We start from the raw sequence: 1,153,433 nt of genomic DNA, 5'->3' as shown, positions 1-1,153,433 counted from the left end.
TTCTGATGTTTCTATTGTTTATCTTATGTTTGTGGATGCCAGTGAAGAATAAGAATTTCAGGTTGTACACTGTACAGATTCTCTGATATTAAATGGATATTTGAAGACAGGAGAATGGGGTTGACAGGGAAATGGATCAGCCATGATCAGATGGTAGAGCAGACTCGATGGGCTGAATGGCCTAGTTATGTTCCAGTGTCTTATGGTCTCATGGTCTTATGGATGTTGATGTATATGTGAGGAGAATAAGTTACAGGCAGCTAAGATTGTGTGGTGGTGTTGCTGGGAGGGGGGCAGTTTGTGGAACAGGATTCTCTAAGATCCAGCATAGAACTAGATGGGCTGAGCTGCCACATATATTGTAATAAAATATGAGAAATATGACAAAGACTATGCCCTGTAGCGGTGAACCTTCATTCCTGTTACACTAGACAACTATAACCACAAAACTTTGAGGTGCTGAATTGAATTGAACTGACTTTATTTCTTACCTTCACATATATAGGGAGTAAAAATCTTTACGTTATGTCTCCGTCTAAATGTGCAATGTGCAATTATAGTAATTTACAATGAATAGAACAGTCAATGTAACATAGAAATACACTCAAATCTGCGTGAGTTTATCAGTCTGATGGCCTGCTGGAAGAAGCTGTCCCGGAGCCTGCTGGTCCTGGTTTTTATGCTGTGGTACCGTTTCCTGGATGGTAGCAGCTGGAATAGACCATAGTTGGGGTGATTTGGGTCCCCAATGATCCTTTGAGCCCCTTTTTCACACTTGTCTTTGTAAATATTCTGAATCATGGGACGATCACAACTACCGATGTGCTGGGCTGTCTGCACCACTTTCTGCAGAGTCCTGTGATTAAGGGAAGTACAGTTCCCATACCAGGCAGTCATGCAGCCAGTCAGGATGGTCTCAATTGTGCCCCTGTAGAAAGTTCTTAAGATTTGGGGGCTCATACCAAACTTCCTCAACCGTCTGAGGTGAAAGAGGCGCTGTTGTGCCTTTTTCACCACACAGCTGGTGTGTACCGATTATGTGAGGATCTCGGTGATGTTGTTTACCCTCTCAACCCCAGATCCATTGATGTCAATAGAGATTAGCACATCTCCATTCCTCCGGTAATCCACAACCAGCTCCTTTCTTTTTGCAATGTTGAGAGAGAAGTTGTTTTCTTGACACCACTGTGTCAGAGAGATGACTTCTTCCCTGTAGGCCACCTCGTTATTGTTTGAGATTAGGCCAATCAATATAGTGTTGTCAGCAAATAACTGTATATAGGACTCTGGTCAGACCCCTCTTGGAGTACTGTGCTCAGTTCTGGTTGCCTCACTACAGGAAGGATGTGGAAGCCATAAGAAAGCGTGCTGAGGAGATTTACAAGGATGTTGCCTGGATTGGGGAGCATACCTTATGAAAACAGGTTGAGTGAACCTGGCCTTTTCTCTTTGGAGCGACGGAGGATGACAGGTGACCTGATAGAGGTGTATAAGATGATGAGAGGCATTGATCGTGTGGATAGTCGGAGGCTTTTTCCCAGGGCTGAAATGGTTGCCACAAGAGGACACAGGTTTAAGGCGCTGGGGAGTTGGTACAGAGGAGATATCAGGGGTAAGTTTTTTACGCAGAGAGTGGTGAGTGTGTGGAATAGGCTGCTGGCATCGGTGGTGGAGGCAGATACGATAGGGTATTTTCAGAGACTTTTGGATAGGTACACAGAGCTTAGAAAAATAGAGGGCTATGGGTAAGCCTAGTAATTTCTAAGGTAGGGACATGTTCCGCACAACTTTGTGGGCCGAGCGGCCTGTATTGTGCTGTAGCTTTTCTGTTTTTATTTTTCAAATTTAATTAGCAGATTAGAGCTGTGGGTGGCAACACAGTCATGGGTATACAGGGAGTAAAGGAGGGGACTTGGTACACAGCCCTGAGGGGCTACTGTGTTGAGAGTCAGAGGGGTGGAGGTGAGGGAGCCCACTCTTACAACCTGCTGGTGATCTGCCAGGAAGTCCAGGATCCAGTTACACATGGCAGGGTCAAGGCCGAGGTCTCTGAGCTTCCTGTCGAGCCTGGATGGAATTATGGTGTTGAATGCTGAAATGCAGTCCAAGAACAGCATTCTCACATAAGCATCCTCCTTCTCCAGATGTGTGAGGTCGGTACGTAGAGCAGTGGCTATTGCGTCGTCTGTCGATCGGTTGTGTCGGTAGGCAAATTGTAGGGGGTCCAGTTTGGGTGGCAGCAAGCTGCAGATGTAATCCTTGACCAGCCTCTCAAAGCATGTGCTCATTATTGAGGTGTGTGCGACAGGACGCCAGTCGTTCAGGCATGTTACCGTGGTCTTTTTTGGTACAGCAACAATGGTGGATAATTTGGAGCAGAAGGGCACTCTACACTGGGAGAGGGAGGGATTAAAAATGTCAGTAAGCACACCTGCCAGTCGTGATGTGCACATCCTGAGTACTCGCCCTGGGATGCCGTCTGGTCCTGCGGCTTTGTGACTGTCCACTTGTTGGAATCACCTGCATACCTCAGCCTCAGAGATGACCAGGTTGCAGTTTGTAGTGGTGGTTTTCCTTGGAGGCTCAAGGTTAGCAATATTGAACTGAGCGTAAAAGCGATGGAACTCATCTAGGAGAAAGGCCACGATGTCGGTGGCACAACTACGTTTGGCTTTGAAGCCAGCGCTGGTATGCAACCCTCACCACACGTCACCTGTGCTTTTCATTGTGAACCTTGACTCAATCTTGTCCCTGTATTGACAGCTTTGCGCAGATCATAGCTGCTTTCCTTGAGTGGAAAATGACCCCAAAGATATGACTCGACTGCTTGAAGGAGTCGGGGGCATCTGGCTGAACTCTCCACAGAAACTCTCATGTTTCATCGTCATTTGCCAGACATGGTTCCTGGTGCTTGTGCAGCACGTGGAAGAGGATGAAGGTAAGGACAAGGAAGAGGACATTTGAGGGTGAGATACACACTATATGCTTTAAGAACGTGATATTATCACGCTGTAGTTCATTAGAGGAACCTGCTCCACTAAGTCAGAGTGAAAGCAGAAGCAAAGGGGATCAGTATTTGGGGTCAAATATCAGACCTTTGCAAAAGCCTTTAAGCACAAATCTGTAGCCAGGGTGCACTTAATCCTGTTATCTTGTTATTTCATGTTCTAGTTATTGCTATTTACTTATATGTGCATTTGCACAGCTTGATGTCTTCTGCACTCTACTTGATCTTTCATTGATCCTGTGATAGTTACTATTCTATTTATGTGCTGAGTATGCCTGCAGGAAAATAAATCTCAGGGTTGTACTCTGATAATAAACTTACTATGAATTTCTCAAGCATTTTGTGTGCTTTGCTTGAATTCCCAGGATTTGCAGATTTCCTCCTGTTTACTTTGAAATTCTTTGAAATCATTTGCAATCCTTAGACTTTTGCACAGTACTGCAGTAACTTTATGTATTGCTTTATTACTTTATTACTTTATTGTCACCAAACAATTAATACTAGAACGTACAATCATCACAGCGATATTTGATTCTGTGCTTCCTGCTCCCTGGATTACAAATCGATAGTAAATATTAAAAATTTAAATTATAAATCATAAATAGAAAACAGAAAAATGGAAAGTAAGAAAAAACAGAAAAAAACCAAGAGGCAGGTCTGGATATTTGGAGGGTACGGCCCAGATCCGGGTCAGGATCCGTTCAGCAGTCTTATCACAGTTGGCAAGAAGCTGTTCCCAAATCTGGCCGTACGAGTCTTCAAGCTCCTGAGCCTTCTCCCGGAGGGAAGAGGGACGAAAAGTGTGTTGGCTGGGTGGGTCATGTCCTGATTATCCTGGCAGCACTGCTCTGACAGCGTGCAGTGTAAAGTGAGTTCACAGATGGAAGATTGGTTTGTGTGATGTGCTGTGCCGTGTTCACGATCTTCTGCAGCTTCTTCCGGTCTTGGACAGGACAACTTCCATACCAGGTTGTGATGCACCCTAAAAGAATGCTTTCTAAAGTGCATCTATAAAAATTAGTGAGGGTTTTAGGGGACAGGCCAAATTTCTTTAGTTTTCTCAGGTAGTAACGGTGCCGGTGGGCCTTCTTGGCAGTGGACTCTGCTTGGTTGGACCAAGTCAGGTCACTTATGATATTGACCCTGAGGAACTTAAAGCTTTTGACCTGTTCCACTTGTACACCACCGATGTAAATTGGGTCGTGCGGTCCGCTACTCCTTCTGAAGTCAACAACCAATTCCTTCATCTTGCTGACGTTGAGGGATAGGTTATTGTTTTCACACCATGCCACCAGGTTCTTAATTTCCTCTCTGCATTCAAACTCATTACCCGAGATACGGCCTACAATTGTTGTGTCATCAGCAAACTTATATATTGAGTTTGACGGAAACTTGCACTGTACTGCTGCTACAAAAAAAACAAATATCATGACATATGTGAGTGATGATAAACTTGATTCTGATATGGCTCTCTATTGTGGACTGAGAGTGGGACGAGGGCAGGGAGAGGGGAATCCTCCACGGGAAAAGGGGAACGGAGAGGGGAGGAATGGAAAACACCAGAGAGACATTCTGTAATGATCACAAGACAATTGCTCGGAATCGAATGATCTTGCCTGGGGTCTCAGGGCTGGGTGTGTCTGCATCCATGCCATCATCCGTGGCCCCCCTGCCTCCACTGACTCCTTTGCTGCCACCTGTCCACACCCCTCCCGTACTCTACCCTTACCATTTCCAATATCCTTTGGACCTGCCAGATTTATAAACTCGTTCTCCATTCCACATTGGCAAATACAGTACTCTGCAGAAGTCTTAGGCACCCCAGTTATGTATATGTGCCTCAGACTATTGTACATTACTGTAAACATTAGGTCCACAAGGCATTACACCTGACACACCACATCTTTTCGTGTAGGGTGGTCAGGGATGCTGTTTTATTCAGTACTCTGCCTCCCTTCATGTTGATTAGCACCAGGCTGTTTTAGATGGCACTCAAAGCTCCTAACATAATTCACATCTAGCAAGGAGTGTTGATAAAAGAAACATAACCAGCACTTTCAGGGTGCTTGAACCCCAGCCAGTGGTATGTGTAATGGCAGCACTGGGGCAAAGTGGCATAGATATTCCATGAAGTACCATTTTGGAGCTTGTTTTATAAGCAATTCCATTACTTGTCATTCTTCTCTGGAAGATAACTCACTTTGCAGTCACCACTGTTGACTGAACTGATGATGAAGATTCTAATATTGAGTTTTTTAAAAAATTTCCAGATGGTAGTCCTTCTGGGAATCCCATTCTGCAAGAAGGAAAATTTGGAAAGAAGGATCAGACATTATTCCAGCTGGAGGGGAAGAAAATAGACAGAGCTGTGCTCAGAAGAAACTTAGCCCTCTCATCAGGACATCGGATACAGGGCCCTGGTAGAGGACTTTGTCAAATGGTGCAAGCTGAATAATCTGCAGCTCAATATTAGAAGATAAAGGAGATGCTGATGGACTTCAGGAAGACTAAGCTCTGTTACTATTGACGGTGAGTACGTGGATATGGTGAGGGCCTACAAGTAACTGGGGCTGCACAGGGATGACAGACTTGAGTGGAGCCCCAACACAGAGGCTGTGTACAAAAAGGGCCTGAGTCACCTCTACTTCCTGAGGAGACTGAGGTCCATTGGCGTATGCAAGCCTCTCCTTCACATGTTCTACCAGTCTGTTGTTGCCAGTATAATCTACTATGGGGTAGTGTGCTGGGGCAATGGCATCAACACGATTGATGCCAACAGGCTTAATAAGCCGATTAGAAAGGCTGGCTCTGTCATAGGAATCAAACTGGACACACTTGTGGTTGAACAAAGGACACTATGGAAAATCCTGGCAATTCTGGACAATGATTCTCACCCTCTGACAAATTAATATCAAAAAACATGGTTCCAAACTGCTGGAGAAGGTGACGTTACCAAAGGAAAAAAGTTCAATGATCACTAAAAACAAAAATAACTCTGCTGTAAAATGAATTTTTAAGAAAAGGAATTAAATATAACACCTAAATGTGTTTTAATTGCTTCATTGAGTTGTGTATTATCATACAAGTATCAAACTTGACAGCACAATTGTTAATGCAAACACCAGGAATTCTGCAGATGCTGGAAATTCAAGCAACACACGTCAAAGTTGCTGGTGAACGCAGCAGGCCAGGCAGCATCTCTAGGAAGAGGTGCAGTCGAAGGGTCTCGGCCCGAAACGTCGACTGTACCTCTTCCTAGAGATGCTGCCTGGCGTGCTGCGTTCACCAGCAACTTTGATGTGTGTAGCACAATTGTTAATGCTGTGGTGGAATATTTAAACCTTCATTCTGCAAAATTCAATGAATTGTGTATTTAACTAAATGATTTCTAAAGATATTGGAGAGAAGAAAAATCTGTAAAAGAAAACACAGTGCTCTGATTAAAAGGGATATTCAAATATTTCATTGAGCACCAGGAAACCAAAGTTTCCCATAGACCCTAAAATTCCTTTTCCTACCTCAAAATACTCTAGATATGTGGAAGTCACTTGTGGCCTCAACTATAATTTTGGTTTTCAAAGTTACTTCTGTGGAGGTATCTCTCTGAAAGGACATAATTGTGCATTACCATCTTTGGCCATCAGTTGTCAGTATTTGTCTTTTATTCCCCATTTCCCTTTCAATGTACAGGTTGTCCTGATTCTAATTGTGAGTGCATTTTAGACCGAAGACAAACGGACTTGAACAGGGAAATAGCTCAGTGTTTCATGGTTAAGGTCCAGCAAACTTGTCTGATTGAAGCTTTCTTTCAGATTAATTATCAGCCTGTTTGGTATGGGGAATTAATGGGCATTTAGTGTCAATGCTTTACATGTGCGGTCAAACAGGTATGACCAGAATCCAGGTCCATTGTCTGATACCAGTCTCTCCGGTGTACTATGAGTTGTAAAAATCAACATCAGCTCCTCAATTATAATTAGGTTGAATTAGATTAGATTAGATTATGAGGACACACAGTCCTCTTTTATTGTCATTTAGTAATGCATGCATTAAGAAATGATACAATGTTCCTCCAGAATATCACAGACACGCAAGACAAACTAAGACTGAAAGAACTGACAAAAACCACGTAATTATAACATATAGTTACAACAGTGCAAAGCAATACCGTAATTTGATAAAGAACAGACCATGGGCACGGTAAAAAAAAAGTCTCAAAGTCTCTTGAAAGTCCCATCATCTCATGCAGACGGTAGAAGGAAGAGAAACTCTCTCCCTGCCATGAACCTCCAGCACCGCAAAACTTACCGATGCAGTATCCTGGAAGCACCCGACCACAGCCGACTCTTGAGTCCGTCCGAAAACTTCGAGCCTCCGGCACCGAGCACCATCTCTGCCGAGTGCTTCGACCCCAACCCCGGCAACATGCAATAGGCAAGGCCGAGGATTTGGGGCCTTCCCCTCCGGAGATTCTCAATTGCACAGTAGCAACAGCAGCAAAGCAGGCATTTCAGAAGTTTCTCCAGATGTTCCTCCGTGCTTCTCACGTCTGTCTCCATCAAATCAGGATTGTGCACAGCACCTACTTAACAAATACGATATCACTTCGGAGCGGCCGCGCGCGCTGCGTTGCGCCGCCATCTTCTCCTCCCCTCCTTTTGCACTGGAGCTGTGGTCCCAAGTATCAATTGTAAATCCATTTACAACAAATATCACTAAGGACTAGAAAGTTATTGTTGCCTTTCTGATAAGATCAACCTGGACACTCTGAATGGCCAAATCAGCTATCTCCAGTTTCAAGGGATATTTTTGGTGTCTTTGGTGGACCCTAATGCTAACAATGGATCATTTGCAATATTTGGCTAGGAAGCAATGCTTCTAGCAATAGCCATCATGTATACAATGTTAGTATGTTCTGTGTGCAAAACACTTTAGGTTAATTTTCTCAGGACATTTCTGTATCTGCATTTCTAATGTCCTTGTAGGATGTTTTAACTGCAAAATGTTTATGCTTCCACATTAGTAAAACCAGTCTAAATGAGTCCAAACTTTTAGAGTTTGCAAATATACTTCATTTAAAGGAATGTTTTTATATGCAGTGTATCCGATTTCTGTAGCTGAGGCTGGCAAGTTGCTGCCCACTCCATTATAGGGTAAAAATTGTGTTCTTACTACCTACATCAGAGTCTACTTTGGCTGTTTTTGCATAAAGCATCCTTTATTCTATTTTGCTGGCTACAATACCCGATACTCAGAAGTATCTCTCCAGTGGAACTTTACCTTGCTTAGCCAGTCTTTGCCCAGCAATATTTCTCAGTCACTGCAATCCATTCTGATAGTTAATACCTGTATTTTATTTGCCCTGGTGACCTTAGTAATTCAGAGCAAAATGTAGACTGCTGGTAAAAGGATTTGGCTGAATTTCCTTCTGTAGAAATCATTACCCATGATGGAACAACTAAAATTTATCACTGTTTGTACCCTAACTTTGAAATCTCGTTAGTTCCTACCATTTTGACAAGTGGCATGGATGCCGTCCAAGTTCAGTTCTAATACACTTGAATCAACAAAATGGAAAATTTCGATTAATAACTTTGGATTTTAGATTTACATGCTGTGTCTCCATGTTTCTTCATATTCCAGTATGTCTCTTTGAAGGAACAGAAGTGTGGTGAATGGCTGCCATTGCAGCAGTCGAGAGATTGCCGGAAATGTGCATTTCTGTGTTACAGGCTTCTTTTTGACTTTGAACTTTGAACTTCCGTTATTCCCTTCAGACTCCAGGCTACTGTCATGATCCAATGAAATTCCTTGGCACCTTTCCATCACGGTTGCAACTTCACGAGCTGGATCAAACTGACTATTTTGTGCATGTGTAAATTAAACCAGCTTGTCTTCCAAGACATGCATAAATCTATAAAGGAATGCATGAAAAACCTCCAAAGTTTCAATGACTGAATAATTCCTTTAATAGAGTAATATAATTAGTTCTACTCTTTGGGACCTCTAGTAAATTTCTCTTATTTCATCTAGCAGTGGATTGAAATAATTCTTTGAACTATTTCAGTGAATGAAATTTCTTAGGTTTATGCAGTGCTATCAAAGTAAGGAATGTGCAATGGATTTCAGAACGAATCTCCAGCAACACAGTAACACTTTTAAGCCATTTTATGCCAGAATTGTGTCAATGTGTTTCCAATATGATCTAATATATTATATGACCTAAGGAACATTTCTGCTCTCTCCCTGTATGCTTTGAAAGATTTAGTTGCTCATTGTATGTCTCTGAGATCCGATAAAACCTGTCTACATTGAGCTGCAATTTTGTCTTGTCCCCCAGGCACTAATACTGGTGCAGTCAAGGTTTCTCTCCCATGGCGGTTATCAGTATCTCTCTGACTCTCGTTGTGCTATTGACTACTGCTGCCCTTTTATCTACCTGAGTGCTAGATTCATGTTTACTAACTTACTGTGCACAAACTGATTTTCTCAAGTCATTCACCAAAGTCATAGATTCGACGATGGTGCAATTTGAAGTTTGTGAGTAGCCCTCAGTAAAGCATGTGATCTGTCCTCAAACAGGAAAATGATGTTTGCAATTTGTCTCTTCTCGCTGCTGCTCTGTTTCCATTCCCTACTTAAGAGGAACTGATAGGATATACGTAAAAAAAAATTATCTTCAGGTTGGAGGTTTTAGTATTATTGATCATGGACTAAAATTAGAGCTGGACATTTCAGGAATGGGGTTACTCAATATTTCTACACCCGGGGGATGGTGGAGATTTGGAACACCTCTTCTACAAATGGGAATTGCTGCCAGACTAATTATTAATTGTAAATCCAAGTGTGATAGATTTTTTCACATTGAAAGGCAGGACAGAATTCCTGCCTACTGTTCAGTCTCAGTTCATCACATAGTGGAGTAAAACTGAGCTCACACACACGAAGCCTGCAGCAACAGAAGCAGGTCATAGCCTCAGTACCACGGAGAGTGGAGTAAACATCGCGGAACAGTGAACAGAATCGCTCAACACTTGCCTCCGGTCCCGACACCCAGCCTTTTCAATCCATCTGGTCTGGAGTTTAAATTGTCCAAACATCAGGTCGTTCCCTTTATTAGGACCTGGGTCCCGTCACATTCATACCCTCTGATCCTGGACCCTGCTGCCATGTGTGACGCCAAGCAAAGCTATCGGACGATTGATGCTAATGAGAGAGATAAGAAAGACAATGGAGAAACATTCAAAATGCTAATAAGGGAGAAGAGAGGGATTAACAGAAAAGAAACACAATTCAGAATATTGACAGACCGGTTGCTTCGAACCTGAACTGTTTGAAGTTTGATGGACAGGTGATACCCCAGCAGGGGGATAAAAAGAGCAGTTGTGCTAAGGCACGCAACACACCATGAGACCACAAGACCCTGGAAAGAGCAGTGTACCCCTACAAGTGGTGGGAGTTTGGAGGTCCGGTTCACGGGAACTGACCAGAGGCTCACAGGGAGTGAAGGTACAATCGGTGGGAACGTGGGGTGTGTGTCCGCCCTTGCCTGGGTGCCAGGTTCGCCGCGGAAGAACGATCGTATCTGGAACGGAGGGGTCACAGTTGGTGACCACAGCGGGGATTAGAAGACATAAAAAGGTCTGCCCAAAACCAACTGCGAAGACATCAAAGGTCTACCTGAACCAAATTGTGCATATATATATATATATCTGTCTCTCTTCTCTCTGTCTCTCTCTCTTCCTCCCCCCCAATGGTATAACAACAGCAGCGATTAGTGCGAACTACACTGAACTGAACTCTGCTTCACTTAAGACTGATCATTTTACCCCTAGACTGCGATAGAGCTTGGTTGATTCCTATTACCCTATTTCTGTGTATATATGTGTGTATTATCATTGCTAACCTGTTACATTGATATCCTTACGATTAGTGTACTGTATTACTTATGTCTTTAATAAAACTTTATTAGTTCCTAGTAATCCAGACTCCAACGAGCGTTCCATTTCTGCTGGTTTGGCAACCCAGTTACGGGGTACGTGACACATGTTCTGGCCCGTACCTAACCTTTCAAAATTGACCTGGAGCTTAGATGGATCAGACCTCACTCCTGGTTTAGGTGGACAGGCTCCAAAGCTCCTCCGCTCCGACTTACCTCTGCTCCGCTCGCTCCAAACCCATTTCGAATTTGCCTCGACCTCGCTCTGACTTTGCATCACACCCACATGTCTCGATCCTGGAGTCAGCCTCACCTTCACTTGCTTCTTCATTGTTTGTGGTGATTATTTACCCCCATTTTCCAGAGAAAAAGTGTTATTAATGAAATATTTTGTTGTATTTCTTGCTTTATGAACCGCCAGTCTTCACCTGTCTTCAGTAGCGCCATCTTAAACCTATCACTGTGACTGTCATGCTATACCACTTTTTGGGTAAGTTACTCAGCAGCTTTAGATTTACTTATTCCAGTGTAGTGAATAGCAAGGAAAAAGACAATAGAAATGCATTGTGTTTTAGACAGATTTATGATTCATCAAGGGAGAGATTTTAATAGCTTTGCAGAGTGGTGCTGCTTCCTGGTGTACTTTACTTCCATGTGAAGAAATTCTGTTTCTATAGTGACCTTTCAGATATTCTAGTAATCACTGTAGAATGGTTGGGGGTGGGAATCAAATTGAAGAGACTAGAAGAGAGGAGGTTAGTTCACAAATACAGAAAGCTAGTAGACAGTGTGTGAGGGAGGATAGGCAGGGGACAGAGAATAGGAGCACTCAGACCAAAGATGTAGGGGAGGGGAAGAAAAAGATAACAAAGTTGTTTGCACCATTAGGGATAAACAGAGAGTAAGTGGTGGAGAGTTTCTTAAATGCATCTATTTTAGTTCTAGGAGCATTGTAAGAAAGGTGGATGAGCTTAGAGCATGGATTGATACCTGGAAGTATGATGTTGTAGCTATTAGTGAAACATGGTTGCAGGAGGGGTGTGATAGGTAACTAAATATTCCCGGATTTTGTTGCTTCAGGTGTGATAGAATCGGAGGGGCAAGAGGGAGAAGTGTTGCATTGGTTGTCAGAGAAAATGTTACAGCAGTGCTTTGGCAGGATAGATTAGAGGACTCATCTAGGGAGGCTATTTGGGTAGAATTGAGGAATGGGAAAGGTGTAGTAACGCTTATAGAGGTGTATTATAGACCACCTAATGGGGAGCGAGAATTGGAGGAGCAAATTTGTAAGGAGATAGCAGATATTTGTAGTAAGCACAAGGATGTTATTGTGGGAGATTTTAATTTTCCACACATAGACTGGGAAGCCCATTCTGTAAAAGGACTGGATGGTTTGGAGTTTGTAAAATGTGTGCAAGACAGCTTTTTGCAGCAATACATAGAGGTACCAACAAGAGAAGGGGCAGTGTTGGATCTCCTGTTAGGGAATAAGATAGGTCACATGACAGAAGTATGTGTTGGGGAGCACTTCGGGTCCAATGATCACAATGCCATTAGTTTCATTATAATTATGGAGAAGGATAGGACTGGACCCAGGGTTGAGATTTTTGATTGGAAAAAGGCTAACTTTGAGGAGATGCGAAGGGGTTTAGAAGGAGTCGATTGGGACAATTTGTTTTATGGGAAGGATGTAATAGTGAAATGGAGGTCATTTAAAGGTGAAATTTTGAGGGTACAGAATCTTTATGTTCTTGTTAGGTTGAAAGGAAAGGTTAAAAGTTTGAGAGAGCCATGGTTTTCAAGGGATATTGGAAACTTGGTATGGAAAAAGTGAGAGATCTACAATAAATATAGGCAGCTTGGAGTAAATGAGGTGCTTGAGGAATATAAAGAATGTAAAAAGAATCTTAGGAAAGAAATTAGAAAAGCTAAATGAAGATATGAGGTTGCTTTGGCAAGTAAGGTGAAAATAAATCCAAAGGGTTTCTACAGTTATATTAATAGCAAAAGGATAGCAAGGGATAAAATTGGTCCCTTAGAGAATCAGAGTGGACGGCTATGTGCGGAGTCAAAAGAGATGGGGGAGATTTTGAACAATTTCTTTTCTTCAGTATTCACTAAGGAGAAGGATATTGAATTGTGTAAGGTAAGGGAAACAAGTAGGGTAGTTATGGAAACTATGATGATTAAAGAAGAGGAAGTACTGGTGCTTTTAAGGAATATAAAAGTGGATAAGTCTCCAGGTCCTGATAGGATATTCCGTAGGACCCTGAGGGAAGTTAGTGTGGAAATAGCAGGGGATCTGACAGAAATATTTAAAATGTCATTAGAAACGGGGATGGTGCCAGAGGATTGGCGTATTGCTCATGTTCTTCCATTGTTTAACAAGGGTTCTAAGAGTAAACCTAGCAATTATCGGCCTGCGAGTTTGACTTCAGTGGTGGGTAAATTGATGGAAAATATTCTTAGAGATGGTATATATAATTACCTGGACAGACAGGGTCTGATTAGGAGCAGTCAACATGGATTTGTGCGTGGAAGGTCATGTTTGACAAATCTTATTGAATTTTTTGAAGAGGTTACCAGGAAAGTTGACGAGGGTAAAGTGGTGGATGTTGTCTATATGGATGTCAGTAAGGCCTTTGACAGGGTTCCACACGGAAGGTTAGTTAGGAAGGTTCAATCATTAGGCATTAATATTGAAGTTGTAAAATGGATTCAGCAGCGGCTGGATGGGAGACGCCAGAGAGTAGTGGTGGATAACTGTGTGTCAGATTGGAGGCCGGTGACTAGTGGTGTGCCTCAGGGATCTGTACTGGGTCCAATGTTGTTTATCATATATATTAATGATCTGGATGATGGGGTGGTAAATTGGATTAGTAAGTATGCAGATGATATTAAGATAGATGGAGTTGTGGATAATGAAGTAGGTTTTCAAAGCTTGCAGAGAGATTTAGGCCAGTTAGAAGAGTGGGTTGAAAGATGGCAGATGGAGTTCAATGATGATAAATGTGAGGTGCTACATTTTGGTAGGACTAATCAAAATAGGACATGCATGGTAAATGGTAGGGCATTGAAGAATGCAGTAGAACAGAGGGATCTAGGAATAATGGTGCATAGTTCCCTGAAGGTGGAATCTCATGTGGATAGGGTGGCGAAGAAAGCTTTTGGTATGCTGGCCTTTATAAATCAGAGCATTGAGTATAGGAGTTGGGACATAATGTTGAAATTGTACAAGGCACTGGTGAGGCCAAATTTGGAGTATTGTGTACAGTTCTGGTCACCGAATTATAGGAAAGATGTCAACAAAATTGAGAGAGTACAGAGAAGATTTACTAGAATGTTACCTGGGTTTCATCTCCTAAGTTACAGAGGGAGGTTGAACAAGTTGGGTCTTTATTCTTTGGAACGTAGAAGTTTGAGGGGGGACCTGATAGAGGTATTTGAAATTGTGAGAAGGATAGATAGAGTTGACATGGACAGGCTTTTTCCATTGAGAGTGGGGGAGATTCAAACAAGAGGACATGAGTTGAGAGTTAAAGGACAAAAGTTTGGGAGTAACATGAGGTGAAACTTATTTACTCAAGAGAGTGGTGGCTGTGTTTAATGAGCTTCCAGCGGAAATGGTTGAGGCAGGTTCGATGTTGTCATTTAAATTTAAATTGGATAGATATATGGACAGGAAAGGAATGGAGGGTTATGGGCTGAGTGCAAGTTGGTGGGACTAGGTGAGAGTAAGAGTTCGGCACAGACTAGAAGGGCCGAGATGGCCTGTTTCTGTGGTGTAATTGTTATATGGTTATAAATTTATGGATCAGCTAAAGCCGAGATCTGCTCCAGTCTTGTTCAATTAGGAACCAGATCCAAAGTATTCCAATCATCAGACAACATGGATATCGTCAATTTGGCTGTTTCAAACTGCTAAGTTTTCAGATAAACTAAAATAGGTAATAAATAGCAAAAACTTTTGAAAGGCATTTTTATGTTTTGGGTTGAGTTGTTCACCGATCTGGGCAATTTACTTGTGAATATTTCAACTCATAGGAGGAGACATCATCAGAATGCTGTTAATTAACAGAGCACTGATGACATCTCCTCATATGGAGATGGACATTGCCAAGATCAGAGAACAACTCAACCCAATCCAAGCTACTTATTTTCCAGATTATTTCCATTTTTATGCTTCTCGGAGCACAAAGAAAGGAATAAAGAAATTAAATTAAGTACTGTGAAACATCATAAATAACTTAAATTTTATGATTCCTAAAATAATTTTTCATTATTATCATGCCTCTGGAAAAATTGTTTTTTTTTTGATGAACAAGATTGCTAAACATCAGTTATAGACCAGAATATGTCTAAAATGTTCCTACAGGCTATTATTCAAAAGTCATCCATGGTTTATAATAACATTCAGCTGTCATATTTGTAAAGACAGGACTTATTGGTCAGTTAAACATAGCATATGTCATTTCTGTTCAGTAGACAATACAAAAAAGCTCATATAAAAATCCTTTAAAAATCAATGCATACTGCTTTTTGAGAATTTTGCAGAGAGAATTTTATTTTAAGTTCTTAATAAATCATTGATTCCTCAAGTTTACACTTTAGAAATCAGCTAACCAGCCCTTGCTATGGTGGAAGTAAGTGGGAGCAACTTAAAAACATTTCTGGAACGATACAACATAGCATCACTTTGAACAAAGTCTATTTTAGGCTTCATCTAGAGCAGGAACCTGGGGTCCCCGGATTCTTCAGTGAATGGTAGTGGTCTATGGCATAAAAAAAACGGTTGGGAACCTCTGTTCTAGATTAATGATACAGGTTTGACCAGTAACCTCATGGTATGGGGATTTTTGAAAGGAAAGTTTTTGGCTTTATTACAAAAAGATTGAGGTCAAACAAAACACAATATGTGGATAATATTAGAGCAATGGCTAAGATAGTCTGAAGAAATAAGTGAAATATTAGTCAATATGTATATAATTGTCAGCATTAATAATATATTTCAAAGTTCTCAATGAAACTACTTTTCATTAACAAATAAAAAATCCAACAGGGAAAAGGAGTCATCATTGGTTAACAAAGAAGGTTATGAATGATACTGTATTAGATTAAAAGATGAAGCTTTTACAGCTACATTGAAAAGTAGTAAGCTTGAGAGTTGGAAGTGATTTAGAAATAAGGAAGAAGATAACAGTAAATTAGCAAGAAATACAAATACAGCTTGTCAGAGGTTCCACAATTTTATATAAAAAGGAGTAATGAAGGAAAGATAATCATTAGTCAACTAGAGTCAATGACAGGAAAAATTATGGTGAATAAAGAAATAGCTCAAATACTCATTTTGTATCTATCTGCACTGTAGAAGCCACAGTAAATGTAATTATGGTAAGTAAAATGACTGAATAATCTGGACTTGACAGTCTCTATCCCAGGGCTCTGAAAAAGGTGACTGAGGTAATGAATACATTAGTGATTATTGTTCAAAATTCTCTAGTTTCTGGAAAGATTTGAGCAGAATTTTTCCTATGCTGAAAGATCAGAGTCAATTTAGAATGAGAGCTCTTCACTTGAATGGTTTCCTACATACAGGGAGAGTGTTTGAGGATACAGACAACTCCTGTGTTACAGCAATTCAAGTAATGGAAATTTGTTGAGCAGAAGTCTGTGTCTTAGCCTCCAGTTGGAAATTGTTCAGTTACAGGCAGATTGATCAGAACATCTGTGCTCTACAAGAAGAGCATAATAGGATGAAAATATGAAAAATCGGACTTGAATTATAAACTTGAAGTCTGATTTCTAAAAAATTGTGAAGTACATACCTATAAATCCATGATAATAGCTAATAAATGTAAATATCACAAATAATGTATTACCTTGTTTGTCCATACCAGGGGTTCCCAATCTGGGGTCCATGGGCCCCTCGGTTAATGCCAACAATTTCTTCAAAAGGAGATACTGTTCCAGCATTGAAGATGATCATATTTGTAGCAGTAAAGGTTACTGTGGCCCTCACCTTTTAGATGTATTTCTTCTTTTTCAGCAGCAAAGCTGATATCTAACTTTAAAACTACAGTGGATATCACGAAAGTTCTTAATTAAGGGAATGAAGTATGCACCTCTTGCTGTTTGGATGAAGAGCAGTAGGCAGTGCAGGCATGTGGATTTACCAAGACATAAGGAGGCTCCAATGTTCAGTGAACGGTAACTGGACCCAAGTGTTGTTAGGGGCTCCACAGAGGAACCCCAGGTTGAACTGAAATAATCTATACTGTTCAAACATGCATATGTTCTACTAACAGACAATAATAATTGAGAACACTCGATTATTTTTCGGCAGTATGAATAGAAGTGCCCACTACATTTCAGCCGCTATGGCTTGGTCTCAAGGGCAAAATTCCTGGCTCTTTATGCTAGCTAGTACTCCAGAAAGTGTCCCCATTGAAATATCCATTGAGGGCAATGAAGGAACAAAAGCCTCAGGGGAAACAACAATCAGGGTCCTTAAACAAGAATGGCCAGCAACTCATATTTTATTAACGTTACTACATTTGCATTTAATTTCCTGAATTATATTCTGCCCAACATCACAGTTGCAGAATTTATAAACTACTCCCTTATATGTCTCAAGTGTTTGTACACTCAAACTGTTTCTACATCTTAATTTCAAATATTAAGATCTGTACCTAAGATCCCCTATCATTTGCTATCCTGGAATATTTAACCTGATCTTCAGTCATGTAACAATTACTTCCTGTGAGGTTCTGTACTTCACTTTTGGCTCTGGTTCCTAACAATTTGAGCAGAGAATCATGCAAGACTCCCACCTCTGCTGCTTTATCAATTTATTAAAATTCATGCCTTAATCAATTTAGCTTAACTAATTTTAACTAATTACTTGATTGAATTATTAGTTGATTGTATGAAATATCTACCTGTTGCTTATACCAGCTGTTTCCCTCTTCGCTACACATCAATCCATTTCCAGTGTCACTCAGAGATTTACCGACCATTCCTTTCTACAGCTCCCTCTTGGCCTTGTCCATTTCTGACCATCAGTTTATTGCTTATCTGCATTCACTCTGCAGAAGCAAACCTGAGTCGAATGGCAGATATAGCATAAGTGAAGCAGTCATAAATGAGGTATCTGGGTTTCTAATAGGTATTAACCTCTCGTTCAGACCCTGAAATGAAGATAGGCAAGGTGAGGTAAGGAAGAGAAGCTTTGGATATAGACTATGTGAAGTTGATCAATGAAAACTAGCAAGTGATGAATTTTTTCAGCTCAGGGTACAAGCAGGAATCAGTACACATTTGTTGTATGAGTAACATCCATCATCAACAGGGAAGGCACCAATACAAGTGACAATGCTGTATATTGGAAGAATGTAGGATATGCACGTGTTAAGATGAATCAGTGTGCATAATTGGCCTGAATGACATAAGTTTAAAAGACAATCTGCATACTGCTTCATTGCACTGTGAAATGTGTGTCTGTTCTAAATGTTTATGCAGCTTAACCAGCTGTACATACAGGAAGGGCTGCTAGCGGGTACTTCACGAAATGGTGAACATCAAGAATTCTCACAGCAGCTCTTGAAATTCTTCCTTTAGTCATCCAAAGCATAGGGATAGTGTAGCATTGCGATGTGCTGTGTTTTTCCAACATTCAATGTGCAACATCCAAACTACTTGTGAACAACAATGCTCTAATGCTAATTTGGCTGGACCCTCAATATGTAACCTACAACGTCAAGTTAAAGGGTGGCTTTTGGGAAGTAGCAGCAAAAATCTGACCACCAGCCTCTTCACTCATGTCACATCCTAGTTATAGAAACAAAGGGTCTGATAAGGGAGTCATGCTGCCATCTGTATTCTCAGACATCTCCCAACAATTTACCTAGATATCTATAACTGAAATTGAGAATCAATTCATTACATAATGAAATAAAACAGTTCTTAAAAATGAGTGTGAGCATTACCGACAACACCTGCTCTAATGCTAACAACGTACTTGAGACTAAAGGAAATTTTGACATCATGGTAGAATATGATATGCAATCATGAAAAAGTAACACTCCTGACTGAGATTGTTCCAGAAGCATATGAACTGCTGATGTATTTTCTCCAGTTAAGTAGGGCAAAAGACGACTTCTTTCATAATGTTGAACAGAAACAGGAAAATAATTTGAATTGAAGTCTTTGGAAATAGTAGGAGGAATTATTCAAGAAGAAGAAAGCAGGAACAGGCTGGTCAGTTAGAGAGCATAATTGGAGTTTATCCTTGCCTTCCAGTTTTGGTGCTGTTTTATACCTTGGCTTATATGAACCCCAACAGGCAACCAATACAGCAAAGTTCAAGGCTGTGAAACGGAGTTTGGTTTGTTCCTTCCAAACCAATTCAGTCATTGTTCCAACAATATCAATCACCACAGTACTTTCTGATTAAAACTGCCAGAATATTGTCAAGTGAGAACTCTCAGCAGCCTTTACATCCAATGCTGGAACAAGCAGGAGAAAGTAACTTCACTGGGAATTTGTAATGAAATCTGAAAGGAAAACCTCATATTTTGGAAGCTCAGTCTGACAATAATGAATTGGAATTGTATTATATCTATTCCACTAACAGTACAGGCTTTCAAGTGAATATGTTGACTTGAAATGCTACTGCCTCAGGGAACAGTGTTGAGATCATAAAGTACCAATAAATCAAGTCATGGATGATGCACAATATCTGCCACCTGCTTTGAAAGGTTTCTAGTAAAATTAACAGAATAAGCACATTCACAAAATTGGACTTCTTGCATGTTTATGCACAAATGAATATCAACAAATATAGTCAACAGAATCTGACCATAAGTATGCAGAAAGCACTCTGTTTTCACAAGTCTAGCTATGTAGTCCATTCCTTGCAACAGGTTTTTCGTGCCATTTGTGGGGAAAATATTGTGTAACCAAAATATAATGAGCACAGAAGAAAAAAAATCACCTAATGTTGGAGGATGCTTTCAAGAGATTAGATGAGTGTGATATGAAGTTAATATGAAACAATGAAGTGTTTTGCAACCATGAAAGTTAATGTTAATAGCCTGAAGAAAAAAGTAGAATGAAGGAACAATGCAACAAAATTTGAAATTGTAGCAGAGTGAAATCATGGAAAAGTGTGGTGTTAGATTTAATTTCTTTGGATGGTGTTCACTCCATTGCATCCCTTGTTTAAAAGGATGTGAAATGGATGGGGAACAATGCACATGTGATAACTGTAAGAAAAGATCAGCAACTGAAGATCTCCTTGTTCATTATGAAACATCACAGTAAATGAAGTTGGCATGCCATGTATCAAGTTCCGGTGTAGGTGCTATATTAATCAACTTGCTGGATAATATTAAGAAGCAAAAATCATGGGATAAACCCATCAAATTTGCTTCTTACATTCTTGGAAAGAGTGAGCTCAGTTTGGAACAAGTGGAGAGGAAACCTCTTGGAATGGGATTTGGGAACAGAAATTCCACCAGATTTTATCCTTATCCTTATCATAAGCAGTCAATAGTGACATCTAGACTCAAATCATTGAAGCCTACTATGAGGGTGCTGACAATGCAAAGATGAGCAGTTATTCTATTGCAGTTTGAGCACAGGAGTTCCAAGCAGACTGCTTTTATAATTATTTGTTATAGCTATTCCATAAGAACTCTCATGTTCAAAAGAAAATGTGATCTACATATCAAATGTGGTTGATGATAAATTTCCAGTAACTGCCTCAGAAAATGTAGGTAAGACCCAGAAAGATCTTGTGTTGAAAGAGGTGGAAGAACAAACGTTGTACGTATGGACAGAATGTGGCCAGACTACAGACAGAAACCATTGCACAGCCGTCACAGTGAATTGTCATCGGAGCAGTGGAGCTAATGAGATCACAGAGTGATAACACCCACTGGAGATAATGGAGATTTTCGACAATTTAGTTTGCTCTTTTGGCAATTTAAGTTATGAAATGGAGTGGTGTCAAACGTATGCAGGTTCCTTCAAGTCATCTGATTTCTAATGAACAGGCAAGAGATCTGTCCGAATAGGTAAGAAAAACTCTAGAATGAAATGTTGCAAAAATATTCAAATCTCAGTTTGAAACATTAGCAGGCCAGTTTCTTGCTGAAGTACAAAATGGCTAGTACACGGCACAGAGTACATATATACAGTGCAGCACTTTTAATGAAAGACAGATGGAAAAAAAAAACTAGAAGCTGATTGAGATAAACTTGACTTATGGAATTGACATAAGCAGCTTAGCCAAAGATATGACTATGACATTAATCAGGAGGAATTCAATTACAACCAATATTAAACTGTTCGTGTTCTTAGTTTAAGAACTTATGCAATGGGAAGTCAAAAAAGCTTACAAAACCAAGAAAAATTTGGGTGGAATTAATGATAAAATCTAAAGCATGCATGGTGATCAAATGATTTCTATTAGAGCAGAAACAGACCTGAGGAAGCACAACTAGCTTATTAATTTTAACTCAAACTATTTTTTATTAATTTTGTGCAAGATGGATCCTCTGCAGTTTTCCAAAATGAAGTACCAAATTCAAACCAATTTGACACAGAAACTAAAATAAAATTAGCAGGCAAATCCAGAAGAAAACCTTCCAAAACATTAAGTAACATCAAAATGTGAAAAATTATCTGGGAAGCTCCAAAGTCATAGTGCAGCTGACCCCTATTGTTGAGGGGCAGGGAGGGTTGTTCCTAGAAAATAGTCCATATCATGATTTTCCGTAACACTGCGCTGTGTCATTTGAAAGCTTCAGCAAGAAGTTAATGGAAGTGTTTAGTTACTCTATTCACATAAATTCTGTGAGAGTGAATTTAATTCCATATCACAAAATTTCTGGTAGTGACTTATGAATTATATAAGGGCAAATTTCCATTAGCCTAATGATTATAATATGACAGTCATCTGTGCTACATTAGACAGTTGTTCCTTTGAAATCGAATGTGTGAAATGTGTGTAGTTAGTGAAAGAAAGTTAGAGATTTATAGTATACTGTATAGTATTTGTAAATAAGTTACTAACTTATTTGATGTAAATGTATTGTGTCTAATGTTCATTTCTTGTATGTCTTCTCTTTATCTTAAATGTGTTTCTGGAACTGTTAGACTTACAGTTTGAAGATTGACTAAGTGATCTAGCACTTTCCAGGGGATGAGTGCGGGTCTTGTGGTGAAACTTAGAGATGGGGTGCAAGTCCATGATCAACTCCATTTCGCTGATTAAAGCATCCATCAATCGGCGATTAAAGAATTGAGGAAGATTGAAGCATCCATGAGAATGCGGAAGGTGAGCGAGTGTTGAGCACTGCCAACAACATGCCTCTCACCGTGCTATGACGGATCCCTGTCAGCTGAGGTACCTGTGTGTGACTGGCTACCTCCTGCTGTTGCCAGATAAGGAATCTGTGACCTATAGTCTGTCTATCGCTTGAAGCTGCCGGATAAGATGTCTGTGTGTGACAGGCAGCTCCCTTGCTGGTCTGTCTCTGTTTGTGAGTGGTCTCCCTCTCCCTTGTGGAGAATCCCCCTTGTAGGATATTATCAAAATTGTGCAATTTAATGGATTTATGGACTGGGCAGGACTTCCTGGAATTTTTTTGTCGCTTATATCCTATGTTTTCACTCATCCTTTCTTTTTGCCTTCTGAGCGATTTAATTTTACACAGTTTGTAAGCTTTTTTTTTGTTCAGAGGTGTTGGGGCTTGATATTCTCACAGTTTGCCAATTTGATTTCTGCGTGGAGGTGGGGGGGAGGGAGTTTGATGCTTTTTTTGACCTTGCAATTTCAATTCAGGGTTAATTTTCTTTGACTAACTTTCATAGTTTTCTTTGTTCTGTGGCTGTCTGGAGAAGATGAATCTCCGAGTTTAATACTGCATCTGCACTTTGATAATAAATGAACCTTTGAACCTTTTTAATGTACAGGTATTTATGGAGGTATGACAAAAGCCCATTGACTGGCACTGTAATAGTTTGGAGATGACTTTGGAACAGCTCTGAAGCAAGAGAATATGGTTTCAGACTTTACTGTCATACAATGAATAGCCACAGATAGGGTTGGTGGACGACTAAGAGTGCAATCCACACTGGATGAGAGGGAGGGAGACCAGTCACATGCAGGCCTCTTCCTCCACAGCAGCGAGTGAGAGGGAGAAGGAGAGATAGACCAGTCCAACACAGGCACACCTGCTCGCCTTCCTTTCTTGTCCTCATTGACTTCAATCTTGCTTGACACTTTAATCGGCAGCATTGGCAAGAAATGGAATTGATCCTAGGCTCACTTTCCATCTCCGGGCTTCTTGGCCTCCAGGCTGCACACTCCGCTCAAAACCTCATCCAACTCCCTCTGAGACAGCCAAGTACTACATCACTTAATCAGCCCAAAAGCAGCTTTAAAATGTAAATCACAGGTTCCAATAGTAGCAGAATCATATTTGAAGAAGAAGTAGTAAAAGAAGTTTTGTGAGCTGTCCAAAAGACTTTGCCTTTGGCCGGGTTATTTGCTGGTACCATCTTATTCACCTGTCATTAAATAATTAACATCCAGAACCAGTGCGTGGGCTTTGATGACCACAAAATTAATTTGTATGAGAGCTGTCTAAGCTTGCACATTAGATATTTGGGCATCCAGTTATTTTATATTTGCTGAAATGTGCAGATCCATTGACTGTCAAATAGTTGTGCCTATAAATGGTGAAACCCAACTAGTCGTAACTTGCCTGCTGGAAAAGAACAGTTCCAGGTTCTGTGAAAAGCCTTCTATGAGTTAAGAGCATAATTCCAATATGCAGCTCAGCAGTGACTGCCTACGTTCCAGCACTTGTGCCAATGCATATGTTATCAGCTTTCATTCTGGGCCCAACTATTATAATTTTTTTGTGGTGACATCTGGCCCCAGTAGCAGGTGAGATCTTTTTATACACTGACACACAGCTTCTACTGACTGTTAATCCATACCTGCTGCCTATCTATCTCATTTTACTTCTAATTATGTGATGAGTCATCCACTTTCTTCCTACTCACTTTCCCAAATCCCCTCCTTTTAGCTCATAAATACCTATCTGTTCTTCGCTCCTGTCCACTGTGAATCCCACTGCACTTCAAAAATATTTATTTCATATGTAGCAAAACCCCCTTATATACTGTATGTTATTTATGTACAATGTACACTTCCCACCAACAGTGATACTCCTTTGTCCCATTATCTGTACATTATAATTTGCATGTTAACACTAATCAAAAATATGATAGCTTTCAATAATGTCAATAAAGTCCTTTCATAACATCCTATTTGCCTTCCAGCCCAGGTCTGCGATGGTACTGTGTAATTATCTGTCTAAACATACCCGTTCTTCATTGTTGTTGCTATCTAGATCATAACTTTTTTTTGACATTTTTTAACATTTACTCTTCTCAGTGCTCACCTTAAACTTATCTTCCTGTTTTTGTTGCATCTCTTCCAAAAACCTTCTCCTCCTTGTCCAAACTTCTTCCATCTGCTGAAAATCTACACTGCTCTGCCATGATTCTCATCAACTTTGCCTCAATCTTTCTCTTTCCTTAACACATCCCACAATCCCATCTCTAAGGTAATCTCCAAAAATTGAATTTGCTCTTCTTTAGAAGCCCAGTTTCCTGAGTCAATGTTTTATTTCACTTTACTAATCTTAATTTTATTTTTTTAAATTTATTTTGTTTAGTGATACAATGAAGAATAGGTCCTTTTGGGCCTTCAAGCTGTGCCACCCAGCAACCCTTGGTCAATTTTGACCTTCCAAGGTAAATGACTTCACACTTGAACTCCATCTGCCTTTTCTCAGCCTAGCTCGGCATCCTATAAATGTCCTGTTGTAACCCTCAACAACCTTCTACGCTCAACACAATCAAAATTCATGCCATCTGGAAATTTACTAACCCACCATTCCACTTTCTCATCCAAATTGTTTATAAAAATAACAAAGAGTTGGGGTTTCAGAACAGCCCATGTGGAACACCACTGGTCATCGACCTCCAGGTAGAATATGCTCCGTTTCAACCACCTTCTGTGTTCAATGGGCAAGCCAATTCTGAATCTTCACTGCCAAGTTTCTCTGGATCCTTTGCCTCCTGACTTTCTGAATGAACCTACCATGTGGAAATCTTATCAAATGCCTTACTAAAATCTATATACACCACATCTACCTTCATCAATTTATTTTGTCACATCCTCAAAGAATTCACTCAGGCTCATGAAGCACGACCTGTCCTTCACAAAGCCACGTTGACTATCCCTAATCAGACTATGCTTCTCTAAATGCTTGTAAATCCTACCTTTATGAATCTTCTCCAATAATATGCCCATCACTGAAGTAAGGCTCACTGGTCTATAATTTTAAGGGTTACCCCTACTCCCTTCCATGCAGGTAATATCTGCCACCCTCCAATCATTTGCTACTACTTCTGTGGCCAGTGAAGACACATCAACCATCATCAAAGATAGAGCAATCACTTCCTTCTTGCCGTAACCTTAGATATATCTCATCCAGCACCAGGGACTTACCTATCCTAATGTTTTTCAAAAGCTACAAAACATCCACTTTCTTAATGTTCACATGTTCTAGCATATCTGCAGCAAGTTACTCATCTGTTAGCTCCAAAACCTTTTAACTATCTATGAGGCACAAGTCAGGAGTGTAATGGAATAGCCTCCATTTGCCTGGAGTGAGTGTGGCTCCAACACCACTTGAGAGCGCAGCACTGTTCAGGAAATAGCAGATGGTTTGACTGACACTCCATCCACCACCTGAAATATTTAGTCTCTCCACTACTGATGCAGTTAATCACCTAGGGTAGTCTGACAGTACCTCCCCAGGCTATGCTTTCTACCTCAGAGAAGGGCAGAAGTAGAAGGTAATTGAGAACACCAGCTCTTAGTTCTCCTACAAGACTTGTTATCTAATAGAAAGAGTGGTACTGCAACAAATCACCAAGCAGGAGTTATGTGAAGAGAGCTACCTTTTCAATCAGGTCTGCACACAAGATGAACAGGGCAGAACTTCATGGTGGTTTTATGGAGTTGGACTGTGACTAATCACCGAGGGGGATTCATAAGAAAGGCTGAATAAGAATAAAGCAACTGCAAGTGGAGCGGCCATTCTTGAGTGAGTCAGTGCTTGAAGTGGCTTTGGCTCATCAGGATTGGGCGAGGTAAAGAATCTGGTAAGTTTCACTTTTTGTTCTTAGTTCTTCATTCCTTGTCTGTTAGGGCATAGTAGTATAGTGATAATAGCAGAGTCTTGTACCATGTGTGAGATGTGGGAATTCTGGGGGACTGCCAGTCTCCCCGATAAACACATCTGCACCAGCTGCACGGAGCTGCAACTCCTCAGAGAATGTATCAAGGAATTGAAGCTGCAGTTTGATGACTTTCAGCTCATACAAGAGAATTTAGATATTTAGATTATGAGAACACTCAGTCCTCTTTTATTGTCATTTAGAAATGCATGCATGCATTAAGAAATGATACAATGTTTCTCTGGAGTGATATCACAGAAAACAGGACAAACCAAAGACTAACACTGACAGAACCACATAATTATAACATATAGTTACAGCAGTGCAAAACAATACCATAATTTGATGAAGAACAACCATGGGCACGGTAAAAATAGTCTCAAAAGTCCCCGAGTCGATTCGCTCCTGAGTCCCCGATAGCGGTGGCAAAAGGGAGAAACTCCCTGCCATAAACCTCCAGGCACCGTCAACTTGCTGTTGCCTTGGAAGCAGCCGACCACAGCTGACACTGAGTCCATCTGTCCAAAAACTTCGAGCCTCTGACCAGCCCCTCTGATACAGCCTCCCGAGCGCCATCCTCTGCCGAGCGCCTTCGACCTCACCCTGGCTGCTGAAACAAGCAAAGCCATGGATTTCGGGGCCTTCTGCTCCGGGGATTCTGATTACCACACAGTAGCAGCGGCAGCGAAGCAGGCATTTCAGAAGTTTTCCAGATGTTCCTCCGTACTCTCACATCTGTCTCCATCAAATCAGAATTGTGCACGGTCCCCTACTTGACAGATAACAGATATTCATCACCGGAGAAGCTGCGCACGCTGCCAACATACCGCCATCTTCTCCTCCTAGGAGAACGAGGCGGTGATAGATAGGAGCTATAGGGAGGTAGTCACCCCTAGGATGCAGGAGACAGGTAACCGCGTGACTGTCAGGAGAAGGAAAGGAAATGCACAGCTAGTGCAGAGTACCCCTGTGACCATTCCCCTCAATAATAAGTATACCACTTTAGATACTGTTAAGGGGAACAACCTACCAGGGAGGTGGGGTGGGGAGCCACAGTGACCAGGTCATAGAGGACAGGAGAAGAGAACTACATTGGTGATAGGAGATTCCATAGACAGAAGAACAGGGACGAGATTCTGTGGGTGAAACAGGGACATCTGGATGGTATGTTACTTCCCAGGTGCCAGAGCCAGGGATGTCTTCGATTGGTTCCATGGCATTCTAAAGGGGGAGAGTGAGCACCCAAAAGTATTGGTACATATTGGTACTTATAACATAAGTAGAAAAGGTGATGAGGTCCTGAAAAAAAGCTTTTTAGGAAGCTAGGTAGAAAGCTGAAATCCAGGATCTCCAGGTAAGTAATCTCTGGATAGCTGTCCATGCCACATATCAGTGAGAATAAGAATAGGATGATTTGGCAGGTGAATGTGTGACTGAGGAATGGTGCAAGGGGCAGGGGTTCAGATTTATGGATCATTAGGATCTCTTCTGGGGAAGCTTCAACCTGTACAAAAGGGATGGGTTGCACGTAAATCCAAAGAGGACCAATATCCTTGTGGGCAGGTTAGCTAGAGTTGATCGGGAGGGTTTAAACTCATTTGGCAGGGGGATGGGACCAGAGTAATAGTACTGAAGATGAGGTAGTTGGTTTACAAACAGAGGTAGTGTGTAGTGAGATTTCCAGCGAGGAGAGGCTGATAATAGGGCAACATTGCATTCAACAGGATGAGATACAATGTAAAAGATGAGCAAAATCTAAAGGGTGGATACAGGACCGAAGGTATTATATTTGGATACACAGAGTATACAGAATAAGGTAAATGAACTTGTAGCACAGTTACAGATTGGCATGTACCCGTATGAAGTTGTGGGCATCACTGAGTCATGGCTGAAAGAAGATTTTTGCTGAAAGTTTAACATCCAGGGATACACATTGTATCAAAAGGAAAGACAGAGGGGGTGGCATTACTCTGTCGGTAAGAAATGAAATCAAATCATTAGAAAGAGATGACATAGGATTGGAAGGTGTTGAATCATTGTGGGCAGAGCTAAGGAACTGCAAGGGTAAAAAAAGCCCCGATGGAAGTTATTTATAGACACCCAAACATGAGTGAAGATGTAGTCTACAAATTACAACGGGAGATAGAAAATGCATGTCAAAGCGGAATGCTATGATAGTCATGGGGGATTTCAATATGCAGGTAGATCAAGAAAATCAGGTTGGTGCTCCTACGTCACATGGAAAACATGCTGACTACGGCCTCTTTTATTATGTGCCTCCAAGTACCCCGAAACCACATCCTTAACAATCAATTCTAATGTCTTCCCAATCACTGAGATCAGACTAACTGGCCTATAATTTCCTTCTGCCTCTCTCCCTTCTTGAAAAGTGGAGTTACATTTGTAATTTTCTATTCCTCTGCAACCATGCCAGAATCAATTGATTCTTGAAAGATCGTTACTAATGCCTCTGCAATCTCTTTATCCACCTCTTTCAGAACACTGGGGTGTATACCAATTAGTCCACATGACTTATCTACCTTTCAGTTTCCCAAGATTCTTCTCCCTAGTAACAGCAACTTCACACACATCTGCTCCCAGACACTTCTGAACTTCCGGCATACTGCTAGTGTCTTCCACAGAGAAGACTGATGTAAAATACTTGATCATTTATTTATTGTTTTATTTAGAATTCAGTAAGTAGATACAGCTATGCTTCCAGAATTGTTACCATTGCTTCATAACTACTGAATAAATAGAATATGTGGTATTCCATTAGCCAGAAAATTTAGGCCAAAACATTTGGAAACATCAAAATGTAAAATAATAATTCAATATGGAAAATAAAATCACACAATAACCATGTTAGAAATAAGAACTGCTGATTCAAATCTTATAAATCCACCCAAAATATTTTTTTAAAATGCATAACTGAAATATTAAAGTTACTTGAATTCTGTATTTTTAAACGTTAACACTGAAAATTCTAAAAGATTTGCAACAAAATATACTTAGAAATTTAGTACTTCATTTATAACAGCTCAGGTGACAATAAGATTTGGCAGTCCATAGAGTATGAAATTAAAAGCACTTTGCTGAGTCATATATTCTTCTGGGTGATACTTCCTTGCCTTGTTGCTAGAATCCTCAGATATAGAACCAAGATGTCCATCATTCACTGTGGGGAAAAAAGCACATTTTTTGTTAAAATACAACTGAACAGAGTTGCAACTTCACTGAAATACATTCACAACCAGGTGCAACACACATGTAAAAAATAGATCTGGATCCTGTTTGGATTAAGTAAATAAAAAAAATTATTACCATTGGATACCAAGCACCATACTAGAGTTAAAATTCCATTACTGCTTACAAGAAACCAGAAAATGAATTATGAATCAGAATTTTATTTTTTGTTTTTTTATAATCCAGCAAGAGTTGCCAGTATAGCTATATCAGTAGATCCTACTGTATATAGTCGGGTCTATTAATTTGACTGAGTGGCAAGAATACTGCCCATAAGAAGTTGAACATCGAGTGTGGAAGAGGGAGTTGAAGAATGTAGACATTTGTGACGCAGGAAGGTATCCAGTGTCAGGAATCCTCAATCTGCCTCATTGTGACTTGAGTATCCTTAGCTGATGCTTGTCCACTTGAAAGGAGGTAAACTGGAAATTTACCTCCCAACGCTTGCAATGGATGTGGCAGATGGGCTGGGCAAATGAAGTGCGCAAGGGTAATATGGGAGAGAAAAGAGGAAGGGAGGGGGATAAAGTCAGTCCTTGATAAGGCAGACAGCTACAATCTATTTTAAGGTTTGGACAGAGCTTCAGCCTGGAATTCCATTGTGTCTGCAGGTATGCTTTGACAGTAAAGTTTAGTTCTTAGACCCACTCAAAACAGTACAAATGCCTGCAAGCATCAGTAGTCTTTGGATGAGTTTACGTGGTCTAATAGCTTTTCTGTAAATTTTTCAACAATTCGTTAAGAAGCAAAAATAAATACGAGGTCACAATTCTAGAAATGTGCAAGATAGAAAATACTGTAAATAACCAGCTGTTTAGATAAAATGAACAGTGAGAGAAACAAAGTTAATGTTGTAAGAATAGACTAATTGGGCTGACATTTCAAGGAACCCCAACCCCTGTTATCTTTTCTCTCTCCTTAATATCCATTCTGGTTCTTTCACGCCACTTCCTTCCAACCCTACCTTCCCCCCACCCCCTGTTACTCAGTTATTCTTATCCTACTGCTGGTTTCATCTGCCCTTCAGCTCTCGCCTACCTGGTTCCATTTATCGCCAGCCTTACTTATCAGGTTTCAGCATCTAAAGCTCTTTGTTATCTCCACCTATTATTCCACAGCCTTTTGTGTCCACCTTCATCTTCCCTCTCACCATCTGTCCATGAATCCATAAACACCTTTGCACTTTGTTTCAAGTCACCTACTTGACCCTTATCTCTCGGCTTTTCATATTGGCTCTCTCTCCTCCACAATCAGATCTACTCCTCAGCTTTTTTTCTCCAGTCCTGCCGAAGGGTTTCGGCTGGAAATGTTGAATGTACTCTTTTCCTAGGTGTTGCCTGGCCTGCTGAGTTCCTCGGGCATTTTGGGAGTGGAATACAGAATGAGAAGCAAATCTATACCTCTGGCTAAACTGAAGGCCTTAGTTAAGCAATCACCGAAACGGTTTTATCCCTCTAATGCTAAAAGGATTGCACTAAAAGTGGCAAGTAAGCTACATTCTCCATCTTCCCAAAGACTTTTGACCATTCCCAGTATTTTCCAAACATGCTACTTCCCATTTACTTCAACCACTAAACCTAAACCTTGACGGTAGCCTTGTGACAGCTAACAGGCAGCCAATCGAGGAATTTGGCTGACATTCGATTGGGACTCTGTTCAAATAAACACATGGAATCATGGATTGAAAATTCCTTGAACATGGATAACATATAACCATATAACAATTACAGCACGGAAACAGGCCATCTCGGCCCTTCTAAGTCCGTGCTGAACTCTTACTCTCACCTAGTCCCACTGACCTGCACTCAGCCCATAACCCTCCATTCCTTTCCTGTCCATATAGCTGTCCAATTTAACTTTAAACGACAACATCGAACCTGCCTCAACCACTTCTGGCTGGAAGCTCGTTCCACACAGCTACCACTCTCTGAGTAAAGAAGTTCCCCCTCATGTTACCCCTAAACTTTTGCCCTTTAACTCTCAACCCATGTCCTCTTGTTTGAATCTCCCCCACTCTCAATGGAAAAAGCCTGTCCACGTCAACTCTATCTATCCCTCTCACAATTTCAAATACCTCTATCAGGTCCCCCCTCAACCTTCTACGTTCCAAAGAATAAAGACCCAACTTGTTCAACCTTTCTCTGTAACTTAGGTGATGAAACCGAGATAACATTCTAGTAAATCTTCTCTGTACTCTCTCTATTTTGTTGACATCTTTCCTATAATTTGGTGACCAAAACTGTACCCAATACTCCAAATTTGGCCTCACCAATGCCTTGTACAATTTCAACATTACATTCCAACTCCTATACTCAATGCTCTGATTTATAAAGGCCAGCATACCAAAAGCTTTCTTCACCACCCTATCCACATGAGATTCCACCTTCAGGGAACTATGCACCATTATTCCTAGATCCCACTGTTCTACTGCATTCCTCAATGCCCTACCATTTACCATGCATGTCCTATTTTGATTAGTCCTACCAAAATGTAGCACCTCACATTTATCAGCATTAAACTCCATCTGCCATCTTTCAGCCCTTTCTTCTAACCGGCCTAAATCTCTCTGCAAGCTTTGAAAACCTACCTCATTATCCACAACTCCACCTACCTTAGTATCATCTGCATACTTACTCATCCAATTTACCAGCCCATCATCCAGATCATTAATATATATGACAAACAACATTGGACCCAGTACAGATCCCTGAGGCACACCACTAGTCACCGGCCTCCAATCTGACACACAGTTATCCACCACTACTCTCTGGCGTCTCCCATCCAGCCGCTGCTGAATCCATTTTACTACTTCAATATTAATGCCTAATGATTGAACCTTCACAACCAACCTTCCGCGTGGAACCTTGCCAAAGGCCTTACTGAAGTCCATATAGACAACATCCACCGCTTTACCGTCGTCAACATTCCTAGTAACCTCTTCAAAAAATTCAATAAGATTTGTCAAAGATGATCTTCCATGCATAAATCCATGTTGGCTGTTCCTAATCAGACCATGTCTGTCCAGATAATTATATATACCATCTCTAAGAATACTTTCCATCAATTTACCCACCACTGAGGTCAAACTCACAGGCCTATAATTGCTAGGTTTACTCTTAGAACCCTTTTTAAACAATGGAACAACATGAGCAATATGCCAATCCTCCGGCACCATGCCCGTTTCTAATGACATTTGAAATATTTCTGTCAAGGCCCCTGCTATTTCCACACTAACTCCCCTCAAGGTCCTAGGGAATATCCCGTCAGGACCTGGAGACTTATCCACATTTATATTCCTTAAAAGCTCCAGTACCACCTCCTCTTTAATCATTATAGTTTCCCTAACTTCCCTACCTGTTTCCCTTATCTTACACCAATTCAATATCCTTCTCCTTAGTGAATACTGAAGAAAAGAAATTGTTCAGAATCTCCCTCATCTCTTTAAGCTCCACACATAGCTGTCCACTCTGATTCTCTGAGGGACCAATTTTATCCCTCACTATCCTTTAGCTATTAATATAACTGTAGAAACCCTTGGGATTTATTTTCACCTTACCTGCCAAAGCAACCTCGTATCTTCTTTTAGCTTTTCTAATTTCTTTCTTAAGATTCTTTTTACATTCTTTATATTCCTCGAGCACCTCATTTACTCCATGCTGCCTATATTTATTGTAGATATCTCTCTTTTTCCAAACCAAGTTTCCAATATCCCTTGAAAACCATGGCTCTCTCAAACTTTTAACCTTTCCTTTCAACCTAACAGGAACATAAAGATTCTGTACTCTCAAAATTTCACCTTTAAATGACCTCCATTTCTCTATTACAATCTTCCTATAAAACAAATTGTCCCAATCCACTCCTTCTAAATCCTTTCACATCTCCTCAAAGTTAGCCTTTCTCCAATCAAAAATCTCAACCCTGGGTCCAGACCTATCCTTCTCCATAATTATATTGAAACTAATAGCATTGCGATCACTGGACCCGAAGTGCTCCCCAATACAAACCTCCGTCACCTGACCTATCTCATTCCCTAACAGGAGATCCAACACTGCCCTTCTCTCGTTGGTACTTCTATGTATTGCTGCAAAAAACTATCCTGCACACACTTTAAAAACCCCAAACCATCCAGCCCTTTTACAGTATGGGCTTCCCAGTCTATATGTGGAAAATTAAAATCTCCCACAATCACAACGTTGTGCTTACCACAAATATCTGCTATCTCCTTACAAATTTGTTCCTCCAATTCTCTCTCCCCATTTGGAGGTCTATAATACACCCCCATAAGAGATACTACACCTTTCCCATTCCTCAATTCCACCCAAATAGCCTCCCTAGACGAGACCTCTAATCTATCCTGCCAGAGCACCGCTGTAATATTTTCTCTGACAAGCAATGCAACACCTCCCCCTCTTGTCCCTCCGATTCTATCACACCTGAAGCAATTAAATCCAAGAATATTTAGTTGCCAATCACACCCCTCCAGGATGCTGTCCAAGTTGCACGCCATCTTGGACAATGTCTCCCATCCACTACATAATGTACTGGTTGGGAACAGGAGTACATTCAGCCAGAGACTCATTCCACTGAGGTGCAACACAGAGCGTCATAGGAAGTCATTCCTGCCTGTGGCCATCAAACTTTACAATTCCTCCCTTGGAGGGTCAGACACCCTGAGCCAATAGGCTGGTCCTAGACTTATTTCCTGGCATAATTCACATATTACTATTTAACTATTTATGGTTTTATTACTATTTAATTATTTATGGTGCAACTGTAATGAAAACCAGTTTCCCCCGGGATCAATAAAGTCTGACTATGACTATGACTAACCATGTTTCACTAATAGCTACCACATCTTACTTCCAGGTATCAATCCATGCTTTAAGCTCATCTAACCTTTCTTATAATGCTCCTAGCATTAAAATAAATGCATTTAAGAAAATTTCCACCTCTTACTCTCTGTTTATCACTAACGGTGCTAACAACTTTACTATTTTCTTTTTCTTCCTTCTTCCCTACATCTGTTCCTACACTCTTTTTCCCCTTCCCCCTCGTATCTAGTTTAAATCCACTGGAGCCTCTCTAGCAAACCTACCTGCAAGAATATTTGTCCCCCTCCAGTTCAGATGTAGACCGTCCTGCCGGAACAGGTCCCATCTTCCCTGGAAAACTGCCCAGTTATCTATAAATCTGAATATATCTCCTCGTATTCAAAATTTTGTGGCCTAATAATGAGCAATTGCTCTTGAAAGTCAAGCTTCACTTTTCTTCTGATTTCACTGATGGTCTAAATAGATGTTTACAGCTGCAGCAAACACTAATATCCATAATTATTACCAGTTCCCTATCAAATTGCTAAAGCAACATAATACTTCCAGGTATATTGCATATAAAAAAAACTACTTTAATTATGGCATTTAATTGTCTCTTTAGACCATGTCAATTAAGAAATTACAAATTCATCTGCATACATTGATGATTAGGTTTATTAAATACTATAGATGAAACATACCAGAAAAAAACGGATTCTCAGAAGAAAATTCAGTATCGGTTTTAGAAACGTTTCTCCTTGCAGTTTTAGCAATTTCATGAATTGTTTGACCAGTTGTTTTCCCTAGTTCCAACAAATCTGGAAGAAAATATAGTCATTGAATAAAACAAAAAGCTAAAGCTGACTTTCCTCCTCCCACTCCACTTGCACACCATGTTGCTGTAACACAACCAACTGCAATATATTAAACTATCCCCAGATTGCATTAGTGTTCAGTTCCAGATTATTTAAAATAACCGCAGCAATTTCCAATTCCTGCCTATTCCCAGGCAACTACTTGGAATAGAGCTGCGGAAATCACTAACACCTGTAGGCTTTTCAGGTCAACTTTAATTGGGGCATTTCATATTAATGAAAGTGAACAGTCAGAATCAGGCTTATTATCACTGACCTTATGACATGGAATTTAGTGTTTTACAGCTGCAATGCAAAGACATAGTAATCTATAAATTACAAAAAATAAATAAAGAGTGCAAAAATAACAAGGTAGTGTTTATGGGCCATTTAGAAATCTGATGGTGGAGGTGAAGAAACTGTTCCTAATTCTTCAGTCTCCTTTACCACCTCCCTGATGTAGTAAGGAGAAGAGGGTATGACCCAGATGGTGAGGGTTCTTAATGCTGGATGCTCTTTTTGAAGCATTCTTGAAGATGTCGTCATGGTGGGAGAGTTATGCCAATGATAGAACTGGTTGAGTTTATAGCCCTCCACAGCCTCTTGTGATCGTCTGCATTCGAATCTGCGTAAGAGGCCGTGATGCAACCAATGAGAATGCTCTCCTCCATACATCTATAGAAACTTGTAAGAGTTTATAGTGACACACCAAATTTCCTCAAGCTCCTAACCAAGAGCTGCCAGCGTGCCTTCTTCATAATTACATCAATGTGTTGGGCCTGGGATAGATCCTCTGAGATGCTGATGACCAGAAACTTGAAGCTGCTCATCTTTCCGCCACTGAGGACTCAATGAGGACTGGTGTGTGTTCTCCCCAATTCCTCTTCTGAAGATCATAATAATCTCCTTGGTCTCGCTGACGTTAAGTGTGAGGTTGTTGATCGACACCCCTTAACCAGCCAATCTATCTTGCAGAGGGAGGTACAGAGGCCTAGGATTTGACAGTTCTTTTCTTTAGCACTGAGAGAATGATGGTATTGAATGTTGCACTGTAATTGATAAACAGTAGCCTGATGCCTGTCTTGTGCTCCAAAATCGAGTGGGCCCAATGAAATTGCATCCACTGTGAAGCTGTTGCGGCCGCAGGTGAATTGCAATGGGTCCAGGTCCTTGCTCAGGCATAGCCAACATCTCAAAATGCCTTCATTATTGTAGATGTGGATGGTACTGGGCAATAGTCATTGTGGAAACTCACCCTGCTTTTCTTGGGCACCAGAATAATTGTTGTCCTTTAGAAGCAGATGGGAACCTCAGACCACAGCAGTGAGTGGTTGAAGATGTGTTTGAATACTCCAGCCAGCTGATTGATACTGGCTTTCAGTACACCATTAGGGCTAGATGCCTTGCAAGGATTAAGCCTCTTAAAGGATGTCAAGACATCAACCTCCAAGGTGAGCTCACAGGGTCACTAAAAGCTGTGGGTCTCATGCAGGTATACTTTTATTCTTCCTTTCAAAACATGCATAAAAGGTGTTCAGTGATGAAATTCAGTCTGAATTCTGACTGAAACATTGATCAATTGATGTAAAAATAGCCTAAGCGAAGATTATTGGATTAGACTGCATAATTGTTAATTTCCTTTCTTATGCTTGTTTGTATTTTTTTCATATAGTTACCAACGCACATGCAATCGTTTAATGTGTTTCTTAGTAATTACAGTTCCTCTGTATCTTTCTGGAAGCTTCTTGGGTATCACATTACTTGAATAGGGGCCATCTCATTGGTTGATTCAAGCAACAGAATTTGAATGGAATTTATTGTTGCTAACAAATTGGTATAAGAAGGTTAGATCATGTTCTATCAGTCTCTTTTTGCCTTCGTCTTTGCTTGCTACTATGTTCTTTTTTCACTACTTTCCTTTCCTAATCCCTTTGTTCTCTGAGCACTTAATAAATGATCATAAGAAACAAGTTCTATGCCTCATTCTTGATTCTGAAGAACCTTCGATCAAATCATCAGTATCCAACAATTTTGGCATAGTCAGCAGATGATTGCAATGCCTTAAGCACTTGGAAGAATCCCAGACAAAGTGGAAACTTTTGGCGTGCAAATTTAAAAGGAGGTACGATCTTCCTCCTTACTTTCAAAATTCTCTAAGAAACTGTCTGGTTCTTGCTTCAATACACCCTCTAGTGGACATTTAAGAGTAAACAAAAGCTATTCTGAAAATATTAAAATTAACATTATGATCAAATTAAGTTCATACTAACTGGTGGAGTAGCTAAGAAATCTTCTGATTGTGATATAGTGCTTAAAAAATTAGATTGTAATCCAGAGAGGAAAAATTGTTTGCAAACCAATAATATATCGATTGCAATCCTACAAAATTTTGATCGCAATCCTATGATATTTCATTGCAATTCTAACATAACATTCCAATCACAATCCTAAATTAAAAGTCCAATTGTAATCTTTTTTTTTGTCCGATTGCAATCTTAAAACAATATTTCAATTATAATCCTAAATAATTTTAATTGCAATCCAATAATATTTTGACACAAACCAATGGCATTTCAATCGCAGTCCAAGTGATAAAAAGTACATACAAATTAAATGTTACATGTGACTGAATTAAGACAAAAAGGCGTGTACCCCACTACAGTAAAAGGGGGAGCTAAATCTCCAGTTATGTGTGAACAGACAACTGAGGATTTGAGTTCTTATCTGAATAAAACATTTCAATTTGATATGGAAAAGTAAAGGAAAGGTATGTCGCATCTGGAGTTTCTCCGGTTAGTGGACGATTTCCATCCACACCTCTCTGATATAGTGGGGAATCGCGTACGAGGCAAGTTACAGCAGTGTTTTGCCATTGCCTTCTGCCGGGTGAATTTCCAAAGAGATCACCAGCTCGTAACCCAGCACGGATGGAAAGCGTGCAGGGGAGCCAACTGGATTAGAGCTCGGGACCTTTCGTCCCGAAGTCCGGCACTGATGCCACTACGCCACCATGCCACCAGCCAGGTCGGCAATTTGATATGATTGATGAAGAAAAGAATGAAATATACCATCAATATTGAGTTTAATGAAATGTGATTTTTGCATGATATTGAGAAATCTGGACGTTAGCTGTATAATTACAGTTAAGAAAATGAGAGCACGATGGGTGAGACGAACAAATCTGAGTTTAAACTAACATGTGGTCAGCTTGAGAATTGAATTTGTGGGTTAATTGGACAAGTGAGTAAGTTAAATGCACAATTGGAAAAGCAAAGGGAAACACCGTGAACTACAAAAGCAGTATGATAAAGACAGTAAAATGTCTGAAGTGCAATTTTTTGCATTAGCTGAATGAGTGAAAAGAACATGTTAAGTGTAACCAAATCAAGGTGCATTGTGTGGAGCTTTGAAGTAAACTAAAGCAGTATATGAAAGCCCAGCAGGGACCCCAAGTGGGCAGTCCTGCCAGTGATGCCTCTCTTTGAGAAACACCACCTACATTGGATAGTCTTCCGAGACAGCAGCACCATCCAAACTCTGAGGAATTATAGGATGGACATGACATGGCCTCTACAGCAACCTCTAGCGAGAATGACAATGATGAAACATTAGGACTGGCAGCTATGTCACGGCTGGCTCCAATAAAGATCAAGGAAGTGAAGACACACAGGACTGAAGATGGAACCTATGAAAGGAGACAGATGGTTTTCCATCAACCACCAGTGGTCCAAAGAAGTTTCACATCCTAAAAAAAACGGAATTTGAAGACCTGGGATGAGCTTCAACACATTAATAACATATACAAACTGTACAATATGATGGCATACAAATTTTGACTACTATGTTATCTTCTCGGCAAATTAGACAGCTGACTCATAGAATTGACGACAATATGGGAGATAATAAGCAAAATATACAAGATAGTTGGAATGCTATGAAGAGGTGGCTGAAAGAATAGGCCCCAATATAGACTGATTGGAGGAGAGTGATTGATTGCAAGTGAAAGATTTCTGAGGATATTTCTGAATATGAGGAACATTACAGGACAAGGGGGTTTGTTATTCAGGAGTTCATGGAGGACTCTAGCATGGAGGTTCCTTGAAGTAAACTTTTATGGAAGGCTTGAAACCAGGTATTACCAAAATGATGAAGCTGACAAAACTGAGTTGGAGTGAAGTTGGTGTTCTAGATAGTGACCTAGTGCAAGCAGCCAAACAAGTGGAATGGGATATTGAAATCCAAATGAGATCACTACAGGTGAGTCAGTTACCTGTTGATCAACAGCCACTGACCACGAGTCAACAGCCACAGCTGCTGCAAGTGAGTCAACAGCCAGCATTCATTAACCAATAGAAAAAGTGGGACTGGAATTCACCAAGTGCACCACAGCAATCTCATTCTGAGCCACACCTCTGAGACCAATCCCTAAAACAGAAAGTCACTTTTTTGTTAAGGAAGGACATTGGACTAGAAGCTGTTGGTACAGAAAACAAGGTGGACAACATAAATGAGTTCAGCAGTAAGTTCATTGCCCTGCCTCACAAAGCTTGGAAGATTCTAATTTGATAATAATCCTTAGATATAATGGACTATTGTCACATTCAAAAAAAAATGACTGAAGCCCTTGCTTGCCTTGATAGAGCAAAAACTAGACATATGTAAGCTTACTAATTGGAAGTGAATGTACTGAATTCTTTTTAGACTAAGATTACTATGACTGTGCAAGAATAATAACATGCCATGAAGATACAGATTATTACAAAGAAATGCCTCTATTGAGCCCAAGTTGGATTCTATACACCAATTACTCCTCTATGATTGAGGGAGGAATTTGAATGGTTGGATGAGCCATTGTTTCTGAAACTGAGGAGCTGGTATCAGGAAGCATGGCTCCAATACCTCCGCGAAACTAGCAAAACTGAAAGCTCTGATTGAAGCCTGTAAGGTGGCGAAAGGAAGATCAGCTAATATCTACACTGATTTTTGATATGCTTTTGGAGTCATTCATGATTTTGCAAACTTATGGAGACAAAAGAGATTTCTTATGGCTGTAGGGACACCAATCAAAAATGGCCGACTAGTACAAAACTCATGAATATCATATAACTGTCGTCAGAAGCTGCTGTATTAAAATGTAAAAGTCACTCCAAAATACTGTAACTACAATGGAAAGCCATGGCAATACATTTGGAGATGAAATTGCAAAAAAGATAGCATGGAAAAGGGCAAAAGAAATAAAAGTAAAATAATTGAAAAGGGTCATAAAACTTTAAAAAATACCTTGAACGTATGAACTGAACAGGGCAACTGAAATTATAGAAATGAAGTTGAAATCTGTGTTGCAGGTGGACATACAGGATATTCGAGAGCTGCAAGCTCAACACTCTAACCAGGAAAAGTAGTTCTCGATTGAAAATAGTCAGAGATTAGCAGTGATAGAGCATGGGGATACAACACTAGTCATAGACTAGTAGCTTCAACTAAGTTGATAAGTGTATAAAAGATGCATGACATCCCAGATAACAAATCTTGGAGCAGTGACAACCTACCACAATTAAGTGCTTCTGCTCCACCTGGCCCATTTTTATATTTACAAGCGGAGTACATAACTTTGACAAAGTGTCAAGGATACTCGGATGTACTGGTAATACTGGATGTGTTTTCATGATGGGTGGAAGCTACCGGGGTGATGATAAATTCGTGGCCTAAAGTAGAAAGGGATGAGTTATTCGTGGCCTAAAGTAGAAAGAGATGAGTTATTAACTTCAAACTTTCTGCATTATCACTCAGAGTTGAACGGCACGTGAATGTAACGAGAGCTGTACAACTCATCTCTTTCTACCCTAGGCCACAAACTTATCAATCACCCCTGCTGTGGACCACCTGGAGGTCCAAGACGCTCTCGTTACATGCATATACTGTTCAACTTTTTGAGTGATAATGCAGAAAGTTTGAAGTTAATAACTCATCTCCTTCTACTTAGGCCACAAACTTATCAATCACCCCTGCCATGGGCCACTTCTACAAAGAAGGGATCCATATGCTCCACGAGCGCTGGACTAAGTGTGTACATGTAGGAGGGGACTATGTTGAAAAGTAAATGTGCAAGGTTTTGTAAAATTGACTCCTTCTACCTTAGGCCACAAACTTATCAATCACCCCTTGTATTTCAATAAGGAAAGCCACTGCTACACACATTCTTCTCCGTGGATTGTCACCTTGTCGTGGTGGAGAAGCTTGTGTGGTCCTATGATCCCGAGAGCAATGCCACCTGGAGCTATGCTCCTGGTAGGGTCACCCATGGCAGTAAGGTCAATGGTGAAGTCCCTGACAAAATACAATCCAACCAAGACCTCAACGGTGGAACAGACGGATGAAGTTACTTTGAACTCGACGACTGTGAAGGAGGATGAAGGCTGCAACAAATCCATCGGCTCCAATCGTCGTGGTTTCCTTGCCATTGGAATCAGTTGGTTGATTTGTGAAGTATCGTGTGCTTCTTGGAGTGCAACATCAGGTACACGTTAAATAAATACACACACAGGCGTCTTCACTCTGTTGGCCACTTCTTCAGAATGAAGACCATCATTTTCGACCTTGAGGGATATCCACGACGATGATGATATATATAGCAAAAACTCTGATTAAGGACTAAATTCCAAGGTGGGGATTGCCATGTCACATCGACTGACCATGGGGCACATATCACTGGGAGTATTTGTTAGGAATTATGTTGACTGATGAACATTAAATGGTATTTTCATTGTCAAACATCACCCAGAGTCATGGGACAAGTAAAATGAATGAATGGAGTCATCAAGTATCATGAATAAGGCAAACCAAGGCCTACAGCTCTTTCCACAGTCTTATGTAGCATCAGAGCAACCCCAAACAAGAAAACTAAATTAAGTTCATTCAAAGTAATAACAAGGTGTCCTATGTCACTGCAAGGAGCTCTTGATCACAGAGACGCTGATATACATATTATGTCAGGTTAGTCAACATTATGTAAAATTCTCAGGGTTGTGTACTATATACATACTTTGATAAATGTATTTTGAAACTTTGATATTAACCCAAGTTTAACAATCTGCTTCTCAACGGGTTTCTGTGCTTGGAGTGTTCCAACAAAAGGAGGACACATCCTGATCCCTGGTAAGTGGATCCTAATTAAGAAACCACGTAAGTGTAACTCTCGGTTCGGCTAGCCCCCTGGCCTGGCCAAACTTGAGAAATTTTGTTTGGGTGGATGCTGCGCGATGTGTCCCCTGTTACAAATCAGTACCACAAATAACAAACAGTACACATTATGTGATTAAGTGATTGAGCTTTATAATTCTTAATTTGACTATATGATTAATAAAAAACAAAAAGAAAAGGGCCCATTCTCATTAAAGAGTCTAATGCGCAACATTGGAGCTCACTGATAAGGCTGCTCATCCACCATCGACCACCTCTGATCGTCACTGACCTTCGGACCCTCACTCCAAGTCCACTCCATCCAGCGGTCTACCAGTTCTCTCCATTCACGTCTTCTCTCCTCATCTCTCCCCGACAAAAGACCACAAAATCCGGCTCCCAGACACACAGGAAAGAACAACATCCCGCTCATTGACTAACATGCCCTGTTATCTCTAGTCATAACCCAAACATTGCTGCTACAGGGAAACCATTACCTTAGCAGTGGAACATTACAGAGAGGCCATTACATTAGCAGTGAAACCTTACAGCGTGTTACATAAGGAACCATTGGGTGCTCAATAGGAAGGTCTTTATTAAGTGCTGTTAGTTACTAACTTGGTGCTGAAAGTAGAAAGTAAAAGTAATTGGATACACACTATCCACTGCGAGTGAGCTAAAGTGGTACCTGATGAAGACAACAAGCACTATAGTTAGTGTGCAACGCTGCTGGGCTACAGGGAGCAAATCACTAACCAGCCAAAAGACTTCAAACAGAGTCAGTATTATGAAATTTATTCTAATATTATTTGTTGTTATATTTCTGCCAATTTTCTCCACTCACAATGTACCAATTGAGATGACTCATAATACATACTTGCAACTATTATATGATATTTTTAATGCCTCTAGCTATCAGGCATATCAATATATACTGCACATTTCAAAATATTCACTATTGCTAGGCATCCCTGCAGATCTACAACAAACATGTGCCCTCTTCCTTAAGCAAAGTTCACTATCACAATCCCAGCAATAGCAATACTGACACTATTCCCATGATTCATTATCTTGGGGGAGACATAAATATACGATGATTATGCCCCCACATACCATCTTGAACTAGATCATTTATACAAATGTAATCAGCACGATTTAGGGAATCATAAATCTGACCCTACTCATGTTTTGTCCTGGGATATCTCTGTATCTGCTTCTAATGACTATGACAAAACTATTAAATCTTTTCATGCATTCACTATGAAATCTACCTTTTTGGAGTTCAGAAGGTTCCATTCCACTCAGGCAACTATACTTTTACATTGCCCTAAATGTGGTGATGACTCTGGAATTTTCATTTATGATGTCTGTCGGAAAATTATTACAGTTCAACAAGGTTCCTCTCAAGTAATAAGAAAAGGTCTATGTTCTTGGAATATTAAGTATCTTATACGTGGAAATGGGGCTTGTTTCTCTCTTTCATGTAATTGGCTAGGATCTTGTTGTTTGGGTTATATCGTTCCTACTATCAAACAATCACAAACTTTATTTTACATCCCAAGTCTAGAAGGAAACAGGACATTTCAAAAGGAGCTCATTTTGAGTCAATTTTATTCCAAATGCTTACATCAAATTTATGGTGTTGCAAGAAGTATAACAGAAATTAAAAATGCTGCTTCAGCGCCTTTGAAAGAGTAAGCAAGACACGCAGGTGCCTTGAAAAAAGTAACATGTGTAAGATGGTTCTTCAAAATCAAATGGCATTAGATCTTCACTTAGCAGTGAAGGGGGGAGCATGCGCAGTTATAGGCAAGGAGTGCTGTACTTGAATAACTAACAAGTCTGAAGACAAAACTGATTTGGCTGATTGTACTCCTAAAGAAACTGAATAAATTCATCAATGTAATTGATGGGATTTCTTAGATTGGATTCATTTAAGTATAGGAAGCTAGGGTTACTCAATACTACAAGTCATAATATTTTTCCTGATATAACTTATCATAATTAACATTTTTCCTTGTATAAGGGCAATCATTAATGGAGCAGTTCAAACTCACATAACTGTGCCTCCTTGCAAGAACAATCTACCTAGCAATGACATAATCTTATAAATGCTCTTTCATATTTCATAACATAGGTGAATTTTTGATCATTTTATACTTAACATAGATATCACAAGTTTATCTGCCTCTGAATTTTCAAATGTAATGATTCTAAGTGTGTGATTTAGAAACAGATGGAATACTGGGCTGTATAATTGTTATTTTCCTTGCATGCTTGTTTGTATTTTTATATAGTTGTCTATGTATATGCAATTGTTCAGCGTGTTTCCTAATGGTTAAAGATCCTCAGTGTTTTTCTGGCTGTATTTTGCATATCCACATTACTTGAATGGTGCCTATCTCATTGATTGATTCAAGCAATAGAATTTGAATGGAATTTATTGCTGCTAACAAATTGGTAGAAGAAGACTAGATCATGTTGGATCAGTCCCTTTCCACCTTTGTCTTCCCTCATTGCTAGGTTCTGTTTCTGCTGTTCTCCTTTCCTAATCCCTTTCTCCTCTTACCAGTTAAATAAATGACCATAAGCAACAAGTTTTATGCCTCATTCTTGAGTTTCGAAGAACCTCAGATCAAAAATATCAGAATCATTCAGACTTTCGGAAAGGCACAGGATTTCTGTAAGCCTTCTATTAGCAAAGGCTCCAAGATCCATGTTTCCAAGTAAATTATGGTGGTGCAGTGGTGCAGCAGTTAGTGCTGTTGTCCAGAGCTCCAGAGAGTTGCATCTGATTCTGACCTCAAGCGTTAACTGTATGGATTTTGTACTCTCACCGCATGGCTGGTTACTTTGGTTTCCTTCCACATCTCAAAGATGTGCCGGTAGGTTAGTTGATTGTTATAAATTCCCACAAGTGCAAGAAATGAAGAATCAAAGGAAGGCAAGAGCTATGTGAGGGAGAATTGGTTGGAAGGAAATACGGAAAGGAGAAAACAGGACTGATGGGTTTACAGGTGTCCCCCATTTTTCGAACGTTCGCTTTACGAAACCTCACTGTTACGAAAGACTTACATTAGTACCCTGTTTTTGCTTTCAGAAGGTGTTTTCACTGTTACGAAAAAAAAGCAGCGCGCGATAAAAGGCAGCGTGCCACGCGCCCCGAGCAGCCGCTCTCCCCAGATTCGGAATGGCATTCTAGCTGGCATTGCTTAAACACATTGCATTGAGCAGCCGTTTGCAAGGTGAGTTCTAAGGTATCGGAAAAGCCTAAAAGAGCTCGTAAGGGTGTTACACTTAGCAGAAAACTAGACATAATTAAGCGTTTTGATCATGGTGAACGAAGCAAGGACTAAGTGAGTTTGGCTTGTGGAAGCTGACGAACATGATGTTGAAGAGGTTTTGGCATCCCATGACCAAGATCTGATAGATGAAGAGCTGATGCAATTGGAAGAAAAAAGGATAACAATCGAAACCGAATGCAATAGCGAACTGAATGTGAAGCAACTGCTTGAGATTTTCGCTGCAATGATAAAGTACGACTTTAATTTTGAAAGGGTACGTAAGTTTAGGGGATATTTGAAAGATGGTTTGAGTCCTTACAAAGAACTGTATGATAGAAAAATGCACGAGGCTCAGCAGTCAAGCAAATCTTCCACATCAGCCACAGCAGATGATGAACCTCGACTTTCGACATCGAGGTGGGCAGAGATAGAAGATGACCTGCCTGCCCTAATGGAAACAGACGATGACGAAGTGACACCCCAGTGTCCCACCACCCCAACCCTCAGGCCACGGACAGATACTGATTCACGGAGAATGCAGCAGTAGCCGGGAGGCACATAGCACATCTTCAAGAAAAAAGCCAAAATAAACAAGCTAGTTAATTAGGTGCCGCCAACACGTAATTATCGGCCCAGATCAGAGACGACGTAATGGGAAATCAGCATGGATCTGGGCTGACAATTACGTGCTGGGCGGCACCTAATTAATTAGCATGTTTGTTTCGGCTTTTTTCTTAAAGATGTGCTGTGTGCCTCCCGGCTACCGCTGCACCCCTGCATGCTTCACGGCAATGTATTGCTCGGCGGCTGGAGGGTGGGGGCTACTGCATCACCCCAGCCTGCGACGACTCAGACACCATCATCACTGTGCTTGGCACTGAACCAATTCAGGTAAGTGATCCTACACTGTACATACATTATTTCTACTTTATATAGGCTGTGTATTTTTACATGTTACTTGGTATGATTTGGCAGCTTCATAGCTTAAAGGTTACTGGAGAGAGTGTTTTTGCCAACAGTGCTTGCGTGAGATTTTCTGCCGATGGCGCTTGCGTGAGATTTTCGGTACGGAGAACAATGCAGTAATGATTGTGGAAAAGTATTTCTACTTTATATAGGCTGTGTATTTATCATATCATTCCTGCTTTTACTATCTGTTACTGTTGTTTTAGGTTGTATGTGTTATTTGGTATGATTTGGTAGGTTATTTTTGGGTCTGCGAACTCTCACAAAATTTTCCCATATAAATAAATGGTAATTGTTTCTACGCTTTACGACATTTCGGCTTACAAACCGTTTCATAGGAACGCTCTACCTTCGGATGGTGAGGGAAACCTGTACTATGTTGGGATATGGTATGAATCCAATGGGTCAAATAGCTTTTGAGTTGTATTAATTAGTATGGCAGTCAATAACAGAGATTATGAGAATACCGCCACCCCCCCCACCTTGTGCCATTAAAGTTCCATGGATGACAGGTGCAAATCAACTATTAGCCCTTTGCCTTCTCCTCATCGTCTTCCAAAGAATAGGTGGAAACCGCTAAAGAAAGGCTCAAAAATAAATTCTTTAGTTCTTTTCCCAAGCCCCAATAGATCAACCAATGAAAAAAGGAATTAATTATCAGGAGTGTGTTACACAGGTCTTAAATATCATTGTTGAGTGTTTTTGAATGTTTGAATAATATATGATCTATGATCTAGCTGAATGATAGAACTGGCTTAATAGGCTGGCTGACTACTCCTATGGAAGAGGCAAACAAAAACAGAATCCATGTTTCTATGTGTTCCTTAATTGATTTTTCTTTGTTCTGTATATTGCTTTGGCAAACCGTTTCCAATAATGATCCTTATATTCACCAACATGACAGCTTTTCTTCACCTTTCACTTGTGACTTAGGAACTGGTTATAGAAAAAAACTAATCTGCATCACATGCAAAAACAATCGCTCCCTCTGGACAATTAAGACTACAAGTTCTTCCTCAATGAAGCAACATAAAAATTCTTTGCAATACATACCAAGTGCTGGAGGAACTCAACAGGTCAGGCAGCATCTATGTAAAAGAGAAAACAGTCGATGGTTTGGGCCAAGGACCTTCATCAAGACCGAAATATCGACTGTTTACTCCTTTCTATAGATGCTTCCTAACTTGCGGAGTTCGTCCAGTATTTTGTATGTGTTGCTTTGGATTTCCAGCATCTGCAGATTTTCTCGTGTTTGTGATAAAAATTCTTTCTGTTTACTCTACAGGATGTGACAGAATAAAGATCAAATCTTTTACATATGATTAACATCATGATAATAAACATAGAAAATCTACAGCACAATACAGGTCCTTCGGCCCACAAAGCTGTGCCGAACATGTACTTAACTCGGAAATTACCTAGGGTTACCCATAGCCCTCTGTTTTTCTAAGCTCCATGTACCTATCCAGGACACTCTTAAAAGACGCTATCATATCCGCTTCTACCACCGTTGCTGGCAGCCCATTCCATGCACTCACCACTCTCTGCATAAAAAATTTACCCCTGACAGCTCCTCTGTACCTACTTCCAAGCACCGTAAAACTGCGCCCTCTTGTGCTAGCCATCTCGGCCCTGGGAAAAACCCTCTGACTATCCACATGATCAATGCCTCTCATCATCTTATACAGGAAATAACTAGCAAACTCTTTTTATAGCAGGTGAATGATATTACAGTTTATTTTTCACAGGTATAGCATTCAACTGCAGCATGAAAATTCTGTCAACTCATTCTACTTCACTTCATATAACTCAATATCAAACTGTCAAAAATTTAAGATATGAGCTGCAAAATTTAATTGTGCTAGGTATTTGAAATATCTATTTAGTCCCAATTCTTTAATTTGGCATCTGGTTAAAGAGGAACAACTGGATTTCCTATATCTAGACTTCCAAAAGATATTTGATGTGGTACTGCATCAAAGGTTACTGGTGAAAGTGAAAACTCAAGGCGTAGTACATATGCAGTATGTAGCATAGAAAATTGCCTGTATAATCGAAAAAGAGAGTAGGTATTTTATTTTGTTGACAATAACTGGCCATAAGGATCGCTGCAAAGGCATCAACTTTTTAAGATTTATGGAATAATATGGATGAAAGCATTGAACGTGGGATTGTTAAATTTGCTGATGGTATAAGGTTAGGTAGGAAAGTAATTTGTGAAGAAGACATAAGAGGTTATGCAGAGCTATAGAAAGGTTAAGAGAATAGGCAAAAAGCTGGTTTAAAATATACTTACTTTTTGACAGTTTCTTAAACTTCACTGCATTGTCCTGAAGTGTACTATGCCACTGATTAAGCATAACAGAACGAACTCCAGTCAGGCTTAGGAGTATTGCTGTATCCATTTGCCCCTCTGCTGACAAATGTAACGCACTGCCAAAAAAAGATGAACAAAAACTAAATTATAAAACAGTTGCACAATGAATTAGTGAAGAAAATAAGCTCTTCCAGATTAACAGATACACTGCTCAGAGTGAAACAAAGCACAATTCAGTAATTATATATTAGGAATATTTTTGAAGCTGAAGGCATGGTAGCATATCAGTTAGCACAACGCTATGACAGTGCCAGAAAACTAGGTTCAATTCCCACTGCTGTCGGAGGACAGTGTGACCGTGTGTGATTCCTCCAGGTGCTTTGTTTTCCTCTCACATTCTGAAAACACATGGGTTAGGTTTAGTAAGTTGCGGACATGCTATATTGGCCACAAAAAGTGTGAACTGCCCCCAGCACAACCTTGGTTTGTGTTGGCCATTAATGCAAATAAAGCATTTCACTGTATGTTTCAATGTACCTGCAACAAATAAAGCTAATCTTTAAAAAAAATCTTTAATACCATGTCTTGTTCTACAGGTAATCTCCGAAGAGTTGTAGGAATCTGCATTGTACACCTAGTATCTACAAGCCCCTAGGATGTGGGTTGAGATCAGTACTTAAAATGGTGGCACGTTCGGACATAGCGACGCCTTGGGGGACAACCAAAGGTGTTTTTTCCTTTGTTAAGTGCCTTTTTATGATAGCAATGATGATGACGATGATGATGATCATCATCATCATATGATAGCAAGACAATGCTGCACTCCAAGAACTTTGGGTACTGTAGGTCTACCCAATCAGTGAGATGCTCGTTGGCAGAGGTGCTGGACTGGGTGCAGACCGTGCTGCTGCCTGCCGGAGGAAGGCATTGATGTCATCAGAGCTGGTTCACGAAAGTGGCATGCAATGTAACCATGGGTGATTGTCTTGGATGTTTCTCTTGCAATCACAAGACCCTGTTGGACATCGATAATGTCAGATGCTGCAGGCCTTTCTCCCTTGTTTGGTGGCATGACAAATGGCGGGGGAGCTGCATGACTTCGGTTGTAGCAAAGACTAAGCCTCAAGCCACAGGCTTGCCTGCTGCTAAGGTCCAGGAGAGGAGACACCAGAGTAGGTGCAGCATGGTGTCTGTACTTGTTTGGGGGCTGGCCTCTCCTATTGGTGCTGTCCTCCAGTGTTCGATTGCTGGGATGATAGGCTGGATTGAGAGCATCTGCACACTGCTGGAAACACTACCGTCAATTTATGGGAAATGTTGCTCAGGGACTTCGGCTCTATATATATGTTTTTTTGTTCGCTATTTTGAATATGCTGCGTGTGTCTTTCACCTTGGCCACAAAGGAATGCTGTTTTGTTCAGCTATACAGTATTCACGTATGGTTGAATGATAATTAAATTTGAATTTGAATAAGTTGAGTGAACCTATCAAGATTAATTGAGCCTGGAATAACATTTAAACATCCTACCTCAATCTTTTATTGCTAAGATAGCTTGGCTGCTCTGCAGAACAAAAAACTTAAATGGAGATATTTTCTGTGTCTCCATTCAAAGATATTTATTACAGCTAATTAATAAAATGTATATGGTCAAGAAATATATTGCTTTGACCATAAATATTAAATTTCTTATGAAATTAACACAACCCGCATGATGTTTAATGTTGTTGCAATACAAAATATTAAGTGCAAAAAAGAAGTGAGATTAAAACATTCTGTGTGCAATTACTGAAATTATGGGAATTTATATAAACTTTGACTTTTGACAAAGCAAACCTAATGGTGAGTCAAGTATAGGCTCTAGTTGAGGGTGGTGATTGTAAAGGGAACCATCAGCATTCAACCATTCTCAAGCTACGAGTCCCAATCTTAATGTTGATCCATGGTAAACCATGTATTACTTGATTCAGAATCCAACTCCAAAATAGATGTGCTGAAATACCTCAGAAATATTTTGGGGAACCCATTCAATGATCATATATCAACCAGACTTCCTTTTTCATTTACCGTTTTCTGATTATTTCAGTTATTTCTAATTGTTTAATGCATTTATTTTGTTTTAAATGCTTATTTGCAGTTTAATTATTTTAATTTAAATCAATGTTTATAAGTTTCTGGAATTTGGGGACAGTTAAAAACTGTTGCAAAATCTTGACAGACTTGACTGAAGACTCCACATACAGCCTTGCCTCCTATCAGAGATTGTTAAGGAGAAAACAAATTAGAGGAGTTGTGCTTCAGGTTATGCTAACTGAGGTAGAGTCGCCACTGAATCACGGAGAGCATAACATTTAGCGTAATGCTTTAGACAGAGACCAGTGTTCAGTTCCCACCACTGTCTGTAAACAGCTTGTACATTCTCCCCATGGCTGTGTGGGTTTCCTCCAGGTGCTCCAAATTTCTTCCACATTCCAATGATGTACAGGTTAGAGTTACTAAATTCAGGTCATGCTTTGTTGGCGTCGGAAACATGTCGGCACTTGCAGTATGTTGGCACCAGAAACTTAATCTTTGCCTTCTGCCCCCAGCACATTCTTGGAATGTGTTGGTTATTGACGCAAGTGATGCATTTCATTACATATTTTGATGTACAAAAAAAGCTCATCTTTGAACCCTTACTTCAACCTCTAATGTGGTACAGGAAAGTGCACACAGATACTGCAGCCAAAAAAGGAAAATTCAGCTTGAAGTGGCATACTTGAAAAAAGCCAAGGAATTCTTTGAATATCTTTTACATTCACCTATAGAGAATGAATATCTTGTTGCCCACATTTCACTTTCTAAATGGTAGACTTTTATCATGTACAGTGCCTTTTGCCTGATTTAACATTTTAAATATTACCTTTTTGCTCTGTCTAGTATTGACTGTCGTCGGTAGCTTTGACTGGTTTGGACCAGATCGAGAAGAATCACCAGCTGACATTCTAGCAAATAAGAGCGAAAGTATAAAAGAAATGAAATACAATAAAACAAATGTTTAAACAAATAATGTTAAATGATTATACCCATGCTCTTAGTTTTATCCCTCTTTACTTTACAAAGGTCTCTGTGACATAGATATTGGATCATTACTAAATTTTGCAATTTCCCACCCTAAAGAGAACCCAATAATGGAAAAGATATTAATCTTTCCTGACAGTATAAAACACACAAATATTTAAATACCAGCAATTTTTTCTCCTTGTACTTTTTAATCACATAAGTGAAAGTTAAATGGAAAATGTAGGCCAGGTAAGTTTAAGCTCGTATCTTAGAATAATCACAAATTTCTATGTCAGCATCTATCAACAGTACCTTAACAGAATGTAAGTGCATAGTAACATAACATTTGGTGTTAGAAATGTGGTACCATTGACTTAAATGTTGCAAGTTTTTTTGAAGAGGAAAACAACCTGTCATTTTTATTTTTTAGCAATGAGAAACTGGGGACATAAATCTACCTTATGTATGACCTCTGCATATCAGCATGGAGCACAGGCACTTCACACGATGAATATTAAATGGCCATATTTGACTTTGTTCCGTGCAATTACCTGCACAAGTATCAGTCCATAGAAACAACTGTGGAACACTGGCTAAATAAATTTCTAAATATAGAAAGTAAATCTATAAGAAGGGTTAATGCCAGAAAAAAAACTGAACAATATTGAAATGCTGCAATCTATCAAAATCACCAAATCTGCAGCAAGGTAACCAGTGCGATATGTAATCATATGGCTAAAATCTCTGTGAGATCGAACTTGGCTCAATATGGCATGTAGAAAAGAACCAGATTGTATATTAATGAAATGGCAGCACCAAGTAATCTTCAAATTCAACAATAAATGTAAAATAAGCATGTCCAATAACAGAAGGGCCTTAGCAATGCATTGTAGCCGCACCAGACTCAGTTGAAAATAATAGTGAATGATAAGGCAACTTACAAAATCATACATGTGCAATGCCCCAGTTCACATCTGTACTGTTATGCTGTAAGTATTTAATTTAGCAACTCTGTTCTGCTTTCATAAAAGTTGCTGGCAAAGTCCTAACGAAGGGTCTCAGCCCAAAACGTCGACTGTACCTCTTCCTAGAGATGCTGCCTGGCCTGCTGCGTTCACCAGCAACTTTTATGTGTGTTGCTTGAAATTCCAGCATCTGTAGATTTCCTCATGTTTGCTGTTCTGCTTTCAGCCTTTTTGGGTTATTGTTGAAGGTAAGGCATGATGCGGAATGTGTGCCATCCAATTAGCAGGAAGTTTTCTTGGTGAGGGACAATAAGGTTTTGGGCTTTTGCTCAACAGGAGATGAAGGGAGAAGACGCTGGGGAGAACTGGTCGTAGCATACGATCCGGTGGGTGACCCGTTTGTTCGAGATGGATTGCGAGTGACATTCGGAAGGTGGTGTGGGCATTCACGCTGACCGAGGGCCTAGTGCGTGAGTGACCGAGAAGTTCAAGATGAGCTCCAACTTGTGCAAATTTGACTGTTTAATTGGAATGGGCCCTTTTCTTTTGTTATTCTTTACTAACCTTCAAGTTAAGATTCATAAACATAATTCCTTTAATTGTATGTTATTACATGGCATTAATTTGTAACAGGGTCGCGAATTACACCGCATCCACACAAACTGGAGTTTGGGGTGGGACGAGCCATCTCAATATCACAAGTTTGGCGGGACTAGAGAGTGTTTTCACTAGACTTACGCAGCTAAGGAAACTAGGGTGTTTCACATGTTTTCAAAGATTATACAGGCATATCAAGAAAATAATGGAGAAGAAACACTTCAGGGATTTTGGTAAAAATTATAAATGAGATTTTTTTCTAAATACTTTTCTTGCGGTCTTTCTGTCATGCAAATTAATAATGGCCAGCCAATTTGCTTCATACTGTCTCATACAGGCCAAGCAATTTTCATGATTCTTTGATTTTCCCAATTACCATGCTACTAGTGCCTTTAGCAAGATTGTCAGCCTTTTCTTGTCCTAATACTAGCTTGTTATCTTTGATTAGACATTTTTCCTGCAGGGTTTAGAGCCAGAAAGGGGTATATGTTTGTTGTAAGTAATGCATTATATATTTTCTAATGTTAACCATTGCTGCTTTGCTGTCATTTCCGAGTCTACCACAGCCAACTTCATATTTCCTTAGTATATACTGTAGAAGAAGGGCATCTAGGCGTATCAAATCTATGGCAGTTCACAGAGCAAGCCCATCATCTCACTAATTCTTCCTATATCTTTTTCTCCCCAATTTCCCATCAGACCCCACCCAGATTCTATTACCCATCTAATCATTCGGAAAAGTTTACAGTGGCCAATTATCCTGGCCACCTCTACATCTCTAGGACATGGGAATAGAACTGGAGCACAAAGAAGAAAACTCAAGTGGTCACAGGCAGAATCTGCAAATTGACAGCACTGGATGTCAGAATGAGATTTATTTGCTGGGGCTGTGAGACAGTTATCAGCTAGCTGCACATCTGCACCACCTACAACTCATGTTTCATATCATCATAATTGATCCCCTTTAAGTTTCTGATGACCCAGGTTTCATATTGAATCAAATCACTTACAATTTTTATACCAAATTCTATCATATTATGATCACTTTTCATTAAAGGCCTGGATTAATTAATTTCATTAAACAACTGGATAATTAATTAATTAATTAATTCTTATTTTTAAAAAGCTATAACATAGCCCATTTCCTGGCAGTTACTTCAGACATTGAAATAGATCTCCATTAAGTATTATCATCATTATAATCTCCCCTAGCTTTACTACCAATTTGATTTATTACCCTTTGTTGTATAACTCACTGCTTTCTTGATTTATACTGCATTATCACAATTATTTGTAGTCTATCTACAATTACCAATGTTTTTTTTTTGCTATTGCTATCTCTTAACCCCACCCACAATGACTATACTTTGATTTCTTATCTCTCTACTATATTTTCCCTATTCTTTACTATCAGGGCTTTTTCACCTCCTTTACCATTTTACCTGTCTCCACTCAACCTTGGTCATTTGCAACTACAATCTCTGTTGATGGACAATTTAATTCTATTTGTTCTGATAATCCATCTATTTTGTCATAAATGGTACATGCATTCACAGAATATGCCTTTAATTTTGTCCTTCTACCTACTATGACACTAAATGTTAATTATAATCTTATATTTGTATGTTGTGCCTCCCATAGGTGGCCTTAAGCATCTGGGGACCCATTTCAAGAGTTAATGTGGGGCCCTAACCCCGCTTCCCAAAACAAAGAAAGAAAAAAAGCGAATATTCAAGTTGGTTTGCATCAATAATGGTATAATTTTGGACTTAAACGTTGATGCATTATATGCACTTCAGCATAATGGACAGTCAGTTCAACATAATCCGAACAATTCTCTTAATTAAAAACTGAAACAATGACATTTTTTGCTTTGCAGTGAGAAGCCTCACCCTTTTCAGCAACTAGTCTGCTTTGAATGGCACTATGTGTGGTATCAGCTGATATAAGAACAGCTTAAACAATTTTCCTCTAATTAAATTAATAACAAAAGCAATGTCATATTTAATGAAAATTCACACTATTTATTCAAAGAACAGCGTCTGAAAGTTAACTACTGGAAGTTTACAACAAACTGTGTCGCACGCTCTTTCAGCACCATGGACAGCTCACATAAGACCTGGAGAGCGAACAGGAGGAGAGTGTGAGAGAGAGAGAGAGAGAGAGAGAGAGAGACAGAGAGAGAGAGAGGATGCAAGCAGGAGAGAGAAATTACAATTTGTTGAAACGCCGCCTAATCGCTTATACACATTTTGAGTGAAATATGTGGTTTATTTTATTATTTTAATTAAAACTTTATTTCTGCTAAAAATGTGTTAAAAGACTTACCACTAGAACTTCACCACCCTCCTGTGCTTGAGTGCTGAGAATGCTTTAATGAGCTCATCTTTGTCCAGTGATCTTGTTATTTCATGCTCAATTGATATCTGAGCAAGAGCTGACAGACACTCCTGGAGCATGGTTGTCCTCAGATGCGTTTTGATGAGCTTTAGCCTCAAAAACTTCTCTCTGCACTCGCTACAGTCACAGGCACTGTCAGCATGAGTCTTAGAGCAATGGTGAGGTTAGGATACAATTCAACCAGATTGTTGCTGTAAATGTAGCTCAGAATCTGCAGGCCAGCGGTTTCTTTTGCAGGCATGGCACTGACAGCAGCCGACACCTTGTGCAAAAGGTCCTCAGCATCCACATCACCAAGTGATGTGGTCCTCAGCATCCACATCTCCATGTTTACGCAGTTGTCTTTCCGTGTGCGACTTTGGGTGGCTTTTTTCATTTCCTCTGTTCCATAAATGAAGCCAAACAGACTGAAAAATGACTCCATCAGCTTGAAGCACTCACTAATGCCTGTGATGGCAGAGTCCACTAGTGGAAGGAAAACTTCTCCCTTGTACCATTCCTCAGGTGCCACTGTCAGGGAAGGATCTGCACTTTGGGACTCGTACTGGAACTGGTGTTTTGGTTTTCTGATTCATGCAGTAGGAAAGACCATTGGCATCCCTATCTCTTCAGCTATGTCTCTGGCATCTGTTTGGGCAGATGAAAGGCCATTCTCTCTGTATTCCTTGAAAAATTTCAGAACATATTCTACCTCGCGCTGTAGCACACTGATTCCCACTTGTGGGCTCTGGAGCAGCTTGCTGACACGATTCATCTCATGTAAAACGTTGTACCAGATGATAACAGTCAGTAGGAATTTCCATGACATGATCTCCTGTTCTAGGCCTCTGGCTGCAGATGTGGTTTCACTGTCACCCTTCTGTGTGGCATGTTCAATCAGTGACAGGAGCGCATTGCCAACATCGGGAAGCTGGTAGCGTAGGACTTTCACACTTTCCATGCAGCACTCCCAACGCGTGTTGGATATGGCCTTGAGGGTCATCTGTGGCACGTCCTCCTTGAAAAGCTCCCATCTCTGTGTCGATGAGCTGAACAGTGTGTATAGACGTTGCAGCACCCCAAAGAAGCTCACAGATTCCACTGTTGATTTTGCAGCATCGGCAATGACTAGGTTTAGACTGTGGCTGGCGCATGGCGTGAACAGTGTTTTTTTGTTAATATCTAGCACCCTCTTCTGCACCCTACTACTTTTCCCCTGCATATTGCTCCCATTATCATATGCCTGTCCCCTGCATTTTGAGATATCTAATCCTAACTTCTCCATATGCGTTAAGAAATGTCGGTTAGGCCTGCACCTTTTGTGTCAAGTACTGGTAGGAAACCGACAAAATGCGCACTAACAATAGCTCCGACGTTTACTTGGCATGTGACAATGCGCAGTGTCACAGAGAGCTGCTCTATGTGTGCAGCGTCAGGGGTGCAGTCCATTATCACCGAGTAGTAACGTGATTGTTTTACTCTCTCTGTTATCGCTTCCAGTGTCTTGACTCCAATAAGTGTGATAAACTCATCTTGTATGGTTTTCCCCATGTAGTGGCCAGCAATCTCTTTTTTCTCTGCTCGTCTAACATGTTTGCTCATCACTGGGTCGAACTCGGCAAGCAACTCCACCAGACCTAGAAAGTTCCCATTATTTGGTTCAAGTAGGGTGGAATTGTGGCCACGGAAAGCAAGGTTTCGTTCTGCAAGTTGACAAACTATGGCAATGAACCTCTTCATGACATCATTCCAGTGTTTTTTTTCCCAGCATTTGCATTTCTTGGTACGTGCTGTCAATGGCACTGTGCGTTCTTAAACTGGTCACTGGTAATATGCATTGGCCAATGTGTTGGATCGGTGTCTGTGAATGTTAGTGGGGCTTTCTCTCTGTCTGGTGTGCTGGTGGTGGCATCTCCCTCACCTGTCTCAGTTGTAGGACTGTCATCATGCTGTGGTGCTTGTTCATCAAACAAAGTTTGGTCATCATTATCACCATCTGTTTGAATAGAATTGTTCTTTTCATTTTCATTGCTCTGATTATCAACATCTCCTGTACCGCTTACACTGTCACTTGGCACTGCAGCCCCATGCTGTGACGATGGTGCTGCAGCAACTGCAGTTGGCGGGCCTTTTACAGATGCTGGACCAAAGAAAGATGCAACTTTTGGGAGACAATTTAGATGTTTTGTTTTGTTGTCTAAAATTTTCCATTTTTCAGTACCACTAGGATAGGAGCGTTTCGTTTTCCTCTCATTGAAAAGTAGTCTTCTTTGCTAGGAGCAATGTTTACAAGTGAAGTAAATATTTTAATGTATTTTCTCAGATGTCAGTCAGCGAGCGCCCACTGGTGGTTCGACTGGCAATAGCAGGAGAATATTGTGGCGTCTGGGAGCTGCGCGTAAAATCTTTGCATGTCAGTCGGGGGCCCCTGGGAGGGTGGGGCCCGTTTCAGTTGAAACAGGTGAAACATAGCTAAGGCCCCTACGATGCCTCCTCCTGGTACATTCTGATTAAAATTACCTATTTTGCTGGCCTAACCTTTGTCTCTTTAACTTTATAACTTTCTCCTCACTAAAATGCTCTTCTAACTACTTTATTTAAACCATTCTGTACTTAGCTCTTATTCAATTCAATTGGCCCTGCTCCTTTGAAGAACTTCCTCTTTCCCAAAACCTCATGAATTGAAAGCCATACAATGCAAGCAAAGCTTTTTGTTTAAGGATGCTATGATTAATGTTACCTAATGATTATTTAAAGTTATTGCTGATAAGAGAAGAACTAAATACATGAAATAAGACCAAAAAAAAATTAAGAATCCAAAGAATACCTGGGAAATTCATGGAGACAATTTTTGATGGCAATAAATTTGCTAAAAAATGTTCCTTTCCATAAAAGATGAATGCACTGCAACTTTTTAACAGCTCTTCCCACTTTGCATGACTATGAAAAAAGGAAATATTTTAGTTCTTATTTAACATTAGAAACATGTAATTTGAAAGCTAGGGTAAGCAGAAATGTTTCAATTAATAGCAAAATAATTTTATTCCATTTCATCATCATGAAGTATTAGTCAAGTTATGGAGGATAATAAATATTGTAAAGTAAAAGGTATTTACAAATTGTTAAAGATATTATTAAAAAGACTCATGATGTACAGTGTAGAACTGAAGATGTAATTGAGTATTTCTTCAGAATTGTTACTTTCATCATTTAGTACAGTAACATTTGAAAAATAATGAAAACACAACCCACCTGGGAACATGCTCACATCCCATAACTCCAGCCCAGTGCCCTGTGAATTGTGAACTATATGTTTCAATTATTTCTGTCATTACTTTCACAGGACTGAACAAATCTGGGAAAAAAAAAGTACAAATAAATTAAGTAACCATGGTTTACTCCTATGTCACAATTTTTACGTTATATACTGAATAAATTTCAGCTGGTACTGCTCAGTTTATTTTGTATGCATGTATCTTTATAGAAAACACAAGCAAACTTGAGATACAGTAGATTTGCATGCTGAAGTATTTTATTCCTGGGGGATAGGGATAGAACATAGGATAGGGACATCACAGGACAGATTCCTCAACTCACTACATCTGTGCCAACCATGATGCCAATCATAACTAATGCCTGCACATGGTCCCTATTCCTCTATTTCCCACCTATTCATTTGTATGCCTAAGTGCTGCCTAAACATTGTTATCACAGTTACTTCTACTATCTCCCCGGCAGCATGTTTCAGGCACCTACCAATCTCTGTGTATGAAACAAACTTGCCTTGTAAATTTCCTTTAAACTTTTCATCTTAAACCTATATCCCGTATTAATTAGCACTTCTACGTTGGCAAAAGAGACTCTGAATATTTATTCTATCTATCCTCCTCATAATTTAAAATACTTCTATCAGGTTACTGTCAGTCTCTGATGCTCCAGATAAACAATGAAAATTTGTCCAACTTCTCCTTACAGCTAATACCCTCCAGATAAGGCCACATCCTGGTGAACAACTTCTGCAACCTCACCAGAGGATCCATGAAGGTAAGCATGCCATATGCCTTCTGTATGCTCTGTCCACTTGTTTTGCCACTTTAAGGGAGCTATACACTTCACTTCAAGATTCCTCTATATATCAATGTTTCTAGCAGCCCTCCTTTGGTAAACCTTATTTCTTAACAAAATCAAGCAATGCCTGAGGATGCTGTAGAATTCTGAAGAATAAATGAAAGTTACAGCAAGATGGTTCTAATGAACATTAGCTCTAAACCAAAGTGGCATATCTAGTAACATATCTAATATGGGTACAATGAACAAGCCTCTTCTATATTATCACATGCTACTAGATCGTGACAGAATAGTCCCCATGAGTCAGTGCATTTATCATATTTTTTTTGTAATGGTTTTTCATGAGCTTTTACTGGTTATTAACTACTCTATTTGAACTACCATTTTGTAATCTTGCAGTTGATTACTAATCTTAATCTATTAAAATCACCCTTAAAAGCTTGTGAGTTTAGTCAACACTGATGTTGCCTTTATACACAGCCACAGACCCAATTTCATCAACACCAGTTGAAGCTTGTCAATCAGCTGACTAACAATGCTAAGGCATAGAGTGAAGAAGAGGCTTTTCATGCCTATAGCCAGTGGTGGCAGTCATCCAAGGTTTGGGATACTTGACAGAAGTCATGCCAGAGTACAGAAAGTAAGTATGAATCCCAATTTTCAGACTTGCTTTAACAAGTAAAGAGAAGAGACGTCCTCTGTCTGAAGGGGTCCAAGAAACCACCCAGAGAGACGATCAAGTAGAATGAGGAAAAGTTCAATGATAATATCAAAGCCAGAAGTGAAGTTCCAAAGGCATGGACCCAGTACTACAAGAAGCTCATTAATTTCACATACATGGAGGCATTATCGAATACCCATTTCCAACAGTCGCACCGCTAATCTTAAAGGTAGCTTCATACTGCACTCCCTCATCACTGATCCACCAACAATCTCCTTCAAACAAGAATCCAGCCAAATAGTCTTGTGCTCCATCAAAACTCCTCAGACTACTCTGACCGTCACATTCCCACTTTACAGCTTTCACTTACTTCTTTCTACTTAGCCATGGCAGACCCATTACCAGACACTTTGCAAGACACCCACACAGCTTTCTTTCTCTTGAAGGAGGATGTTTCACCAACCGTAGCAGACTAGCATGGGTTGAGCCAAATCCAAGATTTTTAAACTGATGGTTACTTCTGGAACTGGCACAAATGGAAAGCAGCAACATAAAGACCATAGAAAATATAGTCTGCAAATGTTTCCAGTTGCTGCCTACATTGCCAGAAAGACCAGGTTCAGTCCTCCGGTGCTATTTGCGTGAAATTTGCACATTTTCCTGTGACCATGTAGGTTTTCTCTTGGTGCTTGTTTCCTCCCACATCCAAAAGATGTGTGAGTTGCCACTGTAAATTATCTCGAATATGTTGGTGAGTGGTAAGATATGGTAGGAGTTGATGAGAATGTGGCAGAAATAAAAAAAAAATAGGATCAATGAAGGTTTAGTGTTAATGATAGCTGATTCTCAGCATAGACTAGAAGGGTTGAAAAGTCTGCTTCCATGCTGTATCTCTCCATGACTCTATATTCATTTTACTTTTCATTGCATCATCCCTTTTAATTACAAACTGTACATTTCTGACTTGCTCATCTCCCCTCACCGTGGCATTGTTATTCCTGCACCTTCCTCTTTCAGATAACCAAAACTTCCCATCAGGCCAATGGTCTAAATGCCAGAAATTAGATGAATTATTTGATATAACGGGTGTGTGAAATGAAATATTGCTGCATCCAAAGTTTGTAATTACGTGTGCCCTTGGTCATGATGAGATAAAAGTAAAGAGGATGCACTTTATTTACACCTTGGCCTGTTGTGAGTACTGGAAAGAGGAGACTGTGAAAAATTGTTGCAAGATTTTGATATTTTCATAGCTCCTCAATATCTGGCATACTGTACACCGGCAATTGCTTCAATTAATGCCATTTCTTATTTATTATAATAAAGATAGTAAATGAGCGGTAACATGAATGGACAGGTTAGTAACTACATTCAGGATACATATTTTGAAACCTAACATACATTTCTAAAATGCAAGTTTAAGTTTAATGCACTCTTACCCAAGTCATTTGTTTCATCATAAGGATCTACAACATCTGACCAATCCAGTTAAAGTTTATTCTGGCATGATTCATAAGGGCTTACTTTACATGACTGCACTATATATCAAACTGTAGAGGTCAATGGGACAGTACGTGCCAAAATTCCTATTATACACCATCCATCACAGGGGTCCATTGCCAGATTTGAAACCAATATTGCAGTCCTTACTCAGCAACTACACCATATAAAATCTTCACAATTTGCCATAAATTATTATTTGTGGACAAAAAATATAGAAAATATTTTTCCTGCATCTGGATTAGTGACTTATAAAGCAGCTTGAAAGTGAGATCATATTTAGCCCAAAAATAGTGAAGTAGCATAATATGGTTCCATTGTCCATTCAGAGATCAGATAGCTGTGGGGAAGAAACTGTTCCTAAAATGTTGAGTGTGTGGTTCAGGCTCCTGTACCTCCTCCTTGATGTTAGCAATGAGAAAAGGGAATGTTCTGCATTTTGAGGCTCCAAATACATTTAACATGTGTTATATTGAATCTTACAAAAGGTATGAAAGCCAGAAATTAATAAATACTTAATTGAAACACTTCAGATAAAGAAATATAATTCCCTTAAAGCAAAGCAAAATCTATGGTTTTTACATTATGGGTCAAGTAAAGCTAACTGTAAGAAATGTGTCCTTGGTCAAGAGCAATAAACTCTCCTTGTTGCAACACTGTTTTGAAACTTAATGGAATTGATTTCAAAGAAACAGAACCTTGGAAACTAATCACAGTGCCTGGTGGCTAATATATTACACATGTCAAGGAGAAATGTCTACCCTCTGCTTGCATTGATGTAGTCAAGGATTCTATATGCTTCTTTTAATATTCATTTGAACTTGTCTAGCTACCTTCAAAGGCAGTAACTTGGACTATGGAGAGGATACAGGAAGCTTCTGGGGACTAAGACTGGCTAAATGATTGACCAAGTTGAAAAATGTAAGGAAATATGAGAAAGTTACATTTAAATATTGTGAAAATCATTACTTCTAAAAAAGTCATATAGTAAGGTATAAATCAGTCCATTACTGTTAATGTCAACAATTAGGTTACTATTTCACAACATAAAATCCTTTAAATATATATATATATATATATATATATATATATATATATATATATCTCTTAACAGATTAAAATTAATAGGAAGGATACATCTGAAGTTGTGAGTATTTACTGGAAAACAACTAGGTGGCACAACACGATTGATAGCTACCTGCAATTTAAACAAATAGCAAACATGAAGCAATGCTGAAACAATTACAGATTAAACTTTTGCTTCAAATTTTGGTAATTACAGTACATTTATATTTTATATACTAATTTTAAAATAGACAGCGGGAGTTACAAAAGTCAGATATGCTGTAAATTTGGATACGCTGTAAATATGAATTCAGCCCATCCAAACTGCAAATGCGATTAGATATCATGGCTCCTGATTTGCAGCTTTCTTGTAGATAGTCACACCAATACAAAGTCATTTGGAAGATCTCTCCTAAACTGAGAGCTCTGCCCTCATGCTTGAGTACATTTTGGAATCAACCCAGTGATCAAAACTAAGCTAGGTTTAGATCAATGTCACTTAGGATTTTTCATCATCAGTTTTTGAACAGTTGACAATAATGGGGACATGAATCCCATTGGAACTCAGGGAACACAGAAACAAAATTTACCATTTAGTTCCTCCATTCTATGACTGCAGATCTAAAACTCCCTGCACTCAACTTGATTCAGAATCTTAACACATTTGATTAACAAGGATTTCAGTTTTAAAACAGAAAAATAACATGGAATCAATTGTCATTTGCAGAAAAAAGTTTCAAACTTACACCAATATTTATTTACCATTGTATTTCAGAACTTCTACTTGAAGGGAGCTTTACTTTGCCCTAGATCACACCTTACTCTCATCAATCTGCAGAAATGTTTCTTAACCTACTATAAAAGTTATTTTTTTTTTACTTCTTAAACTATCCCCTGTGATTTTTTAAGCTCCGCAAAGTAAAACTAGTTTCACTAAATTAACCCAGGCATCATTTTACTTTGAACTTTGGATCCCTAATTACTCTTCTTCTTAAAGCAGACCATGTTATCTAGCATATGTCATGTGTTGTTTACCATCTATAATTAATTAGCTTATGCTGATTACCATTTTAATGTTTTTCTTTTGGCTTCCTGCTCCTCTAGCACCTTTAACATCCTTTGTGTTTGGAGTTTCTGTTGCAAGAGGGAAAAAACAATGAACATGAAGAACAGAAGAGTTCCACAGAAAATCAGGCATGATTATAAAACCTAAACTAATGAAATAGTGCAGTTTTATTTGATTATCAAGATAAAAATAGCCCGTGTAAATTTAGTCTTTGGATGATATAATTCCCAAGAGCCTACCATCATTCGTTCACAAAAAAACTGTACTCTTAATAATGTTAGCACAAGTAATAAGCAAATAAGATTTCCATTTTCTTCAGCTCTGTCTAAAGACACTTGATTACATATCCCTCAGATTTCAATAATGTTATGCTCTTTTATTTTCAAGTTATCTTAAATCTAGTTTCTATGGAAAAGCAAACCAAATTCCATGGTAAAAGAAAGCTTAAAAATGGATTGCCGCCTTTTTTGGTGTACTAAAACACTGTAGCATCCTTGTGCTTATATCCAGTACCAAATTAGATCCCCTCCAAACATTTCAAAGAAGAATAAATCAGGAATGCAATACCACTAGTGTGTCTTTAATCTAGGAACAAGCATGAAAACAAACCCACCAGGGACAACAAAGAAAGTGGATTTTTAACTGGTATAAATTCAGAAGATTTAATTAATACATGGAGTAAGTAATATGGTCCAGTTCCACAAAGTACCATTATCTGTAATGAAACTTGGGCCCTTGGTAAGAGGAGGACTGAGGTAAATTGAAATTAAGAGGTGCTGCTGATCTGGTACATTTTTTCTGCCTGGTGAGTTAAGAGAGTCAAGACACTAAGTGACTACAAATGACAAAAAGATACTCTGAGAAATGCTGCTGCTAAATCAGTATTTAGTTCAGTATATTGATATATTTACAAAGTAGAGGGATGTGCAACCTTAAGAGTAACAGGCAGGTCATGTTCTCATGTGCATGCTGCTCTTGTCCTTCTTATTGGAAACCTAGGCAAGTAACTGCAAGTGTATTTAGTGGATGATATATAGTACACTGCACCTAATGTGGGGTGGTTATAGAAAGAATGAATATTTAGGGTAATTAATGTGGTGTCAATCAATTTGGTTCTTTGTCCTGTATGGGCTTCTTTGAAAGATGTTGGCACTGAACTCAACCTGGCTTAACCAGTGAGCATTCCATAACACTCCTGACTTGTGCCCTTTAGGTGGCATGCCAGGGCAAAAGTCACTCAGCTCAGGACAAATGCTCTTGCATCCAGCCACGATCATTCTGGTCAATAATGATTCTTCCAGGGATATTGATGGTGGGTCACCCAACAATGATAATGCCATTAAAAGTCAAAGCTGGGTGCCTGGGTGCTCTCTGTTGGAGATGGTCATTGCCTGGCACTTTAGTGGCATGAACATTTCTTGCCAGTTATCATCTCATGCCTGAATGTTGTCCAAGTCTTGTTCCACGTGGGCACTGGGATGTTTCATTAGCTGGGACCTTATGTTGAAAGGAAGGTCATTAATGAAGCAATTGTTTAACTATAAATCAATTTCTAGTATTTATTTCCCAAACATTCACCTTTTTAAAATTATCCATTTAGTGATACAGCACAAGGTCGGCCCTTCCAGCTCTTCGAACCATGCTGCCCCAACAACCCCCAGCAAACCCGATTAATCCTAACCTAATCATGAGACAGTTTACAGCAACCAATTAACCTGCCCAGTGTGTCTTTGGATAGTGAGAGGAAATGAGAGGACCCAGAGAAAACCCATGCACTCCACAGGGAGGACATACAGAGTCTTCTTATAGAATGCCACTGGAATTGAACTCCGAGTCTGGAATGCCCCGAGCTGGTATAGTATCACGCTAACCACAATGCTACCATCACTCCCTTTCATTGAAGACCATCAAACCCTTTTTCTTCGATTAATTTTGGTCACACCTCCCATTTAGGCTCAGCCTCTAATTTTCCCACATTTTTGTGAATTTTTATGGATAATTTATTGAGCTCCTGTAAAGTAGAAAATAATTGACTAGTTTATTTGTGTGTACCTGACTCATTTTTGTGCTGGCGATTGTATAGCAATTGTAATGAGAAGTCTCTTGAAATTGAGCTGATTACATCTTTCTGGAAAACTTTCAGTGCCTCCAAGGGTAGCTCCAACAAGAGTTTATCAGCCAACAGGATGACAAATTCTCCTAAATCTTGAGACTGACCTGAGAAGAATTGATTTAAATCTTGATTTCAGGTGAAGTAAAGTAACAGCAGTCAATTATGAAAATGCTTGAACAAAAAAAGAAAAGAATTCCTGCAAATTATTTTATAATGACCACACACACCATTATATCTATAAATAGATATTTGAACAAAAAGCAACATGTTATGCCATTTAATATAATGGGAAATAACAGACACTTTATTGATATGTCCACACAAAGAGCTCATCTTTTCAGTTAGGTTTTTAAATAGTAAACGGTACTCAAGATGGACATAGAACATAGAATAGTACAGCACAGTACAGGCCCTTCGGCCCACAATGTTGTGCTGACCCTTAAACCCTGCCTCCCATGTAACTCCCCACCTTAAATTCCTCTATATACCTGTCTAGTAGTCTCTTAAATTTCACGAGTGTATCTGCCTCCACCATTGACTCAGGCAGTGCATTCCACGTACCAACCACTCTTTGAGTAAAAAACATTCCTCTAATATCCCCCTTGAACTTCCCACCCCTTACCTTAAAGCCATGTCCTCTTGTATTGAGCAGTGGTGCCCTGGGGAAGAGGTGCTGGCTGTCCACTCTATCTATTCCTCTTAATATCTTGTATACCTCTATCATGTCTCCTCTCATCCACCTTCTCTCCAAAGGGTAAAGCCCTAGCTCCCTTAATCTCTGATCATAATCCATACTCTCTAAACCAGGCAGCATCCTGGTAAATCTCCTCTGTACCCTTTCCAATGCTTCCACATCCTTCCTATAGTGAGGCGACCAGAACTGGACACAGTACTTCAAGTGTGGCCTAACCAGAGTTTTATAGAGCTGCATCATTATCTCGCGACTCTTAAACTCTATCCCTCGACTTATGAAAGCTAACACCTCATAAGCTTTTTTAACTACCCTATCTATCTGTGAGGCAACTTTCAGGGATCTGTGGACATGTACCCCCAGATCACTCCGCTCCTCCACACTACCAAGTATCCTGTCATTTACTTTGTACTCTGCCTTGGAGTTTGTCCTTCCAAAGTGTACCACCTCACACTTCTCTGGGTTGAACTCCATCTGCCATTTCTCAGCCCACTTCTGCATCCTATCAATGTCTCTCTGCAATTTTCAATCTTTGATGATGGACTTCCCCACATAAGGAAGTTGTTGCGGGGATAAGCTCTCCAGATAACTTACATTTGCTTCCTATTTGGTCAAATAATGAAGCGGATTCCAAACAAAATTAGTTACTAGTGTTAATTGCATTTCATTGAAAATCACATTTGAGCATGTGATGGATATTCTGAATATCTGCTTCTTTCTCATGTTTGCTAAGCATGCTTTCTTAAAACACAGCATCTACCGCTTGTAAGTAAACTTCCAACTAACAGTTTGTTTAGTTTCTGGTTGTAAAAGGAAGTCTGTCTTCAGTTCTTAAAATGCAAGTAGAAAACACTAATCAGCTTGAGGTTATTGCAAACAAGCTCTGTATTTTGCACACACTGTGTAGAAGCAGATGCTAACTCACAGCATCCTGTCTTACTGTTCAAGGGTAGAGTATAAGACAATGGGTTGTTTAACTTGGATTGTTTCAAACAAACAAACTGACTCACAAGTTGCTTAGTTCAGAGAACCTTGCAGAACAAATGGGTTATATCATTCATACCAGTGCCATATTTAAGTTTACTGACAACACCACTGTCTTTGGTCAAACCATAGGTGGTGATGAATCAGGACGGAGATATAAAATCTGTTTGAGTGGTGCGACAACAACAACCTCTCACTCAATGCCATCAAGACTAAGGAGCTAATTATCGACTTCAGGAGGAGGAAACCAGAGATCCATAAGCCAGTCCTCATCAGGGGATCAGTGGTGGAGGCCAGCAACTTTAAATTCCTTGGTGTTATCATTTCAGAGAATCTGTCCTAGACCCAGCACTCCCTTTCATTGAAGACCATCAAACCCTTTTTCTTTGATTAATTTTGGTCACACCTCCCATTAATCATAGCTAGTTGAGATCTATGTCTCAAAATGTGTTTGTGTTAAAAGGGATATCTGAGGAAGTATATGTGTGTGAAGTCACAAAAAAGTGGGAGAAAAATGGTATGAATGCAGAGAGCATTTCAGGCTTATTTGGAATGAGATAACGAATATCAAGAAATGTCAAAGAAATATGGGGTGAATGAGAATCCATTCCTTCAGCTTCGATTTCTGTGACGGACGATTTGTTTGTATCATGGTATATCTTTTCAGTTTATAGAAATTGTACCTGTGTTTATCCTTTATGCTTTAGAAATACTTTATATTTTGAGTCTTTAGAAATGCTTTTTTTTAGAAATCCTCCATGAGAATTTGGTAACGTTTAAGATAGAAATCCTCTATGAGTTTTAAATTGGTTTAAAGAGTGTTCTTTGGATCTGAATGTGTATCACTGAAAATAAATGAACTGTGTATTAAACTACATTGTTAGTTTGAAGTATCTTCTCCTTCATAGCGAGAGGGGACCCACTGCTTTAATAGTGGGTATTTGCATCGATACTCACTGTGGAGAATAAACAATGAAGTACAGTAGTCTTTGAAGAACAGGTAGTTCCAGTATAATCCCCCTTTTGTGAGAGTGCTCATGACTATTAATAAAGTTTAAAGTCTTTGAGGTTAGAATTTAGCAGTCTGAAAACCCAATACTATCACAAGCAAAGGGGTAGCAAAATTATGTGTGAGATTTTCACCTGCAGTTGATTCTGGGTGGAGTTGGAATATGGTAATGTTTTGACGATGGATGGTTCCTTGTGTAGTGTTGAAGCCAGGGGAGTGGAGAATACAGATGGTGGGTATGCTTTGAGGAATAGAATGTTGAATCATTCATCAGAGAATACTCAACTTATGATTGTCTTGCAGTCATAATATTTTAGCAGCTTATCCAGCAATACTTCTTTGTCATTGGAAACTTCCAGGAGTTTAAAAACTTGACAAACTTGTGGCATTGTATTGAATGCCACAAATGGTAGTTTGACTCTCTCTTGTTGAAAGTATATGACACCAATGGTGTCAGTGCTATCAAGGTCTTACTTTCACAGACACAGAATGTTTCATTGTTAGAGAATTGTTAATCCAACGAACACTCAGCAAGCATCAGCAAACATTCTTATCATACAGAATCACATGATAGAGCAGCCCACTGAGGAAACATAAAATTATTGAGCTTATCGCCTTCCCTGAATAACTATTTCTGAGATTTTGCATGATTGAAATCATCAATCTGCTGCAGCCACAATCAACTTTCTTTGATTTGCGTTCAACTTCAGCTATTGAAGAGTTTTCCCCATGATCTCCATTAAGTTTAATCTACAAAGTCTTCTTGGGAGTTTTGATATTAAGATTAATCATCCTCCCCTCAGCTCTGGAATCCTGAACCTTTGTTCACATTTGATATATGGGCAGAGAAAAATAGTTGAGGTGCTGCTGAGGGTGTAAAATTTGTGGAAGGTCAATGTTTTTTCAATTTCCAACCTAAGAATATCACAATGCATCTAAAACTTTAAAATGGAGAAGCTGTCTGGCAGTGGACATTTAAAAGCATTCAAAAATTGTCTTTTGTATACATGCATAACCTGACTAGTGTGATGTAGGGAGAACATGCAGAGAGTGAAGCAAAGGAGACCTCAGGACTGCCAAGCAGATGAAAAATCAGTGTGCCATTAATCCTAGAGGAATATAGTTATCTCATTATTCAATCACTCATAAAGATGTTTAGGGTATAATTCAATAGGTGTCTCTCAGACTGGTCAGCTAAAAAAAAGGCATACAGTGGTTTGACAAGTCATGTTAAACTCAGACAATAGAAACTAATATTGATCAAACTTTCAAACATTATAACTTGTCAATAAATTCCTCTTCACATTTTATCTCCCATACCTGGAGTTGATTTCCCACCCACAGGTTTTTCCTCTTTCTTTTTGTGTTTTGATTTTGCTGAATCCGTTCCTGTTACTAGGGGAGTTGCCGGGCTGAAAGAAAAACCTTTAATTAGGATGCATCGTCAAAAGATTTCCACCTTCCACACTAGCCTACATTGACTTGCTTCATTCTGGATATACTAGACTTTGTCTAGCTTGTTGCATAGCTTATAAGGAAAAGTAAATGCTGTTACTTTCTAAACTATTATGCACAAGTAATAAGGATTGTTTGAAAGTTCAAGTCTATTGTCATTCAACCGTACACACGTATACTGCCAAGTGAAACAACGTTCCTCCAGGCCAAGGTGCACAACACAGTACACATAAATCACACACATAAAACATAAAGTAATATTACCACAAATAAATTAACAAATAATAAGAAGCACTTACTATACAAGTTAAAAAGTCGACAGTATAAAGCTACAAGTGCTTCATATGTGATAAGTCCTGGGTGGTGGCAGGGAATGTTATAGTCTTACAACCTGGGGGAAGAAGCTGTTTCCCATCCTAACAGTTCTTATCCTAATGCTACGGTACCTCCAGCTTGATGGTAGGGGTCAAAGAGACAATTGGACTGATGGGAGGGATCACTGAAAATGCTAAGGACTTTGCAAACACAGTGCCCCTGATAAATAGCTTTAATGGGTGGAAGAAAGACCCCCATGATCTTCTCACCAGTCCTTGCAATTCTTTGTATGGACTTGCGGTCGGATGCCTTGCAACACCCATACCAGACGGTGATGCAGCTGGTCAGGACACTATTGTGCAGGAACATACAGTCAGTGGCCACTTTATTAGTTACCTCCTGTACCTAACTGACCATACATTCATGGTCTCTGTTGCTGTAGCCCATCCACTTAGAGCTTTGATGTGTCTTGCATTCAGAAAAGCTCTTATGCTCACCACTGGGGTAATGTGTGGCGATTTGTGTTACTGTTGGATTTCTGTCAGCTTGAATTAGTCTCTCTTTCTCCTCTGACCTCTCCCATTAACAAGGCGTTGTTGCTCACAGAACTGGATGTTTTTGTTTTTTTTTTACTATTCTCTGAAAACTGTTGTGAGACTGTTGTGTGAGAAAGTCCCAGGAGATCAGTATTCAAACCACCCCATCTAGCACCAATAATCAATCAATGGTCTAAGTCACTTGGATCATATTTCTTTCCCATTCTGATGTTTGGTCTGAACAGTAACTGAACCTCTTGACAATGTCTGCATGCTTTTACACAGAGTTACTGCTACAGGATTGGCTGATTAAACATTTACTTTAAGAGAAGGTGTACAAGTGTTGGCGCGTGGCCAATTGTTAAGGCATCGGTCCAGTGATCTGAAGGTCGCTTGTTCGAGCCTCAGCTGAGGCAGCATGTCGTGTCCTTGAGCAAGGCACTTAACCACACATTGCTTTGTGATGACACCGGTGCCAAGTTCTATCGGCCCTAGTGCCCTTCCCTTGGACAACATCAGTGGCGTGGAGAGGGGGCACTTGTAGCACGGGCAACTGCTGGTCTTCCATACAATCTTGCCCAGGCCTGTGCCCTGGAAACCTTCCAAGGCACAAATCTATAGTCTCACGAGACTAACAGATGCCCATTATTACAAGTGTACTGTACTTAATAAAGTGGCAACTAAGTATAAGTGGTGGCATAGGGAGGGGTGAGGTAAGAGGCATGGAAGATGGATTATCATATACGTAACACATGATTACGATTTTTACTGCTGTGCTGTAGGTATTTCATTCTGGCAGTTTTGTAAGAGCAGTCTGTTCTGCTTGGGTTTGGGTTGAGATAAGAGGCTTTGTTGTTCCCCTGAGGAATGCAATGTCAGCCACTCGGGATGGTGGAATTGGGAGAAGGTTCGGGAAAACACTGTTGTGGGGAGGTCTTTGTTGGCGGGAGCTGGGAGAAGAAAGGAGGGAAGATGTCTGAGGATGCTGTACCTGTTGCACAAGGTGCTTTGTGCAGATGAATAGTTTCAAAGAGGAAGGAGCAATAGCCCCATGTGAGACCCGTTTATTTGAGATGGATTTCAAGCGACATTTGGAAGGTGATGTGTGTTTTCACGCAGACTGAGGGCCCAGCGCGTGAGTGACAGACAAGTGTAAAATGAACTCCAATTTAAGTGCGCTTTTGACTGTTTAAGAATAATGGGCCTTTTTTGTTTTTTTTATTTAATAACTCTTTGGTTAAATTAACATTCATAAATAACTTTTTTAAAAATTATATGCAGTGTAGGATCTGTTATTTCTTGCCGACGGGCGATTGCCGGGGGCAGTAAATCACACAGCATTCACACAAGCTAGATTTTGGATGGACAAGACATCCCAACCTCAAGGATTTGGCGGGACCAAAGTCATATACACCCTATATGTACGAAGCCTGGGAAAGGTGAGTTTCTCCTCGCGGAGTCCAGTGGCTATTAGCGAGGCGCATTTCCAGAGTTGCCCAATAAAAAGGGGTTTTATTGTGGGGGCATCGTCCTGGATTGAATTCGTTGAACGCCGTGTGATTGCCCTAAGAATTGATTAAGTGAGTTTGTGTTTAAGCCTGTATCAAACTATTGTCCAGGAAAGTGATTGAGATACATGGTTATGGACGCCGTAGGGATTAGGGGATGCAATTCAAAGAGATTGCCCGTAACTAATGCTTGTGTTCTGAGCGGGGTGGATATCCACAAGCCAGATGAATTGTTAATGAGGGTTTTAAGTACTGTTAAAGCACTGGGGAAAGCTACAACCACATTGCGGAAATATGACCAAGCGGTGGGCACAGACATGGTTTTAGTTCCGACTAGCACTGACATAACGGGAATGGATCTGCCTGGTACCATTGGAGTACGGAGAGAGATGGGGCCAGGGGCCGTCCATACTTTCAGAGAACAGGGGAGTGTTGGCGAGGGTGCCCGATTGGAAGATGAGTTGCCTGTACTGGGGGGGCGAAGACTTTTAAAAAATTACTCTTGTTTCAGTGGAGGGAAGGGAAGGAGTTGTCTGATGTGATAGGTCGACTGAGTACTTCAGCTGTTGATTTAAATTCTAAGCTCATCTGGGTTGAAAAGGGTGAAACTTCCATTTATGTGGGACAAGTACTGCCATTGTGAGAAGGTTCCAGGGAGCATGCAAGGAGAGAAATGGAGAGAACTTTTTGAACACCTTGTCCATTCATCCTGTGTTTAGAGCTGCTTTCAAGAAGGTGCAAGTTTCTTCTAAGCAGGATGATGAGCTGAAACGAGGAACTGTGTGGTGTACCTAGTCTAAACCTGTCATGTTATGGCCTGGAGGATTAGCTACGTTGACAGGAAGCTCAGGGTTTGCTGGAGTGTCCAAAGAATGTAAAAGAAGATTAACTAAGAAGATGTTGGGGCACAAGGATACATTTTCTACTGATGAAGCTAATGTTGGTTACTCCAGGAGTACTTGCCACATTAGAATGGTAGAGGACACTCCTTTCCAAGAGAGGTCTCAATGATTAGCACCATCAGAGGTTGAAACTTCTCGGCAGCATTGGCTTAAACTGATGGAAGTTAAATTCCGTCATGGAGCAGGGGGACTTGAGCCACCAGAAGACACGAGTGACACATGGGCAGAGGCATCCCCTAGTAGACAGGAAGGGTCACATGGAGTAGTTGAAGCTGGAGGAGCTGAAGATGGGATAAGGAGGTCTCAAAGAGCCAGGAAACCCCCAGATGGGCTGGCCTATGACTCACTGGGGGAACAGAGTGTTGTGTCTGTCCCCTTAGTGAAATATGTCACTGCCCTTCACAAATGGATTAGAGGTCCTGACATCACAAACTTCCTCTGAAAACTGTCCTATTAGTGATGGTTTAATAAGTTTCAAAATCATAAGGACATGACTATTTTTAGTGGGGGGAGAGTGCAATGCCCTGGTTAAAATTTTTACTGCTATGCTCTAGGTATTTCAACTTAGCAGTTCTGTAAGAGTAGTCTGTTCTACTTTCACCCTGTTTGGGTTTGAGCTGAGTTAAGATGCTTTGTTGTTCACCTTAGGAATGAGATGTCAGCCAAACAGGACAGTGGAATTGGGAGAAGATTTGGGAGAACACTGGTGTGGGGAGGCCTTTGCTGGTGGAAGCTGGGAGAAGAAAGGAGTGAAGATGGCTGAGGATGCCATCCCTGTTGCCCAAGGTGCTTTCTCAGATGAATGGCTTCTAGGAGAAAGGAGCAATGCTCCCACGGGAGACCCATTTATTTGAGATGGATTTTAAGCATCATTCTGAAGGTGGTATGTGCTTTGTGCTTTCACGCAGACCGAGGGTCCAACGCATGAGTGACAGATAAGTTTAAGATCAGCTCCAACTTAAATGCACATTTGACTTTTAAGAATAATGGGCCGTTTTGTTTTTTTTCTCTTTCTTTCCTTTAATAGCTCCTTGGTTAAGCTAATGTTCATAAAATTACTTTCTTTACAATTGTTTGCAGTGTACGATCTGTTATTTCTTGCCGATGGGTGATTGCTGGGGTCAGTAAATCACACAGCATTGACACAAACCAGGGTTTGGGTGGGTGAAACATCCTAACCTCAGGGATCTGACAGGGCCAAAGTCATATACACCCTAGATGTACGAAGCCTGAGAAAGTTGGGTTTCTCACTGCAGAGTCCAGTGGCTGTTAGCAATGGGCTAATGAGCTGCATTTCCAGAGTCACCCAATAAAAAGGGGTTTCATATACAATACCTTAAGAATCATGAATACAAGAACTTCTCTGCCATCGAGCTTTGCTGCAAACTATTGTGGCCTTCTCTTGCCATGGATGGTGAACCTTTTTGAGACTATAGTTATAGTCATACTTTATTGATCCCGAGGGAAATTGGTTTTTGTTACAGTTGCACCATAAATAATTAAATAGTAATAAACTATAAATAATTAAATAGTAATATGTAAATCATGCCAGGAAATAAGTCCAGGACCAGCCTATGGGCTATGCGCCCAATCTGGCTATAAGCTTCTAAAAAATTCTTGCACTTGCCATGGTAATTTTGAGCAGAGACTATTATTGATTAATGAATTAGTAATAATAATTATGAACTTTTTAAGGAAAAAGGATGAGTTCCATTGCTTATATATCTGTATTAATTATTTTAATTAATAAAAACAGTTTGAAATAAAAACATTTTAGAAAACCTGTTCAAAATTATAAATATTTATAAAGGACTATTAAAAATAACATCTTTCCTATGTTATATTGTTATTGTATCTCATATATAACATAATAAATTTTAAGCTTTGATGCATATTCGTAAAAGATCAAAGAAAAAATAAACACACTTTACTGTGTGAGACTTGTTGTTGCACTAATAAGAAATATTTTATATCCAGCTTGGATTGGTGGTTTTGAGAGCTCTGCCCTTTGCTGTAGGTTCAGCAGTAGTCTATTCCTATAATTTAACTTGACCAAATTCATCACTGAAAACAATGATTTACATAAATATGCATGGAAGTGCTAAACTGCATATCATATTTACTGTTATTATCATTGAATATCTAGTGTTCACCCACAAATAACAGGAGAAAAATTATAAACAGAATAAAGCCAATGCAAACTGGCCCAACCATTTGTTATCAAATATTGATGTGTACACCAGCTTTGCAATGACTTCAAAATGCATCATTCGAGTCACATTCTCACAATTGAGACAGGATGCGCGGCAGAAACCTGCAGCAAGAAGCAGAGGAGGTGTATTTGTTAGGTTACCTGGAGAAATCAGCAGTAGCAGGGCATTGCATTTGCAGTGGCCATAGGGTTGACTCTGATGGCACAAAACTACTGTGCTGCACCAGTGGCTTTCGGGATCGCCTGGTGAAGGAAGCCATTGAAACAAAACTAGAGAAAAATAATTTTAACTGATTGGATGAGAACTAATCAATCAGGAGGGACAGAAGACGGGGGTATAAATACCACCAGACTAGACATGCCCAGGCATCATCCTGATGAAGGTGACAGAGTTTGTCATCGAAAGATCAGTTAAGAGTTAACCAAGAAGCTGTTGCCAAGCTGGCAATGAGACATTTCCAGTGAAGACATCTCACTGCACTTGGGTTATAAAAAAATATTAACTGCTTCATTTGGCAATAAAGATAATCATTATGTATTTTTTTATTATGGGTGGCGTTTAAAGAATCAAGGAGCAGCACTCCATGGCACATGCTAACAAAACTTTGTGCATACCATCTTGTTGTGGCAATGGTTTGCCAACTCCGTCCTGTGCAGAACTGATTTCTCATTCCCACTTTAAGTGTTTTATTACTAACATATAGCATATTAAGTTGCAATTTACAGTTGTCATTTAACCTTCTGGTAGGATTTTGAGTTGCAGAAAGGAGCTTGACCATCTGGAGAAAGCCCCCAGAGTAAAGAAGGAACATGCAAACTCTAAGATCCATATAAGTTTTACATTACTGGGAACTAAAATCCTGGAATGCAGGGGCTAACATATGAGGAGCTTTTGTTGGCTGTTGGACTATATTCATGATTAGAGTATAGAAGAATGAGAGGGGATCTCATAGAAACATTTTGAATGTTGAAAGGGTTGGACAGAGTAGATGTGAAAAGGCGGTTTCCCTTGGTGGGTGAGTCCAGGACTAGAGACCACAGTCTTAGAATTACAGGGTACCGATTTAAAACAGAGATGAGGAGAATTTTTTTAGCCAGAGGATCATGGATTTATGGAATTCATTGTCACATATAGCTGTGGAGGCCCGATCACTAAGGGTGTTTAAGGAGGAGATTGATAGGTATCAAGAGATATGGGGAAAAAGCCGGAAATTGGAACTAGATGGGAGATTAGTTTAGCTCATGGTGGAGTGGCGGAGCAGATTCAATGGGCTGAATGGCCTACTTCTGCTCCTTTGTCTTGTGATCTTTTTTTTGCAGGTATTTCACATAAAGTATGGCATCAAGAAAAGAATAGGTACTCTGAAAACATTCATGTAATAGCAATTCCTTGGTTACTATTCCATGTATTACCAGTGAGGTTCATGTTCCCTATAAAAATTATGCAAGTAGTAATATAAACGTGCATTATCAGGACAACATAGAAGCTAAAAATTTAGTTTACACATACTTTATAAGAAAGAGGCATAATCTCTGTGGTACTTACAGAGTAAATGTAAAGTTAAACTGCGACAAAAGAGGATTCAAGTATTCTTCCATTGATTCGATAATACCAGAGAAATCTTCATCAAGCACATGCTCATATTTTGGTGTAGGTTTTGTTTTCTTTTAATTTTAATATGAAAAAGTAAGTTAAAACAGAATCAGTTACAGAACAGTTATACCACTGAAGGAATCAGCACAGTTCTGTGAAAGAGCCGTGCAATTAGTTTTACACCATTGCCCTCTCCCCATCGCCTTCTAATTCTTTTCCATTGAGAAACTTAGCTGATTCCATTTTGAACTCTCCAGATGAATCTGCTTCAGTACTGACAGTGCACTCCAGATCCTTGCTGTATTATAACATTTTGTTTTCTCCCATCACTTTAGGTTCTTTCACCACACATTTTCATTCACACCTCTTGGCTCATGATTATTTCACCAGTGAGAAATGTTTCTCTCTATTTTGTGATTTAGAGTATTCTAAAAGCTATTACAAAATCCTATTAAGAACAATTCTAGATTCTCTAGTCTCTCCATATAACAATTCATTACTGGAATAATTTCTGTAAAATCCCACCTGCACTATTTCTAAGGTTTTCATGTTTTCTAAAACAGTATTCAGACTGGATGCAATTATTGCCAAAGCACTGATGTTACACAACTTCTTTCTTATGTACTCCATGCATTCATTTATAAAGTCAAAATCTCTTTATATTTTAAGTGTTTTCCAACCTGCCAATAAACTATATTCCAAAGCCTCCACATTCTTGTGCTTCTTTTAGAACTGTTAATTTTAGTTTATATTGTCTCTTCTCAGCTTTTCTAACAAATTACTTCTACCAACACTGCATATTTTCAGCATTAGATTTTACCTATTATCTATACTGCAAGCCTGTCTGGATTTATTTATTTATTTATATTTCGAGCTATAGCATGGAACAGACCTTTCTAGCCTCACAGCCCACCAATTTAAACTCTCGCCAAATCACAGGACAACTGACAATGACAAATTAACCTACTAACCTGTATACCTTTGGATTGTGGGAGGAAACTGGAACATCTGGAGGAAACTCAAGCACACATGGGAAGGAATGTACAAACTTGCTAATACTGGTATTATTATCCTCCTCACAATTCAGCACCATTCCAACTTCTACATTACAAATGAGGTCATTATGCCCTGTACATCCAGGCTCAAATCATTTTTTTAAGAAAAAGAGTGATCCCAGTGACATTTTGAACTGCTACAGCTCAGGAAATCTCCCATATAACACAACATAATGCACAATATAATTTAATGCCAATGCAATATTCTCAGGACCATTTACAGTTGCAAAGGTTTTATTACTGTATGATGTCCTGGGATTGAAGTCTATCGCTCTTCATTTTCCGTGATATTGAAACGTCAATGGTTACAGATACAGCATACATCATGTGGCTGCTTCCTTTACTGTGACTTTCATCTTTAGGAATTCATGATTTAGGTTTTCATGTTTTACTGAAGCTTGCGGAGGAGAAGATATGGTTGGTGGTAGGAACACATTGTAGTTGCTACGTTGAAGAATCGTGCTGGATGTGGAGGCTGTTGGGATGAAAACCAAGGGAGCTCCAGAACAACACACACAAACTGCTGAAGGAACTCAGTGTGTCAGGCAGCATCTATGGAAATGAACGGAAGTCTATCTCTGCTCTGTCTATGGGTTTGGCAGGATAAGAACAGAAGGGCAGGACATAAAGGACAAAGACGAGAAAATCTGCAGATGCTGAAAATCCAAGCAACACGCACACCCATACACATGCTGGAGGAGCTCAGCAGGCCAGGCAGCATCTTTGGAAAAGAGTAAATAGTTGACACTTTGGGCTGACACCCTTCTTCAGAAGTGGAGGTGGATGATGACAGCTCCACCAACCACACTGCAATGGTAGTCAAATTTTCAGAAGGAGGACATCTCAGAGTAGTGGTGGTGGAGATAGAGAAAACAAGTGAAGCCAAGGGTGTGAGGAGATGCAGTTTAGGCTACTTAGGTATCAATTGGATTGAGAAAAGTATCATTTGATAGTTCTTCTACTGAAATGCAGACAAAGGGATCATAAAAGGGGAGAGAGATGTTGGAAACAGCCCAAGTGAATTTAACGGCAGGTGGATGTTAGCAGCAAAATTGATGAAATTGACAAGTTCTGCAAGGGTGCAGAAGGTAGCACCCATGTAGTTATTAAATGTACTGGAAGACTGATTGAACTTTACCTCTGTCTTCAAAAAGACAAGGATGAAGTTCATGCTATGATAAAGGGAAGTGGGCATAAAAAACCACTAACCCACAAAAACATCAGCTAAAGTTGCATAGCTGAGGGTCTCATGATAGTTTCCTTGATGCTGTCAATATGGACTAGAATCCGAGAAGTGTATTTCTATCCATTTTTTTCTGCATAGGAGGCAAAGAAAATAACAATAGCTCCATAATAAACATAGAATGATAAAACCAGGTAAACTCACCATTTCTGGATTTATATCTTCATGTAATTTCTGAAATATCTTCTTCCTTTGCATTACGTGATTATTTTGGTTTTCAAATTTTAACAGATTTTGAGCCAACTTATTCTTATAATTGGAGATCTTTGCAATTAAACTTGAAAATAGTTGTGAATTTACAGGCACACGAAAAATTTTAGCTTGTGTTGGACCTGGACCTAAATTAGTATAACATAAATATTTGAATCCAAGATGCGTATAATGATTCACCATGACAAAGTAAATAAAGCTTAATTATGTTAAAGTACACAATTAATGTTATAACTCATACTAAAATAATTACTTATTTCTAAAGATTAAAGATAAATATGGATCTATTAACCAGTGAAGTAATTTATTGCCCTTTAACATTTTCAGCATGAAGCCGAAGTCAACATAAAGTCTATAGCACCTGCCCGAGTACTTTCTGTAGAAACTAATCAGCAGTTTCCTTGGAATGGCACCAGTGGGGATTTGCTTTTGCTTTTCAGTGAGCATTTAGTTGCACATAGTTATTTAGATGGACTATTGAGCTCCAAAACAGAGTTGGTTTCAAATTAACATTCTAGGCCAATAGCTATTATGATCTGCGTGCTTTGACTACTCAGTCTAACAGCCTCACTAATATGGTCAGAAGACATATTATATTCCTGGATGGAATATAAAGGTGTTGCTTCTCCTTGGCCCTCAATGTGGTAAAAGAGGAGGTCATGTCGGAACAGGAATGGAAATTGGAATAAAAATGTTGAGTCACCAGGAGATTCCGCTTTTGATGGATGGAGCGGAGGTGCTCAATGAAGCGGTCCCCCAAATTATAATCAGTCTCATCAATGTAGAGGAGGTGGCATCAGGAGCATTGTTGGCCTGTGTACCTTTGCTCACAAGTCACTGTAAATTAGCATGAAGGTATAACAAGCAAGTAACAAGACAAAACACAAGAGATTCTACAGATGCTGGAAATCCAGAGTAACACACATTAAATGCTGGAGGAACTCAGCAAGTCAGGCAACATCTATGGAGGAGAATAACAGTTGCAATTTAATGCCGGGACCCTTCATCTTGTGACCTAAGGCAAACTGTATATCGGCCTTTATCGCAAGAGGATTTGTGTAGAATGAAAATAAGAACAGTACAAGAATAAAAATAACTTGCAAAAATGATAAAGTGTCCTAGTGAGACTACAACTAGAATACTGTGAATAGCTCTGGTCTCTGCATAAGGAAGAGTAAGGAAAGCGGAATGAAGTTCACCAGTTTGATTCCTGGGATAGGGAATTTGTTCACTGAGGAGAGGTGAATCAGAGGTGTTCTTTATACTTTATACTTCATTGTCGCCAAACAATTGGTACTAGAATGTACAATCATCACAGCGATATTTGATTCTGCGCTTCCCACTCCCTGGATTACAAGTATTAAATATTAAAAATATTAAGAATAGTTAAAATTAGTAAATATTAAAAATTTAAATTATAAATCATAAACAGAAAATAGAAAAATGGGAAGTAAGGTAGTGCAAAAAAACCGAGAAGCAGGTCCGGATATTTGGAGGGTATGGCCCAGACCTGAGTCAGGATCTGTTCAGCAGTCTTATCACAGTTGGATAGAAACTGTTCCCAAATCTGGCCATATGAGTCTTCAAGCTCCTGAGCCTTCTCCCGGAGGGAAGAGGGACGAAAAGTGTGTTGGCTGAGTGGGTTGTGTCCTTGATTATCCTGGCAGCACTGCTCGACAGCGTGCTGTGTAAAGTGAGTCCACAGACGGAAGATTGGTTTGTGTGATGTGCCGTGCCGTGTTCACGGTCTTCTGCAGCTTCTTTTGGTCTTGGACAGGACAACTTCCATACTAGGTTGTGATGCACTCTAGAAGAATGCTTTCTACGGTGCATCTATAAAAATTAGTGAGGGTTTTAGGGGATAGGCCAAATTTCTTTAGTTTTCTCAGGAAGTAAAGGCGCTGGTGGGCCTTCTTGACAGTGAATTTATCAAAACACACAAAATTCTTATGGAGTTATTCAGAGTAGATTCAGTAATGATGTTTGCCATGGCAGGGGTTTCTGAAACCAGGGATCACAATATAAGAAGTTAGCCATCCAGGTTAGTGATGAGAAGAAATTTCTTTACCATAACAGTGAATCTATGGGACTTTTGAAATCAGAGGACTATGAGGCTTAGTTGCTAAGTACATTCAAAACATAGATCAATAAAGTTTTGGATGTTAGCTGAATCAGGAGTTCTGGGGTTAGTTTAGCAAAGTGGTATTAAGTTAAAAGATGTGCCATGATCTTGTTAAATGGCAGAACAGGTATGAGGGCCATGTGGCCTGTAACTGATCCTATTTCTTATGATTTTCAGTTTGCAGCATGCAAGTCAGCCAATAGTAACTTCTGATATGTTATACATACATATCCATGGCCTCTGCTTTTATTTTGCTGAATACATGCCAAATTCCTAAAACAGATATGGGAGCCACAAATAACGTTCAACCATATTTTCATTGGCATGAAGCAAAAATTAGGAGCGTCGTCACTATCAAAAAGTAGGGGAAATGAGGGTCTTAATTGAAGATCTAAGGACAAGCTTTTATCACTAAATAGCTGGCCTGAAGAGACAAAATGTAGGGATAAGCAAAAGAAAAAAAGTTAATAAAATAAATTGACTAAGGATAAAGTCGGTGGCATCCGTTAGTCTCGCGAGACCATGGATCTGTGCTTGGAAAGCATCGCTTCTCCTCTCCAGGGCGCAGGCCTGGGCAAGGTTGTATGGAAGACCGGCAGTCTGCCCATGCAGCAAGTCTCCCCTCTTCACGACACTGATGTTGTCCAAGGGAAGGACAAGGGCCGATACAGCTTGGCACCAGCGTCGTCGCAGGAGTTGCCAGAATGAGGTTGAAGACAACGTCGGGCTGCCTTAGGGATTCCAGCTCCAGATTTGTCCTCAGGGTTTACTCCCGCAGCCATTCCCATGAGTGAGTATGGCTGCAAGGCAGTGGAGGTTTGAAATCAGAGTTTTCCCTCTCTTAGATGGACTTCCTTCCCAGGCTGACGAGCTCCATCTACCGGAAGCACTGGTCTTAAGGTGTCAGGACCCACCTTCACCCCTTCTCCTGTCAGTAGAAACAGTTCCGCCGGGCTTAGATGCTAAGCCACAGGAGAAGGCCAGGAGTTGGACTTGGTTATCAGAAGCTATTTGAGGCACATGCCGTGAGGAGCACTTTTAGGTAGTGGGAGCTTGTCCCCACTACCACTCCTCGGCTTGACAACCACTAAGGATAAAGAAAATGGTAAATATAGAAAAGTAGAGCCGCATGCCTAGATCCAGTGGTCGATTGAGTAAAAGCAAAAAAAAGATTGTTTTATAAAATACAGATTTTACCTACTTTAGTTTAAATACAGTTAATTTCTAACAACAGCTATATGGCATTGCTAACTAAAACTAAAAATATACTCAAGGTGTTCATGGAGACTTAATCCTTAATTGTTCAGCCAATTACAAGTGACATTAGCAGACATCTGGCAATTTGCTCTCAACAATCACAAAAGGTTAAGAATGATGCAGAAAATAGAGGAAATAAATTTGTTCTTGATAGAATTAGGAAATAAATCAAAAATTAAAACTGAGTATAGACATGATAGAAGACAACACCTTCAAAATGATGTGGGAACATACAAAGAAACCTGACGGATATGCAAAGCAAAATATTGGTACATTGCGCCGAAGTTGTGAATAAGTGTTTTAATGAACTCACATAGTTTGAAGCAATTTCATTTTAACTTTTCAAATAGTAAATAATAAAATATATGAATACAAGAACTGTAGAAGTTACTATTTTGGAGAAGAGCAAACTTTTTCTTACTTTGACGTCCTTTTGCCTTTTTCTCAACAATGGATTTTTGTTTAGGTTTTTCAAGAAGTGCTCCATACAACAGAGATCTACAAGATATTTATATACAGTATTTGTCATTTTCATACCCACAAGTAGGTAAATTGTGTAAAGTATAATAAGGCATCTCACTCATTACATTTTCTACGCTGGACCTATAGTATGAACTGGATCCTAGGGATAAGTTGGGCATCCCTGGAGTGCGTGTGTTGGGATCAGGATATGTGAATAACCTGCAGCATATGGCTTGATACTGGCCCATTCACTATTTGTTTTATGTGTTCAATGATATGATTGGTGTACCAGTCACCATCAATTCACAAGTTATTACACTAGAATTTATCCATATGTCCCAACTATATTTGCAGCTAGTATGTAATTAAATTAGTTGATGCTGATTGAAGCCTTATAAAAGGGAGATGCATTGTGAACCACATTGCACACCACGCTGGAGATTGCTTGCAACCGTGGCAAATCAAGGAAGAGATTGGGTAATCCAATATAACAAGATGACAAACAAAGAACTTGCAAGAATTAAAGGAAGACTGACAAATAGCAGTAAGAGTAGGTAAAGAATTAGATCACTATCAGGCACCAAACTCTGAGGTGATAAGGAACTGAATGCAATATGCACATTGTTGAAGTCACCCCACACCACAAAGACATATCTGAGCAACTATTTCATCCAAGATGGTGCAAATTTGAAAATGAGTTAATGGCAAACTGAAAATCAATACAAAAAAAATTGCAGATGCTGGAAGTCTGAAACAAAAACAGAAATGCTGGAGATATTCAGTATCAAAGAAAAGTAAAACAGAATGAACATTTCAGATCAAGCACCCTTTCCCTGAACACTTATTAGCCAGTCAGAGTAGTTTGAAACATTATCCCATACTGATTTGCTATTGATGGCAATAGTTGTGTGCCATCTTCTGCAAGGGATAGAGGACTGTTAGTACCTTGTCATCCATCTGGATAATGTAGCTGGTGTTGGGCTAGTTGGTGGAAGCTATGAAATTGGGGTAGACTTAAGAGTAAAAGAGTTTGAACATATTTGTACAGATATTTGAATATAGATTTAGTGATATTTTCACTGACCTTGATCATGAATGCATGATCATTATACTTCAAATACATTGTTTCCATGTCCTTAAGGGCCCACTTCTGAAGACTGCAGCCTCCTCTTCCTGATAATCAACAATGTATTTGCAGGGCCACCTGTGGTCCTATACACACAGCAGAACCCTATTTCTTTCCACCTCATTGACAGACCTCCTGAGCTTCATCTTAAAATTGTCTCACCTGCTCTGTTTTTGACTACCATGGCTCCCACTAAGTGCTCAAAACCCTTGGAATAACTAAGAAAGATAACAGCTTCCTTATTATAAGGTTTCAATGAGCATCAGCCACTCAGAATTTTAGGCTCTGTGGGATGTGCTTAAGTGAAAAGCAGTACTGTCTAGATACTGAAATTTTTCTAATTAGGGCTGGGCACAGATTAAATATTAAAGATTAAGATTAGCTTCATTACTTCTCACACACATCGAGACATACAGTGAAATGTGTCAATGACCAATGAATTTTGAGGGTTGTCCTGGGGACATCTTTACACAATATTTTACCTAAATATTATCAGAGGAAGTACTTTGAACAAAATAGAAATTCATAGCGTACCTGTCTTCAGAATGTTGAAGAACAATTATATTAAAATTGGAAGGAAATTCACTCAAAAAGTTGAGATGCTGTGGTTGAATTATAGTATTTTTCCAAGCCTGCAAAGTAAAAGAAAATGAGGAATATCAGATAAGAGTAGCTTTACATGCTTGAAGTTAAAGTAATGTAAAATTTTATCAATATATACTTAAAAGAAAGCCTCTTTAGGTATAGTATTCCCTGTCTTCTTTGACTTCTCAGAAATTGTGCTGAATAGAATACTACTTAACATACTGATTATTAAAATTGTGGTATAAGCAAGTTTAATGATTTTTTTTATACAGCAGAACATTTCATGACAATGAGCTTTGACATCAATTGTAGTAGCTACTATATAATAAACAGCAAAATAAATTTATCACTGATTCGTGTTTAATTGAACCTGCATATATTGATTTATATTCTAGTTGATTCAGGTCTTCAGTTTCCCTTTTGCCAATATATCTTACCTTCCTTCTGTTGCTGTCCATCACATGCTCTGCTCAAACACCATCCAAAATACAAAGGAAATGTTCTAAATGAAATTTTAAAACCAAATCTTAACAGCTCCACTAAAAGTCATACATAAACTGAACAGAAAAGTTGGCATTTTGTTTGTGTTGTAAACAAGTGTGAATCACATAGTCAGAATTCTGTACCCACTTTTGTTGGGAATGAGGTTTATTCTTCCACCCTTCATAAAGATATTGTAACCATACTGTGGGAAAGAGTCTTGTTATTCATTTCATTATTAAAAATAAATGTTGAAATTTTAAATTTACCTCAAAACTTGTGCTAAGCCTTTCATTAACTGTCTTGAGCATATTTTTCATAGTTCCATCCTTCTGCAATTTTTGTTGAAGATGCAATAATGCTACAAGCTGGGAACTGCTGGTATCATATCCAGTCTTGATCAAGGTATCTCTTAGCATTATTGATGCTAAGCAACTCTGAAACAATATCAAATGTATTTTAAAACTTTTTACCAAATTTTCAAGAATTCCATTCAAGCTGCATTATCTAAATATCCTGTGTAAATGTAGTTCACTCAGTTGTCATAGGACTGAATGTGCTATATTTGAATATCCGCAGTACACGAAATAAGGTATATTTCGTTGGCATTCATTACAAGGGGGAATAGAATATGAAAACAAGGAGATAACACTGAGGCTTTATAAGACACTTGTCAGGCCACATTTGGAGTATTATCAACAGTTTTGGGCCCTATATCTCAGTGTTGTCATTGGAGAGAGCCCAAGGAGGTTAACAAGGATGATTCCGTGAATTAAGGGGTGAACACCTGAGTGTTTGGCAGCTTTGGGCATGTACCAACTGGAATTTAGAAGAATGCGGGGAGATCTCATTGAAGCATATCAAATGTTGAAAGGACTAAATAAGGTGGATGTGGAGGGGATGATTCCTATGGTGGAGGTGTCCAGAACTAGAGGGCACAGCCTCAAAATTGAGAGGCAACCTTTTAGAACAGAGGTAAGGAGAAAGGTGTGATATACTGCGTCCGGTGCTCCCGGTGCAGCCTTCTATATATCAGTGAGACCCGACGCAGACTGGGAGACCATTTCACTGAACACCTATGCTCTATCTGCCAGAGAAAGCAGGATCCCCCAATGGCCACACATTTTAATTCTACGTCCCATTCCCATTCTGATATGTCTATCAATGGCCTCCTCTACTGTCAAGATGAAGTCACACTCAGGTTGGAGGAACAACACCTTATATTACATCTGGGTAGCCTCCAACCTGATGGCATGAATATTGACTTCTCTAACTTCCATTAATGCCCCTCCTCCTGTTCTTACTGCATCCCTTATTTATTTATTATTTTTTCCTTTTTTTCCTCTCTCTGTCCCTTACAGTAACTCATTGCCTGCTCTCCATCTTCCTCTGGCTCTCCCCTCCCCCTTTCTTTCTCCCTAGGCCTCCCATCCCATGATCCTCTCCCTTCTCCAGCCTTATATCCCTTTTGCCAATCAACTTTCCAGCCCTTAGCTCTATCCCTCCCCCTCCTGTCTTCTCCTATCTTCTCCTATCATTTTGGATCTCCCCCTCCCCCTCCTACTTTCAAATCTCGTACTATCTTTTCTTTCAGTTAGTCCTGACGAAGGGTCTCGGCCCGAAACGTCAACTGTGCTTCTTCCTAATGCTGTCTGGCCTGCTGCGTTCCACCAGCATTTTGTGTGTGTTGCAAGGCGAAATTTTTTTAGCTAGAGAGTAGTGAATCTGTGGAATGCTCTGCCACAGACAGCTGTGGAGGCCAAGACCGTGGGTATATTTAAAGCAAAAGTGGTTAGTTTCCTGACTGGTCAGGGCATCAAAAGTTATGGCGAGAAGGCAGGTATATGGGGTAGAGTGGGATCCGGGATCAGACATGATGGAATGACAGAGCAGATTCACTAAGTTTAATGGCCTAATTCTACTCTTATTACTTAAGGTCTAAGGTAAATGATCTTCTAGTGCAGTTATAAAATGGCAGACATGACATTTAATCATTTAATCGTGGCAGGCATGACATCATTTAATCGTGGCTGAAAGAAGATCTCAACTGAGAGCTTAATATCCAAGGACAGGCATCATATCATAAGGACAAGTAAGTGGGCAGAGGGAGTGGGATGACTTTGTTGGTAAAAATTGAAATCAAATCTTCAGAGAGAGATGATGTACGGTCAGAAGATGTAGAATCCTTACAAGCAGAGTTAAGATAAAAGTCCCTGATGGGAGTTATATACAGGCTTCTGAGCAGTAGCCAGATATAGGGTACAAGTTTCAATGGGAGAAATTTGAAAGAGTCAGGAGGGAGAAGTGAATGTAGTCACAATTACTCAGGTGAAATTGATTGTGACACTGCAATGTCTGAAGACAGGAAAGTCACCTGGACCAGATTTCTTTGTTACCCTCATGAGATATAGTAAGGTATGATGGAAGTACAATGGCAATCAGTAATTGTAAAGAAGGCAAAATGTTTTCTGATTTCTCTTCTCTAAATCATGACTTAATTAAAACAAATGGCATTTAAGGTAAGACAAGGGGAATTTAACATGGTTTTGAAAAAGCTGAGAGTACAAGAAATAAATGAACTTGTCAACTAATATTCCTTCCCCCTCACCAAAAATTGTTTAATAAACATATGTTACTCCAAGCCTTTTGTCGTCTGTCATTTTAATTCTCCATTACCCTATTATTTATTTATAGCTGTGTTCCTTGCATCTCTCAAAACAGAAAGTGAAGAGCAAAACTTAAATAAAATTATTGCAAATATATCATCAGTTGGGCTCATGGATTTGCTCTCTGAATTAAAGTTAAATTTACTTTTAATTATGATATTTCTTTTTCAACATTTTATTGCTTCTATCAACTTAATGGAAGCTTTAAATTGTTAGCTACTTGAGGCGAATTAATTATTTTTATTTTATGGCAGTTATTCTTATCTAACAGCCCACCAGCCGCCCAGTCCAGCACGTAATTCTCCGCAACTTCCAGCATCTCCAACAGGATCCCACCACCAAGCACATCTTTCCCTCTCTCCCCCCACTTTCTACTTTCCACAGGGATGGCTCCCTACGCAACTCCCTTGTCCATTCCTCCCTCCCCACTGATCTCCCTCCTAGCACTTATCCTTGCAAGTGGAATAAGTGCTACAGTTGCCCCTAACTACCATTCAGGGTCCCAAACAGTCCTTCCAGGTGAGGCAACACTTGTGAACCTGTTGGGGTCATATATTGTGTCCGGTGCCCCTAGTGTGGCCTTCTGTATATCGGTGAGAACCAACATAGATTGGGAGACTGCTTTGCTAAGCATCTATGCTCCACCTACCAGAAAAAGCAGATCTCCCAGTGGCCACCCATTTTAATTCCACTTCCCATTCCTATATGTCTATATATGGCTTCCTCCACAGTCGTGATGAGGCCACAATTAGGTCGAAGGAACACCACCTTATATTCTGTCTGGGTAGCCTCCAACCTGACATCATGAACATTGATTTCTCAAACTTCCAGTAATTGCTCCTCCCCCACCCTCTCCTTCACCATTCCCCATCTCCTTTTCCCTCTCTCACCTTATCTCCTTGCCTGTCCATCACCTCCCTCTGGTGCTCCTCGCTCCTTTTCTTTGTTTCCATGGCCCGCTGTCCTCTTTTATAAGACTTCCCCTTCTCCAGCCCTGTATTCCCCTTCACCAGTCAACTTCCCAGCTCTTTACTTCATCCTTCCCCCTTAAGGTTTCACCTAGCACCTCGTGTTTCTCTCCCCCCCACCCCCCAACTTTTAAATCTACTCCTCAGCTTTTTCCCGGGCTGGGTTGGTTAACGAATTGTCAGGAGTGGTTCTCCAGTCCTGCCGAAGCATCTCGACTCGAAATGTCGACTGTACTCTTCTTCATGGATGCTGCCTGCCCTGCTGAGTTCCTCTGGTATTTTGTGTGGGTTGCTTGGATTGCCAACTTCTGCAGATTTTCTCTTGTTTGTAATTATTTTTATGTTATAAAATAAAGAATTGAAAACAAAAGTGAATAAGTTTAAATGGTAAAGTAAAGGGAATGATTCATGGGAGAAAGCCAGTAATCCTACCTCTGGTCACATACCGCATAATTATAGAGAACTAAATGTGTAATTTCCTGAAGGTAGTCAGAATTTACTGACCAATCCACTTATCATGTTTATACTAACATTCTTTTCTCCTCATCTTTCTCTTACTTTCCTATTCTTTTGATAGATGTTGGATTTCTTAAATTGATAAATTGTCATCTTTTACTTTATTACACTGAAAGAGGTATAAAGAAAACATGCTGTTCTTACAAGAAATGTTGGCTTTTTAGTTAAAAGACACTATAGATTTTAAGTACAATATCTGTAAAGAGCTAATTAATGTCTAGATAAAATATAAGTGTCAGTTCATAAGCACTGAACTTGGAAAGACTACAACTATCTGTAGCCATGGAAACAGTAAATAGGAAACAGAGTTGGAAAATTCCCATCAGTATATCAGATTATTGACTTTTAACAAGCCAACCTAGAAATTGGATTTCAATATTTCTGCTGCATTGAAAATTGACTACACTTAGTGCTAGTCCCAAATTGGGCCCTCTCAAAGAATTATGAAATCAGTCTGAAGAAAGTTTTCACAGAAAATTAGAGTGGTTTACACAAGAAGGAAACATTAAAATGAAAAGTGTATAGGTCCTGGCCAGACCATCTCAATTCAGGTACCACTGCTGACATTTCACCATTTTGCCAAAATAGAAGGGTATTAAATTTTAATTCCTGTGGCACCCACATAGCAACTACATAGTGGGAGGTAGGTACCTTTTATGGACATTAAAAAGGTGTTTGACAAGGTTCCATGTGATAGGCTGGTCCAGAAGGTTAAAGCACATGAGATACAAGACTACCTGGTCATCTGGTTAATTTGAAAATAGAATGCACACCAGGAAATGGTTACTAGTACAACTTACTCCATGTCAAGTCAATTTTGGGTTAACTACTGCTTAAAGAAACAGTACTACATGATTTAATTTTTATGCTTTGCTGCTATATTTAGCTTCGATGTTGGTTTAAATTATCGATGATGAAGTAATTAAAATTGACCATGATATAAAAAAATCTGCGCATTTTAGATGTTAAAAATTAATTATCAATTAAAATCCTCTGGATAGATCATGAAGCCATGTATTTCACTTTTTAATGTCCTTTACATTTGTTTTTCAGCTTGAACGTGATTCTGGAACTGTCAGAGCCTGTGATTTGCTGTTTGGAAATTGTTTGGGAGTTCCTGTGCTATGCAGTCTCCGAGAAGATTCTGGGAGACAGAGGCAGCATGCACAAACCTCATGGTGGGCAGGCTGCGGGATGGCATTTCGCCAATGACAGCTTCCATTTTTCGCCGATTGGAGCAATGAGGGAGACTGATACATTGAGACGAAAGCAGAAGTTTAGAGATCGTTTGGGTGGTTCAGAGCACTGCAGTCAGCCAGGGGATTCCAGGAGACAAAGGCAACATATATGAACGTTGTGGGGGAAGGCTGCGGAATGGGCGCTAGCCGATGTTTAACTCAATTTCACCAATTAAAGCTTCCGGTGTGCACCGACTAAAGTGACGAGGGAGATTGAAGCATCGAGGCAATTGCAGGGTGCGAGCACTGGCTGCCCACTTTTTGATTGCTCTGCTACGCTACTGGAGAGGGGAGAGCCTGCGGATGTACCTGGAGAGTGTTGCCCAGATTTTCTGTGTTTTGAATCTGGACTTGGACTATAGACTTCTTTCAGTCTTCGAGTTTTTAATATTCTGTGTTTTTCACCTGATCTTTCTCATTTTTTTGTGCAGGGAGAGGGATTTTTTTTGGGGACGGGTTGATATGCCTGTTCCATTTTTGTTCATTTTTTTGAGTGGGAGGAGAGATTTTGGTGTTGATGATCATGCTGCCTTTCTTTTCTTTCTTGGTTTCATGGCTACCTGGAGAAGAAGAATTTCAGAGGAATTACAACCAATTATCATACCTGGTGTAATGCTAAATATTGACTCCCAGAAACTGGGTCAAATTGTCCAAAACATTCAACCATGGCGAGGCTGGCTGCTGCAAGGATATTAGTAAGCTTGCTGTTTAATGCCTGATTCATGGACTGTAACAAAACTTCACTGGCATGAGCACAGTAAACTTGAGCAATGGCTCGATCTTTCTATAAAATGGAACACAAAACAGACAATAAGTTGTAATTTCATTCTGTTTTGAGAGTAATTTGAAACAATATGAAGCCCAAAATGAGACAAAACGATAAGAAAGAACAATTGGAATATTAGCTTATAACAATCATGAAAGGTTAGAAAAAGATATCTAACAGGTAGCTTGTGTGGAGCATAACACCGTCATGGAGTGATTGAAGCAGAAGTTCTCTTGGTGCATTCTATATAATCAAATTATAAAGTTCAGGTCTACAGAAGGCACATTTGTGCTGTCAACTACACTAAACATATTACTAAATATTGTATTGATCACTAAAACAGAGAAGGGTGTAGATGTGATGTAAAATACACAAAATAGATCAATTCCTTGTCAAAAGGATAAGCAAATGGAAATTTGAATTAGAGAAGCTCAGTGTTTACAGTGCAGAAAGGTGATTGCTGAACAATGATCTTGGCCAAATACCAAGTCATAAAGGACAAAGACAAGGTTAATTCAAATAGATACTTCAAAGTAAAAATGTTCAGGATCAGAGAAAAAAATTTGCCTTCAGAAAAGAATATTTTACCACCCAATATTAAAAAGAGTATCTCTATACAAGTGATGTGCCAGGTGGAGTAGTAGAGAAAAAAAGTTCTGCGTATGTTCAAAAAATTGATTGCTGAGATGGGAGTTATATTAAAATGGTGAGTTTGTGGACTTCCTGATCATTAAAATCTTTCAAGTTCTAAATTAAGCAGTATATCAAAATATTTATTACCTTAATTTGTTTAGCAATTGCAATGCACTTTGCCAGCTGCTGAGCTGAAAGCTGCACATCCGAATGCTCATGATTTGATTCGACTTGTTCATTTTTGTCCTGAGTTGTGAGTTGCAAGTCTGTATGCTCACAGTTAGATTCAAATGTTTCATTTCTTTCTCTGGATTTCACTTCTTTTGACAGGCCATTTTTATTCTCCTGCTTAAGATATGGGTGTTAACAGAAAGAATGTCTACAAAGGTATGCAACAAGTGATATTAACCAATGGTTCTGCAACAAGATAATTCCCAGCGAAGACTGGTGTCAAAAAGGTTGCACCATTGCCCCAAAACCTTTCTTGACCTTTCTTGTATTGTACTTCCAACCAACTCCCGACAGGAGTGAAGTTAATCTTCAGAACTAATAGTAACATGCTCATCCTACAGGATCTATTTTCCATTGGTCAAGCCACAAAACATTGACGAGATTTCCAGTTGTGCATGCTCAGAGTCTAATCTCCAAGACATTATCACTACAGGATGGGCATTTTACTCAACTTCTGCAAAGCCAAGATCCTCGACTGATCTGCCCCTTCTGTACCACTCTGGGAACCACAATAGTTCACTGTGAGGCTCTGGACTATAGACCCTATATCTCAGAAGCCATCTACTTATGAAAGAAGATATTAGAGATAAAATGTGCCACTCACCTCAATGCATCAGCATACACTTTGGTCCATTCAGGAAAAGGGTACTTAAAGATCAAAATTTCAGACAGCCCAAAATTTATGGTCTAGCAGAGAGCAATGATCTCTATGCTTTTAAGACAAGACAACCTATAGCACACCACTACCATGCTTCAAGTTCAATGGCAAGACAAGCAAACCAATGTCAAAGTCATCTCCCATATCATTATCACCAGTACTAAATCCCTAATTATACCTAATCAGCTGCCTTAAGCAGGCCATGTCACGGTAATTATTAGATGGACTATACTTTATACTTCATTGTCACCAAACAATTGATACTAGAACATACAATCATCACAGCGATATTTGATTCTATGCTTCCCACTCCCTGGACTACAAATATTAAATATTAAAAATAGTAAATGTACGGGTTTTTCTTGTATGTTAAATTTAAAATGGCTTCTTTGTTATGTTATACTTGGGAATGCTTCTTTGTTATGTTAAATGCTGAGAAAGTCCTCCCGCTAGCAGTTTGTTGAATCACGTTACTGATAAGAAGATGTTATGAACCAATTGGGATATTTGTTATGTTTTTGGTGTCTCTGTAAGATATTGTATGCGCGGGGTTTTGGGGGAGAAGGTGGGAGAGAGAGACAGAGGATGGACGAGGTGCTGTGAGGTCCGCTAACGGGGTTGGACCCCGAGCAGGGCGTTCGGCGAGGAGAGGAGAGGAGATGGAGACGGACTCGGACTCGTGTGGAGTGTCTGGTCGACCACCGTTGATGGTCCCAGGCGGCCGGTTGAGGTGGTCCGAGGGGTCGCAGGGTGAAGAAGAAGGGTCCTGAGCTCCAACTGTTTGTGCACGAAGTGATTGAACTTTGATGAGTGTGGCGCCTTTTATTTTCCTTTTCTATTTTATTCCCTATTAATTATATAGTTCCAGTAATATCTATAAACTGTAAATCATTTAATCATATTTGGTGTATTGTCTGTTATTTGGCTGGGGTGGGGTACATCACACAGCATCCACACAAACTAATTACCCAGTTTGGCGGGGCTAAGGGCTGTTTCCCTAGACGACAGCGAGCCGAGCTACCCTGCGGTTAGCTGGGGGGGGAGCTACATAAAAATTAGTAAATATTAAAAAATTAAATTATAAATCATAAATAGAAAATAGAAAAATGACCAAAATGAAGATCCAGGGATGTGCTCAGAGTGTCCTCGAAGAAATGCAATATTTCAGACTCATGGGCATCTCTGACCTATGACTGCCCAAAGTGAGAAGGAATATTCAGAATGGTATTGAGGCCATGTCCCAGATGCACACAGAGGTTCTGCACAAGTGGTGAAGGAGCAAACTACTCCACAGATCACCAAGCAATCAATCCCTTCAGCCATCACCTGTCCTATCTGTAGAAGAATCGCTTTAGTGATACGATCTAATTCTCCATCACTTCCCTCCTTTCCCCTACCACCTGTTGCAAAGGCAATGCATCACTCCTTCAACACACACAAGATGACATGAAGCATATTAGAATTAAATGTGCTAGCCATTCACAATATTGGGCCCCTTATTTAGATTTGTAGCTATTGAAGAATACACAGGATGAGACTTGAGTGTTCCTATTTCTCTGTTTGAAATAGTGCTGGGGTGACTGGGAAATAAATGACACAAATTGACAGAACATTGTACAGAACATTGGTGAAACCTCACTTGCAATATTGCTTGTAGTTCTGGTCACCATACTACAGGAATGATGTGATTAGGCTAGAGAGGGTGCAGAAAAAACACAGAGATTGCACTACTTGAGTTATGAGGAGAGACTGAATAGGCTGGGAATGTTTTCTTGGAGCAAAAGAGGCTGAGAGTGACTTTATCGAGAATTATAAAATTGAGGGGCATAGAAAAAGTGAAGGTCACAATCATATTTTCCCCAGGGCACGGAACTCTGTAAGTAGTAGGTATTGTTTTAAGGTGAGGGGAGAAAGGCATAAAGGAAGTTGGGCTGGGGGCAAGATTTTCCACAGTGTTTGGTGGGTACATGGGACAAGCTGCCAGAGGAGGCAGTAGAAGTGGTAGAATTAAAACATATAAAGGAAAATTGTGCAAGTTTATATATAAGAGAACTTTAGAGAGGTATGGACCAAATGGCACTAGTTCAAGAAGGCACTTTGGTCAGAATGGATGAGTTGGGTTGAAGGGCCTGTTTCTGTGTTTTTCAAGTCTATGATTTTGAAACGGGTTTTTTTTTTAAACAAAAGAGCCTGAGAAATGATTTAATCAGGGTAAATAAACTTATTTGAGGACATGGTTATCATGAAATGATCATGCGTCAGAGGAAGAATCAAAAACTAAGGAACATAGATGAATGATAATTAGTGGATGGATCATCAGGGAAAAGATAGCAATAATAATGTTCACCAACCCAGAATGGAGGTCTCAGGTTTGCTTGCAATATTGCTAAAGGCAAAAACACATAGAGCATTTAAACACCTCCCATTCTTAACCAATTTGTGAACAAATGCAAGAAACTCTCTGCAAAATAGGTACAGAAATAAAAGAAATTCCTCCAATATATTTGAGCAAGTAGAGATACATAGACAGTACATAGTAATAACACCTTTATTACAGTATTCTAAAGAGATTAAAATTCACAAATGTTAAAATGGAAGCAAAATAAATCTTACCAGGGTGTCTTGAACCCAAACGAAGCCTGGATTAATTGGGTCTATCTGGACAGCCAACAAACGAAGACATTTCCCAGTTAGATATAGGCATTTGGCTCTAAGCTCTTCAGAGCCACTGCTGAGGCTATACACACTCTGAAGCTGAGCCAAAGCTTTTTGTCCTAATGACTTAGAAACAGCCACCCATTGCTGAACAAAAATAAAATTTGGACAATGTTATATTAATTCACAAAAAATAACATTAGAGTTTGTGATTATTAGATACCATAATTTATAGAATCTCAAATACATAACCAAAGCAACATTTCTTGGACCTATTCTTTGACAATATTTTACACTTTTATCCATCAATATAAGATTTTGTTAATAAGTAACACGCTCATACAATTAATGTGATTTCTATCAATATCATGAAGAACAAAACTACTTATGTTACTCACATTATTTAGTAGGTTGTCAGAAAATTGGAATTCAGAGATCTTTCAGCAATAATGACTAATCAAAAGGACACTTAAAAACAGGAGGACAAGAAGATGGCGGCACGACGCAGTGCGCGTGGCCTCTCCGGTGATGAATATCTGTAATCTGTCAAGTAGGAGGCCGTGCACAATTCTGACTTGATGGAGGCAGACGTGAGAGCATGGAGGAACATCTGGTGAAATTTCTGAAATGCCTGCTTCGCTGCCGCTGCTACTGTGTCATCTGAAATCTCCGGAGGGGAAGGCCCGAATCTTCGGCTTTGTCTGTTGCTTGGGGGCCAGGGCCGGGGTCAAAGCGCTTGGCAGAGATGGTGCTCGGTGCTGGGTGTCGGAGGCTCGAAGTTTTCAGACGGACTCAGAGTCGGACTGTGGTTGGGTGCTTCCAGGATGCTGCATCAGCAAGTTTGCGGTGCTGGAAGCTCATGGCAGGGAGAGTTTCTCCCTTCTACCGTCTGTGTGAGATGATGGGCTATCGGGACTTTGAGACTTTTTTTTTTACTGTGCCCATGGTCTGCTCTTATCAAATTAAGGTATTGCTTTGCACTGTTGTAACTATATGCTATAATTATGTGGTCTTTGTCAGTTTTAGTCTTGGTCTTTCCTGTGTTTCTGTGATATCATACTGGAGGAACATTGTATCGTTTTTTAATGCATGCATTCCTAAATGACAATAAACGAGGACCGAGTGTCCTCATAATCTAATCTAGTAAACAATAAACCTGGTAAAATATACCTCTTAAAAATTGTTAGGAAGGTGTTCATCCTAATTTCTGTTAAAACACAACAGTTGCCAACAGAGATTGCAACTGACATGTCTTGCCCACTAGAAATCATTAAAATCATGTCTTAGCCTTAAAAAAACACCACACACTAAACACTGGAAAAACTCAGCACATCAGGCAGCACCTATGGAGGGAAATGAACAGTCGGGATTGGAAAGGGAAAAAGGCAGAATGCAGAAGCCAGAATAAAATGGTGGGATGTAGTGGGAGGAGCATGAATTGGCAGGTGATTCTATCAGATTCCTCCTTCTTCAGCCCTTCCCTCTTCCACCTATTATCTTCTAACTTCTCACATTATTCCCTCTTACACTCTCCCCTAATTTCCTACCTTCCCCTCTCATCTGAATTCACCTATCACCTGCCAGCTTGTGCTCCTCCCCTTTTCCATCCTACTCACACGTTTATTCTGGTCTCTGCCCTCTTTTTTGCCAGTCTTAATAAGGGGTCTCAGCCCAAAACATCAAATGTACATTTCCCTCTATAGTTGCTGCCTGACCGTATCATGAACTGGGTTTGTTAGCTAGTTCCAAGCTCAGTGTAACACACTTAATGCAAGCACCTCTTGCCAATGCACAGGGCCTTTACTTTGATGGTTGAGTTAGCTGGAGTAGGCAAGCTGATGCCGTAATATCCTCCAAAGGCAAGTGTAACTTTAGACTATAAAACCTTAAGACATAGGAACAGTATTAGGCCATTTGGCCCATCGGGTCTGCTCTGGCATTCCATCATGGCTGATCTACTATCCCTCTTAACCTCATTCTCCTGCCTTCTTCCCGAAACCTTTCATGCCCTGACTAATCAAGATCTGCTTTGAATATAAACAATGACTTGGCTTCCTCAGCCATCTGTGGCATTTAATTTCACAGGTTCACTACCCTCAGGCTAAAGAAATTCCTCATCTCTGTTCTAAATGGACACCCCTCTGTTCCGAGGCTGTGCCCTCTTGCTAAACTCCCCACTATTGGAAACATCCTCTCCACATCCACTTTATCGAAGCCTTGTTCCAATGAGATTCCCCCCCACCCCTTCATTATTCTAAACTCCAGCGAATACAGGCCCAGAGTCATCAAACACATCTCATACGTTAACCCTTTCTCATGAACATCTTTTGTTCCCTCTCCAATGACTAATCTTTTCTTAGATAAGGAGCCCAAAACAGCTCACAGTACTCTAAATATGGTCTGACTAATCCCTTATAAAGCCTCATTATTAACATTCTTACTTTCATATTCTAGTCCTCTCAAAATGAATGCTTGCATTTGCTTTCCATCCCCCCAATTCAACCAGCAATCTTTTAGGGAATCCTACATGAGGACTCCCAAGACCCTCTGCACCCCGGATCTTTTTAACTTTTCCTTCCATACACTTCACTACATTATATTCCATCTTTGCCCATTCTTGCAATCTGTCCAAGTTATTCTGCAGATTCCCTGCTTCCTCAAAACTACTTGCCACTCCACTTATCCTTGTGTCATCTGCAAATCTGGCCACAAAGCCATTGATTCTGTCATCCAGATCATTGGCATATAACATAAAAAGAACCAGTCCCAACAATGCTAGTCACCGGTGGCCAACAAGAAAAGGCCTCTGTTATTCCCACATTTGCCTTCTGCAGGTCAGCCAATCTTCTGTCCATGCTGGTATTTTTTTTAGTAGTACTATGGGCTCTTAACTTGTTAAGCAGCCTCATGCAAGGCACCTTCTCAAATTGCTTCTGAAAATCCAAGTAAACAAACTTCTTCCCTCACCCCTTCCTGCATTCCCCACTCTGACATTCCACTTCTTCTCACCTGCCTATTACTTCCCCCTGGGACCCCTGCTCCTCTTTATCCTATGGTCCACTCTCCTCTCCTATCAGATTATTCCTTCTCCGGCCCTTGACCTTTCCCATTCACCCAGCTTCACTTATCACCCTCCAGCTAACCTCTTTTCCCTCCTACTTATTTTTCTTGGCACTTACCCCTTCCTTCTCAGCCCTGAAGAAGGGTCTCGGCTCTTTCCATTTCCATAGATCCTGCCTGACCTGTGAAGTTCCTCCATTATTTTGCTTAACATACACTGACCGTTGTTTGTGTATCCTGCCTATTATTTCATCACAGAATTCCAACAGATTTGTCTGGTAAGAATTCCCCTTAAGTAAATCATGCTGACTTTGGAATATTTTATTATGTGCCTCCAAGTACCCAGAAACCTCATCCTTAATAATGTACTACAGTATCCTCCCTACCACTTAAGTCAGGCCAACTAGTCTATAATTTTCTTTCTTCTACCTCCCTCCCTTCTTAAAGAGAGAAGTAACATATGCAATTTTCCAGTCTTCTCAAACCATTCCAGAATCTAGTAATTCTTGAAAGATCATTACTAATGCCTCCATTATCACTTCAGTAAACTCATTCTGAACTCTGGGGTATAGTCCACCTAGTCCAGATGACTTATTTAGCTTCAGACCTTTCAGCTTTCCAGCACCTTCCCCTTAATAATTGCAATTACACTTACTTCTGCCCCTGACACTTGCAGACATCCCACCCTGCAAAAACTCATTTCAGGGAGGTAGCGCCATCAATTTGTGGGAGACTCCCAGAACTTCCAGGAGAGATGGGATGTCTGCAATAGAGTAGTTCCTTAGCAGCTAGCCAGCTAGTTTAAATAACATTAGCTATGCTAATGAACGAATGACACCTGTTAAACTCACCTCAACATGTCTTTTACAGTCTTAACCCACCATGGGCAATAGAAAAGTTGCTGTAGCAAACAGCGCAGCGAGCAACACTGTCATTATTTTAACCTCTATTAGGCAGGGGTACACTTTAGTGTAGTCTGGGATGACGTACGTTTTATATTTTCTTTTTTTGGAACACTCTTCCATGGTGCGCTCTCGCGCTCTCTCTCTCTCTCTCTCTCTCTCTCGTGGTCGCACCCACGCTCTCTCTTGCTTTCTCTCGCTCGCTCACTCCCAAAAAAATTGATTTCCATGACATTGTATATAATTTGCAGGCGTCAGGGAGCCACTATTAATATGCGGGAGACTCCCCGAACTTCCGGGAGAGATGGGATGTCTGCACTTGCAAATTTTTGGCATACTGCTCGTGCCTTCCACAGTGAAGACTGATGCAAAATACTCATTAAGTTCATCTGCTGTTTCTTTGTCCCCAATTACTACCTGCAACACCATTTTCCAGCAGTCTCTTGCCTTGCCTCACCTCTCCTTTACTCTTTATACTCCTTTACCTTCATATTTCATCTTTTCTCTCCTAATGGCTTTTTAAGATATCTTCTGCTGATTTTTAAAAACTTCCAAATCCTCTAACTTCTGACTATTTTTTGCTATATTATATGCCAGCTCCTTTGCTTTTATGCTGTCCTTGACTTGTTAGCCACAATTGCCTTATCCTTGCTTTAGAATACCTCATCTTTCAGATGTATCAATCCTGCATCTTTCCAATTGCTCCCAGAAACTCCAGCCATTACTGTTCTGCCATCATCCCTTCCTTCTCATGTCCCCTTCCAATCAACTTTGTCCAGTTCCTCTTTCATTCCCCTGTAATTCACTTTACTCTGCTGTAAGACTGATACATCTGACTTTAGTTTCTCCCCCTCAAACTGCAAGGTGAACTCTATCATATTATGATCACGGCCTCCTTTACCTTAAGCTCCTTAATCAAACCTGGTTCATTACATTACACCCAATCCAGATTGTCTTTCACTTAGTGAGCTCAACCACAAGCTGCTTTTAAAAAGTAGGCGTTCTACAAATTCCCTCTCTTGAGATGCAGCACCAATCTGATTTTCCCAAACTACCTGCAGATTGAAATCCCCTATGACTATAATATGCCCTTTTCATGTGCCTTTTCTGTCTCCCACTGTGCATTGTATCCCACATACTGTTTGGAAGCTTGTATATAACTCCCATCAGAGTCTTTTTATCCTTGCAGTTTCTTAAATCCTTAGAGCACAAGTAAGAGACCAGGGTAACCAGGTCACTGTTGGGAGAACATAAGGGGCTATTTGCATGCTTCAGGTATAAAGAACCAGAAATGATGTACTGTTTCAAAGATTGTAATAAACAGTAGATTAATAACACAAGGTGCAAGTCCTTGCTGTTAAATAATTGGCATTCAAGAGGGATAGCTATGCTTCACTCATAACAGAAAGTAAGTTACTTAAACACTAGAAAAATACTCACATCATATCCTTCCTAAGAATTTTAGCACAAGTCCGGTTTAGTTAAATGAAACAAGTAGCAAAATTCAATTACCTGTCCCTATTCTACTAGATTCAGAATACCAATAGCTGTAACTGTGTTCACATAACAGCATGACTATAGCATTTTTTCTCATCACTTTTGATATGACATAGTGTCTCCCTCTAGTTAATCTTAAAAGCATCACAGCCTTTTTATTTTGCTCTCTTTATTGCTGTTCTTGCTAGACTTCATTTGAACTTTAAAGAGCAACTAGAGCGTCTTGACTAAGAATCTCAGGTTAATTTTAAATCATGAAACAAAGAGATGATTAAAATGAACAAGTAGGACAATGTAATAGTAATATGCTTACATTACAAAGTCCTTGACCTAACTCACAGTATGATAAAGGACATTGTAGTATTGATGTTGACCATACTAGAACTAAATCAGTTCATCATAAATGAAAGCCAAATAAACACTGCTGTGTGGTTGCTAAGATGCCTATTGTTTGAATGATCATTTGATTTAAATGTATAAGTCTCTATTACAAACAAAATTGATCACAAAGCATTGCTTAAGTTTTAAATACAGATGGATAAAAAGCAGAAACAATTACAAAGGTGAATAAGATGTTGGTGATTACTGCAAGGATAAAGTACAAAAGTACACAAATCCTGCTGTAACTGTAAAATCTTAGTGAAACCACACCTGTAGCACTGCCTGTAGTTTTGTTCTCCTTATTTAAAGAATGATATACTTGGCTTGAAGATAGCATTATGAAAGATCCTTATAATGATTCTTAGAATAATGGAGCTGATCTATCAAAATATATTGAGCAGAATGCACCTATACTAAATAGGTTTTAGGAGGAATGGAAGTGACAACATTGAAGAATGTAAGATTGACAGAATTAATGCAATCAAGAGCATTACTCCTTTTAGAGAAATTGTAAACAGTAGAATGGTAGCCATTTATAAATGAATGGGTTATTTATTTTCCCGTATTTCTGAATCTTCAGAATTTTCTATCTCACAGTATATAGTTGTGGAAAATGTCAATACAATATTTTTAAAGTTGAAACTGAAAGTTTTTTTGAACAAAGGATGATGGTGATCTGATAAAAAATGTATCATATCAGTCATAAGTCTAAGTGACAGAAATGGTCAAGGTTCCGTCAGGCCCGCTGCTGCTCCTGCTTCTTCTATTTAAATGAATCAGTCCTCTATTTAGCTTGTGAATGCTGAAAAGTAGCATTACATTTGGAAGTGCATCGTACAATATCTTAAGTTGTATTCAGCTTCTAAGCTGTTTGTATATTATTAAAAAGTTCCTTTTTCTGCTACGTTACCAAATATCTTTTGTATTAAATCATTCTTGCCTACTATCATAAAAAATGTGCATTGCTAAGTTCGGAAAAGTATGAAGAGGGATCATTTTGCTTCTCACTTTAAATTTACAGTATATGATCAGCATTTAGCTAAACCTTAAGACATACAAAAGCTCAGTGTGACATTTTCCATGCATCATATTTAAAACTACTAAAAAGATGATATAGACAGTATTTAAATTACCTTTTCTGTAGGTGTGTAATCAGGTGTGCAACTAACAAATTCTTCTACAATTAGTTGTAGCAATCGTTTGCTCTTTGTTGATTCAGCTTCCTTTTTGTCTTTTGCGGTAACTAGTTCAAGCATGTCCAAAACCAATTGTACAAAAATTAACTTAAGAGAGGCCAGCTTTCTCATTAAAGGTAAACTTACACCTGTCATCTGAAAATAAACATTGACAAAATATCCTTAAGAAAAATAACACAAAATGGTATGGTCTAAATACTTTATGGCATTTATAACAGATTATAAAACTGGTTACATTAAAGGCTAATGAAAAGTTGACTTGAGGGTTCACTGCTACAATATTCTGTTGTGCAAGATGTCTATTCACCCAAAATCAGAATAAAGATAAGGTTGCAAAAGTCAAGGCAAGCAGGTGGAGTAATTAAAAGGGAGTTGGGACATCATAAGTGGGGTAGGAAGGATGAGGGCTAGGGATAAATGGTACAGGAGGTTTATCTTTTATGTAGGACAGTTGCTTAGTTCCAGGTTACAAGGCAAGAGACTTACTCAGACACTTTAATAATTAAGACAACTTCCAATCATTATGATGATCTGGTTCTACATATGTGTACTATGAAATTCTAAATCATGGAATAGCAGATACCTGCTGTATACCTTGGAGTGTTGCTACTCATGCCCGTTAGAGCATTTTGACTCTAAAATTTAGTCATCCATTTTCTATTTTCTCATAACTTTATAACATATGTAACCAAAAATGTAAAAATGGTTATGGAACTAATGACAAAATAAACTTTAACTTAGCATAAATAAAAAATAGAGGCAGATATTTGGAGGGATGAACTGTAAAAATATCATTAACATGTTGATTCTGAGTGAAGTAGAAACAAATGCTGGAAATATTTGATGGGACAGTCAGTATATGTGATGTGATAAAGGGAGATATCATTTCAGGTCCATAAACTTGCAAAAGGTTATTAACATGCAACATTAGTTCTGATTTCATTCCACATATCTGGAGAATTTCCATCAATTTTTATTTATTTCAAATTTCCAGCAGTTGTAATTCTGTTGCTTTTCAGTTTAGGGTGCCTGTATTCAATAAAAAAATTATCCTCTTCACCAAAGTAGCCTGCATTCTCTTTTCTGGAGATCTTAAATACAGGAATTTTTAGCTCCTAGTCATACCAACGTTATAGCCCAGTGACTGTAGTAAATAATTTCTTAATTGAATTAATTCCTAATTAATTTCTTATATTAGTGACCAGAACTCTTATCTGAGTAACTCTCCTCACTCAGCATACCATGCTGGATTTGTTCCATAATGTTTGCCTTTCTATGATTTTTCATCCCCTAGTACTCAAAATGTTTGAATTTTTAAGATTGGATCAGAATTAGGAGTCCTCATGTAGCAAATCATTTGCTAAATATAATATACTATACAAGCAAGATCAGTTGCTAATCCTCTAGAGAAAATGGTTAGCATCACACTATCATGGCACAAGCTTACATTGGGTAATTTCAGATCATATTTTGCTTCTGAAATATATGATACGGCTTGATTTTCAAGATATTGTTGTTAAGTGTAATGGCAATGATTTGAAAACATGTTAATGCTGAGTGCTGTTGGATCAACCAGAACCATGAGCCCAATATTGCAACGATCACGTGAATGGACAACAGTGAAATTATCCAGTGTCAGAAGAGTGTAGGAGGGAAAGATTAAAGATTTAAAAGTGACCCAACGGGTAAATTCTTCCACATGGAGTATGGTTTGTGGTTGGTATACAATATATGGCAGCAGTCCCCAACCTCCGGGCCGCGAAGAATGCAGTGCTGCAGCATAAATATTTAGCTTGTTTATTTCGGCTTTTTTCTTAAAGATGTGCTGGGTGCATTCCGACTACCGCTGCACCACTGCATTCTTCGCGGCAATGTATCGGTCCGCGACCCGGAGGTTGGGGACCACTGGTATACGGAATGAGCTGCTAGAAGAAGATATAGAGCCAGGTACAGTTACAAACTTTAAACAACATTTGGACAGGTACATAAGAAAGGTTTAGATGGATATGAGCCAATCCTGAGCAAATAGGACTATGTTAAGTAAGCATCTTGTTACAGTATGGATGGCTGGCCTATTTCCATGCTGTATGGCTCTATGACTCTATCCAAAGTAAAATCTTTACTATTCAGGATAAAACCCACTGTTTTGCATATTGTCATATCTCTTGCTGAGGTTATTTCCATTCACTCAGTTTCAATTTTAGTTTTTTTTTACCGCTTTGAGTGGTAACAATCTCATCACGTCATTGAAAGCATCTTCTTCAATCCAGATGGCCTTTTGTATCAGTGCATATGCATCCAACAGATGACCATGTTTTTTCTCCTCTTCTTCACTGCATTTAGCGATGATGCTTTAGGAAAAGAAAGTTGCAATAAAGCACGATCCAGATCTAAATAAATAAAGCTTTGACTCAATACTAAAGTTTTCATTATCCTCTCTCAAAAAAGGGAAGTTAACAGCATGGAAAAGATAGCATACACTGACCAAAGGAGAAATGTGGCATGAGCATGGTCAAGTAAAAATGGAGGTTAATTCTACCAAAATAAAGAGGTTGTAGTAACTATTTTCCTCACTTGTACTGAAGATATATTAAATTACACAAAAGTGAACATACATTAGTGTACCAACATGTTCAGTCATCAAATCCACTGATTCTTCTCTGTATCCATGTTGCATCATGATGTTTGAATACTGTTCCATTTTAACACAAGCAGAAATCAGCTTTTCTATAATGTCAGGTTTCTTTAAATTAATATCACCTGATGCCTTCAAGGATTCTATTTCAATGGAGGTCAACCTGTAACAGAAAAGCTAATTTAATGAATAGTATACACAAAATTTATTTAATAGATATTGAATTGAATTGACTTTATTTCTTACATCCTTCACATACATGAGGAGTAAAAATCTTTATGTTACGTCTCCATCTAAATGTGCCATGTGCAATCATTGTAATTTATAATAATTTATAGTAAATAGAACAGTCAATGTAGAGTACACTCAAATCAGCATGAGTTCATCAATCTGATGGCCTGGTGGAAGAAGCTGTCCCGGAGTCTGTTGGTCCCGGCTTTTATGCTGTGGTACCACTTCCCAGATGGTGGCAGCTGGAATAGATTATGGTTGGGATGGCTTGGGTCCCCAGTGATCCTACGGGCCCTTTTCACACACCTGTCCTTGTAAATGTACTGAATCATGGGAAGTTCACAACTACAGATGTGCTGGATATCCGCACCACCCTCTGCAGAGTCCTGCGATTAAGGGAGCTACAGTTCCCATACCAGTCAGGATGCTCTCAATTGCGCCCCTGTAGAAAGTTCTTAGGATTTGGGGGCCCATACCAAACTTCATCAACCATCTGAGGTGTAAGAGGCACTGTCGTGCCTTTTTCACTACACAGCTGGTGTGTACAGACCACGTGAGGTCCTTGGTGACGTGGATGCCGAGGAACTTGAAGCTGTTTACCCCCTCAACCCCAGATCCATTGATGTCAATAAGGGTTAGCCGTTTCCATTTCTCCTGTAATACACAACCAGCTCCTTTGTTTTTGTGACATTGAGGGAGAGTTTGTTTTCTTGACACCACTGTGTCAAGAGATACAACGGGAAAAATAAATTCTCAGGGATTCAAACAGGTTTTAAAACAATGTAACAAATATATTGCCTGCAGTTTGACTTTAAATACTTGGGCAATAATCTGGCAGATGTGAACTGATGCAAGCCACCATCAGACCGCCAATCCTGTCAGCCAGCACCACTGCGATAGAAATCATCGCCTCCTCTCTTCCAAAACATTTTCAACATCTATGTTTTAATGCTCCCTTCTGAGTGAAGTTTAGATTTAATTTATCTCCTGCTGTTTACACATTACTCAGGCATGCCTATGTAATTGCCCACCACTTGTATCATTGTGTTTGATTTTCACCCAATCATGGACCTTCCCTTTTGTTCTTCCACACTGCACTTCTTCCTCTGTAACTGAAAACGTGCCATTTCTAACTTTTCCAGCTCTGAAACAGATGTTAATCCTATCTCTCTCCACTGTTCACAAACAAGAGAAAATCTACAGATGCTGGAAATCCAAATAACACACACAAAATGCTGGAGGAACTCAGCAAGCCAGGCAACATCTATGGAAAAACTGTCAACTGTACTTTTTTCCATAGATGCTGCCTGGCCTGTTGAGTTCCTCAGTATTTTGTGTGTATCTCTCCACAGTTGCTGACTGATTTGCTGTGCATTCTCAACAATTTATTTTGATTTCAGATCTCTAGCATTTTCAGTAACTGTGTTGCCATCTGATGTTAATTTTACGGCAACAGATGAAAGAAGCTGGAGCTGCTTGAAATTAGGAATAATTGAATCATGAGGTAGCAGTTTTCCAAACTGAAATGTGTGACCTCAAGCTCTAAGAGACATAGTTAAGTTAATGTAAGTAGGGTTAAGTTATTTCAACACAAAGCTAGTGAGGAAATCACAAAAAGAACTTGAGTCATTTTATTTGACTAATTAAATAACGTCACAAGGATTTGCCTGGGGGCGGGGGGGGGGAGGAGGGGAGGAGGAAAGAGGAGAAATGCTTGAATAAATTTTAGTGCAGAACTGATTATAACATTGATTTATGTAGACTTGAGCGACTGGGGAAAAATTATCACAAGAATTGTTTCCTGGCTCATTTTTCTTTTTAAATAATATAAAAGATGTTTAACTGTAAATAGCAGAACACAAAGTAAACAATGTAATGATGTACTCTGCTCATAATTAACCTATTGATTCATGTCCCTATCTTTAAATAATTTAATATGAAACATTAATCAGAGAAGAGTTTAGAGAAACGCAGCCAATCCACCAGTCTTAATAAACACTTCACTCTGATAGATTCTATCAATTTGCTTCAACATCAATGGCATTTCACTATTTTCTTTCACTGTACAATACCTGGCTTCCATTGAAGTTATCATGAATTCAAGAACTGAAGCTCGATTTGGTGTCTCTTCTAAAGCAGTCTTGTATGCTGCAATTCCCTGTCTTAACATCCTACAAGCCTGGGAATAGAGCAATTCAAGTTAAAAAGATAAATATTAACAGCATTAGTGCAGTTTTTTCAAATTTACTCCCAAAGATGCAGGCAGAGACAGACATAATTACAAATGTCATATCTAATTTTCTGAGTACCTTAAAAACTTGACAAAAGCTGTAGGACAGATAAAAAACAGATTGGTAAATATACAGACATACATTACAGACAAATAGACATGGAAGACAAGTAATTCTTACAGATATCATTTCTCCTCAGCACTGGTCAAGTTAGCAAGATGATTTAGGAATGCCCAGGCTCAAGATTTCTTATTTACTTTGCACTGTGACGTATAGCAGTTCACAGTGAAAACAAAGCACTGATGTCTAGCTTCTTTTAATTTCTTTCTTCCATACAAATTGAACAAACAAGCATTGTTCAAAACACAATTACATTTTCTACATTTTCTCATCAAACAAGTACAGCTTGGTGTGAGGCTTTGGAACACCATGGGTAAAGCTCACCCCATCTTTGAGTCTGTGTTGAGTTGATGGAAAGGTGGGTTGAATAAATAGTGATTAGTGTAGGATTACTAAAATGGAATGCTTAATGGCTGATGCAAATTCAGTGGACTGAAAAGGCAGATTTTCTTGCTCTATGACTGTAAATTCTCTGTAGTCACCACAGCCATTCTTTTCAACAAATGCTTGGTGTTTGGAAGTAAACTTACACCCGCAAAAAAATAGCAAAATTCATTCTGTAAAATCTATAAGATTCATTCTTAGTCTTTAATGGTATAAATTTGAAAACGATGATATTATGCCTTATAATAGCTGAAACACAAGCGCTCCAGCATATGGTGAAAACTGCCCAGCAGATTATCAGCACCCAAGTGCAGACTCACAAAACTATAGGGCAAAAGTTTAAGGGTAACATGACGGGGAACTTCTTTACTCAGAGAGCGGTAGCTGTGTGGAACATTAATCGTTTATCCATCCTGTTGGGTATGGTCTTTCATTGACCCTATTTTGCTTCTTGGATTTACTGTATGTGCCCCCAAGAAAATGCACCTCAGGGTTGCTATATGGTGACGTATACGTACTTTGATATTTACTTTGAACTTTGGAGCCTGAAAGGTTTCAGTTCATTAGTGCTTCCTCTTAATTATCTGTTTCTTGCACAACGGGGCTAAAACTATTTCCTTACCTGCTCCTTCGAATCTTCGAGATTCTCTCCGAGAATTGCATTCACTAGACAAGTAATAACATTGTACCAGAAGTATTCATTTCCTCCAATGTCTTGAGCTTCTTTTAAGAGCTGTTTAGCCTGACCAAAATTCTTTTCATGGTTGGCTAGAACTGCCAGAAGATAAAAGGCATTTGCCAAAGCTTCTTTGTTCTCCAGTTCCTAGTTTAGAAAATAGAGCAGTTTTTTTCTTAAAATCTTAACTGTATTCTGTGTGAAAGTTGCAGAAATTCAGCAAACGTTACTGTGCAAAAGTCTTAGGCACATATACTGTATATAGCTAGGGTGCCTAAGACTTTCACACAGTACTGTAGTAATTTTATATATTGCACTGTACCACTACCACAAAAAAAACATATTTCATGATATATGTGAGAGATAATTAACCTGATTCTGATATGGCTCTCTATGGTAGACTGAAAATGGGAAGGGGACAGGGAGAGGTGAATGGTTGGGAAAAGGGGAAGGGAGGAGGGAGAGAGCAGGAAGCACCAGAGAGACATTCGGTAATGATCAATAAACCAATTGTTTGGAATCAAATTACCCTGCCCGGTGTACAGGGCTGAGCATGTTTGCACCTGTGCCAAACTCCGTCCTGGTACTCCTTCTCAGCCAGCTGTCCACACCTCTCCCATGGCACTCCACCCTCACCATTCCTAACATCCTTTTCTGCTGCCAGATTTACAAACTTGCTCTCCCCTCCATGTTGACAAATATAGTACTGTGCAAAAGTCTTAAGCACCCTAGCTATATATATGTGACATTTGCACAGTATTGTGTAAATAAAAATATAAACAAATAACCCAGGAAGCATGAGCAGTTGAAAACATATAAATATAAAACTTAAGATAGAAGAACAAGAACAGATAATAAAGAACCATCAAGGCTGCTCCACAATTTTGTAAGGCCATGACTTTTGACCACAGATGTACTATGCTACCTCATTCTCAAATCATTTGACTCCCATGCAGTTTAGAGGTCTATTGACTCTAATCTTGAATACTCACAACCCTTTGGCAGAGAGAACTCTAAAAATTTGACACCCTCAGGTGAAAGGAAAAGATTTGCTTCCATCTCACTCCAGCGAAGCAGTGAGTGCAACGCTATTACAGCTCGGGGCACTGGAGTTTGGAGTTCACTCCCAACGTCCTCAGTAAGAAGTTTGTACGTCCTCCTCATGCAATGCATGAGCTTCCTTTGTGTGCTCTAGTTTCTCCTCACAGTCCAAAGACACACGGTTAGCATATAATTGGTCGTTGTAAATTGTCACATGATTAGTCTAGGGTTTGCTGACAGCATGCCTTGAAGAGAATAGGACCAATCAACTGTGACAGTGGAAGAGTGCTTATGGAACTGGAGGAGATAGCAGAGGTACTTAATGAGTACTTTGCTTCAGTATTCACTACTGTGAGGGGAACCAGGAGTGCCCCTATTAACTGTTTGAAGAGAGACAGAGAGAGTCATTTATCATTGATGGTTTGTTTTGAAACAAGACAGAGACGAAGATTGACAGTTGGACTGTCACGTCAGGGCACAGGAGGTGACTTTGGAGTTTCACTTTGGAGATAAAACTGAGCAGCTCGAAGGTTGCTATGGTGACCAACAGGAGATTATTGATGTTACTTCCAAGGATTTGTTGCCTGCTCGCATTCCTTTACAGACAAAGAAAGGAGGGACTCTTTGAATGACAGGTGATGCTCAGCACAGGGAAATAAATAGAAGGTCAGATGATACAGACCTCAGACATATGATCGGGACACTGAATGAGCATTGCTGTGCCCGCAGAGAAAGTGGGTTTTGGAGGATCGATCAGGCGGATTGATCCAATTGCTCTGCCAGTGAGAATTCAAAGGCAAGACCGGTGGGGAGTTGTCCATGTGCCCGACCCTGGCCTGGGTAGACAGCTCAACCACACCGAAGTACGGTCCCCTTTGTTGTTAAAGTCACAGTCGATGACTTGTGAAGGATTTCGGAGGACGACGAGAAAATCCACAGCAACAGCTCAGCTGAAGACTCAACTCACTCTGTCTCTCTCTCCATCGCTATTCAACTACATATCACGAACTGAACTGAACTTTACTCAACATCTTAAGACTGTATCTTTTTACCCCTAGACTTAAAGAAGCTTGGTTTTTCATACTTATTTTTCCACATTTACTGATTTACTTACTTATATATATATATAATTCTTGCTAACCTGTTTGATTTATCTTCACTTAGTTTACTGTATTGCGTAGTTATTAATAAATATTATTAGTTATTAGCAATACCAGACTCCAAAGTGGTTTCTATTTCTGCTGGTTCTTTATTCCCATCACGGGGTACGTGACACTACAGAAAAGGATCTTGGCGATTGCAAGGATGACTTACAGCAGACTGAAAAGCTTGAGCATGTAGATATTAAAAAAGAGGATGTGCTGGAGCTTTTGGAAAGCATCAAGTTGGATAAGTCACCAGGACCGGATGAGATGTACCCCAGGCTACTGTGGGAGGCGAGGGAGGAGAGTGCTGAGCCTCTAGCAATGATCTTTGCATCATCAATGGGGACTGGAGAGGTTCTGGAGGATCGGAAGGTTGCGGATATTGTTCCATTATTCAAGAAAGGGAGTAGAGATAGCCCAGGAAATTATAGACCAGTGAGTCTTACTTCAGTGGTTGGTAAGTTGATGGAGAAGATCCTGAGATGCAGGACTTATGAACATTCGGAGAAGCACAATATGATTAGGAATAGTCAGCACGGCTTTGTGAAAGGCAGGTTGTGCCTTACAAGCCTGATTGAATTTTTTGAGGATGTGACTAAACACATTGATGAAGGTAGAGCAGTAGATGTAGTGTATATGGATTTCAGCAAGGCATTTGATAAGGTACCCCATGGAAGGCTTATTGAGAAAGTAAGGAGGCGTGGGATCCAAGGGGACATTGATTGGTGGATCCAGAATTGGCTTGCCCACAGAAGGCAAAGAGTGGTTGTAGATGGGTCATACTCTGCATGGAGGTCAGTGACCAGTGGTGTGCCTCAGGGATCTGTACTGGGTCCCCTACTCTTTGTGATTTCTATAAATGACCTGGATGAAGAAGTGGGGGGGATGGGTTAGTAAATTTGCTGATGACACAAAGGTTGGAGGTGTTGTGGATAGTGTGGTGGGCTGTCAGAGATTACAGCGGGACATTGATAGGATGCAAAACTGGGCTGAGAAGTGACAAATGGAGTTCAACCCAGATAAGTGTGAGGTGGTTCATTTTGGTAGGTCAAATATGATGACAAAATATAGTATTAATGGTAAGACTCTTGGCAGTGTGGAGGATCAGAGGGATCTTGGGGTCTGAGTCCATAGGACACTCAAAGTTGCTGCGCAGGTTGACCCTGTGGTTAAGAAAGCATATGGAGCATTGGCCATCAATCATGGGATTGAGTTTAGGAGCCAAGAGGTAATGTTGCAGCTATATAGGACCCTGGTCAGAACCCACTCAGAGTACTATGCTCAGTTCTGATCGCCTCACTATAGGAAGGATGTGGAAACCATAGAAAGGGTGCAGAGGAGATTTACAAGGATGTTGCCTGGAATAGGGAGCATGCCTTATGAGAATAGGTTGAGTGAACTCAGCCTTTTCTCCTTGGAGAGACGGAGGATGAGAGGTGATCTGATAGAGGTGTATAAGTTGATGAGAGGCATTGATTGTGTGGATAGACAGAGGCTTTTTCCCAGGGCTGAAATAGCTAGCATGAGAGAGCACAATTTTAAGGTGCTTGGAAGTAAATACCTACAGAGGAGATGTCAGGGGTAATTTGTATTTTTTTTAACGCAGAGAGTGATGAGTGCGTGGAATGGGCTGCCGGTGACAGTGGTGGAGGCGGATACGATGGGTCTTTTAAGAGACTCCTGGACAGGTACATGAAGCTCAGAAAGCTAGAGGGCTATGGGTAACCCTGGGTAGTTTCTAAGGTAAGGACATATTCGGCACAGCTTTGTGGGCCGAAGGACCTGTATTGTGCTATAAGTTTTCTATGTTTCTATGACCGGAAAGGCCAATTCCTCCCTTTAGCTCTAAATAGATAAATAAATAAATTACTTGTTGACACCATGGCTCTACTAGTAGAATTTCCAGCCAGAGGAAACAACTTCTCAGCCTCATACAACTATTGAAGAAATAGCATATAAAAACAAGAGATTCATACATCGGTCATGGTCACAATAAAGCAACTCAGTCTAATCTTTAATGTTCACACTTGCTGCATAGTTTGATAGACTACTTCATAACAATATCTTACATGTGTGAAGGTTTCTGCTTTTACTTTCAGGCAAAGAACAACAGACCTCCCCCCCACCCTTCTTCTTCCTAGAAAAGTACAGCACAGAAACAGGCCCTTTGGCCCATCTAGGCCATGCTGAACTATTTATACTGCGTTGTCCCATCGACCTGTACCCAGACCATAGTCATCATATCCTTACTATCCATGTACCTAGCCAAACTTCTCTTAAATGTTGAAATCGAGTTTGCATGCACCACTTCCACTGGCAACTCATTCTGCATTCTCACCACCCTCTGACTGAAGACGTTTTCCTTCATGTTCCTCTTAAACTTTTCACCTTTCACCCTTAACTCATGACCTCTAGCTGTAGCCTTATGCATAGAAAATATTTTCTCATCTCCCCTTTAAATCTTCTATTATGGCCCTGGTTTTTGACATCCCAACTGAGTTGGTTAGGTCTTTCCCAACTACATTAACAAGGCTGTTCATAATTTTATACTCCTCAATTAACATTCCACTCAGCCTTCTCTTTTCTATGGCTTATCCAACCTTTCCTCACACCAAAACTTTTGCAGACCCAGCAACATCCACATAAATCTCTTCCGTACCTCCCTCAACTCAATCACATCTTTCATGTGAAATGACGATCACAGTTGTATTCAAGCAGCAATCCAACTGTCAGAAGTTCAAAGTTCAATGTTCAAAGCAAATTTATTATCAAAGTACATAAATGTCACTATTTATGAGGTTCATTTTCTTGTGGGCATCCACAATAAATACAAAGAAACAACAGAACCAGGACTGCAATCCAGTTAGGCCCACACTCCAGTTCTTTCCCTATGACTATCCAACCTTTTTCTCTACATATTTACTTAATTCCCACTTAGAGTTGTAGAGTATACAGCATGGAAAAAGATATTTCGGTCCAACCAGTCCCTGCTGGCCATAGCAACTTTCCTGCTAGTCCCAGTGGCATGTGTTTGGCCCATAACCCTCCTGGGGCCTCACCTCCATCTACCTATCCAAATGCCTCCTAATTGTTGTAATTATACACACCACGGCTACTTCCTCTTGCAGCTCATTCCGGATATTCACTACCCTCTGTGTAAAGGAGTTATCTCTCAGGTTTCTTTTAAATCTCACCCCTCTTTATCTTGTTCTTGTACTTCTAATTTTGGACTCCCCAACCCTGAGGGAAAAGACTATTACTGTCCACTTATCCATACCCATCATGATTTTCAAACCTCTCTGAGGTCACCCTTCATTCAGAAAGGGCGACCTTTCCCTCAGTGTCAACAAAAGAGCTGGTTATTGACTTCAGAAAGGGTGTGGTGCACATGCTCCTGTCTACATTAATAGTGTTAAGGTTGAGAAGATTGAGAGCTTCAAGATCATAGGTGTCAGAATCACCAGCAGCTGGTCCTAGTCCAACTATGTTGATGCCATGGCTCACTTTGACAGTCAAAACATGGAGGCACATTCACAAGCTCCCACAGCCCCTGATGAACCCTGAGATTTCAGTCCCTGAGGCCAACGTGAGAGTACTCTTCATGAGGGAGAACCCACAGAAAGCATCTAGCCCAGACAGGATACCTGACCTAGTACTAAAGGCCTGCACTGATCAACTGGCTGGAGTGTTCACTGATATATTTAACCTCTTGCTTCAGTATTCTGAGCCTCTATCTCTCATCATCAAGGGTTTGCTGAATTTGCCCTTCACCCTAACAGGAATAAGCTGCACCTGGACTTCTGATTTGACTGTTTTTAAAAGCATCCACTTGCCAACTGTTCCTTTGCCCAATCGACACCAACGAGATCCTGCCTAATGTCCTGAAAGCTGGCCCTGCATCAGTTCAGGAATTTAACCTGTGGACCTGTTCTATTTTTTTCCCTAACTATGTTAAAACTAATGGAATTGTGGTTGCTGGACTCAAACTGCTTCCTATGTGCCACTTCAGTTATTTGGCCTGTCTTGTTCTCTAAGAGGGGGTCCAAACTTGCTCCTTTCCAAGTAGGTTCCCCTACATATTGCGTGAAGAAACTACCTTGAAAGCGCCACACAAATCCTGCCACATCCAAACCTTTGTCCAGTTGGTTCCGGGAAAACTGAAATCACCCAATGGTACAACCCTTCTACTAGCACAACAGCATGCAATTTCTCAACACACCTGCTTCTCAAGTTCCCACTGACCACTTTTTTTTTGGGGGGGGGTCTATAATATAGCTCTATCAATGTGGCTACACCCTTCTTATTTCAGAGTTCTACCCAAATGGCTACATTAATTGATACCTCAAGAATATCCACTGCAAGCACTGCTGTTATGTTCTTCCTCATATGAAAGGCAACAACCACTCCACCTCTCCCTGTATCTTGCCTAAAGCATCCAGAACATCGAGTTGCCAGGCGTGTCCTTTTCTCAGCCATACTTAGGTTAAGGCCACAATATCCCAGGCCCTAGAAGCAATCTATGCCCTCAGTTTATCTGCCTTACCTGTTAAGCTACATGCATTGAAATAGGTGCAATTTAAAGTAGCACTGCTCTTTTACTGTAAACATTACTATCCTAATTCCGAGGCTTACCCATTTTGGTTGCTGCATGTACCCCTGTCTTTTCTCAAGTCCCACTCCTGCCAGTCTAGTTTAACTGTATCTCCTACCAAGTGGCAAAAGCAAATTTCCCCACCAGGATATTGGTACCCTTCTGGTTCAAGTGCAAAATATCCCTCTTGCACAGAGCGCCCTTACCCCAGAAGAGCTAACGTACCATCACTTCAGGCAATGCATTCCAGATATTAGCCCACAATTGCTTGTTTTTCTTTCTCGCAGAAAGCACTGCTAAGTGTTACACTTTCATATTGCAATGGTTTAGTTTCTTCAGAGACTCTAGCCAAATTCTCTTGCAATTTATTTACTATCATGTAATTTTGCTTTATCATAAATGGCTGTTAATATACCTGGCATGGCATAACCCTCTAGAAACCCCTCAACAGAAACATCAACCTATCTCTCCATTTTCAAAACCTCTTTATAACGCAAAAAAAGTTTTTGAGATCTCCATCGACCTCTGCTAGCCCACCTGCCAGAATTGACTTCATTTTCATTTTTTGTATAATTTCCAAGTCAGGATCCAGTATTTTATGTCCTCAATTTGCATTTTTGGAAATATATTTTTATGTATGAAAATTACTACTGGAAAGTACATTTTTGATACATTTTCATTTGCAATTTCTATCAATCTTTTAATGGTTCTGCTGTAGCTCTGAAGGGTAAAAAATACCTTTATTACAAATGATAATACTGATTTATTACATGACCTTAATTTTTTCCAGAAATTGTGAGCAACAACATTAAATCATCCATGACAAGGCAGTTAACTAACCTTTGCATATTTGTGGGTCTCTGATAACAGAACTCTGGCAGGTTGGTGAAATTCAAGCTGCAGTAAGGTTTCTGCTTTATTGATCCACATATCCATCACACAGACACCACTCAGTTTCTTTCTGGTTAACACCGGTGCAGAAAATTGCATGTTCTATATTTTTAAAAATAAAATTCCTTTAAAAATACTATTCACAATGGAAGTAAATTTTCTGCAAAGACTGTTTTCAATGCACTGATTAGTATATTTGTGTCTAGTTTCTGTAAGTGTCACAAAATATTTTTGAAACAACTGAATGCCCTAGCATCAAACATTTATGTTAAAAAAACTGGTTTAATTTTGCCCACATTAAAAAGGTTTGGCACTGAAGATTGGAACACACCATTTTAAACAACCAATGCCAGTTCCTATCTGGACTTTTGAATGAATAATGCTTTGTAAAGCTTATTTCTTTTGAGTAATTTTGTAAATTTGCACTGTGAATCCATATCCAATAAACATAGGCAGTGACTGCCTCAAAGGAAAGCAAAGAATGATATATAAACTCAGGACATTTAGCATCTGTAGTCTTTGGCTCCAATTTACTGTGGTTACCTTGCCTTGTTCATGTCTAACAAATGAAAGATAATCCATTCATCAGGATCATCATTTCCCAGGTTAAAGAGCAATAGTAACAAATTTAACGATTAGCTTTATTTGTAGATCAAAACAGTGAAATGAATCATTTTGTGTCATCAATCAATACAGTCCAAGGATTATGCTTCGGGCAGCCCATAAATGTCACCATGTTTCTGGCCCACAATTCACTAACTTTAACCCTAACTGTACATCATTGGAATGTGGGAGGAAGAAATTTTTGAAGTTTCAACTTTTCATTAGAACATGGCACTGCATTCTTGATTTTATGACTGTTGAGCCTGATCAACAATCATGAAATCGAGAATGCAATCTTGTACAGTAGTTTTACATTTGCTTTGGCAGAAAAAAAAACAGTGGCACTGAGCTTAATGCCTCCTTTAAATTGGACAATAATTAAAATTGGGTTTCATTTAGAATCTCATCATAAATGTGCATTTCACGCATGTAATGTTGATGCACAGGTCCTGGAGCCTGATTTTGCAAAAGGGAGATAATATTTCCACCATACCACCTCCTTTAACATCTAAGTACAAGCCTAGCCTTCCAACATTTAGTCCCACCCATTCCAGGTGAAATTGAGGACAACTACTCTGAACTGCTCCCAATATTTTACATCCTTCCTGAAATAAAGATGCCATACGCCTTGAAGTCTCACCTTTTATAATTGACTCACAATATCCTTGCTTCTGTATTAAAATTCACTTGTAATAATCCATAACACCCTGCTAGCTTTTCTAATTACTTGAAACTACATATGTTTTTTTTGCAAAACACGCACTCAGCCACCTAGTTCCCTTTGCATCTCAGAGCTTTGCAACCTCTCATATTTAGGCAATACCTTTTATTAATTTTTCATGATAAAATAATCGTTTTCACATTTTTGCATAGTATACTCCATTTGCATAATCTTTACCTAATTACTTCACATTTGTGTCCTTTGTAACATTTTCCCCATGCCACATATTAAGTTAACAGCTCTTTAGTTTCCTGCTTCCTTTATTCCTCCTTTATTGAACACAGAAGGCAAATTAAATATTCTTGAAGCTGATAATTGTTTCTTGCTAAGAATATGTGAATTGCCAACTCAGGCTTATGTCAGGTTTGAAGGGCTAGATAAAACGTATGCAAACATTTACTTTTGCTAAATTTCTTATTAATTTGCAGCCAAGTAGTAGGGACCTGAGTGAGCTCATGCTTTCACTGGAAAAAGGCCTTCAGATCTGGCAACCTATCGGATTTTGTTTTCTTTAGCACTGTTGAATAGAGGGTACGTTCTGAGCCCAGTATTTCTTTACCAATACTTATTCAAATTGGGATTATAATTTAAGCAATCAAGAGAGATAATCTTGTGCTTTAGAATAGCTCTGCTAAATTATTTATTGATTCAGAACATAAGATCAAATAAACCCATGATGTTAGTCGATTTTTTTCTCAGTAGTCTCTTATTTTCATGGTGTATCTACAGCCATACTTAGAATCATCATAAAAGATCATCAAAATGATAAATATGGCATAATACAGTACCAGAGCTACATCTTACCAGTTCACTGTTAGAGGTTATTTGTGTTGTTGTTGTTATTATGTTTCGATTTGAAGTCGGCATGCTTTCTTCTGAAGTCTCCAAATGCAGATCTTTCAGTCGAACAACCTCTTGTTGGCATCTTAAAAAAAATCATGTGAAGTGTTCTTACTACTTCTCAGGCTTCAATTATTTCTGAGTAATTGTGATTAACTACTTGTACCCGTTGTTAGTTGATGAAAGCACAGCAAATATCTGAAAGCAGTTTTCATTTATATTTCATTACAGCATTGGCCAAATAAGTGTCTTTGAACTCAAGTTTACAGAACTGATCCTGAATGAGAAAACCTTACCTAATTGTCATGGTGCCAGTGAAGGGTGGTTTTCTATCATAGTTCTTGCCAAGTGTGTGCACATGCTTAAAAGAATAATTCCTTGATTTATTTTCTATTGCTTTGAAATAGTTACTTATTGATTAGTGAATATCACCCACCTGTCAACCTGATCTAATGTTAATTGATGCAAGGATTCTGGTTATTAAAACAGGATTTGGTCAATATTTTCACCAGCACAGGATGCTTGTTTGGAACTATGTGGGCTGCAATAGATTTTTACATATTCAGGGTAGAATGAAGAGCTTAATATTCTAGTGAATGAGGCTGAGAGTACAAGGAAGTAAGTTCCACTGAATCCCAGACCTCGACTCAATGGGGGGAAAGAAACATGACACCAGTCATCCGATCAAGGCCAGTGCTGTAAAATTATTATCTGACTACCAGGTTTGTTATAACCACACACTATTTACTATGAAAATACGGACATGTGCGAGTACACTAACGTACATCATACCTACACATGTGCAAGAGCAAATATAGTGCTTTTTATCCATGGCAGCCATCTTTTATGCCACACACCCAAACTCCATGGCAGTCATTTCTCAGAAATGCACTTAGAGTAATTAGTTGAAATACATCTTGCTGGACACTGTGTCAGTGAACCCTCACCTACCTCAACAAACAGAAAAAGGAAGAGGCCTTTTGACCCACAATCTGACTCAGCTAAATAAATTGGCACAGCCAATCATTATTTCTGACATTATTAAATCAGTAGGCCATTGTAGGTCAAAATTCAGTGTGAATGATGATATGCACTTAGCTAATCTTCTCCTTCATCTCTCTCATCCTCTTGAACCAATCCATTATCTAAGCAACAGACACAAAATGCTGGAGGAACTCTGCAGGCCAGGCAGCACCTATGGAAAAGAGTAATAGTCGACTGAGTCCTGATGAAAGTCAGGACCTGAGTCCTGAAACGCCAACTGTTTACTCTTTTCTACAGATGTTACCTGGCCTGCTGAGTTTCTCCAGCATTTTGTGTGTTTCTTGGATTTCCAGCATCTACAGAATTTTTTGTCTCAATCCATTATCTATCTCTGTAGATTATCATGACTAGTAAGCCCAATTCTTCTGCACAACATCTCCTCATCTTTTCATTATTCATTGCAGAAATATAACAGATTCCCCTTTAGGTGCCCTCCTCCCTCTTCTATTAAGGATATAGACTCTCTAGTGCAGAACGGGAAGAAACCACTACACCTTTGCAGATACAACTAGTGCAATTTTTCTTTCTAAGTCAGGGGTTCCCAACCTCTTATGCCATGGACCAATAGCATTAAGCAAGGGGTCTGTGGGCCCCAGTGGGAACCCCTGCTCTAAGATGAGCCCCTCATTGTGGGAATCCAGTGATCTTCTCTGAAATATCTCACATGGAGATGTAGTCCTCTTTTAATACGAACAGAAGTATATGCAGTACTCAATGTGTGCTGTTGCCTGTGCTGTGTTGGTTTAGGTTAATCACTTTTGCAACAAAGGCCAACATTGCATATACCTTCCTAATAAATGGTTTCCTGTGTGCTGACTTCCTTATGGAACCCCATTAACTGACCTAACTTTTCTGATTCTTAGTTTTCTCTTAGATAGCCTATCTTCTTATAATGCTGATAAGTTACCCCAAAACTATAAGTTAACAAATGACTCTTGAAAATTCAAATACACTATATCTATTGATTTGTTCTTACACATCCTGCTTATTGCATGTTCAAAGAAAGCAGCAGCAACCAATCCAGCATCTTTCAAAATATTTGCCAACCTTTAGTGCAAAGGATATTTTAAAATTCAGCCCTTCATTTTGGCCCCAGATTTTCGTTCATTAGAATCCTTTCATGTCTTCTTTCATGAAAACCTGACAAAATTTGTTCAAGGTCTCAGACATTTCATTATTCACATTTGCTACATCTTTCCTTTTGAAATACTGAGTAAAAATACTTACTGTTTATTTGCACATTTCTTGCCACCTTACTTTCATTATCTATTGTCACTTTCATTTTGCACCTCATTGCACTATCATAATTATATATTCTGCATTAAAACAATTTTGTAACAATATAATGTAAAATGTCAAAATGGATACAACTGCATTTACCTTTGTACTTACTGAACGCCAAGACCAAATGTAGCAAAACTCATTGCCTTCCTTTTCAAATAACCTGTAAATTCAGAAGATTCTAGACAATGCATATAAAATCGTAAATTCAAAAAATTGTTGATTCACAAGATAAGGTCACTTGTCCCACTAATTCCATGATATCTCCCTTGATTCTTCTAATCTTGAGTGAATACAGGCTCAGCGCCTTCAAACGCACCTCATACATTCACCCTTTCATTCCAAAGATTATTAAACTTCCTCTAGACTGTCTCCAACACCAGCATATTGCTTCTTAGATATGAGGCCCAAAACCACTCACAATACTCCAAATGTGGTCTGACCAATGCCTTATAAAGCCTCAGCATTATGTCTTTGCTTTTATATTCTAATCCTCTTGAAATGAGTGCTAACATTGCTTTTTCCTTCCTTAATAGCAACTCAGCCTTCAACTTTAAGGAATCCTGCATGAGGACTCCCAAGTTCCTTCGCTGAACTCATTCCCCATTTAGAAAATAGTCCCCACCTTTACTCCTTCCACGAAAGTGCATAACCATACACTTTCTAACACTGTACTCCATCTGCCACTTCTTTGCCCATTCTCCTAATCTGCCCAAATCCCTCTGCAGACTCCTTGCTTCCTCAACACTACCTGCCCCTCCACCCATCTTTGTATCAGCTGCATAGTTGGCTACAAATTCATCAATTCTGTCATTCAGATCATTAACACATAACGAGAAAATTAGCAGACTCAACACTGGCCACTGCAGAACACCACTAGTCACCGGTAGCCAACCAGAAAAGGCCCCTTTTATTCCCGCTCCTTGCCTTCTGTCAGTTCGCCAATCTTCTAACCATGCAAGTATATCGTGGGCTCATATCTTGTACAGCAGCCTCATGTGTGATGCCTCGTCAAAAACTTTCTGAAAATCCAAGTAGAGTACATCCACTGACTCTTCTTTGTCTATCCTGCCTGTTATTTCCTCAAAGAATTCCAACAGATTTGTCAAGCAAGAATTTCCCTTAAGGAAATTATGTTGACTTCCACCAATTTTGTTGTGTGCCTCCAAGTACTCCAAAACCTCATCCTTAATAATGGACTCTAACATCTTGCTAACTACTGAAGTCAGACTACCTGGCCTATAATTTCCTGTCTTTTGCCTCTATTCCTTCTTAAAAAGTGGACAGTTGTCATTTTCAGTCCTCTGGAACTATTCTAGAAACTACTGATTCTTGAAAGATCACAACTAATGCCTCCGCAGTCTCTTTCAGAACTCTCAGGTATAGTCCATCTGGATATATCTACCTACAGAGCTTTCAGCTACCCAAGGATCTTTGCCTTAATAAAAGCAACTAAGCAACTGCCCCCTGACATTTTTGAATTTCTGCCATGCTGCTTCCACAGTAAAGACTGACACAAAATAGTCATTCAGTTCACCTATCATTTCTTTCTTCCTCGTTACTACCTTCTCAGTGTCATTTTTCTGCAGGTGTTCAACAAAGCTTCCTGTCTACATATTGAAATCCACCATGACCATTCCTACATTGCCAGTTTTACATGCCTTTTCCATCTCCCACTATAATTTGCAGCGTCCATTGTGCTACTGTTTGGAGACTGTTATGGCGAGCCAAAACAACAAAATGCCTCTTCGTCAGCTAACAACCAATCCCAAACTGACTTTCACTAATTAGTCATTGTTTCAATCAACATCTTGAATGTTCCTGGGCAAACAATTTGAATCGTCGTGTTTTGGGATGTACATTTGAATATTGAGTTTGAGATTTTGTGGTTTGTGGTTTACTGAATAAAGGAGTATTTTGAATTCCAATTTGTCCCAGTTCCTGGCTTCTGTTCTCATCAATACTTCTTGGTGAGTGAATACAACAAATTGGCGACAAGATGCTGTATTATATCGACATAGCAATTTCAGCAGAAGACTTGCGCACAATTCTACAACAGCAGTAAGCTCAATTTTAAGTGACCGAGCTAAAGTTAATCAAAACCTTGACAAACAGGTTATCAATGAGTCCCACAATGTTGGTGTCAAACACAGATCAGAACTCACATGAGTCAGTTGTTGCATCCATTACCAGCTTCCAGTTCAATACTGCTTTGGTAGTTATGTTTCAATCATGGTTTAAGTGTTATGAAGATATATTCTGGGTCAAGTTCACCAGTAAAGATGGCTCATGAAAGACAGGCGCTTTGCTCTTTAAATTGGATACTGCTGAACATGAGCATTATTTCAACTTCTTTCCATCTAAGAACAATCGTGACCTTTTGTTTGATCAAACTGTCCACAACTAACAAGCAATTCTGTAGAGTGGTCACATCTTCAGTATTCACTTCCAATGCCTAAAACTCATTAAACATGATGCCAATGAATTCATCACATAATGCCAGTGTCATCAATTGCAAGTGTGCAAAGCTCAAGCTGGGTAATATGACTGAATCACAATTCAAATGTCTGATACTTATTTGTAGACCTCAGGCACCTGGTGATGCAGACATTTGCAAAAACTCCATACCAGACTGGAGCAAGACCCTAATATGATTCAATAAGCTGTCACTCAAGAATGTCAGTGTTTAATCAACCTGAAACACAGTTCCAATTTGGTCGAACAGAAACATGTTAATGCAGATCCAATGGCCCAGACATCATCACTCAGCAGGTCTTCAAGCTGGCAAATAGTTTGTTGGAAGTGCAGTGCATAACATTACGCAAGAAACCGCCAGTACAAGAAATATTTTTGCAGCACAAAAAAGTCTTTTGCTATCCTTCACTGTCTTCTGGACCAGTGAAACACAAGGACAAGAAGTTTTAAAAGCCATCAAATCCTACAAGGAATTTAATGGTCACATTCAACATTGACTTTGCTCCCAGGAAAAGGTACGTCAATGTATTTATCGACAATCAGTTGGTCAAGCTACAACTTAATACTGTGTCAGACATCACCAATATCTCCAGATGCACATGGCGAGCACTTGGGTCCCCACCAGACAAATCAACTCATCGCTCCACCTGCACTGCATTGAGTAGAACACTCCAGCTGTCTGATGAAATGAGCTGCATGGTGAAGCTGAATGGCAAGTCAATGGTGTGTGTAACCTAACAGACCAGCCAGTTCTGAATGTCCTTTGCATTGACTGAATGGACAAGCTAAATCTCCTGAGCATCCCTCTGGATGAGGCTGTATAAAGACAATTGGCCGTTCAGATGATGTCAGTCAACACCATGCCACCATGTGTGTGAGACCATACAATAACAACTGCAATCGCACTATGTAAAGTGTTTCAAGAAGGTTTAGGTTGCTGCACCAAACCACAAGCAAAGCTTAATGTGCAAGCAGAACTCCATCTCTGGTCCAGATGCAAAGCTAGACTTCTCCCAAAAGTCAGATCAATACACTGCTCTACCAACTGTTGAGCATGAGCTAGAACACCTGCAACAAGTTGGTGTGACCAAAGCTACTCACATTGGGCAGCTCCAATAGTCATTATCAAGAAAGCCAACGGTGCAGTGAGGTTGTGTACAGAATTCTCAACTGTTCTCAGTGCCGCTTTGGAGACACACCAGTATCCATTACGGGCACTGGCAGATCTCTTTGCAAAATTGAACAGTAGTCGCTACTTTGCAAAGTTGGACCTGCCTGAAGCCTATCTCCAGATAGAAGAGACGGAAAATTCACAGGAGCTTCTCACCATTACAACACAAAAGCAGTTGTTGTCCTTCCTGCATCTGCCTTTCGGGTTAAAGCCAGCTCCTTCAATTTTCCAACAGCTTATGGAGTGTATTGATGGTGTTGCAGCTTACCTCAACAACATCATAGTGATGGGTGTAGATCAGACAGAGCTATGCCTGGACCACATTTTGAACAAACTTCAAGACTTTGGACATGACGGACGTTGGGCAAAAAATTGCAGCTTCCTGATGTCTTGAATCAAGTATCGGGGATTCATCATAGGTGGATTATGTCGCTGCCTTCAGAGAACCCACTAGTTCACGTCGCTTCCCTCGGAAGGGCTGTTGGTTCATGTCACTTCCCCTCGGAATGGCTGCTGAATTGTGTTGCTTCCCCTTGGACAGGCTGCTGGTTCGTATCATTTCCCTTGGAGAGTCCACTGGTTCATGTCTCCTCTCTTTGGAAGGGCTGCTGGGTCCTGATGCTCAGAGATATCGAAATTCTGACACTTATTGGTTGGACTGTGGTTCATATCAGCTTCTTTCAGCTCTATGCTTTTTTCGTGTTCTCACCCATTCTTTTCTTGTTGCCGATCAGTGAGCTGGAGATTTGGATCTGCTGGTTTTTGTGCAAGGGAGGGGTTGGAGGGGTTTGGGATTTGTGAGTTTTTGTTTCTTTTTCCTTTCGTGCAGGGAGACTGACGTCTTTCTTTCAACTACTTCAATGGTTTTCTGCACTTTATGGCTACCTGGAGAAAGCAATTCTCAGGGTCGAATACCTACTTTGATAATAAAATGAACCTTCGAACCTTTAAATCTCCTGGAAGTATCGATCCTAAAATGCTGTGACAAAATTGACATAGTACTCCAGTTGTAGTAATGAAATTCAACACTTACTAACGCTTTTTGTCTGAAACATAAGAAAATCTGCAGATGCTGTAAATCCAGTGCAACCCACACAAAAATGCTGGAGGAACTCAGCAGGCGAGACAGCATCTATGGAAAAGAGTAAGCAGTCGACGTTTCAGGCCGAGAGCTTTCATCAGGACTGTCTCTCTATTTATGAAGCACAAGGTACAAAATATCTTACCAACTGCTCTCTCAGCTTATCCTACCCCATTCAAAAATTTACATACCATTAGAGCCCTCCATCTTGCAGAACTTTTAGAAAAATGTGCTATTACTCCTATACTGTCTCTCATTTTTTGTTGCAATATGTATAAAATGTTTTACTTCATAGTGCTCTGCACTATGCCATGTCTGCCATTTCTGCAAGCCTATGTCCTCTTTGTAGTCCATTACCCTAGATCTTGATTTAATGAAACTTGTCAATGATGAGAAGAGTCAGTTTGGAAATTGACAAGGGTATATTCATGACTAATGATGACACCTATTATCCTACAGTAATTATGAACTGGATAAAACAATTGGATATCAGCTGAAGGTTACATTGATTACCAGCTCATTAACTGTTCCATGTATGGATTTGCAAGGTTAATTGGCTAGATCCATTATGGAACTCACAATGAAATATTGAATCACTTTATGAGAATAGTCACCAGAATTCGGTTTCATTAAGCCAGTTCTATATCATGGGTATTATTAACAGCATTTCAAGATATTCCCAGTGGGAGTTTTTCTGATCTAACAGTTATCAGAAGAAGGGAAAAATTAGCAATGACATTCCTTTAATAATGTTTACACATTGAAATGCACACACGGTTTGCATAAGGTGACATTCACAAAAAAACCTGTGATTTGTGTTATGCATTACAAAGTAACCTGACACTAAGTTCACCCTTTGGTCATTACAACACAATATTTAAAATACTTTCACTCAATACTTCCAGGCACTGATGATCTCACCCATGTCGGTTAATCTTTGGTACAGTCTTTGGTGAAGCATCTATAAATAGATGTGTGATACAAACTACAATCTCAGTTTTAAGAAATGGTGTTAATTTAGAAGATCCACTTACTCTACTGGAGTTTATTTTCTACAACTTTAAATCTTTGGAATCATGAATATGATATAACAGAAAGGAATGCTCACTCTCTATGTCCCAGTCATAAAATAAGAGGGGTGATTGATAAGTTCGTGGCTTAAGATAGAAGGAGTCAGTTTTAGAAAACCTAGCACATTGATTTTTCAACATAGTCCCCACCTACATTTACACACTTAGTCCAGCGGTCGTGGAGCATACAGATCTTGGACCTCCAGAAAGTGCCCAGAGCAGGGGTGATTGATAAGTTTGTGGCCTAAGGTACAAGGAGATGAGTTATACAGTTCTTGTTACATGCACATGCAGTTCAACTCTTTGAGTGATTATGCAGAAAGTTTGAGGTTAATAACTCATCAGGGTTGATTGATAAATTTGTGGCCTAAGGGAGAAGGAGATGAGTTATTAACTTCAAACTTTCTGAATAATCACTCAAAGAGTTGACCTGCATGTGCATGTAACGAGAGCTGTATAACTCATCTCCTTCTCCCTTAGGCCACGAACCTATGAATCACCCCTGCTGTGGGCACTTTCTGGAGGTCCAAGATCCGTATGCTCCACAACTGCTGGACTAAGTGTGTAAATGTAGGAGGGGACTATGTTGAAAAATCAATGTGCTAGGTTTTCTAAAACTGACTCCTTCTACCTTAAGCCACGAACTTATCAATCACCCCTCTTATATTATGATTGGGACTTAGAAAGTGAACATTCCTTTCTGTTATATCATATTCATGATTCCAAAGATTTAAAGATGTAGTCAATAAACTCCAGTAGAGTAAGTGGATCTTCTAAAATCACACCATTTCTTAAAACTGAGATTGTAGTTTGTATCACACATTTATTTATAGATACTTCACCAAAGACTGTATCAAAGATTAACTAACATGGGCGAGATCATCAGTGCGATCATCAGTGCCTGGAGTATTGAGTGAAGTGTTTTTCAATATTGTGTTGTAGTGGCCAAAGGGTGAACTTAGTGCCAGGTTACTTTGTAATGCATAACACAAATCACAGGTTTCTTTGTGAATGTTTTCTAAAATTGACTCCTTCTACCTTACGCCATGAACTTATCAATCACCCCTTGTACTTCTTAGTCCATTGCACCACCATGGATAATGTGGAGTCAATTTAGACTTCAGGTGGAAGTGCATGAGGGATGACATTGGATACCTCCCCCAGTTTTCAATTTTATCGAAATGATTTCATGTTTAAAACAATAGATATTAGTTTAAATAATATATTGGGAGATTGATTCCTTTCATATATCCATTCCATATAGATCAAAGTAAATGAACACATTCAGTTGCCTAGTAAATGAGATCCTTTATCAAATGAAGATTGGATATATTTTACCAATTATGAAGGACACAGTTATGTATTTTCTATCTATGTGCCATATGCATCCACAATTTGAAAATATTTATTTAACTAAATACAAACTGAGATATATTGGGTAATATTAAAAAAAATATATACTTAGTTTGCTCTGTATCATAGATGTACACTGATCCTGGTATATTTTCATGGTACTGAGCAGCCTGGGTCAAATTCAGCTTTAAACATATCTGGGCAATTCTGTGGAAGATAAATGCATGATAGGTAATTTAGGCTAAAACTCACAATGAAAAAATGTGCAGAAAATGTACAAATTGAATACAGTGATGCATTCAAGAGTTTTAAACGACAGAAATTTAATAGACCAATTACCAATAGAGATCAGTAAAGAGAGAAATGTATAAGTGAGCATCAAAATATGCAAAGAAATTTTAGAGTTGGTAAAATTGACTTATTAGAGAGCATGTGGACAGTCAGATCTATAGATTATGGAACCATAGTTAAGGGTAAGACTGCTGGCAAGATGGTCACAGTAGCCTCCTCGGGTCCAACAAATGGTGCAAATGTGTGTCTTAAATGTTTTTCTTATGATCACAAAATACTGTTGAACATTGGTAATATAAAATACTGCAAGTCCAGTTCATTGGTTCATTGGCTCATTGGCGAGACAGATGTCGGGGGAGCTGTGTGGCTTTGGTTGGAGGAACTCACCAGGACAGGCAGCAATTACAGAAAAGAGTGAACAGTCAATGTTTCTAGCCGAGACCCTTCATCAGAGTCCTGATGAAGGGTCTCGGCCCAAAAGTCGATTATTATTTTTTACTGACTGGATTCACCAAAAACAATAAGAATTTTTATCAAGAGATAACATAGTATTGATTACTTAGGCAATAGTTTACTTAATAGTACTTAGAATATAAATAAAAAATCACCTGAGGTGATACAAGTCAGAGAGACCCCTGTTATCCAGCACCTCCTTGGCTATTAATTCTTCAAGCTGAAGAATGGGCAGTGTCAGGTGTGTATACGATAAGCTTTGCAACTCTTTCACTAATAAATCCATGTAGAATAAAGTGTAGGTCTTTCAAAATGGAAAATAAATCAGTTAATATTGTGAAAACTATATTTTCAAATTTAATGCAGTAAACATCACTTTATTTTTCATTCAACAGTTCTGCGCAGGATGCTAGCATTTGCTGCATTGGATTGTGAGATTTACCAAGTCTTGACAATCTTTGCTCAACAAGCAGCATCAAGTATTTTCAAGGTACCTTTCTGTCTTGATGGAAATCAAAGGTCATTTTCTTTTGTTTATATTGCACATAAAAAGCAATCAGGGTCTAAGGAGGCCATATTTGCAATGAAGTACAAAATCTGAAATTATGACTGCGTGTAGATCAAAATAATGATCTGGAAATTCAGCTAAGCATTGATTTCTAGTATATTGGAATTAATATTATGACACACAAATAAATACTGCTTTTTAATGTAAAACAATAATATAAAGTAGAAAATGCTACATATAGGATATTTCAGTCAAATGCTTTCATATATGGAATAGGTTTAATATTTACAAGTAATTGATCAGAGTTTTTCTTCTAGAGACAATTATAAGAGCTATTTTTCACATCAAATGATATGTTGAGGTGTGCAGATCTCAATGGACTTCATCATCTTGAAAATAAATTGGCTGCAGGTAAACATTAAATTATTTAATGCAGCATTGCACACAGCAATTAAATTAAAAATTTAATGGAACAACAGGCACCAATGAATTTATAAATTATGAAAGCAGTGTGCAGGTCAGCATCATTGATAAATGATTGAATTAGTGGTCAACAGTGAATTAAGCCCTTTGCTAAACTTTCCATCACTGTGTCTGTTGATTTACTTTTCCCATTACTATTAACAGTTTACTTTGCCAAGTTCTGTAACTATTTTCTGTTAGTAAAAGCAAGTGGAAAGAAAATCTAAAGCATTCCTTTGGCTGAAATAAAGATCCTGTTAAATTGCCAAATCATTTAGCAGTAGCGATCATTCAGATTATTAATGCTCTTAATATTTATATTAGCATAACAAATCACTGGCCAATTGTGTTCTCAATGACTGTTTCTTATACTTACAGGTTTCAAGATATTTTTCTTGTTGATCAGGCAACTACTTGAGCCTCTTTTGAAGACCTCTCTAAATTCACTTGGACATACATAAAGAGCCCATTCTGCTGGATTAGCTGGCATAGCTGCAGGTGGTAGATTTGATTGAAATTTCTCTTGACCATCAGATGCTAGCTATTAGAAAAGAAAGATACTCCAGAAATAAGAATATCTAAAACAATAATGCAGATGAATGGTCTTCAACCTGTAATATTAGTTCTATTTCTCTTCCCAATCATTGGTCTGACCTGTTGAATATCTTCTGCATTTACTTTTTTAATACAGCTACATTGCTAGACTTGCATTAATGCAGTTGTATCCCATTTAATAATCTACTATTAAACCCAGAATATACTTCGGTCAACAGGCCAATGCAACTGAAGTTTGAGAATTACCACGAATTTCATTCATATGTTACCACTCTTCTCTCTAGTTATTCACTGTTAGAACCTTTATTCCAACTTGATTGCTTTAAATGTTTTCTGGCTAGATTCACCATAAACCTATTTCAATTCATGTCCCAATTCACTCATAGTCCCACTTATTCATTTTCCCAATCTAGCACTAGTTTGAATTTTAAAATCTAACCTTGTATTCAGATCCCTTCAGTATCCCGTTTCATATAGCCTGAAAGCCTCTATAGATTTCCAATTTTCAAGAAAACGTTACTTCCTGTTTTGCTTTTTATAGTTCCTGATTTTCTACAATCTTTTCTTGAAGCCACATCCTCAGCTTCAGACAGAACCTGTACAATTCTATTTCAAACTGTCCCTAAATGGCTATCTCACTCACTTCCTTTAAGTGCCTTGATCCATATTTTACCAAGAAATGACAGGAGTTCTGTGTTGAACTACTAGTGTTTCTTCACATGATAGGAAGGCAATTTCTCCCAATCAAATTTGCACAAACTTTTCAAGAGATTCTCACCCTTACTATTCTGACGACATTAGACTTCTTATGAAAACAATAGCAGAATGACAAATTCCAAATATGCCAGCTGACTCTGTGTCAGGGAAGGGCTGATACAGGTTAAGCAAAACCATTTTTTGATACAAGTGACTCTGAGGAACAAAGGCAAAATTCAGATTAAGTAAAGTTTTGTTGAATAAATTTCCACTGTTCTCAAGTGCCTCTTTTTAAAAGGAATTTGTAGCAGAATTAAAACATTTTAATAACGTAATTTTAAAAGGTTTTGAATATTACCATTCACACATTTTTTCCCATTTTGTATCCAAGAAGACTGAGAAGTTGGCTTAGCAGCCTATATGAGCACTTCAATGGGTATGATTTTTCCATTAGTAATTCACCGATCAGATTCAAGTTGGCTTTGTAGAGCATGAAAGTTGTCAGGCTTACTACTCACCATAAATTCCACAGCAATATCTTTAGTAAAATAACTTCTATTGTGGTCCCTAAAGTATCTCATGACACTAACATGTCAGTAGGGCTAAACAAAAATGAGCTGTAATTGAAGTATCTAATATGTCATAGGAGGAAACAATTAGCCATTGACCAATCTATAATGCTTTAAAAACCATGTGGGATATACAATTCAAAAGGCTCTTCTAAATAGTTTTCATATGAGGTAAATATACTATATAAGTTTATTATGATAAGTATATTGAAATTAAAGTATGAAGCAAAGATAAAAAGCAATTAAGACAGAACCAATTGCTAAGATCACAAAGAAACATCAAAATGCTGTTACAGAACCTAAGCTGGTGGTATTTGATTACATATCCATGTTTTCTTTTGTAACTACTATTAGCACCATTAACTTGAAAAGGATTCAGGCAGTAATTCCAGAATGTATTTATTTAGCACATCAGATGCTTTGAACTGTGTTGCTTTTCCAGATAATTTGTTTACAAATATTAATTCCTTTTACTGGCGAAGTTACTTTCTGTAATCCACTGAAACAGAAGGTCAAATGTTGATATTGAGGAAAGAATATCCCTCAGAACTTAGTCCAAGTCATACAGTTGTTTATGCTACTTTGTCTACTCTGTAGAAGTCAATCAGCACCTTCTGTCTTTGGGCTTCTATGTCCTCTGAATATGGAATCACATGTTGTATATTGGGTACACAAAAGACTGCAGATACTGGAATATGGAGCTAAAAAATAAACTGTTGGAAGAGCTCAGTGAGTCAGGCAGCATCAGTTGGCATTTCAAGAAGAGACATTATTATTTGTGTACTAGGATTATGGATGTGCAATCACTTGCTACACATGAAGTGCCAAAATCAAATTTCATTTCAGATAGATATGAATTCACACAGTTATGCACAATACCTCTTTCTTGCCCTTTGATTTATTTGATTTGGTTCCTGTATCTACACGAGTCATCTTTGGAGGAGTAGCAGCAGCTATCTCCCTAATGAGTATCCTTGCCGATGCCAATGATACCTAAATTACAATTTAAGGAAACAAAAAATTTGCTAAAAAATACAATTGATAGCTTCAAATAGAATCTGCTATCAGAAGTTAATTTGTAACCATGCTTAATTAGTACTATAAGCTGAGAGATTGTTAGTGCATTGTTTACTGGAGAGACCTCTACTCTTAATCAAACTGTGCCACAGCATCCTTTACCTCAGAAGGCAGAAGGTGAAACATAAAACAGTTAAAGATGCTCATTGTACAATGAACATTCCCCAGTGAAGAAGAAGAAACATAGCAAAAAATATAGTTCAAAAGCCAATAGTGTTTGGATATACTGTATTAAAAATACCGGAAATAGTGAAGGATGGGAGTCGCAAGTAACATGGTTGTGTTTTCTTAAACTCAGCAAGTTAACAATGAGAGCTGTCAAAATGAGTGTCCAGGCTGGGGAAACTTAAGGTGTAATTGAGACAACAAACTCAAGGTTTGATTTAGGCAACAATTGGATCATAATCCAACAGAATTATGATGACAGAAGAATGATTTTCATTTAGTATAAATTAGGTCAATTAGGTCATAACATATGCACTTTCAATGACATTTACAAGTAGTTTGATCTAATTTAATTGTTGGGCCTTATTTTAAAATGCATAATATGCTGACTGGCAGTGTTGAATAGGCTGTTCAGCCAATAGGGTGATGTGATGTCTCCACTGCCTCAGACCACAAACACAGATTTGTTGCCACCAAACAATTCATTTAAGTAAAAAGCAGTAATTAAGTGGAACCATACTGGGCAATGAAATTTTCCACATGTTCAAAAGAGTACTGTTAAAACACACAACCAAACAGGTCGTATCTGAGAAGTACTTCGATCAACAAAATACTTTAAAATTATGAACCAGTTCTGGAGCTAAGCAAAAGTAGGGGTGATGCCAGCACCCATGCAACATTCCTTCTGGTGCACTCTGCAAGAACATGGGAGTACACTGTCCCCACATTGTTCCATTCTAGGAAGCCTTGGGCTTCTTACCCCACTTTACATTATCCTACAGCCTATTGCTCTGTACCATGATCTCCAGAATCCCAGGCTTCGGTCTCCAGATCCAATGCTCCAGATAGCCCAGGCTTCAAATCTTCAATCACTACTCATCCACCAACTATCTACATCACCACCTCCATTGCAAGTCTCCTGATTTCTCCTTTTAAATGTTGGTAGTATCTGATCATCTCTCTCCTCTGTCCTCTCACTTCCCATTGCCAATGCTGCTCCATCCCTTGACCCAAATAGGGTACCCAATGAAGTGCACGAGGAACTCTAGGCATTCTAGGCATAAATGCATTAACTAATGTCTTCCTTCAGAATCAGAATCAGGTTTATTATCACCGGCATGTGATGTGAAATTTGTTAACTTAGCAGCGGCAGTTCAATGCAAAGCATAATCTAGCAGAGAGAGAAAAAAATAAATAAAACAAAACATAATAGTAAATAAACAAGTAAATCAATTACATATATTGAATAGATTAAAAAATGTGCAAAAACAGAAATACAAGTGGTGATTGATAAGTTCGTGGCCTAAAGTAGAAAGAGTCAATTTTAGAAAACCTAGCACATTTATTTTTCAACATAGTCCCCTCCTACATGTACACACTTAGTCCAGCGGTCGTGGAGCATATAGATCCCTTCTTTGTAGAGGTGGTCCACAGCAGGGGTGATTGATAAGTTCATGGCCTAAGGTAGGAGATGAGTTATACAGCTCTCGTTACATACAGTTCAACTCTTTGAATGAAAATGCAGAAAGTTTGAAGTTAATAACTCATCTCCTTCTACCTTAGGCCACGAACATATCAATCACCCCTGCTGTGGACCACTTCTGGAGGTCCAAGATGCCGACTTCTACAAAGAAGGGATCCATATGCTCCACGACCGCTGGACTAAGTGTGTAAATGTAGGAAAAATAAACGTGCTAGGTTTTCTAAAGTTGATTTCTTCTACCTTAGGCCACGAACAGATCAATCACCCCACATACTGTGTATTTAAAAAAGTGTGGTCCTGTCCAAAGCTTCATTGTCCATTTAGGAATCGGATGGCAGAATGGCAGAGGGGAAGAAGCTGTTCCTGAATTGCTGAGTGTGTGCCTTCAGGTTTCTGTATTTCCTTTTATTGTGTATTTCCATTTTATATGTGCTTTAATAGCTTTAGTTTAAGTTGTAGCTCTAGAACTAGTCAAACTGGATTTGAATTTTTTTCAGTCTTAAGCATAACCTGAAATTGAAAATGGATTCTACATTTCATTGTACAAAGATTCCCAATGAAATTATTATAACTCACTTTGTTTAATAGGATAAAAACAGCTGACCAATACCATGAATGAAAAAAGAATCCTGCTTCAAACCTGTAAAATTCCCACTATAAAGCAGAATATATTTCTTACGTACCTGCCAAATGCACATAACATAAGCATACGCCATTAAACAGTGTTTCTGGGATGAAGCACGGCCTGCAATTGTTGCCATTATAGTTTGCACTATAACCAGTGTTTCCAGTTGTCTCACATCCTGCAGATCTGCTAAGGTCAGGTTAGTGTCAATACTTTGTGCTCCTATTAGTAGCTGATGATTTACTGGAATGAAGTTTTCGCTTTTTGGCATATCCTCCTTACTTAAGTGCTCTTCTGTGAAAAACAAATATAACAATTGAAGTATGATATCAGAACCAAGATCCAAATTTAAAAGCCAAAAAAGATTATTTAATTTGGCACATCTATAAAAGCAGAAATAAAGATGATGAATTTTCTCAACTGTCTTGAATTACAAGGATAGTATTTTTTAATGCATCACCAGATGGCACTATTTCATTCAGTCTACTTATGAACACCCAGATGACAGATTTGAAAGAAGGGATTTTCAGAAGAAGGGGAGTTGTTTACAATATGAATTAGCATAGTGTATAGAAAGGGAGATTAGTCAGCAGTTTAATAGATATAAGGTCAAGACATAGGACACAGGGCTTTCATGAATTGGATGCAATATCCAACGATGACAAATTGAAGCTTGGGCGAAGAAACTACACTCCACTCTATAGTTTATTTGGGGCTATGCGTGCCATCATATTGTTTGCTGAGTCAAGTGCACACTTTTAGTATTATTTGCAAAACATTGGGCACACTGTGTACACTGCCAGTTAGCCCTGGCTAGTGACTCCAGGTGTGAAAATGAGTTCTGAATACATTCCCATTCAGTATCCATCTGCTCAAATAAGTACAACCACACATTGTAAGTCCCACACCCCTTACAAGAACTATCAAGTTTCTCTTTTCAAATTCTTGGTTGATATCAGGCATTCATTTGCTTACGATGTGCTTAGGTTGTGACTGGTGTCTCTGAATATCAGAATGGCATTGAGCATGCAGACTTTCAAGCAAGAGCTGTAAGTGATTTACCCCATCACAAAACTTGTAACTTTGGAAAAAAGAAATCAGTTTAGCTCACCTTCATCCTCTGTAGGTTTTACCCAAAGTTTCATACTCAGGAGTATATCTACTGCCCAGTCTAACTGACAGAGAGCATCAGTGACAGAAAATCCATTGCAATACAACCATTCACCAAATTCAATCAATTCTTCAATCTTCTGCCAGTTACTTTCTGGTTTCTGAACAAATAAAGTGCAATATTAATAGAATCCACAAAATAAATTCACACGAGAAGCATCAAATTTTAAACATTGTGTTACTCATTTTTTATACTATTGGACCAGGAAATTGAAATGCTGGAATATATAAGTACATATTAAAGAAAAGACTGGCAGTGAAAAACTGGGGTTTGCTGTAGGTGTGCAGTGATAATACACAGATTGCTGCACGTAGCATTTCAAAAGGAACTTTGTGGATAAGTAGTGAGGCTGGGATTATCAGGAACAACTCTGCTGGTGGAGGCTCGATTTGTAGGGGTACAATAATGTGGCACAATGCAAAAGTTTAGTAAGAAACTAAACAAAAATGACATGGCATACGTAGAGAAATGGAAATGTCACAGAGAAAAATGAGAAAATTCACAATGACAAACTGAAAAACATGATGGTAGAGATTAACAGCAGTGTTATGTGGTTATGAAATCGAGACTGTTGGTTCAGAACAGTAATGAGACAGCATTCCATAATGCATTAAGCTTGGACTTTAGGAATGATCAGATAATCATGATGTGATGATATATAATTGTAGAAGGCATATTATGAGAAATTATTTTGCAGATGCAATATGCCTAGAAAAGAGTTTGAAGGAAAGATTGGTGGAGATATAGTCATTTTTGTTTAATTGCTGAGATTAGGAATTAATTATTTTTTTTGTGGTTGGATCACTTTCCTGTTAATTTTGATTCTCTGTTTTATTACTATATATAGAAACATAGAAAATAGGTGCAGGAGTAGGCCATTCGGCCCTTCGAGCCTGCACCGCCATTTATTATAATCATGGCTGATCATCCAACTCAGAACCCCGCCCCAGCCCTCCCTCCATACCCCCTGATCCCCGTAGCCACAAGGGCCATATCTAACTCCCTCTTAAATATAGCCAATGTACTGGCCTCAACTGCTTCCTGTGGCAGAGAATTCCACAGATTCACCACTCTCTGAGTGAAGAAGTTTTTCCTAATCTCGGTCCTAAAAGGCTTCCCCTTTATCCTCAAACTGTGACCCCTTGTTCTGGACTTCCCCAACATCGGGAACAATCTTCCTGCATCTAGCCTGTCCAATCCCTTTAGGATTTTATACGTTTCAATCAGATCCCCCCTCAATCTTCTAAATTCCAACGAGTACAAGCCCAGTTCATCCAGTCTTTCTTCATATGAAAGTCCTGCCATCCCAGGAATCAATCTGGTGAACCTTCTTTGTACTCCCTCTATGGCAAGGATGTCTTTCCTCAGATTAGGGGACCAAAACTGCACACAATACTCCAGGTGTGGTCTCACCAAGGCCTTGTACAACTGCAGTAGTACCTCCCTGCTCCTGTACTCAAAGCCTCTCGCTATAAATGCCAGCATACCATTCGCCTTTTTCACCGCCTGCTGTACCTGCATGCCCACTTTCATTGACTGGTGTATAATGACACCCAGGTCTCGTTGCATCTCCCCTTTTCCTAATCGGCCACCATTCAGATAATAATCTGTTTTCCTATTTTTGCTACCAAAGTAGATAACTTCACATTTATCCACATTAAATTGCATCTGCCATGAATTTGCCCACTCACCCAACCTATCCAAGTCACCCTGCATCCTCTTAGCATCCTCCTCACAGCTAACACTGCCACCCAGCTTCGTGTCATCCGCAAACTTGGAGATGCTGCATTTAATTCCCTCATCCAAGTCATTAATATATATTGTAAACAACTGGGGTCCCAGCACTGAGCCTTGTGGTACCCCACTAGTCACCGCCTGCCATTCTGAAAAGGTCCCGTTTATTCCCACTCTTTGCTTCCTGTCTGCTAACCAATTCTCCATCCACATCAATACCTTACCCCCAATACCATGTGCTTTAAGTTTGCACACTAATCTCCTGTGTGGGACCTTGTCAAAAGCCTTTTGAAAATCCAAATATACCACATCCACTGGTTCTCCCCTATCCACTCTACTAGTTACATCCTCAAAAAATTCAATGAGATTCGTCAGACATGACTTTCCCTTCACAAATCCATGTTGACTTTGTCCGATGATTTCACCGCTTTCCAAATGTGCTGTTATCACATCTTTGATAACTGACTCCAGCAGTTTCCCCACCACCGACGATAGGCTAACGTATCTAATGTTTTAACATTAAGGATTAAATATTTAAGTCTACAATTATTTATAATCATTTAAAGTTTTAAGGCAGATAACTATTCACTATAGCTTACTGTTATAATGAATATATGTGCAAAATACCTTCAATGCACTAATTGAATTCTGATAGCAAGTTAATTGATTTGCTACGTCCTTCGAGAACACTGCCACACGGTGCCACATATAAGATACTTGGTCTTCACTTTCATCATTTAATTTCTGCATATCCATCTGGATATTGTGACCAAGCCTGGCATTTACCATAATTCTATGCTTGAAAAGAAGCCTTAAAATAGAAAGAAAAACATCAAGGAAGTTTTGTACTTTTTGCAAATGTTTTACATTCATAACCTGATTAACACATAAGTTAAAAACAAACTTATAAGAATACAAATTAAAATGCATTTTTACATCTATGAATGGAATGTATTGTTGTATTCGTTCTCAGCCATTGCTTCCTTGGTGGTAACTGCAATATAGGGAATTTCTCAATGTATAACATCTTCAAAAGATGGTGCACCTTACTAATGATATCCCATTAGAGCAGAATTGCACCTCATCTATCCAGTACTCACTAGACAAGGTGCAGTCAGAAAAACTGACTTCTTTCATGTACTATTAATTTCTTCAGGTCAAGGTGGTGCCAAGCTGTGGTCTCAGTCAAGGTTGTCGTTCAAACTTTTGCTCCAGGTCCGTAGGGATGGTTTTTGGAGCTAGGGATCAAGGTAGTGTTTAGGGACACGAATGTAGGGAGTTAGGGATCAGGCTGGAGTCTAAGCCTCCACTCCGTGCTCTGTATTCAAAGCCCAGTGACAATGTGGACAAAGGACATCTTTAGACGGATGTTGGGCTGGCAGGTGCTCTGTATGAAGACCAACGAGGATTGGTGCCATTCCCACTTCCCAGTCAACAAGTTCTCCTCAGGATCAGCAGGATTAGAGGTCCATGTGACCATAAGACACAAGAGTCGGTTCCCCCTTGGTATGCAGTTTGGCAAGTCCAGAGTTTGAGGTCCTGTCATTGGTGAGTCCGGAATTCGAGGCCTGAAACTCAGTGGCCCATCATCGGTGAGTACTGGAGTCGATACCAAAGATCAAAGCCCAAAGGCCGATTGGAAGTCCTGAAGTTGAGGCCTGATGGCCAAAGCCCTGACTCTGCGAGTCCACTGTGGACATCGGATGCCTGATGTCTACAAGTCCATGTGTCTAATGGAGGCTGGAGGCTGGATGCCTGGAAGCCTCCTGTCCTGGGATTGGAGGACTGTCTGTGTGTGTGTGTAATTGGATGGATGGAAGCCTCCTGTCCTGGGATTGGAGGACTGTCTGTGTGTGTGTAGTTGGATGGATGGAAGGGAGGAAAGGGTTTTTTTCTTGTTGTTGTTGTTTTGTTGCTATTGTTCTGCTGAGCATTGTGGCCATGCTTTGCTGATGCCAGAATGTGTGGTGATATTTACAAGCTTCCCCCAGCACAACCTTAGGTGGTGTTGGTTGCTAATGAAATGATGTATTTCACTGAATGTTTTGATGTACGTGTGATAAATAAATGAAAATGAATCTAATTTTTTAGGAACATATCTCATTTTACTTACAACCTCTGCTTTGTCTTTGGCATATCTCTAATGGCGTTGTCCAACACCTTTAACCCAGCTTTCCAGTCTCCTTTATTTGCATTAATGTGGAATAAAAGACCATACATTGCTGCCCTTAACTTGAGATCATCTTCAGCATCACCAATAGCTTCAAACAAATGTAATGAGCTATAATTATTATACAAATACTGTAAACACCAGGGACGACAAATAGAAGAAGCACTACAATTTCAAAATAAGGGCTCAACTATTCAGGAATGATATGAGAATAAATTCCTTCAAACAAGTTAAACTGTAGAAGGTTCAGAGCATAAAGAAAATATTTTGCACAGAAGAGTGTGACCCTATAGATTGTACTACAATTTAAGAACAGGTCAAAATGAGTTTTAAGGAAGGGAAATGAAAAGATAGTGACCTTGGGCGTATGCATTACAATTACAAACATGTACTAATGTGGACAATAGATAGTATCACGGACTAGCTGGAATGAACAGTCAATTTTTGCCTGGCAGTATTTTTTTGCTGATACTCCTAAATTAATCTATAAATATGTTAAGAAATGATTTGTCAACTTAAGAGACTGCTGTAAAGAACAGAAGGTTTCACTTACGTATCAGTAATTGATCTTGAATGGAATAATGCGTTTGCCGTTTAATTGTTGGGTGTGGAGACATTTCTTCCTTTTCTTCTTCCTATAGTGCACAAGGAAAAGATTATGCAGTGAAAACAGCCTTGAGCCTGAGCCATGCATTTAAATCCTGAAAAATAATTGGTAAAACCAATATATTTCGGACTGTGTGATGCTAATAGGAGTTAAATAATGGATTCATTTTTTGGTATAAACATTGGTTACTAAATGCATTATCCTAGTGAAATAGTAGACATTGAAATTCATAAATATTCAGTTTACATATGCAGAAATGTGAAGACTCTCTTTGAGTCATACAACACGATAGATCATTGGGTCCCTTGTGCTCTGTCACTTCCTGGAAACAACTAGTGGATTATTTCCATTCCATTGTTTATTTTCCCTTAGTACTACTACAGTTTCCCATTGTGGTACTTACTTTGTTATCTGTTGGTAAATGATTTGATAAGTAGTGATTTGACTCTGTTTTTATCTCCTCACAGAATACCTGACCTGCTGAGTATTTCAAGTATTTTCTTTTTCAACTTCCTATTTCCAGCAACCATAATATTCATTCCTTTGAATTAAAAAAAACTATGTTTCCCTCTCCACAGAGTGTACCCAGTCTGTTTCCTGTATTTTACCACAAAGCCATACAATTTACGATGTTTGGCTTAATGTCAAATCAAAGATGGTGTTTCAACTTCAGCACAACTTTCATTGTGAACCACAGTTTACAAGTAGACTTTAGGCAGAGCAAGGCAAAGTCCAAAGTTCAAAGTAAATTTATTATCAAAGTAAATACTCCACACACCCCGCCCCCTGGAAGTTTTCATGTTTTATTGTTTTACAATATTGAATCACAGAGAATTTAATTTGGTTTTTTTGATCAACAGAAAAGACCCTTTTGTGCCAAAGTGAAAACAGATCCCAACAAAGTGATCTAAATTAACATGAAAACTTCAAGGGGGGGGAGTGAATACTTTTTATAGGCACTGTACATGTCACCATATGCTACCCTGAGACTAATTTTCTTGCAGGCATACTTAATAAATACATAATAGAATAATAATCATAATAGAATCAGTGAAAGACTGCACCAACTTGGGCGCTCAACCAGTGTGCAAAATACAACAAACTGTGCAGATACAAAAACAAAGAAATAATAGTAACAATAATAATAATAATAATAATACATAAATAAGCAATAAATATTGAGAACATGAGATGAGGAGTCCTTGATAGTGAGTCCATGGGTTGTGGCAACATTTCAATGATGGCGCAAGTGAAGTTGAGTGAAGTTCTCCCCTTTGGCTCAAGAGCCTGATAGTTGAGGAGTAATAGCTGTTCCTGAACCAGGTGGTGTGAATCCTGAGGCCCCTGGACTTTCTTCCGGATGGCAGAAATGAGAACAGAACATGGCCTGGCTGGTGGAAGTCCTTGATGATGGATGCTACTTCGCTGCAACAACACTTCATGAAGATGTGCTCAATGGTGGGGAAGGCCTTACCCATGATGAACTGGGCCATATCCACCACTTTTTGTAGGATTTTCCATTCAAGAGCATTAGTATTTCCAAACCAGGCAGTGATGCAGCTGGTCAATATATTCTCAAACATATATCTATAGAAGATTGTCAAAGTTTTCGATGCCATACTGAGTCTTCACAAACCCCTAAGGAAGCAGAGGTGCTACCATGCTTTTCTCATAATTGCACACTCATCTACAACTGTTTTACTAAAGTCCATGACAACCATGGTATATTCATTCAGATCCACAGATGAGTCCTTAAACACGGTTCAGTTCACCAACTTGAAGTAATCCCATAGCTGCTCCTCTGTCTCTCGTGACCATCTCTTTCTTGTCCTAATCTCTCAAATTGACTACCCTCAATGCCAACAGTGCAGGACCTTCCCAGGATATGAATGACCTGGGAACCCCTTTCGTCTTTTCACTGCAAGAGCAACAGATCGATCCGCCTGATCGATCCTCCAAAACCCACTTTTTCTGGGGGCACAACAATGCTCATTCAGTGTCCAAACATGTGTCTGAGGTCTATCATCTGACCTCCTATTTTATCTTCCCGTGCTGAGCATCAACTGTCATTCAAATAACTCCACCTGACTTACAAAAAGTAAAACACCTTATTATTAAACAATTAGGGCTGCACAGCAATATCTATGTAAATCTTCAGAAAGTCACAACTCTAAACACCAGTAGAACAGTCCAGAGGTTCCCAGCAATAGAGAAAAGAGCTTGCTTGGCTATGCCCGCACCTCAGGTTTTATCAGCTTGAGCTGAGAAAGTTAGGTATATTATTATTAATAATAATATTATTATTATTATAAGGTAAAACATATCTTTTACCTAAAGGGGAAATCAGAAATGATCCAGCAACATATCGTCCTATTACCTGTTTACAAATATATATATAAAATTGTAACATCATGTATCTCACAACTAACCACTACTCACTTGGATAACCACAATATACTTACAGAAGAGCTGAAAGGATGCTGTATGGATATGAATGGATGTAAAGAATGTTACATACCTCATAGATATCTTGTGACTATCTTATGACCATGATGTAATTGAGTGTCTTATGAGTATGAGGTAATGGTCATATGATGGTGGGGTGATGTAATTTTCCAGCCAGTGTGAGGTCACGTGATGACATGTTCACCACGGGTATAAAAGGGAGACACCTGGGGTGATGCAGTTAGTTTTAAGTTTAGTTTGTTATTCAATTCGTCAGATACTCCGTTATGCTGTGTATTCGTTTTATGACGCAGTTTTGTTTTAACGTGTTCTACTTTCTATTGTCAGTAGTATTGGAGAGTGAAGACCTTACCAAAGTACAGGAATTCACCAAGTCAAGTAAAGCTGATATCGTTTGGCGGTTTTGGAGAGGATCGACCTTTATTGAATCTTCATTCAAGAAAAAGAGACCTGCATCTGAGATATCCTCTGCTAAAGCAGGAAGAATTGTGCAGTGTCTATTCTCCAGAGGCAAAGGTCAGTTCCTTTAAACCGTTTTATTTCCATCGTTGGGAATCCTGCGGACAAGGCAGCTTCTGGCTGGGATCAGCAGTAACATCATGTCTTCGAGGAATTCTTTACTTCAGGAAACTCTCTCCTAATTGACTGTATAAATCTCTTGGACTTTCGACTTTACCATCCTAAGAACTGTTTTCGCATTTACCCTTTTAAAAACTGTTCCAGAGTTGCCGTATAGCAGTTAACTTCTGATTATGTTAGTTATTTAAATACATTTCACTATTTTTGAGCAGAGTTTAATAAATGTTTGCTTGTTTTTATAAAACCTGACTCAATTCTATATTCATTGTTGCCGGTCACGTGACAAGAACAACAGATAATAGATTCTGTAATTCTAAATCAAGCCAGGCAGAAAAGTAGAAATCTTTCATGTTGCTAAATTGACTACCCAAAAGGCATTTGACTCTGTCCCACATTCATGGTTAATATATAATAAATATATATAAATATCTTAATATATATAAACTACACTCAATTTTTGTGAAATTCCTTCAACATCTGATGAAGCATTGGCATACTATAATCACCCTATCTATTAATAACCAAAAAAGAATAACCACCATTATCAAGATAAATACACGCATTTTCCAAGGTGGCTTTGTAAATCCACTATGGTTATGTTTAGCTTTAATCCCATTCTCTAATTTACTGAAACGGAGGAAAATTAGGTATCAACTTAGAAACAATGAAATGAGCTATACCTTAAAACATCTCTATACATGGATGATTTGAAATTATATGCTCCTTCATCAGTGAAGCTAAAGTAATTAATTCAAAAGAACTATTTTCAAAATATATAAATGTAAACTTTAGACTGGATAAATGCAGAACACTAAACATAAAGGTGCAGAAGAGCTAATAGATTGCAAAACAGAGCAGCTGGATACAAAACAATTAGGGCTACACACTAATAGCTACGTAAATCTTCAGAAATCCACAATACCAAACACCACTGGAATAGTCTGAAAGATCCCAGCAATTGATAAATGAGCGTGCATGGCTATGCCCACACCTCAGATTTTACCAGCTCGAGCTGAGAACAAAATAAAAATAATAATAAACAATTAGGGCTACACAGCAATATCAATGTAAGTTTCAGAAATCCACAATACTAAACACCACTGGAATAGTCTGAAAGTGCCAAACAATTGAGAAATGAGCATGCTTGGCTATGCCTATACCTCAGGTTTTATTAGCTTGAGCTGAGAATTTTTTTTAAATAATAAAACGTTTTGTGGTTTTTATTAATGACTGGATACTGTATTCCATTAGTTTAGTTAATGGTAACATTGGGTGATTTGCCAATGAAATGAAAGAAGTATAGCTCCAGAAAACAAATGTATCTGACTAAAAGAGAAACACACATAAAAGTTGCTGGTGGACGCAGCAGGCCAGGCAGCATCTCTAGGAAGAGGTACAGTCGATGTTTTGAGCCGAGACCCTTCGTCAGGACCAACTGAAAGAAGAGCTAGTAAGAGATTTGAAAGTGGGAGGGGGAGGGGGAGATCTAATGATAGAAGAAGACAGGAGGGGGAGGGATGGAGCCAAGAGCTGGACAGGTGATTGGCAAAAGGGATATGAGAGGATCATGGGATGGGAGGCCTAGGGAGAAAGAAAGGGAGAGGGGGGAAGCCCAGAGGATGGGCAATAACGGATGGGGTACGAGGGGGAGGTGGGGCATTATCGGAAGTTAGAGAAGTCAGTGTTCATGCCATCAGGTTGGAGGCTACCCAGACGAAATATAAGGTGTTGTTCCTCCAACCTGAAAGTGGCTTCATCTTTACAGTAGAGGAGGTTGTGGATAGACATATCAGAATGGGAATGGGACATGGAATTAAAATGTGTGTCCACTGGGAGATCTTGCTTTCTCTGGCGGACAGAGTGTAGGTGCTCAGCGAAACGGTCTCCAAGCCTGCGTCAGATCTCGCCAATATATAGAAGCCCACATCGGGAGCACCGGACGCAGTATATCACCCCAGCCGACTCACAGGTGAAGTGTTGCCTTACCTGGAAGGAGTGTCTGGGGCCCTGAATAGTAGTGAGGGAGGAAGTGTAAGGGCATGTGTAGCACTTGTTCCGCTTACAAGGATAAGTGCTGGGAGGGAGATCGGTGGGGAGGGATGGGGGGGACGAATAGACAAGGGAGTCGCGTAGGGAGCGATCCCTGCGGAAAGCGGGGGGGGGGGGGAGGGAAAGATGTGCTTAGTGGTGGGATCCCGTTGGAGGTGGCAGAAGTTACAGAGAATTATATGTTGGACCCGGAGGCTGGTGGGGTGGTAGGTTAGGACAAGGGGAACCCTATTCCTAGTGGGGTGGCGGGAGGATGGGGTGAGAGCAGATGTGCGTGAAATGGAAGAGATGCGTTTGAGAGCAGAGTTGATGGTGGAGGAAGGGAAGCCCCTTTCTTTAAAAAAGGACATCTCCTTCATCCTGGATGAAACAAAAAGATCTAGAAAGGGGAGAGAGGTGTCGGAAGTGGACCAGGTAAACTTGAGGGCCGGGTGAAAATTGGAGGCAAAGTTAATGAAGTCAACGAGCTCAGCATGCGTGCAAAAGAGAAATCAGATTATGGACAGTTCTCAGGAACAGACCACTTAAACAACCCTGAGACTGCCTGTATTTGCAATCCATTATGCTGCAATGACAGGTGTTTGACATCTTTCTACTGCCCTCTTATTACTTCATACTTACACTCAGTGTCCACTTTATTAGACACATCCTGTACCTAATAACTTGGCCACTGCGTGTATATTTGTAGTCTTCTGCTGTTGCAGCCCAGCCACTTCAAGGTTGACATGTTGCACATTTAGAGATACTCTTCTGTACACCACTGTTATAACGCGTGGTTATTTAAGTTACTGTCACCTTCCACTCAGCTTGAACCAGTTTAGCCATTCTCTTCCATGGTCAAAGTCACTTAGATTACATTTCTTCCCCATTCTGATACTTGGTTTGAAAAACAACTGAAGTTCTTGACTATGTCTGCATGTTTTTATGCATTAAGTTGCTAACACGATTGGCTGATTATTCACAATAATAAGCAAATGCACCTAATAAAGTGGCCACTGAGTGCATCTTTCCAATTTTAAATATCAAAATCAAACTATTAACCTAAATTTTGAAAACCAAGTAGCTTTCATTAACCAATAAATTCTGAAAATCTATTCACAAATTCATTGTGGTTTATTACATATTCAACCGACTTGATTTTGTCATTTTAAATTACAAACCTTTCTAATATGAATGTTTGTCAATCTAAACGTCCCTATTACTTGGGAACAATTAATTTTAAGGGCATTTCTGTATAATGGCCAAATGAATTATAAAATCACTCTCTGAATTGATTTTAACTCCTTATATAAATGTAGCTTCTTCCAGTTTTTAATAGGAACATGGTGCAAGCTGTTTGTAGTATGACATGTGAAGCCCAGTTATAGTTTCAACCTCACTGCCAGACTTGAGGATGCAAGGATCAGTGATTATCTTGTTGTGGAACTCCATGACTTTCAACATGGTACTGTTAGTGACTTAAAGTAAGAATGTTTGATCCAACTTAAAAAAAAATATATATATACCTGGTCAGGTATTCAGTATGAAATAAGTCCTTAGCTTGTATAACATGCTTTTTCTTCTGTCACAGCATGTTTAACTGGGGATACATTCTGCTCCACACAGGGTTTAGTTGTTGATTAGAAATTGAAACTTGATTCAAAGGTACGGAGGGTGATGTGATAAACCTTCCAAGTCTGGCTCAGGTAAATGAGAACATGTGGGCATTTTGGCTGTTGGTTTAAAATAGTGTGCTTGGTTCAGAAAGATCCAACCAAATAAGATATAGTTTTAATCCAATTTAGTTATTCATTTAGTTGTTTTAATTAGTCATTTCAATTTTTAAGAATTTTTAAATATCTTGGGATTATTGAGATCACAGAAAACAGCTGAGTAAACATCATGCTTTCAAGAATGGGTCATGCTCTGTTTCTCTAGGCATGGGCATGACAACGATAAATACCCATAAAAGCAATAGCAATCACTGTTTCTATGCTATACTATTTACTCAGCAGATTCTGGCCGGTGCAGTATAAAAGGGTACAAGGTGGCATACCATGCTTAGATTACACCCAATGACAGTCATCCACAATTATGTTTTATTGACAATTATATGGTATCTGAAGAAATACTACTAAAATTATTGCAGCTATTTTACCTTTTTCATTTTGGAGTATGTATTGTGAATGGCCTTTAAGAAAGATTTAAGAGGCTCTTCAAGTATAGTTCTTTCCACAACAGATGGTATCAAAGACAGACAAGAATTCCAGAAGTGCTTTGCTGAATTCATTACAAGTTTCATACATCCAGCCTTTTCTCCGTGACTGTTAAAGGATACAAATATGTTATCTATTAATGCAGTTCCTTCTCCGAGATGCACTGTCACAATTTTGTCCGCTATTGAGAAGAGATGAGAAGTAGGAGAAATTATTTTCCTTGCATTACATCAGCTTACATTGGAGTTCTCGGGCATGTAATCTGCAATTTACATTACGTCACCTCCTTCCTAGAAATAATAACAATTATGATCCCTTCAATTCATCAGAGAGATAACTATATCACACGCCTCATTTTTAAGGAAAATAGTTATCACTTCTTAAAATTTCTCTGCCTTACATCTACCTATTGCCAGCTTTGGCTTCATCACCAATATCAGATCTCAAGCAGGACTTACACATCTGCCAATGCCTCCAGGTCAGTGGCTTCCTGACATAAACATTTCTTTCTCCATTGTCACTTGTAATAACCATTAGTCCTAAAAATTTACAAGTAATATCTGTTATTACTCCTACACCTTACTATCTCTCTTACCATTGAATAGCACTGAGAAAGGTGGTCTGTCAAATATTTATTTTTGTCATTTTACTAACCGGTGCTTCTTTGTCTAAAATCCAAACATTTCTATCTAAATCTAAGGAAACGTCTATAAATCAAAATCAAAACTTCTAGATAAAAATAATTCAGCAATTCAGTGAACTATGAACCTGGACCCAAAGGAATTAGACCTATGAATGGGGAGGGAATCAAGGGATATAGACCATGTCAGGTATATAGGATGAATTAGATTAACATGATGGTCAATATCAGCATGTTGGGCATAAGAGTTTGTTACTGTGTCATACTGGACTATGCTCTATTTACTTATCAGCACGATATTTCTGATGCTGCAAACGAAAAAAGCTTATTAATATTTAAAATGATTGTGTTAAACCAAGACTTTATGATGAAAGTTAGCATGCATATTTGTTCTGCTCTGAAATAAAATTACCTTGCACTCATTTCAAATGCTCTGATTGCAGCAATACGCATTTCACTATTTCCAGCTCCAGTCTTCATCAAGTTCTGTCCTTGGATACAGGCAACAACACTTAGCAATTCATGCTTAACTGCATTATTATGCCTGGATAAACACAAAGAAAACTTTATTTTCTAATTGCAATCAACAATTGTTTTCCAAAATTGGTTTCGTTTTTTAAATGGTACCCAGACTTCACAAGCTGGATTGGCAATGTGATTAAGGAAAATAAGTTCTTCCATCTAAGGTAGTCTCACCCTGTATCATGCTTTTTGGGCAGAAAATCATGGTATGCATGGCACATGATTACAGCTTCCATGTTTACAGATACAGTAAGAACACAATAAATTGATGAATTAGACCATCCAGCCCATCTAGTCTGCTCCACCAACTTGACTGATCTTTAAACTCAGCCCTACATTCTTGTACTAACTACACATTCTTTGATTCCCTTAACATTTAAGCATCTATCAATCTTTGTCATGAATACACTCTGAGACTGAGCCACCACAGTCCTCTGGAAAGTACAGGCCTAGTCTGCTTAATTTTTTCTCAAAGAAAATAAATCCATCATCCTTGAATTCAGAATGATTAAAATTGCATTTGATAGAAACGATGAAAATCATAAATAAAAAAGCAGTAAAAGTTGCAAATACTTAGCAGGTCAGGCAGCATTAAGGACCTGAAACATTAACTCCGCTTTTCTTTTTAAGTACGTTTCATGACCTGCTGAAAATTTCCAACATTTTCTATTTTTATTCCACAATTTAGTCTGGAGAAGTTTCACAAGTGTATCCTTTCTAGGGCTGAGAAACAGAAGGCTGGATATGGAGTTATTAGAGTTCAGTCTCATTGAAGGAAAGTGACTTTACTCATGAACTCAAATAGCCTACGCAAAAGGTCAACATAGCATTTGCCTTCCTATATACCTACAAAACCTGCATAATAAAGCATATTAACTTGCTGATGTATGCATAAGGACTCTCATATCTGTCTGAATACTTCTATTTTTCAATCTTTTACCATTCAAATTATACTCTGCCTTCCTATTTTTGTGTTGAAGTGGATGACCTCACATTCTTCCATTTATATTCTAATTGCTATGTCCTTGACTCTTCACTTAACTCCTAAAGTCTCTCTGCATCCACCCCACCCCACACAGCCTGCATATGTATGAACTAAGATATAATACACTTCATCTCCTCAATTGATATGGAGAATGAATAGCTGGGGCCTCAACAGTGATGATCCCTGTAGAACTTCACTTTTCAAAATCTCAAACTGTTAAAAAATCTTTTATGACTTCTGTGTTTTTTGTCCATTACCAATAAACTGGATATGCCAATCTATTACCCCAGCACAGTGAAGCTTTCAGAATGTCCAATAACTGACTTTCCCAGACCTACTTTGGTAGCTACTACCTCAAAATGTTCTAATAGATTTGTCCCTTCAGACAGAAAATCCATGTTGACTCTGCTCAATCCTGTTATTAAATTCGGAGTTCTCTGTTACAGCTTCCTTAACAACAAATTCCACCATTTTCCTATCACTGACATGAGGCTAACTGTAGTTCTCTACTTTCTCTCTCCCTCCTTTCTTATATAATGAGATTAGATTTGCTACAGTAGGAATCATTCTAGAATCTATGGAATTCTGAAAGAAAGCAACCGGTGCACCCACTCTCTCTGTAGCAACCTCATATTACACCCTAATATGCCTTCCATTAAGTCCTTGAGATTTATTGCATTTTATTTTCATTAACATCACCAGTATTAGCTTTTCAAAAAAACTAGTTTCATTCTGCTCCTTATTCAGTCTGGACCTCTTCTTTCACCTCAAGCAGAAGAAGTTGGTATGAGTCCCCAAATCCTCAGGGCTTTCTACAGGGACACCATCGAGAGCAACCTGACTGGCTGTGCCACCAAATGGTATGGGAACTGTACTACCCTCTGTTGCAGAGAGTGATGTGGATAGTCCGGAACATCTGTGAATGTGAACTTTCCTCTGTTCAGGACATTTAGAGCAGCAGGTGTATAAAAAGAGCCCAGAAGATCATCGGGGACTCCAGCCACCCCAAGCATAATCTGTTTCAGTTGCTTCTGTCTGGCAAATGGTACTGCAGCATTAAGGCCAGGACCAACTGGCTCTGGTACAGTTCTTTCACCAAGCCATCAGATTTATCAATACACATTGAACTGGCTCTGGTACACTTTCACCAAGCCATCAGATTTATCAATACACATTGATCTGATTGCATATCTGACTGCACATTGCATCTGACTGTACATACAAGTGTATAAGACAATTACAGTGCCGATAAAAAGTACTCACCCCCTACCCTTAGAAGTTTTCATATTTTATTGTTTTACAACATTCAATCACAGCACATTTAATTTGGCTTTTTTTAGACTGATCAACAGAAAAAGACTATTTTGTGTCAAAGTGAAAACAGATCTCTACAAAGTGATCTAAATTAATTACAAATATAAAACACAAAATAATTGATTGCAAAAGTATTCACCTCCTCCCTTTAATATGACACTCCAAATCATCACTGGTGTAGCCAATTGATTTTAGAAGTCACATAATTAGTTAAATTGAGATCACCTGTGTGCTGTCAAGGTGTTTCAATTGTAGTAAAGATATACCTGTATCTGGAAAGTCCAACAGCTGGTGAGTCAGTATCCTGGCAAAAACTACACAATAAAGACAAAAGAACACACCGAGCAACTCCGCACAAAGGTTATTGAAAAGCACAAGTCAGGAGATGGATACAAGAAAATTTCCAAGTCACTGAATATCCCTTGGAATACAATTAAGACAGTCATCAAGAAATGGAAAGAGTATGGCATTAGTGTAAATCTGCCAAAAGCAGGTCATCCTCAAAAACTGAGTGACCGTGCAAGAAAGGGACTAGTGAGGGAGACCACCAAGAGACCTATGATAACTCTCGAGGAGTTACCAGCTTCAGTGTCTGAGATGAGAGATACTGCGCATACAACAGCTGTTGCCTGGTGCTTTATCTGTCGCGGCTTTATGGGAGAGTGGCAAGGAGAAAGCCACTGCTGGAAAAAAAACTCACATGAAATTTCGGCTAGAGTTTGCCAGCAGGCACGTGGGAGATTCTGAAGTCAGCTAGAAGGTTTCATAGTCTGATTAAGAACCAAAATTGAGATTTCTGACCATCAGACTAAATGCTATGTTTGCTGTAAACCAAACACCACACATCATCAAAAACACACAATCCCTACCGTGAACCACGGCAGTGGCTGTATAATGCTGTGGGGGGTGCTTCACTGCAGCAGGCCCTGGAAAGCTTGAGAGCGTAAAATGGATGCAGCAAAATACAGGGAAATCCTGGAGAAAAACCCGATACAGTCTGCCAGAGAACTGCAACTTGTTAGAAGGTTTGTTTTTCAGCAAGACAATGGTTCCAACATAAAGTCAAAGCTACACAGGAATAGCTGAAAAACAACGAAGGTAATGTCCTGGACTGGCAGAGTCCAGACCTCAATCCAATTGAGAATTTGTGGCTAGACTTGAAAAGGGATATTCTCTCACGATCCCCAAGCAATCTGACAGAGTTTGAGCAGTTTTGTACAAAAGAATGGGAAAAATTGCAGTGTCCAGATGTGCAAAGCTGATAGAAACCTATCCACACAGACTCAAAGCAGTAATTGCTGTCAAAGGTGCATCTACTAAATAATGTCCTGAAAGGGTAAATACTAATGCAATCAGTTATTTTGTGTTTTATATTTCTAATTAATTTAAATCACTTTGCAGAGATCTGTTTTCACTCTGACACAAAAGTCTTTTTCTGTTGATCAATGTCAAAAAAGCCAAATTAAATCCATTATGATTCAATGATGTAAAACAAGAAAACATGAAAACCCCTAAGGGGGTGAATACTTCTTTATAGGTACAATCTTAGTGTTTGGGCAATATCCTCCCACATTTCCTGTCCTTATTGCTTGTACGTAGCGATGGAGATGCAACATAAAGAGTTTTGCTCTCTCATGTTGTGAGATGGATGTAAGAAATAAAAAATCTAATTCTAATTCATCATAATCCCCATGGTTGATTTCAGAAATTACCCAGCTCTTGATAATCCTTCTGGAATTAATGATACTTTAAAAACCTTTTCTATAACATGAGTTTTAGGCATCCATACTGCACCAACCACCGCCGCTGGGCTATAAACGTGCAGGAGCATTGTGTGGTTAAGTGCCTTGCTCAAGGACACAACACACTGCCTCGGCTGAGGCTCGAACTCGCAACCTTCAGATCACTAGTCCAACGCCTTAAACACTTGGCCACACACCAACACATAAGATTATTACAGTCTCCAAAATACTGTAGATGTCAGGATCAGAAATACTGAGGTAATAAGATATTACTTTAATATTTAGTTGATTTACAGAATATGGTAAATGGTAGGGCATTGAAGAATGCTGTAGAACAGAGGGATCTAGGAATAATGGTGCATAGTTCCCTAAAGGTGGAATCTCATGTGGATAGGGTGGTGAAGAAAGCTTTTGGTATGCTGACCTTTATTAATCAAAGCATTGAGTATAGGAGTTGGGATGGAATGTTGAAATTGTGTAAGGCATTGGTAAGGCCAAATTTGGAGTATTTTGTACAGTTCTGGTCACCGAATTATAGGAAAGATGTCAATAAAATTGAGAGAGTACAGAGGAGATTTACTAAAATGTTGCCTGGGTTTCGTCTTCTAAGTTACAGAGAAAGGTTGAACAAGTTAGGTCTTTATTCTTTGGAGCGTAGAAGGTTGAGGGGGGACTTGATAGAGGTGTTTAAAATTATGAGGGGGATTGATATAGTTGACATGGATAGGCTTTTTCCATTGAGAATGGGGGAGATTCAAACAAGAGGACATGAGTTGAAAGTTAAAGGGCAGAAGTTTAGGGGTAACATAAGGGGGAACTTCTTTACTCAGAGAGTGGTAGCTGTGTGGAATGAGCTTCCAGCAGAAGTGGTTGAGGCAGGTTCGATGTTGTTGTTTAAAGTTATAGATATATGGACAGGAAGAGAATGGAGGGTTAAGGGCTGAGTGCAGGTCGGTGGGACTAGGTGAGAGTAAAAGTGAGAGTAATAGCTAGAAATAAAGATAAAATTAATTTTAAGTAAACAGGTGAAGCAAAACAGAAGACGATAAGCTCAAGTTTTACTTAGTTATTTATGATCAATACCCTGGCGTGAATGCTAACTCTGACATTTGACATTTTTGCTGTATACAAATATTTAGCTGAAACGTAGAGCATTAACCACAAACTTTTATTAAAGTGAAAGAACCAGCATTTCTGGGAGAAGAAATGCTATTCCAAAAGATCCCCACTCGCACAGGTCAAATTAAGTTGCTCCACACAAGAATGTTATCACACCTTTGGCTTCGTTGTTCTTCATATTTTTAACCTGAAGAGCTACACTCTTCTTCCAGGAATGCCTAAATTTGAACAATTCTAATATCCTTTTCAGTTGTGATGAAGGACCTTAATTCTGAAATGTGACTGCTTCTTTTCCCACATATGCAGCCTGATCTGCTGAGTCTTTCCAACATCTGCTATTTTGCTTTAACTTTTCACCATCTGTAGTTGTTATTATTTTACATACATTTATTTGTTGAATTCACTGCATGACTAAATAAACAGTCCTACCCTGCTCTGCTCTCCTATGGGATTTCCATTTCTCACTCCTTCCTTGCTCACGTGCCTTGGGTCTTTTTCCCTTCCTGTCCTTGAAGAACATACCCCTCTCCCAACCACACTCATTCTTGTACACATTAAAAGGTACTAATTTAATGTTTTAATTACATCCTTACTGCCTTCCTCTCCCACCCAATTATTCTGTCCATATTTATTTTCCTTTCTGAAATTGACCTGAATCTAATTCAACATCTCTAATTTCACCATATGCTATGTTTCTTTTAATCCATAAATTTCACATCCTACTGGTTTCACTGAGATACCAGGTACCAGTTTCCTGTACCATTTTTATTAGCTCTTCTATCAAGTTACGACATTAAATAATTTTTGCTGGGGTAGATTATTACGTCTTACAATCATGCAGCAAAGTATGTCCAACCCAGGAGGATTAGAACTATTTGATTCTTTTTTTGTCATTCATGTACTTGACAATAAAAAACAAACAAAATCTCAACCATGGAACCTAAGAGGAGAGAGGGGAGAGAGGAGAGGAGAGGAGAAGATGGTGGCGCGACGCAGTTCACAGAGACCACTCCGGTGGTGGTGTCTGTTATCTGACAAGTAGGGTGCTGTGCACAATTCTGATTTGATGGAGATGGATGTGAGAGCACGGAGGAACATCTGGTGAAACTTCTGAAATGCCTGCTTCGCTGCTGCTGCTGCTACTGTGTGGTCCAGAACCTCAGGAGGAGAAGGCCCCCGAGTCCTCGGCTTTGCTTGTTGCTCAGTGGCCAGTGTGGGGTAGAAGCGCTCGGCAGAGGATGGTGCACAGAAAGGCTGTGTTGGAGGGGCTGGTCGGAGGCTTGAAGTTTTTGGATGGACTCAAGAGTCTACTGCGGTCGGGTGCTTCCAATGGTGCTGCATCAGCAAGTTTGCGGCGCTTGGAGGGATGGTCATGGCAGGGAGAGTTTCTCCCTTCTACCGCCTGCGTGAGATGATATGGCTATCGGGACTTCGAGACTTTTTTTTTACCGTGCCCATGGTCTGCTCTTTATCAAATTACAGTATTGCTTTGCACTGTTGTAACTGTATGTTATAATTAAGTGATTTTGTCAGTTTTAGTTTTGGTTTGTCCTGTGTTTTCTTGTGATATCATTCTGGAGGAATGTTGTATCATTTTTTAATGCATGCATTTCTAAATGACAATAAACGAGGACTGACTGTCCTCATAATCTAAAAAAAATGTTCTGAGGGCAGGGTTAAACTAAACTTGACTTAATTCAGATCACAGTTACTCAGCAAATCATCTACAGTATCTAATCAAAGAGTCATCCAAATTACACAACAGTTTATACTTACTTTTCATGCTTCTTAAAAGCAGGAGATTTTGAAACATCTTTTTCCAATTCAAATGCTTTCTGGGCACACTGCATTACGAAGGAGTCATCATTATTCATGTATGCAAGTTGCATCAAACGTGTCCATACCTCCAGCTCCAACAATTTATCAGTCCAGGAACAACTTGATACTTTATTTTCCAACTGTAAATGTTCACATAATTCATATTAAGAAATATATACATTTTATCCTGGAAATTCGCAGCGGGAGTGATTCCAGCAGATATGCCAGGGTCATGATTCCTGTCAAGATCTGACATTGATTCTGTTACAATTTGCAGCAGCATCCAAAGGAAAAAGTGGTTTGGAGAATCATCTGTGAAATTCTAGCACACCCTCATTAATGGCCAAAAAAAGCCAAAGAAGATTACCAAAATTAGTTTGAATCAGGGAAGGTTGTTCGATTTTACTGCACAAACCCGGGGATTATGACTGCACCACACATATTAGCTGATTATTTGACACTCAATAGCTTTCTTCTTTAGGGATTACCTAGATGCATACCTTTTTTTTTTACATTATATACATTGTGGAGTAAAGTCTCGGTCTCTCAGATATCATCCTGGAAATTAAACCTAGATTCATCGCTTATTGAGTCAATAGGGGTTTCAAATATTACAGCATGGAAACAGGTCATTTGTCCCATAGAGACTGCATCAACCACCCAGTTACACTGATCCTATATTAATCCAATGTTTCAGTGTTCCTATAGCCTCATCAACTCCCCACAAATTTGACAACTCACCTGCGCCATAAAGACACTTTATAGTAGCCTGATAACCAAACCACACATCTTTGGAATATGAGGGAAATCATCCACTGAAAATCTATACAGTCAGAGGGAGAATGTGCAGACAACACCCAAGGTCATTACTGAACATTGGTTGTTGAAACTGTAAGGTAGTGGCTCTACTAGCTGTACCACTGTGCTGATCTAATTTAAATCATTGTATGATACTATCACACTATTTTTATTGGAACTAACATTGCTTATGGAATAACAATTTATATTGAAATGTATTAATATTTAAACACTTCATCACACTGTCAAGTCAGTTGTTTACCTCAAGAAGACTGGGGACGGTAAATTTCATCAGCCTGTTGCTATTGCATGACCACATCTCCAGTGCAATAAGAACTTGGACCATTGAACTCTGGCTGTCATTACTTTGCTGAAATAGATGAAGAATACATCAAGTCATGTATAAGCATGAAATATGAAATATTGAAATATTTCATGAAATATTCAAACATACTGAGACTTTAAGTGGAATGCAGTGTCAATTATTTCATCCTGATTTACAGAGAACTAAGAGAAAGAGACCTACTGTTTGCATTAAATTGCAATGCTGTTATACTAAAGCAGTGCTTCCCAAAGTGGGCACTATCGCCCACTGAGAGCAGGGGGAGTTTATAAGGGGGCAATAAAGAGGGCGGAGGGTGTGGAGCTCAGTAGCAAATTGGAGCTAGCTGAGGAATTACAGGCTTAATCTAAGAAACAAAATGCTTATTACTGTATAAGCATTTGCTCCTCAGTGCCAATTCATTGATTACAGTGATCATATAATTACCTCATCTCTCAAGAACCCACCGTTCTCTTAGACTTTGCTTGAAGCGCACTATAGTTGTGGAAAAGCGATGTGACACTTCTGTAGCTGGCATATCATGTGGATTCTGGACTGAAGAAATCATGTCATCTCCAGGCCCAGCCTATGTATTATTGCTGTTCACAAACTGTGTTAGCCAGTACATTTCCCATACTTTAAACACAGTGAGGCAATTGCTCTAAATTAGGGTATGGTGTTCAATGGGATAAAGTTCAGAATCTTCCCTTTCAAAGGTTTTTGACTATATTTCTTCAGCCCGCGGCCCAACTGAGGTATCACTGCCCCACTTTATGTCCTTTCAAGCAGAGAGTCAAGTTTTTGCCCAAGCTATGATGAAGTCATAACTTTCCTCTTTATTGATTACACATAAGTTTGGACTTAATCAACAGATGATTGACCATGGCCGTTAATCCATAACAATAATGGCGAAGCAGACCAAACAAAAAAGAAGTATAGACATTCGAGTGTGGAGCAAGCAACCAACAGCAGCCAATGTATCTATTGTGTGAAAAGGTTTTTTGACAACATTTTCATATGATGTAATCTGACCTTTCCGAATCTTTTTTCTAAATTTAAATTATATGATGAGAGGAGCGGAGTTAACGACATTATTGAACATGTCCGACTTAAGCTGTTGGTCTAGCCCTGTTCTGTTTTTTTTCTTGGGGTTTTTTTTTCTTTTTTTTCTTTTGGGTTTTTTTTTGTTTATATTTTTTTTTCTTTTTATTTCTTTTTTAATGTTTAATCTCATTATGAGTTTGAAAGTCTTTTATATCTATGTTACTTAAAATTCATCTTATATATGTTGATGAACATTTTTCCAATCTCTTTGTACCAACTTGGTTATTGAGTTCGTAATTTTGAAAAATTAATAAAAAGATTTAAAAAGAAAAGAAAAGGTTTTTTGTTCTCAAATGAAGCAATGCAACTGTCCAGGCTTCTTGAACATTTGAAGAGAATACGCAAGACCTTGGCTTATCTTCAGTTATTTTGTGAAAACTTTCAGAAACCAAAAACACTTCAAAACACATTTGCCAGCACTTCACAACAAAACAGTGATGGTTTGTGTGCTGCATATAATATTGTATCACATATTGCTAAATTTGGAAAGCCCCATATAATTGGATAAGGACTGATTCTGCCAGCAGTAAGGGAGGTTCTGAGTATGGTTTTGCATAAATTACCAAATCAAATAATTAAAATGATTCTGCTCAGTGAAAACTCAGTTCAGATATGAATAGATGAAGTGTCTGAGAATGTGGAGGACACATTGTGCACATACTTGGGACAACAGAATTTGCTCTGCAGTTGGATGAGTCAACTTTTTCAGGCAACTTATCTTTACTTCTTGTTTATGTTCACGTCATAAAAGATGGTTCAAGATTTGTTATTTGCAAGGGAACGAGAAACAGATACAAAGGTGGAGTTAATATATTTGCGTTGTTGAGCAATTTCTCAAAGAGAAGGACATTCTGCTCACAAACATGCTCACTTGTGCAACAGATAGGGCACCAATGACAGGACGCCATTGTGGGGTTATTAATTTCTTGCTAAAAACTGTATCTAACATATTCACTGGGTAATTCACAGAGAACATCTTGTCACATACAGATGTGATCGGCTACACAAATCATAAAATACTTTTATTGCAGCAGTAAATAAAACCAACTCCCATGCTCTTAATTCTCAGCTATTTCAAGAGTTTTTCAAGAGATTTTGAGAATAATGAACAGTTTGAATGTTTACTGTTGCAAACAGAATATTAGGCATGACATTGCTTATTTGTCAGAATTATTCGCAAAGTTTAGTGAAATCAACCTTCAATTGCAAGGAAATTATGTGAATCTTATCAGAATCAAATCAGTTGTCTCCACATTTCTGTCCAAGTTAACACTATTTAAGTGCAACACTGGCCATCACAACCGTTTCCAGTTTCCGAGCCTCTGAGTTGGAAGAGAGATAAAATACCAAGTATACTGTGCCCACATGAGTGAGCGACATAAAGACATGTCAGAGAGATTTCAGGATTTTCTCTCAAAACAAGTTCCAGATTGGTAGTAAATCTATTCATCAATACTTGGAATGAGAAATTAACAGGAAGGATGTTGTAAAAGTGGATCTCACTACAAGATCACTTTGAACTGAAGCTGAAGTTCAAAAAAAAAAATCACATCAACACTTTTGGTTGCAGAAAGGAATCACTGAACACTATCCTGCATTGTTGAAGTAGGTCATAATGTACTGTATTGCCTTTCCAACATTATATTCATTAAAGCGTAGGTTCAGTACAGTCACCCAACTTCTTTCAAAGCAACAAAACAAACTGCAAATTACTGAACAAGGGGATCTGGGACTCCTGAGTGACATTCAGCCTGATGTTGAGAAGCTGATATCACTGTGCCAAACCCCTCCATCTGATTGAAAGGTGAAAAAGCAATGAAGTAGTAAATAGTTGGACTGCTAATGTACACTCTAAAATTGCTGATGGAAGTTGTTTTACTGTAATCAAATAAATAACTTTATTTGTAGCTTTAAATAGATTTGAATAATTTTTGTAATTATTTATCACTGCCTTGAATTTGGAGTTTCTATTTTCTTTCACTTTGCATCATAAGTCAAAATTCTGTATAGTTTTTAGGTAATGGCCAAATAGGGATGAAGGGGGCACTGGGGATGTGATCTGGGAACCAAGGGAGCAGTAACCCAAAAAAATTTGGGAACCACTGCGCTACATCTTATTACTACATCTGCACCTGATCTTAATATAATGCAAAAACTAAATTAGAATTAGACTCAGGCTTATTATTAGTGACATGTTGTAGTAATGAGAAAAATCTAAATTCGTAATATTGAATGGGTGAAATTAAAATGCAAAAATAAAAAGAAACAGAACTGAATCTGAAACTAGAGTAACAAAATCTCCCTTATTGCTAAACAGATGCGTCATCAAACAAAAAACCAACAGTGGGCCTCTAAGAGGTAGATTTGAGGGAGATTTTAAAGCTGGGGAATGTAGGACAAAGGGAAAGAGCTAAGGCCTTGTTCGTTGAAGTCACGATAGCCAAAGGTTGACTGATTAAAGTGAAGGTAAACCTGCAGTATTCTGGAAGGCTGTAGGATTGGAGGAACTTTCAATGAACGCAAAATCTCATAACAATGAGAAATTTTAACTTGAAATTCTGCCTGAACTAGAACTCAAGTAAATAAGCAAACACAGGGATATAAGATGCATAGTAGTTAAAACCTTTACAATGCCCCTCGTGGAGACCAGGATGAACAGAACTGTTAGTTCTGGGCCTGATAACTTCGTAAACAACCCTTTAAAATAGTCTACTCCTTGCTTGATCTATCATCTACTTTCCCCAGTCCAAGCCACTAATCACAATGAGATCATTCCTGCAAATAGTACATCCCTGCAATGTAATCCACCGATCACCGCCCAAACCCATCCCATTTCCCAAGCTCCACTACACCTTTGATAGGCCACACCAGCTTCCATGAGACAAAGCCACACATTCAAATCCTACCAGAATCAATATCCCCTCCCATAGTTTTGGTGAACACTCTTAATAGCCCTCACTTTTACACATCTGCAGCCCTAAAATTTTACTCCCACTGCCTTTCCCAATCTACAGCTTGTAAACTGAGTTCATAAGAGACTGAAGATATTGTAATGCAAACTGCTGGAGGAACCTAACAGCTTGGGCAGCATCTGTGGAGGCAGAGGAAATGTCAATGTTTCAGGCTGAGCTGTTGTCTCCCAACTCTACCCCTCCCTCTTCCCCGCTCAGCTCCATCTGACCATTATCCATCTATCACCTTATCTCATTCCTCCCTCCCTCTAACCTCCTTATACTGTCTACATCCCCTTTGATGCAGGGTCTCAACCTGAAATGTCAACTATCCCAGTACCTTTTCAGATGCTACTTGACCTGGTGTGTTCCTCCAGTAGTTTGGTTTTTGCTGTCAACTGTTTTTGCCTGAGAGCAACAATTTTCCATAAAGCAATTAAATCGTAGAAAACTTGCAGAAAATCTCTTCTGACATATTAGCATACACATTTATGTGTGCTTTCAATAATGTGTACACACATGCACACAGAGCAGACCCCAGAATAATAGAATAATAGAAGTTATACATGGATTTAAAGCAACACATAAAATTCTGGTGGAACTCAGTAGGTCAGGCATCATCTATGGAAAGGAATTATCAGTCGCTGTTTCAGGCAGACACCATTTTAATGTTTCAAGTCTATGGATTTAGAATTATAAATGTTGCAGCATTATTAAAAATAAAAGTCAATCTCCAGGTTACAACAGATTTCTTTCCCAAGAAATGCTTGCAACTTGAATTTTTTTGTAAGTTGGAAATGAAAAAAAGTGTATCAGAGAAGATCACAGAAACAAGGATCAGCTGCTAGCTAGCCACTGTGTCTCAGTGAGTTCAGCACTTCTACCGCTGCTTGACCCAACATTTAATTATTGCAGCTCGAAGGTGGAATGGAGTAAGTGGAAAGAGAAGGCATGCAGAAATGCCCTGTCCCACCCAACAGCAGATAGCAGCTGTTCCAGAGCAGACAAGAAGTCCATCCTCATACATCCCACTGGTCTCCCAAACGCTTGTTTGCTGGTGTGATTTGTTCATAAGCCAAGTGTTTGTTACCCAGTGAGAGCTTGTACAGAGCACAGAGGCAGAGTAAATGGGAAGGCAAGATCAGAGCTAACAGGAATGATTATGCTAAAATGGCAAATAATAATGTGTTAAACAATGAAACATGGCAAAAGGAAATAGTAAAAGGTGAGGCAAAGGAAATAAAACATGGCTCGAAAGGAGATTTGTAACACTAGCTTCAGCATCTGCTGTTCAAACATGACGTCTTCAAAAGAGTGCTCAAAAGGATATCCAGAAGTTAATCAAAACATGTAGTGCCTTCTCTCAATATTAGACACCAATAAAGTGTGGGATGACAAACTGAAGTGACAATTGAAGTGCTTGATTAATAGAAGTGACCAAATGCACATTTATCCTCCTGACTAGAAAAGACCTATGTTTGATCTTACTATTTTAAAGGAGAATGTGCCATAAGCGGAATGAAGTGCAAGTGAACTGCTGTGGGCATACTGAGTTTACAGCCTTGAGTGGCATCTCTTGCACTTATTCGAAAAGCAAGCAGGTGGGGATGACAGAAGAGTAGACCAGGAGTGGACCATTCTGAGGAAATGATATCACTGAATATAATGCATAGAATGAAGATGATATGTTGATTGCAGAAGCTGGTGCAGCTCATTTCAATCTGCATCTAACATGATCACCATAAATCAGTCTTTGGAGTCTAGGGTGGGAAAATGAGGCATTATTTTATCACGTGACTTCATGTACACAAGAACATGGAGCTTATGTGAATTAGCAATTTCTCTATCAATGGATACTAAAATTACATGTAAAGTAATATTAGAAAGCTTTATTGTCAGATTTACACTAATTTTCATAACAATTTAGGGATAAACTAGCTATTAATTTCTGAGCTGTTATTCCATCATAAAAGACAAACCAAAAATTTAAAGCTCATCCTTATGTTGATTGCATTATCATCCCTCTTCCGTTTTTGCAATGTGACAGTAATAGGCAAATATCAGAGCCTCCTTGACAACTGCTTGTTATTCACCTGGGCTTCTTCTGCATCTTGTCCTTGCTCTAACCATGACATCTAGAATAGAACAGAAAAAGAAGCCTCACAATCAAACCATAATCATATATACATTCTTCTAACTCACATTTTCCTCCCCTGTCCCTGCAGCTACATTTGGAAGAATTATGTCATTCTATTACCAACTCCCTGAGATGCAGATTGGGACTTCCATACCATAACTTAAGATAACAACCTAACCTAGCTACAACACACGTACTGACGCTGATTTAAATTAAATACAATGTTCAATTAATATGAAATCAATGTCAATTAAATTGCAGCATCTGACATAAATTTACTCGAAACCACATCACATACCATCTGAAGCCATACAGTTAAAATTTCAGTGCCAATTCCTTCAAATAAAAATAGCATTTGGCTTTCTGTCTCATGGGCTTGTAATTCTGTCATTAATAGCACTTCTATCTTTACTTCCCAAATTATCCTGATCATTCTGCACCTTGTGGGTTAATGGCATTTTTACATTTAAATGCCACAAGGCTTCATGGCACAATCCATTTCCCACATTTAATTCCCACACTGCTCCAGATCAGTGCCAAGTGTAATATATTGACAAAGGTTTAACCATTATTCTGTTGATGAATGAAAATAATTTCAAACAGTCAATTTTCCAAGTGAGTTAAAAGAACCTCATCATGAAACATGAGAAAGCAAATCAAAAAATGAAAGTAAGTAACTTGCAAACTGTTTTACCTCATCATTACTTCCCAGACTTAGTCCTATCTGTTGTTGCAGAAGCTGTTTTATCTTGACCCATGTGATTACAAGCTGATGCCTCACAGCAATAGGAATAACATCAGAGGGCACTCTTCCATTTGTTATGCGTAATGCATATTCACAGATCTACATTCCAAATAATACTGTATTAATTATTCCTATTAATAGCTTTAAAATATACCAAGCTCCTGCTTATGCAGGGTTGCCCCCAGAGTCTAAGTTAGTTTTATTTGGAAAGCCAAAGTTTGATAGGGGGAAACTGATTAAGCAATCCAAAATTATGAGGAGCAGACACAGATAGAAATGGTAGATAGTGGGAAATGTTTCTCCTAAGCATACTGCAGGTCAATAGAAGGCAAAGCTTTAATGTAAGAAATAGGAGTATGGAAGGAATTTGAAAAAGAATTGCTTTGAAATAGAACACATAATTTGAGAGAGTAAGGAAGAAGATATTCACAAACCATTTAAGTAGTATTTAGATGAGCATTTGATTCATCATACATACAAAGCTATAGGCCAAATTAGTATATATAAATTATTAATGGCCAGCACATATATGATGGGCCAAATGGCCTGCTTCCCAGCTCTATGACTCACTATCAATTTATAATACTTATTACATTGAAAATCTATACTTATGCAAGCATTTAGTATGTATTCTTTGGTTTATGTTCCTTGCAGTGTAGTGATTTTAAACACTAAATTTAGCTTAATGATATAAATCTAATAGGTAATTAACTATGATTTCAATGGAATGAATTATGTACACATCACAGGAAAGCAGTCTCGGTAAACCTTAGACTTTTCACATATTTAAAAATACTACTTTAGATCATGATGTTTGGCCCAGAATTAGGCAATTTGGTGCATCTAGACCGCTTCACCATTCAAACATGGCTGATTTATTCTTCCCCTGTCTTCTCCCATAATCTTTGACACCCGTAATAATCAAGAACTTATCAACTTTTGTTTTAAATATATCCATGTATATTTAAAGGTTGCATGGGATCTATTTCAACACTGCTTTAAGCTTAGTACTTTATCAATGCTGCAGACAATCCTCCCTTCTTGGTAATTTATGTTAATCAGTTAAAATGAATATCATTCCTGTAATATGCATCGCTATGATATAATGATAATGATTGCAGTTAAATTATGTTGCATGCGGGATTGAAATACTGAAATTTGAAGGACAAAGTCAAATAAAATCATTATGTTCTTCTGCAGCATGCCATTTAAAGACCCTCTCAGAATATTTTTAAATTCTATCAATGTTCAAATTTCAAAGTACATTTATTATCAAAGTATGTATAAATTATTCAACTATCAGATTCGTCTGCCTAGACAACAACAAAACAGAAAACCTGAGTGAATCCAATTTAAAAAAGACCAACACCCAATGTGCAGAGAAAGCAAGAGGAAAAAAACTGATCATGTAAACAATAAAACAAGCATCAACATTCTGAATGAAACTGAGACTATAAACCAAAGCCTGGAGCAGCCGGAGGAGGCCCTTTCGTCTCAGTCTCAGTTCATCACACAGAGGTGCAAATCACCGTGACGCTTGCAGACACTAAGCCCGGAGCAGCCGAAGCACGACATTGCCTCAGCCTCAGCACTGAGGAGATCAGAGTAAAACGTCACAGAGCAGAACTGGCTCAACCCTTGCCTCTGATCCTAACATCCTGCGTTTTCAGTCCATCTGGCTCAGTGTTTAAATTGCCCAAGCACCGGGTCACCCCTGCACCCCGACCCTGGCCCTGCAACAGAGTTATGCTCTGGGCTGCTTCTGGCCCATACTCAACCTTTCCAAATCGGCCTGGCGCTTGGATGGAATCAACCTCGCTCCCGGTTTAGGTGGATAGGCTTCGAAACAACTCTGCTATAACTTTTCCCCAGTCCACTCACTCTAACTTCGTTTCTGACTCTGACTCAAACTTCAACTTCTCCTGGAACATCCCTCAACCTCACTCCAACTCTGTCTCGCACCCACAAGCCTTGACCGTCAGATCAGCCTCAACTTCACTCGTCTCTTCACTGTTTGCTGTGATCATTTACCACTATTTTCCATATAAAGAGTGTTATTAATCGAGCATTTAGACAAGTTTCTTGCTTTGAAGACCACCAGTAAGCTATTGTCCACCTTCAATAGCGTCATCTTAAACCAGAGATATATGTAAACTATGTCTCACAAACTACAGTAAATTTCTACAGGAAAACATATTATAATGAAATTTTCTGATAGCTGGAGTTTAAGGAATGCACTCAGAACAACAGCATAGCCTGTAAAAATATTTGGTGAAATCCCATACCTGGAGAGCTTCATTTAAGTGAGGGATACCTGCAGGATCAACAGACAAAACCCGCAGAATGTTCGTTTTGTCAAGTTTTTTTGCAGGTGGCTTTTTCTTATCAGGAAGCGGAGAACCCTTGTCAGATTCACTTTTTTCAGTGCTAATTGGGCTGGGTATCCAAGGTTGAATCAATCCTTGACATAGACCATTGCATAGCATTACTAAAAGCACAGTTTGCCTATTGAATAACAAAAACAATTTCGTGTCACATCCTTTATTGACTTGTATAAAATATAACAAACGGCATTAGCATATATATCAATATTTCTGCTGATGTTTCAGGTAATGCTCCTTATTGAACACCCTCAAAATAATTGTTCTGCATTCACATTAGTGTTAATTCTGCCTTTTATACTTAATGCTGGCGGTGTCTTTAAGGCTCATAATGTGTACACGTTTCCTTGTTTTATTTTTCATGACTATTTTTCAAAATACCATATATGTGGGCATGTAACTTTTCCTTTAGTAACATTAAACCTGAGAGAAAGTTTAGTTTTTTATGGCATTGTTCCATACTGCCGATACATGCTACGCTGGTGAGAGAGGAAAATTGCCCTTTTCCACTCTATCACTGGACACACAAACTTACCCACAGTGTCCTGTCTTCTTCAATGCATCAAGAAGTGCCTGAAATGGTTTCACAAGTTTCTTATATCTCCCAGCAACTAACAGGTGGTGATTATAATTCCAGATATAGACTGCAGCATTGCATACAATGATTGCTTCATTTAATTGCATACCCAGTTCTGCAGCTCGTAGAAAGCTTTGTGTGGCAGAATTGGATAGATAGTCTATCCAGTTTCTGAAAATAAATACATAAATATTAAGGATAGAATATTATGTTGTACCTCCATATCAGCAATAACATATAGATATAGATTGTACAGATTTTACATTGTTGCTGGAACTTTGTACCTGTATTAAGTGCTATGAACTATCTGTTGCCACAGTTGAAACGAAGTTCAAAAGCCCTCCAAAAACAGGTGTATGAATTACAATGCAGATTTATATGCTTTTTCAGTGGAATGCAGGCAGTAGTTTGAACTTTGAACATCAAATTCATTGGTGCAATTAAAGTATTCTTTCATCTAAGTTCACAGGCAAAAGATCAATGTAAAGTGATTTGCTTCAGTTAGAACTGGTCATCATTGCTCAAAGCTATTCTGTGTCCTTAATGTTGACAATCAGAATCAAAATCAGGTTTAACCTCACTGACATATGTCAAGAAATTTGTTGTTTTGTGGTGGCACTACAGTGCAATACATCAAAAATACTACAAATTACAATAAGAAATATATTGTTATAAAAATTATAAGAAATTTGAAAAAGAGTAAGAACTAACCAAACGGTGGGGCGGGGGGGGTTAGGATCTGTCAATATTTTGTGCAGTCAATGCTGGATCTTACTCTGTTGCTGATGTCTTCCGAGGAGTAGGGAAAAACAGTATAGATGATGCATATTGAGATGAAATTCACCCAATGATATCACAACCAAAAATGATTCTGATGTATGGGATGCAAATAACAGAAGAATGCACCTCATACTTTGTTCCACTTTCTGCGCCACAATCTTACTCCTGTCTCTTCGGCATTCCAAATATTTAAGAACTGCAGCTGTGTCTGTGCTGTAGCTCTCTATGTCTCCATTGGGACAGGTATGGTGGGTTTCGATCCAGGTCCCTGTTGATGCGACTAGGCAAGGTAACAGTTTGGCATGGATTATATGGGCCGAAGGGCCTTTCTTGTGCTGTAGTTCCCCATGACTCTACGAGCAGTCAACAGATAAATAGAAATTGCATAATAGAAGGTATAGGCTTTCTAAAACCCTCAGTCACCATCTGAGATTCAATTGTTCCCATCCTTAGCAGGAACTTTGGTGAAATTGGTAGTGAAAGGAAGGTTGCAAATGCTGCAAAAAAAAGATGAATGGTTTTCCGGCAATGACTGCGGTCCAGGAGGAGCAGGAAATTCACCATTCTGATTCCAGCAATTAGCACTCTTATAGTTCTTAAATGTTATCAGTTCAAACATTTAATCAGGTCCTGCTGTTTAACTTCACAACCTCAAAACGGCGAACTAGAATCCACATATCATTTCCCTCACCATTTCCACATTAACACGTTAATACTGGATCTTTATGTCTAACTCTTACATCATGGTTTTGTAAGACTTAAGATCTTCAGACTGTTAACACATTTATTGCTTTTAAGAATAAATGGTAAATTATATCTTCTTTAAGTTTATTTCATATTATGCATGAGAAGTTATTTGAAAAAAGGAAAACAGTGATAAAGACATAAAATTGAAATACCTGTAAGTAATCCATTCCGGAGATTCCTCTAAATTTTTGGCTACAAATCCTGGAGAATGAGTTTGTTTGTCTCTTGGGAAAACTGCCTTGTTGTTGAACTCTGCACCCTCTGATCTTAACAACTGAATTGTTGCCTGAACAAGGAAGATATAATAATAAACCTTTAACTCTATAATTAAAGAAATAAATGTTACTAAGCAAATTTATTATTTTTGGAGAGACACAAGACAGCAGATGGTGAAATCTAAAACAACAATCTTCTAGAGGAATTCAATGAGTTCAGCAGCATTTGTGGAGGGAAAGGAACTATTGACATTGATGATAATTTAAACCAATGTATTAATGAACTACCTACCTCTCCTTTAATGAAGTGTATGTCAGCAAGTAGTCTGATTACATCAACACTAGAATAAAATGTTTTGCCTGATGAATGTAACAACAATGATGAGATCTTAGGATTATTATCGAATTGAGCATCAGGAACATTAATACTTGCTGCATTAACACCTAAAATAAATCAAAAATGGCACACATGATACATTTTCCAAAGTATGCAGATGAACTATGAGCTTTTTAAAAAATAATACAACCATTTCTTTGATCTTACCTTCCTCACTTTTTTCTAGTTTCCATCGTCCATCATCATACAGCAGGCAAAATTGACAAGCAACACGGCAAACATCCCAAACTTCTTGCTTACGAGCAACTTTAACCAAATCAGTCCAAATTCCCACCCTATAAGCACAACAAAATATTATGTATATTAAACCAATGCTCTGTCTGGTTTCCCATGTATATGTAAAAGATTCTATGGTGTAATTTTTAAAAAATCTGTTACATTCAATGTTCTAGGCAACATACACACTTCAATCACAATTTCTGGTGATCAGGTTATTAACATTTTCCTGATTGATAATATTTAATAATGCATATATTGCCTACTATATTTCCAACATTGCAGCAGCAGCTGTATCTCAGAAAAATACTGCACTAATTATAAAGAGATATCATGAAAAAGATGGAAAAGTGCTGTTGAATGTAGTTCTTTCTTCTCTTGCCTACACTAATACAATCTGGCATCTAGTTTTCTATGAACACTGTAACAAAGTTCTTAAAGAAAGTCCTTGGAACTTCATGCAAATTATCGATTTTGCAACAAAGATTTTTCCAAAAATTGTTTAACTGATTTTTAGCTTTCACTTGGAAAGGCAGAGACTGATCAGGAGAAGCCTACTATTTTTTTTAGGGAAGGTCATGGATCTCAAATCTGACTATATATTTTGAAGAGGAACTAAGAAAATTGACAAAGGCAGAGTGGTAGTCATGGTTTACTTGGGCTTTAGTAGGCCTTTGACAAGATCTCACATAGTAGACTTATGCGGACGGTTAAGGCACAAGGAACTGCCGCATGTTAGTAAACAGAATCCAAAGTTGGCTTGATGATGGGAGGCAGAGAGTAATGGTCAATGGATGTTGTTTCTGACTGGAAGAGTATCACAAGCTGTGAACTGAAGAGATTGGTGCTGTACCTTTGTCGCTTGCAATATACTTAAATGATATGGATGAGAATGCATGTGACCTGATTAGTAAGTCTACTGATGGTACAAGAATTCGTGGAACTATACACTTTGAGAAGTCAAATTCCAGTAGGACAATAAAAGTGTGGGGACCCATTGGCAAAAGAGAGATTTTGGGGTACAAGTCCATAGTTCCTTGAAAATGGTGACACAAGTGATGGGGTAGTTTAGAAGGCACTTGGTATGTTTGCCTTCACAAGCTTAGAAGGGAGATTTGTTGATCTTTTCCCTCCCTCCTGGATGAATGCTGCTGGTGTCAGAGTGTTAGTTGTTCTAGGGGCAAAGAGTTGGTTGCTATCCTCTTGGTCTCAATTGCCACTGCCAGACTCTTCAAGACCTGGCTCTGATGCCACATGTGTCTACCTTGTGTGAGGCTGGTTTTGCAGCTTGCTAGGATATGCTTGAGGGTTGCTGGAATCGGGGACAGGGAACAAGTTGGGTCCTCACCGAACCACCAGAAGAGATTTTTCTGTGAGGGAAGCACATCACATGTAGCTCTGATGAGAAAGCTAAGTCCGTCTGTTTCCATCTCTCATATGTCCTTCCAACTGATTTTCCTCCTCGCAGTGCTCCCCCACCGTATCCATTGCCCCTGCTTAGCCAGGGAGACAGCTTTGCACTTCCTTCTGACTCTTCTTGTCACCACATTTCCTCGACAACCATCTTCTTCTGCTCTGGAATTGTGGCCTTGTGCCAGGTGGGTCCACTTGCTGCCAGACCAAAGCCAACCCAGTCCTGTTGGACTTGCCCCACAATGTCTCTATGGCTAAGGGCCGCTGTTGCTTGCTGCATCGCATCAGCTGGAGTCCATTTCTGCCCAGCTGATAAAGTCCGTGCAGCATTACTGATAGTCTTGTCACAAGAGTCTTTGAGTGTCATCTGCAGACATAACTTAGAACACTTGAATTCCTCTGTAGTGCCAGTGAAAGGTAGTTCAAGGACTCCTTTACCATAGAGACTATTGTTACTAAGACACCATGGGACACAGAGCCATTTCTTTACGAACAACACAATGATTCATTCAAGCTTCTTCACAGTTGTTAGTGGGACCTCATACACAGTGAGTGGCCACATCATAGGGGTTAGGTGGCCAAATTATAAGCACCAGAGTTTTAGTTTTCCAGGCAGCATGGTCTTGTCAAAGTTATACAGGCCATTGGTGATGTGTTGCTTTCGTTGCTGCACCTGCTCTTTGTCTGCAAGGCTGGTGTTGTACCATCTACCCACGCTTTTGACGGGCTGTTCAGACACTGTTGGAATTGGGTCATCACCAATGAAGAGCTTTATGTCTTTCAGCACTTCCTTGACTATGGAGATGCTTCATGACGTAATGGGTTTGATTTTCATTCTGGCCCTCTTGATGTTTTCCTGCAGCTTTCCAAGTAATCGCTAGGTCCATACTCCACTCGTGGTTAGTGTTGTTATATTGTCAATGTACACCCTAATAGGGGTAAGACGAAGTCCAGCACTTGTTCTTTAGATAGATAGATAGATAGATAGATATACTTTATTGATCCCGAGGGAAATTGGGTTTTGTTACAGCCGCACCAACCAAGAATAGAGCATAAATATAGCAATACAAAAATCAGAAACAATCAAACAACAAGATGAAAACTATGCCAGATGGAAAAAAGTCCAGGACCAGTCTATTGGCTCAGGGTGTCTGACCCTCCACGGGAGGAGCTGCAAGTTCGATGGCCACAGGCAGGAACGACCTCCTGTGCCGCCCAGTGTTGAATCTCAGTGGAATGTGGCCGAAGTTCAACAGTAAAAAGTTCAATATCCAGTCTACAAACACGTTCCTCGATCGTAATATGACCCAGATTGCACCATCTGTTGTTAACCAGAACAGTAAGCACCCAACTCCTTTACGCTTACCGCTCTCAGTGCACTTCCAGTCAGCCGGAACGGTCTGGAAGCTGTCCGTGGAGAAGTTTTGATCAGGTATGTCCTCGTGCAGACCCGTTCCAGTGAAACACATAACACTGCACTCCCGAAATGTTCTCTGACACCTGGCTAGCGCCGTGAACTCGTCCATTTTATTACCCACCGAACTCCTCTTCTCCATAATTCTCTATTGTCTCGACCCGGTTTTCTTTCCCCGACTTTGTGATCCCCTCTGCATCCTGTGTGTGTTTTCCTCCAGATTTTAGCAGGGGTGTCCGCCGCTCTGCTCGCTAAACCAGCCAGCATTAGCGCAAGCAGCTGGTCCCTGGAATAAACAATGCGACCATGCTTCTGTCCCGCTAATGAGATGTGTCGAGATGTAACTATTTCCAGCGCTAAAAACCCAAATAAAACTCTCTCTACCAGCATGTTAGAGAGGGTGCAGCTTCGACATGTTACCGTGAAAAAAAAATACAAAAAATAACGTAAGTTAAAAAGTAAGAAGAAAAAGGTAAGAATCCGATCGGAACGGCTGTAACAGGCTGCATGCACGACCGGCGCATGCGCACTATCACCACCTACCACCTATCATGAAGCCCTGATAATGACCTCCATGGCCACTGTGAAGGCTAGGGGTGATAAAGTGCAACCTGCCATAATGCTTACATCCAGTCTCTGCCAGGTTGTGGTAAAATCAGCTGTTGTGAAGGTCTGAAGGTCTTGAAAGCACAACTTCCCTCGCATTGTGATGGGGCCTGGTATCCGGCAGAAGTTCAAATGCTTCCCAGAGGAGTGCATGGAGAATTGAGCCAAATGCTTTGGTGAGGTCCTGGATGAACACATAGAGATTTATTTTGTCCTTCCTAGCCGCTTGGATCTGGTGCCATATCATGTTTGTATGTTCCAAACACCCAAAGAACTCTGGAATTCCTGCTTTCTGTACAGATATGTCAATGTACTTGTTTTTCTCCAAGTAGCTGGCCAGCCTCTGTGCTATTAGAGTGAAGATTTTCCCCCCAGTGTTCAGAGGGCAGATTAGTCAAAACTGACTGATGCTTTCTGCATAATTTTCTTTTGGAACCAGAATACTGCCAGCCCTTCACCACAATTTGAGTATTATTTGCCTCTGCCACACTACCCTCATAAGCATCCAGAGAAACCGCAAGACGTCCGGTGCATTCTTATAAAACCTATATGGTACTCCATTAGGCCTGGGAGCACTTGCCATTCTTGCCCGTCAGACTGCCTTCTCCACTTCTCTCCATTATGGAGGGTCAAAATCCAGGTGGTAAATGGGGGGCTGAAATGGCAGGATGTCAGATGGAATGATCATATGTTCATGCCTTTTCAAGTTGGGGTGAATCTTTTCTAGGTGCTATTCCAGTTCCTGCTTTGATGTTCTCAATGTTCCACTTTTTTTTCCAGTGTGAAGAGACCTTCACTGAACTTAAAAGGGTCTTTGTAGAACTGTGTTCTTATTTGTTCTTTTTTTCTGCGCAGCTTCCTTAGATTCTCAGCTCTTCTCAACTTTGTCAGCTGGCTCTTGATGTCTGCTTGAAGTTAGTTGATGCCTTCCCTCTCACTACCTAGGACTTTTTTCCCCTGTTTCCTCAGCAGTTTCCCTTCTCAAACCAGTAACTCAATCTCCTGCTGCCTCCTGGACTTTATTGGAGGCGATGATGTTTTTCCACTCTTCCTTGCATTGACTCTAAACTGCTCTTCCCCATAGCAGTAGATGACATCTCTCGTTGCATCCAACTTCTTTTCTGCTGTTCCTTTTAATTGCTACAAAATTTTCATCAAGTCTTTATCCTGGGGCAGAGGAGACCAGAACTTGATGGCATGGGTTTAAGGGGAGTAGGGTGACATTTAGAAGAGATCTGAAGAGTAAGATTTTCATACGGAGGTTGGTGTTTGCCTGGAAGGAGTTGCCAGAGAAGTTGGTGGAGCTAGGTATAATTACAACTTATAAAAGACATTTAGATAGTAAAGGCAAAGAAGTATACAGGCCTAATGCAGCAAATGTGATTAACATAGATAGGCATCATGGTCAGAATAAGATGGGTTGGAAGTTCCCATTTCTGTATTGTATGATTCTATTTGATATGTAATGAAGTTCAACTCATTATTCATAAATCAACACTTAAATTCTTAAAATGTATGCTAGGTCCCAGGCTTTATGAATTTCCCATAAGTGCCTTTTAAATTTTCTGGCTAATGAGGAGTAGTGGTATTGGTAACAAAGACTACAGCTCCATCAAAGATAATTCTTTGACAGAATAAGAAAACCCTACTCCCATTAACCCCTTAAAATATAAAGGACCAGTGAAAGCCTGTGTCACAACATAAATAGACCATCCAAAATTTCCTGCCGCTCTTGGAGCCTTATTGGCCTGGCTGTCGGAAATGTTGAGCTTGACCTGGACTATACCTCTTTCCTCCCTGTTACTTGTAAAAATGCTATCCACCTCTCTCAATTCCTCTGTCTCTGCTGCATTTGCTCTCAGGATGAGGCTTTTCATTCCAGAACTAAGGAGATGCCCTCCATCAAAGAAAGGGGCTTCCCTTCCTCCACCATCAACACTGCCCTCAACTGCACCTCTTCCATTTCGTGCACATCTACTCTCAGCCCATCCTCCCATCAACCCACCAGTGATAGGGTTCCTCTTCTCCTTATCTACCACCCCACCAGCCTCCATGTCCAGCACATAATTCTCCAGAACTTCTGTCATCTCCAACGGCTTCTATCACCAAGCATGTTTTTCCCACCCCCCACTTCCTGCAGATATTGATCCCTACGCGACTCCCTTGTCCATTCCCACTGGTCTCCCTCCTGCCACTTATCCTTGCAAGTGGAACAAGTGCCTCACCTGCCCCCTACATCTTCTCCCTCACTAACATTCAGGGCCCCAAACAGACCTTCCATATGAGGCAACACTTCACCTGTGGGCCTGTTTAGGTCATTTACTATATCCAGTGCTCTTGGTGGGGCCTCCAGTATGTCGTTGAGACCCGACGTAGATTGGGAGACTGCTTTGTCAAGCACCGATAACTCTGTTCACCAGAAAAAGGGGGATCTCCCAATGGCAACCCATTTCAATTCCACTTCCCATTCCTATTCTGACATGTCAGTCCATTGTCTTCTCTACTGTCGCAATGAGGTTACACTCAGGTTGGAGGAGCAACAGCTTATATTCCATTAGGCAGCCTCCAACCTGATGGCACGAACATCAATTTCTCAAACTTCCGGTAATGCACCCCACCCCATTCCCCTTTCACACTCTCACCTTATCTCCTTACTTGCCCATCACTTCCCTCTGGTGCTCCTCCCCCTTCCCCTACTTCCATGCCCTTCTGTCCTCTCCTATCAGATTCCCCCTTCTCCAGACGTTTATCTCTTTCACCAATTGATTTCCTAGCTCTTTACTTCACCCCTGCCCCCCTCCTAGTTTCACCTTTCACCTTGTGTTTGTTCCTCCCCTCCCCACCTTCTTACACTGACTCCTCATCTTTGTTTCTCCAGTCCTGATGAAGGATCTCAGCCCGAGACGTACACTGTACTCTTTTACATCGTGCTGCCTGACCTATTGAGTTTCTGTAGCATTGTTTGTGCATTTGGATTTCTAGCATCTGCAGATTTTCTCTTGTATGTAAAATAAGATTTTATTTCTTAAATTGCCAATAATCAATATTCATTGGGCTGGGAACTTCCTTGAACCTTTTCCTTCCCAAAGTTTTAAAATTTCACTTGTTGTGTAAAGTAACTGTTTCCACTGCATCTTCAGCAGATTGAAATAGCTTTGAGGAAACCAGCCTTAGACAATTCTTGTTTTTTGAATATGTGAAAAGGGCAAGAGAAATAATTGAGACTCAGCCAACAAACACAGAAAACAATGCAACTGTGAACCAGCTTTTGCCCAACAAATTACCATTTCCACTAGTGAATACAAAACTTCAGAAAAATATATTAAGAATTCATGTCTGTAACCACCAAGCTCTCATATAGTTGGCAGCTTAATATCTGTATGAAAATGTCTTCTTGACCTCTTGTCACAAGAGGCTGTTGATTCCCTTTGCCCTCTTGTATTTAACCATTATATGCTTCAGATTTGTTTTCCTAGGAGTTAACATTTCTCTGTAAAAGGAACCTCCTCTAACTGAGGATATTTTATCATTTTTAATGAATACCCTCTTGTCCTATCGCCTTAATTTACCTCAAATATCTGATCTATTCAAGAGAATTCCAATCCTGCCATTACTCAAAAATCTCAACAATATCTTTCTAGCATTTCTCTTAGTTAGCCTCATCTCTTAAAGACTTCATATTTTATTGCTTTATATCCAGCAATTACATTCTTTAATTTATATAGTTCTTTCCACTAAGTTTGGATAATTTTCAAAATATTAAGGACCCAATTTAGATTTAAAAAATATTGCAACTATTGATGCAGCAACTAATATTTCAACTTTTGAATTATATATCCTAAATATTCCATACAATAAACAGTTTATACACCATTAGATCAACTTTTAAACATGCAAAGCCCTTAAGTTCATAAAGACATTAGAATGATTAAGGGAAATAATATTTTCAACATAATCATTTAGAGAATAACTCTACTTCTTCACGATAAGAACACTAGATAGACTAATGGGTAAGAAGTTAAAATAGTAAACAAGAAAAGTTGCAGTATGGAAACTGAACTGTGCACCATATTATTATTTCAAGAATAAAAATCCACTGCAAATTTAAAAATATGCATTTATTGTGAGTTCCATAAAAACTGCAGGGTTTTTTTTCCCTGAGCCCTCTGTGCATTTTATGTACAGTATTAGAAACAGCCAATTCTATAAATAGGCGGTGCCATCCAATGCACAATTCCTCAATATTTCCTTGATTTGATCCAAGCAAGCATGAGCCTTGGATCGAGCAGGCCAGTCATCATGGAAGAGGCCATAATGGCATTTGCAAGGTCTGTTTTATTGATATTTAAAAGGTCATGGCTGAACAACTCACAAGACAGGAACTCTGCTCAGGTTGGTGCCCTTTAAGGAAAGTTTATGCCTACTGCTAAACTTACCACCCACCTCTAAGTGACCTCTGGCCATTCTCCCCCTTACCCATCTCCCACCCAGCAACCTAAACAACAGTCCAATCCTTGTTCAAAACCAATCACTCACCCTATTTCTGCCCACCTCCATGAACCGCCAGGTGTCTTCACTTGAACTCAATGGTTCCAATTCCTGCTGAAAATCTATCTGAGTTACATCTATGGAACATTCTCCCCACATTTCGATACATCTAGGTCCTTTGTACCCCTAACTCCCCCCATCCCAAATCCCTACCCTCACCATAGTGCACAGCACCTTGCATGTCAATAAAATCAGTTTAAAAAATTTGGTATATGAGCACTTTGATAATGACAATGCTATTTGATACCCTCTCATTGTACATAATCTGATCTTTCATTTGGAAAACACCAGAAGAAAATTTAGCTCTCCGATAAGACTTCTTGATATCAAACACTAAACAAGCGCTGAATATTTCCACTTGGTCAGGATTTAATATTGTATTTATAATTTATCATCACTTGTAACTTTCTTAGCTGGTTCAAACTTTGAAATGAAACTGTTGTCAGTAACTCTAATTTTCAAGCAAGTTTTCAAGATAAAAGGTGCATAGCATCTCATCTCATCTCCATTTCCAGGCACTGGAGTTACTTCACTTACCTCAATTTATCATTTGCATCTTCAAGTCTTTCCAAGTGACCTTTGCTCTTCTGTATACAATTCATGTAATTTTGAACTTTGGCAGCAAGTAAACCAATTAGGCCTGTGTTATCACGGCCTACAAAAACTGGAAAGTATAACACAATAGCATCAGTAGAGAGATCCTGTGAACTTCATTAGTTAACTGTATACTATCCCTTGGGGATTTGACAGTGTAATGAGTTAAAAACTATTAAACACTATTTTGCATTGTCACTAATTTAGTTACTTATTATTTAAATTAATTTAATATACCAAAAGTAGATGAAATTAGCTAGAAGTAATCACACATTTATATTGTAAATCAGTAAAAAAAAACTGCATTTGAAACTTCATATTTATAAAACCAGCTGTGTTGGCGGCAGTTAAAGACTTCGTACATCTATGGGCTTATAGTAAAAAAAACACGGTATCCTGTGAACTACACTCAATAATGTCCCATACTAGACCTTTGTGTACTATTTTTTAGCTAGCAGACCTGTAGCAAATCCCAGCTCGAATTTCTTGGCTTCCATGCCAGCTTATGCTAACACCAAAGAAGGGAATATGCTTGAAGTCACTTACAATTTATCTGTTCTCCACTTTATCACATTACTTAGGCCAGGTACGTGTAGCACAGCCACTGCTTATACCTTATTATTTTTATGGCTTTCAATTATTTTCATTATTATTATTATATCCTTTCGAACTATTTTTTTTAAACATCTCTGATCATCAGAAACAGTTCAAAGGCCTTTGGCAGCAGGCAACAAGATCTACATGTGAGGCTTGCTGCTGCTGACAAACCTGTGGGATAGCTGCAGCAGCATAACCTCCTGTAGGACTGAACTCACTGGGCACATAAAAAGCCTCAGAATAGTAAATGCAGTTAGTGCTGGTGACAAGCCACATTGACGATAATCTGTCCCAATGAAAAAATCAGAAAAGTTAAATTGGTTCTTGCCAATCCAATATAATTTAAGATTACATAAATTATGGAATTATAGTATAACTATTTTTTATAATTCAAAATTTAATTTAAAAATTATCATCATACATAAAGCAATTTATATCCCTAACAGACAAGAACTTTTCTACTGTTACATGCCTCAAGGAGATCTTGTGACTTTCTTGTGAGAATGATGTAATCATCTTTTGGAGGTCATCTGATGTAATTTTCCCACCGATGTGAGGTCATGTGATGACATGTTCACCACAGGTATAAAAGGGAAGACTTCTGGTGACGCAGTTAGTTTTCCAGTCAGAATGTCAATGCGATACTCCACTCCGCTGCTTATTTGCATTACGACACAGTTTTGATTTTAAATGGAGTTTTATGTTCTAATGTAAGGTACAGAAGTCTGATCCGGCATTTGACCAATCACTGCCAGGTTTGTTAATGTATCTTTTCAGTAACATTGGAGAGTGAAGACGGGACCCTGAAGGAGACGTTCGATGGGTTTGGAAAGGATCGACCATTATTGAATTCGTTCAAGAAAGAGTGATCTGCATGAGATAGCCTCTGCTAAAAAGGAAGCGGAAAAGGCTGTGCAAGATCTATTCTACAGAGGGGGAAGGTCAGTGCTTTTAAAACCATTTTATTTCCGTTGTTGTGAATCCTGTGGACAAGGCAGGATCCGACTGGGAATGGCAGTGACGTTGTGTCTTCAAGGAATTCATTACTTCATGGAAGTCTCTCCTAATTGACTATATAAATCTCTTGGACTTTAAAATTTACCATTTGAGCAACTGTGTTTGAATTTATCGCTTTAAGAACTGGTTTTGCATTTATCGATTTAAGAACTAGTACTGAGTAGTGGTTTATTGAATGGCCGCATAGCCGTTTACTTCCGGTTAGGGTTTTTGTTTTTTTTTCATTGTTTATCGGGGTTTAATAAATGTTTGTTTATAAATCCTGACTCGATATATTCATTGTTGCCAATCACGTAACACTACAAAGAAAATATTATCACTGATGTCAGAAACTGAAAGAAAAGGAAAAGTTATTCAAAAACTAATCCGCATATTTGAAGTTGTGTGTACCAATACCATCATAGCACTGGAAGAAATTAAATTAAATTAATTAATCAAACAAGAAATAAGAAGACATTATCAGTAACATTGTAATGGATTCGGATTAATTGGGCCATCAGTTAATCTGGGCAGCCACTTATTTGGAAAACTCTTAAAAAATAAAAAACTAATTGAGAAAATAACAGGGATTCCCTTTGTTTATTTGGGACACCATGCCACTTAATTGGACAGGAAACTGTTGCTGAACTAATGTCACTTGTATGCACTTGTTTGGCAGTTAGACACTACACCATGCTTAGAGCAAACAGTTTTTAAATAGCATAAGTTACATGTGTTTCTGTTCAAAAAGCAGTGATATTTGTCACTGCTAGTTGGAAAGAAATAAGAAGAAAGACAATTCAAGTTTTGCTCATTATGATTTCAAGTATTGAGGCTTGGAGATGCCAGAAATAACCGGGAGTGAAAAGGAAACAATTTCACTACTTGGAACAATGAAGAATTTGAAGGTAACAACAATCATTTTGAATGTTACAATGACAATGAAGATCGAAAGCAATATCTATGACTGTCCATTATTTGACTAGGTGACTGCACTGATTTTGTTCATTTACAGTCAATTAAAAGAACACGGCAGCTTACACTGGATGAATTCCTCCATCAATAACTATTAGGAACTAATACACAGTTTTATAGTACTGTAGCAGTATTGATAGTGTTCCAATTTGTCCTATATTTCATGTAAATACACAATTTGTTACTTAGTTAAACAGTAATTTGTCTTTTTCTATACCTTTCTCGCTATTTCCATGAAACTTCACCTATTTGGGGCAGCCACTTGATTTGGCCAAAATGTACTGGCTGCAATGTGTCCCAATTAACCAGAATCCAATATATCTATAAACAGGATGTGGTAAATAGAATACAATGTAGGAAAATATGAGGTAATTCATTCAGGTAGAAAACATAGAAATGCGGAGTACTGTTTTAAACGATGGTGGATTGAATAGTATTGGTGTTTAAAGGAATCTGGATGCCCTTGCACATGTACCATGAAATGTTAACATGCAAGCAATAGCAAGCAATTGAAAAGGCAAATGACATGTCAGCCTTTATTGCTGGAAGACTTAGAACACAGAACATAGAACATATAACACAGGAACATGCCTCAGCTAATATAGGCAAGCATATTTTGATTGATTCCTGGGATGGCAGGACTTTCATATGAGGAAAGACTGGATCGACTAGGCTTATACGCGTTGGAATTTAGAAGATTGAGGGGGGATCTTATTGAAACATATAGAATCCTAAAGGGATTGCACAGGCTAGATGCAGGAAGATTGTTCCCGATGTTGGGGAAGTCCAGAACGAGGGGTCACAGTTTGAGGATAAAGGGGAAGCCTTTTAGGACCGAGATTAGGAAAAACTTCTTCACACAGAGAGTGGTGAATCTGTGGAATCCTCTGCCACAGGAAACAGTTGAGGCCAGTTCACTGGCTATAGTTAAGAGGGAGTTAGATATGGCCCTTGTGGCTAAAGGGATCGGGGGTATGGAGGGAAGGCTGGTACAGGGTTCTGAGTTGGATGATCAGCCATGATCATACTGAATGGCAGTGCAGGCTTGAAGGGCCAAATGGCCTACTCCTGCACCTATTTTCTATGCTTCTACGTTTCTATACCACGTGTCTCCTTCACCACCCTATCAACCTGTGCAGCCACTTCCAGGGAGCTATGGACTTGGAACCCAAGATCCCTCTGCTCATCAACAGTATTAGTCTTGCCATTCACTGTATACTGTCCCATTACACTTGGTCTCCTAAAGTGCAACATCTCACATTTGGTCAGATTAAACTCTGTCTATTTATGCAATTGATCTACATCCTTTGGCAAACTGTTAAGTTTTCTAAAACCCCATCAATCTTTGTATCAGCTGCAAACTTACTAACCCACCCATTAACATTTTCATCCAACAACACACATCAAAGTTGCTGGTGAACGCAGCAGGCCAGGCAGCATCTCTAGGAAGAGATACAGTCGACGTTTCAGGCCGAGACCCTTCGTCAGGACTAACTGAAGGAAGAGTTAGTAAGAGATTTGAAAGTGGGAGGGGAAGGGGGAGATCCAAAATGATAGGAGAAGACAGGAGGGGGAGGGATGGAGCCAAGAGCTGGACAGGTGATTGGCAAAGGGGATATGAGAGGATCATGGGACAGCAGGTCCGGGGAGAAAGACGGGGGGTTGGGGGAAACCAGAGGATGGGCAAGGGGCATAGTCAGAGGGACAGAGGGAGAAGGCTGTCTCATATTAGGTCATGGTTCTTAAAGTGCTAATAAATATATCCCTAAAAATCCTCTCCAGTAACCTTCCTACCACTGATAGTGTATGAGACTCACCAATCTATATTTTCCAGGATTACCCCTACTTCCTTTCATGAATAACAGAACCATATTAGCTATTTGCCAATCCTCCAGGACCTCACCTGTGGTTAGAGTGGACCCAAAGATGGAAAGCCCCAGAAAACTCAAATCTTACTTCTCTCAACAACATTAAGTATATCCCATCAAGTCCTGGGATTTATCCACTTTAGTAGTACAAGGGGAACAATATCTTACTCCCATAATATGTAGCCCTGGTAAATTGCATCTGGAATATGTTGTACAGATTTGGTCTCTCTACGTAAAGAAGATAAAAGGAGTGCAGTAAAGCCTCAACAGTTTGATTACTGGGATGGAGAATTTGACAGAAAATACAATAAGGAGACTGGCTCTATACTTTCTAAGATTAAAAGATTGGTAGAAGATCTAATTGAAACATCAAAAATGCTAGAGGGCATCATGACAGCATCATGGTTGATGGTGTCTCTGATGGGGAATCCAGAATTCGGAGCAGTCTAAAAATAAGAAATTGGTGATTCAGTGCAGAAGTGAGGAAAACTATTCTTGGTACAAAGGGTAATGAATCATTGGAGTTCTCTACCCAAGGGCTGTCTTAATCATTTGCTGAAAATCCTAAAATATATCAATCAAACAGAGAGATGGGCTTAATGCTAGAAAGCGATGTTGAGCCAGAAGATGAGTCATGGGCTCTGTTGAATGGGGTTACAAGCATAATGGTCTGAATGCTCTATTCCTGTTTGAAATTTGATGTTCTTAATTTAGCTGAACTGACAGCCTTTTGCCAAACTCATTAAGTCTGTTAATTTATTACACCTGTTAGCAAATATATATATATATATATATATGTCAATGTGATTGTCATCTAAATTGGAATTAGATGCAGTCAAAGACAGGACTCTAATATTAGTCATTGTAAGACACCCTGAGTCTTATCCTTCCAATTACAACATTCTAATTCTGCTTTCAACATTGTTTGACCTCAACTAAATGTAATTTTTTGTTTAATATCGCTCATACCTTGCTAGTCATTTTTCCTTTGCTTTATCCATGTGTTTAGCTCTTTTCACTGTACGTATATTATCCTCCATTTGAATGAATCTGTTTTTTTTGCATTCTTGTTTATATTTATTTGATTTTATGTTATGCTTTATTTCTTTAATTGTCAAAAAAAGTTCTTGTGCCTTTAATATTTCTAAGTATTTATGCATCATGTTAAAATACTTTTAAATGATTTTCAATAATCTAAAGTAAAACCGGAAAATGCTGGAAATACTTGGCTGGTCAGCCAGTATCTGTAGAGAGAGAAACAAATTTAAGATATCAGATTAATGATCGTTCATCAGATCAAAGGTTTTGATAAGAAGAACACTAACTTGAAACGGTAGGAAGGAGGCAACCAAGACTGCAGAGACTGGAATTAGAAGCAAAAGAAACAGACTGTGGAAGCAAAGTGAAGGTTGACTTTCGGGATTGAGACCATTAAGTCTTTGGCACAGGAGCTTTGCTGTCCTCCCTGTAGATGATGCTAGTCTACTGCATCTTCTGTTTTTTTTTGTTCCTACCCAATTATTTTCTGTTGTTTTATGTATTTTGATGTGCACTATTTACTTTGGGTGATTCTGCCGCAATGCATTGAAGGCAATTTAGTAGCTGTTCCACACTTCTTTCTTTAAAACAACGTGTTGATTTTAGCTTTATTAAGATAGTCTGTTAAACTGATAAGATTGTTATTCATTACAAGATCTATTTTGAGATTGCTCTTGTTGACTCCATGATATATTGCTGCAGTTGACTATATTCAACAGATTGAAGAAACTTATTACCTATCTGACATGCCCATCAGGATATTTTAATGAATACAGCAATTATAAAACCTGCAATTGAAATCACAATGAATTTGTTACAGGCTGTCTAATCCCACCATTTATGCATTCTAACACTTCACAGATGATATGCAATACTTCCCTACAGTCATAAGTTCTTTTCTATTTCTCATTTCAACCATAATTCCCACTACCTGTTTACTGCACATGATGTTTTAACAAACAAGTAGTGTTAGCCATACTCATCAATTTTATTCTGCCACTTTTACCACATTCCCATTGCTTCCTACTGAATTTATGACTTAGTGCATTCATTTCCCTATCCTGACTATCTTGCCAGATTTTAATGATGACTGTCACAGTCATATCACTAAATTGAAATAGAGCAAGCAATCAACTAATTTGACATCCTAAAATGTCACAATTTAATTTGATCTCCTATCCAAATGTATATCTCACAAATTTCTTATTTAATCACTTGATATCTTTTAATTTCTTTCCTCTGGCTAATACATAATTTCTGACTAAAAACACAGAAACTTAATCACATAGCAAATTTTCTTTACGTACTGTGCAATCTATACACAGATTAAAAATTGATCAGTTTCCTCACGTCCAAATCACAAAATGTGAAATACATGCAAAAATACATGCATTACATGCATTGCTCCAAGTACGTAACACAACCACATATGGAGGACAAAAGGTAAGCAGCAATGATATTAGTCAGCATGAAACTGAGGAACCAAATAGGACAAGAATCAGAAAGCAGGACCCATCCAGAAGCAGACCTGATTCGGCACTCTACAAATGACAAACATTATTATTGGGGAATCCTTGAAGAAAAAGCAAATGATTGCAATTAAAACACCTTCTCAGTTTCTGAGCATTACTTTTGCATTTTCCAGGTACAGTATAGGGAATATCGATTTATGCTGTCTTGATCCACAGTGTAATGTCAAAAACATAGGATGCTCATTTCAGTTTCCATACTAGCTCCCTTACACTTCTATCAACTTCTACTGAGAATAAACCAATGAAATGATGGCAGTTTATTTATAACTCTTAACATTATGTATGGTTCATGTACAAATATCTTAAATATGGCATTTAGAAGTAAATTGGTTTTTTATTGCTGCAGACATGATTTATACCAAGTTGATCCATGCTATCAGGAAATGATTTTTGTGCATGTACATCTTGAAGGCACCACACATCCTTCAAATGAATTCCATCTACAACAGTGATGAATGAATTAGCTCAGCATCACAGTAAAATATTTTTCACATCCTTATACTGGCTTGAACCAGTTGCAAATTTCAAGGGTTTTCTGTGGGTGCTCATTGACTCATGACAGAAATTCTCAGCTTTCGCACTGTTCAGAGAGCCATTTAAAAACCAACATATTTAAAAGATAAGGTTTTAATTTTAGTAATTTTACCTACTGGTTACTCAAATATATACTGTACTTTTAACTTAGTTAACAAGAATCTGCAAATATTATGAATACGTCTGCGCTCACAGTAGCATCTACTGCTGGCTGTTGACAAATATGATTTTAAAAATCTTCCTTATCTCAACTGCTATTTATAGGTAATTACATCCTAGTCTGTTTTACAATTTTCTTTGGACATTTTTTCCACACATTAACTTTCAGCAAATATCAAAGCAATTAAATGAATAGCAGTCAACTGCAGTTGCTGGAAACTGAGAAACAACTCATACAGTAGTTGTGGTTAACATTTCAAGTTGATACAACTTCAGTTGTCACCATCTTAACCTTACACAGGATTTAAAGTCAAAGTATTTTCAATCTATCTTACAGGTAGGTCATTTCTTCAACTTTTCACCTCATCCACCAAGAGCTTCAGTGTTATTTTCAAAAACATGAGTAATCCCTGTCTCAAGTGGTTAGCTATTCCCAGTAGATTCAGATTCAATTCCAGACTAGAGGCATGTGATTAGTATAAAGGTCCAATGATGTGAAACAAAATGAGCTTCCTCCAGATAAAGCTGAATTTGCTTTAACGGTAGTATAGCAGTTAGCGCAATCACTTTACAGTGCTGATCAGGGTACAATATCTGTGGCTGTCTGCAAGGAGTTCGAACATTCTCCCTGTGACCATGGGGGTTTCTACCTGGTGCTCTGGTTTTCTCCCACATTCCAAAGATGTACAGGTTAGGGTTAATAAGCTGTGGGCGTGCTATGTTGGCACCAGAAACGTGGTGACACTTGTGGGCTGTGCCCAGTGCAATTCTTGAACATTGTTTGTCGTTGACACAAAATGACTCATTTCACAATATGTCTAGTTATTTTGTTTTACATGTGACAAAACAGCTAATCTTTATCTTTACCAATACACAATGAAAAAAAAATCTGTGTCAGTATTACAATTCCTTAGAATGCATCAGTAAAGAGTGGTGTAATTAATTCTATCCTTTACTGCATCATTCCAAGGAATTGTAGATGAAAAAAAGAACTGAAAGATTTTTATGTACATAATTATATACATGTATAGTCAAACACCAATATTGTTACAATGTTATTGTAGCTGATTATTGTATTAATATTAATATAGGAATTCAATTGGTAGTTTATGAAAAGTTAAATCCTGCTCCAGGTCACAAGAAATAAATTTCTGGTTGAACATGGATATGCATATATGGACAATCAATCTGCTATCTGATTTCACTGATAAAACTGAAACAGAATTCTGTTACTGTTTCCATATCAAAAAATCTGCATTGAACACATGTTCCATAATTACACATATAGTGAATGCCATATAACAGACTCACTTTTGGCTTTATTTTCACTATCCAGAACCTTTTGAAAATTAGGAGCAAGAGCTTCTCCAGCCTTAATCATTAAAGATCGATTGTTTTGTCCACATTTCAAGTCATTGTGTCTTTTGACCTAAAATACAAGAAAGTAATCTTCTTCAGTTAACTTGCTTGGAAACAATAGTATTAGCGAATACAGTATATCCTTTTATCCTTTTAAAACAATATGGTAAAGTGGGGTTTAAAGACCAGCGAATCCTGTGAGTGTGGCGAAAGGGTGCAGAACATTGAACACGTTCTGCACAACTGCCCACTCTCACCTGATTTCGCTGACACTGACCTGCTCAACATCAACCAAACAACACTAGAGTGGCTGGCTGTCTGGTGTGACAAGCTATGATGATGACCAAATATATCAATAGAACAAACAGTCTGCTTTCATCAAAATACCATTTGGCATATAAAATAGGTATTTTTCCCATTTATGAGATATATTTTTCTAATGCTCCAAAATAATTATAGGTTTTCCAAGTAAACTCAATTATAATAAGTAGCTTCCCTATTTGTTACTCTCCTATGGAACTGTTTAGTAATTTTTGACATGGTTAAAATACATTATTTTAGTAAAGCTACAAATTTCTTGAGATAATATATCACAAATTGTAAATGTTACTTATAGGAAAAAAAATGTTAATTCATCAAGGTTGCAACTTTGGTGGAGCTAGCGAAACAAATTTCTGATATATTAGATCTTATTCAACTTGACATCTCAAAACACTTTTAATTCATTTTTATATGTACTATTATTGTAAATAGGGAGAAGTGGAGCCCAGTAAATTCAAAGGGAATATGGGAACAAGGGCCTCAGTATGTTCACAAAACAAGACAGACATTGGCACCTGGCAAGCCAGAGGCAGAAACATTGGCATGTCCAATAACATTGGAGAGCAGATTATCAGACTTTTACCGTAAATCAAAAGAACAAGTCATAACATTATGAAGGCCCAACTGGTCCATGCCAACCAATATTCCCAAATAAGCTAATCCCATGTGTCCATCTGGTCCATATCCCTTTAAATTTTCCCTATCCATATACCTGTCCAACAGTCTTTTCAAAGTTCCTGCCTCAAGCACTTCCTCTGGAAGCTCATTCCATATCTGTAACACCCCCTGTGTAAAAATGTTACCCCTCAAGTTCCTATTAAATCCTTCCTCTCTCACCTTAAATCTATCCACTGTAGTTATTGAATCCCATTTCTCAGAAAAAGACTAAGTAGATTCACCCTGCTATACCCCTCATGATTTTAAACACTGCTATTAAATCACCTCTCAGCTGCCTAGGCTCCAAGGAAAACAAGTCCCAGCCAATCCAGCCTCTCTCTATAACTCAGTCCCTCGAGTCCTAGCAAGATCCTTGTAACTTTTTTTCCTACACTTTTTCCAGTTCAATAACATCGTTGCTATAGCAGTGTGAACACCAGTGTCTTGTATAACTGCAACATAACTTCCCACCGTCTACACTCACTGCCCTGTATGATGGAGGTCAGTCTGCCAAAAGCCTTCTTTATTACCCTGTCTACTTGTAACTCCACTTTTGGGGAACCAGGCATCTGAACTTGCAAAGTTACTGAGTTACAAAGGACTGAGTTACAAAGAGAAGTTGGATTAGTTGGGACTTGTTTTTCAGACTTGTGGAAAGGAAGATAACCTTTGGTCTTTCTGTCTCTAATGAAAATTGCTTTGTATGATGAGTTCGGCTCATGTTCTACATTTTACCTGTTCAATGATCAGGATGGCTTGATCTTCTGGCAGTTTTGGAAACTTGTAAACGGATGAGTACAGCTGCAAACGGTGCATTGTTTGTTTGATGTAAGTCTTGTAAGGCCCTCTATCACTTACTTGAAGTGCCTTTTTAAGTTGTTCCAAGGCCACTTCTATCCTATTTTCATCTTCCTCAATCTGAGCTATTTCTATGTGAACTTGACAACGGAGCTGAATCAACAAACTAAAACACATTTGAGAAAGATTAAATGCTTTTGTAATGCAATAAGTTTAGAATTAGGAAGATTGGGAAATGACAGAAAAGTACACATTCTTGTGAGTAGCCACACATTTGGAATTTGAGAGTAAAAATTCATCCATAATCTGTGATAGTCATAAAGTATTTAACATTATTTCTTTGTTAGCTTATATAAACATATCAATACATGTTATTGTTATAGACAATATAAAGCATATTTAGATCATTTATAAGCTTTATTTGTCACCAATTATTTCTTGGAGTATTATTGCAGATAAATTGGATATCTAAAATACAGGGCCAATTTAACATTATTATGTGAAAAGGAAACTGGGCTGTACATAAACACGCACATAACTTAATCCAATCTAGAACTTTCTGGGAGCTTTGAAGTGATCAGGCACTTTTGGTGTCAAAGTACCAAGCTGCTGCATGTCAACTCCATCTCCCACCAAAATGGTCTAAATTATACTGCCTATGATGAAGGTCTTCAATGGAGCAATTGAAGACTGCTGTTCCTAAGTACTGTCCAACAACCACAACCACCTTCCTTCATAGAAGATATGCCTCCAATCAGTAAAATATTTTCCACTTGATATTCATTGATTGTCGTTTTGCCAAGTCTTGGCAGCATACAGTATCACTACTGAAATCCCAAAACCAGGCAATGTACAATCAGCTATTAATCCACAATCTCAACATCCATATCAGGGACAAAGATATCAACAAACTTCAGAGATGCTTCAATTATGATGTCCTTCAAGAAACAAAACATGTCTCTCTGTGGTAACTGCATAAGTGTTTTCCTGCTATTTACCATAGAGGAAGTCATCACTAGGGTTTTTCCTGATCTACCACCTTCCAATGGCTGACAAGCTGCTGCCCATATCACAGCGTGGGCTCCACCTATCTAGAGGCACAGTAGACATTATCTTCATCATTCAATAAAAACCTCCAAAAAAATGCACAACCCATTATATAAGGCCTTTTCAACCAAATGTCTTTAATTACAGTATGTTCATACTTCAGCAGCATAACCTTTTACTTAGTTCTACTTTTTTTCAGTGTCTTCATGATCTTCCACAAACCTTCATGATTCTATAGTTTACAATTCCTCATCTCATGACACCAATTCACTTACACTTCTTCCAATCTAGTATGCAAGCGACCCTCACATTACAGCCATTTTGGTCATGAAAATTCACCTTAGAGTATCATAATCACTATCGAACAATGAGATATGGAATATAATTTGCTCTTGCAGAAGCAGAACTTAAGTGGAAGAAAGTAAGTAAATCTTGATGTGTGCACAGATGATATGGCTGCATGTTATGAAAAATTGTGATATAGACCATTTTCTAGCAAGGCAACACCCTCTCCCAACCAATAGTTTGGGGGTTGCCTGAGTGTACCTGGTGTTGGTAGTTTACTCTACACTTGTGAAACCCAAACACTGATTCAGTGATCAGTTAATAGAGTTCACATGGGTGTCCTGAGCTCTTGGTTACCTGCCAGATTAATTTACCATTCCACTCCCACTCTGACCTTCCTGCTTGTGATCTCCTCCACTGCCACATGGAGGCCTAATACAAGCATAAGTAAAAACACCTTCTGTCTGAGCACATTGCAGCCTTCTAGATTCAATATCAAATAGTCCCACTTTAGGTTATTCATCTTCCTTTTTGTCTACAAGAGACCTGGCCATTTCTTCCTATTATCACTTAGCTCAATTTTCTCTTATTCTATTTATATAGTTTAGCCTGTTGGGCATATTGCACCACTTTGCTATGAATAATATTTAAAAAAAACAAGTATAAGGTGCTTGTAATTTCTCTCATTCATTTATTTGAACACACCCTATCAAAGATATTCTTTGCTCTAACCATAACTCACCCACCCTCTCTGCTACTGAAAATTAACTCATTGTTTTTTCCTGTTTCTAATGAAATGTTAAATATTTCTCATTCCATGGATGCTGCTTGACGTGATAAAAATTTTCTGCATGCTGTGTTTCGATTTCAGTATCCTTCATTCTTCTGTAAGCTAAGGTTGGGCCCTTTTCCTATTGCTTCAGAATTCCATAACTTTGGTGAACAGATACAAAGGAAGAATGTATTTTAAACATGGCATATTTTAATATTTTAAATCACATATAAAAATCCATTATGAAACTGAATAAATCCTACGTAGATGGAAACAAAATTGTTTTCAGTTAACTTGACAGTTCCGTTAACTTTTGCTGTTTTTCTCAATGACTCAGAAGAAATGCCATTCCATTCTAACAATTAGTAACAGCTAAAATACTAGTTTAAATAATAAGCTATGCAAATACTTTCAGGATGTTCATATTTTGTGGAAAGTAATGCAGAAAACAAATACATTGATGAACTGATTTGACCGATATTCTCAATCTATTCAGTTGCCCACCAAGAATTATATGAAAGAATCCTGTTTCACTAAAATGTTGCAAATGATGGGGCATGACTCCAAGACTCTTAGAGCATTATAAATTAAAAATTGAAACACCGAATTATTTGGATATTTGTTGAACAATATCCAAAGTTTGTAACAGCAAAATTAGCAACCTAAGTAATGAAACTATGTATTGTTAATTTCCACACTTCAAGAAATTTGGAACCATCACCTTTTGCCTGATGCTAACTTCACATATTAAACTAATAAAGTAAATCTAAAGGTTGATGATATTCAATATTTTTCGTATCCAAGGGTTTCATGGGTGTGTATGTTCTACCCTGAATGGCTATACAAACTGTGGAAAAATTGAAACCTTTTGTCTTCCTTTTTTTTCCATTCTCCACCTTTGCCAGGATCACTGTTGTCAAAACATCTCCGTTTCCATATGAAACAAGTAATTAAATGTGTGGCAAGGTTTCCAACCCAATTCACTCCTGTTCATCCTTCTCATCAATACTGCATTGCAGGGTGCAACTACTTCACCTGGTCAAACAGTATTTGATACAGATGTTTTAAAAAAAGAGAAATAGCTTTAAGTTCTAGTTACCTATCAAGATCATTAAGAGCTGTTGCCACATTGACCAGTGGTTTGTATACATGCTTTCGCAAATTAGGTTCAAGCAAAGGTAGACAAAGATTCCACTGAGTCACACAAACAGTCTGAATTAGATCTCCATTTCCCTCACGAACAGCATTCTGCAGGACTTGATCTATTCGTTTAATTATTCTCAAGGAATGCTATAAAAAGGAATTAGCAAAATCAGGTTAACAACAAGATTCCATATAAAATATACAAAGCTATTTTGTAATCCAAGTGTTCAAACAATATTAGAATGAAAACTTAAGCTTGTAATTGTGAATCAAATATAACATATAATTTCATTATATTCCTTGCTGAATATCAATATGCAAGTCATAAGACCACAAGGTACAGTCGCAGAATAAGACTATACAATCCATTGAGTCTGCTCCACCATTGAAAGATGGCTGATTTTTTAAAATATAAAACCTATTTTCCCACCTTCCTTCCTAACCCTTAATTCCCTTACCAATCAAGAACTTATAGATCCCTGTCTTAAGTACACCCAATAAATAAAAAATTCAGCCTGCACAGTGCTCTGTGGCAGTGAATCTTTACTCTAAGACTATGTCCTCAGAACCTAGACTCAAATAGAAGCATCCTCTCCATTTCAGAATCAGAATCAGGTTTATTATCACCAGCATGTGTCGTGAAATTTGTTAACTTGTAAACTTGTAAATTTCCACTCTATCCAGGCTGTCCAGTATCTTGTGGGTTTCAATGAGAACCCTTCCCTACCTCATCCTTCTGAACTCCATCCAGCAAGACCCAGAGGCATCAAACACTCATCATACCCTAAGCCTTTCATTCCTGGGATCATTCTTGTGAACCTCTCCTGGACCCTCTCCAGGCCAGCACATCCTTCTTCAGATATGAGACCCAAAATTGCTCACAATACTCCAAATATGGGTTGACTTATAAAGCCTCAGAAGTACATCCTTGTTTTTATATTCTAGCCCTCTCAAAGCAACTTCTGACATTGCATTTTTCCCTTTTTCACAACCACATTTTGTTTTATTGAAATGCACACAATTGTCCTGGAATTTGACAGGGAAGTTATGGAAATTGTGTTTCTCTTGGGTGTTTGGGGTGTCAAGGAACAATATTTATTGTCTCAAAATAATGGGATGATAATTAAGGACAAACATGATAAGATTATTTTTAGCCCAGAGGGTTGTGAGGCTTTGGTAATTCTCTATCCAAGAAAGTTAACAAGATTTAGTTGCCAAACATATTCAAGACAGTGTATATAAATAAAGGAGTCAAATGATTAAGGGGTAAATTCAGGAAATGACACTTAGAACATTAAATAGCAGCAGAGCTTTAAGGGGCTGAATGGATTTCTCTTTCATTTATTTGTTACTGTTATTTGCTCTAAATAAGAAAAAAAGACCAGACAGGAAATGTGAATGAACATACTGCCTTATAATTAACATTTTGAAAATGTTCCATTATCATCCATCATGTTCTTTGGAATTTATTATACTGTCCTTTAAATCCTAATCCAAAATGTCTTTCTTCCCTAATGGAAAAGTCATCCTTATTGCATTAGCTACATATTTACCATTAAACTATTCTAAATAACTGAGGTATAATGATCCAAGTTGACATGAAGGATACAGAAAATTAAAAACACAAAATGAAGCTGGAAAAAGTAACAATTAATACCTCTACAAAGCTCTTGGTACATTTCTCTGCCTTTGTTCCCAGCTTTTGTATTTCGGATTCAGATTCCAAACATTCAATTTCCATTGCTGTTGCCTTATCCTGCAGAAACAGGTTGATCAAAGTCATCTTATTACACTGTTGGCTCTAAGTTACATCTGCTCAAAAGTATAAGCAAAATATAAACTTATGTATAGCAAATGATTTTATCAGTCATTTTAAAAAAATCAAGTCTGTTGTAAGTATTATTAGTTGAATGAGATAATACACAGAAGTGCCTAATTAACCATCTTTCAAAAATATTGTTTATTCTTAAATATCTAATAGTATACACTCAAATGTTGCTCTTTCAGTACAAGCCACATTATTTCATTTACTTATAAGATTTAAATTATGCCAGCATGTCATCAATATTTCTTTTGCTTATAATCCTTGTGTAAACAAGTTGCTCACTTAGCAAGTTTAGAATTTTAAATGCCTGCTTCATCATCTATGCAAAAGAATTTTCCACAATTGGAGATTAAATGAACAAAACTATAATAGGCTTGCTCACATCATTGGTGACAAAGAAACTGTTTAATCAAGGAATCAATCTAGAATTTTCTGTGAGAGGTACAAGGGACTGTAGGTACTAAAAATGGAGCAGAAGACAACTGTTGGAGGAAATCTGTGTGTCAGGCATCACCTATAGAGGGAAATAGCCAGTCATTGTTTCAGGTTAAAGTGCTTAATAAACTTCAAACCAATAGTGCATATCTCCCCCCCCTCCACCAAGGAACTCCACCTGTAGCTAATTTGTCATCCTTTTCGCATAACTTTCACAAGGCAATAACTTCTTTGATCTACTACTCTTTAGTCATGATGCAACTGCTGAAATCTTCTTCCATTATTTACATACCACCAGTCTGTGATGGATAGATACTTTATTCATCCCAAAGGAAATTACAGTGTCATAGTAGCATTACAAGTGCACAGATATAAGTATTAGAAGAGAAGTAGAAAGAATAAAAAATAAGTTACCACAAACAGTCTTACAGGAGGGGAGTCATCACTTTCCCGGCCATTGATTGACTTATTATAGTGTCTAATGGCTGAGAATAAGCATGACCTCATATAGCGCTGTTTGGGGCAGGGCAGTTGTCTTAGTCTTTTACTGAAACTGTTCCTCTGTTCAGCCAAGGTGGCATGCAGAGAGTGAGAAACATAGTCCAGAATTGCCAGGATTTTCCATAGGGTCCTTCGTTCTACTACAGCCCCCAGTGTGTCCAGGTTGATTCCTATAAAAGAGTCAGCCTTTCTAATCAGTTTATTGAGCCTGTTAGCATCACCTGTAAGACTTCAAGAATTTGATAATGATTTTCTTCCTTTTTTATTCTTTAAAGGTTTTTCTTTCTATGATCTGATGACCTGAAATTTCCCCACTCACCCAGGACTCATTAAATGGGGAAACATTTTCAATTGACTTACCCCTGTTCTCCATATTTAAGGATGAAGAACTTCAGAAGCAAGGGATTCTGAGAATGGAACACCATGGCAATCAGTAGCATGCCATTTAGTGATGCATTTTTTTTAACTCTGATCTGGGTAAATTAATAATAACTGTATTTAAGTGGTGTGCATCACTTAAAGCATCCTCCACATCTATTGAAATCAGTAAAGACTCCAGAAAAAAACGAACAGAGAAAAAGTATGCATTTGTAAACATTTGATTTAATAGCCACGCAGATTTATTAAGGAACAATGCTTGACTAACATTTTTGAATATTTTAATGATGCAACAACAATAAATTAATATTGTCCACACTAGTTCCTCACTTAGCATACATGATGTTTTCTATATGTTCCTAAGAACAAGAATGCTAATGGAGGTTGTGCTGAAAGTGGCCACTTTATTAGGTACACCTGTACACCTGGTGTTAATGCAAATATCTAATCAGCCAATCATGCAGCAGCAACTCAATCCATAAAATCACACAGACATGGTCAAGATGTTCAGTTGTAGTTCACACAAAAACATCAAAATAGGGAAGAAATGTGATCTAAGTGACTCTGACCATGGAATGGTCAATCTCTATCATCACAGGGATGCGTGCTTAGCCCCCTGCTTTACTCACTTTACACCTATGACTGTGTGGCTAAGTACAGCTCCAACACCACACACAAGTTTTCTGATGACTCCACAGTTGTGGGCCATATCAAAGGTGGTGATGAATCAGAACAGGAGGGAGATTGAAAGTTTGGCTGAGTAACAATAACAACCTCTCACTCAATGTCAATAAGACCAAGGAACTGATTGTAGAGTTCAGGAGAGGGAAACCAGAGGTCTATGAGCCAGTACTCATTGGAGGATCAGAGGTGGAGAGAGTCAGTAACTTTAAATCCCTGTGGGTCACCATCTCAGAGGACCTGTCCTGGACCGATCATATAATTGTAATTGCAAAGAAAGCACAGCATTACATCTACTTCCTCAGGAGTCTGAGGAGATTCAGCATGTCACCAAAAAGCCTTGGCAAACTTCTTTAAATGTGTGGTGGAACGTGTGCTGACTTGCTACATTACAACCTGTATGGAAACACCAATGCCTTTGAGTGGAAAATCCTACAAAAGGTAGTGGATCCGGGTACATCATAGGTAAAGCCTTCCCAACCACTGAGCACATCTATGTGAAAAATTGTTGTAGCAAAACATGCATACATCATCAAAGATCTTCACCACCCAGGCCACGCTCTTTTCTTGTTGCTACCATCAGGTAGAAGGTACAAGTGCCTCAGGACTCACACCACCAGGTTCAGGAATAGTTACTACCCCTCAACCATCAGGCTTGTGAACCAAAAGGAATAAATACACTTATTCTATTTCTGGTGTTCCCACAAAAAATGGTTTCTCTTTAAGGACTCTTTATCTTGTTATTCCATATTCATTATTTATTGCTATTTACTTACATTTGCATTTGCAGTTGTTGTTCATTGATCCTGTTTATAGTTACTGTTATATAGATTTGCTGAGTATGCCCGCAGGAAAAAGAATCTCAGGGTTGTATGTGGTGACATGTATGCACTCTGATAATAAATTTTACTTTGAACTTTGAACGATTGTGGATGCCAGACTGAGTGGTTTGAGTTTCTGAGATATCCTGGGATTTTCACACACAACAGTCTCTAGAGTTTACAGAGAATGGTGTGAAAAACACAAAAAAGAATCCAGTGAATGGCAGTTCTGTGGGCAAAAATACCTTATTAATGAGAGGTCAGAGAAGAACGGCCAGACTGGTTCAAGGTGACAGGAAGGTGACTGTAACTCAAATAACCTCACATTACAACAGTGGTGTGCAGAAGAGAGAGCACCTCTGAACACAGAACACGTCAAACCTTGAAGAGGCTATGCCACAGCAGCAGAAGACCAAGAAACATACACTCAATGGCTACTTTATTAGGTACAGAGGGTACAGTGCCTTCCCAGATGCTGCACATTCCCGTGCCAAGAAAATGGCATAAATGTTTGCCCTAATCCTGCACACTCACAGCAATCAATTGCTTAAAGAAAAGAGACTGTCATTGAAGGCTGGATTTGGGCAGGACCAGGACAGAGGTGTGAGTCTCAGTAAAGTGTGCACCATTATTGGAATTGGCAGTGGCTACTCCACAGATTATTCTGATCCCAAGATTTCGCTCATCATGTTATTGTTGGACTTACATAAACCTCCAGGCAGCAAGGAGCTGTGCAACAAAGAACAGGGGAGACAACACTGAGCAGTAACTCCATTTGATCTCATTCGTTCACCATCAACTTTCAAAAGCAGTCTCTCCACAACAAGCTGCAAGCAACTTTCAGCTATAGGAGCTCGAGCAGAGGGGCTTGTATCAGGATCTGAGCATTAGGATTCTTGACATAACGTTGCTTAGCAATGGGAAGGGCCAGGGTTAAGTAGAAGCAACATGGATAAAAAGGTAATGTTCTGAAAGATATGCAGGCACAGACAGATCTGGATGTATATGTGCATGTATGTGAGAGATTATGTTGAGGCTATGGCTGGTACCTTTTAAACGATCCTGAGTTTAAAGCAAGGTGATTATATTAATCCTAGATGAAAACATAGACTTGACCATGACTGGACTAGTGTGTCCAGTTCTGTTGTACACACTTTAGAGAAGATGTGAATGTGCCAAAGAGGGTGCAGAAAATATCTACTAGAATCATTCCAGGGAGGAATCATTTCAGTTACAAAGTTAGCCTGGAGAATCTGGGAATATGTAAATTTGATTGAGAGGAGATCATGGCAGGTTTGGATGAAGTAAATAGCAAGTAGTTTTTCAAATAATGAATATTCAAGGACTAGCAGGAACTGATCTATAGAGGTGGGCAAAAACACAGGGTTCTTAGGAGGAAAACCTTTTGTTCATATGATATTTAGTCACAGGGATTTCAAAAGGGAATTGGTAAGGTATGAGAGACTTCTTCTGTACTGAGCTAAAAGAAAAAGCAAGGCAATAGAACTGAATAGATCACTTAATAAGAAATCCCTGCAAATTTTATGAAAGGAAAGGCTTCTTTCAGTGTTGCAATGATCATCAAGATGATGCTAGTGTACCACAGTCTTGTGCGGCGCTTACACAACTTCTGAATATACCTCTTCTGAATTACTCTCACTGCGATCTGCAGCCTGTAATTTCCCTTTAAGCAACATACTTTTGAACTGTCTCAATGAACTAGCAATTTCACAATCTTCTGAAGGCCTCAGTAGTCTTAACTCTCAAGTATGCAGGTACAGCACCTTTAAGCGGACAAAGGTACATCACCATGGGTGGAAGAGAGGGAGGAGGGCAAGACTCCAAGCCAGACTGAAAGGTCAAGCATTGAAAGTTTCTCTAGCAAGCATCTTGTTAGCAAATGTACAGTCACTAGAGAACAAGATTGAGGACTTAAGGAAAAGAAATGAGGAATTGCCATATTCTGTGTTTCATTGAGACGTGGCTCACGAGACATGCCAGTTACATTAGTAAGATCCAGAAACTAGACTGTTGTAGATATAAAAAACTATAAGACTGAAAAAAAAGTCTATAGTCCAAGTCCACATCCAAAATGCAGAAAACCTGGGCAACACTCTTGGGCACAGCAGCAGGTTCTCCCCCTCTGGTTGCGTAGCAGAGCTATCAAAAGGCAGGCCGCTGGCACTCATCCTCTGCACTTGCCTCAATGCTTCAGTCTCCCTCGTCACTTTAATCGGCACACAGTGAAAGCTTTTATGGGCAAATTGGAGTCAAACATCGCTTACGCCCTGTCCCGCAGCATGCTCGCTACGAGATTCATGCATGCTGCTTCTTTTTCCCGGAATCTTCTCAGAGACTGCAGAACACTGGAACATACGAACATTCTCCAAACAGAAATTCACAGGCTCCAACAGTTCCAGAATCACATTCAAGAGAAAAACATATGTAAAAGATATAAAAGAAGTGAAATATATGGTTTCATGATCTATCCAGAAGATGTCAACTAAAGGAGCATTGTAGGCAGGCTCTATCTGAGCCGGAAGAGTTCCAAGATGTCACACACAATAGAATTTGCCTTTAAATTTCATGCAAATAAAGACATTTTCTCCACCAGCTCCACAGGTGGAAACTTAGTTATGCTCTGGATCATAACACATTGTGTGTCATTGGTGAGGTTTAAGGGACATCATGGAGTGAGTCTGGAAGTGGGAGAGTTTTGACGATACAATTAGGGGTGTGCATGGATGAATCTAAATCGTGTCTTTCGATGGAAGCATCAGGTCACTCAAGATTAGCTGGGGCAAGAATGGGTGTTGAAAGATACGATAGAATATACGTAGGTCTAATCATCGGTCTAAAAGATCCAGGTCGTAAAATCCACGATGGTGGATCATTAAGCTAGAATGTGATTTGACACAACTCTGACCTGGACCTCTGGAACCTGGACTAGAAATGTTGACAAGCATGTTCCATGCACTAAGATAAATATAATCAAATTATAGCATAAATTTGGCTTTGTATCACTTGCAAGTACAGCACTACATGATAGAATACCTATGCCGCAAATTCTGTATTTGACTATGCTATTTCTTCTGTGAAGAATGTGAGGCCTCTTGAATGACTTTCACCACTGGTTTCAAGATCCAAGCTTTCTTATTTCCTCTTTAAGAGGAAGAGTCTGCCTTTAACCACGGTGAGACTGGACTGCTTGGAGAACTGGACCAAATGAATGTATTCAGTCTGATGACAAGTAGTCCAGTTAATGGTCTAGATGCTGAAATCATTGTAATGACTGTGTACATAAATTGTGAGTGTATCCTGTACTGATCAAGCAAGTGCCGGTTAATCAAAAAATTATGATCCTAGCATACATTTTTCACTGCTATCCTGACTGCCAGTATCATGTTGTAAACATTTCAATGCATTCATTTTGCCTTCAGAAACCTAAAAATCCTGTTTATGCTGATTATAAATGCAATGCTCACTTTCAGGAGTCTCAAAGACATAACATTTAATGTCCACGTAGTGACTCCAACAGCATACTTTGTCTAAAAACAACATGAGGAGTGCAAATAAACATAAGAAATTCTGCATGAAATGCTGGAGGAACTCAGCAACTCAGGCAGCATCTATGGAAAGAAAGGATATTTGACTTTTCAGGCCGAGACTCTTCATCAGGCCTGAAAAGGAGTGGGGAAGACCAAGGTGTGTGTGTGTGGGGGGGGGGGAGGAGTACAGGTAGAAGGTGATAGGTGAAGGTGAAATCAAGTGGACAATTAAATAAGTGCATACTATCCAAAATACTAATACATTAGTTTGAGAAGAACATTATCCTGCTCTCTTCATACTAACAGAAAAATAGTAGCAAAAGGAATGAAACTAATGTATAAGATGCTTCCAAAAATTACATAGTTGAGTTATTAAAATTTTCAGGAGTTAATTCATTGATCTCACTTCTCTTAAGCAGTAGAGTGCATAAATACAGCTACAAGACTATGGTGCCTACCTCCTGAAATAAGACACCTTTAAGGGTTGTTCACCAATACAAATAGAAATATGGATATTCTGCCTACATCTTGACAACCAACACAATAAATAATTACATTTTTTCCTCTCCTATTTATATTTTATGGATTAACAAATGCAATTGGACACTTTCCCTGCCCATTGAAAAGAAAATTCATCAAAACCTCAGAGTATTTAATTGTTGCTAATTTTGGGGTAAGCTTTATCAGACTGGCATTTATAAAGCTTCTCCACAAACTTTATTCTGGGATCTGTGCAAAAAAGAAATTATAAACCGTACAATAAATATAAGATGATCATAAAAATTCAGGGGTTAAACTTATTAATATTAAAAATTTACTAAAATACATGAACTCACAAAGATACTTCAGCTCTATAACAGCAATGTATATTAAGGTCTGTGCTTGTAAGTTTTTTAAAGTGACTAAACAGATAAACCTTCATACAAACCTACCAACCCATATGTCTTTGGAATCTGAGAGAAAACCGGAACACCTGGAGCAAAAACCCACGCAGTCACAGGGAGAATGTACAAACTCCTTAACAGACAGCAGTGGGAATTGAACCCAGGTTACTGGTACTGTAAAGTGTTGTGCTAACCACAGTACTGTATGTGGCAGTGGTTGTAATATGAGGAGATACTGGAACTCAAATTACAAATAAGGTCTCCTTCTCCATAAGTATTTGGATGCAGATACTTCAAATATAATTGTCTGCAAATACGACGAATGCATCACTTCTATGATTATACAATTTATCACATGGTAATATTATTTGTATTGGATATGTAAACCATGTCAAATGTTAAATAATATAAGTTAGTGCATATTGCTACTTACTTTTGGTTCATGACTTTTGAGTTCATTAATAATGTATGATGCCATCTCAGAATGTTTTACTTCTAATGCAAAATGGGCTAACTCCAACAGCAAAGATAGCCTGGAGATAGCAGATTGAAAGAAGCATTAAGTTAGACAAAGTACTGTATTTACAGGGATAAGTCCAAAAATAAATGCAACACAACAAAAACAACTGACTTTCCCCTGGAATTCAATATGAATTTGTAGTACAGTTTTGCTAAACTATGCAGAGAATAAAATATTATGTGCTAAATTGAAAATGTCATTCCACTATATAACAGAAAATATTTGGGTATATACAAAGTACTAGTGCCAATATTATGCTTTTTCATATTATTAAACATTTACTCTACAATTTATAAGGGAAAAGAGTCCATTCAAAATAATTTCACCAGCCTGATATTTTTCTACACACCAATACACTGAAAACATCTAGTTTTTTTTGTATGATGAAAATATATCCAGAATTTCAATTCAATGTTACCAAACCTACCTTTCATTTTTAGTCAGCTGGGTAGTAGCTGACTTTTCATCTGTATCTGACAGACCAGCAAAACTTGTAGTTGAGGGGCTTTCACATGATTTTATAAGTTGATATATCTGATTCAGCTGAACTGTGAGGTTTCGTGGAAGTTCCTTTTCTCTGAATTCTCTAAATGGTCAAAATTACAAAGTCATGTTTTAGTCACCAAAATATTTTTAAACTGGGCAAAACTATAAAATCTAAAATATTTTTTTAGATTAGATTTAGATTACGAGGACATGTAGTCCTCTTTTATTGTCATTTAGTAATGCATGCTTTAAGAAATGATACAATTTGTTCCTCCATAATGATATCACAGAAACACAAGACAAACCAAGACTAAAAAAAATTTAAGTTTAATTACACAAATCAGTAAATACCAAGGCATGAATGTGACTCAAGAAGTATAAAAATTTAAAATACTATTTAAATTGCTTATATGGGACTATTGCAGTGGACGTTTATAAAACTTTAGAAGCCAGGTACAATTAAAAAAAAAGCCTTACCTGTTCCTCCTCATTCTTCTTAATTTTTTTTTCTAAAATTTGGATATTGTTTGCATGAACATTGTTTATGGTACAAACCTACCTGCCTTTGGGAGCAACACATATCAAAGTTGCTGGTGAACGCAGCAGGCCAGGCAGCATCTCTAGGAAGAGGTACAGTCGACATTTCGAGCCGAGACCCTTCGTCAGGACTAACTGAAGGAAGAGTGAGTAAGGGATTTGAAAGTTGGAGGGGGAGGAGGAGATCCAAAATGATAGGAGAAGACAGGAGGGGGAGGGATGGAGCCAAGAGCTGGATAGGTGATTAGCAAAAGGGATACGAGAGGATCATGGGACAGGAGGCCCAGGGAGAAGGAAAAGGGGGAGGGAGGAAAATCCAGAGGATGGGCAAGGGGTATAGTCAGAGGGACAGAAGGAGAAAAAGGAGAGAGAGAAAAAGAATGTGTGTATATAAATAAATAACAGATGGGGTACGAGGAGGAGGTGGGGCATTAGTGGAAGTTTGAGGTCAATGTTCATGAACCATCCTCTGGGCTTCCCCCCCACCTTCCTTCTCCCTGGGCCTCCTGTCCCACGATCCTCTCATATCCCTTTTGCCAATCAACTGTCCGGCTCTTGGCTCCATCCCACCCCCTCCTGTCTTCTCCTATCATTTCGGATCTCCCCCTCCCCCTCCCACTTTCAAATCTCTTACTAGCCCTTCCTTCAGTTAGTCCTGACGAAGGGTCTCAGCCCGAAACGTCGACTGTGCCTCTTCCTAGAGATGCTGCCTGGCCTGCTGTGTTCACCAGCAACTTTGATGTGTGTTGCTTGAATTTCCAGCATCTGCAGAATTCCTCGTGTTTATTCCTTTGGGAGAATAGTTTTGAACCATCTTCTCCAACTGCTGCGGCTCTCACAGAATACTTTTCTTTATTTTGGTTTTTCACAGTTGATTTGACATTGAAATTAACATTTTAATTCTTGCTTCCTAATTCAGATTCTGAAGGTATTAGTAGTTCTCAATCAATTGATTAAGGAAATACAAAGCTGATTTCAATGCTCACGTAGATCCTAGATGTTTCGACAGCTAGCTAAGATTAACGTCCAATGTAAAAACTTAATAGCTGTCACCATTCATTTGCAGCTGCACAATTAGACTTGCAGTTTAATTGTATTTTTCTATAACTTAAATTGATATTCTTTCATTGTGAAAAAGGGGCTATCAGTCCAAATTAGATACTTACAATTTCAATCTCTGAATCTTGCAAATTGCTGTCAGGTGGATAGACCCTTTCAACTCTTTACTCACTTTGTTAAAATCCACGAGGTTGTGAAATATCTAAAATCCAAATGTTCAATATATTGTAAGCATGGATTTTCAAAAGCAACAAATTAATAAGGAAAATATTTGGACTCAGTAATTTTGTGCTGAAAAAGAAATCTTACAATTAGAATTTCACAAGCCCTTTTCCCAAATGTATTGAACTAATGCACAATCTAATGGAAACATTTAATGGATACAAACAAAAATATAGACCTAAATGCTCTACAAGTCTTTTATGGAGTACTTTGCAGTGTTTTACAGATTTTCACTACTGAAAAGTCTCAGGAAAGAAATGAATTATGCTTATATTATGATATGTGGTTAACCTGTGTAGGTTTGATCTTATGCAGGTCACATTTGAAATTTGCGATCAGACTTGTTCATGAAATCAAGTTCTACATATTATCAACCAAGTAGTTTAGTATATATTCTTGATGTGTACCTTCAGGAGTCTTCAGCACACTGTTCCCTCTAACCTAAGTGGGTGCAGAGCCACACAGTAACTGAAATATCCCCACTTACACAGCCTTTGTTGCCATGCAGCTGGAATTTTCTTTTATATAATGCTAATATAATTTTGAAATCTACATTAATATAATTGTGAAATCCCCTGTTACTATGTTAATTAATATAATTCATAAATTTCTAAATAATAAATGTACAACCTTTACTTTGAAATATATTTGCATTATCAGTATTTCAAATTACAACTGTTACAAATTGTAACACTAAACACAGAATGGAAATTGGAAACTCATTGTTAATAAAGCACCAGCCCATTGAATGTCGATGCTGTCTGGTCAAAACATTTTACTTTTTGCCATTGTGCCTGTCAGTTGTTTTGACTGCCTGACAGTGTTTATTTGTGTTGAGAGTTGTGGTTTGTATTTGTTTGATGTGCACTTACAAAAAAAAATTAAGTGACGCACAGTTTTCAGCCCATGTAAAAATTTGTTCTTCAAAGCAATAGTTTGTCTGCACAGCTGTGAAAAAATAGAGGGACCATTGCTTCAGCACCAGAAAAAAATGAATTGGCAGCAACTGAAGCCATGACAGTATTTTTAAAAGGGCAATGCTCATTGCTTTGAACAGCTGCAGGAAGTTACTGTTCAGGCTTAACTCAGAAAAAGGGCAAAGGAAACCAGGGATAAGAGCAGACATCTCAACTTTCAGCGGCAGATCCAGATATCTTATTCAGAGGGTTAGAAAAGGTGAGGGAGGTCTTTTAGGACCAGAATTTATCATGAAGCATCAGTAACAGAAAATGGCTTATGAGATCCAGTTTAAGAGTTTAAGATTCTGCATCTGAATCCCTCTGTGGTAAAAATTTATGATCTCAATTCCCATTTTCTAACAACTACACAAACTGTCTCAAGGACAATCCAATCACTCACATCAAAATAATTTCATCTAATAATATTTTTTACTAAAATCCTAAGTACCCTGCCATATCCTTGTGCAATTAGTGCAAAAATAACTACTCTAACCATCACAACAACATCTTATCCCTGAAACAGACTCACAGTCTCCAACCATAGAAAATATTTTACATAGATACAATAATGTAATTTTCTTCCTCTTGCAGATTAAATGGCATGTAATTGCTACCACTGACAAAGACTGGCAACATATATCATCTTCTCCTTCGGTCCAAAGGCTTAGAAAGCAGAGTGCTTCCAATCACAGGAGTTGTCAGCGTAAAGTCAATTGCCAGGGCTCTGCAGATATTATTGAAAATTAACTGAATGTTGTAAACTTATGGAACTTTTGTGCAACAAAGCAAATTTCTTAATTTATAGTACTAGAAACAGATAAGTCTACATGAAGAGTTAAGAATAGTTCAGTTCTTTTAAGTTTGTAATTAGCATGTCAGGTAACATCCATGAAAAGAGAAAGAGTGTTAATATTTCAGGTTGAAGACCATCGTCAAAATCTGACGGAGACTAGGGATCCAAAAAGACACCTATTTCATTGTAGAACATCAGCAACAACTCTATGCAAACTACATCCTGAATTTGGAACCAGCCCTAACCAACGCTAAATGGCCGCATACCTGCAATCAAGTACAAATACTAGCTCCCAAATACTGTCCTAATAACCTCACGCAGTTTTATTAAAATGCTCAGTAATTCACCTAATAGTCGATAGTATTGTCCAGATTAATGCATTCAACCAAAATACTATTTCTGTTTCTCTTTCCATATATTCTGTCTGACTTGCTGAGAACTTTCTGTTTCTTTCTCCTAGTTTTCCAACATCTACTGTTTTATTTTGATTCTCATGAAGATAATGATGCATTTATGATACTTCTTTTCCTCCTTACCATATAATATTTTCAGACTCACAAAATTCAGGTTGCAGAAGTATGCACTTCTTACTTCTCCTTTCCCATATTTTTGTCCCCTTCCTCTTTCAAATATTCTCACCTGCCTGGGCCATGTTTGCACAGCCACTGAGCAACCCAATCTGGCATTCTCAGACACTGGCTCAAATACCAGAATTCAGTATTCTGTAGCAAGTACTTTAGATACAGGATCTACTGATGGTTATTGGAAATAAGTAGGTTGAACCAGCTGGTAACCCACCTTCATAAAGGAAAAGTTCACATGACTTCCCAGATAAGAATTTGGAAGGCCCAACTAGAGAAGAAAACAGGTGGGTTTTTGCCTGAAAGTCTACATGCAGTGTTAAGGAATAGTACAGCTCCCTTAAGATTGTAACCTGCAAAAACAGTCAAGTGAAATGATCTGTAACTTAAAGCAATACTGGAAATGTAGGCATGAATATGTATTTGCATCCGTTGTGTGGGGGGAAAATTGCAAAGCTGGAAATCTGAAACAAAAACCAAAAATACTGGATAATCCCTCTAAATCTATGGAAAGTGAAATGATAGTTAATGTTTCAGGTCGGTGACCTTTCTTATAAGTGGTGCTCCAATAACCCAAAGTATATCCCCACTTCTCTCCCCAGAGATGTTGCCTGACCTTGAGTATTTACAGTTTATTCTGCTTTTAGAGCAGAGGTTAATTTTTTTCCAAAAGGCTTTGGTATGCAGACACATTTATTTAGAAGATTTCATGTATAAAGTATTATTTTCTTTGTATTCATTCACAGAATGTCTTTCTCATCCAATATTTATTACCTGTTCCAAACTGCCATCAGATGGAATGCCTTGATGAGAGATTACGGAGGGAAGTTAAAAGTCAACCACATTCTTACGGGTGTGCAGTCTTTTATTGGAACTTCACTCACCCAGAAAACTCGAACCCAAGACACAGGAGAACACTTGTTGTTACCCCATTCCTCATCTTAACCCTTCCCACTCACAACTCTATTATAACTCTACAGCTAATTCTCAAGCAGTATCATTGTATTGACAGCTTCTAAAGCTGGAAAGGATAAAGATAGTAGGTGCAAAGGGACATTGCACATTTCACACCACAAACCATCCTAACTCAAGACACAACTGAAGAATGTAGGACAATGAAACAACATAAGATAATGCTAATGTAAGCTAAATATTTTGTTTTTACTGTAGATTTATTATTATGTTTTATTATCACTTAGGTACTGAAAAATCTGCTTCTTTTTGAAATATCAAACAAAAAGCCTTTTACCTGAATAGAAAGTATCTTTGGGTACATGTGGGGAACATTACGTTTAATGAAGTTCGCTGTACTGTTTGAAAAGTTTGTTGCACCTTGCATTTTCCCATCATCCAAAAAACATTCAATTAGTGTTCTGAAAAATCAAGTAGAAATGTTTGAACTTTTTATAAAAAATATAGTAAGGCATAGTTAACAATAATTATTTTAAACTACATAATTATTGTAATCTAAAACCTTGCTTATTTCCTCGCTTGCAAAGTGCCTTGCTGACTTATTCTTCTCCCAAATCATAAGTGGAATACATAAATTTATATTTGACTTATCCTCTTCTAAGAACATGAGGACCTATCAGAACATACTAATCATATCCAAAGTTGACATCAATGAAGCCAGCACCAAATGCCAATGAATGTGACAGTATCGTATGCTTCAATATCACAGAGTAACACCATTGACATCATAGACAGAAGGAGCATAGTGGTTATATTCCAGCATTGAATCACCACAACAACAATTTGTCACAATGGACTTCCACGAACGTTCTTGGTTATAATCAATGCAGCTGTGAAATTACTATCACCCAGAAGCCAAAGATATGGGTCCAAGAGATGGATTTAAATCCCATCTTCACAACTGTAAAATTTTAGTTCAAGTAACTAAATAAATTTGCAATCAAGATGCTAATAATAAAATGGTAACTATGATTTTACTGGACTGTTGTAAATATCAGCCCATTTCCAATCTTTCCAAAGTGAAATTATAATCCTCAGTGCTACCAAAATGAAAAACGAAATTGCTTTGAGATTCCTCTTCAGCAACAATAGCAATGAAAGAATTTTCTCATGTATGCATATAAATCAAATATCAGAATACATCATGCTTAGTTGAGTTGGTATTTCAAAGAGCAAGGTGTTATCTCAATTCAACATGTCCTCTCCAATCAACATCATTCAAATTGATTATCTTTAATTATCACATTGCCATTCTGGAAGTGCCCTGTTTAAAAAATAGCTGCCAATTTTTCTATGTTATAAATAGTGATTATATGCCAAAAATATTTCATTGGCTGTACATACTTTTTATATATCCTTAGGTTGTGAATATACAGATGTAAGCTTTTATTAGCGCTTTAATTTTGCTTTAATGAAAAGTCACAAATATAGTCTTTCAAAAAGTCATCACCAAATATATTCTTTTTGCAATAATTATGTTTTACCTGATTGCTGATACATTATTGAACTATATGTGATTTTACAATGAAAAAGAATAAGCAACTTACATCATTAATTGAGCCCTCCATTCATAATCCGAATCGCCAATCATTTCCAATGATCTTATTACTTCAGAAAGACTTGAGATCACATGGGTATAGAAGCCTGGCTTTAAAAATAGCCTTATCACCATCCAATATATAACAGAGGCGTTGTAAATGAGGAAGTCATATCTGTAAAAGAAGGCATCACTTTAATTTCTACAATGATAATCTAACTATTATGGTAGCTCATCCATAGAAATATGTTACAAATACATTATTTTTCCAATTTTATTTCAGTTCATTTCAGTATTGAATTCTGAGTGGAGCCTATGTGGAAGGTAAGATACTGGTGGGTTGTTTTTGCATGACCTGAATTAGTCAAAGATTCTCAGTAAGGCCTCCTCTACATTAGCAAGACAAAGCATAGACAATGCTGTTCTCTCATCCCACTTTTTTGCCAATTCACTCCCAAGCCCTCTATCACACAGTTTAATTCCCCAATCTCACCTGCTTACATCTGTCTATATTCTTATTCTTGCTTTGTGCTGATGGCAGCTCTCACCTATCAGGAAGTTGCATTACCACCACCTTTTGTAACATAGTATGACAGGAGCCATGTCGGAGATCAGAGGTTGCCTCCCAAACCTGTTTTAATTTAAAAGTTCACCAGGACCCTACATGATTTAACCGCCCCTGCCTCAGGTGCCAGGGTATTCTGCAAATTAGGCACCCCAGATCTACCCAATAATTAGCTAACCAGCTTCCTATGTCCCAACAACTATCTGTGGCATTCTATGATCACATGTTCCAGTGTTGCTGGGACTTTATACAAAAATCACACCACCCAGTCCCACGTTTACTAACAAGGGCCAAAATGGAGTGCAAACCTATTTGTCCCAACCACTATCTCAACAACCATACAGCATCCCTCCTATTCCTTCCCAATGGGCGGAATTGATGAAAGTAAATTGTAATACCATCTACCTCTCCCATTCCTATCCCACAATTTCTACCATTTTCCAATACCAAGATTTGGCTTCATACTTTCCTATATTGACTATAATATTTACCTCCAACTTAGTAAGTCATTACACAATACATCAACATGTGCAGTTACTCAGCAAAACTGTACTCACACTCTCCAGAACATACAAATTATAGTACCTTCCATCAACAGATCAGGTCTCCTTGAAAGCTTTGATTCCAAACCCTACAGTACCGTGGCAGAATCTGAGCAGATCACGACTCTATTTGATTTAACTTGTTCGACTCTTGCAGACTAATGATAATGGACACAAATTCTGCTGTGTAGATGGACAAAACATCCATCAGCCTTTTCCCCTCCTCAACATTAAATTAGGGGATAAATATCCCACAGCCCATTAGGTTACTGGGTCTTTAAGACATCGGTAAAGATACGTGAAAAGGAAAAATACTGCTGCCATAAATGACCAGACACCCTCTCACCACCCACAAGACCCTGCCTATTCCCCAAGTAATGTCAAATCTATTTCCACATCTGGAAATTTCCATGGTGGAACTCCTGGCCAGGTTACAGTTGGGCTAATCTGCAAATTCCTAAAACCGTACTCCCATACATATTCCCTAATTATCCACACAAAACATCTACCAACTCTGCTAGTATATCCCCAACAATCCATTAGAACTGAATACATCAAATGGGACGTAACCAACCTAATATGGAAGTCAAGTGTGCAAGGCTCAATTTTTCTCGCCATATCAAGAAGCATCTCACCTTGTTCAACCCCAAATGCATCTCTTGATGTGGTCTGGAATGCTCCACTACAGACTCTAAGTGCACTGGCTTGTAGGACATCCAACTTATATAAAGCTGAACAAGCTGCCTCCCCATAGATCATTCAACCATAATCCCAACAAGAGTGTATTAAAGAGCAATAGAATCTGCTTAGAAGCTCCCCAGTCATTCCCAGCCAGCAGTACATAAAATTAATGATCTGCTTACACTTATCCTCCAAAAACTTTATATGTGTTATCCAAGTCAGTCTCAAATCTAGCCATAGCCCTGAATATTTAAGCATAGAAACCCAAAACAGCGCACGGACACACAGAGTAGGGTGAATATTATCCAACCTATGTTTCTGTGTAAAAACCATATACTTTGAATTGGAAACAGAAAATCCAAAACCTCAGTTGAAAGACCATTCTTCAATTGCTGATACTGCTGTTTGCACAGACTTTACCACGTAGGCAGATTATGACCCTTTTTCCAGAGTCCCATTATCAGCATATAAAGCCAAACCGAACCCAGGCACAACACCATCAAAAATATCATTAATAATCAGATTAAACAATACTGGACTAATAACACTATCCTGGGGGTTCCATTATCCACCCAAAACTCAGATGGTAGTTCACCCAACCTCACTCTAAATGACTGGCCAAACAAAATATCCACTATCCAGTTGTAAAACCTACCACCAATATCAAGCTTACTGAGTTTAACCAAAAGCCCTTTCTCTATAGCATGTCATAAGCTTCTTCAATGTCCAAAAACACTGCAACTACTGATTCATTTACTATAAAAGCTTTCCGAAAATCATTTCCTAGTAGTACAAGGGCATTATATGTAGTTCTCCCTTTACGAAGCCCACATTGGCAGCGACGAAGTCATTCTCTCATCTCCAAAACGAATATCAGCCTTATTACTATATTTTTCTCCATTATTTTACATAAATAATGAAGCAAAAGGCAGCATAGGATCCTTCCCAAGTTTAACAATAGACAACACCATAGCCCTTTTCCAATCTCCTGGGAGCATTCCTAGCTTCCAGACCTTAAAAAACTCAAGCAACTTCTTTAGGGTTGCCTCAGGCAGATGCTGGAGTATATGACAGCTAACTATATCCTGTTCTGGGGCTGTAGTATGTGGCACAATTGACAGTGAATTTCAGTTCAGCCAACATAAAGTCATCATCTATAGTACTCTCAAACATCTTGTGTCTCACAATTCTTCCCATTGTCTATCAAAATCTACTGTCATCTCTTAATATGTTCATCCCCTAAAATGTCTGATCTATGTATCTTTGCAAATGTGTTTCCCAGATATTCTGCCTTTTCTTTGTCTATTGCAGCCAAATTTCCATTCTTCACTAATAATGAAATCTGATTACAACCTCTGTCACCATTCATTATCTTTGGCATTCTCCACACCACTGTCATGCCAGTTTTCCACCCAACTGATGAGCAAAATCCCCTCCAAACCACCCTTTGAGCATTTCAAATAACTCCCCTTGCTATCGCTCTTACCTGCCCAAAACTCAGCAAAGGTTTTTGTGTTAATCTAAGTTTCAAAACATGAAATGCCTGTTTCCGGTCTCTGATGGCCTCTACACATTCCTGTGTCCAAAAGGAACACATTTTTTACCAATCTCCTAGACACCAAAGGAATGGCTTGATGGGTTGCCTCATATAAACTAGAAATTATACTCTGATAGTCTTTTTCTTTGGTACTGCCTAGAGACAATCGGTCAAATGATTTATCACACTCAATTGAAATTTTTTCCCCAGTTTGCCCTCTTAAAGCATCATTTCGTATCAGAACCCAAATTCTGACTGTGAACCTTGATCCTTACAATACACAAGACTGGGAAATGATCACCCCCAAAAAATCAGCTATTAAGTACAGCAAGTGGAGCAGAGATAAGAGTCAAATCTAGACAAGAACCCTCACTATTGGCAACATCTATCCCAGTCTCTTTTCCATCATTTAAACAAACTAAATTATATTCTTCCAGAAACTCCTCTACTGCTGTCCCATTAGCATCTGTAGTCTTACTGTCCCACAAACCACGAAAGTCACCACAAAAAATAATTTTTACCAGAATAAGTTCCCATCATTCTCCCCAACCCTCCACATTCGGTTCCCAACCTGAATTATAAAAGTTCACAATTTTGATCCCTCCCTGTGGATACAATAATTCAATAATTATGCATTGATCAATCTATGGAGAAAGCAAAATTCTGTACAATAAACCCTTCTTCACAGCCGCATCTCACAGCTGCACGTCTATCATAACTCACAACCTCATAACCCAGAATCTTAAAATGATAAATGTGATCACTTCATTTTTTCATTTTTAAATCTTTTTTATTATTATTGAAAATCAACAACAAAGAAAAACACATCAAAATAATCAAGACACCATATCCATATGTAGAATAAGAGTTAAACTATCAACCAAGCTAAACAGTATATCAATAATAATTAAAAAAAAACCAAAACGTTAAAGCTTTTTTTTTGGAAAAAAGAAAGAAGGAAAAAAGAACCCCTACTAACTAAGACAAAAAAAAAACACTAATAACAAAAAAAAAGGGGAAAAAACCCATTTGGAGCACAAACTCGGAGCTATACGCCATACAAGCTTCCATTAAAAAAAAGACATCAATCCACCAACCAAATCCATTTACCCAAGAATCAGAAGAGGACCATCTTAACTCAAATCAAATGACAGTAATGGGCAAAAGAGCCCCACCTTTTCTCTAAGTCAAATCTAGGATCAAAAGTTCGACTTCTGATTTTTTCCAAACTAAGGCATAACATCACCTGAGGGAATCATTGTATCAAAGTGGGAGCAGAAGCATCTTTCTGTTTTAATAAAATAGCCCTTCTATAATGTGGCAAATGCAATTACGTCTTGGTCTAATATAGAAATACCATGAATATATTGAGGAATTATACCAAACAAAACTGTCAATTTATTAGGTTGTAAATGTGATCACAACCAAGTTTCTTGTACACAGATAACACTCGACGAACACCAAAACATAAAACATATGCTTTAAATTCCTATTTGTTGGCTAACAGACTTTTTGCATTCCACCGAAGAACTGTAAGTTGAACTGAGAAGGTCAATGTGCAGCACCCTATGTACAATCACCCTCCACCACCAGCCCATTCCTTCTGCTGTCATTCCCCAAACCTTCTCTCCTAAGTACTTCATGTACCTGCTCTGCATTAGTTCCAACTAATCCCAAATACCTTGATGTTGCATCTTCCGCTATTCTGGGTCTATCAGATTTCTTTCCTACTTGTACTGTTCTATTAACTACTGCACATAGAAATGGAAGAAAGTCTATTTTTTAAGAATCAATACCTCACTAGATGCTTCACCTCCCACCTCTACAACCTCACTCCATCATCTTCCTCCATCCCAATCCTTGTAAGTGTCTATTTTAAGCCAACACCTAACAGATTTTGAGGAATGAGATCTTCTCGTAGCTTCATCAGAAAAACACAATAGAACAAACTATCATATATTTTCGCTTCTCTCTCTGTCTGTCATCTCTTAGCCAACACAGTTTACCCACTCTGAAGTTGCGCCTAATATCCTCCACAGATACACACAGAGCTCTCCCTGAAATAACACCCTAGACCTTCGTTTTTCCCCCTACCAATGTACTAACAATATTACTCCCATCTAGAGACTTTATTTTCGGTATTTTGTCTTATTGTTTTAAATCAGCACATGCAATCAACACTCTACCTCTGCTAAGATATATTACTGATTTTACTTCATCAATATCCTTCTGTATAGCTTTCATCAATCTAATCAGATGAAGATTTTTGTTACAACTAGATATGAAAGTAATCATTATTTTGAAGTCAACAGCATCTTCTACCCCAGTCCTAATGCCTTTCGCCAGGTGTCCCTCCTCATCCGAACCCATTCCCTCTCATTTACTTTCCTCTTGCCAAAATCCATTCCATAGTATCACTTAACTCCCTAGCTGAATTCCATAACTCCCATAGGCTCCGCACCATCACATTACAGGCGGCGCAAACTGCCACCCACGCTATTCTTACCAATAGTGACTACAATGTCCAGAACACCTCGGTGCTGCTCTAGTGCACAGGCACCTGTCTGCATCGGTCTATCACCCACACATTTTACCTATGAGGTCTCATAACCAATCTCCAAATAGTTTTACCTGCCCCTCATTGCTCTGTCTGGGTCCACATGACCTTCATTACTTATCAGATTCCAGCATCTGCAGCCACGAGTCTGCGCTATCATCTTCCCATCTCTGTCTCAACCTCCATCCGCCAATACACCCAACCTGGCTCCATCTACACCTTCTTATTCTCCCTCTTCTTATCTGTTTCTATCTATTACCCACCATCCACTAACTTTTAATTCAATTCCTCCTTTCCCCTAGCTGGCCCCATCTGCCCTCTTCACCTAGTACCTGCCAGCCCCTGCTTCACCCACGCCTCTCACTTCATTACACTGGCTAACTCTTCTTTACACTCCCACTCCCATTGCAGGGTACCGACCGCAAATATCAACCACCCCTCTGCCTCCACAGCAGATGATGTTTGAACACTGAGTTGCTCCTGCAATTTGTTATTTTCACCAGAAAGTTGCCTGGATTGGAAGAGCTTAGTTATGGGGATTAATTTGAAGAGCTTAGTTATGGGGATAGATTTATTTTCCCAGTAGCAAAGGAAGCTGACAGAGGTACATAACATCATCAGTTGTATAGGTAGGGAGACAGTCAGAATCTTTTTCCAGTGGTAGAGGCAGCAAAATCAATAAGACACCTGATTAAGGTGAGTGGAATGACTTTTAAAGGGTGTTCTTAATATCTAGACAGCTTAATTCACTGCCAAGGAAGGTGGTGAAGGTAGATAGAATTACTACTTTCAACATACATTTAGAAAGGAGTTATATTTGGTAACTCTAAAACATAAAACTAATCTAAATAAGAACAAGGGAGTCTGTAATAACGTAACTAGCTTTGTATTTTCCTTTAAGCAAGATGTGCATGTATCACATGATACCGTAAGCCATGTATGTACCTTTACATACTGTATAACCTGCAATGCATTATGTAACCAACAATATTACCCAAGCATTACTAATATATTAAATACACAACACCCCTCTCTGCTTACCTATAAATTCCAACTTAATATAGATGCATCTCAACTTATATACGATATATACAATACACTATATAATGCAACTATACAAACATCCACAGCATGGTAAATTTTAAATTGTCCCATTCAGGCCGAAAGATTTAATCGCCGTGGAAGATTTCTTACTGTTGTGGAATAATGTCTTTCTTAACATGGGGGATCAGTCTGCTTGGCAGGGAAGAATTGTGGTTGTGAAACAATCTCTGGTTCTGGGGCCTCCTCCATGGTGGTTGTAGGAGTTGACTCTGGGACTGCAGGAAGTGGTTCTGGACACCTTTTTTTTCTTGACTTTCTCTCTGGATCTACTTCAATCCTTGCTTCTCTCTCTTTATCCCACTCTTGATTCCTTTCTTTTCCTTTCTCAAATTCCTTCTCTCTTTCATACTTTTCTCTTTCTCTCTATCCTCTCCTTTTCAACTTCATGTCTTTTTTTAAAACCACCTTACATTTTCTTCTTTCTAGGATGTGCGTTTTGATCTTGGGAATAATTCTTCTATTGCTCCCTTTAAGATCTGATCTCTCCTCTTGGTTTCCTCATTCAAAGCATCATCTGACAAATCCTCTGTTTTGTATCTCCATTGACTCCTTTCTTTTTGGCTTTCTATTCATTCAGCTGGGTTTTGGTAATTTGTATCTACTTTAACAAGCAACTTTCTGTGTCCCATTTGAAGTTCATGCAATAAACTTAATTCACAAAGAGTAAATTCAGTTTCTTTATACTGACAAAAGCCAATTACTTCCACCTTTCCTGAAGTTCCTTGAACTCTATTCCAGCTTAAAACCCAGTCACATTTTGCAAATAACTGCCTGATTAACATATCAGAGGTTTTCTCATCTATGTTCCCTACAAAAGCTGTTGCACTAAGCTCACTGCTTTCATTACTTTCACGATTCCTCTGAGCAGCAGGGTCCTTTCTTGGTCCAATATGCTTTCCAGCCAGAGGCACAGAGGTTGGCACCAACACCTGTTTGCCCTCTGTTCAGGGTTCATGGTTCATGGTGTACAGCATGGAGACAGTTGTGGCATCATCCAATACCTTTCTTAATTCACTTCCAGTTGACTCTGAAACAGGGGATGTGGCATGCTTCTCTGGATCTTTAAGCAAGGTGCGCACGTATCACATGGTGGCATGATGACGTATGTAATTTACATACTTTTACATTCAACTCACAATGTATTATGTAAGTTCAACAAAGAATGTTTAATCAAAGAATGTGTTTACAATATTACTGAAACATTACTGATATATTAAATACACAACAAAAAGTACTTAAGCAGGTAAGGTATAGAAGGTTATGGACCTAATGTGGGCAAATGGAGCTAACGTTACATGGGCAAAAAGTTTGCCATAACCATGTTTGGCCAAAGGACTTGTTTCTGTGCTGTACAACTTTATCACTCTATAACAAATATTTTAACATTTATCAGCATGACATATTAAATGTCTACATCTAAATCATCGTACCTTCTTTGCTTTCTTGCATGTTTTATGGTCTCAAGTATGTACCGTACAGCTTTATTCAGTTCATGCTGTAAGCAAAAGCATGCAATTAAATGTCTGAAGAAAAGAAAATGAACTCAAATACTGGATTTTTCCTCACACACAAACACCAGCCAGATGTGTTTCCTAATAGTTTGTATGTTGTCCAGTTGCATTAATTTTTTTTAAATACTCTGCACTATTACAACCTCTTAAGTTTTAAAATAATAGTTACCATAGATTCATAACCTTCATTTGTGGCCTCTTAGGTATAACTCGCAGCTACAAGATTACATGCAAATTGCTTTATTCTAGTTTAAAAAATCTCGCAGTGAATTTAAAACTTCAACAATTCTCAACTGCAAATCCAAACTGCTTCTAACCTACCAACTTAATATGGAATAGATTGGCTAATTGAGTAATTTAATAAATCTGACAGTGTCAAATTTAATTGTCTTTATAGGTCTAACAATTGTCTTAGGAAACCCAGCAATTCAGGATATGTTTGCCAGGTTTTGAGGAGGAGGCAAGTAGCCTGACAACACTATTTGTGGAACGTGAAGGGAAAAAAGTGTTTCTCAGCCTCCATTCCTCCTCCAATCTCCCTTGCCTTCTAATCTTACCTTTCCTTGGATCAGATCCTCCAGAATACAATATTGTCCCAATGGGATTGGTATCTATTCACAACCCCAACACCAAGCAGTCAGTTGACAAAGAGCTGACAATTATTTTTTGCCTTACTATACAATAAGATGTGTCAATATTAGATTCATATCAGCTTAAAATATTTAGTATGATAAAGAAGCAGTTTAAGAACGAGAGGCTATTAAACTGTTGCTTTGCTACGGATGGCATGTATGTTTAACATGAAGCACAGAACACGGGGAAGTTTTAAATCCATAATAAACAATTATTTTACAAGTGTATCCTCACCCAGAACAGAAAACAAAATACTGGAAGAACCCAATGTGTCAAGCAGTTTCTGTGGAAGCAAAAGGTGTATATCAACATTTTAGGTTGAGACCTTGCATCAAGAAGGGTTGGGTGGACTAGGGATCTGCTCAATACTAAGACAGATAGATCAATCAGACTGATTTCTGGATGAGGATCCTCTTGTAAAATAATTGTTCATTATGGATTTAAAGCTTCCCCAACTTCTGAGCTTTGTGTGAGAGATTTCATGCTCCACACACACCCCTTTTTATACCAACCTGATTATCAAATCAACTTTTGCAAATGTATTTTCAAGCTATACAGAGGTACTAAGATATAAACAAAAATTCCATACAAGTTTCTAAAGATGTCTAGAAAAAAAGCATAGCTCCTTTAACTTCATAATTGGCAAATAAAAAAAAATGACATTCCATTATCACCAGAGCTGACTAAGGAAATGCATATGTAATACAGAGCCAGGCAACGTTACTCAATTTTTCTCCCTTAATTAATACTTCTTTTCAAATAAAGTAGATCATCTCCTTATTATCACATTCTTATTTGTTAAATCTTGCAGCATCCTTGATGGCTGCATTTTAAAAAATGTTCTTGGATGTTCTGAAAGGGATGTGAAAACTATATAAGCACCAGTCTGTTTTAGAATATCATGTCAATAACACAGGAATATGTCACCCAGATAGTTAGTTTTCACTTTATTTCTCTTCTCTTCTTTTTTTTCTCTTTCTTTCACCCTCTTTCTCTTTGTTTCACTCTTTTTATTTTCCTCTCTTTACCAATAGATGCTGATGACCAGGAAATCTGACACAAGGAATAATTTTAAATTGATATTGATTCTATTTGTGCAGCTAAATGGTTCCATTGGTTGGAATGCAAAATCCAATTGTTTTTTGTTACAGATGGATAATAATATTGCCAAATGATGTGCTGGCCTCTAAATTCCTGCAAGTGTCAAAAGATAGATTGCTTATTAGCAAATGAAATTAAATGGACTAAATCTTCTGGTCACTTTCCACTGATTTGAAAGAAATGCATGTATAATGACACTTTTGGTGTGGACCACACCTTTTCCAATATTGATAATTGTCAGGTATTAATTCAAGGAACCCTTGCTACCTAACAATGGTGATGCCATTACCATGACTGAGCTCTCAATTTTTTTCCATGTACAGCAAACAAGGGATAAGTAAAGGCACACATTTTAACGGAGAGCTTAAATAAAGATCAGAGTTAATCAGGAGATTGGGATAGAAGTTGGAAGTGTTGCAACATCAAAGCTCCATTTGTGGAAGAGCAATGAATCACTACTAACACTTCAGGATTTTTATATTCAACTACCTGTGTGAAAATCCTAACGCTTCTGTCAATTTTATGGAATGGCGATTAATGCAAACATTACATCAACAAGTCTTACTGCTACATATTATTTTTTCAGAATAGAAAGATGAAACTTTTCTATTTTAGTTGCCCTGTTTTGGCATTATTCTAAGACCAGCTACAGTAGTCCAAATACATACACAAATATAGAATACGGCTTCCTAGCTTCTGTACGGAAATGTATCCTTAGTTTTCAAAACATTTAGTTTCCCAGCAACAATATAAATGGCCTGGTCAGCAAAATATTGTGGGCCAAAAGGCCTGTGCTGTGCTGAGCCATACCGTTCAGTGGTTTATGTTCTATGTTCAATCGCCATTTGCTTAGCTGCCTAATTTTCAGGTGAGAAATCGATAGCAAATCACTTGCCCTATATACTAACAAAAACCATGCTTGTTATTCCGTGAAAAAATGTTTTTGGAGTTCCAAATATTTGTTACTTTACATACAAGTGCACACAAAGACAAAGGTTATTGATTTTAATTGCTGATTTCAAATAGATAAAAATAAATCTTACTATGTTTGTAGTAGTTTTTGGAGCATACAGTTGAGCTTGGCAAAGGCATGCCCTGCACAAAAACTGGTTTTGAGGGCGTGTTCCCTCAAAATACATGTTCAAGCAATCCTGGCTAATATCTTCCTGTTTAAACTAAAAGAGATAAAAGTTCTGCATGTAACTAAAAATACAAAACAGAGAAATGTTTGTTTGAAAATTAAATGTTTCAAATATACAGAATGTCAACTGCAAGTAAGATATGTTGTATCACATTTGTTTTTTTTTCTTTCAACTACCCTGGAAATAACAAAGATAGAAAAGTTACACTTTTAGCTATCAATGTAAATCAAATTCAGTCTATGATTAGTAACATGCATCAAAGACAAAACTCCAAACATTGGCAAAATGCAGCAAGACCATTTATCATCTATAAATGGATAATGGAGGGTAAAGCTATGTGCAAAGCATTCTCCCTCAGAAGTGAAGAGGGAGAAAGAATGACAGAAATCAAATTAAAACAAAATAGAAATAAGGGCAACTTACACATAGCTCAACAGATAGAATTTGAAAGCCTTCTAAAATGATGATAAATATAATTTAATGAATTAGGGAAGAACATGTACCAATCAAATGATTGAAATCACAAACAAGAGAAAATCTGCAGATGCTGGAAATCTAAGCAACGCGCACAAAATACTGCAGGAACTCAGAAGGCCAGGCAGCAACTATGGAAAAGAGTAAACTGTCAACGTTTCAGTTCAAGATTCTTCTTCAGGACTGGAGAAAAAAAAGATGAGGAGTTAGAATAAGAAGGTGGGGAGAGGGGAGGAAGAAACACAAGGTGATAGGTGAAACCGGGAGGGAGGGAGGGGTGAAGTAAAGAGCTGGGAAGTTGATTGGTGAAAGAGATTCAGAGCTAAAGGAGGAATCTGATAGGAGAGGACAAAAAGCGATGGAAGAAAGAAATGCGGGAGAAGTATCAGAGGGAGATGATCAGCAGGTAAGGAGATAAGGTGAGAGAGGGGAATGGGAATGGAGAATGGGGTACAGTGAAGGAAACAGGGGAGTAGGGTCAGCAATAAACAATAGACAATAGGTGCAGGAGTAGGCCATTCAGCCCTTCGAGCCAGCACCATTCACTGTGATCATGGCTGATCATCCACAATCAGTACCCTTTTCTTGCCTTCTCCCCATATCCCTTCACTCTGCTATCTTTAAGAACTCTATCTAACTCTTTCTTGAAAGAATCCAGAGAATTGGACTCCACTGCCTTTTGAGGCAGAGCATTCCACAGAACCACAACCCTCTGTGTGAAAAAGTTTTTCCTCAACTCCATTCTAAATGGTCTACCCCTTATTCTTGAACTGTGGCCTCTGGTTCTGGACACCCCCAACATCGGGAACATGTTTCCTGCCTCTAGCGTGTCCAATCTCTTAATAATCTTATATGTTTCAATCAGATCCCCTCTCATCCTTCTAAATTCCAGTGTATACAAGTCCAGTCGCTCCAATCTTTCAACATATGACAGTCCCGTCATCCCGGGAATTAACCTCGTGAACCTACGCTGCACTCCCTCAATAGCAAGAATGTCCTTCCTCAATGTCCTTCAGCATTACTGGAAATTTGAGAAATCAGATTGGAGACTACCCAGACAGAATACAAGGTGTTGCTCATCCAACCTGAGTGTGGCCATGACTCGAAACCATTGCCTCCTCTACTGTCACGATGAGGCCACACTCAGGTTGATGGAACAACACCTTATATTCTGTCTGGGAAGCCTCCAACCTGATGGCATGAAAATTGATTTCTCGAACTTCTGGCAATGCCTCCCCCTTCACCATTCCCCATTCTCATTTCCCTCTCTCACCTTATCTCCTTACAAGCTCAGCACCTCCCTCTGGTGCTCCTCCCTCTTTTCTTTCTTCCATGGCCCTCTGTCCTCTTCTATCAGATTCCCTCTTCTCTAGTCCTGAATCTCTTTCACCAATCAACTTCCCAGCTCTTTACCTCCCCCCTTCCCCCCAGTTTCACTTATCACCTTGTGTTTCTTCCTCCTCTTCCCTCACATTCTTCCCCTGACTCATCTTTTATTCTCCAATCTTGATGAAGGTTCTCGGCCCGAAACATTGACTGTTTACTCTTTTCCATAGATGCTGCCTGACCTGCTGAGTTCCTCCAGAATTGTGTGTGAAATGATTGAAATATTGGGAAAGGTGATTATTAATTTAAAAAAAAGAGATGAATAAGAGAAATAATTGATCTAAAATGAAAACTGAAAATGCTAGAAGTTTCTCCAAATGGTTCAAAATGAACAAAATTCTAGATCTGAGGTAAAGAAGCCACAGCCACTGCTTAGTTCTGAAAAAGAAGCTGCATTTGAAGCATCGGTTGTCTTAGCTCCTCCTGAATTCTAAAGGGCCCAAACACGAGAAAATCTGCAGATGCTGGAAATCAAGCAACACACACAAAATGCTGGTAGAACACAGCAGGCCAGGCAGCATCTATAGGAAGAGGTACAGTCGATGTTTCAGGCCGAAACCCTTCGTCGGCCCAAACCGTCGACTGGTTCTATGGTTCTTCTTTCTACAGTTCTACTTACAGAACTTGCATCTCTCTCTATTATGTGCTTCAACCAGAGGCATGCAGAAGTAGCACACTTAATTTCCATCTCATAAAATTCTAATAGTTTGATAGTTATAATTAACTATGAGGTTAGTAGTATAATTTATAAAGTTCAAATTTATTACAGGAAATGTGATTTGATTTTCTATTAAGTATCATTATTGACTAACACTTGAAGCATGTTAATCTGGAACTGAATCAAAGATTTGAACAGTAGTATTGTAAAACTTGTAGTATATTGTACAAATGTATTTTACCACCTGCAAAGCCAGTTCGGCACACTGCACATATAAATCTGGGTTAAGAATCTCCATTCTAGCCAATGGAGTTCTCTCTGCAGCGGCGACTTTTATTAAGTTGTAAGCTTTCATCAACGTACTTAAATCTGAAAAATAGAGAAGAAAATAAGTCTATTAATTATAAAAGGAACATACTTTAATTCATCTTGTCTGTAATGAAGTTCTAGATTTTCTTTTGTAAAATTATGTATTTGTCTAAAATTAAGCAATATGACTAGCCGAGCACTTGAAGAATTCATGACGCTACCATCAAAAGTACAACTGAAAATACTAAATAAACAAATGATAGCACTGTTAAAAAGCAGAAAATAGAAATTATCATAAAAGTTAAACTACTAGTAATCATAGCTCCTTTCCCCTATTTGGGTCTTACTATGCACAGTACCAAATTCATGGACACCATGCAAATGGGTGTTATCAAACTGAAATCAATGCCACGAGATAGTCAAATGTATCCCCTGCAAGGGAAACAATTGTTCTTCACTACCTCCTGTCTAGTCGGTAGCAGAGTGGTTAGCACAACGCCTTACAGCACCAATGACGGGGTTCAATTCCTTCCACTGTTTTAAGGGTTTTGTACATTCTCCCGTAACCACATGGGTTTCCTCCAGGGTCTCCAAAGACATACAGGGTGGTAGGTTAATCGGTCATTGTAAATTGTCTCAGGGTTAGGCTAGGATTAAATCAGGGATGCTGGGCGGCGTGGCTCCAAGTGCTGGAAAATCCTATTTCAGATGTATCTCAATAAAATAAAAGTTTTTAGCTATATTGTAAATCTTATCAATTAACATGCAGCACTTTATTTTGGTAATGTATTTAAATGTTATGCAATTTGACTATCCAATTGCATAACGGAGCTACGTAACTATTCAAACATTTTAGTGATATTTATTCACAAACAAGAGAAAATCTGCAGATGCTAGAAACCCTCCTTCAGTCCAAAATGTCGACTGTACTTTTTTTTCCCATCGATGCTTCCTGGTCTGCTGAGTTCCTCCAGCTGTTGCAAGTGATATTTATTGTTTATGTAATTAGCATTTGTGAGTATCCAAACATGTGTGTTAAACAAAACAACTTTTATATTCTGCCAAGAAAACACTCAAAAACTTGTGTAAAAGGACGAAGTTCTAGAGGTTAACCCAGTAGTTCACAATCGCAAAATGTAACGTTCTATTAAGAGTGCTGTTATATAGATTTTTTTTCCCCACAAATTAAACTATTGACTCCATATACAGCCAATGAACAGATCATGAAACTGCCGCCAGGAGGCAGCGTCGTATTGTGAGTCTCAAAGCAGAATAACTTTAAATTATGTTAAATTCCTAGCTGCTGAGACAAAATTCAGCCTGACAGGCTCCTAGGATAGTTGCGGTTGCATTTGGTTAAAAAAACACAAAATGTCAGAGTAACCCAGCTACACTGCGAGAAAGCTGCTGTTCCTATATATTTAGCGCCACTGAGTCCAACAGAGCAGCCTGCCAATACTGGCCCTACACCTTTGGAGAGTGTTTTAGAAGGTTTCGGCAAGACGCACAAACACAGAAAAGAACTGCTGCTACAGCACGGCCCGAGTGTAGAGCCGGTGGAGCAGGGTTTCCAGCCCGGCCACGTCCAGGACTGAGGCTAAATACCGCTGCCGCAGACCGCCGCTTCTGCCAACAGGTGCCTGATGTTCATTTCCATCCTGCAACCGACTGTGGGGAATCCGCCGCCCCGAGTCTGCGACCTCCGAATTGAACTGAATCAAGGGCACTACAACCCAACAGAGCCCGAGGCGAACATCTCCGATCTCGGGCCGCAGTGCTGCACGATCGGAGCGCGGCCTAGCGCCGGTAACCGGGCAACAGGACGGACTTTCCCTTCCCGGTCTCCGAGCAACGGGGCTTGTCCACATTCCTCGCCTCTACGTCTAGTCACAGTAACTCCGCCCCCTGTATCCAGGCAACGGCGTCCTAATGTCAGTATCCCAGCAACAGCTGGTCCTGCTGTTCCCGTATCCAAGCAACGGCTTTCTCTTGTCAGTATCCTAGTAACAGAGACTTACAGTCCGCAGTTTCTTGTTCACAGGCAACAGCGCCTCTTTTGCTGTTTCTGCTGCCTCATTTGCCCAGACAATGCGCCCTGTTGGTATCCCAGAAACGGAACCTACTGTTCAAACTACAATGCTTTAAACTGACAAAAAGATGTTTGCTCAATAAAGAATAAAAGTCTACTGTTTATGGAAAATGAAACAAAAACTAAAGAGCAAGAATTATAACTACAAAAGGAAGGTCAAATAACATTGGTTGACAAGAAACATTCCTTCTCACTTGCACAACTGGAGGAATTCAGCAAACTTTGTGAACTAATGGTGAAGTTGGAAAACGGAAAGGATTTTTTTCTTAGGAGCGCAAGACCTTGTTGTATATTAATAATACAAAATGCTGCAAAAACAATTTATTAGTGAAACTGACATCAGAGCCCTGTAGCCTTGTGTTATTGCACAGGCCCTCATACAGTGGCTTCACCTGTTACAGCCACCCAGGGAGAAGGCACTGGAAATGGTGTGAGAGGGCACTCTGGAATCTGTGCTGGGTTAAAAGGCTAACCCATGCAGGCCGTCTCTCCCATCAATGTTGTGCTTCAGTGCTGCTCCCTCGATAACAAACTGGATTACCTTCATCCAGAACTGACCCAGCACGGGATGAGAGACCGCTGCATACCGCTTACAGAAACCGGGCTCCAGGACAACATCCCATGCATCATCAATGTACAGGCCATGCCACTCTGGGACTTGTGTTAATTTATTTTGTGGCTGTACTGTGCTTTATTGTAACTATATGTGCTGCATTGTAGCTATACTTGCTGTGTGTGTCTATATATACTGTGTTTTACAACTTCATCCCACAGGAATGACATTTCATTTAGCTGTATGGTTGAATGTCAATAAATCTGAACTTGATAGATCTTACACATTTGACATCTTAACTTCAGTATAGTCAAATGAGAAAAAAACCTTGAGAGTCCACTTAAATCAATATTTAATGTAGCATAGGTTCGTCAAGGGCAATTAGATTTTTTTAGTGCCTGATTAATAAATGGTTTTGCCTTTAGGAAATGATTTTCTTTGTATTTGGATGTAAGGATCGTTATTGGCTGTAGTGTGACAATTCCTTTATGTACTCAAAATTAGTTATTAACACAGGATTATTTTTTCTTAGACTAGGCAGTAAGTTAAGTAACCAATCAGAATTTCAAGAGTGCATTGAGAGCCAATTTGTGTTCACTGAAGATTAGCAGGAGTATCTAAAAAAGGTGAAGATCATACTAGTGGAGTTCTGAAGTATCGTGGGACTCAACTGATAATCTTACTAATCTTGATTAATTTAAATATCTGAACTATCAATTAATCTTCTTAGTCTCAAGACTGTTCTGATGTCAGGGAGGACTCTCCATTTTCCAGCTGGCTCAATGTTGGGAGTTGTTTTCATTCATTTATCCTGCGAAGTCTGGGATTCTTAATTAAGACATTGAGAACTTCGGCATTCAGTTGAGAAGCAGGGAGTCAGATGGACCAGGGGAGGATGGGAGATAGTTCAGAAAATGAGATAGATTGTGGTAATGAAAAAGAGTAAGAGCAATAGAGTGCATGAAGCTGGGAAATGAAAGAGAAAGTAAGAGGGATGGATAGTGAGAATGAGAAGAGAGGATCATGAGAAGTGGTGAGAAAGGGAGAACAGAGAAATTGGGGAAATATTTGGTGAGGAATAGACATATGCGTCAGAAAATAGGGTAAGAGGTTTTGTGTGTGTGTGTGTGTGTGCTCATGTGTGTGTGTTTGCTTAAGTGAGAGGAAAAAGTAGGGTATTACCACCGATGATATGCCCCGGCCACAATTTGCCTCCTAATTTCGAAAGACTTTGCTGTAAAAGCAGAGCTGTTAGCATCGGATTGGAAAATCATAAGACATATTGAAAGAAAATAAAACCCATAGGAATCCAAGCGAGAGTGATGAGTTGAATTCAAACGAGGCTCAATGGAGAAAATAGCAAATTGGTTTTACAAGGCCAGATAGTAGAGCTTTTGATTTTCTGGTGCGTCCAAATGGACTGTATTAATTGCAGAGTCTCCAGTTAAGAAATTTGCCAATGATATCAAATTTGCAGTATAATTGATAGTGAGGTGTCAAATTCTGGGCTGTATTAAGATAATCGTAGACTAGTTAGATGGGCACAAATGCAGCAAATGGGATTCAGTCTAGTGAATTCAGGCACTGTATTAGAGCAAGCAGGGTTAGTGAATTTAGTTACAACAAAGTTCAAAGTAAATTTATTATCCAAGTGCATATACGTCACCATATACAACCTAGAGATTCATTTTCTTGCAAGCATACACAGTAAATTCATAATAAAATAATAACCATAGCAGAATCAGTGAAAGACTGCACCAACCTGGGCATTCAACCAGTGTGCAAAAGACACAAACTCTGCAAATACAAAATCAAAGAAATAATAATATATCATATATATATAAGTAATAAATATTGAGAACATGAGATTAAAAGTCCTTGAAAGTGAGCCCATAGTTTGTGAAAACTTTTCAAAGACGGGTCAATTGAAGTTGAGTGAAGTTTTCCTCTTTGTTTCAAGAGCCTGGTGGTTGTGGAGTAATAAATGTTCCTGAACCTGGTGCTGTGAGCCCTGAGGCTCTTCCACCCTCGTGCTAATGGCAGCAGTGAGAGGAGTGTATATCCCAGACACTCGGGTTCCCTGATGATGGATGTCGCTTTCCTGCAACAGCATTTCAAGTAGACGTGCTGAACGGTGGGGAGGGCTTTACCCGTAATGAGCTGCACAGTATCCACTATATTTTGTAGGATTTTCCATTCAAGAGAATTGGCGTTTCCATACCAGGATGTGATGCAGCCAGTAAATATACTCTCCACAACACATCTCTAGAAGCTTGTCAAAGTTTTAGATGTCATGCTGAATCATCACAAACTCCTGAGGAAGTAGAGGCACTGCCGTGCTTCCTTCATAATTGCACTTACGTACTGGGCCCGTGACAGGTCCTCCAAAATGGTAACACTGACAAATTTAAAGTTGCTGACCCTCTTCACTTCTGATCAATGAGGACTGGCTTATAGACCTCCGGTTTCTTCCTCCTGGTGTCAATAATCAGCTAACAATGAGTAAGAGGTTGTTGTTATGGCACCACTCTGACAATCTCCCGCCAATATTCTGATTCGTCACCATATTTGATTTGGCCTACGACAGTGGGGTTGTCAGAAATCTTGCATATGGCATTGGACCTGTGCTTAGCCGCACAGTCATAAGTGTAAAGCAAGTGTAAGGCTGGCGCGTGGCCAAGTGGTTAAGGCGTTCATCTAGTGATTTGAAGGTCGCAAGTTCGAGCCTTGGCTGAGGCAGTGTGTGTGTCCTTGAGCAAGGCACTTAACCACACATTGCTCTGTAACAACACCGGTGCCAAGCTGTATGGGTTCTAATGCCCTTCCCTTGGAGAACATCGGTGGCATGGAGAGGGGAGACTTGCAGCATGGGCAACTGCTGGTCTTCCATACAACTTTGCCCAGGCCTGCGTCCTGGAAACCTTTCAAGGCACAAATCCATGGTCTCATGAGACTAACGGATGCCTATAAAAAAAGCAAGTAGGGCAGGGGACTAAGCACACAGCTTGTGGTGCACCTATGCTCATGGAGATTGTGGAAGATTTGTTCTTGCCAATCCAAACTGACTTGGGTCTGCAAGTGAAGAAATTGAGGATCCAATTGCACAAAGAGGTATTGAGGCCAAGGTCTTAAAGCTTATTTGTTAGTTTTGAGGGGATGATAGCATTGAATGCTGAGCTGTAGTCGATAAGGAGCATCCTGATGTATGCATCTTTGCTCTCCGCTGTTCCAGGATTGAGTGAAGAGCCAAGGAGATGACATCTGCTGTGGACCTATTGCTCTGGTAGACAAAATGGAGTGGATCCAAGGTGATTCTCAGGCGGGAATTAATATGCTTCAGCACCAGCCTCTTAAAACACTTCATCACTGTGGATGCAAGTGCCATTGGACAATAGTCATTTTGGCAGGTTACCATGATATTCTTAAGCACCAGTATAAGTGATGTCTGCTTGAAGCAAGTGGATACCTCGGACTGCTGAAGCCTCCAGCCAGTTGATCAGCACAGGTCTTTAGTACTTGGCTGGGTACTTCATCTGGGCTGGTTTCTTTTCATTTCTTTTCATCAGTTTACCATCCTGAAGGCTGCATGCAAACTGAAACCACAGAATTATTGGGTCTGAGGGAGTTTGAGGTGGGTCCTCAATGTGTTCACAGTCAAATCAATAATAGAATCAATCATAATCTCATCTAGAAGTGAAGTCCTGTCACTTGATTTTACTTTATAAGATGTGATAGCACTGAAGCACTGCCACAACTGTCGAGTATCCTTTGCTGATTCAGGTTTAGTCCTGATTTGCCACCTTGACCATAAGGTGGCTTTCTGGAGATTATACCTGGAACTCCTGAAACATTCTTGGTCCCTAGACTTAAATGCCTCCAATCTGGCCCTCAGCAGATTGCAGGTCTTATGGTTCATCCAAGGATTCTGGTTGGGGAAGACTGAATGATTTTGTAAGGACACACTTGTCTACAATTGTTTTAATGAAGTCCAGGAGAACCATGGTGTATTAACTCCAATCCACAGATGAGTCCTTGAACATGGGCCAGTCCACCAACTTAATGCCATCCCAGGGCCACTCCTCTGCCTCCACCACAACCACCTCTTTGTTGTCCTAATCTCTGGAGCTTTGCTCTTTAGCCTCTGCCTGTATACAGCTTGGAGAAGGACAGCCAAGTGATTAGATTTACCGAAAGGCAATCTGGGCATGGAACAGTAGGCATTCCATATCTCCATATAACAATGGTCTGATGTGCTGCCCTCTTGTGCTGCATGTTATATGCTAATGGTAACTGGCCAGGGTTGTTTTTCAAACAAGCATGGTTGAAGTCCCCGACTATGATTTGAAATGCGTCAGGATGGACTGTTTCTTGTTTGGATTCAGCATCATGCAGTACCTCAAACAATTGATTACTGTCAGCTACTGCTGGTACGTTTATTCAAAGGGAGTTTATAAAGAGCAGAGGCAAAGAACAGTCTTGTGATCTATGTCCAAAATCTTCCAAGATGGTATGACTGGAAAGTGAGATGATGAAGGAGGGATATGTGAAATTTGCTGAACAAGAGGAAGAGTTATATATTCTAGAACTACTCTCCTTCCCCCTTTCCCCTAAATTCTGCTGAATAAACTGGTCAAATTCTCTACCATTTAATAATATTATATTGCCAAAATTAGCTTTTAGTGTCAGAGATGAATTTCTTAAGATTTTCAAATATTCCTTTAAATTTTGCAAGCTCTTAATTCCAGGTTGGAGTCAAAACAACTTGATGATAAGCAAAAGGAAGACATTTTGCTATCTATTAATGCTTGTTTCAAGCAGCCACTAATCCTTGTACAGTATATAAGGAAGTCATAAGATCTGAATATAAGCCAGAACTTGGATAGAAATAAAAGACAAAAAAAAAAAATAGGGAAACACAGCCCATGTGGCTAGTTTGTAAAGCTCTTGAAAAATGGGTGCATGTAACCTGATATTGGGTTAAATTTTCCCCATTCAATTTAATCAAACTTCATGAGTTATTGACCTCCCGTAGACAATACTGGAACAGATGGTTGATTTAAGTGTGGACATCTTAAGTGGAATCCTGCCACCTCTGAAGAAAGTCCTTTATTGAGCTTAAGGTAGGTGAATTTCTCTAGAAAGACCCTGATTAATAATAATGTTTCATTGAGAACTGCCTTCTTTATTCTCCTGCCTTTGTTCAAGCCCCACTCCTTGTGTTCCAGCCATACTCTAAGAAAAAAGGACTACCAATGCATCCCTAATGAGGAGCAAGAAGATTATGCAAGAGGATCGAACCAAGAGAAATTAATTCAACAATTTGCACAACATTCCCTGCAAACTTAATTAATTTAACATAATTAACAAAGATGCTGAGGATGCTTGAAACTCTTTTAGAATTGTAGCAAAGGCCAGGAGTAAATATTCATCAAATAAACTGCATCTAATAGCACTTGTGCAGAATCCATTCTGCTGCAGGATCTGTGAATGACTTTGTGCAACTATGTTTCACTATGAACTCCACAGCAGTAAGAGCATCAGATCAGAGTTGTACACTATCACCTACTATGCATACTTGCAGTAGGCATGAACATTGTGTGATTTGATAGCAAAGAGCACAATATACAACAAGTGCAATGGGCCCTCATATTTTGTCCTCATGTTTTGTGAAAACAACAAGTTGTGCAGGCAGCAAAAGTGTCACATTGATAATTGAAAGTTTAATTGTTGCAAGTTTAAAGTAGAATGGAACAATTGTTAAATACCCAGTATTCAAATACATGATTCTGAATAGTTCCACTAATTATTGCAAAGAAACAAAATGTAAACACCAAAAGAACGCTAATTAAATACAAAATGGTGAAAAAATATAAAAATTTTTGACAAACGTGGGCAAAGCTGTATTAATGTTGCTAATGTCAAGCATTTTTGAAGCAAAAGCTAGAATCAAACAAAAACTTCAACTCACTGCGATACAGAACAAAGCAACGTAAAGATGCCCAAAGGGAAAATACTCCAATAGAGTAGATGGAGTCCAGTGATAAGTCCTTGAAATTTGCTGATTGTAATGATAAATATAGGTCTCTCAGGAAACTGATGGTGTTAAAACTGAAAAGCATCAGACAGAATCAGACATCTGTGCAAATGCCTGCCGTTGTGGTCTCCCATGGCTAGCTGAGCATCAATCATTTCTTGATAACCTCAATGCCAAAGATTCAAAAGAAATAACTTGCATTTATTTTTAAGGTTAGGACGCAAGAAACAAGGAAATCAAGTAAAGTGGTCTATCGTGGAGTAAAGTGAACTTGAGATTGTCTTTTACCACCTGGAAGTCCTGATTGTAGGCTGAAATATGCAAGCCAAATCTGACAATATATCATCAGGCCAGACTCATCTCAGATATTCTATAGTTCCCTACAGAGACAATATAGAGAAGGGAGAAAGTGAGAAGAATTGCATGTTCACAAAATTTAACATTCTTTTATTGCATTTGTTTTGCTTGCATTTCTTGCAATAAATCCAACTAATAATATAATTCAAATAAAATTCAAGTTGACAACAGTCAGCAGATCAAGCCTCATCTGTAGGGGAAACTCTGGACCTGAAATGTCACGGCTTTTCTTGCCACATATGCTGCCTGACATGCTGTGTGTTTCCAGTATTTTCTGTATTTAATTCATATCTCCACAGTTTTGACAATCTTTTTATGTGCTCTGTTTTTTCCTCCTGCTATAAAAAAGAAGGAATATCGGAAGTAAATAAATTAGGTAAAAATTGTTCCTAGACTCCTTCTGGTGGTTACTTATGAAGCAGCACTGTTATTTGTTTTGAATATGAAACCGGGAACTTTTAATGTGGGAACCATGGATCACTTTAAATCTACAGTTTATCACTTAGTTCAAATCAGACTTTAGATGTATTTAGCTATGCCAGTAATTGAAATCTATTAGTTTGTTAAAAGTCTATTAACCCAATTAATTGGTAACCTTGCAAATTCAGCAAAGTCGCAGTAGTATGGTAAAGAGATATAAAGGGTTTTTTTTTTCCAAGTCGTTTCCTTGTAGTTATAATGGTAAGTTAGATTAAAAAGGCTTCTTCTTAGCATGCATCATTTTTTAGAGGTGACTGCACTGTTAGTGGTAATAGCTGTTATGGCATTCAGAATAGAGCTATAATGATAATTGATGGTCTGCGTAGACCAATACATCAGCAAGCTTGATCTTTATTCTTCAAACCTCTTAATATGAATTCAGTAATAAAAATGATCAATCGATATTATGTGCTGTTGGACCTCTGCCTTCTAGTCTATCAGTGGAAAACCTCCAAACTAAAAATAATACAGGAGAATTTTGTTTTTATCATATTTTTCTACTAAAACCCAAATTTACTCCCCATTAATTGATAAGTGTTCCTCATTTTAAAATTATATGGTATAAGAATGAATGCAAAAAGCTACTTAGTCATGACACGAGAAACAAAACTCACACTGTATTCATTCTTAAGGGTTTTCCTTTAGGTACTTAGTTTCTCACAGCCATCTCCCTTTTGATCCAGTGACCTCCAGGCACAGCAAAGCCAGCTAGGAAGCCATATGTATCATCTGAATCCTCCTGTCAAACATTATTTGATCTTAAAACTTGGAAAGCTAATAATTTTACAAGTTCTCCATACCACAGATTTTTTCCATATCTGAAGGAAGCTTTATGTTCCTCAAGTATTTTGGTGTTTATAACTCCAAGTTTCCATGATATATTTAGCATACCACAATGGCAGAAGAGTAGAAAGAGTTTACCCTTCCCAAATATCATACTTTGTCCATGTCTCACCACCACACCTAAGCAACTTCAAAATTCATTCAGATGATCAAATGTGGTGCTGGCTTTTTGATACAAAAGTTAAACTCCATACTAGATTCTTCATCTGGTGAAAAGTTTGCCATTTCAATTTATCACAAGCACCTGATTCTTTTTAAAACAATAGCATGGTTTGGCTGTTGAAACTTCTGGTGAAGTTAGCACACAATTGTTCAGAAATTCAATTGCATGATGCCATTTATTGAGTGTAAATCAGTTTTTTTTTCTTTTGGAGTGAAATGTTATAACAAATATTTCCTGGTTATGACAAAAATTTAACCAAATCAAAAGTGATGACAAATTAACATATACATCACGGGAGGGAGATTGAAAATCTGGCTGAGTGGTGCCAAAACAACAACCTCTTACTCAATGTCAGCAAGAGCAAAGAGCTAATTATTGACTTAGGAGGATGAAACTGGAGCTCTATGAGCCAGTCCTCATCAGGGGATTAGAGTTGGAGAAAGTCAGTAACTTCGAATTTTTCAATGTTATAATTTCAGAGCAACTGTCCTGGGTCCAGCATGTAACTGCCATTACAAAGAAGGCCTGGCAGCTCCTTCTTTTTGCAAAGATTTGGTATGTCATGTAAAACCTTGAGAACTTCTATAGATGCACGATGAAGTGTATACTGACTGGCTGCATGACAGCTTGGTATGGAAACACCAGTGCCCTTGATGGAAAAGCCTACAAAAAGTAATGGATACAGCCCAGTCCATCATGCCCTCCCCACCATTGAGCACAGCTACATGGGGAGCTGTAGCAGGAAAGCAACATCCATCATCAAGGACCCTCATCGTCCAGACCACGCTTCCTTCTCGCTGCTACCACTAGGAAGAAAGTACAGAGGTTCCAGGACACACACCACCAGGTTCATGAACAGTTACTACCTGTCAACCATCAGGCTCTTGAGCCAGAGGGCATAACTTCATTCATGCCAACACTGAACTGTTCCCAAAAACCTTAAGCTCACTTTCAAGGACTCTTCACCACATGTTATCGATATTTATTGCTTATTTATAAGTAATATTATTATTTTTCTTTTTCTGTTTGTATTTACTGTGAATGCCCACAAGAAAGTGAATTTCAGGGTTATATACAATGACACATATGTACTTCGAATAAATTTACTTTGACCTTGAACTTTGAACTCTGACCAGGCACATTCACTTGTAACTTTAGTGTTTTGAAGTAATTTTCCATGTAAAACAATCATGAGCCATGAGGCAACATCAATCTCTAAGCAACTCTCTTTTCATCATACTAAAGGGAATTTAAACTATATTGACAATATTGATCTCAGAGCACCTATCATTGTGCTCTTGGGAAATAGCATGGACTAAACACACTGGGACACCCCGCTGGTAAGTCAATAACCTACACTGACTTTTGCACCTGAGGTCGTTGGCATCAGACTCAACAGAGTTTGCCGTTTGGGATCGGTGTGGAGCATGAGTGAAGTGTACCCATTAGGCTGGTAATAGCATTTCTAGGCATGTGTGTTATAATCAGCATTTCTAAAACCAGAGCTTAGTCTAACTAATCAGTGTAAGTATGAAGGTTTGTATCTTGATCTGAGTACATTCCCAAATAATGCATGTTCTTCAGCATTTCAGAGCGACAAATTTCCAAAGATGACAATGACCTTTTAACCTCTTAGCTCTGTCTTGTATGCTTTCATCATGTCAGTATGCATTATATCTCTTGTCATAAACTCATATCAGCAATCTGATTTTTTTATAAAATCCTTTTAATCCATGGGGCTATAAGAGAATAACTTTATTTTCCACCATCTGTTAATGGAACTCTTGTGAAACCATTGTATTCATGAGGTAAAGGTATTTTCATCATATCTTCAATGTAAATATGAATGAATGTAATGATTTTTGATTTTTGTGTCAGCAGTGAATTATTTTCAATGTTACCAAAAAAATTTTAGAATAAATGCTTAAGTGGCACTCTTCTTCTGTGGCAGAAGGTTGTGGATTCAACAGCAATTCATAATATAAGATAAAAATTACTTTCAGTCTGAGAAATGCCACAGGATCAGAGATGCTGATCTTCTTGTGAGAAAGTAAAAGTGTCATTCAACCTGAAGGGGTAGTTGTGATTATAAAAGAATCTCAGTATGAAAGGCTTGGAGATGGGAAAACATAAAAGACTGTCCTATTCCAGGCGAAAGGTACCAGAATGGATTCAAGCATAAAAGATTACTATCAACTGGAGCATATGTAAACAAGACATTCTGCCTCATGAAAGTTATAAGCATGTATTCCAATCATAAATCTTGATCAGTTATAAAGTTATCCCCACTTATTCCAACAAACAGCTATGCCAATGTGCCTCCTTTTAATAAAAAAGAGTTGGATATTTATTTCTTTGGAAGAAACTAAGTCATTAACAAAGTAATATTCAGCACACTTAAATGTAACTATGGTCGATCAAATATCTTAAACATAACTGCAGTCTTCATGTCAAGTAGTCATTAATGTTTATACATGAAGTTTCATGATGAAAATAAATTCAAAGTCAATAGAAAAATAATTATTAGAATGGCATATGCTCAATTTACAGGCTGAGTCAGTGGTAAGAAAGGCAAATAGCAATGTTAGCATTCATTTTGAGAGGACTAGAATATAAAAGCAGTGATATAATACTGAGGGTTTATAGCTCATTGGTCGGACCACACTTGGTGGATTGTGAGCAGCTTTGGGCCCATTATCTAAATAAGGATGTTGGTATTGGAGAGGTTTATGAGAATTATTCCAGGAATGTAGAAGTTAATATGCGAGGAACATTTGATCGTTCTGGGCCTGTACTCGCTGGAGTTTAGAAGAATGAGGGGGAATCTCTTTGAAATCTACTGAAAGTTGAAAGGCTTAGATAGAGTTGCTATGGAGATGATGGGGGTGTCTAGGACCAGAATACAAGGGCATTCCCTTAAAACAGAGCAGAGCAGGAATTTCTTTAGTCAGAGGGTGGTGAATCTGTGGAATTAATTGCCACCAATGTCTGTAAAGGCCTAGTCATTGGGTATATTTAAAATGGAGTTTTATAGGTTCTTGATGAGCAAGGCTGTCAAAGGTTACAGGGAGAAGGTAAGAGAATGAGTTGAGAAGGATAATAAACCAGCCATGATGGAATGTGGAGCAGACGCAATGAACCAAATAGCCTAATTCTGGTCCTATGTCTTATGGTCTTATGTAGCTAGTGTAAGATGAAATCACAGACATCCCACCCTGCAAAAACTCATTTCAGGAAGGTAGCACCATCAATTTGCGGGAGACTCCCGGAACTTCCGGGAGAGGTGGTATATCTGCAATAGAGTAGCTCCATAGCAGGTAGCCAGCTAGTTTAAATAATGTTAGCTATGCTAATGAACAAATGACACCTGTTAATCTCACCTCAACATGTCTTTTACAGTCTTAACCCACCATGGGCAATAGAAAAGTCACTGTTCGCAACAGTGAGCAACACCATCATTATTTTTGACCCCCATTAGGCAGGGGTACACTTTAGTGTAGTCTGGGGTGAAGTTCGTTTTATGTTTTCCTTTTTTGGAACACCCTGCCATGGCGCTCTCTCTCCTGCGTGCACACTCTCGCTCGCTCTTGCTCTCTCTCTTGCTCTTGCTCTCTCTCTCACTCTTGCTCTCTCTCTCACTCTCTCAAAAAAATCGATTTCTGGGATATTGTATATAATTTGCGGGCATCGGGGAGCCGCTATCAATATGTGGGAGACTCCTGGAACTTCCGGGAGAGGTGGGATGTCTGAAATCATGACAAGATGACATATGGAGAAGTAAGAGTACAGCTTCTGATAGTAGATGGGTGACCACCAGGAGAAGTAAGGGGAGTAAGCAGTCAGTGCAGGGCTGCCTTGTGGCCATTCCCCTCAGAAACAAGTATACCCCTTTGGATATCAAGGCACAGCAGCAACAGCCAGGCCAGTGACACTGTTGGCAGCTCTGAAGCTCAGCAGGGCACAGTAAAATCAGACGGAGTGACAGAGGGATGGACAGGAGATCCTGTGGCCACAAAAGAGACACTAGAACGATGTGTTGCCTCTCCGGGGCTAGGGTCCAGGATGCCTCAGAGTAGATGCAGAAGATTCTCAGGGAGCGTGCACAGGGTGGTACATATTGGCACTAATGATCTAGGTTGAAAGGGGAAAGAGGTCCTGCACAGTAAGTACATGGAGTTAGGAAAGTGGCTGAAGCATAGGGCCTCCAAGGTAGTAATCTCTGGAGGTCAGGGAAAGAGTAGGGTAATAGAACAGACGATGAGTGGCTGACGAACTGGTGCAGCAGTCAGGGTTTCAGAGTTGATTTGTACAAGAGGGATGAATTGCACCTAAACTAGAGGGGAACCAATATCCTGACAGAAAGGTTTGCTAGTACTATTCAGGAGGATTTAAACTACTTTGGCAAGGGAATGGAAAACAGCACCAGGTCAGAAAGTGTAGGGATGTAGAGGAAGATAGATGTCAGGGATAGTAAAAACTGGCAGGAGCAAAGTAATAGATACGATGGGATGAATAGTTTGAAATGTCTGTATTTTAATGCTAGGAGTATTATGGGTAAAGATGATGAACATAGATTTCTATTACAAATATACTATTTCCATAGTATATGGAAATATGATGTTGTGGCCATTACAGAGACTTTATTGAGAAAGAGACGGGAATGGATGCTTAACGTCCTAGGGTTTCAATGATTTAGAAAAGGTAGAGAGAGCTGTAAAAGAGATGGGGGGAGTTGCACTACTGATCAGTGACAATATCACATTTGCACATAATGGAGGGCTTATCCATTGAGTCCAAAATGGGCAGACCGCTAAGATAAGAAAGGTGCAACCACACTGATGGGATTGTACTACAGATCCCACTGGGACATTGAGGAACTGATATGCAGACAAATTAAGGAAATGTGTAAAAACAATAAGGTTGTCATCATGGGGGACTTCAACTTGCCTAATATAAAGTGGGACCTTTTTTGTGGAAGAAGTTTAGTTGGGGCAAAACTTGTTAGGTGCATCCAGTAGAGTTTCTTAAATCAATATATAGATAGTCCAACATGAAGAAGGGCTTAATGAGAAGTTTACATCAATATTTTGCAAGGAGAAGAATGGAGGATAGAGAAATCAGTATTGAGCATATTGATTTGCTAGAAGGTATTTCAAGATAAAGGAGGAGGTAGTGTTGGGTCTCTTAAAGAACATTAAGGTGGATAAATCCCCAGGGACTGATGGAATATACCCCAGGTTATTGAGAGAGGCAAGGAAGAGATTGCTGGGGTCTTGACCAATACTGTATCTTCATGTTCTCTCTAGCCACGAGCAAGTTCCCAGATGTCTGGTGAGTAGCTAATGTTGTTCCATTTTTCAAGAAGGGAACCAGGAATAATCCTGGAAACTATAGACTGGTGAGTGTCACAATGAGATACATCGATCAAATAGCCAGACAGTATCTTTTTCTCTGGGTTGAAATGTCTAATACAAGAGGTCATGCATTTAAGGTGAGATGGGTAATTTCAAAGGAGATGTGAAGGGCAAGTTTTTTTTACAGGGAGTGGTGGGTGCCTGGAACCTGCTCCCTAGGCTGGTGGTAGAGGCAGGAACATTAGGGACTTTTAAGAGATATTTAAATAGGCACGTGAACGTGAGGAAAATAAAAAAGATATGGACATTGTGTAGGCAGAAGTGATTAGATGGCCATTTGATGGCTAATTTAATTGATTCCACACAACACTGTGGGCCGAAGGGCCTGCTTCTGTGTTGTACTGTTCCATGTTGCATGTAAAGGAAGGTAAATTTGGGCAAATAATGAATTTCTATTTTGTAATTCTAAACACATTTATTTTTAAAAATATTTTTTGTAAGATTATGATGTTTTTGGAGGACCTGACCTTGAAATTCCTTTATACAGCTGATGTGCAATAAAAATATGTTTAACCCCAAGCACAGCGACACAGTGCCAGTTGCTGACTGAAAATCTTGCTTCCACACAAAACAGCCTGATTGTTGTTGAAGGGCCAATTCATATTGCAAACATTTTCCTCATTGAAATCAATGACCTTTTGAGACTTGAAATACGGGTTTATATATGTGCTAATGGATGTCAAGGTCACTGTCACTCTTGGCTTGGAAAAACTCCAACTAGCAGCGAAGGTCACAGTCACCCTGAAATTTTCAACCTCTAGATCATTTCAGGTAATAATATCCCAGCCAGAACCTACCAGATTTTTGAGGCATTACAATGCCAAAGTGAAAGGAATTCAATCCCTTCTTGAAAAAAGAAGCAACTATCATTCTGTGAACATATAATTGTGATATGAATAATCTTCAGTTAAGTTTTTTTAAACATTATACCTGATGTTGACATATTACAGTGGTAAAATTACTAGGCTAACAAACATTCAAAAATGAACAGGCTCGCCAAAGCAAGCGAGTTTTATTTCATACTAAAAATTTCAAAAAAAAAATTCCATTTTATACACAATTCCTTAACAAATTCCAGATGGAGTCTCTGATTTTGTACCAACATCATGTTTTCCATGATAAAGAGGTAGATTAATACAAGGGCCTATAATATGATGAAGTGAATCGTCAGATGTTTTAGTGAAGTGTAATATGTAAATAGTTCTCATTTTTGTGAAATTGTTATATTTTAATGCAGAGTGGCCACAGGAATTCTTAATATCACTTTTGGCATATAAAAAATAGAACATAGAAGACAGAACAAATCAGCACCAAACCATGTAAATTAGTAACCAAAATGGTCAACTAAACTATTCCCTTCTGCCTACATAATTAGATTATGAGGACACTCAGTCCTCGTTTATTGTCATTTAGAAATGCATGCATTAAAAAATGATACAACGTTCCTCCAGAATGATATCACAAGAAAACACAGGACAAACCAAGACTAAAACTGACAAAACCACATAATTATAACATATAGTTACAACAGTGCAAAGCAATACCATAATTTGATAAAGAATAGACCATGGGCACAGTAAAACAAAAGTCTCAAAGTCCCGATAGCCTCATCATCTCACGCAGGCAGCAGAAGGGAGAAACTGTCCCTGCCATGAACCTTCAAGCGCCGCAAACTTGCTGATGCAGCACCATTGGAAGCACCCGACCGCAGCGGACTCTCAGTCTATCCGAAAACTTCGAGCCTTCGAACAGCCCCTCCGACACAGCTTCTCCGAGCACCATCCTCTGCCGAGCGCTTCGACCCCACCCCAGCTGCCAAGCAACAAGCAAAGCCGAGGACTCGGGGCCTTCCCCTCCAGAGATTCTGGACCATACAGTAGCAGCAGCAGCGAAGCAGAAGTTTCACCAGATGTTCCTCTGTGCTCTCACATCCATCTCCATCAGATCAGGATTGTGCATGGCACCCTACTTGACAAATAACAGACATCACCTCCGGAGTGGCCGCTGCAAATTGTGTCGCGCCGCCATCTTCTCCTCCCTCCTCTAATAATAGATAAAGATAATGCCCATATCTTTCCTTTTTCCTCACATTCATGTGCCTTCAAAAGGTTTCTTAAAAGTCCCTAATATATCTGTCCCTACCACCATCCCATGCAGCACATTTCAGGCACCCACCGCTCTGTGTAAAAAATCTTGCTCATCGCATCTTTGAAATTACCCTCTCTCACCTTAAATGCATGACCTTTTGTATTAGACATTTCAGCTCTGGAGAAAAGATACAGTCTGTCTGCTCGATCTTTGCCTTTCATAATCTTATAAGCCTCTATCAAATCTCCCCTCAGCCTCCGCTGTTACAGAGGAAACAGCCGAAGACTGTCTAGCTTCTCGTTATACTGCATACTTTCTAATCTAGGCAGCCTCCTGGTAAACTGTTTCTGCACTCTCTCCAAAGCCTGAAGATACTTCTTATAATGGGGTGACCAGAACTGTATGCAATACTCCAGACATGGTCTAACTAGATTTTTATAAAGCTGTAACATAACTTCCTGATTTTTAAACTCAGTACGTCAACTCATAAAAAAAAGAATTCTATCTGCCTTCTTAGCCTCTCTATCAGTCTATGTAGCCACTTTCTGGGTGCTATAAACTTGGACCCCAATCGTCATCATTGTGGCTATCCCGCGAGGTCAAGGATGATGGTCTTCGTTCTGAAGAAGTGGCCCACAGAGCGAAGACACCTGTGCGTATATTTGTTTAACTTGTACTTGATGTTACACTCCAAGAAGCACATGATTCTTCACAAATCAACCAACTGATTCCAATGGTATAGAAACCACGATGATTGGAGCTGATGGATTTGTTTCAGCCTTCACCACCTTCACAGCCGTTGAGTTCGAAGTAACTTCGTCCGCCTGTTCCACCGTTGGGGTCTTGATTGGATTGTTCTTTGTCAGGGACCTCACTCTCGACCTTACCACCATGGGTGACCCTACCAGGAGTATAGCTCCAGATGACATCACTCTCGGGATCACAGGACCACACAAGCTTCTCCACCACGACAAGGTGACAATCCACAGAGAAGGGACCCCAGTATCCCTTTGCTCATCAACAATGGTATGAATCAGACCCATTTGCAGTTTCAACTGGGTCATTAATATACATCATAAACAGATAACATGTTGTAGCAGTTTTGATTAAAACAAGGCTGAAATACTTGCAGCTATATTCAGCCAGAAGTACCGAACAGATAATCCGTCCGATTTCCTCCTGAGATCATATGAAGTAGAATTCAGATAATTCAATTCCCTCATTCCATATAATATTATGAAATAATATTATATTTCACTGCATACACCAAATGCTTCGGAAATAGGCAATATCTCAGCTATATTACTTAACAATGACAGTCCAGGACTAGCAGTGCCTCTAGCCAACCTACTCCAGTTTATTTACAACACTGGCACTAACCCAACAATGTGGAAAATTGCCCAAGTGTTTACTTTTTACAGAATTAATCTAATCCAGCTAATCATCATCTATCCTGTTTGCCATTAATCATAAGCAAACTGATGGAAGGTATCATTGACATTTCCATTAGTACCACTTACTCACCAATGGCCTGCTCATCGATATCCAGTTTAGGTTTTGCCAGAACCACCCCAGATGTCAATGACCTCGGTTGAAACATACAAAAACTGCTGAATTCCAAAGGTGAGATAGGTATGACTGTCATTGACATCCATTTGACCAAGAGAGCAACAAGTAACCTCAGGGAAAAACACTCCAATGATTGGAGTCATACCTTGCAAAAAGAAAGATGTCTATATTTGTCTGTGATCAATCATCTCAGATACAGGACATGATTACTGACGTTTCTTGGGGCTGAGTATCCTCATTTACTTGGTCTGTGAACCTTCCTTCCACCTCATGCCAGAAATGGGTTTGTCAGGTAATGTTCATTTCCATTCATTGTTCCTTGCCAACTGAAGTAGTGTATGTAGGAATGGACAAAACCTAGACAATATTTGGGTATCACCTGATAAATGGCAAATAATATTAATGTCACAAAGGTATCTGAAAAAGGGTAAGTCTTCTGAACATTCTGCAAAGCCTCGATATCCTTCTGATAATGTGGCCATTCGACTTGAATGCAATAGTCCAGATGAGTTTTATAAAGCTGCAACATACTTCTCCGATTTGGAACTCAATAGCATAACTAATAACGGCAATCATGCCATCTGCCTTCTTTACTATCCTATCAACTGTGTGGACACTTTCAGGGAGTTATGGTCTTCAACTTCAAGATATCTCAGCACATCAGTGCTGTTAAGAGTCTTGCCGTGAACAGCATACTGTCTCTTTACGTTTGATCTCTCAAAGTGCAACACGACACATTTGGCTGGGTTAAACGCCATCTGCCATTTCAAGATTCAAGATTGTTTAACATTATTTCCAGTATACAAGACTAGGAGAATGAAATAATTGTTATTCCAGATCTAATGCAGCACAAATATAAACTCAATTATATAAGGAACACAATACTTTTTAAAAATGCGATAAATATAAATATATTAAGATACCTTATGATTGTGTGTCCATAAGATGACACTAGGCACAATGTCTTTACATAAGATGACTCTGACAGGAAATGATAAAATAGTGGTTGTGGAGGTGTGTGGATGGGTGGCTTAGTGGGTGAAGGTGTTGATCAGCCTTACCTCTTGGGGAAAGTAGCTGTTTTTGAGTCTGGTGGTCCTGGTGTGGATGCTACTTAGCCTCCTCCCTGATGGGAGTGGAACAAACAGTCCATGAGCAGGGTGGGTGGAATCCTTCATAATGTTACTGGCCCTTTCCCAGCGCCTTTCTATATATACACGTCCTTTATGGCAGGCAGGCTGGAGCCAGTGATGCATTGCATGGTTTTAACTGTGCATTGTAAAGCCCTCCTGTCTACTGCAGTGCAGTTTCTGTACCACACTGTGATGTAGCATGTAAGGGGGCTCTCAACTGCGAACCTGTAGAAGGCCATATTGACATGCATAGTCCAGCTCTCTTCAGCCTTCTCAGAAAGTAGAAGCCTTGGTGAGCCTTCGTGATTGTGGAGAATATGTTCTGGGACCATGAGAGGTTGTGTGAGATGTGCATGCCCAAACGTTCAAAACTGCTCACAGTTTCCACTGCTGATGTGAAGAGAAGTCTGAGTGGTGAGAGTTTTGCTGAAGTTGATAACCATCTCCTTTGTCTTGTTGACGTTAAGGAAGAGGTTCATTGCCTGGCAACAGGCCTTGAGCTTTTCCACCTCCCCTCTGTAGGTTGTCTCATTGCTATGGTGATGAGTCCCCCAACTGACATGTCATCGGTGAGCATGACACTGTGATTACCTAAATGTTTGATCATGTGTGAGCAGAGTGTGCAGTAATGGGCTCTGCACACAGCCCTGGTAAACCTCTTCTGTATCTTCTGTAAAGTCTCAGCATCCTTCCCATAATGGAGCAAATAGAACTGAATTTACCGAGACGGCTACTGACTTGTTGAAGCCCAACAAGATGTTTGAACTAAACAAAAAAACACAGTGAGGAACGGTGAATAAAAAATGCAGCCCAGCAGAGACTGTTGAGTTAAAAACAACACAGTACAGCATGCATTGTTTGGAAGGGAAGACACAATCGAGCCATTCCATAAAATTAGTTTGAACTGCATTTCAAAGGTATTAAACTGAAGCCTGCAGATATCCAACTAAGAACTTATACTGGAGAAAAGATAACTCCTGTGGGAATGATATTCATGACAGTGAAATGCAACAACCAACAAGCCTCGTAGAGTTTGTACATGGTTAAAAAACAGGAGGGCCAGCATTGTGGGGCTATGATTGGCTGAGACAACTACAAATTCATTGAAGATCCACTCACTATTTGCATTTCACATTCTCTACAATGCAGCCAACTGAAAGTGAATTAAGAAAAGCACTGGATAGAAAAATAGAAACATAGAAAATAGGTGCAGGAGTAGGCCATTCAGCCCTTCGGGCCTGCACCGCCATTCAGTATGATCATGGCTGATCATCCAACTCACAACCCTGTACCTGCCTTCTCTCCATACTCCCTGATCCCTTTAGCCACGAGGGCCATATCTAACTCCCTCTTAAATATAGTCAATGAACTGGCCTCAACTGTTTCCTGTGGCAGAGAATTCCACAGATTCACCACTCTCTGTGTGAAGAAGGTTTTGCTCATCTCGGTCCTAAAAGGCTTCCCCTTTATCCTCAAACTGTGACCCCTCGTTCTGGACTTCCCCAACATTGGGAACAATCTTCCTGCATCTAGCCTGTCCAATCCCTTTAGGGTTTTATACGTTTCAATAAGATCCCCCCTCAATCTTCTAATTTCTAGTGAGTATAAGCCAAGTCAATCCAGTCTTTCATCATATGAAAGTCCTGCCATCCCAGGAATCAATCTAGTGAACCTTCTTTGTACTCCCTCTATGGCTAGAATGTCTTTCCTCAGATTAGGGGACCAAAACTGCACACAATACTCCAGGTGTGGTCTCACCAAAGCCTTGTACAACTGCAGTAGTACTTCCCTGCTCCTGTACTCAAATCCTCTTGCTATGAATGCCAGCATACCATTTGCCTTTTTCACCGCCGCTGTACCTGCATGCCCACTTTCAATAACTAGTGTATAATGACATCCAGGTTTTGTTGCACCTCCCCTTTCCCTAATCGGCCACCATTCAGATAATAATCTGTTTTCCTGTTCTTGCTACCAAAATGGATAACCTCACATTTATCCACATTAACTTGCATCTGCCATGAATTTTCCCACTCACCTAACCTATCCAAGTCACCCTGTATCCTCTTAGCATCCACCTCACAGCTAACACTGCCGCCCAGCTTCGTGTCATCCGCAAACTTGGAGATGCTGTATTTAATTCCCTCGTCTAAGTCATTAATATATATTGTAAATAGCTGGGGTCCCAGCACTGAGCCTTGTGGTACCCCACTAGTCACTGCCTGCCATTCTGAAAAGGTCCCGTTTATTCCCACTCTTTGCTTCCTGTCTGCCAACCAGTTCTCTATCCACATCAATACCATACCCCCAATACCGTGTGCTTTAAGTTTGCACACTAATCTCCTGTGTGGGACTTTGTCAAAAGCCTTTTGAAAATCCAAATATACCACATCCACTGGTTCTCCCCTATCCACTCTACTAGTTACATCCTCAAAAAATTCTATGAGATTCATCAGCCATGATTTTCCTTTCACAAATCCATGCTGACTTTGTCTGATGATGTCACTGCTTTCCAAATGTGTTGTTATCACATCTTTGATAACTGATTCTAGCATTTTCCCCAGCACCGATGTTAGGCTAACCAGTCTATAATTCCCTGGTTTCTCTCTCCCTCCTTTTTTAAAAAGCGGGGTTACATTAGCCACCCTCCAATCCCCAGGAACTAGTTCAGAATCTAAAGAGTTTTGAAAAATTATCACTAATGCATCCACTATTTCTTTGGCTACTTCCTTAAGCACTCTGGGATGCAGACCATCTGGCCCTGGGGATTTATCTGCCTTTAATCCCTTCAATTTACCTAACACTACTTCCCTACTAACATGTATTTCCCTCAGTTCCTCCATCTCACTGGACCCTCTGTCCCCTACTATTTCCAGAAAATTATTTATGTCCTGCTTAGTGTAGACAGAACCAAAGTAGTTATTCAATTGGTCTGCCATGTCCTTGTTCCCCATGATCAATTCATATTGATGCTAGAACTGTTTCCATGCTGTACACCATGAACCATTGGCCAACAGAGGACAAACAGGTGTTGGTGCCAACCTCTGTGCCTCTGGTTGAAAAGCACATTGTACCAAGGAAGGAGTATGCTGCTCAGAGGAAGTGCGAAAGTGATGAAAGCAGTGATCCATCTAGAACAGCTTTTGCAGGTAACCTACCTGAGAAAGCTTCTGATATGTTAATCAGGCAGTTGCTTGTCAAGTATGGCTTAGTTTTAAACTGGAAGAGAATTCAAGGAGTTTCAGGAAAATTGCAAGCATTTGGCTTTTGTGAGAATACAGAACCAGAATCTGCTCTGTGTGTATTAAGGGAAGGAGCACCTTATACCTCCTTTGCTGGAGAAGTTTCTCCATCCCACCATCCAAAGAGTTTGGAACTAATCTAATTTATATATTTGCAGTCCTTCTTCACCACTGGATTTAAGTCCTTATTCAACTGCACTTCAGTGATATCTTGGAAAATAGCACACATTAAGCACCTGGAAGAGATTAATTTAGAAAGAATGCCCAAAAATGGGATTGCAATGTGTGGTTCAATGTTAAAAGCTGACGTCAGCACAGGTATGGAAACACTAGAGACTGCAAATGTTGGAGCAAATGCAAAAGCGCTGGAGGAACTCAGCAGGTCAAAGTATCAATGGAGGGGTGAAGGGATTTGACCCAAAATATTGATCATCCATTTCTCTCCATGGATGCTGCCTGCTGAGTTCCACCAGTGCAGGGTTTACCCAACCTGGGGTCAAATGCTAGCACTGTTACTTTGATGGTGTAAGAAATGTTGACTCCTCCTCTCTCTGTGGTGCTTTTAGCATTTTCTGTTTTGTCACTTATATGATTTTGTCAGGAATATCCAAATTCAGTATATTACAGTATATCATATACCTTTACTCTACTCGTTTCTGTGTAACTTCTTAGATAGGTAGAATTGGATAAATCTTTCTGAATTGGAACAGGCCATCAATCCAGCTGATCTTTTAGCATCACACAAAACTTGCTCCTACTTTATTTGACTGCAACCTATCAAAATTGCCATCAATGACATTATTTCCTAAAATACATTTAACTGAACAAATTGTTTTTGCTTCTTGTTTAGACTTCTACTTGAACACCAACAAAACCTAAATATTTTCCAATTGAGATTTGATAGCCATGAATAATATGAATTGAAATGATCTAATTTCTGTTAAAGGGGATTAAATCTGCTGATTTTCAAATGGAGTAAGATCTGGGAATTGGAAAGTCTCAAACTTAGCACCAAAGAACTTCCAATGTAGCTGCCATCCCACTATCAATATTCTGGATATTTGTAGTAAATTCTTTATTCAATAAAGTGGAAATAGAATATTATTACAACTAACATGAGTTAACAAGCTTTTCTTGTATATATTCAGTGGCAAGGAAATTGGCATCCAATTTCAGTGTTGAGTATGAGTCATAAACTTTTCTGGCATGTTGTCAAAGACAGCAAGGGAAATATACAGATATACAATGTAATAGTGTAATGAGATGGAAACAGCTTAGCAATTGGGAATTTCTTCCAACAAGGACTACACATACCATAATTTTTTCTGCTTCATGTAAATATTACCACATAAATTACTGAATGAAATAATAAATAGCTAATTCTATTTGATTTAGAAAATACCTCTGCATAATAAGCATTTTTGTGCCTTTTTGGATGAGATGTTCAGCAGAGTATGGAGTGCATCTGGTTGAGTGGAAAAACTGAGAGATGTGTACTATCTGCATCTTCTGCCAATTATCATTTTTCTGCTTTCTTATCAAGGTCTGTTAGCTCCAGTTGTTGTCTGGAAGCTGTTGACGACTTCATAGGAAAAACAAATCTCATTCACTTTTCCCCGTAAATTTACAACTTATAATCCAAGTTAATAATTATTTCATTCCATCTTCATTTCATTTTTGCTGTATTCTGCAAAAATGTTAAGTACACCTCAACCAGCATTGATTAAAAATTCATTAGATGAATAATTATTTATTTTGTTCCTCATTTTATTTCAACAGATTTAAAAAAAGATAACAAAGGTGAAAATTGTGAAAGTGAACAAACATATAATTTGTGAAGTAAACAGAAGGTAACTAGTGTTTAAAAGTACAATTTGATTAATAGGATTAGATGTTACGATCCCTAAAGTTTCTGCACTGCACTTGACTTGAGTGGAAGTAGTTCTCAAAGATGACCACTAGATGATGTTACTAACATTACGACACATCTTCAGTTGTGTACCTCGACATCGCTGGGTGTTTGGGCCTTTTATCACAAGACACCCTCAGCCGAGGCAGACCCACCACTGGCTGATCAGCCCTGGGTGTGTGTCACATGGTCAGTCTCTAGATGGTCACTTGGTAGCCCAGACAGCACCCCTTCTTTTCAGCCACAGCCAGTGACTGCTCATTTCAGCGGCATTAGCAAGTGCTCTGATTGCCTCCCTATGGGCCTGCCCTCTGACCCCTACTTCCCTCAGCAGCCTTACGGTGGAACTGGCTACAAAGTCCCTGCACACAACCTCAACTGGGTGCACTTTTACCTTCCAGCCTCGCTCCTCTGCTTCAACTGCAAGGTTGGCATATTGCAGCCTTCTCCGTTTGTAAGCCCCATCCACAGCATCCTCCCAGGGGACCGTCAGCTCAATGATAAAGACGTACGGACAGGAGTTGGACCAAAGGACCAGGTCAGGCCGCAGGTTGGCCATTGCAATTTCAGATGGGAAGGTAAGTTTCTGGCCTAAATCAACACGCATTTCCAAGTCTCTGGCTGCACTCAGTGGGCAAGGGGTTAGCCCCCGGTTTCTCTCCTTCCCGGATGAAGGATGGTAGTTGTGGGATTGTTGGTCTGGGCATTGAGAGGCCTGGCGTTGGTGGTTACTCTCTTACACTTAAGTTCAGCTGCCGAACGCCTCAGCACTTGGTTGTGTTGCCTGGTGTATCTGCCTTGCCTGGTCTTGCAACTAACCAAGATGTGCTTGAGGGATGCCGGAACTGCGCACAGAGGACAGGCTGGATCCTCTCCCAGCCAAAGATTCAGGTTTGTAGGAGAGGGCAGGGCATCATATGTTGCTCTGTCGATGAAGCTCAATCTGTTTGACTCCATGCTCCCCAGCTCACTCCATGTGATTTTCCTCCTCTCAAACCCTCCCACCTCATCCAGCAGCCTTGCTCAGCTTGGGATTTTGCTTTGGCACATCTGGCTGCTGCTTCTTGGTGGCGCACCTCCTCCACCACCAGGTGCTGGCGTTCACCTGTAGTAGCCTTTTGCCAGGTAGGTCTCATCAACTCCAAGGCCAAAACGTCCTCTGCCCTGTTGGACATAGCCCACGATGTCCCGGTGTCAGAGGGCGGCTTCTGCGTCCAGTACTGCTGCGGCTGGGGTCCATTTCTTCCCTGTTGCTAGAGCAGGAGCAATGCCTCTTATGATTGGGTCTGGAGATTTTTTGAGTGTCATTTCCAGCCTTGCTTTGGCACATTTGTATTCCTCCACCAGGCTAGAAATTGGCAGAGAAAAGGCTCCGTTCCTGTGAAGTCCTATGCTGGTAGCCCAAGCCACTTCCTCACATGTGAGTTCACCAGCCTCTCCAGTTGATTTGCATGAGACATAGTGACCTCATAGATGTATATTCTTTCTCATGAGTGTCAATGCTAAATTAATCAAAAGGCAAATGAGAATGTTAAAAGATATAGAGCTTCATCATCTGTATTTGTTATTGAATATTATTTTATGTGAAAATAGATTACTGAACATTAGCAAAGTAATAAAAGATCTTTAATATCTTATTAAAAGCTGAACATGAAACTTTTGAACAAAATATCCAGTGGGAATATTCCACTAGCACCAAATGGTCTCATGTTTGGCATTCTATCAATGTCATGCAGACAACTGTTTTGATAAATATTCTGTTGCTGCTGGCAAGGTTTCCACTAATTTATTTTTTACAGCTGCATTGATCAACCATTGCTCTGAGCAGGAATTTTTTACACAGCCTGAAAACTGCACAGCACTTTAAATGTTAAGAAAATTCCAGCGGTACAGCACCGAAGGCTATGTGTGCGGGAGCATTTCAGTTATTGCACGGCCACACACCTGTGCAGCTTAGAGGGAATAGTGGCTGCTGGAAAATACCTACCCATGAAGCTGAGAATGATAAATATTGCTAGAAGAAATAGAACTTTGCATTTCACTGAACTTGTACTCATATTGACTCTGAGTTCATACCCCCGAAGTTAGCATCTTGACACTGGTAAACGTAAAAAGAAAACAAAATTTTAATTAGTGTTTTACTGTCCTGAAAGTGTCTTCACTTGTAATACAGAATAAGAAGGAGCACAAATAAAGTCTCCTCGGGCTTCCAGCCAGGTACAGTTATCGAATATAACCGACATTTCGATGATATACTCTGCCACTTTCTTCACAGATGATGCATGAGCATGTCTATTCCAGTGGTATTTATACCCCCGTAGTCCGTCCCTCCTGAATGGTTAGTCCTCGTCCAATCAGGTTTCTGGTCTCCCATCTTGTTTCTGGAAGGATCGCCAGGATCCTGAAGAAATACTGTACCAGATTAATACCATCCACAAACCCATAAAAAAGCTCAAGTCACAGCTTATGCAGGTCAAAGATGGCCTGGGACATAGATTTGCTGGCGTTTACAGGATTCCCTGTGAATGCAGAGCAACATATATTAGCCAGACAGGATGCAGGGTGGAAACCCGCATCAATGAGCACAGGAGGTGTATCCGTTTCGGTTACCCAGAGAAATCGGTGGTAGCAGAACATTACATTCGCAATGGCATGGGATTGACTTTGACAGCATATTACTGTGCCACGCCAATAGGATTTGGGACCACTTGGTAAAAGGAGCCATTGAAATAAAACTAGAGGAAAAGAATTTTAACAAATACGAAGGTCTCACTCTAAGTAAGAACTGGAATTTGAATGTAAGCAAGTGGGAGAGTGGAAATCTGATTGGATGAGGACTAACCAATCAGGAGGGACAGACTACAGGTATATAAATACCACTGGACTAGACATGCCCAGACATCATCCCTAAAGAAGATGGCAGAGTTTGTCATTGAAACATCGGTTATAATCGATATCTGTACCTGGCTGGAAGCCCAAGAAGAGTTTATTCATCATATGCGCCAAGTAAACATTGGATCTTTTTTCAAGAAGGAGCATAAATTGTAATTATTTTAAAGCAACTTAGCGTGTCCAAGACTTTAAAGGAGAAGAAAAGGCAAATGGCTCTCTTGCAAGTTACTTTGACTGTATATTGCAAACAGTTTTAATTGTTGCTTCAACAAAATCCTTCTAGGCCAGTAGAGAATTTTTAGGGTTTAAATGGGTTAATTAAGCTTCTCACTAAGCAAGTATTCAGGGCTACCATAACACTTAGGTTCGTTCATTATGTGCCATGTCGTATCACATGAGGACCATGGTCTTTCCATAACCATAATTGTTTCTGGCAAATTTTTCTACAGAAGTGGTTTACTATTCCCTTATTTGGGCAACGTCTTTACGAGACAGGTGACCCCAGCCATTATCAATACTCTTCAGAGATTGCCCGCTTGGCATCAGTGGTCGCATAACCAGGACTTGTAATATGCACCAGCTGCTGATTTGACCATCCACCACCTGCTCCCATGGCTTCACATGACCCTGATCGTGGGTGTGAAGCAGGTGCTACACCTTTCCCTAGGGTGACCTGCAGGCTGGTGGAGGGAAGGAGCGCCTTATACCTCTTTTGGTAGAGACCTATCTGTACCCGTCACCCAAACACTTGGGTATTTGAATCTATTAGGGGCAGCATCTTATTCCCATAAATAGTACATTCTGTAATGTGATGTTGGTCTGTTGCACCATTGAACTGAGGAGATAATGTCGATTAGGAAAGGAAAGGAAAGGTACATCGCATCTGGAGTTTCTCCCATTAGCGGATGATTTCCCTCCACGCCTCTCTGACGTAGTACTGTGTACGAGGCAAGTTACAGCAGTGGTTTGCCATTGCATTCTGCCGGGTGAGTTTCCCAACTGATCACTAGCTCGTAGCCCAGTATGGATGGAAAGCATGCAGGTGAGTGGGCTGGATTCAAACTCAGGACCTTTCATCCTGAAGTCCGACACTGATGCCACTACGTTACCAGCCAGGTCAATGTTGATTAAGGCAGTGAAGAAGAGAGGAAGCTAACGTGCAGTATTGACTTCAGTCTCTATAGTTAGCACTGTTAGAATTTGACATATTTACAATGATAAGCTGTTGCCAGTTTTAGCTGAGATTTCCTTGAGTCTATAATCAAATGCACTATATCAAATAAAAACTGAGGAGAATTGGACGATGCTTTGTAGCCTTGTCCTAAGACCTGTTTGCCTTTCCAGTATTCGTGATACATTTCCACTCCAGTAGATACAAATATTTAAGGTGATTCAGAACTTTGAAAAGTTGATGCAGGAAAAGTTCTTGCACTTGATACATTTTTTATACCTACAACATATAAATGTAATTTGCGTCTGCAAATGTGTATGGATTGGTTACTGATATGCTATGTTTTTATGTGTTTTTAGTCTAAAGAATATATCTGATATAGCATTGCTTCTGTTCCTCTTTATTGTTGTTTGCTTAGTCATGTCGATTTGACATTATTTTCTCAATTAGTGTTACTTTACTTTAGTCAATTTTTAGGAAATTTCAGACAAGAGAAAATCTGCAGATGCTGGAAATCCAAACAACACACACAAAATGCTGGAGGAACTCAGCAGGTAGGCAGCATCTATGGAAATAGTACAGTCAACGTTTCAGGCCGAGACCCTTCAACAGGATTGTACAGTCGATGTTTTGGGCTAAGATCCTTCAGCAGGACTCTACAGTCGACATTTCAGGCTGAGACCTTCATAAGGACTTCAGCGAGCCTTGCTGAAGGGTCTTGGCCCGAAACGTTGACCGTACTCTTTTCCATAGATGCTGCCTGGCCTGCTGAGTTCCTCCAGCATTTTGTGTGCGCTGCTTAGCAAATCTCAGTTCCTGATTCAGTATTAATTTTCCTTTGGATGTGCAGTCTGCTATGATCAGCAGTGAAAACAAGCAAAGCAATTGCTTAATAATTCCCGAATTTTCCCATTTGCCTGCAATTGGCCCATAACCCTGCAAATCTTTCCACTATACATACCCATCAAAATTTCTCTTAAATGTTGGAATTCCTCTCACAGCTCATTCCAGGTATTCAATTCTCTCTGTGTAATAAGTCACCTCTCAGGTCTCTTTTAAAACTCCCCTCTTGTCTGTATCTGTGCCTTCCAGTTTTGCGCGTATAGATATAGATCTAAATATATATGGATATACAGATGTGGATCCAATATTGATATAGAATTAAGATCATAATCAGGTTTATTATCATTGACATATCATGAAATTTGTTGTTTTGCAGCAGCAGCACAATGCAATATATAGAAATTACTATAAGGTACAATAAGAAATATAAAAAAATACAACAAGAAAGCAAATTAGTGACACAGTGTTCATGGACTCATGGGCTTTCCAGAAATCTGATAGCAGAGGTTAATGTTCTTAAAACACTGTGTCACGAACCCCGTGACAGGAATAAAGAACCAGCAGAGATGGAAAACACTCTGGCGTCCAGTATTGCTATAAACTAATAATAAGACCATAAGACAAAGGAGCAGAAGTCGGCCATTTGGCCCATCGAGTTTGCTCCGTCATTTTATCATGAGCTGATCCATTCTCCCATTTAGTCCCACTCCCCCACCTTCTCACCATAACCTTTGATGCCCTGGCTACTCAGATACCTATCAATCTCTGCCTTAAATACACCCAATGACTTGGCCTCCACTGCCACCTGTGGCAACAAATTCCATAGATTCACCACCCTCTGACTAAAAAAATTTCTTCGCATTTCTGTTCTGAATGAGTGCCCTTCAATCCTTAAGTCATGCCCTCTCGTACTAGACTCCCCCATCATGGGAAACTTTGCCACATCCACTCTGTCCATGCCTTTCAACATTCAAAATGTTTCTATGAGGTCTCCGCTCATTTTTCTAAACTTCAAGGAATACAGTCCCAGAGCGGACAAACGCTCCTCATATGTTAACCCTCTCATTCCCGGAATCATTCTAGTGAATCTTCTCTGTACACTCTCCAACGTCAGCACATTCTTTCTTAAATAAGGAGACCAAATCTGCCCACAGTACTCCAAGTGAGGTCTTACCAGTGCCTTATAGAGCCTCAACATCACATCCCTGCTCCTATACTCTATTCCTCTAGAAATGAATGCCAACATTGCATTCGCCTTCTTCACTACTGACTCAACCTGGAGGTTAACCTTAAGGATATCCTGTACGAGAACTGCCAAGTCCCGTTGCATCTCAGAGCTTTGAATTCTCTCCCCATTTAAATAATAGTCTGCCCATTTATTTCTTCTGCCAAAGTGCATAACCATACACTTTCCAACATTGTATTTCATTTGCCACTTCTTTCCCCATTCTTCCAATCTATCCAAGTCTTTTTGCAGACTCTCTGTTTCCTCAGCACTACCGGCCCCTCCACCTATCTCTGTATCATCAGCAAACTTAGCCACAAAGCCATCTATTCCATAATCCAAATCGTTGATGTACAATGTAAAAAGAAACGGCCCCAACATGGACCCCTGTGGAACACCACTGGTAACCGGCAGCCAACCAGAATAGGATCCCTTTATTCCCACTCTCTGTTTCCTGCCAATTAGCCAACGCTCTATCCACGTATGTAACTTTCCTGTAATTCCATGGGCCCTTATCTTGTTAAGTAGCCTCATGTGTGGCACCTTGTCAAAGGCCTTCTGAAAATCCAAGTATACAACATCCACTGCATCTCCCTTGTCTAGCCTACTTGCAATTTCCTCAAAAAATTGTAATAGGTTTGTTAGGCAGGATTTTCCTTTAAGGAATCCATGCTGAGTTCTGCCTATCTTGTCATATGCCTCCAGGTACTCTGTAACCTCATTATTGACAATCGACTCCAACAACTTCCCAGCCACCAATGTCAAGCTAACAGGTCTATAATTTCCTTTTTGCTTCCTTGCCCCTTTCTTAAATAGCGGAGTGACATTTGCAATCTTCCAGTCTTCCGGAACCATGCCAGAATCTATCAACTTTTGAAAGATCATTGCTAATCCCTCCGCAATCTCCACAGCTACTTCCTTCAGAACACAAGGGTGCATTCCATCTGGTCCAGGAGATTCATCTACCCTTAGACTATTCAGCTTCCTGAGTACTTCCTCTGTTGTAATTGTGACTGCGCACACTTCTCTTCCCTGCTGTCCTTGAGTGTCCGGTATACTGCTGATGTCTTCCTCAGTGAAGACTGATGCAAAATACTCGTTCAGTTCCTCCACCATCTCCTTATCTCCCATTACAATTTCTCCAGCATTATTTTCTATCGGTCCTATATCTACTCTCACCTGTCTTTTACTCTTTATATACTTGAAAAAGCTTTTAGTATCCTCTTTGATATTATTTGCTAGCTTCCTTTCATAGTTCATCTTTCCCCTCTTAATGATCTTCTTAGTTTCCTTTTGTAAGGTTTTAAAAACTTCCCAATCCTCTGTCTTCCCACTAATTTTTGCTTCCTTGTATGCCCTCTCCTTTGCTTTAACTTTGGCTTTGACTTCTCTTGTCAACCAAGGTTGCATCCTTTTTCCATTCGAAAATTTCTTCTTTTTTGGAATATACCTGTCTTGCACCTTCCTTACTTCTCACATAAACTCCAGCCACTGCTGCTCTGCCGTCTTTCCCGCCAGTGTCCTTTTCCAGTCAACTTTGGCCAGTTCCTCTCTCATGCCACTGTAATTTCCTTTACTCCACTGAAATACCGACACATCAGATTTCAGCTTCTCTTTTTCAAATTTCACAGTGAACTCAATCATGTTATGATCACTGCCTCCTAAGGGTTCCTTTACCTCAATCTCTCTAATCACCTCCGGTTCATTACACAATACCCAATCCAGTACAGCCAATCCCCAGGTGGGCTCAACAACAAGCTGTTCTAAAAAGCCATCTCGCAGATATCCTACAAATTCTCTCTCTTGAGATCCAGTGCCGACCTGATTTTCCCAATCCACTCGCATGTTAAAATCCCCCACAATTATCATAACACTGCCCTTCTGACAAGCCTTTTCTATTCCCTATTGTAATTTGTAGTCCTAATAATATTTATTAGTAACTACACAATACAGTAATATAAATGTAGATAAATCAAACAGGTTAGCAATGATTATTTTCATATATAAGTAGGTATGTCAGTAAGTGTGGAAATATATGTATGAAAAACCAAGCTTCTTTAAGTCTAGGGGTAAAAAGATACAGTCTTACGATGATGAGTAAAGTTCAGTTTGTGGTATTGAGTTGCGTAGTGATGGAGAGAGAGAAATGCAAGCAGGCAAAAATCCTTGAAGTGGATGTCAACAACCTGCCGGAAATCATAACATCGAGTGTCCATTAAATAACACTGCCTTCAGTCACCATGGCAACTTACGAGCTGCTCGATGCTATCTCCACTTCAGCAGAAATCCAGCAGTTAACCAATTCTTTCTCGTTCCTTAAAGTGACAGTCCAACCATTAGTCTTCGTCTCTCTCTTTCTCTCTCTGTTCAAAAGCAACATGTCGATGTTAAATAACTCTCTCTCTCTCTTTTCAAAAGCACAGTTCATAGGGGTAATCCAGGGTCCCATCACAACTGAATGTGCATTTTCAGCCTCCTCTGCCTCCTCCCTGATGGTAGTAATGAGAAGAGAGTATGTCCTGGTGATGGAGGTCCTCAATGATGGATGCCGCCTTCTTGAGGCACTGCCGTTTGAAGGTGTCCTCGCTGGTTGGGAGGCTACTGCCTATGATAGACTTGGATGGGTCTACTACTCTCTGCAGTTTTGCAATCTTGTGCATTGGAGCCTCCATAGCCAGCGGTGATGTGACCATGTTAGAATGCTCTCCACTGTATATCGTAGAAAACCACTGGAGTCTTTAGTGACGTGCCACATCTCCCCAAACTCCTAATGAAGTATAGCTACTGACGCGCCTTCTTCAGCATGTTGAGCCCAGGATAGATCCTCTGAGATACTGATGCCCAGGAACTTGAATCTGCTCACTCTTTCCATTGCTGACCCCTCAACGAAGACTGACATGTGTTCTTCTGACTTCCTAAAGTCGAAAAACCCTTAGTCTTACTAATGTTCAGTGCAAGGTTCTTGTTATGACACTACTCAACTGGTCTATCTGACTCCTGTAGGCATAGTTCCAAAGCACAGTTAGCTTGTTATAAATAATATATAGTATGCTTATTTTTTAGCATTTGGTAATAATATATTTAGCTATGTGAGGTAAAGAAACAGCAGTATTGGAGCTTCATGTTCCAATATGGCATCACAAGTTGTCACATCAGTGTTATTGACCAACTGAAACCATAAACTGACTATGTTGCAACACTTGCAACTGGTATTAGGTATGCATATGCCAACTATCTCACTAATATTTCAGCCACATCACACACTATTTTGAAACAAAAAGCATAAAACTATTCCTTCTGTTTGAATAAAGTGTCAACTTGAGGCTTAGAAAGTTAAGAGATTCCATAGTTGGGTGCTCCTGTGTACTCTTTATCATGATTTGAGATGAGCTATCTGTATGGAAAGTTACCGCCTGCCGAAGGGTCTCGGCCCAAAATGTCAACTGTACTTTTTTCCACAGTTGCTGCCTACCTGCTGAGTTCCTCCAACATTTTGTGTGTGTTGCTTGGATTTCCAGCACCCGCAGATTTTTTCTTGTTTGTGACACTCTGAGTAAAGCTAAATTTTCCAACATGCACAATGTTAGATTCCACGTGTTGCGATGCACTTTAGTGAAGTAAAATTAAAATGCAGGGGTTAATTTTCTCAATATTTGTCCTGAAAGAACAATCCTTTCTAGTGCAAAATTTGGGAAAAGGGAAAATGATACTTAGTTTTCAAAGCTTTGGAAGCAGAACAGAGCAGTTATCAATGGAGAAGCCATTCCAACATAGTGATCTAATAACATATGAAGAATTATGTGAACTGTAGTGCATGGGTTCTAATTATGAGGCTCCCTCACTTTATACTCGGGAGAGCATGCACAGAGTCGCCAGATACCAGCACCATCTTGAAAACCATTATACGTACAGACATGAATGAGGCTAGCATTGGGCGTACAGAGGGATTGCTGCTGATACCAGTGATTTGACCTGGTCAATAAGCCGGGTGACGAGGTTCTCCAAGGGAAATGCTGAGGAATGCAGCCACAGACCTTTGAACCACATAACTACTTTCACGTTTTTTTTTTCATTTATTTTCTGGGATTGAGCATTGCAAAGGGACATCTTAATGTTTAAGACCAGGAAATTCCTGTGAGGAGAGTCAAATTGTGTACTTTTAATGTTTGCTGTTTTGTTTTATAAAAGCTGCTTGTTATTAATGTGTGCATTACAAGGGAATATTTTGGAGCAACACTCATCAAAATAAACACATTTTGAAAACCAAAGATGTGTTACCCTCAGTTTTAATGGGTAGAATGCTGATTGTCAATGCTCCCATCCAAATAATGTTAATGCATGCAGGTTTAGTATGCTTACTTGTGGTGCATATTACAGGTAGACAGTGAATGCAACATCAAATGAGTAATAAGAACATGGTATCTAATCCTCAGCAACCCTTTATATTATAAAACTGCATATATTGTACCTTACTAGCTGCAGTAGCATGATGGTATGAAGTAACATTTATTTACATGCAACAAATATTACTTGTCTCAAAATTTATTTAACACCCCAAAAATGTAACGCTCAAACCTAATATACAGAAACACTCTAAATAACATTTTCATCAGAGAATGTACTTTTTCAGCTAAAGTATGCTGCAAAGCAGCAGATGGAAAAGTGCTGCAAGTGCAGACAATACGAGTAGACAGCATGAAATTGTCAGATGTTCTGCCGCGAGTGCTATGATATACTAAGAAATCAGTATTTTTAACTTACAGAAGCACTGCCCAGCAATTCTGAATAATTTATTATGGTTTTGTGGAGTGGAAAAATCTAAGTAGAAAAATTAGAGCAACTTTTCTCGAATCATAATGTACTGAAACCTTTATACCTTGACCACAGAAGTTTTCATGTGATCAGTGGAAAATTAATTTATCTATTTGTCCTGCAAATATGAAATGTACAATTAAATATACAGCTTGGAAAATGGAAAATTATCAAGTTTGTCTTCTTCAATGGGAATATGCGAACCAAGAACAGGGAGGCATGAAGAACAATAATGAAAGGAAATATCACACAAGAAAATGAAATATAAGGGAAGAAGGATCAAAACTTGGGGCATATTTTCCTTTTCATTTATTGTCAGAGTTTGAAGAAAAGATATAATGAACTTGGATCAAACTGACTAGAAAAGGAGTTCTGACAACGTGCTGAATAATTGAAAGAGAGTGAATTAACAAGAAAATTATCCTCTAAGAGTTGTCAAACCAAAAAAAACCTGTGTTCCATTTCTACATAAATCTCCACCATCCCTTAATCCACTTAAAATAAGCTATTTTGCTTTAGTACTGATATTTCCTTCCCAAGGAGGCATGCTTAGAAGACCTTGTGGTTTCCCACCTAATAGGATTTCTTATTTTTTTTTTTAGTAATGTCAACTTCATAGCTTTCTTTTTCCATTCTTTTATCCAATTAGGTATCTAACAAACTTGCCTTCATAGCTATATCAGTTCACCATTCTCCCTGGTTCCAGTTTGTTCCGTTTGGATATTACAAGGGACTTGGTTTTCTCCAACAACTGTTATAGCCACATTCTAAAGTCCACAATCAATACCTTGTATTATATTTGCTCATTTGTGATACCCTTCTTCATCTTGCCTTGACAAAAAAAGTAATAACATAAGAACTAGGAGCAGGAGTAGCCTATAACTGCCAATCAATGAGATCATGGCTGGTTATGTAAAATATGATCTTTGCATTATTTTCACTCTTCTGCCTGTTCCCAATAACTGTAAAATTTGCTACAGACCAAATATTTGCCCATCATAGCCTTGAATTAAATGATCCAGCCTTCCCAGGGAAGAACATTCAAATGAATCTTAATCCTCTGAGAGAAGCAAATTATCATCTTCTGCCTTAAATAACAGCCCAATTTTACTCCCTAGGGTTCAAAGGGAAACATCCTCTCAGGGTTAACCCTACAGTATCCCCTCAGTATTTTGCATCTTTCAAGAAGATAGCCACTCACTCTTTCAAATCTCAGTTAATGTACACCATCCTATTTAGACAGGCCTAAAACAACCTGTTTGTTGCAGGAATTTAGGTTCCAGTTAACTGAACCTTCTCTGAACAGCATCCAATGGAAAGAGGTAAAAACTCCTTGTAATACTCAGGATATGCTTTCACTAATGCTGTTGGCAATGGTGAATTTAAAATGTTGAACTCAAATAGGTCAAGGACAGTGGAAGCAGACAGATCAATTGTCTTTGTTCCTGCCATGTGCTTGGAGATGGAGGCTGCCATTTTATGGAACTGTTTTACATCATCCATTTTGTGAAATGGAGTTGCTTTGCTTTCTGTGTTCTAAAGTAGACACAATGATGTTTCGAATAATCTGCTGGACAAGAGACCATTTCCAAATAAGAAGATATTTGTGAGATGTTCTTTGGTTGGACATAATATGCAGGTTTGTGAATGTTGGAGATGGCACCTGCCTGGAATGATTCGAGCTGGTTACTGAAGAGAACAAAGGGCCATAAATTATTGATTGTCACTTGCTGGGAAGAGGGCAATAAATGGATGCAGATCTGGAGCAGAGCCAATAAAAAGGTGTTAAAGGTCAATCAGATGACCTACAGCCAATAACACTGGAATGCAATATTTCAATTGGTAAGGAATGAGTATAAAAGTAGACACATCGAGTGTGCTATCAGCGATAACTCTCTCAACAGACCAACCATTTCAAGGAAGAACCCCTATGCCAGGGGCTGGGTGAAGAAAGGATCAATTGTCCGGCCAAGAGATCCCCTATTTCAGTGTTATAAATTGGACAAATTGTCTGAGTAAGTATTAATACAGAGGGAATAGTAGAATTCATGTTCTAAGCTGTTGGCCCAGGATCAACATAGCTACGTTGTTGTTTGTACAGAGACAATGAAGTGCAAGCTTCAACTAATTATGAATTGCGTAGTGAATTTCCTAACCTCGTTCCATCGACGAACGGTCAACAATGCTATTTACAGTGCTTACAAGACTTCCCTATAATTGTTTCATACCACTTCCAATAAAAACCAGCAGCTGATGTGCTTTCCTAATTACTTGCTCTGCTTACATGCTAACTTAATGCTCTATATTAAAGGATATGCAGACACCTACTGCATGACACTATGCAGTCTCTCTCTGTTTAAACAATATTCATCTTTTTTATTTTCCTATCGAAATAGATATCTGCACATTTCCCTTAAATTCATTCCCTTAATTTATTAAATATATTTGTCTGGTATTTCTTTCTCTGATGGCAATGATTATTTAAAGTCCTTTTTCCCCTTGTGCCCCTAATTTTTATGCCATCATTGGCAAGTTTAAAATTGAGAGATTCCTATTTAAGGTATTATTCAACGAGCCATTCTTTGTGTCTCTGAGGGTCGAGTACCTTTGGAATTCCTCCTGAGAAGGTGGTGAAGATAGTCTTGAAAATTTCTAAGACAGATTGGAGAGATTTTTTGATAAACAAGGAAATGAAAGGTAACCATGGATAGGATAGAATACAAAGTTAAGGTTTAGCTATGACCTTATTGAAAGGCCGTGCATATTCAAGAGATCTGGTGGTCTATCCCTTCTCCTAATTTTTATGTTTGTAAGCCTACCAGTATGATGTGCACAATTGATGTAAGATTTTAAATGGCCCAATTTTACTACAACACCTTTTTTGCAAGTATACACTTTTCCCTTGGCGACTTTTGTCATATGCAATTTCCAAACGCTGGACAAGCTGAATTCAAGCTTTACATAAATTGTCTTCACTTAAGTTAATTTCACATCAATATGCTAATCACATCCTTTATTAACATTGTTCCCTCATCTCATTTTTCTTACTGTCTATATTCTTCCATAATATTAAGTACCCTGGAGTATTCTATTCCCAGCCTTGACCACTTTGCAGTCACATTTCTGTAACAGTTATCAGATTATATATATTTTTTTCTGTTTGTGCTTTCAATTCATGTATTCTGCAGTGAATGCAATGTGGATTTAAGCAGAACCTTTTAATTTTGTCCTTTACCATTTTTTTCACCTTGACTCAATTTTAATCTAGCTCTTATATCCTTTCATATTATTTACTGGTGATCGTTACCCATGCATCAGCTCCGAATTTTGATGCTTTTCTGAATCCTTCTGCTAAATGGCTCTTTTCTGTATCACCCGACTTTGTTTTTTCACTAATTCTTCTGACCTTTTTTGACTTTAAATGAATCTTCCTCAGTAAAAGGCATTGCCTCATTCCTGCAGAACTCAATCTGAATGGATCTTCAGCTCAGCAGGAAACCAATCTCTTATTTTATTCCCCATGTCCTGCACCCTTTTATTTGTCGATGCAAAAGATCCAGTCTTTATTGTTCGGAATTTTCCTTCTGCATGGACTTCTCCCTTGGGCTTCACATCCTTCCAGAACTTTGCATTGGAATGTTTGGCGTAACATTGAGCATATCAATACATATCTGAAATTTACTAATGTTTGTAGTTTACTGTGAATATGTCCACTTAATTGTTAAATAAAACCTACACCTCAGTCATTACCCAAACTCCCCTGTTCACATTCTCTCTCTAATGTCTGAACAGATGCCCATGATCCTGTGAAGAAGTAAAATAGAGTAAGTAAGTCAGAGAATTACGTTCAGCAGAAGGAAACACATTCATTAAGTCTAATTAAGTAATAAATAAGATAACATAGCTAATTATAAAATTGACTGAGGGGTCTGAAATGTGACACTATTAACTTTTTTTTGCTCTCTGTTTAGGAAAATTGGCATGTTAACTTCCCGAGACAGGCATGATAGACAGATACAGCCGTAACCTGACTATTGATATTATGCATGTCAGTCTGTAATATCCCCTAGCAGGTAAATGAAACGAGCCTGTGACAGAATATTGAAAGACATCATCTTCGAGGTTACACGGCTGACAGCAGTAATATGGTTTACTCTTACAAGCAGTCATTCAATTTATGGTGATGTGAAATACCTTCCAGCTGCTTTATCACTGAAACATAGAAACATAGAAACATAGAAAATAGGTGCAGGAGTAGGCCATTCGGCCCTTTGAGCCTGCACCGCCATTCAGTATGATCATGGCTGATCATCCAACTCAGAACCCTGTACCAGCCTTCCCTCCATACCCGCTGATCCCTTTAGCCACAAGGGCCATATCTAACTCCCTCTTAAATATAGCCAATGAACTGGCCTCAACTGTTTCCTGTGGCAGAGAATTCCACAGATTCACCACTCTGTGTGTGAAGGAGTTTTGCCTAATCTCAGTCCTAAAAGGCTTCCCCATTATCCTCAAACTGCGACCCCTCATTCTGGACTTTCTCAACATCGGGAACAATCTTCCTGCACCTCGCCTGTCCAATCCCTTTAGGATTTGAAAGATTTCAATAAGATCCCCCCTCAATCTTCTAAATTTCAACGAGTATAAGCCTAGTCGATCCAGTCTTTCCTCATATGAAAGTCCTGCCATCCCAGGAATCAATCTGGTGAACCTTCTTTGTACTATCTCTATGGCAAGTACGTCTTTCCTCAGATTAGGGAACCAAAACTGCACACAATGCTCCGGGTGTGGTCTCACAAGGCCTTGTACAACTGCAGTAGTACCTCCCTGCTCTTGTACTCAAATCCTCTTGCTATGAATGCCAGCATACCATTTGCCTTTTTCACCGCCTGCTGTACCTGCATGCCCACTTTCAATGACAGGTGTATAATGACACCCAGGTCTCGTTGCACCTCCCCTTTTCCTAACAGGCCACCATTCAGATAATAATCTGTTTTCCTGTTTTTGCCACCAGAGTGGATAACCTCACATTTATTCACATTAAATTGCATCTGCCATGAATTTGCCCACTCACCTAACCTATCCAAGTCACCCTGCATCCTCTTAGCATCCTCCTCACAGCTAACACTGCCGCCTAGCTTCGTGTCATCTGCAAACTTGGAGATGCTACATTTAATTCCCTCATCTAAGTTATTAATATATATTGTAAACAACTGGGGTCCCAGTACTGAGCCTTGCGGTACCCCACTAGTCACTGCCTGCCATTCTGAAAAGGTCCCGTTTATTCCCACTCTTTGCTTCCTATCTGCCAACCAATTCTCTATCCACATCAATACTTTACCCCCAATACTGTGTGCTTTAAGTTTGCACACTAATCTCCTGTATGGGACCTTGTCAAAAGCCTTTTGAAAATCCAAATATACTATATCCACTGGTTCTCCCCTATCCACTCTACTAGTTACATCCTCAAAAAATTCTATGAGATTCGTCAGACATGATTTTCCTTTCACAAATCCATGCTGACTTTGTCCGATGATGTCACCACTTTCCAAATGTGCTGTTATCACATCTTTGATAACTGACTCTAGCATTTTCCCCAGCACCGATGTTAGGCTAACCAGTCTATAATTCCCCAGTTTCTCTCTCCCTCCTTTTTTAAAAAGTGGGGTTACATTAGCCACCCTCCAATCCTCAGGAACTAGTCCAGAATCTAAAGAGCTTTTGAAAAATTATCACTAATGCATCCACTATTTCTTGGGCTACTTCCTTAAGCACTCTGGGATGCAGACCATCTGGCCCTGGAGATTTATCTGCCTTTAATCCCTTCAATTTACCTAACACCACTTCCCTACTAACATGTATTTCCCTCAGTTCCTCCATCTCACTGGACCCTCTGTCCCCTACTATTTCCGGAAAATTATTTATGTCCTCCTTAGTGAAGACTGAACCAAAGTAGTTATTCAATTGGTCTGCCATGTCCTTGCTCCCAATAATCAATTCACCTGTTTCTGTCTGTAGGGGACCTACAGCTAATTAAGCCCTTTGTCCTCCTCTGCTAGACTCTGAATTTCTCCCAGTCCTCTGGCGAGCCGCTTTTTCTTGCTAATTTGTATGCTCCTTCTTTGGAATTGATACTATCTCTAATTTCCCTTGTCAGCCACGGGTGCACTACCTTCCCTGGTTTATTCTTTTGCCATACTGGGATGAACAATTGTTGTAGTTCATCCATGCAATCTTTAAATGCTTGCCATTGCATATCCACCGTCAACCCTTTAAGTGTCATTTGCCAGTCTATCTTAGCTAATTCACGTCTCATACCTTCAAATTTACCCTTCTTTGAGTTCAGAACCTTTGTTTCTGAATTAACTATGTCACTCTCCATCTTAATGAAGAATTCCACTATATGATGGTCACTCTTACCCAAGGGGCCTCTCACGACAAGATTGCTAATTAACCCTTTCTCATTGCTCAATACCCAGTCTAGAATAGCCTGCTCTCTAGTTGGTTCTTCAACATGTTGATTCAAAAAACCATCCCGCATACATTCCAAGAAATCCTCTTCCTCAGCACCCTTACCAATTTGGTTCACCCAATCTATATGTAGATTGAAGTCACCCATTATAACTGCTGTTCCTTTATTGCACACATTTCTAATTTCCTGTTTAATACCATCCCCAACCTCACTACTACTGTTAGGTGGCCTGTACACAACTCCCACCAGCGCTTTCTACCCCTTAGTGTTATGCAGCTCTACCCATATCGATTCCACATCCTCCCGGCTAATGTCCTTCCTTTCTATTGCATTAATCTCTTCTTTAACCAGCAACGCCACCCCACCTCCCCTTCCTTCATGTCTATCCCTCCTGAATATTGAATATCCCTGAACGTTGAGCTCCCATCCCTGGTCACCCTGGAGCCATGTCTCTGTGATCCCAACTATATCATATTCATTAATAACAATCTGCACTTTTAATTCATCCACCTTGTTACGAATACTCCTTGCACTGACACACAAAGCCTTCAGGCTCACTTTTACAACACTCTTAGCCCTTATACAATTATATTGAAAAGTGGCCCTTTTTGATTTTTGCCCTGGATTTGCCAGCCTGCCATTTTTACTTTTTACCTTACTACGTTTTGGTTCTACCCTCATTTTACACCCCTCTGTCTCTCTGCACTTGTTCCCATCCCCCTGTTGTGAACTAACCTCCTCTCTCCTAGTCTCCTTAATATGATTCCCACTCCCCAACCAGTCTAGTTTAAACTCACCTCAGTAGCCCTCGCAAATCTCCCCGCCAGTATATTGGTCCCCCTAGGATTCACGTGTAACCCGTCCTTTTTGTACAGGTCACACCTGCGCCAAAAGAGGTCCCAATGATCCAAAAACTTGAATCCCTGCCCCCTGCTCCAATCCCTCAGCCACGCATTTATCCTCCACCTCATCGCATTCCTATTCTCACTGTCGCGTGGCACAGGCAGTAATCCCGAGATTACTACCTTTGGGGTCCTTTTTCTCAACTCCCTTCCTAACTCCCTATATTCTCCTTTCAGGACCTCTTCCCTTTTCCTACGTATGTCATTGGTACCTATATGTACCACGACCTCTGGCTCCTCACCCTCTCACTTCAGGATATCTTGGACGCGATCAGAAATATCCCAGACCCTGGCACCAGGGAGGAAAACTACCATCTGGGTCTCTGGACCGCGTCCACAGAATCACCTACCTGACCCCCTTACTATCAAGTCCCCTATTACAACTGCCCTCTTCTTCCTTTCCCTACCCTTCTGAGCTACAGGGCCGGACTCTGAGCCAGAGGCACGGCCACTGTCACTTCCCCCAGGTAAGCTGTCCCCCCCAACAATACTCAAACAGGAGTACCTATTGTCAAGGGGCACAGCCATCGGGGTACTCTCTATTACCTGACTCTTCCCCTTCCCCCTCCTAACCGTGACCCACTTGTCTGCCTCCCATGGCCCCGGTGTGACCACCTGCCTGTAACTCCTCTCTATCAACTCCTCACTCTCCCTGACCAGATGAAGGTCATCGAGCTGCAGCTCCAGTTCCCTAATGCGATCCCTTAGGAGCTGCATCTCGGCGCACCTGGTGCAGATGTGGACGTCCGGGAGGCTTGGAGACTCCAGGGCCTCCCACATCCGGCACCGAGAACAACAAGCTGCCCTCACACTCATACTGCCCCTCTCCTGAAATAACAACAAAAAATGAATACCAAACCTTCCTCGCCTCACCCGTTTCCGCCTAAGCCCGTTGAGCCGAAGCCCTTAAGCCTTCACTCTGCTCCTGGCTCACTCCACCGCCCACAAACTATGCTGCCCGCTGTATGAGGCTGTGTTCCTTTTAAATCTTCCGCGCTTCACTGCCTGACATTACATGTTACAATGTAACATTCAACACATTACATATTCAACATATGTAATGCAATGCCACACTTTAAAAATAGTGGCCCCCAACTTACCTATTTATTTTGCTTTTACACAATTTGTGCTGCAAGTTAATAGTATCAACAGTTATTTTTAAAAAACCTATTTCAAGTACTATTTACAGTAAGCTTGGGATTAAAAATGCAATTCATCTTAATCAAATTTACTCCACACAGGCTACATATCAGCCTTGGCCTGAGCATTATTTTTAAGACCTTGATGGACATATGTTGCTCATTAAACTCAACACAAAAAGTGTAGTCCGATCTGCTTCTTAAGGATCATTTTAATAAAGTGATACAAAACATCTTACTTGCTCCAGTATATAAATGCCCTAAACTGCATGATCTTAATTCTTTGGAAGATTAATTGTTATTAGAAATCACATTTTCTTAAGTTTAAATCATTTTTTCCTTGTAGTAAATACAGTCCAAAGGAGTTAAGAATTGTGACTGTACTAAGCATGACTTAGCATGGTAATTGAGAGGTTATTCCCTTTAATAGAAATGATTTGCTTTGTATCCTTTTTTCGCAATTTATTTTTGGAGGAATGATAACACATCATAGGCAGGGCCAGTATTTGTTATATATCTTTCATTACTCTTCAGAAGATCATGATCAGGCTCCTTTTGAACCACTACATTCCTTCTGTTCAAGGTACTCCCACATTGTTTTTGGACTGGATATCTTCACAAGGAGCAAGAATGCAGAACCTATAGACTCTACAATGGGAATTTGCTGCATGAAGGAGTAGCAGAACAAAAATCTGAAGCAAAAGGAATAGAGAGCTGAGTTTTCCAAGCAAAACAGTGATAATGGCAGGCAATGGGTTCTGGCAAGTAAGCCAAAGAGCCTGAAAAGTACAAGTGGTGCCTTGTGATACAAATTTTCCTGAAAACAGGCAATATCATAGGGTCTCCAGGATTAGGAACTGTAGCCACGCAGGTGTGGAAGAAGGAATTAGTGTTGTTGGTGGTAGAGGAATTTTGCTTGGTTCAGTATTGCCATGAATATCAAACAAGGTCTCAAGTAAGGATGGAGTGAAATCAGTGAAGGGATAACTTAATCCAAGAAATTAAGGATTCCAAAAGGCTACAACTCTGGCAACTAGAGATCAGAGAAAACACTTGCTGAAAATGTGGTCAGGCTGAAGACATTAGCAAAAGGTGAAATTTCCAGATGTTTATAGATCAGGTGTTCTGAGATTCCTAACTGATGGTGTAACTCTTTACTAGAGAGCACTGACTGTTACAAGGGATATATTTATTATAAAAATATGTGGGCACGTGACCAAGTGGTTAAGGCATTCAACTAGCGACTTGAAGGTCGTGAGTTCAAGCCCCAGCCGAGGCAGCGTGTTGTGTCCTTGAGCAAGGCACTTGACTACACAGTGCTCTGCGACGACACTGGTGCCAAGCTGTATCGGCCCTTGCCCTTCCCTTGGACAACATCGGTGTCGTGGAGAGGGGAGACTTGCAGCATGGGCAACTGCCAGTCTTCCATACAACCTTGCCCAGGCCTGCTCCCTGGAAAGTGAAGACTTTCCAGGCACAGATCCATGGTCTTGCAAGACTAATTTATAATTAAGTTATTATTAATTTATTATTAATTTATAAAAATGTGCTTCTCTATGGAAATAAGAAATAGGGAAGACTATTCAGGTTAAAATCTATATGGAAACTAAGTGTTATCAAAAACTCCTTTACCTTTGTTGCAAAACTCCCTTGATCCAAAATGTCTTTTCCCTCAACAGATAATACTCACCCATTGAGTTCCTCCAGCAATTTGGTTTTGTTCCTGGCCATTGGTCTACTGGACTTGAGAACTGTCCAGTATCCACAGGTACAATCAAAGGTAACATAATGGCCAAGGTGAATGAGAGATTGATAGCTACCATTTCACTCTCTGAGCAACTTACTGTGAGCTATACCAGAGAGAAAACTTGGGCCAACACCAGCGAGTTTGAAAAGAAGGTCCGGAGTTGGAGAATCAAAGGCTGAGGTGAAATCACATCCCCTCGTGGGGTAAGGCAAGAGCTGGAAATATCAATGAGAATACATGTTTTGAGAGATAAAGAGAATATTACAGAGATTTTTAAAATACCATGGAATTGTAATGTTGACTGTTTGGCTGTCTGCCAGCCTGATTTGTGCATTTACTCAGTAGTAAAGCAATGAAACAAATGCTGCATTCCGATGGCAGTAGTATACTATTCAGAAGGTGTGCATCACAGAAGGGCTTGCACAGGAAATCACTATTATCATTTCAATAATGTCAAGTGGAACTTTGTAGCGTCTGAAACCAAGACCACATGAATTTTGGGAAAGAGTCTGCTGTCTACGGGGATCTGCTGTTGATGTGAGTACTTGAGAAGGCTGCATCAAACTTTAAGAAGCCAATTTAGCAGTTCCATAGAGATCAGTATGGACTGTAAAAAACTTATTTGGAGAAGAGATCCACGAGAATAGTTGGTATGTGGAAAGCATGTTGTAGAGATTTAGTTTAACTTATAACATAGAGCAGTGGGTGTCCTTCTGGTAAGATGGTGGCACACTTGGATGCAGCGGCCTCTCTGAGTTCAACCAAGGGTGCAATTGTTTGTCCTTTATGTCCTTCTCATAATTGCGAGACATTGCTGGACATTCAGGACACCAAGTACCACAGGCCTACCCCACTAGCAAGGTGCTGCATTGCGATGGTTGTTGCAGACCATGTTTTAGCCTGCTTCAGCCTTATAGGGAAGAAGGTGCTAGCAGTAGTGTGCAATCCGATGGGTAGTGCAGGATGTATTTTTTGTGTGGTTGCAAGATCCTGTTAGACATTGGTAATGTAGAATACTGTGAGAACAATTCACTGGCTCATTGTCGAGACTAATAGCAGGGCAGCTGTGTGGCCTTGGTTGGGGCACAGACCAGGCCTTCATTCATGTCTTGGGGTCAACTATTGTGGCCGCCAAGGAAGGATACACTGGAGCTGGCTGTGTGCCACTGGATTCAGAATCAGATTTATTATCACTGGCATGTGCTGTGAAATTTGCTAACTTAGCAGCAGCAGTTCAATGCAATACATAACACAGAAGGAAGAAATAAATAAATAAATGTAAATAAATAAGTAAATCAATTACAGTATATGTATGTAACCGTGTGACCATCAGATCTTATTCAGTATCGTTAAAAGTGTACTTGGGCAGCCATCCAGGTAATGCTGGAATAGTTGTCTGTGCCTTTAAGGGAGATGGTGATGTCATTATGCACACACATGGGATATTGGGGAGACCATTTTGCTTTCTGCTGAAGATGTCGTAGGGCGTTGGAATTGGGTTCCTCCCAGAGTGTGCTGGGCATGGTGAGGAAAGGTGAGTATTAATTGACAATATCCATGTGAATTCTTTTATGCTCATTGGCGGATCGAGAATATCGGTAATTTGACATGTTTTACATGTGGATGCTTTAGATTTCTACGAGTGAAGGAATCGATGCTGGGTAGCGTGGCTTATACCAAGTTCCTCACCATCCAAGTAGGTCAGTCTTCCTGTAATTTAACTACCAGGCAATACCTTGTAAAAGTTGTGCCAAAGTGTACCTTTTGTCTAACTTTATTGTATTAGGACTGATTGTGCATGTAACCGCGTAACGTGAATGTTTAGTCTCTGTTCGGAAGTTCAGCACGTGTGTACATCTTAGATGAGATGTATTCGCTGACATTTTTTGCTGTTATGTATAAAATGCAGAGTGGGTGGGATTCTAATGTTGTTTGTATTGTGTTCCTTCAGGATTGCCACTACCGTATTTGTACCGTATTAGTACTGGTAATTTTATGCTGCATATGCAATTCTGTCCATACACAAGGGTGTGAATCGAAAGTTAAACTGAGATTGCAATGGCAAGAACTGGTTGTAAATTCGTTCCTTTGTTTCGCAACCCTCTTCTGGCACTTAAACATCTAAAACAGATGAAGGAATTAAAACCCGAAAAAGTCTTTGTTGTCCTGAGTGTGTACTTTTCCCCAAGCTTCAAAATGTATATTGAATAGATTAAAAATCATGCAAAAAATAGAAATAATATTTATTTAAAAATGAGGTGGTGTCCATGGGCTCAATGTTCATTTAGGAATCGGAATCCGGAGGGGAAGAAGCTGTTCCTGAAACGCTGAGTGTGTGCCCTTAGGCTTCTGTACCTTCTCCCCGAATGAGAAAAGGGCAGCCCTGGTTGCTGGGGGTCCTTAATAATGGATGCTGCCTTTCTGAGACACCGCTCCTTGAAGATGCTCTGGGTACTTTGTAGGCTAGTACCCAAGATGGAGCACACTAAATTTACAACCCTCTGCAGCTCCTTTCGGTCCTGTGCAGTGCCTACCCCCCTCCCCATACCAGACAGTATGCAGCCTGTCAGAATGCTCTCCATGGCACACCTATAGAAGTTTTTGAGTGTTTTTGTTGATTCCGCACTGGGTTGGAGGCTGTCGGTGCTGCCCTCCAGGATTAGCCCAGTGGGAGACAAGCTGGACTGCCTTCACCTGCAGCTGCACTGCCCGATATAAGGAACTGCTATAGGCTGCTCTTGTAGAAACATGGCTCCAGGATAACATCCATGCACCATCAATTTGCAGGCCACAACTCTTAGGGACTTGGGCTACATTACTACTTTTTAAAATATTTTATTTTTAACGGTTAGTTATTTTAATATCATAATTATATGTCCTATATGCGCTGTGTGCTGTGTGTGACGGTTGGTTCTGTTCTTTGCACTGCCACCCCAGAGGAATGCTGTTCCATTTGGCAGTATTCATTCATCTGTATGGTTTTAAATGACAATTAAAGTTGAACTTGACTTGACTTGAGAGTTTCTAGTAAAAAGGACTTAGAAAATGAGCAAACGTACATTTGGTTAAATTAATGGCCGGTACTCCCATCTACGATAGTGCGCCTATGAATTTGTCCCTTATGTCCTGTGACTTTTCATCACTCCACTGTTTCTGGTGCCAGATTTGTTTCTCAGGAAGAGAGATAGTGTTGCAATATGCCTCTAGCTCATCAACTCTAAATGTTCAGCTGCAGATCCCATGGTTTCAATCATCTTCCATGTGCTATTGTTGCAGTACATCATCTGAACTGCCATGTCTGAATTAAGATAATTTATTTAATTTAATGTAGTTGCTCTAACCTCAGTGAAATCCATTACTCATTAAAGTGCACACTTTAGAGATGCTGCAGTTAAAGAATACTACATTAAAACATGCCAAATCATTTGAGGCAAGAAGCAGGGAGTCATTAAAGAAATATTCAGATGCAGAAATATAGAGATTGTTGCTCCTCTGAATGCATATAATAAAATGACTCAAATGACCTTTTCTTCCTTCAGTGACTAGTAAACATTTTATCTGTTCATGGATACAGAAATGATATATTGATTAATATCAAAAATCCAAACTCCCTTGTTCCCTTGTAGCAGCCCAAATTATTAATAATGCATCCACTGGCTAAATTAGGGAAGAGTTTAAATTTAACTTGTGAATAAGCAAACTAATTGAGAGCCATAAAATATGCCTGGATGCAAATAATTCTGCATGTACCATATAATAGTTAATAAGGACAATGAATAGCTTTACAACCTGCCTGCAACTACACAGATCCTTGCTTAAAATATTTCTTGTCATTTCATTATTAGAATTAAAGCTACGACATTTGATAAAGTTACTCTCTTTTCAGCAATATTTTATTCTCACACCTGCTTTGTTACCATGAATCAATAAAAGGATTTTTTGTTTCTCAGAAACAACTAAGCTTTAAAGGTGCAAGTCATAGTTATGCTATCTGTTTCAAGAAAAAAATTAACACTGGGTAACTTATTTATTTCTTGGCTATTTATATAATTAACACATTCTGAGGCACGTGCATATAATCTTAATTTATTTTTTTATTTGAAATTAACAACTGTCCAAGTTATCTTAAAGAGATTCCTAAAATTTAGTTAAAAGTATTTTGTGTTGCTGGACCAAATGCACAATCTTTACTCTGCTGATCACATATAATTGTCAAAGTATCCAAGAAGATGAAAAATATTTTTAGAAGAAGCTTTGAACTGGTTGAATCCTAGATGTCACACACCTATTAGTCCAACTTCCTTGGAGAGATGGCACTGAAAGGCTTCATCTTGGCCCCTGTAGGTTATTGGCTAACGTTGATTTGTTTTTAATGCATTGAACCAAAAGTTATACCAGATGGGTAGATAATAGAAATATTAATATGAAACTACTAAGGGTCTTGGTCTTGCAGTCAGCAATGAAGCAATGGTGCTTATCACCAAGACAGAAAAGTACTGGTTGACACCAATAATCTCTAGTATGTGAACTTCCCATTTTGCAACATCATTCGCTGACAGTCCAAAGTTCAAATGAACTCCTAGCATCCAACAAAAATATTCAGGATTTCATTAAGAACTTGTCATAGACCACAAACCAGAAATAAAATGATTTAAATATTAGCAAATATATAAAATAACTTTTTGGATCAAAAAATGATTAGGTATACACATTAACATTAAACTTAGAAAATTAAACCACATACAGTGTCCACAAAAGGTATTCACGCCCTTAGAGTTTTCATGGTTTATTGTTTTACAACATTGAATCACGGTGGATTTAAATTGGCTTTTTTTTGGCACTGATTAACAGAAAAAGACTCCCCCGGGTCAAAAGTTAAAAAAGAGCTCTACAAAGTGATCTAAAAAGTGAATACTTTTTATAGGCACTGTAAATGTGATTTTGAAAAAAGAAGTTAATTTGTTTAAAACCCATCACATTTGGAAATATTTCTCTGAAGCAATTACAATCCGTATAATTCCTTTTTAGGGCAAGAGAAAGTGTTCATTATGATTAGGTAGACCATCAAGCACGTCAAAACACATCAAAACTGATTTGCAGATTAGCCTGGATTTTGCCTGTACCATCCAATGAAATGTATAATTGTCCCAAAATTTCCTCATACATAACTCCAAAGGAGTGCTTTGCTGTATCTTAACTTACAAAATAAGGGCGGAGGCTGACTGCTCCCGAGGGAAGGTCCTTGCGTTTGAGTGATCTCTGGCTCCTCGGTGCTGTTGGCGCAGGGTGCTGTAGCAGGGTTTAATTGACGTGGACTGCAGATTTGGACTCTGATTCAGGTTTATGGTATATTCTAGTTTTAGTCACTCTTTTTTTTACTACTTTTGGGTGACTGTTGAATCAGGGTGGTCCGCAAATAATGAACACTGAACTTAACTGTACTAAATATGGCTTTTGAGTTTGTGTTTTATATTGAGTGTTCACTCATTTTTTTGTTGCCTTTTGCACAATTTTTATTGCGCGTGGGGGGGGGGTTTGATGTTTGACGCTTTTCTTTGAATGGATTGGTTCCATGGTTCTTCTTTGTTTTGTAACTGTCTGTGGGGAGGAAAAACTTCAAGGTTATATACTGCATACATACTTTGATAATAAAAGCACTTTGAATCTTTGAAAAAAATTGTTTACCTTCAAACACGCTGACTGTGCAAACACAGCCTATACAAAAGGGCATCTGCCTTCGAACAAAATAGTGACAAAAGCTAAGCCCCTAAAGCACTATGACTCCCTCTGGCTTGGACAAGAACAACTGTCAGTAGTACACTTCCAATGTATTGCACATGTACATAAACACACTACAGAAATTACTACTACATCACTCTCTCCACAGCCCAAACTAGTTGAAAACTTTCAAATATACTGGAGATCCCATCTCTCTGGTAGAGCATGCAAATCATTTCACTGTGCTTATGTGTAATGACAGTCTAAAACTTGTCCAACTTCTAAATTTATTTGTTGATATCTATGACTCATATCAAACTTAGTGAAGAAATGCCCCCTAGACAAAACTGAAAATAGAAATGGGATACTATTCCTAGGATGAGAATTCATTAACAGCCAGCTTGACATCTCCACAGATCCTAATGGATCAATCCATCATGCTTTCATACTGGCACTCCAGGTGCTGCCAAGAGTACGCAATTGCTTCCATTACTTTCTTTGTAAGATGTCTGTCAGCTTTTTCCTCCAATTTTTACTGAATTGCTTAAGGCCCCTTCTGCTCCAAGAACAATGTGGGGTATTGGGATCAACATAAAATTTGATATAGGTGCCTTTCACAATGCCTAACACATCTCTAAAAAATGTCCATGTCTCTTTGCAATTTCTGGCAATGTTCTCATCCATCTCAATGTTCTAGTCCATATCATTCTGAGGAATTTCTTTCATTCATCTACCTCCAAACAGGTTTAATCTGGAGCTTGCAATCACTTCTGATGGTAAAGGTTTAATTGCCATCGGCAATCTAACTGCTTTAATGCTTCACATCAGGTTTCAGATTTTTTAAGACTTCCTTTGTTCAAGTAATAATTTCTGGCAACACAGGAGACAGCAATGCTGTAATCTAGAGCAACAAACAATCTAGAGCAATCTAGATCTGTAATCTAGAGCAACAAACAATCTGCTGGAGGAACTCAGCAGCATCTGTGGGAGGAAAGATATTGTTAATGCTTTAGGTCAAAATCCTTCATCAGGACTAAGAGTAGAGAGGCATAGTGGCAATATCTTCTGTCACCCAGTAACATATTTCAGTTCATCAGTGTAATACTGCACCCAGCGTCAAACTCAAACTTTGTGTCCCTATCATTCACAGCAACCAGGGAACCCATTTTGCTAAGCCAGCACTGTTTCACCATAATAGATCTTCTGGTGACCTTTTACAAAGTGAAAATGTAAATTTTTTAAAAAAGTGTAAATAAAAAAACATTGAACACTTTCATTATTCTTATTTTTAATTTTGTTTACTCAACTATATGTTTATTCCTATGAGTTTTAGCAACGTGGTCTTTTGAACTACATATGTGACACTTCTCTTGCTTGGACCACAGTGGCAACAATGTGTTTTTTTTCTTTTTAAAAGATGGTTTGTTTGCTTTGGAAAATTGTGATTTGCCACTTTTCCACTGTGGTTGCTATTACAAGAAACATCTGGTCTCACTTGTAGGTTCTCCATGCTCTCACTTGCAGATTCCACTACTGGGGCAATTTTCAATATACTCTTGAAAGACCATTTAACTTTGATGATAACCACATCCTAATCCAGTCACAGTTGGTTTCACACACCAATGTGTTACAAATTCAGCCGCTGTTTCATTAGGTTTTCTCAACCATAAAGCAATCTTAAATCTTTGCATGATTTTGCTTGACTTTGAGTTAAGATGATTCTTCAACAAGTCCATATATTCTTTATATTTCTATTAACTCCTTTTACTGGGCTCAGTGAGCTTCTCAATAAACTATATATCAGGACTCCCACACCAATACAGGTGACGACTGCTTTACTGAAACACTGTATTCCTAGAAAAAAACTGAAATGCAATTTTCCATAAAGGCACCCCCCCCCCGCCTTTCCCGTTGAATCCCATATTATAGCAGAGGCGCATTCCCGTGGGATGACATACACATAGTGCTGGAGTAACTCAGCAGGTCAGGCAGCACTATAGAAAGGAATATAGAATCAATGTTTTGGGCTGAGATCCTTCATGAAGACTGGAAAGGAAGGGGGAAGAAGCCAGAATAAGAAGGTGGAGGGAGAGGAAGGAATATAAACTGGAAGGTCATAGGTAAAGCTAGGTGAGGGGGAACGTAGGTGGGTGTGGAGGGAGGAGATGAAGTGAGAAGCTGGGAGGTGAAAGGTGGAAGAGATAAAAGGGCTGAAGAAGAAGTAATTTAATGGGAGAGGAGAATGAACCATGGAAGAAAGGGAAGGAGAGGCACCAGATGGAGGAGAAAAGCAAGTGAGGAGAAGAGAAGGGGTAAGAGGGAAGCCAGCATGGGGAATGGAAAAGGAGAGGAGGAGAGGTTAGAAATTACCGTGTTAGAAACTGATGTTAATGCCAGCAGGTTGGATGCTACCCAGATGGGATATGAGGTGATGCTCCTTCAACCTCAGAGTGGCCACATTATGCCAGTAGAGGAGGACATAGACCAACCTGTCGGAATGGGAATGTGGATTGCAATTATAATTCCAGGAAATCCTGCATGTTGTGAATGGAGCGAAGGAGTTTGATAAAATAGTCCCACTGCAGAGCAGGCTGCACTGAGAGCACTGGATACAGTAGATGACCCTGACACAAGCGAAATGTTGCCTCACCTAAAGCACTGTTTAGGGGTTACTGACTGGTGGTGAGGGAGGAAGTGAATTGGCAAATGTAGCACATTTCCACAGACAATATCTAGGTTTGAGGGGTGTGTGTTTGTGTGTGTATATATATATATATATTCTTATTGTAATTTTTAGCTTCTTTTATGTATAGCAATGTACCGCTGCCACAAAACAACAAATTTCATGAAATGTTGTATGCTAGTGATGTTAATGATAATTCTGAATCACTTGGCTTTAGGAATACATTAACATGGTTTAGTAAGATATTCAAAGACAGGAATCCATCAGCAAGTTCATGACTTCAGGTACATACACACCTAATTCTCAAACTTGCTGGCTTTTATGTAGTTAAATGTTAGCAGTTTGCCAGGGAACTGCTGGCAAAAATGCAGCACTGGGCCCAAATTGTATCCAAAGTAGTCTGTGTACACTTCTCATGCTAGATTTGCAGTTGTTGTTCATATTCCTGCCAATGTCCTGATTGCTATAACCATTATGTGGTGCTGCAGCAGTCATTCGATCATATTTTCTTTCTGGTCCTGAAATAGGGCCTCAGCCCAAATTTTCAATGCCCTCCATTGTTGCAGCTTTTCACCTGGATGATCTTTTAACAGCTTGATCTATCAAAGGCAATCCCAAGATCCTGTAGATACTTCTGATGATACTGCACACTTAGGATAAGTTTAAGCATCATCTAATTGAAAAGCTAAAATAAATAAGTAAAATAAAATTAAAATTGCTATAAATAAACATAAAATATATTATATGAAATAAATAAAAATATCCTGAACAATTCATCTCTCCTTACAATCTTTATTGAAGTCAAGGATTCCAGTTGACAAATTGTCTTGATGTGACAGACATGGCAATAATAAAAATTAAATCCTGATGCAAACCTCATCTTGCCTCTCCGATTGTAAATCAGAGGTTGCCCATGTGAGTCAGGCAGTGTGTAGAAATAGATATGATAATAAGAGTGTAATCCACAGAAGGGACTTTGCCAGTGGTTATGTTCTGATCTCTCAGTCCATGCGAATGACGGTCCAGCCATTGTGATCTTCCCGTTATTGAACACCAGGTGGCGATAATACCCTTAATTGTTGCAGCAAAGAACTACCTAAGGGAAATAGCCAATCCTGAAACAACACATTTGCCAAGGAAGTATAATAATCCATCCAATGAATGGATGAGGAATATTTTATAAATTTAGTACAAGGGAAATGTCATACATATCGTTCAAAATGCAATTTATAATCATTCATATAAATTACAGCATTAATGATGTGGGATGGATCAGTTAAATACATTGCCTCTAATCAAAGCCTGGTGAAATTAGATCATTTGAATCATAAATCAATGTATTATTTCAAACAAGTGTGGAATTAAATGCATACTGATGAGAAAAATATAAAGTTTAAAGTCAAAGACATGCAATTAAATTACACTTTAGCTTGTGGCCTTAACTCCTTTCCAGACACGCACTTAAGGTGAGACAGGGTAATGTTAAAGGGGATGTGTGGGGCAGAGTTTTTACACAGAGCCATGGGTGTCTGGAATGTGCGGCCCAGGGTGATGGTAGAGGCAGATACATTAGGGATTTCTAAGAGCAGTTTAGATTGGCATATCAATGTGAGAAAAATATGATATGGATATTGTGTAGGCAGAAGAGATTAGTTTAGTTAGCCATTTGATTACTAATTTAATTGATACGGGACAACATTGTGGGAGGAAGGACATATTCCTCTGCTGTACTATTCTATGTTCTGTGTTCTTGTAATAGATGCAGTTTGATTGGCAACAGCCATCAGAAACCTTATAAAAGGATTACACTGTAGATCTTCATTTCATAACTAGTGGTCAAGATATGGCAGTTAATAGAAATCTGAAAAGATGAAATTCCCTTCAGTTCAGGAGCTTAGTGACAACCTGTAACTTCCACAGTTCTACCATCTACTGCCAGCTAAATGAAACCCAATGAGATCAAGTTTCAGATTAGATTCCACATCATGGAAATATTGCAATTAAGTAATTTGAAGGTTCCAGATACATTTTGATAGGAATTGAGTTAAGACAATTTATAATTGGAGCAGTAATGAATTTCAGTTGGTGAAAAAAATGTCATATTAGGTTAAAGTTTTACAAACTGGGCATAATTAGGAAAGAGATGGAACTTTCCAGGTGGTATACTATTATTTATACTAATTATTTACCTTGTTTGGTCATTGCAGACCAGCAATTGGCAAAGCATGAAGGTCACTGAATTTTATTACAAAATCATGAGTTTAAATTAGAGAAATGCTAGTTATGAATTTAGAATTAATTTCAGAAATATTTAATATGTAAAGTAAGATTATTTGGGAAATGTGCCATCTTTAGATTGCAGTTGCTGTTATCATTATGATATCTGTGTGAGACATAATAGGAGTATCTCAAAGCAATACTACTTTCTTCTTAAGTTCGAGACTTTTTGTGTTAATCCACTAAATAGAGTTAACCCAGTCTCCATATGTAGATCATTCTTTCTCCTTTAGTAGTAACTGAGATGACACACTAGTTTTTTTTTGTGAAAATGTTACTGCAACAAAAGTAATTGAGCTGTAATGGCCATTTAGGAATGTCATGGGTTATAATTAAAGATAGACAGTTAAGATGAAGCACCTACTTTACTTAAATAAACTTATTATTGGTGCTCTTTCTGAAAAAGAATTCTGTAAAAAATTGTATTTATAAAAGCCTTATATTGCTTTTCAAGATTATCTCAAGGCAAGTTGTATGCATTGAATTGAGGTGCAGTACCTGTTGTGATGTTAGCAAACCCAACAGATATTTATGTACCACAAACATACAAAAATCTGCAAATCCAAAACAACACACACAATATGCTGAAAGAACTCATCATCTATGGGAAAGAGAAAACAGTCGCCGTTTCGGGCAGAGACCCTTCATCAGGAATGGAAAGATATTTATGTACAATAGTGAGAAGCAATGAGATCACACGTTAATCTAATTTTTGTAGTACTGCCATAGATAGAGTTCCTTGCTCTTATTTTCAAACAATGTCTTGGGAGTCCACTTTAGATGTGAAGCTGCATCCCAATTAAAATCTGATACTTCTAACAGTAGACTTTAGTCTAGATTCTCTGGGCTATTGATATGATTTTAAACAGACACTTAAAGCAAACGCATTTCACAACCTTAGAACATCCTGAACATTTACAGAAGTATTCTTGAACTTTGTTATACAGACATAATAAAGGAAACAGGTGGGCAATTAGTGCAAAGTCTCAATAATAAGTCCATCTGTTACAGTGATCCTAGTTGAGAAAGAAACGTTTGCGACTAAATTATTGATGGACATGAAAATATTTAAAACCCTGCAAAGAAAATAGGTTGCCTGCGCAACTCCTGGTGGCTAGTAAACTGTAATGTGTAAACTATTCTGCAGATGCTTCCCAAGTGCTAAAACGTTCATTTCATTTGGTTACACTGCACCATTGGTTACAACTAATTTGTTAATAAGAGCCCGTTAACAATCACGAAAATTAGCGAACATAGTACTGCTGTTACAGTTTCATGGGTCTTCTGATGTACCAAGTCCAAGTTTGCTGCGGTTCCCTCAATCTTAGCCAAAATAGACGAAAAGTGCATAGGCTTCGCACTGACCATCAATGCTACGTGTTTAGTACATCATCTAGATTCTTCCAGTTTCTTTCCTAAGTATGCCACGCCCAGTGTTCAGGATTTAAGTTATAAGGCAGGTTTCCATACTAAAGGTCACCAACATTTTGAAAACATTAAAAAATGTAAATGCATACAGCGGTGGATGTTAAAGCTCACTTAAACATGTGGAGATGTGTTTATTTTTAAACAGGAATGCGAGGCCCGTTTCCAGTGAATTCCACTTGACAGATCGTTAAAGTAACGGTACAAACACAGGCATAGGTCAGCAATTTTGGTCGTATCCTTTCTCACGTAGTCACGTGAATCGCAGCATGTCTCCCCGCGCACACACAGACACACACACAAAGTTTCCGTTTGTGCACTGGGGCGCTTTCCAGTCTGGCTGATGAACTATACTGGGCGAACGTTACTGGAGCTGGGAGCAAACGGCGCCTAAGGAAACGCGGTCCCGCCAGTGAACCATCGCACGCTCCAGCCGACTTGGTTCCTGGTCTCCCCACAATGAGCCGAGTGAAAGGTGTTCTATAACTTTAAGGCAGGCCGGCTGGGGTGGGGAGCGCTGGGCGGCGGGGCGGACTCGCGGCCACTGCTCCCCCGGCGCGTCAGGACATTGACAGCTCTGCTGATGGGGAGGTCTGCGCACATCTGGATCTGCTGCGCGCCGTCGCGCTGCTCAGACCTGTTGGCCGGCTAACTCTGGCTCTGCCGGGAAGTTCTGTGAGGAAAGGTCTTCATGCTCGGCACCAGGAAATAAACAGCTCATTAGGCCCGCAGTCATTGGAGAAATGTAACATGCTTCGCGTGAGGAAAACATATTTGAAAGATGGGTTGAGTCTAGCCAGCTGCGCTATAGCAACAAAAATCAAGGCGTGAACTTTTGGGCAAATGTAGCGTTGTCATTACTGCTCCGAGAAGTTGTGCGGGAAATCGTGTTAATGTTCTCCTGTCTAATCGAGTGACACACATCAAAACTCCGGAACAACGCCAGTAATGTGAACCGCGCTGCATTTCCCGAGCCGGGAGCCAGCAACTTTTGCATCAACAGTTGGCGAAAAGCGAACTGCTGGCAAAGGAAAGTCATTAAACGAGATCTGTCAACTTTGCAGACTGTCAGCGAAGAAAGCGGCCGGAATGGTCACTAACCTGCTGTTCCTGGAAGCACTGAGATATGAGCCATTCAGAGGATATTAGATCAGTATTAAGGACATCAACTGATCCACGATGAAATTTTTGTATTTGATGCAGTTAATAGCCGGATTATTTGGAATCTTAGCCGCCAACAGAAACTGCCCTGACTTGATCATAGATAGTTGTAGTTGCACCAGCGAGCGATCGAAGGGACCCAGCAGGCAAATTATCCGAATAAAAGTGGTGTGCAGTCGTGGAGAGTTGTTAGAAACTTTGCAACCCAGCCTCCTGCCCAGCAAAACGGTGACGCTGTGAGTACTTGAATTTTCTTTCGACTGAACTTCGCATCAACTTGGGTATCAATTTATCCGATAAATGCCTTGCAAATATATTCGAGATTCTATAATAATCACATTAACTGAACACCATTGCCCAGTTGCAGGCTGCAGACCGTGCAATATATAATTTATCAACTGGGACGCACTGCCTCTTACATCTCTTGCTGTCAGTGTTTTCTTGATGCTCCAGCCCAAAGGCCGCTGCATTTCATAAGATCTGCATGCGTTCGTTGTAATAGTTCGTTTAACCGAATTCGATCGTTATCTCTTTGGACAAGGTATTCTTTGCACAATGAGTGTTCCGATAGCCCTGTCATGTTTACCGATGATAATCTTGTCCCAGGGTCGTTAATCATTTTCTTTCAGCCCCTATGTGTACACATAATCGATCCATAAGAGATGAAAGGAGTTCTCTGCATTGTGTTTTCACTAGTCGAATATTTTCAAATCTAAAATTGTGCCGTAATAGTTATGCATTATGTACAGAATCTTAGCGCCTCCCTAGTCTGTTTATATTTACTGGACTTAAGTGGTAATATATTCGAGATATGTACAGGTGTATTTGCAGGAGTTAGATTTGCAATTAACCTACATTTGATTTCGTTTTACTTTATAAAATGTTCACAATTCATGTGCTGACCTTTTGGAACACAAAGTTGACAGGTCGTAGATACAACAGCTTGGCACTTTGAGGTAAGTAATAAAGGAGTTCTGCGCCGTGGTCCGGAGTGTAACTGAAGATGAGCAGGTTGTTGGTGGACTTCCCTTGACAATAAATAAGAAGCTTTAAAAGTGCTCAGGCTATCCAGACACTAGAGCACACTTACATATCGCTGCCTAGGGGCTGATTAATACTTAACTAGAGACAAACTGATGTGGGATTGTATACAGATAAAATTATATCATTAGTCTTTCAATAGCTGAAATTGTGCTGACTGGTAACTTGCAACTCTGAAAGGATCAGGCATTCACATCTCTGCAGATTCTGTGGTCTTGCACACCAGATGTAGAAGCCCAAGATCAGCTGGTTGTCAGATGGCAGCACATCTGAATATCTGCTCCTTTGCTCAACTTTCCATTGACCCGTGATCAATTATCTGGTAAGGAGAGGGTGTAAATGCACTTTGCAACCAGCATCAGCTTTACACCATGGAAGGATGACATAGAGGTAGTGATCCCATTCATTTGAATAGAATTACTAGCCTAGTGGGAGGGGAATGGATGTATTTACAGGTAAGTGCCTTCAGATTTACTTTCTTTTAATGTTGTAATTATTCATTAGTATTTAATGTTTTAATTCAGAATAGTATTTCTTAACTTTTACTCTTTTCAAATCATGCAACATTTATTTTTTTAAGTGATTATGAGAGACATTTAAAATCTCTCAAAGTGCTGTCAGGTGTCATAGAGATTGGGCTTCAGGCCTGTTTGCCTCTGGCAGCCCATTGCACCTGGCTTGGATCACGGTCAGGCGTCAATGGCCACACTTCCGGCCTACTGCAGCCTCTAGTAGTGTAATTCAATAATTAGTCACTAAAAGATTGATTTCTGATGCAAAATAAGAAGCATTTTGATCATTCCTTCTTCTGCTATGTTAACGTATTTGGCTTTAAATCAGTGCATATCCCAGAAACATCATCATTTACGGCAGGGGTTCCCAACATGGCCCTCAGTAAATGGTACGGGTCCATGGTATACAAAAGGTAGGGAACCCCTGATTTGGGGTTTGCTTGTACTCTTATAGTCTATAATTTATGTAAAGATTTCAGGTTTTGGAACAAATTTCTACTACAGGTGTCCCCTGCTTTTCGAAGGTTCGCTTTACAAAACCTCACTGTTACGAAAGACCTACATTAGTTACCAGTTTTCGCTAACAGGTGTTTTTACTGTTACGAAAAAAGGCAGCGCGTGAGAAAATGCAGCGCGCGCCCCCGAGCATCCAAGCTCCTCCCCCGGAACTACATTCTAGCCAGCATTGCTTAAACACATGCCTGTGAGCATCTGTGCTTTATCTTGATTTATTTTGAGCATCCGTTAGCAAGATGAGTTCTAAGGTATCGGAAAAGCCTAAAAGAGCTCGTAAAGGTGTTACACTCTACTTTCGGATGGCGGGGGAAACCTGTATATTTATTTGTTAATACAGGTCGACCTTCACTAATCCGACCACCTGTATTCCGGTTCCTTCGATAATCCGGCACTGATTATGCTTAATGTGATCCTTCTGTAATTCGGCATTTTCACTAATCCGGCACTCCTCAAGTCCCAATGGTGCCAGATTAGTGAAGATCGACCTGTAATATGCTCACTTCTGTTTCTTCTACCAAGACAAATGCTTTGTGAGGATAATTAAGGGAAACCAAAAGGTTTCTTTTAACTACCTAGTGCAGATTATTGTATATTTTGTGTTTGTGCTCTTTAACGATAGATTGTTTCAATGTGGCCAAATAATCTACCGAAGAAACAGATCATACAATTCCAAAGTGTCCTCACCTGTTTTGCAATCCTTCGCACAGAATGCTAATGTTAGAGTTGCCATATAATGTTCATTCTGTTTAACCTGTTTGCAGGTGGTGATAAATATTTTGGGATTTTTCCTACTTCAAAATTATGGTTTTTACATATATTTTAACAATGTACAAAAGCTATTCAAAGCACTGTGTCTAGTAGCATCACTATCAACAGCAAATAATGCTAGAAATAAATTTAGTGATGAATTAAATTAACTATATAATGCTGTATATAAAATAGTACTTACAATTGACAATAAACACATCATTTCCAAAGTTAGCATTGTAACTTTGGGTTTGACTGGATTATTCAGACACTAGTTTCATTGTTCATTGCCAACTGACAGTAAATTTGTTGTCTAACCCAAACCAAGCATCTACTGTTCTATACAGTGAAAGTGTTTGAATAATTTATCTCTAAATGAGGCTACTTTAACACTGCATTTACCTAAAAGCTGTGATACTTGTGATCATACCAGCTAATTTAGTACAGTTGCAGTTGCGTGCGTCATCCAGCATCTGTAGATTCTCTTGTGTTTATGGTAAAGTCAGTGTTTTGTTGCTTGTTTTCAGTTTCTTTCTTAGGCCCAGGGCGTGCTGTTCTCTGTTACTCATCTTTATACCCTAAACTATAGAGCAACTTTTTCGCTTCCTCTATGTATTCTTTTCCTCACTTCCTTTGGTTGATTTATAAATCTATAGAATAAAATCCACCATCCAGTAAACACATTTGGTCTGTTATTCTACAGGCACGTTAAGTATGCATCACTCATTTGATTACATATTTAATAACTTCCATAAAACAATCATAAAACGAGTGAAAGAAATCTGGTCACTGAGTGCTGAACAGTTAGAAAGTGAAGCCTCGAATTAACTTCATTCTACTTAATTCCCTAATCAAACAACAGTTAAACTTTGAATACTTTGAAGCACAGAAATCAAAGGCAAGGTCAAAGAGGCAAGATTTAAGGGCCTTTTTTTTAGAAAAGGAAAGAGCAGTAATGAACCAGGGAGGATTAGGTACGTAATTCCAGAATTTAGGCCTGTGACAGCTGAAGATATTGTCACTGACTCTGTGTTAGGTGATAGCCCAAGTGCTGAGGGGGGAGAGACACGGCAGCAGAATGAACAGTTCACTGAGTTTTAATAAGAACTGTACAGAACAAAAGGAAAAATAATAAACACTAGGCCAACAGGGCCGCTAACTAAAACTCTCAAACTAAAAGTTAACGCTGACACTGCGGCTTGGAAGCTGTAACTAAATACTGAACTAACACTGCTGCTTTGCAGAGTCAATCTAAATTAGAATCTGCTGTCCCAGAACATGGTCAAGACTTGACAAGACTGTAACAAAAGGAAAGGAATTAAATACGACCACAAAGAAACCCTAATTGCCTGGAATGTGCACACTCACAAGTGTAATTGCTGACCCCTTTCAGCTGCCCACCTGCGAGGGTGCCCAGATTCTGCAGCAGAATCCATGGTTGTGACAAGGCCCCCTCCTCCACCAACCCCCCGTGCGCTGCTCCTGAGACGCCAGAGACCTGTGCCCGCTGGAAGTCTCGGATGAGAGGCACATTCAGGATGACATGAGCTGGAACCTAACAAAGTGCCTCTGGGCCACACCCCTCCCAATCCAGCACCGAAGGATCTCTCAGTCCACCCCATCCCTGTTGCAAGTGTGTGGAACTTTACTGCGTAGTCCCTCATTGTCACTTTCCCTTTGCACAGGGTCAGGAGTCAGTGGGCAGCCTTCTGAACCCACACTGGAAGATCAAACACTCTCTTGAACTTAACTATGAATTGTTGGAAGGACTCGGCTGTAGGGGAACCTTGTTCTCTACAGTGTTGAACAGGCTAGGTAGGGTTTACACAGATCATCACCAAACTGACTTGACTGAACTTGGTAATAAAGTTCCTGCGTTTATTGGGGTTATCGGAGTATCTGCCGTGGTTTTGATCTGTAAAATGCCAAGGGAATTGGGGCATTAGTCTGATGAGATTGTTAAAGTGGAGTATGTGGTAAATGCTGGGAGTGGGACTGTGCTGGCTGAAGTCTGCTTAATTGTGGCTGATTCTGGCTGTCTGGCTGCTCAGCCATCGCTGCAAGTGCTGAGACCTGTTCTTTTTGCTTGGACTGGCCTTGCCACTCTGAAGATAGTTTTCACACTGCACAAGCCTTTCTGACAAACCGGGACTCCACTGACCTTAATTTTTCCTCTACCTGACCAACGAACTTCAGTTTAATCTTGGCTTGCCACTCTGTGCGTAGTTGTTGCACTGCGGAAGTCACTTCTGCCAACTCAGCCTCCAATGACTTTAACTTCTGTCCCAATGAAATTCAGGCCTGAGACCAGCTGTTCTTTCTCCACTGGATCCAGTTTAATGATCGAGTCTTGCTGACACAGTGTTTGGTGATAGCCCAAGTACTGAGGGACACAGCAGCAGAATGAACGGTTCACTGAGTTTTAATAAGAACTATACAGAACAAAATGAAAAATAATGAAAGCTAGGCCGACAGGACCGCTAACTATAACTCTCAATTTAAAAGCTAATGTTGATATTGCAGCTCAGAAGCAATAACTTAATACTAAATTAATACTGCATTTTTGCAGTGTCAATCTAAATTGTAATCTTCTTTCCTGGAACGTGGATGCCACGTGCATACTCCTGAGCATGATTACTGGCCCTCTTGAGCTGCCCACCCTCAGGGGCGGCCAAACTCCATGGCAGAGTCAGTGGTTGTGCCAGTCATCAACAGTGCAGCAATTCAAACCAATAATAAAAAGGTTATCTCAGAAGAGAACATTATAAGAATGGATATGTTTGCAGAGATAGGGAGAAATAGACATTAATAATCCTTGCACATACCTGTAATTCTAGTTATAGTCTGTTAAATTGATAATGTTCAAAAAAGGAATTAATTAAAATGCAGACGACCAAACTGGTGCTGACCACAAGATGATTGAACAAAATATACTGAAAGTAGAAATGCTAAATTAATAAATTGCTAGCCATCTGGGCAATCATATACTTGTTGTCTCAAAAAAGATTGAACATACATGGTGAGATAATAAAACACCAATGTAATTATGTTCCTCATTAAACTAGTTTTATAGAGGTGGACAAAGAGGAAAGAGAATTGATGAAATGTCCATCATGACAACTTTGGAGAAGCAATATATAAAATTTAGAAATATAAAATGCAGAATTGTAAAAATCAAAATATTTGTTGAATGATAAGTCCTTCAATGATATGTTATGTGTGGACACATGCAGTTTATGATTTTAAATCATTAACTTGCAATTTATTTATTTGGCATTGCTGGTTTCAGCATTTACCAATGTGAAAAGCTTAAGGCTTACAGATAGAACATCACATGGACTTTGCAGTATAGGATATGGTCTGAACTTGTCCACTGGGATTTTTGTTGACCTTGCAAAACCTCCATTAGTATAAGTTTGAGGCACAGTGAATTCTATGTTTTGTAACCTTGGTGTCTTGCTTGACCTGAGGAAAGTATAGAAAACAAATATCCATGTTTTTGCTAAGACATCTGGGGTTTCACCACTGTAACATCATATAACTTCACCCAGTCTCAGCTCAAATGATCTTGAAACTTAGTTTCATGCTGGAGTGGATTACTCCATTTTGCCTCTTCCATAATTTCAAGCTAATCCAAAATACTTTCTCCTGAATCCTGGTTCTATTTATGCCGTTCATCTATCATATATGTGTAAATTGGCCCACATTACTTGTTTCTTGACCCAGTTTTTGTATTCCTATCCTTAAGTTTTTCCATTCCAACAGCTCTTCAAGACATCTGTACTCTTCAGTTCCATGCATTTGAGCATTCCCATTTTAAATACACTCAATGGCAACTTTATTAGGTACAGCTATACACTTGCTCATTAACACAAATTTCTAACAGCCAATCATGTGTGGCAGTGACTCAATGCATGAAAGCATGCAGACATGGTCAAGAGGTTCAGCTGGGGAAGAAATGTTATCTTACTGACTTTGACCATGGGATGATTGTTGGTGCCAGATGAGATGGTTTGAGTCTCTCAGAAACTGCTGATATCTTAGAATTTCATGCACAACAGTCTCTCGAGCTTACAGAGGATGGTGTGAAAAGCAAAAAGCATTCAGTGAGTGGCAGTTCTTTGGAGGAAAATTGCTTTGTTAATGAGAAAGGTCAGAGGAGAATGACCAGACTGGTTCATGCTGACAGGAAGGTGACAGTAGCTGAAATAACAGTATGTTACAACAGTGGAGTACAAAAGAGCATCTCTGAACACACAACATTTCAAACCTTGAAGTGGATGGAAGACCATGAACATACACTTAATGGCCACTTTATTAGGTAGAGGAGGTACCTAATAAAGTGGCCAATAAGTGTATTTCACTACAGTACTGTTTATCTTGTGCCTAGTTTCTTTGGTCCAAAGTACCCAAATTCCCTAAACCTCTTCTGGTTTTCCACTTGTATTTACTCCTTTGAAATGTTTCTTGAGGCTTAACTCTTTGAAAAAGCCCTACTTACCTTGCCCACTGACTCCTAAAGTTACTTGCTGATTACATGTTCTTTTATGATATCCCTGTGCAGCACTTTAGGATGTTTTATCATGTTACATAAATGCAAGTTGTTGTTGTTGAACAGTGGAATTTCTCACTGGCATCAAGCATCCATTGTAAGATATCACTACGCTCGACAAAAATTTCAATGATACTACAGTTGGATATATGGAATAAACATTATACTCTAATGTTGATATTAGAGAGACAACTATTGACAGTGTTCGTTGTGAAGAATCACACAAGAGATGAAGGTCGCTGTGGAATTGTTCATTATGTAGGATTTTTCTGCAGATATCAAAGAAATGGTGGAACATTTTCTCACTAGAGATCATAAAAGTAAAAACAAAATTGCACACTCCAGCCCCTAACTGGGAGGAGAACCTCAGATGACATGATCATCATTTTATTTTCTGTTTCCCACACTCCCACCACTCTTTAACCATTCTAAGCGTCAATACCAGTCAATTTGGAATTAAATGCTGTCATATAATAAAGTGATATTTAGAATTGTTGTCATATATTTATTGTGATGCACTACTTAATTGTTTTATGACAAGTGAAATATGTAATGAATTTTGAATGAGATACTTTATGCAGATACTATATTGCTTGCAGGTCATGGTTATTACAAAGTGAGATTTAAAAGGACTATGGAAAAACATTTGTTTTATTCTTTTGATTTTTTTATTGTATGTTATGTATTTGTTATTTTTGAGAAAGTTTTTGTGCATGTTTACCCTGCAGTTCACTCTTTATTGAGCGGATTAAATTGTGGCACATTATTATTATATGAAGCATGGTAGATTTTAACAAGTTTTCACATTTTCGACAAAGTTCTTTTGACAGTTTCTGGTTTTATTACTCTGATGCTTGGTTTCCAGTCAAAAACTGTTTTTTCTCATAGGGTACAATAGTTTTATATTGGCAATCTGCATGCTGTATAGTTTACACTATAATAAAATGGTTACTTTGTTAGGTATATCCTTATATCTAATAAAATGGCCATTGAGTGTATGTTCATGGTCTCCTGCTGATATAGCCCAATCACTTCAAGGTTTGATGTGTTATGCATTCAGAGAAGCTCTTTTGAACACCACTGTTGTAATGTAAGGTTTTTTGAATTACTGTCACTTTCCTGTCATCTTGAACCAGTCTGGCCAATTCTCCTCTGACCTCTCTCATTAACAGGGTTTTTTAACCCATGGAACTGCCACTCACTGGATGTTGTTTTTTGTTTTTTTCCACCATTCTCTGTAAACTCCATCTGGCACCAACAACAATTTCATGGTCAAAGGCACTTAGATCACATTTCTTCCCACTCTGATGTTTGGTCTGAACAACAACTGAACATCATAACCATGTCAGCCTGTTTTTATGTATTGAGTTGCTGCCACATGATTGGCTGATTAAATCTTCCAGTAAGATGGCACCATTAACTGGCAATTTTATGCATGCGGCTTTGATAGGAATAATCAAATATACCAATTTAGGAATACTATAGCTGAGATCCACAGTCACAACAATGGGTAATTCAGTAAGCAGTATCTTTTTAAGACATTTCGAAAAGTCTATCGATACTTAAAATCAACAGAAATGGATGGCAAAATCTGGATGCAAGTGCCATTCTCCTTTAAGAAAAATGGAAATGAGGATGCCATGCTGGTTTACAGGTACAATTGAAATGCAGAGGCTTTAAGCCTTGCATTCCCGACTACCCTGCTGGCAAATGTACAGTCTGTGGAAAATACCATTGAAGACCTCAGAGCAAGATTGCAGTTCCAAAAGGGTACCAGGCACTGCTGTGTACTCTGCTTTATGGAAACATGGTTCACACCGGAAATTTTTAATGCAGCACTGCAGCCTGATGGCCTCACCATTCTCCACAAAAACAGGACAGCTAAGTCTTTTAAAGGCAGAGGTAGAGTATGATCTATGTTTAACTCATTGTGTTGCCAAAACATGGCAGTCCAGCTCATCTCACCTGGAGCATTCGGCTGTCAAATGTCATTCATTTTATCTGCTAAAGGAATTTTTCACATCATCCTGGTAGTGGTGTACATTTCACCTTGGGCCAACATCACGAATGCAGTGGAGCTGAGCAACATAATCAGCAGACCCAAAACTGCACACCCTGATGCCTCCCCTATCATTGCGGGAGATTTCGACCAAACCAGCTTAAAGAAGTCTCTGAACAACTATCACCAACATATCATCTGTGGAATCAGAGAAGCCAATACACTTGACCACTCTTAGACCATCATCAAGAATGCTTACCATGCCATCCCATACCCACACCTTGGAAAATCTGATCACCTGGCTGTACTTCTACTTTAGTTTATAAACAGAGATTAAAGACTGCAGTACCAGTGGTGAGGAACAAGAAGCTATGTCAGGTGAGGAGGAGGAACACTTACAGGACTGCTTTGAGTCATTGGACCGGACAATATTCAGGAATTTATTTTTGAGTTAGAATGAATATGCTGCAATTGTCACTGACTTCATCAAGATCTGTGTGGGTGAGTGTGTGCCTTCAAGAACATACCAGACATATCTAAACCAAAAGCCGTGGATAAACCAGGAGATTCATAGTATGCTGAGGGGTACATCTATGGCATTCAAGACCAGTGATCCAGACTCTACAAGAAGGCTAGGTATAACCTACAGAAGCCAATTTTAAGGATGAAGAACCAATTTCATTTGAGGTTAGAATGGAATAGAATGCACGTTAGCTCTACCAGGATTTGCTGGCCATTAAACCTAACATCATAAATGGCTGTGATGTTTCACTCCCAGATGAGCTCAATGCCTTTTACAGATGCTTTGAAAGGGAGAATAAAAACCACACCCTCGTGAATCCCTGCAGCACCTGGTGACCCTGTGACTTCTGTCTTAGAGGCTGTCGTCAGAATATGTTTCGAGAAGGTGAGCTCTCACAAGATGTTAGGCTCTGATGGTGTACCTGGCAGGGTTCTAGTGCCACCCAACTGGTAAGAATGTCGAAGAACATCTTCAGTCTCTCACTGCTGAAGTTGGAGGTTCCCAACTGCTTCAAAAGGTCGATAGTGCCCTAGAAGAGCAAGGTGAATGCTTCAACGACTGTTACACAGTGGCACTCACAGCAACTGTGATGAAGTGCTTTGGGAGGTTGATCATGGCTAGAACCAACTTCTGCCTAAGCAAAGACCTGAACCTGTTGCAATTTGCCACTCGCCTCAATACGTCTACAGCAATTTAAATTTCACTGGCTCTCCCCTCAGCCACGGATCACCTGGCTTACGTCAGGCTGCTGCTTATTGACTACAACTCAGCATTTAACACAATCATACCTTCAGTTCTAATCAACGGGCTCCAAAACCTGGGCCTCTGTACCTCCCTCTTCAAATAGATTGTAGCCTTCCTCATTGGGAAACCACAGTCTGTGCGGATTAGAAATAACATCTCCTCCTCACTGACCATCAATTGAATTGAATTGAGTTGACTTTATTTCTTACACCCTTCACATACATGAGGAGTAAAAATCTTTATGTTACGTCTCCGTTTAAATGTGCAATGTGCAATCATAGTAATTTATGATAAATAGAACTGACTGACAATGTAACTTATAAATGCACTCAAGTTAGCATGTGTTAATCAACACTGGTGCATCTCAAGGATGCATGCTTTGCCCACTGCTCTGCTTTCCCTACACCCATGGTTATGTGGCTAAGCACAGCTCGAACACCGTCTGTAAATTTGCCAGTGCCACAACTATTGTTGGCATAATTTCAGATGCTGACAAGGTGATGAACAGGAGTGAGGTAGATCAGCTGATTGAGTGGTGTTGCAGCAAAAACCTTGTGTTCATGGTCAGTAAGACCAAAGAATTGATTGTGGACTTTAGTAAGGGAATACACACGAATCTTCATCGAGGGGTCAGAAGTGGAAAAGCTGGTTGCATCAGAGTCTGGTAGGGAGGGACCACTGTACAGGATAGGAAAAAGCTGCAGGAAGTTGCAAACTCAACTAGCTCCATCATGGACACTATTCTTCCCAGCTTCCAGCTTACCTTCAAAAGGTGGCATCCATCAGTAAGGACCCCCATCACCCAGGACATGTCTCTTCCTATTGCTATGAACAAGGAGAAGATACAGGAACCTGAAGACACACACTCAATGTTTCTCCCCCTCCTTCCCCACCGCCATCAGATTTATGAATGAACAATGAACACTACCTCAGTATTTTTTCTCTCTTTGCACTATTTACTGTATTTAACTTAATTTTATATATAATTAAGTGTCTGTTTTATATCTAAACTTTTCCAATGCTACAAGCAAAGCATTGTTGGACCAATTTTAAGTTTGGCCCTTGAGTCACCATCAAGTAACAATAAGAAAATCAATTGGCCAATGACACTTCACTTTTCCTGTCACTGTAACACCTTATTCTGCTCTCTGTTACTATTTTTCCTTGCACTACCTCAGTGCACTGTTGTAATGAAATGATCTGTATGGATGGTTTTGAAAACAAAGGCTTTCAGTACACCTGACAATAATAAACCAATAGACAAATTTTAACGTCAATGAAAATCACAAACAAAAGTGAAAAGGTGACTTGAGTACATTGTTTTAATAACTTACATACTGTAACTATTATAACTGATGTATTCTGATGGTATTTTGTTTTCCAAATGTAGCACCCATCAGCAGTGTAGATAATATTTACATATTGGATTGAGTTATGTTTGTTCCAACCCAGTTTTCATGCTATAGTCTCAGGATATTGGCCTCACTTGATTTTAGGTTATTCTGTCAGTTTGATCATCTTTGGGAGCTCTTCAAAGTAGCGTTCCCAGTGAGGAAGAACTTTATGCCAAGTAGTGACTAGACATAAGGGTGGATTCTGAGGTCATGTCTCCACACTGCCCTGGTTACTACAGACCTAGAAATCAGAGACATTAAAAATAGTTCAAACAGATTGAAATAATCTATGCATTAAAAACATCAAGTACTTAAAAAGCACAAGTCCTAGGAATTAATTAAAACATTGACTTAAGTAAGGAAAATGAAAGCACTTATCAGCACACTTTTCAGTCAAGAAACCTTACACAAATTTGAATGAGATTGTGTTGCAGATGCCAGCTATGGTTAATGAAAGGCCAGATGTAAAGTGCATCCAGTCCTTTTGTGAATCCATCGGCAGAGGTGCAGGTCAAGTATACTGCTTTCCCCATGAAACTACCTTCTGAAAGTAAGCACAATATTGCCAGTAAAGCGGCTTTGAAGAAGGTTAACCTTGAAATATGATGCTGTAAAGTTTTTATGACTTAAAAGAGCCACCTAAGGCTTCTTTGTTCAGTCATTACATATATTTATAGCAATAGCAATTATGATCGTATGTGCGTGGTTTATGATGCTTTTAGGGAATGACTACATTACCAGTTGAACATCCAAAATCCAGCAGTCCAGAACTGTCAAAACCTGTATATTTTGAAAATGTTCCATTTAATACTGTCAATTGATATTTGGAACCATAGTCCAACTACTGAGAGGTTTCAGCTGGAACATAGGTGGCATGCAGGACTAGTTATCAGTCTTGCCACATTATTTACAACAGCTTGTTTATCTATTTTTCATGCTCCATGTTAGCATGAAAGACCCTCAACCACACCCACTAAACCAAGGTGCCCAACCTCTGCCACCCCTATCAAAACTTTATGCATTCATTGTCAAAAGTCCATGAAAATGTAAAATGGGACCAGGAATCAGACTGGCGATTGCCACTGGCTCTTTGATTTTGAAGATATGTCTTATTAGTGTAGTTAAAACCAAATGAAGACATGAAATAAAGAGAAAAGGATGTTACCTGAGATGAAAACAAATGGATGCGCCAAACCATTGTCTAACAATGGAAATTACTGACATACTTCCACTTTCATGTGCAGTGAACTTGAGAAAAGCTGAGTTCCATTTATGAATTCAAAAGCATCCATTGTGTATACTTAGCATTAATCATTCATTATGATTTTTAAGAATTGGAATATAAATTCTTTTGAAAGAATAATTATATAAATGGTTTGATTTTCTGATATGATGACTCGGGTTCCAAACCTCAATGCTGAATTATTTTTAATGTGCGTGTGTGTGTGTATATTTTTATATATTTATTTAATATATAAATAATTTGTCAATGACAGTAAGGATTTGCATCATTAGATTTTAAACTGCAGAGCTATAACTGCTAAGTAGAGACCACTTCTCTGATGGTAAAGTTTTGACAATGCTTTCTCACCTGATTATTAACAAAATATAAATTGGTTAGTCTAATAACAACTGGACAAATCATTAAATTAAAAAAATATACATTATAGGGTTGTGAACTTCAATTCTAACCCACATGATGAATATAGTTTATTGCTTCACACAGTACATTTATATTTAGTGCAAGGCATACCAATGCACCTGAAGGAATCACGTTGAATTTTTGTCAAATATTGACACTTTTGTTTGTGGTAGTAGAATAGAGCTGACCAATGAAGGGAGCCTTTGTGTCCAGGGCAGATCCACGTCAGAAAGATGTGTATGTAAATAGTTAGCTTTCCCTTTAAGAGTACAGCAAATTGCAGTCCTGTGCAAAAGTCTTAGACACATATACAGTATATAGCTAGGGTGTGTAGAACAGTACTATAGTAATTTTATGTACTGCACTGTGTGCTGCCACAAAAAAAAAACTCAACACATATGTGAGTGATGATAAACCTGATTCTGATATGGGTCTCCGTTGTGGACTGAGAGTGGGAAGGGGGCAGGGAGAAGGGATCATGGTTGGGAAAAGGGGGAGGGAGCAGGAAGCACCAGAGGGACATTCTATAATGATCAATAAATGAATTGTTTGGAATCAAACGACTTTGCCTGGTGTCTCAGGGCTGGATGTGTCTGCACCCACGCCATCCACCCCCACCCCCACCACCTGCCCCAGCACTCCTTCTCTGCCACCTATCCCAAACTCCTCTCGCAGTACTCCACCCTCGCCATTCCCAACACTCTTCGCTCTTGCCAGATTTACAAACTCACTCTCCACTTCATGTTGACAAACACAGTATCATGCAAAAGTCTTAGGCACGCTAGCTAGACCTTTGTGCCTAAGAATTTTGCACAGTACTGTAAAACACAAGAAAAGGAATGGATTATAGACGTCAATAAAATAATTTAGCAAGACGTGGCTATTGGAATGATTAAAAAAAACAATTGACTAAAGTTATAATTTCACATCTCTGATAGGCAACTTGAAATGGTTGAAATGGTAGTGAGAAGACCTCTTTAAATAAATTATATATTCCAATCACAATAAGCAGATATTCTGATATTATTGAATTCAAATGTTACAATGACATTAAAGACTATGGTATTGATTGAATCATGTGCTTGATTTGTGTTTTAACATATTTCCAGATATTAAAATAGTACCATAGTATTTATTGGATTCTGCTTGTGAATGACTTTCTAAGTCAAAATGTCTGTCAATAAGTTTATAAATTATAATAATAATAATCTAATAGGCATCCGTTAGTCTCGTGAGACCATGGATTTGTGCCTTGGAAGGTTTTCAGGGCGCAGGCCTGGGCAAGGTTGTATGGAAGACTGGCAGTTGCCCATGCTGCAAGTCTCCCCTCTCCCCACCACCGACGTTGTCCAAGGGAAGGGCATTAGGACTCATACAGCTTGGCACCAGTGTCGTCGCAGAACAATGTGTGGTTAAGTGCCGTGCTCAAGGGCACAGCACGCTGCCTCAGCCAAGTTTCGAACTAGCGACCTTCGGATCACTAGACGAACGCCTTAACCACTTGGCCACGTGCCAACACTTACAAATTATAACAATAATAAACAATTATAATTTAGTTTAGAAATTATAAAAGTATAATTATAAATTATGAAAAATCATCAATTTGAATTTGTACAATTAATGCCCTTGATTTGTCTTTTTCTTATCTTAACAATGTAACTTGGCATGTTAAAAAAATTGTTGTGAATGTGTGCTATTCAGCAACTGCCATATTTCTTGATGCTATTTTAAAACAAATTAATTTTATTTTTCAATTTTTTCCGTTCTTATTTGGCTTAGGTTTCTAATCTTCACCATCCAACCCAACACAGTGAGGTTAGAAATGATTACATAGTATTGGCAATTCTGGAAGTTGATCAATGTTTGTGCAGTAATCCAGGGAATGAGTGTCAGTACCAATTTCTACTGTGAAAGGCATCACAATCAGCTGAATCTAGCCTTATTTGGCCAGAAGCATGTACTTTCCAGCAGGGGTCACTGGATCATGATCAGAAGGTCTGGGATATTTGGAATAATTGTAGAAGTGGTTTCCCTAATCTCAACTAATTTACCACAGATTGCACCTAAAACTATGCCTTCTTGCATAGTCCACTATCACAATATTTACCTGCTCATGGATTTGCAATAGAAAAGTTATTAATTCTGTAATATGCCAAATTAATTGTTTTCTAGATTTCACATTTGAACAAAATTGCTATATTAATCCTTGGCTCAATAAGCAAATGTCAGAAAGATTATAGTCTTGCACTTTTTGGTGTATATAAAAATGAGACATAGTTCTGAAACAATAATTACATGTAGACTAAATCATAATCTAGCTACATATGTGGGTTTGCTCTTGCTTCTATCTACCATCCCTTTAATAAATTTGATTTATAGTTGAGTCTGAAACGTACAGTATGTTACAATGTTAATTGTCCATCATGCAAAGAGATCAAGAGCTTGGTCTATACTATGCTATGTCTAACTCGTAGATAAACAGATCATTCAAATCCTGCTGTAGTGTGCTATTCTAGATTATTTTGCTCATAGAGATGTTTCAGTTTATAGTAAGTGAGAGCTTGCCTGTTGACAATCTGCATTTAGTATGAGCAGGAACATCTGGAACCAGTTTAACTCCTAAAGGCATCCTTGTAGTTTTCCTTGTGCTTCAAATAGTATGGCAGCAGAAAATCATCTAAAAATAAGTGTACCATAGTTGCTCCCTGCAGAATTTATATTGACATAGAATAGATGGTCTGTTGATCATCATCAACAATCTCTATATTGATAGGCATGTCCCCTGTGGTTTCTTGTCCTATCATCTACCAGCGTGTACTCCTCCCCTCCCCTAGTATATTGACTGTATTTCCCTCCATAGATAATGCCTAACCTGCTGAGTTCCTTCAGTATTTTGTGCATATTGTTTCTTGTGGTTCTTGTTAACTTATAATTACATCTTGGGTTTATGATTACCAAACAAGTATCATATTAAGAATAATTATTGTAAAGTCTGTTGTAGTGGAAGTATTTTAGTTCCTTAAAGTTATTGCCACTTATCCAGAAGAATAACATACTAAAAATGAAGCATTGATATTTAGCAATTGTATTTATTGCTCCAAATTGACACAATGTAGAATAATCCCTCACTCTGTTCTCCTTCTGGCAGCTTGGAAGGTGCCTGCATTATTTAGATTCATGGTATCAATAAACCGAACTGTCACCAAGGGACACATCTCTATGACCTAAGTTTTCTGCAGTTCAGTTTCCAAACTCTGGTGGAACTCTTTTAGAGCATTCCCAGGTGAATCGGAGCTTCCAAAGTTATTTTTTTCTCATACATTCCCACATGAGTGTATCCAAGACTGTAGTCACTATTTTATGATTAAAATGTAAATAGTTAAGCATCTTATATTCTACAGAATGGAGAAGTTTCCAAAGAAATTTTATATTTTGTATTTTGGGCAATTAAAAATCCTGCTTCTAAGAATATAAGTAAGAAAGAAGAAACAGAAATATACTGTAATTTGATGCTAATCATGTGGAAAGCCTGCAAAAAAATCAGCATAAATATAGTTTTCTGGAGTTTATGAAGCTTTTGGATGTTTTTGCCCTTGCTGATGTTTGCATGTAAACCCTTTGAAACTACATTCACGTTGCACTGTATGAGTAGTTTCTGAAATTGATGGCGGGCCATTCTATCTGTCCTGAAGTTCTTGATGCTCATTTCTTGTTCCTTATGGAAAACATAACACCCAGTAAATATCCAGTATTTTGTATATTATAGATCATAATTATTAAAATGATCCCTCCAGCAGCTATGCAAGAGCACATTATAGTGGATAAATTGATTCCCTAGTACTTGTGGCCAAAGTATGGATTTCTGCTTAATTTCTAAGCTTTGCTTGACAGTTCTCTGTGAGTTCCCCCAACCATACACGGTGAAAAAAATTGTATCCTGCTATGTTTGTTTAACAATGTAAGAGTGATTATTCTTTAAAAAAATTGGCTTTGATTGTTAGCATCTTAACTCTAGGTCTTGGCCACCAGAAACAGAGGATCTGCTGACATTTCTTCTGGTAGAATGACATTAGTGTTTATAGTATATCCTTTCAGCACAGTTTTGTTATGCATTACAGCCTAATGAGAAAAAAGTAAATACTTGAGCTATAAACAGAGCTAACTGATCAGTTTCATTATATTTATAGTGGTGCTTAATAAATAAGAAGAGCTACTTGTGGGATCTGAGGTTTATTGTACAACCACAGAACTGAGTAAGGTCAGACAAGGGACATGGCATTTGATCAGGTCACTTATGCTGCTGTGTTGGTGCAGTTTTTATTGTGGTATCATATATCTGAACACATTACTACTTAGTGCTTAATTATAACTAAAGAATCATATTCTTAATCTTCTCATTTATTGCCCTTGCAATGGATGGACTCAGAGTCCAGATCACTGTATACATTTTAGAATAACTGCAAATAATCTAATAGCTGTTTTCATTTTTAATACATAGAATAGACAAGATGTTTGTTATTTCAGGAAAATTTGGGCAGTTAGGCATGAACCTGCTGCCCTTAGAAAATAAAGGAGACATGATTGAAATGTATAAAATCCTGAGGGCCCTTCACAGGGTGTATGTGCTGTGAAGAGTCAGGTTTAATGTTTCCCGTTGTGAGGGAATCTAAAATTTGTATCAGTTTTTTATATAACAACAATTTGTACACTTTGATATACCTCCTGTATCTAATAAATTGGCCATCATGTATATTTCTGATCTTCTGCTGTAACCTATCCACTTCAAGGTTCGAAATGTTTTACATTTAGAAATGCCCTTCGGCACACCCACTACTGTAATGCATGGTTAGATACTGCCACCTTCCTGTCAGACTGAACCAGTCTGGCCATCTCCTCTGACCAAGGCATTTTCACCCACAGAACTGCTGCTCACTGGATGTGTTTTTGTTTTGTTTTTTGTACCATTCTCTCTAAATACTAGAGACTGTTATGCGTGAAAATTCCGGGAGATCAGCAGTTTCTGAGAAACTCAAACCGTGCCATCTGGCACCAACCATTATTTCATGGTCAAAGTCACTTAGATCACATTTCTTCCCAATTCTGATATCCGGTATGACAACTGAACAACTGAATCTCTTAATCATGTCTGCATGCTTTAGTGCATTGAGTTGCTGCTACATGATGGGCTTGTTAGATATTTACAACAGGTAGGTGTACAGGTGTACCTAATAAAGTGACCACTGATTGTTTAACAGAGTTTTACCTTAGTGTGTCATGAGTCTGGTACGCTGTTCCTCTAAAGGTAGTGGCACAGAGTCCTCTGATAATTTTATAGTGTTCTTAATGAGCAAGGTGACGAGAGGTGTGTGTGGAACTTAAGTTACAAACAAATCAACCATGATCATATATGGCGGAGCAGGAAGGAGGAGTGGAGTACCCTACTGTTGCTCGTAATTCATATGTTCAAATGTTCATGTTTGAGAATAGTGTTACGGTAGAAGACAGATTTTTAAAATATTTCCTTAATTACGTGGAAGGTACATCAAATGGACATTCAACACATCAAGTCAGTCTTAGAGCAATCTTATCCAAATTCTGATTATTTTATTTTCTATATTATGAAAAAAATGGGAAAGAGGTGAATCTTAAGGGTGGCCCAAGGCCAAACCATTACTTTTAAATAGGCAGAGATAATAACCAAGTTGTGTACATTAAAGAGAACAAAGTTAAATTAGCTATTTTTCTTAATTTCTTTATCTAATATCTAATTTTTGAATGCAATTTTTCTAGTAAGCAAATTCAAAATCACTATTTATGAATCAAGGGAAGAGTTTCAGAATGTGAGATATTGAACCAATATTGAATCAGGTGATAAATATATTTGCCTGACATTTCATTGGACTACTTTGAGGGCATTTGTTGTAAAATATTTAAATTCATATTTAATGTCTCAGTTGAGACTCAAGCTAATTGTTGATTTATGATGATGAATGTTAATCTATAAATTAGAAAATTGATTACAGGGCTAATGATGCTAGATAAAATCAGTAAAGCATGTACAGTTTTGAAAGATTTACATGAAGATATCAATATTCAGAAATATTCAACAACAATTAAAGTTAGTTATGATAAATGGCACTCTATATTACAATAAAAAGACACCGCATTCCTCCCTCTGGACAAAGGAATGGGTTTAATAACAATCAAAACTTTGTAATTAGATTGAAATACAATTGTATTTTCAGGAAAACATTTTATTACAGTATAGAGGAGAATTAATGTGAATGTGTAGTTCTTTTTTAATTGTTCATTTTGGGGGGGATGTAGGCTTCACTGGTATGATCAGCATTTATTACCTATCCTTACTTGCCCTTAGAAAGTGTTTGTTGAGTTGCCAGTACGAATTACTGATGAAGGTCCTTAGTCAGATTTTAACTTAATGATTATGATATATTCATTGGGTAGCTAAGCCATTTCAGTGGACATTGAAGAGTTAATCACTTTGCTGTAGGTCTGAAGTCTGATATAGGTCAGTCTGGCTAAGGAGATTTTCATTCCTGAAGAAAATTAGAAATTGTCCTGAAATTTTATGAATTATGCCATTAGCAGTGGTACAGCAATTAGTGCTGCTGTCTCACAGCTCCAGAAATATGGGATCCATCCCAACCTTGGGTGCTACAGCTATCTTCTCTGAAGTGACTCAGGTTTCCTCCAGATGCTGAGGCTTCCTTCCACATTGTTAAGACAATGTGCGTAGGTTAGTTATCTACTGTATATTGCTCTGCAACACAGATTAGTGAAAATAGAATCAAGGATGAATTGATAGCCACATATGATAGACAACTTAGGGCATAGTGAAATGAGAGGGGAAATGAGATTGCTCCTCCTGGGAGTCAGCATGGACACAATGGGCCCATGTTTGTATCATTATAATAATGAAATATGTGCATTTCCTTTATCAACTGTAATTCTATCTGCAGACCTTTAAACTAATTTAAGGGATGTTTTTCTGATTTCTGAAAAGTATAATGCAGTTAGGTAATTCTAAAACTAAAGTCATTACAATTGGCAGGTGACACAGAAAGGATGTTTAATTTAGTGGCAAGAAGTAATCAAAATCATAATCCGGCAGGCAGTGTTTACATTGTGTTTAGCAGCAGTAAAACCTCATATTTTTGATTTCCTCTTTGAGCAGTGTCCAAGATATTGCGTTTGTAACCACAGTCAGGCAAACCACAGAAAAGTTAATTCTGGGTCCTCCAAATCTCTATCAGCAACCCACAGACACCATGCATTTAGTTAACTCACTGTCAGTATTGCTGGGATAATGTCCCAACTAAGTATATGCTGACATGGTATTGGGAAGAACATTACACAGCAGTTCTGGCACATTTGTGCAGCAGCCTGGCTCACCAATCTGTTCACCATAAAGGCACGAAAGGTAATTAATTATCTTTCAATCCTTTTTAAGGTCATTACTTGGATATTTGAGAATGGAGTAAAGTTATATACTTTTAGATTTTGTCATATTATCCTGTAATTATATTTATATTTCTAGTCACTTTATGTTGTTCCTTTTTGCACCTTGTGGCACCTTTTTGCCGTTTCCTTAGCATTTGCCTTTTTACGAGGCCGAGTTGCTAGCTCAACCCAGCACGGACTGAAAGCATGCGAGGGACCGGTTGGATTTGAACCCAGGCAATTCACCTTGAAGTTCAGTGTTGATGCCACCACATCACTGGCCCACAAGTCCTTTTATGAAAGTAGTAGTTAATATTCCAATCGTGTCTGCACCATGCAGTTACAAATATTCCAGAGAAAATTAATTTTCCTGGGATTTTTCATGTACAAATATTTATTTTTACAGCGTTCCAGCTGGTAAATTAATTTATTGGATTAAAAGTAGCAATGAAAATGTAAATACCTTTACTATTTTCCTGAAATTTGAGCAAAGGAGCTTTATTCTCTTATTCTCTATTCAGTAATATTTAATATTTTCTGTCAGTTCTGCCATATTTTATGTTCACCTTTCAATTTAATTTTGTCCTTCAATCATTCATTGCCTACGTCCTGAACATCTGTTGAGCTGCATATAATGTTTAATCATTCTCATAGTTTATATTTGTTTATGACTTAGTTGGAGACCATTTGGTCCTTTAATTATATTCTAGCTAGTTCTCAGTTCATCTTTTTTGGAACTGTGGCTGAAATTCCATTGTTAATGATAGGCCAAATGTGATATGTCAAGATGGTAGAATGAACTATGGTAATATCAAAGTAACAATTCACTACAAGTTCAAAAATAACTTGAGTTGCTTAAAATATATTTTGCTGTTTAATTGAATTTTGTATTTGTTCATCATCATGAAACATATCCATTGCAATAGAATTTATGAATTTATTAAAATACAGCCCAAAGTTGTTTTTATGTTAAGTAAAGTCATTTGCCATATTGCAGCAATTGACCGTAAAAATAACTGGATGATTCAATTTAAGGTTCCAATTATTTATATATGGATTTTAGAACTAGTTGTTTTGAAATGGCTGTAGGAAAAGCACATATGGTCTCAAATGTACTTTGTTTTCTAATAATTTTCAGGTCTGCTGCACACTTTGTTATCTTACATTTTCCTTTTGTGTATTTCCGTTTGTTCGGGAACCATTGTTTCCTGCAAACTGAGTTTAAGATATTCTCTCAGGAAATAAGATCATTGTATTTCCAGAATAGCCTAGTTGTGAATCTTACGGTGTTTAATTGTAAAGGTGTCTCTATTGTTTAACATTGTTAAAGTTTAAAAATCTGTTATTTTATTTTGTGTCATTTTCTATACTGACTGCTTTTGTACAATGTTGTCATAGACTCCAAATAATGTAACAGTTTTAAAACCTCTTAAATGAAAGGTACAACAATTGATTATCTCATTGCTTTTTGCATTCATGGGCAATATGTTTAATTGAAAGGAAGTTATATGGAAAATATTTGCAATTTGAACACAAAAAGCACAACCAAGTGAGCTATTCTGAGTTTACGCTTACATTTACAAATCTTTGCTGATAAAATTGCATTAAATTAGAAAGGCGCTAAGTACTGCTTTATGAATATTTTAATTCTAAGGATAAAAGCACAAGTCATAATAGTTTTGAGTAATAAAAACAGCAAAGTGCCTGTAAGGTCTTTCAGGCACTGGCTAGGATTCCAATTAGATGAAGTGCACCGGATACAAGTATAAGAGAGGTCCAATGACTAGTTAGAAGAGGAATAATAATTTATCATTTAAAAATGAGGTTCATTTTTGGTTGATAAATTTATAATGACAAAAATTTGCCGTGCAGTCGACTAATCTGTTTTGAATTTGCAGAGAACTGTTAAGTCAGATTATTGCTCATGGCTGGGGTGAGCAATTGACCTTTGGTTTTATTACACAATCAGGAAATTAATATTTATATCAACATATTTCTATGGCTGAAATTGTGTTTTCTCTCTTCTTAAGTTTGGAGAGTGATCTTTTAACCCATGAGGATAAAAATAAAGTGTAGATAACAGTTGTCAGAGATTGAAGTAGAGAAAGGACCTGGAATGATTGGGAAACAATGAAGGGAGTTAAGGATGGACATTCGAGAAAATATTCCTGAGGACTAGATGATCACAAATGAAAAGGTGTGAGTTTATAAACCGAGCAATTAGAAGGTGGAAAGCCTTCTAAAGATGTATACAGATGTATTTTGGAAAGCATTCTAACTGGCTATATCACCATCTGGTATGGCTACTGCACAGGATCTAAATAAGCTGCAGAGTTGTAAAATTAATCAGCTCCACCATGGGCACTAGCCTCCATCATATGCAGGACACTTTCAAGGAGCAATGCCTCAGAAAGGTGACATCCATCATTAAAGACCCTCATCACCCAGGTCATGCCTTGTTCTCATTGCTGCCATCAGGAAGGAGGTACAGAAGCCTGAAAGCACACACTCAAGGATTCAGGAACAGCTTCTTTCCCTCTGCCATCCAATGTCTGAATGGACATTGAATCGAGGATCACTACCTCGCTACTCTTTTATTTCTATCTTTGCACAACATTGTTTCCCAATTTTTTGTCATTATAAATACTTAGGTATTTCACCATTTTTTAAATTATTATGTATTGCATTGTACTGCTGCTGGAAAGGCAACAAATTTCATGACATACGCTGGTGATATTAAACCTGATTCTGATTCTAATATTGTTGATGGGGAAACATCTTTAAATGACAAAACTGGTGAAGTCCTGATGCAAGGCCTAGACCAAAAAACATCACTAATTCCTTTCTTCCTTGCTTGATCCAGTGAGTTCCTCTAGCAGGTTGTGTCTTTTGTGTTGATTGATGTCAGTTAGTCTTTCTGGTTTTTCTTTCACATCTAGGGTCAGCGTGTATTCAGCCATTAATCAACCCTAGGTTGGCAGCTTCAGTTTTACATCTGATCCTATGCATTTCCTAATTTGATTCATTTGGTATCTACATTTTATTCTGAATGAAATGCTATGGGAAACCATAGTAATTAGTATGGTGTAGGAAGCATATCCATGATAGTTATGATTAATGCACTTTCACTACACTCTGGGGGAAAATATAAGCAGAATAAAAGCAGAACTGCACCCCATTAGTAGGCCTTTTATTTTGATGAAAGAGAAACTGTTAGTTTATTTTCCACCCTAGGATGGACAGGATTGTTGAGAAGATAAAACATTTCTATGGAGAATGTGAATGAAAAGACATGCATATTGAAAATGCCCTGAAGGAAGTGCTCTAATTTAATACAGAGTGGGATTGTGAGTGCAGTGTTTATTTACAATTGCCTGCAGCTCTGAATGGACTGAAAATGTGCCATAACCTAAGAGCTAGTTTCAGCTCCTGATCATTTTGAAGTTGTTCTTTTGTGTCAGCTGCTGGAAAAGATACTGCTTAGTCGTGGAAGTACAACAGGAAACAAAACCATACATTTATATAACATTTGTCTCAATCCAGGAATTTCCAAAGTCCTTTGCAACCGATGTTTTTAGAAGTGAACTCACTGTTGTAGGATATCTTGAATTTAATTGAACTTGAAAGATGGATGCTGCAAAATTCTGCTCCGTGGCACCTACTGCTTTAGAATCATGTGTAACACCCAAAAAAAAGCCTTTGTGCAAAATGTAGATCAACTACTTTTTATCTTGAAGAAAGTGAGATTCAAAGGTGTAGAAACTGAGCTACGTGGCAGTGAATTTCCTTAAAATAAAGTTCTGCAGGGAGGGGGAATGGACAGCTTTGAGTCTGATGACAAGTTGCAGTCAAACTGTAACACTCTTCAAGTTGAGAAGCATGGGGAAAGAGTAGTATAAACATGTAGGGACAATTCTAGTTTGAGGTCTGATTGCCAAGTTGGCTCGAGTCCATTCAGCTAATGCACCATATGAAGCACTGATCTGAACCCTTGTCTCAGCAGGAGGAAGAACCACACCCATACTTCACCCACAACCATCACCATTGAATTATTTAAACAGATACCCGGTTTTACTGGTTTTGAGTAGGAGATCTTGTCAGTCATTGAAATTCCATAATGATGTATTCCTGGAGAAAGATAGGAGATCTAAATCTAGCAGGTCATTCATTTGATTCAAGCCCAATGTAAAAACACATTGGGAAGAAAATCAGACTGAATTTTGAAACAGAAAAAAAAAACACATTCACTCCAGTTGTCATGGTCCATGTGGAAAAACAAGGTACAGAGGGACCAGAGCTTTAGAATATAAGCACGTCCCTTTAGAATGAAGATGAGGAAGAATTTCTTTAGTCAGAGAGCAGTGAATCTGTGGAATTCATTGTTATAGATGGTTGTGGTTGTGGAGGACAGGTCATTGGGTATATTTGAAACAGAGATTGATAGTTTCTTGATTAGTAAGGGCATCACAGGTTAAAGGGAGAAAGGAGGAGAATGGAATTGAGAGGGAAAATATATCAACCATGATTGAATGGTAGAACAAACCCAGTGGGCCAAATGGTCTAATTCTGCTCCTTTGTCTTATGGCCCTCTGGTCAATCAGCCCCACAAACTCTCCTTAAAACCTCCTGGCTTATGCTTTCACTGGAAGAGCCGTCCAATGCGAAAGTCAAGTCCCTTTTATAGTTGTAATCAAAAAGTCATATTACACAGCCAGCATTACAGATCCCTCCATTCTTAATGGAATCATCTAGGTGGTAGCACAGTGGTATATAAATGGTACTGGAACTTTTGGACTCAACTTTGACTCCAGCTGAAAATCATCTAACATCAAATCAAACATCAAAAGAGAAACTTCCTGTAGATTATCACCCACTCTTTGTGTTAAATACCACTTTAAAGAAGCACTGTTTGGCAGCTCTGCATCTGACCAACTTGATTAAGTCCTAAGGACTCAGCTGCCAGCCTGGTTCTGGAAAACTGCAAAGGATGATAAACCTTTTCCATCCTGTGCCAGATACAAATCTGAATTAATGATAGTATTAGAATGCATAACCATCGCATAGTCCTTATGGGGAAAAAGGTGACTTCTGCACACTGAGTTTGTTTCTAGATGTAGTCTTAGATTGCAATTGTGCTAAATGGAACAGATTCAGAACAGTTCTACCAGCTCAAAACTAGGCATCCGTGAAACACCCTAAGTCAGCACTGAACAATCACAAGCTATTAAAACTTTTACAACTATTCTCAGCCAGAAGTATGAAGTGATAATCTATCTCAGCCTCTTCCTGAGTTCCTCACCATCTCAGAATCTAGTCTTCAGCAAATTCAATTTATTCCATGTAATATCATGTAATAACTGAAAGTAATAGATATATTGAAGGCTATGTCCGGATAGATTTCATCTGTACTCGAACTAGCCATAAATCATTCAAAGTGCTCCAGATGCTACAATACTGATATTTCCATGACAGCCAGTATGTCCAGCTCACTAAAAAAAAATGCTAAATTATATCTGAGCCATTAAAACACTTAGGTCTTAGCCCTGAAGCTTAAGGCACTCCATTAGAAATAGCCTGCAAACTTGAAAGTGACCCATTTATTCCAAATCCCAACTTTCTCCTTGTTCTCTCCTTTTCTGTAAATCTTAAATGAACTTTGGAAATTGAAACGCATTATGGTATATTCATTAGTTCAATTTGTCTACTTTGATACATGTACCATCAAAAAATTCTAATAAATTTCTAAAATGCAATTTCCCATTCACAATGTTATCTTTACTAAATCAAATCATCCTTCTATAATTTCGCTGTAATCAATATCTTTAATTTAACTGTCTTGACATTTCTTGTTTTCTCTCTGCCTCTCATTTTGAGTAATTGTGTTTATATTAACTGTTTTCCAATTTGCTGGGACCTTTTTCACACATTGAATATTTCAATTAATGCATGGATTATTTCTGCAGTGGTTCTTTTAGAATACTAGAATCTAAGTGAAATGGTCCAGAGGATTTGTTTGGCCTTAGACCCAATAGTTTGCCTCATATTTAATTGATATTGATTGTTTTACATTCCCCACTCTCATTTTTGTCCATGAGTTACTATTTTTTCTATTGTTGTAACATCTTCTACCTTGAAAACTCATACAAAACTATTATGCAATTAACAGGACTATGGGTAGCCACCTCCACACTCACTACAAAGGATAAGGGAGCTGGGTTCTGTTACAGTATGACCTACAGCATGCTTCCTAAGGTTTTGGAACAATCTCCAGTGGCAATTGGAGGAAAAAAGATTCATATTTAAAAGGTGCATCAAATGATGCTGGGGAGTTCATGAAATTGTACTGGACTATGGTACAGTGACACTTGCTTGACTTTATAGCTGTAATGCCAAGGAAAGATCACTACTTTTACCTTTGATGTGGGTCTCAGGTGGTGCAGTTTAATTGTACAATTTCTAATTCTAAGTCTATCCTCTTTTGTCCTGCAGAGTGTGGGGAAAATAATCAAACCATAATTAACAGTTCAGAAATTTAAGAAATTAGAACAAATAACTCCTCCGTGTATGGTCCCAAGCCCAGCTGTGCAAGGTGGAAGGTTGGGCATGGGGCTAGCCACCCCATCTCGTAAAAACGCAGAGCTAAAGGAGCTCAGAAGACCTCATCCCAGGGAGAGGAAGGATCTTATACCAAGAAGTTGGGCTACATCTGGGGACTACTTGAAAGATTGACCCAAGACAGAGGAGTCCTGCGGGCAGCTGTTTTTTTTAAAATATTTTTTATTTTTATTGAAGGAATGACACAATACAGAATATATAATGGATTACATTTTCCTCCATTTTGCTTTTATATCATACCCCCAAACAAACCTCCCCCCACCCACCCTCCCCGAACATATCATGGCAGCTAATATATTTACAACACAACAATTCACAAATACAAGTACGGACATTTCACAACCATACCCCCACACTACTTCAAGATGACGGCTCACACACATGGCAACAAGTCAGATGATCCAAAATACACTCATATTTACAATTCATCAACCACCCTGTGAGGTAAATTATAAGCGTGTTAAATGGGAGGCAACTTCCCAAGTACAATCAAATGCCCTCAACTAGTAGGTAATTCCTTAAGACTCCCAAAATATGATAAGAAAGGTCCCCATTTCAAATAGAATTTTTTCACAGACCCCCTCAAAGTGAATTTAATCTTTTATAATTTCAGAAAAAACATTACATCTTCTAACCAAGCAGCAGCAGTTGGGGGAGTGGCAGATTTCCAAACCAGCAAAATTCTCGTACGGGCCAATAGCGATGTAAGTGCAATGATATCCGACTGGCTTGCATTTAAACCCAAATCATCATCTGCCACGCCAAATACAGCTATAAGCGGGCAAGGTCTCAGTGTCACCCCCAAAACCTCACTGATAATTTTGAAAACCAGTGCCCAATAGTCATCACGCTGAGGGCATGACCAAAATGCATGTACTAAACCAGCCGGAGAGAAGGAACACCTGTCACAGCCAGCGTCTGTCCCAGGGTATATGTCTGCAAGTCTGGCTTTACTTAAATGTACCCTGTGTAAAACTTTAAATTGTATGAGCCCCAGTCTAGCACATGATGATGAGAAGTGATCCCTATTCAATACTTTTGTCCAATATTCCTCAGCCAGATCCATACCGAGGCCATCCTCCCACCTACTCTTATTTTTGTTTATATCTTGAACTCCCAAAGACATCAGCTAAGAGTATAGTTCAGAGATCAGCCCTTTATTGTTAAAGCTAAGAGTGAGTTTTTCCCATAACATAGCAGGTGGTAGATCAGGAAAAGAGGGAAAATTTTCCTTGACAAAGTGGCGAATCTGTAGGTAGCTGTTGGCACACTATACGGATTTAACTCACTAATTAATTTCATGTTCATGAAACTGAAAAGGTGTAATTGCCATGAGATTGCAGCATTAAAAAAAAAGAGAACTTTTGGGCAACATCAGGATAAGGACGTTGCACCACATTTGCAGATTTTTCATGAGGTAATATTTAGAAAAAAATACAAAGGCAAAACCTTAATTACAAAATCCATCACATTGAAAAGGATCCACCCCAGGGAAGGCATTTAAAGAGATTGACTTAAATGATCACAAATAGATGATAAGTGCTGAGTTTGAGTACAGAGAAGAAATTAAGAACCTGGTGGCATGGTATGAAGGCAATAACCTATCCCTCAACGTCAGCAAGACGAAGGAATTAGTTGTTGACTTCAGAAGGAGTAGCGGACCGCACGACCCGGTTTACATCGGTGGTGTGCAAGTGGAACAGGTCAAAATCTTTAAGTTCATCGGGGTCAATATCACAAATGACCTGACCTGGTCCAGCCAAGCAGAGTCCACTGCCAAGAAGGCCCAACGGTGCCTTTACTTCCTGAGAAAACTAAAGAAATTTGGCCTGTCCCCTAAAACCCTCACTAATTTTTATAGATGCACCATAGAAAGCATTCTTCTAGGGTGCATCACAACCTGGTATGGAAGTTGTCCTGTCCAAGACCGGAAGAAGCTGCAGAAAATCGTGAACACAGCCCAGCACATCACACAAACCAACCTTCCGTCCTTGTACTCACTTTACACTGCACGCTGTCGGAGCAGTGCTGCCAGGATAATCAAGGACACGACACACCCAGCCAACACACTTTTCATCCCTCTTCCCTCCGGGAGAAGGCTCAGGAGCTTGAAGACTCGTACGGCTAGATTTGGGAACAGCTTCTTTCCAACTATGATAAGACTGCTGAACGGATCCTGACCCGGATCTGGGCCGTACCCTCCAAATATCCGGACCTGCCTCTCATTTTTTTTTTTGCACGACCTTACTTTCCCTTTTCTATTTTCTATTTATGATTTATAATTTAAATTTTTAATATTTACTATCGATTTGTAATCCAGCGAGCACAAAGTGCTTAATCAAATATCGCTGTGATGATTGTACGATCTAGTATCAATTGTTTGGTGACAATAAAGTAAAAAATAAAATAGATTGGGCTGAAAGGAAGCTAACTTGCTAAAAAATGGAAAGAGGTTTCCAGAACTACTTTCAAAATGTTCTCATCCTGTCAAGGAAATAGCTTGGGACCCTGCATGAGAAAGGTAGACCGTGTAGTGGTTGGAAAACATCTTGAAAGCAGCTGCCATAACATCATTAGGTGCAATATAATGTTGGCAGAGCTTTAAAAATAAGATGGTACTGGACTGCAAAATCTGTTATCAGTAAAGTAAAACTCGATAACAGAAAATAAAATATGAAAATAATGAGAATCTCAGATAAGAAAAAAATCTTAAGACATTTTGGGAGCTCTAAACATTCTTGGAGAGATGAAGGTAGGACAGAAGTTTTGGATATTATGACAATCCCTTAGGAAGAAGAAGGAAATAGATTACATAATTTAGAGGAAAAACTGGCAAATAAAGCTATGGTTGAAAAACAGAAACCATGTGTTTGGGCGTGAAACCAAATACTTCCCTGTAAGAAGTGGGAGTGCAATTGTGTGAAGGGTGAGCTAGAAAATGTTGGATTTCCTTGCATAAGAAAATTAAATCAAACTTTTACAATGTACAATGGTTCTAAAATTATGAACAGAAGTGCATATAGTAATAGAAGAAGCAAAAAAATGACGGAAAGGTGAAGAGAAGGCTGGAAGAGGTAAAGAAATCATTAACTATAGAAAAAGAATAGTCAAATGAAGAATCAGATTGTTTCATAAAACAAAGGGTAGAAACGACTAAGTATTTCACAGAAGAGTGTAACAGGAATGAAAATGCAGAAACAAGAAACTGGATAATTGGATATGAAAATCAAACCAAAGTACAACCGAAATTCATTGTGTTTCAATATGGACGTGTCAAGGATTAATACGTTGTAGAATTGGTATCAGAGGTTTCGACCACAATTTTAAAAATATACCTAGATTTACATTGGGATAGGAAAATTGTCAATGAGGATATAAGAAATCAAAGCAGGTGTAAGCTACTTGTTTGTTTATACCTGCTCCTCCTCTCAGTGTGTTAGTAGAGTAGAGGTAAAAGATATACACAATATTAGTTCCAGTGAACTCAGATGAAGATATTAATGGAGTAGTCCCATTAATATCTTCATCTGAGTTAAAGATGTTGAAATGCTCTGATACCAGAAATTAAAACCTGTAGAAAATATTATAGTGAATTAGGGAGTCTCATAGGGACTGTTTTTGCAGACAGGTGGTTACCGATGTCTGACGTCTGAGGTTCCACGCAAGCACAGATATAAATGACTTGATGTGTGAGCATTGCAGGTGAAGTCCAGACTTCTGCCATGCAATAATGTTTAAAGGGAGGGTGCTTATATGAGAATGCTGTTCTTGGACTACAGTTCAGCATTCAACACCATCGTTCCATCCAGGCTTGACAAGAAGCAGAGAAACCTTGGCCTTTACCCTGCCTTGTATCCTGGATTTCCTTTCAGATTGCCAGCAGGTTGTAAGAGTGGGCTCCCTCACCGCTAACGCTGACTGTCAATACAGGAGCCCCTCAGGGCTGCGTACTGAGTCCCCTCCTTTACTCCCTGTATACCCATGACTGTATCGCAACCCACAGCTCCAAACTGCTAATTATTGCCAGCGACACTACATTGATTGGCCTTATCTCAAACAATAACGAGGTGGCCTACAGGGAAGAAGTCATTTCTCTGACACAGTAGTGTCAAGAAAACAACCTCTCCCTCAATGCCGCAAAAACAAAGGAACTGGTTGTGGACTTCAGGAGGAATGGAGATGGGATAACCCCTATTGACATCAGTGGATCTGCGGTTGAGAGGGTAAACGGCTTCACGTTCCTCAGCATCCACATCACTGAGGACCTTACGTGGACTGTACACACCAGCTGTGTGGTGAAAAAGGCACAACAGCACCTCTTTCACCTCAGACGGTTGAGGAAGTTTGGTATGGGCCCCCAAATCCAAAGAACTTTCTACAGGAGCAGAATTGAGTGCGTCCTGACTACCTGCATCACTGCCTGGTATGGGAACTGTACTTCCCTTAATCGCAGGACTCTGCAGAGAGTGGTGCGGACAGCCCAGCGCATCTGTAGTTGTGAACTTCCCATGATTCAGGACACTTACAAGGACAGGTGTGTAAAAAGGCCTCGTAGGATCATTGGAGACCCAAGCCATCCCAACCACAATCTATTCCAGCTGCTACCATCCAGGAAGCAGTACCGCAGCATAAAAGCCAGGACCAACAGGCTCCGGAACAGCTTCTTCCACCAGGCCATCAGACTGATGAACTCACGCTGATTTGAGTGTACTCTATATTGCATTGACTGTTCTATTTATTATAAATTACTATGATTGCACGCTGCACATTTAGATGGAGACGTAACGTAAAGATTTTTACTCCTCATGTATGTGAAAGATATAAGAAATATAGTCAATTCAGTTCAATTATTCAATTTCAAAGGTTGAATTTAATGTCAGAGAAATGTATACAATATACATCCTGAAATGCTTTTTCTGCGCAAACATTCACAAAAACAGAGAAGTGTTCCAAAGAATGAACGACAGTTAAACGTGAAAACCCCAAATTCCACCCCCAGCTCCCCCCTCCCGCGCTTAAGCAGCAACATGGAACGTTCCCCTTCACCCCCCCCAGCAAAAAGTGCACCGTTACCGAGCACAAGCGTCAGCTAGGCCATAGCAAAGACACAGACCTTGCAGTTACCCCAAAGACTATCACATTTCATGTGGCATTTGACAAACCACGGGTTCTCTCTCTCCATAATAAGGGAGAGGGAGGTGTCCCTCATTTTCACAGTGAGCGGGAGACATAACAACAACCCGCTGGCTTACGATGTTAAAAAGTCTGTTTCATTGCTTTTTATGAGCTTTGTGCCCAAAGATTGCTAAGATCTCAGGTCTTCGGGCATACAGCGAAAGATTTTCCTGCCTCACTGATGACACACAAGTCTCTTGTCATGACACCGCCCATCTCCAGAGCCCCAAGATCTTAGGCTTTTGAATTTGAGCTCGACTCTTAGGCTGAACAACAACGGCCGGTCCTGAAACCCTGAGAATGGGTCCCATTCCCGCAAAGAACCGAAGTCTGCGTGTGACAACAAGGTCAGGGTTTTCAAAGGAACCTTGAAAAGGAAAAATGAAAATAATAAAGATGGAAATAGAGCTGTTTCCAAAGATGCAAGCAAAGGGGTTGCTGTTTAGCGCCATCTTAACTCCGCCTCCAACTTCTATCCAAATTCAATTCAAGGTCAGACTTTTGCCATGCAACAATATGTAAAGGGAGTTCAAGTCAGGCTAGAGATTGCCAAAACGTCACCCCAGGAAGTGATATTGTTTACTTGGAACATGAAACACCTCACTTCTCCATGCATGATAGCATCTTTGCTTAGGATGTGGACTGGCCTTTTAAATAAATGAAGACAAGACTTCATTCATTATTTATCTCTTCAAAATAGTACCTCAGAAATCCCATTATTTCTACGTTTGGTCCTGATATAAAAATGATAAAGACTGCAGCATGAGGGCCTAAACACATACTTATATTACTGATGTTGTCAGCCCTTCTACCTGTAGATTCTATTACTTTGAATTGGAAACCATTCATCACAACTATTTCATAGTAGTTTATGCTCCATATGTTATGAGTCTAAAACCCAGAAGAATTATGACTATTTTTGTTGTAAAATTTGTCTTGCCTTCTGTCTCCTCTGGATCTTAACCTGGAACCTAGGCTCTAGTACCGTAAGTACTTTATTTATTGTGAAATAAAGTTTGCAAGAATGAACAAAAGGCAGCATATCTTGTATGTAACCTCTTGGCAAGCCTCTGGCTCGCTCAGCTCACTTTCATCTAGGGGGAGCAGCCTTCAGCCGCGCCAAACTGCGTAATCAATTTGTGTGGATGCTGTGTGATGTACCCCACACCGCCAAATAACAGACAGTACACCATATGCGATTAAATGATTATACTTCTCAGTATTTTTTGGTGATGGGTTAGTAGAAACAAATACAATAAAGGCGCCGAGTCAGTAACTACCAGTTCTGTGCACAAGTAATTCGCTGGAGCTCACGAATCAGGTATCCTTTCCTCCAGTCGATGCCCTCCGGACTCCGCCGGATCCCAAGCCGCCGCTCGGGGTCTGCTCCGCTAGCCAGCTCACAGCATCTCTCCATGTGCGTCTTCTCTCTTCACCCCCATGGCGCTATCTGTCCAAATCCCGCGCAAACAACAGCTTTCAGAGACACAAGAAAGAATACCATCTGTCCCAATTGGTTAGCAAATGAATACATGTCCCGTTATCACTAATTATAACCCAAACATGCTGCTACAGAGATCCCCTTACATTAGCAGTTAACATTACAGAGAAACAATTTTATTAGCCTTAGAAGTAACATGAAAGAAGAGCCCCTTCCACCCTCCCCCCACCAAATTTAGTCAAGTCTTCATGATGTCTATATAACTCACCAACCCTTCCTGCAAACCCACCTATCCAATCCAGGTACAAAGCAGTGACATCGCTCCCCAAACAGTAGACTTTATGTCCCGTTCCACAGGTGTTACATAGGCCAACCTATCCGGGAGACTCCTAATCCTCTGAGACCTCCGTAACCCCTAATCTAACCCTTCGGGCTCGAACACTACCGGGAGTACTTCGGGTCTGCTTACCAAATCCTCTCTCAATCTACCACTCAAGCTCCCTGCAACTCGGAGCCCCCTATCTCGTGTCCAGGGCCCCGCTTCCTTTCTTTCAGGGTCCTGCTGTAACCCAGGCTGCCACAGAGAACCCTTCCCACCACACCTGACTCAGTGGGAGAAGGGCCAAAAGTCTCTTCCTCAATCAAGGGGAAGATAGCGAAATTCAGCAGGTACCACACATCCATCTCATCATCCTTCGAATCCGTCTTCTTCCCCATTTCCTCGATCGGTAGCTGCTGTTTGGTTTTCTCCAAACTGGAGCACTTGGCCTGGGCTGCCTCTGCAGCCTCTTCAGTCTCCTGTGATCGAGGCATCAGCTTCTTCTTGGACTCCTCCAGCTTTTTCTTCTTAATGACGTCTTCTTGTTCAAATTCTAGTTTTCCCATTCCATTGAGGCTGTCAATGATCATCTTCAGGTCTCCTTCAAACTTCTGCTCCCCTCTCTGTGCTGTCAGTTGTCTGTTGGCCCCAGTGAGGCAGCTTCCTTTGTCTTCCCCAGCCTGCAAGTCTTCCAACTTGTTCTGGATCAATTTCTTCAGTTTCTGCTTGGAATTCGGTTTTTCCGTCTCCACTTCAAACTTGATCCCGTAGAGACAGTCACTCAGCTCCTCCACTACCATCATCTGTTCCAACGCCAGGAAATTCAACTGGTGCGTTGGGTAATTTCTCCAATAATTACCACAGAATTCCACAAATGAACGCAGAACACTCACGAGCTGTGTCCTTCTCCAGACCTGGCACTTGTCCAAAGAAAGTTTTACTTCATTAACCCCTAGTCGCTTGGGATCCCTCACTCACCTCACTTCATAGTCTTCCAAGGTGAATCCCAGTGCCAGGAGATCATCCAAGTACACTAAAACTCCACACAAGTCCACATCCCCCATGGTCTTCCCCATGCCCCGCGGGAAGACTGCAAGAGCTCCCGATATGCCCGGGGACATCTTCTCGGACTAGAAGAATCCCCGGGGAATCTATACTGGACAGCTCCTCCTTGTCAGCCTCACTCATTGGGATCTGGAAACATCCACTCCTCAGATCCAGCACATTAAACCACTTCGCACCACTCAGACAGACCGGCGTGTCTTCCCTGTCTGCAGGGGCCAGTCGTTGCAACCTCTCTCCCACCAAGGTGTCTTCAGCGGTCAACTCCGCCCCCCCCCGTGGTATGTCGGAGCGTCCACTAAGAGGGTCTCACCCTTAGATAATTCCCCCGGGCTTTACCGCCATCGGCTTTCGTTCAAATTTGGTACCGGCCCAATGCTGCTACACACGTCATTACAAGTAGCTCGAAACACTGGGTGCACAGACAATGCCCCCAAACAGCTCTCACCCACCTCCTCCTTGCAGGCCCCCATATGCCTCCTTGTCAGCGGGGTGTTGGTCCCCTCCAGAATCGAAATGCTGTCCGTGTTGACAGTGTCCGGACACATCAGCACTATTGATTCACGACTCGCAGACACCCACACATTGGCCTCTGAGAACTCCAGTTTCACTGACCAATAACCGTTGTCTGGATAATCACCAGCACTGGTACCTCAAATCTCCAGTGCCCTGAAGGTTATCAAGGGTAAATGCTTCAGAAACTGGTTGTACAGCAACTCGACTGGCGACTCGGTGTCGAGTATGACTTTAGCATAGTTTTCATCCCTCCTTAACAACCCACTAGAGTGCGGTCCCACTAAGCTTTCAAAATTAGGGTCTTTTCCTCTTAGGAGTTCCTTGCTACATTGCTGGAAACGTGTTCCCCAAAGCGACACCAGGTAGCTCCTCCACTGAATCTCCTCTGAGTTTCCTGACACCTCTCTGATCAGCTGAATAACCCCCCTGCACTGCAACCAGTTCAGCTGTTTCTCTAGCCAAAAGAAATACTCTGAAAGCTTTTCCCCATTCTCCCGACTCACATTTGGAAACTCCACCCCGAGCTGCAGTTTGCCCCCAGTAGAACCAAATGCCTTTTCCCGCGCTTGCCGATAACTGGCAGCTGTCACTATAGGGTCATTGAAACTGACAGTTCTAACAACATCAGCAGCCTGCCTATCCAAACTTCCAACCAATCCCTGTTGCTTTCCCTCAGCTGAGCACTGTCACTCACCTAACAACTGAGAGGTCAGTTCCACCCATGCCTCCGCCCCTTTAGGGGTGGACATTATTCCAAAAACCGGGTGGAGCCTGCCATAGCTGGAACATTTATTCGCAGACACTACCTCCGAATCAGACCATTCTTTCCTCTCTCTCCTAACAGTATGGACAGCCCATGGTCCCGCCTCACCTGGGGCACCAACAGACACTGGCAGTCCCACCACCATTTCGTCAGCGCTAGTCTGAACTCGAACAGAGACCTCCAGGGTACCAACAGCCACCCCACCCAACACGCATGCAGTAATAACCAGCAATTCCACAGAGGTACACCAGCTTTCCTCCCCCCACCCCTAGCATGCATAATTTAAACAGGATCACACAGCATCGAACAGAATCAAATCCCGGATGAGCCTCACAATGTAACCTCCTGGCAAGCCTCAGGCTCGCTCAGCTTGCTTTCATCTAGGGGGAGCAGCCTTCGGCCCCGCCAAACTGGGTAATCAAGTTTGTGTGGATGCTGTGTGATGTACCCCACACCGCCAAATAACAGAACAGTACACCATATGCGATTAAATACTTACACTTTACAAGTATTTCTTGGTGATGGGTTAGTAGAAACAAATACAATAAAGGCACCGTCAGTAACTCTACTAGTTCTGTGCACAAATAATTTGTTGGAGCTCATGAATCAGATATCTTTTCCTCCAGTCGATGTCCTTCGGACTCCACCAAGTCCTGAGCCCCCGCCCAGGGTCCGCTCCGCTAGCCAGCTCACAGCATCTCTTCGTGTGCATCTTCTCTCTTCACCCCCATGGCGCGATCTGACTAAATACCGCACAAACAACAGCTTTCAGATACACAAGAAAGAATAACATCTGTCTCAATTGGTTAGCAAATGAATACAAGTCATGTTATCACTAATTATAACCCAAACATGCTGCTACAGAGAACCCCTTACATCAGCAGTTAACATTACAGAGAAGCCATTTTATTAGCCTTAGCAAGTAACATGAAAGGAGAACCCCTTACATGTATATGCCAGGCTTTCTAAGGGCTCAGTAAAGCTCAACCTGTCCTCAATATCAGCCTGTTACATTAAGCTACGCTTTTAGGAACATCCAGCAATCTGTCATATGTATTTCATTTCTGTCTCCAGCATCATCATTCTTGGCAGCACTCCAGCAAGACTGCTCTGAATTTATGACATATTGCTTGCCTTCAGAATTGATTAGCTTTCAAACCAGACTAAAGAAGTTAATTAAATCATGAATAAAATATGGCCTCAGACAGCAATGAACCGTCTAACCTGTTAAAGTATCTGCTCATGTACTATGTTATGAAATGGCGACAAACAAGCTGAGTGGTACATTAGACCTTAAAATCCCCTTCAGGTTGTAGTTCCAGTTCAAATAATATGGCATGATACGAGAGCACTTTTTGATGATTCTGTGATGGTGTTGGTAAAAGCACTCAGGAGCATTTCAATTTTATTCTGATTCTTGAGATGATAGAAGCAGGGTTTTGAGTTATTAGTTTATCGAGTTATCCTTGATTAAGGATTAATTTGAATATTGAATTTAATCCTGATCAGGTGTTTATGCATAAACACCTTTTTCATAGATTCAAAGTACATTTATTATCAAAGTGTGTTTTTGGTATACAACCCGGAGATTCGCCTTCCCCACAGACAGCCATGAAACAATGAAAACCATGAAGCCAGTTCAAAGAGGAACATCCACCACCTCCCACACCAAAAAAAAACAAATTGAGCAAACACCAGCAAAAAAAAATTGGAGTGAAACACAGAATATAAAACACAAATCAAAGGAGTCCAGGCATATTTCAGTTCAACTCAGTGTTTGTTACGTACAGACCACCTCGATACAAATCAACCAGAATAGCAACCAAAAAAGGAACAAACAGAATCTAGAACACATCATTACATGAACTCTTTAAGAGACTCCTGGATGGCTACATGGAGCTTAGAAAAATAGAGGGCTATGGTTAAAGCCTAGGTAGTTCTAAGACAGGGACATGTTCGGCACAGCTTTGTGGGCCAAAGGGTCTGTATTGTGCTGTAGCTTTTCTATATTTCTATGTAACTCCAAGTCCAATCCACAAACTGCATTGATTAAACCTTGCTCTGGTACCATCTCAACAGCATGATGAAGATGAGAGATAGCTGTTAATGGAATAGTTGTTTACAATTCATGCATCCAATGACACACCATCAAATCAAACAGAGTACAGATTAGGCACAGTAGGGGAAGTATAGCACATTAGCCAAAAGGCCTGATTCTGTGCTGTAGTTTTTCTATGGTTTCTATGGTTTTCTAACACCAGCCTTATGAGAAATATTCCTGCACTGCCAATGCCTATGATCATTATTTAACAACATTTCCTACTTAATAATTAATTATTTGCAGTATATACCATAAACTAATCCCACGTAGCATAGTGGTTAGTGCGATGCTATAACAGCTCCGGGTGTCAGAGTTCAGAGTTCAATTCCGGTGACATCTGTGAGGAGTTTGTACGTTCTCCCTGTGACTGTGTGGGTTTCCTCTGGGTCCTCTGGTTCCTTCCCGCAGTCTAAAGACGTACTGGTTTCCAGGTTAATTGGTCTTTGTAAATTGTCCCGAGATTAGGCTACAGTTGAATTGCTGGGTGGCGCAGCCTGCTGGGCTAGAAGGGCCTGTTCCTCAGTGCATCCTATAAATAAATAAATAATCCAGCAGTAAATCTGCACTAAATCAAGCCTTTTCATTGGAACCTTTTACTACCAGTGGATGAGGCATGCTTTTATAACATTCAAACTTCATCACAGCGTTTTTTGATGGTTTGCAGTAATTAATCTTGTGTGAAAAGAAACAAAACCCGAGTTTTGTGAGAAGGCAACAACAAGATAACACTTTAGGGAGGTAGCTACTCGTGTTCCGATTTAGCTGAAGGGAACTGCCTTCCTAACATGTATTACTGTGATTGAGAGCAGCAGTCCTTTTTACTGGGGCTTGTCCAAATTTTTGCAGGTTCAAATTTGTTACATCGGCATTGCTTTGGAGTACGATGACTGCACACGAAATAAGAACCACAAAAAAGGCAAAATAAAATAGGCAAATCAGCCAATTATCCCATAATGCCAAGCAGTTGCCTTACTTTTAAGAGCTGTGCATGAGTGATATACTGGTATGTAACGGCTGATGATATCCTGATGCTTAAACAAAGGAGGCGTCTTCATACAGTGAATGTTCATTTTAAGATTGTTGCAGAAACCAGAGCTGTGCAGTGTAGTTTTGCAGACATCAATTGTTTCAGTTCTGAATGGCCTCTGACACACACAACGTTTAAATTGCAAAAGAAACAATTATAGTTGAAGCTAGCATTTGTTTCTAATATCATTTCATTATTGAAGTTATACCAGAATGTAAGGCAAATTTTATTTTTAAATTAACAATTAAGAAGGCAAATAGCTTTTTATACCAAGACGACAAAAACAAAATGTTGAAGTATGAAACAAAAGATAAATTGGCACAAATAATTTGCCAAAATTCCAAAACTAAATGTACCATGTTACTATATAGACATAATTAGTTAATATTAAATTAGATTAAGTCAAATGACTGTATGTATATTTCATGCTTGCTTTCTCCCAGCAAGTAACAGTACTTAATTTTAGGAGGAACTTTCCACATGGAACATTTTGAATTTAATTTGTTCACAATACCAAAGATTGTCACCTAATTTGTTTGAGTTTAATATCCATTCAGAGGATCAAAATCAGGGCTACTGCTAGAAATGGAGATAAATATAGGTTACTGAATTTACATACTAATTTGCTGTATTTTGAAGTCAGTAGCAGGTTCCACCATCTGCAGCCTCTTTGATTTCTAAGTTATCTTCCAGCCTCAGTCTCCCCTCCCCAAATCTGGTTCCACCTCTCCTCTTTTTTCCCACTCTCTCTCTCTCTCTCCTTATTGGTCTCTACTCACCAGCCATCGTCTCCCAACACCACCCACCTTCCTTCTCCTCCTCCACCTGTCTCGTATCTGCCCATCATCCCCCTCATCTAGTTCTTCCTAGTGACTGCCAACCCCGGGGCATTCCTCTCACTCACCCCTTTGTAATGGCTAGCTCCTCTCTACATACGGTACTCACTCTGATGCAGGTACTTGACCCAAAATATTGGCGTTTTGTTTGACTCCGTAGATGTTGCTTGACCCACCAAGTTCTCCATCAGTTTGACTTTTACTCTAGACTGCTACATCTGCAGTCTCAAATCTTTACCTTGCTTTCTGTAATATGTTTAATGGCTGTTAAAAATCATGCTCTTTTTTCTTCTTTGCTATGCTGTTTCAGGAATTTGATAATGTGGGTGATTTTTCGACAGTAATGATGAATTCACCAGGGATTCCTATGAAGTGATGGCTGAAAGCTACAAAGATTAGAAAAAATGTTTGCTGCAGAGATCTCTTGATCTTTGTTTGAAGCTTTATTTGCCAGCAGCTTAATGCAATCCCAAGCCTTTCTATTTTGTTTTAGACTTAAGACATTTGACTAACTTTGTGAAGCCTGAGCAAGCATTTATACAAAGTATAGCTCCAGGAGAAAAGAAAAATTGAATATAGTTGAATCAGTGAACACAAGAACACATGCAGAGGTCTTACTTTATTACTTGTATATCTGTTATTTGGGTAATGGGGTGGAGATACATCTCTACTAAAGGAGGTGTAAGGCACTCCTTCCCTTCTCTAGCCTGCAGGTCACCCTTGGACAAGGGGTAGAACCTGCTTAACTCCCCGATCAGGGTCACATGGAGCTATGGGAGCAGGTGGTGGATGGTCATACGGGCAGCTGGTCCACATTGTAAGTCCTGGTTTTGCGACCACTGATGCCCGACAGACAATCTCAGAAGAGTATTGTTAATGGCAGGGGCCATCTGTCTTGTAAAGACACTGCCCAGAAGAAGGCAATGGCAAACCACTTCTGTAGAAAAAATTATCAAGAACAATCATGGTCATGGAAAGATCGTGATTACCTATGTCATACGACATGGCACATAATGAACAATATCTCTTATTTGCAACAGTGTGCCTTGTAAGATAACATTGAGTGAGCATAGTTAGGTGACTATTTTCAATAAACAGCAGAAGTAACTTTGGTCCATCTAGTTTACACACAATACTTTTTAATACATTGCAAGTGATATCCTTATGAAATGGAAAATTTTTCCTTTTCTATTTCAACTCTTAAAAAAATAAGCAGGTGACTTATAAAGGTCAAGGACTGGAGAGGAAAGAATCTGATAGGAGAGGAGAGTGAACTATAGGAGAAAGGGAAGGAGAATGGGACCCAGAGGGAAGTGATAGGCAGGTTAAAAAAAAAGGTAAAAGGTCAGAGTGGGAAATAGAGGAGGATTTTTTTTAACGGAAGGAGAAATCGATATTCGTGCCATCAGCTTGAAGGCCACCCAGACGGAATATAAGCTGCTGCACCTCCACCCTGAAGCATATTACCTAAACTTTTTGTAGATTCCAGCAATGGCATGGGGAGATGAGTGTGGATCCCTGATAAACTTGTTATTGAATCTGCAACCAGAAGGTGTAGAGGTGTGGTTATTATAAAAACAGTTCAACTTCTCTGTGGATCAGGCAACATCCATGGAGAGAGAAACAGCATGCATCTCAACTCACCAGTGAGCTGAGGCGTCTGGACATACTTGATGGATGTCCCCGAAGTTTTACACCAACAGCGACTGGCAGGAGAATGCAGGTCAGATTTTCAGTCTGGGCTGTTAGAGCTTCGCTAGTCAATAGCAGACTGTTTTGTGGAGCTGCCACAGTGGCAAAGCAGCAAGGAGAATAGGCAGTTTGCAGTTTGCACAGTCAAAGAATTAGTGCATTAGCCGGGTCCAGAGTGATCGTCTCTAATACTCTCTGGTTAACAGTTACACCCCACAACATTATTCTATATCAAGGGTAGTTTGCACACCTGTGACCAATCATTTCAACAAAAAATAGAACCACATGGAATTCTTTATTTTCCTTCATCTTCATTATAGCATATTTTTTGTTTGCAAGGTTTTTATTAACCAACAATAAATTCACAGAATAACTAGTGATAGGTTTTAAATCAACACTTACATAGAAAATAATTACTGGGACTGGATTTACAGCCTTGGTTCATTCACTGAACCTGTTGACAAATAGCTTAGAACATCATAAGAAAGCATTGATTGATTTAATGCCTTATTAATCACTGACAACAATTTATGATTGTTCTACATAAAGAGTCTATTAATTGAATATGAGAATAATGCTTTTGTGTTTATAAATAACAGAAGTTGATTAATAATGGTGAAAATAAATCAGAAATTCTAATCAAATTAAATTGCAGGTATAATTTTATTTTCTGCTGCATTTTTGAGCCTTGTAATTATAAAGACTGAAAGAATTCAAAATTTTCAAGTTTTGAGGGAGATACCACCAAAACCTTTAAGGTTGCTCTGGCAGATCACCATAGTATATAAACAAGCTTTAAAACATCCATATGTACATTTGGCATTGAATTTTAGGCAGCTGATGAAACTCCACCAATTGACAACAGTCCAAGATTAAAACTCTAAAAGTGTTGAAGAACAGTGTGTTCTCCTTTATGACCATTTAACCTGAAGAGAACATTTGCATTCTTTTGAAACCAGGATTCAATAATTTTTACTTGACAACATAAATTAAAGTTCAATATTTGGCCAGTAAGAACTTTTTAATGATAGGAATGATTTACTCCATATGTAAACCCATTTACAACAAATATTTATGATTCAATTGTACGCACTGCATGAAGTACCCTTTATATTTCATAATGTTACTTTAGACACTCTACAAAATCAAAATATTATTTACCTCATTAGGACAGATTAGAATGTTGCTGAGAACAGCAAGAAAGCGATTAGCTTATTTGTAAAAGAAGCAATCTCAAATTTAAAAACTATTTTCTGCTTTTTCCATACCACTTGGTTTGGAGACTAGGCCTCTGCTAATAAAACTCAGCTGCCAGGACAACCACAGGAGTGCTATATAATGACTTTCCTCAAGCACTTTCTCATAGGCAGCGCAAGTAAAATCAGGAACTTACCGTGTACGGAACTGAGGATGCAAATTCACATTCTTATCACTGCAGGACAGCCCATTAAGGTATTAAATAGCTGGTTCATTTTGTGAATTTTAATTATTAAAAATATCTAGTAATTTATTGAGAAACTGGACATATGCTTTGAATGCTTTAATACTGAAAAGATATGCTTAGATCTTATTTATGGCACTTACATTGCAGCTGGTTATTATTCCTAGTGTTACAAAATATCTTTCTATGTCTGTTATGACACTTTTTTTAACCTCTTTACTTCTATATCCATCATTATCTATCCATAAATCACCTGTCACCTTCCAGCTAATGTCCTTCCCCTCCTCCCACCTTTTTATTCTGGCATTTTTCCCCTTCCTTCTCCATCCTGAAGAAGGGTCTCAGACTGAAACATTCATCAACTGTTTATTCATTACCATAGATGCTGCCTGACCTGCTGAGATCCTCCAGCATTTTGGGTGTGTTGCTATGAATAACGATTAATTTATTATAAGGAATTGTTCGACTCATAAAAAAAATGGTATATAATGGAATGGAATTATCTACATCATTGTACTTTTAGACCTGGCATAATGAATCCATAAACAACAGGAATTCTGAAGATGCTGGAATTTCGAGCAACACACATCAAAGTTGCTGGTGAACTCAGCAGGCCAGGCAGCATCTCTAGGAAGAGGTACAGTGGACATTTCAGGCCGAGACCCTTCGTCAGGAATAACTGAAGGAAGAGTTAGTAAGATATTTGAAAGTGGGAGGGGGAGGGGGAGGGGGAGATCCAAAATGATAGGAGAAGACAGGAGGGGGAGGGATGGAGCCAAGAGCTGAACAGGTGATTGGCAAAAGGGATATGAGAGGATCATGGGACAGGAGGCCCAGGGAGAAAGACGGTGGGGGGGGGACCCAGAGGATGGGCAAGGGGTATAGTCAGAGGGACAGATGGGGTACAAGGTAGAGGTGGGGCATTAGCGGAAGTTTGAGAAGTCAATGTTCATGCCATCAGGTTGGAGGCTGCCCAGACGGAATATAAGGTGTTGTTCCTCCAACCTGAGTGTGGCTTCATCCTTACAGTAGAGGTAGTAATGGGGGACAAGGAAATGGCAGATGAACTTAATGAATACTTTGCATCTGTCTGGACTGTGGAAAACACTAGCAGTGTGCCCTAGGTCTGTGGGGGTGAGGGAGCATGAATGAGTGCCATTACTATTACAACAGAAAAAATGCTAGGCAAACTCAAAGTTTGGATAAGTCACCTGGACCAGATGGACTACACCCAGAGTCCTGAGAGAGGTTGCTGAAGAGATAACAGATGCATTGGTCATGATCTTTCAAGAATCACTTGATTTTGGCATGATCCCAGAGGACTGGAAGATTGCAAATGTCACACCACTCTTTAAGAAGGGAGGAAGGCAAAAGAAAGGAAATTATCCACCAGTTAGCCTAACCTCAGTGGTTGGGGAAGTGTTGGAGTCTATTATTAAGGATGAAGTTTCAGGGTACTTGGAGACTAATGATAAAATAGGTCAAAGTCAGCATGGTTTCTGTGAAGAGAAATCTTGCTTGAGAAATCTGTTAGAGTTCTTCGAGGAAGTAACAAGCAGGGTGCACAAAGGAGAGGCAGTAGATGTCATTAACTTGGATTTCCAGAAGGCATTTGATAAGGTGCCCCATATGAGGCTGCTTAACAAGATAAAATCCTATGGCATTACAGGAAAGATACTGTCATGGTTAGGGGAGTGGCTGACAGGCAGGAAGCAGTGAGTGGGAATAAAGGGGGCCGTTTCTGGTTGGCTGCCAGTGACTAGTGATGTTCCTCATGAGTCAGTATTGGGACCGCTACTTTTCATATTGTTTGTCAATGATTTGGATAATGCTTTGTGGCAAAGTTTGCTGATGATACGAAGATATCTGGAGGGGTAGGTAGTGTTGAGGAAGCAATGCAATTGCATCAGGATTTATACAAATTGGAAGAATGGACAAAAATGGCAGATGGAATACAGTGTTGGGAAATATGCTATAATGCACTTACATAAAAGGAACAATAGTGCGGACTATTATCTAAATTCAGAGAAGGTTCAAACATCAGAGGTGCAGAAAGACTTAGGAGTCCTTGTGCAAAACTTCCAGAAGATTAATTCACAGCTTGAGTCTATGATAAAGAAGGCAAATGTAATGTTGGCATTTATTTAAAGGGGAATAGAATATAAAAGCAAGGAGATAATGCTGAGTCTTTATAAGACACTCGTCAGGCTGCACTTGGAATATCGTCAACAGTTTTGGGCCCTATATCTCAGAAAAGATGTGCTGTCGTTGGAGAGAGTCCAGAGGAGGTCCATGAGGATGATTCTGGGAAGGAAGAGGTTAAAATATGAGGAGCATTTGGCAGCTTTGGGCCTGTACACACTGGAATTTAGAAGAATACATGGGGATCTCATTGAAACCTACCAAATGTTGAAAGGACTAGATAAGTTGGATGTGGAGAGGATGTTTCCCAAGGTGGGGGCATTCAGAGCTAGAGGGCACTGCCTCAAAATTGAGGGGTGACCTTTTAGGACAGAGGTAAGGAGGATTTTTTTAAAATCCAGAGAGTAATGAATCTGTGGAATGCTCTGCTACAGACCGCGGTGGAGGCCAAGTCCATGGTTGATAGTTTCTTGATCGGTCAGGGCATCAAAGGATATGGCGAGAAGGCAGGTGTATGGGGATCAGCCATGATGGAATGGCAGAGCAGAATCGATAAGCTGAATGGCCTAATTCTGCTCCTATGTCTTATGGTGCTATGGTCTTATGGTCTTATATGGATATTATAAGAACATCAAGAGAAAGTTTCGTGAATCGAATAATATTTATCTTGTTTTCCTTTTTGGATAAGCTGAAACATAAATATAGAATCCATTGCAGGCATTCACCAATCATATGCTCGTTATAGGCATTTCTGCAGGAAGCTTGTGTTTTTGACAATAGGATGCACAAATTATAATTCGCTTTTTAACAGTTAAAACTAGTCTGCACTGCTGTAAGCTAGATGCATTTCTTAAAGGCTCATTGGACAATGGCAGGCATATACAGACTTTAAGTTGTACTTGGTAGTAACTTCCCAACTATATGTTTTATAACTATCCTATAAGTCCCTGGTTTCCCTCTCTAACCTTTCTTAATCAGCAAAATGATATGTTCGGTTTTCCAAATGAAACAAATAGACTCTAAATCAAGAGATGTCCATCACATGCAGATGCTAGGAGAAGACTGCCATTGAAGTGCTTGATATCTTTATATAAAGGGATTAAAACAGGGGTTCCCAATTTTTTATATGTCATAGACCAATGCCATTAAGGAAGGGGAATGGACTCCAGGTTGGGACCCCCTGGATTAAAACCATCTAGGAATTTGTCCTTTTTGCATATTATAATTTTCTTTTTGTTATTTGGACAATGTTAATATTTTCATATCCCCTCCCTGATTCAATGTTAATTTCTTTTGGATGCACTGTTTTTTGTAAATGCTAAGGCAAAGTAATTGTTCAAGGTGATTTTTCAAAAGTTTAAAATTTCATTGTAATCACTTTTGGGAACCAAATTGTTCCTGACCACACTCATGCCAGTAAAACTGTTGTTCTAATTTTGATATCCCTTAGAAATATTTTCCCAGTCAAATTCCTCTATGGTCTTGCCCCTGTGCAAATCTATAATCTTTTCCTGCTTTATACCACTCTATGTATCTGCATTCCTGTGGGTCTGACCACCTATCCATCATTGAATTTAATAATTTCTCCATTCAATTGCTGTAAGCTCCTTGAAACCTACCTCCTCAACCAAACATTTGGTTAAAGATAAGGGAACGTCGACTCAGACCATGAGAGAGAGTGGCCTCGGAACAAGTAGAATGAACAGGAAGGCATTATGTATATTGCACTTTCAAGTCAAATGCACTTTAGTTGTTGTCATGATCTGTTTGTCGTCAGTTACACAGATATTTTGTGGAACTTTTGATGGCCCTCATTTACACAAGTACTTTTGCCTTCTCTTGTACACCATCCTGTGTAATACTGGAATCATGCAGGAAGAAAGCAGCAGGACCACCTGAGCCCACAGAGGACACCATTTTGTTACACAAGTAACGTGAATACCTACTCTAAATGAGTTATTATTTCAAATGTTGGCAATCTAATTAACCAATATATTTATTTAAAAATTATTGTGAATCAGAGCTTACCTACATTTATAAAATGTTAATGAGGTTGTGGTTTCTTGGTCTGTCATATCAATGCCAACTGTCAACCCATTGTGGTACTCCAATAGCTTTTACAGATGTTCTTTCAAAGTTTTATTTTCCACATATTTACTCAGTTCCCTTTACAAAATCACCATAGGCTATGTTTCCATCATTGCTTCCAATTAGGCAATATCCATTTTATAATTCTCCTGTGATCAAAACAAATCACATTCCTTTGTTCTTAAATAAAGATGTGAAACCCACTAACTCTCTTGTTAGTGCTTGACTGGTAGGGGAAACCCATTATGAACCACTTTACCAGCTATCTGCTTTCTGTGTCCAAAAGACAAGAGCCTTGTTTTCTATATTCTGTTCTAAGAAGTAAAAATGTTCAAATTGATGCAATCTTATTGAGTCTGTACTGGCAGGTCAATAGAGAAACTGACCTTAAAGTGTAACGACAATAGCCTCCAATCACTAAACTTCTCCATTTTCCTTGAGCTAAGTGCCACTCTACTCAGCAATTAGGTTGAGCTGTGCAAATCTGCAAGAAAGTACCTGTCACATTCACATAAAATATCTCTCATTCTGGTGAAAGTTCTTTTTTAATGTATTTTCCTGAGAAGTTACTGAATTTGAATTTTTCAGTTGCGCTGCCAGGTTAAGCTGATATTATACTTCGATCAAAGCACCAAGAGCTATCAGATTTAAAATACTTAGTAAAGATATTATTAAAATGAAGGGGAGATGGAGAAGTGGCTTTGAGGAACAAATTTCCTTATATTGTGAGGTTTGTCATACTTCATCTCTCTGGCTATCCATCCCATAGGATGATGATGGTTCCTTTCAGTCAGTTAGTGGGATGACACCCCACTCCTCAGAAAGGAACAGTGTGTGCGTGAGTGGATTTTAGGTGAGTAGGGGGTTGCACAGGTCCAGACCCACCCTCTTGACATCCCTTCCCAGACCCAGCGGCATGGTGGGGTCCAAGACGGCTGGGGGAAGTTCTGTTGCAGTGATTGGCCAGACTAAGCTTTGATGCAAGGGATGCCCTTCCCGCGCTTCACGGCACGTGTTTGCTAGATGGCCGTTGACCCTACGAGGGGGTTCATCCGCCCTTTGACAGGTCTTGTTTTTTGTCCTGCAGGGTGTCTAGCCACTCTCCTCACCAGGCAAGCCTGGTGGGGGAGCTGGTTTAGTTGCCGGCCACCCGACCAAGCGATAGGTAGTACTGGGTTACATGGTACCAGTAGCATTCAGACCATAAAGCTCCACTAAAATGACCACCATTTTTTAAATGCTGAGAGGAACTTCTTTAAGTTAGACTGGGTATTCTGCAAATGTACAATATGAAATTATTTATTTCCACCTGTATTTAATGTATATTGAAGCAATTTTCAAATGCAAATGTTGGCCTGGATTTTACAAAGCTGTAGCAATGGTTGCCGCTCTGAGGAGCATTGACCACAAAAATGCAGCAATCACTTATTACAGATTTTCCTTTTTCTTAAATGGGTTGTTGTCAGGTGTCAGCCCCAGGGGATCTTACAGCAAGTTTACCATAATTGCTGAATAACCAGTCACTTTGAAGAATTCTCAAAGACATCAAAATAAGGAAATGGAAAACAAAATTTGTAACTAGCATTTTGTAATCTCTTAAGTAAAAAGCTGAACATAGGCAAAAAATATAAGTAGTTATTAAATTTCATTATCTTTTTCAAGCCATTGCAATCTGCACATGTTAAATAATTCCTTTAAAGTTTGGGGAGTGGCTAAGTAGTAACCGAACAACAGGAATTCTGCAGATGCTGGAAATTCAAGCAACACACATCAAAGTTGCTGGTGAACACAGCAGGCCAGGCAGCATCTGTAGGAAGAGGTGCAGTCGACGTTTCAGGCCGAGACCCTTCGTCAGGACTAACTGAAGGAAGAGTGAGTAATGGATTTGAAAGTTGGAGGGGGAGGGGGAGATCCAAAATGATAGGAAAAGACAGGAGGGGGAGGGATAGAGCCAAGAGCTGGACAGGTGATAGGCAAAAGGGATACGAGAGGATCATGGGACAGGAGGTCCGGGAAGAAAGACAAGGCGGGGGGGGGGGCCAGAGGATGGGCAAGGGGTATATTCAGAGGGACAGAGGGAGAAAAAGGAGAGTGAAAGAAAGAATGTGTGTATAAAAATAAGTAACAGTTGGGGAGGGGGGCCTTAGCGGAAGTTAGAGAAGTCGATGTTTGTGCCATCAGGTTGGAGGCTACCCAGACGGAATATAAGGTGTTGTTCCTCCAACCTGAGTGTGGCTTCATCTTTGCAGTAGAGGAGGTCGTGGATAGACATGTCAGAATGGGAATGGGATGTGGAATTAAAATGTGTGGCCACTGGGAGATCCTGCTTTCTCTGGCGGACAGAGCGTAGTAACCGAGGCTTTGACTGTTCTGACAAAAGGCCATCAACCTGAAGCATTTTTTTAATTCTGTTTATCTCTCCACAATGACGTCTGACCTGCTGAGTTTTTTTTAGCATTATTTGTTTTTTTTTTAATTTTAAATTTCAACAATTACAGTTTGACTATTTTTTTCACATAATTTTCTGGTTAATTTACAATAAAAATATTTGTAAATGTCCTTAATATTAATCAAGCCATTGTTTTCACATAACTACATGGGAAAGCTGTATAAATTGTGAAGCAAAGAGAATCACTGACAAAGTTCTGGATAGGGAGTGTTTAACTCTGTGTGTCTACATTCCAGAAGAAGCTCCATTGTTATATGTGGAAATCTATTATCAAGGTGGCCAAAAAGCCCAGCCCACTAAAATCAACCATAGGTTTAAAGTTGGCACATCCAATTTCAATATTAAGTGAGTAGAGAAAATTGTACATAGTTGTATCAAACCTTATGTTACATGGGGACTAACAACTATTAAATCAAACTGCAGCCATTGAATTTTCATTGCAAACTTCCAATAGCCATGGTAATAGCAGAATACGAGAATAAGTGTTAGAAAAATACTATTGAAGTTGCAGTTGTGGGTGATGTGGATGATTTGCACCAGACGGCACATGTGTCATGTTGAGCTTTATGAAACTTGAGGGATTTCTAAGTAGTTGAGACTGTTTTGTAGAGCACAGGACCTGCTGTGCAAAGCAGAAGCCAAATTATGTTTTTATCTGTTTTCCCTTTCCAACTGTAAATAGGATATTAGGCAGTAACTCAGTGCTGATGTTCTTTTGACATTGAGATGCCACATGATTTCTCCCTTGTGGTTTGTGATATCAGAAGTATACAATTAAATATGGCCTTGTAAGCACCTACCAGTATTTTATTACCCAGATGTGTAATTGCTGATGGAATGTCCCTCTGATGATTGAAACTGGAAGAATGTATAATGTTTATCCTGAAGTCTTTTTATAAGGTGCAAGTAGAATTGCATAGCTGGACTATGAATTGAATACCTATACAAAACAGCTTTAAATTCTGCAGCTTGCTGGTTGGAATTGTTTTCTTTTCTAAACCACAGTAATGTAGAATTGTCTATTAGATGCAGTCCCCATGCGAGCATCATCAAATTCACATAATGTTGTGGTTTAAACATGCCAAAAATGTCTGGATTAATTTCAGTATCATAATCTGGTGCAAGTGTAATTTTAGAAATGATTATCAATTACTTGAAAATAACATGAACGCTTCTGGATTAAAATTATACAGTGATGTTCAGTGTGGTTGAGCTGAGAATGTCAGTCCAGAGGAATTATATTCTATAGCTATATAAGTGCCATGACTATAATTATAATAGCAGCCATGCAAGAGCTATTTTGCCAATAGATGTAAAAAATTATGGTGTCCACAAACTTTTATGATTTGGGTTTCTTCCCAGCTGGAGATGAAAATATCTAAAACATACTGCAGTTTTCTACTTAGTATGTTCATCATCGAAAATTATGAATGTATTCTGTTCCAAGAGGGTGAAGCAGTTGGCTTCGGCACTAAGATTTGCAATTCTTTCAGCTTCCCCCCACGGTTTAGGATGCCATTGATGACATGTATGTCAGATGGTGGGTGCTGAATATCTGCATAAAGACAAACCCCAGCTTGAAGAGATTTCAATCCTTCACCGTCTTGCAGGCATGTAACTGTGAAAAGCTAACCATGTAGGCTGTTGCTTGATATCTAGCTATACGATGCCTGATAGCAATTCTGATACTATCATCTTTTTACAGTACACTGTGCTACTTTATATATCTGTGACATATAGGCAGCGAATAGATAAAAAAAGGTTAGACACATGGGCTTTGACACAGTGTAAAGCCTATGCACACATAGACAACATGTGTATACTATACACACTCTTAGTGTCTGGAGAACATGCACTCAAACAATGATTTTTCTGTTTGACTGCTATGGGGGAATGCTATACTTTTCAACTGAGTGGGTATCAAGCTTCATTATCATTCACAGGGTTATAAACCTTCATCATCACCACTAGCTATAAGTACAATAACAGTGAAGTAGGAGGAGAAGAAGAGAAAGTGAAAGGGTTGAGGAAATTGTAGCTATTAATTTCTGATGTGTTATGGAAGACCAGTTCATCTAATCAAACCATCTAGAAATGATCATGCTTCCAAATTAAATAAGAATCGCCATCTGAAATCCTAACCAACATGGCACCTGCTTAACAGTAACACCTAAATAAAAGACAAAGTGAACATTCAAAATCAATTTTATGTTACAGAAAAAAACAATTCTTATTGAAGTTGGGAGAGATGCAGATGTATGCTAGCTCTGGCAGGGTTTGCAGGCCATTAATTACAACAAGGTGAAACCAAACATCACGAATTGCAGAGAGACATTGATAGGATGCAGAAGTGGGCTGAGAAGTGGCAGATGGAGTTCAACACAGAGAAGTGTGAGGTGGTACACTTTGGAAGGACAAACTCCAAGGCAGAGTACAAAGTAAATGGCAGGATACTTGGTAGTGTGGAGGAGCAGAGGGATCTGGGGGTACATGTCCACAGATCGCTGAAAGTTGCCTCACAGGTGGATAGGGTAGTTAAGAAAGCTTATGGGGTGTTAGCTTTCATAAGTCAAGAGATAGAGTTTAAGAGTCGCGATGTAATGATGCAGCTCTGTAAAACTCTGGTTAGGCCACAGAGTACTGTGTCCAGTTCTGGTCGCCCCACTATAGGAAGGATGTGGAAGCATTGGATAGGGTACAGAGGAGATTTACCAGAATACGCATTATGATCAGAGATTAAGGGAGCTAGGGCTTTACTCTTTGGAGATGAGGAGGATGAGAGGAGACATGATAGAGGTGTACAAGATAATAAGAGGAATAGACAGAGTGGATAGCCAGTGCCTCTTCCCCAGGGCACCACTGCTCAGTACAAGAGGATTTGGCTTTAAGGTAAGGGGTGGGAAGTTCAAGGGAGATATTAGAGGAAGGTTTTTTACTCAGAGAGTGGTTGGTGCGTGGAATGCACTGCCTGAGTCAGTGGTGGAGGCAGATACAGTAGTGAAGTTTAAGAGACTACTGGACAGGTATATGGAGGAATTTAAGTTGGGAGCTTATATGGGAGGCAGGGTTTGAGGGCTGGTACAATATTGTGGGCCCAAGGGCCTGTACTGTCCTGTACTATTCTATGTTCTATGTTCTATGAATGCCTGAGATACTTTACTTCCCTAGTTTTGAAAGGGAGAATAAAACTATACCTGAGTGAATCCCTGGAGTACCTGGTGACTCTGATCTCTGTTTCAGAGTTAGAAGTCAGAGCATCTTTCATTAGATTCAACCCTCACAAGGTGTCAGACCCTGATGGTATACCTAGTAGGGCTGAAAACCTGTGCCAACCACTGGCAGGAGTGTTCGAGGACATCTTCAATCTCTTGCTGCTGCAGTTGGAGGTTCACATCTGCTTCAAAAGGGTGACAATCACACCAGTGCCCATACTGTGTTGAAGTGCTTTGAGAGGTTGGCCATGGCTAGGATGAACTCCTGCCTAAGCAAGGACCTGAACCCACTGCAATTTGCCTTTCACCACAATAGATCTATAGCGGATGCAATCTCACTAGCTCTCCACACAGCCTTGGCCCACCTGGACAATGGCAATAGCAATGTCAGGTTGCAGTGTATTGATTACAGCTCAATGTTCAACACAATCACACTTTCACTACTTATCAACAAGCTCCAAAATCTGGGTCTCTGTAGCTCCCTCTGAAACTGGATCCTTGACTTCCTCATCAGGATACCACAGGCAGTACGGATCAGAAATAACACCTCCTTGCTGACAATCAGCATGGCTACAACTCAAGGATGTGTGCTTAGCCCACTGATCTACTCTCTGCACAAACACAACTGCGTGGCTTAGCATAGCTCAAATATCTCCTGTAAATTTGCCGATGCCACAACTATTATTGGCATAATTTCAGACGTTGACGAGGAGGTGTATAGGAGTGAGATAGATCAGCTGCTTGAGTGGTGACGCAACAGCAACCTTGCACTCAACGTTAGTAAGACCAAGGAATTGATTGTGGACTTCAGGAAGGTGAATTTGAGGAAACACACACCAGTCCTCTTCGAGGGATCAACTATGGAAATAGTGAGCAGTTTCAAGTTACTGAGTGTCAGCATCTCTGAAGATCTGTCCAGGACCCAACATATTGATGCAACCACAAAGAAAGTATGACAGTGGCAATATATTATTAGGAATTTCAGGAATCTTGGTACATCACCAAAGAATCTCATAAATTTCTACAGATGTACCATGGATAACATTCTATCTGTTTGCATCACCATCAGGTATGGAGAGGTCACTGCACAGGATTGTAAATAGCTGAAGATAGTTGCAAACTCAGCCAGCTTCATCATAGGCATTAGCCTCTCCAGCATTGAGGATGTTTTCAGGCGATGCCTCTAAGAGATGGCATCTGTTATTAAGAAATCTCATCACACATGACATGCCCTCTTCTCAGTGCTACCATTATGGAGGAGCTACAGGAGCCTGAAGATACACTCAACATTTTAGGAATGGCTTCTTTACCTCCGTCATCAAATTTCTAAATGGACAATGAACTCGTGTACTACCTCACTACCATTTTTCTTTTGCTCTCATTTTTGCACTACTTACTTAATTTAACTTTTTATATATATTTCTTTTTGTAATTTATAATTTTTCTTTTTATTATTATATATTGCAACGTACTGCTTCCACAAAACAACGTATTTATTTATTTTTTTATTAAGATACAGTGCTGTATCGACCCTCCCGGCCCTTCGATTCACATCACCCAGCAGCCCCTGATTTAACCCCAGCCTAATCACGGAACAATTTACAATGACCAATTAACCTACCAGTCAGTACGTCTTTGGACTGTGGGAGGAAACCAGAACAGCTTGAAGAAACTCAGGCAGTCACAGAAGACAAGTTACCTGAGATCAATAAAATCACTTGGAAATTATCTTTGCTATGAGCAGAAGTCCATTTTGGCATAGTCCCAATGCTCTGTATCTCACAGCTCGTTTACAAATCTGAAAAATATAGTTTTCACTCAAATTAATGATATGTTATTTTTAAAATGGGAAATGCAAGGAATTTCATAATTAAACAATAAAGTATCCCACAGTAAAGGCTTTGTTTATGTATCTGTTTCATTTGTTTAAAGTTTAAATTGGCAAAGTGGCAATACTACTTTTTTTTTCTTTCCAGCAAATGTATTTCCTGTTGATTTGATGAAAGTCATCAACCTGAAATGTTCACTGTTGCACTCTCTATCGTTATCGGGCTTGCTGAGCACTTCTGTCCTTACTTCAGATTTCAGCAAAACAGAATGATAACAGAAAGGAAATTAGTTTCAACATTTGTGTAGAAGTGAAGGCAGCATTATATTACATAGGGTTAAATGTGTATAGTATGGTAATTCTTTATACAGTGAAACAACAGATCATTAATTAAACCACATTGTATTATTTCTATTAGAATTTAATCTAGTACTTCTCAGACTAAAGTACTTTTAATTTAGTTTTGTATGGAAAGCTGAATGTAAAATTATCTCTTTAGAGAGCCTGAAGATCAGGCGACAGAGAGGAATTAGAACGTGCAGAGGGAGCTAAAGGAGAATATCAGGCTGGCTAAAGAGGAATATGGAAGAGAGCCAGAGAACGAGCTTGGGCAGAGTTGCACACCGGAAGTGTGAAGAGGCATGAAGGACTTCACTGGCTTTGATCAGCTCAGCTGTAGAGCCTCAGAATGCAGCCATGAATGAGCTAATGGGTTAAACCAATTCTTCAATAGGTTTAATAATTGCCCTCACGTTCTCCCTCATCACACCAGTCTAGGTGCCAATGCACCCAATGCTACCTCAGCACCAACGCCTCCCCTTCTCCCACCAACCCCCACCCCCCAGTTCAACATGTGGATTGAACAACACAGGCTACCACAGACTATATCCCCTCCTTGCCCTGCACCTACCATCCATACCTTCACGTACCAATTATTGTCCCAATCTTCACTTCCCCCAGCCCCCATCTTCCACCAACTCCCCAGTCATCATAGACTCACCTTCACTACTGAGCAGGTGAGAAGGGCTCTGGGGAAACAGACAAGGCAAAGCATTGGGACTGATGGTGTGAACCCCACAGTCCTGAAGGAATGTGCTGAGCAGCTGTGTGGAATTATCCAGTGTATTTTCAATCTGAGTCTCAACCTGGAAAGGGTCCCAACTCTATGAAAAACATCATGTGTGTTCCCAGTACCGCAGAAGGGCCAACCAAAAGTCTTGAATGACTTCCTTCCAGTGGCCCTGACCTCCCACAGCATTAAAACCCTAGAGAGGCTAGTTCTGCCTCACCTCTGACCCCCAGTCAGCTCAGCACTTGATTCCTTGCAGTTTGCCTACCAGGAACACATTGGAGTGGAAGATGCTGTCACCTACCTGCCGAACAGAGCCTACTCCAGTTTGGATAAGCAGGGCAGCACTATGGGGATCATGTTTTTTTTGATTTCTCAAGTGCCTTCAATACCAAACAGCCCTCATTGCTGGGGGATTGGCACTTCTGTTGTATCCTGGATGATGGACTACCCGACAGGCAGACACAGTTTGTGTGGTTTTAGAGCTGTGTGTCAGACATGGCTATAAGCAGCAACTGGGGCCTCACAAGGGACTGCATTGGCTCCCTTCCTGTTTACCCTGTACACCTCAGACTGTAGATACAACACCGAGACTGTAGATACAACACAGAAATTCTCTGATGACTCAGCAATAGTTGGGTGTATAAAGGAAGGATGGGAGGATGAATACAGGGGCAACACATACCAAATGCTGAAGGAACTCAGCTGGTCAGACAGCATCAATGGAAAAAACTACAGTCGACATTTTGGGCCAAAACCATTCTGCAAGACTGAAGAGTCCTGCTGAAGGGTTTTGGCCTGAAATGCTGACTGTACTCTTTTGTGTAGATGCTTCCTGGCCTGCTGAGTTCCTCCAGCATTTTGTGTGTGTTGCTTGGGTTTCCAGCATCTGCAGATTTTCTCTTGTTTGTGGATAAATACAGGGTCCTGGTGGAGGACCTTGACAAATGGTGCAAGCTGAATCATCTGCAGCTCAACATCAGTTAGACAAAAGGAGATGGTGATGGGCCTTAGGAAGACTAAGCCTCCGCTTCTCCCTATTACAATTGATGGTGAGGAGCTACAAGTTACTGAGGGTGCACTTGGCTGACAGACTAGACTGGAGCACTAACACATGACTGTGTACAAGAAGGGCCAGAGTCACCTCTACTTCCTGAGGAGACTGAGGACCTTTGGAGTATGCAGGCCTCTCCTTGACATGTTCTACTAGCCTGTTGTTGCCAGTACAATCTTTTATGTGGTAGTGTGCTGGGGCAATGTAATCAACAAGGGTGATGCCAACATGCTCAATAAAATGATTAGAAAGGCTGGCTCTGTCATAGGAGTCAAACTGGACACTGGAGGCTGTGGTAGAACAAAGGACCCTACAGAAAATCCTGGCAATCCTGAACAATATTTCTCATCCTCTGTGTACCACCTTGGCTGAACAGAGGAGCACATTTAGTAATAGACTAAGACAATTGCGCTGTTCCAAAGAGCGCTATATGAAGTCATTCTTACCCTCGGCCATTAGGCCCTATAATGAGGTAACCTATAGCTGGGGAAGTGATGACCCTCCTCCTGTTAGACTGGTTGAAGGAACTTATTTTTTATTCTTTCTTACTTCTCTTCTAATATTTGCATAACTGTGCACCTTTAATTTCCCTTTGGATCAAAAGTATCTGTCTGTCTATCTATCTATCTTTAAAGGAACATTGATAATTGGTGAGAGGGTTTTGAATGAATGTAAGGGCTGAAATATAGCTTCAGATAACTAAGAATCTCAGATGTTCTATTCAGATCAACAAAATTTAGTAAATATTGATAATGAAATTATATTTAAATTCTCCTTCTCAGTTAATGGCTGATATTACAGCTGGATAAACAATAGGGATTCCTACTTTAAGGTAGCCCGGTAATTATTTCTTTGCATTTGAGTTCTGCTCTTTAATATTGTTTCCAGATTGTCACAAGAACAAAATGCTTCTTTCAGTCAGCAGTGTTGACCTTTCCAAGGGCCAAAGCTAACATAAATACATACATGCATTGAGCAGTTTTTCTTCCATCCTGCTCTCTCTCTTAACAATACTTTTTTTTAGATGTTTACTAATGGAAAGTTTTGCACAGCTTGCTTCAGGTCTACAGTGTGATTTCAACCTTGAGTGCAGTGCTGACCTTTTAGAACCAGGCAACAATTTCAGAGAAGGTCATTGTGTTTGTGTAACCTTCTGCTATTGTCTTATCATGGCCAAGTACTGTTTAGATGGATTGCTATTTTTATTTGAGTTGAATACATTGGTGAATTATCTTCACAAACTAAGACTCAGCATATTTAGAGTTCTCACCAGATATTAAAAAATTACCATCTGCTTTGAATGTATCACATTTAAAGGGGCAGAGGCTTTTCAGTAGTTCTGTTTCTGTTCAATAACTTTGAACCAAAATCTCAATTCTAGCCTTACTATGAATATTCTACCATCCACGTTATACCCAAACGAAACATTCTGTTTATTCTTACTAGCTCTTCTTTCAGTTAGTCCTGACGAAAGGTCTTGGCCCGAAACGTTGACTATATCTCTTCCTAGAGATGCTGTCTGGCCTGCTGTGTTCATCAGCAACTTTTATGTGTGTTGTTGTTTATTTAGTGCTACTTTGCTTTTCCAATGACCAATCCTCAATCTATCTGTAAAGTGATCTGCATATATTTCCAATATATATTTCCTTTTGTGTAACTTTATATGTTCTTACAATCTGTTTAACTTGTTTTAGAATTGTTACTTTATTCTTTAGTGTATTTTTTAATTTGTTGATTGCTTTGTCATCCTTTGTTGATGTTTTAAGACCTCAAGAACCTCAAGTTCACTGTTCTTTTTGGCAACATTATTAGCTTTAACTCTATAAATAACTTCTCTAGTTAGCTTTGCCGCTTACTCAATTGAATTTCTGTTCCTCAAAGAAGTACACGCAAAGTATTAACTCTTTGTCGTTAGTGATCTCCCATCCTCTTTTCAATCCAATCTTCAAACTAGCTGAATCAACTCTGCATCCATTACCCAGTAAATGGCATAATTAATTTTTTTTTTAATTTTACTGCTTCTCTATGTCACTGACATACTCATTTGTATAAGTACTTATTTTGTAATTGAGAACACATCTATAAGAATAGGACACTCTTTAGCTTTAATAAATCATTAGGGACCCCCACCCTCTTCTCATTGTTATCCTCAGGAAGGAGGTACAGAAACCTGAAGGCACATACTCACCGATTCAGGAACAGCTTATTCCCATCTGCTATCTGATTTTTAAATAGACATTGTATCCATGAAAACTATCTCACCACTTGTTTATTTCTATTTTGTTTTGGACTACTCATTTTAACTTAACTATTTAATAGACATATTTATACTTAATATAATTCTCTTCTTTTCTCTATATTTATTTATCATATCTACATTTGTATATTATGAAGGTGATATTAAACCTGATTCTAATTCTGCTTCTGATTAATTAGAGTGTAGATGGTCTGAAATAAAAAGAATGAATACAGGTAGGATTATATCTTGATTGATCACACTGGTCATCTTAACAGTTTTATTAATGCTATCGATAAATACTGGTGGGTAAGAAAGTCTTTGATAGTATTTGAAGTGATCAGAAGCATTATGGAATCCCCTATTACTGTGCAAAACCTAATGTTGGAATCTCTTCACCAATCTAATAAGTTTGATGAATATCTTGCATTGAATGAAAGAATCTTATTCTGACCACAGTTTTGTTGATATTAATGGAGAGTAATGAACAATAATGATGAATAGTTTGTAATAGTGAAGTTTTATTTTTCTTCATAATCAGTCCTTTGGGATATCGGAAAGTTTCTTTCTTGCTGGTATTAATATTTTGGCCACATCATGAGAAGACTCTCATGTTAGGTAAAACAAAAAGTGAAAGAAGGAGCGGACGACAAAGGCTACGATGGATGGATAGATAGTACTACTCAGACAATGTGCATGACCTTGGGGGATGTTAGAGAGGCAGTTTCCAACAAGAAGGCTTTGTGTGCAGGAGTCCAAGAGGTCACAAAGAGTCAAACTCAGCGACAACTGAACAACATTAATGGAGTGTAACGAACAACTATGATAAAAAGTTTGTAATGGTGAAGTATTTTTATTCGTAAGCAGTCCTTTGCAATATCAAATAGCTTATTTCCACTCTGGTTTTGTAGGTGACTAACAAGGCTAATACGGACTCTACACAATGCTGCGATCAGAAGGGTGACAGAAAATTCTGACTGTGTCTAATGGGAAACAATATAGATCTTGTTAACTGTTGAATACATTTCAATCTGCTTTCGATGTAAATTGTTTTCATTCATGGTGTGTGAGTGTAATTGACAAGACAATTCATTTATTTCATCTAATAGTTTTTGAGAAAGTAATGAACAGTTACTTCCTGTTGCTGCAGCCTGTACAGTTTCAGTATTCACACTGAGCTGTCTGCTTGTCAGTTCCAGGAATGTGATCCAGTGTTGCTGAAGAAACATTGCTATATTTCTAATTTTCAATGCTGGATGTGATGTTATTTTCATACAGTAAACACAGCTATGATTCTGGATATTAGAGGTTATGGGTTTTGAGAGTGCTATAGAAGCAGCTTTGGAAAGTTGTAACTCATAGCATACAGCACAATCATGCTGCAACAATGGTGGAGGAAATGCATGCATAAAGCTTTGCAACCACTTAAGCTAAGACACTGTCAAGAATGGGTGGCAGGGTGGAGAAATGTGTCACTATTGGGCAAAGTGTAGCACCTGCTTAACCCCTCCCCTCCACCCGATCAGGGTCATGTGAAGCAACGGAAGAAAGTAATGGATTGATGGATGCTGCATATCGTAAGTCCTGGTTATGTGACCACTGATGCCGGCTGGCAATCTCTGATGGGTATTGATAATGGCTGGGGTCACCCGTCATGTAAAGACAATGCCCAGAAGTAGGCAATGGCAAACCACTTATGTAGAAAAATTTGCCAAGAACAATCATGGTCACGGAAAGACCATGATCGTCTACACCATACAACACGACCTATAATGATGATGATGACACAAATAGTATAATCACCAGTTGCTTTGTTTTGATGCTTCTTTCAAAATACAATTATTTCTATAAAAACATTGCCCTGAAAATTCTTCGGGACAGCATAATGCTCATGCTCACTATTCGCTTACCTATCAATCTCATAATTACATTATACAGGTTTCCTTGTGTGAAATTCCTTGCTGAAGCTGTCCTGTTCCTCACAGGCCAAGCTTTGCATGAGTAGCTAGGTCATTTGGGCTAGATGCCACTCAAAACTTAGCCTGCAGATCATAACAGAATGTTTCAAGGTGCATAGTTCAGCCAACTAAGCTATACATCCTACTTTAGGCAGCTGTCAAATCAGTCTCTGGCATGTGGAGTTATTTAATAATTATTTTAAATAATCACTCTATTAAAATAATCTAAAATTACTAAAATTAAATAATCATAATATTGTCAAGAACTCTTGAAAGGATGTTGGTATTCAGAGGTGATAGGGTGGAATATGTATCTCCATTAATTCATTAGGTGGAAATAATCTCATACCTTCATCCCTCGCAGCTGTTCCTCTCCATTGAAGTGAATGGAGATATTTTTTAAAACCAATGCAACCTAGTACAGGCTCAACTGGCAACTGTTGGGTGTTGGCACTTTTCCATTGATTCCCTGAGGAATACATTAAGAGTGTATGGCTGTAAAAAAACATAGTAAATCATCTGTTTGGAAATTTGGTACTCTATTCTTGCAGGCATGTACAGACATTCTGAGAAACCTGATGCTTGCCTGATGTCAGCATTTCTCTAGAAAATCTAAGCCAGGGTCTTCCCCCCCCCCCACCCCAAATCTGGTCAAGCAACAAACTCTTATTATTACAGAGTTCATTCTAGTGTTTCTAATATGTAACCATGTGAGCTTTTACTTGCTATTAGGTCCACTAGGACATTGAAGGAGAATTAGATTGATTTTAGGTCTCTAAATCTGTTGTATTTCAATGAAAGTTCAACTTAAACCTTTTGTCTTGACACAAAATAAAACAAAATTTATTGCGCTGGCTCATTTATCATTCTGAAAAGATATGTTAACTACATTTTTCTTTAACCTTATGCAGGATCCTGAGTAATAACAAGATCTCGCTGTTAAAGAATGGCTCTTTCTTTGGCTTGCGTTCTCTAGAGAAATTGTGAGTAACTGATCATTGTACCTTATTTTTAACATGTGCTTTTTTTGAGAACGTTTAATGATTGCTAGGCTATCAAAATTAAGGGGTTTCACAATGTTAATTTTCTTTGTTTTTGAGTGAGTAAGACTGGCAACTAGCCAATGAATAGAATGGGAGTTGATTGGTGAGTAGAGTCTTCAAGAAAAATATGCAGGAAATAGCTTCTAATTTTAAGTAAAATAAACCAGTTCATGAAGTGAGTGGCTGTCACGCATTCTACTGAGTGAAATTCTATTGGTATTTTAACTGTTTGTGGACTAATGTTTGTTCACAATGCCAATACTATTATATACTCTTGTACCTCTAATATATCGCTGCATAAAAATTGGATTGTATATTTTCACTGCTTTATGAAATACATGAATTATTTCCATAGGAAAAAAACAAATGGAAAGAAACATTGGGAGTTATTTCAAGTTGGATAAAGTCTACTATTTACTTTTCAAGACCACTGCTTTTCACTTCCTGACCTATGGGGAAGCTGTGAAAACAAGTTCTTCACGTTATATGGATAGCATTGTGGGGGGGTGGGTGGTGAGAGAAATGAATTTCCCACATGATGCTGTATGGGGCAACAAACATCTTGTGCATGGGCCTCTGCTGCATAAGCATTGTGAATGACTAAAATAGGTATTCTGATGCACACTGCATTAAAGGTTAGACTGAGTAAACTAAAAGAATGGGGGGCATGGACAGGAAGTTGTTGTATAGTACTGAAAAGGTGGCATTGGTCAAGTTCAAATAGGCACTCAGAACTTGGGTGGTGGAGGCAGGGTTCGGTTAGAGCTATGAGGCTATGATTTGGTGAGTTTGTAACATGGAAAATGGATATAAGCATTGGCCTATCACTTGGAATTCAGAGATGATGGGGTGTGTGGGTGGTGATGAGCAGGAAGATCACTAGCTAGCCAGGCATGGATCTGGCAAGGGTTATAACCTGGGTGGTGAAAACCGAGGGAAAACTGGACAAGAACATTTGTTGAAAGGAATCTGACCTTAGTCAACTGGCATCACGGACACTATCTTTCTTGCTAGTGGTCATGCTGTTGAATGTTCAAACAACAGAAGTGTTTCCTTTTGTAGAATATTTCTAGTTCATAACCTGGAGCTCACAGGACTACATGATTACAATATGTTGTGAACTGTACCTGTGGAAGTCCACAACTCTGGATGATACTAGACCTATTTACAGTACTGTGCAGAAGTCTTAGGCACATAACTAGGGTGTATAAGATTTTTGCACAGTACTGTAGTAATTTTATGTATTGTATTGTACTGCTGCCTCAAAAAAAAACAAATTTCGTGATACATGTGAGTGATGATAAACCTGTTTCTGATCTGGATCTCTATTGTGGACTGAGTGGGAAGGGGGCAGAGAGAGGGGAATCATGATTTGGGAAAAGAGGAAGAGAGAAGGGAGGGAGCGGGAAACACTAGAGAGACATTCTGTAATGATCAATAAACCAACTGTTTGGAATCAAATGACCTTGCCCGGTGTTTTCTCAGGGCTGGGTGTGTCTGCACCTGTGTCAACCCTCCCCCCGCCCCTGGCACTCCTTCTCTGCCACCTGTCCCACATCCTCCTGTGGCACTCTACCCTTGCCATTCCAAACATCCTTTGCTCCCACCAGATTTACAAACTCTCTCTCTGCTCCATGTTGACAAATACAGTACTAAACATAACTCACAGGCACCTTAGCTATATATATGTGCCTACGCCTTTTGCACAGTACTGTACAATTACTTGCCAAACCTCATTAGGAAGATTTTGAAGTTTGAATTAACCATGCAAATTATTAAAGTCAATCTCCAATGGAGTTTGGAATGATGCCAGTGTACAAGAGTTGAGGTCTTCACTATTGCAGAAAATGCATTGTTCTGTTATTGAACCCCAGTTTATGTTGCAGCACATGGCAGAACAAAGCAACTGGTTCCCTAACAAGTAAAGCAATATGCCATGTGGCTCCTTAGCAAGATAACAAATTGATGTAAAGGTGTAGCAGCACACTACAACGTCTAATCAAATATGTTCCTAATAGAGTTGCGGAAATGCTTAAAGAATTGTACTTCCCTTGTATGATATCTTGTTTGCGGTAACTAAGAACATAAGAAATAGGAGCAGGAGTAGGTCATCCGGCCTATCGAGTCTGCCCTACCATTCAATAAGATCATGGCTGATCTGTCCTTAAACTCCGCTCCATCTACCTGTCTTTTCCCCATAACCCTTAATTCCCTTACTATGTAAAAACCTATCTGTTTCTTAAATATATTTCGTGAGGAAGCCACAACTGCTTCCCTGGGAAGAGAATTCCACAGATTCACCACTCTCTGGGAAAAACAGTTTCTCCTCATCTCCAGAATCAGGAAACCAAGTAGCAAGTTCACTAACTGGCCCTAAAGGATAATCATTAGACCTCGAAGGGCAGCTGAAGTTCCCCAACCATATCGCAGCCACCACCCTGCAACCAGACATTGTCCTAGTGTCTGAGTCTACTAAGCAAGTGGTGCTGCTGGAGCTGACAGTCCCATGGGAAGATAGCTTGGAAGAGGCCTTTGAAAGGAAGCTCTCCAAGTACACAGGACTGGTCAGCAACTGTCAGCAGGCTGGATGGAGAGCGAGGTGTCTCCCAGTGGAGGTTGGTTGTAGGGGATTCGTAGCCCGTTCTTTAGTTAGAGCCTTCAGCAATTTGGGCATCAAGGGAGAGAGGAAGAGGAGAGCCATCCACAGTACCACCGATGTGGCAGAGAGGGCCTCAAGATGGCTGTGGCTCAAAAGAGGGGAGCCATGGAGTCATAAGTAGCTAGCCATCTGGACACAAGCTGGGGTCTGATCAGCCCTGGCTGGGTCACCTGGAGGAGGTTGTATGATGTTGAAAGACCCAAAACACCCGATGATTCCAGGAACATCACTAAAGATGTGTCCAGAAGCATCAATAGATGTATGTACACAGCATATTTTAATGAACAAGCTGTTTGATTCAGGCAGCTGTCAGGAATTCCTGATTGTTAAAGTATGGCAGATACCATTAGAATATGGAGATGCTGGATATGGCAGCTTCTACCAATACAACAGAGGATGTACTTGCCATTTGCCACATTCAAGTGCTACAGTTGGCTTCCAAATTGATCACCTTTATTACATATTTTAGCAAAATAGGAAAAAGTGAAAATGGCAAAGAAAGACCAAAGCTCCTCCTACAAAATTTCACAAAACCAAAGGAGCTGGTTGTGAACTACAGTTGGCCCTCCTTATCCGTGGGTTCCGTGTGCGCGGATTCAACCAACTGCAGATCGGGAAAACCCAGAAGTTCTCTCTCCAGCACTCATTGTTTGAGTGTTTTTTCTTGTCATTATTCCCTAAACAATACAGTATAACAACCATTTTACATAGCATTTATGTTGTATTACGTATTATAAGTAATCTAGAGATGATTTAAAGTATACGGGAGGATGTGTGTGGTTATGCAAATACAGGTTGACCTTCACTAATCCGACTTCCTCTAATCCGGTTCCTTCGATAATCCAGCTCTGATTATGCTTCATGTGATCCTTCTGTAATTCGGCATTTTCACTAATCCGGTACTCCTCAGGTCCCAATAGTGCCGGATTAGTGAAGGTAAACTTGTACTATGCCATATAATGGACGAGCATCTGCGTTTTTTGGTATCCGCGGGGGGTCCCGGAACCGATCCCCCACGGATAAAGAGGGCTGCCTGTACAGGAGGAATGGAGACAGGCTAGCCCCTATTGACATCAATGGATCTGGGGTTCAGACGGTGAACAGCTGTAAGTTCCTCGGCATAAACGTCTCAGAGGGATCTCACATGGTCTGTGCATACTGGCTGTTTGGTGGAAAAGGCACAACGTTGCCTCTTTCACCTCAGACATTTGAAGAAGTTTGGTGTGGGCCCCCAAATCCTAAGAACATTCTATAGGGGCACAATTGAGAGCATCCTGACTGCATGCATCACTGCCTGGTACGGGAACTGTACTTTCCTCAATCACGGGACTCTGCAGAGAGTGGTGCGGACAGCCCAGCACATCTGTAGATGTGAACTTCCCACTATTCAGAACATGTACAAAGACAGGTGTATAAAAAGGGCCCGAGTGACCACAATCACAAACTGAATGATGTTAGTAATAAAGTCAATTCAATTCAATTCATTTAGTAAAGTTAAAATGGATTTGAATGTGGTTATATAAAGCGTAGGCCTTCGGACACTAATTTGAGTGATTGGAAAATCACTCGAAGGAGGCATTGGTCTAATTTTAGATGATAGTTTAAGTGAAATGAAACTAGTTCTACAAATAGTATGTGTTAAATCCTTACCTAAATAGTAAGCTATATGTTACTGACTTACAGATATAAATTTTATTGGTTATTGTTATTGAAGGAAAAAATTAGTACTTTAAATACTGCCACTAATTTTTAAAATCATGAATGCAAAACTTGGATCAACATTGTGTAGGCACTATAATTGCTGTTGGGTTAATAACATGAACCACAGCTTGCATGCACACATCTACACACACACATGTAATACCTTTACATTCCAAACATTAACTGCTAACGTTACCAGAGCATTCTAAACCATATTCAGGCTAGTTAACCCTTGCTCTCGGCCTGTGCGATGGAAGCATCATTCTTCAATAGTTAACTTTGTAAATCAAAAGGAATAATAGATTCTAATAGTAATAGGTGCTTGTCATAACCATTTTATGAAGAACATCAAAGTAAATGTTTCTCTGTAAAAAAAATCTGGCTGGTAAATACAAACTAAAGAAAGGAGACAAATCGTAATGATCCATTCAGTTTGCTACAGAAACTGGAGTTTATGTTTTAGTTATTTTTTATAGATTAATTGCTTACAGGTTTAAAGAGATGCAAGTGTCTAATTAGAAAGGAAAGATGTAGTTTGTGGCATTTTTTTAAATCAAAGAACCTCCATTGTCTCTCATTGTATTTTTACAATGGAGGTTTATTAGGGTGTGAGTCTTATTTTTGAACCTTTTATGTGTGAAGAAGATTTTTTATTGCAACATGTTAAGACAACTATTGTATTCTAATCCAATTATAATATACAATATTTCCTTTTTAACATAATCTTCCCATTTATAATATAGAAAATGGATAAATATCACATTTAGTTTATAGATCTTTGATCATAAGTACAAAACGTAGTCATCACTGATAAAAGCATAAACAGTAGAGATGTTATTGAAGTGAGAAGTGTACTCACACGTTCAATGTATCTCAGGGTAGGAAGCGGAGAACCAACATTAATGCAAAGGTTACAATGAATTTGTAATAAGTTTGCATGATTTTTTGTATTCCAACATCTTGGAATACTTGTAAAACTTTGGCTATATTCAATTTAATGGATGGTGAGGGTTTTATTATAGTGTAAAAGGAATCTGTTTTTCACCTTTATAATAATAATGGTAGACCATTAAATTCTGTTGACTGCTGCATTTGTCACAATTAACTGAAAGCAATCTCAGCAAATTTGGGTTGTCACATTGTCTAGAGTTCTGAGCTGTTTTCAAGGACCAATAAACTTGATTGTGCCAGCAAACTATTATTTTTCACTAAGGTTTTATTATATATACTGTATGCATCCTGAAATTTAAGTTTTCTCCAGAGATCAGCTGAAGGATTTTAAATTTATGCTCAGGCAATTGTTTACTCAAGTGGATTATGCTATGTATCCTGCCGTGGGATTTCAGTGATTTAGACCATGTCAGGAGGGCAAGAAATTGTTGGATAAACTTGGAAGTTTTCCAGCTAGACTCATAAATGTGTAAAACCTCATCCCAATACAAATAATAGAACACAGTTCTGTTTAAAAATGTAAAGACATTACACAGCACAAGTCTAAAATGTAAGAGCAAGTCAAAGGTTTCTTTCAATAGATTTCTTTAAATTACTAATTTCTAGTTATGTTTGTGCAATTATTTAGAAGATTACATTGCATGCTTAATCCTTGACAATTTTTGATTTAGTCCACTGGAGGCATCCTGTGTAATTCTTATTTTGAAATAGATCTTTTATACCTTTGTTACTAGCTCATTATAACTGAATTTTAAAAAATAACAATATTAATTTTGGCCCAAAAATATGAGAGTTGGTGGATCAAGTGGCCAAAGTAAATTGATCCTAATGTGAGGTGAGTGGTAGCTCAGGAAGGGCATTGGGTGGGAGGGAGGCATGGGAGGTAGGGATGGGACAGTTAGTCGATTGGTATTTGGAGAGAATAAAGTAGGTTAGAATAGGAATAGTATAAATAAAATAGGTGATCGATAGGTTCAGTGGGCTGAAGTGTCTGTTCCTGTGCTATACCACTGTAGAATTCTGTCGCTGTAGTTGAGTTCATTGTGAATTAGATTTAAAACCAAATGAGTTATTAGATTGCAGATCTGTTCAAAAATTTCACAGGCCTAGTGAATTGCACAGATCCTCCCTCCTGATTTTAGCTAGTAACACAAAGTTCAAACAGTTGCAACTTCAGAATGGGATTTCCAGTGGTCCACTTCCTCCTTCCCAATGATTGGAGGTGCTGGATGCATGTTGCAGATCTTGGGCAGTGGGACAAGCTACAACTCCCCAGCCAAGAAGTACTTTTTTTTCTCTTTGGAAGTTGGATTATAATCGAAACGGAGGCATCCTTCACTACAATGTAGAATGGAGGACATTGACAGGATGCCACAACCATTAAAACTTAACAGTGAAAAAGCACATTATACTACATCTGGTTAGTTTGAATGTTTATGGTTCATCATGATCAACCAGTTTTTCAGCATAATTATTCAGTTTTCATCCACTCAACATCCATATATGCAAAGTTTGTACATTGTATATATTCAGTGTCTCCTGTATTTTATTATATACAGACTGTATTTTCAGCCTCCTTATTTTAAATGAAAGGCAATTATCCTTCTGAGTGTGAATATGCTTATCTTTTTTATACCTTTAGGATCTTGGTCAGTTCTGCAATGATTATAGTGATTCTCCTCAAGTTTATACATCCTTTGTATCAGCAGGCTTCACTGAAAACTCAACAGTCTAATCCCAGCAATCAATTTAGCTGTACTCTCTCTAATTCCAACATGTCTGTCTTATAGGATGTTAAATATAAAATACATCAATACCTGCAGCCTGACAGATGGAGATGCAGTTTCAGTGATTGTGAGTTAACTGCAGAATGCAGATGGCTTTATGTTCCATGACTGCTAAGCAATTAGAGAAGCTACAATGTAATTTAGGATCAAAGTCAGTGTTACAAAGCAAGACACAACTTATGCTTTGATTGTTGGTTCAATCAAAGCTGAAGGCTGAAGAGTAATTCTGTTCTCACATTGGCCTTGATCTTCAAAGGAAAGACATCATGACAATCTTTTCATTTCTGAATTTGCTTCTGTAGTCAAACATGGTTGATCAGAATGGACAAAATTGCATGATGACCTTCTGTTTTGAAAATAAGATTGCATATAAATAAGTGTGGTCAAATAAATTGGTTTGATGATGTGTCCTCACAGCCATTTGAAGTAATGTATAGTAAAATAACACAACTCAAGGTTAAGCGCTAGTTGTGAAATAAAATCTCCATTCACTGTGGAGGATAGGGACGTGGGATTCCATTCAAAAAGAATTAGTGTTCATGAATGCAAGTTATTCATTTATAGTCTAGGTATAAACATCTTTGAAAGAGTAATCAAGCCCAAAATAGAATACATATTGTGGTAACAGTGGAAGTCAAAATTGTCTTCAAATTAAATTTACCCCTGTATTTAAACTGGTGCCAGAATAATGACTCTGACGTAAACATAAATAATAAACCCTCCTGAAGAAGGGTCTCAGCCCGAAACGTCGACTGTGTACTCTTTTCCATAGATGCTGCCTGGCCTGCTGGGTTCCTCCAACATTTTGTGTGAACTACTGGTATAAACATAATTACATTTCCTAAACCAAGGTTTTACTACTTATTAACTTTAAATTAAATCTTAAACCCTACGCTGGCTTCATTTGAGAATAATTTAGTTTTTACCTTTGGCAAATACTGCTATTTTCTGTTATTCAGTGTTCTTTTATGTCCTGACATTTCATGTCCTACCGTGAAATTTTCCCACTCCTTCATAAGCATAATTCCCTATTTATACCAAAGTTAATAAAAGGTTATTAACTTGGAATTAGATATTTTATGAGAAGAGGTTTGACAGGCTAGAAGAATGAAAGGTAATGATATATATTAGATATACATAAAAGGGACTGGAGAGATGGAAAGGATGTTTTGGTCTGTGAGAGATTCTAAAAGGGAGGTGACAGGCCTATCAAAAAGGGGCATCCATTTAGGACAGAAATACAGAGGATATTTTCCTCTCAGAAGGGCTTCGAACTAACTACCTCAAAAGATGAGTTAAATATTTTTAATATAGAGCTGGGTTGATTCTTGATAAATAAAGTAAATTGGTAGTTGGGAATGCAGAGTTGACATTACTATCAGATCAGATGTTAGAAACCTCTCCTACTGCTATTATATACATTCATAATGTATGTGTATATCTACATGTTAATCTGCTTTCTTCCTCTACAGTTGCTGCCAATATTGTGAGTATTACCAGATCCTCAATATTTTGCTTCTGTAAATGTTTAAAAAAAACTTAGATCTTTTGAGTCTCAAATATATACTGTATAGTAAACAATCTTACAGGTTACTTTTAAAGACTAAAATGCTGCAGAAAACTACAGAACAATAACTCATTTTGAGGCTATGCTCAAACTTTTCATGTCAGTAAGTGTAACAGCTTGAGACTACAAACTACACACAGACATTTTTCTTTGGCTTTGCAGGATTCTTGGCATGCCTAAAGATCTTTAAAAATATTAAAAATAAAACTGAATAATTTCAGTGCTTGGATGTCTAAAAACTCAATTATTTTAGTATCCCATTCCTCACCTACTCCAATATGCATGGTGTTTTCGGACCATAGACAGAAATAGCTAACAAGGTATCAATATCATTTCAGTAACTTTGTTGCTGATATTCAGCCTTCTGGGAAATAACTGAAGAGTTTAAAAACTAAAGGTGTAGCAATGGGCACCCGTATGTGTCCTAGCTATGCCTGCCTTTTTGTTGGCTTTGTGGAACAATCTATGTTCTGAACCTATTCTGGTATCTAGTATAGTCATAGTCATACTTTATTGATCCCAGGGGGAAATTGGTTTTTGTTACAGTTGCACCATAAATAATAAATAGTAATAGGTCCATAAATAGTTAAATAGTAATATGTAAATTATGCCAGTAAATTATGAAATAAGTTCAGGACCAGCCTATTGACTCAGGGTGTCTGACCCTCCAAGGGAGGAGTTGTAAAGTTTGATGGCCACAGGCAGGAATGACTTCCTATGATGCTCTGTGCTGCATCTTGGAGGAATGAGTCTCTGGCTGAATGTACACCTGTGCCCACCCAGTACATTATGTAGTGGATGGGAGACATTGACCAAGATGGCATGCAACTTAGACAGCATCCTCTTTTCAGACACTACCATGAGAGAGTCCAGTTCCATCCCAACAACATCACTGGCCTTACAAATAAGTTTGTTGATTCTGTTGGTGTCTGCTACCCTCAGCCTGCTGCCCCAGCACACAACAGCAAACATGATAGCACTGGCCACCACAGACTCGTAGAACATCCTCAGCATCGTCCGGCAGATGTTAAAGGACCTCAGTATCCTCAGGAAATAGAGACGGCTCTGACCCTTCTTGTAGACAGCCTCAGTGTTCTTAGACCAGTCCAGTTTATTGTCAGTTCGTATCCCCAGGTATTTGTAATCCTCCACCATGTCCACACTGACCTCCTGGATGGAAACATCCAGGGTCACCAGTACCTTAGCTCTCCTCAGGTCTACCACCAGCTCCTTAGTCTTTTTCACATTAAGCTGCAGATAATTCTGCTCACACCATGTGACAAAGTCTGTCCTCCACTTTTCCTTCGCTACATCGAGGACTGCATTGGCGCTGCTTCCTGCACGCATGCTGAGCTCGTTGATTTCATTAACTTTGCCTCCAACTTTCATCCTGCCCTCAAGTTTATCTAGTCCATTTCCGATACCTCCCTCCCCTTTCTAGGTCTTTCTGTCTCTATCTCTGGAGACAGCTTATCTACTGATGTCTGCTAAAAGCCTACTGACTCTCACAGCTATCTCTTCTTCTCACCCTGTTTCTTGCAAAAATGCCATCCCCTTCTTGCAATTCCTCCGTCTCCGCCACATCTGCTCTCAGGATGAGGCTTTTCATTCCAGGAGATGTCCTCCTTTTTTAAAGAAAGGGACTTCCCTTCCTCCACCATCAACTCTGCTCTCAAATGCACCTCCCCCATTTCACACATATCTGCCCTCACTCCATCCTCCCGCCACCCCACTAGGAATAGGGTTCCCCTTGTCCTCACCTACCACCCCACCAGCCTTCGGGTCCAACATATAATTCTCCGTAACTTCCGCTACCTCCAATGGGATCCCACCACTAAGCACATCTTTCCCTCCCCCCCCACCCCCGTTTTCCACAGGGATCGCTCCCTATGCGACTCCCTTGTCCATTTGTCCCCCCATCCCTCCCCACCGATCTCCCTCCTGGCACTTATCCTTGTAAGCGGAACAAATGGTACACATGCCCTTACACTTCCTCCCTTACTACCATTCAGGGCCCCAGACAGTCCTTCCAGGTGAGGTGATACTTCACCTGTGAGTCGGCTGGGGTGATATATTGTGTCCGGTGCTCCTGATGTGGCCTTCTATATATTGGTGAGACCCGACGCAGACTGGGAGATCGTTTCGCTGAACACCTACGCTCTGTCCGCCAGAGAAAGGATCTCCCAGTGGCCACACATTTTAATTCCATGTCCCATTCCCATTCTGATATGTCTATCCACAGCCTCCTCTACTGTAAAGATGAAGCCACACTCAGGTTGGAGGAACAACAGCTTATATTCCATCTGGGTAACCTCCAACCTGATGGCATGAACATTGACTTCTCAAACTTCCACTAATGCCCCACCTCCCCCTCGTACCCCATCGTTATTTATTTATATACACACATTATTTTTCTCTCTCTCCTTTTTCTCCCTCTGTCCCCCTCACTATATCCCTTGCCCATCTTCTGGGCTTTTCCCCCCCTCCCCCTTTTCTTTCTCCCTAGGCCTCCTGTCCCATGATCCTCTCATATCCTTTTTGCCAATCAACTGTCCAGCTCTTGGCTCCATTCCTCCCCTCCTGTCTCCTCCTATCATTTTGGATCTCCCCCTCTCCCTCCCACTTTCAAATCTCTTACTAGCTCTTCTTTCAGTTAGTCCTGACGAAGGGTCTCGGCTGGAATCGTCGATTGTACCTCTTCCTGCCTGGTCTGCTGCATTGACCAGCAACTTTTATGTGTGTTGCTTGAAATTCCAGCATCTGCAGATTTCCTCGTGTTTGAAGAATTTAAACATAGGTTTGGGTGAAGCATGCATTTATAAACTGTGATTTTATTTATTTTCCTGTAATGGGTGCTTTTTTCACTATATATTTTTTTGTAACCAGTTCCCCCCAAAGGGTTGCTCTGTAAATGGCAGTTTGGGCCACATACTTCAGATCTGTCTGAAAATGATGGGCAAGAAATTCTGTAGCGCTCTTCTAATAATGTATTAAAATAGGCTTGTGTGAATCTTTATTACTATTTGTAACATTGAGATATTCCATTGCACTGAATGAAATAATTTCGTACCTGCCTTGGACAATGCTTCAGTTTCAGTAAGTGTGAAGAAAATGATCTAATTGAATACCTCCGACCTGCCATTTAGATGAAATCTCATCAGCCAGTCCATAAAGCAGGGGTTCCCAACCTTTTTTATGCCAATGAGTCTTATCATTAGCCAAGGGGTCCATAAACCCCAGATTGGGAACCGTTACCATAAATGTATACGCACAGAATCTCTCTAGCAACCTTCCCAGTTACTGGAGAGACTTGATAATGCATATGTGGCCACGTATAGTCCTTATAAATGGTAAGGAAAAATTCTCTTAAGTTTAGTGTGAGCTACCTGGACAGGCTAAAGAGACACAGCATAGTTTGCCAGGGCTGTCTGTATTAAAAACAATGCTGGCTGCTGTTAATGTTGGACAAAAAATGTCTTGAGTAACAGTTTTCATGTTAAGTCTGAAGAACTTAGGTCTCTTTCATTACTTCTACAGTTTCTGCTTTCACTACCATTCTTGCTATATAAGCACTTTTGCTTGCAGTAGTCTCTCCTTCAACTTCTAAGGTGAAAGTCAGAACGAATACATATGCCAGAGATCAAACAGAGATAGAAAATGATGGAAATACTCATGGGATAGGCTGGATCTGTGGGAAGAGAAACAAAGTCAATGATGAAGGACCTTTGTTCCAAGGAAAGTAGTTTTTCTGGGCCAAGCTACAGAAGGACATGTCAGAAGAGTGTGGATCTCTGCCTTGATTCAAATTGTATTGAATCAAATATGCACACTGAATGTGTTTCTTTCACTGCATCAACTCGGGAACAAAAGAATGGTGAACAAACTCTAAATATTTTACATCAGTCTTCACTGTGTAAGGCACAAGCATGTAACAGACAGTCAACAGTGTTGGGGAAGCAGGTAGATAAGTCAACTAGACCAGATGGACTACAGCCCAGGATTTTGAAAGAGTTAGCTGAAAAGATTGTGGAGGCATTAGTAGAGATCTTTCAATAATCATTAGATTCTAGAATGGCGCCAGAAGACTGAAAAATTGCAAATGTCAGTTCAATCTGATAATCTCTCCAATCACCTTAAAAGGATATGCTCTCATACCAGCTATTGCTGGTCTGGGAAAATGGTGCTGGTGTCATCCCTGTCTATGTTTCTTACCATCTTATAAACCTCTATCAAGGCAACTCTCATCCTCCTTTGCTCCAAAGAAAAAGTCGTAGCTCATTCAACCCATCTTCATAGGACATTGTGTAATCCAGGTGGCAACCTGGTAAATCTCCTCTGCACTCTCTCTAAAACTTCCACATCCTTTCTATAATGAGGTTACTAGAACTAAGAAAATATTCTAAATGTGGTCTAACCAGAGTTTTATGAATCTGCAACATTACCTCATGGCTTTTGAACTTAATCCCATGACTAATGAAGGCCAATTTATGCCTTCTTAACCACCCTATCAACTGGTACTGCAACTTTGAGGGAGCTATGGTCATGGATCTAAGATCCTTCTGTTGCTCCACACACCTTACTCCTTTTCTTGAAAAGAAACGAGTAACATTTTCCAGCTTCCAGTCCCCTGGTTCTACTGTTGTAGCCAGTGAGGACATAAAGATCATCACCAGAGGCATAGCAATCTCTCCCCTTGCTTCCCATAGTCGGAAGTATACCTGTGATATATTCCATCCAGTCCCGTGGATTTATCTTTCTTTGTTTTTCAGAATATCCAGCAGATCCTCTTTCTTAACCTTGACATATTCCAGCTTATTAGCCTTTTCACATTCGTCAAAAACCCTCTCACTGGTGAACATTGAAGCAAAGTATTCAACAAAGACCTCCCCTACCAATTTCAGGCACATGTTTTCCCTTTGATCTCTGATTGGTGCAACCCTAACTATAGTCATCCTCCTGTTCTTCGCATATATGTCAAATGCCTTGGGGTTTTCTGTATTCCTATTCACCAAGGCCTTCTCATGTCTCCTTCTAGTTATAGAGTAATAAGGCACAGAAACAGGCCCTTCCGCTGAACCGATCCATAGCATCGTCGTTGACCATAGCATCGTCGTTGTTAGTTTTAGTTGCCTGCATTTGGCCCATTACACTCTGAACTCCTCCTTCCATGTACCTAGCCAAATACTTTTTAAATGTTGCAGTTATACCCACCTTGACCACCTCCTCTGGCAGCTCATTCCAGGTCCTCATTGCACTCGGCGTAAAGAAGCTACCTTTCAGATCTCTTTTAAATCTCTTCCTTTTTAATTTGTATCTGTGCCCTCCAAGTTTGGACTCCTCAACCCTGTGGAAAAGACCATGACTGTCCACCTTGTCCATATTCCTAATGATTTTAAAAACTTCTATGAGATCACCCCTCATTCTCCAGTCTTCCAAGGAATGAAGATCCAACATGATAATTATCTCCCTATAACTCAGGCCCTCTAGTCTAGTTACATCCACTTCAGTTGACAATATCTTTTTTATAACAGAGTGACAAAAACTGCACAGTTTTCCATGTGCAGGCTCACCAGCGACTTACATAACTGCAACATGATGTCTGTCATCCTAAACTTGATACCCTGATTTGATAAAGGCCAGCATGCTAATGCCTTCTTCACCATCTCTGTCTACGTCAATGGCTACTTTCAGTGAACTGTGCACTTGAACCCCCAACTTATTCCTGTTCCACAGCACTTGTAGTACTCTTCCATTCCTATCCTAATTTGATTGTCCAGAATGCATCACCTTGCACTCATCTAAGCTGAAATACATTTCCCATTCCTCAGCCCATCTCCCAATCTGATCAGGATCTCTTCGCTATTCATTGCAACTTGCTTCACTGTCAACAGAGCCCCCTGATTCAGTATCATCAGCAAATTTGCTAATCATACCATGTATAATCATATCCAGATCACTTACATAAATAATGAATAACAGAGGGACTAACAATGACCACTGGGGCACGCCAGTATTCATAATGGTCCAGTTAGAGATTATAAATTTAACTATCACACTCTGCTTCCTATCATCAAATCAATTCTCAATCCACATCAGTAGCTCCCCTGAACCCCATATGATCTAACCTTCCAGACCAGCCTGCCCTATGGAATCTTGTCAAAGGTGTCACTAAAAGTCGATAGAGACAGCATCTACTTCCTACCTTCGTCTGTCCCCTCAGTTACCTCTTCAAAAACACTCTTAAGATTGTTTGAAATTACCTTCCACGCTCAAAACCGTGCTGACTATTCTTGATCAGGCCTTGACTATTCAAGTGATGGTAGATCTTGTCCCTCAGAATTCTTCCATTAGCTTCCCTACGATTGAAGTCAGGCTTACCAGCCTGTGGTTTCCTGTAGTATCAATCCTGTAGTATTCAAGTAAATATCTACCCTTCATGAACAATGGAAGTACATTACCCGCCCTCCAGCCTTCTGGAACTTTGCCAGTGGCAAACAACAAACAAAGCATCCTTTCTCTGCAATTTCTTTCCTGATCTCCCATAAGATTAGGGGTTGCACTTGCTCAGGTCCGAGGGATTTGCCCATCTTAATGTGCTTCAAAGCTGAAAATACCTTCTTCCCTAATATACATATGTTCCAAGACCTCACTACTTATTACCCTTATTTCATTGGTATTTAATAGGTTCTCTTTAGTAAACACTGGGGAAAATAGACTTTAAAAAACTTCAGCCATCTCCTGTGTCTCCACACATAAGCAGTCCTGATGGTCTTTATGAGGACCTAGTCTCTTTCCTAGTCACCCTTTTGCTATTAAATTAACTGAAGAACTTTTTGGGATTATCTTTATCTCAACCCGCAAAATCCATGTTGTACCCTCTTTTTAGCCTGTTAAGCCTAGTCTTAAACTTTTTATATTCATAAAGGGATTTATTTGTACCCACCTGTCTAAACCCTGTCAATGCTTTTTCCTTTTTCCTTACCAGAACTTCGTATGTCCACCCTTCACACTAACAGGAACATAATGCCTCTGGACTTTGATATAAACCTTTTAAAATCCTCCCATTTGCCATCTATTCTTTGCCTTTGAGTAGAGTCACCTAGAGGACCCCAGATAGATCCTGTCCAATGCCTTCAAAGTTGGCACTGCTCTGTTTCAGGACTTTAAGCTGTGGACCTGTTCTATCTTCTTCTATTTTCAAACTAACAGAATTGTGGTTACTTGAGCCAAAGTGCTTCTCACTTGGCCAAGAGACATGTAAGCAGAGTGAAATGTTTATGCATTGCTACGAGCTGATATTTTCTTTCTTTATTCATTATTCAAGTCATCACTTGTGAGACCAGCATTGGTTGTTGATCCCTAACCTTCCTGAATTGTTGCAGTAACATAGATTATAACTGGAAGATTTGTGAAGGGGGTCTGGAATCCCATGTGGCACTGATCTTGTTAGAACTGCAGATTTCCTCCCCTGAAGTAAATTAGATAAGGGTTTTTTTTAAACAATTGGGAAATTTCATGGCCATCATTACTAATAACAGTTTTTGTTTGGATTTAATGAACTGGATTTTAATTTCCACTGCTGACATGGTGGAATTTAAACTCATGTCTTGGCAGTCATAATGTTGGCCTCTTGGCTGTAGTTTTACCACTAAAACATCACGTATCAGCACTTTTTTTGGCACTCCAGCACAGCAAAGGGGCAGTTGCACTCTCCCGGGTATTATGTCAGCACAAAACTTTGCACACATGCACTCCAACATAACAGAGGTAAAGACACCACAGGGACAAACTTTCTCTAATTCCCATATAAGAGAACAATAGCTCAGGTACTTATACAGACCCATACTGGAGTCATGAAACACAGTACCTCCAATTTGTTTAAAACCTTAGCACAGCTCCAATACAGGTATCTGATCTAACCTCTAATGAGATGTGCACTCTAAATCTTGGATAGTTAGTGTGAATTCAGCCTACATTGAACACTGTTGTTTCTGGCAAATATATCCACTAGTGGCAGCCAATCCTGGGTCATTAGTTTTAATCTGACCTCATCTCTTTGATTCCTGTTGGCAATTCTACCTTCAGTCATATCCCCATCAATATGTACTGTACAGTAGTGTTCAAGTTTCGGTATACTGCAAGTATTTTTATGCAGTAATGTGGTGTTCCTGGATTTGCTATATAATATGTAAGGATGGGTTTTGCTGCTGACTACCTAACAGAGCCTTCCACACGGAGGCACAGAAGTGATCTGAGCTACAGTTGGTTACCCAAAGCAGAAGTGGAATCCATTAACAGCTTTTGCAATTATAAAACACACCATAATCCCAGTGTGCCTGCCCCTGCAAAACACCAGGTCAGATGCCAGCAACCATAGATCGGTACAGTACAGGAACAGGCCCTTCAGCCCAGCATTCATGCACTGGCTATAATGCCAATCTAACTAATCCCATCTGCCTGTAAATGGTCTCTATTCCATGCTTGTTCATAGATTCAGTTGTCTACTTTATTAAATACACCTGCCTGTTAGCGCAAATATTTAATCAGCCAACCAAGTGGCAGCAACACGATGCGTAAAAGCATCAGACATGATCAAGAGGTTCAGTTGTTGTTCAAGCCATTGGGGAAGAAAGTGACTTTGACTGTGGAAGGACTGCTGGTACCAGATCGGGTGGTTGGAGGACTTCAGAAACTGCTGACATCCTGGGATTTTCACACTCGACAGCCTCTAGGGTTTACAGAGGATGGTGCAAAAAATGAAAAGAAAAACCCAAGAACATCCAGTGAGTGACAGTTCTGTGGGTGACAATGCCTTGTGAATGAGTGAGATCAGAGGAGACTGGTCAGACTGTTCAAGCTGACGGGAAGGTGAGAGTAGATCAAATAACCATGTGTAACAATTGCGGTGTGCAGAAGAGCATCTCTGAATGCACAACATGTGATACCTTGCAGTGGGTGGGCCCCAGCAGCAGAAGACTTAAATGTATACTCTGTGGCCACTTTATTAGGTTCTAGACTGGTGTATGCTGAATGTCTGTCAGTCTGAATACCTCTTAGACATTGTTACTGTATTTGCTTCAACCACCTTCCCTGCCTGCACGTTTCAGACATGGCACTCTGTTTTTGAGAAAAGCTCATACCTCTCCTCAAACATTTTTAAAAATTTATTCATGCCTCTCTTACCATAAAACTATACTCTGTAGGATTTAATATCACCATCCTGGGATAAAGGCTGTGACTACTTCCACCATTTCTGTGTCTCTTAATTTTCTCCAGCTCTGTCAGATTGCTTGAGCCTCTGATGTTTCAGCAAAATTGCACATAAATGGAATTGCAAAGAAATCATGGCAGCACCTCTACTTCTTTAGGAGTCTATGGAGGTGTGGCATGACATCTAAAGCTTTGACAAACTTCTATAGATGTGTAGTGAAGAGTATATTGACTGGCTGCACCATGGTCTGTATGAAAACACCAATGCCATTGAACAGAAAATCCTACAAAACATAGTAGATTTAGCCCAGTCCACTCTCTTTTCACTGCTGCCATCAGGCATAAGCACAAGTGCCTCAGGACTCGCACCACAAGGTTCAAGAACCGTTACTACCCCTGAACCATCAGGCTCTTGAATAAAGGGGGATAACTACACTCACTTGCTCCATCATTGAAATATTTCTACAACCAATGATCTCACTTTAAGGACACTTTATCTCATTATCTCACATTCTTGTTATTGATTTCTATTTATTTATATTGGCATTTGCAAAGTCTGTTGTCTTCTGCACTCTACCTGATTTTCAATCATCTTGTTATAGTTACTATTCTGTAGATTTGCTGAGAATGCCCACAAGAAAATGGATCTCAGGGCTGTATATGGTGACATAGATGTATTCTGATAATAAAATTTACTTTGAACTTTGGAAAACAATCCACGTTTGTCCATTATTACACCTAGTAAACTGCACTCCAAGCAACATCTTGGTGAATTTCTTTTCCACCCTCTCCAGAGCCTCCAAGTCCTTCCTATTGTTTGGTGACCAGAGTGCACACAGTACCCCAACTGCACTTCAACCAGAGTCTTATTAGCTGTCACGTGACCTTCCAACTTTTATATTGGATGTCCAGACTGATGAAGCCAAGTGTGCAATATGCCCCCTTTGTCACCCTAACCACATATGTTGCTACTTTCAGGGAACTATGGACTTGAATCTGAAGATTCCTCTGCACAGTAGAGTTCTGCCATTTACTATATACTTTCCTTTTGAATTTGACCTCCCAAAATACCTGGCTGTACCATATGGCTTTCTGTCCAGGCTTCTCTGGCTCTTCACACTTTATGAGTTCCCCATGTCTGCCGTAGAGGGCATCAGGAGGAAAACCAACAAGCACATGCAGAGATGGTTGGGAGCTCCCCCAAGCTTCTCTTCAGTGGGCCTCTATATTTGATCTGGGCAACTGCAGCTTACCCTGTCATCTGTTGTGGAGGAATTCGAGGTGGCAAAATGCAGAGCCTTGTTAAGCTTGAGAGATTCCAATGACGTCTTAGTAAAGCAAGCAGGTGGTACAACCAGATCTGGGCACAAGTGGGCAGCCAACACAGCTGTGGAGCAGGCAGTGTGTTCTGTGAAGATGCGAGATATCATCAGCAACCCCTGCGTCGGGCACCAAGGCCTCGGCTCAGTTCACTTCCAGCAGTGGGGAAACGCAAGCATGAGGAACAGGTGAGACATAGTACAGGCAGAAATACAGATCCGTGAGGAAGAGAAGCGGATGCCAAAGGCAGTGGAACAAGGGTCTCAGGGTGCCTGGACAAAAGGGGATCTGCCCAAGCGCAAGATCTCATGGGCAGAGTTATGGAGACTGGAGCCCTTACGTATTTCCTTCCTCTTGCGATCCGTGTATGACACCCTTCCTTCGCCATTACATCTGTACACATGGGGGATGAGAGAGGACCCGAACTGTAAGCTCTGTGGTCAAAAGGGGACACTGGCTCATATACTGTCCGGGTGTAAAGCAGCTCTGGTATAGGTGGCACCATGATAAGGTGCTTCTGGCTCTTGCTGACACACTAGAGCGAGAGAGATGCAAGAAGAGGACGGCTGGCACAGATTTGAGAAAGGCCATCACCTTCATCAAAGAGGGAGCCAGGCCTTTTGTAACCAAACAACCAAGGCCCAATCTGGTGCTAACGGCCAGGTCCTGGGAGATAAGGGTCGATGTGGGAAGGAGGCTGCAGTTCCCGGATGTGGTGCACACAACCCTACGCCCGGACATTGTACTGTGGTCAACTGAAGGCAGGAAAATAATTCTGGTTGAGCTGACTGTGCCATGGGAGGAGGGATAGGAAGAGCCCCATGAGAGAAAGGCCTTGAAGTACCAGCCCTTAGTGCAGGAGTGCAAAGACAAGGGATGGCAGGTATGGTTGTTCCCTGTGGAGATTGGCTGCAGAGGTTTCTCAGCCAAATCAGCATGGTGGTTGTTGTCAGCTCTGGACCTGGATGAAAGGAGCAAAAAACAAGCAGCTTGTAAGATGGGGGAAGAGACGGAACGAGCCTCTTGTTGGATTTGGAGTAGGCAAGAGGAGGGAAGCTGGAAGCCAGGAGCAGATGGACAGATGGCCACCACTGCCGGCCCACCAACTGGAGAGTGTCGTGGTTAAGGGTCGAAACACTCTGTGAAGGTTGGGAACCACCTGATAACATCTGCTCTCGGCTGAAGGCTACGGTTACCTTATATGGTATCTGGAGAATGCACCCTAACAGGTGTTTGTAACAAGTAACACTGTCAGAAAAAAAATGTTACATTCTCTTCAATTTTAGTTGCTGAATGGTTTCTTTGGAGCTGTGTGAATGAGTTTTTCATACAAAATCTTTTTGCTGAACTTGAAAAAAGTTCTGAAGTTCCAGAGATTATTAATGGAAAAGTAACCTGCATAAGTATTTCTGCATTCCTTCCTTGATATATTTTCCAATATATGTTGTGATGGAACTCCATTGCTTAGCAGTAGATAGTAGAGAGCATTTGATAGAGAAAAATAAACTACATATCACAACAGCAAAATTGGGTTAAGTGGAAAAGATCTATGTGTGCATCATTTGACTGTGGTAAAGAACAGCATGACACCATACTATAATGTATTGTACCAGCTGGAGTTGTTGACAGTCAAATTAATCCAACTATCAAATAGAAACAATGGCGAACAGTGAATTCAACAGCAGTGTTGAATTATGGAGCTGTGGCAACCCAGGACTTGCTGTAATATATGATTATCTGTCACCACTGAGTTAGGATTGTGGTATTCTTTTTGTTGTCTGCTTCAGTTACTTAATTGCAAAATTATGGAGAAGCCTGACTTGATTCAAACTTTAACCTTGGCAATGAATTCCATTCCTATAATGCATGCATTACTTTTGTAGGCAAGATTATGATTCAGCTAGACTGAGGAGAAATATTATTAAAAGTACAACAAAAACATATATTCAGAAATGCTATTCATTATCATGGTTAACAAATGATTTTGTTTTCCAATTCAAAACTGAATTTGAGAAGAAGGTAGGACAAGATAATGGATTCCATGGGCTCAGTGTAGTCATTTTATTTATTTAATTTATTGAGATACAGCATGGAATAGGCTCTTCAACCCACACGGCCTAATATCCCCTAATCATGGGACAATTTACAACGACCAATTAACCTACTAACTGGTACGTGTTTGGACTGTGTGGCGGGGGGGAGCTGGAGCTCTCAGAGAATACCCAGTCAATCTACAGGAAGGATGTACTAACTTCTTACAGAGGACACCAGAATTTAACTCCAATGCTCTGAGCTATAATAGCGTTGGGCTAACTGCTTTCCTAACATGGTGCCCCTAACATCAGTTCACAAGAAATGGAAGCAAAGGTAGGCGATTTGTCATTCAAGCCTGTTAACTGATTCAACAAAACAATGGCTGATGCCATCCCTCAACCATATACATTAAATTGTTTTCTGTCCAAAAATCGGTCACTTTGTGTTTCCACAACTCTCTGGGCTAAAGAAATCCATAGTTTTGCCATCGTTTGAATGAAGAAATTTATATCTGTTTCTATTTTAAATGGTCGACTTCTTATTTAGAGACAGTAGCCTCTAGTTCTTGGTTCATTGGCCCGGTGAAAAGTCTTCTTAAATGTGATTGAGCATTAATGAATTTTATATGGTTTCTGGCCTTTTACTTCATATACGTTAAATGTGCCTGACCCCAAGACAAATTCGTAATGAAAGTTAAATAAAAATACAGATGCTGGAAGTGTGAAATAAAAAATGAAAGTGCATGATTTTGTTGTACAAGGGAACAAGCCACACAAGAGAAACAGAGATAGCATTTCAGGTTGAAGAGCTTTGTCAGAACAGGCAGAAGACAAAAGAAGCTTATTAAGCTGCGAGATGGGTGCAGGAGGGAGATGGCTCTGATAAGGAGAAACTGAGGTGACCGTGGGGGTAACAAAAGACAGTGATGGAGATTCCAGTAGCAAGTGAGCAGAGGAAGGCATTGTCAGGAGTTCCATTGAGAAGTTTCAATGATGTCTTTCTCATTAGTCAGCTCCACTCTGACCTTCACATTTTCATGATGCAAGGAAGTTAGAAATGAATCAGAGGTCATATATTGTAGCAGATCCTGGGGAAAAGTCAAATGTTATCACAAATCCTGAGGAGAATACAAATGCTTTGAGACAATGGACATGATGCACTTTACAACTAAGTACTCAGCCTTATGCCAAACATAACTGCTATGTTCAATAGGTACATTTAATGTCAGAGAAATGTATACAATATACATCCTGAAATTCTTTTTCTTTGCAAACATCCACAAAAACAGAGGAGTGCCCCAAAGAATGAATGATACTTAAATATTAGAACCTCCACGCATTCATAAGCAGCAGCAAGGCAATGACCCCTCCCCCCCAGCAAAAAAGCATCGGCGCCATCCACCAAGCACTCAAGTGTGCAGCAAAGCATCAGTAAAGACACAGACTTGCAGTACTCCAAAGACTATTTGTTCACCTGGTAATTGGACATACCACAGGCCCTCTGTCTCCCTCATAAGGGAAAACAAGAGGTCCCCATTTCATAGCGAGAAGGGGAGACATAACAAACAACTTGCTGATTTATGGTGTTAAAAGTCTGTTGCGTCACTTTTTCTGAGCTTTGTGCCCAGAGAGCTCAGGTCTTTGGGCACACAGCCAGCGGCTAGCCTGATGCTCCCGATGTTCTGTGTTCTCCTGCGATGCCTCAGTCAGGCCTTGAATCAGCCTGTCTCTGGCACCCTGAAGGCAGGTAGCACATCAAATTCATTTGTTTATTTTACTTTACATTTGAAGTGTTAAATTAATTTCTGGTACTTTACAATGCACTGAAGTGAATTTATTTTTGAACTTCCTTTAAAATTATTTTAATGTATCTAATTAAAAAGAACATTAAGAAAAAAAAGTTTCACTTCCTTGAAAGCCATCAGGGTGTCCCAGAAGCAAATCCCCAGGATCTGCCACATGAAGATTAGTCATTACTTGTAGGTCATTCCACCTTGGTGGGGCAGCTGGACCAGTCAGGTTTCCAGCTCAATGGGTCTCATTGGGCTGCAAAAGGCAAGTGCAACCATGGAAAGGCTATGGGGAGGTGTGTGTGGGTGGCAGACCAGTGAGTTGCAAGTAAGTGGTGTTGACAAGAATCACCAGAGCTAATGGTGGGGATGCAGGAAGAGGAGATTTGAGTGGTCATTCTGTTAGTATAACGGGAAAGATAAGAATGAAGCCAAGAGAGTGTGGTCCCATCCAGCTGAAAAATAACAGAGCAGTGAGAGGAACAGAACATGACAACAGTTTATATAAAAGGGTTGTATTTAGAAACAGTGGCTCTAACTGATAATTCACAAACTTACAAACAAGACATCTGACTTGTATTTAATTTGAATGATGTGTTTTTATTAAAAAGATCTATGGAAGGATATAACTAGAATGGTCCAAAATACATAAGATTGCTTCTTGTGCTTTGCACAAATCTAAGCTACATGATCTTAACAACTAAAATATATGGTTAGTTCGAAAGCTTAGTAACACTGAAATACGGTGAATTTGGTTAATTGAGATACTTCAGGACCAATACAATTTGACCCAGTTAAGCAGCTGCCCCAATTAACCGAAGTTTCATGGAAATTATTAAAAAGCTATTTTAAAAAAGACGAACTACCATTTACTGAGTAACGAATTATGTAATTAAATGAAGTACAGAATAAAATAGAACACTATCAATATGACTACAGTACTATAAAACTGTATTCTTTCCTAATAGTTATTGATAGGGGAATTCATCCAGAGTATGCTGCGGCATTCTTTTGATTGATTGTAAATGGACAAAAGTGGCACGTGGCCAAGTGGTTAAGGCATCGGTCTAGTGATCTGAAGGTCGCTAGTTGAAGTCTCAGCTGAGTCAGCGTGTTGTGTCCTTGAGCAAGGCACTTAAGCACACATTGCTGTGTGATGACACCGGTGCCAAGCTGTATTGGCCATAGTGCCCTTCCACTGGACAACATCGATGGCATGGAGAGCAGAGACTTGCAGCATGGGCAACTGCTGGTCTTCCACACAACTTTGCCCAGGCCTCAGTCAACATTGAAAACTGATGGACAGCCGAAGAAGAAGGAGAGAAATTGACAAAATCACTGCAGACACTTGTGAATAATGGCTTCACGCAATGCTATTGATGATTGCATACTCCAAAACTTTGTTTTCATTGTAACATTCAAGATGATTGCTGATACCTGAATGCTTGTTGAAGTGGTGGACCGTTTCTGACATCTCCAAGGCTGAAGGCTTGAAACTGCAGTGAGCAAAACAGTTCTGAATTGTTTTACAGCTTATTTCTTGCCAACTATCAGTGACAAGAATCACCGCTTTCGGAACACAAGCAGTCCAAGTGGTGCTATTTAAAAACTGTTCACTCCAACTGTTCATACAAGTGCACAGTGCACCCAAGTGCACAGAACCACACCTGATGCTAGTTAGTGTGAAGAAAGAGGGTTACAAAAGTACACATAGACTAAGATGTTAACTGTCCTGTGCTAGCACCAGTGGGATCAACAGTTGATCTGCCACCTGTCTTCAGGTCAGGGAGATAAGTTAGACAATGGAGCAGCATTTGGAAATGTTAATGAAGAGACGAGAGAGTTTAACGGAAGGAGACACCGGTCTGAATATTGTCAAGACCGGCTCCTTTTGAACCCTGAACTGTTTGAAGTGTGATGGACAGGCGATACCCCAGCAGGGGGATAAAAAGGGGCAGGTTCGCTAAGACACCACACACCCGACACCACAAGGTAACGAGACCCTGGAAGCGGTGCGCCCCCACAAGTCAGTGGGAGTTTTGGAGGTCTGTTCGCGGGACCAGCCATAGATGCACAGGGTGGAAAGATACGGTCGGCGGGAACCTGGTGTGTGTCCGCCCTTGCCTGGGTGCCGGTTTCACCGCTGAAGAACGATTGTGTCTGGAATGGAGGGGTCACAGTCGGTGACCTCAGAAGACATTACAAAGGGCTCACCCGAAAGCTAACCGTGAGGAATATTGAAGGTCTGTTTGGAATCCGATTTGAATATTCATTCGTTCTCTCTCTACCCCCCCTCCCGCCCCCAACGGGCACAACAGTGATTACTGTGAACTGAACTAAACTCAATTGAACTGAACTTTGCGTCACTTGAAACTGGTCATTTACCCCTAGACGGCGATAGAGCTTGATTGATCCTATTGTCCTAGTTCTGTGTACATGTGTGTTTATCATTGCTGAACTGTTGCATTTATTATCCTTTTGATTAGAGTACCGTGTTGCTTATTTCTTTAATAAAACTTTCTTAGTTCCAGTAATCCAGACTCCAACTGAGTGGTCCATTTCTGCTGGTTTGGCAACCCAGTTACGGGGTACGTAACATAAGTGGGGTTCTTGTCCGCGATTTTGAATGCTAAATTTAGGATGGGGTAAATTGATTGGGTTAAAATTTCCAAAAGAAAGAAAAGGCAAACAGCAGAAATGGAGATTGAGGAATTTCTAAAGGCGCCGACCTTGGAGGCATTAGAGGATGCCAGGAAAGTGGAATTGGCAGCTGTGGCCAAACGGTTGAATCTTGTTAAGGGGAAGTCGACAATGAGGAGAGAGGAGATACACAGAGCTATCGTAGAGCACTATGTATCTAAAGGTGTGTTTCCCCAAGGGGAGCTGGCGGTGGTATCTATTGGAAAACCTGGTGGAGACGCAGTACAGGTGCAGATTGAAAAACTGAGGCTCGAGCACGAGTTCCGGGTACGGCAGCTAGAACACGAAGAGAAACAGTTAGAACAGCAGGAGAGAGAGAGGCAGTTGGAGCGAGAAGAGAAACAGAGGGAAAGGGAATTCGAGCTGGAGAGGTTAAAGATGATGGCAGAGCAGGGGCCCATGCCGAACCAAGGTAGAGGGTTCAGGGCGACCCAGGAGGTTAGGCTGGTTCCCCCATTTGACGATACCGATGTGGATCGGTACTTTCTCCATTTCAAAAAAGTTGCTGCAAGTCAGGACTGGCCGAGGGATAAGTGGGCTGTTTTGCTTCAGAGTGTACTAAAAGGGAAAGCCCAACAAGCTTACTCGGCTTTGTCCGCGGAAGATGCCCAGAGGTATGAGGTGGTGAAAGAGGCCATCCTCAGGATTTATGAGTTGGTCCCGGAGGCATACCGGCAGAGGTTCCGGAATGCGAGGAAGCAGTGGGACCGCATGTATTTAGAGTTTGCCCGTGAGATGCAGACATATTGTGAGCGTTGGTGCGCCTCAAAGGGGGTAGAGGGGGATTATGACAGACTGCTACAGCTGATCCTGATTGAGCAGTTTAAAGGTTGTGTTGCTGACGGTATGAGACCCTACTTAGATGAGAAAGAGGCAGCCATGTTAGCCGCAACTGCTATGTTAGCGGATGAGTACACATTGACGCATAAAATGAAGTTTGCCCCGAGTAAAGGCTACCAGAAGGGTAGTCAGGACGGCGGGGAGAGTCCGCCAGAAAAGTCAGTAAGTAAGCCGGGGACTAGTGAGAAGGATAAGGTAGACCGGGAGCAGTCTGGTAAGAAGTCTCCTGGGGTCGTCTGTTATAATTGTGGGAAAGTTGGACACTTTGCATCCAGGTGCTTTGCCCCAAAGAAGGAGATGGGGAAAGGAAAAACAGTGATTTCGACTGGCTGTATCGAGCTGGTAAACGAACCGCTAGGAGAGGAAAGGTCTGCCAAAGTTCAGGAAGGGCGCGAGAGGTTTATCTCGGCCGGATTGGTGTCGGTGAAGGAGGGGTTAAACCCAGTTCCAGTACGGATCTGGAGAGACATGGGAGCGTGTCAGTCATTGATATTGAAGAGTGTATTAGAGTTTAGTTCAGAGACCCAGACTGGGGAGGTCAAGGTCAAAGGTATTGGGGAAGGGACAGAAGCAGTACCTTTGCACCAGATACATCTACAAAGCAACTTGGTCTCTGGACTAGTCACAATCGGGGTGAGGCCCGAATTACTGATGAAAGGCGTGGAAGTCTTGCTCGGTAATGACCTCACCGGGGGAATTGTGTTCGAAGCAGTGAGATTGACAGGTCAGCCTGCCAGCATTGAGGCCCCGCCCATGGACTCACAGGTTCATCCTGTTTGCGCAGTGACTCGCTGTATGTCCAGAGACACTGCTGAGACGTTTCTACCAGCTTTGTACGAGGAGGGGGTAGAAAGTGAAAAGAAGGAGCATAATGAAACAGGAGGAAGTGGGGAAATTATGATAGATTTATCATTAGAAAAGAGGACTTTATACAGGCACAGGAGCGAGACGAGGAAACAGCTCTCTGTGAAACAGAATTAGGAAGGGGGCCAGTGAATTATGGTGTGAAGGGAGAGGTGCTAAGGAAGGAAGGGAGACCAAGTACCGCAGATGAGGAATGGGGGGTGGTGCAAAAGAGTTATGGGGATGAGATTTTTTAACCTGGCCCACAAGGTACCCCTCGGTGGACATTTTGAGGTGCTGAAGGAAACAGTCGGCGGAGCCATGAGAGGGTTTTTCTGGCTGCACAGGAGGAAGGATATTATTGATTATTGCAGACGCGAACTGAGACGGTCACAGGCTTTTGATATGCTAACAAACCTAGTTGGTGTTAGCGCAGAAATCAATGAAGCTAGGGTGCCACCTGATAAGGGGAAAAACCATTTTGAAAAGATGAGTATGGTACCGACCAGATGGGAGAAGGCTATTGTTTTGGCCAGCTCTGCTGATAAGGTCTCTCCCTTAGTCCCCAAACAAAGCGACCCTTTAGGCGAGCTAATTAAACGGCTCGCACGTGTGTGTTTGATTGTCCCGAGGCGATGCAAAGAACTGGAACGTTGGGTGGTGTTTGTCACGCTAGGTCAGCCTACTGAACAACATTCCTATAGAATGAGTAATTCAGTGACGAAAGGGCTAAAGAACGCAGAAGTGTATATTGGTGATGTAATATGGCTGTCTGAAGCCAGCTTGATAGTGAACCTTGAAAAAAATGAGTTCAGCCACGCGAAGGTCACTTATCTGGGAATTGTGATAACACAGGGGCAGCTGGCAGTGATGCAAGCTAAGGTGTGGGCTATCTCTGACATCCCAACCCTGACAGACGAGAGGGCCCTCAGAAGGCTCTTGGAGATGGTGGGGTACTGTAAGAAGTTTTGCAATAACTTTGCTGGTACTACCCCTGCCCCTCCTACTAAGCCCTTGCGAAAGAAAACTGAGTCGGGATGAGACGACCCTTGTTATCGTGGTCCGGGACGAAACCCAATGAGAGGTTACACTGATCACAATTCATCAGTGTTTTCGGCCACTATGAAGTTTGCTAAGTTGGAGCCTGGTTTAGAGGATTATTAAAATAACACATATAAAAGGAACGGAAACTGTGATTGCTGACTGCCTGTCCAGGTGTTGACAACTTAAAATTCTCTGTATTAGCCAAATAGCTGATGAAGATGTATATTTGTGTGTATCTAATAATGTATTCATGCTTATAATTTTTACCCTGGTAAAAATCCTTAAAGGAGAGGGGTGTGACGAAAGAGGGTTACAAAAGTACACGTAGACTAAGATGTTAACTGTCCTGTGCTAGCACCAGTGGGATCAACAGTTGATCTGCCACCTGTCTTCAGGAGAGAGAGATAAGTAAGACAATGGAGCAGCATTTGGAAATGTTAATGAAGAGGCGAGAGAGTTTAACGGAAGGAGACACCGGTCTGAATATTGTCAAGACCGTCTCCTTTTGAACCCTGAACTGTTTGAAGTGTGATATCCCAGCAGGGGGATAAAAAGGGGCAGGTTCACTAAGACACCACACACACGACACCACGAGGTAACGAGACCCTGGAAGCGGTGCGCCCCCACAAGTCGGTGGGAGTTTTGGAGGTCTGCTCGCGGGACCAGTCATAGATGCCCAGGGTGGTAAGATACGGTCGGCGGGAACCTGATGTGTGTCCGCCCTTGCCTGGGTGCCGGGTTCACCGCTGAAGAACGATCGTGTCTGGAACGGAGGGGTCACAGTCGGTGACCTCAGAAGACATTACAAAGGGCTCGCCCGAAAGCTGACTGCGAGGAATATCGAAGGTCTGTTTGGAATCCGATTTGAATATTCATTCGTTCTCTCTCTACCCTCTCCCCCCGGCCCCCAACGGGCACAACAGTGATTACTGTGAACTGAACTAAACTCAATTGAACTGAACTTTGCGTCACTTGAAACTGGTCATTTACCCCTAGACGGCGATAGAGCTTGATTGATCCTATTGTCCTAGTTCTGTGTACATGTGTGTTTATCATTGCTGAACTGTTGCATTTATTATCCTTTTGATTAGAGTACTGTGTTGCTTATTTCTTTAATAAAACTTTCTTAGTTCCAGTAATCCAGACTCCAACTGAGTGGTCCATTTCCGCTGGTTTGGCAACCCAGTTACGGGGTACGTAACATTAGAAACTGTTCGACAAGTCTCCTGCCCCAATTAAGCGATGTGTCTCAAACAAATGAAGAGAATATTTTCTCAATTTGTTTCTGTTTTTTTAAAAGTTGTCCCAAATAAGCAGCTGCTCTGATTATCAGAAGGCCCAATTAATTGGAATCCACTGTATCTGAAGCAGGAGAACTGAGAAAATGCCTGACTGTTAAACACTTACTTTGTGACGTAATTGTTTAATATTTCAATAAACTTCTTTAAAAATCAATTTGCAGTGTTACCCACAGGCAGCGTACTTGTTAACTGAATATTATAAGCTGCCAGCTCTGTTCCCTATGGTATAAGAGGCAACTACAATATCAATAAATTGGCACACTCAGTCCTCCCATCAACCTCGATAGAGAGGGATTAAAATGATTAGAATGGTAATATTTTTACCCAAGTTCATTATGCAGTGCCACCATCATTTCAGGAATTATGGCAAATGTAAATAATAGCCAAATTTTCCTGTGTCATATTTTCTTGAAGTTTCTCCACCACAATACTGGCAAATTGGAAGCACGATAATTGCAGTGTTAAGTTTTAGTAAAGTCAAGTCCAATGTTTTTAGGAAGAATTAAAAAAAAGGCATGCTGTTGAAAGTTAGTATGAGTCTGACTCTTGAATTAGGAGATGGGACCCAAAGAATTGACTGTGGAGTCAAAATTTTGATTGTGATTCATGTGCCATGAGTTTGCAATTATGAGCAGATATCCAATGTGCTGCTGTTACTTTCTTCAGCTGAAACAGAGCTAAAGAAATATTTGACCCTTTTCAACAACAACTTGAAAAGTTGTCATAATATGAATAGCGTGTAAATCAATTTACTTCAGAGATTTTTTTTATTGTTTTCATTGGAACATGGCATTTTTCTTTATCTTCAAGGACTATTTGTTCCTGATTCACATTTCATTTGTGTGACGCTAATGAAAGCAAATTTCATATCTAAATCTCCATCAATGTTATACACGGAATACGATGATCGTCAAGCCAGTTAAAGCACAACATGTACAATAATCCCTTTTGATGCATGCATTCAATCCTCAGTATACTCCATGTCATCTTGTGAACTAGTCACAGAAGTAGCACCGATGTGACCAGGCTCCTTGATGCCAAACACAACACAGATAGTTACACAGGCAAATGATGTATCCCTCCAGTTTTTTTTTACACGTGCTCAAATAATGTGATAGCAGTGAAAGGAAAATGAATATTATATTAGACCTTCAGACCATAAAATATAAGAACAGAATTTGGCCATTTGACCCATTAAGTCCGCTCTACTATTCCAACCTGGTTGATTTATTATCCCTCATTCTCCAGACTTCTCCCCGAACCTTTGACGCCCTGATTAATCAAGGACCTAACAACCTTGGGTTTAAAAAAACTCAGTGATTTGGCTTCCATAACCATCCATGGCAATGAATTCCACAGATTCACCACCCTCTGGCTAAAGAAATTCCTCCTCATCTCTAATTTAAATGGACGTTCCTCTATTCTGAGGCTGTGCCCTCTGGTCCTAGTCTCACCTACTATAGGAATCATCATCTCCACATCCACTCTATCTAGGCCTTTCAGTGTTTGATAAGTTTCAGTGAGATACCCCCCATTCGTCTAAACTCCTGCGAGTATAGGCCCAGAGCAATCAAATGATCCCCATACATTAACCCTTTCATTCCTGCGATAATTTTTGTCAACCTCCTCTGGAACCTCTCCAATGTCAGCACATCTTTTCTTAGAAAAGGGGCCCAAAACTGCTCACAGTACTCCAAGTGTGGTCTGACTAATGCCTTTAAAAGCCTCGCCATGACATCCTTCTGCTTATATTCTAGTCCTCTTGAAATAAATATTAACATTGCATTTGCCTCCCTTACTACCAACTCGACCTGCAACTTACTGATTCTTCACTCGGCCTTGGTCAAGTAGAGTAGTGATACCCATGTCAGGCTGTTGTTTATTGACTACAGCTCAGTATTAACACAATTAAGCCCTCAATTCTAATCAACAAGCTCCAAAATCTGAGTCTCTTTATTTCTCTCTACAACTGGACCCTTGACTTCCTCACCTAGAGACCACAGTCTGTGGATCAGAAATAACATCTCCTCCTCGCTAACAATCAACACTGGCACACCTCAGGGATGTGTGTTTAGCCCACTGTTCTACACTCACTACACTCAATGCAATCTATAAATTTGCTGACAACACAACTGTTTTCAGTAGAATTTCAGAGGTGATGAGAAGATGTACAGGAATGAGATAGATCAGTGGTTGAGTGGTGTCACAACAACAACCTTGCATGGTAATTGGTATGTTACCAAAGGCACTCACAAATTTCAACAGATAGACTTTGGAGAGCATTCTAACTGGTACAACCATCAACCATGCTTTATCATATACCTCCAAGTACCCCACAACTTCATCCTTAATAATAGATTTCTTAAAGAGTGGAGTGCCATTTGCAATTTTCCAGACCTCCATAACCACTCCAGAATCTAATGATTCTTGAAAGATCATAACAAATGCCTCCAGCTACTCCTTTCAGAACCATGTAATGTATTCCGTCACATTGAGGTGACTTTATTTGCCTTCAGACTTTTCAGATTCCCAAGCAGCCTGTCTTTTGTAATAGCAACTACACTTACTTCTGCCCCTGATACTCTCGAATTTCTGGCATATTGCTAGTGTCTATCTCCCATTGTAATTTATATCCTATATCCTAGCTACTGTTCGGAGGCCTGTATATAACATCAATCAGGGTCTTTTTAGCCTTGCAGTTTATTAACTCGACCCCCACAAGGCCCTCTTTCTAAGGATTTGATTTCATTTCTTACCAACAGAGCCACCCACTTCCTTGCCTGCCTGCCTATCTTTTGGATACAGGATGTATCTTTGGGCATTAAGCTGCCAACTATGATTTTCTTTCAGCCACGACTCAGTGATGCCAACAACATCATACCTGCCAATCTCTAACTGCACTACAAGGTCATCTACCTTATTCTGTATATTGTTTGCATTCAAATATAACCCCTTCAACCCTATAATCAACTTCCTTTTTGATTTTGCTCCCATGTTACACTTCAACTCATCCTTCTGACTGTAATTTTGCTCCATCATTTGCCTGTCCTTTCCCACAGTCTCACACTGCATGGACTTGTATACCAACTGAGCTATGCTCAGCCCTATCACTCCGGTTGCCATCACCCTGCCCAACAGCACAAGCAGTAGTTTAACCCCTCTCCAACAGCACTAGCAATAGTTTAAACCTGCTCCAACAGCGCTAGTAATAGTTTAAGCCCTTTCCAACAGCACTAGCAATATTGCCTGAAAGGATATGGGTCTTCTCCTCGGGTTCAAATGTAACCTGTTCTTTTTGTATATCTCACACCTTCCCCAGAAGAGATTCAAATGACACAGAAATCTGAAACCCTACCCACTGCACCACTTCCTCAGCCACTCACTCATCTGCATGCTCATCCTATCCTTGCCCTGACTAACACATGGTCCGGGGGGTAATCCAGAGATTACCTTTGAGAACCTGCTTCTCAGTCTCTTTCTTAACTCCCCATACTCACTGCACAGGACCTCTTCTCCTTTTTGCCTGTGTCATTCGTGCCACTGTGTAACATGACCTCTGGCTGATCATCCTCTTGAGGATATTCTGCAGCTGCTGTGACATCCTGGACCCGAGCACCTGGGAGACAAGCATCATCCTGGCATCTTTTTCATGGCTGCAGCATCTGTGTGCGCCCCTCCCCCCAAACTATTGAATCTCATGGAAACGTAGAAAATCTACAGCACAATACAGGCCCTTCGGCCCATAATGCTGTGCCAAACATGTACTTACTTTAGAAGATACCTAGGGTTACATATAGCCCTCTATTTTTCTAAGCTCCATGTACCTATTCAGGAGTCTGTTAAAAGACCCTTTCGTATCCGCCTCCACCACCATCACTGGCAGCCCATTCCATACGCTCAACGCTATCTGCGTAAAGAAACTTACCCCGACATCTCTTCTGTACCTACTTCCAAGCACCCTAAAAATGTGCCCTCTTGTGTTAGCCATATCAGCCCTGGGAAAAAGCCTCTGATTATCCACATGATCAATGCCTCTCATCATCTTATACACCTCTATCAGGTCACCTCTCATCCTCCGTTGGTTCTCGGAGAAAAGGTTGAGTTCACTCAACCTATTCTCGTAAGGCATGCTTCCCAATCCAGGCAACATCTTTGTAAATCTTCTCTGCACCCTTTCTATAGTTTCCACATCCTTCCTGTAGTGAAGTGACCAGAACTGAGCATAGCATTCCAAGTGGGGTCTGACCAGGGTCCTATATAGCTGTAACATTACCTCTCAGCTCTTAAACTCAATCCCTTGATGAAGGCCAATGCACTGTATGCCTTCTTAACTACAAGGTCAACCTGCACAGCAGCTTTGAGTGTTCTATGGCCTCGGATCCCAAGATCCCTCTGATCCTCCACACTGCCACGAGTTTTACCATTAATATGATATTCTGCCATCATATTTGACCTACCAAAATGAACCACCTCACACTTAACTGGGTTGAACTCCATCTGCCACTTCTCAGCCTAGTTATGCACCCTATCGATGTCCTGCTGTAACCTCTGACAGCTGTCCACACTACCCCCAACCTTTGTGTCATCAGTAAATTTACTAACCCATCCCTCCACTTTCTCATCCAGGTCATTTATAAAAATCATGAAGAGAAGGGGTCCCAAAACAGATCCCTGAGGCACACCACTGGTTACTGACCTCCATGCAGAATATGACCCATCTACAACCACTCTTTGCATTCTGTGGGCAAGCGAATTCTGGATCCACAAAGCAATGTCCCCTTAGATCCCATACCTCCTTACTTTCTCAATAAGCCTTGCATGGGGTACCTTGTCAAATGCCTTGCTGAAATCCATGTACACTACATCTACTGCTGTACCTTCATCAATGTGTTTAGTCACATCCTCAAAAAAATCAATCGGGCTCGTAGGGCACGACCTGCCTTTCACAAAGCCATGCTGACTATATCTCCTATCATATTTACTCTGCCTGACTTTTCCCTTCCCTGTTGAGACTTGCAGCCAGCTACATTGCCACTGGCCTGGTTTCTGCCGATGTGCCCTGATAGGTCATCCCTCCCAGTAGTATCCAAAGCGGTATTCATGTTCCTGAGGGGAATGGCCACAGAGGACCCTTGTCCTGATTGTTTACTCCCCTCGCTTCTCCTGCTGGTCATCCATCTACTCTCTGAAGCCAACACTCTGGCTGTGACCACCTCAGTATAAGTGTCGTCAATGAGGTTTTCAGCTTCCTGGGTCAACCTGAGTACTATATCCAGCTTCAGTTCCTTTGCCTTGCCGGTCAGCAGCTGCAATTGGATGCACTACCCTCATGGAGAGCATTAGGTACCTTGAAATCCAACATCACACAAGAGAAGCATTTCACCACTTTAACTACCATTCTGTCTACACTTGTTTTACCTTTATTTATACTTATACATTCCCTCTTCTCATTGTTACTGTCAGGAAAAAGGCAAATATGCCTCAAGGCACACACACACAGCAATTCAGGAACAACTTCTTCCCTCTACTGTCCGAGTTCTAACTGGGCGTTGAACACATGAACACTACCTCACTTTTTTATTATTTCTGTTTTTGCGTAATTATTTTTAATTTAACTATTTAATATAAATATATATACTTACTGTAATTCATTTTTTTTTCTCTCTTTATGTATTACATTGTACTGCTGCCATTAAATTTACAAATTTCATGATATATGCTGGTGATATTAATCCTGATTCTGATTCCTATTCTGACTTGATATGTTGTGCCCACTCCTACAATGTCCACTCTGCTTATACCTCACTTCTTTTTATTGGCCTCTGCCAAGTCCCTAAGAGATCATTATGATTGCTTCCTAATGTAAATTTCTGAAAGGCCCCAAGCTCTTTTTAAATCTTGTGCTGCCTCACTAAAAAAAAGGACTTCTGAAGATGTATCTCGGCCTGAAACATTGACTGCTATTCATTTCCATAGATGCTGCCTGACCTGCTGAGTTCTTCAGCACTTTGTGTGTGGTAAATATATGGTAAATATTTCTCAAATTTTGTTATAGCTGTGAAGTTATAAAATATCAAAGTCAACTTTTTATATTTTTAAGTAATTTGAATTTAATAATGGACACTGTTAAAGTACTACAAGAATGAACTAAAATGGCTTTATCGATATGTGAAGAAAGTACAGAAAGTAGTACTCCCACTCACTTGATAGTAAACTCCATTGTGCAAGGATCTGGAATAGATTTCAAGCTACAATTCTTTTCTTGTGTGTGTAGCTTTGCATAGATTTATGGGTCAGTATAGGCTTTAGTGATTTCATTTTGTGCTTATGGCATCAACATTTTGAGTCGAAGTATTTCCCCATGGATGGGGAAAGCGAGCCAACTGTTCAGCTTTGCACATCCTTTAGCAGAGCGTTGCATATAGAGAGAGGTTTGTCTGCTTTTTTAATCGGGAAATAGACAACAGTGCAGAGGTTTCTGAAAGGAAGTATCTATTTTTAAAATTTTGGATTGATAAATTGCTGATTTCTGTCACTTGGTGAGGATGTATAACCAACCTCTATAGAGGCTCTGAATATCATGAACAATTTTAAAATGTACTTAATTCCATACAGATGTAAAAAAACGTTGCACAGCGGAGAACTTCCAATAGTTGGAAACATGCTTTGTAAATAATACTGTAGCCGATTTCCACATGAAAAAAACCTGCGTGTTCCATTTGCATCTGTTTCAAAACCTAACATACTGAAAGGCTATCATACCCACTTGCTAGACTTGTCAGGCAAATTGAAGCACATGGATTATAGGAATAGTGACAGCATGACTATTGTATCAGCTAAAGGTAAAACTCAGAGCAGTGATGTTTGCTTGGAGCAGTGCAGAAGGATTCCCCGGGGTTAGTATGAGGAAAAATATGAGTTCTAATATATTAATGACCTGGGCTTGGCTGTACAGTTGAACATTTTAAAGTTTGCAGATGATACAGAATTTTGAAATGTTAACTGAGGACTACAATGGTTTTCAGGAAGAGAGAGAAAGACTGGTTAAGTGGGCTGACATAACAGATTTTGGGAGCAGGAGGAACAAACTGCATGACATTTGGGAATGATCTGACTTTGGATATATGTGCACAAGTTCTAGAGAATGGCACAGATTGGAAAATCTTTTAAAGAAGGACATGGAATCTTTAGTTTATTATTGGAGAATAAAGTGTAAGAGCAAGGATATTGCGCTAAACCTTTACAAACATTGGTTTAGTCTCAGCTGGATTATATTGCTCATTTCTGAGCACCATACTTTAAAATGAATGTCGTGGCCTCGGGGAAGGAGAGATTTTCTATATAAATGTCAAGAATATTGGATTTTAGTTCTGTGGAAGTTCTCCTTTGAACAGACAAAAATTAAGGGGGATTTGATCGAACTGTTAAAAATCATTAAGGGTTATAATAGAGTACAAAATGAATACATAAATGCTTCTATTGGTGGAAAGTTATTAAGTAGGACACAATGACTTTCGGTGGCTGGCAAAACTAAGCCCTCAGCAAAACAAAACCTTATTTTTAATATAATTTTTTGAGCAGGTATTTAAATGCACAGTCAGAAAGGTGGTGCAATGAAATGAGTGAATCGAATAAATAACTCGAAGTGAAAATAAGATTTGCAGGGCTATGGCAAAAGAATCAGAGTGGGACTAATTGGCATTAGTTCACCAAAGATCCTAGAAGGGTATGATGGGCCAAGTAGTCAGCCTCTATGATGTATCATTCAATGATTCTTTGATACATATGTGATTGTTGTCATTATTATTGTTTGCATCTTTGAATTGGAAAGTCTCTGAATATATAATTGAGGCTTTGATTTTTTTATTTGCTCTCTATTTCTTGGTTACTTAACCTGACGTGATTTCAGTGCAATTTTAGCCTTGGGATGGAAATTTATATCAACATCAGAGAAAGGGGGAAAGATCCCCTCTTGCTTCAACAGCAGGAAGCCCTGGCTAATATGCGTCCCAGCCAAGATGCGGTGGAAATTAACCCATTGTTCAGTGAATCTACTGCTCGTGGGACTTTTCAGATGCAATTTTACTTACAAACTAATGGAGGCTGCACATTAAAAATATATCGATACAATATATCTATATCTAAAATTAGATATACAAAAGCATCTTCGAGACCTCGGGAAGATGTTTAAGGCTGTACAGTATGTATAAGTCCCATTTGTCATTTCACATGCAGCACTTAGTGCAAGATCTCCACTCCAGACACCCAAACTTACCTGATTCCCCCATCACTATCCGATGTTCTATTATTGCTGGATAATTTGCTCCAAAGTATGCGCACAAGAGGAAAGCACAGATATAAGAAGAGAGTGGATGAAGGTACAGGCAAACACCGCACATGTCCTATAGGTACAAATTACTTGAAATCTGGGTGAAAGACAACTGGAATGCTAAGCAACACACATCAAGGTTGCTGGTGAACGCAGCTGGCTAGGCAGCATCTCTAGGAAGAGGTACAGTCGACGTTTCGGGCCGAGACCAAAACTGGAATGCTAAGGACAGGATTAAAGAGCTGTCCAAGTGAATGGGGCTCACAGAAGTTTTTTCAGGATTTTATAATTGGAGTGGGGGGTGGGTGGGTAACAGAATAAAGTTTTTTTAATCGTCAACAGGTTGAGACATAAAGAGTATTTTGCTTACAGAGTGCACAAGATGGAAAATTGAGTTATAAGCCCTTGGGCTCAATGAACTTGCAGTGACCATCTAGTAACCAGTTGTATTAATATCACTTTATCTCTCCACATTCTACCAATCACCTACAATCTCAAAAATTTACACAATCCAATTAGTCTTCTAGTTTTCGGCCATCTATGGAGAGAAACTGGAGCACTTGTGGAGAAACACATGCAGTCCGAGTTAGAACTTGCAGACTCCACACAAAGAGCAGGATTGAACACAGGTTACCAGAGAGATGAGAGTACAGCTGTACAATTTGTGCCACTGCCTCATCTTGAGATGGCTCGAAACGATTCTGAAAGGAAGTGGGGAGCATTCAGTTTTCGCGCTTGATGTTGAATACAACACCAGAGAAAAGACTAAGGAGAGGTCCTGCAAAAGAATCAAGATTTAGAGCTAAATTGAAAGGCAGCAAAATGGGAGAGATTCTACATGAATTGGGCTGTGACAGCGATGTCTAAAGGTATAAATTGAAAATTTTGAAATGGTAACATTGAGTAGTAGGGAGCTGCTAGAAATTATGGAAGCATAATAATAAACAGATCAGGGAAAGAGTAGAATAAAAATTATCGGAAGAAATGAAAATTGAACAATTGTCCCCAGCTTAGATGAAGTCATAAAGCTAAAATTATTATTACACATGTTGAGGGGATTTACAGAACAAAACTATTTAGCTAGTTGGAGCAGAGTAAATAGTTATCAAAATCACACAAGAGAGCTTGGGGTTTTAAGTTGTAGAGAGGATGTCAGCATGTTAAACGTGACTAAAGCATGTTTAGTTTGAGAACTGATTTATACAACCATGTATTGCAAGATGCAGCAGCTCAGTGAAGGAAGGAAAACAGCTCAACTGGAGTAATTGGAGCCACTGAGCACTGAGCCAGCACGTTGCAGGAAGCTTGTTGTGGGGTGCCAGAGAGTGAAAATGGACTGTCATTAATAAATTCAGTAAATTGAAAATCATTTATTTATGACTTGTGCATCAAAACGTACCTGAATTGGATTGTTTGTCTTTACAATTGACACAATCTAAGGATGTGTTGGGGGCAGCCTTCAAGTGTCGGCACATATTATGGCAGCAACATAGCATGCCTACAATGTTCTGTAGAACAACAGCAATTAAAAAAAAACAACAGCAGAACAAACCTCTTTCCACCTACCTACTGACTCACACAAACAGACAGTTCTCCAAACCTAGAACAGAACATACCATCTCCCAGCCTCTAGCCTTCATTTGTTTCACAGGCATCGGGCCTCCAATTTCTCCAGTAGAATCACAGAGCTGCAGACCCAGGCTTTGATTGGGGGAATTGCTTTGCTGATCTTGATATTGTTGAGACCAAAATGAAATAAGCAATGATAATTAGCAAATCTGGGGTTAAGGCCCTGGGAACAATTTGTATGTACTCACAAATTCAAGAAATAAGAGAAACATCGGTGGAAGAGGGGATAGTCTTAAAAAGCGGGCAGATTGAAAACAAGAGAGAATCTGCAGATGCTGGAAATCAAAATAATACACACAAAATGCTGGCGGAACTCAGCAGGTCAGGCAGCATCTATGGAAAAGAGTAAACAGTCTATGTTTCAGCCCAAGACCCTGGGTCCTGATGAAGGGTCTTGCCTGAAATGACGACTGTTTACTGTTTGGCAGAGATTGAATATTGATCTTCCTCTATCTGTATAGGGTGACATAGACAAACAGAAAGGAATTCTGGTTAACTTAATGTCAGTGATACTGAACATACCAGAATTATTAGAAATTAGAAGATAGAAGGGTCATAAAATATAATAAAAAGGAGTAGGTGTGGATTGTTATGTCATGGTTAACTGTCTGAAAGGTTTTTCTGCTGAAGACAATTAGAAGAGTACAGATGTGGTATTGCAGTAGAGGTCACATACTTGGACAATCAGAAATCGTTTGATTACTGTGCAACACATAGTCTCATGGGAAAAAAAACACAGGTGTGAGAAGAAGAAACCCTACCTTCATCTTTGTCTGTTTACATGTTTACTTGCTTTTGATGAAAATGAGATGATTGGGGAAGATGAACAATTTAAAGATTCAAAGTACATTTATTATCAAAGTATGTATGCAGTATACAACCCTGAGATTTGTCTTCCCCACAGACAGTTACGAATCAAAGAACCAACATGGAACCATCTCATTCAAAGAAAAACATAAAACATCAAACCTTGCCTCCTGCTGTGCACAAAAATTTGCACAAACAACAACAAAAAAACCAAGAGCAGAATATAAAACACTAAATCAAAAGGCATATTTCAGTTCATTTCTGCTCAGTGTTCACTATCCATCAGCTGACCCGATTTAAAAATCGGCGTAAAATCATAACCAAAAAAGACCAACCAGAACTAGAACAGATCATAAACCTGAACTAGAGTCCAAATTTACAACCCACGTTGATTAAACCTTGCCCCAGCACTGACTGCATTCTGCATTGAGGGAGAGAGGGACAGATCTCTTGAATGCAAAGAACTTCCTTTGGGAGCAGAGAGCAGGAGACCACCATACAATGGCATCTTCTCCAGTAGCAGTCAGTGAGAGGCCGGTAGACAGCACTGAACACTATCTTGTCCTCCACACTCGCCCTGATGATTCCAATCTTCCCTGGTGTTTTAACTGGTGAAATTGGTGATAGATGGAGTTGATCGCGAGCGATTGAACAAAGCATTATAAGCTAATAAGGTACTGGACATTATTTTAATAGTATTTTAACGTTAATATTCACTTGGGCAGATCTCAGACCATTCTGTGCATAGCTCTCTCTCCATCCAACTAAAGGAACTACAGAAAATAGAAAACAATTTTTTATAATGTTGGTACAAAAACCAAGAGATTTCAGCTATCAAAGACTAAACAGGTTGAGTTACTTTTAGAAAAAAGAAGATTCTTTGAAATTATGAACAGATGAGCCAAGGTAGATGTGGAAAGAATGTTCCACTTGCAGAAAAATCTAAAGCTCGAGGTCATAAATTCAAGATGTTACATATCCAACAGGTGAAGAATGAAGACAGACAAAAGAATGAAGACTGGTTATAATGTTGAAGCTGCTGCCACAAGAACTACTGAGGCAAATAACTTGGATAATTTTAAAAGAAAATCTGATGAGTACATGAGTGTAAAGGGAATAGAAAAATTTGTTTCAAGACTGGATAGCAGGAGACTGATGAAGGATAACGTCACTTGGCCTCTGTCTTTGCTGTAAATAATGTGTAATTCTGTCTATAGGCACGGATCAGAAATATGCAGAAACAGAACTTAATTTAAATTCCTTCCTCAATCTAGACTAGGAAGATTGATACCAATAAGATTGATGGCATTGTTAAATGGAGAGTCCTGCTGTTAATTGGGAGCATTGACTTCCTGCAATGAGCCTAAAGGGCAAGTAATGGGGCAATCAAGCAAACTCAAAGCCCAAGGGCAAGGTGATCTTAGTGCACAGTATATGGTGCAGTAATGTCAGTAACAACTAATGACATGCAGGAAGGACGGGGTTGATGTACTTCCTTTACTTTCTTTTCGTGATTCTCGTGGTCTTTTTTTGTATTTTGTGGCTATCTGGAGAAGGCAAATATCAGAGTTGTATTGTACATGCATATTTTGATAATAAAATGAACATTTGAACCAAAACAACTTCCATTATAACAACAGCCTTAACTTGCAAGTTTGTCCCATGGTTAACCAAAAGAACAGATGACAAGCCACATAACAAATAATTGGGAAAAGATAATAAAAACTTTAGATATCGGCTGCAAGTAGAATCTTATAGGAGATGGAAATATTTTCAGGGAGAATTCCAGAGTTTTGGACCATATGAAAGCATAGCTGCCATTGGTGAAGAGATGAAATCTGGAGATGGGTGAATGATCAGTATTAGAAGAACGCAGATGACTCAGAGGGTTTTCAAGGCTGAAAAAGTTATTACCTGGCCAGGAACCAACCTGTAGCAAAAAGGGGGACAATATATAAACAGAACTCATTGTGAGTTTGGGTATGGACAGAAAAATTTTGAGTGACATTATGGTTATATGGAGTAGAATAAGGGAGGCTTGTGATGATTGTGTTGGAATAATCATATCATAATAAAGCAGACTTTAGAAATTCACAACACTTGGCTTATCCTCTCTTTCCCTTAACAAACTGACAGATTTGCTCATTACCAACAGTGTACACTATGAAGACAGCATTACTTTTCCAATGAAATTTGGCCTATTGTTCTTTATACTGCTAGAACCTTTTTGGCAGTACCTTCTTCACACTTATCATAACAGATATGGGGATTATAAATTCTTAAGTCTTTAATGTTAAAGTTTTAATTTAAAAGTACCAGTAATGGATAGCAGCCTGGTAGTTCTTTTTGGCTTGACTCCCATTTTTGAGCAATTTACTTCATTATTTTTATAAACTTGTTAAAATCCTTTAGCTTAATACACTTTTTTTCACAGCCAACCATTGCCGGAAAGATATATTGGAATGTTAATTAAGCACGAATGTGGAGTTGAGCATTTAATAGCATTATTAAGCATCCAGTGATGTTAAATACATAGTCTGCCAGTGCAGCACAGTTTGCAGACTTGCAATAGTCTTTTTAGACTGATTAACAGTTTGTATTATGTTTTCTCTAGGTTGGGATGATGTATTAATAATTTAATTTTTATTTCTTTATTTTGTTCTGTCATTCCTTCATTATCAATAAACTGTCACCTGTAAAGCCAACAGAGATTTGGGGAAGTTTTCAGCTTGTGAATCAAAGAGAGTATACTTCCAGGCTACTGCTAATTTGATCCTTGAATTTTCTCCAGGCAAGTTAGTTTAAAGCATATAGGATTATTTTTGTTGTTAGTGAAGGACTATTACTCTAGCTATCATCCTAAAATTAACATGCTGATAAGATGATTTCTGTTTTCACATAGGCCTGCCAATGACACATTTTAATTGCATGATTTCATGATAGCTTAGTGCTTGTTATATAACATCACCATTATTTGTCTATTGAATATCTACTGGCAGGACTGAGAGGGCAGACGGACCTGGGTCCCAGGCAATGGCTTTTTAGTCAGTGACAAAGAACCATTGTCTATTGACAATCTTTCTCTAATATATCTCTCCCATTTGCATGGCTCAAATCAAAAAAATCAACGAACCGTAAAGATCTTTTTTGCAAATAATGAACTGTAAGTGAAATTTGATTCTCAACATTTTTAGCAATGATGCTGTTGTTTCATTAGTTATTTTTTGATTATGAAGGAAAGATTATGAAGAAAAAGTAGCATATGGCCAGAATATACCATAGGAAGTAAATGCATCAGTATGATTTATGACAAATTAAGAGGAATTTCCTGGAACTTTCAAGAGTAACTGGCATTAAAGTAACATGTATTTAATTCATGTTGGGTGTTGTTTTTTGCTGGTATGCTCTGAAACTTTGCTAATTGTAAATTCATTGATTATTTATGGCATTTTTGGGAATTTTTTGTATTTCCCAATGCTCACTTACATACCTCCATCTTGGACAGCGAGCCAGAACATGGTTTTTTTTTTGAAACCTCAAGAATATGCTGGTGTTAATCTCTGCCCAAACATTAACTGGCAGTAGAGCCCAAAATTCTTTGGTATTAAATATAACTAAACTTTTCAGAGCTGCTAGTTATTTACTCCACTAAAACATAAAGAAACCTTAGCCCCATTGTGGTATTAGTGGTCAAATTCCTATTTTTGTGTGCCCAAAAATTTTCAAGGTTCTTACAACAGCTCTAGAGTCTGTTCAGAAGAGCTATGTACCTGGAATGATCTCTCTATGGTCCATACCTCTTTCCGTAAAGAATCATGATTTCAACTTTTAGATTGGCATAGATTCCTTTCCTTATTAAATATAAACAATTATTGATGTTCCCTAAATAATCCAACATTTATATGCTAAGTATTATTTATTCAGAACCACTGCACGGTTATGAGCATCTTGATCTTCCAAGAGATGTGCATTTCAACATAGGCACGTGAGTAGAAATGTAGAATTTAAAAAGTAAAATATTAAAAGTACAATTGCATTTGCAGGTATAATTCTGCAACAGTCACACAATTGAAAAGGTGAATAAGATTGTAAAAAGTTTTTGGAATAATTTCACACTGAGATGATCTATGTATGAAACGCAACATATTTTTGTGTGCTGTCCCTATAGGATATGTATCTTGGCCATTCCGCAGTAAGTAGTTGGGATTCTACAGTGCATGAAATAACAGACCACTGAAAGTATCAAATGGGTTTGACAAAGTCAACATATATTCTGTAAGGGAAATTTGTGTTTGAAAAAGCTACTGACTATTTTTAGGGATGAATTTGGTAGAATAGATAAAAGTAGTTGGACTTTCAGAGAACTTTTGACAAAACCCCACTAAGGGGCTTAATGTATATAATAAAAGGTAGATTGTACTGAGTAGAATGTATTAATATGGACTGAAAATTGTTGACATTCAAGAAATAAGGAGGATAAATAAATGGGTCTTTTTCAGACTATCAAAAGCTAATAGAGTTTCACTGGTTCCTGAGATGGCGGGATTGACACATAAGGAATGATTAGGTCTACTTGGTTCTGGCAAGGATAAACAGACTGTTTAGAAAGGGAACATGTTCCCACTTGGAGGGCCAAGAATGAGGGAGTCACAGACTGAGAATGTAGTTTAAGACATTTAGGACAGGGGAGGGTAGAAAATGTTTTCCCAAAGAAGGTTGTGAATTTAAGAAATTCAGTACCAAAAGGAGCTGTAGGGGTCAAGTCTTTGAATATATTCATAAAGCAAATAGATTAAATTCCAAATACAAAAGAATCAAGAAGTTTAGGGTCAGTGTGGGAATATGGTATTGAGATAGGTGATCAGCCTTGATTAAATTGATTGTATTGAAACGAAACAAGTTTGAGAGGCTGAATGACCTAATCCTGCTCCTATTTTGCAAGGTTTCTGAATATCATTTATAACCTGGTTAGCATTTGATAAATAATGCAATTTACTTGAAGAAGTTAACATATTCTGCTAGTGCTAATATTTACTAAAAATGGAAAGTCGTGTTAAATGTCATCTGGTCATGTTTATTATTTTACTGCATTGAATTTCTTGGCTTCCTGCCACTTTTCTGCTTCTGTTTATATCTTGTACTTTCTCAGTAACTATGACTCTACAGTGACTTTTTGTCTTTATCTTGATATTTGTGCAATTGCTGTTAGGTTTCAGAATGGAAATACTGTTGTTCTCTTTCACAGTTAGATTGGTAGTCCCTAACAAATCCAGAATGCAGTTTTGTCACATACATTTTTGTAGCAAATGCATAGGACAATCAGAGAAAGAATTGAAAAGTTCCATAAGCAAATTCATCCTGTATCCAATCATGAAGTCCAGTGTACTCCCAATGGTGTCTGGAAAGAGTTTCAGCCAAAGCATAAAATAGTTGGAGTCAAATATTAAATGTTGGAATTTGGGATTGCATCCAGTAAGAAAATCTACATTTTGTGGGGATATGGAGACTCCAAGGCTATCAAAATGTCTGAGCAGAGATTGCCCCAAATAACCAAATACATAAATATCTCCCTTGATACAGAAAAACCTGGCCACAGATTTTGTTTAGCAAATCCACTGTAGAACAACAGCAATAAAACAAAAATAAGTGACCAAATCACAGACCCAGATTTCAGAACAATTTAACTTCCTTGCAAAACCAATACACTGCTAATGAATTTGCCATTCATTAGCTGGTGAAAGTATTGAGCAGAGTAGAAGAAAATATGTTATATGAATAAGGGATGCATAAATCTTGCTTCATTATTTGCTTGCTTAATTAGCATTAGGTCTTTACTCGTCATCTGTGTTGTTCACTGATCTATAAAGAGTAACCTTCAAATTAAATACAAGCTGCTGAATAATTAGTCTTCACATCTTTTATCCCTGGGCATGGAAGGGCGGATGTTACCTTTGTCCCTGGGCATGGGTGGATGGATGTGACCTTTGTCCCTGGGCAATTGTGCAGACAAGACCTTCATCCCTGGGCAGAGAGGCAGCCACATAATGTGCAAAATCGAAGTATAAAATGAAATAAAATGTAAAATAAAAACAGATTTGTTGGATTGGTGGTTTATTTTTCCTAGTTTTTTTTATTTTGGTAAGTTATTAAAGAATTAAAATACCAGTTGGAAAGATTTGGTAATCTGACTTATTCGGCAAACCCTTTCCTAATATAACACTGTGAGATATAGGGGCTGACTTAGACAATTTAGCCCATTGAGTCTGCTCTGCCATTTCATTATTGCTAATCCATTTCCCTCTCAGCCCCAGTCTCCTGCCTTCTCCCTGTTTCCTTCATGTCTGATTAATCAAGAATCTGTCAACCTCTACTTCAAATGTACCCAATGACTTGGCCTCCACATGACTTGGCAATGAATTCCACAGATTCACCACTCTGGCTAAAGAAATTCCTCCTCATCTCTGTTCTAAATGGATGCCCCTCTATTCTGAGGCTGTGCCCTCTGGTCTTAGACTCGCCCACTATTGGAAACATCCTCTCCACATCCACTCTTCGAGGCCTTTCAACATTCCATAGGGTTAATGATATGAGGGACATCTGTAAATATTCAGCTCAGAATCAGGGGAACATCACTGGCATATATCATGAAATTTGTTGTTTTGCGGCAGCACAATATATAAATACAGTGCAATGCATAAAAATACTATAAATTACAATTATATACATATGTATGTATGTAGTGCAAAAGGAGAGCAAAAATAGTGAGATATGTTCATGGGTCAGTCATTGTCCATTCAGAAATCTGATGGCGAGGGGAAGAAGTTGATCCTAAAATGTTTAGTGTGTCTTCAGGCCCCTGTATCTCCTCTTTGATGATAGTAATAAGTAGAAAGCCCTGGTTGATGAGGGTCATTAACGATGATGGTGTCTTTTTGAGGCATCACCTTTTGAAGCTGGAGAGGCTAGTACCCATGATGCAGCTGGTTGAGTTTGTGATCCTTTGCAGCTTTTTCTGATCCTGTGCAGTGGCCGGTACATACCAGATGGTAATGCAACTAGTTAGAATGCTCTCCACAGTACAGCTGTAGAAAGCTGCTGGAGTCTTTGGTAACATCTCCTCAAATTTCTAATGAAATATAGCCTCTGACGTGCCTTCTTCATAATTGCATCAATATGTTGGGCCGAGGAAAGATCTTCAGAGATGTTGACACCCAGGAACTTGAAACTGTTCAGCCTTTCCACTTCTGATCCCTCAATGACAAGGGGTCATCTGAATCTGTTCTAGCATTGAATCCGTTGCTGAAACCTGAAAGTGGAATGTGTTTGATATCATATCAACTGCAGTGCACATTATATATATTTATTGTGACACAGAAGCATTTCACATTGAACTTAATGACTTTTTTAATAAGATGTCAACATAGATATGATGCCATTTCCTGTTTGAAATTGTAACCATATGTATGACTATGTTAACATGATAAAAATGAGGAAACATTATAGAGAATACTAAACATGTGATAACCATTCAACATGTTTATGTACATTATATACACATGCATGGAATGTGATGTTTTTTCACAAACCGACTTTTTAAAGTAGTTAAGAAAATAATTTCATAATTTAGCAATATAAGAGCCTGCTGATACTGGAATCTGGAGCAGCAAACAATCTGCTGGAGGAACTCAGTGGGTTGAGCAGCATCTTGGGAGGAAAAGAATTGTTAGTGCTTTGAGTTGAAATCACGGAGCTCTGATGGAGAGTTCTACTTAGAATGTCAACAATTCCTTCCTCACATAGATGCTGCTTGACTCACTAAGTTACTCCAGCAGCTTGTTTTTTAATTTTATAATTTATGCTTTTATGCCTATGAAGTTTTACAACACTAAAAGCCACATTTGTTAATTAGAAAGCCACTGTGCCTTACAGGCATGAACGTAAGCACTGGAGTATTCTCTAGTTTCCAAATGTTCAAAACAAAAATAATGAATGGTAAATTCCAGAGGAATGAAAATTCTTTAAAGAATTCCCTTTAAAGGCCCTAATGGGAGAACACAGAACATAGAATAGTACAGCATGGGAACAGGTCTTTTGGCCTACACTATTGGCCAAACCAATTAAATAAGTTATCAAATAGCAAACTAAACTAATCCTTTTGCCTACATAATGTCCGTATCCTTCCATTCCCCTTACGTTAATGTGCCTATCTAAACGTCTCTTCAAATTCCCTAATGTATCTGCCTCAAGTATCGCCCCAGTCAGCAGGCAGCACATTCCAGGTACTCAGCTCGTCTCCTTTGAACTTGCCCCTCTCTTTTTAAATGCATGCCCTCTGGTATTAGACATTTCAATCCTGGGAAAAAGATATTGTCTGTCTACTCTATCTATGTATCTCATAACCATATAAACTTCCATCTATATCTCCCCTCATCCTCCTCTGCTCCAGAGAAAACAACCCAAGTTCGTCCATACTCTCACCACAACATATGCCCTCGAATCCTGGTAAACCCCTTCAGCTCCCTCTCTAAATTCTTGATATCCTTCCTATAATGGGGTGACCAGAACTGTATGCAGTACTCCAGATGTGGCCTAAACAGAGTTCTATAAAGCTGCAATATAACTTCCTGACTTCTGAACTCAATGCCTTGATTAATAAAGGCAAGCTTACCATCTGCCTTCTTAATCACCCTAGGTATTGCCCTTAACAGTGTATTGTCTGTTTACATTTGACCTACCAAGGTGCAGCACTTCACAACTGGCTGGGTTAAACTCCATCTACTATTTCTCCACCCATATCTGCAACTGAACTATATCCTGCTGTATGCTTTGCTAGTCTTCTACACTATTGACAACACCACAACTCTTCGTATCATCACCAAATTTACTAACGCAGCCATCTATATTTTATCCAGGTCATTCGTATACATCACAAGTATAAGAGGTCCCATTACAGATCCCTGTGGAACACCACTAACCACAGACCTCTGGCTAGAATAAGTCCCTTTAACCACAACACGCTGTCTTCTGTGGGGAAGTTCTGAATCCAAACAGCCAAACCACTACAGATGCCATGCATCTTAATCTCCTGGATGAGCCTCCCATGAGGAACCTTGTCACACACCTTACAAAGATCAATGTAGATAACATACACAGTGCTACCTTTATCTATCACCCTTGTTATCTCGTCAAAAAATTCAATCAAGTTAGTAAAACATGACTTGCCCCACGCAAAGACATGCTGGCTCTCCCTAATTCGGCCATGGTTTTCCAAATGCTTGTAAATCCTATCCTGAAGAATTCTCTCCAGTAACTTCCCTACCATGGACGTGAGAGTCACTGGTCTACAGTTTCCAGGATTATCCCTGGTTCCCTTCTTGAATAATGGAACAACATTAGTTGCTTACTAGTCATCTGGGACCTATCCTATGGCTAGAGAGGGCGCAAAGATATTGATCAAGGCCCCAGCAATCTCATCTCTTGTCTCTCTCAATAACTTGGGGTATGTCCCATCAATATCTGGGAACTTATCCACCTTAATGCTCTTTTAGAGACCCAACACTACTTCCTCCATTACTTTGAAATGCCCCACCATTTTAATGCATTTGCCATTGATCTCTCTATCCTCCATGTCATTGTCCTTGGTAAATATTAATGTAAAGTACTCATTAAGGACCTCACTCTCATCCTCAGCATCCATGCAAATGTATCCCTGTCTCTTATCCTTGAATGGTCCTACTCTCTCCTAGTTTTCCTCTTGCTCTTGATTTATGTATAAAATGCCTTGGGATTTTAGACCATAAGACCATAAGACAAAGGAGCAGAAGTAGGCCATTCGGCCCATCGAGTCTGCTCTGCCATTTTATCATGAGCTGATCCATTTTATCCTATTTAGTCCCACTGCCCCGCCTTCTCACCATAACCTTTGATGCCCTGGCTACTCAGATACCTATCAATCTCTGCCTTAAAGACACCCAATGACTTGGCCTTCACTGCTGCCCGTGGCAACAAATTCCATAGATTCACCATCCTCTGACTAAAAAAATTTTTTCGCATTTCTGTTCTGAAAGGGCGCCCTTCAATCCTGAAGTCATGCCCTCCCGTACTAGACTCCCCCATCATGGGAAACAACTTTGCCACATCCACTCTGTCCATGCCTTTTAACATTCGAAATGTTTCTATGAGGTCTCTATGAGGTATTTTCTTTAATCTTACTTGCCAAGGACTTTTCATGACCCCTTCTGGGTTTCCTGATTCTCTCCTTGAGTTCTTTGCCTTCTTTATAATCTTCAAAGACCCTTTTTTGATTCCAGCTTCCTAAGTTTTACATGCTGTGGCTCTGACACATCAGCCAAATTGGGCAGAAAAGATTGGAGAAGAGTAACCAGATGCTTAGAGGTAGTGGAAGTACACATTTGGGTTCTGGAAGGGTAATTGATTTTGGGAAGGAGCTTCAGGGGATCTGGAGTCATTGGATGGGGTACTATTAATGAGTGAAAGGGTGTGGATGTGTGCCAGTATTTTGATTACCTTATATGTCTTTCAGATTTAAATTGTTACCATCATGTGCTGACCCAGTGACAATATGGTCCAAGTTTCTCCCAGTGCTCTAAAAGCAACATTGCACCAGACGAGACATCATCTAATAAGATAAAGTTGCATGGATGACATACGATAAGGAAGTGCTTAATAGATGCAAAATGATTTGGAAATGTTTGTTATTGTGTTCAATAAGAATATAATTAAGATCTGGTTATTTCTTTCGTTTCATCTGTCCTAGTAATATCCAGTAGCGCCTGGGCCTCAGCTACACACTCTGCTCATGTTTAATCCTTACACCAGACAGTCACACAAAGACCCCTAAAGTTAATATTGCCTGTTTTACATGAGCCTGGTGTAATGCAATCCTTCAGTGAACTTCTTCACTCTATTGCGATATTAGGGCTGATTCGGTTAGGGTAGCAATGAAGACAGTAATAGATTTGGTGAAAACTCACTTGTTTACAAATTCATTTGCTCTTTTTTGCATAAAAATCACTTGGATAAATGGTTTACTAATATGTTTTAAGAAATGTGTCGAAAATATTTGTGCTCTTTCTTCCAATGTGCTTTTTGCATGGCTCAAACCATTATTCTACTGAAATAAATGGAGACTGCATACTGCTGATAAGCCAACTGCTTTGAAATAAACCAATAATAGTAGAATTTTGTTCATTATTTATTGTCATCAATATTTGTAGGAGTTGAATAAGGACAGGATTTGAAGTTACTATTGCAATCTTGTCTGATATCTCTGGTAACTATAAATCAGCAGCTACTTTTTGTAAATTGTTGAACACTGGATGAATGCAGCTTCATGGGGTTTTATCGATAGCTTCTAGAAATCTTTCATGAAAGATAAATATGAACACATTAAACATGAATAATTCAGGAATTATTATGTTGGACTAAGCCTTCTGGAGCAACCTATATTAGTTGCAATACATCAATTCTATGAACTTTGTACTAATGCTTGGCATTGAAATGAAAGGATTTTTCAGTTTTCTCTGAAACTGTTCCACTTTTATTGAGAATTGCAAACATCTGGTGCAAATATTTAGCACAGCAAGTTAATGTTTACAGATTGTGATTGACCGGCAAACTTTGGCCATTTATAATTCATTTCTTGGGTGAATGTTATATTTGAATAGTCTATTGTTTAAAATATTTTAAAGCAATACATTTAAAAAAACATGCAAATAATTTAGGATATTTTATCAGAGTAGCTAATTTACTTCCAAGTTTCGTGTAAAGGGAAGAAAACAAATACATTTATATACTTGTGTAGCATAGTTGTGTAATTCCAGGTGACAGCAGTAATGTTCTAATGTAGCCAAAAAGTCTCATGATTCACCCAAAAAAAACCTTTATGTATCAATTGCAAAGTTAAACCAATCTTAAGTATTTCATGAAAATTGGCAATTCTTCCACACTTCACCTGTTAAAATCATTAAAAGAGAACACGCAAAAATTCTCTGTGATAAGTACTGGTTTCAGATTCATTATCTTACAAATGTTCCTTCCTCTATTCTTCAGCAGATCTGAGAGGAAGATCTGGTAAATCCATTTACTGATTGCTGGGTGGAAATCATCAAATGATATTTTAAAACTATTAAACAAATTCAATATATTTACCATTTCCCACCTCGGTGTTCAAACAGTACTGCAATTTCATCTTGTACTCATTAATTCTTGTTTATTTAGCAGTAATAGCTGAGCCTTCCCTTTTAATTTTGTTTTAATTACTGTGATGGGATTTCATGTTATTAACTCCTGCCCCTTCCATAACCAGACTTCTGAAGCATTTTCAGCTTCTGTCATTGCCAGTTGCTTTTATGTGTAACTTAGTGTCTGATGCTCTTTACAGCTTCCGTTGTTTGGATTTGTATGTAGAAAAATGTATACAAGTTATGGTCCTCTTGTCATTTTATTGCAAGAAATATTTGCATAGTTCAGTGAACTGGATATAAGGCCTTTGTAGACATAGACAATCTATTAGTGCAAAACATATAAGGCTTACACTTTGCTGAATAGTCGAAAGCTGCCTTTTGATAAATAAGCACTTTTTTCTTTTAATACTGTGATATTAAATATTCACTTGTCACGCGTGGGGGAAAAAATGACTGAACAGCATTTGGGGAACTTTCAAGAAATACATTTTCATGGCCATACATGGCCATATCACAGACAAGGAGGTTAAAATGTTCAAGGGGCTTGCTTCCAATTTTGGATTAAGTGAACCACTTTTTTTTTTACCCCTGTTTGTTGATTCAGTTGTCTAGCAATGCTAATAGGCAATATCAGTACAAAAGAAGCAAACAAGCAGGGAAATTTCAAAGCTAACTAAAAATGTTCTGGTTGGAGCACTTAACATTGTACATGTTGCACTTCTTCTGCATTACTTTTATCTGTTGGTGGTTGGAATGATAGTTTTAACGATGAGGAGAAATTCTTTCCAAAAACAATGGGTGTATTCGACATAAAATTATTTAAACTTAACATTTTAACTATATGCATAAAATACGTATTAAATTAAGTACAATTGATAAACAAATTCATGCTTGCATGTCATATTGTATTCAGAGAAACATTTTATTAACATGCATTGAATGTTATGTACAGCTGATATATTTTGATTATTTAAATAATGAGTATATTTTGTATTTTTGACATGAGACATTTTTGAAGTAGGCTGTAATATGCTGACTCTACTTTTGATCATTTGGAGTTTAAGATTTCAGACTAACAATGCCACAGGCAGCTCATGTGAACAGCAGAAGAATAATTGTTAACCAAGTTCAGAGGATTGTATAAAAGGTGCGTAAATCAGTTCAGTGGTCTAGTGGTCAGTTGGCAATTTTTAATACTCCTGCTTCAATTGCCCAGTCAGGCTAAAGTTTAGCCGCTAAAACCTCCATTCCAAACATGGGCCATGATCTGGGCTACGTCAGCATAACGTATCAGTATCTGTGCAGTATGGAACACAAAGTTAAACACCTGGCAAAATTAGAAGGGCAGAAATGTCTTCAAGTTATCCTGCTTTATTGCTTCTTTTCTTAGTTCTCCATTTAAGTCTGTTCTGCCAACTTCTTCACTAATATTTTACATGGGAAAATTATGGTCAGTAATCTTGTACTTTTTATATTGCTGACTTATTGCAATGGTCAAAATATCTATTCCCACTTACTTCTGGAGTGTTTCAGACCTGTTTCAGAGTGTTTCAGATCCTGACCTAATTGGAAACTGGTGTTGGGTAACATACAATCTAAGAAAGGGCTGTAATGGAAAATCATGCATGGCATTATTAATGTGCTGTGCATTATTACTGGACTAGATGCTCCTCTTCAGACCAAATGCATTTGAGAGACGAATAAATCTCAATCTTTTCACTTGCACCAGTGCCAGTTGATTCTATGCCACACAAAAAAAAAGCCTCTTCTCATTTTCTGGTACATTGTAGCCATCGAAGGTGACCTTGTCTCCTTTCTTCCAATTGTCTGGACCACTTGCTGTCCATTAATCATTCAGTCTCACAATAAAAGTTGCTGAAAAGATAAATGGCATGATGATCCATCTTCTTCTGGTTTTGTATAACTGAAGGAAAAGGAAAATAACTTGCACTTACATGCTGGTAGCAGCCTATTTCCAGTTTTAAGTACTTTTAATACTTGTAAGTTTATATTAACTGAAATTTGTTCTGGATGAATTGCTCAACGTTTAGCAAATTTGGAGTCAGATGAACACAAAGAAATTCTATTTCGAGGTAAAAGCATAATTATTATTTTAAAAACCTAACTTCTGTGTAGATCAGTGGTCCCCAACTTCCGGGCCGCGGACCGATACCGGGTCGCAAAGCATGCAGGGGTGCAGCGGTAGCCGGGGTGCACCCAGCACATCCTTAAGGAAAAAGCCGAAATAAACAATCTAATTAATTAGGTGCCGCCCAGAAGCCAGTCTTCACTAGAGGAAGTGAGGTGGAGAGGGTCAATAACTTTAAATTCTGCTGCATTAAGGATCGACGTTTCTCTCTCTGAAAAGTGTCAGAGGATCTGTCCTGGGACTAACACATAACTGTCAGAAAGCACGGCAGCACCTATACTTTATGAGAAGTTTGTGTAGATTCAACATGTAACCTCGATCCTGACAGCCCTGTCTTTTCAGCCTGTCTGGGCTGGCATTTAAATTAAATGTCTAGGCAGAAGGCTGAAGAACAGGACCTCAAGGGTGGCGTTCTCAGGATTGCTGCCAGTGCTACGTGACAGTGATGGTAAGAATTGGAGGAGATGGCAGTTGAATGCGTGGCTGAGGGGTTGGTGCAGGGAGCAGGGTTGTAGATTTTTAGATCATTGGGATCTCTTCTGGGGAAGATGGGACCTCTACAGATTGGATGGGTTGCACCTGAACTTGAGGGGGAGCAATATCCTTGCAGGTAGGTTTGCTAGCATGGTTCGGGAGGGTTTAAACTAATTTGCGAGGGGGATGGGACCCAGAGCGATAGAGCAGTGAAAGAAGTGCATGGAGTAAAGCCAGATCTAACATACAGAGAGGCTTTGAGGAAAGAGAAGCAGAGTAAACGGTGTAAAGACAGTAAGGTAGTAGGGTTGAAATGTGTGTACCTCAATGCAAGAAGCATCAGGAACAAAGGTGATGAGCTTGGATACATACTTGGAATTATGATGTAGTGGCCATTACAGAGACTTGGCTGGCACCAGGGCAGGAATGGATTCTCAATATTCCTGGATCTCAGTGCTTTAAAAGGGATAGAGAGTGGGGAAAAGGGGTGGCATTACTGGTCAGGGATACTATTACAGCTACAGAAAGGGTGGGTAATGTAGCAGGATCCTCTTTTGAGTCAATATGGGTGGAAGTCAGGAACAGGAAGGGAGCAGTTACTCTATTGAGGGTATTCTATAGGCCCCCTGGTAGCAGCAGAGATACAGAGGAGCAGATTGGGAGGCAGATTTTGGAAAGGTGCAAAAATAGCAGGGTTATTATCATGGGTGACTTTAACTTCTCTAATATTGATTAGCACCTGATTAGTTCCAAGGGTTTAGATGGAGCAGAGTTTGTTAAGTGTATCCAGGACGGATTCCTGTCACAGTATGTGGACAGGCGGACCGGGGGAATGCCATACTAGATCTAGTACTAGGTAATGAACCGGATCAGGTCACAGATCTCACAGTGGATGAGCATCTGGGGGACAGTGACCACCACTCCCTGGCCTTTAGCATTATCATGGAAAAGGATAGAATCAGAGAGGACAGGAAAATTTTTAATTGGGGAAAGGCAAATTATGAGGCTATAAGGCTAGAACTTGCAGGTGTGAATTGGAATGATGTTTTTGCAGGGAAATGTACTATGGACATGTGGTCGATGTTTAGAGATCTCTTGCGGGATGTTAGGGATAAATTTGTCCTGGTGAGGAAGATAAAGAATGTTAGGGTGAAGGAACCATGGGTGACAAGTGAGGTGGAAAATCTAGTCAGGTGGAAGAAGGCAGCATACATGTGGTTTAGGAAGCAAGGATCAGATGGGTCTATTGAGGAATATAGGGAAGCAAGAAAGGAGCTTAAGAAGGGGCTGAGAAGAGCAGGATGGGGGCATGAGAAGGCCTTGGTGAGTAGGGTAAAGGAGAACCCCAAGGCATTCTTCAATTATGTGAAGAAAAAAAGGATAACAGGAGTGAAGGTATGACCGATTAGAGATAAAAGTGGGAAGATGTGCCTGGAGGCTGTGGAAGTGAGCGAAGTCCTCAATGAATACTTCTCTTCGGTATTCATCAATGAGAGGGAATTTGATGATGGTGAGGACAATATGAGTGAGGTTGATGTTCTGGAGCATGCTGATATTAAGGGAGAGGAGGTGTTGGAGCTGTTAAAATACATTAGGACAGATAAGTCCCCGGGGCCTGACGGAATATTTCCCAGCCTGCTCCATGAGACGAGAGAAGAGATTGCTGAGCCTCTGGCTAGATCTTTACGTCCTCGTTGTCCACAGGAATGGTACTGAAGGATTGGAGGGAGGTGAATGTTGTCCCCTTGTCCAAAAAAGGTGGTAGGGATAGACCAGTGAGCCTTACATCTGTGGTGGGAAAGCTGTCGGAAAAGATTCTTAGAGATAGGATCTATAGGCATTTAGAGAATCGTGGTCTGATCAGGGACAGTCAGCATGGCTTTGTGAAGGGCAGATCGTGTCTAACAAGCCTGATAGAGTTCTTTGAGGAGGTGACCAGGCATATAGATGAGGGTAGTGCAGTGGATGTGATCTATATGGATTTTAGTAAGGCATTTGACAAGGTTCCACACGGTAGGCTTATTCAGAAAGTTAGAAGGCATGGGATCCAGGGATGTTTGGCCAGGTGGATTCAGAATTGGCTTGCCTGCAGAAGGCAGAGTGTGATGGTGGAGGGAGTACATTCAGATTGGAGGATTGTGATTAGTTGTGTCCCACAAGGATCTGTTCTGGGACCTCTACTTTTCGTGATTTTTATTAACGACCTGGATGTGGGGGTTGAAGGGTGAGTTGGCAAGTTTGCAGACGACACAAAGGTTGGTGGTGTTGTAGATCGTGTAGAGGATTGTCAAAGATTGCAGAGAGACATTGATAGGATGCAAGAGTGGGCTGAGAAGTGGCAGATGGAGTTCAACCCGGAGAAGTGTGAGGTGGTACACTTTGGAAGGAGAAACTCCAAGGCAGAGTACAAAGTAAATGGCAGGATACTTGGTAGTGCGGAGGAGCAGAGGGATCTCGGGGTACATGTCCACAGATCCCTGAAAGTTGCCTCACAGGTGGATAAGGTAGTTAAGAAAGCTTATGGGATGTTAGCTTTCATAAGTCGAGGGATAGAGTTTAAGAGTCGTGATGTAATGATGCAGCTCTATAAGACTCTAGTTAGGCTACACTTGGAGTACTGTGTCCAGTTCTGGTCGCCTCACTATAGGAAGGATGTGGAAGCATTGGAAAGGGTACAGAGGGGATTTACCAGGATGCTGCCTGGTTTAGAAAGTATGCCTTATGATCAGAGATTAAGGGAGCTAAGTCTTTACTCTTTGGAGAGAAGGCGGATGAGAGGAGACATGATAGAGGTGTACAAGATAATAAGAGGAATAGATAGAGTGGATAGCCAGTGCCTGTTCCCCAGGGCACCACTGCTCAACACAAGAGGACATGGCTTTAAGGTAAGGGGTGAGAAGTTCAAGGGGGATATTAGAGGAATGTTTTTTACTCAGAGAGTGGTTTGGTGCGTGGAATGCACTTCCTGAGTCAGTGGTGGAGGCAGATACACTAGTGAAGTTTAACAGACTACTAGACAGGTATATGGAGGAATTTAAGGTGGGGGCTTATATAGGAGGCAAGGTTTGAGGGTCGGCACAACATTGTGGGCCGAAGGGCCTGTACTGTGCTGTACTATTCTATGTTCTATGTTTGACCAAACAATGGAACAGCTAAAGGCTCCAGCACCCTGGAAAGAGCAGTGAACATTGCATAGAAGAAGTGAAATCAGCAATCGCCTCTGATCTGGGCCGACATTTACGTGTCAGGCGGCACCTAATTAATTAGCTTGTTTATTTCGGCTTTTTTCTTAAAAGATGTGCTGGGTGCGCTCCAGCTACCGCTGCACCCCTGCATGCTTCGCAGCCCGGAGGTTGGGACCACTGGGATAGATAACCTTACTATTAATTTGGTCTTAAACTGTAAAGTCATAGCCACCGGTTAAAGTAAATTCACAAATCAATTTTCCCATATGACATAAGATAGATGTCTAGGGTTTATGTAAGTTCTTGCATATGGCACTGACTTTTTTGTGGGGGAGAGGAATTGGATATTTGATGTTGCTGCTGCTTTTTTTTTGCGAGTAAGGGTGTTGGGGTTTTGGGGTTTTTTGATGTTCTGGCTGTCATCTTCCGGGTGGGCGATCTGTTGGTTTTTGTGCGAGGGAGGAGTTGGGGGTTATGGGGTTTGGTGTTCCATTCACCATTTTCTGTGAGGGCGATCTGTTAGATTTTTTGTGAGAGGGAGGTGGTGACGGGTTTTGGGTTTGTAAGTTTTTTTTCTTTTTCCTTTTCAAGTGGGGAGGGAGGGGCTGATTTTTTTTGTGACAACGCCGTGGCTTTCTATATTTCATGGCTATCTGGAGTGGATGAGTTGTATTGTACATGCATACTTCGACAATAAAATGAACGATTTGAGGTTATATACTAACTATTTTTGTTGTAAAATATCATTTAAAAATTAATACTGTAACGTATTTTACCCTGGATGAAACATTAATACAAGACTGCATTAGCTCAGAAATGTAGGTGTAGAGTGTTTGATGGCACAACTCAAAGAAGAATTTAAAAGGTGGTCAAGTCAATGTTTGTATGTGGACTATTCACAGTACAAAAGGTTATTGGCTTATTATCTCCTTGTGACTTGCTGTGCAAACTTTACTGACTTGGTTGCCTAAATTTTAACCGTAGAACTCAAAAGGTGCTTATATTGGCTCAAATACTTCCAGAAATCCTGAGGTAATGAAAGATACTATACAAATTTAAATGTTTCTTAAGCTTTTTACTTTGTTATACAGTTGTCTGAAACTTTCAGGGTGTTTTGTGTTATGTATTTAATATTTTAGTAATATCAAGTAATTTTGTGTGTGTGTATATATATAATTTGATTAAGCATTCTTTTTAATTTAAATAAATCGTGATGGGTTATATGTATAAATATGTGAATATTTAAATATCATCACACTACCCTGTGATACTTGTGCACCTCGCTTAAAGTAAAACACAAAGTTAGACTCACATTTTGGACTCCTGTATCTTCCTTTGAAATAGTTTAATGTCTTGAAGTTACAAAACATAATATAAAGGTGAGTTATTATTGTCAATACTCACTAAGGCCTGCCTGCCTTATTACTTACTGAAATAGTAACAATGGTACAAAGTGCATTATTTTAACAGTGTATTTAGTTAACAGGTGCTGGAAGAGAACAATATTGAGAAAGTGAATTTAACACACTGTAGTCAGCATAAATTATAAAAGGTTGGATTGACTGGAAATCTAAAAATTGGCTTTAAAAATTTAATTCATGTGGTTACAAATTTCAAATTCAATTCAGCTCAAAGTGGAACAACACAGAAAATCAGCTACAATTTAAAAAAAGTCTTCTTGATGGTGCATAGCTTTTGACATACGTTTTATATCACTATTCACAATGAAAACTGACAGTAAATATTTACAATGCAACTATCTCATCTAAGCATATGACATTTAAAATGAGCTGCCTTTTAGTAGTTAATTGTAACCATAAGTTGATGACCAAACTGAATTACTCTGAATACTTTCAGTATCTTGACCTGTATATATAATGTACCAGATTCTCTAAGACCAGTGTATCTCCACATTACAGTAGTTTCAGTAATGAAAATTTGCCCTTTCAAATCACAAACAAAAATTTGAGATAATAAAATGTCACTTTTTGCAGTTAATGTGAGGGTTGAATATAACTAAATACACAAAAAATGTGAAAGAAACATTTTTTCTATTTTTTGTCAAGATTCATGTAACAGAAAATTATGATATGGAATATATTTTCTAGGAATATAACCCTATCATAACATGAAGGTTTGCTGTATTCAAAATGAAACAGTATATTAAAAAATAACTTTTGGGAAGCTTTACATCAATTGTCTTTTCTCAGGAGCACATATGTTTGTCTCTTTCACAAATTGTTGAGCATAAACATTTTGAATATGTTTACCAATCAAGGAATTTAGTGGATTTAGAATAAGTGTACTGGCCTTTGCAAATAGATTTCACTCTCCTAAGTATTAGAGCAAAGTGTCGACTGTTCATTTCCCTCTGATGATGCTACCTGACCTGCTGAATTCCTCCAGTATTTTGAATGGAATAGAATTGTACTGTCATTGCTCAAGAGAATGAGATTGTGGTGCTACTCCAGTCTGTGCAAACAGATATTTACAACACATGTGGTATGGCTTAACTGCCATGTTTACATACAATAAGTGGTTTTGATGCTCCATAAGACTCAAAGGCCATTGGCAAGCTGGTGTGTAGCATTATTCAGCTGCACAACAGTCCTTGGGAAGAAACTGATTTTTACTCTTACTGTCTTGGTGAAGGTATTTCTGTATCTCCTACCAGATGGTAAGGAGATTGAACAGACAGTGTCTGGGATGGGATGGGCCTTTAATGATGTTATAAACATGCCACAGGCATGGAGAGTTATAGATTGTATCTAGGTCCAGTTGTAGAGTCTCAATGATGTGCTGAGCTAGCCTAATCACCTGTGGGAGTGCTATGTGATCGTTTTGCTGCAGCTATATGCTATCACACATTAATAAAAGTTGGCCAGCAATGTTTGGTGCATATTCGCTCTCTTTAAGCACCTTAGATAGTATAGTCACTGTTGAGCCTTCCCTACCATTGAGGTTGTGTTGATGGACCAAAAGTGCTTCCTGTGTGTATATTGTGTGTGTATTGCTCAAAATTTCAAGAACCTGCAACATCTTTTATAGCTAATGTTTGATGCTTTTATCCCTGTTTGTTTTTTATATTTCCAGCATAATTAAAACCACCCTTAATACAGTCTCTCTGAAATCCTATGCTGTATAAGCACAACCTTGCTTGATGGGGTTGTGCAGCCTGCACTCTGATAGAAAATTACAGTTACAGGGTGACAAATTTATTTTGCTCGCCTAGAACCCCAGGCTTTGAATTGTTCCCCTGTCCATTGTAACCTTGTTTGGATAAGAAGGGCCAATCTCAATCAGCCTCCACCCCCCAGTGTTCACTGAGGAGGTCTCAGTAGCAACAAAACTATTGGCAGCCATGAAGAAGCCCTGATCCCAGAAGTTCCTGTGCCAGCCTTTGACTGCCACCAAAGCAGGAAGTAGGACTTTGCAAGCTGCAAAACCTGCACTTCATATTCAAAAATAAACAAATAAATATGTTAGTCAAAATCCTTAAAACCACATAAGCAATTATATTTAAGTGTGTTTTTTAATTTAGCAGCTTACCTTCTCTTTGTTTCCTGATCATTTCTTTGTGATTTTTTAAAAAGTCATTTGGGTCTTGGACTATACACCAGAACATCCATAGTGACTCCTCCAGTATAATGTGAGCACTGTTTTAAACTTCATACTGTGTCCAGCAGCAGAGCAAACAGATAGATTTGGTCATCTGAACTTGTCAGAATAGTTCTCACACTTCTCCATTTATTGGCACAATCATAGAAATCTGAGTTTGTCTTTCATTAAAAAAAAACATCCTTACAGCAGCAAGCTAAACATGATCTGTTACAATTGCAGGCATAAGATTTTACAAACTGAAAATGGAACTGGACACTATGTACAGACTTTTAACCTATTGCTAGGGTTTCTTTTCCAGGGTGAGTAAGAAGATTTACTGTTTGTTGGCGATGTAGAGCACAATATCAGGCCCATTGATTTACAGACAGTGAATAAGAAAGATTCTATTTATATATAAGTACTTTCTGGAATGTTTACTGGCTCCTTTGGGATTGAAATCCTCAATTCTTTTCTGTGAAGATGTTGAATGAAGAGCTATCATATATTTTTAAGTCATATGTACCTTTTGTCTATATTGTAAACACAGGCCAATGTTTGAATTCTCTTAACTTCTGTAATTTTTCACCTCCCCTTCCTTCTTCCATTCCCCACTCTTGCTGCCTTCCTTCTTACCTCTTCTCTTCTCCTTGCCTGCCTATCACCTCCCTCTGGTGCTCTTTCTCCTTCCATTTCTCCCATGGTCTACTCTCCTATCATATTCCTTCTTCTTCAGCCCTTTACCTTTTCCAGCTATCATGGTTATACTTCAGGCAAGACTGGGAGATGCACATTTTAAATTCTTATATTTAAAAGTAAAATGTACCACTGACACAACCTGTATATGGATTTCCTGTAATTGCTGAAGATTGTGGTCCTAAGTAACCATGTCAATGAAAAACTTCGGATAAGGAATCCAGAAAGGTGTTGTTCTAGTGCTGAAGGTATTTATACTCAAAGGCCAGGCACACATGACTGAAAATGGTCGAAACCAGCCAACAAGTGATGTCAAGATCTTCCATTTTGTTTGGCTACAAATTACAAATTCAAACATTTGTAACAAACTGCACGTGCTGGAAATCCAGAGTAACACATATAAAATGATGGAGGAACTCAGCAGGTCAGGCAGCATCTGTGGAAGGGAATGATCTGGTCCTAGGGTTGAGGTTCTGAACTGGTCCTAGGGTTAAGGTTCTGAACTGGAAGAAGGCCAAATTTGAAGAAATGAGAAAGGATCTAAAAAGCGTGGATTGGGACAAGTTGTTCTCTGGCAAAGATGTGATTGGTAGGTGGGAAGCCTTCAAAGGGGAAATTTTATGAGTGCAGGGTTTGTATGTTCCTGTCAGCATTAAAGGCAAATTGAATAGGAATAAGGAACCTTGGTTCTCAAGGGATATTGCAACTCTGATAAAGAAGAAGAGGGAGTTGTATGAAATAGGAGTAAATCAGGTGCTTGAGGAGTATAAGAAGTGCAAGAAAATACTTAAGAAAGTAATCAGGAGGGCTAAAAGAAGACATGAGGTTGCCTTGGCAGTCAAAGTGAAGGATAATCCAAAGAGCTTTTACAGGTATATTAAGAGCAAAAGGATTGTAAGGGATAAAACTGGTCCTCTTGAAGATCAGAGTGATCGGCTATGTGTGGAACCAAAGGGAATGGGGGAGATCTTAAATAGGTTTTTTGCGTCTGTATTTACTAAGGAAACTGGCATGAAGCCTATGGAATTGAGGGAATCAAGTAGTGAGATCATGGAAACTGTACAGATTGAAAAGGAGGAGGTGCTTGCTGTCTTGAGGAAAATTAAAGTGGATAAATCCCCAGGACCTGACAGGGTGTTCCCTCGGACCTTGAAGGAGACTAGTGTTGAAATTTCAGGGGCCCTGGCAGAAATATTTAAAATGTCGCTGTCTACGGGTGAGGTGCCGGAGGATTGGAGAGTGACTCATGTTGTTCCGTTGTTTAAAAAAGGATCGAAAAGTAATCCGGGAAATTATAGGCCGGTGAGTTTAACGTCGGTAGTAGGTAGGTTATTGGAGGGAGTACTAAGAGACAGAATCTACAAGCATTTGGATAGACAGGGACTTATTAGGGAGTGTCAACATGGCTTTGTGCGTGGTAGGTCATGTTTGACCAATCTATTGGAGTTTTTCGAGGAGGTTACCAGGAAAGTGGATGAAGGGAAGGCAGTGGATATTGTCTACATGGATTTCAGTAAGGCCTTTGACAAGGTCCCGCACGGGAGGTTAGTTAGGAAAATTCAGTCGCTAGATATGCGTGGAGAGGTGGTAAATTGGATTAGACATTGACTCAATGGAAGAAGCCAAAGAGTGGTGGTAGAGAATTGCTTCTCTGAGTGGAGGCCTGTGACTAGTGGTGTGCCACAGGGATCAGTGCTGGGTCCATTGTTATTTGTCATCTATATCAATGATCTGGATGATAATGTGGTAAATTGGATCAGCAAATTTGCTGATACAAAGATTGGAGGTGTAGTCGACAGTGAGGAGGGTTTTCACAGCCTGCAGAAGGACTTGGACCAGCTGGAAAAATGAGCTGAAAAATGGCAGATGCAGTTTAATACAGACAAGTGTGAGGTATTGCACGTTGGAAGGACAAACCAAGGTAGAACATACAGGGTTAATGGTAAGGCACTGAGGAGTGCAGTAGAACAGAGGGATCTGGGAATACAGATACAAAATTCCCTAAAAGTGGCATCACAGGTAGATAGGGTCATAAAGAGAGCTTTTGGTACATTGGCCTTTATTAATCAAAGTATTGAGTATAAGAGCTGGAATGTTATGATGAGGTTGTATAAGGCATTGGTGAGGCCGAATCTGGAGTATTGTGTTTGGTTTTGGTCACCAAATTACAGGAAGGATATAAATAAGGTTGAAAGAGTGCAGAGAAGGTTTACAAGGATGTTGCCAGGACTTGAGAAACTCAGTTACAGAGAAAGGTTGAATAGGTTAGGACTTTATTCCCTGGAGCATAGAAGAATGAGGGGAGATTTGATAGAGGTATATAAAATTATGATGGGTATAGGTAGAGTGAATGCAAGCAGGCTTTTTCCACTGATGCAAGGGGAGAAAAAAACCAGAGGACATGGGTTAAGGGTGAGGGGGGAAAAGTTTAAAGGGAACATTAGGGGGAGCTTCTTCACACAGAGAGTGGTGGGAGTATGGAATGAGCTGCCAGATGAGGTGGTAAATGCGGGTTCTTTATTAACATTTAAGAATAAATTGGACAGATACATGGATGGGAGGTGTATGGAGGGATATGGTCCATGTGCAGGTCAGTGGGACTAGGCAGAAAATGGTTCGGCATAGCCAAGAAGGGCCAAAAGGCCTGTTTCTGTGCTGTAGTTTCTATGATTCTATGGTAATAGTTGATATTTTGGGCTGAGACACTTTTAGGACTGGAAAGAGAGGTAGAGGAAAGAGTATAAGGTAGAAGGTGAAGGGGAAGCTAGGTGGATGGGGTGGGGTGATGAAGTAAGAAGCTGGGAGGTTCCAATTTCCCTTCTGATAGCTCAGGAGAAGAACCTAGTGTACACCTTGGTAGAGCTGCATGGTGTAAGTTTTGTTAAAGACAGGATTATGGGTTTCCAAGATCTGAAGTTAATTGTTCGTTTTCTATAATTCACCTGTCATAAAACCTTAAGGTCATCTACCATTGCAGGATTCTCCCAATAAAAATATGCAGTGGTTGCACCAAGTCAGTGGATGATAGAAATTTATGACAGAGAATGAACTCAGCCGAAAAGGGCTATTTTACCTTTGCTACAGCACATCAAGTGCTCATCTTTGAGCATTTTGTAGCTGAGGAAGATTTCTGCCTTTGTCAACCTTTCAACCAGTGACTTTCAGGTCTCCCTCACTCTTCTTCACCTTCCTCTTGAAACTTACTGCCTAAATCTGTATTCCCTAAGTTGATGGAACTCTCTGCAAAGGAAATTCTGTTCACTTTATCTCAGCTTCTCCTAATTTTATACAGCTCAATTAGATTTCCCCTCAGCCTGTACAGTGGTGTAAAAAACTCTGTTGAGTTGTGGCATTGGCCTGAAGGCCATCCTGAAAACAAGTGGTCTGATATCTCCAGTGGGGGTTACTTCAGTGCACGATTCTCACATTTTTGTGTTAAGATCAGGAAAGAGCCTGCCTCCCTTTCAGGCTGATTTGGAAGAGAGGTGGCGAGGAGAGTACTTCAGGAAAATGTAAGTTAATGACCTTTCCTCTGAAGTGCAAAACGTTAGAAACATGATTGCAGCCCAAGAAAAGCATGAATGAGAAGAAATAATATAAATCAGAGAAGAATGGGAACATAGATTATTTTTTACAGGTTGATTACTTTTGTCAGATCTTGAGGCCAAAGGGTAACCTTAATGTTCCGGGAGAGAAGGAAAAGGGTACTTGAAATCTGTGAATGTAGTCAATGTGCTTTTCAACTATGGTGGAGAGGAAGCCTCATTTAAGAGAAAAGGAAAACCTGGCAGAGGCATTATTTTTAGAATTGATGTGATGGAGTGTGCAATATTTGAAGATTGGAATATATTACTTATTGGATGAAGGATGCAAGAAAATTTAGTCAAAGAGTCAGCAAACTTGTTTATCACATTTATGTGGTGTGTGGTTAGAAATCCAGATAACAAATCCCTTTCTCCATGAGGGAGCAATCAACTGTGAAGGCCTGCAGGCAATAGGAATGCTATTTTTTCCCCAAATAGAGAATGGTGGTTTCCTTATTCCTGGTAACGGCTGACCCACCCTCAGAATGAATAGCAGTTTTAGAATTTAAGTACTCAAGTGACCCCGCACAATGTGAGATAAAGTGACTGCAATAACAAATCATAGCACTTTACCTTGACAGCTTGGCCACAATTCATTTCTGAAAGTTTGTCTTGCACAAACTTTGGTTGGTTTTTGCTTTCCACATGGGGATTCTGATTAGAAGGCATTGTCTTTTTCACTTCAGTTTTGCTTGAATTTGGCAGAAGGTCCTGCTTTTAGTTTAAATTTGGAAGACTGCCTGTCTGAATTGCTGACATTTTTGTAATTGTGATTGTGGACTGTAAAAAGGCTTCTGTTTCAGGTTTCAGTCCATAAAATTGTGCTTTATGGACAACTGGACAGAGGGAGATTGTAAGCAAAATTTGAGAAGACCACTGCTCCTGAAGGATGAAAGAAAAGGCCTTAAGAATAAGAATGTAAGACTATCAACATAATATAAAATTGAAGAAGGTGGTTCAGCCAATTCATGCCATTTAGAAATAATGTACGATTTATTAACTACAGTTCATATCCTGTACTGGTTGTACACTGTAACAAATGAATCTTCATGCTGTTGCTAATGTGTCACAGCAGGGTGTTGTGCTCTGCCCATTCTCTTGTATTCAGAGATTATTTTCCTTTTTCAACACACTCTGCTTTGAACACAACATGAAGCACTAATTTGTCATGCTGTTTCAACTATTTGCAGCTGTTGAGCAATGGAGAATGCAGGTGCCAAATCTTGTACTTGCCTTCCTCCTGGCCACTGCCCTGCCCTTCAGAATTGCCATAAGAATGTTGATTTTTAATGTAAAAGGCCTCCCTCAGGACAAACCGCTGTACAACCAGTTCCAGGTTGCAGAGTGAGGACTCCTTTACATAGGCTTTCCACAGCAGAACATGCAGGAGGGGTTAAATCCCACTGTGCCCTGATAAACAAAACATTGTGATTGCCAAAATAACATGGGTCAAAGATCAGATTTCAGCCACTTTTAGCAGAGTTGTAAATTGAACTTGATATATAAAGCTTCAAAGAGAAATTAATCAGAAATCTTATTTCAGTAAGTTTAAAGTTATTTTACAGATTAGTTAATGCTTTGCTTAACATGAATTGATTTGGGTTTCGGCAGTAATAGTTTAGAATTCCTACTGTTGTTCCAACTTTTCTTTGCCTTGACTTCAGACCGCTGATGTTATGAATGGCTCCAGTTTCATCGAGATTATGTTTAAATGTATAAGATGTGACTTTTGATTACATTATGTTATTTGACTAATACACATTTTTTCAAAATATTAGGAAAAGAGGAAAAACAGTGTAATGTATAAAATTAGATGATTGGTAACATTTAGGGTTTATAAGGTCTAGACACGCAAAATTTTGGATGTGGATTTAAACTTGGTGACTTACCTGTAAGTCCACAACTAAGACATTGTTTTCTGTTTATTATACACATTTTGAAGGCGTTTTTCTGTTTTACATTCACTACGAAGAACATCAGTAAGCACTTGCCTTGTTATATACGTAAGAAAGGGGGAAGGGAAATGGGAGGGAGCAAGACGCACCACAGAGACATTCTGTAATAATCAATAAACCAATTGTTTAGAATCAAATGACTTTGCCTGGTGCCTCAGAGCTGGGTGTGTCTGCACCCACGCCACCCCCTGCCCCTGGCACTGCTTCTCTGCCACCTCCACCCTCGCCATTCCCAACACCCTTTGCTCCTGTTAGATTTACAAACTCAGTCTCCGTTCCTCTGAGAAATACACTCCTGTGTAAAAGTTTTAGACACCCTAGCTACTATATATATATCTATATATATGTGTGTATGTGTGTGTGTGTGTGCGTGTGTGTGCCCCTAAGACTTTTGCATAGTACTGGTATCTCCCAAGTTTTCTGTTCTCCTTGATTGTGCTGTATGACTGATGGCTGATTTCAAGATTATCAATATCTGCGTTAAGATTCTGCCAGACTCAGAGAGCGGAACTAATATGATTGACAGTGAACAACATTTATACTCTGGGGAATTGGAGTCTGGCTTTGGGCATCCCAGTATTTCTTCTTAAGCCCATCACCCGTACTGGGGCGTAGACTGCCAACAGCACCTTGCCAGAGTCCTCTGTCCTGAGCTAGTCTTTCAGGTGTAGCCTGTCTATACATCTTCTAAGCAAAAATACTTCCTCTCCCAGGGACGAGACCTTCAGAGCTTCTGTTGGTGTTTCTATAGCATAGGGCTTTTATGGGATGGGGTTGCTAGCTCCATGCTTGACCCTCCTCATTTTGCAGCTGGGTTTGGGACTGTGCATGGTGGAGTTCTCCCAGTACTTATGTGGAAGAAATTTCTGGTCAGACAATATTTGCTGTTGTATCAAATCAGAGACAATGGAATGATCTCGAGAAGAAGTAATGAGGAAGAAAGTATTATATTTGGTACCTGGGTGATGTCATTTTAGAAGCATCTAATAGCAGAGAAAAAAGCTAATAGGCTAGATTTTTTTTATGGTCTCCAGAAGTAGGAAGTGACGGGAGAGAATGACATTGCAGGTGTTTCACTGGCTATAATTTAATAGGGATGAAAGGAATCAGGAATAGGCTTACAGCCTCAACTCCCACCAACATCTAGCACTTAGCTAACCTCGATAGTTTGTTCAAGTTGGTATCAAGTACTGAAAGCACATAATCATCCTTTAAAAAACCTGTTAGTAGGGATCAAAATAGGTATCAGTCGTTACAGTGACTCAGTTCGATAGCGACTCCATGAATGATGTTAAAAGAATGTATATTCAAGTAGCTACCCTGGAGTTGAAAACATAATTTGATTTGATGTTGTTCACTAAAGATGGGCCACTATATTCTCAGAGTCATTGTTCTTCCAATAGATACTAAAATACAAATACTTGTTATTCAGTATCCCTATTTCAATTAGGTGATAATTTGTAATTGCATAATTGAGACAGCAATGTGGACACTTGCATCAAAAAATGTTTCATTCAGTAAACACAACCAAATAGACTGGCTATTCAATTTCTTTTCAGATTTTACAAGATAATGTCCATTTCAAAGGACTTAGAAAGGTAATTACACATTATAGCTGTGGTATAATAGGATATTTCTAAGAGATTTTACCTTCAGGATTTTTGTGTTATGAATTGAAGTGTTTATAAGTGTTAAAAGCTAACCTTGATGGAAAACATAAAATTTGGTTGACAACTGAGAAAAGAAAAAAAAATGATAGATGATTAACAGAAAATATTAAACCTCTCTTGTTGGATACTGCTTAATATATCCAATGTTTTTGGCATTTTTGTTTTTATTTCTGATTTTCAGCAGCTGCAGAACTTCTTCCCAGTCTGAATACAGTTGATTCAGGTTAATTGGGCTATTGGTTATTTGGGCACCATTTATTTGGGACAACTCTTAAAGAACGAAAACTTATTGAGAAAATAACCATGATTCCCTTCATTTATTTTGGACACTACACCACTTAATTGGGGCAGGAGACTTGACGAACAGTTTCTAACTGGCATCAGTTGCATGCCATCGTGTGGCCATTAGACACTACACCATGCTTAGAGTGAACAGTTTTTAAATAGCATCAGTTGTGTGTGTTTGTGTTCAAGAAACAGTGATATGTGTCACTGATAATTGGCGAGGAATAAACAGTAAGAGAATTCAGAATTGTTTTGCTCACTGAAGTCTCAGGTTTGGAAATACCAAAAATGTCCGGGAGTAAACATGAAATGGTTTCCCTACTTCAGCAAGTTAGAAACTATGAAGAATTTGAAGGTATCAACAATCATTTTGAATGTCACAATAAAAATGAAGATTTGGAGGACATAATCATCGAAAGCATTGTATGAAGGCAATCTATGATCTACACTAGGTGTCTGCGCTAATGTTGTTCATTTACAGTCAATTGAAAGAATATGACTGCATATTCCTCCATCAATAACTATTAGGAACTAGTACATCATTTTATATAACAATAGTAGAATTGGTAGTGTTGTATTTTGTTCTGTATTTCATTTAATACATAATTTGTTACTCAGGTAAATGGTAGTTTGTCTTTTTCTACCTTTTTAACTATTTCCATGAAACTTCCGCTAACTGAGGCTGCTGTTTAATTGGGCCAAAATGTTCTTGTCCCAATGTATCACAATTAACCAGAATGCACTGTATTTTCATTGAATAAAAGCTTGAAGTGAGGTGTTTGCTGTTTTGGTTGTATATGTCACCTGAACCTCCTAATCAAATTCGCTATCCTTTAAAGAGTCACATATGTGCCCAGAAGAGGTTGAAGTAATTAACACTAAGCAGTTAAGTTGAAGTAATTAACACAGAATAACAGTTTTAGTGCATTCATTTTTCTCTTTCCCTTTTCACTTCCCAGTCAATTACCAGCCATGTTACATGGTCCTTAAATTCAGCTGAATTATTTTTATTCCGATATAAGAATTAAGAAATAGGAGCATGAATACGCCATTCAGCCAATGATGTTTGCTGTATCTTGCCTGGTTTTCTACTTCAATGGCAATTATAAATACTCATCGTAAATTTGAATATGTACACCTAATGAAGAACAGGACTGCAAGCAGCCTTAGGATAATAAGGGACATGTTAGTGTATATTACAGAGATGAACATCAGATATAAGAATTGTGGCAAGTGATGGTACATTTTTACAGGCTTAAATAACCAGATGAAATATATACTAATCAAAAATATCTTTACTGGATTAAAAGAAACTAGGAAGTGAGAGGATGATGTGCAGAAGCTATGAGGCTACAAAAAGAGTTTTCTGAGATTTATTTATTTTTTAGGAAAGAGATGATGGTTAGCCTACTGATATCATTGTCTGGATCAGTGTTAGAAATTGTAGGAAATATAATATATGGGTAAGATTAAGTAAAGCTGCTGTATAATTTTGTATTTGGAAGAATTTATAGAGTACAATCCAAAATTGGAAGAGTAGCATTTAATGTGTGCCTCGAGATTAACATTTGTTTACGAAATAACGTTAAAATAGTATAGCTTTCCATTTAATGGGAAACACATTTTTAAAATATGCCTTTTACAACAGATTGTCAGTAATAACAAGATGATCATTCCCGCATGGACTTGCTCTCAGACGTAGGCTTGCAGTTGTTAACAACAGTACATGCAGTGTTTAAATTGAGGGGGAAAAAAAAAGTTTTCTACATAGCTGTGTTCTCATCCTGCAACTGCATTTAATGAGCTACTTTTAAGGAGTTCTGGTGAGAATGGTGCTAGTGTGTATGGAGCTGGAGCCAGCGTTGGAAGGACATTGTTTCTTCACTGCTCTTTCCCACCACTTATTAACAGAGGAAGGGTTGGGAGGAATGTGTACAGCACAAACTGGACAGCTGGAAAACACTGACACCATAAGAACCATAAGAATAAGAAGTTTCCTATTTTTTGGGAAAATAAATTGCTCTATTGTTAAGCTAAATTGATTTTGGTTAATGTATGTTTACCATGGAGTATATGTAGATTAATTTAATGAATTAATAATGGACATTTAAAAAAGGGAGAGTCTACAGAAATAAAATTAAAGGAATCAATATAAAATAATACAATGGCCCTATTTTTAACTTTAGACCAGGTGAGGAGCTGTATAATTTAGAAACCCTGCTATTTCAAACATGTTAACTCCCGAAAATTATTTAAATCCCATCACCCGACATCTTTGCACAGCTTTGACCAGAGCTCCCATTTTGTGCTCGGGGTCAGCATTTTTTCCTGCTAACCCCAGAAGGGAAGTTTGAAAAAAATTGCAAATGGTTTGGACTTTTTCTGGCCCTCAAGAATTCTCTTTCACTACTGTATTGGTCTGCAAAGTATCTCACATCGTTTTCTACACTTGAGCTGCAGGACTGGAATGACAATAATTGAACTCCAATGATCCCACTGTGTTTGGGCAGGTATACTTGCTGTTGAATGACTTAAAATCTGGGAAGATCAACTCCTAATGGTCTAGGGCGAGCAAGTGACCTGTCAATTATAACTGTCTACTTTAGGGTTAAAATCACTCCCAGTGTGTGATTTTCAGAAGCAATTATTGTTAAATATGTCATTTCAGGTAATGAGTCTATATTATCTTGTGCTGATGTCTGCCAGTTTTCTCTTAACAAATTTAATGCAGATGGCTAAGAACATTCCATGCTGTTTCATTCAATAAAGCTACAGTGCTTTTGTTTAATCAGTAGTGATTTAAATCTGTTTTTTTCTAGATCTGATATAATGTGCAGATTGTCAAAGTATTCACATTTTTGCTTGACCACACACACACATTATGAATAAAGAAAACTGAAGCAAAAATATTTATATAAAATTGTAAAATTTATGATTTAGAAACATCACATGGTCGTACTTGATAAACTGCTGCATAAACTGCAGATGCATGAGGATTTTCTAAGGCCTTGGTTTGAGATGGACTTTGCAGATTGATAGAAAAAATGGCACTGTGCAGCTCGGCATTGGCCAAGTGATGCTCTGCTCCATTCTGAGTCAAGTAGACTTGATTCTGGGTGCAACAGTGCCAAGACCATTTCTGGGTCCACTATAGCCAAGTGGGAAATTCAATCTCAGGTCTTCGAGTGTAATTTCTGGCAGCATTCAAAGTGCTTTTGCACTGTTGATGATGATGATGATGTAGGTCGCATCCGGAATTTTTCCGGGTAGCGGACGACTTCCTCTCATGACGTTCTGATGTAGTTGGAATACACGTTCGAAGCAAGTTACAGCAGTGGTTTGCCATTGCCTTCTGCCAGGTGAGTTTTTTTGTCAAAGAGATCACCAGCTCTTAACCCCGCAAAGATAGAAAGCGTGCCGGGGGAGCCAGCTGGGTTTGAACTTCTGAACCTCCGTCCCACAGTCCAGCGCTGATGCCACTATGCCACCAGCCGGTTTATCTTCTGTAAGTGATACCAACAATAGTCCAGTGTTTAAAAATTGCCCAATATGATTTTCCAAACTCACTGATCTCAAAAATGAAAAATTGCATTTATTCTCAAAATAATCAGCTTATGGTAACTCTGCTTCCTCTGAAATTGTGCCACCACCCAAATTTAATTCACTGAAAGGTTGTTCAACAGCACTCTGAGTTATAACCATGTAACAATTACAGCATGGAAACAGGCCATCTCGGCCCTTCTAGTCCATGCCAAACTCTTACTCTCAGTTCTCACTGCTTTCTTTCCATAACTGCTTACATGTAATATTGAGCCTTCTTTGCATCTGATTTTTATTTTCATTGCTGACATCCAGTAGGGAAATTGTCTACTTATGTTCATAAGTCATCTTAGCAGATTTAGGCTATTCAGCCCATTGAGGCTGTTTCGCCATTTGATTAGGGCTGATTTATTTCCCTCTCAACCCCATTCTCCTGCTTTATCCTTGTAACCTTTGATGAGTTCACTAATCAAGAGCCTGTCAACTTCTAATTTCAGGTGGCTTAGAATATCCTTTTATTCTGAGGTTTCTAGTTTAGACTCCCACCATTGGAAACATGCTCTCCACATCCATTCCCTTTGCAACTCTTCTGATTTCTGAATTTGCTCCCCATATAGAAAATAGTCTACACCTTTATTGCTTCGTCCAAAATGTCTAACCATACATTTCCCAACACTTTATGTCATGTCTTTCCTGATGTGGTTTGTTTAATCTCTAATTACTAGATCTCACATCTAAGTTCACAGCTGTTGATGATTACTCATTATCGCATTGTTAAACAATTAGCTTTTGTCATCAGGTCAGCCATTTTATATCATTAATACATTTCATTTAATCAGCAGTAGACAAAAGCACTTCTTAGAAGTTGTAGGAATTTCAATCAATATTTGAATCTGTCTTTCGTAAGAATGCAAGAAGTACAGTACTGTCTTTTCACACCAGCTCCTTGTGTACTGTAACATGTTGGTGAATAGTAAAACCGCCTTCAACTACAGCTACACTGAACTATCTGTCTAGCTTAAGAAAATAGGGAAAACTCGTGAGCAAGGGCAGAATACTGTATTCTACCTGCCAGTTCTTTGACCATTTTCCTAATCTGTCTTAAGTCCTTCTGCAGATTCCTTGCTTCCTCAACACTACTTTACCTTCTGTGTATCTTTGTATCATCCACAACCTTGGCCACAAAAGTCATTAATCCCATCATCCAGATCATCAACATGTAATGTGAAAAGAGGGGGAGTCCAACGCCAACATTTACAGAACACCACTAGTCACAGACAGGCAACCATCCTGCTGAAGGGTCATGGCCTGAAACGTTGACTATACTCTTTTCCATAGATGCTGCCTGGCCTGCTGACTTCCTCCAGCATTGTGTGTGTGTTGCTTAACCAGAATAGACCCACTTTATTCCCACTCTTTGCTATCTTCCAGGCATCTAATCTTCTGTCCATGCCGGTATTTGACCTGTAATACCGTGGAGCCTTACAATGTTTGGCAGCAACATATGTGGCACCTTGTCAAAGGCGTTCTGAAAATCTGAATAACAACATCCTCTGACTCTCCTTTGTCTATCCTGCCTGTTATTTGATCAAAGAATTCCAACTGATTTGTTAAACTAGATTTCTCCTTTGGAAAACCATGTTGACTTCGGCCTATAATATCATGCGTCTCCAAGCACCTGAAACCTCATTCTTATTAATAGACTCCAATGTTTTACCAACCACTGATGCCAGGCTAACTGGCCTACAATTTACTTTCTTTTCCCTTTCTCCCTCCTTAAAGAGTGGAATATTATTTGTGATATTCCAGTCCTCCAAGCTCATATCAGAATCTAGTAATTTTAGAAAGATCACTACTAATACCTCCATAATTTCCTTAGCTACCTCTTTCAGAACACTGGATTGGAGTCTATTTGATCCAGATTACTTTTCTATTGTCAGACCTTTCAACCTTCCAAGTACCTTTTCCTTAGAAATAGCAACCACACTCATTTCTGCACCTTAGCCCTATATTCACCACCTTCTTCTCAATTGTGTCCCCTTTATAATGAAGTTAAATGCTTATCCCTTTCTAAACTTAATCATATCCTTTATTCTGGAGGCTTCAGTAATCTCTCCTGCACTGTCCTGAGTTCTTTGAGCAACCAACACACTTCCTGCAGATGTGGTCATGAAGAAACAAAATGGGGTCCATCAGCTCCCACATCATGCAGCTGCAATACACCCCTTGATTCTGCATCTCTACTTTATTTAATTCATTGTAATTCAGTGTCTTTGTATTAACTACTATAAAAAAAACCCTTACCTGTTCTTTTCTGCTACTCACTTGTGTCTCCTCACTGAAGTCTTTTGAGCCAAAGCACCTCACTGGCCCATTCACAAAATGACTACCCAACTTTACCTTACGTTCCTTTTATTAGCTGAGTTGCCACACACTTAGCCAATCATAATTAGAATTTATGGCTTTGTGGCCAAGATTGTGGATGATACAAAGATAGGTGGAGTGGCAGTTTGTGCTGAGAAAACAGGGAGTTCTGCAGAAGCACTTAGACAGATTAGGAGAATGCACTAAGAAGTTGCAGATGGAATATAATGTTGGGACGTGTATGGCCATGCACTTTGGTAGGAAAATAAAGGCATAGACTATTTTCTAAAAGGGGAGCAAATTCACAAATTATCAGTGTGAAGAGGCTTTATAGTCCTTGTGCAGGATTCCCCGAAGGTTAACTTGCAGGTTGATTAAAGAAGGCAAATGCAGTGTTAGCATTCGTTTTGAGAGGAATGCTGAGGCTTATAAGGCATTTGTCAGACTGCACGGAGTATTTTGAGCAGTTTTTGGGGCCCTTATCTAAGGAAGGATGTGTTGGCATTGGAGCGGGTCCGGAAGAGATTCATGAGAATGATTCTGGGAATGAAGGGGTTAAAATATAAGAAACATTTGATGGCCCCGGGCTTGTATTCACTAGAGTTTAGAAGAATGAGAGGAGCCTCACTGAAACCTTGAGAATATTGAAAGGACTAGTGGACATCAGGAGGATGTTTCCTGTCTTTCGGGGGAGTGGGGTGGATTGGTTCTAAGACCAGAGGCACAGCCTCAGAATAAAAGGATGTTTCTTTAAAACGGAGGTGCATAAGAATTTCTTTAGCCAGAAGATGGTGAATCTGTGGAATTCATTACAAGAGCCGGCTGTGAAGGTCGAGTTATTGGATATATTTAAAGCGGAGGTCAATAGTTTCTTGATTAGTAAGGGTGTCAAAGGTTATGGGGAGAAGACAGGAGAATGGGGTTGAGAGATAATAAATCAGCCATGATGGTGTGCTAGGGCAGACTCATTGAGCCGAATGGCCTAATTCTGCTCCTATAGGATAAACCTGTCATTGGGTGTGTTATTCTTCCACTTATTTCTTTATAATCTTGCCACTTCACCCAGTTAACCATGTAGTGTAATTCTGGCAGTCTGTTTAGTGTGGTGGCAAAAATTGATCCAAAATCAAAAGAAAACAATTGCTGCCAGCCTGCAATCCCAGGCAGAGTTGTTATATTTGCGTGTCATTCCCATAGCTCCAATGATTGCTCCAAAGAGTTGGATTCTTTATTTTAATCATTTATTAGCAATTAGCAAACACACGATTAAGCATTATTGAATGTTAACTCAGCGATCAGCAAAGGTATGACCTCCACCGGCCCTAACCTATAGACTGCCACAAAATAAGCATGAATATATAACTTACTCCCTTCACTTTTACCATGCTCCCACTAATGTGACAAGTTACCATAATAAACAAACAGCACAGAATACAAAGCAAATAGAGAACAGGTACATGACTTCCATATTTGGGAAGAAGCTTATTAGTACAGAGGAAATATGCCTTTGGTTGGCTGAAATCCAGCAATACCCCAGTGCATACAGGATCCTGTGCTTGGCTGTTTTGATGGAAGATATTGCACAATAGTTGCTTCATTCCATTTTATTGGCAACAAACTAGTCCTATTTCTGTTTGTGAAACTACCGTACATTTCAAAATCATGCAGATTCACAGATTACTGCCATCAAGTTTCCCCTTATAATGCTGCACTGTAAATAGAATGGCCGGTTTCACTACACTTCTGATGCTTTACAATTCCATGCAGATGCCCACATTTGACAGTGGCAGTATGAAGTGATCTTGAGACTAGGAAGCTGAGAGTGACAGTGACCCTGACCAACAAAATCAAAGCAGTGTAAACACACACGTAGCCTCTATTTGAGGTGGAGGCAGTGGGACCACAGATTTCAGTTGGGGCAAAATGCCATTTGAGAGTTAGCACTTTAAGAGGGGAAATAGGATTAGGAAGGCTTGGATTGGTCTCCGAATAAGTAGGAATTGATTTTCAGGCCACTGAGAGTGACAATAATACTGGAGATAAATTTTACTGTTATTATCATTTGAAGGAGATATACTCCATAAAAATTTAGACATGAACGGAGTGTGACAACAAAAATTTAAGAAACAGAGAGAAAATTGATTATGAGAATAAGCTAGCCAAAAAAGATTAAAACAGACAAAAAAAAAGTTCCACAAAGGGAAAAGGTGGGAAAAGATTGAGAAATAAATAATGGAAGAAATAAAGTTATTGAAGAGACTTTGTAGAAATGCTTAGTACTTTAGAAACTAAAAACATCCCAATGACAAGAGGAAATCTAAGGGTAAATGGGAGAGAAGAATTTAATACAATGATCATCACAAGAGGAAAGATATTATATAAACTAATGGACCTGAAAGATGACTGGTCCCCTGGATCTGATTACCAGCATGCTGTGGCTACAGAGACTGGTAATTGGTTTATTATTCTCACATGTACTGAGGTACAGGGAAGAACTTTGTTTTGCATGCCATCCACTTCAGATCATTACATCACAAGAGTAAACATAATACAGTGAAGTAAAAACATAGTGCAGAATATGGTGTTATAGTTACAGAGAAAGTACAATACAAGCAGACAATATTCTGCATGGCCACGGCAAAGTTGGTTATGAGGATGTGTCCTTTTTATCATACAAGGGGTCAGTTCAATCTTCCAAAATTCTGCAAATGTCCCACTAGGCTGGAAATGTAATGCCTCAATTAAAAAAAGAAGAAAACAAAAAAAGGAAACTATAGCAATATCTGTCATTGGAAAAATGCAGGAAAATACCTTTCAGAAAATAAGGGCAGGTGGCAGGATCTAAGTAAGGAAAATAACGTTTGACAAATTTAGTTGAATTTTTGGAGGATGTTATGAGCGGTGTTGGGTGGTGGAGTGGAGATACCCAACACTGTCTGTACCAAAAGGGGGTGTAACGCAGTGCTTCCCTCCACCAGCTTGCAGATCACCCTGGGACTCGATCTAACACCTGTTTAGCTTCCCCCCCGCCCCACCGATCAGTGTCACGTGAAGCCATAAAGCCATGGGAGCAGGTAGTGGATGGTCAAATGAGCAGCTGTTACACATCACAAGTCCTGGTTATAGGACCACTGACGCCAGGCCGACAATCTCTGAAGAGTATTGATAGTGACTGGGGTGACTCATCTTGAAAAGACACTGCCCAGAAGAAGGCAAACCACTTCTGAAGAAAAACTTGCCAAGAACAATCATGGTCAAGAATATGATCACACCCATCATATGGCACAGTACATAATGATAATGGTGAATGAGCAGAGTGCATAAAGGGAAACCAGAAGAGGTCGTGTAGCTGGATCCCCAGAAGGCATTCTTTCAGGTGTTTCATAAAGTTTTCTGTACATGGTAGGAGCTCGAGGTTTTGGGGGTATTAACATGGAAAGGCTCCTGGCTAACTAGCAATCAGTCTGGATGAGTGTTTTTCTTTCAGGTTAGCAAGTTGTAATCAGTGGGAGCTCAACTACTAACAATCTTTCTTAATTAATTTGAAGAAATTAAGTGCATTGTAGCCAGATTTGCTGTTAATACAAGAAAAATAGTGAGAATGAATCAAATTACCTCCAGAGAGATGTCCATAGATTAACTCGTGGCAATCATCAACAGATGAAATACATTGAGAACAAATTTGAGCAGGAAAGAATAAAAAAGCAGAGTATTCTTTCAGTGTGGAGTGTCTGTAGAATAGTGTGGCACAGAGGCATATAGTTGTCTTCATATACAACACACAGAAAGTTAGCGTGTACAGCAGGAAATTAGGATGGCAAATGTTCAGGCATCCTTATATAATATGCTTATGGAATATGCTTGTGTTGGAACAGTTTAGACAAGGTTACCTAGGGAAGTTCCTGTGACAAAACGGTTTTAGAGGAAAACTTGAACAGGTTTGGTGTGCCGCTGGGTCCTAAAGTCCACCGCACTGAGACAGGTTAAATAAAGGACTTGAGCATACGTGCTTTTTGGTATCAGGGTTGGAGGGGGGTGGTTTCTGAAATGCAAAAAGTTCTGAATTCCAAAATGCAACTGGCCCCAAGGATTTCGGATAAGGGATTGTAGACCTGTAGTCACTGAAGACTGGAAGAATAAAAGATGATCTTGTTGAAGATCAGACAAGATTCTGAGGGAGGACTTTCAGTACGCTGGATGAACTCAGCAGGTCGGGCAGCCTCAGTTAGAAATGATGAGTCGATGTTTTGGGCCGGAACCCTTCGTCAGGACTGAAGGATGAAAGAATCAGTCCTGATGAAGGGTTCCGGCCCGAAACGTCGACTCATCCTTTCTAGCTGATGCTGCCCGACCTGCTGAGTTCATCCAGTGTACTGGAAGTGTTGCTTTAATCACAGCATCTGCAGATTATTTTGAGTTTAAGATTCTGAGGGAGCTTAGTAGTTTGAATACTAAAGCACCATTTCCTCTTGTAAGGGGCTCCATTCTAAAATTTTGAAATATAGTTCCAGAGGGCCTCTCATTTACAATGAAGATCAGGAGGAATTTATTTTCCCAGAGGGTTATGAGCCTTAGGTATTTGTACCCAAAGAGCTCTGAAGATACTCAGAGCTGAATTGGTTAGATTTTTGGTCTATGAGGAATTGAGGGACATTGAGAAAAGGAGGAAAGTGGACCTGAGTCAGATCAGTCATGACCTTGCGAACTGCAGAGCAGGCTTGAGATCCCATATGCAGAGTCAAAATCAGTTTTATTATCACTGACTTATGTAAATGACAGGAAATTTGTTGTTTTGCGGTAGCAATACAGCGCAAATTCATTCAATTACTATAAAAAGAATAAATAAATATTGCAAATAAAAAGAATAATGAAGCAGTGTTCATGACTCATGGACCATTCAGAAATATGATGCCAGATGGGGAGACGCTGTTCCTAAATCATTGAGTGTGAGTCTTCAGGCTCCTATACCTCCTGCCCAGTGGTATTAATGAAAAGGGGGCATGTTCCACATAGTGAGGGTCTTTAAAGATGAATGTTGTTGCTGCTTTGAGACACTGCCTCTTGAAGCTACCCTCCATGGTTGGTAGGGTTTACTCAGATACAGCATGGAGTAGGCCCTTCTGGCCCTTTCAGCAGCACCAATCAGCAATAATCAAATTTAACCTTAGCCTAATCACGGGGCAGCTTACAATGATGAACTAACCTACCACCTGGTACGTCATTGGAACGTGAGAGGAAACCAGAGCACCGAGAGGAAACCTATGCAGTCACAGGGAGAATGTACAAACTCCTTACAAGCAGTGGTGGGAATTGAACCTGGGTGGCTGGTATTGGAAAGCGTTGTGCAAACCGCTATTCTACCATGCCATTTCCCTCTCTTCCCTTATACTTCTTATGTTTAAATGAAATAATGTGCAAGATCAATTAGAAATCTCCCACAAAAAATCAATCGACTAATTTCCTAATATTTGTTAAGATACCTAGAAATGTACAGTATGTAGAAGCGCAGTACCTTAGATTAAGTGGTCTTTCAACCGTACACCTTTTTAGTCATGTTAAATGACTAATGTATTTAGTTAGATTGAAATTCTTCATCTGTGTTCATTTTATCTGGATTTTGTTCACAAGCTTGAATATTTGACTAACCAGAAGAAAAAAGGAATATTTTTCCCTCCTACCCAAGTACAAGAAAACTGCAGTAAAGGCTTTGAAAAGATATGAGCATTCACTTCAGTGAAAAAAATTAGTTTTTCAGCACAATCTATACTGTTGGGCTTCATGAATCGAGAAGATTCTAGTTAATACACATTCAGGATATTGTGCTATATCTCGAGGAGAGAAAGTGATACTATCCATAGTCCTTTAAATTGCTTTATAACCATTAGTTTGAAGCATCATTATTGGAAGTTCGGAGAGAGATCATCCTCATCTTTGGCTAAGGGTGTTGCTCTGAGGAACCGTTTTCAGACCAGCTGAAATGAGCAGAAAAGTGATTTCACGGCCTGCTAAACATTATAAAAGAAAAATAGCCATTGTAACATCAATGTCTTCTTTTTGTGAAAGCCTACTTTTATATCATTAATAAAACCATGAGCGTTTCTATTTGTTGGACAGCCAATCTACATTATCACTAACAATGTAAAATATGTTCTCCTTCCCATGGTCATTACATTTGCTTGCTACATAAATGTGCATTCTGTTCCTGTCCCTGTGTAGTAAAGGTTCTTCATTTTCCCAGTCATCGCCACCAAAATGGCTGATTAATTTGGATGTTTTTCTGATTCTAATGAACTGGCATGGGACTTTGTGCATAAAGGAGTGCTTGTTATCACATCACTGAGGACTGTGCTTTCCCTTTGTGACAGTATAGTTTAAGCATTAGCCACCTGTGAAGCATACCACGTGCCACTGTCCTTGCTGGACAGCACTGAGAATGCTTTAATGAGACTAGTACAACGAAATGCAAACTGCCAGTAAATGCTCATTCAGTCGTGCCCCAAGCAAGTTGGAGGACAAAGACCTTTGTTGATATGAATGTAGCATTCAATTAAGATTGGCAGTTGATGAAGTGAGTGCTGATTTTTGTTCTTTTTATTATGATGTCATGAATTACTGATTTTTGAGTTTATGTCTTTTATTCTGTTGATTTATAAAGTACTGTGAAGGGTATGGCCAATTGCTGCTCACTTGACAGAGAACATTTTTGTTCTTTCATGGCTTGATGTTAGAGCTCTTCAGAGACCTGGCTGTTTAACACACTGTGCCCTTTATATTGGTCTGGTCACAGAAGAGAGTGGTACTTTCATTTCCATTTAAGATTTATTCAACATGTCATCGTAGAACTTAGCTTCTTCACTAAAGAGTTACACACGTTTAGAACTAAAGTTAAAAAATGCTACAAGTTCATGAATTTTGATTTTAAAATGCATGGTCATTTGTTATTTTGTAATTGTGCTATCCTTGTTTGTGTATTGGGTCCATAGTGATATCATTAAAAGAAAGTGTGTTAGTGAAGAAAAAATGAATGGTGTTGAATCTTCTAGCAACCGTTCTATTTATTTAAATGCCATTTAGTATTCATAAGATTTAAAAAGTGCACCTGAGTATAACTTTCAATTAAAATAGAAGAGAATAAAACTTTACTTAGTTATCTCATAATTTTACCTAGTCATAAACTGGTGTTTGATTTTGAGAGATAACAGAAATCATGCATGTCAATTCTCATTAGAATTAAATGCCATTATGGTACAGTATTAATGATTGTTTTCTCTCTCTCCCCTATGTATCTATACACACACACACACACACACACACATACACATACGTACATACAGTGTGTGCAGTGTGTGTGTATATATATATATATAGAAACAATTATTTACATATATACACTTGCACGCGCACGCGCGCGCGCGATTGGGTGAAGGGATTTAGAATGTATGTCTAGTGCACATTCCGGAGCAGAGGGTGGCGGTAATGCACCATTAAGCTGGATGCCAACCACCGTAAAACAAGATACAGACAGACAGACATGTATACACACACACACTGAATTCCAGTGGTTTATAATGTTGCAGTGTGACAATGAGTATTCAAAATAAACAAATTTTGTCTGGGCCTATCTTGATACAAAGTCATTGGATAGCAACAGAGACAGTTTGTGGCGAGAAGGGAACACTTCAACATATTTTGAGTGCATGCAGAGTCAATCTTTCCAGCAGCATGTATACTTGGAGACATAACATTGTTCTCAAAGTTGTAACAGAAGCGGTTGAGCAGAGAATACTGCAGCACAACTTATCTCATGCCCCATGCTGCACAGAACATCGCATATCATTTGTGAAAGAAGGTTCCAAGTCAAGGGTGTACAACGCAAGCCCACGATCAAGCATACTTTCTTCAGCCAATGATTGGTGTGTCAAGGCCGACCTGGATGGGAAAGGCAGTTTCCCGGAGCAAATAGCTTTCACCACATTGCGTCCAGATATCATCGTATGGTCTGACAACAGTAGAGAAGTTGTTACTGGTGAACTCACAGTCCTCTGGGAAGACAACATCAATGAAGCCCATGAGCACAAGTTAACCAAGTATACAGAATTAAGATCAGAGTGCAGAGACAGAGCATGGAAGGTCTCATGCTATCCATTCAAAGTAGGTTGCCGTGGCTTTTTTGCGTTCACTTTCCAGAAGTGGCTTCGTGACCTTGGCTTCACCAGAAGAGAGATCAAGTCAGCCAGCAGGGTTGTAGCTGAGGCAGCAGAGACAGGATCATCATGGGTGTAGACCAAGTATATCCAGGGGGCAGATAGTCGGACAGTGTATACATATCTTGCAAACCCTTCAGTAGTTGCATAGACACCTGAAGAGTAGACTATCTGTTGGATGGAAGCGACCAACAACTCTGATAGAGGCAGATGCCAAGTTTTTTAACTCACTAGTGGGAGGTGGTGCTTTAGCACTGCTGGCCCACCACCTGGAGGGAGTTTTAATCGTAAGCGGGCCGAAACTCCTCCTGAAGATAGGTGGCAGATCAGCTGATGATCCCACTGGTGATAGCACAGGGCAGTTAACATCTTAGTCCAAGTGTATTTTCAATTACATATATATAAACAGCCATTTACATATATACACACACTGAATTCCAGTGGTTTATAATGTTGCAGTGTGATAATTAGTATTCAAAATAAACAAATTTCGTCTGGACCTATCTTGATACAAAGTCATTGGATAGCAAGACACAGTTTATGTGAGCCCATTTTCCTCAATGAGGTTTAATAAGATCGCTGAAAGTCAGATGAAACTATAAGTTTATGAGTTTACTACAAATTTATTTTGAGCTTGAAATCTTTGGACTAACTTCTGGGACTAATTTAGCCTTTCTGACAATTAACATTTTATAGAACTTTGCCATTTCTTTTACAATGATGCCTTGGGCTTTGAGTACAATAATATGTTGTAACAATTTCTGAACAGACAAAATGTACATTGGTATTGCTGATTTAATGCAGTTTTTACTATATTTGATGTTAGCCATCCAAAAGGGCTTGGAAATTTGATTCTAAACACAATTAAATGTTGTTAAATTCTTTCTGCTTACCAACTTGCCTGGGACTGGACAGAACATCTCTAGGCAGAGAGAGGAAAGGATGACTGGATAGACAGACAAAGAAGAGTTAAAAAATCATTCAGGAGCACACTGAATGATATTTTGTTCTCTTTCTTTCCAGCACTTGGTTCTGATTAACATGAGGAAGAGGGTTCCACCTGGCTAGTTGAGCCAGAGCTAAATCTGTAGCACCATGGGTAGGTCAACTATACAGAGAGAGACAATAATAATTAAAGGAAATTATATACTTAAGCAAGCAGATGTGAATTTCTGTGATTGAAGACATAATTTCAGAATAGAACAAGAATATAATTTAGGAAATAAATGGAACAGTAGTCTGTATAGGCCCCTAAATATGCTCTGCCACTCCTTAAGGTCATGGCTAATCCAGCTTGACTGTCCTAGCCAGTTCTCCATTCACTCGACTCCCTTATAGACTAAACATCTGTCTATCCAAATCATGGGTGCATTTGCTGATTCAGTTTCCAAAGGCTTTGGGGATGGGGCTGGGGAAGAATTTATGAGATTCCTAACCCCCTGAAAGAAGGGTCACTGTGTCTGATTTGGGCTATACCATTTTCTGGGATTGTGCCCTGGTGCATGCAACCATGAGGGAAACATCCTCTCCACACCTTCCTTATTAAGTCCTCTCAGAGTTTCATATGTTTCAATCAGATCACTTCTTACTCTTTGATATTCCAGTGAATACCAATTCAACCTGCAAAACCTTTTCAGTTAAGAAAACATCCCAGCAATCAACCTAGTGACTCTTCCCTGAACTACCTCCATTGCAAGTATATCCAATACAAGGGTTCAAATGTCTGTTCACAAACCTGTTGTTATCTCACCAGTGCTTGGAGATGTAAAACTACGGACTGCTTAAGTAAGAAGAGAACTGTTGTAGCAAGAGTTTCCTACCTTGTTAATGATGAAAAACATTTTCTTAACTTTCAGAAGTGTTTGTTTGAAGACACTTGTATCTCACCATACTGCAATATTCTGTGATCTTTTTCCTTTTAAGCAATATAATGCTTTGGTGTTCCTCCATGCAAATTGAGTAACTCTTATTACTTACTTGCTGTTCATTATGCTTGTGGTGTTTAGGACTGTGATCTCTGCCTGAACTTGGCCACTCAGATGTAGAAGTGTTCTTCATTGCTGTTTCCATTACAGTTTTGTTATACAGTTCAGGGTTGTTAGCCCTAAATTGACCTCCCTGAACCCGAAAGACCGGTGGATGACTCTTAGTCTGGCCTCTACCCCTTGACCGGCTTGGCTTTGGTGGCCCTATCAAGAGCCAAAGCATAAAGCCTTGGCTGAAGCCAACATAGCTCTCCAAATCATTGAGGCTTGCAAGATCCCGAACCATGACAAGGTTGTGATCATCTTGGAGGTCCCATTTTATAGCCCTCTGCTAAATCTATGTGCACACTTAACTATCTATATGCCTTTGCAGACTCTTTACAACTTCTTCACAACTTGGTTTCCTCATTTTTAAAGGTGAACTGCTAAACTGAGTAAATAAAACCCATTAATTTAATTCCAGTGGTGAGCATTTTATAGGAATCTGTTTTGAGAAACAATATAAATCTCCATTTAAAAAGGCGCAGATTACACAAGAGCAATCAACAGGGATTTGTTAAGGGAAGGTTGTGTCTGATTAACGTGAGTGAATTTTTGAGAAGGTAATAAGTGAGCTAATGAGGCTAGTGCATTTGATGTAGTGAGCGCAGATTTCAGCAAGGCTTTTGACCCACACTGCATGCTCATATAAATTATATAAAACTGGGGCGTCCAAGAGAGAGCAGCAGGTTAAATGCAAAATTGGCTAAATAGGAAGCAAAGTATAATAGGCAGAAAGATGTTATTAGTAAGATTCCATGTGGCTCTATACTTGTGCCATCTATTTTATAATATAGATTAATAATTTAGACTTGCATTAAAAGAGGTTTGCGGGTGATACAGAGGTTGCCTATAACATTGAGAGTGAAGGTCTTAGAATGTTTTTAAGACGTATGTGGCTTGGTCAGTTAGCCAGGTAACATGGCAAATGGAATTCAAGTGTGAGGTAATACATTGGGGGAGTTCAACAAGACAAGGCAACATACAATAAGCTTGAGAGATTTGAAAGGTATGGGTGAGAGTAAAATAACTTTGAAATGAGTGTTCACATGTAGTTAATGAGATGAAATTTATAAGGTGATTTCCTATATTTGCCAAAACATAGAATATGAAACGAGGAAGGTACATTAGAACTACACCCAACAATCAAGTAGGTTGCTGCTTGAGAATGGCATATGATTCTGGTTAATACCGCACAGGGAGGAAATGAATACAGTGGAGAGGGCACATAGAAAAAAATACAAGGATATTGTAAAAATTGGAACAATTCATGTGTGAGGAAAGTTAAGATAGGCTGCTGTTGGTTTTTTGGAAGCAGGAAGTTGAAGGGAGACTTAATTGAGCTGTATAGAGTAACAAGAAGCAAAGATGGTTTAATCAGGAAAGAACTATTCTTTTTAGCAGAAGGATCAAAACCAGGGTGGTATGGATTCAGAGTAATTGAAATTAGAGGGGAGATGAGGAAATTACTTTTCATCCTGAGGGTGGTAAGGGTCTGGAAATTGCTAGATGATAGGGTGTAGGAGAAACAAACCTGGTCACTATTTTCAAAAGTACAGTACTTATGTGTGTATTTGAAGAGGTAAGACTAATAGGGCTTTGTGTCAAGTGCTGGAAAGTTGATTTGGGCTGGGTAGCTCTCTTTTGTACAGCATGTATGGGATAAATAGCCTCCTTCTTTGTTGTAAATTTTCTATGATCCTATAAGAGGATCCCATGAGAAATATTGGAATTTGGGGTTAACATTTGAAAGAATTGGTGAAATTGGCTTCCTAGGGCTATAAATGACATTAGATTTATCTCTCCATTACTGTTTAAATAGTCAGTTAATAGTGTACTCAGAAATAATTGATTTACTAATCCTCTTTCACTGTAGATAGATTGGATAAATGTTTGCACAAGATAGCTGGCTTCTTCTATGTTCCTACTGAGTACATCATTGTATGTGATTTGGCTTGGGAATATACCACCCAGTGGAGAAGTTGTTGCAGGAACATTCTTATTCATCCAGTTGCAGGCAATCAGTGATGCCAAAAGCACAATTACAAATGTGGTGTCTAAATTCCTCAAACAGCTGCCGTGATTCATATGTTTTTTTTCCCCCATTGTTGCCATTTATGAAAATTTTCCACACATCAGGAAGAGAAGTTTTATTCCATAAATCCTGAAAGCTATTCAGTTGTTAGTTATTACTACTCTATCAAGAATTCCAATTTTAATGTTGCTAATATTTGAAAAGAGAAACATGTTCGGATCAGTATTTAAATTGGTTTAGATCAATGGCTCGTATTTTAATGCCACAATTTATACCAATTTAGATTTTATTTCTTCATGATCATGTATGCCTCAATGGGATTAGTAGCTCCCTATTATAAGAATAGGCTTAATCATGTTCCATTCTTCAACTCTTTCCATATCGTATTTTTTACTCTTCCTTGAATAGCTGTGTATCCTCTTTCAAAACAGCTCTTTGAATCTGTTTCATAAAACCTTAAGACGTAGGAGCAAAATTAGGCATTTTGGCCCATTAAGTCTGTTCTGCTGTTTGATCATGGCTGATTTATTTTCCCTCTTAATCCATTCTCCTGCTTTCTCTCCAAAACTTTTGATACCCTTACTAATCAAGAACCTATGAACCCCTGCTTTAAATATACCCAGTGACATGGCTTCACACCAATCTGTGGCAATGGATTTCACAGATTCACCACCCTAAGTCTTAAGAAGTTCCTCCTCATCTCTATTCTAAAGGGACTTTCCTCTATTCTGAGGCTGTGTCCTTTGGTCCTAGACTTTCCCTCGATAGGAAGCATCTTCTCCACATCTACTCCATCCAGGCCTTTTTATATTTGGTAGATATCAATTAGATCCACCTAATTCTTCTAAAGTTTGCAAGTATAGGCCAGAGCCATCAAACACTCCTCATACATTAACCATTTCATTACTGGAATCATTTTTGTAAATCTCCTCTGCACCCTTTCCAGTGCCAGCATATCCTTCCTTAGATATGGAGCCAAAAGTGCTTTTCTGTCAGGTACTGAATTCTAGATCATGATTGCTTACTGCTTGAAACTGTTTTTCCTGTGTTAACCTAGATCTATTACCCATCACTTTACATTTATCACAAGCATCTTAAAATGATGCAGGCTTTTGACCCAAAACATTGTCATTCTTTTCTCTCCACTGATGCTACTCAACCTGCTGTGTTCATCCAAAAGATTATTTGTTACTCCATATTCCAGCATCTGTAGTGAATTGTTTCAAATTAAAGCTTCGGTAATTCACCTTTTCACCTTTTTTTGGAGAGTTGGAGTCACTGTTAGGCAATGTGATGAAATCATGTTGACCTTCATTAGTCAAGGCATTGAGAATAGAGTTGAGATGTTATGTTGCAGCTGCATAAGATACTGGTGAGTAATGTGTCTGGAGTTCATTACCCTGCTATAGGAAAAACGTTTAGTAAACTTCTTAAAGTGCAGAAAATATTTACAAGGATATTGCCAAAACTTGAGGGACTGAGGTATAGGGAGAGGTCAGTCAGAGTAAGACTTTTTTCCTTGGGGCATAGGCAACTGAGGTGTAGAAAATCATGAGGGACACTGAGAAGGGTGAATGCACTCAGTTTTTTTTCCAGGGTTGGTGGATCAAGAAATGAGAAGTATAGATTTAAGGTGAGAGGGGAAAATTCTAATAGTAACTTGAGGGACAGCAGGCAAATGGGACTAGCTTGGATGGGTAGCTAGGTCAGGATGGACCAGTTGGTCTGTAGGGCCTATTTCTGTGCTGTACAATTCTATTACTATGACTTTAGCTTGGCAATAGAAACAATTTCTGTTTATGGTTAAATCTATAACGATATGAATACTTCAAATCAAATTTCATCTTCTCTACTTTAAGGAAGATAATTCAAGCTTTCCTATTCTATGAAACAGAAAAATCCCACATCTGTGAGACTACTTCACCACAATTTTCTGCATAATCATATCTTTCTTATTGTGTGCTGACAGAGTTGATACAAATCTTGAGTGATAACAAGCGGTATTTTATTTAACACAAGCAAGAGAAAGTCTGCAGATTCTGGAAATCAAAGTAATACACACAAAATGCTGTAGGAACTCAGCAGGCCAGGTAGTATCTATGGAAAAGAGTAAAATGTCGACTGTTGACTCTTTTCCATAGATGCTGCCTGGCCTGCAGAGTTCCTCCAGCATTTTGTGTTTATTTTGTGTAAGTTCCGGATAAACTCTTTCATTTTGTACTCTTATTTCAGGCCTAAGGATTGTGTGGGCTTTATTGTAAATCTCTTTTTTCAACTTTTCCTACTAACCTGAAAGGTTTGTGGACTTACATATCGATGTCCAATTTTGACTGGGCCTATTTTAGGATTGAACTGTATTTATTACAGTACTTTATTTCACATTCTTTCTCCCAAAATGGATCTATTTTCTCATAGCTAAATTTGATCTGTCGAAAATGCCCATTCTACTATCTTGTATACATCCTTTTGAAATCTATTGCTAGTTTCTCACTATTTATTGTTCTGTATTTTGCAAACTGTGCAATATCGAAGTCATTAAGTAAAGAAATAGCACAGATAGGGACTCCTTCTTCTCTAATCTGAGAAATGACCATTCCCTCTTTGACACCTGTTCCAAGTTAATTTTGAATTCACCCTTCCATCTTCTGTTAATCTGTGGGGTTTAATTTTGCTGACAAACTTATTAAGTGGAACTTCATCAAATGCTTGTAAAAGTCTGTTAACAGATAATCTATTATATTTTCCTCAGCAACCCTCTTTTTTACCTTATGAAAATAATCAGGTTAGGTAAGGACAATATATCGTGAACAAATCCATGTTGGCATTCTTTTATTAATTTTTACTTGTACATATAATGGTTAATTTGGGTCATGATTATCATAATAGAATTTTTCCACTACAGAGTTTGGGTTTCTGAAAAAGGGTGTACTGTTTGACATGCTCCAGTCCTTTGGTGCCACTCCTAAGTACAATAGTTTTGAACGATAAAAGCCAAAACCTCTACAATTTCATCAGTTAATTCTCTCAGCAGTCTAGTATGTTTCTCATACAGATTTCATAGGAAATACATATAGTGAACTTTACGTGTATCAGAGTTGTCAATTTTAATTTTATCCAGTATATCAGTTATCTGCTCTTTTGATGTCCTTTGTGCTGTGTTACTTTCCATTGTAATGACAATTGAACAGTAGTTTTTTAATAACTTTACATATTCCCTTTCTCCATGTACCTTTAAGGCTACCCAATTGGATAGTGCCAAGTGTTTTTCCTATGTTCAATGGAGTAGGGATAGCCCTGGGAATTATAGACCAGTGAACCTTACTTTAGCGGTGGGAAAATTATTGTAGAAAATTCTTAGAAACAACATTTACGAGCATTTGAAGAAGGTTAGTCTGATTAAGGATATGCAACATAACTTTGTGAGGCAGGTCATACCTCATGAGCCTGAGTCAATTATTTGAGGATGTGATAAAGCACAGTGATGAAGTTAGAACAGTGGATTTGTGTAAATGGATTTTAGTAAGGCATTTGTTAAGTTTCCCAATGGTGGACTCATTCAGAAAGTCAAGGGGCATAGGATCCAGGTATACTTGGCTGTGTGGATTCAGAATTGGCTTTCCCGTGGAAGGCAGAGGGTAGATGGAACATATTCTGCCTGGAGGTCAGTGACCATTGGTGTTTCACATGGATCTGTTTTGGGACCCCCGCTCTTCTGTTATCCAAGAATTCCTGTATTCAGTTTTCGTACTTTTCCCTCTCCTCAGCAGATATCCTATATTGTTTGCAAACCGTTTCCCCTTGAAAGGCTACCCATTGTATAATTTCAGTTTACCTTGGCCAGACCATTTTCAACACAATGAAATTTACATGTTTCCAATTAATTATTTTACTCTAAATATCTTCATAGTTAATTTGTTAACTTGAGTTAATCTCCCCAACACCTCAATTTTCAGCACTATTGTTTTCTTATATGTCCTTGTAATTCCTCTGTAAAATTGCCCTTCTATTTCCTTTCAACCGATTAGTGGGCTATCGAATACACTCAAGGATTTAATGATGTCACTATTATTCCTTAACTCTGGTTGTGTGACCATTTATCCAGGAGGTCTAGCTTAGCATTAGGGAATCTACTCACCTCCTATTTCCTCCCCCACAATGAGGACATTTGTGCCAGCTTTGTTGATGCACAGTTTCTGCACAATGTGTGTTCTACCTCCACCAAAACTGACTCCAACATCTTAGAAATCAAAAATCCTTCGTCTATCACCATCTCTTCCCCCTTGCTTTCTTTCTATTCCTGTACCTTGTGTCATCCACTTTTTAACCGACAGTATATACTTATTCCTTAAATTCTGCCTATTGAACGTAGTCTTTCTGTCAATTTCATCTTACCTTTGACCTATCTCATTGGCACCAAAGGGAGCCAATGAGATAGGTCAAGCAGTTCTCCAGGTGTTTTGCCATACCTTTAAGAATTTTATGTCTTGTAGCTACTCAGTCACATCCTTGATTCCTGCACAAGGAAGGACCCATGTAGAAAACGGGTTCCCAATCTTTTTTATGCCATTGACAAACACCATTAAGCAAGGGGTCCGTGCACCCCAGGTTGGGAACCCCTGACTTAGAAGCTACAGAACTGCTTGTCTGTCTTTAAAATATTGAATCCCTTTAGACAATAGCATTCCTGATTTTCCACCCCACTGTACATTAGAGTCAACTTTACATTAGAGTCACTTATTGTGCTATTGCCTTAGCGCCAGTTGCATTCTCTGAATATTTTTTTCCTTTAACATTATTTAGATCAGAATACAGGTTCAAGAGTGAGATCTACTCAAAATTATTAAACTCGTTGCCTCTTCTGCTTTAACTGTCTGGGTGCTCTCTTGATGTTTGTTTCCTTTTCTATATTGACGTTATCTACACAAATTTGAGAAGTTTGTATACTTTCTGAATCCAGGTTCAATTAGGAGCATGTCATCAGTAATTCGAAGTGAATCACCTTAACTCATTATTAAGATTCTAACCACTGCTATAATTCCTATGTTCCAGGCTTCCCTGTCCTGACTAGCTATATGAAGCAAGACTTTTATGTGGTTACCTGTAATCAGACGCTTTTGAGTAGTGTTATGCACTAGAGCATACCTTAACTAATGTATTGACTTTTATATTGTTTGTGTATGGTAGAGCATGGAGTTAGTTCTTTCTATGACTTTACAAGTAAATCATTATTAAGGATTACTGCTTGGATCACCAGCTGTTTTCTTTATCCATTCTTATTAATAAACTGCTGGCACTTGTTAAAACTGTTCTGCATTGGGCATTCATTGTACCTCCATGCTAGTGCGATTAATTTCGATGTTCAGATTTCCCGGATACAAGCCAACATATTTTATTAATTATTCAGGTTAACTCAAATTACTTATTTCTTATTTGTAATTCCATGAAATCTCCTTAGGCCTGGCGCAGAAGCTCTATATTTCTGATGTTGTTCTCAGACTTGCAGCTATTTCACTTGTGGCCATGACAAAGAGCCCTTGTTTTGGACTGCTGGAGAGCTCAGCTATTCTGTTTGATGTGATGGATCTTCAGCAGATTACAGTTAGACCTCATCTATTTCTATTAGGAGTGCTCATCCAATAGACAAATTATGATAACCAACCTCAATTCTTCATATTAAATGTGAAAGGGTTAAATCTTATGAATTGTATAACCTCTGTAAATGCAAATGAGTTGGTGGCAGCTATGCTGGAAAGCTGCTTTACTATAATACATCTTAAATAGCCCTCAATGTTAATTGTGGTTTAACTCAGGATTTGTTTTTTAAAGCCATCTGTACTTTTACACTCAATATCAGTATAATAATCAATTCACCTAAGAAGATGTATCTTGAGGTGTGTGTTGATGGGACACTCAAAGCTGCTGAGCAGGTTGACACTGTTGTTAAAAAGGCATATGGTGTGTTGGCATTCATCAATCGTGGGACTGAGTTCAAGAGCCGTGAAGTAATGTTATAGCTATATAAGACCTTGGTCAGACCACACCTGGAGTACTGTGTTCACTTCTGGTCACCTCACAATAGGAAGTATGTGGATACCGTAGAGAGGGTGCAGAGGAGACTTACAAGGATGTTGCCTGGATTGGAGGGTGTACCTTATGAGAATAGGTTGAGTGAAGTTGGCCTTTTCTCAAGGAGCGACAGAGGATGTGAGGTGACCTGATAGAGGTGCATAAGATGATGAGAGGCATTGATAGTGTGGATAGCCAGAGGCATTTTCCCAGGGCTGAAATGACTAACACGAGGGGGCATAGTTTTAAGGTGCTTGGAAGTAGGTAGTGAGGGGATGTTAGGGATAAGCTTTTCACACAGAGAGTGGTGGATGTGTGGAATGCACTGCCGGTGGCGATGGTGGAAGCAGATACAATAGGGACTTTTAAGAGCCTCTTAGATAGGTACATGGAGCTTAAAAAAAAAGAGGGCTGTGTGCTAGGGAAATTCTGGGCAGGCTGTAGAGTAGGTTACATGGTTGGCATAACATTATGCGCCAAAGGACCTGTAATGTGCTGTTAATTTCTAGGTTCTATGCTCTCTGTCCAGTCAGGTTTTTGAAAAAAAATATTTGCAGTACTTGGAATACTGCCTATTTGGAGGCATCTGACTGACATATCCCAGAGTGCATTTTGCTCTCTTCCCTTAAATTTTTTTGTTTGACTGAGGCTGCCTGCAATATACGTTTTCATGGAAAGATTTAAATTGTTTAAAATATTTGGCACTGTTAAATACACATCTTTTTTAATTTAACTCAAGGAAACTCTTTACCTTCTTAAGACTAAACACATTCATTTTATGGTGAAAGTTAATCAGTCTGCTTTGAAATTGATAATGTTTGACATTCATTAGATGCAGCTTCTTCCCGGCATGATTCTAAAGAGAGAGATAAATACACACATGAATTCTTACTGACATACTGACTTAACTCACTGACTTACTCACCACCAGCTCCCTGCAATAGGATGTTTACACACACACACACACACACACACACACACACACACACACACACACACACACACACAGAGTCTCAGCTCGAAACATCAACTGTTTATTTCCCTCCATAGATGCTGCCTGACCTGCTGAGTTCCTCTAGCATTTTTGTGTGCTGCTTTAGACTTTCAGCATTTTCAGATTCTTTTGTGGTTATGAGATGCTCGTACAAATTATTTTGAAAATGGGGGCAAAGTAATCCATTTCAATGCTATGTTTTTAATGTGTTATCGTTAAATGAGAAGCAAATAATCTTTAATTGAAATAAATATCTTAATTTTTAGAATAATACCCACTTTGTGGTATATCTGTGGATTGAATTTTCAGTTCATCTTATTAATAAAAGATGAAACTATTTATGCTCTTTGAAGTTTGTGAAATTTGATTGGTTTCTAATTTGGTTCTGTTTTTGACGTGGATCTCACTGTTGATATCCACTTATTCTAACCTACAGCAGTCTATCATTTGTAAAGATCTGTAGTGATGTGAACCATGCCCCTCAAAGTACTGATGGTGCCTGGCTTTTTGATACCTTTAAAGGGATTAAATACACCTGACTAATGGTTGGAACTTACTTCATGAAGGATTGTCATTACATTCCTTTGTCACCCCTGGTGGCAGTTCATTCTGAGTTCTCTATCACCCTTCACATCTGCTCACTGTAGTTACAATCTCCTTCCTCAACTATTTGTTAACACACCTCTTGGTTGTAAGCCCAATTCCTTCCCTACTGTGCCATTCCCTTCCAACAAACAATCAAATCATCCACCCATGCAATCCAAAACTGTGACCTGTTTTTCCTTCACTCTTATGCATCTAGAAATGGCACATTAATTAGCCAAGGCCATATAAGATATGCAGCACTTTGAGCTTTGTGCTCCATTTTAGAGCAATCATTTCACACAGTGCAGTGTGAGCGTCTCATCATTTACCTAGCAACAGAGAAGTTCCAGGTTTTATATATAGCTGTTCTTTTATGCCTGAGGGGCCCCCCCCTCAACGTTCCCCTCCTCTGCCTGAAGTTATCAAAATGGCCTCTTTCCCCGAAGAATGGGCTAACTGGATGAGGCACAAGAGAATTAAACACAATCAAACTCATCATGTATTACTAGTGTCATGAAATAAATAAGCAGGAAACTAAGGTAAAACCCTGTAATAATTTTTTGAGGTCCTTTAACATCTGCCAGACGATGCTGAGGATGTTCTATGAGTCTGTGGTGGCCAGTGCGATCATGTTTGCTGTTGTGCGCTGGGGCAGCAGGCTGAGGGTAACCGACATCAACAGAATCAACAAACTCATTCGTAAGACCAGTGATGTTGTGGGGATGGAACTGGACTCTCTGACGGTGGTGTCTGAAAAGAGGATGCTGTCCAAGTTGCATGCTATCTTGGACAATGACTCCCATCCACTATGTAATGTACTGGTTGGGCACAGGAGTACATTCAGCCAGAGACTCATTCCACCAAGATGCAACACAGAGCATCATAGGAAGTCATTCCTGCCTGTGGCCATCAAACTTTACAACTCCTCCCTTGGAGGGTCAGACACACTGAGCCAATAGGCTGGTCCTAGACATTTCCTGGCATAATTCACATATTACTATTTAACTATTTATGGTTTTATTACTATTTAATTATTTATGTGCAACTGTAACGAAAACCAATTTCCCCCGGGATCAATAAAGTATGACTATGACTATGACTAAGAAATTCAAATGGTTTAATTACAAGAGGTTTATTTAAACTGTTGCCTTTTTTTAGATATCAGAAATGATGAAAAAATGTAGCAAATGAGGAGATAATTTAAAAATTGTATTGTGCTTAAAACACTTTCTGTCTCTCTTCTGTTACACTAAGCAGGGGTTTCCAACCTTTTTTATGCTATGGAGCCTTACCATTAACCAAGGGGACAGTGGAACTCCTGTACTGAAGCGATGCATTTAAATGTGTGTAACACCCTGGTAAAGGTTTCACTGCTAATGTAATGGTCTTTCTGTAGCAGCAGTGTTTGGGTTATGGTTAGAGATAATGGGTGCTTGGGACTGTGAGCCGTCCAATCAGGAGAGCCACTTTTTTTGTGTGCCTAACGTGGGTGTGATTTGGGGTCTTGGTTTGGTGGGAGGTGAAGAGAAAAGACGCTGGAGAGAACTGGTTGTAGGATTCAACCCAGTGGGGGACTGTGATTCATTGGAGCAAGTGGAAGTCAACTGAGGATCGGTGAATAGGACTTGGAAGGGTTGAGCTCCAACTTGTGCACATTTGACTGTTTAATTATAATGGGTCCTTTTTATTTTTTTTCTTTCTTTTCTTTACTAACCCTCTAGTTAAGTTTAATATTCATAAATATAATTCCTTTAATCATATGCAGTGTGCTGTCTGTTATTTCTCAGCACCAAGTTGTAACAGGGTAGCAAATTACAAACATCCACACAAACCAGGGCACCAGAGTGTGTATTCCCTAGACGTACGCAGCCCAAGGAAACCGGGGTTTGATGTGAATTTACATCTGTTTCAGCAGTAAAATTTTATATTTAGTGTTTTGAGCAATTTAAGATAACATTAAGGCTTGTTCAAAAATAAATGTTAGATGATAGCTCTGGGAAAACATACAAAGATTGTTGTCATTGTGATGGAGACAGAATGCCAGTAGTGTAAATAGCCATGCCAGAATCGAATAGCACAGTGAGAAAGTGCAGGATTCTTACAGAAGTTGGAGTACTGGCTTAGTGCTGTTGTATGTATTACCAAGATTTTGTTTTAATTCGGAAAATAAAATCTTTCATAAATGTATAATCTGCACAGTTCTCATTTAGTTTTACAACCTAACCTACAAGTTCTTGTGTCGCTGCAACCATTTTAACTTCTGCAAGCTTCGTCTATTATAATTTCATACTTCCATGAAATCTTCCCAGGTGTAGTGAGTGACCTAGGAATGCCATCATGTACAGTATTACCGCATATATGTGCCCTGTAAGATAGAATATTATCTGAAAAATACTTACTGTGCCATTCCAAATGGCACTGAATAGTCTCCTGCTCTGAAGTGCTTATGATCCAGTTATGTACGGAGATGCCTAGACATATACAGTGACATCCAATAATATATAACACACGGTTGCACATGATTCATTTGAAATTTTTTTGTTAATTCATGGCTCATAAACATTAGGCCAGCTTTCACATCAGTTCAGGAACAGATTTACCTTTTCAGTAACTTGCTCCTCACATGTATTCCCTTCCATCCACATAAAATGAGATACTGACCTTGGGTAGCACAGTGGCAAAGTTAGTAGAGCCAGAAAACAAAATACAGTTTGGGCCCTAAATCCTGTCAGAGTAGAATTTGTGTGTTATCCCTGTGACCGCATGGATTTCTTTCAACTGTTTTGGTTTCCTAACATAGCCCAAAGACATGAGGGTCAATAGGTTAATTGGCAAGTGTAATTGGCCTAAGAGTGTTAGAATCTGGCGCAAGCTGATGTGAACGTGGGTAGAATGAAAAATGTGATGAATGCAGGATTAGTGTAAATAGGTGGTTGATGTTTAGCGTGAACTCAGTTGGCCAAAGAGCCTATTTCTCTGCTGTATCTTTTTAACCCTATTATTCTCTATGACATTCTCCCTTCCATTAAACTTCAGACTTCTACGTCCTATCTACTTGAACCTCTTTCCAATGATTCTCCACGTGCAATCGTGAACTTGGAAGTGAACAGGTCATTCCATGGACAAACAGAGCCGAAGAACTTCTACTGCACATAATGCCTTGGGCTCCATGTAAAATACATCTTCTGTTGTAGCAGAGCTATGTATAAAACACATGTTGGATAACTGTTGATCACTAGTAAAACATGATTATGGAGGTGAGGGTTAACTAGCCTTAACCTTGAATCCGGCTTACAGGGCACAATTCTATCTTGCAGAAGTAGATCATGATATTCCAATTGCTTATACATTTTCAGAGTAAATACAGATCTTTGATATTGAGAAGCCTTACGTACTTACACTGTTATGCCATTTAGAGCACCAATGAAGATCTTCCATCTCTGTCTGTAGAAGGATTCTTCATTGCTGTTTCCATAACAATTGTTTTTTTTACCATTCAGGGTTGATAGTCCTGAGCTGAACCCCTGAATCTGGAGGAGTAGAGGACTACTCTTCATCTGACCTCTAACCTTTGACCTGTTTGATATAGGTGATCCTACCAAGAGCCAAAGCACATGGCCCTGATTCCAGCCAACATAGCCAGGTCGTTGAGGCACAAAAGCCTCCAAACTCTACTACAAGGTTGTGATCCCCTTGGAGATATATTGAGAAGAAGTTTAGACTAAATATAAAAACAAGAATTCCATAGCAAAGTGAAATATCATTATATTTAATGAACAAATTATATTCTTCATGCTTTATGATATCTCAGTTATAGTTTTACTTGAGGGTTTCTTTCTGTTGCAGATGTTTGTGTTTAGAGTTACTATTTTTGCCTTAAGCTTCACAGTCAGAGTCTGAGCATATGAAATGAAACAAATTTATCTGGATATATCAAATTTCAAAGTAAATTTATTATCAAAGTACATATATGTTCTCTCCAAACATCCGGTAGGCGCGACAGGAGCCTCCACTCCCACACCAGCAGGCACAGGAGCTTCTTCTCTGAGGCTGTGACCCTGCTGAACCTCACATCACAGCACTAAGCAGTATTGCACCCATATTGTACTGTCTCAGTACTTGTACATTTGTGTGCTGTAGCACTTACTTTTTATTTGCAGTTATTTTGTAAACAACACGATTCTTTGCATTTCTGGTTGGATGCTAACTGCATTTCATTGGCTTTGTATCTGTACTCGGCACAATGATACTAAAGTTGAATCTAATCTAATCTAATATGTAACCATATACAACCCTGAGATTCATTTTCTTGTGGCCAATCGTAGAAACACAATAGAAGCAATGAAGAGCCATACCCAACAGGATGGACAAACAACTAATGTGCAAAAGACAGCAAACTGTCCAAATGCAAAAGGAAAGGGAAAAAATGATAATAATGATAATTGTAATGAACGTTTTTGCCTTTGGCGGGGAGCCGGAGGGTGTTGGACTCCAAGGTTTTTAAGAGAACCTGAATTAAGAACAAGGGTCATTAATCATTTAGATTTTCATGTGTTTTTCTCGAGCGACTCACTCTTTGTAATGTGGTCTCCTGATGTTTTCTGTTTAAACTTCTTAAGTTTATTTTGATAGAATCGAGGAATGCATGTTGCTTGTATTATTTGAGTGGTCATCTGATAAGCACTAATTGCGGGGTCCTAGTTTTGAGAATATTATGTCTCACGATTTCACATGGCTAAGCTACTGATGTTCTGCTGGAATTCTTATGAATAAATTCTGGTCACTGTCTCTACATTGGAGTTTGTCTTTACACCGCACTTGGGTTCAAGAGTCTGATGGTTCAGGGATAATAACTACTGCTGAACCTGGCAGTGTGAGTCTTGAGACTCCTGTACCTTCTGCCTGATGGCAGCAGTGAGAATAGAGCATGTCTTGGGTGGTGGGGGTCCCTGATGATGGATCCTGATTTCCTGCAACAATACTCTTTGTAGATATGCTAAATGGTTGAGAGGACTGTACCAGTGATGGACTGGGTCATCTCCACAACTTCTTCTAGGATTTTCCATTCGAGGGCATTGGTGATCCAATACCAGGCCGTGATGCAACCAGTCAGTATACCCTCCACTACACACCTGTAGAGGTTTTCTAAGTTTTAGATGACATACCAAATCTTCACAATCTTAAGAAAGTAGAGGCGCTGCTGGCTTTCTTCCTAATGGCACGTGTACTGTACTCAGGGCAGATCTTCTGAAGTGATAACACCAAGGAATTTGAAGTTGCTGACCCTCTCCACCTCTGATACCCTGAATCTCCGTTTTTCTCCTCCTGAAGTCAATAACATTCTCCTTGGTCTTGCTGATATTGAGTGGGAGGTTATTGTTGTGGCACCACTCAGCTAGATTTTCAATCTTCCTCCTATATGCTGATTCATCACCACCTTTGATTTGGCCAACAAGAGTGGTGTCATCAGCAAATATGGCATTGAAGCTTTGCTTAGCCTCATAGACATATCGTAACTATAAAGCAAATAGAGCAAGGAGCTAAGCACATGGCCTTGTGATGCACCTGTATTGATGGAGATTGTGGAGGAGATGTTGTTGCCAATCTAAACTGACTGGGGTCTGCAAGTAAGGAAATCGAGGAATCAGTTGTACAAGGAGATATTTAGGCCTAGGTCCTGAAGCTCATTGAGGGTATGATGGTATTGTATGCCAAACTGTAGTCAGTGAAGACCATCCTGATGTATGCATCTTCACTGTCCAGAAATTTATTGTTTCATCGTTTGTCTAATATGGTATTTTCCAAAGCAAATCAGTTTTTTCTTTACAATATTTGTATGATCATGTGTCTCAATATCTACAAAAAAATTAGCTTAGGGAGAAATAAACTTAGTTTTGCCTTATTTGTTCTTAAGAAAAGTGCAATTGTTGCATTTTGACTGTGGAAATTAAATTATCCTAACTGCAGTTTGTTTTGTGAAAACTAGTCTGTGATTACAATAACATTCATATATATGGAAATTTAATGTAGTAAAGCTCAGGTCACAGAGGGTGAACTGATAGATTGAAGTATTTAGGGAATTCTTGAGTATTAAAGCATTGCTGCCAGTGGTGGAATGAGGTGAGCAGGTGGCCAGAATTGAGGTGCAAGTGTTTTCAAAACTGCTACGTTGTGACTGCCTTCAGTTTGAGCACTTACACTTCTCAGAGCTGCAGTGCCCAACAGGGAGACACGATTAAGATATAAAGCTAGTCAATGAAATTTTCACATCGAGCACCAGGATCATGCACCATTTATCAAAGCCCTGAGTGGCCCAAGAGCATCTGTAAGTGCATAATACAGCAATCCAGTCACCATTTAGTATATAATTCATGTTATTCGGCTGCGAATTCTTTACAACTGGCAAGGCGTGAAAAATGCTGGTCACTTATGGCCTGGATTCCCTAAAGAACCAATGAAATTTCCAGAGCACCAGTAAATGAACTTATTATCTCAATTATTCACACATTGTAAATAGGTGATTCCAATGGCATAAGCACCACTTACTGAATGGCATATCCTAAAACTTCTTGGGAGTAGATATATGGGGTATCAATTTTGTCATTAGTTTTTGGTGAAGTTTGTTATATAATTGTTTTCCACTGTTTTCTTTTATATTTTTATACCTTGTTTCCTAACTGCATGAATGGGAAGTCAGCCTCGTCTGTGGTCATTGCCACTGGTAGCTGATGGTTTGCAGTGTTCTGGTTCCTGCAAGTTAGTCGATTTGATGTGCTGTATAATTTTTCTTTATTGCTGTGGGAGCACCCAGCTTCTTCTGAGCCCATAACCTGATCAGCTATCTCCCCAAGCTTCGACATTCAAATGATCAAACCAATTAAATTTTCACAAGTGAATTCAAGCAAGGCTAGAATTCATTGCCAAACTCCTAATTGCCCTTGAAGTGTTGGTAGTGGGCCATCTGCAAGAACACTGTAATTTGTCTAGCAGAGGTATTAATAAAATGGTTTGGGAAGAGTTCCAGGCTTTTTGAGCCAAGTCAGAATGGTGTGTAACTTGGAAGTGAACTTAGAAATTGTCGTGTTTCTACGTGCTCACTATCGTTCTCTTTCTAGATGGTAGAGGCCAAAATAAAGCTCGCACTGTCACAGGATCCTTGGCAAGCCACTGTAGTATGTCTCTTCAATAGTTCGCACTTCAGTCACCATGTACCAGTGATGAGCAGGGTGCTGTTCATTTGTCTGTGATGGTGTTTAGTTTATTGTGTGTTGCTGACAAATGCTTGGCCCTTGGTTGGTGGTGAAAAGGCTGACTAGAATCAGGCGATGAATGTTTAATCTCTTGACCCGTTCGCCTGTGGCTGGATTCTGGTCCATGTTGATTCCCTAGCTTATTGAAAGCAGATATTTTACTATAGCAATGCCACTGAGTTTAAAAAATGAATAGTTACATCCTCTTATCAGAGACAGTAATTTGGGGACTTGTATTCTTGTCACTAGTCTGTCCAAACCTGTCCATTTGACAGCGTGCAACATTAGACTGTTTAAATACCTTCAAGAATTCTGAGTGGATTTGAAGTATTACGTCATCTATGATAATCCCAACTTGTGTTGGCCTCACATATGTTTGGGAAATAAGCACTGGTAACTCAATTGCTAATAATCAGGTCAGGAACACTGTCCATTGTACACCTGAAGAGATGTCCTGGGATTGAGCTAATTGGGCTTCCTAACCTGCAGGTTTCCTTTTATTCCATGTTCTGTGAATAGTTGTCTAATATCAATTCCATAAATACCTGAAAATTCACAAGTTTTACAGATCATTGTGATTTAGTAAAGTGAAGCAATTAAGTTGTTGCATTACAATCTTTTTTATTGCTCAAAGCACTAATAAAGCATAATGTGTATATCACTGCAATGTCTTGTCCATCTCCTTTGTACTCGTCATTGTAAGTGTTTGGTGAAGTTTCCATCAGTTATTTGTTCCAGCTGTAAAAAGCTTGAATAATCCTCTGATACAGCTTTTTCCATTATATGTTAGTTTGAACTTAGTTCTTGTTACAATTCTGACATCATGGTTATCAGTTTGATAATAATATGTTTTAGCTGGGGCTGTCTGAAATTCAACCCACAGTACATTTAAATGTTACACTTCTTGGCAAGATGTTGACATTGGCAGTCATCTGATTTCCACCAAATTATTTTGGAATCAAACCAAAATGATATTCCATATTGTTAAAAAATAATACCAAATATGGTATAGTTTAGTGATCTACCCACATTCAATGTTCTTAAAATTCAGAAATGCATAAATTATTTACAAGGAAACATATAATTTACTTGAAATCAAATCACCACATACCAAACAGTGAGCTGTTGTGTTTTGTTATGTGAAAGTTTTGATCCAAGCAAAATAGAAAACCCTGATCCAGGCTTAAAGTGTTCCTTATTTCCTGGGTTTTAATGGTAGACACATGAAACTCTGTTCAACCAGTGCCAAGGTGTAATCGCATTTATTTTTCAGTTCTTTTGCACAAGTCACTTTACTGACTGCGTCATTAAATGCACAGAACTGCAACAATGATTACATTGGCTATTTTTAACCAGCTTATAGAGATATTGATCCAAACATATTTTGGCAAAATAAAATATATTTATCAAGATTTAACTGTGTATAGTCATTTCATTTTATGGAGAGAGCGATGTGTATTTGCAGCGTATCTGATAATTTAGCTTCCCTTACATAATAGGCCGCATTGATCTGATTTTGATAGAACTATCACAAATGATTTGAACTAAGCTATATTCACCACCTTTAAGACATTAAAGTAGGCATGATTTTTATAACTGAGAGCAGCTGTTTCTCTTTTTTTTCCACACATCATGGCAAGTCATGCAGAACTAACATAATGAGTAGCTGTACGAACACAATGGCCTGTATTTTTCAATCAGTAGTGCATGGATATTGCTTACAACTGACCCTGAATAAAGTGGCCCACAAAGATTTAATGATCTTTGTGTTGTTGATTCACATTATTCCAACCTAATGGTAGCCTGTGGTCTCCTATAGAAGATCTGTAATGACCAGGAATGTTGGGTGCCTAACCTCTTCGTTAACACCAATCAGACTGAATAATTTTTGCAGACAACAAACCAGGAAGTAAAAGGATTGGATTTACAGCAGATTTAGATTATTTTGCAGAACTTCAAACCAAAATTTGAAGTCCTATGTAAGGAATTAAGACCATGAACTGTGTATGTAATTTTCACTTTAGAAATCTGTAGAATTTGCTATGAAATTCTAATATTATGCTCCCAATTTTTGTGTATATCATCATCATCATGTGCCATATTGTATGACATACATAGGTGACTATGGTCTTTGATCATGATTGTTCTTGGCAATTTTTTCGACAGAAGTAGTTTGCCATTGCGTTCTTCTGGGCAGTGTCTTTACAAGATGGATAACCCCAGCCATAATCAATACTCAAATGTTAAAGATCACATGTTCATTTTATCATCAATGTATATATGCAGAATATAACTCTGAATTTTGTCTTCACCAGATCGTGATAACATAGAGAAAACCATAGAGTAGTTGAAAGAGAGACATCAAATCCTCCCCATGAAAAGAAAAATAAGCAAAAACTCACAAACCCCGAACTCCTGAACGTCTCCCTCGCACAAAAACTAGCAGATCAGAACATCAAACCCTCAGCCCACGAATCGCCAACAAGAAAGAATAGGTAAGAATACGAAAAAAAAATCATAGAACTGAAAGAGGCCAATATGAACTACAGTCCAATCCATAAATCTCAGAATGTTGATAACATCTCTGATGCATCAAGACCCCGCGGCCTCTCCAAGGGAAGCAACACAAACCAGCAGCCCCTCCAAGGGAAGCGACACGAACTCCAGAGATTGTGTGCCTGATGTTAGTGGTTGCATAACCAGGACTTATGATGTATATGTACCAGCTGCTCATATGACCATCCACCACCTGCTCCCATGGCTTCATGTGACCCTGATGGGGGGACTAAGCAGGTGCCACACCTTTCCCAAGGGTGACCTGCAGCTTGGTGGAGGGAAGCAATGCCTTGCACCTCCTTTGGTAGAGACGTATCTCCACCCTGCCACCCAAGTTTTATTTGTATTGGTATTAGTTTATTACAGAAATTAAGAAACACATTGAAGGTCCAAGTATTTTAAATTCTGAAGTTCGTAATGCAGTAAATAAGATGAAGAAAGGAAAGGCAGCAGGTCCTGATGAATTAGTAATAGAACAAATTATCACCCTTGAAGATTATGGAATCAAAAAACTTACTGATTTAATCAATGAAATTTATGAGACTGGAATAATACTAGACGAGATGAAAAAGTCAGTATTTATCACTCTTCCTAAGAAAGCTGGAGCAATACAATGTGAATTACATAGGACAATAAGTTTATTGAGTCATATCACCAAGATACTTCTAAGAATTTTGATGACAAGAGCTAAAAGTAAGATACAAGCTGAAATAGGCAAAAAACAATGTGGTTTTGTGAAAGACAAAGGTACAAGAAACACAGTATTGATGTTAAGGATACTATCAGAATGAGCTATTCAAGTGCAAAAAGATTTGTTTGTTTTATCGACTACACAAAAGCATTTGATAAAGTGAAGCAAAATAAGTTATTTGAAATATTACAGGAAACTCTAGATCTAGATTCGAAAGACCTCCACCTAATCAAAAATCTGTACTGGGAACAAACTGCTGCTGTGAGAATAGATGGAGAAGTGAGTCAGTTTACGAAAATCAAGAAAGGCGTTAGACAAGGGTGTGTTTTCTCCCCTGATTTATTTAATGTGTACAGTGAAACAATATTACAAAAAATAAGAGACATCTTGGGAATCAGAGTTGGCGGTGAAAACAATAATTTCAGATATGCAGATGACACTGTGTTAATTGCAAGTACAGAGGAAGAACTACAAAACTTAATTGATATAATTGTTGAAGAAAGTGCAAAAATGGGTCTATCTATCAATTGCAAAAAGACAGAATGTATGGCGATATCCAAAAAGAAATAGAATCCTATATGCAGACTGAGAATAAATGGGGAAGACATAAAACAAGTACAGAACTTTTGCTACTTAGGAAGCTGGGTGACATCAGATGGCAGGTGCAACTTGGACATCAAAAGAAGAATAGGGATGGTAAAAGACACCTTTACGAGAATGAAGAGTATACTGACCAATACTAAACTAGGCATGACAACCCGCCTCAGAGTACTGAAATGTTACGTTTATCCAGTTATGTTATGTGGCTCAGAATGTTGGACAATATCTAGTAACATGAGGAAACAAATTGTAGCAGCAGAGATGTGGTTTTTGAGGAGGATGCAAAGAACATCATGGACAAAACGAATATCTAACGAGGATGTCATGAACAGAGCAAACACAAAAAGAGAAATAATGTATGAGATCATGAAAAGGCAACGTAACTTCATTGGACATGTGATTAGGAAAGAGGAGTTAGAATGCACGGTAATTATGAGAAAGATTGAAGGGAAGAAAGCAAGAGGAAGACAAAGACAAATGATGATGGAGACAGCAGCCAGAGAACTGGAAATGAATACCAATGAATTGATCCACTTGACCCAAAACAGGAGTGTGTGGGCCATGGCAATCAAAGCTCAAACTGGGCACGGCACCTGATGATGATGATGATGACGATGATTAACTTATTACTATCATGTACCGAGGTACAGTGAAAAGCTTGTCTTGCACACTGTTCATACAATCAAATCATTACACTGCATTGAGTTAGAGCTATATAAAATTATGAGGGGTATAAATGGGGTAAATGCAAGCAAGACTTTTCCACTGACGTTGGATGAGACTAGAAATAGAGGTCATGGGTTAAGGGTGAAAGGTGAAATGTTTAAGGAGAACATGATGCAGAACTACTTCACACAGAGAGTGGTGAGAGTGCAGAACGAGCTAGCAGAAGTAGTGAATGCAGTTTTGATTTTACTATTTAAGAGAAGTTTGTGTAAGTACATAGATGGGAGGGGTATGGAGTGTAATGCCCATGTGTAGGTCGATGGGACTAGGCACAATAATAGTTCACAGACTAGATGGGCTGAAGAGCCTGTTTCTGTGCTGCCTATGACTTTGTGCAATTTGCAGTGACCAGGGAATGCAAGCTGGAACACCTAGGGCATATCCAGATGATCACAGAGAACATATGAATTCCACACAGAGAGCACTGGATTGAACCTGAGGCATCGGAATTATCAGGGAACAGCTTGCAACTGCACCATTACTACTTTCATCAGCCCACATTAGCTTTACCCTTTTTCCTACTGTGCATTGCCACAGTTCCTTGGAATGACCTGTTTTATGTTCAGAGGGATTCATATTGAATCCATTTATAATCTCTTATGCCATAAAAGACCCAGTTACACCGTATTCAAGGAAAAACTTTATATGTTCCAGTGGCGACAATAGGGCTTAAAAAATTAAAGTTTGCATCAATTCACTGACTCTGTATTGATAAACACAAGATATTCTGCAGAAGCTGGAAATCCAGAGCAACACACACAAAATACTGAAGGAACTCGAAGATCAACCAGCATCAATGGAGAGGAATAAACAGTCGGTGTTTCGGGCCACAACTATTCATTGTCTCTGTACTGATTCCATCTTCTATAAGATCATACTCTGTGGAGGATTAAAGAATCACAAAAGACAGCTTCTGCATTTTTTGGGCTTAATTGCATCATACAGATGCTGGAAGTTGCGATCAGTCGGGGTGGGTAGAGACAGTTCTTTGAAAACCTAAATTTCATTCCATGATGGAGAAGGACCAGCCATGATCCACATAAGTAGTCTCTAATTTTAATCAAGAGAACAGGAGTATTTCATCATTCCCTCTGCTCAGTGTAATCAAATTAAATATTCCTCTGTATGGCAGACACATAATTAAATTCAAGTTATTCATCTGTTTTCTCTTGCATATCCCTTGGATAAATTGAGAGCAGTTTGATATTATCAGTGCAGTACAGATCTTTCAGAAAAGGGATTGGCATGCATGTGTTTATGCATTTTCTTTCAGTCTGTGACCACATTGAATAGAAAATGCGATGAGATTGAGACACACAGTTAAAAACCAGGCTGTGCACTCTTGTAATGATGGTGACCATACTGAGGTACAATTGCAATGTTTTCGCTGTTTGTGATTGCTGATGGCCATATATTTTTTCATGGTAAATTGATCATTTGAAGTCTTGTGACATTTGATGCTTTTTCTTGCTATTTATTCATTTTTTCTCAAATTGTTTCTGCTTACCTCTGACAAGTTCATACCAAAGTCATCCAAACCCCAGTAGTTGAGCTGTAGTAAACAAACAATTCTTGTATTTTGCACAAATTTGCTGGCAAACATACTAAAGGATGAATCTTACCCTGCACGTTCGTGTGATAAATGCCTTTTACCAATTAGTTTCAACTGCACCACATTGCCTTCCGACTGCAAAAATTCATATCATGACTGGAAAAATGTAGACCATTTCCTGTATATTAGGAGCAACGTCTCACCAAAGTCAATTATTGATGACGAAATTTACTACTACCTTCAATACACCAGCAGATTCTTTGATCAATTACTGACAAAGAGCATCTCACCCTGAAGTGTGCGACAGAACTCTTGGTCTATGGGTCAACTGTGATACCTACCTTCCTATAAGCTTCTGAGACCTTAACCACATGCAACAGGCATATCAAGCACAGGAAAAACACATCAAATACTATCTCTGCAAAATCCTCCAAATTCCAAAATTCAGTAGCTAATTCACAGATAGCAAGACCCCAATATCACGCATACCCTAAGGATTGGTTAATTTGGATTACTGGTGTTAGGCATTGAATAAAACCTCTTTTCTTTAAAAAGTTATGGAAATGTTAAAATACCCTGCACAAGAAAATCACTCCCCTTTGAAAACAGTGGTTTCAAGAGTAAACTGAGGGTCTAAGATATTGATTCAGATTAAGAACTGAAGATTTTTAAGTAGCATTTGAACTGTATAGCCTTGCAGTTCAGATTTGAAAAGTAACATCTGAGCCAAGGTGTCACTTTAGTTGATGCTGCTCTGAACACACGGGCGTTATACTGTGTGTTTCAATATCGGAATGTTGAATTATAATATTCTTTTGCTTTAGAGAAACTAAAGTGTCGTATTTCATGTACATTAATTGGAATAATGATCAAACATTGCATCATACACAATCTAAATTTCAAAGTACCAACTGACAACAGTATCTCAGCCAGTAAGTTGAAAGGAGGGTAGATTGTGTCGTGTAGTAGCAAGTGATTTGGTCACCAAATTTGATTGACTACTGGGTGTAAAGCACTGCAGTACGTGTAACACACATAACACGCAATAACCTATGAAGGTAAGGATAAAACTTACACGCGGATCACACATAAGTAACAAACTCAAGTGCATTAGTATTAAATATTATACTGGAACGGATTAACCAGTGACTGCAGCAGGGAGTTCAGAAGCCTAATGGCCTGAGGGAAAAAACTGCTTCTCATCCTAATCATCCTTGTTTTTATGCATCGTAGTCTCCTGCCTGATGGTAGAAAGTCAAAGAGGATGCTGGATGGATGGGTGGAATCTTTAATAATACTAAGGGTCCTGAGTACACAGCACTCCTGATAAATATCCCCAATGGATGGCTGGGTGACCCCTCTGATCCTCTCAGCCATTCTCATAGTACTCTGTAGGGACTTTTGGTCTGATGCTCAACTGCTCCCATACCAGATGGAGATGGAATTTGTCAGGATAGTGTCTCTGTAAAACTCTGTTAAGATGGGGTGGGGGAGCCTTGCTTGCTTCAATTATATAAGGAGTAGGTTTGATTGATTGAACACCCAAATATGAAACAAAATATTTATTTTTTTTCTTCTTTAATGAGTCAATTTGCTGATATTGATGATGTTCTTGGTATTGTTTCCAGTTTCTGAAAGGACATTGTACAGAATCCAATATCATCACCAAACCAATTACTGTCATCCTTGATTTTGGCTGCTAGATTCCCCCAATCAATTGAATTGAGGGCGAGTCGGTCTACATGGTTAAAAACTGATAACGGCACTCAAAAATACATTTGGATGAGATATGATGATTTATTCAATTTCATTGTGAATTAATTGAAGAGGATTTCTTCACATAAAAGAAACAATGACATTTTTATATGTTTGCTTTCAGGAAAAGTGCTGTAAGCAGTAAGCAAATTGCAGATGGTGCATGGTAAACGATTGCTACGTAGACTCTGTGGAGTCAATGTAAATCATTCTGAATAAGAAAAGATATTGTATGACTAAAAGGGATCTTGATACCATAAGCTTAAGTAATGAAAGTTGGAAGTATGTTCTGCCAAGTTCATCTTGGAACATTTTGGTTCCAGCCGAGAAGAGCTCCCAAAGGAAGAACCTGGTCTAAAGAAAAAATTACAGTTTTTTTTAGGTTTAGATTTGGACATTCAGTCTTCCAAAACACCCCTTTGAAAAGTTTATTACATGAGTAGCATTGTTATGAAGTTCCTCGATCTATAACCTAATTGACAATCAAATTCTCAATAGGTAAACATCTGAAATTTCATGTACATGAAACAACCAGGATTTTAATTCAGCAAGATCATTTAATTTAATGGTTAAAGCAGAATGTATTTGAAATTCACAATAGGTAGGTGAAGGAATTTGAACATGGAACACAGAACGCTGCCGCACAGTAGAGGCCCTTTGGACCACAATGTTGTGGTGAACTTTTAACCTGCTCTCAGATCAATCCAGCACTTCCCTCCCGTAGAGCCCTTCACTTTTCTATCATCCATGTGCCAGTTGCTTTCAGGGTAATAATTAGTTGCTTTCTCCTTCCATGGTGCCACACAACTTATACATTTTTGACATATTTTTGCTGTACTGAAGACTTGCAGCAGCAATTTTTTTTGCTTACTCACTCTTTAACAACATTTTCATCTTGCCAACAAAACTGAACTCATAATGAATCATGATGAACTTGGTAATGGAGTATGAAATGCTTCATTCTTTTAATAATTTATACATTTTTGGGGGAAAGAAATTAAAACTAAGTGACTTCCCAGATACTAAATCAGAAAGAACTTTACAAGTGGAATTAAAGTACATTCCTCTATATTATTCAGAGCACATCTACAATGCATTATCTATATATGAGTGCTTATTATAAGGGAAGTCATTTGGGCTGATTCCCTTTACATCTCAGCTTTAAAATTACAGACTTGATCTCTTCTTTGTCATGTTTCAGTGCAACACCTTAACCCAGAAAATTTCAAAGATTGAGAATGAATTTGTTATTTTACATTTGACTGAGAAAGTGTTTCCATATTTTAAAAAGAAGTTCAATGCTAAGATTTCTGGTGATAAAAGGAGGACTTTGAAGATGGAATTCCTTTACAAACAAAGTGTGAACCAAAGTAAGGTGTACCTGCGAAATATAAAAGAAATACTTTCATTGCTTCTGTTTATTTTCTCTGTGTATCAAATTCCCAATTGAAAGTGAATTCTGGAACAACAAACTCCATTGTTTGCCGGGGAAGGTGGGGAATAGGGAAGAAGGAGTGAGAAGCTCTTGTGGCTACATAAGCTATAAATTTAGAGCAATTTGTGAGAATTTCCACACTTACCAATTAAAGGTTTGAGTCCTGTCAGATTGTGTCTGGTAAATGACTCCAGTTATGCATGTGCATCACTGAAATGGATCAATTAAATCTTTCTTACTTTCTGATCCAAATGTAGGCAGTGATTTGAACAAAGTACTTCTGATGCTTAAAACAATAAATGGTACAGTCAATTTCAACCTTTGTGAACACTGTTTTTACCAATGAGGTTTTTTTGTGTGTTTTTAAAAGTCTGCTTAAGTCTTTGTGATTAGTCCTTAGACCACCATATATTTCTGAGCGGCAACCACACTACTGACTCTTTCTTTAACACATAATTCAGCTTGTATACATGTTATAGCTGTACTCTGCTTATGATTAACTTCATATTATTTCATGCATGTGTCACTTGGGGACATTGAGATGTATTTCAGACAGGCTGTTGGCTTGACAGGAGTTCGCAGTTCTGTTTTCTATTAAATCTTTGCAAGTGGCCAAGAATCTGGCATTTTGCCAATTAAGATATCAACTTACAAATTGTCCATAACTTATTTTTTAAAAAGTGATGTCATTGAATGCATTTGTATATGTTAGGCCAATTGCCATTACTTCTCACAAAAGATCTTATTTGCACAATTGAAACAGAAATTATACATGTTGTCCATACTTAACACTGGATTTGAGATTTTCACTGGTTTAGCTAGTTTGACCCATGTTATATTTTAATTATCAACTCTGTGTATTGACTTGGCTGAATAAGTCACAGGAAAAACAGTCCGATTTTAAATTCAGTGCAGGCGCTGTCTCTGAAATGCAGTTACTGGTGCAATAAAACTTGGGAACCATTTTATGATCCCTAGTACTTTGAGTTTGTCCAGCTGTAGTCACATTGCTCTTGGGCCATGAGCTTTCCCAATGAATTAAGATGGAGAATTGATATGTATTTCTAGCTAGTTCTGCCTGAATTCAGAAACTAATTGTAATCAGGAAATTAGAAGACAAATATTCAGGTCCTTTGGGCAAATTGCCATTTTGTGAGAATTTCCAGATTATTTTTTTGGAGTTTAACTGATTGCATACTGTTTGGAAATTGATAATCTGGATTTATGTGAAATAAAGCAAACCAGTAGATTTTCCATGGTGTTTTATGTTTGTAGATTCATTTTTTTAAACTTCAGTGTTTGGACTCCAGTAAATTTGCGAGTAATTTAAAAACACTTTTGTGTTGACTGAATTGCTTATAGTTATTAATGTGTGAACATAGAACGTAGAACAGTGCAGTACAGGAGCAGGCTCTTTGGCCCAAAATATTGTGCTGAACCAATTAACTTAGTAATCAGTTGGCCAACTAAACTAATCTTTCCTGCCTACGCAACGTCTATATTCCCCCATTTTCCTCACATTTGTGTGTCTGTATAAAGGTCTTTTAGAAGTCCCTAATGTATCCTCCTCTACCCACCCCAGGCAACGCATTCCAGGCATCCACCACTGCCTCTGTAAAAAGCATTGCCTCTCACATCACCATTGAAATGATCCCCTCTCACCTTAAATTCATGCCCTCTGGAAACAGAGAAAAAAATTCAGAATATTTTTATAGCAAACTAAAATGTCTTCAAATAAAGATTTTATTATAATATATGTGTCTATTGAAAATACTTATTTGTGTGTAGAATATATGACCCAGTTGGGCAATTGCATTGGCTTTGCTACTCTTTTATGAGGAGCATTGCTATAAACTGTGCATCAACAGTCAGAAACCTCTGGAAATTGAAAGTAAGTATAGAGAAATCTTGAAACAAATATCATTCATTTCGGTAAGTTTTCCCTAATATCTCTCTGTCCATCCCCTGTGTGTAGATACAGAATTTTATTGGGGTATAGAATCAGGATAGCCAACTGTTATGAAATTCCCTTTATATAAAGCTATCTGAATCAAAAAATGGCTGTCTATCATTAAAAAGATACCTTTCCTGTATATATTTAGCCACTCACAGATTTATAGAGTCATAAGCACAGAATCCTTCATTCCAACAGGACCACAGTAACCATCAAAACGTAATTTACATTAATCTTACACTCAGTCCATGACCTTCTTTCCACAATCCTATTAACCTCCCTTGAATCCTAGAACCATTTAACATACTGGGCAACTTGGAGTGCCATTTAATTTATACTTCTTTGGAACATGAAAGCAGAATACCAGGAGGAACCCCACAGGGTTAAAGGGAGATTGTGCAAACTCCACATAGACAGCACCTGAGGTGAGGATTGAACCCAGGTCATTGACACAATGAGGTATCAGCTCTACTAGCTGCATCACTACACTACCTTTATCTGACTGTTTATTCCCCTCCACGTATGCTGCCTGAGTTGCTGAGATCCTCCCAGCATTTTACCTGCGTTGCTCAAGATTTCCTGCATCTGCATTATCTCTTAAGTTTATGATTTAGTGATTATTGATGTCACTCACTAATCTGCAGTGACAATTGCACAATTAGCAGAGCTCTTAGTAATGTAATAATCAATGTGCAGTGGGGAACTATAACAATGCAGTTGTGTATGTAGATCCAAGGGTGTATTTAGGTTCCGAATACTGTCCTTGAAGAAAGGGGAAAATAAATCAATTCTCATTCATAATCCCAGGGACTCTTAAAAGTCTTTCTATTTTTGATGTCTTCATCAGATACCCATGATTAAAAACAGAAAAGCTTCTGGCCATTTTATCCATCATCCCTTTTTGCTGAGAGTCATTGGTGTTGATCTCTTTCTCACATTTCAAAATGTTAAGTCATTTTTACAGCTGCTTAACTTAATTGTTTTACCAGTCCTATGTTTTATTGAGGTACCCTGACAACATTTCAAAATCAAAAAGAATAATATCTATCACACAAATTATGTTACATTCTCAAAGTAAATAAGATGAATTTGTATGATGTTGACTTTTTTAAACCCAAATAAGTGTGGAATTATTGTTTGTGCAATGCCCTGGTTAAGAACATGTTTTATTGTATTACTACTTGTTAGAGAATTTAGTACCAATCAAACATGAAGTAGGCAAAGACCTCAAAACTAGTTACTGCCTTTATTTCGTGAATTCACGGGGAACGGTTCCTCACAATGTCTGCACCAATGCAAGGTTACAATTCAAGTTTATCCAGTCAATCTAATCACACTAGTTAAACTGATTTCCAGACACTCTTTCTGCAATTTACACAAATTTAGCACCTATACAATTGATGACATGATCTATTGTTTATTGGTACAAGGAAGATAAACCCATTCTTCTTCCCATCACAACATCTCCATGACATCCCCAGTCCTTAAGCTTAATTTTTACTCCACACTACTGTTGTGCTATTTTCTGCAGCTTTCCTGTAAAACAATATGTTGTGTTAATTAAGTTTCACAGATCAGTGTTTTGGCTTCTGATAAGATAAGGAGCCATTTGCTCAGTTTAGGAATGTAGTGTCAGTCAATTGGGCTTGTCGTGGAATCATTCTGTCCAGTGGTATGCCATGGAACATTTGAGAGAGCTGGGTAGGATCGGATTTCTGAGGGACAGTGGGTTGGTTCTGGGTTTTCTGTTAGCAGGGATTGGAAGAAGAAGGAAGTGCGGAGAAGAGCACAAGTGAAGATGCTCGCAGAATCCTGCCTGAAGGAGAAACCCCATTTTAGGAATCACTTTGAGCAGACGAATGGTTCCAAGGAGGAAGTATCAGCACCCCTGAGTTAGCCAGTTTGTTCGTAATGGCCTTTGAGGGAAGTTCGAACTGTAGCTGGTGTCTTTCATGCAGAACGTGTGTTCAGCGTGTGAGTAATCAAAGCAAAGCACCTGCCTATCCAGAAATGGGCTCCAACGTTTATGTGCACATTTAGACTGGTTTCACTGTAATGAGACCTTTTCTTTTTCTATTATCGGTTGTCAAAGTTGAAATATCTGTAAGTATACTTCCACTCTAATTTTATTCTGATGGAAGCTCTGTTATTCCCTGGTCAGTAATAACTTTGCATGGGACAGTATTAATATAGCGTTCACCACAATTTTCGTTTTCTCAATAGAACATTCCAACTTTCCTGTTTAGTTGAATCCGAACCATACCCATTCGACACGTGTGTTGCTTATTGAAGGTGACCTTCTCACTGTTACCCATGCAATACTGAGTCATGTGGTCGTTAGCCAGAGTTAGCTAACAAGCCTAGTTTGTTTTGAGCCTCAGTGAGAGGGCTAAACTTGTAACATTGTTTATTTTCCTACCTTATTGAATATGTTCTCAGTATTAACTGGTGTACAGCTTTAAATCAAAGCCCAAAAGATATTTTAGAAAATGTATTGTATTTAATAAGCTGGTTATAAGTTTGGTCAGTTTTTTTAAATTGCTTTCTATTGCTTCTCACTTTTACCTGTTTCATTCGGTCCTTTTTGCTTCAGACGTGACCAAGCACTCCAGTGGACTAGAACACTACTTACCAGTTGGTGTTTTTTTTAAACTTGTTTTGATCCCCATATTTTCTTTATGGGGAGAGGAAATAGACTGGTGCCTGTAATCTGTGGTGTGCTGCAGTGCTCTGACCTCTGTTGTGTGTCATATATATTAATGATTTGATGAGCATATAGGTAAGTGATTATTAAGTTGGTGGTTGACACCAAAATTGCTTCTGTGGTTGATAGTAAAGGTTTGTCCAAGGTTAAAATATGATCCAGATCAACTGGGAAAGTTAGCAGAGGAATGGCAGGTGGAATTTAACTTAGATATTGCACAGTGATGCATTTTATTATGTTAACCTAGGCAGGGCTTGCAAAGTTAACTCAGGGAACTGGGAGGTGTTATAGAATGGAAAGACCTGCAGTAGGGTGCAAATACATAGTTTACTGAAACTGGTGACAGAAATATTTTAAAGTGGTGAAAAGGGCTTTTTTCTTCAGTCCTGCCGAAGGGTCTCGGCCTGAAACGTTGACTGTACTGTTCTCCATGGATGATGCCTGGCCTGCTGAGTTCCTCCACCATTTTGTATATGTCATGTTTGCTTCATTGGACAGGATATTGAATACAGGAGTTAGGATGTCACATTACAGCTTTATAGGAGATTGGTGAGAAGACACCTGAAATATTTTATGTAGATCTCTTTGCTATACTGTAGGAAGGATGTTACTAAGCTGAAGAGGGTGCAGAAAAGATATACAGGAATATTGCTTAGACTGGAGACATTTGAGTTATGAGGAGAGACTGGATTGACTGGGACTGTTTTCCCTCGAGTAAAGGAGGCTGAAGAGTGACCTTGCAGAGGTTTATAAAATCATAAGGAGCAGAGATAGACTGGATGGTCATAATCCTTTCCCCGGGGGATAGGATTAAAAATAGAAGGAAAAGGTTTCAGTTGAGAAGGGCCACGACTTACAATGTGATTTTTTTTCCACACAGAGGGTACTAGCTATATTGAATGAATTGCCAGAGGAAGTGGTGGAGGCAGGTGCAATTACAGTGTGTATGAGATACGTGGTTGGGGAAGGTTTAGAGTGATATGGACCAAATGGTACTAGGTCAGGAAGTCATCTGGGTCAGCATGGAGGACTTAGGCCAAAGTGCCTGTTTCTTCGCCATTTAACTCCAGGACTCTAATGAGGTGAGTGACCTCATTGAAAAATACACTAGTCTGAGTGGAATTGGCAAGGTAGATGAGAGACTTTTTTTTAAATTAGCAAATCAGGAATTGGGGGAATAATTTAAAGATAAAGGAGAGGGCATTTGGGAGTAAAAGGAGTGATGCACGTAAATTTATGATATTCTAAGAACACAATGCATGAAAACAAAATTTAGTTCTGGCTTTTTTTCTGAAACATTGAAAAACCTGCTGAATGTCTCCTGCATTTTCTAGGATTGTCTTTCCAAATTTCCAGCTTCTGCAGTATTTTGCCTTGCTTTACCATATATTTGTTTTGAATAGCTCTAGATGTGATGGTCAGCAAGCTGTAACAAAGCTGTGCCAAAGCTGGAAATGTCGAGGTTAATTTCTGACATCAAGAGTCTGAGTTTTGAGAAATACCAGAAGAATTGTTTCAATGGAGGTTTCCAAAAAATCTAGCAAGGATATACAATGTAATCATGACTATGAAAAGCTTAATCTTGAAAATCCTTTCAACTACATTTTGACATGATAAGAGTCATGGATTCAAGTTAGTAAAAGTAAAAAAGTTCTTCATTGGCATTGGCTTCTGTATGAGAAATAAATCCATTGTAATAGCCCCAACTTTGTTTAGGAATCCCTCCATGAACCTGTTCTTCCCTTTCACTGTGACCTTCTCTCACTCAACAATGCTGAAGGATACCTAAGCCCCATTTGAAGGTTTTCTGTTATCAAAATTATATTCTCTGGCATTTCCTTCCTAAATCTGCTTCCTTATCTCCCGATCCCATCAATGTTCATTACAGCTTTACATTATCCCTCAAGCTGACTGATTTAATCCAGTCAAAACATAAATACTGATATGCAGATCTGGACCATTCCATCTCCATGAAAAATCCAGTTGTCTATTTCTTCCATAAGAGACCTCCTGCATTGATGTATGACATCAGCTTACCTCAACGTAGCATCTGAACTTCTTCTATACTACTATTCTACAAGTCGGGCAGCAAGAATGGAACTTCTAAACAAGCATCTATTATTGAAAGCTGCAGTAAACTCTGAATGTACATGAGTAGATAAAACAATGTTGTATCAAGGGTCATACCTCAGGGTAGACATTGGTTCTGATTATTATTTGGTGATATTTATGTGAAGTCTTTCAGCATATTTTGTCATTTTTAAAGATGTCATATTAATGTTGAATATTGTCAACTAATTTTCTTTGATCTACAATTCGTCTGCAAGGTCACTTAACCAAGAGGTCAGCAATTATTTTGGACATCAAAGTTTTGAAATTTATTCGTTTTCTCTAGGATTTCATAAGCTTGTGGAAGTTTGTTGATATGATTTCTAAAAAAGAACATTGAAGTACAATATTTTATTATACTGTATTTCATTTATTTAGAGATAGTGCATGGTAACAAGCCCTTCTAGCCCAATGAACCCGCTTTGCCCAGTTGCACTCATGTGACCAATTAACCTGCTAACCTGTAGGTCTTTGGAGCACTGGGAGGAAGCCCATGTGGTCATGGGGAGAACGTACAAACTCCATACAGAGAGCATCAGAATTGAACTGGATCATTGGTGCCTTAATGCCATTATGCTATACGCAATGTCCATATTATGAAAATACGTTTCATAACATTTTAAACGCAGTGGGCTCTAGGAAACAGAAATTAGTGAAAACATTCAGCTGGTCAGGCAGCATTTGTGGGGAGAGAATCTTATACTGAACTCAGAATTAACGTTTGAACAGATTTTAGCCAGGTGAAATAGAGTAAGTGAGGCCGGGGAGTGGGGTCATTGGGAGGAAAAGTTCAAACACAAATCCAGTGGCTTTATATAGAAAACTGAAAAGGTGAAATGACAAATGGCAGAAAGGCTAACACAGCAGTGGAAAGGAGATGATGAAGGAACAAATGAAGAAACCAAAGATGACTCTTGGAGGGGGTATAATGGAAAAGAACAATTATTAACAATAGCTCCTTCTTTTCAAGTGCTTCAGAATTTTATCCTTTTCCCTGTCATTTTCCCTCTTTATTTTCCTTATCTTATTCCCAAGTTCCAATCCTGCCTTGTTTCACACTCCTTTACAAACTTTACCTCTCTGATCATATTGTCCCTGCCCCTGCCCTCTCTGCATTTTTTTCTCACTTTCCTGAAAAATCTTTGTTCTGAAGCATTAGTTCTATACTGTTTACACAGATGTTGTTTAATGTCTTGAATACTTCCAACATTTTATTTCTGATTTCTAGTCTCGGCTGTTCTCTGATTTTCTATTGCCAGTGAGCTGTTGTCCAGAACAGCTGGGTGATGACTATGATCAGAATTATTGATGCCAGTGTTGAGTCCAGAAGTACTTGAATGAAAGATGAGGTGCTGCTCCTCTGAGCATCATAGGGCGAGTACAAAGAGATTGGAGTTTGCGTGGGTATGAAAATGCAGGTGGGTAAGAGAATTAAAAATAACACGTAACTAGAAGTTTCAGGAAATATTTGTAGACTGAAGCAAGTATTCTGCAAAGGATCACCAGTATGTTCTTTGTCTTTACAATGTAAAGGATACTTAATTGATTTGGTATAATCCTCATGACATTGACCACAGAATCAACTTCATCATTGGCAATCAAAATTTGCTTAGATTACAAGCCGAAAAGTTTTGACTAGCAAAGTGTTATTATGAAGTACAAGTTAGCACAGTTTTAATCTTCCGGGTTCAAGGCCAAGATTATAGTTAAACAGTCACTCATAGTCTATTGCCGGTAAATTTATAGGTTTTATAAGAGATTCAAGATTTTTAATGTAATTTCCTATACATAAGTGTAAAGGAGAAATAAGTAATTGTTACTCCAGATCCGATGCAGCCCATCCGATGTAATACAAGAGATAAAGAGCACAATAATAATAATTTTAAAACTCAATAAATATAAATAAATGCAATACGTAGATTGATTGTATGTCTATAAAGGGACGCTAGTCACAGGAGTAACTTCACAGAAGGTGACTGACAGGAAATAAAGTGTTAGTGGTTGGGGGTGTGGAGGGGTGGGTTCATAGTTGGAGGTGTTGATCAACCTTACTGCTTGGAGAATATAACTGTTTTTGAGCATTGTGGTCCTGGCATGGATGCTATGTAGCCTCCTCCCTGAGTGGAACAAGCAGTCAACGAGCAGGCTGGGTGGGACCCTTCGTGATGTTTTTTATATATATATATCCCTGTTAAAGGGAGGCTGGTACTGGAGATTCATTGTTTCACTACCCATTGAAGAACCTTCCTGTTTTCATACCAAGCATGGCTGTTGTTACAGACAGTGGCTGCTTACCTGGGAGAGGGGAGGGGGTAGTTTTCGTGTCAAACATTGTGTTGCATGTCTCAATGCAAGCATAAAAGTTTTTTACAGCTTAGGGAGGGAGGCATCAGTGGTACCGTCTACACTTTTTTCATGTGTAGTCAGTAAAGAATACAACTATATGAGAAATCAGGATTGACTTTTCCTTTGAAATATTTCTTGAACTATAACACAGTGGAGGGAATATAAAGTACTCAAGCCTAAACCAATTTTAGAATGTAATGATTGAAATAGTTTGGAAAGAATGTAGCTACAAACAACAATAGCTGTGCAACAGTATGAGTTCCATTGTCCTCACAAGGACTTAATGTTCAAAAAGCCTGGGGTCCAGTTAGTGGTAGGAGGCATAAAACATTTGGGAACCATAACCTGACAAAAAAATGGCTTTTAAGTAAAACAGAAGTCTAATATCTTTGTAGGTTAAATTCCTTGTGTTATGCTGCCAGGAATACACTGTAGGACAGAAAATCAATAGACTACATACGTGATTGAAAAATATGCTCTATGCAATCGATTTTGACGGCCTAAAAATGTGATACAAGCTTCTGATAAGTTAATATATTAACAAGGAACATAAAGTTTGTATTTCACCAAGTGCGATAAAGCAGTAGTGTCTCAAAGTATAAACATCTTTGAAGAGTCTCAATAAGCAAAACATATTTGTGGGAATGATTGGCTTCTTTGCGGTTTAGTTTCACCAGTGCATATATAATATATTTTCAGTATTCCAGTGGCTTTCTCCAGATCATCTTGGGTGAAGAGGTGGCTTTGGATGGTCCCCTCCTGTGTTTCATTGACTGGCATTCTTACTGGGACTTATACAGGGAAAAATATCGTCCTGATGTTATGATCCACTGACTATGAATGGGATTAAACTCTTTTAGAATGAGCTGTTTTGAAACTACATGACCATAGTAACACCTGTAGGAAAAAATAGTTCATAAGTTTAATAGAAGTGATGGTTTCAGGCAAATTATGATATATTCAAAGTTCAAAGGTTAATTTATTATCAAAGTATACAATTCTCCGGATAGCCATGAAACCAAGAAAGAAAAGAAAGGCAGCACGATCATCAACCCCCAAATCCCACCTCCCCACAAAAAAAAACAAACAAAAATGGAACAGGCACATTGACCTCCAAATCCCTCCTTCTGCACAAAAAGACAAACAAAATGGAACAGGCCCATTGACACCTCCCCCCAATCCTTCCTCTTGCACACAAAAATGAACAAAATGGAGCAGGCACATCGACCTCCAAAATCCCTCTCCTGCACAAAAAACACGAACAAAACAGATCAGGCACATCGACTCCCAATCCACCTCCCCGCCCAAAAAAAATGAGAAGATCGGGCGAAAAACACAGAATATAAAAACTATAAGACTGAGAAAAAGAGTCTGTAGTCTAAGTCCACACCAAAATGCATCCAAAGCCATTCCCCCCCCCCCCCCCACATCCTCAACATACATAACTACCTCACTTTGGAAGTTACGATGCATTACACTTGACTTTAAATATCTGACCAATTAAAACACACCTAAAGGACTACTTGAAGAAATAAGCTTTATTTTCCACCCAAAATATTTTGGTGACAGTAAGAGACAACCATGCCAAATTTACATTTTGCTTTGAGAAGGCCGCATTGTTGTTGAAAATGGGAATGTACACTTCTGGTCTCAATCACTTATTCGGTGGTTAATTGTATGGTAGTGGAGAATAAAGAAATCAAAGAGAAAAGTTATTGGTGCATATTCATCAGAAAACTAAATGTGATTGACTATATTGAAATAATATGTTATTTACTAATAATTAAAGTTGTTTAGTCTGAAGGATTTTGCCTCCAGAGGCTGTGTTGCCTTGTAAACAATCTTCAGTATTCAGCCTAGCAACAAAGGGGTTCAGAAAAATAAGAGTAATGAGGCATTATAACTGAGAGGATCACTTTTGATGCCACATCCATTTCCTGGGAGATTTTGAAATTGCCTTGCTTCTGCTTGCATACACATTTGAATAAAACATCAACAGGAAAGACAAAATCTATTAGCTTCCTATAAGTAGTTTTAAGTTAGAGCTCTTATCACCATGTCTAACAAGTAGCAGGGAATCCATACATGTACATGCATATCTTATACATGGTGCAGCACAGTAGCATAGATAGTAGAACTGGTACCACACAGCTTCAGTGATCCAGGTCCAATCCTGAAGTCTGGTGAGGAATGGAGTTCGCACATATTCACTGTGTCCACGTGGTTTACCTCCAGGTGTCCTTGTATCCTCCCACATCCTAAAGATATGTAAGTTGGCACATTAATTGACAACCATAAATTGCCCCTCCTCCACTGCAGTAGCATCTAGGGGTGTTAATGGGATTATGTGGAAAATAAAATGATACCCATGGGTAAGATTAGTCTAAGTGAGTGGACAGCGTAAATGGATGTGTTTCTGTGCTATGGTACACTATGACTTCAAGATAAGAGGAAGTAGATTTAAAATCATGTACCAGCTCCACTTCTGGAATAATATTTTAAGTCCACCAATGATTTTTTAAAAATTTCAGTTTAATTCTTCTTATAGCGAATACAAGTTGATGCATCTTTTTGACTGAAATACTTTAATATCCAAAAGTTAGTAATTTTTTGCACAGCACAATTAAAACCCAAAAAGCATCACAAGTTGAACCAAAAATTAAAAAGAACAAGATTCAATCCCTTACTACGCTATACGGCCTTCACCAGTTTGTATGGTGCATCTTTTCCAAAAGTACTCTGCAATCATCCAAGACAAGATCCAGAGCTGTGCAAGCCACCTTTTGTTCAATTTCTTTCATAAAGATGATTCTTCATTTTATTCTGATGTCCATGATTTTCTAATTATTCGAGTTATGCTGATGGGTTTTAATTAGTAGCTTTGGTCAAATTTCTTGGATTTTAAAATGTATTTGCCTATCGATTCATTGATTCATTGGAATATTTCAAGTTTTTACAGGTGCCTTGAAAATGACAGCAAATCCATTCCTTATCGCGCCCTAAATACAAGTGTATATATTCCAGTGGATTTGTTGTCTTTAAATCCCTTAAATCCAATTGAAGTTTCTATACATATCTAAATCCAAGAGAACACTGAAAGGGAAGTTGCTAGTGTCCTCCCTAGTCTTACAGCAATTTTCCAAGAAATATTTATACAGCACATCAATATATTACTGCTCATCTTTATGTGATTCACTTCGTGTTTCCTATCAATTTGTCCTTTTTCCATTGATGTGTCATTTTTATCATTGCACAGCCACTTTTCTCCAGTTTTCTCTTGACAGTGCTAATCTCTTGTTGACAGCCGAGCTTTAAAGCTAAAAAGGGAAGTCCATGTCGTTTTGTTTCAGTGGCATATATTGAACATGTAGATTTCCTCTGGGTGCTCCAGGTTCTTCCCACATCCCAAAAACATACGGTTAGGATTAGTGAGTTGTGGACATGCTGCATTGGCTTCAGAAGCGTGCTGACACTTGTGGGCTGCCCAGCACAATCTCCACTGATTTAATTTGATACAAGTGACGATTTTTGATGTTAATACGACACATAGAGCCAATCTTGAAGAACTTTAGCTTTTATATTTAGTTTACAGCTTTATAACATTTTTCAAGCACAATATTAAGCACAACTTACTTGTTTCATTTTGAATTTGGGTCAATTCTCAATGGTAGAATGGTGAATTCCTCTGCAGGACCCTCATTAAGAACATATATTTAGCTAAAAGGAGACATTTTATATTGTCTAGAATGAATGCATATTCAAATTGGAAGTTTTTTTTGTGGATTATAGCAACCTAGAGCTTATTGTGTCCCTTAATGGGTGGATTAGATGGTCATAAGAGCAGTGCATTTCAGTTGTGGGCCAGGCACAGCGAATTTCAGTAATGCCCGATGTCTACGGCTCTTAGCCTAATTGAGACTGAGGTCAGAGGTTAAAGGGTCAAGGGAGAAGCGGGGCGGTTATTTTGGGAGCTATCTAGGCCTCAATTGTTCAGATTTAGTGCTTGTCAAGTGTTGGGGGTGAGATCAATGACTAGGAATGTGGGACAGTATTATGGAAAGATTGGATGGATACTTGATAAATATGGAATTTGAGTAGTGGGTTGTCTTTCCAGCACAATAGCATGAATATACGGTCTTCCTGAGAAAGTGGCCATGATACATATTTATCCTGATACATACCTAGAGATGTATTTATGCATATGTATTCATGAAAACTTGCAAGTGAAGTATTAGGCCTGTTTGTAACATAGAAAAAGTTTTATCTGTGTTGCAAATGCTTACCTTGATAATTACAGTTGATAATAGACGAATGGTTCTGCCACTTATGGAATTAGTTCACAGTGCGTTTTGCAAGATTTTAGTGCTTAAAAATTCTCCGTATCACCAATTAAGTCTTTAATTTCTGAATATAGCAACAACAGTTTGACTTTCTAGAACGTTTCATGGTTGTACCCAACATATCTCCAAAAAGCTACCCAGCTGTGTAGGATTAAGTCTTTTAAAGATAAACAAAGTCTACAATTACAGGTAAACAAAGGCAACCCCTGTTTCTTAAATTTAATTTCAAATGGATTATGTTCATTTTATTGCTTTAGTTGTGAAAACCCTGGCTACAGAACTTTATCCATCAAAGCCATAAAACCACATTGGCAGAATACTTCACCTGAAAACTTGGAGACTAGAATGGAAGTCTGTTTCTCATGCTTTATAAGCATTCGTATAAAATTGCTTATTTGAGCACTTACTCGAGACATTCATGGAAGTATATTTATTCAGATGTATTTAAGAAAACATATGTTTGGGTGAATCTTGCTGTCTCTGGTTGCTGGTCCCATTGAGGAATACTGGCATTCAACCTAAATTCAAGAGGGCACACCAATGCACCTGTTCTGCTGCTCTTTGACTTCTCTGATGCTATGACAAACCAGACACATTTCAATGAGTATTCTTAGTCTACGAATTAGGAGGCAAACCTTGTTAACTTACAAATACTTAGTTGTAATTACTTATTTGTGTTGTTGTGCTTTGAATATTTTCTTTACATAGTTTTCTCCTTTTGCTTGTTCTTTCTTTCCTGTCCTTTCTATAAGTGTATACCTCATAAATATTATCTGGAGGTTTGTGGCAAATATGACTATATGATATATATGTGCAATATCCAAAATACATCTTATAGAAATGTTTGTTTGATGATGAATTTCAATAAAAAATAAATTACAGAAAAGAAAGAAAGAAAGATGGTTCATAAAATCATCAGAATCAGAATCAGGTTTAATATCATCGGTATACGTCATGAAAGTTGTTTTCTTTGTGGCATAGTGCAATGCAATGCATAATAACAGAATAAAATGTAAATTATAATAAGCATAAATTGTATATATTAAATAGTTATATTAATTAAGTAATCTAAAAATAGAAATAAATAAGTAGTGTTCATGGGTTCAACGTCCATTCAGGAATCAGATGGCAGAGAGGAAGAAGCTGTTCTGGAATCATTAAGTGTGTGCCTTCAGACTTTTGCACCTCCTTCCTGATGGTTGTAATGAGAAGGCATGACCTGGTTGATGGGAGTCCTAAATGATGGGTGCTGCTTTTCAAGGCATCACTGGCTTCTGTCATATTCTGCCATTCTATTCAGATGTGTTGTTTCTCTACTGTTTACCATATGATCTTTGCTTGTATAGCATTATTAGCACTATGCAACAGTATTTGATATGTACATCTTTTTAGAGATAGTTCTACATTTTGTTTGATGTTTCATCTGTCTTTCTAATCATTTTACTGAATTTTTACATCATCCAATGTCAGCTAAATTTTCAGAAGAAATGTTCAAATCTGAACTTAAGTGAATGTAGTATCAAATCCACTTTGGTGTTTGTAAAGTCTACACCATATGGAATAAATATTGCTGTGAAATATGCTTCAAATGGGAATCTGATCCCATTTGAAACAGAAATGAGATTATCTACTACAGTACAATGTTATCTGAAATGTTTCTAATTCAATTTTAAGTTCTCAGATCCCCAGGGTCATAAACTTGAAGTTTCAGTTTTCAAATTGATGGATGCATTATCATTTTTAGTTTAGTTATCAAAATAAAAGCATAATGGGAAACTAATGCCATTCACATTGCAATGCTGGCTTGAAGACCACAGTCAGTTCGGATTGGCAACAACGTCTCCTCCATGGTTTCTATCCTCACAGGTGTACCACAAGACTGTGTGTTTAGCCCCCTGCTCTGCTAGCTTTACACATATGACTGTGTAGCTCAGCACATCTCCAATGCCAGTGGCTGAACCAAAGTTGGTGACGAATCAGCATATAGGAGGGAAATTGAAATTTCGCTTCATAATACCATAACAACAATTTCTTGCTCAATGTCAGCAAGACCAAGGAGCTGATTATTGACTGAAGGAGGAGGAAACTAGATCTCTATGAACCAGTTCTCATTGGGGGATCAGAGGTGGGGAGAGTCAGCAATTTTAAATTCCTTGATGTTCTTATATTGGGGGATTTGTCCTGGGTCTAGTGCATAAGTGCATGTTTGTGCCTCTACTTTCTTAGGAGTTTACGAAGAATGTCATGACATCTAAAACTATGACAAACTTCTATAGATGTGTTGTGGAGAGTTTCTTGACTGGCTGCACAACTGCCTGGTATAGAAAAACCAGTGGCCTTGAATGGAAAATCCTACAAAAGGTAGTGGGTATGGCCCAGTCCATCACAGTCCATCCCCACCATTGAGCATGTCTACATGAAATATTGTTGCATGAAAGCAGTGTCCTTCATCAGGGACCCCACCATCCAGGACATGCTCTCTTCTCACTGCTGCAGTCATGAAGCAGGTACTGGAGTCTCAGGACTCACACTACCAGGTTCAGAAACAGTTACTACCTCTCATCCATCAGGCTCTTGAACCAAAAGGGATAACTTCACTCAACTTCACTTGCTCCGTCATTGAAATGTTCCCACAAAGTTTGGACTCAATTTTAAGGACGCTTCATCTCATGTTCTCGATATTTATTGTTTGTTTGTTTATTTATTTATTATTATTTATTTCTTTTTGTATTTGCACAGTTTGTTGTCTGCTGCACTCTAGTTGAATGCCCAGGTTGGTGCGGTCTTTCATTGATTCTGTTATGGTTATTATTCTGTTATGGACTTATTGAGTATGCCCACAAGAAAATTAATCTCGTAGTTGTATGTAGTAACATATACAGTATGTACTTTGATACTAAATGTACTTTGAATTTTTAACTTTGCTTAAGTCTCTTTTGCTTTAAAGTTCAGTAGTTCAAGGAATTAATTTACTTAATCATTTTTGGAGTGTGGGTTTTGCTTGAAGTAGGAAGCTGGGAGGTGATAGGTGGGAAAGGTATAGGGCTGAAGAAGAAGGAATCTGGTAAGAGTGGAGAGTGGACCATAGGACAGATGGAAGTCAGGTGGGCACCACTGAGAAGATAGACAGGTAAGGAGAAAAGAGGTTAGGGGGAGCCAGATTGTGGAATGGAAGAGGAGAGAAGAGGGAGGGGGGAGATTACCTGAGATTAGAGAAATATTTGTTCATCCTATCAGGTTGGAGGCTACCTAAAAGGATCTATTCTTGACTCGTCATTGTTCTCACTCTATGTGCTCTTATGTTTTTTTTTACATCTGAATTGCCAGAAGTTAACACACCAAAATCACAGACAATTAAAAGGAAGAATGGGATATCAAAAGATATGGGAAGTAGATTTGATACAAGAATGAAGGCATCTTGTGGGTACTATTAAAATCACATTTGGAATATTGTGGAAATAAAAAATGCAGATGCTGTAAATCTACATAATATAAAAATACTCAACAATCTCAGGCCACATCTGTGGAAAGAGAAACTGCATTAACTTTTAAGTCAAAGGCTCTTCAATGAAGATCTCTGGCCTAAAACATCAGCTCTCTTTATTTTTCCACAGATATTGCCTGTCCTAAAATATTGTGCAGTTTGGTCCACCAATCCATTCAGGACTTGCCATGAGCAACAAATGTTTATTAATTTGCTTCCTAGAGTGGAGCGATTGCTCTTTTAAGGAAAGATTAAGAAGACTGGGCCTTTACACTCTTCAATGTTAGAAGTATGGGGCTTGAACCAGAGGTGAAAGATTTAAAGTAATGGGTCAGTAATCCGGTCACTTAGTCTATTCAAGATGGAAGATTATAAGTTTAAATGTGTTAAGGCAATCAAGGGATATAGGATTTGTGCATGGAAGTGATGCTGCGGTTTAAAAATCTGCCATAATTTCATTTATTAACTTACCAATTTGCTCTGTATTGTCACATGACATGTGCAGGCACAAGTAGTGTATTTTTAAATGTATTGGAACCCCAATGCTCTAATGCATTTTGGCCTTCAAATTGTTTGTTTTACTTATTGGAAGCTAACTAAATCATTGGGAGACAACGTGCTTCTGTGACTCAGGAGTCACTGCTCTTGCTTCATTGATGGAGCTATAAATTAAATTTTCATGAATATATTATAACATTATAAAGTCTTTACAGACCCAAGTCAAATTTTGACATTTGAGAGAAACGTGGCAAATCAATGTTACGTGCAATGGGGCAATTCTTTGCCTTGAGATCCTAGTGGTATTCATCTAGGCACTGAATCGATCATTCTTCTACATTGTATTAGCAGTATACTGTGCATATGACATAATCTACTCATTCAAATAATAGTCGATAACATTTGTTTGGGTAGTTATGAAGTTACATGTATAAAGCGTATTGTACATGATTGTGTGGTTTTGTAATTATAATCCTTTTCAGACCAGAGTCACTTGTTACCAGATGGAATATAGCCAAATGCAGAGAATTTTAAAAGGAAAGCAAATGTCACCTGGTACTTCTGTGGGAGAAATTGCCTGCGATGTTCTGTTTGCTTGAGTCCAATAGTTGTTCGCACAGTACACCATCTGAATTTACAATAGACTTTATTTGGTAGTTGGCACTAGTCATATAGTTAAAATCAACTATAGATATTTTGATGTTAAAATCCTTCACAATCTCAATATATTATTTCTGATGTTACAAATTTGAGTTTTTTTTTCCATACAGATCAGCAAGATACAATAGAGGGTATATATTCACACAGTTGCATATTTAGATGCAAATGAGCAGATTATATGTAGAAATGTTAATATGAAAGAACAAAATTCTTGAACTTACACTGTGGAATAACAGGCAACACCAGTCTAATTTTTTCTGACATACTTCCTGCTGCTTTGATTAAAATATTTTCAAAGGAAGCTGTTATTAAAGTAGCAGAAAAAAAGCAATTTAATCATTTATACATGTCCTCTCATAACATAAATTCATTGCGGCTGCTTATTTCAGTGAGTAAATTCATATCTTATTTTTAAAAAGGTATTTGTAAGTTTTTCAGTAGGTTGTGATTGAATATATTATCGTTTTTAAATCTGTTATTACATTTGAGGGTCTGTTATGTATTTAATATTTCAATAATATTTGAGTAATCTTGTATATTGTTTGATTTAGCATTCTGGTTCATTCAATAATTCATTAGAGATGTACATTTAAGCACCTTGCTTAAAGTAAATACAGAGTTAGACATGCATTTTGGACTCCCATGCCTTCTTTTGAATTACTTTAAACTTTTGAACTTACAAAACATAACCGGGTCCTTCAGAAATCTCATGTGAACGGAAATGCATTAAATAGGAGAAATGGAGAAGGCTAGTTCTGTCAATGAGGAGTGACAAGAATATGAGGACATATTCTTCTGGTAACCTTTGATGCCTTGTCCAATCAAGAACCTATCAATCTCTGCCTTAAATACACCCAACGACCTGGTCTCCACAGCTGCCTGTGGTAATAAATACCACAAACTCACCACCCTAAGGCTAAAGAAATTTCTCTGCATCTCTGTTTTAAATGGATGCCCCCCTATTCTGAGGCTGTACCCTCTTGTCCTATATTCCCCCACCATGGGAAACATCCTTTTCACATCTATGCTGTCTAGGCCTTTCAACATTCGAAAGGTTTCAATAAGATCCTCCTCATCCTTCTAGATTCCAATGAGTACAGACACAGAGCTATCAAACGTTCCTTGTATGATAACCCTTTTATTCCCGGAATTATCCTTGTGAACCTCCTCTGAACCTTCTCCAATGCCAGCACATCTTTTCTTAGATGAGGAGCCCAAAACTGTTCACAATACTCAAGGTGAGGCCTCACCAGTGCCCTGCTCTTGTATTTTAGACCTCTCGAAAATGAATGCTAACATTGCATTTGCCTTCCTCACCACCAACTCAACCTGTAGGTTAACCTTTAGGTAGTTGTGCACTGGGACTCCCAAGTCCCTTTGCATCTCAGATTTTTGGATTTTCTCCCCATTTAGAAAATAATCTGCTCATTTATTTCTTCCACCAAAGTGCATGACCATGCATTTTCCAGCATTTTATTTCATTTGCCACTTTCTTACTCATTTTCCAAAACTGTCTAATTCCTTCTGCAACCTACCTGTTTCCTCAACATGACCTGCCCCTCCACCCATCTTCATATCATCTGCAAACTTGGCAACAAAGTCATCTATTCCATCATCTAATTCATTGATATATAGCATAAAAAGAAGTGGTCCCAACATTGACCCCTGCAGAATACCACTAGTTACTGGCACCAACCAGACAAGGATTCTTTTATTCCCACTCGCTGCCTCCTATCAATTAAATGCTCTAACCATGCTGGTAACTTTCCTGTAATACCATGAGCTCTTAACTTGGTAAGCAGCCTCATGTGTGGCACCTTGTGAAAGGCCAAATATACAACATCCACTACATCTCCTTTATCTATCCTACTTGTAATCTTGTTAAAGAACTCCAACAGGTTTTTCAGGCAAGATTTTCCCTTAAGGAAACCATGCTAACTTTGTTCTATCTTGCCCTGTGTCACCAAGTACTCCATAAATTCATCCTTAACAATTGACTCCAACACTTTCCCAAACACTGAGGTCGGGCTAATTGGTCTATAATTTCCTTTTTGCTGCCTTTCTTCTTCCTTAAAGAGTAGAGTGACACTTGCAATTTTCCAGTCCTCTGGCACTATGCCAGAGTCCAATGATTTTTGAAAGATCATTATTAATGCCTCCACAATCGCTACAGCTACCTCTTTCAGAACCCTAGTGTACAGTTCATCTGGTCCAGGTAACTTATGTACCCTTAGCAGAGTGAAGGGATATGGGGGGAAGGCAGGAAAAGGGTACTGATTGTGGATGATCAGCCATGATCACAGTGAATGGTGGTGCTGGCTCAAAGGGCTGAATGGCCTACTCCTGCATCTATTGTCTATTGTCTTAGGTCTTTCAGCTTTTTGAGCACCTTCTCCCTTGTGATAGTAACTACATTCACTTCTCTTCCCTCACACCTTTCAACATCTGGCACATTGGAAGTGTCTTCCACAGTAAAGACTGTTGCAAAATGTTCATCTAGTTGATCTGCCATCTCCTTGTACCCTGTTATTATTTCTGTGGCCTCATTTTCTAGCAGTCCTATAACCATTCTCCTCTCTATTTTTTACATACTTGAAAAAGCCTTTGCTATCTACTTCAATATTGTTTGGTAGCTTGCTTTCATATTCCATCTTTTCTTTTGGTTGCTCTCTGTAGGTTTTTAAAAGCTTCCCAATACTCAGTCTTCCCATTAATTTTTACTTTGTTGTATGCCCTCTCTTTTGCTTTTACAGTTGCTTTGGTTTCGCTTGTCAGCCACGGTTGGACTGTTTTGCCATTTGAGTATTTCTTTGTTTTTAGAAAACATCTATCCTGCACCTTCCTCATTTTTATCCCCCACAAACTCATGCCATTACTGCTCTGATGCCATCCCTGCCAGCATCTCCTTCCAATTTACTTTGGCCAACTCCTCTCTTATACCGCTGTAATTTCCTTTACTCCACTGAAATACTGCTACGTCAGACCTTACTTTCCCTCAATTAAATTTCAAGTTGAACTCAATCATATTGTGATCACTGCCTCCTAAGGGTTCTTTTAGATTATGCTCCCTAATCACCTCCAGTTCATTACATAACACACAATCCAGTACAGCTGATCCCCTAGTAAGCTCGACGACCAACTGCTCTAAAAAGCCATCTCATAAGCATTCAACAAACTCACTCCCTTGAGATCCATTACCAACCTGATTTTCACAATCAACCTGCATGTTGAAATCTCCCATGACTATCATAACACTGCTCTTTTGACATGCCTTTTCTATTTCCCACTGTAATCTATGGGTGACTACTGTTGGGAGGCCTGTATATAACTACAGTCAGGGTTCTTTTACCCTTGTGGTTTCTTAACTCAACCTACAAGGATTCAACATCTTCCGATCCTATGTCACAATTTCTACTGACTTGATGCCATTCTTTACCAGCAGAGCCACGCCACCCTCTCTGCCGACTTGATACAATGTATAACCTTGACATGCAGCTCCCAGCTATAACCATCCTTCAGCCACGATTCAGTGATGGCAACAACATCATACCTGACAATCTGTAATAGTGCAGCATGGTCATCCATCTTCTCCCTTAAACTCTGTGCATTGAGATATAACACTTTAAGTACTGCATTTGCTACTCTTTTTGATTCTGCACCATAATGCAATGATACTCACACTGCTGGCTGCAATTTTGTCATCTGCCTTCCTTTCCTGACAGTCTGACTGCATGCTATCTTCGCTGTTTTACCATCTGTCCTATCCTAAGTCCCTTCCGTCCCGTTCCCACCCTCTTGCCAAATTAGTTTAAACCCTCCCCAAGAGCTCTAACAAATTGCCTACGAGAATATTGGTTCCCCTCAGGTTCAGGTGCAACCTGTCACCTCTGTACAGGTCATACCTCCCCCAGAAGAGAGACATTCCATTCCAATAGTACGGTACATTGTAACGCAGTTTCAATGGATTGTTACTACAGTACTTCCATAATAATTTTAGTGAATGTCTGATACACAAGCATACATTAATCATAAAATTCATATTTGTTTTGCAAGAAGGTGTCACCTTTATATAGCATTATGAAACTAGCAATAGAAAGGATAGTCAGCTCTTCCAAAAAAAGTAGTATAATCCCCAATTCCCTTCTCCCTCATAGACCTTCCTTCAAACGGTTTATTTTTTTCAGATTTGAAAGATAAACCTTGTAGAATTTCTCCAGTTGCTTTGTGTTGATTTGTGAAAGCATCACACTTATTTGCATACTTCCACTTCCTAGGAATATGGTGCCAAATAAATTATAAAACCAAAAAAAAAGTAAATCTGAAATAAAATCAGAAAGTGCAGGAAATATTCAGCAAATCAAGCTGGAAAAAATCCAGCAGACTGACTCCTCTCAAAGAAGAATGTGCCTGTTCTATAAAAACAATCATGCTGTACACCAGTGATTTGTAGAGCACCTCCTCTGTGGAAAACCATCCCAAGGCAATCTAATCCATTCAAACTAAACAAATTATTTATACCAGTCACAAGGAGAGCACATATTCAATCCCAGTGAGTCAAACATTGGTAACCTATATTAAGTGAGAATTAGGATTGCAGTGGATTTGTTTTTTTTTGTCTTCCACCTGAATTCCTTGCTGGTCAAATCAAAGTGTGTTCCCAAACCAAAGGCTCATCAAATTGGCTGTTGCAGTGGAAATTTTCAGTGACAAATTATCTTGAAGATTTTTTGAACTGTCTATGTAAATTTGCTTTTATCTTGGTTTGTAAGGAAGCTACAGAACATATTCTTCACCATTGCTGAGAAAACAAACACACAGCATTCAATTTCAGTAATCATATTTCATTCATTAAGTTAAAAAAACAGCTCATCAACCTATAATTATTTTTTCATTCTCCTTTTCTCTAGGGATTTGAAGAATAACTTGATTAGCAACATTGAGCCTGGGGCTTTCTTTGGGCTTTCAGAGCTGAGGCAATTGTAAGTACTTGTTCTCTTGAAATTACCTGTGACATTAGTTCATGAATTTCCTAGTTCATTCTGGGTGAAACATTGAGAAGTAACAAAACTTAAGAAATATTTCATTATTACTCTCAAAACAAAATAGAGGTTGACCCTATTATTTTCAAATAATGACATATTGAGAACAAAATACGTTGTTATTCTTTTAGGTAAAAGAGTAGATTGTTTGATGATGTTTCAAGATGAAATGTTTTTAAAGATGTTTAATGTTTATTTAGGAATCTGGAATGATTGGGACCTGTGTAGTTCTGGATTAGAAATTTTGCTGAATCACGGGGGTTACGTTAGGATTAAATAAATAAACACCTCTAACACATTTGATGATCACCTCACCGTACCGGTAAAGTACCTTGTAAATAGTACAAGTTGAATAATAAAGAAAAAAGAAATGACAAATGAAAAGCCCGAAACACTGCACAAAGTGTTATGCTATGTCACTGCTTGATATGCTGAAACCACCCTTCACCGTAATCACACTCATAATCCAGCCCCTTGGTATGAACATAGAATTCTCCAACTTCCGGTAATTCCCTCCCCCTCCCTTCCCCTATCCCTATTTCACTCTGCCCCCTCCCCCAGCTGCCTATCACCTCCCTCCTGGTTCCGCCTCCTTCTACGACCCATTGTGTTTTTCCCTATTCCTTCTTCACCTTTCCTGCCTATCACCTCCCTGCTTCCCCTCCCCCACCCCTTTATCTTTCCCCTTACTGGTTTTTCACCTGGAACCTACCAGCCTTCTCCTTCCCACCCACCCCCCACCTTCTTTATAGGGCCTCTGCCCCTTCCCCCTACAGTCCAGACGAAGGGTTCTGGCCTGAAACATTGACTGATCGTTTCCACGGATGCTGCCCGACCTGCTGAGTTCCTCCAGCGTGTTGTGAGTGTTACTTTGACCCCAGCATCTGCAGAGTATTTTGAATTTATAATCCAGTCCTAATTCTTAATGAAGTAATTTCACTTGTTCCTCCACCATTCCTCCTGATAGTACTACACCCTCGCTGACGTGAAATTTAAACCACTTTGAGAACTTTATCGAGTTGTGAACATCTTCCATCTTTTATTCTTTTCCTTATGCACATCTGTTTTTTGATTCACTGTGAACAAAGAACTGGAGTAACTTTTCTTTTTGTTTCTCTCTATCATAAACTGTGGAAGATCCAATGTTATACAAGTCGCATATGCTTTTCACATACACCAGTCATGTTTTTTTTAGAACTTCCACCTTATCTTGTATAGATAATGTATGGTGTTTGTGCTTTACACCATGAGGAGCACTTCCTTTATTCAATGAAGTCATGACTGGGGCCAGATAAACACAGTTTATAAAAATAAATGCAGAATAACACAGGGCAATGACTTGCTACTTTTAAAGCCCGTGCCAACAGCTGATTCTGTTAATGGCACCACCAGAACAGTGGTGTCGAGTTGGCGCAGCGATGCAGGAAATTTGAAATTAGGCTAGCGAAAATCATGTCCGAACCAGTGACAGAACCAGGTTACTGATTGCCGGATTCCAGGTGGTCGACCTGTATTAAATTTTGCAGAACGAGTAAAATGGTTAGTTTACTAATGTTAAAGAAAGTAGGGAGGCATTTAATAGGCAATCTCCAAATGTTTGCAGCCTTGAAGAAAGGATATAAAGCACACACATGTATGAAGGAATCTGAACTGTCTTGAGTTTCACAGATTACGGGGTCTAATGCTTTTTCCTTTTTTTTAACTTGATGGACTTTAGCACCTGTTTAAAAGTATGCTTTTCTTTAGTATTCCAGCATTTAAACTGCATTTTATTTGAAGGGTTTAGACTTCAAGGGTAAAAGTAATTTTGGAAGTTTGACATGGACATGTTTTTAGTATTAAGAGTCATGAAATATTCTCTTCAGTCATGTTGATTGCAGGTGAGAGAAAGAAAAGAGGAAATAAAGAAAACCCTGGGACTCTCTGAAACCATATTTCTTTCTTGCACCGTGCCTTACTTTCTCAATACTTCTACTATTTGGTATTTGAATTCGACCAGGCTTACATTTGTGAGAAAGATTCTTATTATGAGTATATAAGCATTTACTTAAAAAATGATGTAAAAGGGGAACTAGCATTTTCTGTAATGCAGAAGCCTCCTTCTGGGTAAGTAAAGCTCGAAGTTCAGGTTGTGCATGCAGTGTTCATGTGCAATGACTCTGTGCTTGCATGCAGTATGCAATATATTGAACTGCACATTTTTTGTACTCAAATATAACTTTGAAATATTGGTCAGATTTGAAATTAATCCATTTCTATTATTGAATAAGGTGAATTCATGACATGTACAATACTGTGTAAAAAGCCTCAGGCATATATATAAATGTAGTAATTTTATGTCTTGCACTGTATTACTGCCACCAAAAAAAAACAATTTTCATGACACATGTGAGTGATGATAAACCTGATTCTGATATGGGTTTGTATTGTGGAATGAGAGGGAGAAGGGGACAGGAAGAGGGAAACCATGGTTGGTGAAATGGGAAGGGAGGGGAAAACACCAGAGAGACACTCTGTAATGATCAATGACCAGTTTTTTGGAGTCAAATGGACTTGCCTGGTGGAACCGCCCCCCACAAATCCTGGCACTCCTCTGCAACCTGTACTACAGCCCTCCAGCGGCACTCTACCCTCACCATTCCGAACATCCTTTGCTCCCTCCAGATTTACAAACTCACTCTCAGCTCCATGTTGGCAAATACAGTACTGTGCAAAAGTATTAGGTATCTAAGTTACAGATATGCGCATAAGACTTCTGCACAGTACTGTCGTATGACAGTGCCAGGAGGATCACATGGGCTCATTCACATATAGTTACACAAATAGAAAAGGTAGAAACAACTTTTACGATGCTAACTCTTCATAGTGATTCAGAAGATGTATAGAGAGAGGAACAGTATTTTCATTAAAATTTTCTTAAATATTGTATTATTTACTTGTCTGCAGCAATATTACTAAATATTAAAACTGCTTCTACTCCACTACACATTTTTGGATATTTAAACATCAATAGAGCGTCCTCATCAAATATATGTAGTTACAAGGAACATAACAAGTGTAATGGCAGCATGAAGGCTGTGCAATCAACAGCTTGGCAACAGCTTCTGGCAGTAGGAGAATTGGTACAATTTCCTACATTGTCTATCTTGCAGAGTTTGAATCAAACTGAATGAAGTTTACATCAGAATTTTGCCCTGAGATTACTTTTGCTCAGTCATCAAGGTAGTGTGATTGACAAAAAGAACTGCCTGAGAATGGATACCAGCCCAGTCTTTTCAACTAACCGTCCCAATGGACCAGTCAAGAATTGTCACTGAAACAATCATTTGAGCTGTGTCACAGTTCTAGTTGTACACTATTATTCTCTCTAAACTCCTCATTTTTTCACTTTTCTAACCTTTAAACACACTGGTGAATTATTTGTTATCATCATACTCCAAGTTTATCTCAAGAATGACCATTCCCTCATTAGTAGGACTTGCACAGTGATGATCTCACGCTGAATCAGTCTAGTCATTCAGCTACAGAAATACAAATCCCTAAAAGTAGTAATGCAGTTTAGTGAAGCTCAGGGTTTCAATCTAATAGGGATAAAACTGTAAAAATTAGGAGTTATGCAGAAGTCACTTGGAACCTTGGTTAGACCATACTTAATATAATTGAATTACGTGGCTTTCCTATTATTAACAGGAAGTAAAAGTACCAGAGAATAAGAAAATAGTGGGGTCAAAGTATTACCGAGAAGCTATATGTATCAGGAGAGATTAAATAAACTTTAGAGAAAGCGTCAATTATCCGATGGAGCTCTCAACTATCTGATAGTTTAGACATACAGCAATTTGTGTAGAAGTTGCATTTCACCTGTTTTCGGTGAATTTAGCACTAATAATGATTTTAGCCTCCAGCATTGAACTGTGGAATTTAGCCAAAATAACCATAAGACCATAAGATGTAGGAGTAGAATTAAGCCATTTGGCCTATTGAATCTGCTCTGCCATTCAGTCATGGCTTGTTTTTATTTAAACCTCTCCTGCCTTCTCCTGGTGATCATTAATCCCCTTACCAATCTAGAACCTATCTATCTGCCATAAATATCTGCAGTGATTTGACTTATACAGCCACCTGTGGCCACAGATTCCACAGAATCACTACCCTCTGGCTGAAGAAATTCCTCATCTCCGGTCTAAAGGGATATATGGAAAAGAGCTAGGGTCATTTTTGCCCTGAAAGATGTGCTAAAATAGGATTTGCCTGACTTGTGATTGTAGAGATTCTTTGCATTTACTTCATTTTTGTAGGGAAGTTCATCAATCTATAAACAGCCAGTTCCCATGGCAGTCATAGAACAGCTGCATAAAAGGCTGACCTGGAAATGAGAAAAATGAAGGGGAATGAGGTCAATGTAGTCTTCAGTGTGTGTGGCCAATCCCCAACTGACCACAGCTCTGATGGAGACCCATGTTTTAGTTGAACCACAGCGTCATTAAGGGCATGATGATCATTGACACAGGATTGGAACCTAATACGTTGTGGTGCATAATATAAAAAGGCTTCTAAACAAAGAAGGAACAAGGAAAATTGCTCGATAACTCCTCGGACTATTTTGAATACATATCAATCAAATGTGGTCATCAATATAAACATTCCTATCTTTGGTGGTTTTAGCAGTTGTGCCCCTTGTGTTATTTGTGACCTGCCATTTGATGATATGAGAAATCCAGTTTCAGTGTCAAGAGGGTGAAAGGAACAGGTCCACAATGTCTGTATCGTTTCTTATACTTTATATTCTTGTTGCCTTAAAATCAATGTCTATCTCATCTCCCTCTTCCTTGAATATGTTTGGAAATTAAGAACTTTGATGTTTTCTGCCTCCATATTCAGGTTATTTTATAACTATTAGGATTCACAATCTCCTTTGTTATTTTCTTCTGTTCAAATATTTGTGGAACGTTTCATGGTTTTTCAATGATTTTACCTGCTGTTTTTTGCCAGACTTCTACTGATTGACTATAGCAGCACCTTCAATAGAATAATTCCAGACAAACTCATCTCTAAATGCCTTGACAAAGGGCTCAGCAACTGGAAGCTGAACTTCCTGACAAACTGGCCATATTCAGTAATGGTAGGCAACAATACATCCAGATGATTATCTCCAGCACTTGTACCCTGCAAGGCTGAATCCTCAGCCTCTTGCTTTACTCCCCAAGCACTCACAATTCTGTGGCCACATTCTGCTCAAGCTCCATCTTTAAGTTCGCAAGTGACATCACAGTAGTAGGCTGAATTTCAAACAATGATGAGACAGAGTTACACGAGGCTAATAGCTGGTTTAGTGGCATTGTGAAAAGACCACAATGCAAGCAAAACAAAAGATCTGGTCATTCACTTCAGGAAGATGGGTGGAGTGCATACCCTATCAGTCTTGAGGTGGAGATGGTTAAATGCTTCAAGTTCTTAGATATAAGTGTTGCCAATAGCCTGTCCTGGTCAAACCATGTCAACTAAATGGCTAAGAAAGGATGCCAGCACCTCTGATTTGTCAGAAGGCTAAGGAAATTTGGCAAAGACCCTGATCAATTTTTACAAATATATTATAGGCATCCATTAGTCTCGTCTTGGAAGGTTTCCAGGGTGCAGGCCTGGGCAAGGTTGTATGGAAGACTGGCAGTTGCCCATGCTGCAAGTTTCCCCTCTCCACGCCACCGATGTTGTCCAAGGGAAAGGCACTAGGGCCGATACAGCTTGGCACAGGTGTCGTCGCAGAGCAATGTGTGGTTAAGTGCCTTGCTCAAGGGCACAACACGCTGCCACAGCTGAGGCTCGAACTAGTGACCTTCAGATCACTAGACCGACACCTTAACCACTTGGCCACGGGCCAGCACCACAGAGAGGTGTTACAAATAAACCACAGAGAGCACCCTATCCTGATGGATTACATTTGGGTCTCGTAACTGCTCTGGCCAAGATTGCATGAATTGTAGAGAGCTGTAAACACAGCCCAGACTATCAGGACACCAGCCTCCCCTCTATTGACTCTGGATACACTGTCTGCTACCTTAGGAAAGCAGACAACATATTGAGGCCCCTCAAAAACCAGACATTTCCTTCTCCCCCTTCCATCAAGCAGGAAATACAAAAGCTTGAAAATATAGACCAACAAACTCGAGAACAGCGTTTGCACTGCTGTTATAAGACTCTAGAGCAAACCTCTTGTGCAATAAAGAAGACCCCTTGGTCTCTCAATCTGTTCATCATGGCCCTTACACCTTATTGATCTATAAACTCTGCACTTCGTCTGGGTATAATCTGCATTCTGTTATTGCTTTTATTTTATACTACATTGATGTACATATATTTGGAATGATGTGTCTGGATGGCTTGCAGAGCAAAGATTTTCATTGTATCTTGGTGCACATGACAATAATAAACTAATTACCAATTAACTTTTTTTTAACATTTCAGCTGGCACCTTTCATGTTTTTTTTGTGGCTTCACTTATCACCTTCTAGCTATTCTTCTTCCACTGCCCCAACCTTTTTATTCTGGCATCTCACCCCACCCCCTTCCTTTCTAATCCTGATAAGAGGTCTCAACCTTCTGTTTATTCATTTCCGTTGATGCTGCCTGACTTGCTGAGTTTCTCCAAAGTTTTGTGTACGTTGCTTTGGATTTCCAGCATCTGCAGACTTCCTTGTGTTTGTAATTACTAATTATCATTTTTCAAAATTTCCCCTGGCATCTTCTTGGTCTTTTTGTCTGGTGTTCAATGTTCCGCATATGTGAAAAGTTTCAATTTGTTTCTTTATACTCATTTTATGTTTCTTCACATCCACAGCAATCTAGAATTGAGAGCTCTACTTTTCCTTTTATTGGGAAGAGATTTGCTCTGAGCTCTTACTTTCTCCTGCTTGAATATCTTTTGCTCATCTGATAAAGATTTATCTGTAAGTAGCTGTTTCCAGTCCACTTTTGTTTAGTTATATGCTTGGTCTCATCATTCATTTTCCAGATTTGGCTCAGCCACCCTGTGCTTTTTCATGTTTAGAATTCCTCAGCCTAATCCTGCTAAAGTTACTAGCATGTGAACAGGTGTCAGGCATTTGGCCTGCAGTGCTAACTTTTTCACTGATCATTTTGCTCAGACTCCTTAACTTTCTCTTGACTGCTGTTAACAATCCTCAACTTCAACAAGGTATTTTGCCAGGCCTCCATCCTTTACAAAGGTCCGTTCAATTGAAATTAGTCTCTCACTGAGAGATAAAACATTTTGACAGGGCTTCATATTAGAGTTAAGTCATTTCAACTCATCATTTCCGCAAGGGACAGAGATACAGATTCGCTGTGGGTTAACATGAAAACAAATGACTGTAAGGCTGCTGGGATGCAATGATGTACAGTTGTTAACACCGCCAAAAATGTAACAACTACTTTGTATGATTCAGTTTGTACGTATGTTTTCAGTCTGTATTTTCATCTCTTATAGCTTGCGTTTGATTTACTGCCTTCTTACAGTGGAGAGTTTGACTTTTCTCACCATCTGTGGCAGCCGGTAGCTAGTGGTAAGGCTTGAAGCAGCAGACAGCAGAACTGTCAGCACGTCTACCAAATTCCTGACACCAGCTCTGGCTGCAGTCATAGTAATTTCCCCACCCCCTGCAGTGCGCGAACTCCAATGCCTGCTGCGGGCACACACCCAGTCCATGTCTGAACCCTTGGCTTCAGTCACAGTACCAGCCACTTATGCTATCAATGTATTTTAACTTATTTACAAAAACACCAGTAAAAAACATTATAGTACTATGCAAAAGTTGCAGGCACATATATATAGTTAGGCTGCCTAAGACTTTTGCATAGTACTGTTTTTGTCAATGTGGAGCAGAGATCGAGTTTGTAAATCTGACAGGAGCAAAGGATGTTGGGAATGGGGAGGGTGGAGCACTGTGGGAGGGGGGTGGGACCGGTGGCAGAGGATGAGTACCGGGGCGGGTGAGTGGGTGGTGCAGGTGCGGACATACCCAACCCTGAGACACTAGGCAAGATAATTTGATTCCAAACAATTGGTTTATTGATTATTACAGAATGTCTCCCTGGTGCTTCCTGCTCCCTCCCTTCTCCCTTCTTTTCCCAACCATGATTTCCCTCTCGCAGCCCTCTTCCCACTCTCAGTCCCCAATAGAGAGCCATATCAAAATCAGGTTTATCATCACTCACAAATGTCATGAAATTTGTTTTTTTTTGCAGCAGTACAGTGCAATTCATAAAATTATGACAGTAATGTGCAAATGTCGTAGGCACTCTAGCTATATATATGTGCCTAAGACTTTTGTACAATTTGGGACATAGAAACATACACACAGTAGATTCTGGTTAATTAGTCCATTGGTCAATCTGGGCAGCTGCTCATTTGAGACAACTCCTAAAGAACAAAAACTAGCTGGGAAAATAGCCTGGATTCCTTTTGTTTATTTGGGATACAATTCTGCTATATTGGGACAAGAGACTGTTGCCGAGCAGTTTCTAACTAATAGATAGATAGATAGATAGACATGCTAATGTTAGCCGCATGAACTTGTATGGCTGTTGGACACTAACGTGTGTGTGTGTGTGTGTGTGTGTGTGTGTGTGTGTGTGTGTGTGTGTTCAAAAAGAAGATTTTTTTTGTCATTGATTGTTGGCGATAAATAAGCAGTAAGGCAATTTAGAATTGATTTGCTGACTGCAATTTCAGGCATCCAGGTTTGGCGATGTCAGAAATGGCCGGGAGTGAAAATGAAACGATTTCACTACTTCAACAAGTATTGACCATCATCTTGAAAGTTATAATGAAAATGAGGATTTGGAGGATGCAATTATCAAAAGCATTATATGAAGGGCTGCCATTTGTTGGTTCTGTGAATCTAACGTATGCGCTGACCCTGTCTTGTCCATGCAATCCATCCTGTCACTGAATCTATGACAACACCTGCCTTACAAAGTTCATCTGTCCCCAGGACGGTACCTACATTGTTCAGGCAAACCCAGAAATCCTCTGAAAAGCACACTCCCTCTTTCTCAAATACCTGATGCTCTCTTTATTCTGCACTCATTATTTTCCTCTCTACACCTGTAAAATAAATAGCCTCCTGTGAGTTCTCCCCACTTCATAATTGAGCCCATGATGTTGCTGTATCCCTTTTATGTTGGAAGTTAGATATTTCTGCATTGTCGCCCATCTTTGGCTTTGATCCTCAGGTTTTCTCACACAGGGTCAGACACATACAAACAATTCCCAGAACGAGTATACATGCACCCTCCGGCATCCCAAATGGTCAGTAACCATCTTTGGCCCTCTCTCAACAAGCTACCCAGCATTGTCTGGTGGTTGGTCCTTTACACAAAACAAAAACATACACACACACACACACACACACACCTCTCCACCGTGTTCTTTGATATTTCATGACTCCATGGTTACTGGCCTAAGCATGGGGTGTCACAATCAGAATACTTACCCTACCTAGACTGCTGAGGTTGCTGGCCATGTAATTGGGGCATGAACATATCCCAGACAAACCCCATGTTGTAACTGTGAGTAGATCAGTGGAGAAACTGGAGAAGTGGATATGGAAGTCTTTATTCATCATTCATCACAGCAAGCAGGCATTCTCTTGGAGACCATTTTGGTAGAGTCTCACAAACCAAAACTACATCACATTTTATACCCTTAAGATCAAAGGTAACAGCAGATGAGTCAATTCAATCTCAATAGTTACAACTATATCATTTGCTTCAATATTTTGGGTTGACAATACTTCCTTTGAATTACGTATCTACAGTGGGAGACACTTTTGAATGTTCAAACACCCTTGTTGACACAGATATTCTAAAACCTTCTGAAGACAAGGAGTCAGGCACCAGAATAGACAATAGATCAGCTATTGACTGCTATACCTGTGACCATATTTGGTTTGCAAAGTGACAATATCAGCCTGGTCTTCAAACGTGAGCTCAATCGCAATGGTGTAAATAACCTGGTCAAGTTGCCTGCTTTGATGCAAGCAAATTAACATAAAACCATTGTCTTAATGTTTGGCTGATTCATATGCAAACATCAAGTTCCTTGGGGTGCAGATCTCGGATAATCTCACCTAGTCCAGGAACACCACTGGGATTGTGAAACGAGCCCAGCAGAGATTGCACTTTCTGAGGAAGCTTAAACAAGCATCACTCCCCACTAACATCTTAACTACATTCTACAGAGGCGTGATTGAGTGTGCTGACCTTTTGCATCACAACCTGGTACTCCAGCTGCAGCGCTGTTGACAAAAAAGCCTTGCAGAGGGTGGTTAGGGCAGCAGAGAAGGTTATTGGGGTCTCCCTACCTTCTGTCCAAGACCTCTTTCAGAGTCGATGCCTCCAGAAGGCACTGTATATCATTAAAGACCCCTCACACCCTCTCCATGATCTGTTTGTTCTTCTGCCATCAGGCAAACGTTACAGGAGCATCAAAACAAAAAACCACAAGGCTACTAAACAGCTTCCTCCCACAGACAGTCAGACTGCTAAATAGCTGCTCCACCTGACTCTGCTTTTGGACACTTTTAATAGACAATAGACAATAGGTGCAGGAGTAGGCCATTTGGCCCTTCGAGCCAGCACCGCCATTCACTGTGATCATGGCTGATCATCCACAATCAGTATCCAGTTCCTGCCTTATCCCCATACCCTTTGATTCTGCTATCTTTAAGAGCTCTAGCCATCTCTTTTTTGAAAGCATCCAGAGACTTGGCCTCCAACTCGCAGTGGATACTTATAACTTGATTTTAACTGACATGTGGCTGTTGTGTTTTACTATTTATTGTTATGTTTATTATTTAGTGTTGTGTTTGTTATGTTATGATTGCACTGCTCCTGGGAAACGCTGTCTCATTCTGCCCTGCAGAGCTGATGTACGGTTAGAATGACAATAAAGTTTTTTGAATTTGGATCTTTGAATCATGGTCACTGTTTTGCAAGCCATATCTATATGCTCCAAAGACAGTATCATTTATTTGCAAAGATGTGATTTTAAAGTTAATTTTAACTTCAATTTACCGTTTGCAATTTATAATATACATTAAGAATTGAAAACTGGTTCTTGTTTGAATAAATACCTACGATGTTCATATAACTCCAGAAAATTCCCAAACAGTCATCATCATCATTATGCGCTGTGTCATGACATGGGCAATCATGGTCCTTTCATGATCATGATTGGTCTGGGTAAATTTTTCTACAGAAGTGGTTTGTTGTTGCTTTCTTCTGGGCAGTGTCTTTACAAGATGGGTGACCCCAGCCATCATCAATGCTCTTCAGAGATTGTCTGCCTGGCGTCAGTGCTTGCATAACCAGGATTTGTGATAAGCACCAGCTGCTCATACAACCAGCCACCACCTGCTCCCATGGCTTCACGTGACCCTAATCTGGCGGGGGAGGGAGCTAAATGGATGCTGCATCTTGCACAGGCTAGCGGAGGGAAGGAGCGCCTTACACCTCCTTTGGTATCCCACTGCCCAGCAGTGTCTAACAAAGAAAAACACCCAGGCAGATTCCCGACTCTGGCTCTGGGCATATATAGATTATTCGTATTTCATGTCTTGTCAGCAGAAGATATCAAGCGCAGTTGAAATGAATGACAAATAAGACTCACTAATCACTGTAGCAGAAGGCTCTGGAGGAATGTGTTGCATTTACCAACACTCTCAGTAACATGCAGCTAATCGTTTGAGTATATGGATTCATTGAAAGCAAGTTGGTGGATAATAAGGACTAGGTATATTTATGTCAGTGGATTTTGAGAAAGTGTTTATCATGGAGAAGTAAGTTCATTAGCTGACCTTTAGGAAGATAATTAAATAGTAATACAATGAGAGTAGTGCAGTTGACAAGGAATATTTGGACTTCTAATACGTTGCCACATAACAGTCTTGTCATCAATAGTCATAGTCATAGTCATACTTTATTGATCCCGGGGGAAATTGGTTTTCATTACAGTTGCACCATAAATAATAAATAGTAATAGAAACATAAATAGTTAAATAGTAATAGGTAAATCATGTCGGTAAATTATGAAATAAGTCCAGGACCAGCCTATTGGCTCAGGGTGTCTGACCCTCCAAGGGTGGAGTTGTAAAGTTTGATGGCCACAGGCAGGAATGACTTCCTATGATGCTCTGTGCTGCATCTCGATGGAATGAGTCTCTGGCTGAATGTAAGCTGAAAGCCATGGAATAGAAGGAAGTATCAATGGTACCGATAGGAAATTGGCTAAGTAATGAGAAACAATAGGAAGTAAAAGTTATTTTTGTGAAAATGAAAATGTGCAGTTGAGTTCCCCAGGGTCAGTAATATGATTTGGACTTGTGTGTACAGGGTAAAATTCACACATTTTCTGATGACCTGAAAATTTGAAGTGTCTTGAACGAAGGGAACAACAGTGAGTTTCACAGCAAAAGAAAACTAGGTAGTGGGTGAGTAGATGAAATTTAATGCTGACGATGTGCAGTGTTCCAAAAATGAAAAGCAATGTAAATTAGAGATGTTAAAAGAAGTAGAAGAACTGAGAGATTGTGGGGTCTGCTTGGTTCATTGAACATGGTAGGAGATGTTGAGAAGTTGGGACTTTCTTTTTAAAACAGAGGAAGTTATAAGGAGACAAGATTAAGGTATGTATTGGAGAGAAGGCATGGAAATGAGACTAGGTAGATTGCTAGGTATATAGAGTGGGTGTGTACCAATGGACTGAATGGCTTTCTCTTTTGCTGTAATTATACTAGGTTTCTGTGATTCAGCAGTATGCCCACATTGTCCAGAGTTTTGTACTTCAGCTCTTTCAGTTTAACTCCCATTTTTCTCAAAGATTACTTCTGCCAAACTCACAAGTACCTCTCCAAGTGTAAGTAGCTACAATACATTGGTACACAGAGCAGTACAGCACAGGAACAGGCTCTTCAGACCAAGATGTCTGTGCCAATTGAAACTAAACCTTTCAGCCTTCATGTGCTTCCACTACCACCCCAACTGATAGATTCTAGACACCTATCACTTCCTGTGTAAATAAAAAAATTCTACCGGGCACACTTTGGAGACACTTGGTTGAAATCCCAGTCAAAAGACCAGTGAAATTCTGCAAGAATGCTACTTTTTCAGAGGTGTTGGCTTCTGGCTGTGATGCTAAATAATGCCCTCTCTGATCTCTGAGGTTGCACAGAAGCTTGGATGCCCTTAAACAAAGGCAGGAAATCATCTGGCATTTAAACCATGATGTATTAAGTCAACATTTCTGAAACAGCACATCCAATTATTATTGCTATTTGACACTGCTCTGGCTGAATTATTTACATATTCTATTTACAAGAGAGACAACACTTAAGAAGTACTTTATTGGTTGCATAAGACTCAATAGCATTTTAAAGACACATATACTGTATACCTGTTTTATGTGACTACCAACAATCCCCAGCAATAACTTCTGTTTCTTCTCACACCATTTCTCGTGTAATCCCCAGGAGTCTTACCTCAGCTTGAATCTGTTGATGCTTTCAGCATTTACCAGCATTGATTTTTGAGTACATATTATAGCTCTGATTAATTATTCCATTCATTTAAAAGCTGACGAATACTCTAAAATTGAGGCTGCTGTGTTATGTTTGGGACAGCTGCCAAATATTTGTATCCTTTCAGGCTCATGGTTCAACAATATCTCTAATTAAAGAAAGAAGAATTATGGCATCATGATTTTATATGGTGATACATATGGAAAACATATGGTTAGCACAAAAGGTTGCATTGTACTTTACTGTTTCCCACATTATAACGGTTGTCTCATTATTATCCACTGAATGACCTTTCAGCCACATGTTAGATTTATACCATGTTTGCAGCTTTAATTGCTTCACAATGGAATTCGTCCCATACTTACCAAGGTTCTTGAATGATACCTGTAACATTCTTCTCTCATGGCTGGGCAATTATCTTGTCACTAGAAACAAAGGGCATTTTTTTCTTAAACAGATGTGGGGAGGGGCAAGTTATCAGTGTGCAGTGTGTAATGGATTTATTTACTAATTTATGAGGAACAGATTTGTAATTTTCTTCACATATTATTCCAGATTTTGTTGTCAAACATTGTGCTAAGGTTAATGGCAGGTACTGTTATTTATTTACATAAGATTCCAGGCAAAATACACATGTGCAGTTAAGTTCAAATTTCAGAAAGTATTTGTTTGTTGCACTACTCTGCCTTTCAATCTGTAGAAGTGACACATCACTGTCTGCAACACCACGATAATGCATTAAATAGTGTGAATTTTGTTGTTTGTGAAACAGGTGCACATAGTTAAACAGTTACGTTTTGGCACCTTTTAACAATATGGAAAAAATAACTCCTCAATACTTAAAAAAAATTAAAATTCTTATTATTCTTGATTTTAAAATAAATTCAAGCATGAAATTAAAAGCAACTGTTTTCCCTTTCCTTTTTGTCCCTCTTTCCCTATATTCTGCTCAAATGCCAGAATTGACATTAAATTTTCCCTTTCTGATTTACCATTCTAAGTCAGTCTTGACGTTCTTAAGTTGCACAAACATTCATGCTGATTGGTTAAGGAGAAACAGATTTGCCTGCACCTTTTCTGTGGTTACAGACACAAAGTTTAACTCACTTCAGCACTGCCTGCTTCCACTTTCAGCCAACTGATATGCAATTAATTAAGAAAAAATAAAACCTCGAAATGCATGGGTAAGTCCTTCTACATCAAGATTCTGGACCACAGCATTTTGGTTTTATGGTGGAAGTTTCTTCAAGTTATGAAGAGTATGTAAGCTACAACAGTCCCTATCACAAACCAATCACGCTATTTTACAATACCCTGCCCAATACAATCAAGATTTGGGAGCCGTGGAGATTAAAATTCAACAAAGAGGAAATGGAATTACTCTCACCAGTTGGCACATGGTTCTTGTCAATTTTATGTTGTGTTTTGCTTCATACCAATGTGCCACGCAAGACTCTTTAATATCTTTAATCAGGCTCTTATTCTGCCTTCTTTATATTTAAAAGTTGCCCTTTAGTGGTTTTCCAAGGCTTGGAAAACATCCATAAAAAATCATCAATACATGCTGAATCAAAGGGTACATGCCTTTTAATGCTCTCTTCAAGTGCCAAAAGGAACCAAAATGCCCCCCACATCTTTCAAGCTCACCCTCATCTACCCCCTTTGACAGTTGTAGCTGTTATTTATATATATTTATATTGAATTCATATGGTTGTTTGTTTTCAACCTCCAAGCCATTCGGGTCCATTGTAACAGTTTTGTTTGTTCATTTAGCAATATATCACAGTGTAGGCCCTTCCAGCCCTTTGAGCCAAGCTGGCCCTGCAAATCTCAACAAACCCGATTAACCCTAACCTAATTATGGGACAATTTACAATGACCGATAAACCTACCCGGTATGACTTTGGAATGTGGAAGAAAACTGGAGGACCTGGGGAAAACGCACACATTCCACAGGAGGATGTACATAGACACCTTACAGAGCAGTGCCGGAATTGAACTCCAAACTTCAGAACGCTCCAAGCCGTAACAATGTTGCGCGAACTGCTACACTACCATGGCGTGGATATGTTGAGGGCTTATCTCGTGTCACTGTTTCTCCTTTGATAGATGCCTTTTTGGTTGATCTCTCTGAGTCTGTGTTTACAGACATGTGGACTCAGCAGACTTGAAGAAAATTAATTGACTTCCAAAAGCATAAAACTCAGTCCCCTTCTTTTTGTGTGATACGATATAACACTTTGTTGGCCTCAAACAACTTCTATCTCTTCCCAGGATTGTTATCCTTCGCTAACAACTACACTGTTCCCTGTCATACCCAGACTCCAATCTCCCTCTCTCCTGCTACAGTAACTTGCTCTTCTGCACTCTGCTTGGTCAACATTGTGAAAAGATTAGCTGTATTTGTCACATGTACATCAAAAAGTTGAAACACACAGTGAATTACATCGACTGTGTCAAATATTGTACAATCAGTGAGGATTGTACTTGGGGCAGCCCACAAGTTCTGGCGTCAAGTTAGCATTCCCACAATTTATTAACTCTAACCCAAACCATTCATCCTTGGAAAATAAGAGCACCTGGAGTCACAGTCACAGTCACAGGAAGAATGTACAAACTCTTACGTATCGTGGCAGGAATTGAGCCGTGATCAGTGATCACTGGCATGTAAAGCAACTGCGATATCCGCTATGCTACCATGAGATCCCATGAGACTTCGGTAAATGGGGAAAATGATTTATTGTTATGACTGATTTGGAAATGGACAGGTGCAAAATGTGCATTGAAGAAGATTAAAAAGTAGATGCAGCATCCCAGTTCTCCTAATAGGATTTACCTTTCTGGTTTAACGATTGTAGAATTGACTGAGACCATTTTTCAAAGGAGCCCTCATTATCTTCCTCTTGGTATGATCTAAACTTGTATAATCAGGATATTAACCTGATTATTAAGTACATTCCTCGTGCTGCCAGATTTATTCAAAGCCTTTCCTATCTGAAAGTAAGGGAGAAATGATGAGGAGAATGATGCGTACTCACACAGTGTGAACCAACTGCCAGGGATCTCCAGCCCTTGAAATTAGTGTGAGTTCTGAAGGTGAAAACAGCATATCATTTTGGGCAAAACACATAAAAGTTGCTGGTGAACGCAGCAGGCCAGGCAACATCTCTAGGAAGAGGTACAGTCGACGTTTCGGGCCGAGACCCTTCGTCAGGACTACCTGAAAGAAGAGCTAGTAAGAGATTTGAAATCTCTTTGAGCAGCAAGACTATGAAGCATTTTGGGTGCTTCATAGTCTTGCTGCTCCTCTTGGTTGCTCCAAGACATACAGGTTTAGGACACAAAATGGAAACTCATTGAATCTATTTGTTCCTCTGTCAAGCAGGAATTCTGGTAAATGGAATATTTAGGTCCTGTACCCTATTACTTTTGGCTTCTCTGCAACTACTTTGCCCACTCACGAACATTACTGTGAGTGGCATAGCAGGAAAACAGAGATCTGGCATCTGGATCCCTGTTGGTATTGTAATCCTGGGTTTAAAGCAGATTACAGCATGCCCTGACAATTCTGCACCTTACTTCAGCCCCAGTGACTAATGAAAGAATATAGTCTAACAGATTCCAGAATTTCTCCGGTACCTCACTCATTTCTCATTCTTCAGACAACAGCCTGGGTGACACATTATGGGAGCTACCTGGTGGCTGAGAGTTCTACAACAAAACTAAAAATTCAAGGCATCATGTTGTCTTTGGGTTTTAGTTTTTATTGATTAATCTCTGGCTTTTCAGTCCTGTCTAAGTTCATTGCCTATCATGGTGGCAATGGTTTGATCAATGTTGCTTCATAATTTCTCCATTAAGATGCACTGAACAACAAATTTTTTCAAAAGTGTTGCTTCCTCAGAAACACACATCAAAGTTGCTGGTGAACGCAGCAGGCCAAGCAGCATCTGTAGGACACTGACCTCTACATTTGTACTGACCTCTACCTTGCCGAGGCACAGCGACAACTCACGGATACCTCGATCGTGACCCCACTAAGGAGCACCAGGCCATTGTCTCCCACACCATCACCAACTTTATCCGCTCAGGGGATCTCCCATCCACTGCTACCAACCTTATAGTTCCCACACCCCGCACTTCCCGTTTCTACCTCCTACCCAAGATCCACAAACCTGTCTGTCCTGGCCGACCTATTGTCTCAGCTTGCTCCTGCCTTACCGAACTCATTTCTGCATACCTCAACACTGTTTTATCACCCCTTGTTCAATCCCTTCCGACCTATGTTCGTGATACTTCTCACGCTCTTAAACTTTTCGGTGATTTTAAGTTCCCTGGCCCCCACCGCTTTATTTTCATCATGGAGGTCCAGTCCTTATATACTTCCATTCCCCATCAGGAAGGTCTCAAAGCTCTACGCTTCTTTTTGGATTCCAGACCTAATCAGTTCCCCTCTACCACCACTCTGCTCCGTCTAGCGGAATTAGTCCTTACTCTTAATAATTTCTCCTTTGGCTCCTCCCACTTCCTCCAAACTAAAGGTGTAGCTCTGGGCACCCATATGGGTCCTAGCTATGCCTGCCTTTTTGTTGACTTTGTGGAACAATCTATGTTCCGTGCCTATTCTGGTATCTGTCCCCCACTTTTCCTTCGCTACATCGACGACTGCATTGGCGCTGCTTCCTGCACGCATGCGGAACTTGTTGACTTTATTAACTTTGCCTCCAACTTTCACCCTGCCCTCAAGTTTACCTGGTCCATTTCCGACACCTCCCTCCCCTTTCTAGATCTTTCTGTCTCTGTCTCTGGAGACAGCTTATCCACTGATGTCTACTATAAGCCTACTGACTCTCACAGCTATCTAGACTATTCCTCTTCTCACCCTGTCTCTTGCAAAAACGCCATCCTCTTCTCGCAATTCTTCCGTCTCCACTGCATCTGCTCTCAGGATGAGGCTTTTCATTCTAGGACGAGGAAGATGTCTTCCTTTTTTAAAGAAAGGGGCTTCCCTTCCTCCACCATCAACTTTGCTCTTAAACGCATCTCCCCCATTTCGCGTACATCTGCTCTCACTCCATCCTCCCGCCACCCCACTAGGAATAGGGTTCTCCTGGTCCTCACCTACCACCCCACCAGCCTCCGGGTCCAACATATTATTCTCCGTAACTTCCGCCACCTCCAACGGGATCCCACCACTAAGCACATCTTTCCCTCCCCCACTCTCTCTCCATTCCGCAGGGATCGCTCCCTACACAACTCCCTTGTCCATTCGTCCCCCCCATCCCTCCCCACTGATCTCCTTCCTGGCACTTATCCGTGTAAGCGGAACAAGTGCTACACATACCCTTACACTTCCTCCCTTACCACCATTCAGGGCCCCAAACAGTCCTTCCAGGTGAGGCAACACTTCAACTGTGAGTCGACTGGGGTGATATACTGCGTCCGGTGCTCCCGATGTGGCCTTTTATATATTGGCGAGACCTGACGCAGACTGGGAGACCGCTTTGCTGAACACCTACGCTCTGTCCGCCAGAGAAAGCAGGATCTCCCAGTGGCCACACATTTTAATTCCACATCCCATTCCCATTCTGACATGTCTATCCACGGCCTCCTCTACTGTAAAGATGAAGCCACACTCAGGTTGGAGGAACAACACCTTATATTCCGTCTGGGTAGCCTCCAACCTCATGGCATGAACATCGACTTCTCTAACTTCCGCTAATGCCCCACCTCCCCCTCGTACCCCATCTGTTACTTATTTTTATACACACTTTCTTTCTCTCACTCTCCTTTTTCTCCCTCTGTCCCTCTGAATATACCCCTTGCCCATCCTCTGGGCCCCCCCCCTTGTCTTTCTTCCCGGACCTCCTGTCCCATGATCCTCTCGTATCCCTTTTGCCTATCACCTGTCCAGCTCATGGCTCCATCCCTCCCCCTCCTGTCTTCTCCTATCATTTTGGATCTCCTCCTCCCCCTCCAACTTTCAAATCCCTTACTCACTCTTCCTTCAGTTAGTCCTGACGAAGGGTCTCGGCCTGAAACGTCGACTGCACCTCTTCCTACAGATGCTGCTTGGCCTGCTGCGTTCACCAGCAACTTTGATGTGTGTTGCTTGAATTTCCAGCATCTGCAGAATTCCTGTTGTTTGCTTCCTCAGAATATTTTTTTGTTTAAGATAGACCACTGGAAGCTGAACACAAATATAATTTTAGGCTACTGTATCATGGAGGAAGTGGAAGAAACAAGAAAATAACTTTTATTGAATACAATACATCTAATTGCATAACAGTGCTGACATATTGCAATAGCTCAACCAAGCTAAAAATGTTTTGTTGGTGATTTTCATTTACACTCAGTGTGTGAGGCTTCTCGCTTAATGTCCAACAATAATCCGCCAGCACTGATGGATTCCAGTTGCCCTGATACCATTTCTCCATGACTGTAATGTCTGCGTGAAACCTTTCACCATGTTCATCACTGACAGCACCAAGATTTGCAGGGAAAAAGTCGAAATGGGAATGCAACAATTGTGAGGAACCCAGGCTTTGTGCTGGTCATCAATTTTACGCACAAAGTAAAGCTCATAGGCTTTCTTAATGAGGAGTCATGTTCCGTCTTTGAGATTTAAACATATAGTAGCCACAAATATAACAGAAAGTATCATGGCTGTTGCAACATTGGTGAGACATTTTCCTATCATAAATACTCCTGAAGATATAATTCCTGTTTATAATGAGTACACACAATATTCTATCCGTGTAGAGCATGTGCATCAACATGATCGCTAACTGATATACATGTAAGCGCAATGCATAGAAATGGTGTATGCGTGATGCTTTTATAACGTTACTAAAACCTGTCCTGCCATGCAGCATCAACCCTGCCTAAACATGTATAAGCATGCCTGGACAAGATGGAAAACTCTCCAGCTTACTTTGTGGGCAACATTCTAATTGACTTGAATTATGAATTGAAATAACAAATATAGGCGATTACAAAAAAAAGGTACGTGATAGGGAAATTTTCTTGGTGATTGTCACGATCAGCAGCCCAAAACCTGTACAATACACCCAAAAGTATTCAGGAAGCAAAATCTTTGTTGTCCAGTATCAAACGATTGCCTCAGATAACTTCAGTGGTTGATGGAGTTGGTACTATGGACATGTAATGAGAAATATAATCCTCCTCTGATTTTCTCTTAGAAAAGGACATGGAACCAAGTCATTGTGTACTCAGGCAAGGTACTTGAGAAGAAAAAAATTCAGATAGATCAAGAGCATTGGCTTGAATCTCCCTGATTTATGACACTCGTTGCCACTTCACTTGTTTAAGATAATGACTAACTCAAGGTAACACATGGGCCACAGTTTACAATGTAACTATTTTGTGTTCTCTTTACAGGGATCTGTCAAACAACAGAATTGGATGTCTGAGTCCCGAGATGTTTGTGGGCCTTACCGGTTTGTCAAGACTGTAAGTCTGTTACATGTTTTTGCAGCTAGTTACCTCATTAAGACTGGTTTGCTTTTGCATTGTCACCTTGAGAGACAATGTCCATGAGCATAATATGCATTTCAGAAACATATTGTGATAAAATAGTGCAAGTAAAGAGGAAATTTGGAGATGACATACTTGTTGTAGACTGTCACCCTCTCTCCTGTAGCATCAGAACACAAAAATATATAGAAAAGGCATCATGGTTCATTCCATCAAATTTACTGAATGTGTAAACATTAACATTGTATTGGTAATAATTAACACTACTGCAAATGTATGGAACTTGCGCTTTAAGGCAAGTTTCTTAAGTAACAGTAATAAATACAGAAATGCTCAGTAGGCTAACTAGACTCTGTGGAGACAAAAACAGTATTTCAAGTATTTTCTAACTTTATTTTCAGAATGTGTAGTTTCTTGTTTTATCGGATATGGAGATGGAACAACTTTGACACAGCTTCATGATCAAAAAGATTGGATAAAATTGATAAAGAAATAGATTCTGCAGAACCTACAGAAGTAACAGGATTGATGAGCTGCATCTGCATGCCTTCTTCCATAACTGCTGTTCTTATTCCAAGATAATGATATTGAGCAGCAACACTGTAATGCTTTAAATGAATAGCAACATGTTTTATCCCCACCCTGCCAAACTCTCACCCTCTGAAACATTTTACCATCCCTTAGCCAGCATGTTTTGAATGTTGATGTTAATCAGTAAATAATGTACTTTCTTTTAGGAATTTGTCAGGGAACATCTTTTCAACCCTTCCTACTGGCCTATTTGTTAAACTTACAGCACTACGAGTCTTGTGAGTACATATATTTTATACAGAATATTTGATTACTGGGGATCAATTCTATAAATTATTATGTATCAATTCTGTCAACATAAACTTAATGTACTTGTTCATATTGTTCCAGGTATTTTTGAACAGTTATTGATATATACAAACCTACAGAGGCTAAGTAGCAAAGGTGCTGCCATAGCCTCCGTGTTTTATTATATAGAAACAAAAATAAGTGCTGCTTATTTGCCATGTACACAGAGTACCTGTAATAGCAATGGGGCTCTTCGGTAAAAACAGCCCAGATGGTTTCTTGACTGGACATGAAAGGACTTGTGCTTGTATAATTTTGGGACTCCATCAGACATCCTTGCTTTAATATTTCATAATAAGCTAGTGATTGCACTGCTGTGTGCACAAGTTCTGCAATGGGATTGAACGATATAATTACAAGTACACAAAGAAAATATTCTCCCTTCTGAAAGCCCCAACATCCACTGAAATGGATGGCGTAAAGAAGTAAACTCAGAATCTATATGATACTCGTTGATTGCCTTGAGGGCTTGGTGGTGGGTGTGTAAAAGCCTACTAAACTATAACTGCATTGGGCATGTCAGTGTTCAGATTATTTATCACATGTAAACATACAGTAAAAACCCTAGGTACCGCAGATGCTGGAAATCAAAAGCAATACACACAATGTGCTGGCGGAGCTCAGCAGGTCAAGTAGCATCCATAGATGGGAATAACTAGTCGATGTTTTGGGCAGAGAACCTTCATTACATCTGGAAAGGGAAGGGGGAAGAAATCAAAATAAGAAGGTGGGGGAGGGGACGAAGAAATACAAGGTGGCAGGTGATCGGTGTAACCGGGAGAGAGGAAGGGAGTGAAATAAAGAGCTGGGAAGTTCATTGGTGAAAGAGAAAGGGCTGAAGAAGGGTTGGGGAATCTGATAGGAGAGGACAGAAGACCATGGAAGAAAGAGAAGGGGAAGGAGCACCAGAGGGGGGTGATAGGCAGATAAGAAGAGGAGTGAGAGGGAAACAAGAATGAGGAATGGTGAAGGAGAGGAGTGGAGTCAATTATCTGAAGTTCAAGAAATCGATGTTCATGCCATCAGGTTGGAGGCTACCCAGATGGAACATAATGTGTTGCTTCTCCAACCTGAGTGTGGCCTCATTGTAGCACTAGAGGACCCCATGGACTGACATGCTGGAATGGGAACGGGAAGTAGAACTGAAATGGGTAGCCACTGGGAAATCCCGTTTTCTTGTGCTGGATGGAGCGAAGGTTTGACGAAGCAGTCTCCCAGTCAACATCAGGTCTCACCTACAGTTGCATGCAGAAGTTTGGGCACCCCGGTCAAAATTTCTGTTACTGTAATTAGCTGAGCGAGTAAAAGATGACCTGATTTCCAAAAGGCATGAAGTTAAAGATGACACATTTCTTTAATATTTTAAGCAAGATTACTTTTTTTTTCCATCTTTTACCATTTCAAAATAACAAAAAAGGAAAAGGGCCCGAAGCAAAAGTTTGGGCACCCTGCATGGTCAGTAACACCCCCTTTGGCAAGTATCACAGCTTGTAAACGCTTTCTGTAGCCAGCTAAGAGTCTTTCAATTCTTGTTTGGGGGATTTTCTCCCATTTTTCCCTGCAAAAGGCTTCTATTTCTGTGAGATTCTTGAGCCGTTTTGCATGCACTGCTCTTTTGAGGTTGAGCCACAGATTTTTGATAATGTTTAGGTCGGGGGACTGTGAGGACCATGGTAAAACCTTCAGCTTGTGCCTCTTGAGGTAGTCCATTGTGGATTTTGAGGTGTGTTTAGGATCATTATCCTGTTGTAGAAGCCATTCTCCTTTCATCTTCAGCTTTTTTACAGACGGTGTGATGTTTGCTTCCAGAATTTGCTGGTATTAAAATGAATTAGTTCTTCCCTCTACCAGTGAAATGTTCCCTGTGCTACTGGCTGCAACACAAGCCCAAAGCATCCACCCCAATGCTTAACAGTAGGAGAGGTGTTCTTTTCTTGAAATTCTGCACCCTTTTTTCTCCAAACATACCTTTGCTTATTGTAGCCAAAAAGTTCTATTTTAACTTCATCAGTCCACAGGACTTGTTTCCAAAATGCATCAGGCTTGTTTAGATGTTCCTTTGCAAACTTCTGACACTGAATTTTGTGGTGAGGACGCAGGAAGGGTTTTCTTCTGATGACTCTTCCATGAAGGTCATATTTGTGCAGGTGTCACTGCACAGTAGAACAGTGCACCACCACTCCAGAGTCTGCTAAGTCTTCCTGAAGGTCTTTTGCAGTCAAATAGGGGTTTTGATTTAGCTTTCTAGCAATGCTACGAGCAGTTCTCTTGGAAAGTTTTCTTGGTCTTCCAGACCTCAACTTGACCTCTACTGTTCCTGTTAACTGCCATTTCTTAATTACATTACGAACTGAGGAAACAGCTACCTGAAAACGCTTTGCTATCTTCTTATAGCCGCCTTCTGCTTTGTGGGCATCATTTATTTTAATTTTCAGAGTGCTAGGCAGCTGCTTAAAGAAGCCCATGCTGCTGATTGTTGGGACAATGTTTGAGGAGTCAGGGTATTTATAAAGCTTTGAAATTTGCATCACCTGGCCTTTCCTAAAGATCACTGTGAATAAGCCATAGCCCTAACAAGCTAATTAAGGTCTGAGACCCTGGTAGAAGTTATCTGAGAGCTCAAATCTTTTGGGGTGCCCAAACTTTTGCATGATGCTCCTTTCCTTTTTTCCCCTCTAAAATTGTACAAAACAAAAATAATACACTAATCTTGCTTAAAATGTTGAAAAGAATGTTTCATCTTTAACTTTATGACTTTTAGTGATCAGTTCATCTTCTACTCACTTAATTATACACAGTAACAGAAATTTTGACCAGGGGTGCCCAAACTTTTGCATGCCACTGTATGTACAGGAAGTGACCCCTGCAGCACTGGATAAAGTAGATGACCCCAGCAGACTCACAGGTGACTTTTAGCCTCACTTGGAATGACTGTTTGGGCCCAGAATGGTAATGAGGGAGGAGGTGTAGAGGAAGATGTGGGACTTGTTCCACTTGCAAGGATAAGTACCAGGAGGGAGGTCAGTGGGAGGAGCAAGTGGACAAGGGAGTTGTGTAGGTAGTGAGCCTAGTGGAAAGCAGAAAATGGTGGAGGGGAGGGGTGGAAAGGTGTGCTTAGTGGTGGGGTCCCGTTGGAGATAGTGGAAGTTATGGAGAATTACGTGCTGGACGTGGAGGTTTTTGGGGTGGTAGATGAGGACGAGGAACCCTATCCCTGGTGTGCCAGCGAGAATGGGGTAAGGGCAGCCATGCACAAAATGGAGGACATGCTGCAGGTGAGGGCAGCGTTAATGGTGTTGAAAGGGAATCCCCTTTCTTTGAAGAAGGAAGACATCTCATTTGTTCTGGACTGAACAACCTCATCCTGAGAACAGATGCAGTGGAGATGGAGGAACTGAGAAAAGGGAATGGCATTTTTACAAGTGGCAGGTTGGGAAGAGCTATCGTCAAGATAGCTGTGAGAGTCAGTAACTGGTTCAGTAGTCTGTCTCCAATAAGGTCTGTCCTTTACGCTAACATCCAATACAACCTCAGGACATGCTGGGGACAGCCCACAATTGTCGCCACATGTTCTGGTGTCAATGTAGCGTAAAACACAAAATAATCTGCACATGCTGGGGTCAAAGCAACACTCACAACACGCTGGAGGAATTCAGCAGGTCGGGCAGCATCCGTGGAAAAGATCGGTCGACGTTTCGGGCCGGAACCCTGACCGATCTTTTCCACGGATGCTGCCCGACCTGCTGAGTTCCTCCAACGTGTTGTGAGTGTTGCATCAACATAGCATGCCTACATTGTTCCACAGAACAAAACAAGCAACAGCAAAACAAGCTGCTTTCCTCCCTCCCACCACTCACACACACAGGCTGGCCTCCAAGCACAGGACAGGCTGTGTCCAGGGCTCCAACTTCCAGTAGGCTCAGGCTCAGGCTCTATGCCTGTGTACAGTTGTACAGAAGAACAGAATGGTTTGAAGGTCAGACATCAATGCATTCCATAAGGGCTGAGGAACTGAATCCACTTAGTATTTAGCCCCTTAGCTGTATGCAAGCCATACGCAGTAGGCGCATCCTGCACACCCCCATTTACTTAAGTGCAGGCACATATCTGTAGTGTAAGCACTTGAGGATGTTTTGCTAAAAATATAAATCAATTTTGTTTAGTGTATTCTTTTATATGTGTTATTTTTAGTTAATTATAAAAGTATTTGCATATTCAATCATTTTCTATGATTGCACATGATTAATATTTGTAAATTACATTTTCTGCTTTCAAAGAAGAATTAAAAAGCAAAATACTGATTGTGCTGTCAACACAAGATATTGGATTGTATCAATGTTAATCTATGAAACCAACAAGCCAATGATGTCATCTATGAGTAATTAAAAAGTTCTTATTAAGAAGGACAAGGACAGAAGATGCACAGGAATACTATCTCCAACAGATCTCCCCTAATTAATGATCCCATCCTAACTTAGAGATGCACTTGCGCCCTTCTTATCACTGAGGCAATATCCTGCAATGTCCTGTTTAACCAGCTGCAGTGATTCATAAAACAACAAACTGTTACCTTCTCAAAAATCATCAGAAATAAATAGCAATGATGGCTAAGTCAGCAGTAATTGCTTCCCACCAATTAAATAATTCAAAATGCCAATTTTGATTGTAATCAATCTCATTACTGGTGGTGAATTTGTGGAATTTGTTAGCACAGGCAGCTGTGAAGGCCAGGTCATTGGATGTATTTAAGGCAGAGATTGATAGGTTCTTGATTGGATACGGCATCAAGGGTTATGGGGAGAAGGCTGAGGGAATGGGGTTGAGGCCAGGGGAAAAAAGGATCAGCCATGATTGAGTGGTGGAGCAGACTCGAAGGGCCAAATGGCTTAATTTTGCTCCTATGTCTTATGATTTTATTATTAAAGATACGAGGACAGATCAATACAGATTATCCTGGAAATTAGTGATTATGACACGGAGGGAGTTCAGTTGTTCCATTAGATCTTTTTGGCTCCCTGCAAAGCAATCCCAACAATCTTTTCTCTCAACCCTACAAATTATTCTATCTCAGCTGGGTATGGCAACGGCACTGATAACTGCACAGTTGTGGGCACAGCTCATCACATTACAGAAACCAAACTGTCCTCAACAGACTTTCTCTGCACTTCTCGTTGCCTCAGTAAAGCAGCCATCATCAAAAAATCCTCTTCCAACCCTCCATCGGACAGCAGATACAAAAACCCTGAATACACAGACCAGCAGGCTCAAGGACAGCTTCCATCTCACTGTCATAAGCTTATTGAATGATTCCTAGTTTGTTAAGGTGGACCCTTGACTTCACAATCTACCTTATCATGCCCTTGCATCTTATTGTCTATCTGCACTGCACTTTCTCTGTCACACTTTATTTTGCATTCTCTTATTGTTTTACCCTGTACTACCTCAAAGCACAGTTTAATGAATTGATCTGCATGGAGAGTATGCAAGGAAGGCTGTTCACTGTAGCTCAGTACATATAACAATAATAAACCAATCTATCGAATTATCTTTACCAGCTAATTACTGAGGTTGTGTAGGCAGTGACATAATACAACTAACACTTCCACTGCAATGCACTGGAAAAGTAGCGAATTTTTCCCATTTTTCCTGAGGTTCTCATTTAAAATACTGTAAGTCTCAGAATACATGCAGGAATGATGTAAAGTATTGGAAACCGAAAGATTAGGGTATCTAGTTTTAATAAAGAAAAACATTGGTATGATATCATGCCAGTTTTCACTCAAGGGATTAGATGCATTCACACTAAGCCAAATACATTTGTTTTGCTAGAAGGCCTAACTTTGATTGCTGCCTTAAGGCTGATTTATACTTGTGCCTACTAGCTTACGCCGTAGCCTACGCAAGTGGACTACGCTGTTGTGAGCATTTATACTTGTGCATTGGTGTGTCTGCATCGCTCTGCAGTTCATCGCCAAAACGCTAGTTGGCAGTGGGCGTTTCTGTGCCACTGTTGAGTATCTTCGTGTTGAAACTCAACACGAAGAAACTCAAACTTCAAACAATGGCGACTGAAACTGAATGAGGGTGAATTTTCTGTATGTACAGTGTAGTATTACTTAACAGAATCGAGAATTTTGAGCAAAAATCGATTTGTCGAAAAAAATCAGCACGTCACAAATGCACACACACCTGCCCGTGCAAGGCTTCATGGCCATGGTAGTCTTTCTCGGGGTAAACAAGTTTAAAGCGAGCGTCCTTTTTCGTAAAAGCGAAAATCCTCTTTCGGTTAACGAAAACAGGTACTAATGTAGGTCTTTCGTAAAAGCGAAATGTGTCCTCCGTAATCTCAGAGGTCTGTAAAGCGTTATGGAAAGCATTGCAGCCAGAGTTCCTTCCCTGCCCTTCAGTCGCCCAATGGGAAGCTATTGCAGCGTAGGAGGAAATGCGATGCTACCAAGCAGACCAATCACAGTTGTTTCGGTCTGCGTTGCCGCGATGCGTAGTTACATTTTGGGAGAGGTGCATGTTAGGCTACGGAATAGGGTTTGCATAAAGTACTGTGTAAGGTTCGCGGCTACGCCGTACCTACGGTGTCCATTTGACGCACAAGTATAAATCAGCCTTTACTCTACCCAGCTCTTTATGAATAGCATTTAAAATACTTAAACTGTTGGAATTCATACATGTGCATTTTCAGTTTAAGAAAATAATTAAAATGATACGATTAAGACTGTTTGTAATTCCAATTCAGAACTTATCTGGAATGACCACAACTAGTCTAGACTGTAATTGTTACATGGCCTGAAACAAGATTCTATACTTTGTCCTGTTCATGAACCTTATCGTATAAAGTACAGCAATGGTATGAGACTGTTGGTGCCATCAAGGCTTCTGTACTGCATTTCCAAGAAGTCTTTTTTTTTGCTTTTAATTAAATATTTCAAAACAGATATAATTGATGTAACAGATAATAACAGATATAAACAGAGTGATTTTACTTAATTTGCCATTTCTTGTTGGAATTACGAAACACCAAGTGGGTTTAATATTTAAACTGGGTGGCATAGTTCTCTGGTGCTTCAGTAATAGTTACTTTGTGTGTGAAAGAAAGAAAAGGAAAAGGGAAAAGCAATTTTTCTTTGATTGTTTGTGGAACCTTGCTGTCTACTTCTCAACTGCTGTGTTTGCGTCTGCTTCAGAAGTAATTTAAAGCATTTGAGGGGTCTTGATTACACTTTTCTATTGTATTTTTCTTTAACTTTTTTTTAATCAAGTTTAATTTCATTGCCAAATTGGTCAGGCAAGAATCTGATGTTATTATGGTTAAGGGATCAGTGTACTGCTTAAAATTATTGTAATTGAATGTGAAATGAATACTAACATTTCTGAAGGTTATGTTAGTTTTATTGGTAAAGTTACTCGAGCATGTTTGTAATATACCCAGTCTGCAGAGTGTCTGCAATTGGGAGTCGATTCATTTGCAAGTAAACACACACAAGCTCACATTAACTCCGTGTAACAAGTCTGGTCTATTCCTCATTTCAGTTCGGTAATTTGACGTTTAAAATATTTTTGTAAATGGCAACTGATTGGATTCCAGAGTTCAGAGTTCAACTCGGGTGCTGCTCTGCAATGAGTGCCTGGCTGTCCTCGCCATGGAATGTGTGGGTTTTCCCTGGATGCTCCGGTTTCCTCCCACAGTCCAAAGATGTAACGAGCAGGTTAATTGGTCATTGTAAATTGTCCCATGATTAGTTTAGGATTAATTGGGGTTGTAGGTTTTCTGGGGTGATGTGTCTGAAAGAGCCTACACCACACTGTGTTGTGAAATAAATAAATAAAATCCCAAAGGTCACAACACTCTGAAAGAGGAAATTCTTCCTCATTCCATAAAGTACAGAACTAATGACTGTACTTTATTACTCCCACTGGTTCAAGCTTCCTGCACAAGGGAAATGCCTATCAAGCCCCTTCAAAACCTTCTACTTTTCAGTAAAGTCACTTTTCATTCTCATAAACTTCAGTAAGTGTATGTCCAACCTACTCAATCTTTTGTCAAGATGACAAGAACCTAGCTGCTGGGCATTCTCCTAATCACCGCCTTATTTAAAGAGGTGTAAGTAATGCAAATATACACCTCCAAGGATGGAGAACAAAACTGCAGTGCTGTGGGTGTGGTCTTACCTTTGCCCTGGAAGAATAATGATAACTTGCAAAAATTAAGTGACTGAAAGTTAGAGGCCAGATAGTATCATTTACTGAAATATTGTATTGAGTGTAGTCTTAATGTGCATATTTTAATTTTAGAGTGTGCCATGTATCTACTCAGAAGTAATATGGCCAAACATTAAAATTAACTCAATTTCTTGCAGGCACTTTAGTACCGAATCTCTAATGTGTGACTGCAACCTCAGATGGGTCTTACAGTGGGCCAAAAACTTTTCAGTTCGCATAGCAGATGACACTTCGTGCGTCTACCCAACACCATTACGCGGAAGACCATTCAGAACTTTGAAAGAGAACGAGCTTACGTGTGGTAAGTGCAAAATTCACCAAAAGACTGTCATGGTTGTGAGGATAATGATAGATTAGAGCAGGAGTTTCCAACCTGGGGCCACGGACCCCTCAGTCAATGGTAGGAGTCCACGGCATAAAAAAGGTTGGGAACTCCTGGATTGGCACCATCGAATCACACAGTCATTTGGTGCAGAAAAGGACCCTTCCTTCCATGCCAACTGTTAAACACTCATAATAATCCTACACTAATCTGATTTTTAATTTAATCTGTCCCCATTGCCATTAACTCTTCCCAGATTTTACTGTTGCCCTACAAACTAGGAGCAGTTTACAGTGGCCAGTGAACCCACAATCCACACCTTAACTGGGATGTGTTTAGGAGCTGGAGGAAACATGTTTGGCCACAGACAGTAAGTGGAAACTCTGCACAGACAGCACCGGAGGTGAGAGTTATACTCAGGTGGCTGGAACTTGAGACAGCAGCCCTGCTGTGTGTACCCGCCAGTAGCTGTAGATGCTGTTCGTATTCAGAGTAATGGCTTGTCAGTTCTTTGAGTCATTTACTTATGGGCGCAAAGATCACTGTTTTGTAGATATGATTGTTAAGAAAATATCTGTTAAGGTACTTTGAAATTTGGCTGAAATGTTACCCAATACTGTCAGACTTCAAGCAGAGATTAATGTATATTGAAGCCCATGTTTTGCTTAGAAAACTTAGTGAATGTGTACCCTTTCTTGATCATAATGGAGGTGGAAGAAATTAGACTGAAAGATGGCAAAATGAATTGTTTTTGGGATTGCCGGAATAAATCAATTACTTGTCTTGACCTTGAGGTTAATTGAAGCCAATATCCTGCAGCCTGAATCATCTGTATCCCTCTCTCTTTGACCAGGAAGAAATTAATTAAGATATTAAAAAACCTACAGATTTTTTTCAAGAGATTCACTACCACCTTTCCCAGTGGTTCTATCATTGAGCATTCTGAATGGCAGCCCAAGAAATGCGTATCTTCTTGAAAATCTACACAACAGCTGAATTTCTATATATGTGGCACAATTGAAACCTGCTAAGAGAAAATATTAAATATTCTGGAACCTTTATAAGCTTCCCCTTTCATAGTCCTCTTAGGTATCCTTTCCGTGTATGCTGGCTGCCAAAAAGGGATTCAGTCTCAAATGCTTCCCAAGAAAGTCTGTCTTTTTATACCTTGAACTTGCTACTTTTTTATTCACAGATCTTTGCTTTCTTTTCTCATTAATTATTAGAACGTGTCTAGGACTAATGAATTGGTTACTCATTGCCATAGTACAGGAATTATTAATGAGCTGTAGCTTATGGTACACTTTATTTTTAGTACCTCATCATGTTAATGCAGTTGCATGTTGCATTCTTATCCACACTGACAAAACTGATATTTGCAGAGAAGTGATATATTAAGCTACAACTTCTGGTATTGGAGAAAAAGGATATTTAATATATAAAATCATGTATTTCAACAAAGTCAACAAGGGCAATATATTTTATTGCACAAGTATGTTTGATGTTTTTCTCTGCTAAGATATTACATTCACTAAGTTGAGTAGAATATCGTACAAAATGCATTAACGGAAACTGTTCTGTGTGTTGGCAAAGCACAATTCAAAGCAACTCTCAGATCTGATTTTAACCTGGAAATTTAAAACTAGGATAGGGACCTACTCTTTTATGGGACCTACTCTTTTACATCCCCTTGCCTCTTCATAACTTGTAATTATAACCTGCAGGTAAGTACAAACTGGAGTTCAGTCTGATCCTTCAAATACGCATGGACTCCCAATTTTGTAATCAGTGCCAGATGGCAAGCAGAATTCCATACACAGAGACTGCCCAATAGATAACTTGGGTTTCCAAGGTAGACTAAAGATGGCATGACAGATTTAAATTCTCCCTTGTCTCATGGTATGCAGAGTTTGGCTGGTTGCCAGCTACCTTGGCCATTGCCTGCACATTTCTCTCCAGGAGGTGAAATCTGATTTAAGAAGAGAATGCCTTGTGGCACAAAATTTACAGTTTCCAAAGGTTGTCTTTCATTCGTGAAGTGCAAGTGATTTGTGTTTGGAAGCAGTAGTTCTCCGTGAAAGAAACCAAAAGAATGCAAAACAGATGTAGATTTGTTCAGATGTAAGCCAAAGGCATGACACTCACTTTGGGGTTTGATGTTGTACATCTGTGATTAAATGCCTTTTGGGTAAGTACAAAGCCCAGTTGGCAATTGTTCACTACATCAGCATTTTGAATACTTTGACATTAGGATAGGACAGGTGGAAACTTTAAACACTGTAACTATTTTGTGTACCTCAGACAGATAAATCATAAAGCAAAGAGTAATTAAATGTTTTAGTTTTGCAAGTGTCAATGCAACTTATCTAATAATTTAAATTGACTTGCTATCCCTCACTATTTGTTTATGGAGATCAGATCCTGCAGAAATCTTTATCAAACAATGGTGTGACTGCAATCAAAATTGGAAGTGTCAGATTAATTTGACATGAATAAATTAAAACCCAAAGCTGAATAGTTGATTGCATGTAATTCACTAGTACATATTGTGTAATATGAATCCTCCTGTTTGGCTGTATTCTAGCAGAGTACAATTTTACGAGATGCAAGATATCATGCCTGGGACCACAGAACAGATTAAAAAAGCATATTTTGCAGAATTTCTGTTGCATTAAAACCAAATGCTGACCGTTTCACAGAGAGTTAATCAATTCCAGTTCATTAAGCTGCTTGCAGAATGAAGAAAGGTTTCCTGAAGTAAGTTTGTGTATCCTGCATTGCATTAGAAAGAATTACATGAATGTTTCCATTGGTACAATTTGGGCATACAGGAGCCAGGAATGACATTGTGAAATATTTTACTTTTCCTGAGGAGATTGTACTGTTTCCCATGACCAATAACATATTCTACCGAAGTTTGCTTCTTACCTGTTCTCAGTGTTGCTGCAAAACTTAACAAAGCATGGAGATCTTTCTTCAGGTTGCTAAACAGGATACCAAGAACATTTGTCTCAAAATAGCCAAATGAAATAAAGGAATTCTGAACTATTTTCTTTCTTATTAAGAAAAGTGTTATTGTATAATGTGGTAACATGTTGCTGCTATTCTAGTGTATAATCTGCAAGAAAATGTATCTCAGTGACATGAGAATAAGTACGTTGACAATAAATGTACTTTAAACTTTGAACCCAACTGTTGCTCATGACCTCCACAATCTCACTCATTCAATGCTGCTTAATAATAAAAGCACAGAATCATACAGCCCATGAGAGTATAGCTATCCAATTAAGCTACTTCCTTGTTCTATAATTGTTCTCCCCTTGAGATATTTACTTAATTCTCCTTTGAATGTTACAATTAAATTAGCACATCTTTTCAGTTAGTGCGTTGCTAGGTACAATATTTTATTTTAATGGAGTTTTTTTTTAAAACGCAGATCCTAGAAATCTCAATATTCAGCAAGTGAGACACCAGTCTGTGGAGAGACAGAGTTAACATTTAAAGTCAGCAGAAGTGGAGAAAGGCTAGGGTGGAGATAGCAAAGAGAATGTCTGTGAAAGGGTGGAACCAAAATTGCGTAACAGGATAGGGTTCCATGGAGACAAATTGTGAAGATCATCCAGTCCTTGGATTGCTGGGAGCAATTGGAAAGTGAGAAGACCAACAAAAATGTGAAATGCAGGACAAGCCTAGCAGGTCAGCTATGCCCACAGAGAGCGAAAACTCAAATGGTGGGTTCAAATACAGAGCAGACAAGTGACCTAAATTTGTAGAATTCAATATTAAGTCTGGAGGGCTGTAATGTTCTCACATTTAACAACCTCTCCATCAAATCCACCCACTAACCTGCTGAGTATTTCCAGTGCTTTCTATCTGAGTTCTCTAGGGTCTGCATTTTATTTTAATTCCATTAAAATACAGCAGCCAGCCATTAACTCAGCCTTGGTTGGGCTCCGTTCTCTGTGTTTGCAAATACAACAAGGAAAGAGTTCTCCCAATCCTCAACTCCCATATCATCAGCCACCATATTTCCACAGAATGAACCGTCTTGACCCATCTCCAATGTGAGACCTTGTTAGATGCCTCTGAAACTCAATGTAGGCAACATCCACTGCCTTGCCTTCATCAGCTTTCCTGGTAACTTCCTCGAAAAACTCTATAAATTGATTGGACATAACTTACCACACACAAAGTCATGTTGACTATCCCTAATCAGTCCTTGTCTATCCAAATACTTGTATATCTGGTTCCTTAGAATACCTTCGAAGAACTTTCCCACTACTGATGTCCACTCAACAGCCTGTAATTTCCTGGCTTAATATTAGAGATTTTCTTAAACAACAGAACAACATTAGCTACTCTCCAATCCTCTGGCACTTCACCCGTGACTAAATATGTCACAGCGAGGAAGCTGAATAGGCTAAAGGTCGATAAATCTCCTGGACCAGATGGAATGCACCCTCGTGTTCTGAAGGAAGTAGCTGTGGAGATTGCGGAAGCATTAGCGATGATCTTTCAAAAGTCGATAGATTCTGGCATGGTTCCGGAGGACTGGAAGATTGCAAATGTCACTCCGCTATTTAAGAAGGGGGCAAGGAAGCAGAAAGGAAATTATAGACCTGTTAGCTACAAATTTGTTCCTCTAAATCATGCTCTCTGTTCTGGCGCTTTGGTTCCCATCCCCTTGCAACTCTCATTTAACCCCCCACCCCCCCAAAGTGTAGCACTATCAAACCTTCCCGCTAGGATATTTGTCCCGCTCCAGTTCAGGTGCAAAACATCTCTTCTGTACAGATTCCGCCTTCCCTAGAAGAGAACCCAGTAATCAAAAAATCTAAAGCCTTCGTCCCTGCACCAACTCCTTAGCTATGTGTTGAACTGTATAGATAACTGCTTTTCAAAACTGGGCTCAGTTCTTATGGGAAACTCTGAGATTTCAGTTTGCCACTTCAATTCTCCATCTCAGTACCATTCTGATCTACCTTTTCTGCTGCCCACATTGTTATAATAAGACCAAATGTAAGCCTGAGGAAGAGAAACTCTTCTTCCATCTGGATATCTTGCTGCCTTCCAGATGATACTGAATTCTATAACTTCAGGTAATTTGCTTTCTCTGTTTGTATCAGAAATAACCAATTCAACATTATCTATTTATGACCCTGGCCCAGTCTTTCTCCCTTAACCTTACCTGTAGTTCATATCCCACAGACCTGCATTTTACAAATTTTTATGCTCCTTTGTTCATATTCTGCCCCCATGAGCCCAGCAGTAGGATGACTACCTTAAGTTATCCATTTAGCTAACCTGGCCTCACACTGTCACGAGTTTTTCTTTTGTCTTATCCATTGCACCCTCTTCTCTGCAACTTAAAGCTGTTTTTTTTTCTTTCTGATGAACTTTGATCTCAAACATTCACTCTGTTTCTCCTTCCACTGAGGTTGTTTGATAAACTGAACTTTTCCATCATTTTCTGCTTTTATTATTAGGGGAAGTTGGTTATGAGCAATTGTTAAATTCAGGACTTACAATGTGCCAATTCAGAGGTGAGACCACAAGACCATAAGAAATAGGAGCAGAATAAGGCCCTTTGGCCCATCGAGTCTGCTCTGTCTTTTCATCATGGTTGGCACCCCAATCTCCTGCCTTTTCCCCATAACCCTTCAGGCCCAGACTAAACAAGAACCTTTCAACCTCTACCGTAAATATACCAAATGACTTGGCCTCCATAGCCACCTGTGGCAATGAATTCCACAGATACACCACGCTCTGGCTAAAGAAGTTCCCCCTCACCATTCTAAATGGACATCCCTCTATTCTGAGGCCTTAGACTCTGCCACAATAGGAGAAATATTCCCTGCATCCGCTCCATCAGGGCCTTTCAACAGTTGATAGGTTTCAATGAGATTGCCCCTCGTTCTTCTGAATTTCTGTGAGTCCAGGCCAGAGCCGTAAACACTCCTCATATGACAAGATTTTCAATAGTGTATTGTTCCTCAAGTTTGCTGGGATTCATTGGAGGAGCTTATAGACAGAAGCATCAGAATGGGAGCAACATAAAGAATTAAAGTGAAAGGAGACTGGCATTTCAAGTTTGCCCTTGCTGTCTGAAGGGACATGCTTTGCAAAAGAGAAATACGTTAACAATTCTGTACAACATTGATCTCTTCTGTACTTTAAAGAGGTCATCTTGAGTTTCTCCATTCTCCTCACTTCACCCCTTGCAAAATTCCTGTAAATCTCTCCAGGGATAGAATATCCTTTCAAAAATGTTGTATACATAGTTGAATACTGTTCTCCAGTTGGGGCCTTACTACTGATTAAAAATGTTTAGCGTAATTTCTTGCTTATTTACACTATGAATGCAGCCAAGAATACTATATAATTGTGCCAACTTCACTCACCACCTTCAAAGATTTATGTGAACATGTCCTTTGTATCCCTTTTCCTGCAGCCTTGAACTTCTTTCATGTAGTTCCTATTGCCTCTCCTCATATTTCTTATCAAGACATAACACTTCACAGTTCAGTAAATAATTTCCTTTTGCAAGTGCCTGCCAATTTCACCAGGATAATATGTTCTCCAGAGGTCTATCCCATTGTCATCACTTTTCTGTGACAGTTACATGCTGAGAACTTGTGACCGGATCATGCTAATTTGGTTACCTCAGTTAGAAAAGGTACCCAGGTCTCCACATTCTTGCAGTTACTGGATCAAGTCATGTGATCTTGGAGTCCTGTTGCACAATCCAGATGGCACTTAGAGATATGTGCCTTAGTATGCAGGTCCCACCCTAGAGAGATCTTGAATCCCCTAAAAATATGATTGGGGTGGGGTCCTATTTGCTGTCAATGTTAACACTAATGTAAATTATTTTGAATATTTCTGCTATTTAGAGACAGTTAAAATCATTGCAATTGAAATAAATAAAAAATCTGATGAATTTAAATTAAATTACTTAAAAGCACACACAAGCATATAAGAAGAACAAAAATGTTAAACAGAATTTAAGGAAAGGTAAATTACCTTCTCCAAAGCATTTGCTCCAATGACCTCTGCTAGGTATGGGATTCTTAGCCAGGCTGAATAGTGATCTCCCCAGTGCAGTGCTGAGAAATCCCAAGAAGGCCGTTCTGACACCTCACCCATATGATGTCCAGTGGTGGAGCTAACTATTAGATCTATGATAGAGCCCTGTACTTCCATATTTCACAGCTTGTGCACAGAATTACTGCATGCCCAGCATGATTTGGATTAATTTCTGGTGTGCCCACCTGTAGGTTGTTAATGTATATCAGAAATTGCTCAGGTCCAGTACAACCCTGTGGGGAAAACTTACCTAAATAACACCCATTCTTTACTAATTTTATCAGTTGGTTGTATTCATTCTATCACTGCAAGTCTAACTACTTTGCTTTGAAATTACTAACAAGTATTTTTTGACACTTACTAACATTTAGAAGGTGTGCATGCAAATTTTGGAGAAGGATGTACTGTGGTTGGAGGGAGTTATTTTAGCAAAGCTGAAAAATCATTCTTTCAGGATAACATAACAAAAATAAAACCTGTATTAGAATACCAGCTTCAAGAATTTCATCAAACAAAGATATATGTACTGTATCTTTATACAAGCAAATAAAGAATGGGGAAGATACCAAAATGAATCGTTGCTTAAGGTTTCATTCTGTCTTGCTGCTTTGACTACGATCAGTACTCCACCTGATACCTTTTATTAGAATTTGGTCCAGTGCGAATGATTGAAATTACCCATGCCTTACATTTGAAAGTTTAGTGCAACTAAGTAACACTATAAATATTCCCAAATTTTGTACACTGATAAAGCTTTTAATTCTTAACTAACTTCAGCTTGCTCATAATTGGATGACCCAACAATGCTATTACCTCCAACCTCTCCCCACCCCTTCCTATTTTGTCATAACGGGTTGATCACACCGGTCTGAAATTTCATAGAACATATTACAGCATAGTACAGGTCCTATAGACCACAATATTGTGTCAACTCTTTAACTTACTCCAAGATCAATCTAACCCTTCCCACACACATAGTCCACCATTTTCCATTCAACCATGTGTCTGTCCCTAATGTACTTGCCTCTAAGATACGGGGCATTCCACTTTGCAAATTGTTCAGGCTTGTCCTAAAATCACCTATTAGTAATATGGAGATCACAAAAATAATTGATGCCAACTCCACCCTTTGTGATTGCTCCTTTCACACCCAGGTTATTCTGATGAAAGTCATGCTTGTTAACCCAATTCAACCTTGTTATTCATTTTCACAGAGAAAATGTTTTAATAAGGAGGAGCTCTGATTTTGTCAGCATCTTGTAAAGTTTTTTCTCTGTTGTAATTCCAGACATGTGGAAAATGTAGATAATGTAAATTATGTCCTTGGGTTAAACTTGTTTGTGAAAGAAAATGACTTTCCCCACAGCTTTTTTCAGCTTGCAGCATTTCTTTTTATCAGTGTTGTTTTAGAAAAGGCCCTGGTCCTTCCAAGCATAGACGGTTGGATCTTGGTCAATTTTAGTCCATGCCTGCCAATCTAGAATTAAATACAGGGCTTCCTAAAGGTACTAGTTTCATCACTTTCATACTGTTCTCATTCTAACACTGACCTTTCATGAATGGATGGGTTCAACAGTCCTGGGCCTTCTGACCTAAAAGTTAAGTAGCAAGATGTTCCCTCGGTGGTGATTAGACATAAGCTGTAGAATTACTGGCATCTAAGGATAGTAAGGGATAAAACTGGTCCTCTTGAAGATCAGAGTGGTCGGCTATGTATGGAACCAAAAGAAATGGGGGAGATCTTAAATGGGTTTTTTGCGTCTGTATTTACTAAGGAAACTGGCGTGGAGTCAGTGGAAATAAGGCAAACAAGTAGTGAGGTCATGGAACCTATACAGATTGAAGAGGAGGAGGTGCTTGCTATCTTGAGGCAAATCAGAGTAGATAAATCCCTAGGACCTGACAGGGTATTCCCTCAGACATTGAAGGAGACTAGTGTTGAAACTGCAGGGGCCCTGGCAGATAAATTTAAAATGTCGGTATCTATGGCTGAGGTGCCAGAGGATTCGGGGATAGTTCATGTTGTTCCATTGTTTAAAAGGCTCTAAAAGTAATCCAGGAAATTATAGGCTGGTAAGTTTGACGTTGGTAGTAGGTAAATTATTGGAAGGAGTACTAAGAGACAGGATCTACAAGTATTTGGATAGACAGGGACTGATTAGGGAGGTTCAACATGGCTTTGTGCATGGTAGGTCATGTTTAACTAATCTATTAGAGTTTTTCGAGGAGGTTACTAGGAAAGTAGATGAAGGGAAGGCAGTAGATGTTGTCTATATGGATTTCAGTAAGGCCTTTGACAAGGTCCCGCATGGGAGGTTAGTTACGATGATTCACTCGCTAGGTATACATGGAGAGGTAGTAAATTGGATTAGACATTGGTTCGATGGAAGAAGCCAGAGAGTAGTAGTGGAGGATTGCTTCTCTGAGTGGAGGTCTGTGACTAGTGGTGTGCCACAGGGATCAGTGCTGGGTCCATTGTTGTTTGTCATCTATATCAATGATCTGGATGATAATGTGGTAAGTTGGATCAGCAAATTTGCTGATGATAGAATGATTGGAGGTGTAGTAGGCAATGAGGATGGTTTTCAAAGCTTGCAGAGGGATTTGGACCAGCTGGAAAAATGGGCTGAAAAATGGCAGATGCAGTTTAATACAGACAAGTGTGAGGTATTGCACGTTGGAAGGACAAACCAAGGTAGAACATACAAAGTAAATGGTAGGGCACTGAGGAGTGTAGTAAAACAGAGGGATCTGGGAATACAGATACAAAATTCCCTAGAAGTGGTGTCACAGGTAGATAGGGTCGTAAAAAGAGCTTTTGGTACATTGGCCTTTATAAATCAAAGTATTGAGTATAAGAGTTGGAATGCTATGGTGAGGTTGTATAGGGTATTGGTGAGGCCGAATATGGAGTATTGTGTTCAGTTTTGGTCACCAAATTACAGGAAGGATATTAATAAGGTTGAAAGAGTACAGAGAAGGTTTACAAGGATGTTGCCGGGACTTGAGAAACTGAGTTACAGAGAAAGGTTGAATAGGTTAGGACTTTATTCCCCGGGGCGTAGAAGAATGAGGGGAGATTTGATAGAGGTATATAAAATTATGATGGGTATAGATAGAGTGAATGCAAGCAGGCTTTTTCCACTGAGGCTAGGGGAGAAAAAAACGAGAGGACATGGGTTAAGGGTGAAGGGGGAAAAGTTTAAAGGGAATGTGAGGGGGTTGGTTTCTTCACACAGAGAGTGGTGGGAATGTGGAATGAGCTGTCAGATGAAGTGGTAAATGAAGGCTCATTTTTAATATTTAAGAAAAACTTGGACAGGTACATGGATGAGAGGTATATGGAAGGATACGGTCCAGGTGCAGGTCAGTGGGACTAGGCAGAAAAATGTTTTGGCACAGCCAAGAAGGGCCAAAAGGCCTGTTTCTGTGCTCTAATGTTCTGTGGTTCTATGATTCTATTCCCTGTGTACTCTCGACTTCATGGGCAGATTCTGCTCTAACTCCATCTACGAGTTTGCAAATGATACCACTGTATCTCAAATAATGAAGAGTCAAAATACAGGAAGGAGATAGAGAGCTTAGTAACATAGTGTCATGACAACAATCACTACTTCAATACCAGCGAAACAGGAAAACTAAAGGGAAAAGGGTGATGCATGTGTTGCTGGCTAAAACAAATTCCTAGGAGTGACCATCACCAATAGCTTGTCCAATAGATATTGGACCACATTCATACAATGCTTTTGAAGATTGCATCCTCCAAATCTTCATTTTCATTGTAACATTCAAGATGATGGTTGATACCTTCAAATTTTTTGTACTTCTTAAATTGTTGAAGTTGTAAAATCATTTCATCTTCATTCCCAGCCATTTCTGGCATCTTGAAGCCAGAATGCTTGAAACCTGCAGCGAGCAAAACAGTTCTAAATTGCCTTACTGCTTATTTTTCCCCAACTATTAGTGACAAAAATCACTGCTTTTTGAACATAAACACATGCAATGGATGCTATTTAAAAACCGTTCGCTCAAAGAACGATGTAGAGTCTAATGGCCACGCAAGTGCGTACAACTGATGCAGGTTAGAAAGTGTTCGGCAGCAATCTCCTATCCCAAATAAGCAGCATAGTGTGTCAAATAAATGAAGGGAATCCAGACTACCTAATCAATTATTTTTCTTCTTGAAGAGTTATCCCAAATTAACGGCTGCCTCGATAGCCCAATGAACTGGAATCCACTGTATTTAAATACTTGAATAAACAACATGCTGTTCAGTATCCCTAAATGGCTGATCTGAAGTCTCAATTGATTCAGATTAGCCTGAGTTTCGTGACAAAGATTAATCTGTTTGCTCTCCAAAAGCTTTGAATTGGGTTGATTTTGTTTGAAAGACCCCTCAATGCTGTCTTAGGGATACAGTAGCATAATTTTCATATTATTGCTTGAATAGCATCCAAAGATCTAAGGACCTGCATATGAAACTCTCCACTCCCACAACCCCTTGAAAATTTAAATTCAGATAATTAGGTAAAATTTATCCTTGAGATCGAGGACATGGAGATTCTCCTAAAAGACTTTAGATATAAGGTCCCATGTTGGGTGGGATAGTGCAGCAAGTTTAGTCCCATTGAGATGATAGGGTCCTTTACCTTCATTGCAAATGATACCTTCACTATATAAGCTGTATTGGGTCAACAAAACAGTTCAGCAGCACCTTCAAAATGCGATATAGAGACAGACAATAAATGCCTCTTATTGGTTGTTGCCTGAAAATGCTTAATCGCATTTCAAAATCCAAGTGAATAACTTCCTATTTAATGTTTGATTCAGTAACCCCCTGGAGAGGAGCTGGGTCCCACCAGGTCAGTCTACCTGAGAAGCACCCATGATACAGGCATGTTCAATCACTAGGATGCCCAAGTATTCACGGTGGCCTTAAGTGTGATCGAATAAATGTCGGTTCTGTTAGCAAATTCACCTCTCATAAATGAATAACTTCTATATGCATTATACAGTCAACTGATAAGACAATAATTTTTATTGGGTCTGATGAAAAAATTGTGAATGGTAAAATTAATGATGTTAAAGAAGGCATTGTTACCAAGAAAGATGACTCTGTAGAAGAAGTGAATTTAGATGTAAGACAAAAGACATACAATAGGAGCAGAATTAGGCTATTCAGCCCATCGAGTTTGTGCCATCGTTCAATAATGACTGATTTATTATCCCTCTGAACCCTATTCTCCTGCCTTCTCCCCGACAACTTTGACACCCTTACTAATCAAGGACCCAGTCTTCTGCCACTTTAAATATACCCAATGACTTGGCCTCCAAAGCCATTTGCAGCAATGAATTCCACAGATTCACCATCCCCTGACTAAAAAAATCCCTCCTCATCTCTGGTTTAAAGGTATGACTTTGTATTCTGAGGCTGTACCTCTGAACCTGGACTCTCCCACTATAGAAACCACTCTATCCTTGTCTTTCAAAAATTCGATAGGTGTCAATGAGACTCCCCCCTCCCCCCATTCTTCTAAACTCCAGCGAGTGCAGGTCCAGAGCCATCAAATGCTTCTTGTATGTTAATCCTTTCACTCCTGGGATCATTCTCATGAACTTCCTCCGGATCTTGTCCAATGCAAAAGATCTAAGCACACCCTTTCTAAGATAAGGGGTCCACAACTGCTTACAATACTCCAAATATGAATTTACATATGTAAAAACAAGTAATCTGTCCAATGACAATGAAAATTGTCGTGTTTAACATGACATGTTGTTGGTTGTCTGTCGTATCCAATGATGACAGGAGAGATGTGCAGATGAATTTTTAAAATGAAAAAGCTGTTGCATTGGACCAGTTCCACTCTCTTGTCTCAGAAATTCAGGTCCAGAGGTATGAGCAGTCGTCACAAACTGGGGTCTTCCTTGGTAGCAATGGATGACCATGATTTCTCTGTGCCTTGTCATGCCTTTCGCTCTTCACAAAGTGTTGCAGAACTGCCTTCCTGGCCGTTATATCTCACTGTAGACCTCATCTGCCCCAGTCTGCTGAAGCTGGCTTCACATGCTAGGACAGGCATGGCTCTATCTCATCAGGGTATGAGGCCTGCTTGCTACTCTCACCTGGTTTAGTCTGCAGTTGAGTTATTCACTGTGTTCATATACAATTATTAATTTTCAGATGGCCCTTTGGAATTGCCTCTGTTTGAGATGATCCCCTCTCACCGTCAAATCGTATTCCATGGGGATCGGTTACTGTTTCTGTGCACTGCAACATATGTGGATAAAACAATGCAAATTGAATGGCGACATAATGGAAAAGTAACGGTAACAGATGAAGATAATGAAATATTGGTTGAACCAGTTATGATTCATGACTGTTGCTTAATAACCAGGTAAGAATATCCTTTGTGTTTGCTGTTGATTTAAAATTAAATTGCTTGCTGTTTCTGATACACCTTTGCTTATTACAGTATTTTGTTTTATTACAGCCTAGATCAGAACATATATTGCTGTAAATAATTCCATTTAAATTCAATATTGTAAAGTCTATGCCTTGGCTTGGAACACTTAAATCAAAGAAGTGTGGCACTCAAATACAATGCTCTCAGTAGTGACTGCCACCTTCTGGATTGGAAAATGATTACAGATGGAATGAAGATTTCCCATCGCTTAATATTCTGGGCATCCTTAAACTATTTAGAACTCTGATTACATTAATAACTTAAAAGACGGTGCCAAAAAGTCATGTGATTGTATGGTTCACACTCTGATCTTTATTTAATGTTAAACTTGGAGACTTAGCAATTCATCCAGGACAAACATGATAGATACATTTTTGCATAAATCTATATAATAAACACATTTGAACTCTTGCTCATATGCTAACTTTGTTAAAATGTTTGCTGCAAATGACACTGTAGATGTCATTGAATTAAGGATGCAAGTTTCCTCAATTGGGTTATTTTATGATTCATATGAGAACATTTGTTACTTGCTCTTCAATTAAAATTGCGCATTGCACACGGTCCGAATCTATCAGGTCACAACGTGAAGAAAGAGCATCTGAAGTTCATGTTTGTGCCCCTTTCCAGAAGTGTATATTGCAATTGTTTGACTGGATATTTGGTCTGGGAATTGAATTAACACTATCTGTATATCTGAACATCAAATCTTTGTAGCAGTTTTTTTGTCAGGAAGATATTAAACTGAATTCAGATCAGGCATTTCTCAGAACTGATATTTTGGGTTGCTTTATATTAAAAATGGAATTAATTGTACATTGATGATTGTTATAAACTTTACAATTTCTCTCTTCAAGAAGTACTGTAGTTTGTAATTTTATGACTTTTCTACTGAAGTTTTTCCATCTTTCCTGACAACATAGAAGGAAACCATTTGTCCCATCAAAGCAGAGCCTGGCTGATAGTAAAACCTCATTCCTTCACTGATTCCTCCCAGAGCTTTTCACCTTACCTTGTTACCAGTTGTATTGGCATACACGTGGGGCAGCCCATGCACATTTGGCAAGTGGGAGAAACCCTATACAGTCCCAGGGAGAACATTCAGTCTCCATACAGACAGCACCAAAGGTCAGGTTTGAACCCAGGTTACTGGAACTGTCAGCCAACGACTTTAGTGGCATTGCCACTATTCTACCTGTGAAGTAATTGTGGTCTAAAATATTTAGTATCACAGATAGCAGTCAATTTTGAAGTGAAAGATTAATAATAGTTTATTTTTCCTATGAAAAGATTAGACTACTCTGACCATCAAGAGCAGCTCAGCATGGAAATCTTTTATTTGGAGCAGCTTTCGCTATAGAATTCTCTACTGCTGCTGGCTGACACTTACCCTTGCCAGTAGCTAGTTTCCCAAGGATTAGCATCAGGTTGTCTGATGAGATGATTCGTTTTTCTAGCAGTAGGAAAAAGATTAGACCCATCTGGATCAGGACAAAGACAGTTTACTGATCTACATTTCTGAAATGCAGTAATCCAAACTTTCATCGCAATAGTTGAATTATAACGTGTTCAGAAACCCAGTCTGGTGTAAGATAAAGGGATGAAGACTGGATACAGCAGGTTTCTGTAAAAATGTGTGGGGTGTGAAATGTTGTGGAAACAAAATACTGTATTTACAACGTGATTGTCTGGAATAGTTATGAATGTGTGTGCATAACAAAATTGCAGGTCATGCTGGCAGCAGCCTGAATAGATCAAAAATTTGCACTTTTCTGCAGTTTTCCCAGCTATTTACAGGATTCTTATAATTCAAAGTAACTAAAAAGGAAATGTATGTGTCCTTGCTCAATTTTTAAAGAAACAGACAAAATGGACATATGCAGATTGTTTATGTAAACAGATAGTGTCAGTTTATGGCTGATATTTTAATTATTACAGCACAGAAGAAGGCTGTCTGCCCATTGGATGATTGTTGATGGCCAACAGAATAATCCCATCAGTCCTATTCCACTTCCCCTTGTCATCTTACAACATGCTCTCTCACATGCCATTCAATTCTCCTTCGGGTTGTTTTTCCTCTCAGCTGCAGAAATCGCTTGCAGTGATTGTTTAACCTGCCAGCATTTTGTTAGGATGTGAGAGGAAACTAGAGTACCCAGGGAACAAGGCGATTCTACACAGGCTCGGGTCCTGGGAGCTGTGAGGCAGCAGCACTCCCTCTTGTGTTAATGTCCCTCCCAGCCTTTTCCACCACATGTAGAATAGCATTAAGACTTCAAAGATGCGTCTCTGCTGGACACTAAGCTCTAAAGACATTAGACATTTTGGATTAAATAAAGCATTTGAGTAAAGTATGGATGCAAAATGACTCCAGTGGGTTGAGAATCTTTGGTGACGTGTAATAATATCAAGGAAAAGTAATGAACTAAATGGAGTTCTGAAGTTTTGACTTAGTTTCAAACTCTGTGATTGCAGGTATGGGAATGGGGCATCACATGTGGCTTCAGTTTTGATTTGAAACTTCTCAATTCAAGTTTTTCAAATAGTATCTACTGTTTCATATTTCTTTAGACCAAAGGAGTCATTCAAAGTTCAAAGTAAAATTTAATATCAGAGTACATACATGTCACCACATACAACCCTGAGATTCTTTTTCCTGTGGGCATACTCAGCAAATCTATGGAACAGTAACTATAAACAGGGCCAATGAAAAACAACCTGAAAATGCAAACATAAATAAATAGCAATAAATAGCAAGGACATGAAATAACAAGATAAAGAGTACTTAAAATAAGATAATTGGTTATGGGACTGAGTGTAGTTATCCTCTGTTTCTGGTGTTCAAGCCAATTCTAGATTCAGTCGATCAAGTCAATACCAGCTCTCAAAGAGCATCCTATCAATTCTATTTCTACATTTCTTTCCTTGTAACTTTTTCTCTCACACATGACCATCAACATCACCAAGATTTCTCTGCCATCCCTACATGAGTGGCAATTTATAGATAATCTAACAACCAGCAAATATTTTGATATGGGAGGAAATAAGAGCATTTGGGCAAAACCTACACAGTAACGGAGAGAACATGAAGACTACATAGGGATAGTACCAGAGATCAGAATCAAAGCCAGGTCACAGGAGCTTTGAGACAGTTGTTGCTCAGGGTGTTGGGCTATATATCTTTCTTATGTGAACATGCTTCTTTGCTTGCTGTTTTGTATTAGTTACTTGCTATTTTTGAACGTTTGCTTGCTATTTAGAATGTTTTACACCTTGGCTCCAGATGAATGCTGTCTGGCTCAGCTGTATCTATGTATGGTTTGAATGATAACTAAACTTGATTTGATTTGATTTTGTACGAGATGCACCAATATCAATGGTATCTGTGAATTCTTTGCTGCTTTCTCCATCATCTTCATCTCACGCCAAATGCTGTTTCAGATAACATTTCCATTACTGGACAATAACACGCACTCAATAGAATCTATAATTTAAATGGACTTGCTATTTGAACAAAATAGCAAGGAAAGTAATCAATTATGTCATATTGGGTTTGCTGTCATTGCTGTTTTGCCCACATTGAATAAATATGAAGGTCACATTCCATGTCAGTTAATGAGAGTGAGGTTTTCTTTGACTTTTACTTGAGCTGCAATGGTGCACAGAGGCAAGAAAAATATGGTTCTCATTTCAAGATCTACATTAAAGATTACTACCAGCAGAAATACAAAATCTCTCTCCCTTTTTGCTGTGCTCAGCAACCTTTCTCCATCACTAACAGACTCCACTGCCAGCTTTCCACAGCCAACCAAGAAGTACAAGTTTTTGACACTAGACACACATGTGGCAAGATTTACAAACTATAACAGATTACAAATCCATCCTGCAAATCAATGACAGCGACACCTCCCTTCCTAATAGGTTGAGTACCTTTTATGCACAATTTGAAAGAATGACATATGTGACATTGAGTAAAGCTCCCTCTCCCCTAAGGAGCAGACAGCTTGCTGGCCACAGATGGGGTGAGGAGGATCCTAGCCAGGGTCAACCCAAGCAAAGCTGTGGGTCCAGACAATATACCTGGTCAGATGCTGAGAGATTGCACAGCTGGGCTAACAGAGGTCTTAATGGACATCTTTAACTTCTTTTTGCAGAAGTCCACTATCCCTGCAGGTTTCAAGGTTACCACCATTATTCTGGTGCCCATGAGAGTGATGGCAATTGTCCTAAACATTTACTGCCCAGAGGCACCGACTTCATCAATCATGAAGTGCTTCAAGTGGCTGGTAATGGATTATATAGAACCGCACATTCCAGCTACATTGGATCCTTTCGAGTTTGCCTACTGCTCCAACTGGTCCACTGATGATGCCATAGCCTCGGACCTCCATTCCATAGTGCCCCACTTAGAAAACAACACATCATATGCCAGGATCTTGTTCATTGACTTCAGCTTGGCGTTTAACATGATCATCTCTCAGAGGCTTGTGGGCCTTAGCCCTCATTTGGACTCAACAACCTTCTCTGCGACTGGATCTTGGACTTCTTAATGGAAAGACCCCAGTTAGTCCGAGCTGGCAGCAATATCTCAAGCTCCATCATGCTGAGCACTGTTGCCCCACAGGGCTGTGTGGTCAACTGACTGCTGTTCGCACTGCTGACTCATGACTACACTGCCAGATCCAGCTCAGACTTGGCCCTCAAACAAGGAGACTTGATACTTCACCAAAGACTCTCACAAGTGTACTGTAGAGAGCATTCTAACTGGTTACATCACCGTATGGTGTGAAGGAGCCACTGCACAGGATCAGAAAGAGCTGCAGAAAGTTGTAAAGCTCCATTAATGACACCAGCCTCTCCAGCACCAAGACACCTTCAAAAGGTGATGCTTCGAAAAGGTGGCATCCATCATTAAGGACCCCTATCACCCAGGACATGCCCTCTTCTCATTGCTACCATCAAGGAAGAGGTACAGGAACCTGAAGACACACTCAGCATTTCAGGAACAGTTTCTTCCTCTCTGCCATCAGATTTCTGAATAGACAGTGAACCCATGAACACTACCTCACTATTTTTGCTCTCTTTTTGCACTTAATTTAAATTTTAATACATATTTTCCACTCAATTTTATTGACTTTTTATTATTATGTATTGCATTGTACTGCTGCAGCAAAATGATAAATTCCACAACAAATGCCAGTGATATTAAATTTGATTCTGATTCTGAATTGCATCATCAAGTTTGCTGATGATACAGCAGTGGTTGGCTTCATCAGCAGCAATGATGAATCAGCATATGGAGTGGGAGTAGAGAGGTTCATCAAATGGTGTGAGACCAAGAACATGAATCTCAATGTGGACAAAACAAGAGATGATTGTGGACTTCAGGCAGGCGGAGGTCAACCACTTCCCATTGCACATCAATGGCTCAGTGGTGGAGAGCACAAAGTTCCTTGGTGTGCACATAATGGACAATCTAACCTGAATGCACAATGCCTCCTCATTAGTTAAGAAGGCACAACAGCGTCTACACTTTCTGAGAAGATTGAGGCATGCAAAGCTTCCCCATTCTAACAACTTTCTATAGGAGCACCATTGAAACTGTCCTGTCTGGCTGCATCATTGTATGGAAGCTGCAAGGCATCAGAACACAAGACCCTACAGAGGATAGTGAAAACTGCCAGGAAGATCACTGGGGTCTCCCTGACCCCTACTTGTGACATTTACTGGGAGCATTACAGATGAAGGGCCTGAAGCATTATTGAGGATCCTTACCACCCATTCCACAATCTCTTTGATCCACTGCCATTAAGAAGGATGTACAGGAGCATCAGGACCAGGAATGCCTGATTAGGTAACAGCTTCTTCTCTCAGGCTATGAGTCTAATGTATACCCAGCCCCCACCGAGGTCTCATTACTCGGTCAGCAAACTTTACTGTTTATTGTACTGTTTTACTCTTTACCCGTGCTGTGCACTTCACATGCATTTTGAATTATGGTTCGGTTGAATTGTTCTCTGATCTCGGCAATTCAATTGCAAACGTATCGTCGCCATACGAGGAGACATCATCAGTGCACTGTTAATTGTGGTGTGTCCTCCAAACGCTTGACCTTTATATACTTATCATTTGGCTGATTGGTCACCATTTCAGAAATTTGATTGTGAAGAGGGGAGGATATCTCACACTGATTAGTTGCATGGCTAACTTGGTGCATTGTGGTCTGCTTGTGTGTCCATCCAATTCCTAAACGGACATTGAACCCATGAACACTACCTCACTTTTATTCTGTAAGATAATTTCTGTTTCTGCACGATTTCTAATTTAACTATTTAATATACATATATATACTTACTGTACTTACTTGATTTACTTTTTATCTATATTATCATGTACTGCATTGTACTGCTGTTGTAAGTTAACAAATTTCACAACATATGCCAGTGATATTAAATCTGATTCTGGTTCTGGAATTTTGCCTGCTTTGGCTCATAGATAATTTTGAATGATATTGCTTTAACTATTTTGGGAATATTTTGTTTTAAGTGCTGTGTGTGATACTATATGTATTGTGGTGGGCTGTGGTCAGAGGAATGTTGTTTCATTTGGTTGTACGTATGTACAGTCAGATGACAGTAAACCAAACTTGAACTTTGTAGACAGATTACTAGAATGGATCAACATTGGATAACAGATGTGTGCCTGAAAAGCAGCACAGTATGGCTGTCAGAATATCATTAAAACACAGTTGCAGTCTGTTTCCCACCATGAATTTTTGAACTGATGTAATCAAATTAATTGTTGTGATCTTGTTATAAAATAATGAAGTAATTACAGTAAATAAAAGGGGTTAGCATGCAGACTCAATTTAATGTCTGATCTACAGTGGTTAAAAAGTGTAAAGCACAGATGTCATTCATCTTTTGTTTATTGCCTGGTGGTTAATAATAATCTAAGAATAGGACCCGACTTTTCTGACTTAAATCAAGAGTGCATGTGGGAGAAGATATCTTTCAAAGTAAATTATATTTAAAAATGCAAAAGCACTTGGCTGGATCAACGAAGATTGACATGTTTATCTGGTAAATTATTTCAGCTGTTTACTTTAGATTTGTATTAACTTATGACGCATCAGTTTATGTTCATATCAGTAAGTATCTTATAAAATCTGAAATAATGTTACAAGTGCAGGCACCAAACAATCATCACGTGAATCCATCATTCTGATGAGAAGTCTCACTTCTGATAAACACATAACAATAATTTGGGAACATAACCAAGAAACCTGGACATCATAGGAAGGGAGACAGAAATTTTCAATATGTGTTGCTAGTGGGTGAGACCTGTTGCTATAGATACAGAATTAAAACATCATTTCAAAAAATGTTTTAAAAATAGAATGCTAATCATTAAGATTGATAGCTTGATCGCTATTTCATCTCTGTACCAACCTGTCATTCCAAATGCAATCTGCACAAAGCAATTTTGTGAATTTATTGATCAAAAATAGAAATTCAAACATCAGCCCGTTGGTGAGAGAATTCAATCAATTAGTGATTATAAAAACAGAAATAAAAATAAATGAACAGAAAGGAGAAAATGGGCAAACTGTGGTTTGAAAACCTATTTGAGGATGAGGACAGCAGGTTGCAAGCAATCTTTTTCAAATATTAAAGCCAATCATTTGCATAATCTTCCTTCTTACAATATGTGGATTATTGATGTGTGAATAATGTTAGATAATGATGTTAGGTAGGGGGAGGACACTCTCTGAAAATTTCAGGGATTTAAGAAGAACAGTCCATAATTATAGAACATGATTTTTGATTCTGTTGCTATTCCTGCCCTATCTGCATTTTGACTTTTCATTTGTAGGTACTGATATAACAGTCAAATTAGTAGCATAGAATTGTGCTGCACAGAAATGGACTATCTAGCCTAATCCTATTTGTCAGCATTAGACATTTATTCCACTTCTCCCTTGCTGTCCAAGTACTTGTCCAGATATCTTTTAAAGACTGTAATTGTATCTGCCTCTACCGCTTCCTCTGGCAATTTCCTCCACACAACCACAACCCTCAATAGAAATCTTGCTCCTCAAATCTCCTGAAATTTGTCTCACTCACTTTAGACCAGGGTCTCTCAACCGGAGTTCAGCGGAACCTGAGCGTTCTGCGAGAGGTCACTTAGGGTTCTGTGAGAGATCAAGATTTTTTAAAGAACGTCGTCTTTTTGAACTTTGCGCAACGCACAATACTGGTTCTCACAGTGGTGGAGACTGACCCTGTTAGCAGTCCCATTAAAGGTCTCTCAGGCCAGTATGGCAGTATGGACCTTGATTATTTTGTTGAATCCATTCTCAGTTTTTGACGCGAGATATGAGAGGCCATGGATAATTGGTGAGCGCTGTATTGCACAGAGGGGAGGATGATAGGCTGATGAAGAGCATGAAGTGAGTTTTCCAACATTGAATGGACTTCTATATTTTTATATTTTATTAACCCCTGTGTTTTACAGACATGTCTGGCGGTCCAATATGGCAATTTTTGAATTGCAATCTTGAGTAATTTTACTGCACTAGTGCAAGAACAGACACAAAAATGCCCATCTTCACGATAAAAGCCACTTATCAATGAGTTTTACATGGACTGTTGATCCAAGTTGTCTTATTCCATTGTGCCTAGTCTGTGGCAAACAACTTAAAAATGCAGCAATGGCTCCTGCGAAATTGAAAAGACACCTAACTACAAATCACAACCATATAACACATAAAAGTGCTGATTATTTTAAACGGTTATTGGAATCTCAAAACAAACAGAGTAAGGCTTTTGTTAATAAAGTCACAGTCATTAAAATGGTCAGGCAACACTTTATTCAGCAGCAGAACTTATTACCCAGAAAAGGAAAGTCACACAGTTGGTGAGAACCTAATAATGGCAACATATAAAATTATAGTGGGTAAAATGCTCAGACAAGATGCAGTACGAGAAATTGAAAAGGTTTCACACTCAGTGGTGATGATGGCTGGTTCTTTGCGGATGAAGATCAGGAGGGAAGGAGAGGCCTCAGGACCGACAGCATGATCGTTGTTGACTGTAGAGGCCAGTTCTGGATCTGCAGACTCTGGAACGGTAGGGACACAAGAACAGCTGGGATGCAGGCACTTGGGTAGTAGGATCCTTCCTGCATCTCCTTTCCTCTTTAGTTGCTCTTCTGGATTCCTCAAAATTCTTATCTGCTACGTGGATCAGCGATCTCTAGTGGTCTCTGTCAGAAGCCAGCTGCTGCCACTCCTTGACGTGCTATTTGCCTGAGAGAGCTGCTGCCTAAGTCGGTTTTGTACCTCTTACGCAGGGCACCGCAATCTCTCTTGCCCTGAGAGAGTTCCCCGTAGAGTAGTGCTTTCGGTAACCTGGAGTTGTCCATTCCTGACACGTGGCATGGCCACCGGAGCTCCCTGAGCAGCAAAGTGGCTTCAATGCTTGGAAGTTGAGCCTTCTCCAGGACTTCGTTGTTGGAGACATGATCCTGCCAGCTGATGCTCATAATGGAGCAGAGGCAGTGCCGATGGAAGCACTCGAGCAACCAAATTTGCTTTGGAGCCGTACGGCAGAGTTATGATGACAGCAGCCCTGTGAAACTGGATTTTTATGGACAGATGCAGCTGCTGGTTCTTCCACACATTTCTGGAGGCAACTGCAGGCACTGCTGGCTCTGGCAAGTTGATTGTCAATGTCCCTGACTACGGTTGCATCATTGGAGATGACGCTGCCCAAGTAGGTGAACTGCTCAACTGTGGTGAGAGGGTGGTTGTCAATGGTTATCGGAGGTAGGTTGTAAATGCCATGAAGGGACTTTGGATGGAGTATCATTGTTTTCGTGAGACCAACCATTAACCCGAAAGCCCTTGCAGCCTTGGCAAACTGTGACTGCAGCCTGTAGCATATCCTCTGTGTGCGTGAGAAGAGCACAGTCCGCATATAGCAGCTTGAGAATGGGCGCTTGCATGTTTTTTTTTTGTGCAAGAGGGCAGCCACTTTCAAACAGTATGATAAGTCCACATAATGATGACATGTCACATGATGCTGAAGACTTTTTGTGTGATAAACTGAAAAACAACAGTTTCTCTGTCCAGGTTGATGAGTCAACAGAGTTCACCAATAAATGTCAAGTTGTAACATTTGTAACATTTGTAAATGATGGTGAAATTCAAGAAAACTTTTTTGTGGCAAAGAGCTACTGGAAACAAGCAAAGGCTAAGGTATATTTAATATTTTGTTTTCATATGTGGAAACAAAGGGTCTGTATTGGAGGAACTGCACTGGCATCTGAACTGATTGTGTCCCATCAATGGTTGGCTCCATGAGAGGTATCCTTTCTCTTGTAAAAAAAGAAAATCCTGATGTTGTCACGACACATTGCTTTCTTCACAGAGAGGTGCTGATGTCAAAACCTCTTGGAGATGAAATGAAAAAATGTTCTGGATGATGCTACAAAAATGGTTAACTTTATTAAACAAAGAACAAAAAGAATGTTTAAAATGCTGTGTGAAAACCTGGTCAAAGAGCACACCAATCTCCTGCCGCATACAGAAGTCTGGTGGCTTAGCGTTCTCACCAGGATTTTTGAGCTGAATGCTGAGTTGCAGGAGTACTTTTAAGAAAATAGTAGGCCAGAGTGCTTTGAAGGTGAAGAATGGCTGCAGAAAGTAGCCTACTTAGCAGATATTTTTCATCATGTAAACCAGCTGAACGAGTCTTTGCAAGGCCCTGGAGAAAATATTTTGACTTCAAGTCACAAAATTTTTGGATTTAAAAGGAAATTGAATCTTTGGAAAAATCATTGCAAAAGGAGATCTTGAAACGTTTCCACTGCTGCTTGGACTTGAGAGTGAGGAAGGATCAGAAAATCTCGAGTCTTATTTAAAACCACCTGGAAGAACTGCAGAACAAAATTGAACAGTGCTTTTCCTCCCTTTCAACTCAAGTGTATGACTGGGTGAGGGACCATTTCACTGAATCTTCTGCTCAGCCTGAGAACTTGACTTTGAGAGAAAAGGAAGAACTTTGTGAGCTGCACTTTGATCATGCACTCAAGGTGAGATTTACTGACCTTCCCCCAGATGGTCTGGATTTCTGTGAAAGAAGAGAAACCTGCCATTCATAGGAAAACAGTGGACATTTTCATGCAGTTTTCAACTTCTTACGTGTGTGTGCAAGCTTTTTCTTGTTTAATAAGCATTAAGAGCGAGGATAGATATCATCTCATTTCAGTTGAAGGAGAAATCTATGTGTGCTTATCTCAAGTTCGACCCGAATTGAGTATTTATGCAGCGAAAAAAAAAAAGCAGAGGTTTCACATGCTAGGCTTATATTTGAGCCTGATCAAAAAGAAGTTTTTTTGCATGTCTTGTATAAAATTGTCTTAGGCTATATTTTCATTCATATTGCTTTGGCTTATGATTTTAGTAACTTTAATATACAACATTGTCAATAAATTTTCATTTTGTAAATAGCATTAACTAAAATAAATTTACAACCTTTATTTAAATTAAATCTAGCAAGCTTTAGAAAAGCTAAATTCTATTTTGGCTTAAGCCAGTTATTTAACAGAAATTTATTATGTTTGCCTTATGAGTTTTTAAAATTTAAGAAAGAGAAAGAGATTAATTTCAAGACAGGTAAGCTAAGCTTAACTACCTGTTTTTTTTTCAAGAAATGTTGACTAAAAATTCACTTTCTACTCAAAAGAGCATTGACAATTATTTTCGGATTACTATATCTACAAGTTACTGATCATACTAACATACTGTGAGCTGCAGATATAATAATTTTTACATAGGGGAACCCTTATTTCAAGGGTTCCTCCAGAGCAAAAAGGTTCAGAAAGCTTGCTTTAGACCTATTCCCTCAAGTTTTAGATTCTACAGACTGAAAAAAAAGATTTCGACTGTCTACTGTATCAGATCAGATATATTATCAGTGACATATGATGTGAAATTCATTGGTTTGCAGCAGCAGTGCAGTGCAAAGACATAAAAATCAATAAAGTACCACAAATAAGACCATGCAAAAATAAATAAATAATGCAAAAAATAAAGGAGCAATGAGGTAGTGTTAATGGGTTTGTGAAACATTCAGAAATCTGATGGCAGAGGGAAAGAAGTTCTTTCTGGATTATTGAGTGTGCGTCTTCAGGCTCCTGTACCTCCCCCGGGCAGAAGGTATGTCTCAGATAGTGAGGGTGTGTAATAATTTTATAAACCTCCATCCCTCAGCCACTTATGTTTCAGTGAGAATAGAGCCTGACTACCCCATTTCTTCTTGTAAATAACGGTCTTGATTCCAGACAACATCTTGGTGAATCTGTTCTGTGTTCGTCCTCTGCACCACTCTCTTGCTGTGGAGTGATGATCAGAATTGTACACAATACTCCAAGTGTAGCCTGACCGGTTGCAACATTGTATCCCAACACTTAGAGAGAGAGCCCCGAGACTCCAATTTTGAAAAAGTCAGGACTCGTGCACTATCGTAATCTCATTACTTGATCCACAACTTTTGCTTCAGCAAGTCTGACAATGGCTTGAAGAAAGGGGAGGGAGGGAACATCGACTCAGACCGTGAGAGGCCTGCCTCGGGCATTTTCATGCCTTACAAGGCGCAGATTGGAAGTCTGTGTGGGGCGCCACTCCTCGCACAGACTAGAGCAATGTGTGATCAAGTGCCGTGCTCAAGGGCACAAACACACTGCTACAATTGAGGCTCAAACTAGTGACCTTGAGATAACTAGACGAACGCCTTAACCACTTGGCCACATGCCCAACACGTGTTTGAAGAAAGTATCAAGTATTTTGACAAGTTCAAATAACTCTTGCTCTTCCTTACCTTGTTTCTTACAGTTTAAAAATTCGGATAATGCTTTGCAGAATTCATACATTAATTAAATAAGATTAGGTTATGTAAAAATCAACTTTATGTTTTCCTCATTTAATTACAGGCATATTTAAGAAACACTGTTTGGTAAAATGTCAATTTATTGAGAGAGGACCAGAGATGAAGGGATGATGAATTCATAACTAGAGCTATAGGTTTGTCAGGATCATAATAAGGGAATAATATGGTGTTGGAATGTAAGCTCCATGGTGTGGGAAGAGGTGACTTGATGGTAAGTAAAAGAAGCTGTTTTAGTGGAGTTCCAAGTCCCAATTTGGGGAATGAGGTTATGGATTTATCTGTCTGGATGGCACGCAGACTAAAGCTTTTCACTCTATCTCAGTACAGGTGACAATAATATGTCAATTACCAGTTGAGGAAGTACCCAATGATAATCAGACTTACGAACAACATGAAATAAAACAGAAAATGCTGGAAACAGTCAATAATTTAAGTAGAATTTGTGGAAAGTGAAACAAAGTTAATACTTCAAGTCAATGGCTCTTCATCAAAACTGGGGAGGGGAAAAACAAGTTAGTTTTACATTTCAGAGCAGCTAGGGTGAGGGCAATATCTTTAGATTTTTTTAAAATTATTTGAAAACAGATTATTCAGCAAAGATCATATTGGAAAGTATTTTAATAATCGGGATCCTCAGCTGTGAGTTTTAATTTCAAGTTACACTGGCATTCAACCTGCCCATCCACTTCCTGAATTACTAAATCAGGGATTGACAGCACTATGCCTACTAAAGAGGTGAACATGTGTAATTTTAAAAAAAATTCCTTTTTTAGAAAGCCTACGCTGCTGAAGACAAATGTAACTGAAAGATGACTTTATAAAACAAATTTAAGGGTGAGAAATATTCATAGTTTTAATGGTTTGACTTTACTTCCTTGCTTTTGAAGATATTAACACCTGTATGAACTAATATTTAAATATTATTATATATTATAAGAATATAATTAACTAACAGTACAAAAATTAAAGGACTGCATAGAAATTTTTGAAATTTAAATATATTTGATATCAGCTTCATTACTCAACAGTCTCAAAAAATTTGCATAGAAAATAATAAGTTTGCTCATATGTCAACAATTTACTCGGAGGGTCAATGGCCTATGTTTTGGGCTAAATTAGACTATTTGCTTCTCAGGCCTGTGAAGTCATTCAGGAGAATCATGCCTGATCCTTCAGCTCTTTCATACCTTCCTGTACAATCTCTATAACCTTTAGAGCACAAAACCAATCCATCCAGCCATGAACTTACATTGTGACTGTCATTACCATAATAAACAAACAAAAAATTCTTATTGCTCTTTGGTGTCATTAGACATGTGGTGCTTCATTGTTTCTGTAGTGTTGATTATGTCTGATACTGAGATGACAAATATTAACATCTCTATATTGAACCCAGACAGTCTCAACTGGCTTGGTAATAGAGATGTTCTGTGGCTTTTACTAAACGATTTGCATTTAATTTCATTCAAACCTGCATACTTACTTTTGTCTAGTGCAATATCCAAATTGGTATAAAAACTTTGCGTACTGTTCTAACAACGCAAAAATTTAAACCCCACCGTTGCAAAGGTGTGAGATGGCTCAATGAAATGATGATGGAAGATACAGAGTTGTCATAGAAATATAGCTGGTCATTATGTCCTTCAGTGAAGGTAACTTTAAGTAATCAGATCACACAGGTCATGTCTCTTCTCACCATCAAGGTCAATAATTGTTGTTGCCAGAAATATAAATGACAAACCATATGAATAAAATTAAACACTGATCAGAGGAAATTTTACTGGTACTTAGTATCTGGAGACCAATTGATTTGATTATCAAAGAGCAACACTTACTTGTCCAATAAGGCATAATGTGATGTTAAAACTTTGATTAATGCAAGTCCTTGGGTTTGTCCAAAAAAAAAGTGAGTGTATTCTCTGTGATCAGAGGTCCAATCTTTCCAGTAATTATTAAATGAAGACTCTTCAAAGGTCAAAGGTTTCAAAGGTGCAATTTCATGTCAAAAAATTGTATGCAGTATACATCCTGAAATGCTTTTCCTTTGCAACCATTCACGAAAACAGAGGAGTGTCCCAAAGAATGAACGACAGTCAAATGTTAGAACCCCAAAGTTCCCCCCAGCTCCCCCCTGTCACGCGTAAGCGTCAGCAAGCAGTAATCCCCCCCCCCCCTCCCCCCAGCGGTTTAAAAAAAGCATTGGCAGCCGCCTCCAAGCACTCAAGCAAAGCAACACTGAAGACACAAACTTGCACTTAACCCAAATACTACACTGTTCACCCGACATTCAACGTACCACAGGAGAAAGAGGCGTCTTTGTTTTCACAGCCAGCGGGGAGACATAACAATAACTTACTGGTTTATGATGTTAAAAGTCCGCCATGTCGCTTTTTTTTGAGCTTTGTGCCCAAAGATCACGAGTCTCTGGGCATACATCCACAGGTATTCAGACTCCCCCGATGACACACGGTTCTCCTGTCGTGACACCAAACCTCGATCCACCTGTCTCTAGAGGCCCGAGATCCTAAGCTTCCAAAGTCGAGCCGAATACTTAGGCTGAACCCTTGGTGTGCTGAATAACGGCCAGTCCTGAAATCCATTTCCACAAAGAACCATAGTCAGTGTGTAACTCCAGGTCAGAGTCTTTATAAAATTGAAAAGGCTGAGCAAAAGGTATTATGGTATAATTGTGTTCCTTCATTCATTGAATGACATATTGTTCATTATCATGAAAAATTGATTCACCATTTGAAGACACATTCAAAAGAATCAGTAATGTTGTATCTCGAAAATTCATAAATCAAATGTTTGAAATTTGAGTAATTACTGTACTTAATTTGAGAAGATCTCTTGTTGCATTGACACTGCATGAATTGATCATGGGAAGATTGTGGGTCTTCCTTGAATTGATTCAAAGCTTGTGCTGATGGTGCAACTTGAATTGCTTCTTCAGCAAGAAATTCCAGGATCATGAGCTTGCAAAGGTACTAGTAAATTCTGAAGTAACTCTGCAGTGTTGTAATTCATGGTTCTACAGTACAATGCAGAGGCAAGTGCATTTGAACAAACTTGCTGCATGCCTTCCCGCTTATATGCTTATCGTTCCCAGCTGATGAAAGGTGGAGATACTGAGTCCCATATCAGGGGTGCAGATAAAACAAACTGCCCTCTCTAGGTATGAATTCTCATGACCAGAACCTCATAAATATTCATTTAAGAATTCAAGGTCAACAGAATCTAAGTGTTGCTTATTTTAAGTCAATTAAGCCTGTGGTTGTTTAAAGTAACTGAAACTACTGTTAAAAGCTAGAACTGAATGATTCAATTTTATCTATTATATCACTGCCGGCATACACTATTTCAAATCTAATATCCTGTAAGTGGAGATTTAGTGAGTCAAAATACAAAAAATTCTCGACATGGTTATCAAGTTTCAATTGTATTATACAATTTTCTATCTATCAAGTAACTTGGCTGATCAGTGTGTATAGACATAGTGAACATAAACTGAAGTCATATCTTTTAGCCACTGTATCTGTATCTTCATGCATTGATAACAGGAAAAAAACATTCTCACTAAACTTTAAATTGTAACAGATAGGTTTGAAGTCCTGAATTTAAATAATATCTCTTTGTTCGCATTATCAATGAATCCTTTTTCAACAATAATGCTTCTTTTGCACTCTTAAAATTCAACCTCAAATCGATCAACCTTGGAACTCATTGTGTGAATTTTATTAGGTAAAATTCTCAAACAACTGTGCGTATTTCATACTAAGGCTACGTCCACACTACGCCGGATAATTTTGAAAACGAAGCTTTTTCTCTTCGTTTTGACCCTCCATTCACACTAAAGCGGCATTTTCATCCCCCGAAAACAGAGATTTTCAGAAACGGTCTCCAGAGAGAATAAATCTGAAGATGCCTAATATCCATTGTAGTGTGTACGGGGTAAATGGAGAGATTTAAAAACGTTTTCATGACAACACCACAACAACAATACGTTTTTCTGCTTCTGCTTGGTATTGTGCAAGCACTGCCGTACGGTTGTTATAACGCGCAGTCAGTGTGAATGACTTGAGAGTTACATTGTAAAGTGAGCTTTTTTGACTATTTAAAAACGCTGTCATGACGTGCCAGAACAGATGGCCGCAGTGCGGCATTTCGTTGTTTTCTTGAACACAATCCCCCACAGAACCTAACAATTTCAGAACAGACAGCAACGAGACTGAAGCCAGAGAGTTAGAAATGTACTCACCAAATACTTTGACCCATAGCTTACTGAATAAATAAGTATTCTCATTTTGCCCTGTTTTCTGTCCTTGCTTGTATGGAGGTGGTTTACCTATTTATGCAAGTACTTCTCTGACAATAGATGTGTAACAAACTAATGTAACATTGTATGGAAACACAAGATAACACTGATGCAGACATGTTTTATACATTTAACAAGGTGTTTTATGAATGCAACAGAGTTAGTCAGTTTTTCAATGTTCGTCGTCAGCCGGGTCATACTGTCCGTGAACTCCCTGTCAGTTGCCTCCATACGCTCCAGTATTTGTTTTTTTTAGTTTTAAGTCCTCCTGCGCGAGAGCCAAGAGCAATTCCTTTGAAGTTTTTCTACTCTGTAACTGGACAAACGCGCACCAAGTATACCGTTTCCTCTTCGCTTGTTTTCTGTGTGTCGTGCGCATGCCCAGTAGAGGAGATTTGCCCAAATATCAATGTTAGTGTGGACAGAGATATTTTGAAAAACGCTTAGTGTGTACGCCTGTCGTTTTTACTCGAAACTGGTGTTTTCAAAATTATCTGGCGTAGTGTGGACGTAGCCTAACTCTATGACCAGCTGTCAGCAGCTGTAGTTGGTCACCTCCCCTATGTTACTGCAGATGTATATGTTGTGTGCGCACAAACATGCTTTCTTGTGTACATTGGATGTGAAAGCAAATAAAGAAAGTAATTTCATTCCTTGGTCTGTGCCTTTCCCTAGCAGGTTGTTATTTCATCAGGGAATTAATCTGAAATGTTAATTCTGTTTCTTGTAGATGGGGTCTGTCTACTGACAATTTTTTTTCAAACTTTCCAAAATCAGCACTACTTCGCTGCTATATTTTCTTCCACTGCTTTTCATTTTCTTGAGATTATTCTAATCTTCTTCTATGTTCCAGGTGATTTTAATGATTCATTAAGTTTACTGTGGATGCTTTATCTGATTTTCTGTAAGACATTACATGGTAATTTCTGATCAATTCACAGAGTGCTTCTCCATTCATAAAGGAATGAATTCCGAGAGGGTCAGCTTCTGTGAGCATCAACATGCTGGTAAAATGTCTCCCTTGCCCAACTTCTTGCAAAAAGAAGTATGAAGCATCCTACAGTCTCATAGATTTCCTTTAACTGTAATTGTTAGATAATTAGAAGCTGACAGCAAATGACAAAGATTGCAATTCTCCTTCCAGCCTATTCAATTAAGTTTAGCCCTGCTTCAAGTTTTGCAATCTTCCTAATGTTATGACAGATGAATGTACAGAGAGAAACTTTCTATTGTTCCAAGGTTTGCCAGTTTTTATTTCCCACAGGATTCTGCATTGTATTTATAGCAATAGGTTAAGGAGAAAAAATTAGCTTCTACGTCATTATTAGCTATTCAAGAGGACTTACTTAGTTATCACTTAGTTATCATTTTCTATTAAATGAGTCCTTTTGGCACCATTCTACAAAAAGCATAGATTTACCTCTGTGTTTTATTTTCTTCTGTTCACTTTCCTTAACTGATACCATTTCTAATTTCAGTAAGTGCCCCTAAGATGTTGATTTCCATTATTTATTCAGAAGACTCTCTAACTCAGGGGTTTCCAGACTTTTCATGATTAACCAAGGGGTCTGTGGACCTCAGGTTGGGAACCCACTCTATTGGTTTATGACTTTCTTATAGTCTGAAACTCAGAAGCATAGATAGACAGCTGTCAAAAACTATGGAAACTATGGAGAATAATTTGTGCGGACACTTTCCATAGTCTCAGCTTTTTACAAATATTACAATCCATTTTCTCAAACCTGCAAAGATCAAAAACTTCCTAAAAACACCACTACTTTACTCCCATAGAATTTTTTGAAAGCTCAGCCTTTATCATATTTATCATCTTTTTAATATCTTTACCTTTGGTGAAATTAGCACATAAGTTATACTATTGCTATAGTTTCATATCAGTTCTCTAGTTACTGTTGATTTTTTTTTTCCTTTCAGTAGCAATGAAAGAAAATATGTTAATTTACAACTCCAAACTACTACATTTTACTTTTTATTGGACTTGGTTGTTGGAACATACACCTCTCCAGAAATAACATTACAGAAGAAAAATTATCTAAATTTGGCTACATGGCCCTTTGAGCCTGCTCGACAGTTTAATCAAGTCGTGATTGTTTTGATCTTTTTTTTCTATCCCCTACAACTCTTGACTCATCTACAGAGCAATCTTTGTATGTTATTTTTCCTTTTTAACTTTTTGTGCATTTAACTGTACTCTTTCATTTATTTTCATGTGTGCTTTTCTGATCACTTAACTAGATTTAGCAATTTATTCAAATTATTACAGCAAGACAAAGTACAAATTCTTAAAAGCTTTCATCATTAATCTCCTTGCATCTCGTGATTTACATTGTCAAATTCAGTTCATTATAAACTGTTTTGCTCATGAACAGAATTATTTAATAGCTTCTCCTACACATTGGATGGCAAACTTCAAGTGATTCAATCTTCTCATTAGATTGATCTATACTTAAAATTCATGTCTGAATAAATCAGCACCACCACACACATGAAATATGAATTTGAATACAACTGAACATCATTGTTTGATAGAACAAGTGCATCCTCTTAATAAGGCACAGATCATTATAATGTTGAATCAGAGAAGTTTTAAATGTTGGTCTACTACTTGGATACAACAGCTGAAATATTTTGAACTCAATTATTGATTTTTATATTCATTCGAGGTACAAAGTCTTCAAAAGCTGTTGTAACATTAAATTTACCATCCTTTTGTTCTCTAGTGAAAGTGGTAGTGAGTTGAGTTCTTAACCAGCTGCAATACAAGGAGTGGGCACACCCATGATATGGTAACGAAGAGAGTTCCAGAACTTCCATCCAGGGTCAATGAAGACTATATTTCCAAGTCAGGAAGGTCTGTGGCTTGGAAGGCAACTGCTTTTGTTCCCCTGTCCCTCTAGCTGGTGGAAGTCATGGGTTTGCAAGGTGCAGTCTAAAGAGTTTTGGTGAGTTGCTGCTGTAATTCTCTGTATATCTATTCTTGTGCTATTGTATAGTGGTGGTAGAGTGAATGACTGATTGTGGATGGGAAACTAACCATGAGGGCTGCTATGTCCTGTATGGTATCGAGCTTCTTAGGTGTTATTGAAACTGCATACATCCAGGCAAGTGGATAGTGTTCCATCCCATTCCTGCCTTGAGCCTTGTAGATGGTGGACAGGCTTTTGAAAGTTAGGGTGTAATTCGTTACATGATTCCGAGCCTCCGACATTTTCTTGTAACCAAATATGTTACATGTCCAAAGTTTCTGGTCAGTGGTAACTTCCAGGATATTGATAGTGGGAAATATTGTAATGGTAATGCCAACTAATGTCAAGAGAGTTAATTTTCCCTTGTTGGATATCGTCATTACCCAACAGCTGGTAGCATAAATACTGTGAGCAGCCTTGGCCTCGATGTTGTGGTACTAGACTGCTTCAGTGGTCCTGGACATTGTGTAGTCATCAATGAATATTGCTATTTCTGATCTTATAACTAAAAGCAGGTAATTGATGAAGCCACTGAAGGTGGTTGGACCGCGGACACTGACCTGAGGAACTCCTGCCCAAATACCATAACCATCTTCCTTCATGCTAGGTATGATCTCATCTGGTGGAAGATTCCCCCCGACTCCCAGTGACTCCAGTTTAGCCTTGGCTCCTTAATGTCATACTTGATCAGATGCCGGTTTGATATCGCAGACAGTTTCTCTCAGTTCATCTCTGGAGCTCAGCTCTTTTGTTCCATTGAACTATGGCTGCAACAAGGTCAGGAGCTGAGTGACATTGGAAGAAGCCAAACAGGGCTTCTGTGAGCAGGCTGTTGCTAAGAAATTACCCCTTGAGAGCACCATTGATTAACCATTCCATTACTTTGCTGATGATCAGAAGTAGTCCTTACACACCTGGAGAAGAAGGATGCTTATGTGAGAATGCACTATAATTCCCTCCAGGCTTGACAAGAAGCTCAGAGACCTTGGCCTTCACCCTGCCTTGTGTAGCTGGATCCTGGACTTCCCATCAGAGTGGGCTCCCTGACCTCTGCCCCTCTGACCCTCAACACAGGTGCCCCTCAGGGCTGTGTCCTAAGCCCCCTCCTTTACTCTTTGTCCATGACTGTGTCACCACCCACAGCTCCAATCTGCTAATTAAATTTGCTTACGATACTATATTGATTGTTCTAATCTCAAATAATAAGGCAGCCTACAGGGAAGAAGTCATCACTCTGACACACTGATGTCAAGAAAACAACCTCTCCCTCAACGTCGCAAAAACAAAGGAGCTGGTTGTGGACTACAGGAGGAATGGAAACAGGCTAACCCCTATTGAGATCAATGGATCTGGGGTTGAGAGGGTAAACAGTTCCTCGGCATACACATCACCGAGGATCTCACATGGTCTGTACATACTGGCTATGTGGTGAAAAAAGCACAACAGCCCCTCTTTCACCTCAGACGGTTGAAGAAGTTTGGTATGGGTCCCCAAGTCCTAAGAACTTTCCACAGGGACACAATGGAGAGCATTCTGACTGGCTGCATCACTGCCTGGTGTGGGGACTGTATTTTCCATCAATTGCAGGACACTGCAGAGAGTGGTGCAGACAGCCCAGCGCATCTGTAGATGTGAACTTCCCACTATTCAGGACATTTACAGAGACAGTTATGTAAAAAGGGCTTGAAGGATCATTGGTGTCCCGAGTCACCCCAATGACAAACTGTTCCAGCTGCTACTATCTGGGAAACGGTACCGCAGTATAAAAACCAGGACCAGCAGGCTCCGAGACAGCTTCTTCTACTAGGCCATCAGACTGCTTAATTCACACTGATACAATTGTATTTCTATGTTATATTGACTGTCCTTGTAATTTTATTACAAATTACTATAAATTGCACATTGCACATTTAGACAGACATCTAATGTAAAGATTTTTACCCCTCATGTATTTGAAGGATGTAAGTAATAAAGTCAATTCAATTCAATTCAAAGTAGGACCATAAGACATAGGAGCAGAATTAGGCCAGTTGGTCCATTTAGTTTGTTCCACTATTCCATCATGGCTGACTTACTATCCTACTCAACCCCATTTTGCTGCCATCTCCCTGAAACGTTCGACTCTCCCCCCCCACCCCACCTTACTAATCAAGAACCTATCAACCTCTGCTTTAAATATAGCAGTGACTTGGCTTCCCACAGCCATCTGTGGTATTGAACTCGCCACCCGTAGGCCAAAAAATTCCTTCCCATCTGTTCTAGTCCTTCTTTTCTGAAGCTGTGTTCTCTGCGCCCGCCTGGACTCTCCCACAAAAGTAAACATAAACAGTTTCCCTCTTAGTGAGAGACATTTGATAAGATTCATGTAAAAGCATAAAATAATAGCCCTTGAGACTGAGGTGACAGCATGTATACAGGATTGCTTAAAGTACTAAAACATGAAAATAGAGATAGAAGTATCAGTTTGGGGTTAGAAATGTTAGTTATCATTCTTATGGGGATCAGGTATTCATAACTTATTTTATAACAGAAGAAAAGAGAGTATGGCATATTCACATTTTCTAATGAAGAAAAGATATGTGGGAAACTAAATTGTGAAGACGAAGTAAATTTTCTGCAAAGTAAAATAAATACAGGAAATGGGCCAAACACAAGCATCTTGGTTAGCATGGATGAGTTGGACCAATGAGTATGTTTCCATGTTGAATAAGTATATGCATCTATGAAAATTAAAACTGTGGCAAAGCAGATGGCAGATGAAGTAAAATCTGCGAAAATCAAGTTATGCATTTTGTTTGAAAGAATGGTTGAACAGTGCACCACCACTCCAGAGTCTGCTAAATCCTATGAGCAGTTCTCTGGGAAAGTTTTCTTCGTCTTCCAGACCTCAACTTGACCTCCACCATTCTTGTTAACTGCCATTTCTTAATTACATTACGAACTGAGGAAATGGCTACCTGAAAAGGCTTTGCTATCTTCTTATAGTCTTCTTCTGCTTTGTGGGCATCATTTATTTTAATTTTCAGAGTGCTAAGCAGCTGCTTAGAGGAGCCCATGGCTGCTGATTGTTGGGACTATGTTTGAGGAGTCAGGGTATTTATAAAGCTTTGAAATTTGCATAACCTGGCCTTTCCTAACGATGATTGTGAGCAAGCTATAGCCCCAGCAATCTATTTAAGGTCTGAGACCTTGGTAAAAGTTATCTGAGAGCCCTAATCTCTTGGGGTGCCCAAACTTTTGCATGGTGCTCTTTTCCTTTTTTTCACCCTTAAATTGTACAAAACAAAAATAATACACTAATCTTGCTTAAAATATTGAAAAGAATGTTTCATCTTTAATTTTATGACTTTTGGAGATCAGTTCATCTTCTACTCACTTAACTATTCACAGTAACAGAAATTTTGACTGGGGTGCCCAAGCTTTTGCATGCCACTGTACATATCGAGACGTCCTTTAATACTTATCGTAAAAAGACTGAAGTATAAAGAAGCATCGCTAAGTGGGCAAAGAGCTTTGGCAATCGATGTTTTGTTGAAGTTTTGGTTTTCATTCACAAGAAAGGATTTCCTTGAACTTGAATCAGCACAATATTGGATTAGTGTGTTCTTTCTTGGAGGAGAAGATTTTTCTCTGAAGAGATCCGGAGTAAAATTAATCTGTATTTTCTGTAATTTGATATTGTGTGGCTGCATTGCAAGTAGATCTGAAATTTATCAAAGGGTAAGGGGTATGCTATTTAGGAAGAGGATGAGGAAACTTTTCTTTACACAAATGCTTGTGAACTTTAGGGATATTCCTACTTCAGAGACACATTAGTGAGCTGTTAGATCCATTATATGCAGGGGCCAGTGACCCGGATTCATTCCTAACCTCTCCCAACTGCATGGAATTTGTCTGTTCTCACTGTGATTCGAAAGGTTTCCTTCAGGTGCTCTGCTTTCATCCCACATCCCAAATAAGTGAGATTGATTAGTTAATTGGCTACTATGTGTTGGTGAGACAAAGAAACTGAAGTAAGCGGGTCCCATATAGTTGAAATTGGAATTGGTAGAACAAAAGGCCTGCTCTGACTGTATGATACTATGAATCTTTATAAGCTTCATCATTCAGGGCTGAGTTGGATAGATTTTTTGACACAGAGGGCAGGAATCTGGATGAGGAACAAAATCGTGATCTTATGAAATGGTGGAAGCTTGAAGGATCACAAAGTGTTCAGAAAAATAAACAGTCTGAGTAAAACATTGTTTATATCTGCTAATCTACCAGTAGTCAAATAACAATGTGTGTTGGTTCTTGTTTTATTCAGAGGTGGTCTAATAAGGAGATCAAAATGGTGTTGCTGTGTCATATTGTTGGGATTAATGCGGACAAGATGTCACATCTGGGAATTATCAAGCTCTGGGACCTACAATGCAATACGAACCTACCAGTAGCCTTTCATAGTTTAATTTTCTTTAAACCATCAAAGAAAATTTATACCGTATCTGTTAGACATTCTAATGAATACTGATTTTTCTGATTGCAGAAAAATACATTTTAAGTTAGCTTTTAACAAGTGGTTGGAATACAATGAAAGCACAAGAGACTGCAGATCCCAGAATCTGGAGCAACAACTAAACTGCTAGAAAAATGCAATATGTAAAACAGCAGTTTTAAAAAAAGAGATATTAGCTTTACTTGTCTCATGTACGTCAGAATATCTATACAGTGAAATGCAGCATTTTGTGTCAAAGGGCAACACAGTCCGAGGATGTGCTCAGGGCAGCCTGCAAGGGCCGCCATGTTCTGATATCAACAAGGCATGTTCACAGCTTACTAATCCTAAACTGTACATCCCTAGAATGTGGCAGGGAACCAGAGTCCCTGGAGGAAACGCATGCCAGCATGGAGAGAATGTACAACTCCTTACAGACAGCAGAGGCGGGGAGGGTGAATTGAACACCCCAACCAATCAATGACCACTGGCTGTGTAAAGTATTGCTCTAACCATTACATTTGCGGAAACAAAGTGCTGACTGATGGCTGTCATTGAGGTGCAGCCATCCTTCGCTTCCACAGATGCTGCTTGACCTGCTAGTTGCAGTGCCATACTGGTTTCCTCAGTTCCCAAGTTGGGGCTCAAATTAAAGGAAAACTGAAATATAAACTTACCTGTTGCAAAACAGGTTTACCAAACACAATGCTGTTATATTCAGACACGTTATGAATTCCACCCCTGACTAACATTTATGGACCATTCTGTGGTATTTACTCTGCATTGGTGTCATATTTGACCCTGAAGTGATCATCACAAAGATCCAGTAAGGAGTTTGAAATAGATCTATTTCTATGTGACTGAGGTTGACGGTTTTACTGCAGACCGCAACAAATGGGAGTGCAATCATCAGACCACCTGTGCCTCAGCTCATTTGCATAGAAAACCCTCGTTGAAACCTTTGTTACTTTTGTATTTTACTGTTCCAATGAATGTCTAGTGAACATCCTTTGTTCTACCCTTCTCATTTTCGAAATACCCAAATCTTAATTACGTGCTCTGATGGGTAGAGTTTATTGGTAAGATTAATGGGGGTGTGGTGAATTCAGCAGACTCTATCTACATAATAAAGCTAGTTGTGTGAGGCATTTGAAGACACAATCACTGTCAGCTGCACTTATGATGTTATTGGACTTTGCGCATCACTGCATTCAGATCCTTTATAGTTGAATCCCAATATTAACTTCTTCACACAAGTCCTCCCACTGCATTATTTGCCTGAAGGGAATTGTGGGCCTTTTGTAAAACTGGATCTTTCTACCTCCAGTCCTAAAGCCTCTAGTGCAACGTCCGAAAGCAGTAGAGCCTGCACTGTCTTGTGTTTGACCATTATCAAAACAGCCAGGATAACTCAATTCTAGAACACCTGCTAACACCATCTCCTGCCACACTGTAAAACTGTGTAGGCTGGCTTTAACTAGTGCAAATTAGATTTAATTGCTAATGTACACTTAAAAAATCTGGGCTTCTTACTGGAGCAATAAGCCAGGTTGGTACACTGGAAGTATGGAAGTGGGAGGTAGTACTAATATGGTATGATTTAGTAGATATAGATTAATCGTACTGCATCGATTCACGCAATTCTAAAGTAGGATGTCCTTCCCCCTTGTCCACATGGATGCCTCAATCTAATGATTTAATACTGTGCCAGTTACTTGTTCAGGCCCCATATTCACTGAAGAAGGTTTCTAATCACTGGATGTTCCACTGCAAATACAAGCACCCATAAAAATCCCAAAAGGAAAATACTTTGTTCCCCCAGTGCCATTGCAGCCTGCTAACCACAATATCAAAGCCAAGTTCTTTAACGTAACATAACTTTGAGATACTTCAACTGCATGTGGTTTGGTTACCAAATATATACAGTAGAAGAGTCTGAGTACAGACAACTATCTTCTACTGCTTTCATATGTACTCAATAATTTATCAGAAGGCATCTAGTGAGCCACAGTCTGCCTGGAGCAAAGGAATCTTGATTTCTAGCATATTTAAATACTTTGGAAAGAGGAAGGAAAACAGATACTCATATTAATGTTTCTCTACATGGTAAATATCATATTAAATATGTATATGAAAACAAAACTTGATTGGGGAAAAAATAAACAATTGAATAAATATTGTAATTTGTTATTTTCCCATATTTTATTCAGTGCATTAATTCGTGTTTCATAAACAGAATAGATCTGCAACAAATAGCATTTTATATTTCCTAAAAATTTCCTTAGTAGCAGTTTGTTCTGTAATACCTTCACCTGCTTTGCAACTATTTATTGGGATTTAAATTTCATTAGACAACATATCTGAACTATTTGATAACATATTCTATATAATCTGCAGAATATTGTGTTTGCAATGTCTTGTTTTTGCCTAACGTGTTACTACATAGTCTTTAGTAAGGCATTTGACAAGATTTCACATGGGGGGCTTGCCAAGAAGGTTCAGTCACTCAGTATTCGAGATGAGGTAGTAATTTGGATTAGACATTGGCTTTGTGGGAGAAGTCAGAGAGTGGTATTAGAGGGTTGCCTCGCTAACTGGGAGGCTTGTGCCTCACTAGTGGTGTGCCGCAGGGATCAGTGCTGTGTCCTCTGTTGTTTGTCGTCTATATCAATGATCTGGATGATAATGTGGTTAACTAGACCAGAAAATTTGCAGATCACACAAAGACTGAGGGTGTAGTGGACAGTGGGAAGGCTATTATGGCTTCCAGAAAGATCTGCATTATCTGGAAAAAATAGGCTGAAAGTGGCAGATGGAATTTAATGCAGTCAAGTGTGAGGTTTTGCACTTCGGTGGGACTAACCAGGGTAGGTCATACACAGTGAATGTTAGTGCACTGATGAGTATGCTAGAACAAAGGGATCTGGGAATATGATTATGAAGACATGTAGTCCTCTTTTATTGTCATTTAGTAATGCATGCATTAAGAAATGATACATTATTTCCTCCGGTGTGATATCGCAAAACACAGGACAAACCAAGACTGAAAAAAACTGACAAAACCACATAATTATAACATATAGTTAGAAACAGTGTAACAATACCATAACTTGATGAAGAAGTCCGTGAGCACAGTAAAGTTCAAAGTTCCTCAAATGTCCCACACCTCACGCAGATGGGAGAAGGAAGAAAAACTCTCCCTGCCATGCCGACCACAATCTGACTCTGAGTCATCCGAAAACTTCGAGCTCTGATCAGCTCTCCAAGTACTGAGCGCCATCTCTGTCCGAACGATTCAACTTCCTTCTCGGTCACCAAAAGCAGGCAAGGCCGGGGATTTTGAGGCCTACCCTCCGAAAGATTCACGACCACATAGTAACGACAGCAGCGAACGGGCGTTTCAGAAATTTCTCCAGATGTTCCTCTGTGCTTTCATGTCCATTCTCCATCAAATCAGAATTGTCCATGGCCCTTATTTAACAGATACGATATTATTTTCACCGGAGAGCTGCGCACGCATGGCACACTGCCATCTCCTCCTCCCACATACAGGTTTATAATTCATTGAAGGTGGCGTCACAGGTAGATAGGGTCGTAAAGAAAGCTTTTGGCACATTGCCCTTAATAAATCAATGTATTGAATACAGGAGATGGGATGTTATGTTGAAGTTGTAGAAGATGTTGGTGATGCCTAATTTGGAGTATTAGTGTGCAGTTTTGGTCACCTACCTACAGGAAAGGTATAAACAAGATTGAAAGAGTGCAGAGAAAATTTACAAGGATGTTACTAGGTCTGGAGGACCTGAGGTATAAGGAAAGATTGAGTAGGTTAGAATTTTATTCCTTAGAATGCAGAAGATTGTGAGGAGATTTGATAGAGGTGTTCAAAATTATGAGGGGTATAAATAGGGTAAATGCAAGTAGGCTTTTTCCATTAAGGTTGGGTGGGACTGCTACCAAAGGTTACGGGTTAATAGTGAAAGGTGAAAAGTTTAAGGGGAACATGAGGGGAAACTTCTACACTCAAAGAGGCGTGGGATTGTGGAATGAGCTGCCAGCACAAGTGGTGCATGCAAGCTCGATTTCAATGTTTAAGAGAAGTTTGAATAGGCACATGGGTGGTAGAGATATTGACGGCTGTGGTTCAAGTGCAGGTCGATGGGAGTAGGCAGATTAAATGGTTTCAGCATTGACTAGATTGGCTGAAGAGGCTGTTTCCGTGCTGTACTTCTCTATGACTCTATGTTTAAGGCCAAATTGGAATAAACCTCATAGAGTTCAGGAATTTCTTTCCTTCCGGCGGCCATAAAATGTAAGAATGTGATTGAACAACTTAGATAAACTTTCAGAGCCAAACACAAGGAATTCTGCAGATGCTGGAAATTCAAGCAACACACGTCAAAGTTGCTGGTGAACGCAGCAGGCCAGGCAGCATCTAGGGGTCTCGGCCTGAAACGTAGACTGTACCTCTTCCTAGAGGTGCTGCCTGGCCTGCTGCGTTCACCAGCAACTTTGATGTGTGTTTCAGAGCCAAAGCTAGTTTTGGTCACAATAAAGTCTGGTTAAAAGCAACTAAACCATTTGATAGTGACAGGAAGTGATGCACTGAAAGTAGGTTCTGACAGGTACAGTTAGATGCATGACAACATAATGCTGTTTAAAGATTAGAAAAGGGAATTATGCAGGACATTGATGAAACATTGCTGGTTACACCGAGTTTACAGAAACAATCAAATTCACAGTATGATGATTGCACATAAGCAGGTTTCAGAATATTTTTGTCAGTCTAATATTCTAGATTAATACAACATTTATTGTTCAGTTAAAGGTGATGACTGATTCATCTCATAAGAAATACAAATTAAAATGACTCATGATTTTATGACTCACCGCAGTGTGAAAGCACCCTTATTTTGGAGATAGCAGCTCCTGCTATTTGCACCTAGCCCTGTAAAGCAGCCAATGCTGGATACCAAGGTTGTGTGCCATGTCACCTGTTAATCAGTGAGCATTGAAGTGGTGTAATATTTAACTGTTATAGATCTGAAGACCCAGCATAACTTCTCCTTAGATTGTCATACTATGGAATGAGTGAACAGCTAAAGCTTTTGTGTTTACTTGACTAGGCTCGAAGACGGTCATGTTGTAAAATTACATTAATGCTTTGAATCTCATTATTTATTTATTTATCTATCGATCTGTCTATTTATTCCCTTCCATAGATGCTGCCTCACGTGCTGAGCTCCTCCATCACATTGTGTGTACCGCTCTAGATTTCCAGCATCTGCAGTACCTCTTGTGTTTATGCTTTAAAAATGTAAAAGTTACAAGTATGACTCAATATAAAAATTACTGATAGTCCATATTTTATTGTGGTACTGAAGACAATAGTCCTAACTTTCACTGCTGACAGTCTTATACAAATTCCATGTTTGCATTGTTTTACTGTAAAAGTCCCAAAGTTGCAATCAGTAATTCTTCGTGCCACTGCAGGAGGCTGATCTGTAGTCCTCTCTCCTCTTGAAATTCATCACCCCCTCTCCTCTTTGAACCTTACCCCCTCTGAACTCTACTCCCTCCGCACCAATCCCAACCTCACCATCAAACCAGCAGACAAAGGGAGTTCTGATGTATTCTGGCAGACTGACCTCTGCCATGTTGAGGCCAGGCAGCAACTCTCCGACATCTCCTCTTACTTACTCCTTACTCACGACCATCAGCACATTGTCTCTGAGACAACCAAAATACTACCGGACTGCTGAAGGGTTTCAGCCCGAAACGTTGACTGTACTTTTTTCCATAGATACTGCCTGGCCTGCTGAGTTCCTCCAGTATTTTGTGTGTGTTGCTTGGATTTCCAACATCTGCAGATTTTCTCTTGTTTGTGATTGTCTCCGACATCGTCACCAACCTCATCACTCTGGAGATCTCCCATCCACTGCCACAGGCCTCATAGTTCATAGACCCAGATCTTGCCCCACTGAACTTGTGTCCACATACCTCAACTCCCATTTTATCCCCTCCCTTCCTACATCTGCAACACTTCACATCCCCTCAATCTCAACAACTTTCAGTTTCCAGCCCTGATCACTTTGTTTTCACCATAGATGTCTAGTCCCTATACACTTCTATTGCCCATCAAGAAGGCCTTCTAACTCTCTGCTTCTTTTTTGTCGACAGACCAGACCACTTCCCCTCCACCACCAACCTCCTTCATCTGGTGGAACTGGCCCTCACACTCTCACACTCAGCATTTTCTCCTTAGGTTCCTCGCGTTTTCACCAAACTCAAGGTATAGCTATGAGCAGCTGCATGGGCTCCAGCTATGCCTGCCTTTTCATGGGCTATATAAAAAAATCCATGTTCCAAGAGTCCTCTGGTAATAGTCTCTAACTCTTTCTGTGCTACGTTCATGACTGCATCCCTTTGCATTAGGGCTGCTTCATGCACTCTTGTTGATCTCATCAGTTTCTTCCACCTTCCATCCTGACCTCAAATTCACTTAGTCTATTTCTGACATCTCTCTCCCCTTTCTCAATCTCTCTGTCTCTACTTCTGGAGACAAACTGTCTACCAATAGATTTTATTAACTTTCCATCTTCCACCCTGTCTCCTGTAAAAATGACATTCCCTCTTCTCAGTTCCTTCCTCTCCACTGCACCTGTTCCCAGGATAAGACTTTTCTTTCCAGGACATCAGAGATGTGCCTCTTCTTCAAAGAATGAGGCTTTCTCTACTCCACCATTGATGCTGCCCTCACCTGCATCTCTACCATTTCCAAAACACCTGTGCCCACCCAGTCATCTTGATGCCTTAACAGTGATAGAGTTCCTTTTGTCCTTACCTACCACCCCATGAGCCTCCACATACAACACATCATTCTCTTCAACTTCCGTCATCTCCAAAGGGATCTTACTACCAAACATTTCTTTACCTTCCCTCCCCCACTTCTTCACATCCCACAGGCCACACCCCCTCTGTTATTTTCTTGTCCATTCATCCCTCCCCACTAATCTCCCTCCTGGCATTTATTCCTGCAACCTGCCTAGGTACTACACCTGCCTATTCACCTCCTCCTTCACCTCTGTTCAGGATCCCAAAAAGTCCATCCAGGTGAGGCAACATTTCACTTGTGAATCTGCTGGGGTTGTCTATTGTGTTTGGTGCTCCTGATGCGGTCTCCTCTACATTGGAGAGTACTGCTGTAAATTGGGGATTACTTTGTTGAGCACCTCCACTCCATCTGCCAAAAGTGGAACTTTCTGTAGCAAATATTTTAATTCTGATTCCATTACACACTTGAATTTCAAAAATTAGTCCCACTCTGAGATACTTTAAAAAATCTCACACTTGGCTATGCAAGATCCAACTGACTATTTAATGTTCTAATAAAACATAATTACTGCTCAATTAACTTTCCAGCACTAAAAAAGTGAATATTTCTTTGAAAATTACCAATGCCATTTGTTTTTGTGTGTATATTTCCATCATTATTTGTCACATTTTATTTCGAAAATAAAATAAAACTGTGCTGTTAATTTGTGGTTTGTTGTCTGTAAGAATTCCTTAAAGTGATTGGCTCCTGAGACTATTAAATTACATCACAAATACTGTGATGTCACTTAAGAGGGCTGCAGAAGTCTGCTAAAACAAAAGACTAATGTCAACAGACATTTGGAAATTTGAAGTTGTTGCCAGAGGTTGCTCGATTTTTGTAGAACTATTTTTGTAGCAGTGCTGCCACAGATTATTTCATTACTATGAAAAAAACTCGAGGCCAATATGAAAGATAACCTTCCAGAATATCTTAGTACATCTATTAATTTGTGTGTAGAAATGAGTATTAAATGCACTTACAATATACAAATACACAAAGAATTGTTTGTCTCTGCTTGCCGTAACACTAACTTGTCCCAATGTAATAGAAATTTCTTATTTAGATTTTAACCATACTAGTTAATTACCTTCTCCCATTCAATATTGCTTAATTGTTTTGAGTTTTCACACTTAGTATGTAGCTGCAAGGTTTTCATCATCCTGCATGTGTCTTCATCGCTCTTAAATATATTAGCACATGTAACTGTCCTATTTACTCATTGCTGTTGAGCAGGCTGTGAGGATTTTTGCAGCTTAGACTACCAAACCCCGAGGACGAAGCTACTATAAAAGAGACAATCTGTTCCATAGCGTAGTGTCAGTGGCATTTACACTAAACAATTCCTTGTGCTCTTACTTGTTTTCTTCCATATGTTTTGCTTTATCAAGTTCTCAGTAAGATACAGGATGGGCTGCTTCCTGAAGCATCTTATGAGTAGATTCTCATAACTGTAAAGAATATATAAATAGCTTAAAACACAAAAAATAAAAATATATTTAATTATAAAAATCAATTGAATAGGTGAAGTTGAAATCCTAATATTGAAATTAATGGGATATGTGAAGCCTTGTAGAGCAGGCTTGTGACGTTCTGGAGGACTACATTTAAATTCTGGCATTCTAATAACTATGTCGCACAAAGTTGGGTGTTGAAAGCAGTGCACTTCATATTTTAAAGTGGAAGAATAATTTATGTTTGTGTTTCTGTTCCATTAATCTGAAGGTGCTATTCAACTACAGAAAGTCACTTTCAAGGACTCTACAACTCTTGCTCTGAGTATTATTTTTTAATATGCAAACAATTTGTCTTTCACACATCGGTTGTTGGTCTTTATTTGTGTATTGTTTTTCATAAATTCCATTTATTGTCCTGTGAATGCCTTCAAGAAAGTGAATCTCAATATAAATCATGGCATTGATAATAAATTTACGTTGACTTTGACTTGACTTTGAAATACTCATTTAAATTATGTGTCAAAGCTCGGAGGATAACAGTGAATCACTTACTATGTAAATATCTAGCATAAACCTCACAATATTGTATTTTAAATCTCCTTTGCCTGCTCTTCCAACATTGTACATCTATTTCATGCAAAATCAGTTTACAAATGTAGCTGTAAATTGAATTGCATTAATTGTTTTGGTTAGAACAGTGAATTGCAATGAAGAGTAGTTGCAGTTCTCTTTGCTGTAAATAAAATCTAACACATTGGAATTTGTTTGGCCTCTCAAAAGTACTTTGTTGGATATTACAGACAAGCTTGCCAGAGGCACTAAATCTAAATTTAGGCATACCTTAATAGTGCATGGACTCCAAACAATAAACGAGCCAGATGTCAGAAGAGGTCTATCTTCACTACTTCCTCCTTGCAAGGTTAGATGAGCTGGTCAGGCAACTTGCAGATAATGTCAGCAGCAGGGACAGTTCTTCCAGTGCAATTCTAGCATGAGCACCACACTAAGTTTTTAAACAGCTGGGGCTGAGCAGAACAAGAAGTTTGTTGTTATAAGTACCTCAGAAATTCCACACTTGCAACAGGCAATTCCTCCGTCCTTCAAAAGTGGACATTACTGAAGAGGCACCCGGCATCCTGTGTCAAGAATGTGAAACATTATGGATTACATACAGAATTACAGTACTTCTGTGACCTTTGAATAACTCAAACTAACCTCATTGCATTAATGACTGGAAAGAGTTTCTGCTCTGTTAATCTGAAAATGAAAATGGACTATGGAAATATGATACTCAAAATCCACATCAGAAACTCTGAAGGTATTTGGCAGAGATGCATTGCTCCTGTATTATACTATATTAAGCGATCCATAAGCAAAACGCACAGATACTACAAGCCTAAAATAAGACCAAAAAAAAGTTGGGAATATCCAGCAATCAGGTAGCATAAGTATGAGATTCTGAAACACCAGGCTGGATCATACTCAATCCCTCCCATAACTAGTGTGAGCCTCTCTGATTGTAGTTTATTTTTTCAGCCAAATATGGACAAGAACATGCTGCTTTGACCACCACTTGAGGCAGAGAGCTCTGAGAACAGCATCTGGACTGCAAGCTAATGATGTCAAAAGGCCTTTTCCATTGATTCATTATTTTGATGAGCAGAAATATGTGGAAATAATTCAAACATACTTTTATGCCGCTGGAATTTAGGGCAGCAATAAAGGTCTTTCATGTCCGGTGGTGTTCAGGGCTTCTTTCATCATGTCAGTTGCTTCCCCTCGGTTTTCACTACTGTCAGTTTTGCAAGTCCTGGATGGAGACTCAGGAATACCGTCACACTCAGACGAAGAATTCTTCATTGCTGTTTCTATAACGATTTTTTACCATTCAGGGTTGTTAGCCCTGAGCTGAACGCCCAAACCTGAAGGACTAATGGACCACTCTTAGTCTGACCTCTACCCTTTGACCCGTTAGGCATGGGTGACCCTACCAAGAATGAAAGCATGAAGCCCTGACTCCAGCCAGCATAGCTCTCCAGGTTATTGAGGCATACAAGCCTCCAAACCACGACAAGGTTGTGGTCCTCTTGGAGAATAATTTAAAAGATTGATATTTTTTAAAAAGTTAAAACATAAACATTATTTTAATAATCTGTACATAAATAAATTAATTGTACATAAATTGATTAAGGTTATGAATATGAATTAAATAAGATTTTAAAATATGTTATTTCATTGTATTTATCTTTTCCATGCATTTCACTGCCGTGTTCAATTGAACTAGGCTGCACCAGATATGGCAACAGTGACAGACTGGAGATAGGGTGAGGTATGGAGCAGATGTGAAATATCTCTGCTCCTCAGTTGAGCTCCTCATGGATTTACACTGGACTCTGTGCACACGTGCGAGGAAGGAATGCAGATAAACGCTTCAGTCCACATGCTGGCATATCTTTACACAGCTGGCAATTAGCCATCACCACAATCTGACCCAATAACTTTTCATCTATCCACAGATGTTTCATGACCTGCTGAATCGTTCCAGCATTTGCTGTTTAATTTCAAATCATGTCTGGATGGTTGCTAATAGAAGTGTTAATTTCTTCAGTTCCAACTAATCATTTCCTTTTAGAAACCTCAGAGTAGCAGCTAAAAGGACAGATTACATGCCACAAATTCATTACATGCAACAAATGCTGCGAGTTTCTGTGTATCACAGTAATACCAAAGTGAAGGTTCTGTGACATAAATCCTTAGGGAAGGAAATTACAGTGTGCTTGCTGAAGCGTATTTAATATTTCGGTAATAATTTAGTATTGTAAATATATGGTTTGATTAAGCATTCTTTATTTATATAATTCATAATGGTTATATGTATGAAGTATGTGAATGGCAAATGTCATTACACCACCACGTCATATTTGTGCGCCTCACTAAAGTAAAACTAACTGTATATGAGTTATCCAGGCTCTGTGTTTTTCTTTCAGTACAGGAACATTTAGAACCAAAACCATTGTTGATTGCAGAATGCTTTGGATTTCATAAATGGAATCAAAAGGAAGTGAAGTCCATTTCAGCTTACATGCTGAATTGAAGAAATTGTCTGAGCATTGTCATTTTGGTGATGCACTTAATGATGCACTGAGAGATCATGTAGTGTGTGGAATCTTACAAGAAAGCGTTCAAAAATGGCTCCTGACTGAAGCACAACTCACATTCAAAAGGGCATTTGATGTTGCTGTATCAATGGAAACTACAGCCTGAGATGCAGTTGAGTTGCAGTCAGGAATGACAGTAAGCATGAACAAGACTGCAGTATCTGAAAAGAAACCTGCCTGTCTGAACAGATTGTGGCAGGGGCTCACATACACCAGACCAATGCAGATTTAAAGGCAAAACTTGTAGAAAATGCAATAAAGTAGAACACATACAAAGAGCATGTCAGGCAGACAAAAATAAACGGACTGCATAGGAAAGTGAAAAAAGATGTCAAGTTGCAGTTTCAAAAGGAGTGCTAACCTGTACGCCGTTGATGAAAAATCTGATAATGATGAGAGTGACACAGGACTGAATAGCCTTCAGATCCACAAAATGAAAGGACCAAGGCAAAGTACAAATGAAGCAGACTTATTTGCTACCAATGAGGTGCGGTGTACAGGGTGTGACTAGTAGTTCTTAGGTTTTATGTGGTTCCACGCAAATATAGCTTTGTCTGTAGTTTTTCATTGGCTCTTTGTTCTACTGTGAATGCCTGCAAGAAAATAAATCTCAGTGTAGAAAATGGTAATAAATTTGATAATAAATTTACTTTGAACTTTTAAACTTTGAATATGCAGATCTGCTTTGTAGGTTCACTTGCATCCTTCATTCCATTTCAGTATAGAATCCAGCAGCACAGCATGGAATTATATTAATTTTTTAAAGTACTGGCTCAGTATCTCTTATCCAAAAACTCCTGAAATCCGAATATATTATGAACACTGGCATGGCGTCACAAATGGATAATTCCACAAGACGCCAGGAAGGTTCCCAGGAAACGTGCAGGTCTCTGCACACTACAGACAGTTCTGAGAAATGATCTCACATACGTAATAAACAGAAGTTAATGTAAAATGGAAAAGCACTCCATTAAGCAAAAAGTGACGATCATGTATCGTCAGCGTCGGAGTGAACATGAAATAAGCAAAGATCGAGCACGTTGAACTGAAAATTGAAGGTAATTGTAAATATTCTGCAGGCTCGTTGCAGAAATTTAATAAAAAGCACAGCATTAAATTTTTAAAGCATCTGCTGATCACTAAACTCTAGTACCAGAATAAGTCTGTGATGCTGTTTCTATACTTTACGTAACGGCATTAAATTTTTAAAATATCATTAATGAAAATCTAACACCAGAACAAGTCCATTTCTGACATCTTCCTCCACTTTCTTGATCTCTCTCACATTGTTTTTGGAGACAAACTGCTGACTGACATCTTTCGTAAACCAACCAATTCCCACAGTTATTTTGACTATACTTCTTCCTATCCTTTTTCTTGTAGGAATGTTATTCCTTTTTCTCAGTTCCTTCTTCTCCACTGCATCTGTTCCCAGGATGTGGCTTCCTTTTCCAGGACATCAGAGATGTCCTCTTTCTTCCTCTACCAGTGATGCTGTCCTCACTCACATCTCATTCATTCCCCAAACGTCTGTGCTCACCCCATTTTCCCCGCCTCAACAGTGACAGGGTTCCTCTTGCCCTTATCTACCACCCCATGAGCCTCCACCATCAACACATCATCATTCATCAAAACTTCCGCCATCTGCAAAGGGATCTGACCACCAAAAATATCTTTACCTGCCCCCTCTCTCCACTTTCCACAGGGATCGCCCCTCCATGATTCTCGTGATCTGCGTCCTGCCACTTACCCTTGCAAGTGGCCGAGGTGCAACACCTGCCTACTTGCCTCCTCCCTCACCTCCGTTCACAGCCCCAAACAGTCCTTCCAGGTGAGGCAATACTTCACTTGTGAATCTGCTAGGATTGTCTTTTGTGTCCGGTGCTCCCAATGCAGCCTCTCCTGCATTGGTGAGACCTGTCGTAAATTGGGGAAGAGCTTTCTCGAGAACCTCTGCTCCATCAACCAAAACTTCCCGGTTGTTGTTAGGTTGCATCTGGAATTTCCAGTTGGCAGACGATTTCCCTCCACGCCACTCTGACGTATTGGGAAATCATGTACTCGGCGGGTCACAGCAGTGGTTTGCCTTTGCCTACTGCCGGGTGAGTTTAAAGAGATCACCACCTCTTGCAGTGGATGACCAGGACGTCTAAGTGCCATGTCGTGCTCTTAGCACTCCACCAATGCCTGCTGGCCTGCCTTCTTGAATGTTGGACCATTAATCGTTCTGCTCCACTCAATCCGCCAAGGGCAGACTTCACATGCTGGGACAGGCAAATCCCCTACCTCATCGAGGGTCAAAGACCCGTCGGCTACCCTCACCTGGTTTGACCCGTCTGCCAAGGTGGTTTACCGGGGTGTCGCCGCTGCAAGTGCTACAGCTACTTGGAGCCACAAGTGAGAGCTGCGCACCAGGTGGTGACCAAAGGGGGACGAGCAGCCCTGAAAAAGAGCACGACAGCGCCCCCCCCCCCCCACCGGAGGTACTACCCCTCCCTAGATACCCCATACTTCCCGGTAGCCAAACTTCTTAATTCCAATTTCTTTTCCCTTCCAACATGTCGGTCCATGGTCTCCTCTTGTGCTAAGATGAAACCACCTTCAGGGTGTTGGAGTAACACCTTGTATTCTGTCTGGGTAGCCTCCAACCTGCTGGCATGAATATCAGTTTCTCTTTTTGGTGAAAAAAATGTTTCCCTTCCCTCTCCCCTCTTCTTCTCTTCCCCATTCTGGTCTCTTACCTCATCTCACCTGCCTATCACCTCCCCCTTGGTCCTCTCCTCCTCCCCTTTCTCCTATCGTCCACTCTCCTCTCCTATCAGATTCTTTCCTCTCCAGCTCTTTACCTATCCCACCCATCTGGCTTCACCCCACTGTCTAGCTAATCTTCCTTCCCCTCCCCAACTTATTATTCTGGCATCTTCCCCCTTCCTTTCCAGCCCTGAAGAAGGGTCTCAGCATTCTGTTTACTCTTTTCCATAGATGCTGGCTGGCCTGCTGAGTTCCTCCAGCATTTTGTGTGTGTTGCTTTGGATTTCCAGCATCTTCAGATTTTCACTTGTTTGACTCGACATTGCTGATTGTTTTTATGCCTTACATAAAACTACATAAAACCTGAAAAAAAGTCAAATACAAATTCAGCGTACTGTAATCTTATAATCAAAACATGATATCATAGTTGGAGAGTGAAAGCCTGTTGTTGTTTGTTGTTGTTCAACAGCTGGTTCTGGTATTTTCCTTATGGTATTGTGCTGCTTTTGTTACTCTGTACATGTTATATTTTCATTACATTATTGGTATGTTAATATTTTTTACTGTTAAGTCTATATGTGTGATGAACAAATGTAAGACATAGACAGCAGAGTGGCAAATGATGGCGATCCCAAGCTATCTCAATGTATATTCCAAGATCCAAAATCCAAAGCACTTCCAGCACCAACCATTTCGGATAAGGGACACTCAATCTGTATTTACTTGTTTTTTTTTTAAATGTTTTTAAATGCCCCTTGGTATCAGTGGTATTTAATAGCTATATAAGAAAAGGTTTCTCTCTCTTTGGCATTGGCAGCTGCCGCTTGTGCTGATGTTCGTGAAGGTGATTTCAGGACAAAGCCGCAGGACTATGCTGCAAGCCACCAGTGGTGATTCCAGATGATGGTCCCAGTTCAGATTAATGTACCTTATTTTGTGTTGGGCACGTGACCAAGTGGTTAAGGCGTTCATCTAGTGATCTGAAGGTGGCTAGTTCAAGCCTCAGCTGTGGCAGCGTGTTTGTGTCCTTGAGCAAGGCACTTAACCATACATTGCTCTAGTGTCTGTGCAAGGAGTGGCACCTCACACAGACTTCCAATCTGCGCCTTGTAAGGCATGAAAATGCCCGATGCAGGCCTCTCATGGTCTGAGTCGACATTCCCTCCCCTCCCTCCATCCCTCCCTACCTTACTTTGACATTAGTAACAATAACATTGTTTCTCAATAAGTGTTTCTAGTATCCCCTTCATTTTTGCTGGATGCATGTCTCAAAGAGAGAAGTGCCTTATTACTATTCAGAGGGAGATTCAATAATGAAGGTGATCTTGAACATGGCTGTATCTCAAGAGAGAGCTCTGTGGCAGCAGATGCCACATTGAAGAATGTCTGGTGATACTTGAGTCTTTTAAAGCTCTGGTTGGATTAGGAAGACGGAAGAGCAGACACTGTATCTGCTTTTTCTTTGTCAAGAAAGCCTCTGGGTAAAATAACTCAATAAAGGGGTAGTGTCATTAATTCTATAACACACTACTTCTATTCCGGCCACACATAAAGCTGTGATCTCTGAATCATAAGGCTGGCAGTGTCTATCAGAAGTTAGTTCTGACTGTGAATGAAGTGGACTGAGACAGGGAGAGGGAGTATGACAGCAGTTCTTATATAAAAGAGTCTTTACCTTTTACATTTCATTGTAAGTTCATAAAAAAACTGAATTAGAACTATTGACCAATGTGAATATCATGGAAGTGAGAAGGGTAGGGTTTGTGTGGAATCTCTGGCACTAATTTATAGTGAATTAATTATGTGGTTAGACTGTACTGCCTCCTGGTTTTCCCCAATTTCCAATGAATGATTTACTATAAAATAATGCAATACTGCTGGGTTTTGTTAACTATGAAAATTAGTAAATAATAATATCTGTTGAAATTGTCCTTTTTAAAAAAGGAACAAATGTCAATAAAAAATATACTCTTGGAAAGCAAACTGGCATTTTCATTTACGTAAACACAAGGAATACTGCAGATGCTGGAAATTCAAGCAACACACATCAAAGTTGCTGGTGAACGCAGCAGGCCAGGCAGCATCTCTAGGAAAAGGTACAGTTGACGTTTCGGGCCGTTTCAGGACTAACTGAAGGAAGACCTAGTAAGAGATTTGAAAGTGGGAGAGGGAGATCCAAAATGATAGGAGAAGACAGGAGGGGGAGGAATGGAGCCAAGAGCTGGACAGGTGATTGGCAAAAGGGATATGAGAGGATCATTTGAACATTGGATTTTGATTGTTTCAATCAAGAGAATTCTTTTTCTCAGCTTTTGACTGTGATAGTAACAGTGCGAGTTTAGTTACCATCATCTTTCTTGTCTCAAGTGTTGCCTTATTCTTGCTGGTCCACCAAGCTCACCGTGCTAAGGTGAATTATGCTCTAATACAGCAACCATTCAGTATTAAAATCTTCATCCCTTTTTAAAATATTCAACTGATGGTGATGCTGCCTTCGTGTACCTAAACTTAAAGTCTGAATTCCATACATAAATTAATCTTCTTCGTTCCACCCTTACGATACTTGTAACCCAGCTCTCAAAACAAGCTTTTGCCCTTTATGTTTGGTAATGATGCTGTGAAGCATCTTTAGATGTTCTGCTATGTTAGAGGTATTTTATAACCGCAGGTTGTTGTTATATGGCCATGGAATCAAGAGTATACTAAAATAAAGAAGAGCATAGATCCTCTGACAGGGTGGAAAATTGTAGGAGGAGTTCAAGGAATTGCTAGATTCTATACGATACAGTGAATAATAAATGTACAGTGTGATATTGAATTATCCTGAGTGGTCTTGGGTCATTTATTATTTTATGTTTAAAGACTATGTGCAGCATTTGAAATGATAATGAAACCATAAATCAGTTTGATGGCTTATGTTCTATCTTGAGTGAAATAATAGCCATATTGATTCCTGGATCTGTACGACTATGAAGGATATGTAAGCTTGTGGCTCTGTCTACCTGTTTAGCAGAGCCACTTCAGTTTACACATTACTCCTTGTTAAACCTTAAAATTTTTCATTCAGATCGCTTCAGAATAAAAATAACAAGAACTCGGGTTAGAATTGCAGCTAGTATGGTCAATGGTTTTATGTCTTCTCTCTTGGTTCCTACTGGGAAGGCACAGAAAGTTTTTATCTGCAAGGTGATTGATAACATGCTTATTTTTAAAGCTTCATACATAGTAAATTAATTTTTTATGGTCAGAGTGCTTTTTAGAAAAGCACTAGCTGTCTTGATTGTCAAAAGCAACCTGAATGACAAGGTTATCACTATATCTTATCTTCTTTTTCTGTATACACAGTGAGCTGATCCTGTCAAACATTGATGTAACTGCTTCAGGAGAGTGGGAGTGCTTTATCACCACCTCCCGTGGAAACAGCTCTAAGAAGGTAGAGATCGTGGCGCTGGAAATTGCTGCACCATACTGTTCGGCAGAGAGGATCACCAACAATAAAGGGGACTTTAGGTAAATGACACCATGAAATACCCTGCCTACACATTGTAAAGCAAAATGAATTAAAAAGTTGATTTCTCTGTCTTCATGGGTATGGTCTGACAGAACAAATATAACCCTGATGTAGTGGAAAACTGGCAGCTTTAGTTCCAATTTGTACAAATCTTCAACCTGTACTCACAGCATGTATTAATCAACAATGGCATGATCTTGCAAAATTTCACTTTTACGTGCTTGAAGATCAACTAACACTTACCAATCTGAGGATAAGAAGTTTCAAAGCAAGAATTTGAGAGAAATTACATCAAAGTTTATTGCTTAGAAATTGTATTTACTAGAATTAGGTGGCTTGGTAGTAAGTGTAATGCACCAGTGACCTGGGTTCAAGTCCCGGCATTGTTTGTAAGGAGTCTGTATGTTCTTCTGCATGGGTTTCCTCTGGGTGCTCTGGATTGCTCCCACCTTCACCTCAAGACATATGGGTTAGTAGGTTAATTGGTGGCATTGGTGTAATTGGGCAGTGTGGGCTCGTTGGGCTGAAAAGGACCAGTTACCATGCAGTATCTCTAAATAAAAAAAGGGAATCAGCGTTATTTCCATATCAGGAATTACTACAAATTTCGCAAAATTGGCACTGAAAGATTGTGTTGAAGGTAAATCATTGATGCAGATAGAGGATTATCTTACTTGCAAGAAGCAGTGAAGTGGGATAAGAGAGTCATTCTCAGTTTAGCAACCAGTGACCAGTGGAATGCTGCAAGGATCAGAGCTGGAACAACAGCTTTTCATAGAATATATTAATAATTAGGAAAAGGAAGCTAATTTGGTGTAGTGAAAAGTGGCGGGGGGGTGGACTAAGTGGGTAAAGGATATAGACATTTTACAGAGAGCTGGTAATAGGATAAGTAAATGTCAAAATGATACCTAACTGTGCACAATGTGAGAAAGTGTAAAGTTATTGACTTTGGAAGGATGAATAGTAAAACAGATTACACGTATTGCTTAAATGGAGAATTACTGCAATAAATCTGCAGCACTAATGGATGTGTGGATCCTTGCAAGTGAAACACAGAAAGATGGTGGAGACACAAGAGACTGTAGATGGTAGAATTGGCAGCAAAAAAAAAGTTTCTGGAGGAACACAGTGAGTTGGGCAGCATCTGCAAAGGGGACTAGAAAGTTCCCCAGTTCTTCAATCCACAAAACTTGGCGCATAGACACAGCAGCTATACAAATAGAATGCTCGCTTTCATTTAACGGGATTGGAAAATAAAACTGGGAAGTCTTGCTGTAATTATACAAGGCAGTAGTTAACCTGCAAATACAGCTTTTGTTCTCTTCTTTATGAAGGTACAATCATACTGAAAGCAGTTCATAAAAGGTTCACTGGTTAATTCCCATTAAGGGATGGATTGTCTAATAAGGAATGGTTGAACAGGTTTGGGCAGTGGGGTGGAGATATATCTCTTCCAAAGGAGGTGTAAGGCAGTCCTTCCCTCCGCTAGCCCGCAGGTCATCCTTGGGCTAAGTGTAGCACCAGATCAGGGTAATGTGAAGCTGTGGAAGCAGGTCGAATGAGCAGCTGGTGTCCTGGTTATATGACCACTGATGCCAGGCAGAGAATCTCTGAGGGGTATTGATAATGGCTGGGATCATACGTCTGGTAAAGACACTGCCCAGAGGAAGGCAATGGAAAACCACTTCTGTAGAAAAATTTCCCAAGAGCAGTCATGGTCATGGAAGGACAGTGATCACCCACATTATAGGTCATGGCACCGAGCGAACAGATGATGAACAGGTTGGGTCTATACTTACTGCAGTTCAGAAGAATGCAAGGTGATCTTAATGAAACAGAATTATTAGGAATCTTAACAGGATAAATGCTGCAAGGCTGTTTCCCTTCATGGGAGAATCAAGAACCATATGACATAGTCTCAAAACAAGGGAATACCTATTTAAAAAATGAGATGGGGAAGAATTCCTTACTCCAGAAAACTGTCAAGAGTGATTTCCTTGAATATTTTCAAAGCTGTGATTAATTTTGAATCAGTACTTGAGAAAAGCTGAATGAACCATGATGTTGTTGAAGCTTAAGTACCTGTGAGCCCTGATCTTCTTCCTATTTCTTATGTCCTTATGGGACATCCATTTGTGGTATACTCCCTTTAAGAAACATTAAAACCTCAGGATAATCAGGCCAGCAGCAGCAAAAGGAAGTAGGTCAGAGCTGTTCAAATATTGTCTCACTGGGAGTCTCAGGTCATCAGATGATTAAAAAGCCATCTGGTTCACTAATCTTCTCCAGGAGAAGCAGTCTAACATCCTATCTGGTCTGGTTTACATGATTTCAGACTCCTGAATATGATTAACACCTAACTGCCTTCTGCAAGCAACTCATTTGGACTGTAGATATTCGATTGAGTGGCTCATGACTGCTAACATGAGAACATCTGGCATCTGCTGCTAGCCTTCCCAGTAACACCCAAATACCAAAGGCTAAATCAAAGAAAAAATGTAATGATTTGTGAATGCAGCAATGAAGGCATCACGGACGTGATGGCCTTATTTTTGAAGTGGGGTTTTTTAATTTTAAATTGTGTTCCAGGATCGCGGACAACATTTTTGCACATCCTTAAAAGCCTTAAGAAAATCATGGTGAGCCAAAGTCTTAAAACACTGCAATCCTCTTGGTGAAGGTTCTCCCCAAGTGTTCTTAGTAGGAAGTTCCATGATTACATTTCTGAGTCAGAGCAGTGTATCAGAATAACATTCCTGGTTAGACAATCACTCCATTGCTGGGAATGTGACAGTGAACCTTCTCTGAACTACATTTTGTGTTTTTTCTTATTTAAGGGGTCCAGAATGCTATTTGAGGGCTAACTGGTGCCTCATATCAGAACAACTAGGAAGGGAACCTGCAGGTGCATCATGCACCTACTGGTCTTGATGGGAGACTTCGGTGATTTGGGGGTGCTATCAGAGTAGCTTCTGTGGGTAGTGCTGTACATTTTGTGGCTAGTACACTCTATCGACTAGTTGCAGAAGCATTAAACGCTTAGGATTGCTAAGGTGTAGCATTGTTAATTTTCTCATAGTTTAACTTGCCTATGATTGCTTATGTTTTTATATAATCACATACTGTATATTCATGTATTTTTTTCAATGAAGTTTCCAGCCGTTACAGTGCAGTTGCTTCTGTATTTTTCTAGAAACTTCTTGGTTTTCAGTAACAGGTATCACACTACTTAAATCTGGCTATTTTATAGGTTGATAGTTATCACTGTAATATTTTGTGATATCTAGTCCGAGTATGAGGTGACTACAACTGCTTTTTTCCTTTGTTTTCTCTTTCTTGTTCATTTCCTGCTCTTGCAACACCTAATAAAATTGCCATAAGCAGCAAGTTTTATGTTTCATTCTTGGTTTCTGAAGAACCTTTGGATTGCAAAGGGGAGATTTCACCCACTGAACCAAGACTGACACCTGACCATGTGTTCCGGCAGTCATAAACTCAAACAGTGATTTTCAAATGCCTTTGCTCTAGCCAGCCAAACTAGACTGCTTTATCACTCATGGTGATGAGGTGTGATTGAAATGTCTTGTGTCATCTACAATCACCTTCATTGAAGTATATTATCCTTTCACCAGCCAAGGTCCAGGGACTGTGGAAGCAATGCATTGCAGAATTGCAGGGGGAAGATAGGTAATATTTAATGGTGATTTGTGGTCATATATGTATATTAACAGTTTGATTTATACATTTGATGTGGAGTATTCATTTTCTGCTTATTTTTATTTTTGTTTTCTGGCCAAGAAAATATTGTGATGACTAACAACAGATAGGAAGTAAAAATTGTGGCATTTTGTTGTGACTCTGATCAAAGTCATTAGAGGAACACTGAACCGGGTGATATAGAAGTGTTTATTCAGCACAGTAGGTAGTCATTCTTCTGGAGATCCTCTCAGCAGAGTCTCCTAAACTCAAAATACCCTGTAAGTTTTTATACCCTTAAGATCAAAGGTAACAATAGATGATTCAAAATTTGCAACAACATTCCTTACGTCAATAATTTGGATTGATAAATGGTTCCTTTGAGATACATAGTTATAGTGGAAGCACATTGTAATTGATAGAACTCGTCTGAAGATTCAAACGCTTTTGTTGGGAGAAACTAATCAACTTAGATATTCTAAAAACTTACGGTGACAGAAAGCCAGATGCCCAACTATTGATAGATCAATTGTTTGATGTTCTATGTGTTAATATCAGTTTGGTCTGCAAGCTTTCTTGAACTTGTTCACAATGGTGCAATGTACTTAAACCCATAGTTGTCTGGATTGATGGAGGGTAATTAACACAACCCCATTGTATTAATGTTTGGATGATGCATATGCAGACATCTCATGGTGACCATTTTGCCAAGGTGTGCTTTTAACTTCAATTTACTGCTTGCAGTTTACAGTTTACATTATGAACTGAAGATTGGTTCTTGCTTGAATTAATATTTGCTATATTCACAAAACTCCTACATACACCCTAACCAGTTAATGAATGGGGAATTATGGTCACAGAAAGATATGGGGCGGAAATAGATACCCCATACCAAAAAGTGTCTCTGTGCTGTCTCCTCCTTTCCACTCTATTGTCCTCCTCGTCTAGGACCCTGCAACCAGCTGTGGCACAGCAGTCTAAGTGTTGATGGCAGGACAGACTAATGCACAAGGTAGGCAAAATTAACACTGCTAGGTTACCAGACTGTGCTCTGCATGTTTTACAATGTTGTTACATACCATGTTGATCTTCAGTAGTGCTATGTCTGCTGGCTGAAATATATTTCTAAGTTGATGTGCTATCCTTAGTGAAAAATACAAAGATCACAAGTACAGTGAACAAAAGAGCAGGATAGCTTTAGACTTCCAAAGGAAATAGCTGGGCTTGCAATAGCCAGCTGCTTATCATTTGGCCAGAAAAACAAAGGAAGAAAATATATTGGATTCAATTCCAAAGAGTTCGCAAGAATAGGGAATAAATCTTTGAAGATGTCAAGGGTGGCAGCTTAAGTAAATAAAATGGATTCTGTGCTTAAGGCATTAGTAAATATGTTATGATAAAGCTGGATTAAATGCTATATCAACTACAGTTGGAGCATTGAGTCCAGTTCTGAACATCATCCTTTAGGAATGATGTGTGGAGAGAGAACAGAAAATCATTACAAGAATGACTCTAGGCATGTCTGGAGAAGCTGAGCTTGTTTTCCTTAGTACACAGAAGGTTCAGATGAGATGACATTAATCCCTGAGATAATGAGTTTCCAGTAGCGAATAGTTAGAGAGATTGATTCCATTGGAAGAAGGATTGAGAACAAAATGGGTTCAAATTTTAGAATATTGATTGAAGAACATAAGGCAATGTGAGGAGAATCATTTTTATGCAACAAGTGATTAGTGGCTGGAATGCATCGTCCAAGAAGATGTTGGAGGGAGATTCAATTATGTCTTTCAAAAGAGAATCGTATCAGTACTTGTAGGAAATCCTGGCTGTGGGAAAATTACAGCAAATGAGTCTTGATCTTGCAGAGAATCAGCATGAATTTGAAAGGCAAAAGATTTCTGTGCAGTTAATATTCAACAATTCAAAGTGAAGTGTGCATGATCAAACACATCCTGCAATACCAGAAAGTCTTCAGTGCTCCCAGTGTTGCATGTTCACTCTGGCAACACCTCTGTGGCCAGGGAAAATAAAATGGGGGCATCACTCTTTGAAAGAGTATGTCAGTGAATTCTCTAATGCAATACTGAATGAGAAAGTACAAGATCTTGCTAATATATTCTGCTACAGCCAGCGGGCACTTACTGTCTATGTATTCATTACCTGGTGATCTTGATAGCTCCTGGTAAAGGAGTCTTTCTCCTGCTCCAAGTTTGGAGTTTGCTAAAATTTGACAACCTTCCAAAGCTTTTCTCTCAATAGAGTACTGGTCATAAAGATTTTTTTTCCATATTTCAGATAACATGTTGCATATTACGTTATCAAATGACTCAACACCTTCATTCATTTTACATTGTGCCGTTCCTTGTGTTTCCAGTCAAGTTTTAAACATATGGCCATTCCAAGCTTAGTATGTCCTTTAGAGATTTGTCACTGTCCTCCCCAAAGTTCAATGCACTTGCAATTTAGAACATTTTGCAAGCTTTCATTACTCATTTCTGTAGATAATCGTTCTCAGATTCCATTTGTTGATGTTAAATTAAAATGAAGTTGTTTAATCACTTACACTGTAAGTTTGTAACATATTTATACAATACAATACTGTCACAGAAAAGTTTTATAAAAGACGGAGGGAGCAGTTAACAGTAGGAATAAGTAAATTTTTTAAAAGATCTAATTAAAACCATTATTCTGGATAACATACAGAAAATGACAGTTATAGGCAACTTACTGGAAGTTAAGCTAATTTTAACAACAGGAAACTATACTGCAAAGCACTCAAAAATCTCAGCATAAGTACTCACCTGATAATTGTGAAATTACTTGAAAAATCTGATACACAACAACAAATTTAATCTTCTTCCTTTATATTAAAAAAATCATCATGAATTATCAAAGAAGAAAAGCCACAAGAAGAAAAAACTAAATAAGTGAAATAAATCAGGAAATATTGTCAAATGAATGGCCTGAAAATATCTAAGAAAGGTTACAATAACTGAGACAAAGAGTTGGGAAGGATTTCCAGATGTTGTGATTTTAAATTTGGCTACTGTGTTATAAATTTGGCTTAAAAACTTACGTTACTGGATAAAAATAAAACTATTGCCAGAAAGATGCAATCCAATCTGCTTGAAAGCATTCTTAACAACAGAGCAGATGTGAGAGCTTCAGCTGAGGCGGAAGGAGATGATGAAACAAGAATATCAATCAATTAAAATTAGAGGTGGGACTGGTTAAGATGATCACTGAGAGACATAGTGTATTTTGAAGAAGCATGAAAGGAAAGTAAGCATACATTTCAGTCAGTACAATGAAGGAAAGTGTTCATGCTTGAGACTGATGCTTTGATAGAAGCTGATGTTATAGTATTGGGCAATGCATAATATTTCTTAGGCTAGCTAATGTTTCAAAGGTCAATGATGTGAAATAGGAACAGCTTGATAAAGAAATCAACATTTGTAAACACTTGCATTAATGCAAGTTGGGATGCCACACTAACCACAGCAGTACATTAGAGCAATTCGAGGTGGAAAGTAAGCAGCGGTAAATATAATATAGTGCAAGAATAAGACAATGAATGACTGTGAATTATATTAAAAGGGGGGTATTTTCACACATCTGAATGTAGACAAGTGTTGCAATAAATCAGAATGATTTTGAAATTATTTTGCATCCTGGGCAACTTAAGCAACCGTTTTCTTGAGAAATTCTTACATTTAATTACAGTGACCCATGATTTTCCAGTAGTATGTCTAAAAATTAAGAAACAGGCATAAGAATAACTTGCAAATAAATACAAGTGATCAGTCATTTTTGTTTGATTTTAGGTGGTGTAATGTTCACTCCAAATTCACCTAAAATAGCTTGAGGAAAATAGTAAACAGTAACATCTGGCAATAAACTTTTGCTAGTAAAATAGAATATAATTGCTTTTACCAAATCTACTGTGGCAATGCCCTGTGGTTATTTTAACTTAACAAGAATAATGAGTTGGCAGAATTGCCATGCCATCAGTGACCTACCCAACACTGTCATTAAATTTATAAATTGCAGTTCCATAAATGTTCGTATACTGTATAACCTATTGCTATCATTATAAATGGAACAAAGGGAAAAAAGCAACACACGTAAAAGTTGCTGGTGAACGCAGCAGGCCAGGCAGCATCTCTAGGAAGAGGTACAGTCGACGTTTTGGTCCAAGACCCTTCGTCAGAACTAACTGAAAGAAGAGCTAGTAAGAGATTTGAAAGTGGGAGGGGGAGTGGGAGATCCAAAATGATAGAAGACAGGAGGGGGAGGGATGGAGCCAAGAGCTGGACAGTTGATTGGCAAAAAGGATATGAGAGGATCATGGGACATGAGGCCTAGGGAGAAAGGAAGGGGGAGGGGGGAACCCCAGAGGATGGGCAAGGAGTATAGTGAGAGGGACAGAGGGAGAAAAAGAATAGAGAGAGAGAGAATATATATATATAATAGATGAATAACGGATGGGGTACGAGGGGGAGGTGGGGCATTAACGGATTTAGAGAAGTCAATGTTCATGCCATCAGGTTGGAGGCTACCCAGGTGGAATATAAGGTGTTGTTCCTCCAACCTGAGTGTGGCTTCATCTTGACAGTAGAGGAGGCCATGGATAGACATATCAGAATGGGAACGGGACGTGAAATTAAAATGTGTGGCCACTGGGAGATCCTGCTTTCTCTGGCGGACAGAGCGTAGGTGTTCAGCAAAATGGTCTCCCAGTCTGCGTCGGGTCTCACCAATATATAGAAGGCCGCATCGGGAGCACCGGACACAGTATATCACCCCAACCGACTCACAGGTGAAGTGTCGCCTCACCTGGAAGGACTGTCTGGGGCCCTGAATGGTGGTAAGGGAGGAAGTGTAAGGGCATGTGTAGCACTTGTTCTGCTTACAAGAATAAGTGCTGGGTGGGAGATCGGTGGGGAAGGATTGGGGGGACAAATGGACAAGGGAGTTCCTCCCTCACTACCATTCAGGCCTACGCGACTCCCTGACAGTCCATCCAGGTGAGGCGACACTTCACCTGTGAGTCGGCTGGGGTGATATACTGTGTCCGGTGCTCCCGATGCGGCCTTCTATATATTGGTGAGACCCGACGCAGACTGGGAGACCGTTTTGCTGAACACCTACGCCAGAGAAAGCAGGATCTCCTAGTGGCCACACATTTTAATTCCATGTCCCATTCCCATTCTGATATGTCTATTCACGGCCTCCTCTACTGTCAAGATGAAGCCACACTTAGGTTGGAGGAACAACACCTTATATTCCGTCTGGGTAGCCTCCAACCTGATGGCATGAACATTGACTTCCCTAACTTCTGTTAATGCCCCACCTCCCCCTCGTACCCCATCCGTTATTTATTTATTATATATATATTCTTTCTCTCTCTATCCTTTTTCTCCCTCTATCCCCCTCACTATACTCCTTGCCCATCCTCTGGGGTTCTCCCTCCCCCTTTCTTTCTCCCTAGGCCTCCCGTCCCATGATCCTCTCATCCCTTTTGCTAATCACCTGTCCAGCTCTTAGCTCCATCCCTCCCCCTCCTGTCTTCTCCTATCATTTTGGATCTCCCCCTCCCACTTTCAAATTTCTTACTATCTCTTCTTTCAGTTAGTCCTGATGAAGGGTCTCAGCCCGAAACGTCAACTGTACCTCTTCCTAGCAATGCTGCCTGGCCTGCTGCATTCACCAGCAACTTTTATGTGTGTTGCTTGAAATTCCAGCATCTGCAGTTTTCCTCGTGTTTGCAAAGGGGAAAGAGGATGGTTTAATTCCCAATGTGGGAGATGGGTATTTTCTCTCTTGTTTCTGACAGCCCATCTGCTGGAGATGCCTTATCCATTAGCATATTAGTTCCAGGTTTCTGAACCAATCACACGTAGCAAGCACAATAATAATGTTCATGGATTAATTTTACCTTGGGTGTTTAAAGACAGATTGGGAAACAATACAGTACATCCTGCTATCATCAGCCTGATCTCATGTCCAACACCCACGCCACTCTTCCTATTAATCTCCCTCCTGGTAACACAGTTTGAAGTATATGACGATAACATCCTATCTTCATCGACTTCTGGTATGGCTGCAATAAACCAATGGATGAGTAATAATTTCCTAAAACTAAATTTTAAGATAAAACTGACACACTTTTGGTTGGTTCCAAAGTCAAAAAAGATAAACTTCTTGATAAACTTGGGAACATGGCTCCACTCATAAAATCAGAAGTGTTATCCTTGATGCAGATCTGAATTTTAAATCCCACATAAGGAAAATGACCAGAGCAGCATTTTAACACTTGATAAATATTGCAAAGTAACTTCTGCTTTTGTCTCATAATGATACTGAAAAATTAAAGTTCAAAGCTCCAAGTAAAATTTATTATCAGAGTACATATATGTCAGTACATACAACCCTGAGCTTCTTTTTCTTCAGGCATACTTAGCAAATCTATAGAACAGTAACTGTAGACAATAGACAACAAGCTGTGCAAATGCAGCTATGAATAAATAGCAATAAATAATGAGCATGAAATAACAAGATAAAAGAATCCTTATAAATGAGTGTAGTCATCGCCTTTCAAGAACCTGACGATTGAGGGGTAGTAACTGTATTTGAACCTGGTGTTGTGAGTCCTGGGTCACTTGTACCCTTTTTCTGATGGCAACTGCATGAAAAAAAGCATGGCCTGGGTGGTGAGGATCTTTGCTGATGAATGCTGCTTTTCTACGGCAATGTTTCATGTAGATGTACTCAGTGGTTGGGGTGGTAAGGAGGGGTGGTGTTTACCTGTGATGTACTAGTCAGAATCCACTATCTTTTGTGGGATTTTCTGTATAAAGGCATTGGAGTTCCCATACCAGGCCACACTGCGGCCGGTCAGCACACTTTCCACCACACATCTATCGAAGTTTGCCAAGGTTTTCAATGATATGCCAAATCTCCACAGACTCCTGAGGAAGTAGAGGCACTGTCGCACTTTCTTCGCAATTATATTTATTTGATGAGTCCGGGACAGGCCCTTTGATAGAGTGACACCTAGAAATTTAAAGCTACTGTCCCTCTCCACCTATGATCCCCCAATGATTACTGCCTCATGGACCTCTGGTTTCCCTGTCCTGAAGTCTACAATCAGTTCCTTGGTCTTATTGACATTGAGTGAGAGGTTGTTGTCATTACACCACTCAGCCAAATTTTCCATCTCCCTTCTATATTCTGATTCATCACCACATTTGATACAGTCTGCAACAGTGGTGTTATCAGCAAGCTTGTATATGGTGTTGGCTGTTACTTCATGCCTTTATATCAAATAGACTAGGTTACTTCAATGCACTTTTTACTGGCCATCCAAAGCAATCTGTTGACAACTTCAACTCATTCAGAATGCTGTTGCTAGACTTTTAACTAAAACCAGAATCAGGGAACTTATCACTCCTGTCCAAGCTACCCTGCGTTGGTTTCCTGTATCTTTTAGAATTGATTTTAAAGTTCTCTTACTTGTTTTTAAAGCCCTCAGTGGTGTTGTTCTGGAGTACATTACATAATAGTTTTTATTTTATAATCCCGCTCAAGCTCACAGGTCTTCTTCCATCGGTCTCTTAAATTTAAACTATCTCCCTCAAAAGATAATTGGCACGTCAGCTTTTTACAACTTCAATACCTAGAGCTATAAGGGATGTAGACTCAGTTGTCACCTTTAAATGCCAGCTCAAAACTTATTTTCTTAACCTTGCTTTTAACTAACATCTTTTTGTTTTTTATTTTCTTGTTTATTTTTATTTTTAATATTTAATTTTATTTTCATGTATGCACTTTTTCCCATGGTAAAGCACTTTGAACTACATCATCTGTATGAAAAGTGCTTTATAAATAAGTTATTATTATTACTATTGTTGTTAACACCCCATGCTCCCATTCACTGATCTCCTCCTTGACCTCTGACCCCTCAGCAGTCAATGATCTGACCTAATCTTCAAAGAACCAGCTCCATTTTGATAAAAATCACATTTCTGCACAGGATCGAAAGAAGCAGCAGAAGGGTATAAATCTAGTCAGCTACATCTTGGGCACTAGCCTACAAAGTACCTAGGACATCTTTAGGGAATGGTGTCTCAGAAAGGCAGCGTCCATTATTAAGGACCTCCAGCACCCAGGGCATGCCCTTTTCTCACTGTTACCATCAGGTAGGAGATACAGAAGCCTGAAGGCACACACTCAGGGATTCAGGAACAGCTTCTTCCCCTCTGCCATCCAATTCCTAAATGGACATTGAATCTTTGGACGTTACCTCACTTTTTAAAAAATATACAATATTTCTGTTTTTGCATATTTTTTAATCTATTCAGTATATGCTTGATTTACTTGTTTATTATTAGTATTTTTATTTTCTTTTTTTTTTCTTTGCTAGATTATGAATTGCATTGAACTGCTGCTGCCAAGTTAACAAATTTCATGCCATATGCTGGTGATAATAAACCTGATTCTGATTCTGATTCCTCTCTCTCTCACTCCTCTGCTACCACCTTCTTGGGCCTCTGTTCTCTGTATTCCACTTTCAACTCTAATTCCTAGAGCTGGACCTTTGACTAACCTGTTTTAGCATAACGCTCACCCGATAAAGCATTTGTTCAGTGGTGCCCATCCTTATGGCTCCCAGTCAATTCTAATATCTTCCCTTGCATAAGTCTCCAATCTTTGTTGCTGCATTTTAGATCCATGGCAGACCACAGCAATTCCTAGCATCATAATATATTTGATAATGAAAAGCTCCCCAAGAACTGTCGAATACTGTCGCTCCTGCAGCTTGTATAATAACATTTTCGTTCGAGGTATAGCTTGGACTGTAACACTTCTGCATCTCATTAGTTTTGTCTCCTCACTGAAAGATTTCTGTTGGTTGCCTTCCTTAATGAGCCTACCCCCAAACTACACTTTGAAGTGTTGAAGGTTAATATAATCATTAGCATCTTCTTAGGCAAATTTCACATTCCTGGAGAAAAATCCTTCAATGGTTAAAAATAATAATTCTACATTAATGAATCAGATTTGCTTTTAAATGGGAGGCAAACTTCAGACTACTCTGGATGTGCATATTGGCACTTGAATGTATCACCTCCTTATCTGAGGGAATCGGTGACTACCTGCTCATTGTGACTGGCTTCATAGGTGGTGAAATTGATGTACCCAGCAACCCTTGCAAACAGTGAAAGTGCAGACAAGGCCACTTTGCTGAGCACCTAAAATGGTTACGAACCATTTTAGTTCCCCTTCCCATTTTTACATCAACATATCTGTCCTCCACCTTCTCCACTGTCTCAACACAAACTGAGGAACAGCACCTCATACTTCACCTAGGTAGTTTAAAATTCAACAACATGAACATTTCTATCATCTTTGTTATCCACCTATCACCTCCCTACCTTTGTTGCTATTTCTATTTTTCTGCCCCCTATTTGCTTAATTATCATTCTGGATCCATGCATTGTTTGCCAGGCCTTGCTCCAAACCTTCCCCTTCATCTCCTTCTACTGGCTGTCTCCCCACTATCTTTCAGTCCAGATGAAAGGTCTCAACACAAAATGTCCACAGTCAATTCCCCTTCTGTGCCTGATCTGCAGGGTTCATCTTGCATCTTGCCTGTTGCTCCTCAAAAAAAGAGCTTGCCTGTCTGATCTACATATCCTGCAGATATCTCTGGGAGAAATGTCCAATGATCATGAAGCATAAAGAAACAACGGTTGCGTTTGTGTTGGGAACCAGAGGCTGGGCATGTCAATTGGTTCCGGCAGACAGCAGGGATCATTTGAGCACATTGCAGAGATCTGCTACCACTTGGAGTGATAGACTGAGGCTGTCGAGGCACTGCTGCTCTGACATCTTGTGGAAATTATCTAAGAATCCAAAATACAGCATTCACCGCAATCATAGGCCACCAACCTTGCTGTCTGTAAGCAGCAAAACTTAGACAACATTTAATGATGGACGTTTGAATATTTGCACTGTAAAAATGCCTGGCAGAGACAATCTTCTACAGGTGAAAATTTAACCACCTACTATTGGCATTCAGTGGTATTCAGTGCTGAATATCCCACAGTCCTTTTGACGACGGTCTCAACTAGATCCGTCAAATAAATACATGACTGAAAGTTAGATACACGGCAGTGAGTGGCTCATCTACTGACACTCCAAGATATTTCCACTGTTCTCAAGGCACAGGTCAGGAACATGATGGAGTCTTTCCAGTTGCCAGGAAGAAAAGGGCAGTAGGGTCATGGGAGCACCACCACATGCAGGTTGTTCTCCTTGTCAAACACCATACTGAACTGGAAAATTAACACTGGCACTACATCATCACTGGTCTAAATCTTGCAGCCCCTTGTCAAAACAGCACTGTATAAGTATTTTCACCAGAAGGACTGCAGAGGTTTACAAAAGTGACTCAATGCCATTTTCTCTAGGGAAGATCAAGTTTGGCAATAAATACTGCCCCTGCTAGTGATACTCTGATCAGAAATATCCCTGTTGTTGGCTGCCTGTAGTACTCAGATCATGTCCCGTATGGGACACTCTGGGGAGACTTGCTCAATGCAGCAAGGAAGTAGGCTGTCTCAAACATACAAAACAAAACAAGAAAGTTTGCGTTAACACACCCAAAATTTCCTCTAGAGTTTGTTATGGAAAGAACCAACAAAACAACTTGAAACAAAAGCTTTTAACTTTAGAGCATTTATCGAGGGAGCAGCTGTTTAGCCCGCCTTCTCACCTTCATCATCATCATCTTCTCAGCCCACGCTCAATACTGCTCACCTCTTTTTCACCAGTATATTTCACATACTGCATCATGAACCCTTGCGCTCCATGTTTGTTGGCCTTAACGTGTGATGAACATGCTTACTTTGGGAAGAGGGAGTTCACAATCTTTGCTCAACAGGATTAAGCTGAATCTAGAATTCAACAGATTTATGTTGCATTTCCCACCTATTGCCCATTTCAACAGCTGTAACTCTCCTCACCACTCACTGTAAAACCCCAACACTGTCAGGGGTACCTCTGGAGAGAATAAGGTATAGGAGTACAATTAGGCCATTTGGCCCTTCGAGTCTGCTCCGCCATTTCATCATTGCTGATCCAATTTTCCTCTCAGCCCCAATTTCTTGCCTTCTCCCCATATCCCTTCATGCCCTGACCAATCAAGAATCGATCAATCTCTGCCTTAAATATACATAAATACCTGGCTTCCACAGCTGCCTGTGGCAAAGAATGCTACAGATTCTCCACCCTCTGTCTAAAGAAATTCCTCCTCATCTCCGTTCTAAAAGGACACCCCTGTATTCTGAGTCTGTGCCCTCTAATCTTAGATTCTTCCACCATAGGAAACATCCTGTCCGCATCCATTCTATCAAGGCCTTTAACCATTTGATAGGTTCAATGAGGTCACCTTCATAGGTAAAGTTGGCACATGTTAGATTAAAATGCATTAAAAATACATTAATGTGATGGGGCAAGATGTGCATACAGTAAAGTTGCACCAAGATGATCTCTGAATCCTAGATAATACAGACTGCTAGGTGTTCTGTAGGGAAGATTGTGTCCAGTTACCTATCATTCCACTGCTGTCTGTAAGGAGTTTGCATATTTTACCCATGACTGTGTGGGTTTCCACTGGGTGTTCCGCTTTCCTCCCACAGTCCAAAGACATACTGGTTGGTAGGTTAATTGGTTGTTGTAAATTGTCCCGTGATTAGGCCATGGTTCAATTGGGAGGTTGCTGGGCAGTATGGCTTTAAGCATGGGAAGGGCCTACTCTGCACAGTATATCAAGAAATGAAAGAAAAATAGAAATAAATAATTGTGGGCTACAAGCATGCACCGGTGGATATGGGAGTAGGCAGCATCAAATCACTGATGACTGACTGAGAGCTGCTCTGCACCCTAGCCTGCTGAGTTCCCCCAGCATTTTGTGTCACTCTGGTTGAGGGACTGTTTTCAGAGGTGTCATAGCTTTGGCAGCAAAATGAATCAGAGGCCACTCACACCCCAAAGTGAATAGGCAACACCAATTCAAACAGCAAGCAGATGTTGTACACAACAGTTACAAGCAGCAGCACGACTGACCTGCCTACAGGAAGCATTGAGTCAAAGGCAACTGCAGTATTTGAGAAAGGAAAAATTGAAAACAGCACGCCATCAAATTTGAAGGTTTATTTCAGAAACCAGAATGGAAATATGGCCAACATACTTAATGTCCGTTTGAAGAATAAGAATCTTCAATCAGCCATAAGTACAAGCGACCTAAATTAGATCAGGAGCAAATATTGGCTGGAGGGGTTCTGAACAATAGTTCCAAAAATGTGAGGTGATGCAATAACAGGGCATAACTTATATGTTCCAACTGAGTTGTCACTCTTCTAAATTCTATTGGGTGTAAGCACAGTTTATTCAACCCTTTTTTCATAAAGCTCTCTACTCCAGTAATAATCTAGTAAGTGATTTCTGAACTGCTTTTGGTGTACTAACATTGTTCCTTAAGTAAGGAGACAAGAATATGAATGGCTATTATTGGGGAAAAAACATGCATGGTGATGGAAACTATATGTCATTAGTGAGATAATTTTAAAAGCAATATTGATCAAGCAATGGTAGCAATTGAAGTAACATTCTGCATTCCACAGTTCCCAAGGAGATATTGGATTGTGCAGAATTAAGTACTTGGCACAGGCCAATAAATTGAAATTAGGTTTAAGCAGAGTTGTCATTGTGTGAGTTGGCCAGTTGTTAGAGTGGAGAGTTCAGGCTTTGGCGCATAGAGGCTTTGGAGAGGAGTGGCGGAGGCTGTAGGTAGATTCTTCCATTTTTTTTCTTTCTTACTGCGCAGTTGGATGAGTCGGGGTGCCAGGCAGGATAGTTGAATGCTCCTCTTGCATAATATGGGAAGGCATGGAGGCCTCCAGTATCCCTGATGACTGCACCTGTAAGAAGTGCATTCAACTGCAACTTCCTTCAGACCACGTTGAGAAATTGGAGCTGAAGCTGGATGATTTCCAGATCATTTGGGAGGCTGAAGGGTTGATCAACAGGACATACAGAGAGGTAGTTACAGCCCAGGTGCAGGACACAGGTAACTGGTTATCCTTCAGGGCAATGAAAGGGGAGAGGCAGCCAGTGTAGAGAACCTTTGTGGCTGTTCCCCTTCAGATATAACAACAGGTCTACTGCTTTGCATACTATGGGGTGGGGGGAAGGACAGTGATCTAGCAGCGGTGAGATCTCTGGCACTGAGTCTGGCTCTGTGTTTCAGAAAGGAAATGGAGAGAAGAGGTGAGCTGTGGTCACAGTGGTTTCATTTGCTAGAGGAATAGACAATAGATTCTGTGGACAAGAATGAGAATCCCTGCTGGTATGTTACCTCCCGAGTGCCAGGGTTGGGGACATCTCACATCGAGTCCACTACATTCTTAAGTGGGAGGGTAGGCAGCCAGAGCTGCCAGCGGGATCGATTTCTACATTTAACAGAGATTTGGATAGGTACATGGATGGGAGAGGTATGGAGAGCTATGATTCAGGTGCAGGTCAATGGGACTAGGCAGATTAACAGTACACCGAAGGGCCTGTTTCTGTGCTGTAGTGTTCTATGACTCTATATAACAAGACTGATATATTGTACTAGATTCTACAGAGCAGAAATCTCTTGTGCAGTGTAGAAGAGGAATCTATTACCCCCTTTTATAGTGGGTTACAACTAGCTGGGATATCATGTTTCACCTTAAAAGTTATTTATCCTTTCATACAGATGCCATATCAAAGAGTTCTCCTTCCTCTGTTCCCAACTCCCACACATCTTCTGAAGCTGATAAATGCAAGCAATGACTTGTCAAACTGCAGAACTATTTAACAATAATATTAAAACTTAATAATTTAAATATTACCCTGCTATACTCAAAATTTATATGTGGAATTATTAAATCTTGTCAATTTGCAAACATTGTAAAGGATACATTAAAAGGCATATGTTCTACATTACACCCAGCAAAGTTATTTCAGAAATCTGCTCGATAATACAGTAGTTATCCAAGCGTTAGTAAGATACACCTTTTCTCATTTATTTTATTACCTTCATATTTTTGCAGGTGGCCTCGAACACTGGCAGGTATCACAGCATACTACACTTGCAATCAGTACCCATTTGTTTCTGTACCATATTATGGAGACCATCGACAGGGGAAAGCCTGGCGCAAATGTGACAGGACTGGTCAATGGACGGAAGGGAATTACACTGAGTGTGCGTATGCAAATGAAGTTACACGAATCCTTCATCGATTCAGCCAGGTAACGAACTTGTCGTCTTAGCCCAATATTGAAATGGACATTTTTATTGAATTAGCAGGTATAGTACACATAAAATTTGAATTGCCATTTATGAACGTCCATATTTTTTACAAAGCTGATGCTAAGGCCCTACAAGGAAAGCTAGTTCTTTGTTGGGAGAGTGGTAACTTGGATCCAAAATTGGCCCAGTAGCAGGAACATAGAACATAGAAATCTACAGCACATTACATCCCCTTCGGCCCACAATGTTGTGCTAACCATGTAACCTACTCTAGAAACTGCCTAGAATTTTCCTACCATATAGCCCTCTATTTTTCTACGTTCCATGTACCTATCTAAGAGTCTCTTAAAAGACCTATTGATTCTGCCTCTACCACTGTTACTGGCAGTACATTCCACGCACCCACCACTCGCTGCGTGAAAACCTCTGACATCTCCCTTGTACTTACTTCCAAGCACCTTAAAACTATGCCCCCTCATGTTAGCCATTTCAGCCCTGGAAAAAAGCCTCTGGCTATCCACACAATCAATGCCTCTCATCATCTTATACACCTCTATCAGTTCACTTCTCATTCTCCGTTGCTGCAAGGAGAAAAGGCAAATTTCACTCTACTTATTCTCATAAGGCATGCTCTCCAATCCAGGCAACATCCTTGTAAATCTCCTCTTCACTCTCTCTATAGTATCCACATCCTTGCTGTACTGAGGTGACCAGAAGTGAACACAGTACTCCAAGTTTGGTTTAACTAATCAAAAGGTAATGGTTAGTAAGTGATTTTGTAGCTGGAAGAGTGTCACAAGTACAATTCGACCAAACTCAGTCTATTGGCCTTTGTTATATGTTAATGTTTTAGATTTAGTGTAGGTGGATGCTAAAATACTTTGCAGGTGATTCAAAAATTGGCTACGCAGTTAAAATTTGGGAGGGACAATTACAGACTGCAAGAAGATATAGATCTGGTCAGTTTGGCAGAAGAATTTTCACCGAGCACCTATGCTCTGTCCGCCAGAAGAAGTGGGATCTCCCAGTAGCCACCCATTTTAATTCCACTTCCCATTCTGATATGTCAATCCATGGCATTCTCTACTGTCATGATGAGGCCACACTCAGGTTGGAGGAGCAACATCTTATATTCCACCTGGGTAGCCTCCAACCTGATGGCATGAAATTCAATTTCTTGAACTTCCGGTAATGCCCCCCCCCCCTTCACCATTCCCCATTCCCCATTGGCTTTTCCCTCTCTTCCCTTATCTCCTTGCCTGCCCATCACCTCCCTCTGGTGCTCCTCCTCCCCCCCACCCCCCGCTTTTCTTTCTTCCATGGCCTTCTGTCCTCTCCTATCAGACTCCCCGTTCTCCAGCCCTGTATCTCTTTCACCAATCAAATTCCCAGCTTTTACTTCATCCCTCCCCCTCCTGGTTTCACCTATCACCTCATGCTTCTCCCTCCCCTCCCCTCCCCTCCCCCTCCTGGTTTCACCTATCACCTCATATTTCTCCCTTCCCTCCCCCCACCTTCAAATCGGCCTCCTCATCTTTTTTTTTCTCCAGTCCTGCTGAAGGGTCTTGGCACAAAATGTCAAATGTACTCTTCTCCACAGATGCTGCCTGGCCTGCTGAGTTCCTCCAGCACTTTGTGTTTGTTGCTTGATTAATAGGTTAATTGGTTGTTGATTAGGCTAGGGATAATTGGGGATTGCAGGGTGGTACAGCTCAAAGGGCCAATTCCATGCTGTACTGCAATAAATAAATAGTAAAGAAAGAAACATTTTGTCTGCGTCACCAAGGATATAGCAGAGATCTGAAACTCACTGAAAGAGTGTAGAGCCAGAAACCCTAGGTATAATTATAAAGTACTTTGATGTGCATTTCAAAAGTTGTGACTTGGTGGGCCTGACTTCAGTTGACACAGTGGGGCAAATGTCTGCTTCAGAAAGTACTGTGCAAAAGTCTTATTCACATATATATAGCGAGGGTGCCTAAGACTTTTGCATGGTACTGTACTAATTTTATCTATTGCACTGTACTGCTACCACAAAAACAAAATTTCATGACATATGTGAGTGATGATAAACCTGATTCTGATATGGGGTTGTATTGTGGACTGAGAGTGGGAAGGGAGCAGGAGGAAGGGAATCATAGTAGGGAAAAGGGGAAGGGAGTGGGAAGCACCAGAGAGACATTCTGTAATGACCAACAAACCAATTGTTTGGAATCAAGTGATCTTCGTAAGTTCGTTCGAATATGGCCCAAGTGTGGGGAGAGAGAGAGAGAGACACTGAAGCGGGTTGATAGTTAGAACATAGAACATAGAAAACCTACAGCACAATACAGGCCCTTCGGCCCACAAAGCTGTGCCGAACATGTACTTAACTTAGAAATTCCCTAGGGTTACCCATTGCCTCTATTTTTCTAAGCTCCATGTATCTATCCAGGAGTCTTTTAAAAGACCCTATTGTATTCGCCTCCACCACCGTCAGCCCATTCCATGCACTCACCACTCTCTGTGTAAAAAACTTACCCCTTCTGGCATTCAAAGGGAAAGATAGCCATGGAGGATGACTGGAGATTATTGTGGGCAACCTCTGCCCAAACCAATTGGGAGCTCCAGGACATGGGGTTGGAAGAGGCAAGGTAGCACAGTGTTGTCTCCAACTCCTGATTCACTCTCTTAGTCTGGCCATTGGATTGGGGGTGGAAACCAGACGAGAAGCTGGGCGTAGCTCGTACAAGAGGACAGAAAGCCTTCCAAAAGCGGGAAGTGAACTGTGGTACATGATCAGACACTATGTCTTGAGGGAAGCCATGGAGCCTGAATACAAGCTTAACCATAAATGTGGCAGTCTTACGAGCCATTGGGAGCTTAGAGAGGGCAATGAAGCCTCAGAAAATCATTCCACAATGACCAAAATTGTAGTGTTTCCATGAGAAGGAGGCAGCCCAGTGATGAAATCCACTGAGAGGTTTGACCAGGGATGGTGGGGCACAGGCAGTGGATATAGCAGACCCGCAGGACGCTGGCATGATGTCTTGTTCTGAGCTCAGGTGGGACATCCTGGGATAGAGATGGCCACCAAAACTGTCTCTTTATAAACTCATTCCAACACTTTGGAGCGTAGTGCAGGGGAAAACTGCCAGTTGGGAAGTCCCCCACCGGGCCTGGGAACGACTGTTGGGCAGTCCTCACCTCCGCCTCTATTCACCAGAGCAGCAATACTTGAGCAAGGAAGAATGGGCTCTGGATCGACATTGTCCTCAGATCTGTTGAACCGCCAGGAGAAAGCGTTGGCCATGGTATTTTTCCTGCTGGGACAATAGGTAAGGAAGAAATTAAATCATGTGAAGAAGAGAGCTCACTGGGCTTGACAAGAGTTGAGTGTCTTTGCACCCTGAATGTAGGAGAGGTTCTTGTGATCTATCCAGACCAAGAAAAGATGCTCTTCCCCCTCCAGAAGTGTCACCATTCCTAAGGGCCTCCACGACAGCCAGAAGTTCCCAGTTCCCAACATTGTAGTTCCTCTTGGCTGGAGTCAAGCGACAGGAAAAAAAAGCACATGGGTGCAACTGGCTATCCGCAGACGAGCGCTGAGAGAGGACAGCTCCAATGCCAACATCGGATGCATCCTCCTCAACAATGGCTATGGTCTGGGTGTTGCAGCATTGGAGCAGCGGTGAAACATCACTTCGACTCTGCAAATGCTTGGCTGGCACTGTCTGTCCAATAGAATCCCGTTTGGGCTTCCTGGTAAGTGCACTCATGGGAGTTGTGATAGAGCTAAAATTCTGGATGAAGCAGCGATAGAAGTCCACAAACCCCAGGAAGTGCCGTACCTGTTTGACTGTAGATGGTTTGGGCAACTCTCATAACTGCCTGAGCTTCACTATGGTCCATCTGACCATTGGATGGGTAAGAATATATCCCAAAAATTACACCTGGTCTTTATGGAACTCACCTTTCTCAAGCTTGCCGTGTAGGTTATTTTTGAGGAGCCATCTGAGAACCCTTTGGACATGCTGGACGTGTTCCTAATGAGAGCTGGAGTAGATAAGGATGTCACCTAAATACACCAAAAAAAAAAAATTGGTTCAAAATACCCCTGAGCACATTGTTAACTAAGGCCTAGAAAACAGCCTGAAAAAGCCAGACCAAAGGGCATCACAAGGTACTCATAGTGGCCATTAGATCTGTTGAAAGCTGTCTTCCGCTCATTCTCTTTTCTCATACGAACCAGATTATAAGCATTGCACAGATCAATTTTGGAAAATATGGTTGCTCCCTGGAGATGTTTGAATGCAGACAGCAGCAGGAGAAAAGAGAACTGATTCTTCACAATGATATTGTTCAGGAACCAATAAACAATGCAAGGACAGAACTTGCCTTCTTTCTTGCTCACAAAGAAGAAACCTGCTCCTGCTGGTGGGGTTGACGGACAGATAAACCCCATGGCCAATGCCTCCTTGATGTATTCCTCAAAGGCCACCGTTTCAGGACGAGAGAGGGAAAAGAGCTCACCCTGGGGAGGAATAGTTCCAGGTAGGAGGTCTATGGCCAGTGCGAAGGCAGGGAAGTGGCCTTCCTTTTACTGAAGACCTCAAGGAGATCAACATATTCAGCCAGAACCCCAGACAGGTTCAATAGTTTTCAATAGGTTCACATCCTTAGATGACATGGGAGGGTATTCATGGAATGGAACTTGAGCTGGACTCAAACTAGTAGACAGGCATACCAGTCCCCACTCTTGGATTGCTTTAGGAGACCATGGATAATGTCAGGATAACCGGGGAGGCTGAGCGCCAGTGACAATTTGTGAATCAACCAGATAGAAGGAGAGTTCTTCACTATGGCTTCCTTCGAGCACAAGTTTGAGGGGTTCAGTGGAAAGGTGGATCTGGCTGGTGCCCAGAGGTCGACGGTCCAGGGCCTTGACATTGATCTTTTGTCTTAATTCCTGAGTCAGAACACCCCATCTTTGAGCTAGAGAGACGTCCCTGAGATTCCTGGCTGCACCAGAGTTGATAAATGCTTTAAGTTCATGGGTTTGAGACTCCTATGACAAGGAAGCCGTGAGCATTACACAATTAGGGGAAGCTGACTGAAGAGAGAACTGACCCGTTAGGACTCCCCTCCCAGCTGACAGGTCTCCTCTTTTACCAGATGCTTGGAACATGCCGCCCAGAAATGTCCTGGATCACCACAATAGAGGCAGGAACCTATTCTCTTGCGCTGCTCTCGTTCCTCTGAGACAGGTGCATGGGCCCCAGTTGTATAAGGCTGCTCCGTGGACAGGGTGCTGGGTGGTGAGGGAGAGAGAGAGGAGAGGGAGTGATCAGATGGCATGTAGGAAGCTTGAGACATTCTTTCCCTGTGTCACTCAGGTACACAGTCATAAACTCGAATAGCCAGATTAATCAGGTCATCCAGACTTTCCTGCTCATCACAGACAGCAATCTCATGATGGACCCCTGCGTTGTCCACGCTGGAAGGCAGTGATAAGAGATCTCTCAGTCCATCCTGTCCCTACGGAATTTGATTGCATAAGCCCTCACTGTTCCTCTGCCTTGGCACAGATCCAAGATTTGGTGAGCAGACTCTTGACCCGTACAGCATGTTCAAAAACCCTCCTTAACTCTACAACAAAGTGTCGGAACAACTGAGCTCCTGTAAAGTGCTGAGCAGGCTGAGTGGAGGTCCATCCAGGAGATGAACCATGTGTGCCAGTTTTCACACATCACCAAAACAACCAGGCTGGGCTTGGAATGTCAGCTTGCATTGGGTAGTAAATTTCCTGCAGCCATCTGGATTACCAGAGTATCTGCCTGGTGGTGGAATTCTAGGTTCTTGTTTGGACATGGGAGCCTGTGGTGGTCCAATAGCGGGAGTCTGTGGGGGTCCAAAAGCAGGAGCCAGTTCTTGTCTGGGCATGGGAGTGCGAGCATTAGTGGCAGAGATAGTCAGGGCAGCAGAAAAGGAGGACCTGCGAGATGCTGGGAGTGGGACTGACATGGCCAGAGGCCACGTTGGCAAGAATGCTAATGGCTGTCAGCTAATGCTGGCCATCCACAATAAGTTCATGGACAGTGGCCAAGAGAGTGGAAATCACAGACACATGACTCCGATTGTCTGTGATGAGCTGTTGAAAGGCTGTGGCAAGAGATGATACCTGTTCCTCCAGATGACACTAGGCTTGGCAGCATGAGATTATCTGCCTTATTGCTTCAGTAACTTCACCCAGAACAGATTCAATTGCCTGCAGCTTGTCCCCTACCTGACCAATGAATCTCATGACCAAGGTCAGCTGCTCTCTCTCTGTTGGATCCATCTTTGTGTGGTCAAGACTTGTTGTCAGTATTTTCGGACCTGACCCAAGTGCAGAGAGAGAGAGACACTGAAGCGGGCTGATATTTCACAGACTCTAACGCAAGCAGGATTTTAAAGGAAAGGAGAACAATAAATGCTAGGCCAAACAGGGCCGTTACTGAAAACTCGCAAATGGATAACCAGATGCCAACACCACGGCTGAAAGGAATAACTAGATATAAAATGAATACCACACGTCTTCAGCATCAGTCAATTCAATAGTCCATTTTCTTAGGAAACGCCGAATGCAAGCAGGCAGCGTAACATTGATTAAGTCTCAACAAGCACTACAATGAAAAGAAGGGAGTTAAGTACCACCACCATAATTAGCTGACACGTTCATATTCACAAGCACATTTGCCGAAACTGCTGCGCTGCCGATTCCGTGTTTGTGATAACCTTGCCTGGTGTCTCAGGGTTGGATGTGTCTGCACTCACCGCTGACACTCCTCTTCTGCCACCTGGCCCACACTCCTCCCTGACCAGTACTGTGCAAAATTATTAGGCACATATAGGTGCCAAAGACTCTTTCACAGTGCTACATATATGACAAACATTCTCAGTAAGATGAGTCAATATCACACTTTTTATCCAGCTTTTTATGTGGAGGACTTTGCTGCTTGCCATTCACAACATGTTTGAAATTTCATTTTTGCTGAAATGGAATCTGTGTGTAAAAGAAAACTCAGCGAGTTTTCGATCAGAGTAGGCGACAATCATCTAAGGGATTTTTACAACATATGGAAAGTTCACAATAATCCAACAGAGAATGTTTTTATGAGATTAAAAGAAAAATTTGAAAAAAAACATTGAGTACTGTACTGCAATGTAGAATGGAAAATCTATGAGTAGGTGAAAAACGTTGGTAAATGTACTACTCCTGGAATAATTCAGTTTAACAAGCCCAAGTGTTCAAATGCTCTTAGCATGCATTATTCAAAACATAATGCCATTTACCTTTGAAAGATTGATTTAGCTTTACATGAGCACATGCTGATATCTTATGTTGAATACCTTAAAGTATAATTTGGATATTCTGCAGCACTTCAAACGATTTCTGATTTTCTTCATAGCAAGCCAAATAGTTGTCAAATTATTCAAATTCAGTTTGGTATGGAAGTATTCTTGGTGTCATGAAAACATACATACATACACACACACACAATGGATTCTGGTTACTTGGGCAATTGGGCCATCGGTTAATCAGGGTAGAAACCTATTTGGGACAACTCTCAAAGAGCAAAAACAAATCGATAAAATAGCCAGGATTCCCTTTGTTTATTTGGGACACTATGCTGCATAATTGGGGTAGGAGATGGTCTGTCACATGCACTTCTGTGGCCATTAGGGACTATACGATGCTTAGAGCGAACAGGTGTGCATGCTTGTGGCCTGTTATCCATTTGGGCCAGTGGACACTGATTCAAAAAGCAGTGATAACTTGTTTTTTTTATTTTGACTTCAAAGAAATTTGAGACCCCTGCTAAAATGCCACGAAAAGATTCGACATTAGCCAAAAAAAATTACCCTACTGGATCAAATTACAAACCTTCCGTCTAACAACACTCATTGGCAGCTGACAGAGATAAATGAAGTGCTGACATCTACAAATACACACTTGATACATCAGTAAGAGAAACTGCAAGAAGAATAGGCATTATGAGAGGAACAACAGAGAACAACCCTGAGCGAAAGCATGAAGATGCGGAACAAGATGTTGAAGAGATCCTCAATCAGTTGTAACTGGACACGTTGTTCATGTCAGTGGACCAATGTTAAAAAGCAAATCAGAGGAACTAGCTAAGAAGCTGGGTGACGAAGATTTTATAGCAACAGATGGTTGGTTCTATCAGTGGAAATGTAAACACGACAATAAATTCAAGAGAGCACATGGCAAGCAAGATAGTGCCGATGCTGGAAGTGCTGAACCATGGAAATCTACAAGATACCCAACTTGCTTCAAACATTTTGTGCAGATGATATCTACAATGCTGACAAAACAGGCTTTTTACTTATCATGCCACGCTGGATGGTTCTTTTTGCTAAAAGGACACGACTCTATCAGGTTCAAAGAAAGCAATAGAAACATAGAAAATAGGTGCAGGAGTAGGCCATTCGGCCCTTCGAGCCTGCACCACCATTCATTACGATCACGGCTGATCATCCAACTCAGAACCCTGTACCTGCCTTCTCTCCATACCCCCTGATCCCTTTAGCCACAAGGGCCATATCTAACTCCCTCTTAAATATAACAAATGAACTGGCCTCAACTGTTTCCTGTGGCAGAGAATTCCACAAATTTACCACTCTCTGTGTGAAGAAGTTTTTCCTCATCTCCGTCCTAAAAGGCCTCCCGTTTATCCTCAAACTGTGATCCCTCGTTCTGGACTTCCCCAACATCGGGAACAATCTTCCTGCATCTAGCCTGTCCAATCCCTTTAGGATTTTATACGTTTCAATAAGATCCCCCCTCAGTCTTCTAAATTCCAGAGAGTATAAGCCTAGCCAATCCAGTCTTTCATCATATGAAAGTCCTGCCATCCCAGGAATCAATCTGGTGAACCTTCTTTGTACTCCCTCTATGGCAAGAATGTCTTTCCTCAGATTAGGGGACCAAAACTGCACACAATACTCCAGGTGTGGTCTCACCAAGGGCTTGTACAACTGCATAGTACCTCTCTGCTCCTGTACTTGAATCCTCTTGCTATGAATGCCAGCATACCATTCGCCTTTTTCACCGCCTACTGTACCTGCATGCCCACTTTCAATGACTGGTGTACACTGACACCCAGGTCTCATTGCACCTCCCCTTTTCCTAATCGGCCACCATTCAGATAATAATCTGTTTTCCCGTTCTTGCCACCAAAGTGGATAACCTCACATTTATCCACATTAAATTGCATCTGCCATGAATTTGCCCACTCAACGAACCTATCCAAGTCACCCTGCATCCTCTTAGCATCCTCCTCACAGCTAACACTGCTGCCCAGCTTCATGTCATCCGCAAACTTGGAGATGCTGCATTTAATTCCCTCGTCTAAGTCATTAATATATATTGTAAACAACTGGGGTCCCAGCACTGAGCCTTGCGGTACCCCACTAGTCACCGCCTGCCATTCTGAAAAGGTCCCGTTTATTCCCACTCTTTGCTTCCTGTTTGCCAACCAATTTTCTATCCACATCAATACCATACCCCCAATACCGTGTGCTTTAAGTTTGCACACTAATCTCCTGTATGGAACCTTGTCAAAAGCCTTCTGAAAATCCAAATATACCACATCCACTGGTTCTCCCCTATCCACTCTACTAGTTACATCCTCAAAAAATTCTATGAGATTCATCAGACATGATTTTCCTTTCACAAATCCATGCTGACTTCGTCTGATGATATCACTGCTTTCCAAATGTGCTGTTATCACATCTTTGATAACTGACTCAAGCATTTTCCCCACCACCGATGTCAGGCTTACCAGTCTATAATTCCCCGGTTTCTCTCTCCCTCCTTTTTTAAAAAGCGGGGTTATATTAGCCACCCTCCAATCCTTAGGAACTAATCCAGAATCTAAAGAGTTTTGAAAAATTATCACTAATGCATCCACTATTTCTTGTGCTACTTCCTTAAGCACTCTGGGATGCAGACCATCTGGCCCAGGGGATTTATCTGCCTTCAATCCCTTCAATTTACCTAACACCACTTCCCTACTAACATGTATTTCCCGCAGTTCCTCCATCTCACTGGACCCTCGGTCCCCTACTATTTCCAGAAGATTATTTATGTCCTCCTTAGTGAAGACAGAACCAAAATAGTTATTCATTTGGTCTGCCATGTCATTGTTCCCCATGATCAATTCACCTGTTTCTGACTGTAAGGGACCTACATTTGTCTTAACCAATCTTTTTCTTTTCACATATCTATAAAAGCTTTTACAGTCAATTTTTATGTTCCCTGCCAGCTTTCTCTCATAATCTTTTTTCCCTTTCCTAATTAAGCCGTTTGTCCTCCTCTGCTGGACTCTGAATTTCTCCCAGTCCTCAGGTGTGCCGCTTTTTCTGGCTAATTTGTGTGTTTCTTCTTTGGAATTGATACTATCCCTAATTTCCCTTGTCAGCCACGGGTGCACTACCTTCCCTGGTTTATTCTTTTGCCAGACTGGGGTGAACAATTGTAGTTCATCCATGTGATCTTTAAATGCTTGCCATTGCTTATCCACTGTCAACCCTTTAAGTATCATTTGCCAGTCTATCTTAGCGAATTCACCTCTCATACCTTCGAAGTTACCCTTCTTTAAGTTCAGAACCTTTGTTTCTGAATTAACTATGTCACTCTCCATCTTAATGAAGAATTCCACCATATTATGGTCACTCTTACCCAAGGGGCCTCTCATGACAAGATTGCTAATTAACCCTTCCTCGTTGCTCAGTACCCAGTCCAGAATGGCCTGCTCTCTAGTTGGTTCCTCGACATGTTGGTTCAGAAAACTATCCCGCATACATTCCAAGAAATCCTCTTCCTCAGCACCCTTACCAATTTGGTTCACCCAATCTATATGTACATTGAAGTCGCGCATTATAACTGCTGTTCCTTTATTGCACGCATTTCTAATTTCCTGTTTAATGCCATCCCCAACCTCACTACTACTGTTAGGTGGCCTGTACACCAGGGGTCCCCAACCTTTTTCGCACTGCGGACCGGTTTCATATTGACCATATTCTTGCGGACTGGCTGACCAGGGGTGGGGGGGGGCGTAGGGTTGCCAACGGACGAGAGTAGCAGTCAAATACGCTGGGTTTACCCCGAGAAAGACTACAATGACCATGAAGCCTCGCGCGGGCACCAGCGCGCATGCGTGTACGGTTTTTTTCTACAAATCGTTTTTGGCGATTCTGTTCGGGGGGGGAGGGGGGGTCTTAATCACGACCGGAATATTGGTGATAAGTGGCTAATACACTCAATTTCCTTTCTAAAAGGGTTTATCTAACGAATTCAATATTAAACACACAGCGCATATTTTCCTCGCATGAATATAGTGGTAGGTCAATTGTCAGGGGAGCTTGAAGTAAGTTTTGAATGAACTTCCAGTAGAAGTGGTAGAGACAGGTTCGATATTATCATTTAAAGAAAAATTGGATAGCTATATGGAGAGGAAAGAAATGGTGGGTTATGGGCTGAGTGCAGGTCGGTGGGACTAGGTGAGAGTAGCGTTCGGCATGGACCAGAAGGGCCGAGATGGCCTGTTTCCATGCTGTAATTGTTAAATGGTTATATAAGTCAGTAGCATCATAACATTTTAAGTAACGTTTGGATATTAAACACGCAGCGCATATTTTCCCCTTATGAACATATAAAATCATTGCAACACACCAATATCGCTGAATCAGTGGGAGCCCTGGGCTTGTTTCCCTGCAACAAGACGGTGCCATCGAGGAGTGATGGGAGACAGCGATACTCGAAGGAGGTTCCTTATGTCCAGTCTATTCCACGATTTAGTTTTCATTGGATTCATTGCAGAGATATGTTGAAAATGGAAGCAACGTTTTCAGTGCCTTCATGGCTATCTCAGGATTTTTAGCCTTGACTTTGATCCGGAATGCCGGCAGAGATGTTATATCAAACAGACTTTCCAGCCCGCCTTCATTTGCAAGCTTGAGGAGTTGTTCTCCTTCCCGCGCTGACATGGACGACGCGCGGGTAATGACCTCACATGTGTAATGACTCAACAGTGGACATGACAAGGAATGAGGAAAGGTGCAGCTGACTCCTATCGCCAAATCATATCGCTTCCTCATGGCCTGGTAGCGCATGCTTTGCGGCCTGGTGGTGGGGACAGCTGCTGTACACAACTCCCACCACGTTTTCTGACCCTTAGTGTTATGCAGCTCTACCCATATCGATTCCACATCCTCCCGGCTAATGACCTTCCTTTCTATTGCGTTAATCTCCTCTCTAACCAGCAATGCCACTCCACCTCCTTTTCTTTCATGTCTATCCCTCCTGAATATTGAATATCCCTGAATGTTGAGCTCCCATCCTTGGTCACCCTGGAGCCATGTCTCTGTGATCCCAACTATATCATATTCATTAATAACTATCTGCACATTCAATTCATCCACCTTGTTACGAATGCTCCTTGCACTGACACACAAAGCCTTCAGGCTTGCTTTTACAACACTCTTAGCCCTTATACAATTATGTTGAAAAGTGGCCCTTTTTGATTTTTGCCCTGGATTTGCTGGCCTGCCACTTTTACTTTTCACCTTACTACTTTTTGCTTCTACCCTCATTTTACACCCCTCTGTCTCTCTGCACTTGTTCCCATCCCCCTGCCACATTAGTTTAAATCCTCCTGAACAACAGTAGCAAACGCTCCCCCTAGGACATTGGTTCCATTCCCCCCCAGGTGCAGACCGTCCTGTTTGTATCGGTCCCACTTCCTCCAGAACTGGTTCCAATGCCCCAGAAATTTGAATCCCTCCCCCTTGCACCATTTTCAAGCCATGTATTCATCTGATATATCCTCCTATTTCTACTCTGACTAGCACGTAGCACTGGTAGTAATCTAGAGATTATTACCTTTGTGGTCCTACTTTTTTGTTTATCTCCTAACTCCCTAAATTCACCTTGCAGGACCTCATCCTGTTTTTTACCTATATCGTTGGTACCTATTTGCACCACGAGCACTGACTGTTCACCCTCCCACTCCAGAATGTCCTGCAGCCGCTCAGAGACATCCTTGATCCTTGCACCAGGGAGGCAACATACCCTCCTGGAGTCTCGTTTGCGGCCACAGAAACGCCTATCTATTCCCCTTACAATCGAATCCCTTAAAATGACTCACATCACTGTCTTGTGTTGTGCGAATATATGAGGAACTGATAAAAAGAAATTGTTGGTTATTAGGAAAAGCATTCAGGCTCGCTCTTTAAGGAGCTGAGAATGGAAAGTTTACCAATCAAGTACTATGCCAATAGGAATGCGTAGATGACTTCACAAACTTTTAAGAAATGGCAGATGAGTTGGGATATGGAGCTGCAGCGGAAATCAAGCAAAATTCTTCTGGAATTTCTGCCTGCCGATACAACATCCTTGATGAAACTAATGGATATGAAAATCAGAAAAAATTTAAAGTTGTATCATGGAAATTTGGTCGAGCACATTCTCGAAGCAATTGAAGAAAATCTGTTGACACCTTCTTCAACAGCCAAGGAAGTGAGTGCAAGAGTTAACCTTTTACAGGCAGTACAGTTTGTCAGTGATCGTTGGTAAGAAAGAAGCAGCAAGACTATTCAGAACCAATGTTCCCTCTAACCTGTGTGCACGCACACACCTTTTGCTACTAGCGCACAAAGGAAATTAAACTGCGCACAAAAGGTTGTCACCTTCTACCTTGTTGGCATGATCAATATATTTCACGTCTGTACAGAATCTCATTTCCTTTTCCAGTTTCTGGTGCTGACAGTGTTGGTAATGTGGAATTTGCAATGATTTGTCAGCAGATTTTAGAACTGGCTTATTTATACTGTTTTTATTGAAGAATTTATTCAGTGCACATATGTCGTCACTGGGCAAAAAAATTGCATAGCATAAGACTTTTGCATACACTGGTCATTAAAAATTAGAGGGAACATCGTTCCAAACTGTTTGGTTCACTGCAGTTTCAATCATTCAGGCTTGGAGATGCCAGAAATGGCTGGGAGTGAAAAGGAATGATTTCACTACTTCAATAAATTATGAACTGCGCAGAATGAAGGTATCAACAATCATCTTGAATGTTACAATGATAATGAAAATTTGGGGGATGCAATCATTGAAAGCTTTATATCAAAGCACTAAGGAGGGGAATGTGAAGATGAGGAAAGTGATGACGATGACACAACTGAACCTGAGCTAATGACTACACAGTAGAGACAGTTCCACACGTGAAGGCCAAGAGTTGGACTTGGCTGTTAGAGACACACACCATTTGGAGCACCTTATAGGTAGTGGGAGCTTATCCCCACTACCACTCCAGCTATGGCAACCTTAGGATTGTACAACCCTGGGCTGTAGTCTTCTTCTTCTTCATGTGCCTTGCGCGTTACATGCTTGAGTGATCATGTCTTTCCACATCGAACGATCCCACGCAGTGTCAGTGATATCTGGCACACTTGGATCTGTTAGTTCTTTCACAGTGTCCATATATTTTCTTCTTTGTCTTCCTCTTCTGCGTTTCCCAGGCATACGGCCTTGTAATGTAAGGCATTCTATTTCTCCCTTTCTGATGACATGTTGCTGTAGTCTACTCAATTGAAATATGAGGTGTTATTCTTTTATTTTGCACTTACCCTGACTGTGGCAGTGGAGGAGCTGAGGCTATGGAGTAAATGTATACTGCTGGAGGAGTTCAGCTTCTGTGCAGGCAAAAGGGCAGCCTTTAGCGTTCTCCAGTGCCAGTAGTTCTGAACCCTTTGCTATCTCTTTCTTGCTTCCATTAAGTGAACCTCTTCAGAGGTCTTGCCTTTTCATTCCATATAGGACAACTTCATTTGTCACAAGCTTGTATGATCTGGTATATGGGAGTGTCAAATCACCATCACCTGTAATGGTATACCTTTTCCAAGTTCCATCTGCCATGCCATAATACTTCCAAAGATGAGAGCGACATCCTTCTGATCTTCTACGTTATATCTGTCTTGATAGTTTGGACTTATCACCTTCAGAGACCATTTCTCAGCACACTTCAATGTCATATTAGCTTCCATCAACATCACATGATTTTGGTTTAACTGTATCACCTTGAGATTGTTGCCCTGTTCCCGAAATGCCCTTACCTCAACACCTTAGGTTAGATATACATCAACAATGTTCCTTCTATGCGACAAGTTAGTTTGAAATCAGGTACATTATACTCATCTGGTACACTGAATACAATTCCGTCTATTCCCGATGCCTCATCTCATCCTCTCCATGTTACAACAATGGCATCTTTAATGTAACAATTATTTTCTATTTCACAACATACGGACTTATCCCCATACACTCGACAGTTCTTTGACAACCACATGTGTTGTTCTCCACAATAATTGCAATATCTAAGTGATCTTGGTAATGCTTTTTCCCATTTTGCTTTATGTTCCTGAAATTCACTGCAAGTATTTCCTGCTGTTGGCCATCGGGTAAGAATGGATGGCTTTGCATGTGCGCACATGTGCTTATTGGAGTTAACATAAGGTCCCTCCCTCAGAAAGGCTTCCCGGATTCATCAAATAATCTCATCTCTGATGAATGAGTTTTTCCCAGTCTGTGAAATTGCAACAATCTGCTAACAGCCTTAGCTCATTTTAAAAAAAATAACAGCAATATTTAACTGATTCATTTCTAGATGAGATACAATGTGTTTGCAGTGTATTTAACAGATTCTCCAGGGTCGCATTTGAGGGTTTTGTGGTATGGTACAATTTCCCCTGTGATCAGTGAAGTGCAGTAACATCTTTCCTTCTCATCTGGTCTGGTTTATCTGCCCTGCAGAGCACAATATGAAATATAAACTGTTGCTTGCTTAGTTACCATTGTTTAGATAGGTTATGAATAAGTATTCATAAAATATTCATAAAATGACAAACTGTATAAGTATTTTGCATCAGTCTTCACTGTGGAGGACACTAGCAGTATCGTGGGAGCTCCAGGTGTCAAGAGGCATGAAGTGTATGAAGTAACTAGAGAGAGGGTTTTTGGGAAACTGAACGGTCTGAAGGTAGATCAGTCACCTGGAGCAGATGATGTACACCCCAGAGTTCTGAAAGAGGTGGCTGAAGAGATCGTGGAGGCATTAGTAATGATCTTGGTCAAGAATCACTAGACTCTGGAATGGTTCCAGAAGACTGGAACATTGCAAATATCACTCCACTCTCCAAGAAGGGAGAGAGGCAGATAAAAGGAAACTATAGGTCAGTTAGTCTAACCTCAGTGGTTGGGAGGATGTTGGAGTCGATTGTTAAGGATGAGTTCTCAGGGTACTTGGTGGCACATGATAAAAAAGGCTGTAGTCAGCATGTTTTCTTCAAGGGAAAATCTTGCCTGACAAGTCTGTTGGAATTCTTTGAAGACATAATAAGCAGGATAGACAGTGGAGAATCAGTTAATGTTGTGTCCCTTTTTGACTGACTGCCAGTGACTAGTGGTGTTCCACAGGGGTCTGTTTTGGGACCAGTTCTTTTTACTTTATATGTCAGTGATTTGGGTGATGGAATTGATGGGTTTGTTACAAAATTTGAAGACAATATGAAGATAGCTGCAGGAGCAAGAAGTTTTGAGGAAATAAAGAGGTTACAGAAAGACTTAAACAGATTAGGAGAATGGGCATATAAATGACAGATGGAATTCAGTGTCAGGAAGTGTATCCTTATGCACTTTGGTAGAAAAAATAACAAGGTTGGTTATTTTCTAAATGGAGTGTAAATACAAAAAACTGTGATGCAAAGGGACTTGGGAGTCCCTTTACAGGATTCCTGAAAGTTTAATTTGCAGGTTGAGTCTGTAGTGAGGAAGGCAAATACAATGATAGTATACATTTCAAGAGGACTTGAATATAAAAGCAAGGATGTAATGTTGAGACTTTATGAAGCACTGGTGAGACCTCACTTGGAGTTTTGTGAGCAGGTTTGGTCCCCTTATCTTAGAAAGGATGTGCTGGAACTGGAGAGGGTTTAAAAATGGTTCACAAAAATGATTTCAGGATTGAATGGCTTGTCATATGAAGAGCTTTTGATGTCTCTATTCAGAAGAATGAGGGGTGACCTCATTGAAACATATCGAATGGTGAAAGGCCTTGATAGAGTGGATGTGGAGAAGATGTTTCCTTTGGTGGGAGAGTCTAAGACCAGCAGACACAGCTTCAGAATAGAGGGACATCCTTTTAGAACAAAGATGAGGAGGAATACTTTAGCCAGAGGGTGGTGAATTTGTGGAATTCTTTGCCACAGGTAGCTGTGGAGGCCAAGTCTTATTATATTTAAGGCAGAAGTTGATTGGTTCTTGATTAGTCAGGGCATGAAGGGATATGGGGAGAAGGCGGGAGATTGGGGCTAAGAAGAAAAATGGATCAGCAATGATGAAATGGCAGAGAAGACCTAATTCTGCTCTTATATCTTGTGATTTTGTGGTTATTTACCTGGGAATCCACTAGCTCAAATAGCTTTATTTCTACATTAATTGAATCATACAGTTCATTCTCCCAGGCCATGCATCCAGGTGCTTTCTCACACCTGATAACACTGGACAACAAATTTTTTCAGAAATGTTGCTTCCTCAGAATTTTTGTTTGTTTATGATAGACTGCTTGAAGATGAACACAAATATAATTTCAGACTACTTGTATCACTTAGGAATTTGGAGAAACAACAAATTAACTTTTATTGAATATAGTATGTTTAATTGCATAATGGTGCTGATGCTTTGCAGTAGTTCAACTAAGTTAAAAATATTTGTTAATGATTTTCATTTGTACTGAGTGTCTGAGGCTTCTGGCTTAAGTGTCCAACAATAATTCACCAGCATCAATGGACTCCAGTTGCCCTGGTATCTTTTCTCCATGACCGCAATGTTCTGGTGAAACCTTTCACCATGCTCGTCACTAAAAGCACCAAGGTTTGCAGGGAAGAAGTCTAAATGGGAATGCAGAAAATGTATCTATGGTGACATGTTGCATTTCATGGTTTTATATGCATGAAGCATGCTTTCAACCAGCTGCATGTAATTTAGTGCTCTGCAGAGGCTGAGAAAAATGTCAACATCTTCCTTGAATGCCTTCCATGTGATTTTCTCCGGTCCCACTAGAAATTCTTCAAATTACCTGTCATTGATGACCTGTTTGATTTGTGGACCAACAAAAATGCTTTTCTTAATCTTGGTATCAGTTATTCTGGGAAGCATCTGTCTCAAATATCAAAATCCTTCATAGTTATTTTTGTGCCTGGTGATAGCAAATCCCATCCTTACAGACCTGAACCTAATAATTATTACTAAAACCTGTCCTGCCATGTAGCAGCTGTGCCTCCTAAGCATGCCCGGACAATATAGGAGACTTTCCAGCTTACATTGTAGGCAACATTTAAATTGACTTGAATTATGAATTGAAATAATAAACATAAGTTTATTAAAAAATGGTGCGTGATAGGGAAATTTCATTGTGTTTTCATGATCAGTAGCCCAAAATTCATAAGATACACCTAAAGGTATTCAGGAAGCAAAATCTTTGTTGTCCAGTGTATCTAGCCTAAATTCCAAACTTCCATCATCTATTATTCCCCTAAGCAATTATCTTCTTTCAATCACTGTTAGTTGATAATTTAAACTAAACAATGTAAGCAGTTTACTTCTCTCTCCTTCTCTCTCACTCCTTCTCCCTCCTTCTATCCCACCCTCTCTCTCTCACACTCTTTCTTGTCCCCATCCCTCCCTCTCTCATTCTCTCTCTCCCGCTCTCTCCTCCCCTCCCTCCATCTGTTTGTCTGTCTCTCTCTTCCCCTCCCTCCATCTGTCTGTCTGTCTCTCTCTCCCTCTCTCCCTCTCCCTCTTGCTCTGTCACATCCTAGTTCCTCTTGAATTTCAGTACCTGCATTACCCACTAACGTGAAGATAGACAAGATATAAGGAACCATCCATACTGAGGTTATAGCTTGGAGTTCTACAGCTCTATAGGGCAAAATTCTTTGCAAATGTCTTTCACTTAATCTATTTATAAAATATCTTGGATTACACTGTACCTGTCATCAATTTTTCATGCACCTTCCATCTTAATAAACTTCTTATACGATTTCACCCCTGTACTTCTTCTATACTTCCTGCAGTGTTGATCTCTAGGTACTGGTTTCTTCTTTATTTTTGCTACATTGTATTATATTCCTTATATGTTCATCAATGTCTAGAGGTGGTACAATTTTATAGTTCTTCACTTTTTTTCTTTTTGGAAATTCATTTCAATAAGCCCCCAACATCTGCTCTTTGAATGCATCCCGTTCCTTTGATGTTGATTTTCCTTCAGGGGCTGTTTCACACCTTAGTTTAATGAAACTAACTTAAATCCAATTTAGAATGCTTTTTCATGACCCACCTTTTTCTCTTCTCACAACTATGTCGAATCACAAAGCAGATTTAAAAGAATGTAGATTTCTCAAAATGTCTTAGCCAACATAACTGACTCAAAAGATTGTTCATTTTTTCGATGAGAAAATATTTTTGGATGAATAATCTCTTGAGCAGTATAGTGATGCTGTTAAAAGGTGCAAAATCTACTTCTTCATATTGCCCAAAACCATAAGCCAAATGTGATGATTGCTGTGGGTAGAATTTTGTGTAACTTTTTTTCCTACCAGTTGTAGTTTAATTGGTTGTAAGGTCTTACGTGCATTGTAAAATCAGTAAAAGGTATAATGCAAGTAAAGACCTGATTTCTTTTGTGCACATAGTGAGAAAAACAGTAATTCTGTGTGTAGCTGCTTCCCTAATCACATTCAAAATAGCACAATGGTAACATTCTAATGAAATGGATTCAGCATACCGAGCCTGAATAATGGCAAAAGCTCTCCACATTGTCTGTAGTATCAGATGCTTTCATGTCAATTCAGTGGATAATAATATCATTAATAATGACTTAACATCATTTATTATAAATTGATTGGGGGAATTGTGGTATTTACTCAGACAACAGGAATTCTGCAGATGCTGGAAATTCAAGCAACACATCAAAGTTGCTGGTGAACGCAGCAGGCCAGGCAGCATCTGTAGGAAGAGGTGCAGTCTCGGCCTGAAACGTCGACTGCACCTCTTCCTACAGATGCTGCCTGGCCTGCTGCGTTCACCAGCAACTTTGATGTGTGTTGTGTGGTATTTACTCAGCACTTTTGTATAAACAAGGCACCTGAAAGTCTTTTCTAACTGGCTGTTGGTTACTGATATTGAACTACATTTATTTTAAATGCCACCAGGAAGGGTAATGCAAGCAGTTGCTTTTACTCATAAAAGTTGACTGTATGGCTTTGTTATGATAATAGAATGGAATCTTTCCATTCCATCACTAATGTTCCAGAGAGCTGGAATTAATTAGTTTGCTTGATCAAAGAATCAGCCTGTCTTGTTCAGCAGGATTTTAGAGAAAGATGTGCTCTGTGCATCAAAAATCACAACAGAATTTTTTTTTAAAACATCCTATATTCAGCTCCCGTCCTAATAACAGGGGAAAAATAGCTGCATCTTTGTCTTCATGCTTCTATGGAAATGTATTAATACCAAATATAACTTTTTCACCTAAACTTCAGAATTTCTTTCCCAAACATCCTTCTTCATCAGTTTACCCCTATCTAGTTAAAAGCATGAATGTAGAAAGGACACGCGTAAAATCATACAGTTATAGAATCATAATGATCATACAGTCATAAACTCATACAGCAGCACAACAGGCCTTTCAGCCCATCAGACCTTTGCTATTCATCCAGCCACCTGTTTACACTATTGCTACTTTATTCTCCACCCATTCTCATGAAATAACCCCAGATTCTATCACTCACAAGCACACTGGGAGGAATTAACAGTGGCTGTCCCACATGTTTTTGGGATGCGGAAGGTGACTAGAAAATAAACAGAGGAAGCCCACATGGTCACAGGGAGAAAGTACGAACTCCAGCAAGACAGTACTGGAGGTCAGCGTTGAACCTGGGTAGCTAGAGTTGTGAGACAGCAGCTATCACGCACAGAATACTGCACAGCATCTATTGAGGGGAATAAAGAATGGATGTTTCAGGCTGAGGCCCTTCATGACAGCAGCTATACTATTGTGCTACCCTAGATCCTCCATTGTTTCCACATTCCCATCACTGTCCCCCAATTTTGCTGCTCACCTACACTAGGGGCAATTTATAGTGGCAAGTTAATCTGCCAACCTGCACCTCTTTCGGGTGTGAGAAGAAACTGAAGGAAACCCATATGGTCACAGGGAGAATATGTAAACTTCACACAACATCAGCAGTCAACACAAGTACTTCCTGCCTCAGTGTAGTCCAGCTCTTTTGCTTTATGTCCAGCGTGTGAAGTGCAGATAATGCTTGAGTTCCAATAAAACTTCAATAGTCTACAATCTGACTATTCAGAAATCCTGAGGGTTTGCCACCTGGCTCACCAGGTAGTGTTTTCCTGTGCTGCCTTTCGACTCACTCCCATGTTCCCTTCGCTTAAAGTAGTTACTCACAGTCCAGAAACGAAACATGCAAGGAAATGGACAGTTGACATTTTGAGTCAAGTCCCTTCATCTGAAATGAAAGATAGAGGGGAAATAGCTGGTCTGTTAGCTGTTTCCATGGTAGTTTAGCAGTTAGAGTGATGCTGTTACAACTTGGGGCATTCCAAAGTTTGGAGTTCAATTCCAGCACAGTTATGTAAGGTGCCTCTGTACATCCTCCATGTGGAATACATGGGTTTTTCCCGGTGCTCTGGTTTCATCCCAAAATCCAAAGATGTACGATGTTGGTTAATCAGTCATTGTAAATTGCCCCGTGATCAGGTTAGTGTTAATCAGGGTTGTGGGATTGTTGGGGCAGCCTGGCTCGGAGGGCCAACTCTGCAGGGCATTGCTAAATCAATAAATAAAATTAAAATAGCTATATTGGCTATCCCCACTCCTGATTTTCAGTGCGGGTGAAGAGTCTCATCTCAAAATATTGAGTCTTCATTTTCCTCCACAAATACCACCTGATCCACTGAGTTCCTCGAGCATTTTGTGTGTGCTGAGGTAGATGCAGACTGGAGGGTGCCAGAGAACAGGCTATCTAGGCGACACACCCAGGATGCACGTAACTACTCTGCCCTATAAGTTGAGATGCCCAATAGTCTCAGATCTGTTACAACTCAAAAGGAAGGAGTTGTGCTTCTGCTGGAATACCATGATGCCTGTAGTAAAATGTGATTAAATTGATTAAAAACATATTATGTTTATTTATTTAGAGATAAAGTGTGGGATAGGCCCTTCTGGCCCTTCGAGGCACGGCGCACCACCAGCAGCCCCTGATTTAACCCTAGCCTAATCACAGGACAATTTAGAATGACCAGTTAACCAGCTATAACTGGTACGTCTTTGGACCATGGGATGAAACCGGAGCACTCTGAGGAAACCCATACATTCCTCAGGGAGGATGTACAAGCTCCTTACGGAGGATGCTGGATTTGAACTCTGAATACCGACGCTCTAACCTGTAATAAGACCATAAGACTTAGGAGCAGAATTAGACCATTGAGTCTACTCCACCATTCCATCATGGCTGATCCCAGATCCCAGTTAACCCCATACACCTGCCTTTTCGCCATATCATTTGATTCCCTGACCAATCAGGAAACGATCAACTGCCTTAAATATACCTACGGACTTGGCCTCCACTGCACTCTGTGGCAGAGCATTCCACATATTCACTACTCTCCGGGTAAAAAAATTCCTCCTTACCACTATTCTAAAAGGTCATCCCTCAATTTTGAGGCTGTGCCCTGCAGTTCTGGATGCCACCACCATAAGAAATATCCTCTCCACATCCATCTGATGTAGTCCTTTCAACATTCAGTAGGTTTCGATGAGATCCCCCCACATTCTTCTAAATTCCAGTTGGTACAGGCCCAAAGCTGCCAAACGCTCCTCGTATGTTAACCCCTTCATTCCCGGAATCATCCTTGTGAACCTCCTATGGACTCTCTGCAATGACAACACATCCTTTCTAAATAGAATCACTCAAGACTCTATGCTACTGTAATGTATGTAGTAATAGATATTTAATTTGACCCAAAATCAAATGACATTTAAACACACTATGCATGATTATCTAATACTAATGTTACGAAATGCTCTAATAGCCACCAGGGTAAAAATTGTACACAGTGTTCTAAAGCTTCCAATGCTGCATATTTTTAAGATGGAAACAATTGCAATGTTATGTGCTGTCAATCAAACTGAAATATGTTCTAAGTCTGATTAAATGAAATCCAATGTTAAATGTAATCAAGTACATAGCTTTTAAGTAAAATGTAATCAAATCACAAAACAAAAACAGTTATTTCCTGTCACAGCGTTGACACATATTGCATGCTATTCATAACAAAAGATAAGCAATCAATGAATTCATGCAACGACGCAATCATTGCAGTAAGACAATGGAAATAGCTATGAGGTGAAATAATTAAATACACATATGTTTTATAGTATGATAATGATTTAAATTTCTGTTGCTAAGCCACATGACTGTGCACCTAGCAGAGTTTCCTTTCCAATTATTATACATATTCACTGCACCATGTACAGAGAACCTTGTCAATACTATTGTTAATTTCACCTGATATATCTTTTTTTCCTCTGTCATAGATCAAAATGTAATACATTTTTATTGCTCAAAGGAAGATAAATAAAAATCGTAAATCTGTAAATGCTTTTATGCTTGAACACGTGTGCCCTTAAAACTGGGAGAGCAACTGCAGTTTAGATGGCTGGATAATTTTGTCACAAAGCAACACACACACAAAATGCTGGAGGGATGGGCAGGGTGTATATAAAAGAGTACAGTCGACGTTTCAGGCTGAGACCGTTCATCAGGACTGGAAAGAAAGGGAAATTAGTGTAAGAAGGTGGGTCGGGGGTTGAGGAAGAAGTACAAGGTGGTAGATAACAGGTGAAACTGGGAGAGAGGAAGGGGGTGAAGTAAAGAGCTGGGAAGTTGATTGGTGAAAGAGATAAAGGACTGGAGAAGGTGTAATCTGATAGGAGACCACAAAAGACCATGGAAGAAAAGGAAGAAGGAGGAGCACCAGAGGGAGGTAATGGCCAGGTAAGGTGATAGAGGGAAACAGGAATGGGGAATGAAGTGGGGGGGGCAGCAATTACCAGAAGTTCGAGAAATTGACGTTCATGCCATCAGGTTGGAAGCTACCCAGATGGAATATAAGATATTGGTGCTACTTGTCTTGCTGAGTTCCTCCAGCACTTTTTATGTGTTGCTTTGGATTTCAGCACCTGCATATTTTTTCAAATTATGTCACAAAGTAAGGTGCATGTGCAACAGTGGGAATTACCACTCCGCTTCTCCCAGTAATATGTACATATGTGTATAGTGGATTTTTATTTAATATATCCCTCTACATTGTGGTCAAATTGAATTTCCTGTTTGGGCCCCTGTGATAACTTGAGGAATTCACAATTAAATTGAAAATGGCTCTGTAAATTTAAATTATTGTTAAATTCATGAACGTGTATGGATTACCATTTCTATACTTTTGAGTAAAAAAATACCATGTGTGATTTCAGATCCCAGTGAATGCCAGCAATGCTGTTGCTTGTGCCCACCAACTGATGGTCTACACAGGAGAATCAGCAAGCTTCGTGGACATGATGGATGTTATTTTTGTGGCTAGAATAATTCAGAAACTTACCGTCTTCGTGGATCAAGTCAAAGACGTAAAGTATCTTGTTAATGAGTTCCATGTACATGTCACTTCATACACCTTAATTTTCTCTTTTCTCAATTCCTTTTTTAAAGTTATTAATGAGTTATGCTTCAGCAGTTATTTCCAGAAGAGCTTTATAGATTCTATCCTTCTCTGATGTGATCTTAAATTTAAAAAATTGCTATTTCACTAATCAGAACAAGTTGTCTATTCCGTGTTTTCATGAACCTGACAATTTGAATCATTTAAACTTATGGCCTCTGCTTTGAAAACATCCATGGTAACATAGGAAGAGGAATAGACAATTTAGCCTCCTCAAACTTGAACTAGTGCTTAGGGAGAACAGCCACACTTGCTGTCTTAGACTTCTCAGGTCACACTATCCAAGTAATCATAATGTTTCAGAATCAATATCAGGTTTAATATCACTGGCATATGTTGTGAAATTTGTTGTCTATGTGGCAGAAGTACATTGCAATACATAATAAGAGTGAAATAAGTGTATTAAAGTAAGTGTATATATATTTTAAATAGTTAAACAAGTAGTGTAAAAATAAAAATATTGCGTGGTTGTGTTCATGGGTTCAATGTCCATTCAGAAATCGGATGTCGGGGTAAGAAACTATTCTTGAATCATTGAGTGTGTGCCTTCAGGCTTCTTTATCTCCCTCCTGATGACCAGACACATCTTCTCATATGATTTCAGTATTCCAAAATGAGTTTTTCTTCTGAGTCATCCTGGTCAACTCTTGCTTTCTCATCAACATTCACTGAAGTTTTTCCCAGATGGAATGAATGATCATTGATCTGAAAGATTATTTCTGTCTCCCTAGATACTGACTGACCTGCTAAGTTTTTCTAACAATTTAGACAATAGACAATAGGTGCAAAAGTAGACTTCGAGCCTGCACCGCCATTCTGAGATCATGGCTGATCATCTACTATCAATACCCGGTTCCTGCCTTGTCCCCATAACTCTTGATTCCCCTATCCATAAGATACCTATCTAGCTCCTTCTTGAAAGCATCCAGAGAATTGGCCTCCACTGCCTTCTGAGGCAGCGCATTCCACACCTCCACAACTCTCTGGGAGAAGAAGTTCCTCCTCAACTCTGTCCTAAATGACCTACCCCTTATTCTTAAACCATGCCCTCTGGTACTGGACTCTCCCAGCATCTGGAACATATTTCCTGCCTTTATCTTGTCTAATCCCTTAATAATCTTATATGTCTCAATCAGATCCCCCCTCAATCTCCTTAATTCCAGCGTGTACAAGCCCAGTCTCTCTAACCTCTCTGCGTAAGACAGTCCGGACATCCCAGGAATTAACCTAGTGAACCTACGCTGCACCTCCTCCACAGCCAGGATGTCCTTAACCCTGGAGACAGAGAACTGCACACAATACTCCAGGTGTGGTCTCACCAGGGCCCTGTACAAATGCAAAGGGATTTCCTTTCTCTTGTACTCAATTCCCTTTGTAATAAAGGCCAACATTCCATTAGCCTTCTTCACTGCCTGCTGCACTTGCTCATTCACCTTCAGAGACTGATAGATCTCTTTGTATTTCTCCCTTACCTAACTCCACACCGTTCAGATAATAATCTCCCTTCCTGTTCCAGCTCCCAAAGTGAATAACCTCACACTTATTCACATTAAACGCCATCTGCCAAGTTTCCGCCCACTCACCCAGCCTATCCAAGTCATCTTGAATTCTCCTAACATCCTCATCACATGTCACACTGCCACCCAGCTTAGTATCATCAGCAAACTTGCTGATGTTATTCACAATGCCTTCCTCTAAATCATTGACGTAAATTGTAAACAGCTGTGGTCCCAATACCGAACCCTGTGGCACCCCACTAGTCACCACCTGCCATTCCGAGAAACACTCATTCATTGCTACCCTTTGCTTTCTATCTGCCAACCAGTTTTCTATCCATGTCAATATCCTCCCCCCAATGCCATGAGCTCTGATTTTACCCACCAATCTCCTATGTGGTACCTTATCGAATGCCTTCTGAAAGTCAAGATACACCACATCCACTGGATCTCCCGCATCTATCTTCCTGGTTACATCCTTGAAAAACTCCAAAAGATGAGTCAAGCATGATTTCCCCTTGGTAAATCTATGCTGGCTCGGCCCTATCCTATCACTGCTATCAAGATAATGCTGCTATTTCATCTTTAATAATGGACTCTAGCATCTTCCCCACTACTGATGTTAGGCTAACAGGGCGCTAGTTCTCTGTTTTCTCCCTCCCTCCTTTCTTAACAAGTGGGATAATATTAGCCATTCGCCAATCCTCAGGAACTGATCCTGAATCTAAGGAACATTGGAAAATGATCACCAATGCATCCGCAATTTCCAGAGCCACCTCCTTTAGTACCCTAGGATGCAGACCATCTGGACCTGGGGATTCGTTAGCCTTCAGTCCCATCAGTCTACTCATCACTGTTTCCTTCCTAATGTCAATCTGTTTCAGTTCCTCTGTTACCCTATGTCCTTGGCCCATCCATACATCTGGGAGATTGCTTGTGTCTTCCCTAGTGAAGACAGATCCAAAGTACTTATTAAATTCATCTGCCATTTCTCTGTTTCCCATAACAATTTCTCCCAATTCATTCTTCAAGGGCCCAACATTGTTCTTAAGTATCTTCCTTCTCTTCACATAACTAAAAAAACTTTTGCTATCCTCCTTTATATTCCTAGCTAGCTTGCATTCATACCTCATTTTTTCTCCCCATATTGCCTTTTTAGTTAAGTTCTGTTGCTCCTTAAAAATTTCCCAATCATCCGTCTTCCCACTCACCTTAGCTCTGTTATACTTCTTTTTTAATGCTATGCTATCTCTGACTTCCTTTGTCAACCACTGTGACCACTTTCCCCCCTTTGAATCCTTCCTTCTCCAGGGGATGAACTGATTTTGCACCTTGTGCATTATTCCCAAGAATACCTGCCATTGCTGTTCCACTGTCTTTTCTGCTAGGATATCCGACCAGCCAGCTTTGGCCAGCTCCTCCCTCATGGCTCCATAGTCTCCTTTGTTCAACTGCAATACTGACACTTCTGATCTGCCCTTATCCCTCTCAACTTGCAGATGAAAACTTAACATATTATGGTCACTACCTCCTAATGGCTCCTTTACTTCAAGATCACTTATCAAATCCTGTTCATTGCACAACACTAAATCCAGAATAGCCTTATCCCTGGTCGGCTCTCATACAAGCTGCTCCAAAAATGCATCCCGTAGGCACTTTACAAACTCCTATCCTGGGGTCCAGTACCAACCTGATTTTCCCAGTTCACCTGCATGTTGAAATCCCCCATAACTACTGCGACATTTCCTTTGCCACGTGCCATTGTTAACTCCCTATTCAACTTGCACCCAATATCCATGCTATTGTTTGGGGGCCTGTAGATAACACCTAGGTCTTTTTGCCCTTACTGTTCCTCAGTTCTATCCACACTGATTCTACTTCTCCTGATTCTGTGTCCCCCTTGCAAGGGACTGAATCTCATTGCTCACCAACAGGGCCACCCCATCCCCTCTGCCCACCTTTCTGTCCCTTTGATAGCATGTATACCCTTGTACATTCAATTCCCAGATCTGATCCCCCTGCAGCCATGTCTCCGTTATCCCAACAACATCACAGTTACCCATTCGCACCTGAGCTTCAAGCTCATCCGCCTTATTTCTGACACTTCGTGCATTCAGATATAGAATTTTTAATCCATTTCTCCTCTCTCTGTTTAAATCGCTGCCTATTGTGCATAACCCAGCTCCCCGAACTCTCACCAGGCTATAAGCCCCTTGAATTTTGTTGTCCTTCTTAAATTTACTTACTCTTTCTGCACATTTAACTCCATGCTCCGTCAGACCATCCCTCTGCACATGTATCCTCCTTATCACTCGTTCCGCCTCACTTTTCTCTACTTCACACTTAATATTCCGGAACCGTGTAGTCCCCACCTGTCCTTTATACTTCATCTCGCTATCCTCTCTCACATTCTGTATCCCTGCCCCCTGCAAATTTAGTTTAAACCCCCTGCCCCAAGCAGCACTAGCAAACTTTCCTGCAAGAATTTTAGTACCCCTCCAGTTCAGGTGTAAACCGTCCCGTCGGAACAGATCCCACCTTCCCTGGAACAAAGCCCAATTTATCTAAAAACCTGAAGCCTCCCTCCTGCACCATCCTCTCAGCCACATATTGGTCTGTATAATCCTTCTGTTCCTCACCTCACTTGCACGTGGCACAGGTAGCAATCCTGAGATTGTTACCCTGGAGGTCCTGCCCTTCAGCTTCACACCTAACTCCCTGAACTCACTACACAGGACCCCCTCACTCTTCCTACCCACGTTGTTGGTCCCTTCATAGACCACAACATCTGGATTCTAGCCCTCCCTCTCGAGAATAACCTGCACCCGATCTGAGATGTCCCAGGCCCCGGCACCAGGGATGCAACATACCATCCGAGACTCCCGATCTCCCCCACAAAATCTCCTATCTGCCCCCCTGACTATAGAATCCCTATCACTACCGCTGACCTGCTAATATTTGCTCTATTTATAAATGCCCCATATCCAATGACAACAGATCTATCAATGTCAGTTTTAAAATTAACAATTGATCTCAAACATCCACATCAATTTGCAGAAGAGCTGAAAGTTTTTTACCACTTTTTGTATCTTTCAACTCCAAAAGGCTATGTTCCCAATTTCTAGACTATTCAATGTAGAAGTAGTTCTTTTTGACTCTCAATTTTCCTCAAAATGAATAAAATTTGCTCCTAGTTTTTAAATTCCGATGATTGTAACTCGAAATTATTCATGTAATTGCTCCTTATTTTAAATCCTAAAATCCAACCCTCAATCTGTCAAATCTTTGATCTCACTCCAGTACATCCTTCTTAAGGGTTAGCATTTTCAGAATATTAATGAGGCTAGGAGTAATACAGTCATGGAAAAATACAACGCAGAAACAGGCCCTTTGGCCTATCTAGTCCATATTGGATCATTTAAACTCCTATCAACCTGCACCTGGATCATAGTCCTCCATACTCCTACCATCCAAGTACCTATCCAAACTTCTCTTAAACGTTGAAATTGAGATTGCATGCACCACTTGTGCTGACAGCTCATTCCTCACTTTCACAACCTGCTGAGTGAAGAAGTTTTCCCTCATGTTCCCCTTAAACTTTTCACCTTTCACCTTTAACCCATGACTTCTACTTGTAGTCTACCCAACCTCAAGGGGAAAAGCCTGCTTGCATTTAGCCTAACTATATCTGTCATAATTTTGTATACCTCTATCAAATCTCCCCTCATTTTCCTACATTCTAAGGAAAAAAAATCCTAACCTATTCAATTTTTCCTTGTACCTCAGGTCCTCCAGACCCGGCAAGATCCTTGTAAACTTTCTCTGTACTCTTTCAAACTTATTCACATCTTTCCTGTAGGTAGGTGATCAAAACTGCACACAATACTCTAAATTAGGCCTCACCAATGTCTTATACAACTCCAATATAACATCCCATAAAATGCACTTGAATTTTAATTTCTGAGGGAATATTGAAGAACAGATAGACCTTGGCATACAAGGCCATACACCCTTGAAGTTGCCAGTGCACAAACGCCTACTGGCCTTCATCATTTGAGGTATTGACTACAAGAGCAGGTAGGTTGTGCTGCAAATTTATAAAACACTGTTCAAACCTAAGTTGGAACATTGCATGTTGTTCTGGTCACCAGACCATAAGAAAATACGTTCTACCACTGGAGAAGTTGCAAAGGAGATTCATCAGGATGTTACCTGGCATGAACTGTTTCAGTTTTGAGGAGAGAAGGAGAGGCTAGGTCTGTTTTCCCTGGAGTGGAGAAAGTTAAAAGGGCATATGATTGAATATATAAAATCATGAGGGGCACGGACAGGTTAGATTACAGGACACTGTTCTCCAGGTCAGAGGTGAATGAAACAAGAGGATTTAGAGATGTAGGTGAAGAAGTAAGAGACTTAGACAGAATCAAAGAAAGCTGTTTTCACCCAAAGAGTGTTGAGTACCTAGAATACACAAATGGAGAGAGTGGTGGTAGTGGAGTCTCTGACTGCATCTAAAAAATGTCTAGAGGATCATGTAACTCACTTAGGCTTAGAGGGATGTTGGTCAAGTGCTGAAAAGTAGGATTAATTCACAGAGTTCCCACTGGTTGCTGTGAATTTGGGGCCAAATAGTCTGTTTCCATACTATGTGACTATTATTAACAAGTTGAAACTAGTGTATACTACACTCTTTCACGCTTTTCATCAGTTAGAAAGTAATCTGAGGGTTGTTCTTTGTATGAAGAAAGGATGCTCTGAAATAAATCCTCATAATTTTGTGCTCTTTATTGCACTGATTTCAACTTGTTAATAAAAAGAGTACATATTTAAAGTTTCAATCCTGTGGAATATTACTAGTCACATCCTGTCAGTTACTGTACTTGACCATATCTTTGAGTTATATTCGCAAACACGAAATCTGCAGATGCTGGAATTTCAAGCAACACACATAAAAAATGCTGGTGAACGCATCAGGCCAGGCAGCGTCTATAGGAAGAGGTACAGTCGACGTTTTGGGCCGAGACCCTTCGTCAGGACTAACTGAAAGAAGAGCTAGTAAGAGATTTGGAAGTGGAAGGGGGAGGGGGAGATACGAAATGATAGGAGAAGACAGAAGGGGGAGGGATGGAGTCAAGAGCTGGACAGGTGATTGGCAAATATCCCTTTTGCCAATCAACTGTCCAGCTCTTGGCTCCATCCCTCCCCCTCCTGTCTTCTCCTATCATTTCGGATCTTCCCCTCCCTCTCCCACTTCCAAATCTCTTAGTATCTCTTCTTTCAGTTAGTCCTGACGAAGGGTCTCGGCCCGAAACGTCGACGGTATCTCTTCCTATAGACGCTGCCTGGCCTGCTGCATTCACCAGCATTTTTTATGTGTGTTGCTTTGAGTTATATTGTCAGGTTAATCTTTTAACTGATCAGTCCTCAATTGCATGATCTCAGTTTCAGCTAATAGTCTGCAAAGGGACTAAATCTAATGCTTTCAGAGAAATATATGATTAAGCTGCTGAATATAACTTACTCACCTCTTCATAAGATTAAATAGATCTGATCAAGTAAGGCCTGTCATTTACAAAAACATGCTTATTCTCTACAAGCAACTAAGAAGTTTCAATGTAGTCTCTCATTCTATTCTTAATTATAGACTCTAGTAACTTGCAAGCAGCATGTCATGATAACTGATCTATCTATGCCTGGTTTTCCCTCTCTTGAATAGTAGAAAATTATCTTTTATCAAAGTAATTTCTTTGTGAATCCTTGACTTCTGCATCTTCTGCATGCCTGATTTGTACTTCAAAATAAAATTTACAGTAAACTTGTGAAATTGTACTTTTCAGAATGTATCATCGAAGCAAGAAACACCCCCATATTAGTTTTGTAATTCGCGTGGAAAGCTTCTATATTAGCAATTTTAACAATGAGCAGAGCAGAGCAGATATTTATCAGCAGATTTAAAATTTTAAGATGGAATGGCAATTACATTAAGTCTCAATTCAGTCCCCAGCAGTTAATTACGTTATATTGTTATCCAAGCAGAGTTAGCATTGTTGCAGCTAGCTTACTTCTTGAAAATAATTTCCAAATTCCAGTGCCCTTGAAAAATAGTACAGTAACATATTTAAAATAGCTGGAAAAACAAGGAATTAATCCGGATCTTGGGAATCATTCCAAAGGCTACCATAATATTTTGATGCAGCAATACTGAACTATTGTTCCAGTTGAATTCCATACATTTTCCAAGCTAAGATATTTATTTTCATTTATCCACCTTTTTAATTTTGTAGTTGATCCAGATCACAAGATAATATGGAACAGGCAAGTTGAATCCTACCAAGATCTACAGCTGTTTCTTCAATGTTTCTGCAACCCCTGATTCATTTCGTTCCTTGGTTTATAGGAAGCTTCTTTAGAACAGTTTGAAGTACATTTTTTTAAAATCTTGTCCTTGTTTCATTGTTTATTTCTGTACTGTGTTCCAGATTTACTATTTCCGTGTCATTCTCTTTCTTCTGTTGTATAATTAATATTTAACCCCAGAGTCTCTATTGTCTCACCCTAGGAGACACTACTAGGTCACAGTAAGCACTCTGTCCAATTTAAGGTCACATTCCTCAGATTTGCAGTCGCCCCATATACTGTACATTAGCTTTAATATGGTCTCCACACATTTTAACTAAAGGAGATTGTGGAGTTGATGCCTCGGGGAAAATTGAAACACTGCTTTTATCTTTTTCCACTTCAATGGCACATGGAAAAAATGAACTACTTCAAAAAAACATATAATGCATAATGCATTTTTACTTGGGAAGCTGAAAGGTCTGAAGGTAGATAAGTCACCTGGACCAGATGGACTACATGCTAGGGTTTTGAAAGAGGTAGCTGAAGAGATTGTGGAGACTAAAAAATTGCACATGTCACTCGACTCTTCAAGAAGGGAGGAAAGCAAAAGAAAGAAAATTATAGGCCAGTCAGTCTGACCTCAGTGGCTGGGAAAATGTTGAAGTCGATTATTAAGCATGAGGTCTCAGGGTACTTGTAGGCACATGATAAAATAGATTAAAATCAGCATCATTTCCTTAAGGGAAACTCTAGCCTGACGAATCTGTTGGAATTCTTTGAGGAAATAACAAACAGGATAGACACAGATGGATGCTGTGTACTTGGATTTTCAAAAGACCTTTGACAAGGTACCGCACATGCTGCTCAACAAGATAAGACCCATGGTATTACAGAAAAGATACCAGGATGGATAGAATGTTGGCTGATTAGCAGAAGGCAAAAAGTGGGAATAAAGGGGGCCTTTTCTGGTTGGCTTCCAGTGACTAGTGGTATTCCACAGGGGTCAGTATTGGGGCGGCTTCTATTTATGCTATACGTCAATGGTTTGGATGATGGAATTGATGGCTTTGAGGCCAAGTTTGCAGACAATACGAAGGTAGGTGGAGGGGCAATCAGAATTGAGGAACCAGGAGGGCTACAGTAGGACTTAGACAGATTAGGAGAATGGGCAAAGAAGTGGCAAAATACAGTATCTGGAAGTATATAGTCATGTCCTTTGGTAGAAGGAATAAAAGCATAGTCTATTTTCTAAACAGGGAGAAAATTCAAAGGTCTGAAGTGCAAAGGGACTTGGAAGTCCTTGTGCAGGATTCCCTGAAGGTTAACTTGCAGGTTGAGTCTGAGGAGAGGAAGGCAAGTGCAATGCTTGTGTTCATTTCAAGAGGACTAAAATATAAAAGCAAGGATGTGATGTTGAGACTTTATATACGTAGCACTAGTGAAGCCTCACTTGTAGAGTTGTAAGAAAGAATGTGCTGGCATTGGAGGGGGTTCCAAGGAGATTCATGAAAATGATTCCAGGGTTGAAAGGCTTGTCATAGGAAGAGTATTTCCTGGCTCTGGGCCTGTGCTCACTGGAATTCAGAAGAATGAGGGGTGACCTCATTGAAACCTATCGAATGTTGAAGGGCCAAGATAGAGTGGATGTGAAGAGGATGGTTCCTGTTGTGGGGACGTCAAGGATCAGAGGGCACAGCATAAGGATAGAGGGAAGTCCATTTAGAATAGAGATGAGAATTTTCTTTAGCCAGAGAATGGTGAATCTGTGGAATTTGTTGCCACAGGCAGCTGTGTAGGCCAAGTCATTGGGTATATTTAAGGCAGAGGTTGCTAGATTCTTGATTAGTCAAGGCATAGTGGGTTATAGAAAGAAGGCAGGAGAATGGAGTTGAGAGGGAAATGGATCAGCCATGATGGAATGGCAGAACTGACTCAATGGGCTGAATGGCCTAGTTCTCTCCCATGATCTATGGGCTTATTAATATTCACCTATGGAATCGTGTGTAATTGCTCAATTGCTGCATATTTTTCTGATGCTGTGCAAATCATTAAAGTGGGGAAGCATTACAGAATAAATTTCAATAAGAATTTTGAAATTAAAGGGTTACTTTACCCTGTTACTTGATCAAGGTCTACTGATATCAAGTGATAATATTAAAGCTCATTAATGATGAGGTTTTTCAGTTGCTGTAAACTTTTTCCGATAAAAACAGTTGGCTTCTTGCTAAAGAGCCCTTCCGATTGCTTACTGTAACCAATAAAAGCTCATCTGATAACTTGAAGTGAAGAGACTGTTTTTTTGTCAGAAAATCAAGAGGAACCATTTGTAGAGATCTTGGCCTTAAAATCTTCTTATTGAAAGTCTTCCCCATCATTGAACTCCCATGAGCATCACCAAATTGAAGTATTTACAAATGGGCTCCTCAGCAAAGTCTAGCAGAGTTTAAGGTCACAGCATTAGGAAACTACTTTTCTATTTTTAGTGTTGTGATATTGCATCTGGTATTTCCATGTGTTTTGTGTTGCCTTGCTGGAGCATGTAGAATACATAGTGATAACATTCATCCTTCTGCCATGAGTAATTTTATTGCCTGTCTTTAAGCAACTGCCACAATGTTTGACTCATTGCAGGAAGTCAGTACTGAACCCCAACTGTGGTATTTAAAGAGATCATTAATGAGTGGGAAGTTTATTCGATTGATTTGCGAAGGTGTTAATTGTTCCCCGCAAGTAAGCATTCTGGAGCTAGCATTGAGCACTTTATTTTCACAAGGATATGAAGGTCAGATTATCTTTGCTGAGACACAAGAAGTTTGTAAGTGCATTTGCAAGGCATCCAGCAAAACCAGTATGTGGTGCTCTTTATCCCATTTGGGTAGTATACAGCCCTGTGGTTTGAACACTGAATTTTTCAATTTTAATTAACTTGCTCCATCTGTGGTCTTTTCCCTCTCCTAATGCACCCAAGTATTCTCAAACACAACACAGCTCCCTCTGTTACCTAGTCCTCCCTCACCTGGTACCAAGTGTCTATTTGCACACATACTTAACCCACTGGATTTTCTATACTTTCCCCCAAATGACTCCATCCGCCCACCATCACTTCCTTATCTGGTTCTACTTACTATCTTCCTTACTTATCGGAACCTAGGTTTGTAGCCTCTTGTGTCTCTACCTATTACCTTGCTGCCTCTGATTCTATCTTTATCTTCTCCTCTGTCCACATGGATCCATCTGCCTCCATTTCTTCTCTTTCCTTATCTTTCTCTATGTATCTCCCACTCTGCTTCTTTCTCTAAATTCCACCCATCTGCTCCCCCACCTGGCTCCATCTTCCCATTATCTGCCTCTGCTCCTTGTTCTGCAGATTGCCTGGTAGCCCCTGCCTCACTCCCCCTCTCATCTATTTGAACTGGTTATTCCCCCCCCCCATACTCTCAGTTCTGCCAGCTGTTTATTTTATGTTCCAGATCACAACGTCTGTAATCTTCTTTGTCTTCCGTTTTAGATTGCTCATCCTGGTCCCTCAGAAGCAGAACTGATGTGGCTTTTTGTTAAAGGGAAAACTGGTACTCCCTGGATTGGCTGCAGCTCAGTTCTCCTCGGTGACTTACCACATGCACTTACTGCCTATTTAGTCTCCATCCCCCATCCCTGAAGCGCCAGTATCAGAGCTGGTGAACACAAGTGACAGATGCTGTGACAGTGTGTCATCGTGTATAGTTTCTGCTGGCTCATTAGTAAGTGCCTGTGCAGACATTTCTGGAAGAGCTTTGCATTTAAATCTCCTACCTCTTGCAAATGAGGAAAGTTTGGGTGTGGGTGGTAAGTGGAAAATGAGAAGCAAAATTAGATGTCGTGCACCATGATCCTTGCAGCTACCCACAGCTTGTCTGGCAGTTGATGCAATGTTTGCCAGACTCATTCCTATATACCTCTGAATAGTTAGATTCTCTGAAGCTCATTCCCTGACCATTATTATTGCCTGTTCTTACCTTGCAAACTTCACATGCAAATTGGAAATATATTTGTGCATGGTGTTTCATATGTCTCTATGAGCATGTGTTGGGGCTAATGAATGTCAGGTAGGAGTAATGATGATGAGAGATTTTCATCAGGTAACTATCGTTGCGGGAAATAGTACGTACATGGGGAAACACTATTTTGGTCTTCCTGGTAACTTATTTGGTATTTTTTTGTGTTCCCTGACCTCAGCATGTACATATCTGATCATTGAACACTTTTCTACATGGGATCAGTATTAGGATAATCACTTTGGCAGTCACGTCCCTCTGGGCACTGCTGGATCATCACTGACCTGTATGGTTCTCTATGCCCCACACATAGAGGCACACCAGTAGATCAGAATTAGAATTTATTATCACTGGCATATCTCATGAAATTTGTTGTTTCACGACTGGACTACAGTTAAAAACATAAAAATTACAATGAGCTAGAAATGAATAAATGGTATAGAAAGAGGAGTAATGATGTCGTGTGTATGCCTTCATAGACCGCTCAGAATCTGATAGCACAGGGGAAGAAATTGGACCAAAATTGGTAACTGTGGGTCTTCAGGCTCCTGTACTTCCTCCTTGATTGTAGCAGCGAGAAGAGGGCATGTCCCAGATGGTGAGGGTCATTTGTAATGGATGCACCATAAAATGCTTATGGAAGTATAGCTATTGGTGTGCCTTCTTCTTGATTACATCAGTGATAGATCCCCCAAGATGCTGATGTCAAACTTGAAACTGAAAATAAGATGTTTGCCCCCGTGCCTACGTCACTGGTTGTTCAGAGTGTTCTCCATGTGTTCAGCAACTTAGAGCAGCAGCTGTCGTCAATGAGCCCTTACCTATCAAGGGTCTTGTGTCACATTCAGTGGATGCACACAACTCCCAGAATAACTCTGCATTACTCTGAACTAATGCAATAAGCAACCATTTGGTATTGCTTAAGCCAGAATCTCTGCATTAGATGCACAGATAAGTTTCTTGTGTTAAAATTACATGTCTGCAGTGCATAAACATTTTAGTGTATTATTTTTCAGCATGGACAAATTATTACTCCACAGTTATCAAAAGTCTTTTTAATTCACCTGTATTAGTTCACTCACTTTGGCTTTGAATGTTTCTTTTGGAGATCACTTACTTGTCCAAACAAAAGGAAATTGTTTTTAAATTCTCTACAGGATGTTTAATTTGGCCTGTTCTGAGCAAGTCTCTGGAATTACAAATGCAGATAAAGGGTATATTAAGGTTATTTACTGCCTTGAGTGGCTTGAAACCACATCATATATTGGCATTTCATTTGGAAGAAAACATCTGAATTTGCAATCATTTGGAAAAGGCAACTGACATTTCACTTGCTATTGCTATTTGGAAACGATTATTTTTCTGGGCTAGCATTCTACTAAGATGTTCTATGAGAGGACCAATTTAAAAGAAAACTAGCTAGTTTTACATGATTAGATTGGAATTCACTTACCAACTTTTGTTCTTGTTTTTTTTCTGCTATATATTGATCATTTTGTTAAAGTGATGGACGATAGTAATGGGCACCACAGTAGCGCGATGCTGTTACAGCTTGGGGCGTTGGAGTTCAGAGTTCAATTCCAACGTCCTCTGTAAGGAGCCTGTACATCCTCCCCATAGAATGCCTGAGTTTTCTCCGGGTGCTCCAGTTTCCTCCCAAAGTCCAGAGTCATACCACTTAATAGGTTAATTGGTCATTGTAAATTGTCCTGTTGTTAAATTGAGGTTTGCTGGTAACAGAGCTCAGAGGTCTGGAAGGGCCTACTCTGCACTGTACCAATCAATCAATCAATCGATCAATAACAATTATGACATCATGGAGTACATTTCACTGCAAGAAGAACCCAAACTGCCATCAGCAAAGGTTCAACTTTCATCTTAATTGTGTTCTTGCCAAAATGCTAAATAAGCTCCTCATGTTTCTGGACCTGCTGTGAATCCTTTCAAATCAATGTGGAAACTATTGTAAAGTAGATCACAGTAAATAGAACAAAGTTGCAGTTCAAAGTTCAAAGTATATTTATTATCTAAGTACGTATACAACCTTGAGATTCGTCTTCTTGCAGGCAGCCACAAAACAAAGTAACACAATAGAATCTGTTTAAAGAAAGACCCCACAGAAAAAAACCATTAACGCACCCAGTGTGTGAAGCAAAGAACAAATTGTGCAAACAGTAAAAAGTGAAAAAAATAACATTAACTGCGGGAGCCCCAAAAGGGAGTCCACGGCCACGAAGCCGCTGAGGCAAGTGGAGGCGAAGCTGATTGGAAGGATGAGTATACTGGTGTATCGCAAAGCTGGAACGCAACATGTCCAAGATGGAGTTGGTATCGCTGTGACTGCTGGAGTGAACGATTCGGAGAGGAGTCGATGAAGAGTTTCGGGCCCTGTGCACCTAACCCGGGTGCGAGGTTGGATCGATCCAAGCGCTGAGCCAACTTGGTGAGATCGAGAACGGCTTTGGGCTGTGCCTGCGTGTGTTGCTGCGCCGGAGCCCAGTCCTAGAGAAAGGCATGATCTAGTGCTTAGACAATTTAAACACCGGCCCAGATAGACTGGAAGGCACGTATGCAGAGTTGTGGGTTGGGCTGATTTCGTTCGCTCTCTTGCAATGTTTATTCCTCTCTCTGGCAGCTGTTGTCTCTGCAAGCTTTTCCATGTTTTTATATGAAAAACAGAGATCGAAGCTCGGGCCTTCCGTCGGGCTGCTCCGGGGAGTGGATCTAAGGGCTCAATCTGGTTCGGAATGCTGTCATTTGCATCCATTGTTTACATGATGTGTGTTTCTTTTCTCTCTTTCTCTGTGCAGTAGTTATGGTCTTTCATTTTTTTAAATTGAGTTCTTTGTGTTTCTTGCTTTGTGGCTGCCTGTAAGCAAACAAATCTCAAGGTGTAGAATGTGTACATTCTTTGATAACAAATGACTTTAATGTTGAGGCGAGTGAAGCTGGTCCAGGAGTCCAGTGGCTGCAGGCCGTAGTCACGGAATCAGCTAAATTCTGTGTTTGCAGACCACAGATGCAGAGTCCGTCCAGTGCTGTAGCACCTTAATCAAATTGTGCAAATAGTTAAATGGAAGTAAACAAAAAAAAAACAAGGAACATGAACTGCAGGATCCCCAGAAATGTGTCCACAGCTTTGAAATGTGCATTTCTTAAGTCTGGATGATTGAACAGGAGCTGTGACTCCCCCTTTCAAGATCTTTATAATAGCATTTCAGACAGACCAAAGTCATTGTTTCAGGTCCTCGGTTACTGTCCACCTCCCTTCATTGTCCCAGTCTGATACTGAGCTACACTGTTCTCCACCTCCCCATCGTTTGAACCCAGAACAGTAGAGCACAGGGACAGGCCCTTCAGCCGACCATGTCTGCACTGACCATGATGTAAATCTAACTAATCCCAACTACGCCTGCACATCATCGATATCACTCTGCTCCCTGCCTGTTCATAAGTTTGCCTTAATAACCACTAGAACATTGCTGTTGTAACTGTATCTACTACCTGCCCTGCCATTGCATTCCAGGTACCTTCTATTCTCTGTGTAAGAAAAGAACTTGCCAGGCAAATCTATAAATTTTAGTCCCCCACCTTAAACCTATGTCCTCTTGTATTGGATATGTCTACCACAGAAATTAAAAGAAGAACTCTCATAATCAACTCCGTTGCCTTTTTTCATTATCATATTTCAAGCAACCTGCTTTTGGTAGCCTCATGTATTGTTTTACGAGCAGACTCAACTCTTGAGATGTTCTCCGGATCTTCTCTGTAGCTGAACTTGCAAAATCCCATTGATTTATCTCTCTTGTGCTTGGTGATCCATGATGACTCTCGAGTCAGTGAAGCCTTAGTTTTAAATCTCTCGTGTTTCTGCTCAAATCCTTCTACAGCTTTAGCCACCTCTGTAATCTTGTTTAGCCTCAGTAAACTTGGAGCTCTGTTGTCCTCCACTACAGGTGACTTGACAGCTTTCAAGTTTATTTTACCACATCATTCATTGGTGTGCCAGATGCCTAAGCCCAAAGCACTTGGACCATAAGGCATAGGAGGAGAATTAGGCCACTCAGCCCAGCGATTCTGCTCCACCATTCTATCATGGCTGATTTATTATCCCCCTCAAGCCCATTCTCATGCCTTCTCTCCACAACCTTTGATACCTTTGCTAATCAAGAAACTATCTTTAAGTATACCCACTGACCAGGCTTCCACAGACATTTTTGGCCATGAATTCCACAGATTCACTACTTTCTAGCTGAAGAAATTCCTTTTCATCTCGGTTCTAAATGGATATCCCTCAGTTCTGTGTCTGTGCCCTCCAGTACTAGACTCAACCACTAGAGGAAATATCCTCTCCATATCTACTCTGTGTAGGGCTTTCGATATTTGATAGGTTTCAATGAGATCCCACCTCATTCTTCTAAACTTCAGAGCTATCAAATACTCCTGATACCAGAATCATTCTAGTGAACATCCTCTGGACTCTCTCCAATGCTAGCACAGCTTTTCTCAGATAAGGGGCTGAAAACTGCTCACAATACTCCAAGTACAGTCTGATCCTTGGTTTATAAAAACTCAGCATCACATCCTTGCTTATATTCTAGTCCTATCGAAATGAATGTTAACATTGCATTTGCCTTCCTTACCACCAACTCAAATTAACCTTCAAGGAATCCTTCACAAAGATTCCCAAGTCCCTTTCACCTCTGATTTTTGAACTTTCTCCCCATTTAGAAAATAGTTTCTGCCTTTATTCCTTCTACCAAAGTGCATGACCATACAATTCCATACAATACATCCAATCTTCCACATCTTTGCCCACTGTCCCAATCTGTCTAAGTCCTTCTGCAACTCCCTGCTTCCTCAACACTACCTGACCCTCCACCTATCTTCATATCTTTTGCAAACTTGGCTGTAAAACCATCGATACCATCATTTAAACCATTGACATATAACTTGAAAAGAAGTGGCCCTAATACTGACCCCTGTGGAACACCATTTGTCACCAGCACCCAACCAGAATAGGCCCCCTTTATTCTGGCTCTTTGCCTCTTGCCAATCAGTCAGTCTTCTTTCCTGCATTTCCATGGAGTCTTATCTTGTTAAGTAGCCTCATGTGCAGCACCTTGTCAAAGGCCTTCTGAAAATTCAAGTGAACAATCTCCACTGGCTCTTCTTTGTCTATCCTGCTTGTTATTTCTTTAAAGAATTCTACCAAGCTGACATTGTCCTACTTTATCATGCCAAGGATCTAAGAATCTCATCCTTAAGAATGGTTTCCTGAATTATCCCGACAATTGAAATCAACCCAACTGGCCTATAATTTCATTTCTTCTGCCTCCCTGCCTTTTAAAAAGTGGAGTGACATTTGCAATTTTCCAGTCCTACAGAACCATTCGAGAATCAAGTGATTCTTGGAAGATCATTACTAATGCCTCTACAATCTCTTCATCTACTTCTTTCAAAATTCTGGGGTGTAGTTCATCTGGTCCCAGTGACTTATCTACCTTCACACCATTTAGCTTCCCAAGCACTTTCTCCTTAGTAATAGCAACTACACTCACTTCTGCCCCCAGACACTCTCGAATTTCTGGCATACTGCTAGTGTACTTCATAATGAAGACTGACATAAAATACTTAAGTTTGTTCACTATTCCTTTCTTCCCCATTACTACCTGTCCAGTGTCATTTTCCAGCAGTTCAATATATATTCTCGTCTCTTTTTTATTCTTTATATATAGCTATAAAAACTTATGGTATCCTCTTTGATATTTTTAGCTAGCTTAGTTTCATATTTCGTCTCTTCTCTCCTTATGTCTTTTTTAGTTGCCTGCTGGTCATTTTTAAAAGCTTCCCAATAATTAATTTCCCACTAATTTTTGTTGTATTATATGTCCTCTCTTTTGCTTTTTGTGGTGTCTTTGATATCCCTCATCACCTACGGTTGCCTCATTCTCCCTTTAGAATACCTTTTCATCTTTGGGATGTATCTATTCTGCACCTTCTCAATTTCCCTCAGAAATTTCAGCCATTGCTTTTCAGCCATCGTCCCTGCTAGTGTCCCCTTCCAATCAGCGTTGGCCAACTCCTCTCTCATGCCTTTATAATTCCTCTTATTCCACCATTAACTAATACTTTAAAACTAATGTTTTTAACTTCTCCCCCTCAAGCTGCAGGGTGAATTCTATCATATTATGATCTCTGACTTTCAGCCATGTCTCAGTGATGCCCACAATGCCATACCTGCCAATGCCTAACAGCACTGCAAGATTATCTGTCTTATTCTCTATCCTGTGTGCATTCAAATATAGCACCTTCAGTCCTGTATTCATCACCTGTTTCGATTTGTTCTCTCTGTTACACTGCATCTCATCCCACTGACTTTTGCCGTGTCATCTGCCTGTGCATCCTCACAGTCTCACTACGCACTGCATCAACTTGTATCCTAACTGTCCCATCCTCAGCCTTATTACTCTAATTCCCATTCCCCTGCCAACTTAGTTATAACCCTCCTCAACAAGTCTAGCAAACTTGCCTGCAAGGCAGGTCCCCATTGGGTTCAGGTACAACCTATCTTTTTTGTACAGATCATACATTTGCAAAAAAGATCCCAATGATCCAGAAATCTGAAACCCCGCCCTGCATCACTTCTTCAGCCACTCATTCACCTGTACCATCATCCTATTCCTGCCCTGACTGGCACGTGGCACTGGGTGTAATCCAGAGATTACTACCATGGAACACACACAAGGTGCTGGAAGAACTCAGCAGGCCAGGACGCATCTGTGGTAAAAAGCACAGATGATGTTTCAGGCTGAAACCCTTTGGCCGGACTAGAGAAAAAAAGCTGTAAAAAAAAGTGTGGCCTTATCACAACAGTGGAGGAGGCCATGGATGAACATATCAGAATGGGAATGAGAAGTGGAATTAAAATAGGTGGCCACTGGGAGATCCCGCTTGTTTTGCCAGTTGGAGCGTAGATGCTCGGCGAAGCGGTCTCCCAGTCTACGTTGGGTCTCACTGGTATGTAGGAGGTCACACCGTGAGCACTGAACATAGTATATACCCCAACAGACTTAGAACCTCTTCCACTGCCATGATAAAGCCACAGTTAGATTGGAGGAACAGCTCCTTATATTCCATTTGGGTAGCCTCCAACCTGATGGCATGAACATTGATTTCTCAAACTTCCAGTAATGCCCCCAACCCCTCCCCCCATCTCTATTTTCCATCCCCTTTTCCCTCTCTCATGTTATCTCCTTGCTCACCCATTGCCTCTCTCTGGTGCTCCTCCCCCCCCCCCCCCTTTATCTTTCTTCCATGGGCTTCTGTCTCTTTTACCCAATCAACTTCCTAGTTCTTTGCTTCATCCCTCCCCCTCCAAGTTTCACCTATCACCTGGTGTTTCATTCTTCCCTCCCCCCACCTTTCAAATCTACTCCTCAGCTTTTTTTCTCCAGTCCTGCCAAAGGGTTTCGGCCTGAAACGTTGACTGTGCATTTTTTCCATGCATGCTGCCTGGCCGGTTGAGTTCCTCCAGCATTTTGTGTGTCTTGCTCAGATTTCCAGCATCTGTAGATTTTCTTTTGTTTGTGATTGGATTACTACCTTGGAGGTCCTGTTCTTCAGCCTTTTCCCTAACTCCCTATACTCACTGCGCAGGACCACTTCTCCCTTCCTACCTAAGTTATTGGTGCCAATGTGCACCTCAACCTCCAGCTGCACCCTCTTGAAAACCTTCTGCAGCCACTCTGTGACATCCCTGGATCTTAGCACCTGGGAAGCAACACATCATCCTGCCTTCTCTTTCCCGGCCACAGAATCTCCTGTCCATGCCCCTTACTATTGAACCTCCTACCACTGCCACTCTGCCTGATTTAACTCTTCCCTGCTGAGTCACAGATCCAGCCACAGTGCCACTGGCCTGGCTGCTGCTACAGTACTCGAGTATTCTGCTTTTCCCCTCCCTTCATTTGTTTTTTAAAGCTCACCTGATAGTCTAAAGCATAGTTGATTTTCAGAATCAGATCCAGGTTTAATATCACTTACATAAGTCATGAAATTTGTTGGTTTGCAGCAGCAGTACAGTGCAATACATACATACAAACAAACTATAAGTTACAATAAGATTTACATTAACTAAGTTGGACAAATAAAAAGAATAAATTAGTCCAAATTTTAATGTCAATTTTAGGAATTTAATGTCATATTCACAACTACATGTATGCACAGGTGCAATGATGAAAGAACTCACAGCTACATGGCACCATATTAGTAGCATTCACAAGAAAAACATAAATTAAACATAAATAATACCCAATTTTAGAAGAAAGAACACAATTAGAACAAAAGAAAAAAAAACAAGTCCATTGTAGTGCAAAGTGATCAGAATGTTGCTAAAGTGTAGTGAATGGGATTTTGCTGGTTGGTTCAAGAACTAAATGTTTGAAGGACAGTACAGGAACCTAGTTGTGTTATACCTCAGGCTTCTCTACCTTCTGCCTGGTGGTAGCTAGAAAAAGGTCGCATTGGCCGAATGGCAGGGTTGTTTGATGATAGATGTTGTCTTCTTGAGGCAAAGCCTGCTAAAGATAGTGCCACTGGTGGGGAAGGATGTGCTCATAATGTATTGGGCTAAGTCCATTGCTCTTTGCCACAAGCGATTCTACAGCAGCTAGAAATCTTGAGCAATGCACACAAATTGCTGGATGAACACAGCAGGTAAGGCAGCAAGTATCGAGAGGAGTAAACAATTGAAGATTTGGACTGAGACCCTGAGAGTCTTGGCCTGAAATGTTGACTGTTTATTCCCTTCTATTAATGCTGCCTGATCTGCTGAGTTCCTTCAGCTTTGTGTGTGTATTGTCCACTACTCTTTGCAGCTTCTTACTTTCAAATTGCTGTACCAGACCATGATGCAACCAGTCAGGATTCTTCCAACAATACATCTCGTGGAGTTTGGTACAGTATTCAGTGACAGGCCGAACTTCCTTAACCTTCTAGGAAAGTAAGCTGCTAGTGCGCTTTGCTTATGATCTATGTGCTGGGCACAGGACAGGTCATCTGATATTTTAATGCCCAGGTGTTAAAAGCTATTGACCCTGTCCATCATTGATCCCCCAATGTTTACTGTCCTTCCCCTTCTTGAAATCAAGAATAAGCTCTTTAGTTTTATCTTGATCAAGAGCAAATTACTTTGACCAAATTATTGATCACCAATCTTAATGACTCTATATGTAGCTTGACCCTATTTTTTTGCTCTTTCAAGTGCCTCAGGATATTTAAGAAGGTCAGAACAAGTGTTTCAAAGTTTTGTGATGTTAATAGAACATCTTCATGTTCTGTTTGGAGTGGAACCACTCCCTTTGAGCTCCTAAGTTTGTCTCTGCGGCTTCTTCTGAAGTATAGTTCTGAAGATATTTCATATGTTCAACAGTTGAAGAAATCCATTTTTCTTTCCTTGTTATGTTGAACTCGGGAATGCAATGATGGATTTACTACTCGCCTGAATGTTTGCAATCACAACAGCTCTCAGACTCAAGATCAAGTTATATTGATTTCTTTATTCACCTTTGGGTCTGGTGAAATAGGGAAAATACATTTCTTTATAAGTTAGGAAACCAGGTTGAATAATAACACTCCCTCTTCAGACAGCAGATCTAAAAGGTATCTTCAATTCTGTCACTGAAATTGGCTATAACTTAAATGATTGTTGTTCTTCAAGTCTTCATGTGCTCCCAAATAACCACAACATCCTAAGTATGTCTGTCATGTGCCCTTACTCCATTTGTTGGCAACTGCAGGCAATTCTGTTACTGTCACTGAAGTTATAAATGCACCCAGTTTTGTGTTTATATTAAATTAATCTAAAATGAAATGAAATACATAAAGCAGTTTTGGCATTACTTTCAGTGGTTAAATTTAATGTCAGAGAATGTCTACAGTATACAACCTGAAATTCTTACTCTTCACAGACATCCACAAAACAGAAGAAAAAAATCCCAAAAAATGAATGACTGAAAAATGTTACAGTAGAATGCCAAAGCTCCCTTTCCCCCACCACCCCGCATATACAAACTGCAGCAAAAGCACCAACACTCCTCCTCTTTCTCCCCCCACCTGCATCAGCCCCCGCCCCCTCACCACCCACCATGCAAGCAATGGTAAACATTTTTGTTGTTAAAGTTGTTAAAATTAAAGATTAACGAGTACCTCAATCATCTGCTTATCACTGTAGCAGTTGTGCTGAGCAGTACATTGCCAATGTGCAGACACTTGATTTTTTTAATTTGTCTGCTGGATTGGGGTTTCATTTATTGACCATCCCTAGTTCCTGAGGCAATGGACCAAGGCTGATTGTGCTGGTAACACTACCACAATTGAGGATAGTGTGATAAAGACCACTGTATGAATGAAGGAATGCTGATATAAGCCAGGATGGTATATGACTTGGTGGGTAAATGGAAGTGGTTCAACTTGATACTGGTGCTGTGTACCTATCTGCCACACCATCCAATTTCTGTGAGGAATAAAATGGTCTTGAAAGTCTGGGGCTTCAAGCCAGTTGTGTGAAGTTCGCAGTTCCTGCATGCATCCGATGTGTTCATGCACTGCCTGTGTACTCTTCTATCCCAGCGGCTGTATGACTGAGCACCACAAAACAGGAACAGGCCCTACAGCCCATGATGGTCCACTGAACTAATTGTGGAAGTATTTAAACGCCTAACTAAAGCAGTTTCTTCTTCCCCCACATGGTTTATAGCCCTCCATTCTCTGCATATTTCTGTACCTTTCCTTGAGCCTCTTAAATGCTACTATTTATTTCCCACCACTCCCACTTCTGCAAGTGGAATGTAGTCACCGACCATTCTCCGTTTCATCTTTTCAGTCATATGACCTGTGCCATCTAATCACTTAAATAGGATATCCATGAGGAAGATTCCTCTGTTATTGACTTACCTGGCTCACCGTCAGTGGCCTTCTACTCTTTCTCTCCTCCCTGTAACAGCTCCCACCATTAAACAACCTGCTGCTCCCACTCACTGATCTTCTCGCAGTCACAGCCCATCAATCTCCAGATTGATCTAACAACACAACCCATCGCCCTCCCCAACTAGTACTGCCATCCTACTTGACATTTGCAGCCCCTGACTAGAATAGCAGCATTGTAGATGACACTCACTGTTCCGATTTCATCCATCCCAGCCCCAACTAGAAGTCTCAGTTCTCTAATTTGACTACTTCAGCACTTCTGCCTGCCAATACCACTGTTTCCTGTGGATACAGTTTCCCTGAATCTTCCTGGATCCAGTTGGGTCCCACCCTAAAAAGTTCTCAGACTTGCTTTCCTGTGAATAAGTTCAGTAGCATTTTTAATTTGTTATCAGTGAGTCTACAAAATTGACCTGCTACACACAACTGCCTAAGGTGCCTCTGTCAGTTCCAGCCGTGTTCCTGATCTCGGGGTATCTGTTACTCCCCGTATGTATCTTCATTGGTCAAAGTGGCCACTAGAGCGGGAGGTGCTATTAAAGTAACCTTTATGAGATTTTACAGTGCATCCTAGTATCATACATACTGCAGTCATCATCAGTATAGTGATGAGAAGAAGGTAGTTTTGGTGACACTAAAACCAATTGCTTAAGCCTTGTACACCACTGAAGTTATGGAGCACAGTCCACAGTTATGGACTGCACTCTTTCAAGCAAGCAACAAATATTCTGACAAGTTCCTGGTTTAAACATTGTTAATTAGAGATATAAAAACACAACCCAGCAGATGAACCACAGAGTCCCAACTACCCAACACCTTCGCCGGCTCCGTCTTCGAGCCTACTTCTTCAGCAAGGACTCACCCACCCCCACCGATGACCCCTTCTCCCGTCTTCAACACTCCTTCTCTTCATGGACAGCCCATTCTGGTGTTCTGCCTGCTCTGGATCTCTTTATTGCTAACTGCCGACGGGACATCAACCACTTCAACTTCACCACACCTTGTTCCCATTCCAACCTCACTCCTTCTGAACGGTCTGCTCTCCACTCCCTCCGTACTAATCCTAACCTTACTATAAAACCCACCAATAAGGGGGGGTGCTGTTGTAGTCTGGCGTACTGACTTCTACCTTGCCGAGGAACAGCGACAACACGCGGATGCCTCTTCTTATTTACCCCTCGATCATGACCCCACTAAGGAGCACCAGGCCATTGTCTCCCACACTATCACCAACTTTATCAGCTCGGGGGCTCTCCCATCCACTGCTACCAACCTTATAATTCCCACACCCCGCACTTCCTGTTTCTACCTCCTACCCAAGATCCACAAACCTGCCTGTCCAGGTACACCCATTGTCTCAGCTTGCTGCTGCCCCACCGAACTCGTTTCTACATACCTCGACATAGTTTTATCCCCCCTTGTTCAATCCCTTCCGACCTATGTTCGTGACACTTCTCTTGCTCTGAACTTTTTCGATCATTTTAAGTTCCCTGGCCCCCACCGCTTTATTTTCACCATGGATGTCCAGAACATATATACCTCCACCCCCCACCAGGAATGTCTCAAAGCTCTTCGCTTCTTTTTGGATTCCAGACCTAACCAATTCCCCTCTACCACCACTCTCCTCCCTCTAGTGGAATTAGTCCTTACTCTTAATAATTTCTCCTTTGGCTCCTCCCACTTCCTCCAAACTAAAGGTGTAGCCATGGGCACCCGTATGGGTCCCAGCTATGCCTGACTTTTTGTTGGCTTTGTGGAACAATCCATGTTCCAAGCCTATACTGGTATCTGTCCCCCTCTTTTCCTTCGCTATATCGACGACTGCACTGGCACTGCTTCCTGCACACATGCTGAGCTCGTTGATTTCATTAACTTTGCCTCCAACTTTCATCCTGCCCTCAAGTTTACCTGGTCCATTTCTGACACCTCCCTCCCCTTTCTTGATCTTTCTGTCTCTATCTCTGGAGATAGAGATCTACTGATGTCTACAATAAGCCTACGGACTCTCACAGCTACATGGACTATTCCTCTTCCCACCCTGTCTCTTGCAAAAATGCCATCCCCTTCTCGCAATTCCTCTGTCTGCGCCGCATCTGCTCTCAGGATGAGGCTTTTCATTCCAGGACGAAGGAGATGTCCTCCTTTTTTAAAGAAAGGGGCTTCCCTTCCTCCACCATCAACTCTGCTCTCAAACACATCTCTCCCATTTCACGCACATCTGCTCTCACCCCATCCTCCCGCTACCCCACTAGGAATAAGATTCCCCTTGTCCTCACCTACCAACCCACCAGCCCCCAGGTCCAACATATAATTCTCCGTAACTTCTGCCACCTCAAACGGGATCCCACCACTAAGCACATCTTTCCCTCGCCCCCCTCTGCTTTCACAGGGATCACTCCCTACACGACTCCCTTGTCCATTCGTCCCCTCCACCCCTTCCCGCCGATCTCCCTCCAGGCACTTATCCTTGTAAGCAGAACAAGTGCTACACATACCTTTACACTTCCTCCCTCACCACCATTCAGGGCCCCAGACAGTCCTTCCAGGTGAGGCGACACCTCACCTGTAAGTTGGCTGGGGTGATATACTGCGTCCGGTGCTCCCGATGTGGCCTTCTATATATTGGTGAGACCCAACGCAGGCGAGGAGACCGTTTCACTGAACACCTACGCTCTGTCCGCCAGAGAAAGCAGGGTCTCCCAGTGGGCACACATTTTAATTCCACGTCCCATTCCCATTCTGATATGTCTATCCACGGCCTCCTCTACTGTCAAGATGAAGCCACACTCAGGTTGAAGGAACAACACCTTATATTCCGTCTGGGTAGCCTCCAACCTGATGGCATGAACATTGACTTCTCTAACTTCCATTAATGCCCCACCTCCCCTTCGTACCCCATCCGTAATTTATTTATTTATTATATATATATATATATATATATATATATATATATGTTTTTTCTCTCTCTCTTTCTCCCTCTGTCCCTCTCACTGGACTCCTTGCCCATCCTCTGGCCTTTCCCTTCCCCCTTTCTTTCTCCCTAGGCCTCCCGTCCCATGATCCTCTCCCTTCTCCAGCCTCGTATCCCTTTTGCCAATCAACTTTCCAGCTCTTAACTCCATCCCTCCCCCTCCTGTCTTCTCTTATCATTTCAGATCTCCCTCTCCCCCTCCCACTTTCAAATCTCTTACTATCTCTTCTTTCGGTTAGTCCTGACGAAGGGTCCTGGCCCGAAACGTCGACTGTACTTCTTCCTATAGATACTGCCTGGCCTGCCGCGTTCACCAGCATTTTTTGTGTGTGTTGCTTGAAATTCCAGCTTCTGCAGATTTCCTGGTGTTTACCCAACATCTTCCTTGCCCCTAACCCTATAGCTATGGTTGGTCCAATTCAAATTCTAATTTAGAGTAATCCTTAGAATGGATGGAAGAGTTTTCTGGTCCTTTTGTTGTTTATGATCACCATCACCAGATCAGCTACAAGCTGCAAATGTGATATATTATTTCTCCACCCAAGCTTAGATTTTGACCAAATCCTCATGTTTACTGGCAACGGCTGCTGGATTATTTCAAGTTATGAACTGCGTTATGTCTGCTGAAGTCAGTCAAGTCTTAGGAACTGAACTGAGTCTGTGACTGTCAGCAAGCAGCTGTTTTCCCAGGCATGTGATACAGGAAAGCTGTCTGCCCTGCAGGGTTTTTGCAGTGACAGCCTCAGGTTGTGATAACTGAACTTCCAACAACTACAGTTGTTGACATTTGTACATTTGAATGTGCCAGACTCTGTATTTTCTTGATCAGGGGAAAATTTAATGTGAAGCATTCCCTGATCGCATCATGCAAAATTTTACTTGGCTGATTAACTGCCATTTTCATCTGTAAAGAAAATTAGTCCAAGACTGAAATTATGTTTTCCTATCTGCACATTACTTGCAGCTTTTCATGAACATCAGAGCTCGGAATGAAAATTTCTACTTCTGGTTTGAGCATTTTAATAAAGATAAGTGAAGTCCATCATTTGAGTAAAAGAATGTAAAGTTTAGCTAATCTAAGATTGGAACAGATATCAATGGCTGTTACTTGGTTCACTTTCATTGAATGGTGAACAAAAGTTTTGAAAATACTTTTATTTCGCAGTACGGTGGCACCTGGAAATGAATCATCTGAGTATAATTGTGCATGTTTGTTCCCCAGCTTGGAGAATCCATCATAGAAATCGCCAGTAACATGATGCTTGTGGATGAACACATATTGTGGATGGCCCAGAATGAAGAAAAGGCATGTACCCGAATTGTGCAGTGTGTGGAACTCATCGCAAACCTTGTGCTAAACAGTAATGCACAGGGTATTTCTAAGGTATTCATTTCATTAACTTTTTTTCAATTGGTTAGAAAAGATGAATGGATAGATGGACAAAGTTTTATAGTGCTGTGTATATTGAAGATAAGTGCTTCTTCAGCTCTTAGCAGTTTCATTCATTGGTGGACATTTATGAAATTTCATTTGCAATAACATTCACTGTGGGGTTTTCTCAATTTAAAATAATTTATTTGCAGAAGGTCGAAGTGATCAAGATACTTCTGGTGAGATCTGCATGTGAGGGCTTTCCGAAATCTAGGTAGTTGATTAGGCAGTGAACAGCCTGATGGATTGTTGATCAAACAAGTGTCTCTGTACACTAGTTTTTTATTATTGTTTATGATAATACCCATGGTTCTTCTTTAAGTGAAGGTGATTCAAGCACTCTAAGTTACTTAAAGGAATGTAAAAGTGGAACCATATTTTCTCTGCTCTTACTGAGGGTGTCTTGTTTATAGGTTGGTTGTAAACTTTCAACTTGGTTGGCAGAGTCAGGCCGCAGCTTTTCAAAAGGCCGCAGATCATGGTTTTAGTGAAGGCAATGGATTTTGGAAAAAGTCCACTTCCCGACTCCAGGTAATGGCATATGCAGTCACAGAGGCCACTCTGGCTCCAATTAACAATGAAATTTCTTGTCCTGTTCACCTTCTTTATGACTGCAAAGCACTGCTATTCATAAAGAACACTAAAATCTGCAAGTCTGCCTTGCTGGCGAGTGGAATAATGAAGGTGCTGAGCAGTAATAGACTAACACGGGGTACAGACCCTCATTTTGTGCTGTGGTCTACTACAGCTACTCAGGGAAGCAGCCATTGGGAACAGTACACTCAAGTGCAGAAGCATGGTAAGCAGGCAAGTATTCAAGACTTCAATAGATCCACGCAGCTCCACTCTCCTGAAGCTTCTACTCACTAAAGTTCGATTGCTAGAAAATAAACTGAATTACCTGCATCTGTGTCTGAACCAAGGGGAGAGGAGATACTGCTGCAGAGTCATCCTGACAGAAACATGGCTTGAGGATGACATTCCTACTTGGCTGTCCAGCTAGCGGGTCTAATATCTCTTCTAGTGGACAGAAATGCTGCAAACTCCAGCAAGAACCGTGAAGGAGCTCTGTGTGCCTCTATCATTAAGAGCAGGTATGTGAATGCCTCGGTATTAACAGGAGAATTTTAATGGTGAAATGCAGGCCCTTCCACCTACCGAGGGAGCTCACTGCCATTGTGATCATTGCTGATTTCATCTCCCACCCCCGACTCTATGCTAGTGCTGGCAAAGCGCTGTAGGCACTCTATGGCACCATCTGCAACCTCAAAGCTACTCACCTGATGGTTGCTTCATTGTTGCTGGTGACTTCAATTATACCAACTTAAAAACCCCCCTTCCAAAGTTCTACCAGCATGTCAACTTGCTACCAGAGAAGAGAATACTTTATATCTGTTTTATATCAACATTCATGGAGCCTGGAAGGCTTAGCCCTGATCTCACCTTGGGTACTCAGAACACATTTCCATTTTGCTAATCCTTGCATACTGGTTAAATGAGTCAAACCATTTCACAAGGAGATCACGACCGAGCCAGAAGGTGCCACCTCAGTGCTGCAGGACTGCTTTGAAACCACGGACTGGAGCACGTTCAGGGAGGCGGCTACCTATGATCATCACATCAACATTGATGAATATGCGGAATCAGTGACTGGCTACATCCATTGAGGATGTTACTGTGATTACACACTACAGTGCCAGGGCAAACCAGAAACCTTGACTGACTGAAGAGGTTCGTGCATGGCTTAGGGATCAGGGCGCTGCCTTCAGATCGGGGGAACAGAACGACTCTAAGGTCAGCAAGAACCACACTCTTCCATGCCATCAGGAGGGCACTGTGTGAGTATGCACGGAAAATCCAAGGACACCTTTATGACACCAGGAACACGTGACGCATGTAACAAAGTATGCAAACCGTAGCTGGTTACAAGCCCACTCTACATGCCAATGACAGTAACGGCTTCTTTCCTGACAGGCTGAATGCCTACTCTGCACGATTCAATGCATTGAATGATGTGATATCAATGAAAGTCCCCTCTACGCTAAGGAACAGGAACCCTGTCTGGCTGCAGGATAGGTAAGGACGATCTTCATCAGGGTAAACCCACACAAAGCTATGGGGCCAGACAACATACCTAGTCAGATGCTGAGGGACTGTACAGCTCAGCTAGCAGAGGTCTTAATGGACATCTTTAATATCTCTTTAATACAGTCCACTGCCCCTGCAGGCTTCAAGGCAGCCATCATCATTCCAGTGCCCTAGAGAGCAACGGTAGCTGGCCTAAATAATTACCACCCAGTGGCATTGACTTCAACAATCATGCAGTGCTTTGAGTGGCTAGTAATGGATTGTATAAAATCCCACCTTCCAGCTACATTGGACTTGTTCCAGTTTGCCTACCACTCAAACCAGTCCGCTGATGGTGCCATAGCCTCGGCCCTCCACTCTGTCCTGTCCCGCCTCAAAAATAATGGCTCACACACCAGGACGTTCTTCATCAACTTCAGCTCGGAGTTTAACACCATCATCCCTCAGAGGCAGGTGAATAAACTCTGCTTGTTGGGACTCAACACCCCTCTCTGTAACTGGATCCTGGACTTCTTGATGGAAGCTGATGCTGCTGTTCACGCTGCTGACTCACGACCTCACTGCCAGATTCAGCTCAAACCACATCATCAAGTTCACAGATAATACTACACTGGTTGGCCTCATCAGCAACAATAGTGAGTCATCATACAGAGGGGAGGCAGAAAGGCTTGTCAAACGGTGCAAAAGCAACAACCTGAGTCTCAGTGTGGACAGTACAAAAGAGATGATTGTGGGCTTCATGAAGGCACAGGTCAACCAATCTCTGTTGCACATCAATAGCTCTGCCGTGGAGAGAGTGAAGAGCACGAAGATCCTTGCTGAGTACATGCAGATGAAGGGCCTGAAGCATTGTTAAGGATCTTTACTACCCATTCCACAAACTCGTTGACCCACTACCATCAGGAAGGAGATACAGAACCATCAGGATCGTGACTCCCAGACTGGGTAACAACTTCTCTTGGGCTGTGAGATTAATGAATACTCTTCTGTCAATGAGGTCTCATTACTGGGACAGCAAGCTGCTTACTGTTTACCTGTGCTATGTACTACATGCCTTTGAATTATGTTAACTTTGAATTGACTTTATTTCTTACATCCTTCACGTACATGAGGAGTAAAAATCTTTACATTACATCTCCATTTAAATGTGCAATGTGCAATTTATAGTGATTTTTAATAAATAGTATGTACAACAGGACAGTCAATATAACATAGAAATACAGTTGTAACAATGTGAATTAAGCAGTCTGATGGCCTGGTGGAAGAAGCTGTCACGGAGCCTGTTGGTCCTGGAATGCTGCGGTACCATTTCCCAGATGGTAGCAGCTGGAACAGTTTGCGGTTGGGGTGACTTGGTTCCCCCAATGATGCTTTGGGCCCTTTTTTGCATCAGTCTCTGTAAATGTCCTGAATAGTGGGAAGTTCACTTCTACAGATGTGCTGGGCTGTCCGCACCACTCTCTGCAGAGTCCTGCGATTGATGGAATTACAGTTCCCATACCAGGCAATGATGCAGCCAGTCAGGATACTCTGAGTTGTGCCCCTGTAGAAAGCTCTCAGGATGTGGGGACTCATGCCAATCTTCTTCAGCCATCTGAGGTGAAAGAGGGGCTGTTGTGCTTTTTTCACCACATAGCCGGTATGTACAGACCATGTGTGATCCTCGGTGATGTGTATGCCAAGGAACATAAAGCGATTCACCCTGTCAACCCCAGATCCATTGATGTCAATAGGGGCTAGCCTGTCTCCAATCCTCCTGTACTCCACAACCAGCTCCTTTGTTTTTGCAACATTGAGGGAGAGGTTGTTTTCTTGACACCACTGTGTCAGGGTGATGACTTCTTTTCTGTAGGCTGCCTCGTTATTATTTAAGATAAGGCCAATCAATGTAGTATCGTCAACAAAATTAGCAGATTGGAGCTGTGAGTGGTCACACAGTCATGGGTTTACAGAGAGTAAAGGAAGGGGCTTAGGACACAGCCCTGAGGGGCTCCTGTCTTGAGGGTCAGAGGGGCAGAGGTGAAGGAGCCCACTCTTACCACTTACCATCTGACAGGAAATCCAAGATCCAATTGTGCAGGTTGAAGGTCAAGGTCTCTGAGCTTCTTGTCAAGTCTGGAGGGAATTATGGTGTTGAATGCTGAACTGTAGTCCGAGAACAGCATTCTCACATAAGCATCCTTCTTCTCCAGGTGTGTAAGGACGATGTGTAGAGCTGTGGCTATTGTGTCATCTGTCGATTAGTTGTGTCAGTAGCTGAATTGTAGCGGGTCCAGTTTGGGTGTTGGCAAGCTGCAGATGTCGTCCTTGACCAGCCTCTCAAAGCACTTGCTTATTATTGAGGTGAGTGCAACAAGACGCCAGTCATTCAGACATGTTACCTTGGTCTTTTTAGGTAGAGGAACACTGGTGGATGTTTTGAATCAGGTGGGCACTCTACACTGGGAGAGGGAGAGATTAAAAATGTCTGTAAACTCACCTGCGCATATCCTGAGTACTCGCCCTGGGATGCCGTCCGGTCCCGCAGCCTTGCGACTGTCCACTTGTTGGAAATACCTGTGTACTACAGCCTCAGAGTTGACTAAGGTGCTGTTCACTCTGGCGGCTCTCCTCAGAGGCTTAGTGTTGGTGGCATCAAACCGAGCATAAAAGAGATTTAGCTCATCTGGGAGAGAGCAGCGATGTTGGCAGCACTATTGCACTTTGCTTTGAAGTCTGCGATGGTGTGCAGACCTTGCCATTAGCTGTGTGTTGGTGGAGAGTTGTGTCTGGATCTTGTCCCTGTATTGTCATCACTGCCTTGATGACTTTGTACAGATCGTAGCTACATTTCTTGAGTTCCTGTTGGTTACCAGCAATGTAAGCTCTGCCTCACATGGTTAGTGCTGCTTCCACTGAACTGTTGATCAAGGGTTTCTGGTTTGGATAGACCCTGACCGAATTTTGGATGACAATGTCTTCGATGCACTTCCGGATGAAGTTCGTGACCCCTTCTGTGAACTCAGAGACATCCTCAGCACGAAAGGCATTCCAGTTGACGTCATCAAAGCAGTCCTGTAGCATGGGGACCGATTGGTCGGACCAAAAGAGGATGGTTTTATCTATGGCCACCTTTTGTTTCAGCTTCCGCCTGTACCTCAGCAGACGGAGGATGAAGGAGGGATCCAACTTCCCAAATGGTAGACGGAGGAGTGCTTTGTAAGCATTGTGGAAGGGAGAGTAGCAGTGGTCGAGTAGGCTGTCTCCCTGTGTGCACACCCGATGTGTTGTCAAAACTTCAGAGAGACTTTAGACAGCGACGCTCTATTAAAGTCTCCGGAGACGATGAAGGCGGCCTCTGGGTGTGCATTCTCCAGGGTGCTGGTGGTCTCGTACAGTTCCTTGAGAGCCAGGTCAGTATCAGCCTGCAAAGGAATATACACAACTGTGATAATAAGAGCTGTGAACTCCCTAACAGCCAGAAAGGTCTACACAGCAGCACAAGATACTCCAGATCCGGGGAACTAAAGGATTTGAGGGCTTGCATGTTCCAGGGGTCGCACCAAGCATTATTGACCATGAAGCATACCCCACCTCCTTTACTCCTCAGAGAGGCTTTTAGACCTATTTGCCTGGAACCGGGAGAACCCAGAGGGCTTGATGGCATGATCCGATATCTCCTCCGTCAGCCAGATCTCCACGAAGCACAAAATGTTACATTCCTTTGTTTCCCGCTGATAGGAGATTCTGGCTTTCAGTTCACACAGCTCATTGTCCAGGGACTGAAGGGAGCGGTGGCCAATTAGCATGCTCTCTCTACCTCAGCAGGACGCTGGGCATTCTCCCTCATCTCCAGCGCTGCTTCCAGGGTAGTGTCAGTGTGATAAAGGAGCCTCCCATGGACTGCGTAAGCAGGGGTTCCCAGTGTAGAAAAGGTGCCATTTTGTGGGTAAATGCTGTCTTCCCAATGTTCGGACAGTCTATCATATCTGATGTGACTATCAGCTTCTTGCACAAGAAATGCGAAGGAATTTGAAGAAATTAGCAGTACACTGTAAAGTTGGTATGGAGCTCGCAACACAGCCGTTGTACACCGCACCAGCTTGAGAGCCTATTTATGGTAATATTTTGGTTTAGGTTCTGTGTGTGATATATGTTTTATGGGTGCACAATGGTCTGGAGAAACATTGTTTCATTTTGTTGTATATATGTACAGTCAGATAACAAAAACTGGAACTTGAACATAGTCATAATATATATCATTATGAAGCAAGACTTTTTTTGAAGTTCTTATTTTGAGGTGTTGATGTAAGTTTATAAACTGTTTTGATTGTTCTATCCTAGATACATCTCATAAGTGGCTTTTAATTCCCTTTACTGTTTGAGGCTTCTTCTCGTGAATTGTGATCTACAGTACATAAATGCAGTCATGCACATGGGAGCTAAAGAGCAAATCTTGCTTAGTTACTGCAGTTCAGTAGCAGATTTATCTTCTGATTTCTCATTCTGGACTTTGTATCAACTCTCGTTTTATGCTTGAAGTATTAAGTGAATTTATTTTGCAAAACTTAAATTGACACCTAAAACACAAGATTATTACACAGAACACTGCAGTGTAATAATATAGAATTATCTTTAAATTCACCAAAACTGGCTTTCTACATAACTCCGCACACAGTCTAAATATTGTAAAGTCTGATGTTTACAGTCCAAAGCTTGGAAAAATATCTGTTCTATATTTAATATTTGAGTAATCTTATAAATACATTGTTTGATTAAACATTCTTGGTTTATATAATTCATTATGGTTATATGTAAAAATACATGATTTCTATACGTCATCACACTACCACGTAGTAAGTGCATAAGAACATAAAGTTAGATGCACATTTTGAACTCCTGTATCTTCTTTTGAATTAGTTTAATGTTTTGAAGTTACAAAACATAACAACATTGTTTTCAGATCACAGAGGAACATACGATTTGGGACAAATGATTCACTCCCAATTGTACTGCACGTATGTTAAATGTCAAAATGGCTCAATGAAGTTGGGAAGGAAATTCACGTGGTGTTAATAGAAACTGCCTGACCTACAGTACCTTCCAATTAAATATATAGGAATAAAACTCATGCAAACTGGACGTAGTCTTCCTAGCACCTTGCATAAGTGCATTAAGACATTTCAATCTAAAAATTTGTCTACACCAGGAAAGATGCAGTTAATCTGTGTTGGATGGTGGCACAGTGCATGTTTTGTAGGTAGGTCCACTTTCTGAAAAACTCTAACCCATATAAAGCCACCAGGAGTTGAATAGAACAGGCATTCCGGTACTAATTTCACGCAATTCCCTGTTGTCCATTTGCTTTACAGCATAGGAACCTGGACAAGCCACAAATCGCAGAAGAGAGAGGTGATTGATTGGGTGAATAGTAACTGGCCCTCCAGTGTAGCCTCAGGGAGTTAGGGGACAATGTTCTTAGTCAATTGCTGGGAGTGGTGATCATGGGTGCTGAGTCAGTGTTGTCATCATAGAGTCACAGAGACAGGCCATTCAGCCCATCTAGTCCATGCTAAACTATTGTTCTGCCTAGTCTTATTGACTTGCATCTGGGCCATAGCCCTCCATACCCCTTCCATCCGTGCACCAATCCAAATTTCTCTTAAATGTTGAAATAATGTTGTACCCATATCCACCACTTGTGCTGGCAGCTCGTTCCACATCCTCACCATCCTCTGAGTGAAGAAATTCCCCATCATGTTCCCATTAAACATTTCACCTTTCATCCTGAACCCATGACCACTAGTTCTAGACTCATCCAACCTCAGTGGAAAAAGCCTGCTTGCATTTACCATATCTATCATCATCATCATCAGGTGCCATGGCCCACACACTCCTGTTTCGGGTCATTGGTATTCATTTCCAGTTCTCTGGCTGCTGTCTCCATCATCATTTGTCTTTGTCTTCCTTTTGCTTCCTTCCCTTCAGTCTTTCCCATAATTACCATGCGTTCTAACTCCTCTTTCCTAATCACATGTCCAATGAAGTTACGTTGCCTTTTCATAATCTCATACATTATTTCTCTTTTTGTGTTTGCTCTGTTCATGACATCCTCGTTAGATATTCATTTCATCCATGATATTCTTTGCATCCTCCTCAAAAACCACATCTCTTCTGCTTCAATTCATTTCCTCATGTTAATAGATGTTGTCCAACATTCTGAGCCATATAACATAACTGAATAAATGTAACATTTCAGTACTCTGAGGCAGGTTGTCATGCCTAGTTTAGTATTGGTCAGTATACTCTTCATTCTCATAAAGGTGTCTTTGCCATCCCTATTCTTCTTTTGATGTCTATGTCACACCTGCCATCTGATGTCACCCAGCTTCCTAACTAGCAAAAGTTCTGTACTTGTTTTATGTCTTTCCCGTTTATTCTCAGCCTGCAGATAGGATTCTCTTTCTTTTTGGATATCACCATACATTCTGTCTTTTTGCAATTGATAGATAGACCCATTTTTGCACTTTCTTCAACAACCATATCTATACCCCTTATAATTTTGTATATCTCTATCAAATCTCAAATCATTCTTCTTCGGTCTAGGGAATAAGGTCCTAACATATTCAGCCTTTCTCTAAAACTCAGGTACTCAAGGACTGGCAAAAATCTTGTGAATTTTCTCTGCATTATTTCAATCTTACTGATATCTTTTCTGTAGGTTGGTTTGGACTCTGTCCGTCTCCCAAGTAAATACAGATGCAAAAATCCCATTTTAGATTTCCCCATCTCTTTTGGCTCCATACTTAGATGACCACTCTAAACTTCCAGGGGACTGATTTTACTATACTGATTTAATCCTTTTGCTCATAATATATCTGCAAAAGCCCTTTGGATTTCCTTCATACAAATCACAGCCAGAGCAACCTCATGCCACCTTTTAGCCGTCCTAATTTCCTTCTTAAGTATTCTTTTGCATTTCTTATACTCCTAAGGTACCTTTCTGCCTGTCGCTGCTATGTACCTCCTTTTCTTTTCTTAACCAGAGACTTAGTATCAATCGAAAACCATGGTTCCCTGAATCTGTTATCTTTGCTGTTTACTCTGACATGAACATAGAAACCGTGTCCTTTCAAAATTTCACTTTTGAAGGCCTCCCACTCATCAAGTACACCTTTGCCAGAAAACACTTTCCAGATCCTTGCTGATACCATCAAAATTGGCCTTTCTCCTATTTAGAATCTCAACCCACAGACCAGACCTACCCTTATCCATAATTATCTTGAAACTAATGGCATTATTAGATTAGATTCAACTTTATTGTCATTGTACCAAGTATAGATACAAAGCCAATGAAATGCAGTTATCATCTGACCAGAAATGCAAAGAATAGTGTTATTTACAAAATAACTGTGAATAAAAAGTAAGTGCTACAGCACGCAAATATAGAAGTTCTGAGACAGTACAATATGGGTGCAATACTGCTTAGCGCTGTGATGTGAGGTTCAGCAGGGTCACAGCCTCAGGGAAGAAGCACTTCCTGTGCCTGCTGGTGCGGGAGTGGAGGCTCCTGTAGTGCCTACCGGATAGGAGGAGAGCAAAAAGTCCGTGGTTAGGGTGAGATGCATCCTTGATAATGCTTTTCGCCCTGCCCAGGCAGCCTTATGGTAGATGTTCTCAATGGTGGACAATTGGGTACCGATAATCCACTGGACAGTTTTCACCACACGCTGGAGTGCTTTGTGGTCCGATACGGGACAATTGCCATACCACACTGAGATGCAGTTGGTGAGTATGCTCTCAATGGTACAGCGGTAAAAGTCCGTCAGTATCCTGGGACAGAGGTGAGCTTTCTTGATGCTCTGCAAGAAATAAAGGCGCTGTTGTTCCTTTTTGACCAGGATGGAGGAATTCAGGGACCAGGTGAGATCCTGGGAACTGTGGACACCAAGGAACTTGAAGCTTGATACACGCTCCACTACAGCTCCGTTGATGTAGATGGGGACTTGAGTGTGGCTCCTAGCACGCCTGAAGTCCACAATGATCTCCTTGTCTTCTGGATGTTAAGGGCCAGGTTGTTGTCGGCACACCACGGGGCCAGGTGCTGGACCTCGTCCCTATCGGCCTTCTCGTCATCCCCTCTGATCAGGCCAACCACCGTGGTGTCATCTGCAAACTTGATTATGGAGTTAGAATCATGTACAGGAATGCAGTCATAGGTGAAAAGGGAGTACAGAAGATAACTAAATGCAAAGTGTTCCCCCACACAAACTTCTGTCACCTACCCTGTCTCATTTCCTAATAGGAGATCTAGTATTACACAGTCTCTTGTTGAGACTTCTGTGTACTGATTAAGGAAACTTTCCTAAACACAATTGACAAACTCAATCCCATCTAGCCCTTTTACTGTATGGAAGTCCCAATCAATGTGTGGTTAGTTAAAATCACCTACTATCACAACCTTGTTTCGTACAACAGTCTGCGATCTCTCTACAAATATACTCCTCTAATTCTGCAGAATCTTGGGTGCTGTATAATATAATCCCATTAATGTGGCTATTCCTTTCTAATTCTGCAGTTCCACCAATATAGCCTCAGTAGACAAGCTCACCAGTCTGTCCTGTCTGAGCATAACTGTGACAATTTCACAGACTAATAATGCTCTTCTCCTTTAATCCCTCCTGCTCTATCACATCTAAAATAATGGAACCCTGGAACACAGAGTTGCCAATCCTGCCTCTCCTGCAACAAGTCTCACTGAAGGCTACAATTTCATTATTCCATGTGCCGTTCCATGCCCTAAGTTTATCTGCCTTACGTAAGATGTTCCTTGCATTGAAGTATACTCAACCCAGAACATTAGTCCCACCATGCTCAACATTTCAATTCCTGACTTTGTATGTAGGCTTAACAACATCTTTCCCCACAACTACTCCACTATCTGTCCTGGCACTCCGGTTCTCATCCCCCATCAGCTCTGGCTTAAGCACCCCACCACCGGCACTGGTGCAGCACTGACAAACCTTCCCGCAGGGATATTAGTTCCCCTCCAATTCAGGTGCAAGCTGTCCCTTCTGTACAGGTCCAACCTTCCCTGGAAGAGAGCCCAATGACCAAAAATAAGAAGCTCTCTCTCCTGCACCAAGGATAAAGGCCTATTGATGTTCTCTTAATTTGCTTCTGACAAGTGTGTAGGGCAGTAAAAGATGGATTTCACGATCCTCCAGTCTGCCTATCCCCTCCTTAATTCCTCAGTGTTTTCAAATATGTATCATCTCTGCAGTCCTGGAGGTAGTTGATGTCCTTGCCCTTGAATATGCAGCTTTCCATCAAGTTCTTCTTTTTGAAAATATTTCATTTGAAGGGGTTCCCATTGCTGAGTTCCTTCCATTACTTTAACAGTGCCATGAACTTCTTATCCTGTCCCATAGGGTTTGTGGACATGGTCAACATCACAGAACAGGTTGTGCGGGGTGTTAGATTGGTTCTCCATTCAGCAAAGGGACCTCTGCACCTGCAGGTTATGCTCTCCTCGGGCAGCCATCAGACCTTAGAGAGTCTCCGTCTCTCTCCTCATCTTCTTCTTATTCACTTTCTTCACTGTCAATTATGGGTATGTGCAAACTTCACAGGACACCAAATGCTTCCAAGTGTTAGACATTGGGACTTCAGATCTGGTCAGATGGGTTGTCTTTAATTCTTACTGTAGCCATTGTTTGCATGACTGAACTTACAAAGGAGTGGCCTGAATAGGTATGTGCAAGTGCCTCTGTGATTGCCTCAAAATAATTTGGTGTATTTTAGAGACTTCACAGTAGACCCCCAGACTGATTTTCCAACAGCACAAACAGATTCATGTGAAAGAATTTCAAAGCCTTTCTCTCTCCAAAGTCTCGTTTTTGTCAATGGCTAACATATCATTTATTTTCCTAATTTTTTGTGCTGATTTGTGTACAAGGACAGCCACCTACACGGCAGCACATCAGAATTGTGCACCACTGAAACAACTTTCTGCTCCTATATTTCCTACCAAAGCAGAAAACATTACATTTCTCCACATTATATGATATTTGGTTTCAAATTGTCATTGTGATTGAATCAACCCTTTTATATCATGAAGGAAATTTAATGAAACATTTTGGAATTCAAACATTTGACTCCATGATTAAAAAAAGGCTGTCCAGAAAATTAATCAATCATATAATATTGTTTTACTAAATTAGGCCTCATTCCAGTCTCTAATTGTTGAAATTTTATGAAATTATGTTTGGAGAGCATAAGTAGAAATTGCTCTGTCAATCTCCTAATGACCAAAGGTTCCTAAGGATTCTGTTCCAGTGGGGTGATACCAACTGCTGTGCTTCAATATCAATTGCATCTGTGATTATAGATCTCATTATTTCCATTTCAGGCACACTTACAATGCTTGGCTGTCTCATTGCCCAAAAATTCAGTTGCATAACATTTCTTTTGCACTGCTATTAGAGATTGAGTTTTCCACACAGTGAGACTCAATAATAATCACCCTGGAAATTTAGCATGTTTATACCCCTGACCTACTTTCTGTAATAGATGTATGGTTGGCGGGAGGAGAAGATGGCAGCGTGACGCAGCGCGCGCAGCTCTCTGGTGAAATGATATCATATTTTTAAGTAGGATGCCTTGCACAATTCTGTTTTGATGGAGACAGACGTGAGAAGCACTGAGGAACATCTAGAGAAACTTCTGAAATGCCCGGTTCGCTGCCGCTGTTACTGTGTGATCGAGAATCTCCGGAGGGAAGGCCCCAAAATCCCTGGCTTTGCCTGCTGCCGGTGACCGGGGCTGAGGTCGAAGTGTTCGGCAGAGATGGTGCTCGGTGCTCGGTGTCGGAAGGCTGATCAGAGGCTCAAAGTTTTCGGATGACTCAGAGTCGGACTGTGGTCGGACATGGCAGGGAGAGTTTTCTTCCTTCTCCCGTCTGCGTGAGATGTGAGACTTTTGAGAGACTTTGAACTTTTTTTACTGTGCCCATGGCCATGGCCATCAAGTTATGGTATTGATTGCACTGTTGTAACTATATGTTATAATTATGTGGTTTTTGTTAGTTTTTCAGTCTTGGTCTGTCCTGTGTTTCTGTGATACCACACCGGAGGAACAATGTATCATTTCTTAATGCATGCATTACTAAATGACAATAAAAGAGGACTGCGTGTCCTCATAATCTAATCTAATCTAATCTAATCTAATGACCCATGGATTATATTGCTTATGGGTTAACTATTGTTGGAAACCCCAGGAGAGACCGGCATTGGATGCCCCTGGAATAACCCAGACACCCAAGCACAGGAAGGACTCCAACTTTAGTTCCATCCTTCAGAACCTGTCCCCATATTGCAGGATCAACCACTGCTTTTCCATACCTCTTCCCCAAACTTGCAAACTGTCTACGGTCAGGCTTGACCTTCAGCCCCAACCCTCTCACTCACTTGCATCGTGATCTTTTTGCATCACTTTATGCATCATGCCCTCAGTGAGTCTCCCAAGGCTGTCAGAACAAAGGCTACTAAAACCTGGGTCACTGTGTTCCAATTTCCTCCCACCCCACCATTTAACTGAGTACTTGGCTCTGATGTCACCACCTCATTCTCACTATCAACCTACAGGGCTCCAGTGGCCTCACACTTCTACACTCCTCCCCCACATCCTCATGCTCTGGTCACAACGTAAGCCCAAGTGCCGTGGGGAACAGCTCAAAGGATTCAAAGGGATCCAAGAAGGTAAACACTTCGTTTTAATCTTCAAACCCAGTCACATGCATGTGCTGTGGGGAAAGCCACTCCATCCACAAATGCCAGAAGCTCACCAATAAGCCTGTGGAGGGTTTGGTACCCAAACATTCTGACCCCATAACGCCAACTCAAAACAGACCACCAGCCAATAAATTTTAATCATAAAGTATGTAACTGAAGTGCCTGTGTGCTGAGAATTGAAGTACCAAGTGGAAGATGTCTGTGAGACCTCCATCACCTTCATTCCAGCTAACAATGGTTGGAGCAGGTACAGGGATGGTACTCTGTGGTGCCCTAGTGCAGTGTCTTCCAACACCTTTTCTCAGTGCATTAAATTTCTGTGCCATTATATCTAAAGCTTGTGTACCTTGCTCTCCTCAATGGGGGTACAAGGCTTCCCTTCCCAGCTGCTCACAGATCCGTACCTGAGGCAATCACTCCGTTCTGTAGAATTTATTTTGTGAGATTCAAGCTGTTTGTCAGTTAAATCCCCCTGTGGGTATTCTTATAGAGACAGCTGCTTCTTACTTTGCTCACTCACAGACCAACCAGAGAAAAAGGTCTCCACCAGGTCTAAGGTTGTTTAAGAGATGGCAGAGGATTCCTTGCTGAAGGAACTTCCTGGGAATTCATCGAAGCCAACAAAAGCTAACTATTAGCTTGTGGAATAATGGCGAGAGATTGGCAGATCATTTAAATATTGTCATTAGCATTAAGCAATTGCACAAGACTTCAGCATAGATTTTTTAATTGATGCAATTATAAAATCATCCGATAATTAATGAGTATAAATGATGGTGTCTATAATTGAGTTCATATGATTACAGCTGTATTTCAGTAAAGACAGAATAGGATAATGTTTGCTTGTTGGGCTGTGTTCAATACAATCAATAACATGAGTTTAGTCCAGTGCAGGGATGTGTTGAACTGACTTGATACAGTTGGAGTACCCTTTATCCAAAGTGCTTGAGGCCAAAAGTTTTTCAGATTGTGAATTTTGGAATATCTGATAAAATAGCTTGGGATTGCCATTGTTTCTGACTCTGAATTTATGTGCTACTGGCAGGCAGTCTTTGTCTTCCACTTGTTTCAATTGGTACATTTCGTGTCAGAGAAATGTATACGATATACATCTTGAAATTCTTTTTCTTCGCAAACATCCACAAAAACAGAGGAGTGCCCCAAAGAATGAATGACAGTTCAATGATAGAACCTCAAAGTCCGCCCCCAGCTCCCGCCCCTCCCACCTGAAAAAAAGCATCGGCACCCCCCACCGAGCACTCAAGTGTGTAGCAAAGCATTAATAAAGACGCAGACTTGCAGTACCCCAAAGACTACTCATTCACCCAGTAGTTCGACATACCACAGGCTCTCTCTGTCCCTAATAAGGGAAAAAGGGGTGTCCCATTTCACTTATACATAATTAACAGTAAAAATAATAACATATCATTAATATAATGAAAATATAATGTGTGCAGGGTAACAAAAGCAACACAGCAGCATCAGGGGATTACCTGAATCAGCTGTTGAACAATACCAAACAACAGCGTCCTGTCTCCAACAGTCTCCAACTACAATCATGTTTTGATTAAGATGTTATGGTACACTGTATTTGTATTTTACTTTTTTTCAGATGTTATGTAATGTATGACATAAGCAGCATTGTAGATTTTTTCTGTTGTTAGATTTCATTGGCGACAATATTAGCAAATTCAAAAATAACTTTGCTGCTTTGAGATCAGCAGATGCTTTAAAAAATTAATGCCATGCCTTTTCTTAAATTTCTGCAACTGGCCTGCTGAATATTCATAATTACCTTCAATTTTCAGTTTGTTGTGATAGATCTTTGCTTGTTTCATGATCAGCATCCCGTTAAGTGAGAAATGTTCACTCCCATGCTGATGAGTCCACTCTTTCAATACGCAATCGCGATCCACTTTTCACTTTAAGCAATGTTTTCTATTTTTCATTAACTTCTGTTCATTACAAATGTGAGGTCACTTCTCAGAACCGTCTGTGGTGCATGGAGACCTGCGCATCGCCTGGGGACCTTCCCAGCAACTTGTGGAATTTCCATTGGTGACGTCATGTCAGTGCTCGGAAAAATTCAGATTTCAGAGGTCTTTGGATAAGGGGTTTCAACCTACACTTCTTTTTTTTTTTGCCCTCTGAATTTCTATTTATGAAACATTCTAACTCCCTTACCTGTAAATTATCTGAAAAATTTTCATAGCTCTAAGTAATGAATGAGACATTCTTCATCCCCAATCAGCTGAACCATAGGTTATTTATATACACACATTCTTTTTCTCTCTCTCTCTCCTTTTTCTCCCTCTGCCCCCCTCACTATACCCCTTGCACATCCTTTGGTTTTCCCCCCTGCCCCTTTTCTTTCTCCCTAGGCCTCCTGTCCCATGATTCTGTCACATCCCTTTTGCCAATCACCTGTCCAGCTCTTGGCTCCATTCCTCCCCCTCCTGTCCTCTCCTATCATTTTGGATCTCCCCCTCCCCCTCCCACTTTCAAATCTCGTACTAGCTCTTCTTTCAGTTAGTCCTGATGGAGGGTCTGGGCCCAAAACGTCGACTGTACCTCTTCCTAGAGATGCTGCCTGGCCTGCTGTGTTCACCAGCAACTTTTATGTGTGTTGCTTGAAATTCCAGAATCTGCAGATTTCCTCATGTTTGCGTTATGAAATATTGCAGCAGGATCAACTTCTTGAATAGCTGCATTAATTATTTTTTCCAAGAATGCAGGTTACTCTGTTTTGCAAATAGCATAATGCAATCAGGCCCGCTATTCGTAGCCTGCTTTCCAATGATACAGTCCAAGCTACATTGAGCAACAGTATGGAGAGAGAGAGAGATAGCAGTGAAGTGCAGTAGTGATTTCAAACAAAATTTGGCACCAGGCCAAAAGCTTGATCTTAGGGTTAGACTTTAAGGAGCAACTTACAGGATGGCATAAGGGTAAAGCAACAAAGATCTTACAGATACGTCAGTGCTGGAGTGATTATAACTGGATATGCTCGGGAGACAAAAATTGAAAATCTCATGTGTTTATAAAAAATGGGAGAAATACAGAATAGAGTTGGTCAGGGGAAAATAAGGATGTGCAGATTTAACTTGAATTACTGTTTAAAACAAAGCCTATCAAGGAAAGTGAAGGGTAAGTAGGACTCCATGTAACTTAAGGCAGCAATAGCAGAGCTTTGGCTGACATTTTGAAGTGATCACTATATTGACTGTTTTTTAAAGCTTATACTGTACTAAATAATGCTGGACATGAATTGTCTGAACAAGATCTGTAAGTCAAATCGTGTTGGCAGTGTAACAGCTTTTTCTGAATTCAAAACAGTAAACGTAAATCTGTTTTGTAGTATAGAATTGAACCCTACAGGCAAGAACATGTTAACTTTGTATTTAAAACCAATGAGAAATGCTGTAATATATTCTTGCCTGGAGGTTCTGAATTATTCAAATGTTCACAGGAATATACACTTAAAATCACACTTTCTCTATTGAACCAGTGCAAGTAATAACCTATAACCTCTTGTGTTCTCACTAAAGGGGAGCAATTTGCATTCTGTAGGGAAGATTTCTGTTAAATATTTCAGGCTCCCCAACCATACCTCTTGTTTGGTAATTCACATAAGCCTGTGACTCCAGCTTTCCTTCAAAGCAGGCTGAATATTAAAATGCACTTTGCATGTTAATGTCATTTTATTATGCAGGCAGCAATCATGCTAACTTGAATTTTGTTGATTGAGGTCCAAGTTCTATCGGCAAATTCTGAGGTTTAGTCCTTCTTACAACAGTAACAACCCTGTTTCAGGTAATTTATCATGACCTTTGAAAATTTGTCTCAGTGAACCATTTAGTTTTGCATCCATTAAAGCTGAAATGAAATAAGATTTAAGGCTGACTATAAATAAAATAAACCAGCGTTTCTTTTACAATGTCACGCAATGCTGAGCAATTTCTGTTCATCATGGATGACTGCCAACTAGCAATTAACAATGCTGAATTGGCTCAGTGAGATAGCAAGGCTTTCCATGAGACCAAAAAAACACACACAAAGGTGGAACTAGAAATGGCAAGGTCTCAAGCTTTCGTAACTCATTTACCTAAATGATGCACAAACTTCCTGTCATGTCACTGAAATTCCATTTGGTCAAATATGTTCTCACCAGGTTTCCATGAATATAGCTCTCGAGGCCTTCAAGATCAAGCCAGCCAGTTTCACAGGCATGACCTGCACAGCTTTCCAGAAAGTTGCTTCAAGTCTACGGAGATCATCGCGTCGTGGTGTTGGTCAACAGGCCTGGGAGGCTGAATCTCGTCGAGACCAACATCTGAATTTTAAATGCAATACAGGCAATCTTACCAGTTCTCTTGTGAACTTCCCAGTTAAGGTAAGGATGATTTGTGTGGGGTTGTAAAGAAGGCTTTCTGTCACAGCTCTGTTTTCAAATGTCAAGATGATTAACATTCTAAATAAGCTATCAGTGCTAAAGGGCATTTTTTGCCTAAACCACCAACTATAACAAGGATCACTTACAATTAGTATAACTATTAATTATAATTGTCTTTTATTTATTCACAAGCTATGGGTATTCATGGCTAGGTCATTGTATATTGTCTGATACTAACTGCACTTGAGAAGATTTTATTCAGGCTGGATCAGTCAGTATGATGGCTGGCTTGTTGAACTGGGTGCAGTCTGAATAGTAAAAGTGTTAGGCAGGGAGAGCGAGGCCTTTTCCCCAAGGCGATATGGAAACATATGTGCAAGTCATTTTAGCATGTTGCTTGAAGGGGGTGTTGTTGTAATACGGCTGCTATACTTGTCTTTCTAAATGGGTAGAATTCATGTATTTGGAAGGTGGTGTTGAAAGAATCTTTATGAGTTATTTTAGTGCTTCTTGCCATGAGCATTGTAGATCGGAGAATGGCTTAAGGAAACATAGAAAACCTACAGCTCAGTACAGGCCCTTTGGCCCACAATGCTGTGCCGAACATGTACTTACTTTAGAAATTACCTAGGGTTACCCATAGCCCTCTGTTTTTCTAAGCTCCATGTACCCATCCAGGATAAGTCACCGGGACTGGACGAGATGTACCCCAGGCTACTGTGGGAGGCAAGAGAGGAGATTGTTGAGCTTCTGGCAATGATCTTTGCATCATCAATGGGGACTGGAGCGGTTCCTGAGGATTGGAGGGTTGTGGATGTTGTTCCATTACTCAAAAAAGGGAATAGAGATAGCCCAGGAAATTGTAGACCGTTGAGTCTTACTTCAGTGGTTGGTAAGTTGATGGAGAAGATCCTGAGAGGCAGGATTTATGAACATTTGGAGAGACGTAATATGATTAGGAATAGTCAGCATGGCTTTGTCAAGGGCAGGTCGTGCCTTACGAGCCTGATTGAATTTTTTGAGGATGTGACTAAACACATTGATGAAGGTAGAGCTGTAGATGTGGTTTGTATGGATTTCAGCAAGGCATTTGACAAGGTAACCCTTGCAAGGCTTATTGAGAAAGTAAGGAGGCATGGGATCCAAGGGGACATTGCTTTATGGGTCCAGAACTGGCTTGCCCACAGAATGCAAAGTGTGGTTGTAGACAGGTCATATTCTGCATGGAGGTCGGTGACCAGTGGTGTGCCTCAGCGATCTGTTCTGGGACCCCTACTCTTCATGATTTTTATAAATGACCTGAATGAGGAAGTGGAGGGATGGGTGAGTAAATTTCCTGATGACACAAAGGTTGGAGGTATTGTGGATAGTGTGGAGGGTTTTCAGAGGTTACAGCGGGACATCGATAGGATGCAAAACTGGGCTGAGAAGTGGCAGATGGAGTTCAACCCAGATAAGTGTGAGGTGGTTCATTTTGGTAGGTGAAATATGATGACAGAATATTGTATTAATGTTAAGACTCTTGGCAGTGTGGAGGATCAGAGTGATCTTGGGTTCCGAGTCTACAGGACACTCAAAGCTACTGTGCAGATTGACTCTGTGGTTAAGAAAGCATATGGTGTATTGACCTTCGTGAATCGCGGGATTGAGTTTAGGAGCCGTTGCAGTTATATAGGACCCTGGTCAGACCCTACTTGGAGTACTGTGCTCAGTTCTGGTCGCCTCACTATAGGAAGGATGTGGAAACCATAGAAAGGGTGCAGAGGAGATTTACAAGGATGTTGCCTGGATTGGGGAGCATGCCTTATGAGAACAGGTTGAATGAACTTGGCCTTTTCTCCTTGGAGCGATGGAGAATGAGAGGTGTCCTGACAGAGGTGTATAAGATGATGAGAGGCATTGATTGTGTGAATAGTCAGAGGCTTTTTCCCAGGGCTGAAATGGCTAGCATGAGAGGGCACAGTTTTAAGGTGCTTGGAAGTAGGTATAGAGGAGATGTCAGGGTTAAGTTTTTACGCAGAGAGTAGTGAGTGCGTGGAATGGGCTGCCGGTGATGGCATGTAGGCGGATGCAATAGGGTCTTTTAAGAGATTCCTAGACAGGTATATGGAGCTCAGAAATATAGAGGGCTGTGGGTAACCCTAGGTAATTTCTCAGGTAAGGACATGTTTGACACAGCTTTGTGGGCCGAAGGGCCTGTATTGTGCTGTAAGTTTTCTATGTTTCTATGTTTCTAAAACAATAATTCTAATACTAAACACTGACCAATGGACAACTACCACCAACAAATCACTTATGTATTAGAGGAGCCAACATATTTGACCACTGCTACACCACCATCCAGAATGCTTACCATGCCACACTCTGGAAAGTCCAGTCACCTGGCTGTACTTCTAATCCTGGTGTACAGGCAGAGACTAAAGTCTGCAGCACTGGTGATGAGGACCAAAAAGACATGGTCAAATGGGGTGGAGGAGTGCTTTGAGTTGGTGGACTGGGCAATATTCAAAGATTCATCTTCATATCTGAATAAATGCATCACCGTTGTCACCAGCTTCATCAAGACCTGTGTGGATCAGTATATGTTTTCAAGAACATACTGGATCTACCCAAACCAAAAGCATGGAGGTCCATAGTCTGCTTAGGGCTGGATCTGTGACATTGAAGACCGGTGATCCAGAACTATACTGTAAGTCCAGGTTTGACCTACGGAAGGTAAAAGAGCCAAAAGCAATTCCAATTGAAGTTAGAAATAGAATCAGAGGCACATTAGCTCTGGCAGGGTTTGTAGGCCATTACTTCCTTTACGGTGAAAGTTAACATCAGGAATGGCTGTGATGTTTCACTCCTAGATGAGCTCAACACCTTATATGCACACCTTGAAAGGGAGATTAAAACTACACCTGTGCAAATCCCTGCAGTATCTGGTGACCCGCTAATCTCTGTCCCTGAGGACAATGACAGAACACCTTTCATGAGGGTAAACCCTTGTAAGTCATTAGGCCTTGATGGTGTACCTGATAGGGCAATGAAAACCTGTGCCAGTCAACTCAAAGAAATGGTCAAGGTCATCTTCTTATTGACAGTGCAGAACAGGTCTTTTCAGCCCTTCAAACTGCACCGCGCAGCAACCTCTGATTTAACCCTAGCCTAATCATGGGACAATCTATAATGACAAATTAACCAACTAACTGGTACATCTTTGGACTGTGGGAGGAAATCAGAGCACGCAGAGGAAAGCCGCAGAAATGAGGTTGATGAGCTGATTGAGTGGTGTTACAACAACAACCTTGCACTTAATGTCAGTAAGGCCAAGGAATTAATTGTGGACTTCAAGAAGGGGAAGTCAAGGGAACACACACCAGTCCTAATCAAGGGATTAGCAGTGGAAAGGTGAGCAGTTTCAAGTTCCTGGGTGTCAACATCTCTGCAGATCTGTCCTGGGCCCAACATTTTGATGCAAAGACAAAGAAGGCACGACAGTGACTATATGTTTTTAGGAGATTGAGGAGACTTGGTTTGTCAGCAATGACATGCAAATTTCTACAGATGTATGGTGAAGAGCATTCTGACTGGTTGTATCATCATCTGGTAGGGAGGGATGGCTGCACAGGATCGGAAGAAACTGCAGATAGTTATGAATTTAGCCAGTTGCATCATGGGTACTAGCATCCCTAGCATCAAGGTCATCTTCAAAAGGCAATGGCTCAAAAAGGTGACATCCATCATTAAGGACCCCCATCACTCAGGACATGCCCGTTTCTTATTGCTGCCATCAATGATGAGGGACAGGAACCTGAAGGGACAAGCTCAATGTTTTCGGAACAGCTTCTTCCCCTCTGCCATCAGATTTTTTGAATGGGCAATCAACCTATGTACACCACCTCAATATTTTTTTTTTCTGCTCTCTTTTTGCACTACTTACTTAATTTAATTTTTTGAATATAATACTTACTGTAATTTATATTTTTTATGATATATTGCAATGTACTGCTGCCACAAAACAACAGATTTCACAATATATGCCAGTAATATTAATTAAAACTGATATTGATTCTGATGTTACATCAACACTTCTCCAAATCTGGGAAACGATTCTCTGCTCCTCAGTCAAGTTTGTAATCAAGCTGATACTCTTCCTTTAATCTCACAAGCTTTATTTTTGTTCTGTTTGTTTGCTTTAACACTATAATTCTCATGCCATTTTAATCAATACTGGAATCATTCTAATTGCATTTGGCCTTATTTTCTCTTTCCACCTTGGACTGCCTGTGGCAAGTAGCCAAGCAGGCAAAAAGCTATGGACTCTTTCACAAATAGTCTTTGGCAATCAAAATCTGAAAATTATCAAAGGTAGCCGAGCACTTAATTAGATTACTCTCCCCCCCATGCCCATTTGAAACTATTGGCTTTTCTCTACCCCATCCTGAAATATCTTTTTTTTTAATGAAGCCGATCTTTGTATTTTCAAAATAATTAACAGTCCCATTGATGAGAGGCGGCAAATGGCTTTGAAATTTCAATGAATCTTAATAACTGAAAAACATTGCTATTGAATGAAATAATGAGAAATACCTTTACCCGGCTAATGGTGAGAAAATTGAATCTTTAGCACCAGAGACTTTTAAGTAAAGGGAATGTACTCTTCTTACTGCCTTGGTAAAGCACCAGCATTATCAAAGTCTACCTCGTTATGATCTTGCACTTTAGTGTTTACCTGCACTGCACTTTCTCTGTAACTATTACACTGTATTCTGCATTGTCATTGTTTCATCTTATTCTTCCTCAATGCACCATGTAATTATTTGATCTGTATGAACATGCTAGTGTGGAATATGAACAAAATAGTATTTACACCAATGAGAACCAATGGCCTGTATCTCTGTTCCGCCTCGCACGTAAAAGCACTTTCTCCTTCAAGAAACGTTCCACTAATGTGAAACAACTAAGCAGGATTCTGAAAATTTCATTTTCGTTTTAAAATCTTTTTTATTAATTATTATTGAAGATCAACAGAAAAATACATTGAAGTAATCAAGTCAACATGTTAATATGTACAATGAGAAATTAAATTACTAAATAACTGATTAACAAAGCTAAACAATATATCAATAATAATAAGAAAAAATAAAGTGTTTAGAATATTTTTTTGGAAAAAAGGAAGAAGGAAAAAAAGAGCCCCTACTAACTAAAGCAAAAAAAACTCTGCTAACAAAAAAAAACGAAAAAAAAACCCATTGGGAGCACAACCCCAGAGCTATACGCCATACAAGCTTCTATAAAAGAAAAACATCAATCCGCCAACTCAAATCCATTTAAACAAGAATCAGAAGGAAACCATCTTAATTGACTCAAATCAGATGATAGTAGCGGGCAAAAGAACCCCACCTTTTCTCAAAGTCAAATCGAGGATCAAAAGTTCAGAAAATTTAAGTGTTCCTCAAACCCACCCAGTTCCTGAAAACACCATCAAAGTATAGATGTCACACAGCTAAGTAACTGTTCTGCATAAAAGTGAGGGCTGGAGCAAATCAATGGATTATCTTACGTGGAAGTCCTGTCCAGTTTTGGCTTTTCATAATGGGCATTCATTCTTGTTCTTTAAGATGATGGGATAACGTTCAACTAACAGGTGACAAAGAGCATAAGGCTTGTTGTCAAAACAATATAAAATATTTATACTAATTGAAGATCCAATTTCACTGTGCAGAGGACAGCATTTGACCCCAGAGAAGGGTGGTAGGTGACAAAATGGACAGATAACGAATAAAACCTCGTGTTATAATTAATTCCATGAAGAAGAATACGAAGAAGATGTGAAATGAGAGACAAGGTAACTGCAATATTTTAATTAGAATGATAGAATGCATCTCAAAGAGAAATTAAGAAATCAATCCAAAGCATTGGCAGTTAGAAGTCTAGGTATCTGATTGTGACCTTTTTTGAGGGCGTTATTATGCTAATATACTATGAAAGTCTCACAAAAATTAGCAAAGTTGTTTGCCAAAAAATATATTTGAACCTGTGCAATAGTCATTTGCACCCAGGATCACTGATTCTATTGTATTTCTACATTTTACTGTGAATGCCTGTAAAAGGATGTCAAGGAGGTAGATGATGACATATATGTTCTTTGATAATAAATTAACTTTGAACTTTGAATCACACTGATGGTAGAAGCTTACTCAAACCCATACTGCTTCAGTTGGACAGCTGCTAGGAAGGCACAGATGGAGGCCGCAGAGAGTCCTCCAGCTCCATGCAGTCTGGTGCTGATCCAGCTGGACTGGCCTTGCCACCTGCGAGCTGCCAGAAGCTCTAACGGGACAGCAACATGTCACCAGGAAGCAGCTTGATCTCCTCATTAGACAACGAAAGGGATGGCACGTCTGAGCTGGTCACTGTTCTCAAAAGTGCCATTTGTGAACAACTTCCTACTCTTGGTGGGTGCTGCACATAAGCATCTTACAGTTCTATCAGTGCAAAATGACATTGCAAATGAATAGCTACCTGTTCTTCATCAACAGAGAAAGGCTAGACCTCAGCAGATTTCTTTCCTACAATGAGAGAGATAGGGTAAACAAGGGGCAGATCCATAACCACCACACATTATTCTGTTCTGATTGCACCGAGAGTGGACTCCGAAGATTACAGTGAAGATAGTAGGGGTTAGGGACCTGTGTTTCAGGGGCTGTCAGCAGGACTGTAAGCTGAGCAGTGGTGAGGTGGATTCTAAGTGCCAAACAATGGATCTATCATTGTGTTCCCTGTCCTCTGATAGGCCACCCAGCAAGTATTCAAGAAACTGATGTTGTCTATTGTAAAGCACTATGTTTGGTTTTGCTAATTCATTTTTCAGGATCTGAGTGTCTTTTGCAAAGCCAGTATTTATTCCCCATCCCTAAGTCTTTGAGAGGTGGTGGAGTTGCTACAGTCGTTTTTTGGGTGGGACGTCCCAGGGTTTAGATCCATAGATGCTGAAGGATTGGGATTATATTTTCCAGCCACGATGATATACACCTTGGAGGGGAGTCTGTGAGTGGCGGTGTTCCTGTGTGTCTTGTGTTCTGTCCTTTTTGTTGGAAATGTTTTTGAGACACTATTAGGGTAGTCTGCGTGAGTAACTGCCTGGGATTTCTCCTGGAGCTTTGGTTTCCTCCCACAGACCAAAGACAGACTGGTTAATTGGTTACTGATTAGGCAAGGGTTAAATTGGGCTATTGCTGGGTGGTGCAGTTTGAAGAGCCAGAAGGTCCTATTCCACGCTGTACTGCAATAAATAAATAATAAAGAAAGAAACAAACATTGTGCAGTCATCAACATGCTTCATCTCTTCCGACCTTGTGATAGTGTTACTATTATTGATTAAGCAGCTGAAGATTCTTGGGCTTTTGAGCTTTGTATACTGCCCTGTAGAATTCCTGCAGGGGTGTCCTGGGGTTATGATGATTGGCGTCCAACAACCACAATCATTTTCCTTTGTGTGACGTATAATTCGGGCTATTGGAGTGTTTTCCTCTTGTTGTTATTTAGCTTCATATTTAGCAGAAGTGGTGACTGCTGTATTCAGTTAAATGCTGCCTTGATGTGAAGGGCAGTCACTCTCACTTTACCTCAGGAAATTAGCTCTAGTCCATGTTTTGATCAAGGTTGAGATAAAATCTGGTGTCCTCGCCCTGGTGAAATCCAACTGTTTTGTTGAGAATTGAGTAAACACCACTCAATGACACCTTTGATCACTTTACTGATAATTGAATGTAGACTGATTTAGCAGTAATTAGTTGGTTGGATTTCTCCCACTTGTGGCACAGTTAATACCTGAGAAACCTTCCAAATTGGTGATGCTGCTGTAACCATAATGGAAAGGTTTGGCTTGAAGCACAACATGAGAGAAGGTAAGTTAGATATTCTCTGGCCACTTGATCTTTGGTGTATCTAGTGCTCTTGGCCATTTCTTGATATAATGTGGAGTGAGTTTAATTGGCTTAAGATTGGTTTCTATTATGGCGGGGATCTCAGGAGGTAAATGGGTGGATCATCTTTCAGCCACCTCCTGCTGACTATGGTTGTAAAAGCTGAGACCTTGCCCCTCTGGCATTCACATACAGGGCCTTCCATCATTGAGAATGGTGATAATCTTGCAGCAAAAAAAAACTGCATGAAAGACTAAGTGGGTCAAGAGGCATCAGTAGAAATTGACATTGTGTCTCAACACTCTGCATAAGCACCCAAGGCTTGACCCATTGAGGTCTTTCGGCATTTTTATTTTTTGCTCCAAATTCCAGCATCTGCAGTCTCTTGTGTGTCGGATATACTGGAGTGTTCTCCTCTCATTAGTTATTTATTATCCACCATCATTCCTGATTCACTGTGACAGAATTGTATGTTTTTTTTTGCTATTTAGTGTGCATGTAGCTCAATGTTTCAACTACAAGAGGCAGGCATTTCATTTTAGATACGCCTGCTGTGGTTCCCAGCATGCCCTTCTGGATCTCTCATTGAAACAGGAATTATACCCTGGCACGATTGGGTGGCAGGGTGGAGATACATCTCCACCAAAGGAAGTGTACGACGCTCCTTCCCTCTGCTAGCCAGCAGGTCACCCTTGAGCAAGGTGTCGCACCTGCTTAACCCACCGATCAAGGTCACATGAAGCCATGGGAGCAGTGGTGGTTGGTCATATGAGCAGCTGGAGTATATGACAAACACTAGCTATGCAACCACTGATGACAGGCAGGCAATCCTTGAAGAGTATTGATAATGGCTGGGGTCACCTGTCTTGTAAAACCACGGCTTGGAAGAATGCGGTGGCAAACCACTTCTATCAAAAAATTTGCCAAGGACAATCATGGTCATGGGAAGACCATGATCAGCCACTGTCATATGAAACCTCACATAACGAATGAATGAACAATAATTTAAATGGTGTAGTGAGGGATATGTCAGACCATGAGGTTACAGATTGTATATTTCTGCTAATGGTCTCAGTTTTGAGAGCCAGATCTGTTCTGAGTCGACATTAATTTAGCAAGATTGTGGTAATTATAATAGAGGGTGTCAGTTGCCAGTGTGGAACGTAGTTTTCACAAGAACTATGTTGTTTTCACGTCTTCCATTGCTACCATGGACAGATGCATCTACCAGGTAGATTGATGACAATGTAAAGTAATTTTATTCCTCATATTATTTCAGTCATTACCGACCACAGATCCATTCTGGCATGACTTAGTCAAGTTATCTAGTACTGATGCTACCAAGCTGTTCATAATGATGGATATAAAGTTCCCACTCGCTCATCCAGATTACATTCTGTGGCCTTGCTACGGTCAGTGCTTCTTCCAAGTATTGTTCAACCTGGAGGATAACAGATTCATTGGTGAAGGAGGACAGCTAAAATTAGTCAAGAGGAGGTTTGGCCTGATGCCAAGAGACTTCTGCAGTTGTTGATGACTCCAAGGAATCCTCCTTTTTCCTATGTATTACTGTGCTGTTGCTTCTGGTGGGTCTGATCTGTTGGAGGGACGGAATGTACCAAAGGATTGTGATATGGGATGTTGTCTGAGAGGTATGCTTTAGTGGGTACTTGTTGCTGTGTACTTAATACTTAAATAATATTTTAGTTATTTTTATATAGATTGTTTGATTAAGCATTCTTGTTCATTAAAATAATTAATATGTAAAAATACATTAATTACATACACCATCATGCTACCACATGATGTGTGCACACGTCATTTAAAGATGAAGTCAGACTTGCATTTCATGACCCTATGAATTAGTTTAAGGTTTTGAAGTTACAAAATGTAACAATTTTAGACCTATCATTCTAAATTAAAGATAATTGATTTACTTTAAATTTATCAACGGATGGGATTTGAACCTGAGTCTGTGGATTGTTTATCCAAGAATCTGGATCATTGTTCTTGTGGACCAGTGACTTCACTGCTGTGTCACAGCTTGCTCTTCGCCTGGATCAGCCTGCCCGGCAGCACATGCCTGCTCCCACAGCAGTCATCCCACATTGCTCCCTTAACTGGCCCTGGCTGGCAGTTTGAGGCTGACCTAGTTAGGCAAGAATTCCCACTGGTCATCGAGGACATCTGCATAGATTGAAGGGTGAGAGTGAGCTGTCTCCTAGCGCCAGGATTGCAGCCACACCGGGGACACTGCAACATGGCATTTGGCCAACACAAAGCACATATGAGGAAACTAGAAAGGCACTGTGGAGTGCATTTTTACTGATGTATTGCAATTCCTAATTTTTATATTATTTGTTTCCCTTATCATTGATTCTCAGCACGCATGAATTGATGAAATCTGTCTTCATTTAGGGCAAATGTAATCCTTCATTGTATAAAAAGCATCCGTACTATTACACTCAATTGGCGTTGCTGCAGCCCCTGTCATGGCTTATCTAGAAAGGTTGCTGATGAAGTGCTGTTAGAGGTGTCAATTCTGAGACACCCATGGAATGAGTAAGTGCTAAAAAATATACTTCCTGTTAGGCTGTGAACATTGAAAGGTGTTTTCCCAGGCTTGCAGTAGATTCTAAAGCTGCCCAGTCAGGTCTCTTAATGTCTGCACTATGTCCCCCTTCTGCCATCGCAAAACACCAAAGCAGCACGATGCGCTCCTGGTCGATCATCTATTTATTGAGATACAGCACAGAGTAGACCTTTCCATCCCTTTCAGGCCAGCAACCCCCGATTTAACCCTAGTCTAATTACAGGGCAATTTACAATGACAAACTAACCTACCAACCATTACTTCATTGGACTGTGGGAGGAAACTGGATCACCCAGAGGAAACCCACGCCGTCACGGGGAGAATGTACAAACTCCTTACAGACAGCAGTGGGAATTGAAATCGGATCGCTTGTACTGTACAGCATTGTGCTAACCACTACCACCTAGACCTTTTAGCAAAATTGACAAGTTTCTCCGAAAAACTCTGCAGGTGACACTAACACACCGTATAAACATGGAGCTGTAGTGACTGTCATTACATTGTGGAACACAGTAACAAACCTTTCAGCCCACAATGTCGATGCCAACTTTCTGGCACATCTACCTTAGTCCATCTGCATGCATTGAGACCCTATCCTGCTATGCCTTACTGGTTTGTCTATTAATTAATTGTACCTGATTCCACTACCTCATCTGGCAGCACATCCCACATATAAAGCACTCTCTTTGTAAACACAATTTGTGACCCGTGACCAATTCCAGGAAACTGGTAGGGTGTAACTGCACATAGAAATAGCTGGAAGTTTTCTGATGAGCATATTTTCACCTGTAATTGTGAAGCCTATAAAGAATTGTTTCTATGTTTGATTTGCATATGAAAATCAGCACTAATGATATAAATTTCTAGGCTGCTGTGTCCAATTATGGATGCCATACTTCAGGAAGGATGTCAAAATGCTGTGGAGCTAAGGCTAACCACATGAAAAAATGACTTCATTTATGAGGAGAAACAAATAACCAGAGAAAGTTAGGGGAGTTGTTGGAAAATGTCAAAATTATGGGAAGATATTTCCACTGGCCTGATCGCCAGTTTTTCAAAGGCAATGACTAGAAGCGAATGGTAAAGCTGAGGGTCATCAGTTTAAGAAGCTGATATATTTTTATCAGAAGCTGACTGAAATAAATGATAGATTTTAAAGAGGTTAATAAATATTTGTAAAATATATAAACATATACTTCATCCATTTATACATCAATGGAACAACCAGAGGCACCAGTGCCCCCACATATCCCACCCAATTCCCACACCTGAGCAGTGTGTAATGTTAGGCTGTTACTATTTCCTTGGCACTAGATAAAGGCATATAACATAAACCCAAAGACTTAGGCCTTGAAATTATGCAGAGCAAAAGTGAATGATTGATGCAGTTTTGTGCAACTTTTCATCTGATTAAGACCATGAGACTGTAAGACATAGAAGCAGAATTAAAACATTTGGCCCATTCAGTCATTCCACAATTCAAACAATCAGAGGTTGATTTATTTTCTCTCTCAACCACATTCTCCATTCTTCTCCCCACAGTATCTGGCATCCATACCAATCAAGAATCTATCAGCCTCCACTTTAAATGTATCCAATGACTTGCCCTCTGCAGCCATCCGTGGCAGTGGGTTCCACAGATTCACCACCCTCTGACGAAAGAAATTGCTCCTCATCTCTATTCTAAAGGGATGTCCTTGTTTTCTGAATTATGCTCTCTGGTCCTAGACACTCCCACAATTGGAAACAGTTTCTCCACATCCACGCTATATAGGCCTTTCAATATTTGGTGGGTTTCAATGAGCTACCACCTCATTCTTCTGAATAGAAACTTACAGGTCCAAAGCCATCATCTGCTGCTTTTTATTCCTGGGAACACACATCAAAGTTGCTGATGAACGCAGCAGGCCAGCCCCTCCCCCTCCCACTTTCAAATCTCTTACTAACTCTTCTTTCAGTTAGTCCTGACGAAGGGTCTCGGCCTGAAACATCGACCGTACCTCTTCCTAGAGATGCTGCCTGGCCTGCTGCGTTCACCAGCAACTTCGATGTGTGTTGCTTGAATTTCCAGCATCTGCAGAATTCCTCTTGTTTGCGTTTTATTCCTGGGAGTGGTCTTGTAAACCTCATCTGGATCTTCTCCAATGCTAGCACATCCTTTCTCAGATATGGGGCCCGAAACTGCTGACAATACTCCAAATGTGGTCTGTGGTCTGACCAATGCCTTATAAAGCCTCAGGGCTGCAACCTTTCTTCAAAACCGTTGTCCTCTTGAAATGAATGCTCAAGTTGTGTTTGCATTCCTTACTGACTCAACCTGCAAGTTAACCTTTAGAGAATCCTTCACTAGGACTCCAAGTCCCTTTGCACCTCTGATTCAATCCCCTTTTAGAAAATAGTCTATGCCTTTATCATAAATTAATCCTATGCTTGGTGACCATAGTGAAAGCATGTTCAGATCCAAACACCCAGTCCTTCCAGTTGAACTTACCAACTGACTGACTGATTACTTCTGCTGTTCTGTTGAGTATAGATCCTTACTGTCATGTGGCATACACTATCACTGTGTTTTTGAAACTCCAGTAAAATTCAAGTAGCTTCAGCAAGTCAATTAGCTATTACATTTTGCCCTTCTGTGCTTCTACTGATAAATGTTATTTTTTTCTGTGCACCATCACTGATTTGGATAAATGCCTTATGTCACAAAGCACATGTACATTCACTAATTTGTGACTTGCTGGGTTTTCTCATTTGGAAGTTCGTGTGCTGTGGGACGAGAATAGTTTTATCAACCTTTTGAAAATTTAATTGTCTCCTGTGTAGTCTGTATACATTAAATATAGATGAAGATAGTTAGAAACAAGCAGAAAAACATGCTTTGAGCAGAGTACTGAAGATTCTGAAATATTATGGGATGTGGGAAATAGAGCGGGAAGCTGATCTGAATTTGTGAACAGCTGCTGATAGATATCTCTAACCTTATTTGAAAATTCAGTGGGCCATAATTTCTGTGGGTGGACAACTTGTTGTGTCCATTGGACTTGCCTTTGCCCGGTTTGTTTTCGTAAATGTGACCTTGTTGAAAGTCAAGTTGACCATATCTTACTTGAGTAACTGGGCACTGGACACTTAATGAGTAGTACAAAAAATTGTGACCTATAGAAGCAAGGGACTATGAAATTAGTAGTACAAGGACTGAGAAAGATGAATAAATTAAATTAAGGGAATTCAATATCAGATCAATTTTTTTAAAAGGAGTGAGAAAGGAAGAATGTATAGAGATAAAGAAAAAGAAAGAAAAATTTTTGCTTGGAAAGTTGCATAAATTATACTTATTTTAATTTAGTTTAAATAATGAGAAAAATTAGAGATGTGAAAAAATGGTAAAATTAGATAGCAAATTAAATTGAAGCAGAAAGGCAAAGACCCTGCATTAATCCTAAAGAAAACTGCCATCAAGAAAGCCAGGAAGACATTGATAGGAATCACACCATTTCTGACATGACGTAGCCCGATGTCATCTGGAGTGATCTGTGTCATCCGGTAACTGGCTGACTCAACCACTCGGTATCGAGGCCTTTCAATGTTTGATAGGTTTCAGTGAGATACTCCTTATTCTTCAAAACTCTACAGGGTACAGGCACAGAGCTATGAAACTCTCATAACTTAACCCTTTAATTCCCAGGATCATTCTCCTGAGCTTCCTCTGAACCTGCTGCAATGTGAGCACATCCTTTCTTTCGATATGGGATACAAAACTGCTCACAGTTCTCCAAATGAGGTCTCACCAGTGCTTTATAAAGCCTCAGCATTACATCCTTTCTTCTATATTCTAGTCCCCTTGAAATGAATACTAAAATTGCATTTATTCTCCTTACTACTGACTCAATCTGCAGGCTAACCTTTATGGAATTTTGCACTAGGGCTCTCAAGACCTTTTGCATCAGAATTTGCTCCTTTTTAAATTTGATCCCAACTTAGAAAATAGTCTACACCCACTATTCTTTCTACCAAAGTGCAAGACCATGCACTTCACTACACTGCATTCCATCTGCTACTTTTTTGCCCATTCTCCTAATCTGTTAAAGTTCTTCTGCAGTCTCCCTGCTTCTTCAACACTACCTGCCCGTCCATTTATCTTGCATCATCCAGAAATTTGGCCACAATACACCCAGAGCATTAGTATGTATGTGATAAGTACCGGACCCATCACTGACCACTGTGGAACATCGCTAGTAACTAACAGCCAACAAGAAAAGGCACTACTGATCTACTGATGTCTACGATAAGCCTATGGACTCTCACAACTACCTGGACTATTCCTCTTCACACCTTGTCTCTTGCAAAAATGACATCCCCTTCTCGCAATTCCACCATCTCCGCCGCATCTGCTCTCAGGATGAGGCCTTTCATTCCAGGATCAAGGAGATGTCTTCCTTTTTTAAAGAAGGGGGCTTCTCTTCCTCCACCATCAACTCTGCTCTCAAACACATCTCTCCCATTTCACGCACATCTGCTCTCACCCCATCCTCCCGCCACCCCACTAGGGATATGGTTTCCCCTTGGCCTCACCTACCATCCCACCATCCTCCGGGTCTAACACGTAATTCTCCGTAACCTCCGCCACCTCCAAAGGGATCCCACCACCAAGCACATCTTTCCCTCCCCACCTCTTTCTGCTTTCCAGAGGGATCACTCCCTACACGACTCCCTTGTCCACTTGTTCCCCCCCCCCCCATCCCTTCCCACCGATCTCCCTCCCAGCACTTATCCTTGTAAGTGGAACAAGTGCTACACATGCCCTTACACTTCCTCCCTCACTACCATTCAGGGCCCCAGACAGTCCTTCCAGCTGAGGCGACACTTCACCTGGGAGTCGGCTGGTATGATATACTGCATCCGGTGCTCCCGGTGTGGCCTTCTATATATTGGTCAGACCTGACGCAGACTGGGAGATTGTTTCGCTGAACACCTACGCTCTGTCCGCCAGAGAAAGCAGGGTCTCCCACTGGCCACACATTTTAATTCCACGTCCCATTCCCATTCTGATATGTTTATCCATGGCCGCCTCTACTGTCAAGATGAAGCCACACTCAGGTTGGAGGAACAACACCTTATATTCCGTCTAGGTAGCCTCCAACCTGATGGCATGAACATTGACTTCTCTAACTTCCATTAATACCCCTCCTCCCCTTCTTACCCCATCCCTTATTTATTTATTTATTTGTTTGTTTGTTTGTTTATTAGTTTTTCCTCCTCTCTCTCTCTCTCTCTCTCTCTCTCTCTCTCTCTCTTCTCTCTCTGTTCCTCTCACAATAACTCCTTGCCTGCTCTCCATCTTCCTCTGGTGCTCCCCTCCCCCTTTCTTTCTCCCTAGGCCTCCCAACCCATGATCATGATCCTCTCCCTTCTCCAGCCTCGTATCCCTTTTGCCAATCAACTTTCCAGCTGTTAGCTTTATCCCTCCCCCTCCTGCCCTCTCCTATCATTTCAGATCTCCCCCTCCCCCTCCCACTTTCAAATCTCTTACTATCTCTTCTTTCAGTTAGTCCTGACAAAGGGTCTCGGCCCGAAACGTCCACTGTGCTTCTTCCTATGGATGCTGTCTGGCCTGCTGCATTCCACTAGCATTTTGTGTGTGTTGCAAGAAGAGGCATCCTTTATTTCCATTCTTTGCCTCTTGCCAATCAGCTAATCTTCTGTGCAAAGCTAACAAAGCAGTGTAAAAAGAACCGGCTTCCATAATTTCTCAAACACTTTACAGAAAGTGAAATGAAGGTTGGATCACACATATGAGATTCAGAATTTATATCCTTTGAGTTTGCTCTACCATTATGGCTGATTGATTATCACTGTCAACCCAATCCTTTGACTAATCAAGAATCTATCAACCTCCACTTTAAGTATACCCAATGACTTGGCCTCCACAGTTGTCTGTGGCAAAGAATTCCACAGATTCACTACCCTCTGGCTAAAGAAATTCCTTCTCATCTGTTCTGAATGGATGTCCCTCTATTCTGAGACTGTGTCCTCTGGTCCTCATTACTCCTCTTTACAGGTAACATCCTCTCCACATCCACTGTTTCTAGAGCTTTCAATATTCAATTGGTTTCAATTGGGTCCCCCTCATTCTTCTGAACTCTAGTGAGTACAGGCCCAGGGCCATCAAACATTCCGCATTCGTTAACACTTTCATTTTCAGAATTATTCTCGTGAACCTCCTCTGGACCCACTCCAAAGCCAGCACATCTTTCCTAAGATAGGGGACACAAAACTGTGCGTAGTACTCTAAGTGCAATCTGACCAATGCCTTATAAACCTTCAGTGTTATATCCTTGCCTTTATATCTTAATCCTCTCAAAATAAATGCTATCATTTCATTTGCCTCTCTTACCACCAACTCAGCCTGCAAATTAACCTTTAGGGAATTCTGCACAAGGACTCCCAAGTCCCTTTGCACCTCTGGTTTTGAATTTTTTTCCCATTTAGAAAATAGTCTAGGCTTTTATTTTTTCTACCAACATGCACTTCCATACACTATATTCTATCTGCCATTTCTTTGCTCGTTCTCCCAATTTGTCTAACTCCTCTGCAGATATTCTGCTTCCTCAAAACTACCTGCCCCTCCACCTATCTTTGTATCATCTGCAAACTGGGCACAAAGCCATCAACTCTGTCATCTAACTCATTGACATATAGTGTGAAAAATGTGGTCCCAACACTGACCCCTTTGGAACACCAATAGTCACTGGCAGCCAACCAGAAAAGCTCTCTTTATTCCCACTCTCTGCCTCCTGACAGTCAGCCAATCTTCTATCTATGCCAGTATCTTTGCTATAATATCATGGGCTCTTATCTTGTTCAGTAACCTCATATGTGGCACCCTGTCAAGAACCTTCTAAAAATCCAAGTCAACAACATCTACTGAATCTTCTTTGTCTACCTTGCCTGTCATATCCTCAAAGGATTCCATGAATTCCCCTTAATGAAACTATGCTTACTTTGGTCTAATTATCATGTGGTTCCAAGTACCCCAAAACCTCATTTTTTAAAAGTGGACTCCCAACCATTGAAATCAGACTAATTAGCCTTTAATTTCCTTTATTCTACCTCTCTGAAATTAGAAATTGTCCATTTCTCTGGAACCATTCCAGAATCTAGTGATTCTTTAAAGAACATAACTTGTGCCTCCACAATCTCTTCAGCTACCTTCAGACCTTTCAGCTTCCTTAGAACCTACGCTCACTTCTGCCCCCTGACACTCTCGAATTTCTAGCATAGCAATAGTGTCTTTCACAGTGAAGACTGATGCAAAAAAGTTATTAACGTCATCCACCATTTCTTTGTCCCCCATGGCTACTTCTCCAGCATCATTTGCCATTGGTGCAATAGCCACTCTTGCCTCTCTTTTACTTTTTGTTTGTCTAAAAATATCTCTTTTATATTGTTGGCCAACTTGTCTTCATTATTTCATCTTTTCTCTCCTAATGGCTTTTTAGTTGCATTCCATTGGTTTATAAAAGCAGCCTAATCCCCTAACTTCCCACTATTTTTGATATATGCCCTCTCTTTTGTTTGTTTTTTTTTTGCTGTCTTTGACTTCCCTTGTTAGCCACGGTTTCCTTATCCTCCCTTTAGAATACATTTTAATGTTCAGGATGTATCTGTCCTGCACCTTCTGAATTGCTTCCAAAACTCCAACCATTGCTGTTCTGCCATCATCCCTGCTAGTGTCCCCTTTCAATCAACTTTGACCAGTTCCTCACTCATACCTTTGTATTTTCCTTTACTACACTGTAATACTGATGCATCTGACTTTAGCTTTTCCCTCTCACACTGTCGAGTGAATTCTGTCATATTATAATCACTGCTTCCTCTACCTTAAGCTCCCTAATCAAATCTAGTTCATTACACAACACTGAATCTAGCATTGCCGTTCCCCTCAGGGGCCCAACCATAATCTGCTCTGAAAAGCCATCACAAGGACATAATACAAATTCCCTTTCTAGGGACCCAGCACCAACCTGATTTTCCCAATCTAGCTATATATTGAAATCTCCCATGACTATCATAATATTGACCTTTTTTACGTGCTTTTTCTATCTCCCATTGTAAGTTGTATCCCACTTCCTGGCTACTGTTTGGTGGCCTGTATATAACTTCCATTAGTGTCTTTTTATCCTTTCAGTTTCTTACTTCTACCCACATCTTCCAACCTTTTAAAAGATTTGAATTCATTTTTTACCAATAGAGCCCCCACTCCCTCCACTTGCCTGTCTGTCCTTTAGATACAATATGTATCCTTGGATGTTAAGTTTGAAACTATGATATTCTTTCAGCCTCGACTCTGTAATGCCCAGAGTGTCATATCAGCCAATCTCTAACTGCACTACAAGATCTTCAAACTTATTCTGTATACTACATGCATTCAAATATAACATCTCCAATCCTGTATTCATAACCCTTTTTGCTTTTGTCCTGATCTTACACTTCAACTCATCCCACTGACTGTAAATATGCCCTGTCATCTGCCTGTTGATCCTCACAAACTACACACTGCATCAACTTCTGTACCAACCACCCTGTCCTGAGCCCTATCACTCTAGTTCCCATCCCCCTGCCAAAATACTTTAAACCCTCCCCAACAGCTTTAGCAATCCTGCCCACAAGGATATTGGTCCTGCATGATTTCAGGTCTAACCTGCCCTTTTTGTACTGTAACATCCCTAGAAGAGATCCCAATGATCCACAAATCTGAAACTCTGCCACCTGCACCACTTCCTTAGTCACATCATCATCTACCATATCATTCTACTCTTGCCCTCACTGGTTTATCTTTTAATAAATGTCTTCAAACCTTCAAAAGGACCACAAACTTGTTGGAGGGTATGGAGGCTTGTGTGCCTCAATGACCTGGAGAGCTATGCTGGCTGGAGTCAGGACTTCATGCTTTGACCTGTTTCGCATGGGTGACCCTACCAAGAGCCAAAGGGTAGAGGCCAGACTAAGAGTAGTCCACTGGTTCAGCAGGTTCAGGGGTTCAGCTCAGGGCTAGCAACCCTGATCGGTAAGCCAAAATTGTTATGAAAACAGCAATGAAGAATCTTTCTACATGTGAATGCGACAGTATTACTGAGTGTCCACCTGGACCTTGCATGACTAACAGTGGTGAAAACTGAGCTACTGACATGATGAAGGCAGCCCTGAACACCGCCAGAGAGAGAGGACTTTCACTGCTGCCCTAAATGCCAGTGGCGGAATGGGCAGCAGACAGAAATTATTTCAAAAGACAATCGGGAAAGTAAACAAGAAAGTTTTAAGTTTTTTATAGTATTTTTTATAAAAATGGAATTCTGCAAATCACTCTCAGAGGGAATGATGATGTACACAGATGGGCTAGGTTTCCATGTCCAGAGACAGAATTCAGCTTTAGTTATGCTGTACCTTGCCACACCTGACTCAACAAGGAGTAACATTTTTTATTGTTTTTATACCCACTGGCAGAATAGAGTATTACTGGCATTAATTTTTGGTAATTTCACTTCTAACTGCATTTGTTCAGCATTTGATAACAAATGTAAAGTTTTGCTTTGTTGCAGCTGCAAACTCCAGAATCACTTATCTCTGAAAGCTTGAATATTTAATAACTTCAGGGAAAATTGTGGAGAAGAAAATGAAGCAGATATAAAGTGATTAATCTGATTATGCTTCTTTCTTCACTTTCTATAATTAGTTAATTATAGATTTATGGAGTTGTTTCTTATTTCTGTCATTTGCCTGCCATATATTTGATGCCTGGACAGTGACGCCTGCTTTCATTTCCAAATCAAAACAATTTAAAAGTTCACGATGACAACGTAAAGTCTGCTTCCCTATCTTCAGTCTGATCTATATGCAGCATGAGAAACTTACTGGTGGTTCTCTCTCGATGATGCCTAAGGAATGAGAAATGGGCCCACACTGCAGAAGGGTGAATTACCTCTGTCAGTGCATTTTAGAAGTAGTTCTCTTAAGTGCAGCAGAGTGCTGACCAATCCTCTTCCTGTAGGAAGTGTTGGAGGGAACCCATACAGCATTGGCGTAAATACTCACACAAGCTGATGCAGGAAGGGGACGGGGGGTGGTTTTGAAGGGTGCAGAATAGCAGTGCCAATGGCAGAGAAGGTAATTATGACTGAATTTCTTCAACTCAGATATTGCTGAATAGATCTGCCACAATTGTAGTGGACCACTGTATCAGTGAGGGACTGGAGGCTCAATGTTCAACGGGATCCAAATTTATCTCTTCCTTTAAGAGACGATAAGCTGTGCACGTCTAACAGATTCATGAAGATTGCTGTCTTCCTAGCTGTGTAGGAAAATATCATCTTCAATACAGTGTTTTGGAGCTGCAGAAATTATGCTTCCTGAATATTCAATTAGTCCCTAAAGTTACATAGACATTTCTGATGAACAGTGCCATGTACCTGGAGAATAGTCACAACTCATTCATTCTCTTCTGCCATCAGTCTTAGAACAACTGTGCCAGATCAAATCTAGCTACTTGGAGATAAGGCCTACGCATTGAATACCCTCTCCACAATCTGAAGAACATGCACAAGAGGGGAGTTATTATTTAATGGGAGCCATATTGCCACCCTGATTGTGATTAACCTGCTCATCACTTTTCTGAAGCAGTGTTCCTACTTCCTGTGCTAGAGGTCTCCGTGGTACAGAGCAGAGTAGATCTCCAAATTCATCATGTCTCTACATCCCTGGCCTTAATGCAAGCCCTTTCCATGAAAGAAAGAAGAGGGATATCCGGGGAAGAAAAGAAACAGTGGAGAATAGTAAGGGGGATAAATGTGAGGAGGAAGTGGAGGAGGAAAAGGCGAAGTTGGTTGCCACTTTCTGGCATAGCAGATATGAACAATTTAATCAGAACGCAATTTAATTCCCCATTCCATTCAACTTTGATTATCCTCCTAGTCTACCAAGTATCCACTTGTACAGAATGGAAAAGAACACCAAATCATATTCCAAATTATATTTTTTGAAACATCAACCAGTCCCCTTTGTGCTTTCCCTTAACCCCTGTGGTTCTTGGATTATTTGTCTACCTAAACACTCTAGTGTGTTACTACACCAGGGGATATGACATGACAAATGGAACGGTGATCTCTTGCTGTCAAGGAGATTGCAGTTGATTTGGGGATGGTAAAAAGCAGCCCTATTCCTGACTTTGGACTGAGATCAAGAATTCTGCCATTCTGAGAGAGGATAGCAGATTTGAGTTCTGGTGCCATTCCCCTGAGCTGGTGCCTCAGCAGTTAGGGATCCATTGGAAAACACATTGCCTGTATGTCAGCACAATGTCAAATAGTTGCCCATTGCAACTATGGAATCAGCCTGACATTGCAGAGCAGAAATCTAAGGTTATGGTTCATTGTTCAGATAGTGGTTAATTCTGTTTGTACTCCATTGGAAGATAATGTATTAGGAAGGCGAATCTGCAATTGAGTGTTGGGGAATTATTACTACTGGTAGGAGGCTTTGAACATTCTTTTAGTATTTCATGTCTCTCTTGCAAAGTATAAGTAGGAATGTACTGGAGTTAAAATTTCATAACACCACAAATGATATTTCTAGGTCAGCTTATTCATACAACAACCAGGGGAATTATCATTTTCATTGTGGATCTATTTCTGCATGGCTACCTGCAACTATTTTTTGCCAAAGGGACAGTGCTGGAAGTGACAGTAAAGGCCACCTTCTCTCTCAGTTCTTTTTTTTAAAATCAGCAGTCATTGGCAATCAATGTATCATGTAGAGCACAGTCTGCCTGGTGCATTTTATATTTGTTCATAGTGAACGGAAGCAGCACAATATCATGGATTTTCAGTGTCACATTTGCACATCCACAGCTAGAGATGGCATTGGATGATGGAATGCTTAATCTCCCGTCAACATGTGGACAAGTGTCAGGCAGTTGCTATGCTACAGGACAGCCCTCAGAAGGCATGAATCTTCATATGCTAGAAGGAAGTTGCCTTGCAGCTCACACACACACACACACACACACACACACACACACACACACACACACTCACACTCACACACCCCCCCCCCCAAATAATAGTCTTTTAATTTTCATTTAGTTTGAGTTTCAGTAGCAAGACAAACATTTATTGCCCATCCTAGGTTGCCAGTGAGATGAGCTGCCTTCCTGAGCTGTTCTGGTTCATCTGGCGAAGATACTCTGGCATTTCCTTTGCGGTAGGAATTCCAGGAATCAGACCCCGTGACAATAAAGGATGTGTGAAGTCAGGACAGTGCACAATTTGGAGAGGAATCTGCAGTTTGTGATGCTTCTATGCACCCTCTGCCCTTGTCTGTCTTGGTGGTAGAGATGACACATTTCAGAGTTGTTGTCAGAGCAGTGAGTAACTCCAAGCGCGTTACATTGCAACCATTCTGCTTTGGTGGTGAAGGGAATGAATGCTTAGAGAATCAAAGGAGCTGCTTTGCCCTGGACGGAGTAGAGTTTCTGAAGATTTGTTGGTATTGCAACTGTCCGGAATATTCTATCACATTACTTGTGTATTGTAAATGACAGAACTGCTGTATGGTGTTAGGAGGTGAGGTGAGTTATGCCCAGCCTCTGACCTGCTGTTACTGCAATAGTAACTATATGAGTGATTCAACTGAATTTCTGGTCAATACCGAATCTCCACGTTATTGTTGCTGGGGAACACACCAATGATAATGCTACTGAATGCCAGGTGTAGAGAGTTAGTTTCCCACTTGTTAGAGGTTGCCAAGCAACTTTATAGCATTAATATACCTGCTGCTATGTCGCCTGCATCTTGCTGCATGCAGGCTGCTTTATTAGCTGAGCAGTTGCAAGTCGAACTGAGCATTATGCAATCATCGGGATATATCCCTACTTTTTCTCTTATGAGTGAATGAGGGTCATAGGTAAGGCAGCTGAATATTGTCGACCCTTTGACACTGACCTGTGGAGGTCTTGCAGTGATTGCCTGGGGCTGGGATGATTTCCCTCCAACAGCTACAACTGTCTTCTTTCAAACAAGGCATGATTCCAGCCACCGCAATATTTTCTTCTTGAAGCCCAGTTTTTAAAGGGCTCCTTGTTGCCACATGCTGTCAGCTGCTGCCTAGCTACCAGACTGTCATTCTTTCTTCACCTCTACCTCGAGTGTAATAGAAAGAATTTGCAAGAGTTTGTGTAATAGCTTATGATAAGGGTGTTGGTTGTTCATTGTTTCCGATGATGACATTTGTCTGTGCAGCTCATCTAGGTAAAGAGCTGCACAAAGAAAAACCTATGCAGGTGGAGTTGTACAGTGAAAAAAGTCGTTGCACTGGGCCATTCCACTCTCCTGGCCTCTGAAATCTTGGTCCAATGGTACAAAACATTGTCACAACTGGAGACTTCTCCAGCTGCAGTGGACAGCCAGGATGCCTTCTGGGCCCTGTCCTGCCCTTCGCTCTCCACGTAGCGTTGCAGCATCGCCTTCTTGGCCGTTAGACCTTGTAATTGGTCTCATCCACCCAGTCCACCAGAACTGACTTGGGACACGGGGATAGACAAGCCCCTATCTCACCAGTGTTGGAGGTTTCCGGCCACCCTCACCTGGTTTAGCCCACCTGTCGAAACGGTGTGTCAGGATGTGGCCACTGTCGCAAGCAAGCAGTTACTTGGAGCCACAGCTGAGAGCTGGGTGGCAGGTGGGGACCAAAGGTGAGTGAGCTGCCATGACAAGCCCTCCAGCAGAGGTGCTACGCCTCCCTGGACACATCTCATACTCCACTGATAAGGATACCATGAAAACTAAAGAATACAATTCTTTTTAGTACAAAAATCTTAAACTTTTGTAGCACTGTCCATCCCTTCTGCCTTTGTGTCAAACTTTATATTTTCTAGGTTCACTGATGCATTTCACTTAGACAGATTGTTGCCCAGCCAATTATGTTTTTACCATAGTGACTGTGGTTCTGGCACATGCAGCTATTACCAAAATTTTTAAGTGATGGTTCCTACTGCCTTAATACCTTCAGTGGGTGATCTCCAGGCAGAAATGGCCTTTCACGAAACCTCCAACAGCTTTATGCTGATGGATAGTGAAAATGTATAAATAAGTTTGCACTAAATGTTTTTTTTAACAATGTTGAATGGCAAATCAATATCTTGGTGTGAATTCGTGGACATTGAACTGATGCATATCTTTGAAATTCAGTGGGATATTTATTCTGCAAATACACTTTGCATTTTCTATTAATTATTTGGTTCTCAAGAAAATAAAAATTCTGGTATTAAATGCAATTAAAAAAATCTAATGCCTGTTTTGTACATATGAAGGAAGAATAATCATATAAGTTAATAGTCCCTCTACTGTTGATGCTGACCTTTCCCTCATCACCTCCATTTCGCGTACATCTGCACTCACCTCATCTTCCCACTGTCATAATAGTGATAAAGTCCCGCTTGTCCGTAAGGACCACCACATCCAACACATTATCGTCTACGACTTCCTCCATCTCCAAAGAGGCACTATCACTAAACATATCTTTACCTCCCCACCCATCTTCACTCTCTGCAGGGATCACTCCCTCCATAATTCCCTTTGTCATTTGTCCTTTCCCACTAATCTCCCTCCAGGCAGCTAGCCCTGCAAGTGGCCTAAATGCTACACATGCCCATATACCTCCTCCCTCTCCTCCATTCAGGGCTTCAGACAGTCCTTCCAGGTGAGGCAACACTTAACCAGCGAATCTGCCGGGTTTGTCTATTGCGCCCGGTGCTCCTGATGCAGCCTCCTTTACATTGGTGAGACCAGTTGTGAATTGGTGGACTGCTTTGTCGAGCAGCTCTGCACCATCTGCCACAAGTGGGGAGTTCCTGGAGGCAAAACATTTTAATTCCAATTCCCATTCTCATTCTGACATATCGATCCATGGCCTCCTCTTGTGCCAAGATGAGGCCACTCTCAAGGTGGAGGAGCAACACCTTATATTCCATCCTCCAGTGGACAAAATTCCACCCCTCCCACCCCCCACCCATCCTTTATGTCCCACTCTGACCTTTTACTTCTTCTCATCTGCCTATTACCTCCCCTAGGTCCCCTCCTCCTTCCCTTTCTCCTATGGTCCACTCTCCTCTCCTATCAGATTCTTTCTTCTCCAGCCTTTGATCTTTCCCACCCACCTGGCCTCGCCTATCACTTTCAGCTAGCATCTTTACTCTCCACCCACCTTTTAATTCCAATGTCTTCCCTCATCCCTCACAGTCCTAAAGAAGGGTCTCGGCCCAAAGCATCAGCTGTTTACTCTTTTCTATGGATGCTGCCTGACCTGCTGAGTTCCTCCAGCATTTTGTGTGTGTTGCTTTGGATTTCCGGCATCTGCAGATATTCTCGTATTTATGATATATGTGATTTTGCAATGGTATTTATCACGTTGCTTCTCATTTTCCCCTCATTTAAAATGTATATGTTTTGGCAGTTTAAAAAATATCAATGAAATATGAAACACAAAATTCTATGTATGCTGCAGCTCACAGTAAAAAATCCTGAAGAAGGTCTTGCCCCAAAATGTTGACTGTTTACTCTTTTCTATAGATGCTGCCTGACCTGCTGAGTTCCTCCAGCATTTTCCGTGTGCTGGCTGGCTTGGATTTCCAGCATCTACAGGATTTCTCATGTTAATGAAATATGAAATTCTCATTGGCACATTTCTGTGTTTACTGAGAAAAGGCTTGTCATTACACTTGCATTATAGATTTTGTAACATAATTTACAGTATTGAACAATTCTAGACATCAGCATATACACGAATGTGTCAGTGAAAGTAGAGCCACTTCAGTAGTCATGGATTTTGTTGTTAAGTATTGAATTGTCAATGAGCATGAGGAGACACTTCTTTTGGAATGGCAGAGTATTCAGACAGAGAGAACGGTACGAAGGACAACAGAATAATATAGCAGTTGTTATTTTGGCATGGTTTTTAGTGACATTTCTGCGACTAACTGGTGACATCTAAATGAGTGCCAGAAGTTTTGGGAGTCAGTGTATGCATGTGGTAACATTGTAAGTCTGTACTTGTTGACAGATTTCTGCCAGCAAATCTGTCACTACACTTTACAGATAGACTCTGCATGAAGTTCTTGGAGCATACATTCAGTGCAGCTTCCCAGAATTCAATCTTAATTATCTGCAATGTAGTTTCTGTCCCATCCTAAGTTAAACCTTTACAGGCTACACAAGGCAATTAATCTGAATGGTTATTTTATAGCAGTGAGGAAGATGAGACAAATAGCTTTTTGTTAATAATTTATATTTGCTGCAATGTGTTCAATTATTTAAGTATCTTTATTCTGTTTAATTTGGAAACTAAGTTCTAATTGTTTATTTAAGCATAATAAAAACACTATAAAAATAAATATTGGGACCATTGTAAAACATCCAAAAATAATTGGTGGCAAAGCAGAGAAATGTAGCCATGCTATCTATCCAAGGTTTGCTGAGGAGTTCCATGGGTGGATTATTTTCTATCTCGCCCTCATGATCTGAATTTGTGATGGTCTTTGAAAATCAGGTCCAGTAAGATTTTGTCCAGCAAGCCCTTCTTCCTGCGTATGCCTTAATAAGTGCAGGATAATTGAGTATCCAGTTTTGGTGCTGGTTCCCAATTAAAAACAAATAATTATGAAATAAATTTAGGAAAGAACAAATAAAAACTTAAAAACAGTTATTGACTTGTGCATGCAGACCCAGTGTCTATGTTGAATGTTCTTCCATCTTTATATATGATTGAGAAACAAGGACTTTCATAGGATAAAAGCTATTATACAGCCCATCTGCCTAGTTCTTTGAAAGTGCAGCAATCTTATGGAGAAACTCAGCTGGTCAACCAGTATCTGTGGGAGGAATAGAAGCACTGATGTTTCAGCTTTAAAACCTTTCATCCATCCTGATACAGGGTTTTGACCTGTTGCATCAATAATTCCTTTCCTCCACCGATGTTCCTTAATCTGCTAAATTCCTCAGGCAGATTGTTGCTTCATATTCCAGCATCTGCAGTCTCTTGTGTCTCTTTGAACATGCATCTAGCATTTAGCATCTGTGCTTTTCCAGTAGCTATGAAAATTATTTTTCATGAACATTTCCAACTTCCTTTAGAAGATTTCTATCAGATTGATTAAAAGAAGTCCTACATATCCATGTATCCCCTTGCTCCAATTAGTTCAACACTGTCTCCACAATGTGGAACTTGCTTCTCAAGGAGGAGAAAAATATATTATTATAAGTGTTGCAATTTTACATGAGCCATTTCATTACTATAATTAATATTAGTTTATATACAGTTTTTAATGCAGTCAAGAATTAACATCACTGGAGGAAAATAATTAATCAGAGAAGTTATCGTAATAAGAATGTGGGTTAGACCTCAGTTGGAGTTCCACATATAGTTTTGTGTGCTACGGTACACAAAGGATAGTGAGGCATAAAGGAATGGAACAAAAATTGAACGATTACCCATAGTAGCAAAAAAAGATCAGCTTCTCTCTTCACCTCCCTCTCCTTTGCTTTCTCTCTCACACACACTTTTTCTCTCTCTCTTTCTCTCTTTGTCTTACCACCACCACCCCTAAAAAAGATGCTAGAAAAATTTTCCAGAGGGAAGAAGAAACAAAAGTAGATGCCATTGCTTTAAGAATTGTCATGAGTTAAAATAGGGAATTTGAAAGAAAAGCCTTAACTGATAAAGATGTGGAACTCTTGCCACACAGAGCAGCTGGGGCAATATCGTTGATGTAGTTAAACATAAGACAGATAAGCACAAGCAAGAGAAAATCTGCAGGTGCTGGAAGCCCAGGCAATACACACAAAATGCTGGAGTAACTTAGCGGGCCAGGCAGCCTCTATGGAAAAGAGTACAGTCAACATGTCAGGCCAAGACACTTCAGCAGGACCTGCTGAGTTCCTCCAGCATTTTATGTGTGTTACAGATAAGCACATGTGGGAAAAGAGCTTGAAGGTTATGTTGATGGAGTTAAATAAGTAACATCAGAAGAAGAGAATCAAGTAGACCATAAATATTGACACTGACACATTGACTGAATGGGTTTGTGATTTGAATTCTATCTAGTTCCATAACTTTGTTTCCACCACACTTCCAAGCAAACTTTTCTTTATGAAAGAGGCACCATTACAGAGTAAGGACACAGTATTGTTTTAATATGTGCTTTAGTCAATGAAATAATTCTGTGCAGCAGTCAGTCAGTGCCACTGGCAAATTTCATACATATGATAGAGAGCAATGAAGGTAGTATTTCTCCAGCAGAAAATTCAACATTTTTCAAACCCAGAACATAACAGGGTCATAAATTATGAATAAGGAAAATAAAGGCAGTGAATCAAGCTCCTTACTAAATGTAGGTTATAGTTATTTAAATTAAATATTTGATCAACAAGAAGAGAGGAGACCAGGATGTGCAATATTTGCAGGTCAGAGATCAGAGTAACAGATGTTTAGTTAATGCATCAGAGGGTTGCATATGCTACTCTTCTAGAAGGAATTTACTGGAAAGAACTTTGAAGTTGTCACTTGAATACCTTGCCAGTGAGCAGCAGTACCAGAAAACAAAATCAAGAGGATAATTGCTATGAATAATTGTATGATGTGGTTAGGACAAAATCAGTGTGAATCATTTTTGATTGAATTTCAGATAATAATACACCCAAGGTATAGTTTCAATAGATTTGCATTTAATGTTAGATTCCAATTACACTTAATAATGGCAAGTTCAATCTTGATAAAGCAATAGATGTAAATAATCAAGTCATATAGTTCTGTTGGGGAAGAAATGCTTTCTGACTCTTTTGTAACTTCATTGTTTTATCTTGTTCATAGAAAAGATAAAGCTTTCCTTATAAGACTAGGATTTTGGCCCAAGTGAGAGATTCACAAATACTGTTGTTTCAGGGAGTCTGTCTGTTCGCAGTAATATCCTTGATTTAATATCATTGGCATGCGTCATGAAATTTTTTGACTTCACGGCAGCAGAGTCATTGGCTATGATCAGAAGCCAGAAGGAAATGTACTGTTTAATAAATTCTAAAGATTAAGAGCATTGAACCTTAGTTCATTTCAGTCTGTTGGAAGGAAAGTGGATGAGGGGATAAGTTGATCTTTCTTTTCCAGGACCTGAACCAATCAAGATAAATCATAGGCCATCAGTTTACAGATGACAGACAAACTAAACTTAAGATCAGTTTGGTAGTGCCTCCCTCAATCCAAAGATAAACCTAAAAAAAAAATGAAGTCCTTTGTGCTTCTGATCACTCACATATGTTCAAATTACATTGCAAACATCATTTAGTCCAGCGGTCCCCAACCACCGGGCCATGGACCAGTACCGGGCAGCAGAGCATGCGCTACCGGGCCGCGAGGAAACGATATGATTTGGCGATATGAGTCAGCTGCACCTTTCCTCATCCCCTGTCACGCCCATTGTTGAGCTTGAACACACGCGAGGTCATTACGCACACGTCATCCATGTCAGCGCAGGAAGGAGATCAACTCCTCGAGCTTACAAATGACGGCGGGCTGAAAAGTATGTTTGTCATAACATCTCTGCCGGCATTCTGAATCAAAGTCAAGGCTAAATATCCTGAGATAGCCAGGAAAGCACTGAAAACTTTGCTTCCATTTTGAACATATCTCTGCAATGAATGCAACGAAAACTAAATTGCGGAATAGACTGGACATAAGGAACCCCGTTCGAGTATCGCTGTCTCCCATCAACCCTCAATAGGACCGTCTTGTTGCAGGAAAACAAGCCCAGAGCTCCCACTGATTCAGCGATATTGGTGTGTTGCATTGATTTTATATGTTCATATGGGGAAAATATGTGCTGTGTGTTTAATATCCAAACGTTACTTAAAATGTTATGATGCTATTGACTGATAAGTGACTTATATAACCATATAACAATTATGGCACGGAAACAGGCGATCTTGGCCCTTCTAATCTATGCCGAGCGCTACTCTCATCAAGTCCCACCGACCTGCCCTCAGCCCATAACCCTCCATTCCTTTCCTGTCCATATACCTATCCAATTTTTCTTTAAATGATAATATCGGACCTGCCTCTACCACTTCTACTGGAAGTTCGTTCAACACTTACTTCGAGCTCCCCTGTCCACCCCTGATAATTGACTTATTACTATATTCATGCGAGTAAAATATGTGCTGTGTGTTTAATATTAAATTCGTTAGATAAACACTTTTAGAAGCGAAATTGAGTGCATTAGCCACTTATCACCTATATTCTGGTCGTGATTAACACCCTCCCCCGAACAGAATTGCCAAAAACGATTTGCAGAGAAAAAAAATCGGCAGGTACACGCATGCACACTGGTGCCCGCGCAAGGCTTCATGGTCATTATAGTCTTTCTCGGGTAAACACAATGTATTTGACTACTACTCCTGTCTGTTGGCAACCCTACCCTGCACCCCGCCCCCCCCCAGGTCGGCCAGTCTGCAAGAATATTGTCAATATTAAACCGGTCCGCACTGCATAAAAGGTTGGGGACCCCTGATTTAGCTGACATAGGCCATCAGGCATCCTAGCCATTGACATTGTGCAAGCAAGACCAAAATCACATTGAGAAAGTCAGAATCCTTGCATTTGGAGAAATCCCTGATTTCCAATTTTTTTCACTTAATCAGATTTGCAGTATTTTGGTGGTTAGAATAATAATCTCTTGCAAAATGTGAATGTCATGCAAATATGACCAGTTTAATGTATGTAATAATAGCAGCACATTACCAAAGGCCGTTGCCTGTGCAGAATTGGTAAAATCTTCAGATTAGAAGAGGAGGGAGTATCTAATTACTTGAACTAAGTCACCTTGTTGTATACATTCACACCACCAAGAGAGAAGATGTCACTTCTTATATAAAATCCTTTATTCTTCGTACTTCATGTGAAGTGTATGAAGGATGAACGATCCTTATTGATTGTATGTCAAAGTTACCTTAGATAAAATTGTGAGTCAATGGAGAGGTACAATAGAAGAGACTTTACAAATTTGTCTGCCCTTAGAAATTCATTTCTACTCTCTCTTTAATACATGATGCCACAGAAGCAGCTATTCTGACAAATGAGACCACCACACGCCTGATCACAGTGCAGAAAGGGTCAACAAGTCTTTGTCAATTCTCTAGTACATTATCATTCTTGCTGCAGTATTGCAGCTCACTTCTAACAAATTTTCTGTTGGAGTGGAGCAGAACTGCGGTACAGATGGAAAATAGTTTGACTTGCATCATCTTCACTCCATGATGGTTCCTACAACCTTCATCATTAAGCTGTAACGTTCAGAGCACATTTCCATATGTGCACATTTGAAGGTCGGGCTCAAAGTCATCATCATTTCACTTGTTGAAGTATGTGCTAGGCAAAGGTAATCAGCTAGCATACATCTGCTGCACAAATCCAATATGTGTCCATGGTAAGTTAATGGAAAAAGTGGATCATTTTCAATTTCATGGATATCTTCTCTCAGCAAAGGCAATTGTCAATAAATTAAATACACCCTACTATCTGGAGCACCATTAGGAGTTCTAACTGCCTGTGAATGTGTGTTTAAGATCAGGATCTCAAGCACAGTTCAAAATCAAATTTTGGTCTGTGAGACAAATGTGATCCCTTCTTTCTCCTGTCTGCTTCAGTGACATGAACTACATATAGCCATTATCCCATAGCTCTCGTCAGATGTATTGTTACCACCAAATCCACAGACAAAATATGTAAACAAACATCAATCCCCTATGCCAGGCCAATATGAGTGCTCAAATTACACTTGGCAACACCTGACAGACAGGCCACATAATTTGTATGCATGCTTCTCCAAACTCTGTCATAGAACATGAAAACATGAACATAGAACAGGAGCAGAACCTTCAGACGACCATGTCACTGCTGACTATGATGCCAAATTAAACAAGATCTGTTATCCTCCTTTCTCTGCATGTTTGTACGGGAGCAAAAAAAAAATTCCTTAACAAAGTGTAATATTCGCTGTGCTGTGGAATCCCTGGCCCATGGATGCTCAATATGGAGAAGAATTTTCTGGGATGGCACTGAGAACCATGCTTCTGTCTCAAAGCACACAGAGTCTCAGCAAAAGTAACAGAAATGGCACATCTTTTCCCATTCTATTTAAAACACGCACTGCCCAAATGTAGCAAAGTCTGCAAATCTCAGGTTGGCCTCATCAGGTGTCAGAACCATGAAATTAGAGTGGAAACAAATCATGTTCAATATTGATGGACAATTTAAAAAATATGGAACTTGAAACTAGAACTTGACTCTGCAATACCAAAAGGTTCTCATAAACTGTAAACTAAAAAAATTGATGAGAATCCACAGATACAGCAAAATGGCAATATATATTTAGCATTAGAGCTTCGTCTTTGGATTATGACTTTGTCGGATGCTGTTAATGGAGTTTTGGTAGAGCAAATGTAACACATCCATCCAATCTCCAGCAGGGGTCGATTTTCAGTGTATTTGTTAATCTAAGTTATGCATTGAAAAATTGTATACTGGAAACTACATGAATAAACAGTAGAAAGTCTAATAGAAACACACACACTAATATAGTTTTCTCTTGATGAGCACAAAATTCTACAGAAAAATTCCACTATAATTCTTATGGGAGCCGTATTTTATTATTTATCAAGATTTTTTATGTTAAGTGGAGTGTACAGGAACTACCTCAGCTCATTCATCGTACACAACAATTGTTTGTTGTAGTTAAGAAATATACAGAAACAAAGATTTTAGTATGGATGCTTATCTACTATGAAATTGTGCAAAGTTAACCTGGTGCAGGTACAATGTATTCATTCAGACGAATAGGAGTTATCAGCCACTTAAAGTGATCAAGACTTTTTCCCAAATTTTGCTATTTGATTAATACCAGTGTTTTAATTGGGGTGTGTGTGTGTGTGTGTGTGTGTGTGTGTGAATGCATGCATGTATTTTCATGTAGACATCCCACCTCTCCCAGAAGTTCCGGGATTCTCCCGCATATTAATAGTGGCTCCCTGATGCCCGCAAATTATATACAATATCACGGAAATCAATTTTTTTGAGACCGAGCGAGAGAAAAGCAAGAGAGAGCGTGAGAACGTCCATGAAAGAGAGTGCGCGCGAGAGAGAGAGAGAGAGCGCGAAGGCAAGCGAGAGAGAGAGAGAGAGAGCACGCACAAGCGAGAGCGCGTCATGGCAGAGTGTTTCAAAAAAAAAACGTACGTCACCCCAGACTACACTAAAGTGTACCCCTGCCTAATAGGGGTCAAAAATAATGACAGAGTTGCTCACTGCACTGTTTGCAACAGTGACTTTTCTATTGCCCATGGTGGGTTAAGACTGTAAAAGACATGTTGAGGTGAGTTTAACAGGTATCATTCGTTCATTAGCATAGCTAACGTTATTTAAACTAGCTGGCCAGCTGCTAAGGAGCTACTCTATTGCGGACATCCCACCTCTCCCGGGAGTCTCCCGCAAATTGATGGTGCTACCTCCCTGAAATGAGTTTTTGCATGGTGGGATGTCTGTTCATGTGCACATTATTTTAAAAGTTTTTAGATTTTATACCTTGAATTATTTTTTTTAAATTTTGACTGATTGTAGATTGTTTTAAATGAGAAAGCCGTCCACAAACATTCAATATAAACAGCAGTTCTGACAGCCAGTAAATGCAAGTCAGGGGCTGAGCCCCACTGCTGTCAACACCATTCTTGTCACTTGCCTCAGGAGAATCAATTGCACTTCATCTCACTAATGTGTTGGGAACCCAACTCCCATCAAATTATTGCACCCTGGACCACTGCAAGAGGCAGCATGGCTCTGGGTTCAGGTGACTGACAAGCTCAGGCACAGAAGGGTTCCTCCTGGAATTTGTTTGCCTCTCTAATGATGTTTCCTCCCTGAATCAAACACAATCACATGTTCAGTATGATGGAGATGTGAAATGTTATTGACCAAGACCTACATCAATAAATGTATTACCCCTCAGTTTAAAATATTAGTGGCCTTTTCCTTTGTAGTCAATAACAATGCAGGATCTAGAAGCTGTGTAATCAGATAGTGTGTAGTTAGTCATTTATATTAAACAGAGCAATTGGAAGCCAGGAACACAATACAAATATATTTTTGACAAGTAATCTGCTGTCTCATTCATCATAATAGTATCTTAAGAACATGATAAATAAAATTACTCCATCAAATTCTGGCTGTTTTCATAACAAAGAGAACTTAAATGTAAAATTTCTTGCATTATCTTAACAATAAAAGGGACATGATGTAAAGAAATACCGATGCCTTGGCAACTTTTCTATGACATTTTCTAGTGAATTGGAGAGTGCACTACTTCCTAGCAGTTGAAATATTGTCAGTGATGCTGATATGGGGTGACTGAGTTGTGTTGTTCTCTTGCAGTTTACTGGTATACTGGAGTTGAAGCATTTGGAATCTGTTCAATTTTTTAAAAGCTTAATCAGTGATTTAGGTTATTATTGCGCAATATATAATTTTATACATTGCTCAATCTGTTCTCTTTTAAAAAGAGAGTAGAGATGGCAAAACGGTAGGCAGTATATGTCAAGTGGAGAATGGGTACCTGTTGTGTGCAAAATGTAGAGAGTAGTTCACACAGAGACTAAGCCCTCAGTTTTTATTCCCTCAGGAGAGGTAACCTAGGGTTTTTAAAGGTAATTTTATAGGGAGTACAAAGTAAGCAATAGCTTTAATTTGAAGCAATTTGGTCTGTGAAGTTCTAATTCCCACAAGTTTGGAATATTTTTAATCTTGAAAGAAAATGCAGTTAGTCATGAACTTAGTTTTTGAGAAATAATGCTTTTATATTGAATACAATGATACTCAATTAAACAAAGCACAGATACCCATCACTAATTTGTGGTGAAACATTTATTTCAGAGCTTTCACAATTTGATCTGTTTGTTGCTCATGGGGAGGTCTTTGGTGTTGAGGTGGTAGCAGGGACAACATTAGAAATTTTCAGGATGGGAAAAGAAGGGACTTACATATCTTTGCTTATCTTTGCAGCAGTCATTTATCAAATATTTAGGCAACTTTTTTTGAAAAAAATTGAAAAAAAACATTTACAGTGGTTGCTTGAAGCATTTTTCCAATTTTCAACTAGAAATACAATTTGTTGTTTTTGCAAACTCCCTAATATTGTCCAGTTTGCAATCCAGACAAAACTGTTTACTGGTTGTTCTTCTTTTCATTTGTTTGAACAAGGAAACAAACCTGTAGAATTTGTAGACTCTTTTGAGTTTCTTTCAGTAAAGCAGGCAACATGGATAAGATTACTAACTATACAATCTTTACTCCCCTAATAGCAGAGGTTAGTACAACAATCATTCAAAGGTTATATTGCACGCTACACAGTTCTTAGAAGTACAGTCGTAATCATTATGATAACATTGCTTCTCATTAAAAGCAGAAAATACAAGACACTATTTACATCAACTAAATTATATAAGCAGTTAATAGTTACAAATGTAAAGTGATATAATTAATTAATAATTTACAGAGATCTCTCCATGTATCATCAGTTTTTAAATATAACTAATCATAAATTCATTCACTTCTTCAGTGTTCTCAACAACAAACTCTACCTATTATGCCAAACTTAACACCTCCCCAGGGTCCTTTCAATCCTAAGTAATTCCTATTGATTACCCCTTTCAATAAACTTCAAACATAGAAATTTCACGTTTCATACTGCAGCTGTTATCTTAACTATGCATAATCATAAACACATTGTATAACATATGAATATTAATTGAAATTTTAAATGCCAGATCTACAACTCTACTACAGATGGTGTTAATATTTTTTGGTAACTACAGCAGCAGTCACAGTTAAGCATTGTTTAATTACTCAGTACCAGTAACCTAACCATATAATCTTCCTTGATTCCTTCTCGAATGGCTGGCTTATCAAAGGAAGTTCTTGTGTTTCACAGCTCAGGTCGCATTTTAGCTCATTCTTCTCATTCGTCGTTCTGAAGGTTAACGTTATACTTCAGCAGGTACTAGTGCAGTGCTCTACAGTGCTCGTGGAGAGCTGCCTATTCTTGTCCTTAAAGATTCATTCATATTATAAGGGAGTTCAACTCAAATAACCATTATTGATGTTTACACACCTCATGAGTTCTTTCAAGTGATTTCTTCCTTGCTTGTTCCTTTCTCTGAACCTTCCTATTGTTTCTTTCATGGCCTTGTTTTGTGCTGTGTTAAATCAAAACTATTTCCAATATGGCCTTCCCAAGGCAGGCTGTTCCAATCTTCCTGACGTTAGTTCCACTTATTTTGCTATTATATTAGTTAGTATCATGTTTCATATCTCTTAGTTTAGGATTTTATACATCACCACATCTTCTCTGCCTAACCCATTCATAATTATGAAGGCCTCTAATAAAGGTGATATATAACTATCGTCTGTTTTAAAAAAAAATCACTCATCCCAATTAACTTTAATCACTCAGTTCTGCTCTTTCTCCCATATTTCTGTCTCCATGAAGTTTATTTCCCAGAAATGTGTACAGTACGTTGAGTGCAATCTGACCATGGTCCTTTTTATATTAAAGTGACTTCATTATTTTGGAGTTCTCCCAGAAATAAACATCTGTGCATTGTTAGCTTTGTAAATGTTTGGCTGATGTATGATGCTACTTTGATTGATGTGTTCACCTGTGTCTCTTGATCACTTTGCCCTTAACCTCATTCATTTTCTTATCGTCTGAAGTATGTTTCCACCCATAACCTGTCCCTTCTGCCTGCCAACTCCTGGCAGCCAAGCTCTCTGTGAACCAGTCCAAACTTTTGACAGTCACCCATATTCCCAGACCTAGCTGATTTCCTTTACCACTGAAACAGCTGAAACGTAGGCCAAGCCTCATATGAAATGATACGGTGTGCAGTAACTGATTCACGTGTCTTTACAAGAGCCAATCAGAATTATCAGTTATCCCTTCAAAAACTCCTTTTAATTATTGGAACGTAAAGGTTTGCTTCTCTTATCAGTGCTGTTCGTTGTCTGACTGATTTTCGTTTAATGTCATTGATAGAAGACTTAAGGTCTGGATCTTTTTACAGTAAGCTACAAACGTTTGTACTTAATCTTCAGATGGTGTTGCAATGAGCTGGGACAAAAATAAATTGGAGATAGGTCATGCTGGATATTTTCCCTCCTTTGTACTTATGTGACTTTTCTCAGTGCAACCCAGGAATCAAGAATGAATGAGATGACCATCTGTGGTTTGTCATGGCAGCTGAGCTATTGGATTGTCTCGCTACAAACATCATCTTCAAGCTGCCCAGAGAGCCTCGAATAGATTCCTGACTTCCCAGTGAGAAAATCTGAAAGGTCTGTGATGAGGAGCAAATGCACTTTAAGGAACCTCTTTTATCGAACCCCAGCATTGTCATCCTCCAGTTTCCAACTTTGGACACAGGCAGTAATGGCATCTTAATTCTTCTACATACTTAGAATTGTGCATTGCCTTTATCTAAAAAAAAAATTGTGAAAGAGATACCTTTATATTTAGTGACTTCAACAACTTCAATCAGTTAAATATTTTTTTCAGACATAATTACAAATTTCAAGTCAGTAATTCCGTACAGTAAGTTGTTACTCTACATTCGGAGGGTTGCACATATTTAATATGTTCAAACAAACTGCAAATTCCTTGTGAAGAAAATTTGTTTTCATCAGGTTTTGTGGCATACTCTTCAGTTTGTACAGATTCCAAATTGTTTTAAAGTTTCTCTGTCTTTTGAGGTACTGTAATTACATTCCTTCTGTTTTTTATGTGTAGTTTTGCATTTACTCTATTTCCAAATTCTTCATTGCTAGAACAAAGGCAATACCACCTTCTAGCACTGTTTAAGTACTCATTGCAGCTATCATGCCACTGACTTGTGGAGCATCTGATGTTCTGACATCCTTTCTGTCTATTCCAAAGACACTTCTGTAGATTGGTCATTAGTGCTGACAGCAGTGGCAATATGCTTGACATGGTTCAGAAATTTTTTATAAAGTGCCAGAAATTCAAGCATGAGAGCTTTTAATAATTGACATTGATTTGATTCTCCTGCAATTGTCTCAATTTTTCCTAAGAAGAGGCATTTTAGAGGTTTAAATATTCTGGTGAATTGTTTGATATTTAAGTTCTGTTGGGAAAACAGTGCCTGTACGTGTATAATCTTAAGCCCAGGGTTGTTGGCTTTATCTGTAAGAAGTTGTGTTTTTGTACCAATTTGCTTGCAACTTCCCTTTCTACAGCCAGTCCAATGATCAAATATCCCACAGCTTTAGTCCTAAAATTATATCATTCTTCACTTTTACTTCTTTATCCATCACCTTTATCATTTCAGAGGATTTGTCCTGGGTCCAGCATGTAACTGCCATTACAAAGAAACCTCTGCTTTCTTAGAGTTTTAGATGACACGGCGAATCTTCACTGACCTGCACTTTATTAGAGACTTGCGAAGATTCAGTGTGTCATCTAAAATTTTGACAAACTTCTATAGATGTGTGGTGGTGAGTGTACTGACTAGATTGCAGGTCTTTTGCAATGTAGTTTTGATCATGTTTTGTGTTAACCACCTGGCCCTGTATTGCCACAAGGAACCCCTCTGTTTCTGGGGGGAGATCTCCAACTCTGAGTCAAGCATTCAATGCTCCTTGTCAACATCTAGTCTGCTAATATACTAAGAATGTCTTCCTTGGAGGGTTATGCTCTTCTGTAATAATCATTCCATAACTACTTCATTTTTCTGGGTTGTGCTTTCATTCAAGTTTAGTGATGTGTACTTCATAGCAGAATTGCATATGCTCTCATTGAGTGCTGAATCCTGTTTTCATTGATGAAGATATATCCTTAGAAGTTTTTTTCTAACTGTTGTGTAAATTTTTATGTCTTACTCATTTTCTTCCTTCTGTTCTAGATAGCTTTAATCTAAGTGTGTTCGAGTGTACATAGTGTTTTCTAAAATTTGCCATTTCAGTTCTTATTTTTCTTTGTAAATTTTCCAGATCAGTCTCAAACCAAGCTACTATGCCAAAAGATTATGTTAATATGGGTGTAGTGAAAGTGTTTGTTGCCTGTGTTATATTTTTGCTATTAAGCTCTGCTTGGCAGATCTTCTTAAGCCTTGAAGTAAATCCTGTTGAAAGTTTTCCCTTTATCGCAGTATGATCTATTTTCTTTGCTTGTTGATACTCATCCATTGGCTGTATTGTAACCTACTGCTCTGTTTTATTTTCTACTAGCTCTATTGCACCTTTATGTTTAATGCTTTGCACTTATCTAGACCAAAGTTCAAGTTTACAGTATAACTTTCAAAAATAGTTATACTATTTGAATTAATTGCTTTAGTTTTACTTTTATTTTAGCTTTGTTATTATTATTATTATTATTATCTATTTTTTTTTCAGCTCATGCTGGAAAAACCTGAGGTGCAGGCATAGCCAAGCCTGCTCATTTGTTCATTGCTAGGAACTTCCGGACTTTTTAGATTTTTTAGATTATGAGGACACGCAGTCCTCTTTTATTGTCATTTAGTAATGCATGCATTAAGAAGTGATACAATGTTCCTCTGGTGTGATATCACAGAAACATGAGACAGACCAAAACTGAAAAACTGACAAAAACCAGATAATTATAACATATAGTTACAACAGTGCAAGCAATACCCTAATTTGATGAAGAACAGACCATGGGCACGGTAAAACAAGTTCAAAGTCTCTCGAAAATCCCATCCTCTCATGCAGACGGGAGAAGGAAGAAAACTCTCCTCCTGCCATGAGCTTCCAGCACCACAAACCTGCCGATGCAGCATCCTGGAAGCACCCAACCACAGTCCGACTCTGAGTCATCCGAAAATTTTGAGCCTCCGACCAGCCCTCTGACGCCGAGCACCGAGCACCATCTCTGCCAAGCGCTTCGACCCCAGCCCCAGCTGCCAGCAACAGGAAAAGCCGAGGATTTGGGGCCTTCCCTCCGGAGGTTCTCGATCGCACAGTAGCAGCGGCAGCGAACCGGGCATTTCAGAAGTTTCTCCAGATGTTCCTCTGTGCTTGTCATGTCTGTCTCCATCAAATCAGGATTGTGCACGGCCCCTATTTAACAAATACGATATCATTTCACCGGAGAGGCCGCATGCACTGCGTTGCGTTGCCATCTTCTCCTCCCACCTGGAAGACTTCTCTAGTTTTCTGAAGGTTTACATAGATTTTACTGTGTAGCCCTAATTGTTTAATGCTATTGTGTAGAGCCTTTGGGATGATACTAGTTGCAGATATTACTATTGGGACATGTTCATGTTCATGTTCATGTTCCAAAGTCTTTGTATTTCCTCTTTTAATTAAGCATATTTATGGCATTTTTCACTTCTTGATTTCTGTAAGCTATATGTGTTTGGAATGGCTGTATCTATTAAATAAGTTGTTCTTGCTTGTTTATCCTGTGTAGTATTTCCAGATGGTTATTATGGATTGTCCTACCTGTTATACCTAATCAGTCATTATTATTATTATTACTTATTTTTTTCCTTTTCGTATTTGCAGTTTGTTGGCTTTTACATACCGATTCTGTGTCTGACCTATTGGTCTTTCATTGCTTTTATTGTGTTTCTTGTATTTGCTATCAATGCCCAAAGAAAATGCATCTCAGGGTAGTATATGGTGATACATATGTACTTTGATAATAAATATACTTTCAACTTTGAACCTACTTCCTATCGCTCAGCTCATCCAAGAGACCCACTGCTTGTTCCTGTCATACTCTATCAACTAAACTGCTGGTCGCTCAACCTTCCTGCTCACTGCCCTTGTTGAGTGATATTGTCACTCCTTCAAATCCCAGTCATTCTACTTCTCCTCAAACAAACTTGTGCAGCTGGGTAGCCTCCAACCTGACACCAGAAACATTGATTTCTCTAACTTCCAGTAATTTGTACCCTCTCCTCTTCTCTCTTTTTCCATTCCCCATTTTTTGCTCCCCTCTTACCCCTTTTCTCTTGTTACGTCCCCAGCATCTATCATCAATGACCCTTTCCATCCATATCTCAAACATCACCCCAACCATTGCCTCCCTCAGGTTTTCCTCCTCCTTCCTTCTATTGTCCACTCTCCTCTCTTGTCAGATTCCTTCTTCTTCAGCCCTTTATCCCTTCCACCTATCAATTTCCAACTTCTCATTTCATCTCCCCATGCACCTCCCCCCTCCCCGGTTTCACTGTCACCTGCCAGCTTGTACTCCTTCCCTTTCCCTCACCTTCCCATTCTTCCTTCTCCATTCCTTTACAGTCCTGGTGAGGAGTCTTGGCCTGAAATGTTGACTATTTGTATTCTCTGATTGGATGCTGCCTGACCTGTTGAGTTCCTCCAGCATTTTGTGTATGTTTTGCAACAGTGACCTTGTTTTCTTCTCCAATGTGCTTCATGTTGTTTAACCAAAATGTATGCCCTTTCTTCCCCCAAAAATATTGGGCAATTAGGCAAAATTATTCAGTGTTTCCATATTTCCTTACTACATGGAAGTAGGCTATTTTAGCAAATCAAGCCTGTGTCAGATCACAGAGCAATCCCTAGCCCCACCAATTTTCCTTGTAGCCCATAACCTGTAACAGAGGGCATTATACTCTCAGTGGCCAATTTATTGGCACACCTATGCATTTCATTCATGCAAATATCTAATCAGCCAAACGTGGCAGAAACTCAATGCATGAAAGCATGCAGACGTATGATTAAAAGGTCAATTGTTGTTCAGACCAAACATCAGAATAGGGAAGAAATGTAATTTAAGTGATGTTGACCATGGAATGATTGTTGACGCCAGACGGGGTGGTTTGTGGATCTCACAAACCACCTGGCATTTTCATGCAACAACAATCAACAGTGTTTTTGTAGAGCATGGTGTGAAAAAAACATCCAATGAGCAGTTGTTCTGTGGGCGAAAATGCCTTGTCAAGGAGAGAGGTCAAAGGAAAATGGCCAGACTGGTTCTAGCTGACAGGAGGGTGACTCCACACGTTACAGCTGTGGTGTGCAGAAGAGCATCTCTGAATGCACAACACATATAACCTGGAAGTCAATGGGCTACAGCAGAAGAAGAACTCAAACATACCCTCAGTGGCCAGTTTATTAGGTACAGGTGGTACATAATAAAGTGACCTTGGCGTGTATAGTTAAATCTTTTCCACCACATTTTTATCTATATCAAAATGGTTCATAGCAGAATAAGAAATTACATCCTGTCCATCCTCCACTGTGCCTTATGTCTGAGGGCAGCCCCCTCCATCCATTCTCGGTATTGCTTTGAAATGAGATCCTGTAATGTGACTTGTGCCCAATGAAATTTAATTCCCTTGACCCATCAGTGTATAAGATTGGTCTCCAGATGTACAGAGACAACACCAGGCTTTACTCTGTCTACACCTCTTTCAACCTAATAAATTAGCAGCTAATTTCCACTTTAAATATCTTTCCAGTTGTATATCTCTAGTTGCATTTAGATATTCCTTAAAGGCTCTTTTACTAAGCTTCTGTCACTGCAGAATTAGAATCAGGCTTATTATCACTGACATTTCTGTCACGGATTATTTTTAAATTTTGTGGCAGCGGTGCAATATATAAAAATATAAGTTATAATAAGAAATACAAAAATAGAAGAAAACAGTGAGGTAGTGTTCATGAGCATTTACCATTCAGAAATCTGGTGAAGGAGGGGAAGGAGCTGTTTCTAAAAGGTTGAGTGTGTCTTCAGGCTCCTGTAACCTCTTCCCTGATGGTAGCAATGAGTAAATGACATATCCTGGATGTTGAGCATCCTTAATAATGGATACTGCCTTCTTGAGCCGCCACATTTCAAGTATGACACTGCAAGATGGCTGCTGCAAAATCACTAAGAATGGAAATTGTAGAGGCAATAACTCCCGCAGGAATCCGTGTTGTCATCTTTCTGTTTGAGGTTAGCCTAGAGAAAAAGAAAGCTAACATTTATCACTTCATCAAATGACATGATCAATTGTTTTGTTCAAGATAGGCGAAGTGTGTCACAATGTGAAAATGACCACTAATACACCTCACCACCTTCTATAGGCCATATTTGTGAAGAGCCTACCCAATTGCACCTCACAGATCTCATATGGCTTCTGGAAATAGATGCTGGCAACATGAACAGCAAAGATCGTGTGTAAGACATTTACATATCTTTCAAAATACAGCAGCTTTCCATTGCAGTTATCTGACATACAGGCTACGAATGTTGAAATAAACAGTGTGCACCGAAACAGATACAGGACATCATCGCTAAATCTCTTTGTGTCCTATAGCGCCTACTGTTCGTTAAATTACAGAGTGCATGAGGAATCAATGCATGCACTGGTCAATCCATCCAGTGAGCAGGTACTCGACAAGACCAACATCCCTGCCAAAGCACTGCAAGATGTTTTTTAAGGTTAATTAACATACATAGAGAACAGGATAAGTACAGCACAGCTACCTACCTTTCCAGGCACCATGTTTATGCCAATCATGATGCCAGTCTAAACTAATCCCATCTGCTTACACATGGTTTATTCCCTCCCTGTTCAAGTGTCTGTGTAAATACTTAAATGTTACTATTGATACTGCTTCTACCACCTGCCTGACAGCACACTCCAGGCACCTAATGCTCATTGTGTGAGCAAACCTGCCTTCTAAATCTCCCTTAAGTGCTTACCTCTCACCTTAAACCTACACCCCAGGAAAAAGACTCTGACTAGGTAGGCCTTTCATCATTTTATAAGCATGTAGCAGGTTGTCCCTCAGCCTGAAGTACTCCAAAGAAAACAGTACAACTTTGTCCTGCCAGTTTCTTATAGTTAAAACACTCCAATCCAGGACATATCCTGGTGATCTTCTTCTCCGCCCTCTCAAAGCCTCTCACGTCCTTCCTGTAGTGTGGCAGAAGTGCACACATACTACAAATGTGGCCTAATAAGGTTTTACACAACCACAGCATGACTTTCCAACTTTTATTTTCAATGGCATGACCAAGATAGGGAAGCATGCCTATGCCTTCTTCAGGGAGCTATGCAACACAAGATCATTGATCCTAAGGGTCCCACTATTTACAATATACTCTTGCACTGACCTCTCAAAAACCATCACCTCACACTAGTCCAAATTAAACCCCATCTGGCATTTCTCTGCCCAAGTTTCCAACTGATCTATATCCTGCTGTATCACTTAACAATCTTCCTCATTATCCTCAAAGCCACCAGTGTTCCTGCTTGTAAGTTTCCTCCGCTTGTAAACTTACAAGCGGAGGAAACTGTCATTGTATTCTGTCTGAGCCTTCAGATAATCAAATGTGTTATTGTACTCTAGTGCACTTGGCCAAGACTGAATCTGGACACGCTCTGACCCTCTGACTACATCTAGCAGCCAAATGTTGTATGTATGCATCAAGAGTTTTCAAAAGATATAAATATCATAACATGGACAATGCTGTTTGGTCCCTCTCAAGGACTGCTCATTGATGCTTGCATCACAACCAGGATACATTAGGTTATTTAATTTCTTCCTTAAGCATAATAAATTAACTTACCTATGTTTAGTGAAGCTTAGAGAACAGGATGAATAACTTTAAAATGGGAATAAGCCATCACCTCCATCCACTAAAAGGTAAGAATTGTCTGCACCTCGTGGAGTTGTCTGCTTGCTGTTCTCTGGTGGCAGCTGTCTGATCCTCAGTGGGAGTATGTGGAACTTTGGGCAGAGCAGACCGAGACTACATTGAAGCAGTTGGCCGTTGGCTGGCCTCCACCTGTGGAAACTTGCTTCTTCAACTGTTCTTGCATTGCAGTGTTACTGCCAGCTAGCACAGGAGTGCCAACCACTTCCTGGCAGGCAAGCATGTGCTTGTGGCTGCGATAAGGTTTCTGTGAACTATTTCCCCATGCTCCTTGGCATTTCTTGCCAGCCTGTTCAGCAGACCAGACAGTGATCCAAGATCTCAATGTGCGAGTGTAGCAATCATTTCATTAGTGCAACCCCACTGTCTCAGAGCTATTGTATGTGACACTAAAAAAGGCCCCTCGGCCCAGAACTCATCTATGCTAACTGAGGTACAGTACCTACCTAAGCTCGTCCCATTTGTCTGTGCTTGGCTGATATCCCTTTAAAACTACTTTTTATCTATGTACTAATGTTAATGACTTCTAAACATTAACTATGGAGCACAGCTGGTGTTTGACCTTGCCCTTGAGGATTAATAATCCTCTGGATTATTGGACCTTTGATCTTTTGGTTTAATTCCATTGCAGTGGTGCAAGGTGTCTTGGCCACCACTAGTCTAGTCTGCACGATTTTCCTTGTGTCAGAACTTAAGGTGGTGGAGAGTGATGGAAGAGGTCTTCTCCTCCTGGCTAATTTGTACTCCAGTGAAGATGTACTGGGACAAAGAATCAGAGAAAAGTTGCTCATGAGTGTTCTCTCCCAGGCTCTGTAACAATGTAATAAAAACAGAGCATGTTGATATTGAGAGGAAAGTCCCATTAGGATTTGTGCTAGACAGACAGATAAAGAGGTTGAGCTTTCAGTAGTATGAGGGGAGGTTGTTCTCATTCACTTTCTTCACTAACGATATCCACAGCTTCAGCCAGGGTAATGGCTTACCTCATAAGGAGTGACATCCACTTTTCCACCCTGGTGAGCCTTTAAGAAAGCGATCCCGATGAAGGGCCTTGGCCCAAAACGTCGACTGTTCATCCCTCTCCATAGATGCTGCCTGACCTGTTGAGTTTCCTTCAGTATTTTGTGTTTGATCCTTTCCTATCTGCTGTGAGATACAGTAGCTGTACAAAATCTTTCCTGTGAGACAAGATATTAATGTCTTCTGATCATGAGTTTGCTCAATGGAACCTTCTACAGTATTGCTCCCAGCTCCCTGCAAGCTCATTCTTAGCGCTATCTTCAACTGGCTGCATCCTACCAGCATTATTTGATCTAAGCACTGAGCACCGTCCCTATACTCCAGTGCAGAAGACTTCCTTCGGCCAGCTCAGTGCCTAAATTATGTTCAGGTAGGTTCCTTTCCTTGTCCAGCTGAAGATTCATGCAGACAGTTCCTAGCAAAACTCTGAACTCCCTCCACTAGCTGCTTGCTGTAGTTGTCATTTGCTCGTTAAGTGATGGATTGGATGCAGAACTTCAATTGACAATGTCCAGAAGTGTGCAGTGTTTTACTGCTCAGGGGCATGGTTGTGCATTTTTGGTCTAAACAATGTGCTGGCCATTGCACACAAGCCCATGTTTTCTCACTGGGAATGCAATTGAGAAACACATCTCATTAGTGCCAGCATGGGTTCACTGTGCAGAACAGGCTTATCTCACCCCTGCTGAAAAGCTGTAGAATTTCCTGCCCATCGAATTCTAATATCCATTGAACAAATTCGCATATGTAAAATTCATCTTTTACAGACAGAGAAACTGTTAAATAGTAAATGTTACAGACCGTGTAACAGTGTCTATCTTTCTGCACAGATGCTCAATTAAAACCTGACCTGAATCCAACCTAAACCTTATGACAGCACAAAGACATGGCAGGTAGCGAAGCTATCTCTGAGCCATCAACCTGGGTTTGTTTCTGACTTCTAGTGCTGTCATTGTGAAGTTTCCACATGGATTCCCCAGGTGCTCCAGTTTTCTCCCACATCCCAAAGGTGTGATAGATGTTAGGTTAATTGTATATTGACCTAATGTCATTAGCTAATAGGAGCATCAGTGGGAGTGATGGGATTACCCTGAGAGCCACCGCAGACTCACAAGGCTGAATAGCCTAGTTTTAGATTGTGAGAAATAGGACATTTCATTTATTCCCAAACCAAACACAGAATGTTTTGTCAGCCCCATCCAGTATGTTTGGAAAGCCAAGCACTAATTTAAAGAACTTGATAATGAAAAACCTTTCAATAATTATTGCTCTTTCTCTGAATTTTTTTTCTATTTAATTTCTTCATCAGGTTCTGATGAGAGTTACTATTTTGTCGCTGATTAGCCTTTGCTTTCTGCTTCCATTTTTAAGAAATACTTGTTCTCAGCAATACCAGTACATTGAAATTTAAGTGTGACTCTTGTTCGATCGTCTCTTATGCAAGAATTTCAGAAGTCACTTCATTATTGGTGGACAGGCAAATAAATTCTGTAGCTTTCCATTAAAATTAAGCTGCAAATTTGCATCCAGATATTTGGATTGAAACTGCTATATATTTCAGCAATGCATATCTGAAAGTGTTTTTTTTTTCAGATTGCAATTGGAATACAATTAGAGTTTTGTGGTCCTGGTCCATAACTCTCTTAAAGTGACCACACAACGAGATGGAGTGGTGAAGAAAGTATATTGATGGTGTGCTTCCCTTCATTGGTCGAGAGTGAGAGTACTGAGTCAGTAAGTCATGCTACAGGTATATAAAAATTTGGGTAGGCTGCACCCTGAGTATTATGTGCAATTTTGGTTACCCATAACAAGAAGAATGTGGAGGCTTAGAAAAGAATACAGAATAGGTTTACCATGGTGCTGCCTGGATTAGAGCCTATGATGTTAAAAGAGAGATTGGATAAACTTGGGTTGTATTCCTTGGAGCATCAGAGGCTCAGGCTTTCAGGGAGACTTGAAAGGAGTTTATAAAATTATGAGAGTACCTTTGCCCAGAGTAGAAATGTTAAATACTAGGGAATATGTACTTAAAGTGAAATGGGAACATTTAAAAAAGACGTACAGGGTAAGTTTTTTTTTAAACTGAGAGTGGTAAATAGGCTGCCAGGGGTAATAATGGTGCTTAAGAGGCCGCAATGTGCAGGGAATGGAGGTGTACGGATCATGTGCAGGCAGAAAAGGATCTAATTTAATATGGCATTGTGTTTGGTACAAACACTGTGGGCCAAAGGGGCTGTTCCCGTGCTATATTGCTCTGCACTTTATATGTTCATTTCTAAAGTCAGATAATGGCACTTTGAAAATTCAACTTAGCTGCTTTCCTTCAGGAACTTCCCACTCATCCCATCCATTGATTGCACAAACCACCCCCCTTCTTAATGACATGGATAAAACTAATTTTCTCCAATCCCTCCTCCGCTTTTCTATTCTCAGCTCCACTGCCTCCAAACTTTAATCCCAGCTTATTCACTTTCCTCCCTTGGACCTGAAGTAGGGTGGCACAAGGAGAAGCATACAGCAGGCAGTTAATTGCATGCAAAGCCTCAGACAGCCGAGGGTGTTCAACAATTTCAATGGTGCAGATCAGTTTCTACGGCAATGTATCTCTAAACTCAGGTTGATTGATTCTGTGCCACCCAATTACCCCCATGTGACCAATCAGTCTACTAACCCATCCATCTTTGGAATGTGGGAGGAAACCACAGCATCTGGAGGAAACATGTGCAGTCACAGGAAGAATGTACAAATTCCTGACCTACAGCAGCAGAAAATGAACTCAAGTCACTGGTGCTGTAATAGAATTATGCTAACTGCTACACTACCGTGCCAACCCATTATCACTGACATATGTCACAGAATTTGTAGTTTTACAGCAGCAGTACAGTCAAACACATGAAATTTACCATCAGTTACAATAAGAATATATATAAGAAAGAAATAGTGCAATAAGAGAGCAAAATAACAAGGCAGTGTTCATGGGTTGATGGTGCGTTGAAATTTGATGCAGAGGGAAAGAAGCTTCTCCTAAAGCATTGATTGTCATCTTCAGGCTCCTGTACCTCCTTCCTGATACTAATACAGACATCCCACCCTGCAAAACCTCATTTCAGGGAGGTAGCACCATCAATTTGCGGGAGACTCCAGAACTTCCAGGAGAGGTGGGATGTCTGCAATAGAGTAGCTCCTTAGCAGCTAGCCAGCTAGTTTAAATAACGTTAGCTATGCTAATGAACGAATGACAGCTGTTAAACTCACGTCAACATGTCTTTTACAGTCTTAACCCACCATGGGCAATAGAAAAGTCACGTTGCAAACAGTGCAGCGAGTAACACTGTCATTATCTTTGACCCCTATTAGGCAGGGGTGCACTTTAGTCTGGGGTGAAGTACAATTTATGTTTTTTTTGGAACACTCTGCCATGGCACTCTCTCTCTCTCTCTCTCTCTCTCTCACACACACACACTCTCTCTCTCGCTCTCTCTCTCTCATACTCTCGTGCTCTCTCTCACTCACTCTCAAAAAATCAATTTCTGGGATACTGTATATAACTTGTGGGCATCAGGGAGCCGCTATCAATATGCGGGAGACTCCCAGAACTTCCGTGAGAGGTGGGATGTCTGCTAATAGTGAGACGATGGTATGCCCTGGATGGTGTCGGTCCTTCATAAAGGATGCCAGCTCCTTGAAACAACACCTTTGAGGATGTCCACAATGGTGGGGAGGCTAGTTTTCACAATGGAGCCGCCTAAGTCTACAACTTTGAATATCTGCCCCACAGGACAACCGTAAATAGTTCTGGTGTGTGTGTGTCTGCCACAATTTGTTCAGCCAGGCAGGCTTCTGATTTGACATCACAATTGTGGTCACCCTTACTTTCATTTGTGACTACAACCCAATTGCATCTCTTGCTGCAGTTTCCATTGAAACGGTGATTTCAACTGCTCTTTTAAATGTAAGTTGTGCTTCAGTTAGGAGCCATTTTTGAATGTTTTCATTTAAAATACCACAAACTAAATGACCTCTTAGTGTATCATTAAGCCCTTTACAAACTGACAATTCCCAGACAACCTCTTTAGTTCAGCCACATACGCTGAAATGTATCCCCCTTATTTTTGATTCCACGTATGAAACCTAAAGCATTCTGCAATCAACAATGGCTTTGGTTCTAAGTGTTCTGGCATCATTTTGAAAACATCAGCAAATGTAATTTCTGCTGATCTGGTTGCAGCAGTTAAGCTTTGAAGCAAACTGTTTGCCTTAAACCCAATGCACTCAGCAAAAGTGGCACTTGTTTCTCATTGGCTATTTAATTTGCTTCAAAATACTGCTCAATTTGCTCAGTATATAAAATCCAATTATCTGGTGTGTAATCAAACCCATCAATCTTTACAATGTAGCTATTTTCAATCTTTATGAACCCGTAAATTCTTCTGTTTTCTTACATTAAAATAAAACTCAATCGTGTCTTCCCTTCCATAGAATACGTGCTGCGCTGCTTCTTTAAAAACTTGACCCTCTCTGCACATGCTGAGCTGCATTTCTTTTTACTCTCTGTTGATCTCACTGCATTTTTTTTAGTTTGAACATCTTGCTGTGCTTTAACAAGTCAGAAGCTGTCTTAGACTCATTTAAAAAGTACCTGTTATGGTTTGTAACTTCAAAACATTAAACTAATTCAAAGAAAGACACATATCAAGTGGTAGCATGATGATGTGTGCAATTCAGGTATTTAAAGAATAAGAATGCTTACTCAGACAATGAATTTACATTATACACAAATACTAATGAAATATTATATACATACCACTGGTGATATGTGCTTTCAAGCTTTTGAATCTTTTGTCCAATTGAAGGATAGAGAAGAGAGAATGTCTGAGGTGAGGGCAGTCTTTGATTACACTGGCTGCTGTACCGAGGCATTATAAACAAAATGAAGGTTGGCTTCCATGATGTGCTGAGCTCTGTCCACAGCTCTGCAGTTTCTTGTGGTCATGTTCAGAGCAATTCCCTAGCAAGCTGTTATACATCCAGAGAGGCTGCTTTCTGTGGTGCATCAATAAAAATTGGTGTGGGTCGACAGGAGCGTGCCAAATTTCTTTAGCCTGTGGAGCAAGTAGAGGCATTGATAAGCTTTCTTGGCCATGGTAATAATGATTAATAGAATGATGCACATTGGCCTGACAGCCACTTAACTGATGGTGTAGCATTGCCAACTGCCTTTTGTCACTTTTACACTACTGAAATAAAGGCTTTTGTTTCCCACTAATAAGACATGACTATTCAAATATGCTTAATTAACAAATACAATGGATTCTGGTTAATCGGGGTAGTCACTTATTTGGAACAATACTTAAAGAGCAAAAACTAAATGAGAAAATAGATGGGAATCCCCTTGTTTATTTGGACCATTAAGCCGCTTAATTGGGACAAGAGACTATTTCTGAAATGTCATCAATCGTATGCACTTGTGTCATCATTAGATACAACACTGTGCTTCTGAGTGAACAATTTTTAAATTGTGTTTTAAATTGTATCAGTTGTATGTGTGTTCAAAAAGCAGTGAATTTTGTCACTGATTGTTGGCAAGAAATAAGCAGTAAGACAATTCTGGACTGTTTTGCTTACTGCAGTTTCAAACATTTAGGCTTGAAGATGGCAGAAACATCCAGGAGTGAAAATTGAATTATTTCACCACTTCTACAGGTCATGAACTATGATGAATTTGAAGGTATCAACAATCATCTTGAATGTTACAATGAAAGTGAAGATTTGGAGGATGCAATCATAAAGCTTTGTATGAAGTCTGTCTATTATCTGCACTAGCTATCTGCACTGATATTGTTCATTTACGGTCAATCAAAAGAACACAACAGCATGCACTGGATGAATTCCTCTGCCAATAGCTATTATAAATTAATACACAGTTTTACAGTACTGTAGTAGTATTGGTAGTGTTCTAATTTGTTCTGTATTTCACTTAAATACATAATTTATTACCCAGTTTGTCTTTTTTAAGCCTTTTTACCTATTTCCATGAAACTTCAGTTAATTGGGGCAGCCGCTTAATTGGGCCAAAATGTACTGGCCCTGATGCGTCCCAATTAACTGGAATCCACAGTATTTAGAATGCTGCACTAAGCTATAAATACTGCTTGCTAAACTCATCAGCGGGAGTCAACTAATTTTCTAGAGGACTGGGATCTAGACAGCCACTCAAACAAAAATAAGAATTCTGGAAGTGCCTTTTGGACATTCATTGCATGATGCTGACACCACTACAGGTGTCAAGGGTCCGCCATGCATAACATGCAAATGTACAAAGGAATTTGGAACCATCGCAGACTTCCTAATTCAGACTGTAAGCTCCTATTTTCATAGTAATTGGATTGCATTTCACACAAAATAAGGTGTTAAAAATGTAATTTTAAGCCACAATTCTTGCTTCAGCTCTAGAGGTAAGTTTCCGGCTGATAGACTAAAATTTTATTCCTCTTAGGAAAGGAAATGTGGATATTCATTTGTTCAGTCTAGTGAGCAAATAGTAAATAGTTTTATGGTGAGTGAGCTGTGTAATCCATTGAGAAGCTGTATTTGTGATATAGTTACCATGCTTATAAGCAATCAAAGCTGTCACTCATTCCAGTCTTTGTATCCTTTCATTTTGATAATTTTTAGCCTGAGGATAGGAGTACGTGAGTTGTGGGCATAGTGTTAGTAATCGGAAGGTCAGTTGTTGTTTTCAAAATATATATCATGGCAATTTTTTCCTCCTGATTTGGAAATGCCAGAGATGATATAATCAAGCACATTCTCAGGAAAGGAGTCAGATCTAGTTGTGGTAATTACAGAGGGCTCTCCCTGGTGTGCATTATAAGGGTCATATTGAACTGCTCCATCCCAGAGGCTGAAGAACTTCCTCCCTGACTCAGATTGTAGATTATCTCCATCCAGAGGTAAAGATCTTCAACACACAGTGACTCCAAGTGATTTCTCCAAAGTAATGTTTCACCTCATCATGAACAGATTTCCCATGGGAGTGGAGCTAATCTTCAGGACTAAAGGGAAAATATTCATCCTATATTGACTATACACTGACCAAGAGACACCACAACCCCTCCAGTTGTGTTGCAAAATGCAAATGATACCTATGCTTGTGCTTGATTGGAGGCTAAACTGCAAGCTATTGTTGACACACTTACTAAAATGAGGCCTTACAATCAACATCTGCCCAGGGAAATGGTCCTCTACCAAACTGCCCCCACTCTGCAACACTTCCTCTGGAAAGAAAGGTTTACAACAAGACTCTGGATAGCACAAACCAATTTTCTTACTTTGACTGCTTCAAATCTGACCATAGTCAGATATGAATAATGAAATTCATCATTGTGCTCAATGTCAGCAGAACCTTCAGCTAAATGAGAAAAAAGAGGTTACAAGATCGAGATCTTAAATGTGGTACCAAGCTTGAGTTCTACTTGACAGCATGTGCTTCCAAGATCGGTACCAAATATAGCAGGCACCTCGGAACACAGCAATGATTTTCAACCAACTTTATTGTCCTCTCTTAGGCCAAATCCCCAACATTGAGACTGTAATAATAGTCAGTTCTGTTGAACAGGCAATCTTGATCCCATGCCCAACATCAGATTCCTGAAGCAGATACCCATAGCGATGTGCAACATAGAAACAGGCCTCTTCAGCCCACCAAGTCTATGCATACCATTGTTCCTATCTACACTAATCCCATTTGCCTGCATTAATTTCATATCCCTGTATGCCCTGCTCATTCTAGTACTTGGTCCATAATAACCCCAATTGCAGAAGTTACATTCACAATGGTATTGAGAACCTCATATCTATATATTGAGAGCACAATGAAGTCCAGCATAAATGGTGAGAAGACTGCACCATCTCACAAATTACCCACTGGCCCACGCTTTGAGTGGAAGCAAGTTTTTCCATTGTATTCCAGCAAAACCACAATGGGAATGTCAGGAGAAGCCTCAAAGAAATTAACTGAAATTGCTTTTTATTCTATTCCTTAAGTGAATTAGGAAGGAAGAGTGAGTGGGGCAACAGAGGATACGAAGATGAAAGAAGGGCAATAAGCAAGACTATGGAAGAAACTATATCAGTATTAGTATTCAGTAATCAATAATACCTTAAATGAAAAAATTAGAGATTAATGAACCATGTTAAAAGCTGGGGAATTGATAATTGGTTATATTGAGATTTTGCTGATGGCATCAACTTTCAAATGGTCGTGACATTAAGCTTACTTATCCTGCCAGTGGTATCAGTGCACACAATATTCTGATTCAGGTTCAGAATGTTTAATGCAGAGCATTAAACAGACACTTTTAGCCTTTGAGTCAAAATAGTTTTGCCATAAATGGATGTGATGGAAGGAACACTAAGCCTAATGAAACTGATTGTATTTGCAAGTCAGACTTTGAGAAAGGTTTTTTTCTTCATCCTTTCTGTATTAATAATCTGCATGTGAAATTAAGCTGAAGCTATCAGGCCGGTGATGCAACAAATACAAAAAGTGGCTGAATGATAAACACTCCAAACTCTAATGATTGTGGAAATTACTTCTGTGAACTCAAAGCATTCATGCTTCAGTTTCAAAATATTTTCCTTCCTATTGCATTGTAGTAGAGTTTCATGGAGGTGACATTTATATGTCAAAGGTTCCTCATTCTCTAAAGAGTATTTTAAATTATTATCAGATTATGGCTGAACCAAGCAGTTAAAATAGAAATAAAATTAAAAGACATAGGGAAATTACCACATTGATATTTTGTTTTCAGACCAGCCATCCTCTGCTGGCATTTACCTATCTCACACATGGATATGCTCACCTAGTCATGTATGCTACCTGAATTCCATTACCCTTCATACTATTTCCCCAATCCAACATCTAGACTCCAAATGAATGCTGAAATTGTCTGTGTAACAGCCATTTCACCTGCCGTTGAATTGTAGGATCTACAATTTTGTGCAGAAAGAAGCATCTCTTGACCTTTGCTCTAAATCTTTTCCATTTGAATTTAGATTTATGGCTTGTTGATCCAAGCCGTTCAACGAACAGAACCAATTTTTTAAAATCTATCTTCTTTTATCTTCTGATCATTTCAAATTCCTCCATCATATCACTGTATCTAGCAGAAACAAAATAACAGTTTTTTTTGTTTTCTTTTTGATATTTGATACAGTCAGTGGAAGTTAAGCTATATGCAAGATCAAGCTCCAGAACTTTCATTCAGGTCAATGCTACAGGTTGAACCACTTTGACGAGGTAGCCTTAGCACTCCCTGATCTGTCAGTGGGGTTGATACCATTCTGGATAACGTGCTTATTACCATACTAATTGGACTACTAGAGGATCAAGGAACATCTCTTGACTGCGAAGGATAATCAAAAATAAAAGCCTGCTCTGAACAAGAATATTCCCAGGCATTGATCTCAAAGTAGAGAAGGTTACTGAGTGATGGATGAGCTATCAGATGACAGCTGGTAAGCACACCGCAGAAACTGCCTAACATGTCAGATCTACTTGATCATCTGCAATAGAATTGGTGTTGATAGCTGTGAATCCTTTTTGCTGAGGAAATTAGGCAAATAATTTATTGTTGTGCAAAAATATTTCTTTTCTGTATGTAAAGATTCTTAACATTGGACTGCATCACTAAATGTTATCGACTGGAAATATAAACTTCCAAATGTAGTCCAACCAAATGTGCTGAACCCTGGGAATTGTTCCTGAAGGAGTTAATGGCCCTGATCTATCAGCATTCTACTTCAGTTAAATGTTGGCTCTGGGGTACCTGCTCTGCACCAGTGGACTCATTGAAAGGTTGTGCAAATTTCCTCAGATTTCCCAGTGCTTATTAAAAACAGAGGTTTAGGCAGAAAATGTTGGAAATAGTCAACAAGTCAAGTAGCTTCTGTGGAAAAGGTAGTATTATTCATCTCGATTTCAATGTTTTTTAAGCTGTTTCTTGTTTTAGGGCAATGCTCCTCGCTGCTGAATGTAGTAACATTTACATGCACAAGACCCTGCCCCTGCAGATGTCCTGACTTTTGAGCATCAGGCTGGCACTTTGCAGAAAATTGAATGTTCAGGGACTCACTAAGGGAAGTATTGCATAAGTCAGCGATGAGCATAAGTGCCAAATGCACTGTCACAAAATAATGCAGTCTCCTTTTCACATTATTACATTCTTACTAGCAGTGGCCGCTGGGCATGACTGATCCATGTGTCAGGTAGAGTTATCTTGTGCATCATGGTGATGCGAAGGTAGTTGAATACGGTAAAGCAGGTGAAAACGTTAGGTGAAGGGAATGCTTTATGATGTTCCAAAACCTATATTGATTGCAACAGACATTCATATTAGTATATCCTTTGAAAAACCTGCCCACTAAAACTTCTTATGAGATGGCAGGAGGCCAAAATGTTTCTGTAACCCTAGACTTTTAAAACTGAGCTAGTCTTAGACTGGGATGCGATTTGGGATAATGCTGCCGGTGCTTCGAAAGACCCAAATCATCGGTATATACACTTGAAATTTTGCCATAGAGCATATTTAACACCGAGAATTAGACATCAAATGGTACTGGTTCCGGACCCATATTGCTCATTTTGCCCCCATGCAGCCATTGGCTCTTTTATACATGTTGTATGGGAATGTCCAGGAGTTTTTGGTTTGTGGGGTAAGGTTATCAGTACTCTTACCGAACTAATGGGGGGTACATTTACCAATGGATCCCACTGTACATCATCTAAATGATGACTCCCACCTTTCCCTTATGGAAAAAACACACAATGTCTGGCTGGCAGGCCTGACTGCAGCTAAGAAGATTGTAGTCCAGTGTTGGAAACCTCCCCATGATATTTCAAGTACTCACTGGCTTTGGAGCTTATTGGACATTTCTTCCCTGGAATTATCATCAGCAAGAGTAAATGATGCACGACCTAACACAACCATAATGGGGACAGATTTGATATCCAACTTAAAAGATCTTCTGTTAAAATATGAATGCTCTGTCTGTGTATGCACAACTATTCAGTTGGTTGATGGTGGGGAGAAGGATGGGGTGGGGGGGGTGGGGATGAGGATGAGGGGTGGAGGGGGGATGGTGATGAGGGTTGGGAGGTGGCTGGGTTAAACAGTCAAAATGTAATCAGCAACTGGTTGTACAATGTAATTTGCTGGTGTTGCAATAAAAATTAGTGATAAAAAAACTGAGCCAAAATGATCATCTGAAAAAGAATATACAGGTGTTTGCCATTTGCTTTCACGTTGTTGATTCCCTTACTTCGATGTAATTTGTTACAAACATTTGTCAACCATTTATTCGGGGATTATGCTGAATAATCTGTTTATTACATTTTATGTATGCAATCTGGAGGTGACAAAAGGAGACCAGATATCTATGTAGGTACATTGATATGTTAACAGCAGTGTTTATTTAAGTGGTTTATTAATTAGAGACTTATTAAATTTCCTTGTACATATTGTCATAAAAAATCAGCCCATAAGGACATTTTGTACACAAAATATATGCCTTGAATTGGAGGTCATACTGTTGCAATGAGGAATGCTGGAAGTATAGGATTAATAAAAGGTTGAATACTTATTAAGCAGGATATCTTGGTGCAAATTTAATATCTTAAGAACTGACCTAATGAAGGGTCTCGAACCAAAACATCAACTCTTTATTCCTTGCCATAGATGCTGTCTGACTTCCTGATTTACTCCAGCACTTTATGTGTGTGTTCCTCAGAATTTCCAGCATCTGCAGAACCTCATGTGTTTATCTCAAGAGCTGAGGTACTCTAGCAAAGTAAAAATTAAAACCAACAAAGGAGGATAATGGAAAGTTTTAGTCTTGGAATACAAAAAAAAATCAAAAATAGGTTATGAAGGTTATTAAGAGAAAGTGAGGAAAAAGTTAGAAAAGCTAAGGAATGGTGTGAGGAAAGACCGCCAAACAAAATTGCTGAATTTCAGCCCTGCATTTATGTTATTCCCGAATTATTCATTGTCCATCTCTATAACATTATTTTATGATACAGCATGGTGCTGTAGCAGTTACTGCTGCTAACCTATAGCTCCAGTGATCCAGGTTTGATCTTGACCTTGGATATTATCAGTGTGGAGTTTGCACATTCTCTCTGTAAGTTTCTTTTAGGTACTCTCATTTCTTCCTAAGATGTACTGGTGAGTTAATTGGCTCCAGTAAATTACGGTTAAGTGCAGGTAAGGGGCAAAGCAAAATAATGCATGGAGATGGAGATGTGAAATGGAATAGAAGTTAGGCTACAGGGAAGTAAGGAGAGGTGGAATTGAACCAATGGAATATCTCTGCTGGGAAACAACTGGCCTCCTTTTGGGTCACAGTACATAATAACTTAAAACCTCTCAGAAAATCAGGTTTTTCTTTCTAAATTACATCTTGTGTTTGATGTGCTAAGTTATTCTGAACAACAAATGGATACATAAACTTCAAAATGATCAATTACATCCCCAGAAAAAAAATGATGCCTCAGTTGTCACAGTACAGTAATTCAGTGTTGAACAATTGCTAACTCTATCTAAATTTTCTGAAAAATTATCTTGTCCCTTTATTGTTCTTGTTATTAATACTCACAAATCAGGCAATAAGATAAAGAAACTGACTGAGAGTTGCTATGCACTGATGCCTATATTACCTCATCACTCATAAATATTGTCAAAAAGTGATCACAGATGTATTCCAAAATGTCTCCCACATTGCAGTTGAGATGGGCATGAGACATTATAAAGAAGCATTCACCTCTTGCTTTGAATTGGTTGTTAGATGGTGAAATGCTGTTCCTCACACCATCCCTTAGCTTTTCTAACTTTTTTCTCACTTTCTCTTAATAACAGCATTTAATTGTTAAAAAAAAATGAGATGAGAAGGTAAATAAATGGAAAGGGAATGCTACTGGAGAATCAAGGATTGCAAAGTACTGTATGTAACTGTAGGACACTATGTAGAAGGTAAAATTTAATACTAGTTCTAAGATCATATTGGGCCAAGACTGACTAAATCACTAATCTGCAACCTGCCAAAATACTCTGCAGCACAGGTATTTCCACTGCCACATGTTGTACAGTTATAAGGGTCAATAAGAAATGGCTCTGCATGACTTCAGTCATGTTGTAGAAAGGGGATGGCAAAGTATGGTTTCCAAAGTAGGGAAAGAAAAATACAGGAAGCATCAGCACAGACCACTTCTTCCAGTGGCTCTACAATACCTTATACTAGAAGTCATCATGAACACTTCCCCTAGGCCTCATTACAGAAGGTGAAGATATTTTTAGAGAACAAGATTGGTCAGACGATATGTATTTTGTTGTTTGGGATCATAGGCAATGTCAAGAATCTGGACTTTGTAATTAGATAAGTATTTTGTAAATTTCAAAATGTGGAATAGGAAGAGGTCAAGGACTTTCTTTCCTTCAGTGCTAAGTAAAAACTCCTTTTGAGTTGCTCCTTAACACTCCAAATTGGGTACATTATTTCTGTACCTATTACAGAATCAAATAATTAGAAAACTTTGTGAATGTAGCTGAGCAAATGAGTTCAAAAAACCTTTAATAATTTATCTGAACTGCAAAACTAAATGGCCTTTCTTGTTATTACATTCCTAAATACTTGTACATCATTCATTATGTTGTACAGGTCAGTAACTCATTACACTTACCAAATGATTCTGGGCTTAAAAGGTTTTTCATATGAGGAGTGTTTGATGGCTCTAGGCCTCTACTCGTTGGAATTCAGAGAATGAGGGTGACCTCATTGAAACCTATCGAGTGTTGAAAAGCCTCGATAGAGTGGATGTGGAGAGGGTGTTTCCTATGGTGGGGGAGACTAAGGCCAGAAGGCACAGCCTCAGAAATGAGGGATGTTCTTTTAGAACAGAGATGAGGAGGAATTTCTTTAGCCAGAGAGGGTTGAATCTTTGGAATTCGTTGCCATAGGCAGCTGGGGAGGCTAAATCATTGGGAATATTTATGGCAGAGGTTGATAGATTCTTGATTCATCAGGGCATGAAGGGATATGGGGAGAAGGCAAGAGATTGTTGTTGAGAGGAAAAATGGATCAGCCATGATGTAATGGCGGAACTGACTCGACAGGCCAAATGGCCTAATTCTGTCCTATATCTTATGGTCTTACTTTGTGCAGTGCTGAATGTCACACATTCCATCTTTGATGTATTTCACTTCGTGCGCATCTAAAATAAGCCTTCCACTTCTCACCTTATGCTCTTCCATTTTGCAGAATGAATATAATATTTGTGGATTTGTTTTGTTCACCCACTGACAGTGAATGCCAATGGGTTTTCTACCTATCAGGCAAAGTGCAGATCAACATTACCTTACTGCTTCATTGAATGGTGAATGAAATTTTAGCTTGGGTTCAGTTGGGCCTGAAGACAAATTAAGTTTTCAATTAGGAGACAACAGTAACAATCAGTCATCTCTACAAAGATGAGAAGTGAGTCAGAGAATGCAGTCTCTTCAAATTTCATTACATTGCTCATTTAATTATAAAAAATTCAAGATGTTAAGTGACTTTAAAATTATTTCAATTGTAATATAGTCACTGAAGTCCACAGCATATTTCTTACTTTGGATCATTGTACTGTTCTGTTTTAAATAATACATATGTATACTTTCATACTGTTTGTCATTTTTGACAAAGGACAGTATTGGTAACAGATTGCTGACTCTGACAGTGGTGCCATTTAGTTGACAGAGAAATACTCTTTAATTAAATACTATAATGCAACCCACTGAGTTTTCTAGTCAATCAAACTTTGATAAATATGAAAGTAGAAAAATTTTGCCGAACCTTGAAGGTGGTAGAACAGGTAACTAAGACAACTAAAAAGGCATATATGTCACTTTACGTTGTCAAGGCAAAGAATATTTGAAGAGAGTACATAAATGGGGTTAGTCCTAATGTATTCCTTGGCCAGAATAGGTTAAATCATCTCTTACTTTGCTGCAAATTTCTATAATTCTTTCAACACATTGGTGAACTCTGTTGGAATTGGTTTATTATTGTCACATGTATCGAGATACAGTGAAAGGTTTTTCTTGCATACTGTTCACACAAATCAAATCATTGCACAGCGCATTGAATTAGTACGGGGTAAAACTATAACAGAATACAGAATAAAGTGAAATTGCTACTGAAAAAAAGCAGTGCAGTTGAAGAATAGAGTGCAAGGTCATAAAAAGGTGGATTGTGAGATCAGAAGTCTATCTTATTGTACTAGGGAACCGTTCAATAGTCTTATATCAGTGAGGTCGAGGTTATCATTGAGCCTGCAGGTATGTGCTTTCAGGCTTTTGTATCTTCTGTTCAATGGAGAATGTCTGGGATGGGTGGGGTTCATGCTGGCTGCTGTGAGAAGAGTAGACAGAGTCCGTGGAGGGGAAGCTGGTTTCTGTTATTACAGTCTAGAGACAGTAAACAGATGCTTCAATTCCAGCAATGCATTTAATCTTTTTCTTCTAACATCCATTCATTTTCCAATGTGCATTCAGCCCGACTACAATTCGGGCTGTATGGCCCAACTGCAGCTAACCCACATCATCCTAAACATTCTCCTTCAAAAGTTCGAAAAAATATCGCAATACAAATCCAGAAAATCAGGCTACACCTCTTACACAAATTTTTAACAGAAATATACCCGACAGAAATACTGCTAATAAGCAAGCAGTCTGACATTCAAATTCTGCTCCAGGGAAAGCTGATTTCTTAAAATAACTGAAATATTTTATAATTTTATAGTTTCACTCAATGGGCATCAATGTTCTTGTCTGATGTTCCAGGAGAACGCTTTTAGAGATGTTATTGGTTTTTGTGAGGGGATTTGATGAATAGATGCTGAAGATTGTAATAAAATTGCATGTCTGTAAAATTATAATTTCCAAATATTATGTTCTTCCAATTCATTTTAATCAACGTCAAAAAACTTATCTGTCCTTTTGTTCTATTCCTTTGATAGTGAAACAAATAAATTTGTTGATAGTTTGTTCTTCTGTGGTGTTAGCAGCATTCCACTTACATAACTTCTAATTAAAAGATTGTCTCAGAAAGTGGTAATGTTATAGTAGTGCAATTACTTGAAATAATTACTTAACGTACCTTAAGATGGTATTAATATACAGAGCCTTCACTGCATGCACTTCCAGAGATTTTGTTTGTCAGCACTGACTTTTGATCTCTTTGAAACCCTGACTAATGATTATTAGTTTATTGAATTCAAAGCAGAGTTTCCAGTAGTGTTGTGATCAGGGAAAAGCTCATTGAAGATAAGGAAAGTGAGACCTCTGTCAAAGAAACCAGAGATGGAGTCTGGCGCAGTGCAACATAATAAATATTGTCATTTAAATCACAACATATCAGCAGATTCAGTTTCTGGGCCTTACTTTGTGGTGCAAACTGCTCAAACATATATCATATTTAACTCAACTCAAATGTGTCCCATATGTTGTGTGGAAAGAGGATTCAGCTAATCAACACAAAATTCAGGTGATTTGAGGCATCAGATTTGGTTTTAACACTTCTACTTGAATAGCAAAATTGAATTTATCCAACTGAGTGGGCAATGCCACTTATGCTAAAAAGACCTATCTGTCATTTCCATTAATGTTCCCATTGTTTCTCTAATTCTCCACCTTTCTATCATTCTCACTGTTCGCTGCATCAAGCTGTAATTTACTAACCTTCTACTGTACAGCATTTTCTTTCCTTCATGCCATATAAAGCTGTTGTTTGATTACTAATCTGTGAGCTGTTTTCTGGTGAATATTTGAATTAGCTTGTTTTTTTTTAATTTATGAAGTAAATAGCAAGGAATCTGAAAAGAGCCCTTTTTCTTCGTTCATCAAGGAACACTTGGTTACTCTGTTGGAACACCGTAGTTACACAGACGCTGTGTCCAAATCACTACTGTCTTGCCAAGAATCATTTCACTTTCAGAAAAATGAATAAAAAACATCCTGCAATTAATGTGACACTAGGCCGCCATTCCAGCTCAACTTCTTCAAAGTATTTATACTTTACAATATACTACCTTGAGATTCATTTTCTTGCAGGCATTAACAGGGGAAAAGGAAATGCAATAGAATTTTATGTTAAACTCTGCATAAACAGACTGAGAGTGACAAACAGAAATGGCAAAAGAAGTCATACTATGCAAATAAAAATAACACTAAGAATATGAATTGTAAAGAGTCCTTGAGAGTGAAGTTTTACAAATGCTTAAAAATGGTGGTGATTGAAGTTATCCACACTGGTTCTGGAGCTTCATGTTGGTAGCATAATAACTGTTCCTGAATCCGGTGGTATGAGGCCTAAGGTTTCTGGCCTAAGGCTTCTGTGTGTCCTGCCTCATAGTATGGAAGGAGGGGGTCTTTGATGATGAATCCTGCTTTCTTGTGGCAGTGCTCTTTGGTAAATGTACTCAATGGTGTGGAGGGTTTTGCCTGTGATGGATGGACTGTATGCCCTACTTTCTGTAGTCCTTTCTATTCTTGGTCATTGGTGGATCCATACCGGGCTATAATGTATCCAGTCAGGATACTCACCACTGTTCATCTATAGAAGTTTGTCAAAGTTCTTGATGAAATGCCAAATCTATTCAAACATCTAAGAAAGTAAAGGTGCTGTCTTGTCTTCTTTTAGGATGACACTTAAATGCTGATCTCAAGACAGATCCTCTGATCTGTTGATGCCAAGCAACTCCAAGTTACGGATCCTCTCCACTTCTGTTCCTATAACGAAGAGTGACTTGTAGACTTCAGGCTTCTTCCTCCTGTGGTTGATAATCAGCTCTTTGCTTTTGCTGACATTGAGTAAGAAGTTGTTGTGGCACATTCAACTATATGTTCATTCTCCCCCCTAATGCTGATTTGTCATCACCTTTGATTCAGGCGAAAACACTTGTGTTATCAACAAACAAATACAGCATGGGAGCTGTACAATGCGACATAATCAGAACTTTTAATCCTAAATCTATATTCTTGTTCTGACAGAAACCTGGAATAGACTATTTAAGGGCACTGTGCAACAAAATTTAAAGAGTATTATAACTAATTAGAATCAAAGAGACACATTTTTATATCTGAATATGCGAGATTGAATGTGGCAGGAGTTAGAATGGAGGATTATATGGGAAAAGTTTTGAATTTGAACTGTGCTGGTTTTACTGAGCTGAATCTGCAATCCAGGAGGCAGGTAGGTATAATGTTTAGATTTTAGTAAGACTACAAGCTTTTGTTAAAACTGCTCTGCTGGTCTTACACGGGTGCCCAATTTCCTCAAATCCCAGAAAGCTGACAGCTGAAGCTAGTTGAATACAGCTTGAGGGAAAAGTATTCCTTTGGGTCTGGAAGAGCAGGGATTCTTTTTTCTGCTCACTGCCACCACTAGTCCAGTATTTCCAGCAAATGCCTAGAGATCTAGAGCCCATTTTGAAGGGATCATTCCCAGCAGGATCAGGAATTGGGCCAGCCTCCCATGTGAGGAGTCAGGCTCTTCCTGCCTGGGATCAGTCTTGTATCTTTAGCTGAAACTCAATAAATTGCAGATGTTCTGCTGTAAATCTGAAATGAAAACAGAAAGTACTGGAAACATTAGCAAATAGCAGTGGCAAAAGAAACAACTGAAGGTCAAAGACCCTTTGTCAAGCTTTGTTGAAGGGTCTTTGACTGGAAATGTTAACCCTGGTTCTCTTACTATTGTTGCTGCCAGAATTGGCAGGCATTTCCAGTACATTCTGTCTTCCCCTTTAGTCTGCTATTGATTTTGATGTGTGCTTCCTTCTCAGTTTGAAGCCATGACTATCAATCAAGCTGAATTGTTTGCGGGGTTCTAAGAGCCAAATACTCACACAGTGGAGTTGCAAAAGACAAGTCCATAAGTTAGTTCCACTTGCAATCTACAGCTGCATGTAACTCATCCCATTTCCAGGCCTTCAGCTCAAAATCCAGTGTGACACCCATGTACTAATGGGGGAATACTGTAATATTAGTGATTTATTGCTATTTTGGTGATGCAAGGCAGAGTAGACCCTTCTGGCCCTTCGAACCATGCCTCCTCAGCAACCCCCAACAAACCCAGTTAACTCTAACCTAATCACGGGATTGTCTGAGCATCTGGGAAATATCCACGCATGCCACAGTGAGGATGCACAGAGACTCCTTACAGAATGGCGCAGGAATTCAACTCTGAACTCCAGAGTGCCACAAGCTGTAATGGCATCATGCTAACTGCATGGCAATCAACGATAATTTAGTGATGATGGTCCCTTTTTAAAAAGTTCAGCTAAGGGCCTTTTCTACATTCTTATAGATACAAGGTGCAATGATACTGAAGAGCAGTGGATTTCTCTCTGGTGCCCTGACCAATATTTTTTCCCATAACCAACATCTCAGAGCAAATAACCTAGTCATTATCAATATGATTATTGTTGTTTGTGGAACTGTGTTATGAGGATATTGCCTCCTATTTCTTTCAGCATTGTAAAAGCGACTACACTTCAAAATGAACTTAATTGGCAGTGGAGTGCTTTAAAGTATTTTGAGGTTGTGAAAAGCTTTATTTCTTCCTTTACTGTGACTATGCTAGCTCTGTAAAAGCAAATTCAATCCAATTACTCCAATTTCCTCATAGCCAGGGAAATGTTTCCTTCCGAACAATCTATTTCCAATCCCCCATGACTATTACTTCTGCAGTGGAACTAAAAATGATATAGTGACTTACTACTCAGACTTGAAGCAGATCTTCTGGGAAATAAACCAAACATAAAATTTAAAATAGGGTAACATCACCTTTTGGATCACAACTAATTCTCATTAGTGTTTTTATTGTTTATCGCAGAATATTGTGGTATATTTGCTTTATCTTATTTTATATTTAGCAGGCTTTTAGTAGGTCACATCCATCAACCTTGAGAATGGACTGTCTGGGAAGGTACAGTGTTGGCCGTGGCACAGACTCAATATGTAGAAGGTCTTGTATGCTGATGTAAAAATAAGTAATGAATTATTCCTCTTAATGGGAGCAAAATATTGCCAGATTTATCTATTCTTTCTACAAATTCTTATATTGAGGTTGAGCAACGTTTTATTTTATTAATTTTTGGGGATGTGCGTGTCACTGATGGAACCAGCCTTCTCTAATTGCCCTTGAAAACATGGCAGTGAGCTAGTAGTGAGGTAAGTTACTCCCACTGTGCTGTTGAGTTGGAAATTCCAGGATTCTAATCCAGTATGCCAAAATGGTGTGCAGTTTTGAGGGGAACCCACAGGGCGGTGGTAGTCCCATGCACCTGAAGTCTTAGCCCTTAGATTTAGTGATGCTGTCACTGTGAGTAATTGCAGGTGTATTTTGTAGCTGGCACACACTACAGCCACGTTGTGCTGGTAGAGGAAGGGCTGTGGTTGAAGAGCTTTTCAATAGGGCTGCATTATTCCTATTGGTGTCATGCATCTTGAGAGCTGTTGGAGCTGCAGTCATCAACACAGGTGAAAAGATCCAACACATCCTGACTTGTGCTTGCAGATGAATAGAAATGGTTTTCAGTATCATTTGCTACAGGATGCCCAGCTTTTGACTTGCCCTCACATCCACAGTTTGGTCCAGTAGAGTTTATGGTCAATGGTGACCTCCTGGATGCTGATAGTGTGTGATAGTTTTGGATTCGCTGTCTGCAAAGCCCTACATTCAAAAGGAGATTTTAATCCCTACCCAACATAGGTATCTATAGGTACCCTGCATCGACCAGCTACTTGACTGGTGCTCCCCCCACCAACCAAGGAGGAGATATTTCCAACTAACAAAATAATTTAAGCAGTTTATTTTATTTTCAAAGATACTTGTTTAAAATTTGACAAATATTTCTTAACATACACTTAAGACTCACTGGGGATTTCTAATTTATAAAAGATTTCTGAATTCCAAAAGATATATTAACTGCAGGGGATTTCTAAACACAGGTACAATGCTTATGAACTAAAAGAACATGCCAATGAGTTGCAGGCGAATGACTCATCTGTTGTAGAAACTGAAGGTTGAAGCATGAATTCTGGTTCTTCTTTCTGTCAATCTCCCTGCCATCTCTAACAATCCCCAATGCTTTCTAACATTTATACTGTTTTGGTGCTAGTTGACATTATCTGCAGGAAATGTTTTTCAGATACATTTTTCAGGACAAAGTAATTGACACAGATGGTCTAAAAGCTTCTGGGGACAGAGATCCCAGACACTAGGGCTACGTTCACACTATGCCAGATAATTTTGAAAACAAAGCTTTTTCTCTTCATTTTGACCCTCCGTCCACATTGAAACGGCATTTTTATCCCCCCAAAACAGAGCTTTTCTAAAACACTCTCCAGAGTGTGTAAGTTTGAAAACGATTGTTGCGCGTTGTAGTGTAGACGGGGTAAACAGAGGTATTTAAAAACGCTATCATGACAACACCACAACAACAAAGCTTTTTCTGCTTCTGCTTGGTACTGCGCAAGCACTGCCGGATGGCTGTTCTAACGTGCAGGCGGTGTGAACGGAGTGAGAGTTAAATTGTAAAGTGATCTTTTTTGACTATTTAAAAACGCTGTCATGACGTGCCGGAACAGACGGCAGCAGCACGGCATTTCATTGTTTTCTTGTACGCAACCCCCCACACAACCTAACAATTTCAAACAGACTGCAATGAGAATAAAGCCAGAAGAGTTAGAAATGTACTCACCGAATACTTTGACCTGTAGCTTATTGAATAAATAAGTATACTCACTTTGCCCTGTTTTCTGTCCTTGCTTGTATGAAGGTGGTTTACCTATTTATGCAAGTACTTCTCTGACAATAGATGTGTAACAGCCTAATGTAACATTGTATGGAAGTACAAGATAACACTGATGCAGACATGTTTTGTACATTTAACAAGGTGCTTTATTAATGCAACAGTTTTTCAATGTTCGTCGCCAGCCGCGTCATACTGTCCGTGAACTCCCTGTCGGTTGCCTCCATACGCTCCAGTATTTGTTGTTTTTTAGTCCTCCTGCGCGAGAGCCGACAGCAATTCCTTTAAAGTTTTTCTAGTCTGTAACGGACAAATGCGCACCAAGTATACCGTTTCCTCTTTGCTTGTTTTCTGTGTCCTGCGCATGCCCCGTAGGAGATTTGCCAAAATATCCATTCTAATGTGGACGGAGATATTTTGAAAAACACTTGGTGTGGACGCCTATCGTTTTTACGCGAAACCGGCGTTTTCAAAATTATCCGGTCTAGTGGGGACGTAGCCTAGGAATTAATGCTGTGAGGGCTAACTCTCTGAGTACACAAACATCCCTACTCTCAATTGATCAGCTGTACCTGTGACCATGTTTGATGTGCTAAGTGACAAAATCAGTCTCGTCTGAAAACTTCCTTAAATTCGATCACATTGGTACAAATAGATATTGTCTGCTTTGATGCAGGCCAATTAACAGAGCCCTGTTGTGTTACATTGATTGAATATTGGCCTACAAAATCTCACTGTTTACTTGTTTACAACAAAAGCTGAGCAAGGAAAATTGGTTGGAAGTTGAAAAGTGAATATCTATCACAAGTGGAGCACCCTATGATGGAATGTCTTTGAGTGTCAAGGTAGTTGTCCAGACTTCCTCTGGTTGAAGATGATTATTACCTCACACTTTTGTCCCATGACTATTATATGCCAATGATCAGCCTTTGCTGCATGCTGATGTGGCCTGCTTCACTTACAGAGGAATTGTGAATGGAATTGAACGCTAAATAGTCATCAGAAAACATCTCTGCTTCTGAGTTCATGATGGAAGGAAGGTCACTGATCAGGCATTTTAAGATGATTTGGCCTTGAATATTGCTGTCATGTCATTTGAGGCTAGGGTGACTGATGTCCATTGACCTTAACCATTTTTCTTTCTGTAGGTTTGACTCCAGAGTTTTTAATCTGTTGATATTCATTAGTTTTGGTTTCATAAGATGCATGAGTAGTGAAGTGGGTGAAATAATGGTTCTCATCATGAAGGAAAAAAAAGTCACAAAGAAGCAAAGGAGTTAAGATTTGCAAATTTTTTACTATGAAGTTATTCTAAGATATTGGAGCCAATGTTCTGCTTCTCCTCTATGAAGCCCTAAAACATTGCTCAGCTTTTAACAGCCCAGTGTTTGTACTTCTTGCATTTTGATGGAGATTTTGAAAAAGCTAGCCAAGTGAAAATGTAGAAATTAGTGGATTGAAGTAAGAAATTGGAGTAATAAGTGGAATGGGTGCTTTACACCTTCAGTCTGTTATTACATTAACTCCTCAATTTATGAACAGGATGTGCTCTTGGAACAAGGAAAATATTGTAAAACAAAGTGTTTGATCGCCGTGTATTATGAGTATTACAGTATACTACTGTGCTCAGCGTTGGCTCATTATTCTTTATAATTAAAAAATAACTTCGTAATTGAGCTACTCATAGAATTCAAAGATGTTATAGTGAAAATTCACAAAGCAAACATTCATAAATCGATGAATTGGATGTACTTGAGGTTGATTAGTACAACGAGCAATTATAAGTGGATCATTGTAAAGGTTAAAAGACAGGTTCAGATCATTTGTGACGAAAAGCATTATTAGCTTCCTATTCTCATGGAATCAATCTCTCCCCAGAGTCCTAATCCCTAATCTCTCATGATCTTCTTCCATGAACAGCAACAGGATGTAGATAAAGTCTGGCTGTGAAAATAGATGTTGGACCTATTCTTTCAGATTCTTTCTGCCCACAATTCCCCTGTTGCAATTGTTACAGGAAAGTCTACCCCATTATGATGCAGTACAATAATGGGGTTGTGGTTAAATTACCATAGTAACCCAGAGACTTGGTGTAATAACCCACAGCTCAAATCCTGCTAAAATGTAGTTGTGGATTTGACATTTAATTAATAATCTGAATTTTAAAGGGAAGAAAGAACAGTGGTGTCATATAAACTCAATTGGTTCAGTCATTCCTTTGGGAGGAGGGGTGCTGTGATTGAACTTATCACCATCTGCTTGAGACTATGTGTGACTACGGACCCAAATGTAAAATCTGCTCTGTTCAGGGAAGTGAGGTGAAGGCAACAGATGCAAATCTTGTCATAGATGCCCGTATCCCAAAATATGAATAAATAAAACAAAAATAAATTGTGGTCATGACAGAAATTCTTTGGAGCTTGTCTTTGATGTGATGCAAAGGGAAAGAATGGATAGATACAAATCACTTTGAATTATTGTCACAAAGTGTCTAAATCCCCATTTCATTGCACTTTAAGAAAAACCTGAAAACTGGGGGTGTATTTACCCTCATGATGCCAAATCCAATCTTGCCAATGGTTTTCAAAGTACACCCTGCTGCATCTTAAACTGTAATGAAAACAGAATAATATTGTAGTCTATTGATGTCATACTATTAATTGGCAATGTATGGACCAGTGTTCAGCTCGCTGCTAGGCGAGGTTTACTCGTCTCTGCGCTGAACTGAGGCTAAGGCCTGCAACTAATGGGCTCCTGGATCAGCTGTGACTGGCTTCACGTCTGTGGACTTCAGTTCTGAATGTCATTTGCTTATTTTTATTGTTTGCACAATTTGTACTTTTTCCTTCACATTGGGTGTTGGACGGTCTTTTTTCTTAATGGGTTTGATTTGGTTTCTTTGTTTTGTGGCTGCCTGTAAGGAGACGAATCTCAAGGTTGTATATAGTAAACATAATTTGATCATAAATGTACTTTGAACTGTGAGCAATCACTTAAACAAATTAAGGTGGATTATACAGAATGAATATATTCTTCAAATCAAATACTGCATCGAACTTTCAATCTGATATTAATGAAAGACCAATTTGAGATCCCTCAGGAATGATGTAGTAAATTTTTCTTTGGGCAGTAACATTATAAGGATGATAGCAAATGAACAATGTTTGTTACATCCAGCTTGATCTTTTCATTGATTCCCTGTCATCCGTTTTGAGCAAATGCCCATGACAATTTGCACCCCTGTTTTTTCACATTAAGTTAGCTGATCTGGAATTGTTTGCTGGAAGCACCCTAATTGATTTAACTGGCATTCTTTGATAAAGCTGGAGAGACAATAAATATCAGGTGTCAGTTTTTATGGGCCATGGTATTTCTTTGATGCACTTTGCTATCTTTTTACTATAAAAGGATAAATTTGGTATAATACAAGAGAGATGTATGTAACGCAGTCTGCATCAAAGGCTCTGTTATTACAAGTAGTGCGATCACTCCAGTTGAGTTTGATGTTCTCCTAAAGGGGTTGTCCATTGGTGGCTGCAGAGGCTGATCTAGCATCTACCTATTCTGGTGCAGTGTGAGCAAGAGTAAGTGGTGGCTGTGGTTAGAATTTGGGTCATTTGGTTGTTCATTCTCTACTTTTGTAGCTGCTGTTTGTTCCCTGTGGCATAGTGGAGGTCATTCTCTTGCAGCACAGCTCCCTCTTGAACAAGTGTCTCTACTGAATGCAACGTCTTCCCAGTTTTTAAATGTGTTGAATTTCTTCAGAGCTGTTGTTTCCTTAGCCCACCAGGGGCTCACTGGGATTAAGGGATCTGTTTGGGGAGATGGGAGCAACAAACAATATGCTGGAGGAACTCAGTGTGTTCAGTTGCACCTGTTGGGGTGGAAGGAATTGTCAACATTTCGGGTCGATATGTCAGAGATAATAATCTACAATCGGAACTAATAATCTAGATCAAAAGTCCTGATAACATTGACAACTCCTTACCCCCACAGATGCTACTCAACCTGCTGAGTTCTGGGTCAGACCCTGCATTGGAATATCAGGATCAAACTCATCCCAAAACATTAATGGTTCCTTTATCCTCACAGACACTGTTCAACCAGCTGAGTTCTTCTAGTACATTGTATGTTGCTCCAGATTCCAGAATCTGCGGTCACTTGTGGCTTTTTGTCTGCCTTGTAATGTTGCTTGAAAAGGGGCATTGCATACTTTAGTTGGATTTATTCGAATACCAAGTTTGTTTGCTGAACTGCAGTTTAAATTCATGATAGAGCAATTGTTGGAAAAACTCAATTTAACAAAGAATGATCTATTTATCACAAGAATTTGCTGTGTGGAAAAGATAAACACTTTAAGTATGTTTCAGTGTGTGGGGAGGAAAAAAGGCTACTTTGTTTTAATCATTGTCATAGCTATCCCTCGAAGTCGAGGATGATGGTCTTCATTCTGAAGAAGTGGCCCACAGAGCGAAAACATCTGTGCGTGTATTTGTTTAATGTGCACTTGATGTTGCACTCCAAGAAGCACGCGATACTTCACAAATCAACCAACTGATTCCAATGGCATGGAAACCGCGATGACTGGAGCTGATAGATTTGTCACAGCCTTCATCTGCCTTCACAGCCGCCGAGTTCAAAGTAACTTTGTCCGCCTGTTCCACCGTTGAGGTCTTGGTTGGATTGTTCTTTGTCAGGGACCTCACCCTCGACCTTACCACCATGGGTGACCCTACCAGGAGCATAGCTCCCGACGGCATTGCTCTCGGGATCTCAGGACCACACAAGCTTCTCCACCACGACAAGGTGACAATCCACGGAGAAGTTTGTTTTAATACAAGATATGATGTAACATCTATTTATTAAAGAAACTTAAACCTGTAAATGTGGAAAACAAATGTTTAGCAATGCTGTATTTCAAAGAGAGACAAACTTCAACAACCTGGAGTAGGGTGGAGGGGAGAGATACAAGGTTCATCAGCATCTGTGGAACCTTTTGAAGGTGGTTCATTATAATGATTTCAGTAGCAACAATACCAATTGTCCTGCATCAGCAGTGGATCCAAACTAATACGAGTTTAGGTGGTTTGTACTGCTCAGTGGAGAAGGGTGACAATGACAGATGGTTGAAGTCTTTGTGGAGGTGACCTGAGTTTTCCTCAAGAAGAAAAGCACAATATTGCAGAGCGCAGTTCCATGATGTGTAGGCGCAGTTTCGTGATGTGTAGGTGCAGTTCCGTGATGTGTAGGTGCAGTTTCATGTGTAGGCGCAGTTCCGTGATGTGCAGAGCGTAATTCCGTGATGTGTAGATGTAGTTCTGTGATGTGTAGGTGCGTCACAGCAGCTTTGATGCAGGCGATTAGATGAGAAGATGATGTCTTGAATGCACAAGGGACTGGAAGACCACATAGGAGCAGAATTAGCCAATTCAGCTCATGGAAGTCCTCTAAGAACATGTGAATATAGTTGCACACATGGAGCGCACTCCCATGCTCAGCCACGGTCAATGTTGTATCACTTAAACCAGACCACAACCCCAGCTCAATGCGGCACACTCTCATAATTCGCTTGCCAACGACCTCTGTCAATTTAGTCTCAGTCTTACCACCTTGTCTCAGAGCTTGCACAAACTGTCAGCATGTCACCCATGGTAGGCATATCATCTGGACACATTGCAGACTGCTCACTAATAACTGTCCCACTCTCCTGAAGCACAAGGTGAGGCACAGCTGGTAGCAGCAGCAGCAGCGGCTATGCAGTTGAGACAGGCCTTAATGAGCCCTGTAGAAGGGTCTTGGCCTGAAACGTCAACTGTTTACTCTTTTCCATTGATGCTGCCTGGCCTGCTGAGTTCCTCCAGCATTTTGGGTGTGTTGCTTTGCATTTTCAGCATCTGCAGATTTTCACTGTGTTTGTGCATCACCCTACTCCTTGGGGCAGATAGGTCTCCAACGATGGAATGGTTGTTATGGGAACCTTGTTGAGCAGTGGGACTGAGGGTGGAGAAAATGACATTTTGTTTACAGCTAGTCCTTCTTCTGTCATTTTTCTTTGCCTCATCCATACAGTCAATGTCTGATTTAAGAAAGAGCGTGACTCTTACTACATGAGTCCCAACTCCCCTCCGATCACGACATTGCTACCCTCATGCTCTTTCCTTTCCAGGACTCCATGAAATACAAATTCACCATTCGGTGATGGAAGAGGGAGAAGACATTGTGGAAGGGACTGTAGATGAAAAAAATGCCATTACTCATTTTAACACTACAGCCACTGACACTTCATTTAGAGGTGGGATATGCTCATGGTGAGTCACCAGGCATGTGGGCTGCAGCCAAGGCATTGGGAAGAGTAACACAGATGCCGTCTCCTCACAGGAGGACTTTGCATCCTTCAGGAGATGGGGAAGCACAGCGAAACGCTTGCTCCATTGACAGGCATGTCAGAGAGTCTGAATGAAATATCAAGCTAATGTGGCGGAGTCCAGCTCCATCTTGCCTGGAAGGATTGGAGCCTAGTTTTTCCAGTATAAACCTGGTGTGCCTTTTACACACTTGTGGACACAATCACGAAATAATGTCTCAGTTTCCTTTACAGCGTGGAGAACTGCCCCACAATAAAAGCTCAGATATTTGGTGTACGTTTAGCATGGTGCCATCATTGCAGAGGCCTTGCAGGATCATTGTTCCACTTGAGCAACCTAACCTCCAGCACATTGCAGTACTACGATTGCTGAGGCTACCTCTGAAGAGCACAGATTTGTGCTCCTCATGCAGATGATCACATTAAAGATCCCACCTCTGACAGATGCATCTCATGCCCTCTTTTTGTCTTTCTGATTTCCCTCTTAGGTGTATTCTTACACTTCTTATACTTATTGAGGGATTTGCTTGCTCCTGATTGCCATACCTAATGCATGCCTACTTTTTTTTCATGACTACAGTCTCAATATCTTTTGTCAATCAAGGTACCCTAAATTTGCCAGTTACAGTGTTCTTCTTCAGCTTTACAGAATATGCTGTATTTGGAATTCTTGATAACACTCTTCGTAAACCTCCCACTAATTAGTCATCCGTTTTATCAACTGTTGTGCCTGTCAACCACTACAAGACCCAGTGCTGAAGAAGGGTCTCAGCCCGAAATGTTGACCATCTATTCATTTCTATTGATGCTGCCTGACCTGCTGAGCTCCTCCAGCATTTTGCATGTGAACCATGACGAGATCCTGACTAATACCTCCAACACTGGAATCAGAATCAGATTTATTTTCAGGCTTAAAGTACTGTGCAAAAGTCTCAGGCACATGTAAAAAAAAATCTGTAAAGCGAGCAACACACACAAAATGCTGGAGGAACTCTGCAGGCCAGGCAACACCTACGGAAAAGAGTACAGATGACGTTCCGGGGCGAAACCCTTTGGCAGGACCGGATCTTCAAAGCGAAGATGCTTTGAAAAATAATGAAATGAAAACTTTCTAAATATCAAAAAAATTACTACAAAGAGCAGTAAACAGTAGAAAAAAATAAATTAAATCAATACTTGGTGTGATCACCCTTTATTTTTGAAACTGCATCAATTCCCTTTGGTACACTGGCATGCAGTTTTGTAAGAAAATCAGCTGGTAGCTTGTTCCAAGCATCTTGGAAAACTTGCCACAGTTCTTCTGAAGACTTTGGCTGTCTCGCTTGCTTCTGCCTCTCCAGGTAATCCCAGCCAGCCTCAATGATGCTGAGATCAGGGCTCTGTGGAGGACATACCATCTGAAACTATATAAAAAATCTAGGATGCCTAAGTCATTTGCACAGTATTGTATATAATGTGAAATTTGTTGTCTTGCTGCAGCAGTACATAAAATCACTGTAAATTATAAACTAAATAAATAGTTCAAAATAGGAATAAAGAAGGACCTTGTTCATAGGTTCATGGACTATTCAGAGATCTGATGAAAGAGAGAAGAAGCTGTTTCTGAATAGTTGATTGTGGATCTTCAAGCTCCAGTAACTCCTCCCTGAAGGTAGTAATGAGAAATGGGTATATCCGGATGTTGAGGGTCCTTAATGATGGATGTCACCTTCTTGAGGCAACAGCTCTTGAAAATGTCCTAGATGGTGAGGAGAGTTGTGCCATGATGGAGCTAGCTGTGTTTACAACCTTTGGCGCCCTCTTGTAATCCTGTACTTTGGAGGCTTCATACAAGATGGTGATGCAGCCAGCCAGGTAGCTCTCTGCTATGTATCTATAGAATTTTGCAAGAACCTTTGGTGACATTACAAATCTTCAGAAACTCCCAATGAAGTAGAGTTAATGGCATGCATGCTTCATGATTGTATCAACTTGTTGGGCCTAGGACAAATCCTTCAAGTTGTTGACACCAGGAAATTAAAGCTGCTCAGCCTTTCCACCACTGACCCCTCAATGAGTTCTCTGAAATTCCCTTTCGTAAAGTCTATAATCAATTGCCCAGTTTAGGAGTCTAACCTGTGAACCAGTATTCCATCCTTTCTAATAGAGTCCTCTATATATTGATGAAGGAGACTTTCTTGAACATAGTTAGCAAGCTCTACCCCATCCAAGCCCTTTGCGCTATGAGTGGCCCAGTTAATGTTCAGCAAGTTAAAATCTCCTGCTAATACTACCCTGTTATTCCTATATCTATCAGCAAACTCTCTACACATCTCCTTCTCTAATTCCCACAGACTGTTGGGGGTGCTATAATATGATGCTATCAAAATGACCTTCCATTTCTCTTTCCTCAATTGTACCCATGTAGTCTCCCTGGATGATCCCCAGGAATGTCACCTCTAAGCACTGTTTTTTACGTCCTCTCTCATATAAATGGCAACTCCTCTTCCTTTCTTACCTGCACTTTACCACACCTGTGGCATCTATATCCTGGAACATTGAGCTGCTAGTCCTACCATTCTCTCAACCATGTTTCTGTTATAGTGATAGTATTTCAGTTTCCAGAAGCAATCCACAGCTTGAGTAACTCATCTTACCTGTTATGCCTCTTGCATTGAAATAGATCCAGTTTAAACCAATAGTCTTTCCTCTCCCTTTACTGTGCTCCTCCATATTCCAAAGATTTGCTGCTAGGTTAATTGAGTATTATAAATTACCCTTCCTGTGGACTAACATCAAAAAGAGTCAAAGGGAATATGAGTGTTTTTGAGAGGTAACAGGTTGTAGTATGTGCTGTACAACCCACAATAAGGGCTTGGCCTTGTCATTAGTTTTGCAGCAAACAGCCGCAGAGCAGTAAGAGTGAGGAAGGATGTCTCATTACTAACTAAGAGACAAATTTTTGTATAGGTTTCATTTACTGAACTCCATGTGGTCTTTCAGATCCAGCCTGGCTTTAACATGGAAGGAAGGTGATACAGAGCTCTTCAAAGTTCAAAGTACATTTATTATCAAAGTGTGTGTACGTTATACAACCTTGAGATTTGTATCATTACAGGCAGCCACAAAACAAAGAAACCCAAAAGAACCCATTAAAAAAATGAAGACTGTCAATTGCCCAATGTGCAGAGGGGAAAAAAGCAAATCGTGCAAACAATAAAAGGAAGCAAATAGGGTTCAGTACAGAAGTCCATGAAAGTGAGTCTGTCAAACAGACATGAGGCCACAGCCTCAGTTCAGCACAGAGCCAGGTAAACATCGTGGAGCAGCAAGTTGAACCGGCCCAGCCTTGACATCCTGACGTTTTCAATCTGGCCTGGCGCTTAAATCGTTGCCCAAACATCAGGTTCTACCACTTCGATATGCTCTGGAGCCTGGACCCCACTGCCTCAATTAGGCCTGTACCTGACCTTTCCAATTTGGCCTGGCACTTAAGTCGATCAAACCTCAGCTCCTTCTTCACTTTCAGTGATGGACCTGCAGCCTTGCCTCAGTCTTGCCACATCGCATTGCCTCCAAATGCAAAAGGAAGTTACAGGCTATTGTTTGCAGTGATTGTTTACCAGAAAAAGCTTTCAATAGGTGCATTTAATATTGGAGAAACGTATACAATATACATCCTGAAATTCTTTTTATTCACAGACATCCACGAAAACAGAGGAGTGCCCCAAAGAATGAATGACAGTTAAAATGTTTGAACCCCAAATGTCCCCCCCAACTCCCCCTCCCACACACAAGCAGCAGCAAGGCAGCAACCCATCCCCACCAGCAAAAAAGCATCAGCACCCTCCACAGAACACTCACGCATGCAGCAAAGCTTCAATAAAGACACAAACTTGCAGTACCCCAAGAACCACATGTTCATCGGGTAATTTGACATACCACAGGCTCGCGCTCTCTCTCTCTGTAATAAGGAAAAAAGAGATGTCCCCATTTCACAGCAGGAGGGGAGATATAACAAACAACTCGATAATTTACCATGTTAAAAGTCTGTTGATGTGTTAAAAGTGTTATCAATAAAGTATTTAGATGTTTCCTGTGTTCTGTTTGTCACTGATAAGTAGTCGTTGAGCTTCACCAGTCCATCTGAAACCGGATCACCTTGACCTCGACAGCCACTGACACTTTGCACGTCCCTGTGGTTGTAGTTGCTGGAGCACAAGGTACACATTTGTCAAAAGGCCTTCTCAAAGTATGAGTACCTCAGACATTATTGTTCACTGAGTTACAGTTAAGTCTATAAAATCTGTCTTCACCCCAGTACTGATGAGATGAGATTACAAACTCAGGAGCAGATAATTTCCCTGTGTTCAGAGAGGTGAATGACAAGACAAGACTCATATAAGTAGAGCAAGAAAATATAAATAGATTTTAATAAAATTGCTTTTCTTCTTGGTAGAAGGCAAGAACCACCTTACTGTTACACTGGTTTGTAAGCTTTGTGGGGAGTTATGCACACAGAAAGATTAAAGGAACTGTTTGTAATGTAAATACTTGTGCAGGAGCTTCTGAAATTGCAATTTTGAAGGACCTACCAGATAAAGGACTAAATTCTGTAACCAAAGAATAAACCTCAAAATCTCAGGGAATTGAAGTAGAGGATTGTTGACGCCATGAAATGGAGACAGTGCCAGTGGACACCAAAAAGTGATTGAAAACCTTGATACTCTTTGCTGGGGAAAGAAGTGATCGAATTGAAGAAATATACTGGAGTGTTTACTGAAAAGTTGTAAGAACATGCTTTTTTCCCAAACCTATATATTCTAATACTCCTCTATAATTTGTGGGTGTTGGCTTAAATTAGTGTTCTGGTAGATAGAAAAGAATCATCCACACTGCTGCTGCTACTTTTTTTATGTGAACCCAGGGGCCATTTCAGATCGATACAAATTGGTTTTATGCCAGAGAATGTTATAAGGAAAGACTCACAGTCTAAGAGAAAAATGCACCAACATTTCTACCTGAAGTTACACAATGAATCACTATGTATACTGACAACAATGTCACTACCATTCTAACCATTATTTTTCATTTGGTATTATCCCAGAAACCCCAAGGAATGGCAGTTTCCAGTAGACCCTTGATTTCATTGACAAGAGTGATACTTAAAGATATATTTCACTTTTAATGATTGTTATTTTATTTTTAAAGTCATATTAAATCCTACAAATATTCCTTTATAAATACAATAACTTTTCTCTGATATGAGCTGATTATTTTGAACTTATTCTCATTTCATTCAATTGCTGTTCTTGCCTTAAACTCAATGTCATTTAATATTTTATGACAGAGGGCCATGAGGTGTAAGGAAGTGCAGTTTTTGACACAACATACTACTAATGACCTGTAATAGTACTTGGCAGCAGAAGTGTACAGTGTGTCCAAAACTATATGATGCAGATACGTGATGGAGGAATTACTGCATGGAGTATCAACAGATGGCATTTATGTTTTATATTGTATTATTATATTTCCTTTAATTGTTTTCATACAATTCTGTTATAAATTTTTAAAATGCATAAAGCAAAAGAGTAGCAGTGTTTACTATTTTCCACAAGCCCAGTAAATTATAAATTACATATCTAAACCATTTATTTTGCATGATGGATTGCTACCTCTGCAGAAAGAGGATTATTCTCTTACCTCAAGATGTGTTATATTTTTTCTGGCTGAATGGTGTATTGGAAATTGCCTGCACAAATTCAAATTGATACTGTATATAGGAGGGAGCTGGTTGTCATGGGAGCAGTACTGCAGATTCTAATTCCTGCTTCTGAGTAGCACGAATAGCAAAATGATTCTGAAGACATTATGGGTGAACAATTACTATCTGCTTACATTATAAGAGCCAATTTGCTCTATATAAAACACACTTGAAGACCAACGTTTGTCTAATTACTGAGGTGTGCCACGGCAACATAACTAAATATAATCAACTTATATGTGACTCACACGAGATAAAATCATTGTTTCATTAATGACATTACAAATCGTTCCAAATTTTGAACTTGAAAAAAAAATCTCAGAAAGATGTTATTCAATCACTGTCCAATTGTGTTTTGGGTTGGCTCAGAAGTGTTATCTTGATTATAAGTTATAATTACAGTCAATAAGAAAAATGTGGAATTTCATCATATTATACATAAAATTAATATAATGATAGTCAATGAAATTAAAAGTCTTACTCCAGAATTTATATTTTTGAAACATTAACCAAGGATTGTAACAATCTGCAGCATATTTCATGTAATGCTATTTGTATAGAATCTTCAAAGAGTAAACCAAACACCCCAGCACATTATTGAATCAGCATTCAGATAGAATTCCCTGGGGTGCTAGAGCAGTCAAAACAAGGCATCAATGAGTTTCTGCCTTCAGGTTCATTTTCACACTGCTAGTTACACACTGTGTGAAGATCATGTGCATGTTGATCGTTTGATGTGGACATTCAGCCACTCCAGAGGAGGTTTATTTGCCAGAAGAGGTAGGGCTCCACTGGCTCTCTGGTAAGGGCTTTACTTACCCATGGATTGGATCCAAACACTAATAATCCCATAAAAGAATTTTCATCTCTCTTGATGGGAGAACTGGCTCGTGAGTGAAGGCATCCCTTTCATGAACAAGGGGCAGTGTTGGCATGGCTGATGGTAATTCTGTAACATTTTGGACATCAGGGAGCAGGATTTTTGTTTCTGCTGCACCAGTATCTAAGCTCAAGAACAAAAAGAGTGCTGCAAAATTTGTCTCTTCATATCAGCAACTGCATCGCTCAGCTGAGCATGCTGTTTCATGAGAATTTGCTGGGTATGCTGATGTACCTATGCTATCTAGACAGTTTTCCTTCCACAATATTAAGAGGTTTAATTAGGGGACATCACTGTTTATCCATAATATGTCAAGGACTGTCCCTTGCAGGAATGGCTTCACCACTGCTTGTGGAGATACATTTCTGGGGAACAGCTGCATGTGTTTTATTCTCTATGACTGAGATAATATCTAGATTAATTATCTAGATCATCTCAATTAAGTTTAGTTTATTTATCCTTTTTATTAATTATTAGGGAATGGCTGGCTTTGAATTTTATAGCTGGAGAAAATGAGGAGGGATTTGGTTAGTTTTGTATTCTCCTGAGTTAAGCAGGAAAGCAGACAGTGGAAATATAATTGATGTGAAGCATTATTATCTTACTGGGACATGCTTGCATAAGCAGAGTGAAACCAATGGTTACTACTAGCCATGGCTTCTGTTTTTTCCTCTGTTTTGGCATTTGCTACACCGTGCACCTCAACCTTTACCTGGCTTGAGACAATGTTCTGTCTTTTAAGTATTAGATCTACAGCAAATGGTTTTGCTAATCTCTAATTTGATTTGTATCATCGAGTAAATGACAAAGTTGCTGTTGTTTATTATTGATGAAGTATAATGTTGCTGACAAAGGTTTAAATAATATAACCACTTGAAGTTTATTTCTCAGTGTTATGCCAATCAACAGAGAAAATAAAACTATGGAGTTTTGCACTGTGTAATAATTTAATTTGTCTCCTAATGACAGTAGGTTACGAGTTTCTGATGCTTTTGGTTCTGATCTGTGATTAATGTAGCAAATGACAAACCGTAATGAATAATCAACATTTAAGAAGAATAAAGGCAGACAGTATTGTCTCTCTGAAAATGTAGAACTAAACTAAAATATGTATTGTCTCTGTGGTTACTCTGATTAGGCACTTTATTTGACTGCTATTTCATATTAATGGAGAACAAACACTTCTATGCAACCTTTTAGAAATGTATTTGGTATGTGAGTTGTCTGATTCTGTTGCCAGTGAAGGGTAAAAACCTGGTAGGTTGTCTCTTTAAATAAGATCTGCAGTGTTGATGTAACCCTCCAGCATGAATGGTAGGAACCATTCTCACCTCTGCAGCAGGGAGCTTGACCAGAAAAGCTCTCAGGCAATGGAAATGTACTGTTGGTTAAAATGCATTGAATTATAGCAATTCCCCTGATTATGACTCCTTTTTTTGGTAGCTTCCAATCTGTCGGTAAAAGAGACAGTTCATATGCCTTGCTGTGAAGGAAAATATCGAAAACAACAATGTTGTGATTCACATCTTTTCCTCTTTAATTCTACAGAACACCATAGCAGTGGCATCAGTTCAATTGCCACCATCAATATTCTCTCAATTCCTAGCCTTGCACACTGTTGACAACTCATCCTGCAAGCTGCAATTTATTGTATTCCGGAATGGAAAACTCTTTCCTAGTACAGGTAACTCATCAAACCTTGCTGATGATGGGAAGCGCAAATGTGTTTCAACACCAGTTGTTTTCATCAAAATAGGTAAGTTTTTTTCTACCCAAATGTAAATATTCCCGATAGTTGAAATAATGTAGACCAGGTTGCTGAATAGCACTTCTCTGTACTGTTTCACTGTGAGAGACAATGTAAATGAATGGATTCATGTGCAGTTTTGTGTCTGAAGTATAGGTTGCTATACAAAAGGTAGTATTTGACTACGATAATCTTGTTTATATTACTGACCTTCAATGTGATGCTTCAAATGGATGAAGAAGGGTTATTGGTATCTAGTAGCTACAACAAAACCTCAGATGTCTATTTTCATAAATCAAATTAATTATTCTAATAAATTACGATATTTACTCGACCAAGTCCAAATGTTCTAAATATGTATATATGCTATGAATATCTTTCAGTTGAATACCAAAATGGAATAAAATATAGGTCAAGCATATAATCAGTAATAAACAAAATGCATTTCATAAAAATTACTCTGTACTGCATGCTGCTCTTAATTTAATTTACCCATTTTCAGAGAGAATTTTATTATGTGAGGTAGAGTAATGCTCAGTTGAGTCTTCATGAAGCATAAGTAAGGATGATATAAACAGGGGTTAAAGACGAAAACATCCTTCTGTTTGTTCTGAGCAAGGCTTTATTCTTCATCTTTATAGTAAGATATTTATTTCAACAGGATATTTTGTAAAAGGCAGTTAGTAGTTTTATTTTCTTTAATGATGTAACAGTTCTCAATTTGTGCTGCAAGTTTCTCATTATGCTATTGAAGCATAGAAATAATTCTGTATCTTTCAATGCTTGCAGTTTAAAACCTTCTACATCTTTGGATGTAGTGTTCATCAATAAGTTTTTTCCACTCCACTTAAACCTAACTTAATTTGCTTCTGCAGAAGGGTGCAGCTTTGGGAACCTCACCAAACCCATCACCATTGTTCTGAGGCACTTCGCTTCGGGTGCAGATCCCACTGCCGCATATTGGCATTTTGACCTTTTGGGTGGACATGGTGGCTGGCATGCTACAGGGTGCCGTATAGCAAATTCTGCAAGCAACATTACCACCATTCAATGTTTGCAGCTCGGTAACTTCGCAGTACTAATGGTAAGTACATGTCTGATTATTTAAGAGAAAGTTATGCTTGGCAACAAGCCATTACTTTATCTCATCCTTAATGAAGACTCCAATATTTTACCAACGGTCTCATAAAGAGGTTAAGGCAGTAGTATTTCATAAGGAGCATTAAATATAAATAATTCAACACTTTTTGCAGACTGCAGTGATCCAATAGATTGCAGATGAACATTTAAGTATGGCATCATATCTGACGAAATTATGCAAGTGAAAATAATAGAATAACTTGATTGCACGATTCATTTTTGACATTTATGGTGTTCATTACTGTTTTCCTGAAAGAATTTTTGTTTCTGGATTTAAATTGTGCTGTATGGGCTATTGCAATCAGGCACCAGAAAGATGTATATTTAACAAAAAATAGAAATAGGCATTTATCACTGATCTTAGACAGAAGTAGTCTGCCCTTGTGTGGGTTTATAATTTATTGACTGATGCCATCGCCTGGAATATACTTTATATTTGACATTCTTTCCACAATAAACCCGGCATGGACTTAAAGGTGGAATGGTTAGCTACTGTACAGAGCTACAAGGTATGACCTAAAATGTTATAAACATATCTCAGTTAATTTCAGTGGTTGTGTGTACCATGGCATCCTCTTTCATTTCTGTGCAGTCTCGCATTCCATATCACAAGCAATGTAACATGTGAATATAATTTGAGCATCAACTCTCAAAGAAAGAATAGGTGTGACAAATCTGTGGAACAGAGTACATGGTAAGATCAGTAACATTAACACTTACTTAGCGCCCCTTTCCAGTGGCAGCTGCATGTGAATATTGGATTTAAAGGTGCTTTATCATTCTGAACAGGAATTTCTGATTGGTGAATTGAAGCATTAAATCCTTTTCTCACATGCCACAATAAAATGTGTTGCATTTATAAAATCATTATTTCAGCAGAATTACACCTGGATAAATAGGTTTATCTTGTTTGCATTTTGAAAGGTTTATAACTGTGTAAATGTCAAGGTATTGGTATGTATTTGTAAAAGCCAGCTGTAATGACGACTGTGAAACAGGACAAGTGTGTGCAGAATACTAATCTGCTGTCAGATGGAGCACAGATGTTGGCCAATCATAGCATAGGTTTGTGACGATCTGTAATGTAATGTGATTATTATCACTCACCAAGGCATAAATCATCTCACTTTGAAAATATTTTGAGTTTCTTCTCAAGCTTTTGGGCAGGATCCAAAGTGGGAATATTTAGCTGAATAAAATACTAGTAGTGTATTGGCATTACCACTCCCTGCAGAATTAAGGTTCCAATATCATGTTGTTTGAAAATAATGAAAAATGTTACTAAGCAATTTTCTCTATTTAAATTTTAACATTCCATGTTAAGATAAGTGTTTCATTTTTTAAAAAATCAAGGGAAGTACACTTTCTATTTGTCTAGCACGTTGAATTGTCAACAATTATGAAGGTGTGTTTGTGGGAAGGATATCTGCGTCGATCAACTGGTAAATTTTGACAGAATTATGACTGAATCTTATGGCATTGAGAGTTTATTGCATCAAACCTTTGTATCATCACCTGATCAGTATTCAGTGTGGAAATTACAAAGGTAATTAGTAACAAGAAAAATAAATAGCAGGCAGTTTTAGTAACAACTATTTTAATTAAATATGGTAAATCGGAACACATGTTAACACCTTGATTTTTTTTACTAAACCCTTTAATTCAGGGGCATCCCACTATGGAAATATAATAAGTATTTACATTGACAGCTGCAACAAATCTCAGCTGCAAGTAATTCTTTGAATGTTAGGTACCTAATTTACACTCACCTTTTCAGCGAGGCACACCAATAGTAAACGCAGTCCTAACAAATTTATCTGCGTTAGCATTAAAACACGTAAAGTAAGATTTGTGACTTACATGTTAACAAGGAGGTGTGTTGTAGTATTATAATTGAGAGTAAATAATGTGATCAGAAAGCATTGTCGAATCCCTTTCATCTTGCAAGAGGTTTTATACTAATTCCTCACTGAATTTAAATCCTTGTCAGGAACTTGGACATTTATACTTGGATTAACATAAAATGAAACTTCTCTGTAAATAGTACTGTGGCTGTTGCATGGTAAGAACATTTACATTTCTGATGACTTTGAATAAAATCAGCTTTAATACAAGATTTGTCACATGTTCATGCAAGTTATTACATTGCATCATTTGTAATATGTGCTTTCGCGTTAGTTGGATCCCGTATGAACTGTATTTTATTTTGTAGTGGTGGGTTCACAAGTGGGATGACTGACATTCCAAAATAAGAACAGTACAGTCGTAGGGAGTTTAAATGGTTTCAGCATGGACTAGATGGGCTGAAGGGCCTGTTTTGGTGCTGTATGACTCTATGAATTTATACTTATTCTTTGTTAGCCATTGCACAGTCCTGTTATGGCACTTTTGCTTCTGTGGACATAAACCTCACTCTCACATTCTATGTCCCAGTGCTACTTATGGGAACTTGTATACTCTTCTATTACATTTCTAATATGTTTCATTGGTTGTGAAATTCTTTAATATGTTGTGACTGTTGTAGTATAAATACAAGCCTTACCTTCCTTTTGGATTCCTCCAAAGTATTCTCATCCATTGTTGTTGTATTCATGGGTTTCTTTGTTAGCAAGCAGAGGTACAGTTCCAAGTAGTAATTCTCAACAAAATAGCATTGTGGTGTTTTGTACAATATCAACCTCTATTACTTGGTAAAGGCACACTTACTGTTTCCCATATAAAAAAGAAAACAAAATCATACAAACCATCAACTATTTACATTCATGAGATTTTACAGTAGGTTAAGTATTTACATCAAGATGTAGTTGTAAATTCAATCAAGTATGAACTCATACTGCCTTTTTGTCTCTTCATCCAGTGAAATCTTCAGTGTAACTGTGCTTGCTATTTCCAAAATATCCACTTCAGACACAAGTAATTCCAGAGGGATCACTTCTCTAGAAGGTCTCACACACATCTGGCATCATATCCTTTGCTTCAATTGTTGCCTCAGTGTAATTGCCTTCATGACTTTGAATACATTGTACTAATGTTCTCGATGTGATCTTCTCAGTTACAGCCATCTGCCCTAAACTGTTCACATAATACTTATCACAAAGTCCACAAGGCATCAATCACTACAACCATTACAATTGTACTTTGCAACAGGTAGATTATTGGATAACATGAACTCAGTGTCAAGACTCATTGCTTGCATCTTAAAGCTTCCCATTGTTGTGTCTCTGCATTCATCCCACTTGTATCCTGGCTCCCACTATGTCTCAATAAGTTCTGGATGTTTCCTCTTTCTTCCTGTCATTTTTGAATTTACAAAGTCCATCTCTTACTTTCCCTTTCTGGATTGTCTGACATTTTTTGGCCAGTACCTGAAGAGTCTTCAGAGATTTTGAACTGCTCCACATGCAATGAAGTACTCTCTCTAAATATACTAATTTTAAAACAGATAATGCTGGACACAGTTAGTAGGCCAAGCAGTATCTGTAGAAAAGGAACCATAGCCTTGGACCCTAATCAGACCTAGAGAGTGTTTCCAACATTTTCAGATTTTATTTCAGAACTTAAGCATGTGCGGTTTCTTTACACTTGTGCTGATTCAGTCCATTTAGTAATCCTTCTCCCAGCAAGGGTATTGTCGACACTGAGCTCTTCACCATAAATTACACAGATTCATGTTATCTACGCCAATGAATTTTCAAGGTCCAGTCAATATCACCTTATGATAAGTATTTTGCTTCTCACCTACTTTGTGAGAGCTTTTGTGAACTGGCACACTTGAACAGTTCAGAGTTCTTCAGAACTGCCTGCCAGTGAGATTTGCATGTATTCCCTAAATTTTGAAATTGCCAAGTTATAGTCAAAGTAATACCTTAGACTCCTTATAATCGAGAGTATTCCACCCATCCTTTACTTGGAAGATCTCTTCCTATGGACACTTCTCTGGCCAGCTTGTAATTTTGCTTTTCCAGATTTGTTTCTTAACTTTACAGTTGCCTCTGCAGCTGCTTCTAAAATCATCACCTTCTGTCCAATTGTTTTTCAGCAATCATGATGTACTACCTGCTGATCTTATTGATCAGTGGCAAAATAGACATAGCGCAGCCATTACCAGCACTCAGTCAACACTGCAAATCCATAACTCACAAAGAATGTCTTCTGTCTATTCTTTATGTCTCTGATACTAGACAGTTTGGTGATTTTATCTACTCTCAATGCAAACCATGTCAAGTCATATCAGATTCCCATTCACAGCTGTCTCACCACTTCTTTCAAGCATGTGTTACACAAAATTCCTCCAGTTTTCTTAGTATGAAACACATATATGCTTTGATCCAAATACTGATCTACCTTCTCCTAGCAAGCAGATTCTAAGCTGTTAACAGGTTGGCTCTGTTTTTAGTTCAAGCTTCACATTTACTGTTAGATGGACTGTTATCAATTTGCACTGTAATTGTGCTGGTGTATGGCCCACTTTGATCACCACGTCTACATCATGGATTAAACTAACTTTATTCACTGCACTCAGCCAGTTTGTATTTTCCCTCACCATTCAGTTGGCTGTATTACTGTGATTTAAGCTACTGATTCTGAGGTTATCTTTCTCCAACTGTAGCCTGTAGTTGTGCTTTCAGTGTGTGTTTTTAGAAGCTTGCTAGTAGGACTGTTGTTAAATTCCAATGTAATTGTTCTTGTACAATGCTTGCCACATCTTCTGGTGCCCACCATTACTTTGCTCTGTTATAATTCAGGCAGCGTCCATGAAGGGGAATAAACAGTCAATGTTTCAGGCTAAGATCCTTCATAAGAACTCCTCCAGCATTTTATGTTTTTGCTCCAGGCACCTTGAGGTTGGAGGGCTCTTGTAACATCTAATGCAAAGCCTCCCTCCTTTGGAACCCAAGTGTCCCTTTCACTTGGCTATCAAGAGATTCTTACTTCCATTGCCCTCTCGGTATTATTCTCTGGCTGTGCCTTGGAATTATTCCCTGCGTGAAATACTCTCATATATTAAACACCATCTCCCTGTTAATAGCTGTTCAAAGCTGTCCCTCGTATGTTAAATACACCACACTAACGATGAATGGTTGAACCCTGGAGAGTGTTGCAGCAACTAGGAGTATAGATACATAGTTCACTGAGAGTGGTGTCACAGGTAAGTGTGGAAAGGATGTGGTTGGTATGCTGGCCTACATCAGTCAGGGCATTGAGTATAGAAGTAGGGATGTCATGTTGCAGTTGTGTAAGATGGATGTGAGGCCACATTTGAGATATTGTGTGCAGTTTTGGTCACCCTGCTATAGGCAAGCTGCCATTAATCTGGAAAGAGTGCAGAGGAGATAGTGAGGAATTTGCTGGGACTTGAAGGACAAAATTATGGAGAGAGGATGAACAAGTTGAGACGCTTTTCATTGGATTGCAGGAAAATGAAGGGTGATCTCACAGGGATGTTTCAGATCATAAGGGCATAGATAAGAGTAATGCGCACAGTCTGTTTTCCAGGGCTGAAGAATCAAGAACTAGATGGCATACATAGGTTTAAGGCGAGAGGAAAGAGATTTAACAGGAAGCTGACATGCAGTTTTTTTCACCCTGCGGCTGGTCAGTATATGCAATGTGCTGCCAGAAGAAGTGGTAAAAGCAGACATATGAACAATATATAATAGAACATTGAGCAGGTGCATGGATAGGAGAGGTTCATTGGGGTCTAGGCTAAACACAGGCAAAGGGGACTAGCTTAGAATGGAATCTTGGTCAGGAAGAACCAGTTGGGTTGAAGAGCCTCTTTCTGTGCTGTCCATCCCTACGACATTAAATAGCTTCAGCTGAATTTTAAAATCTGCAAGATGCACATTAACAGTTGTCACAAAGCAAATCTAAAAGATAAGTGGAAACTACATTGTTTTGCTAGTAATTTTTGACTTAACCATGCATTAACCAAGCATCTCCTTTGGTCTCTGTTTGCATGTTACAGACCTGAAATTCTGAAAAACCTCTATATGTCCCAGTTAAAAATGCCTCTTGAAGTTTCCATTATGTGAACTTACTTATGTTGGTGGCATTCGACTCAGCAATGTCTTGTGTTTCCCCACTTCGCCCGCTAACTGTTGGTTTTTCTTTTATTTCTGAGATCTCCCTAAGGATTTCAACAAATATCACCCATTCTCAGGAATATTTCTACTTGCTCCATATGTAAGGTCCGCTCATACCTCTCAAGGTCCCCACTGTATCCAACATGCCCACTACCTGCTACTGTACTTACAAAATCTCATTCTCTCATAGCAGATCACTATCCTGTTATTCCCAACATCCCAGTCTTGCTGCTGAGGTATTGTCAGTCGATTTTCTTTGTGATGCTGCTTACAGAAGCAAATAACTTGGGAGGGGGTGTGTTGACTATCTAAAAGCATCCTCAATTGGAGGCAGTCACTCTCAATTAAAAGAACTTGATATTAAAGTTATACTGTGCGGTACTCTAAGTTATTAAAGTTACACCGTCACTTAAATAAACTAATATAGATTGCAGAAATTAACAAAATAGTCTGACAGAATCCTGATGAAGAGGTTGGCCCGACACATCCACTGTTTATTTCCATCCATAGATGCTGCCTGACTTGCTGAGTTCCTCCAGCATTTTGTATGTTGCTCTGAATTTACAGCATCTGCAGAATCTCTTGTTTCTATGTCCACAAAATAGAGTTTGTGTGATTTTGAAAAGCACAATACCGTTAAACAAAAGTCATTTTGTGGAAGAGAGTGAAGATCATGATGCTTCTGCTGTAATGGCATAATATACTGTTTAAATTGCTCATATGCAGTGTGAAAATATCAAAGAAATTTGTGTTTAGCACAATCCCGGGTTTAAATATGAAACAGCAGCTTCATAATTCTTTTTAACAGCTTTTACTGTGTGTCATCTTAAGTGAGGTGGGACTTATTGTAGTTGATGCCACCATGAATGCAAATCTCTTGTTTTAACACCATTCGGGAAATCCAGGAGTTTTATAGATGAGACACAGCTGTTCCCTGGTCATCTGGTTCATATGGGAAGGAGAAATGTGAGAGATTTTCTTGGCAGTGCTCCATTTTGTTTCAAATGTTTCAGTGGGATCAGCTCACAGAGGCTATCATTTTACCTCTCCCTCAATGGTTTTATCCCTGTACATCCTTCCTATTCACACCACAACTCCATTCCCAAATCAGAAAACAACAGAGAAATAATACTCCCCTGTGTGTATGACTTTCTTTGCCACCTCATGAAGGTGGAGGAAGAGAATACCAGAACATATTAGGTAAGAAGAACAAGGTAATGTGACGAAAGTTGCAAGCCCAAGAAATATAACTCTTAAAGATAGGATTCCAGGTAGAACAGTGTATTTGACAGATTTTCAGGGGAGCACTAGGTTAAAAGGATATGATTCTCTAACCTGTTGTTGCACCACCATACAATTTCTACATGAAGCTCTGGAACCCTGACTGCATCCAGAAAGTCTCTGAATAGGTGAACACAATCACAGAACGTAGAACATTACAGCACAGTACAGGCCCTTCAGCTCATGATACAATGTGGACCTTTAACCTTTCCCTCCCACATAGCCCTCCATTTTTCTTTCATCCGTGTACCTCTGTAAGAGTCTCTTAAATGTCTCTCATGTCTCTAACTCCACCACTACCCTGGCAGTGCTTCTATGCTCTCACCACTCTATGCAGAAAATCTACCTGTGATATCCCTCCCTATACTTTCTTCCAATCACCTTAACGTTATGCCCTCTCATATAAGCCATTGCTGCCCTGAACAAAAGGCACTGACTGTCCACTCTATCTGTGCCTCTTATCATCTTCTACAGCTCTATCCCCCTTCACTCCAAAGAGAATAGCCCTAGCTCACTCAACACAATCCTCACATATCTTGGCATCACATCCCTGTGAACAAGTACAGGGGAAATGTGCAGAATATTCCAGAGGGATTCCTGAATTGTAATGTTTATCAGCTTCAGAGATATCAGCTAACAAGCTGAGTTCTTCAGGGTGCAAGAAAATTTAATGACAAATGCATAAATGTAGACAACCCTTCATCATACACAAACAGGAAAAGATTATCAGCTTCAGCTGCCAAGAGCAGGTACTCAACCTACAAGAAGCAGCCAGGAAGCAACTATTTTCAGCCTCCCCCCTTAATGCCAGCCAGGTGAATTGATAAATCATGGGAAGTGAACTGTACATACCCTCCTGCCTCAGCTCAGAAGACTCAGTAGTCCACTGTAGCACACAAAACCCAGACTGATGACATAAGAGAGAAAAAGGGAAATATTTCAGATGCTGGAAATAGGAAATGAAACAGAAAATGCCAGAAGTACTCAGCAGCTTTGAACAGGTTCAATTTAATGCCATAACTCAGTGATTTTCATTATAGAGGGAAAAAAATCCACCTGGCCTATTGAGGAACAAGAATTGTGGTGGAGAGGAACACAGAAACTTTTCACTGACTGGCCATTTGTGCTGTTAGTGACCAAAAACCCTGCACAGGAACACAAGAACCAACACAGAAAGCCCTGATGTTCATTGTGAATTGCAATGATCAAGTGCTGTTCAAAGGAGAAGTCAAGAGACTGATCACCCAAAAATCTGTGAGATTCAATACTATGGAAGACATTGACACTTTGATTTAGTGTAAAAATGCCTTCCTTCTTTTCTAAGAAAGTGGCCACCATCTATACCAACACCAGACCTATGTCATAACTGCTGGGCAAGTCATCCAATCTCAACTGAACATTGCTGGTATTTATCTTCTGAGTAAAGAATACTGGCAAATAAATTTTTACCACCACCCCTAACACCCCCCCCCCACTAGAATGGGCAAAATTTCCAAGAATATCAAAGAAACTTAAAGCTTCATGCTATTTTTCAGTAGTTCAAATAAATAAATTTAAAGTCCTTTCCACTCAGAATCCCTTTGGTGAATGAATGTATCTACCTCTCCCTCATCTATTACTCAATCTGCATAGCCTGTTGATGGCTAATTATGGAAATGGATACTTCCTCCTACAGAAATATCTGAGCAGGTGATCTGACCCTCATTATTTACCCTTAATTTCTGAAAGGGAGTCACTTTGGACTTCATCTCCAAAGGGAGTGTTGTGCAGCTGTTGGTGCTTGGTGCAATCTGGTACCAGAGCACTTTGAGATTATACCACAGAAAAATTGCTACACAATAAGCTCTGTCTATTATAGCAAATGACTTTTATGGACATGATACAGACCTCTATAGAGGGATTATAAAGAATATTCATTGTTCCTGATATTCAGGGCTTAATATAAGGAGGTGGCAATTTCTGCCACTGTCTGTAAGGAGTTTGCACGGTCTGCCTGTGACCACAGGGTTCCCTTCAGGTGCTCTGGTTTACTCCCACATTCCAAAGACGTACAAGTTAGTAGGTTAATTGATCATATGGGTGTAATTGGATAATGAGGACTTGTTAGGCTAGAAGGGCCTGTTACCGTGCTGTGTCTCTAACAATAAAGGAAATGACATCTTTGTCATAGCTAAGCCTATACCCTCGCACATGTAGTGATGAGGGAGAAAATATTTGCCTAGAAAATGAATGGTATGTTTATGGCACAGTTGCAATGTACTGTGTGATGAGCCCACGGCATTGTGCTGGAGGGACGAGCAGTTCATTGATCAGGGTAATGTGCAATAATGAATAGGCCTTTCACACTGAAATGCTTTCTCTTCATGACCTCCACCACTGCAGAAGATCAGTAAGTGTGGTCAGTTTAGGATGCTGAAGTTAATGATGAAGTCAGGATAGGTGATCAGTAGATAGATCAGAGCAGGAGAGCAACACGGGAAGTATGTCAGCGGTTGGGGGGATTCAGACAATGGTCAAGTACCAACAGAGTGAGGGGAGAGCCTAAGAAAGAGCCAATATTAAAGTATTTAACTAGAAGAAGGGGGAGTGGCTCCTTACACCACTTTAAGTTACATTCCTTTCCTTCTTAAGCAGTCCCATAGGATCAAAGATAACCTACTTCAGATCCAGTTTGTGTTTTCAGAGGTGACTGTTGAGGACCAGATGGAAATTGCAGACTTTTCCACAGATGAGGCAAAGGTGCTTACAGGGCAGGTGGGTAAGTAGCTTCCTGGGGTTGTGCATAGACTTTAGGTTCTCAATACCATCTCTGTCATCACTCTGAGCAGTCCTGAGGCAGAGATTCCCAGAAGCCAATCCTCATGAAGTCATTAAACTCCATGCCTTTGATTGACAGTGCTTTTCAGGCTCCTCAATGTAATAGTGCATCAGATATTGGAGGACATGTGAGAAACATCTTGGCTTACTTCGAACTTGCAATGACTACTGTTTTACAATTTTACATTTAGATGATTATACTCGTACAATTTCTCAGTGATTCACTTATTCTAACCATATTGTTTAAATTCAAATACCAACAGAAATTTTGCAGGTTGCTGTTCACTATCATATCAGTTCAAACTAAGCAGATTTTGCCACACTTTAAAGGCTGTTAACTTCCTTTCTAATCTGTAATGATAGACCTTCCGCAGAGGAATATGTGGCAGGGACCTTGACTGCCTGAGTCAATCCTTAGGCAAACCTGTAAATGGGCAGTTAGTAAGCTCGTTCACAAGAAGCATTAATTCAGTACATCACTGCATTTTATATTACTTACACAATGGATTCTGCTTCCAAACTAATAACGGTTAACTTGATTGCATGGTCAATACAAGATAAATTATGCAATGTTTGACTTCAGTTTAGTCATTGCAATAAGTTGAATGTGATATAAATAATGCTTATGATGACACATAATAAGGCCACTCGACCCATCGGATGCATGCCAGCTCCCTGCACAGCTATCTGTTCCATTCTTCCCTGCAACCGTGTAACTTCTTCTCTCTTACATGCTCATCAACTCCCCTTGAAATTTTTTACCACACTTTCAGGGGATAATTTAATGTAATTTACATCAATTTCCATGTCCTCAATTAAATTACTAGCACACCTTTGGGATGTGAGAAGAAAAGAAAGGATCCAAGAGAAACCTACACATTTATGGGGAGAATCAAATGAACCCCGCACAGATTGTGCCATAAGGACCATGGAGCTGTAAGACAGCAGCACTAACTGCTGCACCATAGGTAGTATTTCACTAGGTGTGGCACCGTACATATGCCGTAGCCACCAAAGCACAACTGTACGGACTTCTTCCTTCAAAGCCCTTCACTGCCTGCATACTGCGTGTGTGGCACATGAATGCTGAGTATTGTGACAGGCAAAATTATCTGATGTAATTATATATGCATCTTTATCTGATTCAAATGGGATTTTTTGATAATGTTACATTAGTTTATTCAGTTCCTTACTTTCTATATTCTAAATTATTTTCAATAATTTCTTCTGCCCAAAGATAATTATTTTCCAGTTGATATTCCTAAACTTTTAACATTACTGCAGTAAATCTACAGTAACGATATTCAACCTCCAACTGGAATATTTGTAGAGACCAAGCAAAATCAAGATTAATTCATTTTTTTCAATCTTCTGAAAACTTCCTGATTATATTTCAATAGGTAATTCAACAGTAATTTTAATATCATTGAATTGATAATTTATGCACTCTTTAGCAAACATTTTATTTTTATATGAAATATGTTGTGGATTGTTGCAGAAAGTGCCATTAGTAATGAACTTCAAGTAATTATGGAATAGACTTTCAAATACATTTCAAGTAATTTGTTACTGTGATTATTCCTCTGAACTCTTTAATGACCATTTTGACTGACCATAGTCTGAATGCAGTTCCTTAACTTTCTGTCAGGAATTGATCCATTTTCACTTCAAGTGTGATTTGTTTCGTGATATTAATACGAATAAGAGATCATAAGTATTTTCAGGGATTCTAATAAGATATTTGCACATTAAAATAACCAGAAAATTACAGAAAGGTTTAAAAGACAATAATTCCCAGCAAAATAGTGAACTCTATGAACAATTCGGAGAAAGAAATTTGATTTTTTTTGTGATTAAAGTACTATATTCAGAAATGTTTTACCTTTTATTTTTTTTATTGACATACAACACCCTTCCAGCCATTGAGGCTTGCCGCCCAGCAATACCCCAATTTAATCCTAGCCTAATTATGGGATAATTTGCAATGACCAATTAACACCAACCGGTTCGACTTTGGATTGTAGGAGGAAACCAGAGCATCTTGAGGAAATCCACACAGTCACGGGGAGAACATACAAACTCCTTACAGGCAGCAGCGGGAATTGTAACCGGGCCGCCTGTACCAGAAAGCGTTGTGCTAACCACCACGCTACCATGCAGCCCCATCTTTTAAATTCATTCTTGCCTTTTATCGCGTCATTGAAAATTTTGTTTATTAAGATTTTTGTACATTCTTGCATCTTTCTTCATCTGCAATTCTGAACCCAATAATCAGATTTTCCTGGGTCATATTGCCAATATTTTCCATTACTGCTGCCTGTTTTTGTGTCTATTATTCTCACTAACACCACTGATCTCTACCCATAGCCTTGAAAACTTGGTCTTTTTTGACTGACTCTCAACATATGGAAGTAGGAAGAAAGTGAAGATCAGTCAAGTTGTGGATTAGGATAAGCAGGATACAACCATAAGAGAGCTGGCATATTAAAGATAGACTTATTGCACTCCTTTTTGGCTTTTTGGCTTCAAGGGTTATTAAATACCATTCCAATCTTTTAATAAAAGCCCCAAAGCAGATATATACTTAACAGTATTAATACCTGTGACTAATAACACCAGTGCATTTCAATTCATTATTGCCAGCTTCTATGCTCCTATGTACTCATTAACAATAATGTTAGTACCCATTATTATCCATAGCAATGTTACTTAAAACCATTTCTGCTCTGCACCCATTTAATCACAATTAGCTGCACACTATAATCAAATACTCAGTGCTATCTAAACTTGTACCTCTGATACCCTGCACCAATATTACATACTTTCCATTGTTATTGAACATCTCTAATCAGAGAAGATTGGCTTGCTTTGAAATGAGCAGGAGAAATTTTATTTTATCAATTCCACTCACAGATGGCGAGGCTTTACTGATCAAAATATGCCAGATATCTGGTCAGCCAACTGTGTAGCAGCATCAGGCAATAGAAATTAAATGGTACCAAGCTCATTTTTTGGAGTGCAAAATGTGTATGGTGAACAGAATGTTTATTTTCTTCATGATGTGCGATTCTACAGTGAAAAAGCAATGTACAAGAAGCTCTGTGCCTTTGAGGACACCTCTAATACAGTGGTCTGACTTGAATGTTGAGCTAAAGAAGCAGGAATACTTCCCCTGAACTCATTTTAAAACATAAATAACTGACAGCCACCATTTGCCACTGTCTCTGATTGTATCTATCCCTCACAACTGCCTGCATTGTTCCATTTCCTTTTTAATTACTTTCTGTTGCTCCCCAACTCTATCAATTCCTTCTCCACCTGTCATTACTGATGATGTAGCCAAGGTCAAAATTCAAAAGTTCAAAGTAAATTTATCATCAAAGTATGTATACTGCTTTTTTTACCGTATTCTCCTGTGAAATTAATTTCTTTGCGGGCACTCACAGGAAAAAAGAGAAAAACGATAGAATCTATGAAAAATTATACAGACAGATTAAGACTGATAAACAACCAGTCTGGAAAAGAAAATTAACTGTGCAAATAAAAAGTAATACTGAGAACATGAGGCTCTTCTCCACTGATCCAATTAACTGTCTGCAGCTCTCCAATTCAATGATAATGAGGTGTGAAGATTCATTATGAAGAGAGTTTCATATTTATCCATCAGTTTTTGGGTGCAAATGGCGTTTTTACCCACTCATTTGTGCCGGACTGAATTCAATGCCAGGGGCAGTGTTAAGAAAAAAATCTGTAAACATAACACTGTGAAATGAAAAAAAATTAGCACCAAATCATATCGCCGCGGCAACAAGTTTGAACACATAGATGATGTTGCACTGATTTATTGTGTAGGTAGCAATGTCAATTGTTTAAAGGAACGCTCAGGGGATGCAGTCATGTGGGCTTCGTGATTGTACTTGTATAAGACTTGCAGTGTATTCTTCACTGTGAACACTCAAGCGTGAACTGATTAGCCAGACCAGAAATCTGTTCCAGTTTCATGGAATACTATAAACTGTTAAGTGTCCTGCAGAGCTGTGTATTAACTTATGCTGTATTTGAAATTTTGAGAAGCTCCAATAGTTTTTTGTTAATACTCCATGGTGCTGTATTTTTGAATGTGTAGAATAAGATAATTGATAAAATGACCTTAATCAAACAATCTTGTGTTACGAATTGTGAAAATCATGTAATCCTATGCTAAAGTGGCCGTGAGAAAGGAACCTGCATCTGTTTAACCAACACACACATGAAATGCTGGAAGTTTCAGGCCAAGATTCTGATGAAGGGTCTCAGCCTGAAATTTTGACTGTTTATTATTTTCCATAGATGCTGCATGGCATGCTGAGTTCATCCAGCATTTTGTGGGTGTTGCTTGGATTTCCAGCATCTGCAAATTTTCTCCTCTTCTGCTCCTTTGCTGGTAGTGCTCTATTTCCCTCCATGCATCTTGCGTTAGCGTATGCATTTGGGTACACCGTGACATAGCGGTTAGCACAACGCTGTACAGTGGCAGCTGTAAGATAAGGCTTTGACCCCCACCGCTGTCTATAAGGAGTTTGTACTGTGTATTTTTCCTGTGATTGCATGGGTATCCTCCGGGTACTCTGGTTTCCTTACAGTTAGGGTTAATAAGTTAGCTCCAGAAGAGTGACAACATTTGCAGGCTGCTCAGCACAATCCTTGCTGATTTAATTTGATGCAAACAATGCATTTCACTGTGTATTTCAATATACATGTGACAAATAATGCTAATGCTGATCTTTAATCATTTCCCTGTCACAGCAATATAAAGCCCTAATGATTTCATTGCTATCATTAACTAACCAGTACTAACTGATGCATTCTCTAGCTCATAATGACCACTCAATTACGCCAGTGGTGAATCTCTACATTTCATCACAAATGCAGCACTGCACTCAGAATGAATTGTGACTGCGTTAGCTTTGCAGCACCCTGCCCCCCACGATCCTGTCTCCTAATTTGCATTCTGCTCCCATTCTAACAACTTCCCATTCCCTGGCCCCCACCATATCAACATCACCATCAATTCCAATCTTTATACACCTGTCTCCTCCAGGGTAGCCTACAACACAATGGTACAAACAAGGAAATTTCCAATTTCTGATCACTACAGATTCTCTGCTCTTTATTGTCACCTTTCTCCTCCTGGTTCCTCCATCACTCAGTTTCATTCACTTCCCCTACCAGCTTTCATCTGCCCTTCACCCACATACTACACCACTCTGTTCCCTGACTCTCTCCCGCTGTCATTCACCCACACACTACACCACTCTGTTCTCCGACTCTCTCCCGCTGCCCTTCACCCACACACTACACAATTCTGTTCTACTCTCTCCCGCTGTCCTCCACCCACACACTACACCACTCTGTTCTCTGACTCTCTCCCACTGCCCTTCACCCACACACTACACCACTCTGTTCTCTGACTCTCTCCCGCTGCCCTCCACACACACACTACACCACTCTGTTCTGCTCTCTCCTGCTGCCCTCCACCCACACTCTACACCACTCTGTTCTACTCTCTCCCGCTGCCCTTCACCCACACTCTACACCACTCTGTTCTACTCTCTCCCACTGCCCTCCACCCACACGATACACCACTCTGTTCTCCGACTCTCTCCCGCTGTCCTTCACCCACACACTACACCACTCTGTTCCCCGACTCTCTCCCGCTGCCCTTCACCCACACACTACACAACTCCATTCTACTCTCTCCTGCTGTTCTTCACCCACACACTACACCACTCTGTTCTCTGACTCTCTCCCGCTGCCCTTCACCCACACACTACACCACTCTGTTCTACTCTCTCCTACTCTCTCCCGCTGCCCTTCACCCACACACTACACCACTCTGTTCTCCGACTCTCTCCCGCTGCCCTTCACCCACACACTACACCACTCTGTTCTCCGACTCTCTCCCGCTACCCTTCACCCACACACTACACCACTCTGTTCTACTCTCTCCCGCTGCCCTTCACCCACACACTACACCACTCTGTTCTCCGACTCTCTCCCGCTGCCCTTCACCCACACACTACACCACTCTGTTCTACTCTCTCCCGCTGCCCTTCACCCACACACCACACCACTTTGTTCCCCGACTCTCTCCCGCTGCCCTTCACCCACACACTACACCACTCTGTTCTACTTTCTCCCGCTGCCCTCCACCCACATACTACACCACTCTGTTTTCCGACTCTCTCCCGCTGTCCTTCACCCACACACTACACCACTCTGTTCTCCGACTCTCTCCCACTGTCCTTCACCCACACACTACACCACTCTGTTCTCCGACTCTCTCCCACTGCCCTTCACCCACACACTACACCACTCTGTTCCCCGACTCTTTCCCGCTGCCCTTCACCCACACACTACACCACTCTGTTCTCCAACTCTCTCCCGCTGCCCTTCACCCACACACTACACCACTCTGTTCTCCGACTCTCTCCCGCTGCCCTTCACCCACACACTACACCACTCTTTTCTACTCTCTCCCGCTGCGCTCCACCCACACACTACACCACTCTGTTCTACTCTCTCCCGCTGCCCTTCACCCACACACTACACCACTCTGTTCTCCGACTCTCTCCCGCTGCCCTCCACCCACACACTACCACTCTCTTCTACTCTCTCCCGCTGCCCTCCACCCACACACTACACCACTCTGTTCTACTTTCTCCCGCTGCCCTCCACCCACATACACCACTCTGTTCTACTTTCTCCCGCTGCCCTCCACCCACATACTACACCACTCTGTTCTCCGACTCTCTCCCACTGCCCTTCACCCACACACTACACCACTCTGTTCTACTCTCTCCCGCTGCCCTTCACCCACACAGTACACCACTCTGTTCTCCGACTCTCTCCCGCTGCCCTTCACCCACACTACACCACTCTGTTCTACTCTCTCCCGCTGCCCTTCACCCACACACTACACCACTTTGTTCCCCGACTCTCTCCCGCTGCCCTTCACCCACACACTACACCACTCTGTTCTACTTTCTCCCGCTGCCCTTCACCCACTCACTACACCACTCTGTTCCCCGACTCTCTCCCGCTGTTCTCTGACTCTCTCCCCCTGCATTTTCATCCAGTCTATTTACTCCTTTATTTGCTTCCACTTATCGCCTCCTTTACTTAACAGTTTCCAGCACTTACAGCCTCTTCTGACTCCATTTATCATCTTCCAGCCTCTGTCATTACATACACCAGACATTAACTGCACCCCTTTCCTGTTCTCTCTGTATCTTTCTACTTATTCCCTATTCTCCCTTAGTCTTTCTACCTATAACCCACCATCTATTTTCTTCTGTCTCCAGACTTCCCCATCCCAGACTTGTGCCACCTATCCATCAGCTCCTTTCTCTCCTGCTCTCACCAATCACCTGACTGCCCCTGACTCACCACAGCCCGTTACCTCTTTATTCTGGATATCTCCCCTGCCCGAATGTCACTTTCACTTTGCAAGTGTCACTTTCCCTCCACTGATGCTGTTTGACATGTTGAGTGCCTCCAGTTGTTTGTCTTTTGCTCCAGATTTCAGCACTTGCAGTCTCTCTGTGACTGCATTATGATTCAGATGACAGGTATCCCAGCTGGGTCGCATGTCCAGCCAAGATCGTTGCCTGTAACTCTTGCCCAGACTGAGGATAAATCCAATTCTCACAATCTCTCCATATTCATAGTATGAAGTTCTGCACCAGCAACATCACAGTTCTATTTCACTGACAGAACCATGAATGCAAATGCTTTGTCATTGGTATCATTGCGAGACACAGAGGCAAAAGGTGGCCAGCTCAAAGAATGAGGTAGGTAGTAGATAAGACTTCAAGACGTTGGCACCTGTGAGATGATGGCATTGACTAAGTGAGAACCTGCAAGGATCTCCCCATAATCTGTTCAACACCAGGAATTTATGATTATTAATCTGAGCTCCATCTATTACTGTTATCCCCATAAACCTGGCCTCAAAGCAACAGCAATGACAAGAATGCTGACATGGGAAAATCAATGCTGAAAAACACTAGGGTCCTACAGAAAAATATCTTCTCAGATTGTACCTCACAAACTAATGGAAGTCACAAGGTATCTATAATGCTTCGAAATTCTTTGGCTTTTCTACAAGAAAATACAGAGATTAGTTTGATGAAAATGAGAAGGAGCCTCAAAAGCTAATTACCTGCAAACAGCAAACAAGAGAAAATCTGCAGATCTGGAAATCCAAGCAACACACACACACACACACACAGCGCTGGAGTAACTCAGGCAGCATCTCTGTAAAAAAGCACAGTCGACTTTTCGAGCCAAAACCCTTCGGTCTGCAAACGGGAAGTGTTCTTGGATTGGAAATGCGCCTGTGTCTCCGTCAAGAGGATAAAGAAAACAGCTCAACAGGCATCTGAATTCTGTGGTCCAGACCTGCAACCTATGTAAAGGTGTTGAATAGAAAGGGTGCATGATTGGAATTGGAATTGGTTTGTAATTTTCACATGTGCTGAGATACAGTGAAAAGCATTCCTTGCATACTATGCATACAGAGCAGTTCATTACATGAGGTAGATCAGAGTAAAACAATAACATTTTGGAATGAAGTGATACAGCTGCAAAGAAAGTGCAGTCCAGGTAAACAATAAGGTGCAAGATCATAACGAGGTAGATTGTGAGATGATGTCGAGCAACATATTGACAGACATAATATTTAGGATCTTTCAGTGATGCCAAATCCTCCACAGAGAGAGAATGGAGGATAGCTCATTGAATGTAGAGAAGCAGTCAGTGTCCTCCCTAGGGGCAACTGAAAAAATTCCTCAACAGACACTGTCCTTAATGTGCCTGTCTTCAACCCCATTCATCAGAACAGCAATCAGTTTCTGCCAGACCAATCCAATAAGAAGTCAAAAGACTATACGGTATGTGAAATAAAAAGCTGCAAGGTTTCGGGAACAGATGGTACCCTAGAATTATTCTAAAACCAGGTGAAAAACAACTTCATAGCTCCATATCCCACTTCTGGAAGATGTCAGAAGATCTTAGTGATTAAATAATTATGATCATCTTCAGAAAAAGGGACTGATATAATTATTAGTACAGAGGGTCCTCTTCTCTCAGCCACTGAGACCACCATAACTTGCCCCTGCAGGTGGCTGGAAAGCTCCTCTCTGAAGTGCAATGTGGATTCTATCCATCTTAAGGTACAATGTTCTTCACTACTGCTGTGTACATACATCTATTGATGCTTCTGGACACATCTTCAGTGATGTTCCTGGAATCATCGGGTGTTTCGGGTCTTCCAACATCATACAACCTCCTCCAGGTGACCCAGCTGGGGCTGATCAGACCCCAGCTTGTGTCCAGATGGCTAGCTACTTATGACTCCATGGCTCCCCTCTTTTGAGCCACAGCCATCTTGAGACCCTCTCTGCCGCATCAGTGGTACTGCGGATGGCTCTCCTCTTCCTCTCTCCCTCGATGCCCAAAATGCTGAAGGCTCTAACTAAGGAACGGGCTACGAATCCCCTACAACCAACCTCCTCTGGGAGACACCTCGCTCTCCATCCAGCCTGCTGACAATTGTTGACCAGTCTTGCGTACTTGGACAGCTTCCTTTCAAAGGCCTCTTCCAAGCGATCTTCCCATGGGTCTGTCAGTTCCAGCAGCACCACCTGCTTAGTAGACTCAGACACTAGGACAATGTCTGGTCGCAGGGTGGTGGCTGCGATATGGTTAGGGAACTTCAGCTGCCCTTCAAGGTCCACCAACAGCTGCCAGTCCCTTGCAGAGGTCAGAATGCCTGCAGATGTTCTTTTGGCAGGTATTGGCTGCTCCCCAGTTCTGACAAAGGTAATGGTCTGCTTGGAGGATCGGGACCGCTTCGCCCACTCAACTCCTGCGTTGACGGGTTCAGCGATGGTCTTCAGGACCTGATCATGCCTCCACCTGTACCGTCCCTCACCAAGTGCCCTTGTGCAGCCACTGAGGATGTGCTCCAGGGTTCCTCGCTTGGAGCACAGTGGTCACGCAGATGACTCTGCCTTGCCCCATGTGTGCAGGTTCGATGGGCTTGGAAGCACATCATACACTGCCTGGATGAGAAATTGGATGCGGTGTGGTTTGGCTTTCCAAAGATCAGCCCAGGTCACTTTTCTCTCAACCGCATTCTCCCATCTTGTCCAAGCTCCCTCTTGCTTCATTCGCACCGCCTTGCAGGCTCTCATCTCCTCCACTACTGCTCTCACCTCCTCCTGAACTACATGATGCCGTTCCTTCCCTCTGGTGTCCATTTGGGGAGTTGGAAAGGATCCTTGCCCAGCTCAGCCTCGTGTGTCCACTCCCACCAGCCTCCTGTGGCGCAGCCTCACCTCTGCTTCCTGAACAGCTTCCTCTGCCCTCCACTTCCTGCCAGTACTTACTTGGATCCCTGCTCTACCCACCTTCGGGTCACTTGAGTCCCTATACTGTAGCACTTCTCTGGATCTTGCTACCTTGAATTCTTCCTCCAAGGATTTGAAAGGCAGTTGCAGTTTGTTGTGGTGTCCAGAGAGTGCGATGCTGCTTAGGCTCTTTGGCAGCCCCAGCCATCTCCTGAGGTGGTTGCTAACCCTCCTCTTTAAGGTTTCGACTATCGAGATCGGAACTGCATAGACAAGGAGGGACCACAGGATCCTGGGAAGAATGCCATGCTGATACACCCAGGCTTTAAACTTCCCAGGTAGGCCAGACTTGTCCACAGATTTCAGCCAGCCATCCAACTCGGTGCAGGTTGCCTGAATGGACGTTGTGTCCCTTAAAGAGCTATCAAAAACTTTGCCTAGCTTTTGACTGTGCCTGGCTTTTCTGTGATGGTTGGGATGGCTGTGCCTGCGATGCTGAACTGGAACTTGTTCTCCACCTTCCCTTTCCTCAGCACCATCGATCTTGATTTGGCTGGTCTGAAACGTATCCAGGCCCACTCCACTAGCTTTTCGAGCCCTTGCAGAATCCACCGGCAGCCTGGGACTGATTCTGCGGTGACTGTGAGGTCATCCATGAATGCCCTGATAGGTGGTTGCTGTTGAGCGGAATTCATTCTGGGCCCTCTGCACTGTGGTTCAGCAGACTTAGTGAGCATGTACATGGCTAGGGAGAACAGTGTCACTGAGATAGTGCACCCTGTGATGATGCCGATCTCCACCTTGTGCCAGGTTGATGTACTTGCTCCTGAAGAGACCCTCATCCTGAAGTTGCTGTAATAATCAGCGATAAGGTCAGTGATTCTGCTGGGGACGTGATATTTGGTCAGTGTGAGCTGCACCAGCTTGTGCGGAATGGAGCCATATGCATTTGCCAGGTCGAGCCACAACACTGACAGGTTGCCCTTGTTCTCTTTGGCCTCCCTGATGAGCTGTGTTACCACACCGATGTGCTCCAGACAGCCCGGCATCTCTGAAATAATGCCAAAAAAAAAAGGAAACAGGATCAACCATTATATGTTGCCTTTTTTGACCTAACAGAAGCATTTGACCTTGTCAGTCGAGATTGACTACAGAGAATCATCCTTCAAATCCGGCTGCCCTAAGCAATGCATCTCCTTTCTGCCTCTGCTGCAAAATGATAAGGAAGCCACCATCGAACCAACCCCAATGCTGACCTCTCAGAACTCACAGACAAGGAGTGGGAGAAAAAGCACCCCCATCCTTGGCAGGACTGCCTATGAAGGAGTGCTGGTGCATAGGTCAGGCCATGAACCAAGATCCATAGATGCTGAGTTTGACATTGTGGCAGAGAACAGCCAGCGCCCATTAGAGGATGAATTACCAATACAGATTCAGTGTACTCATATCCACTTAGTCCATCCATGTCCCGCCACCCTTCATCGCAGAGCAATTTAGTTCTTCAGGCCTGCCCTGTGTGTGCACAACTCACCCTCCTCCTCTCCGATCAGGATTACCCTTATACTTTTCTCGTTCTGGATTTACCTGAACTTTCACTTACTGAATATGGCACACCTCAGATGACCAGAAAGTCAAAGAAACACCACAGTTCTCATTCTCATTCACTGGCTGAGATCTTGGTACCTTGTTGAGTATAGGAGATAATTTTGAGGTCCAATCTGTTGTCTATCACTTGATATATATGGACTCCTGACTGAAGTAATAAATGGACTGTCTAGTACTAGCTGGACCTGTTTAGTAAATGATAGGAACCGTTGCTGTACAGACAGATCTTTGGGTGCGGGTTCATAGCTCCCTGATACATGGTGTCATAGTTGCACAGGTGGATAGGGTCGTGAGGAAACCATACGGCTTGCTTGCCTTTGTAGGCCGCGGTATTTAATATAAGAATTGGGACATCATGTTGCAGCTGTACAAGACACTGATTAGGCCATACTTGGAACATTTCTGATTACCACACCTTGGAAAGGACGTGGGAGCACTAGAAAGAGAGTCGCCACGACATTACCGGGAATATGGAGGGTTTTAGTCACAATTAGAAATTGGATAGGCTGATATTGAACTCACTGGAGCACAGGAAACTGAGTGGTGACTATAACAAGGTTTATAAAGTTATGAGGGACAACAATAAGGTAGAAAGTCATAGTTTTTTTTCCTAAGGGTAAAGGAGTCTAAAACTAGAGGACATAGGTGAGAGGGAAATAATTAAAGGATGTAATCTGAGGGACAGGTTTTTTTTTTTACACAGAGTGTGGTAAACCATATATATATATGTTGTAACTGGGTTAACTATCTGGACATGCCCCTCTGTGGCTCCTCCCACAGACCCATGAATAAAGGTGATTTCACCTTGCTCCTCCTCCTCAGTCCAGGGGCAGGCACTCAGCATGGAAGTCATATTTTACTGCGAATAAAAGCCTTTCAGTATTTACCCTACTTCAGTCTTTTGGAGTTATTGAAGGTGCTTCACAGAGGATGGTCAGTATATGGAACATAAAGCCAGTGGAGGTGATAGAAGCAAATACAATCAAAGCTTTTGGACTGCTACATGGACAGGAAAAGAATAGAGGGATATGGGCCAAGTGCAGGATAATGGGGCAGCACACATAGGCATCTTGGTCAGCAGGGATGAGATGGGCCAAATGGCCTGCCACCTGCGCTGTATATCTTGAACTCTATGCATCTAATTTTCTGTTCGTGGTCAAAGAGCAGCAGCAGTGGTGATACAGCAAAAGGATTTCATGACGTGCATTCCAGATTCGTGTGGACTTCCTGGAGATCCAAGTGATTGCAGAGTGTCACTCCTTGAACCCTGGGCAAGCATGCACTCTAAATCCATGAGTCCATGATGCCTGCTGTTCTCCATCACGGAGAAGCAGATGAATTCCCCACTCCTTGAGCGTCGAGCAGCAGTGGTGCACTAAAACGAGGCATCCTGCAAACTGTGGTGCTAAGAAGACTGGATTGATAGTGATCTTAACTCCTGTTAATGGAACAGCCCACAAGTGTGTAATGAAGTGTCCAAACAAAGTTCTCATTCATGAGGTACAAATTATTAGAATATCAACAGATTTGTGCCATGAATTAAGTACCAAAAATCACATGCGGCTCTAGAATTTCTAGCCCAAGCTTGCCTCATGTGGAACTCTGTAATTATTCCTGATAAATTTAATTGAATTAATAATAAAACAAAGAAAATTCCTACCATTGGATGTAGTGTTATTACTATAGTATATTAATTTAAAAATTTACTTGGCTGCAACAATTAAAGGCATTCTTCAATTTAACATTGGCAGTGAAACAGAAAAGTAACTGTGCAGCCAATTTGATTCATTTGATAATCCTAGTCATCTATTTGCTTTCTATCCTCATTCATGTATTAAAAATGGTTAACACAATAAATGGCCAAGTATAATATCATGCTACTGTAGGTGGCTGCATGCTATTGATCATGTTTTATAAGACATAAAAAGAATAGCCACTATTTTTGAAACTAACATGCTATTTAGGAAATGTTTTAGTGTTTCTTTGAAACACTTTTGTAGTGCCTTGAAAAAGTATTCTGTCCCCTCAACTATTTTCACATTTTACTGTCTCATTTTCTAAATTTAAAATATATTGAAGTAGGAGTTTTCAGCTAACCTATAAAACATTGTGTGTCATGTCAAATCAAAAGAAAAATTCCAAAACCTGTCAGTTTATTAAAAATTTAAAACCACATTTGTCAGGCTGAAGAAGTATTCATCGATTTTGTAATTACTACACTAACTTCCCCCAGGTGCAAAATAGTGTATTACCTTACCAACTCACCCAAGTTGTTAATGTAGAAAATTGGAAGACCACCTGTTTTCAATGAATTCACACAAATAAATTCATCCTCACTCTGTAAGGTTCAATGGTATAGTAGATTTTCAACAGACCAAACCAAAATTAAGTCAAAAGTGCATTCAAGGCAAGTCAAGGAAATGATAATAGAGAAGCACAAATCTGGGGAAGGGTACAAGACCTTTTCAAAGGCACTAAACATAGCTTGGAGCTCAGTACAGCCCATGTGGAAACCACAGCCACTCTGGCTAGGTCAAGCCACCCCTCCAAATTTAATTGCCGGAGAAGAATGGCACTTGTAAGAGTGGTTACTGTGATGCCAAGTCACTCAGTTAGGTTCAGAAGTCAGTGGCTGCAACTAGAGATGAATTTCATGGCTTCACAATCTCTAAGGCCTTGCACAAAATGGTATTTATGAAAGAGTGGCAAAGAAGAAGTCTTAGTAAAAAAAAACATATCCTTACTTGTAAAGGCTTTACAAAGTGTCACTTCGAAGATAAAGTAAAGATGTCAAAGAAGGTCTTGTGGTTGGATGAGACTAAGTTGGGACTTCTTGGGTGATAGCTGTTGTGTAACACCATCTCTAATGTAAAGAATGGTGGAGACAGCATCATGCTAATGGGACACACAAGATGCTGGAGGAACTCAGCAGGCCAGGCAGCATCTATGGAAAACAGTAAACAGTTGATGTTTTGGGCTGATACCCTTCCTCAGGACTGGAGAGAAAACATGATAAGTCAGAGTAAGAAGGTGGGGGGGAGAAATATAAAGAATTGGGTGATAAGTGAAACATGAGTGAAGGGAGGGGTGAAGTAAAGAGCTGGGAAGTCGATTGATGAAAAAGATAAAGGGCTGGAGAAGGAGGAATCTGACAGGAGAGGACAGAAGGACATAGAAGAAAGGAAGGGGGAGGAGCAACAGAGGGAGGTGGTGGTCAGGTAAGGAGATAAGGCAAGGGATGGAAATAGGAACAAGGAATGGTGGTGGGGGTGGGGGGCATTACCAGGTTTGAGAAATCAATGTTCATGCCATCAGGTTGGAGGCTACCCAGATAGAATATAAGGTGTTGCTCCTCCAACCTGAGTGTGGCCTCATTGCAGCAGTAGAGGAGGCCATGGACTGACATGTCTGAATGGGAAGTGGAATTAAAATGGGTGGCTACTTGGAGATCCTGCTTTTTCTGGCTGATGGAATGTAGGTACTCAGCAAAGCAGTCTTCCAATCTGCGTTGGGTCTCACCTATATGCAAGAGGCCAGACTGGTAACACTGGATACAGCAGATGATCCCAACAGACTCACAGGTGAAGTGTTGCCTCACCTGGAAGGATTATTTGGGGCCCTGAGTGGTAGTAAGGGAGGAGGTGTAGGGGCAGGTGTAGCAATTGTTCTAGTTGCAAGAATGAGAACCAGGAGGGAGATCAGTAGGGAGGGACGAATGGACAAAGAAGTAGGGAGTGATCCCTGCGGAAAGTGGGGGGAGGCAAAGATGTGCTTGCTGGTGGGATCCCGTTGGAGATGGCAGAAGTTATGGAGACTTGTGTGCTGAACACAGAGGCTGGTGGGGTGTTAGGTGAGGACAAGAGGAACACTATCCCTGGTAGGGTGGCGGGAGGACAGAGTGAGGGCAGACAAGCATGAAATGGAAGAGATGCAATCGAGGGCAGTGTTGATGCTGGAGGAAGGGAACCCCTTTCTTTGAAGAAGGAGGATATTTCCTTGGTTCTGAAATGCAAAGCCTCATCCTGAGTGCAGATGCGGCGGAGATGGAGGAATTGAGAGAAAAGGATGGCATTTTAAAATTAAGAGGGTGGGAAGAGGTATAGTCCAGATAGCTGTGAGAGTGAGTGGGTTATCCTATGCTATGCTGTCATGCTATGGGGATGATTTCCAGCAGCAGGGTCTGTTAATCTGGTCAGGATTGAGAGGAAAATGAATGCTGCCAGATCCAGAGAGATGCTGGATTAAAAACGTACCAGCCCTGCCAGAAATTTTAAACTGGGAAGGAAGTTGACTTTCAATAGGGCAATAACCCAAGGCATGCTGTCAGGTAAACCATGGAGTGGCTTCTAATGAAAAAAAAATCAAACCTTGAGTGACCCAGTCAGATTCCTGACCTTAACCCGATCAAAGATCTCTGGCAAGACCTCAAAAGTGTTGCCCACAGCCACTCCCCAACTAGCATGGCACAGTTTGAGCAACTTTGCAAAGAGAAATGGGCAAATCTTGCTCTATCATGTTGTGAAAAGCTAATAGAGACTGATCCAAAAAGACTGCTGGCTGTACTAGCTGTGAGAGGTGGTTCAATTGAGTACTGAGTAAAGAGGGATGAATACTTTTGAAGTGCTGACATTTCAGTTTTTGCATTTTTAGTTTTCCATACTTTACAATTTCCCCTGTTTTCTGGGGTTCTACTGTGAAAAAATGGAGCATGTAATTCACAATTAAAAATTCTCAGTTAAATTGATCAGGAAGCCTCTGTTGGTCAGGGTCAACCATGGATCTTATGTCCTAGCTGTCTAGATCGCAAGCCTGGGCAGTACGATATGGACAGCAAGCTGTTGATCAAAATCCCTGGTTACAATATTCATTTATGTGAGCAAAGGATTGGGGGCTGAATACTTTTTAAAGGTGCTGCAAATAATTAGACTGGCTTGCAAGTGTAAAATATTTATCTCTTCACAAATTGTTAAAAACAAGGTGTCAACAAATACAAATTGAGCCTTCTTATTTCAATCCCTGTCCTCTATTGTGACTGAATACCTGCAAAACACTTTTTTAAACAGGCTTTTTATTTGGATAAGACATCGGTTGTAAAACATTATCAGGCAAACCTACAAGACAAACTAAAACGCCTAGATTGCTTTTGTGGTCTTCTGTCAATCATACCCAACCTATTCCTAATCTGTTTCTAACTATTTTCCCTCTGAAATATGTGCAAGTTGTGTTCAAGTTTTAAAAAGTCTCACAGGCCAAACAGTACGTAGTAATATTCGCATTAGAACAGAGCGACGTGAGTAGTCATTTCACTCTATTATGTTGTGATATCTCATAATACCACTTATTGCTTCATACTTGTAACTAACAAATGCCCAAGTTTTGGAAATTTTAATTGACAAAGCAACCACAACTTTTAAGGGAAAATAAATCTTTAGTAGGGGAAAAAAATCTTCTTCTAAATGGACCTTGCTCTGTAGTCCCTTGCCAGAGGATATATTTTTCAGCATGCAGTTCTCTTTTTCAATTGTATCAGTAAAATAGTCATAAATTACACCCCTTTTGAGAAATATGATTTATTCTTTTTTCTTAATTTCCAAACATAAAATCTGCCATCAAGCAGCATTCTCAAATAAAAATTTAAAAGGTTATTTTGCTTCAGTGAATGCTCCTGATGTATTTAATGTTAGTTGCAATATGCAGATTGATTAATACAACTGCAAACAAATTTATTACAGATAAGTAAGCAGTTTTAATCAGTGTCAATCCATCACCTATGTAATCTGATTTTAAATGACTGAAAATAATCTGAGGAATCTGTTCTTGATTATATCAGAATATGACAGATAGTTTCCAGTAAATTAAATATTCTGTTCCAGCATTTTAAAACAGCCATGAGTTTCAGTTCAATATTTAAAGCTACCTTGAATGTCTCAGAACAAATACTATTAACAAAAAATTGCAAGGTGATTAATTCATTCTGGACTGTTTTATGACAGAAGTTGGCTTCTCATTGGTGCTTTTTACATTAGCCCAAAAGATAATGGAAACTAAATTTGTACCAAATGTGATTTGCTACTCTAAATTTAATCTATTGTACTGCAATGCCCATTACAAGCAATTTAATACAAATATTACAGCAGTAACTCTCTATCTCTCCTTGGATTCAAAGCAGTTGGAAAAACTAGTGAATTTCGAGATGCACAGTTGGTCTTAGCTTTGTGTGATTCAGGGATGTACAAAGAAAGACAATGTTCAGGTTAAGCTGAGAGAGGAATGGTGTGAGTGGTGGGAAATCACTGTATTGAGAGACCCAAGGAGGACAATAGGAGGGTTGGGGCACCAGTTGGCAGGAAGCAGTATCATTAAGGTTGCACCTGGTCATCAGAAGCAAGGGGTGACAAGGGTAGCATGCAGGAGTTAGGGGAGTTAGTTGAAGAGGTCAATTAGGCCATTGATATGACAAGTATCAATGTAGAGATTAAGCCAAGAAACCAGCTCTGGGACTAGGTGTGGGTTGGGGCTGGGTTTATAATAGAACGAGCAAGAAACTGTGAAGTGGGGTTTCAAGATCACAATTGGGTAAGGATGGTTCATTGAGTGCTCCAAGGAGAAATCACTAATTATTTAGCTAAAAGAGATATCTTTTTTTTTCCTCAGCACTGGACTCCAAAATGCTGTTAAGTCTGGGGACCTAGACCTGTAGTTCCTTGAAAGTGGCAATAGAGGTAAACAGTGGTGAAGGTAGCATTTAGCACACTTACCTTCGTCAGTCAGGATACTGAGAACAGGAGTTAGTACGTCATATTACAGCTGTAGAAGACATAGTTAAGAGAGTACTGTGTACAGTTCAGTTCACCCTGCTATAGGAAGAATGTCGTTAAAATGGAAGGATGCCAGAGAGTTCATAGAGGACCAGAAGGAAAATTGCACACTTAGTGAAATTCTGAGTAAATCCACAAGTTTCCTTTACACTTTTTTAAAATTGAAACTAAAGAATGTTGCATTCAAAATTTTCTGCACTGTGCAATCCAACTTCTGGATTATGATCATTCATAATTTACCTTTGGTTTGCTTTCAGGGCAAGTAAGCTGTTGATATTTCCTACTTATAAAAAGATGATGCTGATTATTCATCAGCACCTTTTCTATCTGTTTATCAGATCCTTGCTGGTACTTTCCAAGTAATCCTCTAGCATTTGGTTTAATGTCTTACTGCTGTGACATGGAATGGACATACATAACATGACCAAATGTAATATAAATTTATGAGTGCTATGATTTGTACTAACAAGATGAAATATATTATTATATTTAAATATAATAATAAATAGCTTACTATTTTCATATTGAAAGGCAAGTATTAAACGTGAATGCTATAAAAGAATATTAGCATCTTTTTTACATGGATGACATAATTCTAGGATCCTGGGTTCTGCAGAAGTTATTTCAAGTCTTGTAGTCTATTTGAATAACAGAGTGATAGAGTTGAGAGTTCGGTAGTGGATGACCTGGCATTTGTTAAACCATCATTCTTCCAAAAATTAGCAAAGAGATAATGGTCTGCTTCCAGATCATTACCCAAATTGATACTTAAATTGATTTTGTAATAGATTCATAGCACAGGAAAACGCCATTTGAACCATGTGATAAAACAATTGAGCTAGTCGCACACATTTGTTGTTTCTCCAAATCTGTGTGTTTCTTTGATTTCAGGATGAATTAAATAATTGAATCTTCTTTCACCACTCTGTCAAACAATGCATTCCAAATACTAACTAACCAACCTTTGGTTCTTTTGCCAGTCTGCATTCTTGCATTCTCAACCTTTTCACCAATGGCAACAGTTTCATGCTGCTCAGTCTGTAGATATGCCTCTGGCTAGTTTACTATTACGTTTGGTCTGTGGTTGCTGTGTTTACCGTTACACTTTGTCCATAGTTGCTAGTTTATCATTACATCTGGTCTGTGGCTGGTGGTTTAATCTTAAGGCTGATTTGTACTTGTGCGTCAACTCGACGCCATAACCTACGCAAGTGGCCTACGTGCGTTGTGAGCATTTATTCTTGTGTGCTGGTGTGTCTGCATCGCTGTGCAATTCAGGCACGTCACGCATGTGCACACACCTGCCCGTGCAAAGCTTCATGGTCATGGTAGTCTTTCTTGGGGTAAACAAGTTTAAGCAAGTGTCTTTTTTCGTAAAAGCGAAATATGTCCTCCATAATTTCGGAGGTCTGTACAGCTTTATGGAAAGTATTGCAGCCAGAGTCCCTTCAATCGGCCAATGGGAAGCTATTGCAGGGTAGGAGGAAATGCGATGCTACCAGGAGGACCAATCACAATTGTTGCGGTCTGCATTTCCGCGACACAAAGTTACATTTTGGGAGAGGTGCGCGTCAGGCTACGGTGTAGAGATCCGTGTAGGCTCTGTGTAGGGTTCGCGGTGACGCTGTACTTACAGCGTTGAGTTGACTCAGAAGTGTAAATCAGCTTTTACACCTGGTCTGTAGTTGCTGGTTTACTGTCACACCCAGTTTATTCTCATACCCTTACACCTGGATTGAGTTGATTATTCCTTACCTGTCATTTACAATAGTGAGTAGCTGGTGTAGTGGCATCCGCACCAGACTTCAAGGCAAGTGGTCCCGGGTTCAAATCAGGCTGGCTCTTTGCACGTTTTCCATCTGTGCTGGGTTGAGCTAGCAACCTGGCTTAAAAAAAAGACAAATGCTAAATAAAAGATTGCCACACAATGTGCCACAAGGCGTGGAGAAGAACAACAAATAATTTACAGTGCTCCACTCCTCCAGCTAAGCCCCCAAATCAAATGGTAATTGGAAGGTTGTGAACAGTACTTCTGCAATTTCCACCCTTACTTCTCTCAATCTTCCTTACATATCTCATCCAGCATCTGAAGCATATTTCTTTCATTTTCACCATGGCATTGGTGGAATTTTCTTACTTGGAATAGAATGATATTATTTTTAGAATTTTGAAATTGTATCTTAAGTTCAAAAAGAATTTTTAATGATTGACATTAACTTCCAGTACTGCTTCACCCTTACTAAGAAGCATTTGTCAAGAAAATGTATTTTACTCTGGTATGATGTGACATGAATAGCTGTGATAGACTATTCACGCTAAGTGCTGTGATTGTAATATTAAGATTGGCTGCTCTATGCAATATAAAATAGGTCTGATTGCAAAGTAATGTCAATGTCAGTTCTATATTGAATAACCCAGTCACAAAATGTTCAATTTTCTCTGAGTAACAGATGTCATTATAGGCTCCATTCACACTGCTGCGGAGTTTAGGGGTGGCAAGCTGCAAGTGCCAAATAATAACTATTCCTGGTCCTCATCCAATTGTTAATGTGCCCTCAGTAAGTTAATTTAAAATGTAGCCTCTTCACTTCAGAGCTCCTGCCCTGCACTGGAAGATTTAGATACCAATGTGAGTTGCCTGTTTTAATTGTATAACAATGGAAAAGAACATGACTGCCCCAATTATTTATAAGAACCCATGCTGGCAGGGTTTCCCAACCTGTGGTCTACGGACCCCTCAGTTAATGGTAAGCCTCCATGCCATAAAAAAAGGTTGGGAACTCCTGCATGCCATGAACTTTGAATGGTAACTACTATTTGAAATCAGTCAGAAAGATTGCTAAAATTTCAATTCTGATACTGTATATCTTTTCAAAAACTGAAGTTCCTATCTATGGAAAATCCAAATTCATGCAATAAATAGTGTTCTGTAAACTGTTTCAGTGGAATATAACATTTGTTAATACTTTTAATAAAAACTAATTACAACAAGATTAAATCATACTTGTGACCCTTTTTATTAAGAAAGACACTGCAAATTCTATGTTAATTTTATATGGCACAGCCAAAAATAATTATGTTATCATAGCGGAAAACAAAACTTCTGGATTTTCTCCATAACTTCAGTGGTGTGCTGGCCTTACTCTGTTATATTTTGAGCTGATAGTTACTGGTTATCTATGACAAACAGCTAGTCCCTCTTGTTCTCCACTCCCAGAGAAAAAAATCAAAAACCCTCCCTAACATTGATAACTATCGCCCAGTGGCACTCTCACCTACTGTGATGAAGTGCTTTGAGAGGTTAAACTCATGCCTAAGCAAAGACCTGGACCCACTGCAACTTTCCAATCACCACAAAGGTCTACATCATATGCAATCTTACTGGCTCTCCACTGGTCCTTGGATCACCTGGACAATAGTAATACCTACATAGCCTGCTGTTTATTGATTGCAGCTCAGCATTCAACACAATCATATACTCAGTTCCAGTCAACAAGCTTCAAAATCTGGTCCTCTGTACTCCCCTCTGCAAATGGATCCTGCACATCCTCTTCAGGAGACCACAGTCTGCAGGTCATAAATAATGTCTCCTTCTCGCTGACAATCAACACTGGCACACCTCAAGTATGCGTGCTTAGTCCACTGCTCTACTGTGTCTGTATCCGTGACTGTGTGGCTAGGCACAGCTCAAAAGTTGTCTATAAATTTGCCAATGACATAACCATTGTTGGCAGAGTTTCAGATGGTGACAAAAGGCCTTCTAGGTTTGAGATAGATGAGCTGGTTGAGTGGTGTCACAACAACAACCTTGCATTCATCATCAGTAAGACCAAGGAATTGATTGTGGACGTCAAGGGCGGGAAGTTGAGGGAACACACACCAGTCCTCATCGAGGGATGAGCAGTGGAAAGGCTGAGCAGTTTCCAGTTCCTGGGTGTCAACGTCTCTGAAGATCTATCCCAGGCCTAACATATTGATGCACTTACAAGAAGGGCATGACAGCAGCTATATTTCATTCGGAGTTTGAGGAGATATGGTATGTCAAAAAGACAAATCACAAATTTCTGTACATGTATTGTAGAGCGCATTCTAGCTGGCTGCATCATTATCTGATATGGAGGAGCCACTGCACAGGATTGGCAAAAGCTGCAGAAAGTTGTAAACTCAGCCTGGTCCGTAATGGGCATGAACCTCCATAGCATTTATGACATCTTCAAAAGATGATGCCTCAAAAAGGCGACATCCTTCATTAAAGACCCAGGACATGCCCTCTTCTCATTGCTACCATCAAGGAGGAGGTACATGAGCCTGAAGACACACTCTTAACATTTCAGGATCAGCTTCTTCCCTCGCCATCAGAATTTTGAATGAACATTGAATCCATGAACTCCACCTCAGTATTTTTTCCTCTCTTTTTGCACAACTAATTTACAAACATTTGTATTTTTATATATACTTATTGTAAATTATAGGTTTTTATTATTAATATATATTGCAATGTACTGCTGCTGCAAAATAACATATGCCGGTGACATTAAACCTGTTTCTGATCCTCGTTTTCATTCTGACAACTGAGACAAAAAGAGAGGAAGAGCTACAATCATATAATGTCTTTAACAAGCAATGCGAACTGTTCAAGCACTTTGCATTCAAGAATGGTGAAATACTTTGTAACTATCACTGTATTTCAGCTAGATTGATGCCTTAAAGACAGTGTTCAGGGACTTTTGGTGAATATTAGTCAAAACTGGTGTTCAACTCGGAAAAGTGTGAAGCGATTCATTTTGAAGGTCGAACTTGAAGGCAGAATTCCAAGAAAAGGGCAGGATTTTTAACAGTGAAGGAAGAAAGGGATCTTGGGGTTCACATCCATAGATCCCTCAAAGTTGCAGCACAAGTTGATAGGGTAGTTAAGAAGGTGTATAGTGGGTTGGCCTTCATTAATTAGGGGACTGAGTTCAGGAACCGTGAGGTAATGTTGCAACTCTGTGAAACTGGTTAGACCACACTTGGAATATCGCGTTCAGTTCTGGTTGCCTCATTATAGCAAGGATGTGAAAGCTTTAGAAAGGTGCAGGTGAGATTTATCAGGGTGCTGCCTGGACTAGAGGATAGGATGAGCAAGCTAGGACTTTTCTCTTTAGACTGGCGGATGAGAGGTGATTTGATAGAGGTGTACAAGGTGATGAGGCATAGAACCAATGGATAAACAGAGACTTTGTTCCAGGGCAGAAATGGCTAATATCAGGAGGCCTAATTTTAAGGTGATTGGAGAAAGTATAGTGGGGAATGTCAGAGGTAAGTTTTTTTTTACAGAGTGGTGGGCACATAGAATGTGCTGCTGGGGTTGGTGGCAGAGGCTGATACATTAGGGACATTTAAGAAACACAAGCACATCTTCATCATTATTATGTGTACTGTGTCATTTGACACGGGTGATAATGGTGGCATAAGAAGAGAGCTGATATCATCAATCAGGAAATGGCAGCTGGAAATTCTGGGACATGTACTGAGGAAAAAGAAGCTCGAACAGCTTGCAGTGACGGGAAAAACTAATGGAAGAAAGCCATGGTCAACAGTGCATGATATTCATGAGTTACATCAAGGGACAGACAGGCAAAAGGTTTAAAGAGCTTATTAGAAATTCTCAGATTAAGGACATATGGAAGATAGGCACATGGGTGATAGAAAAACGGAGAGCTATATGAAAGGGAAGGGTTACATTAATCTTAATGTAGGGGCAGCACAGAGGTGTCGCCACACTTACAGTGCCAACGTAGAATGCTCACAGCTTGCTAACCCAAACCCATATATCTTTGGAATGTGGGAAAAAGCAAAGCACCTTGAGAAAACACACATGGTCACAGGGAGGACATACAAACTCCTTACAGACAGCTGCAGGTGTTGAACCTCAATCTTACTGCCGGCACTAACCATTACGCTCCCATGCCGTCCCCATGGCAAGTTTCCATGATGTAGCTCTGTGTGATTCTGCGACTCTGATGTGAGTACATTGTAGTTAATAGCGTTAGAATGTAGCTTCATTGGAAGCAAGTACTGGTGGTACTGGAGCAGGTCAAGCTGCCAGAAGAGAGAGGCGGGAGATTCTGTAAAAAGGAATAAGTAGTATTCCTTTTGAGGTTCTAACATTTCTGTCATTCATTCTTTGGGTTTCTTTCTGTTTCTTGGATATCTGTGAAGAGTAAGGATTTCAGCTTGTATACTGTATATATTCTCTGATATTAAATTGAACTATTGAACCATTGAAGTATTAAAGCAATAATTCAAATGTTAAAAATTTCCCGTGGTGTTCAACTATAAAATTCACTTAGTACGCTCACAAAACCACAGTAACTGTTACCAAAACAATTTAAAAAGAACTATTCTTCCTTGTTATATTTCTTCCTACAGCTCTTCAGTATTAAAATCCATAGGGTTGTTGATCTTGTGTCAGCACTGATCCGGTGTAGGATTTGAAAGCTGGTTTCCTCGGGGTAATTGCAAGAGAAGCCTCAGCAAAACTGAGCTCTTTTTAGACTCCATCGGAAGTCTGTTCGCAAAACATGTTGACAGATACGATGTCCACAACTGCCAAGTGAGCTTGAGCCTGTCTTTCACCAAATCATCTGAATGCTCTGTGAATTCACACAACACCAATGTTTCATTCAGCTACAGCTGCTGTTGTACTTCCCTCTGCTGCCAGACAGCTGACAACACAAATTCAGCCTAATCAAAATTCCAAAATGTGGCCTTGTAGTCGAATGAGACAATGCTTGAAGAACTGGATTTCTGGGTTATCTCTTACTCCTTTCCCTCCACTATCCCCGTTCTTCCTTATCGTTGTTTACTAAAAATCGGTCAGCACCTGCCCAGCCTCAGACAGCAATAAACCATTAACTATACCATCGTGAACATTGAGGCAGACCCATACTACTAAATCCTGCAGTAGTGTAGACCACAGAATCAGCCTACTAGTAAATTCCAGCAGGTCTGGATTACATTTCCATTAATGCATCATCAAATTCAGAAGTACCCCCCCCCCGCCTTTGTTCTGAAAGAGGGAGTGATGTATGCCAATGAATATTATGAAATATTTTGGCTCTTCTGCCTGCTGTAATTCAGTAATTGACAGTCTTTGCAGGCTGAGAGATACGTGATTCCTATAGCACTGCTGGGTCATGTGAGGACATGACATAGCATACAAATGCTAGACACAATCACAGATTAATGGCAATTTCATACAGGTGACTGGTCTATTGAGCTGTAGCTCATGAGATATGGCATGTAATTTGATTTCATTAGCCTTGAACCATTCATGAGGGGTCTTTGAATTATCTGGTGCAGTGTATTGTGGTTCCTCCCACTTCTTTCTGAGGATAATTCAGGAGAGAATGGTTCAGCTCCCCTTCTCTCTCCACCTTCTGCCCAAAAGGCAGTACAGTAGTGCAGCAGCAGTAAACCATAGGCCCTATTCTCTCATATGCTGTGCTTTATTTCAATGTCTCACAGATCATGATGGACTCCCAAATGCCTGCCAGCACTTCTATCACCAAATGAGGTACAGGCTAGATTTAAAGAGCGCAGCTATTAAAACAGTTTCCCTCCTGAGGTAACAAGCCTGGATAGCAATCCCATCGTCCATTTTCAAAGCTTCAATCATAAAAACTCCATGAACTTTTTGATGTTTATGTTCATAATGTGATTAAATGCTTGAGAAGCATTAACGGATAATTATTGTACTGTGTCATGATCGGGTGCTAATGTTTCATTAGTGTCAATAAAGCTGCATTCGCAGAAATCTCACTTTTGAAAACTGAGATTTCATTAGCAGTTTAACAACAATGTTGAATCCAGACATTTTCTCATGTCTGAACATTGAACATTGCTCATGTCTGAACAAAATATTAGGCTTTATATTCTGTAAAAGTAGGCGATGAAAAAGATTGCTCAACCATAAACCAAATATTTTTGGTGGAAACAACAGGAATTCTGCAGATGCTGGAAATTCAAGCAACACACATCAAGGTTGCTGGTGAACGCAGCAGGCCAGGCAGCATCTCTAGGAAGGGGCACAGTCGACGTTTCGGGCCGAGACCCTTCGTCAGGACTAACTGAAGGAAGAGTTAGTAAGAGATTTGATGAAATCTTTCAATCCCACTTTCAAATCTCTTACTAGCTCTTCCTTCAGTTAGTCCTGACGAAGGGTCTCGGCCTGAAACGTCGACTGTGCCTCTTCCTAGAGATGCTGCCTGGCCTGCTGCATTCACCAGCAACTTTATAAATGTTGCTTTTTTATCTTTCTACCAATCATATTTTCCCTTTTTCTCAAAATGTAATGCAAAGATTTGCAAAGGCTTATGTAGAAATCATGCTATTTCTTATGAATTAGCTGGAGCCAATCCTTCGTGAATTACTTATATCTTGCATTGTGCCAGCTAAACCTAGGTGAAATACAAAAAACACACATGATAATGTGACAAAATTATAGTTGCATTTTAAGAAAATCAGTCATATTTTTCAAAGAACTACTGCATATGAGTGTATAATTTTTCTAAGCCCTGACTAATGATAACCATATGGGATATATGTAGGGTCCCACTGAGACTGCACCAACAATATTGTGTCTTCCAATCTAAGAAAGGACTTACTTGCAACAGAGGAAAAGTACCGAAGGTTCACCAGACTGATTTGTGCAATGGGGTTTATTCTATGAGGATGAATTAAACACACTCAACCTGTGATTGCTGGGAATTAGAAGGATAAGAGGCGATCTCATTGGAATGTGGAGTGCAATTGCTGGCATGGTCTAGAGCAGGGATTCACAATCTCAAAATAAGGAGTCAAATATTCAGTACTAAGCTGAGAAGAAATTGCACTCAGAATACAGTGGACAACAATTTTGTTTATGATATGAAACAAATATAATTTCAGACTACCTGTATAATGTTGGAATTTGGAGAAATAAGAAATTAAATTTCTTGGAATATAATGTGTTTAATGAATAATAGTACTGATGCTTTGGAATCATTCCACTACGCTAAAAATGATTTGTTGATAATTTTTGTTTGTACTCCGTGTCTTGAGGGTTCTCTCTTAAGTGTCCAACAATAATCAGCCAGCATTGATGGATTCCACTTGCCCTGATACAGTTTCTCCATGACCTCGATGTCCTGGTGAAACCTTTCATCATGCTTGTCACTGACAACACTAAGACTTGCAGGGAAGAAGTCTAAATGGGAATGCAGAAAATGAATCTTTAGTGACATGTTGCTCTCCGTGGTTTTACATGCTTGATGTTGTTAATCAGCTGCACATAGTTTAGTGCTCTGTAATCACCAAGAAAATTTTCAACAACATCCTTGAATGCCTTCCATGTGATATTCTCCAATCCCACCTGAATTGCCTGTCGTTGATGACGTGTTTGATTTGTGGACCAATAGAAATGCCTTCCTTTACCTTCATGTCAATTATTCTGACTTGAATTATGAATTGAAATAACAAATAGAAGTGGTTTCAAAAAACTGGTGCATAATAGGGAAATTCCATGGTGATTTTCATGATCAGCAGCCCAAAATTCATAACATACGCCTAGAAGTATTCAGGAAGCAAAATCTTTGTTGTCCGGTGATATAGTCAATCTTTCAAAGGTTCATTTATTATCAAAGAATACAACTCTGAAATTTTTCTCTGGGTAGCCATGAAACCAAGAAAGAAAAGAGTGGCAGGATGATCATCAGCCCCCAAATCCCACCTCCCCACACAAAAAAGGAACATCGACCTCTAAATCCCCCTCCCCCACACACAAGAAAACGAGAAAGATTGGGCAAATTACACAGGATGTAAAAAACTATAAGACTGAAAAAAAAGTCTATTGTCCAAGTTCATAACCAAAATGCAGAAAACCCGGGTAACATTCTCCAGGCTTGGTGACAGGCCTTTCTCACTCCAGCAGCAGGGCAATCCCCCAGCGATCAAAAGGCAGTCTTCCCTCTCTGGTAGCAGAGCAATCCCCCAGCAATCGAAAGGCAGGCAGCCAGTGCTCACCTTCCACACTGACCTCCATGTTTCAATATCCCTCGTTGCATTAATTGGCAAATAGTAGGAATTTTAATTGGCAAAATGGAGTCAAACATCGGCTTGCAGCCTCCTCACCCACAAGGTTCGCACATGCTGCCTCTGCCTCCCTGAATCCTCTCTGAGACTACTGAACTCCATTCTGCAAATCACAGGCTCCAACAGTTCCAGAGTCACATTCAAGGCAAAAAACAAACACAAAGGACATGCTACACCCAAGAATACCATGGGAAGTGATCAAGTCTCCACAGCATTCTTTTTGGAATATTCCAAACAGAATTGATGAATTTTTTTGGATATTAAGGGAATCAAGGAATATTAGGTCATTGCAGGAATATGTTGCTGAGGTAAAATGACTATACCCCTCCCCCACACAAAACTACCACAGTGGGCTTCACGGCTGAATAGGTGAGAAGACAGCTGAAACGTCTCAACCCAAGCAAGCTGCAGGACCGGATGGTGTCAGTACCAGGGTGCTCAAAGCCTGTGCCCCTCAGCTACGTGGAGTACCTCGCCATGTATTCAACCTGAGCCTGAGGTTCCAGAGGGTTCCTGTACTGTGGAAAACGTCCTGCCTCATCCCTGTGCCGAAGACGCCGCACCCCAGTGGCCTCAATGACTACAGACCGGTGGCATTGACCTCCCACATCATGAAGACCCTGGAGAGACTTGTTCTGGGGCTGCTCTGGCCTATGGTCAGGCCACACTTAGATCCCCTCCAGTTCGCCTACCAGCCCCGACTTGGAGTTGAGGATGCCATCGTCTACCTGCTAAACCGTATCTACGCCCACCTGGACAAGCCAGCGAGCACTGTGAGGGTCATGGTTTTTGACTTCTCCAGTGCATTCAACACCATCCGCCCTGCTCTGCTGGGGGAGAAGCTGACAGCGATGCAGGTGGATGCTCCCCTGGTGTCATGGATTCTTGATTACCTGACTGGCAGACCACAGTACGTGTGCTTGCAACACTGTGTGTCTGACAGAGTGATCAGCAGCACTGGGGCTCCACAAGGGACTGTCTTGTCTCCCTTTCTCTTCACCTCGGACTTCAACTACTGCACAGAGTCTTGTCATCTTCAGAAGTTTTCGGATGACTCTGCCATAGTTGGATGCATCAGCAAGGGAGATGGGGCTAAGTACAGGGCTACGGTAGGAAACTTTGTCACATGGTGTGAGCAGAATTATCTGCAGCTTAATGTGAAAAAGACTAAGGAGCTGGTGGTAGACCTGAGGAGAGCTAAGGTACCGGTGACCCCTGTTTCCATCCAGGAAGTCAGTGTGGACATGGTGGAGGATTACAAATACCTGGGGATACGAATTGACAATAAACTGGACTGGTCAAAGAACACTGAGGCTGTCTACAAGAAGGGTCAGAGCCGTCTCTACTTCCTGAGGAGACTGAGGTCCTTTAACATCTGCCGGACGATGCTGAGGATGTTCTATGAGGCTGTGGTGGCCAGTGTGATCATGTTTGCTGTTGTGTGCTGGGGCAGCAGGCTGAGGGTAGCAGACACCAACAGAATCAACAAACTTATTCGTAAGGCCAGTGATGTTGTGGGCATGGAACTGGACTCTCTCACGGTGGTGTCTGAAAAGAGGATGCTGTCTAAGTTGCATGCCATCTTGGCCAATGTCTCCCATCCACTACATAATGTACTGGGTGGGCACAGGAGTACATTCAGCCAGAGACTCATTCCTGCAAGAGGCAGCACAGAGCGTCATAGGATGTCATTCCTGCGTGTGGCCATCAAACTTTACAACTCCTCCCTTGGAGGGTCAGACACGCTGTGCCGATAGGCTTGTCCTGGACTTATTTCATAATTTACTGGCATAATTTACATATTACTATTTAACTATTTATGGATCTATGACTATTTATTATTTATGGTGCAACTGTAACGAAAACCAATTTCCCCCTGGGATCAATAAAGTATGACTATGACTATGACCATAACTAAAATATCACCCATGATCTTACTGAATGACAAGCAACATGAAGGGATATTTATTGTTCTATTTCTTGTTTCTTATGTAAAGTCTAATGCAGTAACCCCATTTTCTCACCAGGTTAAGAAAGCTGTGAATATTAATGAATATTAATGATTTTTTTGGGCTTTTTTTCAGGATTTGAAGACTGTGCTTTCCTTCAATCAGTACCCAGGGGAGTTCCTGCACCCTGTGGTATATGCATGCACTGCAGTCCTTTTGCTCTGTGTCTTTGCATCCATTATCACCTATATTGTGCATCACAGGTAGGAATCGATTTGTTCCTCTGCAAGCCATATTAAAGTATGCAGTGTGTAATTTTAAAAGTGACTTTTAACTGGGCCAGATTTCTGTCTCATTGCAATGAAGAATGTATGTATATACTATGGAGAAGAAAAAGAAGAGGAATATATTGAAAAAATAACAAGATGTAAAGGGATAGACTGAGTGGGGAAGTCCAGGCTGGAAATTTACATAGTTCTGATGTAGAACAGAACAGTGATAAATGTTTTCAATCAGCAAAGAAATAAAATCTCTAATCGAGGTAATAGAGCCTTATTATAGCTAAAAATGAACATATATCCAAATGTTCATTTTAGAGCACACAAACAACAGAATCAATGACATTAAAAGTAGGTGGAGGATTTTTGTGGACTTGGAATTAAATTTCTCCTATTACTTCAGCACAACCAACAATAATAGCAAACTTGACAATATAGTATCATAGATTCTTTACACCAAGAAATGCGGCATTTTTCCGTGAGCTATTATGCGCTCTCTGTACAAGAAATCCAGTTGATCCCACTTCCGATCTCTATGTCCCTTGCCTATAATTTTTTTCTCCTTCTTGTATTTCCCTAATTCTTTTTGAAAGCCATGATTGAATATGTTTCCATTACCCTTCCAGGCTATAAACTCAAAGTCAAGAATACTTTTTTCCCTGTGTCTCCTTAGACACTTCTACCAATCACCCAGAAGAGATCAAATTTGCAGATTGCCAGTGGAATCATTATGTGGTCAAACTATGTTGTAATGCTTTGGGCTATTCTGTTCATCAAATGAGAACAGAATGATTTATGTACTTGTGTATGCACTTATTTGAGAATATTTGAGAAATTAATTAAATAAAATACAGGAAATCTAATCTGGAACAGAGGGTGGCGAGGTGGAGATATGCCTCTAGCGCAGGAGGTGTAATGTGCTCCTTCCCTCTGCTAGCGTGTAGGTTACTCTTGGGCAACACTGCTTAGCCCACCATTCAGTGTCACGTGAAGCCATGGGGGTAGGTGGTGGATGGTCGTATGAGCAGCTGGTGTGTATCACAAGTCGTAGCTATGTGACCACTGATGCTGGCAGACAATCTCTGGAGTATTGATAATGACTGGGGTCACCCGTCTTGTAAGGACACTGTCCAGAAGAAAGAATGGCAAAACCACTTCTGTAGAAAAATCTACCAAGAACAATCATTGTCATTGAAAGACTATGATCACCTTCGTCATACGGCATGGCACATAACAAACAAAAGAATCTAGAACAGAAGAGATTAAGCGGGATCATGGAATGGTGTTCTGCCATCTCCAACCAGTTTGATTCATTCATAATATTTATATGATATCATTAAACACCCAAGAACATATACTGTAGCAAATGCTTTAGGTTGTGCCTTTAGTCAATGTGTTCCAATAAATTTACAACACAGGAATCCATTTGACAATATGGAAAATTCCCCAGTTATGACCTGCCCATAAAAAACTAAGGCCAATCCATTCCAACTAATTGCCACTCTTTCGGCCTAGGTGACAGAAGGTATAATTATACTTCATTCATTGATAACCCTCTTTAGATTTTGACAGAACCACTCAGATCCAGCCCTCAACAAGGTGTGATGCTGTAAGCATGAACTACTGACTTGAACACCAGGAATGAGGCAATATCAAGGCAATATGTGACCAATTGTAGCATCAAAGAACCTTGCTGAAACTGAAGTTAATGTCAATCCAAGGAAAACCTTTCACCGATGCAGCCTGAACATGCTCAAGTAAAGGTTATTGTATTTGCTGAAGATTTGGGCATCATAGTATTTATTCCTGGGAATGGGATTCATCGAAGACTTTCTTTCCATGATTAATCGGAAGTGAGGATATTCATTGATTATTTCACCATCCCCTTCTCCTCAATAAATCAGGCAAGGCTGAGACTTCATTCAGGCATTGGGCTGATAAATACCTAGTAATGTTCATACCATACACGTGCCTGGTAATGACTGTCTACATCAAAAGGGAGTTTTGCTATCTAGTCTTCCAACAGCAACATCCTAGGAGTCACCATTGACTAGAAACGCCACTGGTCCAACCATAGAAATACTGTTCCTGCAAATAAAAATGCCAGAAGCTGCAGTAAGCCACTCACCTTTGGACATCACTGAGTGATATAGTCATATAACATGGACACAGGCCTTTGGCTACAACTGGTCATGGTGACCCAGAGTCCCCATACAAGCTAGTACCATTTACCAGTTATAGAACAGCACAGTACAGGCCCTTCAGCCCACAATATTGTGCCAACCTTTTAAGTTCCTCTAAGATCAACCTCACCCTTCCCTCCTGCATTGCCCTCCATTTTTGTATCATCTTTGTGTCTGTCTAAGAGTTCATTAAATGCCCATAATGTATCTGCCTCTACCACCGCACCTGGCACTCACTCACCCATCATTCTCTGTAAAATAAATTAGTCTGATATTCCCCTGGCCGATACTTTCCTCCAATCCCCTTAAAATTATGTCACCTGGTATTAGCTATTCCTTCCCTGTGAATAATTCTCTTGCCATCCACTCAGTCTATGCTTCTTATCATCTCGTACACCTCTATCAGGGCACCTCACATCTTCCTTCACTCCAAAGAGAAAGCCCTAGTTCTCTCAACTTATCCTCAAAAGACATACACATGGGTGTTTAATGATATCATGTAAATATCATGAATGAATCAAACCGGTTTGTGATGGCAGAACACCATTCCTTGAGCCCACTTAATCTCTTCTGTTCCAGATTCTTTTGTTTTTTACGTGCCATGTGGTGTGACGTAGGCGATCATGGTCTTGCCATGACAATGATTGTTCTTGGCAGATTTCTCTACAGAAGTGGTTTGCCATTGCCTCCTCCTGGACAGTGCCAAAATGAATTTCAGGATGTATATCGTACACATTTCTCTGACATTAAATGTACCTATTGAAAAGACGAACTCGACGCAAGACAGCATCTTGTTAAATAACCTTCTAAACCTTTTCAATCCATGTATCTTTTTTTAAATGCTGTTATTGCACTTGCCTCAACCACTTCCTCTGACGGCATAGATTCAACATAGATACCGCATTGTGTAAAAATATTGCCCCTCAGTTTCCTCTCAAATCTTACCCCTGTCATCTTAAACCTATGATCTTCAGTTCTTGATGCCCCAACACGGAGAAACAGATTGAGTGCATTCAAGCTGTCTATTCCCCTCATGATTTTACATACCTCTATAAGATCACCTCTCAGTTTCCTTTGTAGTAACGAATAAAGCCCTTTCTTGTTCAACCACTCCCTATAACTCAGTCCCTCAAGTCTTGGCAAATCTTTTCTGCACTTGTGTGCATTCCAAAGCTTCTGTAGAATCTGAAAAGCACATGTAACATAATTTCCATTGCCTCTCAATGTCAGCATTGCCCAAAACAAAGCAGCCCACTTGACAAGCACCCAATCCATTCATTTTCTCCACCAGATGAGCAGTATGCTTTCAGTACATGCCAACTGCAAAATGCGCTGCAGTCACTCACCCAAACTGTTCCAGCAGAATATCCTAAACTCTCATTTTCTACCACCAAAGAGGACAAGGGCAATAGTTGCAAGGATCACCGTTGTCTGCAAGGCACACACAATTCTTCTATGGTGACACTTAGCCAGTCTTTTTATCATCACAGAGGCCAGAATGGGGAATTCCCTACCAAATGAGGTAACTTTACCAGAAGGATGATAGTGGTTTAAGATTTTACCTCACTACCAACTAGAGATAGATAATACTGACTTTGACAATGAAGCATACATTCCAGAAAATAATTTAAAAGCAGAGACAAAATTATTCCTGAATTTATTTCAGGTTTATAGAACTGATTTACACTGGACTTTATTTCCTTTGTTTTAATAGCTTTAAGGGCTGGTTTAATTCTTGCATCAAGACATTACAATTACATTTCCACAAAAACTAGTTCAATTTCCAAACAATTAGAAATATGTTTCCATAGTCTGCAAGATGAGGCATCTTTTTTTAAAGGTTATACTCCTGTTTCTTTCTAAAAGCCTAGCAAATGCTCATATCCTGTTTTAACCTTTGTAAACATCTTCATCTCACTGTTGAAATTACCATGTGATCTGACATCTGGAGTTGGTTATGAATCCCCTCACTGCAAGGATTTCATTGAGATTTGTGTTGTTGACTATGCTTGCACACCAACTTTGCCATTTCAGCACAAGAGCAATCTGTTTACCGCAATGTCTGTAGTTTGGATAAAACAAGAGAGAAAGGATACATGTGAAAGCTACCTTAGATTTTAGAGATAAACACTAAACTTGGGAAAGTGACGTTTGGGAATCACACGATAAATACAGTAACAAAGCAGGAGCGCCCATTGCAACTTAGTGCCAGTTCTCCAATCCCTCCCCTCTATATGGCTAATAGGATTAATTTTGTGATATTGACCTATATCCAGTAGGTACAGAGTTAATGCTTCACAAAAAAAAATGTTTACTAAATCCTTTAAGCTGGTTGGGAGAGAATTTTCCCTCTCCTTCCTGCTGGGATTGTTTCCTATGTATGCTGCGTTAATAAAAGAAATGTCAGCCCACTGTGCTTCCTAATCCTTACAACAGGCTGATTTTACAGCTATAATAAAAGCTTGCTCTACACTTTGTCGCACTAATGTGTGTTGTGGCTTTGGAAATATAACTCTTTCTGATCCGTCCTCCCTAAATTTGAACTATCTGTCAACCCTCTTTTGATACAAGGCGGTGTCAATGAACAGAAGAATTGTGAATGGCAGTAATTTGACCTCTAAGTGGTAAGGAAATAAACCAGGCAATTTTCTTCCAGTCACTGGTGGTGAAGGAGCTTTCGGAAAGAAAAAATCACCCCTGGTTGGACAAAGATGGATTTATTAAAGAGCCACCAAAAGTCTGATTAGGGAAAAATGTATTTAGTGGTTTGTGATAGGCTAACAAGGGAGTTGAACAAGAACATTGCAAATAGTTTTTCATATAAAGACTTTCAAAGGGAATTTAATGCATTGCAACATAATAGGATTCTTAGCTAAACTGAATCTGATAGGATTAAACGGGCAGAAACACTGAATGAGAAATTAGTTGAGGAATAGAAAGTTGGTGTTTCAGACTTGTGCATTTTCCCTGTGAGTGCGTGTGTTTCCACCAGATGCTCCGGTTTCCTCCCACAGTCCAAAGACGTACCGGTTGGTAGGTTAATTGGGCATTGTAAGTTGTCCTGTGATTAGGCTAGGATTAGATTGTGGGATTGTTGGGCAGCGTGGCTGAAAGGGCCCAGAGCGCCTGCTCTGTGCTGCCTTTCAATAAAGTTGAGTGAAATTTCTGGTGATGTTTCAATGTTGGGACAGTTATTTGTTCCTGATGATGGCTAATCATCAGATCTTGAAATGGCTTAGCTGGATAGCTCAGAATTTTGAAATCTGTAGAAGATGCAAAACTTGAAAGCAGTGGAGAAAATTACAATATTCTTCAAGAGGACAGATGAGTGACTGGATTATACTGACATGTAACACATTAAACAGAGGAATAAAGGGGACATGATGCATTTTCCTAGGCAGTTCTACTTCTCCTAACATCCCCACTGCATCCAAATTATCAAATTACTTGTCCAACGTCTGATAGCGGCTGAGCATAGATTTTTGTCAGCCAACCACTGGGAAATCTGAAGCCTCAGTCACTGCTACAAACTATTTCTGAGTCATCTCTTTCCTTCTGAACATTGCAATGTGCTTAGAGCACATATCCATTGCTGTTGCTGAAGCTTCTACCTCTATAAAGTCACTTGGTTTTACTGCCACTCCAGCACATCAGCTGCTAAAATTTTCATTCATACCTTGGCTGCTCTCCCTCATCCTTTCATGTAAGAACAGATTGTAGAAAATACTGATGCCCACTGCCTCTCCTCACCCAGTTCCTCCACACCTTATCTCAGAGCATGTCCTGTTCGCTGATTAACATTGGCTTGTCAACAAATTAGCGTTGTGGTTAGCACAACACTTTACAGTACCAGTGACCTGGGTCAGTTCATGCCGCTGTCTGTGAGGAGTTTGTATGTTCTCCCCTTGACCCCGTGGGTTTCCTCTGGGTGCTCCAGTTTCCTTCCCTAGTTCAAAGGTGTACCAGTTGGTAGGTTAACTGGTTGTTATAAATTGTCCAGTGACTAGGTTAGGGTTAGAGTGGCACCATTTGGAAGGGCCTATTCTGCACTGTATCTCAATAAATAAATAAATAACCTCCTGCCTAACCAAGTTGTAAATTTTCATCTTGGTTTTAAATCCTTTTAAGGCTTCAACTCTCTATATTGTTAAATCCTAAGACCATGCAACATATCTGCATTCCTCTAATTCTGAACTGTTGATCATCCCAAAATTTAATCTTGCCAGCAGTGGCAGCCGCCAAAGTCCTGAAGTGTGGATATTTTCCCTTTAAATTGTAAATTTTTTAATTTGGCTTATTATTGTCTTGTGTACCGAAGTACAGTGAAAAACATGTCTTGCATATTATCCATTCAGGTAATTTCATTACAATGCTGTGTTGTGGTCGTACAAGATATAGCTATAACACAATGCAGAATAAAGTGCTACAATTCCAGTGAAAGTGCAGAGCAGGTACTCAATAAGATACAAGGCTATAACAAGGTAGATTGTGAAGTAGTGTCCAATTTATTGCGGTAGGGGAATGTTCTCTAGAATACATGCTGTCCTTGAGCCTTTGAGTTCTTTCAGGATTTTGTATCTTCTGCCCAGTAGGGGAGAGGAGAAGAGAGAATGTCTTGGGTGGGTGGTGTCTTCTGAGGCAGTGAGAAGTGTACAGAGTCCATGGAGGGGAAGCTTGTGATAGCGATGCGCTGAGCCTTGTGCACAACTCTCTGCAGTCTCTTCTAGTCACGGGCAGAGCAGTTGCCATATAGAGGCTTGATGCACGGGGAAGGGATGCTTCTTATGATGCATCATTACAAATTGGAGAGGGTCAAAGGGGACATGATAAATTTGGTGAGCCTCTTAAATTTCTCTACGTTCTACTATTCCTCTCATAATTTGCCATTTAAAAACCTACCTGTGCAAACAGCTATTTAGTAATCTACCCAAACATTTCCTTATGTAGCTGCGAGCCAAATATCATTGATAATATTCATATTAAAGCTCTTTCAGATATTTTTCTACATTAAATAAATAAAAATTCTGATGATTACTGTAGATAGAATGGGAGAAGTGAATATAAGCTAAACAGTACAGTTTTAACGACGAGGCGTGAATGGAGAGATACCGTAATGTTTCTCACATCTTTGAAAAGAATGGCAGCCAAACAGTTGATAAAGAATGTTGGGCTAGAAATTCTGGAACATCAAAATTATTGTTTTAAAATAACTTTGCAGTGAGGCACAATAGCTCACTTTGGCTCAATGCTTCAGGTGCAACATGGTGCTTATTTTTGTAATTGAAAATAGAGCAAGAATCAGTTCTGCATTCTTGAATGGTTTTCGGAATAGGAGAGTTGCATTCAGTGGATGAAGATATTGGCTTAAGGTCATGATACTGATCAGGACAATGGGGAAGAATGGAAGGGTTATAGAGGAACAGTGATTGAATCAGTGGCCAGCCCAGAGGGAGTGGATGGTAGTGGTTAGAATTTAGACCCTCCGTCCAGGGAGCTGTTGGGTCAATGATTTTGGAGAATGATTAATGAGGAAGGGCTCTGGTTCTGGGGGATTGAGAAGACTGGGGACTGGTTTCAAATGACTAGGGAAATGAGGAGCCTTGAACCTCGAGCCCAGCCTATGCATGACCAAGGTTAAGGTTGATGCATTCGTAACCTGAAGGATGGAAGGTAAGAGTGCAACTAACCAGCAGTATAAGACACAGTAGCTATGGTAGTTCTCAGCTAGATTTCCAGGTTGTATGAATCTACCCAGAAGTGGTTCTTGTTACTGTCATAATATTGGAAAGAACAGCTCTATGGAATGGAGCTGATGGGTTCTCCAGACCACAAGGCACACTCATTTATTAAAGGGGAAAGAATGCAGTGGGCAGTATAGGATTTATTACAGAGTTGAGAAATTATAGTTGCCTCTAAGGATTAGTGAAGCTGGGGCTGTAACTAACACTACAATACAGGATACTGTATTGTATCCTGTATACAGTATACAGGATATACTGAATCCTGTTGCACAGGATACAACAGATCCTGTTGTTTGCATAGGTACGTCTTCAGTGGCATTTGGGCTGTTTGATCTATACAATCTCCCAACAGCAAATCCATCATAACTGTTCATCACGCCTTATTTCACTGCAACCCTGCAACGTGTTCTTTCTCACACATGTCCTTGGATTCTTTTTTTATATGTCTACATTAAGGAATAACCCACTATCCTGCCAGCACAACCTTGGGATGTGGGAAGAAGCTGGAGTACCAGGGCGAAACCCACATAGTGACAGGGAGAATGTGCAAACACCTCACAGCACTAAAGGTCAGGATCAAATCCATTTCCCTGGTAATGTGAGGCAGCAGCACTAGCTGCTGGACGACCATGCCCTTTGTTCCCTTTGAGAACAGAACTGGGTTTTCTTTTCAACCAGTAAAGCCTGATAAAATTATAAGAGGTGCTTAAGGTTCTAAAATGATCAAATCAAAGCAATCAAACCCCTTTCTAATGGCTAAGTCTATTGGAAACAAGTAGTGGGCACATGTCTGAGCTGAATTGTAAAAGTACCATTGGGATTGTAAGACAAACTATTTTATAGAACAATAAGATTTGGACTGAAATGCTTTGCAGATGGTGATAGAAACTGTTTCAGGATTTCAAATGGCAATGACCTAGGGGGAAAAAAGACTGCAACCATATGGGGAAAGGGTTGGGGAACGGCACTATGAAAGGCCCACCATAGATATGATGGGATCAATTGCCACCAACAATGCCATACTATTCTATAGATATAACATCAAGCTCAGCTATAACAGCACCGCAACTAAATATTTTATTTTTTTGTGACACGGCATGGAAATTTTTATCCATACAACAGGCTACACCTAATCTTTGCGTATTTATAGATAACTATGCTCCTTCCAAACTCAGATAAGCTATGCCGAGTATAAAGCTTAATGATTGGTTTGAGTTATTTTCCCAAGTTAAAACCTTTGGAAGAAAGTAATAATCATTAAGTTATTATTTAAAGTGAACTTAACAGTTCTGTAAATCTCAGATTATTTAGTTTCTAGTGGTTATCTATAGATGATGCAATAAGATGGAGATATGCTTCCTTGTGGTGACAATCATTATTAATTACTAACAGTTTTATTTTCATTTGGATGACAATAAACCTGTTCATTTATACCTTCTAGCCAAAGTAATGTTAGCAATAGCCTGTGAATCTCAGCAAAACAACCATTGTATTTCTCTGATGATGACAAATAAAAGGTAGGACTATATCTGCATTACGTTTCTTTTTCTGACAGCACCATCCGCATTAGCAGGAAAGGCTGGCATATGCTGTTGAACTTCTGCTTCCACACTGGCCTCACTTGTGCTGTATATGCTGGAGGTATCAACCGCACAAAATATCCAATCATCTGTCAAGCTGTGAGTAGCATATATTACTTCCTAGTTTTGTGCAATCTCTAAAATAGAAAATGAATGATAGTCCCTGTCAAAGTTACAATATTGTAGAATCAAGGGCAGACAAGTTTCCATTTTACTGTTCCATTTTTTTTATTTGAATAAAATGTTTGCTAAAAATGTTATTGTTCCACATTTTTTGATGTTAATGAAATGCTTGCAAGGGACTGATCTTTATTTCAATGTCCAGTGCCATTTTAATGTATTTATAATTTTCTTGATCTCATGAGTCAATCTCTCAGAATCTGCTTACTGATTCATAGAAACATAGAAAACTTAGAAAGTAGGTGCAGGAGTAGGCCATTCGGCCCTTCAAGCCTGCACCGCCATTCAGTATGATCATGGCTGATCATCCAACTCAGAACCCTGTACCAGCCTTCCCTCCATACCCCCTGATCCCTTTAGCCATTCATGCTATTTGTGAATGGTTGTATGGTGGCATAGTATTGAACTAATAACAAACATGTGGAATCTAAAAAAAATCCTGTTTAAGGTTCAGAGAACTGCCTGGTTTGGAGAGTATGCATTATGACCAGAGATTAAGGGAGCTAGGGCTTTACTCTTTGGAGAGAAGGAGGATGAGAGGAGACATCATAGAGGTGTACAAGATAATAAGAGGAATAGATAGAGTGGATAGCCAGCGCCTCTTCCCCAGGGCACCACTGCTCAATACAAGAGGACATGGCTTTAAGGTAAGGGGTGGGAAGTTCAAGGGGGATATTAGAGGAATGTTTTTTACTCAGAGAGTGGTTGGTGTGTGGAATGCACTGCCTGAGTCAGTGGTAGAGGCAGATACACTAGTGAAGTTTAAGAGACTACTAGACAAGTATATGGAGGAATTTAAGGTGGGGGCTTATATGGGAGGCAGGGCTTGAGGGTCGGCACAACAATGTGGGCCAAAGGGCCTGTACTGTGCTGTACTATTCTATGTTCTATGTTATCAAGATTAAAGCAAAATGAATGCACTACAGAAATAGATCAATATTTGAAGTCTTTAAATAAAATATAGAGGAAAAATATGAATGACAGGTACACCAAATGCATGTTGTACCCAAATTTAGGTCCAATTGAAAGTAGGCAGCACATTTGTTCTACTTAATTAAAATTGGCATACCCCTGGATTATCCAGGGGCTTCACAGATAACTACAAAAAGTAAAGTGACAGAAATTTGCATATTTAATTAACTCGGCTCACATCCACACTGCAGCTGACTTGACCTGATAAGAACAAGCAGAGCTGCCACCGAACATTTCATTCAGGAGTAGGGTTTGGAAGCTAAAAACAATCAAACCCATAATGTTGGCAAATCAGAATGGGACAAATGAGAATTTGAGGTAAACTCATGGAGAGGAAATGCATAATCACTGCTCCAGTTTTAAGAACAGCTAATGGAGCATGTATGTCAAATTTTGCAGTACAGGCTATGGTTATAAAACAAACTGGTTTAACACAAGCTTCTTATTGACCTCTGTATTCAGAATGGAATTCCTGCAAGAAACGACCTCAAGCTTACAGGAACAAAATATAATATTTGATCAAATAAGTTTGTATTGAAGTGTGGCCTTTTTGAACTATTTCTTCAAGATATTATTTGAGTATTTAATTTTATGTCTTCTCAATTATCAAGCTGATTTATTATTAATGAACAAATAGTGATTTTGAAATGTTAGAGAATTCCTCTTACGGTAATCACATCATACCTTGTAAGCAAAGGCTGAAAATTGTGATTTACAGATTTTTCAAAAAAGTTGCAAAACTGATTAACAGGAAGTACATAGTCGTTATTATATCTGTACTTAAACAACATTTTGATATCATTTTGCGTGTTCAACTGTTTTTCATACATATATGAAATCACATTCACTGAATAACCAATAACTGATTTAAAAAAATCTCGTGTCCTTTAACTTCACACTTGACGAGAAACAATGATATCCAATTTGACCATGAAGCAAAATGTACCCCCTAGGACTGCTGTTACAAATGATGTACCATATCTTTGAAGCTAAATGATTGGGACATATAGAGCTTCGTTTATACTTACATATGATTGGATATTAAATAGCTGCTGATTACCTTAACCCCATAGTAATAAAGATTTTAAGCCAAATGCTACTAAATGTCATTTTGCCATTTAAGCATGATAAATACAATTTAAAATGTTAATAATTACAGGAAATGTAAGGTGATACAGTTAATTTACATGTTGCCCTTTTGCCTTTGGAACTTGTACTTAACCCCAAAGGAAACAGAGATAAAGTGGCTTTCTATGCCAAATGTATTAAATTATCCTGGAGTGTATGAATAGTACTATACAACTATCAATAATTCATATTTTGCACTGATGGAACATGGTTGATACAAGACTTGAGAAATATAATACTGGTGCAATTGCAGTATTGTTTGGAAGATCATTTAAAACACACTGGCTTGGAAAATTAAGTGCACAATCTGCTCTATTCAATGCAAATTAATTCTATCCAGGGAAGAATAAAGATTGCAAGCTTTTCTGAGTTTAAATTCAACCAGACTTCACCGTCTGCAAATCACACTTGTGCTGATGCACTGAATGACACCATTCCCCTTGCAGAGTAACATTGGCCAGGAAAACAGATCATGTTGGTGCAAGGTGCACCTGCCATTGGACATTTCTGATACAACCACGATCTTATTGTACAGCTGGCAGTAGCACAATTTACAGGTGGTCTCATTGAGTGGGTTTCCATTCAGCAATGGAATCCACACTCGGTTAAGTCACATTTAAAGCCACTATTTCCCACTTCATATCTTCTACCCAACCCCATGGATCCAACACCACCTCTTTTCCTATCATAGCAACAAAATTTTAATATTCACATACCTTACTTGTATATAGCACTCTTCAAAAACATTCTGAGGTGAAAAGTATGCAATAAAGTTATTAACCTAATGATTTTTTTGCAATAATCAGTTGTTTGCAATGAAGGACCAACCCTATGGCTCCTGTCTTAGCTCTCAAATAAGTGTCGACCTTATACCACCACAATCACAGTACATAAGTGCAGCTTGACCTTTGTTTACTCTAACATCTAAGTCTAAAAATTTATCTGTGGACCTAGTGAAGCACTAAAGGTTTGTTTGCAGCTTGCGAATTATCACTTCCATTGTGGGTTTCACAGAAAAAAATTGATGGTGCCTTTAGACAAGTGGTGGAAGTTTCTCGAACTCTTGCCATGGTCTGGGCTGGGGAAAATGCAAGGTAGATGGGGGGGGGGGGGGGGTGAAGAGACACTTGTCCTAAAATCCAAAAACATTTTTCCTATTGAATGTTTGTTTTGTTATTAAGATCAATACACAATTATCTTGGTTGGCGGTGAAGTATGATTGGGGTCTCAATTTTGTTTTGGATCTTTGGGGACATGAGGGTCAGTGCAACATTTAAGGGGAGGCCTGATGAACATAGACAAGTTTAGAAGAGAGTAGTAAAGTGAGCATACCTTGATTGATTTCCTGGAACTGGGTCCAGAAACCTCTCCAGGAGATCCTTTTTAATTAATACTTTGGCACGGCATCCAGGCTGATGTCAGTGCTGCCCCCTGTGTTTGCTTGGCAGAAGACAAGCTGTATCGTTGTTGACTGCAGATTCCTGCGGCATACATGGACTCAGGGTCTGGACTATTACTTTTTTTTACATGACTGTATTTTACTGATATCTTACATGTACTTACTATCTTGTATGTGCTGTGTGTGACTGTTGGTACTGCATTTTGCACATTGGCCCCAGAGTAACACTGTCTCATTTGGCTGTATTCATGTACGGTTGAAAGACAATTAAACTTGATTTGATTTGAAACAACAATCCTTAAAGGAACATCAGCAAAACAGACACCCATCAGAATAATCTAGCCAAGTTTCCAATGAATTTCTAAAGTGGGAGGGTGAGCAGCCAGTTGTCTTGGTACATGTTGGTACCAATGACATAGATAGGACAAAGGAGGAGGTCCTGAAGAGAGATTTCCAGGAGTTAGGAAGGAAGCTGAGAAGCAGGACCTCCAGGGTAGTAATCTCAGGATTGCTACCTGTGCCACGTGCTAGCGAGGGCAAGAGTAGTCGGATCAGTCAGATGAATGCCTGACTGAGAGACTGGTGTAGGGGGCAGGGCTTCAGATTCTTGGATAATTGGGATCTCTTCTGGGGGAAGTATGACCTGTTCAAAAAGGACAGGTTACACCTTAACCCGAAGGGGACCAATATCCTGGCGGGAAAGTTTAATAGAGCTGTTAGGGAGGGTTTAAACTAATTTGGCAGGGGGATGGGAACCGGAATGATAGAGCGGAGGAAGGGGAAAAAGGAAATAGATCTAAGATAGTGAGCAGTAAAGATGTCAGGAAAGACAGGCAAGGTGATGGGGCAAATGTGTAGCCATTGGGATGAGTTGCAGTGCAATAAAGTTGCAGTAAATCAAAGCAAAAAGTATCAAATACTGGTCTTAAGGTGTTGTACTTAAATGCACGCAGCATAAGAAATAAGGTGGATGATCTTGTTGTACAGCTACAGATTGGCAGGTATGATATTGTGGCCATCACTGAGACCTGGCTAAAGGATGCATGTCTCTGGGAGCTGAACGTCCAAGGATACACGGTGTATCGGAAGGATAGGAAGGTAGGCAGAGGGGGAGGCGTGGCTTTATTGGTAAGAAATGATATTAAATCATTAGAAAGAGGTGATATAGGATCGGAAGGTGCAGAATCTTTATGGGTTGAGCTAAGGAATAGCAGGGGTAAAAGAACCCTGATGGCAGTTATTTATAGGCCTCCAAACAGCTGCAGGGACGTGGACTACAAATTACAACTGGAAATAGAAAAGGCTTGTCAGAAAGGCAGTGTTATGATAATTGTGGGGGATTTTAACATGTGAGTAGATTGGAAAAATCAGGTCGGCACTGGATCTCAAGAGAGAGAATTTGTAGAATGTCTGCGAGATGGCTTTTTAGAACAGCTTGCTGTTGAGCCCACTAGGGGATCGGCTGTACTGGATTGGGTATTGTGTAATGAACCGGAGGTGATTGGAGAGATTGAGGTGAAAGAACCCTTAGGAGGCAGTGATCATAACATGACTGAGTTCACTGTGAAATTAGAAAAAGAGAAGCCAAAATCTGATGTGTCGGTGTTTCAGTGGAGTAAAGGAAACTACAGTGGCATGAGAGAGGAACTGGCCAAAGTTGACTGGAAAGAGACACTGACGAGAAAGACGGCAGAGCAGCAGTGGCTGGAGTTTATGCGAGAAGTGAGGAAGGTGCAAGACAGGTATATTCCAAAAAAGAAGAAATTTTCGAGTGGAAAAAGGATGCAACCGTGGTTGACAAGAGAAGTCAAAGCCAAAGTTAAAGCTAAGGAGAGGGCATACAAGGAGGCAAAAATTAGTGGGAAGACAGAGGATTGGGAAGTCTTTAAAACCTTACAAAAGGAAACCAAGAAGGTCATTAAGAGAGAAAAGATTAACTATGAAAGGAAACTAGCAAATAATATCAAAGAGGATACTAAAACCTTTTTCAAGTATATAAAGAGTAAAAGACAGGTGAGAGTAGATATAGGACTGATAGAAAATGATACTGGAGAAATTGTAATGGGAGATGAGGAGATGGCAGAGGAACTGAACAAGTATTTTGCATCAGTCTTCACTGAGGAAGACAGCAGGATACCGGACACTCAAGGGTGGCAGGGAAGAGAAGTGTGCGCAGTCACAATTACGACAGAGAAAGTACTCAGGAAGCTGAATAGGCTAAAGATCGATAAATCTCCTGGACCAGATGGAATGCACCCTCGTGTTCTGAAGGAAGTAGCTGTGGAGATTGCGGAGGCATTAGCGATGATCTTTCAAAAGTCAATAGATTCTGGCATGGTTCCGGAAGACTGGAAGATTGCAAATGTCACTCCGCTATTTAAGAAGGGGGCAAGGAAGCAAAAAGGAAATTATAGACCTGTTAGCTTGACGTCCGTGGTTGGGGAGTTGTTGGAGTCGATTGTCAAGGATGAGGTTACAGAATACCTGGAGGCATATGACAAGATAGGCAGAACTCAGCATGGATTCCTTAAAGGAAAATCCTGCCTGACAAACCTATTACAATTTTTTGAGGAAATTACCAGTAGGCTAGACAAGGGAGATGCAGTGGATGTTGTATATTTGGATTTTCAAAAGGCCTTTGACAAGGTGCCACACATGAGGCTGCTTAACAAGATAAGAGCCCATGGAATTACAGGAAAGTTACATACGTGGATAGAGTGTTGGCTGATTGGCAGGAAACAGAGAGTGGGAATAAAGGGATCCTATTCTGGTTGGCTGCCGGTTACCAGTGGTGTTCCACAGGGATCAGTGTTGGGGCTGCTTCTTTTTACATTGTACATCAACGATTTGGATTATGGAATAGATGGCTTTGTGGCTAAGTTTGCTGACAATACGAAGATAGGTGGAGGGGCCAGTAGTGCTGAGGAAACGGAGAGTCTGCAGAGAGACTTGAATAGATTGGAAGAATGGGCAGAGAAGTGGCAAATGAAGTACAATGTTGGAAAGTGTATGGTTATGCACTTTGACAGAAAAAATAAACAGGCAGACTATTATTTAAATGGGGAAAGAATTCAAAGTTCTGAGTTGCAACGGGACTTGGGAGTCCTCGTACAGGATTCCCTTAAAGTTAACCTCCAGGTTCAGTCGGTAGTGAAGAAGGCGAATGCAATGTTGTCATTCATTTCTAGAGGAATAGAGTATAGGAGCAGGGATGTGATGTTGAGGCTCTATAAGGCGCTGGTGAGACCTCACTTGGAGTACTGTGGGCAGTTTTGGTCTCCTTATTTAAGAAAGGATGTGCTGACGTTGGGGAGGGTACAGAGAAGATTCACTAGAATGATTCCGGGAATGAGAGGGTTAACATATGAGGAACGTTTGTCCGCTCTTGGACTGTATTCCTTGGAGTTTAGAAGAATGAGGGGAGACCTCATAGAAACATTTCCAATGTTAAAAGGCTTGGACAGAGTGGATGTGGCAAAGTTGTTTCCCATGATGGGGGAGTCTAGTACGAGAGGGCATGACTTCAGGATTGAAGGGCGCCCTTTCAGAACAGAAATGCGAAAAAATTTTTTAGTCAGAGGGTGGTGAATCTATGGAATTTGTTGCCACGGGCAGCAGTGGAGACCAAGTCATTGGGTGTATTTAAGGCAGAGATTGATAGGTATCTGAGTAGCCAGGGCATCAAAGGTTATGGTGAGAAGGCGGGGCAGTGGGACTAAATAGGATAAAATGGATCAGCTCATGATAAAATGGCGCAGCAGATTCGATGGGCCTAATGGCCTACTTCTGCTCCTTTGTCTTATGGTCTTATGGAATTGAACAGGGAATTATACCACTCCATGTGCAACTGAGGAGGATATTACATATTCAAAGATTTGCAATTGTGTCTGTCAAATTTCTGGACTGCGAAAATCCATTATGGAAATGATAATTAATCAATGTTTAGATTTTTAGATGTAGAGATTTGCAATATTTACAAAGTATTTGTGCAAGCACTTAAGTTGCCAAGGGGTAAAATGATGTGGACCAGTTGCTGGAAAATGGGATTATTGTAGGTGGGTACTTGATGGTTGGAATGTATATGGAGGACTGAATGCTCTGTTTCTGTGACATTTGACTCTGTGACTCCAATATTCTATGACTCAATAATGTTAGTGGTGAGCCAATGTGATTAGAGTACACATTCTAGTCTCCCTCAAGAGTGGAGAAAGTTAAGCAAAATAAACCTGACCTTATACCTCAATGTAAATAAAATAATCCTTCGTGAGAAGGTCCAAAAAATTCTTATTGAGACTGTTTCCTTTTAAAAATCAATATACTTGAAATTTTCCAGAAGTGAAATACTGCACATGCCTGAAATCTGAAATAAAATTGAAAATGCTGGAAAAGTCAGCAGGTCTGGCAACATTTGTGAAAAGTGTCAACGAATTAATGCTTCACGTCCCTGACTTTCTATCAGGGTTAGGAATATTTCAAAGTAAATATATGTTTGTAAAACGAGTTTTCTTTTGCTAGTGGAAATGCTGAAAATGTGATAAACCCTTTTGATCTAATTGCATTATGTGTGGCACTAGAATAATAAAGTCTATGTCTCTGGGCTAACTTTATAAAGATGATTGAAAAACATGGACATTTTTTAAATAATAAAAAGCAGGGATTGACTAAAATAATGTTATCCAAAATTGTGAATCGTTTAGGTTGACATCTGACTCAAACCATGACTAGGAGCAGAGAGAAATCTTCATTTTCATTTTAATTTTATATAAGATCTTTCTTCATATTTTTGTCAAACCACAGCAAAGTTAGAATCATGATCATGTAATTTCTGTTTTTACATTGACATCGTTATTGTCATTCTGTAATTGTTCATTAACAGATTCCTAATGTGTGAACGTTTTATGAAAGGCTCTTAATATCTATCCTTATATTAATTTTCATTGCTCTATATTTTTAATGTACATTAAGGTGGTTTCCATTTACAGTAACAACTTTTTAATTCATTGTGGTTGTTCAGTGTTGTGCTGCAATCAATCACTCTGTAAAATACAATCTGGTTCTTGGTCATTTTTGAATTCCACTTCCACAACAACTTTATTACATGAAATCTCCATGACCAAGCAGGATGAATCAAAGAGATTTAATTACAGATGTTAATAACTGTGAAATGGGTGAGATTAAGCATATAGTGACCTAGAGATGGTGTCAAGTATGTAGCATTGGAATGAGTTCAAGCAGCCTCGAAGGCCCAGCCGTTTCCTTTTCCTGCAAGATTTGAATGCCTGTGAAGTCTTTGTCTCATTGGCAAGGTCATTGGGTTGATAAGATCTTGATTGATAAGGATGTCAAAGGTACCAGAAAAAAGCAGGGGAATAGGGTTGAGAGAAATAATCAATCAGCAATATGGAAAGGCAGAGCAGACTCAATGGAACGAATGGCCTAATTCTGCTCCAATATCTCATGGTCTAAGGAGTACAAATTTTGTATTAGTGCAATCATTTTGCTGCATATAGGCACCCCCTCCCCAATTCAAAGGTTGTGTATCCTTGGTGAATAATCTAAAATTTCCTTCCAACATTTAAGACCACTCACTCCACTGAGTCTGTGCCAGTTCTTTAAGCAACCCATCAATCTAGCTCCCACACTTCTATTTCCTGTAATCTTTTCTCTCACACATGCCCACTAAACCACCCCCTCCTGATCCTTCTACCTACACTTGGATCTCTACATTGGCCGCTAACACATCTTTGGGATGTGGAAGGAAATGGTGCAGCCATGATTAATCCATGCACTCATGGAAGAAACCTGCAAACTCCACGTAGAGAGGATCAGATTGAACTGGGGTCACTAGTGCTGTGAAGCTGCTGTATCACCTGTACTACTCCAGTCCTGTCATTTTTATTTAAATTAACACCGTAAGTGGCAAGATAAAAAAATGACACCTAACATTGGTGCCTTAAGCTTCAAGAAAATAAAGTATCATGGAAGAATTGGCACTGTTTGATCTGTTGTGCTTATAGTAGCACTTCGGTATTGCTCTGCAAATGACCTCATCCCTCTACTCTGTCTTCATAGCCTGAGAAAATATTTCCATTAAAATTATTATTGGGTCTTCCTTTGAAGGTGACTATTAAACTTGCCTACACTAAAATTTTAGGCAGTTAAGTTCAGATTGTAACAAATACAACACAGGAAATGGCCCTTTGGCCCATAATGTCTATGCTGTACATGATGCAAAATTAAACTAATCCCTTCTGCATGCACATGATCTATATCCCTTCACTCCCTACCTAATAATGTGCCAATCTAAAAGCTTCTTAATTGCCACTAGCATTACTGCTGCTACTACCTTCCATGGCAGCAGGTTCAAGGCATCCCATACTCTTTGTGCAAAAAAAAATGTTCTATAAATCTCCTTTAAACTTACCCCCTCATCTTAAATATGTGTCCTGTCATATGTGACATTTCTACCGTGGCAGGTATTGCCTTCAGTTCCTTCATCAGTCATCTTCGAATCTGTGCCTCTAGTTACTGTTAGTTCTACAACTAGAAACAGCTTTTTTCCTCATTCATTCAATTAAAACCATTCATGATTTTGAATACCTGCTCTGGTGTAATGTTCCTGCAGCATATCTGCAGAGATATCCACTCACAAATTTTAGATGCTGAAAAGATCATAATAACTGAAGTTACACACAGTTGAATGTAATCATAAGAATGGCTGAATTATTACAGACTTCTAAAAACGCACAATGGGAAAAGAGTCCACAGTCTATAACAGATTATTGATTACTTGTAATTGAGAAAAGCAGTTTTTTGCTCATTCCAATCTGCAAGGCACAATTCAGGAATGTGTAGGAGTCTCCTCCACTTGTCTGATAAGTGTAGTTCTATCAACACTTAAGAAGTTAAATACCGTACTTGACAAAGCTGCCTGCTTCATCACCATCACACCCACTATACTAAGCTTTTAGTCTCTCCATTATTATCCCACTCTCCCTGCAGTGAGTGCCATGTGCAATGAATGTTGCAGTAATTCACCAAGACCTCTTTGATAGCACCTGCTAAATCCAAAGCCTTTTCAAAGGGATAAGAGCAGACAATACATGAGAACAGCACTGCAGATTGCACATAGTCCTGCTTGACAATAGATTACTCTTAAGTCCTTGCCATTCAATCAAAAACCTTGAATTTCCTACCTAATATTGTTGTGACGGTCCCTTCATCCCATACAACACAAACAAAATGCTGGGGAAATCAGCAGGTCAGGCAGCATCTATGGAAATTAATAAACAGTCTATGTTTCAAGCCGAGACCCTTCTTCAGGACACTTCACCCCATGAAGTTCAAGAAGATGGTCACCCATGGTTTTCTTAAGGCCAGATTGGAGTTGGCAATAAATCCTGGCTCCAACATTCTTAGAAAATAAGCACAGAGATATCAGAAAAAGGTTTTTTAAATTTCTGGTTTGCTTTAAAGATCGTGGTGCCTTCTGGACCTTAGTCATGATACTTCTTGTGAGGTTCCAGCAGATTTGTAATGATGTCCAACCTCTGTTAGAATGATATATTACTGTAACTTAACCAAAACCCAAGGCTAAGAATAGCAAGATAGTTTCCTCATCCCTGGCCCTGAGTGACCTAGTAAGCTTGCTGAAAATGGTCGTACCAGGTTTTATAATCATGTGATATCTATTCTAATCTAAGAACAGTGATGAAGCACAGCTCCCTCAAGTTTACAATCTTCATATCCTATCATGTACAGCTCGTAACGACAGGTCTCTGATAATGTGTCAAGTGTCCCCTAATGACGCAGGTGCTTGGGTCATGTAAATTAGGTGATCTTTGTGACCTCACAAATTGCAGGTGATACCACTGCTTTTTATATTCTCAAGGAAGCAATAATGTACCCTTCCCAGAAAGTAACGTTTGGTATCTGCCTGACCTTCCTCTAGCATTTTGTGTGTCTGATTAACTTCTTCTGTCTGCTTTAAAATTAAAAACTGACAGAATTGGTGCACTGGTTCCTCAATCTACTGTCATGGACTTAGTGGCCAATTTACACAAAGCTACAGTATGTGAAGTTTCCACTTCTTAACAGCTTTGCCAAACGTACAGTAGGAGGTCAGAAGAATCCCGGTAGAAATGGTTGTTTTAGATCTTTTTCTATTTTTGCCATCAAAGTGTTGGACAGCAGCCACATTAAACCACTTGAGTTTGGAGCCTTTATCTGCTGATGGGAAAACACAACCACAGAGACCACAGGAGCTAAAATCTGATATTGGAACGACTTAGATCAGAAGTATTGAAAGGGGATTATTCTGTGGAAATTAGGTATTTATATACATGGCATACAATGAAACCTTATTTGAGACTCTTAAATGCACTAGACCAATGATTTGAGAATTTTGTACTTACTTAGTGGATTGTTATATGATCCCTCCTCAAGACCCAAGTGAAGCATGGCTTAGTCCAGTGATAACAGTTGAGGTCCATGACTTTTCCTTAGGAAGTCTGATGAAACATCATGAACTTGAATGTTTAATCTTAAGTCTCTCTCCTTAGATACTGCCTGACCCGCTGACATTTCATGCATTATCCTAATAATTTGACTTTGCAAAGTTACTATATTCTGCTTTCAACTTTTTTTTAAATCTCTTTGATTTTTGTTTAATTAAAGCCCCATCTGCTTTCTCAAGAAGATAGTTCATCATTTATATAGTGATTTGTTGAAATTATATCTGAAGTAATTTGATAGCATTTGTCTCCTTATTTAAAGAAGACAACAGTACATAATGAACCAGTTCAGAGAAGATTTTCTACAATAGACCAGGATGGGTAGGTTGACTTATGAAGGAGAGTAGAGAGACCAAGATTGCATCTGCTACAGTTTAGAAAAAAGAGAACTTCTTGAATGAAACATATAAAGATCCTGAGGTAAGCTGACAAGTTCGATGTGGACATGTTTTCTTTTGTGGGGGAAATGTAGAACCAATTTGTTAGATTTCTTCCATAAATGGTTAAAAGCAGTCTTTGAATATTTTAAGGCAGAGATAGATATATTCTTGGTAAAGGAGTGTAAGATTGTTGGGTGCAGAATTAAATTTTCAGTCACATCAGCCACAAACTTGGTGAATGGTGAAGCAGTCGGAAGGGAGGGCGTGGCCTACACCTGTTCCTAACTTGCATGTAATAGATAAATGTTTTGGTAAAGAACAGCAATGTCCTTTTGATGGCCTGAGCACATATATCGCTCAGTGACCTTCAATAAAAGGGATTTTGAAATAGAAAAATAAAGTGCTGGAAACAAAGTGCAGGACAAGCAGCACCTGTGGAAAGAAAAACAGCAAAAGAATGACATTACACTCTTCATTAGAACTGAACAGTTCTGACCAAGAGTGTATGATTTTAAAAATGAATTCTGCTTCTCTTTCCTTGAATTCCACCTGAACATTCTGAGAGTTTTCTGGTTATCTTTCAGATTTACAACATATGCATTAAAAAACACCATCTAATTGTCTTATCCCTGATTTAAGGGGCTTGCTGCTGCCTTGTTTTTTCACAACAATGTTTAACTCACAGCCTGAAGTACCAAACCAGCCCTTTCAGGGACACTGATGTTCCATTGTCTAGATCTCTTAAGGCCATTTGTCATGAGCAAATTCTGCCATCCTCCTTTGATCCCCCTCTTTCTTCAAGCTCTATAGTACTGTGCTTTGTTCCATTCCTAATCATACCAGTACATTTCCAGCAAAGGCTTCTCTTTCTGTCCTCAAATCCTCTCGGGACCTAACCTACACTTACTGATACAGTTTATATTATAGTGCTATTTGACATATTCTGTTAGCTTCCATGTGTCTGCTGCATCTCAATCTTTTCTCTCTGGTACTTATCTCAAATTGTACTACAGGTATAAGACTTCTTTTCCTGCATCAGAGTAGCTATATTCTTCTCCAGGGCACTGTTATAAGGATTATCCTTTAATAATAATGATCTGTTGGATACGGAGAGAATCTATTTACTGACAAATAGCTATATTGGCTCAGTTCACAAGCATGTGAATTTACACAAACGAGTACCTGTCTGCACATCTACTCAGTTTCCCTGCCCCTCCATAAACAGTCAGTGAAGAGAAATGTATTACCTGGAATGGAGTCTTCACTCGCCAGGTGTTCCTCATGATCCCAGTCTATAATCTCCACATCTATGATAGTTGTTGCTGCTTTGCATTTGAAGCTCCTTACTTTTTAAACACTTCTTATCGGTTCAAATGCTACAATTGATGCAACGCTGAGGCTTTATAAGGCACTGGTGAGGCCTCACATTGAGTATTGTGAACAGTCTTGGGCCCCTCATCTTCGAAAAGATGTGCTGACATTGGAGAGGGTCCAGAGGAGGTTCACAAGGATGATTCCAGGAATAAAAGGATTATCAAGCGAGAAACGTTTGATGGTTCTGAATTTCGCTGGAATTCAGAAGGATGGGGGCGGGGATCTCATTGAAACCTTTCGAATGTTGAAAGGCCTAGACAGAGTAGATGTAGAAAGGATGTTTCCCATGGTGGGAGGGTCTAGGACAAGAGGACACAGCCTCAAGATAGAGGGGCGCCCTTTCAAAACAGAAATGCAGAGAAATTTCTTTAGCCAAAGGGTGGTGAACTTGTTGCCACATGCAGCTGTGGAGGCCAGGTCGTTGTGTGTATTTAAGGCAGAGATTGATAGGTTCTTGATTGGACATGGCATCAAAGATTACGGGTAGAAGGCTGGGAACTGGGGTGGAGGAGGAGATAGAAAAAAAGGATCAGCCATGATTGAATGGCGGAGCAGACTCCATGGGCCAGATGGCCTAATTCTGCTCCTTTGTCTTATGGTCTGATTATGGTCTATTTCAATATCATTGGTTCAAAGTCACCTGGCTGTCCTCAGTCTCCTTCTTATCCAGGACTACAACCAGTATTGTTCTGTGGCCTCTTCACTCAGTCTCATGTCTTTGTTCTTTTCAACTCTGACTGGTTCAAACCAGGTGACACAGACAATGACCTTAACGAAATTACAGATTGCTCCTCCTGCAGGCCTGTCACTTTGCATAATGCCACATCCATTCCTGTTCACTGATTGTCATTCTTTCTGGATAGCAGCACCCAAAAGAAAATTATATATGCCTCTCGTAGTTTTAGACATTTCTAAAGTGTCACCCCTCAGTACCCCAAGTTCCAAGGAATAAAGTCCTAGCCTAGCTAAGCTCAGCCTTTAAGTCTTGACAACATCCTTGTAAATCTTTTCTCTAATTTTTCCAGTTTAACCATGTCTTTCTTATAACAGGATAGCCAAAACTATGCACTGAAATCAAGTGCAGACTCCTAATGCTAGAATAGTTGCCTGCCACCTATAAAGCATTGGCCATCTCAGCTCTTAGTTCAATCTCCTATCGCCATAGATCATGTGACCTTTGTTATTTCCAGACTTTTCTATTTCGTTACCTCAATATTCACTTCCTAGTCCCCATGAATTTTTACTTTACAATATTTGCAGCCTGGATGGTGGAAGAACATGTACCTTCCTTCATCCTTGTGTCTGGAATCATCACTTTATATCTTTCCCTATGTTCAGCACTTTTAAAGCATGCCTTAATTTAAAAATGATGTAAAAATCCAAATTATAGTTATTAGATATTAGATAATTATTAGATAATTAGAACTATTAACAAATTACTTAAGTCTCTACATTTGTACTGGGACTACCTTAACCTTAATAGCTCCTGCATCCTTTCACAAGTAAAATATTTATAAGTTCTCTGAACACTAAATAGATTTGAGCTATTTTAAGCAAGTGTCAAAAGGAAATGAAAACAATATTGTCCCCATAAATGATAACCAAAAAATTTTGGCACCTTTACATTAAAATATGAAATATATTCTACTTCTATACCCCAATGTGTACAGGCATTTATTAAACTATTGGTTTTACAATAGCAAAATAAATAATTTTGGAAGTAATTTTCCTCTCTTCATTAATTTCAAAAAGATCAAACATAAGTAAATATGAGTGACCAGTGAAGAAGGCTCAGCCCCAAATGAACTAGCTACCTGTACTAGTGCAATAAAGGAAACTGTTTCGTTTGTCAGTCAAATACTTAAAATAATGAGCAAACCTTTTGGCTGTTTAAAGCAAAATTCATTATTTAGCTGCAGCATAGGCAACAGAAACGAAATACTTGTGTAAATCCATAGAGAAGGCCAGGGAAATTCGAAACCATTGAGAAGTATGATCTAAAGCTGGCACTGACACAAAAAGAAGGTAAGTTAATTCAATTTCCATCAGAAACAAGATGTAATCTTGACATGTAAGTGCACAAGAATTAGGAGCAGGAATATTATATGTGATTTCCCTTAAGGTAACAGCCATTTTGGAAAGTCATAGCTGTAGTTTTGTGTCAATTCTGCATTCTGCCTTACTTACTTATCCTCAGATTTCTTTGTGCCCCCCCCCCAGAAAATTACCCTACCTTTATTGCGAGCAATACATGACTGAACTTCTATGATTCCCTGGGATGTAGAATTCAAATAAGTTCACCAAACTTCAGTCACAAATTGCAAATTCCTTCAGCATTTGGATCATCATTTTCCTTTAGGGCACCTGCAATATTTTGCTCAGATCCATCAACTGGTTCCCTTCAGGCTCCTGTCAATGGGTGTGCTTTGCCCTTTCACACAATAATAGCTAATTATTTACACATTGCACCAACTAGTAGACAAAGTGTTGGAATGCAATCTCAAAAGCACTAATAAAAATACCTAAATACCATATTATAAGTTTCAATTTTGGTCTAGCCAGTTGAGATGATGTGAGCTTTATATGATTGAAGTAACATTGTATAAAAAAACATACCTGCTCTCTCACTTGGGAATCTTTTTAATTTGCACAAATTCCAAATCAATCTTTTTGATATCTGCACCGGAAAAAAGGACATCTTAGAGGAGGACTTTAAAATTATTGCACATGGAGGGTCAACGGCTGCAGTTTACCCTTTTGTGCAAGCTAGATACATTTCTCAAGGAATGTGTTTTTCAAAATCTCTTTTTATAATTTGGTTAAAGATTTATTCATCAGTTTAAAATAAATAAGTAAGGTTTCTGATCTTTAGAGTCATTGTTCTCATTCACAACCAGGCAGTTTTATACCCTTTGAGAGAGTTGACTTGTACTGCCTAATATGTACTTTTATGTTCATATAATGTAGGATTTGTAATAATGCTTCTTTAAGGGAAACCAAAATTTATATTATACAAAAGACAAAGATTAATCTAAATTATAGCAGATAACTGCATATTGTAATTCAGTATTTACATTCTTCATACTAAGAACAAAACTATTTTCTGATCTACCTATGATCTCAATTAAGAACCAGTGGTTGCCTAAGGCAATACCTTTACTTTCTGATAAATTTTAGTTAACTGTCAGGAGATAATGAAGAAAGAATTGGCATGAATGGTGCTGATTGACATTCCTTTGCCAAATGTCTTTGGATAAATATCATTATTACCTGTACGTGATAGTAATATAACATAATTCTCAGGCTCTGGAAGACCATCATTTAGTTGAACTATTCAATTGCCACCAGATTTCTGAGATGTTTTATTGGTAGACCTAATATCAATGAATCCTGTCTGCTGGCAGAAACTATTCAGAGCTATTTTTGAGCTCTTTATGATAATATGTTCCACATTCTTATCATCCCCTATTCTTTTATTTGAATTTCCCATTCTTATTTGTCTGTCTATTTAAATATCTGTACAATGGTCATGAAACTCACATTGTCAAGGGCTGTACTCCAAGCCAATCTTCTGACATTCTGGAAATTATATTCCATTATTAATGAGTAGAGTAATCACATACTGCAATGGCCCACTTGCCACACCATTGATCTTCTGCTCTCTGGGTAACACCTTACTCAGCTCCATTCTTCAGCAAGCTCTCCATTAACTCTTCAGCTCTGTTCCCCTGTTCCGTGCTTTTCATGTCCTCTGATCGTGCTCACATTCTGCTTCTGATTCCTTCTCTGTTCAGTCTTCTTATTAGGCAGTCACTTGGGATTGGGGATGTCTAATGTTCAGTCCAGGTTTGTAGGTTTTGAGGTGGAAAATTGTATCACTGTGGGACCTGAAGAACCTTCCACAAATGGGGCAGGAGGTGGCTGATGGTCGGGGGGTGGGGTGGGGAACAGGTGGGAAGTTGTTTGAGGTGCTGCACCCCTTCTACTGCATGTGTATGATTTTTTATTTGCTCCCAAAGCATGTCCTCAATGTAGTTCGTACCATCCCGAATGCTCATTCTCCACTCCGAAGGGTCACAGGCCAGAGGTTCCCAGAAGTAGGAAGATATGTTGTATTTCTTGTCAACTGTCCACTTTGCAGAACTGGCAGCAGAGGCTTTGCTTTGGGAGCCTGCTGTCAGGTGTACTAACAATGCAGCCAGCCCCACACGTCCAATTCAGTGTAACATATTTATTTTATTTTTTTATCTTACTGAGATGCAGCGCAGAATAGGCCTTTCTGGCCCTTCGAGCCACACCACACAGCAACTACCTCCCCCCACCCCCCCGATTTAACCCTAGCCTAATCGTGGGACAATTTAAAATGACCAATTAACCTACCAACCGGTATATCTTTGGACTGTGGGAGGAAAGCGGAGCACCCAGAGGAAACCCACTTGGACATGGGGAGAATTTACAATCTCCTTAGACAGTGGTGGGAAATGAACCCAGGCTGCTGGTACAGTAGTAAAGCATACTGCTACACTACCATACCCTAACTAGGCCTCAATGCTTGGGCTGTCAGTGTGGCAGAGGATGCTTGTGTTGGTTCACCTATATTTGTGTGTGAAGTTGGAGGATGTTGTGGAGACAGTATTAGGTAATGCTGTGGGAAGGCACACTTACCCACAAATCCCATTTACTGACATTCTCCTCCTCATGGAACTCTTCCTCAACCTAGCTGACCTCTTATGAACAAAGCAGGTAGAATCTTCAGAATTAGAGAAAGGAATCCAGAGATTCTGACTCACAGATAGCAAGATCTACTCTATATTTGTTTCTGAGCAATGCTAAAGGAGATATTTTATATAATGAGTACATAAGGGTCTTCGAAAAACTGAACCACAACTCTTGAGTCTATTATCATATTCATTGTCTGGATGTCTCTTACAGACGAAGTTACCCATGCATTTTTCACAATAAAGCTGACAGGTGTACAAGAGCTATTAAAAAGAACAAATCTGTTTCATCTGGTTACTAATTGGGGGTAGCCTGGAGGAATGCGTGCACAACTTTCAAAGTCATTAATATCAAAGTAATTTAACTGAAAATGATAAACTGTCTGTATTGAAATAGTCCTTGAAAGTAAGTCCATTGGTTGTGGGAACACCTCAACGATGGGGCAAGTGAAGTTTTCCCCATTTGATTCAAGATGATGGTCGCAGTGTATATGAATACCTCTCTGGGTTATTCCATTAGAAAGATAGTTTAGGTTTATGGATGAACAGTCATATAATCTGACTGCTGAAAATGAAATTTAAACCTTTAACAAAAATCTGAGTACTATTATGCTGAAGATCTACTGTGCATTTTAATGATTATGCTACAAACCATACATTTCTTTTCATTCATGTAGTAACAACATTATCCACGGTAGAACTGGTCAAAATCTGATATATTCAGAATGAATTATAAGTCTAAAAACAGGTTTCATTATTTTCTAATTTAAATTCTACATGTTGATTCAGTTATTCAGCTATTCATCTCCTCTCATGAGAATAGAAGAGAGGAGATGTCGCTACACATATTGATGCCCTCTGATTACATAATGAACAAGAATTTTACTAGAAAACCTTGCAGAGAGTACATTTTGTATAACAGGCTCCTTCAAATTTGTTGTACCTTAACCTTAAATATCTCTGCTGATCTTCTCTTCTCACTGAATAATGTAGATATTTTTATATTTTAGGTTGGGATTGTTTTACATTACTCCACTCTCTCTACAATATTCTGGATTTGTGTCACTGCCAGAAATATTTACAAGCAAGTGACCAAAAAGGTGCCTCAGTACCACGATGCTGAACAACCATCACACTCTCAGCAACCAATGCTGCGGTAAGGAATAAGCATATCATATTCCTCTGAGAAGCTAGAGATATTTGTATTGGTGATGCAGAGCACAATGATTCCAGAATATAAATGTAGTTACTAGAGAACGTAAGGTCTGAATGACATTTCCAATGAAGATGTTGCTTTATTTGCTTCTGTGCATTTTGCTCCTTTTAATTTAACAATTTATATCCATCAATGCATTCCTCAGCTTATCATGCTGCAGTGTAAATACCTTCAAGCTGTTATGGCAGCTTATTGTTTGTAATATGGTGGTGATTTTGGTTCATCAAGAATAAAGATTCTTCATTTCAGATAGGTTCAGCTCTTTAGTACACCTCGTCATTCTCACTTGGGCTTTTGAATGTTCAGTACTTTTTATTTTCATGTACTGAGATTTTTAATACAATTTTATTTACACTAATGTTCCTTACTACTTACATTTTTATCTGGATTCCAATAGATTTCACTGGCATATACTCACTGATTTTTTTAAAATTTAGAACACTCTAGTAAACTAATGACAATTGCCGTACCAGACTCTGTGACATTTTCTCTGCTGTAGCCAATGTATTCTTATTTGAGGAATGCACATTCAGATTTGTTCCAGTCTTCAGCTCTACTGTCATCTAATATTCGCTACAAGCTCACTATTATTCATTTTATTGAGCAATTGTGTATTGAGAGTATCACCATTGCAGTAGCTGCTTTGAAATTCTGAAATCAAATACAGTCTGTCGTTCCAGTTGCATCATTATGTAGGTTATGGACCTTGAGTTGGATATTTTCAGGGTTTTATTTTTCAATTAATACCTGTAATATGCATTTGCAAATGTTGGACATCTGTGTTTATTTCGATAGCGGAATATGTTCTTTCTACATTCTTGAAAGAAAAATGAAGCTGTTATAATTTTAACAACATTTCTACATTTCTGTTTTAAATCATTGGTAGTCATTCCACATATTAAATAATTTGAGATCAATTCTATTCCATTGTACTTTATAATTTTCTCATTTTGTGAGTTATAGAAAGTTTTTATCTTTTATTCTCGCCAGACAGCTAAAAAATAAAATCACAGTGGAGAAGCTCTGGGGATATTAGATTAACCAATCAAAACTATTTAAATACCATACTTGAGTAGTTACTGTTATCAAAGTATTTATTTTACCTTGCCTCCATTGATGGGTCCACTAAAGAACAATTAAAATCCTTCATAAGTTAGTCAAAAAAATTTTGCTAAATCATGGCTAATATTTGTACAAAATAGCAAGCTTAAAACATAAGCAATATAGATGTTATCTAATTTTGCGTAATTATATTTGCTACTGATAACGTATGACCATTAGGCATTTTGTCAAGAATCTTAGTATTGGAAGTTTGACCCTCATTTACATTCTTTGTTCACTCTCTTGTGTTGGTTGGTTGGCATCCGTCTGTCTCGAAGGGCAATGGGTGATGACACAAGCCTGGGCCGAAGGTATGGAGATCCTCAGATGCCCAGTCATCAAGATCCCCCTCTCGGCCTCACTAGTGTAGTCCAAAGCAAAACTTATGAAGCAATATGTTTGGCAGCAGCTTGGCTGCAGGAGCTGCCGGAAGGATGTTCAATGGCGTCCAGCCTCCTTAGGGGCTGCACTCCAGATTTGCTGTCTGGGTTTACTCCCATAGCCTTTGCCTCTCCTGGGGCTGCCCACGAGGCTGTCGGGCTGTTTACCCATAGCTGGGGATCTGGGTCACAAGCCCCAGCCCACGTCCACACACCGGTGCAGAGGCCAGACCTCCTCCCCATCCTCTGTAGGCCGAAAGGAGCTTGGTTTCTGTGTGACGCCAGCAAGGAGGCACTACGTGAGGCTTACTGTCAGAGAGGCTGTGAACTGGCAGGGAGAGACTTACACGTTCAGCCCTCCTCTTCGCAAGACAGCTAGCCAGTGGTAGAAGCTATAAGAGAGACAAACAAGCACTACCCACTACAGTATCACAGTAGAACTATCACATCAACCATTTTGACAGTACTCTCTTGCGTACACCATCAGCAAAGCGTATAGCATTTGTCCAGTTGTGAAAGCTCCTCTTTCATCACATATCATTCTTCCTCATTTCTTTGTTTTTTACCTATGGCATAGATTGTAATCTCTTACTTGCTGTCACGTGAGAAAGGAAAGCTGCTGCATCTGTAAAATGCTCGAATTTTCGTTCCGTTTAATCAATTTTTAATGGAGGACTATGTGGAAAAGCATGGTTACATTGATCTTAGAGTAGGTTAAAAGGTCAGCATAACATTATGGGCCAAGGGGCCTGTACTGCGCTGTAATGTTCTATACTATATTAATCTGTGTTCAGGAAGTGACTTCCAACCATTAATATTCATGGCTTATGCTTCTGGTTACTTTTCATGCACCACAATTCTGAAAATTGAAAATTTTTAGCTACTCTCACTGTCAAGCAGACAAAAATGAATAGGTCCAATCAAAATATGAATGATCGCGAACGCCATCCCTTCAAATCTTTGAATTCATGAAGCACTCAGAGACATCATTCTTTCTCAACTGCTCTTCTTGCTGTCACTCACAAAGAAAAATTCTCAAAGTAATATTGGAAATTTTGATTAGACAAGGCAAGCAAAAATGTAAAAAGATTGGGGGTGCTTGATCCATTCATAATCAACTCCAATTCCTCCTATGGAGGAGATTGATGCCACTGCTGTGACTATCTCGTGGCACCTGCATATTTCTTTCACGGTCTAAAGAACTGATGTTCACAAATGCTGTGAAATTATACCATTGTAGGAGGAAGAAAAGAGAACAGAAAAAAAAACTCCAACACTGCCATGCAGAGATTCTGCATCTTGATCTTACCAGGATCATTTCTGGGAGAAGAGAATTACAAACAATTAATATCACCTCTCCTAATAAACTACGCACTGCTTTAAGATCAGTTTGGAAGTAAAACAAAAGATTCCATGGACCTACTGCAACCCCTATCATTTCCTACTCCCTGACCAATGAGCTGCTGCTGATGCTGATTTTTTAGTTGTCACTTGTGTTTTCTCATTCTTCCCTTTCCTAAAATGCGAAACTTTAATCCCATGGACATTGATTGATTCTTAGCACTCCCTTTCTCCCTCCTGTGCCTTTACAAACTTTTTTACCCTATATAAACTAAATGATCTAATGACTCTCCCTCCAGCCATCACTTGAGCTAATTTTGCAAATGAATTTCCATGCTGCATCCCTCAACCATCTTTGGAACCTGCTCTCCTTCCTAGAAGACTTCCTTCCCTTAGAAAACCACCCTCCATTCTCCTGTACTCTGTAGCTATCATCCAATCCCCAGTACCTTTTTATTCCTTGCAATAGTCTCTATACAGATCATTGTGTCTCAGAATCATGCCCATCTTGATAAGGCTTTTGGGCAAAAGCCCTATCAAGATGGGTATGATTCTGAGTTACATAATACGTCACCAGCATAATAAAGTCACTGAGTTGCATAACAAAGTCACGAGTGACTTCCAAATCCAAATAATGAGGATGCTGAAGTAAATATAGAAAATGAAAGGAGCATTCAGCATGCCAAGCAGCAAAAAAAGTTAACCTTTCAGCTCGATAAACTTCTGTCAGAACTGTTCTGATAAAAGGCTGAAAGACTGAAAAACTGATGTCAATCCTCTATATATATAAAAGCTATTAGACCAATTAAATATTTCCAGAATTTTTCATTTATTTCACTGATTTAGAGATTCTCATCTTTTCCATCTTCTAGACACCATTTCTGAAATGAATACCATGGAAACTTGATTGGTGTTTTAGATAAAGGTTATTACATTCCTATTAGTTTTTGGTTTTCTTTTATTTTTAATATTACATTTAAAATATTATTTTTTATTATTTTTTATTTTGTATTATTTCAAATATTTTTTTTAATTTCCATTATTTTCCATCTCTGATTAATGAAGTGTGTCTCCGTGGTGATTGAAACTCCTCGGAATTATGGGTGTACAGTAAACCTCAGGAATCTGTTGCTGAATGCAAAAGCCTATTTATAATGATGAGTACAAAATATTTTTATCTTTCTAAATAGTCCTAAACCTAAATTGGAATTTTGAGCTTTTGCATTTCTATTGTTTTGACTTCCTGACAAGAAAATAATCAAATTAAATTTTAGGCATTTATTATAATTAATCTCTTCCTAAACATTTAAATTCTAAACATTCCTGTTTGCAAGAAAGATGAAATAAATTCTATACAATGGTCTTGACAATACCTTTCTGATATGATAATTTCTGCAGTTATCAGGTTCACTTACACCTTGCTTTTATGTATTGCTCAGAGATTGCAGACATTGACCCATTTATGCTGAGTGAAAAACTGAATGTAAGGAATCTATTTAAATGGGTCATCGTCAGCATTATGGTCAGAAAATCTAGGCCATTGTGTCTGGCAAGTAGCCTAAGGTGAAAAAATAATAAGCTAGAATTTAAAATATTAATGTTTTTAGGTAAGGTCAGAATAAACTATTTCAAATATAAAGATACTATCAATACTCAGTGTCTATAAAAAGACTCGTGTCAAAGTGAAAACAGATCTTTACAAAGTGATCTAAGTTAATTACAAATACAAAACACAACATAATTGAATGCATAAGTATTCACCCCCTTCAAGTCAGTATTTAGTAGGTGCAACTTTGGCAGCAATTGCGGCCTTTGTTCTGTGTGGATAGGTCTCTATCAACTTTGCCAATCTAGACACTGCAATTTTTCCCCATCCTTCTTTACAAAACTGCTCAAGTTCTTTCAGATTGCATGGGATCTGTGAGTGAGCAACACTTTCCAAGCCCAGCCACAAATTCTCAATTGGATTGAGGTCTGGACTCTGACTTGGCCAAACCAGGACATTAACTTTGTTGTTTTTAAGCTATTCCTGTGTAGCTTTGGCTTTATGGTTGGGGTTATTGTCTTGCTGGAAAACAAATCTTCTCACAAGTTGAAGTTCTCTTTGCAGATTGCATCAGGGTTCCCTCCAGAATTTCCTTGTTTGGCTGCATTCATTTTATCCTCGACCTTCACAAGACTTCCAGTGTCTGCTGCAGTGAAGCATCCCCATAGCATAGTGCAGCCAACACTATGCTTCATGGTAGGGTTGGTGTGTTTTTGATGATGTGCTGTGTTGGCTTACACCAAACATAGCATTAAGTCAGATGGCCAAAAAGCTCAATTTTGGTTTCATCAGACCATGGAACCAACTTCCAGATGACTTCAGTGTCTTCCACATGCCTTCTGGTTAACTCTAGCTGAAATTTCATGTGAGTTTTTTTTTTCAACAGCAGCTTTCTCTTTGCCACTCTCCCATAAAGCTGTGACTGGTGAAGCCCTGAGACTCCAAGCAAGGTCATTTGGTTCTGAACAATTCATTTGTTGATCATTACAGAATGTCCTTCTGGTGCTTCCTGCTCCTTCCCCTCTCCCCCTTTCCCCAAACATGATTCCCCTCTTCCTGCCCCCTTCCCACTTTCAGTCCATATCAGAACCAAGTTTATCATCACTCACATATGTCATGATATTTGTTTTTTTTTTGTGGCTGTAGTACATTGCAATACATATAATTGCTACAGTACTGTACAAAAGTCTTAGGCACCCTAGCTCTATTTATATATATGTGCCTAAGACTTTTGCACAGTACTGTACATAAATAGAATTGCAAATCAAAGAATAGATTATTAGCCAGTGAGATTGTTAATTCCTGTTACCAGCTGGAAGGAATACAAATTCTGGCCAGATTTATAGGCTCTATAAATGAATAGAATCCACATGGGGTATCTTTGCTTTGATTTGTCTCTGGAGATAAATGAAGGATATTGGTAGACCAAAAACAATCAAGTGGAAAGGATTGGTCACTAATTGGAGTTAATTTCTACTTTGAAGTCTATGAGGTATTGAAGATGACATATCTGCATAACTAAATAGTAAAAACATGAATAGGTTTAATAAAATAATAGAATAAAAGAAATGAAAATGATGGAAGTGTAAACTGTCTGCTCACTTTGGTAAAGAAGATCACAAGTTGTCTTTTTCTAGAATATTCCATAATAGTACAAGTTAACTTCACTTACCTCAATACTGATCTAATTCCACAAACTTACACGAGAACTCATGTTCTCGTTATCATTATTATTTATTTATTTGTTTATTTGTGTATTTGCATGTTTTGTCTTCTTTTGAACATTGGTTTATTGTCCGTCTTTGTAGTTTTTTTATTGACTCTATTATGTTTCTCTGTATCTGTGAATATACACAAGAAAATGAATCTCAGGGTAGTATATGGTGACAAACACATATTTTGGTAATTAATTAACTTTGAACTTTGATGTTAAGCAATATGTGTAAAATCACTAAAGGAATTTATGCCTGGCTGAAAAATTTGTGAAAACTGACTCAATAATCTGAAAAAAACTCTACTTAATAGCTTAAAATAGACTTCTGACCTAATCAACGGATATATCCAATAATTCTTGACATCTATTAGTCAGAAAAATAATAAATAAACACCTAAAGAGGCAGTTTAACTCCAAATACTAAAGAATAACCAATCCACTGGAAGAACTGAATGGTTTGGGCAGTATCTTTGGGAGGAAACAAATTGTTGGTTTCAGGTCCAAACCCTACATCAGGGTTTGAAGAACATATTCTGAAGAATATATACACTGAAAATGTGATTTATGTCAGGTCTTGTCAAACATAAGCTGACTGCCATGTTTTGCCTTTGTAACTATCATCGGTGAAGAAGAATTTTGAAACACCATGTGAACATGTACCCTATAGAAATATTAAATCAATTTCATCTAAAAAGGAAAGGCTATTTGCGTTACATTAACTATTTTGTGTTTGTAAGTATAAAATGAATGGAAGTTTTCATTAAAAATTGCCCAAACAACAGAAGGTAATATTTTACTATGCTAAGATCAATTGTCTTTCCTAAGAAAATTATCTATAAGAAGTAACAGACTTAATCATGAAAGGAAGCCACTTTAGATTTGTACATGTTCTGTTGTTAATGGAATATTGATTTTTACTTTAAACGTTCTGATTCTCTAGCCTAACAACAGACTCCCTGTGAACCCATTTCAACACTCCACCTCATTAAGGAAGATGCTGTGAGCTTCTTTCAAAATCCCACGTTGGTCACAGCAATGTTGTGAATGTTTGAATGTTTTCTAGGGCTAATATCAGAACAGCTTTCCGCAGAGATATTACAAAACCCCTGCAACCTTTTACAAACACCCTAACCTAAAACAGAGCCTCTGTACATAATAAATCAATACCAATGCCAGCCATCCTCATAGAGGCATGAGAGACTCCTTTCTACATCCAACCCTTTACTGAAAGAGACTGGAAGTGCTTTCTGATTCTCCACTATTCACAGAGATACTGTAACTTACATATTTCCTGTGGCCTGTCTTATTCACAGAAATATTGTTAACTCAGTCCAACATACCACCCTCTTCACAGAGGTGGTATAATCACAATTTAATATTCTATCTTATTCAGAGCATTATATTTACCCCTTTCAATATCCCACCAATATAAACTCTTCCAAAGCCACGAGCTTTCTGAAATATATCGAATACAACACTTGCTCCTTTCACAGCTCTCTTTCAGTCACAATACTCATGGTCACACTATTAACACAATATTAACCTCTTGCAACATCGTCTTCAATTCACAAAGACACTGTGAACATTGCCAGTCTTCATTCTATTCAGAGGTGCTATCAAACCCTTCAAAGCTTCAGGATTCTTACGAGAATATTGTGAATTCCTAAGAAAACTGTGAAGCACTAACAAAAATACTATGGCCCTTTTAAACAGCCCTATTTATTCTCAAATATATTAAACCATTCCAAATAATATAACATAGGCACAGAAGTTCTCATGCCCCATCCAGCTCTTTAAAAATATCTCTTGAGTCAAAATGAGCTAGAGCTTGCTAGGAAATGCCATCTGTTCTGCGCTACAATATTGGAGATACCCAGGAGGTTTGACACAGACACATGAGTGCTGAAGTTTCAAGTGTGCTGCCTGCTGGTTACGCTCTGATGTTGGGCTCCTCACAGAATCCAGCGGCAGACCAAGTTGTTGCAAATCCAGAAGTTGTATTAGACAGATATTCAACATCTGCGAGCTTAGAGAGAGAGGAACCATACTGAGGTAAAAAGGTTTTTAACTAATTTATATGTTTGGATTGATTTGCTTTGATTAGACATTTCCTATAGTAGTCCTGGAGGCCACTGACAATCCTCTAACCTCCCAGGGTGACTGAATAATGGCATCCCTAGAATGGAGTGAGCCTTCTTTGAACTGAGCACTGGCTCAGTGTGTATTAATAGCTGCCTTCTGAGGGTGACCAGAGAACTGACGACTTGGGTTGGACTCTGCCTCTCTGGAGTGGAAGAGAACTGTTCCTCCAGAGCAGATCGCACACCATTTCCTTTAGATGTATCTCCTTAGAGAAGACCCACCACTGTCTCCTTGAGATTTAGTGAACCCTGTCTGCAGAGCAGACAGAATGGTGTCTCCTTAGAAAGATCCAAACACTGACTCCTTAGAGTTCAGAGTTGGAAGTAAATTTATTATCGAAGTACATATATGTCACCACATACAACTCTTGGGATTCCCTTTCTTGTGAGAAATCACAAAAAATACAAGAAACACAATGGAATCAATGAAACACTATACCCAAAAGGGCAGACAACAAACAAAGTGCAAAAGGAAGCCAACAATCTTTGCAAATACAAAAAAGAATCTATTAACCTCTGCCTTAAATATACGTAAAGTCTTGGTCTGCACTGCCACCTATGGCAACAAATTCCACAGATTCATCGCTCTCTGGCTAAAGAAGTTCCTCCTCACCTCCATTCAAAAAAGGCAGCCCTCTATTTTGAGGCTGTGTTCTCTGCTCCTAGACTCTCCCACCATAGGAAACACCCTCTCCTCATCCACTCTATCCAAGTCCTTCGACATTTGATAGGTTTCAAGTAGGACACCCTTCATTCCTCTGAAGTCCAGTGAATTCAGGCCCAGATACATCAAACGCTCTTCATACGACAAGCTGTTCAATCTTGGAATCACTTTCATAAATTTCCTTTGAACCCTCTCCTGTGTCAGCATGTCCTTTCCAAGATAAAGGGCCCAAAACTGCTCACAATACACCAAGTGAGGCCTTGCCAGTATTTTATTAACCTTCAACATTACATCCTTGCTTTTATATTCTAGTTGTCTTGAAATGAATGCTAACATCGCATTTTCCTTCCTCATCACTGACTCAACCTGCAATTTAACCTTTAGGGAATCCTGCACAAGGACTCCAAAGTCCCTTTTTCACCTCAGATTTTGGAATTTTCTCACCATTTAGAAAATAGTGTACCCTTTTATTTCTTCTACCAATGTGCATGACAATGTATTCTATCTGCCACTTATTTGCCCATTCTCCAAATCTCTCTGTCCTTCTGTAACCTCTCTACATCCTCAAAACCACCTGCCCCTCCATCTATTTTCATATCTTTGACAAACTTTGCAAAAAAGCCATCAGTTTGGTCATCCATCATTGAATTATTACATAAAAAGAAGCGGTCCCTGCACAGACCCGTGTGGAACACCACTAGTCACTGGCAGTCAACCAGAAAAGGCTCCCTTTATTCCCACTCTTTGCCTCCTGCTAATCAGCCACTACTTTATCCATGCTAGAACCTATCCTATAATCCTGGCTCTTACCTTGTTTCACAGCTTCATGTGTGGCACCTTGTCAGAGGCTTTCTGAAAACCCAGGTACACAATGTCCACTGACTCTCCTTTGTCTATACTGCTTGTACTTCTTCGAAGAATTCCAACAGATTTGTCAGGCAAGATTTTGCCTTGAGGAAACCATGCTGTCTAGGACCTGTTTTATCACATGCCTCCAAGTACCCTGAGACCGCATCCTTAATAATCAACTCCAACATCTTCCCAACACAGAGGTCAGACTAACTGGCCTGTAATTTTCTTTCTTCTGCCTCTCTCTCTCTTCTTGAAGAGTGGAGAGATGTTTGCAATTTTCTAGTCTTCCAGAACCATTCAAAATCTAGTGATTCTTGAGAGATCATTACTTAGTGCCTCTGCAATCTCTTCAGCTACCTCTTTCAGAACCCTGGGGTGTACGTTATCTGGTCCAGGTGACTTATCTACCTTCAGATCTTTCAGTTTCCAAAGAGCCTTCTCCTTATTAATGGCAACTTCACACACTTCTGTCCACTGACACTCTCAAACTTCCAGCATAGTGCTAGTGTCTTCTACAGTGAAGACTGATGCAAAATACTTATTCAATTCATCTGCCATTACCTTGTCTCTCATTACTACCTCTCCAGTATCATTTTCCAACAGTCCAATAGCCACTCTCACCTCTCTTTTACACCTTATGTATCCAAAGAAAGTTTTTGTGTCCTCTTTAATATTATTGGCTAGCTTGCTTTCATATTCCATCTTTTCCTTCTTAATGACATCTTAGTTGCCTTCTGTTGGTTTTTAAAAGCTTCCCAATCCTCTAATTTTGCACTAATTTTTGCTCTAACATATGCCTCCTCTTTGTTTTTGATGTTGGCTTTGATTTCTCTTGTTAGCCATGGTTGTGTCATCTTGTGTTTAAAGTACTTCTTCTTCTTTGGGATGTATATATCCTGTGCCTTTCAAATTGCTTATAAAAATTTCAGCCATTGCTGCTCTGCAGTTACTCCTGGCAGTGTTCTTTTCCAGTCAATTTTGGTGAACTCCTCCCTCATTCCCTTTACTCTACTATGATACTGATACATCTGACTTTAGCCTCCCCTTCTCAGATTTCAGGGTGAATTGATCATATTATGATCACTTATCCCGAGGGGTTCCTTTACCTTAAAGTCTCTAATCAATTCTGGTTCATTGCACAACATCCAATCCAGAATAGCTGATTCCCTAATGGGCTCAGCCACGAGCTGCTCTAAAAAGCCATCTCATAGGCATTCTAGAAACGCTCCCTCTTGGGAACCAGCCCCAATCTGATTTTCCCAATCTGCCTGCGTATGGAAATCCCCCATGATGATTGTAATATCGCCCTTTTGGCATGCATGTTCTATCTCCTATTGTAATAAGGTGTATAAGATGTAAAAGAGGTGTATAAGATGATGAGAGGCATTGATCGTGTGGATAGTCGGAGGCTTTTTCCCAGGGCTGAAAAGGCTGCCACAAAAGGGCACAGGTTTAAGGTGCTGGGGAGTAGGTACAGAGGAGGTGTCAAGGGTAAGTTTTTTACGCAGAGAGTGGTGAGTGCGTGGAATGGGCTGCTGGTGGTGGTGGTGGAGGTGGATACGATAGGTTCTTTTAAGAGACTTTTGGAAAGGTACATGGAGCTTAGAAAAATAGAGGGCTATGGGTAAAGCCTAGGGTAGTTCTAAGGTAGGGACATGTGCGGCACAGCTTTCTGGGCCGAAGGGCCTGTATTGTGCTGTATGTTTTCTATGTTTCTATGTAATTTGTAGATCACATCCTTACTACTGTTTGGGGGTCTGTATATAACTCCCATCCAGTGTCTTTTTTCCATTGCAATTCCTTAGCTCTACCCACAATGAATCAACACCTTCCCAATCCTACGTCATCCCTTTCTAATGATTTGATTTCATTTTTTACCAACAGGACCATGCTTCCCCCTCTGCCTACCTGCGTTTAGTGTAATGTGTACTCTTGGACTTTAAACTTCCAGTTATAATCTTCTTTCAGCCATGATTCAATGAAGCCCACATCATCATACATGCAAATCTGTTTCTGTGCTACAAGTTCATCTACCTTATTCCGTGTACTGTGTGCATTCAAGTATCATACCTTCAGTCCTGTCTTCACTCTTTTCAAATTTGTCCACCTTTTACATTGCAACTCATCCTATTGACTGCAGTTTTGCCCTATCATCAGCTTCTCCTTGCTAGGAATCTCATTACACACCGCCTCTGTTTATAAACCAACTACCTCATCCTTAACACTATCACTCTCGTTCCCATCCCCTTGCCAAGTGTAAGCCTTCCCGAACAACTCCAGCAAACTGCCCAGAATGATATGGGTCCCCTTGGGTTCAGGTGTAACCTGTCCCTTTTGTACAGGTTGTGCCTTCCCCAGAAGAAATCCCAGTTATCCATAAATCTGAACCCCTCCCCCTTGCACCAGTTCCTCAGCCGTACATTCACCTGCCAAATCATCCTGTTCTTATTCTTGCTGGCGCGAGGCATGGGCAGCAATCCAGAGAATAGTAAATAAGTAAGCAACAAATATCAGGAACAATAGATGAAAACTCCTTGAAAGTCAGTTCAGTGGGAACAGTTCAGTGATAGGGCAAGTGAAGTTGAGTGAAGTTATCCCCTTTGGTTTAAGAGCCTGATGGTTGAGGGACAGCTGTTCCTGAACCTGGTGGTGTGAGTCCCGAGTCTCCTGTACCTTCTTTCAGATGGCAGCAGCGTGAAGAGAGCATGTCCTGAGTGGTGGGGGTCAGTGATAATGAATGCTGCTTTCCTACAACAGGACTCTATGTAGATGTGCTCAGTGATGGTGAGGGGTTTATCCATGATGAATCGGGCCACTTGTATGGAAAAGCATTCTTTTTGTAGGCTCTTCTGTACAAGCAGACACAGCATTGCTTCTCAGAATTGGCTAGGTACTGTAGTGTTCAAGTCAGGAGCAACTGAACATTACCTTTCTGGAGTGGGTTATGAGGTGTCCCTTAAGTACACAGACCACAATTTCCTTAGAGTGAACAGAGTATTTCAAGTTCTTTGTAATTGTTCCTGGAGCGCAACTTCAAGTTCCTGGCATCAACATCCTGGTGGATCTCTCCTGGGCAAACACAATAATGCAGTCTTGAAGAAGGCATTCCAGCAGCTCTAGGAAATTGAGAAGATTTGATACTGCACCAAAGATTCTTGCAAATTCCCATAGAAAACTTCTAAATGGTTGCATCATAGCTCGGTATGATGGAGATTCTTCTCTACTGCGCAGGATTGCAATCCCCATCATCTGAGCCAATTTCGTCATGGCAAAGCTTTCCCCACCATTGAGAACTTCTTGAAGAGACAGTACCTCAAGAAAGCATCATTCATCACTGATGATCTTCATCATGCCCTCTTCCTGTTCCTAATATTGGGAAAGGAGTATAGGAGTCTGAGATGCACACTTAGTGATTTAGAGTTCTGAACAATCCACGCACCTATAAATACCACCTTGTAATTCCTTTTGAACTATTTATTTATTTTGTAATTTATAGTAATTTAAAAGTCTTTGCACTGTATTGCAGCCATAACACAACGAGTTTTACGTAAGTCAATGATAGTAAACCTGATTCTGTTTCTGATGCAGTTTCCTTATGATGGACTGAGTTCTGGATCCAATGAGTTGATTGTACATTGACTCCTTTGAGTGGATCCAGCCACTGGCTCCTTATGATCACTGTCTTCTTCAGGTGGACCAAGTACTCTCCAAAACAGATGAAGCATTTCATTCTTAGAGTGGATTGTGCATTGTCTTCCTTAGATAGATCAAACAGTCTCTCGTTAGAGTAGATGTGGAGTGAATGTTGATGTCTGTGTCTTCTAGTCCTTTCACAAGTGAATGCTATTAGCACTGTTGCTGTGCCTTTTGGTTAAAAAGGCACATGCAGTAGAATGCAATAACTATAAATCACAGAGCAAGACACACAATAACTGGAAATCACATTCTGATTTAATATGATGCTATACAGAACGGGCTACAGAGGAAGTGGATAACAGTGAAGGGAGAGGAAATTGAAAAGCAGTGAAAGAAATGAAAAGAAAGCAACTGTGAAGGGCAGAATAACAAAAGTCATAATCTGTTATGCAGAAGAAAGAAATTCTGAAGGCTGAAGTTTAGAAGGGGAGAAAAAAACAACACCATTACGTGATGAGAATTGAGGAGAGTTAATATCAGCGGCAACCAGATGGGATGAGAAGGTAATGACCTTGAAATGGGATGAGGTTACCCAGATAATGTAGCATATGCAGCAGACTAAAAAGTAGCTGCAGCCAGATTTTTTCCTTTGTTGCAGACTGAAAGAAAATTAAGACCTAAGATCTGCTGGTGTTGCATTACTTGTGTGTGTGTGTGTGTTTTAGACGGGCTTCTCATTTATTCAGCTAGCTTTGGCAAAAAAAAATTAGAGAAAAAAGTAATAATTTGTCAGTTGCACAATACTGAACTCAAAATTACAGTGTTGATGTAAAATCTGAAGTATTTGCAGTATTTTCGTTAAGTGGGCATTCTTCACAGGAAAGGAGGTTGTGGGACCAGATCCAGATTATGTTTCTTGCAGGTCCTATTCTTTATCTGCCCTCATTTCCTCCTGATTTGTGACCTGTAAAAATGTCCAGACCCTCCATGGAATCCATGACATTTCTCTCATTCATTTCTATTAGCCTCCACTCAAAGTTGGCCCATTAGAACAATAAAATAGAAGCAGGAGTTGGCCATTTGAAGCCTTACACCTGCTTTGACCTTCAATATGAATATTGCTGAGCTTTTGATTCAGTGCCATGTTCCTGCACTTAGCTATTATGCTTTGATTTGTTTAACATGCAAAAATCTTCAATTCTTCTTGTATGTACTTAGCCACAGTCCTCTTTGGTAGACAATTCCAAAGATTCTTTGCCTTCAAAATGGAGATGTTTCTTCTCATTTCAGCCCTAAATGGCGAACCACTTACTTTGAGACAGTAATACTTAGTCCTTGTCACTCTAATAGGGGACAATATCATCCTTGCATCTGGCTGGTCAGCCCCTATTCGAATACTGTATCCCCTCATTCCACCAATCTGCTAAATATTTGTTCCTCTCCCTCTACTGCAAACATCCTTTCTAACACAGGAAGACCAGACCTGAACACAGTTTTCCAGGTGCATTCTTAACAGGACCCTTTTTAAATGCTGTGACCTACACCATAAGTAATCTGCAGGTAACGCTATTTTCCTGGAAAAAGTATGGGCATAATTTTAAGTGATATATTAGTGTCTGCTCAACTTTTGCAAGTCAACTGATGGCATTCAGAAAACAAAGTTTTTTCACATCATCATTAGTTCTAGATTTTAGAGCATGGTGTTCTAAATGCACAGTTTTCTTAGCAGATGCAGATGGAATTTGCCTTCCATAGTGAGGGTAGTGTCAGATGTCCTGGCACTGTCCTCCACCCCCCCCCCACCCACAATTCAATCTATCAGCCCGAGTGCATCATATAAGCATCAACGTACATGGGTAGACTCCCAAAGAATACTGATTATTATAGACATTATCAAATGAAAAATTCATCATTGAAATGGTTATAGTTTTTATATGAGTCCTCAGCCATTTATTCAGAAGTATTTTGTTGTTCCACTCAGTGGATTTGCGTACAGTTTTACCAGACACCTGGTAACTATCTGACATTTTTTTGATGAGGCTGTTGAATGGCCTTGGGCTGTTTCATCGTGGAAGTGGGGAGCAAAAGAACTGATATTCTTTCAGATATATATGTAATCTCACTAGTAAGAAGATCCCCTGTTATCTGTTGTGAACCTGCAGTCCCTGAAGGAAGCAAACAAAAACAAGGAGAATGTAAAATGACAATAGCTTTGCAGAATAAAGGCATAATTTATTTACTCACAATTGCAAAATCCCATTACTGTACTTGTAAAGTATTACAGAAGTGCCCCTGTGGAATACACTTCTAAACTGATATCTGGAATACATGGCTGATGTCTCTGATATTTAAGCATGTTTCTTTTACAAATCATTCACAATTAGTCTGATACTATGATTAATGTGATAAGTTAACTTCATATCCATTTTTAAATGCTCAGTTTAAATGCATTTTTGCTTGAAAAATACAAAATTCTATTTTCATCAGAAGACAGTTACGTATATGATTCAATTACTGGTGACAGATAAATAGTAAATCTCTTTTTCTGAAATGAAGAAGGACATTTTGATGTTAATTGACTTTCAAATGGTGCTCTAGGATGCCTGGTAATTCAGTTAGATTTGATTCCGTGGTTCTGAGCAGCAATATAATTTCAGATAACATTAGATTGATTGAATCACGTGTCTTGTGAAAGAAGTGCATTCAATTGCATGGGGACCCTTTTGTCCATTTATTCATAGCCACAATTAATTCACATTTTGAAATGAGGGATTTGTCGTGTTATCGCATTAAAATTATGAGGAATTAAAATGAATACGAGTATTTTGAATATCTGTTCATATTTACCTATTGACACTACAAAGCCTTTGTGTTCTGTAAGATGATATAATAGCGTACCCAAAGTTATCTGCTAGCCTCCCTACTTACTTTATAATCAAGATCTCTCATTTCAGCAATTACATTGTTCCATTTCAAATTAATTTATTCATTTGGATGTCTTTTACAAAGTCCCTATATACTGTCCATTCCCAATGTCTCCAACTGAGGAGTCTTTTAAGAGTCAACAACCTTGGTGGGTTTGCAATCACATATTAACCAAATCGAATAAGGATGGCAGGTTTTATTTTTTGAAGGACATGAATGAACGGTGGATTTTACAACAGTCAAGTAATTTCATGGTTAGCATTATTGAGAGTGACTTTTTTTAAAAAAAGTTCTAGATTTATTTCACTACATTATGTTAAGTTGCTAGCTTCCATGGTCGGCTTCAAGCTGTTGTCTCTAGACCACTGCCTTCTAGTTGACTTACTATTGTCTTGCCCTACATATGTAAGGTGAAGGAAAGTTTCTGTGCCAACACACAGTTGTTTGTCTGCATGTGTCCTCTTTACATCTTTCCATCAACACTTGCCAAACCATTTCAGAGACCCAGAGCTTAAATTAGTGGTTGTGCTTTGAAAGATGTGCATAATCATATTTTTTTATGAAGAGCTGTGGTATTCTAACAATGATTTCTCGTGCTTATACATTTATATCCAGCCATTTTAATTAAGGATTTATAGCTTTAGTATTAAATGAAAACCAAAGGCTCATTTTAGAAGAATTTGACTTGGATGATTTTCAATACCATAATGTGTTGTATAATATATTTTGTAGTACTAGCACTTTGCAGAAATCTTTTGTTATTGTTCTAATGAATTTCTTTTGTTGGCTTATAAGTGAAGCTGAGGTACATTCCTGTATCTTTTGGATAAATAATGCTTAAAACAGTTTGAAATTATTATTGATCTTTAAATAGAATATATTCATAACAAAACCATAAAAATTGTGCTCTCCAATTTCAAACCTGGCACATTTGCCCCTGCCAGCATCAGTTGGAAGCCAAAAGCTCCATTTAGAGTGGAACACACGTGCCTGATAATAGATTTCCACACCAGTGGTTGGTAGCTACTGTCCACGTGGCATGAGCAATCACCCATCAATTCCGTACAAGGGCAACAGTCTGTACTAAAGGAAAATAACTTCTTCGGTAATCCAGGCAATTTGCAATGTACACCCATTAAAATCCCCTGCTGGCCAGTATTCTGTTACTTACTAAACACTGCCAGCTGTCTTCACAGTTTGATTGTTTCCTTGGACTTTACTAAAGCTGATACAAATCAATCCTCTATGCTTCTTGCTATTTGTCAGTACAGTATATTAATATACAGTTTTTCTACCCATTGCAATTATATATTTTAATCCACCAATCTTTTCTAGGTCTTATCTGATTGGAGGAGGCATTCCATTAATCATTTGTGGAATCACAGCTGCAACAAACATCAACAATTACGGCAGTGAAGACAATGCACCATAGTAAGTAGTATTTCTGTGTAAAGTGGATTTCACTTACCCAAAGTTACTGTGAACTAGTACAAGTAAATTTGATTTTTGACTGATGTGTAAAGCAGGCTACAACTTGACATCATCACTTCTTTGGTAACTCCCAAGGTGAATTTCACTTCCAGTGATTCAAGTGGGCAGATTCTATCAAAATATAGCCACAATTCAAGTATTAACATAAAAAAAATGTCTCTTAAAAATAGAAACAAGTAATTCTGGAGATATGTAGCAGGTCAGGCGGCATCAGTGAAGAAAGGGAGAGAGAGGGAGAGAGAAAGAGGGAGACAGAGAGAGAGACAGACAGAGTTTCAGATGGATAACATTTGATCAAAAGGGGACAACTGAGAAAGCAGGTGCGTCTTGTTCCAAGCCAGGGAGAGAACGTGGAAGTTCATAATAATCCAGGTGACACAGATTAAATGGCAGAAACAATAATTGTCACCAGGATTATCACAGACACAGACACTCTGTCTGTTCTCTGCAAGCTGCCACCATGTCTGCATCTGAAAACATGCTTGGTTTCTTATTCTCCAATTCTGATGAAAGGTTATTGTTTAAAATGTTAACTCAAGTCTCACTCTCCAGTGGAGGCTACCTGACGTGTTCAACGTCTCTAGTATTTTCTTGTTTTTTAAAAATTTCCAGCATCTGTACTCTTTCTGGTTTTTGGCTAATGTTTCTTCTGAAATGGACTTATTAGTTCAATTATTTGGGAGATTATTTCTTGGGATCAAGAAACCACTCATTGGGCCACTCAGTTGCTTTATCTATGTGTTTCCTTTTTCCACAGTTGCTGGATGGCATGGGAGCCTAGTCTTGGGACGTTTTATGGTCCGGCTGCTTTCATTGTGCTTGTTAGCTGCATCTATTTTCTTTGTACGCTAATACAGCTGAAGCGTCACCCAGGGAAGAAATATGAGCTGAAAGAGATGACGGAAGAGCAACAGCGGCTAGCAAGCACGGAGGTAGGCCCCAGTCATGTAACGGACTCCAGCTCTGTGTCACACACATGTTCAGTGATTTCTTCCTCAATGCTAGAGAATGAGCATTCATTTAAGGCTCAGCTTCGTGCTTCAGTGTTCACTCTCTTTCTGTTTATTGCCATGTGGACCTTTGGCGCCCTCGCAGTCTCACAAGGACACTTCCTAGATATGATCTTTAGTTGCCTGTATGGAGCAGTCTCAGTGACCTTAGGACTCTTTATTCTCGTTCACCACTGTGCAAAACGTGATGACGTCTGGCACTGTTGGTGGTCCTGCTGCAAATCAAATAGGAATACATATGCTGTTCAGACAAGTGCTCGACCCCAAGTGACCATGAACGGCGATGCCCAGCTTCATGTCCCATGCCTCCTGGATTCCCCCTGTCCGAGTAAGTCACCATCCAGTTGCAATCATTCCGTCTCTGGACTCTGTAAATTAACTAACCTACATGCCATGCAGAATCATGTAAATTGTGTTTCACCAGTTACACCCTGTTGCGCCAAAATGCACAACGAACAAATTGTTGATGATGACGGACATATTCACCTGCATGCAGATGGAACGTGCAGGCCGACAGTGCACATACACAGATGTCAGAAAACTCGAACTAAACCACGACAGTTCATTCGGCACAATAGGTCCGCAGCTCAGAGGGAGTATGCCTACCATATCCCTTCCAGCATCGATGGGAGCATACACAGTTCACATACAGAAAGTCATCACAGCATCCAGGACAGCCAGTCCATCCAAAGGCAAGTCATTTGTGCAAAGAGTGATCAGTGCCCTAATGTCTGCCAGCCTGAAGGCAGCGAGGCCAGCACAATATTATACGGGTGCAACAAAGCTGTAGACAGTGGTGTCAGCACAGAGGCTTTGCACCAAGGAGTCACTTTTGAGATGCAGTCACGGAGACAATCGTGTCCTCTAGGTGTAACCAATCAAAATGGAATTCTTAAGGGAAACCTGCATGAAGCCATGATTTATACTTCAGACGTTACAGGAAACATAAGGACTGGTCCTTGGAAAAATGAAACTACTGTGTAGTTTTTAGCCTCACGACTACAAATTCAGATCATTGCAGCAGCAAAATGTCACATATAAGTTTTGTATAATGCTTAGGTGTTTGTTTACATGATTCATTGTGAGGATTTGCATATTTCTATGTATACATATATATTTGTACAGCACATACAAAGTACCATAAGAGCAGTATTATATTATGTATTTGTACTTAAAGCTAAAAGGATGCATTTGTGTTACCACAATGTGAGCATTAATCAAAAAGTAGTCTGCAGATTTATCATAATTAAGTTGAAGCTTTCGATTATTTTTCTATCAATGTAAATTGTTTCTTCAAAGTAAACAACCAAAAAGAGACGAGTATTACTATTCTATTAAAGAGGCAGTAGCCCTTTGGTGGTTAGCACAAGTAGCATTTTAATGTTTGTTTAAAAAAATCCCCTATAATAATGAAAATATAATGTGCAATTTGTTCAGAGTATAAACTTATAATTTGTAATTATTTTTATGAGTTTGCTAGCTTCATTGGAATAAATCATCAGATAAATAAATATTTGAAATAATCCTGCATAATGTAAGGTAATTGTGGACCTGTGTTTTAATTGACACACAAGGGAGTGATTTCTTTAGCATGGCATGTGTAACTCCAAAGCCTGTTCCTTATTGGTTGGTCTGGTATGTTACACAAAGCGTGCAAAAGAAATCTTTCCCACAAGGTAGAATAAAAAGGGTATTGGCTCTTTAATTTTGTATGAAGAAATATATTAAGTCTATACTTAGGCATACAGTACATGCTGAAATATGCATGATTTTTGTTGCATTTTATTGTCAATATTCATCTGCTATTATATGTAAAAGCTGATCATTCTGGTAATGTAAGACCTATAGCATCTTCTCATTTAATACATGCAAATTAAACCATAATGCTGAAACAGAGTCATTGGACTACTTCACTGTTAAAGTGCCACAGCACATGTGTAAGTTTAAAGCTATAAATGTGCTAGAGATGACAGTTTTCAGTTATCTGTGCAGAGCATGCAGTGACTGTTGTATGTTACAGTGTACACTGTATAATGAATTAATGTTTCTAGTAAATGCAGATATCACCATGTTTGTTAGTAAAAAGCAAAAAAAAAACCCTCAACAAGTCTGTCATCTATTTTAATGAAACTCCTTTTCAGAATTTGCTTTTAAGAATTCCCTGTCATCAATACAAGGTGAAATCAGGTAAAAAAAATGTCATATATGATTCCACAATCTTCTCAGAAAAGTGTATCCAACAGCAATGGAAGCATGTTTACTGTAACTGCATTTCATCAAAGCTAATCACAGTACTAAATTTGTTTGACTGACTGGGGATGGTTGGAGGGATGGCAACACTATGGTTATGTTATTGAATTGGGAATTCAGGAAAGGTGCGCTTAAATGGACACACAAAAGACTGCAGATGCTGGATTATGGACCATGCTGGAACTGGGCCAATAGACGAGATGCTAAAGGAACTCAGCAGGCCAGGTAGCATCTGTGGAGGGAGATGGGACAGTTGGTTATCTATTTCCCTACACAGATGCTGTCTGATGTGCCATGTTCCTCCAGTATCTGGTGAAGTTCAATCAAATCCCAACATGGCTATAAGAGAATTTGAAAACAGTTTTTAAAATATGTGAAAATAAAAGTTGAATTAGTAATCTTGATATTGAAGCTATCAGGTTGTTGTAATATCTTAACTAGGTCTCTTTTGCCAATACAGTACCACCCATACCTGGTTTTACCTAAAGGCAACACCAGCCTCATATCAGTATGGTTGATAGTCAACTATTCTTGAAGTTGTTTGATAAAGCACAGTTCCTGAGATAAACCAATGCTCATGCAACATGCCGATATCTTTAGAATTCATTTTAAAACCCCTCAAACTTTCTCATTGACAAAAATAAACTGGTTGCTGCTATGTGAGAAAGAGTACCTTCCCCTGAATTTAGTGCATCAATGTGTTTTATTTTTACCTTTCAGTTGTAGATATAATATCACCTGTAAACCATACAACTATGATATATGCTTCTTTCCTTAAAAGAACCACTAAACAGGAATTTAGAAATACAACAATATATTTGATGAAGGGTCTCGGTCCAAAGTGTCGGCTCCTTATTCCTCCCCATAGATGCTGCCTGACCTGCTAAGTTCCACCAGCATTGTGTGTGGGTTGCTCTGGATTTCCAGCATCTGCAGAATCTCCTGTATTAACAATATATTTTTGTCTGAAATAATTATCATCATTTCTGGGATATATTACCTGTTAGCAATACACATGGATATTATAGGAGATAAATGGGTCATTCACCTGCCTGGTCTGTGTTAACTAGGGAGGAAGCCTGTTCTTCCTCTTTATCCAATCCTATCAGAATGTACTTTATAAGGTGTATGTGGTCTGCCACGTACATGCATTTTTGAGCATAGTTCAGGGGTAATTGCTTGCAGAAATATTTTTGGCTGATCTGATAATGTCCTTGCATGTAATGTCCATCCACTGGATATTTTTCCCTGTATTTCATACTTGAAGAATGGTGAACTTCGTTGCAAATATTCTTCAAAGGGAATTATGATGAATTATGGTAGTTTAACTGAACCAGTCAGCATTTAATTGGATTTGTGAATGTATGACATTGGTGCACAGAAGAGAATAGTTTATTTTTGACTGCTGTATTGCAAGTTTGATGTGGAACTAACTACTGCCTATGAATACGATGAAGTACTTCTGAAGAAAAACAACAAATATTTATAAAGCATAAGTAAAACATTCGAAGATTGTTACGGAGAATTATCAATATATAATTTGCCTCCAGCTCACAAAAGCTTGGTCCAGAACCTTGATCAGAGTGATAAGTTTTAAGAAATATCTTAACCTCATAGAGAGTGATGGAGAGGCAGAGATGTTGGGGAAAGAATTCCAAAATTTAAACTGAAACAGCTTAAAGAATTGCCACCAATGTGGGGAGGTATTGATTAAAATCAGGAAGGAAAAGATGAAATTAAAACAGAAGCAAAAGACAATTTTAGAATTGAATCATTTTCAGATCAGCAGCTGGTATACATCAACAAGTCCAGGCCAAGTCATTGGGTATATTTAAGGAAAAACTGATAGTTTTGATTGGTATGTAGCCTCTTTTTAATTAAAGCAGTTTCATGTTTAATAGGTGATGGGAAGCCAGTATGATATTTGAATAAATGCCTAACAGTAACAGAGGCATGGGTTAATGCAATAGATTAGATTAGATTCAACTTTATTGTCATTGTGCCGAGTACATCTGACCAGAAGTGCAAAAGAATAGTATTATTTACAAAATAACTGTGAATAAAAAGCAAGTGCTACAGCATACAAATATAAAAGTGCTGAGACAGTCCAATATGGGTGCAATACTGCTTAGCACTGTGATGTGAGGTTCAGCAGGGTCACAGCCTCAGGGAAGAAGCTCTACCTGAGCCTGCTGGTGTGGGAGCGGAGGCTCCTGTAGCACCTACTGGATGGGAGAAGAGTAAAAGGTCCATGGTTAGGGTAAGATGCATCCTTGATCATGCTTTTCACCCTGCCCCAGCAGCGTTTATGGTAGATGTTCTCAATGGTGGGCAATTGGGTGCTGATAATCCGCTGGGCAATTTTCGCCACCCGCTGGAGTGCTTTGTGGTCCGATACGGGACAATTGCCATACCACACTGAGATGCAGTTAGTGAGTATGCTCTCAATGGTACAGCAGTAAAAGTCCATCAGTATCCTGGGACAGAGACGAGCTTTCTTGATGCTCCACAGGAAATAAAAGCGCTGTTGCGCCTTTTTGATCAGGATGGCAGAGTTCAGAGACCAGGTGAGATCACTGGAAATGTGGACACCAAGAAATTTGAAGCTTGATACACGCTCCACTACAGCTCCATTGATGTAGATGGGGACATGAATGTGGCTCCTAGCATGCCTGAAGTCCACAATACTCTCCTTGGTCTTCTGGGTGTTAAGGGCCAGGTTGTTATCAGCACACCACGCGGCCAGGTGCTGGACCTTATTCCTGTAGGTGGTCTCATTAGGCCAACCACCGTGGTGTCCTCTGATCAGGCCAACCACCATGGTGTCGTCTGCAAATTTAATTATGGAGTTAGAACCATGTACAGGGATGCAGTCATAGGTGAAAAGGGAGTACAGAAGAGGGTTCAGCACACAGCCTTGAAGCACACTGGTATTCAGGGTGAGAATGGAGGAGAAGAGGTTGTCTAACTTAACAGATTGGGGTCTGTAGAGTACTGATGTGGTCAGACAATGTGATGGAGATGGAAGTAGCAATACAGCTGAATGTGCATTAAAAAAGCTCAGCTTGTATCAAGGGTTATAAATGGTCCAGTGTAGCTGCCATGAAGAGGGATGCAAACAATGGTCAGGGAATGACATTGTAGATTAGATTATGAGGACACTCAGTCCTCATTTATTGTCATTTAGAAATGCATGCATTAAGAAATGATACAATGTCTCTCCAGAGTGATATCACAAAAAAACAGGACAAACCAAAGACTAACACTGACAAGACCATATAATCATAACATATAGTTACAGCAGTGCAAAGCAATACCATAATTTGATAAAGAGCAGACCATGGGCACGGTAAAAAAAATTGTCACTGGGACTCTAAATGTTTGCCTATTATTTAACTGAAGAAAATGTTGCACTCAAAATAACAGAGATAAGCTGTGTGGAAAATCAAACACAAGGAAATAATCAAGAAGATCAGTAATGAAAAGAGCATCAATAACAAACAGACATAAATCAAATATGGATTATCAAATTGTAAGTTTATGACCTCATATGCCACTTTATGAAATTAGAGTCATAGAGTTATACAGACAGAGACAGGCCCATAATAAGCAAGTTACCTACCTGGGCTAGTCCTATTTGCCTGCATATCACCTAAATCTCTCTAAAGTCTAAACCTTGCCCATCCATGATCCTATCCAAATGCCTTTTAAGTGTTGTAATTGTACCTGTATTAATCATTTCTTGTGGCATCTCATTTCACAAATCCTGCAACAATTTGCCCCATCGCGCCTCTTTTAAATATTTTTCCACAAATGATACATTTACACACACAGGCCATTTTATTATGTGCCTCCTGTACCGAATAAAGTAGCCACTGAGTGTATGTTCATGGTCTTCTGCTGCTGTAGCCCATCCACTTCAAGGTTTGATATGTTGTGCATTCAGAAATGCTCTTCTACACACCACTGTTGTAATGCATGATTATTTGAATTACTGTCACCTTCCTGTCAGCTTGAACCAGTCTGGTCATTCTCTGATATCTCTCATTAACAAGGCATTTTTGCCCACAGAATTGCCACTCACACTGGATGTGTTTTTTTCTTCTTTTTTGCAACAGTCTCTGTAAACTCTAAATATTATTATTCATGAAAATCCCAGAAGATCAGCAGTTTCTGAGATACTCCAACCACCCCAACTGGCACCAACAATCAATCCACGGTTAATGTCACTTAGATCACAGTTCTTCCTCATTCTAACATTTGGTCTGAAAATCTACTGAATCGCTTAACCATGCCTACGTGTTTTTATGTATTGAGTTACTATCATAAGATTGGCTGATTAGATATTTCCATTAATAATAAAGTGGCCACTTAGTGTGTCTCTGCCAGAGCTCCAGCAATATCTTCCTCACCTTCCCTGGTGCTGGCCCTGGAAAAGGTCTACAGGATGTTCACAAAAGTGATGTTGCAGATGAACGGAGCTGTAGATAGTTCTAAAGTTCAGGTGGGCAACTTGATGGAGATCAGAAGTATAAGGAGTGATCTCAGGGAAACTATCAGACACCGAATGACCTTGGCAGAGTGAACCTGGAAGGATATTTCCATTTGTAGGAACGTTTAGGTTCTGAGGGCACAGCCTCAGAATTAAGAGATGTCCCCTGAGAACTGAGATGAGCAGGAGTTCCTTCAGCGAGAGGATGGTGAATCTTTGAAATCTGCTACCACAGAGGACTGTGAAGGCCAGGTCACTCTTTGTATTTAAGAAAGAGACTGATAGTTCTTGATCGGCAGCGAGGTTAAGGGTTACAGGGAGAATGAGACTGACTGAAAAAAAAAAGGCCATATTTGAATGGTGGGGCACAGACTTGCTGGGTACAATGACCTACTTCTGCTCCTTTATCTTACAGTATTATAAGAACTGCCTGCTACATCTGCATTAACAATGGTGTTCAAGGACAGTTGTGGCTCAACCATTTCCAGCTTATCATGAATTAAATTAATCACAAATGTTGCAAGATTATTTTTTAAAAACTCATTAATTTACTGACATATAGTGAAATTACCTGAGAATGTTCCATAGCCAAAATTCTGAAAACTGTTCGGGAAGGTAAGGGAAAACATCATCAATCATCTTCACAAGTTCAACCTGTTCACCGGTGAGTTGCTCAGTCTTCACTTTTCGGTTCCACTGAAGCCATTTACCCACAGATTCATTACTTCATTATGATTAGGGGAACCGAATCTTCTCTCACTTGAAGCAGCATTTGACAGGGTATGCCACTTAACATTCCCAGCAAACCTGAGGTCAGTACAGGTGAGGGTAGGAGTGGGGGGGGTGGGATTAAATGAAAATTCTTCCAGCAGCTAGAGTCACAGCTGATACCAGAAATCAAAATCAGAACTGAAGCCATTGATCACAGCCTTAAGATACTGTTGGGAGAGTTGTTCATTGTGGCATCCAATAGTGAAATGCTCCCTTTCACACATTCAGGAGTGGATCTATCTGCTGACTGAACTCAACGTGTCACAACTCCTGCAATAAAAATACAACCCATTCAAACTGAGAACATCAAAGGACAACACTGCAATGATTTTCATGCCTGTTTTTTAAGAGAAAAATTAAAATCAGTCAATAGAACACATCGAACATAGCTCAGCACTGGAACAGACCCTTTGACTCACAGTGTTGCACTGAGCCAATTAATTTAGTAATCAAATGGCCAACTAAACTAATCCCTTCTCTTCACACAATGCCCATATCCTTCTATTTTCCTCACATTCATGTATCTATCTAAACATCTCTTAAAAGACTTAATCTTTCTGCTTCTACCACTACCCCAGGCAGTGCATTCCAGGCACACAGCCCTCTCTTTGTAAAACACCTGCTCCTCACACCTCCTTTGAAATTACCCCCTCTCACCATAAATGCATGCCCTCTGGCAGGAGACATTTCAACCCTTGGAAAACAGTATTGTCTGATTACTCTATTAATGCCTCTCATAATTTTATAAATCTCTATCAGATCTCCCCTGACAAACCCACGTTTGTACACACCTCTTGTGATAGCACATGTCCTCTAATCCAGGCAAGATCTTGGTAAAGCTCTTCTGCAACCTCTCCAAAGTCTTGAAATTCGTCCAATAATGAGTTGTGCAGAATTGTATGCTTTACTGCAGATGCCGTCTAACAAGTTTTATAAGTTCAATGTAGGTCTATTATCAAGTATATATATGTCACTGTATACAACCCTGAGGTTCATTTTCTTGTAGGCATACACAGTAACTCCAAGAAACACAATAGAATCAATGGAAGTCCACACCCAACAGGACAAACAATGTGCGAAAGACAACAAATCATGCAAATACAAAAGAGAAAGGAGTAATAATAATAAATAAGCAAGAAATATCAATAACATGAGATGAAGTGTCCTTCAAAGTGCGTCCATAGGTTGTGGGAACTGTTCAACAATGGGATGAGTGAAGTTGAATGAAGTTAACCTTTCTGGTCCAAAAGCCTGATGGTTGAGGGGTAATAACTTCCTGAACCTGGTGGTGTGGATCCTGAGGCTCCTGTACCTTCTTCCTGATTGGAGCATTGAGAAGAGAGCATGGCCTGGGTGGTGGGGGTCCTTAACGATGTATGCTGTTTTCCTGCAACAGCACTTCATATAGATGTGCTCATAGGGTGGGGGAGGGCTTTACCCATGATGGACTGGGCTGTATCCACTACTTTTTGTAGGACTCTCTATTCAAGGGCAATGGTGTATCCATACTAGGCCATGATGCCACCAGACAATAAACTCTCCACCACACATCTACAGAAGTTTGTCAAAGTTTTAGATATCATGTGGAATCTTCACAAACTTCTAAGGAAGTAGAGGTGCTGTTGTGCTTTCCTTGTAACTGCACACATGCTGGTCCCAGGACAAGTCCTCTGAAATATAACACTTATACAGCTGCACCATAACCTCAAGACTTTTGAACTCAGTGCCTTGACTAAAAAAGGCAATCATGCCTTATGCTTTCTTAACCCTTGTAGCTACCTTCTGAGGGCTATGAACTTGGACCTCAAGATCCCACTGCTTATCATCATTGTTAAGGATATTGCCCTAAACACTGTACTGTTTCTTTGTATTTGACCTACCAAGGTGCAACACTTAACATTTGGCTAAACTCCATCTGTCATTTTTCCACCCAAATCAGCAACTGATCTATATTCTTTGCTAGTCTTCTGCATTGTCTACAACACCACCGATCTTCAAATTATCTGCAAACTTACTAACCTACCCATCTATATTTTCATCCAGGTCACCTATATACATAACGAACAGCAGAGGTCCCGGTACAGATCCCTGCAGAACACCACTAATCACTGACCCCCAGCTCGAATAAGTCCCTTTGACCACTACTCTCTGTTCTTCTATGGGCAATTCAGATGCATCTTAATCTCCTGGATGAGCCTCCCATGAGGGACCCTGTCAAACGCCTTACCAAAATCCGTGTATACAACATCTACAGCTTTACCTTCATCAATCACCCTCATCATCTCACCAGAAAACTCCATCAAGATAGTAAGACAGGACTTACCCCGCAGAAAGCCATGCTAGTTCTCCCTAATTAGGCCATGGTTTTCCAAATGTTCATAAATCCTATCTCTAAGAATTCTCTCCAGTATCTTCCCAACCACTGGCATGAGAGACACTGGTCTATAGTTTCCAGGATTATCCCTGGTAACTTTCCTGAATAATGGAACAACATAAGCTATTTGTCACTCCTCTCAGACTTCACCTGTGGCTAGAGAGGATCCAAAGATATTGGTCAAGGCTCCAGCAATCTCTCCTCTCGCCTCTCTCAATAACCTGGGGTATATCCCATCAGGCCCTGGGAACCTATCCATATTTATGTCCTTTAAGAGACCCAATACTACCTCCTCATCATCTCAAAATGCCTTAGCATATCAATATGCTCAACACTGATCTCCCTATTCTTCATTCTTCTCCTTGCTAAATACTGAAGTAAAGTACACATTAAGGACCTCATTTGTATTCTCTGCATCCAAGCAAACATTCCCCCTGCCTTTATTCTTGAATGGTCCTACCCTCTCTGTAGTTATCCTCTTTCTATTGATGTATGTGTCGAATGCCTTGGATTTCTCTAATCCTGCTAGCCAAGGATTTTCATGGCTCCTCTTGACCGGCCTAATTCCCTTCTTGAGTTCTTCTCGGGCTTTGTTTTATTCTAGCTTCCTAAGCTTGACATGCTTTCAGTCCTGACGAAGGGTCTCAGCCTGAAATGTCGACTGTAGCTCCTCTGTACCTCTGCTGCCTGGCCCGCTGCATTCCACCAGCATTTTGTGTGTGTCGCTTGAATTTCTAGCATCTGCAGATTTCCTCGTGTTTCCATGCTTTCAGTTTTTTTTCTTGACTAAATTCATCACCTCTGTCAACATCCAAAGTTGTCCTACCTCACCATTCATGTTCTTCCTTCTGATTTTAGCATACTGGTCCTGTACTCTCTGCAGATGGTCCTTAAGCACCCTTCACCTGCCAGATGTGGACTTGCCCCAAAACAGCTGTTCCCAATGAACTCTCCTTAGTTCCCACCTGACGCGCTCATAATTTGACCTGCTCTAATTTAATATTCTCCCACAAGGTACGTACTTGTCCTTACCTAAGAGTGGCCCTCTGTTAGTCAATGTCAACCATGGATGTTGTGTCCCAGCTATCTACATTGCTGGTGCAGCACTATCTGTGTCTGGCAAGACCAGAGTGAGGGTGGCGGTCTCTGTTGCAAAGGTTGCATCTATAAATGATCTCAGCTCTGCTGGAGATCCTATGTTCCTATGTATGAGCCCATTTGTCTTCTGACGCTTTCAGGGATTTTTCCTCACATTACCCGTAGCTATCTTAAAACTTAAGGAATTGTGGTTACGATTCCCTCACTGTATGGTCAGTCACCTGACCAGGCTCATTACCCAACACCAGGTCCAGTACAGCCCTTACTCATGTTAGACTAAGAAACCTTCCTGGATGCACCTAACAAATTCTGGCCCATCTAAATCTCATCTACTCAGAAGATCCCAGTTTATATTAGGCAAGTTGAAGTTCCCCATGACAACAACCCTATTGTTTACATGCCGTTCCTTAATCTGCCTGCATATCTGTTCCTCAATATCCTGGTGGCCCTTTGTGGTCTGTAGTACATTCCCGTTGGAGTGATTCCACCCTTCCTATTTTTGAGTTCTACCCATATGGACTCAGTGCATTATGTCGCCCTGAGCGCAGCTGTGAACAGATCCCTGATTAGTGGTGCAACTTCCCCACCTCTTTTCTAAAACATCAAAACCTTGGGACATTAAGCACCCATTCCTGTCTCTCTGTTAACCAAGTCTCTGGAATGGTCACAACATCTTAGTTCTATCTACTAATCCATGCTCTAAGTTCATCACTTTTACCCATAATATTTCTAGCATTAAAGTACACACACTCCAAACTATCCATCCCATTCTATCTATTAATTTGCTCCTGTCTGTTTTTACTGGTCATGACATCTATCCTCCCCTCCATCCTTCTATTTTCTGACCTGGTGCTCTGCTTCCATCCCCCTGCTATACTCCTGAGTCAACTAGCGAACTTCCTGGCCAGGATATTGTTTAATATTTTCAATCCTGCTCCAGTTTTGAAAATGCAAATTTGTATGTGTCAATTGATGGTTGAATTAAGCTTTTTCTGCTCTCACCCTTTGTCAGACAAGCAGAATTTAGTCTAGGTTCACACAGAAACACTATGATTGAGCAGTAGAGATTTCTGGATGCAGCAAGCCTCTGCTTTGTATCAGTCATAATGTTCAAGGAAGTGTAGAAGGATTCTAAAGAGGGAGTCACACATTTTCCTCTAAGCCGTCCCATTTCTTTACAAACTTCATCGTTTTTATTGCTTATTTTCCAGGTACAACATTTTTCTTCCAAAGTTAATTCACATATGTCTTACGAAATATAGATTGTTATGCCAAGTTGACTGCAAGGATTGTCAATTCAGGTAATGTGAATGATGTACATGCAAAATGTTTTAAGTTATCCAAATGATGTGTAATAGTTGAAAGAAACACAAGCCCAGCCCAGAATTTTAGGTCAAAACACAACATTAACTTGTGAATCTGGCTGCCACAATAGAGAATAATTTGAACCTAAACTGACAAACATTGATGAAATGCAGGCAATTTTCTTGTCAAAAACAAACACCAAGCATTTTGATCTGGTCCATCTGATAGAATGGGGTCAATTCAGATTGAATAGAGACAGCAGAAAGTCCTTTTTATTTCAAAGCTGAAAGTCAGAAGTTTATAATTTCCTCTTTTATTTGGCAACTGAGATTTGTTGATTTTTACTGGGCCAAATGAAGTTTTTCAAGAATACAGCAGGAGGCAAGAATTTCCATGGTTTTAGACCTTCACTCCCCCATTATAACTACTCTGGAATAAAGAAGAAATTATTTTTCTAATTTCTTGGGAACAAAGAAGAAATAATTTCGATATGACTATATTTCTCCTGATACAACCTTTCTCCCTTTGGTGCTAGTTTATGTTATTAAAATTAGGAAAAAAACTTAAAATGAAACAAACTCATTGAATACATTTTACAGGAATTATTAAAATGGATATATGTGTCATGGGTACAGATACACAGTTCTGTACAAATAGGGTTTATATTAAAGCATGAACATGCAAGCTCTCTTACATTATTTCATGCACTGTTAACACATGCTCATAAGTTTCTGTTGAAAGTATTTTTCCTCGCTCCACTATCTACCTCCATTAAAAATAGGAGTAAAACACATCACATTAATAAGAAGGACCTGTATTTACATAACATCTTTCTCATCCCTTTCAGAAGCAGAATCTTCTAAGTGAGTGATATTTAAAAGAGTAAGCATAATGTTGGCAGATATGATAATCAGTATTAGCCTTAAATTGTGCCTACCTTTGTGTTGACCCTGGTGCCTTTGTCATTTTTCTGAAATGTTTGGTTGTTTTAGGCTTAGTCAGTGAATCTGCAGTCAAAAAGACTACCTTGGCTATAACATGGATGTTCCTGCCTTAACTGCTGCTCAGATACATGGGTTAAGGCAGTTAACTCTGAGTTCTGGGGATGGATCTCTTGGATGGCTCTCGTCTCTTAATCTGGATGGTCAATCACGAACACAATGAAATAGGACAATACCAGAGAACTGTACCTGAGATCAGTCTTCACAGTGGAAGACATGAGCAATATACCTGATAGCCAGAGGTATCAGGGAATAGAATTAGGTACAGTCAAGATCACTGGAGAGAAAGTGCTTGGGAAGCTAAGTGGACTAAGAATAGATAAGTCTCCCAGTCCGGATGAGGTGCACCCAAGGGTTTTGAAGGAGGTGGCTTTGGAGATTGTGGAAGCATTGGAAATGATCTTCCAGGAATCAATAGACTCTGGCATGGTTCCGGAGGACTGGAAGGTCGCAAATGTAGTTCCGCTATTTAAGAAAGGAAGGAGGCAGCAAAAAGAAAATTACAGACTGATTAGTCTGACATCGGTAGTTGGAAAGATATTGGAGTCAATCCTCAAGGACGAGGTTATGAAATACCTCAAGGTACATGACAAGATAGACCAAAGCCAGCACGGTTTCATGAAGGGAAGATCCTGCCTCACCAACCTCCTAGAATTTTTTGTGGTAATCTCGAATAAGATTGACAAGGGAGAGGCTGTGGATGTTGTGTATTTGGACTTTCAAAAGGCCTTCGATAAGGTGCCACATATGAGGCTGCTTAATAAGATGAGAGCCCATGGAATTATAGGAAAGTTATTGAAATGGGTGGAGCATTGGCTGATAGGCAGAAAGCAAAGGGTGGGAATAAAGGGATCCTATTCTGATTGGTTGCCGGTTACTAGTGGTGTTCCGCAGGGGTCGGTGCTGGGGCCGCTTCTTTTTACGATGTATATCGATGATTTAGATTATGGATTAAATGGTTTTGTGGCTAAGTTTGCGGATGACACCAAGATAGGTGGGGGAGCAGGAAATGTTGAAGAAACGGAAAGGTTGCAGAGAGACTTAGTCAGTTTAGGAGAGTGGGCAAAGAAATGGCAGATGAGATACAATGTTGACAAATGTACGGTTGTACATTTTGGAAGAAGAAATAATCGGGCAGATTATTATTTAGATGGGGAGAAAATTCAAAAATCGGAAGGGCAAAGGGACCTGGGGGGTCCTCGTGCAAGATACCCTAAAGGTTAACCACCAAGTTGGATTGGCGGTAAGGAAAGCGAATGCTATGTTGGCATTCATTTCAAGAGGAGTAGTGTATAAGAGTAAGGAGGTGTTGATGAGGCTCTATGGGGCATTGGTGAGACCTCATTTGGAATACTGTGTGCAGTTTTGGGCCCCTTATCTTAGAAAGGATGTACTGATGTTGGAGAGAGTTCAGAGAAGATTTAGGAGGATGATTCCTGGGCTAACATACGAGGAGCCTTTTTCGGCTCTTAGACTGTATTCATTAGAGTATAGAAGAATGAGAGGGGATCTCATAGAAACATTTCGAATGTTGAAAGGGTTGGACAGAGTAGATGTGGAAAGGTTGTTTCCCTTGGTGGGTGAGTCCAGGACAAGAGGCCATAGTCTAAGAATTAGAGGGTACCCAGTTAAAACAGAGATGAGGAGAAATTTTTTTAGCCAGAGGGTCGTGGATTTGTGGAATTCGTTGCCATATACAGCTGTGGAGGCCCGATCATTGAGGGTGGTTAAGGAGGAGATTGACAGGTATCTAATTAGTCAGGGTATCAAGGGATATGGGGAAAAAGCCAGAAATTGGAACTAGATGGGTGAATAGTTTAGCTCATGGGGGAGCTGCCGAGCAGACTTGGTGGGCCGAATGGCCTACTTCTGCTCCTTTGTCTTGTGAACTGTAAACAGCAGACGATGCAACACTTATTGGTCTGCTGAGTGCTGGACACAAAACAAAGAGAAAATCCTTTTAAACACCTCTTGGGACATATTAGGGTAATATTTTTCAAATGGAGACCCTGATGTTATAGAAGGAAAGCAAAGCCTCGGATCCTGTAAACAGACATAGGATAATGACTGGAGAGTATATTATAGTGTTATTGAATGAAGTGTAAACAAGAGCTTCCCTGATCTTCTTTGCAAGAGAAACATGTCATCAATTATATTCACCTGAAAAAGTTGACATGGCCTTTGTACTACATCTCATTGAAAAGATGGCATGTGAAGTCGGGCACTGTGCCATCAGTACAACACTGGAGTATCAGTCGAGATGCTTAATACTCAAATGTCTAGAATGACCTTCCTACAATTTTCTGATCCAGTGGTAAGAATTCTTTAATTTAATTGATCAATTTCAATATTAATGTGGCTTTTACTCAATGGAATATGCATATGGTTCTTTTGCAAAATACTTGCTATTAAGCTGACAATTTAATATCATGAAGATGGAATTAATATGAGGAAAATTTAAATTTAAACCATTTATTTTTTTCTCTGCTCATTCAGTTTGCATCTGCATTTAACAGCTGAGAGAAGTTGGCAATTTTTCTGCAGGTCATTGCTGATTAACTGTCACTATTGATTAACAGAAGGTTAATTAATGATTAATGATTAATTAATTCAGATTGAGTTGTTTTATACTTCGGCCCTTGTAGTTTGTCTTCATAAAATGCTTTGGTCCTCATTGGTATTGCGAACTTCCTGTGTAAACTAGCACCTAATCAATCTACTCTGAATGCAAACTAACTATTGCAAGAAATGTATTTGCAATTCAATCATTTGAACAGACACAAACTAAAGAATTATATTTTATATACATACATACATACATATATATATATATATATATAAAAGACATCACTGTGTAATATATATATATATATATATAATAAGACCATAAGACATAGGAGCAGAACTAGGCTATTTGGCCCAGCAGGTCTGCTCTGCCATTCCATCATGACTGATAAAACTGGGAAGCAATGGAATAATTCTCACTTGTGTATTGTTGGATAGCAACTTGTAAGTTGTACCTACCAAGTTATTTCCACTATTTGCAAGAAAGTGCTTCTGTTGATATAAATGTGTTTGCGCCACTGTTAGGTGTGAGATGACAAGCATCAGGTTATAGTTGTCTGGCAAATGCATCAGAAGAAAAAATAGGTTTAGTTAGATAGCTGTTTGTGTTTAGTGTATTTTAATTACATTCAAGCTGCTGCATTAATTATAGTATAAAACTATGTACACAAAACAAAAAGCAAAGTTTCAATGAGCCTACAATTTATTCTCTGTGGTCTCTGAAATGAAGAGATTTGGTGGTCTTTTGTCTGTGATTCATTTTCTTATACAAGTTGTGAAGATGCAGTATGAGGCAAACACACCCGAAATATAATAACCATGTTACTCTGACTTCATTGGTCATCTGTCACTCTGCCAGCTCTACTAACTTAAATGCATTGTCAAGTTTCTTCATCCCACTCTTCAAACAAGAATAGCCTGTTCAAAGACAGCATCAATCAGAAATGGAAATGCAACATGATTTGTCGTGAGCACAGGCTCAAAACAGTTAAATAACAAAATGTGCTTATTGTACTGTATAATGCTTCCTCTCTTGTGCACTATGCCTGTTCGTATTTCTCCTTGTCTCTAGTCACATGCGCATAACAAGATTCACCATTAAATTAAATTAACAAAACTCTGTATAATTAAACCTGGTGTACTGCAGCTGAAGTTTTGGTGCTTGGAAACTGCCTAAAAATTAATAACTGCGACTGACTGTCTGCACAGAACGAGCAATCTTCAAATACTCATGATAAAAGAAATTCATGTTATGAATGCCATGGGAGCCTAAATTTATATATAAACAAATGTTACAAGCCTACAAAGGTCAGGTCTCATAAATGCTAATCAGCTAATCAAAATGTGCAGTGAAAGGGTAAGAAGACAAAAGAAAATTACTGAATATAATTGGAATGATGGTTACCTGAAATGATTGCATTCAAGTTAATTCTCTGAGGTAGTTCATAAATACATGGATGGAGTCTGCAGACTAAAAGTTACAAACGGTATTAACATATTCAAGAAGATTGAAATATGAACTGAAGTGATAGACTGATTAGTACCTCCAACAGGGGAAATACAGCATGCTATCTGGAACATGAGACATGCTGCAGATGCAGGAAATCCAAAGCAACACACACAAAAATGCAGAAGGAATTCAGCAGGTCAGGCAGCATCTATGGAAATGAACAAACAATCAATGTTTTAAGCCATAACCCTTCATCGGAACCCTTCTTCTGGAATGCTTATCCTGCTAATTGGAACAAAACTAATACTAGATTGTTTTGAGAAGATTAAATTGCTCCTCCCAAAATTTCTGGAACTCATAGGGAAGGTAGTAACGCAAGGGTATCCAGGGTACATGATTTGACTTGATTTTCAGAATTAGTGGATGAAGCTTTATTTCCAAATCTGATGAAGGTCCAGGGGATTTGAAATACTAAAAAATTAATAAATTGGTTTGAAAATTGGTTTGCTAGTAGAAACCTGAAGCAAGCAAACAAAGAGGTTTTAACTGCAGAGTAATGTCTGTCAGTAACCCACACAGATTTTTTGTAGGTCACCCGTTGGTTGACGTATTCAAAAATTACGTACAGAATGGTACTGGCTTACCACTATAAAATTTCACAGCAATCCATGTGAACAAAGAATTGGCACGAGGACACAAAATTATTCAATGGTTCTGGATTAATTAGGGTTATTAGCTATTGAACAAGGGATAAAAATTTATGGATATAAATCTGTGCTGATACGTACTGACACTTGAAATGTGGATTTACATTAAGTGGGTATACCATGATAAGGGTACATATAATTTTATAAAAACCAACACAGTAAATAAGACTCATATAATTTCATGAGTATTTAACAATAATGTACTTTTAATTGAAACAATACAAAAACGACTTGCTAAAAATTTCCTTTGTGCCTGAGGAATTGAAGTCAAAGTGGTATGGAACCATTTGACACTGTACAGGTCATCTGGCAAGTTGTGTCTTTGTCAGCCATCTAGTACCCATCTATACTGATCGGTCCACACCATAGTGTTCCAACTACTCACTTGAATATTTCTTAGATCACTTAAGAGTGCCTGCCTCTCTCACAATTCAAACACTGTTGGGATGAAATAACCTGGAGAAATCTCATCCAAATCCTCCACCCTGAACTTTGGCCCTGCACAGACACCACTGCTAAGAGGAAGTTTCTTCTGATCTATGCAGCTTATAACTCTGCATATTTCTATCAGTTCACCCTCCAGCCTTCTCTAAAGGAAAATCGATGAGACATAATGAAATAGCAGAGCAGACTTGATAGGTCGAACAGCCTAATTCTGCTCTTATCTCTTATGGTCTGTTGCTAAGAAAATCAGCATGGTTTATACAGTTCCTCCTTAAAGCTGAAGTACCTCATCCCAAGCAACATCTTCATGCATCTCCTGTGCACCCTCTCCAGTGCACATCCTTCTAAGGGTGAGGTGAACAGAATGGCACACAATAGTTCAACTGTCATCTAACCAAAGATTTCTATAGTTGTACTATAAATTTACTGCTCTTATTTACATTCTATGTCTGGACTGGTGAAGACAAATATCTTGAAGTTTTGTTAACCACCTCATATGCCTGTGCTGCTGCTTTTAGGGATCACTGTATATGTATGCTAAGACAGGGGTCCCCAACCTTTTTTGCACTGCGGACCGGTTTAATATTGACAGTATTCTTGCTGACCGGCCGACCCCAGGGGGGTGGGGCGGGGTGCGAGGTAGGGTTGCCAATGGACAAGAGTAGCAGTCAAATACATTGTGTTTATCCCAAAAAAGACTACAATGACCATGAAGCCTTGCGCGGGCGCCAGTGTGCATGCGTGTACTGCCGATCCTGATTCTCTTCCCCTCCCCCCTCCCCCCCACAAATCGTTTTTGGCGATTCTGTTGGGGCGGGGGTGATGTTAATCACGACCGGAATATAGGTGACAAGTGGCTAATACACTCAATTTCATTTCTAAAAGGGTTTATCTAACGAATTTAATATTAAACACACAGCGCATATTTTCCACGCATGAATATAGTGATAAGTCAATTATCAGGGGAGGACAGGGGAGCTTGAAGTAAGTGTTGAATGAGCTTCCAGTAGAAGTGGTAGAGGCAGGTTCGATATTATCATTTAAAGAAAAATTGGATAGGTATATGGACAGGAAAGGAATAGAGGGTTATGGGCTGAGGGTAGGTCGGTGGGACTAGGTGAGAGTAGCATTCAGCATGGACTAGAAGGGCTGAGATAGCCTGTTTCCGTGCTGTAATTGTTATATGGTTATATAGGTCACTTATAAGTCAATAGCATCATAACATTTTAAGTAACATTTGGATATTAAACACACAGCACATATTTTCCCCTTATGAACATATAAAATCAATGCAACACACCAATATCGCTGAATCAGTGGGAGCTCTGGGCTTATTTTCCTGCAACAAGACGGTCCCATCGAGGGGTGATGGGAGACAGCGATACTCGAAGGGGGTTCCTTATGTCCAGTCTATTCCACAATTTAGTTTTCATTGCATTCATTGCAGAGATATGTTGGAAATGGAAGCAACGTTTTCAGTGCTTTCGTGGCTATCTCAGGATATTTAGATTGACTTTGATCAGGAATGCCGACAGAGATGTTATGTCAAACATACATTTCAGCCCACCGTCATTTGCAAGCTCGAGGAGTTGATCTTCTTCCCGCGCTGACATGGATGACGCGCGGGTAATGACCTCGCGTGCGTTCAAGCTCAACAGTGGCCGTGACAGGGAATGAGGAAAGGTGCAGCTGACTCATATCATTTCATATCACTAAATCATATCATTTCCTTGTGGCCCGGTAGCACATGCTTTGCGGCCCGCTATCGGTCCACGGCCCGGTGTTTGGGGACTGCTGTGCTAAGACCATAAGCCATAGGAGCAGAATTAGGCCATTCAGCCCATCTAGTCTGCTCTGCCATTCCATCATGGCTGATTTAATATCCCTCTCAATCCCATTCTCCTGTTTTCACCCTGTAACCTTTGTGGCCCAATTAATCAAGAACCTATCAATCTCTGCTTTAAATGTAGTTAGTGACTTGGCCTCCACAACTGTCTGTGGCAATGAATTCCACAGATTCATTACCTTCTGGCTAAAGAAATTCCTCCTCACCTCTATTCTGCAGGGATGTTTCTCTATTCTGAGTTTGTGCCCTCTGGTCCTAGACTCTCCTATGAAAAGAAAGATTCTCTCCACATCCACTCTATTTAGGCATTTCAATATTCGATAGGATTCCATGAGCTCCTATCTTGCAACGCAGCTTGCGTGGCCTCTCCGGTGAATGATATCTGTAATCTGTCAAGTAGGGTGCTGTGCACAATTCTGATTTGATGGAGACAGACGTGAGAGAACGGAGGAGCATCTGGAAAAACTTCTGAAATGCCTTTTTCGCTGCTGCTGTTACTGTGTGATCCAGAATCTCCGGAGGGGAAGGCCCCGAATCCTCGGCTTTGCTTGTTGCTCGGCGGCCGGGACGGGGTCAAAGTGCTCGGCAGAGATGGTGCTCAGTGCTGGGTGTTGAAGGGCTGGTCAGTGGCTCAAAGTTTTCGGATGGACTCAGAGTCGGCTGTGGTCGGGTGTTTCCAATGCATCGACAGTTGTCGGTGCCTGGAGGTTTATGGCAGAGAGAGTTTCTCCCTTCTGCCACCTGCTATCGGGGATTATCGGGAGTTGATTGGGACTTTGAGACTTTTTTTTACTGTTCCCATGTTCTGCTCTTTATCAAATTATGGTATTGCTTTGCACTGCTGTAACTATATGTTATAATTATGTGGTCTTGTCAGTGTTAGTCTTTGGTTTGTCCTGTTTTTTTTTGGTGACATCACTCTGGAGGAACATTGTATCATTTCTTAATGCATGCACGCATTTCTAAATGACAATAAATGAGGGCTGAGTCGCCTCATAATCTAATCTAATCTTATTCTTCTAAACTCCAGCAAGTATAGGGCAAGGGACAAAAATACTCCTCATACATTAACCCTTTCATTTCAGGAATCACTCTTGTAAACCTCCTCTGAACCCTTTCCAATGCCACTACATCTTTTCTTAGATAAGGGGCCCAAAACACCTCTCAATACTTAAATCACTTAAGAGTGCCTGCCTCTCTCACAATTCAGTGCTGTCTGACCAATGTCTTATAAAGCCTCAGCATTATATCCTTTCTCTTATACTCTAGTCCCCTCGAAATGAATGCTAACGTTTGCCTTCCTTACCACCAACTCAACCTGCAAGTTAACTTTTAGGGAATCCTGCACAAAATCCTACATGTCCCTTTGCACCTCTGATTTTTGAATTTTCTCCCGTTTATAAAATATGTCTACAACTTTATTCTTTCTACCAAGTGTATGACCATGCACTTCCTTACATGTTATTCCATTTGCCACTTATCTGCCCATTCTCCCAATCTATCTAAGTCCTTCTGCAGTCTCCTTGCTTTCTCAACACTACCTGCTCTGACACTGATCTTCATATCATCCACAAACTTCACCACAAAGTCATCAATTCTGTCATCCAAATCATTGACATAGATCGTGAAAAGAAGTAGTCCCAATACCGACCCCTGGAGAACACCACTAGTCACCAGCAGCCAACTAGAAAAGGCTCCCTTTATTTCCATTATTTGTCTTCTGCCAGTCAGCCAATCTTCTACCCATTCTGGTATCTTTGCTGTCATACCATGGGCTCTTATTTCGTTTAGCAGCCTCATGTAGAGCACCTTGTTAAAGGCCTTCTGAACATCTAATTAAACAACATCCACTGATTCTCTTTTGTCTATCATGTCTGTTATTTCCTCAAAAGTATTTCAACAGATTTGTTGAAATACAAGATTTGCCCTCAATAATCAGCATAGCTGATTATATAATTTGCCCTCATAATTTTGATACTGCTGGGATCAGGGGTGAGGAACAACCTACCAGTGGAATGATCTCTAAGATTCCTCTGTTCCTCAATACTTTCTGATTTACTACAATGCATCTTGTGTCATTAGTCATTCCAAAATGTAAGAGTTCACGCTTTTCAGGATGACACTCAATCTGCCATTTCTCTGCCCATTTCACCAACTGATCAATACCATTTTGTAGCCAAATATTACTGTCTATAAGACCATAAGAAATAGGAGCAAAATTAGGCCATTTGTCCCATCCAGTCTGCTCCACCATTTCATCATTTCCCTCTCAGTCCCAATCTTCTGCCTTCTTCTTGTAACCCTTCATGCCCTAACTAATCAAGACTTATCAATATCTGCCTTAAACATGTCCAATGACTTGGCCTCTGCCAGCTGCTTGTGGCAATGAATTCCACAGATTCACCACTCTTTGGCTCAAGAAATTTCTCCTCATCTCCGTTCTAAATGGACATCCCTCAATTCTGAGTCTGTGCCCTCTGGTGCTTAGACTCACCCACCATAGGAGGCCTTTCAACATTTAACAGGTTTCAATGAGATCACCCCTCATTCTTTGGAATTCCAATGAGTACAGACCCAGAGGCATCAAACAGTCCTCATACGGTAAGCCTGTCAATCTTGGAATCATTTTCTTGAATCTCCTTTGAACCCTCTCCAATGTCAACATATCCTTTCTTAGACGTTCGTATGTTATGTGTCATGTCGTATGACGTATGCGATCATGGTCTTTCCATAACAATGATTGTTCTTGGCAAATTTTTCTACATTAAGTGGTTTGCCATTGCCTTCTTCTAGGCAATGTCATTACATTGTCTTTACAATAGCTGGGGTGACCCCAGCTATTATCAGTGGTCTTCAGAGATGTCTGCCTGCATCAGTGGTCGCATAACCAGGGCTTGTGATATGCACCAGCTGCTCAAAGGACCATCTGCCACCTGGTCCCATGGCTTCACATGACCCTGATCAGAGGGCATGTGCTACACCTTGCTCAGGGGTGACCTGCAGAGGCTAGCAGAGGGAAGGAGCACCTTACACCTCCTTTGGTAGAGATGTGTCTCCACCTCACCACCCTTCGTAGATAAAACTTCTCACAATATTCCAAGTGAGGCCCACCAGTGCCTTATAAAGCCTCAACGTTATATTCTTACTTTTATATTTTAGTCCTCTTGAAATGAATGCTAACATTGCATTTGCCTTCCTTATCTGCAAATGAACCTTTAAGGAATCCTGCACAATGACTAACAAGTCCCATTGAACCTCAGGTTTTTGAATTTTCTCTCCATTTAGAAAATAGTCTACCTTTTTACTTCTTCTCCCGAAGTGCATGACCATACACTTCCCAACACTGTATTCTATCTGCCACTTCTTTGCACATTCTCCTAATCTGTCTAAGTCCTTCTGCAGCCAATTTACTTCCTCAACACTACCTGCCTCTCCGCCTATCTTCATATCATCTGCAAACATGGCCACAAAGACATCAATTCCATCATCCAAATCATTGATATTTAACATAAAAAGAAGTGGTCCCAATACAGACCCCCGTGGACACCTCCGGTCACCCCCGGAAGCCAGCCAGAAAAGACTCCCTTTATTCCCACTCTTTGCACCCTGCCAATCAGCCACTAATCTGTCCAAGTAGAACCTTTCCTGTAATACCATGGACTCGTAGCTTGTTAAGCAGCCTCATGTGTGGCACCTTTTCAAAGGCATTTGAAAATCCAAGCACACAATATCCACCAATTCCTCTTTGTCTATCCTGCTTGTTATTTCCTCAAAGAAATTCCAACACTTTTGTCAGGCAAGGTTTTCCCTTAAGGAAACCATGCTGGCTTCAGCCTATTTAATTATGTGCCTCCAAGTAACCCAAAGCCACATACTTAACAATTGACTCCAACATCTTCCAACCCTTTGAAGTCAGACTAACAAGCGTATAATTTCCTTTATTCTCTTGCTCTCCCTTCTTGAAGAGCGGTGTGACATTTGCAATTTTCCAGTCCTCCAGAACCATGCCAGAATCTATTGATTCTTTAAAGATTATTACTACTGCCTCCACAATCTCTTCAGCCACCTTTTTCAGAACCCTGGGGTGTAGACCATCTGGTGCAGGTGATTTATTTAATTATTTATTGGTTTATTGATTGATTGATTGAGATACAGTGCGGAATCAGCCCTTCCAGCCCTTTGAACCACACCGACCAGCAAGCCGCAAATTAACCCTACCCTAATCACGGGACAATTTACAATGACTAATTAACCTACCACCTGGTACGTCTTTGGACTATGGGAGGAAACTGGAGCACCCAGAGGAAACACATGCATTCACAGAGAGAACATACAATTTCCTTACAGACAGTGGCAGGAATTGAACCCAGGTTGCTGGTACTGTCAAGTGTTGTGCTAACCACTATGTGACTATGCCTCCCCCCATTTATCTAATTTTTTTCAAGATTCCACTTCGCCTCCCTAAATTATCCAAATTCAATGTCCTTCTTCATAATGAACAGCGATGGCAAGTACTTAAGAAGTCAGCTTGTGAAGTTGTGCCTGTGTAACTGTCTCTTAAGTTTAGTGATTTCATCTGATTCCACAACCTCCCCTGACAGCACATTCCAGCTATCAACAACTCTCTGTGTAAAAAGAAAACTTCCCTCACATCCTCTTTAAAGCTCTTTCCTTTCAGCTTAAACATATGCCCCTTGTTTGGTGGCCCCACTGTGGGAAGCAGATTGTGGCTACTCCCCCTCCCCCATTAGTTATGCCTCTTACAATGTTATATACCTCTTTTGGATCACCTCTCAGCCTCCTTCGCTCCAGGGGAAACAAGCCCAGTCTATCCAATCTTTCCCCATAACTCCAGTCCAGACAACATCCCAATGAGCTTCCTCTGCACTCTCTCCAACATAATCATTGGTGGGGCATAATGGCGCAGAGTTCTTAATGTGCACTTACACAGCTTTTATTGTGCTGTGTAGTCAGGCATCCGTTGGAATGAAAGGAAAATTCAGCATGTAATGATATGAATAACTCCGCCACAGAAAAGCTTGAGGGTTCACACCAGAGTCAGGTTCTCAGTCTTGGACAGACGTCTACTTAAAGAAGCCTCTTTTTATTGTCGCAAGCAGCACCTAGTTTCAGCTAGATTATGATCAAAGAGACCTCATTTCTACTTCAAATAAATGTTGCAATAGGACTGATATCACTATGTGCATATCCAAAAAGTAAAACGTTTCATCCACTCCAAGGAAGGAAGAAGACACACAAAACAATGGCAGAACTCAACAGGTAGCATCTATAGTGTACAGGAGCAAGGTATGCCCACTATTGGAGTGGCATTGCAGCAACAACCTGACATTCCATGTCAGTAAGATGAAAGAGCTGATTGTGGACTTCAGGAAGGGTAAGATGCAGGAACACATACCAATCCTCATAGAGGGATCAGAAGTGGAGAGAGTGAGCAGCTTCAAGTTCCTGGGTGTCAAGATCTCTAAGGACCTAACCTGGTCCCCACATATCAATGCAGTTATAAAGAAGGCAAGACAGCAACTAGATTTCATTAGGAGTTGGAAGAGATTTGGTATATCATCAGATACACTCAAAAACTTCTATAGATGTACCGTGGAGAGCATTCTGACAGGCTGCATCACTGTCTGGTATGGGGAAGGCGGCTACTGCATAGAACCAAAAGAAGCTGCACAGGGTTATAAATTTTGTTGTCTCCATCTTGGGTACTAGCCTACAAAATACCCAGGACATCTTCAGGGAGCGGTGTCTCAGAAAGGCAGCATCCATTATTAAGGACATCCAGCACCCAGGACATGCCCTTTTTCACTGTTACCATCAGGTAGGAGGTACAGAAACCTGAAGGCACAGACTCAGCGATTCAGGAACAGCTTCTTCCCCTCTGCCATCCGATTCCAAAATGGATATTGAACCCTTGGACACTACCTCACTCTTTTAATATATAATATTTCCATTTTTTGCACAATATTTAATCTATTCAATATACATATACTGTAATTGATTTACTTATTTATTATTATTATTGTTTTATTTTTTCCTCTAGATTATGTATTGCATTGAACTGCTGCTGCTAAGTTAACAAATTTCACGACACATGCCAGTGATAAGCCTGATTCTGGAGAGGAATGAAGTGCTGATGTTTCAGGCTGAGACCCTTCATTGGGACTGGAAAGGAAGCTGAAGAAGCCAGAATAGGAAGTTATGGGGGGGGGGGGGGAGGGAAGGAGAACAAGCTGGAAGCTGATAGGTAGATCCAGGTGGGGGAGGGAGGATGAATTGAGAAGCATGGAAGTGATAAGTGGAAAGGATAAAGAGCTGGAGAAAAAGGAATCTGATAGGAGAGAACAGTGGACCATGGGAGAAAGGAAAGGAGGAAGATCACTGGGGGAAGGAGTGTGACAATGCTTTCCACATTTTCTCCATCACTGAGTTAACCATTTGTGTGAAACATTGAAGAAAAATAATTATAAACACAAGAAAGTCTGCAGGTGCTGGAAATCTTTGGGCCGAGACCCTTCTTCAGGACTGAGAAACAAGGGGGAAGACTCCAGAGTATAAGAGTAGGGGAAGAGGAAGGAGCCTAGCTGGAAGGTGATAGGTGAAGCCAATTGGAAGCTAGGGAAGGTAAAGGGCTGGAGAAGAAAGAATCTGATAGGAGAGGAGAGTGGACCATTGGAGAAAGGTAAGGATGAGAGGACAAAAGGGAGACTGGTGAGAAGAGGTACATGTAAAAGGTCAGAGAGGGGGAGAGAAGAACAGGGGAGATTTGTTTACTGGAAGGAAAGATGAATGTTCATGCCATCAGTCTGGAGGCTACCCAGATGGGATATAAGGTGTTGCTCCTCCACCCACAGGGTCAACTAATCTCCCCCCTCCACACTATTCCGTGCAAGTGGCTGAAGGCCCATTCACCTCCTCCTTTTCCTCCATTCACGGCCCCAAAGGGTCCTTGCAGGTGAGGCAACACTTCACCTGTGAATCTGTTGGGGTCACCTATTGTGTCTGGTGCTCCCGACGTGGCCCCCTCTATGTTGGTGAGACCCTTTATGATTTGGGGGACAGCTTTGTCGAGCATCTCTGGTCCGTCCACCAAAAGCGGAATTCCCGGTGGTTAAGCATTTTAATTCTGATTCCCATTCCCATTCTATCATGTCGGTCCATGGCTTCTCTTGTGTCAAGATGAGGCCACCCTCAGGGATGAGGTGCAACACCTCATATTCTCTCTGGGTAGCCTCCAACCTGATGGCATGAATATCGATTTCTCCCTCCAGTAAAAATATTTCCCCTCTGCTGTGTATGTTTCCTTTTGCCTTTATATTCTTCTCCCTTTTGCTGCTCAATATTTAATTTGATTTTGTTATGGTTGTGGTTTTTGTGGATGTGCTGTATTTTTTGTGTTTTTTTTTGTTTGTAATGAATAAAAATAAAAATATTTTTAAAAATATTCCCCCATTCCACACTCTGACCTTTTACCTCTTCTTACCTGCCTACCACTTTCCCCTGAGTCTCCTCCTCCTTCCTGTTCTCCTATGGTCCACTGTCCCCTCTTATCTGATTCCTTCTTCTTCAGCCCTCCACCTTTCCCATTCACTTGGCTTCACCTATCACCTTTCAGCTAGCCTCCTTCCACTTCCCCCACTTTTTATTCTGACGTCTTCCTCCTTCCTTCTCAGTCCTGAAGAAAAGTCTCCGTCTGAAACGGTGACTGTTTATTCAGTTCTATAGATGCTGCCTGACCGGCTGAGTTCCTCCAGCATTTTAAGTGTGTTGCTGAAAATAATTTTAATAGTTTATTCCGTGATTGAAAATTGATTGACAATAGTCGCTGTAAAATCAGTTTCTGTGTAAAATATGAAAATAATTTGCCTGGGGCTAAGAAGAAAGGTGGATAGTACAGAGATCTTCATAAAGATTAATGCAATTCTTGCGCCGAAAGTGCTTTCGATTTACAGAATGCATCTGGCGACATCCAGTGGCAAATTCGATGTACTGCAGTGCAATACTGTACTGTATTGTGACCGTCATATAAAGGTTACTGGCTAATTTGTTCAACGTTTTGTGATACCAGAGAGAAATAAAATTGTGTTTATGGTGTTTGTTATAAGGAGTAGAACTGAACTAATAGAAAGCTGACGTTTCTACAGGAAGCTGTTGACCTTCAACTACTTGGATCATTGAATGAGGCGCTGAGGAGAGGGTATGAATGCCAAGGGTTGCCAACTTACATCTGAATGGAGTCAATGATTTTTTCGGATAAAGACCGATGAACATAAATAGTTTACTTCATTTTTATGTGTTTAATTATTTGCTAATGCTTTAAGAAGTTTTTGATTACATTTATTTCTTATTGTTTTGAAAATAGTTATCTAAAACTTTTAAGCTGCTTGAGAGGTTTTGAGTACCTCTGCCCTCTATCAATTATTTAAAAGTTTTTGAACGCGATGAGCTGCAAAACATAATATCAGAGAAATTTGTACAATACAGTATACGTTCTGAAACACCCTGGGCATTGTCCTCCAGGATACCTTCCTTGAGGACTGCTTGCTGCCTGGATCCCACTCCACCTCTCGAGTGCAGTGAGTCACTTCAGCTGGTTTTCCATGCCCAGACACTGTGCAATGCACTGGCACTGTGCAATGCAGTTCAGCCAATTACACCAATTAGGTTTCTAATCAATACTTCTGACATTTTTCATTTAAGCAAACATTTGTTGCTAAATAAAAGATCCTGATTATAACTTAGGTATCTGGATTGGGGATCATGCCTTATGAGAAGAGGGTGAGTGAACTTGGCCTTTTCACCTTGGGGCAATGGGGGATGAGAGGTGACCTGATGAAGGTGTATAAGATGATGAGATGCATTGATCGTGTGGATACCCAGAGGCTTTTTCCCAGACACAAAATAATCTGCAGATGCTGGGGTCAAAGCAACACTCACAACATGCTGGAGGAACTCAGCAGGTCGGGCAGCATCTGTGGAAACGATCAGTCGATGTTTCGGGCCGGAATCCTTTGTCAGGACTGAATAGGGAAGAGAAGGCCCTATAAAGAAGGTGGGGGGAGGGTGGGAAGGAGAAGGCTGGTAGGTTCCAGGTGAAAAACCAGTAAGGGGAAAGATAAAGGGGTGGGGGAGGGGAAGCAGGGAGGTGATAGGCAGGAAAGGTGAAGAAGGAATAGGGGAAAACACAATGTGTAGTAGGAGGCGGAACTAAGAGGGAGGTGGTAGGCAGCTGGGGGAGGGGTCAGAGTGACATAGGGATAGAGGAAGGGAGGGGGAGGGAATTACTGGAAGTTGGAGAATTCTATGTTCATACCAAGGGGCTGGAGACTATCTAGACGGTAAATGAGGTGTTGCTCCTCCAACCTGAGTTTAGCCTCGTCATGGCAGTAGAGGAGGCCATGTCCTTTTTCCCAGGACTGAAATGGCTACCACAAGGGAGCATAGTTTTAAGGTGCTTGGAAGTAAGTACAAGGGGGATATTAGAGGTAAGTTTTTCACTGGGTGTTGCAGACATCCCACCCTGCAAAAACTCATCTCAGGGAGGTCTCAACTGGAAGTCTCAACCTCATAGCAGTCTGTGTCAATGAATTTGTTAATTTTGCAAGACATCAGATTCACAAGTGTTTTGTGAGACAGCTGACTTCTGAATTCTGTCTTAATGTGCCATGTTCACAATAGCTGCTGTCTTGGTTGATCAGCAGGCATAGTTTTTTTGCTATTTCTGAATCAGGAAACATTTTCCTGAATAGCTTGCCTGTGTGTTTACACACCTGGAACGGCAGGTTATGCTCAATGATGAAAGATGTAAAGTACACCTCAGCTCTAGTGACCTTCTCTGTCAGACTTTGGTTTTCTGCTGAAAAGAGCTCTGAAATACTTGAGCAGCCTTCCCTGCGCTTAGCCTCCCTAATATTTTGTGGTCCCTAAAAGAAATAAAAGCATAAGGCGTATCCTTATTACAGGTGTGCGCCGCTTAACGTCCATTCGGACAACGTCCGATCACACATATGTCCGTAGTCACACACACACACATTGCCTGCAATAGTCAGGATCAGAACTTACTTTTTTACATCGAAATGGGGGATTTTAAATGAGTGATTTAGAAGTTCTGTATCTTCAAATTCAAGTTTATTGTCACCTGGCTGATTGCCCACAAATGAAACAACCTCTGTCCGGACCACGGTGTAGCCACAATACATATATCACACACACCAACATAAAATATATTACCATATTATTTAATAAAGTGTAATTCAAAATGCATATAAAGTGCGCAGCACAGGTAAACAGTTTGCTGTCCTAATGACGAGACCTCGGTGGGGGCTGGGAATTTATTAAAATCAGTTTTAATAAATAAAAACAGCTGTGCTTAAACCCAGCCCATCGCGGGCTTCGATGTACCTGTAAGTGGAAGTGTTTCAGGAAAAAAACCCCGAAGAATTTGCTTGCGGCGAGCACGTTTTTAAAGATGTCTTAGCGGATGATTTTGGAATTTCGCTCCATTTTAAACCCTGCTCTAATCCCCTTCACGGCACCAACACGCCCCACCCGTATAGGACAGCCTCGCATAGTTAGGTTGTCACAGCCATCCTTGGGAATTTCGTCGCCAGGCTTTTGTACTTCATCACCGACAGTTGTCCAGATCATTTCAGTGTCATTACAGACGGCAGTAACTGAACTGATAGAATATGAAACAGAGAGAGTGGTCGACTGGAAAGCCCGCCCACAGAGAAAACTGACAGGTCTACTTAGCACAAAGGGAGATCAAGCAGGATTCATTTTCTTTCTTTTCTTCCCCCTCTGTAAAAAAATCAATTTCCGGGATATTGTATATAATTTGCAGGCATCAGGGAGCCGCTATCAATATGCAGGAGACTCCCGGAACTCCCGGGAGAGGTGGGATGTCTGGTGTTAGGTGTGTGGAATGCCCTGCCAGCAACGGTGGTAGAGGCGGATATAATAGGGTCTTTTAAGGGACTCCTGGATAGGTACATGGAGCTAAGAAAAACAGAGAGCTATGTGGTAGGGAAATTCTAAGCAGTTTCTAGAATAGGTTACATAGTCGGCCCAGCATTGTGGGCCAAAGGGCCTATAATGTGCTGTAGGTTTCTATGTTTCTACCACCTACTTATATTACTAATAACTACACTATAATTACCACTAATTACTGTGATTGATTAATTATAAACTATTGAGCTAGCCTTAAATATAACCATTTCAATAAATTTCTAAGAATATATTCAGTTTATAATTATCAGATGAAATAAAGGGGAGCCAATGGATGTGATATATTTGGACATTTGCCTTACTACTCAACTGCTATTTTGTGCACAAGAATGCTAAGATTCCTCTGGCCACTAGTATCTTTCAATTGTTCACCACTTAAATAATACTCGTCTTTTCTATCTTTCTACCAAAGTGGGTGACCTCACAATTTTCCATCAGCCCTTTCATTGTCCATTTACATCCTTTGATTTATAAAATGACAAATGTCATTGAAACATACAAAATTCTACTGATGTTGACTGGGTGTTTGCAAGGATGATGGGGGTGTTTAGAACCAGGGGTCACTCTCTCAAAATGGAAATCAGCTGAACATAATACAGATTAGAAGAATTTCCTTCAAACTGGGGGAATGAACCTTTGGAATGTTTTACTAAAGAAAACCGTGGAGCTTCCATCTCTGAGCAGCTGATGCTACAGATTAATAGAGTTGTGGATATTAAAGGAAACAGTGTATGTGGGATGAATCATGGAAAGTGGAGGTAAAAGATCATCTGTAATCCATGCCATATGACGTGGGCGATCATGGTGTTTTGACCATGATTGTTCTTGGCAATTTTTTTCTGCAGAAGTGATTTGCCATTGCCTTCTTCTGGGCAGTGTCTTGAATGGTGAATCACCATTACATGGTTGAATGGCCTATTCTTGCAGGAATATTCTGTATTCTGGTAAAAATTGAACACTATTTTATCATAATGGAGCATATCATAGGAGAAAATAATTCATGAGTTTCAAGGATATGAGGGAAAATAAATTGCCTTAATCATTGAAATGGCTTGAAATATATCAGGTAAGAAAAAAGACAAAATTAGTTCAGACCTGAAATCAAGACCACCATTAAAGAAGACTTGCTTTGCCTTGCCATTTGTATTCCATTTCGTTTACATCAATCATCTCAAAATAAGTATGCATGGCCTAATCTTTCTGAAAATTGAATTTAACATAGGCAATAACACCCAATAGTGATGAAACTGTCACGGTTTTCCAAACCTAACAGATTCTAAAATACCATAGAAAGACAGAAATTGTCAAGAAACCACAGATAAAGGTGCAGATGTAATCACACTGTGACTGAGGTTTAGGACGTTTTGTACATCACATAAAAAAATCAATTTGCTATCTGAAGTGCTTCTCCATTTATTGGTTTTTGTGCAGATTGTTTCTCTACCCAGCTGACAAAATAATTTGATTGATTAGTGATAAGCTGCATGGCTAGTTACAAATGTAATCAAGTTTGACATCATTTCCATTGACTGATTGATTGTGACTTAGCTACAATGTTACTTTTATAAGTTTGCTGATATTTACTTCAGGTAGTATATTATTATTATTTATAGAGATACAGCACGGAATAGGTCCTTCCGGCCTTTTGAGTCACACCACCTGGCAATCCCCCAATTTAGTCCTGGCTTAATTACGGAACAATTTACAATGACCAACTAACCCACCAACTGGTATGTTGTTGGAGTGTGAGGGAACAATGGAACGCCCAGAGGAAACCCAAATGTTCACAGGGAGAACATACAAACTCCTTACAGGCAGTGGTGGGAATTGAACCTGGGTCACCTGAACTGTGTGCTCTGCTACCATACCATCTAAAGGTGGGTGACCACCAAGAGAAGTGAAGGGACTAAGCAGTCAGTGCAGGGTTCCCCTGTGGCCATTCCCCTCTGCAATAAGTACACCCCTTTGAATACTGCTGGGGAGGGTTGTCCTATCGGGACGCAGCAGCAGCAGTCAGGCCTGTGGCACTGTGGCTGGCTCTAAGACTCACCAGGGAAGGGTAAAGTCAGGAAGAGCCGGCTGTTATAGGAGATTCAAAAGTTAGGGGGCCCGATAGCAGATTCTGTGATCGTGAACAAGAAGCCAGGATGGTGTGTGCCAACCAGGTGCCAGGGTCCAGGATGCTCAGAGTGGCTGCAGAAGATTCTCAGGAAGGAGGGTGAGCAGCCAGAGGTTGCGGTACACATTGGCACCGTGACAGAGGTAGAAATGAGGAAGAGGTCCTGCACAGTAAACATAGGCAGTTAGGGAAGAGGCTGAAGAGCAGGATCTCCAAGCTAGTAATGCTGGATTACTCTCAGTACCACGTGCTAGTCAGGACAGGAATAGGATGATGGTACAGGTGAATGAGTGGCTGCGGAAGTGGTGCAGGGACAGTGTTTCAGATTTCTGGATCACTGGGATCTCTTCTGGGGAAGGCATGATCTGTACAAAAATGACAGTTTAGACCCGAACCTGAGGAGAACCAATATACTCGTGGAAGGTTTGTGAGAGCTGCTGGTGTCACTGTCCAATCCGTTGGCTCCTCATTTCAGTTAATTTCCTTTTCTCCATGTTCCACTGGGCTCCTTGATTAGTGCACCTGATCCTCATTCGAACAGGGCAGCATAAAAGCTCCGGCTTACATCTACTCAGGGCTGGACCGTCACCAGGAGCCAGTCGGGCAATGCATGTTCCGGGCTGTCGAGAAGTCTGGACTGTCACCTGAGCGAGTGTGGTAATGCATGTTCTGGGCCGCCAAGAATCGTGGACTCTAACTTGCCTTGGTGCTTGGGGATGCTTTGAGAATTCTGCTGTTTTCGTGTCCTGCTGAGAATGCCGGCCGTTTGCTGCTACTCCGAGTCAAGATGCAATTCTGGCGTTTTCATGTTCAGCTGAGATTTGCTGGCTGATTGTTGCCACTCTGAGCGAAGATACAACTGGACTGTCTTTGTTTAGTTCTTGTCGTCTCATTTCCAGCTGAGTAGGTCCAGCCATTTGCCACTACTCTGAGTTGGGAATTCTGTCTCGTCGGGTCCAGCTAAGTGATTGCCAGCCGTTTGCCACTTCATGAGCTACTCCGTGTCAAGATTTGTATTCTCTGTCATTGGTTGGTTTAATCGTCTCATTTCCAGCTGAGTGGGTCCAGCTGTTTACCACTACTCGGAGTTGGGAATTCTGTCTCTTCGTGTCCAGCTGAGTGCCAGCCGTTTGCTGCTTCATGAGCTACTCCGTGTCAAGATATGGGTTGTCTGTTGTTTGGTTAGGTCGCCTCGTTTCCAGCTGAGTAGGTCTAGCTGTCTGCCGCTGCTCCGAGTTGGGTATTCTGTCTCTCCATGTCTGAGTCCAAGTTCAAGTCCAGGCTCCGTGTCCAAGTCCAGGCTGGAGTCCAGGTCCAAGTCTGAGTCCAAATCCACGCTCTGGGTCTAAGTCAAGGCTATGTGTCCAAGTCCAAGACCAAGTCCAGGCTCTGGGTCCAAGCCCACGTCCAAGTCCACGCTCCCGGTCCAAGTTTGAGTCCAAGTCCAGGCTCTGGGTCCAAGTCCAAGTCCAATTCCAGGCTCCATGTCCGAATCTAAGTCTAAGTCCAGGCTCCATGTCCTAGCTCCTCCAGTTTGTTGTCCCACATCCTTGTCCATGTAAGCATTCTATCCTCGCTCCCCAGCTTTCCTGGCAACTATTAATAAACACACTTCTGTTAGTGTTACCTCCATGTCAGTGTCCTGCACTTGGGTCTACTTCCCAGTGCTCCGTTGTAACGTTGGGGAGAGTTTACACTGAGCTGGCAAGGCGATGGAAACCACGATGATTGGGTTGAGATGGGGCAGTCGATGTAGTGTGTAGTGACAATGTGAGGAAGGACAGGCAGATGATAGGGCAAAATTGAAGTTGGTGGGATGAGCTAAAGTGTAACATTGGGGCAAAATAGAAAAGGGTGACGCGTACAGGACTGAAAGAGTTAAATCTGAATGCACACAGTATACAGAATCAGGTAGATGATCTTGTAGTGCAGTCAGAGATTGGCAGACATGACATTGAGAGCTTCACTGAAACATGGTTGAAATAAAATTATGGTTGGGAGCTTAACATCCAAGGATACATGTTGGATCAAAGGGAGAATGAGATAACAGAGGTTGACAAAGGAAGTCAAGGACAGCATAAAAACAAAAGAGAGGGCATATAGTATAGCAAAAAATAGTGGGAAGGTAGACGATTTGGGAAGCTTTTAAAAGCCAAGAGAAAGCAAATTAAAGAGGAAAAAAGATGAAATATGAAGGTAAGCTAGCCAATAATATCAAAGAGGATACTAAAGGATTTTTTCCAGATATATACAGTACATGCAGAGTAAAAGAGGCGAGTGGATCTTGGACTGCTGTAAAATGACAATGGAGAGGTTGTAATGGAGAACAAAGAAATGGTGGATGAACATAATAAATGTTTTGCATCAGTCTTCACTGTGGAAGACACTAGCAGTATGCCAGAAATTTGAGAGTGTCAGGGGGCCGAAGTGAATGTAGTTGCTATTACTAAGGAAAAGGTGCTTGGGAAGCTGAATGGTCTGAAGGTTAAGAAGTCACCTGGACCAGATGGACTGCACCCGAGGATATAAATTTGATAGCTGAAGTGACTGTGGAGGCATTGATAATGATGTTTCAAGAATCACTGGATTCTGGAATGGTTCTAGAAGACTGGAAAACTGCAAGCATCACTCCAAAGTTTAAGAAGGAAGGGAGGCATAAGGAAGGAAATGATAGGTCAGTTAGCCTGATTTTAATGGCTGGGAAGATGTTAGAGTTCATTATTACAGATAAGGTTTCAGGTTACTTGGAGGGGAATGATAAAGTAAGCCAAAGTCAACATGCACAGGGCAATCTTGATTGAAAAATCTGTTGGAACTCTTTGAGGAAATAACAAGCAGGATAGAAAAAGGAGAGTCAGAGGTTGTTATTTACTTGGAATTTCAGAAGGCCTTTAACAAGTTGCTGCACATGAGACCGCTAAATGTAATATGAGCCCATGGTACTACAGGAAAGATACTAGCATGAGCAGAAGATTGGCTGACTGTCAGGTGGCAAAATGGGAATAAATAGGGTCTTTTCTGCTTGACAGCCCATGACTAATGGTATTCCATAGGGGTTGGTGTTGGAACCACTTCTTTCACGTTATATGTCAATTATTTGGATGATGGAATTGAAGGCTTCATGGCTAAGTTTGGGAATGATATGAAGATATGGAGAGACAGGTAGTGTTGAGGAAGCAGGGAGTCTGCAGAAGGACAGGCAGATTGGGAGAATGGGCAAAGAAGTGACAGATATAGTGTAGGGAAACAGATGGTCATGCACTTTTGTAGAAAGGAGAGAGACGTAGACTATTTTCTATAAGGGGAGAAAACTTCATTGATTTATTATAAGGAAGGTGAATTTCACTTCAATCTCTTTGTTTGACCTGAAAGCAGAGAGAAATAACATCTGAAAAGATGTTTGATGTTAGTGTTTGAATGATTTAACAGATGTAAATGTGCCATTTACTGAAGCAAAAAGATGAAGTAGAGGAGGGGTGAGGCTGGGTCACAAATCTACTGATAGTTCCATGTGAAATTAACCTCTAGTTTTGCTCAAATGGACATATTTAGATCAGTTCCCCGAGGAAATGCTTGTGCAATAGCCTTAAAGAAGCAAGCCAAGTTAAACACAGCTGCACTTCACCAAGAAAGTATTAAATTCTTGCTCTAAATCCCAGAATGTTGCAGGGAAGACCACAAGAGATCAGCTGGAGCTTTGTTATCATGACATTAGGAAAGTTAGTGCCAGCAATCACACTTCCCCAACAACAGCTATATAATGTTCCTCAGCTGAAAATTCTGTCAAGTATTCTCAAGCCTCTGCAGTCAAAAAACAGAAGGTCTGCAAAAACAGCTCAGACTGATTCATTTTATAACTTCCTGCCTTCTCACATACTGTGAAAGAGCCTATTTTCTCTGGCACCTTTCCCAGTCACTGGTGAAACTTGTGAGCTGATAGTTCTATATTGAAGCTCTATCAACAATCTTCTTTTTTCATTTTATTTTGGGCAAGTGGAAAATGTAGACATTTTTCATGCAATCTGTCTGGATGGGTGTTTGACTTACTTTACTGTGCCAAAATCTGTTTATTCATTCTCAAGCCCTGAATCTTCGTTAGCAAAATTAGCATTTATTGTTCATTCCTAGTTACCTATAAAATGTAGAAGATAATATTCTGGTTTCAACTGTTTAATTTGAAACCAGAATATTATCTCTACATTTTATAGGTATCTAGGATTTAATTTGGTGGCTCATATGGCCACTTCATAGGCCAGTTAAGTTATCTAATATCATGTGGGATGGGTGCCACATTTAATGCAAAATGGGTAAGATTAATTACTGCACTTAAAGACATCAGTCAGATTTTTGCAATAATACAACAATTTAGTCATTCTTTGGAGAAAATCAGTTGTTTTCCAGTTATCTTTTCAGTGGGATTTGACTATTTATCACTGCTAAGTTACTACACCACCACCATAAAGTAGTAATGAATGGAGACACTACCACTACATTTAAAGAAGATTTGGGTTAAAATAAACTGTAGAATATTCCTTCTAATAACTTAGAGATTTTGCAGAATATAGTAAGATTGCTACAATGATTTTTTTCCATCTGGGCACAATTTAGTCATTTGGGTTATGCATTGAAAAATACAACATAAACTGCAACCATGCGCATGGAATACCATGGAATAGTGCGTTTTGTGAGTGGTGGTCTGGAAAGTACGAAGTAAGATTACAGCTGTCAAGTAATCCCATGCCATCATATGTTTTGCAGCCTGGAGGCAGCTATGTATCACACTTACCTCTTGTCCATGTATACTCAGTAAAAGAGATTGCTTACCCATCTATTGTGTTGCTTCTGTTTATTTCCTATCATCTGATTAATTGCTGGTCTCATAATATTTAATGTTTTCATATATGCTGTTTATAATGTCATATATCCCTATATAATGAGCAAATTGGGACAAATGGCTTTGCATTGCTGCCATCCATTGTTAAGGTCCAAATACTAATTTTTAGGTTTATGCTTGGCATATTCTGCTTTTAAAAAGTGCCCATCTTTTTCTTTCTGTCTTTTGCCATTCATCCAATTTGTGGTGAAGTCAATAACTTGCTTTCAGTTTCACAGTTTCAACTTTAACTGTCAGTCTCTCATGATGGATTTTTATCAAGTGTCTTCTGGAAGCCCGCACTAATAACATCTGACAGACATTCATTTGTACACTATGTTTGTCACTTCAGCCATAAAATCAATCAACCTGTTTACACTTGGTCTATGCTTTACATATCCATTCTGAAAGTTCAAAGTTCAAAGTAAATTTATGATCAAAGTGTGCTAATATACTACCCTGAGATTCATTTTCTTATAAGGATTCACAGCAGATACAAAGAAACACAGTAGAATTAACAAAAAAACTACACACGATGTTGAACAAACACCCAATATGCAAAAGACAAGCTGAGCAAATATTTCAAAAAAAACAAATAATAATTAATGAATTATACTGAAAACACAAGTTGTAGTCTTTGAAAGTGAGTTCATAGATTGTGGAAGCAGTTCAGTATTGAGGTGAGTGAAATTATTCACACTGGTTCAAGGGACTGATGGTTGAAGGGTAATAGCTGTTCCTGAATCTGATGGTATGGGACCTAAGAATCCTTTGCCTCCTTCCTGATGGCAGCAGAGAGAAGAGAGCATGGCTTGGATGGTGGAGAGCCTTGATGATGGATGCTGCTTTCTTACGGCAGAGCTTCTTGTAGATGTGCTCAATGGTGAGTAAGGTTTTTCCTGTAATGACTGGGATGTATCCATTTTGTTGGTTTTTCCATTCATGGGCACTGGTGTTTCCCTACTAGGCCATGATGCAACCAGTCTGAATACACTCAAGATACTTGTTGTAGTAAGTGCCCATCTTACCTGTTCATTGAAAGCCGCTCCCGTGCGAAGTAGGGATTGACCCTTCTAAGGAGCATGGCAGCCGCTCCCACAGCTACTGTTTAGCTGATGACATTACAGAGCCAGTGGAGTTTAAATCTAACATGCAGAAACCACGAGGCCCTGTTTCCCTTTCCAGGTGCTGCAGGCTGGGGATGGAGGCCGGTGCTGAGGTGTGCTGCAGTAAGGAGGGCCCGGGTGCACATTTCATTTAAGTATATGTTTTGACCTGCCATTTTGAGCACTCAGTTTAGATAATTATTTGCAACCAAGTGTAACTTGAAGGGTTTACTGAATGTTTAGATTCTATCTGTTCTGTAAATAGTTAACTTACAGTACTTAACAGTGGTAAGTGTCTTCTGTTCCCAAGCACTGAAACTACAAACCTGATTTCACACAACAATTGGTGCAACCAACATCATTGGGTGATTGAACAAAAAATTAATATCTTTAGAAAGAAAAATAAGAGAGAAAACACCCCATGCGAGAAGTGCTGAATTCTGGGATAGACCGACAACAGTGCAGGATTTGGGAGTCTCGCCAACCTACTTGCAGATTATTTGTGATGCCCATAGACTGGTCAGACATGTCAGAATCCCACAGGGTGAAAATGGGACACCACATTATATTTGTACTTAATAAGGTAGGGTTCCCCAAGAGGAGTGGGATCAGGCTTCTGGCAGCCATAGTAAAACAGCAGTACAAGACAATTCACAGAAGGAGAAAGAGGTGTTAACCCGTTGATGTGTTACTATGGGAGAGACTGCACATTCAGTGCAAACTCAGGCTGAAGAGTTAGAAGATAAGAGTATATAGGTGGCCTGTTGGCTAATAAAAATGCTGCTATTTGAGGCTGCCCACAGGGTTAACTGGCAAGCAGACCCCATTAACGTCTGAGCCTGATATTGTGGGGAGGTGGCACTGACACACAGATGTGCGATGAGGACATTTGGTTAGAGAGAAAAGAGCTTCAAGGCTCATCCTCTAGGTGAGCACCCTTCCCCCTATGCAGCCACATCAGTACAGGCCAGACCGATGGCCACACAATCCCAGATCCAGAAAGGGGGCTGCCAGCCCATAGCCTGAACAGGGTGCAGAATAGCAGCAGGCTGGGGAGAAGAACAGGGTGAGACAGAGAGACCTGGGGAAGGTAACACAGCAGATCTCACTGAGACGACTACCTTCAGAGAGTTCTCCGCTAAGAAACTGGTGGAGCTGGGAGACAGGTACAGGCAGAAGACAGGAGAGCCTCTGCCCACGTGCTTGCTGAGTTTCAGGGATGTAGCAGGGTGCAGGAGTGAGTTTACCTGACATGAAGATGGGTATCCTGGGGAAGATGCTGTCATCCAATCATGTGATTAACAACATCCTGAGTGTCATCTGTTTCTCGGGCTGGGGGGACAACGAATTGCTATGAGACAGTGATAGTGGCAGTTTAGGTCAGGTATCTCTCACTCTGAGTGGGATTTGCAGTCCCGGGAGGAGCAACACCTCATATACTGTCTGGGTTGTCTCCAGCCCCTTGGCATGAACATTGAATTCTCCAACTTCCGGTAATTCCCTCCCCCATCCCAGTTTCACTCTGCCCCCTCCTCCAGCTGCCTATCACCTCCTCATGGTTCCACCTCCTTCTACTACCGATTGTGTTTTCCCCTATTCCTTCTTCACCTTTCCTGCCTGTCACCTCCCCGCCTCCCTTCCCCCACCCCTTTACTGGTTTTTCACCTGGCACCTACCAGCCTTCTCCTTCCCATCCTCCCCCCACCTCCTTTATAGGGCCTCTGCCCCTTCCCTCTTCAGTCCTGATGAAGGGTCTCGGCCCGAAATGGTGGCTGTTTGTTTCCACGGATGCTGCCTGACCTGCTGAGTTCCTCCAGCATGTTCTGCGTGTTGCTTCTTCAGAAGGCCTTGGTCACAGGTGTATACAATGGTGGTGGTGTAGGGTAACATAATTGGGAGAAATGTGCATAATTCACAACCACCGACATTGAGTTGGGGTTTCGCTATAGGAGGGCGGTCTGATGTGATGACATTGTTACATAATGATTTTTAGCGCACTGTGTTTCGGTTTTGGAGTTCAATATAATGTGTTGTGGGTTTTATTAAACATAAAACACCTCATTTATTTGTGACAACTACTTTGGTGACCGCGATGCTCCAGGACGATTCCAGAGTTATTGAACATGTCAGTCAACACAGTCGCTGTGAAACTGCCGAAACTTGAGGATCAAAATGCCATTGCTTGATTTGTACAAGCTGGGGCCGAGTTCACTCTACAAGAAGTCACTGCCGATGACACCAAATTCGCAACGTGGTAGCATCGCTCAGCAATTCCACAGCTACAAGAGTGCTGCATCTGCTTGAACACCCACCTGAACACAATAAACACCAATTGCTGAAAACTCTACTTTTACTGACTTCTGGATTATCAGAGTCTGAGCACATCAAACAGTTGCTCTCCTTGCCCGGCCTTCAGAGCTAATGGACGACACTCTCTCTCCTGGGAAATCACCATCTCTGTTTTATTTTTTTTTTAACTTTTCATGCTGCAAATGCCCGATCAAGTTTGCACAGCCCTCAGTAATACACCCGTGAATGACCTTAGGGAGCTTGTTGAAATGGCTGATTGTCTACACTCAGCCAGGCAGTGGTGCATCATTCTTCCTCCTTTCTCTATCTCAATAAACTCGGTCACCATGGCCTCCAACATAAGGAAACCCACGGCTGTGAAACAGACGAAGCCGGGCCTCTGTTTTTCACCACGCTTGCTTTAGTATGAATGTTAGAAGTGCTGACTGCCTTGCAGCTTCAACAGTGCTAGCGTATCAGGACATCAGAGGTCTGTGAACACTGTGGATTCCAGCTGTCAGGGACATCTATCGTTCACTACAGACACCCTTTTAGAGGGGCGCTTCCTGTGCGACACGAGTGCTAGTGCTCAATTGGATGTGCTGCCAGTGTCGCCTATTGATCAGAAGGCAAAAAGCAATGAAACCTCGCTGGAGGCTGCTAATGGCAGAAGATCCAGACTTACGGAACATGGTAGGTGATGCTCTGTTTCAGTAGGCAGCTTTATACTTCGTCCTGGCTGAAGCGGCTAGACATCTGCTCGGTGCAGATTTCCTGTGTGCCCAAGTACTGTACATCAATCTTAAGAACTGTTGGCCTATGGATGTCCAGGACTTTAGGTAGTTATCATGCTCCCCCAGTAAGTTCCCCACACTGAATCTGTCAAACAGATTAGGTACAGAGGAGATGTCGGGGTTAAGTTTTTTTACGCAGAGAGTGGTGGGTGCGTGGAATGGGCTGCTGGCAACAGTGGTGGAGGCAGGTACAATAGGGTCTTTTTAAGAGACTCCTGGACAGGTACATGGAGCTCAGCAAAATAGAGGGCTATGGGTAATCGAGGTAATTTCTAAGGTAAGGACATGTTCGGCACAGCTCTCTGGGCAGAAGGGCCTGTATTGTGCTGTAGGTTTTCTATGTTTCTAAACACATGCACCACAGCATGTGAGTTTACTCGACTGCTTGGCGAATTCATAGATCTCAGCAGTCCACTACAGTCACAAAACATGGGGGTCAAGCACCACATTCTCACAACTGGCCCAGCAGTACATACCTGTGTGCATAGATAGGACACAAAAAAGCTGGCAACTGAGAAGGCTGAGTTTGCCAGTTTGGAAGGACTTGGCACTGTACGTCAGTCAAGTAGTCCCTGAGTTTCACCCCTCCATATAGTCCCTAAGTCCAATGGTGGTTGCCACCCATGTGGTGATTACGGACACCTTAACCACTCCCGATCATTAAAACCTTTCAGCACATTTAGCCAGAAAATTAATTTTTTCCAAAGTCGATCCCGTTAGGGGTTACCATCAGATGCCTGTGTGCTTGGAGGACATTCCTAAGGCAGCTGTGATAATCCCGTTCGGTATTATCGAGTTTCTGCACTTGTCATTTGGACTGAAATATGCTGCACAGACTTTCCAACAGCTGATGGACTCTGTATTAAAGGACTTAGATTTTCTTTTTGTTTACCTGGATCCAAGTCCCAACACGTCTCATCTCCGCACACTTCTCGAGTGCTTAAACCAACACAGGTTGATAATTAACCCTGCTAAATGCCAGTTTAGGTTATTGATGTTCTCAGCCATCATATCTCTGCAGATGGAGTGAAACCTCTCCCATCAAAAGTATTCGCTATTATGGATTTTCCACTGAACTGCACTATCAAAAAAACTAAAGGCATTTTTAGTTGTGATAAATTTCTATCACTGCTTCACTCCACGAGTCACTGACTTATGCTCCCCCTGTGCAGCGCACTCAAAGGCAATATTCTTCAGTAAGGGCTTGACCGCTCAGCGGGCATGAGCAGGGCATTTGATGATACCAAACTAGCTCCTTCTAACATAATCCTACCGGCACACCCGCTCCCCAAGGGACCCATAGCCATTACTACTGATGTCTCATACAGTGCTGGGGGTGCTAAGTACGAACAGCTGGTCAGAGGCGTGTGACAGCCAATCGCATTCTTCAGCCGGCAGTTCTGTCCCACCGAAAGGAAGTACAGCACGTTTGACCGTGAGCTTCTCGGTCTCCATCTGCCTGCCATTTTTGTTTTCTTCATTTCACCATTTCACAGTGTTCATTGACCACAAACCCCTCGTGCACATGATGGCTAAAATATCAAACCATTGGTCTGCAAGGCAGCAACGCCACTTGGCCTATGTATCAGAGTTCACAATGTATCAAGGGGAAAAATAATGGTGTGGCTGACTGTCTCTCACAGCCAGTCTTTGGGGCTGTACACATAGGGTTTGCCTATGATGGCATGGCAGCCGACCAAGTTACTGACCCAGAGGTCAAGGCTCACCGAACAGCAGTCATGGGCCTGTGGTTTGCTGACATTAAGTTCGGGGAAGCTGGGGTATCTCTCCTGTGCGACATCTCAGCCTGTTGCCCTCACCACATCGTACCTGCAAACTGGAGATAGACTGATTTCAACTCCATTTTTGACCTCTTGCATCCAGGTTGGAAGGCCTCATAGAAACTGGTTGCCCTTAAGTTTATTTGGCACAGCCTCAGAAAGGATATGCATGACGGATGGCAGCTCGTGAGGAGTGCCAGTGGGCAAAAGTTAACCATCATGTTTAGGTACCATTGGCACCTTTGAAGTCCCTGAGCGATGGTTTGACCATTTCAATGTGGACCTTGTTGGTCCTCTTCCCCACCCTCCTCTGGTTTCACGTACCTTACCATGATAAACTATACCACCAGATGGCCAGACAGATGCCGATGAGGCTCAGGCATTCATCAGCACCTGGGTTCCTCAGTTTGGCACCCCATCGGATATTTCCTCTGACCATGGTCCCCAATTCATATCAGACCTCAGGGCAGCAATGGCCCAGAACCTCAGCATTGGGCTATATCACGCCAGGGCACATCACCCACAGTCCCTTAAAGGCTGCTCTGAGGGATTCCCTGACTGATGAGTGTTGGCACGATCATCTCCCGTGGGCCCTCCTGGGGCTCAGAACTGCTCCAAAAGAGGGCCTGCAGTCGCCCGCGGCTGATTTGGCATACAGGCAGCCATTACGAGTGTCAAGTGATCCCATTCCTGACATCACGACCCCCTGGTTAGCCTCTCAACAACATTTCACCCTCCTCAGTAAATTCAATTTATTTTTCACCTATTACTACCTCCCATCATGGTGTACAGCGCTCTTGGGTTCCTGTTGACCTACATTCCACCCAGTTTGTTTTCATCCGCCATGACGCACACATTAGGTCCCCTTACAATGGCCCATTCCGTGTTCTGGAATGGGGAGAAAAGACTTCTATTAAAGATAAGAGCGGTAAATCAGGATGTATTATGGTAGATCGCCTTAAACCAGCCCGCTGAGGTTTGGAGTATCCCGCAGCCATGCCCCAGCATCACAACATGACCATGAGCGTGTCAATGCACCGCTGAATGAGACAGAGGCACCAGCAGGGCAATTCAGCCGAGCTCCATTCAGGTTCACAATGCTGGTTTTAGTGAATTCGAGGGGGGTGCTGTGTAGGTTAAGGTAATTGGTAGGAATTGGCAGGAAAGTAATTCACAACTGCTGACATTGAATTTCACTTTAAGAGACTGGTCTGACATGATGACATTGTTACATAAGGGTTTTTAGCCCGCTTTTGTGTTTAGGTTTTGGAGTTCAATAAAATGTTTTATGGGTTTTATTAAATATAAAATGCCCCACTTCATTTTGTTTGTGAAAACCTACAGTGGTGACCCATCGGAGAGTCATAGGAAGGTATGTCGTTAAGGCAGCAGCTCCCTGTATAAAACGTGTGGCACTGACCTTATTGGGAACAGTGATAGGGGACACTGTAGACGCGGCCATCAGTTTACTGGAGGGATTAGTGTACGTGGAGAAAGGTCCCATAGTCAGGTGCACAAATTAGACTGCAGTATAGGGTGGAGGGCTCCATGTGATCCATAAGGAAATGTTCCTGGCACTGATCAGAGCTGGGGTCCTGAGGGAGCAGGTAGATGGAGTTCCCACTCCCACTCTCTATGCCATATAGGGGGAGTACAGCCAGAGGAAGAGAGGCAAGGAGGCATTAAGGGAGAAGTCCTCTCCTAATAAAGCCCTATCCTCCGCAGGATTCCTCACAATCCACTCAGGGTCCCCCCTATCCCTCACTGGAGGGCCTGCAAAAAGCACTGGTGAACCTTCACCAGCAGCAGGCATTGTGTGGGGGTGTTGGCTCCCTGCCCCAACCCCTTACGGAGGTGGGGTCATTCACCATGCACCCTCTCCTTATAATAAAGTGCAAATAGTTTGAGTTTTTAAAAAATTGAGTGACATGTGGCTACACGGAAGTTCACTTGAGTGCAAGAGTGTGTGTGTGCGTGCGCGCACGCATGTATGTGTTTATATAAGTGAGTGCAAAATCGTCATCTGTCATCTGTTTGTTTAAAACTGTATCTGTTGAGTTTTTGAATTAAACCAGAGGAAAATTGTGTTACTTGATGTGAAATTTGTGTGAATACACATCCATCCATCTCTTTCTTTTCTTTCGTTCTTTGAAATATTGTTTACTGCGTATTAAACGCTTGTTTCAATTTTTTAGGTCAATTTGTGAAGCTTTGGAAGGAAGCAAAGTGCAAGTATCAATTTTTGTTTTGTCTTAAGTGTTTTAAGTTTGTGAATATTTGTTTCTCACTTTGGAATGGGTATTGAAGAGAGAGACTCAGATTCCACGCTGGCCATGTGGAATCCAGGTTGTACCGCTGTACCATTGACAGCATACTCACCAACTGCATCTCAGTGAGGTATGGCAATTGTCCCGTTTCAGACCACAAAGCACTCCAGCGTAAGGCGAAAACTGCCCAGTGGATTATCAGCACCCAATTTCCCACCATTGAGAACATCTACCATAAACGCTGCCTGGGCAGGGCGAAAAGCATTATCAGGGATGCATCTCACCCTAACCATGGACTTTTTACTCTCCTCCCATCCTGTAGGTGCTACAGGAGCCTCCGCTCCCACGCCAGCAGGCACAGGAAGAGCTTCTTCCCTGCGGCTGTGACACTGCTGAACCTCTCATCAAAGTGCTAAGCAGTATTGCATCCATATTGGACTGTCTCAGTACTTTTATATTTGTGTGCTGCAGCACTTTTTTATTGGCAGTTATTTTGTAAATAACACTATTCTTTGCATTTCTGGTCAGATGCTAAATGCATTTCATTGGTTTTGTATCTGTACTCGGCACAATGACAATAAAGTTGAATCTAATCTAATCTAATCTAAAATGATGGGAATATGAGTGTCTGTTCTGGATATGAGATTCCCATGTTATAGAAAGAAAGTGGCATTTTGGGAAATTGATAATTTGAAATTAGTTTTTGGAAAAAGATTGAAACACTTGGGGAGTGAGCCAAAACGTTGCTTTTCTTAACAAGCATGTTATATATATATATAGGGTATTGTCAACACACTGATTGAGTTTTAGTTCTTTTGGAAAAAACTATGCAAAATTGAGTCATGATGAGTGTATGTCAGGTAAAATGCAAATAAGAGTTCACCATTGCTGATCATCGAAAACCAGAGCGAGAAGGCAGACCAAGGGAATCAATCCACTAACAACCTCATTACAGGAAACTTCAATAACAACCATCAACCTCCTGAATGAAGCAAACCTGCAAAAGAAAAGAAACAGGAACATGAATGCAGAAGAGAGGGAGTGAGAGAGAGAGAGAGAGAGAGAGAGAGGGGGGGGGGGAGGGAGTGAGAGAGGGGGGGAGGGAGTGAGAGAGGGGGGAGAGGGAGTGAGAGAGAGGGAGGGAGGGGAGGGAGAGGGAGGGAGGGAGGGGGGGAGAGAGAGAGTGCAATAGCAAGCCATGAATCATGGTATTAGGACTTGTTAAATATCACGGTAATAGTACTCTGGAATGAAGACTGGTTCTTGAAGGCAGGTGATTATTTATATACATAGATCAGAAAAGAAAGATATTGGGAAAAATAGATTAGAGGGATCCAAGTTATGGCAGAGACATCAGGTTCCACCCCTTGTTTGTTCCACAACCTCAATGGCAAGGCAGATTGGAAAGAGAAGAAACTGCACACAGTCTCCAAAGGGAGCTCTCCTTGCCTGAATACAAGGTGAACACAAATGAGCTTGGCCCTTTCAGTGGTTAGGCCAGCAACTGAAAGGACAGTCTAGGGCAAATTCATTGCGACTACTCGAATAGAGACCACCACAACCACAGTCCGGTCTGCAGATCAATCAATCAGACTGACAGAATGGTTGTCAGATCATTCCAATTGTGTTCTGTCATGACGTGGAAGGTGAACTGCTGCCTGTGAACCTGAGCCAAAGTTACGTTGTTGTGACCCTGTCCTCAAAGTAACTACTGATAGTTTTAGCCATCAGAGATTGAAGGGGTGAAGATAAGGATGTGATCAAAGTGTAATGGGCCAGTGGGGAAGGAGGCATCAAAGCAAATGAATGACACTGCTACAGTTTAAAGACTGGCTGAAATTGGGAAGATAACTGTGCCCAAGAAGAGGATGTGATCAAATTTCTGTAGTGTTTTATTGCCATCTCTGCTCAGTTTCATAGATAGCCAGTTAGGGATGCTAGATAGTGTAGATATAGATGCATGTAGGAACTTGATAGGTCAGTAATTGGTGAACGGATCCAAAATGAAGGGAATTTTCGCTGTCCTGCTTAATCAAATCCTCCTTAAAGTTTGGCCTTCCAGGACAGATTTCAGTCCAGGGGCCAAGAGGAAGGTATGTTAGGAATTACTGTGGAGTTTTGTGAGTGTAGCAGATAACCAGTTTTCAGTTCTTAACATAGATTGCAAGTTGCAAGCAGTGGTATGTTCTCACATGCATCAACCAAACATGAAGACAATGGGGCACTGGGATGTTGGTGGACTACTGTAGTACACTGGGTAACTGGGCATAACTCTGAGAATCATAGTATTATGATTTGTATGTAGCATAGTGGGGCATCCACAGGGATTATACTAGCCTGTGCACAGTGCCACCCCTTTCAAGGGGTGGCAAGTTGCAGGGTAGAAAGCTCATCATACCTGTTCATGGAAAGCTGCTTCCTCTTGCTAGCAAGAGTTGGCCCTTTAAGGAGTGTTGTAGCCCTTCGCACTGGCTGCTTTTTAGCTGATGACGTCACAAGGCCAGTAGTTTAAATCTTGCACGAGGAAACCACAAGGCCTCTTTTCACTGTCTGGGTCACCAAGGACTAGGGATGAAGGCCAATGCCTTGGAAACAGTAAATAGTGGAGGTGTGCTGCAGTAAAGAGGGATCAAGCACACAATTTAGGTAAGTGTTTGCCACATTATGTTTTGTCCCACCATTTCTGGCACTCAGTTTAGATAAGTATTTATAACTTAATGTAGCTTGGAGGGTTTGCTAAATACTTAGTGTCTGTCTTGTCCTGTAAATAAATAGTTAACTTACTTATCAGTCATCAGTGTCTTCAAACTCCATTCTCCAAACACGCAAACTTGATTTCACACAATATTCTATCCTGCCATCTAAGGATCTCATGGATTTCTTGAATGTTTTTAAGGCCCGAATCACATGGTCAAAGTTCAAAATTCAAAGTTCATTTATTATTGAAGTATGCATGCAGTATACAGCCCCAAAATTCATCTTCCTACAGACAGTCACAAAACAAAGAACCATGGAACCAGCCTGTTCAAAGAAGTACACCAAACTCCACACGCAACAAGATGGCAACAGAAACAAAATGAGATAAAACACAGACTACAAAACACAAAAGTCACATTTCAGTATTGTTCAGCTCAGTGTTCACTATCTGCATGCCGCCCCAAAAATCGCCCAAAAAGTAGTAACAAAAAAAGAGCGACCGGAACTAGAACTAGAAATAGAACACATCATTAAACCTGAATCAGAGTCCAAACCTACAATCCGCATCAATCAAACCTTGCTCCAGCCCCGTCCGCCAACAGTATGGAGGGAGAAAGAGATCACTCAAACATAAGGAACTTCCCTCAGGAGCAGACAGCAAGAGACCACCATACCCGGACACCTTCTCCGACAGCAGCCTGCAAGAGGCTGGTGGACGGCACTGAACGCTCGCTTGCCCACCGCACCCACCTCAATAATTTCAATCAGCCTGGGCACTTTAATCGGTCAGAGACAGAATCGATTATGTGCTCGTGCCCCATCTTCTGGCTTCCTGGCTTCCATGCTGCATGCTTTGAACACGGTCTCATGGCACACTCTCCGAAAAAGCTAAGTGCCAGGTCAACCGATTGGCTGAAATCACCCCACCAAAATGTAGATACTAGGCTCTAACAGGAGATGTATCTGTAGGGTCACTAGATTTTTTTCCCACCGATTAATGACCAGATCAAATCCACAAAATTATCCAATGTCACCTGCCTTAATTCATTTTTCATTGGTTTTAAGGTTTTCTCATATCTTTGACAGTTTAAAAAATAGATTTACATTTGTGATATGACAAGTCAGCAGTAGGAAACTCCATTTAGATTTTAGGTCAGTATAGTTTATAGCTATCCTGTCGTTGCAGTTTTAATTGCTTTGCCTCTAATACTGTGCATATCAACATGAACCTATAACATATTGATAAGTGCTTTGAAATATCGGGAAGGTTTGCTAGCACTGCAAGGGTGGAGGGAGGGTTAAACGGGAGCTGCAGGGGATGGGAATCAGAGTGCTAGAACAAATAGTGGAGTGGTGGTGGACACAGATGTTGGTAAGATCTCAGATGAGCTCAGAGCGTGGATCAACACATAGGATTATGATATTGTAGCCATTAGAGAGACTTGGTTGCAGGAGGTGCAGGACTGGCATGGGAGGTTGGTCAAGAAGGTCTGGTCATTGGGCACTCAAGATGAGGTAGTAAATTGGATTAGACATTGGCTTTGCAGTAGAAGCCAGTGACTGGTAGTAGATGGTTACCTCTCTAATTTGAGGCCTGTGACTAGTGGAGTGCCGGAGGGATTGGTGTTGGGTCCGTTGTTGTTTGTCACCTATTTCAAAGATCTGGATGATAATATGGTAAACTGGATCAGAAAATTCGTGAGTGACACCAAGATTGGGAGTGTAGTGGACAGTGAGGAAGGCTATCAAAGCTTGCAGTAGGATTGGGACCAGCTGGAGAAACAGGCTAGAAAATGGCAGATGGAATTTAATCCAGACAAGTGTGAGGTGTGGCACTTTGGGAGGACCAACCAGGGTAGGTTTTACACAGTGAGCTGCAGAACAAAGAAGTGTGGTAGAACAAAAATTTGGGAATACAGGTCCCTAATTAATTGAAAGTGGTATCACAGGTAGATAGGGTCATAAAGCAAGCTTGTAGCATATTGGTCTACATATATCAAAGTATTGATTACAGGGGTTGGGATATGTCGACGTTGCATAAGATCCTGGTGAGGCCTAATTAGGTGTATTATGCCCAGTTTTGATCACTACCTACTGGAAAGATGTAATTAAGAATGAAAGGGTACAGAGAAAAATTACAAGGATTTTGCCAGCACTGGCTGACCTGTGATAGAAGGAATGACTGAATAAACCGGAACTTCATTCCCTTGAACATAGAAAATTGAGAGGAAATTTGATAGAGGTACACAAAATTATCAGGGGTATAGATAGGGTAAATGCAAGCAGGCATTTTCCACTGTGCTTGGGTGAGACTACTAGAGGTCAGGGGTTATCTGTGAAAGGTGAAATTGTTAAGAAGAACATGAGGGGAAACTTATTCATTCAGATGGTGGTGAGAATATACAATGAGTTGCCAGCGCAAGTGGTGAATGCGATTTCAGTTTCAACTTTTAAGAGAAGTTATGACAGGTACATCAATGAGAGAAGTATGCAGGACAATAGTCTGGGCGCAGGTTGATGGGATGACGGTTTAAATGGATCAGCATGGTCCAGATGGGCCAAAAGGCCTGTTTCTGTGCTGTAGTTTTTTATGACATTGTATTAACATTTCTGCTCATTTACTCCACTATTTTCTTTATATATATATATATATGCCAACAAAATGAGTAGCATATACAAAATGCTGGAGGAACTCAGCCAGCCAGGCAGCACCTACAGAAAAGAATACAGTCAACGTTTTCCGGCCGAAACCCTTCGGTAGGACTGGAGCGGTGTTTTTTTAAATCAAGCACATCTAGATGGTTAAAAAGTATTAATTTTGCTCAATGACAAAAGTAACAGCTGTATTCCCAAAGAAGAAAATGTCATAGTTTCTTGGGACATTTCTTGACTGGACTAAGTGATTAAACTGGCAAATTGGTTTATTTTTGTCACATACCCTGAGGTACAGTTAGAAAATTATGGTTGAAGCAGTGAATGTTCTCATTACTTCAACTGTAGATGTAGAAGAAGTTTTGGTCCCAAACATAGTCACAAGAGGGTCTCATATAATTGCAGTAAGACATTTTTATACTTATACCCAAATCCTTTTATAACAAAGACCTACATATCATTGCTGTCTTGACCTTGTAAGCTCTACCAGCATGTTAACTCTCATACAAGGAAACAAAGGCACACTGTGAGCACTGATCACTTTCAATCTTACAAGATTTAAAAAAAGTCTTTCATTTTTTTCTATCAAAGTGGATTATCTTATGTTTTGCAGGCTATATTCCATCTGCTCTTTCAATTTGCCCATCAAGTTCATCTTGAAGCCTCTCAAATCACACTGTCGTTGTTTTATATCATGAGAGAACTAAGGTAAATCATGCTTGGTTATCTCATCCAGTTCATTAATGACATAGTGAACAGTGAGATGCACAGAACCAGACCCTGTTGCACCTACAAGCTGCAATGTTCCAGTATGAAAATAAAACAGTATTCCTACTCACTATTTTCACTCTGTTAACCAATTCAACTCCACACTTGTATATTATCTGCAAACCTGTTTTCCTTTATTGTGTGTCATAATCTTTTGTGTGGCAAGTAAAACTCTAAACATACCCCATCCAATGGTCCCCCTTATCTTTTCTGCTGGTTTTAGTTTCAAAATACTCCAATACATTTGTCAAATATGGTTTCCCTTTCATAAATTCCTGCTCAATTTCCCTGCTTCTACAATCTTCTAAACAACTTGTTCCCACTTTACTAATGAATTCTAGCATTTGCTCAAATACTGACATCAGACTAACTTACCCATGGTTCATTTTCTTTGTCTTCTGGAGTTACACTTCCTAACCCCAATCTGTGGGACCAATGTAGAAACAGTGAAATTTTGGAGGGTGGCAAGTACTGCAACCATTAACTCCAAAAGCCATGTCTTTCAAAACCTAATAATGCATGGATTTATTGAATTTAATGTTCTTAGTCCCATTATTTACTACAATTTATTTCCACTCAAAAATACTACTTATGAGGACTGTTTTGGCTCAGACCAAACATGTTGAGTGTGTGACAGAACAGGTCCGCCATATTGAACCAGCATCTGTCAAGGAACGTGTAGACTATTCCATCACAGTTATTGGTCATACCCCCCCAAGAGTGGAAATGATTTAGGGAGTCTGGAGACTAATCATTCGCAAAAGATCTCTGATTTACTTTTGTAGCCATAACTGATGCAGTTAAGTTCTTATGTGGCTCCAATGGGTTATTGGGATAGTTTAACATGGCATTGACAGTTACTTTTGATATGGAAATGGTTAGATTCTCCCCCATTGAAGATAGCTGTTACTACCATTTGAATTGAATTGAACTTATTACTTACAACCTTCATATACGAGGAGTAAAAATCTTTACATTACGTGTCCATCTAAATGTGCAATGTGCAATTTATAATAAATAGTCTATACAACAATATAACATAGAAATACAGTTGTGTCAGCATGAATTAATCAGTTTGACGGCCTGGTGGAAGAGGCTGTCCCAGAGCCTGTTGGTCCTGGCTTTTATGCTGCGGTACCGTTTCCTGGATGGTAGCAGCTGGAGCAGTTTGTGGTTGGGGTGACTTGGGTCCCCAATGATCCTTTGGGCCCTTTTTACATACCTGTCTTTGTAAACATCCTGAATCATGGGAAGTTCACTTCTACAGGTGCACGGGGCTGTCTGCACCACTCTCTGCAGGGTCCTACGATTGAGGGAAGTACAGTTCCCATACCAGGCAGTGATGCAGCCAGTCAGGATGCTCTCAGTTGTGCCCCTGTAGAAAGATTTATTTTTTACCAATATTAGTTTTGATTTTTATGTTTATGTTTATGCTTGGATCAAGACTGCTACAATGTCCGGAGTCAAGCTGTTCTACCTGAACACTAAACAATCAACTCCCTCCTTAAAGGACTATCACAATCACTTTCTATCTCACTGCTGATGACTACAGACTGAGGAGGTAGTGATTAACGCCTGGTTATCCAAACAGACAAGAGCAAGCCGCTATTACATGTCATGTTCAGGATGGTCAGATGCACATTTTGATAAAGTATTCAGGGTTACGTCCAGATAGGAAATTCCATGCTGGCACAGCTCAGTCCTTCATCCAGCTCAGGATGACTTGCACTGCATTAGTACATGAACCATGTGTTCTTGATTGATACTTGGTGCTTTATCCCCAATCTAAATACTGAAGATTGTTGTAACAGTTCGGTGTTATGGAGAAATCAAGTACTTGGGCACTGTCAGATTCCAATTGGCTCTGGATGGGTTTGATTTTAATTTATACCAGAAAGATCTGCAGTAGATTACAAAGAAGATACCACAGCAGCTATATTTCATTAGGAGTTTGAGAACACCTGATATGTCACCAAAGACTCTTGCAAATTTTACAGATGGACTGTGGAGAGCATTCTACCTGGTTGCATCACTGGCTGGTGTGGAGGAGCGACTGCACAGTATTGGAAAAAGCTGCGGAAAGTTGCAAACTCAGCAAGCTCCATCGTTGAGGAATCCCGTCACCCAGGACATGCCCTCTTCTCACTGCTACTATCAAGGAGGAGGTACAGAAGCCTGAAGACACACACTCAACATTTTAGGAACAGCTTCTTCCCCTCTGCCAAAAGATTTCTGAATAGACAATAAACCCATGTAAACTAACCTCATTATTTTTTGCACTACTTATTTATTATATATTTTTTCTTGTTGTAATTTAGTGTATTTCTTATTATGTATTGCAATATACCGCTACCGCAAAACAACAGATTTCATGACACATTGTATCCCAGTGATATTAAACCTGATTCTGATAGGATCAGGCCCAAAATGGTATCATTTTCACCTTTTATGAAAGGACATATCTGTTCACACTTCTACTTTGTCAGGTAAATCCAGTATTGCAGGGGGAATTGAGATGGATCATCTCACCAGAACAGAAGAGTCATACTCTTCTGTCCAGTCCATTGAAGTTATGTCACTTGCTATTACCATTACACCCAACCAAGCAATACAACCTTTGCCCCATCAATTTCCAGTTGGCAGAGCAAATTTTGTCATAGTATCTTACCTACTTACCAGACACAAGAGAATGAAGTGTGTTAGCAAGTGTCTAACCACATGAATGGATGATGAGCCTGCCATAAAGCTAACTGTATTAAAGTTGAGATTCTGGCTGGCACCTAAGCTATAGAGGGACACGGTTGTTAATTACTGAGTTTAATCCATGGAAATTTATGTTAGCGTGTGTAGAATTTTGGAGAAGGCAGCATCTCAAAAGCCATAAGTTTGAGAGATGGAATTCATTGCTGTGGTCTGAGGTCAATGGGCATCTGCAGTGCATTGTCTTATTGCTTTGCTCTTGGAGTTCATCTTGAGGACAACCTCCGTCCATTGCTATATTTAATACCAACCTGCCTAATTCTCTGTGCCCACGACAGTAAGAGATTTTTCTCCTCGTCTTTACATGTTCACTTAGGCTTTGAGAGTTCCAGTGGGGTCAAGAAGAAAGGTGGTCTCTTTCCCTTCCACTCTCCATATTCTTATTCCAACTAACCCAATTCTGCAGCCAGATTCTCACCAGCCTTTGCACACATTCAGCTCCTATCACACCTTTGTGAGTTGTAGGTATGGCTTGAATTAGGTAGCTCCAACTGGTGCTTGCTACTCATAACATTATGTTCTGTGGGAAAGTACCCAGCTATATCAGTGGTACTAACTAGACGCTGTAACTTTGATAATGAGAGGATGGACACTATGTGTAACTGGCAATGAGATACACTGCACTGAAGTCATTGAAGTCAATGATTCAACTTGCCATTGATGTGCTTAAGAGCAGTTAGTTTTATTTGTCCATACAAAGTTTATACTAATATTCATATGACATGGCCTGCACATCCATCTGTAGCAAAGATTTTACAGATTCAGCACCCTCTAGCTAAAAAAAAAAATCCTCATTTCTGTTCTAAATAGATATCCCTCAATTCTGAGGCTGTTCCCTCTGGTCCTAGACTCCCTGACTATCGGAAACATTTACTCTTTCCAGACCTTTTAATAATCGATAGGTTTCACTGAGACCCCCCCGCCATCATTCTTCTGAACTCCAGTGAGTACAGGCCCAGAGCCATAAAATGCTCCTCATATGTTAACCCTTTCATTCATAGTGAACCTCTTTTGGACTCTTTCCAATGACAACACGTCCTTTCTTAGATAAGGAGCACAAAATTGCTCACAATTCTCCAAGTGTGGTCTGACCAATGCCTAATAATGCCTCAGCATCACATCTGCTCTTACAGTTGCTCTTACAGTTTATTCCTCTGAAAATGAATGCTAACATTGTATTTGCCTTTTTTTACACAGACTCAAGCTGCAATTTAACCTTTACGGAATCCTGCACAAGGAGCTCCAAGTCCCTCTGGACCTCTGATTTTTGAATTTTCTCCCCATTTACAAAATGGTTGATTCCTTTATTCTGATTGGCAAAGGGAATGACCATGCACTCCCCTACATTATATTCCCTCTGCCACTTCTTCACCCATTCCCCCAATCTGTCTAAGTCCTTCTGCAGGCACCCTGCTTCCTCAACACTACCTGGCCTCCTTCCCATCTTTTTATCATCTGCAAACTTAGCCACAAAGCCATCAATTTCTTTATCCAAATCATTGCCATGTAACATGGAAAGAAGCGGTCCCCACACCAACCACTGCAGCACACCACTAATCACTAACAGCAAATCAGAAAAGACCCCATTTATTCCCACCCTTTAGAAAACCATACTGACTATGACCTATTTTATCATGTACCTCCAAGTACTCCATAATCTCATGCTCAGTAAGGGACTCCAACAGCTCTCCAATCACTGAAGTTATGCTAACTGGTCTATAGGAAATTATAATTTCCTTTCTTCTGCCTCCTTCCCTTCTTAAAATGTGGAGTGACATTAGCAGTTTTCCCATCCTCTGGAACCATTCCTGAATCTAATGATTCTTGGAAGATCACCAATGGCTCCACAATCTCTTCAGCCACCTCTTTCTGAACCCTAAGGTGTTGTCCATTCGGCCCAAGTGAGTACCTAGCTTCAGAGAGCTTCTGCTTCTCAAACACCTTACCCTTAGAAACAGCAATGCCACCCACATCTGCCCCCTGACACTCTAGCATTTCTGCTATTCTGCTAGTATGTTCCACATTGAAGACTGACACAAAATATGTATTAAGTTCCTCCACCATTTCCTTATTCTCTATTACTACCACTCCAACATCATTTTGCAGCAGCCCAAAATCCATTCTCAACTCTCTTTTACTCCTTATAGATCTGAAAAAAAAAACTTTTGTATCCCCTTTTATATTATTGGCTAGCTTACCTTCACATTTCTTCTTTTCTCTCTTTATGGCATTTTGAATTACCTTCTGTTGATTTTTAGAAGCTTCCCAATCCTCTAATTTTCACTAATTTTTGCTATATTTTATGCCCTCTGTTTTGTTTTTATGCTGTCTTTGCCTTCCCTTGTCAGCCACGGTTGACTCATCCTCCCTTTAGAATACTTAGATAGATAGATAGAGAGATACTTTATTGATCCCAAAAGAAATTACAGTGTCACAATAGCATTACAAGTGCACAGATATACAAACATACAAATATTAAAAGAGAAGTAGAAAGAATAAAAAATAAGTCACTACAAACAGTCTAACAGGAGTGGTTCATTATTTCCCCAGCTATAGGCTGACTCATTGTAAAGCCATATGGCCGAGGGTAAAAATGACCTCATTTAGCGCTCCTTGAAGCAGCGCAGTTGTCTCAGTCAATTAAAAGCAGTGCTCCTCTGTTCAACCAAGGTGGCCTGCAGAGGCTGAGAAATATTGTCCAGAACTGCCAGGATTTTCTGTGGGGTCCTTGGTTCTACTACAGCCCCCAGTGTATCCAGTTTGACTCCTATAACAGAGCCAGCCTTTCTAATCATTTTATTGAGCCTGTTGACATCACCCATGTTGATGCCATTGCCCCAACACACCACTGCAAAGAAGATTATAATGGCAACAACAAACTGGTAGGACATGAGAAGGAGAGGCCTGCATACTCCAAAGAACCTCAGTCTCCTCAGGAAGGAAAGGTGATTCTGGCCCTTCTTGTACACAGCCTCTGTGATGGTGCTCCACTCAAGTCTGTCATCCAGATGCAACCCCAGGTATTTGTAGGTCCTCACATCCATGTTGGCATCAATAGTAACAGGGCGCAGTGTAGGCTTACTCTTCTTAAAGTCCATCACCATCTCCTTCACCTTTGTGATGTATCTTTCCTGCCCTCCTGAATTTCCCCCAGAAACACCAGCAATTGCTGTTCTGCCATCATCCCTGCTGGTATCCTCTTCCGATCAATTTTAGCCAGCTTCTTTCTCATGCCGCTGTAATTTCCTTTACTCCACTGCCATACAGATACATACAATTTAGCTTCTCCTTCTCAAACTGCAGGGTGAATTCTATTCTATTATGATCACTGCATCCTAAGGGTTCTTTTACCTTAAGATTCCTCATTACATCAGGGTCATTACATAACACCTTTCCAGGAATTGTCATTCCGCTATTGTGCTCAATCAAAAGCCGCTCTAGGAAGTCATCTCGTAGGCATTCTACAAATTCACTCTCTTGGGATCTCACACCAACCTGATTTTCCCAATCTACCTGCGTATATGAGGCAGCAGAAAGAAAGAAAGCTATAGACCTATTAACCTGACATCAGTGGTTGGGAAGTTGTTGGAATCAATTGTTTGGGATGAGATTATGGAGTACCTGGAGGCACATGACAAGATGGGCCAAAGCCAGCATGGTTTCCTGAACAGAAAATCATGCCTGACAAACCTACTGCAATTCTTTGAGGAAATTACAAGATGCAGTAGACTTGGTGTACTTGGATTTTCAGAAGGCCTTTGACAAGGTGCCGCACATGAGGCTGCTTAGCAAGACAAGAGCCCGTGGAATTACAGGGAAGTTACTAGCATGGGTGGAGCATTGGCTGGTCGGCAGAAAACAGAGAGTAGGAATAAAGGGATCCTATTCTGGATGGCTGCCAGTTACCAGTGGAGTTCTACAGGGGTCAGTGTTGGGACCGCAGCTTTTCAATGATTCGGACTATGAGATTAATGGATTTGTGGCTAAATTTGCCAATGATACAAAGATAGGTGGAGCACCACGTAGTGTTGACGAAACAGGGAGCCTGCAGGGAGACTTAGATAGTTTAGGGCAGTGTCCCCAACCTCCAGGCCGCGAAGCATGCAGGGGTGCAGTGGTAGCCAGAATGCACCCAGCACATCTTTAAGAAAAAAGCTAAAATGAACAAGCTAATTAATTAGGTGCTGCCTGCCACGTAAATGTCGGTCCAGATCAGAGGCGATTGCTGATTGCGTCATCTCCGATCTGGGTCGACATTTATGTGCCGGGTGGCACCTAATTAATTAGCTTGTTTATTTCAGCTTTTTTCTTAAAGATGTGCTGGGTGCGTTCTGGCCACCGCTGCACCTCTGCATTCTTCACGGCCTGGAGGTTGGAGACCGCTGGTTTAGGGCAATGGGCAAAGAAGTGGCAAATGGAATACAATGTTGGAAAGTGTATGTTCATGCACTTTGGTGGAAGAAATAAATAAGCAGACTATTATTTAGATGGGGAGAGAATTCAAAATTTTAGAGATGCAAGGAGACTTGGGAGTCCTTGTGCAAGATACCCTAAAGATTAACCTCCAGGTTGAGTCGGTTGTGAGAAGGCGAATGCAAAGTCGGCATTCATTTCTAGAGGTACAGAATATAAGAGCAGGGATGTGATGTTCAGGCTCTATAAGGCACTCTAGAGACCACATTTTAGATTATGAGAATACTCAGTCAGTCCTCTTTTATTGTCATTTAGAAATGCATGCATGCATTAAGAGAACAAGACAGACCAAAGACTAACACTGACAAAACCACATAATTATAACATATAATTACAGAAGTGCAAGCAATACCATAATTTGATGAAGAACGGTCCATAGGCACAGTAAGAAAATAGTCTCAGGGTCCCCGAGTCAATCGACTCCCGAGTCCCCGATAGCGGCGGCAAAACGGAGAAACTCCCTGCCATAAACCTTCAGGCACCATCAACTTGCCAATACCTTGGAAGCAGCCGAACCCAGCCGACCCTGAGCCCATCCATCCAAAAACTCCGAGCTTCCGAGCAGCCTCTCCGATACAGCCTCCTGAGCGCCATCCTCTGCCGAGCACCTTTGACCTCTCCCCGGCTGCTGAAACACACAAAGCCGAGGATTTCGAGGCCTACAGCTCCAGAAATTCTGGTTACCACACAGCAGCAGCGGTAGCAAAGCAGTCATTTCAGTAGTTTTCCAGATGTTCCGCTATGCACTCACATCTGTCTCCATCAAATCAGAATTGTGCATGGTCTCCTACTTGACAAATAACAGATATTCATCACTGGAGAGCCCACGCGCTCTGCTGTCGCGCCGCCATCTTCTCCCGATTTGGAGTATTATGTGCAGTTTTGGGCTCCTTATTTTAGAAAGGATGTACTGACATTGGAGAAAGTTCAGAGAAAATTCACAAGAATGATTCCAGGAATGAAACAGTTACTGTATGAGGATCATCTGGCAGTTCTTGGGCTGTATTCCCTGGAGTTCAGGAGAATGAGGGGGGATCTCACAGAAACATTCCAAATGTTAAAAGGCCTGAACAGATTAGATATAGCAATGTTATTTCCCATGGTCAGGGATTCTAGGACGAGAGGGCATGACTTCAGGATTGAAGGACGTCCTTTTATAACTGAAATGCAGAGAAATTGCTTTGGTCAGAGTAAATCGGACCAAATCCGGTAAATCTGTGGAGTTTGTTGCCACGAGTGGCTGTGGAGGCCAAGTCTTAGTGTGCATTTAAGGCAGAGATAGGTTCTTGATTAGCCAGGGCATCAAAGGGTGTGGGGAGAAGGCAGGGAAGTGGGGATCACTGGAAGAACTGGATCAGCCGATGATTGAATGGCAGAGCAGACTCAATGGGCCGAATAGCCTACTTCTGCCCCTATATCTTATGGTCTTATATTGAAAATCTACATTGCTATCCTATCTTTGCCCAATGTACATGCCTTTTCTATCTCCCATTGTAATTTGTAGTTCACATCCTGGCTACTGTTCAGAGCTCTGTATATAATGCCCAAATAGTCAGTCTCTTACCTCTACTCACCAGGGATTCTACATCCTCCAATCCTATGTCACCTCTTCATAAAGATTTTATTCCATTTTTCACCAATACAGCCACCATACCACTTCTGCCTGCTTGCCTGTCCTTTCGATATAATGTCTGTAGCCCCCTCACGGGACTCATATGCAAAGTTGGCTCTGCCAAAAGCCACGTGACTCAGCAGTGAGAAGGGCATCTTCCATAAACAATACACATCTAGGGTTCAACCAAACAGGAACATTGTGATGTTCTGATTTTAAAAACCTCGGTTTGAGCGAATGCTGAATAAATACTGCCCATACACATTTGTCGAACGGCAAGAAATAACAGATCGTGCACCGCATAAAATTATATAGAAAGTATATGTACTAATTTCAACTTTATTGAACAGCTAATAGGAAAGAGAAAAGAAAAATAAAAGGGCCCATTACAGTTAAACCAATCCAATGTGCTCATAAAGTTAGTGCCTAATCTGGAGCTGTCTTTACTCACGCGCTGGACAAATGGTCTGCGTGAAAGCACACCACATTGTGAACTTCGCTCAGACTCAATCTCCAACCAAAGGGCTCTCTCACAGAACTATTGGCCCTTCCTCCTTGAGCCATTCATCTGCACAAAGCACTTCATGCAACAGGGATGCTCCTTCCCACGGCATTCTCAGGCATCTTCCCTCCCGTCCTCACCGCAGTTCCCAACAACAGCCTATGAACCAGACCACTGTCCTTCAGAAGACGTTTCCCCACAGTTAGAACCTTATCTCACATCCTGATTGGCTGACTCACATTCCTAAGCTGGACAACATGTGTCCTTATCTTTGGCTGAAGCCAAAACACCCTTCCCAGCATGGCACACTGCTTTTACAGAAAGCTGCTAATATAAACTACCCACAGCATAGCAGTAGAAATCTTAACCAGGGTATTACATGTGTATCCTTAGATGTTAAGCTCCCAACTATGATCTTTTAGTCAGAACTTGGAGATGACCATGATATCATATATGCCAATCTCTAACTGCAGACAAGATCATCTACCTCATTCCATATACTATGTGCATTCAAATATAACATCTTCAGTCCTGTATTCATCGTGCTTTTTGATTTTAGCCCCCGTTACACTTTAACTCATCCCACTGACTACAATTCTGCCCTATCATCTGCCTGTCTTTCCCCACAGTCTCACTACACACTGCATCGGCTTGTACACTAACTGCCCCAATCTCAGTCCTATCACTCCAATTCTCATCCCACTGCCAAATTAGTTTAAACCCTCCCCAACAGCGCTAGCAAGATTGCCTACAAGGATATTGCCACCCCCAGGATTCTTTTTGTACAGATCATACCATCCCCAGAGGAGATCCCAATGATCCAAAAATCTGAAAGCCTGCCCACTGCACCAATTCTTCAGCCACACATCTATCTGTTAAATCATCTTATTCTTACCCTCACTGACATAGTTACAAAAGTAAGAAAAAGACAAACTACCATTTAGCTGAGAAACAAATTATATATTTGAATGAAATACAGAACAAGTTAGAACACTACTCATACATGGATGTTTGCGAAGAAAAAGCATTTCAGGATGTATATTGTATACATTGCTCTGACATTAAATTGAACCTTTGAACTACTACAGAACTATAAAACTATGTATTATTTCCTAATAATTATCGACGGAGGAATTCATCCAGGGTACGTTGTCATGTTTTTTTGATTGACTGTAAATGAAAAAAATCAGCACAGGCACCTAGTGCAGATAACAGACTGTCTTCATACAATGTTACTGACAATTGCATCCTCCAAATCTTCAAATACATTGTAATATTCAAGATGGATGCAGTACCTTCAAATGCTTCGTAGTTCCTAACTTGTTGAAATAGTTAAATAATTTCATTTTCACTCCTGGCAGTTTCTGGCATTTCCAAGTCTGAATTCTTGAAACTTTTTTACAATTTATTTCTTGCCAACTATCAGTGACAACAATCATTGCTTTCTGAACACTAATACAAGCAACTGACACTATTTAAAAACTGTTTGCTCTGAGCAAGGTGCAGAGTCTAATGGCCACACAAGTGCGCGTGACTGACGCCAGTTAGAAACTGTCCCAACTAAGCAGTGTAGTGTCCCAAATAGACCAAGGGAATCCTGGCTATTTTCTTGATTGGTTTTTATTCTTTATGGTTGGCCCCTAAATGAGCCTGCCCCAATTAACCGATGGCCCAATTAACCAGAATCCACCGTACTTCTTTTCCTCAGTTATGAAGAGCAACTGCCACTTACAGGTCACATATAACTCTACCTAGGATTTTTAACCTGAGTCTTTTAGCCTTTGATTCATGTCATTTCTTTCAGTTGTACTTCCATAATTTACATGCATATTCTCACAGAACTTTCTAACACTTTCCTCGGCTTCTTGCAGGAGGTACCGACATGAAAATAAACAAGCAACAACATCAATCTGTTAATGAGAGTCAACAGGTGCCTGCAGATTCTTCAGAGGCTGCAGATGCTGGCATCTGAAGCAAGAAAGGATCCGCTGGAGGAACTCAGCGGGTTGAGCAGTATCTGGGGTGGGGAGAGGAATTGGTGTTTTAGGTTGAAATTTTGCATCAGGATAAAGACGAGAGGGGAGATAGTATAAAGAGGGAGAATAGTGGGCTGGGGGGGGTCAGTGGGTGATTGGTGGACTGAGGTAGATGGAGTCAGATAGGGGAGGGGAAGAGGAGGCGGAGGTGGGAGACAGCGGCAGGTGGATGAGGAATGGAAGCAGATGAAAATCAGAGCTGGAATCCGATAAGTAAGGTGGGTGAGAATGGGAACCATTATGGAGGGAGGTGAAGGGCAGATTGAACCAGAACAAGATGAGGTTGGTGGTGGAGGGGTTGTGGAAGGCACTGGGTAAATTTTGTGGGAACGTTAACCTGTTGATGGACTAAACAGGATGTAACATCTCACAATGATGGAAAACAAAGAGAAAATCTGGAGATGCTGGAAATCCAAGCAACGCACAGAAAATGCTGGAGGAACTCAGCAGGCTAGGCAAAAGACTATGGTCAACGTTTTGGGCTGAGACCCTTCATCAGGATTGGAAAAAATGATGAAGAAGTGCAGGGAGGGGAAGAACCATAAGGTGATAGGTGAAACTCGGTGGGGGGGCAGGGATAATGTAAAGAGCTGGGATGTTGATTGGTGAAAGAGATTTAGGACTAGAGAAAGAGGAATCTGACAGGAGAGAACAGAAGGCCATGGAAGAAAGGAAAAGGAGAGAAGCACCAGAGGGAGGTGATAGGCAGATAAGAAGATAAGGTGAGAAAAGGGAATGGGAATGGGGAGTGGTGAAGGAGAGGGGGGGTGAGTATTACCAAAAGTTCGAGAAATCAATGTTCATGCCATCAGGTTGGAGGCTACACAGACAGGTTGCTCCTCCAACCCGAGTGTGGCCTCATCGCAACAGTAGAGGAGGCCATAGACTGACATGTCAGAATGGGAATGGGAAATGGAATTCAGAACGATTAGTTTTATTTTTCTACACAAAGTCAATACTCATAATTAAGTGACTAATTGTGACACTGAAGCATATTTAGCCACAATGGCCTTAGTTGCTTCCATCCCACGTGCTCTCAGTTGCTGTGTCTCTTACTTCCATTTCACCAGAGTATTCCTTTAGGTTTCTCTCCTTTCAAAGAGGTAAGAAATTTGATTAGGCCATGCACTGCCCAATAATCATCAGGAAAATGATAGAGTAGGCACTCCCCTTCTTGAATTATAACTTGCTGCTTGTTTGTTGCTGGGATTTTTTTGTGCCGTAGAGGGAAATCTAGAGACAGGGTCACTACAGATTATTTTGCAGGAGCAACTAACAGCCAAGGACCAAGGATAGCCCACAGCCCAGCTCTTCCAGGGGTGAGGTTCCCACGAATACTGGTGAAGATATTGATGGTGAAGTCTGATAAAAACTGATGATCATATGAATAAAATGTTAACAACATTACTGGCTATGTTTCTGCAAAATACCAATAAGGTTTAAGATGTCCTGCTAAGATACAGAAAGTTTAAATCTATATTCTTAAGACATTTGAGCCCATTGTTTCCAACATGGAAAGGACACATCTTCAGCACAATATGAGCCTTGCCATCTCACAGTTTCTAATAGCCAACATCTCAACTTCCATTACAGCACAAACAGAAGCCATCTAACCATAGATACTGCTGCCAAGTCTGGAAAGTTTTGAAATTATCAGAGTAGTCTACTAAACTTCGTTTTAGTTTTGTTCTAATTGTGTTCTTGTTCTTCTTGTGAGTGCCATGTTGTAAATGCCACATGCCCATGATGCTGCTGCACCTGCATTTACATGTCTTTGTGCATCCAATAAACTCAACTTATGCTTATGTCAAAGTTGCTTCAAAAGGCATGTATTTCCTGCGTTACCCTAACATTCTTCTCTCACTATTGCCAGTTTAGCAAATTCCTTTCTATTGACTGTCGCTGACCAGGCTTGATTGCTGCCACTTACATGAGAGAATATTAAGTAGCTAAGGATGGAGATCATTGAGATCACCCTAAATCAGGGGATCTTAACTGCGGGGGGTGGGGGGGGAGGTCCATCATAGATTCCGGGGGTTCCATTTTCAACAATATCTTTGAAAATCAGGATTTTCAACCCTTGTGACCATTAAAACAAAAAATCGAAATCGATTGGATGTCCAGCGTAATATGCTTGTCGCTCTGACAAAGACCACGCCACAGTTTAACGGTATTTTAAGCTGAGCAACAACAGCCTTCACACTGATCTGCCCTTAAAAAATAAAACTTAATTTTATCTTGCCTATATTTTAAATGTATATTTATGTTATTTAATGTGTTAGTAAAGAAGTACACATGCAGACATCCCACCCTGCAAAAACTCATTTCAGGGAGGTAGCACCATCAATTTGCGGGAGACTCCCGGGAGAGGTGGGATGTCTACAATAGAGTAGCTCCTTAGCAGCTGGCCAGCTAGTTTAAATAACGTTAGCTATGCTAAAGAATGAATGATACCTGTTACTCACCTCAACATGTCTTTTACATTTTAACCCACCATGGGCAATAGAAAAGTCACTGTTGCAAACAGTGCAACGAGCAACACTGTCATTATTTTTGACCCCTATTAGGCAGGGGTACACCTTAGTGTAGTCTGGGGTGACGTACGTTTTATATTTATCTTTTTCTGGAACACTCTCCCATGACGCGCTCTTGCTCGCTCTCTCTCTCTCTCTCTCGTGGTCACTCTCACACTCTCGCTTGCTTTCTCTCTCGCTCTCGCTTGCTTGCGCTCTCTCTCTCTCGCTCGCGCTCTCGCTTGCTTTCTCTCTTGCTCATGCGCTCTCACTTGCTTGCTCTCGCACTCTCTCTCTCGCTCTCTCTTGCTTTCTCTCGCTCTCGCTCGCGCGCTCTCGCTTGCTTGCTCTCACGCTCTCTCTCGCTCTCTCTTGTAGTCGCTCTCATGCCTTCTCTTTTGCTTTCTCTCTCGCTCACTCGCTCTCGCTTTCTCTCTCGCTCTTGCGCTCTCTCTCTCTCGCGTTCTCTCGCTCGCTCTCAAAAATTGATTTCTGTGATATTGTATATAATTTGCCGGCATCAGGGGGCCACTATTCATATGCAGGAGACTCCTGGAACTTCCGGGAGAGGTGGGATATCTGACATATGTTACTATATCAAAAATCTTTTTTTTATATTTTGATAACTATATTTCAATATAATTGGTTTCTTTTGAAATCCCATGTATTTTATTATTTAAATACATTATTCTGAGAAGGGGTCCATGGGCTTCACTGGATTGCCAAAAGGTCCATGGCATAAAAAAGATTAAGATCCCCTGCTCTAAATGAATATATGGAATCTCTTCTGCTGGATGTTAATACAGTCTCATCAGCTAAGCAGCTGTCACTGGCAGAGTACAAGGTTGGACAGTCAAAGGCATGTAGGCATTAAGGGAATGCAGTTTTCTTTCATTTATGTCAGTATAGATTTTTATCATGGTTTAGCAGTATAAATAGGATTGGACAGGTGGATTTGTTGTCATCCTTTATACTACTGCTGTGTCCGAGGAGTAACTGAGATGATGATTCACAGAAGAAATGCAAAATGGGAATGCTAATGGAAAAGGGAATTGACTTGTCCATTGAAATCATTGTCTAATAAGTTGCTTTCTGACTGTTGGCTGCAAAGGAATTTCCTACAGAGTTGTACAGCATAAAACAAGGCTCTTTAGCCACCACATCAGTGTGTACCATTAACTATATCTATAGTAATCTCACTTACCTGCATTAATTCCTTATCCCTCTCTGCTCTGCTCATTCAAGTAACTGCCTAGATTCTTTCTGATATTTATTCAATTTAAGTTTCGGTTTTATCTCTTCAATATCACCTCATAAAAATAATATTGGGTTATGTGGAAGTTGTGTTCCAATAAAACTCTTAAATTTATCCAAAAAGGTTGAATTTTAAAACAAGACCAAGTAGAATGTAAGAAAGTACCAATTTCTTGATTACACCGAAAACATTGATCAGATAAGTTTGGGTTTAATCTATTTACTTTTTGCGGTGTAATATATAATTGATGTAAAAAATTATATTGTACTAATCTGAGTCGAACATTTATTGTATTTGTCATACTGTCAAGACATAGTCTTGACCAATTTGTTACATTAATATTAATGTTCAAATCCATTTCCCATTTTTGTCTTGACTTATGGATTCCTTGTTTAAGTGTCTGTTTTTGAATCAGATTATACATAAAAGAAGTAAATTTTTTAATTTTTCCTTTTTGAATTAAAATTTCAATTTCATTAGGTTTGGGCAATAACATTGTTTGACCCAGTTTATCTCTTAAGTAAGCCCTTAATTGAAAGTAGCAAAAAGAAGTGTTATTTGGTATTTTATATTTATTCTTTAATTGTTCAAATGACATCAATATACCTCCTTCATAACAGTCTCCTATATATCTAATCCCTTTTTGATACCAATTATATAAAAGTTGATTATCCATTGTAAAAGGAATAAGTCTATTTTGAATCAGAGGTCTCCTTGCTAATAAAGATTTCTTTATTTCATCATGAACATTTATCTTATTCCATAAATCAATCAAATGTTTTAATATAGGAGATTCTTTCTTTTCCCGTATCCATTTAGATTCCCATTTTTATGTAAAATCTTCCGATGTATTTTCTCCTATCTTATCTAATTTTATTCTAATCCATGCTGGTTTTTCTTCGTCAAAAAAAATTGAATAAATTTCAGAAAGAATTTATAAAAATTGCATTGGCAGTAGCCAAAAAGGCTATTGCAGTTACTTGGAAATCGGATTTGTATTTAAGTATGGATCGTTGGAATAATGAAATCTTTAGCTATATTCCACTTGAAAAAATTACTTATAATTTAAGGAATAAATATGATACATTTTTGAGTATTTGGCACCCTTATTTACAAAAGATAGGATTGTATGTATAGGTGCTCCGATGGTAAGGATGTTGGTCCTTTGGGGAAAGAAACAAATACATATATTAAATTTATTTTGAATCCCATGGAGCATGCGGAGACCTTGCAATATCCAGACAGACTTTCTTTCTTTTCTGTTTCTTTTTTCTTTTTTTGTTTAGGTCGGGGTATGTTAAGGGGGAGAAAGGGTTAAGGGGAGGGGGGAGGATAGATATTATTCTATGTGATTAAATTTGAAAATTGAATTAAAAAATTTTTTTTAAAAAGTAACTGCCTAGATGCCTCTTAAATATTGTTACTGCTCCTGCCTGCACTACCTCTTCTGGCATCTCATTGCAGATACCAACTTCTGGTCAGGGAGAGTGAGGAGGTGATAGAGAGGAGCTATAGGCAGGTAGTCACTCCGGGGCCTGGGGAAACAGATAAGTGGGTATTGGTCAGGAGAGGGAAGGGCAAGAGGCAGATGCTAGAGAGTACCCCTGTGGCTGTCCCCCTTAACAATAAGTGCACCTGTTTGAGTACTGTTGGGGGAGACGGCCTACTGCAATGTGACATTCCAGCTCTTGTATTCAATGCCTTGGATGATGAAGGCAAGAATGCCATTTACCTTCTTTACCAACACGTCTATCTTTTATTTCTTAGCAATAACTATTAAAATTTTGTATTGCACAATTCCAAAGCACTTTGGTCCAGTCTTTGGAAACTTGGAGTTAAAAAATGGACCCTGGGTGTTCCCTCTCTACACACACACTTGCATGAACATAGCATTAGCAGAGAAGTAGCTGGTCAGGAAAAAATGAACCCAACAAGTCCCAGGGCCTATTAATGACCACTTTAGTGAACAAGTCACAACGGGAACCACAGGAGAGCCAAGAAAAGTAATGGAGAACATGTGGGAAGAGCCTGTGTATATTCAGTGTACCTCATCAGTTCCCTACCATTGCCTTCACAGAATGAGTCTCATCCTAGGTTTGACTCCACATCACTGCAAGGAATGAGTTCATAGTACTCGCAGAGATCACTGCTCTCTATCCATTGTATAGGAGAACTGCAGTAAATAATGGGACACACACCAATACTACTGGAAATAAGCTGAACAGTAAAAGCTGTGACTGACAGAGGCTAAGAGCAATAGATAAATGGGATAGCAGTGTCTTTTTGAGGGTGTTCTGGTTTCCTTCCACAGTCCAAAGATGTACTGGTTAGTTGGTTAATTGGTCATTGTAAATTGTCCTGTGATGAGGCTAGGGTTAAAGGTGTACTGGTTAGTAGGTTAATTGGTCATTATGAATTGTCCTGTGATGAGGCTAGGGTTAAATAGTGGGTTGCTGGGTAGTGCAGCTCATCAGGCCAGAAAAGTCTGTTCCATAAGATGTAGGAGCAGAATTAGGCCATTTGGCCCATAAAGTCTGCTCTGTCATGGCTCATTTGTTATTCTTCTCAACCCCATTCTCCTGCCTTCTCCCCATAACCTTTGACACCCTGACTAATCCACAAGATATCAAACTCCACCTTAAATATACCCAGTGACTTGGCCTCTACAGTCATGTGTCACAATGAATTCCGTTGTTCACTACCCTATGATTAAAGACATTTTCCTTCATCTCTGTTTTAAGTGGACATCCCTCAATTCTGAGACTGTGCTCTCTGGTCCTAGACTCCCCTGCTATAGGAAACATACTCTCCTTATCCACTCTAACTAAGACTTTCAATATTTGATAGGTTTCAATGAGATCCCCCCGATGCTTCTAAACTTCTGAGACTACAGGCCCAGAGCCATTAAATTACCCTCATATGTACAGTATACCTTGGACTCTCATCTTGTTAAGCAGCCTCGTGTGTGGCACCTTGTGAAATACTTCAGGAAAATCCAAATAAGCAACATCCACTGACTCCCCTTTGTCTATCTTGCCTGTTAATTCCTCAAAGAGATCCAACAGATTTGTCAGGCAGGATTTCCCCTTTAGAAAACCATGCTGACTTTGGACTAGTTTATCATGTGCCTCCAAGAACCCTGAAACCTCATGCTTAATAATAGACTCCAATCTCTCTCCAACCACTGAAGTCAGACTAAATGGCCTAAAATTTCCTTTCTTCTGCCTTCCTCCTTTCTTAAGGAGTGGAGTGACAGCTACAATTTTCCAGTCTTCAGGAACCATTCCAGAATCTAGTGATAATTGAAAGATCATTATTAATGCCTCCTCAGTCTCTTTGGCTACCTCTTTCAGAACCCTGAGGTGTACACCATCTGGTCCAGGTGAATTACCTCTGTTTAGACTTTAGTTTCCTGAGCTGAAAAAACTTTTTGTATCCTCTTTGATATTGTTTATATTATTTTGAAAGCAGAAAGCTGGGATGTTAAAGAGGCACCCGGATGGTACGCTGCCTCCCAGGTGCCAGGGTCAAGGATGTCTGGTATCGGATCCACAGCATCTTAAAGGGGTTGGGTGTACAGAAGGAGGTCGTGGCACATGTTGATACCAATGGCATGGGTAGGAAATAGGTGCAAGTCCAGAAGAGAGAATACAGAGAGTTAGGCAGTAGGCAGAAAGCTGAAAAGCAGGGCCTTCAGGGCGATAATCTCTGGATTCTTGTCTGTGCCATGTACCAGTGAGGGTAAATATAGGATGATCTGGCAGATGAATGCATGGCTGAGGAATTGGTGCAGGTGGGCAGATCATTGGGATCTCTTCTTGTGTAGGTATGACGTATACAAAAAGGACAGGTTACACCTGAGCTGAAGGAGGACCTATATTCTGTTTTGCACCGTATCTCTAAATAAAATGTCTCTTTTCTGATCTCCATGTAGAGGGAATTTAATAATTGCTTTTTTGTGCGTTTGTAAATGTAAAAACAAATGGATACTGTGCACTGGATGACATCATTAAAGACCTTTGGCACATGTCAACTGCACAGCAGTGAACTTGCTAAGAATTCCGTCGGTCAAAAAATTGACCCAAAATTTATCGCCAGCGCAATTGAATATGCACATCGTATAAATCCATGCAAACGGATCCAGTTTCTCTCTGCAGCTCCCCGGAAGGACTTTGCTCAATGTAATCCCTGACAAATGCACCCGAAGTGGAGCGGTTCGTGCTTCGCCGCAGCGAACCCCCAGGTTTTCCCCGAGTTAAGCATGTGACTTCGGCAGCGCACCAGATCATCACATCCAGCCGCCCCACTCATATCATAACTCGCTGTTCTGCAAACTTGTGCGATGCCAGATCATTGCACAAATTACGGCTCTTACCAACTGCAAAATGAGCTGGAGATATGCGCATAATATTCCAAACAATCACACAACGAAACTTAAGACAGGATGCAAGTTCAAGGCTTAGGGCAATGTTATATATATTGTCGCTTTTCTAGGGTCTGCTCGAAGGTATAGTTGACAACTTTCAGGACTGCGGAGCAACAATTACTGAAATGGCTGAGCTGACCACACGTACTGATGTCTCACCTATTTGAGTGGCGGAGCATCTGCTATTAATAAAAGTCGCCGATTGCGGGTTCTGCGTTGCTTGCAACCAAACATCAGAGGAAAACCGAAAAGCTCTGTTCTCCTGCGAAGGAGGCAGGGGAGTACGTCATTAAAATCAAAAGCAAGCGCCGCTTCCGTTTTCTGGACGCATTCGCGAAGTGACAAGCGGCCGGGAGCCGCCGCAGTGCTGGCGAACGGGGGGCGGAGCGTGGAGACTGGCTCAGGCTCCTCCTTCGCCGGCAGGCAGGCGGGGATTCGCGGGGGACGATGCGGGTTGCCAGTGTATCGAGGGGTTGCCATGGCAGCCGGCATTTAGCAAACTGACCGATCGGCGCGTTTGCAGTGAGCATCCGAGAAAAAAGGGGAGGGGGCGTAAAAGATAATTTCATATTAATTATATGTTGGGAACCAGTAATCTCAGTTGGTTGGCAGAGCAGCAAATTAAAGCGATGTGAGTGAGAAGTTGCGCAGCGAGGTGGTCACGATCGTGACATGAACTGGTGATGTTTTGAAGTATGTATTTTTAAAAGGTCTCCCTGCTGCGTATCCATCCTTGCCGCGGCGATGCGGGTAACTCGTTCTGGATTGGCAGCGGTTGTGTTCCCGGCGTTTTGCAACCAACGCATTGAGTGAACGGGAGACCTCCATTCAACAGTAAGAGACGGCTCGCAGGCTGGTTCCCACCCGGTAGTTTTGATTTGAACGAAATACTTGCAGACAGGTACCAGCCTGTGCACGGCGATGGCTCTTTATTATGATGAAGATGACGAGAGGGAGTTCTATGAATTTGAGCCGCTGCCTACGCTTTTGGAAGATGAGGTAGGCGGACTGCCTTAACGTTCGGACTCTGAATGTTGCTTCTCGAGTCTGGGTCATTGGCAAGATGCTGGTGCTGCGGCTCCCGTTTCTACCTTGTCTGCAGTTAGCCCTATAATCACCTTGGTAGCTATTTCAGAGAACAGATTTTAGGCCAGGCGCTGAAGCTGTGCGGCCACTTGTAACCTGCAATGCAACTTTAATTGTTCGCACAAAGTTAGTGAAGCGGTTATTTGGCTGTTTAAACATTTTGCCATTGTTTTTTATGCGCTTAGTGTATTTAATTTGAGCAGTCTTTACAACCAAAAGCGGAAGCTTTCAATTTTAATTTAATGCATTAATTTTCCAAATAGTACGTCATTTTCACTTGTAGGTAAACACTTCCTAAACGATAAACAATTCTGATGCATTGTATCTGATTTATAACTTTTGACTTTATAGTGAGATATATATAACAATGAATGCGGTCTCGAATAGTTTTCAAAAGAATATTGCAACACAGTAATGCAAAAATAGTATGTATTGTAAGTATTAATAGCAAAAGAATAGAATTTAGTATGTATGAAAGTTCGGAGAGGAAAAGAACCATTAAATTACGTCAAATAAGGGGAAATGGAAAAGTTGGTACATTGTATATTCTAGCCCAAGAAAAGGTCTTTTGTTCTGCCGTGCCTTTCCTGACCGTGATACCAATCTAAACTAATGTCATCTCCTTGCGCAAGTTCTCTATCCCTCAATTTCCTGCCTGTTCACGTGTGGTCTTCAACGTTGCTATTGTATAGGATCTTGTCACCTCCACTGGCAGCACCTTACAGGCACCTATTATTCTGTCAAAAAAAAAACTTGCTTAAAATCTCGTTTAAACTTTTTCTGTCACCCACTTTAAACCTACGGTTGTTAGTCTTTCGCATTTCTTACGTGAGAGTGAAGGCTCCTAATTACTTACCCAATCGATGCCTCTCATGATGTTATATACTTCTCCCAGGTCACCACTCTGTCTCCAATGTTTCAGAGAAAATAAGACTGTTCAACTTCTTGCATTTTGATCCAGACAACGTCCTGGAAATCCTCATTTGCACCAGCACAAATCCTTCCATATCTCATAGAAATTAATAGATTTTATCACTGTGCAACCACACCGGAGAGTCCTGGAACAATGGATTGAATTTAAAAATTAGATGGATACAGCTGAAAATTATGTGGGTTCTGATGAATTTACAAATGAGAATAATAAGTTTGAGGCAAAGAACTGTTGATAGGGACAAAAGCAATGGGGTAACGCTATTCAGTAAAATTGGGATAAAATTAATCCATTTTAACAAATTAGTATAATTTTAAAAATGTATATCACGGGTGATTACTATAATTTTCCCCACCATAGAACAGAGTGTATAGCACTGTTTTTCTCCAACATAGAATTGGTTTGCTTCTGAAAACAAGAGGTGAAGTAAGTGATTAAAGGAAGGGAAAAATTAAGTAATAAGGAATATGATCCAAAATAAATTTGCATGTAAGTTAAAAATGGCTGCAGCAGCAATAAATGATAGAACACAATATACAAGGTCTAATGTTATCAGTCCTACCTAGGAGTTCAAATGAACAATTGCTACGTTAGAACAATGTAATTTTGGGGCATCATTGCTCATTTTGATCATGAGTGAAAATATACTGCTCAGTCCCACTTTCCTAAGGCTAGACTTTGGATGTTGTCAATGCCTTGCTAGTTGGGCCTGCTCATGTAGAATATTAGAATTCACCTACATGGATGGGTTTTGATATTGTAAGAAGGAGACTAGCAGATTGTTGGGAGATGATAATCAGAAAATAGGTGGAGGTTCGTTGGTTCGTTTTGTGCTGTGTTGTATGAAATAGGTGATTGTGGTCTTTCCATGACATGATTGTGGTTGGCAAATTTTTGAACAGAAGTGGTTTGACAGAATGGTTTTGGCCCAAAACGTCCACTGTACTTTTTTGCCATAGATGCTGCCTGGCCTCCTCAGTTCCTCCAGCATTCTGTGTGAGTTGCCCGGATTTCCAGCATCTGCAGATCTTCTCTTCTTTGCCATTGCCGCCTTCTGGGCAGTGTCTTTACAAGAGAGGTGACCCCAGCCATTATCAAAACTCTTCAGAGACTGTCTGCCTGGCATCAGTGGTTGCACCAGCAGGACTTGTAATATGCACCAGTTGCTCATATGCTGTCATGTGAACCTGATTGGGAGAGGGCTAAGTGGGTGCTACATCTTGCCCAATGGCGACCTGCTGGCTAGCAAAGGAAAGAGGCACCTTACCCCTCCTTCAGCAGAGTAGCATCTCCACCCTGCCACACAAGGTGGAAGTTGGTGATCTAAACTGGCAGGTGGCTGTGGGGCTGTGAAATCAGAACCACCAGATTATGTAGGGGCAAAATTGGAAGAAGTGGATTACACGTGTGAATTGATGGAATTAACAACTGAAAGACTGCTTTTGGATAGAGGGAGCTACGAGGCCGAAGCATTGCATGATGGAAATTCAGGAGAGGCAAAGTCTCCTGGAGATTGTTAGAGCCTTTTGGGAAGGAAAGTTGGCAGTTTAGTGTGGTACTGATCTACAAAACTGACTGAAGTAATAGGGTTGTGAGTCTGCCTGAAGACTGGATGTATTGGTAGGAGGGCAAGTGACCAAAAATATAGTTGTGTATTTCAATTACTTTACATGTCTTCTAGTTCAGTGCTGTGGTCTGAACACTGTGTTGTTTTGGGAATTCCCAAAGAGAATTTTCCACAAGACAGCTTGATCCAAAAAAGAGCTTTGCCCACAGAAATCATATAATCAAGTGTACCCCCAATGAGGCCTTTATCACATGGATAATTAAAGGCAAATATGCCTGGTCAAACTCTGAGAGAAATCCATGCTAGGCAATTGAGTTTATGAATAAGAGTTCTATGAATCAAACTGGGAAATAAAACTATCTAAAAGGAAGCCAAGTAATCACATTCTGATCAGCATTTCTGAAGAAAACGGCAGTGAATTATAGAAATTGCAGTAAATAGTGAAAAAGGAATCCTGAAGAATTGAAGGGAACTACAAGAAAAGACCATGTGAAGTCGATACGATAAATTTTATAAAGACATAGAAGTAAATATGTGGGCCAAAGACACAAAATAGACATTAAATCAATATCCTTGCAATTACTAACCAATTGTTTTAAGAAAATTTGAAGTGACAACAAAATCGTTATCAGATATTTGGATCTGTATGTTGTCAGCATATATTTGCTTTCATGAATTGTTGTCAAAATACATTGGATCAATATTTCTGGAATTGTGTGATGGGTGTACTATCACCAGATGATAAGAAATAGTCTGTAGGAAATGACTATTATCTCCTGTTGATTTGAATCTCAGGATTGTATGTGATGACATATATGTACTTTGATATTAAATTTACTTTGAACTTTGCTCTGCTATTCAATAAGTCATGTCTGATCCATCTGAAGGAAAATATGCTGCAGATTCTGGAAATCTGAAAGAAAACTCAATGTTTGAATTATTTGTCTTCACTTTCTCAGTCTTATCCATGTGTCATCTGATTCCCTACGTATGCAAAAATCTTTCAGTTGCTGCTTTGGATACGTATAACAGCTAGAGCCATCTAGAGTAGAGTACTCCCATGGTCAGAGCCTTTGGGGTGAAGAGCTATCTCCTTGTGGGCTAATACTTTCTCTAAAACTGAACCCTGGTTCAGAATGCACAGCTTCCTTCCAGTGTCTCTCCTGTCACAGCCCAACAGGTTGTGGTTTTAAGGACCACTTTCAAAGTGCCTTTTTTGCCTTTGTCAATCATCAAGTGAGTACTGTGAATAACATTTCATGGAGTCACAGCACTGAAAAAGGCATGTTAACTCACCACATCAGTGCCAACTGTCAGGCAACCATCTGTTCTTTCATCCTCTACCCCCTACTCTCCCCTTAATTCTCTTGTGTCCCACCTATTTACAGTAACCAGTTAACTTAGCAAAAAGCACATCTCTGGCAATTGGAGGGGAAATAAATGCTGGCACAGATTGTATCCAATATTGAGATGAAACTAAAGTCAGGAGCTGTCTAATTACAATGTCACCTTGTTATTATATTTGAGAAATAGTTCTAAAATTTAAAATATTCAAATAGTTGATTGTTCTTATTAATTAAAAATATTCTATTTTGGGGCTCTATTAATAATAGTAATCCATTGCGGTGGAAGTATGGAAATTAGTAGATATTTTTAGTTTGTATGTTATGGTTATTAAATAATTTCTGCATGTAAAGTGCTGAATTCAAGCAGCATAGACATCTGTGCTCTAGCACCGTTGCTTGTTGTTCATGGGTTAATCTCTGGGATGTCTAGTATGTTATGAGGGGTCTTAACAAAATATATGCATTGATGTGCAATAAAAGACACTCTTGGTAAGCTGACATCTAAATCACTGGTTAAACAAAACAAAAAAAGCAGTGAAAAGGTTATTTTAGTTCTACTTTTGGCAGAAATTATGTAGCAGATCAGCTGTCTTTTATATAACGAATCAAAAATTTTAGTTCACGTAGAAATTAGGCAAGTTGTATAATGAGCCATTGCATGCAGTGTAGAGAATAGCTATAATTATGTCTTAATGTCAAATACTGAATTGCGTCACTTTCTATGTTTGGTAACGCTGTGCATTGGCACTAGAACCAAGCAGTAGTGTAATTGGCTGAAACTACATTCTATAGCCAGGGTAACCAGATAGCAGTTTTGCAATGCATTATCCAGTCTCAATTTTCATAACAAGGAGTCACAGGTTGTGCATGTGTTCTGCATTGAATTATTTTCTGAGCATTGTGGTTGACTGTTAGCTGAGAATTACTGTACAATGTATTCTTGGGGATAAGTGGAAATACAGCATTCCAATGGAATCACCAAACCTGCAAAACATTGGCACGGGCAATCCTCTCTACTTGTTGCACCAAAATGGCATTGCATGATACACTGAACCTATTTCTCATGATCTGTAACAGCAGCAGTCTGTGCAATATCCAGTCTGAAGTCTATATAGCTTTAATTCCATTTGTTCAGTGTTGATGTAAAATTGGTATTAAATTAGATGCTGCTTTCTTTGACAGAATTTTCTAGGGTTAGTGAAAGTATACTGCACTTTTGGTTATTTACTTAAGGCTAACTTTAAATAAAGAAGTCCTGACCTCCTGCAGCGCTGCTTCCTGCCATCAGCTGGTTATTAAACACAACTCTGGGAAACTGTTTATGAAATGTAAAAAATGTAGCTGTGGCTTGACAACAGTGACTTTGAGGCTAATGTTGTTGGGAAACTGCAAAATTGCACAGTTATAATCCTGAAGTAGAATATTAATGCTAAATCCTGAATGAATCTCTCAAGTCATCTTCCGCATAATTGGGTATGAAAAAGTTAACGGCTGTCAAATTATTTCTTTCTTTTGAGTTGTAATGAATCCATTTTGCTTTCTGGGAAATAGCAATGAAGAACAAAAATGGGTGGGCATCATCTAGTATTATAAGACCATAAGATATAAGAGCAGAAGTAGGCCATTCGGCCCATTGAATCTGCTCCACCATTCAATCATGGGCTGATCCAATTCTTCCATTCATCTCCACTCCCTTGCCTTCTCCCCACACCCTTTCATGCCCTGGTTAATCAAGAACCTATCTCTGCCCTAAGTGCAAACAATGACTTGGCCTCCACAGCTGCTTGTGGCAACAAATTCCACAGATTTACCGCTCTCTGCCTAAAGTAATTTCTCTGCATCGCAGTTGTAAAAGGGCGGCCTTCAACCTGAAGTTGTGCCCTCTTGTCCTAGAATCCCCTACCATGAGAAATAACTTTCCCATATCTAATCTGTTCATGCCTTCTAACATTCGGAATGTTTTTATGAGATCCCCCCTCATTCTCCTGAACTCCAGCCCAAGAGCTGCCACACGTTCCTCATATTGTGACCCTTTCATTCCTGGAATCATTCTCTGAACTCTCTCCAATGTCAGTATATCCTTTTTAAACTAAGGAGCTCAAAACTGCACACAATATTTCAAGTGTGGTCTCAGAGTGCCTTATAGAGCGTCAACATCACATCCCTACTCTTATTTTCTATACCTCTAGAAATGAATGCCAACATTGCATTTGCCTTCTTCACCACCGACTCAACCTGGAGGTTAACCTTTAGATTATGAAGACACTCAGTCCTTGTTTATTGTCATTTAGAAATGCATGCATTAAAAAATGATACAACGTTCCTCCAGAATGATATCACAAGAAAGCACAAGACAAACCAAGACTAAAACTTACAAAACCACATAATTATAACATATAGTTACAACACTGCAAAGCAATACCATAATATGATAAAGAGCAGACCATGGGCACAGTAAGAAGAAGTCTCAAAGTCCCGATAGGCTCATCATCTCACACAGGCGGCAGAAGGAAGAAACTCTCCCTGCCATGAACCTCCAAGCGCCGCAATCTTGCCAATGCAGCACCATTGGAAGCACCCGACCGCAGCGGACTCTGAGTCTGTCCGAAAACTTCGAGCCTCCGACACAGCCTCTCCGAGCACCATCCTCTGCCGAGCGCTTCGACCCCGCCCTGGCTGCCAAGCAACAAGCAAAGCCAAGGACTCGGGGCCTTCCCCTCCGGAGATTCTGGACCACACAGTAGCAGCAGCAGCGAAACAGGAATTTCAGAAGTTTCACCAGATGTTCCTCCGTGCTGTCACGTCCATCTCCATCAAATCAGGATTGTGCATGGCACCCTACTTGACAAATAACAGACATCACCCCCGGAGTGGCCGCTGCGAGCTGCGTTGCGCCACCATCTTCTCCTCCCTTTACGGTATCCTGCACAAGGACTCCCAAGTCTCTTTGCATCTCTGCATTTTGAATTCTCTCCCCATCTAAATAATAAAATGCCCGTTTATTTCTTCCACCAAAGTGCATGACCATACACTTTCCACCATAGTATTGAGTACTATGGTAGCCATATAGATGCTAGCTTCAGTGGTAGATGGTATATTGAGAGCCTCCTTAAACCTTCATGATTAATTGTTTTAAATGAGAAGTGTAAAGAGATTAAAATTTGATAGAATTAGCGTACATGTTGATAGAATATTTCAATTAAACACGTACAATTATGCTGCATTAAAATGATGGAAATCTGAAACAAAAACAGAAAATGCTGCAATCACTCACAACGCGCTGGAAGAACTCAGCAGGTCGGGCAGCATCCACGGAGAGGATCAGTCAACGTTTTGGGCCGGAACCCTTTGGTCAGGACTGAAGAGGGAAGGGGCAGAGGCCCTATAAAGAAGGTGGGGGGAGGGTGGGAAGGAGAAGGCCGGTAGGTTCCAGGTGAAAAACCAGTAAGGGGAAAAATAAAGGGGTGGGAGAGGGGAAGCAGGGAGGTGATAGGCAGGAAAGGTGAAGAAGGAATAGGACAAAACACAATGGGTAGTAGAAGGAGGCGGAACCATGAGGGAGGTGATACGCAGCTGGGGGAGGGGGCAGAGTGAAATAGGGATAGGGGAAGGGAGGGGGAGGGAATTACTGGAAGTTGGAGAATTCTATGTTCATACCAAGTGGCTGGAGACTACCTATATGAGGTGTTGCTTCTCCAACCTGAGTTTAGCCTCATCATGGCAGTAGAGGAGGCCATGTATGGACATATCTTAATGGGAATGGGAAGCAGAGTTGAAGTGGGTGGCTACTGGAAGATCCTGTCTGTTGTGGCGGACGGAGCGGAGGTGCTCAACGATGCGGTCCCCCAATCTGTGTCGGGTTTTGGCATATCAGACAGCGTCTGAGAAACAGGTAATGTTTCAGGTTAAAGATCCTTGGAAAGGAGGGGAAAACTGTTGTAAATTGCAGAGAAGGTCAGATTGACAGGATAATCAGATTATTTTTAGTTTAGCTAGGGATGCTGTGGGGATGAGTTGTTAATGAGTGGTTCAAGAGTGACAAAGTAGTCTGTTGTGTTGCAGATAGCAGTTGAGCGTGTGCTAATGGCGAGGGGGAAATGTTGAGCAAGTAACATGAGGATTCAAATCAAAAATTACTAGCTGTAGCATAAAGAAAGAAAGTAAGTTCTTGGAAATTGGGTAATTTGATATTGAACCCAGAAAGTTGCAGGTAAGAGGGAATATTAGATGCGGAGATGAAAAATGAGTTGTTATTCTTGAAACTTTCTTCAGGCTTCATTATAACCTAGCAAGAAACCTCAAGTGGATGGGACACAGAACTGAAGTAGCAAATAACAGGACTACCCCGCTGACTAAAAGCAAAACAGTAGCCCAATTAACATTTGGTATCTTCAATGCAGAGAATACCACACTGTAAACACCAGATGTGATCTGTAAGATGGGCAGAAATGCAGTTGAATCGCTGCTTCATTTTGAAATACAGTTTGGGTCTCTAAATGGTTGGGAGAGGTGGGAAAGTGTTCAAGGAGGGGCTATGGTTTATTGGCTAATGGAGACTAGAGAGTCGGCTTGGAAGTCTTAAAGTGAATGATCTCTTACAAATGCTGAAGGAGAAAGAAAGATGCATTGGGCTGGAGCTGGTAGAAATTGCAAAGGATGGTCTGTTGAATGTAGAGGTTGGTGGAGCAAATGGTGAGGACCGGGGGAACTCTTTTCTTGTTTTGTCTGGGGGTAGAGTGTGTGAGAGCAGAGCAATGGGAAACAGATGAGAAGCCCCAGTTGAGGAAGAAGGAAGAGATTTCAGTGGCAGTTATGTGAAAAGTCTCATTGCTTGAGCAGAGATGACAGAGACTGACAACCTGGGAGGATAAAATGGCATATTTACAGGAGGCGGGGTAGGGGGTATTATAGTCAACACAACTATGGGTGTCAATAGGCTCTCAGTAGATGTTTTTTGACAATGCTATCTTCTGAGCTGGAAATAGAGAGATCAAAAATGAAAAGAGCATAGAATGGATCTGTGAAGGTGAGACAGGAGTGGAAATTGGCTGGAAAAATAATGAATATTTGAGTCCTGCATGAGTCTCGGAAGGAGCACCAATGCAGCTGTTGGTGTGACGGAGAGTTCCCGAACAGGACTGAAGCAAATCTGTCTTTTTGTGGGTAGGTGAAATGTGAATATCATGGGCCCAAAAGAAGTTCCCTTAGTTGTACCTTTTGATCTGGTTAAAGTCCACGGAACTGAAGGAGAAGTTGCTGAATGTAAGGACGAGTGCACCCAAATTAGTGGATTTATTGGTGGAGGGGAACTGGTTGTGTTGCTGCTCAAGGGACATCATACCATTACTTGTGTGGGTCTGAGTTACAGAAGATTTGCATAGCCACAATAAAGATGAAATGTCTGGACTGGACAGTTGGAACCTGTCAAAGTGGCAGAGGGCAACGGAATGGTACTGGATGTAAATAGGAGTGGACTGCAATGGGGCAAAGGATGAAATTAAGGAAGGAATAAATAAATGTAATGAGTCTTGAGCAGGCTGAAACAATGGATGCTCAGACAGTCTTGTTATGTGGATTTTGGGTAAAAGCAGGCAAGAGTGAAAAAGCAATCTCTCTGGGCTTGGAGTATTACAAGGCTGGAAGCTGTGTAGAGAAGATCTCCCAAGGAAATTGATGGCCTGATATTTAGTGATGGGGCAGTGATTCAGAGGGATGCAGGGGGATGTGTCTGAGCTGACATTTGGCCTTTAAGCAAGAGGCTGGTTCAACAGATTTAGATTTGGTGGGGGGCAGGTGGAGCAGGGAATTGGAAAAAAGGTTGTTTGAATCATTGTAATTGTTAAATAGGGAGATGTGTGAATCTGTAAATACGATCCTATTGAACTTTTATCGCCAAGCTACATTCTTTATTGTCCAAGAGTAATGACAATTTTTTTTAAAACTTTCCTTTGAAAAAGAATGGTGTAGCTCTTGGCAGATGGGAGGCATTTGAAGTCATGAGACATGTGTGCCTCATGAGTGTTAAACAGGTTTAGCAGAACAGCTGGTATTTATTGTCAATCATTCCTCTATGTTCATATCTTATTCCACTACTTCTCCCCCATCTCAGATTTTATATTATGTCAATTAGCAAGCTCAAGTTGGCTCGTATACTGAAGAATATATTATAATCAGAGGTACACTATTGAAACAACTGTAATAAGCAACTGAGAAACAATAGAATTTATGCTGCATTTCATTTCGAGGTTTATAACCTGTTTGCCTGGAAATTCATTTGCAGAGCAGTATTATGCAATAGAGAATGAGAATTTCCCAGAGGTAAAATGAAATAAGTATCAGTCATAGGGCATTTGGTATGCTGGAATGCTTTACATGTCTAGTGAAAGAATCATACAGTTTTTATTTCACTAGGACTTCCGCAAATCCTTCTGTTAGCTGTTGGTATTCTCGGAAGCTGCAAGTGTAAGGTCAACCCTTAAGAAAATAATGTCCAGCACATTAACAAACTAGATTGGCACAGCTTTGAGTTCTTTATGCACTGAAGAACTTACCTGCCATTATATGTCGCAATCAGAATATTTCCATGTAAATTAACAGAATACAGATTCACTATTATGACTAGGATAGCTGCCTCTCTTATTTCTCCTCGGGTATATGTATGTAGCTCTTGGGTAGATATAAATTAATGAAACAAAGTTAAAGGAGTCATTGGGAGAACAATGATATGAAAGATTGTTTCATTATTACAAATGCCGAACTGGTACTGTAGCAAATTCCATTCTCATACTGTAACATGTGAAGATTCCAGTGAAGGATCCTCAGACTGATACTGTACTGGCAAATCCTGCATTCCGGAGAGGGTTGTATTCTGACAGAGATATGTAGTAATTTTCCTTAATGCAGTACTATTTTCCCCATTGAATTCCATGTATGATTGGAGATGTGTTGCTACAGGATGTTTTTTTTTCTCTCTCAATAGTAGAGCAGCTGCTGGTTCATGACAGGGTGCACTTAAGAGACTGTCTTTGTGGGTTTGGTAAACAAATCTCTTAATAAATGGCCAGCAGCTGCATTTGGAGACACCGGCAACTGCAGAAAATGTGATCAGCAGGAAAGAATAACTAAAGGCAGGACATTGATAGGTAAGGATGCTGAGGTGGTGGGATTAAGGTAGATGGAGCCAGATTCTGGTAGGGGACAATAGCAATAGGTGGCATTCTCCTGTCTCAAGCCTTGCATTTGCTTGAAGGCATAAACTTTAAATGCATATGAAAGCAAAATGAAGTTACTGCACTTAAAGCCTTATCTAGGCATATGTCAAGAAATGCAGGTCAAAAAAAATAGACAATCTGTTGTTGTTTTTGTATTTTGTAATCGTTTATCTTTACACCCTCTGCCCCCCTAAAAATACTGTCTGTATCTTGGATTTTTGGAAGAGTAATTTGAATTTTCATAAACTGCAGCTATTTGGATAATGTAAATTCAAGCTCACAGAATTTATCTGGGGGTAACAAAGTAAATTTAACTACTTTCTTGAACATGTGCAGATGGTGCAATTTTGAGTTACAGAAACTCATGATTATATGGGCCATTTTCTGGTAACACAACCCCCACAAAATTGCTGGGGTCACCAGTACGGGCTCGTATTTCCAGCCGAGTACACTGTACATCAGGCCTAAGCTTCTTTCCAAGAAGAAACTGATGCATGCTGAATACATCAGAAAGTAATTTTCAGGACTTATAAAATCAAAACATGACAGGAAATGTTGAAACAAAAATGGAAATTTCTGGAAGTATGCTCCCAGTTGGTTGCCGTCTGTGTTGCAGATTGCTTGGTTTTGATGAAGTGTCACTGACCTGAAATATTAGCACTGTCACTTGATTACACTTGATCTGAAAGTATTTTCACCATGAATTTCTTTTGCTTTCAGAGTTTTATTTGACGCATTTTCCAATATTTTGAAGTACACAATTTGTTGTGGATCATAAAATACGCTGCACAATCTGACATTCAAAGTTGACTACATGTCCTCATCCAGTCAGTAGCCCTGCATATGAAATGAAAAAGGCAGCAATCCAGCGACTACAGGAAGCGAGACCACGACTAGCAAGTTGAAATCAAATGTGGATGGCATCTTCAGAAATCAGCATGCATGGAGAACATTTGATAACATTTCCCTTTAAATCAAGGTGCATGGTGGTGGGGCAGAGATTAATTCCTACCGAGGGAGGTGTAAGGTGCTCCTTCCCTAATCTACAGGTCACACTTGGGCACGGAGTAGCAGCTGATTAGCACTCCCCCGCCCCTCCTGATCATCGGAATGGGTGGTGAATGGTCGAATGAGCAGTTGGTGCATATCAGAGACCCTGTTTATGCGACCACTGACAACAGGCAGACAACCTCTGAACATTGATACTGGATGGGGTCACTTGCCTTGTAAAGTCACTGCCCGGAAGAAAGCAGTGGCAAGTCACTTCTCTAGAAAAATTTGCCAAGAACTGTCATGCTCAAAGACCATGATCATTCACACCAGTCAACACGGCACATAATGATGATGATAATGACATGCTGTTAATTTAGAAATTTTAAAAAGTTGAATTGGAATATAAGAGTATGATCAAAAATGGTAAACTATTTAGGAAACTCCTGGGGGGTGATACCGGCTGGTGGCGCAGTGGCATCAGCGCCGGACTTCGGAGCAAAGGCTCCCGAGTTTGAATCCAGCCGGCTCCCTTGCATACCTTCCATCTGTGTTGGGTTGGGCATCGAGCTAGCAACTTGGCCTCATAAAAATAAAGAACCCTGCTAAGAAAAACACCATCATGATGGCATACCGATTACTCCACTCAGAGTTAAGGGCTTTCTTCTTCTTACTTTCTTCTTCCTGGAGGGTGATACATGTTTTGTTAGCATTCCTCAGGAAGGAGCCAGACTTGCATTCCCTTTGGTTATGTGGATACTGATATGGCTGATAAAGCCAATGTGGGATCTACAAAATCTGGCAGTTGTTAAATACAACGGTATGTTCAAGAGTCTGCTTTCTGGGGATCTGAAAATGTAATTTGTAGTCTGTTGTCTTGCTTCATGTTCATAACTTTAATAGGCCATGCAGGCTTCATGCCTGCTGTATTTGTAATTCTTCACTGCCCCCTTCAATGACATTTTTGAAACATGATCTTTTCCAGAAATGCCTTGTGTTATGGAAACAGAAAGATAGAAGGAATCATAGGCACTTAGTTGTTGCAAAGGTGATTGCAAGTGTATAAGTGCTTAATAGTCTAGCAAACCATGAAGTGATCTAGCTTGGACTCCCTTCATGACTTGCAATGTTTAATGGAAAGAGAGTGGGTTCTCCCAAACAATATTGGAACTCTTAAAGGCTTTCCTAACCTGTTCACTTTAAATGTTAAACATCAGCTTTAAAAAAACATGAAAAAGTATCAATGCAAGTGATTTTGAAATAAATGGATTAATGCATCCAAGAGATCTAAGTAGAACCAATTAATTAAGGCAGGGGTCCCCAACCTTTTTTGCACCATGGACTGGTTTAATATTGACAATATTCTTGCAGACCGGCCGATTCCACCCCCCCCCCCCACCGGTGTTCAAGTGGGGTTAAACTCACCTCACCGTGTCTTTTACAGTTAAGGTCGCCAACTTTCTCACTCCCAAATAAGGGACAAAAGTAGCAATCAAATCCCGGGACACTGGTGTTTACCCCAGGAAAGACTACCATGACCACGAAGCCTTGCGCGGGCAGCTGTGTGCGCATGTGTGACGTGCGCATGCACATACGTGCCGATTTTTTTCCCACAAATCGCTCTTGCCTTAATCTTCCCGACTGTACTGCAAATACATTATTTCTACTTTATATAGGCTGTGTATTTATCATATCATTCCTGCTTTTACTATATGTTAGTGTTATTTTAGGTTTTATGTGTTATTTGGTATGATTTGGTGGGTTTTTTTTGGGTCTGGGAACGCCCAAAAATTTTTCCCATATAAATTAATGGTAATTGCTTCTTCGCTTTACGCCATTTTGGCATGAACGGTTTCATAGGAATGCTGTACCTTAGCGGGGAAAATAGGGGACAATGGTGGTCCCGTATGGGACAAACCAATTTAGCCCAATACACGGGATGTCCCAGCAAATACGAGACAGTTGGCAACCCTATGTTCAAGTTCAACAGTGCATGACAGGGAATGAGGAAAGGTGCAGCTGACTCGTGTCGTTTCCTCGCGGCCTGGTAGCACGTGCTTTGTGACCCGGTACAGGTCCGCGGCCCGGTGGTTGGGGACGGCTGAATTAAGGAAACAAAGGTTTAGATTGCCTTTTAGGAAATCAGGGTAGCAAGAAAGCCATTAATCAAGAGCATATTTAAATAAAATATTGGTCCCTTTTCAATGACAGAGATGTGCACATTCATTTCTATGATTTGCACTTGCTCTGTTAAAGTTCTGCATTTTTAGCATGGCTATGCAAGCCACCAGTACTCATTTAGTCAATGTGGATTTTTAGGTTGGATCTAATCTGAACATCCACAAGGTAACTCTGTTGCTGAATATGTGCCCAGATTTGTACTTCACAGCAACGTGCATGAGCACAGGATTTCCTATAGTTGAGAACTTTCACCACTATGAAAATTGTTTCTATTTCAGGAAAGGCACAGTAACTCAGCAATTTGTCATGGACATCTGCATGTTTTGTGCATGGACTTCCACTGCACAGTACAAGTGGACTCCAATATTCTGGCAGTAGGACAGGCCTTGCATACCCTGTGTGCACAGATCTTTCTTCCACTCTGTCTGTCACTGTGAAGCAAATAGGTCAACTTGATATATTTTTGGTTGTAAGCCATGAATAATTCAAGGTATTGTGTAGAGAAGTTTGAATTGTTAATCAGGAGGGTTCAAGATTATTTGGTCCTGGAGGATTAGAACAGGACGTAGGGAATGGAAGTGGGTCTGGGAAGAGTGACTGACGTCATGGTTAACTGGTTGGAAGAGTTGGTTGGCCGTCATGAAATAAAGTGGTAGCTAAAGTGACATTTAGTTATTGAGATGTTTCGGGGATGTGCTTGAGCGAGGGAATACAGGTAGGCTTCCCAAAGGATAGACATCAACAAAGTAGCAATTATATGTGATATGTTTGGTAATAATAGGCAGCGTATACTGTGTGAACAGCAGCTTGTTGACATACAGTACACTGCTTATTATCAGCAAAATATTAATTGACTCGTAATTAACTCGTGCTCAGGTAAGTGTCCCCTTAAGCATGAGTCTTTTGAGAGCCATTCATCTCTGCTTAGTGTGGTGCACTTAAAAGACTTGGCACTATGTGTGCATTGCAGTTGCCGCTGCTTTCCATTCTGTCAGACTTGCTCTTGCATCCAGCACCTATTAGCGGTTGGCGCTGATTACCCCATACAGCCTAATGGTGTTCAAACCAAATAAATAATGATCCCCCTCCCAAAAAATTACTGAGTAACTGCCCTGCCTGTATCTCTTGTAAACTTACCTTTAGAATCAGGGACTGCTATATTTAGCTGCATCTCTTTTGATTTCCTTACACAAAGAGGAGCTATACAGAGCAAAAGTAATGTTACTACTGTGCTAAGGAAAGAGAATTATATGTAACAAGTTTTGAAATATTGTTTGAGAATAAATAACATTACATCATCAGTCATAATTTTTGCACCTATTGTTTGATCTATTCTTTATTGTTCAGCAAAAGTATTGAATATACATTAGTTTCTAATTTCATTACATCCTCTACAAGTGTATACTCTTTTAACTCGGGTGTCAAGAGCAAGCTGAAAATTATTTTTTTTAAATGGACACAGCGTAACAAGAGTCATTGCCAAAAGTTAAGTTCCCAGCTCATGTTCTCTTGGAAAGGCATAACATTTGGGAGTAGTTTGACTCCTAGGACAGCTGTCAGAGGAATGCTATTTACTAAGTGTGTAACATCTACCACACTGCAGCTAGATTCCCTTCAAAGATTGTTGGCTTGGCCAGTGACAGTAAAGCTTAAAGCGTTGCTTTGAACCCAGATATGCGAATCAGGTTTATCATCACTGTCATATGCTGTGGAATTTGTTGTTTTGTGATAGCAGTACAGTGCAAAGCATAAAAATGAACATAAGTTAGAAAAGTAAGGAATGCAAAAGATGAATATGTGTTCATGTGGTCAGATGAGATTGAGATGCTTTCAAATATATCACAACTATCATGCTTTTTAGTCTTGTGTAAAGAAAAATAGGTGATAAGTGGAATGAAACCTATCCCTTTACTATCAAACTAGGTTAAAATCAGGACCGCAGACATAAGTAGATCTGGTATCATTTTTGCAGGAAGAAGTAGAATTATTATTCATTAGATCTGTAGTCATTGTAGCTCAGATTAAACAATAGGATTACTGAAAATTGGTGTAAACTACAATTGATATTAAAGACACCAGGATAAAAAGATACCTAGATCTTGGATGTTCCTTTTAATGAATTTTAATGTTAAATGTACGGTAACTGCAAATGCACTACAGTATAGCATTAATTATCTAAAGGAGGCCGTGAATCATTTCATTGGTGTTGCAGAAATACACAGCTAGATTAAGTGCACAGCTTGCTGTACCGTGGGTGTCATTTACTGATCACAAAGGCATTGCCATTTGGCATAAAACTGTTGGAATATTTTGAGGAAATAGCAGGCAAGATAGATGGTGTTTACTTGGATTTTCAGAAGGCCTTTGACAAGCTGTCACACATGAGGCTGCTTAACAAGTTAAAAGACCATGGTATTACAGGAAGGATACCAGTATGGTTGGCTGATTGGTAGGAGGCAAAGAGAGCCACTAGTATTTCACAGACAACTAGGAAAGTCTCCCTTCATTCTCGTCTAGTTCAGGGTGTTGGGATGCTCCCCTTTCATGTTATATGTCAATGATTTAGATGACAGAATTGATGGCTTTGTGGCCAATTTTGCAGATGATACTAAGATAGGAGGAGGGACAGTTAGTGTTGAGGAACCAGGGAGTATGCAGAAGGAATTAGACAGATTAAGAGTAGGGGCAAAAAAGTGGCAGATGGAATATAATGTAGAGAAGTGTATGGTCATGCACTTTGGTAGAAGGGATAAAGGCCTAGACTATATTCTAAACATGAAGTAAATTTAAAAATCAGAGATGAAAAGGGACTTGGGAGTCCTCATGCAGGATTCCCTAAAGGTCAACTTGCAGGTTGAGTAAGGAAGGCAAATGCAATATTAGCATTAATTTTGAGAGGACAAATATAAAAGCATGGATGTAATGCTGAGGCTTTATAAGGTATTAGTCAGAGTGCACTTGGAATGTTATGAGCAGTTTTGGGCCCCTTATTTAAGAGAGGGTGTGCTGGCATTGTTGAGGATCCAGAGGAGGTTCACGAGAATGATTCCAGAAATGAAAGGGTTAATGTATGAGAAGCATGTGATTGGTCTTGGCCTGTGCTTGCTGGAGCTCAGAAGAATGAAGGAGGATCTCATTGAAATCTTTCGAAAATTGAAAGGCCTGGGCGGAGTGAACGTGGAGAGGATGTTTCCTCTAGTGAGGGAGTCTAGAATACGAGGGCACAGCCTCAGAATTGAGGGACATCAGAGATGAGGAATTTTGTTAGCCAGATGGTAGTGAATCTGTGGAATTCATTGCCACAGATGACTGTGGAGACCAAGTCACTGGATATATTTAAATCACAGGTTGATAGGTTTGTGATTAGTCAGGGCATCAACAGATATGGGGAAGGGAATGAGGCTGAGAGGGATTATAGCCATGATGGAATGGTGGAGCCAACTCAATGGGTTGAATGGCCCAAATCTTCTCCTATATTGGTTAGTTAGTTCAGCCCGTTACCCCACTGTGGCATTAGCTGTCAACAGAAGCTTGCCAGAGCCCTCTGTCCAAGACCAGTTTGGTAGTAGTCCTGGATTACAGAAGGTCGATCAGCCAAGTGGGTTCCATGAACTAGTGGCTTTCACCACATGAATTCAAACACCTTTTAGGTGAAGATCCTTCTCTCCCAGGGATGAGGTCTTTGGAACTTCTGTTGACGTTTCTATAGTACCAGGTTTTTATGGGATGGGATTGCTAGCCCCATACTGAACCCTCCTCCTTTCAAGGTCAGACTTGGGACCATCCATTGCAGAGATCTGCTCCTTTGTCTTATGGTCTTATTGTATTCTTATAATGACAAATGCACTTGTGTTTAAAAAATTCTGAATTCAGTCAATCACATGTTAAAGGTTTCCAAGCAATATGAGATGCCCGAGGAATATAAAGAGGCTTATTTCTAAGGTTGTAAGGACAATGGAATAAAAAAACTTAAGGTCAAAAGTGGGGAGGTTCGCATATGACTGCACAATGTTCTGCACCATTTGTGACTACTCAGATATTGAAGCAGTTCATACCCAAATGTAGCAGGACCTGGACAATATCCAGGCTTGGGCTGACAAGTGGCAAGTAACATTCAAGTCATGCAACTGCCAGGCAATGACCATCTCCAACAAGAGAGGCTCTAACCATCATCTCTTGACACTCAGTTGCATCACCATCACTGAATCCCCTTTTGTCAACATCCTGGAGGTTACCATTGACAGGAAGCTGAACTGGTCTAGCCATATAAACACCATGGCTACTAGAGCAGGTTAAAGGCTAGGAGTCCTGCAGTGTATAACTTACCTGCCAACTCCCCAAAGGCTGTCTACCATCTACAAGGCTCAGTTCAGGAGTGTATTGGATACTTGCCACTCGCCTGGATGAGTGCAGCTTCATTAAAACTCAAGAAGCTTGACACCATCCAGTACAAGGCAGCCACTTGATTGGTACCCCTTCCACAAGCATCCAATCCCTCCACCATCGGCGAACAGCGGCAGCAGTGTGTACTATCTACAAAATACACCTCAACAATACACCAAAGTTCCTAAGGCAGCACCATCCAGATCCACGACCACCATCATCTAGAAGGACGAGAACAGCAGATACCTGGGAACACCATCATTTGGAAATCCCCCTCCAAGTCACTCACCATCCTGACTTGGAAGCATCTTGCCGTTTCATCATTGTCACTGAGTCTAAATCATGGAATTTGCACTCTAACCGCACTGTGGTGTACCTACATTTCAGGGACAGCAGTGGTTCAAGAAGGCAGCTCATCACCACCTTCTCAAGGGCAATTAGGGATGGGCAATAAATGCTGGCTTAGCTGGTGATGCCCACATCCTGCAAATGAATTTTTTTTTAAATTCCAGAATTATAATTCTTTAGAAGAAATGGAGGGTTAAAATCTATTCACCTGAATCTCTTAATCTCTTGAAGTGATTGGATATATTACTGTTGAATGTAAAAATAGTTAATGATAGATTCCCCAGCAGGTCCAGGGGCAGAGACAATTTTTCAGTTTGGTGGATTGTTATCAGAACAGTGAAAAGTTAAAAGTACAAGTCTTAAGATGCTAATGAAAGATAAAACTTCTTTCCATTAGCAAATCCATGTGCTGACTTGTTGACTAACTTTGCAGAACTGTTGTCTGCAACTCCTTGCATTTAATTTCACTGGTACAGTGTATAAGCTGAAAGTTACAACAGTGTGTTCAAAAATTTCAGGTAATTGCCATTCCCATTTATATTTTCTTCTGCTAAAACACCACTTCTATGATTGTTTTATTTTAATTTAGATTATGAAGGCACATAGTCCCTTTTATTGTCATTTAGTAATGCATGCATTAAGAAATGGTACATTATTTCCTCCGGTGTGATATCACAAAACACAGGACAAACCAAGACTGAAAAACCTGACAAAACCACATAATTATACATATAGTTACAAAAGTGTAGCCAGGTGCTATGCCATCCAAAGTACAGGCATGAGATGGCATGATAAACGTTCTATATGGTGGTATCCAACGGTGGTCAAGTGTGTTGGCTCCTCTAGTTTCACAGGTAATATGTTGGTGATGGTTGTTAGGGACCTTTTCAAGCTGGCCGAGTTGAAATCTCCTCCAATGATAGAAAAGGCATCAGGGTACGCTGTTTTGTGACTACTAAACACAGTGCTCAGCTCCTCCAGTGCATGCCTGACGTTGGCTGAGGTGAAATGTATACCAGTACCAGGATGGTGGCAGAAAACGCCCTCAGCAGATAAAAGGGATGATATTTGACCAGTAGATGTTCCAGGTTGGGTGAGTAGGACTGAGACAGTTCCATCACCTCTATGCACCTGCCTATATCCCTCACCACCCTTCACTTTATTTCTACATTTTAAAATTTTTCTTTCTTTTTTTTCTTTTCAAATCTTTTTATTATATATATATATATATATATATATATATATAGGAAAAATAACATGAGTACATCGAAGTAAGAACACTTACAATGCCTCAAAAAAAACCATCATCTTAAAGATTGAAAACAAAATTTTGTGATAACAAAAAAAACCTACTAAGCAGGAAAGTGAGAAAAAAAAAGAGAACCCATTAGGTGTACAACCCCAGAGCCATGCGTCATACAAAAAGCTTCTAAAAATAAACATCAAACCGCCAGCAAGAAAAGAAAATATACTCAAAGAGCTTACAATTAGATTGTGGAAAAATTATATTAATTAACTCAAATAATAATAACGAGCAAATGAGCCCCATCTTTTCTCAGAATCAAATAAAGGTTCAAAGGTTCAACTTCTAATTTTCTCCAAACTAAGACATAGCATCACTTGAGAGAACCATTGTGACAAAGTGGGAGCTGATGTATCTTTCCACTTCAACAAAATGGCCCTCCTAGCTATCAATGTAACAAATGCATTAACATGTTGGTCAGACACAGAAATACCATGAATATTTTGAGGAACTATTTAAAATTTTTCTTATCTCTATCTTTTTTCCAGGTCTTCAAACTAAAATTTAAAGATGTAATTTCAAGAATAAAATCTTAAACTGAAATAAAATATTATGGAACAATTAAATACATTTCTGTCAGTTACATAAATTTAAAATGACATAATTATCATTACCACCACATCTCATTGTCTATGTTATATTTAACAAGCCCACTGGCAGACAGGTTCTATCCTAGTTACTAGGAAGTTTGCTAAAGCCTCAGACAGAGCGCAGTTGCTTCAGGATCACTGATTAACTGGGTGAAAATTTCAGACTTTCATCTTTGTTTGGGAGTAGTGATCCAGCACCTAGTCCCATAGATAGAGACTGGCATCTGACCTTGCATCTCAATATTCAGTGGATATTATCCACCATTACATAACACTTCAACACTGTTTGCATTGTGTGGCGGGCCAGAGGAGTACTGGTGCTATTACAGAGTTTAACAAATGAAAATACATAGTTCTAGCAATGAATCACCAAAAAAAGTCTATTGTTACGCTGTGTTTAATTTTAGCTCTTTGTAATTCCTTGTGTTCATGATTTATTTGTGCCTGGGTTGTTCCAAAATGTTGCTATGAATAATTCATTCTGAAACAAACTGTTAACTATTGAAAAGGGTTGATTTGAACTAACCCACCAGCACCAATTGATCTTTATTTCAGTGATCATTCAGAAGTTTCGTATTTCATGAAGCAGCCATTCAGTACAATATTGATAGCAGTTTAAAAAAAATTGTTGTAAAGATTTTGCTGCCTAGAGTTCATTTATGAGGTAAGGAGGAATTTTTTTAGCCAGGGAGTAGTGAATCTGTGGAATGCTCTGCCACAGACTACAGTGGAGGCCAAGTCCGTGGGTATATTTAAGGCAGAATTGATCACTTCCTGATCAGTCAGGGCATCAAAGGATATGGCAAGAAGGCAGGTGTATAGGATTGAGTGGGAGCCATGATCAGCCATGATGGTATGGCAGAGCAGACTCGGTGGGCTGAATGGCCTAATTCTGCTCCTATGTCTTATGGCCTTATTTATGTTGGGCATATCATTGCTGATGATTTAAAAAGCTGTTCTTTTTTCTTTAAATTAATCTATATTTAATTTGCCAATTCAATTTATTCTTTTAATTACTACTGAAAAGCTGTGGAAAGTCACCAATCTCAATGTGTTTGGTCTAAACGTGGATGTGTTTTTTAATGTAGTTGTCTTCCATGTTTCCAATGCAAATTTCTCATTTACCTTGTATATTTATTTGGCAGGAAAATGTGTCCCTTGCTGATATTCTGTCATTGCGAGATAGCTGCCTCACTGAGCAGGATATCTGGGCAGCCTGCCTAGAATGTTGTCTTTCAATGAAGAGCATCGCCCACACGCCGCTCTTTCATACACTCTGCATCACCCCAGATACGCTGGCTTTCAACGCTAATGGAAATGTCTGTTTCATGGAGCAGCTGAGTGGTAAGTAATGTGGATGTTGAATATATACTGTACCTATTGCCTCAGTGGATATAACATTGTAGTACATTGTTCATTCTTACGTGGTTCCTTTTTTTGAATTCAAAGTATATAACTTCTTGTTTTTGAAATCTAGCAGATGTCTTTACAATACTAATTCTGAACATTAATGCTACAAATACATATCTACAAAGGGACTTTTTGGAGTTGTGTAGCAGGAAAACAGGCTGGCCCTCTGGCCCAGCTTGTCAGTGTTGACCAAGGTGCATTTCCAAGTGAGTCCCATTTGCCTGTACTTCCTAAATGTCACTTAAATGGCCCAGTTGTACCTTCCTCTACTCTTTCCTCTGGCAGTTCATTTCATAAGCCCACCACAGACTTAGAAAAACAAGGCTAAGCATGCCCAAATATTTTGTTTAGTAGAGGGGATGGGGGAGTTATTCTCTGGTAAGAATAGTCTCCTGTGGATCAAAATTGTTGCCCGATCTTGTGCATGATAGCACACAGAAGCCAGTGGGCTTGTTTGGTAATGTCAAATACTGTCCAACAGCTTTGATTTTCTGTAGCCAGGATTCTGCCTTGCTCACGGTGAATCAGTTCCTGACTGGAATGTTAAAGTCCACTTCAGTATCATTTACAAGAGTTCAAAGATGCATCAGGAGACCATAAGTCTTGTTATTCTTGCTGACAGGGTGGTAGGTGAGGGTGAAATAAAAACGGATGAAGAAAAGACCCCAACGGGCTAGACTGTAGTTGATTCTCTTGGTGTCATGAATGTATGAGAGGTTCTTGTGATCTGTCCATACCAGAAAAGAGAGCTCTGCTCTCTCTAGCCAATGTTGCCATGCCTCCTGGGCCTCTTTGATAGCCAGAAGTTCTTGGTTCCCGACATCATAATTGCACTCTGCAGGAGGCAAGCAATGGGAAAGGAAAGCTCAAGGGTGCAGCCAGTAATCTACTGAAGACCATCGGGAGAGCACAGCACCAATGCCAAAGTTAGATGTGTCAGCCTTGATGATGAATGGATGGGATGATCTAAACGCTGCAGCACTGGGGCAGTGATGAAGCATTGCTTTAGCTCTGAGAATGCTTGGTCTGTTTCACTTATCCATTGGAATCCAGCAGAGCTCTTCCTGGTGATTGCTTTTATGGGGGCCATGGGGACCAGAGACTGACCATCCAGAGACCTGACATCAATATTTTTTCCTTGATTGTTGAGTGGGAGCTGCCTGTCTTTGAGCCCGAGAGATATCCATGAGGTTCCCAGTTGCCCGGAAGTCAATAATTGCCTGAATCTCATGGGTCTGGGACCCCTGTCACAGGGAAGGGAGCAGCATTACTCAATTAAGGGAAGATGCTGTCTTGACCCGTCAGATTTCCCCTTCCTGCTGATGGGTCTCGTCTTCTACTGGCACTTGGGATATGAGGTCCAAAAGTATCCTGGAAAGCTACAGTAGAGTCAGCAACCTATCCTACTGTGCCAATCTCATTCCTCCTGGAATGGGAGCCGGCCCCTCATTTGCATGGGCTCCTCCGCAGACTGTGTACTTGGTGGTGAGAGAGGGGATGAAGGCAGAAGGTCATCTCATGAGTAGGTGGCTCGGAGCATCCTCTCTATGTGCCATTCAGCTGCTCAGTTGTCTACCTGAATGGCCAGATTTATCAGGTCATCCAGGCATTCTCATGCTGGACCCCTACACAGAGAAAGCAGAAGTGATGGATCGCTCATTCCTCACTCTCGACCACAAGACTGCAGACCCTTACTGTTCCCCTCCCTTGGCACAGCCTCCTGACCCCGTACTGGAAGGCCAAACACTCTCTCGAACTCGACTACAAATTGCTGGAAAGGCTGGGCTGCAGGAGAACCTAGTTCTCACTGGAGCGTTGAACAGGCTGAGTGTGAGTCCATCTTGGAGATTTACTGTGTAAGCCAGTTTACGTGCGTCATCCCCAAGCCAACCTGGCTAGGCTTGGAAAGTTAGCTTACACTGTACTTATTTTCCATAGATGCTGCTTGGCCTGCTGAGTTCCTCCAGCAATTTGTGTGCATTACTTTAAAATGTAACCCAGGAGCTATGCATTTTCAACCTAACCACTTTAGTTCCTCATGCTGAATATTTGAGCAGCGCTTCGTGTTGTTAGGATAAATTAAGTAATCGGGTGTTGCTCTTCAAAGACAAGATTATGTACAGATCTTATTTAAAGAAGAAGAGACTTAAAGGAATAAAGTTCATGGTGTGTTTCTGTCTGTACATTCTCCCTGTGACTACATGGCTTTCCTCTGGGTGCTCTGCTTCTCTTGCACATTCCAAAGAAGTTGCTATCAGATTCAGTGGGTTGTGGGCATGCTACGTTGGGTCTAGGAGTGTGGCGAAATTTGCAGGCTGCCCCCAGCACAGTCTCAGGCTGTGCTGGTTGTTGGTGCAAACGGCACATTTCACTCTATGTTTTGATGTACGTGTGACAAATAAAGGAAAGCTCATGAAGCTGATTTCTGACATGAAGAGCTTGCCAATGTAGATGGGGGTTGGATATTTTCCCCAATGGAACATTGTTTGAGAATAATGGGTTATTCATTTAGACAGAGATGGAGAGGAATTTCTTCTGAGGACATGAATCTTTTGAATTCTGTAGTCCAGGGCCAAAACACAAGTTTTAGGATTATACAAGGGGTGTGGATTTTGGATAATAGTCAGGAAATCAGATTTAAGACCATTAAGCGACACACATCAAAGTTGCTGGTGAACGCAGCAGGCCAGGCAGCATCTCTAGGAAGAGGTACAGTCAACGTTTCAGGCCGAGACCCTTCATCAGGACTAACTGAAGTAAGAGCTAGTAAGAGATTTGAAAGTGGGAGGGGGAGGGGAGATCCAAAATGATAGGAGAAGACAGGAGGGGGAGGGATGGAGCCAAGAGCTGGACAGGTGATTGGCAAAAGGGATACGAGAGGATCATGGGACAGGAGGCCAGGGAGAAGGAAAAGGGGGAGGGGGGGAAAACCCAAAGCAAGACCATTAAATTGGCAATAATCCTTTTGAATTGCAGCAGTAGCTCAGGCATATAGCCTGTCCCTGGTCCTCTTTCCTAGACTTTTGTTTTTCTACTTTCCACACCCTCTTGGGTGTCCTTTGTGGCTGCGTAGAATAGGGAAAATGGTGGATAGTGTAGGTGCTCTTGTGTTTATAAACACAAGAGATTCTGTAGATGCTGGAAATCGTGAGCAACATGTACAAAGTGCAGGAGGAACACAACAAATCAGGCAGCATCTATGGAGGGGCATAAACAGGCAATGCTTCAGGCTGAGACCCTTCATCAGGACTGGAAAGGAAGGGGACAAAGCTAGAACCAGAAGATGATGGGAAGGGAGGGAGTATAAACTGACAGGTGACGGGTAAAACCAGGCAAGGGAGAAGGTTGGTGGGTGAAGGGTGGGGTGATGAAGTAAGAAGCAGGGAAGGGATAATGGAAGAGATAAATGGCTGAAGAAGAAGGAATCTAATAGGAAAGGGCACTGAACAATGGAAGAGTGGGGTGAGGGAGGGGAACCAGAGGGAGGTGTTGAGCAACTGAGCACAAGGGGTAAGAGAGTAACCAGAATGAAGGATGGAAAAATAGAAGGAAGGAGGGGGGCAAAATTGCCAGAAGTTAGTGAGGTCAATGTTCCTGGCATCTGGTTAGAGTAGACAAAGGAGTCATGGAGAGACTGATCCCTGCAGAGAGTGGGGATTGGAGGTAAAGATGTGCTTGGTGGTAGAATCCTGTTGGTAATGGCAGAAGTTATGGGGAATGATGTGCTGGATGCAAAGGTTATGGGGTGGTAGGTAAGGACAAGGGGATCCCTATCCCGATTATAAAGGTGGGAGGATGGAGTGAGGGCAGATGGGTGGGAATAGGGGAAAAGTGGGTAAAGAAAGCATTGATAGTGGTGGAAGGAAAACACAGTTCTTTGAAAAAAGAGGATCTCTCAGATGTTCTGGAATGAAAATCATCCTCCCGAGAGCATTTTGTGGAGATGGAGGAACTGAGAGAAAGGAATAGCATTTATATAGGAGTCAGGGTGGGAAGAGGTATAGTCAAGATAGCTGTGAGTTAGAGGGTTTGTAAAAGATGCCATTGTTTAGTCTGTCTCCAAAGGTGGCGACAGAGAGATTGAGAAAAAGGGAGAAAAGTGTCAGAGATGGACCAGGTAAATTTGAGGGCATGGTAGAACTTAGAGACAATGTTGATGAAATTAGTGAGTTCAGTATGGGTACAAGAAACCCACCAATGTAGCTGAGGAATAGTTGGGGAGCATCACCTGTGTACGCTTGGAGCATGGATTATTTCACATAGCTGATGAAAAGACAGGCCTAGCCAGGGCCTATGCAAGTGGTCAGGGCTACACCTTTAACTTGGAGTATGTGGGATGAGCCAAAAGAGTAATTGTTTAAGATAAAGACTGGTTCTGCCAGATGGAGGTTGATGGTAGAGGGGAAATTGGTTAGGTCTGTTGTCAAGAAAAAAGTGGAGAGTTTTAAGGCCTTTGTGGAGGGGGCTGGAAGTGAACAGGAATGGAAGGCTATCTGGGCCATGGGACTAAAATTTTTGAAGTGATGGAAAGCATGTGTAGTGTTATGAACGTAGATAGGAAGGAATGAGCCAAGGGGAACAAAATGGAATCAAGATATATGGACACGAGTTCAGTGGCAGAAGCAGGCAGAAATAATAAATCTAGGACATAGAAACAAGCAGTGTGAGGTATGAAAACTAGGAGGTTGGTGGCAGTGGATGGGAGTTTACCAGAATCACGAGGTTGCTGATACTGTGGGAGATAGAAGCCTGGTACTCCTTCCTGGGGCTTTGCGCAAGAGGTAAATAAGAAGATGTATCTGAGAGCTGTCTTCTAGCCTCAGCAAGGTAGGGTTCATTTTGACAGACTACAACACCACCACCTTGTCTGCAGGTTTGATGGCGAGATTGGGATTGATGCGGAAAGTGTGGAAGGAAGTGTGTTGAGTGAGGGTGAGGTCAGAATAGGTGAGAGGAAAGATGAAGTTGGAAATACTTGATGTCTCATCAGCACTTAGGGATGAAAAGATCCAGAAAGGACAGGCGGCCAGAGCAGAGTGCCCAAGAAGATGGAGAAGGGTCATCGATGAGAGGTGGGAAATTCTAGTCAAAGAAGTGGAATTGGAGATAGAGGTAATGGAAGAAGAGCTTGGTGTCATGGAAGTCATTGGGATGTAGGTACAGGGGAACAAAGGTGAGGCCCATGCTGAAGACAGAGTGTTTTGCCTCAGAGGGAGGAAGGTCAGAGGTGATGGTGAAAACATGGCAGGGGTTGGAGCTGGGGTCAGGAGAGAGTAGAGGTTTGGAAGGATCAGAGGGTAGACTAACTGAGTTGCACGCAAATATTCCAACTCTAAATCATACTGTTTTCCAGCCAATGTGTTGGGACAATTTTCAGGAGTTATGGGCTTCGAGTGTCAGCCAGTGAATGAATGAGAATGAATCTTCCACTTGGGTCAATGGTACCTCTTTAATATGTACAATTGCCTGGAAAGTGAGCAAATCTTCTAACACTGTGGTTAAAGGAGGCCTGGTGAGGGTTATCAGCCCAAAACATTAATTCCATAGATGCTGCCTGACTTGCATTTGTGTGTGTGTTGCTTAAGATTTCCAACATCTGGGTGGCAGGGTGGAGATATATCTTTACCCAAAGGAGGTGATCCTTCTCTCTGCTAGCCTGCGGGTCACCCTTGGGCAAGGAGCAGATCCTGCTTAGCCTCTCAATCAGGGTGGTGGATGGTCCTATGAGCAGTTGCTGCATATTACAAGTCCTAGTTATGCAACCACTGACGCCAGGCAGACAGTCTCCGAAGAGTATTGATAATGGCTGGAGTCAACTGTCTTGTAGAGGCACTGCCCAGAAAAAGGCAATGGCAAGCCACTTCTGTCAAAAAACTTGCCAAGAACAATCATGGTCATGGAAAGACTAAAAGCGCTTATGTCATATGACATGGCACATAATGAATGAATGTCTGCAGAATCTCTTGTGGCTAAGGAAAGCTGTTTTGGAGATCTGGATTTCTTGTGAAGGTGATTGAATATATAACACACACAAAATACTAGAGGAACTCAACAGGTCAGGCAGCATCTTTAGAGAGGAATAAAGAGCTTGTGTTTCGATGGTCCAGGGCCAAAATAGCTCTGTATTCCTCTCCATTGATGCTGCTTGTCCTGCTGAGTTCCTCCAGCATTTGGTGTGTATTACTGTGGATTTCCAGCATCTGCCAAACCTCCTGTGTTTCTGATTGGATATATACAAGTGTTGTTATCAGCAGATTTGTGCTTTCTTTATAAATATGTAATTCTGTGGAGCTGTTTGTTCACACCCAAAAATTCAATGTTGAAACTGTATTTAATCAACTGTTATCTTTGTGCTTAAAGAATATAAAATCTCAATGTACTTTGAATTCAGTGAGATTCCTTTGAGAGTTAGCAAAGAATGAAAGGGCACAGTTTTAAGGTGCTTGTAAGCAGGTACAGAGGAGATGTCAAGGGTAAGTTTTTTACGCAGAGAGTGGTGAGTGTGTGGAATGGGCTGCTGGCAACGGTAGTGGATGTGGATACAATAGGGTCTTTTAAGGGACTCTTGGATAGGTACATGGAGCTTAGAAAAATGGAGGGCTATGGATAACCTTCGGTAATTTCTAAAGTAAGTACATGTTAGGCACAGCATTGTGGGCTGAAGGGCCTGGATTGTGCTGTAGGTTTTCTATGTTTCTGTGTCGAACAAGCCTTCCACCAAGTCTCCTCTTGAATGTCTGCTTATGCTGAGTATTGATTTTGTTTCAGCTATGGTTCCAGCTCTGTGTAGCTCACTGAAAGTCACACACCAGAAATGGGCCACTAAGATTAAATGAGTGTTATTCCTTTTTTAAAAAAGGAGCTACTTGCTTGCTTGCTTCCCACACAGATTACCTGTGACCATTGGGTACCTAAAGGGGGAAGAAGCCTTGAGAGAAAGAAAACTCAGAACATTTCTAAAAATGAATGAAATTTAGAAACCTTTTAAAGTGCATTTATTAATTCAATACAGTATTATTAAACGCTATTTTGAAATCGCATTGCTGTATTTTCCATTTTGTCACTGACTTTCCTTGTTGCTTATTTGCAGATGACCCAGAAGGTGCATTTGTTCCCCCTGAATTTGATGTTACAGGCAACACTTTTGAGGTGGGTCAAAATATTTGTCAGGAAAGTTCATGTCTTTTTTTAAAAAAGGGAAAGGAATGGGCTGATAGAGATAATTAGAATTGTGAATGATTTTGATAGAGGGAGTGATTTCTGGGGAAATCTCATACTTCTGGGACATCACAATAAGACAGCGACCCAGAAAGCAAATGGTGAAATTGCAGAGTTTTTATCTGCAGGGAGGTATGAATTATCAGAGTACAAGGAGTTTCTGTCCTGCATATTTCAAGTAATTTTATAAACTGTACAGAGGCAATAAATATTTCACATTTTCTTTGAAAAGTGCTTTTCTCAAGAACTTTTTTTTAAATGAGAAAATGTGCTTGGGAAAGAGTTCAAGAAAATAGATTAGATTGTTTTGAGTGCTGCTTATAAATGGCTGTTAATTGAGGCCCATTATTTAAATTGTAATAACCTAAAAAGCTTTTCAATGCCTAAAACACTAATAGGCTTCCTCTCTATGCCAAGTATCTGTTGTACTTTAGTGACATAGCCATATGAATTAAAGATTAATGTTTGCCTTACATTCTCCATTATCTAAAGGTGGGAGTAGGTCTAGAAGGTTGATTGGTTCAGTTACTGATTTCAGCTATTAAACTGAGTGCAAGATTAAGCCATCATCATCTGAAACAGCAAAAGGGTATCACTTCAAGTGGCCCAAAAGAGTAGGGAATGGGCTTGCAAAGGTGTTGGGGGAGTGGGGTAATGGTGTTTGCATCATGTCATTGGCTATTGAGATCAGGTATTCCTGGATCCTATACTTCCTGACTTTCCGAATGAAGCTACCATGTGGAAGCTTATGAAATGCCTTTTTAAATCCATATACACCATATTCTTTGCTCTTCCTTCATCAACGTACTTTGTCACATCCGCACAGAATTCATTCCGGCTCATGAGGCATGACCTGCCCCTCACAAAGCCATGTGGACTATCCGTAATCAGAGCACAATCGGACTATACATCTCACTTCACTTTAAAACATTGATGATTCTTTTTTCCCACCTGCTTCATTCAGGCTTCAATTGTATGGGTGCCCAAGAAGAGTGTGGTAACCTGCCTTAATGACTATTGATTGTCCAGTGTCACTTACATCCACAGTGATGAATTATTTTGAGAAGTTGGTGATTAAACCAATTAACTCCTGCCTAAGAAGTGACTTATTTCCACTCCAATTTGCCTGCTGGAGCAACAGGCCCACAGCAGATGTCATCTCATTGGTTCTTTACTCAACCCTGAAACATCTGGACAGCAAAGGTGCATACATCGGTATCCTTTTTATCAACTACAGCTCAGCATTCAATGCCATCGTCTCCTCAAGATTAATCAATAAGTTCCAAGCCCTTGGCCTCAATACCTCCTTGTGCAATTGAATCCTTGATTTCCTGACTCGTGGACCCCAGTGAGTTTGGGGTCAGGCTGAGTGGTGTCATAACAACAACCTCTTACTCAATGTCAGCAAGACCAAGGAGCTGTTTAGTGACTTCAAGAGAAGAAAACCAGAGGTCAATGAGCCAGCGGATCAAAAGTGGAGAGGGTTTGCAACTTTTAATTTCCTTAGTGTTATTATTTCAGAGGACCTGTCCTGGGCCTAGCACATAAATACAATTACGAAGAAAGCATGGCAGTGCTTCTGCTTCCTTAGAAATTTGCAGAGATTCGCCATGGCATATAAAACTTTGACAAACTTCTATAGATGTGTAGTGGGGAGTATATTGACTGGCTGTATCGCAGTCTGGTATGGAAACACCAATGCCCTTGAATGAAAAATCCTACAAAATGTACTGGATACAGCCCAGTCCATTATGTGTAAAACCTTCTCCACCACTGAGCACGGCTACATGAAATTATGTTGCAGGAAAGCAGCATCCATCATCAGGGACCCCCACAATCCAGGACATGCTCCCTTCTTGCTGCTGCTATCAGGAAGTAGGTACAGGGGCCGCAGGGCTCACACCACCAGGTTCAGGAACAATTACTACCGCTCAAACATCAGGTTCTTGAACCAAAGAGGACAACTTCACTCATCTTCACTTCACTTGCCCTATCATTGAAATGTTCCCATGACTAATAGAGAACTTTCAAGAAACTTTCATCTCACATTCTCAATATTTATCGCTTATTTATTTATTATTATTACTATTTATTTCTTTTTATAAGTGCACAATTTGCTGAGTGAACACCCAAGCTGGTGATCTTTCATTGATTCTGTTATGGTTATTATTCTATAGATTGATTGAGTCTGCCCACAAGAAAATGAATCTCAGGGTTGTATGTGGTGACATATATATACTTTGATAATAAATTTATTTTGGACTCCAAGAGAAATGCCTTCTAATTCTCCTTTATCTATAAGAAACTGTTTTTGTATAGAAATATGGTCAGCATCCCTCCCTTCACAACTGTGCCTCTTAAGCTAACTAGTATTGTTGGTTCATGCCAGCTGCCACTGTTCCCACCCATATCAGTTTTTTTAATGGCCAATATTAAGCCAAAACCTGTTTGCTTTCATTTGGCAGTTTCGCTCCCCACTGACTGGAGAGATGCAGTAGATTGCACAAATTCTCATTGGGCCCATCAGCAGCCCTCATCTTCATTTAACTCACTCCACAGGGGCTGCCTAGCTGTTGGGTTCAAGGGTTTTTCCATCTTTGTTTCAAATTTGTAGCATCTGCATATTTTTAGAAAATATATTTTTGAGATGAACCACTAGGCTTAAGTGCACCTACTCTCATGAAACATTTTCATTGATAAATGTACATAGCAAATGGAGGTTGGAATCAGATTGGCTTACTTCAACTAAAGTGCAGCAAAAAGAAATTAATAGTAACACCTTATATTCTGTCTGGGTAGCCTCCAACCTGATGGCATGAACATTGGTTTCTCTAACTTCCATTAATGCCCCTCCTTCCCTTCTTACCCCATCCCTTATTTATTTATTTATTACTCCCCCTGCCTTTTTTCCCTCTCTCTGTCCCTCACACAATCACTCCTTGCCTGCTCTCCATCTTCCTCTGGGCTCCCCTCCCCCTTTCTTTCTCCCTATGCCCCCCGTCCCATGAAGCTCCCACTTCTCCAGCTCTGTATCCCTTTCGCCAATCAACTTTCCAGCACTTAGCTTCATCCCTCCCCCTCCTGTCTTCTCCTATCATTTCAGATCTCCCCCTCCCACTTTCAAATCTCTCACTATCTCTTCTTTCAGTTAGTCCTGTACTTCTTCCTATAGATACTGCCTGGCCTGCTGCATTCCACCAGCATTTTGAGTGTGTTGCTTGAAATTCCAACATCTGAAGATCTTGTCGTGTTTGTGTTTTTAAATAGTAGAGACCTTCTGGCTTTGTTTTTGTATAGCTCCATTCTGGCTCTGTTTTTATATGGTGTCCACAGGACATTGAAGTCAGAAATACTGTGTTCTTCAATCTCCTCATCATTGTGGCCTGATATTCAGCTAGAGGTGGTACTATATGAAAGAAATACAAAACCTCACATACACCTGAGCAACTAACTGGAATTGGCTATGGGTCAGGAGAGAAATGCCACGGTTTCTAGCAGATAGTTAAAGACCATCAGAATGTTTTAAAACTGTTTGAAGTAAATTCAGTTGAAAGCATTATCTTGCTGCCTTAGTCTATAAGGTTAAATATCGGGAGAGGGAGGAGAAGATGGCGGCATGACACAGCTCGCAGCGGCCACTCCGGTGGTGATGTCTGTTATTTATCAAGTAGGGTGCCGTGCACAATCCTAATTTGATGGAGATGGACGTGAGAGCACGGAGGAACATCTGGTGAAACTTCTGAAATGCCTGCTTCACTGCTGCTGCTACTGTATGGTCCAGAATCTCTGAAGGAGAAGGCCCCAAGTCCTCGGCTTTGCTTGTCGCTCGGCGGCCGCGGTGGGGTCGAAGCACTCAGCAGAGGATGGTGCTCGGAGAGGCTGTATCGGAGGGGCTGGTCGGAGGCTCGAAGTTTTTGGACGGATTCAGAGTCCGCTGCGGTCGGGTGCTTCCAATGGCGCTGCATCAGCAAGTTGGCGGCGCTTGGAGGTTCATGGCAGGGAGAGTTTCTCCCTTCTGCTGCCTGCGTGAGATGATGAGGCTATCGGGACTTTGAGACTTTTTTTTACCGTGCCCATGGTCTGCTCTTTATCAAATTATGGTTTTTCTTTGCGCTGTTGTAACTATATGTTATAATTATGTGGTTTTGTCAGTTTTAGTCTTGGTTTGTCCTGTGTTTTCTTGTGATATCATTCTGGAGGAACGTTGTATCATTTTTTAATGCATGCATTTCTAAATGACAATAAACGAGGACTGTGTGTCCTCATGATCTAATGTAATCTAATATTAAGCTATTTTTTTTCAAAATAAGCAATTTAATATTAGCTTAGTACAGGGGTTCCCAACCTTTTTTATGCCATGGACCCCTACAATTAACCTTAGTATAAATGGCTTTCCAATGTAGTGTTCTTCACTTTTGTAAATAGTAATGGTCCATGTTTTAGGAAGAATCTCATTAATGTTGGGGCTTTGGTTAGTAATAACAAGGTTATTGAAGCTAATTTCTAGGCAGTAAAGGAAAAAAAGATGTTGGAATTTGTAATGTGAGATAAATCACCATTTCTGAAGCTAAAATCACACATACATGATCTGGCATGTCAATTGCCAGGATCTCTGGAACAGCTGCAAGTGCCTACATCATTGACAAGTTTGTGTGTGAGTCCTTGTGGCTCCTGCCATCCCTGATGTAATGTTATTTCTGCAATGGTTTATTTTATTATAAATTCCAGCTAAGTATAATAAACAGTACATTTTCCAGGAGTAGCAATTTTCAAATCTGCCACCTTTATCCTTCTTAAACTAACTTGTATTATTAGTTATTTTTTGAATGGCTGACATTAAGCCAAAACCTGCTTGCTTTCTCTGGACAGTTTAATAGGGAACCTTTAGCTCAGCACTGAGTGGTGGGATAGCAAAGAGGCTGGACAAGTTCATATCTGGGCTGCATGTGGTCACAGGGAAGGTATATTTGGCTGAAGAAAATATAATTTTGCACTGGCAATAATACAAAGTTCAAAACTCAGTGAGTAAATGTTATTATCAGAGTGCATATATGTCACCACATACAACGCTGAGATTCATTTTCCTGTGGGCATACGCAGCAAACCTATAGGATGGTGACTGTAACAGCATCAATGAAAGATCAAGTTGAGTGCAGAAGACAGCTGTGCAAATGCAAAAATAGATAGCAGTCAGTAACAAGAACATGAAATAACAAGATAAAAAGTTCTTAAAGAGAGATCATTGGTTGTGGGAACACCTCAATGGATGGGCAAATGGGTGTAGTTATTCCCTTTTGTTCAAGAGCCTGGTGGTTGACGGGGTAGTAAGTGTTCTTGAACCTGGTGGTGTGAGTCCTGAGGCTCAAGAAAAGAGCATGGCCTGAGTGGAGAAGATCTCTGATGATGGATACTGCCTTCCTCCAACACTGTTTTATGTACTTGTGCTCAATGGCTGGGAGGGCTTTACCCCTCATGTACCGGCCCAAATCTACCACCTTTTTCCATTCAACGGCATTGGTGTTTCCATACCAGGCCAAAATGCAGCCAGTCAATACATTCTCAACTACACATCTAGAGAAGTTCATCAGAGTTTTTGATGTCATGCCAAATCTCCGCAGACTTCTAATACCAGTGTTTCTGTACAACGTTCTTTCAGTTCTGTCTTTTTCCAAAAACTGGAATACAAATAATATTGTAATTTAAACAGACGTGCCAAATATTTGAAAATTATTCTTCAGAAAGCATTAACATTGTACTTTTATAATCATTCTCTACCTACTTTTTTCCTGAGTGCCTGGAAAAAGTAGTAGCAAGTCAAAAACATAAAAACCTGAAATTTCTGTTTCTTTAATATTATTCCAATAACATTTATCCTTATGTTATTCTCAAGTATTATTCAAATACGTTGCATAAATTACTGGAAGACAATTCAGCACCCACTGTCGAAGTCCAACTTTATAATATGTTAACTGTCACTTAGAATTATGTCCTTCAACTCTAGTACAGCTTGAAATAGAAAGAATGTTTGGTGTTTATTTCCTATAGCTACAATTCTTTCTTGGAAGTTTTTGTTCAATTTGATATTTAATTGGTAACAACTAAGTGTAATTAAATAAGCTGACCATAACTTTCAGTCAAGGCATTTGTGATGCATTTGAAGGTTGCGGTTTTGCATGTTTGAATAGTGTACTTGATACAAAACTTTTAATTGAATGCCTTAGACATGCTCATGAAGTTATGAATATAGAGCACGTTGTTTCTGTTTCTTCGTTGAGCCTAGAAGCTCAGCATTCTAGATTTTATGTTAATCGCAAAGGAATGGAAGCACAGGTGTTTCCTCTGTTGATGAATGGTTTTGCAGAAATCCAGGAGCGCGCAGAGGATTTGAAAAACAAACAATGCCTGCAAGGTTATAAAGACCAACGTTTAAAATGTTCTTTTCTACTACCTGATACACAATCACATTTCAACAGAAGCTATTTGTAATGAGTTGGTTGAGGAGTTGTAAAATTGCTCCACTGTGTTTGCAGTATCTCATAGTCCTTAACAAAAAGAAATGTAATTGCTAGGATTATTGCACTCTACCAACACAACTATATTTTCAATACGTCAGGTCTGACTCACACACAACCATGGCATCAGTGAAATAAGCACAGAAGAAGACCGATGTTCTGTAAAAGGGTATTTATGAAACAATAGGGAAGAAAAGGGATCCAATACTCTCTTGGGAGACCCACAGATTTATGTGAGGTCTACAGAAACGTTCTTTATATTTCCTGATTTGCAAGGAATTTTTTTATCAAAAAGACAAAACTTTTCTACTTTTTTCTGTGGATCTGTTGCTTCTTACTTGCAGTTGCTGCTTGCAATGCTGCACATGCAGTATAATCCCTCCTTGTAATCCTCCTTTCACTGGGGAACTTTGAACAATTTGCCCCATGAAGTATTGGGCACTTAGGCAGCATGGTCTGCACACTACAGTGGCAAATTGTCTCACCTACTAGAAAAGGAGGATGTTCTTTTTTAAAAAAAAACACTTCTGTGGTTTTATCACAATGTGCATCCTTCAGCCTAATCCATTGATACTGTCTGTTGAGATCCTTTGTAATTCTAGGATTTCCTGAGTCCCAGGCTGTAAACAAAGACCCATCTCATATTAAAACTACACATTCCTGATTTTGTTTTCTGCATTATTATCATCTAGATTACCAGATCCAATCCATTCAGCAATAATTCAATATTAGTCCTGATTCCATATGCCAGCATGCCAGGGCTTCAAAACTGTCTGCTATTATGGCCGCAGCATGCCCTGAACTAATGTTCTGAAAGAAGTATACTGCAGCACATTTATATTCCTGGGAATTCCAGTCCTTAGTCAGTCGCATCAAAGGCTTTGGACCTCGGATGGAGATGGGCATGGGTATCTCACAGCTGCTGTCATTCAGCATATCCATATGGTTGTGTTAGAATTTCCAGTTATTGGTTCCCCACCTGACTAGACAAATGAAGAAAAATATCCCATAGTTTTTTTTTCATGCATGAATAGTTCAACAAAATATCTGCAGGTTACTTATTACAAGAAAGTGTACACAATGTTATTTTTCATTATATATTGTCTATGTTCTTGGCTCTTCTTGCGTATTTCTGTGGAACACATCACCACATGCATAAGATATTTCAATGCCATTTGTATTGATGCTGACAAAGGATCCACTCGTTATACAGTGAGTTTGAATGATTAACATGATTGTTTTTTTCACAGCAATATTTAAGTTCATTGTTCCTTGTGTTGGTCGCTGTTTCAGATGTTGAACTGGGTTACTGTTCTTTTTCTTACATGACACATGATGAGATATAAAGCACTTTGAAAAGCAGAAGGAAAATCGTTCTCGGCACAGAAAGAATTGTGGCTTCTGGTCTGAGATTCTTTGACACTGGGTTCTCAGTGGCACTTTTCAATATCAACAGTAACTAACAGATGTGACTGACACAGCCCAGCACCAGCCTTAAACATGGTGCCATTGGCAACAATGAATATTGAAGATTCATAACTGCCTTTGAGGGGCTATTGTTGGCACCTAGTACAAGTAAGTGGGTGAACTTGGCATTGGTTATTGCTGCATAGATTAAAATGATGTAATGTGCAAATACAATGCTTGCCTTTAGAAGAAGAAGAAAGAACAAATCAATACAGATGACAGAGTCTACTGAGCATGTAATTTTGAAAGAACTATTGAGATGAGGACTAATGTTTTTTATGAATATAACTTTACCAAGTAAATAAGATGCTTGTTCCATTGTGTCAGGATGATTGTGGTTCATGGAGTATTTTTATTGTTATAGTTTTTCATTAAGAAAAAGAAATCTGTCAAATTTGGATCAATCGCTGAATATTTCTTGATTATATCTCCAAAATGGATTTGGTAACAATCTGGAACACTGACTAGATATCAATCACAAACGTAGCAAACTGGAAAGTATTACTACAGAAGAGAATAAATCAACTGTAAGCGATGTTTTTCAGCACCTCATGGAAAAACGGCATGGGGAAAAGAATGCCTGCATTGATGAATCCAAGCAAAGGAGCAATTGAGAATTTGCAACACTTTTTTCCATTTGATTTTCATATTGCGATTTTAGCATATATTTTTTAAGCCCAGCAACAAGTTTTCTAGACTCTAACTATGTACAAGGAGTGCAATTCTTAATTTTTCAAGGCACACTGAGGAAGTGATAAGGGCACATGTTACAGACCACATTAGGTGCAACTTGTGAAGTTTGATAGAAAGGAGTGCACTGAAATAAATTCATGAAACTTTTAAAGTTAGTGTAATTTTGAAACTTTGTTACAAATCTGTTAATGTTTTTCTCTAATAACAATGTTTTCAATCTAGAATTTATTGGTTGGTTTGATTAGTGAAAGAAACAGAAGAAAGGACTTAAACCTTAGTACAGTTTTCTGAAGCAGGTGTAAATGAGTAAATGACATATTCTAGCAGTCATTGTTATGTGACATGACAGTTAGTTCCAGCCCAGTCATCTATACTCTTACTTTATAACAGTCTATGTTCCATTTCCTTCTTTATGCTACCTGGATCCACATTCACTCCTGTCATTGCTGCTTTATTGTTGGGGTTTTGCTTTCTGTTGAATGCCGAATTGTGTTCATTCAAATAACTATGCATTACAGCAGCAATTTTATAAACATGTTTGGATGGAAAGGCACAACCTATAACACCACTGTTGGTCATTAAATTTTATATTAACCTGCTTCAAAAATAGATTGCAGAACACTTCTTTTTGGACCAAAGATCCATTTAATTTGGAGTAAATGGTTCTACTGATAATTTCCAGAAGTTGGGTCCAACCACAAAATTGAACCAGGCACATCTACAATAAGTCTTGAATCATATTTGTGGTGGGAGGAGAGAAAGCAGCGCACCATGCGTGCGCAGCCCTCCGGTGAAAAATGATATCGTATCCGTTAAATAGGGGCCGTGAACAATTCTGATTTGATGGAGAAGGATGTGAAAGCACAGAGGAACATCTGGAGAAATTTCTGAAACACTCATTTGCTGCTGTCTTTACTGCGTGGTCGGGAATCTTTCAGAGGGTAGGTCTCAAAATCCCCGGCTTTGCCTGCTGTTGGCGACCAAGATTGAGGTCGAATCGTTTGGACAGAGATGGCGCTCAGTACTCGGTGTCGGAGAGCTGATTCGCAGGCTCGAAGTTTTCGGATGACTCAGAGATGGATTGTGGTCGGGCATGGCAGGGAGAGTTTTTCTTTCTTCTCCCATCCGCGTGAGATGTGGGACATTTGAGAGACTTTGAACTTTTACTGTGCTCATGGACTTCTTCATCAAGTTATGGTATTGTTGCACTGTTGTAACTATATGTTATAATTATGTGGTTTTTGTTAGTTTTTCAGTCTTGGTCTGTCCTGTGTTTTGTGATATCACACCGGAGGAAATATTGTATCATTTCTTAATGCTTGCATTACTAAATGACAATAAAAGAGGAATGCGTGTCTTCATAATCTAATCTAATCTAATATTATGATATCCAGTAATTCCCTGTTTCGGCACCGTGAAAAGGCTACGTACAAGATAATGGAATGCTGTTACTGAGTACAGACTACTCAGACATCTTCCAAAGTGCTGAGATTACAGTTAAAAGAGTAAAGAATGCTTTTCGCAGAGTTTAAGTGCTGAGTAATTTATTTAATACTCATTTCAGTGGCCATACTGCACCAACAAATCCCTGACTCCTAGATTCTGGCCAAAATTCTATATTGTTTAGTTCTGGTGTAATTTTAGTCTATGTCTTTCAGCCAAACATTCTCACATTGTTTGAGAATGTTGAAATCTACTCCATTTTTGATAATTTCTTTAAACCGCCGTTGCCAGATGTGGCTGTTCTGTTGCATTAGATTGGATGTCACTGCTCACTCAGATGGGAACCTAGGGACATGGGACAGAATGCAGAAGTGGAAATTTTCAGGGGAAAGATCTCTGGACTTTTTCTAAGTGCAAAGGTTCTCCAATAAGATCTTCAGCAATGGTCCTAGCCAGGAGAACATCTCGTTGATGACATATACATACATCTCTTTGCTTCTGTAGAACTGAGAGCTGCTCATGAATTGCTCCAATAAAAAAAATTGTGAACATGCAGATTGGAGTGCATATTCGTTTGACCCTGGGCGATCTTCTGTGAGAGTGTGGAGTTGAACTCCAGCACATTCCTTATCTCCACATTTATGAGGGAGGACATGACATCCACATCACCATTGTCATGAATTTATACTGGTTACAGTTCTCATCTGAGTTCTGCAGCCAGTACTGCTGTACGGACCCACTTTCCAGCAAGCCTCCTCAAGGCCTCTAGTTGCCTACACCTGACATCAGATTGAGCCTGGATATCTGGTATTCCTTCCCACAGCACACATTCATTTGATCCTAATTGTTCGCTACTTGATGTGCAGTCTCTGAGGTTGTGCTGTGGTATATAGGCAAAACAATAAACCATGCTCTTCATTTTCATTTTAATTACCTTTCTCTTCCCCCACCCTTCCCTCCTGTTCCATTCTTGTGATGGGAGTGGGGAAGCAAGGGTCTCTCCTCATAGACTGCACAAACAAAGGCAGATTCACATGTTCTATTGCCCTCAAGGTTCATTGTGTACAAAACTAGGCACCTTCTCAAAAATCATCTGGGCCAGACGCTTTCTTCAGGGTTTTTAATGAAAAAGCTTTGTGAACAGATAATTGGTATTTCAAGGGCAGATAAAGAGTAGATGGAAATGGATGTCTTTCTACCATGCACGCTTCAAGTCAAAATCTGAATTAACCTGCACGAGAAATTACGTAAAAACTGCTTACAAATCGGAAGTGATGTTTGTATATAAAAAAATCACACCTGTAGAGGCAGAAAACTCCTCATCTGATGATGTCAAACTTATTTACTGAAACTAAAAGTCAAATGATCATTTCATTCTGTCTTTGGCAAAAGAAGGATAGTCTCAGAGACTGCTGTTGAAAACAGTCTTACTACACAGTCTTTAACCATTCTCACTTCGCAAATGTTGGCCTTGATGGCATACTTGTTCATGATCGTGTCTGATGAGCAGATTGGTGACACAGTGCTCACCCAGGATGACAACTGGGTGAAGTACATCTGAAGTGAGTTGTGTCCCCTTAATATGTTCTCCAGTTTTCTAATAGCCCCTCAGAGTCAGAAAGGGGACAGAGTTCACGAAGGTAACTTTGGATTGGGTGATTTTCCTGCTTTGTGATACACTATACTTCCCCTGCGCATACCTGCCTTTGAACAACAAAGATTCTAAACTTTTCCCAATTCTCTTGCTCTGTGCTGAAAGGTTGCTTACAAATATGCAAACACTGCAAAGACTGTGTTTGCTTACTCTTTATAATTTGAAGGAAGGCCTCATCTTCGATGGAAGACGCCAGCTTATAATCATCTTCCAAGTGACAGAGGACCAGCTTGATGGATCTGGTTGTTTGATTTGCTTACCCACAATTTTCACTTTCATACAGATTCCTCTCTCACAGGGCATGAAATGATTTGGGTGCCCGTTCTCCAGGACATTAATGTTGAATGTGCTGACAGTGGGACATCAATGCCGATTTCACCCATGATGACCCAACCCAGGTCCAGTTGTTGGGCATAAGCTGCATTTTGCCGACCACTGTGCTGTTCATGTACCTCATGTGCATGGATGGTGTCTCTGCCAAGCAACAGGAGAATCTCAGCAGAAGAGTCAAGTCGAGGAATGTTGTCAGCTACGTCTGTAAGATGTGCATGACTGCATGCAGCTTCAGGGATTGGGGTTTCATCCCTGCTGTTGGGAATATGTTTGCACTCATGAAGGTTGGCAAGGGTAAGCAGACCTCCCTTCCTATTGACTGCACAACAAATCTGGCTCTTCTGGCAACTTCAAATGCCTCAGAGCATGTGTTTGGAGTGCACGAGGAGACAGAACCTTGGATACTGAATGTGTCAAAGGATGCTGACTTTGCCAATGACACATTGCTCTGATCATCCAATATAACATACGCCTTTATTTTTTTGCTTGAGATGTCCTTTCGGGTAGGTGCTGGCTGGACATATTTTAGAGGAGGATTTGCCTTTGTGCCATTTCCTGCATATCTCTGTGCATGAAGAATCAGCTACGTCTGACAGATGCTCAGCTGGACCCCCACTGCGCTCTGCTGTGGGTGTGCTAGAACCAGTTGTAGCCCAAGGTGCTGGCCCTGAATGAAGTGCTGATATGTACTGGTCACTGTTGCACTCATTATCATTCACTGAGCGAACAGATAGGCAGGGGGCCACAGATCCAACAATCTTATACGTAACACCCTCAAGATGCTGGTGGAACTCAGCAGGTCAGGCACATCTATAGCAATGACTAAACTGTCGATGTTTTGGGCTGAGAACCTCCTTCAGGACTGAGAAGGAAGGGGGAAGGGGAAGCAGTTGCTTGGAAGGTGAAAGGTGAAGCCAGGTGGGTAGGAAAGGTCAAGGGCTGGAGAAGAAAATATCTGATAGGAGAGGAGAGTGGTCCATAGGAGAAAGGGAAGGAGAAAGGAACCCAGGGGGAGGTGATAGGCAGGTGAGTAGAGGTAAAAAGTCAGCCTGTTTTATCTCTCTTTCTCCCTCTCTCTAAGTCTAACTCTAACTCAACATTCTCTGACTTTCTCGATATACTGTTCCCTATCTCAGCACCAGCTGTGATCCAGCCTACAACAAAGCACACTTCCCCACTGCAGAAAGGAAGTGCCCCTTCCTATTCCCTTCAAAACCCCTTTTACTAGTACTTTTCAATCGTTTGGTGGTAGCAGCTGCACTCCCTTCTCTCTACGATCTTCAGCCCAGACAAACATATTTTTCACCCCATTCCACTATTATGGCTGGAGACTTGTACTTCCTTGACTTTCTCAAAACATTGCTGTGGACTGGTTCTCGAGTACTTTCTCAAAACAACCCCACTCTAAGCTAACATTATTTTGTCTTACAGACTTTCATTTTATTTTAGAATATACCAAGGAGGAATAAGAACATAAGAAATAGGAGCAGGAGTCAGCCATCTGGCCCATCGAACCTGCTCCACCATTCAATATGATCGTGGCTGATCTGGCCATGGACTCATCTCCACCTACCTGCCTTTTCCCCATAACCCTTCATTCCCCTACTATGCAAAAATCTATCCAACCTTGTCTTAAATATATTTACGGAGGTAGCCTCCACTGCTTCATTGGGCAGAGAATTCCACAAATTCACCACTCTTTGGGTAAAACAGTTCCTCCTCATCTCTGTCCTAAATCCGCTCCCCCAGATCTTGAGGCTATGACCCATAGTGCTAGTCTCAGCTACCAGTGGAAACAACTTTCCTGCCTCTTATCTATCCCTGTCATAATTTTATGTTTCTATAAGATCTCCTTTCATCCTTCTGAACTCCAGTGAGTACCATCTCGGGCAACTCAATCTCTGTTCATAGTCTAACCCCCCTCATCTCTGGAATTAACCTGGTGAAACTCTTCTGCACCGCCTCCAAGGCCAGTATATCCTTCCTCAAGTAAGGAGACTAGAACTGCACACAGTACTCCAGATGTGGCCTCACCAGTACCCTGTACAGTTGCAGCATAACCTCCCTGCTCTTAATTTAACTTTTTGTTGACACACTCAGTAGTGTGTACCATGGCCTTGCAATCCTTTGCTTGGTACTCCATTGAAACACAACATTTGAACATAATAAGTACTCTAGAAAATTCCGCCAGTCTGCCAGGAGTTTTTCCTCCAAACATAGTGGTGTGCATTTCTGCCAAAAAGTTCAACTTTTGTCTCATCTGTCCACAGAAGTGTTGTGGAACATCCAGGTGGTCTTTTGCAAACTTGAGATATGCAGCAATGTTTTTTTTTGAGGAGCAGTGGTTTCCTCCGTGGTGTCCTTCCATAAATACCATTCTTGATCAGTGTTTTTCTTATTGTGGTCACATGAGCAGAGACCTTAGTAAGTTCTAGAGAATTCTGCAGTTCTTTTGCTGTTACCCTTGGGTTCTTTTGCACCTCCTTCAGCATTGCATATTGTACTCTTGGTGTGATCTTTGCAGGGACACCCACTCATAGGGAGAGTAGCAATAGTACTGAATTTCCAACATTTGTAGACTATTTATCTTATTGTGGACTGATGAGCACTCAGGTCTTTAGCAGAAATGTTGTTAATGAGCATATCTGGAACATTTCATGGGCTCTGAAATTGTTTTCAGCCTCAATTACACATCTCCCTCTCTGGATGAGGTCCCCGTCTTCCACCCTGGTGATGCACTGCACTTGAGAGGCTCCCTCGTAATTGGCTGCCCTCTCTCCTGTTCTTAATAGATTCAGGCTAAATGGGGGTAATGAAGGACATTGAATGACCTCTTCATTATCCTCTGTGTGTGTGTGTGTGTGTGTGTGTGTGTGTGTTTGGGGGAGAGCTCACTGGGAGTTTAAGGGCGAAGTCTACTGCCTGTGGGGGTAGGATGTTAAGAAGGAGCGGAGGTGAAGTTGGAGGTAAGGGGGGTATTGGATGTGCAGTGAGCTGAGAGGGGGTAATGGGGGAAGAAGTTCAAGTTTAATTATCATTCAACCATACACCAGCATCAGCTAAACAAACAGTTTACCTCTGGGACCAAGGTGCAAAACACAGTACATACAGTCACACACTGCACAAGCACGTATAGTTACAATAGCACATACAGCAACAAACTATAATATTACCATAAGTCCCTGAGCGGAATGGCCTGAAGATTGATGATATATGGGATGTTGTCCTGGAGCCACGTTTCTACAACACAAGTATGCAGCAGTTCCTCATCTCACGCTGGTTCAGCAGACCAAGGTAAATTAGCTTGTCCTGTGCTGGGTCAGCCACAGGCAATCCAGCTTGTCTTCTAGGGACCATACACTGAAAGGCTTCCAACCTCCAACCCTGTACAGATTCTGGGAACCTGTACCCCACCCCAGCATGGCTGATATTTCCAGCGTGCTTGGCACATCTCTGTTCTCTCCCACACCATCTCCGGTGCCTCATCCCCTGCTAGACTGTAACAGACGACACCGGGGCATGAGGACCAAGTTTGCACAACTACCAAGGCCTCACAGCTCTCCTGCCGTTGATCTTGCAATGAAGCAATGACGTGGACTTGTGCTATTTTATATCATCAATGTCCAACACTCTCAGGTTGGAGATATGAATACAGACAGCATAGAAATGGGCCAACTTGTTCATACCAAACAGAATGTTCTTCTAAACTAGTTCCTTTTGCTTCATGTTCGATATCTATCCCTCTAAACCAGGGGCTCCCAACCTGGGGTCCACGGACTTGTCCAAGTGCCTTTTAAATGCTCTTGTACCTACAATACCTCAAACACTTCCTCTGGCAGCTCATTCCATGAATGTACTATACTGCACTCTGTATGGAAAAAAAAAGTTACCTCGAATGTTCCTATTGAACCTTGCCTTCTCACCGTAAACCTAAGTCTTCTAGTTCTTGATCTCCCCTACCCCGAGAACAAAAGACTGACTGCATTCACCCTATCTTTACCTCTTATAATTTTCTACACCTCCGTAAATAACCCATCTGTCTCCTATGCTCCAAGGCCCTACCCCACTCAACCTCTCCCTATAATTCAGTCCCTCAAGTGCTGGCAATATTGGACCTATTTCTGTTCATGGATTCAATAATCTGCTGGCATTATCCCTAGATTTTCTGTGTTTTACAATTACACCAATTTTAAGACCACTAATAAAGCATCGTGACATTATTAGCAGTGACAACAAGTCAAGTATGATTAATTTGATTTATGCAATAAGAGTGAAATGGGTTAATTATGAATTGGCTGCCCGTGTCACTTTGCATGAAATGGAAAGTGTGCCCAGCAAGGACATGGATCTGTACAGACACAAGTCCTTGATATATCTTTTGTTAAAGGTGTATTGAAAGAGTAACCAGAAAAATGCATGGGATCCAGGATTTCATACACGGAGGCATGGGGAGCAAAAGCAGAGAGGTTGTGTTCGACCTGCCCTTAGCATTGGTTAACACTGATTAAGGTGCAACTGGAAAGCAGTGCCCATGATTTAGGTAAGGGTTTTAAGTCGTGAGAAAGTTTTCTTAGAATGGACCAGAGAATAAAAAACTTCAATGACAAAGGTAGACCGGACAAGTTAGAGTAAAAAGTTTGGAAGGGAAATTTGATGGCTGTTAAAGATCAAGACTAGGATAGAATGAATAGGATAAATACATTTCCCTAGGGACAGTTTTACAGTCTTGGGCAAAAGACACAAAAGGAAAGTGATAAACAGCATTTTGGGTCAGAGTATTTATGACCTGGAATTTACTAACTGTCGAGACGATAAGGTCAGTATCAATCAGTCTGCCTTCAAAAAAAAACTCGTGTTCCAGGACATAATTTGAAGTGCAATATGGAAAGAGGCTGGGAATGTAACTGATAAGATTGTTTTATTTAGACCTGGCATGGACTTCTTGGGTAAAAGTGCTCCTTCAGAATTTCTTTGATTCTGTGAAGTCTTTTCCCTGAATACTTATTTCATTGGCAATATTCATTTAAGTTAAGACCAGTTCCATTACATGGTTGTTAACACTGACAGGTTTTGGAATTCTCTCCTTCTTGTCATAAAGTGCTGTCCTAATCTCTTGATGCAAACAAAAATAATCAATACCTTAGCAACAGATGACTTTAGCAACAGAGGAATATAATGTACTTTTGTTAATCGTTTTGTCTTTTGGCCTTTGCATGTTGGAACTTGTAATTTTGCTTAGTCATTGAATTTCAAGCAAGTTTGGTCACGTATCATAACAAATAATGAGCATGGTAATCTCTAAACCAGTTCTGTTAATGGATATATCACCCACTGGAGACACAAGCGATTGCAGGTGCTGGCAACTTGGTTGAAGCAGCCTCTCAAACTCAACTGTCGACCATCGCTTTGCCTCCTCAGATGCTGTTTAACCCTCTGTGTTCCTCCAGCAGTTTAATTATTCGCACCTTATCAGTCACTGTCACTAAAAGTTTGCAGGTTGCAAGTTTTTATTAACTACTATCAGATCGCCGAATCAGAATCAGGTTTATTATCACCAGCATGTGTCGTGAAATTTGTTAACTTAGCAGCAGCAGTTCAATGTAATACAGAATATAGAAGAAATAATAATAATAATAAACAGGTAAGTCAATTACAGTATACATATGTTGAATAGATTAAAAATCGTGCAAAAGACAGAAATAATATTTATTTTAAAAGTGAGGTAGAGCTCAAGGGTTCATGAGTCAGACATTGCACTGTTATATTACTGTAGAGGTATTTGAATTACTCTGAGAATAGAATCGGAGCCAGTGGCTGTACAAACAAAACGATTTTTTATCACCAAGTTTTGACAGCCCTGCATTAATACTTGGGAGACGTGCGTTTCAGATGACTGACAGAACTCAGTTCCACTGATTGTGCTGTAGGGACGACTTGAAAACAAACTAAACTCACTGAGAGGCTAAGTGAGGGAGTATTGCACTGTCTGACACGTTTCCAACCAACTGAATTCCAAGTCAGAAAAGTACATTTAATTCTTTACTGCAAACCAACAACAAAATCATTGGACTCTTCTGTAATTTATGTAGATTAACCAAGCAGAACGATTGTATCAAATTAAACAGGAATGAGTAGTCAACGAAAAATAACGCTCCCTACTCACCCCGCCCCATGCCACCAAGCAGGTGAACAGGTGACTATACTTGCTTTATTTTAACTACCACCCACGCTGCGTGCTGCCCGCTAGCCACTACCCAACCCCACGTGACAAATTCCCTTAGCCCAGAGTGAGGACAGGCAACACAGACAAAGTACAGACAGACAGTAAACAGATACATGGCCCAATAAAGGATCTAGTGCTTTCCCGGCATATATGATGAATAAACTCTTCCTGGGGTTCCAAGCCGGATACAGGTATTGATTACGTATAACCAACGTTTCAATGACAAGCCCTGCCATCTTCATCAGGGGTGAGGATGGCAGGGTTTGTCATCGAAACATCGGTTATAATTCATACCTGTGCCCGGCTGGAAGCCTGAGAAGAGTTTAGTAGATACATGGCACCTACAAGTGCTGTTTTCCTGTGTGTCAAAATGTAACATGTTTTTTACAGGAGAACAGATGGATATGCTCTACGTTCTAAACATAACTTTAAGTGTAAGTAGAGGTCTTTCACCAGGCTTTCACTGCTTCTCCTCCTTCATTGAGTTAATTCAGCAGGAGGAGAGATTGCAAGACCTGATGAAGATACTTCTAATCATGAGGTACTTAATCTTAAGAACTTTCTACAGGGGCACAATTGAGAGCATTCTGACTGGCTGCGTCACTGCCTGGTATGGGAACTGTACTTCCCTCAATCGCGGGACCCTGCAGAGAGTGGTGCGGACAGACCAGCGCATCTGTAGATGTGAACTTCCCACTATTCAGGACATTTACAAGACAGGTGTATAAAAAGGGCCCAAAGGATCATTGGCGACCCAGGTCGCCCCAACCACAAACTGCTCCAGCTGCTACCATCTGGGAAATGGTACTACAGCATAAAAGCCAGGACCAACAGGCTCCGGGACAGCTTCTTCCACCAGGCCATCAGACTGATTAATTCATGCTGATACAATTGTATTTCTATGTTATATGACTGTTGTACATACTATCTATTATAAATTGCACATTGCACATTTAGACAGAGACGTAAAGATTTTTACTCCTCCTGTACATGAAGGGTGTAAGTAATAAAGTCAAACCAATTCAATTCATATCAAGAGAAACTGTTCACTTTAAGCTTATTTTGAGAGAGTAGATATTCCTATTGTATAGTTTTCTCAAGATTGGGGACATAGAATGAAGGTATTTGGCAAATGAAACCAAACTTCTTCAGTTCTTAACATAGCAAATGAAAGTTAAAGAAGCTACAAATGCTGGAAGTCTGAAATGCAAACAGAATATGCAGAAACACTCAGCAGGTCAGGCAACAACTGTGGAAAGAGAAGCAAAGTTAATTTTTCTGTTCTGAGATACATCGTCCACTGGTTGGTGTCAGGAATTCACTGCTGGAATGGAAGTGGAATCATTCAGTTATAACTGCAAGGAAACATAGGACTGTAGAGGACATGTGGCAGAGTGGTTTTAACTGGTCTCTCATATAAGAGCAATAATGAATTCGGTTGGTCAAATGGCTGCCTCCTATGCTGTCACTGTTATATGAAAAAGACCTCAAAGAAGCTTTGAAATGTAAGGCTTGAGTGCATTAAACTGATGCAGATAATTTGAAGACCCGCCTCTGGGAAATCCAGCAGTGCCATTTTGGGCCCTGCCGACAGATTTCAGCTCGAAACGTCGACTGTACTTGTTTCCACAGATGCTACCTAGCTTGCTGAGTTCCTCCAGTATTTTGTGTGTGTTGCTCGGATTTCCAGCATCTGCAGATTTTCTCTTGTTTGTGCCGTTTTGGGTTCTGTATTACAGTATCAAAGTTCTTTGCTTGTTCTACCATTACTGTGCATTGCTCTGTGTATTTGTGCATTTGCACATCTGACACAAAATGGATACAGCAGGAAAGATAGATTTGATGCAACAGATGTTATGTCCACCTTTCTATTATGCTTTTGTTTTTCATTGAAATTGAATCACACAAAAAAAAGCTGCTTTCTTGTTACCTGCATTTCACCAAAGAACCAGTTCCTTTCTATTCTGACCTGCAGGTTGCACTAAGCCTGGGAATGTTATTTCGTACATACATGCATAACAAAATTACAAACAAAATAATAAGGTTCCAAAAGAATCATTCATCCAGACTAAAGATGCAACTGGTTAAGTCAGACTGCATGTGGCAGACGTGTTGGACCATTGAGCTTGAGGGAGCAATGTTCATGGTCAATAGCAAATGATTTCCTCTGGATTGATGGCATAAGAAATAATATTTAACTACTATAACTTCCTCCCAGGTTACACAGGAACATATTTTTGAGGAATTTGTCTCTTTGAATGTAAGAATGCTAACATCTATTTCCTTGACTGACTTCAGTATTTCCTTCAGTCCCTTACTGAATGATTCTGTTTCAATCACACATTTCAATCCACAGAATCAAATTCCTGTGGTAGACTTGGATGTATTAGTTCAGTAGGAGCTCCATTGACTTCTTGGATATTCAATTGCATGATGGTATTCTGCAGCTGAAACTTGTTTATGTTCTCGAGTGAGAAGTGATAACAAGTATTTCTCCGTAGTATTGTCTGAGTGTAAGTCACCTGGCAGCAGAGACACATAAGACAAGGCCATTCCCCATACAATACTGTCATTGGCCACTTTCTCAACGTTAGGGTCATCTTGACACCGTACCAGACTGGAGTGTCTTACTTACTGCCCATTATGTCATTGGTGTTTAGGGCAGCAATGAAGGTCCTCCACCTCTAGTGGTATTCAGGACTTCCTTCATCATGTCAGTAGTTTCCTGTCAGTTTTCACTACTGTCCAACTGTCAGTCATGCAAGTCCTGGGTGGAGACTCAGGAATACAGTCACACTCAGACGTAGAAGGATTCTTCATTGTTGTTTCCATAATGATTTTGTTTTACCAGTCAGGGTTGTTAGCCCTGAGCTGAACCCCCAAACCTGGAGGACTGGTGGACCACTCTTAGTCTGGCTTCTACCCTTTGACCTGTTTGGTTTGAGTGACCAAGAGTCAAATCATAAAGTCCTGACTCACCAACATAGCTCTCTGAGTCATTGAGGTACAGAAGCCTCCAACCATGACAAGGTTGTGGTCAACTTGGAGGCAGACTGGGATGCCATCTGTCAGAGCATTCATCAATTTACTATCTTGCCTCTGACCCTCAAAACAGTTGATTACCAAAGTCCCAGTCCCCATCACCAGAGGGCCCTCCATTGTCAGTGCTTGCATCTTCTTTCCCGTTCTATTACTGCTGGACTTAATCCATGACTTCACTACCCCAATCCCCCTGACCCTTCATCTCACAATTAATAAGTGTAGAATTCTGATGTTCTCACCACTGGCCATAGAAAAAGGACTATTTGGGCTCTCAGCCTGGTCACTGAGAAGCATATCAGGTGCAGAACTGTGTAAGAACAATGCAAATGTATCTCAGCATCATTTCAGCCAGTGGAAACTGGCAATATCCTTTGATGCAGGTGAGCTCTACAACATAATCCCCATGACCATCTCTCCATCTCTCTCTCTCTCTCTCTCTCACACACACATACACACACACACACACACACACACACACACACACACAACCATTAGCATCCCCTTGGGCAAACATCCCCTTTGACCTGATAGCTACTTCTTAGATGCTGCCTGGCTTCCTAATATTTCTAGCATTTTTCTATTATTTCTGATTTCCAGCAGCAGTTGACTTTGGGTTTACAGGTGCACATTCCTTTATCCAAAATTCTGAAATCCAAAAAGCTTCGAAAACTGAAGTTTTTTTTGCCAACAGCTGACGTCACTCAGGTGTGACGTGGCAGCACTAGCAGAGGCCGCCAGACGTCAGTTATGGCTCAGCGCTCGTACTGGTTACTCGTGCATTTGCTGTTCAATGATATTTTGTGTTCACTGTTGACTTTGTGTTTAATTTCTCTGTGAAAATGTCAAAAGGAGCTGCAGATACCCCTATGGGTAACAATGAGAAAAAGAGAAGGAAGCATCTATCATTATCAATAATGCAGAAAGTGGAGTTATTGCAGAAGTTCGATCGTGGTGTGTCTGTGCGGCGTCTTACTGAAGAAAATAGTGTCGGAACTACCACTGTATATGATTTAAACAAACAGAAAGACAAGTTACTGAAGTCTTATAGTGACAGTGACAGTGACGTTCTACATTTATTCCAATAAGTCATTTACCATGCGTTTAATTCGGTTCGCTTGAAGCTGTATATTTTTATGTTTTATTGAATGTTTTTGTTGGAAATGAATTTTTTTCTTGTCATTATTCCCTAAACAATACAGTATAACAACTATTTACATAGCATTTACAGTGTATTAGGTATTATAAGTAATCTAGAGATGATTCAAATGCGTAGGTTTGGTGCGCTGCCGGGTCCTAAATTCCACCACACTGAGCCCGGTAAATAAGGGACTTGAACATACGTGTTTTTTGGTATCGGGGGTGGGGGGGGTCTGAAATCCGAAAAATTCTGAATTCCGAAATGCAACTGTCCCCAAGGATTTCAGATAAGGGATTGTGGACCTGTATTTTGTGCCTCTTAAATCTGTCCCTACCCCAAGTATCACATGCCTGTCACCTGCTGGCAGAATTGCAGCTAAGATAGGTGTGCATAATTCCAGGTATCTTTGCTTGTTTCCCTTAAAAAACAAATAGGTTACGTCATTTATATTCATAGAAAGACATGCTGATGGTGAGTGACTTCAAACCTTAGTTTATCTTCCCTTCCCAACTCACTCTTAGAAGTAAGTAGATATTTTGTGATTTGTATGTTAATAAAGTCTATGAATAATTTTTTTTGTGCATCATTGCAAAGTTTTTGTTCCACTAAGCAGCGAGTCGACAATGTTGATGATTAAAAAGTGACACTTTACTTAAATATTCTTACCAGGTACAATAATTGATACAGTATATTATTATCATTTATTTTTAGATTGGCTACATGGATAATTTTATAATTAAATGAATTCTACTCATTTATTTTAAAAACATTTTTTCTGCTTCTGTAATAAGGCTGTTGCATAACTAATGCTATTCAATTTTGCATTATTTTGTTTCTGTACTGTACATGAATAAAGCTTTTTGTTCAGCAATAAATGTAATATTAACCTGAAACATTAAGTTCTGTTGTTGGTACAACCTGAAATGTTATGAGTGTTACATTAAAGTCACAGGAAATGATATATACATTTTACCGTACCAAAATATTCAACTAATATTATAACACTATTCCATATATGTTTTTTTCCTTAATATTTTAGGGTCATGCCTATTCATTGGGAGCTACACTTGCTGCTGCTGCTGAGTATGTGATTGAGCCAGAATTAAAACCAAATCTCAGCCAAGAATTAAAAAGCCTTCTTGAGCAAATGCAGCAGGAGAAACCTGAAGACAGGCCAGATATTGAGGTACAAGATATAATTCATGTTAGTTCATCTTTTTAAAAGCATAAAGGTTAACTGATAGGATTTATTTATTTGAGGATTCCTTCAACAAGCAGAATGTGTATTAGTTTTGGTTGGCTGAGTGCGTGAAATGGTTGTCAATTCATCATCATGCTTAACAGTTTGCAAAGCCTACCTGCTGAGAAATTTACAGGTATTCGGTATTGCGTTCACAACATTTGTTTTCTGGGATATAAACATTATCCTTAACCTAGTAGCCCAGAAATTCTTACTATGCCTTCATTGGTGAGGCAGATGGCAATAATATTGTAAGAAATAAGAGCAGGAGTTGACTATTCAATAGGATTGTACCAGATCTGATCTTTGCCTCAGCTCTTTTATTTACCCCAATCATGTGGAAGACATCTGGATCTCTTGGTACAGAAGTGTTCATGAGCTCTCATCATCATCATCAGATGCCATGCCCAGTTTGAGCTTTGACTGCTACTCCTGTTTTGGGTCACGTGGATCAATTCATTGGTATTAATTTCCAGTTCTCTGTCTGCTGTCTCCACCAACATTTGTCTTTGTCTTCCTCTTGCTTTCTTCCCTTCAATTTTTCCCATAATTACCGTGCATACTAACTCCTCTTTCCTAATCACATGTCCAATGAAGTTACATTGCCTTTTCATGATCTCATACATTATTTCTCTTTTTGTGTTTGCTCTGTTCATGACATCCTCATTAGATATTCGTTCCGTCCATGATATTCTTTGCCTCCTCTTCAAAAACCACATCTCTGCTGCTACATCATGAACTCTACCAATTTAAATAATATTCAACTTTTCTATCCTTTTCACCAAAGCGAATAACTTCGTGTTTCCACACATTATGGACTGGGAATACATACCTGAAAGAAGGAAAAGAAGGGCAGAAATCCTCAACACAATATTTGCTTACTTACTTAATCTGCCTTTATCCTTCCACATGCTCAGTTTTTCCTCACAACTTGCTTTCCCACCCATCTTAGCATTGCTAGCAAATTTAGTTAGGCTAGTTCGCTCGTCAAGGTCATTAACATACGGTTTAATTAGGTGATGCCTCCTGCACTGATCCCTGTAGAACCCCAGTAGTAACAACTCGCAACCAAAAAGAAAACTCACTGATCATAGTTGGCCATCATAGTATCCATTCTAATATAAAGGCAAGAAAGTCTGCAGATGCTGGAAATCCAAAGTAACACACACAAAAAGCTGGAGGAATTCAGCTGATCAGGCAGCATCTATTAAAATGTATAGACAGACCAAGACCCTACTTCAGGACTTATATTCATCTTAATATGTCACCTACAATGTCATGAGCTACTTTGCAGTAATTCTTTTAGATGGCATCTCATTGGAAATCCGAATTTTGGATTTTCCAAACATACTGTCTATTGAATCTCCTTCATCCACCCTGCTAGTTAGATCCTCAAAGAATTGTAATAAATCCTGTCTCTATGTAATTGTAATATGATTTTCTAAATGTGTTACCACTGATGTTAGGCTAACCGGCCGAGAGTTTCCTGCTTTTTATCACCCTTTTTTTTTGAATGCAGATTTTTACATTTAGGGTCGTAGAGTAACACAGCTCAGAAACAGATCCGTCCATCCAACAACCCTTTGGGTGCCATGGTAACATTGTGGTTAGCACAATATTATTACAGCTCAGGGCGTCAGATTTCAGAGTTCAGTGGTTTGTATGTCCTCGCCATGGAATGTGTGGGGTTCCTCTGGTTTTCTCCTATAGTCCAAAGATGTACCAGTTAATAGGTTAATTGGTCATTGTAATTGCCCCCTGGTTAGGCTAGAGTAAATCGAGGATTGCTTGTGGGACGGCTCAAAGGGCTGGAAGGTCCTATTCCACGCCATATCACCAAATAAATAAATAGATTAAAATATCTCGAAATGTCAGCCAACATGTATTCATGGACTTGTCCCTGTTTCCTGCATTTGGCCCATATCCCTCTAATTTCCAATCGACCAGAATCATTTCAAAATCTAGGGAATTTTCGAAGATCATTATCAATTCATTGATAAACTCTGGCTATTTTTTGCCAGTCCTGTAACTATAGAAGTGTGAAAACTCCACAGAAATGATGCAGGAGATCGTGCTGTTGCTTCACGGACCCAGGTGTCCAAGCTCAGTCCTGATGTATGTGTGTGTAGTTTGCACGTTCTCCCTGTCTCCATATGGGGCTGGCCTTGGTCATTTGGCTGTAGCAAATTATCCGTAATGCAGGTGGATGACAGGAGAATCAGAGTAGAATTGATAGACATATGAGGGAGAATAGGTTGTAGAGAAATAGGGTGGATGACATTGCTAAGAGCTGTCTCTAAAGTCAGTGGCTTGAATGGTCTCATTTTATATTGTAAAAATGTAGGAAAATATATAATATGATATCATTTGGCTCAGTGTGTATATGCCAGTTTAAAAAAAAGTGCTGTACAAACTAATCCCACCTTCTATCACTAGCCGCTACAAGTCATGGTTCTCCAAGTACAGATACAGATTTGTTGAGAGATACTACATTTCTTATCCTCTCATGCAGTGAGTTTCAGGACTTTCCCAGCCCTGAGAGTTTTTTATAAATCTCCTTTCTCCCATCTGTATCCTGGTTAATGTTAGGCTAACTGAAATCCCTCTTTATTAGTACTACAGCTCATGTATCTCTGCATTTGACATGAGACCATAAGACAAAGGAGCGGAAGTCAGCCATTCAACCCATCGAGTCTGCTCCGCCATTTTATCATGAGCTGATCCATTCTCCCATTTAGTCCCACTCCCCCGCCTTCTCACCATAACCTTTGATGCCCTGGCTACTCAGATACCTATCAATCTCTGCCTTAAATAAACCCAATGACTTGGCCTCCACTGCCGCCTGTGGCAACAAATTCCATAGATTCACCACCAACTGGCTAAAAAAATTTCTTCGCATCTCTGTTCTGAATGGGCGCCCTTCAATCCTTAAGTCATGCCCTCTCGTACTAGACTCCCCCATCATGGGAAACAACTTTGCCACATCCACTCTGTCCATACCTTTCAACATTCTAAATGTTTCTATGAGGTCCCCCCTCATTCTTCTAAACTCCAAGGAATACAGCCCAAGAGCGGACAAACGTTCCTCATATGTTAACCCTCTCATTCCCGGAATCATTCTAGTGAATCTTCTCTGTACCCTCTCCAACATCAGCACATCCTTTCTTATATAAGGAGACCAAAACTGCCCACAGTCCTCCAAGTGAGGTCTCACCAGCGCCTTATAGAGCCTCAACATCACATCCCTGCTCCTATACTCTATTCCTCTAGAAATGAATGCCAGCATTGCATTCGCCTTCTTCACCACTGACTCAACCTGGATGTTAACCTTAAGGGTATCCTGCACGAGGACTCCCAAGTCCCGTTGCATCTCGGAACTTTGAATTCTCTCCCCATTTAAATAATAGTCTACCTGCTTATTTCTTCTGCCAAAGTGCATAACCATACACTTTCCAACATTGTATTTCATTTGCCACTTCCTTGCCCATTCTTCCAATCTATCCAAGTCTCTCTGCAGTCTCTCTGTTTCCTCAGCACTACCAGCCCCTCCACCTATCTTCGTATCATCAGCAGAACTTTTTAAAATTTGTCAAAACTTTACCTTGAAAATTTCGTTCCTCCCAAGATTTATATAGTAGTACAATTGTGAATGTTTTTGTTCTTTAGTTCAATGCCTTTGGTCTTACTTGACGATCTTTGTAACAAATCGTCTATTTTCACAGCTGTGATTGTTTTTGTAACTAATATTACTACATGCCTTTATTTTATTAACACCCACTGTTTTCCTCTGAAAACCCTGGAGCTAGGAAGCTTCCAGTTCTGTTGTCCCACTTTAAGTCATGCTTCTTTAATATTTCTGATAGCGTACATCCATGTGCCTGTCTGTGATGCCCTTAGCTCATCTATCCGACATATTCATTATGCTGTCTGGATTTTGGTTCATATCAGTGTTTTACACCACTGAAATACAGAACTTGATTGCATTTCCATTCGGAATAGGCAGGATTAATTGTGGAATCTAGCCCATTTGTTCTCTTGGTATGATCAGCTTTTATAGGGCCTTATTCAGATTGCACAATCCAGATTGTCTAAATTAGTTTTACATTGGACTGTTACAAAGGACAGATGATTCTGACTTTGTTTTTTTTAACTGACTGCCAAAATCAGGGACTGTTGGTTATAAGAGTGTGCTAACCTACTACATTTTTCAATCACTACCAGCAAAATATTTTCAAAATATTCTCTATTAAGAACTTTTTAACATTGTTGTCCATTTATTTGTGTTCACAGAGTATCCTCAGCAAATGTGAGGAAAAACTGAAATGTTTATCGTCAGATATTATTTGCCGTAATCTCTCTGCCATAGGCCGGAGAGTACTTTCAATTGAATCTGTTGGTGCTTTTCAAGGTAGGCAATGTATAAGTATTTGAGTGGCTCACTTAATTGGCTTGCTTTAAAATAATCTAATAGGCAGTGTCTTCCATGTTCATATTTCATTGAGATTGGAAAATAAAAATGGTAATTGAAATTATTTTGATTAATAAAGAGTAAACTCAGGAGTTCCTGAAAACGGGTACAAGGATCATGGTATGTGATTAACTTGTGGTCCCTTACCTGAGAGATAAGGTGATTATTACCTTCTGCCGCAAGCACTAATTTTACTGTTCTTCATCTACACTTCTTTGCCTGGAGCCAAAATGAGTGATGAGGCTAGCCTTATTAGCTGAAACACAGACTATACCTCTTAAAGGGAGGTGGATATTGACTATAAGAGGTGAAGGCAACTTTTTTACAGAACATTCAGATCTGCCATATTTTTGTGCAAAGGCAGCACATTCCGAGATTTTCAAGCCTACACTGCCATCCTAGGAGTACCGAGAGGAACAATGTCACAGAGCACTTGGATACCCTCAATTAAATTATCTGGAGACACTTGTGGGAGACAATACAAGTGGATAAATCCCTGATGATGAGGCAACTTCAGTGAACTTTCTCAAGTGGTCAAGATGTGTGGACAAATCTTCAGGTGCCGATGTCCAGCCAAATGCACGGCTAATGACCAGGACTGCACAATGCTCTGTGTCTATCAACAATCTCTACCAATAAGAAGACGTAGCTAAACCACTCCTATTGGAAAATGACAATGCAGAGGTAGTAATGGGGAAACAAAGAAAAGGAAGATGAACTTAAATAAATATTTTGTGTCAGTCTTCAATTTGCGAGTGTTGGGGGGGCAGAAGTGAGTGCAGATGCTATTACTAAAGAGAAGATCCTTTGGTAGTGGAAAAGTTTGAAGGTAGGTAAATCAACTGGACTAGATGGTGTACACCCCAGGGTTCTGAAAGAGATAGCTGAAGAGGTTGTGGAGGTATTAGTAATGATCTTTCAAGAATTACGAGATTCTGGAATGGACCCGCAGTGCTGAAAAATCACAAATGTCACTCCAGTCTTTAAGAAGAGAGGGAGACCAAAGACAGGGAATTATAGGCTATTTAGCCTGAATTCAGTGGCTGGCAGGATGTTAGAGTCCATTATTAAGGATGTGGTGTCAGGGTACTTCGTGGCACATGATAAAGTAGGCCAAACCCAGCATGGTTTCCTTCAGGGCAAATCTTGCCAGACAAATCTGTTGGAAATCTTTGAAGGAGAAAGAGGCAGAGTAGACAAAGGAGAGTCCGTGGATGTTATTTACACGAATTTTCAGAAGGCCTTTGTGCAAAGATTTGACCTTCAAGATTATTGGTTCTGCAAAAACAGAACAAAGATATAAGTTAAAGTGAAGCCTTCCATTTTTCATGGCTTTGGTTTTATTGTGTTTAGTGATTGCAGGGAATGGCTTGCAACTCGAATCCTTCCAATGTACCTTGATTCTAAGAGGTGGAGTCGGTGGAGTGAGACATCTCCATTGGTTCTGGCACAGGCTCAGCTCAAGTCAAAGAAAGCGAAGAAAATATACTGATTAGTGAGTGAGCTAGAACACTAGGTTTTGAATAACAGTTCGTCACATTGATAGGAAAGCAACTGTATTGAAGATGTCACCATTAACTTCAATAGATGCATCTTTACAATTGGAATGGATTACCACTCCTTACACCCACAACAAATGGCAAGATACCAGTAGACCTCCTTGAATGGATGAGTGAATTAGTCGTTCAACTTCCAGACAACTAAGCAGCTGGATGTGCTGTTAGACCACTTTTGTGGTGGCAAGACAAAGCCTGTAAAATTCCTGCAACCCAATATTTATTACAGGTGTATATTTTGATAGTACTAAAATAGCAAATTAGGGTAAAAGAAATCCAAAAACCTGGTAAACAAGCACCTGTGTTCTGTTTTTCTGATATTTGGCCAGAAAATGAAACTTTGCACTTTCTTCTTATTTTGTTTTGATCTGCAGTTCTATAACCCATATCATAGATCAAAACTTGTATATGTATATTGGAGATTAAGAATCATGCAAAAACAGAAATAATATATATTGAAAAAGTGAGGTGGTGTTCACGGATTCAATGTCCATTTAGAAATTGGATGCCTGAGGGGAAGAAGCTGTTCTGGAATTGCTGAGTGTGTGCCTTCAGACTTCTGTACCACCTGCCTGATGTTGCTACACCACAGGTTTAACAGAGTAGCTACTTAACAATGATGTTAGTATTAGAAGAAATTCATGACTTCTGTGCCATAGTGAAATATAAGAAAGTAAATGTAATTGCCAACAAAACTCAGCTACTAGTTTTGCAGAAAATGAATAACAGGTTATTTTTAAAATTATAATGGATTATACATTGCTAATATTACATATCTGTGCAGTTTCCACATAAGTTATATGGAACCTGATAACTTTATGATCTGTGCTTTCAAAATTTTTGGATTTTTAGATGGAAGTGAAGAAAACTGCAAAGAGAAAAAGCGGCAGGCTGGCGTGGGCCATGAACTGCAAACAAGTGAACGGAATCCAGCGGATGGGTCATCCAGTACCGAAGACCTGACGTGTGACTTAAGCATGCTTAATAGTGGAACCATTGAGCTTGTCTGCCAGGTTGAGAAGTGTGCTCGGGATGCAGATTCAGGTTCAGCTCCTGAGATTCAGGAAGTTCAACAGCAAGGCTTGGAAGATACAAATACAGCGGAAAATTGTGTGAGAAAAGAGGAGGTGCTGTCTGCGGATCTTGCCAATACAGTTGCTGATAGGAAAACCAAAGGAGAGAAGGCTGACAAGATTTTATCTCTTCCTCCGAAACGATCATCAGCTCGGAAGAGAATATTGCCAAAATTGCCAACAGAAATGGTGGACAACACCCAGCAACAACTTCGTTCTAAGATGAGTCACGGTAGATCGTTCTCATCCATTCCTTCTCCAGTTTCACTTTCTAATATTTCTACAGAATCTTTGTATTCTTTAGACATATTGAGCATTAAAGACTATCCTCAGAAAATGCAGTTTAGGACTCAGAATAGTGACATTTCATTTATTGCAAAGAATAGTATCCCATTTGAAAGGCTCAATGTCCTCAATTCATGTGAGCATATCTACAAGGTCTCCAGTGTAGAGGCAATAAATAAGAATCTGTCCAACAGTCATAACTCCACATTCGATGAGAGTACAGAACAAGTACTAAGATACTCTTCCACTTTAGGGAAAAAGTCTTCCATTAAAAAGTTGAAAGCTAAAGTTTCAACAGTATCGGTTCCTTCTCCAGGCGTAAGTAGCCAAATGAGCCCTTTTGTCTCAAGTGGAATTTTATTAGAACCAAGTGCTACAGTGGGACACTACAGTAACTGTGCTCCAGAAACAGAAGGAAATGATTTGTTTTCCACAATTAATCATATTTCAGCAGCAGGAAGAACTGCTGGTAGTAATCAGAGAAATGATTCCAAACAAAGTCATTCCCCTGGTGTAAATGATTTATCTCAAAGTCGTGGTCTGCAGTTTAGAAATATCACAAAACACTGTGAAGATGAAGATTGTGTGCCATTGCCTCCCATCAGACCGACGGAGAGATATCCTGCAGGATTTCCTGGCGATCGGCAGGTATTTGTCAGTGTTCTAAGTATTCCTAGGTGTAATTTTCTGTACTTGTTTGCTACAGTATTGTAGTTTTTCAGTTATTGAAATTAAATTCTATGAAGGCATGAAAATAAAAAAAAATGCAGTTGCGTAAATCTAACCGAAAAAAGAAGAAATTGCTGGCACTCAACAAGTTGGGCAGCATCTAGGGAAAGAGAAACAAAGTTAATATTACAGGGTCAAAAGCCTTTTATCAGATTTCTTCAGAAGGAAACATTAGTACTTCTCGCTTCTTTGCACACCTGCTGAATGTTTTCAGCATGCTTTTAGTTTTATTGTCTCTGAGGCCATGGCTTACGAAGTCATTATTTCATGTAAGGTCATGGCTTAAAGTGCAATACATAATTTTTTATCACCTTTGCTTTTAAAAGAATAGGTGTACATAAACAATGAATGTCTTAGTTGTTTGTAAAATGGTGTTAAAATTGTAATTTTTCAAACCAGTTGCAAGCAATATACTGTAAATTATAACCTCAGGAGTGAACATTAGTACCATGAAAGTAAGTTCTTGACTAAAGTAATGGCAGTTTTCCAGCAATTTTGTGCATGGTAATTCTGAAAGCGTGCAAAGCCTAAGTTTCATTTTCCTTCGGTAATATATTACTTTGCTATATTTTATGTATTGTTGGATATGGTGATATTATAATCCAGAGATTCTTTGGAAGTCAGGAATGAGGTGTAAAACTTGATTCTGGTTGTTTTTCGGTGCTATTGGAACAAAAAATGAACATAGAATAAAGAACAAAGAAGTTATGGTCACCTAATACTAAAAAGACATTCCATTGTTAAGAAGTGACCTATGAAATAGGCAGGTTCAGTGGAATGGGACAGAACTACAAAGAAACATTTTACTAACAGTTCACTGAACAATTACACACACATAGGTGATTAAATAAAAATGTAAGGAAGCTGAAGAAAGTTAAACTACAATGAAAAATAACAATTTAACTCCAGTCCAACAGTATGTATTTCTGATGATAATCTAGCTCTTTTTAACATGATTTCTCCCTTGTTTTTTTTACATATAAACTCCTCCATATTAAAATGAATGACTGAGTTCCAGGCCTTCTCCATAGCACGCTGAAGTTGATTGTAAAGTGCACCAGCAGCCTATTTTTCCGATGATTTCATCTTCCTTTTGAGAGCCCACTTTTGCCTCTGCTCACTTTTACAACTGAACGTGCAGGTTAACCGCATAAACAATCGCAGGCACAAACTCTCACCCTACCCTCTGCATTTTTTGAACTGAGATTTCAACCTGCTATTTCTTCCCCTCATAAAAATTGTAATCAGTGGTTTATCATTTGAAAATCAAAGTGAAACTTGTGCTGTGGTAATGTTTTGGAGGAAGCATTAAATATGTTTCAGTGTGACAAAGCTGCATTGTTTCTTTATTCATGTTCATATAAATTCTTCAAGTCAGAAATAATATCTATTCCTTAATCTTACATCAATCAAATGATTTTACTGCTTTGTATGTAATGCTGCAAAGTAATCCAATTCAAACTATTTTCTGCTAATGACTGCAACAGTTCTGCTCCTCTGTGACCACTATCCTATGGCTGTTGCACATTTTTTACAATCTCAGAGTCCAGATCATTGCAAGCAATATGTTTTCAGCCCCAGAATGAGGAGTGTCAGGCAGCTTACTACTTGTAAGACCATAGCAAAGAAGCTTTTTACAGTCATTGATCATCATTGGTCAGCAATATCCTATTTAGAGAGAATCGTCCCTTGAAAATTTGGAGTGCAAATAGATTTTTGAAACTTTTTTCTGAATAATGTACTGCGTTGCTTCACATTCATTGAAATGGACAAGTATTCAAATATAATCAATTGATAAACCAGTCCCTAGTATTCTCTGAGTGTGATATCTCTATTGTGAGATGATACAAAATAGAACATTATTTTCTGTTTGTATTAAAAGTCTTTAATTTGAAGTGCAAATGTACTGAAGTAAAATGATCAGACTATACAATCAATTTGTTCCATACTAACTCCTGAAAGAGAATCACTGAAGTTCCATTCTTTCTTCTTATTTCGCTATAGCCCTCCAGCTTAATGGTAGCTTCCCTCACATGCCTTTCCTGTCCTTTTTGAACCTTTTGCTACTTGACTATGCTAAGAACAAAAATTACCAGAACATTTTTGAGCTTGGAAAGAAAATCAGAACCCCACCAAAGAGAACATGCAAACTGGGCAGTGAGAGCACGTGGTCAGGCTGGAACCTGGGGTCCAGGAGCATGAGGCACCAATGTTAATGCTGCACCACCTTGCTGCCTTCCAAATTTCTTGAGCGCTGTGCAGTCTGCTATTTCTTTGACCAGGTGAAGCTCAGGTGCATCTCTCCCAACCTTGTCTGCTGCATTCGGTGATCCCGATGTGACCCCATCTGCAATGGTGAGACGAAGCTTAGACCTAGCGAGCATTTCACTGGCCACCTACACTCAGTCCACAATGGCCATTCGAAAGAGTGCATTCATTATTTGCATTCAAACTGTCTCACCGTGATTATTTTTTTCTGAGTGGCAAAAACAACCGGGTTGACTAACCTTTGCTTGTCTAATTTCTGTTTCTAAACTTGCAGTTAACATCAGTGCTCATAGCATAGTAGCTTACTAATACAGTGGGGCAAATATGTCCAGATGCTCACACCAGTTCTTTTCCTTAAAATAGCGCATTTCCCTTGAGGACCTTCTCTCTGAAGATAATAAATCTCTGAAGGATTATGAACTGTGGGCTCTCTGCCATGAGTGTTTGATCAGTCTGAAGCACTGCAAAGATTATCCAGGTATTATTGCACAACCGCATCTGATAACGTTCCTCCAGAGATCTCTGTTTGAATTGTGCTCATTTGTTTCTTTTTGTGTGCGCAATAAATAGCAGGAACAGCAAGATTGTTTTGATGTTTTAATTGTGGTTGGGTAATAAGTATTGCTTCATGTAATTTACTTTTTAAAATTCTTCTTTAATCTGATTTGTTACCATGGTTACATTTGTTATATCAGTACCATTGTGCAATTGTTATATTGGTGATCTCTGCTTAGACAGCAGCAAAAAATAATTGATATAATTGAAAGGCTTTGCTAAACAGTATGCAAATATGACCTACATGTGCATGAAAGTTTAATGCAGTTGATTGTTGTGTACTGTTAATCAGAATAGCCAGATAACTAAAGAGTTGGCCTGTGTATTGCTAATTAATCTCAGTCAGCAAAGTTGCTATGACCAGGGAAGAGAAAAATCTCATTCCTATCATAGGACCATAAGATATAAGAGCAGAATTAGGCTATTTGGCCTATCAAGTCTGCTCTGCCATTTCATCATGGCTGATCCATTTTCCATCTCAGCCCCAATTTCCTGCCTTTTCCCCATATTCCTTCATGCCCTGACTAATCAAGAATCTATCAACCTCAGCTTTAAATATAGGTAAAGACTTGGCCTCCACAGCCACTTGTGGCAACAAATTCCACTGATTCGCCACTCTCCAGCTAAAGAAATTCCACTTCAACTCCATTCTCAAAGGACACCCCTCTATTCTGAGGCTGTGTCCTCGCTTCTTAGACTCCTCCACCATGGGAAATATCCTCTCCACATCCATTCTATTGAGGTCTTTCAAAATTCGATAGTTTTCAATGATGTCACCCTTCATTCTCCTGAACTGCAGTGAGTAGAGGCCCAGAGCCATCAAACACTCTTCATATGACAAACCTTTCAATAATTGGCCAATGTTTCCTGTGGAAAATTAGATATCTGTGTCATCTAAATTTGAACAGTCTGCTGAAATCTATTAGCATATCTCTGAATAAATATCCATTGTTTTAGATACCAGTTGCCACCTGATATCTCAGTTGTTTCTCGGTAGGACAAGATACTTGGGAGAAAATTAGTGTAGCTGTAGGCCTTGGAAAAGTTACTAGAATTTCAAAAACTTGCCAAGAAACAGCAATTGTCTTCTTAAAATGTAAACAAATACTTCATCTGATTTATTCTCAAACCAAGATACAGTATGTGTTTCCTTCAGAAAGTAGTACACTCGAGGCTTGGCATTCATTCATCATTGTATAAAATCGCCATTTTAATAACTATTTTGAGCTTTCGCCAAATGTAAGTAAGCATAGACCCTTGCATTCTCTGAGGAACACATCACACCATAATTATTCACATTATTTCATGTCACGAAGGAGTTTGGAAAACTTCCCATTTTATAATTCTCTTGTCATATTTTGATTTATCTAAATGTTTTTATTTGATTTTAAACTGTTGAAAGTAACAAAACAATAAGGGAGATTGTTTAAAATTGTAAAGTGCCACTTTTTTTTCTCTTGAAAGAATAATTTTGTTCTCAAACTGCTTTCTGCTAACACTTACGTTGCAGATTTTCTTTTATAATTATTTTTCAATGAAATACAATTTTGCTATTTTTAAAATTATTTCTACCTGGATGAGGATACTACACGGCAAAGGGTCTCATTTTATTGCCCATATTTCTGCTATAATATTTGAACTCCTCTTGCAGTTATCAACTAGTTACAATTGATACCAACTTTCCTGACATACAGGGGAGAAATGAATATAATCTAAAGAGAGAAATATGAGTGGTTGATGTGATTCAGCCCTAGAGTTTATTTTTCCCACTCTCAATGTACAGAAATTCTTTCCTGAATATCTGCAGGATTCCTTGTTTTCCAGGTTTTATTTTTCATTTTGTGCATTGATTTATGCTTTGTGGGTTTCTTGCCCCTATGGCTTCTGACATGATTTCATTGAGTACATCTTTTTAGTACATTGATACTATTTTCAGCCTTTCTTTTAGGGAACTGAAATGAAAAGTAGAATTTTATTATTTCCTTTGAAGGGTTCTGCTCTGCTTTATCACCAAGATGTATTGCTAACAGATCCTTCTCTTTTAAGTTATATTTGGTAACTGTCAGACACATTTGCCTTTTAACTCTTTCCTGAAATTGATATGATAAATAGTTTAATAGAACCCAAGCATTTTCTGTTTTGGTTAGGTGTCTGTAGGTTCTGTGTAATATTGGAACATAGATCTGTACTGCACAGTGTGGACCCTCTAAATGAAGTGCCAATCAATATAAATCAACTCCACTATCAATCTACCCCTTCTTCCCTATACAATTCATAACCCTCCATTTTCTTACATCCATGTGTCTTTTAAATGTCCTTTTTGTATCATCCTTTACCACTGTAGGACTTAGTGAATAAAACACACTCAGTTGTTTTATCTGCTTAACAAAAGCAGGAGCCCTTTACTTCCATTATGAAGAAACCAGACGCGGTCACCTTCCACTGACATCATTATGTCAGACACTCTCTTAAAGTGAACACAATGACAGTAATTATGAATTACATAGAATAATGTACAGTTTCTATTATGAACAATATGTGTCATCTGTCACCCTTGATATTACCTACACCACCATCACCAGCAGCACATTCCAGGAACCTACCAATTTCTGAATGCGAAAAAAAACAATCTCTGACATCTCCCCTAGACTATCCTCCACTCACCTTAAACAAATGTCTTCTTGTATTGGTCAGTGCTGCCCTGGGGAAAAGGTGCTGGCTGTCCACTCTATTAATACCCCTCATAATTTTATACACCTCTGACATGTCAACACTCATCCTCCATTGCTCCAAAGTGAAAAACCCTAGCTCCCTCAGGAAACATGTCCCCTAATCCAGGCAGCATTCTAGTAAATCTCCTCTGCACTCTGCAATCTCTCTAAAGTTTTCACATTCTTCTTACAATGAGGCAACCAGAAATGAACACAATACTGCAAGTGTGGTCCAACATGAGTTTTATAGAATTAAAACTTTACCTTGTGACTCTTGAACTCAGTACCCCAATTAATAAAGGTCAGCACACCATGTGCCTTTTTAATGGCCCTATCAGCTTACAAGATGACTTAGAGGATTTATCGACTCCTCCCCCACCCAAGATCTCTCTGTTCCTCCATTTCTAAAATTCCTGCTTTTAACTTTGTACTCCACCTTTAAGTTTGATCTTCCAAAGTATATCTCTTCACATTTTTCTGAACTTATCTGCCACTTCTCTGCCCAGCTTAGTGCTGTCTATATCCTGTTGTAACCAATGGCATCCTTCTGTACCATGTACAGAAACTCCAAGATCCATGTTCACTGCAATCTTACTAACTCACCCCTCCACCATTTCATCCAAGTTGTTTTTAAACTGCACAAAGAGCAGGGATTCCAGAACAGTTCCTTGCAGAACTCCATTAGTTACTGACCTCCAGGCACAATATGCTTCAGCTACTACCAGACTCTGCATTGTGTGGGCAAGCCAATTTTGAATCCATGCAGGCAAGTGTCCACTGACCCCACGTCACAATATTACACTGTGACTTAAAGATATTCTTTAGGGGTTAAGACCAAACTTTTATACAAATTACTTAAATGTGGTTGTCCTTGTTTCCTTCCATCAAAGTATGATATTATGTAATTTGCTCATTCCCTAGGTTCCAAACACTATTTCTCACAGCTTTCCCATTCCTCATTCAATTTTTAGCTCAGTCCTGATGAAGGGTCTCAACCCAAAACAAAACTCTTTATTTCCCTCCTTAGATGCTGCCTGACCTGCTGAGTTCCTCCAGCATTTTGTTTGTGCGTTCGTGCGTGTGTGTGTGTGTGTGTGTGTTGCTCAAGATTTCCAGCATCTACAGAAACTGTTGTGTCACATTTAAAATTTTCCTTGTTTTATCAAAACATTTCTCTGGGTCTTCAGTCTCATCTTTCAGCATCTATTAATTTGCTTGCCAATATGCCTCACCGCTTAATATGTTGTCTTTGATGTCATAGAGTCATAGAAAAGTACAGCACAGAAACAGGCCCATCGGCCCATCTAGTTCATGCCAAAACATTTAAGCTGCCTACTCCCATCAACCTACGCCGCGACCATAGCCCTCCACACCCCTACCATTCATGTACTTATCCAAACTTCTCTTAAGTGTTGAAATCGAGCTTGCATGCGCCACTTGCACCGGAAGCTCATTCCACACTGTCACCAACCTCTGACTGAAGAAGTTTCTCCTCGTGTTCCCTTAAACTTCATAATAGCATCATCATAATAAAACAACGCTCATACGCCATTTCAACTGTAGAATTAGAGAATGCACATGCTAAATGACAGGCATGTAGTTGTGACTTCATTCTAATTGTGAGATCAGAATAAGGTTTATTAACACCGGCATGTGATATGAAATTTGTTAACTTAGCAGCAGCAGTTCAATGCAATACATAATATAAAAGAGAGGATAAATAAACAAATAAATAAATAAATAAATCCATTACAGTATACTTATACTGAGTAGATTTTAAAACATGCAGAAAACAGAAATACTGTATATTAAAAAAAGTGAGGTAGTGTCCAAGAGTTCAATGCCCATTTGGGAATTGGGTGGCAGAGAGGAAGAAGCTGTTCCTGCATCGCTGAGTGTGTGCCTTCAGGCTTCTGTACCTCCTATCTGATGGTAACAGTGAGAAAAGGGCATGCCCTGGGTGCTGGAGGTCCTTAATAATGGACACTGCCTTTCTGAGACACCACTCCCTGAAGATGTCCTGGCTACTTTGTAGGCTAGTACCCAAGATGGAACCGACTAGACTTGCAACCCTCTGCGGCTTTTTTTGGTCCTGTGTGGTACCCCCCCCCCCCATACCAGACAGTGATGCAGCCTGTCAGAATGCTCTCCATGGTACATCTGTAGAAGTTTTTGAGTGTATTTGCTGACATGCCAAATCTCTTCAAACTCCTAATGAAGTATAGCCACTGTCTTGCCTTCTTTATGACTACATCAATATGTTGGGACCAGGTTAGATCCTCAGAGGTCTTATCACCCAGGAACTTGAAACTGCTCACTCTCTCCACTTCTGATCCCTCTCTGAGAATTGGTATGTGTTCCTTCGTCTTACCCTTCCTGAAGTCCACAATCAGCTCTTTTATCTTACTGACGTTGAGTGCCATGTTATTGCTGTGGCACCACAACACTAGTTGGCATATCTCACTCCTGTGTGCCCTCTCAACACCACCTGAGTTGTTAAACTTTAAAATTAATGAACAATAAGAAGATATTAGTAACAGTATGGTAATTCTTTTTTCTTGTATTTTTTAGAGTACCTATGTCTGGAATCTACGTACATTAATTCTAGTGGAGAAGTTCTATTTGTATCGTCAGTGAACAATGGTATGGCACATGTTTTTAATAAGAAAATAAATAATATCAATTGTTAACAGTTCCTGTGAGCTTTGGTTCATGATATGCATTTTTTTGCCTTAGGAAACCTGGATTCATTCTTTCTGGCACCTGAATATGCAAAGCATGGAATTATTACGGAAAAGGTTTGTTAATTAAATTGAGAATGTTTCTATATTTAATCTTATGGATGGCCTGCAGATCTTTTGAATGGAAATATTTTCTCCACAGGTCTGTGTTTATGGAGTCGCTGCCATTTTGTGGGCAGCAGCGAAATTCAATGCTCCAGTGAATCAAAAGTTACCTTTGTCCAAAAATCTCAAGAAGTTGCTGCTGGATATGGCGAAGAGGAATTCTGCAGAAAGGCCTTCAATTGCAGATGCACTCAAGGTATAAATGTCAGTTCAATTACTCTGGACAGCAGTCTCTGTTCTTTAGTAAATGACACCAAAGTTGTATCTTAGTTAGCATTGAAAATAAATTCCTCAGTTTCTATCAGTTCCTTTTCCTGGCAGTTCCTATGTATGTATTCCAAGCTGTGCAGTTGTAATGAAGCCTTAATTGGTTCTACAACACCATCTATTTGCATTTGTGATCTAACTTCCAGACTTTGTCAGTTTGAGATTAATAGAAGATAAGTATTTAAACTTTGGAGACAATCAGGTTTATTCAGTTTAATCGAGAATATCATCATCTTGTATGATGATAAAAGTTCAACAAAAAATTAGATATTATTTGTATAACTTTTGCAATAAAGAGTATGCTATTCTCTGATTGGCTGAAAATTTGAGCTATTCTACAGCCATTACTTAGCAGTAGAGAATGGAGTAAATTGTTATATCATCTCAAAACAGTAATAGATATTAGGGCTGCTAAGAATTGAGTTTTAAATAATTTACTGTAACGAGTAGAGGGGCACACGTGCAGAGTAATAATACTATAATTTAAAGTGAGAAGACCCATGAGCGGGAATGAGGCCTTTAATCTACGGTTATCCAACTTATATTTTTGCTATTCCTAGAACAAAATCCAATTAGCACAAATTTTTGACGTGGATTTCTATGTTAACTTGGGTTTGTGCATTCATTGAGTTTGGAATATCCCAATTCTTCACACAAAAAATTACAAGGATATCGCTGGGACGTGAGGGCCTGAATTAATAGAGAAAGATTGAATAGATTAAGACTTCATTCCCTGGAGCATAGGTTAATGAGGGGAGATTTGATAGAGATATACAAAATTATGAGGGGTACAGTATATATACCTATAGGATTTTTCAAGCAGGCTTTTTCCACAGAGGTTGGGTGAGATTAGTACTGGATTTTGTAGGTTAAGGGTGAAAGATGAAAAATTTAAGGGGAACCTGCACTTAGAGGAGCAGTTCCCAAGCATTTTTTTAATGCCATGGATCCCCATCATTAACTGAGAGGTCCATGGAGCCCAGGTTGGGAACCCCTGACTTAGAGGGTGGCGCAAGTGTGGAACAGGCTGCAGTGGAAGTAATGGATGTGGGTTCAATTCCAACTTTTAAGAGAAATTTGGATAAGTACGTGATGGGAGGGTAATGGAAGGCTATGGTCTAGGTGCTGGTCGATGGGACGAGCAGAATAATAGTTTGGCACAGAGTAGATAGGCCAAAGGGCCTGTTTCTGTGCTGTAGTGCTGTATGACTGTAAGACTCTATGTAAAATGTGAGCTAATTAATTGTTGAAATTACTGATCACAATTTTCTTACCCTCTCATTCTCCTTGTTACTTTTACAATTGACCTACAGCGATTAGCTTGGCAAGAAAAATAAGCTAAAATTAAATTTAGATGGGAAAAATTATGGCTTGCTAGTGAGTCACAATTCCTGGAGCATGTGTATAAATTTAAATTGAAGCAGAAAAAAATCTTACACTGACGCTTTTTTAAAATTTTTACAGATTTGCAATGAATATCTTATAAATCGAGGAATTGACAGCAGAGAGGTTTTAGTTTTGCTGAGGAATTCTGTTCTGCAGGTACTTCTGTTGATTAATTATCATAAAATAGTTCCATTTTTAAGTGTATGTTCTAGAAAGCTCACCTTTGATTTCTAGTGTACCATTGCAAGAGTTATGATGGTTTCCTGCAATTAGATGAAGCTCAAGAATGCAAAGAGGAATGCTGGGTGATGTTTGAAATAATATAATGGATATGACAGTATTGTGGCTTAATTTTTAATCAAGTGGGCTAGAAAATTGATTTTGATTTAATTCATAGCTGACAATTTGCAGATTGAGGAAGTTATTTCAAGTAATGACTAATTCTACTCTTAGACTTCCGTGGGGGAAAAATCATTACTAATTGTCTTGGGGAAGTAAATCTATTGGGCCAGCTTTAGACTCAAAATCATTTGTTAACTGCTCATCTTCAGTGCTGAGCACATTTTTTGGGTAGAGAGATTCTGCAAGCTATCTTGCCTTACTGATTGATTTTAATGTAGTGGTAATCAGTATCTCTATAGTGTTACTGCAATACATGTTTTCTACTGGAATTACGTTCACTTGCACTGATCTTTCCACTCAGCTACTCTATATCTGGGTAGGAATATTAGTACAGCAGTGATCAGGAAATTGCAGGCCTGTGGAACCTGATTTTGAGCTAATCCGCAAGTTATAAATTTATCAGCATCACTCATTGGCAGATCATAGAACCAGGGAGCTGGCATTAGTGTCCTGATTGGCTGTTGAGATGCAGATTTCTCTTAGACTATATGCTTCACTGCACAAAGAAATGAACTATGATACAACATTTGAAACTTTCACAAAATTACTGCTTTCTGCATCTTGTGTTTGGTAGCAATAACATAGGATGTTAGAAGATGGGAAAAGTTTGAAGATGAAGCCGAAAAATAGCACCACTCCCAGGAGTGGTGAAAATTCTCAGCCAAGAAGCTCATCTTATGCTCATTTGAAAGTGGAGAGCCTCTTCCCACACAAGTCTGCTCTCAGACTTAGCACCACCTGTCCTGAAATGGAAGTAACATTTCTTGCCTTTTGTAACGATTGGTGGAATCACAAATAAATCAAAGCTATAGTACAAGCAACAGTTTTAATTATTACATAAATATTACTTACATAAATATGAAAATTATTTATGGATTGAGAGTACAATTCTGGATGATTCAAAAGAGCTCCAGCTTAAATGGAGCTTTGCAGTGAATATTGGCGTAACTGATAGATGGTGGGAGGAATCCGATAGGGAGCAATTTTTATCAGAATGGAATGTAATATTTCCTCTGTCTAGCCTTGTGAGAAATCTTGGAGCAGTAATCACAGTTCACATTTAAACAGTAGTTGTTGAGCACAGACACATTGCATTTATATATGCAGTACTTTTTATGACTTATAAGGAGATCATCAAGTCTGTTGAAGGAGACTGAGGTCCTTTGGAGTATGCAGGCCTCTCCTTGACTGAACAGAGGAGCACTTTTAGTAATGGACTAAGGCAACTGTGCTGCTCCAAAGAGCGCTAAATGAGATCATCCTTACCATTAGGCTGTATAATGAGTCAACCTATAGCTGGGGAAGAAATGATCCCCCTCCTGTTAGACTGTTTGGGGTAACTTATTTTTTATTCTTTCTTACTTCTCTTCTAATATTTGTATATCTGTGCACTTGTAATGCTACTGTGTACACTGTAATTTCCTTTGAGATCAATAAAGTATGTATGTATGTATGTATCTATCAAGTCTATGTCAGATATCAGAACAATCTTATCAATCTGTTTCCCTAACATTTACCCTGTACCTTATCGTATCTCACTTGGACATTCACACCTCCCTGACTATCTGATCAGCCACCTACACCCTGGCAATTTATAGGAGACATGGTGGATGCATGAAGACTATGGAGCAGCTATGGGAAGTGCATTGCCTGTGGCACTGCTGTGGATATGTCAAGCCCAGACCTGAGTGGTATCATTGAAGATTTGTGACGCAAAATCCACTTACTGGGCTTTCGGCCATTTCTGTCGTGGGCCTGGTATCAGGAATTTCCGGGAGCTCACAGCATACAAAGCTCATGCCAGAGCAAAGCACGTAAAAGGAGAGCAGAAAGGCTGGGTGTTGGCAGGTTTCCAGGCAGGGTGGAAAGCAGGTTGTTGGGGAGAAAGGTGTAGGAGGATTAGAAACTGGGTCCATGGGCTGGTCAGTAGTTAAGGGAAACTGGGTGACAGTCAGCAACTAGCCCTAGAGAGCTTGGCATGGTTTCTCTCACGATGGGTACATTGAGTTGCTGAATGAGATGGGATTCCTGCAGTAGGAACTACTTGGGTACATCTCTTTTAAGTCACAGAGGTTTCACAAAATCTATGAAAGCCTGTGTGTGTACCTTTGGCTGGGAATGGTAGAGGCCTCACATGCACTACTGAATATTTCAGAGGTGGAATTCAAATGTGTCTTAAACATCTCTGAATACCACTGAGCACATCCAGTATCCTCTGTTATTCAGTCTCACGGGGCAATGAATGAAAATCTGGGACAGTTACTGAAGTTGGACTCTGTTGGAATATTTTTAGAAATTATATCATAGGAAATTAAACATGCCAAATGCGTTCCAGTTTCTGAGCTCCTTCCTGATTAAATACAATAAAGAGCAGCATTCAATTTCAAACAAATGAAGGCCGTAAATAAATAAACAAGTTGGGTGTTTGTAGAATTACAGAAGCCAGCGTAAATGACAAGGGAGTGGGATTAGGGAGGGACAGGAGTTTCCTGTTTCTGCTCATGGAAATTGCAAACAACTGTAAGAATTATTTTCCAGTTGCCTCGACACTTGATAGCAATGATTACAACTGAAAATGTTTTTCTCCTGGGGTTTTTTTTTATTCCTGCTCTGCTTGACTATTCTATTAGTGGTTGTCCAGTGCGGGAGAGTTTTTAAAGTGGAAAAGCCACTGCAATGGGGCAGTTCCACTCTCTTGACCCAAGAAGTTCCGGTCCAGTGGTACGAACAAGCATCACAAACTGGGGTCTTGGTTGCAGTGGATGACCTTGACGTCTTTGGTGGCTTGTTATGCCTATTGGTCTCCAGGGACCGTTGCGGTACCATCTCCCTGGCGATTGGATCTCACTGTAGATCTCATCTGCCCAGTCCGCCGGAGCTGATTTCATATTGCTGGGACAGGCGTCTCCTGATCTCACTGGAGTGCGAGGCTGCCGGCTACTCCCAGCTGGTTTAGCCCGCCTGTCGAAGCGGTGTACCGGGGTGTGGCACTGACGCATGCAAACAGCTACTTGGAGCCACAGGTGAGAGCTGAGTGTCTGTTGGGGACCAAAGGTGAGTGAACTGCACCAGAATGGACATGACAAGCCCCTTCACCAGAGGTGCTATCCCTCCCTGGACACCCTCCTTGATTACTTTATTACAAAATGTACAAAGGAACAGTGGAAGGGCAAATCTTTTGAATAGTTTGGCTGTCCAGGACACATCAGGGGAAACTATGGCAAAGGTTAGTGGCAGGGAGCGGAAGCTGGCCGCACCAAGCAGATTTTGGTGTCCAAATCATTTGCCATATGATTGATTATTTGTGTTTTCTGCTTTCCAAGATTTAAACTATCAGAATACCAAGCATCATCTCTGTGAACAAAGATATCCATATATCTGGTCTTGCTGAGGCAGAAATAAAGGGAAATATGATGTCTGGTACAGCCCTACCATTTGAGTTTATTTTGCTGAACAGATTGTGTGCTCACCATTTATTTTTGGGAGAAACTACTAGGAGAAGCGGAGTAGTGCAAGCAAATTCTTGGTTGACCACCACATCTCCATCGTAACTCTCATTTGCATCTAGGTTGATTTCCCAGTCCTGCAGCCATTGAATCTAAATTTTATTTCTATATAATCTCTTTTACGCAGCTCCTTGGGATTGAGGATGATTTTCTTCCACTCCACTTGTGAGTTAATGAAAGTATCTGATGAAGCCAGTGTGGCAGTTGCAGGCTGCCAGGGGTCAGGCAGGAGGTGCTCGAGGGGCATGCAGGTTGCTGGTTTGTGAAGTAGTGTGTTGCTTCTGGCATTTAGGCTGGGCATCTGTGTGCTTCTCATGAATGGGCTTTCGGTTTTCAATGCCATCCTGAATGCTCTTTCTTCATCTTAAAAGGACATGGGCCAGCAATTCTATGAGGTGGAGGAAATGTTACCCTTTTTCAAGGGAGTTTTGAAAATGTTGCTGAATCTGTTCCACTTCTCCCTGATAATCTCTAGCCGTGATGAATCTGGGATCAACCTCTTTTGTCCATCTAGTGTAGGACATGAAGATATTGTACACTGTCCAGTGGACAGTGTCCAAGGCTGACTCTGCCTAACTAGGCCTCGATGCTGGGGATATTGGTGTAGGAGAGTATGCTGCTATTGGTTCATTTATTACCTGTTATCTGTCAGGTAGGGGACCATGCACAATTCTGATTTGATGGAGATAGATGTGAGAGTATGGAGGAACATCTGGAAAATTTCTGAAACGCCCACTTCGCTGCCGCTGCTACTGTGTGGTAACCAGACTTTCCGGAGCTGAAGGCCTTGCAATCCTCGGCTTTGCATGTTTCAGCGGCCGGGGAGAGATCGAAGGCGCTAGGCAGAGGATGGCGCTCGGGAGGCTGGTCGGAAGCTCGGAGTTTTTGGATGGATGGACTCAGTGTCAGCTGTGCTTGGGTGCTTCCAAGGTATCGGCAAGTTGACAGTGCCTGGAGGTTTATGGAAGGGAGTTTCTCCCTTTTGCCGCTTGCTATTGGGGACTCGGGAGTTGATCAACTGGGGACTTTGAGACTTTTTTTTACTGTGCCCATGGTCTGTTCTTCATCAAATTATAGTATTGTTTTGCACTGCTCTAACTATATGTTATAATTATATGGTTCTGTCAGTGTTAATCTTTGGTCTGTCCTGTTTTCTGTGATATCACTCCGGAGAAACATTGTATCATTTCTTAATGCATGTATGCATTTCTAAATGACAATAAAAGAGGGCTGAGTGTTCTCATAATCTAATTTTTCCTACCAGTGGATTTAGGGGATTTTGTAAAGACAGTCTTGTTGTAAATTTCCATTTCTTTAAATGTCTGCTTTAAGTAGATCGTGATACAGAGCCACGGAGGAAAGCAAGATCACTGCTGCCCAACAAACCATAAGCTTTGTCCCTGCACTGAGGACTTAATCTTCAAACTGTATTTTTTTCTCAGATAGCCAGAGGCTGTTAATGCTGCAGAAGACTGGTGAATTTCATCATTGACATAAAGTGCAAAGACTGTGTTTTATGGACATCAAGCATAGAGCCCAGTCCCTCATCTGCTCAGTGAACTGGTCAGAGATGACTTGGAGCTTGGCCTCTGAACATACATCTATGATATGTTGTCTAATTCCAGCAGCTCAATGATTGAAGGTGGGGTGTCCTTAATTCTAGAATGGAGGTGATGTAGGTTTAACAACTCCCCATTTGTCTTGTAGATTAGCGAGTGAGAAGCAGGACTACTGTTGAAAAAACTCGAGAAAAGTACGGGGTGATTGAGCAGCCTTGCTGCTGGGGATTAGTTTGCATTGAGATTGGGGGCTAGAGCAGGCCCGTTGTTTAAGATTTCAGCTTGCTTACTGTCATTTACTGGACAAAAGATGAAAACACATGTCTGCAGGTAGCCATATTTGGGATATGATACAGTGATACAATGAATAAATGAATAAATGATACAATGTTTCTCCACAGTCTCTTGAATGGTAAGAGTCAAATGTTTTTTGTGAGATCAGAATAATGGTTAATGCTGTTCTCTGCATTCCTTTACTCAAAATCATGTTCACTGTTCATCCTGGATGGACAGAATCCAAAGTGCAATTCAGACAGCAGCTGCTCAGCCACTGGGATGAACTGGTGGCAATGGTGATGACTTTCCCTTTGGTGGACAACATGGACAATCACTATAACACCACAATCAAATGTGTGAGTGTGTCCATGCTGACAGGCACCTTTGTGAACTTTTAGCTACTTGTTGGTGTTAATGTTCTCTCAGCAGGGTTTGGACTCCAGTTGTCTAGGATTTCCTTGCTGCTGAATCAAGACCCATCAATACCTACACGTTTATTGTAGTACTGTAGTACTGTTATATTCCTGATGGTGGAGCTCATGATTCTTTCAAAATTGTCTGTGCCTCGAACAAGCAGAGATTCGAAATCTCTCGTGTGCAGAGCTCTGAAAAGGAGTTTACTCCTATTACATTAATTGGTTAACGTTAAGTTCAAATGAAGTGTATGCTTATGAACCCTATGAGCACCGACCGTGGAGTTTAACCAGCAACTAACTTATTTTCATCCCTTTCCAGTCGCCGCCAAACCAAGTTTCTGCCTTGATGTGTCTGAAGATAGATTCCAACGTTATTGTTGTTTTGTAAAATGAGTAGTCAGCACTTGAGTGAGTAAAGCAGACAATTGAATACATACGAAGTACAGTGAGAATTCATGTAATTTAATAAAATATGATGCATTAACCTTGCGCTAGTGGTAGGATGCATTCAAGTTTGGCTGTTCTAAAAGTTTGGTTGGTGGAAAGGAAGGCAAATGCAATGTTAGCATTCTTTTTAAGAGGACTAGAATATAAGACCAGAATGTGATGCTGAGGCTTTATAAGGCATTGGTCAGACCACACTTGGAGTATTGTGAGCAGTTTCGGGCCCCTTATCTAAGAAAAGATGTGCTGGCATTAGAGAAGTTCCAGAGGAGGCTCATGACAATTCTGGGAATGAAATGGCATGAGGAGCATTTGATGGCACTGGGCCTGTACTCGCTAGAGTTTAGAAGAATGAGGGGGAGGGGGTCTCATTCAAACCTATTGAATATTGAAAGGCCTAGATTGAGTGGATGTGGTGAGGATGTTTCCTCTATTGGGTGAATCTAGGACCAGAGGGCACAGCCTCAGAATAGAGGGACATTCATTTGGAACAGATATGAGAAGGAATTTCTTAAGCCCAGGAGTTCCCAACCTTTTTTATCCCATGCATTCCTACCATTAACCAAGGGATCTGTGGACCCCAGGCTGGGAACCCCTGCTTCAGCCAGAGGGTGGTGAATCTGTGGAGTTTTTTGCCACGGAGGGCTGTGGAGGCCTCATCATCAAGTATATTTAAAGCTGAGGTTGTTAGGTTCTTGGTTAGTCAGACTAGCAAAGTTTGTGAGGAGAAGGCAGCAGAATGGGGTTGAGAGGGATAATAGATTAACCATGATGGAAAGGCAAAGCAGACTTGAAGGGCCAAGTGGTATAATCCTGATCCTAGGTCTTATGGTCCAGAAGTGTTAAATAAATATAAATGGATGGTCTTCATGGGGAGATGATATCGTAAATAATGTCAAAGCATTACATTAAAAAGAGGTATTGAGAGATTTGTCCCATGGACAAAATGGTGACAAATAGATTTCAGTGTACGCAAATGTGAGGCCATCTACTTTGTACTAAAGAGGATAGAACAGAATACTTCCTGTATTTTGCTGTGCTGGGAGCATTGGAGGTTCAAAGAGACAGATACAAAGAATAATAAAAACACTAAGAAAATGCTGGCTTTTATACTAGCAGCAAAGTTGGTGCCATGGTTTATCTGAGCCCTAGCATTGTCATACCTTAAGCAGTAAATGCTGTTCATTTCACCATATTTTGGTAAAAGATTTATTAGAAAGCTTCCCTTTACTTCAGAAATTTGGTTGAAACAAAAGCATAAAAATTGTTACAAAGCAATTTTAGCACCACCAACCAGAGCTGAATTTGTTGGCAAATATTTGCCTTTGAGAAAATGTGGTATTCCTAGATTAACCGAATTGGTACCTGAGCTCTAAGGATTAAATTATCGAGAGTGAATGCTCAGATGAGGGTCATATATGGTATGCTTTCATGTGCCAGGAACATGACAAACAGTATTTTTATACATTTCTATCTTGGGAGCTTTCCAAGGTGAGTAACCTTCTGTGTCCAAGCCCAATGAACAGTAAACACAGCACTGACCTTTGCAAGTTCCTCAGTCCAGGAGTACTACGTACTAAGATGCTGCTCGGCACTGCAAAAGCACTACCCTTAGGCTGCAGCAGAACCAGCATTGCATCCATAGAGAGTTGTGTACATGTACCGTCCCATTGCTTACCTCTATACGTTTGCTATTATGTCCTTCTGTTGCCTCAATTAGCCGTTAATAGAATAGTACAGCACAGTACAGGCCCTTCGGCCCACAATGTTGTGCCAACACTCAAACCCTGCCTCCCATATAAGCCCCCACCTTAAATTCCTCCATATACCTGTCTAGTAGTCTGTTAAACTTCACTAGTGTATCTGCCTCCACCACTGACTCAGGCAGTGCATTCCACGCACCAACCACTCTCTGAGTAAAAAACCTTCCTCTAATATCCCCCGTGAACTTCCCACCCCTTACCTTAAAGCCATGTCCTCTTGTATTGAGCAGTGGTGCCCTGGGGAAGAGGCGCTGGCTATCCACTCTATCTATTCCTCTTATTATCTTGTACACCTCTATCATGTCTCCTCTCATCCTCCTTCTCTCCAAAGAGTAAAGCCCTAGCTCCCTTAATCTCTGATCATAATGCATACTCTCTAAACCAGGCAGCATCCTGGTAAATCTCCTCTGTACCCTTTCCAATGCTTCCACATCCTTCCTATATGAGTCAACCAGAACTGAACACAGTACTCCAGAGTTTTATAGAGCTGCATCATTATATCATGACTCTTAAACTCTATCCCTCGACTTATGAAAGATAACACCCCATAAGCTTTCTTAACTACCCTATCCACCTGTGAGGCAACTTTCAGGGATCTGTGGACATGTACCCCCAGATCCCTCTGCTTCTCCACACTACCAAGTATCCTGCCATTTATTTTGTACTCTGCCTTGGAGTTTGTCCTTCCAAAGTGTACCACCTCACTTTTCTCTGGGTTGAACTCCATCTGCCACTTCTCAGCCCACTTCTGCATCCTATCAATGTCTCTCTGCAATCTTTAACAATCCTCTACACAATCTACAACACCACCAACATTTGTGTCGTCTGCAAACTTGCCAACCCACCCTCCAACCCCCACATCCAGATCATTAATAAAAATCACGAAAAGTAGAGGTCCCAGAACAGATCCTTGAGGGACACCCCTAGTCACAATCCTCCAATCTGAATGTACTCCCTCCACCACGACCCTTTGCCTTCTGCAGGCAAGCCAATTCTGAATCCACCTGGCCAAACTTCCCTGGATCCCATGCCTTCTGACTTTCTGAATAAGCCTACCATGAGGAACCTTGTCAAGTGCCTTACTAAACTCCATATAGATCACATCCACTGCACTATCCCCATCTATATGCCTGGTCACCTCCTCAAAGAACTCTATCAGGCTTGTTAAACACGATCTGCCCTTCACAAAGCCATGCTGACTGTCCCTGATCAGACCATGATTCTCTAAATGCCCAGAGATCCTATCTCTAAGAATCTTTTCCAACAGCTTTCCCACCACAGACGTAAGGCTCACTGGTCTATAATTATCCGGACTATCCCTACTACCTTTTTTGAACAAGGAGACAACATTCGCCTCCCTCCAATCCTCCGGTACCATTCCCGTGGACAACGAGGACATAAAGATCCTAGCCAGAGGCTCAGCAATCTCTTCCCTCGCCTCGTGGAGCAGCCTGGGGAATATTCCGTCAGGCCCCGGGGACTTATCTGTCCTAATGTATTTTAACAACTCCAACACCTCCTCTCCCTTAATATCAACATGCTCCAGAACATCAACCTCACTCATATTAACCTCACTCATATTGTCCTCACCATCATCAAGTTCCCTCTGATTGGTGAATACCGAAGAGAAGTATTCATTGAGGACCTTGCTCACTTCCACAGCCTCCAGGCACATCTTCCCACCTTTATCTCTAATCAACTAAAACTTTATCTCTAAACCAACTAAAACAATTTTATCCCTTTAACAGAAAGGAATCAGTTTCTCCTCCCTAAATGCAGCTGCCTCCTCTCACCCCCCCCCCCCCCACCTTTGACAGTATGCAATCTTTTAGTCTGGTCTCCAGCATTTAATAAGTAATGAAATGAGTACTTCTTATTCCAGTATTTTAGAAATGTTACGAATTGTATGAGTTCATCTGAAAGGTGGCTTCTTCAGATTGCTTAATGCTGCACTGAAAGGTTAAGGAAGATTTAGTGTTACAGGCTGGAGTGGGGTTTGAAGCAGTACATATCACTGAGGATATAATGCTGCTGTACAGGGTAACAGTAAGGTTGACAGTGTTGTCTTTACTGGCTATGATGTCCTATATAAGTCTTTTACTGCCATGCAGATGAAAGTATCGGGGTCTTCACTACTGATTATATCATAGTGGCTTTAAAATGCAAGAATGAAAACATTATATGAGCATTAGAAAGCAGGAGCAACCCACTCTTAAATTATCATCTAAATTAGTAGAAAGAATGTTATCCCTGAGTTACCTGAATGAAACATATTCCAAAATTTTAACCACTGTAATTTTGATTAACAACATTTCTTTGCTGATGTCATTCACACTAATCATAATGACCTGGATTTTTTGAGAGCTGTCTAGAGTAACAATCAGTGTTTCTCTGCATACGTGCCACCAGGCCAGTTGCAGAAGTGCTGATCTTGCAGGTAGCTGGGCACCCACAATGTCCTGACTTCCCAGCACCATTGGAGTTCAGCAGTGGTGCACAATGCTGTAGAAATTGGCCAGCAACTAGGCGATGGAATCTGTTCAAACAATCTACTTGGCAAAGAGATGTTTCCATTTGGCAAAGTGGATGATGCTTATGTGGGACAAAGGAAAGTTTTTATTAAATCTACAATTTTAAAAAAAGGTTTATTTAAATATGTTTAGTTGTGAGGGACGTTCAAAAACATTGTCAGACCTCGAAATTCATAATTAGGAATTCACATTCTATTCCGTGCATCCAAATTTCAAAACAGAATTTAGTACATAACTTGCTTTGCCCCACCTACTGGGGATGAATTTCTAGCTACCAGTATTTTAACAACTTTGACAGTCATTGCTGTTAAAGTTTTCTTTCAGCATCTCTGTGGACAGGGATTGTTCTGTTCCTTAGCCATTCACATTTGACTAGAAACTAGACTTTGAGGGTGGATCTGTTATGATGCTGCAGACTGGTTTCAGGTGATCCGCACTAGGTGGGTGTAAGCTCTTCTCAAAGGTCTGCAAACTCCAGGCCATTAGCTGGAGGCAAGATTGTCAAAGCAGTTACAAGCATTTCAAAGCAAAGCATTACAGTACAATCAAAGAATTCCTTTGTTACATTTTAGTCATTTGATTGTCTAAATATATTACACTGAAAAGCCAGATGTACAGTGATCAATATTGTGTTTGTATTCATTTTTGACACTAGTGTTGTATTATTATTTCTGTTGCTCTCATTTGTTTTTGAGTTTGCGTTCCATTCGTTTGTACATTTAGTACCCACAGATAAAATAGCATGTAGATTCATAATTGTTCATTCATTTCTTTTCCCTCAATTAGAAATTCCACAGGAAAGAAATGGCTGTTACTGGACTCCATTTCAAAAGGGAAAATTTAGAGTATTCTTATTCTTCACTGGAAAATGCAACATTTGCCCAAGAGTCATCCAGATTAGGTACTGAATCATTATTGAAGCAGTGCACATTTTTACATCAACCAGCAAAAGCATTACCATTGAATTTTCTTTCTTTTTCATTCATTATTTATAGGCTTTGTACCTCTTGCTATTGACAGCAAGCTGACAGCTGTCAAGGGCCCAATTCCTTGTCAGTGTCCTGTAAACACCAAGTCCCTTTCTAAACTTCCAGAGGCCTTCACTTCCCCAGCCACCCATTTCAAACCAATTATTCTTGCACAGAACAAAGAGAAAACAAGGTAATGCATTAGATAAGTAAATCTCCTGAGAGTATTGGACATTTTATTCAGATCAGCTGTTGGTAGCAAATGCAATATAAAAAGGATTTGACAAATATTTAGCAAATTTATAAATATATATAATAATTTTTGTATTTCCCATTTGTTACATATTTTTAGGTTTTGAAAGATAATCTTATTAAAAAGGTTAACTTCTTAAAAGTGTTATGTTAACATTGTCAGGCGTTCCTAGGTGTAAAAAAATGTCTTCTAAATAAATACGTGTTTATTAAACTGATGGGATATTCCTTTAGAAAGTAAATTCATTTATTAAATTGAATAAAATTTATAGCTAATAATTTTTACAACATCAATAACAGCAAAGTTTACTTGAAAATTACTTTTTAAAATCACATTCAATGTCATTTATTTACTTATCATTTGTTGGGCATCTATTTTGGTTTTGTAGTATTTAAATAAATGTATGTTTCTCATTATTTTGTGAAATATTTTAATTTTTCAAGTACTAAAGCATAGAATAGAAAATGGTGGCTTATGTATCAGTTGTAGACACTTCTAGACACCACCAAGGATATCTTGAGAATCACAGGTACATATTTAAGCAACAAAGTACTCCAATCATGAGGTATGTAAATGCTGTTTCTGCAGAAAGTAACTCTCTGTAACTGTCCCAGAGTTTTCATGAATGTTGCAGGTATGGTTATATTACTCAAACATTCTCTTATGTTGATAATATTCCACTGAATAATTCTTCAGTTCTTCACATTGCTAGTCTGGTATCTTGCATTCCTGCAGTACTTTCAAACCTTAACACTGAGTGTTTTTAATAAAGTCTAGAAACTTTAAGATAAGAAGTCTTATTTTTTATGAATTTGAAAATTCTAGTTTATTTCATACTTCATTTTTCTAAATTATATACATGTGTTTTTATTTTAATTCAACAGTATAAAAGTATCAAGCAAATGTCCAGGGGCCAAACAGTTTGTTAAAGCTATGAAAGAGGAAATCCAGAAGAATCCAGGAGTGGTGCCCATTGAAGACATTGAACATGATAGAATTGTGGAAACATCTGTATTTAACTTTGAGAATGAGACTCTGGACAGACGAACGCACACATCAGCATCTTCGCTAAACCAAACCAATAACAGCCCAAGTTTATCTACCAACCTTTCTCCAATGGTTGAAAGCAAAGCAAGTGCATCACACACAATTTCTTTGCAATACCAGGATGTAAATTCCTTTTCCGAAGCTGTTTCTGCTATGTCAGTAAATGATTCTCTTCTTAACTTACCCATGCCAGAGCATGTATCCTTTATTCCGAGTTCTCATGAAGAGAAGTTAAATAGCTCCTTCCCAGAATCTACAGTACTTTCCAACAGGGCCTCGAGTGGAAGCAATGGAAGCGGTTTTAAATGTACTGGATCACTGGTGAAGAACACTTTTAGTTCTAAGCTCAGCAGAAATGATGATGAAAAGGCTACAATCAAAACGCACACTATTTTGGAGCCTCCTAATGACAATCTTAGCAATTTTGTAGATTTTAAGACCAATCCCACAGAAATAACTTTGCCTGAGGGATGTTTGTTGGAACAGAACTCATTGGCTGTTAGAAATGAAATAAAAACATTCACAGCTGCTCCAAGCATTTCTGCAGAGATTTCAGAAAATATCCACTTACCTTCTGCATGCATCCCAGTGTCTCCTCAAGACAATCTAGAGGCAATAAATTTGTCAAATCCAGCACCAGTCAATATTTTACAAAAAACTATTCATCTCTTAAAAGAAGAATTTGCATTTGATGGTTACTTAGAGCATGATGAAGAAGCCAGTACCATGGGTAGATTATCTTTATCTTGGCACACATTGATAATTTATCACACATTAAGTATTTTACTGATAATTCTATCAAAAAGGAAAATTACTAATGTTTTCATTATGAGAGCTACTGTTGAATCAAGCACTTTCGAAATATTTAGAATCTAAAGCACTTGCTATTTAGTAATTAGAATCAAGGATATTTATGGTAGAGAACATAAGAAGAAAGAGAAGTAGGTCCATTATTCTCTTGAAAACGATCATGGCTGATCCATCTTGTTCTCAACGTTTTTCACTTCCCTCTCCTATATTCTTTGACTGCCTTAAATATAATAAATAGCTCATTCTTTACAGTTCAGTGGGTGGAGGGCTTCAAAGAGTCAGGACTCTCTGTGTTAAGAAGCTCCTCCTCATCTTCATCTTAAATAGTAATCCATTATTCTGAAAATATGCCCCTTTCTTTTTGATACCTGCATTAGGGCAAAGAACTTTTCACAATCCATCCTGTAGTCCTCAATTAAATCTTGTCTATTTCAGTTTGATTTACTTCCATTCTTCTAAACTCCGATAAATATAGGGCCAAACCTACTTAAGTTTTCTTCAAATGTCAGCCCCCTTCATCTCAGGGCTCAACCATCCCTACGCTGCCTCCAGTGCAGGTACAACTTTTTTAAAAAAAATATGGGCACCAAAACTGTGCACTGTACTGAGATTCAGTCTCACCAGCATCCTGTAAATTTGCATTCAGTTTTCCCCAGAGAATCTCGTGGTTCATTATTCCATAGAGGCCATTAAATACTACACAGCCTAATCCCATTTCAACTTCTGGGTCTATAAGCCTTGTTGTTTATTGCTCTTCATGTGTTTGTTCAGGTTTTTTAAAAAAATTAATAGGATGAGAAGAATTTTCCTCCCTTCTCCTCCAATTCTCTTATCAATCAAGTCTATGTACTGTGGTTATTCACCTCTCCTCGAAGGGAGTTGTGCGCTACCTGTTCACCTTGCCTCAGCTTGCCATAGAACACTCCAATTAAGCCTTCTCCCAGCCTCCTATTTTCCCAGATATATCAGCCACAGTCAAACTATTTTCTCCTTGTAACTAGTTTTTACAGACTTGGCGATATCTTCACAATTCTCCTCTGGACTGTCTTTTGCGCTTTCGCATGCTTCCGGCAATGTGGTGACATCTGTGGAAATCTACTCACTCAAAGGTTCCCCTGTTGCTCAATAATTCTCACTATCCTTTATTTTATGTGATTCTCACTGCACAGTAAAGAGGTTCATTCCTAACAGACTTTTACTTCAGGGGCATTAGAAATGGTCAGTTGATAGTGGTCTAACCAATGGTGCCAACATGCTATGAATGAATAAATTGTAAAAAAAAAATTCCTTTTCCAGATTAAATTCCATTCATTAGGTTTATGATCTTTTAACCACTCTAATTGTTACCTTCCTACAGCCTCCAACTTTCTTCCTCATAAGTAGTACAATGCCAATTTCAGCTCCAATTTTAACTCCTCCAGGCTATGTATAATCTGTGTAGAGTTTGGGGAGAGGGTGGATGATGTAAATCAGGGGTTCCCAACCTTTTTTTCATGCATTAGACCAATACCATTAAGCAAGGGGTGTGCAGACCCCAAGCTGGGAACCCCTGGTGTAAGTAATAACTGGCTGGTTTGTGCTGAATCCCCACCCATTGTCATTTTACTCAGTTTATGAGGCATAGGAGTGAAGATGAGGTCTTCTTACTACAATGAAGTCACAGGTTGATGATGGCACCACCACTGAAATAATATGCACATACAGAATTAGCTCTCAAATAGTGAAATCTGGCAGTAGGAAGAATTTGTTTGATGAGGATTTAAAAGAAAAGGTGTTGTGGGTATTTCCTATTAGCTGGAGAAGCAAAACTTCCCTGCTCCCCCACACTTGAGCCTTGTAAGAAATCATTACTCTGTTAAAACCTCAGCCTTCTCTTTCTCATTCATAACCAACAGCTTCTCAATGTAATCTTACACTGGGGACTGTTCTTTCACATCTCCACTGGTGATAGCCACATGTCTAATTTACTCCTGCTCAATGGTCCCAACTCTTAATGTTTCACAGGCCTGTGGAAAGGGGTGTTGGGACTTTGGGGTGATGTTTGTTGCCCTTGCTGGAGGATAAATTAGAGTCGCAGTTATGTTGTTTGGTGACCTGGTCTTGGGATACATAGTGTTGGGAAGCAATGAGGTAGCATGAATTTAGTCTTAGCTTAAGGAACACCTGCTTTCAGCTGCTACCTGCTGGAGAACCCCCAGGTGGTTAGGCATGTCCTCTTTAAATTTAACCGAAGGAAGCCTCTCACTCATAGTGAAGGCCTGCTTTACCTGAATGGTGACTGAACCCGCACACCACAACAATGAGATGAGTTTTGCGGAAGTGGAGCTCCAGCATGCATTGGCAGAGTTTTCCACTGTGCATAATCCCAGTGGAGACACAGAGGCAGAGTTACAAAATTTATTGTACATGCAATACATTCAGTTTTCCCATATAATTCTATCTGTTGTTCCATTATGTGATAGAGTTGTTGGGCCTTTGGCAATCAGTGTGAGAGGCTGTTAATATGTTCATTTGAAAAAAAGCATTGAAATAAAATTTTTCGGGCCATCTGCTTAAGAATCCAATAGTCCAGAAAATATTGGGTCAAATCACATTGCACATTGCTGCTAGTTTAGATCATAATCCCAGTCCTTTGGTGTTTAAAACATCCTTGAAATATATATTCTCTCATGGAGCCCAGTGGCAGAGTCCATTATGCTGAGAGATCATGTATCCCAAACCAGATACATAATTTGAGACTGCTTTATTTCAATGGGAATTGTGGGGCAAAGATTTAGGAGGCAAGGTCAGACTTAAGTTGCATTTTCAAGATTACTTAATTTTAATGTTTCTAATTATTTAAGTTTTTGTGCATTTTAGTTAATACTGATTATTTTGTTTTAAATAATTAACACTGACTTTTTTTTTCAATTTACTTGAATTTTAATTGTTTTTAACTGTTTCCAGGTCAAAGATATTTAAGGACGATTGCAATTCTTTGCATCATTTATAGCTGGTAAAGTTCTGCCCCCAAGTTTGCTTGTTGTCATTTTAGGGACTGGGCCTCCATGCTACACTGCCAGAGGCCCTGTTGCTGTTCATCCCCGAGATATGAGGAGCTAGCTGATTAGGCTGGTCCCATCTGAACATGGTGAGGGCAGGCAAGTGGATCAGATACCAGCTGTGTGCAGTCTGGGTGAAGAGATTGGGTCAGCACAAACCAGCCCATCGATTGCTGTTGACATTGGAGTCCTAGTTGCTTTCTATCATTAAGAATTATTATGGTTCAAACTGAAAGTGGTGAATTTGTAACAAAAAAATGTGTATCAAAATGTTTGCTTGGATACACACTCTGTAAACTGTAGTACTACTTGCAAAAAGATTTTATTCAATCTTAACTTCAGTAGTTCACTTAATTGCTTCCTCTAAAGCATGGCTCACCAATCTATAAAAGTGGGATATGGCACATGTTAAAGGTTTTCAAATGTCATTTTACAAATGCTTTCTAGTTCATTTTTGACAGATAAAAGCTGCAGCAGATTTCAAAAGCGGCACATCTGTACACCATAATTTTCCTTCCTCACGACTTCTAATGTGTTTTTCTGTCTGCACGTTGGGTCCTTCTTGGAACTTTCCTTGCTGTTGCTCTTTGCCTTTGAGTATACTATGTTAGATTATATCATCTTCGCTATCCTGGCAGTATTTTGGTGTGGGTGTGAATCATTGATTTTAATTTTGTTTATATCCACTTGCCCAGATCGCTGTCCAGATAGTGAAGCTGAAAACCTTTACCTGGACATCTTTTCTCTCATTGCTTAACTCAGTGTTGTTTTACAAAAATGAAAATGCTCTGTTTGTTTTCAAAAGCAAAAATATTCTATTATAGAAATAAATGAAAAGTGCTGTTCTTGTTTGCAAAATGTTATTTTGTATAGTAAAAAATGTAGTAATTGAAAAATCTAGATCTATCTTATTTATATATGGTAATATGCGTTTGAAACTACTCAAAAATAAATCTCAAATTCAATGTAGCTAGCTTCAAAAGCATTATTCTAAGCTGATAACAAGCAACATTTCTAATGTTTTCAGGCTAAGTGAAATAACATTTCACTCTTGTAATTGATTTTGGACTTTTGATTTCTTTTATAAGGTGAGTACATCTTATCCTTGAAAAGTCTTAAATTCAGTACATTCAGTAATGCTATATCGGAGAAGTTTTGTGACCTCTACTGGGATGACAATCTACTCAAACAGCTTTATGAGGTTGTTAATGGAAATTCTTCATTGTCTGCTCCAATGTAAGTATTAATTTATGTATGCTTATTAGCTACCCAAAGTATCTAGCATGTGTATTACGCAAAGTAATGCCCAGGATGATTGCAGACACTGTATTTTTACACAATCTCGTACTTGCTGTAATGCCCGATAATTGTGGCTTCATTGGTAATGGGAAATTCAGAAGCATTGTGGTTGTGTAGACCCAACATAATGTCAGGAGCCCCTCTCCTAGAAGAGCAATGTTACGCTCACCAGTTGGGAATTCAACATCAAACTTGAAGCTTCGTTGTAAATGTGCCTCACTTCTATTCCTTTAACCAATAGTGCCAATTGACACCAGGTATGTTGTCACTAATCTCTTGCTGTTCTTATCCTTGAACCATGACTCAGAAACTCACAGCTTAGAAAGGCGTCATATTTTTGGAAGCGACAGATTTCTTAGCCTTTGCAAATGCATTGTCCACATTTTATCAACGAATGTTACATTTAATATTCACATTTATCTTACAAACTCCCATGAAAATTATTTTGGGAGTCCACTGTAAAGTTTGGGACAGACAAATTTGGTCATGTTGTAGGCATCCAGAAAGAAGTACTAAATGAATCTGTAGGCATAGAAATTTTATTTGTTGTTTCTTTTATGAGATAGTAAATGGTCTCCTAAACTTCCAATATGGTTGACAGGAAATACACATCTTTTAGTGACAGTACCTGCCATTTGGTGATAGCTTAAGAACAAGTGTGTGCAATGTTCATGACTGAAGATATGATAAGATGCACAGCTTCTGTTTGTTGTTTCAATGTAGTTTGTGGATGCCCTGTGGCAGCCACTTGCCCTGCTTGTCGCACTAAGCAAAACCATGTGGCTCATTACATGAATCTTCACGGATCTGCCTCAGGCCCCCACAACAAAGTATTTAATGTAAGAAAGCCAAACACCAGGAGCTAGTAGAGCAGTGCCAGAGACGGGGTGGAGGGCATGAGGCAGGGTGTAGATTGCTGTGCAGAACCTGCCCTCTCCTTGGCATTATGGGGGCGGTAGAGAAAAAGAGCCTTCAGGACTGTCACAGAGGCTGCTGAGTGAGAGGTGTGACCTGAGAGAGTGATGCTGGGACACAAGCCAGCCTGCTAATCGACCCTGGCTGGGTTGCCTGGCCGAGGGTGACTGACGGTTTGAGAGACCTAAGACACCCAATGATCCCAGGTTACATCACTGATAATGTGCCCCAGCATATTCTATGATGTATCTCAGCAGATCAAAGTATACTCATTATATGTGGACGTGGGCAATGTATAAGAGCCAGATTCAATTTCTATAGCGACCCTGAAGTGACCATGTCCCACCGCTGCGTGCTCTGTTCACTATCACTCTCCTTTGACTGAGGATCTATCTTCCCATCACCATTATTGAAATTCTGTGCTTTTGTATGAGAATCAGCATGGTTTCACAGTTTTTTAAAAAGAAGACTCTTTAATTTTCACTAAAAATTGTTAAACTTCAGAATTGTAAATGAATATTAACATATTATCTTTCTAGATGATTTATGTGAATTATTTATTTAATAAAGTCTGCATGAAGAGGCCTCCACTCAGAATATTAACTACCTGCTTCTGCTGTCTACCATGTACACAGTAAAATGAAGGCATTGTATTGGCAAATTGAAGTATTGTGATTTTTTAAAATAATCTTCTCAACTATTTTTGTTGTATCTCCTCTGAAAATATTACAATATATTTCATTAAATCTCCCTTTAGAGTAAAGACTGTATTAACATGCTGTAAATAAAGAAAGGCATCCGTTAGTCTTGCGAGACCATGGATCTGTGCCTGGAAAGTCTTCACTCTCCAGGGCGCAGGTCTGGGCAAGGTTGTATGGAAGACCAGCAGTTGCCTATGCTGCAAGTCTTCCCTCTCCACGACACCAATGTTGTCTAAGGGAAGGGCATTAGGACCCATACAGCTTGGCACCAGTGTCGTCGCAGAGCACTGTGTGATTAAGTGTCTTGCTCAAGGACTGGGGCTCGAACTCACGACCTTCAGGTCACTAGTCCAATGCCTTAACCACTTGGCCACGTGCCCAGTAACATGCTGTAGAATGGTGTAATATTGCAGAGAAATTATTATTCTTATTGATATTTTCTGAGTAGGTATTGGTTGTATATAAGTGATCATACTTTGAAGATTTTGCTAATTAGAAATATTTATTTTTTGTAAATTCTTTAGCAATTACAGTTTAGATTGGATTACGTGATTCCATGTTGTTTCTTATACATGAACAGTGATAATAGCTAAAGTGTATTTGTTTCATTAATAAACATTCTGGTGTGAACTAAGGTTATGAAGGGGTTACTATAGATGCATTTCTTGTTTTTATTAATACTTGCCCAAAATTAGTAGCATAATTTAAGGAAATAATGATTGACTGTGAGCTTAAGAACTATAAATGACAGGGGAAATGAACATGTACGCTGTTTTTGGACAGTTCGAGGTAATTTTTCTACCTTTTCACTCTGACCGAAGTAAATAATGAAGCCTGAGAGATTTGGAATGTTAAGATAAAATTATTTATTTGGAACTTAACTTTTGAACTTTCCACTTTGGAACATTAATAATTTTCTCTCTCCTGAAAATATTTTTAATCTAGTTTTTGGCCTCCTATCCTAATTCTTCTTCGTTTCTAGGTTATTTTTTTTGTCTCATTGAAGCTCCCTGGCATTTTAATTGCAAAAGTGGAACTCCATAAATGTATGTTTCCTTATTGTAAATACAGATAGATAAGCAAGTTAATAAATGTGCCTGAAAGCCAATTTCAAGGTTAATTTTGATAAGTCTAAAAAGTTGTATTCTGTGCGCAGCAGTCTGTTTACAGATTCTATGGATTTTTTTTAATAATTAGCATCAGTTGTGTATTCAAGCATGCAGTGACATCTAGTTTAGTTGCTATGAGAACTCTAATGTAACCAAGGCAACCTTGGTTGGATAATTGTAATGGGAAACAGTGCAAGTATACTGATTCATATACAGTAGCTTTATGTGGATTTGTGAAAAAAGCAAGCAATTACTTGAAATTTTTATCAACATGGTAATGAACCCAAAGCATTATAAAACAGATGGTGCAAAATTGAAATAAGAACAGAAAGAAATGGAAATGCTTAGTATATCAAGCAGCATCTGTAGAGGGAGAAACAGATCAAATGTATCAAAGCAAAAACCTTGCATCAAAATCATCTTTCAAATCAAATGTAAGGTCACTCTTTCTCTTAAAAATTATGCTGCCTGACCTTCTGTATATTTCCTGTATTTTCTTTAATGTTTCATTTAATGTGGCGATGCAACTGTTTGATTTTACCCTCTTAAAGGAACCAATTCTGGCTGATTTAAAATAATTGCTATGTTATGATTCAATGTCTAATGCTTTAAAAATTTTACTGAAGTGTATCAAAGTAAATGAAGCCATTTCATTTTAAAATGCTGTAGGAACAGTACTTGCAAATACCTGTTTTCAGCTTGCACTAACTATTGACCTTCAAGGAAAGGCACATTATTGAAATCACACACAAAATGCTGGAGGAACTCAGCAGGCCAGGCAGCATCTATGGAAAAGAGTACAGCTGATGTTTTGGGCCGAGACCCTTTGGCAGGATTGGAGAGAAAAAGCTGAGGAGTAGATTTAAACGGTGGGAGGAGGGAAGAGAAACACAAGGTGATAGGTGAAACCGGGGGGGGGGCAGGTGAGGGGGAGGGATGAGGTAATGAGCTGGGAAGTTGATTGGTGAAGGAGTTACAGGGCTGGAGAAGGGAGAGTCAGATAGAAGAGGACTGAAGGCCATGGAAGAAAGAAAAAGGGGGAGGACCACCAGAGGGAGGCGATGGGCAGGCAAGGAGACATGGTGAGAGAGGAAAAAGGGAATGGGGAATGGTGAGGGGGCATTACCGGAAGTTCGAGAAATCGATGTTCATGCCATCAGGTTGGAGGCTACCCAGATGGAATATAAGGTGTTGCTCCTCCAGCTTGAGTGTGGCTTCATCACGACAGTAGAAGAGGCCATGGATAGACATGTCGGAATGAGAAGTGGAATTAAAATGGGTGGCGACTGGGAGATCCTGCTTGTTCTGGCGGACGGGGAGTAGTCCAACTTGCCCCTGCAATTCTCCTCATTAATGAGTTTCTTGCATCACATGTAACATGAAAGAGAAGTTTCAGGTTGGACATGACACAGGAAGTTCAGAGTAAAACCTGGGAAATAGCAGTAACGTTGCAGCCCACCTCTGATGAGACGCTCATGAGTCAGTTGCTTCCTACTTATCATGAAGGAGGTGATCCTCTTCACCTTCCGCTCTTCATCTTTCCTCCACTAATAGGTGGACTCGCTTTCTATGATCATGTTCACTGTTGTGCTTCACACCAAAATGAATGGTTCTAAAGCTCCTACATCACAGAGCTTAGGATATTGTCCTAACCTTGGTCTCTCTACTCTCTGCCATGTTCTGAAATTGCGACAATTTCTACAAAGAACAAGCAGCACTTCTCCACAATCAGCTTCCTTGAAACTTCTGGTAGAAAGTATTAGTAAATTTCCAATAACCCTGGCTCCAGCAACTAGAATACCTGGATTCCTAACCCTTGATGTTACAAGCCCCAAGCGTGACTTCACTGCACTAGGTTCACATTCCCAATAAAGTACAGTTGGCTCTGTGAGTGCAGGGATCTATGGAGAGTAAGTCTGCTGTTAATGAGAACTTAACATATTAATGAGCAAGCCAGATGTTAACCCATTGTGATCTCTGAGCAATGAGGTACCATTTCACTGGAGTTTTACTGTACTATGCACAAGATGGCAAATGCAATCTGCTGAGATGGTTATGTATCTATTAATATCAGGTTAGAACTTGCATCACACCTTCTCTTCGAGCACTTTATCATATTTCACCATTCTCACCAGTAAAATTCCTCTCGGCCCTACTCTGAGATATCCTTCCATTGTACCATGCTGGGCCTCAGTACTGAATGACTTCCTTGGTCATTTCGATCTTCACATCAGTTTCCTGACCTTCAATTTTCTCTTCTAAATTTGACCCTAAATAAACAACACCTCACATTCTTTCTGGATAATCTTCAATCTAATGGTTTGTACATTAAATTTTCAAGTTTCAGGTAACCCTCACCTCCAGTGTGTTTCTTCCACTCTCCCTCTCCCTCTCCCTTTTGATCCTCTTCCAGTTTTCCTGTTCACTTCCCATTTTCCTTCTCCAGCCCACATCACCCATTTTTATCCACCCACCCCACCCCAACTCCTGATTCCATCTACATGCCACCCACATGTTTTAGGCATCAGCTGCATTTCAACATCTCCCCCTACCCACCACCACCACCATCAGTTTTCGTGCATTTAAAATGTATTTGGATATACTTGAAGAACTTAGACCAGCAAGGCAGCCCTCCTAGTACTGAAAAATGAGGTTATGGCTGAACTTTATCAGTTGGCATAAGTGCTATAAGCCTGATATCATTTATTTTCTTTGTGTTTTGAGTTTCTTGTCGGCAGCTTGGCTGCTGTGGTTGAATTACTTGTGACAGAATTCATGATGTACTGTGAACGGTTTTGTACGTGCATATTATGTATACATAAATCCTCTTGCTCCCTGTTAATGTGAAAAATGTCTCAATTTTTCTTAGCTCCAACTTTCAACAAATATGTATTCAGTAGGATAGGTCCTATTGCTCGGGAGTTTTCTTTCTAAACATGTCTGATTCATTATCATTCTCCCCCTCTCGCTTCACACACTGTTTCTCACAACCAACTACCTTGCCATTTTGGCCTTCAGCTTAAAAGCTCTATGATGTGATTTGCTGGTAAGGTTTGTTTGGAAATCTTTTAAATTTCATTTCTACTATGTAATTGTACTTTAAATAAAAGCTTTCTATTTGGGTAAATGTCAAAAGAGTATAAGTGTACAGAACAGAAATTACCATAACTGTCATCTGTAAAACTATAGTCAAATTTTAATTTTGCTGTTGCGCTGTTATCAAACTAATTATTATTTGTCTCAGATCAAAAGTTGCAACGAGGCCAGTGTTTAACAATGTTAACCTTGCACTGCAAAACAATACAAAGGGAAAGAACATGTTCATTGTGCAGAAGAGACAAAGAAGTGACAAAGATGTCTGGGATAAAGCAATGCTCAGATCTGAAAAGAAAGCAGTTGATATGGAAACCAGAGAAATCTCCAAACAACCCCATTTATCACCATCAGCTCCACCAGAATGTACAATATTGAAACTGAATCATCTTTCTGACAACCTGGTTGCAGGTATATCCTAGAATGCAATTGAAATGATTTTTAAATTAACTTTTGAATAAATCAGTGACCTGCCTTATGCAGAAATAAGTTAGAATAATTAGTGTGCCAATAACACTTGGTTCCATCCCACCCCATTTCGGCTTACAGAATACACAACTCAGCTGCATTGGTGCTGCTTCATGCGCTCATGCTGAGCTCATCCACTTCATCAACTTTGCCTCCAACTTCCACCCTGCACTTAAATTCACTTGGACCATTTCTGACAACTCCCTCCCCTTTCTCGATCTCCTATCTCCAACTCTCGAGACAAACTGTCTCCCAGCATCTTTTATAAACTTGCTGATTCCCATGGCTATAACTCTTCCCACCCTGTCTCCTGTAAAAATGCTATTCCTTTTTTCTCAGTTCCTTCATCTCTGCTGCATCCATTCCCAGGATGGGGCTGTCCTTTCCAGGACATCAGAAGTGCCCTCCTTCTTCAAAGAATGGTGTTTCCCTTCCTCCACCATTGATGCTGCCCTCATCTGCATCTTCTCCATTTCCCAAACATCTGCACTCATCTCATCTTCCTGCCACCTTAACAGGGATAGAGTTCCTCCTGTCCTCAACTACCATTCCATGAGCCTCCGCATCCAACACATATTCTCCTCAACTTCCACCATCTCCAACAGGGATCCTACCACCGGACACATCTTTACCTCACCCCACTCTCTGCTTTCTGCAGGGATCGCTTCTTCTGTGATTACCTTGCCCATTCGTCCCTCCCCTACTAATCTCCCACCTGGAACATAACCCTGCAAACAATTGAAATGGTATGCCTGCCCATTCGCCTCTTTCCTTACTTCCATTCAGGGTCCCAAATAATCTTTCCAGTTGAGGCAACACTTCACTTATGAATCTGTTGGGGGTCATCTGTTGAACTTGGTCGTTCCAATGCTGCCTCCTCTACCCTGGTGAGACCTGACGTAAATTGGGGGACCGTTTTGTCGAGCACTTCTGTTCCAACTGCCAATAGCTTAATTTTCCGGTTGCCAACCATTGTAATTCCAATCACCATTCACATTCCAACATGTTGATGCATGGCCTCCTCTTTTGCCACAGTGAAGCCACTCTCAGGCTGGAGGAACAACACTGACTGTTTACTCACTTCCATAGATGCCATCTAACCTGCTGAGTTCCTCCAGCATCTTGAGTGTGTTGATACGGATTTACAGCATCTGCAGACTTTCTTGTGTTTATTCCATCTAAGTAGCCTCCAACCTGATGGCATGAACATCGATTTCTCCTTCCAGTAGTTTTTTCCCTCCCCCTTCCCTCTTCTTCCATTACTATTTACCTCTTCTCCTCACCTGCCTATCACCTTCCCCCAGTGCCCTTTCTCCTATGGTCCACTCTCCTCTCCTATCAGATTACTTCTTCTCCAGTCCTCTATCTATCCTACCCACCTGGCTTCACCTTCTAGCTAGTCATCCCTCCCTTACCCCCACTTTTTTATCCTCCTGCTTCCTTTCCAGTCCTGAAGAAGGGTCTCTGCTGGAAACGTCAACTCTTTATTCATTTCCAAAGATGTTGCCTGACCTCTTGAGTTCCTCCAGCATCCATTGTGTTTGTGTTGTTCTGGAGTTCAGCGTCTGCAGAATTTCTTGTGTTTAGATCACACAAATGTCACTTACTAATTGTTTTGTAATTTCTAATTGCTGTCTAATAATTAAGAATTCAAATAATTTCAAAATCAGGATACTACTTTCCCATTAAGTGCATCCTACTTCATCCTAAATTTAATGAAGCAACAGTAAATATACACAGAGCACTCGCTTTACTTAGGCCTTTCATCTGTATATTTATCTAAGTCTGGAACATATTCTTGTAAAAGTCATACACAGTGAAACGTTCATTGGAGGTAAAATTCATCGTGGATGGGTCATGGAATTAATATACTATTAAGGTAGGGTGTAATGGGAAGGACTTGCTGGGAGAGATAATTTTAACCTTGGGAAATGCATATATAATTGAAGCCTATTGGATCTGTAGGGAAAGAGAAATGGAACAGGATGAATTCAATAGCTCTTTCACGGTGCAGATACCAGGGGCAAATAAGCAACACACTCAAAATGCTGGCGGAACTCAGCAGGCCAGGCAACGTCTGTGGAAAAGAGTAAACATCCAATGTTTCAAGCCGAGACCCTTCATTGGCCTGGGGGCAAATAGCTGTGTTTCAATGCTGTGTAATTCTATGATTCAACATATAGGTATTTATGACAACTTTAATCATAAATATCTGTTTCTGTGTTGCTCTCTTAGAAGAAGTGAGGATTTCTTGGCATTTTTGCAAAGGAGATGATTCACCTCTGATGAGTTGGGTATTTTCTACATAGTACAGATGATAATTGTGAACAGAGTTTGGTCAATCTGCCCGAGTTAGGAGTTCCCTTCTGTCACACATAATATATTATGGCCTAGATATGGGACACTGCTGTTATGACTGCTGAAGTGCAGGTGTTGCTATGCACCAGCTCCCAAGATCTGCTCCTTCCTTTGACTCATTCTCTGGTCTGAAGGTCAATTATGCAAATTTAGCAAAACTTTGCCCCATCAGGGAATCCATAATGAGGTATTAGCTGCATCAGAGCTCAAAGGCTTATTGCACAATTATGTAATTTATACGATTCTAGCAATATGCAGGAGGAAGAAAATTTAATGTATCAATGCACTTTGCTGTGTAATACTAATTGAATGATTTTGTGAAGGCTTAATTGCTAAAAATCCATTCCTACATTCAGTACTGGGTCAAAGTCCAGCAACAGCAAATGTATCAGATAGTCAATTACTTAATATATATAAAAAAAATCGTATACCAACTGGGTTAATGCCAGAGAAATCAACATATATCAAAGGATTAATTTTGTTCAATTTTACCTTTGATTGACAGTTTTACTCGGTAACAAGTTATTCTTACAACATTTCTATTATAATAAGTATCTATTTTGGCTTCTCACAAAATAGCCCTCTGCTGAGCCCTCCATCTAATTATGGTGCCCCTGGAATTCAATCACAACACCTACAGGAGAGCAAGAAATCAGAAGTAGCCTAATTTCCCTCAGGGTGGCAACAGGATGTTAATGAACCCTTAAAGGATTGGAAATTAAATTCCACTGGAAATAATTTGCAATTTTCTATGATCTTATCCACCCAGATTTTTTTTTGCAAGTCAGACCTTCCAGGAAGAATCCAATGAACAGGAAGGAAATTGCATGTTTAATTGACATGTTTTATATATAAATTCACTGAATCTGTTCTGCTTCAGAACTGAGCCATATAATAAATGAAGTAAGACAAATCCTGGTAGGAGTTTGACACATATCTCAGCTGGTATTGGTTGTCCTGGTAACTGACATTTGAATCAAACTTGAAGTATTCCAGCTCTTTAATAGTGCAAGTAGATGACCATGCTGTTTCATACAGTCTAACAACCAGATTTTACACAAGGAGGTTACCTGAACATCTATTAACGCAGATTACTTTATTATGTCTTGCACAGTTAAATATAAGGATGACCATCTACAAACAAATGCTGAAGTGACTCTTGGACAAAATATTACTAATACAGTACTGGATGAAATTGATTTTGAGAAGCTAAAGTCAGATAATTGCGAGGGGGAAGAAAATGTGTCAAAACATTTACATCAGATGGAAAATAACTGGCATATTATTGCAGAAAGTAGTACTTTGTATGAAGATATAAAACTTAGCCAGAGCAATGAAGGCACAGAAGAAAATTCCAGCCTAATGACAGAACTAAGCACAGGAAAAAAGAGGTGCAACCCAGGGTGGAGAAGTGCATTTTTTGGAATTGAATGCTTTAACCAGCAAATGAAGACTTGTGTAAAGCAACAGGATCCACTCAACTCTAAGGAGGAAGAGAACATTGAAGCCAAATTGACGGTAAGTGTCCTATTCAACTAACTTCAAAAATAACTTCATATACACTTCAAGACTCTATTGTTAAATGAGTTGAGGGTTTGATTTCATGGAAAAACACTAATAGATAAAAAATTAGCCCATTTTAGTAGATCAAATGTGAAATAATGTAATAACAACTATATTACTATACAACAATGAATTGTGCAGTACATCATGCTGTTACCGGTAAGTAGTAACAACTTTGTGGTTTTATCCCTTTTTATATCTTCTGAATTCATGTTCTAAATGTCCATTTTATTTCATTTTGCTTTTTCCCTATATTTATTGTATTTTATTTGTGAACATTTTGAAAGGTGCTGTTGTCTTTTGAGAGACAACTAATATTCAGAGCCAATTTATAAAATAAATTGCACAATAACTAAATGTTTCATAAACCACAGGTATGATAATATATGTGATGTGATTTTCAGTATACAAATATCAGAGCTAAAAATTAATGAATAGAATGTGCACTTAATTGATTTGAGCAAAGTAAAAGATTTTCAAAAGAATTATTTGGGAGTTTTGTACAACAGCAGCATAATAAACATTAAAAACTCACTGTATTAATCAGTTATCTGAGACAGCAGCATCCCAAAATACTAATATTATCAGATGAAAATTATACTGTCATTATTAATATAATTGTTTATTATCATCCTTAAAGTTATGTTTTCTATTGTATACTTTATATCTATTTATTCATATAGGCAATAAATGAATGCTAGGGTAATTATTTTCTTTAATATTTGCAAGAGTTGTGCAGAAAACTATTGTTATTTTTCTTTCCAATACAATATTAATGAGTGCTTTATAAAACCCCCAAATGAAATGCAACCTAAAATCAGATTGTTCAATAAAGCAGAAGGCCTGGAAGTTCCTTTCTTACTTTTTATTGCCTTTAAAGCAACATAGCAATATAGTCTAGTATAGTTCTAAAAAGTCACATGAAGATCAGCATCCTGGAATGCAAGGTCCCCAGAAAAAATTGTTGCATGTCTAAGAGGATGCTGCCGGTTGCACTTCACAGCATTCTATTGATCAACTGCAAGATTGGTATTCACTACTTTAGGATCCAGGCCCTTGAAGGGACAAACGCACAATACAAAAATAAAACTTTTGCTTCAAGAGTAGATGTGCCCCGAAAGACCTGGATAATGATGATGGATATTACCTGCAGAAAGCACGTTCTTTCTCTTGGGGAACTTTACGTAAACGCCAGAGCAAAGCCAGTGGCTACTCTCCAGCAGTTGGTACATGAGTGAGGTCTGTGACTGTCCGCAATGTAGAAGTCTTTAGAGTTATCCTGTGTCCACTCTGAAATACTGAGAAACATGGATTCTCTCTCCATTGATACGGCAGAGTGCTTCCAGCATTCTCTGTTTTATTCCAGTTATTATTCAATTGACATCAATTTTTCTTCCAGGAATACTGCAAGAGTCCCTGTTCCTCTGTCTTTTACTGTATGTACTTTTGAAGGTTTCTGTGTTTATTCTTGAACTTGTGCCAATCTCCATATTGGATACATAAAACGGTCCTTGATATATATTTTTATTCAGATCTCCTCTCTGCTCCCTTTCCCGTTACATTCATGACTGTATTTCTGCTATTTCCTACACTCATAAAGGACTGAAAGATTTCAGTAGCTTTGATTTTCCACTTTGCCCTTACTTTAATAAGCTCCAAATTTCACTCTTACGTACTTTATCATTTGGATCTTTAACTCAGGGTATATGTTAGCTGATATTATTCACAGTAAGCCTACCAACTCCCACAGCTATCTTGGTTATACCCCTTCCTATTCTGTTTCCTGTAGGATTCTATTTCAATCTCTTCCTTTCTCTGCTTGCATTGTGGTTGCTCAGATGGTGAGCTCTTCCACACCAGTACCTGTAAGGTATCTTCCCCTTTGCTTTAATCTTGGCTTTCCCTCTACTACAAGTTGACAGAGCCCTTGACTGCCTTTCCTTTTTCCTCACACTTCTGTTCTCACCTTCTCTTCTTCCAGTCAGAATATGCTCTGGGTATCCCTTGTCTCACCAACCTCCATGTTACATAGGGCATCCTCCATAATTTCCAACAGCTCCAAAGAGCTTCCACCACAAGACAACTCTTCCTCTGCCTGCCACCTACAGCTTTTCAAAGGGCACCCACTTTGCGATTCAGTAGTCTACTCTTCCATCTTTGCCAACCACTCCCTTTCTCAGCACAGTTTCCTATTCAAACATTTGAGATGCTATTCCTGTTCTTTAACTCTTTCCTTCCTACATTTCAGGGACCCAAGTAATCCTTCTGGGGAAAGTGGCAATTTGTTTCTTCTGGTATAGTCTATTGCATTCATCGCTCATTATATGGCCTCCCCTGTACTGCAAAAATTCAAAGATTTAAAGTACACTTATTAACAAAGAATGTATAAATTGTATGACCTTGAGATTTGCTTGCTTACAGGCATCTGCAAAGCAAGAAACCTGAAAGAACCCAATTTTAAAAAAAGGCCAACCCCCAATGTGCACAGAGAAAGAGAAAAAAACCCACAAATCATGCAAGCATTACATTGAGCAACAACAACAGCACACTGAACCAAATTGAATCCCTAGATCCAAATCCCCAGAGCAGCCCGGAGTAGGCCCAAAGCCTCGGTATTCAGATCATCATATTAGCAGGCCAAATTGTTGTAAAGTTCGCAAACATAAAGCACAGCAGCTGGGGCCAGTTTCATAACCTTAGCATTGCGGAGAGAGGAGCCCCCAGTCTGTCTGGGTCAGCATTTAATTGCCCAAACAGTGGATCGTACCTTGAGTTAGGGCCTGGGCTCCGCTGCAACGGATCGCTCTGGGCCTAGATTTTGCTGCTGAAGAAGCTGCCTCAACCTCTCCAAATTGGCTCAGCATGATGCTTGACACACTGCCTTTCCAGTCTATCTGGGCCGGTGTTTAAATTGTCCAAACAACAGATCATGCCTCACATTAGGACCCAGGCCCGGCTGTGGTGAATCACACTGGGCCTAGAACATGCTGCCCAATAATTTGCTTCGGGCCCAGATTTCACTGCCAAAGAAGCCGTTCTGAACCTCTCCAAATTGATTCAGCACTTAGAGTGATCGACCTTCATACCTGGGTTGGTTGGACGAGCATCAAAGCTCCTCTGCCTCTGCCAGTGGAGATTTGCTGAATGTTTTGCAGAATACCCCCCATTCAGTCTGCATGAGTAAATCCTGAGTTTATAATAACCTCTCACTTTAATCATCCATTCCATTGTTATTATTATTTAGTATTTTTTTTGGTATTTACACAATTTTTTTTGTCTTTTGCACATTGGTTACTTTTTAGTCTTAGTGTGTAGTTTTCCAGTGATACTATTGTATTGCATTTTGTGTGTTGCTTGAAATTCCAGCATCTGCAGATTTCCTGGTGATTGTATTTCTTTGTTTTACTGTGAACGTCTGCAAGCAAGCAAATCTCAAAGTAGTATATGGTGAAATTAAAGTACTTTGATAATAAATTTGAACTTTCAACTTTGAAGAGAGTGTTAACTATCAAGATTTTATACTCCTCACCAGTGTTTATCGACACTAGAGGGTAGTATACATGCCTTATTGTGCACATTTGAGACATGAGCTACCAATATAAGGCACTTCAAATTTCTGAAATATCAGAGCTGTATCTACAAAATAAGACCATAAGATATAGGAGCAGAATTAGGCAGCATCTCTAGGAAGAGGTACAGTCAACGTTTCAGGCCGAGACCCTTCATCAGGACTAACTGAAGGAAGAGCTAGTAAGAGATTTGGAAGTGGGAGGGGGAAGGGGAGATCCAAAATGATAGGAGAAGACAGGAGGGGGAGGGATGGAGCCAAGAGCTGGACAGGTGATTGGCAAAAGGGATATGAGAGGATCATGGGACAGGAGGCCTAGGGAGAAGGAAAAGGGGGAGGGGGGGGAAATCCAGAGGATGGGCAAGGGGTATAGTCAGAGGGACTGAGGGAGAAAAAGGAGAGTGAGAGAAAGAATGTGTGTTTATAAATAACGGATGGGGTACGAGGGGGAGGTGGGGCATTAGCGGAAGCTAGAGAAGTCAATGTTCATGCCATCAGGTTGGAGGCTACCCAGACGGAATATAAGGTATTGTTCCTCCAACCTGAGTGTGGCTTCATCTACCCCATCCGTTATTTATGAGGTCAGACTAACTGGCCTATAGTTTCCTTTCTTCTACCTCCCTCCCTTCTTGAAGAGTGGAATGACATTTGCAATTTTCCAGCTTTCTGGAACCATTCCAGAATATAATGATTCTTGGAAGATTATTACTAATGCCTCCACAATCTCTTCAGCCATCTCTTTCAGAACCCTGGGGTATACACCATTTGGTAAGGTGACTTATCTACCTTCAGACCTTTCAGTTTCCCAAGAACCTTCTCTAGTTATGGTAACTTAACACACTTCATGACCCCTGACATCTGGAACTTCTACCATACTGCTAGTGTCTTCCACAGCGAAGACTCATGCAAAATACTTATTCAGTTCGTTCACCAATTCTTTGTCCCCCATTACTACCTCTCTAGCATAGTTTTCTACGGTTCCATATCCACTGTCACCTCTCTTTTACACTTTATGTAGCTGAAGAAACTTCTGGTATTCTCTGTTGGCTAGCTTAACTTCCGTATTCCATCGTTACTTTCTTAATGACTTTAGTTGCCTTCTGTTGGTTTTTAAAAGCTTCCCAATCCTCTAACTTCCCACTAATTTTTGCTCTATTATATGGCCTCTCTTTGGCTTCAATATCCATTGGCAGAATATATGAATGAATGTCATTGTCCTCTCCCAGGCCAACATTCCAGCACTGATGCTCTTCCTAGACACAGTCAATTTTGATGGACAGAGTACATTTCTCACGTGTCTGACAATACTCTCAAAACTGGAATTATTACCAGTTCCATTACAGCAAAATGTTACCAAAGGGACACAATTCAGTGATGTTCTGAGAAACTCCTTGAAAAGGTGTGGCATCCTTATTGGCTTTGGGACATCCCTGGCCTACAGTGGCAGAAAATAATGATCATTTGGGAAGGCATTAAGAACCTTGAGTTCATTTGTTCAGTGCACAGGTGCCCAGCAAAAATAGTGAAAATAGTGCACCACCTTCTATGTCAAGCATTTCCTACCCACACGGGTAGCTGAAGCTGCCTCATCAGTGATTTCAGAACTGGAGAGGAAAGAGATCATAACTCCTGGAGACTGCTTAGGAGAGAAATATGTAAGTGACAAACCAGTTTGCAACAAATTCCTCTCAGACCATGACCTGTATGGGGAGAGAGCTGGATGCGGAATTATGAATTGTAACAAAATTAAGTAGAAGTAACTATTATTGCAAAATTGTCTAAATTACTGCATTTCTGTTATGTGTCTTTATAAAGCCTTTCCTCTGTCCTTGAATGAGGACCTAATTTTGAAATCTTAATGTAATACTCAATGGAAAGAGTATTCACTTTCAAAGTTTCCAAGAGAATTCTTAATTTCCCTTAATGAATTAACTGTCCAAAGTGCATTGGCCACAATCAGAGCAGATATGTGGAATTCTTACAATTGTGACAACTAAAGAGTGATAGAAGCTTAGAGATACCAATGCGTCAATGACATGACAGGACAGTGAAGGATTGTAAATGAAACAATATGAATCCACAATTGTTTGCTGTACAGTATATGAAAATACATTTGTACATGATACACTTGTTGGTGGTTTTTTTTAAATTTCCTGTGAATATATTAGTGTTTTGTATTACAGAATCTTGAGCAACACCTGATGATGGAAGCAAAGAATTTCAGGAAAACCAGAATATTCTATCAGAAACTCCTGCAACAGGAAAAAGGAAGCAAAGGTGAATCATACATTTATGCATTACATTATCACTGTTTTCTCTGTTTTGTTAAAACCTACAAGGAAACTAGCCTAACATTAAAATTAGCATACAGACAGTAAGGGTATTTCTGCTGTCTTTCAGCTGTGTAAAATAAAAAGAAGTACAAGAAATCCATTCCATTTACACTGTACCATGTACCCCTTACATGATTTCCACTTTTGTGCAAAGGAAATCTGAATTATATTTGAAGTAATGGAGGTAAGGAGGTAACATAGAGTCATAGAACACTACAGCACAGAAACAGCCCTCTGGCCCATCTAGTCTGTGCTGAATTGTTATTCTGCCTAGACCCAGCGACTTGCACCTGGATCATAGCCCTCTATACGCCTCCCATCCAGGTATTTACCCAAACTTCTCTTAAATATTGAAATCGAACCCACATCCACCACTTCCGCCGGCAGCTCATTCCGCACTCTCACCATTCTCTGAGTGAAGAAGTTCCCCTCATTCCCCTGAAATATTTCAACTTTTACCCTTAACCTATAACCTCTAGTTCTAGTCTTACCCAACCTAGTTGAAAATAAAATGGCTTGCATTTACCCTATCTATACTCTTCATAATTTTGTATATCAAATCTCCCTTCATTCTCCTCTGCTCCAGGGAGTAAAGTTCTAATCTATTCAACATTTCTCTGTAACTTGGGCCCTCGAGTCTCAACATGAAAAGCCCCTTAAATCAATTCCCACCTAAGAACAGTGGTCTCAGGTCCTACATGGAGCATTTGTTCAGTAGGCATGCTCGGTTGTTTAAAGTCTACATTTCAGTGATGGATGAATAAATTTCCTTTTGAAAAGATCCCCCCAAAGTCCAAGAATTTTTCAATGCCAGCCAAACTGTGGCAATGTAGTTTCGCCACATACACCACAATAATGTGTGTCCATATACAGTGGGTCCTTATCCCTGTGATGAGGTTGGTGGGTGAAATGTCTGTCAGGGTGCCTGGAGTTAAGGTAGCATTCAGCTTCTAGGACTATGACCTTGGCCTGAGTGGGCTGAACTTCCACAAGTGTGAGACAGATTTCACTGGTCACTTTCTGGTGCTCATGAACACATTAGGAAATGTGACAAGCTCATGTCCTCACTACTAAAAATCCTTTGAGCAGCAGATAGTGCTGCCGCCTCACTGCTCCAGCTAACAAGGTTTGGTGCTGACTTATGCTACTGCCTGTGTTCTCTCTGTGACTGCATGGGTTTCCCCCAGGCGCTCTGATTTCCTCCCACTTTCCCAAAGACATGCAGGTTGATAGCATAATTGGATACTTGACTGTCATATACCCCTAGTTTACATTAATTACATCAAAGTGAAATCAATGTGCATGGGGGAGAGAATAAATAGAGAGAATGGGATTCATGAGCCATCTTTGAATAATTGGACTATCGTTGAATGATACGAATCTCAGTATTGAGAGGAAATATAGTATTATACATTTTCTGGTCTGGCTTCTCTTATCCAATGAAAAGAGCCAAAATAATTTCCTGTCAGTGTTTCTCGCTATTTGGCCATGGTAAACAGCTCACAGGCTGAAGGCCTCTATTCCCTCATGTCATCAAATGCAAATAATTCCATCAACCAGCTGAGAAGGGTCTTCAAAAAATGGTGGATTCACCCCAGTCCATCACCGGCAAAGACTTCCCCACCATTGAGCTCAATTACAAGGAGTGTTGTCACAGGAAAGCAGCTTCCATTACCCTCCAGGACATGCTTTCTTCTCACCACTACCATGAAGCAGGAGGTACAGGAGCCTTAGTTCCCATACCACCAGGTCAGCAACAGTTATTATCCTACACCCATCAGGCTCCTGAACCATCGTGGAGAACTTCACTCACCTCAAAGATGAACTGATTCCAAAACCTATGGACTTACTTGCAAGAACTCCACAACTCATGTCCTATGTGTAATTTATTTAATTTCTTATTTATTATTGGCGTGACTTGTCCTCTTTTGTACATTGGATGTTTGTCCATCTTTGTTTAAATTCTAGTGTATTACTGTATTTCCTGTAAATGCTTAAAGGGAAATGAATCTCAAGGTAGTATATGGTGACATATATGTACTTTGATAATAAATTTACTTTCAATTTGAAGAGCAGCATAAAAATACCTATATTATTTATCACCCCAAGATATTTGACAGACAACTAGAGAAAGCATTTAGATTATGAGGACACTCAGTCCTCGTTTATTGTCATTTAGAAATGCATGCATTAAAAAATGATACAACGTTCCTCCAGAATGATATCACAAGAAAACACAGGACAAACCAAGACTAAAACTGACAAAACCACATAATTATAACGTATAGTTACAACAGTGCAAAGCAATACCATAACTTAATAAAGAGTAGACCATGGGCATGCTAAAAAAAAGTCTCAAAGTCCCGATAGACTCATCATCTCACGCAGGCAGCAGAAGGGAGAAACTCTCCCTGCCATGAACCTCCAAGCGCCGCCAACTTGCCGATGCAGCACCATTGGAAGCACCCGACTGCAGCGGACTCTGAGTCCGTCTGAAAACTTCAAGCCTCCGACTAGCCTCTCCGAGCATGCAGTTTATAATCATGCATCCATTAGCATGCAGTCTTCCGTTGGGAGAGGGCTTTGACGAGGAAGTTTCTGGGAAGCACACAGAGCAATTCAACGGATGCATACAGGAAACTGTGCCCACAGTCACGGAATCCATGGACAGAAACTAAGGTTGTGTTACTAACGGTTGGTGCAGGGCAAGTGCAAGAGAGTTTTTCACGAACTGATTATTCCTGGGGTAAATGTAGCCAAGAGCGATAAGAAACAGATGAAGGTCATAAGTTAGGGCATGGTAGGGAGGGAGGGTTTCTGATGCAGGAGTGAATAGGTAGAGAGGCCCAAGGGAAAGCCATTAATTAAATAAAGGGGGTATATATTTAATGCAGAAATTTCCTGATCAGTCAGGGTATCAAAGGATATGGCGAGAAGGCAGGTGTATAGAGTTGAGTAGGATCCGGGATCAACCATGATGGAATGATAGGGCAGACTTAATGGGCTGAATGGCCTAATTCTGCTCCAATGTCTTATGGTCTATGGTCTAATGGGGCTTAGCTGAATCAGCTTTGCAGGGCCTGCTCAGGGAATCCCCTTTTATTTTATGCAATTTCAGGGCAAACCTGGTCGGGTTGTATGGGAATGACAAGTATGTGTGTGGATTTCTCCATCTATCTCACTAAACAAGCATTCTAAGTGACATTATAACTGCTTCTCCATAAAAAGTCTGAGTTACAATAGGAAGCGTGTGGTTGAATTTTCATATGCAAAAGACCTGAAAAGAATATCTTATTTGAGTAGATTTCTAAGCATAAATTCAGCCTGAAATTCAATTCAGTTCAATTTTGTTATTTAAATATATATGAATACTCATGAATACAGCCAAATGGGACAGTGTTACAATGGGGTCAAGGTGGAAAGACACATTACCAACAGTCACACACAGTAAGCACACACAAGGTCACAATCACATAGTAAGGTTCCTGAGGCCACGTCCCCCACTCCCTCCCGCCACGACTTGATACATATAAATCAACAAACCCATATAGAATACGGGTCGACCTTCACTAATCCGGCACCATTGGGACCTGAGGAGTGCTGGATTAGTGAAAATACCGAATTACAGAAGGATCACATTAAGCATAATCAGTGCCGGATTATCGAAGGAACAGGATTACAGGTTGTCGGATTAGTGAAGGTCGACTGTACCAGTAAAAATACAACGACGCAGAACATGCATATATATACATATATAGTCTAGACCCACCCAGCCAACCGATGTCATCTGTTGACTGGCCCCTAACACTCGCTAGGCAACACCATGGTTTTGAGGCCCAGTCTTCACATATACAAAACACAACCAGGCAAATATATATGTATACAGCCCAGACCTTTCAGTCTATTTTAAATCTTCAGTCGCCACAGCAGCACTACACCACCCCCAGTAGAGCACGATGACTCAGACGCCTCGCCGTCGGCGGCTGAAAAGCAAGTGACCCCGCAGCTTGAGGCCTAAGTCCATTGAGTGCTGCTAAAAATTCTGCTGTCAGCCACATACAGGCAGGGGGCAATTCAAGATTCAAATCAATTAAGTCTTCTACCTATTGTACACAGAAGGGTTACTTTTCTGATGTCATCCTGTGTGAAAAATAGTTCAGGATCTGCCAGTTTCATATATCATGTCCTTATGAGATTACTTACAGACTAAAGTCTAATCAATTTTGAAGACCGTATCATTCTTGCTGCCAGAAAAGACCCTCTGCAAGAAATTTTCCAATAGCTTGATTTATAGTTACATTGATTAAACCAATTAAATATCACCTGAGGTTTGCAATGGTTTTCATTTGTCTATTAGTGAGTCACTATTTGCAGCTTTCTGTACAGGTCGTGTTACAGTTTTTGAATTTGCTGACATTTTCTAACTTGCCAGTCCATTCAGCAGGTCTTCTAACCAAACTCAGGCAAAATCCAGCATGCTGCTCTCCCAGGAAGTTTGTAATGTCCTTCACAGCCAGTCATCTACTGTGGTACTCCAGACTCAATCTGAGTCCTCATTTCAGTTTACATTGAACTGTTATGTCACTGCAAAATGGAAAATCTTAGACCGAACAAGAAATGACAGTATAAGGACATTCTTAACCAGTGGCACCTAAGCTTAAGTTATCCGAAGAGGGAGAAAACCAAGTCAAAAATTTTTCTGAGTCTTTAGTTGAAGTATTTGAGTTTAGGCTATATTTTCATAATGTATTTTTACATGTTAATTTAAAGGAACTGATGCAAAGGTGATGTTGCCCAAATTGAAGCAAGAACTTCAGGAAGTAAAGGTGAAGGTGGAACTGCTTAATCAGGAGAAGAAGTATCTTGAGGTATTTTATATGTTAAAACTATTAAAGAATGGCTGTTAAGTTTTATAGGGATCCTATTAGTTAAGGTTTGATGATATACAGTATATTTTCTATTATTGTTAAAGTTAATACAATTTTAGATTACACATCCATACTTTATCTGAAACATTTTGTATTCCTTTATTTACATCAGAATCCACAAAACTCTATTCACACCCTTAACTTAGCAAATTTAGTAAGGCATTTGACAAGGTTCCACAAGGTAGGCTTATTCAGAAAGTCAGAAGGCATGGGATTCAGGGAAGTTTGGTCAGGTGGATTCAGAATTGGCTTGCCTGCAGAGGCAGAGGGTCGTGGTGGAGGGAGTACATTCAGATTGGAGGGTTGTGACTAGTGGTGTCCCACAAGGATCTGTTCTGGGACCTCTACTCTTGGTGATTTTTATTAACGACCTGGATGTGGGGGTAGAAGGGTGGGTTGGCATGTTTGCAGACGACACAAAGGTTGGTGGTGTTGTAGATAGTGTAGAGGATTGTCAAAGATTGCGGAGAGACATTGATAGGATGCAGAAGTGGGCTGAGAAGTGGCAGATGGAGTTCAACCTGGAGAAGTGTGAGGTGGTACACTTTGGAAGGACAAACTCCAAGGCAGAGTACAAAGTAAATGGCAGGATACTTGGTAGTATGGAGGAGCAGAGGGATCTGGGGGTACATGTTCACAGATCACTGAAAGTTGCCTCACAGGTAGATAGGGTAGTTAAGAAAGCTTATGGGGTGTTAGCTTTCATAAGTCAAGGGATAGAGTTTAAGAGTCGCGATGTAATGATGCAGCTCTATAAAACTCTGGTTAGGCCACACTTGGAGTACTGTGTTCAGTTCTGGTCGCCTCACTATAGGAAAGATGTGGAAGCATTGGAAAGGGTACAGAGGAGATTTACCGGGATGCTGCCTGGTTTAGAGAGTATGGATTATGATCAGAGATTAAGGGAGAAGATTAAGGGCTTTACTCTTTGGAGACAAGGAGGATGAGAGGAGACATGATAGAGGTGTACAAGATATTAGGAGGAATAGATAGAGTGGATAGCCAGTGCCTCTTCCCCAGGGCACCACTTCTCAATACAAGAGGACATGGCTTTAAGATAAGGGGTGGGAAGTTCAAGGGGTGATATTAGAGGAAGGTTTTTACTCAGAGAGTGGTTGGTGCATGGAATGCACTGCCTGAGTCGGTGGTAGAGGCAGATACACTAGTGAAGTTTAAGAGACTACTAGACAGGTATATGGAGGAATTTAAGGTGGGGGGGGTTATATGGGAGGCAGGGTTTGAGGGTTGGCACAACATTGTGGGCCGAAGGGCCTGTACTGTGCTGTACTATTCTATGTTCTATGTTCAAATATATGTTTGTAACATGATGTTTGATCATCTTAATTAAGAAAGGAAACGTTAATTAAAATAATTTGGTTGAACAGTGTTAATTTAAGAAAAGTACTTTCTGCCACTAGATCACATACAAAATGCTGGAGGACCTCAGCAGGTCAGGCAGCATCTACGGAAAGAGTACAGTCGACGTTTCAGCCCGAAACATCAACTGTACTCTTTTCCATCGATGCTGCCTGGCCTGTTGAGTTCCTCCAGCATTTTGTGTGTGTTGCTTTGATTTCCAGCACCTGTAGATTTGCTCTTGTTCCTGCCACTAGATCATTCTCTTTTCACGAAAAATAAGAGAAAAGCCATTTTCTTTTCATACTATTTGGTTGTGATTTTGAAATATGATTTCACCAGCAACATGAAAGACCAACCATTCAGTCAAACTGAATAAGCATTCCCCATCAGTGTCACTTCGCAAGGCCTGCATTCACAAGTTCAAAGTTCAAAGTAAATATATTATCAACGTATGCACGTGGTACCATATACTACCTTGAGGTTCATTTTCTTGCAGGCATTTGAAGTGAAAAAGAAATACGGTAGAATTTTACAGAAAAACTATACATAAGAAAAGACTGACAAACAACTAATGTGCAAAAGAAGACAGACTGTAAATAAAAATAATACTGAGACCATGAGTTGTCAGACATCAGTGGGGAAATGTACTGTCACCTTTTGCCCTTCATAGGAAAAGAGATAATGTTAAGATCTCAGATCGTGATCTTTCACACCTCTAGTTCTTACAGAAACATTTTAACCATTTTTGCCAAGGTGAAAATCTCTACCCTCACTACATCTAACCTTGTAGCAACAGCTTCTTGTAGTAAATCTTTTCCACACCCTCTGTAGAGCTTTTATATTCCTCTTAAAATGACCAGAAAGGAATCCAGTACTCAATTTCAGGTGGTAAAATATAAACCTTAAATATTCTGCACCCACCTTATGGTTAATAAAACCTACTAACTATTTAGTTCTGCTGACAAAAATAACCAAATATTTCAGATACAGTACACATCTCAAAGGATCAAAGGTCCAATTTAATGTCAGAGAAATGTATACAATATACATCCTGAAATGCTTTTTCTTTGTAAAACATCCACGAAAACAGAGAAGTGCCCCAAAGAATGAACGACAGTTAAATGTGAGAACCCCAAAGCCACGCGCCCCACCCCCCAGCTGGAAAATTATCTGTAGTAATTTTCCAATAACACCTTTTTATTCTGGCATTTTCCTTCTTCCTTCTCAGCCCTGAAGAAGGGTCTCAGCCCAAAATGTCAACTGTTTACTCTTTTCCATTGATGCTGCCGGATCTGCTGAGTTAGAATTTCCAGCATCTGCGGACTTTCTCGTGTTTGGAATCTACTTTATTATTGTTTTGTGAATATTATAGCCCTGTGGACAGTCAAAAGTCACAGAATATCATAATCTCTGTTGTCTCATCTTGTCCACTCCTAGCCCTTGGTTCCCTCAAGGCAAGTTGGGATGGTTCACTACTTCTGGCTTTGTGGGTTATAAATTGTTTCTACTGTGCAAACACTCACAGTTTCCCAGCTTATTAATGTTGGTATATTCGTAACTCTAATCCTTCTGCTGGTAAGGGTACCACAGGCCTTGTTCCGGTACGTAACAGCAGTAGGATATGCAACTTGATTTAAAGCCAGGCCTTCACCAACAAATTGCTGACTGGATAGGATGTTTATTCAATGTGACCATGTTGGTCATTGAAATTAGATTTGGAGGCAGCTGGCTAGGCATAGGATTAGTGTTGGTGAATTAGAGAATTGTGTATAACACTCTCAGTAATTTCAGAGATGGGAGGTCAGCAGAATGAGAGGACAGTACTGTACTTTCTTTACTGGTCCACCACAACATTTCTATTTTTCTTGGCCCAACAAAGGAAGGGAATATATTTTTGATAATCTGCCTCTTCAGGGAAGTGTCTTACTTGGTTTTAACTTCTACATTCCCTCAAAGGAAATTAAAATTATGCTCGCAAACATGAGGAAATCTGCAGATGCTGGAATTTCAAGCAACACACATAAAAGTCAGGAGGAAGGGTCTCAGCCCGAAACGTCAACAGTACCTCTTCCTAGAGATGCTGCCTGGCCTGCTGTGTTCACCAGCAACTTTTATGTGTGTTGCTTAAAATTATGCTCATTGGATTTTGCTTCATCTCTAATGTTTTCTTTTCATTATTTAAGTAGTTTTTTGCCTCAAGTTATGTTATTCTTGTTAAGATATTCAAGCTAATAATGCAGAATGTTCTTGGTGTTATTTTTGGTCTCCATAGATTTTGCAGATGGAGCTGTGGGGTTTGGATCCCCCTCTGCTCCATTCACTGGTCAGCTCTCCACTCCAGTGGGTGGCACTAGACCTCCAGTCCAGCAACAGCATTTCCTTTCTCACCTTTCAAACGCCAGGAGGTGATCTGAGCTGCAGCGAGAACAAGACACAAATACTTCAAGCAGGCACGTCAGTGGGTTTGATGGCTTACCTGTACAGCAGGTAAATGGCACAGAGCAAGGAATGTTACTGAGTGCTCGATAAAATGGGAGAATATGTTTCTGTATGGAAGTTTTTATGACCCCGGTACTTTCCAAAATGATCCACAGGCAGCAACCTTCATTTTGTTTAAATCACCTAATGTTTTGATTGCAGTGGGATTTCCTTGTTCACTCTGTTCAATGAAAACTGCACTGCTGCATTTCTGTGGCTGCACAATGAGACCTTTAAAGGCTACAGCAGCATCTGACCTCCTAAAGCAACTCTTAAGAGATAATGACCTTTCATCAGTATCCAGGTGGAGAACGTTTCTGTTGCACTGCACTTGCAGTTCTTTACCCTTGTAAGGGCAAATCCGGAGAGAGGTGTTCTCCCCAGAGAAGCACGGAGCACAATTTTCTAGTTTCCCACGGCATGCAATAGGCTATCCATTTACGCAGAACCTTTAATCTCATAAATGTAGACATAAACCAAATGGAAGTAATCAGGGAAATGGCCAGATATATGTTCCAAAAAATACACTGTGAAGAAATGGTTATACCGAGATTAAAAAAAAGACAGAAGGTGTCAGGGAGAAAGCTCCCATGAATAAGACTTGGCCATGTTGGTGTTGAATACATAGATGGACCAAATAAAATACAGGTCCTCCCTGGCTTATGAATGTGCATTTTATGTACAGGGTTTATATACAAACAAACTTTTTGGAGACAAGCAGTATGGATTTGCCAGCTGCTGCAGGGCTGCAGGCATCCTCTGCCAGGTGAGAGTTCAGTTTGCAGTTGCATTTCAGACTTGTGAACGGTTCAGGTGATGAACAGTCAATAGGAACACAAGTCTGTTGTAAACTGGGGATGATCTTGGGATGCAAGACGTGTTATAGAAGTAGTATTGAGTAAAACCTGAGGGAGATTTGCAACCAAGAAGGAATATTTTGAATTCAAGACAATGCCTGACGAGGGCAAGTGTGACAATATTACACAATGTTATTGCCAGAACACGCAGGACAGGTGGTAATGTATTAGAATTGTAATTATATAAATTTACTTATGGTTTAGAAGCAAAAAGAATTGAGCTGCCAAAGTGCTGGGGTTTAAGAGAGAAACTGGTTTTGCTGTGCATTCACTGAATCTGCCTGCAATGAATTTCCAATCCATCTTTCAAGATTTGTCTCATCAAACTCACTTTGATTAGCTTCAAGTTTTGATCTTCAATTGTTGTTCCACACTCTTGGCATTACCATTACCTGACAAATGAAAAAAGGCATGTCAGAATTAGGCAGAGGAAACTGTTGGTGATGTCAGCCCAGGCAAAGCTAATTTGATGCCAGTTCTGCCAAATTATGCTGCGCAATGCCTCCACCAATGACTGTACTTCTGAATATTATCTTAGAACACATATCCATTACATTTCCTATTTTACCCTCTTATTGTAGTTGATCATCTCAGTGTCCTTTTGGCAAAAAAAACATAGAGTACCCCATCTAGTTATTAAAAGAACATGTAGCGATAATTTGACCAAGAATTATTCATTGTTAATACCTCTAACTGCCTTTCCTGGTACCTTAAGCATATGGAGCAATGGCTGCAGCTTAACTAGAGAAGGCTGTAGATAAGGGGTTCCCAACCTTGGGTTCATGGACCCCTTGGTTAATGGTATTTGCCCATGCCATTAAAAAGGTTGGGAACTCCTGCTGTAGATGGTTTTGTGTGTATACCTTGAAGATCAGGATTAGACTGCATTGCGATCCTATGAGGTCTAAGCTGTAGTGTGGGCACTGGCCAAATCCTAGATTAGTGTCGACATTCCGAGAGGGGATAGGGATTTTGTGTTTCATGGGTAGGGTTGTGCAGGTTAGGACCAGACTGCTCATGATCCTTTGCATTTCCTGCAGACTTTGATACAAACTCGTTTTCTGGGCATAATTGGGCAATACTTAAAAAAAACTTCCAATTCACAAGGTTGCTTCTCAGGCTGATGGGATAATTGAGAAATGGAGGGGGCAAATGATGGTATCTAAATTATGGTTAACTCTATACTTGTCTTTTATTCTGCCCTACTGTCGTAGCTCAAGTCAGCTGGATAAAAAGTCATAACAATGAGAATATTAACATTGTGCTTATTCTTACAGCAATGCTGTAATAGGAGGATATGTTCAGCAATTCTTTTATACCTTCCGTTACTTCACATCACCCTGTGAATTCCTCCAGTTTCTGGAAGATAGATTCAACAGTGTCACTGATATCAGGTATTGTACGAATAACAGTGGTCCTTTCTAAATCTAACTCTGAAGCTTTCTAGTTTGTGTCTTTTGGCTGTAGTAGAAGGTATTTTACATTATCAGATTAAATAAGGCTATCTGGTTGCATGAAATTAATCAATCCAACAAAATATCTGAAGAAAACTCTTACATTCTTTTTCATTTTTGGTATGAAATGAAAATTAAAATATAATTCATTTCTAAATTGTATCTGCAACTTAATGCTTATTGGGTAGAATTACAAGGAGAAGAATTTTCAGTTATTAAACTAGAATTGCTGGGGGCTGGAACCGAACTGAAGAGACAGAGGAAGGGGCGGTTGGCTCTCAAACAGAGAAGGCTTGTAGTCGGTGCGAGAGGGAGGATAGGCAGACGATAGAGAAGGGATGCGCTCAGACTGATGGTTTGAGATGTGTCTATTTTAATGCAAGGAGTATCATGAACAAAGCGGATGAGCTTAGAGTGTGGATCAGTACTTGGAGCTATGATGTTGTGGCCATTACAGAGACTTGGATGGTTCAGGGGCAGGAATGGCTACTTAGAGTGCCAGGCTTAGATGTTTCAGAAAGGACAGGGAGGGAGGCAAAAGAGGTGGGGGCATGGTACTGCTGATCAGAGATAGTATCACACTGCAGAAAAGGAGGAGGTCATGGAAGGATTGTCTACTCTGTCTCTGTGGGTGGAAGTTAGAAACAGGAAGTGGTCAATAACACTATTGGGTGTTTTTTATAGACCACCCAATAGTAACAGGGACATCGAGGAGCAGATGTGGAGACAGATTCTGGAATGGTGCAGTAATAACAGGGTTGTCACGATGGGGAATTTTAATTTCCCAAATATTGATTGTAATCTCCCTAGAGCGAGGGCTTTAGATGGGGTTGAGTTTGTTAGGTGTGTTCAGGAAGGTTTCCTGACAGTATGTAAATAAGCCTACAAGTGGAGAGGCTGTACTTGATCTGGTATTGGGAAATGAATCTGGTCAGGTGTCAGGTCTCTCAGTGGGAGAACATTTTGGAGATAGTGATCACAATTCTATGTCCTTTACCATAGCATTGGAGAGGGATAAGAACAGACGAGTTAGGAAAGTGTTTAATTGGAGTAAGGGAAAATATGAGGCTATCAGGCAGGAACTTGGAAGCATAAATTGGAAACAGATGTTCTCAGGGAAACATATGGAAGAAATGCGGGAAATGTTCAAGGGATATTTGTGTGGGGTACTGAATAGGTAGGTTCCAATGAGACTGGGTAAGGATGGTAGGGTACAGGAACCGTGGTGTACAAAGGCTGTTGTAAATCTAGTCAAGAAGAAAAGAAAAGCTTTCAAAAGGTTCAAGAATTAGGTAATGATAGAGATCTAGAAGATTATAAGGCTAGCAGGAAGGAGCTTAAGAATGAAACTAGGAGAGCCAGAAGGGGCCATGAGAAGGCCTTGGTGAGCAGGACTAAGGAAAACCCCAAGGCATTCTACAAGCATGTGAAAAACAAGAGGATAAGACGCATGAGAATAGGACCAATCAAGTGGAAAAGTGTATATAGAACCGGAGGAGCTAGCGGAGGTACTTAATGAATACTCTGCTTCAGTATTCACTACGGAAAAGGACCTTGGTAATTGTAGGGATGACTTACAGTGCACTGAAAAGCTTGAGCATATACATATTAAGAAGGAGGATGTGCTGGAGCTTTTGGAAAGCATCAAGTTAGATAAGTCACCGGGACCAGAAGAGATATACTCCAGGCTACTGTGGGAAGCGAGGGAGGAGATTGTTGAGCCTCTGGCAATGATCTATTCATCATCAATGGGGATAGGAGAGGTTCCGAAGGATTGGAGGGTTGCAGATGTTGTTCCCTTATTCAAGAAAGGGAGTAGAGATAGCCCAGGAAATTATAGACCAATGAGTCTTACTTCAGTGGTTGGTAAGTTGATGGAGAAGATCCCGAGAGGCAGGATTTATGAACATTTGGAGAGGCATGATATGATTAGGAATAGTCAGCATGGCTTTATCAAAGGCAGGTCGTGCCTTACGGGCCTGATTGAATTTTTTGAGGATGTGACTAAACACATTGATGAAGGTAGAGCAGTAGATGTAGTGAATATAGATTTCAGCAAGGCATTTGATAAGGTACCACATGCAAGGCTTATTGAGAAAGTAAGGGGCATGGGATGCAAGGGGACCTTGCTTTGTGGATCCAGAATTGGCTTGCACAGAAGGCAAAGAGTGTTTGTAGACTGGTCATATTCTGCATGGGGGTCGGTCACCAGTGGTGAGCCTCAGGGATCTGTTCTAGGACCCCTTCTTTTCATGATTTTTGTAAATGACCTGGATGAGGAAGTGGAGAGATGGGTTAGTAAATTTGCTGATGACACAAATGTTGGGGGTGTTGTGAATAGTGTGGAGGGCTGTCAGAGGTTACAGTGAGACATCGGGAGGATGCAAAACTGAGCTGAGAGGTGGCAGATAGAGTTCAACCCAGATAAGTGTGAGGTGGTTCATTTTGGTAGGTCAAATATGATGGCAAAATATAGTATTAATGGTAAGACTCTTGGCAGTGTTGGAGTGTTCGAGTCCATAGGACATTCAAAGCTGCTGTGCAGGTTGACTGTGTGGTTAAGAAGTCATACGGTGTATTGGCCTTCGTCAGCCATGGGATTGAGTTCAAGAGCCGTGAGGTAATGTTACAGCTATATAGGACCCTGGTCAGACCCCACTTGGTGTACTGTGCTCAGTTCTGGTCACCTCACTACAGGAAGGATGTGGATACTATAGAGAGAATACCGAGAAGATTTACAAGGATGTTGCCTGGATTGGCGAGCATGCCTTATGAGAATAGGTTAAGTGAACTTGGCCTTTCTCCTTGGAGCGACGGAGAAAGAGAGGTGACCTGATAGAGGTGTATAAGATGATGAGAGGCATTGATCATGTGGATAGTCAGAGGCTTTTTCCCCAGGGCTGAAATGACTAACATGAAAGGACACAGTTTTAAGGTGCTTGGAAGTAGGTACAGAGGAGATGTCAGGGGTAAGTTTTTTACGCAGAGTGGTGAGTGCGTGGAATAAGCTGCCAGCGACAGTGCTGGAGGCGGATACGATAGGGTCTTTTAAGAGACTCCCGAATAGGTACGTGGAGCTTAGAAAAATAGAGGGCTATGGGTAACCCAACGTAACTTCTAAAGTAAGTACATGTTCGGCACAGCATTGTGGGTTGAAGGGCCTATATTGTGTTGTAGGTTTTCTATGTTTCTATCTTTACCACTTTCTGCAACAGAGTTGTGGAGTCTTACAGCATGGAAACAGGCCCTTTGATTCAACAAGTTCATATTGACATTCCAGCACATATTTACACTGATTCTGCACTATCCCGACATTCACATCAACTACAAAGGTAGCCGAGATGAATGCATGGTTGAGGAGTTGGTGCAGAGAGCAATAATTTACGATCTTGGATCATTAGGATTTATTCTAACAATGGGGTGATCTGTAGAAGAGAGAGGGGTTGCACCTGAACTGGAGGAGGACCAATTTGCTGGTGTTTGCTTTGGAGGTTTAAATTTGATCGCAGGGTGTGAAGCCCTGAGGACTAGAGTGGCTGATGAGAAATTGAGCTAATACTGTAGCAAGTGAGAGAAAACCTAGTCATCATGTTACACAGGAGTACAGTATATGGAAATGGGAGAGATTTTTACTTGTTACAAACACCTGTTAGGGTGCATTCTCCAGTTACCTTATCTCTTCAGCTTTTACTGTGAAGAACAAGGTTGAAGCTAAAGAAATGGGGGAAATGAGCAGTGTTGTCTTGGAGCATTTCTGAATTGGCAAGGAGAAGGTATTGGAGACCTTAAAGCACATAGGGGTGGATAAATCTCCAAGGCGTGCCCACATGCATTCATGGACCTTGTCAGTAGCTAGAGCAGAGTTGCAGAGAGTTTTGATTCATCTCTGACCACAAGTGAGGTTCTGGAGGACTGGAGAGAGGTGAATTGTTTAAAAAAGGATATTAAAAAGAAGCAGGCATGAGTCTGACATTAACTATAAGTAAATTGTTGGAGGAGATTCCAAGAGACAGGGTTCCCCTAAGATATGTAGAGGCAAAGTCTGATTCATTACAGTTAGCACAGTTTGTCAATGGGAAGTCATACTGGACAAATCTTTTGGAGTTTTCCAAGGAGCCATATGATGTGCATGAACTTCATTAAGGCTTTTGACAAGGCTCCATATGAAAGGCTGGCCCAGAAGGTTAAAGAAGAAGGCACCTGACGTGTGTTGTCATTCAAAATTGGCTAGGTGATAGGAGGCAAAGTATTGTTGTGGATAGATAATTTTCTGACTGGGAATCCAGAACAAATGTAGCACAAGGATCAGTGCTGGGACCTCAAGTCCTTCATGTTGATCAGGGTGCCTACCTGAGTTACTTTCATTTATCTGCATTTGACCCATGTTTCCTAACTGTATAGAACATAGAACAGTACAGAACGGGACAGGCCATTTGGCCCACAATATTGTGCCGATATTGATGCTAGTTTACAGTAAGATTGGAATAATATGGATGATTCTGCGTATTATCCATATCATTCTAATTCCTTCATATTGAGGTGTCCAGCTAAAAGCCTCTTAAGCTCCACCAAACTGCCGGCTTTTACTACTACCCCTGGTTACCTATTCCAATCACCTACCCCTCTGTGTAAAATAAAAAAATGCCCCTAGTGCCACCTTTTAACTTTTCCCCCCCTCACCTTAAAACCATGTTCTCTGTTGTTTGGCATTTCTACCCTGAGGAAAAGATTCTGACTGTCCCTCATAATTTTTAAAGCCTATTATGTTTCCACTCAGCCTTTGACATTCTAGGGAAAATAACACTGTCCACTACACAAGTAATCTTGGTGCCATCTACAAACTTGCTAATCCATCCCACTACATTTTCATCCAAATCACAAATAACAGAGGTCCCAGCACTGATCCCTGTGGAACACCACTGGTTACAGACCTCCAGCTGGAATAACAGTCTTGAACCCTCCTCTCAGTCTTTTGTGGGCAAGCCAGTTCTGAATCCAGACTTGCAATTCACCCTGGATCCCAATCATCTTATCAAATGCTATTACTAAAGTGCATTCATTTAGATAATATCTCTTGCAAGGGTTCCCAACTTGGGGTCCATGGACCCCTTGCTTAATGGTATTGGTCAATGCATAAAAAAGGTTGGGAACCCTGAACTATTGTCTTACTCTCATCAAGCTCCTTTGACACCTCCTCAAAAACCTCAATCAAATACGTTGGGCACAATCTGCCCACACAAAGTAACGCTGACTGTCCCTAAAAATGCCATGCCTTTCAAATTCCCTTACTTTACCATCCTTGTCTTTACTGTTACTGGAACATGATAATCTTGAATTCTGATCAGCTGGTTTTTAAATAACTCCTACATGTTAGGTGTGGACTTGTCCATCAGCAGCTGTTCCCAATTATCATCCCTTAGCTCTTATCCTTTCATAATTTGCCTCCCCCTATTTAGTATTCCATAAGATCTAAATTTAATCTTACTCATAATTATCTTAAAGCATAATGAGTGCAGTCACTATTCCCAAAATGTTCACCCACTATCAGATCTGTCATTGGGACTGCTGATTTCCCAAAACCAGGGCAAATCACCTCATGAAACATAATGTTTCAAGAACCCCGCTAGAGTGTAATGACGAAATCCTGCCCCATCCAAGCCTCTGGTGTTAAAGAGGTTCCATTCGATACTAGGGAAGTTAAAGTCCTCCACTATGTGTCCAAATGAATTTTAAGCATTGTAATTGTACTGACATCTATCTTCCTCAGTGGAATGGAGGGGGCATGATTAGCAGATTGGCAGATGACATGAACATTGATAGAGTCGTAGACTGAGAGGAATGTTGTCTAAGGAATATCTGCAGTAAGCTGCTAATGTTTAAAGATATTAGAGCTGGTACTTGGATAGAAAAGACAGGGTAGTCTACAGGCAAATGGGATTACTGTAGATGGGCATCACGGTAGACAGTGTGGACTAAATAGGCCAAGTAGCCCATTATTGTGCTGAACATTTCTAATTTTCTATGGAATAGCTTTGACAACCTCACAAATGAAAAAAAAAACACTATATTTTTAACTGTTTTTCTGGTGCAGAGAACCACTTTTATCAATTGATATCTCTTGTTAAATATAGTACTCCGTCCTATTTGTTAAGCCTTTGTGGCTTTGCAGTCCTCACCAGAACAATTACAATGGCATAAGAAGCTAGAACTCAAAACTAGGTAACATCCAATTGGACCTTTTAGTATTTTAAAGCAATATTTTTGGCTATGTAAAGATAAACTAAATTATTTTCTAATTCCAGTCCAACAGAGAAAATGTCACCTGAATGCATTAAAGTGTACAATCGAAGTCTCGATCTACTGCAGGCTTGGATTGAAGAATGTTACAGTGTGGATTTTGCACAGGATCCTGTTATTCTACACAAGTTGGAAACTTTTATTTCCAGAAAGGTATTCTGAATCTGTATGGATATAAAAATGTTAATACTTAAAGGTCTTCATTAATAAATAATCACTAATGAGAGATCATTTCTAATTGAAACAATGGAAGTACAGTGAACGATACTTCAGAAGCAGTTGGTGATAGTGTGTGGAAGTTAGTGCTCAATTTGGCTTTAGTGTTTAACACAAGGTTACGAAAGGGCAATCCTCACAGTCAGACATTATGTAGGTTACACTTCCTTGCTATTTGTTGCATTCAGACAGATTATTGTTCAGAAAAAGCGACTTCAATCTTCTGCTGCATTAAATTTATAAGATAGGATAATTAGGATCATTACATGTAGCAAAAATGGGACAACAATGCATTTTCTGGCAGAACCAGTTACAGGTGAAAGCAGGGAAAATATCTGCAATTCCATGCTTTCCAGTCCAGTCCCATTCATACAGAGCACTTGTATTTTGCCCAGATTTAGAAGAAAGGGTTAGATTCAAGATGATCCAGTTGGTACGTTGCATTGGTTCAGTGGATGGGGAAGAAGGATTGGCCTTTGCTGTGGTCTTAGGGGCAGAACATGGAGAGAGAAGAATCACAACCAGGGATGAGAGTGCAGGAGTCCCCAGTTTAATGGACAGTGCTGAACCAAGGACAGGGGAGGAGGGATTTCAATGGAGACGTTTGCTCAGAAGTACTCAGTCCAATTTTCTGAGTGATGCGCATCCCATAAGAGAGAGTCCAGGGTCAGTGGGGACAGTGCACTGTTGGGGGAGGAGAGGTGGTTGTGGGAACTTTTATTTATTTATGTTTAAAATGTGATACTGGTCGTCTGGTATGGGAGACGTGATTACATTTAGAATATCAAAGCATTCCTAGTCTACAGAGTGTATCAATGAAGATATTGATGAAGTTATCAATGTCATTTGATTCAACCCCTTTTGTCAAGCTCTGGTGCAGTCAGTACAAGGACATTGGTAGCTGCATTCTCAGCATAATTACCAGGATCTACTGTATGATCTATGTTCTATATGGTTGTACCATAGCTTCCATGAAAAGATACCTTTTTCACCCAAACCCATTTCCCATGAATTCTAGTTGCAATGCTGTAGCAACTCTCCAGGCACCTGTCATTCACAAAAATAAGGGTTGGTTTTTAACCAAGCAATCAGAATGTACCATAACATTTTAAAAATTTAATTTCACAATTACACTTTTATTTTAGGAATGAATTCCTCCAATTATGCAATGACTGAGTGCAACATCTTTAACTGAACCAAATGAGGGTAAAATCCAGTTTCCAGGCAAATACTAATTACACTGGGCAACAAAGATTTTGCATCCTCAATACATTTGCATGTATCTTATGGATATTGGGCTGCTGTTCGTGAAAATCACCATGAAACTTTCCTGTCACACACCATTTTTTGAAGTCGCTTATACTTGTTATTTCAGTTCATAATTCAAGTCAGAATAACTGATGCCAAGATTAAGGAAGACATTTTTCTTGGTTCACAAATCAAACATGTCATCAATGACATCAATGACAAAGAACTTCAGTGGGACCAGAGAAAAATCACATGGAAGGCATTCAAGGATGTTATTGAAAATTTTCTTGACAATTACAGAGCACCAAGCTATGTGCAGCTGGTTGAGAGCCTGCTTCCAATGTACAAAATCATAAAGTGCAACATGTCACTAAAGTTTCATTTTCTGCATTCCCATTTAGACTTCTTCCCTGCAAATCTTGGCACTGTCAGTGACGAGCATGGTGAAAGGTTTCACCAGGATATTGTAGTCATGGAGAAAGAGTATCAGGGCAACTGGTATCCATCAAAACTGGCTGATCATTGTTGGACACTTAAGCGAGAATCTGCCGACACTGAGTACAAATGAAAATCATTAACAAAACATTTTTAGCTTAGTTGAACAAAAAAAAATTCTGAGGAATCAACATTTCTGAAAAAAATTGTTGTCCAGTGTTATTCTATATTTTTGTTTCAACAAAGCCAAGCACAAATATAATTCAGAAAGCGTGAGCAGCAAGACAGCACTGCAAGTCATTTAACAAGTTATACATTTAGTAATAATTAATAAATGACGTACAGATAATTTGAATGTATATCCAATTTAAGATTTTAAAAATTGGGAATAATTATACAAAATAATGCATTAACAACAAAGTGATACTTCTGAATATTATCTTTATCAATGTGTCTTTTTTTGCTAGGTGATTCCATGTGATAGCCGGGGCCAATACTTAATTAATTTACTTCAAAACCTCTCCAATGGTAAAATGGCCCATAAGCTGTCTTATTCCAGCTTCAGTTTTGAGGATATAACGAATGAAGAAGACAATGATTCTGTTTACTCAGTTTCCATAAAATGTTCAGATGAAGATATTTGCAGAAAGGTATGGTGCTGCCTTTTTAGGCTAACAAAATTAATCTTAAGATAATAAACACAAGAGATTCTGCAGATGCTGGTTATCCAGAGCAATACACACAAAAGTGCTGGAGGAAATGCTGAGATGCAGGTCAGGCTGCATCTATGGAGAGGAATAAAGAGTTGACATTTTGGCCCCAGACCTTTCATCAGAACACGGAAGGAAAGTGAAAGAAGACAGAATAAGAAGGTGGAGAGGATGGGAACATGGGAGAAAGAGGTGATAGGTACTTCCTTTTCCTGTCATGATGAAGGGTTACAGCCCAAAAGGTTGACTGTTTGTTCATCTCCATAAATGCTGCCCGAACTGCTGAGTTCCTCCAGCACTTTGTGTATGCTGCTATTAGCTTTACCTGCACAACGTGCATAGAATCTGGCCAGCACCTGTAAAGGTGTACTAACCCCTCAATCCACAGCAGTTCAATGAAGGTTTTCTTTGTGTTCTAAGGTGGAAACTTGTGAACAGGCCTTACTAACCCGTGTCTTTCCTACACAAAGGAGGTTGGGTAATTCCATGGCTGAAGCATGTCAGGGGAGTAGTTAGGGAAGAGAAATCTGGTTTGAGTGGAATGTTGAAGATCAGAGGAGAATATTGGGTCAGTCAGTTAGTAGTGATGTTGGGGAACATAGGACATAGAACATAGAAATTTACTGCACATTACAGGCCCTTCGGCCCACAATGTTGTGCCAACCATGTAACCTACTCTAGAAACTGCCTAGAATTTCCCTAGTGCATAGCCCTCTATTTTTCTATGCTCCATGTACCTATCTAAGAGGCTCTTAAAAGACCCTATTGTATCTGCTTCCACCACCGCCACCGGCAGTGCATTCCACGCACCCACCACTCTCTGTGTGAAAAACTTGCCCCTGACATCCCCTTGGTACTTATTTCCAACAACCTTAAAACTATGCACTCCCACTTTGATACAATGGTTCTCTCAGGTGATGCTATGTCTTAGTTTGGAAAAAATCAGAAGTCAAACTTTTGATCCTCGATTTGACTTTGAGAAAAGGTGGGGCTCTTTTGCCTGCTACTATCATCCGATTTGAGTTAATTAAGATGGTCCCCTTCTAATTCTTGGGTAAATGGATTTGGTTGGCGGATTGATTTTTTTAAATGGAAGCTTGTATGGCGTATAGCTCCAGGTTTGTGCTCCAAATTGTTTTTTTTTTCACATTTTTTTTTGTTAGTAGGGTTTTTTTTTGTTTTAGTTAGCAGGGGTTCTTTTTTCCTTCTTTCTTTTTTCCAAAGAAATAGCTTTAACATTTTGTTTTTTCTTATTATTATTATTGATATACTGTTTAGCTTGGCTAATAATTTGACTCTTATTATACATATTGATATATTGACTTGATTATTTTAATGGTGAACACAGCAGGCCAGGCAGCATCTCTAGGAAGAGGTACAGTCGACGTTTCAGTCCTGACGAAGGGTCTCGGCCTGAAACGTCGACTGTACCTCTTCCTAGAGATGCTGCCTGGCCTGCTGTGTTCACCAGCAACTTTGATGTGTGTTGCTTGAATTTCCAGCATCTGCAGAATTCCTGTTGTTTAATTATTTTAATGTTTTTTTGTCGTCAATTTTCAATAATAATTAATAAAAAGATTTAAAAATGAAATGAAAAAAAAACTATGCCCCCTCATGTTAGCCCTGGGAAAAAGCCTTTGGCTATCCACAAGATCAATGCCCCTCATCATCTTATACACCTCTATCAGGTCACCTCTCATCATCACTTCAAGGAGAATAGTCCAAGCTTACTCAGCCTATTCTCATAAGGTACGCTCCCCAATCAAGGCAACATCCTTATAGATCTCCTCTGCACACTTTCTGTAGAATCCACATCCTTCCTGTAGTGAGGTGACCAGAACTGAGCACAGTACCCCAAGTGGGGTCTGACCAGGGTCCTATATAGCTCTAGCATTACCTCACACCTCTTGAACTCAATCCCATGGTTGATGAATGCCAGCACAGCATACGCCTTCTTAACAGCACTGTCAGCCTGTGCAGCAGCTTTGAGTGTCCTATCAACACAGACCCCAAGATCTCTCAGATCCTCTACACTGCCAAGAGTCTTACCATTTATATTATATTCTGTCTTCAAATTGGACCTACTAAAATGAACCACTTCACACATCTGGGTTGAAGACCATCTGCCACTTCTCAACCTAGTTCTGCATTCTATTGATCTCCTGCCCTTCTACTTCTTCATCCAGATCGTTTATAAAAATCGCAAAGAGGAAGGGTCCCAGAACAGATCCCTGCTGAACACCACTGGTCACCGACCTCCATGCAGAGGTCACCTTCCAGAAGTCAGTAAGGTGCAGGGTAGTTGAATGCTGGAGAGTTGGGGACTAGAATCAGTAGTTGAAGGGTTGAATCTGTAGGAGGGATGTCATTGGTCTGGTTGTAGAGGTGCACAGAGTTCCCTGATGTATAGTGAAGGAAAATTATGGACTTTATTGCACGATATCCCCAAAATTCAATTGTTTTTGACAAATAATTCTCACTTGCAAATTATCTGTTGTCAGAATGGTAATTCAACAAAAAAAATGACATACTGGGTTTATCATCTTCAATCCTTTTCAACACACCTTGTATCCAAGTTCTGTTCTTTCTATTTCCATTTAAATATATTGATGAATGTAAATTAATAATGTCAAAAAATCTTTAGAAGAACAATATTATCCCATAAAAATGTATTTCATGGATTTATCTTTAAATGTTAAGCAATGTTGCTTTGAGTTACTTTCTGCCTATCTTGTATTGTTTAAGCAGAGTTTTAAGTGGAAGATTATTAAAGGCATTCAGATATCAAACAGCCATCAGAAGGAAAGGTGTAGCAGCATTGCAGCTGCATTCCCAAGACCCAATTATGATAACATCACAACAGAACAACTGGGTGTTTACCAGAAAACTGGTCAGAAAGACCTTTTCACATTGGCTGATTACAGTGCACAGCATATAGCCCAGCAACTAACCTTGCTACAACAGGTATCATTAGAATTCTCATCATAAATGCTTTTTAACATTTTATGAAGTAGAATGCACTTTATCTCAAGGTTTCTCGCCAATTTCCTTTCTGTTCTGGTCTCTTCTCCCAAAAGTATTGATTCACAGAGTTTGGTTGACTGAGCATTCATTGGCTTTTCAGCCCAGTGACTATTATTCATCTGTAAATGCTAACAATGTATCGTGCTCTGTTCATCACAGCTGAGTCTGTTCCTGTTTTCAGTAAACATCCTGTTTTAATTAAACCTAACCTGGAGATGTTCAGGTCATCTGCTACTGCCACTGCTTCTCCTGAGGCCAACCATCATTAAAACAAAGCAGATGATTACTCTGTTGAAAGCTTAGAGATTTGCCTAAAAGTAGCAAGTGCCATCTCTAAGAAGGAGGAATGGTACAGCTATCCTTGATGAATCACTTTCACTGCCACTGTCACATCAACATCCTGAGTCACTGAACCAGGAACACAAATACTGCAACTTCAAGGGCAGGTTAGAGGCAGGATATTTGTCACAAGTGACTCTGCTCCTGACACTCAGCCTTTCCATTACTTGCAAGGCACAGATCAAAAGGCTGACGGAATATTCTCCACTTAACTGGATGCGTTCAGCTTCAACAATACTCAGAGAGCTTAACATCATCCAGGGCAGAGCAGTCAGTCTGATTTATAACCAGTCCACCAACTCACTGCAATGGCATGCACGCCATTTACTCATCTTCGCCCCTCCAACATCACGTGACAAATCTTCTTTCTGTACCTTTATAAAGGTGAAGTGCAACAGGTGAAGAGAAACACCGCCACTAGCAAGTTCCCCACAAAGTCAGAATCAGAATCAGGTTTATTATCACTGGCATGGTCATGGAATTTGTTGTTTTGTGGGAAAACATGAAAAATTACTGTAAGAGAATTAAAAATATGTAAATAAATGGATTCCAGCTAATTGGGATACATTAGGACCATTATATTTTGGCCCAATTAAGTAGCTGCCCCAATTAGCCATAGTTCTCAGGAGATAATTAAAAAGATATTTTAAAAAAGATAAATTCTCATTTAACTGAGTAACAAATTATGTATGTAAATGAAATTCAGAACAAAATTGAAGTGTACCAATACTACCACAGTACTATAGAACTGTGCATTAGTTCATAATGGCTAACGGCAGAGGAACATACAGTGCCATGTTCCTTTGACTGTAAATGAGCAAAACCATGCAGATAATGGACTGCTTTCATACAATGCTTTTACCGATGGCATCCTCCAAATCGTCTTTTTCCTTTTAACATTCAAGATGATTATTGATGCCTGCAAATCTTTCATAGTTCCTAACTTGTTGAAGTTGTGAGATAATTTCATTTTCAGTCCCAGCTGTTTCTAGCATCTCAAAGCCTGAATGTTTGAAACCACAGTGAGCAAAACGGTTCTAAATCATCTTACTGCTTATTCCTCGCCAACTATCGGTGACAACAAACACTACTTTTTGAACACAAAACTCATGTAGCTGATGCTGTTTAAAAACTTTATGCTCTAAGCACAGTGTAGTGTCTGTTGGCCACACAAGTGCATGTGACAGATGTCAGTTAGCCTCCTGTTGCAATTAAGTGGCGTAGTGTCCCAAATAAATGGAGGGAGTCCCAGCTACTTTTTCGATTTGATTTTGTTCTTTAAAAATTGTTACAGATAAGCAGCTGCCCGATTGACCAACCAGAATCCACTGTAGTGCAAAGAGGAATAGCAAGATAGTGTTAAAGGGTTTATGGAGAGCTCAGGAATCTGATGGCAGAAGGGAAGAAGCTGTTCATAAAATGTTGAGTGTGGGTCCTACACCATCCTGAAATCCACTGTACATATCCAGTGAAGTCTAACATTGATTCTTTCTTGTTAATGGGTCTTGTTTCAAGAATTCCCTGCCCAAAAATATTGTGGGGGTACCTTCACCATAAGAACTGCAGTACTTCCATAAATTATTCTTTACTGCTTTCTCAAGGACAAGTAGGGACAGGTACTGAATACAGATTGGCCATCCCAGTAGTGTCCATATTCCATAAATGTTCACATAATAACTTCCATGAGATGGATTTGCTATATAAAAGGCATTTTATAAATTAAAAGTAATTGTTGGTGAATTAACCATGGTATAGGATTTCCAACAAAATAATTATTACAGAATCTACTTTAATGGATATAATTTTGTAATAACAATCAGAAGAATGAGTCTCCAAGGTGCTGTTATTTCCATCCAGCTCCCTCTTCCTTGATTACGCTCATTAACTTTTCATGAAATGCTGCTTCTGCATACAGCTCATGATTATGGGTATCTCATTAGATACAACCTCTTCCTAATGTTATCTGGCCTTTAACCATTGAAGAGTAGCAAAAACTTTTGTACCATAATACAGGTCTTCCTTTTTCATATAATTGCTTAGATTTTAATAAATACTGCTTGTTAGAATCACCCACAAAATAATTGAGTAATTATCATTTTTAATTATTAGGTGATTCACTGGAGTATATAAAAACAGTTCTTAATTAGCTTTAATTAATTATGTGACAAATTTAATTATCACAAGTGTACTTTTTACCCTTCCCAATACCACTGCTCTCTCGCAGGTTTCTGACTTTCTAATTGGTACTGTTTGCAGTTAAGGGGGAGGATCTTCAATAGAAAACATTTTCGGTGTTGGCCATCTTAGGAGGCAAGAAATCGGAAAAGAAAAACACTGCACCTACTAGAAATCAGAACTAAAAGCAAAAAATTGCTCGAAGTACTTGGCAAGTTATCTAGGACTGAGAAATGGAATTAATATTTTCAGTTCTAAGAAATGAAGTTGGAGGGCCATAAATTTGTAGGGATATGCAAATGTTGAGTACAAAGTGGAAAAGACGTAGAAGAAGATGAGGTTGAAACTAGACAGACCTTATATTTAAAATATACAGTTGGTTTAAATGGCTCAACTGCCTTTGAACTGTTTACAAAATTGACCCATATTTCATGGTTCTTACAGCTCGTCGTATGATATTTCTTGTAGCTCCATTTATGCCCAGCATCTGATTTTTTTTATTACTTGTCCATTTCACATGTTAGATGTTTGTCAGTCATTGTTATGTATGGTTTTTCATGAATTCCATTGCATTTCTTTATTTGATAGTGAGTGTCTGCAAGAAAATAAATCTCAAGTTTGTATATGATATACATACTTCGGTAATCAATTTACTTTGAACTTTGAGATAAGGTAGATTGATGGTTCTGTTCTTCCTGATCTTCAAGTAAGTGTGGTGGTTTCTTCCTGTGGTAATCTTTTTCCACACTAAAGAGAAACCATTTCCCTCTGCAGCTATAGTCTCTGTCCACCCAACCAACACTGCCACCATCTCCTCCATCTCTTTCCTGATCAAACCCAATCAGATCAGTGGGCAAAGTACCAAAACCTGTTTTGGAAGAGTAGATCAGCTTCGTGTAATTTTCTGTGGGCTTCCTAACAACTTAGTTTAATCCAATGGGAAATACCAAAGCAGTTACTGGTGACTCACATCTATGACATTCCCTTTATGGAGCACTGAAGATTCTAGGCCTATACTTTTTGGACACAAGTGATGTATGGGTATTCAAAAGTGAACCAACTGCATCTCAGTGTGGTATGGCAATTGTCCCGTATCGGACCGCAAAGCACTCCAGCATGTGGTGAAAACTGCCCAGCGGATTATCGGTACCCAATTGCCCACCACTGAGAACATCAACCATAAACACTGCCTGGGCAGAGCGAAAAGCATTATCAAGGATGCATCTCACCCTAACCATGGACTTTTTACTCTCTTCCCATCCGGTAGGTGCTACACGAGCCTCCACTCCCGCAGCAGCAGGCACAGGAAGAGCTTCTTCCCTGAGGCTGTGACCCTGCTGAACCTCACATCACAGCACTAAGCAGTATTGCACCCATATTTTGCTGTCTCAGTACTTTTATATTTGTGTGCTGTGGCACTTACTTTTTATTCGCAGTTATTTTGTAAATATCACTATTCTTTGCATTTCTGGTTAGATGCTAACTGCATTTCATTGGCTTTGTATCTGTACTTGGCACAATGACAATAAAGTTGAATCTAATCTAATCCCGATCTTATTTTCCTATAATTTTAGGAACTGTTCCAAGGTTGTCATCCAGTCCATTTTCTGAATTCAAGATCTCTTGGCGTAAACGACAAATACTCGACAATTCTAAAGTGGGTTTTTATTTTTTTTAACAATGCTATGTTTTTTTACTAACATTAAAACAAAACTAGGATAGAAATGTTAATGTTGTGGAAAAGGTGGCAAGAGAAATGCTTATTAATGATCAAATAGTATCAGTAACTTTGTGTCAAGCTCAGTAATTTATTTATAATTGAACTTGAGGATAAAATTAGTTTTCATTTTTTTTAGATTTTTCTCCTGTTCCTTTCTCAGTCATGCTAGATTTTTACACTCCACTGAAAACATATAACCTTCCAGTATATCAGTTATGTTGTCATTTTTGTTTTTCTATAACCTTAGCATTAAATTCAATTTTAAATCGCATCACATCCCATGCTCTCAAAACTTTTACAACTATATCTTAACAGTGGTCAGTCCAAGAATATTTGTTTCCCATGGTGGAGAGAAACCCACAAGTTAGTAATTGATAGTAAGAATTCTTCTTTCTTTGCCCAGCTGAATAACGATATCTCAACTATGCCTCACAAACTATTGGGAAGAAAATATCTTTTTCTTGCAGTCCAGCTCTCGAACGAGGAAAGCACAAATTTGTTCTCAAGGCTTTTGTGTATCCTGTAATTTTCATGAAAATTGAGGCATTTTAATAACTAAACATGGGCATTATCCAATGGCAATAATAATTCCTCTTTGCTTATTTTGATCTTGTGAAAATTAATCAGGAAATAAAATATATATGCACAGACACATCAGAATTTTATCATTTATTCTAGCTTTTATATTCACAGGTCAGTTACTTCAGAATCAACATCCTTAGAAGGCAGTAATTTATTTGTTCCAGAAAATAAACAACATCAGTACCTGCTACAGCTGATTAGATATGCAGACACTCTCAGCCACTGGATCTGTGCTGAAATTGTCACATGTAACACATGTAAGGTAAGCATGTAAATTTATGAAAATTCTATAGCTCAAAACCCTGCTGTAATAGTAGCTATTTCTCGAAATGCAGTGATCTTGGTGAAATGGTTAAAATAATCCGCATCCGCCAAAGCTATTGGATGGTTTTATGAATCAGCTCTTCACAATTTCAGAGTCTATTTGTATTTCATCAGATTTTAATCAGTCAGGAATACATGTTTGTTAAAATGCAAAATATGATTCACTTACATTACTTAGTGTTCATCCTAACTGGCTAGGGTTCTACTTGACCCTCCCTATACGCCCCTGCTTTCTTGTTTGATGTGCTGCCTTTGAGAGAGTTTTGCCGTAGTGATCCCAGTTTTTCCTCATTGACCCCAGTATATTGTTTCAGATCATTGTTTGTGCAATATAATTTCATCATCATCCCGATATTTTCATTTGTAATTTGTTAAGTTTCAACATACTTAACTAAAAGATTTTGTTAGTGTGTATACTTGTGGTAAATGGGTGCTACTGGCAAAATCGACATTTATTGTCAAGGAAGGAGTGGTCTGCTGTCTCCTTGAGTCACTGATGCATATGAGAAATACCCTCACAGAATTTCCAAGATTTTGGCTCGGAGACAGGAAGGAATGGGGTATGATGTGGATATCAACCTGGTGGTATTCACAGAGATGATTGTGACTGCTGTCTGAGAAGGCTTAAGGGTTGAAAGTTGAGTCAGCAATAACAATTATCAGAGGTGGAGGAAATTAATGATTAAGGTGAAAAGTATATGCTGTTCAATTTGGATGCTGTCAGACTTCTCTGAGCAAGTGGAGAGTACTGGATAACATTACTGACATGTGTCTTAAAAGTTCAAAGTCAATTTATTGTCGAAGTGCCATATACAACCCTGAGATTAACTTTCTTGTGGGCAATCTATAGAATAATAACCATAACAGAGTCAATGAAAGACCACCAAACTTGGACGTACAACTAGAGTGCAGAAGACGACAAACTGTGCAAACAGACAAATAAGAAATAATACTGTTATATAAATAAGCAACAGATATCAAGAACACAAGATAAAAAGTCCTTGAAAGTGAGTCCATTGGTTGTGGGCACATTTCAATGATGGGCAAGTGAAGTTCAGTGAAGTTGTCCCCTTTGCTTCAAGAGCCTGATGGTTGAGGGGTAGTAGCTGTTCCTGAGCCTAATAGTGTGAGTCCTGAGGCTCCTGTACCTTCTTCCAGGTGGCAACAGTGAGAAGGGAGCATATCCTGGGTAGTGGGGTCCCTGATGATGGATGCTGGTTTCCTGTGACTGTGTTTCATGCAGATGTGCTTTACCTATGATAGACTGGATCATATCCACTGCTTTTTGTAGGATTTTCCATTCAAAGGCATTGGTGTTTCCATACCAGGCTGTGAAGCAGCCAGTCAATATACTCTCCACTACACATCTATAGAAGTTTGTCAAAGTTTTAGATGTCATTCCGAATCTCCACAAACTCCTAAGGAAGTAGAGGCACTGCCATGATTTCTTTGTAATTGCACTTATGTGCTGCACCCAGGACAGGCCCTCTGAAATAATAACATGAAGAATTTGAAGTTCTTAATCCTCTCCACCTCTGATCATCTGATAAAGTCTAGCTGATGGACCTCTGGTTTCCTTCTCCAGAAGTCGATAATCAGCTCTTTGGTCTTGCTAACATTGAGTAAGAGGTTGTTGTTATGGCACCATTCAGCCCAGATTTTCAACTTTTAGATTGTAGAAAAATCTGGGCAGTCAGCCAGATTTCCTGTCAATTGTGAAACACATAAAATGTTGATGTTGGGGATTTACAGTGGTACAGTATTGGAATTGAAAGTTAGTGGGAGGTAGTTAGACTTTATCTTTTTGGAGGTGATCATTATTTGGGACATGAACATTATATGTCACATCACACCATGTTGGGATATTGTCCAAGTCTTAATCCAGACAGGTATAGACCACATGGAAGTGACTGTGGACCTGAAAATAGTGCAAAAAAAGTTGGACAGGGAAATTGGAATTCAGAACATATAGACTTATTTGTATACATGCCTGGTTAGCAAAGCAAATAGGATCCTGTATTTCGTATTTAGAGGCATATCAACAAAATATATAGATTATAATATACCTTACAGGTTAAACCATAACTGGAGTGTCATATCTTTTTCTGCTCATTTCTCTACTCTGATCTCCATCTCAGCAAGTGAGCAGAGTAAATGTTTGAAGAATGACCCCAAAGCCTCTTTGTGAAAAAGTGGAACATCCTCACTGACCCAAAAAATGAAGGAGCATTTGGGTAAATGGCACTAGGATCCTCAAGTCTCTTTGTGACCAAGTGAAAGGCAAATGAAAATTAAAGGAGCAGTGTACCAGCTCCCACTTAATTCACCTACCAAGCACCCCATCGAACACTTCCTGGCCCAGCTATAACAGTGCATGTGAAGCCTTCATCAGCCGTCCCAGAACCCAGAGAGGTGGAGTGGAAGCAAGTCATCCTCCAACCCCAGAATGCCAGCAAAGAAAAAAGGAGGGAGAAAAAGATGACTGACTTTTTAAAATGATTTAAATGATCTAGAGTCGACACAGAGAACAGGAATTGTCCCAGGATGAGAAATTTTAACTGTTTTCCTTTGGGAGAAAAAAAGATTGAAAGAAAATTTGATTGAGTTGCGCACAATCATGACAGGATACATAGAAATAAGCTGCTTTCATTAGCAATGATTCAAGGATATAAGGTTGCGTTTATTATGACAGGCAAACAATACAGGAGATTTGAAGAAGATGGAAATAAAGCCAATTGGGAATTTCAAATGGAACTGAAAATGCACTAAAGAGAAAATTAACTGCATGGCCTTGGAGAGAGAATGAGGTTTAGGACTGACAAAGTAGCTGTACTGAGATCTGCACTGTAACATTCATTAACTGTGAGAAGATGGTCCGGCTTAATAAATTACCATAGGAAGCCAGTGTAGTAATGACCTGAAAATAAAATCAATGGTCTCCAGAACAAAAACCACCTCACCTTTACCAGATATTATCTCTAGCCGGAGACTTCACCTTGAATCACATTGATTAAATAGGGCTGCTTAATGCTACTCAGAAAAAGAGCATTCATGATTGACTTTGAAATTCATCTTTATTCCATGTATACCAAGCCAACATAAAATTTATTTGAATGGTCTTCAACTCCTCATGATTTGTAACTTTGCAATCGTTTTAGCTTATTTTTGACTGTTTCTAGAATTCCTGCTAAACTCATGAATTTTCAACGCTTTCTTGCCAGTCCACTGCCCCCATATAGATAAGCTGTTCTGCTTCATAAAATATTGATTATATCTCTCCACATGGCAGAAAGCATCATCTCAAAGTCTTGGTCCGAAAGTTTAAATTAGCATAGAGATGTTGGTTGAAAGTGCTTACTTGACTCATTGGATACCTGCGGTCATAAGGAATTTTATTATCATGTTTCAGTATTTGCAGAAAAATAACAGAAATATCCACAGTTATCATGCACATTAACATTGTTTGCAAATTATATGTAAAAGAAAAAAAAGATCGGCAAACAGGAAAAAGAAGCTAATATCAGTGATGCGTTTGTTTCTTACAGTCACAAAGTGCACTGCTGTCAAAATTCCTGTCCATTGGACAGCTTTGCTATGAATGGAGAAATTTTGCTACAGCCATGCAAATTCTCAGTAGCCTGGAAAATCTGATAGTGCGTCAATTACCCGTAAGTAACTACTGAGGTTGGTAAAGAACTTGTTCACTTTAGGCAATTAATACTAGAGTTCTTGTGCAGTCAAAGCCAATTAAATAATGTTTCAACAAAGATCACATCACTTCTGGGCTATGCGAGGGGACAATATCAACCATGGTTCTACTTCTAATTGGTCCCTGTTGTTATTTTTTGTAATTATCCCTTTCGTCCCTCCGTCATCAGATTTCTGAACGGTCAGTATTTTTTATGTTTTGCGCTGTATTGCTGTTGCAAAGCAACAAATTTCATGACATATGTCAGTGATAATAAATCAGACTGGTAGTAAAGGATGAGACACAAGCTGTGGCATGGAATGATCTTGACGAAGCAGAAGATAGAGTTGAAGATATGGCTCATGAGGGACCAAGGGAGTAAATTACGGATCCCCTAATGGAAGCAACATTGTTAGAGAAAGTATTAATCAAAAAAATTACCAGAAGTTAGAATAAGGGTAAACTAAGAATTATCAGGACTATAGTTCTCAGATAGACCAAGCTATTAAAATTAACAATGATACTGTGCCTAATAAATATCTCCTTCTTCTCTCCTCATAATCCTAACCCTGCTTTTAACCGTACATGTGTCCCTGCTCCAAGATGCACTCTGGCCCTCTACGGGCTGCACTCGTTCCTTTGCTTCTGGCTTCCAGCCGCAGTCAATGTGAGCAACAGCTTCTCAAAGATTCTCACCAAATGCTTCACTTCATCTCCGATCAGTGCTGCAAATGATAATTCAATCCTGATTTCACATGCGATCAGTGTGGCGTTTGCACATTCTCCCTGTGACTCTGTGAGTCTTCTCCTGGTGTAGCAGTGTCACCCCACATCTCAAAGGCATGTGGCATGGTATGTTAATTGGTCACTAAGTTGCCCCTAGTGTGTAGGTGAGTGATAGACCCTGGGCAGAGTTGGTAAGAATTTGGGGAGAAGAACAAAATGAATGTAGGGATTAGGATAAATGGGTGATTGGTGGTAAGCATGAATTTTGTTGGCTGAGCATCCAACAATCCTTTTAGCTATCTTTCTATAGCTAACAGGAATTTGATCAATGTACATCCATAGCAAAAACCCAAGTCTCCATAACCTCTTGCATCGAGCTTCAGCGCGTTCAGAGACTAAGCTTAAATCATCCTCTTCTTGATCACTGAAGTACATGATAGATCAACTTTAATCTTTTATACTTCAAATGAACAAAACAAGGGGCTCCTACCAACTTTTCTACTGCCATTCCCATGACACCACACTCCAATATGAAGGTGTTCAACAGCACACTAGAAATATGGATGGCTCTCAATGAATAGAGACTTTAGTGAAGAAATTCACCATTGCCTTTACTATGCAAGTACAGCATTTGACCACCAATGAAAAAGGTTACAAGAATATCAAGATCTCAAACTCACTTCGGAGCTGATGGTCTACCCAGCAACAGTGACCCCTATCCTCTTGTATGCATCTTAATCATGCAAAATACATTGCAATCATAGCAAGAACTATTGGGACTATATACCACTGACAGTGTCTCCACAAATCCTTCCAAATCCACTGATAGGATAAACAAACTAACGTCAGTGTCTACTCCCAAGCAACATACCCAACAATGGAGCCCTATCACCAATAGTCAGTTCTGATGGAGTCCATGTTGTTCCTATATGCCCAACAGCAGATTCCCAAAATAGAACTCTATTCCAAGCTTCATCACAGCAAGAGGCTACCAGGTAAACAGAGGGCAAGGTTCAAGGATGTTCACAAAATCTCCTTGAGAATTTGTAATGGAGAAATTACACTTCTATTAACTGAGCAATGCACACAAAATGCTGGAGGAACTCAGCAGGCCAGGCAGCATCTATGGAAAAGAGTACAGTTGACATTTTGGGCTGTTGCGTTGACTGTACTCTTTCCATAGATGCTGCCTGTCCTGCTGAGTTCCTCCAGCACTTTGTGTGTTTCGCTCAGATTTCCATCATCTGTAGACTTTCTCTTGCTTCTATAAACTGTATTTCTTCCTTTAACACTCTGAGGTGCAGAGTCTCAGCATTAAATGCCAACCATCCCTTTGCTTCCATGCATGCTGCTTGACTCACTTTATTCTTGCAGTTTAGCATCTGCAATGATCACCCAATGTGAAGTTGGAGCTTTTGGGATGGCTTTGAGAAGCTCGCGTCTGTTCACCAAGTGACAGATAATCTTAGTGGTAAGATAGATCGGAAGATTTGTCTGTAGTAGCGAAGTGAGCTGCAGGTGACTTATTTCAATCATCTGGATTTGAGCTATATTTTCTTCAACATTTCTAGTCTATTGATGCTAGTCCGTTGTCCTTTTACGATAATGTAACTACTTCATGCACCAACGTATTATTATGTGTATGGTAAATAGAAACAAGTGACATTTCAAGTAATTGCCTGGAAAGTACAAAAAACACATTTATTTTTCAACATTGAAAAATAATCACTTTGCTGTCTGTCTCCAAACACAAACGTCATTGAAAACTGTTAATATCTGCTTCCTTTTTATTTTCAGTCATGGAAAAGCTTGTCCTCAAAGGCCCTGGAAATCAAGGAAGAACTAACTGGTGTTCAGGTATTGTAAATTATTCAGAAGTGGCCAGAATTCTTTCATTGGCGTAAGCTTTTTCTTTCATCATCAAAACTTTGCTGTTGGTAGAGAAGCACATATTAAAGTAGTGAGCTGGGTTAATTATCCTAAAATCCTCACCAACCAAGGTTCGATTCAGGAGTTTCCATTTACACTATGTAGAGGACCCTCTTTCTTTGAAGATTAATTAACTAATCTTCTAACTGTGTGAAGCGAGAATGAAAGGACTGGCATATCAGAATTTAAGACCCCGTTCAGGAGAGCAGATGGCAGGCCGATCCAATCTATGGTGGCCATTTACATTACCTGGAAGCCAATGGGTAACAGTCAAGTACAGCCCTTTGGTAACGAAACAGTTCATACCATCTATTCTTTGCAAGTCTCAAGAATACACCGGCACAAGATGCAATGTCAAATTGGAAGTCTTGTCACAGTTTAACTCATAATCAGTTTTGTGATCAACTTGTATTGCAAATGGAGTGTGTTTGCAAATTGCCATCACATTTTATTTACTTATTTGTTGAGATACGGCGAAGAATAGGTCCTTCAGGCCCTTTGAGCCGCACTGCTCAGCCACCCCCAGTTTAACCCCTAGCCTGATCATGGGACAATTTACATTGACCAATTAACCTACTAACTGTACGTCTTTGGACTATGGGAGGAAACCAGAGCACCCAGAGGAAACCCACGCATTCACACGGAGAACGTACAAGCTCCTACAGGCATCGGCAGGAATTGAAACCCGGTTGCTAGTACTGGTGCTAACCACTACCCTATCGTGTTGCCCAATACTTTTCATGCATGCAAATGATAACCTGAGAAAAACACATAAATATTTACAGGCAAGTATTTTATTATACTGTACGAAAATGAAAATAAAGATGTTAACATTTGGAGCGGTTAAGTATCTTAGTGGCATATTGCAGATATGTGAATGATGAAAGCAGACATTTCTTTAAGGCATAATAGAGTCAAAAGAAAGGTACATTTTAAATGCTCTGCCTCTCCTACAAACAGAGCAAATTTCAAGTAGATTTAAATCATTGCTTCCACTTTCCAAAATCAACGTGAATTCAACTTTTCTTGCATACGCATTCCATAAGCAACAGGTTAGAGAGGTTTTTAGAAACGGCAAGAAATAAGCAGGACAAACAGCATCTGTGGAGATAAAGGCAAAGTCAATGTTTTGGGTTGAGAACCTGCAACAGGGTTGGGAATATACAGGGAAGATATGCAAATATATAGGTTTAAAGGTGTGTGTGCGGGAGCGGGGTGGGGCAGGAGCGGTTCAGACACAGCTGCTAGGTCATAGATGACATCAGATAAGAGAGGGATGATGGGCAAATGAACTTTGTTGTGGAGGAGATAGGAAAGGTAAACCAAGAAAGAAGAAACCCAGGTTGATAGGTGTTGGGGTGACAGTTAAATAGAACCAGGTGAAGAAAGGTAACCAGTCTTGTTAACAAGGGGGGAAGGGACAGAAATGGTGAACAACAAAAGGAGAGAGAACTGCTTGGAGTGGAGAAAGAACACAGGTGATATAGGTTATCGGAAATTGGAAACTTCAATGTTCTTACTATTGGGTTTAGCCTACCAAAGAAGAATGTGAGGTGCTGTTCTTCCATTTTATCTTTAGCCTCAGCACACAGCAGAGAAGGCGGAATACTTATACTTTATTGTCGCCAAACAATGCGAATGAGAAGGGGAGTTTGAAATGACATGCAACCAGAAGTTCAAGATGACTGTTGCAGATAAAGAACAGGTGTTCTGCTAAACCGTGGCCTAGTCTATGCTGCATTTCAAAGATGTGAAGGAGGTCACAGCAAAAATATTGAATACAACAGACCATATACCTGCCCATCACCCATATATCTATCCAGCTGTGTTTCCTCTCACTTTCCTCGCACCTCAGTCTGGTTTCATCGGCCCATCTTCTTTCCCTGATCTGCTTCTGCCTATCACTTACTACCTTTTGTCTCAACACTAACCTTCTCTGCCCCACTCAGTTGTATTTACCTAATCTTCCAACCCCGCACACCACCCACCCGCAAGAATATATTTTTCTTCTAAGTCGTTAATTTTTTTTTGAAACTGGTTATCAGGTTTTCCTGAAGAGTGATAGCCTTTGTTTAATGGAGGGTGATAACTTCCTGCTGCAACCAACATTACCATGTGCTCGTATATTGGCCATGCATGCCCAGCAGCTTGAAATAGGTGCCTTTACCATGGCCAACGGCACTTACAAATGGCCAAAGTTAAGGTGAGTCCTGACAAACTTAAGTAATTGGTTTAAAGGTCATTAGTCCTTTCATAAATACTTGATTATATTTGTCCAGAATGTGATTCAATTTCTCCAAATAGTTATGTACATCGTTAGACATTGTTATGTTTATGTTATAAAAATAATATATAATTGATTTTTCTACTAAACCTTTCTTTTTTTTAATTTAGTGTTAATCATCTCCAATTGGAATACTGTATAGGAATTCAGCTATAAACCTACTCATGAGAAAAATTGCCACATAGTTATTTGATTTTATTCTTGCAGATCTAAATTCAAAACCCACTTGACTACTTAATTGTTTTATTTATATTAAGGTTTTACTTGCAAACTCTTCAAAGGAGTTGGGGAATTCTCAGCTCTCGTAATTTAATTCCATGCAAACAGCTTTCTTCAGGGTTAGCAACTGAATATATTTCTTCCCCTCTGAAGTGAAACACACTTACGATGATTTCCGGGTGAGATGCAGATTGGTCCGAAGAGGTGATCTGGTTTTCCATAACCTGTATCACCCAGCACATCTGCTTCACAGGATTATGTCATTCTCCTTCAATATTTCTTCTGGAGCATTGTGTGTGGACTTAGTCTCTCTTTCTCAGAGCAACTATCATTGATTACTCTAGTGTCAGCTATGTTTCTTTATCACCACACGTTGGATTGGAATCATTGGATTGTGTACACGACTCTTTCATCGGCTCTTGGGATTCACTGCGACATTGCTAAGTGCCAGCAGTTGCAAATAATCAAAATGCATCAATTTGTCAGCATGAGCCTGATAACGGGTCATTACACCAGGAAACCAGCAATGCTAACTTGATGTAAGGAATGCATTTGAAGATTGTGATCCCATGGGTTCTTTAGAAAACAGCATCAGTAGGCCATGTAACACTGTTTTACCACATCTAAAAAGATTAAGATTTTCACGCCATATAGTTTGGCGGATCACAGCTCAAAAAAAGGTTAGAAATCACTGAATCAGATGCTTTTGCAAGAATCACGGTTACTTAGAATAAGTCTGAGGTTCAGAATGTGGGCAGTGCAAAATAATGAGCAAAATATTCTAAACATGGGAAATGTAGGCAGACCACAACTTCAGTCTTTGATGTGAAATTGTTGTGCCATTACGATGCAGTTAATACATCCATGGAGGTCATAGAGCTGGCTCATAGACCAAAACAGCAATTAATTATTTTCTGTCTCCCCTTGAATGATGCTTCTCACTTCTCTGAGCTCCATAAACCTGATACCAGTAAAGGGAAAGTTGCTGAAGGGGCAGGATCTACCAGCATTTGGACAGGCAAGGTCTGATTAGGAGTCAACATGGCTCTTGCATGGGAGGTTATGTTTGACGAATCTCTTAGTATTTTGAAGAGGTAACCACAAGGGTAAATGAGGATAGGAAGTGGATGTTTTCTGTGTGGACTTCAGCAAAGCCTTCAACAAGGTCCTGCTTAGCAGGCTGGGCTGCAAGCTTAGGTCCCAAAGAAACCAGGGAGAGCAAGCTAGCTAGGTGGTTTCCAAATTGGCTCGGAGGTAGGAAGGAGAGGGTGGTTGAAAGTTGTTTCTCTGAATGGAGGCAAGCAATTAGTAGTATGCCACAGAGATTGATCTTGGGATCTTCGTTACTTGTTATTTATGTAAAATGATTTGGATGCAAATATACATGAATTCATCAGTAAGTTTTGGTTGACATTAAATTAGGAGCTGTTGTTGCTACTGAAAATGGTCAATGTACCTTACGGGGCATCTTAACCAAGGAGACACCAAGTGTGAGGTGATGCATTTTGGAAAGCCAAACCAGCATGCGTAGGATTTATACTATAGACGGTGGAGCACTAGGGAATGTAATGGAACAAATCACCTAGGAAAACAAGTGCATAGTTTATTAAAACAAAGTCGGAGGTAGATAAAGGTGGTTAGAAAGACACTTGGCACAGTGGCCTTCATCAGTCACAGCATTGCGTACAGAATATGGGACATTTTGTTGCAGTTGTATAAGTCGTTGGTGAGGCCACACTTGGAATACTGTGTACAGCTTTGGTCACACTGTAATAGGAAAGATGTGGGTAAACTGTAAAGAGTACAGAGAGTTACAAGGATGTTGCCAGGACTAAAGGGCCTGAACTATAATGAGAGGTTGGCCAGGCAAAGTCTTTATTCCTTGGAACATAGGGAGAATGAGGAGCAACCTCGCAGAAATATTTAAAATTATGAGAAGCATGCATATGGTGGATGGTAGCAATCATTTCGCTACATTAGAAAAGGCAAAAACTAGAGGCATGGTTTAGATTGAGTAGGGAAAACCTAAAAAAGACCTGAGGAAAAACTTTTTTCACGTAGAGGGTGGTAAATATATGGAATAAGCTTCCAGTAGAAGTTTTTGAAGACAGATACAATAACACAATTTAAGAAACACTTAAATAGATACATGGAGAGGTAGGGTCTAGGGGCATATGAGCCAACACTGGATAGTGGTCAGCCTGGACTGGTTGGGCAGAAGGGCCTGTATCCTTGCTTATTTGCTCTGTGACTTAAAGACTCTATAAACAATGTCACCTTGACATTGACATTTGGGCATTGCGACTTCATTAGTAATATTAAAGGTTTTATATTGTTTTTTGAACCAGTGTTGCATTATTTTTCTGCAAATGGGACAAGAAATTCTGATAATTATGCACACTTTATTCTTGTATTTTTAAAAGGAAAATAGCGAAGGTGGTTAGTCAGATTCAAGCCTTTCAAGAAAAATCCTACACATTCACTCCTGACCTGGAGCTCCAAACTCATCTGAGACAGCAAATATCTCATTTCAGTGAAGCAGACATTCATGTTCTTGCTGCGGAAAATAAGAATAATTTCTACAAATCATCAACTGAAAGGCACTCACGTAAGATTCAAGACACACTACGCAAAATGAAAGCAACATTTCAGTGATGTTAGACCATCAAGGTACTTACTTGATTCGGGAGATGACTGATTGGTGTCCTTCTGAATATTACATTTACTTGTGTTATTAGTAAAAAGACTAATTTATTCTTTAAAAAAAACAGTTGCTCCTTTTGAGAGTTCTTTTATATTTGACAAAAGTAATTGATTTGTATGAACAATTTAAAATGTCAGAGAGCTACAATATTTTTGAAGTTACTCTTTAGAATTAGTGGGAAACAATTGACACCAAACAGGTTAAATCCAACAAATATTTTCCTGATGTCAATTCCCTGGCCTCAATTTTTCATTTAGTACACTTACCTTACATAATCCAGGTAACTTCACTGATTTTAGAATTAATGTAGGAATCTAACATTAATTTTTCTGTCACCAACTGAAGCTATTTAGTTATACTCAAATGCGTTCAAAATGCATGTTTTCCCTGTGACGGCATGGGTTTAGTTTGCCACAACCAATCTGGCTTCTGCAAATTGCCCAGATTTGGGGGATCAAAAGAAAATCATGGGGCATTTGATGGATGTGTGAGAGAGAAAAGACTGCAGGGGAATAATATGGATGAGAAAGTTGGCATAGATTCGATGTGCCAAATGCCCTCCTATGTTATAAGAAAATATGTAAAAACAAGGTTGTAATTTGTTTACTACATACTTTGTGAATTAGGTAATGTATATTTTGGATGTTTTGAATTTGAGCCTAAAATTTCACAATTTATTTACTACAAAATCATGAAACGTTGCAATCAACATAATTTGACTGAATAATACTTGAAAATATTTCATAAAACATTCTGTGCTGTCTTTGCCGAATAGTAAAGAAACCTGTATGCTTCTCGACACTCTTTAGAGCTCCCTGCTGAGAGATTGGAAAGCAAAACAGTCATAAAGTCTCCACACATGGTACGAAACTGCACTTCTAAATAAAATCACTGAACAGTCAAAGCATCCAATTGTCATGGCACCATTTTTGGAAAGGCGCATGAACATAGAGTGTGATATTGGACAATTTAAAGTGGATTAACACAAAGCAAAAAGAAAGAAAATAGACAAAGATGGAGGTTGGGTCAGGCAGAATACTGAAGTCTTTTTGTGTGTCCCTGATTTGCCTTTCCATTAATGGGCATGTAGCCCATTTTCATAAAGCTTGCCTGTACACCTTCACCACTAGCTACAACTTTGAGATTCCTGGATTTGGATGAGATACCTGAAAGAGAAAAGGTACTATAAGCACAAGAAATAAGTGAGGGGTCTGGGTAGATAAATACAAATTTGGTTTGAGAGTGAATGTCCCATGCATTCCACTTGTTGAATAAACTTGGGCCTGTATATGGCAACATATCGCAGGCAACAAGAGCTCAAACTGAGTGGGTGTTTCATGAAGTACTGGATGCCAGAAGGGTGAGTAGGAGGTATGACTGACTCTCTGCTACCCTCTCTCCTACTCATTATTGATGTGGACTGTGGAAGCCCTGAGTGAGGAGCACAAACTTCCAACATTGAGTGTGAGAAGTTGACTACTATCTGAAGCCAGGGACAGATGTACCCTGTGCTTGGTGTTGTGCCCATTTTGATTTTGTGAGAGCTGATATTAATCGTTTGCCAGCATCCTTGGCATATTCTTGTCAGTAGACCAACCGCAACAACCCTCATCCTGCATCCTCTCAGCTCCCTTTGTAAACCAAGGGCCTGGGGAATAAAAGTGTCAGAGAAAAGAACACAAAATCATTCTGACCGGTTCTCCCTCAAGCAATATTTGTACTCGTCTTCAACCTTCAATTGCCAAGTTAATCATCAACTCCCTCTGTACTTAATGCAAAATATTTATTGACACCAGTCAACAGTATTTTAAAATGTATGTTGTAGAGTAGACTAAAGCAAATTTTACTCAGAGAGATTATGTAGTGTAGAGGGCACATAAACTACAGCAGCTTCTTCCAATAAAAACAGATTGATTTCTACAGGAAAAGAAGTGCAATTTACTGGACAATGCACAAGAGACTGAAATATCTGGGGCAGATGCTGGAATTTGGAGCAACAAATAATCTGTTGGAGGGACTTGGCAGGTCAAGCAGCATCTATAGCGGGAAAGGAATTGTCTGTGTTGTGGGTCAAATCCCTGCAGGATAGTTGCATTTAATTTATATGTATAAAATCAATGCCTGTAACAAAAAACACTGACATCATCTTAATAAAATTGTCTGTCCTGATGAAGGGTCTCAACCAAAAACATTGCCTATTTACTCTTTTCCATGGATGCTGCCTGACCTTCTGAGTTCTTTCAGCATTTTGTGTGTGTTGCTTGGATTTTCAGCATCCACAGATTTTCTCGTCTTTGTGCCTCCCCGCTATGCCCAGTTACAGGGCAATCATTAAGTGCAGCACAATAGATAATGAAACACTACTGTGTACTGTGTACTGTCTGTAAGATATCATCAAAAGTTTAACTCAGCATAAAGATTAGTGAAGCCATGGAGGACTGTGTAGGCTGAAGATCTTTTCCCTGTTGAAAAGTTAATGGATCCAGAAGAATAAATGAAAAGATAACTGGTGACATAATGTGGCAGTAACACAAACAGTACTGTTAGTATATTTGAATTGATTTTATTGCACTTTACAAGCAAGGTAATTCTTTAGATATTCATTGGCTTATTTCAATAGTTAATGCTGTTTTTTTAAAAAAAGGTAGCATTAATGGTATTGCAGAGAGCAGTAATATGTATATCAGTGTTTAGAAATTACTTTTATTTCAACATAAAATGATACATATTTTAACAAATTTGTAGCTTTCAGCTGTTGGAACTACCTGAAAGAATTACTTGAATATATGAAGGCAATTTTATCTCTCTTAATCAGCATGATTGGAATAGAGAAGTGAAAATGCCAGACTCTGAAATCTAGCTCAAATATACAAATGTAAATTAAGGTTAAGTGGCACACATGCAAAGTCAACAGAATTTTAATGATTTCCTGAGTAGGCTATCAGTCACAGCTGACCAGCCAGGTGAACCAAACAAGAAACAAGTCTGATAATATAGGCAACTTATGGAAGTCCATTTCCAGGTTCCACTAGGAAGCCCAGGACTTGTTCTCTTGGATGCTCTTTTCTACATCTCTCCCATTGCCCACCCCAGAACTGCCATGGTAATTTCTGAGCAGTGATGCCCACTGGCTTGCACCCTTCTAAAACTGTGGGTAACCCTTGCACCCCTTCATTTATTGGCTGGTTATTAAGGAGCCACTTGCAGATGGGATTCAGTTGAAACCCAACAGCTAAACTCTGCTACCCTCCAATATATTCATTCAGGATAGTCATCTGTTTCCCACCCTCAGATCAGATCCGTCCATTTATTCTACAAGTATATGCATGAGCTAATAAGCAGAATAGGTATCACAAGGCTTTACTGCTCTGACAGTGCAGTCTCTGCAGTTATCAGTCACACATTGTGTTTGAACGATGTATATCACTGAAATGCATGCATTATAAATTAACATTGTTCTGAAATAAGGGTTAATTGCCTGTATTTGGCATTGTTTTAAATGTTTGGGAATAAATATGAAATAAAGTATATTAACTCAATTTGTTATCAGTGAGAACAACTATATACTTTGTGTGAATGAAATGTTTTAAAATAGGGTGATATGCTGAACTGTCATACAACAAACATGGTAGAACCCCTAGAATTGGGAAGTATTGCCTACAGAATGGGATCTCTGCTTCTGGGTGTACTTTGAGGTAAACATTCAAAGATAAGTCCTAGGATCTGTGAGCTTCTAAGGGAGTGATTGTAAACACTTAAACTCTAGTGCTGAAAGGTTGCCTTTGCTTCAGTGCGATGATACAATTTTTTCTTCTTGCTACGTTTAATCTTGAGAAAACAAACGTTGATGTTGATGTTTGTTCGATTAAAAGTAATGGGGAATTTGTATGTGGTAAGTAAACCATGGTCAGGAGCAGCACCACTGGATAAACCTGATCTCTATGGCCCTTCCTGTTGTCATTCTGCATTTATTCTGTCCAGCTGATGGGGCAGATGTGGTTGAAATTCACCATCAAGCTGTTGCAGTCACCTGAGCCATTTTCCATTTCATTTAGAATACAGAAGTGAATTTTGTCTGCAGAAATATGAAGTAAAAATCTTCAAGGACAATGGGGGGTGATGATGATGGGATGGCTCTCGTACTAATGGCTGTGTGAGTGGCTGTCTCATGGTGTGCATAGATCCTGGGTATGCAAACATCAAGTTCACTTTAGTGTGGTTCTCTCTATCCTCAGTGCTGTGTAGGAATGTTCCATTGCCTTGGAACTTTCCATTCAGTTGGATCATGTCATAACAAATGTCATTCATGGAAAAATCTGTATGGAAGAACTCTTCTGATCATAACTGATGAAACATTGTCTGCCTGGAATGTCCTCATAGGCTGGGGGAAAAGGTGACAGTGGATCTTCTTCGATGGCTCCCCATGCAAGTGAAAGTAAACTTATTGACAAAGTACGTAACACTGTATATGTCACCATATACTACGTTGTGATTCATTTTCTTGCAGGAATTGACATGAAAATAAAGAAATACAATAGAATTTGTGAAAAACTATACATAAATAAACCAATCTGCAAAAGGAGACAGACTTTGCAAATAAAAATAATGTTTATATATGAAATGCCGGCCTGTGGTGCAGTGGTATCTGCACCAGGCTTCAAGGCAAATAGTCCCGGTCTAAATTTGGCCAGCTCTTGGCATGCTTTCCATCTGAGTTGGGTTGAGCATCAAGCTAGCAAGTCGGCCTTGTGAAAAACAGACAAATGCTAAAGAAACAGCAAGATTACCACCCAATGCGCCACAAGGCGCAGAGAGGAAAAACAACAATATATAAAATACAGAGAACATGCAGTACTCTGCTCATAACTAATTCAGGCCATCAGAGTTATTGAGCAGAATATTTCATCACCTGAACTTTAAAACAAGCACAATGATCTTGCGTGGCTGGTGAGAATGGCCCTCGCTGTCAGGTCCTTCATGTACAGCTAAAGTCTGAGCATCACCGCACACCACCTCCAAAGTGGCTTTAGTAAAATTAAGATCAGCATTTCCTTCTGGAATGTGCATTTGCCAATAAGATCTGGAAAGATATGTAATGATTTTACTGAGGTTGCATTGCACAGCTCTCGATGTTCCGCAGTCTACTCTCAGGAACTCATGCTGAGACAAGTGCTAACTGATGCTGAAAGATCCGTTTTGAGTCTGTCTGAAATTTGTCTTTCAACACAAAGCGCTGTCCACAGTTTACTGTTGCAAAATGAAAACTTCCAGGATCCAGGTACATCCAGGAGAGCACACTAAAGCTTGGTGCAGCCTGTGCAGAGACTCATTGGAGAAGGGACACACAGGTACACGAGAAAACAGGAGCAAGTGTAGGCCAGCAGATTGCTTAGCCAGCTGGCCAGTTAATATGTTTATGTCTGATCTCAATTTGTCTACACAAGTTTCTCAGTTCCTCAATCTTTCTAACATTTATCTCTCATCATATTTAAGGTATCTAATAATTTGGCCTTCATATGCTCAGGGACAAATAATACCAGAGATTAACTACCCTGTAAGAAAGGAAATATCTGTGCACACAGTTTTAAATGACTGGTTCCTAATTTTGAAACGATATTCCCTTGCTCATCACTCTTCTAGTAGTGAAACATCTCAACATTTTGTGAACATGCAATGTTGTCTACTTGGACTATAATATTTGACAAGGTCCCTCAGGGTGTGCTGGAACTGAAGATTAAGTCACATGGGATCCACATTGAGTTTGTAAATTGGATACAAATTTGGCTTGGTCATAAGAAGACAGAGGGTAGTGGTGGACGAGTGTTTCTCTGATTGGAGATCTGTGAACTAGGACCTCTGTTTATGTACAGTTCAGGAAATATCTGATCTTGTTGAAAATGTAAGTGGTCTTTGTAGTTAATACAGAAATTGGTGAAGTTGTGGATAGTGAGGGTGTCAAAGAATACAGTCAGACATAGAGTTAGAAATTTGGCCAGAGAAATGGCAAATAGAACTTAATCCAGATAAATATGAAGCAACATTTTTTGGGAAGTCAAATGCAAGAGGGAAGTATGCAGTAAATAGCAATGATGAGTAGAGAAATACTTGTGTGCAAGTCCATAGTTTCCTAAAAGTTGCAACACAAATAGATAGTGAAGAAAGCATATGGCAAGCATGCCTTCATTGATTGGGGCATTGAGTATCAAAGTTGGGAAGACATGCTGTGGCTATATAAAACTTTTGTTTAGGCCACTTCTAGGGAGTTGTGTGCAATTCAGTAAATATCTGAAGGCTTTGTGGAGGATGCAGAAGAGTCTCACCAGGACTTGGCCTGGATTAGGGTGTATCAGCTTTCCAAGGAGAGATTAGATTATTTTGTCTGTTGCATCAGAGGCTGAGAAAAGTATATAAAATTATGAGAGGCATAGAAAGGGTAGATAGAGTTTTTCTCAGGGTGGAAAAATCAAATATTAGAGGGCATAAGTTGAAGGTGGGAGGAAAAAATTTCAAAGGGGATTTGTGAGGCAATTTTATTTTACACAGAGAGGGAGATGTCTATAATATGCTGTCAAAGCAGGTGGTAGAAGTAGAAATGATAGTAATGTTTAAGAGGCATTTTAACAGACACATGAATAGGCAGCCGGGAATTGAGATGCAGACCAGGAGAAGGCAGATGGATTCTTTAGCTTGGCACCAGGGTTGGCGCAGACATGGTGGGCCTGTTGATGTGCTGTGCAGATCTGTGTCCTTAATATCTACCCCATCAAGACCCTTAGTATCTTATACAAAGTCATCCTACATTCTTCTGAACTCCAAAAGATAAAGATCCTAATCATCTAGCTTCCCTCAATAGGATGACCCTTTCATCCAGGCATCTCTTTGGACTGTTTCCATGTCCTTTTTGTAGGTAATGGTGCTTAGTTTTCCAGCACTGGCCTCACAACTTTAACCACTACCTCAGTATAGCAATATTATGCCTTTTTCACAATTGGCTTTTCTTTTGCTATAATTATGTTCTTTCTCGTAAAACCTGTGTGTAATTTGTTTTTGTTATGTATGTTTTGTATCTGATGCTCTGTGCCTTTGATGTTGCCGCCTACTTCCCCACTCAAGTGTAATTTACCATATTGTGTCCTGCACCTTCCTCCCGCCCTTTTATTGTAGTATTTTACCCCTTCCTTTCCTGTCCTGACAAATGCATTCGGTCCAAAACAACTGTTCATTTCCCTCCAAAGATGCTGCCTGATTTGCTGAGTTCCTCCAGCATTTTGTATCCATGGGTAAGAGTATCCATGGGCATAAGGAATGGAAGAGGTTACAGGGAAATAAATGGGAGCATGGGATTAATGGGATTGCTCTGAGAACCAATATAGAACAGATACTCTGAATGGCTTCATTCTATGTTGCAAAAAAGCATAAGAAAATAGATATCATGCTGATCCAATGTAATATTCAAGCAAGTGTGATGATATTGCCTAAGGTGACATTTGAATGCATATTTTGCAAGTAAAATATATTTTTGAAAAGAAAATTAATTGCTACCATTTGTCAACAGTTTCATAATCGTATTTTTTTCAGTTTACACGTCCAATTATAGGGGTCTTAAATCACCTTAGGCATAGCTGTTCCAACCAAACGTACACAACAGGAGGAGCAGTCCATTGATAATTGCATCTAATTCCTGTTGATTCAATTACTGTCCCCCGAAGTTTCACACCTACTCGCAATGATTATATTTTTCTCTCTGCTGGTTTCTCGGGCTTGAGGACAGACTCTCAAAACTCCAGCGGTGCTTATGGAGACTTCTTCAAAGGCAGCGTTAACAGCTGACAGAACTGGCAGTCGATCAAGGCTGTGAGATCTCTGAGTCATGCCCTATTTAGGATAAAGCTTTACATAACATTAGTCAATACAATGCAGCGCTAAATGGTGTAGTCTTCAAAGGCTTAAACTCCATTTGTAACTTTTGCTAGATGTTAGTCGACTGTACAGACTGGCGGTGGATTAGTGCACGGCAATCAACGCTGTTGTCTTGGAGAGAGTGAGATCTGCAAACCGCAAGGCTTTTCAGAACTGGTCGAGAGTTTACGTTGAATGTAGTGATTTAGAACATTGTAACGCTGCATTCCCAATTTCGGGACCGTTTCCCACACTGAAATTCAGAAGGAAGGCTGGTTTCTTGTGGAGTGATTTGATATGTTCTTCAGAATTTGTAAAAAGTGTGTATTCATATTACTGAGAGAGTTATAAAGAGATTAACCGTTCTTTTAATTTTTATTACAATTTATTTCTATCAGTTTTATTATATTTCACCTGTTTGTTCAGCTTCAATTGGCAAAACACCGATTATTTTAAGGGTTTTTTTTTCTGCCCTGGTTTTCAGAGATGTAAATGCACTTTTTTTTGGAATTGGTAGTGCTGAAATAGATTAACACCCTCATTATGAGCAATTGCATTACTGCAGGGTCGGTAATGTGCTGCAGCGGTAACAGTGATTGCAAGACTTCTGGCGCCGTGCTCCTGTAGCGAGCTGTAATATGTTAAAACCTCCGCACCGTCACCTTCGAAATAGCAGCCAATTGCAGCATCCTGTTTACAGAGCAGGGAGAAAAAGGGAGGATGGCAGTAAGGGGTGGCTTTATTAAATTACATATATTAAAAAAAACATAAGACATCGGAACGGGATTGAGCCATTCGGCCCATCAAATCTGCTCCGCCATTCCATCATGGCTGATTTATTAACCCACTCAACCCATTCTACTGCCTTCTCCCCGTAACCTTTGACAGCCTTACTAATTAATAACCTTTCAACCTCCCTTTTAAATACACCCACTCACTTGGATTCCAAAGCCATCTGTGGCATTGAGTTCAACAGGTTCATCATCCTCAGGCTAAAGAAATTCCTCCTGGTCTCTATTCTACATAGGCAGCCCTCTATTCTAAGGCTGTGCCCTCCAGTCCTACACTCCCGCACTATACTAAAAAACATCTTCTCCACATTCACTCTATCTAGGCCTTTCAATATTCAATAGATTTCAGTGAGATTTATCAACAGAATTTCCCCTTCAGAAAATCATGCTGATATTGGCCAATTTTATCCTGTGCCTCCAAGTACTCCGAATCCTCATCCTTCTCTTTAGCTTTTGTGCTGTCTTTGACTTCCAATGTCCGCCATGGTTGCCTCATCCTCCTATCAGAATACTTCTTCATCTTTGGGGTGTATCTTTCATGCACCTTCCCAATTGCCCCCAGAAACACCAGTCATTGCTGCTCCATTGTTTCCCTGCAGTGTCCCCTTCCAATCAACTTTGGCCAGCTCCTCTTTCACGCCTCTTTAATTCCCTTTCCTCCACTGGAATACTGATACATCTGATTTTAGCTTCTTCTCAAACTGCAAGGTGAATTCTATGATACTACGATCACTGCCTCCTAAGGGTTCCTTTATCCTAAGCTCTCTAAGCAAATATGGTTCATTACATAAAACCCAATCAGAATAGCTGATTTCCTAGTGGACACATCCACAATATGTGGGAGGATTGGAAAAATCAAAAGGGGATTTGTAGAATGCCTATGAGATTTTTTTTAGCATTGTTGTCGTGGCTATCCCTCAATGTCGAGGATGACGGTCTTCATTCTGTTGATCTACTTATGGGACTCATAAGCCACTTGAGAGCCCATAAGTAGATCAACAGAACGAAGACCATCATCCTCGACCTTGAGGGACAGCCACGACGACGACTCTAAAAAAAGTCTCGTTGGCCTTCTGCAAATTCCCTTTTGATTTTTTCCAATCCTCCCACATATTGCGATCCCCCATGATCATCACAACATTGCCCTTTTTACATGCCTTTTCTATTTCTCATTGTAAGTTGTAGCCCACATCCTTGCTACTGTCCGGAAGCCTGTATATAACACCCATCAGGATCTTTTTACCCTTGCAGTTTCCTAACTCTATACACAAGGATTCTACATCTTCCAATCCGCTGTCACCTCTTTCTAAGCATTTGACTTTATTTTTTACCAACAGAGCCACCCCACCTCCTCTGCCTACATACCAATCCTCAAGATACAATGTGTATCCTTGGGTGTTAAGCTCCAAACTATGATCTTCCTTCAGCCATGATTCAGAGATGCCACAACATCATACCTACCAATCTCTAATTCTCTGCAAGATCATCTACCTTATTCCATATGTTGTGTGCACTCAAATATAAAGCTTTCAGTCCAGTACTCATCCGCATTTTTGATTTTGCCCTCCTATTACACTTCAACTCATCCCACTGACTGCAATTCTGCCCTATCGTCTGCCTGTCCTTCCTCGCAGTCTCACTAAATACTGCATCCAGTTGAATCCCTACTGCCCCAGCCTCAACCCTATCACTCAGGTTCCCATCCCCTGCCAAATTAGTTTAATCCCTCCTCAACAGCTCCAGCAAACATGCCCAAAAGGATAATAGTCCCCCTCAGGTGCAGGTGTTACATCCTTTTTGTACAGGTCATACCTTCTCCAGAAGAGATCCCAATGATCCAGAAAAATTAAACCTTAGCCCTGCACCAATTCTTCAGCCATGCATTCATTAGCCAGGTCATCCTATTCTTACCCTCACTGGTATGTGGCACAGGCAGCAATCCAGAGGTTACTACCCTGGACATCCTGCTTTGCAACTTTCTGTCTAACTCCCCATATTCTCTCTTCAGGACCACTTCCCTTTTCCTACCTATGTTGTTGATACCCATACACCTGTATACCACAACTTCCGATGGTTCACCCTTCCCCTTTAGAAGGCAACATACCATCCAGGTGTCTATCTCATGTTCACAGAATTTGCTTTCTGCTTCTCTAATTATGGAATGCCCTCTCACTACTGCCCTATTCTTCTCCCCCCATTCCTTCTGAGCCACAGACCCAGTGGAAGAGACCCAGTTGCTGGAGCCCCTGGTAGGTTGCCCTGCTTCAACAGTATCCAAAGCAGTATATTTATTATTGAGGTGAATGACCACAGAGATACGCTGCACTGGCTGCCTATTCCTTTTCCCTCTCCTGACAGTCACCCAGGTACCTGCCTCCTGCAATTCAGGGTGACTACCTCACTGTAACTCCAATCTACCACCTCCTCATTTTCCTACTTGAGCCAGAAGTCATCAAGCTACAGCTACAGTTCTTTAACATGGTCTCTAAGGAGCTGCAGCTCAATGCACTTTGTACAAATGTAGTTATCAATGAGACTGGAGGTCTCCCAGCGTTCCCAAATCTCACACAAAAAGCACACCACTACTGCCGGACCCATTCTCAGTGTACTTTCTAGGTAGTAACACACATAAAACCTTATTAGCAACTTACTTAGAACCTCTGTCTGTGTTTGCCCGAGCCTGTTGAGCCAAAGCCAGATCAGTCTAACATTGCCCCACCCTAACCACAGTAGCTCAGCTTACACCTCCTTCTTTATTGGTTCTGTGCTGATTGCAGCGTGCTGAGAAAGAGCCTAAAAGCACCTGAGCCCTTTTTAAACCTTGCACTGTGTCACTAACGAACGATGTCTTGCACTGACGGCAGCTCACCAAAAAACAGCCGAGAAGCAACTGAGCTCTTTCTAAACCTTGCGCTGTCAGTGGCAAATGACCGCTTGTTCTGATTGCAGCCTGCCAAAAAAGAGTTGAAAAGCATCCGAGCTCTTCTCAAACCTCAGGCTGCATAACCAACGAACAACCTCTCATGTTGATTGCAGCCCATCAAGAAAGAAAACATGAATGCTAACATTGCATTTGCCTTCCTTACCATTGACTCAACCGAAAGTTAAGCTTTAGGGAATCTTGCACAAGGACTCTCAAGTCCCTTTGCACCTCTGATTTCTGAATTCACTCCCCATTTAGAAAATAGACTGTATCTTTATTCCTTCAATAAAAGTGCATGACCATACACTTCTCTCCACTGTATTCCATCTGTCCAAATCCTTCTGCAGACTAACTGCTTCCTCAACACCACCTGCCCTTATACTATCGTCATATCATCCACAGACTTAGCCACAAAACCATCAATTCTGTCATCCAGATCATTAACATATAGTGTGAAAACATGGAATATTAATGATGGGATCAAACATAGGAGAACAGATAACAAAAGGTTCATTTAAATTTATTTCCATTTGTCTTGATGAGAACTTTTGATGTCACACCATTGGCTGGACTAATCATTATTGTTCGATTTTGATGAAATACCAAACCCAAGAGTTGAAATACACTCAGCGGCCACTTCATTAGGTACATCTGTGCATTCATGCATATATTAAATCATCCAATCATGTGGCAGCAATTCAGTGCATTAAAGCATGCAGACATGGTCAAGAGGCTCAGTTGTTGTTCAGACCAAGTATTAGAATGGGGAAGAAATGTGATCCAATTGACTGACCATGGAATGATTGTAGGTGCCAGATGGGGTGGTTTGATTATCTCAGAAATTGCTGATCTCCTGGGATTTTCACACATAACAGTCTCTAGAGCTTACAGAGAATGGTGCAAAAAAACAATATATCCAGTGACCCACAGTTCTGAGCGTAAAAATGCCTTGTTAATGAGAGAGATCAGAGAAGAATGGTCAGACTGGTTCAAGCTGACAGGAAGGCGACAGTAACTCAAATAATCATATATTACAACAGTGGTGGGCAGAAGAACATCCTTGAATGCATAACACATCAAACCTCAAAGTGGATGGGCTACAGAGATAGAAGACTGCGGACATACACTCAGAGGCTACTTTATTAGGTACAGGAATCACATAATAAAATGGCCACTGAGTGTAAGCGTATGTAAGGCAGTAGTAAAAGAATTATCCGGTCGACAAATTAAGTTTCAAAAATAGTTTCCATGACAACTAATGGTGCACCCAGCTTGATTGGCAAAGAGGCAGGATTTGTTAATTGCTACTCCGGATCCAATGCAACACAAAAAACACACAAAATAAACAACAATAATAATTTTAAAACACAATAAATATAAATATATAAGATAGCTTATATATATTGATTGTATGACCATAAAGTGACACTGGGCGGTATATAAGGTGCCTGACAGGAAAAATTATGAGTACTGGTGGAGTTAGTGGATAGGGGTGTTGATCAACCTTACTGCTTGGGGAAAGTAACTGTTTTTGAGTCTGGTAGTCCTATCGTGCATTCTACAGAGCCTCTTCCCTGAGAAGAGTGGGGCAAACGGTCCATGAACAGGGTGGCGATATCCTTCATGATGCTTCTGCCCCTTTTCCAGCACCATTCTGTAAATATGTCTTTTTGATGGTGTGTAGGCTCGTGCCAGTAATGCACTGGGCAGTTTCGACTATCCATTGTAAAGTCTCCTGGTCTACTACAGTGGAGTTTCCATGCCAAGCAGAGGTGCAGCTTGTCAGGATGCTTGGTCAGCTGAGACTTGGTGAGTTTTCCTGACTGTGTAGAGTGTGTTCTGGGACCATGAGAGGCTGTGTGTGATGTGCACAAACGCTGTGTGCAAAAGCTAGCCTTAAGGAACTTGGCGTGATGAAAGTTGTAACCAAGGTAATTAAATTTTATTTCATGGACGTGTTTTGAAAAAAAAAGCCAATTTCAGAATTTACTAAGTAAGGTGAATTCAGTGTATACAAGACTACTTATGTACAACTGTCATGGTCCGGTCCGTGAAGTCCACATTCCAGTTCACGGTCCAGTCCATCGATCCGTATTCCAGGTTTTCTGGTTTTCCCTTGTTCTGTTATGTGCCTTAATTGAGGCACATGATTCTGATTTTGGTTTGGTCTGGCTACATAAATAACTCCTGGGTTCAATTTCATTTGCTGGACTGTTCCCTTCCCTTCACCTTCCTCTTGAAGCCTTGCCTGCAACCTTGTCAAGTTCTACAACTGGAGCAAGACCAGAGCCTTGCTGTGCCTAGATAAGGAACTGTCTTTCATTGTTTGGAACTGTCTCTGTGTCCACGCCTTTGCTAGGTAGGTCTGGCCATTTGCCGCTACCTTGAGTTGAGAACTGTCTCTGTGTCCACGCCTTTGCTAGGTAGGTCCGGCCATTTACCGCTGCCTTGTGTTGGGAACTGTCTTGTTGTGTTCAGCATTCTGCGTATGAGTCCTGGTCCTAAGTCCTGTTCCCAAGGAGGGGTCCTGGCTCTGTGTTTCATGTTCTTGTCTCTGAAGACCAAGGCTCTGTGTTCTGCGTTCCTGTCTCCCAAGATTACCAAGGCTCCGTGTTCCAGTCTCCCAAGTCCAAGTCTTAGCTTCGTGTTCTCGTACAGTTCTGGTCCCGCGTCCTGCCCAGGAGACCTGTGTCCTGCTGCTACGTCTAGTCCTGTTGCCTTGCCACGTCTTGTCCTTGCCTAGATCCAGAGTCCGAGCCTGGGTCAAGACCCAGGTTCTAGGTCCCTGTCCAGTCTCTGGCTTGGAGTCCTTGTCCATGTTCCTAATTCCTCGCCCAGGTCCCGCTTTCCTAGTCAGTCCTAGACCAGGCTCTGTATCCTAGCCTTGTCCAGGGCCTGTGTCATATCCAGCGCCCTTTCTTCCCCACTTCCCTTGCTTTCTTGACACACCCAGTCCTGTTCTTAGTTCTTCAGTGTCTGTGTCTTGCATTTGGGTCTGCCACCAATGCCCCTCATATGACAACAACAGTATTCATTGGCTTCATAGGAGTCTGTCTTTAAACAATTTGTTGAGTGTTTTGATGAAGTTCATATGTTTTGACAAGTGAAAAATGTTTTTGTCAAGTCATGTTGCATTATGTGGATTTGTAGATTGATGTCTTTTGCAGATTTCCCTTCACATTTAAATGACTTGAACACCAAGTTACAGGGATCTGGTGTTATGTTTGATGATACAAAAGCCTTTGAATTCAAACTGTAAGTATTTAATCGTGATGCTGAAAATGGCACTTTTTAATTATGCCCCAAACCTAAAAGAACACATGACAGATATTGAAATTCCTGAAAAGACAGGCATTCAGAGCATTCAAATGCAATTTTTGAACTTCATTGGTTCAGCAATTTTCTTTAAAGTTTGCTGAGGGGCGGCACGGAAGTGTAGTGATTTGCACAACGCTTTATGGTGCCAGCGGCCCGGGTTCATTTCTGTCACTGCCTGTAAGGAGTTTGTACGTTCTCCCTGTGACAACGTGGATTTCCTCTGGGTGCTCCAGTTTCCTCCCACTGTCCAAAAACGTACTGGTAGGTGGGTTAATTGGTCACTGTAAATTGTCCTGTCCTATTAGGATTAAATTGTCAGACTGCTGGGCAACATGGCTCAGAGGGATGGAATGGCCTATTTCACTCTGTATGGCAATAAATTAATAAATGTTCATTTATCTCAGAAGGTATCCAAAATAAATCTGCCCCTTGAAAGCATTCAATCAACAGTAATTGGAATACTTCAATCAACAGCAAAGATCCCTGAATGAGTGTCTGCTGTCAATGAAGGATTCACTTTCCTGAAGTTAACTGTTTGAACACAAGGGCCTAGTGTTCTGAGTCAGATTTCTGTTCTTTTTGCTACAAGATTAAACTTGTGTTTTAACATTAGTGTTTAATGTCTGTGTCATCTGCCAGAAATATGCAGCCAAATTTAGCAGTGGAGGTTTCATAACTGCCCCTTCAGATGCCCCCTCAACCTTGGTCTCTCCAAGGAAAACAAACTCTACCAATCCAGTCTCTCCTCATAGATGAAATAATCCATCATAGGCAATTTCCACTGCACCCCAGTGCAATTGTGTCCTTCCCCCGATGATGTTTTATAAAAAGCCAAAACCTCTGCTGGAGGAACTCAGCAATCAAGCAACATATGCGTGAGAAAGAAATTGTTGACATTCTGCGCATCAAGACTTTCTCTTCAGAACCCCCATTTCCCAAAGATGCTGCTCAACCCATACCAGATTCCAGCATTGGCAAAATCTTCAGTCACTCACAAATTGTAAGATTGTACAATAATCTCACTGCTTTTAAAGAACATAAAACAGAGAAGAGTGCATCACAGGAACAGACCTTTTGGCTCACAATGTCTTTGGCTTGAAAGTTGCCAAGGTAAATGGAAGGGAAGAGTATGGAGGGCTATGATCCTGGTCAGGCTGATGCAAGTAGAGCGTTTAAGTGGTTTGGCATAGACTAGATGGGCCAAAGAGCTTGTTTCTGTGCTGTACTTTTCTATGACTCTGAACTAAATCTCTTCTTTCACCACTCCTCCAGCAGCCCAACCACTCTCTGTACAAAAAAAACATTTCTGTACATTGCCTTTAAACTTTCCACCTCTCACCTTCAGTGCATGTCCTCTTATAGTTAACACTTCTATCTTGGGAGAAAGATTCTGACAGACTGTCCCATCTATGCCTTTCATAATTTTATAAGTATCCATCAGATTTCCTCTTAGACTTTGATACTCCAGGGAAAACACACCAAGCTTGTCCAACCTCTCCTTATACTCGCATGGGTCCCAGCTATCCATGCCTTTTTGTCAGCTACATGAAACGGTCTATGTTCCAAACCTACACTGGTATAATTCCCCAACTTTCTCTATGCTACATCGATGACTACATTGGTGCTGCTTCCTGCGCCCATGAAGAGCTCGTCGATTTCATCAATTTTGCCTCCAACTTCCACCCTGCCCTCAAATTTACCTGGCCCATGTCTGACACCTCCCTCCCCTTTTTCAATCTCACTGTCACTATCTCTGGAGACAGCTTATCTGCTGATGTCTGTAACAAATCCACGGACTCTCATAGTTACCTCTTCCCACCCTGTTACTTGTAAAAATGCCATCCCCTTCTCTCAGTCCCTCCATCTGTGTTGCATCTGCTCTCAGGATGAGGCTTTCATGTCCTGAACGAAGGAGATGTCCTCCTTCAAAGGGGCTTCCCTTTCTCCACCATCAACCCCGCCCTCAACTGCATCTCTTCTATTTCACACATGTCTGCCCTCACCCTTTCCTCCTGCCATCCCACCAGGGATAGGGTTCCTCCCGTCCACACCTACCACCCCACCAGCCTCCGCGCCCAGCATATAATTCTCCATAACTTCCGCGACCTCCAACAGGATCCCATCACCAAGCACATCTTTCCCTCCGCCCATCTTTCTGCTTTCCGCATGGATCACTCTCTATGCAACTCCCTTGTCCATTCATCCCTCCCCATTGATCTCCCTCCTGGCATTTATCCTTGCAAGTGGAACAGGTGCTACATCTGCCCCTACACCTCCTTTCTCACTGCCACTCAGGGCCTCGAACAATCCTTCCCAGTGAGGTGACACTACTCCTGAGAATCTGTTGGGGTTATTTACTGTACCAGGTGTTCCCAGCGTGGTGTCCTGTATATCGGTGAGACCCGCTGTGGACTGGGAGACAGCCTTACTGAGCACCTATGCTCCATGCACCAGAAAAAGCGAGGTCGTCCAGTGGCCACCCATTTTAATGCCACTTCCCATTACTATGCTGACATGTTAGTCCGTGGCCTCCCCTACTGCTGCAATGAAGCCACACTCAATTTGGAGAAGAAACACCTGAAGTTCCGGCTAGGTAGCCTCCAATCCGATGGCATGAACACCAATTTCTTGAACTTCCAGTAATGCCCTGCCCCTTCACCATTCCCTATTCTTCCTCTCAACTTATCTCCTTACCTGCCCATCTCCTCCCCCTCTTCGTTCTTCCAAGTCCTTTTGTCCTCTCCTATCAGATTCCCCCTTCTCCAGCCCAGTAACTCTTTCACCAATCAAGTTTCCAGCTCTTTACTTCATCCTTCCCCCACTCCTGGTTTCACCTATCACCTTGAGTTTCATCCTTCCTTTCTTACTCTGACTCACGTTTTTTTTTTCTCCAGTCCTGATGAAGGGTTTCAGGCTGTGTTCTTTTCCATCAGTGCTGCCTGACCTGCTGAGTTCCTCCAACATTGTGTGGGTGTTGCTTGGGTTTCCAGCATCTGCAGATTCTCTCTCGTTCGTGATTGGACTTGCACACCATACTGTCTAATCAAGGCAGCTTCCAGGTAAACCTATGCTCTACCCTTTCCAAAGCTTCCACATCCTTCCTGCAATGGGATAGGTCGAATTACACATAATGGCATATCCTATGCTTTGGCTTTCATTATACAACTCCCCCCCCCACCCCCCACCTTGCAGGGAAAAAGATTCTCGATGAATAGCAGTCTGAGATTTCCCTGTCTCCCTTCCCCTAGCTGATGATCACCCATTCCCTCCCAGATTGCATTTCCTTAAGCTGAGTAGAGACACAGTCACCCAGGGCATTTGGGAATTCTCACCTGTAGCCAGATTTTCAATATAAAAGTGTCCCATAATTTAAAATGTAATACAAGTAGAAGAGGTTTATCTTTAGGCTAAGCTCCTATTTTCTGCCATTTTTCCATCAAAGAAGGTAAATCAGAATATTATTCATCCTAGGGATTTTATTCAAGTCCAAAAAATAACTGCTCTAATTAAAGATTTTAACTTCACTTTGTCTTATGAATTGTAGTAATCAGAAGAAACACCCATCTTATGCTGATTGCCATTCACACTCAAAATAACAGACTGAGCCTGTGGTGTTCTCAGACTCTGTGGGTCTCTGATCCCAGGTTGAATATGAACTATGAGTGTCAAAAATTTACTGTGCACCTACCTGACTGGCACCAATGTTTAAAGATAAATTAAGCTTTTTTTGTATACAGAAGTACATTTATGTTAGCATATATTATCTTGAAATTCACTTTCTTACAAGTAAAAAATAGATTATGAAAAATATTGATGAATAAAGACTAATAAACACCAATGTGCAAAAAATAAGATGAACTGTGCATATAAAAATAATACTAAGAACATAAGTTGTAAGAAATCTTTGAAAGTGAGTCTGTAAGTCAGAGTAGTGGTGAAAGAAGTTATCCACTCCGGTTCAGGAGAGAGATGGTTGTAGCACAATAACTGTTCCTGAACCTGGTGGTGTGTGGCCAAAGGCTTCTCTACCTCCTACCTGGTGGTAGAACCAAGAAGAGGGCATGGGCTGGATGAAAAGTGTCTCTTGATAATGTATGCTACTTGTGGCAGTACTCCATGTACATGTACTCATTAGTGTAGAGGACTTAGCCTGTGATTGACTTTGGAGTTTTGCCACCACATTCCATTCCTGGGTACGTATTAGTGTTACCATACCAGGCCATGATGCAACCAGTTTGGATACTCTCCACTGTGCATTGATAGAATTTTGTCAATGTTTTTGGTAAGATGTCTCATCTACACAAGCTTCAAAGAAAGTACGTCATGCCTTTTTTGTGATGACGCTGATGTGCTGGTCCAATGAAAAATCCTCTGATATATTGATGACAAGGAACAGTGACTTCACACTATTTAGCCAAAACCAGTGTTGAAAAGCTCTCAGATTCTACTCAATGTCACCCTTCCCTTACTGAAGCCTCCTCACTCACCAAAGTCCACACTCTTGAGGACAATCATGCTGTAGTTTTCAAGCCCCTATGTTGTTAAAACACCCAAACAGCACTAATTCAATCATCATCTCCAATGCAGCACAATGAGATTGCTTGTATTTGAGAGCTAGCAAAGGGTTAATGTAGATCGCACTTCCGGCATCACAATACTCCCTTGGTGAAATAAAGGAGTCAGGAACGATATTTTGTGCTGATCTTTTCAAAAACAAGTAGGGCCAGGAATACACATGGCCTCTGGTGTCTCTTCTGTCATTCAGGAAAGTTATAATAAATCTGACCATTAACCTCAATTCCATTTTCATTCCCCAATAGCCTCCAATTCGCTTATAATGTAAATACTCTATCTGCTTATCCTAGAATGTTCTTAATGATTCACCATCTAAAAATGAATTCCAAGTTTATTACACACTGAGAGGAGTTATTTTCCTACTATTATTGGCATAATCTCAGACACCACATCAGAGAAGTCAATTGAAAGACATGACCTCACACTCAAGTAAAATGGAGGGTACGTTGTGGCAAGATTCACTTACTGGTGTAATCCACCCACTCAAAATTAAGGATAATGACAGGAAAGAAAAACTATGAAAAAAATTCAGCATTGTCTGAGAGCTTTGATTTGGGGTTCACATCCCATTATCAGGATCCAAACTGCCCTTTCAATAAATGTTGTACAGTTCTTACAACTTTCCTACACATCTTTTAGATGCTTTGGTTGTCCATTTTAAGTACACAGTCCTCGTTTCATTCATTGTCAGTGATACCCAGTTGATGTAGAGCTCTGATGTTGGACACCAGCATTTGTGTTTTTAGTTGACAGTGCTGAGAATTAAGAGAGGGCAAAGGATTGACTCTTAACTGATGGTACAAACTAACAATATCTGTCACTCCTGGTTACAACCTGATGGTTAAAAGAAGAACCAGGTTGAGTGTTGTCCCACCCAGCTGGTCTCCCAAGAATTTGGTCTGCTTCCTCTTAGCAACTGAATAGTTATGTAGCCCCCGCCACCAAGGACATGCCCCCTTCTCATTATTACCATTAATAAGCAGGTACAGAAGCCTGAAGGTACACACTCAGTGATACAGGAACAGCCTCTTCCCCTCTGCCATCTGATTTCTGAATGGACATTGAACCCATAAACACTACCTCGCTACTTTTTATTTCTGTTTTTGCACTACTTATTTAATTTAACTATTTAATATACATACACTTATTTTATAAGTTAAAGTTTTGTTCTCTATATTTATCATGTATTGTATTGTACAGCTGCTGCAAAGACAACAAATTTCACAAGATATGTCAGTGACGTTAAACCTGATTCTGATTACTTGTTTAAAGAAGTCATTGTTGCCAATTGCCCTAAATTATTCTTAAAGAAATAAATATCAAAGATTTTTCTGACAAAAGACTGCAATTCTCCCTCCTATATTTTTGGTAGTACCATCAATCAGAATGGATCTAAGCACACTCAGAAAGGGCTTTGAGATTAATTGGCATACTGAAAGACAACCTTTGGAAACTAAGATTCAGGCAATGAAGGATTTTTTTTTATTGTTGTGACCCTCCAAAGTGGTTCTGAACTTTAGCAAGACATGTTGGTACAAGATTTCAACATTTTGTCACAACTGAAACATGGTTTCTCGAACTATTGGCCCATCTTAATTCAGGTGGCACTGTAGAGTAGCAGTTAGCATAATACACTTACAGTGCCAGTGATACATTCAAATCCCACTGTTTCCTATAAGGAACACACATCAAAGTTGCTGGTGAACGCAGCAGGCCAGGCAGCATCTCTAGGAAGCGGTACAGTCGACGTTTCGGGCCAAGCCCCTTTGTCAGGACTAACTGAAGGAAGAGCTAAGCTAGTAAGATATTTGGGAGTGGGAGTGGGAGTGGGAGTGGGAGATCCGAAATGATAGGAGAAGACAGGAGGGGGAGGGATGGGGCCAAGAGCTGGACAGTTGATTGACAAAAAGGATATGAGAGGTTCATGGGACAGGAGGCCTAGGGAGAAAGAAAAGTGGGGGGGGGGAAGCCCAGAGGATGGCACTAAAAGGGGGAGGGGGGGGAAAGCCCAGAGGATGGGCAAGGTGTGGTCTCACCAAGGCCTTGTACAACTGCAGTAGAACCTCCCTACTCCCGTACTCGAATCCTCTTGCTATGAATACCAGCATACCATTTGCCTTTTTCACCACCTGCTGTACCTGCATGCCCACTTTCAATGACTGGTGTACAATGACACCCAGGTCTCATTGCACCTCCCCTTTTCCTAATCGGCCACCATTCAGATAATAATCTGTTTTCCTGTTCTTGCCACCAAAGTGGATAACCTCACGTTTATCCACATTAAATTGCATCTGCCATGAATTTGCCCACTCACCTAACCTATCCAAGTCACCCTGCATCCTCTTAGCATCCTCCTCACAGCTAACACTGCCACCCAGCTTAGTTAAAATGTGTGGCCACTGGGAGTTAGGTTCAACAAAACCTACGCTCTGTCCGCCAGAGAAAGCAGGATCTCCCAGTGGCCACACATTTTAATTCCACATCCCATTCCCATTCTGATATGTCTATCCACGGCCTCCTCTACTGTAAAGATGAAGCCACACTCAGGTTGGAGGAACAACACCTTATATTCTGTCTGGGTAGCGTCCAACCTGATGGCATGAACATTGACTTCTCAAACTTCCACTGATGCCCCACCTCCCCCTTGTACCCCATCCGTTATTTATTTATTTACACACATTCTTTCTCTCTCTACCTTTTTCTCCCTCTGACTATACCGCTTGCCCATCCTCTGGGTCCCCCCCCCCTTTTCCTTCTCCCTGGGCCTCCTGTCCCATGATCCTCTCATATCCCTTTTGCCAATCACCTGTCCAGCTCTTGGCTCCATCCCTCCTTAATACTCAGGTCCTCCTGACCCATCAATGATAGAAATAATTGTTATTCCAGATCCAATGCAGCATAAAACAATACAAGACACAATGCACAAGTAATTGTTGAGTGTGGCTGAACATGCATAGATTTGTACTTTTCAGACCAACGACCACTACCATTTAGGAGGATGAGAACAGCAGATATCTGGGAACACCACCACTTGGAAATCCCCCTCCAAGTCACTTAGAAATATATCGCTGTTCCTTCATTGTCGCCGGGTCAAAAATCATGGATTCTCTCCCTAAGTACTGTGGGTGTACCTGCACCTCAGGGACTTCAGTGGTTCAAGAAGGCAGCTCATCACCACCTTCTCAGGGGCAACTAGGGATGGGCAATAAATGCTGGCTTAGCTGGCAACACCCACATCCATGAATGAGTAATTAGAAGGCATATTGTATGTACATGAAGTGACACTAGGTCCAGGAGTATTTGAGATGTGACACTAGATCTAGGAATATCTGAGGTGGTGACTGAGAGTGACTCTTTGGCAAGAAACTCTTCTAGGTATCAGCAGAGCATATGCGAACACAGTAGGGTGGTCACTGTAGGCATGAGATGCAGAGTGAACATTTAAAGTGGCAGGGCCTTCATTAATATTCTATAGTTCCTGCATTTGACCTTTATGTAAGTATAAGCAAGTCCTTTTATTCTCCACCTTTGAGCTTGAGAGAAAGGAAAGATTTGTGAAGCTTGGATGACACTTTTGCCAACATGCAAGAAGCTGGCACCAGTCTAGGCAATGCTTGAGACTAACTCATTTGGCACTGCAATTATATTTGAAGCATTTGACAAGCAAGGGCCAGAATTGAGTAATTAGTGCTGTGCAGATCAGATCACTACCATGGTTGGAGCTGAAATTCTTCAACCTGTCATCAAATGTACCAGGGATTCTTAGTTAATAACTCCGTAAGCACATTTTACTAGGCAGTTTATATTTTAAGAATTCTACATAGTATTCTGGCCAAGAAACCTTTTCCATTGCCCACATTCAGCCACTTTTATGGTACAAATTTAAAACTCAGTTGCAGAATTCAGTCATGGAATGTCCTGCTATTCATGTAATTCCTTAGCCTTTTACCCAAGTTTATTGGATAGGCAAAAGGATATTCTCAGCTTTACCTCAATGCTGTATTAAACATTCAACTTCTGCTACAGTGACTTCTCAGACAATCACATCCATGCCAACAGACAGCTTTCAGACTTTGTAGTTCACTTTTCATAGTGTAAATATTCTAAGAACACAGAATCAGCCTCATCAGTCCACACTACATGCAGCCCAGGATACCAATTTTCCCAAATTAAGCCTGTAGCCTTCTACATCTTAGCAATTAAAGCTTTTGTTAGATGCTTCTTAAATGTCTGAGCAAATCCCAGACATCCCACCTCTCCCAGAAGTCCCAGGAGTCTCCCGCATATTAATAGTGGCTCCCTGATGCCTGCAAATTATATATAATATCTCAGAAATCAATTTTTTTTGAGAGCAAACGAGAGAGCACGAGAGCTCGCCATGGCAGAGTGTTCCAAAAAATATATAATGTATGTCACCCCAGACTACCCTAAAGTGTACCCCTGCCTAATAGGGGTCAGAAAAATAATGAGTGTTGCTTGCTACACTGTTTGCAACAGTGACTTTTCTATTGCCCATGGTGGGTTAAGACTAAGAAATGTTGAGGTGAGTTTAACAGGTGTCATTCATTAGCATAGATAACATTTAAACTAGCTGGCTAGCTGCTAAGGAGCTACTCTATTGCAGACATCCCATCTCCCCCAGAAGTTCTGGGAGTCTCCTGCAAATTGATGGTGCTACCTCCCTGAAATGAGTTTTTGCAGGGTGGGATGTCTGGTATCCACCTCCATCTTTTCAGGCAGTGCATTCCACTCAACCACTGAATCATCTACTTCTAACTTTAAAAACTCCCCCATCATAAAAATTATTCCCCTTTATATTGTACATCTATTCTCATTTTTTTTTTACATTGCATGTCTACATCAGGTAATCCATTAGCCTCCTCCACTATGGAAAACAGACTACTGTATTAAATACATTTTTCTCTCCAATTCCTTCCAATGCATTTCACACTTCCATTAGCCCTTAATCCTTTTACTCTTGCTATCCACATCTCTAACACCTTCACCATCCAAAAAAAAAATGCTATTAGATAGCATGGTAGCATAGTGGCTCACAAAGCACTTTCATTGACAGTACCAGTGACCCAGGTTCAATTCCAGCTACAGAATAAGTACTGTAATTTGTACATTCTCCTCATAACCACATGGGCTTCCTCCCACAGTCCAAAGACCTACTGGGTGATAGGTTAATTGGTCATTGCAAATTGCTCCCCCACAAGTCTAGAGTTAAAAATCGGAGAATGCTGGACTGCACAGCCTGAAGGGCCAGAAGGATCCATTGCACACTGTAGCTCAATAAATGAAGTTTTTGTACCCCTTTTCATTGTAGGACTGTCACCATTACAGGTATCTTTGCATAATGCCAATTTTCAGACCCTACACTACTGATTTTGCAATTAATTTGGAACTACACCAAACTTCTTACCGGGGGTCATGTTGGCTATTATCAAATATACCCATAACGCTCCTTCAGTTCCCCAACCGTTCATCTCCAATATTTCTTTCAAAGGCATTGTTGTCCTGGATGATGTCCCTTAAAATTATTTGTTCGACATCATTTCACTAGTTCACCTATCCAGCCCTCCACCATCGTCGAATCTGAATCATGTCTTTGGCCGCTTCCGGAGCGGGATTCTTACTCAGGTTTGGGATCTAGTGAACGCTTCCATTGAATCAGTGAATTCCAGAACAGCACAGAATCGAGAAGTTTCCAACTGTCAAGTTTTATAATCAAAATAGACTGAAAAATTACAACTTTTAAATAGAGTTTTAAATAAATCAGCACGTCATCTCACATTTACCAACTTGGCTAACGGTACGCCACGCCTTCGCTTTCTCAAAAACAAGTCCGCCAGTTCAGGACTGCTGCGCCGTGACAGCGCTCAGGAATAGACACGTAATCCAACGGGAGAGGAATTCAGTATCAGCGGGTAAACCCAAGGCTGGTACCGCGAGAGGCTTCGCTCCGCACTCGGACTGTGGCCGTGGATCAGCTGCGGGTAGACGGGCCGTGGGTGGCGATGGGGGCCACTGGTGGCGTGGAGGACGCCGTGATCGTTCACGTAGTACCCGGGGAAAGTGCACGGGCCGAAGAGCGGCTCTCTGATCGGCACCGAATGGGTCAAAGCAGGTGTGCTAAAGGAAACCGAGCACAGATCCTGCAGTTGGCGTTTTAGCTTCATTCGACGGTTCTGAAACCAAGTCTTCACCTAGGAGGGCGAAAGGAAATTCAGGTTAAAAATACAGGCAAAATTAATTCCATACACTTTGTCAGGTTTCCCTATCCATCTTTCTCTGCCAATTAAAAATTAAATATTTCTCTTTTCCAGTTCCGAAAGGAGTCGGAATTCCAACATGGTTTCCCTGTTCCTGGTCCGTTGAGTGCTTATAACTCGTTTTAAAAAATAACATTTCAACATGCAATGGTTTTATTTTGGTATTTTCAAACAATGCCACTGTGTGCAGATAGATTAAAATGTACGATAGTGTCTGGTAAGAAGAGTTGCCGGGGTTAGCAGAGCACACTCACCTGGGTTTCGGACAGGTGTAGTAAAGCGGCCAGTTTGCTCCTCTCGGACGCCCCCAGGTACGTCTGCCGCTTGAACTTCTTTTCCAGCTTGTGGATCTGCTGTGCTGTGAATGCGGTGCGCACTCGGCGGGGGACGTCACAATCGCAATCAGAGTCCACGCTTCTCCCTCGGTCGTCCCCAGCCAAGCCCTCCGAACGGCCGGAATCACTCTCCGAGCTCCAGTAATCCTCCTGACCTGTGGGTTAAGCAGAGATGCACCGTGAGGGTCTGAAGTGTTACGCGCAGAATCCAGAATCGCAGCTTGTGGTGGCTTATTAACAATGTTTTACTAACAGTCAGAGCCAACTGCCTCCCTTAGAGGATGCTGTCGGTCACCGTCGCCCATCCCAAGCAGCGACAGTCTTTGCAATTCAAGCGTAGAGTCACCGGTACCTGGTAGTGCTTGTAGACAGGAAACAGTGGAGTCTTCTGGGGGCGAATTCTGAGTGAGGGGCGCACTTGGTTTGCGACTCTCCGGAGGACCTTCAGCGGGCTTCTTCTCGTTACACACCTCGTGGCTACTTCGAGCGAGCCAATCAATTGAAAAGTTTCCTTTGACCATTTTCTTTCTGCCGTGAGTTCTGAGTCCGTGTGAATGTCGTGTAGCCGCAACCTTAATTTATGTGGCTTTGCTCAGCGGCAATTTCCATGTGTGAAAACACTTCAAAGCAAAGATAACGGACAGACAATGCAGAACAATTGGCTCTAATTTAGGAAATCATTAATGTGTTTGAGTATCCGGCAAATCCGTGAACGCTGGCTCCACCAAGTCTGCGGCCCTTCTCTCTGGCCTTTTTGAATGGGGAATAAAATGTCACATCTGAGGGATCCTTGCTGTTTCGCAAATAGGCATGATAAATAATCAAAGCAATATATATTTTCACACACCAAGCAAGTATCGTTTTCTGTTGGAATCGCTGTCGGCAATTTGCAAAGCGCTTCCGACTTGTCACATGGATGCATTAATGAGTCCATGAATCGAAACTGCCAACAATTAAGTGCGAACTACATGTTGATACTTCTCAGAATGGCAAATAGTTGGCAGCAAGCAGATGAAACCAGAGGGAATAGTTCACTACGTGAATCTCAATTATTCATGTTTATTCAATTTAATGGACTCTTTATAGTACATTGAAACTTTAGAATGCAAACGGATCTATTTGGGAAATCGCGTTGGTAGTGGTGGGGAAGAGTACGGCTTGTTACACTGTACGCCACGAATCTTCAATTATACTGTATATTGAAAAAAACGTTTCAAATGGCAAGGGTGACTTTCTCTAGTCTTAATTACACATTACACAAAATAGGGAAACATCCAACTGGGTTGTGTGAATACTGTAATCAACCAGAAACAGTTGAACATGTATTGATAAAATGTAAGAAGTATCAAAAAGAAAGAGTGAAGACGATAGGCGCGCTTAAGATAAACAAAAAAACTGATGTGGTTATAGAAGACATTTGAAGTGGGAATTCAAGAGATACAGATCCATATCATGAAGTATCTGAAAGACTCAGGTTTATTATACAGAATATAGGGAATGCAATTCTTTTTCCCTTCTCCTGTTTATCCAACGATCCACACTCCAGTCTAGCAGGTGGTGGTAATACACCTTAAAGCTGGTTTGCCAACTACCATAAAACAACACAAGAAGAAGAAAAAGAGTGACTTTAAAGCAGTTACTTTTAGACTCCTACAAACACCTGGGATGGAGAACTAATCCTCTCTAGTGCTCATATCCTTGTACCGGTTCCATACCACCATTTGAATTAGGATCCAGAGCTCCCAAAGTCAGTGTTGTCATCCAGTGAGATCACCACTGATCTCAATGTGATCTCGGCTTCACTTGAAATTTTCCAGCAAGCCCTTGATGCCACCAGGCTCTGCAGATGAAAGTTTATTTTCATGAATTATTGACCACTGACCAGAGCTTTCCTTAGAACTTGCCCAAAACCCATTAATCAGCACACCTTCTGTTGTAGCTAAAACCATAATTGTTAATGTGGTTATAACTAAAACCACAAAATCAACCTATAATTTAAATCCCAACAATGGCTGGTTCATTCAAAGCAGCAAAGCACATTTTCTTTAACTAGAGAAGGAGGTGTGATCTTACACCAGTGTTTAAAATTATAAGGGGCATAGATAGCATCAATGCACATGGTTTGGGAAATCAAGGCATGGCTTTAAGGTGAGAGGGGAGAGAATTAATAGCAGCCTGGGTGGCAAGTTTTACACCAGAAGATTGTCACTATAAGGAAGTGTTCCAGGCAAGCTCATTAAAAACACTTAAAAGGTACATGAACAGGTACATCAATAAAGAAAGTTTACAGGGATGGGCCAAATGGAATTAGCTTGGATGGGTACCCTGGCAGACATGCACCACTTGGGCCACAGGGCCTGGTTCTTATCTCTATTACCCTGGAGTGTTAACTTGCTTTATTTTGGACACTGAGACATGGAATATTTCATTAGAATTACACCTGATAAATTTATAATGTTTCATTAATAAAAGCATCTTTTTGGTGGGTTAGTGTATCCAAACTAATTACTCTGTTCTGTTGCTGAACATTAGTGTCTTCAGAAATAAGTCCCCTTTAAATGATCTTATTGATACCATGTCAATCACCACATTAACACCAATTTCTCCAGAAATGAATATGAAACTACAATTAGTTTATAACCAGTTGGTAACCTGTAACATGGTAATTGATTTCTTTATTCCACCATCTTCCAATAAGACCATAAGATATAGGAGCAGAATTAGGCCATTTGGCCCATCTAGTCTACTCTGCCATTTCATCATTGTTGATCCAATTTTCCTCTCAGCCCCAACCTCCTGCCTTTTTGCCTGTATCCCTTCATGCCCTGACCAATCAACAATCTATCAACTTCTGCCTTAAATATACATAAAGATATAGCCTCCACAGCTGCCTATGGAAAAGAATTTCACAAATTCACCACTCTCTGGCTAAAAAAAGTCCAGCTCATCTCCATTGTAAAAGGATGTCCCTCTTTACTGAGGCTGTATCCTCTTGTCTTTCAATCTCCCACCATAAGAAACATCCTCTCCACAAAGGCCTTTCACTATTTGATAGGTGTCAGTGAGATAATTCTTCTGAATTCTTGTGAATACAGGCCCAGAGCATCAGACAGGCTTAATATGATAAGCCAGTCAATCCTGGAATCATTTTTGTGAACCTTCTCTGAACCCTCTCCAGTTTCAGCACATCCATTCTAAGATAAAGGGCCCAAACCTGCTCACAATACTACAAGTGAGACCTCACTGGTGCTTTTTAAATGTATCAACATTACATCCTTGCTTTTATATTCTAGTCCTCTTGAAATGAATGCTACCATTGCAATTGCCTTCCTCACTACAGAATCAACCTGCAAATTAACCTTTAGGGAGTCCTGCACAAGGACTCCCAAGTCCCTTTGCATCTAATTTTTGTGTATTTTCTCTCCATTTAGAAAATAGTCAACCCTTTCATTTCTTCTACCAAAGTGTATGACCATACACTTCCTGACACTTTATTCCATCTGCCATTTCTTTGCCCATTCTCCTAATCTATTCAAGTCCATCTGTAGCCTCTCTACTTCCTCAAAACTACCTACCCCTGTACCTATCTTCATATTGTCTGCAAACTTTGCAACAAAGCCATCAACTCCATCATCCAAATTATTGACATATAACATAAAAAGAATTGGTCCCAATACAGACCCCTGTGGAGCATCACTAGTCTCCAGCAGCCAATCAGCAAAAACTCCTTTTATTCCCATTCTTTGCCTCCTTTCAATCTTGCACTGTTTTATCCAGGCTAGAATATTTCATGTAATACCATGGACTAGTAGCTTGTTAAGCAGCCTCATGCGTGGCACCTTGTCAAAGCCTTCTGAAAATCCAAGTACACAGCTGATTCCCCTTTGTCTATCCTGTTTGTTACTTCTTCAAGAGAATTCCAACAGATTTGTCAGGTAAGATTATCCATTGAGGAAACCACGCTGATTATGGCCTATTTTATCATGTGCCTCCAAGTACCCTAAAACCACATCCTTAATAATCAACTCCAACATATTCCCAACCACTGAGATCAGTCTAACTGCCCTATAGCTTCTTTTCTTCCGTCTCGCTCCCTTCTTGAAGAGTGGAATGACATTTGCAATTTTCCACTCTTTTGGAACTATACCAGAATCTAGTTATTGTTGAAAGATCGTAACTAATGCCTCCACAATCTCTTCAGCCACCTATTTCAGAACTCTGGGTGTACACCATCTAATTCCAGGTGATTTATCTACCTTCAGATCTTTCACTTTCCCAAGAATCTTCTCTCTAGTTATGGAGCTTTACACACTTCATGACCCCTGACACCTGGAACTTCCACAATACTTATAGTGTCTTCCACAGTGAGGACTGATGCAAAATACTTATTCAGTTCATCTGCTGTTTGATATGTCTATATATCTTTGTCAAACTACCTGTTGATTTGAGAAGTTTCTTTGTTGGTCTGTACAATTGATAAGTTCCTTAACATTAATTTCTCTATTGTTTGAATAATATATTTAGGAAAATGTATTTTATACAGGAAAAGATTCTATTGTGACCAAGGTATGAAATTGTATCAGTCATTGTTGATCCTTGATGGAAAATTAGTGGTACATATCATATGGGTTTGATATATGATTTTTAATTTTGTATATTGTAGATTTGCAGCCCTAATAAAAATAAGAAAGAGACAGTTCTTTTCGGATTTATCCTTTCTAAAAATGCCTGTTTATTGGAATGTAAAAAGATTACCAAAGGATGCTTCTTTTGGAACATATGTTTGAAGAACCATGTTGACCTGTGCGATTCACATCGTGCAATACACAAACGTTCAAAATCAATTATAGGGTTTAAAAGGGATCTGAACTTTCTCAAGAATAAATTACTTTTTCAATCTATTTGATATATCTCCAGATAATGTTACGCTGCAAGTGTAATTTTGAATATTTTAAGGCAAATTGATACGTAATATCGAGGAGGCGAAAGGTGACACGAATAGACTAAATACGGAGTTGAAATTACATTTAGCTCAGCCAAAATCGTATTAAGTTGCAGTGCAAGTTTGAGGGACCGAGTGGCTGGTATTGCCACGGTTGTTATAGTAACAGCAAATGTGAAAGCACTCAGCAGCGGGAGAAAGTCTATTCTGAATGTGATCTGTTGAGGGGTATTGGTTTATTGTGCAGTTACAAGACCTTCTATAAACATTAAAGGTATGTATTCTCTCCCTGCTGTTATCTCTCCAAATACAAGGGGCAACTTGGACTAATACCACCGCTGCTTCAATTTCAACACCATTACTCCTACGTATCTAACCTGGATTGCACCAAGTTTCGTTAGCTGCATATCCGGGAAGATGAAAGTCATCTGTTTCAGAGTTTGCCGCTATCTCGGCGGCCTGTCCCTGACTTCGTTTTAGCAGGCTGAACCAGACTGTTTGAAGCCTTGATTGTCGAACCTGAATTAAGTTTGCAGTTCAATATCCTCTCAATTGTAAATCGATTAAATCCGCTGCGAAGCACTTTTAATTTGCATTAGACCTGCCGGAGAGCTCACACCATGAACAGTGACACTGACTGTTGACGTGTCAGACGATCAAGGAGTCAATGAAAACAATTAACCCAGTAGGTAAGCGACCTGCCTGCTGAGCGATCCCCGAATACCTCGTCCAACGGGATCGCGTGCGGTGCCCTGGCCTACAGAACGCCCCCTTTCATCTCCTTTGTTTATTCTCCACGCTATTATTGTCACACTATTAACATTATTTGGCGTTGGGTCATACTAACTACAGGATGCACTGCGAAACTCAAAAACGTGGATATAAATGATTTATGCAGTCCTTCGGAGCAGATTTCCCGAGTCTGCAAAGCGCTTAACTTTTGTTACAAACGTGTGAAGAAATACATAATGACTTTCTTCCAATAGCACTTGGCCAAATTGTGAAAATGATTTTAACTAGCGAAACCCATCCAAGTGAAGTTAACTGAAATACAATGTTTGTCGTCATTTTCAGTTCCACAATCTAATGCAGAACGTGGTTTAGCTGGGTTCAAATTCTCACTTTACCCCGACAAATTTATTCATTCGGATTTAATCTTTTGACACGTTTCGAGGATTCCGCGTCTGCCTTCCAGTGAAATAGGAGCTAATTCTAAAAATACATCCCTTCTAAGTAATTTAGTGCGCACTAAACTCTTCTTAGTCTCCATTTTACAAAATGTAGCAGAATTGGAGATGTACTAAGTGCGATGTACAGAATTGGAGGTAGAACGAAGAAAGCAAGTGTCTTATTATGTAGATTTAAAAAGAACTGATGAAAAAGGCAGGAATGGGAGAAAGTTTCTGGGATTTACAAAACGGTGTCACTCCAGGTACAGCCTTAACTACGCAGACCCGATGGCGCCAACGATTAGCAGCTTTGCCCATTCCCAAAGCATTTCATTGATGTCTTTAATTAGTTCGAACTGGCCCCCGCTGTTTGCTTATTATCTTTCCTTTGATGCCTCTTCAGACATGCAAATTCTCAGGCGGTCTGAACAAACCCTCGCTTTATTTGTGATGAATCCGAGAAAGGGAAAAGACGTTAATTAACGTGCAGGTAGTCCTCCCCGCCTCCCACTCTATGCAGCCGGAGGAAACCTCGTCTCGTCAGGTTTGAAGTTGTCTTACACGTCAAAGAAGAATAGGTTGACAGATGTACATATTGGTAACTGATCCAACTTGCCGCTGTCCCCACCATCATTATTAATACGGCCATAGTCAGTTTGAAAGCAAATTTACAGTTAAAATTATAATTCGCCCATAAACTCCCAAAATATTATTTCAAAACGCCTGATGCTGCAGAAAAGAAACATAGAATTTAAGAGATTTGCCGGTTTTTGGAATTTTATTCGCAGATTAATTAGAGATTTCAGTACATAAACTCATATTTGCATGGATTGTGGAAGTGATTCAAAAGTTCTTTAGAAGTTATTTTAAATAAAATCAAATGACCTAGATTTTCTTTTCCGTTGAGTCAGGTTGTAATAAAGCACCTTGCAATACAACCTACGAAATGCCTTCCCACAAAAGGTAAAAATCAGTTATAAACGTAATGGACTCATTTTCTTGCCAATAGATATTTCATTCAGCAAGTCTGCAGATATATAGAGCAACACGCACAAAATGCTGGAGGAACCCAACAGGCCAGTCAGCATCTCTGGAAAAGAGTACAGTCAATGTTTCAGGCCGAACCCTTCAGTAGGACTGGAGAGAAAAAAAAGCTGAGGAGCAGATTTAAAAGGTGGGGGGGGGGGGGGAGGAGGGGACAGAGAATGACCAGATGATAGGTGAAGTCTGGAGGGAGAGGAATGAAGTAAAGAGCTGGGAAGTTGATTGGTGAGATGAGGTGAGAGAGGGAAAAGGGGATGGGAAATGGAGTGGGGGGGGGTGCTGGGGGCATTACCGGAAGTTTGAGAGATTGATGCTCATGCCATCAGGTTGGAGGCTACCCAAACGGAATATAAAGTGTTGCTCCTCCAACCGAAGCATGGCCTCATCACAACAGTGGAGGAGGCCATGGATGGACGTATCAGAATGGGAATGGGAATTAAAATGGGTGGCCATGCTTGTTCTGGCAGACGGAGCGTAGATGCTTGGTGAAGTGGTCTCCCAAACTATGTCAGGTCTTACTAATGTACAGGAGGCCACACCAGGAGCACCGAACACAGTAAATGACCCCAACAGACTCACCTGGAAGGACTGATTAGGGCCCCGGATGGTAGTGAAGGAGGAGGTATAGGGGCAGGTGTAGCACTTGTTCTCCTTGTGAGGATAAGTGCCAGGAGGGAGATCAGTGGGGAGGGACGAATGGACAAGCGAGTCACGTAGGGAGCGATCCCTGTGGAAGGCAGAAAGTGGGGGGGGGGTGGAAGCAAAGATTTGCTAGGTGGTGGAATCCCGTTGGAGCTGGCAGAAGTTTTGGAGAATATGTGCTGGACATGGAGGCTGATGGGGTGGTGGGTGAGGACAAGAGGAATTCTATCCCTGGTAGGGTGATGAGAGGATGACATCTTCCACTTGCAATTCAAGTGAATATTCAATCTTGCAATATAGAAGAGGTGGCAGAAGGTACGCACACAACAAAGTCCAACAAACAGTGGTACACTCGAGAGCAAAGCCTGCACCTTGGTTAACAAATCTGATAATGGACCCTCCCTCAGTTATGCAATGGACCATCAGTTTAGATATTTGCACTCAAGCTTTTTGGAGTTGGACTCCAACAAATTGTCTTCATAGTCAGAGGCAAGAATATTATCAACTGACTCTTTTGATTATGTGCACTGCTGAAGGGTTGCACTATTGCAGATGACCTGCTGTACTATAGTTTAATGTCAAGTGTAAGACATACAGCACCTGACAGAAGTAGCTAATTTCCTTAACATTAGGAAATTGTTTGTACTTCATGAAATTTAAAAATTATATTTATTTAGAGATACACGGGATAATTTACAATTACAAATTAACATACTCTGTATGTCTTTGGACTGTGGGAGGAAACCCGAGCACCTGAGGAAAATCTATGCATTCCAGGGGAGGAAGTACAAACTCCTTAGAGAGGATTGTACTCTGAACTCCATGGCCCTGAGCTGTAATAGCGACAAACTAACTGCTACACTATGCCCAATTTTTCCGATTATGTTTTTTTAACTTGCCATTGTGTCATTTGTAACTTGCTTTGGAACAAGCTTTATTTTCTATCCAACAATAACAACTTGCATTAACATAATGTCTTAAATGTAATAAAACCTCCCAATCTGCTTGGCATGAGGTACATAAAATTAAATTTAACACCAGAAAACATAATGGCAGTGTCCTAAGTATCAAGGAGGAGAGGTAAGGAAAGCTGAGGAATTATTTCCAGAGACGAGAGTTTAAGCAATTGATGATATAGCCACCAATGGCTCATTGGTGAGGTGAGAAGGACAGTACAAAGGAAATGTGCAAGGCAAGTATTTTTATATACAGAGAATGGTGGCAAGGAATGCATTATCAGAGAGGTGTTAAAGACAGATAGCTAATAGTCAATGTGCAGGGCAGAGTGATCAGATTAATTAGGAGTAATGAGTTAATGGGAAGAAATCAACTCTCTGACACAGTGGTGTCCAGAAAACAAACTCTCCCTCAATGTTGCAAAAACAAAGGAGCTGGATGTGGATTACAGAAGGAATGGTGACAGGCTAACCCCGACAGACATCAATGGATCTGGGGTTGAGAGGGTGAACAGCTTGAAGTTCCTCAGCATCCACATCACTGAGGATCTCACGTGGACTGTACACACCAGCTGTGTGGTGAAAAAGGCACAACAGCGCCTCTTTCATCTCAGACGGTTGAGGAAGTTTGGTATGGGCCCCCAAATCCTAAGAACTTTCTACAGGGGCACAATTGAGAGCATCCTGACTGGCTGCATCACTGCCTGGTATGGGAACTGTACTTCCCTTAACTTCCAACGATTCAGGACATCAACAGGACAGGTGTGTAAAAAGGGCCCGTAGGATCATTGGGACCCAAGTCATTCCAACCACAATCTATTCCAACTGCTACCATCTGGGAATCGGTACCACAGCATCAAAGCCAGGACCAACAGGCTCCAGAACAGCTTCTTCCACCAGGCCATCGGACTGATGAACTCACGCTGATTTGAGTGTACTCTATATTACATTGACTGTTTTATTTATTATAAATTATTATAAATTACTATGATTGCACATTGCACATTTAGACGAAGACATAACATAAAGATTTTTACTCCTCATGTATGTGAAAGATATAAGAAATAAAGTCAATTCAATTCTATTAATTAGCTTAGCAAAGCATCATAGGCCAAATGACCTGCCCTGTGCTGTATTGTTCTATGTTCTAATAAAAAGCCTCTCTGGAGAGGAATGAAGAGATGACATTTCTTGAAGGGGTCTCAGCCTGAGACATTGACTCTTTATTCCTCTCCATTGATGCTGTCTGAACTATCAAATCCTCCAGGATTTGTGTGTGTTAACTCTGGATTTCCAGCTTTTGCAGGATCTCTTGTGCTTGTTCCACCTGGCATTGTTTTGTTATTCACAAACATTCACAAATGACTATTAAAAGTTAAAAGATTTTAAAACACATTATTTTAAAATAATTAAAAACATTTAAGCTAACATATTTAAATCATATACTTACTCCTTCTTCCTATCTAATTTCTCCCTTTTGGTTGAACAGATTTGTTCTAGTTGGGCCAGGTTAACCTGTTGTGATTTTGGCTGGGAAATTTCCCAAGCTGTGCTGATATAAATCTACAGCAACCCTGTTGGAGTAAGTTTCCAACTTGGGGTTCACGGACCCCTCGTTTAATATTAGTCGCCATGACATTAATCAGGTTCGTAATCACTGCCTTAGAGGGTGCATCTTGGTAGAACAGACTCCTGCAGCTGATGCTCTGCTGAGTGGAAGGCCTCTTAAAATAGATGGTGAACCGCTGGGGCTCCAGCCAGATTCCCGTGGCACCCTAAGAATCACATTCTCTCTGCTGACACGAGGAAATCTGCAGATGCTGGAATTTCAGGCAACACACATAAAAGTTGCTGGTGAACGCAGCAGGCCGGGCAGCATCTCTAGGAAGAGGTACAGTCGACGTTTCGGGCCGAGACCGAGTTGCTGCGTTCACCAGCAACTTTCGTGTGTGTTGCTCTCTGCTGAGTCATATCTTTTGCCAGTTACTGTTCGGTGCACGAAAGTGTTAAGTAATCGGCACTGTATAAAGTATCAACACTACTGCATGGGAAGATAGTTCAGGAAATCAGCATCTATAACTATTTCATGGATTCCACACATTAAAAAAAACCATGATCATACAGGTGGCTGGAAAGCATTGGTTAATCCCAGAGCCATAACTTCATCCGAGCACAAAAGGCCAATTAGTTCATTGGGATCATGCCACAGGCAATTTCGTCTATATTTCCCCATATTCTGCCATCAAAAAAGAGCTTATTCATTAAAAAATTGAATCAGAATGAGTTGAAATTTGTTGTTTTTCAACAGTAGTACAGTGCAAAGAGATAACATTGCTATAAAATACAATTGCAAGGGAATAATGAGGTAGTGTTCACGGGTTCATGAACTGTTCAGAAATCTGCTGACGGAGGGGAAGATGTTGTTTCTCAATTGTTGAGTGTGAGTCTTCAGTTTCCTACTCCTCCTCCCAGTGGATTCTGATTTCTTACAAAATGCGATTAAGATCACCACCACTGTGTTATGATAAAGTGCCCTCACATCCCTTGTCTTTTAAAGGGAAAGGAAATCCCAGCCCCTTCACGTCAGAAACAATCTAGCAAATCTACTGCTCCCACTCCGGTCCATAATGTCCTTCGGAAAGCGTTGTGAATTTGTGATGAACGTTAGGTGATAGCTACGTTCCATAACCTTCCCATTTATATATTCCCCGCTTCTCGTTATGAAGCCCTTGGATGCCAGATGCTTTGTAAATAACATGACATGTTTATTTAAATCTTTACTTGTTTCTACACCCTCTGTAAACTTGGATTAGATTTTGTGTATTGATGGGACTAAGTGACCCCATTTATTTCAGTCCGAATGGAAAAGACATAAAGTAGGATTCAAAGAACGGCGGCATCTTCAAACAAACCGCAGTCTTTGTGGTCAGGTTTACCTTACTGCTAAAATATCATCAGCGATGATGGGCTCTTTTAAGGATTAGCGGCAACCCAACAGTACTGTAAATGATTTGTAAATAGTATAATTTGCATGTGTGAGTGGTTTACTGTTTTCCTCCCCGTTCACAAGGCTTTGATCACAGTCAACCGATCGGAACAGCCACAAACCGAACCATTTTTATTCACACTTCAGCGCCAGACTTCAGGCGCCCGTCTGTGTGCAGATACAGCAACGATGTGAAATGGAAGGCACATTTATTAGTTTAAAATTCAGCTTTTGTTACAACTGGCCACAAGTTGCTATCTTCTTCCGGCATTTACCATCTAATGGTGCGCATGGAGGTGCAAAGCCTTAGGTTTCGTGAACGCTGTTGTTGGCAAAGAAATTGGCGTGTACGGTTCGTTCGAGTTAATTGACTCTCAGCACCACCTCCCCCTCCCATAACCACTATTAGTGATGCTGGGATTACGTGGACGTTCAGAACAAATTCCTACAACTCAGAAGGGGGGGAGGGAGGTCTGTGAATTGATCTCGAGGATCGACACTTGTTTTTGAATTGTAACAAAGAATCGGTAAATTCAGGTGTCTGTGGAAGTTATTGGACGGTTTGAAAGGAGGATCCAACAGTAGCCTGGTCAAGTCTGGGAGTGAATAATTGAGCTCGAATGTAGGGGAAACAAAATTACTTCAGAGTTTAGGTGAATGAGAGAATTCGCTGTCTGTACAGCGACATATTGTCGCGAGTGATAATTTACACGCCTCCCTGAAACGTCATGCCAGAGACCTTAGCCGATTTCAGTTATGTTATTGCTGCTCGTGGAAATTTAATCTGAGAACATTAACTACATTGCCAACATACACGAAATGCAGGAGGAACTCAGCAGGCCAGGCAGCAACTATGGAAAAAAGTAAACATTTGCACCACCCCCACGCCTCACCATTCCCATCTCACATCATTCGCTTACCTGCCACTCACCTCCCTCTAGTGCTCCTCTCTCTTCCCTTTCTTTCATGATATTCTGCCCTCTCCTATCAGACTTCCCCTTCCCCAGCCCTCTCTTTCAGCTTCCCAGCTCTTCACCCTTCTCCTGGTTTCACCCGTCATGTCACCTTGTACTTCTTCCTCCCCCCCCCCCCAGTTCTGATGAAGGGTCTTGGTCCAAAACGTTGACTCTTTGTTCTTTTCTATAGAAGTTGCCTCGCCTGGTAAGCTCCTCCATCATTTTATGTACCTTGCTTCAATTTCCAGCACCTGCAGATTTTCTCCTATTGGAACCTGCATTGACACTTGTAGGGGATATATCTACAAGTGAAAATTTCCTTTAATCCGAACCATTTATGTAAATAATAAGCTAATTCCAATATTAACTGTGATTAAAGCATCAAGGTATTAGAACATAAGGCATAGCAGCAGGAGTAAGTCTTGCATTCAAGTTCTGGCTGATAACCCTCAGTGTTATATTCCCCCATTACACCAAGTGCAATGGTTTTCTGGCAGTTGGAATTTAACTCAAACGAGTGTAAAATGGTACATTTTAGGGATTTCACTCAGACCAAAGCATACATGTTGAATGCCAGGGAGACCTTACATATTTTTCTGAAGGTTGTTACATGTTAGACAAGAGTGCTGAGGATGATGTATATATCAGAATCAGATTTATTATCACCTGCATGTGTCATGAAAATTGCTAATTTAGCAGCAGCAGTTCAATGCAATACATGATGTAGAATAAAATACATAACAGTATATTGAATAGGTTAAAAATCATGCAAAATCAGAAACAATACATATTTTAAAAAGTGAGGTAGTGTTCATGGGTTCAATGTCCATTTTGGAATCGGATGGCAGAGGGGAAGAAGCTGTTCCTGAATCGCTATGTGCGCGCCATCAGGCTTCTGTACCTCCTACCTGATGCTAACAGTGAGAAAAGGGCATGCCCTGGATGCTGGAGGTCCTTAATAATTGACACTGACTTTTTAAAAAATGTACACTGCCCCCTGAAGATGTCCTGCGTACTTTGTAGGCTAGTACTCAAGATGGAGCTGGCTAACTTTACAACCCTCTGCAACTTCTTTTGGTCATGTGCAGTAGCCTTTACTAGTGATCGAGCCTGTCAGAATGCTCTCCATGGTGCATTTATAGAAGTTTTTGAGTTTATTTGTTGACATACCAAATCTCTTCAGTGGTTAAGACACTGAGTACAGAAGTTGGGGTGGCATGGTATGAAATATTGATTAGGCCATATTTTGGAGTCTTCAGGTAGTCACACTACAAAAAAAAATCTGACTAGGGAGGGTGCAAAAAAGATTCCCAGGAATGGTGCCTGGATTGGAGGATTTTAATTAGGAGGGAGAGATGGAATAGGTTAGTACTCTTTTCCTTGGAGTGAAAGAAGCTGGGGGGAGAGCAAAGTGGAAGCATTGCATGTTAAGAGATTTTTTAAATTATGAGGGACATAGAGGGGGTAGATAGTCTTCCCCCCCCCCCAAATGCAGGAGAGTCTAAAACTGGACAGAATAGGTTTTTAAGATGAGAGGCAAAAGACTTGAATGGGATTTGAAGAGCAAGAGGTTGGAACAAGATGCAAAGAGTTTTTAGTGCAGGTGCAATTACAATATTTAAAAGACATCAGGCCTGGTACATAGTCAGGGAAAGTTAGAAGTATATGGGCCAAACAGACAAACTGGACTAATTGCAAATTAACAGGCAAGCACTGGACTAACCGTATCTTTAATTCCACCCCCCCCCCCCACGAGAATTAGACTTAAACCAATTCCTTTAAATGGGACAAGTGTAGTGTAGTGATCAATGCTGGAAATTACTGCTCCTTTTGAAATACATTAGTGATTTGGATTTTGGAATACAAGGTATAGAACAGATTTTTGATGTTTCCTGATGGCATAAAATACAAGAAATGAAGTGAGCTGACAAAGTTAGTTATAGAATTTAGGAGGGCAGAGGAAAATTTATAGCGGAAGAAATTTAATGTAGAAAAAATTAAGTGAAGAATGAGACGAAGCAATGTAAAGTGGCCAATTTTCAAGTGGCTACAGGAATAAAAAGTTATCAAGTGTGTATGTGAATCTTTGAATATAAATGGAATACTTGGCATTATAAGTGGAGATAAAGACTTAAAGAGAAAGAACATTATACCAACTGTTATGAAACACCAGTCAGAACTCAGTTTAATTGTGGTCAAAGGTCACATATACAAAGATAATTACAATATACTTTTATTTGTAATACTTCCTTGTATGATTGTAGCTTCCAGTGTAAATAATGTTAACTACTGCTGTAATTACTGATGAAAAAGCTGACAAGAAAGATACTTTTCCTGAATTATACTGAGGTATAGTTCTTAGATGAAGATAGCAGTATAGGTGTGCAAGGCACAAATGACTTGTCTGTGCTTTCCACCCCAACTGTTGTGCAGTGACAGTAATGGTGAGAATAATAGGAGAAATCTCTCCTTTGCAGAAACAATTACAATTGATTTCTACAGACAGGTTCGCAGGGTGCCATGAAGAAATTGAAAGGCCAAAAATGTTATAAGAGTTGACTAAACTAGTTAAAGCAAACCACTGAGAAATAGCTCCAAATATTATCCCTTGTGGATGATACTGTGATCTGTTTTAGGAAAGATCACAGGAAGGATACTTACAGCTTCCAATGTATTAAGATAGTTTGAAAAGCTGTACATTGAAAAGTATTACATATTTCAATAAACGGAACTGTGCATCAAAACAGTAAAATCCATCTTTCAACGCAACAATCCAATTTAGATTAGTTTATACACAGCTGGCTCCTGTTGAGAATATTGTGATCCATTGCAGGTTACTACATACAGCTCCAAAAAAGTCTATAAATTTGAAAAAATAAATATATTATAATCACACAATAAAAGAATGTTCACAGCTATTCTTTCAGGTGTGCAATATATTGCCATAGATTTAATCTTAGATAATGAGGTGTGGGTGCAGTTGACTAGTAGTGACCCGAGGTCTGAGGTAGATTTGGCTGGTAGTCAAGGCGCTGCAAGCTGTGATTAGAGATAGAAGTGTGGGTGGGAAGAGGTCCAAATTCAGGGTAATGAGGGAAAAAGCTGGAATCTACCACATAAGGAAAGCTATGCCTATGAACAGAATGATATGGATGGGAGAAATACTGAAGAAACAGTCTGGACTTGAGCGCCTCAGCCTGAGCAGCTTGAAGCTGCTGCTTGAGTTTCATCCGACGATTCTGAAACCACGTTTTGACCTATAAGAATGTAAAAGGCAGATCATTATTAATAAATCACTAGAGTTTACCTCCATTTTAAACATGAGCATAAATTACAAGTTTTCTGTCCCCATCATGCCTTCCAATCTGTCTTAGAGTATAGATCACATGACTGAATATTGTGGGCATTTGCTTTGTCACACACTTCCTAGAATATTAATATGCTACCAGAAAACTATTACTCCCCCCCCCCATCTTTTTCCTGCAAATATTGATGTATTTAGAAATGAATCAAAGTTACCCAAATCCTCTGCTAATTCAATGAAGTTGTCATTATATCCTGTGCAAGTGTGGTTAGTCAATTTCACCATGCCACTGAAGTTTTAGAAGTATGCAAGAGTACTATTTTAATCAAACTCTACACACCCGAGCATTGTAGATTCAAGAACAACATTAGAAGAGATCAGATCTTATCTTCATCATAAAACAGGGATCTATGATCATCACTACATCAATCAAATCGACTACCTTTTAAACCACCATGTTAAACTGCTATGATTGCATTAAGAATTTCTCAGTGACTAGCTTTTAATTCCTTGATTACCAACTCCTGCATCTTGCCAACTGGCTGACTTTTCTGCTTAAGGAAGAAAGACAAAAAGTAATGTAGTCATGTTTTGAAAATTCTCAGTCAATGGTTCTACCACCTCTGCAGCTGCTCCCTTGACAACCCTTGCATGCAAGTTATTATGACCTGGCAACTTCTCTGCCCTTAGTACTACTTATTTTCCAACACCTTGCCTCTTGCGATAGTGACTGTTACAAGTTTTACCACAAAATTGGAAATTAGCACCACCAGAAATCTTTGGGATGTTTGCAGTGTCCTGCACTGTGAACACAAATGCAAAGCATTGATCTACCTTTTTTTAAAAAAAAGTTTCCTCTTTTCCCCATCTCACTATCTAGAGGTCCCATACTTAACTCAGCTACCCTCCTCCTCTTTACATCTCCACAAAACCTCTTGCTATTTGGTTTGAACTTGCTTCACAGCTCTAAAATGTCCAACCTTCTTAGCTAAAATTTAATCTCTTCTTGTTGGTTCTTGTAAAAGTCCCAATTCATGAATTGATAACAGCTCTTACCACATCAGGGCTTGTTTCAGATTGAATTAATTCAGAATAGTACAGTTTAAAAATTCTCTCAGAATATTTGCAGATTTCCTAAATATACTAACTTGATGGGTTAGAGGAATTTGCATTTGGTATCACAGCAAAAAGTCCTAACATGCATTACATAATAAAGGAGTTGACATTAAGCCACCTAATATTAAAGCCAATTAAGTCAAAGAGATCAATTTCCAAGAGGGTGAGATTACAGTGGAAGAGGGTGTTGGAAAAATAATTCAGAACTAAGTGATAAACATGTGGATTAATTAAAAAAAGTGTGCAAGTAGCCAGTAGGGGAGTTAGAGGATTGTTGAAATGGAGAAGAACATAGAGATGGGGAGGAACATAGTGCTGGAGGGATTGGTGCTGGGATGGGGGTGCAGGGAAATGTGGAGTTTTTGTATGGTGGAGATGCAGATGTAAAAGCAGGATTGTGGGAATCGCGATCAATATAGCTCAATTCACAGAGGCAGTGATTGAGTAGGAAGTGCCAATTAGGATTAGATGATTTCAGGATTACAGATGTTACAAATGTATGATTTAGTCAAGTTGCATGTGCAGAGAATAGTATGGTGGATATAGCAGAACATGGACAAATGTAAAGTTGCTCACTTTTGTAGGAAAACAGGAAGGCAGAGTATTATTTAGTTGGTGAAAAGATTCTCTACCATTGAATGTGGAGGCCAACATACTGAATCTGTTAAAGGAGACAGAAGGACATCTAGGCACAAGAGACAAAAGAATATGGGGAGAACACCAGAATATGGTATTGAAATTAGAGAGCAGTTGTGATCACATTGAATAGTGGAGAAGGCTTGAAGGGCTGAATGGCCCATTCCTACTTCTGTTTCACTAGGGTGCCAGGAGAACAACAGAAGAGTTAAATGTACAGAAAACTGTAGGAAATGTTTTATCAGCAGATGAATCAAAGCACAGCTGAACAAGTGGGTGACCTTAAGGCCAGAGATGATAGAGACTAAAAACTTAACTCGGGGTCAAATACAACAGCAACCCATGTAACATAATACAAGGCTATTGGCATAATTATGAAAATTATATACAGTGTTTACTGGATTCTTTTATTGAAAGTATAACCTTTACTACTTTATCTAATTTATAATGGACTTCACTTTGCAGTTAGTGGTGTTTTTAATTCTAATTTTGTTGTTACTTGAAAAAAGTTCATTGTTTTTCTTGTGAATGCTGCTTATATGCTGTTGCAAGTAAACTTTTCCCTGCATCTGTATATACATATCACTTGTGCATAGACAATAAACTTGACTAACATTGAAATCCATGGCTATGCAAGTACTGTTGGAAATAATTCAGTCTATATAGCTGGTGTGTGGGCACGTGGCCAAGTGGTTAAGGCATTGGACTAGCGACCTGAAGGTCGTGAGTTCGAGCCCCAGCCAAGGCAACACGCTGTGTCCTTGAGCAAGGCACTTAATCACACATTGATCTGTGAGGACACTGGTGCCAAGTTGTATGGATCCTAATGCCCTTCCCTTGGACAACATTGGTGTCGTGGAGAGGGGAGACTGGTCTTCCATACAACCTTGTCCAGGCCTGTGCCCTGCAGAGTGAAGACTTTTCAGGCACAGATCCATGGTCTCGCAAGACTAACGGATGCCAAAAAAAAAAAAGCTGGTGGACACTGTCTGCTAATACTCTAATCAGCAACAATTTAGCAGAAAATATTCCATCCATTTTGATTACAACTTTACAAATGGATGCCTTGCTTTAAAAAAAAATGAAGTCAGATCATGTTAAAACATTTCCCATAGTATGTTTATGAAATTGAAGACTTGGAATGAAGATGGAAAAATGTCAGGATATAATTGGAAATGAAAGGTTTTGTTGATGGAAGTATTTGGGTGGTAGCAGGATTGTGACTTCTCAGACATACCATATTTTGATTTTATTGCAATGAAGTCAAAATTCACTTTGAATGTGGCTGTATTTGAAAGTATGAAGAATCCCATTCTCCAGGGAGTAGGAACAGCAGTAACAATTTACCCTTCAATGGCACCTTTAAATCAGCAAAGACCCAAAGCAATCAGCTGGAATAAAAAGCAAAATAGTCCCATATTAACACAGATGAAGTGTTCATTCTTTCTTCCTTTCAAAGATGAAAGGGATTGGGAGATTTTGGGAAGCAGTTCCAGAATTCATGGATTTTATTAGGGAGGTCAGGATCAAGGAGTATTTATAATGGAAACTGTGCGAAAAGAGAAAATTAGATTGAATTAAGGAGCCCAGGGATATGGGATTGGTATTGCACCAAAAAGGAAAATGCAGGTGGTCAGGATTTTTTTTTCCTCTGTAATTGATTAAATCAAAAATTCACAGAGCAGATTTCTTGGTTGTACATTACCATCCTGGCAATGGCATTATTTTAAAATATCAATAAAAAGTTTCACCTGCCATCTTGCATTCCTTATCATCTCCCCCACCCTCACCTTCTTATTCTGGCTCCCCCTTTCTTTCCAATCCTGATTATGGGGTCATGGATGCTGCCTGACTTGCTCAGTTCCTCCAGCATTTTGTGCGTTGCTCTAGATTTTCAGCATCTGCAGAATCTCACTGTTTATGATTTTGTACGTTTTCTTGGATACCTGCACAATATTTCCCCAACAAGTTAAAACTGGCCATGTAATGCAGTAAAATGACTGTCCTTCAAGACAAGTCACATTTCTGCATCGCAATTGCAAGAACTGACTAAGCCTACAATGCTGGGACAGGATGTGCGAGCTGGCAGCATAGACCCGGAAGACAAGAGCCCTGGACTCACCTGCGTCTCTGATAGGCGGAGCTCCCCTGCCAGGCTCCTCCTCACAAAGGTGCCCGGATACTGCTGGCGCTCGAAACTAGACTCGAGCATGCGCACTTGCTCCGCGGTGAAGATGGTCCGAAGGCGCCGGCGGTCTGTCCACTCCCCGCTCCCGGACCCGGAGGGGTCGGTGTCTGCGGCTCCGGAGGCGATGCTGTTGTTGCAAGCGGCCCGAGCTGCGGGGCACAACCAGAGACACTACTTACAGGGCCAACTCGCAGCCTGGCGCTTGTAGTCGGTCTCTGCACCGGATCGGAAAGAGGTGCAGAAAGTTGGAAACTCAGCCAGCTCGATCATGGGTATTAGCCTCCCCAGCATCCAGGACACCGCGATACCTCAAAATGCGATAGCAATAATTAAGGGCCCCTATCACCCAAGGCACACCCTCATCTCATTGCTACCGTTAAGATGGTACAGGAGCCCGAAGACACGCACTCAACGTTTCAACAGCCGCCCCCCCCATCAGATTTCTGACTGGACAATGAACACTGGCTCAGTACTTTTCCTTTTTTCCCTAAATTTAAAAGTATATTTATCGTAGTTTATGTTACTGCGTATGTAATGTATTACTGCCGCAAAACAAATTTCATGACATATGCCTGTGCTATTAAACCCGAGACTGAGAAAGTTATGCCCCTTGAAAGCAGCTACAACAAAATGAACAAACGCAACTAATTCGCGTACTCCATCCTGCCATCAATTAGAATACTCCCTTAGTAACCGAAGAGGGATAACTAGGCATAATAACAAGGTATTTTATGCCGTCCCTATATTCACTTACCTCGTATTGCCAGCGATCGCTGCTGGGATTTGGTCCCCTGGTTATTACTAGCTAGTGACCTCCCGCTTTCTTCAGAAGATCTCGCCGTGATTTTCCCATGTGACCTCTCAATCGCGCAGAAATCACCCTGTCCCGCCGCCTGTCCACTTCGAAACACTTTGCCATACTCATCCCGACTCTTTTTGCTGTTCTGACTGCTTTGAGCAAGCCACTCCACTGAAAATGCAGCTTCCAGCATCTTTAGAACAAAAAAGAAGCACTCCTTTCGAATGCCTGGGTATTTATGGGACATTTCCTCACATTGATTGAATAAATGTGCTCGGACATCAAAGCAAAAATTCCAATAAACAAGTGCTTGACTCATCGGCCCCTTGTAACATCCGACAAAAGAGGCATGAATATACGACGTGATAAATGGAGGATATCGAGATGTGGCGCCAAGTTCAACTAGAAATAAAATAACATTATCAATACAACGATAAGTGTTAGTAATGAATTAACTTAAGAGTAAATACTGCGTCCTTGCCAAGCAATGGATCCAACCACGTCATGATAAACGGTGATATTATCTGACAAAGCCATCTACAGCAATAGACTAAACGACACTCAGGATTCAAATAGGCAGAGGCAATTGGTAAATCACATCAAGCTGTTCGATGTAGCATATTTGCATCAGTTAACTTCATTTAATATGCAGACACCTGTCATTGCTCTTCACCCAAACCATTCATTGGTCTTTTATCTTGGATGAAAGTGATGCATCTCAGGATCAGTGAGCGTAATTGACTCTGGTGTCAGAGCATTAAGTATGCTGGTGTACTGGCTTCAGTTCGATAATGTGCTATTGGAGGCATTTACAGTCCTCATCCAATTTGCGTCAATGGTGCAAGCAAATGTATCCTACTAAACTATATTATCATTTTAAATTGGTAACTGGGCCACCCCTCCCCAATCCATTATCATTTCTTGTCAGAGTCACCTTATACGTACACAGATACCCTGCGTCTAGCGTTACTTTATATAAACGCAATGTCTATGTGTAGGAGCTATTTTTATTTGTTGTGTTCTTTGTACTTACTGTGTTTTCTTTTGCTGCATCGGAACCAAAGTAACAATCATTTTTGGGAAATACAAGAAATGTGGGCACCCAGGTCATCAGACGAGTCTAGGGAGCAGGCCAGGTTCATCTTGACATGGTCTTGTGACTTTACAATGAAGACATTCGTTGTGCAGTTAACACTTTACAAGCGATTTAGTAATCATGTAATTTTAATTGCACAGTTACAAAAACAGATTACTTCATCACTTCTAAACTTCTAAATCAAGTTTCCGCTTATGTACTGAAGAATGACAATAAACAATCCTGAAAGTATTCATTCCTTTATATAATGTTCTTTAGGTATTTAACTTTATTTCAAAATTAAACTATTTATAAAACATAACTTATGATTATCTTTACATTTATAGAGCTGTCAAATCTATATCACAGTGTTATCAAGTCAGTACTAATGCCATTAACAATGCCTCTTCAACAACACACCCATCAAGTGTTTGAGGGGCTGTTACACAGGACCCAGGAATGTGCCAGGCACAGCAGTTTTGAGCAGACCAAAGTGCATCTTTCCCTGAGTTGATAATCTTCCAGCAGCAAATGTTTCCATCTCACTGTGTATCAGTGAAAAGCTCATAGATCAGAGAGTCCCCTGTAAACTGTTAAGTCAGACTTAGCTACTAGCCCAAGCATGACATATCCCACATGCTGAAAAATGATTAATGCATTTTTGGCATCAACTTCTCGGTTTAGAAGTGATGGAGTGATCTGTTTTTGTAACGGTGCAATTGAAATTACGTGATTACTAAATCACTTTGTAAGGTGTTAACTGCACAAAGCATACCTTCATTGTAACTGCTAGTTTAAAATCAGGAGATGATTTCAAGATGAACCTGGCCCACTACTTAGACTTGTTTGCTGTCCTGAGTGCCCACATTTCTTGTAACTCTCAATGCAGAAAAACGGATGAATTAACCCTTGATGTCAGATAAGGTAGAGCTACTGTAAGAGTATTGTGAGGGCCCATTCCAAAATACCCTGATTGCTTTTGATAGGTCACCCATTGTAAAAGGTTTTTTTTGAAATATCTTTAAAAATGTCTCTAATAAAGATATTTTAAATTGTCAAATAATTAAAGTAGATTTAAGTTCCAACTACAGTAAAATAAGTAATGTGTCTTTTCTTTGTTTATTTATTAATCTTTTTATTGATTTAAAAAGAACATAAATACAAACAAGAGGAGAATTATCTCAAATATATATATATCAATAACCATACAAACAGAGATTAGAAAGACATTATCAATATCATACATAGTGTTAAACCTAGTGTATAATATATAGTAAAAAAGAAAACAGCAATTCTCCTCTTATGTTCATGAAGAGGAAAAAAAACTTTGAATTTTAAATGAAGGAAAAAAAGACCCCTACTACACTCTACAGAAAAAAAGGGACTGGGCAGTCCATTCTGAGGATACGACCAGAAAAGAAAAAGAAAGACTTTCTGATCAAACCTAAAACTTCAAAAAAAATTGGAAGAGTAATAAATCAAATCAAATGAAAATATTGAATAAAAGGTTGACAGATTTGCTCAAATTTAAAGGATGTATCAAATGTCCAACTTCTTATTTTCTCAAAACTTAAACAGGATATAATGGAGAAAAGCCAATAAAAGAAGTAGGTGGATTAGAATCCTTCCACTTCAGTAAAATGGCTCTCCTAAAGACTGAGGTCCTTTAACATCTGCTGGACGATGCTGAGGATGTTCTATGAGTCTGTGGTGGCCAGTGCAATCATGTTTGCTGTTGTGTGCTGGGGCAGCAGGCTGAGGGTAGCAGATACCAACAGAATCAACAAACTCATTGGTAAGGCCAGTGATGTTGTGGGGATGGAACTGGCTGGTGTCTGAAAAGAGGATGCTGTCCAAGTTGCATGCCATCTTGGACAATGTCTCCCATCCACTACCTAATGTACTGGTTGGGCAACAGGAGTACATTCAGCCAGAGACTCATTCCACCGAGATGCAACACAGAGCATCATAGGAAGTCATTCCTGCCTGTGGCCATCAAACTTTACAACTCCTCCCTTGGAGGGTCAGACACCCTGAGCCAATAGGCTGGTCCTGGACTTATTTCCTGGCATAATTTACATTTTACTATTTAACTATTTATGGTTTTATTACTATTTATTATTTATGGTGCAACTGTAACAAAAACCAATTTCCCATGTGATCAATAAAGTATGACTATGACTATGACTAGCCAATAAAGTTGAAAAGGCTATCATACATTGAGCAGAAACAGGAATATTTCCTGGTTTCAATGGGGTAATCCCAAATATTCCCATAAGTAAATTAGGTTGTAGGTCCAGATCCAAGAATTTTGATAATTATTTAAAAACATCTCTCCAAAAATTGTCTAGATTTATACAAGACCAAAACACATGAGTTAAAGTGGCTACCTCACCATTACATCTGTCACAAATAGGATTGATGTTGGAAAAAATACGCGCTAGTTTATCCTTTGACATATGGGCCCGATGCACTACCTTGAACTGTATCAAGGAATGACGGGCACAAATAGATGAGTTATTAACCAAATGAAGAATTTTACTCCATTGAAAATGACTCTTCCCAAGCACATTTAATTTAATCGTTAGATATCATTCGTAAATTCAATATCCGTAAATAAATTATAGCTATCAACCCTTTTTGAAGTGATTTAAGCTGAAAAAGAGTCTCTATCATATTAGGTGGATAAGCAGAAGGGTAATTTGGCAGCAAACCATGTAAAAAATTCCTGATTTGTAAATGTCTAAAGAAATGTACATTAGGTAAACCATATTTATCCACTAACTGAGAAAAAGACTTTAAACAGTCCCGTAAAAACAAATCTGAAAATGTTGTTATTCCCTTGGTTTTCCAAATTAAAAAGGCCTTATCCAAAATTGATGGTTTAAAAAAATAATTAAAATGGATATTACTAGAAAGAACAAAAATATTTAACTCAAAAAATCTATGAAACTGAAAGCAAATTCTTAAAGTATGTTTAATAATAGGATTAAAGTCTTGTCTACTAATCTTAGAAATCAAAAAAGGAAGAGGAGCTCCCAGTAAAGAGGCCAAAGAGAACCCCTTCCCCGAGTTTTCCTCCAGATCCAACCATGAAGGACATTCATGTATGTCTGAATAAAGAATCCAAAAAGTAATATATCAAATATTAATTGTCCAATAATACATTCTAAAATTTGGCAAAGCCATACCACCATCCTTTTTTAATTCCTGTAATAAAGATTTACTCAATGTAGGATTTTTATTATTCCAAATATAAGATAAAATTATATAATCTACTCTATCAAGAAACGTTTTAGGAACAAAGGTAGGAACTGCCTGAAATGTATATAAGAATTTTGGTAGAACTATCATTTTAATAGCATTAATTCGACCTGTTAATGATAACGTCACAGGTGACCATTTAGAAAGCATTTGTTGGGTGTAGTCAATTAATGGAAGAAAATTATAATTATATAAGCCCTTAAAATTTTTAGTAATTTTAATACCAAGGTAAGTAAAGAAATTTTTAGCAATACTAAAAGGTACTTGATGATATTGATCTGAGTAATTATTAATGGGAAATAACTCACTTTTATATAAATTCAATTCATATCCAGAAAAACTACTAAATTCAGAAAATATAGACAGCATAGAAGGAATAGATTTCCTATTCTATCTGAAATATCTTGGAATCTGAAATATAAACTAACAGGCCATCTGCATACAACAAAACCTTGTGTAATTTGTCCCCTCTCTTAATACCCTGAACAGTATTGGAATCTCTAAGAGCAATAGCAAGGGGTTCTAAAGCCAAGTTAAATACTAAAGGGCTAAGAGGACATCCCTGCCGAGTACCTCTGTATAATCTAAAGTAAGGAGATTTTTGATTATTAGTTATAACCACAGCCATAGGAGCTTGATAGATCAATTTGATCCAGGAAATAAATTCCAGACCAAAATTAAATCTCTCCAAAACCTCAAATAAGTAAGACCACTCCACCCTATCAAAAGCTTTCTCCGCATCAAGAGAAACAACACATTCAGATTCTTTAGATGGAGAGGAGTGAATAATGTTTAATAATCTTCGAATATTAAAATGTGAATACCTATTTTTAATAAATCCAGTCTGATCATTGGAAATAACACTAAGTAAGATACTCTCAAGTCTATTAGCCAAAATCTTAGAAAGAATTTTGAAATCCACATTCAGTAAAGAGATTGGTCTATAGGAAGTGCATTCAGATAAATCTTTTTCTTTTTTAGGAATTAGTGAGATTGATGCTTCATAAAAAGTTTTTGGGAGATTCCCAGAGGATATAGAATCAGTGAAAATTTGACATAAATAAGGTGTAAGTATTTCAGTGAAAGTCTTATAAAATCCCACTGTATATCCATCTGGTCCCGGAGCCTTGGCTGATTGGGAAGAGGATATAGCCCTTGCTATTTCCTCTCGTTTAATAGGTGCATTTAATGTGTTCATATCTTGGATAGAAATTTTAGGTATACTCAATATTTGCAAAAATCTATTCATAAAAGTAATATTGTCTGAAAATTCATATTTATACAGGTTAAAGTAGAAATCCATAAATACCTTATTAATATCATAAAGATCTACTGTTTCGGTTCTATCAGGTCTTCGAATTTTCAGGATCTATCTTCCAGCCACAGTTGCTTTTAATTGACCAGCCAATAATTTGCCTGACCTCTCCTCATGTATATAAGATTGGTTTTTAGATTTAAAAAGTTGCTGCTCAATGGGAAAAGTCGAAATCAAATCATGCTGTGTTCGGAGTTCCACCCTTTCCTTATAGAGATCTTTACTAGACATTACTGAATAAACTTTGTCTACTTCTTTAATCCTATTAGTAATCACTAAAAGTTCCGCCTTGGTTTTCCTTCTTAAACCTACTGAGTATGAAATTATCTGTCCCCTAAGAAAAGATTTCATTGTTTCCCAAATAACTAAATTTGACATTCCCTCAGTTGTATTTAATTCAAAAAATAGAGAAATTTGTTCTTTCATAAAACTTACAAAGGTTGAATCTTGTAGCAATGTAGAATTAAATCTCCACTGAGGTACCTTCAGTATATTATCAGAAAACTTCAAAGTTAATTTCATAGGTGCATGATCTGACAATGCAATGACATCATACGTACAAGCAGCAACAGAGGGCACCAAATGTGTGTCCAACAGAAAATAATCAATTCTTAAGTATTTATGGTATACATGTGAAAAAAAAGAAAAATCCTTATCTTTAGGGTACATAAATCTCCAAGTGTCGACAAGACCGTATTCTCATAAAAAAGAATTAATACAAGTCGCAGCTTTATTAGGAAGCGACTGATTGGTGGACGATCTGTTAATCGACAGATTGAGACAAGAGTTAAAGTCACCGCCCATAATCAACTTATATTTGTTTAAATTCGGCAACACAGAAGGCAGCTTCTTAAAAAATTCAGGGCGATCTATATAAGGTGCATAAGCACAAACCAAAGCAGCCTTTTGACCACATAACAGACCAGTAACAATTAAATATCTTCCAATTAAATCAGTAACTGTGTTGAAATGTACAAAAGGGATTTTAGAATTAATAAAAATAGATACCCCTCTTATTTTATTTACTGATAAAGAATGAAATAATCGTCCCTTCCAAAATTAAAAAAAAACGATTTTCATCCTGCCTGCGGATATGAGTCTCGTGCACAAAAATAATATCTGCATGCAGTGTTTTCAATTTCTTAAAAATCTTTCTGCGCTTAATAGGTTAGTTCATACCATTCAGATTCCAAGATATTATATTAATTTTATTAAAATCCATATTTAAAATTTAATTTAACATTTTTATAAAGTAAGCTAATCCGCAGGCGCAAACTAAATCTGAAGAAAGGACAAAGCATGACTCGATCAAAAAGAAAAACAAGATAATTGACCAAAAAAAAACTCACAGGACTACCCAGTCAAGAAAAAACTAGTCTAATAGACCCACCTTCCTCCCCCAAAAACCTGGAAACTGTCCAATAGACAGATGACATGCTGCTCTAAAGACCTGTCTCCAGTTAGCAGCTTTTGCTTACAAAGTAATACGTTGCCACCAGCAGAAAGACATATAGCCACTCATGATAGGACAACTCCATCAGCTTGGGAATTAACCTGGTAAATCCTTTTTGTACTGCTTCCAAAGCCAGTATTTAATTTCTTAAATAAGATGACTAAAACTGTGCACAATATTTTAGGCATAGCCTCCACAGTACATTTGTAATAATATTTCTCAATTACTAAACTCCAACCCATTTGTAATGAAGGTCAATGTGCCGTTTGTTTTTTCTAACGAGTTGTTGAATTGAATTGAATTGACTTTATTACTTACGTCCTTCATATACATGAGGAGTAAAAATTTTTTACGTTACGGCTCCGTCTAAACGTGCAATGTGCAATTTATAGTAATTTATAATAAATAGTATGTACAACAGGACAGTCAATATAACATAGAAATACAGTTGCTAACCTTTTACAATTAACACACAAGAACACCTAAATCCCTCCATCTGATGAGGCATCTACTTTTCTCTACTTATCTACCCAGTTCCTTCTGCATCTTCCATGGGCTCCCCTCAACAAACCCCAGCCATCTATCACACTGTTTCTTTCCCCCTCCTCTTCCTCCAACCAAATACTCCTCCCACTAGGTACCCTCCCCTTAATATTCCCATCTGCCCACTCTACCTCTTTTATTTGGTTCCATGCTCCTTCATTTCCTTTCAGATTGCAACCCTCTGTTGCACCGCCTATCACCTCTTGGCTTCTATCACTATTTCTGCTCTTCCTTCCTCCATCTTATTTTACACTCTCTACAGCTTACTTCAATCCTGTGCAGAAGCCCTCCCTCCCCATCCTCATCCCAGATGGTGATGCAGCCTAAAATATTAATTGTATAGCCTTCCACAGATGCTTCCTGACCCGTGAGTTCAGTTTGTTTTTTTTTGCTCCAGATTCCAGCATGTACATAATCTTGTGTCTCCAGTATTGTTTTTGCTTGCTAACACTTGTGTAAAGTGCTTTGTGATGTTATCCACTGTGTAAGTAGAAGTTAATTTCATGAAAAGGTTATTTCTAAGAGAGTGCTGTGCAGAAAATTTCAACTGTTAGCAGAAGCCAATGAAAAGGCAAAGGCGGGGGATCCACAAGTGAATATTGGAGTTAGAATAGTCCGGAATGTACAGCACAGGGGGGAGTTTTCTAGACTATAGGCATATTATTGGTTATAATATATAGGATATAATCCCATTGTCCACCACCTTTTTTTTCTTTTTAATAGTTTTCAAATTCCACTGTACACATTTCACTTTGCAGTTCACTATGCAAAAACTTCTTATTTTATTATCTCTGCTTCTTTTCCTAAATCTCTGTCTTTTGGGTTCCATTTCTTCTTTAACCAGAAACAGCTTTTCATTAGTTTTTATATCAGATCCCCTTAAGAATTAGAAAGTCTCCATCAAATATATCATCTTTCTGACCTTTCCAAACTTCTTCAGACATTTTGTATCCACAGGTTTCTTCATGTGATTTAAAGTTATACCATTAATTTAGATAGCCAGTATTCATTTTAACTGCAAAAACAGGAAAACTCATCCTTTTCTACTTCAAATTTCACAGATTTTGTGTCTAACCATCTTGTCAATCAGTTTATATGATCAAAAATGAAAGACTATTGAACCATAGAGTTGCAGAATGTGGAAGCAGGCTTTTCAACTCACCACATCCCAACAACCATCAATTATATACTTATGTTTATGCTCAGGCAATCCCATTTTTAATTCTCCCCACATTCCCAACAACCCCCCTCCCCCCCCAATTTGACCAACCAATATATACTTCTTTGGAATGACACTTTTTGTTACTCTAGCCCTCACTCATCTGCAAACTCTGTACAAAAAAATCTTGCATGCCCAAACACATGTAATTAATCAAAATGAGTACTTGTCCCAAAACTGTTCGAGGTGAGATCACTGCCACAAAGTTAAGACCTTTGTTGTACCATGATGACACAGATGCCAATGGTGATTAATAGAACTTGAAATAGCTGGAAGCTCTGATGTAATAAATCTTTATAAAACTGTGATGGTATCTCAAATGAAAGAGTTGTATTGGCTGTGATCATTGTTAGAAGCGAGGTTGAGTAGTATTCCTTAAACAACAGCACATGAAGAATACAAGAGCAGCAGTATGATGCATCACACACTTAGAGTAAATTATGTTCGGCATTCATTGGCCCAGATTTTGTAATAGATGACAAGAGTTGAAGGATTTCCTAATTGGCATGGTCAAAATTAGAAATCCTAATATGAATCAACAAATATTCACGGCCTATATTTCAATATGGTTCACTGTTGAACTTTCTGTGGAGTCCGGACTATCCAAAGTGCACAGTGATGCAGCTGAGTAAGATGCAGTTTTACAGCGCTAGAGATCTGGGTTCAAATCTGAAAGCTATTTTGTGTGGAGTTTGCATGTAATGATGTAGGATTCCTCTGCATGCTCCAGTTTTCTCACACATCCTCAAGGTGGGTAAGTTGGTAGGCAGGTTGCCCGTTATAAATTGCCCCTAGTGTGTAGGTGGATGCTAGAATCTGAGAGAGTTGATTGTGATCTGAGGTAAAAATTTGTAATTAATGTAGGATAAGTGCAAGTGGGTAGCTGATGGTCAACACAGTCTCAGTGGGCTGAAGAGTCTGATTATTTGCTGTAACTCGCTATAATTCATGGCCCTTTGTGTGAGCCATCCAATTTTTTTTCCACTCTCCTGGCCCTCATCAGAGACATATTTTTTCTTTTTGCCTCTTCAAATATTTATCTAGTTCTGTTTTGAATATTATTTTTGAACTTCTCTCCATCACCCTTACATGATTTTGCTTATATGAAAGTAACTGGAAGGAATTCGAGGGATAAGATCCACCATCACTTGGATAGTCAAGGCCTGATAGGAATAGTTAGCACAGTTTGTGTGTGTGAGGTTATGTCTGATGAATCCTTTGGAGATTTTGGAAGAGGTAACTAAGTGGATAGATGAAGGTAGGACAGTGGATCTTGTCTAAATGGATATTAGTAAAGCCTTTGACAAGGTACCGCATGGCAGGCTGATCTGGAAGGTTGGGTAGCATCAGATTCAGGGAGAATTAGTGAGGTGGATTCATAAGTGGCTTGATGATCGGAAGCGGAGGGTAAGCTCCCACAACCCCTTATGACTCTGTGATTTCAGTCTCTGATGTTAAGATGGAGCATCCTTCATGATGGTGAACCCATGGGTGATTATCTGGCCCAGATGGGGCACCTAGCCGAGTACTAAAAACCTGTGCTGATTAACTGGCTAGCGTGTTCACCGATATCTTTAATCTCTCGCTTTGGCAGTTTGATGCACCCACCTATTTCAAGCAGGGCTCAAATATACTGGTGCCGAAGAAGAATGTGGTAATCTGCCTCAATGACTGTCGTCCAGTAATACTTACATCCATTGTGAGGAAGTGTTTTGAGAGGTTGGTGTTAAGGCGTATCAACTCCTGCCTGAGAAACAGCTTGGATCAGCTCCAATTTGTCTACTGGCACAACAGGTCCACAGCATATGCCATTTTATTGGCTTTTCACTCAACCCTGGAACATCTGGACAGCAAAGATGTATACATCAGAATGTTCTTTATTGACTACAGCTCAATATTTAACACTAACTTCCTCTCAAAGCTAATCAATAAACTTCAAGACCTTAGCCTCAATACTTCCTTATGCAGTTGGATCCTCAATTTCCTTACTTACAGACCTCAGTCAGTTCAGATGGGCAACAACATTTCCTCCACGATCTCCATCAGCACAGGCACACCACAAGACTATGTGATTTCCCCCCTGCTCTACCCGCTTTATAGTTATGACTGTGTGGCTAAAAACAGTTCCAATGCCTTATTTAAGTTTGCTGACTACACCATTGTTACTGGCTGAATCAAAAACGGTGACAAATCAACATATAGGAGGGAAATTGAAAATCTAGCTGAGTGGTGCCACAACAGCTACCTCTCAGTAAATGTCAGCAAGACCAAGGAGGTGATTATTGACTTCAGGAGGAGAAAATTAGAGGTCCATGAGCCAGTGCTCATCAGAGGATCAAATGTAGCATGGTTCAGCAACTTTAAATTCCTCGCTGTTATCATTTCAGGGGACTTGTCCTTCAGCCAGCACATAAGTGTAATTACAAGGGAAGTATGGCAGCACCTCTACTTCCTTAGAAGTTTGCGAAAATTTGGCATGACATCTGATACTTTGACAAACTTCTATAGATGTGTGGTGTAGAGTATATTAACTAGTTGCATCACAGCTTGGTACGGAAACACCAATGTCCTTGAATGGAAAGTCCTACAAAAAAGTAGTGAATACACCCAGTCCATCACTGTAAAGTCCTCCCCACCACAGAGTATGTCTAGACAGAGCACTGTCAGTGGAGAGCAGCATCCATCATCAAGGAACCCCACCTCCTAGGCCATGCTCACTGCTGCAATCAGGGTGAAGTTACAGGAGCCTCACACTACCAGGTTCAGGAACAGTTATTACCTCTCAAATATTAAGCTCTTGAACCAGTGGGAGTACCTTCATTCAAATTTACCCGCCCCATTAAAGAACAGTCCCCACAACCTACGGACTCACTTTCAAGGACTCTACTTCTCATGTTTTTGATATTTATTGCTTATTTATTAATATTATTATTTTGTTTTTGCACATTGATTGTTTGTCCACCCTGTTGGGTGTGGCATTTTATTGATTCTTTTATGATTCTTGGATTTATTGAGTATGCCCGGAAGAAAACAAATCTCAGGGTTGTATATGGTGGCATGTATGTACTTGACTAATAAATTTACTTTAAACTTTGGTTGAAGGTCAAGTTTCCAACTGGAGTCTTGTGACCATTGGGATGTCCCAGGATTCAGTGTTGGGATCAGATGGGCTGAAGGACCTGATTCTATACTGTATAACTCTATGACTTTCTGATGCTTTCTAGAAGAGAATTCCAGATCACACAACTTGTGTGAAAAAAAAATTCCAGAGTGTACGTGGTTCTTGTACCAATACTTAAAACCTGTGTCCCCGGCTATTGATTGCTGAATCATTGGAAATTGCTTTCATGTTTCCCTGAAAATTACATATGACTTCAAGCAACTGCTAAAACTCCCTTTAACTTTCATTCTAAGAAGATAATGTGGTTCCTCAAAAAGGAAAGATCTTTTAATCTTGGTGTCATTCTATTAAATTTCTCGATAATATGTTAGTCATTAGCCCTTTCACCAAGTATTTGGTTGTACCTGAGGCCTTGATCTCTGATCCCCCGTGAGAGGCTATTTTCAGGTGGCCAGTGGGCTCTGGTGCAACTGAGGGATGGGGATGGTTGGAATTGGCTTGGTTGTGTAAAAATTATTGTGTTGATGGATTTTACATCTGTTTGAACAGTGGAGACAATGGTGGTGATGAGCTCAAGTAGAATATGAGGATGGGGCAAATTCGCTGACCAGAGCATGGGAGGGGGGGGTGCAATAACCAATTTGATACGATGGGAGGAGTTCAGACTAGATAGATGGTTGGGGAAGCCTACATAAAAGCAAGAAAACCTTATGTTCTCACACTGCAAAAGTCATTTTTATAATCATGCAGAGTTTGCAAACACATTCTTGGATATCATCCGAGCATATTTAGTGCTTTTTGATGGCTTACGTTTCTAGTGAAGTTAAAATTTCTCTCAAGAATGGAAGACAACTGAGTTTAAAAAAAAATAATTAAAATAATGCGAATCACAGACATACATGTCCAGACCAAATCGAAAATATTCCTGATTTGTACACATGTGGTTCTATGCGTGTTAACTGTGAATGCCAAACTTTGCCATTCTGAGACTATTCTTACGAGTTCACCATCTCTTAGTGACGTTTTACATTCATGGAAATACGGCTTAATTTCATGCTAAAGTCTCAGAATGGGCTAGCTATAGGGTTACACTGTTGTGCTGTTCGTTTTCCAGTACTCACCTTAGTGACCGGTTGTAGGGCTGATGAAATTCTCAATTTATTTGGAAAGATACTGAGTGGTTCTAATCAATCTGCAGTCACTGATAAGTTGAAGGTCTTCTGTATGAAAACCTCAATGCGTCAAGTGGCATTTGTGGAGGCAAAGGCATAGCTGACATTTTGGATTGAGATCCTGAATTACAACTCAGCATGTAGAGTGGTTCCCAAAGTGGGCGATATCACCCCCCGCCCCAGGGCAGTAGGAGTTTTGAAGATAAAGGGTGTGAGGAAGGGGAGGCGCATGGTAGCAAGGGGAAGTTATGGGATTACAGTCTTAATTTAAGAACTGTATTACTTATTATAAGCATTTGGTCCTCAGTGCCTCATAATTGATTACAATGGTCACATAATCACCTCACCTCTTGCTAACCCACCACTCTCCAGGAGTTCCCAACCTTTTTTATGCCATGGATTCTTACCATTAACCAAGGGATCCATGGAACCTGGATTGGGAACCCCTGTCTTAGACTTTGCTTGAAGCACATTATAATTGTTGAAAAGGTATGTGACACTTCTGCATTTGGCAGATCATGAGAAATATGGAATGAAGAGATTGTATTATTTCTGTACCTGGCCTGTGCATTATATAGTTCACTAGTATAGTACAGTGTTAGCTAGTAGGATTCCCATACTCTAATCATGCAGTAACACAATTCCCGTCCATTAAGATGTGGCGTTTAATGGGGTGAAGTTCAGAATCTGCCCTGTTGAATGGTCTTGACCCATGGCTGAACTGAAATATCACTGCCCCACTTTATGTACCTTCAAATACATAATTCCCTGAAAGTCAGATACATAATTCCCTGAAAGTGGTGTCACAGGTGGACAAGGTTGTAAAGAAGGCTTTTGGCATCCTGGCATTCATAAATCAAAGTATTGAGTGCAGGAGTTGGGATGTTATGGTGAGGTTGTATAAGACATTGGCAAGGCCAAATTTGGAGTGTTGTGTGCAGTTCTATAGGAAGGATATCAGTAAGGTTGAAAACGTGCAGAGAAGATTTACTAGGATGTTAATGCGCCACCTCCCCCTCGTACCCCATCCGTTATTGCCCGTCTTCTGGGCATCCCCCCTCCCCCTTTCTTTCTCCCTAGGCCTTCCGTCCCATGATCCTCTCATATCCCTTTTGCCAATCAACTGTCCAGCTCTTGGCTCCATCCCTCCCCCTCCTGTCTTCTCCTATCATTTTGGATCTCCCCCTCCCCCTCCCACTTTCAAATCTCTTACTAGCTCTTCTTTCAGTTAGTCCTGACGAAGGATCTCGGCCCGAAACATCGACTGTACATCTTCCTCTAGATGCTGCCCAGCCTGCTGCGTTCACCAGCAACTTTTATGTGTGTTGCTTGAAATTCCAGCACCTGCAGATTTCCTCGTGTTTGCATTACTAGGATGTTGCTGGGTCTTCAGTAGTTGAGTTACAGGGAAAGGTTGAACAGGTTAGGACTTTATTCTTTGGACTGTAGAAGAATGAGGGGAGATTTGATAGAGGTTTACAAAATTATGAGGGGTATGGACAGAGTAAATGAGAGTTATCTCTTTCCACTTAGATTAGGAGAGATAAATATGAGAGGACATGGCTTTAGGGTGAAAGGGAAAAGATTTAGGGGGACTTCTTCACTCAGGGAGTGGAACAAGCTGTCATCTGACGTGGTAAATGTGGGCTAACTCTTAAGTTTTAAGAATAAATTGGATAGATACATGGATGGGAGAGGTCTAGAGGGTTACGGACCGGGTGCAGGTCAATAGGACTAGCAAAATAAAGTCTTGGCACAGATTAGAAGGGCCGAATGGCCTGTTTTCTGTGCTGTGATGTTCTATGGTTCTAAGCAGTGAGTCAGGTTTTGTCTGAGTTATGATAACGTCATAACTTTCCCCTTTACTGATCACAGCATTTAAGGTTGGACTTAAATAATAGGTGACTGACTTTGGTCATTTTTCCAAAACAAAAAAGGCAGAAGCAGACCTAACTATGAAGACGTGTAGACAGTCAAGTGTGGAGTATCTGAAATATGGATTTATACCAGCACGACGCAACCAACAGCAGCCAATGTGTCCGTTGTGCAAAAAGTTTTTCAGGTGAGAAGATGAAACCGTCCAGGCTCCTTGAACATTTGGAGAGAATACACTTTGATAAAGCAAACAAGAACTTGGATTATTTTCAGTCACTTTGTGAAAACTTCAGAAATGAAGGACACTTCAAAACAGGGTTTCCAGCACTCTAGAACAAAACAGTGATGGTTTGCAAGCTTCATACTACTTTTTATTGCTCATTGCTAAATCTGGAAAGTCCCAAACAATTGGAGAAGAACTGACTCTCCCAGCAGTAAGGGAAGTTCTGAGTATGGGTTTGCATAAGTCAATAGATCAAATAATTGAGGTAATTCCTCTCGGTGCAACTCTGTTGAAAGATGAAAAGATGAATTGTCTGAGAGTGTGGAAGGCACATTGTGCAAAATACTTAGGATAACAGAATTTGTTCTGCAGTTGGATAAATCAACTTTGCCAGACAACAAATCTTTTCTTCTTGGTTGTATTCACTTCATAAGAGATGAAAGCATGGTTCAAGAGTGAGGTACAAAAGGGAAGGCAATATTTCATGTTGTTGAGCAACTTTTCAAAGAGAAGGACATTCTGCTCACTAATGTTCTTGTTTGTACAATAGATGGGGCAACATCAATGAAGAGACTCCTCTGTGGGGTTCTTACTTTCTTGAAAGAAGCTGCACCTAACGTATTTACCATTCACCGTGTAATTGACAGACAACACCTCGTCACAAAAAAAACCCAAGTAATCAGTTGCACAAACTATTAAATACTGTTATCACAGCGTTAAATAAAATCAAGCCCCAATATCTCAATGCTCAACTATTTCTGGAGCTTTGTACTGATAATTAAGAAGAGTTTGAATGCTTTCTGTTGCACACAGAAGTCAGATGGCTCTGAAAAAGAAAATGCCTGCGATGCTCGTATGTGCTTTGTGATAAAATTCTTTGAAGACTCGAATGCTTCATTCAGTAATCAGCTCAAGAGTATTAGGCATGTCATGGCTTATTTGTCAGAATTATTCGCAAAGTTTAATGATATGAATCTTTTGCAAGGAAATTATGTGAATCTTATCAAAGTCCAATCAGTTGTCTCAACATTTCTGTCCAAGTTAATGATTTAAGAGCAACATTGGCCGTCGTCATGACTTTTTCCAATTTCTTATCCTTTCTGAGTTGGAAAAGAAAGAATACCAGATGATGATCTTCAAGTGCACCATGTCCACCTGGGTGAGCTGCATAAAAACAAGTTAGAGAGATTTCAGGATCTTCTCTTGATCCAAATTCCAGATTGGATAATGCATCCATTCCCGAACACTTGTAATGAGGAATAAACAGGAAGGATGGAGGCAGAACTGATCCTGCTACAAAATGACTTTGTGCTGAATCCAAGGTTCAAAAAGCTATATCAAAACTATTGATTGCAGAAAGAAATCTCTGAACACTGTCCTGCACTGTGGAAAAAGGTAACAATTTCTTCATTGCCTCTCCAGCAACATAATTAGTGGAGTGCAGTCACCCAACTACTTTCAAAGCAACTAAACAGACTGGAAATTACTGAAAGTGGGAATCTGAGACTCCTGAGTGACATTCAGCCTGATGTTGAGAAATTGATGTCACTGTGCCAAGCCAATCCATCTCATTGAGAGGTGAAACAGCAGTGAATAGCTTGACTACTATTATACGCTCTAAAATTGTTGATGACAATTATTTTACTGTACAGTAATTAATAAATACATATTTTTTATTTGTAGTTTTAAATAGATTTGAATAATTTTTGCTATTATTTGTCACTGCTTTGAATTTGCAGTTCCTATTTTCTTTCGCTGTGCACCCGTAAATCAGATTTCTTTATAGTTTTTATGAATGGCTAGAAAGGGAGAGAGGGGCGCTGGGAATGTAGTTTGGGAGCTTAGGGGGTGGTAACCAAAATGTTTTGGAATCACTGGTGTCGAGGGACGTCGGACAGTTTATTGAAGTGGGGCGAACCTCTGTATCACGCCTCCCTTTCACGTCTCTGTACTGGCTATGTCCCTCTCTGCACTTCAAGTACTGAGGCAGCTTTTCCATTTGCTGAGTCCTTCCAGCAGTTCGTTTTCATTATAATTCAGTCATCTGCTGTCTCATCTTGTCTCCGTTGTGTCTGACAAACTGGAGTGGTACAAGTCATATATTTGCTCCAGTTCAGTGAATCGCCGTATGTGAATTTTATTTAACATTAGATATCTGATTTCGTCTGCCTCCGATCTAAAACACTGCCAGAAGTTTACTTTATGATCTCCAGAAGCATTGCGGTTCATAATACTGTGCGACATTATTTCTGCATCAGCTGTTACAGTGAGATCCCGTAGCAAATGAATTATTTTAAAAATTAATGCGTTTTAATTAATGCATGGTATTGGACAGATGCATGTGAAGTGTTTGTGGTTATAAATTGAGAGAAACCAAATAGTTTGCGGCCAGAACCTATTCTGTTTAGCGTTTGTAACACATAGGCCACAAAATTGAACTTGACCGCGGTAGGGATGGATCCCGCCCATACATCCTCTTCAAACCCTGCTGTGAACGAGCCAAATATTGAATTCACTGGAGCACCGAGCATATCGGAGCGAATTTCCTTCGCACTAAGGTTTCTTTTTCATTGTAGTTGTTAATCAGCGAGAAGATCATACAGTTGAGAAAATTATGACTGAATCAGGACGATTGCTTTGGAAAATAACTTCAATCGCTTGTTCGCTAGCGAAAAGTGTAAAGCTACAGTTTGAACCTAAAACTGCGGCTTTTTAAGCTGCAGGTTTAAACTGAATGCACAAACTAGTGAAGAGGTGCAGCTTTTTATTCGTTATCTGCAAATAATTTATAAGAACAGGTTAAGCTTTCCGCGCTTTGGTTATACATGTTGAACCTCTGTGCAACCCTTTCTATCTTGTTTGTCAACAATTGTCATACCGATGGACACGATTGGTGGGGCAGTGGGAGGCAGATTGAGAAGAGAGTATAACCCGACATCCATCTGTAAGGACAACGTGATGTTTTTGTTTCAGGCGGTTCGGCAATAAATTTTCTCTCCATCTACTCCCTGCGAACGACACCCGAACAATCTCGCGCTCACATCGGTAAGGAAAAAATCGAAGATGAAGTGCCCTTTGTCTGCTGATCCTTTGCTTAATCACATTCATCAATAGTGGACGTTTTTGTTTGGAGACAGTATGGCATTTGTATTCCGAACACTGTCCGCAACACCTCAGAAATAAATGTGTATTTTTCTAAAATGAGGAAGTGTGTTGATCTCCACAGATGTGGTGTTAACAGTCGAACTGTAATATCAAGATTAAAACACCCAACATAACCCTGAGATCTCCCTAATGTTATTTCGCTCTCAGAACCAAAACGTTAATTTAAAAAAAAATCTAAAATTTCTATTTTAAAAGGTTCTTATTGGTCCGATTTTATAGAGGCACAGATGATTTCTATTTAATGTCCATTCCGATAATTTCCTCTAATAAATTATTGCTTCCCAATGTATTTCATGAATTGATCAGTTTGCAGCGCTGCAGTTTTGAATTGTGTGCATTGGTATTACTTTCAAAAGAAGATTTAGAGTACAGTACTGTCCTTGCTGATGGTTAATTATTGGACCCAGTTTCTAGTTTTTTTTTCTAGCTTTTGATGTGTTTCCAAGTAAACGCACGCAGGTTATAAATGTTTTTCAAGATTGCTGAATGAATACGACGAAGATGTGGTTTGCAGTAATCTCTTACTGTCGGCACTCTTCAGATTTGCAAGGACAGCCTTTAACTGTTGCACAAGGAGAGATGAAGTGGTGGGTACACAGATGCCTATATTTGTGTTTGTGTATTTGTGTAACGATATTTATGTAATTTAACATTGTATGGAACCAGAATGTGTATATTTGATCCAAGAACTTCAGGATTCCCCGATAAGAAGGTACTTTGAATTGTGTTCAATATACTTTGTTTCTAAAGTGACCTGTGCGATTTGTGATATTTTGTAGTTTAAACGAAGGTATTTTATTAAATAAGAATTACCATTCTATTTTGTTCAACCTTTATTAAAATGAGCGAACAGATTTACTGGTTTTCCATTTGTATTCTGTATGAAAAAAGTATCTTCGCAACAGAGACAATACGAGAATTGCAAATCTGAACGTGGTCGATTTTATTACAGGAAGTGAATAAAGTATGGGGTCAGTAAATATGTTTATGAATATGATTATCTTATTTTCATGAACATAATGTATTGTAAAAAAAAATCCGCATATGAAGGACGATGAAAGACGTGAATCGGGTGTCTTTTCGTGATGCAAACTCTGTCGCCCCATTTTCCCATGCCCTATGCCTCTTTAGACCAAATTCTCAAAGAGGTATGTGCATAGGAAAAAGGAACAACGAGTACCGAAGAAACCCTTCAAGTTTCTTGCAGTCCTGTAATAAAAACATTCATAAACTTTCATTATAATGGAATGACGGAATAACAGAAAGGACAAAATAATTATCGTCATTACATAGAAATAGCATTAAGTTTATATACAAATAATTTAAAAATATTTGCGTTGTCATAGTCATTTTGGAAAACCTAAGTTTTCCTCAAAAACATTTATCAATCCAATTAAATATAAAATACAAGCTATGAAATAGTGAAGATGTCCTATAGCCGAACTTGTTTTTGAGAAAAATACTTGCGTTGTAAAATCATCCTTTGTATTGCAATATTCAGTAATAGATAAACGTTCGGCTGCCGATTTCTGGTCTTTTTAAGCATCGAAGCATCAAACCACAATAATGAAATAAAATATATTCATTTTCATTATTATTACAGTAATTAGGAATTATGTACGATTGTTTTCGGCTACAAAGGCATTGCTGTACTCACCTCTCTTGCAGACAGAATGCTGAGAAGCCACGTCCCATCTACATTTATCCTGTTTGAAAGACCTTGAGAGCTTATTTAGCAAAACAGTGTAACTGTTTTCGAAACGTATTTTTTAAAAAAATCAGCATCAGACTCCGGCCAAGGTCTTTGCTGCACCTGCAAGAGCTTTCAGCACAAAGGTCTTGTTCAAACGGAAAAGAATGTATCTATGACATGGTCAGAGGGGGCCTGATAATGTATAATTGGGGGAAAATAGAGAAAAGAAGTACAATGTTAATATTGTGTGTTCAGTATTAGGAACAATTTTTGTTATTATCTGTTGATAGGTCTTATGCGTCAATGCATCCAAAATGATAATATAATGGAGAACTTGCAGTTCCAAGAAGTTTACAGTAAGTTTCCTTCTTATCTCCTCTCTCCCTTCCAACAGATAGGACAGGACCCAGGCACCAAGGACAGAGTACAAAGATTTTTTTTACTGCAGTACAAACAAATCTTGCTGACCCCAAGGACAAGAAAACCAGATCTCCATGATTCAGGGATAATGCTACATAATAAATCTTTTAAACTATTAGTATATTGTTGTCCACATTGGAATGCACCATAGAATTTAGCTGTTTTTGGTTTTAAATTCATGCATATATTTCATAAAGATATTTACACAATTTCGCTTTAGGTAAGTGTTCTGTCTGCTGCAAATCCTTGTGTTGTGCCCTTATGTAAATCAGCCTTGACATTCCTTTCAGTCTAAAGAGTTGGATGTCAGGCTGTCATTAACAGCAAGAAGATTTAATATTAGAAAGAATGGTTGGAGATTTGTTGTTGAAAGAATGAATCTATTCCATTTGTCATCACTTAAGTAGCTTCTAATGGGTTTGTTTGTTTGGGAAATGATCACCCTATTAAACTCTGCCTGAAAGGGACAGTGAAAGTTAATAGGCTGTTCAAATGAAAAACAGTAAGATTGAGTAGACTATCCTCCTGATGCCCACAGAGATGGACTTACTAATGTACCGATAGAGGAGGTAAGGATAACCTTTCCATAAACAGCTTTAACTCATTGTCTCCTTAGCCAAAATGAGTAAACCTGGAGCTGCTGATCCAAGTGATCACCAATGATCTTATCAATCTTTTGCCTGATTGATTGGACAGTGGCAGGAGCAAACATAGAAATTTTGGGCTGATGGTTGAACAGTTTCCTTAAATCCTGTGTCATTCAATGATTCTAAAATTTCCAGTTTCCTGAACACCCTGCTTTAAATTTGCTATCAGCACAATATCTGGATGAAGAGGAGGATTCCTCCTCCATTTGGACTGTTACTTCTATGTGGTCATTGAAAAGTGTAGAGGTAGATGGCACTGGCTTTTGTTGTGCTCTTTGAATTAGTTAAAAGTGGAGCAATATAAGCAAAGCCCACCCACCCTTGAGCACATCTACATGAAACTGTGTTGCAGGAAAGCAGCATCTATTATCGGGACCCCACCACCCAGGGCATGCTCTCCCCTCGCTGCAGGCATCAGGAAGAAGGTACAGGAGCGTGAGGGCTCACAGCATCAGATTCAGGAGCAGTTATTATCCTTCAACCATCAGACACTTGAACAAAAGGGGATAACGCCACTCAACTTCCCTTGCCCTATCATTGAAATGTTCCCACAACTAATAGACTCGCTTTGAAGGGCTTTTCATCTCATGTTTTCAATATTTATTGCTTATTTATTTATATATTTATTTATTGTTTTTTCTTTTTGTATTTGCATAGTCTGTTTGCACACTGATTGAATGCCCAAGTTGGAGCAGTCTTTATATTATTATTTATTATGGACTTTTTGACTATACTTGCAAGAAAATGAATCTCCAGGTTGTATGTGGTGACATATATGTACTTTGATAATAAATTTACTTTTGAACTTTGAAGTGAACAGAGCTCAGCAAACCAACACCCAAATGTTAAAAAGTAGTTCCAGACTACTTTTTAACTGTTAAGAATATAAAGTTTTATTTTAATCAAGTATTTACAAGATTATAAAGTTTGATTTTTATCTACTTTGTACTGAATTGCGAAAACTGGAACATAGAATAGTACAGCACATTACAGGCCCTTCGGCCCACAATGTTGTGCCGACCCTCAAACCCTGCCTCCCATATAAACCCCCACCTTAAATTCCTCCATATACCTGTCTAGTAGTCTCTTAAACTTCATGAGTGTATCTGCCTCCACCACTGACTCAGGCAGTGCATTCCATGCACCAACCACTCTCTGAGTAAAAAACCTTCCTCTAATATCCCCCTTGAACTTCCCACCCCTTACCTTAAAGCCATGTCCTCTTGTATTGAGCAGTGGTGCCCTGGGGAAGAGGCGCTGACTAACCACTCTATCTATTCCTCTTATTATCTTGTACACCTCTCCTCTCCTCTCATCCTCCTTCTCTCCAAAGAGTAAGGCCCTAGCTCCCTTAATCTCTGATCATAATCCATACTCTCTAAACCAGGCAGCATCCTGGTAAATCTCCTCTGTACCCTTTCCAATGCTTCCACATCCTTCCTATAGTGAGGCGACCAGAACTGGATACAGTACTCCAAGTAAATTGGGCGGCTCTAGTTAGATTCATGATCAGAGATGAATTGGTTGAATTAGGGAGCCAACAATCATTGGGAGCTCCCTATTCTGAATACAGTTTAGTAACCTCTGAGAGGAAGGGTTTCTGATTTGAAGTACTCAGCCTCAGTCTGGTTTTTCTTTCAACCACAGGGGTCACAATATCCGGTACCACTCACTACCAAATTCTGTATACTGCCAAATTCTGTATACCGCCAAATGAACCAACATTGCTGTGAGCCAAGCTGAACAACACAGTACATATAACACACACACAACACAAAGATAATTTTACCACAAATAAATTAACAAATAATAAGGTACTTTTACAACACAAATCAAAGAGTGAAGAGTATACGCTACTGGTGCTCCATACATTATGGTACCTGAGTGGTGGTAAGGTGTTCAGTCATCTCAGGTCCTGGGGAAAGCAGCGTGTTTGTGTTTCACTTCCTGACAGTCCTTGTCCTGATGCTACACTACCTCCTGCATGATGGTAGGGGATCAAAGAGATTGTTAGATGCTGAGGGACCTGCACATTGAGCGCTCCTGATAAATATCCTGGATGGGTGGAAGAGAGACCCTGAAGTTCCTCTCAGCAGTCCTCACAATCCTTTGTAGGGACTTGCGGTTAGCTGGCTTGCAATTCTCATACTAGACGATGATGCATTGGTCAGGACAATCTCAATGGTGCTCCTGTAAAAATGGGGGAGCGTGGGGGGTAGCCTTGCTTGCCTCAATGTCCTCAGAAAGTGAAGATGCTGCTGTGCTTTCTTGGCTAAAGAAGGTGGTATTGAGAGACCTGGTGAGATTGTCCATTATGTACATTCCCAGAAACTGGGTGCTCCTAACTCTCCCCACAAAGGAGCTGTTTATGTATAGTGAGGAGTGGTCAGCCTGCATCTTTCTAAAGTCCACATCATCTCTTCAGTCTTGTTAACATTGAGACACAAGTTATTTGCATGCATCCTCATTATATTACTGACATTTAAAAGCAAACTATTGCCACGTTTTCACATAGCATGACATAGCAAAATCAATTTACAATAAAATCTAAAAGCGCATTCAGTTCTTCAGAAAGCTAAAATAGGGAGATAGCACGTCATTTGTACTTTTCAAGCTTCCTGTAACATAAACCTACTTGAAACATAAAGTAAGCATAAACAAAATGAACAGAATGAGAGATACATAACTTCAAAGTCTCATGCCTCTGCAAACAGGCTGTATTGAATAATCTGAATTTGGCGAACACTTGGGTGAATGAAAGTTGTGGATCATGCTGGGAGCTGGTACCATCGTCATCCAGTCACACTTCACTGACACACTGTCTAAATCACTCACTCAGCAGCACTGAAATGATAATAGCACAAAGGAGGCTATTTGGTTCATCAAGTCCATGCTGCTCTCTGTGGAGAAATCCTGTCAGTCTCCTTGCCCAGCTCTGTCCCTGCAGTCATGCAAGTCTGTTTTTCTCAAATACTAATTGAATTTTAATTCAAAAGTATTGATCGTCCCTGCTTTCACTGCCATGGAGACAGTCAGTTCCAAGCCCTTATGAATCATAGTTTGAAAGGTTCTTCCTTATCACCCCTTGAATCTGTTGCTCAAAACTGTAGATCTGTGACCCTGGACCACCATTGTAGGTGAGGTCAATGGTTATGGGGTGAAGGCAACAGATTGAAGTTGAGAGGGGAAATAAATCAGCTGTGTTGGCATGGTGGAGCAGACTCCAATGGCCTAATTCTGCTCTTACGTTTTCTGGTCGTAGGGTCTTTGTTTCAATATGTGCCTGTTAAAAAAATAACCCAGTTCATCCAAATGTCAGCGTCTTTCGGCACATTCTGTCAAACACCACTTGCTTTTGAAACACCATTGCATTTATATGTAACCAGGAAATTCAGGCAGCCATTTTGTAGACAGTGTAATGGATAAATCACAGAGTATGCTTTTGTGGAAATGAATGATGAGAGAAGAAGAGGAGCTCTGGCGATGGAACCCCATGAGACAGGTTTAGCAAACGGATGCTATCTGAACACTCAATATTGCAGAATGTTGTGTAAGGTGAGAGAGAGAACGAGAACTGTTGAATCCTAGCTGATGAGGCAATGCAGACCAGAATGGAGAGGGCAAGGCTGCTTTCTGTCCTCCACCTGTTAACATGATTTATATGCAAAGAAATAGCCAGAGCTGCTAAGGTCTACCTTCAGAGTACAACAGTGACAACAGTTGAATGAGAATTTTATAACCAAGCCCAAGAGACAAAGCTCTAATTCAAACCCAAAAGGCTTCTACACCCGATAACCAGTCGACTCATATCTTGCTGGAAGAAACTTCTTGAAAGAACACAGAATTATTACTATAATACACAAGATGTACAGTGTACACAGCATTAAGTTTTGCTTGATTTGATTCCATATGGTTGATTGAAGACACTCCTCCTCTCACTTCTGTAACTAACTTTCCCCAACTCTTCCATAGTGCGATATGATTTCTTCCGTCTCACAGGTTCCTCTCACTGCCACAGTACTCCCTGTCCCCTCTATTTATATTCCCTCACACAGCTCAGCGCACTGACTCCTTGATTCCATGAACCACAGTGCCAGGAGATTCTGAAGAAATGACCATTATATGTATTTCCTCTTCCAAGGACTTTTCTATCACACGTGCACATGTTGGGTCTTAAGCAGGAGAGCGTATCTGAACTGATGCCAGTACGATACTGATCCATTAGCATTTTCAGCTGTGTTATGAATTTTAGGCTCCGATTTCTTCATTTAGAAAAAACAACATCCACATGCAAGGGCATGTTTAATTAAATAAAATATCTGTTAGATGTTAACAGCAGAAGCACAGACAACTATGGCCTAATATGTTTTGTCTGTTTTGTAAATTTGGAATAGTTGTTAGTGGTATCATTTCTGTGTAATTTCAAAAACTTACTGCTTTATGTATTTAATTCTAGGTGACAATGTATACATTGAAGGAAGCAACAGCTTGAGTCGAAACACGAAAATTCAGAAGTTCTTGCAGGCACACAAAGTGACTGCCTGTGTTTAGATATTAAATTTTCATTATAAGACTCAAATTCCAAGTTCAAAGTAAATTTATTATCTAAGTATGTTTATGTCACCATATACTACCCTGAGGTTCATTTTTTTAATATAGGCATTCACAGTAGAATAAAGAAATACGATAGAATCAATGCAAAAATGCACACAAAGACTGACAAGCAACCAATCTGTATAAGAAGCCTGCAAATACAAAAAACCCACAAATAATAAACAAACAAATAAATAAATACACAATTATATAAATAATTAATACCGAGAACATGAGTTGTAGGGTCCTTGAAAGTGAGTCCATAGGTTTGAAGTTCATTGTTGAAGTGAATGAAGTCATCCATGCTGGTCCAGGAGCTGGATAGTAACTGCTCCTGAACCTGGTGGTATGGGACCTAAGGTTCCAGTCCCTCCTTTCGGATGGCAGAGGTGAGAAGAGTGCATAGCCTGAATGATGGGGGTCCTTGATGATGTCCATCATGTACTGTTAGTTACATGTTAGAATTTCTAGGTTAGGTATTCTACTGCAACCATCTCAGGTTGAAAACGGCACCCGATACGGTTATCAGCTTGAGGTGATCTCCCATTTGCCAAGGCATTTTTATGTATTACATTGAAACCAGCTGAATTTGTTCCCTGTTTCTCAGTTGTCTAGCAAGTTGTTACTTTTCCAGCTCTGAATGAGAAAATGTTTCTCTCTTTGCCGTATTTTGGGAAAGGTTGAATTAAATGACTAGGAAAAGCTCTTAAAAGTAATATGGGAAAAAAAAGAAGTCTGTTGAAAATGTATGCTGCATGGATCAGGTTTCCAAACTGCCAGAAAAACTAAAGTAATAACAATAATGCTCAGACAGACCTTGACTGTATTATCAGCGATTAACTGTTTATATACTTTTTGTGTGGCACTTGCTCCCTGTAGTCTAATTCAGACTGAAGGTTCCATCTTATGCTTTAGTCTATTGACAGTTTATATTGTTCTTGATAAGCTGAGAGTTTTACTTATATTGGACAAAGAACTTTACTAAATAAAGTTTAACCTTACTGATCTAAAATGGTAACTCCTATGCACCACAAGAGCAACAGAAAACGTGCAGCAAGTAGCCACAATCCTTTGCAAAACAGAGTTTCAAAACACCTTGCTTTAATGGGGACATGAAGAAGACATTATGGTCCCATTATACTACATTTCATTTGTAGTATTGACTATTGCTTTGTAAAACTATACAAAGAACGGTATAAGGGGCAGCATGGCAGCATAACAGATCAAGGTTCCATTCCTGCTGCTATCTGCGAGGAGTTTGTATTTTTCCCCATGCCCACCTGGGTTTCCTCTGGATTATCTGGTATCCTCCCACATTCCAAAGATGTATGGGTTAGAGTTAGTGAGTAGTGGGCATGCTACGTTGGCACTAGAAGCATGGCAACACTTGTGGGCTGCCCAGCACAAACCTTGCTGATTTGATTTGATGCAAGCAATGTATTTCACGGTATGTTTTGATGTTTAGATGAATATGTGACAAATAAAGTTAATTTCTCTCTCTCTCTCTCTCTCTCTCTCTGCTTCTGAGAGTTTAGTTTACTCACAAGTCCCACAAATATAGTGGAATAAATGGAAAGCAGAAATTGAGGCAGAAAACCAATAACATTCACTTTAGTGGTACCTATCCATTTGATGGTCCTGTAATAAAGCAGTTGCCAATAGTGTTTTTTTAATGGTTTTCATCTGTTAGGGATATCTAATCGTGGAAATACTGGTGACGGTGGGCCTGTCTATAATGTTCATGATGTACATCTCTGATTGTGAATATATTCATGTAAAACAAACTGATACAGAGGAAAACTTAATTGCTATATATTGACAGGCTTCATCTTACACCAGTTATACTTCCACATCCTTTCCTAGTGTATTTCTGGAATTACACACTTCTCGATTAATCCATTGAGTATGTGCGTCAAATATCAAGGTATGTGGCAGATACCAAAGGCTGCTTTGTGCTGTGCTTAGTATTGCCAGGCATGCATTGACTTATTTTTGTTTAGGTGCTTTACTTCCTATCTGATGATTAGCGTTCTCTTTCAATATTTTTATTAGTTTCTGCATAGAAGAATACAGAGTACAAGAAGATATATATTATAAGTCAAAAGAAAAAAAACAAAATAGTATCAAATACATTGTATTAAAAATACAGCTCTGACTTTGGTAGTGGGTTTAGGTTTTTGTTTCTGTATAAAAAATATTATATTTCAATATTATGATTTAATTTAATTTTGATGAATACAGTGTTTTGTAATTAGCGTTCAACTTATAGTATGTTACCTCCAGTTCCCTGTACATTAATCATGCCGACTAATTTCCTGTGTGAGACCTATCTGAAAGTCGTCCGAAAATCCAACTGCACCACATTTAACTTTTCTGTCATTCACTTTCAGTGGTAGATTAGTTAAAGGAGATAACACTTTCGTAAATCCATGCTGACTCCCTTCAGTCCTATTATTCTTTTTAAGTTGCTCTGTTATTACATCCATTATTATAAATTGTAGCAATTTGTCTTCTACTGACATCATGCTAATAGGTCATTAGTTCCCTGCTTTCTGACTTCTTTACTTCTTAAATAATGATGTCATTTTTTTGGCTATCCGCCAATTCACAGGAATTATTCCACAATCTGTATAATTTTGGAAGATGAAAAATCAGAATCAGGTTTATTATCACTGGCATGTGACATGAAGTTTGTTAACTTAGCAGCGGCAGTTCAATGCAACACATAATCTAGTAGAGAAAAAGATAAAATAAAATAAAATAAAATAAACAAGTAAATCAATTACGTATATTGAATAGATTTTAAAAAAGTGCAAAAACAGAAATACTGTACATTAAAAAAAAGTGAGGTAGCGTCCAAAGATTCAATGTCCATTTAGGAATTGGATGGCGGAGGAGAAGAAGCTGTTCCTGAATAGCTGAGTGTGTGCCTTCAGGCTTCTGTATCTCATCCCTGATGGTAACAGTGAGAAGAGGGCATGCCCTGGGTGCTGGAGGTCCTTGATAATCTATTTTAAAACTGTGAGATATGAATTTATTAGGTCCTTGGGACCAGTTGTTTCAGGCCCTGTTATAATTGAGTGACTCGTTAAGCCATTTCAGAGGGAATTCAATTGCCTGCGCTGTTGAAGTGATACCAACACCACAAACGACAGGGTGAAAATAAGAAGCTTCCATGCCTAATAAGCATAGGCCTAGAATTTGTAGACAGAAAAAGAATCATGCAAGTAAACTAAAGATAAATCCCAAAATATACATTGGCTTTCAGTTACATGCAGAACTATTGACATTTCTCTGCAAATTCTGGACCATTTGTGGTTAACAAAAACTTGGCAACTTTCTTGTCGCTGAACTCAAAATGGAACAGTTGGTAAGAGCTCATGGGTTCTGCATTTGTAATGGTGTGCTCTCCCTTTTTTCTACAAATTTTCCATTACTTTTCATCAGTGGTATGTCAGTATGAAATCCTGCATTATATATGGCCCCTTCTCTTCAATAAAAAATCAGTGTCAAACCAGGTTATGGTAACTAACTTTGAAAGAGCAAGAAAATATGCTTGCCATGTTTTACGCACCTTTTCACTTCTGAGTCTTTCTTTCAGATCTTGATACCAAATGTATTCCTCTGATCCAGGCATCCCTTTGCCTTTTGTACTATCTCGGAACTTGGACATTTGTCTCTGTGTTAGTGTTCTTGATATGTGAAAATGAGTATGTGTTTAATGTTTTCATTCTTTTTATCTTCCTTTTTGCAGTTAGTGTTTTAACATTAATATTCTTCTCTGTCGTGGTTCTGTATGTGTGTGTGGATCTTAATTTTCTGTCTGAGCTCGCTCCAGCTGGATGTTCTTTGATTACTTAGCTTGCTTTTGCACTGAGGCACTGGGAGAGCATCTTTTCTGTACTTCCACTTCTATCCTGTGTCTCATAAGATCTGCCCTCCTGTTTTCCTGAGAAAAATAATACTTCTGGGCAAATGTAAGAAAATAATCACACATCTACAGATGTTCCCATTCCTCATATGCATAGAGCTATACTGTGTCTTCTTTACATATTAACAGCAAATATAGTGAAACTGATCTAAATTCTAATCACAAAAATGCATTCATATGAGATTCGCTTGCCACCTGTAATAATAAGGTTGCTAAAGTATTGAAAATAAATTAGTTGATAAAATAATTAAAGTGGCTTTTGTATATTGATCTACTAAAACGCCTAATGTCAAAGTACCAGGACTAAGTTCTCAATTTTATATTAGAAGAATGGGCAGGGTAATTGGTTCTCTGTTGACATTAAAGTGTTTCATGTGTTTAACTTCCTCTGTTGGTAAATGGAGCACATGCCCTTTATGCCCAAGTATGGTGTGGTTAAAGTTAATAACTCCTAGTGCAAGTGGGTGACTGAGTATCTCTGGAATCTCCCTTATCTTTTCACCTTGAATCTCTCCATTTCAACATTGTATATTTCGGTCTGTTCTCAATCTCTTCCTGTGTCGTTACTGCTTTAGAATCAACAGGGGTTTCTGCTTTGAAAGAGATTTTCAAACACGCAACAATATCTGTTTTGAAATTGAGATTAGAACCTATATAATTTGCACGTTTTAAAAATGGTTTGAAATTAATTTTAAAGGAATACGTCATTTATAGGCTTGGTTTTGGCTAGTGCCTCATGATGCTCAGTTTGCATATCTGTACTAAGGGGGATGGGAGGCAGTCCTCCCCGGAACTCAGAGCAGCGCTTTGTACTGGAGTTCACACAACTGGGATATTTCAATGCGAGGATGACAACATGACATAAATATAAAAGGGTTTGCTGATGGAATGCAAAATGTGGAATAACTGAGAGTGTGCGTATATTAGAACCAAACCCACTGTAAATGCTATGATTACCCTTTAATGTTCCTCAAGCTACGTAGCTGGTAAAATGGATTAAAAGTGTATTGATTAAGGACAAATGTTGCTAGGAAAAATTTCATGTGGTATAACAAAACTTTGCATTGAATCAGGCCACAGAAAAGTGGTCAGCACTACGCCCAGAAATCATTCAGTTTTAATTGGCAATTATCAACCAGACTAAGTAGCAGATACTTAGATTCTCTTTGGGAGATGGGCAGAAGAACTGTGGATGTGGGCACATTACAATCTATTCAAATTCTCACTCAGATGTAATCTGGGATTTGCCACAAAACTGGCTAGAGGCAAAATACAGTCCTATACTCGCAGTGAACATTGCTGCCTCCATTTTACATAGCTCGTCCAGCTCTTGTTAAAATTACTTGGTCATATATCCAAAGCTCCATATTCTATACTAGGCATGATCACCTTCTGGATGTCTTTTGAAGCATTACTCAGGCACTTAAAACATGATTTATGTTATTTGTACAAGGATTGCCGCAAACCAGACTGGGTGGTTTTCCAGCCAGTGATCTAAAATACAATGCAAAACAATAATGGCTTCAATCATTTTATTCCCTGGAATAAGAAACCTTAACAGGAGGGTGGAGGGTCCTTACTGAAATACTTAATGTACCGGTCAATTCACTCGAGATTGATGTGGAACAGAGGTGCTGCTGGTCGCTTGGAAGGAGGACGGTTACAAGTTCAGCATCTCACCAGCTTGGAAGAGACTTCTTCCTCCTAATGAACAAGAGATCACACAGAGACCTAACCTACCTCAGCAACAGAGGGCCCAAGTAACCGGCTAGGTAAGCCCACTAACAATGTTCCACTGTGGTGATCACGATGACTTTGCTCTGATCTACAGTAATCATTCTCATTATTATATGTGTTACTACATAAAGGTAAAGGCATTTTGATCTCAATCTACAAGTGCAAATATCTTTTGTTTCTGTTGTGTCATGACAGATTTCAGGAGCGGCTTCTTTCTCTACATCACCTGGACACCATAGTGCAGAGCAGGAAGAGCATGTAGGAACACTCACAACACACTGGAGGAACTCAGCAGGCCAGGCAGCATCCGTGGAAACGATCAGTCAAGGTTTCGGGCTGGAACCCTTTGTCAGGACTGAAGAGGGAAGGGGCATAGGCCCTATAAAGAAGGTGGGGGGAGGGTGGGAAGGAGAAGGCTGGTCAGTTCCAGGTGAAAAACCAGTAAGGGGAAAGATAAAGGGGTGGGGGAGGGGAAGCAGGGAGGTGATAGGCAGGAAAGGTGAAGAAAGAATATGGGAAAACACAATGGGTAGTAGAAGGAGGTGGAACCATGAGGGAGGTAGTAGGCAGCTGGGGGAGGGGGCAGAGTGACATAGGGATGGGGGAAAGGAATTACCGGAAATTGGAGAATTCAATGTTCATACCAAGGGGCTGGAGACTACCTAGACAGTATATGAGATGTTGCTCCTCCAACCTGAGTTTAGCCTCATCATTGCAGTAGAGGAGGCCATGTACAGACATATCTGAATGGGAGTGGGAAGCAGAGTTGAAGTGGGTGGCTACTGGGTGATTCTGTCTGTTTTGGCAGATGGAGCGGAGGTGCTCGACGAAGCGGTTCCCCAATCTGCGTCGGGTTTCACCGATGTAGAGGAGGCCACACCGGGAGCACCGGATGCAAAAGATGACCCCAACAGACTCACAAGTGAAGTGTTGCCTCACTTGGAAGTACTGTTTGGGGCCCTGAATGGTGGCAAGAGAGGAGGTGTAGGGACAGGTGTAGCACTTGCGCTTACAGGGATAAGTGCCAGGTGGGAGATCCGTGGGGAGGGACACGTGGACCAGGGAGTTACAGAGGGACTGATCCCTGCGGAAGGCGGAGAGGGGTGGAGAGGGAAATATGTGCTGGTAGGTTCCAGGTGAAAAACCAGGGAAAGATAAAGGCCTTCTCCTTCCCACCCTCCCCCCACCTTCTTTATAGGGCCTCTGCCCCTTCCCCCTACAGTCCTGACGAAGGGTTCCAGCCCGAAACATCAACTAATCGTTTCCATGGATGCTGCCCGATCCGCTGAGTTCCTCCAGTGTGTTGTGAGTGTTGCTTTGACCCCAGCATCTGCAGATTGTTTTGTGTTTACGTAGAGCATTTAGGAACAGGAGGGCTGTTTGGTGAGAGAAGGGGAGATATCGATGATGATAGTGATTATGAGCAAACTTTATTATGGAATCTGACACCTGATTGCACTACCTCAGATTCTGAACTTCAAGGGGCAAGTAGGTTAGGCAAGAAGGAAAGAGGCTTCAGGGGGATGAATCAAGCATTAGTCACAGGAAATGTGACATGAGGTTTCACTACATTGGTACATTGAGTTTGAGGGTGATCCATGCATCCCATGGAAGACTGTCATGCAAATACATTCTGAGATAATGAAATATGTCACAGGATGCTACCCAGAACCAGGAGACCATAACCTCTGTTCTGGAGAACATGCGCATTTCTTTCCAGCAGCTCTGTGTCAATCCCACTACGTTATGCCAATAATTTCAGGAGTTGCCCATTGTGGAGTCACAGACTATTGCCACAGGATGTCTTCTTGCATCCATACAGAATCCCATTAGAGTTCTGGTGCCTGTGCTGTGGGAGTAACCTGAAGTTCTGAAAGAGCAGTGGAAGTCTGAGAAAAGCTGAAGAGAGTCATTGCTATTACTAAGCAGAAGGTGGTTGGTAAGCTGAAAAGTCTGAAGGTAGATAAGTGATCTGGATTACACCCTAGGATTCTGAAAGAGGTAGCTGAAGGTAGTGTGCAGGCATCAGTAATAATCTTTAAAGAATCACTAGACTCTGGAATGGTCCCAGAGGGCTGGAAAATTGTAAATATCACTCCACTCTGTAAGAGGGGAGGGAGGCAGAAGAAAGGAAATTATAGGTAGGTTAGCCTGATTTCAGCAGTTGGAAAGATGTTGGAGTCTATTATTAAGGATGAGGTTTTAGGGTCCTTGGTGGCACATGACAAAATAGGTCAAAGTCAACAAGCATCTGCGGATTTTCTCTTGTTTCTCTTGCTTCAACATATTTCCTTAAGAGAAAAATTTGCCCGACATATCTGTTGGAATTCTTTGAAGAAATAACAGGCCGGATAGACAAAGGAGAGTCAGTGGATGATATTCATTTGGATTTTTAGAAGGCCTTTGATAAGATGCTGCATATAAGGCTGCTTAAGAAGCTAAGAGCCCTTGGTATTACAAGAAAGATACTGGCATGGATAGAAGATTGGCTGACAGGCAGGATGCAAAGAGTGGAAATAAAGGGGTCTTTTCTAATTTGCTTTCAGTTACTGGTGGTGTGCTGCAGCAGTCGGTTTTGGGACTGCTTATTTTCATGTTGTATGTCAATAATTTGGATGAAGGAATTGATGGCTTTGTGGCAAAGTTTGTGAATGATACGAAGATAGGTGGAGGGGCAGGAAGCAGAGGCAGGATATCTGCAGAACACCTCAGACAGATTGGCAGATAGAATATATTGTAAAGAAGTGCATGCTCATGCTCTTTAGTAGAAGGAATAAAGGGATGGAATATTTTCTAAATGCAGAGAAAATTCAACAATCAGAGATGTAAAGGGACTAGGGAGTCCTTGTGGAGGATTCCCTAAAGGTTAACTTCCAGGTTGAGTCGATGGTAAGGATGGCAAATGCATTGTTATTTTGAGAGGACTAGAGTACAAAAGCAAGAAGTAATGTTGAGGCTTTATAAGGCATTGGTCAAGTTGCACTTGGAGTATTGTGAACAAGAGAAAATCTGAAGACGCTGGAAATCCTGCTGAAAGGTCTTGGCCTGAAACATTGACTGTTTACTCTTTTTTATAGAGGCTGCCCAGCCTGCTGAGTTCCTCCAGCATTTTGTGTGTTTTGTGTTGGAGTATTGTGAGCAGTTTTGAGCCCTTTATCTAAGAAGAGATGTGCTGGCACTGGAGGATGTGCAGAGGAGGCTCACAAGAATGATCCCAGGAATGAAAAGGTTAACATATGAGGAATGTTTAATGGCTCTCGGCCTATATTCATGGGAGTTTAGAAGAAGGGGCGTATCTCACTGAAACTTATTGAATATTGAAAGGCCTAATGAGTGAATGCAGTGATTACTATAGTGGGGGAGTCTAGGACCAGAGGGCACAGCCTTAGAATAGAGGGACATTCATTTAGAACAGAAGGAGGAACATTTTCTTTAGCCAGAGGGTAGTGAATCTGTGGAACTCATTGCCACAGATGGCTGTGCAGGCCAAGTCATTAGGATGGAAGTTTGTAGGTTCTGAATTAATCAGGATATCAAATACTCAGATTGAAGGCAGGAGAATGGGATTGAGAGGAATAATAAATCAGCCATCATGGAATGGCAGACCAGACTTGATAGAATGATTGGCCCAATTCTGCTTCTATGACCTGATTTCATGTTCTTATATCTTCATTGAGTAAGAGAATACAACATCATTAGATCTCTGTTCACATTAAACTTTTTATTCAATGCAAAATGGCAAAATTGCCATTTTGCTTGTTGCTTTAATTAGACTCAGGGTTGCAACCCATGAGGAACTCCAAGAGTTAAGAGATGTTAACTTTTGGGAGCTAGCTAGTCTATGTGAAGAGAAAGATCATTCACATCAGCAGATTGGTGTCCTGCATGAGTAGAGAGATGCCCTACAGCAGCCACTCAAGAACATTATTGCTGTCCAAAGGTAGCTGGGATAAGGTACATAGGAATTTGTCTCTCTTCTGAAGGAGCAGAGACATGCTTCCTCCCAATTCACATAGCTCATTAACGTGGATTGATTTCTGGTCAGATTGTTCAGAGAACTGGATATGAGGAGATGAGTGAAAACCCTCAGATTGGAACTACCGGCCAGCTCAACTCCATATGAGAGGGTTAAATGTTGGTGGTTCATTTAGAATGTCAGTAGGGTACTGCACCATTTTCTACTCATCTCTCCCGTAGTCACTGATGAGGTAGGGCACACTGAGAACAATTATGCCGGAACTGCCCAGTCTAATTTGTTATTCATATAATTTTACTTTGAGGCGATTTCCAGCGTGATTTACTTGGGATAAAGTTGTCACTGGATTAAAAACAATGGTGCTATGAGATCCATCAGCTTGGCTTGGCTCCCCTGTTTTCTTTTGGGCTGATTTTCTGTCTGAGTTATTAGTGTAAAATATAGCTCTCCATCTTACCTTTCGTCCAAATTGTCCGATTTGCTGGGGGTCCATGGTCAGCCTCAATGGCAGATCATCAGAGCCACATCAGGGGCGGCAGAAAGAAGCAGTTATTGGCTTTGGATCAAGCAAAAAGACCTCTCTTGGGCTCCAAAATAGCATCATGAGAGTGGGAACACTCAATGAGTAGGGGGAGGGTGACTCTGGGATGCCAGAAATCATTGTTGATCCCTCCGCAGATGTAGTGGGCTAATTGACGAAACATTGAGGAAGGAGGGTGCTCACTTGTTAACCTTGTGCCTCTCCCAACATCAAGGCAGTCTTGAGCAAGTGCTCAAGTTCCATTGGCATGAGGGGTATTAACATCTTATCCTGTGGTTTCTGATTTTGTGGATCAGAACCCATAATAGCATAGTGTTGTTTTGGAAATCATTCCTGAAAAAAGAACATTTAATTTAAATGTAACTGCTACTTTGTCCATTGTGCAGAATCAGTCTGGAAATGGTTACTTGTTGAAGTTTAACAACAAATGATACAAGATGTACAATTTGAACACAGTAATCAGTAATTGAAACTGTAGACCTAGGTCAGAGCAGAGAAGGCTGTCTGAATTCGGATACATTATTTGTAGCATCACACACTGATAATTTTTAAAAAGGAATTTATTCATAATGTGTAACTCATCCATAATTGCCAGCAATTCCTCTCTCCTTTCTTATGCTGGTTGATGATTTCATGCTGCAATGTTTACTGTGTGTACTTTCAATTATCAAGCACACATTGAGGAGATGACATACGAAGCTTTTTAAATGTTCAAAGTTAATGTTTTTGAGTGAAGGGTGATCCATGCAACCAGTAGCCAGAAATTTAGCCATCCGCGTAAAAAACAGACATTTGACAATGAAGACGGAGATAAGGACATGGCTAAAATCTTCAGCAGCCTAATGTCAGGGAAGGAAATTTGTTCTGGCCCTTTCAGCTGAATGGTTGGAACAGTACTGTAGCATTGTGGTTAGCACAATGCCTTACAGTGCCTGTGACCAGAGTTCAACTCCTGTCCCTGTCTGTAAGGAGCTTGTACATTATCCACATGACCATGAGGGTTTCCTCTTGGTACTCTGGGTTCCTCCCAATCCTGAGGTGTACAGTTAGGATTAGTGAGCTGAGGGCATGCCATGTTGACGTCGGAAGCATGTTGACACTTGCTGGCTTCCCCCTAGTGCATCCTCTGACTATTGGTTGCTGACACAAACAACACATTTTACTGTATGTTTCAATGAACACATGAGAAACAAAGATAGTCTCTTTATCTGAATGAATTTTAAAACTGATGGCTAACAGTAACTTATGATGTATGTACACATTTACTCCGCAAATCCAGAAAACCCGTGGGCGTGTGGTTGATAATGGAGGAAACAATTTGAGCTTGATATGGTGAAACCAAACTTATCAGAAAATCATGCAAAATTGAATTACTTTGCATCTTTGCTGTATGAGCAATTGACCAAATGTTCATTTCTTTATTTTTATTCTTTCTCATCTGTGAAACTACTGAACCCAAATGCAAGTTCCAGATGAAACATTTGAAATGACAGAACAGCATCTGGAAAGCACGGTATGTGTCACTGCTTCTCCAATTAACTCATGCGAAATAAGTCGCTCATCTGTAAAATGGCAACCAAGCATAACGTTTTTACTATCACTCATTCTTTGGAGCACTCTCCTGTTTTTGTAGATGTCTGTGAAGAACAAGAATTTCAGGTTGTATATTGTATGCATTTTCTGATATTAAATGGAACTACTGAGCAATTGAACTATCGAAGCAGATAGATAGCCACCACTCTACCTCAGACCCTGGAGCCACTGCATCTCTGAGCAATTATGGAGCCGGATTCACACAGGGTTTCATCTGAGAGCTTAGTACAATCATTTAGTTCTGTGATAAAATAGCAGTAGCACAAACAACTCTACAATAGCAATAATTATGGATATTTTCATTTATTTCTGATTGTTCTAAGAATAAAATTGATTAAGATTTTAAATTGTACATTTTGAGGTATTCACAGACTAGGAAAAAAATGTCAAAAAAATAGTATTAGTATCAGTATCTATTTTAGTTTGGTGGTTTTAATTTAAAATTGCTTAAGCAATAGAAAAAGAAGACAGTAATTTCTGTAAATTGTCCTTACCAACCACTGCAATGACCAAATATCCTTTTAGAAGTCAAATTTAATTTTTGTTTTACTAATAACTGTTTAAATTGTACTCTCAGGATACTGTAGCATGCAAAAATGTTGAATGTGCTATTTTGAAACAGTCAAAATAACAATCCTACGTGCTGTATGAACTAAGAAAATATTTTTGCATTAACAGATCATTTTTTCACATTCACTTATGAAAAGGATGTCAAGTTATAATACTTAGGGGTAAATGCCAAAATGAAAGTAAATGAACCATCAAAGTTTACAGAGGAGAACTCTTGGAATCTTAAAAGACTGTGGGAGTTCTTGCCTGTCTCCCCCTTTCATGGTGTAACTGAACATTCGTAGCCCATATCTCCTTTCTCAATGTGTCCTATTTTTCCAGCTCTGCCCTGATCTCAAGCCTCCTTGATAATATTTGGCTGTTGGCCAAATGTGAAAAGTAAATTGCAGAATAAATTCTGTACAAGTGTTATAATTCTAAATTGCATGAACAATTAATTGGCTTTGATCCCAAGAAAATTATTTTTCAATGACAGTAGTGCAATAACTTCTGAGTGTTCATCTAGATGGCCAAAAGGCTTTCTGCCCTACAAACATTAACTATTTTAATGGGAATAAAATAAAGGACAGATTTAAGGAGACTAAAACAGCTGGTCTGTTATTCTGGTTCTGGTAGGTTGTTGCCATTCGCAGACTTGGCTGTCATCGACTCCTTTCACTTTTCTCTTTGTTTTGGGGAGTAACGGATCAATTGGCAGACAGCTGATGTTTCCAAAAATGCAGCTGTATGTGAACTGGGAGAGAGATTTCCCAAGGGAAGGAAGGGAGGGAGGGGAAGGGAGACAAGGACGGAGAACTCTAAAACGTACCTGTTGCTGGAATGATGGCAGTAACTAAAATGGTGAAGACGTTGAGCTTGAGTATGGGATGGGAGATTTACAGTGAGGGCGAGATTAACTGCAGATAGGAGGGAACTGACCTGACCAGACAGAAAGCAAGCTTATTTTCTTCACCCAACAAAAGTAGTTGCTAAAAGCCATATACAGTATGTAAGGTGGGTGGGGGGGGGGGGAGCTCAAAGGAGATGTGCAGGGCAAGTTCTTTGCAGAGATTGGTGGGTACCTGGAATGCATTGCTGGGAGGAGGTGCATTTAAGAGTTCTTAGATAGGCTTATGAATGTGCAAAGAACAGAAGGCTATGGACATTGTGTTGGCAGAAGGCATTAACTCAGTCAGTCATTTAATTACTTCAGCAATGTTGTTTGTCAAAAAGCCTGTTCCTGTGCGGTACTGTTCTGTGTTCTATGCTTATTACTGTTTATGTCTGAAAGAGAGGGAATTATAGTTTGTAGCAGAGAAGATTTTTTGCTTTAAAGATAAAAGCAAACAACCGTAACCTGTTGATCTCTTGAATTTTCCTGAATCACATTCCACTGTGTAGTTCTTTCTGTTACTTACCCACATGGTCAAGGTGGCGCTGAGCTGTGCTCTCCATCGCGGTCGTGGCTCAGACTCGGTTGTTTTACAGTTTTTTTTTAGGTTCATGGAGATGTTTTTTGGGGATAAAGAGGGGAGTTAAGAGTCATTTTAGGGTTTGAGGACAGGGATGTGGTGGGAGTTAGAAGTCAGGTTGCAGTTTAGTCCTCCAGTCTCCATGTTCCATGCTCAAAGGGCAGTGATGCGGATACGGGTTGAAGGTCATCCACGGTCAGATGTCGGGTCGGTAGACCTGCGAGGTTGATGACTGGTAGCTCCTCCCAACCCCCTCACCCCCAGTCAGCAATTTGTTGGCAGGTTCAGGATTGGTGGTCCTTGCAGGAAGGAGGCACGATGGCTGGTGATGCCCCCAAGTATGCGAATCAGCGAGACTGGAGATTGAGACAGTGTGTTTGGCGTCCTGTCATTGATAAATCTGCAGCTTGAGACCTGCAGTTCAGGATCCTTATCCAGGGTCTTCATTCATTGTCACTGGCGAGTCTCTGAAGATTGAGGCCCAAAGGTCGATTGGAAATCCGGGAGCGAGGCCTCAAGACTGAGCTCTGTGTCTCTGCCAATGTCTGCGAATCCGTGAGTCCACGGAAGGCTGGAAGTGGCCTGTCCTGGGCTTGAAAACTGTTAGTGTGCATGGGTGGGTGGGTAGTGGGAGGGAGGAACAGGGTTTGTTTTGCTGTTGGTTTGTTGCTTGACGTGTTCTGTTTTGCTGTGCTCTGTGTTGTTCTGCCGAACATTGTGGGTGTACTATTTTGGTGCATTGGTATTCGTGTCACTCTAATCTTCTCTCTGATTGAATATTTGATGCAAGAGACTGGATAACACATCTTATAAACTCCTAAGCGACTCTTTTTAAGCCATTCCTGCATCAGATAGAAATGTAGCACTCTTCTCCCAGGGCTGTGCTTGGAAGTTCATTCACAGGTCCAGCGGATCATGGAGTCATGCACTAAGTTTGCACTGGTAACCAACTACCCAGATCCATTTAACCTACAAGGTCCGCCCATATTCTCGTCAACCCCACCATGACTGTGCCACTCATTTACACATCTAGAGGTATTGTCATTGACCAGTTGACCTATCATCCTGAATGTCTTTGAGATGTGGAAGGAAACCAGATCACCCAGGAATAACATAGGCGGTCACAGGGCAACATGCAGTTTCCAAATAACGCTCTGTCATAGTAGCATGGTGGCTGGCGTGAGGCTAACATAGCTCAGAATGTTCTGGTCATTGTAAATTGTCCTGTGATTAGGCTAGGTTGGTTGCTGGACAGTGCGGCTCGTTCCAAACTGTGTCTCTAAATAAGTAAACAAGATGAGGATGGAGCCCAGACTTTGGTCCTGCGAGGTAGCAGCTCTACTGACTGTGCCACCGTGCCATCTCACTCCCCTGAGGTCATTTGCAGGTCCCGTAAGTCTCTGGCCAGTGTGGGCATCAGGGCCCAGCAGGTGGGTCGGTGGTTTGCAATAGAGCTAACCAGCACTTTTGGGGGGGTTGGGGGGTCAGGCATGAGAGTCATTAGCGTGTGCAGAGGAGGAAAATGGTGCAGCATCTGGAAAGAGGGGCAGAAACTAAACCAACAGATGGGAGAGTGTTTGTCAGAAGTTAGTTGGGGTAATTGTGGATTAGGAGGGACATAGGTCAGAAGGTCAGGGCTGAGATCTATGGTGTTTGGTGAGATTTTTTGCAAAGAAGGAAGCATCCCAATTTCTAAGACTCTAGCAATAAATGCAACCAAGTGGAAGAAAACACCCCAAATTATACTGTGACCCCTGCGCAAAGGTCATAGGTTAGATTCCAAGCTTTAATTCAGTAAGAGTGGCAATGGGCATTGTGCTGTTATTAGGTGATGTCAATGTGCATCTGTGCAGAGCACTGAAGAAATTATTGCTTATATGACCCAGTTTCTAGGCCACTGTGTGAATTATTCTGCTGTGAGTCCATCACAATTGATTCTGTTGGCCCCTTGCTACATCCACAGCCACATATTTCAAGCAGTGACTGACGAGAGAATATAGCATTTCTTTCCCCCTCTCTCCCTAGATAAGCTAACTCAGCACAAGCTAAGGACGGAACTCCCACGAGAAGCACTTATTCACAAACATTTGTCTCCTTTCTTTCCAAAAGACAGCTTTGCCTTCTATTTGTTTTATTGTTCTTATTTAACTTTCTCTTGCCCTTCTTTCTTCTTGTTTGACTTGATCTGCTACTGATTGTTTGATAGTGATTAATCATTAACATTGCCTCATTTATATTCACTACTATTGTTGAGTCCTCCTGAGATAGACTTCGGAGATGTTGACCGTACATTGTTATTGTTTAAAGCATTGCTTTAATTTCTCAGAGGCAAAAGTGCCTTGAAATTGTATCAGTTTTACAACAACTTTACCTGTACAAAATCAAGTAAAGTCAGAATAAATCAACCTGGTGATTCCTGGATGAAAATAGCAGCCATCCAGTAACTGGATTTGGCATTGTGCCCTACTCACATCAGCATTTCAGATGTTCCTTGGCATCAGATGCACACTTATTGACATCCATTGCTTAATGACACAAGAACGCCTATTTCCACCCTCACTGCATTAAAACTTGGAATCCAACTTTATGACCTTTGCTCAGGTTTAATATCACCAGCGTACAGCATATCATGAAATTTGTTGTGCTTGTGGCAGCAGCACAATGCAATACATTATAATAGAAAAAAATGTGAACTACAGTAAGTATATATAAAAACAGTCAAACTGAATACGTAGTGCAAAAGTAGAAATAAAAAAAATGTAGTGAGGTAGTGTTCAAGGCTCAATGTTCATTCAGCAATCGGATGGCAGAGGGGAAGAAACTGTTCCTGAATCATTGAGCGTGTGCCTTCAGGTTCCTGTACCTCCAAGTCCAAGGCATAAACTTGGTGATCAGGGTCTTTAATGATGGGCATTTCCTTTTTGAGACATCGCTCCTTGAAGATGTCCTTGATACTGTGGAGGCTGGTGCCCATAGATGGAGCTGACGAAGTTTACAACTCTGCAGCTTATTTTGATTCTGTGAAGTAGCACTTCCCACCCCCATACCAGACAGTGATACAGCTAGTTAGAACACTCTCCAAGGTACATCTGTAGAAATTGACGAGAGTCATAGAGGGTGATGCAGAATAGAAACAGGTCCTTCCTCCACTATACTAAATGCCAATCAAGCATTCCTGCTACCCCTTCTGCATTCCTTTCAAATTCCAGACACTTATCTTACCTTAATCCATTTTATCCTCTCCACAATCCCATAAACTTCTGCAGGATTCTACCACTCAACTACACAGAAGGGGCAGCTATTTTTGGCAGTGGCTGAGTAGCCTACAGACGTGTAGGTCTTTGGGATGTGGAGGGAAACTGAAGCACCTGTGGAAACCCATGTGGACACAGGAGAGCAGGTAAACTCCACACAGACGGCACCAAAAACCAAGGTAAAACCTGGCTTGTTGGATTATTCGCTAGGGGTGGCAGCTATACTACCTGCGCTACTGTGCTGTCCTGAGGGATAATTTGCAATACCGGGAAGCCTTTCTGAACAGCGTTAGAATTGAGTACAGGCTGAAGACTAACAGACAGTGGTTTCTTCAGCATTTAACACTTGGGATACTCATTCAGCAGGTGTCTCAGTAATTGATGAAGCAAGCAGCAATCTGCTACTAGAGGTAGTAGTAAGCAATAGTTAACTAAATCAAGTGAACTACGCAGAAAGCAAACACTTGTCAAGAGCCTACTATCACAGTGTCTTCAGATCCTACTAATACAGGGGTGCTAAACCTGGGGTTCAAGGACCCCTTTCTTAATGATATTGGTCCATGGCATAAAAAAGTTGGGAACCCCTGTACAAAGACCTTTCTGATGAAGAATGTGTTTGCAGGCTCAAGGTTCTCTAGATTGTCATCAATGGGGTTTGTGAAATGCTGTGGTAAGACCTTGACCTTCACTTTGGAGGTTGAGTTCATTTTAGCACTCAATTTCTTACCATAAGATCTTTCCAAGCAGCAAAAATTGGTCTCTACAACATCTCCAGTTTGCACTAGAAAAGCGAACTGTGCATTTGAGCAACTGCCAGAGGGGTGCTTTCATTTGGCTTGATTTCAGTAATATCAGGCAGTGGGATATTACAATGTTACAATTTGTTTTGTTTCATGTGAGTTCAGATGGCTACCACCATCATTAAGGACCCCCACCATTTAGGACATGTCCTCTTCTCATTACTACCCTCAGTAAGGATGTATAGGAGCTTGAAGACCCATACACACAGTTTTAGGGACAGCTTCTTTCCCTTATGCCATCAGATTTCTGAATGATCTATGAACACTACTTTGCTATTCCTTGTTTGCACGATTGTCCTATTTATTTATTTATTTATTTATTTATTTATTTATTTATCTATCTATCTATCTATCCATTAATCAATCAATTAATTAATTAATTTATCTATCTATTAATTAATTAATTAATTAATTAACCTAATCATTCCTGTAGTTCTGATCAAAAAACTCCAAAACCTGGGCCTCTGTATGTCCCTCTGCAACTGGATCCCCAGCTTTCTAACAGCAAGACCACAATCTATGCAGATTGGAAATAACATCTTCACCTCGCTGACAATCAACACAGCGCACCTCAGGGATGTGAGCTTAGCCCACTGCTCTAAACTCTCTACACCCATGACTGTGTGGCTAGGCACAACTCAAATATCATCTATAAATTTGCTGATGGCAGATCTGTTGTTGGCAGAATTTAAGATGGTGATGAAAGGGCATACAGGAGCAAGATATATCAGCTAGTTGAATAGTGTTTCAGCAACAACCTTGCCCTCAACATTAATAAGACAAAAGAACTGATTGTAGACTTCAGAACGGGTAAGATGAAGGACGGGTAAGACACCAGTCCTCATAGAGGGGTCAGAAGTGGAAACAGCGAGCAATTTCAAGTAGCTTGGTTTCTATAACCGAAATCAGGATCTGGATCCCTGAAGGCCAGTACAATGTAGTGCAGTTACTAGTTTACAAGTTCCGATCAAATTATCCAAGAACTCCCCCACTTTAATGTTGACTTCTATGTGCTGCCAAAGCCAGTCTCCCCAGGGTTTTCCCCCAATTTGCCGGCTGTAGAGAGCAGCTGGACTTTCTGATTGTTCAGTTTTATGTAGCGTTATAGTGTGGAGCTCAGGTAAGCTATTCTCAGGTATTTCAAGATGCAATCCTCCGGAGGTACAATGAAAAACGGCATTTAGTTCAGATTGCTTAGCGTCTGAGCAAATTAACAGGTGAGTTCTCCACTATGACAAATATTTCATCAATCAAATTTTTCCCTATCTTTATTTCAACTGACTTGGACAGGGGTTCTATCATAAGTTCTTGCTATCCCTACAGTCTTAGTACCTTTGCTGCCTTTTGATAATGCCACTTAAGATTGGTCAATTTAAAAGATTGTGCTACCTAAGGTCGGAGACAATTTATAAATGTTTGCACTGCCAGTGGGTTGTTTCCTGCAAGGGGTACCACTGCACCAGATTCCCAAGAATCTTTAAACGGGACAATAAAATCAGTAATAACCTCCGCCTTCGTTTTGCTTACAATTAGCGACTTCTCCGAAGTCACTGTGTTGTTTGGTGTGCGGGATTGACATCTTTTGCTCTGTTCAGCCAATCAGCCATTCTGTCAGTAGGACCCCCATCACCATTCCGCTTGTTCTCCGATGGAGGAGCCCAGTCCCCTTGGGGCGCATTGGGAAATCCTGTTCTAACTCCTGGCTGGGAAGCTCCAGAGGTTACCTTGAGCAATGCCTGGACATCTCCAGGTAATGGATTAAAAATCTGGCAAGTCTGGACCAACCAATGATGCAAGGCTTCGCTAATCATTTTGCGTATCTCAGCCAGGGTCCAGGTTCCAGGGCCCAAGTATCAGACATTCCCTACCATTATGCGAGGGGCCTGGAACAGAGATTCTGAGCTATTCGTTGGCCTCTCCTCGGCTGCTGCTGTTGTTGCCGCTGCTCAGGGCGGTCACAACGCTGGGACACCCCAACAACCATTTCTATTATATCCATAACATCTGGAAATTCCAGATTCGGGAGAGGGTGCTATTTGAGGATATAGTTTGGTTCCCGTGGCGGTCGGAGTCACAAGTCCCGATGGGGGTACCTCGGCCTTCTGCGTAATTTGTTATTCCACAACTCCACCCATAGCAATGACGAGAAAAGGTTAGAGAGTACTTGCTACCTCCCGTTTCCAACCAAATCTTGTCTGTGGGGGAGCGAGTTGTTAGTCTCCTTCTAACTTTCGATCTCCTTTCGTGTATTATTAATCAGCATCTTTGAAGATAAGCGGGTCTTGAATGGAGGGATGACTTGCCCCTGGATCTTCTTCCTTAATCCTTACTTTGAAATCACTATTGATATTACCCATTTCCTCCTCCAGCTACTGTTGAGACAAACTTTTAATAACTGTACAAAATCCGAGATTCTTTACAGGTAATATTTACAACCCCTTCTCCCCAATGGTTGGCCAACCACTTACCACACACCAAGGTCACTTCTCTTACCTGTTAGTCTAAATTTACTCTCTCAGAGCCCTCTGTGTCCCTTCTTCCAATCCCCCTCTTTTTCCTCTACTCGGTGGTCACCAGCCAGTGTGGGACAGCTCCGGCACCTGCGTTCAGTCTTGATTCCTCTTCCTCGAGCAAATTTCACTGATGGGCACACCCCAGTCTGGTCTTGACTTCTAACTTTTTGAGCAAGTCTCATGGATGGGCCACACTCCGGTCTTGACTACTCAATCAACTCCAACGAATTGGTACGTTCAGAATCAGTGCCATTGGGATCCCATCCTCGTGGCCAAATTCCTATCGAAGAATTTACCCTGCTTACTGTATTTTACTGTAAGAGATTTACCCCGTTATCAAACAGAAGTAAAGAAGTAAAGAAGTAAAGACCTCAGTAAACGGTTAATCCTTTAATACATAACCACAGGGAGCTGTTGCCCTACGACTCTGTTAATGTCAGGTTACATCTTAAAGTTATACAGTAAACTTAGGGAAATAGCTAACAACTAAACACATTTGGTCAGTGATTTCAAGAAGCACTTATTAGGTATCAGCCAGTCTACCAATGCTTCTGCTCGGTACTCAAAATTAGAACTGCATGTCCACATTCAATTCCCCTTTTAGCTGGAAAGACAGGATGTATGTCACTTGGTTTCTGGGACAAAGTTCAGCCTGATTATTGACATGACCTATTGTTAGCTAGCACAGGGAAGGCGGAGACTACATCCTATCCTGTCACGCTCGTGGTCCAAAGATTGACAACAAAATTCATTTCAAAATTTATTTTTTCTCTTAACTTTTTCTTCCACAGGTGTCAACATCTCTGAGGATCTATCCTGCGCCCAACATATTGATGGAGCTACATGAAGGCACAACGGTGGCTATATTTCTTTAGGAGTTTGAGGAGATTTGGTATGTCACCAGAGACATTCACAAATTTCTACAGATGTGCCGTTGACAGCATTCTAACTGGCTGCATCACCGTCTGGAACTGGGGGTGGGGAGAGGGGGGAAGGGAATGGGCTACTGCGCAGGATTGAAATGAGCTGCAGAGAGTTGTAAACTCAGTCAGCTCCATCATGGGCACTAGTCTCCATAGCATTCAGGACATCTTCAACGAGCGGTGCCTCAGAAAGGCAGCATTCATCATTAAGGAGCCCCGTATCCCAGGGCATGCCCCATTCTCATCTGTACCATCAGGAAGGAGGTACAAGAGCCTGAAGGCACATACCAACGATTTAGGAGCAGCATCTTCCTCTCTGCCATCTGATTTCTGAATGGACATTGAACCCATGAACACCACCTCATTACTTTTTTGATTTTTTTACTTTTGCACGACTTATTTAATTTAACTATTTAATATATATACTTACTGTAATTCACAGTTTTTTTCTCTATTATTACATATTGCATGTACTGCTGCTGCAAAGACAATTTCACGACATATGCCAGTGATATTAAACCTGATTCTGATTCTTATAATTGCACCATCCTAATCCTATTTCAAATATCTTTTTGGGCAATCTCATTGCTGTTGTTGTAAGGAGGGTGAAATCTAATTACAGTGCAATGCGAAACTCTTCTTGTGGCTGAGAAATAGACATTTGTGATATGTGATTCAAACTCTCTGAGAAAGTCCCTCAGTCTACAGCTTAAGTTTTTAGAAGTGATAAAGATTAAGATCAACTGAAAACTTTACAGCATATGAAAATATGTGATTGAGTCTTGGATGAGTGTTTTGGTTACAAATATATTGCTAAATAAGCAACAAGCAAACAGAACTCAGATAAGGTAAAACATTTTTCAACAAATAAACTCCTTCAGTTGTTTTGCAAAATTGGCAAAGGAGAGCTAGCCAGCTGCTTTATATCTAGTTGGATATTTGCTCTGTTGAAGTCAATAAGAAGCAAAAACTCAGGCAAGGAATGCAATGAGTTGCCACAGCAGTGTTACTCATTTACTGATATTACTATAGGCAAATTTCACCCCCACTGGATGCAAGCTCTGCAGACCGAATAGAGTGGAAACGTAATGATGTTCAGCGGAAGTGGGGCTGCAGTTTTTCGCAAGATTCTGATCTGAATTCGTTTGCTCTAGAATGAATTCTGTTGCAGATCTTCTGTCCACCTCTCCTTCCGCACATTTCAGATTCTTATGTTGTAGGTGCATGGATTTGAGATGTTCGAAAATAAGCCTAGGAATTTCACCCACTTCATTCTGTTCTGTTTTGTGGTGGTGACGAATCAGCATACAGGAGGGAGATTGGAAATCTGGCTGAGTGGTGCCACAATGACAAGCTCTCACTCGATGTCAGCAAGACCAAGGAGCTGATTATTGACTTCAGGAGGTCCATGAGCCAGTCCTCATCAGAGGATCAGAGGTGGACAGGGTCAGCAACTTTAAATTCCTCGGTGTTATCATTGCAGAGGATTGTCCCGGGTCCAGCACGTAAGTGCCATTACAAAGAAAGCATGGCAGTGCCTCTACGTTCTTAAAAGTTTGCGAGGATTCATTATGTCATCTAAAACTTTGAAGCTTCCACGGATATGTGGTAGAGTATATTGACCGGATGCATCATGGCCTGATATGGAAACACCAATGCACCTGAACAGACAAGCCTACAAAAAGTAGTTGATACACGTCAGTTCCTCACAGGTAAAGCTCTCCCAACCACTGAGCTGCCACAGCAAAGCACCATCCGTCATCAAGGACCCCCACCATCCAGGTCATGCTTTTTTCTCGTTGCTGTCATCAGGAAGGGGGTACAGGAGCCTCAGCACTCACCCCACCAGGTTCAGGAACAGTTATTACCCCCTCAGCCATCAAGCTCTTGGACTAGAGGGGATAAGTTCACTCCACTCACCCCACACTGAACTGTTCTCACTTTCAAGGACTTTTTATTTCGTGATCTTGATATTTATTGCTTATTTATTTGTTGAATTATTTTGTATGTTTTTTTTGTTACTTTGTATTTACTGTGATTGCCCACAAGAAAATAAATCTCAGGGTGGTATGTGAAGACATATGCACACTTCGATAATAAGTTTACTTTGAACTTTGAACTTGTAAGTCACAGTAGATGTGTGAGAATAGGCTTGAGTCTTAAGGGGAACTGAATGAGACAAGTTATCTGGAGCTCAAAGAAATTACCATCGTAATACTGTTCTGCTATTTTCCTTGAGAATAAGGAGATCCTTTTACACAAATATTTGACTCCCAGGACTTTGGAATACTTTGGTTGCTTTGAACTGATCTGATTTCTCTTCAGTCTTCCCTGCTGCCCCAACTCCAAGTTGGATCAAATGGTACCGTTCCTAAAATTTCAGACGGAGTTCCCAGTACTTCACAACAATGAAGAGTCCTGATTAGTCAAATACTTGACCATCAGAGAGAGCTAACAAGATTTCAAGCCCATGATATTTTCATTTACTACTGCTGATTCTATGATGTTTTATATGGCATTGTTTCAATACTATTTGATATTCTGCATTATAAGTGTACATTTCAAATGTTATTTATTAAACAAAGTATTAAAACTGACCATCGAAAGAGCACAAAAAGAAGCCACAAGATGGCAGCAGATAACAATATTTCATAAATGTTTCAATAACGGCTGGACTACCCCCTCTCCTACCCTGCTTCTTACAAGATGCTATCAACTTTTCTCAGTCACTCTGTCGCCATTCTTTCTGTTCTTAACGCGAAGCCTTCTGCTCAGAAGCTCATGAAATCACCTCCTTCTTCAGGAAGAGTGGACTTTCCTCTGTCATGGTTGACGGAGCCCTCACGTGCTTGTTTTTCATTCTTGCTGGTCCACTTTTACCACCAATCCTCCAGCCTCCTGCGCAAGGCAGAACAGCAGCTGGTCCTCACCTTTCACTCCACCAGCCTCCACGTCCAAAATATCGTCTGCTCTTTCTGCCAGCTTCTGTGCTGAAGGTCAATATATTGATTCAGCCAGTTAAACCAGCATACCCTTCCATGTTTTTTTAATCTCTGTTTTTCTTTATTATAGTTGGTATTTATTGACAGGAAAATTTGAAAAGATGGGGTAATCTCAGGAGAATAACTATTTTTTAATAAATAAAATTAAGCCCATTGAAACACAATTGGTTTAGCAAGAGATTTGAAGGTACAGAATGGAAAGATTAACTCAAGGAATTTTGACTTTACCATCCTACAGGAGACTGTTCCACCAGGGATTGAGACACTTCAAGTGAAAGAAGATTAAGATCAAGTAAAAGTTTCACCACAATATATTTTCAAATATATATTTTAACCAATTCCCTGTGAAAATAATAAAAATTATGTTGCTGAAAAATATTCCATTTTATGAACAACATGTGCTGGGTAGAATAACTAAAATATACATTAAAATAAATTCCAAATGACAGAAGTCTGAAATTAAAGGAAAGAGAATACTGGAAATAATCAGCAGATCTCAGGGGTGAGCCGCTCTATAGAACTGAAAACTGCAGAAACAACAATAAGTTGCACTTTTTGGGTCCTTGGCGGGGGGGAGGGTTATGCCCATGATGGACCTGGCTGAGTTTTCAACCCTCTGCAGCCACTTGCAATCCCTTGCATTGGTGATGTTAATAGGTCTGATTTTCTTTTTGGCTGAGATTAAAAGTTTGGCTGTTAGTTTGCTGGTTGCAAACTGAAGGAAGACTTGCATATATTTAGTGCCTTTCACATCCTGAAGACAAGTCCTGTTTGACAAACTTACTGGAGTTCTTTGAAGACATAATGAGTGCAGTGGATAGAGGGGAACAGATGGTGTTGCATACATGGATTTCCAGAAGGCATTCGATAAGGTGCTGCACAAGAGGCTTATACATAAGATACGGGTGCATGGAGTTAGAGGAAGTATTGGCATGGATAGTGGATTGGTTAACCAATAGAAGGCAGAGAGTTGGTATAAATGGGTGTTTCTCCGGTTGGCAGTCAGTGGTGAGTGGGGTGCCGCAGGGGTCAGTGCTGGGCCTGCAGCTGTTTACCATTTACATTGATGATTTGGAAGAGGGGACTGAGTGTAGCATAGCAAAATTTGCTGACGACACTAAATTGAGTGGAAAAGCAAATTGTACAGAGGATGTGGAGAGTCTGCAGAGGGATATAGATAGGTTAAATGAGTGGGCCAAAAGTCTGGCAGATGGAATACAACGTTGGTAAATGCGAGATCGTCCACTTTGGAAGAAATAATAGAAGAGCAGATTATTATTTAAATGGTGAAAGATTGCAGCATGCTGTTATGCAGAGGGACTTGGGAGTGCTTGTGCATGGATCGCAAAAAGTTGACTTGCAGGTACAACAAGTTATTAAGAAGGCAAACGGAATGTTGGCCTTCATTGCTAGAGGGATTGAATTCAAGAGCAGGGAGGTCATGCTGCAAATATACAGAGTACTGGTGAGGCCGCACCTGCAGTACTGTGTGCAGTTCTGGTCTCCATACTTGAGGAAGGATACACTGGTCTTGGAGGCAGTGCAGAGGAGGTTCACCGGGTTGATTTCAGAGACGACAGGGGAGAGATTGAGTCACCTGGGACTCCCTGGAATTTAGAAGAATGAGATGGAATTTTATAGAAACATACAAAATTTTGAAAGAGATAGATAAAAGTGAAGTAGGAAAGTTGTTTCCATTGGTAGGTGAGATTAGAACTAGGGGACATTGCCTCAAAATTCAGGGGAGAAGATTTAGGATGGAAATGAGAAGAAACTGTTTTTCCCGGAGAGTGGTGAATCTGGAATTCTCTGCCCAGGGAAGCAGTTGAGGCTTCTTCACTAAATATATTTAAGATACAGTTAGATAGATTCTTACATAGTAAGGGAACTAAGGGTTATGGGGAAAAGGCAGGTAGATGGAACTGAGTTTACGGACAGATCAGCCATGATCTTATTGAATGGTGGGGCAGGCTCGATGGGCTGGATGGCCTACTCCTGCTCCTATTTCTTATATTCTTATATCAAAATTGTTTGCATACATTGAAGTAGTTCAGAACTTCAGTCTCTGTTTTATTGTAGAAATGCTATGGACAGTTTATATACAACACATTCCCACAAGTAGCGAAGGAGCAAAGGAGGATGCGAGGTGACTCAATAGAGGTGTTTAAGATAATGAGTAGATACCAGAGGCTTTTTCCCAGCATGGAAATCACTAATACAAGGGGCATAATTTTAAGGTGACTGGAAGAAAGTATAGGGGTGGTGACAGAGGTAGGTTCTTTACACAGAGAGTGGTGGACACATGGAACACCCTGGTAATAGAGGCAGATCCATTAGGACCATCTAACAAACTCTTCGATAGGCATATGGAAGACAAAAAATGAAAGGTTATAGAGCAGGGAATGGTTAGATTGATCTTAGAGTAAGTGGGCTGAAGGGCCTGTACTGAGCTGTAATGTTCAAAGTTCTATGTCGCACTGTTACAATAATTGGGTTAGTTGATTAGCTGTGCTGATAGATTACTATTGACCAGTCATAATAATGTTTTTTTTAAAAATTGATATAATTTATTTTTATATCCACATGAGAAATTCTTTAAGATGTTCATACGTAATTCTGGATTTTTCTGTTTTCTGAAACTGAGTCAGAGAAGGGAATAGTGAATGAAGTGCGGTTAGAAATTCTAGTAAAGGAAATAGAGATGAGTGAGGGATGGGATGGTGCATGAAATAGAAGAAAGGGAAGCATGGCGAGACATAAGAGTATGAGGAAACGTTGTTGGAAAGAGAAAAATTAAACAGTGCTCCAGAGTATAGCAGTAAAATGGAGTTGGGCCATTTCCAATCTTTGACACTGACATGAACTTCAACATGAACGCTGCCCACTATAATACTGCAGATTCTAATTCAGTCCCATCTCATGTGCTTATCCACGCCTTTCTTGTTTATAAACTTGGCCTTTTCACCACTCTCTTGGCATCAGGCCTCAGCCACCTGTGTCCTCCGACTTGATCTGTCATCCAATAACTTCTCTGTTTTGAAATCCTCATCCTTTTTAAAATCTTCGCCCCCTTCTGTTCTCTATGATTTCTTCTGATTATGCAAGTCTTCAAACAATCAATTCTAGTTTTTTTTTTGGTCATCCACAAAATTTAGTAATTTTATTTTTGACACTAAAAAAAAGAGATTAGCTTTCTTTGTTGCATGGACATTGAATTATGCAGTGAACTGCATCATTTACAGTCCAAGGATATGCTGGGTACAGCCTGTAAATGTTGCCATGTTTCCGGTACCAACGTAGCATGCCCACAACTTACTAAAACTAAGTTGTACATCTTTGGAATGTGGGAGGAAATCAGAGCACCCTGAGGAAACCCAAGCAGTCATGGGGAGAAAGAACAAAATCCTTCCAGACAGCTGCTGGAATTGAACACAGATCTTTGGCGGTGTAAAGCATTACGCTAATCACTATGCTACTGTGCACCTATGTTCTTACGTGCCTCATCCCTAAACTCCGGAATTCCTTTGCACCCTTCTCTCCTCCTTTTAAGATCCATCCTTGTAGTCATTTGATTAAGTATTTAGTATTTTATGTTTTCCTGTGGAATCTGGTGTCTCTTTTTATTGATTCTGCTCTTGTTGAGTGTTTTGTGATATCTTACCACATTAAGTGGAAGTTGCTGTGGTAATTGTTTGAAAGACAACTGTTGAGAGCAGAGAGAGCAAGATTAAGTATATTATCTTAAAAATTCATGAATCATGAAAACAAAAAGAAAAAAATGCACAAAATAGGAGAGAAGTAGAGAAACAATTATGCGAAGTGACAGCCACAATTGCAAAAACAAATCACATCTATAATAACACAGAAGAGCCACTAGCAACATAGACAGTAAAAACCCTCTTGGTAGAACATCTGCTGCTAATAAAGGAATTAAGACGCAATCTCACTTAACTGTTAGGATCTGCATAGCCCATTGAATTTTAAGGTACCCTTTTGACAGGCCTTTTAATTAATAGACTCTGACATGCATGGTTACATTTTCTGCAGTATTTCCTATCGACTGTTTGATTTTCTAACTTGATCTTCTCCTGTTTTTGCTTTTTATTTCCCCTTTCTGCTCCCTGAGGTTTTGATTTTGTGCTGCTGATGTTCAGGATGTTGCGAACGTTTGCAAACTCCTCTATTGATGGAGTTAATGGGATGCTGCTATTTCCCAACTTCATTGACTGCTATACATATTCTTTTAATTTTCTGGTAAGAAAATCCTTGGGATCTTATGACAGTAATTCACTCCACATATTTCCTGAAAGTTTTCAGTGTTGGCTTTGGTTGTCTACTTTCCATAGCTGTGCACAGCAAGGAGTTTTGTTCAAGTTAATTTAAGGTAAGTGGAAGAGCAGGTAGCGTTGAGGAAGCAGGGTGTCTGCAAAAGAACTTAGACAGATTTGTCAAATGGGCAAAGAAGTGGCAGATGGAATATATTATAGGGTTCTTCATGGTCATGCACTTGACAGAAAGAATAAAGGCGTGGACTATATTCCGAATGGGATGAAAATTCAAAACTCAAAGGTGCAGAGGCACTTGGGAGTCCTCTTACGGGATTCTCGAGAGGCTAATTTGCAGGCTGAGTCAGTGGTAAGGAAGACAAGTGCAATGTTAGATTCATTTTGAGAGGACAAGAATATAAAAGCAAAGATTAATGCTAAGACTTTATAAAGCATTAGCCAGACTGCGCTTGGAGTATTAGGAATAATTTTGGACCCCTTGTATAAGAAAAGATGTGCTGGCATTGGAGAAGGTCCAAAGGAGGTTTAGAAGAATAATGTCAGGAATGAAAGGAGTGTTTATTAGCTCTGGGCATGTACTCGCTGGAGTTCAGAAGAATGTGGTGGGATCTCACTAAAACTTATTGGATATTGAAATGTCTGGATAAAGTGGATGTGATGAGGATGTTTTGTATAGAAACATAGAAAGCCTACAGCACAATACAGGCCCTTTGGCCCACAATGGTGTGGTCAATCAAGTGTGGCCAATCTCTGTTTTTCTAAGCTCCATGTACCTGTCCAGCAGTCTCTTAAAAGACCCTATCGTATCCGCCTCCATCACCATCGCAGGCAGCCCATTCCACGCACTCACCACTCTCTGCATAAAAAACTTACCCCTGATGTCTCCTCTGTATCTACCTCCAAGCACCTTAAAACTATGCCCTCTCGTGCTAGTCATTTCAGCCCTGGGAAAAAGCCTCTGACTATCCACACGATCAATGCCTCAACATCTTATACACCTCTCTCATATCACCTCTTATTCTCAGTTGCTCCAAGGAGAAAAGGCAGCATTCATTCAAACCTATCCTCATAAGGCATGCTCCCCAATACAGGCAACGTCTTTGTAAATATCCTCTGCACCCTTTCTATGGTTTCCACATCCTTCCTATAGTGAAGCGACCAGAACTGAGCACAGTACTCCAAGTGGGTCCTGACCAGGGTCCTATATAGCTGCAAACATTACCTCTCGACTCCTGAACTTGATTCCATGATTGATGAAGACCAATGCACCGTATGCCCCTTCTTAACCACAGAGTCGACCTGCGCAGCAGCTTTGAGTGTGCTGTGGACTCGGACCCCAAGATCTCTCTGATCCCCCACACTGCCAAGAGCCTTACCATTAATATGATATTCTGTCATCATATTTGACCTACCAAAATGAACCACCTCACACT

The 1,153,433-nt window shown here is 40.1% G+C and overlaps 4 protein-coding genes, 1 long non-coding RNA gene and 1 pseudogene across 18 annotated transcripts; 2 read left to right on the top strand and 4 right to left on the bottom strand.

The window, feature by feature from the left end:
* Nucleotides 1–29,184: 29,184 nt before the first annotated feature.
* Nucleotides 29,185–225,827, bottom strand: cfap46 (cilia and flagella associated protein 46). Of its 8 annotated transcripts, none has more exons than XM_072239758.1 (60): nucleotides 225,647–225,827; nucleotides 223,974–224,101; nucleotides 221,116–221,247; nucleotides 218,258–218,322; nucleotides 209,852–210,016; nucleotides 208,582–208,705; nucleotides 204,885–204,979; nucleotides 203,123–203,281; nucleotides 202,609–202,708; nucleotides 194,760–194,858; nucleotides 193,059–193,249; nucleotides 189,793–190,021; nucleotides 188,032–188,149; nucleotides 178,965–179,091; nucleotides 170,378–170,505; nucleotides 170,126–170,277; nucleotides 169,771–169,904; nucleotides 168,050–168,262; nucleotides 167,419–167,638; nucleotides 165,083–165,232; nucleotides 164,345–164,386; nucleotides 158,137–158,244; nucleotides 157,035–157,216; nucleotides 149,989–150,120; nucleotides 148,879–149,044; nucleotides 141,594–141,675; nucleotides 140,984–141,131; nucleotides 139,498–139,681; nucleotides 137,077–137,236; nucleotides 136,024–136,259; nucleotides 133,495–133,608; nucleotides 131,172–131,336; nucleotides 129,981–130,129; nucleotides 129,190–129,288; nucleotides 119,571–119,691; nucleotides 117,392–117,544; nucleotides 109,721–109,921; nucleotides 108,436–108,542; nucleotides 106,113–106,295; nucleotides 105,713–105,848; nucleotides 103,435–103,632; nucleotides 96,420–96,608; nucleotides 93,065–93,265; nucleotides 92,123–92,302; nucleotides 86,400–86,567; nucleotides 85,600–85,697; nucleotides 83,899–83,975; nucleotides 80,033–80,226; nucleotides 77,543–77,661; nucleotides 70,389–70,480; nucleotides 66,324–66,488; nucleotides 64,272–64,339; nucleotides 63,278–63,338; nucleotides 62,080–62,115; nucleotides 59,164–59,266; nucleotides 58,739–58,851; nucleotides 51,831–51,912; nucleotides 48,910–49,046; nucleotides 35,032–35,148; nucleotides 29,185–29,451 (listed from the first exon to the last, which is right to left on the bottom strand). In XM_072239758.1, exons 1-60 carry the CDS (start codon nucleotides 225,696–225,698, stop codon nucleotides 29,315–29,317), a joined length of 8,184 nt encoding a protein of 2,727 aa, XP_072095859.1. In that variant the 5' UTR covers nucleotides 225,699–225,827; the 3' UTR covers nucleotides 29,185–29,314. The 8 variants fall into 8 exon arrangements, with proteins under 8 accessions (XP_072095859.1, XP_072095862.1, XP_072095864.1 ...); XM_072239761.1 differs by having other exon boundaries at nucleotides 93,065–93,262; XM_072239763.1 differs by having other exon boundaries at nucleotides 170,126–170,193.
* A 57,709-nt stretch (nucleotides 225,828–283,536) lies between these two features.
* LOC140185754 (adhesion G protein-coupled receptor A1) lies at nucleotides 283,537–834,048 on the top strand. Of its 3 annotated transcripts, XM_072239372.1 has the most exons (19): nucleotides 283,537–284,615; nucleotides 347,446–347,517; nucleotides 483,269–483,340; nucleotides 504,376–504,447; nucleotides 505,209–505,280; nucleotides 513,723–513,886; nucleotides 527,175–527,388; nucleotides 569,769–569,933; nucleotides 587,778–587,976; nucleotides 612,640–612,789; nucleotides 639,933–640,094; nucleotides 658,173–658,394; nucleotides 741,104–741,311; nucleotides 742,178–742,386; nucleotides 783,641–783,768; nucleotides 793,263–793,386; nucleotides 812,962–813,107; nucleotides 830,803–830,898; nucleotides 831,716–834,048. In XM_072239372.1, exons 1-19 carry the CDS (start codon nucleotides 284,398–284,400, stop codon nucleotides 832,950–832,952), a joined length of 3,930 nt encoding a protein of 1,309 aa, XP_072095473.1. In that variant the 5' UTR covers nucleotides 283,537–284,397; the 3' UTR covers nucleotides 832,953–834,048. The 3 variants fall into 3 exon arrangements, with proteins under 3 accessions (XP_072095473.1, XP_072095474.1, XP_072095475.1); XM_072239373.1 differs by lacking the exon at nucleotides 658,173–658,394; XM_072239374.1 differs by lacking the exons at nucleotides 283,537–284,615; nucleotides 347,446–347,517; nucleotides 483,269–483,340; ... (7 more) ...; nucleotides 639,933–640,094; nucleotides 658,173–658,394 and adding an exon at nucleotides 706,325–706,446.
* A 44,965-nt stretch (nucleotides 834,049–879,013) lies between these two features.
* Nucleotides 879,014–904,570, bottom strand: LOC140185958 (uncharacterized). Its single transcript, XR_011882756.1, has 3 exons — nucleotides 904,379–904,570; nucleotides 880,924–881,138; nucleotides 879,014–879,522 (listed from the first exon to the last, which is right to left on the bottom strand). It is a non-coding gene; the product is annotated as an uncharacterized lncRNA (long non-coding RNA).
* A 163-nt stretch (nucleotides 904,571–904,733) lies between these two features.
* LOC140185752 (kinase non-catalytic C-lobe domain-containing protein 1) lies at nucleotides 904,734–1,055,110 on the top strand. Of its 5 annotated transcripts, XM_072239368.1 has the most exons (31): nucleotides 904,734–905,218; nucleotides 927,301–927,499; nucleotides 934,656–934,714; nucleotides 958,328–958,474; nucleotides 962,819–962,936; nucleotides 965,405–966,558; nucleotides 969,271–969,385; nucleotides 974,745–974,816; nucleotides 974,910–974,971; nucleotides 975,057–975,215; nucleotides 976,751–976,828; nucleotides 988,356–988,470; nucleotides 988,565–988,730; nucleotides 989,675–990,567; nucleotides 994,777–994,924; nucleotides 1,000,957–1,001,216; nucleotides 1,004,746–1,005,149; nucleotides 1,010,946–1,011,039; nucleotides 1,015,866–1,015,963; nucleotides 1,019,655–1,019,869; nucleotides 1,021,995–1,022,111; nucleotides 1,028,474–1,028,621; nucleotides 1,030,835–1,031,017; nucleotides 1,033,826–1,034,041; nucleotides 1,038,190–1,038,272; nucleotides 1,039,029–1,039,179; nucleotides 1,042,787–1,042,909; nucleotides 1,045,453–1,045,512; nucleotides 1,047,630–1,047,787; nucleotides 1,050,511–1,050,757; nucleotides 1,055,027–1,055,110. In XM_072239368.1, the coding sequence occupies exons 1-30, from the start codon at nucleotides 905,141–905,143 to the stop codon at nucleotides 1,050,740–1,050,742; spliced, it is 6,105 nt and encodes a 2,034-aa protein (XP_072095469.1). In that variant the 5' UTR covers nucleotides 904,734–905,140; the 3' UTR covers nucleotides 1,050,743–1,050,757; nucleotides 1,055,027–1,055,110. The 5 variants fall into 5 exon arrangements, with proteins under 5 accessions (XP_072095469.1, XP_072095468.1, XP_072095472.1 ...); XM_072239367.1 differs by lacking the exon at nucleotides 1,055,027–1,055,110 and having other exon boundaries at nucleotides 1,050,511–1,054,294; XM_072239370.1 differs by lacking the exons at nucleotides 904,734–905,218; nucleotides 927,301–927,499; nucleotides 934,656–934,714; nucleotides 1,055,027–1,055,110 and adding an exon at nucleotides 942,792–942,870 and having other exon boundaries at nucleotides 1,050,511–1,054,294.
* Nucleotides 1,055,111–1,076,179: 21,069 nt separating this feature from the next.
* On the bottom strand, nucleotides 1,076,180–1,077,428 carry LOC140185976 (homeobox protein vex1-like). Its single transcript, XM_072239789.1, has 3 exons — nucleotides 1,077,260–1,077,428; nucleotides 1,076,827–1,077,062; nucleotides 1,076,180–1,076,506 (listed from the first exon to the last, which is right to left on the bottom strand). Exons 1-3 carry the CDS (start codon nucleotides 1,077,426–1,077,428, stop codon nucleotides 1,076,180–1,076,182), a joined length of 732 nt encoding a protein of 243 aa, XP_072095890.1.
* Nucleotides 1,077,429–1,092,586: 15,158 nt separating this feature from the next.
* Nucleotides 1,092,587–1,137,205, bottom strand: LOC140185863 (uncharacterized; annotated as a pseudogene).
* Between the last annotated feature and the right edge of the window lie 16,228 nt (nucleotides 1,137,206–1,153,433).

The sequence above is a fragment of the Mobula birostris genome, chromosome 21, assembly GCF_030028105.1.
Source record: "Mobula birostris isolate sMobBir1 chromosome 21, sMobBir1.hap1, whole genome shotgun sequence".
NCBI lineage: Eukaryota > Metazoa > Chordata > Chondrichthyes > Myliobatiformes > Myliobatidae > Mobula > Mobula birostris.
This window is presented reverse-complemented; position numbering and strand designations above follow the sequence as displayed.

Bases quoted from the DNA above. Each gene is read 5' to 3' on its own strand.
- LOC140185752 (XM_072239368.1), top strand. From the start codon at position 905,141: ATGGCTCTTTATTATGATGAAGATGACGAGAGGGAGTTCTATGAATTT. The intron at 1,005,150-1,010,945 runs GTAAGTGTCCTA...TTTGTATTACAG, and splicing joins ACATTGAAGCCAAATTGACG to AATCTTGAGCAACACCTGAT. The intron at 1,038,273-1,039,028 runs GTGGGTTTTTAT...TTATATTCACAG, and splicing joins AAATACTCGACAATTCTAAA to GTCAGTTACTTCAGAATCAA.
- LOC140185976 (XM_072239789.1), bottom strand. From the start codon at position 1,077,428: ATGGTCAAAGGAAACTTTTCAATTGATTGGCTCGCTCGAAGTAGCCAC. The intron at 1,077,063-1,077,259 runs GTACCGGTGACT...CTTAACCCACAG, and splicing joins CTGTCTACAAGCACTACCAG to GTCAGGAGGATTACTGGAGC. The intron at 1,076,507-1,076,826 runs GTGAGTGTGCTC...TCGCCCTCCTAG, and splicing joins TACACCTGTCCGAAACCCAG to GTGAAGACTTGGTTTCAGAA.
- LOC140185754 (XM_072239372.1), top strand. From the start codon at position 284,398: ATGAAATTTTTGTATTTGATGCAGTTAATAGCCGGATTATTTGGAATC. The intron at 483,341-504,375 runs GTAAGTACTTGT...TTCTCTTTACAG, and splicing joins CTTTCAGAGCTGAGGCAATT to GGATCTGTCAAACAACAGAA. The intron at 813,108-830,802 runs GTAAGGAATAAG...AATCTTTTCTAG, and splicing joins TCTCAGCAACCAATGCTGCG to GTCTTATCTGATTGGAGGAG.
- cfap46 (XM_072239758.1), bottom strand. From the start codon at position 225,698: ATGGAAATGAACATCAGGCACCTGTTGGCAGAAGCGGCGGTCTGCGGC. The intron at 167,639-168,049 runs GTAAGTTTGTGT...GTTATTCAATAG, and splicing joins AAGAAGACAGGACACTGTGG to GCAAACTGTGCTTTTAGTAA. The intron at 158,245-164,344 runs GTGAATAACAAG...CATCTATTTCAG, and splicing joins AAGATGCAGAAGAAGCCCAG to CAAAGTAATGACAGCCAGAG.